This window comes from Vulpes vulpes, chromosome 8 (assembly GCF_048418805.1).
Source record: "Vulpes vulpes isolate BD-2025 chromosome 8, VulVul3, whole genome shotgun sequence".
In the NCBI taxonomy this organism is placed as follows: Eukaryota; Metazoa; Chordata; class Mammalia; order Carnivora; family Canidae; genus Vulpes; species Vulpes vulpes.
In genome coordinates, this window is record NC_132787.1 from 79,268,505 (window position 1) to 80,340,037 (window position 1,071,533).

General features: G+C 38.6%; 4 protein-coding genes, 1 long non-coding RNA gene and 3 pseudogenes across 35 annotated transcripts; 4 read left to right on the forward strand and 4 right to left on the reverse strand.

The window, feature by feature from the left end:
- Window positions 1-51,066: 51,066 nt before the first annotated feature.
- LOC112935293 (uncharacterized) lies at window positions 51,067-159,089 on the reverse strand. Of its 2 annotated transcripts, XR_012003159.1 has the most exons (8): window positions 158,961-159,089; window positions 156,361-156,439; window positions 152,655-152,835; window positions 148,760-148,817; window positions 147,381-147,481; window positions 141,738-141,904; window positions 136,357-136,410; window positions 51,067-52,751 (listed from the first exon to the last, which is right to left on the reverse strand). It is a non-coding gene; the product is annotated as an uncharacterized lncRNA (long non-coding RNA). The 2 variants fall into 2 exon arrangements; XR_012003158.1 differs by lacking the exons at window positions 51,067-52,751; window positions 141,738-141,904 and adding an exon at window positions 114,930-118,070.
- SLC8A1 (solute carrier family 8 member A1) lies at window positions 158,328-533,914 on the forward strand. Of its 25 annotated transcripts, none has more exons than XM_072767223.1 (10): window positions 158,328-158,683; window positions 231,946-233,780; window positions 466,916-467,022; window positions 470,227-470,247; window positions 470,681-470,698; window positions 474,847-474,915; window positions 479,200-479,330; window positions 483,477-483,576; window positions 506,137-506,412; window positions 530,456-533,914. In XM_072767223.1, the coding sequence occupies exons 2-10, from the start codon at window positions 231,982-231,984 to the stop codon at window positions 530,830-530,832; spliced, it is 2,898 nt and encodes a 965-aa protein (XP_072623324.1). In that variant the 5' UTR covers window positions 158,328-158,683; window positions 231,946-231,981; the 3' UTR covers window positions 530,833-533,914. The 25 variants fall into 25 exon arrangements, with proteins under 25 accessions (XP_072623324.1, XP_072623325.1, XP_072623330.1 ...); XM_072767224.1 differs by having other exon boundaries at window positions 231,949-233,780; XM_072767221.1 differs by lacking the exon at window positions 158,328-158,683 and adding an exon at window positions 211,929-212,293 and having other exon boundaries at window positions 231,949-233,780.
- Window positions 533,915-576,341: 42,427 nt separating this feature from the next.
- On the forward strand, window positions 576,342-577,469 carry LOC112935269 (glyceraldehyde-3-phosphate dehydrogenase-like). The gene has a single exon (XM_026018918.2). The coding sequence runs from the start codon at window positions 576,342-576,344 to the stop codon at window positions 577,341-577,343; it is 1,002 nt and encodes a 333-aa protein (XP_025874703.2). The 3' UTR covers window positions 577,344-577,469.
- A 212,273-nt stretch (window positions 577,470-789,742) lies between these two features.
- THUMPD2 (THUMP domain 2 tRNA and snRNA guanosine methyltransferase) lies at window positions 789,743-843,672 on the forward strand. 6 transcript variants are annotated; one of them, XM_026018981.2, is made up of 10 exons: window positions 789,743-789,909; window positions 798,653-798,788; window positions 800,372-800,778; window positions 801,586-801,663; window positions 803,891-803,943; window positions 805,661-805,748; window positions 812,840-812,911; window positions 813,394-813,508; window positions 822,540-822,648; window positions 825,782-826,700. In XM_026018981.2, the coding sequence occupies exons 1-10, from the start codon at window positions 789,784-789,786 to the stop codon at window positions 826,107-826,109; spliced, it is 1,512 nt and encodes a 503-aa protein (XP_025874766.2). In that variant the 5' UTR covers window positions 789,743-789,783; the 3' UTR covers window positions 826,110-826,700. The 6 variants fall into 6 exon arrangements, with proteins under 6 accessions (XP_025874766.2, XP_025874767.2, XP_072623341.1 ...); XM_026018982.2 differs by lacking the exon at window positions 825,782-826,700 and adding an exon at window positions 841,352-843,672 and having other exon boundaries at window positions 789,754-789,909; XM_072767240.1 differs by lacking the exons at window positions 813,394-813,508; window positions 825,782-826,700 and adding an exon at window positions 841,352-842,371 and having other exon boundaries at window positions 789,754-789,909.
- On the reverse strand, window positions 843,240-893,913 carry TMEM178A (transmembrane protein 178A). Its single transcript, XM_072767243.1, has 4 exons — window positions 893,386-893,913; window positions 856,297-856,410; window positions 853,714-853,851; window positions 843,240-844,234 (listed from the first exon to the last, which is right to left on the reverse strand). The coding sequence occupies exons 1-4, from the start codon at window positions 893,783-893,785 to the stop codon at window positions 843,993-843,995; spliced, it is 894 nt and encodes a 297-aa protein (XP_072623344.1). The 5' UTR covers window positions 893,786-893,913; the 3' UTR covers window positions 843,240-843,992.
- Window positions 893,914-974,420: 80,507 nt separating this feature from the next.
- LOC112935295 (MICOS complex subunit MIC13-like) lies at window positions 974,421-974,768 on the reverse strand (annotated as a pseudogene).
- Window positions 974,769-1,050,529: 75,761 nt separating this feature from the next.
- Window positions 1,050,530-1,051,485, forward strand: LOC112935297 (large ribosomal subunit protein uL1m pseudogene; annotated as a pseudogene).
- Window positions 1,051,486-1,066,758: 15,273 nt separating this feature from the next.
- Window positions 1,066,759-1,067,541, reverse strand: LOC112935280 (transcription factor BTF3 pseudogene; annotated as a pseudogene).
- Window positions 1,067,542-1,071,533: the final 3,992 nt, after the last annotated feature.

Consider the following 1,071,533-nt stretch of genomic DNA (forward strand, 5'->3'; position numbering starts at 1 on the left):
AAACTATAAAACTTCTAGAAGATAAACATCAGAAAAAACCTAAATGATAGTGGGTTTGGCGATTACATTTTAGATACAACACCAAAGGCAAGATTCATGAAAGAAATAATTGATAAGTTGGACTTTATTAAAATTAAAAATCTACTCTCCTGCAAAAGACAATGTGAAGACAAGGAGAAGACAACCCATAGATTTAAAGAAAATCTTTGCAAAAAACACATCGGATAAGGAATTGTTATCCATAATATGCAAAGAACTCTTAAAACTCAACTATACGAAATAAACAACATAGTTAAATAATGAGCAAAAAACCTGAACAGACACTTAACCAAAGAAGGTATATACATGAGAAAAAAAACATATGAAAAGATACTCTACATCATCAGGGAAATGCAAATCTTTTTAAAAAGATTTTATTTGTTTCTTTATGAGAGACACAGGCAAAGGGAGAGCAGGGTCCATGCAGGGAACCTGATGTGGGACTCAATCCTGGGTCTCCAGGATCACACCCTGGGCTGAAGGCAGCAGCACTAAACCACTGAGCCATCCAGGCTGCCTGGGAAATGCAACTTAAAACAGCAATGAGATACAACTGATAGAATGGTCAAAATCCAACACACTGACAACACCAAATGTTGATGAGGATGTGAAATAACAAGAACTCTGATTCATTGCTGATGGGAATGCACAATGGTACAACCACTGTGGAAGACAGTTTGGTACTTTCATACAAAACTAAGTATATTCCTACCTTATAGATCCAGCAGTCATGTTCCTTGGTATCTGCCCAAAGGGGCTAAAAATGTGTCCACACAAACCTCTGCACACGAGTGTTTCTAGCAGCAGCCTTATACAAACTCGCCAAAACTGAGAAGCAACCAAGATGTCCTTTACTAGGTGAATGGATAAATAAACTGTGGCTACATCCAGACAGTAGAATATTATTCAGTGCTAAAAGAAATGAGAAAAGACTCAGAAAACTTAAATGTGTATCACTAAGTGAAATAAATCGATCTGAAAATACTATATACTGTATGATTCCAACTATATGACATTCTGGAGAAGGTAAAACTATGAGACAGTTAAAAAAACAACAAACAAACAAACAAACAAAAACCCGGGGTTGCCAGGAATTGGGAGACGGAGGGAAGGATGAGAGCACAGATTTTTAGGGCAGCGAAACTACTCATTATGGTACTACCATGGTGTATACATGTCACTGTATATTTGTTCAAATGATTTCTGCCCTTAACCTTAGAGTTTGGAAGTTTGAGAGAAAAGACTAGTGAATTATAGTTTTAAAAATATTGACTTGGAGGACCGGAAACAACATCTAATTCTTAGTTCTGCTGGAAACCATTTCTGAGAAATTGTAAAAAATAACTTACATTTTCACTTTCCTTATCTGGCTTGAAAGACTTCTAATATTCCTTTGAACTCTGAAATTCTGTGATTCTACTAGATATAATTATTTTACATCTCGTGATGTGTGGAAGTATAGACAGGTTTGCGCTTCTTTTAGTTACTGGTTAGTATTGTTCTGCTTTCTCAAGTGTATAATTTTCTGCCTATCCTATTTCCTCTTGTCATTGTCATTCTCCTGAGGGAACAGTTTGTACTTTGATTACAGACAGCAAAGGCCATCCATGAGAGAGTACAAGTTGCCTGAAGAGAAGCCTGGCTCCATTGGATGTTTTTGATTTATTAATAGCCATGACTTATGTGAACTAGATCACCGATTGCTATGTAGAAAAAAAATCAAGAAACACTGGTGGCCAGAATGCCATTTAGAATAAGTGGTGTGTTTCACAGTACCAGTCTAGAGATAATTCCTTCTTCAAAAAGTGTTCAAGCAATCTAGCAGAGGCGAAATACTGTTACTCACTGTCTACTCATGTTTGTGCATGAATGCCTACGGATTTAACAAAAGGAGCACTTGTGTATAGGTGTGCGTATATATGTGCACTCCTTTTTTCAAAAAAAAATTTTTATTTATTTATTTGAGAAAGAGAGAGAGAGAGAGAGAGGGGGAGAGCACACTAGCAGGGGGAGGGGCAAAGGGAGAGGAAGAAGCCGACTCTCCACCCTATTGGACGAGATGTGGGGCTTGATTCCAGGACTTCAGGATCATGACCTGATCCTAAGGCAGCCCTTAACTGGCTGAGTTACCTAGGTACCCCTATGTACACTGCTTTTTGAAATCAAAATAACTAGTGTAATTTTAGGAATGATATTGGCAATGGCACTGTGCACTCTCAGTTTAAAGGGGGGATGTAGTAAATTTGATGTTTCTTATTATTGACAGGTATAAACTTTCTACAATTAGAAAAATAAAGTAATCTGCTAACTAAAAATAACTTAATAAGGGCAATTTCTCTTCAGGATAATTCTAAATATGTGGTCCATCAAAATCCGTATCACAAATAAAATAAATAAATTAAAGAACAATTTAAAAAACAAGGCAGCTGAGCCGATTTAACATGGTGATTGAAATATTTCTTATTCAATGAGAAATAGCTAATGTCAATCCTGGACAAATCCTTCACTTCCAGAAGTGACACACCTGAACCACATTGCACAAGTAAACGATACAAGACTGAATTAACAATTTCAAACATGAGATTATGGGAATTTGCTTTTTTTTTTTTCCCCCTTGGTGGGACTTCACCTTGAATTTCCTCTTCATAGGCCTTGAACTTGGCCAGGGCCCACCACCCTGGAAACCTTAGTTTCAAGCAGCAAGGTACAAACTAGTTTAGGAATGGCCTGGGGAGACTGCCTACTTCAACTTTATTAATCTTTCTATGTCTCTTCTTTCATCCTAAAACTATCTTAGAGGGACAGCATTATGGGTCCCTAAGGTACATGAAGTTTATAGGGATGTGCCACATTAAAGAATCTAAGCATCTCCATTCCCTGAAAGTAACACTTCCCACGTTGGAAAGATGATCAGCAACCCTGAGTGCTGCTGAATGTCCTGTGTCCCAGGTTAGGAGTACTGACATCCCCATCACTATGATTGAAGTTGAGTTGGCCACAGCAAACTTTTACCCCAAGTTATATCTACTGTGCTTTTATTCAGCTTGACTTTTATAGTCAGCTCAAGGATTTTATAAGTAATAAAGACTAGAAGGCTGAGATGTCAGGGGAACAGGCCTTCTTATCACCAGCAATGAAAGGTATTAATTGGGCACTATCTGAGTGGAAGGCTGTAGTCCCAGCTCATAACAATTCTAAGGCATTTTTATATTCCAGGATTCAATATTTCCCTTTAGGAGAAAGATAACTTGCCATTTGTCTCCAAGCTCTTCTAGCATCTCCTCTCTTCCTTTTCTGACTCATTCACTGTGTTCCAGCATGCCAAGCTCTTTTCTGAATGGCATGTACACCTTGACTTCACATCTGCCTCTGTCTAAAATAATAAGATTCTTATCTCTACTTGCTGAAATACTAATGGGCCATTAAGATCCATTATTTCTTCTGTGACACTTTCCAGACACACTTTGATAGAGACGACTTCCTTCCCATCAGGCTAATATAGCACTTGGGGGTACCTCTTCTATTATAACTCTAGGTACATTACATCATAGACATTTATTTGTCTGTTTCCTTGAGGATGAGTTCCCGCAGGACATGAACTACATTTATCCATCCTTACATCCTACTGAACAGCACAGGGCCTGGCACTCAATCATGAAAAAGTGAAAGAAGAAAGCAGTAGGAGTATTTTTTTGCCCTTAGCCTTCCAACTGGTGTAAGCTTCTGGAAGTTGCTTGACTTTTTCATTCCTGGATTGTACTTTCAGGGTCATTTTTGTTCTTTGGATATTCATGTTTTAATATCATGAATGCTTCTTAGGTATTTCCAAGCACAACACTCGTTAGGAGCAACACTGTATGATAATTTCTAATTACTGTCAATTGTCATTCATAAAAGGAGTTTTAGAACAACAAAAATTAATATAAAATTTTACTTCAATGGGGATATAATTTATATCTTCAGCATGGAGTCTTTACCAGACTTACTCAGATTTTGTAACCAAAAGTTTCCTTGATACTTCTACCTAAATGCTAACAACATCTCAAACTTAACATGTCCAAACCTGAGCCCTGGTCTTCCTCTTCAAATGTGCTTCTTCTTTGGCCTTCCTTACCTGAGTCAATGACAGGTCTTTTATTTCAGTTTCTCAGGTTGAACACCTATATTCATCCTTGACTCATCCCTTATCCAATTCATCAGGAATACCTGTCAGATCATTTTTAAATACATCTAAATTCTGACTTCCCCTTACCATTTCCCTCATCACAAACTCTTTTTGAGACATCACTTCCTGCTTGGGAGATTCTAGTAGCCTCGTAAATGGTCACTGGTTTCTGCCTGTGTCCCTGCCTCAAAGTCTATGTCCCACATGGAAGCAGAAAAATATTACTGAAATATAACCTAGGTGATATCTTTTTTCTGCTCAAAACCCTTCAGTGATTCTAAGTTGTACTTGGGGTAAAAGCCAAGGCCCTCATGACTTACAGGCATGAAACAATGTAGCTTCTTCTATTTTCCTCTCTAACCATGTATCTCACTACTTTTCTCCTGGTTCACTGCCTTTCAGCTATATCAGCCTCCCTCCTTACCTCACACAAGCTAGATATATTCCCACTTCGGGGCAGTTGTTCAATATGACCACTTTATCTGAAATCTTCTTCACATAATAACTATACAGTTAAACTCTTTCACCTTCTTCAGGTCTTTGTTCAAACATTAGCCTCCTGTGAGACCTTCCCTGGTCGCTCTACCTAAAATTACAACAACACCCCCAGCCCTAGTTGTGTCCTCTTCCTTACTTTGTTCATTAACATTCTCTTGTCTTAGCACTTAATGTCATCTAACAAACTCTATACATCACTTATTTGCTTTGTTATTTCTTTATCCAAACTAGAATACAAACTCTGTAATACCATAACACAGATTTTTTTTGTTTTATTTCAAAAGTATAATCCCAGATTCTAAAACAGTGCCTGATGTAATTGGCCCTTAGTGAATATTAGTTGGATAAAAGAATGAAATATACAATGTGCTTTTATTTCTGAATGCTTAAATACAATTATTTTAGCCTTATTTTTGGTTTAAATTCACTAATACTATAAACTTAACTCCAAAGTAGAATCCTCCATCACCCATCTTAAGGGTATAGAAAAGTCAGAAATCTAATAGTTAAAGAATTTTTGGACAGAGAGAGCCCATTTCAAAGTAGAAAGAGAGAAGGGTATCTGCTTTTCACCTCAAGGGTAGGGAAAAAATATTCCATATGACACTTGGAGAGTTTAAATGAAACATGCAGTGATCTAATGTATGCCTTGGAAACTTAAAATTTGAGAGGTTGGTTGAGGTATATTTCCATCTCAATGAGAGGTACCAGTTTAGTATATGCAGTCCTGATGAAGAGCTAAGGGTGAGTATCCCAGAGGTGGACCATGTGCATGAAAGAAAAATCCAGTTGGAGACTCATTAAAGTTTATATAAGAAGGTCAACTGAGCCCAAGCAGAGAGATGATCTGTGTGGAAGTGCACCACCAAGCTACCAACCAGTGAGGAGTATATCATAGGCATCAAGGGAATTTCAGGGGAGGGATGGGAGGCAATAAGGATCTCTTCTAAGAATCCATGAGTGTGTTGCACAAGACAGTACCAGCTTGAAATATGCTCAAAACTCAGAGAACATTACCATTATTCATAATAATATATGCCAAGTGAGAACTTTTTCTGCCCATTTTCTTCTCTCATCTTCTCTATCTTATTGGCCCTGGTGAAGCCAATAACTAACTATGGTTGGGGAGATGCAGAAGAATAAAATCACAAGGTAGGGAAAAAGTGATTCTACTACTTGCACCCCAATCCTACTGGTGCAGGATCAGATCAGGACCTAGAAGATGCTGGAATCAAGAAGGCTAAAATTATATTAATATCTTAATGGATATGTTAATTATATAAATTGATTTTAATTTCTGAAAATAACATCAAAATTATGAGACTATTGAATTTTATCTTAGGGGCAGAAGGAGATATTAACCCTACAGAATAAACTTAAACAAGAAGGAGAGTTAAAAATTAAGTTGCTTATAATTATATCCCATGAAACATGTTTGCCCAATGATATTGTTACACATTCACTGAGAACCAAAACAATGTTCTTAGTATAATCGTTTCTATGTAAAGTATTTGTATTGTTTGCAGATAAAACATTACCCTATGAAAAAAATCAGGACTCAATTTCCTTCTTAATAAAATTTGCTCAACTTTCACACACAAGAAGATTGTTGCTCTTACCTCACTCCTCTTCTTGACTAAGGAGAAAAAATACTCATGCCTCAAAAATGTCTCACCAATAAAGGGGAAGGACAGCTGTGCTCAGTGAAAAGGTTGACTATAACAGCTATTAATTGACCTTGGTGAATAGGAGGAATTAACCCACCTGTTCAGATTCTTCTATCAGAATACCATCAAGCTTAACAGAATAGTGGCTTTCAATGCTGTGGGATAAATTATAACTTCCTACCAAAGTATGTAAAATTGCTAATACAAAGTATAGTCTAAGTATAGCCTTCAGATTAAAGGGAGTAGAACTGTGATTTACTCTGTGTTGTTCAGATCACATAAAAAATACTGAGTTTCATTCTCAGTGTTGTATTAAAATAAGGAAGAAACCAATCAAAAGTACCTATAGGAGAAGTAATCCAAGAAACTATAATTTAAGAAACATTAAAGAACAGAAATAAGCAAAAATCTGAAAGTTGAGTGCATTTTAAAATGCAGTCATATAGAAGGAAAAAAGCATATTACAAAAAAGAAAATTCAAACAGCCAATAAACAGAGGAAAATATGATCAACTTCAATAATCACTCAGGACATGCAAATTAAAATTACACTCACTATGATGGGCAAAAATTTTTAGTCTGTTAGTACAAATGTTGGAAGGGTGTAAAGGAAAAGGAACCTTTGTGCACTGCTAGGTGGGAGTGTAAATGGCAAGAATAACTTTAGGGTTTTGATTCTTGATTTGTATGTTGGTTATATGTATGGCCACTTTAGAATCATTCAGCACACTCTTCTAAAATTGGTGTTAAAATTAGGACCATGGAGACAAAGTGATTATCATTTCACATGTTAAGAACATGAGAAGATGTAGTTGTTCTCTGTGATATAAGGGTCAGAAATTGTATGCTGGAGTACATGCTGACAATAATACAGACTCCATACTAGTGAAGAATGTACTTTCTAATATGTAGAGCAACCCATACAGAAAATGAGTTGCTTTTGGTCTTTTGATCTTCTTGTCACCTGAGAATTCAAGCAGGTTCTAGATGATCATCATTTGGAACTATGGAAAGAATGTATGATTTGGGTGAAGATATGACTTGTAAATTCTAATTTTGACATTTTTAAATTTTGTAATTCAAGATTTCTGTTCTAATCATGCTTGATTGGCCTGATAAAACTCATCCTGAGTGTTCCCCTGCTTGCTACATAAGCATAGAACATTTGCTGGGGACGTGTCATACCTTGTTCAGAATTTGAAGCCGTGGCTTACATGTTAGTGTCTCATCTCTGCTTTAAGGATTACAAATTTAGGACATTTTAAAAAATGAGTGTTGTCATCTAATAGGTGCCCTTTTGACTTAAAGATCAGAATGTAAATTTAAATCAATACTGTACATGAACATCAGCTGCAAAAATATGGGGAAAAAGGTCATTGTGCGCTTCACCCCTCTGAAATTAAATACTTAACGCATAAAAAGTGGCCCTGAAAAACATACTATTTTCTTCTTACTTGGCCAAATGATTTTTAAATGTAAAACTGAAGTAACCTCCTTGTCATTTGTAGTTCCTAAAAGTATGTGAAGGCTTTCTTGAAATAAAAAAACATTGGAAATTGATTCCTGCACTAAGCAAACTTAAGTAGATGAAATAAATGGGGGAAAATGAGAAGGAAAATGAATTAGCAAACATTGACAGGAATATGACAATGCCAAGAAAACAAGCAGAATTTAATAACTTCTACTGGAGATGCTTGTCTGTTTAGGGAAAAATAAATACTGGCTAAAACAATTTTTCTCTGTTTAGCTTCAAGAGAGGATGAATTAATATTTGAATTGTTCTCTGGTTGTTTTGCCATATGTGATATGTCTAGGAAGCAATACTTTCTTTGGATAAATCTATTTCCACATATAAAAATGATTAGATGTTCCACCTGATAATAAAGTTAGCATATCTCAGTAGTTAGGGAGGATAATAAGCAAAGCAGATGCACGGTTGTGTATCAGTCAAGTTGAACTAGGTTATTGTACACTTACAAATGACTCCCAAATCTTAGTACTTTAAGTTAATAAGGCACAATATATTTCTCACTTATATACCACATATCCATTGCAGGTTGGCTGAGACTTCATGTCTCATGCTCTTCGTGCCTTCTTGCTCTTCAATTTTGACTCAATTAAAATCTCAAATGCTATCAGGTTCTATGCCTAAGGGATACAGACTTTTGAAAGTTTTCAATTTGAGATAAATGCCACAGTTTAAAAGTGACACAAACCTTTCTGCCTACAATTCGTTGGCCAGAATTAGTCAGAAGGACCCACTTAACTCCCAGGAAGTCAAAAATTGTGGTCCTGATAGCATCACCCATTCTTTGACACTCTCCTCCTTGAGAAGTCGGTTCTATGACCTCTTCTCTTGAGTCTGTTCTTGATTTTATAACTACTTTTACAAATAGAATATAAGGAAATGACCCTCTACCAGTTTTCAGGCCCATCTTTTAAGAGATTGGCAATTTTCACTTCCTACTCAGAATACTCACTTTGGGAGAAGCCAGTTGCTCTGCAACATTTCTGACTACACTGACCCTACTCTAAGCAAGATCCATAGAAAGGATTTATGAAGTGAGTTGCCTGGCCATTAACCATAATGTAGAGAAAAAATAAAGAACGCATCCAACACCCTGATCTAAGGCTTCAGCTATAAAGATCGAGGCAAGTGATCCAGCCATGTCCAACCACTGAAGCCACCACAACTGAAGTGTCACCAGTAATCATAAAGCAAAGAGCCCTTCTTTAATATCTGACCCACATAATAGAAAATATAATGAAATTATTGTTCATTTACCCCACTAACTTTTAGGATTATTTGCTATGCAGAAATAAAAAACTAGAGCATGTACCATAAACCTAAAAGTAGAGAGCAGGAAATATTTTATACATAGATGAGTATCACGGTCTCTTTTTAAAATGCAGTATACCTTTGTGTATATATTATGAATAGTTTCTAAATGCTTCCCACATTTGGTTTCCTTATTACGATTCTTTCTCCTCCAGCGATAGGGATAAATTTCCTCTATAGAGATTTTAATCTGAGGATTTTGATTGCATCTACTATATTTCACTAGAAGAACTGAAAGATTATATGTCCCTTGAGCTCTATAATTTGGGAAAAATTGGGGCAACGACTCTTATGCTTTTATGCACAAATGGAATGGGAAAAAAGAAATAGGAAAGAAGGTTTATATAAATGAAGTGAAAAGTCTGGATATCGGAAAATATATTGTTCTTCCCCTTCTTCCCCTAGTCAAAAGGGAGCTGAGAATCTCTCTGAAGTCTGGGTAAGAACATTTTTCTGGTAAAACAGAAGAGGTAGCTGTCAGAATTCTGCAAGTTGCTGGCAAGATGTTTGTCCCTTCCTTGTCTATAGCACTTACAGCCTTGCTTCTACTCTACACCTGAGACCATCAGAACTAATCTCAGCTTGTCTTTCATTCCCAGGAAGCTGGTTCTCATTGGGTTTTAAGCACACTGGAAACAATAACCATCCATGCCCCATTGTGGCATTATTTCTCTTCTCTTCCCTTGAAATAGCATTTATCATGCATGACACGTTGAACTGTAAATTATTTACTTCACCATCTTTATTCTATACCCTTTTCCCCAGAATGTAAGTTCCATGTAGGTGTGGATTTTTATGTGCTCTATTGTTTGTGATACTCCCAAAACCCAGAAGAGCATTAGATCGGATTAGATTAGATTCCCACTAAATTTTGTGAAATGTGTGGTTGCATGGAAGATGAATAAATGTAAATGAAAAATAAATAAAAGTTTTAGTTCTTGTGGATATGACCCCAAATATTTAGTTATTGGAATTGTCCTGTAAAGTAGATGTATTCCACTTTTTTATTTGATTTAATGCCATAATCTCAATGAAGTTTAGGAAACTCTTTCTTTTTTAAGTTTTATTTAAATTCTAGTTAGTTAACACACAATATAATATTAGTTTGGGGTATACTATTTAGTGATTCAACACTAGCATATAAGACCCAATGCTCATCACAAGTGCCCTTCTTAATCCCCATGACCTGTTTAACCCATCCCCAACCCTCCTCCCCTCTGGTAACCATCAGTTTGTTTTCTATAGTTAAGAGTCTGTTTCTTGGTTTGTCTCTCTCTCTTTTTTCCCTATGATCATCTGTTTTGATTCTTAAATTCCACATATGAGTGAAATCATAGGGTATTTGTCTTTCTCTGACTGACTTATTTTACTTAGCATAATACTCCCTAGCTCTATGAACATTGTTGTAAATGAAAAGATTCCATTCTTTTTTATAGCTTAGTAATATTCCATTATATATGTGTATAGATAGATAGGTATAGATATCTCATATATTCTTTAGCCATATCAGTTAATGGACATATGGTGTCTTTGGGATCTTTTCAAATTAGGAAACTCTGTATCTTCATAAGTGTACTATGATTGTGAGAAATCTTATAAATAAATTATATAAAACACAGACATCTATTTGAGTTAGCCAGCAACCTTCTTGGTGACTGGAGATAATGCTGTTATGAGTTACTGTCTTGTTATAACTTTCTTTCTTTACTTATGGTACTCTGCCTACAATTAGGACTAACTATTCACCAAGCAAATGACGCCTAACAGCCTGTAGGTAAAAAACTACATTTCTGCCAGAGTTGTGTTAAAAATTTGAGAGATCAGAGCTGTTAACACATTTATTCATCATATCATTCTTTAAATGTATTTTCTTCTAAGTAGTAAATATAGCAATACTAACAAATTTTATAGTAAAGTGTGATACATATAAGAGACAGGGAATAAAAATAGGAAGAAATACCTATGTTTTCATGAAATATTAACTATTATAAATTATAATACATGACAGGTGATAAAAGTTACACGTATCTATAAGAAATGTTGAAGACACCAAAGTGGATACAAACCAGAGTAATTGAATTTCCAAAGAAAAAATTTGACATTTTTAGAATCATTTTTAAGTATACTTTAGGAGTGTTCTAAACGAAAGAGGAAATTTTAAAGAAAAAATAAACCCTATTCTTCTCATTGACATTAACTTCTTTAATATGAGTTATTCCTAGGAAATTTTCTAAACTTCAACTCTTGTAAAGATAATCCAAGTCACCTCAAATGCTTTTAAATTTGTAGACTACCCTGTAAACTTAAATAGTAGGACTTTTCTTACGCTTTTACTGATTTCCACCAACTAGCCCATCTTCCTACATCTTCATCCCAGTCATTCCCAGCTTAGGAAACAGTAAGTGCATTCTTCCAGTAACCAGTGGAATGGAAGAGAACCTAGGACTCAACATCAGCTTCTCTCTTATGTAATCCCAATTCATAATCAAACCATAATTGTTCTGTCATCAAAACACTTCTGTACCACTCCCTCCTGATCTAAACCACCGTTATATCTCTCCTGAATCATACATATCACTGTCGCATCTCAGGCAAACACCTTGTTTCCCCGTATTGCCTTCCTACAATGTATTCTCCAAGCAGCAGCCAGAGTAACCTTTCTGATCATGTTACTTTTCTGTTTAATACTCTGCAATGATTTTTCCATCTCAATTAGCTATCACCATGACTACTACGTCCTACTAGATTTTGCTATCGCTCCACACTTATCTCTTAGGATTCTCTCATCCTACTCCAGCTCATTCTAGTTCAACTACACTTGCTTGCCTTCAAAAATTCCGCACTTACTCTTGAATGAATATTTTTACTTTCTATTTATTCAGACTGGAAAAGCCTTCCCACATATAATTACCTTGCTTGTTCTATCATTTTCTTGAGATCTCCACTCAAACCTCATGTTATCATCAAGGAGCTTTTATTTCTTCATCCTCTTCCTACCAGAGGAGACATGCCCGTTTCACAAAAGTTTACATTATTTTATCCACTGTACATATCATTATCTGATGGTTTGCATATTATTTATACATTTGTTTCCCTCTCACCAATTGAAATATAAATAAGCTCTATGAAAGTAAGGAATTTGTCTGCTTTGATTGATGCTGTGTTTATAGTTCTCAGTATAGAACTTGACACTTAACACATTTCCTCTTACATATATTAGTGGTTCTGATTTGAAGACCAACTATATCCTGTGTGACTCAAAAAAAGCCCCCGAAGGCCTGTATCTGGAAGTCTCTTGGGATACCAGTGCTAACCTGTGCTTTCTTTCTCCTGCCTAACCATAGCCTTTACCTTTATTAAAGCCTTAGATGAGTAACCTTTGAAGAGTGTTGTGAGTACTTTCAATTATCTAATTCTGTGTAATTCGTGTGAAAAAATGCCATTGATATGCAAGAACAAACTCCAGAAAGAACAAAACTTTGCAATACATATATCCAACAAAAGACTAATATTCAGAATATATGTCAAGAAGGAAAAAAAACAGACACAAACAAAAATGTGCAAAGATTTCACAATGACTAATACAGTTATAGAAACGTGATCAAATTCATTTTACTTTAGGGAAATTCAAAATAACAAAATATGATACTAGTTCCTACCTACTAAAATTGCACTGCTTGTAGAAATAACACTGGTATAATCACTTTTGAAAGTTGCTTTAATAGCTGTGGAAGTTGAACCTCTTCATATCCAATGATCTAGTAGTTTCATTCCTACAAATATGCCCAATGGAAATATGCATATCTTTCTTGAATGTTACACTAAAAAAAAAGTCTCTAAAAAAAAATGCTACTCTTTCCAACTGAAAATATCCTGAATATCCTTCAACAACAGAATGGGTAATGTTTTGTACATTCATGTAATGCACTACTATGTAGCAATGATCATTAAGAAATTAATCCACATGCAACAGTATGGATTAAATATGCCAAATATAATATTAAATAAAAAGTCAGACGCAAAAATGTACATCATCTTGGTTTCATTTAGAAAAATTTGAAAAAAAAAGAAAAACTAAATTTCACTGTTAAAAGTCAGGGTGAAGAGAGCATAAGAGGAGCTTCTGGTGCACTGGTATTATTTTATTTATTGATATGAGTACTGGTTAAACATGTGCTTTAATGTTATAAAAATTACTGAGTCATGTCCTAATGATTTATACAATTTTAAGTGCTTTTATTTCAATAAAAGTTATATCATGAGTATTATCACCAATAACCTTTGAAAACATATTTATTTTTATAATAGCACATAGTGTTAGTGGACCAAATATATTGAGTTAATAACGAAATGTTAGGCATTGTTTCAAATTTGTTATTGTAATAAATGCAGTATATCCCTGTACCTACTTCAGTGTGGATCTCTCTGGTTATTTCTTTCTCATCAAATCCTAGAAGTGGAAATATTTAACACGTAGGAACAATTTTTCAGAAATTGTTGGTATAGTACTTCATACTTGGTATAAATAACAGATTTTCCTCTAGAGATTTGATGCTACTGAAGATTAATCTCTAGGTTATCTTTTGTACAATAACATAAAACCAAAGGAGTTGGGATAAATATGGAGTTGCACCATGCTGTACTCAAGAAGCTCTGAAAGATATTTATTTGTTTTAAAGTATATTGCCTTTGGCAGGAGATTTTTCCATCAAGAGTTTATCCAAGGCAACAGCGCATGAAAATTTCCACATTATAATCTTCTAAGCAGTGTTTTATAAACAGCATTATAATAGATTTCCATTCAAGGCAAAGGAAAATGACTTTGTCCAAGCTCTAATCATTTTCTTATATCTTGCTTTTCATTTGTTAACCATCCCCTCCATATAGATGTTTTCCTGTTCCTCTTCCCTGCCATACTGATTCCCATTTCCATGATTTTATTAATTTTGTTCCCTGAATCTAGATTTTCCATTTTCTACCAAACTATAAGTTACCCATCCTTTGAAGATTAGTTCAAGATCTGTCATATTCACAAATGTTATTCTTTAATCTTGTCAAATTTGAGACTTTTCTTTGCTGAATATCCAGAGCATTTGAACATAAACTGCTGCTGTGTCATGTTGGAAGCAATAGCCTACTAGGTGCCATTTTATATTTCTTCATTCAAATCAGTATTGTACATAGGTTTTATCTTCCTTGCTAGAATGAATATGCTTTGATAGGTCATAGCTGTCTTATTTACCCCCATATTCCAATGCCCTATCAAGAGTATGGCATATCACAGATGCTAATAAAACTTCTTGAAATAATTAATTAATAACTAATCAATTAATTATCTCCTCATATCAGCTACTCACATTGGTATATTTTACAGTAAAATGACAAAGAAAAATTTAACTTAGGTAAAAATTAGCTATGTAATTATAAGATTCAGTTTGGTTATATATGAGATACCATCTGTACAGTAAATCCTTTAAGTTTAAACAAACCAACATGGCAATCATTATCCACAGATGGCTATTGAGCACTTGAAATGTGGATAATCCTAATGGAGATGTGCTGTAAAAGACACATCAGATTTTGAAGATTTAGGGGAAAAATATAGCATCTGATTAATAATTTTTATATTGATTGCATATTGAAATGATAATATATTGGATATATTGTGATAAAATATATTATTCAAGTTAGTTTTGTTTGTTTTTATGTGTTTTTGACTTTTTAATGTGTCTTCTAAAAAATATAAAATTAAATCTGTGGTTTGCATTGTATTTCTATTCAACAGCATTTCCCTAAATCCTTTTAGGATAAAATCTATCATTGTAATACAAAGAAATATTAGGAAAATGTGCAAATAAATTTGTCTCTAAACTCAAGAAAAAATTGGAAGGATTGGATGGAAAAGTAAAAAAAAAAAAGCTTGCTAAAGTGCATCATAATGAACTAGAGTTAAGTTGTAAGAATGTTTGTCATGCCAAAGTTTATGGCAACATTCTGAATATTTATGTTTGTTCTTCCTGAAATATCTGACATATATAATTCCATGTTTTCCTTTTCTAAAAACTGCAGATAGTTTTACAAGAAATATTATGACAGACATCTACTTATATAACTGAAATCAACAAGATTTGTTCATCTTTATTTTTAACAAGAATAAAAACTGAAGATGTAAATACTAAAAATAAGCTTCCAGAATAGTTTCTTTTTTTTACAGTATATCAACTCTGAGTGTCATTAATTTCTTACACAAATATTTACTATTCTATTGGATTGTGAGGATTAGCACCATTATTTGAATTTTCTTCATGCTACTTGCATTCTTCATACTTCAATTTGCTAAGTGCGTACAAAGAACGATTTTTATAATTGGTAACAGAAAAGCGTGTGTGTGTAAAAATCCTCATTCTTGGATATAGACCTATTCTACTTGTTGCTGCCACCACTAATATTCCCTTTTAGAGGTAATTTACAAAATTTAGGTTATCATTCGTACTTCTCACTAAGTTCACCAATGGCTTTTAAATCGCCAATTTCAAAGAAATTTACTCAGCCTCTTCGAGCATTTATCACAATTGAGCATTTATTTGAAATTCTCTCTTCTCTCAGTTTTCATACTTTCTATTTCTCTCATTGTTTCTTCTTGATCTTTATGAAATCTAATGGTTACCTATATATTGACAGTTTTCAAATCAATGTCTTTGGACATCCTTCTTTCCTAAAATGCAGATTGATATGTACAGTTACCTACTGAGGTGATACTGAACATGCCCAAATTTGAACTCATCTTTCGCTGATAATATGTTCCTATCCAGCTACTCAAATCATATACCTGCAAGCAATTGTATATTTCACTATTTTCCTTGCTTTATTAATTCAGTTCCTAAATCCTGTCACTTGTCAATTCTAGTGCTTAAATATTTTAAATGTCCATTTTTAACTTTTCATTCATGTCTACCACTGCCCTAGTGAAGGCCCTCATTACCTCCTTCTGTACTGTCATGTGATAACTTTCTTATCAAATATATCATTCTGTCCCCAATATATTCTTTATACTTTTCCAGTGTTAATTGTTAACAACATGAAAATCCAATCATGTTTTTCCCACATTAAATTTCTTTAATGCATCCCCATCATCCAAATCAGCATTTCTCAAGTAGCACAGACCATCACCAACAGAATCTTTGGATCAGACAGACTAGAAATGAGCCAGGAGTTTTCATTTTTATAAATTTCCCAGGTAATAACATAAAACATAATTCAGTCTGAGAAACATTTCCATAGCGGGAAAGCAACCAATCCACTTGTAAGGCAGATATTGCCCTTCATTATGATTAATATATATATTTTTTTCTAATCTCTTTCATTACCCACCAGAGCACAGTTGAACTGATATGAAACCTTCTCAAGGTACCATTCTTTCTTACAAATGTATTCCTTTGCACAAAATTATCCTTCAGCTTAATATTTCTTTCCATGTTTATTTCCTAGCAATTAAAAAAAAAAGATTTTATTTATTTATTCATGAGAGACACACATAGAGAGAGGCAAAGACATGGGCAGAATGAGAAGCAGGCTCCCTGCAAGGAGCCTGATGTGGGACTCGGTCCCAGGACCCCAGGATCACTCCCTGAGTCAAAGGCAGATGCTCAACCACCAAGACACCCAGGTGCCCCTATTTCCTGGCAATTTTTATTGAACCTTTAAGTCCAGTTATTTGACATTGAGAAGTTATTTTGAATCTTTTTGTCCTTAGTGCCTAGGAAGTATCAAGCATCTACTGAAGTGCCTAACACAAAAGCTGCCCAAATTCACCATCCCCACACCCCATATCACTCTTGAGTTCTTTACTTTCTTATTAAGGTTAATTATAGGGGTCCTTTCTTCCTTTTCTTCACAAAGATTACACCATTGCATGCAGGGATTTTGTTCTGTGCCATATTCCTTTTACCTGGTCGAGTGCATGGCATACAAAAATGTGTTGACTAACTGCTTCAATTAATAAAGTAATGTTAGAAATAAATAGATAATTAATCCCCAGATTCCATGATATATGAAGAAATAACAAACTTGGGAGGAAGAACACTGGTCATCTGGAGAAATGTGGTCTAGGCCTAGGTGTCTTATTAATAAGCAGTTTGAGCAAATCTATTAATGCCCCCAACTCTGAGGCTTCTAAATGAGAAAGCAAGAGGCTTTGGAATGTTTGAATGGCTCTCGGTTTCATCTGGACTTTACAATGATGTGTAGGGTTAAAAGTCACTGAACTAATCTGGGTGTAAGGCCCTAACATCAATGGGTCTGAAGGCCTCTCACATGGTTTCAGAGAACAGGTTGAGCTCCACTGCAGCAGGGGAAGGTCTTATGGACTTCGGAATTTTCATGTGTAGGAATGTTTATTAAGGTTTTTATACATATGTGGAACAGCTAAATGATTTTCACATAACATTATTGCCTCTGGTAAAAAAAATAATTTTGTTTTAACCTGAAGTCTGATTTGAAACTGGCAAAATATCACATCATTCACTTGTGAGAAGCAAAACAAAGGCACAGAGGGGAACAAATGCATTTTGTTTTGATTTCTCCAACCATATATTCCTCCATCCATTTGCTGTGCTGAGAAGAGTGTGCTCCTAGACACCATTCAGAATCTGTCCTTCTGCCTGTCTTTGGGCCAATGGGTTCCATTGACGTGACATTTATGAGATGTCAAGAGAAAAGGAGATAAACTGGCCCAGACTCATTCTGAGATCAAGAATTCTGGTTCTCAGCATCTTGGTTTTGTACCTACACCATAAGCCTGTGAGCTAAAACATAGAAGAGGGAAAAGGAGAGACAAACCCAAAGATCATCAGAGGAAGCTAAGTCTGAGTCAGCATGGTCATATTCCATCAGTGAGATGGCCCAGGAAAGAGTCTGAACCATTTTGAGCATGGAGAGAGAAGTTAATAAAAACAAGAGGTACTATCTTTACTCAAAGAAAAAGCCAATACTCCTTACCCAGTATTCAAGGTTTTCTACTATTTGATCTCAGCCTTCTTCCAACCTTTTTATTTTTTTCCTTGCATTCTGATTCCAGGCAAGTTAAGAAAATCAGTCCCTATACAGGGTACATTACTTTGTTCTACTCATGCTATGCTCACTGTCTGTAATCCCCATTTTTCCAAAGACACAGAATCAAATCAGCTTTATTTCATTTTTTAAACAGATTTTATTTATTTATTTGACAGAAAGAGAGAACAAGGGGGGGGGGGGAGCAGCAGACAGAGGGAGAGGGAGAAGCAACTCCCTGCTGAGCAGGGAATCTGACGTGGGGCTTGATTCCAGGGCCCTAGGATCATGACCTGAGCTGAAAGAGGGTCATGAATGAGCCACTCAGGCACCCTTTAATTTATTTCAAAGTCACCCTCAAAAGCCTTCATCCATGCATCCTGACCCCTGCCATCCCAACTTCACATGGCAGGAACCATCTCTCTGTTGGGAACTATTTAAGCTTATCATCTCACATTTGGTATGGTAGTTATACTTGTAAATATATTATATCTCTAACTGTACTATAAGTTTTGTCAGTGTAGATAGACTGATTCGTGTGTATGCTAACTTTAATTCTAGTTAGACACTTCATAAAATTTAGTGATAAATGAAAGATGGAATAAAATTATATACAAAGTACATGTTGTTCCCTGACAAGAAGGAAAATATTGGCACTTAAAAGACTATAGGAAATACCAGAAATCCTTATGTTGCCTACAGAATAAATTGCTGACCAACACACACACATCCACACATGGATTGAATAGTAAATTTAATTAACATTTGCTATGCTATAGCTTCTGTTCAGAGTACTTTACATACATTATCTTTTTCAAACTTGACAGTAACCTCATGAGATAGGTACTATTCTATTTTAAAGGTAAGAAAACTGAGGCTTAGAAAAGTTAATAGTCCAAAATCACAGGCCAAGATAGAGCTTAAAACTGTTTTTTAAGGGATTCCTTAACCCTTGTTCTTTCCTTGTGCTCATTATTTGGATAGATGTGAAACCTGAAGTATTAAGATAGCTTGAGATTGATAAAATTTTTCCAAAATCTCTATGGCCTTAAATTTACAATCTCTTGAGTGAGAGCAAAAGACATGAAACCAGTAGAGCTTTTACAAACAGTACTTCACTTTCAGTACTATAATCTTGTTTTATTTTGAAAGAATCAGGTAATTATCACTACAGCTAACATAAGCATCTTATTGACAAGTACAGCCAATATATCTCAAAAAGCTATATCTTTTTTGTGCGTCTTGTCTGTGTAATTTTATTACATTCAGAGATCAAAATCTTTTATTTATTGTTTAAAAATACAATCAAATGAAACATAAGGATGATTAAAAAGATGTGTGGTTTACAAAAACTTTTCTGGAATCCAGCTTTTTCATTAAGTAAGTGAGCTTTAATTTTAAACATTTAAATTAGGTAATCACAGTATGAAAAAAATAACCCTGGTTTCTTATTCTATTTTCATATTCTTTGGCAGTTTGGAACAGCAGCATTTTGGTCTTGTTAATCCAAGGCATTCCAAGGTTGATTGGCACCCTAAGATTGGAATGATTCAATTTTGATGCAAGTGAGTCATCTGTGCCAATTGTCCCCTTCTGCTTATCCTATCGCTCATTTCAAAGGAGTATTTTCATATGAAGAAAAAATAAGGATGACAGAGTAGAAAATAGTTATGCAAGTTTTAAAAGTATTAGGCTAACCAAGAAGCTGAAATTTTTGCAAATTGAGAGTAATGGCATTGTGAAAGCAAAGTACCAAATTTCTGTATGCAATTCATTTTGTTATTTTTCAATTTTTTCATGATATGAAAGAATGATCTGATATTCAAGATTTGTAGGGGCTGTATTTCAACAGTGTGCAAATATACTGAAGCACGTGGCTTGGCTTCAAATTACCTCTGGAGGAACTAAAGAAGACATGGAAGATCACAATTCATCAGCACAGGCTCTTCAAATAGTTTTGTTATATGTTTAAATTTTATATGTTTAAATATTAATTTATTGGTTTAACAGCTTTAAGAGGAAAATGACTAACAAATGTTATCTAAACAGAGGAGAATCAGGCCTGTATTTTACAAATGCATACCCTTGTGAGGCTTCCATAAGAAATGAACAGCAACTCCAGAGTATATGAATTCACATTATGTTGACCCACATCTGTAATTATTCTCCACCAAGCTCTGTCAGTACTGATGCAGATTCTGTAAATGGTGTGCTCTCAAAAAGACACATTTTAGTGTATATCAATTTCAGGAAATTATCTTTAATGCAGTTCAACAAGTAATTGGATCTAGAAAAAGCCAAGGTCAAAATACCTGAACTTCAACAGAGCAATGTGTTTCATATCACACCCTGCGAATTAAAACTATAGCAAAATAAAAATAATACTGAATTGAGCCCACTGAGTAAACATACATATTTCCTAGTATTTTTCATATTATTCATTAAATAAGTTTTAATCTGTAATAAAATTAGCAATCTGTGCCATTACTTTCATGCGTGCTTCAGCTGTTTTGCAGAAGAAAATGATATGGTTTGAACCTACACAACACTGAATTTTTTTAATTTTATTTATTTATTCATGAGAGACAGAGACAGAGAGAGGCAGAGACACAGGCAGAGGGAAAAGCAGGCTCCATGCAGGGAGCCCAACGTGGGACTCCATCCGGGGTCTCCAGGATCACGCCCTGAGCTAAAGGCGGAGCTAAACCACTGAGCCACCCAGGCATCCCAACACTCTGAATTTGAGCAAATTTTCTTCCAATAGTCTTATCTCCTTCCAAATAAAATATTCCAAATAGGTTTATAGTTAAGTTAGATATGAACAGCAAATCCAGAAATGTTTCTTCTAGCTCAATCCTGCCACAAAGAAGCTTAATGAAGATTGTTACATTTTTCAAAAATGCATATTCTTTTGTTTCTTACATTTTATCTTTTTGCTTCTCAATTATAGAAATTAGAGACAACTTCCTTCCTTGGTTGTATTAGTAGCCAATAGCCAGGACTTCGATAATAGCCTTAATAGTCTTAATTCAGGACTTAAATAATTTAACAATATACAAAAAAGTAGGTGATATTAATCAATAATTTTTAAAAATTGAATTCACTATGTCAGTGGGAATTCAAATAACAACAGTATTCAATGAGTTAGTAGTAAAGTTATATACATTGTCATGACACGTTCTCTTGAAACCTGGAAAACCATCTCATCTTCATTTTTACCCAGAATTCTTTGTCACACTTTATATATTCAGAAAAATGAAAATTTGAGTCTAAAATTTAATTGTGGTGGATTGTATGCACAAATGACTATTACCATTCTTTTCCCCTTATATACCATTTTTGGCAATGTCACTTCAGTGCTCTTCCTATCAGAAGCTAGAGTCTGTTTCTCTATAACCTGAATCTAAACTGGGCTTGTGATTTGTTTGGGCCACAAGAATATGATAAGTGCCACAACGGCCCATCTGACCCCAAGTTTAAGGATGAAGGAAATTAGGTGTGTCAGGGTCGCGCAGTCGTTTGAGCCTCTGACTCATGATTTTAGCTCAGGTCATGGTCTTGGTTGTGGGATCCAGATCTGCTCACTCAGCATGGAATCTGCTTGAGTTTCTTTTTCCCTCTCCCTCTAGCCCTTCCCCTACTCTCTGTCAAATAAATAAATATATTTTTTTTAAAATGAAGGGAATTATATTTTAAGATCTGTGTGTCCTTCAAGTATTTCATATGTGCTATGATAGTTTCCATAGGTTAGAGTAGAAAAAAACAAAGTACTAAAAGATGCCTGAACTAAGAACATGTAGAAAGTGCACATGCATTTACTGAGTTAAATTATTATCAAAGCTTCTTGTAGAGTGAGTTCAAGTAATTTTCTTGGTTTTCTCTGGCAATATATTGCAAATTCTATAATAAAATTTCATGGGATGATAGAGTTTAACTTACAAAAATGAAGTATATTCTGGCAACTTTTTACGGGATTTTGCTGATTTCAAATACACATACAAATTAATAATCCTAGCTATGTATTAGAAAAATATTTATAACCCTATTATTAAAAATAAAAATGTCCCTATTCTATTGTTCCTCAGCACATAGCCAGAAATTGCCAGTTCTTACTGTAAATTTAATTGCCTGTCTACTTCAGAGATCTGTCAAGTTCCTTGAAAGCAGGGACTTTATCTTACTCAAATTGTATGTCTGGCACCAAATGAAAATGTGAATTCCAAGTACAAGAACAATGTGTTTTCATACAAATATGTCCTATATTCTAGCCTCTGTGTACCCTAATAATAATCACTGCTTTTTAGCATTAATTGTTGTTGGATTTAAAATGTCCCCAAATAAATGAGCCATCTGATAGCCATATTTGAATTACCAGATCTCCACCCCTTGGACAATGCTTAAATTCCTCTGTAGTTCTCAGGACCTTGGAATCTAATACTTATGTGGAGACAAGTTCTTTACTAAGGAAGTATAGGAGAGTAAGAAAATAAGGAAAAACATTATTACTACCTCTTCACAGAAATCAGCACAGACATTTCTCTCTCTTTATTATTTCTCTCTTTCCAATTCCAGTCAGGAAATGTAGATAAAATGCAGTTCATGAATATAAAGGGATATCAATACTCATTTGTAAATATCAAATCTCAACTTTATTTCATGTTTTTTAAAGACTTACTCATTTTAGAGAGAAAGAGGGAGAAAGCTTGAGTGGGGGGAGGGGCAGAGGGAGAGAATCTAAAGGCAACTGGGAGCTCAGCAGGGAGCCTGATGCCTGGCTCAATCTCATGACCCCAAGCTCCTGACCTGATCCACAAGCTAGAGTAAGTCATTTAACTGACTGAGCTTTATTTTACTAAAAATTTTAAGAAAATAATACATCTGATAATGACCTCTCTTAGAAACTTTCGTTTTGTGTTGCTAACACATTTCACTCATTACTGGTGCCAGTAGCAGAAGAAAGGAGTTCATAATTCATCTTTCTATTGGGAGGGCCCCGCTGGCAGCATAACTTGGTAATGCTGTCCAGATGATAGCAGCTTCTTTTGGGGACCGGAGGCCACAAGAGAGAAAACACTCAAATGAGACCTTTAAACCTTCAAGGAAGGGGCAAACAGAAAACTTCATTTTTGGATGCGATCCCTGAGATGGAGCTTCTGACCACACAATCCACTGCAGCCAGATTGAATTTGCTTCTGAATAAATTACTCCCATTGCATCCTCAGAGTCCTGTTTCCTTTCTTTGTTCTCTTCTCTATTTTAACCACCTTTACATGAATCTTCAGGCTGCTGAGCTTGCTCTTACACTCCTTAAAATAGAATACCTGAATTTTTCCTATGGATTATAGCAAAAATGTAAAAACATACACTCTTATTTTTATATCAAGACATATCTCAAAATACCTTAAATGGATGAGATACCATAGACTAAAAATTCACTTTGGGGATAATAAAACATTTAAATATGAAGCTTATAGTGAAAAAATAATGTCCCCATCTATCCAGATAATATAATAAATATATATATAAACTTTGCTTTGTAATTTTATTTTAATGTAATGCTAACAGAAGTTCTTGTTATAAATAAATTTCAGTTAATTTTTAGAGTCTCTTTGATTCTCTCTGTAATTATTATGGAAAAATAATACTTTGCAGCAGCAAAATAGTACTGATTGAAAGACTTTATGTAAATATTTTCATAGTGAAGAGATGTGATTGTTAAAATAGAGACTTTATAATTTTTGCAATATAATTTATCTTCTTCCAAGCAATAAAGATTTTATAGATCTTCAGTAGGACTTGCTTACTCCACAGTCATCCATTTATAAAAATAAAATTAATAATATATATTATTTATTTTGTTCTTTCAACTTGTTTTATAATTCTATATATAGTGAGGAAACCTAGACATGGCATAAATTGTACATCCTAACTTCTAAATGTTCTTATATTACATCAATAACTGAATTTCTTCCCCAATGTATTTCTTCCAAATTAAAAGTAGAAGAAACAGAGTGACCTTTATTCTGCCTATAATCACATATTTTCCATACCAGTCTACTTAAATCTGTCATGTTTCTCTGACTACAGAATATTTAAGAATAGCTTCTTCCTTTTATTTTTTAAACTGCCTTCTGCATTTAAAGAACTGAAGGGGGAAATTGCTTAACAGACCACAAACTTTTTCTGTACAGGAAAAAGTTTACACATTTAATGCAAAATAGAGTAAAACACATGACAAACTCATCAATTCAGGCATACAATAGTCACAAAACCAAGCTTTTGTTTTAATTGTCATATATCAGTCACTTAATAGTGATCCATTCAGCAAAAAATGGTCACATTTTATTTATGTAAGTTTTCCAGGATAACTTTAGTCTATAATGTTATAACTGTAATGTTTATGATAATATACATTTATTGGATACAACTGCAAATCAGCATCTTCTATTTTACTTTTAAATCAGTCACATTTTAATTTTAATCACATTAATTAATATCTTATTTTCAAATGTTTTTAAATAGCATTACTTAAAATAAATGAGTATCTGTAAAGCACTTTTAAACTTTTGATTTTTAATACACTGAAATGGATTTCTTAGAACAAATGATTTTTGACTCAAAGACATTTATAGAAAAGATGAACTTATCTGATTATAATATTTTTAATATTTTTAAAAAATCAGTCTTACAAATTCACAAATTAACTTTCTTAATAAATTTTAATGTTCTTATCTTTGTATAGTCTTTATTTGTCAAATAGCTTTCCAAAAGGAAGAATGATAAAGTCTTTGTGAACTTGAATCTAATTTCAAAGAATCAACAATTTTAACAGGGCCAGTAACTCAATGGCAAGGAGGCAAGGTTTACATCAATACTTCTTTCCTTTTTTGGTGATATGTGACTGTAGAAACATTCAGGAAATTCCTAGACCCAAACAACATACCAAATGAGACAAAAATAAAAGTGTTCTCCCCTGTACTCCTCAACTTTTAAAAAGGATTAATGGCAATCTAAATGTGCTGATTTTATTGCCATATAAAACAACAGGCAGATTGCATCAGCAAAGGCTTAGTGGAAAGAAACATCAAGGCTAAGATTTTGAAGATGTTGATATAAGAAAACAAATTAGACTGTAAGTTCATAATGGAAACAATTTGGGGGGAAAGTACATCCTAAGTGTTGGGAGATGGGTCTCACGCCATGTTACTTTGGAGGACAGCTGCGGGAATGTGGGCAAACCACTTTTTCTCTATTAAGGCAAGTTCTTTGAGTGATTACCAACAACATTGAGTTTAGAAGTGACAGAAAGATCCCTCTATTGTCCAAAATTTCTCAACTTGTTGTTTAGAGCCAGAATAGATTTTAGATTGCATCTCTTTTTACTACCGTCTTTAAAAATATTGAAAGGAAATATAGCACTTTAAATTTGGCTAAAAGATCAAAACACGCATTATCCCATTTTATTTTTATTTCATGTATCATTTAACTAGCCATACATATTTACGTCTAATATAATGTATCTAGGAACACATTTACTTATTCAATCAATGTTTATCTTGTGCCTACATGTCTCATATAGAGAATTAAAATTGTGAGTAAAATAGACACAAATCCTGTTGTGAAAAAGATTATGATCTAGTGAAGAATATGGCCATTAAGGAAATAATAGCACATTTTATTAGTTGCTACTATCAGCTACTTATCAGTTGTTACTATTAATATGGCATTATCAACTTACATTTCTCTTCAATTCTTTTATATAATCATATTTGCTTTTTGTCTATGTTTCCACTAAGGTAAAGGAAAGGTAATGTAACCACACCTCCACACCACCCCCAACTATGTATTCATTTTTTCTAATAATGAAGAAAGAGAGGCCCATTGGGAATAACAGGTATCCGTTGAGAGTCATGATAACTTTCTCCCTATCAGAATGTCAAGATGGCAGATAATAGAGACATCACTAGGTCCTAAAGACAGAGCTCACCAGTGGATGCCTGAGAGAACTAGAGAGAACTAGAGAACTAGCCCTTCCACATGAGGGCATGGAATTGTGGAATGCAGAGGGAAACAGGATGAATTTTTTATCTGCTTTATACTATTTTGTAGGCCCAACCCTGTGCCCTGAAAAGACTTGTCTACATTTGCTAAGACCTTGCAACCTGAGTTATCTTAGAGGGAATTGCTAACAGTACTATAATTTCTTCTGATGCATCTTACTGGAGAGAATGAAGATACGAACACTGAGAACATCTTAAGGACTGCACCCTTTCGCGTATTTTTTTCTCATTTAATCTCTACAATAATTGTATAGGTTGGGTATACCTATCTTCATTTTATGGATGACCAAAATTAAGCTGAGAGATGAAAATTGTTCAAGATAATAAACAGTAAAAAATTTTAGACCTGAATGTATCTTATTCCACTTCACCTAACAACTAAAATATCTTTAATAAATACTTGAAAATTACCTGTGGTAATGAGCACATTTTTCTTTCTTTAATAAGACAGAACTTGTTTGTGTTTCTAGTCAGTAGGTTTTAGAATTGTGTTATAACTTATCAAATTATTATCAAAGTCTAATTGCAAAAATTTATTTCTTTCATTTTTTTCATAGGTGTTTGTTTTGACATCTAGATTCATATGAGGTGAAAAGGAAGCTATGCCCAAATCTGCAAGGTGGAAGTCATCACTGAAAAAGGTCATATTTTCATTATGCCAGTTATTGGACCCAGTTCGACAAGTTACAAGTAATAAAAGTATCTTATGTGCTTTAGAAGGCAAAGCATTATAAGCTAAATTAGCATATTTAAAAAATACTTACTAGTGTATCTAGAGAGGATGCTTATAGGAATTGACACAAAGAATGTTATGATTTCTGCCAACTTTTGCTTATTGAGTATACAATCAAGCAAAAAGGGCAATATTTGAACACAACAGAGTTAATCATCTCCATGCTATAGAAATAAAGAAATTCTCTCTATGACAAAGAGTTCAATACATTTCATTATAGGATGTTAACTTTTTAGAAAACTTTAGTTTTGTCCTAACATATATTACCACAATAACCAAAACACTATGATGCAGAAACAATAATAGGCAGATCAGTGGGACAGAATATAAAGTCCCCAATAATCAAGAATGACTATAGATTTAGAATAAAACTATTTCACATAAGAAGCAAAAGAATCAGTTTTCAATAAATAGTAAAATGATTGTCTAGCTGTTAAAGAAAAAAGTTATATTTGTATAGTATACATCAAATAAATTCCAGATATATTTAAAATGTAAAGGCTAAAAAAATAAAATTATAAAAGTGCCAAAGATAACATGACTAATTATTTGTTATCTTCAGGTATAGGTTTAGTAAGTATTACCAAAAAAAGATAGATATCAAGATGAACTAGGAGGTGCCTGGGTGGCTCAGTCAGTTAAGTGTCTGCCTTCGGGTCAGGTCATGATCTGGGGTCCTGGGTTGGAGCCCCAGGTCGGGCTCCCTGCTCAATGAGGAGCCTGCTTCTCCCTCTCCTTCTGCCTGTTGCTCTCCCTGATTGTGCTCTCTCTCCCTCTCTCTGTCAAATAAATAATATCTTTATTAAAAAACAAAACCTATTAATTAAAACAAAAAAGGCAGTACACATATGAAGCATTTGAAAAGAAAGGCTGATTTAATCCATGTTATAGAATTGTGTCCCCTTGAAATAAGGTTCTACCCTATTACCTATTGCCTTATTCAAACAGATCCACACACTCACATTTATTGTGTCTTAGCCTCCCAAGAAGAAAATATTGATATACTGAAATACAGTTTAAAAACTTCCATGTTTCAAAACATTCATGACAATAAAATTTGGAAGTGTTTTTTTAAGATTTTATTTAGAGAGAGAGAGAGCACCCTGGTGCATGTATGCACATGAATATGGAGGGAAGGGCAGAGGGAGATGGAGAGAGAGAATCTCAAGTAGACACTGCATTGAGCTAAAAACCCAACACAGGCCTTGATCTCATGACCCAGAGATCATGACCTGAATCGAAATCAAGAGTCAGATATATAATCAACTGAGGCATACACACCCAGAGCTGCTGAAAGTATTTTTTAAGTCTCTATGTGTAGTAGGTTTTGAGGGTAAAATCAGTCCCTCCATAACTGACAGATCATGCAATCTAAAATTTCAAAATCTAACAGAATTTTAATGTTTTACTCCTTCAAACAAATAGCAGGACCTTTTCAGAGATCTTCAATATAATACTCCCTATTGTTCTTGGTAAATGTTGTCATTATTTTAAGGAATGTTTATTTACACCTCTCTTAAGACATCAGCACCATTTTCAAAGATTCTTTGAAGTTAGTAATTTGAAAAATTCATATTTTCCTCCTATGCTGATCATCAGGATGTCACATCTGCCCAACATGATCTCATGAGGATCTCTTCTTATGGGATCACAAGATAATTCTTGGAACAAATCAGTTTATAAAAGGAAGATGGTAATTTTGGTGTGTGAAGAACTAGGGTGCAGTGGTTTCTAACCACTATCTATTATGCCTTCTCTTCCTGCTTTCCTGCAGTATTACTCTTGTAAAGGACAGAGTCTGGTTCAAAATTAGTACAGTCATAATCTTTGTATCCTGTTTTTGAGTCTCATTTTCCAGGAATAAAACAATATCAGCTTCTCCATATAAAGGAAATATAATATTAGAAAATTAATATTGTCTTTAAGAATGGAAGTCAGCTTTTTAAAAATTTATTCATGAGAGACACACAGAGAAAGGCAGAGACATAGGCAGAGGGAGAAGCAGGGTCCTCGAGAGGAGCCCAATGTGGGACTCAATCTCAGGACTCCAGGACCACACCCTGCGTCAAAGGCAGATGCTCAACAACTGAGCCACCCAGGTGTCTTGGAAGTCTGCTTTTTTGTCCCTTAATCTTATTGGTCTCACATAAGAGTAAGATAAGAATTTTTCTAGGGTTAATAAGTTTGGTAGTTTTAAAATATATATTGACTCTTTATATTATTTAGTTGCTTCAAACTTTCACAAAACAGTTAACCTACATCCGAAAATACTGATTTCTGTGAAAATTAATTATGGTTAGAAAATAGTGTGCTAATTGTAAATAATTCTTACTAAATTTTTCTTAAAGGCACATTTTTAACCGTAAAAAATATAATTTTAATGTAGAAGTTTTTTGAAAAAGTTTTCCCATTTTTCCCATCCCCTGGAAAAATAAAGGAAGAAAGAAAAAAAGAAAAAACATTGTAGATACACACAGACATGTAAATTATAAAAAGTGATTTCTTACTCTTTTTCTAAAATCTAAACACACTCAATGCTTTTGTTTAGTGAAATGTTATTTGTACACTTGAAATCTCTGGGTAATAGTATAATCTGCACTTGGAAGCCTAACAGATACCTAAACATTATCTGGTCCAAAGGAAAGTTTTGTTTTTCCCTAAAACCTGTTCCTTCCACAGTCTTTCTTATCTCAGAAAGCATCGTCACCCACACAGTTCTTGGAGGCAGCAGTATAGTGCTCCCCTTTGATCTCTCTCCTTTTTCCCTCAATTCCTATCCAATTTATAAGCAAGTCTTGTGGGTTCTACCTCAAAAGTACATTTTGAGTCAGATCACTTTGTCTCTTCACCAAGCTTCCAAGCTACTAGCATCTGAGATTGTGCTACCAAGATTGTTTCTGAAATGATCTATCTGCTTCACTCCCTTATAGTCCATGCTGCACACAGCAGTCAGAATAATGTATTAAAATTTAGATTACATTATGATATTAAATAATTGCTGAAAGCTTACTATGTGAGAATACTGTTGCAAGCTTGCTACTTCTAAACATTTGCTCCTCAAAACAATACTTTCATTAGGTCCCATTTTACATATAAGGAAACCAAACTGTACAAAGTTTCAACAGTTACCCAAATTTAAAAATTGGTATTTCAAACCCAGGCAGCCTAACACTAGAGCTCAGAAGATTAACCACTACATCAATGTCTGAACATATCATTCTCCTTCTTAAGGATCTCCAATGGCTTCCATCCCACTCTTAATAAATTTCAATCCTTACAAGCCGTCATAAAATAAGCATGTCCTCCACAGCACCAAGCACACAATAGTGTATCTAATAAATGTGATTGTCATCCCCATGTCAAAGATTGCTGTTTTATTCCCAAAGACAACTAAAAGCATATTCTCACTAACTATTCCATGAGTTGAAATCCAGAGCAAGTCATTCATTAAGCATCCACAAATAAAGGTCATGTGTAAGGAAGGTTGTCATCTACATTCTTCAAGTTCTTCATGTTTCCTGGCTAAGAGAGAGAGAGAGAGAGGAGCTGACACACATAGAAAGGTCTCATAATTCAGTTTTTTTTCCAAAAACACATAATGAATTTAAATTCTCTCAAACCTAGAAAGAAGGGACATACCAAAAATTTTTGAGGAAGCAAAGGGTGAAGTATTTTATATTTACTCTTATTTTTTAATCTTTAGATTGCCATTCAGTGCATTATGTGCTATTTTTATTTTTCTATTTAAATTAAAACTGCACATACATACATACATACACACACACACACACACACACACACATTCCTAAGGCTTTCCTAGGTTTACTTGCATTCTGACTGTCAAACCCCATCTCTCTTGCACTTAAGTTCTCCAGAAAGAGGTGATTTCTGGAGCAAACCCTATATTTAAGAAAATATTCCTGGTTTTGTTATTTCTTTCAATAGGCCCAGTGTTGGTGTTAATTCATTGGAATACATTTAAGCCTGTTGAACCTAACTCTGGAAGCATAAAGAGCCCAACAGCAGCCTGGAAGCAAATGGGACTGCCCACCATAGAGCTCTCCATGGTCCTGCCCTTGATGCGTCTCTCATGCATCCAAGCATCTCAGGCGGTGAAAATATGACATAAGTCTGGTTGGCAGAAGATGTATTGAATCCTATTGCCTTGATTTAACAGTTACAACTACCCTACCCAGGTGCCTTGAATTCTAATTTCATTCATCTGGCTCATAATGTGTCTTCAAGTAATCTCATCAGTCTACTTCTTAGTTGTATGTAATAATCTATGGTATGAATAATTTGTGAAAAATACTAAAATACTAAAAATGTTGAGAGAGCAATTATGAATAAGACTAGGCATCTATTCTGATGAAGTGCTTACTATAGTGCAGATAATAAGATACATATGCAGATAATAGTATTTTAAGTAAGGAAGATACCAAGTGAAAACAAAAAAAATTTATTAGAGCAATGTACAAAATATGTGGAAACACATACATAAATTTCTGGAAGAATAACATACAAAGGTGAAATGGTGGAAAGTTGTATGCTGAGGTACAGGGAATTACTATTCAACAATGACATTTTTGTATATTTTTATTTTTAACATCTTTAACATTTTTTATAAAGCCGTAAATCCTTAAAACACAAAACTCATATAAGTATTTGAAATCCGCATAAAATTCAACATGGTGAAAGACTAAGAGACACTTTGATGAAATATAGAGTACTTCTTTTGCTAAGTGATCAGGCCAATGTTGTTTAGTAATATTCCAAAGACTTGAATTCTAGATCTTGTTCTACCACTTACTGCCTGCATGTTTCTCTTGACCCTAGTTTTCTTATGTTTAAATTGAGACACTTGAACTAGATGATCCATTAATTACATTTTGGTTTAGATGAACTACAGAGCTCTGATTTAAAATGTGCTTTAAAAATACTTATCTTAATAATATTTCTAAACATACAACCTGATATTTGATAAATTATCAAAGGCACATAGAATTCTTAAAGTTCTAGTATGTTTCAAAACTTAATTTCTAAAATAGACACCAAAATAATGTAATAAAATATTTAAATAAGTATAATGTAAGAATGTCACAAGAAATTTTATGAATAACACAGAAAGTTTAGAAAATAATAAGAAAATCGATGATTTAGTGATAAGCAATTAATTCAAATTGTAATTTCTTATTTTATTAAATCTAATATACTTATGTATCTATCACTTTAAAAAATACTGGAGCATATCATCCAAGTTATGATAAATATATGACTCTTTCTCTGATATTTTTAGATTAGAATTAAGAGGTTGTAGTAATAAACATTGTCCCCATGGAAGGTTCATACAATTTTTTACTATATGAGGTCCTTAGGGCTGCCATAACAAAATACCATAGACTGGGTGGCTTAAGCCACATAAATTTATTACTCACAGTTCTAGAGTCTAGAGATCCAAGATCAAGGTGTCAGCAGATTTGTCATAAGACCTCTTTCCTTAACTTGCAGATATGATTACCTTCTTGCTTGTCCTCACATGGTCTTCCCTAATATCTCTGTTTGTGTCATAGTCTCTTCTGCCTATTAAGCCACCAGTCAGATTGATTAGGTCCTGTTCTAATGGCCTTATTTTAACTTAATAACCTCCTTCAAGATACTATCTCCAAATATAGTTAGTTACATTCTGAGTTACTGAGCATTAGGACTCCCACATTTGAATTTGGAAAGGTAGTAAGGGGAAGAACACAATTTAGCCCATAATAACTCAGGAATAAGGCAGGGAGTCTCAGCAGTCATTCAATACCCCAATTTTCATAATGCATCTTTGCTTGCAGCTCTGTTTGCTGTCTCCAGCAGCAGATATGCTCTTCAGGTTTTCTAGAAGCCAAAACTTCAGATTTCTGCTGCTGTGGCTTAACTTCTTAGTGTGAAAGAGAATCTGAACATTTTTTCTTAAGTTCATTTTAATTTCTTCTTAAGCATCTTTTCATCAATCCCCTTAATTTTATGCCATTTCTGAAGTTACAGGTGCTTTCAACTTTTGCGCATTTGGGTTGTTACATGCTATTTAATTGGTTGCTTTGTGGCTTTCTCTCCTGCTGGCTTTGAGATCAGATCTCTAATCCTCTTGAGTCAAGATCATTTTAGCTGCCTGCTTTTTAGTTTTGAAATTGTATGAGCCTTATGTCCGCACTCATTCTTTTTGTCTTTATTTGCTTCTTTTGTAAAAATCCTTCCTCTGGCTGACATTTAAGTGAGGTTTCTAGAGAAAATAAATGTTTGAGTTCACTCTGCCATCTCAAGTCAGAGGTTACATTATAAAATTTGTAAGTGAAAATATTCTACCCCAAATGGATATTATTCATAACATTCAGATTTATACAATATATATACAATATATATTTACAATATTACTGTTCCATTTGCTATTCACTGCATATTGTAAAGTTTGCCTCACAGCGAAGACAGGGTCTCTTCTATTCTCTTCTTTTCTTGCTTATTTTCTGTGCTTGTTAAAATTTAGTTCTAAGTGGAGAAGTTGAAAGAAAGGCATACATTTAACTATCAAAGAATTGGTTGCCATTTAGTACAACTTTATTTAATTTAATGGCATGCTAACTATAAAGCAATTTAATTATGTTTTATATTATTGATAAGCAAAGTTACTATAGGAGAAAACAGTTTTAAAAACAAGATTAAATTGATAATTTTCCATCACAAAATATTAATATTCAATGTGTTTTAATACTAATTGGAGCAATTTTAATATTCAATAAATGTTTATTGAGATTATTAAAAAGGATAAGAACTTTTTATAATTCTAAACTACTTGTTTGTGCTATTAAAATGATTTTCACAGTTGGAAGGGTCAAAATTTCTAAAAAATTTAGTAGCTAACTGAAGGAGCAGTCAGTAATGTTGTTAGTAGTTATAGAGTCTGTTTGCCCCAATATGGGATGTATATGAATGACTTGGTGATGTAATTCTAGAGTTTGCTTGGATTTCTATTAAAGTGTTTCCTAAGATTATTTTCAAAGATAAATATTCTATAGGTAGCCTGAGTGAATCAGCAGTTGAGCATCTGCCTTAGTCTCTGGCCGTGATCCCAGTTCAGGGATTGAATCCTGCATCAGGCTCTCCGTGAGGAGCCTGCTTCTCCCTCTGCCTATGTCTCTGCCTCTCTCTCTCTCTCTCTGTCTCTCATTAATAAATAAATAAAATCTTTTTTTTAAAAAAAGATAAGTATTTGAGGTCATGACTGCAGCCCAAAAATAACACACAGCATAATAATATACATTTAAACCAATAAACTGCATAGATTGTGGCATTGGTTTTCAGGATATAGCTTGGTCTTAACCAAAAGCTGTCTTCCATGCAAGATGCATAATTTAATTTTGAAATTGAGCATGTTTAGCCTGAAAACTACCAGCTGTGAAAGCATAAAAATTATGTGTTTCAATATATCAAACTTTTTCAAGACTTCCATGGCAACTTAATTCTAAAAAGATGATTCAATTTGGATAAGAAAATGAAAATTATTTTAATTATTATAATTAAATAATTAAATGACATAATATAATGTATAACATAAGTAAGTTACAATGTAATTAAAGCAATTATAGATATATCTGCATATAGTACATGTATTATATAGAGAGAAATAGAAGGGAAAGAGACAAAGACAAAGAGAAGAAAGATATTAGTGAAAAGTCTGTCTTGCTGGAAGCCAGGTAAATTGAGGGAAATATCAATGAAGAAGAAGAGGTAATACAGGTACTCTCTTAAGTTACTAGCAAAGCAAATATTTTGGAAAAGCCCTGCTGTGAAAACTATGCCTGGAAACATGCTGTTATTATTGATACAGAGATATTAATGTGATGAATGCCAAAAAATTGTTGTGATCTTGTTTGGAAAATCACATCAAATACTGCATGTAATTTTTAAGAGGAAAAAAACTTGTTTTTTTTTCTTTTTTGAATTCTAAAAAGTATTTTGCTAATTCTAATTAAAGAATCGTAATTTTAAGCTCGAGTTTAAAAAACCTATTTATATTTTAATACCATGATCAAGATGAGAGAATTCTGATACATCTGCTCCCTTTCTTTCTTTCTTCTTTTTTTTTTGCCAAAAATATGGCTCCAGGGTTTTTAAATAAGAATTTCCACATGAAGATGAGAATTTTAATAACATATTGGAACAATTTTGTTCACTTTCCTCTTGCATCCAGATTGATTCACGGAAATAAATATTAAATTTTTAAAAATCATGCTCACATTTAGGTGATTATTTATTGAACACTGGGCAAGGGCTGTCTAGGGACAAGGACAGCTTTGGCTCTAGCCATGACTTCTGAAGAGCATCCAGGAAAATGTTCAGAAATAAATAAATGGTGTGTTATACAATTCCCCAAGATGGCTCAGTACATGATATGTTACATAACTATGTATTTTCACACCAACATTCCTGTGGTCTCATGAACAGCAGAACATTGAGGGGATAAAGCTTGATGCATGCTGAGACTGACATTTCTATCACAAGAGTAATTTTCTGTGCCAGACATTTAAATTTCCATAAAATAAGGCCATTTGATGAGCTCCTCAAAATCTAGGAGCTTAGGTCCAAAATAATATGTTCTTTAATTAGATAAATAGTTTTTTTCATTTTTATGAAAACTTACATTGTATTTATAGACTGCATCCATAATTTGAAAATCAGTGAGCAACAGGCATGAGCCATTTATGAGTAGGCACATTTTCACATCTTATTTAGACTACGTGTTCCCCAATGTTTTACCTGAAAGCTCAGAACAAATTAAACCATCAGGAAGTGTTCCATAGTCATGATTTCTTTTCCAGGCCATTCATTGAGCATAGCTCTTCCGCTAAGCTGTATATACATGCCAGTTCAAGAAAAAAAGTTCATCATCTTGCACTTCATCTATTAGTCAACATTCTTCACTGAATGTATTCATGCATTGACGCATATTTGGAGAATTTGGAAAATGAGTCACTAAACTGATTTCCTCTCTTCGGTAGGCTTGACTTCTACACTGCCAAGGTGGGCAGATGGGAGAGTAAAACAACAGTTCAGTGGGAGAAAATAAGGATATTAAGTTGGATTTCAAAGAAATATAATAGCACATTAATGAGTATTAGAGAATGGAAATCTAAAAAAAGTTATATATGACTAGTTTTTGAAGATTGTATGAATACTGAAAAAGAAGCCAGAAGCCATATTTATATCTATTATTGGTAATGCTCATGATTATTATGAAAATTTTTAAAGATTGATCTTTTCTTTGATTTTGTCAGTCTCTGATTCTTGCAAAGTGGTTGAGGTGGTGTAGTATGCACAGGAATGAAGAGATTTAAAAACCGAAATTAAAAATTGGCATGACTTTTTAATACAGGGTCTATAAGGTACAATTTATGTATCTGAGGCCATTCAAAAGGCAATGTATAATAATTTTTTAAAAAGTATGTATATGTATACCCAGGAAAAAAAGAGTCCCATTGGGAAGGGGAGAAATAAGGTAAGAAATAAGAAAAAGTCCTCAAAAACTAAAACGTAGGACTCTGTTACACTTCCTGTCCAACCAGGGTCAAATATCTGGGGCCACCCAGACACAGTAAGATTGTAAGTGGGAAGAGCTTTGAGTTCTTTAGAGAAATATAATTTATAAAACTATTATTATTAAAGCTATTATTAAAGCTGAGCCCTGGTTTTAGCTGATGTGTTTCTGGAGGCAGTGGGTGGGCAGCAACCCACTCTACTGCCCTACCAGACATACTTAACCTCCTCCTTGTTTCCCTTCATGCACAGCATCTCACTTCTATTGTTTTCAGTTTCCTTGCTTTCTCAAGGAGCTCACCCTTCCAGTTCTCACAGAAGGTCGATCCCCAGAGAGGAAGCCAATCAGGCAAGGAATCTCAGAAGAACAAATCAAAGTAGCAATTTTGGTAAAAATAACTGGATTTAGCCCATGATAAAATGTTGTGTTTTTTTTTTTTTTTTTTTTTTTTTTACAGAGTTTGCCTAGCGCACACATTCATTACTGTACATCTCTCCCACACACTGTAGGAGCCCAAAGTTGTCAGCTAGCAAGGAGTTTAAATTTTCCTCAAGTATTCTTACCCATGCCTGCAGCTGTCCTATAGCCACCTGCCTTGGGCAATGAGATGAGCACTTATCAATTGTAGCCCGTTTTAATTTATTCACATATATTGGCACATGTGCAACTTCTATATATCTAAGGCCGCCCAACTTATAGAACCATTTTGGGGTCTTTTCTTTTTCTCTTTTACAATAAGTGTTTGAAATTATAGTTATAATGTCCAAAATTTAATGTCTTCCCACACACATTTTAATTGTAGCTTGTACCTAGGTAGGTTCAGAATCATAATTGAAGCATATATCGATATAGAAAAAAATACACCAGTAGGTTTGGTTCCCACAAGAAACTCTGAAATGAGAAATTCCCAACAAAAATTCAAGATTGATGTTAAAATCTGCCATATTTATCATACTGTAATTTTTATAATTAGATTTCTCTAAATTCCAGACACTTTGAGATCATTATTTCAAACAGCACCCAGAAATGCATGAAATTAATCTCCTTCTCATGGGAGTTAAGTAACATAGTACAAAACAGTTCACAGAATTGTATGTATATGATGAACTCAGGTACATGACAGGAGGGTTTTTGTAGGTCATCAACCTCAGCCCTATCAGTTCATAGATGGAGAAACTGATGGCCACAAAGGTTAAGTCCCTCTGAATGACACTTAGTTTGGACCAAATCAGGGTTTTTGGAGTCAGTAAATTTTCCGTTCACTATGCCTCTCATTATTACTCTATTAGTTTTACCACTTTTAAGAAGCAGGAGAAAAAATTTCAAATGAAAATGCAGGATGCATTTCCTGAGGGTGGCTCAGCGGTTGAGAATCTGGCTCAGGGTATCCCTGAGTCCCACAATAGAGTCCCACATTGGGGTCCCTCAAGGAGCCTCTTCTCCCTATTGCCTATGTCTCTGCCTCTCTCTCTCTCTCTCTCTCTCTCTATCTCTGTCGCTCATGAATAAATAAATCCTAAAAAAAAAGAAAATGCAAATTTTAGTATTAAAATAAAACAGCTAATTAAATTAGATGTTTTAAAGATTCAAGAACTCTTTAGTTTCTCTTTGGTTTTAGATTAATATATTTTTATGACAAAACATATAAGATGATTGAATTAATTTTGAAAATACATTAAAAAAAAGAAAAAATAAATACAGAAAAAAATATATAAATAAAATCACCTCTCAGAGAGAACAACTGAGAAGATATGACCAGTGAGCAACTTTAGGAAATGTCCAGGAAAACCATGACCATGAGGAATCCCAAAAGACAGATGAAGAAGTGTTTCAAGAAGGAGGGAGAGACTGATGGAGTCAAATGTGAGACAAGGACAGAGAATTTAACTTTGGATTTAGCAATAATGAGGTCACTGGTTACTTACAGATTTATTTTGGTGGACTGATTTATATAATTTTAACTTAGACCACCTTGTAGAGCATCAAATGATGTTGAAAATCTGGGTAGCAGGATGTTTAATATTAGATTTGATAAAACTGCTATTATTTGAAGACATTGGCAAGAAAGTTTTCACTGGAGTGTTAAGAAAGCTTGATTGGTTTAAGAGAAAGCAGGGTGAGGCACAAAAGACACTAAAGAGAATGGAAAACAATTTCATGGAATTCTCCTATAGGAGAGAAGAGAGTACAAAGATTAAAAAGATACAACAAAAGTCCCCCCTGTTTCCTTGGTTTCAACCATTGCCTCTGTTTCCTGGTTGTTGTTGCTGCTATTGTTTCCCTTTCCTCCATTTTGCTAAATCTCTCACCTTTGAAACTTGTCTAACCAACAAACCACAGGCTTACCAAACAGCTGTTGAAAAAACCTGTTCTGACAGTTATTGGGATGTCATTGTGCCAACTGTACCAACTAGGAGAAATGACAAACTGGAACAATCTACTGCCTTCTCAATAAGCAAGTTTTACTGGACTTGGAGGTGAAAGCTGCCACCTGGGCCAAACCACATGTCCCCCTCTCTTATCTTTTCCCTATAAAATTCTGCTTTAACCCCGTGAATTACTTGTTCTTCAGATGCTCCCTGATGTGTCTTTAACCTTTACTTGACTTAAAATATTTTTTTTCCCTTGGCAAGAGAAATGGGGCAGTAACTGGAGAGATATTTGACCTCCAGGGAGGCATGTATAAATGAAAGCTATTCTTGTTTGTTTCTATTGAAAACAATCCCTACTGTAGAGAGGGAAAGACTTATGATGTGTTTGTAAAGGGAGTAGATAATTGCAGGAGAAATTATTTGTATCCAAAGACAGATGGGATCCAGTAGAAAAGTGAAAAGTAAAAAGGAGCAAGGACTTAGGAAAGGAGAGAACACCAATGCAGACCATGAGAGGATGTGGTCATGGGAAGATAAAGGAATTCTCTTCTGATGGCTTCTAGTTGCTCAGAGAAGTCACCAAATAAGAGCAAGGAGAGAGAAGGGAAGTATTGGCAGAGGATGCAAAGGAGAGAAGAGAGAGAAGAGAGAGAAGAGAGAGGAGAGGAGAGGAGAGGAGAGGAGAGGAGAGGAGAGGAGAGGAGAAGAGAAGAGAAGGGAAGGGAAGGGAAGGGAAGGGAAGGGAAGGGAAGGGAAGGGAAGAGGAGAGGAGAGGAGAGGAGAGGAGAGGAGAAGAGAAGAGAAGAGAAAGAAGAGAAGAGAAGAGAAGAGAAGAGAAGAGAAGAGGAGAGGAGAGGAGAGGAGAGGAGAGGAGAGGAGAGGAGAGGAGAGGAGAGGAGAGGAGAGGAGAGAAGAGAAGAGAAGAGAAGAGAAGAGAAGAGAAGAGAAGAGAAGAAGAGAAGGTAAGAAATGGTATTTGTGTATCACTGATAGCTGATTTAATGGACTGTGATCCTGGAGCTTGGGCTTGTGAATTGCCTGGGAAATGTGATAAAATTGAAAGGCACTGCTAGGATTCCATTTGAGATGGTGTGCTGGATTCAAATAGTAAATTAATTTAGATTTGAATAGTAAATGACATAAAAAGCATTTGAACGTTATCTTCTAATCAATGAGGACATGTGATTTTTAAACAAGTGCCCACAGGATCAGTTCTATTATAAATGTGCTGCTGCTTTATGATATATATATATATATATCTTTTTTTTTTTAATGTAGGCTCCACATCCAGCACGAAGCCCAACGCAGGGCTTGAACTCACAACCCTGAGATCAAGACCTGAGCTGAGATCAAGAGTCAGATGATTAACCAAGGAGCCCCTTTATGATGATTTTTGAAAATAATTTATTCCTAAAATATATTTATTTAATTAACTCCGTAAAATATTAATGATCATTGCTGGAGGCTAAAATAAATAACTTGTGTAAATGTACAAAATATATAGTTTAATTAAAATATATTAATTAATATAATTATTAATTATATAATATATATTATTTATATATAATATAATTTAATTAATATATTTTTAAAAATCTGGTTCTGTGATAACTTATAAGCCAAATAAACTACTTTTAATTAATTAATTGCATATTATTTTCTTATATATTCCCTTCCATAATATTTGCAAATATGAATATTTAGAAACAGATTAAGTCCTATATTTTTCATGAAGTGTGTTTCAAAACACCATGTCTTTCTGACCACAAAAATAATACATGCTAATCATGACAATTTGGGAAATCTAAAAATTTGCAATGATTAAAAGTAAAAAATATCCATAATTCAAAAATACAGATATAATCATTTAAAATTGCAGTATACATCAATATATACATATAACTTAATATATGTATTATATATTTTTTACTTTTTGTGGTTACATAGGTTTACTTAATTGGTTACATAGGTTATTTACAGAGGAAAATTGTATTTATGAAGGAATTTTCTTATAAAAATTGAAGACATGGAAAAGAGGGCTTTATAATTGTGACTCAAGAACAGATACTTTTGAAAACAACAGCAAATCAGACAAATAAAGGATGTAAAGTTTCGATGTCACCAGCATCGAAAGATTTACATTTTATTATGGCCTTCTAGAATGCAGCTCATCTCCCTACCTTCCCCCACGTTAAGTCTCCCACATGTGCTGGACCCAAATCAGGAATAAGCCTTGGTTCTCTCTGAATCATAGCAAAACATGTATTGTATTACTTTGGGAAACCTCAGATCAAATAAAACCAGGTCAGGTTAACCATATGGCAGTGTTTTTTAAGCTCACTGCAAGTCCTTTTTATCAATGCAGTTTATTATTGTGGCAGAGCAAGGTTTTCTGAGTCAGAAAATGCGCATGAACTGGGCCAGGGTTTTGATATTTCGAAAAATATTTTTAAATTAAAACATTATACATAAAATGGAGCAAACGTGGTTTAAAACAACATTTGAAACTACCTTCTGTCTCCAAAAAAATAATTACCGAATCCCCAGGATTTGAAGAAAAAGAGACATAAGGAAAAATAGATTCCCTTCAAAATCACTTATTCTCAAGGTAACCGTGTCCACATTTAAAATCTCAGGATACAAAAAAAAAAAAAAAAAAAAAAGAAAGAAAACAAAACCTCAAGTTTTCCTGTATTTTTGGCCTTACAGTAAAATCTGATATACCAAGGCAATCTATTTTGTTCATAGGTTTTCCCCTCACTTGTCAAATCCACAAACTCATGAAGTACAGAGATAGTAAGAGCAACATGTGCCTGGAAAAAATGAGTTCAGAGAACAACTCATTGAAGAGTAAAATAGATTTCAAGTTAATTTCATCTTGCTTCACTATCACCCCACTGAGGAAGTTAGTAGCCAAGAATGAAGAAAATAAACAATTGCAGATAAATGGCGAAAAGAAATACCATGTCCTTTCTCTTCTAGATAGCATTCTCCTAGTTATAGATGCTGGACATATACTTGTGTCTTATGCCTGGTTTGGCCTATTCGAAATAAAGCCAGTCTACTGAAGAGTGTTAAACACAGTGATCAGTCAGCCACAAACTGATAAAGTGACTTATCAAAATATGTAGGCATGTGAAAAAATCAAGCAATAGGGAGAGTTTTAATTTTTAGTAGAATGTGGAATTTTGAACTGAGTTGTAGCAGGAAACTAGTAGAGTGACTTTCAGGAGCAGGGACCAGTCAGGCAGCAAGGCTGGAATTTATTCCTTTAACACACCAAAGAGATGAACTCAACCTAGAGTTCTAGAGAGGTTCATATGATACAGCAGGGGCTCCTGCAAGCGAAAAAGATAACTCAGAGAAAGAAAAGTTTTCGATGTAGATTAAATCTTGATAAAATTTAGGAGAGTAGATTTTATGAACTGTTTTGTCTTACCATGATTCAATCAGTTTAAAATAATTAAGGATTAACTGAAAAGTAGTACTTGGAAATTAAGAAGTATTTTTGAGGGATCCCTGGGTGGCAGTGGTTTAGCGCCTGCCTTTGGCCCAGGGCGCGATCCTGAAGACCCGGATTGAATCCCACGTCGGGCTCCCGGTGCATGGAGCCTGCTTCTCCCTCTGCCTATGTCTCTCTCTCTCTCTCTCTCTCTCTCTCGCTCTGTGACTATCATAAAAAAGTAAAAATTTTTTAAAAAAAGAAGTATTTTTGGTAACTCTTGAATCAAAAAGGAAATCAAATGTGAAATTTAAAAACATCTATAAATCAAAGGAATGAATATTGGTTCATGCTTTATATCAAAAGTTATGGAGAAAATAGTAATCAGTCTTTGGCATTAACGATAAACAGAAGAAAATTTAACCAACGAAGAAGAGAGAATTGATAAAGATGAGAACTGAAATAAATAGAAAAAGAGCAAGTGAATTAAACACTAATTTTTGGTATTTGAATTAAGTATATTAATTATATAAACCTCTTAAAAATTTGATTGAAGAAGATAGATAGCAAAATGACAAGTTTGTAAATATTTCTTAAAAATTGTTAACACATATCCTAATAAAATCAATAGAATTAGAGGAGCACATTACCTGCAAATCTATTTGAAAATGTAAAGGAAATAGGTGATTTCCCAACAGAATATAAATTATAAAAATTAACTCAAAAAGTGAAAGAACTTTAACATGATGATTTCCATGAAAAATTTGGAAAGTCATCAAAGTTCTAAACAGGGAAAAGACCCCAGGACCAGATGTGTTCACAATTGAACTTCATTTAACTGTTAAATTTAAAAAGATCATTTCAAAGTTATTAAAACTCTTCCAGTCAAAGGCAAATGATAAGCTGTCCAATATTTTATAAAGCTGTTCAATTTATTTTATTTTATAACATATATTCAAAACCAAAACCTGTTAAGAGTACCCCAAAAAAGCTATTTACCTACATCTCTTGTGAATAAAGAAACGAACTATTTTTAAATTTCAAGAGTACCCCAAAAAATCTATTTACCTACATTTCTTGTGAATAAAGAAACAAACTATTTTTAAATTTCAAAGTATTTACAGATCACTACACTAGAATCAGGAAGGGCTAATTCCAGAAATGTTAGTGGCTGCAACAACTAGAAATTGATCAGTATAGTTTATCAGATACAAAATCTAAACAAAAGAGAAAAATATGATCATGCAAATAGATGCCAAAAAGAATTTGCTAAAAATCCAGAAATAAGTCCTAATAAAAAGGAGAAAAGATGAGGGACACCTGAGTGGTGCAGTCTGTTGAGCCTCCAACAGACTGACTGCACCTCTTGGTTTGGCTCAGGTCGTGATCTTCGGGTGGTGAGATCCAGCCCCAAGACCAGCTCCACACTCACTGGCAAATCTGCTTGAGATTGTCTCTCTTTCTCCCTCTGCCCTTTCCACTCAGGCTCCCCCTTTCGCTCTCAAATAAATAAATGAATCCTTTCTTAAAAAATTTTTTTAAAAATGAGAAAAGATGGAAACTACATAAATATGACAAAACAATTTATTAAAATACAATAAATACTAAATGTTAATGATAATACACTAAAATCACTTTATTTAAGATCAGGAATTAAGCAAGGGTGACTCTTGAAACCATTACTTAACACTGTCTTAGATATTCTAGCAAAAGCATAAGAGAAAAAAATAATTTACAAACCATAAAAAAAATTAATACATTTCTTTTGGCTAAAACACATATACACACTTTTAAAGGAATAGAAAACCTGTGAGTCTGTAGCATGTATACAAACCAATATACAAAAAATACTAGAATTTATAAAAGAATGTTTGGCACTAGAGGGATAAATGGGTCTTTTTTTAAGCTTTTTGCCAGTATCTGGTTCATTCAGAAGCTGAGCATTTAAAGATGCCAGATATGCAATGTCATTCTTAGTTTTAATTATATATTAAATCAAATGAAAGCATAACCTCATCAAGACTAGAGTTGAAAGTTACTTTGAAGATTTATTCATTTTAGTACTTAACATACTATGGAAATCCCTTCTATAAATCAGAGATGCCCACCGTGTCCATTCTTAAAGCATGCCCAGGTTCAGAAAGCTCTTCACCTCACCAAACTGTTCTACACAGAGCTGAAATATGTCTTCCTGGAATTTCTCTCTGTGAGCACCAGCTCTATTCTCTGAAAGCTTGTGACATGCTTTCAACAGCTATTCTTTTTCCATCTTTCATTGATATTTAGTCTAATATCAAATCAAACTCTTATTTCAACAACTATCTTGATGGGAAAAAGAGTACTACTGCTGCTCTATTTTTTGAAAAAAAAATATCATTTGCGAATGAACAGATGTTGGTACAGAGTTCTGCATTTGAGGACCAACTATTCACTGCTTGACGGATGGAGCTATTGTCTGCAGAGTCTTCCGTAACTGCCTCTTCAGTTCCTATCACCTCCCTAGTGTTTTATAAGCATAGCTGATTGGGGCAAATTTGAAAATCTTCGTTCATCCAACTCACTAAGACTTTGTCATAAGGCTCACCATTAAGCATTCACATATTTTATTCTTTCTGCTTTGGCAAATTTGAAGTGATATCGGGGAATTAGTGTTTGAAATTATATTAGGAGAAAAATAGAATTCCAAATCAAGGAATATCATAGTTGATGAGGAGGAGGAGAAGGAAGAGGAGGAGAAAGATGCATGCTCTTCTTTGGTACTAGCATCATTTTCAAAACTTTGTTTCAAAAGAAAAAGTAACTCAATGCAAGTTAACATACTAACCTAGCAATTTTGGAAAACACAACTTTGGTTTGTCATATCAAACGAACTTAGGTCAAGCTACAAAATTTGGTTCAGGTGGGAAGAGTGGAAAGAATGATGACTCTAGACTCAGTTACAATGGAACCAGGAGGTTAGGGGTACAGAGAACATAAAAGAGATCAAGGAAACCAGAGAGCAGTTGTAGCATGCCAGTGCTTCCCAGTTCTTCACAGATTCCACACAAAATTCTGATTCTTGGTGCTGTTGCTTTGGTGTAAGGACAATCTGCTATGTCACAGGGACTTAGAACTATGCCCTTTATTTCATATCATTAGTTTGAATGGCCACATCTGCATTCAAGTTGTTCACCCTCTCACCATTTAGGGAGATAGAAGGCTCCTGTGACATACCTTTAGTCTATTTGTTTCTACTCCAAAGAAAATACTTCTCTATTTTAGTAAACAGTATTTTAAACTTACCTGATTCTACAGAAGATTTCACCTACAGAAGCTTCATCCATGGAACAGTTGAGCATCTGCCTAAGGCTCAGGGTGTGATCCCAAGGTCCTGGGATCAAGTCCCACATCGGGCTCCTTTGGGGAGCCTGCTTTTCCCTCTGCCTATGTTTCCACATCTCTCTCTCTCATGAATAAATAAATAAAATCTTGAAAAAAAAAAAAAAAAAGAAAGTTCGGCCATGACCTACATGTCAATTCTGGGCAATCACCTGATTCTTACAATTGTCTTTTTAAAAAAATGCTTTCTGTTTCTAATCTCTCCCTAATTCTCCCACCACACCACCACTACCACCCTGCCAGGCTTTGGCAATCACTTCTCTATTCTCTGTTTCTTTGAATTTGAATCTGTTTGTGTTTTGTTTTTGTTTTGTTTTGTTTTTTTATCCAATACGTATGTGGCTCAAATTTGAGCCATAGTGCACCAAAATTAAAGGCCCCATGAGAAATGTTCATTTTGTTTAATATTACATTAACTTGCTTATCTTCCTCACTGCACTATGCAGTCCTCAAGGACAACCAGTATATTCTATTTATCTTTATGTATTTCTAGTCAAAAGAGCAATACATTAAGAGAAATAAATTAGACGTTAATTGAGGATACTCTTGTCTACAGCCATTGGATGTGGCTACAGAGGAGACACAAGTAGAATGCTAGAAATGTCACTGCACATTTGTTCAGGAAATGTGAACATCCTCAATAAAATTAGTTAGATAGACTAATGTCTATGTAAAATCTTGACTGTTATCCAAACACAAAGAATGGCAGTTTCCTTAGCTGATTTTTTTTCTTTCTGCTTCTAAAACTACCAAACCTACTACAGACATAAGTAATAAATAAACAAAATCACTTAATGGGCTTTCATTTTATCATGACACTGTACGGAGAGAGTTAAAAAACTATGCTCTCTGCTCTTTTGGAGTTCATAACTGATGGTGAATAACAACTTATAAGCAAATAATTGAAGATATACAAATGTGGCACAGAATCACACACACTCCTTTTGAGTTTTATATGCAGACAAACGTGAATCAGTCATCCTTTGTTCTTATGACTTTTTAATATAAGAGGAGGATAAAACATGTACATATAAGTCATACTAGATTTATCACTTCATGACAACAGAACTACCCATGTAATCTAAGTGCCTGATGGAGTGCTGAATAAATGAAGGAATTAACACATAATTTATATTTGTAGATTCCTAAATGGCTTCTGTCCCCTTTTGATCCAGGTGTAGCCCCACAGAGTTTTCCTCTCCAGAGTAGCCTGGTTTAGGAAGGACAGCCTAGATTTTGAAAAATACCTTTCAAGGATATTAGGAAGTAATGTGTGAAATGATCACTTACTTTAGATTTGAAGACCCTCCTTATAGGAGGTCTGCTGCATGTCATTTAGATTGCCCTGCATATAGGAGGTGGGAGCTTAATGATTTTAAGGTTCCCAACTTCAATTATCAATGGTTCTAAGATAGAAATCTTTCAGATAAGCTTGCCGATTTGTCTCATTTTTGATACCAACTAAAATTATTTTGCAAAATTATTTTGTTCCAAACAAATTGTACTTCCTATGTCTAAATTTTCTTCCCAAGTATCATTCTGTCAACACAGTCTGTCCTTGTGAATTTTTATTGCAGATCAGTATTGGCATAGTACAGGACAAATTGGAGAGAAATCAGAACGTTAGTATGAATTTCTATAAAATATTTTCAATAGTGCCTCACATTATCTGCAATATCCTATGACTCCAACAGTATTATAATCAGAGAAAAATAGAATACGTGGATATTGTTTTTGTAAAACATAATTACGCTCCTTTAAATGAGCCATGTTTCCACACTTAACCTGTGTGTGAATAATAGAATTAATTTTAAAGAATCAAAAACCTTATGAAATAGCCTTTGTTTACACAAACTAATTTCAAAAATGATGCAGCTCTCAGAAATCTCACTTTTTCCCACATGCCTTTTTGTCAATTAGATCTTTTATTTATTTATTTATTTATTTATTTATTTATTTATTTAATCTTTAAGAGTGAATCCTCTAGACTTGGTAAGCCAAATTTTTGTTAGTAAATAAAAATATTTCCTCCTTGTGCCTTCTTTATTCCTTTCCCATATGTGTTTGTGATCTTTATACATTTGTACTCCCTATTTAAACAATGTTGTAGACTGTGTTGGAGGGAAGAGAAAGGGGTCAGAGATGTGGTATTTTACTGTTTCCTTTGTTTTATTTTCATTGCAATTTATTTTCCACTCAGAAACATTTTCCTAGAGTATGATGTTTGCATCAATTAAAAAAGAGTTTATGGAACTAAATAACACAGACATAGGGAATGATGAAGATGTGTGTCTCATGGAGCATCCTAAATACTTAACTGAACAATTTGAACGATTTAAATATTTTCTTACTGAATAAAATTAGCTCCATGTATCTATCACTAGAGATGTTTGTTTTAAACTTATAAACAGTCCTGCTTTGTTTGTAAAAGTAATACCTGCTGGGCTTCACTGCAATTTTCTTTAAATATCCATGGTTGTTTTATATATATTATCATAGTACAAGATTAGTTATTTATAAGAAATGAAACTTAAGGAAAAATGAGAAAATAAACTTAGTACTCCCCTTATTTAACAGAGCTATGGGGCAGGGAAAAGAAGCAAGCAAGAAAGAGGAATATGCAGAGCCATAAAAAGGAGTTAAAAGGATGGGGCCAGTTCCCAGTGAACTATATATCTAGCCAGAGGATTGATGGAAATTAAGGTTGGTGGATCAGGGTCAGAGCTGAGTGGGGGAGAGGAATCAAAAGGGAGATGCAAGGTAGAAAACACTGAAAGTGAGTGTGGTCACATGGAATAAGGAGTTGGTTCTTAAATCTGGTGCACAGCATCATTTGGACATTAAAATGTTTCTCCAGAAATAGGTGTGTGTCCTGCAAGCTTCCTTCCTTGCAGACTGTCTTGAATGGTTATTAATTTTCTATTGTTGCATAACAAATTATCACATATTTAGTGGCTTAAAACAAAACTTGTTCATTAGTTCAAATCTTATAGGTTGGAAGTCTGGGTAGGCTTTTGTGGGTTCTCTGCTTCGGTTCTCATGAGACAGAAATCAAAATTTCAGTCAAATTAGGTTCTAGCTAAAGTCTCTGGGAAGAGTCCATTTCCAGGCTCATTCAGATTGTGGCAGACCCAATTCCTTGGGGCTAGAAGTCTGACATCCTTTTTTTGTTGCTTGTTGTCAGTCAGGGGACACTGGTGTCTCTGGGATGCCATTAGCATTCTTTACATGACCTCCTCCATCTTCCAACCAGAAATGGCCCATCAAGTCTTTTTCATGACTAACTTCCTATTCTGCCACAAGACCCAGAAAACGGTCTGCTTTTGTTTTTTTTTTGTTTGTTTGTTTTGTTTTGTTTTTTTCTTGTTAAACCTTCTGCTTTTAAAGGACTCACCTCTTTAGACCTGGTCCATTCAGATAACCTCCCTATCTTAAAGAAACTGAGTCAATGGATCTGTAACCTTAATTATATGCAAAATCCCTTGGCCAGGTAAAATGTGTAGTCATGGAAGAGATGTCCCATTGTGTCATAGAGCAGAGAATTATAAAGAACAAGCGTTATTGAGGATCATTCTCAGAAGTCTGACTACCACATCCCTTCTGGAATATAGATGACTGGATATTGTCAGACATGATTTTGTTTTTTGTTTTTTGCTTTTTTTTCAGACATGATTTTGAAAGTTCACTTAACATATAGATGATCCTACATAATCAAGTAAGGCTAAGTCATAGATTCTCCTTTAAAACAATAAAATAGTAATTACAGTGAACTAGCAATTAACAAAAGAAAGAAAATAGTTTCGTACTATACTCTTTGAAAAGTGGTTTTCTAGGGGGAAAAATGACAAATGATTCCAGGGTTTACTACTCTTTCCCCATATTTTTTCCTAAAGAAAGGATATGTGGTGGAGGTGAAGGTAAGTGGACAGAATGTAAAAATTTCACTAACAATTCCCCAGCCTGGAGACCAGCCAAATGGCAGGATGTGTGGAAAGCTCAGAGAAAATATGCACATAATTCCTTAGTGCAGAGAAGCAATGCTGGATCCACTTAGCAACTTACCAGAATCAAAAAATTGCTATGGCTTGCCATCAGCTTTTTCCAGAATGGGAAGCTAGCTAGAGGGAGCTCACTATTAATCCTAATTGCCCAGAGTTAATTATCCCCAGTAGGAAAAAAAAAAAAAAAAAAAGACACAGCAAAAAGAAAAGCAGGGAGGAAGAATGAATATTATAAATAAAATCCTTCACTATGGAAGAATGGCATAACCCAAACTCACATGCTTACCTATCATTTCATCACCTAGCTGGGAAAGGACTGGGGAAAGCTCCCGGAGAGGGAGAGGTAGGTAATGAAGGAAATTGAACTTCTGAGGCTGATTATCTGTCTGGAGAAAGTTTCATGCATTCCATCCTGAATTGGAAAGAATTACAGGAAGTCTGCGGAGAATACCCATATAAACACAACAAATAGGTCTACTGAACACTAGTACAAGGTTTTAAAAACAACTTCAGAATGAAAAGCAAAGACCAAGTCCATCAACCACAACTGTTCAGAACCCTAGCCAAAATATCCAGTTCCTCTCTTTGTGCCCTCAGCAATGGAATTGCATATAAACCGCAGTCTTCCAACTGAAGCTTTAGAAACTAAATAAACAGAAATGTAAGATAATGAGAAGGGAGTCAAGGGGAATTCTTAAAAAAAGTAATTCAAGGTCGTGAAGCAGTTTTCATGTTAATCACCAGTAGGATAAAGGATCTGATAGTGTAACAATGTACAGTAAAGCAAGTTTCACCGGTTTGTGGCTTAGCTAAATATGGGGCAAGTGCCCTACTCCATCCCAGATCTGTATGTACTCGGCAACCCCCTCAGCTGGTCTTGGAGTTCTGGGCAAGTGATGGAGGTCCTGAAGCCACTGTCAGATGGGAGGAACAGAGATCATTCTACATAATTTCCCTGTGATATTATCTGTGAAGAATGTCCAGCAAATACTTTGCAACTTACCTCATTAGGTTTAGCATATGCTTGTTTTCAACCTATCATTATAGTCTGTTGAATAAAAATTCTGCCTAAACCTGTAAGTCTATAAACATTTATCCTAAAGCATTCACAAACTTAGATTGAAATCAGTGGGACTGAGCAAGAGAGAGAGAGAGAGAGAGAGAAGAAGAAGCTCTTAATTACTAAAATTAATAATGTTTACTTAAAAGTATGTACATAGAACTCTGTAACAATATTTTTCTGAGGCACATGTGAAATATTTTCAAAACTTTATTCTGTATCAGGCTTCAAAAAAAAATCCCAAATTCATATAAGAGCATTGCCATCGTCAACATATGCTTTGAAGAATTTTTTTTTTTCCATTCTGATTTAATTAAAGAGAGATGAAGTCCCATTTCCATTTCTTGGGTGGTGTTTTCATGGGCATTTGCTTTATACATATTCTTTAAATTCTGTATTTGTTTTTTAATGCAATTTTCTGTATAAACTATTTTGCATATTGTAATTCACAAATTAAAAGAGCATACAAATGAAATAAATGCAAACAAAATATTTCACAATTAGTCACAATTTCACTCCAGATTTAAAGCACATTTATAGAACAATCTGGAGAAAAAAATTTTGTTTTAAATCAGTCTCTTTCAGATGCTGTATGTAAAAGATAAATGAAGAAGAGATTTTCACCTCAAAGCCAAGGAACATATGGTGTAAACACAAGAAAAGGTAGAATAGGACCAATTAGTGATATATACAGCCAATTAGAAATTGTAGGCATAAAATATGAACATTGAAATATAACACTTCAAAGTTCAATAGTATACTGAGTTCAACTGAAGCATTAATAATTAGAAGGAAGTTGTGAGGAAGTCACCTAGAGCCCTGTCCAGAAAGACAGAGGTAAAAATTGGAAGGACCATCTAAGAAGGATGGAGATGGAGATTACAAAATATTTTCAAGAGGGCTTTTGGAAAAAAGAGAAAGGTAGACATGTGCTAACAAATAAAAACAAAATAGGAACAGTGTAAATTTTACTTAAGTCCTAAAGTAAGAAATAGTCTTTAAATTTTAACAATGCACTAAAAATATCAAAGATGGGGGTGCCTGGGTGGCTCAGTTGGTTAAGTGTCTGCCTTGGGCTCAGGTCATGATCCCAGGGCCCTGGGATCAAGCCCCACAGGGACTCCCTACTCAGTAGGGAGCCTGCTACTCCCTCTCTTCCCTGCTCACGCTCTCTCTCACTATCTATCTCTCTATCTCAAATAAGTAAATAAAATCTTTAGGAAAAAATACCAAGGATAATAAATAAAAGTAAATTTTCACTAGACAAGTGGTAGTGAAACTACAGATCATTAAGTATAAAGAGAGATGCTAAAACAGAGAAAAGACAATCCAATTCACATATGACCATAAACATGTGGAGAAAAATAATATCATTAGTAATTAAGAAATGCAAATTATTCTCACATTTTTAAATATATTTGATCTTCTTCAGTGTAAAAGTTAAATAACAGCAAGTGTTGATAAGGATGTGAAAAAAGAATCCTCTTACACACTGCTAGGGCCAGCATACAGTGAAGGTAAAGTTGGTGGGGAATCTGGTAGTATCTAATAAAACAAAACAAAAAAATGTGCACATCTTATGACCCACTTACAAGAACACTATTGCAATGTTATTTATACTCAAAAAAAAAAAAAAAAGAAAGAAAGAAAAATAGCCCTAAAGAAACAGCAATTATTAACTAAAGAGAGGAAAATAGAATGAGGTTGGTTGATATGTTCAAACGTAGAAATGTCTGAAGAAGGAGATTTTTTCCAGTGGGAAAAAACACATCTTCTAAATATATATACAGAAGAAATACCATTTACTTTTTAAAAGACAAGTAAGAAAGATTAGCAATCTGATAGTGCTTACCTCTTTGGAGAAGACTGGATTTTGTACCTGATCAGAGAGAAAGTAAGCTTTATTTATTATATTTAAACATTATTTTTCAAAATAGTGTAATTTAAATATTTAATAACTAAATAATGTACTTTAAGTAATTAAATTATTTTTCATAATAATTTTATTTAAATATTTTTCACAAAAAGTAGTAAGTGTGATCCTAAGTGCAACCAGGAACAGAGATTTTTCAGATGTTTCTATGGAAGGAGAAAAAGCAAAGTACAGCTAACAAGTCCTGGTTAACTTCCCCACTAAGCCCAACAGTATATAAAACTTCATATACATAGATTTATTCATATTCATTATATTCTAGGTCATTCCTTAATGTATTTTTAAATGCTAATTATTTTCAAGTATCATAATATTAGTTGATACGTTGCATATGATTTCTGAGGGTAATTCAGCATTTAAAAGCATATAGAGCCTTATTTTTTTTTTTCAGTGAAAGTTACCTATTTCTCATCACTATTTCTTTTTTTATCTTTTTTCTAAAGATAGAGAGAGTGGAGTTGGAGGGAAGGGGCAGAGGGAGAGGGAGAGAGAGAGAGAAAGAGAATGTTCAGGAGGCTCCATGCCCAGCGTGGAGCCCAACACGGGGCTCCATCTCACAACCCTGAGTTCACGATCTGAGCCAAAATCAAGAGTAAGATGCTTAACTGACTGTGCCACCCAGGTGCCCCTCTCATCATTAATTCTGAGAAATACATACTTTGGTATTTGAGTATAGGCTTTTCTTCAAAAAGACCATGGTTTGGGGCAAAGCATTGAAAGCTATTATGAAATTTTTGCATTAAGAATCATATAAAATTTAATCAGTGAATAGTTAAGAAACTTCCTGAAAAGAACAGACTCTGTCATAGGACATATTTTAAATTTCAAATAGCGTAAGCAAAAGTGACTTTTCTGGGTTTATACCTAAAAGAAAATGATGGTTGGCTACAAATCACACAAGAAAAAAAAAAAGGCAAATGATATGATATATAATGATCCTATTATAAATCTCTCTTTTTTTTTTTTTTAAGAGAGAGAGAGGGAGAGAGACAGAGTATGAATTGGGAGGAGGGGCAGAAGAAGAGGGAAAGAGAGAATCCTAAGCAGGTTCTACATCCAGCATGGAGCCAGACCCAGGGCTCAATTTCTCAATCCAGAGACCATGACTTGAGCCAAAATCAAGAGTTGGGCACTTAACTGACTGAACCACCAGGTGCCCCTATTTTAAACCTTCAAAGAAGATTCTGAGCATTTCACTTTAATACCTTCATTATTTTGAGTGCTATTGAAAACATTTTAATTAATGCCATTAAAAATAAATAACCAGGTTTAGGAGAAAATGAGAACCAAGTGGATTATAAATGAGTTGAATTAATAATATTCTTAGTTTAAATCTTTTACCTTGCAAGAAGGCTATAATTCTGAATCTGAACTGATACCACTGCAGTGCATTTCCTTAGCAAAGGGAGGGACAATCTGGGAAGCAAGAATGAGTGAATATAACATGCTTCTTTATACATCATGCTTCTTTTTGAAAAGCACTAGTTGCATTTATGGAAATTATCTTTTTCACTTTATTATCTTTCTGATCTACTTAAGGATTGATGGTATTATACTCACACAGCAGGGGTAGACTATGAGGCTCACTGACACATGTGCCTTCTCAAGCTCAAAATGTAGCAGTGTCAAAGTAATGGCAAGTGATTCCAATAAAAAGTCAAAAACAAAAGTTCTTTTGCAAACTTTTGTCTGGAGTTTTTGTCACTGAAATAAAAATTCACAAATTTGAGTTTAGGTAATGGTTTATTATCAAAAAAAATAATGCTTTCCTCTGAATATATATATATATATATATATATATATGGAATTTTTGCACTAATATTAACATTTAAAATTAGCAATATATCATATAAATGGCAAGGGCCAGCAACACACAATATATTTCCTCTTTCTTTAGGATAGTATTACTAATATTTTGCAGTAGGTCTTCTCACTAGTGTGTCTTTATTTCTACTACTACATTTCCTAAGCACACTGAAATGGATAGTAGGAATAGCTGATAGATAGATAATCGAGAAAATAGGTATGTGAATGCAAACACAGTTCAATGGGGTGCATGTATTGATTGATGACTACACAAAATAGTTTTTAAAAATTTAGAACAACGTAATGCCAAATTTTCTACTTAGTTCTAGTAGTGCTTTTATATGTAAGTTCTGTATAGTCCTAAGAGAGGGAGAGAACCAACATAGTAAAATTAAGTAAAATTAATTTAATGATATGATATGAATCTAAAGTAGGGAAATACAGCATGGATCTCTAATGATTAACTTCTAGTTCTAGACCTAGTTTTATAGAAAAATTGTGCTTCCAAGCTCAGCCTATGTCTGTTATACTTTACCCACCAAACAATTACCAGGAATGATTCATAAGTATATTGAATAAATGGTTTCAAGATGGAAATGCACTCATTTCCATGAAAGTGATGATGACAGATGATTCATTTTCTTACTAGCTCCGAGTGTATAACTGTTCTTGTTAATAAAAATGAAATACAGTGGATTCATTGCTGTTTACTCTACAAGATTATGCTGATTTTTCTCCTATATGGGTATGCAATGCAAACCACAAGCAGGACATAGTTAACATAAGACATAAATAAGTTTCCCTGAGCAAAAACAGATCAGTTTTCAGGGATAAAAAGGATCATGACTCTAACTATTGTATAGGAAAGAATATTGAACATAATATGACAAAAATATGCAATTGCCATCATTTTTATATTTGCAGATATCTGAATATCCGATGACTTTGCAATTTTTGCTTGCAAAAGAAATTATTACAAATGATGCTGAAGGGAAATTAACATCTCAGCATTAACAAAAATGGTTTTGAGTTACCTTAAACCCTTTTCCTTCTAATTTTTGTAGCTTCCAAGTTATTGGAAGTTTTTTAAAAGAAAATTCAACACCTCAGACTTATAAATAAATATATTTTCTTATTTAAAAAAACCCAACAGATTCTTTGGCAGGCGAGATAATCTTCAAGCAAAAACCAGTATTTTAAAATGTGTTCTCAGGAAACCTAAAAGGCTTATTTTTGGCAATACTAGTCAACATGCTGTCAGTTACCTCCTCCAAGATGCAATTACAGTCAGCACTAAATAATTTTGAGCTTCCGGCAAGAGGCTATACAAAAAGGTTTCAACAGACCTATAAGCAAATTCGCTTCTTCTAAAAGAACTAGTACAGCAAAACCTCACAAACTATTTTCTGACGGTTAGATCATGGTGGAAAAGTTTGGATATTGGCTGGTTTTTATTATTGAGTATTACCTTCAAGAAGCAAAACATTAAGATTAATTTTCCTTTTATAAACTGCCAAGAAATTCCTGTCACCGATTTTAAATTTTCTGAGAAGAGAGCAAATTTAAAAGCCACCTGCAGTTTATTGTAGCTTTTACTATTACTGACTTACTCTTACTATGTGGACTTAAATTACATATCATCCCCCTAACTCCCAGATGCTTAAAAAATATGTGTGTATCCTCCAAACATCTCAAAAAAAGAAGTTATGAGATGACTAATATCATTTCCATAGTATATTTGCAGAAACTTAGACAAAGACATAGAAATGAATTCATCACATGTGTTAAAGATTTTTGGTGGTATAAATGATAATTCAACCCTTGTTTTCTGCTAAACCTCCAAACACAATTGTTATTGTCTCACTGGAGGTAAAATGTACTAGAGAGAAGTTGTTACAACAATGTAAGCAATGTTGTAATTTATGACTATATGTTCTAAGGGACATTGATTGCTAAGATCTTTTTTCTGAATTACGGGCTCATCAAAAGATGAAAACTCAACTTTATTCCATTAAATGATGGAATATAGTTAATAGACTGCTTAAATATGAAAGTTTTAAAAATAGGCTTTAATATAAAGTCCACTTTTGCATTGATTCATGTCATATAGAAGACAAATTCAGAATCTGTGAATCGGATGCCCTGTAGACATAAATTTTGATGTTCTAATATTATTATCTCAGCAAAATGATTCTATCGTCCAAGTGAGTAAAGGTGTCTTTTCCCATTGCATACATAATCATTCTAAGCTCACTTCATTAAGTCACTGCCCAGGAAAGTAACTTAACAATACTAAAAAATATAAAGTGCTATTTAAAGTAAAATTCTAATTTATTTCCAACATAGAAAATATTCTACAATTGGCATGATGGGAGACTAGAGAAAAGCTAGTATTTTTATTCACTGTTAAGTGATCCATTTAACTAACTAGACAGGCGTATTTCATTGGGGTGTCATAAAACATATAATATTAGCTCTTTCCTCTAAACACAGTGTTTATATAAATTGAAAAACACTGTCCCATTGATGGATACTATGGAAGAATGTTTAACTTTAACTTCATTTCTGTTTATTCTTTTACAACTCTTCATATGCTACATCAAGAGAATCAATTGATTTATTTAAAAAAAAATTATATTGAGCAGTTACTATATGTCATTCCCTGTAGGGATTCAGGGTTGATTCCTTAAGAAACTCATGTACAAATAATGAGCATACTAAAATCTGGTCATGTCTCAGCACTATAATTTGAAGTTTAGATGTTCTGCTTAAAATTATTCATATATAGTGCTAAAAGTCCTTCAGTAATGAAAATAATCCCAATAAATTCAGACTTTGTATATTTTCACTTACTTCATAATTTAGAAATTTACTATTTTGAGTCCTCTTTAATTGGATCATATCACTATAATGATATAGAGGCCAAAAAAAAAGGAAAGGAAAGGAAAGGAAAGGAAAGGAAAGGAAAGGAAAGGAAGAAAGAAAGAAAGAAAAAGAAGAAAGAAAGAGAAAGAAAGAAAGAAAGAAAGTAAGAAAGAAAGAAAGAAAGAAAGAGAAAGAAGAAAGGAAAAGAAACTAAGAGCTGGTTCTTTGAAAAAATAAACAAAATTGACAAATTTTTAGCTAGCCTCAGCAAGAAAAAATGAGTTGAGACTCAAATAATAAAATCAGAAATGAAAGAGGAAATATTATAACTGGTACCACAGAAATACAAAGAATCATAAGAGACTACTACGAATAATTATAAGCTATAAATTGGACAACCTAAAAGTTAATGGAAAAATTCCTTTTTTAAGGCTGAATAGTATTCTTTTGTATGTATATACCATAGTTTGTATATTCATTCATCCCTGATGAACACTGACACCTTTTAATTACTATGAATGGTGCTGCTGTGAACATGCACACACGTGTCTTTGTTTGAGTACCTGTTTTCAATTTGGGGGGGGTGGTAAAGAACTATCCACTTCAACATCTCCCTGGGACCACCCTTACCTACCCTCTTCTGCCTTAGAAATGCTTTGTCTAAATCATCATCCTAGCCTGAGAGAATCCTGGAGTTGAAGGAGTCTTAGACCATAGAATTGGGAAGAATGGAGGGATCATCTAGTCTTGCCGCCTGTTACGACAGACCAGGAGATAGGGGCCCAAAGTGAGGAAGGGCAAAACTGGAAATGTAGCCCTGCCCTCAGTATACTTCACTGCCTCTCCTAGGCATAAGGGGCCTCATGAAACAGGCTCAGGTCTTAAGGGTGCATATGGTCCTCTGCCAGCAACCATTTTGGGGGGCCATGAGGTAGAAGGAACACTCCTGCCTCAGTCCATGCCTTAGTAAGACAAACAGCCTGCCCGTATACTTTGGCCCCAAATTCAAGGATATCTAGCTCTTACGGCCTCCCTCCCTTCCCTGTCCTGGGAGCCTAGGGAAAGGGCTGGTCTTGGGAGCTGCAAAGGATATCATCTCTTTCTGCTGCTCCCATCTCCCTTCCACCTTCCCTGGGGGCTGCCTCACTGCTTCTGCCCTCAGGGAAGTCTCAGCCCACTATTGACACTTCTATAATCTAGAAAAACACTGAATAAAGCCATATGTGTTTGCAAAACAAGTCTAGGAGTGTAACTGTAGGGTAACACAGTAATTTTGTTTAACTTTGAAAGAATCAACAAACTGTTTTCCATAATGGTCAAACAGTGTTATATTCCACTAGCAAAGTACGAGAGTTCTGATTTCTCCACATTCTTGTCAACACTTTTTTTTTTTTAAATTATAGTATCCCCTGAAATTTTGCACTCTTTAAAATACAGTAATTGAAGTTCTAATTGCTTTTAAAGCAAAGACAATTAAAAAACAAATAAAACAAAAACCCAAACCACATTTCCTGCATGAATCCCTCCAAATCACCTTCTACTCCAGGATTTCAGAGTTCTCATTTTGATGATGGGTACACATGGATAGGCAAATATTGATTAGAATACTGCTTTTTTTTCTCTTTCAATGTGGTTAATGGAGCACTGTACATAATATAAAAGAAATGTAAAAGCCTTTGAAATAACTAAACTATTTATGTACCCTGGTGGGATGTTTCTCTGACAAAGATCAAGGAGGTTTAATTAACAATTCATTGACTGAACCAAAGTTAAATGCATTCTCTCAGTTAAAGCATGGGTGTAGCATTTAATGAGTCAGAGCTTACACTAGTAGAACCTAATTGCACACACAGTGATAGTAACTATCCCTTCACAGTAAACTTGCTCAACGGTCTGTGTCTGTTCAAAATAGAAAGTCACAGAGAGCAGAGTAGGAGAGAATTAGCCAATATGGCAGAGCTGATATAGAAACACATCGACCTCCAAGGGCTGCATGTGAGTATCAGTGAACATAATGCCCCCACATTTCAAGGAGGTAACACAGGTAAATAAATCAAGTACACGCACACGAAATTGTAAAGATTCCCTGAATAAACTCAGGCACAAGTTATAATTAAACCCTCCTCTTTTGGTACCGCCAGAATGCTACTAATAGATTTTCAATCACTTGTGCCTATAAGCTAAGGAACAATGGTACCCTATTAGTTACAAAGATATTCCATCTTTATCACAGTCCAAATACTTGATTTTATATGCACTTCTACTAGATTAAGCACTGCTTAAAAGAGCTGTAAGAAAACAAACATTAATATGCTGGGTAAAAATATATCGCACTCCTGGGCAGCCCGGGTGGCTCAGTGGTTTAGCGCGGCCTTTAGCCCAGGATGTAATGCTGGGGACCCGGGATCGAGTTCCGCATCAGGCTCCCTGCATGGAGCCTGCTTCTCCCTCTGCCTCTCTCCCTCTCTCTCTCTGTCTCTCTCTCTCTCATTAATAAATAAATAAATAACCTTTAAAATATATATATATATATATAGCACTCCTGATCTATGCTGGTCACTCTTTGAGGCACATATATCTCATTTTTACTTTTACAAATATCCTGTGAGGTAGGCTATGCCACAACTCCAATATTACAGCTGCAGAAAACAAATTTCAGTAAGATTAAATAACTTTTACAGAGTCACACATCCCACAAGACATATACCAGATATCAAATCCAATCTATCTGACCCCAGCACCTAGAGTGATACCATCTGAGTAATATAAGAAATTATACCCCTGCTACCATGACCACCACTTTATATTTTATTTTTATTTTATTTTAAAGATTTTATTTTTATTTGAGAGTGAGTGAGAGAGAGAGAGAGAGAGCAGGGGCAGGGAGCGGGGCAGAGGGAGACAGAGAGGCAGACACCCCTCTGAGCACAGAGCTTGACGCTGATGGCAGTGAGGCAGATGTGTGCTCCATCCCAGGCCCCAAGAGCATGACCTGAGCCAAAGGCAGACACTTAACCAACTAAGCCACCCAGGCACTCCTATACTTTATTTTTAAAACCAAAGTAATTCTATTGCTGATTATAAAGCAATATTTTATTGGTATAAAAGAAACAAAGTATAAAGAGGAAATAACCTCTAAAGCCATCACACAAAGATAGCACTTCAATATGTAGTCACATCATTTTTCTAAGGAAGTAAACATGTAAGTATATTAAAAAGAGAGGGAGAAAGGGACAGAGAGAGATTGCCTGGCATATATTAGGTATCTGATAATACTAGCACATTTTTATGATCATAATCATTGTTATGGCTGCATGTAGCTGTACTACATCTATTTTTATTGCTATGAAATATTCTAGTGTAGATATACCACAGTTTATCATTTCTGCCTTAGATGTACATTTAGATTGTTTCTGGTTTGAGGCTATTGTAAGTACTACTACTATAAACATTGCTTTACACATTATGTTGCTTTGCACATATCATGTACTGGTGCTCCAGAGGGGGGAAAAAAAGAGCCCCAATAAATGGCATTCAACAAGATTCTAATGTAAATATTATCACTGTGATGATTTTCAAGCTATCATTGATATAAGACTCAGACTCCAAGGTTTCTGAAAATTTAACAGCTGGCTTTTAAAGCAAGAACTAGCTGATTTGAATTTAACAATCACTTCCATATATACATGGAATTTCTAGATTGTAAACTATGTACTTGATCAACTGTAGTGAATAATCTTAAATGGTTTACCAAAGTAAATTACTATTTTATACCCCTACAGCTGTACATGAGAATTCCCCTTGTGTGTCAGACATCATACTATAAATTTTAGTCATTCTAGAGGTACATGGTGGTTTGTCATTGTGATATTATTTTCCATTTCCCCAATTACCAATGAGCTTGATCAGTTTTTCATGGGTTTATGGCATTTCCAATATTCTCATGCCTCTTCAAGTCATTTACTTATTTTCTGCTTACTTGTCTATTTTTTATTGCTGATTTTAGATCTTCGGTATTTCATGTATTTTATGTGTTCAAAATTTCTTTACCAAGACTATAGCTTGGTTTTCACTCTTTTAATGGAGTCTTTTGATTAAACAATCTTAATGTATTCAAGTTTATTCATCTTAGTGTCTTGAGTTTTTGGTTTGTTTAAGACATATTTTACTTATCTAAGATCATAAAGATTCTCTCCTTTGATTGTCCTCTATAGATTCTTTATTGTTTTGCTTTTCACATTTTGATTTATTTTCTACGTAAAAGATAGTTTTGTATGACATGAAGTAGGAGCCAAATTTCATTTTTATTTTTATGGATATAAAATGCCCCAGCATGATTTATTGAAAAATATTTTCCTTTCCCAGCTCTGGAGTAGCACTCTTTTTATAAATTATGACTCCACATATGCTTGGGTCTTTTTCTGGGATTTCTATTTTATTCCACTGCTCTATTTGTCTATCTTTACATGCATATCACACTATCTTATTTAGAGCAGCATTATAAAAAGTCTGGTTGGAACAAACCCACTCACTTTGTTCTTCTCCAGGAATATTATGGCTACTTAAATGTTTTTTAAAACAGATTTATTGAGGTATACTTGAGTTATCGTTAACTGCTCTTATTTAAAGTATCAATTTGATAAGTTTGGCATATGCATACGCCCATTAAAACATAATCAGAAGTCAAGATAATGAATATATCTGTAACACAAAATAGTTTTCTTGTGCCCATTGGTTGTCCCTCCAACCCTCTCTTCACTGTTCCCTGCATCCTCAGGCAACCACTAATCTGTATTCCATTAGAATGAATTAATTTGCATTTTCTAGAATTTTATTCAAATAAATCATAGAGTATATACTGTCTTTTGTTGGCTACGTCACTCAGATTCTTCCATGTTGTGTGTGTAACTAGTTCAATTGTTTTTTTTCTTTTCTAGATAAGATTTTAATGTACAGATATTCAACTACTTGTCCATTCATTTGTTGGTGAACATTTTTGTTGTTTTGAATGTTTGCCTATTTAAGTAAAGTTTCTATAACTATTTAAATATAAGTTTTTATATGGATATATACATGAGTAGTAAAATGGCTGGGTAATAAAGTAGCAGTATGTTTCACTTTGTAAAAAATTGTCAAACTTGTTTCAAAGTGGTTTACATTCCTGAAATCAATGAAAGTTGGCATTTTGCCACATCTTCAGCAACATTTGGTATGGCCAATCTGTTTTAGACTTTTTTATCCATGTGCAGTGGCAGCTCATTGTGGTTTCAGTTTGCAATTGTAAATAATTAATGTGGAGTATCTAAAAAGAGAACTCAGCTTATCTGCCATCCACATACTACTTTGGTGGAGTGTCCAAAATCTTTCACCCAGTTATTCAACTGGATTGCTTGTGGGTTTTTTTTTACTGAATTTTGAGCATTTTCTTTATATATATATATATTCTTCATATAGATTTTTCATCAGATATGTGATTCACAAATATTTTCTCCTTCACTGAGTTTGTTTTTATTCTCTTAACACTATTTTGTGAAGAACAGAGGTTCTTAATTTGCTGAGACTGATAAATGAATTTTTTCTTTTATGGGTATTGCTTTTAGTGTAGAATCGAAGAAATCTTAGCTTAACCCCCACACAAATAGTTTCTTCTGTGTTTCTTCTATATATTTTATGATTTTAGGTGTTACATGAATATCCATGTTTCGTTTTATTTAATTTTTGTATATAGTGCAAAGTATGGATAGATGTTCACTTTTTTGCAAGCAGATTGTACTTTGTCTACCAAGCACCTTTGCACCTTCATAAAAAACCCAATTGATGTTTTACGTACACATCTATTTTTGTATTTTCTATTCATCCCAATTGATCTCTTTGTCTATCTTGATATCAATGCCATACATTCTTGATTACCATAGTTTTATAATAAGGCTTAAAGTCAGGATGCTTGATTCTCCAAATTAAAAAAAAAATTATCAAAATTGTTTGAACTGTTCTAGGCCTTTTGTATTTGCATATTCATTTTAGAATCAACATGTTAATTCATACCAAAAAAAGTCTTGCTTGGATTTTGATTATGATTGAATCAAATCTGTAGATTAATTTGGGCAGACTTGATAGCTTAACAAAATTCAATTTTATGATCAATGATTATGATATATCTATTTATTTAAGTCTTCCTTCAAATATCTGTACAATCTGTAGTGATGTCACTTCCCTCATTCTTGATGTTAGTCACTTGTGTTCTCTTTTTTTCTTCCTGATCAGTTAGGCTAGAGGTTTGTTAGTTTTATCAATATTCTCCACAAATCATCTTTTGGTAATTTTCTTTATTGTTTTTCTGTCTTATGGTCATTAATTCTCACTCTGGTCTTTATTATATTATTTCTTCTGTTTATACTATATTTTGTATTATCCATTATTTCTCTTCTTTAACTAGTTTCTTAAGGCATATGTCAAATAATTAAATTTGGTTTTTATTGTAGGCATTAAGTTCTGTAAATTTCCCTTTAATTACTGCATGCCATGAGTTTTTTTTTTTTAAGATTTTATTTATTTATTCATGAGAGACACCGAGAGAGAGGGGGGAGGGGGCAGAGACACAGGCAGAGGGAGAAGGAGGCTCCATGCAGGGAACCCGACATGGGACTCGATCCCGGGTCTCCAGGATCAGGCCCTGGGCTGAAGGCTGTACTAAACCACTGAGCCACCCGGGCTGCCCCTGCCATGAATTTTTGTATTCAGAATAAACTTTTCTAATTTTTCTTTTTATTTTCTTTTTGATCTATAGATTATTTGTAAAGATATTATTTAGTTTCCAAAACAGGTAAATTTTACTGATATATGTTATGACTTTTAATCTATTCCACGTATATGACACTTTTTATATGCTATTTTTGTATAACTTAAATAATTTTCAATTTACTGAGATTTTTTTTAACAGCCCAGAATACAGTCTATCTTGGTAAATACTCCTTTATAAAGTATAGCAAATGTGTATTCTGCTATTGCTGTGTGGAGTTCTTTAAATGATCATTCCTTATCTCTTCAGCCAAAAGCAATAGCTTTTAACGTTTTGATGGAATCTATCATTTATTATTTTCTTTTATCCATTTATTTTTTTGTAGTTAACAATGATTAAACTGTGATTCTTAACATCTTCAATTAATAATAAAAACATTTTCTAACATCAATGTGTATACATTTTAATGCCATTTCAGGATGCATAGTATTCATCAGGTGCATAACCTATGTTTAATTATTAATTTGCCTTAAATACTTCCTAGAATAAGACATGCCAATAAATATTAATAAATAAATATAAAATTTAATTGTTAACTTTTAGATTATATTCAAATACTAAAATAAAGTTATCATTATCATCTTTGTGGAAGAAACATTGGAATCATTCTATTTTCTTTGTTTATGAATAAATAAAAATGAATTTTCTAAATGAAAGATAAGGCTGTTGTTCAGACTATTCATACATGTCCTCATACTAATTTCCAGAAAATGTGTACCAATTTGCCATCCTGCAGGTTTATAAATGCCTCTGTGTTTTTCATTAGTATATGATGACATTTCTTCAAATCTTCATTAATTTGAAATAGGAAATAAATTAGTGTTACATATTTCTCTGATTAATCAATTTTTAAATACATTTTTGGGCTTTTCTGTGAAAATTCTGTTTTTGATCCTTTCCTTTTTTTTTCTATTAAAGTGTATTAATTGCTTTGTGGATTAGGCCATGAAAGAAAGAGGAAAATGAAGATGACACCCTGAGAAAATATGAGTATTTGTAAATGCAGAAGAAAAATATTAATGAAATTTTGCTGTCCAAAGTTATTTAGTCTTTCTTCGAATACTTTAAAAAAGCACAAAGGAAGTTTTCTAAAGTTATTTTTTGGCAGTTTTATTTTTCTACAACATCGAGACAGTTTTCATAAGGAGAAAAGCTTAAGAAAGGTAATCATGAAACAGAAAAATCCCCTATAACTGTAATATCCATCCTCACTGTGATTTGTCTTTCTTCTTTTGGCATACATTTTTTTTCTATTTGATATGCATATTTCCGACCTCAAATATCCATATTGCCTTACTTTTATTATTCCTTTTTTTAGAATTTAAGATGTCTTCCTGACTTTCCTGATGACAGTGCTAAAAAATCCAGGCACTAGTACAGATTCTTTAGAGTTATATCATCTGTAAGCAGTGTCTTTCAAGAAAATCACTGCTTAGCTAATGTCTAACCAATGGCCACCCACTGCAACTCCACCTGGAATGTGCTATATTGAGAGTTGCCCCTTTGAGAAACAGACTTCAAAAACAACCAAAGCATCTGCATGTAAGATTTTGATTTATGGCTCCTATTTGAAATCCCTGGTGGTCTTTACAGTGTACAGTGTTAATGATATGGCATATTCTGTATACAACAGGTATTTAAGGATCACCCTCTATGTACCAGGAAATTTTCTGAGCATTGGGGTAGGACAGTGAAAAAAAGAGACAAATATCCCTACCTCATGCAGTATATATCTAGGATATATATCTCTGAATAGATGGCACCTTGCTGTACCTTGCTTTCAACTATTCCAAAAGCAGACATCACATAACTGAGTTGTCTAAGCGGAAGCTAACTTTGAATAGTCCCTGTGGCTTACAATTTTTTTTAAGTAACCCTAAATACCCCCTTTCACATGGAATAACACTTTAACATATTGAAATTTAATTTTATGTCTTCATATAAAATAAGGCTTGAGAATAGATTGTTTTAAGTGTTTTATCTGACAGTTACTTAGGAATATAGCTTTATTAGCTAGCCACAATGAAATCATATATATGAGGAAAAATAGACATGAAATCAAACTGTTATTAAAGTGAAATGAACCAATATTTATTGAACACTTACCATGTAACTGGCATTTTTCCAAACTAATTACTTATATTATGTATGAAATATGTACCAGAGGAAAGAAAACACAGAAATGTAAATAACTTGCACAAAATAACAGTGATAAAACCGTAGAAGTGGTGTATAGGTAAGAATTAACACTAGGGTCAGCATTTTTAAGCACAATGCTATGATGATTTCAGATATTTGTTTAGGAATGCTCTCGAGTATGATTTCAGATCAGTTTAAATCAAACCAGAATTACAAATACATATATATATACACACACACATATAATGAATATATATAATATGTAGATTATATAAATAATCTAGTGCTAAAATAATTGATTAATGAAACTCCAGATATATCAAGAAGAGATGATGCAAAAGATCTGAGAAAATGTATTTATGTATGTCACTAAGCAATTAGCTTGTTCTGACTTTTTGTATGTTGATCTTTATTGGTTCAGATTCGCCTACGTATCCTGGCAAGCAGAGTGCTATAGGAATGTTTTATTTTAAGATAGTATTCCTCTTTGGAAAGATACCTCCCAGGAGGGCTGCACACCACTAGGTTTTTAGAGCTCCCTGTAACTGACTGAGGCAAAGTCACAAACTAGATATATGGCCTTTCATCTTGGAGAATTGCTGTTAAGTGTCAGATGCCAGTGTTCATCCATCAGGTGGTGGTATCCAGAGGAATGTTCTATCTGAAGGAAGATACTACAAAACAAATAGAAGAGCAGGGAGCAGCCAAAGAAACAATAAAAACTTTCAGAAGCAGGTCACCAAACATTTAAGGGCATTTTCCGGGTGCTGGGGAATGCATGTTGAAGGCAGTAAGGGTGGGATCCCTGGGTGGCTCAGTGGTTTAGCGCCTGCCTTTGGCCCAGGGCGTGATACTGGAGTCCCAGGATCAAGTCTCACGTCAGGCTCCCTGCAGAAGCCTGCTTCTCCCGCTGCCTGTGTCTCTGCCTCTCTCTCTCTCTCTTTCTCATAAATAAATAAAACCTTAAAAAAAAATGAAGGCAGTAAGGGCTTGATCTAAGAATATGCTGGAAATTCATATGGCAGCTGCAACTTTATCCTCCTGCAACACATTCTCCCTCATCTGGTCTCCTCTTCATTATTTTTTTTGTTTTGTTTTTCTACAAATTAAAGTTCTTTTCATAGTAAAAATGAGTCCCAGAACTTTCAGAGTGCACATTAGAAGTGGAATTGCCATGTAGAGAGGGACAGCTAAACCATACAACACCAATTTCTCTCTGAACATTCCCCATCTCCTGATGGATGCTCACTGATTTCTACAGGCTCTGTCTCACAGACCTCCTGATCTTAATTCTTTTATTTAAACATATGGTCTAAACTTAGGTATATATGATGTTTAACACTAAAACATTTTGTTGAGGCAAAGGGTTACTTAAAAAAATTGCTGAGAGATAAAGAATAACTAAAGCAAAAGACACACAAGAATAGTATAAATCTAGAATATTTGCTTTGCAGTGCGTACTCTGTTTATTTCCAGGCTATCATTTACCCCATGGCTTTCTTCTGCCAAACTCTGGCTTCCACTATATAGGACCCTTAGTTAGCCTGTACCATGTTCAAGTCCAGGGTGTCAAAGTAATAGGTCTCTATGCTTACAGTTCTCCACTGGTTTCCTGATTTTCCAAGATAATGTGATATCAAAATTGATCCCTCTCTCTTGGTATATTAAAAAATTCCAGGGTCCTCATAGATGAATATTTATCACTATAATATAGCAACCCCAAGATTTATATAAAACATATATTCACAGTAACTAGAGGGGAAGATAGAAGGAAGCTTGAAGAGAGTCTTTTCCTGACCTTCGTCTCTCAATTTTGGAGAAGACTTTCTGACCAGAGAGTGGCCTTTGAAAAAGATGAGCAGAGATAATCAATGCTTTAAACCTTTATCAAGGTCTGATGATATCATGCTGTAAACAAGATACAGCTTAAATGTGATATGGTAAACTCTTATTTAAGCCCATTTAAACCATCACTGTAAAGAGAATTATTCAGCCACCCATAAGAAAGGACAGATGAGGAATGAAGTATTGAGATGACTAATGGAGAAAATCCCTTAGCCTGAACTGGTCTGATATTCACACCAGGTGGAACAGAAGGTAGAGAAGAGTCCTTTACTGTTGAGCTTAATAGTGTAGTGAATGCTAAATACTTAATGTAGTTATAATTCCCTCTGCAACCAATGGCAACCTAATAGATGAACTAAGAGGAAAATGAAGCAGCATATTAGAAATTTTTGAAAGCAAATTTCAGAAATTCTAACAAAATTAAAAAATCTCAAAGGCAGAGTATGAGGCAGTTATTGAAATTGTAATGCATGGTTTGAAAACAAACTAAGACCAAAATTCTGATTGCAATTTAGATAAAATTATGAACATCGCAGTTGGTAGGAAGAGCAAGCAATAACTACATTTTCATAAGCATCTAGAGAATTGTTTTACAGCTCAGACAGTAACAGCAAATTGGCTTTAGGGATATGATAAGAAACACCTGGAGCTGAAACCACTGGGCTGAGGGACAAACAGAGAAAGAGTGTAAGATGGTCTTAACCACAGAGCTCTGAGGGCAGGATCGAAGCTCTTAGTTCATTCTGACTAATAAAATGTGAAAGGAACAATATGAAAATGTGAATTGTACATAGAAAACTGGGATTTTTTTTTTTTTTTTTTTGAAAACTGGGATTGAAGATAGTAAAAAAATATAAGCTAATCAATGTGGGGAGAAGAAAGAGATGTGATGTAGGGTTGATGGTTGGGTGTGAAAGTAAAAATAGGTTTCAAGATTACTTTTTTCTTCTTCAAACAGTGCTGAAGAGTGAAGGGAGAGACAGACAATTCTTTCTGAACCAGTAATAAAATCTATAGCTGTTCTTTGTTACATATTCCCTGCATTTTAAATGGCTTGTCTGAGACATGAAGAAAAATATACAGTTTCCCGATTATGCATACCCACTCTCAAACCCCTGGCCCTACTTCTAAGTGGCCAAGTGACCCTTGAATCTTCAAACTTCACATTCGGTTTGCTCTTTCTATTCTTCATCCACACTGCCTCACCTCATACATGGACAACTTTGTTTGGGCATACTAACACTCTGCCTAGTATCTGTTCATCTTTGTCCTATTGACCAACATAGGCCTACTTCCCAATTCCTGCCCAGCTATCAAAGATGAGATTCAGATCCCAGAATTTAACTCTGCACCTTCATCAGATTATATGGGTTCTTTTCCTTCCTATTAGTTTTTCAGAAATAAAGTAAAAAAAAAAAAAAGAAAAAAAAAGAAAAAACAAAAACCATGCTATTTGAACAACTGGCAACTATACTTTGAATGAAATGGTTATTCATTATGTATTTATAAATTACTTTAAAATTTTATTATTCAGAAGTAATCTTGTATGTGGAAATGGAGGCGGCACCAAATTATAGAATCGCTCTTAGAATTCTTATTTTCTCTGGTATTGTGTTGGAATTTATTAAATTGGTTTCTGTGAATACAGAACACATAAACAATTTACGGAAAGTTAATGTCTTTTTTTGCACATACATCATTAGGTTTTGTTTTGTTTTGTTTTGAAGGACACAGTGACAATGGTAATCTATTTAGAGCTAATGATGGAGTGATATAAGAATTCCCTGATAATTTCATTTCCTGGTAGCAAAAAACAACTTCATTCCTATCAAAGTCCAGTGTTCCCTAATGAACATTTTCCCACACTGCTGTACTGTTCTAAACATTAAATACATTAACCTGTGTTGAGAACAGTGGCCACTCAGATCACACCATTTTATTTTGTGTCACCTTTCCCTCACATGGTTATAAGGCATAGGATTGATGTGGCCTTCTTAACACTAATTTAAAGGGCACATATTTGTAAAATTATGAAAATGATTATAATAGTATATTTAAAAATTGGGCCACATGTTTATATGTTCTCAAATAACTTTGTTATTGAATAATATATTTTTTCAAAGTGATCAACTGATTATAGGGGCTATGGAGTAATTGGGTGATGGGCATTAAGGAGGACGCTTTATGTAATGACTACAAGGTATTATATGCAACTGATGAATTATTGAACTCGACATCTGAAACTAATGACATGCTATACATTGGCTAATTGAGTTTAAATTAAAAAAACTTTTTATAAACATATATGTGATATATATAATTAAAATATATATGTGTATAAGTTATTGATTCTTACTATGTGCTCAGGCCCTGTGAAAAAGCAATGTACATATATTATCTAATTTTACCCCCCCCCCCTTAAAACACTATGACAAAAGGGGTAATTCTGAGAGTCTTTGTTTCAGCTCAGATCATGATCTTAGGATTTTGAGATGGAGCTCTCTCTCTCTCTCTCAAATAAATAAATAAATCTTTCTTTCCCTTTTTTTTTTTTTTTTTAAGGGAAGGGGAATTACTGAGGCACCGAGAGTTTAGCTAACTTGCCCAAAGTCACACAATTAATGCTGAGGTCACTACACTATGTATAAATGTGTCAGCAAAGATGAATGCCAACTGGGGACAGGTAGAGCTGCAACAAAAGTTCATCACCATCACAACACTTTAATTGACATTTGACTTATAATTGTTGATAGTACAGCATCTAACACAGACAACATCCAGTAAATGGAATTCAGAAGATGTGCTCTGATGGGAGGTTGTTAGAGTTAACTATACTCCCAAATTTCAGGCACCGGAGAGATGGGGTGGGATGGGATCATCCCCACAGCTAGCCAGTCTATCAGCAAGAACACAGTATTCTAATAGTCAATTACCAATTATTTTAGCATTTCAATGGCTATATATTTCCCAGTGTCATCAGGAGACTGTTCTATGTTCTATAGTGACAGGTCAAAATAAATCTTATCCAAATTAAAATAAACGAAAATATGAAAAGCCCAAACTGATTAATATATCATAGGTATGGGGTGCTATTTTAGAAGTTTTAGAAGTTGCCTTAGTCTTTTTCCAGGAAGGAATATATTGCCTCCACATTCACATTCTCTGCCAGGGAGAGACAGAAAGACTGTACTGTGAGGGCTCCTGATTTTTATCACATTGACATAACCTACACCTCATCACATTATATGCATTACTCAAGGTCCTTTGGAAGCTGTAATTTCTGTGTGAAATGATTGAAAGGATCTTTCCAAACTTCTGGGATGTCAAGTGTTCTAGATGAGAATTTGCTGATCTGGATTCACCACATAAATGGCATTATGCCATTCCAGCTATTTAAAAGTTACCTAGTTTCTAATATAAATTGGACTGCCACAGGAACACTCAGTAAAAATAATAAATCAGTATTTGTTATTTCTCCAGAGAAAAGTCTTAGCTAAACAGTTCTGGAACCTAAAACGTTTACCCTCAGTATAGTAGGACTTATTCTCCCTTACTAAGAAAAAATGTTATATGTTTGTGTTCATGTGAAATAAACATGCTAAACAAACTAAACCATTTTATCCTAACCAGTGTAATGCCAGGGTCATGTAGTTATAGTTCATATTTGTATGTGCTTGGCTTTGTTCTAAAACTGGGAGAGAGGAATGGAATCTGAGGGAATTTTAAAAAGTAGAATATGCTAACATTTCTCAAAGATTTACAATCTAATAAAAATACACTAACAAAGAAAGTGTCTTAAAATATCAGAGGAGGATGAAAAAGTAAAGACTGTTTTCTAATAACTCATTTAACAGATAAATAAACTGAGGCCATATTTTTCAGAAAACTACTCCAAGGCTATAGAATTAAATTTTGGCAGTCCTCATCTCTATAAAAAGCACTATCTGCTGTGACTAAAGCAGTGACAATCCTTACAAGATTGTCCATTATTAAATACTTTGACATTCAAATTGTGTTGTAAGAATTCAAAGAAAGAAAAATTAGTTTGCAGAAAGTAGGGCTTGGGCAAGGTCCTGAAATGTAAGAATAATTTGAGTGGGGAGAGATAAAGATGATGTGGTATACATACACAATGGAATAGTATTCAGCCATAAAAAAAAATAAGGGAATCCTGTCATTTACAACAACATAAATGGACCCTGAGGGCATTATGCTAAGTGAAATAAGTCAGACAGAGAAATACAAATACAGTATTATTTCACTTAATGTGGAAATAAATAAAACAGAACAAACAAAACAGCAAGCTCACAGATACAGAGAACAAATTAATGGTTGCCAGAGCAGGTAAGGGTGGGGGAGAAATGGGTAAAGTGTTCAGTAGGTACAAACTTCCAGTTATAAAATAAATAAGTCATGAGGATGTAATGTACAACAGGATAACTATAACTAATAACACTGTATCACATATTTGAAAGTTGCTAAGATAATACATAGTAAAAGTTCTCACAGGGAAACATTTTTTATAACTATATATAATGATGGGTGGTAACTAGATGTACAGTGGTAATCACTTCTGTATGTATACAAATATTGAATCACCTGAACTGATGTTTCAGGTGTACAACAGGTATATCAATTATACCTCAATTAAAGAAAGAACTAAACTTATTTGGTTTAAAAATTAAATTAAAAAAATGAAAGCGTCCTTTGGTCTTATTTCTATTACTACCAAGACCCCAGAACCCAAGTAAGATTTCCGACCCATTACCTGTGAATTGTCGGTATTTATGAGTGCCCCAAAAATGTCTGAATGAGAGAAATTTGCTACTTTGTGAGGAGTGAGCAAAACCTCATGTGTACAGAGGTAGCTGAATTGTAAATAGGATGAATAAGTTTCAGAAGAAGAGACTCTGTGACAATGGTACCTATGGTTTGGGTGGCTAGAAAAACTGTGGATGATGCCCTAAAAACTGATTTATATATCATAGTACTGTTTTATTTAGTTCTCATGAGTTCTGTAGGTAGGCATAATCATTCTCTTTCCACAAATGAGGAAATGAGTTCAGAGAGGCTGTTGTGCCTGAGGCCACCAAACAAGAAGCAGCACAGTCAGGACTCAAAGACAACTGTTGTGTTTCTAAGCCTAGGGTCTTTTTACTAACCCGACATTACTGGCCAGATCACAAAGAGATATTAAAATTCCCCCCTGCTAATGTATAAGGTACTCAGAGAAAGTTCTGGGAGTATGGGATGATTGAGGAAGACTTTGGTTAGGAGCAAACATTGGAACAAGAGCTATGAGGATGGGTTAGCAGAAGACAATGTAGCTGAGCACACCTGTTGAGCATCCAGGCTTGAGATGACCCGAGGACAAGAGAGAATCTCGTAGCAAATGCCATGGGACCCACCAACAGAGGACTGCCAGCAAGGGGTGTGTTTGTAATATTGGAGGATGTTTAACATGAATCACTGAGACATTAAAATGAATTTTTGCTTAATGAAGAATGTCTTCAGTGTGCTGACTTTCTTTGAGTTAAGGCAACTTCCATCTGCAATACTGTGCATCAGGGACTTACAAGTACAGAATTGGTGTGGGCTGACTGGCAGATCCAATGGAGCATTTCCTCCAATGTCCATGTGGGATTGGCGTTAAGAGAATTGGGACACCCCTGCAAACTAAATGCTGTCACTCTGCTACATAAAAATGCAAAACCACAAATGGCAAAATTCTTTGCAAGCTGAGACACTCTTTTAATTTCCAGCCTGGTAGGGTTATGAATATGACATAGCTTTCAGTTAAATATTAAATTAAAAATTGAAATGTTCTTTATCTTGAAGATTTTCTTTCAAGACCATATGTATTAACATTTCCTTTCATTTCTCCTTGACTGTGCTTCTAACAAATTCTCAAGCAGCAAAGTAGTTTCTCTTGAAAAGGGTCCTGAGATTTGTCTTTTGAAAGGCTTTAAGCAAATTTCCTATTTTCTTGAAAAGTTTTCCAAATATTCTCTTCTTTTTCTCTTCTGCTTTCAGAAATCTCTTACTGGACAATTCAGTTGAATTATTAGCTAAATTAATATATATGTATGTGAAATATATTAGTATTGGAATGTGTGCCTATAATCTCTTTACTCTTACAATTTTATCAGCAGGTTTTCAGAAGCACTTTGCACAATCCATAGCCCTGGGTGCACTTCTTATACACTGAAACATTTCTTGTATTATAGTTTCTCAGTCTTTTAAAATCCCCTGTTATATTATTTCATGGTAGCAAAATCCCAAATATTGTATCAGCTTATTAGGTGTCAGAGATTAAAACCAAAAAAATCCCTATTAGCTTGGATGGCAAAAGATGAAATATGAGTATTTAAGAAAGAAATGGAAATTGGCTGAATGCCTACTTTATGCACACACTTTCCCTTGTCTTCTACAACTTAACTCTCTTATTGATCTTGTGGGTTTTTAAATTTTATCTTTACAGCCCAGAATTTACAATGAGCTCAGAAAGGCAAAGTGTTTTTCCCAAACAACTAATAAATACCAAATGTGGAATTCAAACTCCCATGTATCTAATCCCAAGATTCTTATTATGTCCATGATGCCATGCTGATTTTCACAATTCAGATATGATCCCTGTCTTCCATACATGACATGGTGATCTTTGTTTTTTTTTCCCCCCAAAAGGCATAATGTTTAAAACCACTTTATAGAGGTATAATTGACTTGTTAGAATCTATGCATACTAGGAATTCCCAATGATAGGTCCTAGTAAGTAGAAAGTTGTCTGTATAATAATCGATTGAATTCTAAAATGTCAGTGAAATATAATAATTTTATCTGTATGATTTTTATTGTACATAGAGCATAATATTTAAGAATAAAATCTGGGCTCAATTTACTGTTTTACGACAAATACCCACCATTTGCTTCGACGTGGATGGAACTGGAGGGTATTATGCTGAGTGAAATAAGTCAATCAGAGAAGGACAAACATTATATGCTCTCATTCATTTGGGGAATATAAAAAATAGTGAAAGTGAATAAAGGGGAAAGGAGAGAAAATGAGGGAGACAGAACTTGAAAGACTCCTAACCCTGGGAAATGAACTAGAGGTGGTGGAACGGGAGGTGGGCCGGGGGTGGGGGTGAATGGTTGACGGGCATGGAGGGGGGCACTTGACAGGATGAGCACTGGGTGTTATTCTATATGTTGGCAAATTGAACACCAATAAAAAATAAATTTATAAAAAAATTTACTGTTTTATCACTAACTATTGGTGTAACTTCTGAATACTTCATTTATCTGTGCCTCAGTTCCCTGATCTGTGCAACCAGTAGTAAAAATCTCTGCTTCACAAGGGTAAAAATTAAATAAAATGATACATACAAAATGCTAGCACAGATTCTGTAGAGGAAGAAATAAATGTGAATACTTGTATAGGTAGGAAATTGGGAAATCAAAATCTCTTTCTCTGCATAGTAGGAAATGAGCTCTTTTTCTGAGAAGAATACCTAGATTACTGAAGAATTAGTGGGTTATTGAAGACCAGCAAAAATCTGAATAAAAAATAAGTTTTTGCTCTTTCTTGTGTGAAAATAATTTATATTAACATAAGAAACAAAAATGATTTTGAAAATCCCTTCAATGAACAAAGTAGGAAACAGCTAATATAAGAAGACTATCTGTCAAAATTCATATAAATTCAAGAAAGTCATCAAAATTGTGAAAAATACCACTAGCTCTCAAGCAGAGTGCTGTATTTCTCTGAAAATAATGATACCATCCTGGGGTACCTGTGATTCATTTCTTAGAACAATGAGGGCTAGAAACTTTAAAAAAAAAAAGGGGGGGGTGGGGGATCCCTGGGTGGCGAAGCGGTTTAGCACCTGCCTTTGGCCCAGGGCGCGATCCTGGAGACCCGGGATGGAATCACACATCAGGCTCCCGGTGCATGGAGCCTGCTTCTCCCTCTGCCTATGTCTCTGCCTTTCTCTCTCTCTCTCTCTCTGTGTGACTATCATAAATAAATAAAAATTTTTAAAAAATGAGGGCTGGGCATGAGGCTGACCAGAAGAGTAACTTGGGAATTAGTTTCTGTAACACAGAGCCTCAGACAAGGTGAGAAAGAAATAGTATCAAGAATGTCCCATTTATGTCACTAACCATGCCTCTTAATATGAAAAATAAGCCACAAAAGAGGCAGGATAGAAAGGGAAGGCAGAAATCACCTTGCATCTGCTAGCAAAATTTCACTGCACAGAAACCATGTTTCCCTGAGAAATCCAGGTGAGAGGTGTCAGAAACGAGCTTAACTGGCATCTGCAGCATCTGCTCCCTCTGAAGGAGAAACTCAAGAATGTGTCTCCAGTTCAGGACACAGGCCCATAGAACATATCTATTTGGAAAATGTTCTGAGAAAACAATCCCATTTGGAGGCTATTGACTGCTTCTTGCCATTACTTGTACAAAGAGCTGACCAGAATGCTGATGCCTAGGGGGTGGGGCAAATGGCAGAGGAGTAGGGGCCCCAAGTCTCCTCGTCCCACCAACTTACCTAGATAATTTCCAAATCATCCTGAAAACCTATAAGTTCAACCTGAGATTTATAGAGAGAACAGCTGGAACACTACAGAGAAAAGGGTTTTTCACTTCTAACAAGGTAGGAAGGCGGGGAAAAAATAAAAAAGAATCCAGTGGGGAAGGGGGCCCGTGAGGAGCTGGGCTAAGGGGGCGGGGAGAGCCTCCAGGCCAGGAAAGCCCAGTCCCGGAGAAGCAGGAACTTTGAAAATCTGCACTGGATTCTTCCGGATGGAGAGGCACTCAGGAGGGAAACCAGGCAGCACTGCAGGGGGGCAGTGGAGCCCCCAATCTCCCCGGGTCACTAACAGAGGAAGTGCGCCCAGGGGAGAGGCGCCACACACCACCGGCCCAGCGCGGTAAACGGCTGGAGAGTGCCCGGCGGGGCCTCAGGAGCAGCTGGGGGTGGGGGTGGGGACTCCTGCGGAGGGGGCTGCGCCTGCTGCCTTCGGGAGCTATGACCCCGAGACTGCAATTCCATCAGCGCAGGCCCCGGATCCCAGGGCACCGGGGACACAGTCCAGGATCCTGTGCTCCCACCTGGGACAGATGGAGGCGGGGAGGGCACAGGACAGCGGGACACTCCTGCCTCCGGGTGCCCCTGAGCTGTGCAGGTCAGCGAACCCCGCCCTGGGAGCATCCAGGCCAGTGCAGACTAGGAGCTCTGGGAATTACTGCGGGAGCTGACTCCAGGGCTGGAGAGCTGGCTGTAGCCAGTGTGGTTGTTCCTCCTGGGGTCACCCTGTGTCTGGGAGGGGTGGGGCCGCCAGGGAACAGGGGCCTCACAGGGTAAACCGCTCCCACTGAGCCCAGCACCCGGTGGGGGGTGAGGCAGCTCCCCCAGGTGCACACACCTGAGACTCAGCACAGCAGCCCCTCCCCCAGAAGACCAGCTGGAAGGACAGGGGAAGAGCAAGTTCCTGACCAAGCAGCACTGGAAAGCTCCAGCAGAAGTTGAGGGATTTACACTATATAGAACCAGAGGGTACCTTTTCTTTTTTTTTCTTCCTTTTTCCAGTACAACTCGTTTTTATATAAGACTGTAAATATCCCATTTCTTTTCTCTTTTCCACCTTAACTACAATATTTTATCATCACAGGCCCCCTTCCCCACTGGATTCTTTTTTATTTTTTCCCCGCCTTCCTACCTTGTTAGAAGTGAAAAACCGTTTTCTCTGTAGTGTTCCAGCTGTTCTTTCTATAAATCTCAGGTTGAATTTATAGGTTTTTGATTTTCATATTTCTACAATTACAGGTCCTAGATATATTTTCTACTTCTAGATTCCCTTCAACATACTCAACTTAATTTTGGGAGATATAGAAGTTATGTTTTGTTTTGTTTTGTTTTGTGTTTTTTGTTTTCTCTGCCTCATTTTGTTCTACAATGGTTACAATGGTGAGAGTTAATACCTTCTAAAACATAAAAAAAAAAAAAAAAGCCTTCTAAAACATGACCAGCATGCACCCAGAACCAAGTGGTATACGTGCTGGTTCATTCTGCGAGATTTCTCATTCCTAGTCTGACCCTCTCTTTTATCACATTTATGTTTTGGTGATCAATGTCGGGGCCTTCTACAAGAATTTCTGGTTTATATAAATTTGGGACTGAGCATATTCTAACATAAATAATTTAATTTACTCAGAAACAAGAGAATCACCCTCTAAGACCCCTCAGGTAGACTACATTCTCCCTCCACTACGACTTCTTCTCCACAACCATCTCCCAGTCCCCCCTCCCTTTTTTTTACTTCTCCTTTTCTTTTCTTTTTCTTTTCTTTTTTTCTCTTCTTCTTTAGGACTCTTGGCCTTTTATTTTTGTACTACATTGTTTTAAAATTTGCTTTTCACTTTAGTGTTACTTTTGTTTTATTTTGTTCTGATCTTTGTTTTAAATTTCTGGTCTCTGACCTCGGCAGAATCATCTAGGGTGAAATTTACTTAGGTTGTGGTTGATATTTTTTATGCAGCCCACTCATACAGCTTCTCTGCACTGAGCAAAATGATTAGAAAAAACTCGCCACAAAAGAAAGAATCAGAAACCGCACTCTGTGCCACAGAGTTACAGAATTTGGATTACAATTTGATGTCAGAAAGCCAATTCAGAAGCACAATTATAAAGCTACTGGTGGCTCTGGAAAAAAACAAAAAGGAATCAAAAGACTTCATGATTGCAGAATTTAGATCTAATCAGGCCAAAATTAAAAATCAATTAAATGAGATGCAATCCAAACTAGAGGTCCTAAAGATGAGGGTTAATGAGGTAGAAGAATGAGTGGATGACATAAAAGACAAGTTAATGGCAAGGAAGGAAGCTGAGGAACAGAGAAAAACAAAAGACCATGACATGAAGTTAAGGGAAATAAATGACAGCCTCAGAAGGAAAAATCTATGTTTAATTGGGGTTCCAGAGGGCGCTGAGAGGGAGAGAGGGCCAGAAAGCATATTTGAACAAATCATAGGTGAGAACTTCCCTAATTTGGGGAGGGAAACAGGCATTCAGATCCAGGAGATAGAGAGGTACCCCCTAAAATCAATAAAAACTGACCAACACCTCGATATTTAATAGTGAAACTTGCAAATTCCAAAGATAAAGAGAAAATCCTTAAAGCAGCAAGAGACAAGAGATCCCTAACTTATATGGGGAGAAATATTAGATTAACAGCAGACCTCTCCACAGAGACCTGGCAGGCCAGAAAGAGCTGGCAGGATATATTCAGGGTCCTAAATGAGAAGAACATGCAGCCAAGACTGCTTTATCCATAAAGGCTCCCATTCAGAATAGAAGGAGAGATAAAGAGCTTCCAAGATAGGCAGAAACTGAAAGAATATGTGACCACCAAGCTGGCTCTGCAAGAATTAAGGGGGACTCTGTAAAAGAAAGAGGATGCCCAAAAAATAAAAACAAAAATAAAAGAGGATACCCAAAGAAATAATCCACAATATAGGGACCGAATAGGTATTATGATGACACTAAATTCATATCTTTCAATAGTAACTCTGAATGTGAATGGGCTAAATGATCCCATCAAAAACGCAGGGTTTCAGACTGTATGAAAAAGCAAGACCCATCTATTTGCTATCTACAAAGATCACCATGTCATGTATGGAAGACAGGGATCATATCTGAATTGTGAAAATCAGCATGGCATCATGGACATAATAAGAATCTTGGGATTAGATACATGGGAGTTTGAATTCCACATTTGGTATTTATTAGTTGTTTGGGAAAAATACTTTGCCTTTCTGAGCTCATTGTAAATAAATACCCACCACTTTCTTCAATGTGGCTAGAACTAGAGGGTATTATGCTGAGTGAAGTAAGTCAATCGGAGAAGTACAAACATTATATGGTCTCATTCATTTAGAGAATATAAAAATTAGTGAAAGGGAATAAAGGTGAAAGGAGAGAAAATGAGTGAAAATATCAGTGAGGGTGACTAAATATGAGAGACACCTAACTCCAGGAAATGAACAAGGGGGTAGTGGAAGGGGAGATGGGTAGGGAGATAGGTGACTGGCTAATGGGCACTGAGGGGGGCACTTGATGGGATGAGCACTGGGTGTTATGCTATCTGTTGGCAAATTGAACTCTAATAAAAAATACATACAAAAAATGCTGATGCCTTCATTCACACACAAAGAAAGTTCATGAAGGATATAAAAGGGATTTTTCAGCATTGATGTAAAGCAAACAGGATAAAAGGAACACATCAAGTAAAAGGCAACAGAGAAGGGAAAGATCAGGAAAGAATTCAAGGTAGCGACACAATCATTATAGAAATGAACAATGAAGATATTAGATGTCACAAGACAAAGAAAATGAAAAGAAGGATTTTAATGATTATAATTAACATTCCAGGGAATTTGGTATAAAATGGAACCCAAAAAATGGAGTAGTAGCTAGAGGTAAACAGACAGCAATGCAGAAAAATGGAAAACACAGGAAATAGGGGAGAATAGCAAAAGAATAAAAGGAACCCAAATGCTCTTCAATAGACTAGTGAAATAATTATGGTACACCATATGATAGATCACTATACAGAAGTTTTTTCAACACCTGATTTCCAGTGAATAAATAAGGTATAGAAGAATATATTTAATAAACTCCTGTTTGTATAAAATAACAGGAGACTATATTACTTCTCCTGAGAGGAAGTGAGTATCTAAGGGGCAGAGTAAGCAAAGGGCCTTACTTCCTCATTATATGTACATTTATACTTCTAGAAAAACACTGGTTTTACTACATATATGTCTTATTTATAAATGAAAATAATACAAAATTTTAAAACATCAAGAATAAATTATCGACTCAACTTTCTCCAAAACCAGCAAGTAAGAGAGGAGGAAGAGAGAAGAAATGGCAAAATATAAAGCAAAATTAAAAAAATAATAATAAAACAAAGGCTTAATTAAAATTCTAATATATACTAGGATTCCTTAGCCACAGCCTTGATTTTAAGTACCAACAATGGTGATGCCTCTCTAAGTTATGCCTCTAACCCATACTCTCTGAATTTCCTTAAATTCCAGGGTGTTTTTTTTTTTTTTTTGTAGTCAACTACAAACTTGCATTTCCACTTGCATTTGTCAGAGGAAGCTTCAATTTAACATGCCAAAATATGCGCCTTTCCTAATCCTTGATATCCCAATTAAATGCACTATTTATTATTTGCCCGAGCCACAATCCTAGGATTTATTCTTAAAATATTCTACACATTCCTTCACCTCACCCACAACCCGATGCTAACTCTTACCTTAAAACATATACTAGTTCTATATGAACAACTGCTCTCTGCTCCAGATGCCCATCACCCTCCCAACTGATCTCCCTTCCTGCACTCTCACTTTATCCATTATTCATAGTCCAAGTACCAATACCATCCTGCCACCATGATAAATCCCAATTGACTTCTGCTTCTATCTATAGTCCACTCCACACTGTGGCCAGAATGATCATTGTAAACTTCCAGTTATCACATAAATAAGTCATGGGGATGCAACGTCCAGAACAGGGAATACAGTTCATAATATAGTAATAACTTTGTATAGTGACAAATGGTAACTAGACATACTGGGGGATCATTTTGTAGCATATAAAAATATCGAATCACTATGACATATGTATATCATATATGACATACATCTGAACCTAATAGGATACTGGTATGTCAATTGCATTTCAATAAAAATAATGAAAGTAAGATCATGTAATCTCAACACTCTCCGATGACTTCACATCACACATGAAAATAGAATCCAGGATCCCCGACTTAACGTAGGTGTCCCTACAGATACTGACTACTCTGACATTATTTTCAGCTTCCCTTTTTCTCTTTCTCTGATCCATCCACAGGGTCTTGATTTTTTCCTTGACAGTGCTAAATATGTTCGCCTAAGCTCATTTGCATGAGCTATTTCATTGCCCTAGAATGCTCTGTCCTCAAGCCACCCATCAGAGAGCCTTCCCTGAACACCAGTCTGATGAAACATCATCCCATCCATCAGGAGCACACTGCTCTGTTTTATTTACTTTATTGGCTTTATATGACTATCTCATGTTTTATTCTTCTGCTTTATTATCTATCTATTCTCATGTAAAGAATAAACATTGCCTAGAAAGAGTAGATTCTATTTTTGTTGAATAAAGACTGAATTCATTTTTTTAAAGTGTTGGTCTATCTAAAGATAGATCTTTCATAGGCACAAAAAAAAGTAGCTTAAAAGATAAAAATAAATAAATGAAGCTTGTGACTGGCCCTGGGAAATTGGATGGATGGCCTGGCAAGGAGGTGAACTTGCACTTTTAATTATATGTTATGTTCACAATGCTTTGGAGCTAAGTTAACTTCTGCAATGAAATTGCATCATTTTTTTTCTTATTTAACAAACACATAAAGCTTTTACAAGTGGCATGCCCTGTTCTAGAAAAAAAAAAAAATTCAGACACAGATTACTGGATAGAAAATACAAGAATTGGAACTGGTTTAGCTCAAGACAGATGGGCAGAGTGCAATAAAATCTTTGTTAGTGACCATCTTTCCATCTTTTATTCTAACCCCTTCCCTTTATCCTGCAAGCATTAGATTAAATTTTAATTGCTCAACCATATCCATTGTCTCTTTAAAACCAGATGTATGAGGTTCAAAATAAAGATATAGAGAGGTTCTATTTTAATATCAGAACAGCTTTTTCAACATTATGAATTTACCTAAGTTACATTAAATGTTACTGATATGCACAGACTGGATAAGAGTATATTTCAGGAGGTGCTATTTTGGATTTCTTAGCAGACAATGGAAGCTTCTATGATATGGTAGGTGGCAAAATGGGAATGTTATAAGAAGTGTCTTCATATTTTACCTGGATAATATTAGAAATTTCATAAGAAGTTGTAACATTTTAATATGTATTATTGATATCCAATTCTCCAAAATATTGTGACATGTTACAATCCCAATGCAACTCCACAGTAAGGATGAGATGATAAATTATTACATGTTGTCATAAGTACTTAGAAGCTTCTGACAACGTTACATTTATTTTTACATTGACCAGTGTGAGTCACTTGAGATTTAGGAATAGAAAACCTGAGCCCCTCTCAGAGAGGGAGTCTACAAGTTCATAGAACTATATCATCAAAATAAAATATCCAAAGGGTCACCAGAGGAGGAGGGATGGGCTTTTATCTATCTAACTACAAATGACAAAGCAAGGCTTCTGTTAACCCATATGGTACCTTTGCAATAACTTTTAAATGGTATTTCTTTTTTTTTAAGATTTCATTTATTTATTCATGAGACACAGAAAGAGAGGCAGGGACATTGGGAGAGGGAGAAGCCGGCTTCCTCAGAGGGAGTCTGATGTGAGACTTGATTCCAGGACCTCAGGATCACACTCTGAGCCGAAGGCAGATGCTCAACCACTGAGCCACCCAGGCGTCCTATGACATTTCTTTATTAATTTATTTTACTTACATTGGCCAGAAAAATTACTTTAGTAAACAAACAAATCCACAACATTTGGATCAGAGCAATGTCCCATTAATCAGTGCCCTTGTACAGTGCACAAACTAACTGTACATACAAACTGAGTGTAATTTAGGAATATTTGGCAGAAGCTATCAGGTGGCATTCCAGCTCTAAATTAGGAAGATATTTATAACATAGTGTGTAACAGTCAGAATGAACCATTTCAGAAAGTTCTAAGTTCCCCATCATCAGAGGAATTGAAACTCTGGCTTACTAAAACTCATATATTACATGGAAGTTACAGGTAAGATTTTAAACAGCAAATGGTAGTCAAACTAGATAATCTTTAAGGTTTTTTCTAATCCTGTAATTCAATATTCTATTTCAAAAGCATTTAATGAAACTTTAACAAAACATATAAAATATATCTTCTTTTATATATCCAGAAAAATATTAGTCATAGCTTTTAGGGAGGAAATATATCTAGTGCAATTTATTTCACTGAAAAATGATTCCTTGGTATCTTTTTTGAAAATTACCTGTGTTATCCTTCATATATATGGTGCTGTTAGTTTCTGAAAACAATGAGATAATGCTGTATCAAAGCAAATTCAGAGATGTGGTTACACAAGTAAAATTCTAAGAAGTGAGAGTCACACTCAGATTTTTGGTTGACTATCCTTTCTTTTTTATATCATTTTCACTCTTGAAAGCTTTACATTTAATGCTGGTCTTATAATCTGCCAAAGCAAAAAAAAATGGAAATATGATAAGCCACGAAATTCTTATAACCTGATAACAGAGAAGTTTGACAGGACAGCAAGTGAGCTAAACATTTTTACTACTACTAGTTATTGGCTTGTTCACTTGTTTATTGACTCTCTTTTCTAATGGAATGTAAAGTGATTAGAGGAAGGATTCTCTTGGGGCACCTGGATGCCTCTATCAGTTAATCTTAATTTTGGCTCAGGTCATGATCTCAGGGACCTGAGATTGAGCCCTCCCTCGAGCCCTGGGTCAACACTCCTCCAATCCCTAAGCCAGATGTTGGGCTCCTCACTTAGTGAGGAGTCTGCTTTGAGATTCTCCCTCTCCCTTTGCCCCTCCCTAGCTCATGAGCACTCTCTCTCAAATCAATCATAAAATAAAAAGCGGAAGGATTCTCTTATTAGCTAGTTTCTAGCCCTAGGCTCCCAAATATTAGATGTTTGAATGAAAAAATTGTTTAAATGATTCATTATGTAGTTCTATATACAATTAACCTTATATAAAATATGAGACAAGGGATTCAACAATGGGCTTATACATAAATCCACCTGAAAATATAATCAGAAGAACATGGGTTTATGAAATGCTACAAATAGCATGGCCTAAGTATTAGGATTCAATCTGTATAGACCATATAGACCATATGAGATTGACTGCATAACCCCATTTTAATAGGCTGTTTGGACAGTGTACAAAAATGGATTTTTGCAGACTCAAAATTAAATTTCAGTGCCAAATTCTTGGTCCGTTATTATTTTCATTGGGAACTATCTCTTCTTTCATCCACCTTATATTAGTTTCCTGTTATTTTCACTAACTGAATAGGAATAGAACTGTTAATCATGATTGAATTCAAGAAAAAATTGATCTTGAAAGATTAAGTAATATACAGACAGGGAAAAAATGAGATTCAAATGGCTCCAAATAGGATGGGACAGTGGCCAAACTGAAGAATCAAGAAGCTGCTAGCAAAGAATGCGTTGTAAATGGGACCTAGCATTGATGCTAAGGTAGATAAACAAAGGGTTTTGGTTGATTCTTCACATAACATCAAGTCTTCTTTCATTTGGTACTTTGAGGATAGATTTGTTAAATTTATTTATTTATTTACTTACTTATTTACTTATTTATTATTGAGTTTATTTTTCTAGAGTAGTTTGGGTTCAAAGCCAAAGTGAGCAGAAGATATAGAGATTTCCTGTATACTCTCTCCTCCACACACACAGCCTCTTCAATTACCAACATCTCCCTTTAAAGTAGTACCTTTATTACAGTTGATCAGTCTACATAGACATGTCGTAATCACCCAAAATATATAGTTTATATCAGGATTCACTCCTGCTGTTGTATTGCATATTCTATGGATTTGGACTAATGTCTAATGGCGTATCCACTATTATGGTATCAGAGTATTTTTGCTGCCCTCAAATTCCTCTGTAATCCATCTATTTATCCCTCTTCCTTGCCCCAACTCTGGAAATCACAGATCATTTTAATGCCTCCACAGTTTTGCCTTTTCAGGACTTCTTATAGTTGGAGTCATATAATACATAGCCTCTTCAGATTGACTTCTTTCACTTAATAACATAGGTTTAAGACTCCTCCATGTCTTTTCATGACTTAATAGTTTATTTCTTATTAATGTAGAATAATAGTTTACTCTCTGGATGAATCAGTAAAAGATATCCTGAAAGACATCTTGGTTGCTTCTAAGTCTTCAGAAATTATGAATAAAGTTCTGTAAATGTTTGTATGCAGGTTTTGTGAGGACATAGTTTTCAACTTCTTTGGGTAAATATCAATGAGTGTGTTTTGGGTCACATGGTAAGGATACATTTAGTTCCGCAAGAATTTTCATCCTGTCTCCCACAAGGCTGCACCTACTTTCATTTTCACCAGCAATGTATGAGAGTTCCTATTGCTCTGTATCCTTGTCAGCATTTGATGTTGTCATGTTCTAGATTTTGGCCATTCTTATAGGTGTGTAGTATTATCTCCTTGTAATTTTAATTTGCATTTCCCTGATAACTTGATGTGGAGCATCATTTTATATGTTTATTTACCATCTGTATATTTTATTTGGTGAAGTGTCCATTAAGGTCTTTCACACATTTTTAATATTTTAAATTTATTTTTATTTTTTAAAAAATATTTTATTTATTTATTTGAGAGAGAGAGAGAGAGAGAGCGAGAAAGGACAAGCAGGGGGAGAGGCAGAGGGAGAGAGAGACCGTCAGACCCCTTCTGCTGAGTACAGAGCCCCACATGGGGTTTAGGACTCAATACCAGGATCCCAAAATCATGACGAGCTGAAGTCAGTTGTTTAGCCTGCTGAGTCACCCAGGCAGGCACCCTTTAGCCCATTTTTTTAATCTGGCTGTTTGTTTTGTGATTGTTGAGCTTTAAGAGTTTTTTGAATAGTTGGATAAAGAGTTTGATCAGATGCTCCTTAAATCTTTTATAAAGGTTTTCTCCCAATCTGTGGCTTCTCTTCTAATTCTCTTGACATCATTTTTTTGTACAGCAAAAGTTGTTTTTTTTTTTTTATCTTAACAAAATCCAGCTCACCAATGATTTCGTTCATGGATCATGTCAATGATGTTATATCTAAAAAGCCATCCCTATACTCAAAGGCATCTGGGTTGGTTTCTTTCTTTCTTTCTTTCTTTTTTTTTTTCATCAAATATCTGGAAAGTTTCCCTTAGAGCTAAGGTGGTGACTTTATTCTCTTGAAGAAACTATAAAATAAAAGTCTTAGATATTAGTGCTATTATTTTCTTAATGAAAAAAAAAGCACTATTCTCTTCAAGAAAATGTAGTAAGCTTTCACTTCAGTTACACTCACTCCTTTAAAATTATGTTATTTCTTGGGGCACCTGGGTGGCTCAGTCAGTTGAATGTCTGCCTTCACCTTAGGTCATGATCCCAGAATTCTGGGATTGCACCCCACATCGACTCCCTGCTTGGTGGGGAGCCTACTTCTCCCTCTCCCTCTTCCACTTCCCTGGCTTGTGCTCCCTCTCTCACTCTCTGTCAAATAAATAAATAAATAAATAAATAAATAAATAAATAAATAAAATCTTTAAAAATAAATTTTAAAAATCAATAAAATTATGTTATTTCCCTTTCATTCTGTACCTGTCTCTGTGATGCATTTGCATTACTTAATTTTCTTTTTCTAATTGATGCCCTTAGATAAAGAGGATGTTGCTTTGAAAAGACAACTGACATTTCAAACGTTAAAGATGAAACTAACTAATTTTATAAGTCACTGGAAGAGCAAAGGCATAGAAAAAGGAGGGAAGCAGAATATTAATTGCAATAATAATTAACTTTTTAAAAGATGAAAAAGCCAGGCATACATTACTGGGAAACAATTGGTGTCATCAGAAAGTGTGTTGTTCATTTTATATGGGACACATAATCTTTGATGTTCTGACCACAGTTTCATTAAACATACTGCATCCTCTCTTTCTGGTGCCACAAAACAGCAAGTTCAATTAGTTGTGGCAGGACAAGGGTTGGAGGGTCAGCTAGATGATATAGCAATGATCTAAGAGAGAAATCTACAGGTACTGTAGATAGTAATGCAATATTGCCAAAGGGGAAGTATTAAGGGGAGTCTGTAGAGAATAGTAAAGAAGACAGAAACACATATGAAGAATGCAGCAAGACAAAAAAAAAATTCTGCAGCTCTGAGAGGAGAGCAGTTTGGTGGCAGTATCTGTCACTCTGTGGCAGTGGAGTTGGTTTGGCTCATGTGAACCAGAAGCCCTTCCCCTCTCTCCCCTCTAGGAGGCTTCCATCCCATTTGAGGGGAGCCATTGTTTCAGTAGCGACCCGTTTCCTCTGTGTCACTCTCAATCCTCAAGGGAAGATTTTCCACTCCCTTGACTTTCCATTGTATTCCTTAATCTTCTTTAATACAGAGAGTTGTGACAGGATTTCTAATTGATAATTTTTGGCATAAATGCAGCAGAGGACATTAGGAATAAGAGACTGCTGATCTCTGGCACTACCTTTGACACACAGCTGGTCATTTATTACTATATAAGCTATTGTGTCACTTAAGATGCATTACTACAAGGCAATCAGTGGAAGGAATATGGAGATAATGGAGGGAAAATTGTTCATGGAACTTCAAAAGTCAGAGAAGAATCTTAGCTTTTATAATAGTTGTAGGAAACACTTGTGCATGGTTTACAAAACGCCAGATACTGTTTCGAATGCTTTATACATATAATTGCACTCAGTTCTCTCATAGTAGGTACTACTAGTTTTCCCATTTTACAAATGAGTGAAGTCTACATTATCATCTTGTCTTAGAGACCATGAATGAGATTTAGAGGTAGATAGTCTTGATTTTAAGGTAGAAACAAGCACAAGTATGGATTTCTCTGTAAGGACAGCATTAGAGCTCAAGACAGAGTTTTGATGTGAGAAAAAACAAAACTTTCAACAGCAGAAATGAATGTTTGAAGGTCAAATTTAATTCCATTTTATTTCTTACACATGAATTACCTGATCACATTTATACAATTAAATATAGCTTCATTTATATTTTTCTCATTTTGACATTTAGCCTGAGAGCACTTCTGTTTTTTCTCTTATATTTTAAAAACCCGCTTTTCCCCATTTTCCATTATTTTCAGACTGAACTGTTGACTAGACCTTATTCAACAGGCATTGACATTATGACTTTTGCTACCACCCCTGCGGGTCCCATGACTGAAGATGCTGTTTTGAGTCATATGGATTTGAAACATTTCTACTTTTCAATTTTACATGTTCCTATTAAAGGCATGTGTTTTTAGGAAATATTTCATTAAAAGCTTAGAAGTTTGGTGTAAGGGAGCTATAATGAAATGATAATATTAGCAGAACAGAACATTGTTTCAAGATAACATTCAGCTCTCCCGCTGGAGCATTAAAGGGGGGGGCAGAGTGGAAGTACTGATTTTCCAAGCAAGAGACATTTTTTGGTGACAAAGTCTTATTACAATTACAATTAATTGACTTTAGTATACAAACGACTGAATGCAAGGGTAATTGTAGCTCCTGTGGATTCAGAGACATTGTTGTCCATATCCCTTTCTTCTAGACCAGGACAAGCCACAGTTGGCACTGCTTGCTGTGGTGCTTAATTTTTCCTTCTGCCTAATGGTGATGTCGCTCACTCTTTGCCATTACTACTTTTTTTTTAGCAATGTGTTTTTCCTATTCTCCCCCTCATGCCCTCTCTTTCTGTTTTGTCTATCTTCTTTGGCTTGTCATTCTTCTATTGATTTTTTGTTTATTTATTTCAGACTAAGAAATGATTTCCAAACCTGGCTGTACATCAGAATCAGTGATTTTTTTTTTTACCAGAATAATTATTTCTGGACCCCACCCTCAGGAGATTCTTTTTTTGTTGTTTTTTTTCAAGATTTTATTCATTTATTTATGAGAGAGAGGGGGAGATAAATCACAAGGTGGAGAGGCAGAGGGAGAGGGAGGAGTAGAATACCAGCTGAGCAGGGAACACGATGTGGGATCGATCCCAGGAACCAGGGATCTCCACCTGAGCCAAAGGCAGGCACTTAACCGACTGAGCCACCCAGATGCCTGCCCCCCATCGCTTCCCCCCAGGGGATTCTGACTCAGGAAGACTTCACGAGGCCATGAACATCAGCAGCTTTAAAAGTCCATTTTTTTTTTTTTTTAAAGTCCATATTTTTTTAAAAGATTCTCAGGTGATAATTGTTTGCAGTCAGACCTGAAGATCTTTATTGATATCCTTTAAGTTGCCTTAGTCAGCTTTCAGCTGGTTATTTCAAAGCAAGAGAACCTTTAAAGTGAAAAATCTGTATGTCGTCTTTTTCAGAGCAAATACCTGTACACAGAACCCTAAGTCTACCTGTTCCTCTGACTCCCCAAATAGCAGGTGAGCTCAGACACATTCCACATGGAATGTTTTTCTGGTTGCCTACTGTCTTAAGGAATGCAAGATTAATCAGGCAGTGGGCCTCCTGCCCAGAGAGACCTTTTTTCTTTTCTTTTTTTTTTTTTTTTTTTTTTGAGTAGAGAGGCCATTTTGAAAAAAAAACAGACCATGATTGCACAGCCTCCATTTGGAATCCAGTCATCAGAAAGGAAACTCTTCCAGATGAGGGAGCAGCGGCTGCTTTTTCTGAGATTCACACCTCTTTGGTCTGAGCCTCGCACACAGTTAAGGGAGATACTATGCCTCCCCACTCTCTCCCCCATGCATTTTGCAGAGTATCTGGCAACCACCTGACAAGCACAGCTATTATTAGGCTGGTTCTTCAGGGAGTAGTGTGGAGTTCAATCCCAAAAAGAGCACACAGGCCCCGCAGACAAGGGTATGCAGCACCTGCAATCGTGAATTATTGAGCGACTGAGAACATTGTGATCATGACACCAACTCTTATAATGCCTCTGGAAAATTCTATCATTGTGATTCTCCATGGAAATATATTATTTATAGGAAGATGTAAAGATGTTTTGGAAAGTATCTGAACTATACAGCTTTCAGTACAGTGAAGTAAAATTCTTATGTGATTTTTCCAGACAAAAGGAAATGCAAATATATATTTGTACTATTTAATATCTACTTAATTTTTTCAGGTGTAACACAGTGTGCTAGCACATGCCCAAACTCCATAGGCTAATTACATATCTTCCCTCTCTTTCAGGTAATATTTCCAAATAATGAATCACAAGACTCCATGTCACCTATAGTGGGAAACTCAGAGCTCCAAAGATTTCTGAGGTGTATCCAGCACCCTCCTATCTTCTGATTAGATCTTGTTCCATGGTTGATCTCTGCGGAACTTCTGTTTTAACTCTTATTAGAGTTGCTACTTTTTTTTGGCACTAGTTCTCACCAGAACTGGACCCTCGTTCCCATTCCCTAAAACCCCATCAATACAACATTGTTGCATGTAACACAGTTCACCAAAGATGGAGTATTAGCACAGAGGAAGCATAGAACAATTAAGAAAACTAATAATTTTAAGATTATATATTATCCAGCTCTCATTTTCAAGCACTTTTTGCTCTGGCCAGTCTTGGGTTTCTTACTATCTTCTACCATAAACGCCACCTTGGGACATGGTCACTTTCACCCCAACGATTTTCTCCCCAGCTGAGAATTCGAGTTGCTGGAGAGACTTTATAAAAATGTTGTTCAGCCCCACCTACACCAAGGCAGTTAGAATCTTTGGGGAGTGGAACCAAGAAATGAGTTTTCTAAAAGTTCCCCTTGTTAATTCTAATGTGCAACCAGGTTGAAAATTACTGTGTTATACCCTTCATCCAATCCTGCTCTTTCTAATTCCTGATTCCTACAATCCTTTGGCCTACCAGCCAAAACCTGTGAACTATTATTTCATGCTTTTGCTGAGCAAGCTATTTCTTTTTTATCTTTTTCTCTCTCCCCTCAGTGCCCTATGGCATGACATTTTCATACTCAAAAAGGTGATTTCCTAAATAAAAGTACAGCTCTCTCCTAAGGGAAAATATGCCATTCTTCAAAGGGATTTGGGTCAAACATCAACCACTTTTGACCTATAGAGGTTTTTCTTTTCTCACTCATTTCTATAATAGTTTTCAATAAATTTAGTAACACATTGGCAGATCCCTCAAGCAGATCTCATAATGTTTGCGGTAATGATGGTAAAAAAAAAATCTATTAAAATTGAAAAGGCTAAAATAATCAGTAAGAGAATCTTCTAATGACCATAAGGTTGTAGTCTCTGACTTAATCATAGGACCTATGGGTAAATGGTTGAGAACCAAGAAGTGGTCACTGAATCAGTGCAAGCTTTTCACAATAGCAGGCATTATTCCAGCCATCTCGACTTTACATGCTGACCCCTCTGGCTGACAAGTTTCCACACTGTCAAGATCACTCATTTACCTCCAAATTTTGTAATATTTGAGGAACAAAGTAAAATTTCATATTATGCCACTTTTAAATATATCAAAATTCATAGTTAACATGTTTTATAAGACAAACTCTATATGTCTAGGGGTCAAGCAAGTGGCTTTGACTCACTATAAACTTATTTTATGGTTTCATTCTACAATGCAAAAACACTACCCTCAAAAACAGGTTTCATTAATCATTTTTATAAAATAATAGAAATTTCCTGGTTCAGTTCTGCCCTGGAACTCAGACATAAGCAGCTATCCCTGACAGATAGGTCCAATGGATTGTTTCCATTATTTTCTTGGTGATGTTTGCCTGCCTTGCCTGTAAAACAAGGCTCAGTGTGTGTGTGTGTGTGTGTGTGTGTGTGTGTGTGTGTATATATATATATATATATATTTACATGTATGTGTATTCTACTTGACTATATATGTGTGTGTTGTTTTATACTTTTGAACTCCCTCTTGATTTCCTTGCCTGTACTGGGCATTGTCAGTATCCCAGATTTTGACCACTCAATAGGTACGTATGCAGACTTATTTTTTAAGAGAATTCTTCTCCCTACTATGCTCCAAATTAATGAATGGATTTTTTTCAAAGTCAATGGAGGTGAAATTTTCAGCATTAAAAAGACCTTTCAGTCAAATCCTTTTATTTCAACTCAATAGAACATAAAGTGATTATCAGAAACTATCATGTTTCTCAGTGCTTTGCCCATGACCTTATTTTCTTCCTTAATTTCTCTCACTCTCATCTTTTTTAATTCTTTCAGTCATAAGAACAAGACTGAAAAATGCATTCTGTTTTTAGGGGGCACAAATAGTAGAGTGGATATAATTAAAGTTTGTGAGCAGAACTGGTCACAGCTCTTCTTTTTTGAGGTTTGCCTTCATTTTTAATACACAGGACAACTGACAATGTTGACATAGAATTATAGCCTTTCAATTCTCCCTTAGGCTAGTAAAAGATACCTAATAGGTGTTATAATAAAGGGACACAATCTAAGATTGCCATGTACTTATTTTATTGCTTCATCATAAATCAAATTACTTTTTTGTGTAAGGTTGGAAGGTATAGGGCTATAGGTATAGGGCTATACCTTGTCCCACACTCTCCTGGTAGCAGATTTATCAAGTCCCCATGTTTCTAGATGAGTGACACATTCATACCCTGTGACAGGTTGCCTGGGATGCCCCAGAGCTGCAGCTGCAGGCTGGTCCAAGTATCTCCTAACCTTGGGCATGCCTCTGCCAGAACTCCAGTCAAGTTTAATAACATTGAGGGAGGAGAATAAAAGAGAATGGAGATGAATACCCTTTGTGTACAAGGAAGGGGAAAAAATCAAGGAAAAACTTGTAAGACTCTCATGAATAAATAAAATCTTAAAAAAAAAAAACTTGTACAAAACTTGTACCAGATGCCTTTAAGAGTTAAACTTTACTAAGACAAAAACACAATACATGGGATCTATAGACTTAATCTGAATAATAAGGATTTTTAAATGTTACTTTTGTATATCTAACAAAAGCAATATTTTAAATAGTCAATGGAATTCATAACATGTTTAAAACTCCTTCCAGGATAATTCAAATTAACCCAAAAACCATAAAACCAAACCACCTTCCTTTCCTTTGTCTGTAGATATTTTTTAAATGATGAATTTCCATTTGAATAGTCATTCAAATGAAAGGGTTTTTTTCCCCAAATGAAACAGTTTTGAGAATATTTGAGACACAGATTTCCTTCATCCTCCACCTTCCCCTCTGTCCTTCTTGTCTCTTTTCTTTTCCACCACTCCTATGCATACACTCCCAACAAGCATTCCTAGAACTCCTTGAAGAGAATTTAGCAGGCACACAAAAAGGAATGCCAGATGTAGCCACAGCAAGTCAGAGGAGGTCCACACACTCAAGAAGATCACATCTCTGAATACAAAAATAAATAAATAAATAAATAAATAAATAAATAAATAAATAAATAAAAAATCCAGAATTAAGAAGTCATTCCCAATGATGCATTTGGAGATTGCTTTTTCTATTATTTTGGTAGTGGTATTCATTTGTCCTTCCCTGATAAATCTGCCTACATTTCCATGTGGAAAATCAAGTTTGAGGGAGCCCCAAATGCATTTCTAAAGCCTTCATTTTCCCAAGCTGCAGCTTGCTGATGCCACAGGGGGTAGAAATATAAATAGCCAACAGATAAAATGTGGCTGATAAGAAGAGTCCATGGAAAGTTTCCTCCACTCATAATGTTTTTGCTTCTCATCCTTTAAAGGGCTTGCTTTCCTTGCTTGGATGATGGAGATGAGCCAAAGAATAAGCGTGATCATTTACTTTGCTCTTATCAGTTCTGTGATGTTACCCCCATTCCTTCGTTCCCAAAACATTGCAGCTCAAAGTAACAACATATTTTTCACTATAGCAGCATCAAAAAGTAAAGTAAAACAAGAATAAAAAGCACAACAAATGATAGCCAGATAAATGAATAGATAAATAGATAGAAAGAAAGAAATATATAGATATACATGGAGACAAAGAGACAGCTGTATTCCAGGACAAATTCTCTTCAGAGGGTCCCAGAATTAGAGATTTTTTGTAAAGAGTCCACATACATATAATGTTAATAGTAATGAGTCACAGGTATTGGGAATTTGAAACATGTTAACTTCATACATGTCCATGTCTACTACTTTTTGGCTCTTTGCCTCTTCCTCACCTGGGAACCATGGGAGGGATCTGGGAAGTTGCTCAAGGAAGCTTCTCTCTGATCTTCCCTAAAATCCTTCTCTACTGACTTCTGTTGTCATGTTCTTTATTTAGGAAACATGTCCTTTGCCTCATTTGTACCTCAACATAAATTATCTTGTTTCCATGGGCCCCTTTCCAGAGTGGGAGAACATTCATCTTCTGTCATCAACATAGAATTCTTAATCATAGTAGAAAAGAAGGGACAGATTTAAGTGATCCTTTTGAGGTAAAAAAACAATCAAACTTGACACTATGACTGTGGGAGGTAAGAGAGAAGAATGAAATCAACAGTGAATCAAATGTTTTGGATTAATATCTAAGCAGTTGTTGTGGAAGTTTACAATATATGCACTTTGCTTTTTAAAAATAACTTTAGTCACTCTTGGTCTATTGCAAAATTGTTTAAATGGCTAAAATAATATTTGAGCTAATCTAAAGTAGCCATCATTAGGTAGTAATGTATATGCAAAATTAAAGAGAGACTGAGTAATGATTCAGTTACCCTATAGATTTTCTCCCACTTCCCTTCTATTTCAGCCTTTATGTATTCAGATATGAGTAAGAGATCTTATCACGGAATATTTTGATGGAATTTATTGGCTGAGTGAAACTACAATTAGCCTTTACATTCTTGGACATTCATGATTTTCTAGCTGAGATCAATAAAAATCATAATTAGCATACATAATCATCACAATCTCTTATCATTTCCCCACTTTCTGATTTTACAGGGGACAGCGCACTAAAATATACTTAAGCTCATTTAAGCAGTAAAACAGTACTTTGAACTAATGTTTGCTGAGGTGAAGACACTGAGTAGCTCTGATGCAATGCCTGGAGTTTTCATTTCACACAATGTCACTTATGGATGTGATGCAGTCATCTCAGTAGGTAGAAGCCAACCTCAACAAGGACTGAGATTGCAAATATTTTTATTTAGTGTTCTTTCTGCTTATGTATGCTATGCTTGTGAGTGGGATTATACATAATGAAACTGGATTCTTGTCCTGAAAATAGATTTCACTATGTGGCCTGGGTCAAATTAATTTACTTTAATTTCTTCATTGGCAAAATGGGCATAATAACATCATTGTCCTAATAAGAATTTGGTAGGACCTGTGTAAGATAGTCTAACTAACTGGCACATCATAACCTTTTAATACAAATTATCATTATAATCATTAACAGTATTCTTTAGTTTTTTGATTGGACTATATTTTTATGATCTAATCCCTGTAAGGGCAAGTCTAAAAAGAAAACAATTTGTACTGCCCTGCTTCCACTGGCATTTGATATATTGTCTATTCTTTCCTTGTATAGCACAAGCTTAAATCAATAACTATCCTTCTATCACATTTAATGTTCCTACTTTGAAAATGTAATCAGAGTAAAGACATATAATATATACTAGGATAGTGATTGCAAATTTGTTTATTATGGAGAAAAAGCCATAATTTACAAATGATCTAAATGATCACCAGTGGAAAATTAAAGAAACTAATTATGGCTCATTCTCACAATAGAACACAGTATCATTTTTTAAGGACAGTGAAGATGCCCAATATACTTTGACATGGGAAAGTAAAACTAGGAAATATTTAATTAAAAAATACCTTAAAGAAAAGTATGTATACTGTAATACTATTGATATTTTATTTTTTTAAAGATTTATTTATTTATTTTTAGAGAGAGAGAGAGAGAGAAGCAAGTGGGCTAAGGGGCAGAGGGAGAGGGAGACTGAGAATCCTCAAGCAGACTCCATGCTCTGAGTGCAGAGTCTGACGTAGGCTCCATCCCAGGAACCTGAGATCACAACCTGTACTGAAACTAAGAGTCAGATGCTCAACCAGCTGAGCCACCCAGGTGCCCCTTTGCTATTGATATTTTTAAAAAAATTATTTATTTATTAATGAGAGATACAGAAAGAGAGAGGCAGACGTATAGGTAGAGGGAGAAGCTAGCTCCTCGTATGGAACCCAGTGTGGAACTCAATCCTGGATCTTGAAATCACGCCCTGAGCCAAAGGCAGACGCTCAACTGCTGAACCACTGAGGCATCCCTACTATTGATATTTTAAAATTAAAGATAAGATGCATTATATATAGCACATGCATATATGTACACATTATCATATAGGATAACCCGGGATCCCTGGGTGGCGCAGTGGTTTGGCACCTGCCTTTGGCCCAGGGCGCGATCCTGGAGACCCGGGATCGAATCCCACACCAGGCTCCCGGTGCATGGAGCCTGCTTCTCCCTCTGCCTGTGTCTCTGCTTCTCTCTCTCTATGTCTATCATGAATAAATAAATAAAATCTTAAAAAAAAAAAAGATTTTATCATATAGGATAACCCTATCATGTAAACATTATCTCTGGAGTGTGAGAATATTATTCTCTTTGATATTTCAGACAATCGTTGTATTATTTATACTACATTGTTTGTATTTGGCCATGCTTTGAAGGTATAAAATTTAAAAATGAAGAAAAAAAATATGTAAAGTCTATAAGAAAACTTTTGTAAAAGCAAATAAAAACTGATAGTTATGATAGAAATATTCTTGAGCTATAGATGTTTTTAATTTATTTTTAATCCACATGAAATAATAAAACTAATCCGCCCATACCATCCCCCTTATGCTCCTGTTGGTAACAACTACTAAACAAGCATCAAACAATGCCTTTTTTTTTTTAATTTTCAGCTTTCTGTATCCCCATTTCCAAATTTTTGTTAAACTCAACTCTGTTAAGAAGCTTCTTTGATTAACTCAATGCAAGAAATCATATATAGTCATTTCAAAGTCTGTACATTTACTATTATTTGAACATTCATTTTTAAATTAAAAAGGTTGTCTTTATTATGAGTGTTATGACAGTTCACAACCGAGCCATTGATACAGTGATTAAAAAATAAAAGATTCAAGAAAAATCTTGTATTTATTCAATCAGTCTCAAATTAGCACTATAAATATTTCACCTTATTTTCTTCTCAATTTTTCTTTATTTCATAGATTTGGATTTTTTTCATTTTAAATTGTCATCATAGTGATTTTACAATTTCCTCTTGTTATGGCTTATGTTTCCTGTATATTAAAATGGACTCATTAACACAATTTAATAACTCTGTTGTATTCTATAATGCTTATATAACATGCTTTATTTATCATTATCTTAAATAGCCTTGTCATTTTACATATTTTACTATTATAAATAAGAATATTATAAAAATCTTTGTGCATAAAGTCTTCTTTAAAAACTTAAAAGTGCCTTATTTGAAGATTTATTTATTTTTTTTAATTTGAGAGAGAGAGAGCATGAGCTAGGGGCGGGGCAGAGGGAGAGACAGAATCCTAAGCCGACTCCAGGCTGAGTGCAGTGTCTGACACCAGGCTCCAATCCAGGACCCTGAGATCATCACCTGAGCCAAAATCAAGATTCTTAACCAACCAAGCCACCCAGGGGCTCCTAAAAATACTTTATTTAGAACAATGCCCCAGAAATGAGAAAAGCATGTGCATAAAGATCTTAATATAAGTCTTCAAATTGCTTTCCAAAATTATTATGTCCATTTAACCTACATTGTTGAGCTTGCCTCTTTCTGCATATTGATTTTTAACATCTTAGGAACTTTTAAAATCTCTCTCAAAACAAAAATACTCTCATTTTTCTGTACTCCTGAATATTTTGTATATCTTACTTTACACACGATGGTATTTGTCTAATATCATAGACCCCAATGAATTGCCCTGTAAATACATGAGTACATCCAGTTATCAAAAGTATAGACCAAAAAAAACAAGAAAAAGCAAGTGATTCCCATCTTTGTGTGCCTCTGTCTACCACTACGATTTCCCTATTTCTAAGAAAGAATGAATAAGTGAAAGCAGAGACATAGGCAGAAAATAAAGAAAAAAGTCAGAATATTGAAAGGAATATACTACACTGATAGATTGCTGCAATTAATGTTTTAAATGTATGGATATGATTAAATTATAAATATTTTAGTCTATTGAGAAAAATCCTTACATAAGTATGTTTTATAACTCAGGATGGAATATAAGTAAAAATAAAACAAGAAATTTAATAATAGTGGTATAGAGAAGAAATAGAGCTTTTTTTTTGTAATATTACAATCACAATATTAAAATAGTGTTAATTGAAAGAAAACCAAACGACAACACAAACCAGGTGGGAATTCCAGTTGTGACCATGTTGCACTGAAGGCTTCTAGCACTGCCCCCAAAGCATTACAATGATAAAGTATTTTTATGTCATTAACACAGAGATACATACCCACTTTGAAAAATAATATGAAAAGAATCCTGGCCATAATTCTGAAAAATAAAAAATAAATGAGCTGAGGTTAGAGCTATCACAGTAACTTAGGCATCAGAGTGCAACACTGGGATGCTAAGTGAGAATCGGTGTTGAGGTGCTCCAGTAATAAACTCTTCTCTACAAAAGGACCAAACCAATTGGGAAATGAGAAAAAAGGAGCCAGCTAATGAAATGTGAAAAATTTGACTCTTTGTTTAAGGAAATGGGCTTCCAAAATAAATTCTCAGAATTCAATGGTCAAACAACCATCACTGAACCAGTACAGAGCACTACATAAGGCAGAAAATTGTTTCTAAAACACTCACTTTGCTCAGCATGAGCAAGCAAAGCACAATCCTTGTTTTATGGATAAGGCTGCTCCCAAAGAACAAAGAAATATGTATACTAGTTCCCTGGTCCAAAATTCACCAATTGATGATACATTTCTTCATCCCTCTATCACCTATCCATGCTTAAATGTGGGAAGAGGAAGCGCAAGAGTTTTGTCCTAGCGGAACTTCCCTGTGGAGAAGAAAGCATCAGGTATGGGGAAGAAGTGTGCCTCCCAGTGAACATTCTCAATCCTTTTGTTCCATTTTTCCTTCAAATTTAACCAAGAAAATGGCCAGCCAGTAATGTAGCCATTCCACGTATGGGAAGAAATCCAAATGCATCAGGGCAGTCTAGGCACTAGGCATTTATCATACCTGAATCCCTAGAGGCATCCCATCCCCTATATCAGGAATTGTACTTGAGACATTGCATCTTCTTAAAATACTCAGAAAGTTGCTCCGTCAGAGCTGCTCTTGCCTCTCATGAGTAGGTTTTTCATTCCTGTTTCACTGTGACTAACTCTACTATGCAATTACTTCAACTGTGAAGCTTTCTGTGAAGGAAGGTTCACATCTGGTCTTTATATTTTTTTCAACTGGAAAACTCACTCTCATGAGGTTCCTTAACAAGAGAAGGACACTGAGGAAACTTGAATCCGGGTGGATTCCTTTCCCTCTGCATTGTCAAGGGCATGAATAGCATTCTTTCTTTCCATTGTTTCTGCAATAATTGGAAGTGCTGCTTGTATATTCTTTACCTATTATTTACTTCAGATTCCTTTATCCAGGGTTAGAAGAGGGATAATAGGGAGTGACTACCAATGAGTGTTTGATTTTTTTTTTTTTTTTTTGAGGGAGGTTGATAAACTCTGGGATTAATGGTGATGATGGTAGCTGCCACTGGCGCTGAGACCAAGATGGCTGGGAGACTCCCAGGGAGCAGGTACTGGTCATGTCCTTCACCAGCAGAGGCCTTGCTAGAATTCTGCCCCCACTCTGCCCCTGCCTCTTCACCAGGTAGCCACACTGACCAACTAGACCATGCCCTACAACTGTCCCGTGCCCCCCCTGAGGTGATGGGAACATGTCCTGTGTGCCCAGGCATCCCTAGGAACCCCAGGACCTCCAGTGTCCAAGCTTGCAATGGCTGAAGAAACTGTGAGCACCTCCAGTGATAGGAAGGAGGCCTCCTCCCCAATGGCCAACAAAATGTGAAAAAAAAAAATAGCGATGATGATTACACAACTTTGTAAATATACTAAAAACCATTGAATTGTATACTTTAAAAGAGTAAATGTTATAGGATGTGTGTATACACACACACACACACATATATATATTCAAACACAACTTTTATTTTATTGATGGATTGATTTTCTAGCTGTTAACAAATATAACCTCAGCAACCTTAAAACTGTCCTCTGTATTCTAGGTTTGAACTTTTATTTTATATTAAATAGATAATATTTACATATGTAATATAGAATATGTTTTATATACTATACTCGTATATGTATAATATATATGCAATATATAACATAATAATGTATATAAAGGATAATGAGAACCAGTTTCTTCACTACTGGAAAGGTTAGTTACAAATATGGAAAGGGGAAATACTAATATGTTCCCTGTAGTGTGGAATTGGAATTAGCATGAATTCATATTACTACTACTATCTATTACAAGATAGATAAATCGAGGAATACATAGGTATGCCTGTACATATAGAGGTGTGTGTGTGTGTGTGTGTGTGTGTGCATGTGTCCATGTGTCCATGACTATACTTTCTAGCTCTGTTAGCTGGGTGTGCCTAGAGGAAATGACATACCAGTAACAATGAGTATATTTACTCCCCAGACTTTAGTCTCTAATAGCCATCCTCTACTAAAATGAAATTAGGACTCATTGAAGTAAATACTAATGCCAAGACTGGGACAGAGAAAATCCAACATGAGTCTGGAACATTTTCACTGTAAATTAAAAGAATGCTCAATAAATCATGGAGTTGGGGATCCCTGGGTGGCTCAGAGGTTTGGCGTCTGCCTTTGGCCCAGGGCGCAATCCTGGAGTCCCGGATCGAGTCCTGCGTAGGGCTCCTAGCATGGACCTGCTTCTCGCTCCTCCTGTGTCTCTGCCTATCTCTCTCTCTCTCTCTCTCTCTATCATGAATAAATAAAGAAATAAAGAAATCTTTAAAAATAAATCATGGAGTTGAGTCAAAAAGATTATAAAGATTCCCATAGCCAAGTTTAGGGCTACTTGAGCATACTACTACTATTACTACTAATAATAATAAACAATAAGTTATAATTGAATAAAATAGGAATCCATAAATCTATATGAATATACATATACACATGAATCAAACATAGAAGGGGGAAATAAGAAATCTATCAATGTCAATAAATATAGAAGAAATTATAGGGTTAGAAATCATCAACGTTTGCTAAATTTAATGGGTAAAAGTTTGATGAAGAATAGTCTTAAAGTAGACATCCACAAGTTACAGATCTTTACAAATAGAAAAATAATTTATCATGGACACTCTGCTGACATCACTTAATCCCATGACAAAAGTTCATGTTATCAATGTTGGAACAGTTATTATATGCCTCCTAGTATGAGAAGTGAGAAGAACACAGCTCCATATCTATGGTATTCTTGCAAAAAAATGCATAACCCACATTATATCATGAGGAAACACTAGAAACATTCAAATTACAAGGCATTCTACAAAATTATTTATTGTTATCATTATTATCTCTTAAAAAATGTCAAGGTCAAGAAAAAGAGAAAGTTTGAGAATCCTTTTCAGATTAATGGAGATTAACCGGAAATGGTAATAAATGCAACATATGATCTAGACTAGATGCTGTATTAAGGGGACAAAACTATACAATAGCTTGCTGGGACACTGGCAAAAGTTAAATATATAAATTAGATAATGTATTGCCACAATGTTCAAGTTCTTGATTTTTATTGGTATTTAGTAATAAGATATAATGCTTTCAATGATTCAGGAAAAAAATATATTTGCACATGTATCTGGTTACAAATACTTATGCAAACACAGAAGTGTGTGTGTGTATGCACATGCACACTGGTGTGAAGAGAAAGAAGGTGATACAGCCAATGAGGCCAGATTTAACAATTGCTGAATCTGGGTTAAAAGTATCAGGGAATTTATTGTACTCTTCTTGAAAATATCCTATGAATTTGAAATCATATCAAAACAAAAATTTACAAACAAAAATGTAATAATTTGCAGAAAAAGAAACAAAGTAAATGCACCAAAAGATGAACAGTAGTTTGTGCAGCTGCTAGGAGAGTGTAGGCAATTTTTACTAGCTTCCTCTTTTTTCATTTTACCCACACCCCCTTATTAAAAGTATGTTGTGAATCACCAACTGTAAAAGTAGTGAGCACTGGAGCACTTATCTCTTTTCTAAGCTCTGTATCAACATATTTTTAGCTTGACACTTAAAAAGAACGTGGCATTGCTGGACATTTTTATTTTTTATTTTTTCATTTTTTTTTTATCCTTTATTGATTTAGATCTTCCTACTGCAGTATTTCAGAAATAGCCTTTGGCAGAAGCATTTTTGCCAACATACACGAAGCAATGAATTAAAGCTTTCTTTTCTGAGGGAATGAAATCCTTAAATTATTTTAGGGATTGACAACAAAGTGAACAGAAGATGTCAACAGTAACACTGATTTCAGAGGCAAACAGTATTTGAACTGAGGCTATCTGTTCCTCCATGTCAATTTACCCCTGGCTATCCACTTTTTTCCCACTAAATAAAACAAGCCTGTTCCTGTGCTGTCAGATGTGCAAGGTAAATACACAATTCTCCTCCTAGCCCCACCTGGAAAAGTTAGTGTACGTGCCCAACTCCAGGTATCAGTGTTAAACAGATACTTAAACTTGTGCTTATCTGTTTTGATCTGCTCAGGAAAAGGCATTCTATAAGTGTGCCATCTCATCATTAAATATCAAGTTTCCCTTCCTATGTTTTGATCACTGACATTCAAACGGTTTCTAATTAGGATTTGCTTAAAATACCACTTGCTGAATTTCTATTAGAATCTATTTTGAAACTGGAAATATTGACAGAGGCATTTAAGAAATGTCCACAGAATAAGGAAAACATTATTTCTTTTGTAGCCATTTTGATAATGCAATTATTCTACTAAAAGTTTGGTGGCATCAGACTGAAAGTTTTATCTAGGGCAAGAATTGCTTTAAAAAATCAAGTTTTATTTTTAATTCAAAAAGTCTGTAATGCACATGCACTTTTTTAATCAGAAACAAAAAGTGATATAAAATGGCTAGTCTTAATTTTAGAATTAATTCCCTTGGGCAAAAAGTGATTGTGATTATAGAAAAATTAATCCTAAGGAAATTGACATTTCTAGTTATTATAAATAAAGTGATCTGCTTTGGCTCTGGTCTCCACCAATGAGACAATATTTTGTTTTCCTGAGGAGCTAGAAATTTATTTAATTTTATTAACAGAGGCCTATTTACTATAGTGGTGGTGGTGGTGGTGGTTTTTAAGATAACTAACATATACTACATTAATGCCACCCAATCTTCTTTCAAACCCAAAAGTTGCCAAGTAATGAAACTATGAAACTCTTGCCATTCCATCAGGTATTTGATAGAAACTATTGGGTGTGTGAGTGTGTGTGTGTATAGCAGAGATGCAAGAGAGAGATTAGAAATGACTTTCTTCATCCTAGAGTAATTTGCCACTATGTGGCTAATGTCTTTGTTCACTAAACACTATTGTGACCATTATTCCCATTTTAAAAGAAAGCTATGATATACATCTAGCATTAGAAACCCAGAAATTATAGATATTGATGTAAATAAATGAAGGAGAAATGTCATTCATCACAGAAAACAGGACCAACAGTCCACTTAGAACTGTCTCAATATTCTTTTCCTCTATCAATGTTTCTTTGCTGTCTTTTCTGCTTTAGGTAAAGGACTGGTGATCAGATCATGAAAACAAAGTATCTCCAAATGGTACTAAGATGTCTTGGCTGCTGGGCCAAAGGAAAGATGAGACAGTTATGGATGGAGATTAATGCCATGATACTCATCTGGCAAATATCCCATGACAGGAATTACTCTATGGGAATAATAGTGTTTGTATTTTAAGTCTTTATGTATTGCTCTCTCAGATTTGGTCATTCATCTCCTTGGCACAGCTGAAGTGTGGTCCATTCCCATTTTATCATACAGTACCTATTTTAAACGATAAAAAAGGAAATTAATATTTATCCAGCATTGTGTGCCAGTTCTGTACTTGTTATGGGACACACATTATTTCATTATGATAGGTAAAATAATGGTCCCACAAAGATGTCTATATTGTAAACCAGAGAGACAGTGAACATATTACCTTATATGGCAAAAGGGATTTTGCAGATTTGATTAAATTAAGGACCTGGAAAGATCCTTCTAAGTTATCTGTGTGAGTCCATTCTTATCTTGCATCCTTACAAGCAGAAAATCTTTTCTGGCTGGAGAGATGAAAGCAGGAGAAGGACTCTATGTAGACTGTCCTTGTTGGCTGTGAAGGTGGAAAGAGAAAGCCATGAATCAAGGAATGGGGGTGGCATTTAGAAACTCAAAAAAGCAGAGAAATAGACCTACAGATAGGCATGAAGCTCTGGCAACATCTCGATTTCAGCCTAGTGAGATTCATGTCAGAATATTCACCTTTAGAAGGTTAATAAACCTGTTTTGTTTAAGTCACCAAATATATGTTAAATGGTTACAGCATCATCAGGAAACCAATATACTCATGAAATTTCCACAAATTCATTTCAACTGCGCAACATTTTCTCCATTTCATAGTTATCAAAAATGGAGCAAAGAATAATTTATTTAACTTGCCAAAGTTTCCATAAGTAGCCAACTGCAAAACCAGAATACTTTAGCTTTGGAATTCTATAGTCCTTTGAGAATGTTGGGTTTTTCACATGTGATACATAGATATAATTCCATCTTTGAATGAACATGTTAGCTAAATAAATTAATAAAAGTGACAACCCAAATATAAATATGAGATTATACTATTTCCTTCGCTCAAAATGATGAAAATAATAGTAGAGAGAAAAACTTTAATCACTGAATTATCTAGAATAGTCAATGTCAATATGGAAAAGTCATTCTAATGGGTTAATTGGATTTTTTATTTACAAATGATGAATAGGATTGATATAATCAAAATATGGACAATAACTAGTGTTGGCAAGGATGCAGAGAAGTTGGAACACTCATACCTTGCTGGCGGGAATGTAAAAATATGCAGTGCTGTAGGAAATTCTTTGGAAATCCCACAAAAGTTAAACATAGAATGACCACGTGCCTAGCAATTCCACTTTTAGATATATAGCCAAGAGAATTGAAGACATATGTCCACATAAAAACTTGTACACAAATGTTCATTGTGGCATTATTCATAATAATGAAGTGAAAACAATCCCATCTGAATAAAAAGAATGTGATACATCCATATAAGGGATATTGTTGAGCCATATAAAGAAATAAAGTAATTGGTGCTATAACATGGGTGATCTTGAATAAATTATGCTAAGTTGAAAAAGCCAAACACAAAAGGCCATATATTATATGATTCTATTTTATACACCATGTCCTCAATAGGCAAATCCATGGAAACAATATCAATTAGTGGTAACCATGGGTTGTGGGGAGGGGTAATGGGAAGTGATTGCTTATTGCTATGGACTTTCTTTTGGAGATGTTTAAAAAATTTTGAAATTAAGTAATAATGATAATGGCACAACACTCTGGATATACTAAAAACACGAAATGGGTATAAATGTCATGATATGTGAATTGTATCTCAAGGAATAAAAGACTAAAGGAATGCTTTCAGTGAACCAAATGTGAAAAGGTGGATCCAGGGAGCGGAAAATTGTATAAGCAATTTTCATCACTGATGCTTACCAGGTAGTTTGAACAAGTTGTAATCATAATATTCAAATTTGGTATTAACTCCATAAGAATAATAAAGGCCACTCTGAATTAAATTTGGATCTTTACAATGTCAATTAAAAAGTTTTAAAAATATATTTATGATTTCAAAATAACAAGATATAATTACAAGAAGATGAGATACAAATTGATTTAAGGTAAATTTATAAATACAAATGCATTCACGTTTAAGGTTAATAGTTTGTCCTCTGAAACTCTCTTGCTTGACATGAATATTCTATTGATTTGCTATCTCAGGGTTTACTAGCATGCTGTAAAAGGGTTTTAGTCTCTAAAACATTGCTGTTTATCCTAGAAAATCTGCATGCACTATATCACATGAAATTTTAATTGAGACATGTTTTATAATAAACGATGTAACCTGGCATTGTTCTATTTGCTTACATAACAATATCTCAATTGACTATACTCATTCATTGTTAATTAGCTTCTTACCAAAGGGTATTGGCAGAGTTTCCATAATATTCTTAGCAAATAAAATAAGGGATATAAAGAAACTTAAGAGACTTTGAAGGCTCTTATTCCCAGAACTATTACTTCAGTGTTTAAGTATAAAATCAGTCTATTTTTGGATGCTGGGTCCTCCCTTTAGAAACAAGGGGAAAACCTGCTACCACACTAAGTCACATGCTTCATTAGCAAGAGGGAAACCTGCGAAAATAACAACATAATCCAGACCAGGAGCAATATTTAAGTACTTAAGCTTTCTAGAGAACATGTTTGAGAAAAAGTCTCTTTTTCCTTTCATAGAATATTTTTGAGAATGTATCAAACATATGTGAGGACTTTAAATGTAATCCTTAGCAATCCTCCTTCTTGTCTTCAATAATTGTAAAATTACCTGCCAATTTAGTTTGAAACATAAAGGTTGGCTATTTTAATTTTAATTTTGAGGTCACTGATAATATTCCATATGTTTTCTCTTGTTTCATAGTTCTCAAAACACAAATTCCAGGTTTTTCATTTGGTACCTGCATGACTTTCTGGAGTTGTAATGGATACCTTTTGTTCCAGGTGTGAAGCAATAGGAAAAATACACCAACGCCTAGAACTCAAATTCTCTTTGGAGTGCTGCACCTGACCGTAGCAATTTAAGAGACTGGCTAAAATCAATTTTGAAAGACAATTAGTCAGATGAAGGTGTGTTCCTTGGGGAGCATTCCTAGAAGAGAGAAAGTACAAAAGGCATGGGTGGTGGAAAGCACCTGGATGTATGATGGTTAGGGTGGTTCTTCTCCCTGTGTTACTCCACAGCTATATATGCCCCTTCCCCTCCCTGCTCTGTGCTCCAGAACTGCCTTTTGGCTACATTAGACAGTGCCTCAACTAGGCTCCTAGCCCTCTGGTGTCTAGTCAGACTTTCCCAGTGGGAGGTACCACAGGCATTGAGAAAACTGACGACAGTAAGGTCAGACTGCTTAGTCTTCATCTCCCAGCTCCCTCCTGTAGGCTGTGGCTTAGAACCTCCACTGCAGTCTTAAGTGGGCTGAGGTCTTTGACATCTTCAGCTCCAACCACCATTCTTTCTTGACAAACAGATTGTAGAGATAAAGACGGATAGGTTGGCAGCGACTGGATCACAATGAGACATAAATGTTATGCTACTGAATTCAAATACTTTTTGAAGATATGGGGCTCACCTAAGGATATTGAATAAGAAGGTGGTAAGTGAGATTTACTTTTTAAGAAGACAACGCTAACAGCAACAAGAAGAACAGATTGGAAGGAAGAGAGCCTGTAGGGAGAGAGGTCATATAAGAGTCCATTCAAATAAACCTGGCAGGCAATGAGGGTCTGAACGAAGAGAACAGTAAGTAACTAGAAAGGGATTAACCAGAGAACTTTGATAGGTGTGCATCTGTGCCCAACTGTACCGCCCAGTTACCACTGAAGTAAATGGTGGAGCTTAAGTTGTTTTCACTGATAAAACAGTTTTAATATCAATTGTTCAGGAAAGTTAAAGTAACCTGACAAATGTATAAAATCGATCTCTTTTATGACAAGTTATGAATAAGTTTATGGTTCCAACTGTATGAATTATTGTTTCCAGAAGAGAACTATTTTATAATGGTGCCAGCAGTTGTTTTTCATTTTTTACCATAACTTTTCCAGAATAAGTGCTAATTCTATTTGTTTCAAACTCTATTATTATTCAGTGTAGTAGAGCTGAGCAGTAGAGACTAAAGGAGCAAAAGGATTGCCATCCTACTACTCTCCTTTCTGGGGTACACACTTAAAAGTTTGGCATTTATTTTTCTGTTCTTTTTTTCCTTTTGTTGGTGTTATGTACACACATACACACACACACACACATACACATACAGGTTTTAAAATGTTTGTAAATGGCACCACACTATGTGTATTTGTGAGTTACTCTTAGGCTTTACAATTCTTACTGGAACCTCTCCTTATAAATACAAAGAAAATAAGGATGCTTGGGTGGCTCAGTGGTTAAGCATCTATCTTTGGCTCAGGACATGATCCCAGAGTTCCGGGATCGAGTCCTGCATTGAGTCCTGCATCAGGCTCTTGCATGGAGCCTGCTTCTCTTTCCTCTGCCTGTGTCTCTGCCTCTCTCTGTGTCTCTCATGAATAAATAGATAAAATCTTTTTTAAAAAATACAAAGAAAATATTATTTTTACCCCTGCATAGTAGTATCCAGTTTTACCCCTGCATAGTAGGAAGATATACTAATTTATCTAAGTCTATCTCTTTTGATGGATGTTTAATCTTTTTTAAAAATTTATTTCTGCTGTTATAAACAATGCTGCAATGAATATATATTTGTTCACCATAAGTAGACTTCTGTCATATACTCTGAACAGGAGCATTGTTGCATCATTGGGATACACATTCTAAATTGTACAGTACACTGGAGCACTGTACCAACATATGATACCCCAATCCATGATACATGGGAATGCTATTTTGTTGCATCCAGCCAATAGTAGATATTGCCACTCAACTCATTCATTATAATTTGACAAGGGAAAACATTTTACTATTATTTCTTTATCCATTGCTTTGATCACTAATGAGGTCCAGTAACTTGTCTTATGTTTATTAATCTTTTTTCCTTCTGCAAATTTTCTGTTCATATTGTCTGTTTTTCTATTGAGTTGTCATTTTCTTCACTATTTCAGAAGCCCTTTATATTGTTGCTATTGGTTTTATTATGTATAGAAAAAAATATTTTGTCAATATTCATTGCTCCTTCTTACCTGGAGTGTGGCAGTTTCTGTGATATAGAAGTTTTAAAATCTCATGTAATCAATTGTAAAACTTCTCAGTTTTTTATTTCCAGTCTTTATGACATGTTTGAAAGATATTTAATTTAAGTTTACTGCATTAATCAGCTCAGGATTCCATAACAAACTACCACAGACTGGTGGTTAAACAACAGAAATTTATTTTCTCAGTTTCTGGAGGCTGGAAGTCTGAGATCAGGGTGTCAACCTGGTCAGTTTCTGGTGAGAGCTTTCTCCCTGGCTTACCTAAGTATACCTTCTCACTGTAACTTTACGTGCTCTTTCTTATGCATGTGCACTATGTGAGAGATGTCTCTCTCTTATAAGGCTATCTATGCTGTTGTATTAAGGCTTCACCCTTATGACCTCACTGAATCTTAATTACATTCTAAAAGCCCTGGGGATTTGGGCTTCAACATACACATTTCTGGGGGACAGAATTTAGCCCAAAGCAATTACAAAGAGGCATTCTTCTGATTGTTTTAAAGAGATATTTAATTCATATGGAATTTTATTTTTATATATATACAGAAGTAGTTTTGTGAAACATGGATCTAACTTATCATTCGATCTTTTCCCAATATTACTTACTTAATCCGATTCTATTCTCACATATTGATATGAAATATGAGTATTATAGTGTAATATAATTCAATGGATGCATGAATTATTAGACTTTCTCCCATTCCATGAATTAACTAGCTTCAGCACCAGACACACATTTTTTTAATTCCTAAAGTATTACTGTATGCTTTGCCATTTATTAATTATCTTATGGGCATTTAAATTTTCTAGGCTATTTTTATCCAGTTTTTGAAATCAATTTTAGAATTTATAAGATTTCACTTATGAAATAAAAAAGTTTACTGGAAATTCAAGCCTTCTTTTATATGTCTTTCAGTAAGTTAACATAGCTTAGGAATTTTGTCCACTTTAGGCAGGATTGTAATTAACCAGAACAAATATGGTCAGAAATCTGTCCCCCCACCTCTGGCAGGTCCACTGCTTCCTCTCTTCAGCTCCCATCTAAACCATCCATGGCATCATCCCTCATAGGGTCAAGATGGCTACCAGAAGTGTGAAAATTCTATCACAAAGAACAGCCATTCTGAAAAAGAAGTATCTCTGTTCCAATAATTCTTGAAATTGTCTGTCATGATTTTCTTTTCAGAGCTCTTTGCCTTGTGTGAGCAACATGTGCAGCTCCCAGCTAGTCTCAGTCACCAGTGAGGTAGATTGCCCTGACTGCTCAAGTCCTGACTGAGCCTACCACTAAATGGATTGGGTTATCCCAACCTGCCCTATCCAAACTAGAAGTGGTATAGTTGTTCTCAAAGTAAAATCTAGATAATACTATCAGAATAAGAAAAAATTGGAGCCAGTAGTCAAAACAACAACAACAACAACAATAAAACACCTGTTCACTACCCCATGATAACCTTGTTTCCTTTATTTCTTTCTCATTTCCTTTCTTATACTGGATTGAACTTTCTTTGTAATATGTATCTTTATTTTCCTTTAGTAGTTTGGCATTTTAAGTCACATTTTTATCATTCTAGTGTATAATTTTTTAAATGATCATATACTAATATTACTTGACTGCTTAGAATCTGAAGCCCCATCAAATAATTAGAGATTCTCACAATGTGTGAATCTTCATGGAATCTAAAAAGTCAAATGTTTGTTCTCCCTGTACTCTGGAAACCAGGGGCAGGCAAGTGATCCATCTTCAACTAATTATATGTTTTTGCCTGGGATGTTGAATAGAAACAAGAAATAGGTATAAATTATAGTTCATTGTGTCAGTTGATGGTGGAGTCTAATACCAGTGGCAGCTGAGACAATGATAGTCCCAGTTTCTGTTTGCAGGATTAGCACCAGTGTGCTAAATAAGTGAGTTCAGTGATATGAGAGTGAATGTGCCTCTGGTCACAAAACCCCCTTTGGTTTCTGCCAATTTTCTGATCTCTCTTCTCCAATTTTCCTATTAGCTACCTAATAGCCTTTAAATCAATCCACTTCTGGCTAATTTAGGCATAATGAGTTTATGATGGTTCAAACAAGGATCTTGACTAATAAAAATTTAAATGTTTGTACATATTCCTAAATAGTTTTATCATGCATAGAATTACTTTTAAGTGGTGAAATAGAATAGGTGAATTAGGATGAAACATTATGACATAAAATTTGCTTAAATAAAGAAGAAATCATGTCTTTGGAAGAAGGCCACCAAACAAGAAATGCAAGAGATCAGGGTAAATGAGATGAAAAACTAGAAGACATTGAAATGTGAGTTGACAAAAAGTGAAATAGAAAGGAAAACAAAACCGACATGTGAATGTATAAAACGTTGTAGGGTACTACCATGGAGAAGGAAGTATGAAAATGGGAAAATTGAGAAAAATGAAACAGAAAGAGATGAAAAGGGGATCAGGGAGTGTGTGTCAAATAAGAGATAGATAACCAAGATTATCGATTGGAGATAACAATGATGGCAGTCAAAACAATAACCAAACAAATGCTTAAACCATGCATTAAGAAAACTTTTCTATTGGGGTGCCTTGTGGCTCAGTTGGTTAAGTGTCCGACTCTTGATTTCAGCTCAGGTCATGATCTCAGAGTTGTGAGATCCAGCCCTGTCAGTCTCCATGCTGAGTTCCAAGTCCGCTTGATATTCTCTCTCTCCCTCTGACCCTCTCCCTGCTCTCTCTCTCTCTCTCTCTCTCTCAAATAAATAAATACATATGTAATTTTTTTAAAAAAGAAAACTTTTTTGTAATAAAAGATTTACCCTTCCACAGTGAATACTGAACTGCAAGTGTTCAAGCAACATGTCTTGGTAAAATTATTGAGATTTATATTAGATGGCTATATAAAAATTCAAGATATTTTTAAAGAGAGAATAATCAAGCTGACCTTCGATCTCTTCACAGAAATATACAATAACAGATATGGTGGAAGAATACTTACAAGATCTATTGCCAAAAAAAAAATGTCAGCAGACATGGTTAAATTGACAAAGAAAATATTATTCAATTACTACTACCATAGTGAAGAGAAATCGAATTCAATCCTCACAAAACAACTAAAGTTTTTTAGTACTGAGGCAAGCTAGTACAAAACTACTGACGGGCATCAGGAAGATGGTCAATGTAAGGACATAGGCCATCTGTGTTTGCAAGTTGGCACATGTTGAAGTTAAGCTCCCACTAGTCCACAAAGACAGGGTGATAGAGACTCTATGTTTCCTGATGATTACATTTCAAAGGGATGGCTTCCAGGTCCTTGAGAAAGACATTTCTGGGTTATAAAACTGGTAAGAGATTAGAAGAAAATTTACATTTCAAAGGAGGCAGAGGAAGAATATACAATTAAAAGTCTTTAAAGTAAATGCTCTAAGAAAAGGGAATTCAGGAGCCTATCATCAGGAAGAAACATGTTAAAATTCCTCTCAAACCGAGGGGAATGATAAGGCTGTTTTGGTCAATATGAGGAAAGAAAAGTGTGATCTAAGAATTTTATATTTAACAGCCCTCATCCTGACCATCTCTGTGATGAGAAGAAAATTGGGTCCAATGGACAAGGGGGCTGGCCCCTGTCCTGGCAGGCGAGAGTATGGCGCATCCTTTCCTGACATATCTCTGATCCCCTTGAAGCCTGTACTCAGGTTGCCTTAATGTGGACTTGGAGGGAGCCAGGGGCCCATAGTGCCAGGGCAGCCTTCTAGCTGGCACTCACAGAAAGCCAAGCCTTCTTCCAGCCACAGGCCCTGCCCCTGTATCAGGGAGGAGAGGCCAGGCTCAGAGAGTGATGCTGCGGATTGTTCTTCCAGCGCCTTGCAGAACTTGTTTATAATGTATTTAAATCAACGAAAATATATGAATAACAAGTTCAATTCTGACCTTTTTTGTCTAGCTCCCTTTGGTGAAAGGAAAACAAGGTAGAATGCAATTTTAAGGATATTTAACTAGGCTAATTATGAACATACAAGGACCTATAAAATATTGTTGCCATGAATCCTTGGCAGGCTTGAGGAAACTAGTAGAACTTCAGTCATTGTGGAGAGGTGACAATAGGAAATGTGGCAGGAAACCTGGTAGTGAAGAGCTGCTATAAGAAGTGGGACTCTGGGCAGCCCAGGTGGCTCAGTGGTTTAGCAACTCCTTCAGCCCAGGGCCTGATCCTGGAGACCTCGGATCAAGTCCCACATCGGGCTCCCTGCATGGACCTTGCTTCTCCCTCTGCCTGTGTCTCTGCCTCTCTCTCTCTCTCTATGTGTCTCTCTGTCTCTCATGAATAAAGAAATAAAATCTGAGAAAGAAAAAGAAGTGGGACTCAAACAAATTAGGGGGCTTAGGTAGCAAAATGGAATTTAAGGAGTGTGTTCCTTGATAATGTGAAATGATACAACTAGTGAAACTAGGAAGGAGAAGAGAGGAAGAATATCAGACACAATTTATGTTTGATCATTGTCCCATCACTGATAGCTGGGAGGAAATAGGATAACACTTAAATCAAGAAACACAAGGTACTAATGCCAAGCATTACAAAAGTCAACTTTAAAAAGGAAGACATTTACTAAAGTTGGATGATAGAGAATAGAATAAGTCCAGTAGTAAAAGGAAATAAAACATTTGATTCATTAGAACAAGGATCCCATGGATGCTATATGAACGTTGGTACCTGTAGACACCATGGTCAATTATATTGCTAGAGAAAAACACCAGAACAAATTTAATAACTTTTTAAAATTTAAGAGCAATACATACACAAAAGAAAAGAACATATACCCTATGGGGTTAAATTTTTTAAAATGCAGAACATTTTTTAAAAATAAGCAACATCAGCACAAAAAGTAATAAACGCAGATATAAAGATCAGAACTTAATAAAGTAAATTAGAATATGCAATAGAGCAACCTCAAAAGTCAGCATTAAAAACTAGTAAAATTTTTGAAATTATGGACAACTTTATGTTCATTAATGGAGGAAGTTAGATGAAATTGACAAACTCCACAAGAAACACAACTTAATATAAAATGGCATGACAAAATGAAAAATCTCATAAATTATCAGTGAAATTAAATTATAAATAAAAATTTTCTTTAATAAAAACTTTAGGATAATATAGCTTCACCAGTAAACTCTCCTAAACATTTTAAAAAAAAATACATCAATCTCATATAAACTCTTCCAGATAGCAGAAGAAAAGAAAACATACCTAACTCATTTTATATGGCCAAAATAATTTTCATATCAAAAGCTGAAAGGAAAACTGTATGCTGATGTTACTTGCGGACATACACACATAGACAAATCCTAAAATATGAAAAAAAGAATTGCAACAGATCTTCATCAGAATACATTAATAACAAGACATTATGATCAACGTGGGTTCATACTAGGAATGAAAGGTTGGTTTAACAATCAAATCAATATAGTTCAACCATAAAATAATATTTAAAAAAGAGAAAAATTATGTCAATATTTTAATATTATAGGCAGAACAAGTATTTGATAAAACTGAACTTCCATTCGTGGAAACTAGGAATATCAAGAACTGTCAAATAAAATTAAATATCAAGAAAAAGTAATTGATAAATTTAGAGTACATTGGAGCACATCACTAATGATAAATGATGAATTGTCCTTTGCCTGAAATGGAGAATGAGACACAAATGCTCATTATTCATAAATCCATTCAACATTTTGCTTAATGTCCTAGCCCCAACAGTAAGAGAAAAGAAGATTTAAAGCTGGAAATGAAGAGATAAAAAGTGCCATTATGCACAACCAATGTGCACATGAATATTGAAAATATAAAAGCTATAATAAATTATTACAAACAGTGATTTTTTTAGTGTTGCTGGATACTGTAATGAATAACAAAACAAATATAGTTTTCTAATGTACTAGCAATAAACAGCTTAAGATATTTTAAAATATGCCATTTTAATAACATCAAAACCAAAATATTTTCCATAAATCCATAATTATATGAAATATAAATCTAATGATAGATGAATAAGACCTCTATATAAGAGACCTACAAAATATTATCAAGAAAACCTTTAAAAGTGGAAGAATATACATGGCTTATAGATTTAAAACCTCAAAAGTTTAAATAGGTCAAATCACTCTGTACAACCCAGTGCATTCCCAGTCAAAATCTGAACAGGTGTGTGTGTGTGTGTGTGTGTGTGTGTACACAAGGTTGATTCTAAAATTTACATGGAAATGCAAAAAGCAAAGAATTACCAAGAAAAATGAAGAAAAAACAGATATGGTGACTTATTTTACCAGACATCAAGACTTACTATAGACTTCCAGTAATTAAGACCATGTGATACCGGTTCAAAGATAGACATATATGCCAATGGAGCAAAATAGAGAATCTACAAACAAACCTGCTAATATGTGGGAATTCAATTTAGGGCAGTCTTTTCAATTAGGGCAGCTAGAGTAATTGGATAACTGTGTGGGAAAAAGTGAAATTTGACCCCTATTTCACAGCATCAGAAAATCAGTTAGTAATGAATTGTAAAAATAAACATAATAAGTAAACGCTCCTAGGCCATAAAACAGAAAACTATCTTATGAATTTATACTGCCTAAAATTTTCTTATATGGGATGCAAGACCATTACATATAAAGAAAAATTAATAAATTGGGCTACATTAAAACTTAGACTGTTTATCAAAAACATCACAGAGTAAAAAGACAAGTCACAGTATAGGAAACCATTTGAAATATATATATGCTTAATAAAGGACTCAGACATGAAATATGTATATTTTGAGAACCACCAAAAATTAATAAGAAAAAGAGAATAAATTATAAAAATGGACAAAAGACTAGATACTTCATAAGGGAGAATGCCCTAATGACTAATAAGCCTATTATTCATCAATGGTTAATCATTACATAAATGCAAATTAAAGCCATGTTGTAATAAATATCCTAAAACATTTGGAAAATGAAGATACTCAGGAAATGTTTATGGGAGTATCAATTGGTTCAATCCTATAGGTAAGAGAGTTTGGCATTCTCTACTAAAGACAAAAATGTTTGTATACTATGACCCAGCAATTCCAGCACTACTTGTAATAGCCCCAAATTGGAAACAAACCAAATACCTCCAATGGTAGAATGAGTAGACACATTCAGTGGAAGAATGTAGAGAAAATAAAATAACTACAGCTATAAGTAAGAGTTGTATCTAACAGATATATCAAATTAAAGTAACAAAAGAATATATACCATATGAATCAATTTATTAAGTTCAAATCAGTTAATGAGATGTGTGAATCTTGAATTACCCTTCATTTGAACATTCCACCAGATGCTCATTTGAAAACGGTTTTATTATATAGATGGCACCTACATTTCTGTTAGCAATTAGATTTATTATTATATGAACATATTGTGTACTAATCAATTGGAAGTATAAAAGATCTTAATCATGAAAGAACTGTAAAAGACATCCTTCTATGATTTTCTTCCTTTTAAATTAATTCTAGTATTATTTCTCATACAATGAAGTATGAAAGTTCATACTTTCATTTTGTTAATAGAATATTGTATCAAGTTCTGAAGAATTGAAATTCAGCATTTCAAAGGCTTTCTTTGTTTTTATGTTCACAGTGTAATAACGTGTCTGTTTTCTTCCCATATGAGAAATCTGTGTGCTGGGGCACCTGGGGGGTCAGTCAGTTAAGCATGTGCCATAGGCTCGAGTCATGATCCCAGGGTCCTGAGATTCAGTTCCACGTTGGGGCTCTCTGCTCTGTGAGGAGCCTGCTCCTCCCTCTCCCTCTGATTGCCGCTATGCCTGCTTGTGCGAGCGTTCTCTCTCTCTCTCTCTCTCTCTCTCTCAATATATCTGTTAAATAAATAAATAAATGGATAAATAAATAAATAAATAAATAAATAAATAAATAAATAAATAAAATCTAAAACAAAAATCTGTGAGCTTGGTAACCTGAAGTCTTCAAACTTTTTTTTTTTTTTTAGAGATTTATTTATGTATTATTTTAGAGAGAGAAAGAGTCAGGGGAGCAGCAAAGCAGCAGATGGAGAAAATTTCCAGCAGACTCCTTGACGAGTGCAGAGCCTGACTTGGGGCTCAGGGCTGATCTCAGAACCTTGAGATCATGACCTGAGTTTAAACCAAGTGTTGGGGGAGCACCTGGGTGGCTCAGTGGTTGAGTATCCGCCTTTGGCTCAGGGTGTGATCCCGGGTTCCTGCAGGACTTGTCCTGCATCAGGCTCCCCCAGGGAACCTGCTTCTCCTTTTGCCTATGTCTCTGCCTCTGTCTCTATGTCTCTCATGGATAAATAAATAAAATATATTTTTAAAAAACAAAAAACAAAAAAACAAAAAACAAGTTTTGGAAACTTAACTGATTGAGCCAACCAGGCACCCCCAAACTTTTAAAATTACAACTGAACAGTCTTTGTGGTCCATAAATAAATTCTGGCTTTCTCAACCCACCCACCCTTAGAGGACATTACATTATATCAAAAGATTTTTAGTTCAGAAATCCAAAGTGTCTGAATAAATATATTCAAGATGCAGAAAATAAGGTTGCCAGATAAAATACAAGAAGCTCAGTTAAATTTTAATGTCAGATAAACAATTTTTACTCTGAGTATGTCCATGCAATATTTAGAACATACTTACCCAAACATATAACTTATTCTTCTAAAATTCAAATTTAACAGTGTCATACACACACACACATGCACACACATGTGCACACACACCCACACCCACACATTAACTCTAGCAGTCCTAGCTGAAAAAAAGCTGTATTTTACTATAGATTTATACATAATTTCTACTATGTTTCTCTAACATCTGTCTCTTCTCTGTAAAAAGAACTTATGGTTATGACCTGAATTTCTATGTCTGTCTATAAAGGAATAGATAAATGAACAACCTAATTAACATTAATTCTATTCATATTTTTGCTTTGAACACTAATTATTTAAAGATTTAATTAAGACCTCGACTTAAAATTTAGTTCATGTGAGTGTTTAGATATTTAGATTTGTAAAATGAAATATAAAACTGGTACATTTTAATTACAGTTGTAAAATGCACGTACCATTTCATTTAACAATGGAGAGAGAGAAACAGAAACAAACTAAGCAAAAAGAAACTTACTTTGAAGTGAGGAGTAATTTTGCAAAGTGTTCCTTTCTACAACAAAGAGTAACCCACATTTTTTTAATTTAACTGTTACATCTACAAGGAAGAAATATAACTCCCATAATCTCATACTTCTTATGAGGAATAGTAACTCGTGCCCCAAATCTCTGCTATTCAAGCAATCCTCCTTTAGGCAAAGACTATGAAGTACCATGTGTGACTTGATTTTTTTTTTCAAGTTTTTAATTGAGTTAAAAATTGAATTAATTTTGGAATTAATTCGCTTTCTCTTTGGAATCAGATGACATTGATATAATAATTTAGCAATGTCTAGTTTTTCTGCTAATGGAACAAACACACAAACACCTTTCATACAGGCATAAAAAAGCTTGAAATTAGAAATGAGTGAAATTTGGGGCAGTTGGGTAGCTCAGTCAGTTGAATGACCAACTCTTGGTTTCAGTTCAGGTTATAAGCTCAGGGTATTGAGATTGAGCCCTGTGTCAGGATCTGTGCTCAGCACAGTCTGCTTGAGACTCTCTTTTCCTCTTCCACTGCCCCTTCTCCAATTTGCATGAGTGCTCTAAATAAATAAATAAAATCTTAAAAATTAATAAATCTATAATTCTTTGATCTAAATGAAAAATGATATACAGCGACATGAACATGTGCTTTCTGCAGCTCCACATGTAAAATTATTCTTTTTAAAAGTCTTCTTAAAATAATTATTAGCTCTTGAAGTAGAAGCAAATGCTTATTCAGTGGATTTCCTTTTTTTTTCACATACCCAGGCACATCACACAGCCCTAGTGAAGAATGATAAATGTTGACAAATAATTTGTGCAATTCAGCACTAATCATTAACTTTCTAGAAAAGTTCAAATGTAGTACTTATTTTTTAAATTTTAAGTGCATTTGTTTTTTGAGCTCATTGCTGCTTTGAAGAGTATCTTTCAAAAGCACAAAAATCAAATATTATAGCTTTACACTAAAAAATCACTATGATAAGAGATTCCAGACTATTTTCTGTAAACTCTATGGCTGAACCACTTAGCCTCTATTTCCTGTAAAAATAAATTTTACATACAAGTAACCTACAATTTCCAATATTTTCCACTAACGCTACCAATTGGTTGCCTGGAGGCCTTGTGTACTTGAAGCCATTGACACAGGCCACAGCACAACTGGCTTTAGCATCAAGTGGCTGGAAAAATCAAGCAGAATGGAGTACTTTTTTCCATTTATCAACTGAAATCTAGCTTTTCTTGTCAACATGCACTTTGTTGTATCAGCAAGTACCTGCTGGCTCATACTTAGATGTCGATTAATTATGGAAAGATGTGGGGTAGGAGAAATGGTTTATTACAGGTCTTTTTTAAGATTTAATGACATGTTAAAGCCAGCATTCCATTCACTATACATGTCTTTGTGCCTTTTCTCAAACACTATTAGATAAGACCATGATAGAAACTAGAAGCACAAAGTCCAAAAGTATAATAAATTCTGATTTGTCCAAAGTCACCCATAAAGTAGGGTAAATCTAGGATTAAATACAGATGGCCTCACTTCAGAGCTCTTGAATTTCACAAACTTTTAGAAGTCAATGATAATATATGTGGCCTAATGGGTTTAAAGATCACTAAAAATGGAATATTTTGCAACATCCAGACAGACAGATCTATTTTTCTTCCTCCTAGCTAGATTCTTTGTCCTCACACTGGCTAAGACTTTTACAGGCATCACAATCACTGGGCCAGTCCTTTGTAATGAGGATGAAAGACAGAGAACAATCCCAAAATACATTCTGTATCAGAGTATCAGGTCAGGATATAAACAGGTGGATTGGCAGAAAGAAAACGGGGAAGCTACCTTTAAAAACAGCAGACAAATCTCATAAGATAGCCCTCTGCTTTGCCTTGAACTGAATATCTAAAACCGCTGCTTAGAATTTTTATCTTTTTCACTCTACCATACTATTTTTGGTTTGTAACTATTGTGCCTGGATTATTAAATACTTTACTGAACCCTCTCCCTTTTCAGAAGTAGTCTGCAAAACATTGTCAGATTAATATTCCAAAAAACTTCTTTTGTATGAGCCACTTGTTTAGCTCAGAAGTCCTTAAGCGTTTCAGTACTATCCATGGAATAAAATTCACAATAAAGTTCAGGGTCCAACTAATCCTCTGTCTTCCATAATCATCCACTGCTTCTTTCCACTATACTCCCATCTTCCTCTGCACATATATATGTACATTATATCCTTTGCTCCAAGAATACTAATGTAAATGGTCCCCCAAGCCTGTCACCCACATTCATATCCCTCTGCCCTCATTCTTACTATTATTTCAAGCTAAAATATTCTCCACCCCACTCTCCATATATAAAAGCATATTTCCTCTTACAGACGTGACTCAAGTCCCACTGCTTGCCTCACCATTTCTGACACAACATAGATCTTGTCTGCCTTGTACCTAAACACCATTGTTATTCATATTGCCTTGTGTCATATTTCACATAAATAAACTTTCTCTTCTCAAAATGAACAGCTTCTTCAGACAAAGACCATTGGCTATACCTCACACAGATCTGCACGTATAGTCAGAGCTTAGTCAGAGCTTATAGTCAGAGCTTATCGTAGACCTATGTTCTATTAATAAAACCCATTATTCATTGGTTACTTCTCAAATGATCAATTGTAGGGTGTGTTCATCTACCGCAAGATTGTGACATTTTGACTTTACTCTAGGTAGAAAATCAGCACCATCACAGACTGAGTATCCAGCAACAGCAAATACATGAGAGATCTCTGTAACAAAATAAAATACCAAACTAGAAAAAACTTTTGAGGAACTTCTGATACATTTGTTTTCTGGGCTTTTAAACTATATACAGTGGCTCTTCTTTCCATGAATTTACATTTCCTCATTAAAATTTAATGCAGAATGTGCTTGAATTGTTTCTCATGCCATTATTAGATTAGGTATTGGCTTATCAAGACTAAAATCTAAAGTTAAAATAATTTTTAAATATCACTTCTCATATTTTAACACTGTTGAAATAAGGCATGACACACTATCACAGAGCTTTGTTCTAAATAACTACAGGTGTAGAAAAGGCAAAATAGTGTTTTTATTCACTCCCTGATTCCAAAATCAGGGCTATAGTGATGCTCTGGTCTCAATGTCAAACAGATACTCATCAGAAATGTTGACACTCAGAGAAATGCTGTCAACAAGTTTTTAAATATTAAATTGAATAAATGCATATTGATGTGTTTTATTCATTTCCATTCACTGAATGTAAGAGTCATGGACCCTATTAGAATCAATGGGAGCTTTCACATGAAAATGAGTTAAAAATAGTAATGGCAATAATAATGATCATTTCACAAATGAAGATAAAGGAAGAAAAAAAATTTGCGTCAAACAGACCATACCAACAACAACAACAACAACAAAAAATGAGAACAGCTAATTAGGGAAATTGTATCATTATTTTTTAAAATGTAAATATTTGATGAAGTGGAATCTGTCTTTTAAAAATGCTTAATAAAATATGTAATATTACCTATGGGAAAAATTAGGAATAAGAATTATTCACTCAAAATATTAACTGTGAGGCTAAATTCCATTGTTAGAAAGTTAAACATCTGCCCTAAGCCAATAGCTTTCTGGTTCATTCTGAGAAAGAATATTAATTAATGTGAAATAATTTTCAAACTTTTTATTTCCTAAAAACTAAAACAGAACAGAGCACAAATTAACCAAGAGAAAATAATTTTCACTTAATATTTTCCAAGTCTTACTTTTTGACCAGAAGTCAATTGATAATGAACGACTTGATGAAATGAATGGAGTTAGGATAAAGAACAATTATGTGGCTTTAGAACTAGGAGCTATCTTATTTTCTGGAACTGTGGTCCAGAAGGATGACTTTGGTTACTAAAATGTCAGGCAAATCCACAGAGAATTCCAAAATCCCACTAACCATATTGCTGTTCTCCTGGTACAGATTGATAGTAAAATGACTAGAGTTTATTTGACTATCTACACTCTGTGAGACAAGCATAAATACTATTATAAGATTGCTCTACAGTTAAGATGCTCTATATGTGAAACCAGCAGAGCCCAAGGAGAAGGATAAAGGCAAAGTAACTAAAATAACGTTATATTTACTGTGTGACTATGGATTACCCAGGTCTCCCAAAACTTAACTGTACCTGATCTAAAATCAGTCCACAATACTATATTCCATTTTCTTTTACCATCCTGATTGTATTGCAGGGATGCAGGCTACTAATTTCTCTTGAGGAAAGGAAGAGTTTATTTTGACATTTGGCTCCCACTGATCTATATGGTTAAAAAGGTAAATGATAATGTAGTTCAGATGGCTTTCAGTGGAGTTGTGCCTTTCTCAACCAAAGTGAAAGTTTATAATTTTATCATTAAAAACGAGGCCAATGAAAGGATTTTAGTGTTCTATTAATGAAGAAAATAGAACATCTGAAATGCAAGGAAATGAAGCTCTAAAAATTAGCAAATAAAAATCTCTATATTAGGGCAGCTCTGGTGGCACAGCGGTTTAGTGCCGCCTGCAGCCCGGGGTGTGATCCTGGAGACCCGGGATCGAGTCCCACGTCGGGCTCCCTGCATGGAGCCTGCTTCTCTCTCTGCCTGTGTCTCTGCCTCTCTTTCGCTCTCTCTGAATAAATAAATAAATAAATCTTTAAAAACAAATCTCTATATTAGAAAAATCCAGACATACATTTTTATAGTTGCATGTTAGTTCAAATCTGTATTTCAGAAAATGAGGGGCAGATTTTTAAAAATATGGCGTAGGAGGTAAAATAGCAAACTGGCATAAATTAAAGGCTATGATTGAACATACATAGAAGCAAATATACAGACACTGTCAAGACCAGAAGAAAAATAGGAAATAGTAAAAGTTATGTTGTTGCATTGTAACATACATGGATCTGACTTAAATTTCCCACTTTCAACATTGTCTTTATGTCCACCTATACCTGCTCTGTTCCCATTCACAATCATACATTATATAAGTGGTAGGCATCCAATTCAAACCTCTTTCTTTTCTTTTCTTTTCTTTCTTTCTTTCTTTCTTTCTTTCTTTCTTTCTTTCTTTCTTTCATTTGTAGCAATTTTTAAAACATAAGTGTCCGTGCATATGTAGTCAGATGTTTTTGGTCTCTGAAATTAATGGTTACACATCTGTACACCCCAAGTTATTCTCTGACTTAGGAATCTTTGTGAGTTTCTCAGATTATGCTTACCATGGTCTTCTTGCACCTGTCTTTTCCCAAACCTCTACACAAGAAGCAAACTTTTCTACTCGATGTCTTCTCTCTCAATCTCTCTCTCTCTCTCTCTCTCTCTCTCTCTGCAAAAAGTCCTATGTTTTCTCTTTAAGGCTTTGTTTCTATTTCCTAATGTTGAAAAATAAGTAAACTTTCTTCCCATACCCCCTGGCCAATCCTACAGAAAACATTCTTATCAAATGTAAGACCTCTTTGGGGGTTAGTCCCAGGCCTTGGAATTTGAGGTCTTGATTTATGTTGTCTTACCTCTAGAGTTCTAGAAGAACAATTCATATTGACTTGATTTTCAATCATACAGTTTAATCAACATTTGTTAGATGGTTATCATGTGGCAAGCTCTAGGCTGGCTCTGGGAAAATAGAGGTAAGACAAAGACCACTTGCTCTGGTGGCCTACTGAAGGAAGTAGGCAAATGCATTCACTGTTCCCTCAGTGATGCCAAAGCAATAGCAACAGGTGGCTGTATCAACAAGTACTTCTTGCCTTTGTGAGATCTGAGGCTTTACAGCTGTCTAGCACAGCATTGAGACAATGCCTGTCAGCCATTTGACACAAAGCTGCTGGAAAAAAAGACCCTGCGCCAACTTTTCTGCTCTGTTCCATCCTATTATCCTCCTTAGCTATAACTCCTTCTGACCATGGACCTTTCTTTCCCTCTCCTTGTCACTGCACCTGATGCTGGTATCATACTTTCACACCTGCCATTCTGCCACCGGTCTCTCTCTTTTCACCTCTCTTTGCCAAGAGGAGTGGTATGAATTCAACTGAGAGATGAAGCCATGGTGTCTTTATTTTTTAAGAAAGAAGGATTAGAGAAGAGAAGCGAGATTGAAAATGGAATATGCATCTTTAGAAAAGAATAACTCAGATTTCTAATTCAAAAAAAAAATCAAGAAAAATTATTTTTGAATCAGATTTACAGCTATATGTCCATCTACAAATGCTCAAGGTCATAAGCATTCATTACCAAGAAAGGAAAATAGAGCCTCTATCACATTTTCCCCTCTCCCTGGGTATTATTAGTCTAGTAACAATAAGATGCTAAGGAAAAGAATGTCACTTTACTTCCATGTTAGATCATCTTGACCCTCATTTACAATGATGCAAAATCCCCGATTTTGTCCTGTTCATTCAAGGCCAATATGCCATTGTTTAGAAACTATTGCATTCTTTTCAGAGCCCTTTACTATAGCAAAGGTGTCCCACACACTCGCCTAAAAGTGTATTTATATAGTTGTAGCTGGCTCCCTGGGGAGGAGCCTAGTGTCACTAGTTCAGGGCAGCAGTGATAGCTGTTATCTGGGAAAAGAAATAAGAATCAGGATGATACAGAAGGAGGTGTGTGTAAAATTGCCTTTCCCCGGGGAGGATTTGGGCAACTGACAGGCATTGTGTTAAATCTGCTACATGGAGCATAAAATCAGCTAGAGAAAATATTGCAGATTTTGTCAATATCTGAAAAAAAATTATAGGTAAAAAAGAGAAAGAAGGGTGCCTGGGTGGCTCAGTCAATTAAGAGTCTGCCCTCAGCTCAGGTCATGATCCTGTGTCCTGGGATCAAGGCCTAGGACTCCCTGCCCAGAGGAGAGTCTGCTTTTCCCTCTCTCTTTGCCCCTCCCCCCTGCTCATGCCTCTCTCCCTGTCTCTATCTCAAATAAATAAATAAATAAATAATCTTTTAAAAAAAAGAGAAAGAAAAGAAAAATCCTTCTATCAGAGAATATCTGTCATATGAAAAATAGAAGTTAAAGCCTTTATAGGATTCTCCTCACAGGACTTTATCAAGAACATGCACCTGCTTCACTGAGTATTCTCCTTCTGGATGGATTTTAGTTCCACTGTGATATGTGAAATGACTGCTATTATCTTATGTGAGAATACATTTAAATGCCATGCCAGCTCAAATAAAAATAGGGGGCATCTGGATGGCTCAGCAGTTGAGCCTCTGCCTTTGGCTCAGGGCATGATCCCGGGGTCCTGGGATCAAGTACTCCATCAGACTCCTTGCAGGAAGCCTGCTTCTCCCTCTGCCTATGTCTCTGCCTCTCTGTGTGTCTCTCATGAATAAATAAATTAAAAAATATTTTATAAATAAATAAATAAATAAATAAATAAATAAATAAAATTAGACTCTGCTGTTAGAAGGAGTAGCATGCTACAAGGTTTGCTTGTTTAGCTTCAAATTTCCCTTAAGGTATATAATGAGCTGAGGTAAGAAGGGATCTATTATGTACTAGAGCTTAAAGTTGAAAAATGACTTTCATTTCCTGGGTATGCTAAAATGAGAGCCTATGCATGTGTTCGTGTGTGAGTGTGTGTCTAGCAATAGACACCAATAGGTACACAGAAGCAATTTTGTTTATAACACTCCTTTCCTTGAATTCACTCATGCATGTGGTAAATTACATGACCTGCAATGAATTCATGTACACTGGGATAAAAATATGCAAGGGTGGGAAGGCCCCTGGGAAGGTAGAAAGAGATGCTGTAAGTACAAGCACTGCTTATTGCCTCATCCTTTCTTGACCTTTTCTTCATTTAAGGTATTGCAAATACCCAGTGCAAGGCTATTAAGTTAGCAACATGAGAAATAGTCTCTCTTTTCATGCAGCTGAATGTACCTGGGAAAGTAACCCTAATTTACTACCTACACTAACGCTGCCAGAAAAAACTAGGGGTGGGGGGTGGGGGCAGCCCAGGTGGCTCAGTGGTTTAGCGCCGTCTTCAGCCCAGGGCGTGATCCTGGAGACCCGGAACTGAAGGCTCCCTTCAGGCTCCCTGAATGGAGCCTGCTTCTCCCTCTGCTTGTGTCTCTGCCTCTCTTTCTCTCCCTGTGTCTCTCATGAATGAATAAATAAATAAAAATCTTTAAAAAAAAAGAAAAGAAAAAACTAGGGGGTATAATAATGTGATTTAGGATTTAACCTAGCATCATTTATTCAAAGATCCCATTCATATTTTGTTTCTTTATCTCTTTGCTCCATTTGGTATTGAATAATATTTTACAACCTTCAAAAGGAGGGAAACAAATACTCCTCTGCCTCTAATACTCACTTGTTACTACTAAGGAACAGAAATAAAAGTGCTCACAGTTGGCGAGACACAAACCAGAATATCTTGGGACCAAAGCCTTAATTTGAGTAAACATCATATTGTTTGGTTTAATCTGCAAATCAATCAATGATAGTTGATTGAAGAAAGGTTGCTTACCAATTGGATGAAGCTGGGAAGCAGGTTGTTGCTAACTCCAGGGGCATACATAAGCCCATCACCACCCTACAGAGTTGTCATCAGTGTGGGGTTGTGCGTGTAATGATGACTGTGCACTCGGCCACCAGACAGTCAGGACATGGTTGAGAGTCAAGTAGTCTGTGTGGGTAACACAATCTCATTCTATCCAGATAAACAGTCTCTAAGAAGACCAATGTATTCTCTAGTATAAAGGAAAAAGGGCACCAAAAACAGAACACACACAGAGGGATCCCTGGGTGGCGCAGCGGTTTGGCACCTGCCTTTGGCCCAGGGCGCGATCCTGGAGACCCGGGGTCGAATCCCACGTCGGGCTCCCGGTGCATAGAGCCTGCTTCTCCATCTGCCTGTGTCTCTGCCTCTCTCTCTCTCTCTCTCTCTCTCTGTGTGACTATCATAAATAAATAAATAAAATCTTAAAAAAAAAAAAAAAAGAACACACACAGAGCCGCAGGGGCTGTGATCTTAGGGTCAGGGCAGAAGCTCAGGAGCTCTCCTAAGCAGTGACTGGCTAGTTGGAGTTTGTGATAAATCTAGGGCAGTGCAAATGCCAGAGTCTTCTCCAGACTCAACCAGAGCTTGACGGTCCCTATCTTCTTGTTAACCTTATAGGGTATGACATCATCAACCATTAGCAAATGCAGAGTGTGCAGTGCTATGGTCCTACGGCAGTCACTCTGATAGGTCACGTTCTCCTGTCTCACCAGTTCGTGTGGCCATTCTATCTAAGAAGCACCACAAGCACCACAAATGCTGTACACAACAGAGCCTTTAAGTAGCCACTTCTCCATCTCCAGAGGTTTAAAGGATTGGGTAAGAATTTGACTTTAATTTGCTTTGGATAGAGGCTAATTACAAGGATATGTGTTCATGGGGTCTTAGTTCTTTGGTATATGGGATTTTTTTTTTTTTTGTACACATTCCTCTAGGGCTTATCTTTCATTTCCTACTGTTCCCACCTTCTCATCTACTTGAGATCGGGTTTATCTGAAAGTGATTTTGGCTTATGCATCTATAATTATGCTTATTTAATTTCTCTGTAAGGATAGGAACAATGTGTTAGCCTTATCAGTGCAAACTTGGCACTTCTTAACATCAGATTTTCAGCTTCCATTAGGATCATAGCAAGCTAAGCTAGAGGAAGAAAAGAAAATAAACTCTTTCTAAAGGTCAGTCTTCTTAATTAAATGAAAACTCAGGCAGCAGCATTATAAAATGACATGACTATAGCCCGTGCTCTTTCTGAAGAGAACCTACAGAGTATCAAGCTGACCCTTCTGAAAGTAGGGCAAGCTGAATTATTTTCCGATGGGTAGGAGGCTACAGAATTAAAATGGTGGTTCCTTTTTTACAAATGGAATTGATTGTTAGTGACTATGGCCATAATGGAGGCTTCAAATCTTGCAGCTGTGCTCCATGTCCAGCCCACCTCATTGTTCCATCATTGTCTTTGACTTACTATGACTGGCTGCCATTTCCTTGCACTTTCTGCTTTTGCTACCACTGCCCTTCAGCCAAAGCCACTGTGGAGGGGAAATCAATAAAGAGGCTCTAAGCTAGGTGTTTTCACATTTAGGAGTTCGTGTAAATCCTCGGAGGAAAAGGTATCACCATCTCCTTTCATAGAAGAGCAAACTGAAGTTCAGAGAGGTTAATAATTTTGCTCAAGTTCCCGCAGTTAGTGAATTGTCAGGCCCTGTCTCCAGTTGCCCATTCTCTTTCTATAAGAGCTAATTTCTCTGGTTCTGTTTCCACTGCCTATACTCAGGAATCTTCTGGATGGCATCTGAGGATGGCACTATACCCACTCAGTATCACAGCAAAGTCTACTCCATCTAAACTCTTAGCCTACCTCTGTCCTAGCCCTTTCCTGCTTTTGTTATTGTTTTCTAATAGATAAGACCACTTTTAGTTGGTAAGGAGCTCTGTGAAATCCTCACAAGAGTAAGTGAAGCCAAATGTTTTCCAAAATAGTAAGAAAACTGTAAGAATTAAGACTTCTCTACTTCGATGACCATATGATTCTGGCTTCAAATGAACAAAAGATTCCAATTAATTATACTTATTAAAACTCTTGGAATTGATTGTTTTTTCAGAGATGAATATGCGTTGAGATACAGCTGCCAAACTATACATCTCCGTGGGGCACCATCTGCATTGAGCTCCAGGGAGAGTCATTGAGATAGTGTGATGTGGTGACATCTTCCAAAACAGAAGGTGGTGAAGTAATAAGATGTGAAGCAACGGTTTGCATCTCTAGCTGCAATTAGAATTGCCAGGGGAGTTTTTAGAATCAATGCCTGAACATCGCTTGAGGCGATTAAGTCAGAATCTCTGGAGGGTGAAGGTAGGCATCAGTCATGTTTTAAACGCACGGGCTTAAACTGTGGGATCTGGAGCAACGGAACCTGAATTGGAATTCCAAATATTAAACTATCTAACCTTTACGCTCCTCTATAATATGAGGCTATGAGTTGTTCTTACTTTATAGGATTATGAATCTAACCCCATCATTGCTCTTCTAGTAAGCATGTAAAAATGATGATCAGTTCTTCTTATTAAGAAAAAAATCACTGCTGTTCTAATACTTTACTCTTTTGAAAAATCAAAGAAAAAAAAAAGAATACAAAGGTCCCCCTTTGTCTGTGGTTTCACTTGCCATGGTTTCTGTTACCTGCGCTCAACTGCAGTCTGAAAGCAGATGATCCTCCTCCTGGCGATATCAGGAGGTCAATGGTAGCCTATTGTCACATTGTCTACGTCATTCACTTCACATGATCTCATCATATGGGGCTTTTATCATCTGAGATCATCACAAGGAGAGGAAAGGTGAGTACAGTACGATAAGATATTTTGACAGAGAGAGACTACATTTCCATGACTCTTCTTATAATACATTGTTACTATTCAGCTTTTAATTACTTATTGTTGGGCAGCCCTGGTGGCTCAGCGGTTTAGCACTGCCTTCAGTCCAGGGTGTGATCCCCGGAGACCAGGGTTCGAGTCCCATGTCAGGCTCCCTGCATGGAGCCTGCTTCTCCCTCTGCTTGTGTCTCTGCCTCTCTTTCTCTCTCTCTCTGTGTGTCTCTCATAAATAAATAAATAAATAAATAAATAAATAAATAAATAAAATATTAATAATAATAATTACTTATTGTTGTAATCTCTTACTGTGTCTAATTTATAAGTTAAATTTTATCATAGGTATGTGTGTACATGAAAAAAAATACCATATGTAGAGTTCAGTATATCCATAGTCTCAGGCATTCAGAGGTGGGTTTTGGAATGTATCCCCTGTGGATAAGGCATTGTAATATACTACCAATTAGGCCCAATCTTTTCTCAGAGATTCAAGAGATATGTAAAATAGATTATATAAGAGAACTCAGAAGATAATTCATCCAGTCAAGCCTGCAGAAATCTTACTAAACTCTGAACATGCAGAGTCTACTAAAACCTAGCCAAGATCTGAAATGGAAACGCTGCCATTGGAGTTTTGCCCTTGGCTAATGTATCTTTCCATTCTAATGATACTCTGCTTTACCTGGCTCATACGAGTTACTTCAACTCTCTCAAACAGCATGCCTGAATTTATAGTGACCTGTTAGCTACCTGTAGTGACCTCAGGTACTTCATAGTTAACCTTCTCTTAAGCAAACCTCTTTACATTTTAAGCCCAACCAATAGCAAGTTCTATCAATAATGTTCCATAAAGTTCTCTCAAGTATGAGTCCTCTTCTCCATCTTCTTTCCAAGGCTGAGAACATTTCTTTCTTGCACCGCTTTACTTACTACCAGTGTCTAATTAATCCTCTGTGGGCTATTAGAAATAACTTTCAGCAAAACAAATACTCACAAACCACCTTCTGCTTTAAAATTCCCTTTATTTATGCTCTATTGCCTATAGAATCAGTCCAATGTCCTTAGGTCAGAGGACCTAAAATTCAGTTTTCAGAATCTTACTCCTACCCATCCCTTCTTTCTATAAACATCCTGAAAGCATTCTGAATTCCACATCTCTGCACATGCCAATGTGTCATTGCATATGATGTTCCCTTCACTTATTTTACTGTTCTCATATTCTTTGCATCATTAACTCCTAATTATCTTTTAAGTCTGAGATCAGACACCATCCCTGTGATGTCCTTTCCTGACTCTTTCAAGCAGCATATGTCCTTTCCCCTTCTGTGCTCTATAATATCTCACTTAACTCTGCCTAAATATGATTGATCCCAAATATCTTTCTCACCCAAAAGACAGAGGGTTCCTTAAGAAATCAGACTCACTAGACTGTGATGAGGGTCTTAAAAAGTGCTAGTGGAAACAAGAACTCAGACTATAGATGAATGAATGAAGTATTAAATGTATAGATGTTTCATTAAATGTGGATTGAAAAATGGAGCTTCATCCTTATGGAAAATCTTCATTGAAGCAGAAATTTTTTCTTCTCCCATATACAGCATCAATGTGACCTGGAAGAGCCATGAAACGTCTGGGATTGATCTTGAGTTTAATTGTTGAGTTAAAGAGGAAAAAAAAAAACAACTGTACTGCTCAGACATTGGTATTGACGTAAATATAAAATTAAAGGAAGGAAATGTGGTGTAAGTCTATTTGTGACCGTCTCTAGTGCATAATGCTTGAATATGAATGATGAAATTTGGACATGTCAGATCATGGGGAAAAGGCGAAAAGTCCCTTGTGAACTTTGTTCTTAATATGTACTTTGCTTTTAGACAATGAAGATTGAACGAAGGATTCTAAGATGATGGGAAATCTGTTTGGAAACGTTTTCTTTCCCTGAAATTCCAGATTAATCACATTTTAAGGAAGCTAAATTACTTAATAAAAAGTGATCCTTACTGAGATGATTAAAAATTCGCCATTCATGATGCTCTGGGACAATGGCAGAATAGGAAGCACCAGGAATCTGTCCTCACACCTAGACAACACTACGCTGGAAGAATCCGTCGGATGTAATTTTTTTCGAACTATGAACTCTGTGGAAAGCTTGCAACTTCCAAAGGAAGGCATGGACAGTCTATTTCAGCTCTTAGCACAGTAGCAGCTACCCATACCTACTCCCTGCTGCATGGCAGGCATTGAACATATTCCCAGGGAAGCTTACACACAGTTGGTGGAAGCCAAGTTGGGCAAAATGGACCCTGTCCTCCAAATATTAGGGATCTGTGTTCTGACCTCTGGTTGCTGCTGATGATCATACAGATGCATACAAAGAGGTAGCAGTCATTATAGTTTTACTTATCCCCATTATTGCAAGTCCCTCCCCCTCTGGCTGATATGACTCCCAGCAGACTTAAAGGGCCACTTCCCCTTTCCTGTCTCCTCCTCCTCTTCTTTTCTTTTCTTTTCTTTTCTTTTCTTTTCTTTTCTTTTCTTTTCTTTTCTTTTCTTTTCTTCTTTTCTTTCTTTTCTTTTCTTTTCTTTTCTTTTCTTTTCTTCTTTTTCTTCTTCTTCTTCTTCTTCTTCTTCTTCTTCTTCTTCTTCTTTCTTCTTCTTCTTCTTTCTTTTCTTCTCCTTCTTCTTTTCATTTTCCCCTTTTTGGGATCCAGACATTAAAGACTAGGACATTCAAAATTACTGCAAATATAGGAGATAATAGAAACTAACCACACATGCCCAGCAAAAGACCCAGAAAAGAACTGGGATGACTTTATGTTTAACTCTCAGGCTGATACTAAAAGCTAGCATCATTATAACTTTTCAGTCTACAGAAATCAAACAGAAATAAAACAACAAAACCCAGAAAATCTTGGGAAAGGAAGAACAGCCTGATTTCCCGTGTTTTCACATTTTTAGGTTCAAATTTCCAGTTTTCAACAAAAAAATCATAAGGCCTATAAAGAGATAGGAACTTATGGCCCATTCCAAGGAAATAAATAAATCAACAGAAATGTCACTACAAAAGAACTGATGGCAGATATAGGCAGACTTTTAAATAGCCATCTTAAAGATGCTCAAAGAACTAAAGATTTGGAGAAAATGTAAAAAAAAAAAAAAAAAAAAAAAAAAAAAAAGGACATATCAACAAAGAGAAAACCTAAAAAGAAATTCTTTAGCTGAGAAGTACATAATCAAAATGTTTTTTTGGAATTCAAAAGCAAATCTGAGTAAGCAGAAGAAAGAATCACCACCCTTAAAGCTAAAAGAGTGAAAATTATTAAGTTTGAGAAAGAAGAAGAAAAAAGATTGAAGAAAATTGAATAGAGCTTAAGGGAAATACAGCACATTATCAAGTGGACCGACATACACATTATGGGAGTCCCAGAAAGAGAAGAGAGAGTTATATGGGCAGGAGAATATATAAAGAAACAATGCCTAAAAATTCCCCAAATTTGATGAAATATATGAATATGAACATCCAAGAAGCTCAACAAACCCTGAGTAAGATGTACTCAAAGAGGCTCATATTGAGACATAATAAAATTTTAGAAAGACAAAGATAGAGGGAATCTTGAGAGCACAAGAGAGAGACAAGGGATCTTCATTACGATTTCTCTCCAGAAGTTTGACGGCCACAAGGCAGTGTACTGATATATTCAAAGTGCTAAAAGAAAACAACTGTCGATCAAGAATCCTACATCAGGCAAAATTGTACTTTGAAAGTGAGGGAGACATTAAGATATTCAGGATAAACAAAAGGTGAAGGAGTTCATTACCTCTAGACCTGCCCTGCAAGAAATGTTCAAAGGAGTCTGCCAAGATGAAATGACAAGATACCAGATAGTAACTCAAAGCCATATGGCAAAATAAAGATTTCAATAAGGGAAAATACAAGGGAAATTATAAAAGCTTGTAATCTTTTAACAACAACAAGCTTGTGGAGTTTATAACTTCACTTTATTTTCTGCATGATTCGTGAGACTAATACATTTTTAAAAAAACAATCATTAATGCAAAAGCTAGTATCGTTACAACTTTAGTTTATAACTCCTAATTTTTATTTCTATATAATTTAGGAGACTGATGCATTCAAAAGAATTATTAGGTTATATTTTGGGACACACAATGTATAAAGATGTAATTTTGTGACATCAACAACCTACATGGGAAGGGATGTAGCTATAATGAGCAGAATTTCTGTATGTTATTGAAAATAAGTTGGTATAAATTCAAAATAGTGTACTTTAACCTTAGAATGTTAAGTATAATCCCCCAAGGTAACCACGAGGAATATAGCTATAGAACATAAACAAACAAAAAAAAAATGACAAGAGAATTTAACTAACCACACATGCCCATGCCCCCCCCCCCAAAAAAAATCAACTAAACACAAAAGAAAGCAGTAATATAGAAAATGCAGGACAAGAAAAGTTATAAACATAGAGAAAACAAAAAGGAAAATGACAGAAGCCTCTCCTTATTAGTGATTACTAATGTAAATGAATAAGCTCTCCAATCAGAAGAGATTAGAATAGATAAAATCACACATTCCATTACATGTATATTCAGTTTATATAATATTCACCTTAGAACCAAAGAATTAGACCAAAAGTGAAAAGAAGGACAAAGATACTCCATGCAAATAATAACCAAAGAGAGCAGGGATGGTTGTATTAATATCAGATAAACAGACTTTAAATCACAAAAGATTATGAGACAAAGAAAGGCGTTATATACTTTTTAATCCTCAATACAGCAGGAAGACACAACGGTTATAATTGTTTATGCAACTGATGATAGATCATGAAAATATATGATGCAAAAACTGACAAAATCAAGGAGATAAATACACAATTCTACAATAATATAGACTTTGATACTCCATTCTCAGTAATGGATAGAACAACCAGACCAAGGATGACTAAAGAGACATTAATAATACCAACTAGAAAAATAAACCAACTAGATAGACATACAAAGAAAAGACTACAAAACAACTATAGCATAACACATTCTTCTCAAGCGTACATAGGACGTTTGCCAGGATAGAGCATGTTAGGCCACAAGTTAAGTCTCAATAGATATAGAAAGATAGATATCATACTAATTAACTTTTCCCATCACCTTGGAAGTTACAAATCATTAACAGAAGTAAAACTGGAAATTTCATAATTCTGTGGATATTAAGCAATGCATTCTTTTTAAAAAGATTTTATTCATTTCTTTGTTTGTTTGTTTAGAGATAGAGAGCATGAGTAGAGGAGGGGCAAAAGGAGAAGGAAAGTGAAAAGCAGACTCCCCTCTGAGCAGAGAGCCTGTTATGAGGCTTGACATGGGAGCTTGATCTGGGATTCCAGGATTCTCTCTCTCTCTCTCTCTCTCACTCTCTCTCTCTTTCTCTCTCAACTAAATAAAAATAAAATCTTAAAAAAAAAGAAGTAAGAAGGCTGTAATTGATTTACTCCCTCCAGCTGCAAGACGGGCTAAGGACAAGCTCTTATGTTACTTCTCTTACATTTCACTTACCATTGCTAGGGACACTGCAGGCTGATGTGTTCACCTCAGATCCTCTTCAGAAAGCTGAAAATTATGAATAGGGCCACCATGAGAAAGAAAAGAGGATACATCACGGGCCATTATTACTAAAATAGACACACATAAGTCATGGTCATCACCAAAAGAAGTTTTCTGAGATTGCTACTCAAGACTGCTGATGTTACAAACCAACTTTCCTCAACTGTGACCACATGCTAGAATGGCCTGGTAAGCTAAAAAAAACAAGATAAAACAAACAAAAAACTCAGACTCCGCCCCCTAGAGATTCAGATTTAATTAGTCTGAAGTAGACTTGGATATTTTGTGGTTCTTTTGTTTTTGTTTTTATGTTTTATTACTTCCTAAATGACTATAATGTGATCTGGAGCTTAGGACCACTTTTACAAAAAGAAAATTTCCAAACTATGCTGCATGCTTATTTGTTGCTAAAATAACTAATTATGACTACACTGTGAACTAGTAAGCTTCTCTTTCCTTGAAATCCAGGGACATTTTCTGAATGCTTTCATCTCATTCATCTGACAGCAAAAACAAAAACAAAAACAAAAACTATTTGTTTCTAACACACATTTGAGGTACTCTGTAACAACTTTTACATCTTATTTTATTTCATTTTAGCCATGACCTTATAGGGAGCTCAAGTTAGCCTGAATCCAATGCCATTGATCCAAAGTCTAAAATCATACCTTTTTCATTGCACTTCACAAAAGGCATTTTAGTATCTTCTCTACAGTTGGTACCATGCTATTTGAATGGAATGAAACTTAGGGAATATTAAGCCTTTAACAATCTCAACCTTTTCTCCTGCATTCATGGAAGAACACTTACTTATTCCAGAGACAGAAAAACCTTTCCACTGCTATTGTTTTTCTCATGTCTGCTATGAGTGAACCTTCTGGCAATACTACTTACTCAGCTTTTGAGAAGATACAGTGAGGATGTACCTATCTTCCTAAATCCTTACATCTTATTCTAATAGACTGTTAACATTCTTAGTTGTCATCATAGCAAAGCTTTAAGATTTCTTCTGTTTTCATAATCAAAGCACCTCATGAAGCACTTGAGTGAATGACGGGATTTCCCAAAGACAAGTTCAGGCACTTCTGATAATAGTCCCAGAATAGAGATGTTGGAATGAACAAGTGGAAAGAATCCTGGAGTTGCATTTGGAACATACAGGCTACAACTGATTTGGAATGCTTTCAAGCTGTGTGACCTTAAGCAGATCATTTAACACTTATGAGTCCCAATGTCTTTGGAGATGGTAGTTTCTGCCCCAGTTAGACCACAAAGAGATAAAGAGAGCACATAAGAGGCCCTCTTTGGAGGCATATTTTTTACTTTTGAAAAGCACAGTACAAGGGGATATTTTTCCTCCCCTTCCTTCTGTCTCCATCCTTCTCTGCAAGGTCCTGGGACTTTCTAAGCACCAGCAGAGCTGACTCAGCTCTGTGGCAGCAGAAGATTCCAAGTGGCTGAATAAAGCACCCAGTGCAGACAGGCAGAGGTCAGAAAGCAGCCAGGGATAAAGGAACCAGGAAAGATAGAGATACGATAGAGTAAAAGAAACAGAGAAAGGTAATGCATGCCTCCACTATGCTTTCTAGAATTTCTTTTGCAAATTAGTAAAAGTATTTATTTCTCATAAGGATATATACTTGATTCTAAGTTTCCTTTATAGAGTAATCAAGGACTTCTAAGAAGTAACAGAGATAAGGCTAATCAAAAAAGCTAAAATAGGAATAGGAAGCTCATTTGAAAAAACAACCATATTGGGAGAGAAAATCAACACTTGATCCCCAGATGCTGAAAACACATGACCAATTACAACCAACAATACAGCACTAGGAACAGAAGGAAGGGAGACAGCGTCAGGAGGCCTAAGACACTTATGGACATTTGTCGGACTTGCTGTAAAGGAAAGTAGATGAGGTAAAGTAAAATGAATGTTTCTAACACGCGATCAGAAACCAGCATGAGTCCAGGGAAGCTTCTTACATGTCGCTTAATTCTGCACATTAAATTAGCTTTTTGGCGACTATAACTCTTGGTCAAGAGCTGTACTATTGTTATCTCAAATAATTTTCAGTACATTTCACAAGATGATTACTATTTCATGCCTTCCCACCGTCATCTGCAGATTGGAAAATAGAGATGCAGAGAGGCAAAGCACCAAAGTGCACTGAGTCTAACAGGTTGTTTGTTTACACTTTATTATCTTTTCTTCCCTTAGAACCAACGATTTGTCTTGGTTTAATAATTAACCATAGAAGACTGCACTTTTCTTTTAATGAGCAAATAGTAAAGGAAAAGATTGAAAAATTCCCTCTCTATCTCCTTGGTTTCAAGTAAGTAAAAAAACTGGGGGAATTTTATGGCCCTATCTAAACTATTCTTATAGCCAGGAAATCGTAAAAATTAAATTTCCAGTATAAAGGAGCAAGTTTCTAAATTAATAATAGAAAAGTTATAATTACTAGTAAGGAAATATTGTTTTATTAGAAGATATCAAATGGCAGTATATTTAGACAATTAATATGTATGTCACAGAATTATTTTAGAATCCATGTTTATTTGAAAAAAGTATGACGCCTTTAACAAAAATACTTTTATTTTGCAGTAAGTATAAAAATAAAAATGTAAATGAGTAGTTTATGTAATATCTAATGCTAAAATAGCACTGAATTATATCACTGGTGATATTGACAATCTTAATTAAGAAGTCACTTAATGATCATGTTAACAAATCTGGCATATTTTTTTAGTCAGACTGACACTACTCAAGACACAAGCATAACTGATGTTCCTTCAATAAGATGCAGAGTAGAATCTGTGAAGGAACATCTGATGCCTATGATAAAATTAAGGTCAAGGACTTGGTAAAATATGTTATAAACTGTAACAGATGTTCCCAGATGAAATCACATTTCTATTAAAAACTATACAGATGCTCAGTCGATAGAACCCAGAGTCTCAGAATTGTAGAACCAGAAAAGGATTTTTAGAGACTAGTCATTCCCATCATTTTAAAGCAGAGGAATTGACACACAAATGTTAAAGTGGGGAGCACAACATTCCACAGTTGGTTATGTGTCTGGACTAGAACTTAAGTCCTTTCTACCATTCCAGATTGTCTGTCATTATGACAAACGAAGGGACATCTTAATATCTTACTTAAAAACATATTTAGGGTAAATTGTGTTGTGTGGTAAAATTAGGTACAGGAATATTAACAACATAGACCACTGCATCATTCGGACCTTTCCTGATTCCTGCTCCTGGATATTGCCCAGCCTTATATTGACTCTTAAAGGGCAAATCCCGGGAATCTACCATTCTCCAGGCATTATAAAGATGCCAAACTAATATTAAATCTGCAATGCATTTTTAAAATTTCAGTAACTATTAGGGATCAGCAAATATTAGCACCACACTAAATTGTGGGTGGTACCTCCTTAAATTCACACGATGAATAAACACTTTCTCAGTTGATCTTTCACAAGATTTAATATTATCCAGAGTTTGGATGCTAATACTAAACTTCTGTGAATGACAAAAGGTTTGGCAACAAATGGGCAAATACTTAACACTACTGAAATAAAAAAGCACTACAGTGAATTTCACATGCTTTCTTTCATAGATAAATCAAGTCGACAGTGGAGCAACACACTTAGAGGAAAAGAATATATTCTAAGATGCTTATAATTTATCACTTGTGATTTTTAAGACCTTATCATAGACTGTGAACTATAAAATATGAATTCTATTATAATCTCTTTTATTGTGTCAGGAGGGATTCTGACCCCAGATTTTCACTGACCAACTGGGATAGGTTTTGCAGAACATAAACACCAATAAAATGAGGAGAAAAGATTAACTTTAATCCCATTAATAAAGATCCAAAACTAATCATCTCTTCCCATTTCAACCAATGGCAGAACTAGCCATTGTTGCCATAACCTACAAGTTAATATGGACTCCTTACTTGTACCCATTCCCCACCTAAAAAAAAAAAAAAATCATTCAACTCTATTAAGACTACATCTCACTATCTTAAATTTACTTCAGTGGCTCTCAAATGTGGCTATCAGAATCCCCTGGGGGAAATTTGTATTGTTAAAAATATAAAGGCCCACAAGCTCCCCTACTTCAAGGAGCCTGTGCCTCTGTGGGCATTATTAGCTGTCCATGTGATGATGATGTGTAACGAATTTGAGAAACGCTACTTTAGTGTATGCTCTTAATATTCCTCTCCTGATATTTGTATTTGCATCTTAATTGTTCTTGTTTCTTTCTGTACCAATCCACTCTTCAGTTAGTCAACAAAGTTGAAAAATTCCAAGCTTAAAAAATATATATATACACTAATGGCTGCTTATCACACTTAAGAGTAAGTCTGGATTTGTTTTGCATTTAAGGCTATTTAAGATTTGGTTTTTGCAGTCTTCTCTAGCCTCATTTATCATCACTCCACCTGAGGTGCACATTCCCCTAATGCGCAATGCCTACCTGGAGTCCAGGCCATTTATAATCATCCCCATACTCATTCAAAAATTATCTATTGAGAGAAGCCCGAGTGGCTCAGTGGTTTAGCGTTGCCTTCCGCCTAGGGCGTGACCTGGAGACCGGGACCAAGTCCCACCTCAGGCTCCCTGAATGGTGCCTGCTTCTCCCTCTACCTGTGTCTCTGCCCCTCTCTCTGTCTCTGTGTCTCTCATGAATAAATAAATAAATAAATATATATATTTTTTAAATTATCTATTGAGCTCCTACCTTCAGTGCAGCACTGGATTTAATACTATGGGTCAAGCGGTAAAGAAATGAAAATCATATCAGTTCTCAAAAGGGGAAAAAGATGTAAGTGAATGTATTTAACTTTGTTAGAATTGTGATAGATGCTGCAAAAAGTAGTGGATTATTATGTCAGGATTTTCAGAGGTAGCTTCCTCAAGCAAGTGTTTTTTTGAGCTAATGCTTGAAGATTTTACAGAAAATAAATGGCAGGAGGTTCAGAGGGGCCTTTAAAGGTAGGGAACAGATTACAAAGGTCCAGTGGTGAGAGGAGAACTACATTTCCAAGGACTTAAGAGAAGATCATACAGCGATCCACCTTATTTGTGGGGATACTTTCCAAGACTCCTAGTGGATGCCTGAAACTGCAGATAGTACTAACCCTAAGTATAATATATTTTTTCCTATAATACATACCTATGATGAATTTGTAAAGTAGGCACAGTAAGAGATTAACATCAATAGCTAATAATAAAATAGACCAATTATAACAATGTAATGTAATAAAGATTATGTGAATGTGGTCTTTCTTTCAGAATATCTTCTTGTACTGTACTCACCCTTGCTCTTCTCGTGATGATGTAAGATGATAAAAATGCCTATTTGATGAGATGAAGTGAGGTGCACGACCTAGGCAATGTGACGTAGTGTTAGCAACTATTGACCTTCTGATGACATGTCAGGAGGACTCTGCTTCTGGATGACAATGAACCTGAGGTAACTGAAACTGGAAAGCAAAACGAAGATAAGGGGATGACTGCTGTAGACATTAAAACAAAAAAGAGAAAATGTGGGTAGCCAGAGGTAAAGTTGGTGATGGTGCAGAAACCAGTTCATATAAGTATTTGTTAGCCATAGTTGCTTTTTTTTTTTTTTAATTCTAAGGAAAATTGAGAGTTTCAAGGAGAAAATTGTCTTAGATTTGCATCTGAAAAGAACATTATGACCACAATGTAGAGGATGGATTAGAAGATGGGAAGCATGGGCCATATACCTCTTTATAGAAGCCCATTGCAGCAGTCCAGGAGAAAACAAATGCTGCTTGGAGAAAGCTCTAAACACCAGAACTGCTTCATGGCATGCTTTACTCTCCACTCAAAGAACCATCTTTTTCCCATATCATCTTTTGGTTTCATCTGCAAGGCCTAGATTATATTGGGTTTTCTTATCATTGGCCATTTACTCTTGCTACATTTTAATTTTTTATATTTTAATTTATTTTATTTTTATTCTATATTTTATTTATTTATTTATTTATTTATTTATTTATTTATTTATTTATTTATTTTAGAGAGAGATAGCATATGTGCACAGAGAAAGAGAGAGAATCCTAAGCAGGCTCCATGCCCAGCGTGGAGCCAGATTCAGGGCTTGATCTCATGACCCTGACATCATGACCTGAGCTGAAGCTCAGATGCTTAATCCACTGAGCTACCCAGGCTCCCTGACTCTTGCTACATATTAAATATTAATTTATACATCTCTCTCCTACACTGAAATACAAATTATTAAGAGCAGGAGCAATATTCTATCTTTATCTCCACTGCCCAACCAATTCTGTTTCAATAAATGTTTGAACGATTTGCCCGTAAATTGACCAGCCATGTGATGTTGAACAAGTAATTTAACCACTGTAGACCTCAATTTCAACACTTAATAAGTAATTTCATCTCCTCACCCACTGTAAGCCCTTGGAGTTAGCTACCAGCAGGTAAATATCTTTTTCTTGGAACTGAGGGTATGTGGAAAATCAATCAGGCAGATTCCAAAGGATAGATTTAACTGAAAAAGATTTTGTAAGGGGGATTTTAGAGCTATTTAGGTAGAATTCACAGTCCAACAAGAATATATGAACCACCCAGGAACTCTGATATTAGGAAGCCTCTACCACTCCTACACAAGAAAAGATAAGGGGAAGGAATAGTGCTAATGAAGCCTCCTGAGAAACGGAGCTATGGGTGTGGGTCTGTTCAACAGAAGTTGTGGCCATAAGGCAACTACCACCAGGACTATGGCCAGGCAAGGAGTGAGCTGGTGGCAGGAGGAATCTAGTACACCAGTCTAGCTCTTCTCTCAGCCATCAATACATTTCTACAGCTTCTTGAAGGACTGAGGCCATTTGAAAGCCAGAGGGCAGGTGTCCCGACGTTTCGTTGCATCTGAATCTTTGGGGTAAATCCCCAACAGTGCAATTGCTGGGTCGTAGGGCAGGTCTATTTTTAACTCTTTGAGGAACCTCCACACAGTTTTCCAGAGTGGCTGCACCAGTTGACATTCCCACCAACAGTGTAAGAGGGTTCCCTTTTCTCCGCATCCTCTCCAACATTTGTTGTTTCCTGCCTTGTTAATTTTCCCCATTCTCACTGGTGTGAGGTGGTATCTCATTGTGGTTTTGATTTGTATTTCCCTGATGGCAAGTGATGCAGAGCATTTTCTCATGTGCATGTTGGCCATGTCCATGTCTTCCTCTGTGAGATTTCTCTTCATGTCTTTTGCCCATTTCATGATTGGATTGTTTGTTTCTTTGGTGTTGAGTTTAATAAGTTCTTTATAGATTTTGGAAACTAGCCCTTTATCTGATATGTCGTTTGCAAATATCCTCTCCCATTCTGTAGGTTGTCTTTTAGTTTTTTTGACTGTATCCTTTGCTGTGCAAAAGCTTCTTATCTTGATGAAGTCCCAATAGTTCATTTTTGCTTTTGTTTCTTTTGCCTTTGTGGATGTATCTTGCAAGAAGTTACTGTGGCCGAGTTCAAAAAGGGTGTTGCCTGTGTTCTCCTCTAGGATTTTGATGGACTCTTGTCTCACATTTAGATCTCTCATCCATTTTGAGTTTATCTTTGTGTATGGTGAAAGAGAGTGGTCCAGTTTCATTCTTCTGCATGTGGATGTCCAATTTTCCCAACACCATTTATTGAAGAGACTGTCTTTCTTCCAATGGATAGTCTTTCCTCCTTTATCGAATATTAGATGACCATACATTTCAGGGTCCACTTCTGGGTTCTCTATTCTGTTCCATTGATCTATGTGTCTATTTTTGTGCCAGTACCACACTGTCTTGATGAAGGGCTAGTTTCCAAAATCTATAAAGAACTTATTAAACTCAACACCAAAGAAACAAACAATCCAATCATGAAATGGGCAAAAGACATGAAGAGAAATCTCACAGAGGAAGACATGGACATGGCCAACATGCACATGAGAAAATGCTCTGCATCACTTGCCATCAGGGAAATACAAATCAAAACCACAATGAGATACCACCTCACACCAGTGAGAATGGGGAAAATTAACAAGGCAGGAAACAACAAATGTTGGAGAGGATGCGGAGAAAAGGGAACCCTCTTACACTGTTGGTGGGAATGTCAACTGGTGCAGCCACTCTGGAAAACTGTGTGGAGGTTCCTCAAAGAGTTAAAAATAGACCTGCCCTACGACCCAGCAATTGCACTGTTGGGGATTTACCCCAAAGATTCAGATGCAACGAAACGTCGGGACACCTGCACCCCGATGTTTCTATCAGCAATGGCCACAATAGCCAAACTGTGGAAGGAGCCTCGGTGTCCATCGAAAGATGAATGGATAAAGAAGATGTGGTTTATGTATACAATGGAATATTACTCAGCGATTAGAAACGACAAATACCCACCATTTGCTTCAACGTGGATGGAACTGGAGGGTATTATGCTGAGTGAAATAAGTCAATCGGAGAAGGACAAGCAGTGTATGTTCTCATTCATTTGGGGAATATAAATAATAGTGAAAGGGAATATAAAGGAAGGGAGAAGAAATGTTGGGAAATATCAGGAAGGGAGACAGAACATAAAGACTCCTAACTCGGGGAAACGAACTAGGGGTGGTGGAAGGGGGGAGGAGGGCGGGTGTTGGAGGGGAATGGGTGACGGGCACTGAGGTGGACACTTGACGGGATGAGCACTGGGTGTTTTTCTGTATGTTGGTAAATTGAACACCAAAAAAAAAAAAAAAAAAGAAAGCCAGAGGGCAAGGAAATCCAGGTGATTATGTTTTTGAGGTTAATCTTTCAGGCCACTGAGCATGAAATAGAAAAAGGAAGGGTGGATCTAGTGATGCAAATAGAGAGAAATCAGAACAGAGAGGTTTCCACAAGAAAACCATGGAGATTCAATTTAGTAAAACAAAGGAGTCTAATAAAGCCTTCTAAATGGTGCTGTAGGCCAAATATGAGAAAAAATAAGAACATGGAGTACTCAGAAAGGTGATTACAGAACCATGGGAATAATGGCAAAAATTATGTAAACAGGCCAAGGGGAGGACAATATGGGCAAATATTCAGTCCTGAATTTTTTGCTTTCACATTTATGTCTACAACTGTGTTTGAAGGACAGCGATAAACTTTCCAATCAGGAAATCAAGTGATCTCAATATTCACATCAATTTATATAATGTTATCACAGCTGCAATAAAATACCTTTTTACTATCTAGAATTTAGACACTCTTGTCTTGTATACCCTATTTAATGATTTAAATTATTGAAAACTCCATGACCTGGGAGTGTAAAACTCAATGCATTGAGTATATCCAATATCAATGGAAAGTTTCTTCATATTAACACACATAATTACTACTCATCTCCAAAGAACCTATGTACTAGATAGGGAGTAGAGGCTTTCCAGATCTCATCCAGTCCTAGTATCAAAAGTGCACAGGAAGATGCTATAATCCACAATATACTGGAAAAAGCCTGAGGCTCAAAGAGGAGGTAACACATCCCATGTGACACAGAAAGTGGAAAGACTGGGACTCACATTCAGGTCTTTTAGTCTGGAGCTCTCATTCATTCCTTAATGTGCTAGGAGCTTCACGAAGCAGTGGAGCTGCCTATAGTTGGAGCTAAAGAAGTTGTTGATGATTTCCATGTTTAGATACAGGAGTACTAAGGGGAATTTCCTTTCTTTTCTAATTAATTGAGAAAAACATATGAGAAGAGATGGAAATTTTGAGTTAATTGGTTCAGGGAAATGAGTTAGCTTGATTAAGCAAGAGTACATGATACCCAATAAATGCTTATTACAGAGAGAAATGAACCTCATCTAGAGTCCTGGGGAGCATCAGGAGGCTGGGCCTGAAAAGCATGGTTTCAGCAGGATGGAATGATTGAAGGAGAGATTGCAAAAAGAGATATTCAGCCATGAGAAATTGTTTGTGGGAAAATAGGCTTTGCAAGTTTGCCTTCCTGGCAAACATCACATATTTATTTACATCACCCATCTCCTTGCTTTATTGACTCATTCAGTTTCTTTAATTCCAAAAGCAAATTTGATTTCTTTCTACATTCCATGCACACTTCTAGGTCCTGGGCATATAAAGTCAAAGTGACACATTCTTTCCCCTCATAAGAGTTTTATATCCAATGGAAGACACAGGGTCATAAACCAGCAAGTGTAATTTCATATGATTGTGTTAAAATAGCTGCTGAGGATGCTTCAGAGACACAGAGAAAGAATATTTTCATTGCTAAGAAGTCAGAAGGAGTCCTTTTCAAGAGCTTGGTCTTGAAGAATGGGAATTAAATGGGTAGAAAAAAATCTAAAGGTTTTAAGAAAACTATACTTGTGAAATTCTTGAAGACAGAGGCAGAGCTTGTAGGACCAGAGTAGAGAATACATGTGGGACTGGAATGCAAGAGGAGCCAAAAGAAGCAGGCAGGTGCCATGCTACATGAAGGAGCTTGGATAACAAGTTAGGGAATTTGAGAGGAACCACAAAGCTCTAGGAAGCCACTAAAAGATTTAAATCAGCAGAGTGATAAAATCTGATACAAGGTTAGAAGAGATCATACGGGATGCAGTGTGGGGTGGACAGAGGAGGAGGTCCAGGCAGGAGGCATGGAGACCAATTGGAAGCTTGGTTCCAAACCTGAGTGACTGTGCAAGTGGTTGTGAGGTTACTGACATGAGGAACATAGAGTGAAGAGTGGACTGGATTGGAGAAAAGAAGTTTCCAATCTAATTATTTCCCAATGACAAATTCTCATCATCCCTTCTTTAACATAATAACGAGAAGGGGAAATATATATAATTGATAAGAATGGATTAGAATATACTTGTGCTTATTTTCTGGCCCTGATCTGAACACCGGCTTCCAGGGAACTGTGTTTATTATACATTCACAGAAGAGGGAGACATGAACTAAGAGGGATCCTGATGGGCAATGGTCTCACCCCGTTTTCTCCAGTCTCCACTCCTCAGGATTTCAAAAGATAGGAAGGCATCTCTTCACAGTGACTTCATGGTGACCTTTGAGGGGGGGAAACCTAAGCCTCTGTTAAGGATAAATGAATTCACTGAGAATATGGTTTTTACTTCCGAGCACTTACCTTTTGCCAAGTAGTGTCTGTTATGCCAAGGTTCACATTAGCAGGCAGCGTGAAGGAGGGAAAAGCAACTCAACCACCACTTTGGAATGGATTTTTTACCTGCCTCATTGCAGATAAGGGACATTATTGATCTGATTAGGGTAGTTCAATTAGCAGAGCAAACAGATTCCTAGACTGGAGAAAAGGCTAAATGACTTTTGCCTTTGACCTAGAGAAATTACCTAGGCAACCAGTACTTCAGTTTTTCTGTCTCCTAATTGAGCCCGGTAAGTGGTACACTATCCAAATGAGTGGGTCTCGAACCCAGCTGATTTTGATGTGGTTTGGGAACCACTGCTCTACATATAAAGACTGTAGAGAGCTTTGCAAAACAGATCTATCTCATTTGGGCTCCCTCCCTCAAAATGGGGTAAGGAGGCTGCCTGTGAAAAAACAATGTGAGATCCAAGTAAAATGTACCACATCTCAGTAAATGAATGCTAGTGATTTGAAGAAATGTAACACTGCTGTAGTAAATAATGCTTGATGACGAAAATATTTGGTCATTTTACAGTATTGCTCAAGCAAGGAAATAGCACTCATTATAACACTTTCTTTTCATTCTGTGTAACAAGCAGGATTCTCTGGTGCAAACATAAGATGCCAATTCTATAATTTAAGGAGAAAATAAAAATATGGGTGGTTATGGGGGTGGCTCATGTGAGTGAAGGGTAGGATGACAAGGAAGCTGCATGGAGACATGAAACATTTGACTCTAGGGACCTGGGTGGTAGGAACCAACAGAATTCTTTCCCAGGGGACAGCTGAAAAAAGTGAAGTTCTCACTAAATCAAGCGCTTTTAAAAATAATGTTCAGGGTGGAATGAGCCGGCATGAAAAGGAGAGTTGTTTAAGAAGAGGGAAGTTCTTTAGAACTTTTGAGAAGCAGTTATTCAAAATACATTTTAGTTCCTTAGTGAGTGTCAATCCCTTGATGAATTATACTCATTTAAAACTGGAAACAGCCCAACAAATATTCTTTTTTTTTTATTTCTAAACTGGTTTTAATTGTTTTTTTAACAATAAATTTATTTTTTATTGGTGTTCAATTTGCCAACATACAGAATAACACCCAGTGCTCATCCCATCAAGTGCCCACCTCAGTGCCCGCCACCCAGTCACCCCCACCGCCCGCCCTCCTCCCCTTCCACCACCCCAACAAATATTCTGTATAAAGAACATACCTTAGAGGAAGACAGCATGAGAGAAAATAATAATTGTTTTTAAACCTGGCTGTGCTGCCTTGAGATCCAGCAAAGTAATGCAAAAAAAAAAAAAAAAAAAATAGGTTAAGTTGTGCAATGATAAACTTAAGAAGGCTGACAAGTCACAAGAGGTCATGGGAGGAAAGCAGGGAGGAGGAGAAGGAGGAGGAAGAGGTAGAAGAGGAAATCTACCTTCAAAGTGGTAAAATAAAACTTAATTTCAGCGGAATTTATAATGAACTGAAAATTCGTTCCTTTCCAGGTGTGTCAAATTTTCTTAAAATAAATACCCTTTCAGGGATTGTGAATGATATCCTGCCCAATGGATAATTTTCCTTAACTGCTATTTAGCTCAACAAAATTTTTAGATGATTCAGATGCTACTCTAGTATTAATTGTCACAGGATGAAATCTAGAAGTCTCGATGATGTAATGATAGAGTTTATAGGACTGATGGTATGCAATGAAGTATGTCATTTTTCTAATGCCACAGTAGAGGCAAAAAGTCTTTTTCATTTTGAGAACTTTTGCTCAATCTTACATATATTATCAATGTAGCTTTAGGCAAGCATTTTGATGTTTTTAAGGCTCCATCTCAACATACGAAAGGAGATGGTTAGGGACGCCTGGGTGGCTCAGCCGTTGAACATCTGCCTTCACTCAGGGTATGATCCCAGGGTCCTGGGATCAAGTCCCGTATTAGGCTCCCTGAGGGGAGCCTGCTTCTCCCTCTGCCTATGTCTCTGCCTCTCTCTCTCTCTCTGTCTCTCATGAATAAATAAATTAAATCCATAAAAAAAAAAAGGAGACGGTTAACTCACAACAAACCGTGCCTATCTCACAGGAACATGAAGTACGTAGGGCAAAATCATTGGTGGTAAAATCACTGCAAACCCTTATGAATTTGAGGGTTACTTATAGATATCTGGACATATTATTTAAGAGTAAAAAAATGGTAGTAGATCTCTTGACTAGAGGCCAGAAAAGCCGTAAGTAACAGAATTCACATTCATCACAACCATTTGGAGCAATATTTCACAAACTGGAGTGACAGTTTTGAAGAGTTAACCCCAAAGTGCTAAGTTTATATTGTAACTCTTAAAAGGAAGTAATTTGTGTCTGTAATATATGTAATCTCCATAAACCATTTCTTTTTTAAGATTGTGTGAACAGCACTAAGAAAAGCTGCAGTGGCAACACCACCTTTGATGTGACAGAGAATGAACATAATTAATATTGCATACAAATACAATCTCAAAGTATTAGATAGTGAGCTCACTGCTTAATTGTTCCGAAAATGATAGGGTATACTCCTTTTAGGCTACATCCCCGAGAATTTTTTTTAATTGCCCTTTAATAGAAATCATGCTTTATTTTTAGTCTAGAGAAAACAAAGTCTGTGGGAACCACCTTCTTCCACCCATGTCTTGGCAGTGGGAACTAGTGTCTCAGATCAAGACTATTTACCCATCCCCATGGCAACAATGTGTTCCTTCCTGCATAAATCCTAATATCATAGGACCCAATGGTTCTTTAGTATGGCATTTCAACCCCAAAATAACTATATTGATGTGAATATAAATGCTCTAAATAGAACTTTTTTAAAAAATTAAAATATTGCTATGATGCTAGAAAGTCTGATGTAGCCTTTTCACCAGATCTTTGTTTTGGAATAAACTGTCTGCCATTTCTGAGTATGGACACCGGATCTTCAAAGGAGTTGGACCTTTTAATCTGTTATTTGGCAGAACATTATGTGGACTCTAGCAATGTTGGGGTTGGAGCTCTGAATAATGTCCCTACATCCATGTAGCCACAATCCACGAAGACATTGCCTGTGGGTTGCCTTGGTTTAGGGGTCATTACCCTCTTGTTTGCCAGGCTCAACAAGAAATTAAATCCCTAAAAGCTTCATCTACCCTAAGACCTGGTCACTTTCCAGGTTGCTAGATGTACTAAAACACACTGGCAAAGATTCCAAATAGCAAAAAAAGATTGAGTTGTACCCATAAATTGCTTTGGGATCCTCAAAAGAAAAATGCTGTCCAAATACCAATAAGTGGTATTAACTATTTTGTCTCATGGTCAGACCTGACACTTAAGCCTACACACACATTTTAATAAAAGTAGTGTTCCACTACTTGTACTTCCTTCCATACAAATACATTATAATTTTTGTTTGAGGGAGTGTAGGTGGTGGCACAGATATTCTATTTCCCCCTGACAGCTTCCCCTCCAGTGTTTCAAATGTATTAACACTCAGCAGGTGAAATTAAAATACTTTTTATACTTTGAACCATTCCCTTGTAAGATCTCCTATGATTAAATCAGGGTTGAGTGAGCTGCAACTGGATGTGTCATTCATTGATTTTTTTTTAGTAGAGATTTAACATTTCTATGCATTTTAACACCCTCTTTTGGTAATGAAAGCGTTGGGAGCCAACTCTTTCTCTGTTCTCTCTTGAAGGCCTGCTGTTCTTTCTCATTTTTCAAGAGCTTCATGAACAAATAAAGTAACTTGGCATTGTCATGAAAAGGAATGTTTCAGTACTCTGGTCCCACTGATTGTACTCCAAATAATTTGCTCCTGCCCTTTGCATTATAAAAGCAACCAGATGAAAAAGAGTGTTGTATATCTAAGCATAGACAAAAGAGTCCAATAAGTAGAAAGGCTGTCCAGGCTCCAGCTTGACTCCCAAGATTCTAAAATAAGTGCACTTTTTTCTTTTTTTAATGAAATTGTCTAATGAGAATGCTAGTTGGAAAGGACTAGCTGAAGAAACAAGTGAATTTTAATCTCATTGAGGTCAAGAGCTCTATTTTATTCAAGTTTGTATTTCATGTGGTTAGTAGCCCATTAAGGCCTTACACAGATACAGGAACACAAGAAAGTAAAGATTTATTAATCATCAAGTGGTCATTTTTGCAATATAAATGGAAGAAAGATTTTTATTTAAAAAATATATTGTTAAGATATCCTAAACAAAGCACCAAGCATAAGTTAGGGGACTATTTCTTTTTTAAAAACATTTTATTTATTTATTTGAGAGAGAGAGAGAGAGAGAGAGAGAGTTCCCCCTCCATGCAGGGGGAAGGGGAAAGGCAGAGGGAGAGGAAGAAGCAGACTCTCCACTGATCAGGGACCCCAATGCAGGGCTCGATCCCAGGACCCTGAGATCGTGACCTGTGCCAAAGGCACACTTAACTGACTGAGCCACCCAGGTACCCCAAGATTGGGGAATGTTTCTTATGTAGTTATGTGCCTGTCTTTATGTGTTTGTGATATATCTGTGTGTGACATAAAAGTATGACTATAAAATAATGAGACCTAAAGAGACACATATCTTGGACAATATACTTGTGTTGAAGCGAAGTTTCATTAAATGAGGTATGCTAAGATACTGCCCAAACTCAAGTGGTATCTAAATATAAAATGTTGCAATTATAGATTATTCAACAGCACATCATTATCGATCCGCTCCTTTGGTCTATATCAATAAAATAATAATGTTGTCAGGGACCAGGAAGAATGAAATGTCTCTGCCCGTAGCTATACAAGTCCAGAAAACAGAGCACAACTGACATAAAAATTGATGGCAGGCTGTAGAGGCAATGCATATCCAAGACCATTTAATGATGAAGCATTCTTACCTGTCCGATACACAATTTGGCTTTGGAATATATTCTTTTTTTTTCCAAAGGAGCCTTTTTATCATTGTAATTTCAAATCATGACAGCTCAGAAGCTGTCATTAAGAATAAGAATAAACTGAAGAACTTTTTTCCTCCTCCACAGGATTGCAATCTATGGATGTATTGTGAATGTGGCAGCAGAAAAAGACATGAAACAAGACAGGTCCTCAATAACTTCATACCTGGAGCCACTAGTGATTGTGTTTGCACTCATTCTCAGCTGCAATCACTCAGTCTCACAGTTGGACAACACCTCTCATTCAAAATAAACCTTCCGTTCTTGATTGCTCCATATCACGTTGCTGCCATTTCCAGCTGTTTCTCGATCAGAATACATTGCTTTAAGATCTGCCTCTTTATGTCCTCAAAGCAAATGAACAAGCACAGGAATATTTTGAAACATTTTAGTACACTTACCAATGTTATTTGACTCTGTAACAAGTGAAAAACAAATTACAATGAGGAATGCTGTTCTTGAAGAACTGCAATTTCCATTTGCCTGTATTTGTGGATAAGAAATCTGGGGCTTTTGGACCAGAGACTCCCTCTGTTTATCATGGTTGAAATTTTACATGCAGGATGAAAAGACTGGAGAAAAGCAAAGTGATTTACTGAAACTTTTGCCTTCAGAAAGCAATCTCATTGGTAGTTCTAAAGTACCTCATATAAATAAGCTCAGGTTTGGAGAAATATAGATATATATTTCCATGTAATATCTGTGCATTTTCCTAAACGCTTGCCATGCCTTTTTACTATGTTAATGAATAGCTTAGATGATGAACATGCTTTATGGGCTCTGCTGGCTACTGTGTGAGCCTCTGGACATGGTTAGTTCCTAAGAAATGCTTAATAACATGCACTTTTGCAAAGTCTCTTGACTTTTTGGAACAATGGCCAAGGGTATTTGGAGAAATGCTTTCCTGTCTTTACAGACTCACAATCACCACTGAGTTCTTCTAAGTTTGTACCAACCTTACTGACCTTGCTAAGTCTGGCTCCAACTAGCCTGGGGGACAGAATGATTCCTCATTCATCAGTGCCTTTAAATTACCTTCTTTTGCAAAAATGTTCTCTGGGGTCCAAGTAGGATGTTGAGAAAGAATGCTATGGCATTCCAACATTTTCTCTTTACTCAAGCATCCAACAATTACAATCAAAATACTTTGAAATTGCTTACCTTTATTTCAGCTCATCTCATCAAACTCTGTCTACAGCTCAATGAAACATATGAAAAGACAAAACAGTACAAAAAACTTCTTCATTGTACATTAATGTCTCTACTTGTCCTGTAGAGATAAGCCCATGGACGTGATCATGCTTAACTGGGCTGTCTATGTAGAAAATAGAATAAGATAGAATAGACTTTAAATGATGCACTACTACAATTCATAAAGTCTTTTAAACACTGATTTTTTTTTTTATAGTCAGTATCTGGTGACAAAAAACCCCCCAAAATAACAGCAAAACCTGAGTAGATTAATGACCTTAATATTTTTTAAAATTTATTTATTTAGAAATTTATTTAGAAATTTATTTAGAAATTTATTTAGAAAACTTTAGGAATTTATTTGCTTAGAAATAGAATATTATAATAGATACTATAAATAGATTATATAGTATATACTAGGTTCAGTGCCTGAATCTAGGAATATTCTAATCCACTTTCAAAGAAGAATCTACAGTTTCAATAGAGAACAAAAATAATTGAATACCATTTCATTTTGTTTTGCTTTGTTTTTGCTTTTTAAGTGAACTATAGAACTAAACTCTCAAGTAACTATGGCTATCCCAACTTGCTTGCTTTCTCCTGGAGGGAAGTCCTTATGTTCCACATAACGTCAAGAGTATCATTGGACACCTATGATGAGCTTGAGATACTAAAGCCCAGAAGGAATATGAGACCAGTTTGGGCTTTCTATTCTGTTGTTCAAGGGCTCATAATTGGAAGATAAAAAAAAAATCTGCTTGCAAATTTTTTTTTTTAATATTTCTTGCAGATCATGGAACATGAGTTTAGAAAGAAGTGGAGGCAGGAGGGCCTATCATTTGCAAATGGCACAGAAGAGCAAAATCAAATCCTGGAAGAGAGCAAAAATGAGATGAATTTACTCAAGATCATCTCCCTGGAGACTGCCAGCTCGATTAGAGCCAAATTGCTATTGATGACTTCAAAGAATCAGATCATGTAATTTGACATATAAGGATATATGGCACAAATAATCAAATATTTAAATAATGAAAACACCAAATGAATTAAATATTCCTGTTATATAGAACTATTAGAATTACTTAAGAGACCTTCCAGATGCAATCTGTTATGTTAAGTACAATGATTCTGTGTTTCCATGTGCCGGGCAGAATTTAAAATACAAGGGATCATATAAGCATAGCAGACCAATTTTTAAACTAACTGAAGCCCCAACATTTCATTCTGATGGATGATTACACACTACTACATCTCTCCTCTTCGTCTTTCTTCTCTTCTAACATATTCAGCAGTTAATTTAGAAAGTAAGATGTCCCTTTAGAAACAAAGAAGACATTAAGAATTTTCTTGCAGAGGGTGCCAAGTAAGAACCTACCCACTTGCTCATCTCGGTAAACATTTGCTTTCAAGATTGCTGTAGTATCCCATTATCATCAAGTCCCATCAAGAAGGAAAATTAAGTCTTGTAAAAAAAAAAAAATCACAATTTTGATTGTGCCAAAACTCCTCCATTTAATATACCCCAAACCAATATGTGCAGTCTGTCACTTGAGGTCCTAGGGTTTCCTCAATCCCAAGCCTCAGCCAACCTGGACTCGTCACAATTTGTCAGGCAGATTGGTGCTTGACTTCTTGATTCTTGCTCCTGGGCAATGACTCAAACTCTGTCCACCTAGAATTCTTGACTTCTCATTTCCCCATTCATTCCCTCAAGAACTCAGGACATATGTACTTGTTCCTTGGTCTGTGCCAGTATCTGTCCCTGTCTCAATCCTGAATCCCTGCTTCAAGAGTGAGGTGTCTCATTCAAAGCCATACAATTATTCCATGACATCTTTCTTTATCTTTCTCATCAAGAGTAATTTATTGATGTATCCATTTCATCATTTATTCATTTAAATATTGTGTTAAATGCCTATTATATGCTAAGTCCTAATAATACAAGTACAAATGAAGTCTGTTCCCTGACTTTATAGAACTTGAAGCTGAGTTAAAAAGCAAACCAGTGAAACAGCAGGTACCCCATAATTATACAGTGGAAGAGGGCAAACATGTATAATGTGTGCCCCTAGAACTCTAAATCACCCAGAAATGGCCAGGGTCCTCTCTCTAGAGAAAAGAACTGATGATCTGAGCCTAGAAATTCAAGGAGATTTAGCTAAATATAGAAAAGAAAGAAGAATGTTCTTTGCAGAAAGAAAAGGCACAGGAAAATAGCATAAGAAGTATGAGGAAAACCATGGCATTCTAGAGGGCCAGGCTGCACGCACACGGTAGTCATTAAGGTGGCTGAAATGAAAGAAGCTTGGTGGGTGAGTGACCAGAGATGAGATTAAGATGTGAATTGCAAGTAAATCTTGAAACATGTCTGAGAACTAAGCTAAGACATTTATATTTTATCCTAAATGATTTGGGGAAGGATCGAGAAGTGTTGAGTGCAGAGGGGAAAAATTGGAATTTAATTTTGAATGTTACCATCGTCCACCGAGATACTTGGAGCTGAAGAAAAGAATTCCCAACAAAAGCCTGATCTCAAAATGTATGAAATCCACTATTTGTATTAATTATGCTTTTATTTTTCTCAAAGAACAAGAAGTCCAGGGGTGGGTAGTTTACTGCTACAGCAACTCAATGATGCTGTCAAGAGCTGATGTTCTTTCTGTCTGGTTCAGCCTCCTTACCTCACAGCCTTTTCTTCTCCTGCATGTCCCCTTCTGGTCACCAAACAGCTGCTGCAATTTCAGGTGTCAAGTTTGTTCTCTGGGAAGGAAATAGGTAGAAGCAGTATAAGGACAAGAAGGAAAAAAGCTAAAGCTAATGTTGTCCCTTCTTAACAGATAAATAAACACTTTCTTGAAGTGTCACTCAGGAGACTCCTATGTACACCTACTTGGCCAGAACAGTGTTACATGGTTGTCCCTAGCTGCAAGGGACAGTAAAAAAAAAAAAAAAAAAAAAAAGAACTTTCCTTTCAGAAATGGCTTATGTGTGCAGTCACCATCTGCCATGTCCATCACTGAACTACATTTGGTCAGGTTTTAAAATATCATATCTTGGGGCACCTGAAGGGCTCAATGGTTGAGCATCTGCCTTTGGCTCAGGTCATGATCCTGGGATCCTGGGATTCAGTCCCACTTTGGACTCCCCTCTCTGTGAGGAGCCTGCTTCTCCCTCTGCCTATGTCTCTGCCTCTCTCTCTCTGTTTCTTATGAATAAATAAATAAAATCTTTTAAAAATATATCACATCTTAATTTTCCTTTGATATATGTTATTATTATATAGGACATATATTATTATATTGATAATACATTATTATGCATATATGATACATTGTATAGATATTATACAAAATAAAATGTATTATTATACGGAATATATATATGTACATACACACACATATAGATGCCTGATTAAAGGGTTGGAATGGGAGGTTTGAATGTCAGAATGTTCTGAATAAAAAAAAAAAAAAAAAAAAAAACTTGCCCCCTCTTGTTCCAGCCTTAGTGCATTATGCAGAGATTACACAAATCTAGAATTCCTCAAACTTATCATTAATATATCTATTTTGTACTCTTCTCTCTTTTGTTTTGTACAAATTTTGGAGCGTACATGAAGTAGAGAGGATAATATAATGAGTTCCCTATTGACCACTCAACCACCTGCGATGGTTATCATTTTGCCAATCTTGTTTCATCTACCCCTCCCCTTTTCCTCTGAAATGTTTTAAGCAAACTAGTTCCATTTCAGTACACAAGAAAATGAGTTATCGCTGTATACCTCAAATTGATTTTTTTCTTCTTCAGACAGGAGATCCTATAAGAGTTTTAACATGACTTTGGGAAAAAAATGGTGAATGGAAAAATGTCACTTGGAAATTCTCTCTCATATATGTGTATATACACACACACACAAACATACACATACACACAAGAGTAAGAACAGACTGAGAAAAAAGAGAGAAATTTTAAAGCGGAAAAGCCCAATTTCCAGGAGCTGGAAGGCTAAGTGGAGTTTCCCCAGGCCCCTGAAGGAGTGCGTCTCACCTACATCTTTATTATCCAGAGCAGGACTCCTTCCCCAACCCCATCCTTGAAACTTAGGTCACAGTCATGTGTCATTTAAAGTATCGTTAACAAATGTAGAAATTAGTATTCTATCCAAGTGTATATTCTTTAACATTAAATTTCAAACTATATACTAGATGGTAGCTTAGTAGAAACTGCCACGGTATACTAAATGAGCAGCTGTTTAAGAAAGAACAAGGCCTCTCCTTCTGTCTTAGGGATTTTGATTACTTTGACCTTCTGGTCCTACCCGATCCTTTAAGACAAATAATTCAGAATGTTAACAACTACTCTTATTTTTTTAACAACTACTCCTAAATAAATACAATAAATATGTATCATATTCATTCACATACAGTGTCCATTCGTTTAACCATTCATTTATATGTTCATCCAGTCACTAAACATTGTGCAGGTCTTGTACATATCTGATTGCTAAAATCTTTAAGGATGAAAACCCTGGTAAGGAACTATAATTGTGCCTCTGTTTTCATAAAGTGAAGCAAACCCACATCCTAAAAGCCCTGTGTGGGAATTAGGGGAAGGGTGGTTGTTCTCTAAACGTCTGGGGAGTCGAAATGCCAATCTGAAAGTGTATTTCCAAAAAGGCATAGTGGCAGGACGGCAGGGTGGGAATTGGGCCTGGCTGGAAGGATCTCTATATGTGTATTTTTATCGTCCATGTGTTGGATGAAGCGGAGAGCTGCCAGATAGCTTCTTTTCCACAGCTTGGAGTTACTGTTGGGAACAGATCCATGTATGGAAGCGAAAGCCGAAAGGCACAGATAAGCAGCGATCCAGCTATGCAAACCATGTTTAGAGACACTTAAAGGACAAGCATCCCAGGTCCTTTCTTTCTGGTAAATTCGGAGAAGCCATCATCCCGGGTCTTTTTTCACATCCAACTCATGCGGACTGAGCAGCCCAGACTTGACAGAGGTAGGTGCAGGGCTTTTGTGATGAAACTTATCTAAAGGATCATTCATGAATATTCCCTCCCGAGCTCTTGATGTCCTTTAAGGGAAGCTGCCAAATGATATTTTGAAAAGGGGGGGAAAAAAAGAAAAAAAAAAAAAAGAAAGATTTGGGTTGGGGCTGGTGACCAAGAGGCATTTAACAGCTCTGCCTTCACAAAGCAAGGCAGCTTGGTTGCAGAGGGAAAGTGACAGCACAGAATTGCTGCCAAATATAATCCCTTTGTCCTGGGGTCACTTACCATTTGGATTTCTGTCGATACGAATCTTCCTGGATATTGCCAGCACCTCTGGAACGGGCCACAGATTCCCGTGGGTTCTGCTACTGAGTATTTTAGGCGGAGGTAGGTGGGATTTGCCCTTCTTGCTTGCTCCTCTGAAGCCAGTATAAACTCACACGTGTGGCTAGTTCTTCCTTAGACATGGAAGAGCTGCTTGTAAACGACATTATTATTTTTGGCAGGGGAAGTCATTTTTGCAGTGTTTCTCAGCAGATCGGAGGTTGATTACATCCTGTTCAAAGATTCTTGAGTTGCTTTCACAAACACGGGTCTTGCGCAAGTTGAAATTGCTGAAACCAGCTGTACGCACTGGACTTTTCTCCGTACCTTTAACATTTTTCTTTCCTTTTTGTTAATGACTGGAAACAGATGAACTTGAGGAGAGATTTCTCCAAAGATTATTATAGTTTAACTGTAAGTGATGTTTGAGAATAGTAGATTGTGGCAGAACCACAAAAGCTGTCTGTCTCAGGGATCCAAACTAAAAGTATAAACGTGAGGACAAAAACAATACCAGTATATATATATCTGACTCTAGTCTATTTTCTAAAATACTGGTTAATCCAGGCAAATCATATCAATAATACTTTGAAATGCTACTCTAGGTAACTAGCAAATTGTAATAATTAGATCATTAAAGGAGTCTTTTTAAAATTGTTGGCAAAAATCTGTGAACTATTACCAAATACTCACAAAAGTCAAGAGAAAAATTTATAGGTCATATCTGTAAAATGTGTGTGTTTTTCCAAGATTGAATTAAAATAATTTTTGCGCAAGAAAATGAAATGTGAATTTAAAATTTCTCTTGTTAAGAATTATGTGTCTATACGTCACACATGATTTGAACTCCCTTATTATTAGGTTTTCAATCTTATAATAGAGCATGAGAGGGAGAAAAAAAAGAAAGAAAAATTGAATGTGATTTTTTTCCTTTCCTGATGACAAAGCATAACATGCAAAATGATTCATAAACAAGTGTAAGAAAATAATAAAATGATTTGTAATACTGACCAAGGAGATGTCCTTTGGATAAATCGGATAGTGGGAAAAGCAATTGGCTTAGGAGATATAGGTAAGATGACTATAGTTATGCAGTGGGTTCTCTCAAATTGTGAATGTTCTGTAATACAAAAAAAGTGGCAGAGAAGGAGAAAACATGGTTCTATTCCAATAATAATACTTCATCATTATTAAAATAATTATAATACTAAAACATGGGTGTTTTTATCAAATTATTCCTTTTCATGTCTAGGTTATTTACACTGACAACACATTAAATTAACAGCACATTGAAGCTTACCCTTCATGCATCTCTAAATAGGCTATTTTACCTTACTTAAAAATACCAATATTCTGTAACTTTGAGAGAGAGAGAGGCAATAAACTATGCCTTCTTTTTTTAAACCAGCAGAGACAAGTTGTCATAACTTTGGCTAAAGTGGAACAGGCCTACAAAAGGATGGCTTTAAGACACTTACTTAAACACTACATACCAACCAGTTTTTTGAAAGGAACAGCACAGCAGGAGCCTGGGAAATTCTCAATAAGTAAAAGGTTATTATAAATTATGTCACTAGTATTTGTGACCAGACGCAATGCATATATGACATCATTGGCTGTTTTCTCAGTTGCTTACTGCCAAGTACATTTCAAGTGTACATTTCTCATGAGACATGCCTACTCCTGTTTTTCTTTAGCGAGGAAATTTGAAGGTGTAATATAAGTAATAAAGAAAGATTTATTACTATTTTTATATATAGTATGTAAATATCTATGGAAATAATTGACAAATAGTTAAACCACTTGACCTTTTGACTACACCTTCTTAAGCACTTAGTGGTATGTGCAGAAAATCTTGGGAAGGTCATATTTTGAGAAGAGAATTGGGAGTACTGACAGTCTTAGGTGAAAAATAAAAAGACTTGGATGCTCTATGCTATAGTTAGCTGAGATATGAAGGAAATTCATGGTAACCAAGAATGATAAAGAAGTCAAAATTTATCTAAAAACATACAGCACAGATTTGAGGTTCACATGTATATGACAGGGCCAGTCAGAATAGCTCCTGGGCCAGGACAGTTGTGCTCCAATGATCAGGAAGAGCAAATGCTTTTAGGAGCTTTGATGGAAAACAACTTACCTGAATATGTAAAGGGGAGTTGGTATGAAAGAAAGAGTAGAGGTTTACTTTTCCAGAGGTATGAAAGATTTTGACCCACAAGAAAGGTCATTAAGTTTCAAGGAAATGAGAGCATTACTTTTTAAAAATCCCTTTGGGAACTTTAAATAAAATAAAATTTTCTCAGATGGTTAGTCTCAGACTGACTGGTCTCAGACAAACCACTGATGATTTCAAGAACCTTAAAAGTGACGGAAGACATGAGACCAAGGAAGAGATTTGAATACCAGAGAGGCGATACAGTTTCTCGGAGGTTAATCAATGGTAGGTGAAGTTTCCCTAGAATCCAGATCATTTGGTTTTCTGATCAAAACTAATCTGCTCTTGCTGCACTTCTTTCTTTCTTCTTTCTTTCTTTCTTTCTTTCTTTCTTTCTTTCTTTCTTTCTTTCTCTCTTTCTCTCTTCCTTTCTTTTCTTTCTTTCCTCTTTCTTTCTTTCTTTCTTTCTTTCTTCTTTCTTTCTTTCTCTTTCTTTCTTTCTTTCTTTCTTTCTTTCTTTCTTTCTTTCTTTTTCTTTCTTTCTTTCGATTTTATTGACTTATTCCTGAGAGACACATAGGAAGAGGCAGAGACACAGGCAGAGGGAGAAGCAGGTTCCCTGATGTAGGACTCCATCCCAGGACCCTCGGGATCACGACCTGAGCCAAAGACAGATATTCAATCACTAAGCCACCCAGGTGCCCTGCTGCATTTCTCTCTTAATCTTAAAATTATACAGTATTTTCAAATGTAATGGAAAGATACTGGAAGAATTCTGTGACAGAGGAAAATTTTAAAGGTAGTTTTAAGATATATAAAATAGCAAGAAGGGAATAAATTCCTGTGGCACTTTAGTGCCAGTGAGGAGAAAAGGGGCTTTTCCTATCCCATCGACTTCTTCCCATGCTTCTCACCTCTACCTGCACGTGAGAATCACTTGGGATGAGATATGTCTACACTACACCTCTGATGAACTACATATGCTCATGGGGTCCAGGCAAAAGTAGTTTATTTTTTAAATCTACCCCATGAAATGTAAATACACAGCCAAGGTTAAGAACCACTTCCTTTGGCAATAAAAAAGTGGTAACCACTTCAATTTATTTCAACAGGGGGAGTTAACAGAACCACAACTGAAGATTAAAAATGAGCTCTTTCCCAAAGAGATTATTTCTTTGAAAGTTTTATTGATGTAATCTTGGCTGACAAGGAGTTCCTCTTTAGAAGTTTAAGCACATTTAAAAAGAAGTTTTCTCTATGCCAAAGGATTGATATGGATCTATTTGACATTTCTCATATTTCTTTAGCCTGAAACATATGTGTGCTAGCCACAATTATTGAAAGATAAAGAATAGATGTATATGCTACATTATGGTTTTGAACTACAGATATTAAATGAAATTTTATATTGTTTTAGCAAATATCAAATAGCCATCTTGAAAGGGCTTGTTAATTTTGGATAGCAACAGTTTTCTAAGGAATAGGCAAATCATTGCCTTTAAAAAATATATATTTTATTTTATTTATTCATGAGAGGCACAGAGAGAGAGAGAGAGAGGCAAAGACACAGGCAGAGGGAGAAGCAGGCTCCATGCAGGGAGCCCAATGTGGGACTCGATCCCAGGACTCCAGGATCATGTCCTAGGCTGAAGGCAACACTAAACCTCTGGGCCACCCGGGCTGCTTGCCTTTTGCCCCTCTAAAATGGCAAGTCCTTTAGAAAGAGGGTGCATGACTTTATGCAGGAGATATATTAATTTATCATACATCAAAGTACATGAATAAGAAACTAACACTGGCAAAAATTATGATGATATGTAGAGCCACAGACTTTTTCTATTTAAGTGGAAAATGAAGACTGGTTTGTCCAAACCCTGCAAGGAATGAGTCTAGGCTAAATGCAGGTAAATAAAATGTAAAACTTTTAGTTTTCAGCCCAGGATACAGAAGACAATACAAGGTAGTGGATGGAAGCAACAATCAGAGTTCTGACTGCTGTGGGTAGGTGGAATCAGACAACCTGAATTTCATTCTGGCTCTTCAATATACTCGTGGCTGTGTGACACTAAACAGATAACATCATCTTTGTGACCTCCATTTTCTTCTCTGTAAGTTGTGAACAATAACAGCAGAAACCACAGTGAAGGGATTAAGTAGTAAAATGCAAACAAGGAGTTTAACATAGTGACCAATAAATGGTGATACCATCCTTGTAAACAATATTAAAATCAAATTAGTCTCTTGAGGAAGTCTCTGAAACTAGAAACACCAAATAAAAGAGTGATCACATTTCAAGAAGAGTATAGATGAAATCTTTTTTTAAAAAAAGGATTGTATTTATTTATTTGAGAGAAAGTGAGCACACACAGGAACGGCAGTGGGGGTGCGGGGGTGGGGGGCCAGGGCAGACTTCCCACTGAACAGAGAGCCCACACTGGGCCTGGTCCCAGGACCCTGAGATCATGACCTGAGCCAAAGGCAGACACTTAACCACTTAACCCACTGAGCCCTTCAAGTGCCTCTAGATGAATTCTTAAATGCCTGCCTTTCAACCCAGTTTCTAAAATCAAGCACTAATACTGAGCCTTTGGGAGGCACTAAATAAATATACTCTTTGACTGTTGATTATGAGCATTGAATTCCTCTCTTACTCCAAATCATACCATGAAGGTGAGCCTGGAAACTGTCCATTTATATCAAGAATAAATAAATACAGATATATACTCACTCATGAATATTAAGAGACATACAAAATCAATTTCAAAAATGAACCAGTATCATAAATAGAAAAGGGTACCAGTTAAGACATTTCTTGAATCATTGTCTGAGTAAAGGTGTGTTTTAGATAGAAATAGAAGAATCCACTATTCAGAGTAATGCATTATGTTCTAATTAATAATATATATATATATATATATATATATATATAGTAGTAGTAATTATAAGTCTAGTCTATTCAGCAGCTTGCCCCTAGAGAGAAAAAAAAATGTGATCATATATGATCATATATACCAACTGCAAGCTATTCTTGAATTTCATTTAAAGAAATATAATTTTACAAACAATTTCTAAATCCTACCTAGTTTTACTGCTGTTTTACCCATATAGATAAAATACATGCTATGAAATAAAAAGTCTTTTTCGGGAGGGGAAGTAAAGCCTTGAATTCTAGACTCAGACAAATCTATTAACTCCCAACTATGCATCTTAATGCCATGCTGAGCATGTTTCCTAGTAACTATCTTGACATATGTTGAGCTCTATTATTTCCCAAGTATGCTTTTAAGCAAGTCACATATATTAATTTATTAATTCTGACAAATGCTCTGTAAGATAAGCAGCCATTTTACAAAGTGATACATAGAAAGGTTAAGTACTATGCCCAAGGTCACACAGCAAGTAAATAGAAGAGGCAGGATTTGAAGCCTGTGCTTAGCTTCTGTGTTACAACTGTCTTGCAATTGTTTCCTGGCCTTTTACAAATGGAAACAAATAAATTAATGTATGAAAAAAAGTAATGTCGAAAATTTTTCAGTATAGTGTCTGTTAAGAAAAACAAGCTATGTTATTCTTCTCAGATTACTGTTCATTCAGTTTAACCTGTTGAATGAGTAAGCCAGTCATTTAAAATAGTGCTTCTGAATAAGAAACAATAATAAGAACCAATATTTATTTAATATTTAATATTATTTATTAATGTTAAATATTTATATGTAACATTCCTGAAAAAGAAATAATATTGATTGTTCTTTGTAAGCTAACATTTACAATGCTGACTGGACGTTTTTCAGACATAGAGGTTAAATTATTATTTTGTGACTATATTCCATCCTCTTCTTCTCTCTGTTCATTACACTGTGTTTCAATAAAAACGTGTAAAAATTTTGACATCCTTCCCCCATTCTTCACTGTTATGTCACAAAGATGAGTTAGACAAAAAGTATAAAATGAGATAAGAATCATGAAAGTTAGTATTCAGAGGCCCATCTCACATACCTGTTAAATTGTATTGAAATTCCAATTTCATAAAACTAAAATGAAGAACAGGAACTCCACTTGACATTCAGCTTACATTTTAAATTATGCTTATAGGCATGGGACCTTCAGAAATTTAGCATACAACATTGCAGAATTATGTATTAGTTTTATGAAAATTAAATTAAATATATTTTAACTATGGCAATACAAATTGTACAGGAGTTAGCCACTTATTGATTTATTTTATTTTTGTGAAGAGCATGCAATGAAAACTTACCTCTTTTCTCCTCTTTTTATCATGCATTTGCAGAGGTATAAAGGTCAAATCCACTCTCTACCACTTATTTTGTTCTATCACACATGCAAAATCATTTATCTTATTGTTTCCCCATATATGATTTTGCTACTATTAATTTAAATATTCTTTTGCCTTAGATAGATAAATAATCTACCGTGATGCAGGTAGGAGAGAGAAAAAGCAAATAAGATCAGAGGCAGGCAAAAAGTGGGGCTCCTGCCTGACCCCATAAATATATAAGTCCTAATAGGTCACATTTTTAAATTTTTTTTAACTATCAATAGTCAACAACCATATCAGGAGTAAACAGCCATGATAATTCATTAAACTAAACTTTCTGAGCAACTCAGAGTGTGGAAAAACAAAAACAAAAACAAAAACACACCAGACACCAAAATTTTCATTATTAAGAAACTAAATTTAAGTAACGTTATATACTTAACTTAAATTCAGTCCCTGGATCCCAAAGCCAAAATTGAGGCCCATGTTTTCTTGGGAACACAGATGAAATAAGTAATATAGAGAATGTATGTCCCAAAGCTCTTTTTTTTCCCTTCAATCATCTATTTGAGTATATTAGGATAATGTCTAGACATCATGAAGACAACCTTTGCTGCTTCATGGTAATTGCTTGGTTTAGGATGAAGACTAAAACAGAGTGGGAAGACAGAAGAAGGTCCTTGATACTTTGATTTCCTGGTTACAGCACCAAAACCTGTGCCACTTACTGCATCCAAGGGATGGGGAGTAGGGGAATGAAAGATTCTCTCTCTCTCTCTCTCTCTCTCTCTCTCTTTCTCTCTCTCTCTCTCTCTCTCTCTCTCATCTTAACAATTTTAAACCTTATTCTTTTAAAATAAGATATTAGATGCATCTATGCAATTTGCCTGACCAAAAGGCTTATAAGTGTTTTTCTCAAAATAAATGGCAAGTCTGTCACCAGAGGTAAAGTCTCAGCAACACAATGAAATTGAGACCACAGCTTGTCTTGGCTGGGCCCAGAGGTCATTGAGCCCTAGGACCCCTAGGCCAGTGGTCTCTGCAGAGGAAAGTTTTCTCAGCATAGGATCCCAGTAGGGTTACTGCTATGAGTTGAGGTAAGTTGAAGCTACAGCTCCCCTTGGATGGTATATTCTTATTCTTAAGATTTGGTTAGGCCCCTCCTGTGTGGTAGATGAGATGGGGCCCAGGATTGAAATTGCTGCTAGGTGAGCCAGAGGTAGCTCCCAAAGGGCATGATGATGTCCACACACCCAGTCAAGGATTCAAAGGAACGCTACTCTTCTTGAGTATTTTCCCGATCTTACTAGGAGTCTTACCCGCTGATCTTTAGAAAGTTTTTTGTCTCCAACTGTCTCTGGCTCAATTACATATCAGTTTTCAAAAACAAAACACAGATTGAATCCATGTTCTTTAAAAGACTGCATGCATGTCAAAAGAGAGTATTTGCTAATCAAAGCACCTAGGACTGGAGAGATTTAAGAAAAATTGGTAACATTGTTTTAAAATGTCAGTTTTCTATGTCAATTTTTTTTCTTTCTAAGAAAGTATGTGTAATCATTTTTAATTATTTTGCCAATTTGTGTTGAAGAACTGAACATAGTAGAAATTGTATATAAAAAGGATGCATACACCTTAATGGAGGTTCCACAGTGCTAATATAAGTGGGGCATTAGAGATATAACTGAAACAATACCTACACCAAATAAAAGTACAGTAGGATAAAGAGAGAAAAAGAAGGAAAGCATTTTTTGATAGGGTGGTTGGAGGAAATGACCTTGAACAGAAAATTAAATATGGTTTAGACACAAGTCATGTGAATGATTAGGGGGAAGATTTTCAAGAGAGGGAAGAACAGCAAGTATAGACTCACTGAAGTAGGAGCATACTTGATCTGCTCTACAAACACAGTAAGGAGCCCAGTGAGGCTGCATAAAAAATAGGAATGGTAAAAAAAAAAAAAAAATTACATCAGAGATATAGATAGCAGCCAATTTATTAGGTCTTTGAAGCCCAAGATTGGGAAGACTCAGTTGTGGGACTTTAGTTCTGAGGGTACTAGGAATTCATTGGAGGATTATGGACTGAGAAATGAAATATATTAATTTACATTGTTTAAAGTTAATTCTGACTGCAGTAGGGAGGGTAAACTGTAGAAAAGCAAACAAAAGGAAAAAATGCAGGGGTACCTGGATGGCTCAGTTTGTTGGACATCTGACTCTTGGTCTCAGCTCAGGTCTCAATCTCAGGGTTGTGGGTTCAGGCCCTGCATTGGGCTCCACACTAGGCTTGGAGTCTCCTTAAAAATAAAATTCAGATGATAATAATAGACACCTTGCAGGTCAAATGTCTATACAATTCATGAGGACATTCTTGAGAATAAAAGGGGGAACTGTTAATAATTACACTGAATCAACAGCAAAGAACTGGGAATGTCCCAGGCAAACTGAAACATATGCTTGCCTTAAGTGAAAGACTATTTTCAAGAATAAATGAGACTGAGTAGGTGTTCAAGGAAACGCAGCTAAAAGTAATAGTTACCAAGTCTTTCACCAAATAAGATGTATAATATATTAATGGGCTATAGACTAAAAATAATTCGATGAATGAACAAACTAGGGACACTACAAAAAACCTAGGTAAATTGATTCTTGGAACTTTTAATAAAACAATCTGCCTTGGGAATATCTAGGCACTCTTTATGGTATACAGTATTGCTCAAAGTCATTTGTCCATAGATTTTATTTTTTCAAGGAGATAACATCTTGTGACTTCAGCCTTCTGTAGAATGATGTTCTAGGAGAAAGCGGTCATTTAGGGATGGAGTAGAATGGATGATGAATGCGATTTCAAGATTTGATCCAGAAATTTTAATGAGATTTCTGGGTAGATAACTCAATGGTATGAAAAACTGCAAACCACAATTTAGAAGCAGTGTCACACTGATTTAGCTGTTACCAAAATGTCAAGGTTGCTCTGATCTACTAGATATACAAATAAGTCTTTTCCATTTCCCATAAAAATCTAGTATTTGCTTTGTGCTTGTGGTTCTTCAGACTTCAGTTTATGCCTGGGAATTTTTAAAAGTAAAAGTTGCTTGATGCCTTTTCTTTTTCCTGGAATAGGACTTGGAATCAGTCAAAGATACTGAATTGCCATTGATACAGAGGTAAAAAACTTGCATGTAAAATCTAAATCTAAATCTGAAGTATGTAAAGTATGATGGCAAGATGAGCTCAGAAGTAAAAGAAGTATGGGCAGCCCAGGTAGCTCAGCGGTTTAGCACTGCCTTCAGCCCAAAGAGTGATCCTGGAGACCCAGGATCCAATCCCACATTGGGCTCCCTGCATGGAGCCTGCTTCTCCCTCTTCCTGTGTCTCTGCCTCTCTCTCTCTCTCTCTCTCTCTGTGTGTGTGTGTGTGTGTGTGTGTGTATGTGTGTCTCTCATGAATAAATAAATAAATAAATAAATAAATAAATAAATAAATAAAATCTTTAAAAAAAAAAGAAATAAAGAAATAAAAGAAGTACCTAACTTTGTCAGATACCCAAGCAGAAATTTGTCCTGAGCTCTAGGGTGGAGTTATTACTTGCAGCTGACTTCCCATACACTCTGATGGGAGTTGTACAGATGAACCAGCAACTAGAAGCCTTGGAAACTGTCACCAACTTCTATAAACTGGCTTACAAATAATTCATAAATTTTAAAAAGCTGCTTAAAGGGTTTCTCTTTAAATCTCTTTTTCTTCCTAGTATTTCCTTGGGGGTGGAGGGTAATTGTCCTCTATGTTCCTATAACTACTAATAACAATAGTTGCTAACACAAAGCAATTTCTATGTGGCAGGCACTTTTCTCACTGTGTTTACTTGTATTCACTCGTTAAATCTTGACAATAACCTTATGAGCTAGACCCTATCACCATCCTCATTTTCTGATAAGGAAAAAGAGATGGGGAGGAACTAATGAAATTTGCCCAAGGTCACACAGCTAATAAATAGTAAATAGTAGAGCTGGACAAATATGGGTCCAGAGTCAATATTATCCATTCCACTGTGGGCAAGTGCATAAAGGAGCATAATAAAGAAACGTAACTTCTTGTATCTAGTAATACTACTTTTAGTCTTTATAATCTTGCAAAACATAATTGCTATTCCAACTGACATCCCTTGGAGTCTCTGAAGACCTGCAGTTACTATATTTCCCTCAAACTTTCTCTATGGCTCCAGTTTCTTCAGTGGAGTCTCTTATAACATGTGTATGAATTCCAGCTTAGAATAATGCTTAAAAACTCTTCTTTAAATGTGCACTAGTTTCTTTCTATTTTTTGATTTACTTAGTTGATGTGTCAAGGGGATTGATAACTACAACTCACCCAACAAATATGTTGCAAATAATTTTGAGAGCTCCATGTGCAGGATCTTGAGACCTATCCCTATCAAATTTCATCTGTTAAGATCTTTGTGGATCCTAAATGTCATCCAGCCGGTTTTTGTTCTTCAACTTTGATATCTTTTGTGAGAGTGGCTTTTATGTCTTTATCTGCTACTCTGACAAAGTATTTGGCCAAAGCCAAGGACAGTGCCATGTAGCACACCACTCACTTTCTATCCATCCTGAGTCAGCAGTCTTTGAGCACAATTGTTTAGTAAGGATTTCACCTAATTGCATTATCAATCAGTCTGTATTTCTCCATTTGGTTCAAAGCACTTTTGTGTAGTTATGTAAAATATCATGATGAAAGTCAGAAATCATGTGCCAGCTAGTTTAAAATCCCTAAATGTTATAAGGTTAGGCTGATTTGGCTTTGATCATTGAAACTATATTGGCTCATTTGCAATCTAATGGCTGCTGCTCTTCCAATCTCCAGAGTTCCTCAGTCCACTGATTGGTTCACGATTTTCTTTTGAAAAGTTTTCATGCATTGGTATGTAATTTACTTATGCAAAGCATCTGAACGAATTTGGAGCAACCAGGTGCTATCTTACCATCACTTTTACCTTTGATTCTAGTTTCCCATTACTAATGTTTACTGTCCACACTCCTATCCATACATCCAACTGTCTATTTGACCCATGTCTGCAGATCCCTTGACTCATACTTAATGTTTTCTTTTTTTAAAGATTTTATTTATTTATTCATGAGAGACACACACAGATAGAGGCAGAGACACAGGCAGAACGAGATGCAGGCTCCTCTCAGGGAGCCTGATGTGGGACTCTATCCCTGGACCCTGGTATCACACCATGAGCGGAAGGCAGACACTCAGCCACTAAGCCACCCAGGCATCCCATGTGCTTAATGTTTTCAAAGTTAAACGCATTATTTTTATTATCCACCCGACTGATCTTTGTGGTTTATCTGACTCTTTGATTAACCTTAAACCAAAAAGTCAGCTTAGACTACTTTCCTTGACTTACTGTCCCCCTACCACAACAAATCAGTCCTCAAATCCTGTAGTTCATGTCTCCTAAATGTCTCTTATATCCATCGCCAGTGCCTTTTATAGTTACTACATGAGTTATTGCAGTAGCATGCTAAGAGATGCCCTTCCTCCAGCCTGGCCACTCCCAATATCCTCCACTTAGTTGCCAACACGATCTTGCTAAAACACAATTTTAATCAGCATCCTTATATGTAAAAAAAAATCTTTTAAAGAATCCTCATAACTTCCAGGATAAAATTTATTAGGTTAGTGCCAAAGATCCTTGAAATTGTAGGCTTGCCTATGTCTCTAAGCCTGTCCTCTATCTCCCAAAAAATGTTCTTTGTCTCAGCTTTACCAAACTACTGCTGATTCACTGAAACAGTCAAAAGGGCTCTGATCTCTATTTTCTTACTTGTTCATACCTTCTTTCTTTAGTGTTTATCTTTTCACTTAACAAACCCTGCCCTTGCTTTACGACTCAAAATAAGAACCATTCTCTCTGTAATGCCCTTCCCCAATCATATTCTGATCTGTATTCTCCTGTTGTAGGGCTCCTACTGAGCCCTGCAAAGATCTCCATTATCCTACTTAGTACTGTCAACGTGTATTTTTCTGCCTCCTCATTAGACTCTAAGCAACTCGGGGGCATGTACTTATCTTACCCATCTTTGTATATGAAGGGCTTGGCACAGTGTCTGACATACAGTGGGTGTAGTCCATAAATGCTTATTGAATAATGAAGCAAATGAGCCAAAATAATTCTCATCAAATGGAGAACTAGAAGAAAATGTTCTGTAAGGAGTTATGTGTTTCTTTAGTCTTCCACATGCCCCAAGGAGGCCTGTCCCTTCCTCATTTAGTTTTAAATTGTTAATTTTAAGAATCCTATTGGTTCTTTACATCATAAGGTCCACCCGACTAATAAACAGATTTTAATAACGTTACTCATTACACGTTGAAGGCTTTGGTGGTTGATTAGCTCCAAAATATAGTCCATTTATTGTAGGTTATCCAAACTCACCAATTGCAAAAGCTATCAACCTCACCAGCCTCAAAATGAAAGAGCTTACACGGAGGAGAGGGTGATTAAAATATTTCTCTTTTAAATGAATACTCTTTTCATTATTTTATATTCCAATACCCACAAATATTCTGAGAATAACTTTTTAAAAATGAAGTGTCAGTTAATCTGGCTATGAGGGCAAAAATAACATGATGATAGTGAGAACTTTCCATTAGCATTTTTAGCAACATTATCCAGATCTTGATACAACTGTTTGAAGTACTTGCCATAGAGCAATATTTTCTATCTTTAGATGGTTCTGAAATCCTTTTGTGTATTACTTTTGGAAATGGATTTTAATCTGACAGCACCAGACACCACTTGAGTAGTGCCTCCATTTGGATCTGGAAACTGATCTCAGTTTACCAGTGTATACAAGTAGATATGCCAAGTATACCTAGTCAAATAATCTATTTAGACCAATATGGATTTACCATTTAGATAACATCAAAAACTGAGATAGCAGCTAAAATTTGACTCAGGTGTCGTATTCTTTGATTTATTAGAGTCAAAGTACCTCCTGCCAATGAGGAAAATGTGGTAATGAGTAAGGTATAAGTGCCTGAACATAGCTCCTGAATGGGTCTGCTTTATTTTTTTTTTAAGGGTAAAATGATATCATTTGAGAGCCAAATAATTTCTGGCATCTAATAATTGAATAACTACTGACAGTCTTTTATGACAAAGACTAAGTCTATCCAAAAAGGAGGTAAATCTTTAAATAGGCATCAATTTCAATGTTTGGAGACTAGGAACAGAACTACTACACTCAAAATCCCAAGTCCTGTCTTTAAGGTCCAATAGTTAGCAAGTCACTAATCTTTTTCCAGACCTTTTTTTTTCTCTGTGGGATGAAGAAGTTGGACTTCATAACCACTGGAATGCCATTGTGCTGTAATGTTCATCATCAAAAGTGTATGTAACAGTAGAGAAATAGACTTTTAGAGAGGCTTTCATGATACATGTTGATTTTTTACTCACTAACTGATACATCCATTATTTGATCCTAAACTCACTCTTTGTTCTTGGTATCGCTTTTCATTTTACATGAATTATCCTAGTCATTGTCATCTGATGAAAAATAAGAAGGCATAAGTGTAAAAGAAGTAAAAATATGCTTTAAGAATTTGTCCTGACTTAGACCCTTCTCTTTTGTCCTATATATTTAAAAGATGGTTTATCATTTGCAACAACATGGAAGGACCTTGAGGGTATTAGGTTTAGTAAAATAAATCAGATAGATAATGACAAATACTGTGTGATTTCGCTTATATGTGTTATTTGAAGGACAAAACAAACAAAATGACACCCCCCAAAAGAAGATGATTTACTTTCAGACATAAATAATAATAAAAATTATTATGACTACCACTTGTTGAGCTACTACATTGAAAGTAGACAAGCCAGAATTTGAACATATGTCTACCTGACATTAAAATCTATGCTCTTTCCATATGTCTTGTGATCTGGATAACCATCATTCAAAATGGCAGCTTTTGTTATCATGAACACTGAAGAAATCATTTCTATGAACAATCATAAAATTGTGTATCAACTGATGTATAACTTTTCAGCTTTATTTAGCATAGTACTTATGTTAAAAGTAAACAGTACAAAGTTGATAAATCTAGTATCAAAATTCATCTCATAGTATGACTTTTCAGTTCACTTTTAGCTTCACCTCCTCCTTTGTAAATGAATGATAATAATAATGATTTCACTTCATTTGAGGGTGTGTGGGCAAATGAAAAAATGAATGAAAAAGCTTAAAAATATGATACATGACAAAGAGTTTTCTTTTGTTCCCCAGACCCCATATTTTCCTTGGAAAATACAACTAAGATCATCAGACAGAAGGACAGAAGCACTTGCTTCTGATCCCAGCTCTGCCAATGACCAACACAAATTACACTCATGAATGAATGACATGAGCTTTTCTGAACATCAGCCAAAGGAAAGGTGGAACTAAATAATCTCTAGGTCCCATTTGGCGTTACATAATTGTAATTGATTTAGTCTCAGAAACAAATTCTCATGCTTGTGCTTCCTCTTTGGAACCTGGAGCTTATTTTTAGTGTTTGCACTAAAAATGTTTTTCAAAAAAGCTATTGGATTCAGGACAAAAATGTCCAGGTACCTGAAAGAAATTATAAGTTAAATGGATGAGTCACCAAAAGGCAGTGGGACAGCCAGACCTGTCAGACCTGTTATTCGAATTTGGGCCAAATGATTCAAGTATTTGATTGTAGTGATTGCAGAAGCCTGCAGAGGGGAGATGGCACACACATTTGGATGGATCAGACCTGATCTGAAGTTTCGCAGAGCTACAAAAAGGGAAAAAGTATCAAGTGTGTTAAAGAAAAAAAAAAAAAAGCAGCTTGGGAGAGAGAAAATGAAGAAGATGGAAATCTCATCACAAAGAGAACATAGCTACTGACTGGTTGTCCATTGGCATACATAATATGGGAAAGACTGCTGGATTATGATGGAGGGAGAACTGGGATCTAGTTCTCCAGTTCTGTGATCTTGGTAAATCCATTCTCATTTTCTGGATCTAAGCTTCTTTAGGTTAGACTAAGGACTTGACTTGGATGATTACCTAAGGTCCCTCACAACTGTTAAGTTGTATGCACAGGAGAAACACAGACAATGTTATGAAATACCCTTTATATATATGTGGAGAGAATCTATTCTGTGTTGGTTTGCCTTTTGGCCTCATAACTTCAAAACAGTAATTTTGGGGGCTTGTTACTTTCACATTCTTATTTGAAGAAGTAGAAATTCTTGTTATTTTCACATTCTTATTTGAAGAAGTAGAACTATGATAGGGAGTAGAGTGAATGGCAGAGTTTTCAAGCCCAGATTTGAGAAAATATTGTTTGCCAATCTCTCATTGTTACTGATTTCTAGATATTCTTATTCTGTGTCTAGTATAATACATGTTTCTAACATGATTTTCCTCTTTGCCATATGTTCCAACTAGATGTCACTAGATGTCAATCATCATAAAGCTTTACTGTACTTTATAATTTTTGCTTCTTTTCAGTGATATTATTAATACCTTATGTTCAATATCTTTGCCAAATTGAGATCAGATGTCTTTCATTTTGAGTTTTATCCTTGGACATCCCTGGCTACCTGAATAGGTAATTCTGAATCTATGATTCCACCTCACACCCCACAAATCATCTCAAAATATTACATTACATTCAACTTTGCACCTTCACGATATACCTAGAATTTTTCATAATGAAGATTCATTAAGTACCTAGAAGATACACATCTTTGTTTCCTCAACACTTATTATTGAAACAGTAGGTATCTAGGAGGTTATAATCAGTCTTGAGTAAATTAATGTATTTACATTTATAAAAAGAAGCAAAGTAAATGCATTCCATATATGAGGGGAAGCTTTAGAAAAACAAACAATTAGAAGATATGAAAGGAATAAATGAAGATCTGAAAACTTATTATTCTGTGCTTATTACTTTCTGAAATACTAAAGTTTCTGTTTAGAACCCACATCAATAAGCAAAGGTTAAAATAATAACAAAAATCTCTCTCTCCATGCTTTCCAATGAGCCACATGTTTTAAAGTCAAGCACAGTGCATCTGCCCTCATAAATATGTGATTGCACATTCCAAGTGATTGATGATATTTAAATGATGCATATTTTTCTTGGGTACAAGTAAAATATCCACACTTTCACTAGTTTCTTGGTGAAAAAAAAAAACTTATACATAATTAATGTCATCAAATGGGTCTCATGAATGTGTCTTGATAGGTAAGGGGAAAAATATTTTTGTGTGTATTTGTTTTTAACACAGATTTAGCGGTACAATGTAAAATGTTAGAAATGTATCATCATGTTCCCCCTTTCCCCACCCCGACAACAACCATTCTACTCTCTTTCCTTTTTTTAACACCTTTTTTAAAATATGACCCTTCCGGGATCCCTGGGTGGCGCAGCGGTTTGGCGCCTGCCTTTGGCCCAGGGCGCGATCCTGGAGACCCAGGATCAAATCCCACATCGGGCTCCCGGTGCATGGAGCCTGCTTCTCCCTCTGCCTATGTCTCTGCCTCTCTTTCTCTCTGTGACTATCATAAATAAATAAAAAAAAAAATTAAAAAAAAAATATGACCCTTCCTTCTCTCCCCAGTTTCTGCTAAGTGCCTTTGTACTCTACGTTACCATCAATTCAGCTTTCTTTTCCAATTTTTGTTGAGACGTGATCGACATACATCACTGTATGAATTTAAGGCATACGGCATGATGGCTTGAGTTCCATATATTGTGAAATGAGCACCACAGTAGGTTCAACTTACATCCAACATCTCATATGGATATACTAAAAACAAAGAAAGAATAAAATACAAAAGAAAAAAATTCTCCTTGTGATGAGAATTCTCAGGATTTTACTCTCTTAACAACTTCCCGTGTACCATAGAGCAGTGTCAGCTGTAGTCCCCATGCTGTACATCACATCCCCAGTACTCATGCATCTTATAACAGAAAGTTTATACCTTTGGATCACCTTCTTCCAGTTCCCCATCCCCACCCTGTGCCTCAGGTAACCACAAGTCTGATCTCTATTTCTATGAGTTTGGGTTTGGGGGTTTTGTTTTATGTTGTGATTGTTCGGGTTTTTGTATTCCACGTGTAAGGGATATCATGCAGCTTTTGTCATTCTGTGTCTGGCTTATTTCACTTAGCATGATGTTCTCCAGTTTCATCCATGCTGTTGCAAACTAATTCTGGAGATAGACAGTGGTGATGGTTGCATAATAACACAAATTTCTTTAATACTGCTGAACTACACACTTCAAAATGGTTAAGAGAGTAAGTTTTATGTTAAGTATGTTTTACTGTAACAAGTAGATTTTTAAAAGAAGTGTATCCTCCTGTGAAGGTGAGTGAGTTCCTTCATTTCACATTGGGCTGTAAAAATCTGAGGATGGGCTTTTTAATAAGGTGATACTGTATTGGCTCCTTGGGGACTGCAAGAAGTGTTTTATTGGCTAAAGTTTTGGGATTGCTCCTAGGGGAAAATTCTGCCAACAAACCTGATCCTTTTCCTGCTCAGAGACCAACCCCACAGAGGAAGGGTGTCAGGAAGCCACTTAATGGCTCTAGTTAGAGCGGAAGCCTGAGAGTTAAGTGCTGTGTCTGTCTCAAGGGGGAAAACGGAATCAGTATGTTCTTTGGCCCTCCAGACTCTTCTACCCTCTCTCTTTCTCCAACCCAAGCGTTTTAAAAACCCAAAGTGAAACTAAGTCTCCCTCCCGCTTCCCCTTCCAGCAATGTGCCACTGTCCCCTTACTACCAGAGAGTAGACAAAGCTGCTCTGGTAACTCAAGGGACTAATGCTGAATGTCAGAAAAGCAAGAAGAAACTTCTAGGTTAGTGACAAGGCGTAGAACTATGGCCCTGGGAAGGAAAGTTCCTCCTACTTTCCTCTGCCTTGTACTTCGCCTTATGAAGAGCCCAGTTTCCATTCTGCACTTGGTCTATATGCCGAGTTGTCCTTAACACAAGGCTTTGGCATGTATATTTCTTTTTGGTTTAAAGGGCTTCTGTACTCCCATTTATGCACAGCAAAATCGGGGTGGGGGGGATTATACCTTTATTTTACAGATGGTGAAACTGAGCAGATAGATCTGATTTCAAATTCGGTTTCTGCTATAAATGACTGGCAGTGTGTCACCGTAGCCTCAGCGTCCTATCTGTAGAACAGGGACCCTGATAACCTCCTGGGTTGATGCAACAGCTTCATGAGATGTTTGCAAAGCACTCAGTGCTATGCCGGACACCGAGTAAGCACTCCATCAATGAGAGCTGCCGTCCGTACAGTATGATTATTTCCACAGTTATGATTATCTTGTGGGATTCTGGCACAGATCTTCCATTCCCAAACCCACCATTCTTTTTTCTATCACAGAGGATGAGACTCACCCAGCATTGCAATCGACCTTGGCGTAGATAGAAGTCTCCATCAGAGAACACTGTGGGTCCTCTCTCTGCTCTCACTGAAAGATTATAATGAGTAATTCATGAAGATGTGAGAGTAAGATATGAGCCCAGTCCTGAAAAACCTCAGTCAAGGAGAAAAATCAAATCATACTTCATACTAAGATTGCACAGAGAAAGAACTCCTGTGAATTTAAGTCACCTTTTGGTCTGGAGGAACACAAAATATGAATGAAGAGATTAATGGCTTAGTGCAAAATGCTTGGGTTTCTTTTCCTCCCTCCCCCCCCCCACCCCTTTTGGTTACTTCACTTAAAAAGAAAAGCAGTTGCTTTTGCTCAAAAGTACGCTGTCATCTGAGACTTCCCTTTTGACAGTTAAAAAGGAACATGCTTGTTCTTTCCACGTGCTGAGCAGCTCTAAACAATCCCACAAAACAAAACAAAACAAAACAAAACAAAACAAAACAAAACAAAACACAAAAAACTGGAGAGAGAGTAAGCAGTTTATGAATTGTGTTTCAAGAGAATTTGCCTGCATATCCATGAAAGGAGCCAGCAACAGTCAACCCTAAGAGCATATTAATGGGCCTGAATCTCCTAAAGTCTATCTCACGGCAGTTCCCTGGCATTTAGAGTCTTTTGCCAGCTTTCTCAGTGAACTTGGTGGGGCGGGGGTTGGGGGTGGGGGATTATGGACAAAAAAAGCCTTCACTTTCTTTTAGTCTATTTATTTCCATCCACAGAAGGTGTCCCCCTTGTGGTGACAGCAAAGGCTAGTCTGACATTTCATCTAATCTTGTGGTATTTCACACATGTACAAAGACCTTTCGTTTTCTGTCTATCCACCCTTTAATAGCGCGTGCCTCTAAGTGGGTAAACGTTTATTCAAATACTCATTCCTATCTGAAGGTTAATGCTAAACTCAAAGCCAGATATGCAGTCTGCTGGCTTTCATCTCTTTAACTGCTTGCTGTTATTATTTTAAAGTTCTCCTTCCCTGGGACTGGGTGTATCGTTTTTCCATGAAGTAGTATCAGAGATTAAGATGGTGTTATCTGTCCATTAACAATTTACTTACTGGAGCATGAAAAAGTGCTTAAGCACAAGTGTCTGTGTCGATGCCATGGCTGACCATTAAGCTGTCTCAGTTATGCAACCTGTGCTGCCTTCCTAGCAGCGATGGGAAAACCAGTCTGAGTCAGCAGGCACCGCAATGGGCTCCTTTCATTCCTGTTCCTCCCTCCTTGGAGTCAGAGTAAACACCAAAGTAGCGAGAGTTGGCAGTTTTGCTTATTTTAAAGGAAGTATCTCAGTTGAACTGGTGCTTGTCTATTTTGAGTTGTGAGTTGCAATAAACTTCCCCCCCCTCAGTTTACTGTGTCAGTATATCCAATTATCTTTGCCAAAACCTCAGGAATGATAAAGGCTTATATGCTGCTGTATTCAAGCAAAATAAAAGGTGATTAGGAGCTTGGAGATATTAGTTTTAGAAAGGAAATCCAAACTAGACTTACATCATTTGGAAAATCAAAAAGGAGAGGAATGTGAAATGTTCTTCTCAATCAGCTATCTTCTATATCTAAAGGAATTTCTAAAATACCCAGGGAAAATATATGTTATGGATCTAAAGTGTTGAAAATTGCTGAATATTAAGGAGAAAATCTGAGTAATGATATATCGGTGTTTAGAGATATGGATCTCTACGTCTTACATATTTCATTTCTAATGCCACCTTCTCAAAGAAGCCTGACGGAATGTATTTTTCATCTCTGGTGACTGGAAAGCCTGGCATGTTTCCTACATACAATGCATGGTGTAGATGGAATAATTGGGGAAAAAATGAAGTATATATTTCAACAATATTTGGTGTATTTATGCCATATTTTTCTCAAAAAAAGATTTATGGAACAATATTATATACAATAGATTAGGATGATAATAGTAGGAAACCTCACTAATATGGTGTTCTTGAACATATTTTCCCAGTTTCTACATATTCTTTCTAACTTCTCTTCATTGATATGTTATATTCTGTGTTTTATAAAAATGTTACAATTCTCAAAATTTTTAAAACATGGAATGACTCATATAGTATACTTTATGGAGTATGAGAATTATTTGTTGGAAAGAGAGATATACATCTTATTGTCTGAGAGTAGAATTATGTTTCAAGGCACGTAATCTGATTAAGCATCCGGACTCAGGCACCTGCTGAAATAAATTCCAACATATTTGATACTCACACTGAAGCAGAGGATTTCGATACTGTTTTTCACAGTCTATATTATTCCTCCTACATCATGAGTGTATTTTTCTGGCAGACATTGTTTGAGTAAATTTGTTGATCATTTGTTTAACAATTTGTAGCATAACCAATTCTATTGCTTTGTATCATTAGCCTGTCAAAGTGGAGAAGGTAAAGCAGACACATAGAGCAATCCAAAGCAATGGTTGATTGGTTCATTACCATTAACATTTGTGAAGAAAATGAATTGATAAAATATAACTGTGCCTTTGCCAGTGATCAAGCTCTTCATTTTCCTGTGGCATTTGGCACAGTCTAACAAAAAAAAAAAGTGTTTTGATCATGCCCTGTAATCTCAGGACAATCTGCCAGTGAGTTCATAGTGAATCCTGGGATCCTTATGAAGCTCATATAAGGCAAAATACCCACTGTTCAAAGCGCTAAATTGTTCGCCTGGGGAATCCTGTACTTAAGACACTGCATATTTAAAGAGTTACAATGTAAATGACCAGTAAAGCAAAACATCTGGAAAGAATGTCAGTGGCAAACAGATGAAGGAGCAGTGGATGCTTACATTGATTTGAGAAGGCATAAGAGCTTCCTTCCTGTATGGAAAGGTCCATCATCCAAAAATTGAGGGTTATGTTTAGAGTGTAACAATAGCACCCCACCGGAGATTTTACAGTATGGAAGAGCTCCAAACAACATAAAGAAATTTCCAGTAATTTGAGAGATACAGCAAGGAGCTATGCTTCCTTGCAAAGAAGTGTGTTTCTTAAGGGTGATTAAAAGTGTTCAAAGAGTGCCAGACAATTAATTTTCAGATGTGCTAGGGAAGGACATCTAGCCTTTAAGGGCATTTTCAACTCAAATAATTTAAAATGATCTGCTTAGCTGGCTGGTAAAAAGTTATCCAAAAAAAATGGAAGATTCAGAAGATAAATTCAGCTTCACACATAACAGGTGAAAACCGATACTAATTGAAGGAATAAAAAAGAATTATTCCTAAGGGGCCTGAGTATGAAATCTGCCATCTCACATGAGGGAGAATGATGGGTTGGCCAAGAAAGAGGATCCCAAATCATATTATTGCTGTTATATAATTTGCACAGTTAAGGGAAGCACAAAGTAGGTTCTCAATTATTATTTGTTGTGTTCATTTAGGCATGCAGTCTTTTATTGGGCACTTCACATAGGCCTGGCAATGTGCTAGGTGCACGTACTTTGCACAAAGGACTAAGCTAGATGCTGGGAACATTAGATTGAACATTCTTTGCCTTCGATGAGCCTATATTGCAGTTGAAGAGCTAGGTATTAAACACAAATTACATCTTTAACTCATTACAGTTATGGTAAGTGTATTTCTAGAAGTAGAAGGTGTATAGCAGGGAATCTGATTTGGTCCAAGTAATCAGGGAAAGTTTTCTTATGGAAATGACATTTTCCCTAATGAGCTGACTGATGAGAAAATAGCAACCAAACTTTAAAATGCTTATAGATAGAATATAGCAGTTCTATACCAACAGAGTGAAAATGCATAAATATGGACAATGGAAAAGCACGTGGCACTATAGAAAGTCACATTAAATATATATAATACAGTCATATGCTATTTATGTTATATCATCATCATGTTTATGATAAAAGCACATGTCCTGCAGGTAAAAAATTACATTTAGCAAAATATGGGCTAAATATTAGTGAAGTGATCTTAAAGAGCTCTTCCACATCTAAGACCATGTTATCTATGAGACAAACAAAAATGCAACCAATTAGGAAAAATACAGAAGATGTTTGACTGTGAATCATTAGCATTAAAACTAAAGTAAAAGATGCAGTGCTGAGGTATATTTAGATTTTATGTCATCCTCCACAGTGTTGATCACTTAACAGGATTTCAACAAATAATTATTTAGCAATTATTTCTTTCGCTAATATTTGAATTAATTGTTTAGAAGAAACAAATTTTCTCTTTTCTGAAAAATAGTGTTTTGTTAGTTTAATTAATTATTAATCCCTCCAAAAGTAATTATTTTACAATATGGATGATTTTTCATGACTAGTATTGGTTCTCCAAGCATGAATTGTTGATCTTGCTCCATTGATCAAACATCTGCTCCTACCTTCTACACATCTTCTTCTTATCCCATGAAAGTGCACTTTCCACCAACTTCCTTCGTATCTTGGATGTTTGCATTTAGATCACACCCACCAAAGGTGTTATTTATAGAACAGCATTTATTTATCAAATTAATTCATTCAACAAATGTTGAATGCCTGACATGCTCAGATCATATATGAAATTTTCTGCATCATATGTTTTGAGCATCACTAGAAAGGTACGGTATTTAAGATATCTTCTCTCTTTTGCTAGAAATTCCAGCATTGGTAGAATCACCTGCTATTAACTACCTTATACAATAAATATCCACTACAGGGACCTAATTTAGAAGAGGGTTATCCATGGAAGTTATCTGAATGCACTTCCAAAGGAAAAGCTTTAACATTAATTTGACTAATGGCGGCATGATTGGAATAATTATATTTTCTTCCAGATTGAGAGTTTATAAGGCATAATTTTATTTGGATGCACGATAATGATGCATTTGGGGGTTTTTTAAGTGTACTTACATAATGTTATTTATACCTACTTTCTACAATGAAATCTTAAGAAAATGATGGCTGGGGTTAGCATTCTTGGTACAGGTTTTTATAAGTTAGGATTAAATTCAGCTGTAAATGACAAAAACCTGAAATAAACATTTCTTAAATAAACAGTGGTCTGTCCTTCTCTGATGAACATAGTCTGGCAATAAGCAAGCAGTTCAGGGCTCATACAGTGGCTTTATGGCCGTTAGAACTCCTCTCTATCTTGAAGCTTTGCCAGCCTTCATGTGCTGTCTCACGGCCTATGGTGGCTGTTCAAATTCCAGTCAGTGGAAAGGAGAAAGAGGAAGAGAAAGGAACAAAGGGAGCATGGCAGCTTTCTAAAAAGAAGGTTTCCTGGAAGTTGTCACGTAACAATTCTGTTCATCTCATCAGGCGGAACTTAGTCGTGTGACCAGCCTTCCTGCAAAGTCATCTTTATTCTAAGCAGTTAAAATTGAGGAGTGTGTTGCTAAAAGAATATTGGACTAGACAATTAGCTCTCTTGTATTTTTTTCCCTTTGTTCTGTTTTGGTTTTGTTTCACGTCACTATTCCCTTGCAGAGGTTAGGATCATACTTTCTCCCATTTCTAAATGCTGAAGTCCTCCACATACTTCCTCAAGCTGCTAAGAAAGTTCATGGTTATCTCACCTTTGAGATATACTACCTCCCCCACCTCCATTCACTACCATGGGTTGTCTTTTTTTTTTTTTTTTTTAATTCATGAGAGTCTCAGAGAGAGGCAGAGACATAGACAGAGGGAGAAGTAGGCCCCATACAGGCAACCTGATGTGGGACTTGATCCCAGGATCCCGGGACCATGACGCTCAACCACTGAGCTACCGAGGTATACCACATCCTTGGCTTATTAGATATATATTTCCGGACGTGACAACTGTTTCTTCTTTTACTTTTAATCAACCAGAGACTTCATCCATCCACTGGATATGTATTTATCATATACATATTTGCATGTATAGATAGATATACATATATAGATGTATCTCAATATATATTCTGAGTGATTGTGTATTTTAAATTTAGATTTTAAAATATAAAAATATACAAGTAAATAGATTAATTTCATAGTAACAGTGCAAAACTACTTGACTAATCAATTTATCTTTTTTATTTATCATAATCAGCACTTTATTTCATCTAGTAAGACGAGGTCCTGTAATGTAAAGAAGAAGAAGTATCATCTTTCTATAGTTTTCAGAAAACAGGAAGTATCTATAAGAGACATTATGTTGTCATGGTAAAAAGAACAAAGGCTCTGGAAATAGGCTGCCTGGATTCAAACTTGTGCTCTGCCATTTACTAGCTCTTGACCACGGCGAGTTACTGCATGTCTCATTGCTCAATTTCTTCATTGTGTAAAATAGAGACAATAGCAAGGATAGATTGTCATGCTGGTGTTCAGAAGTTAATGTGCTGTTAAGCTAGGGAAGCTTCTGTCCAGGCACCCTCATATCCATCAGTCCCTTCCCAGGCCCCAGGAGAAGTCTGGCAATATATGTTCACGTGATCTTGAGCTTTGACATCATTTACAAAAGTAAGATACTTTTTGTTTCTTTTCTTTTCTTTTTTTTTTAAAGATTTTATTTATTTATTCATGAGAGACACAGAGAGAAAGAGAGAGGTAGAGACACAAGCAGAGGGAGAAGCAGGCTCCATGCAGGGAGCCTGACGTGGGACTCGATCCCGGGTCTCCAGGGTCATGTCCTGGGCTGAAGGTGGTGCTAAACCACTGAGCCATCGGGCTGCCCTGAGCCACCCGGGCTGCTCTTTGTTTCTTTTCTTAAAACAGACCCCAAACTATATAAGCTTCAGTCTCCACAAAACCCAAAGCCTCCCCTGTCAGTTCGGTTGTGTCAGAAGCCATATGACCCCACACTGGTTAAAACCTTCAATTAGACAGCCCTAAGGCAGGGGATGTTCTATGTGGGTGTGTGGGTGACTGAATCAGAGATACTTAGGATACTTTTTACCAGAAGGGAGGTGGGAGGTGGGAAGGTGAAGGGTTACATAGGTGACAGAGATTAAGTAGTGCCCTTTTGTGATGAGCACCGGATGTTGTATGAAAGTGTTGAATCGCTATATTGTACACCTGAAACTAATATTACACTGTATGTTAACTAACTGGAATTTAAATTAAAATTTTAAAAAGTGCAGGCACTGGGAGCCTATATCTCCAGAATGAGAATCTTTTGGGATAGGTCTTGCAAATCTCCATTTTGATCAAGCTTCTCTAGTGATTCTAATGTGCCTTAAAATTTAAGCCACTCTGTTGTAATAGCTCTTCCAAGTCTGAAATTCTAACTTTAAACTACATAATCCTGATTTAGAAAACACCAATCAAAAGAAGAATCAGAAGATTCTGTGGAAGAATCAGAAACTTGACCCCCTCCTTCAGGGTTTGCCCAAGGCAATGAATGCTCTGAATTTTGAGTGAGACAGACAGGGGTGAAGCTATGAAGAGCTGAGATACCACTTTTCAGCCCCAAAACACAACTTGTCTACAAGTGTTAAGACTTGTGAACCACTAGTTCTCCTTTGGTTTATTTTCAAGAATAAATAAATTATTTCATTTCCTTCCCCTACTCATAAGCCCAGTGGCAAAAATTATGATTATTCTCTGTAATACGAGATTTTATTAGCCTAAATCAAGCTATATTATTTTATGGGGAGAGAAAAGGGATCTAAGAGTTACTGTTACTTTTTCCCAGACACACCGTTAAACGTTCTACCAATGTGATCTTGATGAATGTTTACAACAATCTTGCAAGAAAGGTGTCATTCTTATTTGTGTGAATAAGAAAATTATAGCTCAAGCAGATGAAATAATCTTGCAATAATCACACAGCTAACATGTGGCAGAGATTCAAACCCAGGTATGACTGAATTCAAAACCTATTTTGTCTTCCCCACACCGTGGTGCTTACAAATAAATATGGCATTTATTTGTATGTGCAGTGACATTCAAAGCTAAACTTCAAAAAGATACAGTATGATATAACTCAGAACCAATAAATTACCCTCTTTTTTTTAAAATCCATTTCTCTCCATGGGAACTCATGCTCTTTAAAATACTAAAGAGCATGTTGCTTTTGTGCAAACACGCACGCGCACGCACACACACACACACACACACAAAAGGAGAACGTTTGCTCCCTTTTGGAAAAGGACTCTGAATGATGCCATCTTTCTAAAACAGTTGTATCTAAGAGCAAAGGATTGCTCTTACACTCCCTCTCCCATTAAAGGATATCTCTATAATTAAAAGATTGTGGATGTGATGTTTTGTATTGTTAGGTATTTGTACTTAAGCATCAATGCAATTATAGACAGTGATAAACCTCTTCAAAATATAAGATTAGACATTGGGTGCTGGTCACAAATGCTGAGCAATATCGTGGTCTTCATCTCTTAGCATATCGTTGAGTTCATTCATTCCTGACAAGGTACGGACTGGGAAAAGCGGTGTATTTTGGAGTGGTCACTCAGCACAACTTGAAAAAGAGCCCCTTTCATCCCTTTAAGACCTGTTGGTTAGGATTTAGCTAATACACTCAACCTCCTTCATCAAAGCATCATTAGGGTGATTAACAACTAACCTTTGTCAAACCAAAAGCACTTCATTTGGGGAAAAGAGCAACATTTGGCTTCCTCTTTCAAAGTTTCGTGAGGTTTTTTGTTCTAGTCCTAAAGAATCAATGTTTGTAGCCTCTCTGTTGGCACCACAGAAAATTAGAATGCAATTTGAGAAAACAATAATGAAAATATGCAGTTTTTTCTTATGATCTTTCCTTGTCCCATTTTTCTCCCATTCCTCAGTAAAATCAAGTCACTATGGAAACCTTATCATGTACCTTCAGTCAATTTTCATAGCTATATCAACAGATGTGGCGTCAGGAAGAAATTGCCCCCGTACATTAATTAGTGGCCAATGGGTGGGGACTGAGGATAAGCATTCACACAGCTACTAAAAGGACCACTATGATAAACAATGCAAAAGATGTTAAATAGGCTTGTATTTTTCTCCCAATAGTCATGGCTTTTAAAAGGGTTTTCACAAATCCAGAAGTGGTAAGATGTCAAAGCAGCTTGACTCAAAGCTAAAATGGATACATTTATCATTAATACCTTAGTGAATTTTCCCAATTAGAAATGAAACTAATGTTTTCAGAGATAAGAACATGAAAACTCTATTTATTGGCCCTGGAATTTTTTCTCTTTCTAACCAAGATAAGAAATTCCTGTTTCCTTATCTGTGGAATATAAGTATTTATGACTATTATCTCTATAAGAGGAAACCTTGAGAAAAAAATGTTATCCAGCCAACTGACCAAGAGAAAGGTTTTTATGAGTTTAAAGAACATTTAGATTTCCCTAGGCCTGAGAAAATTTATGATTAAAAGATAAATAGTATATACAAAAATTGGGCGTTCAGGTTCCAGTAAACAATGATTTCATTGTGATTTTATGCTATAAATATAAAAACATTATGCAAAGAAGTAATTATAAGTTAAAATTACATACAAAAAATACAAATTCTGACATCTCTTTAACATTTATTTTCTTAAAATATTGATTTAGAATTGAATTCTCTCAAAAAGGACTTCAGAAATGCAGTCAACTATTTGAAGTGTTTACAATAATAACCACTTGTTTTGAACATTTGCACATTCTGAATTAGTGTTCTGAATAGATGAAGCTTGAAAGTTTTCCTGAAATTTAAAATTAGTTGATCAATAATGAAATACAACATCTAGTGAAATGGATGTGAATGTCCTTGTAAAGTCTACCAAAGAATAAAATGGTATTGAAATCTGGTTGGGGCACCTGGGTGGCTCCGTGGTTGATCATCTGTGTTTGGCCCAGGTCATGATCCTGGGGTCCTGGGATCTAGTCTTGTATCAGGCTTCCCACAGGGAGCCTGCTTCTCCCTCTGCATATATCTCTGCCTCTCTTTCTGTGTCTCTCATGAATAAATAAATAAAATCTAAAAAAGAAAAGAAAAGAAAAGAAAAAAAGAAAGAAAAGAAAAAGAGAAAAGAAAAGAAAGAAAAGGAAGAAAAGAAAAGAAAAGAAAAGAAAAGAAAGAAAAAGAAAAAAGAAAAGAAAAGAAAAGAAAGAAAAGAAAAGAAAAGAAAAGAAAAAAAAGAAAAGAAAAGAAAAGAAAAGAAAAGAAAAGAAAAGAAAAGAAGAAGAATCTGGCTATCTCTGAGATCCTGTGGAACCCAACAAAAACTGATCTTTTAAAAGGGAGAGAGAAATGCATTCTATATGCACAGGAGTTTTTCAATGAAAAAACTAACCACTTGGCTTTTTACTACTCGAAATCAGGCTTTTAAATGGACAGTACGTTTGATTCTCTGACAAATGTTGCTTTAAATTCTTCTTTTAATGTTTGGATTTATAAATACAAAGATGACTACCTATTGCAATTTGTCAGATAGTTTAGCTCTGTAAAGGTCATTTTGAGTTTAGTTGGCCTCTACAATATGTAAACGGGACTGAAAGACACCTGGTTCAGGCTAGTGCTATGCTGATTATGTCTTAAATAACAATTGTTCTCACTGTGACAAGTAGGACAGCCTTCAACAGGTGGCTTATTTTGTTTTTCAGAAAAATAGTAATCGTGTGTGCATATAATGTGTGTGTGGAGAGTAGAAAAACTGAGAGAGAAAAGGACTTCTATCAAAATAAAGAAATTACCTCAAAAAAAAAAAAAAGAAATTACCTCTCAAATAATATTAGTGAACAGGAAAAAGAGAGGGAGAGTAAAATAACCGTCTAGAAGCTGTATCACTGTATTTTCACAGTTTGATCAAAATGTGTGGCTGAAGGAGGCAGACTGGAACGATAACAATGCCATGTATTAATACAGCATTTTTTTCTAAAAATCTGTTAACACATTGTGGTCATCTCTGGCTTTTTCCCAAGCTGCAATCTAAAGAGCTCCTGAAAAGTACTGAGTCACAACCATTCTGGAAATTTGCTATGCCATATCAAGCTACTCTAAAAATGGACATTTACTGAACATATTCTGGGCCTCGTGAAACTTTATTAACCAACATCTTTGCATTCAGTTCCTATGTTGACCAATTCTCTCCTTATACACAAACAGATACACACACACTCCCCTGTGCATGCACACACACACACACACACACACACACACACACATCTACTGAAACTCAGCAGTTCAACTCAAGGGTAAATTACTCATGCAGCTTAAGTGTACAGAGCAGAGAAAAATGCAGTTAAGTTCATCTTCAGCCAGAGGAAGGAAACTTTCCATGCCAGCTGACCTCTTTTCTTCCTTCAGCAAAAGGTCAAGAGTCTTTTTCATTTGGCTGGTGATGATAAAGTTGAGCAATGGTTTCTAGAATATTGTTTATGTGGCAAGAAATTATCTCTTTTTAATAATTTGAGGCAAAGAAATAGGGAGGGGCTTGGGGGAGAGGAGCAGGTGGATTGTTTTACAGATAACAACCTGAAGAAGAAAGGATCGAATTGATTTATTTGCATGCGTTCAGAGGGTTCCAGAAATAGGGAGCTACAAGACCTCAGCTTCCAATCTAGGACTACATTGAAAGGTACTCTGTGTTTTAAGGTAATAGAAACCTGACGTTTTCTTCAGACTTCATAGTAGTTCAGCTTACTAAAAGTAAATTTTAAAAGATTATGTTGCCCAAGAAATTTACCTGTTTATTTAATAAGCTCTCTACTCCTCTTTTCAGAGAATAGTGTTACATGTTTTTAAACATTGAATTTCACAAATAATGCATGACACTGTCATTGCCATATTATGTTTGCTATAGGTAAGAGGCACCCATTCATTAATCATAACCAGATTTTCCAGACTAAAATATCAGAGAAAATAAACTGTTAACTTTTATTCATTGATTTAATGGTTCACTCATCCCTTCAAAAAATTAATGTGTACTTAATATGCACTAGGCATTAGGCTTGGTGATATAAACAAAGGAGTGAACAAGACAGACTGAGGAAAGGTGATTATATTAGGCCATCCAAAATGGATGATTACTATTCCCAGAGACTCAGAAATCAGAAGAATAATGTGTGTCCTCCATCCCAATTAGCTTTCTCTGGAGAGAAAAGAAATGTACATTTATTGTAAGATACTCTACTCTTCTTGATATAGTCATACCCTCATGATAGAAGTTAATACTGGAGATGCCAGCCTCCAGTGTGCTCCCCACTTTTTATAGATTTTAACAACCATACACGTGTTGATGACGCTCAAAGCTTTATTTCAGGCCACAACCCTGTGTTCCAGACTCACAAACTCAACTGAGAAGTCAACATCTCTTCTTGGATACCTACTACTAGGCATCTCAAATTTAATACATTCAAAACAAAACTTCATTTGTAACCCCTGGATTCCCTATCTTAGTAAATAGCAACTACATTAACTCAGCTGCCTAGCTGAAAAATCCACTCACCCTTGTTGATTTGCTTTTTCATATCAGAGGTCTCAAAAATTCAGCCTCCTTGCAATTGCAGTCAGGCAAAGGAGTCTGGACAATAGCACATGGTGGCCCTGGGAAACTGGTACAGTATTCTGCCTTAGGCCTTAGGCCCAGAGATTTTATAGGGTCCTTTTAGAGGAAAACAAGGGAAAACAGGCTGTTGCAAATTGGATGATATGAAGAATATGCACACAGGAAAAAGTCATAGTAGTTTTTTTTTTTTTAAGATTTTATTTATTCATGAGGGACACAGAGAGAGAGAGGTAGAGACATAGGCAGAGGGAGAAGCAGGCTCCATGCAGGGAACCCGATGTGGGACTCGATTCCAGGTCTCCAGGATCAGGACCTGGGCCAAAGACGGCACTAAACTGCTGAGCTACCCAGGCTGCCCGATCATAGTTCTTGAAAGAGAATCTTACACTTGCGTAGAAAATCCAATGTTCCACAACTTCCCTCAAAATGTTTTAACTGACTTGTAAAAATTGCTTTTAATTTCTCATTATTTATTTAGTCCTATGCTTTGTAACCAAACAAAAGCTTTTAGAGATAAAACAAGTCTGGGAATACATTAAGATTGTTAACTACAGTTTGAATAGAAAATTGTTGAGGGTAGGAAAATTCCTCCACACTCCTTAAAAATTTGGAAGCATCATAGAAAGCTATGGCTTTTTGGCAAACAGAATTAAAAATAGGAGAATCTACAGTTTGTGTAATTATCTAAAGGAAATCCTAAAGTTTATTTTGGTTTTCTCCTAGTCTGTCATTGTAAGACAGCAATTCTCAAAGTGTGATCTGGGTGCTCCTGAACATCTTGGAAATTCTTTCAGGGGCCCCATAAGGTCAATGTTATTTTCTTCACCATAATATAAGATGTTATTTTCCTTTTTCATTCTCATTTTCTCACAACTCTACATAGCAGTTTTCTGGAGGTTACATAGTGTGTGATATTGTGACAAATCAGATTAAATGGAGAATCAGATATGCAAATGCAGCTGTCTTCTCTTAAGCCAAGCATTAGAAATATTTGCAAATATGAAAACAAGACCATTCTCATTGCTAAATATTTTCTTATAGAAAATGTAGTTATTTTGGTAAAAACTTTATCATTTATGTTAACATGCAGTAGATATGCTATTGTTCTTTTTTATTGAATAAATAACTACTTAATAAATTCTTAATTTCTAATAAATATCTATAGATATAAGCATATAACCAAAGCTCTCCCTCCTCACTAATTTTTAGGAGTATGATGGGGTCCATAAAGTTTGAGAATTGCTGATCTAAGACACTAAATTATCAACAAAATAGATTCCTAAATAAATATCTTATAACTTAAATTTAAGATGATGAAGACATAGGTAAAAATACCTTGGTTACTTTAGTTAGATTTGTTTCTGAGGGCTCCAAGAAAATGACGATTTTTTTTTCATTCATTATATCTTCCTCTTTCCACAATGTTTTTAGTGTACACTCAGACCATTGTTTCAGCTTACTTGCACAGGCAATTAACTAAAGCTTTCCAACCCGAATCCAAATGGGAACCCATGTGAAAATCTTATGATCTAACACTGTGGTCATGAGCACAGGCTTCAGGAAAAGTGCCTAAATTTACTCAGCCCTTCTACGCCTAGGTTTCTTTCATTTTAAAGTGTAGGTATCGCTAATACCTAATTCGGAGGGCTGGTAAAAAGATTAAATAATTTCATACTTCTAAGGTGTCCAGAATGGTGCTAGGTACATTTGATAAGTGTTAGGTACTATTAGAGTTAACATAGAAATGTTAGCTACTATGATGATCATTACTAGACTAATACCAAAATAAGGGAAGTTAACATCGATACTTTAGGAAGATTTAGGAGATTTCAAAGCAATTAGAAATTGAAAGATAAATTTAATCTTACCATTGAGACAATATCCTTTTCTGATAAATCATATATGTTTTTGCCCAAGAGTAAATTTCCCTTTCTGGTGTTCTCTCTCATAATCATGTGATAAGGCTTCATTATGTAGATTAAACATATGCCCCAAGAAGAAAACAAAGACTATGTATTTTGAAGATTAGTAATTATAGAAAAGATAATCTGTTAGGACTAAGAATATCATTTCCTGATAACATTGTTTCCCAAGCCAGAACACTATATTTAAAATTATCTAGCTAGAGGGCAATTATCCTGATAAAGGATAATTGAGAGTCAGTGAAACCAGCCTCCTAGGAAGACAGTCTATTGAGAGTCAGTCTCATCATTTGCACTACAGAAAGGACAGCAGTGGGAATAATCACAAATGGAATGCTCTAAGTCATGTAAATGAACCCATATGACTATGACTTGTCAAAGTTATATTCTAAGCATGTTTCCCATCCTATACTGGTTTACATCTACTTCTATATTGGATATCAATTCATATCAGAATTAGGATCAGTAAATAGAGTTTTCAGAGTGGCAGAATTTCGTTCAGTGGGAGAAGAAAACAGGAAAGATCAGAGTTGTCTACCCACTTTGCCTGAGAAAATGAGTTCCCCACCACTGAATGTATAAAAGGAAAAGTGTATTTTTCTATCAGAAAAAAAAAATCATAGGTCCATCTGATTATACTCCTTAACCATTGCATTAATATTCAAATAAACAAGTCCATTAACTTTCAATTGTAATAAAAACAAAATGTTCTATGTGGCATTTCATATTCTAGACAACTCTCATTCATTTATTCAATAAATATTTATAGGGCAGACATTTCTTCTAGGAACTTTAAATATAGCTATAAACAAAACATAAAATCTCTGCCTTCACATGACATTATTTTGAGCAAAACAGATTAATAATAAGTCAAATACACATTATCAGAAGGTGTTATGTGCTATGGAAAAAAGCAAAGCAGAAAGGAGGATAAGGAATGTTGAAAAGGAGAGGAGGGGATGTTAGCTGATTAAATAGTGAGGGAAGGATTTTTCCAGAAGACATAGAAGAAATGGGAGTGGGAATTTCAGAAAGATGTCAATTTGGCCATTGACTGAGATATGCTATCTGAAATCACACCAAATAAATTTATTTTATTTATAATTATGTATTATGTTTAAGTCTTTCATATTCCAAGATAAATATCTTCAGGTTTTTTTCATCATTTACCATGTGCTAGGATTTAGATAGGAGATCCTCTGTGTCTCAAGTCCTCACGTCCTTGCTTAGACATACTCAGCCAGGAACACTATATTCAAAAATGCCCAAGCAGAATGGGAGCATTACCAATACCTCTTCTCCATGTTCAGTCTTCTAGATTGTGCAGTTACGTCCTTCAGGATGTTCTCCTGACTCCTAAATCTGAGCTATGTGTCTCCTCTTTGCAGTATCTTAGCTGTAGTTTGCTGTATAGCAGCTCACTTTACACTTGGCAGACTCCAGCCTGCCTTCTAAGCCAGAAGCTTCATGACACATAGTACATACATTCTATTCATTCCATCATTATGCTTGATGCGTGTAGGTCCTCAGAAATATGTATTGAATTGGATGAATTAACATCCCTTACAAATCCAGTAGCCTACAATTTTAGTCTCCACTGATTGGATATGTAAACTCCAGAATAGCAATAAGTTTTATTGTGCTCTATTTGCAGCACCTAGCACAGGCCCAGTACATAGTAGGCACTCAGAAAACATTTGTTGGAGGACTATACATCTTTGAAATAGGCAAGAACATCAGGTGCAAGTCAGAAGGTTGCTGTTGACAGCACTTGGCTTTCTATACCACTTTGATTCCTCTGCTTTCATGCCCATGCTTCTAATCCTCCTGGCTTAGACACAGGTCAAGTTTGTTCACAGGGCATCTCAGTACACTCCAACCCCAAGCCAGAAGAGTGCTCTATCATATGTACTTGATGCCCTGACCTTTTCATTGATCAGATGATGTATCACAGATGGATAAACCTCTTTTAAAACTTATTTTTTAAGATTTGCCAGTGTGATATAGAAACATGTATATTACAGTTTTGTCTTAGAAAGTTTTGATTAAAAAATGACTCTTGCCCTATCTTGCTAAAGTTATCTGACTTTTTCACTATTTACAATTTCAAACAACCTGGTTCAGCTCACTGCAACTACAGTAATCATTTCAGATTTCCTGTCAACTTTCTTGCCTTGGGTTGCACGAATAGGGTATTTCCAGACAGTTGTCTAGGTCAGCTACTTCTTACTTTAATGAAGGGTATGCTTCCTCTATATAACTGATGGAAAAACATTATGTTTAGGCAGCAACAGCAATTCAGTGGGCTTGGCTCACAATTTCTGACTGGCTGAGTAGCTAGGGTGATGGAGGAAGTTGTATGTCCGTCTTTCACAGGAGCTGAAGGTGTGCTAGCACATGAGAGCTTAGACATTGATGGATAAGGTAATCTATTCCAACAGAAAAGTGGTGGCAGAGAATTAAGTAAGATATTCTCTGTGCGGTTAAGACTTGTTAGATAAGATTTTCAAGGTAGAACAGAGGTGAAATGAAACCAGTGGGGGATGTAGTGGCCAAGTGGGCAAGAAAGGACTTTAGAGTCAAAAATCCTGGGTCTGATTCCCAGCATAGGAGTTTATTAGCTGTGTGAATGTGGGGTCTCCTCTCATCTATAAAGTGAGGTTACCAATGCTTATACCACAGAGTGGTTCTAAAGAATAAGCAGCATAATATGTATAGAGTCTTCATGGACCACAGAATGTTAGCAGCCGCAAAGGCTTCTGTTTGAGAGACTTCACTTCCAATGTAAAGCTTCCAGCAGCCCAGTTCAGTATAAAATCAGCAATTTCCCTGGTGATAAGACGCATCAAGTCTAGACATCAAATTTTAGAAGTTGGAAGGTAGAATTCATAGCATAGCAATAGCAAAACCACTTCTCTGTTTGTTATCTGCGCCATGATGTTTAAGGGAAGAAGAAAGAGTGGTGTGTGTTAGCTTGCTTACAGGACAAGGAATGGGGATCTTCTTTATTTACAAATTGAAAATTGATTTATTGGGTGTTTTGGTGATTAAAGAAATTGTTTAATTGTTGATTAAAAATACTTCTTGGGATGCCTGGGTGGCTCAGTGGTTGAGCATCTGCCTTCAGTTCAGGGCATGATCCTGGGGTCCTGGGATGGCGTCCGCATTGGGTTCCCTGCAGTGAGCCTCCTTCTCTCTCCGCCTTTGTCTCTGCCTCTCTCTCTCTCTGTATCTCTCATGAATAAATAAATAAAATCTTAAAAAAAAAACAAAAGATAGGCTTTCTTAACTTTTCTATGTATATATCTATATATCTGTTTCTATTCTTATAAAATTATTCTTTTTATAATTATAGCATCTAACTATATATGATATTTTGTCATCTGCCTTTTTTAAAAAAAGATTTTATTTATCTATTTGAGAGAGAGAGAGAGAGAGTGAGTGAGAGAAAGAAATAAGCAGGGGGGAAGGGCAGAGGCAGGGGAAGCAGGCTTCCCACTGAGCAGGGAGCCCGACTTGGGGCTTGATCCCAGGACTCTGGGATCGTGACCGGAGCTGAAGTCATGATAACTGACTGAGCCACGCAGGTGCTCTTGTACCTACTTTTAACACATATATATTCATGTCAGTATAGATCTATATTCTATATTGATCTATAGATCATTCTGTTCATGTCAACATGGACCTATACATCTGTTTTTGATGGCTACTCATGGTTATTATAATGTGTTAGGCAGTCTACTGGTAAATATTTAGATTGTTTGCAATAATTTTTAGCTATTATAAACCACTGTGTTGAATTTCTCTGCATTTATATTTGTGCATACTTTTCAATTATTTTCTTTGGCTAAGTTGCTTGATGTAGAATTACTCTGACTAAAGGCATGTAGATTAAGAATTAAAAATTTGCCAGATTGACCTCTAGAAAAACTGCTTGGACTTAAACATAACAGGAAATGTTTAAGTCTCTATAAAGTACAGAGCTTTAACTGAATTAAAGCTGTTTTAAGTTTTTAATTAAATGTTGGTTTAAAGGGAGGGGGATACATTAAAAAGTGGATTCAGCCAAAGAAGAGAAAATAGGAAAAGAATGAGCATGAGCAGAATTAGTGAAAGTATTAAAACACTGTTCAAATTGAACTTCAGTGTAACCAAATAGTTGATGAGAGTGTAGAGGAGGAAAAATAATTTTCCCTCTACTTTTCTAGGTTCTTAGCTGAGACCCCTTGTAATAAAAGACAGATTGATAGGAGAAAAACAAACAGGAGTTTAATAACATGTATACCTTCTGTACACATGGAATATGCAGGAAAACTGAGTAATTCCCAGAATTAAACCATCACCTTAATTGCTCTCTCTAGATAAAGACAAAAGAAAAATGTTGAGGGTGGAAGCAGCCAGTTATGGAAGGCCATCAAGAAAAACACAGAAATCAGTTTTTTTTAAAAAAATTTTTTTTTATTTATTTATGATAGTCACAGAGAGAGAGAGAGGCAGAGACACAGGCAGAGGGAGAAGCAGGCTCCATGCACCAGGAGCCCGACGTGGGATTCGATCCCAGGTCTCCAGGATCACGTCCTGGGCCAAAGGCAGGCGCCAAACCGCTGCGCCACCCAGGGATCCCAGAAATCAGGTTTATTGTTATTTGGATTTAAGTACAAGTCTTCTCAGTTGATAAGAGTTTTTAGAGATTTTGTCATCCCCCTTCCCCTGGTACAGAAAGTAAGAGACAGTCTTACAGATGGAGATTTCCCTATAAATTAAGTGTTTCTTACAACATGGTAGCTTCTACTCAGTTTCAGAGCCTCTTCTACATTGTCTGCTTCTGAAAAATAATCACCCTAAAATAATCCTTGTACCAAAGAGACATATTTTGGGGTGGCAAATTCTGTTCCCCTTTAAGAGAAAGTTCTGCTTTTAAGAATTCCAACTAGTAAATTGTGAGTAATGACAGAATATTTTCTGTTTGAAATCTTTGATGAAATAAAGAATCCATCAATGGCTACTGAAAACACTAGATGGAAAAATTTATGATAGTTGAATCAAGCTGATGATACCTGAACACACTAAGTTTATCAACACAGAAGGAGAGCAAACAGGCTTTATTTGCTTGTTGATATGATGAAATGGAAGATATATACACAAGATTCCCTATTACACATTCATGCTAAATAAACAAGATTATAGAAAAGATATAAGACAGAAATCCATTAAAAGATACCACAGTGATGCATTCAGTAAATTCCAGAATGTATGAAACTTGACAGATCATAGGACTTGATTTCTTAGGATACTAAATTGTAAAAATAAAGAGAGGAGGAATTTATAGATAAAGAGCTTCTTAAAGACATTTCATATATACATCATGTTTTAAAGTTATCTGGATCACTATTCTCACAAACTAACTGCAAGCATATTGTTTAATCAGAATCAGAGAAATTTCTACACTGAATATCTGATGAAATTAAGTAATTATTGCTAATTTTTAAAAATGTGACAATGTTGTTGCAGTTATGAAAAACAAAGAGTCCTCTTTTAGAAAAATACACTGAAGTATTTACTGATGAAATAATGTAATATCCAGGAGTGGCTTTGAGATATCAAATCTGAATGGTGGGGGGAGATCTATATGTCACAGAATTGACAATTTGCTGTTGACTGGTGAAACCAAAGGTGGATATGTGGGGACTAGTTCTACTTCTCTCTCTACTTTTCTTATCTTTGAAACTTACTATGATGAAAAGCAAGGATTGTATTTAAACTTAGATTATTGTGTACAAAAGATTTATGCACACTGGGAATGCATGAAATGCAGAAACTTTTAATTAACAGAAACTAAAATAAAAACAGAAAATTGTGATAATCTAAAAATTCTTTTGGTTGCTTTGGTTGCAAGAGGAGTCTACTTATACTTAATGGGCAATGCCAGGAACCATGTGGAAAGACATGAAAAGTCTTAATAATCAAAATAATTGGATGATTGTTGACTTTAAACATTACTGTTTAGATGGATAGGAAAGAACACTTTTCTGTAAAAAACAATAGCAGCAAAGGGTTGAAAAATGCATTAACACTGCTTTTTTAAAAAATAAGTAAAAGCCATTGAAGTTAGTATTATCTGAAAGTGATCTTTCCGGAGAAAATGAATTACTATGTTTTTAACACAATATAGAGAATTTGCAATCATGGAGGAGGATACTGCTAGTTCCCTATCACTTCTCTCTTTAAAAAAAAAGATTTTATTTATTTATTCATGAAAGACACAGAGGCATAAGCAGAGGGAGAAGCAGTTCCCTCTGATGTGGGGCTCAATCCCAGGAGTCCTGGATCATGACCTGAGCCAAAGGCACTCAACCACTGAGCTAACCAGGTGCCCTCTATCATCTCTCTTATAAGATGCAGTGTAGAAGAAATAATGGAGCATGAGCTTTGAAACCTAGCGTAAGCACTGGAGACTTTACATCGTGAAATCTCAATGTTTTAATGGAAGAAAGGAGAAATCAGTTCCAGATACCAATTTTACAGATATTCAACCCGAGTTCTAAGATCCTGAAGTAGTTCGCTTAATGTTATGCACATAGTTAATAATAGTTAAGTTAATTTTTGCACAGTAATAGGGTCATATATAAAAAAAGTCTCCATTCCTATTTTGCTACTAAAAATTCCATTGTGAAGATTACAAGGTGATAGCCATACAAATTTAATATCATGAATATAAGAGAAAGATGGTGAGCACAAAGTAAATTCAAAAGTATCAAAGGAAATCACTATTGTTTTCTTTGGGAAAAAGTGGAAATTAATCAAGATTTAATTAAAGCAAACAGCCTTCTGGAGGGAATAACAAGGACAGAAGTTTGTTTATGGGAATGTCAGATGCAAAGAGACATTATAGGACCTTTCATGAAGGAGCAAAGCGTAGCAAATCATCTTTCTGTGGAAGAGACAAAAAGAGACAAAGATGGTAGCTAGCAATGTTTTTGAGAGGAGAAAGAGAAGTGAATGGAACAGTTTAGAGTTTGTTCTTCTTCCATCATCCTTAAACAATTAACAGCACCCTGCATCAGAAGCAACTGGAACCATCAGGATGCTGCCCTTTGTTTAGGAGGGCAGTGCTGCTGTGTGATCTACCAGCCATTCTCTATAATGCAGACCCTTTCACTTGGAGCTGCCCTTTAGCAGGGGCATTGGGTTACATCATCTCCCATCATAGTCTCAGCTGTATGCAATAGGAGACGTTTCCAAGATAGACAGCTTGGGCTTAACAGTGAAGTCGTTGGGTGGGTAAAAATTGAAGCTGAACAATGCTCCTGAGGGTCAGATACAAATCTAAAGGGCACAATAAACACTGTGTTCTCCCAGTTTAGACTCCAGCCAGCCTTCAGGATCCACTCTACTCCTTTCACAGGATTTAATTAACTGTTCCCCTGGTGGGATTTCAGTCTCAAATTAATCCATCTTTTAAAACACTTATCTAGCTTCTTCCTTTCTCTTTATATATGCTTTTAGAGTACCCATTCCTATAAAATATATGATTAATTCACCTCAATAGCTAGACACTACTATATTTAGTGCCTTCTTGGGCCCTTTATAAATGAGCTAATGATGTCAAGTAATCATAGCTTTTTCAGGTACATGATGCATGTGAATAAAGAAAGTAGCATCATCCATCAGGAATAAAAGACCAAGTCAGAATTTCCAGCATCTGTGCTTGCTGGGTTGAGGATAGGAGGAGTACATACTCAACCAACCAACATGAACTAAAGGTCTGAGTACCTTGGAATGTAAGAAGGTACAGAATCACATTTATTATGATTATAAACACTTTATGCACCAAATGATTCTCAGAATAATATTGAAAGAGACAGAAAATGTGTTAGTATTCTCAGTTTGCAGGAGAAACAAAGCTTAGCACTGCTATGACCTTTTTAAAAAAATGTATCTATTTATTATTGATTTATTGACTTATTTACAGACATGAGTGGGGAGGGGCCATGGGAGAGAATCCCAAGCAGACTCTGCAGTGAGCACAGAGCCCAGTGCAAGGCTCCATCTCCCCACCTGGAGATCATGACCTGAATGGAACCCAAGAGGTGGTTACTTAACCCACTGAGCCACACAGGTGTCCAGAACACGGTTATTACCTTTAGAAGAAGCAAGAGGTAGCAAATTATTGTTCTGTAGAAGATATCAATGGAGACAAAGTTGGCAGCAGCTAGTTAGTAGCAAAACCATAACTTCCAGTATGCGATCATTCAGTTGGAAATAAAAGCTTCAGGAAGAAAGATCCTTAAGTCATGTTGGAATAATTGTCTCCAGGGAAGCTCTGGTGGAGCTCCTTTCCTGCAGTGGGTCCCTAAAGGGCATAGAAGTTAAGAACATTTTTAGTCAATTTTCATAATTTTAAGAGCCTCATTATTGTAATTGACTCATTCATATGTATCATTGAATTTCAATCTTATAATAGATTAAAATTTCTCCCACAACTCCAGCCCTTGACCTCACAGGCTATATTTGCTTGTATTGGACAGTTATAAACTTGGAGAGGTTATCAAACCCTTCAGATCCAATTTCCCTCTTTTACAACAAATGTGCTGTGGCAATCTCTTCATTATTCTGAAATAAAATTAATTGAGAATATAATCTATTCCACATATGATTTTTAAAAATTTTATAAAATGTTCTAATTATAATATAAAAGGGAAATAAATGCCAACATTTTATGATGAGCTAATATGTTGTTCAATTTGTAAATCTTGTAAATCTCAGGGATGACCACTTCAGAAGATACGTGGGAGCAGTCAGATGCTTATCCCATTATGTAGAACTTACCCTGAGGACAACAGCTACAAACGTTGGTTAATAAGTAACATTGCCATCAGTGAAGTGATTTTCCAAAATGATGAACAGCTTTTGTTAAATTTCAAATAAAACAAAGTACAGTCTTTCCTCAATGTACACAGTAGTTTTATTCCTGGAAAAATCTGTAGAAGTTAAGACATGTGAAAAATGCTTAGGTCTTTCACAAAAACTAGAGTAAAGGTTTAGGCTCACATAATAGGTCTTTCACCTATATGAGTGATTCATAAGACATCTTGAAGTTATACAAAATGAAGGCAAGTTATTCACTGTACAGGACTGGCTCATGCATTATGAGATGTGTTGCCTCCCTGGCCCTAGCCCAGTAAATGTCTATAGCAATTTCCATACTATTGTGACAACAACAAAACTCCCCCATGAATTTACACATTTCCCCTAAGGAGCCCTAACACCCCAATTAAGAACCAGTGTTCTAGAGACTTTGGGGAAGAATGGGCTATTGTCTACCTTCCACCCACCCTCTTTCCTCGACACCCCTGTACTGTTCGGGCAGACAATGAGGAATGAGAACACCTCTTGGGGCAAAGCTGCACCTCCTCACGTTAGTTTCTTCCTGATGCTGAGCCATCTCATTGGTTATATGGTCAGTGTCGTTGGGTAAAGTCCTCAACTGTTCCCACTGGGGAGGGACCCTTTACTCAGCATCTTTTCCAGGCACTAAGGAGTTTCTGTACAATTGGATTATTATTTTGGGTCATCTGTCTTATTTCCTGTGGTGGAATCCATGGCAGGTCTACAGCCCAATCTCATTTCCCTCCTGTGGGCCCATTCCTGAGACTGTCACACTCCATTTCTCCCCAGTGGTCTTTCCACCATCCCAGGACTATATAATGCAAAAGCAAATGGAGACTAAGACTTGGAAATCAGCTAGCAGTCTCTGCTTCTTAAGTCTTCAAAGCAATTCTTCTGGGAGCCTCCACTCTTTACCTCAAAGAGGGAAACTGGTTGAGTACTCTCCTTCCACAACTCCTGACAGATTGTGTAACACATCAGGCATAGTTGCTTATTTGTTGATATGCCACAATGCAGAAATGTTAACTTTGAATAAACAGGTAGAAATATAGAAATCTTTTAGTTATGAAATGTGTTGTTGTCTCCATGCCAGAATTGAGCCAGAAGTAATTTGTTCACTTGGGCTATCAATATTTCTTCTTATCCATAAGTATAAGAGAGTAATTTAGAAGAGCATTTCTGGAAGATATGTAGATAAAAAAAAGAACAGACTCTTCTAAAAATGGTCATCTTCCTATTTTGGAAATTGTGTAATTTGGTTAATGTCTTTTTTTCCCTAAGATGAAAGCCCCATTTCTTCATGTGTTCACTGATGATTCCTTATGTCTAACATGTCCCTTGCTTAATAGTTACTTTTAAAAATGCAATCAACAAGTGATCACATGAATAAATGATTTTTATCTTTGATTGTATAGCTAGCAGGTAACTACCAAAATTCAAACCCACTTCCACAAAATTCAAGCACACATCTGCTCTAACCTTAAGATATTTTCTCTCACAAAAAGAAAGAAGAAAGAAAGAAAGAAAGAAAGAAAGAAAGAAAGAAAGAAAGATAGTTTCCAAACTTGTTAGAAAAACTCCTTAGGCATTTTTCTAATATTAGTATTTTTTTAAAGATTTTATTTATTTATTCATGAGAGACACACAGAGAGAGGCAGAGACATAGGCAGAGGGAGAAGCAGGTTCCCTGTGGGAAGCCTGATGTGGGACTCAATTCCAGGACCCCAGGATCACGACCTGAGCCAAAGGTAGATGCTCAACCACTGAACCACCCAGGTGTCCCTCTAATATTAGTATTAAAGGAAATTTTATTTAATTTATTAAAACTTAATAATCAAATGTATTAAATCTGTTTAAATAAAATAAGTGACATTTCATCTTAAAACAAAGGGATGAAAAAAAAACAAAGGAATGAAGATCTAAAAATCTAGCAAATGCTTTCCATTTTAAAAATATATCCTATAATGTCAAATAGTGTTAAATTAGCACTAGATTTCACCTAATCACAAATGTATAATGTTTTAGTTTGTATCAGAATAAGGGTGTGTATCAGAATAAGAAATGTCAGAAATACGTATGAAAAATCAAGGTAATTGGTACACTTGGATCTGTTATCCAACAAATAAGACTGCTTTTAGCAAAACAGTGTTCTTCTGGATGTGTGTGTTCAAAAGACAAAAAATACTTGATTAAATGTTCAGACTATATTCAGATTTCCTTATTGATTCTGTGTATTTCTAAAATAATATTTAAAGCAGCTGTAATTAGGGGAAGCAACAGGCTCTTCATAAGGCAATACTTTGTCAAACTTGGCTCCATATGGCCTTCCCACATAGTAGATTGAAATGTCTGGCTATTTACTAGTGGAGTGGTTGTGAAGGTGGGGTGATGGGCAAAGGATCTGGTCTCCTGTTCCCACTTATAAGTCAGTTCTATGTCATAGAAGACAAAACACTCTCAGTTTCCTATAACCTGTTAAAAAAGGCAGCCACACATCAAGAGGTCAGGCAGTGGGAGGAGTGACTCTAAGGTACAAAGAATAAGGGGATGCACTGTCCATAGAGACTCTAAAAATAATAATAAAATCAACTAAGGGTTGTCCACTCTTTTTTATCACCATGTAGTATTCCACTGATAAAATACTCTCCTTGCCTGTTGGAGCAGATGACCCCCACCCCTGCCTTTAGTATGCCACACTCAAAGGATACTTGTTTCCTAGAATACTACCAGCCTTTAGAAATTGTGTGTGTTCTAAATGGAACTATCCAGAAGGATTCCCCTGAAAGTGAAAACTCAGTAATTTTAAAAAGTACGGGGCTGAAAAAGGAGCAGTAATGAGACTCTGCTGAAGTTCTGAGCCAAGGAGAAAAATAACTATATTCTTCCCTTTCTTCTCCTGTCATTGCTTAAAGTCCTTCTACTGGCTGGGGTTTCTGTGACATGACTGTGATCACCATCTTACTGGTCTTTATATCCCTGACCATGCTCACTTGGACACATCTCATACCCTTCTCAAGATGTACCTTCATGAAGTACGTATCTGGCTATAGCATTCTCATACTCAAAAATCCTCAGAGTCTAATTCTCACTATGAAGCTAAATTCCTAGAGGTATCTAATTCATGTTTTTAATTACCACAGGACTTAGTTCATGGCACTGAATGGAGTGGTCACTCACTGTGTGCTGCCTGGATGATTTACAAATTCAGCCAATAAATGTACTACAAAGTTTCCTTTACATGATTGCCCTATAATAAGGCATGTTCCATTAATTTGCATCATTTATTCAACACATATTTATTGATCATTTTGAGTTGAGTTGGCATTTTGCTGTGAATAATTTCCATCTAAAATTTCTATCTAAAATCTTTCCTTGAGCAATTTCTAGATTTAGAGATTTTTTTTTATTTGACAAAAGAAACAGGAAGACAAAAACTAAAAATTAAATGTCTCTCAAGATCTGTAAGATACATAATTCAAGTATCTTTTTTAAGCCCGAAATCTATCATCATTCATTTTGAAAGAGAGCAGTGCATGGCTGATACTCTGCATTAGCCTATGAGCCTCTAAGTAGACATGAAATCAAGTATGTAAGATCTGGCCAATAAAAGACCATTAAGGTTAAATAAAATTAGGAAAAATAAGAAGTCAGCTGCTATTTCCATGTGTTTTTGCAAATTTGCAAACGGTGATTTTCCAATAATTAAGATATTTAGCCAGAGTTAAGATTTGTGTATGCAAGTGTGTGTTTGTGTAAGAGTGTGTGTGTATGAATGCAGTGTGTATGTGTGCATGTTATGTGTATTATGTGATCTCAGTTAAGAATATAGGAAGAAGGATACAGGAGGTGTGACTAACTCATGGAAAGAAGCCCTGGAACCATCCCTAAGCTACACATATGCTATTCCCCTCCCTACTCCCCAGTGCTGTTGACTTTGTGGTAAGAGGTTCACCCAGGAGAGCTCACTTGCATAAAGTTTGCCATCCAGTTGCATTAAAGCACCGTTCTTTAAATAAAACCTAAAGGGGTAGTCAGAACTCTTGCAGCAGCTCTGCCTTAGAAAGGATACAACCATTTTATGTGCAGCCTCAGGGAGCTGTCCGTCTTTTTGGAAAAATTCTTGGATTTATAACAGATGTACATGCACCTGAATGCGGAGGTGCAAACCCTGTGGCTGTGCCTCTGCAGCTGAGCCTCAGGAAGGCTGCTACTTAGAGGTAGGAATTCTAAAGCAAACTTGACTCCGAGCAGAAACAAAATATGAAACAAACAAAACATTGGGCTCTATTGCTTACCTGTTTGGGACTCTCAAAACAGGGATAGCACGTCCAGAAGAACTTCTCACTTCACTGAGGCTTCTGAGAAACTGACCACCTAAACTAGTACTTGCTTCCTAAAGGCACTAGCCTGTTTTCTTGCTTCATTTCTCCATAGCAGCATCTCCAGCTGATACCCAGGGTGAGTTCATTTGTTTATTTTGGTTATTGCCTCTTCTTTTTTCCAGTAGAATGTAGGTCCCAGAGGATGGGAAATTTAACTGATGTTTTCTCCATTGTATCTCTAGGTATGAGATAGTGCCTGGGCCAGAGTAGGTCCCCATCAATAGTTGTTGAATGAATACATGAAGGAATGAATGAAAACAAGAATTTCTATGATAATTCTCCACTGTGAACTCTGTTTTGTCTCTGCTCTGCCCAGATTTTTGCCTTTAATAAGAGTTGCTTGATGACTACCTTTGAACTATCAGAAAATTCACAGGTCCCTTGATTCTTGAAAAATAGTAAATGAAAAAGCAAGCACATATCCATAAATTATATGCCTAAAGAGCCTCTCTCAACAGGAAATAAGAGATTCTCTGACATTCTTACAAAGTGGGCCAAATGAGCTTATAAGTAATTCCTGAGATAATTGACAAAGGGTCAGCTTACAGGCATAAGCCTGAGGCTTGGTCAGATTGCCATCTCTGTGTGGTCTGGCCTCCTGCAATGTCACAGACAATCTGTCTGTCATCACAGAGCAGGTGGCCAGGCAGGACTGTGGGTGTGGATATGGTGACGATGTCAGTTGCTAACCAGGGCCTGCACTATAGCTACGAGGGCATGATTGCTATTGAGTTGCAAGTGCACTGGACAAGGGCCAAAGAGTTTACTTTACCCTAGAACCAAAATCCATCTTCTGTCAACACAGGGAAGTCCCTTACAGGGGACAATATGTGCTTTATTAATTCATCTACCATGTACCAAAAACTGCTCTAGATGCTGGGGATTGACTGTTCAACAAAATAGAAAGAGGCCACACAGTCAACAGACTCCATTTTCTTGATCTTTTCCAATCTGCTTATATATCTTTGTCAGGTCAATTACAAAAATCCAATTGTGCCCCTTAGAGATGTAAAAAGGCCCTCAAATATTTGTAAGCTCTCTTAAGTTTCCAAGAAGAGCCCCCATTTTTATATTCTGTTAAATATCAATGTTTGATGGAGCAGCAGAATACAAGCAACATTGTGGCAGATGTAAAGGGATTTTTTTTTTTCACCCATCTTTACTACTAATAAGCTCTTTGATCTTAAGCAAGAAGTTCTCATTTCTGGCTGAAATTTAGAACCACTCAGGGATCCTAAATAAATAAATAAATAAATAAATAAATAAATTTCCAATGCCCATACTTTACTTCTAATCTCCAAGAGTGGGTCTGAGCTTCTGTATTATTTTGGAACAACATGACTGATACTGTGTAGCCAAGGTTGGGCAAACCTCTTTGGTCTCAATCTATAAAATGAGGATAATCAGAATTCCCTCAGTAGTTCCTAAGGATTTCTTTAAAATAAGTTAGGTTGTAGATGGCAAATAATTTAATATCTACACAAATAACTGTCTGGTAAAGAGCATCCTGGGGGCTTTATCTGGAGTCTCTACTGGTAGAGAGTCCTTGAATTAATTGAGGAAAGTTTGTGCAAACTTAGTGAAGAAGTTTATGTCACAGATAAGATCATCTGTTAATATAATGGATAGGACAAGAAAAATGTTCATTGCAGTGAAATTCATTTAAAATGACTCTATTGGAAATTATGCCCTCAGATTATACAATGGAGATGGGTTCAGGTTAATACCCAGACATAAAAGAAAAGAAATATTTTGATCCAGCAAGAATGTTGTTTTGTTTTGGAAAGCAAATTAATGCTCAGAGACTGAGTTGTTGTTGTTGTTGTTGTTGTCGTTGTTGTTCTTTGCCAGCAATTTATTTAATGCAGTTTCACTGCGGAAATTTCACAAGTCAATAGCATACAGGATGTCTTTTAATAAGCCAATAAAGAAATAATATACATCAAGTCAATGATCCATTAATCACACTATTGTTCTAGGCAAAAGGAGAAGAAAGGAATAAAGTCCACAGTCAGTGGGGTTGAACCTTTACAGGAGTTGGTACTTGGGAGAGACAGGTCAGCCAACTATGAGCTGATGTCCAGCTGTCAGTGCAAAAGTTCCCTGTTGCTAGAGCATGTTGCTAGGGAACGGTAGCTCTGGTGTCGATGGGCAAGATGATCTTCGCCAAGGGCTGCTGCCTGGTTTTCACTGCTGCCAATAAGAGTCGCCTTTACCAAGGCAAGAGCTAATGCCCCAAGGTCTTTGGAGAGCTATTTTAGATGAGAAGGAGTCACTTTGCCCGGACCGAACACTCTCAGATGGTCCTCATAAACTCTCGGTATTTATAGTCTAAATGTCCTTTGCCAAGTTGCTTCTTTATATGTTTTTATCAAGAAGCCCCCAGGAGGGGCCTCTAGCAGCTGAGCTGCTGCATTCTTACTGGTGAGAAGAGGTGAGATGATGATGTCCTGACACAACATACTTCATTCTTATATCAAAATAAGTTTATTTCTAAAAACAACTTTTTGGGGGGCTTTATCACAAATAAGTGGATTTGAAATTGTACCAAACCAATATACAACAGATGTGGTGCCTCCTCTATCAAACATATAACTACACTCCATACTTACAAAATTAGAAAGTACGCAACAGCTTCTTTCATTACAGAGAAGGAAAGTACTCTCATACTGTAGAGGATTCATTTTCCTGGGTTTATTTATTGTATAGAATTCTGTATAGTACAAATGATAGCATAATTGTTATTGATAATGAGATGACCCGATTATGTAGAACCTAATCATATAAACACTTTTTATTTTTTACTTTATGAATATCACTTAATGGAACTTTACCAACAATAGTAACAATAACAGCATCATGTATTGAATAATTACTATAATCAAGGACTATGTCAAGCATATTGTATATATTTTGTCCTACCTATAACTCCTTTAAGGAGATTTTAAAACCTAGGCTTTCCAGACAAAGATACTGTGGCTCAGAGAGATTAAAAACTTCCCCAAGACCACAAAGTCAGAGGGGAGGTTCAAAGCCAGATATTTGGACTCCAAATTTTTAACTCTTAACCAGTTTCTGTTCTTTTCTGACCCATGAATGGCTCTAGATAATTATTCCGCCACGAAGTCACTCACTGGTAAAGTTGTGGGACACTGGATAATGAATGTCCTTAATGTAGTAAGGGGCAGAAATGGAAAAAGAGAGTGTCAGGATTTTGGACAAACCCAATCCTTGATGATAAATTGCTCGGATGTGGAAGTGCAGATCCCTGATCCAAACACTGTGACAAAGTCAAAGGACATGGGTGACCCCCCAGGGCAAGAATTCTGGGTTATAACTGTGAGTCTATCAGGGAGGCTGCTTCCACCCAGAGGCAGGGTCCACTTACTGGATGGAACTCAGGGTGGTGCTGAACCAGTCAAAACAAAACAGAGAAGTAAAAGTTTATTTGCAGGAACAGGGCCCCAGGGAGGAGGAACAATAGCACTTTGGAGTCAACAACAACAAAAAAATCCCTGCAGTCACCCTTGGAGCAAAAAACCCTGGATCCAATCAACAGCAAAGGAAACCCAAAGGACAAATGATGCCCATTCCTAGGTGTGGGAGAAGGACTAATGCTGAGCTCCACCTGCTGACCAGGCTCAGTGTGCTGTGCTATGCTACTTTTTTCTTATGTAGAAATCAGCATCAGACTGAGCTCAAGAATGAGCAGGTAGTGGAGTGTGAAGGCTGGCAGAGTAGGAAATGAGGTAGGGAATTACTAGCTCCATATTAGCACACTTGCAAAAAGACCCAGGACTAGAGAAACAATGATGGGTACCTCTGACTGAGGTGATTCAAAGTAAAAATGAAAGAAATTACAACGATGTACTTGTTTTTCTTATGATGAAGAGTTATTTAATATTTTACTAAAATACTCAATATTTTGTAAAATTTTGGTAGCCTTGATCCTGTGTCCAATTTCTCTGAGGACGTGATAAAAACACAGGGCCTAATTCACAACATTTATACTTGGTCTGAAAGTGAGTTTATTTGCTAAAAGATCTCCTGAAGGTTTGTATGAACCTGAAGATTTATTAGTTCATGAAAATCTGAACCATCTTTAGAATATATCAAATCTGGACAGCCCGGGTGGCTCAGCGGTTCAGCTCCGCCTGCGGCCCAGGGCGTGATCCCCGAGAACCAGGATCAGTCCCACGTCAGGTTCCCTGCATGGAGCCGGCTTCTCCCTCTGCCTGTGTCTCTGTCTCTCTCTGTGTGTCTCTATGAATAAATAAATAAAATCTTAAAAAAAAAGAATATATCAAATCTTAGTGATTTCTCTGTGGAGTCCCCAAAATTGTCATGCCCTACTGCTTTGGATACTTAACAGTAGAGACCTATAACTCTGAATCCTAAGCCCAGAGGAAAGAATGGTGATCAACATTCAAGAATACAATTAAGAATTACTGTTGGATTGGAATGTAAATCACCATCTTCCTACACGTAAATTTCTTCTTTCCAAAGCCACAGCCTGCAGAAACCACTCTATTTCCTTACCTGGAGCCTTGTGCCAGTGATGTAGCCTTTGATAATTCTTGCAATAAAAATCCAGTCATGTATGACATTTAGAAGGGAGCAAAAGGTTTGATTTGCCTGGGGCTCTGGAACCCTTATAAAATGCCTTTAATGAGAAATAAAAGACAAAAAAAAAAAAAAAGAAAAGAAAATTAATATATATATATATATATATATATATATATATATATATATACTCAGAGATTAAGCCAAATCAGAAAGGGTGCCAAATCACTAAGATGAGGTTGCATTTCAATGGTGCTAGGTAAGGAGAGGACCTTCAAGTAGATCCCCCACCCCCCTCAAATCCAAACTAATCTAATGGCAGACTAGACTGGGAAAGTAGAGGAATAACAAGGAGCAAGGTAGAGCCTTAATGCTTTGCCAGTTACAGACAAGGCAAACTGGGCACCACCAGGATACAGACATTTAAGAGCAGGACTAGTGTCACCCAGGTCACAAGCATGCTTATACTTCCAAAAAGTCTGAGCTCTCACTGAGTGGTCCTTAAGAGCAGGAACGGGCCACGCCCCTTCCACAGAAGCTGTTCCAATGACTTGTCGTCCACTCATATTTGCATTTAGCTCTATTGCTCAGTTCTTTCGCCTAGCCTGGTCCTATTTCCCGCGGGAGGAGTCCTTAGTTACATGCTACACTCTGTGTCATTTAGAAAGCAGCCACTTTTCTCTCCAAGTCCTTTTCACTGAGTGTGAGCCAAATGTCTGCCTCTCACACTCCCTTGAAATCAGTACCCTAAGTAATTTTTGGCTAAGGACATACTCTCACAGAGAGATGGTGACCTTCTGCGTCTCCCCCACATGTCATTCTGTTTACACCTCCTAGTCAGTGCGGTCTAACGAAGTCTGTGGAAAGTCAAGAACATTTAACTCCTAGCCAGGAAAGGAAAATGTTTTTAGGGGACAATGAATGATTCCTGGGAATATACAAGGAGTAGCTTGGTTTCCTCCATCAGGATGTGTATCCTTCACCACTAGATGGACGCAGCAGATCCTTGTTAATGAAAGCACAGTCCTCCTTCAGGCAGTACCAACATCACTTGTTAAGTTTGCTAGAAATGCAGATCCTAGGCCTGCTCCAGATCTGCCACATAAGAAACTGTAATTATCAGGTGATTCATATGCGCATTCCAGGATTGAGGGGGTATTGTGTCCAGAACAGTGGTTCTCAACCTTGGTTAGAAGTAGGAATCAACCAGTGAATCTTTAGGGAAAAAAAAAAAAAAAAGTTACTGAGGCCTGGGTCCTACCCCTCTAGAGATTCCAAGTTAATCAGTCTGGGGTGTGGCCTAAGCACTGGGATTTTTATAGTCCAACAGTGGGATTCCTGGGGTCAGAATCGCCTTTCTCCTGTGGCCTGGCCCCACAGAGCTGCACGGTAAGCAGTGCGGAGGACTGCTCTACGGACTTACCTTTCTGCCTGGTGCTCTGATCCTGTCATCGCCTCCATACAGCAGCCCCTGACCCCTCACACCAAGGCGAGCTACACCACTGGTGAATGTCAACTGCTGCTTTAAACACAAAAGCTTGGAGTCACTCTTGAGAACGACAACCACCAGAGTCTCAAGATGAGATGCTAAAATCTGCCTTTTTAACAAGCTTCCCAGGTGTGTCTCATGTGCAGCCAGGTTTGTGAACTCCACAGTGGGTCTAGCCTTTCATCCTGCCAAGTCATTAAGGATTTGTAAGGATGAATGAGCTGTCAAGAGAGCAAGGGCCTGGTGCAATGCTCCTTTATTAATTATGGGGAAGTGATGTATTGGCAATGATAATGCTTCTCTTGGAAAGGCCAATGAATGGTTCGTCGATTGCTGCATTAGATCTTTCCTAACTCAACCCTAATGCTCATCTTTTACTCCTCTGTGTAGCTTAGAAGCCGGCGCGGCTTTCGCTTTAAACAGCTCCTTGGCCTTTATTCCCAGGTGAGGAGCCGCAATCTTTGAGGGAAATACCAACCCGGAGCCTCTTTCAGGGATCCTGGCTGGGGAATACCTCTCCCCTCACCCCCCACATCCTCCTCTGCTTGTGTCAGCAGCTTCTCGCCACGGTTCTGCTGTGCATGTCTATACGTAGGAAAAACCCAGTGAAGATACAAGAGAAACATCATCGATCCATCCCCAGGTCCCTTTGCTAAACGGACGCTCGCTTTAGCAGAGGGCTGGAAGGCGGGGGACGAAAGACCTATCTGGATTAACCATTTCAGAGGTGAGACCTGGGCAGGCAAGTCGGGGTGAGGGTTTTCCGAGGAAGGTTGCACGGAAAAGTTGCAGCGGGGTCCGCGCGTGTGACCGATGGGCCGGGTGCCCGAGGGAGCCGGAACGCACTGCGGGGCCCGGGGCCGGGGGCGAATCCAGAAGCCTTCCCGGCGGCGGAGGCCGGGGGCCGGGGGGCCGGGGGGCTGGAAAGGCTCCCCGCCCGCCCGGGGCTCCAGAAACGCGCCGGCTCCTCTCCCGGGGCGGTCGCGGAGGGCGCGGGGGCTCGGCGGCGGCGGCGGGCGGCGGGCGGCGGGCGGCGGGCGGGCGAGTGTGCGCGGGAGGGAGGGGGAGCGCGCGCCCGCCCGGCCCCGGCCCTCCCAGCCTCGCGGCCTCCGCGCCTGCCTCCCGCCCGCGCGCACCGGCTGCCCGCAGCCGCCGCCGCCGCCGCCGCTCGCGCCGCGCTGCACGGGGGAGCCTGCCCGCCGCCGCCCGCTCCGCGCTGCCCCCGAGATGCCGGCGACCTCTTCCCCGAGGTCGGGAGCTCTTTAAAAGGAGGGCGTGCGCCGCGTCGCCTGCGAGCTGGAGGAGCTGCGGAGGGGCCATCCACACCCCCCAAACCAGGTGGGATCTCACGAGGGGCAGCGGGAGGGATGGGGTCGGCTGCCGCCAACTATTTTCCGTGTCTTGTTCGTGAGGCGACACTTCCCTCTGCTTTGGCGGAGAACCAGCTGCTCAATTGTGTGTGTGTGTGCGCGCGCGCGCGTGTGTCCCTGCACGTTTTCTGGGGTGTCCGCGCTTGTCGGGGAGCGAGATTGCTCGGGCTGGTGCGTCTGGGCGTGAGTGTGCCTGCCTTGCCGGTGCCGGTGCCGGTGCCGGTGCCGGTGCCGGCCGAGGAAGAAAGGGCTGCTCAGGGAGATGCTGCGCCCTGCACGGCGCTGGCGCTGGGCTCCGGGGCTTCGGGGCGCGAGGAGCTAAGTGCACCCGGAATGCAGCGCTGCTGGGGAGCCGGGCGTCCCCACCCACTGGGCTCGGCTCCGCGGTCATCCCTCCCGCCGGTAATCCCTGGGGTCTCCCCCCAAGGCCACGCTCGCGAGTCTCTTTTCCGGCCAGCTCCGGGTGCTGCTTCACCGCGGACTGCGGAGACGAGGGAGTTGTGGCCGGGGCGGGCGGATCAGGCAAGGGGGCGGGGGTGGGGTCGGGGGTGACAGCGGGAGAGTGGGCTGAAGGGTCCCGGTCTCTGGGCGCTCCGCAGGGGTGTGCGTTGGGGATTCTGCACGCACAGGCATCTTCCCCCCACGAGATTCAAAGGGAACTTTGCAGCTGCATTATCTGCCTCTGGAGCTTTGCTGGCTCTTGGGGAAATGGTCTGTGTTCTCAGATGTGAGGATATCCTTCTTGGCTCCTCCTTAATGAAGAACAGGGAGGTCTTATGGGTGGACATTCGGCTAAAGAAACCAAATCTGCCCAGCTGATGCTTTTAAAAATACAGTATGTGTGCATCCTGGATTTTAAAAATCCGCCTCCCCCCCCCCCCCCCCCCCCCCAGGATTCTTTTGACTATTTGATGAATGACTGGGGCTGGCAATTTGTATTTCCCTCTCCAGACAAAGTGGCAGTGGTTGGGTTGAAAGCAGAGTGATCAAATTTAACAAAGAATTTTTTTTTTTTTTTTTTTTTTGAAGAGAGCAATAGTGCATGGTGTCCGCAGTCATTGGAAATAAAGTCATGCTTTGCACTGGGTATCTGTTTAACCCTCCCTTAGCCTGGCTCCCTTGCTGGCGCTCTGTATCTCTCCTGCTAGTCAGCCACTAGTGGTTGTGACTATAACAATACAAACTTTGTCCTGCTGGAGGTGTAAAGACTAAAAAGAGAAAAAAGGATATCAGTAGGAGGTGTAGTGGAAGAAGCTTTTTAAAAAATGACAGATGTGGTAAAGACAGTGCTGGCATCCAGATCATGGAGGAGCTAGCAGAGTAGGTGGAGATTCTGATCAGATCTGGTTAAAGGCATAGCTTTGAGTATCTCCAAATATGAGCAATTGAACACCCACAATCCAGCATCTCTGTGAAGATTTGCTAAGGGAAATGGGGAAACGGGGAGCAACCAGGAGGGGATTCTGCAAGTATACCTCCCACCCACGCCCCCCTAAACACACACACACACACACACACACACACACACACACACTTACATGTTTTCTCTTTCTCTCTCAAAGCTACTCCTGCAGCAAGTCTGGAAAAGCGGGTGGAAATGTATCTAGATGTTTAATTCTTTTCAGATAAGAAAACAAAACCAGAATAAGGGCGATCGCTTTTAGGTTCCTCTTTCAAATCCTGTGTCGTTTGGATTTAGCTCTATGGGTTTTCTAAACTTGCTTAATTGGCTGCTTAGGCTGGTGTGAAAGGAGGAAGGAAGGGAGAGCTAGCTCCATCTTTGGGGCCTCTGAGTGAGAAGGTGGGGGAAGACCCACTCACTTCATCAAGGAGCAAGATGTGTTTTCTTAAATGGTTTTCATTTTACAAATTCCGCCTGCTTGAAGAATTCCATTTGATTCTGGTGGCTATTTTGCTAAGATTTTTCCCACCTACTAAAAAAAAGAGCCCTGATTTTTTCCCCCTAAAATGGCTATTGTCTTGTATTGAATATGGAATGATTAATTACTAGGGAAATAAGGAACTGGATAGAGGTAAACGATTATTGACTGTTGAGCTATGCAAGGGTTGCAGAGGATGCAAGGGTCCACGACAATCAGACTTAATTTACTCTGTCTTGAAAGCTTAATAAGGCTGAAGAGGAGAGTAATGAATTAAAAGAATATGAAGGCTGTGCTTTGTATCTGTCTGTCTGTCTATATATTTACCTACCTACCTATCCATCTATCTTTCTATTTATTTTATCATGACTATTTAATGGTTTCTGCTATATCATTTTGGATTAAGATTAAGAGCTAGCTAACCATTTTGTTGACCATGAAGGGGAAGAGAGTGATAGCAGTGCTTTCACTGGAAGGAAGATAAGGTGTAGTCAGGACTGTATGCAGAAATTACATTAATTGCTCTTTGAAGCTTACTATGTTTTGAAAAAAAAAAAATTCCAAGAGAGCTTCAGCATTTTGTTAGCAAGCTATATTTAACATGTTTTTATCAGACAAAAATAGACTTTTATTTATCTTGCAAAGTAAACGCATGGTTTCTTCCCTCTCAGTATTTAATCTGTTTCTTTGAAAAAATAAATAGTGATAAAAGCTCCGCAGATCCAATGAGGTTGCACTCCTGCTTTAAAGCAAGTTAAAGCATTCATTTAGGTCCTGGATATGTTTCCCCCAAAGTAAGTGCATTTTAGAACTTTGCCATCTGATTTTCGTGTTGCAGTTCAGTGAGAGGAGCCCTTTCTCCATGATGTCTTCAGGTAGAGGGAGCATATCATAAAGGTAGGTAGCAAGCAGTCTACCCCATCAGCATGGAAATAAACCAGGTGCAAGTTGAAATAAAAATTAAATCTGGAATAAGAAATATACGATTAAAAGAGGGTGGTAGACCTCTACCTTGTATGTTTTATATTTTTGCCGTGTGGATGTTTGTCATTTTGAACCAAAAATTAAATTGTTGCTTTACATTTGCTGAGAATTTAGGGATCAACGTGTTGCAATCTTTCTCTTCTTGTTGCTCCTTTCATGCCTCCTGCTTTTTTTTTTCTCACAAGGGATAGATGTCTCTTGCCAGAACATCTTCTAGTATTGTCCATACCTCATACTTAGAGCCCTCCCTCACCATAACCTATACCAGATAGTCTCCCATCTGATCAAATTCTCCTGCTCCCTCTTGTGGCAAATATTCTCCCTGACTTTCCCTAGATTTAAGAATTACAGCTCACATCACTCACAGCTCCCTTAGCTGTCTATCACTTGGGTTCTAATCCCAGTAATACTTGTGGCTAACCGAGCCAGTGGGTTCCTGAACTAGCCGTTTCCCGTTTTCTCTCTGAACAAAGGGATGTCTATCCCCTGGAGACATAGTTGAGATTTAGTGGAAGTAAATGTCAGATGCTTTCTGACCCATTGGGATGGAATAGATTTGGGAAATGTGAGCTTTCAGAGTTGGCCTCTGAGATTTTGATTTGGACTCGGAGCTAGTCCGGTGGGGCCTCATTAAATGCAGTGAGATGATTTTCAGTTTTCTTTCTTTCTCTTCCAAAAGATACCTCTTTCCCTGTGTGTCTATGTCTCTCCATCTCTCTCTTTCTCTCTCTCTCTCTCTCACTGCCTCCCTCCCCAGGCTCTCGTGCACACACACACACACACACCACAAAATATATTTTATACGACACATATTTTGAAGACTTAAGCTAATTAATAATTAGGTTTTCAGTAAGGTTTGTAAATCAGAAACCTACTTTCTGAACTGGAGACTTGTGGGGTAAACTACTCTCATTGGCATGTTTTCATCAAGAGCAGTCCAGAATACAAATGAGGAGATCAGGTGCCTTCTTCCAGTGTGTTGGCTCAACTTGGAAGACAGTTGCTTGCAGCCCTCACTGCCTCCAGTGTTTTGTGTAGACTCCTTGCTGACAACTCTGATTGAACTCTAAGTGTTTTATATCCACATCTCTGATTGTCCTTTGATCTGCGTAGCGAAGAGAGTATGGTACCTAACAAGATAGACAGAGGTTCAAGAGAATCAGTTGCTCTTTACCTGAAAAACTTTTTTTTTCTTTTTTAAAGATTTTATTTCTTTATTCATGAGACACACAGAAGAGGCAGAGGCATAGGCAGAGGGAGAAGCAGGCTCCCTGCGGGGAGCCTGATGCGGAACTTGATCCCAGGACCCCAGGATCATGCCCTGCACATGATCGCTCAATCACTGAGCCATTCAGGTGCCCCCTCTTTACCTGAAACTTTCTAGCCAATTTCAAGAGGAAGAGGAGGACATAGGGAAAGAGAAAATGAAGGAAATGTGTGTGTGGTCAAAGGCAAGTACATTTTAGGCAGCCGCCTCTAAAGTGATCTGGTGGGGGCGGGGGTGGGCAAAACATCCTTGGATTGGAAGCATTTATCCATTTACCAACATAAAATCAGAAATTCTCACTATTAGACATTCGCTTGAATAAAGTCATTCTATCTGGTAGATCTCTAACAAAATACAATGACACCACATAGGAAAGAGCCACCCTGAATTCTTATAAACCGCTGACATCTGTTCATTCGTTAACTTGTATTGGTTTATCAGGTCAGCTGACAGAAAAGTCCTGAGGGCCTGAAACACAGGAAGGTACAGGAGAAGTGAAAGTAGTTTGAAACTAGGTTGGTGCCCTGTTTGTGCCCTCAGTGGCTCCTTCTGGTGGGGAAGTGTGAGGGACCTGCCTGCCCAGGAACAGGGCCGCTGTGGGGGAGTAGAGAGTAGCCAGGCAGAGACAACATACGCTTCCATGCTGAAATTTTACTTCTGGCACAGCAAAAATATAAAAAATCTGATCCTTTCTGGAAAACTTAGCCTCTTGAATTCCTCTGAGAAGGGGCAAATTATGTTCCCCAGTGTGAATGTTCCCCAATGATATCCCTAAAATCTTGAATGGCTTCTACTATATGTCATCTTGGAATATTCATACCAGTACCCTACAAAACACACATGCGATGCCAGTTCAGACAAATGGCTGCTTGCGTATACAGTAGACATAGAAAAATAAATTTAAATATTAAAATTCATCTTAATTCAAAAAAAAAAAGAATCACTTAGGTGTCATTACACGTGAAGTCAAAAATAATTAATAGTTTCTTCATTGGATCTAAAGTGAAATGAAGTCAGACAGCCAAGAGGGTGATTCGGCAGTTTACTCCAGCCCAACCGTGACATTTATTGAGCACTTACTGTATGCAAGGCACTGTGCTGGGCTTTTCAGACAATGCAGATGATGAAGAGGAATTATTTGACAGCTCCTGAGTGCTCCTTGTATGCCCAGGGCCAATCTAGGCACTCTGAATGTGTTTTCTCATTTAATGCTCATAAGTGCCCTGCAAGGAAGCATCCTTATTATGATTTAAAGATGAAGACAGGGATCCCTGGGTGGCGCAGCAGTTTAGCGCCTGCCTTTGGCCCAGGGCGCGATCCTGGAGACCCGGGATCGAATCCCACGTCGGGCTCACGGTGCATGGAGCCTGCTTCTCCCTCTGCCTGTGTCTCTGCCTCTCTCTCATCTCTCTCTGTGTGACTATCATAAATAAATAAATAAAAATAAAAATAATTTTAAAAAAATTAAAAAAAATAAAAAAAAAATAAAGATGAAGACAGTGGCTCAGTTAAATAACTTATTCGAGAGTTAATAGGCGATAGTACCAGTTTTTGATACTGTTCACAAGCTACTTTCATTGTGCCACGTTCTCTATTCTTCAGGATGTCATGGTCTAGAACACCTAAATGCTGGGCCAATGGAGAAATATTGCTACGATTGTCTAATGAGCAAAATGCTGTAGAGTTGAAAGGAAGAAGAGAATATTGGAAGAGGCTTCATGGAAGAGGCATTTTAGTTCATTTTTAAAGAGTGAAAAAGGCTTCTGAAATAAAGCCCTGGATGGCACAGTTGTTAAGCATTCGACTCTTGGTTTCAGCTCAGGTCATGATCTCAGGGTCCTGGGATAGAGCCCCGCATTCAACCCCGAGTGGGGCTTCATGCTCAGAATCTGCTTGAGACTCTCTTCTGCCCCTCCCCACCATGCACACACATGTGCTGTCTCTCTCAAAAATAAATAAAATAACATAAATACAGCCTAGCCATTTTTGAAACATGTAAACCAGACCCAGCTAATTTATGCCAAGCACAACCCTGGGGCAATGTTAGGGCCATTTCTAGACTTTTAAAATCAGCTGTGTGTCCCGGTCAGAACCATGCCATGGGAACAGTGGATTTGGAACAAATGATAGCATAAGCCACTACACATGTGTATTTTACAAAATTCAGGATGAATTTCCAGCATGGCCTTTAAAGAGAGACACTGTAAAAGTCTGAGAAGTCAGACAAAGGATAGACCATCCTTAAATTTGATGGTTATGTTTTCTGGGCTGTTACAGGTGGTTTTTGTTTCGCCCCCCCCCCCTTTTTTTTTTGGCACTGAATGGCTCTGGTGCTTTCTCTCTTGAGCTTCTTGAACTTTGAACTTTTCCTGCTTCTCATAAAGCACAGGACCCAGGGTCAGCTGTGGCTCTGCCCTGCTCGATGTATAGCATCTAGTCCTAACAGCAAGTTTAGAGAATTCAACTGCTTACCCTTCCCACAAACCTAAACTTCCTGCATAGACCATGGTAGAGCCTCTAAAGTGAACGGCATCCGGCAGGAGTGAAAGGATAGAGTTTGGGGAGGTGCTAAGTCATATCAAATGCCTCTCAGAAGTTCCAAGGCCACTCTTCCAAAATAATCCACCTGCCAGATGTTGGGGGATGGGAGTTCCCTGAAGCTGAAATTTATGAATTGGTGCTGGGCAGAGTTGATGGCTCTTTTTCCCCTTTCTCCTCACTGCCTCTTCTCTCCTGGTCCTGCAACTGTTAACAGCCCCTTTTAGGATTAGCTTCTCCTTCTTCGTGCTCTTGCTGCTTAGAACCACAGCTTTCTCTGGAAGGGATCACAGCAGAGATCAAACAGTTTTTTTTAAACAAATGAGCAAATGAAGGTCATAGAAAGTAAATGACTTTTGAGAGGGAAATAGGAGCAGATTGAATTCATATCTAGGGCTCTGAGGCCATGTCACCAAAGTCACATCTTCCTTTTTTGTCTGATCCTGTAGAAGGCCTCCAGAAACGTATCTGTGATTTCTGGCCTCAGGAGTCCCTGGATGTCTCTTAATGATTCCCCAAGGTAGAAAGACAATGATGACTTTTCCTTCTAGGTTGAGGGTGTTGACCAACAGAATGAGGAACCCTAGAATAGTCAGGCTAAAGTTCTCTCAGGTCAATAGGCATATCATGACAGTCATAATATTTATTTGAATTCAACAAATGGTATATCTAACATCATGCTAGGTGCTTTCCTCTGCTTCATTCTGCTCATCTATCAAATGGAAATGATAACGGTAAGAAGCCATCTGGGGTTTTTGTGAGGCATAATACATTAATACTTGTAAAACATTGGGCAGGGTTTCTGGCATGTGAGTGCTCAGTAAGGATTTGCTCTTATTCCTTGAGATGAATAGTGAGTCTCTGTCTCTGCCTGTGTGCCTTTACACGTACATGCTGATTGTGGGAGGTTGCCATGGAGAGGAGGAAGATAAGGACATACATAATGACATATACCACAGGTCACAAAACTGTTTTTCAAATGGCCACATAGTAAACATTTTTGGCTTTGTGGACCACAGGGCCTGTCACAATTATTCGACACTGCTGTTGTAGCATGAAAGCATCCATTGACAATACTTAAATGAATAGGCATGCTGTGTGCCCTAAGATATTATTTATTGACACTGAAATTTGAACATCCTATAATTTTCACATCATGAAACATTCTTTTTTTGTTGCTTTAATTATTTAAAAAAGTAAAAAAAAATTAATGAAATGGGCCCCATAAAAATATGCGGCAGGCTACATTTGACCTGTTGACTGTAGTTTGCCAACTCCCGACACACTGCTAGATAGTGAGAGATGCAAAGGCAAAATCAGTGAGCTTGAAGAATCCTAGCAGTTGGGGTTGGTGTCCTGCGAAGAGAGGTGGCCTAGAATCTAAGACCTTGTGTTAGAGCCAAACTCTATCAAATTTGAGACGTGTGGCTTTGAAAAAGTCTTTTAAATTATCGTGGCCTGAGTTTTCGTGTTGGGGAAAGGGGGTAGAGGCAAAGTTAGATGGCTGTCAGGGGCCTTCCTGGTAATAAAAACAGTTTTATAAAGAGAAATTGGACATTTAAGATGGATCATGGAAGGCAGGTAGAAAAGCATGAGAAAGGAAAACATGGTGCATATTTGGGTAATTTTTATTTGGTAGCTTAGTTGACTACCAGGAACAGTAACCCTGGCAACATAGACATGTGCTGTATTATGATGATGACCTTGAATGTCAAAGCAAGGGATTAGGGTACCACAGTTTCCTATTGTTAGCAAAATTCCCCAGTTTTACAGGTTAGTCTGAGAAAGGGCAAATGCCATGTCCAGTGCCACAGGAAACCAAAACCATCATGACACAATTTTTATAGTGTCTGTATATTTGTGATGCAATGGTCTTGTAAAGGTTTTTACTGAAAAACTACCATTAGCCAGTCTTTCTTACTGACAATAAATTAATAATAATAAAAAAAAAATGGTCCTGGAGAACTGAGACCAGCACTCATTTCTTTTGGCTCCCAGACCAATGATCCTTTTTCCCACCACATTGCCCCCAGCAGAGTGGTACAATGAAATTAACTGCAATTACGTGATTGTGACCTCAGAGGGGCAAGTCAAAAAACTTACAGAAGCCATTTTGACTGTTTTCTTTTTTCTTTTTTTAAGATTTATTTATTTATTTATTTGAGAAAGAGCACACAAGAGCTTGCATAAGCAAGGGGAGGAGCAGAGAGAGAGAGAGAGAGAGAGGGAGAGAGAGAGTTTCAAGCTGACTCCACGCTGAGAAAGGAGCCTGTTGTGAGGCTGGATCCCACAACCCTGAGATCATGACCTAAGCGGAAATGAAGAGTCGGGCGCTTAACCAATTGAGCCACCCAGGTGCTCCTCCCCCTGGCTTTGGCTTTGAGTATTTTCTAAACATGATCTCATCTCCCAGCATATCTTAGAAGGTCTGTGAGTATCACCATTACACAGAAGGTGAATTGCAAAAAGTTTAACCCAAGACCTGGCAACCCAACAATCTTTTGCCTGGCTTCCTGCTGACTATCTTAATTTTCAGCTCACATGTTATTTCTTTAAGCAAAGCTTTCCCTAATACCCTAGGAGGTCAGGTCCTCCATTAGTTACTCTTGTAGGGCAGTGTTTTGCCTTTACAACATTTATTAGAGTTAATAATTACGTTTCTTTTCGAAATAATTTAAATTAACGTCTGTCATCTGTCTTCCCTGCTGCATAATACATTCCAGAAGGGGAGAGATTTGTCTGTTTACTTCATGGCTCTAGCCCCAGTGCCTCTCCCACTCCAGACACGTAATAGACATTTAGGGTTTGTTGAATGAATGAGTGAATGAATGTTCTTGCATAAGTCATTGATACAGATGAAAACATTTCTTGCTTAAAAGGCAGAAGTTACTCTCTTCACTTGCTAATTAAATAATCAGATGATTGGCATTTCTTCTTCCACTGACTTTTTTTCTCCAATCTTCCCCACTGGCTTTTCTCCAGTCCTGGCTTATCACAAGAAAACCATAACATAATGGTCTTGGCATAGTTACTAACATTAAAACCGTAACCCTTCAGCCAAAATTTAAACAATTCTTCAAATATACGTGTAAAGGGATTGGTGTAAAGGGCATATTCACTAGATGCTTTATCTCATGGAGAAACTGTATGTTTCATAAACTGTGCTTGGGGATTTGTGTAAAAGTTTCATGTTTTCGCATAAGCTATTCAATTTATTCCTCTAAATACTAAAATTTGGCTACTTCCTTTGTAAGCTGCTTCCATTTTAAAAACTTTACTTGGGGGATCCCTGGGTGGCTCAGCAGTTTAGCACCTGCCTTTGGCCCAGGGCGCGATCCTGGAGTCCCAGGATCAAGCCCCACCTCGGGCTCCCTGCATAGAGCCTGCTTCTCCCTCTGCCTGTGTCTCTGCCTCTCTCTCTCTCTCTCTCTCTCTCTCTATGTCTGTCATGAATAAATAAATAAAATCTTTAAAAAAAAAACTTTACTTGTTCTATGTACATATACACCTGGTTTTAAAGCCATGTCACTGTGTAGATTGTCAGAAACTTTAGAAAATTGTAGCACAGAATATTGATGAAGGGTCACCATTACATGAGCATCTATCAACTTGAGTGTTAAAAAATATTTCTTGGGTTCCAGGTGGCTCAGTGGTTGAGCGTCTGCCTTTGGCTCAGGGCATGATCCCAGGGTCCTGGGATTGAATTTCACATTGGACTCCCCATAGGGAGCCTGCTTCTCCCTTTGCCTCTCTCTATGTGTCTCTCATAAATAAATAAATAAAAACTCTTTTAAAAAATAAAAATATTTCTTTTTACTTCCTTCTTCTGCTTTTCTTAAGAGCATTTTATTCTTTTAAGGACTATGATTTAACACTATGCAGGAAAATTTAAAAGACTCAAACTTCAAGTTGATAGGGTTCCATCTCTTGAAAAGCAATCTACTTGAAGATGAAGTTTAATGACTCAGGGAAAAAGCTGATGAAATTCACCAGCCTCTGCTCACATAACCAGCATTTTCCTTGGTAAAAAAAGATTTAAAAAAAAAACATGCTGGATGTTCCTATCACATAGGTTGAAATTAGATTCTGTATTAAACATCCCTAGTCCCAAGAGGCAGACTAGAATGCAAAAGCGACAACAAAATTTACCCTTGAGCTGAGGTAAAGAGAGGGAAGGGTGATGCACGTAAAGACCCTATAATTTCAAAAGCACAACTTTCCACACCACCCAAGGATTCAGGTTTGGGGTTTCTATTTCTACATATTGTCTACTCTATTCAGGACTTGTGCATGGACCTTGGATGGAAGGTCTCCAAAGGCTTCCATTTATCCTGGATCTTTGTCACATGTTGGTTGTAGTGTCCTAGCAATCCTTAGATGTTTCTAATTTAAAGAGAGCAGAACTAACCCTTGGCAAATTTTTGTTTGTTTGTTTGTTTGTTTACATTTTTTCCTTTTTTTAAATAATAAATTTATTTTTTATTAGTGTTCAATTTGCCAAACCCTTGGCAGAATTATGAAGTAGATATGTTATTCCCAATGCTTTAACCTCCTCTTTGGGGGCCCATGAGATCTCCTATATTCTCCATTGTCCAGATCTCTTCTGCTTCCCCCTTGATTCACTAAGGGGTTCTATATTTTGATGCTATCTGCAGTCCTAATCTGTGAGAAGGAAAGCTCTTTTGATCTGTTATTTCACATCAACATTTTACTGATATTGCAAGAAACACTATCCTCTAATTTTTTTATATTTTTTTTATTTTTTATTTATGATAGTCACAGAGAGAGAGAGAGGCAGAGACACAGGCGGAGGAAGAAGCAGGCTCCATGCACCGGGAGCCCGATGTGGGATTCGATCCCGGGTCTCCAGGATCGCGCCCTGGGCCAAAGGCAGGCGCCAAACCGCTGAGCCACCCAGGGATCCCCTATCCTCTAATTTTTAGGCGCTGCTATCCAGTACCTCACCTAAGTGCTTTGCTCTGCAATCTGTGTTTGCTCAGAAGACCCCCTGCTGGTTCTACTCCCTACCTAGTTCTGCCCTTTATGCCGGTACCCTAAGGGGTGGTGCCAAGACTGCCTCTATCAAATCAGCTGGGTGCTTGCTAAAGTTCAAATTTGGGTTTTCTATTTAGAGATACTGTACATCTGGTGATGACACCCAGTTATCTGGATATTAATGAATTTCCCAAGTGTTTCGTAGGTGAACTTAAATGGAAACAGCAGCGCTCTATGCCTTATGCACACCATTCTTTCCTTCTAGAATGTCCTCTCACTCTTTCTAGCTAACTGTTTGAGTTGCTTGAAGACTGTCAGTTCATCTGGTGCAGGTGCAATTATCTCTATAATCCCCATAGTGCTGGCTTTGGTGCTTTGCACATATACACACACAGTGCATGCTCAATGAATAAATGACTGGTCCACTCTCTAGAGCTAGAAATACAGAGAGGGCTGTGCTTCACTCAGAAACACATTTCTTAAGGTGAAACGTCAACAAGCTAGTGTGGAAAATATTTTTAGGTAGTAAATCGTTTTTGGTGACCCAGATATAAAGGCACGCATATGACCTCATTTTTTGCTACCAGTGTGTAAGGTTGGACATCAAAGGCTGCTCTTTCTCTTCAGGGTGGATGGTGAACAAATTATTATCTGAAATAGTTATTGTTGTCCATCATGAGGCCTCTGAAAGATTTGCAGGGTACAATCAAGGTGCTCCAAGGCCTTGCTTCCAGGAGTTCACTACGCTTAGAAACCTTAGGTGGTGGAACAGTAGGCTGAGCAATCTGCGGTTTCTAGAAACCTGGTTGTATTAATCCAGGAGCTCAGGTGCATTAACCTGGGAATGAGGCGGTCTGCTCTGAGTATGTCAAGGTGCATCCATGATCTATCTCACTGTCTGAATGCCTGGAAAGCCTCTCCTTTACTGTGATTCTCTAGTAATGAAAGAGTTCTGTTCCAGAAAGGAGATTCACACTTGACTTTTGTAATACCTCTGTAGAATGTGAGCTTCTTGGAGGATATTATCTTATTCATCTTTTTAACACAATATCTGGCATATGGGAGTGGCTAAGAAAAGCTTGGCAGACAAAACCATGAATGAATGTGTTGTTTTCCTGTAGCTTTGGATTACTTACTGGTTTAAAAATTAAAATAAAATAGAATAAAATAAAAAGTATTGGCCCTAGGACAGCAAATTTGTGAGCTGCATTGAAATTCTTGAGAAAATACTGATTTATTGTTATTAAAGTATTAACTTGTTATGCTAAAATTCAGTATCATTCTCCCCAGCTCCACCCATCTTGTATTTTAGTTTTGCCTGCTCACTGCTAGGATTTCTTTCTCTATTTTCTTTTTCTCCTGACCAAATGGAAAAACCTTGAGATTATTACATGGCTTTGGAGTGATTTCAGACCTCAGATTTTAGCTGATGATCCCCCAAATGGATCATCTTTCCCTCGCTACGTGAGGAATAAGAAGGCTTACAAAGCCCTTACTCCAGGGGCTGGGGAGGGACGAGACAGGAGAGGCAAGCATGAAGGCTCTTGTTAAGATAGTGCAAACAACGACATACATTTATTCAGGAGGAAAGGAGGGCAGCATGGAAATGTTATTCCGCACTAAGTAGGGAGTTCTTTGCTAACCAGAGAACAGTATTGTTCACCTAGGTAGTGAAACCAAACAAAAAATGCTGCCATTTTGCAAGGCACGATGGTATAATTAAGACAAAGTGCCTGGATTAAAATCCCAGTTCACTTATGTTTGTACAACTTCAGCTAGTTTACTTTTACAAATCATTTATTTTTCTCATTTGTAAAATGAGAATGATAATACCTCCTTGCAATATTGTCAGAAAGGTCAGGGACAGTGAATGCAAAGCAGTCTGTAAAGCACCTGGGACAAAGCATGTGCTCAGTCAGTGGTTTTGGTCATTATTGTCAGAATTTGGCATTTATGACAATAAGGGGGGCCCTTACTCTGCCCTTGACACTGGCAAAATGAATCCAAGGACGGTCCTGGCCCAAGATTAGCAGAGCAGCTTCCCTTTGAATTCCTCTCTATTTATTTAGTATTGAAAGACTCTCTTTATTCTCCGGCTTTCTTTCTCTTATATTTCCATGCCAGTGTGCAGAGTTAATTTATTTAAATTTAAATTCTTGATGCACTTTCCCTTTTATGAGGCATCTGTAATGGAGCTGATTTTTGGTTGGTGCTTGACCAGATGTCTTTTTATTGTTCTGAAAGGAGAAGAGATGCTTAATTGAGGATGTCCAAAATATCAGGACCCTCTCAACAGAGCAGATGAACTTGGCATTACAAAAGAAATCAGCCAGCCAGGGCTCATGTAGGAAGACCCATCCCCAGGTGCCGGGGAAAGTGTCAGAGCCCCAGTTCCTCTATGCTGGAGGTCAGTTCTTCCAGCCTGAGGTTCTCTGCCTATGAGCCTGTATCACATTTCCTCTCCTCCACCCAATACCTATATTGGCTTTTCAGTGTAGTGTGATATTGGCCTCTGCTCATTTTAGGGGCATCCGCTTCACACAGGGCATGTTTTTAAATGCAAATGCCTAGTCAGAGCTCCCAGATTCTGATTTACCTTCAGAGATTTGGTGAATCAGCACATGACCCCATGAGGATTATTTTATTCATTCAATAAGCAGGTGCCATGTATCTTTTATGTGCCAGATTCTGCTCTAGGAACTGGAGATCCATCAATGAACAAGAGAGACAAAAATCTCCACCTCTACAGAGTTTATGTCTATCAGAGAAAGAAAGGCAATAAATAGAACCATTACATAAATTTTATTAACACATAAGCAGTAATAAGTTCTACATAGAAAAACGAAGTAGGAGAAAGGGCCATGGATGACATCTCATGACTTTTCAATAACTTCTTCGCTATTTTAAATCTGAAACTCACCTTTCTGCTTTTGGCCGCATTGCCTGACCATTACCTGAGGGGCTTCCTTTGATGAATGAGGTGACTGTTTTCTGACGTGGCACAGGATTCTGACTGTAGTCTCATATGTTCAACCGGAGGGTGTAGCCCCTTATATGACCTCTCTCTGCCTGTACTCTAGAGGACCTGTCCCAATTTACTAAGTAACAAAGAGGAAATTCTCTCTTTGAGAAGAAAAAAAGAAAAAGGTGATAGCAGAGAGTCAACATGGAAACAGAGCTCCCTAGTAACGTGTAGTCGTGGTCGGTTGGCCTGAGGTTGGGTGGTGTCAGAGCGGTAATTTGCCCCCTAGATGGAAGGTCAGATAAGGAAAGTCGTCTTCTGGCATCATCTCTTTGTCTAAAAGCATTTGAAAGTGCTTGTCTCAGGAGTGGATGAGAACTTATGGTTGCTTTAATGTTGCCTTAGAAACAGATTAATTGCTTGGCTTTGATGCTTTCAGTCAGCAAGAATTACATTGAAGGGAATTCCAGGTCCTGATGAGTCAAGGAGTTCCTCTGAATAACCTCAGCTGCCAATCAGTAGAATGAGATTATGCTACCTTGTGCGCTGGACTGACAGGAATGCCAAACGGGTTTCTTCTCTCCAAGTCAGGTCCTCCTTGGTGGTCAAAACTGGCTGTGGCTTCCCCCAAGGAACCCAGAGCTCTGCTGCCTGACTACTCTTTAGGACTCCCTCTGCAGTGGGGGCTCTTCCTCACTCTTTATGGAGGCAGTTTGATAAAAATCTGTCTTGCAGGTGTATGGTTCATTCCTTTGACCTCTCCTTTCAATGCTGGGGTCTGGGCTTTTTCAGTTGAATATCTTTTCACCCTGCCTCATCAATGCCATTCACAACTGTAATCTCTAGGTGCTGGGGTTGTCTGTTTGCTTCAAAATAAATAGTGAGCAGAAGACAATCTGGGTATTCTTAATACTGTGCTGAAAGCTCATTTGGATGATGTAATGGATGTTGCTAAGCAAGAACTGGCCCTAGATGTGAGAATTGATTTGAAGGCACCATGAAAACCAGCCTACCCCTTGTTACAGGGTACAGTAGATCAGGGCAGAATGTAAAAAGGCCAAGTGGATGGGGATTCCTGGGTGGCTCAGTGGTTTAGTGCCTGCCTTTGGCCCAGGGCACGATCCTGCAGTCCCCGGATCGAGTCCCGCGTCAGGCTCCCGGTATGGAGCCTGCTTCTCCCTCTGCCTCTCTCTCTCTCTCTCTCTCTCTCTCTCTCTCTCTGTCTATCATGAATTTAAAAAAAAAAGCCACATGGCAGAACAACATATTAACAGCCAGCCTCCATTTCCTGCTTAATTTTATGGAAATATAGTTTTGAGGAGACAGTGCGGAAGGCCAGGTGGATCTGCTTAAATCTGATGATAGAGAAAAGATCCTGAAACCAAAGAATGAAGAAGGAACTCTCATTCAGATGTTATCTGTTCCACATCCTCCCAAACAGTTGAATTTGGTATTAATTTAATAGAGAAAGAAACTGAAGTCCAGAGAGTTCATTCTAGTTGCTCCATTGCCAAAAATCTGTATCAGTGTTTTCTGTCCACTGATTTCACAAATTGTAATATTACCACCTTTTGAATGTAATTGTGATGTTTTGGAGTTAACCTCACAAACCTTTCCCTTTGTTTTTTTTCTCTGATAGAAATTTTTAGAGATGCATCCATTCTTAAACATATGTGCCCTTTTGGCTAAGAACAACTGTGAGATATGGGTCAGAGCAAGGCTTTTTTTTTTTTTTTTTTTTTTTTTTTTTTTGGCTGATTTAAGAGATTTCCCTGAGAGTATGTCAGGGAGAGGTGGCAGGTGGTTGCTAAAAAAACTGTCAGGTGAAGGGCAGCCATCTCTAGGAACGTGCCAGCTCATATATTACATCACAGCTGTCAATGCTTGTCTATTTGAGTCTCTAATCCATAAGATAAAAGCCAGACTGTGGGAAACTTTCCATGGGACTTTTGCTACTGACCCTCCTAACTCTGTGTGGAAGCCATGATTCTTGGTTTCCTACTTCATTTAGGATTATGCTCCAGTTTCACCTTATCAGAGAGTCCTTCCTTAACCATCCAGTATAAAATCATGCATGCCACGTGTGTACACGCACAGACTCCCTGTCTTACTTACATTGCTTTCTGCCCCCACCCCTCTAGCACTTTTTAGTATCTGAAATTTATACTTATTTGTTTCCTCCCCAATAGAATATAAGGTCTGCAAGGATAGGACTGTGGTTTTTGTTTGTTTTATTTATTTATTTTTTAAAGATTTTATTTATTTATTCATGAGAGACACAGAGAGAGAGGCAGAGACACAGGCAGAGGGAGAAGCCGGTTCCATGCAGGAAGCCCGACATGGGACTCGATCCCTGGACTCCAGGATCACACCCTGGGCAGAAGGCGGCGCTAAACCGCTGAGCCACTGGAGCTGCCCTTTTTGTTTGTTTTAATTCTTTGATGCACAATTAGGACTTAGAAGAGAGCTAGCAGGTGGTCCTAAAACATGTAGTTAGGTGGCACTTATAAATATTTGTGGAATAAATGGCTGCATCATAGAATTAGAACTAGCTCTTCCATGACTCTTATAGTTTGCTTCAGTGTCTCCTTGTTTTAAGTGGTGATCTCACCCAAGCCCTGTAATGATTGAATCAGTAGAATCACTGACCATGAACCTTGCATATTTTGAAGATACACTCTTTGTATTTCTCAGCCTTTTATGTGGAATGTCATTCTCCCATCACAACCCTCTGCTGTGTGTTAGTTTGGGAAAAATTTCAACTCTTATCTCCCAATAGTGATGAGCTAAAGGGGGCTTTAGGTTATAGAGGGCTCTTTGAGGTCTGCCAGAATGTGCTGGGCCAGGGGGGTTCTCATGGGCCCTGGTGAATTTCCACTCTATGCCATCAGCCGCAAACATGGGCCAGAGAATGCAGGTGAATGTGTGGGTGCCTCTGAGACTGCCCCAGACTATGGAAGGCTCCCTTCTAGCTCCATTGTTAACGTTTTATCAGGCCGCAAGGCTATGTCTGACTCAGGGCCTCTTCTTGCCACCACTTTAGCTGATGTCATAACTGGCCTTCCAGGCCAGAGTCACCCTGACGTGGAGAAGACCCTCCTGTACTTCAGCACCTTACCAAGCCTTAGAGGCAGAAGAGATGTATGGTCTGAGTGGAGTTTTGCCCAAGCTGGTGGGTGAATGTAGAGCCATGGTTTTTCAGTCCCCCACTTTGCTTTATTTACCAAGCTTTGTGTGGCTCAGTGACCCTGCTTTGGTATCTCTAATTGCCCACAGCCCTTCATCATATGGATACTTTGTGGTCCCTGCTGTCCTGCCACATGAGCTGATGCGGATGAAATTATTGCTCCTGTATTTTTTGGTCACTTGAACCCTCTGTAGAACTAATAAGTGTTTTAGAATGACCATGGAAAGGATGACATCAACACTGAGAAGGAACATTTTACGGCTGGTGAAGCTGATTTCACAGCCTGCCGGACAAGAGTCTTAACACACAACCTGACCCGGGCTTTATTTCCTATCTTGCTGTGGACAGCCTGCAGACTCTACAGCGAGATCTGTACCCAGATGCGAAGAGCTGTGCTTCAGCAACCAGAGGCCCAGCTGCTAACCTATCAGGAGCACGGGGCTTGCTGAAAATCAGGAGGAAATGTGCTCTCATCAAATTATTCTTTTAAAAACTGTACTTAATGTGTGGAAAGATTGCATTACAGCAGATCCCCCCCCCCCCCCCCCAAGTACAACTACAATTGACTTTGCAGAGATGTTTGAAGGTATCTCTGTTTCCAAGGAAGTTTGGAGCAATAGGGTGTGATTTTAAAACTTGCAGTATAAGGTCTGCTCCACAGTTTAAGATCATCAAGAGGTCTTGTGTTGGTTAAGATTTTAAGGTCTGAACTTTAAAGCATCGATCTTAATAAAGGGGTTTTGGTAATTTAACAGTTTCTGGGAGGTGATTGTACTGATCAAAATGTAAAAGAAAATCTGCATTAGCAACAAGGAGAAGATTATTTGATGCATCAGAAAGTTTTGTTTTTCCTTATTGGCTCTTAGAATCCATAACTATATATTTAACAAGACAAGGCTATAATTGAACTTTTCATTTCCAGTAAGTCAATTGTGTACATTGCTCAGTGAATGGAGATTACATGTACAAAACCGACAAGTGGAGAGATTGAGTTGTACATTTTGCAAAGGATTGCTTAATCACCTATGGATACTTGGAATAATGATTCACCATAGATGTTACCGTAGTCAAATATAAGCAAATCATTGGCAAAAGTAAAAAAAAAAAAAAAAAAAGTAATTGGTCATGCTTTGGATCTGGTTCTGATGATGTGATTTTTTTTTTCCCCCACCCTCCCTCCATCTTATTTTTACCAGTAGGTTGGGACACTTGGAGGTCTACCATTGTACAACATGCTGCAGTTAAGACTCTTACCTACCTTTTCAATGGGATGTCATCTGTTAGCCATTGTGGCTCTCTTATTTTCCCACGTGGACCTTATAAGTGCAGAGACAGAAATGGAAGGAGAAGGCAATGAAACCGGCGAGTGTACTGGCTCATATTATTGTAAGAAGGGGGTGATTTTACCCATTTGGGAGCCCCAAGACCCTTCCTTTGGAGACAAAATTGCCAGAGCTACTGTGTATTTTGTGGCCATGGTCTACATGTTTCTCGGAGTCTCTATCATTGCTGATCGGTTCATGTCCTCTATAGAAGTCATCACATCTCAAGAAAAAGAAATAACCATAAAGAAACCCAATGGAGAGACCACCAAGACCACTGTGAGGATCTGGAATGAGACTGTTTCCAATCTAACCTTGATGGCCCTGGGATCTTCTGCTCCAGAGATTCTCCTTTCGGTAATTGAAGTATGTGGCCATAACTTCACCGCAGGAGACCTAGGTCCCAGCACCATTGTGGGAAGTGCTGCATTCAACATGTTCATCATCATCGCGCTTTGTGTTTATGTGGTCCCAGATGGAGAGACAAGGAAGATTAAGCATTTACGTGTGTTCTTTGTGACAGCAGCCTGGAGCATCTTTGCCTATACGTGGCTTTACATTATTTTGTCTGTCATCTCTCCTGGGGTCGTGGAAGTCTGGGAAGGTTTGCTTACTTTCTTCTTCTTTCCTATCTGTGTTGTGTTCGCTTGGGTAGCAGATAGGAGGCTGCTGTTTTACAAGTATGTCTACAAGAGGTATCGGGCCGGCAAGCAGAGGGGAATGATCATCGAGCATGAAGGAGACAGGCCATCTTCCAAGACTGAAATTGAAATGGATGGGAAAGTGGTCAATTCCCACGTTGACAATTTCTTAGATGGTGCTCTGGTTCTGGAGGTTGATGAGAGGGACCAAGATGATGAAGAGGCGAGGCGAGAAATGGCTAGGATTCTGAAGGAGCTCAAGCAGAAGCATCCGGAGAAAGAAATAGAGCAATTGATTGAATTAGCTAACTACCAAGTCCTAAGTCAGCAGCAGAAAAGCCGAGCATTTTACCGCATCCAAGCTACTCGCCTGATGACCGGAGCTGGCAACATTTTAAAGAGGCACGCAGCTGACCAGGCAAGGAAGGCTGTCAGCATGCATGAGGTCAACACTGAAGTGGCTGAAAATGACCCCGTGAGTAAGATCTTCTTTGAACAAGGGACCTATCAGTGTCTGGAGAACTGTGGTACTGTAGCCCTGACCATTATCCGCAGAGGTGGTGATTTGACTAACACTGTGTTTGTTGACTTCAGAACAGAGGATGGCACAGCCAACGCTGGGTCTGATTATGAATTTACTGAAGGAACTGTGGTCTTTAAGCCAGGTGAGACCCAGAAGGAAATCAGAGTTGGCATCATCGATGATGACATCTTTGAGGAGGATGAAAATTTCCTTGTGCACTTGAGCAATGTTAAGGTATCTTCTGAAGCCTCAGAAGATGGCATCCTGGAAGCCAATCATGTTTCTGCGCTCGCTTGCCTGGGATCTCCTGCCACCGCCACCGTGACGATCTTTGACGATGACCACGCTGGCATCTTTACTTTTGAGGAGCCCGTGACTCACGTGAGTGAGAGCATTGGCATTATGGAGGTGAAGGTATTGCGAACATCTGGAGCTCGAGGAAATGTTATCGTTCCCTATAAAACCATCGAAGGGACTGCCAGAGGTGGAGGGGAGGACTTTGAGGACACTTGTGGAGAGCTCGAATTCCAGAACGATGAAATTGTGTAAGTTCCTTTTTGATACATAAGCGTGAGGTCGAGTGCGTTTGTGGATGTGAGAGTGCATGTAATTTTTTTTTTTTTTAAGCTAAATGGTACACAAGGAATGGAATGTGTAGTACGCAAGACCACTTCAAAACTGTCGGTGCTCCCTGCTTTCAATCTGCTCTATACAGAGATCTTAATTGGGTTTTATTTTTTTTACTTTCGTACTTGTGCGTATTTTAAGTACACTGTTGCAATTATGACAGAATGAGTTTTGTGACAGTTTATCAAACTGCTTATGATGGGTTGGAAATTTTGTATTCTATTTTGAATCACATCATAGACACACAGAAAGGGAATATTTACTTACTTATTTATCAAAAGTGAATGTTTAGATCATCTCATCAAGTCCCTAATTTTATTACTGAGTACAAATTGGGAAAGCCCAAAAAGGAAACACCTTTAAAAAGAATTTCCTGGCTACCAAGGCTGGCTGGAACATTTTTTTGCTGCTTTTATCTGATACTGTGTTTTTGCAATAATATAAGGTAATGTTTCTGCTTACATGCTCATTTTAATTATGACTTAAGGACCAGACCTGCTTTTTAAATTTTTATTTGGTTTTATGCCAATGTGGGAAAAGTCACATAGCTCTTACGTAGTTCTAGCCTGATTTTTCTTTTTGTGATTAAGTAAATGCTTTTACCCTACTGATATAGTGACGGGGAGAGAATAAGATTCTGTCCAAGCATCCTAGTTGACAGGGAACAGGTCAGAGAAAAAAACTGGGAACAATTTACTCTTCCTATTGGCACTTTACAGTGACACTTGCCAATTTGTAACACCAAGTGCCTGGTTGTACAATGATTCTGCCATTGACAGCTGCTGTTTAGAGCTGTTCTTCCTTCCTTGCCTGAAGGGGCATTACACTCACCAAATGCAAAGCAGAAGGCTGACTCAATGAGCAGTGTCCAAACTGGAAGGAAGGACGGAAGGAAGGAAGGAAGGACGGAAGGACGGAAGGAAGGAAGGAAGGAAGGAAGGAAGGAAGGAGGGAGAAGGAAGGAAACAGAGAAGGAAGGACAGAAGGAAGGAAGAAAGGAAAGAAAGAAACTATAATATCTGTAATACATAAAAGGACATTAAAATGAATGCTTATATTGGTTGAATCATTGGCAACTTAGGGATTTCCAGGAAAAAAAAAAAACATGCAGTTTGTTCTAAAAATGGTTAACTCTTGTGTAAACATTATGTGTTATGTCAAATGCCAAGTACCTTTTCTCCTAAATGAAAGAGTAGAGGGGGGCAGGGCAAATGGGCAGAAGGAAGAGATTTTCCTGCAGAAACCTTCCAGTGTCTTTACCTCTCTTTGATGTTGTATTATAGAGATGAGCAGTTACAGTGGAGTATCACAATGAAATCAAGCAAAGCAGAGATTATAATATCCACCTTCAGATGTATGGGGGGTAACTTTGGATGAATATCTAGTTTATGTTGGTTCTTATATTGTTAATGTTCCAAGCATTGAGGTGTGTTTTGTTGGATGTCTATTTTACTGAAAGATAGTAATATAAAAGCAAATGAATATCCTGCATACTAGGAAGGGTTTTCTCAGGGGCCTTGCATTGAATATGATCCTGCCCATGTTAGCTCATAAACTTTATTCCTTTGTTTGAAATTCTTTCTCATTATGTTTTCTAATCATTTCAGTTATTGAACCCTCTTGTATTAGATAGCACTTGTAATCCATGTGAAAATAATATTGCATGTTACTAAAGGGGTATTGAATATTATTAAAGAACTCACACGGGTAACATTTAAATATGACCCAATGGGTGTTTTGTTTTGTTTATTCATTTTACTTAGGATGTTTTCTCCTTAAATTTTGGTCTTGCTTTTGGTTAAGAATAATGGCTCTGTACTTATTTATTTGAGAGGCATTCTTTTCTTATCTATTCTGCTGTCCAGGACTTTTATCAAACTGTAAATAATAACCTTCTTTTGGACACAGTGTTAGAAGAAGAAGAAGAAGAAGAAGAAGGAAAAAAAAAAGACTGACAGTAATTTGATGGAAAAATTTATTCTGCCAAGTTCCATTTAAAACATTCACCCTATGCCATTAAATTGATTTAATTCTTGCTAAGGAAGAGAATATTGCCAAATTCCAGCTTTAAAAATTTAAATATCTTCTGAAAATTGGTAAGAATGGATAGAATTATTGGCATGCCATCTCTGTATGTGTTCTTAGGAGTATTCTAGATCAATCACTAGTTCCTAGTTTAATAAAACTCTTACTATATTTTATTTATTAAGTTGAAATGTGAAATTTTAGAAATGTCAAACATTTTATTTATCAGGGGAATAGAATCACAGCCCTCCATTTTTTTCTTTTTTTCTAGAATTTTAGTTTTAAAGAGTCTTTATCCTGACATTACAGAATACTAACAAGCTTTGTAGATGCTTAATCCATCTATTGCTTAAATAAATTTGTTTAGATGACTGGGACTTAGACTTCAACTAGGCATCAAGGATTCCAACTTAATGTTTCTAGAAAAACATAGTATTATCAAAGATCTCCTCCTCCTCCTCCTCCTCCTCCTCCTCCTCCTACTCCTCCTCCTTCTTCTTCTTCTTCTCCTATCATTCTTCCTCTGGGTTGTTTCTAATGCCAGGTCCACATAGTCAGATCGCAGTGACAGAGTTTGTCATCAGGCAGTGAAGCTGAACCACGTGGACTTCAACCCAGTTTTTCTTGAAGAATGAATTTGTCTCATCCAATTGCACAGTTAATCATGAGAGATTACTTTCTTAAAAACCTACAATGTATATAGATAGGACGGTGGATGTCACTGAACTTTATTAACTGCTTAAGAAAGTCTTTTTGCTTGTTTGTTTAATGTTGTGCAAGAAGCCAGAATTTATGATTCTTTCTAGAGCACTATAAAGAGATTCTTGGAAAAGCCTGGGTGTAAAGCTTACCTATTTCAAAAAGGCACTAACCAAGGTAGTTATTTCTACCTTGGGTCCAATGTAATCAGGGATGGAGATCAAGAGGTAATCAGCTTTATTGATTCTTCAGTTTCAAGAATAAGATAGATTCCTAATCTTTGATCTTATTTTTGTAAAGTCATTTAAATTTATAATATAAGCAAAACTATACTCATTCATTCACATTTTTATATAAATCACTTGAATTATTTCAACTTGATCTTTTTTAAAGATAAAAATCTGTATCTGAGAAAGATACTGATAAGTAATAAATGGTTCTTGTAGTTTTAAAAAAACTGTATTCTCAGCAAGACATTTTGAAACTATAATGCAAAACCTAATGATAAATGTAATAATTAGCATGTGCTTTTGTATAAACTCAATCAATGACAAATACTAAGCCCATGCCAGCTAATCTTGACTTGAAGAACATGCTAATTCAATTTGTGGTTTGGTAGGTGATATCCACAACTTTGATGTGCTACTAATAGTTGTTTTTTTAATGATGCTAGTTTAGCAGTAATAATTATTACAAAATGTTGTTTGGTCTTCCAAGGTCTGACATTAGCTTGACTGTTCTGGAAAATGTTAAGGTTAATTAGCTAATGTAGATACAATCAAATTCAATTACTTTGTTGTAACCCAATAACAATACTTTTGGAGGAGGACTCAAAAAGTCATGAGCATTTACTATTACATATTTAAAATGGAGAGTTGAAAGACAAGGTATGTAGGTTGGAAAATGCATGTAATATGTTGCTTAGCAAATCAATTTACTGGGGGTTCCTAGCTACAACGTAATTTATTAATCAATTGATCTGTCCAAAATTAATTTTGTTCTAACAACTATTATGTTTTCAAGTATGATTGTAACTTCATTAAATTTAGGAAAAATATCATATGCAAGACATCCCAACAAATATAGCTGTTTGACACAAAATTTATTGCCTTTTCTGGAGAAAGAAATAGAAAAGAAATAACACTTCAGTATTATATAGGTTCTATAGAATTATTATTATTATACTCCAGGGAAAATAAATACTTTGTTTTTGCTATTTATATTACCAGTATTCTTTTCTTGCTCTGTAGAATTCCATGGAGTGTAAAGACCTAGCTTTATGAGCGAGCAATTCAGTTCTGAGAGTAGGACAAATATGTAATACAAGAAAGCAGCCAGCTGTAAAAGAAAAAAAAAAGAGAGAGAGAGAGATAAAACAAAAATAGTAAGGAAACTTGAAGTAGTAAGAATGGAAGAATAATTTTGTGTGTTTGGGGAAATCAGAAATGATGAAAAATACTACAGAAAATAATGTTAGACAAGAAAAGCCATTAGCACATATTTGAATCCAACATACTCAAGACTTACTTTAGGAAGAAGAATTTTATTTGCTATGTTTAGCCTATTAAAATAACCTAATCATGATTTTATATTGATGTAAAATTTTCTTAGGTAGTACACTACAGTAAGAAATTTAGATGAAATAACTTTAGAATTTTAGGGATTTCTACTTTGGTGGATTATCTTTTCAGACTGGAATATTTGCCTCTTCTTAGATCCAAACCACTTGTAGTATCCTCTGCAAATATAAATTATAGCTACAAGAAGTGTTTTTATAAATGCATATGTTTTCATGAATGCACAACTATTATAAAAATAAGACAGGATAAGAGCCCAAAAATTTTTTGACTCCCCATTCAATATTACCAGGGGCCTAAATCGATTATGTGCGGCAGGCTTGTTTACTGTGTCAATCAGATTGCCATGTATACTGTTGTAATCTCATTTTCCCACTGCTAATTAGAGCTTAGGGTTATAACATAGTTATAGTAAAGAAGTTTTAGCTTTGCAAATGAGGAGATTTCATAGTTCAGACACACTGAAGTGTTTAAATTATGGACTCTTTTCTGAATCATCATTCAAGGCCATTCCAGAGGGGGGATCATTGGTTCACTTGGTTAGGGCTAGAGAAGAATTTATATATCAATTACTCTACACATGCTTAATAAGATACTGATTTGTACTCAGTACTGGGCTAGCGATTGTGAAAGAAACAGAAGAAATATACTCCTTATATTCTAAAATGAGAGATGACAAAATAACTCATGTTTGATAAGTACAAACATCATTATAAAGACATGGTGGAAGCTGTAGGAGAAATCTTAATTTTGAACAAAATATTTGAAGGACAGGAGGCGTAACTGGAGAGAAAAATGTTGTGTTTTTAAGATGGAGTAGTATTTTGGTAAACCTGAAAGTATGGACGATTTCACTAAATAGGATGGCTATCAAACTGAATAAAAGACTCAATGAACTCAATGAATGTTTATTTTCTTTAATGGAATTTTAAATCATCACAAAAGTATTTAAATTAATCTGAGTCTATATCCTTTTAAGCTAGTCACAGAAGAACAAATATCTAATGATTCTACTTATATGACATATCTCAAATAGTTACTTCTAGAAGCAGAAAGCAGAATTGTGGTTGCCAGGGGTAGGGGGAGGGTGGTAAGGGGAGCTATTAATCAACAGTTATAAAGGTTCATTAATGCAAAATGGTTAGGTTCTAGAGAGCTACTGTACAACATGGTGCCTGTAGTTAACACTATTGTTACCGCACACTTAAAATCTATTAAGAGGGTAAATCTCATGTTAAAAGTTTTATATTTAAAATTTAAAAATATAAATAGAATGGCTGATCTACTTTTTTTAAAAAAAGCTTATGTGCTTGCCCCTCTGTATCAGATTGCCTCTTGTATTTTTAAGGAAAATTTACAAGATTTCTAACAAAATGTGTCAATATTTTGTTTCCCACTTTGTGAATTAGTCCGTGATCTCTAGGAAAGGTTTGACAAACTTTAACCTATACCCCCTGGAACAGTCCTTGTGCCTTCCACTCTTGTCCCATTTTTTTAGAATTAGCAATACCTTGGTAAAACCTGAGCGGATTTTATACAAATTATGAAATGGAAAGGGATTGTCTTTGTGTTTTTTTGTTGGTGTTTAATTTTGTGTTTTTGTTTTTGTTTTTGTATGTTTCTCCTGAGGACACTGGTACCCCAGGGAAAGAGATTTAGGCATGCTTAATTCTTTTGTGTGGAGCAACCTTGAGGGTATAACACCTATCATGGGGTTATTTGTTGTTATGCTACTCTGTCCTTATCAGCTGAGGCTTAGAAACTTGCCTGTAGGTTATAGTATCTTGAGAACTGTAGAGGCTTTTCCATAAAATCCCTTTCTCCATCATGTGCTGTCCTGATGACTGAAATCTCCTTGGAGATTCATTTTGGGGAGGATAGGGAAGCTATTAGGCCCTTGTTACGTTATACATGCCATGCGATTCTTAAGTGTTAATCCCTGCAAGGAAAGAATAGAAGTGGCTTTGGGCCAAGTGGCCGGAAAGGAAGAGAAGACAGCCAAATATAGGGTGGATCAGTGGCAGTGGCAATGATCTTTATGACTGCTCAGGCCTAGCTGGTGGAGGGGAGGAGCATGGAAGATGCTGACCAACTAATAAGCAAGTGGCTTCGGCAGGCAACGAGGGGTTTAGCTGCTGGCTTCCCGCACTGCCTTGCACTTTCTGCTCCAGCAGTGGGGAAGTCCAGAAGGTCCTGGGAGGGAAAGCAAGCAGTCAACAATATGGGCAGAATTAAAGGAAATCTCCTCCTTTGCTTCCTCTCCTGGCTCGACACACTGCCTACGTAATACCCATCTATTTGCCAAAGGTTGAGCCAGCCAGGGCTCATTCTTTTCACAGGCCTATACAGCTGTCTCACTGTAGAGCCAGGCGAAACAAACAATGCCTTTTCATTTCCTGCCTTTCTCGTGAGGACTTGTGCTCTAGATGACATTTTCTTTGCTTCTTACAATGTTTCCACAGGATCAGATAGGGGAATAGACATTGTGTTCTTTGGTGACAGTTGAAGATACAGAGGCAAGGGGCAGAAACAGAGCCAAACACAGAACTTTGCCTTTCAGGCTGCTGTGCACAACAGGCCAACCAGGGAAATTTCACTAGACCTGGCAATTGAGATGTTAATGGAGCAGCCTGGGATATTTTATTTCCAGTAGGTTTAGGCTTGAAGGATCTAGAGTCCTGCATACTCTTGAAGCCCTGTGATGACGCTTGAGACTAAGACCACTCTGATTCTTCATGTTAGACTTCCTGAGATATAGATGGACTTGGAAGGAGTCCTCAACTTGGATTCCATGCTCAAGTTTGAGCTCTCCCTTAGTTCCCTACGAGCTTTGTGATTTTCAGAAAATTACTTAAACTCATCTCACCTGTAAATTGAGGATGATGGTGGTAGATGGTGGCAGTGGTAGTGGTGATTGTGGTGGTGATGGTGGTAGTGGAGGTGTGATTTTGGATATGATGGTGGTGGTGGTAGTGATGGTGATGGTGGTGGTGTTGGTAGCTTTGGATACAATGGTGGTGCTGGTGATGGTGGTAATGGTGCTAGCAGTGGTGGTGGTGGTGGTGGTGCTGAAGCTGTTGGTGATGATGGTAGTAATTGTGGTGTTGGTGTTGTTGGAGGTGGTGGTTCTGGATATGGTGGTGGTTTAGGAGGTGATGATCGTAGTGGGCTACAGTGTATTGAGAGCCAGGTTTCATGCTGTTTTTCTTACAATATTAATTTGGTTTAATCTTCACGAAGACTCTTTTAGATAGGTGCATTTATATTCATTTTACAGATGGAGAAATTGAGCTTAGAGAGTACTTTCTTAAGGTTACATATCTAATAAGGATGGATCTAGAATTTAGTAGTAGGACTGCCTGACTTTAAAATCTGCCCTGCTTCATGGGGGCTGTTCTCCTTTGTCATGGCTTTCATAGGTGAGGATGACCATGCAAGGGTGTTGTAGTGCTATGACCCTAACTATATCATTTATTCATGCAGCTCAGAAGATAAGAAACTAGAGCAGTCATTGATCTTTTCTGGAATTGTTGAACCTGCATTAACCACATTGTACCCCACCCCCACTCTCTGTTAACCTTAAGAAAAGCCATGATTAAACTGAGTTTGAAAAGCAAGAAAAATGCTAATGTTATAATCCCTCCATGTACCTGACCTGTTCAATTATTGTCTATTCTTTTGTCTCTTGTGGTATTTATTTCCCCTTTGTTCCTAAGTAAAAAAGAAACTTCTTTATTAGTACCTTTGTGACATTGCCTGCCCTGTACCATATAACTTCCTTATATGGCTGAACAATGAATGTAGCTTTTCCGTATTCTTAAAACAATAGTTTCTTGGCCTATCTTTTTAATGTATATTACAAGACAATGTAAATTAATGATAACAGAGAAGCAGTACCAGAGGATGCTTGTTACCTTGTGTCAGCACAACTGAGAGGTTACAAAGTTAACTTTTCTGCCCCTGGAAAGAAGGTAAGAATTCCTAGAACAAGTGATTCCCCATGGCAGTTCCTCTGATATAAACCATCTCAAGGCAAATGGAATTTTTAAATACTTTTTTAAAAGTCCAATTCCAAGTCACTCTTGCTTCCAAACTACACCGTCTCTAGGGAACAAAAACAATAACCAGAAAAGTCCTACCTACAATCAGATGACTGTCCAGTGACAACTTGTATACATTTTATACAGAATGAGTGTTCAAGTGTGTCTACAACTAATTTACTTTTGAATAGAGTAGTTTTATTTTGTTTTTTTTAAGTTTTGGAGGTGGATTATTGGTCTTTTGGAATAAACTTATTGTCACTATGTTTATAAATATAATTAATTATGACCTTTAACAGAAGCCTCCAAATGTTCCCTTTCAACAGAGAAATTTTCACACCCCCCCCCCCCCCCACAAACATATACTCATTTATTTACCAAGATAAAGGTGGGAAAGTAAAATTAAGTCCTGTTTACATAGAGTTTAATTTTTAGGGCACAATTAAAAAAAAGAAAAAAAAATCCCAGAGGACATCTTTCATTCTCACATACAAAATGTTATAATCTTGACATGGTTTTTATTTTTTTATTTTTTTTAATTAATTTTTATTGGTGTTCAATTTACCAACATGGTTTTTAAAATGAGCTCTTTAGTTCAAGGTGTAGCTCTCTGAGTGTGAGACTTATGTATTAGGGAGAGAGAGGAAAAGAGGGAGAGAGAGAGAGAGGAGGCAGAGAGAGATGGGGAGAAGGAGAGGGGTCAGAGGGGGCCAGATTGGGGATCAGGAAAGGAGCAGCAAGGGGCAAGAGATAGAGGGAGTGGGGAGGAAGGGTAAAGGGGGTGGAGGGGGGGTGGCAGAGAGGTGTGGTGATACCACCAGAGGAAGTGACAGAAGGAGGAAGCAGAGAGAGTGGGAGGAGGGGAAGGAGAGGGAAGAGAAGAGAGGCAGAGCAGTACCTGGAGTCAGAGGGAGGAGGAGAGGGATAGAGAGCAAGGGAGAAAGGGGGAAAAGGGAAGCTCAAGAGTAAGAAGAGGTAGGCTGAGAAAGTGGGAGGAGGAAAGAAGGTGGGCAGGTAGAGGGACAGAGACAGAGGCAAAGAATTTCAACCTTGATGAGATTTCAGTTATTACTAAAATGAAGTAAAGCCTGAAATTCATCCAGATTCTTGCTCAAGCAAACAAAAGGCAGTAGGAGAGTATGAAAGTAGACAGGGGTTCACTCATGCTGCTTCTTGATTAAAAATAGACAACAACTTTGTCCTTGAAATCAAATGTACCTACAATTGCCTGAGTATGTTTGGGGAGCCAGAGGAGGCTTGTGGAATCTTCCTAGGTTTGCTAGGATGGATAGGGCTGGTACCTTTCCACTGGTTCCTGCTTGCAGCAAATGTTTTATGAGCACCTGTTCTGTGTCAGGTTCCTTGCAAGATTAGGGAACAACAATGGAGATGAAGACCCGATCCCTGCCATGGAGAACCTCATGTCTTTTTCTGGCCTTGAGATGGGGGTGCAGACATTCAGTCAAAAACCAATGCGGATGTTTCACTATCTCTGTGCCTTTCTTGGCATCATTCTCTCAGAGCTCTGAGCAGTGATGGGGCTCTTGCTGCTGGTGGGGAGGCTGAGAACAAATGATAATGAGCCTGAGCCTACAGCATCGCCATCACCTCTGGCAGCAGCAACCCACTCTGTGCCTGCTCTTCCCTCCCTGTCTCCACTCCAGATGTCTCTTGTCACCGCTTGGCTGCCCTTTTTAATGGAGATCAAACAATAGATATTGGGAATGATTCAAATCCGATTCTTTGTTCACAGCAGTGATGAACTCAGAGGGATGTGAAGTAAGGAAAGGTGGCAATATTCGCTTCACCTGGCTTCACAGTTTGCTAATCTTGCGTGTTACGGGGGAGGTTATGCCACTCAGTGTGAGTCCTTCCTCTAAGTGAAATGACTTTACTGAGCGTGGACGAGCTAGGTGAAGACAGACACCATAGCTACCTAGCCAGGAATTCACCGGGGCTGGTCCCTTCAGGGTCTCAGACTCAGACTAGCACTCAGAATATCCTGATGTGGTGTTGAAGGATGACACCCAGATTACCAAGGAAAGAGTAAGCTGTGGGAGGTCTTTTTGAGCTGTGTTAATATGGAAAAAAAAAGAACTCTGTATGGATGAAGTCGGGGATGCTTTAAATTGATGTAGTATAGGAAATGATTCATCACATACTCTAATAGAATCATAGAATATGAACAGTATTAATATAATGTATAATCAACATAAAAATGAGTAGGATAAAAATATAAAAATCAATATCATAAAATAATAACATCAGGCATATTAAGTCCTCATCTGGATGGGTACTTGGCAATCTCTATGGCTAAAATAGCCTGTAAAACGTAGTAATTGAGTAATTGAAGCATATTCTATATGTTTGAATTCTTTCAGGAAGGGAACATCTCCCCTAATATTCCAATACTCCCCTAATGACTTCCATATCATTGTGTACTATAGTCTCTTAAATGAATCTGTTTTTATTTGGTCATTAATTTAATGACTCATTCCTGCATATGAAGCCCTTGAGTTATTTCAAGGTGAATCTGGGTCTTGGGCCCTACATTAAAGTTTTCCAGTCTTCTGGTCTACTGAGTTTTGAGTCCTTGCATGTGTCATATATATTTATTACATACGTAGCATAAATATAGAGAATTTTTTTTTCCTTTTTCACAGGGTATCAAGGTATCAGTGTGCCTAATTCTAACTATGTTCATTTTAAATTTGTTCCTTCCCAAACTTGCACATAGAATAAGAATGAATGGTAGGTATTCTTTATGGACACAAATAACAATATTATGAAGTCAAGGGCTTAGCATTTTGCTTAGTGGATGGGTTTCGTGACAGTTGTTACAGCCACCCAGAGACATCTTCTGCAGCAATATAATGATTGGGAGCACAGGCTTTGGAGCTAGCTGAGCAGGGGTTTAAATCCTCCCTCTCACTCAGAAATGGCATTAATGCATAAATATGTAAACTCTTTCCATTTCAGTTCCAGCATCTATAGAATGAAGGTTAATAGTACTTATTATAAAAGATTACATCCAGTTAGCCAGTACCTGCCTTATAATAAGTATTCAGTAAATGTTCATTATTGTTGCCTTTAGTTCCTTTCCAGATGATTGTTTGCACAAGTTTAATCTAGGCTTGCTGGGAATTCGGCACAGGTGCTTCTCCTTTTCCTTTTCTTAAAAAAAAAAAAGCCCCTTGTTGGGTTTTGTGATTCTGTGTATGGTGTGTATGAGTGTGTATGTGTGTGCATGCTTACATTTAAGGTAGGGACACTCAAGGCATATGGCTTTCCTCTAATAAAAATGATAGCCTTGGAAAGTGATCAAAATTATAACAAGATGCTGCCCAGAGGGTTCCCCATCAGTGCAGTCATCATTTTGGTGGGGAAGGGAGGGAAACAAGATCTAATATGGAGCCCAGGTGCTAGAGCTGCTATGGAACATGGGGGAGGGGGCAGAGATCAGACTTTTTCCTTTTACATAACACTGTGCTATTTACAAGGTTCCTGCATGTCTGTTTCATCTTCACACCATCCAGGCATTAGCACATCTATTTTAGGGCAGAAGGAGTGCCACAATGATTAATACCTAATAGAAGCTCAACAAATGTTTTTTTTATTAGACAGCAGAAAGAAAGAGGGAAGCAACAAAGACTTTTACAGATGGGAAATTTGAATTTGAAGAGTTCAATGAATTGTTCTAAGCGGCAGAGCCCAAACTGGAGACTAAGTGCATTGGCACCTCCTCTGGTAATCTTTTTTTTTTTTTTTTTAATTTTTAAATTTTAAATTTTATTTTTTTTAAGATTGTATTTATTTATTCATGAGAGACACAGAAAGAGAAGCAGAGACACAGGCAGAGGGAGGAGAAGCAGGCTCCATGCAAGGAGCCCAATGTGGGACTCGATCCCAGGGCCCTGGGATCACGCCCTGAGGCAAAGGCAGATGCTCCACCGCTGAGCCACCGGGTGTCCCTCCTCTGGTAATCTGATGTTCCCCCAAGTTGAGTAGTTATCGGGTCTAGGACTTCACCTATGGCTCTTTCATATGCTGCCAGCAAGTCTAACTCAGGAGAAGCTGCCTGACTGGGTACCTGCTCAGCTCCCACAGACGTTTCATGGCATCCTTTTAAAGAGTATTTTACAAGTTTCCATCTGGATTGAATTGTTTGTCCAAGGAGGGAAAAATGTGTTGCAATTTGATTCCCTGTGCTCTGCATCTCCTTGACTCAGAAGGTTATCCATGATGATGATATAAAAATGCCTGAGAAGCTTTTATAAGACACATCAAATCATTCAAGATTAGAGTTGGGGGAGGGTTATGAGTGAAATAGTAAGGATAATAATATGTTGTATAGAAGTAGTGGGATGTTCACTTCTATTACGGCTTCTGCGGAATGAAATTCCTCATGGGCTGCTGCCAGGATCACATTCTTACTCTTAGACCAGAACAAACCGGTCTGAGGAATTGGGTGATTCCTGTTCCTTTTGCTGCCTTAAAATAAGCTGGTTCCATTAGCAACTTACCCATGAGTTCTCCTCATGCCTGACCCGCTACTGTTGTCCTTACTGTCTAAACTTATATTTATCCCTCAGCAAGTGTGATTCTGCATCCATCATGTATTAGTTAACCACTTAATTCAGCACAAATCTATTAACTTCTCAATTGTAGCTTGTTTTGCACTTAATCTAGAGATTTGAAGAGGATTAAGAGTCTTTTTTCCAAGCTTTAGAATGTAGTGGGGAAAAAAAAGAAATATAATTACAACACAAAGTGCTATAATTTTGATGATAGAGAGACAAACAAAATGCCAGGGGAGTTCAGTAACTCTGGTCTGTAATTTATTACTTTAGTTTCTTGTCTTCTTTCCTTTCTTTTTCTTCTTTTTTTTAATGATCCCAGGACATGTTTGTTATAAACAACTAAATCCTCTTGGTAATTTGTGGAAAATATGTGGGAAACTCATTTGAACTGTCTGGAAGTGTAATAAATTTTTTCACAATTATGACCGTACTGGATATTCATAGCATGTTGACTGATTCCTTGATGGAAAATAATTCCTAAGTAAACATGATTCATCTAAATTTGCATAGGTGTAGGACAGATGGGGGTCATCAAATATATATTAAATCTTAATGCAAAAAATTTCAGTGTGTTAAAATCCAATTAGTGGAATGGCTTCTCCATGAATTTATTGATGATGTAAATCCTGTAAATAAACATATTTCCCTGATTTCAGATGCACATTCTAATTCAACTCTGTAACTAACATAATGCATAAATCTGTGTAAAGAAGGAAATAAAAACACTTAAAATGGGCTTTTTACTACAGTAGTTTTGTTTTAACAAGTACATTGCTTTGGACACATTTGCTTTTTTAAAATTTTACCTTTAACTCCTTTGGCAAAACTAATTCTAACACTTGCTTTAGAACCAATTAAACTTTGTATTACACTGAATGTTAAGAAATAAATCTTGACTATGTTTTTCTTAGTTAAATTCAGAATTCCCAGTAATGTCTGTGGGCCAGTCCTCCCAAAGTCCCTGCTCTTCTTTTGTTTTAAAGTACGTTGCATTGAAATCAGGGACAAGAAACAGAGCTGGGATAACCTGCTTTGTATTATTTCAAGAAGCAGTAAAATACCCACAGTCTTAAGAAATTTTACAATGCTAATTTATAGACACTACCTTACTTTGCCCCCTGAGAGAAAAGTTGGTAAATTAAAATTTTTATTTGGGGTCCTTCACTTTCTCTATCTGTCTTTCCCTATTGCAAAATGTAATGCTTAGGGAAAAGCTAGATTTTTTATGACTTTATCCCTGCCAGGACAATCATCAGTCATAAAATAAGTAAAGAGTATAATGAAGGAGACAGAATGGAATGCAGAAGGAAGCACACATGTTTGGACCTGCGTCCTCAGACCTAGCTCTGCACTAACCAGACCAGCGGCTTTGGGCAAGTCATTTCATTTCCCTGAGCTTTAGTTTTCTTGAAAGTAAAATCAAGGAGTTGAAGTGAACAGTCTATGTTTTCTTTTATCTCAAGAATGGTTGCTGTTTTTCTGAGAGAAAACATTTTTAAAAAGTCACATAACACTGAATAAGATTTACAGTCAAGTATGAGGAAACTTGATTTCTATTTGTGTTTTAAAATCACTCCCTGCCTTAGTTTTCTTGACATAGTTTTTTATTAAAAAGAAACATATTGAGGGGCACCTGGGTGGCTCGGTCAGTTAAGCATTTGTCTTCAGCTCAGGTCATGATCTCAGGGTTTTGGGATGGAGCCCTGCAGAGTCTGATTCTTTTTGTACCTCTGCCTCCCCACCCCCACTTGTGCTCTCTCTCAAATAAATAAATAAAATCTTTAAAAATAAAGAAACATGTTGAAAGACAAGAAATGCAAAAATCAATTAAGAGAAGCTTACATCCTTCTTCATGAAGCCTTGGTAAGTTCTGAACTTGCAAAATTATGTATGTCCACTGGATTGATTTGGTAAAGGAGTCATATCAAGTTTTGTTTCAATGTCTTATGTAAATTGACATTCCTGTCACAATGTATCTAAGGAAACTACTTAATTTATTGTCCAAATCAGAGCACTTTTTGGAGTAAAAGGGGGCACTATGAATAATTATGCAGGTGTAATGATTAAGAAACGTGGCATAGCCAAACTTATTTTAACCACTCTCTATGTGTGTGGTGTCTCAGAAAACTAGAGATTGCTTTTCTTTTAAAGACATTTGTAATAAGAAAGCAATAGTCCTAAGAAATGAAAGACTTTGATGTTTCTGTTTGCTTAACTTGTCCACATCCTCTCCATTTTTTTCAATGAAGCTATTAAAAATTCATCTTAATACAACTTGACTAGTAGACACATCTGCTGGAATGGAGACAGATAAGAGGAATTAATTAGATTAGAGGCAATGGAAGAGGGAATCCATTACACCTAAACCACAGCTCCAGTGGTTTGCTAGTTAAACCACATTCACAGGTGGATTTTTTTTTTTTTCTTTTTTTCACATGGATTAAAGAATTGACTTTTTTTCTTCTATGACTTCAGGGAACTTGTAGAGTTGCAGCTAAAACAGATCTGTGTGAGATTTTAAGTATAGTGTTGTCTCTGCATCACTCAAAAAGTTACAAATTATGTCTTTATTTTTTTAAAAAAAATTCTCTGATATCTCTTCCAGCTCTAAAATGTAATTGTTAGCAGTGTTATACCCTCATGAGACCCCATGACCTCGTCTTAACCTTATTTTGCCCCTTAGTCTTGATTGTCCAAGCATAGAGAAATACCTGGTGTGCTTCTGGTCTACCATGCCTCTTTAGGCTAGCCCCATCCTCTTCTTCATGCTGATGCTCATGGATACTCCTCAGGGCCCTGTCCTTAAATGTTCTTCCATTCTCTTCTACAACAACTATCTAAGCCAGATAGTCCATGCTCTGTCTTTGTCTTTTCTCCCCCAGTATTGCCATTTGCAAAGCGTTTTCTCAAATCGATGCCTTTTGTCCTCTTGTAAATATACCATCTTTACCTTTTTTATTTAACTAATAGCAGTCTTCAAGATGGCTATAGAGGTAGAAAGAATAATATATAGATCCCTAGGCATATTATATATATTATGTATATTACATATATGTGTATGTTCACTTATCTTAAAGGTATGACAAATGAAGCTTATTTATTGATTTAAAAAAAGGGAAAAGATATTGCAAAAGTACATGAACAATGAATGAACCTCCAAGAGACTAAAATAAGTCCTTATTTAAATATAAGACTGTGGATGGAACAGAAAAATAGTTGAAGAATGGAATATTTTAAGTAATGAAGTGATAGATAATTGTAGATCAGTGAAGGTATGGACAATATAGAATTTAGCACAAGGAAAAATCAATCAGGCAAGAATCAGAGTAAGTAGACCTAGAAATATTCTAAAGCAAAAGAATATCTGAGAGTTTTAATTCACCACAAGTTTGAAGTTACTCGGCACAGCATATGGGTAACACCATGTAACGGTCCTAGTACGGTCCTTGGTACGTCACCTACACTGGCTCATTAAGACATAGGTTGTTCCTATATCTCATATGGGACCTCATATGGATGCAGATGTGTACAGATATTTGCATCACCACAGTCTAGCTGTCTCTGTGGCTAGAACCTCAATAGTTCCCAGACTTTTGATCTCAATATATGTTTTCCAATAAGATCAGTACCTAAAATAAAAGACAAAAAAGATTGCAGTTTCAATCATGAGTTGTTCTGTATACATGTTGATTTGTGTTTCATTTTACAAAATACTTGAAGGATATGAATAATGTTTTTACTGCGTAGAAATCAAAGTAAACTTGATTATTAATTTTCTGTTTGTAAACTGTTAATATAATTAAGGTGCCATTTAGACATTGAGTTATTTCTCTTGCACGACTGTCATGAATTTTCTTTTTCAGTTGGTATAAAATACAGTACTCAAGAAACACATTTTCTTGCTGCTGTTAAGTGGTAAACCAGTATGTATTATTACATGCAACACGTGGTGAAATAACTCGTCATATGCCTGCAATGGGTCAGTCATAGTTAATGAGAACATAATGCATCTTCTTTTATTTACATTTATTATATCCCTATCTATTTATCTGGGAATGAGAAAATATAAATATCTGCCTTATAAACAAAAAAAGTTGGAATAAAACTTAGTGACATACGTTACACTTTTGCGTGTCTTTGAGTTCCTACCTAAAAGATGTTGATTTATAGCATGTTGTGCAATGTTTTTATATATAATACAGCTTCAGAGAAGCAATAGGACATGAGTGTTCTCACTTGCACTTGGTAAGAGATTCATACGGTATCTGGAGAGAAGGAAGAAGTATAAGGTATGAAGTAAATCCATGCTAGTAATACTCTTCCTGACTTTTTCTTTATTAAGAAAAAAAGGGATCTGGTTGTAAATAGATAATTTTAATAACCAACAATAACAACCAGAAAAAAAGCATGCTCTTTATCAGACTCTAATATTTCAGAGGATGCTTAAATGGAATCAGTAATAACAAGTGTCCATCAATAGTTTTCATCAGAAGTAAAATTAGGTTGTGTCTTCCTACTTGATACAGTCATTATCATACTCCATTTTTATTATCATGACTGACTTATACCTTTGCAGTTTTAGCAGCTGTAGTTTTGTGGACACGATTGCTGGTGAATATAATGGGAATTTCTGAAACCAATGAAATTACTGTGTTGTCTTTTGATCTATGAAGGTAATAATGTCTTAAGCTATTTTAGTAAGAAACATTCTGAATTTCCCTGCTTTTAAAACAGTGCTCCTTTTCCTGTGGTCAAGAAATAGCTTTAATTAAGACCACATGCCCCTCCAAGGTAGTGTTAAATTTATGGCAAGGAGAGCTAGCACTAGCTAATTATTCTTGACTTGAGTGCTCAATATACTGTAAATAGATGATCACAAAATGGACTTAAATGGATGTTAATATCCCTCTATGTTAAACAGCCTTGGTGTTCTCAGGATTAAGAAGTGACACGTTCATGAAAACTGTTTGTATATAAAGTACACTTAATACACCATCAGAATCACAAGCCAACTCACCAGGAGGGTTATAAAACTTCATAGGCAAGCGTCACAGGGATAAGAGATCACTTTCTCCATAACCTTAATGTGTTCAGACACATCGCTAATGTGTAATGTAAAGAGGATAGTATGTCCAGGAAGAGTATGAGTTCTGGAATCAGATGGTTTGGTTCAAAACCCAGCTCACATATTTACTTGGAAGGTGATGTTGGGCCAATTATTTAGCATCTCTCTGCCCTAGTTTCTCATCTATTAAAGAGGATAAATAGCTCTGTATCAGTAATTTTTATAGGAAGTAAATGAGATCATATGTGTAAAAAGGTTAGAAACATGCCTGACATATGGTAAAAATTCAATCCATGTTGACTATTGTTTAATTACTGACTTTAATTACTGAAAAGTAATTTCAGTGTCTGTATAAAGTAATGTATCCCAAATATTTTCAAAAGATAAGGAGAGAATTGTAAATAATCTCACAAACTGGAGATTATTACCTTTTACCTTTTAGTATATGTAATCTTTGTTTTGCTCTTGCAGGTCTGTGTTTAAAGTATTCTTAAATAAATGAAATTATCTTTAAAATAAGATCTTAATAGCTGAATAATATTATATTATATGCATACAGTCTTACTTAATGAATCCTCTATTATTGGTTTTTGTTTTATATTGTTTTCTTTTTACAAGTGTATACACATAAAAATGAATCCATGTGAACATTTAAACATTTAGTAATATTTAATACATTTTATAGTTTACATAGTGAACATTTAGAAAAGAAAATGTTGGTTGACATCTTAGAATAATTCTTTAGATTAAATCCTTAAATTGGAATAAATAGACCAAAATCTATAGACATGTTAAGTTATATGTTAAGTTTCACTTAGTTATTTTAGGAGCATCTGTATCAATTTGTATTTCTATTATCTATGGATAATTTTCTGATGACACTGATAATATATTAGAAAACTTCATCAGTGGGGCACCTGAGTAGCTCAGTTGGTCAAGCATCGGACTCAGTTTCAGCTCATGTCACAGTCTCAGGGTTATGAGATTGAGCCTCACTTGAGATTTCCTGTTCCTCCCCACCCCCGACCCATCACTCTATTCTCTCTTAAATAAATAAATAAATAAATAAATAAATAAATAAATAAATAAATAATTTTTTTAAAAAAAGAAAACCTTATTAGTGCTTGTATATGGAAGTGCTACCTTTAAAATTTTCCTGCTAGTGTTTAGGGAGTGCCTACTATGTGCAAAATATTATGCCAGTCATTATCATACTTTAAATTTGTTGCCTTTAAAGTGTGCCTGGATTCCAATATACCATTATTGTTCAGACATCTTAAATTCCTCTCTTGAAATTATCTTGTGAACCATAGATAATATTTGTTTTTTAAACATTTCAAATGGCATTATCTTTTTTTTTTCAAATGGCATTATCTTATGTGATCATTCACCTTATTCAAAAGTCTTAGTGCCAAACAACTTTAGGCTGGTCCTCAAATCAAATCCAATATAAGGAAATTATTATTTTTCAAAATTATATATCAAGCTTGCACCTGTATTTCAGTATTACAGAATGAGAACATTTTGGGGCTGAAAAATCTCATTTTAAATCCAATTCGCTGGCTTTAGGGCCACAGTTAATTTAGTTGTGTGTTCTTAAGACTCAGTTTCCTTTTCTGAAAAATCATGAAATTAGTTCTTAACCAAAGTGCTAGAATGAGTGTCATAAGATAAGGTATGTGAAAATGAGAAATGACAGAAAATGGTATTTGGTAATATTATTATTAGAAAATATTGGAGATAATTTGTAGGTAAGTTCAAAGAGTGGGAAGACATATTAAAATGGCATGTGAGAATTATGATGATGATTATATTTAAATAGTAAAAAAATCTCACTTGGGCAGCCCTGGTGGCTCAGCGGTTTAGCACCGCCTTCAGCCCAGGGGGTGATCTTGGAGACACGGGATCAAGTCCCACGTCAGGCTCCTTGCATGGAGCCTGCTTCTCCCTCTGCCTGTGTCTCTGCCTCTCTCTCTCCTCTCTGTGTTTCTCCTGAATGAATAAATAAAATCTTAAAAAAAAAAATCCCACTTATAACTCTACTTCCCACTGCTATTACTAGAAAGAGGTATCTGCAAAATGTTATTCTTTTCTGTAATGCACATAAATATTGAAGTATTGGTAGAACATATAGGCCTCTTACTAGTCACCGTCTAGGAAACTTTTAATAAAAACCAAATAAAACTACTTTCAGTTTGAATCTCTAGTATTGGATGTTGCCTTCACCCTGATTCAGCCAGTAACAAGTCAAATTGAAAGATTTCACTGTGATTTCTGTAAATTGGGATAGTTTAGTGTTGTGATATTGATTTTTAATTGCATCATTCTATTGCCACCAGAGGGTTACCGTAATAATTTAACAAAGCATTTCTAAGATTTACTGCCAAAGGTGTTAATGAAAAGAGGCCTGCATTTTTTCCTTTGCCCCGTGATTTATTGAGAAATTAAGCCAGAAAGTTTTATTTTGTAGGTTTCCCCTAGTATTTGCTTCCACTAGAAAGTTTACCTCTTCATTTTTTCTTTATTTTTTTTCTCCTCTTTCCTCTTTTTGCTCTTCTCACTCTTAATCCGTGGTTGCTCCAATTCATTGGGGCTGTTTTTCACACAGCACATTTTTGGTGGTAAAGGTAGGGAAGGTATAGAATAGCACCATTGGTAAATTTGCAGCTGGATTGGTTGGTTGATAGGCAGTTGTGAGACTGAAGGTGAAGCAGGAACAAGGGGCGCATATATGGAGGAGTATGTTCTTATCACTACTTCTGCTTTTTAGGTTAATAATGGCAACCATTGGACGATATGGCACTGGAATACATAATTTCCACTGTATTCTGAGCAAGATGATTTCTATTGCAATTACTTCCAAAACCCTAAGCATCTTATTTTTCTTAGTCATTTGCACTCTCCAGCCACATTATTTGCCACTACCTCCAACTTTTTTCTCCTCAGCCAGCTAGAGGACAGAGGGAGATTGTATTGTAAGAATTAGAGTATTCTAAATTGTTGACAATAAACCCACACTTGATAAGCTAAAGCTCTGATGTGGTACTTTGCAGGCATGTTTCTGAAGCTTTGTGAATTTAAAAATCTTTGGGGGGGGGGTGTTCAAATTTATTTCTGGCCAGCTGTTTGCTTTGGACAATTCTGAAGCAAGAGTTCTTGACAAGTTGCCTAAGAATCCATTATCTTTTGGCTATGAAGCAAGGCAGAAACCCTGATTTTTCTATTGACTCCAAGTGCATTTCTAAGCCTGAATCTGCAGATTTGTTTTTCCACCAGAAAAAAAAAGTTCAGGATATAGCCCTGTAAAAAAATAGGACTGGGTACTTATAGGTGTTATTTTATTCAAAGGATAGGCAATTTCAAATGAATACCAGAACAGAACCAGTGTGACTCTTTCAGAGAGATTTGTTCTCTCCAAGAAGAGTACCTTGTCTTCTTTGCTCAGGACCTCAAAAATAGGAAGAATTTTATAGACCTTTCTTGAATTGGTGTTTCGCAATCATACCAAAAGCAATGATTAAATGTAATCATTTACTCTGATTTAAACGTGTTATATAATTATAACATATTTTTCATTCCTGTGCATTTGCAGTTAGGTTACCAAGGAGAATTCATTTTTTGAGGCATCAAGGCTATAAATTATTCCTTATATTTATGTCTTTTAATTCAATATTGCAGTTCAAATGCATTCCGAGGCCATATCTTTCAATGTAGCAGAATTGGTCAAGCCCATGGGACAAGTAATTTATATTGCTAAACCTTGATCAAGCTCATGAATTTTAAGTATCTATCTAGAGCCACTCCAAAATATGGGCCTTTGGTGCCTCTTTACCACTTCTGTGAGCATGAAGGCATGCTTCAGCGTGCCATGATTTGTGAATTAGTAGTTCTGTCATTGTAGTTTCAGTTTCCCCTAGTTAGGGCATGTACCTGTCACTCTCTTATTTCCCAAAGCTATCTTAATTGCTATCTCCTTCACCCAGATTCAGGCAGTTGAATTATGTCGTATTGTGTAAAGGGAATGCCCAAAGTACTAAAACCCCATGTAGTTTCTGAAGGGAAATGTAGAAAATCATAACATGTACAGCATGCTGACTGTAGTTAATAATGCTGTATTGTATATTTGAAAATTGCTAAGGGTATAGATCTTAAAAGTCTTCATCACAGAAAAATAATTTTTGTAGCTATATGTGGTGACGGAAGCTAACCAAACTTACTGTGGCAGTCATTTCACAATATATGGTGAATCGCTGTGTTGTACACCTACAACTCATGCATTGTTATATGTCAGTTAGATCTCAATTTTAAAAATTGTTGATAATCCTGCCCCCAAAAACAGATAAAAGAAAATGTTGATAAATTAATGCCAAGAGGGTTCTCTTGAGTGCCTGCATATCTTACAGAGAGCAACATAAGATAAAGACTTTTAAGTGTATGAGTTCAGATTGAATGGGATCTGGTTCAACCCCAAACAAACTTTCAGTAAAAATATGTTAAACATAATGTTTGATGCCCCAGACAATGTCAGGAGCTGGGTATCTGGGACAAAGAGATAGAGAAGGAAATTTAGAGGGATGAAGAAAATATGGCCCTTTCCATGGCCAGCCTCATGGTCTAGTATGATAGAAGATTATTAAATTGTTACAGAGATAACGTATTTGTGACTTCATTACCTATGGGATATATCCCTTGGTGCTTGACACAGTTATTTACCTACACTTGTGAGTGAATAAATGTGAAGTGATCAGTTATTATAGTTACCAGGGAAGATCCACAGCTCAAAAAAGTCACCCCAGAGGAGGAAGGACACAAGTCTGGCTCTTTGTGAAGAGAATTGGTCAAAAAGCAAAGTTGACTCCTCTTGCCTCTTCCCTCTGCTTAAAGGGACCCTCCAGGAAAAGGTTAGAAAAATCAGTTATTCAGAAACTATTTATTGAATGCACGCTAAGTGTCACAAAGTTGGAAACGGGGAGGTCTTTGTTGAAAGAAGCTGGCAGTTTATGGAGACAGAGCAATAGAAATGCAACGGAGCCCAGAGTTGTGGGAGCTATGGTTACTGAGTGGTGGTGTTTTCCCAGGGTGTAGGGTGTAGAGTGGGAGAGATTCCACCCCAGTGAAAGATTTATGACTTCCTAAAATAGAAATGAAATAGACACAGGCAACAAGCAGGGAGAGAGCAAAGTACCAAGAAAGGAGAAACCATTGAAGTTTGGAAGTGAAGGCACTATGGATAGCACTGAGTTAAACATCTCCTTTCACAGATCAGGAAACAGTTTAAAAGAAGCCTTGCGAGTGACCTACTAAGATCACACAGTAGGAACTGCCTAGAACCTACTTAGCCTAACCTTCAGTCCTCTCTGCATTTGCATGATGAAGTAAGAAAATTATGCAGAAGTAGGAGAACAGAACACAGAGAGGGACTGACTTGTTCCTGTTTTATGAATATGCAATCAGCATGTGACATAGATACAGGGAATCTGTATCACATGCCAACTTTCCTAAGTTTAAACCCTAAGTGGGAAATGTGGGACATTAGGTTCTTCTGTGGATACCTTTGAGCATCAGAGAAGAGACTTACCAAAAAGTTTAGCTTGAAAATAACAGAGGATGAGTGGACAACAGTTACACCCTAAGGTTGGTAGAAATGCCCAGCCACACTGGCTCTGTCTTCATGACCAGGCCCTCAGTACCATACCATGTAGCATCGTTATGGGGCTGAGCCCTTTTGCCTTCCCACAGCTCTACCACACTGATCTCATCAGTTGGTCTGGGAAGACACTCTACTCTTCTAGCTTTCTAGTGTGCCCTCCACACTCATGCCCCTACAGGGCATGCATTAACATCCTTTCCTACTTTTATCTGTCTGGCAGTGAAAAGCTATAGACGTTGATAGCTCTACAACTCATTTAGAAGTTTTAAGATTCCCTGTGTGTCATTTATCTAGCTAATATTACATTGTTTGGGGAACATTCTGGCATCTTGCCAAAATAACTATGCATGCAGGAGGAATTAGAAAGTTCAGGAATGCACAAATCTCCAAGAGCAGTGATATCTTCTATTGTTTTTAAATTGTAAGTAAGTCAAAGGGAGCATGCTCTAAATGTTTCCTGAAACCACACGTAGCATAATCTTTGGCTCATTTGTATGGATTTTTGAAGAAATAGATTGTTTAAAAACTGGAGCTTCTTTGTGTATATTTGTGTACATGCATATATTGTAGAGATAACTGACGACAGATGAATCCAATATTAATTGCATTTTCCCAAGAGTGAAAAACATTTAGAATCTCCAACCTATGGAAAGAGGACGATGTATAGGTAGCATACAGTGATGTAAGACATAATGCATAAAATGATTTTGTAAAGATTGTGGTAGTCTTTGAGGACTCAGCTAACAGATTTTTCAAACTCATGTTAATTGCTTTCAAGGAACATGGCAAATTTATGGAAATTTAAATTTGATTTCATGTCAAAGCTTAATAATACAATCAGAATAATTTGCAGCTAGTGTGTTATATGGATTGACCAGAGTAGAAAAAAAAAGTAGAGCAGACAGGGAAATAAATAGAACACCTGTTGGCTCAAGTATAACATTACATTTTGTTAAAACTGTTAAACTTTGAGACCGTTGAAGAATTATCTCATCCTTTCTATTCTAATACTTCTAAGAAGGAAGCATGTCCAGACCAACCATAAACCATTATTCAAGCACTGCAATACAATGTAAATGCAATATAAAAAGCTGAAGTATCTTCTCTGTTGGAAATTGGAAGATGAATTGGGGCACGAGGTCTCGCAAGAATTCTAATTTGTAGAATGTGCTGGAAAAGGGACCAGCTGTTATATCATGACTCATCCATTTAATTTTAAAGGTAACCTCTTAAAAACTACCATTTACCAGGTATGGAAATATCCATGTCTTTTTCTTAAGCAGTACATATTTAAGACATTCCTTGGCTTTGATCTACAATATTTCCCATATTTATCTTCTATTATAGTAATTACTTTAGCAAATATAGGTATATGGCCCAACCTAATGCTAAGCCACTAATTCTCCCCTGACATCTTCACTTAGCTAACAAAAATGAGATTCATTTGTGCTCTGAAATGTGGCTATTCTGTCCAATAATTGGGGTTTTTCTTATGGGATATGGGAGGCATGTTTCTGTAGCATTTTTTTGCCTTCCACCTATGAGGACTACTTCATTTACATCATTGACTCCATTTCTCTGTTGAAAGGAGCTGTATCCTATGAGGCAGGGGAGGAGGAGTAGCATGGACTTGCTCAGTGGTTCAGTAAATTACAGAATTTTCATGGGATTATAAATCCACAAACAGAGATAATTGCTGTTACCCGTAAGCTTTCATCAGCTTCTGACAAAGGGGGGAAAAAAAAGGAAAAGTCTTTGTCAATTGCTTGGATTTAGCTTCTCTATAAAACAAAAATCACCCTGGCACCCTACTTTTCAGCATTCATTTGAACAGTAATGGGGTCATTTTTACACAGTCTGTTTAGCTGTTCAGCAACTAGTTTTCTGGTTAATTATGCATTTCAAGCCAGGAAGCAAAGTACTCATGCCAGCCTGACACGGCTGAAATGCTTCAGTTCTACTCTCCAATCGTGAAAATGCAGGAAATGTCACCATAAGTCAAACTCATGAACTTCAGTGCCTATATTCTTTTTTTTAATGAATCTAGGGCATTGATGAACAGTGAAGAAATGATGATTCATTAATTTAGTCAAATATTTCTTGGATTTGTTTCCCTAGTATGCACAAACTCTTTGGGATATTGAATTTTACAAATTTGATCGCCGTTGCATAAAATGATACATCTTAATATGGCCTTTTCAATTTACCATATCTATTTCAGAAAATATATGCCTGAAGGCATCAGCAAAAGCCATGCATTACAGATGGAGTGGAGAAGGAATCTTAGTGTTTGCAAATGACTAGAACTAGTGCCAGGTTTGATGATCATAGGCATACACACATAAGGACAAAAAAAAAAAAACAGAAAAAAAGATTTGTTTGTCAGATATGTATATAGAGAAGCATTTCTCCTACTAATGATTGACAAGTGAGAAAGTTGTAGAGAAATATATTAAAATTCATGGGTCTACTTTATCTTGATAGTCTCAGGTTAATATAGCTCTAGTAGATATCAGTGGATCTGCAAATTCATATCATGCAAATTTGTGAAAAGTTACATTTTAAAATAATCAAGTGAAATCGTGACACAATATTCAAAAGCAACAAAAGCTTTCCACTTATTTTTTTAAGGGCACATATGGCCCTGTCAGGAGTTTATTTTTATTTCATAGCTATATATTCGTGTTCTTGCTTTCAGAGACAATGCTATTATTATTCATTATTAGTTACACATTTGTTTTGGATGCCAGAGTGCTTTCTATGAATAGGTTCTGTACTTTTTCCATCTCACACAATAAATGTTCTCTTACTAGTTTGAAGCTAATGTTAAATTTCAACCTAACTCTGTACGAGCAGAGGAATAACAGAGAGAGGAAGTTATAACTGAAGAGCAGAGGAATAACAGAGAGAGGAAATTATAACTGAAGGGCTTTCCAGATGACTGTGAAGATTGCCTGAAACACCTAGGAGTCAGATGGACAATGACTTGACTGTTTCAGACCAATTAAAGGGTTCTACTGAATTTCCTCCTGTAGGGGAGGTGAGGGCAAAGACCTAAGATCTCCCTCGGTAGACAATAATGTCTTCCTCAATATGGAAAACTGTGGCTAATGGACAAAGGTGTTGGCTCCTGTGGCTTGGCGGGAATGGGGAAGCAGAATCAGAGTGAGGCTCTTTAGGAGGCAACCACTGAGAAAGCTCCCTGGGCTGTTTACACAGCTAACCATGGAGCAAATGAATTTCCTCCTTGAGTAATTAAGACTCTACTTTCTTCTTAATGTTTGCATTTAATGAGAGAATTTTTTGCTTTGGAAAATGTTTGCTTTTGAATAAAGGGAACTGGCTTGCTACAATGAATAATGCCAAATTGCTTGGTATTTTTCAAACTTGCCTCATTTTTAATGTTTCCTATTCAGTAAGGATTAACTTTAAATACCAATCTGAATCTAAATTTAAGTCCCAAAATGATTTCACGTGGTGCTATTGATAGGTATTGTGTATAGAACCTATATCTTATAACATCGGAGTGTCATTTGTGAAAGGCACAAATGCTTCACTGGGGGAGAAGTTCATGGCTTAAATTTTGTGAACTGTGATTTGGAGCAATAAGTTACAAATAAAAATCAAATGGTGCAATTGTGCCAGTAGCTAACAGCAAAGGCTTTAACCTGAGAGAGAGATATACTGAGCCAGAATTGAAAGAGTGAGGAAGTATAGTCAAGGTGAGTAGCTGAAGGATGACTCTAGAATAGCACCTATAAGCTTCCCCCCCTCCCCCCACTTTCCTCTGGTGGGAAAGGTAAGATGGAAGCACTGCAGAGTGATGTGGTGAAGATAATTTTTCTTTAGCACTGGAAACATGGCAGCCATAACTAAAGTAAAAATGAATACCAATCTGGGTCATGACAGAAGTCAGTTTGAAGTTATATTTAGTACCTATGTTTTAATCAATAAATGCCTAGAATTGTACACTTAAAGCTAGAAATCCAGATATGGGACAATTGGCACTTGAATTTTTGGTACCTGACTGAATATGATATTTCAGTGAGCACTGACTTCTGTATTTAGACGTGACTCATAAACTCAGCAGAGATGAAAATTTTTCACTCATTTTAATGAATTAAACAGCTCTACAACCACACACACAAATTGTTTTGTCATTATATAGAAATAGATACAGATAGTTCTTCATAAATATGGAATATAAAATACAGTTAGTACAACTTTACACTAATTGTGAAGAGAATTAGTTTTAGGGAATATTTTTCATTTAATATGCAAAGAAATGCATATTAAAAACTCAAAAAGTATTTTTTTTGCCAGTCCATTCATTCAAAACTGAGTTTTTATAATATGCAAAGAGTTTTATTAGGCATTACAATGAATACAAAGCTAAATTTCCTATGGGAGAAGAATTGTATATAAATATCTGCAATACAAAGAATCTTAATAAAAATATCATAGAAGGGAAACAATTAATGTGGGGATTTAGACCTTGAAAGACGTAGGTAACATTCTAACAATCCAGTTTGGACAAAGGAGTCCAGGATGCAGAAAATAGCATAAGCAAAGGCATAAAGGCAGGAAAACTTGCAGCATGTTTAAAGAATGATACTAATATAGTTTGTCTAAAGTATAGTAAAGTGTAGGATCCTGAAAACAAATGGTGTTTGGAAGATACCACTGAAGAAGTTAGTCAGGCTCAACTTCTCTAACTTGAATGCCAAGGTAATTTTTTGATATTCAGAGGGCAAGTGGCTGAGTAATTTTGAGCAGAAGCTTAAGATTAGGTTTATTTTCTATGACTGTTACTCTAATGGAACTTTAGTATAGGTTTGTTAAGTAGTTGGATTAGAATTGGAGAAAAAACTTTAACATCAAAGGAAGACAGAATGGAAAGAAGGAATATGCCTTGGTGAGATGCAATGACATTTAGAGATATTGTGAACTAAGAATGTATAGGGCTTGGCAACTGGTTGAAGTCAATAAAAAAGACATGGAAAGAATAGCTAGAAAGGAAATTGAGGTAGGAAGAAGAATTTTAGAGTTTCAGATCATGGATTTGAAGCAGTTCCTAAAGGATGGCTGTGCATGCACTAGAATAAAGAAAAGGACACTGGAATGGAGGGCAAGCTACTTCAAAGCCAGGGTACCAGAAGGTTCTTGACTCTATAGTTTGAAATGTATATTTAAACACAGAAAATACTAAATACAAATTTATTTTTTATTGGTGTTCAATTTGCCAACATATAGAATAACACCCAGTGCTCATCCCATCAAGTGCCCCCCTCCGTGTCCATCACCCAGTCGCCCCCAACCCCTGCCCACCTCCCCTTCCACCACCCCTAGTTCGTTTCCCAGAGTTAAGAGTCTCTTGTGTTCTGTCTCCCTCTCTGACATTTCCCACTCATTTAGAAAATACTAAATAAATATAGCAAATAAAAATACAAGCAGAAAATATCAAAATTGGACATCTTATATTGTGATTATATTCAAATTTGTAAGAATTTCAACCTGAAATGCCATATTAACTACAGTTATATGCATTGCATACAATTAAGACCAGGATTTTTAAGACTTTTTATTGCTAAATTTCATTAAGAAATGTAGATGAGGGATAAATGGAATTACTTGTCATTAGCTATATTTGGCTTACAGCTTTTGGAGTGATGAGTAAACTGTATAAAAGTGTGACTCTTCATTAGGTGGGAATGTGGCCTCTCCTCTCAGGCTATAGGGCCGCATGTGGAATTGAGCCTGAGGGCTAAGCAATAGGTTCACCATGTAGGGGAAGAAAGCCAAAGAACAGGTGGATAGGTAGATAAGACTCTGTGAATACAAACTTATTTTAAGGGCAAAATTCAGTTGTCAGTTTTATTCTTGGCTGGGACCCCAAGGCTGGCACACACAGGTACTTAATAAACATTTGTGGAATCATTGCATAAACCTTCACTGATCAATGTATGGATTGTCATACTTATAAAAAAATGTTAAAAACAACCTCTGGGACACCTGGGTGGCTCATTCAGTTAAGCATCTGCCTCTTGATTTCAGCTCACGTCTTAATCTCAGGGTTATGAGATTGAGCCCCACATTGGGCTCCACAGTTTGTGTGGAGTCTGCTTCGGATTCTCCTTCCCTCTTCTTCTTCTTCCTTCCCTTTGCTGTCTCTAAATAAATAAATAAATAATCTGTTTTTTTTTTTTTTAAGCAACTTTCAAAAGGTACTGTCCATCATCTTTGAAGTTTATAACGTAGATGAGGGAAAAACGATTTTCTGATGTCATGGAGAAAGCTGAAAGTTTTACAGTTCTAGATGCAGGGAAGGATGGCTTCCCTGTGTGCTGATTGGTTGAGATAATTAAGTTACCTAACCTCATTGAGCTTCAGTTTCTCATCTGCATGATGGGGTATAGATCTACTTTGCATGTTACATGCAAGATACTATATGTAAAGCACATGGCATGTAAGAGGTCCTCAAAGGCAGCTACTGTGAGGATTTTCTAACATGTCACTAGGAGATGGAGACTGAATCAGGCTTGAGACTTGGGTGTCTATCCTTGTCTGGCAGGCTGTTGGTGATGCTATATTGTTTCTCCTCACTGCAAAGTGGCAAAAGCTGCCCGAACCCAGATGTTCAACAAGGACCTTCTTCAACCGTAAACTCTGTGCTCTAGAGCAGTAGGAAGTTAAATGTGAATCCTCAACCCAATGAAATGAGTCTTTTTTTGAAACAGATATTTGAACACATGACAAGATCCAAACTGTACTTGGATTCACCTGAGGCCTCAGATTTGATACTGTATTCCCATTTATTTCCTGCTGTTACAGAATTATCACTTAGCTGTAGCATTATAAAGAGGGCTGGCAATACATGGAAGGTGTGGTTGGGGAGGCAGCCTAGTAAGATGACTTAGAAGGTAGGAGATATCCAAAAAAAAAAAAAAAAAAAAAAAAAGAAAAGAAAAGAAGGTAGGAGAGGTCAAGATCTGTCCTTTTTGGGTGACACTGATTCGGAGGTCAAAGGGAGGTCTCTTGGAGGTCAGTGGATGAATTATGTTTGGGGAGGTATCTTATTTTCCTTCTAAACTCAGAGTTTGTGTCTTTGTTCCTTCTACCTGTGCTACCTGTGGTAAGACTGTTTCTGGGTATGAACTGGCCTAATAACATTGCAAATAAGTATATTAAGTAATTGAAGAATTCATTACTGTTTGCAAAGCCCTCCTACTCATTCAGTGCAGGCCTGCCCCCAGAGAAGCTACTGAGGTAAACATAGTAGAAAGAACATTAGAACATCTGACCTGTATAAGAAGACTTGCAAGCCAGTGTATTACTTATTTCTGGATGGTAATTTCTTCATCTGGAAAATAGTGATAATCCTGCCTGCCTCATGGACCACTGTGAGGTTTCAACATGAGGGTCTCTGTGTTGTGTAAACTGTAAAACACAATGCAAATATAAAACACGGATGTTATCCTTCCTACCTGAGGATACCAAGACTCCATGGGGGTCCCTTTCTTTCCCCTCTCCTGTCCTTCAAAGGTGGATTTTCCCACTGTGTTTAATACTCTCTGCCCATTTCCTGCTTTCCTTATTACAAAGGGAATTGGCACTCTAGACTCTGGCCCCCACGCCAGTTGGCAAGGTCCTTAGAAGGCAGATGCTCCATTTCTGACATCACCACCAAAATCTCTCCCAGTGTTCTGAAAAGAGCCCTCCACTGTCCCCTACTTGCAAAGGAACTGGCACCTCTCTCTCCCCTGGCAGGCTGGCCCTCCCACTTCATTCTAGCCCTGGGGTAGGCAATTCAGTGACTGCTGCGCCCCAGCAGGGACACCCTCTAATTTCCTCCCTCTCTGCCTTCCTCTCCTTCTCCCCTCTCCTCCCCATCTGACCCATGAGAAAGTTTTACAAATGACCTTTACCCAGAGGCCAAGAGAAGACAAAAGATTGGAAAAAGAAGAATCCAGTGAATGTATGGTTTGATTTCATATGATTGTGCTATGTTGCTAGGGACATTTTGACTGGCACAGCTTCTAGTTTCCTTGGAGAATTCTCAGATAGCCCCGTCTGATTGCTTTTCTTTTTTTTCTCTGCTGGATGAGTCTTCCTCTCAATTATCCACCCTCATCTTTCCCTTCTAGGAGCTGCCTTCGGCCTCCTAAGTCTGTCCTCCTTAAACTTAATATACCTATTTGTGAAATGGAATTTAGTGTAGCGACTAGTGATAGAGGTTGTTAATTGGCTCCAGAATTTAGAAAAGTGATGATCTATATTTTGTCAGTTTGGGCAACTTAAAATAGCATCCAGTGCTTCATCAGGGATTTTATTTTTTCATGTGTTCTGAGTAAAAGAGAGAGGGGCTATTTATTGAATATTAGTGTTTCCCACAGAATAACATTTTGGGAAACATAACAGTTTAAGGCCCCCTAGGGAACATTTAGATAGTTTTTCATTCTGGTGAGAGTCAGAGAAAAAAAATGCAGTCTCTATTTTTTTGGATCCAGACCTCTAGAGACTGGGCCATTCTGGACCTGAGTAAAATTCCCTCAACTGACTTTTTCTCTAAGTGTTCTGCAGAAATTATGCTAGAGTAGCCCCAATGTGGAGCAAAGTCCCCATGACCATAACCATTCTGGGTATGTGGTCCTGCTGACATGGTTCCCCAGATGGCCCTGATCGCCAAATTGGGGATGTGAGGAAGGGAAGGTGAGGGAGGGCCTCACAAAAGTCATGTTAGCCCATCTCACCTTTGGTTTCCCCATAGTGTCTTGTTAACCACAGCCTACCTTCTCGGTTTCCTGTTGAGAAGCTCAAGCTCATGGAGAACCTTCTACAGTTCTCGTCTAACCCAGGCAAAGGAAATGAAGTCATACCTCAGCTACATTACTTCTCCTTTCTTTTTTTATACCCAGGGAAATGTTAGCAAATAGAAGTGGACTTTCTAAATAGCAGCTAATTGCACCTGATTAATCTCTGAGAGATGGTTTCCTGATTGAGGCTCTGGGCTATTTGTACCTCTACATTCCTCATTTCATTTTTAAAAGTCAGTTTTTAAAGTCTTTTGCCAAATATGTCTATCATATATCATATATATATATTTTTGCATTATGGTGGACTTTATTGTTGTCCCACTCTTAATATCACAGTAAAAAGGGATCGCCAAAAAAAAAAAAAAAAAGAGGGATCTCCAAGCTCTAGGCCTGTACCAATTGTGGCTACAGCAAAAACAGGACCCACCTGAACACATTTCCCCATCATCCAAACCTACTCACATGATAGATATGTGTTACAATTTGAAAAAAAAAAAAAAAAGCCCAGAACATATTAATAACTTCAGTGATAAAGCACTGACCATGCTTTGAAAAATAAAACAAATTTTAAATGGTAACAGGGAAAGAACTTAAGATTGGCTCTCCTCACCCATTTTCTTTCCCCAACTAATAGGAAATTATATATACATAATATATAGGGGATCTCTGGGTGGCTCAGTGGTTTAGTGCCTGCCTTTGGCCCAGGGCATGATCCTGGAGTCCCGGGATCGAGTCCTGCATTGGGCTCCTGGCATGAAGCCTGCTTATCCCTCTGCCTGTGTCTCTGCCTCTCTCTGTCTGTCATAAATAAATTTTAAAAAAATCTTAAAATATATATATATAAAATATATATATATATATATACACACATAAACTCTCCTTTCAGTGAACAGCAATGCTTCCCTCTTTCCAGGCATTAGCTATGATGATAATGCAGAGTGGCCTATTTCTTGATTAGCCACAGTGACAGACTCTGTAAACATCAGAATCTGTTGCTTCTTCCTAGGCCCTCAGCCACTCATGATGGCATAGTAGCAGTTGAAGAGCTTATGAGTATCACCGGAGCATAGTTTTTAACAGCAGAATATTCAAAACAACTAAATTGAGGTGGTTATGTAAGTTACAAGGAGAAACTATACATCCATGAGTTATAATATTCTAAATGAGTAATTATTGACAAATAGGTGTTCATATATTTTATGTCATGAAAAAGGAAGGTCATACAATATTGAGCATTTTTATGATTGCATTTTTGTAAAGACAAAAAAGAAGATATACATGGGAAAAGTGTTTGGAAATTGTGCTAACAGTTGTTAACCTTTTGTGGCATCAAAATGGACATTTTCTTACTGTTTATTTATATATTTTACAATGAACTTGTACTGATATTATAATTTTCTATGTTATTTTAAATTTAACAACATACCGAAGAAAAACCAACATACTACCAGTTATCAGCAACAGGAAAGGATCTAGATACTATATATTTGTTAGCAACATAGCTCAGAAGACCACTCTGTAGATAGTGCTGATAGACTTTTCTGGAAAGCCAGCCAGACTGGAGCCCAGTTCAGTTGGAGGAATTGAAAAAGCAGATCAGGTGTAGCAAAGAGGCACCAAAACATGCTTTTTGTTCCTGTTGAACCTGGAATCTGGTTTGGGTTGAAAATAAGCTGGAAGAAACTATGGCTCTGTATTTTAGGAGCTAAAAGGCTATAGGTATTGCTAAATTACCTGCTTTCAAAGGCTGCAGGGGAAAAATGCTGTTCTGCTAAGCTGACACCCATGTCAGATGCACAGAGGGTCTCCCCATCCTGTTATTTCTTTGACTGTTGAGGCATCCGTTGGCTCAGCTGTCTAATGTGTAAGTTCAGTGTCTCATGGACCATAGCAGCAGCTACCCAACCATGATAAGTTCAGTGTCAGGTCTGGATTCAGAGCACACTGTGTCCCACTTTAAGAAAGTGCTCTAGGTCATGTAGCCAGCCATAGAGATCTGTGCAAATGCTGGTGATTCCCAGAGGAGAAAGAATATTTTCCTTTGACCCATGATCTCTATTTCTATTGATTCTCAGGGTGGTCATCTTGGTAAGAATCCTTTCCATTTCAGAATGCTTTGCTCCACTTTTCTCAGGGCAGAGCCTGAGCATGGACATGTTTATGAAACTGCGTGAGTCCCATGTGCAGCCAGTATTGAGAAGATTTATCTGGAATGGTCAGGCCCAGCAAATGTATCCAGATATATAATAATGACAATATGAAAACTTTTGAATGCACAGATGGTGCTCATGGCCAGGATAGGTGGACAATGCCCCTTGCATTGACTTTCCACCAGCGAAAGCAGATTTGTAGCCAGTCTCTTCCCTTGTCTTCATTTTAAGTGATAGAGAACTTGGTTAAGATGCCCTTTGACTTTGGAATAAGACAAGCCAATTAATCCTTGTTGGAACTGATATTGAACTTTATTGGCTACAATTCTCGTTTTATCAGCTGAGAAAACTGGACCAGTGTCCATAAACTAAGCTCGACCTTCATATGAGCATGTTAGCTATTGACATGTTTACACCACTAATACCAAACACTGGACTGTACCTCAGAAAGAGAGAAAGGGAAAGAATGGAATCAGACACATTATTAGACTCTTGCTATGTATCAGAAATTGCTTTAAACACTATGTGTTCGTTTTTTTTTTTTTAAATCCATAAAACAGCACTTCAGTTTTTTTTCAGTTGAATGACACTTGCTGATCCAGCACCTACATGAAGTGCTGAGGGACTCCCATCACCCTTTTCAGTTAAGGAAACAAAGGATATTACTTTTGCAGGGCCATAGGAATTGCAGATTTAAATCCTGGTCTTTCTGCCTAGAACCTGTCAAAATGTATGGAGACTGACAAAGCACACTTTGCCTGCTCCTCCCTGAAAGGTAGGTCCCTATAGACTTGATGGAGGAGTGACCTAGAGAGTTAATTTGTCATCATGGTCATCATCATGCTGTCGACACAGCAACCTATAGTTTCTCTGGCTTGTTTCTTTCTTCCTTTCTTTCTTTTTTAAAGATTTTATTTATTTATTCATGAGAGACACACAGAGAGAGGCGGAGACATAGGCAGAGGGACAAGCAGGCTCCCTCCAGGGAGCCTAATGCAGGACTTGATTCCAGGACCCCAGGATCGTGCCTGGAGTCAAAGACAGACACTCAACCACTGAGCCACCTGGCTTGTTTCTTTTATATATATCCATGTATTTTACTTAGTTTCTAAAGATGATGGTGGCTAAAGGATGCTGCCTGACAAAGATAAAAAGTTCATTTACACCAATAACTTCTTTTTTTTAATGGAACATCAGGTTCTAGAAAAATTTAATGAGTCATTGAGGTACTTCTCACCACAATTTTCATTATCAACTCCTTTTTCCAGGCTGTGTAGTCAATTTTGCATTGCCTTTTATCCTTTTAGGCAGTCTTCTGTTTGTTTCAAATTTCTGCCATTGTTTTCTAATGATCTTTAATTTGTATTAGATTACTGGAATAGAGGGGTGCCTGGATGGCTCCATTGGTTGTGACTGGCTCTTGATTTCTGCTCAGGTCATGATCTCAGGGTCCAGAGATCGAGTTCCCTGTCAGGCTCCATGCTCAACAGGGAGTCTGCTTGAGATTCTCTCCCTCTCCCTTGGCCTCTCTGCTTGTACACACTCTCTCTCTCAAATAAATAAATTTATCTTAAAAAAAAGATTACTGGAATAGAATGGTGGTATTATTATTACTGACAACAGAATTGAAAGTAGGCCAACAAATGGTTTGTAGACCATTCATAGATTCATGTAACCTTGGAGATTGATGAATTGATACCTGACATCTGGAGGAAAGGTGATAACCTCTCAGTTCGCTGCCTATTTATTAACAAATGCTTTCTGTCTGAAGGGAAGATCTAAAGCAGAACAGTGGTCTTACTGCCATAGAATGCGTATTTGCTCCCAATGACACATTTCTCACATTTTCTCTTAGCAACCAATTGTTTTAAAAACATTTTGTTTTTGTTATTGTAACAAAGATTCATTCCTTGAAGACTGTTTCCAGCAAAACATCCAAGGTTTCGGGAAGTAATATCTTTCTTCCGTTTAAACCCTTTCCCATTTCCATGAAGTTGAAAGGAAATGCAGAGGCAGGTCTTTGTTGTGGAAAACAATAGGAAATGTGCTGAGTTTACAGGATGATATGGACGGTTCTAAGGCTCTATTTGAAAGGTGGTGTGTGTTCATTCTCCATATGTACTATTAGTAAACATGAATGTTCCTGCCCTTCATCTGTTCTCATTTATAGCAGGTCTTTTTTGGTTTAATTCTGTATAAGCCAGGATCCACTTCTGTAAAAGCCTTTGAGGAAGTGACAGTTTTATTTCCCCTTTTGAATCTTTTCTTTCCCAGTGCCTTAATTTTGAGTTCTCATCGTTCTGATAATAAGCAGACATTTCTGAATATTGAAAATCCTTCAGTTCTGCCTTTATTTGTCTTCCCTCCACTGCCTTTCTTCTCTTAAAACAGTAAATAGGTCTGAAATATGAGGGAGTCTGAGGTCAACCTTTGATCCTTCTTCCTCTGGCGCAAATGCTCTGGCCGGGATTGGTGGCATTTCCCATCAGGGGTTAGGCATGCATGTGGAACCCCAGAGATGGAACAGCCAGTGGATTTGTCTTGAGAAATTGGGAAGAATCTGTCCTTCACAGATTGGAGTGTCATTCATAAAAATCCAGGTTAGCATAGACCATTGTCATACAACAGGCCTGGACATGGTTCTGGATAGATATGTTTAGAGGCATTCTGAAGTCAGAATAGCAAGGCTGGATCAGATTTAAGATCTAATTACCTAATACTAGAAAGAATTTAGCCAGTCAGACTCCTGCAGGACTTTTTGTTTTATCAAGAATTGGACAGTTGATTTTTGGTTTCTTCAATAAGGTTTTCCTGCTCTGTATATCAGTCACTTCGAAGGACTTTTTTGGTTAGTTTTTATTTTTGCCCTTCCCTCAGGGGTATGTAGATGAACTTTTAAGGTTAATTCTTGTCTTAAAAAGTATTGTGTACTTAGTCACTGTTTTCTGGGCACCAGTGATCTTTTAAAACTATATCTAGTAGACAGACACAATATTGTACCAGGGAGTTTGAGGGTTCACACCTTGCTGGGAACCTTTGTGGGAAAGAAGGGAGATCTTAAAAAAAAAAAAAAAAAAAAAAAAAGAAGGGAGATCTTACCTCCTTAGCCCCAGAGTCTTTTATTTCTTTGTCCCATTTCCTCTCTGGGACTGGGGTAGAGTTTTTGACACAAAAGATACTAACAATTAACTTTCTGTAATCTTTGCATAAGTGACAACTTCTATGGCCTTCAACTTCCCTAAGCGAGCATAATGGGTAGATTAATATGTTCCTTCTTGGCAGGAATGGAAACTAATTTTTCTAAAAGAAGGAGGAGGAAAAAACATGTTGTTGTGCTAGATCAGTGGTTGCTATGGCAGCAGGTACCCTAGACATATTAGAAAAAGAGGGAAAATGCAATCATGGTTCTCTAGAAAGGAAGAGAGCAGACATCAGTTTAAGAACTTCCCTCCCCCTCCAAATCCATAAATATTCTGAAATCTACTACAGGCTCTGCATGATCTTAGCGAGGAGTGCAGCAGAAAATTGATGATAAAACTAAATGTCATTTGCTTTGTTCCAATGATCTCTATTGTAGAAAATCACACACATACAAAAACCAGAAGGAACATACATCATATTTTAAATATCATAGTTACATTTCACTGCCCTGATAAATCTACATTATAGGAGCAAACATCTTATTAGTTTAGAGGTCAGAAATCCCAAAGTGGAACAAATGATTCTTCCTGGAACGGCTGTCCTTCCCCAACCACAACCCCCTAGAATGTAGGGATTTGTGCATGATGCAATGGCATCAGATTCTTTTCGGTGTGTAGGACAGGCTTTCTCAAACCTGAGCACTCTTGGCATTTTAGCCCAGATAATCCTTTGTTAAAGGAGTTGTCTTGTGCATTTGGGATGTTTAGCAGCACTCCTTGGCCCTACTCCCTACATGTCAGTGGCATTCCCCAAATTGTGACAACTAAACATGTCTCTAGACATGGCCATGTGTCACCTAGAGGACAAAAGGAAATAGTCACTGGTTTAGAACCACTGGTTTAGAGTAACCTAGCTGTGTTTCCAGTCCTCACAACATCCAAAGGAGCCCACTGCTAAGCCAAGGGCAATATGCCTAAGTATGAAGACTGAACTTTTCAACTTTCTGGTTGATTGGGTGACTCAGACGATGACTATCAGTGATTTAACCCACTTGGATGACATTCATTCTTTGTCTAATGACAGAGCCTATTATATAAATAAAATGACTAATTTTTCCAGCTGTGGTATTCAATTGTGTTACAAGGTGAATTTTGACAAACCAAAGAACATGGAGAATATTCCAAATTTTTACCCCTTTACCTTAAAAAGTTTTTCCCCAATTGTTTTTGCTGGGAGTATCCTCATAAGGGTTTATACGGAACTGGAAAGGATTTACATAAATTGAAATATGTATTTATGGAATTAAGATTTCACAATGGAAATAAGAGTGTAATAATATTTTACTGCAAATAGGAGTAGATTGTTTTTATGGACTGAAAAACCATTGAATTAAAAGAGCACAGAAAAACATTTTGAGAATAGAAATCCCTCCTCTGATCTTTTAGTGCCTGGTAAATTTTATTTGTGAGATTTTATTATATTATAATGCCGGGTAAAGTGATCACAAGCAAAGATTGCTAAGTTTCTTAATGTACATGCTCTGAGAAATGACCCTAAAGTACAATAGAATATTCTTGGATGGTTGTTGGGATTTTTAACTAACTAAATAATACAGATCTGTGAGGGTAGAAGTATGTTCTAATCATCTAATTTTTTGAATTTTCAGAAAGAATTGAAAGGATGCTAACTTGTGTGTTTTAGATATTACTACTTTGTTCTTGACATTTTATGATTCTGTAAAGAGTTACCAAATACAAAAGATTAGACAGTTTAAGTGTTATTTTTAAAAATGTGAATGTCTTTATATATCTGGGTTAAAAATGAAAGGACACTAAAATTCAGTCAGTACTGGTACTGCTATGACAATTTATTTCTCTGCCCCATTTTGTCTATTGACTAATGTCACCAAAAATGTATGCATTACTAGTACACTATGAACATTAGGGTTCTCACAAGGTACAAATGAGTATTTGACTTCATGTAGGGTAAGAATAAGTGAAGCCAGAGGTGAATAGTATAATCTACCTCAATATTTGTTAACATTAATGCCAGAAGCCCTGCTTTGCTCCATAAATCATAACCACGATGTTTCCCTGTCCTCTTATCCACTCTCCTATCTTTTCCTTGAATACTTTGATCATCAGCATTTCATTGCAAACAAGCAAGAGTGGCTGTGAAGGAGGTAGACAGGATAGAGTAGGTAAAATCTTGCAAAGTCTTGGAAGTTTCAAAGATATTTTAATAAAAGAACAGAGCAAATTTGGTAGCTCTTCAGCAATTAGCACTTATCTACAACAATTGATGCCAGCTTGTTATATCAAGAGACACATGATACCACATAGTGTTACTTAGATGCAGAGTGATTTCATTTTGTTCACTTTCATCAGTACATAAGCCTACACACTTACATGTCCTGAATTTACCAAGGCATTTCTCCTTTCTGGAAATCTTTAGCAACAGAGAGGTTTTAGCTGTGCTGTTCTCTGTTCACTAATGTCCAGGTGCAAGGGGTAGGTAAGGTGGCCTCTTGAGATTTCTTCTGATCTGAAATTCTATGACAAAAAATCTTTAGGTATATGGATTTACGAGCATTTTGCTGTCTCCATTCGAGGACTGAAGAAGAAGAAATGATGTTGAACTTGGTCATGGATAACTTAGTTTAGCTCTGTGTAAAAATATCCCAGTAGTAACAATATTTAGTCACTAGGATGATATTGGTAGCAATGGAGAATAGTGTCTTGAGACTAGGGGCTCTGCTTGAATATGGGGAGCCCTGGCTCTTTGTCACTGTGTGGTTTGGGTAAACCTCTATGTCTACCTGACTTCATTGTATCAGCTGACAAGTGGTTTCAGTGCCCCCTAAATTTCTTCTAGGGTTCGGTGATTCTAAAGGTGTGGAGTTCTACAGTGTGAAGGCAGGATGATTGCGGAATGGCTCTTCCAGTCCCAGAAGACTTTGAAGTAAAAACTCAAAGAAAGCATGAAAGACATAAGGCTCTCATTAATCTTGGGAGATTTACAGGAGGAGTGTTTATGGTAGTGTCAAATCCCTCCTGGCTGTATGACTACCCCCACATTGAATGGGGGGAGAGAGATAAGGCTGTAAGCTCCGGGTTTACCATTAGCCTGAACAATTGGATTTTCTTAAATAAGAGATCAGAGTTTCCAGAAAGCATTTCTAGTTCTATACTCTACTTTTTTGAAAGGATGCATATTTTTATTTATACAAATCCCTTAAAGTCATACCAACATCACCTTCTCATTCTGAATAATAAACTACTTGTCCTCAAAAAAACCTTTCCCCTACAATGGAGTTACTTATATATATTTTAAAATACATTATAATACATATACATATATTTTATAGGAGAAAAGAACACTTGGCAGGAAAGAACAGTAGAGGAGCATTCTTTAGGAGCTACATTTTTCAAGTTAGAAAAAAATCAAAAGGAAATAAAACCAGTTTCTGTACAATGAACTGTCCTGTCAATAATTTGTCTAGATATAGCTTCACAGCATTCTAAACCTGCCTCAAGATGAGTGCACCAAGAATGATTTGGTAGCTTCCGTATTTACTATTTGCCCCTTCAGGCAGTTTCCCACCTGGGGATGGGAATGCTAGGATATGATAAAACCTCTGTTAAATTGGTTAGAGATCTTTAAAGAAATGTACTTCTTATTTTTTTTTTTAAGCAGCTCATTTGGAAAGATCACACCAAAGTATTCAGGTCAAGATAAATGCAGACTAGTGATATTAAAATGTTGCTTGGATGAATGTTATGCATCAGACTGTTAAAAGAATTGATGCATGCCTTGGTGGATTTATGCTTGTGTGAAAATGGCTTACCTCAACAGCATGGTCTATGTATAAGATAATGCTTGTGCAAGCATCAAGATCATCTGGAGGTTTGTTAAAATACCGATTGCTAAATCTAATCCCCAGAGTTTATGATTTAGTAGGTCTGGAATCGTGCCTAAGACTTGCCATTCTAGCAAACTCTCAGGTAACTCTGATATTTCTGGTCCAGAGATCACATTTGGAGGACCACTGGGATCATAATTATGCTCCTGTAACTATTTAGAATAATTAGCAGGAAGTATGTGAGAAATTGCTAAAGTTTTGTAGTTGAGGAGTCAGCCCCATTTAAGATAACACCTTGTTCACAATTGAAAACTTTGAAAAAAAAAAGCAGTGAATAATTATATGATTCTAAGCCAAGAGATAGTTGCAAGATAAACAGAGTCTTCCACTTAAGGAACACTAATTAAGAAAACAGGGAAAGGCAGCTGAATCTGTCACTTAAACAGCATCAGAAAATATTAAACTTTCTATGAATAATTCCTTTACTACTGTGATGAAGCAGTATAATCCAGATCTTCCAGAAAAATGCTTCTGTTACTGTTGCCCAACCATAAATTATGCTGTATCCATATAATAGAATATCATTTAGCCATTGAAAAGCATGATTTTGAGGAGTTTTGAATGATGAGAAAATGTTCATGACATGTTATTAACTGGTAAAATTCCAAATTGTGTGCATGTGTGTGTGCATGTATAAATGGGAAGAAAGTAACCAGGTTATTGGCTGTGGTAATTTTGGGGGAGACTGCCTTATAATAACAGTAATTTTCTTCACTATGCTTTTCCATATTTCCCAGGTTTTTAAAGTTTCATAATAAAAATGTATGTGAAAACAATTTCTCATAATTTAAACTTCCTTGCTTCCCTACTCCTGGTTATAAGACCCACAGACTGACAGGGGGGTCAGGAAAAGAGTAACACTGAGGCGATTGGGCTATTGCTTCAGTTGGATTGTGTGGGGCAATAAGTTGTTTTAGGTGAGACATAAGAGTAAGTCTAGGTTGTAGATTTGTGATTTTTGGTAACTGACAGAATTTTGTGACCCTATTTAGTCCCATCCATATTGTAACAACTTCATTTTCTAAAACTAATGCTTCATGGTGAATATTTTAAAATGTCCATTGTATCTATCAGGGTAAGAAAATCCTGGAAGCTTAGGTGACATTATAAATGGGAAATAAAAAAAAAATAAAAAAATAAAATAAATAAAAATAAATAAACGGTAAATATTGTGAATTAATGGTTTAAGATTGTCACCAAAGGGGTTATGAATTGAGTGTTCAGATCACTCTCTTAGTACATAGGGCATTCAACCAGCTGATTGGGGATAAGGAATTCTGATTACTAAACCATAAAGGGGTAAGAGGGTGTGTGTAAATATACATATATAATAAATATAAATAATTACATACACACATAAATATATATACACATAATTCATTTTAAGCTATCATTTGATTTAGCCCACACCTCTGAGCAAAACAAGATATTTAGAAAAGTAAAACATTTAACAAAAAGTGTCACAAAAGCAATGGGTTTAACAAAAATAGTTACCAAGGAACATGAACTATTCACAATATTACCTAGTGTTGCTTAGATGTGTAGGGTGATTTTGTTTTGCCCACTCTCACCAATAAATGAGCTTAAAATTTAAATATTAAATAAATAAATCTTCTTAATCTTAAATCTAAATCTTAAATCTAAATCTTCTAGACTTGTGGTCTAGAAACTTGAAGTCAGTATTGAAAGAGGTGTTTTTCAGTATTTTCTCTTTTATCAGTCATTTTCTGCATACTGTGGAGTGAGAATTGTGGTACTGCTGAGATAAATGTCATCTTCTATGAAGATGTGTTCTTCTACAGGAAGAACACAACATGCAACAACAAATACATATCTTATATTTACTCGGGACACACACACATTAGCATGATACATAAACATTTCCAAATGTCTGCTATATTTGTAGCAATTCCTGTTTTAATCACTTTCATGCATTTAATTACACTCTCAAATGTAGTATCTTACTCATTGTCCATAACGGCAATCCCTAAACAAGTTATGATGATTTCCTAGTAGCTCCACTCATCGATAGCATGAACATTTATTTATCTGGCCTAAGAGGAAACATTTTTCACAGTGACTGTATTTGAAAAAGGATCATATAGTTGCCAGTCACAATTTCCAGGGGTCAATCTGAGATGCTTACCAGGACTATGCTTTCATCTGTACTCTAATTTCTTCTATATATCAATTTGGCCAAATTGATTAATTAATGTGAGAGATTCCCTTAGTTAGTGGCCCATCAGTCTGAACTGATTTTTAACTCTAAATTAATAACCTGCTGACTACAGTCAAGTTCAACATAATCAGCATAACTAGTTACATTATGAAAATATAGCCTTAAATTCTGTGGTGCCCCTTTATGCAGATAGCAGTGAAAGTCAGAAACAACCAAAAAGGAACAATCAACTCCTCTTAGGTAGATTGGCTACGAAGCTGGTTTCATTTAGCTTTGTAAAGATGTGGAAAAACCTATCTGATGTTTGAATACTTTAGCAAGTTCATGAAAAACTTATTTCTTGGGCAGCCTGGGTGGCTCATCAGGTGCCGCCGTCAGCCCAGGGCCTGATCCTTGGGGACCCGGGATTGAGTCCAGTGTCAGGCTCCCTACATGGAGCCTGTTTCTCCCTCTGCCTGTGTCTCTGCCTCTCTCTCTCTCTCTCTTTCTCTCTCTCTCTCTTTCTCTCTCTGTGTGTTTCTCATGAATAAATAAATAAAATCTTTAAAAAAATACATTTCTTCCTACCTTTACCCCTGTGTGATATGTCAACTACATTTTTTAAGTAAGAGAATGTGTCAAAGGAGGACACATTTAAAAACACAAAATCAAAGTAAGAATCAACAGGTTCATTAATTCATTAATTATTCAACCATTGGGTACCTCTAATTTGCCAATCACTATATCTCATACTGATATGTCAAAATGCTTATAACCATAAGACAATAGACTGTGCATTAGATTATACCTAAGCAAATATAGTATTTATCCAGTATTCAGATGAATCCATCAAGTTGGACATAAAATAATTGCAATAGAATCCTTCTAATTTTATACCTGGTAGTTAATAAGCAGGAATTTTAAATTATTTTTTAAAGATTTTATTTATTTATTCATTAGAGACACAGAGAGAGAGGCAGAAACACAGGCAGAGGGAGAAGCAGGCTCCATGCAGGAAACCTGATGTGGGACTTGATCCCGGGATTCCAGGATCACGCCCTGAGCCAAAGGCAGATGCTCAACCGCTGAGCCACCCAGGCATCCCTGGAATTTTAAATTGATTTAGAATAAATATATATTTCATTTTAACCAAAACTAAATGTACCTTCATTCACTAATATTTTTATAGAATAACTAAAATATTTCTGTAAATAAGGTTCTAGCAGTAGTAAATCTTTGTTTTCTTATTTGTTTAAACCACACCCATAATGTATGATTTCAGTTTCTTTAGAGATAGTTAGTTGCAAGGCAATTTAATTACAGAGTTCATCCATATTTTTCCCATTCTTTCACAATTGTCTTTCTCACATAAAATTAGACATTTTTTAAAGAGGTAGTATTAGTCGAGTATTTATAAAGCATTCTACTTGATTGGCATAGGATTAACTGTCTTTTAAAATAATCCTATTGCATTAGTTCATATAATATTTGATCAAATTATGTAATGACAACAACAAAAGTGGCATAACATGTTGGGAATAAACAAATGGACCCCTGGTGTTGGTGTGGGTCTGCCATCAGGCACCTGAGGATAATATATGAGGTCCAGATGTTTATTTTTTTTAAGATTTCATTTATTTTTTCATGAAAGACAGAGAGAAAGAGGCAGAGACATAGGCAGAGAGAGAGAAACAGGCTCCATGTAGGGAGCCTGATGTGGGACTCGTTCTCGGGGCTCCAGGATCACTCCCTGGGCCGAAGGCAGGCACTTAACCACTGAGCCACCCGGGTGTCCTGGTCCAGGTGTTTAATGTATCATGGAGAGCATTAAGCTTATCATCAAGGTCATCACCAGCTCATCATTAAGTAGAGATTGGTTAGGGGAACTTCCTCTTTCAAGTCCCTACTGAGTGCCTGCAATGTGCTAGGCTCTGTGGAAGGCTGCTGGGTTTAGCCTATCTTGATAAATTCACAGTCTAGTGAAGATAGGGGTATAAAGAAATAATTACAATTAGTGTGTCAACTATACTGAAACTTAAAAAAAGAAGTAATTGTAGTATAGTATTAAGTGCTTCAAGAGAGGGATGCATGAGTGTTTGAAATTGTGGAGGAAGGTTAGACTTGTTGTATGGCGACAGGAGGAATGGCACACAGTAGAGAATTTTGCAAAATGAATAGAATTTTGACAAACCAAAGAGGAAGAAGTCTGTTGTAGAAATAAAGATTGAGGTTTACAAATTCATGGATATATGCAACAAGTAGCAACCATGAAGTTTATCACATTGGAGCCTCTATGGTTCTAGGCAGCTTGTTATAATCACTTGAAGAGAAGTATAAAAAAAAAAATGTTATGGAAAGAAAGAGGAATGGAAAGGTTAGTTCCAGCTGGGTATGTGATATGGGGGTTGGGGGGGTAGAAGATGTGATAGTTGGGAAGGCTTCCTGAAGGAAGTGATAGCCATGCAATAAAACATTTCAGGCAGGGCTAGTGGTGTTGCAGAGGACAGCCAAGCCCTGATTCCGATGTCTGGAGCAACCACAGAGGTTGTTGACATGGATATACAAACTGATGAGCTTGGCTAGCCTGCTTGGTGGAAAATTTTCTCCCTGTGGTCACATTCTCTTATAGGAAGCATAGAGGTTCGTTGAGCCCATAGATTCTGGGCTTTTTCATTCTGGGAAAAATTTCAAACTCAGATGCTGAAAAGTGTGGAAACTCAGTGAGTCAAAGCTGAGGGAGGGGAAGAATCTGGCATGTCACAGAAAAAGAGACATTTTTACTGCCCTACTTTGGGTCAGATATGCAGGGTGATTTGTTGAAAAGTAGCACATTCCCTAAAGAAGTAGGACACCTGGTAACCCTTATTTTAGTAGGAAGGCCAAATTTGGCTGTAGCCAGATTAGTAAGTAATTTCTGCTTTCCTGAAGTTGTGAAAAGCCCACTTAGATCCATGTGGACCCTCATTACTCAGGAAATTCTATTAAGTATAATCATTGAAATCCTAATAAGTGTAGCAATAAAGTAATTAAGGCACTCATCACTTGCCAAGTTACTTTATTTTGCTTTATTAGAACGATGAAGCATGTTTCAAGTGCAGCTGGTGGAACCCACTTGTGTGGAATAATTTGTGATGTTAAGTCAAATTTGACCAACAAATCAAAGAATTATCTAAACATCTGTCTTAGAGCCCTTGGCTTAAATAAAAAAAAGAAAGATGACACAGATATTTTTTTTTTCCTCATGAAACTTTTTTTCCTTGTGAGACTAGAGAGTGTCATGAAAAAATTGAGTAAGTCACATACCCGTCACACATTAATACCTACATTTGTGGCATTTAATAGAAATTCTTATGATTGATTCATCATAAGAATGATGGGGTTTTTGGGGTGTTTTGTAACATTCTTTGGAGGGAAAGAATGTTATGGCACCTTGACACATAACTGAATTTAACTCCTACTGCCTATCAGCATGGCTGAGAGGCAGGAGCCCTTGACCCCAGTTTTGTTATAAGGAAAATAAGTACAAGAATAATTGTCTGGGGGCACCTGGGTGGCTCAGTAGTTGACCGCCTGCCTTCGGCTCAGGTCATGATCCCGGGGTCCTGGGATCAAGTCCTGCATCAGGCTCCCCGCAGGGAGCCTGCTTCTCCCTCTGCCTATGTCTCTGCCTCTCTTTGTGTGTCTCTCATGAATAAATAAATACAATCTTAAAAAAAAAAAGAATAATTGTCTGGCTGACTTCTGAATACTGCTATTGAGATGAAGCAACAAAGAGTGCTTTGCAAATTGCAAAGTGCTAACCAAGTTAAAAGTATTAATTTGCAATTTTGTATAACGCTCATTGTGGACATTATAACACAATTATAGTGCCACAAAGTGCTGGTGTGTGCTATCAAGTTGCATAAACCAGATGTGAAATGCTTTATTAATCTTCACACCTCAAACTGTATTAGATCTACCAGAGCTCTTTCTTAATAGTTCCATGCTGGCAACATATTTGAGCGAGCTATTAAGCTTTTACAGTAGGTATGCATTTTACGTTAAATTTAGACTGAAGGACGCCTGGGTGGCTCAGTGGTTGAACATCTCCCTTCGGCTCAGGACGTGATCCTGGAGACCCAGGATCGAGTCCCACATCAGGCTCCCTGCATGGAGCCTGCTTCTCCCTCTGCCTATGTCTCTGCCTCTGTGTGTGTGTGTGTCTCTCACGAATAAATAAATAAAATCTTATAAAAAATAAATTTAGCCTGAGAACTTCACTAGATTAAAAAAAAGAATGAAGTTTTTATCTTTGTTCGCTACAACTTCTTGACAGATGCAGAAGCTAACTAGAGAGAAAAGAATAGTTATTGAAGGGTAGCCCGTGGAACAGCAGCACCAGCACCTGCGACCTCAAACCTGAATCAGAAATTCTGGACAGAAGGTCAAGCCATCCAGGTTTCTGCAAGTCATCTGAGTAGAGGAACCACTGATACTGGAGGAAAGAGCAATGGGGGATTTAAGCATTTGCATTTGTTCATTATTCTGTCAAAGAAGTATTAAAACAGCATGGCTTATGACCCAGACATTATTCTAGAAACTGGAGGATGTGCAGTGGAAAAGGTGGACAGAGAGCCTGCCCAGGAGTGTGCATTCTGGCCTGGGAGACAAAGAGTAAACAACTGAATAAGCAAATGATGTGATGTCAAGTGGAGAGAAATGCTGTGAAGGCAAAGCAGGATAGGGGGATAGAGCATGAGAGACTACTATTTTAGAAAATGTGGTCAGGAAAAGCCTGTCTGAGGAGGTGACATTTGAGCCGTGCCTTAGTAAAGTGAGAGGCAAGGCCATTTCAAAGAAGGCAGAGAGTGCGCTGGGACAGAAGGATCTAAGAAGAATAGGAGCATGAATGGGGCACCAGGCAGAGCACTCTCCCAGCCTCTGACCTCAGCTTTTCTCCACAGATCTAGCTCGTTCCTCTTTCTCTGCAAACGGGGCCTTTGCTTCCGTGCCACAGGATGAGGAGAGGCCACTTCCACTCTGACTTGGTTCCAACTTAAAACTCCCAAGAAACGATGTTGTTTTTCCTAGATGCTCATCTGCTCAAACCCCTCTCCAGGATTCCTGCCTCATTCAGAATGAAAGCTCCCCAAACTTGGTCTCCTGGTGTCTGGTGCTTCCTTCCTTCCTTTAGGCCATTATTCAACTGTCACTTTCTCCAGAAGGTCTTCCCTGAGACTCTAGGAAATCATGGCTCCTTTGTCTTTCCCTACGCTCCTTTTCCCTTTAGCACTTAACCCACATCAAATATTCTACATATTTTGATTATTTTATTTATTGTTGTTTCCTATTCATCAGAATTTAAGTTCAATGAGGACAGGGACTTTTGAAATTTTTTAAATATTTTATTTATTTGAGAGAGAGAGAGAGAGAAAGCACAAACGGGGAGGGGCAGAGGAAGTGGGAGAAGCAGATTCCTCACTAAGTGGGGAGCCCGATGTGGGGCTTGATCCCAGGACCCCGAGATCATGACCTGAGCTGAAGGCAGACACTTAACCGACTGAACCACCCAGGCGCCGCTTGTATTTTTTATTTTATTTTATTTACTTATTCATGAGAGACACACAGAGAGAGGCAGAGACACAGGCAGATGGAGAAGCAGGCTTGTGGGACTTGATCCTGGGACCCCAGGATCATGACCCAGGCCAAAGGCAGACGCTCAACCACTGAGCCATCCAGGTGCCCCTTCTATGTTTTATTCATTATTTAACTGCAGATCCTGGACCAGTATCTGCCATATAGTAGGTGCTTAATAAATATTCAATGAGGGACTGAATGGTTATCAAGGGGTACAGGATTAATTTCTACAAGGCCTACGAGTTTGAAGGTGAGTTTAGGTTGTGAAGTATAAGGCAACGAGAAGGGTTATAGCTCTGTGGAGTAACTAATCTTTCAAATGGCTATGAGACTTCCAAGATGTGAAGCTTTAGTCTTAGTCTTCAACTGAATGGCCTTGAGGAAGTCACTGAAAATTTCCGGGATGCTATAATAGGGAGAGGGTAGTAGAAGTAGAGAGGCAGGGAGAGGACTAAACACTATTTGTGTATACTTCAGCTCTTACTGTGTAATGTAATACCTAGAGCCCAAAGCTCAAATATGTGGGACAGAACATTTTTTTTTTGTCTGTGTGGATGGACATTTACTGAAACACACCCACGAATAAACAGTGTGATGCGTGTGTGTATTGATTCTTTTTGATCCCTGTTCTGGAGCTCTTAGCATCTGAAAAGCACCCATCCCAGCAGCGGTGCTTAAAGAAAGCACTTCCAGTCTCTTTCTCGTAACCCACATGTACCTGTCTTCTATTGACTCATAACAAATTGCCAGCAACATAGTGGCTTATAACAGCATGCATTTATTATCTCACAGTTTCCATGGGTTAGAAGGCCTTGCAGAGTTTAACTGGGCCCTCTGCTCAGGGTCTCACAAGACCGCAGTACGAGGTGTTGGCCAAAGCTGGGGTCTTATTTGGTGCTTGGGGTATTCTTCAGAGCTCATATGGTTGTTGGCAGAATTCTTTGACTTGCACCCATAGACTTCATGGTGGCTCGCTTATTCAAGGCTAGCAGGAGAATTTCTTGGAGTATCGTCTTCAGTGAAGGCCCGGACCACCTTTAAAAAGTTTACCTGATTAGGTCAGATCCACCCAGGAAAAACTCTCTTTGATTAACTCTAAGTCAGATTATTAGGGATTTAATACATCTGCTTACTCCCTTCATCTTTGCCATATCATATAACTTAGTTTTAGAAGTGGCATCCCATCACCTTTGCCATTTTCTATTGGTTAGAAGCAAGTACGTCTTAAGTGGAAGGCAATGGGAATAGACCTGGTTGTGAGCCATCAGAGGTCATCTTAGAATTTTGTCTATTATACCATAATAGAGAGTTTGGTAATTATGAGATAGAAGATCAGAAATAATTGTTCAGAATATGGTTGACCAGAGAGATTTTATGGGCTCCACTATGCTTATCTTAAGCATGTGTAGAAGCCACAAGCCCAGTTGCCCAATACCTTTCAAATAATTCTCTTGGTAAGAGTATCATTGGTCCTGAGGCGCCCAGGTGGCTCAGTCGGTTGAGTGTCTGACTCTTGATTTCAGCTCAGGTCATGGTCTTAGGTTGTGAGATTGAGCCCCAAGTCTCTGTCTCTGTCTCTCTCTAATGAAAAAAAAAAAAAAAAGAAGAAGAAAAGAGTATCAATTGTCCCATTGTCTAGAGGGATGTGCCTCCCGACTTGCCTGTATGGTTACCTGGTCCTTCTGTGCCAGATGGTTACATCTGCCTCAGCATGAGCATTTCTTATGAGGCACATATCAGAGTGTCAACAGAATGGGGGACTTCCCTGGGTTTACAATGCCCATCTTTGTGCCTGCTTGTGACTGGTAACTCAAAGTTTAGCAGAATTTAGCTTAAGATTAGCTTTTATGGAAAAGCCCACTTGATAGTGAAATTGTAGAAGAGACCATAGCTACCATTTACCTCTAATTTCAGGTGACCATGAATCTTTTCCAAAATATTAAGAAGTAAATTGGCTTAGGTCAGATTATATAAGAAATAATTCATTAGGGTATTTAACATTGTTCACTGTCACACACTTGAGGTTGCCAAGAAATACTAGAAGGCTAGGTTAACAGTTAAATCACAAATTTGTGTAGCAATTAGTGAAACTTAAAAATAGCATGATAATGATGTTGGAAAAAATGTACTCAGGGGAAACCTTTAAGTTGGAAACTTTGCCTCTTTATTCAGAGTTCTAAATACCTTGCTGAAGAAGTCAACCTACAAACCTAAACACCTGGGTTCATACATTTGCTGAATTTTTCAGTTGCTTTAGTTTCTGGAGGGATGGTTCTCATCCTATTTAAAATCTATAATACCTTTTAAGAGAATAATTGGCTAGAAAACTCAGAATCAATTTCATTTAATTCTGTGGTAATGATCTAGAGTCATATGTTATACATGCAAGTTTAATAAGGCTGAACAGTATTTGACATCATGTTGAAAATAGAACAGATAAAAAATCTTCTAAAACTACCCAATTAAAATGTATCTTAAAAATGAGCTGCACTTTACAAAATGGATTTATTGTAAGTTTGTTAGAAAAATCCCTGCTTCAGACTCCATTGTCTTATCATTCCCATTGGGTTGAAAAAGAAACAAAACAAACCAACAAGGAGAGAAATATTACCAAATTTTGAGTGACTTCTGCCTTGAATTCATCAAAGCCAAAGGCATAGATGTCTGAGTATTTGCTATTTGCTATTCTACAACTCCATTTTTGTGTCTGTTTGCTGTGTTTTGTGGTTGCTAATGAACTGATTGAGCACTCCTTCGATCTCTAAATTTCTTTAAAATATCAAGTGTGTCTTGTGACCACCATCAGCTGCAAACACAGCATCAATTAACTTACCAAAACAGAGCCTTTGGTGATTAATCCGTAATGACAGGGCTGTTCTCCCGACTGATTAAATTCATTATCAAGCAGCCAGAGGTAGAGTGCTTTCCATGGAAGATTTATTGCTCTGGAATTACCTTTCTCCCTCATCCTGATGAAGCTAGATTTGGTAAATAAGAAAGATGACAGTGCAAGGGGCTTCTTCTTCAAGGATAAGGATGGTTCTTTTTGAACGGCTAGTCTATGTTTCAGTTCACCAACTCCAAAAAACAAGGTACCTCCTTTTTTTTTTTTTTAAGTACCTCCTTAAACTTATGTCATCTTTGGTTATTATTCACAAAGCAGTTGAAACTGCCTTATGACCACAATGTGGAGTGATGGAGTTCTTGTAGATCCTGTGTGTGAGTCAGGCTAGGAAGCTGAGGGTCCTTTCTCTTTCTACCACCACCTTGGTACATCTTACCTCAGCAAAACTGGATTTGGATAATAGCTTCTAAATGGTTTCTTTGCCAGTTTTCTCCCTCTATAAGCCTAACTCATAGCCAAATTCATGTCTCCCTTGCTGTGATCTAGTCTCCCTTGTGCAAAATTATTTATACACACACACACACACACACACACACACACACACATCCCAGAGTAGCCTAAGCCTTTTCTGTATTGAAATTCTATTAAATTGGGATCCCTGGGTGGCGCAGCGGTTTGGCGCCTGCCTTTGGCCCAGGGCGTGATCCTGGAGACCCAGGATCGAATCCCACATCAGGCTCCCGGTGCATGGAGCCTGCTTCTCCCTCAGCCTGTGTCTCTGCCTCTCTCTCTCTCTCTCTGTGACTATCATAAAAAAAAAAAAAAAATTCTATTAAATTCTATTTATTCATTCCATTCTTTCTTTTAAGTTTTCCTGATCACCTGAACCTGAAGTGACTTCCTTTTCATTGTCTGTATGATTTTTGGCATTTATTTATTTAAAAATTTTTAAAAGATTTTATTAATTATTTATTCATGATAGACATAGAGAGAGAGAGAGAGAGAGAGAGGCAGAGACACAGGCAGAGGAAGAAGCAGGCTCCATGCAGGGAGCCCAATGTGGGACTGGATCCCCCGTCTCCAGGATCACGCCCTGAGCTGAAGGCAGACGCTAAACCGCTGAGCCACCCCGGCTGCCTGATTTTTGACATTTAAAGAGTTCTTTCAGTAACTTAACATTATTTCTGGATGTTTGTTGTGAACTTCAGTGAACTTGTGGATGCCTTGAAGGTACAAAAAGTCCAGACCTTGATTTCATTTTTCCTACTGGGTCAGGCAGGGAGTGTATCTGTAAATAGACCAATATCTATGAGATTTCTTGGGAGGGTGACATGAACTTTTATTGCCTCCCAACTCATATGATCCATACTCATTTGAAGATTTACTAAGAATACCTAAACCTACTGCTTTAGTGTTAGGAGATGTAGAGAACAAATAGGAAAGAGTGGGAGAAAGGAGGGGTGAGATATCTATATCTATATCTATATATGTACACATATATATATGAGTGATATATATATATATATATATATATCTCCCCAATACCTCCACACCATCTTTACCCTGTTTTGTTTATCTACTGGTTGGTTGGTTGGTTTGTTGGCAGGAGAAATGAGAATTCTGGGCTTCAGATCTTACTGTGCAATTTTGTTACTCAAATTCTCTGAGCATTCATTTCCTTATCTGTAAATTAGATATATTAATACCTATTCCAGCTAAATAGGGTGGTATGTGTAAAACAATTTGCAAAATGCCTACCTTAAAATAGACACTCAAGACATCTTAGTTTGCCTCTAAATTAGTCTTGGAGACATTTTAGCAGGAAGGAAGGAGAATGACTATAACTTTATTATTGGTGACTTAGGATGTTATTCATATTGACATTGAATTATAGGCTGTAAATTTTGAGCATGGGAGATTTAGTGACAACTGTGATTGTTTATTTTTGAAGATACATGCTTTTGCTGAGACTGACCCAAGCAGAGGACCTGTGGGTAGAAAAGCAGACATAAGATGATTTTTGTGAATTAGCAAAAGGAAAGAGTCATATTTGCAACTGACATTCACCCTTTTATAAATTCACTCTTTCACTCCCCCATTTCACCCCCCTCCACTCTGCACTCTGGTAACCACCAGTTTGTTCTCTGTATCTACAAGTCTGTTTCTGTTTCTGTTTCTGTTTCTGTTTGGTTTGTTTTGTTGCTTAGACTCTACATATAAGCAAAATCATATGGTATTTGTCTTTCTGTGCCTGACTTACTTAGCAGAATAACCTCTAGTTCCACCCATATTGCAAATAGCAAGATTTCATTATTTTTTTATGGCTGAGTAATATTTCATTGTATACATATACCACTTTATATTCAATATATACCACCACATATTCAATTGTCTATTCATCTATCAATGAACAGGTTGCTTGTATATCTTACCTATTGTAAATAATGTTGCAATAAACATAGGGGTCAATGTATCTCTTCGAATTGCTGTTTTCATTTTCTTTGGGTAAATACTCAATAGTAGAATTGCTGGATTGCATGGAGTTCAATTTTTTTAAAGACTTATTTATCTGAGAGAGAGTGTATGAGAGAGAAAGAGCATGAACAGAGGGGAGGGAGGCAGAAGGAAAGGAAGAAGCAGACTCCCCTCTGAGCAGGGAGCCTGATGTGGGGCTTGATCCCAGGACCCTGGGATCATGACCTGAGCTGAAGGCAGATGCTTAACCAATTGAGCCATCCAGGCGCCCTACATAATAGTTCTATTTTTAATTTTTTGAGAAATCTCCATACTCTGTCATAGTGGCTGCAATAACGTGCATTGTCACCAATAGTGTATGAGGGTTCACTTTTCTCCACATCCTCACCAGCACTTGATATATCTTGTCTTTTTGATACTAGCCAATGTGACAGATCTGAGATGATATCTTCCTGTGGCTTTGATTTGCATTTCCCTAATAATGAGTAATGTTGAGAATCTTTTCATGTGTCTGTTGGCCATCTGTGTATCTTCTTTGGAAAAATGGCTATTCATGCCCTCTGCCCATTTTTTAATTGGGCTGTTTGTTTTTTGATATTGAGTTGTGTATGTTCTCCATATATTTTGAGTATTAACCCCTTATCGGATATGATTTCCAAATATCTTCCCCATTCAGGAGGTCGTCTTTTTGTTTTGTTGGTGGCTTCCTTCACTGTGCAGAAGCTTCTCAGTTTGATATAATCCCATTTGTTTATTGGAGCTTTGGTTGCCCTTGCCTGAGGAGACTAGCCCAGAAAAAATATTGCTAAGATTGATGTCAAGGAGCTTACCGCTTATGTTTTCTTCTGGGAGTTTATGGTTTCAGGGCTAAAATTCAGCTCTTTAGTGCATTTGGCATTTATTTTTGTGTGGGGGGTAAAACAGTGATCCAATTTCGTTCTTACTCTTTTTTCTTTTCTTTCTTCCTTTCTTTCTTTCTTTCTTTGTTTCTTTCTTTCTTTCTTTCTTTCTTTCTTTTGGCATGTAGCTATCCTGCTTTCCCAGTAACATTTATTGAAGAGACTTTTCCCCATTGTGTATTCTTGCCTCCTTTGTCATAGATTTATTGACTATTGATGTGTGTGTTTTTTTTTCATGAGCTCTCCATTTTACTCTATTGATCTAAGTGTCTGTTTTTGTGCCAGTACCATACGTTCTTGATTACTATAGCTTTGTGGTATAGTTTGAAATCAGGAAACATGACATTTGCAGCTTTGTAAATTCACTCTTAATGTTGGAATAACACAAAATCTACAAATAATAGCTTTTTAAAGTGACATTCTTCAGAGCAAAAAAGTAATAAAAATGTTGATGGTAGAAGTATTTTGACATTTCTGGACTCTATTCTTCAGTTTACAGTTAAAGACATAGTTTAATTTTTTTTTCTAAGTTGGTTGGATAAGTTTCAGTGGAGTCTATAAGGCTGATATTGACATTTGGTAAGAATTCATTTTTTCAGTTTAGCATTCTTCCTCCTTTGTATTCCCTCAGCACCTCTCCTCATAAAACAACTGGGATTTTCCTTCCATTCACTAGTAGGTGAGGCGATTTGTGATCCCTTCCTATGTTAAGATCAAAGCCAGAGATAATGACTTTCCATTGTTACACTGGGGAAATGAAACAACAAACTATCATCCTATAAACAATGGGTTGTTAACTGCAGGGGAGGAAGTGTCTTCAGCAGGATTCCTTAGAACCCAAATTGATCTCGGAAATGTGGGAAATGTCTTCAACCTAGAAAGAATACAGAAAAATACGGTCATTACCAAGAATATTTGAACACTTTCAAGATACATTCTTTTGAACGAAAAGGCCACAAAAGGTAGAGAGAAGAAGGAGTGGGAGAAAAGGAGTAGAGACAGCATTTATAAAGTTGAACATAAGAAAAATTAATTTCTTTTTCCCTCTTTGGAGCTGTTAAACCCACAGAATATGTAATCCAGCTGTCTCTGATGTTTGTTGTAGCAGTTTTATCTGTGAAGAAAATACTTCAGCATGATAAACAGTGAGATTTCCCAAGGGGAGGGGAGTTTGTGGCTTCTTTAAACAGAGAGTGCTACGTGTGCTTGAGTAAAGCTGATTAATGAATCTTACTTGTAGATTTTGCCAGAGTTAACAGGTCCCCATGGTGGAGCATATACACAAATTATGAGACATAGCATCTGAGGTTTTTTTCCTCCTCCTTTTCATTTTTCTTCCCCTTAGGAGTTCTGTGACCATATATAGCCATGGCATCAGTTTTCAGTGTGTAGGATTAAAATTTTCTGTTTAGGTTCATAGAGTAAGTCTGGAGTTGAATGTGATTATTGTAAATATTTCTTGATTTTTGGTAGCAAGCTGTCTAATCCTTCCCGCATTAAGAGGGGCTTATCATTTTCTTCTCTTTAAATTACTTAGCTTTTGCAACTTACCTTGGAAAAGCATCGAATTTGCTCTGAACGGAATAAACAATGTTTAGAAAATAAGAAATGGGTAGGACGTTGCATCCCTATTTCATGTACGAATATAGACCTACTTTTGGATCTCCGTGCCTGCCCCCCCCCCCCCCCCCCAGGCTGACTCCAAACCTTGTTCTGTTGTAAAACTGTGTTGTCTGGCTGCTGGGCTGCTGCTAGGGCAACAGAGGAAGGAGCCAGTGATGTCACATGCTCAGAATCTGCCTGCCAGAGACAACCTTTCCACAGAACAGGGTCAACCCTACACACAGACAATTTTGCATACCCCATTCCAAAGAATTACACTTTAACCTTTCATTTTTTTCATGTTCTCCCTTTAAATATATTTGTCTTTGTTCTATCTGCAGAATCAGGTAACATCTCATCATAATAAAAAGAGCTAGGACTGATTGAGCATTTACTATGTACAAGTTACTCTGCATTGTGCTTTACTCTCATTAGCTCATTCAGTTCTCACAAAAATCCTGAGATAGAAGATACTACTCTTCTTCTGTCTTTTAGGAATGGGGAAACTGAGGCTTGGTAAAACTACAGCTAAAGCTTTGCCAAACACAAAAGTCTGTGTTCGGAAGCACCAGAAACTATACTTGACTTTCCCAGTCAGGTCCATAATAGTTGACTGGGCTGCCCTGGACCTCTTGCGCTTTTTCCCTTATTTTCCCCCCACCCCACCCCCACCAAAGCTTCCTTATTTCTGAAGTTGTGATGTTTATGTGAAAGACAAAATGTAGAAATTTTAAATTTTTTATTTTATTTTATTTTATTTTAAGTAAACTCTACATCCAGCATGGGCCTTGAACTTACAACCCTGACATTGAGAGTCACATGCTCTATCGTCTGAGCCAGCCAGGTGCCCCTACAACAATGTAGAAATTTGGGGCACCTGGGTGGCTCAGTGGTTGAACATCTACCTTCTGCTCAGGTCATGAACCCAGGGTCCTGGGATCAAGTCCCGCATTGGGCTCTCCATAGGGAGCCTGCTTCTCCCTGTACCTAAATCTCTCTCTGTGTCTCTTGTGAATAAATAAATAAAATCTTTTTAAAAATGTAGAAATTTAATCTGAGAAATTTTCTTCCACTTAATTCAAAGCTGACCCCCTACCCTTGGAATTCAGTTCTTATGTAAAGGTCCCCAAATGAAGTAAACTAGAATTATTCCAGGGTTGGGGTTTGGACCACTAGTATCATACTTAGAAATTCTTAAACACTAGGCATAATTCTGCCCAAAGAGACCCCTCTAGTTATTGCTGCTTTAAAATAAACTCTTCTGGGCAGCACTGGTGGCTCAGCGGTTTAGCACCACCTTCAGTCCAGGCGTGATCCTGGAGACCCAGGATTGAGTCCCACATCAGGCTCCCTGCGTGGAGCCTGCTTCTCCCTCTGCCTGTGTCTCTGGCTCTCTCTCTTTCTGTGTCTCATTAATAAATAAATAAAATATTAAAAAAATAGAATAAAATAAACTCTTCTGAAACTGGGAGGGGGTGGAGAGTCTTAAGCCTCCTAAGACTGAAATGAAATGTAGGTGGTCCTTCTAGCTATGGAGGTGGTGTGCTTTCAGAATACAACTCGTGAGCTGGGTTAAAGAATAAAAATGCACTGAATTTAGAATCATGAGCTTTGGGGTTAAATTCCCCAATATCCCAAGTTACTTTGCTTCGCTGACCTTCCATTTCTTTATTTGTAAGTTGGAGATGATAGTAGTAATGTGGTATTAAGCACATTGTTAATACTATGATTGTCTTAATTAAATACGAGTATGGATGTGAAAGTGCTTGGTAAATTGTAGAACACTGGAGCTGATATTAATTTCTGGAGACACTGACCCAAGAATACAATAGAGGCTTTCTTTGTTCTCACTGAAACATGTTTATTATCTTCATATACTTTGAAAATTTAACTTATTTTGTAATCCGTTATTAGAGGTAAACACACTTCTTAGCCAGAAGCTCAAATCAGTCTGATAAGAATAAGATACTTAAAAAATAAAATTTTCACCAGGAGATTGTGTTAGACTCAAAAGTAAAATAAGCTGTTAATTATACACAGCAAAGCAAAGTTACTTTAAAAGCAATACCAGGCCAGTGAGACCAACATACAAGCTTGAGGTAAAATCAAGAGGAAATGAGAAAAGAAAGCATTTGAGAGAAATTGAAGGGAGTATACACTGGAGGAAAGGTTGGAAATGTAAATTGATTTCCTAGGGATCTGGTGTGCAGTCCTCTGTTGAACCTCTAGAAAAATGCCCAAGCCCTAAGAACTCGCCAACGTATGGTAAAGTTCTGGGAGAAGTTCTCAAAAGGTTATCACTCTTGCCCCTGCAGTGACTCAGTGACAAACACAGAGAAAAGAGATCCTTTTCCTTAATTTTAATATGTATTATATCTCTGTTGAATCTATTTTCTAGAATTTATATCCAGAAATTATAGATATGCAGCTGTTTGGATGCCATATCTGTCCATGCCATGTTTTGCTAAGACTACCAGCATCACATAAGGTTTTATGTTCATCTCAACTTTATGTCTCTGTGGTCTTTATTTCATGCATCTTTATCCTTAAAGAAATATCACAAAGGTATCAAACCACAGGGGAATGTTTGAATTATTTTTTCAATGTTTCCAACCAGTTTTTTGCCTTTCTGTTCTACCCCAGCAGCAGTAAGCACCGTTCCTCCTCATGATGTTCATCTCTCAGAATTGGCTGCCAGGTTTAATTTATAGCTGATTCTCCAAATTAGCTCTAGCCAATGGCTCAACAATTTAACCTGAAAGACTTGTAAAAGCTGCTAAAGAAAATCAAAGTGGACCTACCAGAATTGTGTTGCCTGTGTACTCCTTTGGTGTTAGCACATTCTATTGGTGCTAGCACACATTGAAATGGCTGACAGCCACAGAAAGAAGGACAGGGGCCTTGGGGCTGGCCAGTCCATGACCCACGAAGCATGACATAGACAAGAGATTTGGCTGGAGTACAGTGAAACATCTCAGGACAACTGATGGCTGAAAAATAAGACACACTCCTAAAAATTAGCATGGCCAACACTATCCAGTTTTCCTTAGAAAGGAGCTGTTCAAGCCCCTGCACGTTAACAATTGAGAGATGATGTGCTGATGTTTCTGTTCCCAACTTAATACTATATGTGCTCAGCTAATGGTGTCATATAGTTATATCCCTGAGCATCATGGAGGATGCAGACACAGAGGAAACAACCCATCCTGGATGATAACAGGCACAAATAGTAATAATAGAAAAAGTTACCCAATTTTCATGAAAGAGGAAGGGAATTATCTGGGAATTAGCAAATCCCAGTTCTTCCCAATAAAATCCAAAGTCAGAATATTAATAGCTAGATTATATTAAAAGATTGAGGATTTTGTTGATGATTAAATTAACATTATTTTGATAACATTGATAATATTCTAATATTTAATTAATATTAAATAGATTATAGAAAGAATTCGGGATAAACATAAAGAGCTGAATTTTGATTTAAACAAAAATAGTAAGGATGTAGGAGACCCTTCACACCAGTTCCAGTGAAAAAGATATGGAAATTTTTATTGCCTTCAAGTTTCATGTGAATCAATGGGATAAAGTGTCTGTGAACAAAACTGGTGTAACCCTAGATGGCACTTAACAGAAACAATGTATCCAGAACCCTTAGATGTCATTGTCTCCCTCCCTACGCTTTGTACTGAGCAGACCACAGCTCTCATATTCAATTCCATTGTGGACCTGCATGTTCAGATGTCATTGACAATCTGGAGGATATCTTGATGAGATGGTTACCAATTACAGCAAAGTGGCACAGGCTGATAATACACACACATTTGTCTCACTTGGGAGTGAGTGGTTGGTATTCAACAGGATAAGGAAAAGACCTACTGCAGTTTAGTAAAAATTGTGTTTCCATTGGAAGAAGCAATTTGCCAGCATTCATCAGAAGTCAACAGAGCCGGGGTAGAAACGGGGCTGGAATAACAACTTGTTGGGAAATCAGTAAGGGCAAAGGGAACACATAGGTGCCAAGAACCCAGAGGGCAAAGGACGGGTCAGAATTGGATGTTACAAGTTGTAAAATGGTGGCAGACATGGTGAATGGGGCCAATGTCAGGAAATCCCAAGTTGTCTAGAAGATATAGGCTTGACATTTGATGTCCAGAAACTAAAGAAAGCAGAGTAGGAGGAGGAACAAGGAGACCAGAAGCTGCAGCTCAGAGTCCAGCACAAGTGAGAGAGCTGAGCCTGCAGATCCTACACAGTACCATCTATTTGCTGAAGCAGGAGTCAGTGTGAGCTTTTGCCATGTGAAAATTTGTCCCTGGGAACAGGCACACTATCAGGGGGCTGGGCTCTCTAAGGGGACCTTAAATTCTACCAGTTTGATTTGGTGAAAAATCCCTGTGAGATCACCCAGAACCAGAGCAATTCTTCTTTCTTTTTTGACAACACTGCCTTCAAATCTTTAAAAAGGTTAAAGTCAGGTGAAATTTTAAGATGTTTAGTTTTAATTTTTGTCATCTAAAACTAATAGATGAAGTCCTCTTAAGAGTGCTTTAGGTTGATTAAACTTGTTCATTACTGTCATTGGCTTGCTGCTACACACATTTTTAAAAATTCCTTGGTGATGACAGACTATCCCTAAAATATAAATTATATTTTTATCAACATATCAAATGCCATTTATTAAAAAAAACAAGCATAGATATAGTGTTATGGAGAGATCATAGCTTTGTATAAAGCAGTTAGGAAGTAGTGAAAAGGATCTTGGTATTGGAGGTACAAAAAAAGAATCCTGGAATTGGAGGTACAAAAAAAAAAGACCTATTTTTGGTCTGATTCTTCCTCCAAGCAACTAAATGACCTTGAGCAGTTACATAATCCTCTTTAAGCCTGTTGCCTCATCTATAAAATGGATAATCACATCTGCAGAACAGTGTATTTGTGAGGATGAAAATAGAGTATAAACATGATCATTAACATTTATTTCACGCTTTATAATTTATAAAGCATTTCTGACATATATTATTCCATTTGATCTTCAGAACAGCCTTGTGAAGCAGTTTTCATTGTTGTTGATGTTATATTCTTATTTTCCTGATGAAACAATTTTCCCATAGATCACACGTTGGCAAAACTGAGACTTACAGACTGTGCACCCCATAAACATTTATTTTGTGACTACTGCGTGCTAGAACTATCTTAAGAAGCATTGGCAAATGTCATATTAATTAAAATAAAAGCTAATATTTATTGAGTGCTTACTATAAGGTGCTTTAAGAACATATGTGGATTAGTGCATTTTACAGTACCCTCATAGAGGCAGGTACTCTTACTATTCTCATTTTACAAAAAGGGAATATAGAGATAAAGGAGGTATATCAATTACCTGTTTTTAGGGAGCTTATAATGGGCTGGAGAAGAATGAAGACCAGATTCTCTGGTTTTAAAATCTATTTTTAAAAAAAGTATGGTAAAGCATTTTTTATACTCTTAAGTACAATGCAAAAGAGTGACGTGTGTGTGTGTGTGTGTGTGTGTGTGTGTGTAAAAGTAGGTATGGTGAGGCTATTAGCTAAACAAGAAACCAGACCTATGCCTATGTCATTTGCCTGAGAAGGACTATTCCTGAAGAGATCTTGCCAAGGGGATTCAAAGTCTCACTACTATAAGAATTCTTAAATGGTGTGGTTAAGTAGAGAGAGTAGAAATTTGGCCACATATATAAGGATGAAAAGTGAAAGGGGCAGTTAATCATTTCTCTGTGATGTGTGAATGCCAAATATTTGGATAATTGTAAACACATAAGTCACTGATTTAATTTTCTGCAGGTTATTTAGATGTTTGAATTTATAATGACACATCTCTGAAGCAAATCCACATTAAGTGTCAAAATATGATATAATATATCAATATACGGCTGACAGAAGGACCAACTCAGGTACTACTAGGAAGTCTTCCATCTTTTTAGTCCAGTTGTATGTAAAATATGAATGTAATTCTTTCCCTGCTGGCCCTATGGTTTTCTGAGCTTCAAATAAGGGAAAGCATTTAAATACAGTCTAAAAATGGTAAAGTACCGTAAATACCTCATTGAGAAGAGGCCAGTGTGGACCAGTCCCAGGGTCGTGGTGGGCTCGAAAGAATACACACCATGTGATATGATAAGAATCTCCTACTTGATTTCTTGATTTAAAGAGACATGTGCTCTCGCTAGAAACTTAAAATCCCCTTTTCTTCTCCCATCTGTTATCAGCACAGACCCTCAAGCTGCTCCCTTTCTTCTCTCAATAAAAACAGTTAAAAAGACTTAAAAAAATGGTATCTGTTGCCTTTCCTTTTTCTTATCTCCTTATTTATTCCTCCTCATTTTCCCCATAAAAATAACCCAAGAAACAGGCTTGCAAGCGGGGATCTTCCTGGAGGGCATAGACGTCTTTAACAGATAGAGGAAAAGAGGCTGGGGATGGATTTCATTTTTAATAAAGAAAATATTTTCCCTATTGGGTATTGTGTATTTGTAAATTAATATTGGGGGAGGGGGCAGTAGTAAGAGCAGCTAGTACATTTGTCATCTTCCCAACAAAGGTAATCTAACTCCCTGAGGATGGAAAAATAAATTGAAAATATTTGGTGGACATACATGTGAATGGAACAAAATAATTGTTTAGAGAAGGAACAAAAAGAAAGTTACTCAGTTGTGTTAGATTATGAACCTTTAAAATGGAAAGGCTCTAATTTTTTAGTTCTAATTACCATATACCCTAGCTTATTTTATTCACATTTTAAATGAATCATTAAAGCCTATTACCCTAAAAAGAAGCTCTTAATAGTTACATGATTTCAATGAGTTTAAAATTTGATAAAGTTAAGACCTTATGGTTTTAGAACTATTTTTCTAAATTATTGTGTTTCTTTATGTTCCCATCATTTAATTCATCTCTTGATCATTGAGAAAAATCATTATCAACTGATATGTTTTAATTGTTTTTATCAACTGTTATTTCTTTTTAAAAATCTGAAAGATATGCTTTTATAAGAGCAAACTGTTATCAGGCAGTTGTCCTTTTATACTCTTATAGAGGGAGAAATAAAAGCTGCTCTTATAAAAACGGTCTTTAGTGCTATGGGTGCGAGGTAACAGGGTGAAAAAAATCCAGAGTATTTCTAATTAGCCATCTTTAAAGCTACTTATATTATGCTCACAAATTCTTTTTCTCCCCAGACTCACAGGCACACATGTAAACGCACCCCCAAGAAATCTCCCTTGGAAAATTTCTTGCCCTACTGCCCAGGCAAATAATGTGACTGTCCAGAATCAATCAACCATAAAGAAATGGATGTTACAACTCAGGATCCAAACAGAAAGCTACCATTCCCTGCACCAGGCAGGGTGCTAATGACAACCAGTTATACATAATCTAAGCCAAGCCCACGGGTTACTGCCTGCCAAAGAGGTGCAAATCTAAAGGAAGTTTCTGGCTCTGATGGGCTTGTTTCCATGCATATTTTAAGAAATGTATTGTTCATGGCATAAATAAATAATTACTGAACAACTGACATGACAGTAAGCCTTGTTTTTTTGAGTTATTGCCTCAGGGTGCTTTGGGATTTAATGATCATAGCTTTTGGTTTTTAACCCTTTACCATGTGTGAGATGGTAGGTCAGGATTCTGGTGGATCATCTCTAGACTTAACAAGGACGTCCCAAAGGAGCTAAGAGGGCTATTGTGTAGCTTATGTGCATTTTAAAGCACTTAGTTTAGGGGCGCCTGGGTGGTTCAGTGGTTGAGCCTCAGGTCATGATCCCTGGAGTCCTGGGATGGAGTTCCGAATTGGGCTCCCAGCCAGGAGCCTGCTTCTCCCTCTGCCGATGTCTCTGCCTCTCTCCTTGTGTCTCCCCTGAATAAATAAAATCTGTAAAGCACTTAGTTTAGTGGCACAAAAATAAGTGTTTAAGTAAATAGATGCTAACTATTGTCATATAAATCATCATCATCATTTCAGTGGGTCTAAACATTGGGCAGGAAAAGGACAGGAAGACAGTTTCTACTACATTTGGTTTTTATCCTCTGGGCAGTAAGCTTTAAGTTCGCGTTGAAAAGAAACTATGTTGAATGTATGGCTAATCTCATTGACTGGAAGAAGGGTTTTGTATCTTGGAGTTTTATTTATGTGAAGAAGAATGATTATAACAATCATCTAATACTAACCTGCACTGATAAAAACAATCTCATTCCTCTAGATCAGGTGAGTCCTAAGCCAGTAGTCCTAAATGAAAGCAGTATCTCCTGGGCTTACAGGCACAGGGGCAGGATGCTTTGGCGCATTTGTGGGGGTCTGTGATTGTTATCCTAGTGACTAGGAGGGAGAAGAGTGAGAATTTAGTGAGTGAGCGCTAAGGTTGCTGCATAAACTGCAGTGCACGGTGTGATCTCAAATAGCAAAAAAGTTCTTTGAGTTTAATGCCACTCTGAGTATCTCTGAGAAATCCACAGAAGTAAAAATTCAATTGATAAGCATCTGATCCATAGAACCTAAACTCAAAACACAAAGTATTCTTGGCAAAGTTTTAATATATACCGAATGTTTGAGTAATGCAATCATGTGAATCAAGGGAAGATCGCACTTGAGATGGTTTAGAAGTTTATAGAGAATTATTCACAATTTTGGAACACCACATCACCCAGGCAATACCAGTTATGGCATTTGAGTCACTAAGGCAACACATCCATATCAATCTGCAGTTATAACTGTCACATGCAAGTATGTAATTTTATTAACATTGTATCATGTTAATAATATAAAGTTGTGAAGCATTTAAAAATTTTGTTTTTTGCTATCCTATGTACTAAAAAAAATTGGTGGCACAATGATAAATCCTTTCTTTCTTCAATTTTAGTTGGTAATTTGTCCTGGACATATAAATTTATTTACATTTTCTATTTTTATGTAGACAGAAATCTGTCTGTCATTACTTATCCTAACACTGGTGTTTGGTTTTGTTTTCTTTTTCTCTTTTAGGACCTACCTACATATTATCTGTTTCTCATTTCTCAGTATCCGTTAGACAGGAATGGCTTCTAATCTTTTCTTTTACATTCATACTATTCATCATAGAGAGGTATAACTATGGGCTCTCTAGTGAAATTATTGTCTACTTACATATTTTATTATAAAGTATTATACAATTTTTATTATAAATTAATTTCTTTTATTTTTCATTTATATTACAATCTAGGCATTATATGTACATATTTGGCTTTGATTAGGGACGTGGATAAGTTTAATTATCTAAGAATTTCATTTCAAGATAATGAAGAAGGGTGTTATAAAATATTTGTTTTAAAGGGGAATTGGATCTAATAAGATTTATAGACAACAGTCTAAGTGAAACTATGGAAGTGCTGCTCATTTAGAACCAATCCCTTAAACATTCATTCATCATTATTTTTTTTTCCTAAGGAACGATTTTTGTGAGGTAATAATATGGAACTAGTGTTAAATGTGATAAAAAGATTATCAAATTTAGTTATAATTCATATGGGAACAAATATAATTTCCTTTCAGGATCTCCAGGAACTGGCTGTGAGGAATTTGAAGGGGTTGCCATTCCTTCACATTATGTAAAAATAGAGCCATAGAAATACTGTTGGTTCCTGCTGGGGTGGACCTGTTTTCACTTATAGACTCATGTGCTCTGGAAGACACACCTGGTCAAGGTAAATTGCCATATGGAGAGGAGACAATCCTGGAAAGGCAAGTAGGGCCAGACTGGGAAAAGCTAGGAGAATGCTGATCTGTGGAGTTGTGACTTAGACTGAAGTGACACAGGGCTACACAAGTTTTTAAGCAGGGAAGTGAAAGGATGAGGCTTTTATTTTATGAAGATAGTCATGACATAATGGGGAAAGCATTTTCAAAAAGGGAGCCAACCTGGAGAAAAGAAACCAGTTTTGCAAGTTATATAAATTTTAAACAGAGGTGCTAATGGGTGTGGAAATGTAGACAAGGATCTAAAAGGTATTTGGAAAGCAAATTGATAAAACTTGGTATCTGACAGGATCTGGGCAAAGGGAAGAAGGAAGCAAGAGAAAAACTTGGAAATAAACATGGTCCTGAAGTTCCCACCTTGAGTAAATGTCTTTCATTAAGGTAGAAAACTCCAGATGCTAAGGAGTCTGGGGGGACGTGCTAGATTAGTTTGGTGTGTGAGCCATTTAGCTTCAGATACTTACGCGATGTCCAGATGGAGACATAAACTACTCCCATAGTGGTTGAAAGGTTGGAAGATAAATCATGGAGGTGTCGTATAAAGCTTCAAAGTAACATAAAGTACATGACCTATCTCATGAAGTTGATCCAAGTTTCCAAACCATTTGATCTTCTAAGAGAAAAGAACCTGAGGAAGCACAAACACCTAGTTTTTATATAACTTTCCCCCTTGAACAAGTTTGCCATAGTCATTGGTTTTGTCTACAGCAGTCATTTTACCCAGGAGCAATGTGAAGTGGGGCCACGGTCCCCTCAGTCCTTATCCTCTCCTCCTTCCATGGTGTGGGACCAGTTCTAGAATATCCCATACCAATTACCCTTGAGGAGCTAACGTAAGTTACTACTGCATTAAAATTGACTGAAATCAAAAACAATTGATAGGATTTTTAAAAGAAAGAAGTAATATTCAGAGAGGAAGCTATATGTGTTTTGAAGAATCTTTTCCTAGGTGAATTATAAAAATAATTGTGTGTTAAAAATAATGTAGTATTCCTCTTTGCTTTATGTTACAACATACAAACTGCAAAACCTCCCAACCCCACCCCCACTCCCATCAATTCCTGATCTTCTCTCTACAAATGAAGTATCTAAGTAATTTTGAACGCCTTTTATTTCTTCACTAAATAAATCCCTAAGTAAATACTTCCAGTTACCCATTTCCCTACTCCATAACTCTTCTCTCTTCACCCCAATCCAGTTTATTACCAGCCTTCATTTTCTGGTCTTAGAATTTTGTCTGAACATTAGCACATTTAGAAAGGCCATCACAGAACATTTTGGACAATACATTTCTGGAACATTATTTTCATTCTTCTAAAACTGTTAATTTACTGACAACATCAAATGCAATGTGCAAAAGTAATTGTATTCATTAATTAACTGTGTGTCGCGTGTCTACTATCTGTCAGGCATAGTACTAGATGCTATGGGTATAATGATTAAAATGAGAAATGCAGGATTTGCCCTCCCAGAGTTATCAGTCTAGCAGAAGAGAAAATTAGACAAACAATTATAATATGGTATAAGAAGTTCTCTGACAGAGCAAGTGTTGGGAATCTTGGCAGAATTACTTCTCATGGTTGCTGAGTGGGCTGGGGCAGTCCTGGGAGAGTCTCGCCTGTCTGTTATGGATGGCCACTGAGCATATAGCACATTGTCTACTTCTATGATTCTACAGTGGCTGCAGATGACATCAATGAGTAGGGAAGGATCTATCTATAGGCAGTTAAACCACTCTATAATGAAGTCTAGATTGTACTTCAGACCATCCTAATGGGGCACCAGTGGGATCCCTTTGTATCAAACTGCCAAATACGGAATACCATTCTAAAATTTTTACAGTATTAGTAAGGCTATTTTTTTTTAAAGAAAATGAAAACAACAAAATCTGATTCCTTTAGGAACTCTACTAATGTGCATGGCAATTTTAAAGTCTTGAAAGAAGTAAAATGTTCACATTAGGCCATATTTGGCCAACAGATTTTCCAAATCAGAGCACTAAGCCCTCTTATCCAGGATCAATCTGTAATTTGACACTTGAAGTAAATGGCACATATAAAATGCCTGGATGGCTGGTCATAACCATCCAGTTCATTATCCGAACTGCTAGCAAGCACTTAATGCCCAGTGTGCTTAGAGAGTATCTTAACTATTAAACTCCATTAGTGAACAAGGGTCTCTTGAATTCTCTTGTTAACTCCCTACTGAGATGGTCTCTGCTGTTGGGAAATCTTCAACTTACTAAGGCTCTTGCTTCACCTCTTTTCCCTGCTCTATCTGATGCCATCAGAGACAATTGATAGCTTCCTGACAGTGGACATTTCAAGACCCAGGATAAATGTGCTCTTTGCACTGAATGAGATGCACACAGATCCACAGGCTCTCTTTGTACTCACTTTGCTCTGATTCTCCAAATGTCTGACTCACTATTTAGCTTTGAATGATTTCCTAGATTCACAGAGGGTGTGCCCTAATAAATCATCACACTGTGTGGCCCCAAGAGAGGGCACTGGACCAATGCCAGAATGGCAGATTTTGCCATAATCCTGGGGAGATCTTTGTAAGAACTAGGGTGCCATGGAGTAGAAGGCTGTCTCACAGTGGCTAAGAATGTGATAAGGGCTCTCGAATTAGTGACCTTGGGCATAATGCCTTGACAGCTGTGTGACTTGCGGCAAATGACTGAACCTCTTTGTGCCTCAGTTTCCCAGTTTGTAACACGAGAAAAAGAGTAGTACCTGCCTTGCAGGGTTGCTGAGAATGAAGCATAAATAAGATAAATCAAGTGAAATGATTAGAACAGTGTCTGGCACACAGTACATTTTCAGGAAATGTTGACAGTTTTTATTATTCAATGAAGTGTGGGATAGCCATCTGCCTGATAAAGAGCTCTTACATAAATACCTGTTAACCACATACAAATATATAGCTATCACTGCTTCTACTTTTTAAAAATTTTAATTTTGATACCCTGTGCCTGAGTGAAAATACCACAGAGTTGGAACTTGGTTCTACCCCTCATGACCTGGGTAGACTTTATTCACTCATTCTGCCTGTGTTTGTTGAGTATTCATTATATGCTAGGCAGTACGCTGGGCATTAGAGATATAGTGAGGTCCAAGAACAAAATGTCCTGTGTCTGTACAGAGCCTCTGTCAACTTTATAACCTCACTGAGCTTCATTTTCCTTATCTCTAAGATGGGATAATGAAATGACTTCATAAAGTTCTTAGGAGGATTGAATGAATCAGACATACAAAGCTCCTGGCACATGGTAGTGGGCCCTGAATAAATGTTAGTTCCTTTTCATTTTCTCTTGAAAGCCTTTCATAGTGTCTTGTGCATAGTTGACACTCATGTAGCTTTAAGCTCAACTCTGGTTAAAAGATACTTAATGTTCCAATCAGAATGCAATTTCTGGATGTGACGTTAGAACCTGATTTTCAGTGATGCTGTATACTGTGTAAAAAGCACTTCTTACCACTTTATTATGCTCCCACTGCCCTGAATTCAGACCTCTAGTATAGGACACCTGGTGTTACATTTTATATTTCCATATATATCTTTATATTCCCAGCTGGCCACCTCCCTGTGGAGGTTCTTGGTACCAGATCCAGATCCTCCTAAATATCTTTTCTTTCTCCCCACTTGTCATCTCTGTACTTCTTGACCCTAAACCAAGCTATTCTGAAGCCTCTGGCCTGTCTAGTGCAGTACATGGCTGATTTTCCATATCCCCTCTGGCTATGATTTCATCTGTTCTCTATCCAGGAGCTAGAACGATCCCATCATCCCTCTGCCTAAAGCTTTCCAGTGCTTCCCATTGTGCTCAGGTTAAAAACTCTTGTCCAGAATTCAAGGGCTCTGCATGTACAACTAGCACTGTCCAATAACAATATAGTGTGAGCCATGCATGTAACTTTAATTTTTCTAGTAATTACATTGAGTCAAAAAATCAGATAAAATTAATTTTAATAATGTACTTTACCCCATTGCATCTGAAATGTTATCATTTCAATAGATAACCAAAATGCACAATTATTGATATATTTTACATTTTTCATGCTGAATCCTCAAAGTCCAGTGTGCGATTTACAGTTACAGCCCGTCTCATTTCAAACAGCTACATCCATGCTAAACACTCCCTCCCCACCTTGAGCTTCACTCTCTCTTCTTTCCTGCCCATTCCTGACCTTACAGCCACGTTGACCTTCTTGCAGTACCCCCAACTACTCTCTGTCTTGTTCCGGAGGCTTTAGCACATACTGTTTCATGTGCATCCATCTCTACCGCTTCACCCAGTACTCTTTCATTTACTTCTTAGGTACAAAGTGTCTCCCTTAAAGCCTGCCCCTGCCTTCGTTGGTTTGCTTTTCAAGCTTGAAGAAGCAGGTCCCTCCATCAAAGCACACACTCTAATTTGTTATTATGAATTCACTAGTGTGGTTATTTTATCAGCATCTGGCTCCCTAAGAGGTAAAGAATCTCATGAGAGTAGGGGCCTTGTCTGTTTTTTCTCACCCTTGTATTCCTACCACACCCGAGAGACAGTACCTGGTCATTGTAGGGCTTGTTGGGTGAATGAATGAATGAATGAATGCATGAACTAGATGCTTGTTGCATGAATTGACTTTTTTGATCGTTGGTTCAGCTCCACAAAGTAAATAGAATAAGTAGGAAGTGACAGGGCTAGGTCTTACATTTAGGATTTTCATACTCCAAACCCCTCATTCTTTCCTTGACACTGCAATGAAGAAGGAAACCCAAACTTGGGAAGTTTCTGTTATAGGCATTACCTTTGATGTTCCCAACTACCCAGTTCTTTAGCTATCGGGATGTCTATGAAAATACGCTCTATGTGGACTATGGGTATTTCTGCAACCACACTTTTTAGGACATATTTAAACATAGGCACCATGTGGTAAGCTTTTTTTTTTTTTTAATCCTCTGCCTGGATTTTAATTTTAAAAAGTATATGCATTTGAGGAATGATGTAAAACCTGCATCTAGTTACTGAATCTAGCTTGAATGAATAATGAATGAATGGGGGATGGGGCAGGGAGTGGATGGATGGATGCATTCAGCCTTCCTCCTATTTCCCCATCATAACAGGGCGAGGTCACTACCAATATCCCCCCTCTTTATTTTTTATTTTATTTTTTTGCTTTGGTTGCATATAATTTTTGGCATTCAGTGAGCAAAAATAATTTTGTGATGGATTCACAAATGAATCAGGATAAAATATCTGCCAGTAGAGAGGAACCATGCAACTCACAAACAAAGACTTGTCTTCCTAACAGCTGAAGTCTCCCTCAAGTCAGGCGCTGGAGGAGAGAGGGAGCAGGGGAGCAAGAAGCCATTAGCTGGGCTTTCCTTAAAAAGAATGATGTGTACCAAAGAAGGCCACATGAGCCATGGGGTCTTAATTTATCTGAGTAGCATTCAGGGATATAGCTGGCATTTTATATGACGGTTAGTAATGTGAGGAGGTGGCTTCCACACTGAGCACAGGAATATTGCTGTTTACATCCTTTCTTGAAATACATTTAAATGTCTTTTAGAATGTCATCTCAAGGGTATGTGATTATCATAAAAAAATACACTCTCTAGGTGATTTGTTCAGATGAAGCAGGCACTCTTTTTTACATGCCTCCTACCTCAGTGTCCATTTATGAAAATCCTCATTGCAGGGTTCTGCAGGTGTCACTGGCACACTGACTGGTGTGTTGTAATTATGCTCTAAAGACTTGTGGAACGTCCTTGTTTACAATAGGGCAAGATGGTTAGTGAAGAGAAGCAGAGAAGACATGACATGTACCTTTTGTCTTTTTTTTTTTTTTAATAATTGAGGCTTCTGGAGATGGAAGGTATGTGCTTCTGTAATTAACCTAGAAATGTGACTGCTAGTGTCTCACACTGGTTTCTCCCCACATTAATAGACATGCAAAAGCAGAGGCAGGAAGAAATGACAGCCCCCTAAAAGTAGGCAGATTCAAATAGGAGAAAGTGCCAGAGGTCTCTATCAGCTGTGTGTGTGTGTGTGTGTGTGTTTGTGTATGTGTGTGTTTTAAGATTTTATTTATTCATTCATGAGAGGCACAGGGAGAAAGGCAGAGACACAGGCACAGGAAGAAACAGGCTCTCTGCGGGGATCCCAGGACTCTGGGATCACGACCTAAGCCAAAGGCAGACGCTCAACTACTGAGCCACCCAGGTCTTTCAACTGTGTTTTAGTCTGGTCTCACTGCTGGGTCCTTCTCTGCAGGCCCATTGATTGAGCTTGAGACCAACATCAAATAATTTTAACACTATCCAAATTATCTTTGAAAGGCATATTTGAACATTTCAGAATTCAAAACTATTAATGTATTTAAGAGGCGCTCATACAATTGGTATTTAAGATGTTATAAACATGTTACTAGATTTTAAAGTGACTTAGAAAAGCTGAACTAGATTTTATGTGATGTTTGAGAAAAAGAACTGTTTTCTCATACCTTAATCAGTTAATAAGTTACAAGTCTGAGTATGTTCTATGTGGCAGTCACTGCCATAGATGCCGAGGTGATGGAGATTAAGCAGGGAGGCACGTATGCAGTAGTAGAAGCGTAATGTTGTATCTGTAGAAGGAGCTGTTGGGAATGTGTGTGGAGGGGGATGGGTGGGTGGTGGGTAACATATAATACAGACTGAGGTGAGGTGAAGCAAAGGAAGGCTTTCTGGAGGAGGAGGCATCTGAGCTACCTCTGTAGGGAGTGTGGCACAGCATTGGGGAAAAACAGTGCATGCACAACCACGAATGCCTTTGCACCTTCAGCCCTCAGCAGAGTGCCTGGCATCCATAGGCTCAAAACATTTGATGACAGAAGTAAAGGGTCCAAGCAGAGCCTTAGGCTTCTGCAACAAGTCCCACTTCAGGGGTTTATAGAACCTGATTACGTCTTAATAATTTGGTGACATTGACAGATTAGAATCTCTGTTATAATAGTGTGACATAAAATGCCAGGAAGAGTGAATGCCAAAGAAACAAAATGATTGGAACCACCTGTGGGTTTATTTTGACGTTTGACTGATGAGCTGGCTCAGAGGACAGGTGTATGTTATATGAATGCACCACAAGCTAAGCAAAGCTGGATTCTGACTGACTTGGTCACCTGATTGTAGGGTAACCTGCTACCTCGACAGGTAAGTCCATGAAAATCAACGAGAAGAGGGCGGGCTCTGCATCTGAGAAGAAGGGTGATACGTGCCAAGTCTCCACGATATTGTGCAAGAAAAGAGCCTCAGTGTTTCTCTGACTGTTTCTTATGGCATTATAGAAGTGTTGACTCACTCCCTTTGGGTAGTGCCCTTGAGATAGACCAGGGGATCCACTTGCTGAGTGACTTAAAGGCTGGGCCATTTGGATGTCCTGTGTGGCACACTCCATCTTGTAGTTGGTCAAAGGCAGTGAGAACTGAAGGTGACCCTGTGGGAGTGCCCCACTTTCGAGATGTGTAACCTGAGTCCCGAGAGGCTGAGACATACAATGTGTTGTCACAACTCTGACTCCTCAGGATCCCCTCGTTAGATGCTTTTATTGCTATACCACCATTTCCCAGCACTACCACAAACATTAGATCCTTGTTTTTTATTTGTTTGTTTTGCTTTTTGTCTTTTGTTTTTCTGGGACAAGGATTCTGCAGGGAGACACCAATTACTTTAAGGCTTCTTCCTTTTGAAAGGCTTTGAGAGATCTTGCAATAAAACACCTTGCTTCTCTTTATTCAGTCCAGCACGTCCCACATGTATTTGCCAACAGAACACTTATTTTTTCAAGAAGCACTTATTACTAGTTTATAGAAATTTTATTCTATATAACGCTATAAGAGGCACTTCTCTATGCCATGCTGCCTGCTTACTCCTAACGGGGTTTCTGGAGGCAATCTGAAGGGAGAAGGTACCATCAGCACCCTCCACGTTCCCATGTTTGTCAAAAATAAACTACAATATGAAACTAATATAATGTTATGTGTTGATTATATCTCGGCTTAAAAAACCCAAAAGCCACAAGAGAAAGAAATAATAAATAAAATGTAATGAGGTGTGTCTGGAAATGGAATGCCATACACCACATGGAAGGTCAGGTGTGAGAAGTTTATCTTGATGTTTCCTCCCTTCCTCCCTCCCCCCCTTTCTTTCTTTCCTCCTCTCTTCCTTTTTTCTCTCTCTGTCCCTCCCTCCCTCTCTTCTCTTTTCCTTTCTTTTTCTTTCTCTCTCTCCTCCCTCCCCCCTCTCTTTCTTCTTCTTTTTATTTCTTTCTTCCTTTCTTTTTCTTTCTCTCTCTCTCTCCCCCTCCCTACTTCCCTCCTCTCCTCTCTCTCTCTCTCTCTCTCTCTCTCAGATTTGCAGTTTCAGAAGCACAAATACTACATTTCAGAAAAAGGAGAAGGCAAATCGTCCAGGCGACATCCCCAAATAGCACAGAATGTAAATTACAGAACAAGCAACCCCTCCTGACTGTGGTCTGCAGAGTCGCCTTCACATACTTCATTCAGCTTCTGCCAAACCAGTAACTAACAACTGCTGATGAGAAGTATGAAGGCTTTGAGGCCCTTTGGCTCTTCTGACACATGTGTCACATCCATCCTCACTGAATTCCCACAACATGTATAAGTAGCTTCGGCCTGATATATAGCAGATGGGTGGGCTGCCTATGGGTGGGACTCGGAGGTAAAGAAGCAGGGCTTTGGATTGAAAAATGCCTTCTGTCAAATACAGAAATCTAAGGGAGAATACAAATGGCCCATAAACATATGATAATCTCACTCATAATAATGTAAATTCAAACTGCACTGAGAAAGTATTTCTCATTCATAAGGCTATCAGAAATTCAGCCGCTTGACATCATGCTCGGTTGCAAAGCTGGGAGAAAACAAGCCCTTTTGTACATCTCTAGGATGCAAAGTGGTATAACCCTTATGGAGGACGATCTGGAAATAATTAACAGAATTAGAGATGCGTTTGTCCTTTGACCTGGCAGTCTCATTTCTGGGACTCTGTCCTATAAAAACATCTGCACAAGAATGAAATGACCTATGTAGAGCGCTTTTCAGTTTGGTGGTGTTTTTAATTGTTTGACCACTTACTGTATATGGGGTTGGTAAAATAATATGCGTATTAATTAAGTGCCTAATTGCCTTTCCCTTTTCTGAGTCGGAGGGCCATGAGGAAGTAACATCTACAATAATCCCTTCCTCCTTTCAAAGGGCTTTACATGTTTTGAAGGATGTACAGGTTGCAGGGTGGTGATCCCAGTTATGGTAGCATCATTTACCACGATCAGGGACCAACACCGGGAATGAAAATGGGACAGAAGCTTCCAAAGGTCTCAGTAGGAGGAGGCTTTGGGAGAGGAAGTAGAAAGGTGTGTGGGCAGTATTAAGGGAGAAGGATGGATTACATACCATGCCCAAAGTATACTACAGTTGGGGATTCTTGCAGTTTGCAGCTCCGGAGACACAATGTTTTGTACCCATATTAGACTCCTGGACTCTGAGTCTTAGTGATGTTACCAAGTGGGGAGGTGAGAGGAGCGAGGTTTGGGTAGAAATTGTTTAATAATGGTTTAGGGCCAGTTTCCTTAATGAAACACCAATAGTCCTTGGAGAGCCTGCAAAGAACAGGGGAGGAGCACAGAGGAAGCCAGGTTTTCATGGTTGAGTGACCAGCAGAGGGATGGGACCACAAGGAAGGGCTCTAGCAGGAGGACTGCTTTCTTTGCTTTGTTTATTATTTATTTATTTATTTAGGCGGTCAAGAGGTGGCCTCCAAAGAGACTCAGAGACCTTGCTGTATGACTGCCTGCACGTGTTTGAGGAAGGGCAGATTTGAGGAGGTAGAAGAAGGTTTCCTGAAAACATTCTCATCAAAAAAAGTATTGTTGTCTAGCTCTGAAAAAGATTTCCCCCTTCTCCCCCCAAATAATTTCGTAACTGATGATAGAAAGTTGTAGAGGAATCAGGAGTAAGTCAGAAGTTGAACACAAAAGCAGGGCTATGAAATCACCCTGTTCGGAAGTAGTCAAAGATAAGGACATGAAAAATAAGGTGGGGTGTGGACTTTCCGTAAGTGAGCTTTCCACCCTGCCAGCTTTTCACACCCTCCCTGATTTCTCATAGGTACACCAGATAAGCTACAAAGACTTGGAAGACTCTTACTTGTATAGACGTGACTGGAAAATAGGGACAAGCTCACCTGGATCCAACAGACAAACATCAGTGCCTATTTTTAGTGGCTTAGCACCCTGGTATTAATTTAAAATGATACTCTACTTCTTAAGTCAGTCAAGTTGTATGAAAAAAATTACTGTTTTTTCTGACTAAAATTAGACCATGGCAGTAAGGTCACTTAAGTCATTCTTTGCCCATAACCAAAATTACATCCAGATTTTTAGAGACCAAAGTTGTGTGTGATAGTCTTCCTAGTGTTGAGGAAACTAGATTCCACTCCCATTTGTGATAATGAATTCTGATGACTCATAGGCTTCTTTGAATTCCCAAAGATTATAGAAAGATAACTTACCAGCTTTTGGATAACGAGTAGAGATGTCCATTCCCCAATGGAAGGAACAACATGGGAAAACATATGGTAGCTATTTGAGATATTCATTGAAATCTAATGCTCCATCATAAACATAATGGATTATTCTTAGCTTTGGAAAATATTCTTTCAGAGATAATAATCTTAATTTTCTGGGATAAGTTTAGCTTCTGCTACTTTAATTCCCTAATTGAGTATGTTCTTAAATTGAATTGTTCACAGGATACATTGTCTCTAAACCCTAATACACTGCAAGTTTCTTCTCTGAATTCTTATGAATAATTTTTTAAAAAGGAGGCAAACTAAGCACCTAAAAACCACTTATCTAATTTATTACTGAAAGAATAACTTGTCACAGTTGCTAGATATAATTATTAGTAGATTTGATAGAAGCAATGTCCATTTAAAAAAACATTTCCATGTTCCTTATATTAGCTTTTTGTTTCTTTTGGAAAAGAGCTGAATTCTTTATAAATACACATACATGCATTTTGCATAGTACAAGCGGGATCTCTGAAAACCCCTTAATTTTATTTTTTGTCCCTTGCCTTTGGATCATAAGGGATCATTCAGATAATCTGCACAACCTCAAATACTCAGGTGAGCTAACACATTAACTGTATTCTATGGCGTTCTTCACTATTCTTGTCAAACCTCCCAGCCCTGTCTTTCTTCAATTTTATGAGAAAGGAGCAGATTTTAGCATATATAGGGTTGTTGGGAGTGTTTGGTCTGTGCGGGGTGGAAATGAGACTAAAATAGAGGTTTTCTGGCTCTTTGGTAAATGCAGTAGGCCAATCTCCTCAGATCTAATGTGATGCTGAGTACAGACAGGAGAGTGGGATTAGGGCACTGAGGCATCTGAGAAAGTAAGTCCTGGGCAGCCAGAAAGCCACGCAGAAGGGGCTGTGCTGAGCTGGAGCCTCTGTGACAGGTGCACTCTTCCCTCCTTCACGATTTCCCGTTGCACACACTGTCTTCATGTAGTTTGGATGAAACCCATATTCTCAGAGTTTGGATATCTACTCTGTACAGAAATATAATTCAGACTCCGTTTCTGCCTTATAAAATAGGTCAAATGTGGCTCCTGACATAAATAACTAACATACAAATATTATAAAATATGACACAAAGTACAGTGAGAGGTTTCATTCTCAGAGGATATCTAGTAATAATGGTTTACCTGAGATTGTCTAAATTTTCTTTTTATATTCAATATTGCTGGGAAGATTATTTAATCTTTTGCACCATAGGCAACAAAAGAAGGATATGACTGTGAGGTTCAGATAGACCTGCCTTTGCTTTCAGCTCTATCACATAATAGCCCTGGGCACTGTGACAGGTCACATCCCTCTTAAAGTCCCAATTTCATCAACTGTAAAGTGGCAACAGTAATAATATCTTCTCTGGAGGAATATTTTGAGGATTAGAGATCATTTATAATAAGTACCTACCAGAGAGTCTGGCCCATTATTGGTATTCAAAAAAAGGTCATTTATTCTCATTACCCAAAGATTGGTTCTTGGGCCTTTATAATTCATGACATCTTTCAATGTTGTACAAGAGGTATACTAAGATTAAAATAATAATACATACATAAAATGAATGCCAAATTATTGACCTTCTTCTTTCAGTAGATACCTAAGGGCTGGAGCAAATATAGCTGATGTTTTAAAACCTTAGGCGTGGGATGCCTGGGTGGCTCAGTGGTTGAGCATTTGCCTTTGGCTCAGGTCGTGATCCCAGGTCTGAGGATCGAGTCCCACATTGGGCTCCCCACAGGGAGCCTGCTTCTCCCTCTGCCTGTGTCTCTGCCTCTCTCTCTGTGCCTCTTATGAATAAATAAAAATCTTAAAAAAAAAACCCATAGGTGACTTTAAAAAAAAATCTAACTCCAATTACTTATAAATTTGAATGTGCCTTTTTAGACCAGACACACACACACACACACACACACACACACACACGCATGCACACATGCACACAAAGGACATACAGACTGTGAGCCATTGTTTTCTTTCTTTTCAAATCTTTATTATTAGTCATGTGGCTGATGTAAAGGTGAAAATACATGGGCTTTAGAAATAGAGAAATCCAGGTTTAAACTTAGGGTTAAATGCACATCTCTGTTGGCTTTCACATTTGATAATTCTAAGCCTGCTTGCAAATATGTAAAATGGGGATGATAATAAATCGTTGTACTTTTAGGAACAAAGAAGGTGATCTATGAAAGCAACTGGTAATCTGCTTTATAGAAGATGCTTAGTAACTTCTACTTCACTAAGTGTATATAATAGATGAGGGAGGTACAAAAATCTCTTTACTAACAGATTCCTAAATGGGATAAGATGGCATAAAGAAAGACATAATTTCCTAATTGTGCAGTATTTCCATTCAGTATCCTGTCCTACTAACTCTTGGGTCTTTCCTTGTCTCTAACATAGAATGTGTGTGTTCTCTCAGATTTCATTGCTGACTTTTTTAAACAAGGCTATTATTGTGTGTGACTGAAGTCAAAAGACACCATAGGCCATGAATCGATGCGTTTATTTAATTATGTCTTCTAAAATAAAGAATGTAACAGCCAAAAAGATAAGTAAGTGGAGACTAAATAAAGATCTCTCTTCTGGTCAATAAAGTTTGACACCTTTTTCAGGGGTCCTAAGTTAATGCAATGCACAATGTTTTGGAAGTATTTAGTTTCTTTTATTTGACAATTGTTAGTACGGAGTTTCATTAACACTGGTAGATGTTTTACACAGCTAAAAGAAATCTTAGTAGCACTGAAGGAAAATTACGTTTTCCCACTGAAGGTTTCCAAGAGCCCTGTGATGTGGGTGTTATACCTATAGACAGATAAGGAAACTCAGTGTCAGGGAGGTTAGATAAATAACTTCTCTGATGTCACATATATAGCAAAAGGTGGAGCTAGACATTGAACTTGAGTTGTCTGGCCCAGAGCCATGGGTTCTCATCATTGTTCCCTCCTGTGTGTTTAAATGTATGGGTTAGAAGCATGAAGTGTGGGTTTCTTTAAGAAGTGTTGAGATAGGGATGCCTGGCGGCTCAGCGGTTGGGCGTCTGCCTTGGGCTCAGGGCATGACCCCGGGGTCCTGGGATTGAGTCCCACATCGGGCTCCCCACATGGAGCCTGCTTCTCCCTCTGCCTGTGTCTCTGCCTCTCTCTCTGTGTCTCTGTGTCTCTCGTGAATAAATAAAATCTGAAAAAAAAAGAAAAAATGTTGTTTTTTTTTTCTTAAAAAAAAAGAAGTGTTGAGGTAACGCTGGTTGACTATTTATTGCAACCCAGTCTCGTTGTTCTTAAATGATCTTACTCCAGCCTGATAAAAACAACAACACTCAAGCCTCCCTTGAAGGTCTGAGATGCGATGTCTCCTCACTGATGATTTCTAGCATATTTCTTACACGCCTTATACTGTGCTCAGAGTTTCACATGTACTATATCCATTTAATGCTCTGCACACCTACTAGGTGTCTGCTGTTCACACTGAAGATTAGGAAATAGGCTTCTCAGATTCAACCCCTCCAAAGCAACCCCTCATTTACACTCCTTCCCTTCCCCAAAGCTGCTCCCCTCTCTGGGTTCCTGATTTCACCAAACTGGGTTACCATTCACCTTGTTCTTCAGAGCAGAAACCTGGCAGTCATCGACTCCGACATAAAAACCTTCTACCTGTCCTCTCTCATCTCCTCCACAGCTTGTCCAAGGCACCACCATCTCTCTCCAGTTTCCCTGATTCTCTGCTCCCTAATGTGAGCTCCACAGCGCGTCCTTACATAGCAGCTGGAATGATCCTTTCAAAGTCTAAGCCAGGTGCTAACATTGTCCTGCTTAAAAATCTCCAATGTGTTTCTATCACACTAAGTAAATAAATAAATAAATTAATTAATTAATAAACCAACCAACCAACAAAACCAAACCAGACCTGGGACAGATACTACATGATACCACATATATGAGGAATCCAAAGTAGCCAGACTCCTAGAAGCAAAGAGTGGAATGGTGGTTGCCAGAGAGTGGAGGGAGGGGAAATAGGAAAGGTGTTAGTAAAAGGGGACTGTGCTTCAATTTTGCAAGATGACTTAAGTCCTGGATATCTACTGCACAGCATGGTGCCTATAGTTAGCAATAGTGAATTGTCTACTTAAAGATTTGCTGAGAGGTTGGATCTTATGTTAAGTGTTCTTACCACACACACATAAAAATCCATGCCGGCTACAGGCCCCATGTGATCTAGCTCTACTGTCATCCTCCCTTATGCCTGTTGGCTGCACTGGCCTTCTTGATGTGCCAGTCATGCCACACTCATTTCTGCCCCAGGATCTTTGCACTTACTATTGTCTCTGGAATGTTCTTTTCCCAAATAGTGTGATTTCTCTCATTTCTCTCATTTTATTCAGCTCTCTGCTAATATTTCAGAGGCTTTTACTAAACCCCTATGTTTAAGATGGCACCTTATCACCCATTTTCAGTCCCCACTACCCCACTTTATTTTTATTTATAGTGTTGTTATTGTATAATGTTATTATTTGACTGATTTTTTAACCTTCCTCTGGAATGTTTGCCTTATGAGATTAGAGCATCATTCTTGTTCACGGTCTATGCATTCTGTATGTAATAGTTTTAGTACATAATAGGAACTCAAAGCATCAGTGTTGAATGAAGGACTCAATGAATGAGTCCTACAGAGGGTAACTTAGTTGCCACATTTCAAATAGCCAGTAAGTAGCAGAGATGGAATTTGAACCCATGCATAGAAGCCCAAAGTCTGTCTACAATGCTGTCTGTTACCTGGTTATTGTGGAGGGTGTTCTTGGCACATGCTATACCTTGATGTGTATACAAAAAGAGATGTGGGAAATAGAAAATGAAATGTGTGTTTCTTTTAACCTGTTTGTATGTGGGCTGATTACTCACGGGAGTAAAAGCCAGTCTAAAACTTTGTGGAAGACACACACTAGATGAAAATATGCTCAGATTATTGCTCAATTTAAAATTACTCCAAACTTGAAAGATCATTGAGCTCCAAGATTTTTTTGCCCTTCCCTTAGTTTATTCTCTGTAAATTTTGGTGCCTTTAGACAGGATGCAGACAAAACAACTTAGCCATACAGGTCATTCTTCTCTGTTTGGCACTCGGACTTTTTTTCCCTCTCTGCCTTCCTGTGTGCTGCATTCCATTTTGGGGACTGCACTTGAAAGGCCAGACTTGGAAATTCTGTCATAGCAAGAGTTCTGGTGGAAGAGAATAAAACATCGACTCCAGCTTTACTCTCTTTCCCAGAAAGGGCCATCCTCACCCTCACCACTGGCAGGCTGTGACCCTGGGAGGAATGGGGCCTTGACCGCAAAGCAGGGCTTATTACAACACTGAGTGCGGGGCCCGACTCCCAGAGATCCTAATTCATGGGGCGGGGGGCAGAGCCCTGGTATTTATATTTCCAACAAGTTCCTGGTGATGCTGATCCGTTTGATCCTGGGGTACAGTGCCCTTTCTCATGAAGAGGCAGGAAGCGCCCATCCCAACTCTAGCAAAAGAACAGCTCAGGAAAGGGAAGGCTTAGTTATCTTGTCACTCACTCCATCAATCACTCACTGTCTGCAATACAGAGGAACTACAGTGACCCCACAAACAGAGGTGTAGAACTAGGCTTCCTGAGAAACGAACTGCTTCAGAGTCTTAAACAGCTTTTGTTAGTTCTGAAGATTACATTTGAGAGCCTACAAGAAAATCAGAGGTTCTCAAAATGCAGATTTGCTTGCAGCTCATTGTTTAAAGCATATTGGTTGAGAGTTAGAGATACCCAGACACAAATTTGCTTTGGTTCTTTCTTTTATTCAGAGACTAACAACTCTGGGAATAAATCAGTGGTCCTGACCCTTTAGGGATTGACGGGTATCATTTTTCTTGTTCTTAACTGTATGGAATTTTTCCCCCTGACATTCTCCTTGGGCTCAGAGTAATCTTCTGACTGCTTTCATGCATAATTAAGGTATAAACATGTTTTCTTCCCCATCACTCTAGTTTCCTTTGCAGGAAAATGGAAGTAGAATTTATGAAACATCCCCAACATTTTTAAAGCATGTTTATTTTTAACAATTTCTGTGGTTATTGATGAGACAAGGGTGTAGTAATTCCTTTTAAGGCAAGGGGTAGGAGGTAGGGATCTGGGAAGAGTAGCAGGACCCACAGTGAATGGTTTTTGCGGCACTTGCTCTGGGACCAAAGGAGATGATGTGTTAAAATATCTAGCATCCACTGTGATCACCATGAAACATGAGTAGCCACCACACAGCAATTAGTGTCTGGACTCTGGAGGAACAAACAATATCGGAAAAGCTTTGCCTTCCAAGAGTGGACTCTAGTTGAACCAGTTATAAAAGGTGAAAATCCATGGCTTATGATGTTTGTCCCTTTCTGGAAACAGACAGACAAAACACTGCACGTGACTCTCAGAGTTCTTGACAGTTTGCTCATTCTGACCTGTGCTGATTGGTTCACAATGCAGGTGTCAGGGCAAGAGAGATGGGGTGAAGAAGCACATATATGTGCCCTGGGATCACACATACTTATTACTGTGTTTAATACTTGGTTTTGAGGCTCAGGTTCAAGACATCTTGGCATCAGTCTGGGAATCTAGGTCCTGCTAGGTACATAACCTATGCCCAGTTCTGAACAAGAGTTTCCTGGCAGGCCCAACCACAAGGTTTTAGATTTGTGTACATTGGGCTATTGGCCAAAACTAAGGCGACTGGGAGACCTGAAGATTTGGGATTTCTTTTTCCTCACAGCGTTTAAATATTGCTTCATAAGATTGCTTACTCTTCGACAGATGCTTTTTTGAGTGCCTTTCCCCCAGATGTTTTCCTCTGTAATAGTTTACATCAAAATAAATAGCTGATCTGGGTGTTTTACTCAAAGATGAATACTTTTAGAGCCAAAACCACTATGGCATGTTTGCAGTGCACACCTGGAGTGACCTGGTTTCCTGTCCCTTTGCTTTTGTGTCATTGGGGGCCAAGGGAGGTTCGGGTAGAAATCATTACAAATGTGTGCTGAATCCCTCCCTTCAATGCATCTTACCTCACCTATGTTGGTATAGACTCAGCCCTTGACACCATAAAAGAATGTCACAAAAAAATTACCAACATCTTGTGTAGTTAGCAGAGTTGATCTGAATGGATTGATATCTGTTAAGTGAACAGAGCAGGGCCTGGCAGATACTGACTGCTACATACATATTAAGTAAGTAGTTGTGCTAGTTAGAATCTCAAAGGGCACCTAGATGGCTCAGCCAGTTAAGCGTCTGCCTTCAGCTGAGGTCATGATCTCAGGGTCCTGGGATCACTCTGGTGTCAGGCTCCCCTTCTCTCTCACCCTCTGCCTCTCCCTATGCCTCTGCCTCTCCATCCGGCTTGTACTCTCTCTGTCAATCAAATAAATATATATATTTTTAAGATTTTGAGAGACAGAGAGAGAGAGAGAAGCAGAGACATAGGCAGAGGGAGAAGTAGGCTCTATGCAGGGAGCCCGATGTGGGACTCTATCCTGGATCCAGGGATCACACCCTGAGCCAAAGGCAGATGCTCAACTGCTGAACCACCCAGGTGTCCCTAAATAAATAAAATCTTGAAAGAAAAAGACAAAAGAAAAAGAATCTCAAGTGACTTCAGAGGTGATTAATCCAGAATTTCCTGAGGTGCTGCTTCAGACTTGAGTTTTCAGTTCATAGGTAATGTTCATAGGCATGTTCACAGGTGATGGACAAGAAAAGATGAGGCAGGAGGGGGTCAGCCTATGGCTAGACTGAGAAAATGTGTAGTTAAACAGAATTGAAAAGGTTAGTTTGCAGCTGAACTTTCTAAAGAGCCGAATAGATGTTGCTCTGGCTCTCTTTTTTAAATAAATGTTTTCCAAGTTTTATATTTGATCATGTATCTTTTGCCTTCCCTTTTTTGTATAGAACATTTCACAGAGGGATGAGAAATTTGAGTTAGCCCAATATTCTCATATTACTCAGAATTGAAATGAGGTCCTGAAACCTTAAGTCCTAAAAGCTCAAGTTTATGTGGAAATTTCAGGATACAACTGGAAATATTTGTATAGTCTCATATTGTACGTGATGAGGACCTCCACAAGGACACATTTCACCCAGGTATAAATCTTAAAATGGTTATTACATTTAGCAGAGTGTCAAGGATACTGAATACTGTTTGTATTTTCAGTGACCTGTCTTTTTGGTAACCCCTGAAACTCTGTGGGTCTCCACCATCTCGAACGTAAAGCATAAGGGGATGATAACGTTCCCTGACGTTCATTCTGTGAGAATTTAGAATCACAGAGTAGAGTTGTAATAGTATATATAGTATATATTCCAGTTATTAGTCAGAAAGTGCCACTATTTAAATAAGTTCCTTAACTTGTGACTGTAAACCATATAACAGCATGTTGATACCCCCTGAGAGGAATACTGAGAAAAAGGAAATTTTAACATTCATCATTTAAATTTTCCAGAAACTTTGTTCCTAGTTTGCCATTTATCCATCTCTCTTCCCATTCACATACTAATATTCTTTTTTTCCAACACCAGAATATATGCTACAATCTACCAAATCCCCTATAGCTATCTCCACAAAAACAAAATGTTTTTATCACAGTGAAAATATAATTTTAAAAAAATTTAAAACATGGCTTACATATATAAAATGAATATATGTCCAAAAATTCATTCAAACTCATTTATTACTCAGGGACCTAGTAAGTTGATGAGATCATTTTAAAGAGCTGAGTATGTATAATAATAATTATTATTATTTGTTATTCTAACATAATAAATAAATGTTAGAATAGGATTTCTATGTTATCTATAAAAGTAGTTAATATATACCTTATGGGGCAATAAATTGCAAACTTTGAGGTGATCTTCTCCACTAGACAAAAATTATTTGTATATCTACCAGACAAAATTCTTCAGGTTAATATGAAACTTCACTAAGTCTTGTACCTTTCATCAATAATAAAGAGAGTGAGTCAAGAAAATAAACTCTCCCTAAATAATTTAATAACCCTTGATTAAGTGTCTGCCCTCATATGCTATTGAAAGGAGAAGCTACCCATATTTACCCTTCTTTTTTTTTTTTGCCTCTTCTTTTTTTTTAAAGATTTATTTACTTATTTGAGAGAGAAAGCACATGCCCTTGTGAGCTGGGGGAGGGGCAGAGGGCAAGGGGGAGAGGGAATCTCAAGCAGATGTCCCCTTGAGCACAGAACCCAGTTCAGGGTTTGATGTCACTATCCTGAGAACATAACCTGAGCTGAAACCAAGAGTTGGATGCTTAACTGACTGAGCTACCCAGGTGCCCCAATATCTGCTTTTTTCTAAGATTATAAATATTTTTCCTTAATATGATAAACAGTGTCCATGGTCTAGGCAGGTGGGGTATATAATTTTAGAAGGACTTACTTACATGAAAATCTACTTCAATGATAAGAATTATGTTCTTCTGGGATGCCTGAGTGGCTCAGCAGTTGAGCATCTGCCTTTGGCTTAGGGCGTGATCCTGGAGTCCTGGGATAGAGTTGCACATTGAGCCCCCTACATGGAGCCTGCTTCTCCCTCTGCCTGTGTCTCTGCCTCTCTCTCTGTGTCTCTCATGAATAAATAAAATCTTAAAAAAAAAAAGAATTATGTTCTTCCTTGGTGGTCCATGCAGTGGGATTTGACCTATGATCACTATTGCTCTGTGGATGTCAGAAATGGAAGTCATGCCTAAAACCAACATTAATAATAATGTTCTAAAAATAGCCTTATGGTTTAATAGAGTACATTCACACACACTTGTATAATCTTAAAAACAAATTTAAGAAGTAGGTGATATTAATTGTATTTTATACATAAAAAAGACTCAGAGAAGTGAAGAAACTTTACCCAAAACATAATGTTAATATGTGGCAACGTTAAGGACTAGAATTTAGATCCAGAAGCATAATATATTAATTGTGTGTTGATATTTTCTTGAATCTCATAATACCTCAAAGACACCACAATTTGATTTATCTTCTATTTTGAAAACACTAAAACATTTTTGTCCCTTATAACAAAGAAAATATCCTTCATTCATAGAGGGTAAGTTAAGGAAGGACCTTGCAAAATCAGCAAAGTCATAGAAGGAAATCTCAATTTTCTAAAGCAACCTGCAAAGATTCCCAGAGCTACCATCTCAGTTACTTGATTTGGACTCCAGAGTCTTCTAAATGAGTTGTGATGTTGTGATTCTAATAGCAGGATGGTCAAGACCAGGTGAAAAGACAGCTCTTACCCCTGCCATTCTTGCTTATCTTATTTATTTCTCCATCCAAATTCGAGTCATGCATTTGAAAATCAAGCTAACCCGGGCAGCGCCGGTGGCTCAGCGGTTTAGCGCTGCCTTCAGCCCAGGGCCTGATCCTGGAGACCCAGGATCAAGTCCCACGTCGGGCTCCCTGCATGGAGCCTGCTTCTCCCTCTGCCTGTGTCTCTGCCTCTCTCTCTCTCTCTCTGTGTCTCTCATGAATAAATAAATAAAATCTTTAAAAAAAAGAAAAAAGAAAGGAAAATCAAGCTTACCACTAGGGAAGAGTGCTTGCTAATGCTCTTTAAGCTCCTTCCTGAAGATGAATTCACCTGATCTCACATTTCTGAATATGAAAAAATAGGCACAAAGGATGAAGGACCACGCAAAGCAAAGCTAGTGCTACACCAAACAAGGAACTAGGCCAGGTTGCTCCCTCTCCTCTGTGCCACTCCACCTCTTTTTACACTTGGGCATCGACCCCTGCAAGCTTTTTCTCCCATATGAATCACATAGAACAATGCATGGTAGATTTTAAATGGCTGTTAATAACTAAAAAGGTAAACTTTCTCAAGGTCATTTGTTATTTGGCAGGGATTGAAGCCTTGAGCAAGAAGAACAAAAACTCAAGCATAACTTTCCAGTGTGTTTTGGGCAGAGAGAGGGCAGCTTGCCTTTTCATTGTCTCTGAAATGAAGGCCTTAATTTCTTCCTACCCTCAAGACCCATAAGGCTGATTAGCATGATGAATTTGCATTTTCCCTACTCCCACACTGAGCTGGCAATTTAGCAAGAAATGGATGAGCCCAGGCCAGACTTAGGAATTAAATTCAGAATACCTTGAGCACTGTGAGGCCCTTATGCTGGGCAGAGGATTTGCAGAGCAAAAATCCTGAACCTGGGATTCTCAAGGAGGGGATGGGGAGCTGTGCTTGATACTCCCAGCCTCCCAACTCCTCTTTTGACCAATTTGCCCAAGTGATCCACAGAAATAGAACATTTGAAATGAACATATTCTTCATGGCTATTAAAGGTATACACGTTGGTCAGAATCACAGGCCACCACTTTTAATATCCAAAGAGTACCTAATATATCTTGACTAGAAAGCAAATTGGCCAAAAGTTACCAGGGGTACATGCCACAATGAGCAGCAGGAGGTTCTATTCTATGCATATGAACATTTTTGTTCTGCCTCACTATTTATTCTCAATAGACATCTAGACTGCAGGTTAAAAACTCTGAAAAGTCATGAACTAGGGGACTTTATTCTTTTTATTTCTCTATATTTCTCTTTATTGACCTAGCATTTTCAACTGAATTTGTGAAGGTATACACACAGGTATATAATAGGATATACTCTATGTTGATTATTTTCTGCATCATGATATTTGTTCAAGATTTTTCTGATTACATAGTAACATCTATCTAGATATGTTTTAGAAATTGAAAGTATTCCACAATACCCAACTCATCCTTCCTTAATCCAGTTCATTGCTAGTAATCAGGTGCTTTCAAAATTTCTCTCTACGTGTGCTAAACATTCAGTGGTTATATATAAAATGGCAAAATGGGATCATAGATTGCCTTCTATTTTATAACCTACATCATTCACTTCATAGTACCTGCCAGACAGTTTTTCATACATGTACGTGGCTTGTTTCAATTACTCTTTTCACAGTCTGGTATTGTGAAAAGGGTAACATACATGTTTCTAAAACAAATTCCAAAACAAAGTGTATATAAAAAAATAACAAAGCGAATTTTGGCTCTGCCTAACTTTAGAGAACCCTTGACTTCCCTGTAACTGGATTGCTATAGCTCCTGAGAGAGGCTCAAAGCATCCCTGCTTCTGCAGAAGTACAATGTAACAAAAGAACGCATATTACCTTTATCTAATCTGGGGCCATCTTTAAACAGGATACTGTGATCCAACATGAAACGTGACACCCTTCAAAACAGCAATTGCTGTTGGTAATGGCATTTTGGGAATGAGTGACCTCTTATTTCCATGCTTACTAAGAACTAAACAAAGAAACATGGAAGAAGATGCTGGAGGGAAATAACCATATTTGGTTATTAATTTGTCCAGTTCTTGAAATTTGGACAGATTCTCTGTGTGTGTGGGATCTGTGTTGTAGGTAGCCAGTGTTCTTTGTCTTAGGAATATTAGAACACCACATTATCTATGGCTAACATTTTACTTTCCGGGAAAGTTCATTGTCTCTGGCTTAGAGATAGTTCTATCAGAAGATCATGAATTAATTTGTCATTTAAATTTTAATCCCTGTTTCTCATTATAGTTATTTTTAATTTATGTTAGCTTGTATTTATAATGTATATCATATTGTTTTCAAATCTTTCAAAATACAGCTATGACTTCAAGCTAAGCTAGTATTTTATTGGATTCTGTAGTGTATAGTGTACATTTTCAAGTCCCTATTAGGGAAATTTTAAAAAGCAGAAAATCCAGTTACTGAAGACATTCACGTTTTAATTTCAAAATAAGAATAGCTACTAGTTTTTGGATTGGAAACTTGTTTTATTGTGACTTATTGATAGAAACATGACCATAGGAGATCCCTGGGTGGCTCAGCGGTTTAGTGTCTGCCTTCGGCCCAGGGGGTGATCCTGGGGTCCCAGGATTGAGTTCCACATCGGGCTCCCTGCATGAGGCCTGCTTCTCCCTCTGCCTGTGTCTCTGCCTCTCTCTGGGTCTCTCATGAATAAATAAAATCTTTAAAAAAAAAAAAAGAAACATGACCATAGTCATCAATTTTGCTTCTCAGTAATCATTTACATATATTTATTGAGTGCTTTCAGTAGGATCTGATGCCATGTGAAGAAGTTATTAGCACAGCAATGGAATCAAAGCCATGATTCCTGGGCCTGAAGCTTTGACTTGGGTTGCATTCCATTCCAGAGTAATCTTTAGTCATTAGGCTCAGTGTTCTCAGAATGGCTGAAGTTCATTTATATTATCCAGTTTATAGAAAGCTGGACTTGGAGCACCTGGGGGGCTCAGTCTGTTAAGCATCAGACTCTTGATCTGGTCATGATCTCAGGGTCACGAGATCAAGCCCCATGAGAGGCTCAGCACTGGGTATGAAACCTTAAGATTCTTGCTCTCTCTCTCTCTCTCAAACAAAATGAAACAAACAAAAAACTGGCCTTCATACATAAACATGCTATTGTTTGTTTATTTTTACAGATTAGGAGGTGCCAAAGTTATTTTCACGTGTGTCAGGATTTGTCCTACAGGCAGGATGTCCTACATGCCTCTATTGTAAATCTGTAAATATTCCTGCCTTCTAGAAAAGTTACTAGATACTGACCTCCTAGGATTATCCATTGACTGAATTTTAACCTCATTGAAGAATGTGTGTGTGTGTGTGTGTGTGTGTGTGTGTGTGTGAGAGAGAGAGAGAGAGAGAGAGAGAGACAGACAGAGACGGAGAGAGAGAGAGAGAGACAGAGAGAAGTGAGCGAGATTGGGAGAGAAGGTTAAGAGCACAGTTTCTGAACTTGCATATTTTCTATGTTTATATGAACTGGGTGATACTGTTCATGTTACTTTGCTTCTCTGTGTCTCATACCTCTCCTTTACAGTTACATCTCATGATAAAATGTGATTTTGTGAATTAAATGCCAATGAAACAGATCTAATTTTGATGATTTAGGATTATTGAATGGAAGAGAGAACTGATAGGTGAGAAGGAATCAAGGAATTTCATATTAATATGTACTTTGGAAAACAGTAATTGAAAGAGGCAGACTTCCTGGAGTCATCAGGATGGTATATTTCTCCACAAATAGGAAGGGTAATTTCATATAGTCCTACAGGCATAAGTAAGCACATAGGAATATAACTAAGAAGAAAAATAAATTGAATGGAAACCAAGGGGGAAAAGTCTAAGAGATGATAGGAAAAGAATATAGAGAAAGAGAAAAGTAAGAGATTAATCCATATGGGTATTATCCCTGCATGCCCACTATTTGGATCTACTAACTACAGGTGCATTATTGAGGATGGGCTGAATGGAGATGAGTAGTTTGTTGTTTTACTTGCCTTTCTTTTTTTTTAACTTCTTGATAGGCTCTCTTTTATTTTTTTCCAAGATTTTATTTACTCATGAGAGACAGAGAGAGAGAGAGAGGCAGAAACGCAGGCAGAGGGTGAAGCAGGCTCCATGCAGGAGCCTGATGTGGGACTTGATCCCGGGACTACAGGATCACCCCCTGAGCCAAAGGCAGATGCTCAACCACTGAGCCACCCAGGGATCCCTTGATAGGCTCTCTATTGAGTCAAATACTTTCTTAAAGCTTAGAGAATTCAGGGTCAGAAGGCAAGAAAGTGAAACTATTCTGCATGAATCAGCTGCTCAGAGCTGCATTCCGATATTTACAAAAGAATATCACTCTTGATGATGCATCCTTTCCTGGAAAGTCGTTCCTAACAAAATATTTCAATTCAGGTATAAATCTCAAAATACCATTCTGAGACAGTGAATTTATTTCCTTCCCCCTTTCTTAAAGTAAAAAAAGAAGAAGAAAATTTATTTTACGTTTTTAAAGATAAACAGCAGCTGAAAAATACACCCAGTACATTAATTAAGTAGTTAACACAATTACTATGTTTCTATTTAAACAGACATTTGCCTCGTTTCCAGCTATCTTGAGAAAAATTGGTTGGCTTTTGTGCATTGCAAAAATGTTCCTGTTTCTTAGGCATGAGGTCATTATTTACTGAGTACCTGTTTGGTACACTGTGTTGGTGTATCAGATTTGATGTTTGCTACCCCCTATGAAGTTAAGTACTATTATCCCCATTTTCCAGATAAGGAAATTGAGGCTCAGGGAATTAACTTACCCAGGGTCAAGCAGAAAGTGTCAGAGCCAAGATTCAAACTCTGATCTCTGACACCAAAGTCCATGATCTCTCTGTGAATTTAACATTATACGTTTTTATTTAAAAAAGGAAGCAGGAATAAAAATACTATGGTGTCCCAAAATGGAACATGCTGGCAGGAGACAGGGGTTTGTGCCTGTTTTGGTGGTGAACCAAAGTTAACCTAGCAACCCATGTCTATGATAGCATCTCCAGAAATGGAGCCTAGACCAAGAGCTGGAGGAGTCCCAGTGGAAAGGGCCAGTTTAAATAACCTCCCTAAGGGATGTGAAGTTATTTTTCAGAGAAGAGAAGTTTGGTTAAACAAGATTTATCTGGAACTCTGGGGAGCCCTATAGACTAATTTAGATCTTTCAGGGGTACTCAGAACTGGCTGTCTATAGTATGGGGCATTCTGAGCTGTTTTAGTGAACATGATTATAAACTGCAGGCAGAGTGGCCATTGCAAGGCCTTTGCTGTCTTGGTCAAATCTTTATTCATGCATTGACTTGTTTAGTCATTTGAGTATATAGAATATGTCAGACACTGGTGCAGTGTGATATAAATACATCTTCTGTCTTCAAGTGGAGGAGACGTGCAAACAGATGATTACAAGGCAGTATAATCATTGCTGTACTAGAGATGCTAACATCTTTGGGGTTCTACTCAAACTGGTCCTGAGGATGCCAAAGTCATCCTTGAGACTGGGGCAAAGTGGAGAATCTTAGAGGCCAGCCATTTGCCCTTAATCATAATCAGAGATTTTTAGTTTGTAACCATGGCATGACATCATACGGAAATATACGGCCCTATCTTCTCTGACTTGTAAATCCCAATTTTTTCTGGATTTAGCTCTAACATTGCCTTCCCTGTGGACTCATTCCTTTCTCCCCACTTATTCTTTTTTTTTTTTTAATTTTATTTATTTATTCATGAGAGACACACACACACAGAGGCAGAGACATAGGCAGAGGGAGAAGCAGGCTCCATGCAGGGAGCCTGACGTGGGACTCGATCCTGGATCTCCAGGACCACACCCTGGGCTGCAGGCGGCGCTAAACCGCTGCGCCACCGGGGCTGCCCCTCCCCACTCATTCTTAAACACTTGGTTTTCATAGACCAACTAACAGTGTTTTCCAAACTCATTCATTTATCTCTTTCTTGACTTTTTTCCAGTTTGTATGAAAAGGCAATCCTGGGCTGGACCTGGGGACCATGGAAAAGAATCATTCCCATTCTTCTTTCTGGGGCTGTCACAGTTCCGAGTTTGAAGCAAAGATACCTTTATATTATTTACATGGTTTTTAAGAAAATACAAGGGAAAGGAAGCTATGCTCATCATATTTCTTAAAAGAAGTTAGTTTACTGTCATTTCTATCTTATTTTCCTGCTTATAGACAGCATTCTTTACAGATTTAACCTGACAAGACAATGTAAACTTCATCACAGTGACAGAGCAACCATTTTTGCTTAATTAGAGGGAGTGTGTTTTCCAGATAAAGCCATATTTGAATCTGAAAAAAATAAAATAAATGGTAAATGTTCGTTCTTTGAGTGGTTATTAATGCTTTGATATTTTAGGAAATTAGAAAAATATATGAACATGTTGCTAACTTTCTGGGCATATATCTATGCATTTTGTTTTAACAACTTAAATCTCTAAGATAATAGGAATGAAAGCTACCTGTATTTCATATATAAAATATATATGAAATGTTGCTGCCTGGCTGGTTCAGTTAGTAGAACATACAACTTTTGATCTCAGGATTGTGAGTTCGAGCCCCACATTGAGGGTAAAGTTTACTTAAGAAAAAAGACCTTTAAAAAAATATAGACACATATAAAAAATATACATATACATATTATATATATGTATGTGTTTTATCTTACAGACACATATAAATATAAATCTATATACACAGTTATCTAGTTAACTAGAAACTCATTTGGGGCTCAGAATATGGCTGTTTACAAAACTGGAGCACTGGTGTCCACCTGGAGGTTGAGATCCATGAGTTGATCTAAATAAGATTTTTGGCTTTTTGGCTATAGGAGGGACAAGCAACCTTTACTGAGGCCTCGGTAGAAGTCAGAGGAGAAAAAGTGGCAGGATGCATGAAGTGTCCCACCAAACCCCAGCAGGCTGAGGGATGAGTTTTAGGATCAGAATGAGAGAGAATGACTACAGGAAGGACATTTCAGCAGTTCTTTGTCATTGGATTTAATTTAAATGTCCCAGACACAAATTAGATATATCTTTTCTCTTTGCTATTATGGTATTATCTTCCTGAAAATAGGACACATCACTTCATCAATGGTTTGAGAATTTGTCGTTAAAACCCTCCAGTTCAGTTATTCATATTTATGGCTGAATACAAATGTTTTGGGGGACGTTTTAAGGGCATTCTTCTTAGAGTGATTCTTGCCCTTAGAGTGCTTTTCTTCTTTCTCCATAGTAGAATCACAGCTGGTGCTTTTGGTACCGATACCAATAAAAACAGCTTTGGAGAGTGTGAACGCATATTTATCATGTATTATAAACTAAATTATATTCATAAATTTCATTTTTAGTATTATTTCAAAAATATGCCCAAGGACTGTAAAAAATGTTATTGTCTGGATATGTGAACTTAGGCCACACTAAGACATCTCTATATATAAAGCTGAAATGATAATATATATGATAGTAAATTGTTGAGTGTGTTTGAATGAGTTAAAAGGCATGGAAGCTTTATACAATATTCAGTACACAGTAGTATTATTTTCTTCCATCCACAGCATCATACTGGACTGGAATTTGGGGTGGGAGTGGAGGGTCAGATACAAGCTTTTCTGGGGGAAATGACCAACCTCTCTGAACCCCAGTTTATTTGCTTCTGAAATAAAGTGAGTGGATAATCTCTAAGACTCCTTGTAGTAACCCTAACATTCTGTGTCTCTATGTATATGTTGATGTTGGTACAACAAATGGGATATGCAGATAGATATATTTATAATGTGATGATTAATCCAAGCTATAGGGGACACCTGATTATAAGCTGAAGTAATAGTAAGTTATGGAAGTCCTAAAAATCAAAATCAAATAAAAATTTATTCTTCCTTATCCTAATGATAAAATAGGAGTGATCAGAAAAATGTATGTTTTCCATTACAAAGCAGAATAAACTCAAATGGGAGGCCTAGGTGTTGAATAAAATAGACCTGAGAATCCCCATAACACTGGTTGCCTCACCATTCTGATAAATGAAATTCTGGAATGAAAGAGACTTTTTATCGAGTACAACAGCATTTTTGTAAGAGTTCTTCCCCCCACGATTTATCATCCTCTCAACAAACCTTCAATCTAACTGGAAGCCCTAAATTCTAACATAATTTAGAAACATTAAAAAAAAAAAAGTGAGGAAAAAAGGCTGTATGTTTGTTTCAGCTTGCACAGTATTGCATTGAAAAGTACATTCATGAAGCTAATTTGCTTTTTCTGTCTATGAACAAACTTGGGCAGTCCCAGAGGGCATCTCTTAAGCTTCCTGTGCTCCACATTACCATTTTGGTAAAAAAGTATTCATGTAAAATATATTGCTTTGTTTATCTGATAATAGATAACCCTGGAGAAGCTAATCAATCTAACATAACTCAGGGAAATAGCAGAATGACTCAACTGGGTGGTTAATTTTGGTAGTCTGGGATTGTAAACTCAGTTTAGAAGATTTTTAAACAGGTTTGAAATTCCTTTCCCATAAGAAAGTCTGTATATATTTGACCTTTGGAGTTCAGCCAACTCCCTTTTTCTTTTCTGCAGCATGGTAGAGGATTATGTTCCTAACCCATTCTTGACTTACTGGTCTTTTCTCCCCGTAGCCTCACCACAAGGTGTTGAAGCATAAAGTTAAAAGAAGAGTCAGAATAAGGAAGTTTAGGGAAGAGTGAAATCCTTTCATTAGAATGGACTGGCTTGATAAAGGTACAGGAGAAGGCACAAGAGGGAAACACTCTCCTTGCCCATCCCCCTAGCCCCGCCAACATGTACTAGAGAGAGAACATAATCACTTTGCTGTTTGAATTGAATTATGTGGTAAAGTGAAGGGTAAATCCAGAGTCAGGACTTGCAGTGCCAAAGTTCAAAGCCACTTAATGAAAAACAGAGCTCTTTACCATCTCAAAAAGCATTTCCTAAGCAGCCAATTGCATGTGGTGCTGCAAAGAGAATTACATAGACCTAGTCCATGACCTTTACAAAGACATAAAAAGATTTAGAAATAAAATACTTATAGTTTGCCAAGTCACCACAGAAATCCTTCAGTAAATCTCTGTTTAGAAAAACCATCATAAAGGAACATAATTGATAAGATTCTATACAAAGCCCATTCCATTCAATGGTGTTAACTCATACAAAACCCCACTAATATATAAAACAGTTTCTGATTCTCCTGGGGGTTCTTCGCTATAGGGTTGTGTTTGCACCAAAATGGACCATGGAAGTGAATAAGAGAAGTATCAAGCACAGTTGAACACTGAGGGAAATATTTTCATTGTGTATGTGTGTTTAAACTAGATTATTCTATAAACTTCCTGTAGAATCTGAAGTTAAGAGCACTGTCTAGACTGTTCAGTTTTTCAGCTTCACTAATAATAATATTTATTAAAAAAAACCCACATTTATTGAGAATGTATCATATGTCAGACACTGAGCTTAGCATGATTTATGGCATTTTCTCAACTTTTATAACAATCCCATAACATAGATATTATCAACCTCATTTTCCAAGAGAGGAAACTGAGGTACAAAGTGATTATTAATTAGGTCAACTTCCTGAAATCATGAGCTGGTAAGTGCTTGGCAGAGCCAGGATTTGAACCCTTGACTGTGGACATACAAAGCTAGGGCTCCAAGCCTGCACATGTACTACTCTAAACAGCATAATAAGTACCGTATTACACTTGAAAAAAAGAAATGATTTGTGATTATCCTGAGATACGGTTTCTCCACTCCATGTTGTATGCGGCTCTTATTTACAGGTAACTGGATAATATTCGATCAGATATTTATCTATCAACATTAGCCTAGATTTAACAAATGCATTCATTAGATTCCAATTCTGCCATTTATCCAAAATGCCTTAATTTACTGAATCATAAACAGTCAGTTCCTTAGTAGTCAATGAGAAAAAGGGACCATGTATTTATTTTTTTCCTTTCCTGAGCTAGTTATTGGTGAAATGATAGTTCTACATTCAACTTTGCAAATACAAGCAACAAACTTCAAAACATGAGACGTTCTGTATACAATCTTCTCTCGGGATTGTCATCTGTTGGTGTATGTATATCAGGCTGGAATAACTGGCCGATTTGGTGATTCAGGGAAAGCTTTAGGCACCACTCTTCTGTCTTCTAGCTTTCTCTTTCATTTTAGTTGATTAAATATAGTCAGCCTTAGAGATTGTTTTTATCATTCGCTGGCTATTTTATTATTTTCATACATTTAATCCAACAACATGTGCAGTTTTTGAACAAATAAGAGAATTTCAGGAAATTCAGCCTGAGGAATAGCAGGAAGAACTGGTTTTAACGAGACATGCCCATTTATCCTCATCATTTTAATGTGTTTCTTCTACCAGTGTCACTTCAGGCAAAAGCAGATACTATCATTAACCTGCCTCTACTACGCAAATGGAAAAAACACACTGCCACCTAATGTCATGAACCCAGGAAGTCAGAAATGGGTCTTGTGAATAACCTTGAATTCTAATAAACAAGGCAGTATAGATCGTTCAAAAATATCATTTAAAACTCAGCTTTCTTAAGATATAGCATCTACTTTGAAAAAAAATCCTGCTCCACACCCTTTTTAATTTAGAAACATTAGTTTATGTTTCTGATGTTTTAGCTCCTGCTCTTTAAATAACTTGGTTTTTTTCCTCCTCTTTTTATTAACTCAGTACTTTCCCAGGGTAAGTGGTAAATAAAGTTGGAGTGTTAGTTGCAAGTTCCCTTCCCTCTCTCCCCTCTATCATACCTCAGATTTCTTTGTAGACCAGGGCATCTCAGGCATGCTAGGACACCAGTCAGCCTAGTGTGGAGTGACAAGGGATTGAGGAACACTTGCAGCTTGGGACTCTTGTGAACTTCAAGTTTTCACTTTAAAACTAAGCAAGGAGCCACGATGTCCTTTGACAGATGAATGGAAAAAGATGTGGTCTATATAAACAATGTAATATTACTCAGCCATCAGAAAAACCAAATAGCCATCACTTGCTTCGACATGGATAGAACCAGAGTGTATTATGCTCAGTGAAATAAGTCAATTGGAGAAGGACAATCATCATCTGGTTTCACTCATACAGGAAATATAAAAAATAGTGAAAGGGAATATAATAAATAGGGAAAGGGACTATAAGGGAAAGGAGGGGAACTGAGTGGGAAAAATTAGAGAGGGAGACAAACCATGATAGGCTTCTAACTCTGGGAAACAAAGGATTGTGGAAAGGGAGGTTGGTAGGGGGAATGGGGTAACTGGGTGATGGGCACTAAGGAGAGCAGTTGATGGGATAAGCACTGGGTATTATACTGTATGTTGGGAAATTGAATTTAAATAAAAATTAAAAAAACAAAACTATGAAAGGGCCTTGAATGAAGACAAAAGAGCCAGGCACAATAACTTGGATTTGCAATGCCACATTCTTGCTAATGAACTGCCTAGAATAAGTGATTAGAGATCTTGGCTTCATTTTGAAGATATGCCCTAGGGCTGATTAGAAAGAAAAATCATTGGTAACTTCTCAAAGCTTTTTCTCTTTTTTTTTCTCCTCCTCTTCTCCACACCTATTAGATGAAGATTCTATTGAGCATCTTGAAGGCTTTTAGGTTTAGCTGGTGATCCTTATCTAATAGCCATTTATCAAGTGGCAAGAAGAATCTCAGCCTTTGGCCAGAGAGATTAAGAATTGAAAACATACCTGCATTTATTGAATTTCTTAATTTGGCCTTCAGAAAGGGAACATTTTAGTTATACAAGATAGGAATGTAAATTACTTTGTGCTGCAGAATACAGGAAATTAGAATATAGGAGTTCAAACTGAGGAGACAGAGGTCTAGGAAAGTTTTTGCAAGTTGGTTGGATCTAAAGATTGTATATGATTTCAGTAGTCCAGACTGTGTGAGTGTTCACTTCAAAGGTAGTTGCAGAAGAAAAGGTTCAGCTTGCTGAAAGTCCATGTCTGTTTTCAGTCATAGGGTGGGGAGACAGAATTAGGGAAGTAGAAAGGTTCTAAATCATAAAGGACCAGGGGAGACACATCAATTTGTTTGGATTCAACTCTGCCTGCCAGTTATTCTTGGATAGACAAGTGACATAACCTACTCTGTGCTTTAGGAAGGTACCTGGTACTAGTGTGGAGCACAGATTGAGGGGAATGGGTCCAGAGGCAAGCAGATCAGATAGGAATCCTTGCAGTAGTCTAGGTGAGGGATTTTGATGGCCTACAATAGAAGGAAGCTGGATTTGCTGTGTTGTTAGGACCAAATTTGGAAACTTCACTGAATGTGAATTATGAAGATGAAAGAGCCAGCAAAGATGATGTTCTTCTGAACTGCAGTGCTCTCAAATGATCTGAAGAACACAGAAAGAGTTCGTTTTTGGAGATGAATTTTAAATGCTGTCAGTGGCAGGTGGTAATGTATGTATGGATGGGGCCAAAAAAGACATTTGAGAGCTGGATATTGGAGATTAGGGAGTTAGAAGCAAGAAGTTATAGTTAGAGCCAACATATCAAGTGTGGCATTACCTACAGAAAGAATATAAAGGTACAAAAGGACTGAAAGAGATCTTTGAGAAGTGCTTTATTTACAGGAGTTGTTGGAGGAAGAGCTTGAAAGAAAGAAGAGAAGGACTGGTTAGAGGTGGAGGAGGTGAACCTGCGTGGTATCATATCAAATGTAACAAGGAAAGAGGAAATTTCAAGGACAAGGTGAATAACTATTACTAGTAATGGTACTATCCTTCAGGAATTTGCAATCTATGTGAATCAGGCTAATGAGTTGCATTTATTCATGCGGTGCTTTGAGTCACAGGGAATTCCTTAGATTGCTTAATTTTCTTTCTTATCACACTATTTATCAGCCTTGATGTTCTCTCATCTCAAATCATCCACACGTATGAATGTCCTAAGACTCAAAACCCTTACTCTTCAGCTACTCCTGCTGAAAATGATCTTGTTCTTTCTTCCCTGAATCCCTGTCATTGATATAGTTAGTTCTCTTTTTACATGTGTATGTCTTATTTCACTGACTGGATTGTATGATTTTCAGGGCAAAGTCTGTATTTTAAACTTATTCATTTCTGCCTCAAAGTCTAGCAAAATGCTTTGTATGACAAAAGTTTTTACAACTTTTTTTTGTTGCTTTTTGGACAAACTACGATGTGAAATTTAGTAATATGTATTAGGTATAAAATGGTTACCACCATTGACACATTAATACCTTTTCTAGGACTGTACTTTATAAGAAGAATCTGAAATGTGAAAACATCATACACACAAACATACTTGCCAGAGTTCTATTCAAAATAATTCAAAAGTCCAGTATTGTAATAATGGAATGTTTATGTGAATTATATGAATATTTCATTCAATGTAATTATACAGCTATTAAAAACTATGAAGATGATTTACCAACTTAGAAATGTGATTATTATTTTTTTAAAAACAAGGCACAAAATAATTTGTGCACTATAGTTTGAAATATATAAAATGTGCATAGGAAAATATTGGAAGAGAATAGATGAAAATAAGAGGTAAAATTGCAAGTGGTTTCTTTTCTTTTTAAAATTTGCTGTAATATATTATTGTAATAAGTCATAATATATCAAAGTGATGTTTTGTTTTCTTATGGAGAATCTAATACTGTGTAGTAAATGTGGAAGGTTACTAGGGCCATTAGAAGTTTCTATTAATGAGCCAAGGTCTTGGGATCAATACCTCTGCATTCTAGTTAGGACCTTTCTCTCTTATTTCCACACATTCATCTTTGAGCTCACATTGTTGATGCAGATAGATCAAATACATGTGACTAAGGCCATTTACTTAAGATACAGACCCTCCTGGAAGTGGCTAAATGTATCTTATTTATTTATTTGTTTGTTCATTTATTTATTTATTTTTATTTAAGTATAATTAGTATGCAGTATTATATTAGTTTCAGGTGTACAATATAATGATTAAACACATTTTTCAGAGCTCCTCATGATAGGTGTACTACTAATCTGCTCTATCCATTTCCTCCAATGCCCCCACCCAGAAAGTGTCATTTGTAAATATACAGGTTCTTACAAGGCTGTCAGGATTCATTACTGGCCCATGGCAGTATTGATCAGCCCCATCACCATTGATTGGCACCACCGATTTGTTTCAGCTGATAATGTTGGACAAGGTAACCATCTTGTTTCTTAACGGTTGGCAGTTTTAAGGGTAAAAGAGAAAGAAAAAGTAAGAGGAAAGTCAAGAGGGTGGAAATCCAAGAAGAAGGGAGCAAGCCAATGAGTGGGCTGTGCGAGAAATAGGAAGAGACAAGAAAAGACCAAGGGCAAAGAAGAAAGATTTTTCACTCTAAGAGAAGTGTGTCTGCTTCTCTCTGATGCCTTTTTCCTCACTTCTTAAAAATCTCTTCCCTGCTGCTCAATGGAGCCTTTCAAACAGAAGCACTGTATTTTCAAAAGCCGTGACTATTTTTGATCTTTCCTCTAATCAATATTCTGAGGTGGTCTCAGCAAGAAAGAGACCTACTCTCTTGAATCACAGAGTATACTATGCCAGAAGTGGGAACCTCAGGCTCCCGGCCAAGACCTGGACAAAATAACGGGGTAAATAGAATACCCATAGTAGGAAGGGGACGTGAGAATGTAAGCTCATAGGGAAACTGTGGGACACACTCCTCAGACATCTTTAGCCTTTACCATGGTAAGGCCTCACTTCTGAATTTGAAAAGGTGGGTGCTGTCTCCCTCCTTACCTAGGCTTGCCTGAAAAATCCAGAACAAATGGTCCCTGATTCAACACCATACAAACTGCAGGATAGCTTACAGAGGTGCATAACATGTGCTTGTGAATTGAATTGGTTCTGGACAGTTCAGAGCTGCAGGTTTTCTCTCTTGGGCTATTGAAGAAGACAACCCAAGCTTCCTGACATAATGCAGGCCCGGTAGGGTACCCCAGCACATGGTTAGCCAAACTATTGATCTGCCCTCCTAGTTTGAAAAGGAAGAGCAACACCCCTGAGCCAGACTGAAACTCCTCCCTAGTTCCTGACAGTCCTCTCAAAAAAATGTTCTCCTTCTGACCTACCTCAAGAGGTCAAGTTTTTTTCTTGTATTCACTGGAAGGGGCAGAGTTGTGTTTCCCTTAAATCACCAAGCATCTACCAAGAGCCTCACAAGTAAACTGTCTGCTTGTTTTTCAGGCCATGAAACAGAAAATACGTTTTATTCTCCATACAAGAATTAATTGCAGATTTTCTCTACAGAGTTTGTTGGAAGAAAGCAGGCCTTTAAATAAATAAATTGGGTCATTATTTAAGGAAAGAGTAGGAAGAGATGTGTTGGGAATTTCCAGGGAATAGCATTGGAATACAGCAGGAGCACTGTGCTGAGCACCCCGCCAGGGTCTGCAGGGAATTATAGGAAGGAAATAGGCAGGGACTAAAGCTTGTGACACATACTATGGGCCGTGTGGTCTAGTAGCCATTCTGTCCCACCATAGCAGGAGCTGAGGCCGTGGCAACTCTCACCTGAAAACAACCTGCTCCCTCAGAAGATGCTGTGGACAGGCTCTTGTAACAAGTCGTGGCGCCATGACATTTCCAGTTAAACCAAGAGCTTGGCACGACACAGCTTTTATGAGTAGTCAGAAGTATTATGTTTCTGATGAACTTCAGATTTCAGACCTGTGTGCTACTAATTAAAAGAAAGAGAGGAAAGGAGGGAGGGTGGAAGGCAGGGGCACAAAGAGAGGGAAAAAAAAGAAAACAGAAAGCGGCCATATTGTGCAGACTCAAACCTTACATTCTTAATAAATGCATGAGCCACTTCACTTTGAATCATATTTAGAACAGGAATTTTTGACATTTCCTGTTATAGTGACAAGAAAGAGAAAGGACACTTCTGCAGAGTTAGAAGAAAAGAAAATGGAATGCTTCGTCCTATTTAGGCATACAACAGGAAATTTAAATAATCCTGCCGTGTAGATTTAGGAAGTGCCTCTGAGATCACCTCATTTTAACCTTGAACACCATTTTCCAGTTGTCTGTTAAAGACCAGATGTGCCTCTCATTCTCATTCCTTGATTTTTGTGATCATTTCCCCTGTTTAAAAATGTGGGCCTTTCTTATCTTCGCCTGTATAGTATCGATTAATGACACCTCTTTACCTCCCAACCAGTGTCTGTTGAGATGTTAAAAGCTCTTTACTGATTTTTAAGTTCATCCTGTTGCGTTCTCATGGATTTCTGTTTAAGATCTCCGTCTATTTATTATATAAGTTTATTTATAAATTAGGTGATTGTATGTCCCAGTTTCATGAGACAATCTCAGTTTACACATATTGTAATTATTAATAGTGCCCCTCTACTCACCAAATGTCCCACTTTGGAATGTAGTTATATGGTAACTCTTTATAAGTGAAGTGTGCATGGAAATGAGAAAAATACTTTTACAGACTACTTCTTACTCTAATAATTCTTTTAAAAAATTACACTCACAAAACTAGAATTGCCTCTCTCCTTATTTTCTGATTAGCGACAAAATAAGCATCTTAGTGAGAGAGCTATCTGACATCCTTTCAAATCACTTAAACAATTTGGAATATTTCTAAATCCCTACAATGCATTTAGAGTCCAGTTAAACACTCCCAGAGGCTGCTTGGGTAGGAGAGTTTGTTTTTGTTGTATTTCCCCTTCCAGAAACTGGGCCGTGGGACAAATAATCATAGAGTTGCAGCTGTTTTGGTCACATGCTCCTTTATAATGCTGCTCTGTTAATTTTGTATTATTCTATTTCCTGGTACTTGAATTCTGACATACAAATATTTGGGGAAGGGGTGTTAATAGAATCCTTAAATTGGGGATTTTAAAAAGAAGATTATGATAAGCAAGTGAGTCAGAAATCCAGACTTGTTTTTATGTCAGATACATTATTCAGTCAGTTATTTTTAGCTAAGGAAATTGACTTTTTTTTTAAACCAGGTGAAATAATTTGAGACTCCAAAATGACAATTGTATTTGCAAGAACTTTGAACTTTTCACTAACACTACTTTTTCATGGGGATCAAAGTCATAAATTCCTTCTCTTTGTACTTCAAATCTTGAAAAAAACGTATTGATAAAAATCAGGATGATTATCAGATATCTACAGTGTATGAATGTCACTCTTTATAGCTTTTCAAGGAAAATGATTATCAACTTTGTAATTTGTCTGTGATAAAGAGAGTAGAAGCTCTTGGGAAGGAAAGCATTGTGGGCCTATGTGGTGTTGCTTTACAAAGAATGAAGAATATTTCTATAAACATTACCCGCTCTGTCAGTAACCTGAGAATCTACCCATCATTAATTTTAACTGCTATTTAATCAATTGAGTTTTAAATTATAAAATTCCTTGGACCAAAATTTTGGTAGGAATGGAATGGAATGTATGACTCCTCCTTCCCGAACAATGTTAAATACATCACAGTTATCTTTAATATGGATTATATATCTATCACAAAGGATTGTTCTAAGCATTGAGTGGAAATATATATATATATATATATATACACACACACACACATATATATATATATACACACACACACAATTTATATTTTTAAGGTATTATATAATTACAAGATGATATGGTAGATATGTGTGTATAGTAATATATGTATATGTGTATGTGTGTGTATATGTATAAAACCTAATACATGATATATGTTAGGCACAATACAAGTAGCATTTATATGATCATCTTTGTTGTTATTTTATACTAAATTGATTAAACTGATATCATTCAAACTTGGCTTAATAGCAACTTGGGAAGTATTACATGTGAGAAAATCATGGCTTACTTGACCTTCAACAAACATTTGTGGATTAACCATGCTTACTGCAGGATAGTTCCTTGGAATTAAAAAAAAAAGTTTAAAATAGTTTTCTGATTTGAGAATCCTAGCTGTTGAACCAAGGGGGATACCTGGAAAACCCTGTTCATATATTATGTAAAGCCACAGAGCAGCCTTCCTGAAATCATTACCAATGCAATCTTTTTTAAACCTAATTCAGTACAGTGTAACAGAAGTAAGGAAAGTCTAAGAAATTGATTTACTGCTTAAGAATGTGTGAATTTTATGAATAAATGTAGCAGCATCATGGACCTTTCCATTTTCATAGAGCCTCAGCAGCAAATTTTAAGGTGACTAATGAGTAACAGGATTCCTTAGTTGAAGGAAGCTTCAACTATTAAGCCTCTACTGTAGAGACTTAATGAGTGCTTGTGAATTGATGTAATGAGTAGGAAATACTTCACGTATTTGTATCTCCAGTGACTCATGACATGGAAGATAATCCATAGACCCCAAGCCTTAGTGAGAGCCTTCTAGTTTTGTTTTTAGATCACTGCCTGTCTGAACATATCAATCTTGAGGCTCAGTTTCTTCTCTGATGAACAGAATCCCAGTTACAACTGTGGCAAATGGTCATGGTGGTCATGAATGTTTTAGATAATTGACTTGTGCAAACCATACACCAACATATCAGAAAAATCAAATACATTTCTTAACAGATGTTTTCTATGCAATGTTAAAGTAATGATTTCAAATGAAAATATCAAGCTGTTGGATTTATGAGACAAAAGGAGATACTGGGACTTAGGAAAAAATCAGGTTTCATATGCCATTTAATTTGTAGTTGAAGAAATTGAGACAATGAGACCATAAGTAGGTGTATGACCTTGAAAAATATGTAGAGCCAAATCTAACACAGGCTTTTTAACTCTCAACCTGGGGATTCTGTAGTCTTTTACCTTTGATTTGCAATGGCACTTTCTCACTCACATTCCTTCTACTTGCATGACTCAAATGGGAGGGCCAGTGGGATAGCCTATTAGGATGGTGGGATAAAAACTATTGATGACTAATGGCCAAATTGGCTGATTTTGTTCTGACAGGATGTTCTGAGGGCAGAAAGAAATCAGCCACGTTTGATTTTAATGCATTTTCAGGAGTTCACCAAGTTCTTTTTTGAGGAGAGTCTTAAAAGATCAAGTTTTAAAAATATTGAAAATGGAGGCAAATATCCCTTTTAAGTATGATCTATGTTACATGATCCATTTAAGATCAAGCCGTTCCTCACTGTCCTTAACAATGAGGTACACATCAAAGAGATTCAAAGAGGAAATGGTAAAGAATTTAAAGAAACCTAACACTCCTCATCTGAAAGTGTTTTTCTTATTATACTAATCCCCCCTTATCCTTGGTTTCACTTTCTGTGGTTCCCATTACCCTCTGTCAACCGGGTTCTGGAAGCACATGGTCCACCTTCTGACTTACCATCAGAAGGTCAGTAGTAGGATAAGGCTACATCATTCACCTGACTTCATCTTATCATGTAGGTATTTGATCTTTTCACATCATCATAAAAAGAGAAGGGGAAGTACAATGCAGTGAATATTCTGAGAATGAGAAAGATCATAGTCACAGAATGTATATTGCAGCATATCATTATAATCATTCAACTTATTATTACTGTTGTTAATCTCTTGTTGTGACTAATTTATAACTTAAACTTCATCATACATATGTATACACAGGAAAAAACATAGTAGTTGGGTTGGGTACTAGCCATGGTTTCAGGCATCTACTGGGGGTCTTGATATGTGTCCCTGTGGATAAGAGAGGACTATTACTGTATTTAGTACATTTCTGAGCTTAGGATGATCCCTTTCTTTTTCATTTTTAACATGAAGTTGTAATTTGATGTGGATTTGTTTAAGGTTATCCATAGCTTGAGACATACACGAAAGCTGACCACATGTTCAAAAAGGCATCAGCTACTCCCAGGCAAAGTGGACCAGCCAACTAAGCACAGGAGTTCTATGGGACATGATGATTTGGAGAATTATGTTATAATGGAGGACAAGGTTGTTGCCCCACCCCCCAGCCTATCAGCTTTACCATTATTTTAATGAAGACACTGGATGTTTTTTAAGTTTGTGTTGAACAACAGAATAATCACTCCATTTTTTTCTGGAATAAATTGAATATATATGTATATACATGCAAATGTATTATATGGCACTTAAGTTAAAAATGAAAAACACCTGCAACTGCACAGGCTATGACTTAGATAATGGTGATAATGGTGATGATGATGATGACAACAGTGACAACAAATACTAATATTAATTGAATCCCAACTCAATGCATGGTTGTACACTTGGCAGTTTATCTACATCCTGCACCTCACAACAACCTTATGAGGGAGATACCATAATCCCCACAAAAGAGCAACTATCCACTTATTCAGGAAAACATTGATTGAATACTTCCTCTTTGCTCAAATGACACAAAGACCAATGTACTGAATAATAGAGAAAGTTCTTCCTGGATCCAGAGACTACCCTTGTTCATTTTTCTTCTTCATATAGGCTAAGTGCACCTCCATTTCGTTGCACGTGGTAGGGATTCAAAAAAATAGCATTTACTTCCCATATTTTTGAAATGTAGCATGAGGAAAAATAATAATAAAAATTATAGTTCACTGTAAGCCATTGCTGATCTTAAAATAACCCATAAATTCTTGTAATCTCTGTTGATAAAACATACCATATTTTGGAGGCAGCAAGGGTGTTGAGGAGAAGAAAGGTAAAGATTCAAAAGAAACTACAATGTTCATTCAGCCTACATGAGGAATACTGTGCTGGACTCTTAGCACCACTTTTTCATGGAGACACAGTCCAACTCTCTCCAGAGAAAGGTGACCAATATTGTAAAATATCTAGAAGTCGAATTATAAAAGAAACACTTGACAACAAATGTGGAAGAAGAATTAGGATTTGGGAGTTCATCATAACTTCTTTCAGATATTAAAGGAGTTGCTTTCCAGGGGAGTGGTCTGTAGCTCCAGAGAGGAAGCGTGGTGGCTGATGGAGGGCTGAGTGAGGGAGAGTACTATCTAACGTGCGCAGCTTTATGACAGGCAGAACAGCTCACGCATGGGATTATGGCCTGGGCTGCTTAGTGAGGCATGCATTCTTTCATTAATTTAATTGTTTGTTCAGGAAACATGTATTGAACACTCCTATAAAGAACATATGGCCCAGGGAGGGATCGATACTGTCAAAGCTGGAGCACCCAGGTAACAAAGGAAGCTCTAAGAATTAACTGAATAGCAACTGTAGAGATCCAGGCTGCAGGGAACCAGAGAGGAATAAAAACCTAATGACGTGAAGTCAGGCAAGTCGGTCCCTTAGTCCAGCTGCCTCTGAGCAGAGTGAAGTAAAGCAAAATTAAATAGAGTAAGTGTTAAGCAATCTGTGTCTTCCTCCAAATGGTATTACCTGCTAGAGGCTTCATGAGCACCTGCTAATTGTTCCACTTAGGAAACTGGAAATTCTCACTGTAATTGCATTCATCTTGTAAAATGATTTGTCACTTTGATTTCTCTCTGATGTGAAATGAAGCCATTCTCACAACCCCCTATAAACAGGAGTATGCCAGGAAATAAAGGCCTTCTCATTGTGTCTACCTATATTACCTCCTCAGCTGCCTGTTCATGCCTTACTTTCCAAATCCAGTTTCTTGGAAACTGAAAGCCCTCCAGTGGGCTTTTTTTTTTAATAGTACTGACACATCCATGGCATTGTTGTTCAAATCTGAGTCACTCTAACATCCACAGGAATTCTTTACCCTGGGCACTGATTTTACATCAAATGTCTCATTAAAAGGATGAGAGAAAAAGAAAAACAACCTCCAAAGAATAACCCTTTCAAGTGCTACACATAGAAGACACTTAATGCAACAGTTAGGCTCCTGCCTCATCGATCCTCCTGTAACTCCAAGAGTCCTGATGACTGAATTTCAATACAGGTATTTTTCTGTAATGGTTACACTCAGTAGATAAAAATAGTAGCATTATTTTTGGATCAGTTCTCATAAATAGCTCATTTTTCTTAGACAGCAATGGTCTACATTCATATGGGTCATTATACTCCATACGGGTGGGAGCAGTTTGTATAGTGGTTAAGTGTGTGAGTTTTGAAGCAGATGATTCTAGTCTTTTCACTTACTGGTCATGTGACCTTGTGAAAGTTACCAAGTGCTGATTTCCTTCTCCTCAAGATGGGAATAATAATAATACTTGCCTCATAGAGTTGTAGTAAGGTTATTAAGCTAATTAATGTGGTACCTAGAAATAGTTTGGTACAGTTTATGGTACATAATGAGTGTGAAGTCTAAGCCTGAACCTCTGAAATTGTGCTGAGACTTAGAATCACCTATAATGGATTTTTAAAAATACAGATGTCCCCTCCACTTCATGAGAGTCTCTGGTTAGGCAATTCTGAAATGAGGGTCAGATACTCAAATTTTGAGTCATTTGTCCAGGAAATTCTCATGCACGCCAGAGTTTGAAAATTACCCGATGATTTGGACTTTGGCCGTTCAAAACTTAGCACTTGTTAGTATGAATCTTTATTTATTTATTTATAAATTTTATTTAAATTTGATTAATTAACATATAATGTATTATTGGTTTCAGAGGTAGAGGTCAGTGATTTATCAGTCCTATATAATACACAGTGCTCATCACAACACGTGCCCTCCTTAATGCCCATCACCCAGTTACCCTGTCCTCCCATCCTCCTCCCCTCTAGCAGCTCTCAGTTTGCTTTGTATGATTAAGAGTCTCTTATGGTTGGTGTCCCTCTCTGATTTTATCCTGTTTTATTTTTTCCTCTTTTCCCCTATGATCCTCTGTTTTATTTCTTAAATTCCATATATGAGTGAGATCATATGATAATTGTCTTTCTCTGATTGACTTATTTCACTTAGCAAAATATCCTCTAGTTCCATCCACATCGTTGTAAATGGCAAGATTTCAATTTTTTGATGGCTGAGGAATATTCCATTGTACATATATATACCACATCTTCTTTATCTATTCATCTGTCAATGGACATCTGGGCTCTTTCCACAGTTTGGCTATTGTGGACATTGCAGTCATAAACACTGGGATTCAGGTGGCCCTTCGGATCACTACATTTGTATCTTTGGGGTAAGATACATGTAAATAGTACAATTGCTGGGTCATAGGATAGCTCTATTTTCACCTCACACCAGTCAGAATATCTAAGTCAGGAAACGATAGATGTTGGTGAGGATGTGGAGGAAGGGGAACCCTTGTAGATCCATATTTAAACCACTCTTCTCCTTCTGAATCTTGGTCAGCCTCTTGTTGCTCAGCATTGATCCCACCAGGAAATCGGCCCTGTCAGTGCACACTGAATATCCATGCAGTGACATCAAAGAATGCAGATACCGCTTCAAGGTGGGAAGTAGATGCGAACATCATTTTTCTAGCATGATGAAAATAAAATATAATTTCTAAAAATTGAGGAAATAGCACAACTTATTGTCTTATTTACATGCTGCCATGATTTTGAGAAAAAAAGAGTTCTTTTACATAAGCGATAAAGGATTTGAGGAATTTTAGATTCAAGTTACAAATTGAACTTGTTTCAATTTGCAGTAGTTTGTATCTTTTAAAAAGGCAAAATGCAGAATAACCTTTTAAATAAATATTCCTTTCTTTCTAATTACATATTCTATTTTTAAATCATTGGCACATTGCCCGTGTGTGTTTTTGTTTTAAAGAATCGTGAGCCAACCTGTAATTAACCAATACTCATGTAGAGTGGTTGTAGGTTTTCTCTAATAAGAGCTGCTTTTAGTTTTTTATTTCCATCAGTGCCTGGTTTGCCAGTGATTTGTTGACATGAGTCAGAATTCTGCTCTAGCCTAAACCAAAACCACTATTTTTCCTAACTCAGAAAAATATGATTCATAAAACCAATATGATTTCATGTTGCGGTAGCTTGTTTTATTCCCACTGCCTTGCATCAGTCTGAAAAGTGATGGTTTCTGTGTATCTACAGCCTGGATAAAAATCAGGAAGAAGTTGAGCAGGAGAAGTTTGAACATGATACCTGTACTTGAGTCAGGGAGAATTAGCTCCAGTTCAAAGCTGGAATTTTTAGTAATTTACCAACTTAATTCTGGGAGAATTTATTTTCAGTGTTACTAATACTACTAAAATGAATTTTATCAGTTTAACAAGATTTTTGAACACCTACCACAAGCCAGTGGACAAAATTAATTCTCTGTCCCTGTGGAGCTTATATTTGAGTGGAAGAGGGCAAAAATAAATAAACGAGTCAGGTGGTGATAACATAAGGCAGGGTAAGGGGGATATAGAGAGTTTGAGAGAGGGCAGAGGCCCGAAATTAGATCTTGGCCACTGTGAGATTCTGAACTATTATGGGGTCAAATGTGAAGAGAAAATACCAAATGAGGCAGGGAGGTGTTTTGGATGATAGCCATGCAGGGCTCTGCCTGTAAAGCGAGACTCCCATTTGGAAATATGCTCAGAGTGGCTCTGAGAAGAAAAGAAGCAGAAGTGAGGAGGATTGCATAAGAATACAATCCAGCAAAACTGCAGGAGGGGGAGTCGCCAGCGGCTTCATATATAACTGTCTTTTGTTGTTTGTTTGTTTGTTTTTTCATATATTACTGTCTTCATTTTGCTGTGGCTCCCCTTTTCTTCTGGATTGTCTTCCTATTGGGGGAACTTGTTAAAAAGGCAAATTCCTGACCCCATCCCAGACCTACTGAACTCTGGAGATGGAACCCTGCCGTCTGTCTCTGATAGGATGATCAGGTGATTCTGGAGCCTTGTTTTTGAAGAGGCTCCTAGACTGTGAAGGAACTTTATTCTTAATCTCCCATTCCTTCTCTTGGAACAATTTCCTTAAATAAGGCTATTGACCAGCTCCCAGGGACCCCCTCATTAAGGTAAGGAAGCCTTTTGAAGTTTTCTGTAGGATCTCTGAGGATCTGATGGTGGGGAAAAGTCTTTCTTGCAGGGGGCTTGGGACCATTTCTTGTTTTCCACCCATGCATAACAAAATCTATTCAAGTGTTAATAAAATTGTATGATTCCATTAAGAGAAGCCTAGAATGAAAAGAAGGTTTTTTTTTTTTTTTAAAGAAGTGCATAATCAAATGGGCCAATATGGAAAGCACCTGTGGAAACAAAGCTAAGTTAAATTTCACAGGGTTTCCTAAGCTCTTAAGCACATCACATCAGAACAGTTGTGTCCACGATGCTGGGGCAGCCAGATGTGCTGAGAATGTATTAAAATGTAGCTGCCCTAACCACAGGCTCCAGCTTCCAATGGCCTAGGTTGAAACCTTTATTCTACAGCAGCACTTAAAAGTTAACATTTTTATTAAACATATTTTACAGGTTAGAAAATGGGGGCACTATAGCTCTATTTCATCATCTTTAAGATGAGGATAGTGTTAATAATGATAATAGTAGGTCAGTTTTGAATGCTTCCTAGGTACCAGGCACTGTACTAAGCATGTTAAATATATATGCCATTTAATCTTCCCAACATCACTGTAACTTAGATGCAATATATTATTACTCCCATTTTGAAGATAAGGAAACTAAGCCCAGGAAAATTAAATAACATGCTCAAGACTATAGAGTTAGCTTAGCGGAAGAACTAGTATATAGAACCAGGCAGTTTGGCTTACGTATTAATGTAATATTGCTATTTCTAATTTTAAATTCACCATTATTCAGAGGTAGTATAGAAATACATCTCAAAGTCATATATCAATGACTTCTGAATTATCTGCCAGCAGACACCTTTTTATTTTTCCAGGTACAGCTTCAGTACCATCATCTCTGTGAAGCCTTCTCCTGACTCTCCCTTGAAAGTTCCTATTTCACCCACTTACACTGATAATAAAATCTCTGACCAATAAAATGAAGCATAGGGGTTGTTTTATTTACTTGTCTATGTCTAGCACTGGCATGTATTCTTTCTTTTTCTTTTGCCACATCTTTGTGTTGGTGCACATGACCAAGGGCTATATTTTAAGGTGCAAGCTATACATCGTAGTGTGAATTGACATGCAAGCCTGTGGGTGCAGCGGGTGGAACTGTACATGGAGGCTTTCATTAAAAAGAGAGAGAGAGAGAGAGAGAGAGGGAGGGAGAGAGCGAATGTAATGGAGACTTTCATTGGCACTTGGTAAAAGACTTTCCAAAATGACGGTAGATGGTCCCCGGGCTTACAGTATCCTACATTAGACTTTAGCTATGCTAGCTTTCTGCACACTGATTATCTTTATGTTGTTTTTTACTAAGATATCTTTAAGCAGAGTTCTCCAAGTTTTTTACTGAATTAAGGTGTGAAAACCTGAAAAACAAACCCATATCTTACTATACTCCTTCCCAAGACTACATTTAAAACCCAGATAATGAGGGGCAAAGGGAAAGAGGGAGAGTTAGATGTGAGTAGTCTCCAATATGGTAATTTTTTAAACCTCATCAATTAAATGGAAGGGTCTGAGGCTCTCAAGAATTGGTAGCTTGGAATTGCAAGTAAACTTGCTCAACCCAGTGTGTTTCTATTCAAAAATATATCTGGAAGACACTGTAGGCAGATTCTGAGAAAAATACAATTCAGTCTCTAGAACACCGTACTGACCAAATCAACTAGGTTTATCCTCTATAATATTCCTGATAAGGTAGTCTAATCTTCTGTTTTCCAAATTCCTTTTATTTTTGAATTCATTTTGTTTATGCAGAAGTATTTATGGAACATAGACTTTTTCCTTGTCTGAGTTTTTATTGAGATTGACTAAATTCATTGAAATTCATGATCTCAGCTAAATTGTTATCATGCTTAAACAAAGAAAATATGCTCTTAATTTTAATATTTATAATGAGCTAAGCAGGCTTTTTATACGAAAGTATTTACTAGTATGTAACCGAATTCAATGTTCATATATGATGCTTGAATTAATGTGGAAAAAAATCCTTCTAATCCTTTAAGCCCTTTGACTGTCTCCAGGTCTTTTGTAGTAAAATGAACACATTGCTTTGTGGAGGTATCTAAACTTATTCAAGTGGTGTTCCTTTTAGTAAATTACTTTTTTCTAGCAAGATTACCTCTCAGTCTCCTAATGCCCTTAAACTGCAAAAAAAAGTCTAGTTTACTCCAGAATCATACTAGTATGAATAGATCTTGGCTTAAATACCAAATATGTTTTTATTGACTGTGATCAGCACAAACCAACACTTCCCCTTGCACTACACATACTATGTCTGAGGATTTCTACATACCCACAGAGGTTGTCTTGCCAACTGAAACTCAGGTCCTGCTGGAGAACAAAAGACTTTCATATCATGTTTTATCCACATAGTGTTTGAATACAAAGCCTGTGAACTTTTTTCTATATAGACAGTCTATAGTACACAATTTAAATTGGCCTGGGCCCAGTGCAATTACTTATTTTGGTTGCATGCCCAGGTTCATTTCTTGATACAGCCCAGTGATAAATATTCTCATTGCAAGAAGCTTTTGAATTTTACCCCTTTTTCTTTCTTAATGTATTGCAACCATGTGCCAAAGGCTACATAGAACCACAGTAAAATTTAGATAAATTCATATCTCTAGGACCCTGTTACTGGAAAATCATTTTCTAAGATGGTTGCTACTGTAGCTTCATGAAAAGACTCTAGATAAATATTCCAGAAGGTTTATTTTGGATAAGAGAGTGCCATTAAAGATATGTGATTCATTTTTGTTTGTAATTACCTATTTTGACTAGTTCTTCAGGCAGGAATCATGATTTGAGGTCACATTTTAAGTTACATATCAACTTTAAAATTCACTGCACATTTTCCCTTTACTAATACTAGTTTAGAACTAATTCATTTGCATCTAGCAAATACAGACAGAAAGGCAGTTATGACAGATTTAGACAATTGAAATCCAAAAGTGGTCCTAGGATAGAAAGTAGTTATTTATTTACTTAGCTCAGGCCAACCTAATGTTATGGAGGCAGTAACTTTCTGCTTATTCAGAAACTGCTTTGTTTTAGGATTTAACAGCAGCAAAAATAATAAACTAACCATATGATTATGTTCATGAGCCCATATTAACAAACTGAAAATGGAAAAACATATGATCATCTCAATAGAAGTAGAAAAAGAACAAATAAATTAAACAGCCATTCCTAATGAAGACTCAGAAAAACTGAGGAAGTTCTTCAATCTAATAAATGCTATATACAAAAAGTTTAAAACTAACATCACACATAATAGGAAAAGACTGAATGCTTTTTCTCTAAGATCACTAACAAGACAAGGATATCTGGTCTCACCAATTTTATTCAGCATTATACTGGAGATTTTTGGCAGTGCAAAGAAGCATACAAGTCAGAAAGGCAGAAGTAAAACTCTGTATTCACAGAAAACGTGATTGTCTATATTGAAAATTCAACAGAATCTACAAAAGTAGAACTACTAACACTTGTAAGGGAATTTAACAAGTTTATAGGCTTCAAGATCAGTATGTAAAAATTAATTGTGTTTCTAGATGCTAGCAATAAATATAGATAGACCTTAGAAAGACAGTGTCATGAAATACTTAAAGATAAATCTGACAAAAGATGGGCAGGATCTGTACACTGAAAACTTAAAACCTAGCTGAGAGAAATTGAAGAAAACCTAAATAAATGGAGAAATGTGGCTTCCATGAATGCTTAATATTTTAAGATATCAATTTTTTCAAATTAACTAAAGATTCAACATTAATTCCAGCAAAAATCCTAGTAGCCTTTTTCTGCAGGGTAGAAATTGTGTTCTTTCTAAAATTCATATGGAAAGGCAAAGGATCTAGAATAGCTCAACAGCTTTGAAAATTAAAAACTAAATTCAGGAATGACACTACCTGATTTCAAGACTTATTTTATAGCTGTAGTAATCAAGATAGTGTAGTAGTGGCATAAAAATAAAAGATCAATCAAACAAAATGGAGATAAAGAAATAGACCCACACATATGAACAGCTTTTTTTAATGAAGTTTTTTTTTACACAAAAAACGCAGAAGTAATTAAGTGAAAAACAAATGTTGCTGAAAACATTGGATACCTATATGCAAAGAAAAATACCTCATCCTATATTGCAAAAATTAACTCAACATGGATCATAAACCTAATTATAAATTTTTAGAAGAAACGGGAGAAATTTTTTGAGACATCATGTTAGGCAAAGACTGTTTTAATTGCTTCACCAAAAACATGAAAAAAATTTGATAAAATTCAAACCTTCTATTCTTTGAAGAAACCATTCCATGAATAAAAAGATAAGCAAGACTGAAAGAAAATATTGGCAAATAACTTATCTAACAAAAGACTTCTAGCCAGAATACATAAAGAATGCTCAAAATTCAACAATTAAGAAGATATAAAAGTTTGCAGAAGATTTGCATAGATGTTTCACTGAAGAAAATACACAGATAACAAACACATGAAAAGATGCAGCACACCGTTAGTCACTAAAGAAATGCAAATTTTAATCATAATGAAAAACCATTGCATACCAAAAAGAATGGTTAAGCTCAAAAGACCATACCAAATATTTGTGAGTATATGGAGTGACTGTAAATCTCCAACACTGCTGGTTGGATATAAAATGGTGTAATTTAGCTTAGGAGACAATTTCTTAAGAAATTAAACTTATCTCTACTATATGATCCAGCCATTCTATTTCTTGTTGTTTACCTAAGAGGAAAGAAAGCATATATCTAGACAAAGACTTATACTTCTAAAAACAACCCAGATGTCTATTAACAAGTGAATGAGTAAACAAATGGTGGCACTTTTATATACCACAATATTATTTAGGAATAAAAAAGATATACATTCACCACCGTGGGTGACTCAAAATAATGATGCCCAATGCAAAAGCCAGACTCATCCTCCTCCAAAAATATGTAACAATGGGTCATTCTATCTTTGTAAAACTATTGGAGAGTCAATAGAAAGATTAGTGGTTGCCTGAGGGGACAAATAGGTGTTTGAGGAAATTTTGGGGGTGATTAGATATGTTCATTATCTGATTGAAGCTATATTTTCACAGATACATATTTCAAAACTTGCCAGATTTATGAAATTGAATACTTTAAATATGTTCAGTGTTTTGTATGTTAGTGATATGTCAATAAAAATGTTTATTAGAAAGCTGAAGCTTTAGGCATTGAGGACATGAAAATAATTATGAAAAACTGTAATATATAAAACTGACATATATTTGCTACAATTAATAAAGTCTATCACTATATCTGACAAGCCATGATTCTATATCTAAAAGTAGGAGTTTTGTTTCTGTTTTTATGATCAACTTGCTATCCAATCGTATCTTGTGTTTTTCAACGAATGTGGTCCATAGGTTTTGGAATTAAAAGTCTACCCTTAAAAATATCTGTGAAATTTACAGGATACATGAAGACAGTGTGCCTGTACATATTGTCAAATACTGAATGAAAACAGAATTAGATTAAAATGTTACATAATGCAGTTTCCTGGACCATTGTCAGAGAATGTATACAACTCTAGAGAAAACCATAACTGTAATATATGGTGAAAATAGTGCCTTTCACAATTGTTCATCATGATGACCCTGGTAGTCTGAGTCCTTGGAACATAAACATGATCTGTTTTTATAGATTTCAACTTCATGAATTAGGAAATGGGGTGATTCAAAGTGCCCTATTATTAATAGGACTTTTCTCTGAGGTAAACATTGGTGAAAACAAACTCAGCAGATAGTCCTGTGGAAGAGATGAATCTGTAAAATTTGTAATAGGGCAGAGGTGACTTGCATGTTTCAGATGTAAGGCTGACAGCCTAAAGCTTGAGACTAAATTCTAAACCATGAATTATATGGCAGGGCTAGAGAGAAGACGCTGATTTAATAAATCAGAATAAATGAAAAGAAGCTGTACCTCTTTGAGCTAAAGGGGCATGGGCGCCAAGGGGGAGGCGTAAGAAGTAAATCAAGACCCCATGCATTTGTTTCCTTTTTAAAAAAAAAAAAAAGATTTTATTTATTTATTCATGAGAGACACAGAGAGGCAGAGACACAGGCAGAGAGAGAAGCAGGCTCCATGCAGGGAGCCCGATGTGGGACTTGATTCTGGGACTCTAGGATCACTACCTGAGCCGAAAGCAGACGCTCAACCACTGATCCACCCAGATGTCCCGGCATTTGTTTCCTTTACAAGCTTCCTTTTGTGTTGATTCATATTTGATGTAGAATAATTGAATATTTTCCATAGATGATGAGTTTCCATAGATGATAAGGATGACTAGGTTTCATTTTTTTGTGAATTATAAAATATATTTTTGTAGGAACAAGTAATAATGAACCAGTCTTACAATCACAATACTCAAAAGAAGGTCTATTTTAAGCATTTTTAATTATACAAAGGATCTGTTTTTATTGTGGAAAAATTAGAAGATTAAGATAAGAGAACAAAACAAAACAAAAACTAAATTCTCCTGTAATCCCATGTGGGAGTATAGTTCTTAATATGTTATGGATGTCCAGATAATATATGTGTAATATATATTTTATATTTATAAATATTATAAATTAATAAATTATATTTAGGTATATATTTTATATTTAGGTGTATATATTTATTTATCTCTATCTATATATCCATACATCTATCTATCTATTGACAACAAACCTTCAATATTTCTTAGTAGCCTTTAGCCTCTTAACAAATTGTCAAACTCTCCATGTCAATAAATATACATCATACCATCATTTTAATGCCTTCAGTTGTTTCATTGTATGAATGCACCAAAAATTCTTAACCAATCTCAAGGCTGTTAAGGTCTGTTTCTGTTTATTTTTAATTTCTCTTTAATTTTTCTGAAGGAACAAAGATTTCCTCTATAACATAATTTTAGCAAAAAAAGATATTAAAAAAGTACAACAGTTCTGAATTTTAAACGAAAAAGTGCTTTAGAGTCAGGCCTGTTGAACTGTTAATTTTCCAATGCTGTTGAACACTAAGCACTTTTTAGTGGTCATCACATGATATTTATGTGCAAATTCTGGCCATCACTGTTCTAACCAGTAACAGAATTAGGACTTTTCCTTTGACCTCTTGGGGAACCTCATTCATTTTCCTCAGTTTCTAAATCTATACATTGATACTAATTTATGAAATTCATTTAAAATATAAAGGAGGGGATCCCTGGGAGGCTCAGCAGTTTAGTGCCTGCCTTTGGCCCAGGGTGTGATCCTGGGGTCCCGGGATCGAGTCCCACGTTGGGCTCCTAGCATGGAGCCTGCTTCTCCCTCCTCCTGTGTCTTTGCCTCTCTCTCTCTCTCTCTCTCTCTCTCTCTGTCTATCATAAATAAGTAAGTAAGTAAGTCAATAAATAAATAAATAAATAAATAAATAAATAAATAAATAAAATGTAAAGGAACCTCCTATGTTTAGACAATTAGCCAATAAACATTAGGTTAAAGGACACCAAGTTTTTCTTTTAAGCTAATGTAAAAATATCTTAAGACCTTTAGTTGGTTCTTGTATACCATGAAGGTATATGAGTATATCCCTGCTAAGCTACATTTTGACACCAACATATGACCAAATCCAATTGTTGACCTTGTGGCAATTAGTTATTGTGGAAAATGTATTCTATGGGGAGAAAGGAGACTAAGGGGGTAATCCCTAAAGTCTGTGAACTTGGGGAGGTCTCAGCTTCTCTGGGGCCCATACTGTTCATCTTTGAAATAATGGAGTTGGAGAAGGTAGCTCTAGGCTCCTCTAGTGTAAATATTCTCTGGTTCTGTTACAGAGTACTCTGGAGCCTATCCTGTAGTCAGGGCTGCTGCTACAGACCCAGAAACTTCAACCTTAGCTGGTTGGCTTATATCCCTGGCCATTGACCTCATCTCACCCACTATTTTTTCTCTATTATTTGGTTTCTTACCTGTGCACCTAGATCATAACTATGCCTCTTGGATACTTCCTTTATTTTGCTTTTTCTTTCCTCACTTTCCAGTTATGCCCTATCTCTTGTTTATATTCTATGAAATCCACCATGCCCTGTTGAGTTAACCCAACTGGTAACCCTTGGCCTGTACCACAAACATGTAGCCTGTGACCCATGGCATCCACGGTTGGTGAGGGTGAGTTAGGTGTGTTTCAACTCCATACATCCAGAAGAAAAGAAAAGCTTCAACCCCTAGCCATCTCATACATAGTAATTGCTTATAAGACATAAGTACTGACACATGCTATACTTGAACTTGAGAATATGATGCTAAGTAATAGAAGCCAATCACAAAAGCCATATATTGCATGATTCCATTAACAAGAAATATCCAGAAGAGGCCATACATAGAGACAGAAAGTGGGTTGGTGATTGTAGGCCTGGAGGAGGGGGAAAAGAGGAGTGATTAGTAATTGGTACAAGGATTTCTTTCTTTTTCGGGTGATCAAAATGTTCTGGAATTCCAAAGGGATGATGGTTGCTCAGTCATGTAAATACACTAAGAACTACTGAATTAAAGACTTCAATAAGGTAGATTTTATGGCATGTAAATTATATAAAAAATTTGATGAAAATACTCAGGTAATCATTATTTATATAATATGAATTGCTTGGACATTTGGAAATATTTCAAAAACCAATTTAGGGAGATGGTCAGGACCATGGAGGTACAGCCAAAAACACAAGTGCTTTTTATCTCGGTGCTTCCCAAGGCCTAGAGAGGTGCTTCTCTTGGTTACTGTTGAGAGGGCACAGCAAATGTCTGCAAACTTTATTCCCAGGTTGGTAATGTAATTCCTGTCTAAAACATTAAAATGCATTTTGACTAAGAATATGAATAGGGAAGAAATGAGATTTTTCCTGAGGCCCTGATCCTTTGGTATCTGTCCCCTCAAAAGCTAAATTCAGCAAAATAGATAGATATAGATAGATAGATGATAGATAGAAAGATAGATAGATGATAGATAGAAAGATAGATAGAAAGATAGATAGATGATAGATAGATAGATAGATAGATAGATAGATGATAGATAGATAGATAGCGCCTGTGGCTCAGTGGTTGAGCATCTCCTTTGGCATGATCCCGAAATCTGGGATCGAGTTCCACATCAGCCTACTTGCATGGAGCCTGCTTCTCCCTCTGCCTGTGTCTCTGCCTCTCTCTCTCTCTCTCATGAATAAATAAATAAAATCTTTAAAAAAAGATCTAGATAGATAGATAGTGATAGATAGATAGATGATAGATAGATAGATAGATAGATAGGCAGATGATAGAGAAGGAAACATCAGCAACAACAAAAATAAGTTGGTTTTCACTGGCAGAGGGTTTTTTTTTTTTTTTTCAAAAGAATTCAACTAGATAGTTCACAGGGTCCAGGAGCTTTAGGCTGAATAAACATCATCTCAAAATCTTCAGTCAGCTTTGGAGTCCAACAATCTACAAGACCCAATGCCCCAAATATTTTGAAAGGCCATCTTCCCTATCCACTTCCCCCAGATAGGTTTATAGCTTGTCATCTTACCCGCTGAGAGCATGTCCTATTTTTAAAGGCCTCCAGAGAAGACACTTCTTCAAAGAGATGGGATGACAGAGCTTTGTCCTATGCAGCGTTCCCTGTGGAGCTAATTGGCCAGGTGTCTGATCTCCATGGCGTCTACCTGGCTCCCTCCTCCCCCACAGGACTGAACCACTCTCGGAAATAATTATGAGCCCAACACACCTTTAGGGCTTTGTTGTTATTTTGTTTTGCTTATTTTCCCAACGGAGAAATTCCTTCTGCTCACAGACTAAAGTATAGCATTAGGATATTGGTCTTGATCCCCAGAAATCCTGGTGACTCTGAGTTTCACAGCATCACTTCTCAGGCTGCTACTTTTCATTTGCTGCCCCACACAAATGACCCAGGTTCACCCCAACTGAGGAGTCACTGCTTACTTTCCATCACACGTTGCCTCTGGGTAACTTCTGACTCTCCTACTTTACCCCCTTGATCTTTTCCTGGCAGATTGGAAGGCATCTAGTACAGTCTTGCCACTTCTCAGAAGAAGTGAAGATGAGGTACAGACTTGCCCAGGATGATCCAGTGAAGTAGTGATTGATTGAGATCCAGATCTTGAAGCACTAGCTGAGTGGTTCCCTACTCCCAGCATGCCAGGCTGCCACTCTGTTAGATTCCTATCATTCCACTTAGATTCATGCTCCTTTCACAACAGTAAGAATTATTCAGATGATATCACTGCAGCAAAACATAGGCAATTTTCTGTTCTGAAACCAGCAAAAGACAGATTCCAAAAAAAAAAAAAAAAAAAGAGCCACTGTGCTTTAATAGGGACCAGAAGTTCTCTGGTATATTGAGCCAACATGGGTTTCGTAGGCATAAGAAACAAAACTCTCTTGAATAGTGTTTGTTTTGATTTGTGTCATTTCATTTCCTTTTATTTATTTTTTTTCTGAATGTCTTAGTGTTTTTTTCTTGCTCTTAATGACACAGAACTGGCAGTTGTCTTCAGAGTTGGTTGCTCTGGATGTTACATAATTACAGCCCTGTGCTGTCAATGGCAGCCAACCCAGACTCAGTACTGACTGTCCATTTTCTCCTCTGGATGGTTCCAGAGGCTTTGCTGTTATCACATGCCACTGAAAGGCACAAACTAGATAGAACATGGGATAATAGTCCTAAATTGACATTTGTGGATTTACTTCCTTTATATGAGCTGTGTTACTAACCAGACACCTCTGATAAGCAGAGCATAGACTACCCTTGCTAAGAAATCTAACCAGAGATTGTATCTTTCTAGCCAATTTCTGATACTAAAACCAAAGGCCATTATTATAGGGTTTTGGGTGTGGGGTTTTCTTTGGTTGAATTATTTACATTGCTGTTTTCAAAATTTATGGATTAAAACAGAAGAAGCCATTATTATATTAAATGCAGTAATGCTCTTCATTCAGTAACAACAAAAAATTAGAGATTTGTCCTCTGCTTTATCATGATATTCATTTAGCATAGATTGGTGGAAAGGATTAGCTTTCCCATTCTCCAGATAGGAAAATTGGAGCAAGATTGTTGTTTCACATAGCCAACCAGCCCTGGAGCCTGGCCTCTGCATCAGATCTGCTGATTTCCACTTCTGTTCAGGAACTGACATTGGTGTTTAAATTAAGAAACTGTATTCTAAAAGGAAAGGTTTGCCATTATTTGGGCCAAGGCATACTGACTTTGGCAACGGGACCAAGTGTCACACTTTCCTTTGGCAACTCTGGGTATTCCAGTCCAATTGTTATATATTTCCAAGAACTTTCCCCATGGGCCTATTTTGGGCTTCCATTTGCAAAATGTTAAGGGATAATAACATCTACCAAATACGTGTCTAAAAATTTGCACCAAAATGTTCCATGCCATGCACCCCCTTCTCCACTCCTCTTCTTTTCATATGTCCTCAAATGCCCTGGCACCTCTGTAATCTCCAGTCACAGACTCATTGTTCTGCTTCCAAATCACACTGTTCTCCATGGCTGCCTCCTTAATAAGATAAATCACCCAAACATCTTCAACTTGCAACCCTATTATATGAATCCAAATGCTGACATTATTTTTGCTCTACCACTTGATGTGAAGACCACAGGCCTACAGCTCTGCTCCTCATCTCCATTCCAGAGATGTTAACTCTCTCCAGCTTCCCTCTTATGTGGATTCCATAAGCTTATCTGCTTGCTGGGTTGCCATCCTTTTTATGCATGGTCAGATGTCAGATGCATCTGTGTAGGAACATGAGCATCTCAGAATAGAGTGTCTTGGAAATGCATTCATCCTCACAAAACCTGTAGGGGAAAAGACACAGCTGCTTAAGAGAATGCATTAAGGTGAGCCAAGCTAAAAATGCACCATTCTGCTTGAATTCATTTACAGAGTTATATGTATACACACTCTGTTTTGTCATTTTCTAGTATGAATGTGCTTATTATGTCAAAAAAAAAAAATACCCAGTAAAAACTACCTTTAAAAAACTGTTCTTTATTATTGGAAGAGCCTCATCTTTTTATGAATAGTCATACCCCATCTGAATTATGAAAAATAAGCTTTCTTTCTTCCCTTTTGATGCACCTCGTAAATATGTGGAGCCTATTTGATTTCCTTGATGGAAATTCATCAAGTCAGTAAAGTAGTTAGATATTTATCTTTGGAATGTGCAAGTATCTTTTCCGCTGAGGCCAGAAAGGTAAAATGTTAATAGTTACCAGGGAATGTGAGGACCTCGGCAGTTCATTTGTTTACCCAACAAACTTTTCTTGAGTACTTACTATGTGCCTGATGCTCATCACACACTTGAAATGTGAGTAACCCCTTCTCCTAAATTATGCTCTTTAACTTGATCCTTCATTCCAATTATTATTTACATGTCTGTCTCCCACCTAGACCAAGGATTCTCAACCAGGGACAGTTTTCTCCCCCAGAGGACATTTGACAATGCCTGAGGATTTTTTTTTTTATTGTCACAATTAGGTAGGTGTTTCAGTGTCCAGTGGGTAAAGGTGCTACTGGTATAAAGTGCTTAGAGGCCAGAGAGCCAGAGATGGTGCTAAACATCTTACAATTTATAGGACAGCCCACCACAACAAAGCATTATCAGCCCAAAATGTGAATAATATTGAGAATGAGAATCCCGACTTAAACTGTGTGCTCTTGGGAACAGGGACTGTATCATAGTCATTTTTAAAATCTTAATTCTGCTATAGTTAACATACAGTGTTTATTAGTTTTAGGTGTACAATATAGTGATTCAGCAATTCTATACATTACCCAGTGTTCATCACAATCAGTGACTCTTAATCCCCATCACCTATTTCACCTGTCCCTATACCCACCTGTTCTCTGGTAACCATCCATTTGTTCTTTACACTTAAGAGTCTGCATTTTGGTTTGTCTCTTTTTTTTCTTTGTATGTCTGTTTCGTTTCTTAAATTCCATATATGAGTGAAACCATATGGTATTTGTCTTTCTCTGATTTATCTCACTTAGCATTATACTCTCTCGATCCATCCATATTGTTGCAAGTGGCAAGATTTCATTCTTTTTATGGCTGAGTAATACTCCACTGCATTTCACACCACATCTTCTTTACCCATTCATCTAACAATGTGTATCATAATTATTTTGTACCTTTACTACTACACATGTATTGGTGGCTGTGATAATAAGGTTGAAACTCCAGGAGTGCGAAGGGGAAGAGGAGGTAACCCCTTTTTTAGAAGCTTATTACTCAAGGTTGATCTTGAATCAATCAAATTGCTGCCACCTGGAGAAGTTTTTAGAAATACATTTCAAACCCTACTCTAGACCTACTGAAGCCTAATCTGCATTTTAACAAAACCCTCTGGCAATTCATACGCATATTAAGGTTGAGAAGCCCTGACCAAAAAGGTTTCAGAGTTAAATGGATGGAGTGCAGAGGCTGAAGGTGCTCAGAAGCAAAGGTCCAAGTTCAGGAATTCCAACTGGATCTGTCTGGGTAGTGCAAGGTTTAGGTGAGCATGGGTGCAGCCTGGAATACAATTGGAATTGGGGGCTGAGAGTCACAGCTGGTAGCCCAGGAGAAACAATGCAGTACCAATAGACTAGAAGGCAGAGGTGGTGATGAATGGGTGATGCTGTGTCACAAGTGGCAGTGTCTGGGTCAAGGGACAGAGGTGGAACAAGACTCAGGCAGTCGATGTGGAAGAGAAAGACTGCCAAGCTGCGCCAAGGAGGCTGACAGTGGGAAAGGACAGGCCATGTGCCAAATCCGGGAGAGGCCAAGGCTCTGAGACTGCGGGGGTGAGAGGCAGCAGCCCAGACTGGCTACAGGCTGTTCATTCCATTGTCTGGGTGGCTTGAGTTCATTAGGGGAATCGAGTTACTCAGAATCCTTATACAATAGCTCACAGTCCCTTCCAGGACCTGATAATGTGGTAATTAACATGGGGATTCCAGGAATGCCTTGGATTGGAGTTCTGTCTGTAGCAGGCTGATATGTCTGGAATCTGGATATTGGAAATTGCTATCCCAACATCCTCCTTATTTCCTTCACAAAGAATCAAGTGGACTAAAAATCTGAGCAAAAGGGCAAATATGAACTAGACGAAGAAAATCTCTGAGGGGCTCTTTCTGGTAGCATTTGTCAGGTTTCTCAATAGCCCTTTTTTATTTGCCTGTGGTCAAAATCTTACCATTGTTTTGGAACATTGTGACATTATTAAAACATATGACAGATGTTAAAAGACTTTGATGTTGTGTGTTTGCTCAGCAGCCACTGGAGCCCTTTCTTAGGGAGATGTTGACTTAACCAAGGTCTCTCGGTAAATGGCATCTTGTTCAGGGCTCCTATCACAGCCTAACCGTGGCCTGGGCATTTTACTTACTCTGGAAGATGAAGGAGCCTGTGGCTGGATGAAGACACAAGTCCCTTCATAGAGTCACTGACATTACTTGAAGGAACATAGCATCCCATGGTCAGCTGAGAATTGTACCTCTGGAAACAGCCACTTGTCCAAAATAAATCAGATTCTGGCAGAGTATAGCACTCAGATTCAAGGCGTTTTACTAGTGCTTATAGTCTACAGAGGGAAGAATTTGAAAATGCCTTGTTGGCTTTGCCTTTTAAATGTTTAGGTCTCCATGGTCTCCCAGAACTAGGCTGGCAAACTCTCAGACCCTGTGGCCCAAGTTCAGAATGTTATGGATAAGGAAACAGAGACGTGAAGATAGAGTAGTCTAAAGGCCATGAGTTTGAGTGTTGGATTCATTATGTTCCACTGCTAGCTTAGCCACTAAACTAGCTTTGTGACCATGGGCAAGTTCTATCAACTCCTCCACACTAAGTTTCTTTATCTCTAAGAGATGCCTTATAATGCGTAGTTTATAGGGTTGATCTTAATCCTAAATGAAAGAATGCATATAAAGTACTTAGCAATGCTTGACATATAGAGTTCAAGAAACAAAGCTTATCCCTATTTTATTGTTGTTATTGTGCAAGGTCACAAAGCTAGTCAGCACAAGAGGTGAGATGCAAAGCCTGACTGCCTGACTCCGAGTTGTGGGAACTTACTTGACCTCCTCTCTCTGTTCCTATAAATTGTAGGGCCTAATCACATTTTCCTGTCTCTCTTCATCTTGAAAAATTCCTGTCCTCCAAAAGGATGATTAAATATTGATTTTTCCCAAATATGAATTTAATTGCCTACCAGTGTGAGACATGTGGTGGTAACCCCTTCCCAGTACTTTGGTCTACATATTTGGTTAAATACTTCTCCATATGGCTCTTTAAGATCATCAAAGCAAAAAGATTCTCTGTAAGGTGAAATAAAGAATGAGCACTGTAGCTGGAGTAAATTCTCAGAAGGCTACTGTCTTCAGCCTTTCCATGAGGGGAGGCTGCTTAGCCCACTTTGTTTCTGGAGAGCCACCACTTGTCCTAACACTCTAGTCTCTCTCAGAGATCAGGATGACTGGGTTTCTGGTCCCAAGTTTGAGCTCAATTTCTAGGCTGTGGCAAAATTTAAGGCTGTAGCTCAGAGCTTGTGTTCTGAGGCTTGAGCTATAGAGAATTCCTTCACTCATGGAGTATAGTGGGACTCAGAAGAATTCTAGTCTCCTGTGCATCTCTTGTTTCAGCCTTATTTTGAGAAGCTGAAACAATACTTTATCATGAGCCAGCCTAGGAAAAAAATAGCAAATGCAGTGTCCTCTCTATAGACTAGAACATTCTAGATTTCAAGCATCCAACTTTCTAACACAATGAAACATAAAGACTCTGGAATCATCCAGAGCTGGATGGAACTCCTGGCTTCGCATTTTACTGCTTTCTTGACTTTCCGTGAATTACGTGACCTCTCAAAGCCTGTTTTCTTGTGTGTAGTGTATAAAACAATAATGACTTTGTAGGATTGCTGTGAGGATAAAATGAGATAGTATTCAACACACGTCTGGCATATGCTAGAGGAACTTAAGTGTCCTAGATTTTATTGAGAGAGCAATTGGTGCATAGGGAATTTGAAACCATGCTTGTTTTCGATGTTTGTCACCAAAGCAAGTAGTTGGTTTGATGTCTTTTCCTTTTGGAAGTACTAGTGCAGTGTGCTCATTTCTTTCCCAGGAGCCAGGTTGTGATGGACGTGGCTATGTGTGCCTGGGATTCAGTAGTTCAGGAGGCTTAGGAGTGCTCACAGGGAGATTCTTCTGGAGATTTTGCCACTGTTTTGTTACCACTGCCCTAAACTGATTAGTATGAAGAAATATCTGCTCGTTGGCAAGTCACTCAATTTATTTTTCTCTTAAGTATAGAATATGGCTTAGGGCTTTCTGTGCTAAAACCCTCTTCCACTCAACTGCATTTCCACTTTGGACGATGTCTTGACAGAGACAGGTGGGAAGCTCTCAAAGGAGAAAATATACAGCGATGGAATTGAAGGTGAAGGAGGATGCAGGCAAGAAGCCAGTCTTCCAGGTCCAAATGTTTCCTAATCACTTCTCAGTCCCCCTTCCTGAGAAGTGAGCCAGCAATTTGTAACTTTCTTACATCACTCTCTGCTCCTTCGTGTCACATCCAGTTTCAGGATAGGATTAAAGGTTGTGCCAGGGATGTTGACCTCAAGATGAACAATTCAAGCAGGGAATGAGTTGATCTACAATTTCTATTAGAGAATGAGGATGAGAGAGAGGAAGAAAGAAGAAGAGCCCAACTGCTGACAATGCAATCTTGTGGCTAAAAGTGCCTTTAATAGTTTTTCCCCACTCTGGAAAGCAGGCAAATCACTTAGACAATCAACTCCTTTCATGAATAATAAGTATGGACATCTTTCCTGGGATCCTGATGGCACAAGATGTAGAAACAAATTGTTTATGACACAGAGCCACAGAAATATTAGCTGGTAGGCGTAGCACAACCACTTCACATGGCTCTGCTGCCCAGAGAGCTGGGTTGTGTAGTGCCCACCAGCCTCAAACCCAGGTCACTGGGGAGAGGTTGCCTGAGTAACTGCCTTGCTGGAGAATCAAGTCTGGAACATTGTTTTCTGTTACTCTTTGAATAGTCTACATGTCTGGCCCCAGTGGATCCAGGTTTATTGCCACTCTTCTCACTACCTATATGTGGCTGGGAGGGGGTGGTGGAGGGCAGGAAGGATGACCCCAGGACAGGGTATGGACTAACTGAATAGTTGCTGTAAATATCTAAATCATTCAGTTGGAGTGCTCTATATTAACATCTTTAAAGTCTAAGTAAACTATCATCTGTTATAGTTCACCATCAATAATAGTACTCTGCAATTATATTTAATATTCATATGAGCTTTTATAGTTTCAGCCTGCTTTTCTGTGTTGTCCCTCACATCATCCTTACCATAGTGTCCCAGAATATGTAAATTAATTACCATTTTACAAGCTAAATGTTGATCACAATGTTGAAACCATAGCTTTTTAACTTCTTTCAAAATGGAGTAAATGGTAGAACTTCTCTGCAACTAATCTAAAAAGATTAATTCATCAGCTTGAGGGACAGCAATATGCTGGTGAATATTGTCTTTGTATGTTTTTTCCCTGAAATTAATACCTTCATCCATTCCCTATATGCCTTATCCCATAGTAAACTGCACTTTTAAAAATAATAACAGAAGATTTCATTCATAAACCTAATTAAATTAAAGCTGCTGAAAATAAAATATATCCAATTTTCCAAGCCTTATAACTAAATCCATTTATAGGAAAAAAATAGCCAAGAGGTCAGTGTGACTCCCAGTAGGAAGCAGGTGGAGGCAATTTACTGGACAGAGTAGCCAATTTGTGTTTGGGGTTTGTTCTCCATTTCTACCACCCACACACTAGTTAACCATAGTAAACAGACACTGGAGTTTTTTTAGAATATGGATTTCATAATTCTCCCACTCCGTATGAAGCTCATTCTTAAATCATACCTCTTTCTCTCAGTTATGCACAGAATTTTTTGGTTTAACATATCAAAGTAGTAGCCCCTCCTCTATAAAGGACTGAGTGAAGATGAATCATTAAGTGTTTCTTCATTCTCTGAAATTACCAATCTATATCAATCTAAAGCTAAGATTATCACACTTCCAGGAAAGTGTGTTAGGGTTTCTAAGTTTGTATTTACATATGTTAAACAGCTGGATGAAAGATCCAGACTGCATTATTTTTCCAAGCTTACAAATGGTTTGGCACCATAGTAAGTTTTTAGACATGTGATTAGATATTTGCTTTACATATGTGGAGATAGCACACTTGCTTTTATCTCAGGATATATTGACACACTAAAAATGTATTTTTAAAATTTCTTTCAGAAAAATACATAGGGTCAGAGAAATAGGTCCCCATTCCACTTTGTCACAAAGTAAAGAGTGTTCAATCTAGGTAGACTCATATCTGAAAGAGATCTTAGAACTAGATTCTTAGAGACTGCGAGTCGCACAGTAGTCACACAGAAGATGGCACAGTTAGGACTACAAAGCAACTTCTTTAAAAACCTGAGATTCTCCCAGTAATAAAAATTATTTAACCTATATTTAATGTCATGTGGTCACTGGGCCTGAAACTGGGAATTCAGAAACAATAGGATATAATGTCTGCACTTAAGGAATCCACTTGATATTTCTTGTCTTTGATCTACCTCCTAGCGGGAAGACCAGGAGAATACCATATGTATTACGTGCCTTTGGTTCAGTAAGACATTAAAGAAAAGTTCTCATTATAGTCATGTGACCAAGATGAAAAGCTATGAGATTAGGGAAGCCTGGATTATGGAACTGTTAAAGAGCAACCACACCAGGTATGGTGCTCAGTGTCAACCTGGCCTAGGGGGAGTCTCTAGTGGAGTAGCATAGAAGAGTCCTTGGAGAGGTCCATCCAATGCTTTGTCAATTATTTGGGTGTCAAAACACTGGGTGATTAATGAACTTGATGATGACATAAAAGAAAGAAACAAAAACTCTGTGTGATAGTTTCAGTATTAACTAACAATTCCTACAGGAGGGAAAATGAGTTAAAATAAGGAAAAGTAACAGGAATAACTATAAAATATTACATGGAGCCATCTAGCTTGATGATAAATACATTTAATTAAAATGGCATAGCTGTTTTGTTTCCTTTGAATATTTTTAGCAGAGTTTTGCCTTTCTTTTGTTTTATTTGGTAAAAAGAGAAATAAAAAAGAATGTGAAATTTTGGAAATTATACTATGAATATATATTAAGGAGTGGGTTTATTACTGCCTTAAAAGCAACAGTTTAAATTTTGTTCAATTAGATAGTGAATCTTTTATATTCAGTATTTTGTTTCAAAACATTTGCAGAAGATATGATAGATGTGTTAAGTACATAGTAGCTACTTCTTGAGTTTCATTTGTTAGCAGGAATTCGTCTAGAAAACATAGTTTAGCCTTTAGGTCCAACATCAAATGTCCACTTCCAAAAGTCACTTAGTTAATGGAGCATTTGAAGAGACCATCAACTAGTTTTACCCACCCGTGTGGGTAAAATAGGGGAAAATAGGTAAATGTTTCTTAAAGCTACAGAAGGCAACAAAATCTCATTTTGATTGGAAATTTAGTAGATCTCCTAAATGAGGCAAGGATATTCATAAAAAAGAAATCAGTTTACTGCTATTGCTTTGCTGGTGTTATCTTTACCCCCTCTTTAAATAACTGGAGTGTCTCTTAGGAGTTAGACTGTAGCAACTGCATATTTCAGGTTGCTCCCTACAAGGAGATGTCATTCCTAGAAATTTGGGGACCTACTCATTCTGCCCTTGGGCTCTCCTAGTTAAGAAAAAAATACCTGAAGCACTTTCTGGCATACTTTTTTTTCCTGGAATCACTTTTAATATCCTTCAGTTGCCATGGAGTGAGTACTAATGTATAATGAAAATCAGATCTGACTAAATGGGTTAAGAAGAGTGGATTTAGGTGTATTCCTCATTTCTTTGTAAAACTGAGTAAAAGATTAGGTTTTCTAGCCAAAATCTCAAGAGCAGTGACTAGTTCTATAGGGAGTGAGGGCACTTCTCAAATTCTCAATATGGTGCATGAACACTCTGCAGTTCTCTCTTTACAAGCAGGCACACCTCCATCTCTTGCTCACAAGAGTGAGGACTCTGCTTTTCAGTCTTCCTGTAGCTGTGTCTCTAGACATGATATATTCTAAATGTATATTGTTTGTGGATGGACTGATAGTAAAGTGCTTATGTTCACAAGAGCTTATTAAATTGAATTGAATTTAAAGGGTTAATAATCTTTTGACTACATTATTACTATAAGGACTTATCAAAATTCCATGTCAACATGTCATGATTCACAGGTATTTCTTGTTCCATATTTCCTTCTTGTGATTGAAATCTAGTCTTGAGCTATAATGCTGCCTTCCAACATTCATCACATAGATGGATTTTAGAGCATCACACTAAACAAACACAATGAATATCAAGACAAAGAAATTTCCCATTTATTCAGTCATGTTTTATAGATAGATATTTTAAAAATAAATGTAAAAAATGAAAATTTTAAAATTTCAAACTGAATCCTCCAAGCATAACTATGGTATACAGCAAATCATTACAATTCCCATTATGACTTTTCATTCAATGTATTTCTTTTAAATCCATTATTAAGCAATACTGTTATCTTTATGTGTTCATTGTGTCATCATTTGTCTCATGCATATGCTGTGTGTCTAAAAAAATTGGGGAATAATTCTGAATTTAACATAATCTAACTTTCTTTGTTTTCTTTTTTTTCTTCCACGAAAGTCATCTATTCAAGACTACATTTGCTATATACAGAATTCATGTACATGCGAACGTAGACTATATAAAATTGGATTCTTTAATAACACCTTTTCATTATTAGGAAATAAAAATACAATCAGTAAATGTTATACTTTTTAATCACTGCCTTTAAGGCAGGGGTGGGAATGTGGATTGCATTTAATTTTAATAACCCGGGAACTCATTTCTTTACCATTTAAATATATAAAATTAAAATAATTCAGAAGTATAAAAAAAGTAAAGGATGCAAGTCCACTTTAAAACTCTGCGTAAGGGATGCCTGGGTGGCTCAGCGGTTGAGCGTCTGCCTCAGCCCAGGGTGTGACCCTGGAGACCCAGGATCAAATCCCACGTCGGGGTCCCTGCATGGAGCCTGCTTCTCCCTCTGCCTGTGTCTCTGCCTCTCTCTCTCTCTCTCTCTCTCTCTCTGTGTGTGTGTCTCTCATGAATAAATAAATAAAATCTTAAAAAAAAAAAAAACTCTGCTTAGAAATAAGAGTTAACAGCTCATTGGTTTGGATAGATATTCTAGATCTTTTCTAGACACATATATGTATACATTTAGAGTGCTATTTATTTAGAACTATATTTAATATGCAACTTGCTTCTTTTTTGTAATCCAAAAATATGTCCTGGATATTGTGTTAGTAAATTTAGGTCTACCTCATTTTTTAAAATGTTTGCTTAGATTCAAACCCTAGCTTAGCCACTTAATATCTCTGTGGCCTCCCACAAGCTACTTTACTTTATTTTTAAAGTGGAGACAATAACTGAACATTGTCATTATGAAGATTAACTGAATGTGTGAAAAATACTTTGAATAATTTCTGGCAGAGAGCCAACAATATATGTTAGGGGAGAAAGTCCTATATTGATTGACATTTAAGCTGTTTCTAGGGTTTTTGTTCTTCAACAAAAATGTTACATAAAGAATTTTTATACACTTGTGTAACAATCTGTAAAATAAACTTTTTGAAGTAAAATTGCTGGATTAAAGGGCATGCATAAGTAATCTTACTACATTGACAATAAAGGTATCTTACTGCGGTAATAGGCAAATGGTAGCACATTCTAGTTGATTTCTCTCCTACCATTCAGTGCTTTATTTAAAACATTAAACTGCTTGTCATGGACTCTATTAATCCCAACATTTTCTATATGTAAAATTTACTAAACCTGCCACATAAACCTTTGTATAATAATCGAAAATGCTTTGAACTCTGTACCAATCAATACTGTTTCTAAAGTAACATCCAGATACCTTGTTTTACAATGGATTCTTTAACATCAAGAATTTGACCTTTTTTTTCTTCTTGATGACAGAAAATTATGTAAGTGAATAGAACATACATAAGTCTATAAAACCTACTCTAGCTATATGCATCTGACCAGACAGCAGTGTAAAGCCACCCTCAAATTGTACCTAGTTGAGGACTTTTCAATTGCCTTAAAGAAGCCAGAGAGAAAGAAACTAGGTCAACAGCTTAATAGAACTGCCTTCTCCTCTACCCTTCGCTTAACATCAATACAGTGATTTTTCTTGTACCTACAAAGCCCTATAAAGCTAGCTATTAAAAATTCTCTGATATTGCAGGAAGATAGAAGTGTGTAAACTTCACCTAAAGGACATGCCTTCTATTGAGAAAAACGGGATTTTAAATATGTATGATTGAATCTCCTGATTTGTATACAAACTAAACTCTTAGTTTGAAGTTTACTTAATTGAAAACAATGACATCAGTACAACTTTACTTAAAATCCACAATTAAGGAGGGCACATGATATGATGAACACTGGGTGTGATATGCAACTGATACATTATTGAATACTATAACTGAAATTAATATACTATATGTTGGCTAATTGAACTTAAATGAAAAAATATAAAATCCACAATTATTCTTGCCACTTTTTTTTCAGAAACTCTATTTATTCATTTATTTTTCAAAAAAGAATTTTCTTCCTGGGGTGCCTGGGTGGCTCAGTAGGTTAAGCATCTGCCTTTGGCTCAGGTTATAATCTCAGGGTCCTGGGATCCAGCCCTGAGTCAGGGTCCCTGCTCAATGAGAAGTCTGCTTTTCCCTCTCCCTCTACCCCTCCCTGTGTCTCCCCCCCCATCTCTGTCTCTCTTTCTTTCTCTAATAAATAAATAAAAATCTTTTTAAAAAGTTCTTCCATATGGAAAATATTTCTTAACTCCTACTATGTGTTAGCTCCTCCTACATGTTCCTTTGTGAGGCTTTCATGCCCATGACATATTCAGAAATAAGAAAGGAGACAAACCAAAAGTATAAGTGGATTGTGAAAAAAAAATGTACAAAATTAAAAGGTTCAATGAAAGACTAAGCAGGGCACCTAATTTAGATTCCTTGCTAGGGAAGTTGTATTTAGATGGAAGCCTGTAGTATAAGATTTAAGAAAATGATCAGTAGAGAGGAAAAGCATTCTAGATGAATAAACAACATGTGCAAAGATTTTGTAGCAGGAAAAAAAATGTGCTTTATTCAAAGAAGGGAAAGAAGGCCACTGGAACAAAATGAGGGAGAAAGTAGACCAGAATTAAGATGGAGAAGCACACAGGTCCTCTCTAATGTGACTTATGGTTTCTCAAAGTCAGTTGAGAATGAATTGCCAAATGCCTGTTCTCTCTGCCTTTCCTGTTAGTCCACTACATAAAGGAAGAGAAGCTTGGATTACTGAGTTTGGTAAGACAATAGGCAAGATAATAGAACATTCTTTTTATCCCATGTTAACACCATTCAAGGTCTAAAATCCTCTGGCCAGGCCCTTTGCTCAGAATGGCTTAAGAAAAGACAAATCAAAGAATACAGTGGTGTGTTGATAAGGGAACCATGATTTTCTGAGGTCAATTTACAGAAGGTTTCCAAGGTTTTATTGACTTAAGAGATTGCAATCACCCCTTTGGGTGCACTGCTCTCTATTAGGACTGCAATCCATACCATATTCTGTTCTGAAGTGAGCTTTCCTTGAATGCATTTATCCCTATGTTGGAGAACCATGTAAATTGTGACAGGTGACCAGGTAGGTCTCTAGAAGGATGCCTCTAGAAACAGCTGTTCCACAGCAGTCTGACTCCACACCCAGCTCAGACACTGGAGACAAAGCCCTAAGCCCCACATGAGATTCTCTGGTCCTTTGGCAGTCTTAGCACCTTGGTCTCTAAAGGCCATTGTGTTACAATGCAGGGGGAAGCAAAATGACAGTGCGGTTGGGTCAATAGTCTGACTTGGCAGTAGTTGGCATTTGAAGTGTTCTCCAGTGTGTGTTAGCATCGTCAGTAGAAAAGTCCCGAAGAAATATATTTTCATTTATCGTTGCTTTGATGAGAGCACATGGGTCATAGAGAGAGAAAACTCTATATATTGAGCTCAGGCTTGGTTTTTCTTCCCTCTTTTCTTGATTGCTTTCCACTGTCTCACATGTAATACTCTTCATATGGTCTATATTTAACTAAGTACATGTAAAGACTAAAAATAAAATAATGAAAGAGCTAAACCATGTGGTGCTAGAGGTTAATGTGACATTAGATCTCAGGTATGTGGCTTGTACAGGTGGGGTTTTTTTTTTTAAGATTTTATTTATTCATGAAAGACACAGAGAGAGGCAGAGACATAGGAAGCAGGCACCTTCCTGGGAGCCCAATGCAGGACTCGATCCCAGAACCCCGGGATCATGACCTGAGCCAAAGGCAGAGACACTCAACTGCTGAGCCTCCCAGGTGCCCCAGTACAGGTGTTTTTAATGATTGGCAACTTGTAGGATTTTAAAAGTGAGCGGGTGGGTGGTGATAGAAATAAAGGAGCCTTTTCCAATAATCACTGTATTTTTGTGACTCAGTAGGACTTCAGTCTCACAGCAAAAATTAAGAGTGAATCCATTTTCCCTTGCTTTATAAAAATATAATAAGAAGTTTCCATTAACTGCAAGATCTGATGGATAAATACATTAATGTGAAATAACAAAGGACCTTTTGAGAAACAATGGAAAGTTACTCTTTAAATATTTGAAGTCATATGATTCTTTCAGAAGTGACTGAAGCAACACTGGACTGGAGTGACAGGGTGGCAGAGTCACCAGAAGGCCCTTGCACAATGCAGATCCCCATTATGACATTTATAGAAGCGTACCCCACTTTCCCGCCTCTTTGAGGGGAAATACACTAGTGACTCATCTACAAATGGGATGGGAGCATATCATGACAGTGGAACCCTGGGTTTTATCAAGGGACTCCTAGTTTAGGATCAGGGAACAATCCAGAATTTTAGCAGGGAAACTTACCTCCCTATTGCTCATGGACAGACTTGGTTTTCATTTTTTAAATTTTGTTCAACACAGTAAAGTAAAGCCTCGAGTCATAAACTCTCAAAGCCATCCACTTAACACTTGGGAGCGCCTTCCCTTTGTTTCATCTGTGGCTTTACATTGTAGGCTGGCAAGTTTGAGAAAGCTCTTCTTATGATAAAAAACACAGATGTTTACTTGGCATAAACTTTACCTGCCTGTAAATATTGACTTTTTATTAGAAAATATTCCCAGTGATTATACATATCTGTCATGGGCACAAACCATGGAGAAAATATCAGAGTTGCTGGGGGAGTCAATTAGAGCTTAACCAAGTTGCTTGGAATATTTTTGGTTTCATTTTTGTTATTTAACTGCTGTGTATCAAAGGTGAAGACCGAGAAGTACTGATATGAACCACTTTAGATTATCTTTGAAAACAGAGGAGAAAAAAAAAAAAACAGCGAAGTCATTACTTATTATAAAATGTGGTAATGGGATCTTTAGGGTCCTTCAAATCCTGATGACTAAAACATAAAATTACCTACAGTGACTAAACTCCAATTCGTTTTCTGGTTTTAAAAAATGCATGGTTGTTTTTTAGAGACCTAATTTCCCTTTGCTATAATTCTTTTATTTTTGAGCATCTAACAGAGCTTCCTAGGGCAGTGAACCTGGAAAATGAGAAAGCAACATGACATCTCAGGAAATACATTATTGCAAATGTAGCCCTGGTTCTGGCATGGGATTTCTCTCTTGACGATTTATCAGCTTGGCTTCCTCATCTATAGGAAGGGAAGGCATCATCACTGTAGAAAGAATCTAAGTTTAAAATTCGATGTTATCTCCACACCTTGTGAGAATTGATGCTATTGATGGGTCAAAGAGAAGACATAGAACTCGCCTACAACTCTCCTAAAACCAATATTACCCTATATGTTAACTAAAATTTAAATAAAAACTTGAAGAAAAAAAAGAATTTTCCCAAAACTATATTATCTCACTTATATTCTAAACTATGACATAAAGGGGCACCTGGGTGGCTTAGTGGTTGAGTGTCTGCCTTCAGCTCAGGTCATGATCCTAGGGTCCTGGGATTGAGTCGTGCATCAGATTTCTCCCTCTGCCTATGTCTCTGCCTCTCTCATGAATAAATAAATAAAAATCTTAAACTGTGACAAAAAAAGAAAAGCATTGAAAAATAGTAATTTTTTTACTTTGATACCGCATTCCTCATTGATTCAACAGAATTTGAACTTTAATACAATCCAGGTGCCATCAGGGCACAGCGGTGAGGAAGACACAGAATCCTTGATTTAGTGGAGCTGACTGTCTACCCTTCAAACTGAGACCAAATCACGGACAAATCTTCTGCCTCTCTCAGGTTCCCTCCACGTGCCCTTACATTGCCCTAGATTCGCTATTCTGGATCTCTTACTCCTATAAGAGAATACTTGCTCAAGAATTCTCCTAGGTCCAGCTACCTACCAAAATATGTTTGTCCTCCACCCCACTCCTCAAGCCCTATCTCTGTCCACTAATCTGAGAAAAAATATATTATTTTTGATAATCTTTTATTGCCATGTTACCTTTCCAGGGTACCAGTGTGTATTTTAATGAGGCTGTCTGGACACAGTAGCTCAATGCTGTGGATAGACTAACAAGACATTTAGGGCTTTAAAGCACATAGGCAAAAAATTCACCAGAGGCTTTTGTGATTCCCTCACCTCCCCCCGCCCCCAAAATGTGAAATTATGTTTGTAACTTGAAGAGGAAAAATTTTGCCCTTTGTATCATAACACAAGCCACACTCATAAATCTTATAGCCAGAAACTGTATTCCAAATAATTTAACATTTTTATTAGACTCTATGAAATTCTTTTTTGATAAATTAGGATTTGGTTAGTCTACTTACTCTCCTATTCTTTTATAGCTTCCATCCCTATACTTTCCCCAAAGGGGGAAAAATGATATCATTTATGATTTTATAGTGCATTCGAGCGACAAAGAAAAAAAATCACTGTACTTGAGCATGAATTTCAGCTCTTAGACTATGTTTTTATAGAACATGTACTTATATTCTAAGTCAAAATATCAGGTCATTTAGAAGAGATATTTTAGAAGTGAAGTACTTGAGCATGAACTTCAGCTCTTAGACTATGTTTTTATAGAACATGTACTTATATTCTAAGTCAAAATATCAGGTCATTTAGAAGAGATATTTTAGAAGTGAAGTACTTTTTGAGGTCCAGAAAAAAAGGTGTTTTTTGTTTGTTTGTTTTTGTTGTTGTTGTTTTACTTTTACCCAGTGGTATGCTGGTAGACTGTCCCCTCCAAAGAAAAATCCTGATTTGTGGCAGTTGTCTACTTCCATGATGTCAATGCTTACACGATGGATGATTTCAAGCTACCAACATGAATTTACTGAACATAGAGTTGGAAGGGATAGGCATAATGGATTCTCAAGAGCCAGGATGTGCTGGCTTCTGCACAACACAGGAGTTATAGTCACTTTGAAGTCATCCTCCGTGTGGGTGTTTCAGCTGAGCGAGAAGTGGAAGTCAGGGGGCAGGAGGTTGGGGAGAACTTTGCCCAAATTATGGCAAGCGGGAACATCTTATCTCATACTCAGGAGCCAAAATGAAGCCAGAAATTTCCCCGGTGGAACTTCTGGCATTTTTCATTTTCTTCAACTGAACGTACATTCCCTTTGAAGGCTATTTTTAAAACCCTCTTCTCTGTGTTAGGTTTTTTTTAATGACAAATGACTTAGCTTTCCTGAAATGTGGTTCTTTTAAATAAAAACAAAGCAGATGAGAAGTTCATTTCGCGTGTGAAGCCATAGGAATAATTCTCCAGGAGTGTATTTATTTGCCTTTTAAAAGGAAAATTCATGAAAACACTGTCATGAATCCAGGCTCCATGGCAGTTTTATTATCAGAACAGACCACCTTGCCTTAGCAGCACATAAGGTTTGCAGAGTCTGCAGGGGGCAGTACGGCTGAGGACAGTGGAAGGGGAAAGAAGTGGTTTCTAAGCCAGAGGATCAGGAACTGCTTTCACACTAAATTCCACTCCTTTTTCTCTTTCTTGTTGCTTTAGGCCACCACCTACTAAAGTTTTATAACCTGCTCTGTGCTCCTTCCCTTTCCAGAATCCCTGCAGGAACCATAATCAGGTGTGGGGCTTAGCGAGGCCAAGGGTGTCAGTGAGGAGCAGTGAAGCAAAGGGAAAGTGCCTACTGTTTCCATCCTTCCTCTCTGCCCTCTAGAAGCAGCCAGGAATTAAAGAAGTAAACAACGGTTTACGCATTACCGCTGTGCTACTCTGTCTTTATGTAGAGGAAGAAAGTGCCTGGCTCAGAGTCACACAGCTGAGTTAATGTAGAGCAGGTGGGAGGAGAGGAGACAAACTTGCATCCTCCCACTTGCCAGGATGGCTCCTCATTATCACACCCTGCAGAACCCCCATTTTAGTTTCCCATCCTCAGTCTCCATCTCATCCTCCCTGTCCCTCACTCCAGCCTCATGCCCCTGTCCTCCTAGTGTGGTGAGTAGAGCTATGAACCCCCTTGTCCTTGTCCATATACACGCATACAGACACACAACCTCTTCCTTGCTGTGTTGGCTGAGAGAATCAAGAATAGAATTATCCTCTGCAGCAAGCTTCTGGGCAGGAATATTCCTGGCATTCCAGATATTTTTCCTCTTGGAACAATAAAACACCATGAGTTTGTATTCTTAAGTCTCTGGTTCAAGGGCATTATATATAATGTCAGCTTTTGTAGGTTCCTGACTCTCATTATTTTTCTGAGACCATATATAGACTGCTGCCAACTCACAAACATGTGTTGGAAGCAGAACAGTTTTATATGCTCTTGACTCACTGACATCTCAACTAACCACTTAATTCTACATCTAGGCTCTCTTCTATTGCTCTATAATTATTACATTTGTGTTTGTCTTTTCTATTCAACTAGATACCAGTACTGCATGTTATACTTTGCTTTTGTCTCAAGGTGGTATTGTTCAATACATAGTTACTGACAGACCAGGAACATGAGGAGTCTTACATCCTTTTAAATATTCTCTGCCAAGTAAGCAAGATTTGGAAGTTCAGTATACCATCACTGATTCAGCTCAAATTGTTTTAAGTATCTTTTAGGAAGTGAGGGTAGGGGAGCTTGATGGCGGCTTGCATCTCTGGAAGAGGGCAGATGCTCCTTATATACTCCTTTAAAAGTCATCTTTTTAAAGTCTGACTCTAAACTGCACTCATAATGACCTGAAGGCGTGACTCCATACTCCCCTTGTCAAGGGATGCCAAAGTGAAAAGTGTGAAGAAGAACATATGTGTAAAGCTGGTTCAATCATAACTTCAGTCTGACCAGTTAAATCCATGTCACTTAAAAAAAAAAATCCATGTCGCTTAGAAGACATGATCCCTGCAGGCCAAGGATCATCAGTTGTTCCAAGTTGCACATAGAAGGTTCATGGTTATTTGGGTTCAACTTGAAGTTACTTTAAGGACAATTCTCAATGGACTGTGTGTGAATATAGTTGCCCATCTTAACTCAAGACTATGCAGAAGGTAATCAGTGGAGAGACACCAGAATAAGTTGCCTGATACAAGTACCAGTTGCCTGTACTTCAGCCCAGCCGCCTTAGGACTTGACAGACCATCTTACAGACAAACCATTAATGTGCAGCCAAGTCTTTCAGTTAGGAAAAAAAAAAAAATATATATATATATATATATACATATATACATATATCTATTATTTATATAAATAATAAATAACTTTTTAATTAAAGTCTTCAGAAGAAATGAAAACAAGATTCATGTGCAGGGCTTTATACAGATAAAAAATTTGTTTTTAAGATTAACCTCCTGAGCATCTGGGCAATGCATATTTTCAGATACAGTATATAATATGGGCAAGACAACTGCTTCTCTTAAATCGCTAGAATTACATGAATAATTACAAGCCCACTGTTCCCAGATTCTGCCAAAATCCCCTGGTGAATGGCCATATAGTTTGCTTTTCAGGAAAAAAAAAAAAAAGAAAATTGGGGGAGGGGATGGATAAATACGCCAAACCAATGACTGTTCCGATTATTTTCCTTCTGTCTGTTCATAGCTCTGTTCACAAAGGCTTCTTTGGCTGTGAAAGTTTGAACTCTATCCCGTCTTCAGTGTCCGTTACTGAGAAGGCTATTTAAGGATAGGGTAGGGCATTCAGGTTCTTCCAGAGATGGAGTTGTTTTGCATGTGGCAAAAGGGACAGCCGAAGTGAAGCCAGGATAAAGAGCTTTGGCTTTGACGGTTTAAGGACTGGGTGCAAGAGAAAATGAAGCAGCATCCATTTTCACTCTTCGTGCTTTGTCTTGGTTTTTGTTTTCTTTCATGATTCTGAAAGGGCAGCCATAAGACTGTTGGATGATGTAAATCTTCCTCGGTGTCATTGGTAGCTGATGGCTCTTGTGTAGGTGTCTTTGAGAGGGAGGCTCTGAACAAACACCTTTAAAGTGATCCCTGATGAACCATAAAGCACTCTCCAGATTAACTGTTTGTTTTTCTCTTTTATGTCATTTCTGTCAGAGATCCACGTGTTTTGCCATTTGTTTAACTCGTTTTTCAGGTTTATCAAAAAACCCCACAAAGATTATACTAGCATCCCATTCTTACTGTGACACCAGGACAACTGGATGAGAAGTCATGCAATCAGTGGAGACACTAGCATTAGGTTCTTCACATTCCTATCCTCCTCTTCTCATTGGGGAGAAGAAAAGGGAAGGTGTTAAAAGTTTTGGGATTTTCTTGGGCATTGTTTTCACTGAATGGGCCGGTTTTTCTAATATCATGTTGCAACTTCAGTAGAATTGTTTTGAAATATGTTAGAATATTTAACTTAGTAAAGCAAAACCGGTGGCTTGATAAAGAACCAAGGCTGTTTTGATAATAAGTGAAGGGGAGAGAAAACTGGTGAAAAAAGATCCTTCCAGGATCTTGGATGTATGCTAAAGGCCATCACTGTATGGTCAAAATAATAAGGCTAGCTCCAGGGTTTTCAATATTCTTGCAGGGGAGAGGCATGCGGTCAGGGACATGGGAAAGATGTCTGCATCTGCTGGGCTTATACTGGCTCAGAGGGTCAAGGTCCCCTTGCCAATCAGTGCTTGGATACTTTTAATAGCTGTTCTTTGTTACTGGGCAGAGAAGATGGTGACCCCTTTTAAAATTCCTGGTGACTGAACCCAGCAAGAACAGAACCTCACCCTTCCCCCAAAAGAATAACGTTTTTCTTTTGGTACCAGACTGAAGCAAGCAAAAGAAGGGTGTGAAATGAAACTGATACATCTCACCTAGCATTTCAGTTGGTGGAAGGAAGGTCTCTTGAGAGCAAAGTTGTTCAGTTTCCATTTATATTTCTAATCTTGGATAATAATAATAATGTTAGCAGCCTGTATGCACCAGAGTGCATGACCAAATGTACAATGCAACCTTCAAAAGTAGACAGCCTTTGCATTTCAGTAAGTGTTATGCTTGCTCACAATATGATACTCTGTTCTGGCTAGCATAGAAACACAGAAGACCTAGTCTGCACCCTCTGCTGGGTGTGAAAAAGACTTCATGTGACAACTGTAACACCTGTTCTTTCCTCTTCTAAATGTTGGTTGGCTTTATTGTGTTTTGTACCTGGGGTAAGAAAGCTGATTAGTGGAGCTGATCCTGGATCAGAAATTATTCCTCACTACTACTCCAATCCTAAGGATTTACAGAATGTTTCCTTTCAGATCTAGTTAGATTTCCCAGCATGCTTCTGAATTAGATAAGAAAAATAAATGCCCTAGAAGAAGCAGCAAAAAAGAAAAACAGAAACGGTGGCATTTTATTGCCTTTTTTTTTTTTTTTTGCTGTTAAAAGGAAGAAAGCTGCTGTACCAGCTCTAGTCATAAAGCTGTACTCTTCTGTTGATAGGACTGGACTGAAGCATAGGAGCCAGGAGTGAATCTACCGTTACTACACTATGGAAGAATAAACAGACTCCTGTGAATCACCGACTTTGAGTATTAGATTAGAAAGAATCCAGGAGGGTTTTTTTCTACCCAGGTCTCAAGTGAAGACAAAGCCTCAGAAGCACCAGGATGAAAAATCACTTCCTGAGGATCAGGGAACATTTACCTTTAATAAGCATCATTAGCTGATTCTGGCTACAGACATTCCCCTGAGAACTGGCATGGAAATAATTGCAGCTTTCTGTTTTACTTCCTTAAAAAAATGAACTTCAGTTTTAGATGCTAAGACTCCCCTTTTCCAGAAATTCCCAGCTCCATATATTTAAAGCTTTACTTTGGAAGTTGCCTAAAGGGAGCAGAACCCTGCTTTTGCTCTGAAATGAACATCTTTCCCTGTGGGACCTGGCCAGGATCCTGGCTGTCCCAGGAAAGGTGGCTTTCCCTTCAGAGTGACTTTCATGAATGCTGGTTGGGACCCCAAAGTTGTGAGACAGAGCTCACCAGCCCTGGTTGATTTGATTTGCCACCCTGGAGCTATTCTTGGCATGGGGCCTGGTTGGAAATGGTCTATCAGACTTTTCCCTGTTTGTAGCACCTTTCAACTCAGGCACTGAGAATGCTAACCAACACTGATGCTTTTTTGGTTCTTATTGCCTTTCCCAGAAACTGTAGAAAGGCAAAAACGGTTCCCATTCCTCATTCCAGCCATGCCATCTGAGAGCACATTTCCCAGACCCTTTTTTCACATGACCACAAAAATGTCTTGGGGATGAGATCCCTTGAAAAAACTTCAGACTTTCTCCTGCCCCTGCCCTGGGAATGGGGCCATGTTTGCAGAAACCCAAGAGTTTCCCTTGTTAGTGAGTGGTTCAGCGGATGTTTTGGCTAAGTATATATTTCACAGGTGATCTCATTAAACCTCACGGTAATTCATTTGTTCTTTCCATCAAATCTATGCTGGCAAGTTATAAGCACGAGCCGAAATAGGAGGTACAAAGATGGATCGGCCCGCTTCTAAGCGTTTACTGTCTGTCAAGGGCGACATGTAGATCAATGAAAATAGGCCTAAGATTCATGCTAACAGGACTCTAGACAATGTGTTGAGGTGCTGTATATGAGATTGATTAATTCTGTCGGAGAAATGGCAAATGCATCTTTACCCATCTCTGCTTTTGCACAAATCATTCCTCCCGCCTAGAGAACCTCTGCCTAGCTATCTTTACAGGGCCTTCAAAGACACCATTCAAATGTCACCTCTTCTTAGGAGCTTTTCCCAATACTGCTGATCTGGATTCCTTGTCTCTCCTCCATTCACTCCTGTATTTATCTCTATCACAGAGCTAATAATATTGCATTTTAGTTGTTCGGTGCTTGACTTTGCGATGCAAACTCCTAAGAGTGCAAACTCCTAAGAGTGCAAGCTCCTAAGAGTAGGGATTACATTTCTTATTTCAGCATTCCCAGTGCCTGGATGTCACTCACTTTTCAAAAGAAAAGAATGGATAAGTGAATGAGTTCAGGAAGCACAATGCACTGCTACTCTGGGACTTATCGGGCTTTCATGATTGAAGGCAAATGTGATATTTGTGCTTTTTCACCACTGATTTTTTTACATCAAGAAAGAGTAGTTATCTAAAAATGGAATACATATTTCCATCTACGCATGTGAAAAATTCTCTGTGGGGCTTTCAGAAATGGATTTTTGTTATTTTTCCATTAGAACAGATGTTTTATCCTGTGACTATGCATGGTGAAATTAAATTTCAGAACTTTTAAGGAAGAGAAAATAACCTGCTATTTTCTCATTCTAATATTTCCTCAGGTTTTATTATCACTAGAATCTTTTATAATAGCAGACATTCATATTTTAGGGTCCTATTTTAGCTGGGTCCTATTTTAGTTTACACTGTCAGTGTTAATGTCTGCTTTTGCAATTTACGTGGGCCAGAGATAATCCTAAAAAGCTGCAACCCATATCCAAATGTCTAAGATTTCCAATCCTTTATTGTCCTCATCTAATTTCTCAAAATGGCATTCAGTGCTCTCCATAATTTGCAATTCAGAAATGCCTTATTCTTTAAAAAAAATGGATTCCATGATTTTAAATATCATATGGTCTGTATGGCTTACCACACACAGATACAATTTTGTATTAATCAGATTATTTTTTGTGAAAATAGAAAAGAGGCAGGGGACTTTTTTTTTAAACATTTTATTTATTCATAAGAGACACAGTGACAGAGACATAGGCAGAAGGAGAAGCAGGACCCCTACAGGGAGCCCAATGCAGGACTCGATTCCAGGACTCCAAGATCACGCCCTGAGTCAAATGCAGACACTCAGCCACTGAGCCAGCCAGGCACCCCAGGGGGCATTTTTTTAAATCAAACATTTATACAGTGCCCTCTCTGTGCCTGACATAATTCTAATGTTTTATAAATATAAATGAGTTTAATGTTTATAATAATCCTATGATATTATTACTACCATTTTATAGATAGGTAAAATAAGGAATAACATATTAATCAGAGGGTTGAAGCATAAGTGATCAAAGGCTAAAAGCAAATGCAAACAATAAGAGGGTCGAGCTAGAACTTTTTAGTGAAGTCTGCATGTTGGAGGCCAAAAACCAGAATGTGTCCATTTTTCACCCAGGTCACAGATTACTTTGTATACCAGTGAATGTGAGGTTTATCCCATTTTCAAGACTGATATAATGACTTTTTTCCTTAAAAGAAGGCCTGGAACAGGATTTCCAGTGCACACTTGGGAAGAGAGCTGTCAGGACCTATCAAACAGAATGAGATAAAACACTTCCAAAATCATGTCCATGTGCAATACAAGTTGGTTAGTTTGCCGTAAAAGTCTTGCCTTCTTCCTTCATGACAACATTAGGAGTCATTCCATTAGGTCTCAGATATCACAAAGCCCAAAACTGATTATATTAATCATGTCTCCTTACACTAAAGAAGTTACTGACTCCGACACTAGTTTATGCGATTTTTTTTCTCAGTCTCTGGCACTTGCTTTTTTATCCAAGACTCATTTTCTGTTTCACCAGTGTTTGAATACACCATTCGTTTTAAAAACCTGTATTATAGATCATCGCTAAATTGCCCAAGTGCCCTGCAAATGCCTGAATGCCGTGAGGCTATAGTACCCATAAGAGAGCCAAAAATTGATGGTTGAGGGAAAAGCTGTCTAAAATGAGAATGAAATTAATAGCAGCCCCAGGAGCATCAACTCTGGGCTCTCCGAGATGTCATGCACAAAGAGACCGCAGCTGTAAACCACTCATAAATAGCTGTGGACCACACATTTCAAAATGTCTACATCAGTGGGAAAACAGTTTTGATTCTTAAAATTACAGACTTGATTCAGGGTTTTGGCCTTGTAAAATAATCAAGCTGTCACATCTTAAAAGTTGGAGATCAAATTTAAAATTCCATGGCTCTGGAGTAACCATTAAGACCCAGAGCAACCAATATTTAAGCATCTGGGCTTAGAAGACAAGGGAAAAAATAGTAGAGGGAAATCATTATAAATAAGAAGGAAGAGAAGCTGTATAAAAGGAATATTGATGAAACTGTACAAGATTTTTAAGATCTCCAATGTCAAGTAGGGATGGTGGCAGTGTGTGTCCGTTTTCTTATATGGGTATTAGTTATAAAGTAGGAGCTCGATGTACAGAAAGAAAAGACGGATAAAGGGCTACCTTATCATAGGTCCAAGCATCCCATCGGTTTATGCCTTGTAAGAAAAAGTAGAAGAGAGATCAAAATGCCTTTAATCTCTAGAGCTCACTCTCCAACACTGAAAGGATATTGCTTTGCCTACATTTGGCATGAGATACTTTTTTCCCCCACATATGAATGGATTAACATACAAAGCAACTCTCAATCCCCCATATCATCATATTGTGATGCCTTTATTCTGAGGGATACTAATAAATAAATTGGAGAGCTGATGGCTGCTATCCAGTAACCATTGAATATTTTAAAAGACAGAAACCAGTGATGTAATAAACAAGATTCTAGAAACCCAAATGTGCTCATTCACTTCAGAAAAGATTAAGGTATCTGCGGATTGCCTAGCCAAATCCTAGCTCCATCATGAAGACCTGGGTAAGTCAGTTTGCCTTTCTGTGCCTCAGTTTCCCTGTCTGTACAATGAGGATAATAGGTACCTTATGAAGTTGGTGTTAGAATTAGATACATTAATAGTTATAATGCTGGACAGTGCCCAGCATGTAGTAGACAAACTATATATGTGTTTGTTATTCTCATTTCTTTCTAGTTTTTATTTATTCAGGCATTCGAATGAATAAGTGTTACTGATCTTACAGCTAATATTTATTGAGTAGTTACAATATTTCAGACCTTATGCTAAGTATTTTGCAGTGATTATTTCATTTAATTTACATTACAACTTCATGAGGTAGCTACTGTTTCTATCCCTATTTGAAAGATGAAAAAGCCACAAGTGGGGCACAGGGAGGGAAAGTAACTTGTCAGAGTAGCAAAGCTTGCCAGTGATAATAGTGAAACTAGAATATGCCCATCTGATTGCTGTTATTATCGGCATAAGCCACTTAGACTTTTGTAATATTTGCTTCCTCTTCCTCTACCCTGTACCTTGTGTTATGATGTTCATGCAGCAGGATCCCACTGTTGATTTTTAATTTACATGTCAATATTATTTTTAGTTGAATAACATTAGGCTACTAGGTAGAATGTCACTGTCCTTCTATCTAGACTTTCTAACCTAGACCATTTCACTCAAAATAGCCCTTCTAAGCTGAACCACCATAATAAAGGGTTAAGTTTTCCCCATAAAATCCTCAATATAAATTGGGCATTGACAGTGTCCAGAATAGATCCCCTAATGTGAATCATTTTGACCCTGAGAAATGCCTAGTAGACATATAAACACAGCAGAGAAACAAAAAAATTCTTGCACTCTGGAATAAAGATATCCTGTAAAAGCAAGAGCCTCTCTAAAATGCATTTTGAAAGATTGACGAGGTCCCCATTTCCTGAAGTTATCAACACACTGAATAAGACAAAGAAGAAGTCCTGTGCTTCACCACACCCCTCCCTGAATATTTTATATCATCCATTTTGCTGACCTTGATAGGAGGTGAAATCACTAGACTGTTCTGGTAGCTGAGAGTTTCTGTCCTTTAAAGCCAGAGTACCCATGAAGAAAGAACGAGCTGGCATCTTTTTTCTGTTGACTAGAGAATAATGCATAAGGAAGAGACATTCTCTGAAAAGAGGAAAATGCATGGAGTCTTTTTAAGGCTTTTTCGTTTTCACCCATTGTCTCATGAAGCCTCAGAGATGTGATCGGGAGCCTAATCTCACTGTTGAATCCTTGGGATTCACCACACAACCCAGCAGCTTAACCGATTGCTCTTAGGAAGACCTCCGCTTAAGGAACAGGTAGATGGTCCCAAAGAGAGGCCCTTGCTTGCTGCTCTCGCTTCTCACTCTGGCTTTAGAACAGGTGCAGGAACATGAAGCAAAGGGAAAGCAGCTGTTAATTAGCTCTCGAAGGTTCACTTCCCAAATATTTGTCAAATTTGCCAATATAAAGCTGTTGAATTGGCAAAATTGAGACCAGATTTCACCTGTTTGATTTTTATGACTGGCTGTATCGATGTGTTCATCAGTTAGAATAGAAATATCCTTGGTGCTCAGTCGGCTCTCGTGATGGATAACAGAAGCTACAGCACATGAATCTTTCAGAGTCTAACTGCACTGTGCTGTGCACAGGGGTCCGGCCCAGGGGTGTTCATCACCCACAGGTTGAAAGAGGTAACTATCCAGCGGAGAAGTTAGCGCATCCCTCTCTGGACCCCTTGCCTTGCATGCATCTGGGCTGACTTCCCTGCAGAACATCCAGATTCGAATCTGGACGACCCAGTGCCCTGCCTTATTAAAGTATTTCTCACTTTGCAAAGCACCTTTCACATAATTATCCCATGTGATCCTCACAACAGCCCTTCGAGGTAGACAGTGCTAGGTTCTTTTATCTTCATCGTAAAGCCAGGGAAAATCAGGCTACTTGGGGACTGTGGCTTACCCAAGCTTATATAAAGGCCAAGTGATGAGAAGGGCCTCAGACACAGGCCTTCTTCTGGCTTTAGGTCCCATTCTCCTTCCAGTCTTCCAGACAATCTGCTACTGTGGATGAAAGCAGGCTGCACCCCAAGCAACATAGGATATATTCCTTTTGGAAATTAATTTTAAGAATTTTCTCCATTGGTAATATACCAGCTTATCTGCAAAAACTTGTACACTATTAAGGTTGGAGTGAATTTGTAGCCAATGGCTAAATCTGTGGATCCTTAACATAAAACAATTCTCTCCTTTGTTCAGATAATAAGGATTTGAGGCTCATGGCCGTTCTATCCTATAGGTACCTCCTGGTCAGACACAAGTATATATTTCTTATTCCATTTATTTAAAATAAGGCAATATTGGGGAATTTAGCCATTTGTCTTATATTTTAATACCAATTTGATTAACCTTTGTATATTAAACAAAAATACTTCAGCGTTGATGTACTTCTGCAGTCAAGAAACGAATGAATTCATATTTTCAGAGTCTACCTACTACTTATGAAAAACAGGCACTTTGTGCCATTATAGTTACATATCTATATAGCCTCAATTTAATATAAAGGGAAAACCAAATGGTCTATGCACAACACAGCTTCAACCCTTGTCCATTTGTTGGGAGACCTTTGGATAAGCCAGGCCCCACTCAAAACAATCAGATTATATGTAGGAGCACTTTGAGTTTTGTGTTTGCTGTTCTTTTTTCTATGGAGATGTGTAACATATTTTTTTTACATTTTTATTTATTGAAGTGGCCATGGAGCATTTTTGATTTACTATCAGAGTGAAATTAGTTTTCTGATAAAAAGAATGAGAATCCCTATGCCTGGATTCTCTACAGAACAAATAGAAGCCTGCTGATACTCTGATACATCATTTTACCTATTCTTTTGCAAAACTGTTAATGAACACTTGTAAAGTCAAATGGTCAGGAAAGTTTCCCATTGTTGATCACATCCTCCCACACAGAATCTCTAAGTGTCTCTGATATTCTCATTTTCCAGACAGCCCCAATCTGTGGCTTTTCACGTGGCTGTGGTTGGAAAGTCTTGGCACACAATTTCCACAGCCCTTCAGTGTGGAAGCTGGACAGCCTAGCTTTGGTGTTACTCATTTATTTTTAACCCTAGAAATTATATTTATTTACACAACAAGCAAATTTGAATAAATCAATACATATAGATAGGGCTAAGCCCATAAGATGCTATGCCCGGGTTTCTTTAGTGGAAGACAGTGTGTGAATGTCCTCACAAGAGGCAAACAGCCGGGAAGAAGTGGTACCCAGTCTCTTCTGTCCAGAAGGATTGCTCCACATCCTTCTATGGTCCTCTCCTCCAAGACTCCTCAGTGAAGAAATGGGCAAATGTGACAGAATGATCGAAAAGCCCCAGTGCAATGCTTTCTTTATAAGAGGCTGAAGGTCAGGGCCATAGAGGGTACACAGACCCTTCCCAGAGTACCAACACCCAGCAGTCCTGGGGGACACAAAACCCCCCAAAGAAGCAGGACCACCTCTCTATGCTCCAGCCAAGACAGAATGAGCTGCAATGAAGAGAGGAACATGATGTATTAACTATTTCTTCCTCCTCCTCATTGCTGTGTGAGTTGCTGTGTGGGTGTTCCTGAATGAATGACTTAGAAATTTTGCCCCAACCTGAGGCATTAAATCAGAGAGAGGAAAAGTTCATAGAAATGCTGTGGTATTATTTAACAAACTTATATGTGAATTACTGGTTATCGAGCCTCACTTTCAAAGTATAGAGTTATGCTTAGTCCTTATTTGTCCTTATTAGGACCAATAAATGATACCAAATTTTGGATACCCTATAAAGTACTTTTTGGCTTTCCACATTGCTTATGCTTCAAAATAAAGTTTCTGACATCCAGCTTCCCTTCCCCCTTTCTTTCCTACCACAAATTAGTGAGCAGGATGAAGATGTGTGTTGCCCTGTGTAGCTTCTTCTGGACTCTTCTGTTCATAGGAAGCATCTCCTTGTGTATCTTAATTATTAAGAATATTTGAAATATGTTCATCTTCCCGCATACAGCCCAGATTAACTCTGCATAACACATTTTGTAGCACACACAGGGCATGTGTCAATGCTCCCTATCTGATTTGCCAGAGGCAACAGGGTGAGCTCAAGGTTGAAATTAGCTCAGGCTAATTTGGAGACACTTATGTAGCATATGTTCTCTAAGAAAAACATAGAATTACAAGCATAATGGTGAACAAGAAGTGGAAAAGGTTAAAAGGTCAGTGCCTAGTGCACTGCCACCTAGGCTGGGCTGGAAATTAGGATTGCACGCCTATTCCTACTTGGCCATTGATGAACTAGGGTGACCTTCTAGATCCAAGTGGCAGGATCTACAGAGGCACAGTGACCTCACTCCATCCCCATGGCACAATCTTTGCATTGTTGGTACTGGGATTATGTCTCCTGTCTCTTACACTACTGAAATACTTTGATTATCTAGAAAGTCTCTGCTGTCATTTCAAGACACTTTCAACTTTGTCTGCAAATAAATTCATAGGAGAAAAGACAACATATATAGGATTAGAGGAAGGAGAGAATGGTTTGAGTGTGTATAGAATCTTTCTATCCCTTATCTGCTTCTCGTTATGGCCACCAGCAAAAGTAACCTCCCTAACTCATAACATTCTTGTTTCAGGGACAGGGACCTATTATGGATCTAGCATAGGTGCTCAAAATAAATATTCATTGATTAGATGAATGAACAAAAGAATGAATGCGAACAGGGGAGAGCCATAAAATGGAAATAGGAATTAAAAAATAACCTTAGGTCATCAGTAAAACCTGACTCTGGACAGGAAAACCAGTCAATGGGACACTTGGAGAAAAGGGTAGACCATGTCTGTCTTTTTCATTTGCTATATTAACAGTGTCTTTCACAAAATTGATCCTTAACTGATATGTGTTGAATTCATTCAAATGGCAAATATTTGAGTGCCTCTAAGGTATGAGGCACTGTTATTGGTTTATGGGAATTCCCTGCCCTGAGGTATCTTATGCATTCTGGTGACAGAGATAGATAATCCACAAGGAGAACAAGCAAACAAATGCAATGTCAGGTAGTGTAAGGAACATGAAAAATAAACATGTTCGGTGAGAGGGATTGATAGTGAAGGAAGGAGTTGGTCAAAGGGAGTGAGAGTGTCAGAGTTCCCTGAGGAGGTGACATTTTATCTGGGTCTGGGAAGAAAGGAGAGAATAAACCACTCAAAGGGTTCAGTAGGGACCAAGGTGAGAGCTGGCGTGGACAGCTGGAGGAACACCAAAGAAGCAGTGACCCTGGAGACAGTGGGGTGAGGGCGGATAGGAGAGGAGTCCTAGGCCAGGCCAGCTGGGGCTCTGTTGTCCATGGTGAGGGCCTTGGGGTTCATCTTGTAAGTGGAAAGAAAGGTATTAAAGAGTTTTTTAACATGAGAGTGACATAATATGACCGAATTTTTAAGGATAATTCTGACTGCTATGTGGAGAATAAGCCTGGGGCAGGACAAATTTGGATGTAGGGCCACAGGGGGGACCAGTGAAGAAGGATTAGAGCATAATCCAGGTGAGAAGGGATGGGCTAGGATGACAGTAGTAGCAGTGAAGGTAATTATGGAAAAGTGGGGACTTTAAAAAACCAGTCTGAACTATTTAAAGGGTCCTGGAAAGATAATGCCAACCAGAGACCCTGCAAAGATAGAATCCCAGCTAGCTTCTTACTAAAATTCTTTGAATCTCTGGGAACCTCCTTCCTCACCACTTTTTCCTCCATGTGGTGGGCAGAAGAATGCCCCTACACACACACACACACACACACACACACACACACACACACACACACCACATACATACACACACGTCCATGTCCCAATTCCCTGCACCTATGAGCGTGTTACCTGACTTGGCAAGGGGCACTTGACAGATGTAATTAAATGAAGGACCTCAAGGTGGGGAAATTCTGGATTTTCCAGTGGGCCCAGTCTAATTGCATGGGTCCTTAGAAGCCAAGAACCTTTCTTGTCTGCAGTCAGAGGGAGATATGCTATGGAAAAGTAGAGAGACGCAGTGTTGCTTGCTGGCTTTGAGGAAAGGGCCACGTGCAAGGATGTGTGTGGCTTCTAGAAGGTAGGAAAGACAATGCAACAGATTCTCCCATACAACCTCCAGAAAGAAGCACAGCCCTGCTGACACCTTGATTTCAACCTGATACCTGTCTAGGACTTCCAACTGACAGAATTGTAAGAGAATAGATTTGTGTTGTTTTAGGCATTAAATTGTGGGAGTTCATTACAGGAGCATTAGAAAATGAATACAACATCCTATACCATCCCTTTTTTCAGAGCCCCTGGCACCACCTTGAACCTGATGCTAGATCTAGAAAGTTCCTGATCTCGTGATAGAGAAAGAAAAAAGATTCAAAACTGGGTTCGTGAATTTCCCCAGGGACAAAGTGGTGGTAATTTGAGGGCTTTGCACTCTGCCCAATGTCTCAAGGATAGTGTGGCTTACACCAGTGCTAGCTTGAAAGCCTACTGATAAGTTATCCTCTGGGGTTTTGTGCAATTTCCCACTCTAGACTAGGGGCTTTAGTCTAGGAACTCTTCATTAGGGAGCTCTCAGACTCTCAGACACACCAAAAGGCAAATGTATAAGATATGCCATTCATCCTCCCTGCCACTTGCCTTGGGAGACTTCACCCTTTCCGTGCCCTGGCTTAGTTGGTACTGTACAAAGAGCAACAGTCAAAATGACCCATGAGAAGTGACTGAACAGCAGTGTGGTGAGAGGAAGTAACAACCTATAAATTTTCTTGAGCCCAGTACCCACCAGCCCTCACACTCTATTGTAATCAATAGTTCCCTGCTCTAAGACCTGACCAATATTCATATCCAGACTGAGCTTGATAGGTCCTCTCTTGCCTTAAAATTTCTCACCCAGTTCTGTACTTTCTCTCCTTTAATAGAAATAGTCAATAATAATGTTGAGTTCTTAAAGCCTTATGAATGTTCACTACTCTTTTCTGCCAGGTTCCCTGACTTTCTCAGGGCTTAGAGACCCATCATCCTCATGCTTTTCATAGGAACTTGAGTGCCTGTAAACCTCATGGACGTCATGAGTTCATATCTGGAGTGCTTATGCTGTCCAAATTGTGTTTCTTAATTTCATGCTGCTCTCTAAACTGCAAGTGAGGTTATCTGGAGTAGAAATGTGTTATTTGGGGAGGTTAATAGCTTTTAACAAGCTTATTCCACACTTTATCTTTTGGGGACGATTTGCTTTATGTGCTTTCTTGCTATTAAAACTTCATTTCCTTAAATTTTGGACTCTTTCTGACCTCTCTTTAGCTTTGGGACTATCACTTAACTGAGGGAGGCCAGGAGAATAGGGGCCCTTTTAGGACTTTGAAGTTTGCAGATACAATGCAATTGTTTCCAGAAAGTAGCTTACCAACTGTGACCTATTTTCTGCCCTTATACATAGGCATAGGAATCCAGATGGTTTGATTAAATATAGCCTCTCCTGGCTCTAAAGGGAACACTTTTCAGCATGGAATATAGAGAATTAGCCACATGATTCCCATTAACATTAATGGGGAGTATGGAGGCATTCCTCATACTCCAAGCCACAAATGCAACCCTAATGCTCGCTAAAGGGACATATCTTCCATTTATAGAACATCTGGCTCCTAGTGTTGTGCAAGGGCAGGAAAAATTTCTTGCCCAAGAATATGCATTTAGAGGCAGCTGGACGTACACCAGCACTTCTCAAACTTTAGTTGCCACTAGAACCATCTAGTGAATTGCTAAAAATGTAGATTCTGGGGCCCCATTTTCAGGAATTCCACATTAATGAATTGGGCAGGGCTCGGGAAGCTTCATCTTTAGCACCCATAGCACAGGCACTGTGGATTAGAGTCTGGGAAAAGCCACTTCTTCTCTCCTAACTTCTGGTCACTTATTTGATTATAAGACTGCTAGTGTCCACATGATAAGTTTTTTTCCAGGATTAAACATGATAAAGTATGTAAAACACCCACCATGATTCAGTAATTATGCTTTCCTTCTCCATCCCATCCCACTGATCAAGGGGCAAGTGCTCAACAGACAAGGCAAGCTGTCATTAACCAGTCGTTTTCATGCCATCCCACTGACCAGACACAGAGATTCAGGAAAATATATGGGAAGGGTTCTGATTGTCATAGGGGAGAGCAATCACTGCCCAACAGCTCCCAACCATTCAGGACACACACCTGAAAAGCTCACTGAAGCTGTTTCTTTTCCTATAGTACAAGACAAATAATATCTACTTTGTAGAGTTGTTAATGAGAATCAAAATATGGTTAATATAATGCCTTGCATTCCCTACCCTACAGTAGGGGCTTAATCAATGGCAGCTTCTATAATTTTTTTCTCATTTATTGAACAAACAGTTGCTGAATATCTCCTGCCCATCAGGCCCTTCAGTGACTGCAGGGATAGACAGTCAATGTGTTTCTTGCTTTCACAGTGCTTGCAACTGAGTGGGGGCAAGTAGGCTAGGACAGTACTGTGTGTTGAGTACTTAGTGTCTTTCTCTGGACTGGTAATGGTAGAGGCATCTCTAGGCCTGGAGAAGAAAAAAAAAGCATAGCATGCAGAAAGTGCATTGACAGGAAAATATGAATGAAAAAAATCGGTCATTTTTATGTCTTATGAGCTCACTTACTAAGCAAATATTATTATGTTTCTAGGACATCAGTCCATATAGTCTCCAGCATACATCCCTTCTGTTATTTAAAAATGTTAAGGGGTATAGCTGAAGTTATCTGAAGACATAAGACTCATCAAGGTCACTCAAGCAAATATAACCTTTGTCCTACAGGGGAAGGATCCAGGGTCTTGTTAATACATCAGCAAAGCCCTGTTATTTTGTTTTCCTGTTTTATATTCCAGTTAATAAAAAGTGTCTCAGCATCACTGGTGGTAAAAGAGTCCTTTTTTTGTCTATTCTTTACAACTTTGCCCACCTTTTTGCCCAACAAACCTAATGAACTGGGATTCCCAAAGTTTGCTGATAGGTGATGAACACCAGGCATAAAACAAACTACAAACAAGAAAAAAAGCCCCTGACTTCTGCCCTTTGGTTGTGCATCTTTTATTTGTACAAGGCTTAACAAATAGCCTGTATTGACAGGATATTACATCCTTTGTCATACCAGTTCAAGCCATTTACTGATGAGCTAGCCATGCCTTTTAAACAATCCAAGTTAGTTGAGAGTAGAAGCAGAGTACTGATTTGATCCATAACCCGCTTGAGGGTTATGGCATGCTTAATGATGCAGGTAATAGTGATCCATAGGCACCAACCTGCAGCTTAGCCAATATCATTAGCCTGATGAAGAGAAGACATGCACTGATCTAAGAAAAAGGATGTGGTACGAAATGTACATGAATTGGTGAATGGTCTCTAGTGTGGATCTGGTGATTAACCAAGCTGACTTCTCATTGTTCCCTCAGGAAATTTTGTCCTAGAAGATGGTAAAAGATAAAATGGCAGACACCATTCTCTGCAGCCTTCTAACTTTCCAGTGTCTAGTAACAATGGGCAGACTTCTTTCCAATGGCCTCGGAGTAGTTTCTGTTTTCCCTCTTTGCTATACAAGGTCCTTACCCCAAACCTAAAAGTCACAGGTGAAAAGGAAATATAAAGTAACTCCTCATTATCAGATGCTTGTGGGTCCTGGGCTAGGAGTCTCAGGGCAATATGGTCAATGAGAAAAATTTGAACTTGGCATTGAGTCGAATCCATTCTCAGAGAGTGATAGACATATTGGTTCAGGCTGGCAAGGTGAAGAGTAGGAAGTCTGAGGATATAGTTCTTCTGTGGTTTTGAAAAAAAGAAATACCAACATATGGTGGCCCAGAGGAGACATTTTTCTAATATTTTTTAAATGCCACATTTATATAAAATTAAGTTGAAATATACTATGTGCACCAAATTCTAGAAACTTTTTGAAATTAGTCTTCTGGGGGAACAAAAACCAAAGAAATTCTAAATTCTTTATCCTCTCATGGTTGAAGTTCATAGTGAATATGAATTGTTATAAGAATGGCTCCCCTTGGGAAATTAATTTGGCTTGTTCACCTTAAATGGATTGAACTGAATAGATTGGAAGATTTGGCCTTGGAAAGTTTTTACAATGGTTATTTTAGTGCATGTTGAGATCTTTGGCTTTAAGTATATATTTTTTTCTTTTTGCCTGAGACTGCCCTCAGTAAATAATTTCATGCTATAGACATGTCATGCTCTCAAATCTTGTTTCTAGTAATGTATGAGAGAGGCACGGTGTAAATAAAAATTAATCATTTTTCAACATCTAAGCAGCAGCCTGAGTGCCACGTGGGGAATGAATTACTGCCTATGGTCCTGAAGAACATCACATAAATCATTTAAAAATTGATTTTGTTGCTACAGAGTTGCAAGCTTTTGATAAGGGCCTCCCTTCATCCCATGTAATCTTCAGGTCATGAACCTGTGGGAAATAAAGAGTTCTGCAAAACGAATGAATTTTTTCAAACAGTTTTATTATCTGCCCACCTCTTTCCAACTTTTTAGTTACCTTCCATTGACCTTTGCTCAGAGAATTCTCTTCCTGCATCTTTGGGGAAAAAAAAAATAATAATTTTGTTCCAAGTCAAGGATAAGAGCAATAGGAAAGTCAGTTTTCTCCTGAAGAAGTTACATCCACTGGGTCTTTTATTAGTAATAAGCAATTAGAATATCTGAAGGTGGTACAAGGAGCATCAGGTCTCTCTCAGTATCATAAGACCTGAGTTTGACTCCTGGATCCAAATAGTTTTAATGTTAGGCTAATTAGAATAAGCCAGGTTCTGCTTCAGTGACAGGCAATTCCAAAAAATCTCAGTGGCAAAAACAGCAGAGATTTCTTTCTTGCCCATGCTACATTCCAACAGCATCCGCTGGGGGCTCTGCTCTGCACTGTCCTCACTTTGAGATGCAAGACGCTGGACGATCCTTCTTCTGAAACGTACTGTTCATGGTGGAACAGAAGGGAATTTGGCTTTTAAAGGCTTCCACCCAAAAGCAACACGTGCCTCTTTCCTAATATTTCATTATCCAAAGCAAGTTGCATGACCATATCTAATTTCAATGGAAAGGTGAAGAGCACACCTCCCCTGTGCCCAGAGCAGTTAAAGTATTGATATTTTACCCCTTTAAGCCTCAATTTTCTTACCTACCAATTATATATACTGTGCTTTTCTGAGTGTTGTGATTAATGAAATGTGGGCTCTATCTCTACTGAATAATAATGCATTCAGCTGCTATTATATGTCACTTACCCTGCTAACAATGCACTATATTATTTTATATTGTATTCATGACAACCCTATAACCTAGATATTATTATCTCCTCTCTACATATGAAACTGATGCTTAGAAACATAAAGTAACTTTCTCATGAATCAATCAGCAAATAATGAAGCTGTGGGCTTCAATTTATCCTTGACAAATGACTCCCCAACCTGCTCTGTAAGTTGTTCAAACTTTAGATCATTCATTGAAGGGAGGTTTATATTATGGAACCACTCTAATAGAGTTGGCATGGCCATATCATGAGACCAATTCAATACTTAAATATATTACCTTCTGGAAAAATACAGAGGACCAATTGCTAAGAACAACATTCCTGTACTGATCCCTAGGTACCTCTCTTCCCACTTCATTCTGTGTTTCTAGGTGCACCTCTTCCGATCCAACTTAGTTGGTGAGAGAGGAGGCAGGAGAGCTAAATATAATCAAAATTGTAGATATTCCCCCATGATAGTCACATCATTTGTTCAGAGCAGTTTGGCTTAGAACTGCTATTTTGGACTCCATGCCCACCAGTTTTAATCATATATGCATTATTAGACTGAAAGCTCCGTGAGCGACAATGTGCCATATTCATCAGGAATCAAGAACAGTTCCTGGCACCATGTAGGGTCTCTGGAAATATTTCTAAACTATATAAATGAATGCTGCTATATCTTATATTTAAAAAGGATAGAGTTAGGGCAGCCCTGGTGGCTTAGTGGTTTGGCGTGGCCCTCAGCCCAGGGTGTGGTCCTGGAGACCCAGGATCGAGTCCCACGTCGGGCTCCCTGCATGGAGCCTGCTTCTCCCTCTGCCCGTGTCTCTGCCTCTCTCTTTCTCTGTGTCTCTCATGAATAAATAAATAAAATCTTTTAAAAAGTAAAAAGGATAGAGTTAGTGTTTCTATGCTATGGCTTAAATATGTATTTACGTATTTAGTACACTAAAATGTATTAGGAAATATTAGAATTTTATTCATTGAGTATCCAAGTCAGATATTGCTAGAACTTCCAGTGAATCAGAGACCATGTTTACCAGATAATTATTCCACTACTGGCTTTGGTCATTATCAAACCTCAAGAATATCCATACCAACTTCAGACTTGGAGAGGAATGAGAACTAGTGGTTTAAAGGAGACAAAGTATTTATTTGTCTTTTCTTGCAGTGTTCCAAGAACTGTGGTTGGTATTGGCAGTATAGTAATGGACAGAGCAGACACGTTCTCTGCCTCCATGGAGCTTACAATTTATTTGTGGGGCAGGCACCCAAAAGGCAGGACCCAGGGATGCCTGATTGGCTCAGTGGTTGAGTGTCTGCCTTTGACTCGGGTTGTGATCCCGGGGTCCTGGGATCGAGTCCTGCATCGGGCTCCCTGTGGGGACCTTGGTTCTTCCTTTGCCTATGTCTCTGCCTTCCTCTGTGTGTCTCTCATGAATAAATAAATACTATATTTTTTAAGAAGACAGGACACAAAGGAAGACAAAATTGTCAACTTCAGTAAGAGTAATAAAGGAATGTCCTCTTATCTACCCTAAAACTCCCATCATCATTTTCTATTTGCCATAGGAAGACAACAGAAGAAAATCTTTTGTGTTTCTCAAAAAACCCAGTGCAGTCTGAATTGCATTGCTATGCTGTGCCCACTCCCACATTTTCCTCTTTAAATAATTCATTCACACCTGCACACAAATGCAGGTATAGTATTTTGACATCCAGAATAGCATGGGATTTTCCACCACTGAATGGCTGATGTAAAGCTGCCTCATTTTCAGAATCTACCAGACCTCTGATCTCAAACTAGCTTTGCCTAAACCTCTAAGAGCAGGAAATCAAGTCACCCTAGTAAGACCTTGGAGTTGAAGTCACCCAAAACACCCTAAAATTTTCATCACATTTTGTTTGAGCATTTCAACCCCAGTAGAATTCCAGCAAAATACCAATCGAGCAGTTTCTAATGCATTCTCTTAGATTGGTGTCTCTGCTTAGTATGAAGGAGAAACCTTTTCAGCCAAAGGGGAAAATAAACAATAAATAGAATCTGAAAGCAGCTGAGAAATGATTGCCTCTGCGAGCACAAGCTGTTAGTGTGTGTGTGCGCAGAATACCAATGGCCTAGGCTTCCCCTGTTCCGTAGGGAAGCTCCATAGGGACTTGTGGGTAATTGATCTCAATACAACCAGTGAGCACACCCCGGACTGCCTGCCAGGTAGTGTGATAGACCCACCTGCCTTTCTACTATAGAAGATCCTTACAACCAAGATTTCCCCAAGCATGGGCAGCCCGGATGGCTCAACAGTTTAGCACCGCCTTCAGCCCAGGGTGTGATCCTGGAGACCCGGGATCGGGTCCCACGACAGACTCCCTGCATGGAGCCTGCTTTTCCCTCTGCCTGTGTCTCTGCCTCTCTCTCTCTCTCTCTCTCTCTCTCTGTGTATCTCATGAATAAATAAATAAAATCTTTTAAAAATTAAAAAAATATATATTTCCCCAAGCAGGTCAAGGGCCATTTTGATCTAGTTCTGTTGCAATCTTCATGTGTACAACATACTTAGATTGTAAAGAAGAATATATAAAAGTCCTTCCATTTCTATTCCTTTGTTTCTTCACCCAACTTTATTCCCAGCTGTGACTACATAGAGTGATTCTACCCCCTTTTAATTTGTATACGGAAACAAGATGAAAAAATCATGAAAAAACTTTGAATTCTGAAATGCTTGCCACATGTCTTAGGTATGATTATGAGGGATAGAAAACTGCATACCTAGTATTGTTGCCTGAAAGAGTCCAGATATATAAAATGAACCACTTTGTTTCATGTAGATCTAAAAAAAAAAACAAAACCGAACACATACATGCATATTCAACTTCATACCTCAGAAAGGAAAGATAATATATTTCAGTCATATCACATGTTAGACTACATCATAATTGGGTTTGAAAGGAACCCAAAGTTCTCATTTAAGCCTCTTCTTTACTAGAAGTATGGGTTCATATTACCTTTCCTCCAGTTACTGTAGATATAATTGATATAAATTTAAATGTTTTGAACAAGAGAGAAGGCTTCTAAAAGATAGTTCATTTATTTTGGTTTTTACTGCTTGCTTTTGTTTCTGATAAGCCTAGATCAATCAGGGTAGGTTGGGAGCCCACAGGACAAAATGATGCTAAAATTGATTTGGTGAGGTTGGTCGAGAAGCTGTGAGTTGTTCATTCTGTAGCTGAGATGGGTTTTCAGTGAGCTCTGCACATCCTTTACCCGGTCCTTCCTTATGAATTTTCCTTTTCCCTTGAGAAACCAGCTGCCAGAATTAGATGAACAGGTTGTAGGGTATAACTCATATTTGTCTATGAAGAGGAATGAGAAAGAGAAAGAGAAAGAGAAGAGAGAGAGAGAGAAAAAAGAAAAGAAAGAAGAAAAGAAAGAAAGAAAGAAAGAAAATGAAACCTCTGTTTCCTTTGTTAGCTAAGGAAATGAGTCACTGTTTATGTGTAAATGTTAGTTGGGTTACAATATATTAAAGCATCCTTTTTTTTTAATGTTCTGATAGAAGCTGTCAACACCTTAGTTTAAATTAGTCCATTGAATTTATTATCAACCTTCTCGGTTATGAGACACAGGACACGTGAATTCTGATAGGAAAGACGGTTGGAAACGGTCCTAAGTGCCATCCGCTAAGCCTTAACCTAGTGAGAGGGCCCCTGGGCAGCCAACAGTCAGCATGGAGGTATTGAATGCCTTGTGGGAAGGTTTCTAGAAAAAGATACATGGTTAGGGGGAAATTGGCGCTCATTTACTCTGTGTGCTAACCTACATGACTTGCTATATTTCAAGTAAAATGGTTGTTGGCTGTTTCTAAAAATCAAAATCTAAATAAAATGAGGATTGACTCTACTGATGATACTCAGTGACTGACCAAACTGTCACAAAAGAGGGTCAAGAGAAGGAAAGGTTCTCTTGTGAGTGTAAAGATTAAGGAAAGGGTGATGGAAGGAGTGGGAAAGAGCCCTTACAAGAGGATAGAAGGAAATGGCTATTCAAACAAGGCAATACATAGGGGGCAGGGGTTCTCATCCTTAAGTGGATCTTGATGTCTGAATAGGATAGGACGAGGGGTTGTTGCAGACACTAAAGATCCAAATTTTAGGTTTTTCAGCAGCCAGCTGTTTGGCAGGGAAGGGCTGCTTCATCCCCATCCTTGGAAACATTCCAGTTCCCAACCTGAGCCAGAAATATCATAGACAGGATTTGTCTCATTAGTTGAAAAGGTAGATTATATGACCTCCAAGGTCCATTTCAACACTTAGCAACCCAGACATCTAAGTTAGAGACTGCCTGTGGACTCTATTAAATCATCATATTAGTACCTTACGTCTGTCTCATTGGCCCAGCATCCCTGGAAGGAGGTATCCTTGCAGTACTTCTCAATTTATAAGAATTTATCTGTAGAACTGTACCAAACTCTAAAGAAATTAGATTAGAAAAGTATTGTTTCTTTTTCTTTCTGGTTCAATTACAGCCATTGGGGACATCATCTAGAAGGTTGATTTTATATTGAAAAGATCAAAGCCCCTTAAAATACACTTTAACCAAGTCCAGGACCCCAAACTGGGTCTTGAGTGAAAAGGGTGGAAAAGGTGATGGTAGGAGCCTTGGTGCAAAAGACCATATTTCAAGTTCTAGGACCCATGTGACCCAGAGAATCTAAGAAGGAAATGTGGATGGCAGTTATTTCATTTTGACATCTGAAAGGCAAGTGGCTTCCCATGTACTGAGAGGTGCTTTGTTTCTGCTTTTGGCACACCAGCTCTCCCCGACAGTGGCTAGAACCCAACCCAGCAAATGAGGGAAAAAATTGCTGAACATTGTATCTGACATTGGAGATGTCAGTCTGCAGGCAGACAGGAAAGCCGGGGGTTGTAATTTGAACAAAATGTCGCTGTTTATGGAGATTTTTTTTTTTAATGTACTTTTTCTGTGATGATAAATCACAGGCCTGTGCAAGGGATAATAACACAAAATGTTTGACAGCTTTTCTTATGATTGTTTGGCATTCTGTTTGCCTAATTATTGTCAGCATCACCCACACTGGTAAATTGTTGTTGAAGAGAACTCAGTGGTGACTGTCAGGGTGTATATCCGCCATTCTACTCCTGTCACTGGGGTCACCCTTTGGACGTCACCGATCTTTGCTATGTGAAAGGCTTAATTAACCTTGGAGTCCTGTGTCTGTATGGAGATGTGGTTCTACCATCCCACCAGATAGGAAGACAAAACAGAAAAAGTGGATGGAGAATTTCTGAAAGGTCATATTTTAAAAACGGATAATTTAGTTCAGTTAGGTTTTGACACACTGAGGGAGGTGCAGAGAAATCACTTGCCTTACGGGTATGGATTGGGAATTTATCTATTTATGTAATCACCCTGCTTTGAAAGGGAAGGGAATTAATTGCTTTAATTAACTCCAGTAAAAACTAGATTGTCGCAGGGGGAGTGTTGACATAATGTGCTTGGCCATGATCTGATATGCTCTTGGAAATAGCGGCTATCTCTCTAATCATTTTTCTTTCTCTGGGACTTCACTTGATGATATTCCTGCCATAAACTAAGGCTTGCCTATGAGAAGGGTCCAAAAAGAAAAAAAAAAGAAAGAAAAAAAAAGGAAGAAGGAAAGGTCACAGAAAGGGTGGTAAAGAGCTCATTTCCGTAACTGTCACTGAATTTTTTTTTTTAACCAGGAGTTTCATTATTATTTTTTACTTTTCCTCTTTGACCCATCTAATTCTCCCCCAGTAGCTGATGACAAGTGAATGGGACACAATGAGTCAAATGCCATCATCTGTTTAGGAGCTGCATGAAGGGAACTTGTTAAAAAAATATTCCCCTGCAGTATATCTAAAAAGGTTTTCTGAAATACATGGAAAAGTGCTGGTGGGTTAGGCAGCCTCCATACTACACCAGTGTTCATTTAAAATCAGCTAAGATTTGGGCGCCTGGGTGGCTCAGTCAATTAAGCAGCAGACTCTTGATTTCAGTTCAGGTCATGATCTCAGGGTCCTGGGATTCTTGGGCTCCCCTCACAGTGGGGTTTCTGCTTCTCTTCCTCTCCTCTCCGCCCCTCCCCCCACTTGTATGCTCTTTCTCTCTCTCTCTCTCTAAAATAAGTAAATCTTTAAAAAAATAATAAAATAAAATGAGCTAAGATCTGCAAGTAGTTTTCACCATGCTGTTAGCTAAAATGCAACTAGAAAGATTATAGCAGGCTATAAGATTTAGGCTGAAAACTATGAATATATGTGTATATGTACCTTAACACATATATGCCCATATATATAAAATTTATGTACACACATATATATACATATAGGTAAATGTATTTTTTCCTGTGTAAAATGTATTTATTTCTTGATGGACTCAGTCCCATATTTGGGCAGGTGGAGCTACAGAGATGGTCATCTGGACTTGTGATGGGCTAGCCTGCTGTTATGAATTGCAGCAGTATTTTTCCCTCCTACCCTACCCCCATTGCTACCCCCAACTATAGAGAGGGAAACAGCAGAGTGTGGTGTGACAGACCGTCCTGTCTCGTCTCAAGTAGCATGTTGGAGGAACAAATCCAGCATTCCCAGGAATGTGGATGCAGGAGGTGCCTTTGGCCTCAACCATACAGTAGGCCTGGGTGTGTTCAGGAGAATGCCCAGCTTAGGACTGAGGACAGGCTTTGTGGCTTCCCTACAGACTATGTTTCCTCTGAGTGCTTGGTTTAAGCCTCGGGGAGCCTTGAGTGATATCAAAAACAAAAACAAAAACAAAACTTATTAAGCTCATGTGTAGTACAAAAATGTGCCCTAAAGGGAATATATAATATAACATAGAGGAAACAAGAAATTAAGTAGATCCAAATAAAGACTATAGATGGTAAAGACAGAATTATTTCCATTAAGGGCATTTGAAACAAGGATTGGATTGTCTTTTACATTCACTTTGGCATTTTTGTCATATAAATACATGCACATGTATAGCGCTATGTCATTACCATTATATATTCTCAAACTCAGGAAAGTGTATCTTGGCCAATGAGTCTTGGTTTTAAAACATATTAGAGTTAACACGTTAGAACTCTAAGCAGCCACCCCCCAAAATAATTGCATATTTCATATCTCTCCTGGCTTCTTCCACAAGAATTTCTGGAGTGTCCTTAACACTATTGATATGACATTCAATTAGGAGTGGAGGGACCAATGTTCATTTTAGGAATTAAACTAAAATGTTGTGTATCTTATGGTTTTATTACATTTCTTAAGAGGCTACAAGGTGGCTTTTCATACAAATATTGCCATGTCACTACTCCATTGTACTCCATTGTGGTTAGCCCTCCTATGGCTTATGTTGGATTTTTGTGTTCCTGCATGGTACCAGGAATAGCGCCTAGGGCCTGTCAGCCCCACTCTCCCTGTTTGCAGACCAGGATGATTGTACCATGGCCCTAACTTCCATTCTGGCACACACATGGACACAAGTTGGCGCCTTGCAGGAACCAAATTGACCCATTGCCTCTATCTTTTTTAGCAGAGTCTCTTGGGCTCAGAGTAATCATATTTCCTCAATTAGCTGATGGGAAGGGTATGGCATTCTGTTTACTTTTCCACCACAACTCTTGCCTCAGGGACGTATTTTGGAAGTGCAGTGATATTCTACTCTTAACATAATTTGTTGGGGCACCTGGGTGGCTCAGTGGTTGAGCATCTGCCTTCAGCTCAGGTCATGATCCTGGAGTCCTGGGATGGAGCCCCACACTGGGCTCCCTGCTCAGCCGGGAGTCTGCTTGTCCCTCTGCCCCTCACCCTGCTCTTGCATGCTTTGTCTCTCAAATAAATAAATAAAATCTTTTAAACAAAACAAAATAAAATAAAACATAATTTGTCAACCAAGGCGAAGGAGACCTCCCTAAACTATTTTCATCCTTCTCTTAATTCTGCATGTATTTTCCATTACAAAATCATGGGATTTTAAAGCTGGAAGCTGTCCCTTTTGAAATGAGAAAACCAGACTCTAGAGAGATGAAGTGATAGACCTAAGATGCTCAGATTGCAAATGAAGACCCCCAAGGACTTGGTTCCCGAACACTGAGTCCAAAACACCATCATCCCCTACTCTACCTTAGCCTTCTGTTTATGGAAATCCTCTCCATATGAAGAGTTTGGAAACATGTTTTACATTGTCCCCTTGAATATACATGGCAAGAGATAATCCAATAGCTGAGAGGCATCTTGAGCTTCTAGGACCTCCCAGAAGCTGAGGCTCTGGATCCCTGCCATGGGCTGCATCTCCAGCTGGTTTTCTACCCACTCAACAGCCTGCGAATGTGCAGATGGTGAGGATATCATCATTTCCACCATGGAGGTGGGGGAGAGAAGAGCCGCTGTTTCGTGTCAGTTTATTTCTAATTCTTTGTTGTTTGTCATGTTAAAATTCTCTCACATTTGCAGATGTTAAGCAACAACTAGGAGGAAAGATTTCTTGTTTCCAGTGCAGCCATAGAGATGGCATTAAAAAAAAAGTCTGTCATTTATTGGGGGGTAACAAAGGAAAGAAGAGAAAGAAAGTAAGAAAACCTAGGAAGAAATAGAATAATCTGAGAAAAGACAAGGTGGAAGGGATGGAAGAATCAATGACAGAGCTCAATCCCATACTGTTCTTATAATTAAATGGTGCCTTGCACATCAGCCCAAATGTTCACTCTTTGATATGTCTCCTCATTAGCATATGCAAAATTACAATTGCACAGTATGAGCTCTCAAGTAGAGATGTCCGTATTACCATAATGAGCCTGTCAATCTTGTGAAAATGAACAGAAACCAATATGCCAGCAGAAGTTCACAATCTCCTGAGAGTTGGGTGGATCTGATAAGTTTACCAGCTACTCAGACTGACTAGATCTCACTAGGATGGCATTGTCTTGGAGTGTGTGTCTTGATGGTTAAAACATAATTTTCTGGAGCAAAATTTGAAATGAAAACACAGGGTAACGTTTCACCCAGTTGTATAAAGAAAATGATATTTTTGAGAGTTGAAAACAGCAATTCTTTGCTACATTTAACTTCATGTTTCCTGATGACCTTTCTGAAGAGGCTGTCCGTATGATCCAACAGCAGAACATCCTACAAAGAAAAAAGCACATTTAACAACTCAAGTTAAGAGCAGCTTGATAGGCAGTGTTATTAATTCAACTTGCCAAGTCAACTTGCCATGACTTAAGACCCCAATCTCATTTCTATTTTGAATCTATCGATGACTTAGCAATTGGAAAGGACTCTTTTTTTTTTTTTTCGTTTTAATGTGTAACTACTAACACTTGCCTTCTGATTAGGTGGAAACTCTGCAATGAAGTAAGAGCTGGTTTGCAATCTTATTTTATCCCCTTTCAAAACAAGCAACTTCTATGGTGACAGGTTTGAAGAAACACATTTAAAAAGGAATTTTCTTAAAAAAAAAACTTGCAGACAAATATGCAGATGTAGAAAGAACTGTTTTATATCTTGATTTTGTCAAGCTTCATGGTGCTCACTTCAGACTCTATAAAAGAATAAACTACAAAGTTCAACATCTGCAGCCAAATTCACATTAATAAACTATAAATTCTTATATGGGCACACTATAGAAAATTTGGAGACAAATTAAAAGGAGGAAGAAAACGATAATCCCTAGTTTTCATATCCATCATTAAAGATCACTGTTTACTTATTGTTTGCCGAAGAGTTCTACAGATAAGTAATCATACTGCATGTATGGTGGTGTAAAAACAACATTTTTCTCTCTAAAGCTTATAATGAGAGCATATTTCTATACCATGTGCTGCAAACATCTTGAACAGGATCACCTGAAACTCCACTGTATTTATATATAATACCCTGTTTGTGTTGAGATTAATGCAGGGGAAATAATTGCATTTAGGTATGTGGTTAGACTAGATAAACTTTTAAGAGGAAAGATCTGTAAGTCAGATGGGGCCTATTCTGTATTTACTTATTAAATGGTGACCTCCAGCAGTCAGACAGATTCAGTTACTCACCCTTTCCCCCAACTTCCAGGCATTGCCCCTGCATGGAAAACACAAAGTAAACATAGGTTGAAAGCTTGAATTAAAAGATCTCCTTTGTGGGGCGCCTGGGTGGCTTGATGCATTAAGCATCTGACTCTTGATTTGGTCTTAGGTCCTCAGGTCATGATCTCAGGTCCTGAGATCGAGGCCCCTGGGCTCTGTACTCAGCAGGGAATTCTGCTTGAGATTCTCTCTCCTTCCCTCTCTGCCCCTTCCCCTCCTTCTAAAAAAAAATCCCTTATGAGCCTACTTCCTCACGCAGCTGATCAAAGAACAGAGTAGTCAGGGGATTGTGAGACAATCCATAGGCCTTCCAGGCTTTATTTCCAAGTAATTTACTAAGATGTCATCCCGTGTGGGCTACGTTCATCCCTCAGGGACTCAGATGCCCCTCTTTGGAAGAAAGACCCTTCTATTCTTGTTTTCCTTCCTCTCTGCCCACCACCTTTTCCTGCTGTTCTGAAAAGAAGCATGCCACACAACAATGAAGAGGTTTTCCACATTAGCCTTATTGCCAGCCAGCCACTTCTCTTTGTATAAGTCTGTTTACACCGTCTCTCTGGCAACATGAAGTAGAGGTTGATATTTTTTTGTGTCACTGATTAGCAGATTTGGTTTTCCCTTTGTCTGAAGCTTATCCACCTCATATGCTGAGTTTTTTCTAGTGAGATTTTTCTCTTTCTTTAATGTTAAAAAGAGAATTATTTTCATACCCTAGTATTTTAGTAATATCCCATTCAGACACCCAGTATTTCAGGGGGGCTCTTTAAAAAAAACAAACCTTCAAAATGATTATCGAAAAAAACACTTTTTTTTTTTTAATTACCACTTGCTAATATTTAACTCTTCCCAGTAATTTCAGGAGGTTCTGTAGATCTGTATACACTCTGCTGCCTGATGCCTTCATGCAATGGCTTGTAGGGGGTAGGTGTTGAGAAGCTGAGAAAACTCAAAAGCCTGAGTGGGAATCAAATTCTTACCTCCCATAGTTCCATGATCCCATTAGTGGAACTACTGGATAGACATAGGCACTTTTTCACATACAAATATACTTAAGTTTTTTTGTTTGGTTTGGTTTTTTGTGGGTTTTGTTGTTGTTGTTCAGCTATATAGCACTGAAGTACTCTGGGAAAATATCCCAACTGTCCTTCCCCAAACCCCAAATTAAATAACTGGCCATAGAGAGGCTTGGTTAGGAGAAAGTTTCTTCAGTCCAAGGGTGTCCAAGAAATATTTCATGTGTACCTCTATTGAAAAGATGAAAATTAACTGAACTAGTCATTCTTTTTTTTAAAGATTTTATTTATTTATTCATGAGAGACACAGAGAGAGAGAGAGAGAGAGAGAGGCAGAGACATAGGCAAAGGGTGGAGCAGGCTCCCTGTGGGGAGCCAGATTCAGGATTCGATCTCAGGACCCTGGGATCACAACCAGAGCTGAATGCAGCTGCTCAATCACTGAGACACCCAGGTGCCTCTGGACTGGTCATTCTTAACCAGAGTGTGCACCAGAATTATCTGGGGAGCTTTCTCCAAACACAAAAGTACCCCTCTGGATTTAGACTTTCCTGTCATAGAACCAGGGCATGTGCATCTTTAAAATTTGAACCGATTATTTTATTGTAAAGCCCTAGTTAATAATCACCAACTTTAACGGCATGATATATTAAGCACCTGCTACTGGCAAAGCATATCTTAGATTGTTTCACCTATTCAATATCTATAATCTCTTCATAATACATATACTATTCTCACTTTCTAGATTAAGAGACTGAGCTCAAGATGTTAAGTAATTTGTCTAATGCCACTTACTGGTAGGCAAGAATTTTTAACTCAACCTAATTCCAAAATTGTGTTCTCCTTACACCATATTAAATTTCTTCCTTTCCCAATAAGAAAGCAATACTGAAGAAACCATTCTCTGTATTTCCAGACAATTTTTGTTCTGCTAGAATTTTTATTTTTTTTTAAAGATTTTATTTATTCATTCATGATAGTCACACACACACAGAGAGAGAGAGAGGCAGAGACACAGGCAGAGGGAGAAGCAGGCTCCATGCAGGGAGCCTGACATGGGACCCGATCCCGGGTCTCCAGGACCGTGCCCTGGGCCAAAGGCAGGCGCTAAACCGCTGCGCCACTCAGGGATCCCCTGCTAGCATTTTTAATATTCATCACAATGTCTATTTAAGAATTAAGGAATTATTTCATAGGTTGTCAAGTCCAGGTATCAACAATGGCTTGAATTACTTTAAGAATGTCACACACACATTTTAAGAGTAAATACCTCGATTAATAGATTTGGAGGTGTACTTCTCAATATTGACTCAACACTTTCCTTTGAAACAACTATTGCTACATATCAAAACACATCTTTTTTTTTTCCAAATAAAATCCACAAACTGAACATCCATGAGTCATTTCCAGTGAAGTCTCCACCCTTCCTAGTCTTAAATATGATCTTGGTAGCTAATCAGATTGGAAAACAGCTTGAGCAACAGAGTATACATTATCGTTTGTCATTACTGTCAGTATTTAGATGATTCTTTGGCAATTTTAACTATGATACAACCTGAGAAACAAAGCAATGATAATATTTACCTAACTTTATATTAAAAAATAAAATATAATAAAAAACCCCACATATTTAAAAGCTTAGATAGTTTTGGAAGATTCATCTAGAATAATGCTTCTCAGGGTGAGAAGAGCAATAACTCCTCTCTGTCTTACCCCGCTGTTGGAGACTGGCAGAGTAAGACCGAGGCCTGTCCACCCACATGAAAACCTGAAGGCTTATGAAAATATGAAACATGGTGAATGATGGGAATGAACCACGCAGGCACTGAATTTTGGAAACCACTGATAATAAATGGGACATGTCATTTTGTTTGTTAGCACTTACCCCAAGTAAAGATACTTAAAATTTTATAACTATTCTATTTATTTCAAAAGGTCTTGAGAGAAGCTCCTTTCAACAATGTATGGGCATCTCTAGAGCAATAGGCCTGTTTTCCATTTGAGTGACATTGTAACAGAGACATTTCTGATGAGCTCATGGCAACCCTGAGAGGTGCCACACCAAATGAATCCATCTGCTTAAATTGTCAGGGTGGTATGCATCTTAGTGTGGTCTCCCTCCTCAGTCATTGTTTTCTGTTTATAACATCATGAAGAGAATTGGAAGGAGCCATAATTCCATCTCAAGAACAATTGACTTTTGTGAAATTTGGGTTTCATCTGTGTGTGTTTCCTAGAGGTATCACAGCATAGGAAAATTGACACAGTCCTGTAACAATTGGCTTATCCCATTTTCAGCTCTGCTACCCACCCTGCTCCCACTGAATGTCCCTAAAAATAAAAATCTTTTGCCTCCGGTGATGCAAAAAACAAGATAGAAGACTTCATTGGGTATAGATTTGTTTGTTTTTAAATTGCTTATGGCCAAAATGTTACTTTGCAATAAATAAATAATACCACCCTTCAAAACCAGAAATGACCTAAGGTTCTTAAGATTAGAGCTAGATCTTCTCCATTAATAGGTGGTAGCCCCACTTTCAGGCTTCTCCTTGGCTACTGTCATCTTAATTTGTTTATATATGCAGTCCATTTATTCCCAGCTATATATCACTCAAAGGAAATTTATTAAATATAAAAAAAACTTACAGATTTTCTTTTCTCTCCCAATAAGACCTCAATAGGAAAACATTATAATAAATTTCAAATAACTGTGAAAAAAAGGCACCCTATAGTTTGTACTTTATTTTTAATCCACAATCTGGAATATTTCATTTGCTTAATATACCTTAGTGTCCTCAAAAGCTGAAAATTTTATTTATCTCCTTGAAAGTGATTTTTAAAAAGTCCTATAAATAGGAATGCCTGGGTGGCTCAGCAGTTGAGCGTCTGCCTTTGGCTCAGGGTGTGATACCGGAGTCCCGGGATCAAATCCCAAATCAGGCTCCCTGCATGGAGCTTGCTTCTCCCTCTGCCCGTGTCTCTGCCTCTCTTTCTCTATGTCTCTCATGAAGAAATAAATAAAATCTTTTTTAAAAAGTTCGATAAATAGTTTTGGTGTAACAGAGAACTACGATTCAAAAAATCAAGCAATCATTTTAATGGACTCAGAATCATTACCTTCCACCAAGTATGAAATCAGGGAATACACTCATCAAGGGTTGTTGCAACATTTTATTGGGAATTGCGCATAGCTGACACAAGTTAATCTTTGCCTCTAAATCTATTATAGCTGATAGTGGAAATAACACTGAACATAGAGTCAGAGAATCTATATTTTAATCACAGTTGTACCTTCAATTACCTGTAAGACATTTAGCAAGTCACTGAACTTCTCTGCAATTTGGTTTAATTCTTGACCTCACCTTTAAAATGAGGGCTGGAGGAAATAATCCCTAAGGTCCTTTGCTCTTGTAAAGTCTAATTATTTATGCATTTTTATTAGAATTCTATGTGTGAATTTGCATTTTCTATTAACATATTAACAAAAAATTTAAAACAGTGCTATAACCTAGGGTGATGAAAATGTTTATCATTTGAATGCAGGCCAATATAGCTAATGTGACATATATGCCCTGAGCCTTTTTTCTTCATTTTTGTAGTGCCATCTGCTACTCTAGCATTTGGGAGAGTTTATTTAAATAATCACATTAGTGAGATCCATGCCTCAGACTCCTCTCTCTCTACGTGCGCGCGCATACACATACACACACACACACCCCGAAAACCACACATACACTTATACACACACCTCTGCTGTGTTCTAAAGTTACTTTGGTCAGTAGCATTTTCAATCATCTGTCAACAAAGCCCTCTGTGATTAGGCCTAACCTGGAGTCTGACTGGTCAGGACCATGGTGGGCCATAGCTAAGCAGTGCACCTCGCCCGCACTTGCCATGCTCTCTGGAGGACAGTAGACTTCTTCATTCCAGGCTACAGAAAGCCAATGCCCTGTGCTTGGAAAATTCACCAAGGCTCAAAGGCTTCAAATAGCTCAGAGTTTATTCAAAGGTACTAACTCCCCACTTCTGCCAAAGATGAGGACCAAATTCTCCTCTAGCGGTAGTCTGTAGGAAATGGCCTTTCCCCTCCAGCATGTTTTCCCACTAAAATGACTGTTTCCCACCCTTAGATGTTACATTCCAGAAGATATGGGGAAAGAAGGAAGAATCTGAGGCAATGATGGAACATGCTCATTTGTTTTAAACAGAAGTCTATTAGACTGCAAGTTTTGTCAGGCAGTGAAAGCAAGACCACATTTGCCCAGCCCTAGTCACATCTGACCATTTTCCTTTAAAGTGACAGCATTGAAAACAAATTAAAAAAAATATCTTCTCTAAAGTGTTGGAATAGAAGCCCATAAACAAGTAGTCAGAATTTTTTTTTTTTAAATTGCATGCTTAAGAGAATGCAAACCTCCCATGAACAAACAGACTTCGTGTGAAGGCATATCAAAGCAAAACGTGTTCACCATCTTCTTTCTGAAATGAATTAAGCAGCAGCCACTTTTCCTTATAAAATGTCTATTTGGAAGGCAACGCTGGAAACACCACACACTCAACTGGCAGATCTTAAAGGTGATGTTCAGGAAGATGAACTGCTGAGCAGGCTGACCAGCCCAATGTCTGGGCCACACTGCTCGGACCTGAGGTTCTGCTTAATGAAAGTCAAGAAGAACTACAGTGAACAAAGTCTGTCATGGGGACTAGTTGGAAGCATTTACAAATGAACCATGTTGAATAAAATCCAAGAAGAAAAACATCTTTGCCTTATTTTGACTCTGGCTAAAAGTTGCATGATTATAGGGGAAACCCAATAAAAGCAGGCATTATTAAGTGGAATCAAGACCACAGTCTACGTATTTCTAGTTTTCCCTCTTCAAAATGGGTTTCTAAAGCAAGGTCTGGATGGATGTGTATCATGTGCTTTACAGTGTGGCTGTAGCCACCCACTGGCAAGAAATGCAACCCTAGTCTCTATCTGGAGCATGTATTTGGTGTTTTTTTTTTTTTTTAATCGTAACTTATGTGTGTCTGCAGCTTGAAAATTAAGTTCTTGACTAGCTAGGAAAAGAAATACTTAAAATCTGCTAAAACTCTTAAAGTTTTAGAAGAGGGGTTAATTGAAGAGCTATTTGATAAACTAGTCCAATCTAGTCATACAGTATAACAATTACAATCATAGGCTGCTAAAAAAACAAACCTATGGAGTCTCAGTTCAGCTACTTATTAACTATGCAAACGTAGACAAGTTGCTTAACTTCTGTAAACATCAATTTCCTCATTTATAAAGTGGATTTTCTGGAATAAAATAAGGCAATGTATATAAAACATTCAACATCTCTCTGACACACATATAATACATAATTATAAATGATTATATTAAATATAATAATACATAAAACATTGCAACTCAGAAATTGGACATGGTATCTGTTTGGGGATATTTGGTATGATTTTAAAATATTTGTTTGCATTTATCATAATATGCATCTCAAGAGAGCAGCAAATAGTGCAGGGAAGGAGTAATTTATTTACTTTTTAAAATTTGAATATAGTTGACACATGATGTTACATTAGTTTCAGGTGTACAACATAGTGATTCAATAAGTTTATACATTATGCTGCCCTCACTACAAGTGTAGCTTCCATCTGTCATCATACAACTCTATTACAATATCATTATATTCCCTATGCTGTACCTTTTATTCCCATGATTTATTCATAACATAACTGGAGCCAAACTGGAAGCCTGTATCGCTTACTGTCCTTTACCCATTTTGCCCCTCCCCTTACCTCCCTTCCCTGTGGTAACCATCAGTTTGTATTTATAGGTCTGATTCTGTTTTTTGTTTGTTTGCTTATGTTTTATTTTTAAAAATTTTTTAAATATTTATTTATTTTAGAGAGACAGTTCATGAATAGGGGGCGGGGCAGAGGGAGAGAGGGAGAGAGAGAGGAGAAGTAGACTCCCTGCTGAGTGGGGAGCCCAACACAGGGCTCGATCTTATGACCCTAAGATCATGACCTGAGCCAAAAACCAAGAATCAGATGCTTAACCAACTGAGCCACCCAGGTGCCCCATAAATTCTGCATATAAATGAAATGATACGGCATTTGTTTTTCTCTGTCTGACTTATTTCACTTAACATAAAACCTGCTAGGTCCAACCATTTTGTCACAAATGATAAGATCTCATGCTTTTTTATGGCTGAGTAATATTCCACATATATATATTTATTTACTTAAATAATTTATACATATATATATCACATCTTCTTTATCCATCTATCCATGGATGGACATGTGTGTTGATTCCACATTTTAGCTATTGTAAATAATGCTGTAATAAACATAAGGGTGTATATAAGGAGTGGGGTTTTTTAAAAAATATTTTATTTATTTATTCATGAGAGACAGAGAGAGGGAGAAAGAGAGAGGCAGAGACACAGGAAGAGGGAGAAGCAGGCTCCATGCAGGGAGCCTGATCCAGGACTCCATCCCAGGACTCCAGGATCACACCCCGGGCCGAAGGCAGGTGCCAAACCGCTAAGCCACCCAGGGAACCCCAGGGAGTGATTTTTTTTTTTAAAGAGTCACCTTTATAAATAAGATGAAACCAAATGAAAATATTAATGCAAAGACATACCTTCTTTGGTTTGGGTTCTTCTGCTAAATTAGGTGGTTCAAGTGGGTCTTGTATATTAATGGTTCTTTTCCAGGCAGAAACAAATAGATATGTACAGCATAAAGTCAGAACGTGCAAAAATTTTACCTTGTCAAATTCCACGCTTGCTAAATTGTCCTCTCAAGCACTCTGTCTAGAGAAATTCTCACTAATCTACTTTAGATTTAGACATTAGTCTTTCTAGGTGGGTATTTACTGTTTACGGTCTACCTTCACTGTTAGTTCTGTCACAAGATAAAAATGGCTTGAACATATCTCTTCATTTACAGGCACTTAATGTGACTATTAGTACATGTTGGGAGCCGGAAGGGATATTGGGGATCCGCCATAGACTGATCAAAAACAAATAGATCAAAGCTATCTCAAAGAGGGTGCTAAAGAGGAGGGTGTCATACTGGGGAGAAAGATCTGTACATACAACAGCACAAGGGGTAAAACTCCAATCTATGTGCCTCTTCCATGAGACTGGGTCAATATATGTGAGAATGATTCTCAATTTATACTGAATTCCTTTTCTTTTTATTTTCCATGGCCATAACATATGGTGTGTATCATAGCCTATTTCAGGTTGCTCAATTATATTGGTTGCCTATTTTTAACATAGCCATTTATATAATTCTCTCAAAAGCTAGGAAGCTACCTTCGAACACTATAAATAGTCAAATGCCCTTTGATTATACTAGATTTACTAGATTCCTTATCACTTGGCAAATACATAAAGCAGACATTTTCCAAAGAATGAGTGCACTGGGTCTTATCCTCCAGACATTCCTTCCCTTTGTTAAACACACCCACCGGCTCATCTGGGACTCCAGTGATTCTTTGGTGGGAAGACGCCTCTGGATCTCAGGAGTGCCCCCGTGTGGCTGCTCCATAGTATAACTGATCCTCTTTTAGTGCTGCTGAGGCTGGCTGGGGTGGCATTCCACAAAGAGCAAAAGCCCAGCTGAAAATTGAGGCAAATCTGTTCATTTAAAAATATCTAGCAGTGGGAAAAGGTCTTGATCATGCATAGAGGGGCTGAAATTGACTAATGCTTTGTGTCAGATTTTTTTTTTGGGGGGGGAGGGGTTTTCATATCATGTACAACACTTGCCTATCCAACGCCAAAAACAACATTCTCTCACAGCAATTGCCAGGGAAAAACATGAGGTGGAAAAATCAGAGTAACGTCTTCCCTTAGGGCGAGATTATACAGGAAAAGTCATTGGACAACTCCCAGCCTGGGCTTCATAGGTTGGCAGGAAAGGCTGTCATTACCTTAGTGTTGTTGGGAAATTTAAAGAGATAACAGATGTGAAACGCTCAGAACAAGACTCTCCCATAGTAGGTGCTCAGTAAATGCAATGATGGTGGTTAGACTGTGGCCCTCTTCATTCGCATTGACTCTCCCCTGGTTCATCACCCATTGCTAAAGCCAAGGGCCCAGAGCTTCTGCTTACTTTCTAATCCCCGAGGGAGAAAGTCTGGAAGGCTTCACATTTTCTAAATAGGAAAGCTTAGAGGAAGCAATCTCACTGGAATGCAATGCTTGCAGCTGCGTTTTCACAGCTTTCCATTAAATTGCTCAAATGTTCATTTTTCGTATCAGAGAAGGCGGACTGCTGATGGAGAGTTGGCCCTCCAACTCCAGAACCTTCTGCACTCAGTAATTACTCAGAAATGTCACAATCTGCCTGCAAGCTGTCCCCATTCTACCTACTTTCCTCTTACGTTGCTCCTGATTCAAGTGGACCTCTTGAGGTCTTGGAAATATTTCTTTAGCCAGCACTTAAGACTTATCAGAAGGAAGCCCTAGAGCATGGAAATTCTTCTCCCATTGGAATATTTTTCTCTGTCAGGGAAGAAAATAGATTCAACTATAAATGCACAGTGGAGTTGGTGCCCTCTCCACTGTGAATATAGTTTGAGGGCACGGGTGGATCCATCAGAAAGGAGAAGTGCAATACTACCCTTCAGGAGCTATATAGCACTGATGTAATTTTGCATTTCTTTGTCAGTTTTCCCAGAGTGAGGTTATGGGCCACAGGTTCCATTTGAATGTATTTCTTCGTCTAAAGCAGGTAAAACCTCCCCTAAAGCTATGATGTCACTAATACTTTGATGTTGAAATTTAGACTTCAAAATTTTTTCTAGCTTCTTTCCTTGAGTTGGAAATAACTCCAGTAAATACTTCCTTAGTTTGTTCTAAAAGTTTAGGGGTTTCCTTAGTATCCAAATCATTGTAGCTACTTAATGTAGAAACTATGGTTCATGAAATGACACCTCCATGTCACCAGTCCTGCTCTTATTGGCATTCAGTAGGCATTTGAATGCATGCTTGTTGAAGGAACAAATGATTTGTGGTAATTGCACTATCTTCTCGAAGATGCCAGATTTAGAAAAACAGTCGTAATAATCGTGAGATAAAGAGCAGAACCTCATTAGCTTTGCTTCTATCAAATGGAGATAGCACAAAGTATAGTCTGCATTTCAAGTTTCTCCTTCTAGTCTGGCTTACTTTGCTCAGAGACACAAATTTAGCTTCTTTTCTTTCTAAGTAAGCCTAGAAAGTCTTGAAATGCACTATGATCATATGCTTCTTTGTCTTTTGCTTTTGTTGAGTAATTATAAGCATGGTATCTTAAAATCTCTGGTCTTCGGTTTGCTTGGGACAGGATGGATAAAGTAATACCATGAGTAAATGATAAAAGAGGTGCCTGGTACAAAGAACCAGTGGCAGCCATTTTCCTAACATTTTTAGGCCTTTGACATTCAAAATGGTATCTACACCATTCTGTTTCCTATGTAGAGCTTCACAGAAGGAGAGTCTGGTTTCTGGGTGCAACCATTGTTCTTGTTAGTGGATGGAGATTTATAATTATATCATTTTCTGCTCCGAGCACATGCCATAGCGAGAAGCTACATAAACACAAGGTGGCCTGATAGGGGAATATCCAGGACAACAGTGAGATTACAAGTTACACAAAGCCATTTTAGCTTTATTTACAAATGTGACATGAAATGCAGACTTTTTACCCTTATGTCTTAGTTTGTATTCTAAAATGATAGTTACAAAGACCTAGCATCAAATATATTTGATGTTTTCGGTTCCAGCTTATTGTGAAATTCTAGTGGACTCATTGCTCCTCAGTATTCACATATACATTCTCTCCCCACCCTCTCTCGCTCTCTCTCTCTCTCACATTACACATCTTTTCCTCTGCTTGAGGAAGTCATAAGGCATTGCTGCTATATATAACAATATGTGTAGTCAAAATTGAGATAGCATAGCCCCATCGTGTTCATTTCTTAGGAGTTTGCCCCAAAGTCAAGAGCAAGCTATAGGAAATACACCAAATTGTTCAGTGGAACATTACTTGAATTATAGTATTATACATAATTATTTTTTTCTATCCCAAATATTCAACAACATAAATGTATTAATTGTATAGTTAGAAAAAATACCTATATCTATTTGTCTACTCTCACTGGATTTGGACAAGTTAGCTGATATTTATGATGAAAAAACTCCTATCCTTTCTGGATCCAAAAAGTGACAAGCCAGAGTCTATGGACTCCTTCTTTAGAAGGAGAAGTTTTAGCATGGGTGTCCCAGGCTCTGAATTGGACTTACAAAAGATCATCTTCACACTCTTCTTTCTCTCTCATGTTGGGGGTGGTTTGCAGAATTTGGAAGGACAGAAAGGTTATTCATATCCCAAAGCTGAGGGATGGCAAAGAAGAAATGTAAAGGGAATTAATATTTATGGCAGCCTTCTACACCCGATGTGCTTTACTCATGCTATGTCTTATAATACCTGTGAGGAAGGAATTCATTATCTCTGTTTTAAAAGTGACACGCAAGTGTGTCTGTATGTGTGTGTATGCACATGTACATACTGGAACAGTGTTTCATTGAATATGTGCCCACTACATATTTATGGAATGAATTATTCTAGTAAGACAGATTTATATAACCTTGAGTGTCTTATATACCTGCATATCTATACAAAAAAGTGTTAATAATCATATTCATCTGCAAACACGTGAACAATAGAAAGACGTCTCCTCTAAGACTTGCTGAATGTGGCAGGCACATTTTCCCTTCTTTAATGCTGCAGTAGAGTTCAATTCAAAAGCTCCTCTTAACCAATCCAAATAATGTCATTTTCCAGCTGTGGTGTTACATTGGGACCAGTTCAAGTGCCAAAAGCCTAACCCGAAGGAAGCCAAAACAATCCACATCTTGAACAGTGAGAGTATTTTCCACCCATCATCACTACATGACACATTGTCTCAGGAGCCTCCTAGAGCCTGGGGAGTCCTCGGCTCTGCCAGACACTCGGCCCAGAGCCTGCCACACCATCAACCCTTAACGAGCATTACATAATAAGTATTCTCTGTCTCTGGGAGTACCCATTTCCTAGTCATAATTTATGGCCATGAGGGCTTTCTTTCCTCACATATAACGCCATAACTACATGCTCAAAATAATATATTGAAATCCCAACCATCATCCGATATCTTTAAATTCAGACCTATCAATGGGTTTCCCAGGCTCTTGACTTGGAACTGCACACAGATTTCACAGTTGGCTTTATTATGAGCCTGGGACATTTGATTCGCATGACATCAAAGTAAAGAAGAGATGAAGCAATGATTACAAATCGAAAAAACTTCCCCTTTTAAAAATTATATTAAAGTATTAGTTCAGTTTCTAAAGTGCAAAGTAGTAATCCCCATGTAATCAATCGATTTTGTAAGTAGACACATCCTTTAAGGGAGAAGTTCAAATTTTATTTCATTTAACAAATTGGACTAGTGCATTTTGAAGATTTTGAGCAATAAAAGCCCAGATATTCAAGTCCAGAGCTTGAGTTTCTCCCTCCATGAAAGAATGCACCAGCTTTAACTGGTGGGGAGGTGGGCCATATTCCCAAGGCATGGGAATGTGTATGTGGGGAGGAGAATCAGGGACCTGAGTTTTGGTCCAGCCATATGAACTTGTGTACCTTGGACACGCCATTTACCTTTTTGGACCTTGGTTCCCTCATCTGGAAAGTAAAGAGCTGGAATAGACATCTCTTAGGTCTCTCAGCTCTGAAAGTAATGTAGCTCTAAATCTGTTTCACATATAACAACAGAAAGCTCAAAGATGACAGAAACTAGAAAAATCTTCAGGTAACTCCATGATCTCAGTAGGTGCCACCAGACAGCTAATACTATGCTTCAACCAATGATAGGGATAGTGATTGAAAACAGTGTTAAAGATAAACTTAAAGAGGTAGAATTTGGGTGCTTCATTTACCTTTAAGTAAACCTCCTTCATATTCCTTTATGTATGCTTGACATTCACTGACCATTATTTCTTATTCAGATGAAGGTTACCAATGTGGTTTTAGTAAGATTTTTTGCAAACTTCACTAAATAATTTAAAATTATTCTCCATAAAATTCTTTTATTTTTTCCTGTTACAATTTCATTAAAATTTATTTGGGAAACTATATGGCCTCAATAATAGAATTGTATCTTATGTTTTGGAGCTGTTTCCATGGCAATAATGACAGGTGCAGGTTCTGGTAGATGCATATGTTCATTTAAAAGGTTACTGCAATTATCACTATAAAGGTAAATTCCACTGCAAATAACAACTAAGTACCTACATTGTTACTTTTAGGAGAGAAGGGCTTCTATAGCTAATGATGTACATTAATCTTCTCCAGAAGAAAAAGAAATTCACAAAAGATATTCTTTGAACAATGTTTGAGTTATTTTATATAATTGAAACACACTTAACTTCATAGACTATGCAGATTCAAGGAATTTGGAAGACTTACTGCATAGCTCTGCCTTAGGGGGTATTGCCAGCAAGAAACAGAAGAGGAATTTGGGCAGTAACATAAAGTGGTTAAGGCTGCTTCACAGAGGCCATTCAGTTTGACAATATGCATCAAATCCTCATTTTTCCATCTAGTCCTACTCTCCTAACTTCCAGTCTCTGTGTGTAGATAACTGCCATCTAAACAGCACATCATTCTGAATATATATCCCTTGTAATTCCTTGAAAAAAATTTGGAGAGCAAAAAAAAAATAGTATATGTGCTGCTGAAGCGAGCACAAAAGAGCAAAAAATAGTGATCTGTGCCATATTCACATGCTCCATTTCTCTTAAAATAACACACTTTGTCTCTAATCGGAGCATCTATGTGCCAGCCAAAAGTAAGCACCCCATCACCACCTATGTGACCCTGATTTTCTTTGCTTTTAGTTACTATCCTATGACTTAGGTGCCCAGATAGAGTGGAAGGTCCAAAAGACAGAGCACAAAGAGTCTTTTGGCTCATAACGAAGGTCTCCTCGGGGTTTCTACTTCGACAAACACCTAACGAGATTCTGATGCTTTGTCTATTTGACCTTTCATAATCTACCACCTGTTTCAAGCCTTGCTTTACTCTTTGAACTGGACCTCATTGCCTGCTAACACCTTCCTGGCCTGCTCTGTCTTAGGACACACAGCTTCATTCTATCAGATTGTAAACTCCTGGATCTCAGAAACTTTATCTTACTCCTAATGACTCTAGTCCCTAATCCAGAGCCCCCCACATTATATGTCCCAGGCAGAGCCCAGGGACAGCCAGGCCTGGCTCCAGTGTCCCTGTCCTGGGCCAGATTCACATTCAAACAGAAATGCTAAAGAGAAGAAAATAGGTTCCCAAAGCGTAAGATGCTTTCGCAGGTGGCAGTGAAGGTGGATGCTATTGATGTAGGTGTTGCTGGCTCTCGATGAGAAATGCACACACCTGACAGCAGTCTAACCTGAGGGGTTTGTCTTCCAAGTGAGATTTATGTGAAAGAGATGAGAGAATATAATTGCCCAAAACTCAGGGGAAGAGATCCACGTAAGGAGCTCTGCAGAAGAATTAATTTTAAGAGAAAAGTGAGAGTACCAGATTCACAATAGATGGAGAAACCCATTTGAAGTGAATCCCGGAAGAAAAGAATGAGTATTTTGCCCTTGAATCAAGAAGAAAGAAAAAGAGGGGAGGAAAACACAGCACTGATACAGCCATTTTGAAAGACATAGACAGCCATTCCTCCAAAGTGTTCCCTGTGAAGACAAAGTGGGAAGATTTGGAGTCCTGAGCCACCAAAAGAGATCTGTAGTTGTGTGTCAGGTATTGTCACCAAAATTAGATGTTAATGCCAAAAGGGTAGTGGATATTTTCCATTTCTTTTATATTTACACATATTATATTCTTTGAAATTTAACTCGATTTTTGCTTTATATTTTTCATATCACCTTTTTCCAGTTCAGAAAAAAAAAATTGTGCCAAGAACCAGTACATCTCTTGCATAGGTGGCATTTACTACTCCTCTGCAAATACTAAGTACTCCTTATCATGTGTCCTAAGACGAAGCAGACCAGAAAGATTTTAGCAAGCAGTTATGGGTCCAGTTCAGAGAATCAAGCAAGGCTTGAGAAATGTGGCAGATCGTTAAAGATCAGACTTGATTTCTACCCTCCCTCTTGGTTTGGTGATACAGTCTGAGCATTTAACTACTTGTACGTCAAAACAGGTTTCTTTTAAACTGCTTCTAGTCATATCCATCATTTCTGTCTTCCATGTATATGGCTGCAGGTATCTGCATATGGAAAACTCCCTCCCACATGAAGGAAGCTTTCAAACAAAGACAAAGGGACTCTTCCAAATAGAGAGTAGAGTCACCCTTTTATTTATAAAAGTACATTTAGCTCTTGTTCTTGTAGGCTGTAAAGCACATGTGGTAAAGAGCAGAATTTGCTTTGTATACAAAATTTGCATTGAATTTTATATTAAATATCTATATAGGCTCATTAATCCTAAACAGCATTCAATTATGTATAATTTTAAAGGAAAATTGAACCACGCATGAACATTTCCCATTCACTGAGTCATTCATAATGTGCTCCTGCCTATCATGCATATCCTTCTAGTGATCAAGTAAAAGTTGAGATGGAAAGTTATAATCATCTCATTTGTTGAACTAAGATTGTAAAGCAGATAAGAGCAAGTGTTTATCTTGTTTTACATTGTAGATGTAAGTTGTGCTTCTCAGCTGACCTGAGATGTAATGCATGAGTTGTTAGGATGAAAGCCATCCTCTGGAATGTACGTTAAGGGAACTAGAATGAATTAATGACGGTCAGAGCATTCTAGAACTGGGAAAGGTACAAACAAAGTCAAAACAGCAGGAAAGCAAAAGTGCCCAGGGTTTGTTTGGAGCTGAGGGTTTGTATACAACATGGGGAAAACATACAAACAAAATTTAGTAAAAGCTGAATTTTTAGAGGAACCCATAATATCTCTGGAGTCACTGGGGTGCACCGTAAGCCAGTACCCTTCTCATAATACAGTGGTTTGTCTTTGAGCCTAGAGTCTGTGAAAAGATCCCAAACTGGGGACCTAGAGATATTTTATAGCCTCAGCTCTGGTGCCAACTTTGGAACTTGTAAAAAAAAAAAAAGAATCAGTTCATCTTTCTAGACCTTAGTTCCAAATCTGAATAATGAGTTTTGTTTGGCTGTTCTCCTAAGACTTTTCTCAGATCAGAAGTGTCTGAATCCATCGAATAAGTCAGGAACTAACCTAGCTTTTTGTGTCAACGTCATAGTCATTAGTAATGGGACTCTCATGGATGTATGTGATTCATAGTTTCAACCTACGTGCTTTTTCCTGATACTCTTTCTTTTACCCACGAATTACTGCTCCTTAAGAAACCAAGGATAGAATACAAAGGAGCAAAAAGATAATGTGTATTACACAACACGGATGTTGCCAAGCTATTTCCAGAGCATTTTAGAAAACTATAGTCATCGGGCTATGCTCAGGATATCATAGTGAACCCTTCCAGGAGAGGACATGGAGACAAAGTGCACCTACAACACTGATGTGGTGCTGTGGAAACACAGGTCTATCAGTATTTGTTCGGGAGACAGGTCAGTAGAGTGTCTTGTAGACATTAACTCTTGATTGACTAAACAAATGAAATTTTGTTGCTATACAGAAAATACAAAAGAGAGATAAATGCAAGGACAAGTTCTATTAGCTTTGAAAAGAATTATAGGGTTTCTCAGACAATTGATTTTTTGAAGTGTTTGCTCTGTTTAATTAGTTCCCAAGTTGTGTTCTTAAATACAATTTATCTTTATTTATGGGAAAATATATTTCCCTGAAGTGGCATTTTTATTTTCCTAATTTTTATAATTATGAAAATTATATTCTTGCAACTTAGTGGGGTCAGAGGCCGTTAGCTATCTCTAACCGGCACCTTTTCTATTCAAGTTTTACCCCTGTTAATTGTACATGGAACAAATTCAGTTTATATGTGAACAGCAGCCAGGTAAACAGCTTTTAGAGTGTAAGTCAAAATGGAAGGTTGAAATCAGTCATCTTCATGATTATGGTTATTAGTTTACATATAAAAATAAATACAATTTATTAACATGTGAACATATATTCCATTATATATATACAAATATATATATATATATATATATACATATGAAACCATTATGAAATTAATCATGACTGGCACATAGTAGCCTTTCAATCAGTAATGGCTTGACTACATGAAAGAACAATTGCTTTCCCTTTCTTAAAGGTTAATAAAAGAGAAGAAACTTAGCAAAACACATTATTTGCAAGAACTAAAAAGTGAGCACCCTTCACATAAAATATTGAGCAAGTAATGTCTATAAGTCTAGGTGTAACATGATTCCACCACTGTTATCCCCTCCATGGTTTGGTGGTAGAGTCTAGCATACTCGATTATTTGTACACAAAGTAGGTTTGTTGTAAACCACTTCTAGCCACACCTACCATTTCTGCTTTCCACATACATGGCAGTAGGTTTCTGTATGTGAACATCTCCCTGCTGCCCAAACCTTTAATGAGGACCAGAATATGGCAATAATGGAGTTGGCCCACGATGAAGACCTAGGGGTCTTTTCATTAAATGAAGTTCAGTGATGCCAGTCTACTAGTGCCTTTGCCAGACCCCACAGCAGGGCTTTTGATGCCCTGGGATTTGGGCTACAGCCGTTTGCCTCTGCTGTCAAAGTCCCCAGCTTTGTTTTTCAGGCAGCTGCAGCTGCTTCCAGTTGGCTGAGATTCCAGTGTCATGCCAGTGTAGACAGCCGCCTTTTGCACATAGCTGTGTGTCCCTAAAAGCTAAAACTAACTCCATCTCACATAGACATCCCTGGTTCTTGTTTTGTGTGTATGTTGTCTGTACAAAGACATAGCTAAAGCAAGTATCCATTGCAAGAAGAAAAAAAGATATCACATATATGATACCAGAGCTTGGGTATCCTTTACACTGAGATGAAATTAGGTGGAGAATGACTGACTTTCAAGAGTTCCGTATTTCATAACAAGAGAGCTATGTCAGAACTCTGCCAATAATTTTATTTACTAAGAGCAGTAATCAAGGCAAATTGGCTTTTTTTAAATAAATGACTTCATTTAGAAAGAGAAAAGGTAATTTTAAGCACACATTACAAATATGCTAATTACGTTTCCTCTTGGAGGTATTCATTTGGCAGCATGATCTGAATTCTATGTATGTATGTCTAGACTCCAAGCCCTTTGAAGGCAGGGAGCAGCTCTTTGTTCTCTGAATTACCTAAGACACAGGCACAAACTAAGTCTAAACAACACAATTATCTCTTTGGTCACAATAATCAGCACTGCCCTGGCATTGCTGCAGAGCCTGGTGCTGGTGTAGGGAATCAGAGATAAAAGACACAAGCCCAGATTCCGAAGAACCTCATCAAGGAGATACATTAGCGATTATTTGCACGTGGTATGATTAGGATATAAAGAAAGAAACAAAACACTCTATGAGATTCCAGAGTATGGGACTTACTCACCCCTGAGTTGCAGTTTGGTCAGAAGGAAAAGAGTTAGGGAAGACATCCTATTATGGGTAGAGTCCCTGGTTTCTATTGCTAATGATTTACAACACTCCTAGAACAAAGAACCATAAAGAAATTTAACTGTTGAATTAAAAACATAAGCTCCTTGTTATGTAATAAGAGTTCAGAGAAATGATCAGAGCTTTGACATCAAGAATAATCAAGAATAGTTAAGAATAATCAAGAAAAGTCCTATGGAGAATGAGGGTCTCAAAGTATAGCTGTCCATCTCTCCATTTAAAACTCAAAGGTGGGGGGGGGGGGATCCCTGGGTGGCTCAGCGGTTTAGCGCCTGCCTTTGGCCCAGAGCGCGATCCTGGAGACCCAGGATCGAGTCCCGCATCGGGCTCCCTGCATGGAGCCTGCTTCTCCCTCCGCCTGTGTCTCTGCCTCTCTCTCTCTGGGTGTGTCTTTCATGAATAAATAAATAAAATCTTTAAAAAAAAATAATAAAACTCGAAGGTAAGCCCCCTAAGCAATGACCCTGTTGCTAAAATGTCTCTCAGTTGTGATCATTTTCCAGCTTTACATTTTTCAAGCGAGCTACTTTGATACAGAACAGTATTAGATTTGCTTTATCCACATGTTTGATTACACCTCCTGGCCATTACATTAGCTGTGTTACATCAGTTGCCCCTATTAATAGATGTTCATTAGTGGCACTTCCATTAACTAATTTCAGGATTATACTAAAAGCCACCAAGTAATCTTTTAGATCATTCATTAACAGTTGGACGCCAGCATTTGCTACTTTTATGGACATTCAAGTGTGGACACATTAGTCAAAGATGCTTCCATTTCATCTCTAAAAAGGAAACAAAATGCAAGTCGGTCGAATACCTACACCTTTGGTTCTCCTCTGCTTCCAGAGTGGAAGGGGTAGAGTAGGAGAATCAAGGTCTTTTCCAGAATCCTACTTGTCTATACCCGACTCCTCTGTGGAGGCAAGATCCAGAGGTGAGGTCTATATACAAAAGCCAAATTTTTCTCAAATGCCTTGGCATTCTAGGCCTTTCCTATACCTGAACAGGTGTGTGGCTCCCACATGCAGTCTATGACTTCATAAGCCTCAATTTCAATTTTGTATGGAACACAAAGCTAATCTTTGAAACCATGGAAGTTTGCACTATGGAGTGTATACATGGTATATAATGCTTCCAAACATCCATCCTCTTGAACCTTGGAGCATTATGCAATTACAGAAGTTCTGAATCGACTCAGCAAGGCTAAGTTTGAATAATTATGAGCCATCCTGATTTACCATCTCTTGCCCTGCCTATCATCCAGCAGGCTCCCCCGTGTTGGCAAATTGACTGTCGTCAAGGCCCAACTTTTAGAGGGAAAACAATAAAACGCACTGTCATCTCATGTAATCTAAAATAGGTAGGTTAGCTAGAACAATTGGAAGTGAAGCTGGCTTGTGAATTCATCATTTACCTATACAGAAATGAGAGTACTGTTTCTCATCTTATTTCCTTCTTCGCTGAGCCAGTGGGGCTCACCAATTATGTAAAAGCATCAGGATTGCCTGCAGAACAAAGTATAAATAGAGAAACTCTAACGCTGCAGCTCACCATTCAAGTGATGAACGTACTTGTCTCTGTCTAGCAGCTCCTAGGATTACACCAGACGAATCTGTTTATTCAAGTGAGGCCAAGGTAGAGTGTGATGCTTAAGGAGTGGTGTCATCTTTGGGAGGGGCTTTCACCTCCCCATACCAGTCTCCATCTGAGAAAAAAATAAAGGGTTTGATAGGCAGAGACAGATGCAGTTTTAAGATGCATCCCCTGTTCCAACCTGATTTTCCCATTGAGCCCCATATCTAGAAATTATGTATCCTGAGCAGGGAGAGGGGTGTTTAAGAGAGATTCTGCATGATTCATTATGATCTCTGACTCTATCCTACCTCTAGTGCCTTCTCTCCAGTCACCACATTCTTTTGTCTACAGAAAAAGGGAGAGAATAAAAGAATGGAAAAAATGCCCTTGTCTGGCAAAAGGAAAACTATTATAGCCATCAATGTAGCAACAAGCATTAGGACCTGTTTAGTAATGTGAACTGTTCGCACACTACCACTGTGTTCCAGCATTATTTTAATTACTTTATATGGTTTTTTTTTCTCATTTAATATTCAAATGCAATTTGAGATATTATTTGCCATTCCCATTATACAGATGAGAAACTGAGGCTGAACCAGGTGGCCTGCCCATAAGTCACACAACTAACCAGCATTAAAAGCACCACAATGCAAATGCCTACACTCTTTTCTGTTTACTCTGCTGCTGGCAAATATATTCCTCGGTTTCTCATGGAACAATCACTCAAAGGATAAAATGAAATACAGTTGGAAGTCGCAGGGTTTTCCACTCTAACCTAAGCCTTCAGCCCTCCAGGAAAGCTGTTGTGTTAAACGGAAAAAAACCAAGGAACCAGAAATTATAGATCTGGGTTCTAGTTCCCTGAAGACACGAACTCCACTTTTATCTCCTGGAGAAGATGGAGGTTTTTTTTATATATATATAAATTTACTTTTTATTGGTATTCAGTTTGCCAACATATAGAATAACACCCAGTGCTCATCCCATCAAGTGCCCCCCTCAGTGCAGAAGATGGAGTTATATTCCTGCCTCAAAGGATTGTGAGAATTAAACAAGTAGTCTTCAACCCCGAAGTAACGCAGAATCATTTGCGCAGCTAAAACAAAACAAAACAAAACAAAACAAAACAAAACACTCTACGCGTTTCACTCTAACCCAAAGCCTAAGGAATCTGAGTGTCTAGTGGGTGGTGGATTGGAACACATAAGCAGCTATGTATTTTTTTGTTTCCATGGGTGATTAAGATGCATGGTCATGGCTGGTAATCGCTGGATTAGCTGAGGTATGTGCACCTCAAACCACTTAGCACAGTGCCAAGCACATATAAAATATTCCTATTCTCCAGCTGTGACTTCTTTACCAGCTCCATGAGATTCAGGTCCCTTTCTCATAAAGTGATGGAGTCGGAGTTCTTGCTATCTTCCAGTTCTGAACAGTGAAGTTAATGAGAAGCTTTTTTTTTTAAGATTTTATTTATTTATTCATGAGAGACAGAGAGGCAGAGACATAGGCAGAGGGAGAAGCAGGCTCCCTGCGGGGAGCCCGATGCAGAACTCGATCCCAGGACCCCAGGATCATGACCTGAGCTAAAGGCAGATGCTCAACCACTAAGCCACCCAGGCGTCCCTAATAAGGGGCTTTGAGGAAGGTCTGATTCCTACCAAATCTGTAAGAGAGACAAGGTACATCTTTGGCTTCTCTGACTCTGTCTCTCTTGAAACCTCTCATTAACAGGGACTCCACCTTTTCTAACTCTCTGGGACCCCAACCAGATTCTAGGAGACAGCTTCATCTCATCAGCCCAGATCTTTGCTGTTCAGTGAAAATAGTAAGGAGCTAAGTGATTCGTTAAAATGACTCTGTCTCTTGGGGATCCCTGGGTGGCTCAGTGGTTTAGCGCCTGCCTTTGGCCCAGGGTGAGATCCTGGAGACCTGGGATTGAATCCCACGTCGGGCTCCCGGTGCATGGAGCCTGCTTCTCCCTCTGCCTATGTCTCTGCCTCTCTCTCTCTCTCTATCATAAATAAATAAAAATTTTTAAAAAATGACTCTGTCTCACTAGACAATTAGCTGTCATTTCCTTGCCAAATATCTTGTATGAGTCCCCGTGAAATGAAAATCTCAGGCCCTTGAGTATCTTTGTGGTGGACATATTCATAGCTGAGCTACTTGGGACCCGTACCCACTTAGGTGGCTCCCTGTGTGGTTTCTGGGCAAGACTTGATCTGGTTCATCAAGGTTCATTCCTGCTTTGTCTCTGATGGTTACCAAGACAGGGCGAACCTCTTGCTCATCCTCCCCCACTTTTCCTGTAAATCAGAATATACTCACTTCTAATACACTGACAATCCAACAGATCAACAGATGAGTGGAAAAAAGTCGTTCTCGTGATAAAAATATTTACTTGATGGAAATGAATCAAACATATTGAATCATTTGTGTATCTAACCCATTAATTGCTGTTTCATCCCGAGGCCAACACTTAGTACCTTAGATATTGTGAAGTTGCATAATACAGCACCAGAGACTAGTTACAAATGGGCCTCCCTCTGCCCCCTATCGCTCCCCCTACTCCCCCTACTTGCCCCCCTACTGTCATTTCTACAACCTAGGAAGAAATGGAGGGCATAAGGGGAACAAGAGGATTTTAATTTTTCCTCTCAGCAGATAAAGCATCCAAATGGCAATGACTAATACTTAAGAGCATTCAGACATTCTCTTAAGAAAACGTTTTATATATATTTTAAACTACTAAGAAGAAAGGGACTATTCCTGAGCTCTTTGCCTCCTGCATCCAGTGTGAGCCTGTTCCGACTCCGCACGGTTCTTGTACCCGTCAGGCAGCCTGTCAGGAGAGGGAAGAACAAAGAAGGCAGCAGCGCGGGGAAGAGTGAGATGAATGCAGAGAGCTGCCAGCCGAGCAGAGTTTGAACCGCCCCCACATCCATGCCCTAAAATAGACGCAAAATGGCACATGCTCATACTTCATTGGCCAGGTGAAGAGTGAGCCCAAATTAATAGCTGAGTGCCTTTTTCTTAATGAAGTACTGCTCTGTCAGAAAAATAAAACAGAAGGGCTGTGAGACTGAACCTGTCTCTGGATCAGCTGGCCAGCTGGCCTGCAAGTCTCCCTGCCTCTCCATCTTCTCTTCTCTCCACTCTTTTCCTCCCTCTTCCTCTTTCCCTGCCTCTCTCCTCTTCCTTTGTTTCTGTTTCTTCTTTTTCCCCAGAGAAAAGCCTCATAAGGCTTGCCACGATTATTCTTTTTTTCAGGTCCGTTGCTAGCCAGTTGCAAGGCCACAGGTTCAAAGATATGAGAACAGCAAAGGGACTTGGGCCTCATTTGCCTGAGATGAGAAAAGGAAACCTAAGAAACAGTGATCCATCTCTCTAAGGCAAGACAAAAATCATCTTATTTACTTGCAATTTCAAATTGTGCCTAAACAAACTTTGCCAGAAGGATAGACTGCTTTTAAAAAAATCATCCTGTCATAAGGGAGCTGTACTGGGGCTGCATCACATTTTCCAAGCCATCTCATGGATGGGAAACTGAATTATACAACATCTCTCCTATGGACTTAGTAATGCTAGTGAAAATATTGATTTGACCCCTTTATGGCTATTTCTAAAACTTAAAAAAATAAATGGGCCAAAGTGACTTCAGAAGACATTACTCGTGAGATAGGCTAACAATTTATTTAGAATGAAGGCAGAAGGGGAAAAAGTACCTTGTAATTGGAGTGTTTGAGGCTTATTAAAAAATACCAGTAAATTCTATCGTATATCAGAAAGTGTCACCGAAGGGGACTGCAAGCGCACATGCCAATTGCATTTGTAGTTCTGCTGCTTTGGAATAACCTGTAAGCATTGAATTGGACAGAGAATTTCTGATGTTTCCAATGATGTCTATGAGGTTGATGAGAAATTTAAGAAAATATTACCAATTTTGAATGTTTGGGAAGAACTCCCTGCTGTCCTACCCACAGCAAACTTGCCATGTGATGACAGTAGGGGATAAGGCAATTGCTACAATTACTTCTTGTGAGCCTCAGCCAGTTTCTGAAATTTAATCCCATGCAGGAAGCCTACAAGGTCAAGTGAGAGCTACTCTTCTTCACTTTCCCAATTTTTTTTGCATGCTCTGCTGTTCCTCTTCTGTGCACACACTCACCCCTTAGGATTCGTCTCCACCAGCTAACCCCTCTCCTGTATCCCCATTGAAAGGGACACAAAGATTAGGTTCCCCAAACTAAGAGTCCTATCTGTACTCTTCCCTCAGCTGCACCAATGGAGATTTGTGTAAATATAGTGATTATATCAGACCATGGAGGCTGATCCAGGGCTGCAGGTGGAAATAGGATTTGCGTTTGACAGTTATAGAGGGAAAGCCCAATTTCCTCTGATGCACTGGCAGATCTTGCTTTCTAAGTCAAAACTTTAGCGTAAGTTAAAAAAAGCACTCGGGGGTAACTCCCTGCCACAAAAACTGGGCACGCAGCCAGGACACTGTGCTCATTAGCCTTGGGGTGAGCCAAGATTCCCAGAATACACCGGTCAGCATTTTTCATCCAAAGATAGGGGTGTCCTGCTGAAATCTAAGATGCAAGGAACAAGGTTACCCATCTCTGCAAGCAAGGAAGTTAATTGGTTTTTGTCTCCCACAAGAATGTTTTCACCTTTTATAAAGCATTCTAGGCCCTAGATAAATGTGATCATCCATAAAATCAGAAAAGTACACAGGCTAATGCCTACAATATGCTTCCTCTTTTCCCCCTTTGTTCTATAGACATAAAATTCAATAAATAAAAATGTAGAGTGGTAATTCTAACCTACTTGGTCATGCCAAATTTGTTGTCATCCAGAAATAGTTTTTTCAAGCTGCTTATATTTTATTCAAAAATGCGATGCCTAATTTATTGCCATTCCCTTGTTCACAATGTAGTAATTACACACAATTTGCAATGAGTTTATCAAAGCAAAACACAACTAGCTACAGGAAATAGGACATTTTTAATGTAAGTCAAGTAGTCCAGGCATCCTAATAGTTAGAAGACGGGAGGAATACAGATGAAGTGAAATTTAGATCCAAATTGGTTATTAATTGAAACTTTAGTTAATAACAGTGCCAGAATTCAGTCAGTTTTCAAATAACCAAAAATAGTTGTAATATAACCTCCCATGACATTCTGAAGGCTGTGTCCCTTTACTACCCAACTGAGACAAATTAGTTGTTCCTTTCCTCTTAATACTGGTTTTGGATGTGAAGACACGCTTTCATGCAATCCGTTCACCACATGTTTATTTATTTCAGAATACAGAAACGCTTGCTGTTAGGTAAATATAAATTAAGCATATGGTCACTTAATTTGTTTCACTTTTCAACCTCAGGTCTGTTGCCATGCAGGTATAACTTAGATGGGTTTATCAGTTAAGTTATATAACTGTATGAAATTAGCATTATGTGTGTCAATGTTGTGATTAAAATCTTCGAACTGGTGGTTTCACAGACTGACAGATGGGATAATTTTAGCAAAGCCTTACCTTGTTGTTCTATTTAAGTTGGCTCCTGCACACAGTTGAAGGTGGAGGTTGGGGTCACAGTTCACTCGAAAGTGGGAATCCTCTGAACTCAGAAGATGACCTCTACTTACCAAACATAAGGAGCTTTAGGGTTGAGAAGAAAGGCATCTGAGGAACTGTACAGGACAGGGGAGAAGCCTGAAAGCAGCAGAAGCCCGAAGGAGAGGTCAGGTGAAATAACATGCACTAGGAAGGCATACTGTGTCGACCCATCATCACCCGTTAACACCTAAACGCAAGTTACTTTGTCAGGTATCAGACCACGGCAGAGGAGTTTGTTAGGATCATGAAAGACAAAAGGGAACCTCCATTGGTTTGGGGGCTGGGAACCATGAAATAGGATTCACTTCAGCAATTATCGGATAAGAATAATAAGAGCTAACATATATTGAGCCCTTTCTAGATGCATACTTTTATGAATGTTTTAGCAAGTCAAGGAAGGGAAACCGTCGAAGTACCCATACTAATTAGCACAAAAAAGAAATTAGGAAAATATTTCTAGTGCATTTCAGAATTCATGAGACCCTGCCTGCCATTACAGGGTTCCTGAACTCAAAAGTGGAGGCTGACCCAAGCTGTTCCTCTGTGCCACAGGAATTGATCCTGTGAAATCATTAACATATCCATAGAAACAAAAACCAAGAGACAAAAAGCTAGCAGCCTACCCTGTGTGAACTGGAGAGGGGAGAGAAACAATGTACTCCTCTTTGACCTTTGAGTTCTTCTGTTGTGTAAACCTCACACAGCTGGGGTTGCTGTGCTTCCTCTGAAGTTAGAGGCACAGTGTGGTCCTGGTCTGGATTCTGTAATGGACATATACTTGGGATGTTAACATAATCAGATGGCATGATCCTGGACCACAGAAGTGGCAGGAACATCTGAGAAGGCTTCCTCCTTGGGCTAAGACTCTCCCCCTCAGATATCTTTCCTGTTACCCACTAATCACCCACTCAAAATGTCCACCATCTGCATTCCTTTGAATGTTGGCCTGGAAATACTGTAAAATACTGATCCATTCACATAATATACATAGATGATCCACTAAGGCAGTTTCTGAAGAGCTGGCTCAGCAAATGTAAAAGACAACAGATGTATTTAGGGAGAGTTGGGGGATTAAGGACAACTTTCCAACATGGCTCCCTGATCTAGAGGGAGGTGCTGTTTGTTTCGTGCTCCAAGGGGCCTTGGATGATCAAGGAGGCACATTGAGGGCATCAGGATATTGAGGAAAAGGTAGAGAAAAGCAGATCCCAGAGACTGTAAAGAAAACTTCTGATTCATAGCAGAAGAGGCTATAATTCTTCCACCAGCACCTAACACTTGTGCATTTTGGCCTTGCACCTGTGAGGCTTTGCATGTGCATGTGTGTACATATTCATGCAGGAAAATGTACAGAAGAGACAGATGTAGAAGCAAATGCATGTGCCAATTCCTAATAACCATGAAACCAGGCTTCTTCAGGCACACAGTCATTATTCCCACCGCTAGTGGCCACACTCAGGCTTTCTGAGGATTTCTGAATATCCATGATCATCTGTGGCTGTGCATTTTCCATGGCCCATTTAATTGAAAGGTGGTGCGGTTACTGTTTTTCTTTTAGGAAAGTAGAGTTTATTGCCTTGCTGTCTCTGGAAATTAGCCACAGCTTGCAAATTTGGAACATCCAAAGCAAGCGTGATAAATTATCCCCAGTGTAATATCCCCAGTGCTTCTGCCAAAAGAAAGGCTTGGCAGCCTTTGAGAGTTGACGCAGCTCTCTTCTGTGTCGTACCAGCTGCGAAGTGGACTTCCCCCCCATTCTATCCTTTCACCAAACCACAGAGTAAAATGATCACTTTTGAAAAACATTTAAGATGAAGGGGAAAAAATGCACTTGGGATTGTTTCCCAGATGTTAGGCTGGTGTTAGGCAAAATTGTGAAGAAATGAAGGGATTTTGAGTACCCCAGGTTTATTCTGTGTCCTACTGCTTCCCTTCAATTACTCATACATCCCTATATGAGATATGAATATAAATATATATATTCCTATATCCAGATATATGATGGGCATATGGATATATGGATCTATGATTCCTCTCCTACAAAACATGGCAGGCAAGAGCCATCCATGTCATTGGTTACCTTCAGAAGCTGCAATTATACATTGTCCATAATTAGTTGGTGGTGGTGGTGGCTTTGGCTCTTTTTGAAAGACTATGGCATTAACTAGCAGGTAGAGGGTACTGGGAACCACTTACTCCATCTACTGGTAAAACACATTCTGTCTTGAAAGGCTGTTTCTCTTGGCTGTAGACCATAGGTGCAGGGGGATGGGGTGGGATGGGGTGCAAGGGATGTAGTTCTAAATAGACATCTTGAACTTTTATTTTTGTTTAAGACTTTATTTACTTATTTGAGAGAGTAAGTGAATGAGAGAGAGAGAGAGAGAGAGCATGAGAAGGGGGAGCGGCAGAGGAAGAAGCAGACTCTCCACTGAGCAGAGAGCCCAAGGCGGGGCTCAATCCCAGGACTCTGGGATCATGACCTGAGTTTAAGTGACAGAGCCACCCAGGTGACCGAACATCTTGAACCTTGAACAGTAGCTTTCACTCCTGAGTTGCTGTATGATCACCACAGCAAATTATTTATGCATGCTAATATCACCAGGAACTGGACAAGGCTGGAAATTAGAAATGAAAATGTGCCATTGATTCTGAAGTCAAAGAGGGGGCCTGCAGGAAAGAGTCAACTCGGTGCTCTATTTTAGATTATAAATATTTAAAGCTGGCATACTACAGTTGAGTTCTTAAATTTTGGCCACTATTGATCTGAGGCTAGTGATGATGTCACTTCCACAAATCAGACATGAGTATTCTGTGGAGTTGCCTGTAGGTGGCTGCTGGCCCTGACTTAGTCTAACCTCTTCTGCCCACCCCTAACCCACTGCCACACACACACTTTGTTGCTCAAATTTATAGCTCCATCCAGAGGCCACGTGGCTGCTAGAAGGAGACAGCACAGCTGAATAAAGAGGAACTCTGAACCCAAGCTGCTTTGCCTAAGAATTTGAAAAATTTTAATGTTTCCTGGACAAAAGAAAAGGGCTAGAAGGTCTTCACTCTTTCATGCTCCATCCTTCCTTCTTTGAGATGCTCGTGATGCCTTCAAGATATTGCATCTCTCCTGACTAGCACTTGGTGTTAAGTAGCAGATCGTCACGGGGCAAAGGAACTATCACACATGTCCTCTCTTTGGATGCCTAGGAATTATGTCCTCTCTTCAGCCCTCTTTCTGGATCATATTGAAATTCTTATCTTTCTTCTCCTCCTTTTCTTCATTGCTTATTTCAATTACATAAAATATTTATAGGATTTAAAAACTAAGACAAATGCAATGTGCTGGAGAATATATATCATGAATTCACTCAAAATTCCTTTTATTTCTTTTTTAAAAAGTTTTTAATTTTAATTCCAGTAGAGTTAACATACAGTATTATATCGGTGTCAGGTGTATAATCCAGTGATTCAACACTTCCATGTATTACCCAGTGTTCACCATGACAAGTGCACTCCTTAATCCCCATCACCTGTTTCAGCCTTGCCCCAAATGAAAACCTCCCAAGATGCTGCTGTCCAACTGACCAACTCTGCTTCTTGTGCCTCCAGGGGTCTCTCTTTCGCTAGACTTATCTTCCACTCTCAGCATTGATCATTTTCTCATCCATAGCTTCAGCCCCAGTCTTAGTTGTAAACTTCAGGTCCACATTAGCAGCCGTCTATTGGAAAAACCCAACTGTGAGTTCCACTGGCTCTTCACAATGACAAACAAAATGTCAAAATCTGAATTTAAAAGCCCCAACATCATTAAAAACTTTTATAGAACAAACTATTGCGGTTATTTTAGAAGTGCCAATCTGCATGAATTTCAGATCTAATGAGTATCCACAGTAAAAAAAAAAAAAAAAAGAAAAAAAAAAAAAGAAAAGGAACAAGGCTGACATGGTTGTTGCAAAGTGACAGGGGAGATTCTCACTAGGTCCACACCCCAGAGCAGGTCCTCAGTCAACAGCAGTCATTCATTTTATTATTGAACTTGACACAGCAATTATTTCTGGGCTGGAAAAACACAGAAAAGATCTACTTAAGAATGGCCTGATTTTTCTAAAAGTGATAGAGCCCTTGAAAATGAGGGTCTTAATAAAGCAAGCAAGGACTTTCCCATGTGTGAGCTAGCCCTGGGCCTCTGTTTATATCTGCACGCAGCTTTATGGTATTAATGGTGCCTTATAAACATCCATTCTAAGAAGCTGTTGGAGAGAAAAGGGATGGCTTATGAGCAGAATGATATCAGCTGAGAGAGAGGAAATGGTTGTAAAGGTCAACAAGCTTTCTAAGAAGTAAACTGAGTGGGAAGGAGAGTTGAGAGAGAACCGATGAGAAGCAATTCAGAAGAGTGGGGAGATCTGAAGGTCACAAACCAACTCCCAGTGTGGGTGCAGAAATGTCAATAAATACTTGGATTATTCAGCATTCATTAGGTAATACTAAATTACGGGTAAAGCAGGAAAGTCATTTGTGTTTCAGATTTACCCCTTCTCTAATTTTTATTTTGTACCCTTTTAGGATGACTTAAATGGACCTCCCCCATCCATAAATAGAAGAAGCAAGCATACAAACTACATTCAGTGGTGACTAACACATTCTTAAGTATCTCCTCAATTTCTTGAAATCAGTTGTGACTCTGTTGGGTCCTGTTTAAAAGTCATGCCACTCTATTCCAGAGACCAACTCTGGCCGATCTCCCTGGAACCTTTTGAGAAAGGAAGACAGTATGTGCAGAAGATATAACTTTGAACCAGAACGCAGAGAGCTACGAGTTAAGTAGAAATCCATCGAGCAGGTGTCTTCTTCCTGTTGGATTAACAGGAACATGTTTCAGACCCTCAGCTGCAGTCCTTATCCTATAGCAAGAATTCCCAGAAGCCATAGTTATCAGGCCCTCATGGTGCATGATATTTAGATAGGCATTCTAATTGTTTTCCTTACTAAAGCACTTGCTAATTGGCAATTCAAACAATTCTCAAAGATGGAAATGTAAAAGATACTTTCTGGACTTCACTCTACCAAACAGGTAGGTTAGATGAGATCAGAACTGGCAAATATACATTCCCTCATCTGTCAACTCAGATCAATCAATCAATAGGGCTGCCTGGGAGTTCCGTGTGGAGAAAGATATTGATACCTGTGGGAATGGAGGCAATACTGAGTAGTAAGCATTGATGATGCCATTGGTCACTGTGTATTTCCCTCATTTCCATTTCCTCTCCCCCATCCAGCTATTTCACTCCAGCCTTTTCCTTACTCATATGTCCAGTGCCTCCCCTCCTCTGTCCCCACTCTCACCTGATGATCTGGCTTCCTATCTCTCTAAGGAAAGAGAAGGAGAAGCAATTAGAACAGACTTTCCACAGATTCCCACCACTAACATCTGCCAGCATCTAGAGCTATGCACTTTGCCTTCCCGGGTGTTACTTACGGTTCCTTTCTGAAGCACCATTACCTTTTGCCTAAAGCTATAGTAGCCCTTGGATTACCATCCTTATCTCAACAATCTATTCTTAACAAATTGCCAGTGATCCATTAAAGCTCCAGTCAAATTAAATCTCTTCTCTGCTCAAAACAGTGTTCCTGATTTTACTTTCAAGAGTCTCTGTGGCCCCTTTGATTTGGCCTCAGCGACCACCCTCCTTCCCGACCCTGCTCTTACCTCCAGATCACTTTTTCTCCAACCACAGCAACCTCCTTAAACCGTCAACAAGCCAGGGATTTTCCTACCCTAGGACATGGGTGCCCTGGCTGGACCTTCTTCACCTCTGCTTCACCCTATCCCCCACTGAAAAAAAAAATCTGGATAGCTAACTCCCTTGGTTTCCTTGAAGTCTTTTCTTAAATGCCACATTTTCAATAGGGTCTACTCTGATCATTCTATTTAAGAATCACAACCACCTAACTCTAATTTATGGTTTCCATAGCACTTCTAGCATACTCTGTGGTTTATTTATTATATATATTATATACATCTGTCTCACCTCAAGGAGAAGGCAAGGATCTTTTCCTCTTTTGTTTCACTGATCTATATCGAGCTCTCTATGGCTAAATGAATGAGTCAACAGATGGTATCTGGCATGAATGGGGAAAGGGAACATGGAAGCATTTGTCTCTGGACTGCACAATCTCAAAAGCCTCCTAAATTTGGTATTCTCTGATTCTTCTCACCTCAAAAGTAAGCATTCATTTAGTGCGCAGAGTTCTGACTTCTTTAAGGACAGTTAAGTCTAAACGGACATAGAAGAGGAGAAGGGGAAAAAGACCCTCCTTGCTCCCTGGTTTCTCATTTCAGTTCTTGTTTGCCTCCCAAAGGGTAAGAGGAGTAGCCTGCTGAGGACCAGAGGGTTCATCTGGTTCACTCTTCCCTGTTTAAGGGACCTTGTAAGCAGAGCTGATTGATTAATGTGCCAGAGGGAAAATTGTTGCCCTCTGTATAATTTTACTTCCAAGTATAGCAACCCAAACCCAGGCATGAAACAAACAGGGCTTCCTGTTGCATTCCCAGACAAGCTGCGGTACTCTCTGACACAGTATTGGGATCTCTTTCCCATCCCTTTCTTCCTGACCAGTGGTACCTGAGAGACTAACATTCAGAGTATTCACTTGACTTCAATTTCACTCCCTACTGAGGTAAAAGTGCCTAGTGATTCACAGGAGAGATTTAAGCAGTTACCTGCCATATATACAAATGATACATAGATCTATTCTTGCAGGAAGGATTTGATAAGGAAGGCAGGAGATGGGTCTTTGAAACCTTGACCAGGAAGAGAGGTCTAGAACTAGAGAGTGAGAGGTCCAGGAAATCAACTTTATGAATGTGTTCAGTGCTCACTGGCTTAAGGCATAAATTGGGTTCTTTCTATAAGCTAGACACTACTATTGTCCTTCCTTGTTCCTGCCCCTCCCTTCATCCTCCATGTTCTCTTCTTTTTCCTTGGCTGTAGATATTCAAGGTGCATAAAATATTGATAACAGTTCTTTCAGACGGCTTGGATTATAGACAGGGAAGTCCTTCCAGTGTGGCCATGAAGGAGGTCTGGTTCATACACCTTAAGGATACTTCCATCTGGCCAACTTCAAAGAGCTGCAGTACTTTGAAGAGAGATCTAGCATATATTTTAGGGTCTTGTCCTTGGAAACCTTTCAAATCAAATAAGTTGCAACTAGTGGGAGCTCCAGAGAGTGGTAATCTCACTGATGCTAAAAAGGGGGAAGAGGGGTTACATTTCACCAACTTAACACATTTTCTAGGACCAGCCACATAGATGATCAAGCCAATCATTCCAGGAGTCACGATTCCCTATTCTCATTTAGAAACTTGGAACCAGCATCTATGATATGAGGACCTCATGCCTCCTATTTTCTTGAGCAGTCATTTCACTTAATTTTTATCTTTTTAGTTAAGTGAATTTGTTAAATGTATAAATACAATCCATTTTGTATTGTGTTCAGTCATTTCAAGTAATTAAATTAGAAAATCAAACTAAAAAGTTCTTTTGTCTTACCTTGGATCACTTGTTGAGATTTAAGAATCTGTAAAGCTTTTCTGATTTCTGATTTCTGTAGAGCTTATTCAGGAAGTAGAATCCCATTGTTTATGTAGGAATCCATCACTATACTGAATCTATTCTTGTGCTTTTATTGATTTCTTCTTAGGGTAATCAAAGGAAGTGTTTGGGTCACTTGATGATCTTATTTTTAATTTGTATTAAAACCCTCAGATCTTCTCTGAACTTCTTCAGCCTAGTTGTACCATTATAATGAACCATAATATTAGTGCATTTTCATTTTAAGACTGATGTTCAGAACTTCAGGTAGAAAACAATTCTTAAAATCAAAAGGATTTAAAAATTCTTAAGGTGATCCTTCATATTGGCTGCCTGAAACTTGCATTTAATAGGCCCTGAAATCAAGGAATGAGTGAGGAGTGAATAATGCAATCACTCTTTGAGTTAATAGGATTTTGTGACAATAGCTTGATGGAATAATTACATTCAGGACAGATTAAAATAAATGTCCCAAGGTGATGAAATGACATCTTTTATTTCTAGAAGTAGATATTGAGGGAAGTGGCAGGTACCCTGACTTTAAAATTCAACAATTTTCCACAGCTCTGATGTTTGTAATAACACTGACTTATTCATACTGGTCTTCCAGAAATTAAAGAAGGATTCGATCCAATGGGATATCTGTTGGTTTCTCAGCCCCAATTCTTTTGTCCCATTTTCATTGCCAAGTACAACCTTAGTTATTTCTTCCCCCTGAGTTTGGCAAACTCTCTGAAAACAAACTAATTTTCTATAATTTTGTTTTCTCCAGTCACATCTTTTCATTAAATATATTTTATTCCCATGTCTGGGTGAGGATTTTTATATCAACAAATCACACAGGCACAATTCAGTCCTTTGTCAGATCATGTTTCCCTACTTCTAGATAGGAAAATATGATCAGGATACCCGTAGGCAAGTTGTACACAACATAATTGAAGCAGAAAGTTGACAAAATTTTGGAAAAGACTTATTCAAAGTCTTGATGTGACTTATTTCACATCATGCCTTAAGATGCTTGAAACATTCTGTAATCCATTACTTCAAAATGGGTCAGCAAACTAAAGGGTTGGACCTTATTCTTCCCCCTAGCATTTTTTAGACCTAAAAAAAATATGATGTGTTTTTCATTAGAGATGTTTTTCTTAATAGGGAGCAGGCTAGCTATTATTCTTTTATCTTTAGGGAGACTTACCATTATGAATGGCTGTATGTCTAACGTTCAAGTGTGAAAAGTGAAGGATTAAACTCTTGAAAAAGACGATGGGCGTGAGCAATAGAAAGATACGGAGTGGGACACTTTACCACTCAATCCTATGCTGTTCAATATACTAGCCACTAATCCTATGTGGCTCTTAAAAACCAAGTAATTGAAATGTAGCCAATCCACGTTAAGAGATGAAACAATTTTACAGTTGTAAAATATATAGCAGATTTCAAATATTTTGTATGAAGAAAAGAATATAAAATATCTCATTAAAAATTTATATTGAGCGAATGTCAGAATGACAATGTTTTGGATATGTTGGGTATATAAAATATGTGATTAAAATTAACTTTGCCTTTTCTTTTTCCTTAAAAAAATTATATATGTGATTTCCTTTGCATTCCTATTGCACTAATCTGTCTAACCTGTTCAAAATGAGGCAAACTTCTTGAGGCTGCCCTGAAACAAGATACCATTAGCTCTGCCAAAGGGATGGAATCATTAAAATGCAGCTAATCCATGGTAGCTCACTGGTTGGGCTTTGTAAATTTAATTAGCTAATGGAGCGCTGGCTAAGAACAAGGTCCATATGGTTGTTTTCCCTTCAGTTAAGGGCAAAAATGTGTGGTCGCTTCTGCTCAAAAACTGAAGTACGCAGTTGTTATTGTGGTTGCCCTTAATTGGGATGAAAAAAATAATCTGAAAATCTGTAGTTGATTTTGTTAAAGGATCATGGGAAATATGATAAATTTAAAATGCCTTTGTAGGCTTATAGGAATTTTCAGACCTTCGAATTTTCTATAAGTGTTGCACCTGAAATAATTCCCCAATTATTATAAAGTAAGGAGCAATCTAAACTAATCTTAAAGGATAGAACAATGAATCCTACATTTAAGATGTTTCCTGAACATTCAAGCATACCACCTGAATAACAACAGCAACAAATGGCTTCTAAAAACATGTGAGTGTTTAAATGTCATCTAAAGAACACACAGATCTTTTTGAATTATTTTTCCTTCCTCTCTTAAACTAGGTTTATAAAATTGCTTTTAATCCTCATTATGTTAGAATGAACGAACTTAGATTAAAGCTCCCCCGCCCCATTAGCAGCACTGAATTTGTTAATCTTTTTCCATTTACCATTCTTTGGGATTTCTCCATATGTTGTAATTATGTATTTTTGGCTAAGACTTCTCTGAGCTATTCTTGCAGCTCTCTTGGGCAACTAATGGAAGCTTTAGCAGTAGGCATACTACAGAATGGCATTTTTTCAGTCCAGTGATTTGGGAATAGTTCATGGATGTGGAACACTTTCTGTTTAGGTTTGCTGGCAACCAAACTGGGTAAACATAAAGAGCCAGTAGTAGTGCAATGTTACGGGGGAAGAGAATGGCTGATTTCTAAATATATTGCAGTGAGATGCTCTTAGCTGTAAACTGCCCCAATCTTCTATGCCCTTTAATTTGTTTATCTCTGGATATACTCTGAGCCTCCTAACATTTGCTAATGAAAGCTTTGTGTCCAGGTTTATTACCTCCAGGATCAGGAAAGCAGAATTTCTAATAAGTGACATTTGGAGGGAATCACAATTAAAAATGCTTAAGGGGGCCTGAGCGAAGCAGCACTAATAACATCAGTCAGTTACTGAGAATAGGGAAGGCTGCCTAACGCTATCCCTTTGTTGCAATGAATGTGAGCAGTTGGCATAAGAGCAACAATCCCAAGTTATCATCTGAGTGGGCTGCAAGCATAGCATGGCTGTAGAGTCACTGAGTTCTTTCACATAGTATGTCAGCTCTCGTGGCTCATCACGGGGGCACTTTTTAAAGCGTGCCTAAAGTTGCTTACATAGATGCCATTCTGGTTGGCATTCACTTCCTCTAGAAAAGCCAGCAAGATACTCTGTCTGGGCCTAGAGATGATTTCTTAGTCATGAACATATGCTTTCAAACCAAATGGTAATTGCAATTCATGAACAGTGACTTTTTAATAAAGTGACATATTGGCTGTCCAGAGGCACGACTCCAGTGACTCTGTGAGGTCAGCCTCTCTCTGCTTGCCTGGATGCCCACAGTTGAGCTCTAGTATACTTCTAAACCTTGCCACTGTTATACTGTGAGCCTTGGTGCCTTTTGCAAATGCTTTTTTTAGAAAGGCAGGGTAACGGTGGGGATGGGGGGAATGGTATTAGCCTAGAAGAAAAAATACGTATGTATGGCTATCATTATATATTTGGATTCAAAAAATAGTCCTTGACTGCTTTCTCTTCTCCTCAGAAATACAGAGTTGAAGCAGAGGGAGATTTTGTTCCCAACATGTTTCTAGCCCAGTATTGGTGATCAGGCAGGCACATAATCACCATACAAATCAGAAAGTAACATATTCCATGTGAATTTACAGAAAAAGTGTGATGGTAAATTCAGAAAAGAAAGAGGTAATTCTAAATGATGAATCATGGAGGGCTTTGGGGAGGAGGTGGCCTTATAGCTTTATCTTAAAAGATTGAGTAGGCTTAGGACATGCAAAAACATGGATGAAGGTGGGGCAGGAGGAACCAAAAGGAAATACAATTGGATCCTAATGAGAATTTTAACTCTTGTACCCATTTGCCTGACTACACTGAGTTGACAGTGTTGGATTCATCTTCAACCCTTGCTCTTTGCATGGTACTGATCTAATCTCTGGAAACCTATCCACCAAAGATACAGCAGAGAAAAGTCTTGGGTATGCGTGCATACATACACACACACACACACACACATACAAATACACACACACACATGCACACTTAGAGATAATATGTTAAACATTTTTTATGACCAAACGTGTTCCAGATGTATAACCCTTTGGCCTCCATGATCCACAGCGGCATCAAGTTCTTCAAACCAGAATATCCAGGACCCCTTAAGTTTGGATTTTCAGAACCAAACCTTGGTTAAATATCGTGCAGTTATTCATGGCGAGTAGATGCCTTCAGTCTACAGCATTTCTCAGCTAGGGATGACTTTGCTGAGGTTGATCACCTAGGTCAAGCTTTATGCTCATTTCTCCCCAAAATAACATGTTTGCCTTAAAAGCTCTGGTTCAGGGTAATAGATAATTTCAAATATACTTCAAAAAAAGTCAGTAAATTCAATTTTGTTTGGATTTAGAGCCAAAGAGCATTGAAGAAGTAAGAAATGCTGATATCTCAAGCTATCAGGCCTTAACTAAGTCATAAGAAACTGAAAAACAGAAAACCATAAAATTTCTAGACTAAGACCCATGAGAAACAACGGTGGCATTTATCTTATATGTCCTAGTAACCTTGAAGAGAAGTATATTATTCATGAATAATTTTTCACCTCTTTCTTGAGGGATTAGGGTCTTCATTCAAGGACAGAATAATATTTCTGAGTATTTTCATTCAGTAATTTACACTCTACCTTTGAGTCTTTTTTTTTCTTAAAAGGCAAAAAAAAAGTGAGGGGAAATAATCGAGCGAGAGAGGGGAGTATGGTGAGGAAATAAAGAAATGTTAGTGTTCCCTGTAATATTCAACATATTAGCTTGTTTTACCAATCCTGCTCATACTCTTTGGCTTTACATATGTAAATATCTACACAGATGGGTTTTTTCTAATATGACCTTTCATATCAAAATGCATATTGTAAATAGAAGCATGAGGTCAAATAAGGACAAAATCTCTAAAACTGAGAGAAAAAACTTCTTTCTTTAGGTTCATTGCAATAGTTTGGGGATTCAGTTAGCAAAGGCTATCCTCATTTGGCATTCTACTATGACAGTACCCTGAGGATGACTTTTTGTTAGTGCCTGCAGTTCTTGGTCTCCAAACCTATCATCAGTGCCACAGAGATGATGAAGCAAGTGGATCTACAGCAGAGAGGGAGAGAATGTACTAAGCTTCCAAAATTATGTTTCATATGTGCTTAGTCCATGTGGATTCTGATCCTGGATTTAAAATTGATACCTTCCAAGTTCCAACTGTTAAATGGGAAAGACACTCTTAAACATTGGACTTGTAAGTTAATTGTAAGTCACCAGGGCCCAAGAAGGGAGGGCAAAGAAAACAGGGAATAAAAGAGCTCCAGCCAATGAAATCTTTGGCCTTCTACCTGCCACAGGAACAAGTACCTGTAATTTCCTCCAGGAATCAAAGAAATCGGTAGAAAGGGCATTTTATATTGCAACGACCTGAAATATGCTGCAGAGAGATATGGAGATATATAGGCTGTGAGCCAGCTAGTGAGTGCCCTGAGAAAAATCTTAACTCCTCCTATAGTTTGTGCTTGGCAAGTCCTCTGGAAAGATCTCGCTCACTCTCTCCATGACAGTATACAGAGGAACATTAGTGTGATCTATTTAAGAGTGATGTAAGCTGACTTTGTTATGAAAACAATGTAATTTTAACATTGAAATGACATCTGGTCTGTGTCACAGCTCTATCAGGATGAATGATAATAGTAGGGGAGAGAGACCTGCCTTTGCCAAATATGGCCACTGATGAGTAATGCTTTATGCCTCTCCTTGTTCCCCTCTTAAGACTGGAACTAAGAACAAGAGCCTAATGTAAGTCCTGTCAATTTCCAAGTGATCAATTACCATGTAGAATCAACATGTATCAAAACGCACAAATTTCTATAGTTGGGTTTTTCTAAATGAGGAGAGGAATTTTGAGGACATAGTTTCCTGGCAAGTAGTATAGGAGAATTTGCTCTGGTTGTTTCCAGAATCCTAATTCAAATGGTCTGAGTAATAGAGAGAGGGATTTGCACCTTGAACAAGTTTGCATAATCATTAAAACCTTCCTTTGTCATCTAGTCATTCTTTTGGAGTCAAATCTATCCCTTGGAAAAGAAATCCTATTGGCTGCCAGCATTTTGATCACTTGTGGTCTAATATGGACAGACTCTATTATCCTCATGGAGACCATTCTCTGTAGTCTGACCATGATGGATAAAGATCCAAGATGGATAAAGGTGTGTTGGTCTATAGGAGTACTACTTCAGGTGATTCAGTCCCTGCACCCCCAGCTCCATCCTAAGCAAACCAGTGACCCAGTGTTAATGCAGTCAAGGTTCCCAAAGTGAATAGTATCCAGTTCCACCACTGCAGTCAAGCTGTATAATGCAGATTATATTATTTAATTCCTCCATTTTCTAGGACCCCTAGCAGGCCTCATTACATACCTTAAATCTGATGACTAAAAAATATGGAAATAGTCATAGCCCCACTTTGAAATGGGATCATGTTAATTTTTAGAGTCTTAAAATTGAACAATTTTCCATTATATTAGCAGCCAATTTCTGTATTTATTAAGTGCATTACCAAAGACCTTAAAAATATCATGCCTTCCACCAGGAAACTCACATGGAGAATCATGTCATGGGCCCTACAGTAGATCCTAGTTTGACTCCTTTTATATTTTTTCTTTAACTGGCTTTCTATAAAGCTGTGCAGTTCCCCTGGAGGCTCCAAGTGCTGAGCACAGAGAAACCCCTTCAGCCCTATATCCATAATGAAAAGGACTGACAATTGAGTTAATAGGAATTTTGCCACAGTCCTTAGGGCCTGGGAGCTCCACTTTCAAGTCAGCCTAAACTTCAGGGGAGTAAGTGCCTGAAAGGGGGAACTACCCAGCACCATGCCGGTGTTATTGACATGCTTCCAAAGATTGCTTTCAGTAAAACTGGAAGGTAGATTAGACATCCAGATCTCTGACTTGGGGTCTTGTTCTCCTTACTTTCCATTCCACTGTGGAATTCATTTTTCACTGTGAGTTGTATTCTGTATTTACACCTTGAGTCAGTTTTACTACATGCAATCTGGCAAAAAAAAAAAATCAATAAATAATTTTCTCATAGCAAATGAAATTGATAACACGAAATATTTTATAGAATTTATATGATTTAGATATGTCACCAAGTGTTTGGGGGATTTAAGAGATGATAATACATAAATATAGAATGCCGATACTCATTTATCATCTTTCTAGGCTAGGAAAAGGCAGGTACCAACTCTGATTGGTAGCATCCCCTGAAAGAAGGTCATCACTCAAGCCAGTGTGCATGTGACTAATGCTCCATTTCAAGTACAGTTGTTTCCCCGAGTGAAGGGATCTTTTGCTACCATTATCTTCTCTACCACTAACTTTTTTTATTTCTAATTTTTATGTTTTACCCATTTTTACATGGTTTCTTTGTACCTGTGTCTTCCATTTAAACCACCACAAGTTCATTTGAGAAGTTAACACATGCAACGTTGTCAAGTGTTTAAGGCAGACATAAATATAAGTTGTTCATCTTATATTTTCACAGTGAAATATACTCAAAGGTCCCCAATATTTCTGTCTTCTCAAAGGCCAGACTAGAGTTGGCAAGTCCTTCTAGAGGTTTGGAGCTCATCTAAATCTTATGGCCTTCTACTTGTCCTCCTCTGACTGGTTCCACTGGGCCCTCGTGGGGGTCCTTCTGACCTGGCTTCTCTTTGGCAGTAGAGGCAAGTGAGAGAGCCGAAGATACAGGAGAGAGGCACTGCTCCCCCCACTGCCAAAGCCATCCCCAAGGAGCATTCTTGGGCAGTCATTCTCTCCCGGGACTTTGTTAACAGATCCAATTTTGGACCTCACAGATAACACCACTCTCTTGGTTCCACAGAGATAGGAGAAAAATAGAGCCAGATGAGAAGATTTCCAAAGAGGAAAGAGTCTTGGAAACAATCACTTTCACTCTCCATATTCAGTTCTTTCCCATTCTAAGATCACTCATTTTTCCTGACGGTCCTTGTTTATAAAAGAGTTTGTGAAATGGAAGTGAACCTAAGAGCATATCTACCAGGGAGCAAGGGTGCAAGCCAGGGGAGGGGATGAAAGAGAGGTCTCTTGCTAAAGAGGGAAGGCACTTCATTTTATCCTAACTGTCTGCTTAATTAAATGCATTTCCTAGGCTGTTTTATTCATAAAAGTCAGCGTGTAGGTTAGGGAATAATGGATTGCCCAGAAATTGGCAAGTTCCTCCTAAGGAACATTTTTCTTTATGATGTCTTTGGCATTTGTGGTTTTACTAGTTCCATTTCCAGCCTTAGATACCACACCGTAAACTTATAGCTCCGTCCTGAGGCACCAGCTCTTAACTCCTGCCAATAATCTCTGGGCTTAGAGAAAATGGTGCAGTTACCGCATGCGTGGAAAGTGGATCCCTCAGTAAGTGCTAAATTATCAGGAAGGATATCACTATTGAAGCACACTGAATATTATTTCATCTGGCCCCTGAATAGGAACTGGGTAAATGACTGTGGAGTAGTGCCAGACAAACTTGGTGCAATTCCACAATAATAAATGCCAGACTTCGTTTTATTTGCAGCCACTGATGTATGTAATATGTCCAGGAGCATTTCCATGAGATCTTCTAAGCAACAATTATACAGGTTACAGAACAAATTGGTCTACCATAAAGAATACCCCCTCTGCAGAATGCTTTATAGACTTAGTAGTTCAATGAGATAATAAATGGATGTTACCACTAATCGATGTACTGCGAGTAGACTTGATAGATAAATTACCTGCTTTATTACAGTGAGCAGAATTCATAAAGGCTGTAAAGAACTACCTTTTGCTTTTACCCTGAATAGATAATATGATATCTGATCAATCTAAGAAATTGTTATGGAAAAGGATACATTTTGTGAACTCTTTTTTTTTAAGATTTTCTTCATTTATTCATAAGAGCCACAGAGAGAGAAGCAGAGACACAGGCAGAGGGAGAAGCAGGCTCCCCGTGGGGAGCCCGATGTGGGACTCCGTCCTCAGACCTGGGATCATGACCTGAGCGAAAGGCAGATACTCAACCACTGAGGCACCCAGGTGCCCCTCGTGAACTGTTTAAATATGGGAAGTGAGATGATATGAAAGATGGGTTTTTAAAGGCTCTTGTCTAAATGATGTTTGAGCCCCATAGGCTGAGGCTAGAAACAGGGAGAGTAAAATATTTTCCTCATGCCAATGGATGGATCATTGCTTTTAGAATTATTAGGGAAGCTTTTTAACTCTAGAGACCCCCCCCCCCCCCGACTCACCCTTCTGCTATACATCCAGAGAATAAGAGTCTATGGTAAGGACAAGAAATCTACGTGTCTGTTTTTTTTTTTTTTTTTTAAAGAACTCTGCAGAAAATTCTAATGGTCAGCTGGAGCTGAGGACATATTGGTCTGATATTATATTCCTTCCATATGCCTCCAGACCTCACAAGTTTACAGTCTTATTTCTCAAGATGCCACGAGTCTTTTTTTCTCTAGGAATCCATTTCAGGTCACTTCCTGTGAGAAAGTCATCATTCACTACTACTACCCCTACTATATGCCATCTCATTCACTTTCTCTTTTGTGTTAAAACTACCAACAACATTACTAATACTAATTCAAAATCTTTCCTAACTCCTTCAAATCACTACACAAAACTGCTCTTTGGCTTTATTTCCAATAGTCTCACCTTGGCCCAAACCTCTTTTTTTTTTCCTCTATGGATCATCTGATTTTGACATGTTACAGGCTCTCTCTTCAAGTTAAATGATGTCCTACCCAAAGCTTCAGTTTCCCACCTTCCCATAACTGGTGCCTTCGTGTGTGTGTGTGTGTGTGTGTGTGTGTGTGTGTGTGTCTCCTCTTTTTCACACCATTACCCAGAGATATTATAATATCAGATTCTACATTCCTTATTTTTTTTGAGGTAACTCCTTTGGGGAAAGTCGATCAGGTCACACCAAGGGCTTCGATTTCCTTTTCAATATGCGTGACAAATATATAGAGACCTTTCCTCTAGACACTTCATCTTCACTGAAAGCCACACGATAAGACGTTTACCTATCATAGCTTAAATTAAGTATATCACGATCAGATTTATTATCTCCTCCCCACAAAATTCCTTAGCCTTCCGTATTATTATGTCAGCTAGCTCCCACACTTAGGACCTTGGAATATTGGAAACACCACTTACTTAAATATCTTACAAACAATCACAAAGAAAGGCATAAGCATACAGAAGAGATTTGAGAGGAAGCAGGGGAAAGAGTCCAAGGAAAGGCCTGGTGGTGGCCAAATTCTCAGCTTTATGCCTTTCCTCAGTTCTCCTCACCCCTGTACTGATCCCCACCAGCTTTCTCAACCCTGCCCCACCCTGACCTGAAGTAGGAGGGATTTTAGAAACCCTAGCCTAGCCCTCTAGCCTAGTCTAGCCTAGCATCACAATAAGTTTGTTGATCATCAGATTCTGACCTGTTCTCCAGTTCCAGTCGTCCAGCCTTGTGATTTTCTAAACACTATGAAATTGCTATGCACCCCACATATTCTTTCAGGCACTCAAGAAAGACAACAACAAAAACAACAGTGAACTGCTAGGTTTTTGAAATCCATCTGAAAGTAAGGTTTGGTTTCCTACCCAGTTTCTGTCTTCCTGTCTTGATTTCAGGACTTCACTTCATCCTAATGAAGGCACATCCTTCCTGCAGTCATTTCCCTTGGTGGACTGGTGCCTCTCTCTCCCAGGAGAACGGGGTTGTGTCACGTGATGCTGGATGCAGGGCTTTGTCCTTAGATCTCTTGGTTTTGTTTTATCCTTGAACCACTCAGCTCCATGCTTTCTTGCCCATCCCACACAGTGGTTTACCTAGCTTCTTCCATCTACCATTTCCACACTTTCTGGGTGCCATGTTTTGCTGTGTCCTAATAGACCTCCTCTCTTTGGATGGCTTTGTACAGTTTCTGTCATTTCCAGCCCCCTGACCTTGTCCAGTGGACTACACCTTGTTCCAGTCTCATCCACTTTCAGTCTGGTTCATCCCACTGTGATGAATCAGGTCTGGCCTTCAGACATGACACCAACTGCTGCTGCTGAACCCTGGTTATCTCTTTTGCCTTCTATCTCATCACTGTTCCTGTCTGCCTAACCAAAGAAGAGCATGGAGCAGATGTCATTTTTCTGCATGCCTTCAATCTTCTTACATCTCATTTTACTCCTATAGTAAATTGCTATTTCTCATCAGAGACCTTAAGACACTTTATTCTTTCTGTTTTCTCTTTCTCTGTCTCCCTCTGTCTCCTCTCTCTCTGGACTCTTGAAGGTACATGGGCTCACGTGCACGCGCACACACATACCCAACCTGCTAAGTAACTTAAGAATCAATCACTCTTAGTGACTGCTCACTGTATCAGAAGAATAATATTCTTTTTACCCTTTCTACACCCCAACTTGTAAATTTCCACTTCATTACATCACTTTGGTTGTAATTCTCTCACCAACCCTCCTGCCAATACTGTATAAGATAATGTAATGTGATAGCAATTTTCCATGTAATTCATTAACCTGAGACTTCAGTTTTTGATACTTTCATTTAAAAATTCAATGTGTACATCTAGATATTTTGTCATAAAGCTTGCCAAAACGGCTCACACTTGAAAGAAATAAAATGAAATATGTGCCCAGACCTGAACTGATGGTAGATAATTAGATTTTCTGTTCATGAAAATCAGGTCAGCTTTACAATTTGATGTTTTCTCCAGCAAAATTTGTATTTTACTACCTTCACCTTTCTGTAAGAAATTGATTGTTGCAAGAGAAAGGAGGAGCTCAGAGAGACCATTTCATGGAATTTCAATTTGTTTTCTCTAATCCACAGACAAGTTTTCAGGAAGGAGAGTTTACAGAAAACAAATTAAAACATTAAAGCAAGGGGCGGGGGTGGCCCTGGGTGGCTCAGTGGTTGAGTGGCTGCCTTTGGCTTAGGTCATGATCCTGGGGTCCTGAAATCAAGGCCCCCTTTGGGCTCCTTGCTCAGCAGGGAGCCTGCTTCTCCCTCTGCCTGCCACTCCCCCTGCTTGTGCACGAGCTCTCTCTCTCTCTCTCTCTCAATATGACAAATAAATAAATAAAATCTTTTTTAAAAAAATAAAGCCATTTCTAGCTCTTCAGCTTTGACTAGAGGCTGGGGGCCAGTTTCTCAAAATGTGCTGCAGGCGGGATACCTGGCTAGCTACTCTGGCAGGGACATTAGGCTCTTCCTATCCAAGAGATGGCATTTTCTACATGGCTGCTTCCCTGTCCTCTCTCGTTCACTGTCTTTCTATTCTACAGCACAAGCTCTACTCAGTAAGATTGATTGTCATTAAGGTCAAAATTGATCATGGCAGCCCATAATCAAAAAGGCCCATTGGCTCTTTGTTACAAGATTGTGCCCATGTGACTTAGTATTTCTTCTGACCCTAAGCCCTCTTTCCTGGTTGGTCTCCTGTCAAGCCTCCTCCACCAACACGACCACCAAAACAGGAGCCCAACAGCACCTCACACTTCTTCTTCTTCTTTTTTTTTTTTTTTAAAGATTTCATTTATTTATTCATGAGAGACACAGAGAGAAAGAGAGGCAGAGACACAGGCAGAGGGAGAAGCAGGCTCCTCGCGGGCAGCCGGATGTGGGACTGGATCCCAGGTCTCCAGAGTCAGGCCCTGGGCTGAAGGTGGCGCTAAACTGCTGAGCCACCAGGGCTGCCCGCACCTCACACTCCTCATGCCTTTTCATTTCTCTGTTATTTGCACCAAGTTTGTTTGTTTTTACTGTTTTTGAGCCTTCGCTGTATTTCTGCTTGGCAAAAGTCTACTTTTCCTTCAAGACCCAGTCCAGTTATTCCTGCTATTTGTGAAGTTCCCCACCTTCTGAGCTCCATCTGCGCAAAGCTTTGGCTCATATGTTGCACATAAGATAATATAGGTAACCTTTGGTTTACATGCCTATCACCCCACTGAGCTGTGGATTCATATTCTTCTTTCTATTCCTGACACTAACACGGGCCTGACACATAGCTGGATACTAAGTAAGGGTCTGTGGAATGGCTGGACAGAATAACATGCCATAGGAATCTAAAGTGCCTGATAGCCTCATTTGACCCTTCATAGTGAGGTCCAAGTCATGAGCGTGAATCACCTACACACTGTCCATTTTGTTCACTCCCATGGCCAAACCTACACTGAGGAGCCTGTCTTTTCAAATCAGAAACATGCGGGCTGCTTTTTACCAAGAAATCTCAGAGATCTTGATAGAGCAACGCAAACTCAAGCACAAATGTGTGACAATAAGAATAGCTGTGTCATCACAAATGTCTATGAAGCAAATACCTTAGGCTGGCACTGTGCTCACTATCATGAGGAACACATGTGATGTACTTAGTGGTATTCTGGCCCTTGGCAGCCGGGTTGCTATTGAGTACTGATGGCTTGGACAAAAGATTTTACATTATTGGGGCTCTGAAGACCCAGAACTGTGTTTTTATGGATTCTCTTCAATTTACCACCACCTTCACTAAACTTTGAATATCAATGTTAGGAAGTCTGACCTCATGAAAGTAATTTAGTTAAAAGTATGGAGAGGATTTTGATTATTTTAGAGACTCAAAGATGACTGAATAGAAAAAAGTATTCAGGCCCTATGAATGGTATACCAAGACAGCAAGTTGATATAGAGAGGAAAATCCATAAATAAACTTTTCTGGCCTAATTAGTACAAAATACTAAAAAAAATTCTTACTTCTACTGAATTAGTAGGATTTATTCAGGATACATGGACCAATCCATGAGATGTACTCTTATGTCTCCCTTATTTCTCTATTTTTTAAATATACCATATATTATAATTAATACGAGTTAAAACTAATTCTACATGATAAAAGTTAGTAGAAGTGTTAAAATCCAATAGGACAGTATCATAATACATACATAATAAAGTATTAGCTCGTGTTCTAGCAGTCAATTTTATCTGCTGCTATAATTTCCAAGTTTTAATGATATAAACATAAAATATAACTCTGAAAGGAGATCCACGGATAGGTGTCAGATATTACTGCCTTACCATTCACACAGTAAGCTGTTATTTTCCAAAATGAATATTGCAAGATTAATATTAATACCCTATACATATTTTAGAGTGGACCTGAGGAAGCCATAACAGAAAGATGGCTGGAATTGAAAGACCACAGCTTGCTCAGTTGTGAAATGAGAAGATGAAGCTAGATAGTAATCATAAAAGCACCTTACATTTGAAAATGCTTCAAGTGCAAATGGTTCATGCATATAGAGTATTTCATTTGTTTTTCATGTCAGCCCTGGGAGGTTCTCACTTTACATTTGCTGAAATTGAAATTTTGAAAGGGAAAGTGAATTGACCAAGTTCATGCTGCTAAGAGCTGTTACATTTTATATTTACAGCTCACAGCTATAAATATGTCAATGCTGCAAGTGCCAGTCTAGATAGCCTGTCCCCTCTACCTACCAGATTCTCTGAACAAGAGTGCAGACTTTCTAGAGAATTTGTCAAATAGAACAAATCATAACAACAATAACCCTTCCCTGTGAGATTACATGTGGGTCAAAAGCTGAAATAATGGTGAGGGTTTGCTTTTTGAGCACTAACTGTGAACAATATACAATCCATTACAAAATAAAAAAATTTAAAGGCCTCCTTACAGATTTCCTCCTAAAATCAATGTGCACTTTGAATGCATCTCATCAGAACCCCTGTAATTAATCTAAGAACTGCTCACCAAGTACTTTCTCACTGCATTTGGTCTAGTGGTTCAGTTTTGCTAAACAAGGCATTATTTGAGTTCTGTAAACCTGTTCTAACTGGGGAAAACTTCCATTATGAACAAAAAACATAAAAGGGAAAAAGGCAAAACACATTTCCAGTTCAAAGCCAATAAACTCTATTTTGCTTTTGGTTAATTCTGATTTTAAGCTTTAAATTGCCGGCTTCAATAGGAGGCTAAATTGTCTTCTTGCTGACTTTCTCTTGCGATGATTACCTATAAAGTGCCTTGGGTCCCTTCTGTTAAGAATATGAGCTCCGAAGTGATAACCATTCAGAGCAGTTTTAAACCAAGTGGAGTACCTGAAAGAGATTTAAACATCCAAATAAGTGCTACCCTGAAAAGTTCAGCAAGAGTCCACAGCCAGTGAATCATTGTGTTTCGCAGAGAGTGGAAAGCAGGAGCACAAAGCAGGGAGCATATCAAGGCCCTTGATATTGTGCTGGTACTAATTTTTGATTCACCGTTTATATCACTTTTAATTTTTGCCTGGTTGAATTAGACACCACAGAAGTATTTTGCCACATAGAGGCACACTATTCAGAGCATTTGTGGCTCACCTCATTGCTGAAAGCCAATTCCTTCCATAATTACTCTTTTTGAATTAAGGAAATAGGGTTCCTTTAAAATTGAACTATAGGCTTTAAGTGGAAAAAAATTACACCTGATATTGAGTATCCTCATCTCGGTACCAGTAGATCTTTAGGTTCCTTATCTAGTGGCCAATAGAGGTACACCTGTGCTTCTGGTGGAAGGAGGAAAGAGACAAGAGGAAAAGGCAGAGATTGTCAGCTGCTAAACTTGAGGTAGAAATAAGGCTCTTGGTGGGTTTTGATTTCTTCTTCCTTTAGTGTTTCTGTGGATGTTGCAGACTGTTTCCATGTCTGAGGCTCACACAGCCATCCTTCCTAGAGGAAGTCCTTATTTCTAAGGTATGGGCCATTTGATTTATAAAGCATTCATCAGCATGACAGCGATAAAAAGGCAGGGAGTTAACAAAGACAATTACGCACTTCCCTCTGTTATCAGCACCAGTTTTTACTTCATTAGAAAGAGGAGGGAAGGAAAGGTTTTCTCCAGAGGGATGAGTTGGATGCCAGCAACACTAGAGGAGAAAAACACTAGGATAATAGCCAAGTAAACACAGACCAGATGTGGGCTGAAAGGCTGGAGATGAATTTTAATCCCGACTCTGCTGCCTCGCTGTGAGGTGTTGGCCAATGTCAGTGAGTCTGTTTGCTCACCTGTATGGGGGGAGCTGAAGAGGGCGATTTCTGTGATCCGGGACTGGGAGGTTGTGCTTCTTGGCTAGAGGGTGGGGTATTTGTGAAGGTAAACTCTGAATTTGACTAGAAAAGGACTCATGCTATTTTGATGACAAACAGGAGTGGGTGATTGGGAGAAGGGCATAATCGTGGGTATTTGTGGATAATTTAGCATGAGGAATTATTTGTTATGGAATGAACAGGAGCTTAGTGAGGTAGCCAGAATGGCCTTCTAGGGAAACAACATTGACAGAGGATTCCTGAAAGAATTTTCCAGCAAAACTAGTCAGACGGTTAGTAATGAATGAGAAGAGAATTTCCCCATTTAAAAACTGATGTACAAATTTTCTACAGGGCAGGATTCCAACAAGAACTTCAAAAAAGGCTAACAGAAGATGGACCTGAGGAAGATCACCAGCTAGGGTAGGAGTCCAGAGGGGACCCAAACATGGAAGGAAGATTATAGGGAAAACAAACATCCATAGGAAAGTATCAAAAGTTCATGACTTTTTGGCTTGTTTTATTTATTTCCCCCTATAAAGTATAGATCAGTGTAGATGGATAGGGACAACATAGACAAAAACAATGGCCCACAATCCATTCATGCTAAACATGAGTTAATTATATTGTTGTAACGACATTTCGTGGACTATCTTGTGCTGTTCTAAAGTAAAGGATTAAAAATTTTTGTGCCACAGGAGATGTTCACAATACAACATTAAGTGAAAAATCATGACACCCAATTTTATTGATACACAAATGCAATACGGTGCAAATTCTGTAGTTGTGTGTTTAAAAAGCTAAACGCAAACATTTTTAAATGTTAAATGGTGATCTCTAATGGTAACCTTATGGATGATTTTTGTTTTTCTTAATTTCCGCCTTTTTCAAATTCTCAACAATGAGCAAGGATTACTTTAGTAAGCAGGAAACGCAATTTAAGAGAAATAACACAAATTATTGGAAAGCAATTCATATTATTTTCGCTGCATTTAGTGAAAAAGAGCCCAAAATATAGGCTTGCTGATATTTTACATGAACAAGGACAGAATTCTGCTCAGAATCAAGGATTTTTTTTTCTAGATTATCAGGAAAAAGCCACTGAAATTTTGATTTTTTTAAAAAAGGACCACATTATTGATTGATTATATCTATAATATAGATATTATATCTGTATAGGATACAGATATAATTATTCCATTTTTATAGAGGAGAAAACTAATGCATAGATTAAGCCACTTGCAGAAGTTATAGGCTATTCATTCTCAAAAGTCCCAGTTCCTGTGTGACACAGTATCTATCATGGTCATAATAGAAATAGCTAATATTCATTTAGCACTTAATATATGCCAGGCTCCGTGTTAAGCGTTTTGTATGTATTATCACAATTACTGTTTGTAGCAATCAGATGAGATAAATACCATCATTTCAACCACTTTACAGAGCAGAAGCTTGAGCCTCAGAAAGAATAAATAGCTCACACAGGTGCAGCTAGTAAATGGCAGGGGGGAGAATTTTGCAGCCTGATTCTCTTTCTTAAGAAAGCATTTTAGGAGGTCATTTTCTCCACCTGTGTCGTAGAATCAGAGCCATGCATGGTCAGGGTCAAAGAGCCCTTAATAATTAATTAGCCTTAATAATTATGTTAATTATGGAAATAAACGAACATTGGAATAGTTTAATAGACTTCGTGGAGAGCTTCTTACATGACACCCTCAGGATATACAAATCTGAGCCCAACCTGCATTTCTATTATACCCTACTGAGTAGGTAGTCAATAAATATCATTATTTGTTATTTTTTAAATTTTTTGTAAACCATAAGTCCCCATTGTGAAATGCAAACCTAAAATCAAAACATATTTATAAAACATATAGTATGAACACGTAGGGATTGATGGCTTAATCTAATGCGAAATAGCAGTAAAATATTAGATATGTAATAGAAATGCAAAATATAAAAATCAGCAACAATTCGCTAATTATTGATTTAGTTTGGATTTGTTCAAGAAAATATCTGCTATCTTGTCTTTTAGAGTATTTTACATGAATGCATGCAGAGAGAGATTGATTTGCCATCGAATGTTTTGCGGCCATGGAGAAAGGAAGGGAAAGAAGGAAAAGAGAGAAAGAATGTGAATTAAAAAAACTGAGGAAAGCCTGGCTCTATTTCTTGGTGTTCTATTTTTAAAGCTTGCCTCTCTCGGATAGAGATGCTTTCAGCATACACTATCTGCTGTTCTGTAACATTCTAGGAGTGAAATCTTTCTACTGTCTTCCAGGGATACTCTACTTTGAACAAAGAATCTTGACAAAGGAGGAAGGTCCAAAGGCAGAAATAATCTCTGGAGAGCGTTCAGTAACAACCCCAAAATTTCTAAAATGTCCAATATGAAGAGAGCTTTTGAAAAGGATGGGAAAACAAAAGTTTCTTAGCAATTCAACAGCATCAATTCCACTTAATTCCAAATTCCTATAAAGGGCAGGGGCAAATTGAGGACTTCACAGAAGCTTCTAAAACTGAACCAACGATGTTTGTATTCAGTTTAAAGAAAAGATGCTTGGTGCCACAAACCATTCAATGTTATTCTCACCTTTGAGGGGTTTGTCAAAACATTTTCTAGAGAATTGGGGGCCTTTTTCATTCCCTTAAGGAATGCAGTGAAGATCTCAGATTATAGACAGTTATGTAGTCTTGACAAGTGAAGGGAGCAGTTTCAATATGAAGAGAACCCTCCACCATTTGGTTAAAAGTCTCTCTATCATGGAACTTGCACAATGCCAATAAACAATTTTTAAAAATCTAGACATAAATCTGTATTCAGCATGATGTCCAATGCTTGATCCACTTTATTTTTCACTAAGTTGACAAATTGTCTCAGCATGCACATTTAGGTAACAAACCCAGGACCTTTATGATTATACCCTCCTTAAGACTGAACTTTATTGACTGCAGAGAAGTGAGGCAAATGGTAAGGTATCGATTTTATATACCACAAAGTTATGGTCACTTTTTAACACATTCATATCATTTTTCTCTTAAACATTTACTCATGTGGTTTTCACACTAACCTGCCATCATAGAAGAGAACCTTGGGGTATACTAGAATTGTTAGCATATTCTTTATTGGAACAATAACTCTAGGATCCCTGAAGTGTTTCTTAAGTGGTCAACCAGCATGTCTTCTAGGAACAGGAAGGTAGCTCACAGCTTTTGCTTTTGAGACTAAATCTGCCCATGCTAAAAGGAGAGACACCAAAAATGAATTACATTTGTTCCTATTTTGCATTTGGAAAAAAAATAAATTGGTGGCCTTTCTGTTATGAAAGTAAGCAGAAGAAAATGAAATAGACCGAGGTTTTATTGGAAAACCCCCACTCCAGTGCTCTGTAAAATTTTCCTGGTATTCCCAGGAAATGGCAGGATTTGGGCTGTCCTTGTCTCTTGCCTTGTTTGAACCAATCATTTCAATTAACACTTGATAATGCAGAGATCAAAGCATAGATGACAAGGTCTCCTGGAGAATTACTTTGGTTTAGCTACTTTAGCAACTCTCTACCTCAGAGTCTATTTAAATTACAGAATTGCACTATCCCTGTTTGTCAGGTTCTGCATCATCATAGGAGCTCCAGGAAAAGCATGATTTCAGACCCCTCCTCATAACTAGTTGATGTAGTTAAAGGGGACCTGGCAGAGCTGTGACTGAAAAACCGAACTGTAACCCTTGTGCCCCCTTGTTTCTCTGAATTTAGGGCTCTGTACTTGGGTAGCCCATCATATGGGGTGTGATCCCAAACTTCATATGAGAGTGAATTTGAGCATATGACCCATCATCCCATCAAATATTTCCTGACCACCACCTCCACCATCTGCTAACTGCTCCTTTTGGTGCCTGGGTAAATAGGCAAGTAATGGTAGTCCACTCCTTTTCAACTAGTAATAACAGCTATTCCTAATATTTTAGAGTCCTTTGCAAAATTATTTGGCATGCATTGTATTATTCGGTCATTGCCCAACCTATGAGGTTGTATCATCTACAGTTGATGACTGATGACACCTATGATTTGATAATCACAATCATGGTGAAGTGAGTTTTATTATCCCCACTTGATAGACGATAATACTAATGTTTACAAAGATGCCAGAACTGGTCCAAATCCCTCAGCTAGAAAATGGCAGAATCAAGATAAGAACCTAGGTAATCTGCATCCCAGTCTGATACTCCTGATGTGTTATCAAAGGAAATAACAGACTGAGCCATATATCGCCTGGCCCCTCCTCAATGACCCAACTTAACATGGGACCTTGAGCAAATTCCCAAGTGAATCCATGCCCAACGTTTCTCCTAAGTAAAAAAATGATGGGAAAATGTTATTGAAAATAATATAAATAGCAGCCGCTTTTATCTGATTTGGAATATTCATTGGACAGGGGAGTTGATTTGTGTCGATTAAGGAAAATGAGAATACATGCATGGGTTGTCTCTGACTGACCCTTTCTTTCCCTAATCCCAAATCCCCAAGTCACCCATCAAATCAATTTTTAAAGGGGAAAAAAAAAAAGCTGAAATGTGCTAGGAACTTAAACCAAGGAATATAAAGGCAATCCATAGTGAGCCCGTCTTTCCTTGTAGGCAGAGAAATCAATGCCAATGAGGGTGTTGGATAATGCTGGAGGTGATGCAAACAGAGCTGTGGACTCTGTGAAGGGCAGCAGCACGACCTAGGATCACAGTCCTCGCCTTCTCTTTCTAAATAAATGCCATGAAGGAAATGCCACTTCTGACATTTCCATAACATTCTGTACTTTGGGGAAAAGAAACCAGCCAAGGAAGCCAGGCCTGAGGCAAGAGCCGCCAGAAATGCTTAGCATGTTAAAGTACCGCATCAATAGTTCTTAATCCTGGAGGGATGAATTCTGTGGGGAACCTGGGGATGGACTGAGGACCAGTGGAGCTGACAGGCTGAGCCATGGCACTTAGCTTTGGGGCCCATGGCTCCCCTTGTCTGTGACATGTGGCACTCGGTGTTCTATTTGGCAGGACCAGCAAAATTTGAAACTGCATACTGAAAAGCCTAACTGTTCTTACCACCTTTTCTCACCCAAGAAACAGTTCTTTCTGAGGAGTGGGATTTATGCTGAACTTGCTTTTAAAAAAAAATAACAGCTTTATTAAGATATAATTCACATATCATAGATTCACTTAATTAAAATATGTGATTCGATGAGTTTTAGTGTATTTTCAGAATTGTTTAACTATTGCTATAGTCAATTGTAGAACATTTGCTTTCTTTCTTTTTAAAGATTTTATTATTTATTCATGAGAGACACAGAGAGAGAGGCAGAGACATAGGTAGAGGGAGAAGCAGGCTCCTTGTGCGAAGTCAGTTATGGGACTCGATCCCCGGGATTGTACCCTGACCCAAAGGTAGACACTCAACTGCTGAGCCACCCGGGGGTCCCTGTAGAACATTTTCAACCCCCTCCAATGGAAAACAAATAGTTATTGATCATCACCACTCACTTACCCCCCAACCCTCAGCCCTGGGTAACCACTAATCTACTTCCTGTTCCTATGGATTTTCCAGACTTTTCATAGATTATATAATATGTGAACTTTTGTGTCTGGCTTCATTCAATGTAATGTTTTCAAGGTTCATCCATGTTGTAGTGTAGGGAAAGAAAAATAATTTTCCCTCTACCTTTCAGAATTCTTGGCTAAGGTCATGTAATAAAAGAGATATACAAGAGAAAAAAACAAATTTATTAACATCTATATCCCATGTATACATGAGGGACACCCAGAGTCTACTTGAGATTCTCCCTCTCTCCTTCTGACCCTCCAGCTATGTTCTATCTATTCTAAAATAAATAAATAATTTTTTTTTCTTTTAAATGTAGACTTAAAGACCATCTTAGCAGGGAAAGGGGGAAGGGATAAAGGTCTCTTCGGGGAAAGTAAATGATTTTTAGGAAAGATGAAGAGACCCTTAGAAGAACAGATGGAAGGTATGATGGTTTGTGAAAAAGTTTGTCAGGATGCGGCAACTATTTCTAGTCTCCTCTCTTGTGATAATGGTTCATGACACTCCCAGAAAGGGGATCTATGACAAGCGAGTTCCTTTCGGAGTATCTGTCTTCAGGCAGATAGGGGAGTTCAGAGAAAAGCTCTCCCTGCATCTGCTATTTTTCAGGTGCCTATATCTCCACATTATCAAAATGTCAAAGTGGCATATCCTGGGGTGGCATGTCCTGCAACCTTTTCGTAGCATGTATCAAAATTTCATTTGTTTTTATTGTTGAATGATATTCTATTGTGTAGCTAGATCACTTTATGTTCATTCATTAGTTGATGGATATTTACGTTGTTTCCACTTTGGGGCTCTCATGAATAATGCTGCCATGAATCTTCATGTATAAGTTTTTGTGTGGACATATGTTTTTAAATCTCTTGAGTATATACCTAGAAGTAGAATTGCTGGATCATATGATCACTCTAAATTCAAATTTCTGAGGAACTGCTAGGTTTTTCCAAAACAGCTGCAGCATTTTACATTCTTGCCAGCAGCGTGAGAGTTATATTCTCTCTATATTCTCTACAAATCTTGTTATTATCTTTTTCATTCTAGCCCCTTAGTGGGTTTGAATTGGTATCTCATTGTGGCTTTCATTTGCATTTCCCCATAACTAATGATGTTGAGCATCTCTTCATATACATATTGGCCATTTGTTGATTTTCTTTGGAGAAGTGTCTAGTCAGATCTTTAGCCCATTTTTAAGTTGGTTTGTCTTTTTGAGTAATAGTTTATCTTGAAGTTTTTAACATCAGGTGTACTGGGGATTAAATTTCAAATTTGCTTCACCTGCTGACATCACTCTGTGATGAGAGAAGTTGGCAGATCTTTTCCCTTCATATGTGATGGATCCTGGGTCATTTCTTTCTTGAGTCTAAATGTGGTGGCCCTGAGGAAAGTTTTCAGTTCCACAAAAGTGGTCTTTCACTGACATGGCTGAGAAGCTCTCTGAGAGTGGAGATGTGAGCACTCTCTTCTGTGGCAATTGAAATCCATAGTTTTTCTACTCTCCAAATAGAATTTCCATTGTGTAAAAGCTTATCACCAGACTTCCTATCACTTTGTTGGGAAGGAAAACACTCTTGCAGCAGTGTACACTCTGCTGTCAGTGTTTTCTCACCTATACTATTAAGGTAACCTGGGGGGACCAGCATTTCCTCAGAGGAGAAAACAACTTTAAATATTCTATGTAATCCAGAAAAGAACCCTGGTGAAGAACAAAGCAAAATGTTTCTACCATGTTTCAGTCTAGATTGATAATTATATCTGAAATTTAGTTTTGACTCTTTCTGACAATTTTATCTATTTAATACATTCTTTTTTTTAACTATTTTTTTTTAATTTTTATTTATTTATGATAGTCATACAGAGAGAGAGAGAGAGGCAGAGACACAGGCAGAGGGAGAAGCAGGCTCCATGCACCAGGAGCCCGACATGGGACTCGATCCCGGGTCTCCAGGATCGCGCCCCGGGCCAAAGGCAGGCGCCAAACCGCTGCGCCACCCAGGGATCCCTATTTAATACATTCTTTTAAACATCAGGCATACATTCTTACTCCCCATTAGTTAGTTGCCAGTCCCTGCTGCATATTGGAACAACCTGAAAACCTTTTAAAAACTATATTCATCTTGGGGCCCCGCAACCAGAGAGTTTGATTTCACTGCTTTCTAGTGGGTCTAGCCCTACATGAAAAATTTGCAAAACTCCAAATGTGATTCTAATATGCAGACGGTTCCAAAACACAAGCCCAGGTTTTACCAGCCTCTTAATTCATTATCTGACTTAATAAAAAAAACACATGCTTCTAGAGCCTCTCTAGATCCATGCTTCTCAAACTTGAACATGCATAGTATCATCTGAGTATCTTGTTAATATGTAGATCTGATATGGAGGGTCTGGGGTGAATCCTGGGATTCTGCAGTTCTAGTAAGCCCCTTCCTCCCACCCCACCCCCCCACCCTGTGAGGCTGAGGCTACTGGTGGTGGCTCTCAGAATTGGTGAGCCCCCACATATTCATGGCACTTTTCAATTACTTCTCACCACTGTCTCAAGGATTCACCTTTTTAGAACAGCCATCATATAGATGTGCTCCTCTCCTTTTAAAAACAGAGTTGAAATTCTATCATTGCTAATCTAGGTAGTCCTTGTTAACATAAAAATAAAACAATAACCTTTATATTAATTTAAAATAATGATCCAGATCCTTTAAAGTGGTCATAAAGATACTGCACAGCTGAATGAATAAGGAAACTGTACATCATATAATTGAAGGTTTCAGTCTTTGGAAAGACTCACTTTGTGACGTCAGGAGTTATTTGACTTCTCCAAGTCATTGTTTCCTCTGTGAATGTAAGTAGCAGAAGTTACTTCTAGGGCTGTTATGAACCACAGGTGAATTAAGAAATGTAAAGTGCTCAGAGGTCCATTGAGAGTTTAATTAGGCCTAAGGAGAGTTTAATTTTTTTTATAATAATTCTTAAAACAGCCACTGCAGTATCTAAATATGTGAAATCCTCACTAAAATCTTTTGCATGAGGATTTAAAAGGAGAATTTCTTCTTCTCTTTAACCTTCCAAACTCATTTTTTCCTCACTTCTCCCAACATCAAGGGCAGTCTTGAGAAAAAGAAACCACAGAAGGGCAAATTGAGGCTGCAATAGAAAAAGAAGTCCTGATGTTACTTTGGCTTACTGAGGAGAGATCAGTATATATGTTAAAGAGATTTTGTGTGTGTGTGTGTGTGTGTGTGTTTTTTACCTCCACTAATAAAGTCACCTCTTTCTTTCCTTTCCCACCATCCACCTGAGTCACCACCAGACATATGAACTCCTTGGTAGAATGTTGGAAGGTGTTCAGATCTTTTAAAACCCATCAGATAAGAAAGCGACTTAGAAGTCAAGTGTAGATGTTAGTTTAGTATTACCAAAGGAAAAGCACTGCAAAAAAAATCGAAAGGAATGACCAGTATTTTTCCAATAAATGAATTGATCTTTTTAAATCAAATCCCTTTTTTTCCCTAGAAATGGAACAAAGATATATTTCCATAAAAATTTTGGCCATATTGAGAAATTACTTAGTGTTATATAAGATTTATAACTACTTTGCTGGTTTCCAGAAAACATAATTTTTATAGTACACTGTTCAACTTTAGAGAGATGTTTCAAAAATCAAGTGAAAAGTTCTCACTACCTTCTTCATAATTATGGTAGTTGAAAATCGCATGACATCAGTTTTTCTATTTGTTCCTTATTGGGGCTGTAAGAGTGCAAGAGTTGTCATTGGATGAAGGGCTGTGTCTACCTGACTGTTCTCTTGTTTTGGTTAACCTGTCAATCTAAAGAAATAAAACTTCACTGTGTCCTGTTGATAAAGAGAACAAAAGAACAGCCAACATGAATCTATGTTCTCAGGGAAAGAGAGTCCTTGTGACAAAGCAAAAGCCCCATGAATATAGGATTGGTGTGGCAATGTGGGAGGGGCAAGGGTAGGGGGGGAGAGGGTACAAATGGTAGGGCCCTTAAAGTCCCTTCAATCCTTGACATTCTATACTCACTGCAGAATTGTGAGGAACAGAGGTGGGCTTCTGCTGATTATCAAACTAGTATAACTGGAGTCCTCACCAAATGTGCCCCATCTCCTGTAACTTTCCATGTGATGGAAGAAGTGGCATTAGACTTTGGGAAGTGAGCAAGGGACAGCCTAAGGATATTTCCTTTAAAAATTACATTGGTTAATTTCACCTTTGATACCTTTGCTGAGGAGAGAAGCCAAAGGTGAACATTAGCAATCCCTCCTGATTTTTCCCTCTCTTGATTAAAGGGCTAATTCTTAAGGATTGACTTCATCCTGTCTCTTTAAATTGACTGAAAGTTCCTTTAATAAGCAAGTCTCCTATTAATAGTTTTACTATGCAAGAGCACCAAAATCAATTTATAATTTAATGGCTTCTCCTGTCAAGGACACTGCTGATAGTATTATTAATGATTTTCAAATAATACGCCATTATGCAAATCCCATCTATTTTAGGTGTCTTTTTCCAGGCACCTACAGAGGTACTGGTTCCTTTTTTCTTCTTTGATATTCCAGTGTCACAGTTATCAAATATGGAATCTCTAAGGATTATGATCCAATAAACAGTAAATAATCTAAAGATAAAATTTCAGTGCTTATCTTATTATACAAACAAATTGTGTGGGGCTTCATATTTCTGACACTCATTAGCTACTCAGAGTGTAGAAAATAAAGCTATTAAGACAATAGAGGATTGGATTTGCCAAGAATAAGAAACAATGTTATTTGGTTGTTTCTATTTATTTCTGAATGTGTGGTCATGTTGCTCTTTGGGAGTAAAACAGGTAGCCTTTTCTAAACAAAGGCTCACCCTGTTAGCCAGGCTACTCCAGCCATCTCTCCTGCACTCTATGTATGCAATCTAATAAAATATGTGATGAGATACAGGAGGGGTTGGGGTACAAGATGGAGAAAAAGAAGTCAAATGTTTTTAGGTAATATAAGTAAGAGCATTGCAACATGAAATCCATCTTAATGTACCTTATCATGAAGTGCCTTGATAACAAGTATTGGGTCATGATGTCCAGAAGATGGTAGCATGGCCCAGCCATTCTAATGCCCATCAATACTTTTCCATACTTGGTCTAATGGCTGATTGCTTTAGGAGAGATGTACAACTATACTTTATGAGACAGGAAGATAGAAATCAATATCCAAAATGCATAATTTTGATGACAAAGAAGATATACTTTTGGCAGGTTTTTGTAGAGTAAATTTGATTTCATTTATTTGTTTGTTTGTTTGTTTATTTAAAGATTTTATTTATTCATGACACAGAGAGAGAGAGAGAGAGGCAGAGACACAGGTAGAGGGAGAAGGAGGCCTCATGCAGGGAGCCTAATGTGGGACTCGATCCCGGGACTCCAGGATCATGCCCTGGGCCCAAGGCAGGTGCTAAATTGCTGAGCCACCCGGATCCCTGATTTCATTTATAATGTCAAATTCAATTCTGAAATAAAGAGCACATGTATCATTTCTTACATCTTCATTTATATGAAACTTGATGGCCTTGATCAATAATTTAAAATTTAAGGGAAAAAAGGGTACCTGGGTGGCTCAGTCAGTTAAATGTCTGACTCTGGATTTTGGCTCAGATCATAATCTCAGGATCATGAGATCGAGCCCCACATCGAGCTCTATGGTCAGCTTAAGATGTGCTCTCCTTTTCCCCAAGCCCCTCTCCCTCTCTTAAAAAAAAAAAAATTACAAACTAATTTCTTTCTAGAAGACCTAGAAAATTCCACCAAAACTAAATAATGTCCATGACTTTAAAACTATGTGTCTATGTAAACTGATTGTTTCAAAACCTTTAGTCAGAAATGTTCTTGGCCAGTGTTCCTAGAAAAAAAAATTTTCAAGGGCAAACAAGTGTTTTGGAGCCTCTGAGTAAGTGGTAATATAGGAAGTAATTAAGCCCTTATTACTTAGAAGGTGACATTATTAGATTTATTTTCAGAGTCATCAGGCTTATGGGAAATTGAGATTTGTGTAATATTTGCATTTGTCCTACTGTCTACCAGTCACTCAAAACCAGAGGACCTAAGGCTAGAAGCGCTAATGAATAGATTATGGGAAAATTTTTAACTAAATGCCTTGCTGTATGGGTGAAGTTGGAAAGTAGTGTAAATAGTATATTATGTCAAAGTTGAAACTCAGCTTTGGAGGGATAAAAATAACTATAACATCATGACTCCACACCTTTCAAAACAGCTCTTGGGAGCCCTCAGCTTTCATCTTTATAAAGACAAATAAAATATGAACATCTTCCCCTTGTGATCTAGGTGGAAAATCTGCTAGCCTGAATTAAGAGTTTGATTCTAGGACATTGGGTGGGACAAGATAAAAGCGTTTGATTTTATTTTGGTTTATTTTTTTTATTTTTATTTATTTTTTAAATTTATTCATGAGAGACAGAGAGAGAGAGAGAGAGAAAGAGAGGCAGAGACACAGGCAGAAGGAGAAGCAGGTTCCATGCAGGGAACCCGATGTGGGACTCTATCCAGGGTCTCCAGGATCACGCCCTGGGCCAAAGTTGGTGCTAAACTGCTGAGCCACCCAGGCTGCCGTGATTTTATTTTGTGATGGTCTTATACATTTATTACTTTAATAACATTTTATTACAAAAATATTACGTTTGGAAATACAGTAAAACAGAATGAAGGCAAAAAAAAAAAAAAAAAAAAGACCCATAAGCCTATCACTCACAGGTAACCTCTGTTGATATTTTGATCTGATTTAATGATTTGTTCTAAAGGAGTGAATTCCAGGGCACAGCTCAGAGAATCCTACAGTTTAAGGCATTTACTAAATAAATATATTTTTTTCTTTTCTTATTATTGTGATCTGTGTTCTTCTGCTTTTCCTTCTCATGATGATGATGAACCTCTCAGTCCTGAGTGCTATATATTTTCTAAAATCATTCCATGACCTTGGGCAGGGGTACGTTGGGTAACCTCTCGGTCCTTCAGACCTACCCCATACCCACTCTGGAAGAACAAAGTCACAGTACAGACGTTTCTCAGTTACCATTTGGAAGTGCAGCTCGTTAACCTTGCTTTCCTCTTCTCTATGTCCCTTCTCCTCTTTCCTCTTCCCCTTGTACGTCAATTTCTATTCTTCTCTGTTTCAGCAAAACAATATCAGTCAAGGTAATTGATGATGAGGAGTATGAGAAAAACAAGACCTTCTTCCTTGAGATTGGAGAGCCCCGCCTGGTGGAGATGAGTGAGAAGAAAGGTGGGGGAGCTGCTCCAGGGCTGAGCCCAACAGCTTCTGCTGGCCTGTGCCACCCCTGGATGCCTGCACTCTTCAGACATGACTCACAACACACACATCCCTCCGCCTATGTAACAGGGCATAGATCTCGCCCCAGGGCCACCGTGGGCTCCATTGGCCACTTGGGCCACTCTGCACATTGCAGGTCCAAGATAGGAATTTTCAACACAGCCAATCAGGCCTCCATTTCTGGGAAAGGTGGTGCTGATACTCACCATGCCAAAATGAAGCCAATTTTCTGATTTCTCTTCCTAAGTTGGGGTGCTTCCTGACACCAAATGGAAGCAGGAAGAATGTGCAAAAGTGGTGAATGAGAAGACCTCACAGGGGGCCAGCTGAGAGTAGCCATGATGCCCTATTACATACTTCTGGAGGTCCATGTGTTGCCAGTTCTCCCTGCATAACATCACAGTAACATGCAGCTTGGTGAACACCTAGCATGAGCGTGTGACTCCAACCATTTGTTTTGCCTTTGTCTTGTGTTCCCACAGGAAGATCATTACCATTAGAATATTTGACCGTGAGGAATATGAGAAAGAGTGCAGTTTCTCCCTTGTGCTTGAGGAACCAAAATGGATAAGAAGAGGAATGAAAGGTGTGAGAGTATACAAAGACATACCAGCGAGAAATTGTACTCTTCTCTCTCCGTGTCTCCTACTCTCACACTTAACTCTCTCCTCTTCCTCGGCTCCAAGTACTATCCTTCATTTCCTTTGAAGCTTTAACAGTTTCATCTCCCTTCCCTAATCCACAAGTGCACCCAGCAATGCCCATTTTCTTCAAGAAATGCCCACTAACGTTGATTGAAACCAGATTTAAGAAATACATGAGGGATTTCTGTAATTCAGAAGGAATGATCTAAAAGCATGATTTCTGTGTTCAGTTATTTACTACTCAGGGATCATTCTAGAATATTCTTCCAACTTCTAAATCTCCCCTTGAATGTTAGTGATAAAGACTACTTAACTTAATCCCTATGAGTAGTGACAGAGGAGTCAAATGGCAGCTAATAGGAACTTTCAGAAGAATTCAATAATTATGATTCTTTAGACAATCCAGTTTTCAAATAATATATATTTCATAGAACAAAGATCCTAGGAGAGTAGTGTTATCCACATTCTAGCATTCATTTTGGCCTAAGATATTTTATACCATCAAATATGACATTTCAAAGGGACCAGATGTAGCAAACTATAGTCCTACAAATTTTCTTTAGTAGGAATGATATGTTCCTTCAGGAAGAATTTAGCCCTTGCTTACGGCCTAGCCAGCCTTATGCTCCAAAATGTTTTGGTCCTTATAGAATTGACAAATTTCTAACATGTATAGTAAAAAAAGAAAAAAAAATAAACGGCAGTATCCTTACAACTAGATTTCTTTTTAGTTGATTTGTACTTATATATTTTAAAGACAATATTTGAACAAAAAAGCCAATTTCTTTTCCTCTTTGACTTATTCCTATTTTCTATGGCCTATTTTTGATAAGGAAGGACAAGAATTTTATACCACCCTTAAAGATAATTTTTTATTTTGAATTATTACAAAGGCTTCCTACAATTATCCTCTAATAGTGGCCATTTTAAAGAGATTATGTAATTATATGTAAAATGGGCATACTACACATGAATAGCTCTTACTCATTGCATCTGAACAATTGATGACTAGCATAGAAGTTGATCAGATGGACCACTTTGTAAAAAATTTAGACTTTTACATGTAAAGAAAAATGTCAAAATATAGGACTAATTCCTATATTGACACAACATTTGGGGGAATTTAATCTCACATTTGTAAGAAACTCACTGATGGACTTCAGAGTCCATCAGGAAAGAAAAAGAAAAGAAAAGAAAAGAAATGTATGTCTCTGACCTACTCATGTCATAAATGGTAACAGGAGCCTTTTGGAATGATGGAGAAAGGAGCACTGGGGACCCATTTTAATGCAGCCTGTTTCATATGCTTCTTAGGCAGTAGGCAGAAGAAAAAGACACTAGAAAACCAAGTTGATTTCTTACAAAGATGGGATCAAAAGTGCCTTATTAATATACAGGAAAAAAAGCACTTACTTCTGAATGTATTCCTCCAAAACACTCTTTTTTATATAAAGGAAGAGTATCTTGGATATGGCTCTTTCAATTGTCATTTTAGTAAAATATGCCCTCATGTAAAAGCAAATTAAAATTCCTTGATAGCACTATGTGGTTTCACACCCTCCAAGTGGTTTCTTGGAACTACAAATAAAATACTAACTTCTTTTATAAAGTATCCTCTAATGCCACCACCATTAGCAGCAAAATGGGGCTGAAAACATAATTGTAGCATTTCCCTCCACATCTACTGAAGAAATTTATATAATATGTTTAGCTAGGTAGCTTTCACCAAAATAAAGTGCTACTGTATACTCTGGGTTTAAAGCACCTAACCTGAAAGACAAATTATGGATGTCTTCTCCTCTAGCCTGCCTTGTCAGTGTCCATGGATCCTTGTGTCCACAAGAAGTATAGTGGTTGTCCAGTTGTAATATGCAGAAGTCATAGATAAGGACACACAAATAAGTGCAAATTCCTGGGACTCAAGTTTTGAGGATTTAAGAAACATTACTTGAGGGCCAAGGAATACCATACAAAATAGAACCTCCAGATCTTGGGCCAAAGTCCCCTTCAGGCAGGGCAACCAAAATGGAGTTTCCTGAAATGTTTTATCTGTTTTCATTGAACAAAAGGTATAACACCTGAGATCCTGGATGATTTAAGACTTCCTATGTTGAAGTCAGTAAGTCCTGGGCAATGTTTAATGAGGAAGACTCACTCAAATGAGGTTAAGATTAACTTCATTAAACGTTTCTACTCTATTTGGTAAACTTGATATATATACATACTATATGTAAACATATATAGTAGAAATGTTTTATTAAATGCCAAGAAATAAGAGATGAGGTGAATTGTATACATATATATCAGTCATACACATTTAAAAAAAATCAGTGTTGGGATTGTTTATTGGAAAATTCCCATTGTCACATTTCCTTGGGATGCACCCATGTTAGCAGTGGCTTCCTACCACTGGAATCAGATCTGCCTGGATTTCTTTCTGCTGATATTCCTCTTACTTTCATTATTCATCTGGTCTCTTATTCTGTGTTGTCTTTGTCTGTTTCCTTCACAGCCCTGTTATTGAATGAGCTTGGTAAGCATTTCATTTCTTCCATTTCCTTTCCATTTCTCTGGGTGATTTTCCATGAATGTCAGGTGATACAGTAGTTTTCTGACTTTTATTTCTATTGATTTACTAGCAAGATTGTTGTTTAGGGCCATTACCTCATTTTTGTGTAGGTTAGATAGCTTATATTCCATTTTTAGTTTATACAATCTTTTTTAAAAACCAGTGATTGCTCAGGGATGCACAAGAATTAAATTTGTGCACTAAATCCCATTAACCTTAAAAGAATGAGTAGTGATTAGATCATGAATGGATATTTTCAGATCTTTCATAATTGTAAATATAATCTGGCAAGTTTTTGTATCTTGGATGGGTGGTCAGGCAGTCCAATGTCACAGGTATTTGTTATTTAGCATGTAAGTTAAATAAATTGTAACATTTATTCTTTTTTCTTTTTTAGGTGGCTTCACAATAACAGGTAGGAATTTTTAAAGCTAATGACGTCAATTTTTGTTTTGCTTTCTTTTTTTGCCATATGTTGTTTACATTTTTAAAAATCATTTCTCATTTTTTATTTTCTTTTAATGAAGGAAAATACCTGTATGGTAAGACAGTTTTTTTTTTTTTAATGTTCTTCATTTCCCCCAAATGCCTTTAAAAAATCAAACCAAAACCACATTTTATGTAACCTACCTTAACATTTAGCTGTGGCACATGGTGTGCTTTTGCTGATTTTACACATTTAACATTTTACACATTAACTGTGTGTTGTATTTATGTACAAACAAATTTGTATGGAGAACCTGTAATTGTTCACATTTTGATTCTGGTCTATTTGTAAATATTCACATAGCACTGATGATGTGTGACATATTCGGCTATATGCTTCAGAGCACCAGACTAAATAAGACAATTGCTGGCCTCAAGGAAACTTAGCAGTTGACATCCAGGACTGTTCCATGGCCCAAACTTCAGCTCCTAATAATACATGATGCCCTGTTGACAGAGAACAGAGCAGTCCCTTCCCCTCATCCCAGGACACCAATCTGAGCCCCTTTGGGAAATTCGAGCATTATTAACATGACCACTTGAAGTGCATTACAAAGTGCTCTATACAAACCCAAGATGTCACTCAAAAAGTTTAAAACTCTTAAATTCATACTGGTATCCAGCCTGTGTAAATCACAATACTTAGTACAACTCTAAAGTTATTTTCTTGTGTACAGAAGGAGGTGTCTCCTTACAGTTTCCTCTCTTCTGACCCTAAGTATTTTCCCACCCTTTCAGAATCATCTATGCAGATTTAGAGAGAGAAATATCAAATGGCAGGGGTAATGTGTCTGAAGCTGCAGGTTGACGATATCTCTAAAGGCATCCTAATGGCCATGGCATTTTCTGATATATTGTGGAGATATCACTTCTGTAATTATTATTTTTTTTCTGAAATCAGCTGAACCAAAATATTTAAGGAAGGAAATGCTCCTTAAAACTCCAATTTTTGCAAATGCCATGGTAGGGAAGTTGAGGCTTAATTAAACCACTGTTCTTGTAAATTCATTATTAGGTAGTTCCAACATGCTTCTGTCCAAAGTAGAACTTTCTGAATATGAGCAATTTCACAGGGGCTCTTTTCTCTCCAGTGTTTCTCTCCCAACACCACATTTAATGGAAAAATGATCCACACTCTCTCAGAGACATGCAAATTGAAAAGGAAGAAAATGTTAACAGGACAAGCCCTAGTAGAGGATTTTAAAAATCTGAACCAGCTGAAGCTCTCTCCCAGGTCAAATCTCCCTGATTGTGCACTGCTGAAGATGCTATTTTTGAACATAATGCAGGAATTTACATTTATTTTAAAAATTGTTATCTTCTTTTTCTCATCCCATCATTTTAACTCACTGAAGCCTTCTTGGAAATATTCTATTCCTGGCACCCAATAAGTTGGTTATCCTTGTGAGATTTGAGGGAGGTAGAAATTGGGCAAAGCAGCCTTCATGGCTTCTGAAGTAATTAGAAAGAAAAAAGCTAAACATTGTGGAAATATTGTAGTGTCTAGCAGCATCTTCAGCACTATGCAGCCTGATAATGAGATCTTCACTAAAAATCTTTGGCTATAGAAAGCCTTGTTAAATGCATTGATGTATTTAGATATTTTCCTGTTTTCCTTATTGAATATGTCAGAATTTTGCTTTTAGGGCCTTCCTTCCACATCACTTGAAGTATCTTCCCTTTTAAGTATCTAGGTAATAACAGAATCCTAGTTTTATTTTCTCAGAAACTGTTCATATCATGTTTTAGAATATCTGTCCAGTCGTGTCCAACATTTCCTGCTGTGGACATATCTTGCATTTGAGAGAACAGAATCACTTCCTCCAAATATCTCTATCATTTCATATACTTAGTTCGTTAAGTTCTTTCTTAATGGCTTCAATTTGAAATAACAGCTTTTCTATTGTTGCCATCTCTTCCCAACACTTGAAATTGATACAGTTAGAACAAGATAATGTTCTAAAGCTCTCTGGGAATTTCTACATTGGCCTGTTCTTCTCACTGTGTATGACCCTTCTTCTCTCAATCCAGGTCAGAGAGCCTGGGATCCACTCTAGATATACAGATGCCCTGGGGAAGTTTCTAAAACTTAGGTCTACACAGTGAAAAGCAGCTTTAAGTCTAAAGAACTTTTCTTTGAAGTCAATTTGAAGCTTTGAAGTCAAGGCTTTGAGATGTAGGGGCAATAGAGAAGAATTAATCTAGCCCTTGGACACTGCCTGCAGCTTTTATGTGGTCTTGTGCAGCTAAGTGTGAAAGTCTAAATTTGAAGCAGAATATATGGAAATTGAAAAAGTCATTTGGTCCACAGCCCAATATATTTCAGAGATTTCATTAGTTGTGGACATTAAGTGCTGGAGGTGATTTTGGAATTCGCAAATCTTTGCGTGTTGCTCCTAGACCTTGCCTCGTTGAAAGGCCCTGTTGGAACCTATGACCTCATTGTCCCTTGACCTTTTAGCCATATAACATGATAACCCCCTATACATTATAGCTTGTTAGAGTTTGTAAAGCATTTCTTATTCATTATATAATTTAATCTTCAGCCTTGCAGAGTAAGAGTTTACTGTTCTCACTTATAGGGAGGAAATGAAGGTTGAAAGTGATTAATCAGTCTATGCCCACATCACCCATCTAGGGTTCTGGCCCTCTGACTTTAAGTCCACAGCCATTTGATGTCTTTCATGTCCTCCCTTTCAATCTCTTTATTCCTACCCCTATCTTAACGCGTTGGCAATCCAAAGTCCAGATATGTCCTATGAATGCCACCAGTGTGAATTCTAGTCAAATGAAACATGAGGGGGGCCCCCAAAGGGGGAAGCTAGAGCACATTAATTTGGATTGTTTAATAAAATTAAGTATTCTGGTTCAATCTGTTTGTCTAATTCCCCAAACAGGCAGTCATAGAGTTATAAATTTTTTTAAAGATTTTATTTATTTATTCATGAGAGACAGAGAGAGAGAGAGAGATGCAGAGATACAGGCAGAGGGAGAAGCAGGCTCCATGCAGGGAGCCTGATGTGGGACTCAATCCCGGGACTCCAGGATCACTCCCTGGGCTGAAGGTAGGCACTTAACCACTGAACCACCCAGGGATACCCATAGAGTTATAAATTAAAAATCAATATAGTTCTTTAAAGGTTGCTCTCCCAAATGTATTATGGTCATCATATAGACTTAACAAGGTCTATGGCGGTTTAAGAAAGCCAAAGTATGAAAATTCTGAGAGTTTAAGACATTTCAATCACTGCAGTACCTAAGGTAGAGGAACAAATCCTTTTCAACTTTGGCTTCATTTACAATTGAGGAAACTGAGTCTCAGAGAAGAGAAATGCTTTCCCCAAATTTAGATGGCAAGCATATGGCAGAGTTGGTACCAAGTCCCAATCTCACAATTCTCAGCTTAGTTCTAGGTAGCTCTTCATAGAAGCCAGCAGCGGGTAGATTTGGCAGTCAGATGAGCCAGGAGTTTAATGAAGACCCTCGGCCTAAGTACCCCCAGTTACTGTGATGATAGCATACCCTTGCAACACCTACAGTATATTAAACATTCTCCTGTTCGGACTGCTCAGGAAATAAATAAGCATGTTCCCAGTTACTCAACCCTCAAACAAACCTGTAATACAGATGGAGCAGGTACTACTATCCCCATTTACAGGTGGGAAAACTGGGGAAATGGCCTGCTCAAGGCCATGTCATTGGCACCAATAGGCTTCCAAACCAGGTTACCTGTCATTGTACTAAGTGCTTTCCATTGTTTCATGATGCCTCTAGAAGCAATAACTTGAAGGACAAGAATACTCCACTTCAGATGCCTGCAGGAATCTAGCTGCACCCCCTCCCAAGGAGTATGTGGCTCATTCACATAATCTGGTTTGACTCATAGAACACTTGACCCATTTATTTGCTCACTTCTGCAGCCTCCATAGGAGTGGCCTCTAACTACTCAAACCCCAAACTAACACTGCTTGTGATATGTGCATCTGGGTGTGATGTTTAGCTTACTAATTCCACAAAGCTCTGGTGGTAAACCAACACAGTCCATCCTGCTGATTTTCTGCCTATCCTTTTCGCTAGGCCAACCTGTCTTCCGGAAAGTTCATGCTAGAGAACATCCGATTCCCTCTACTGTAATCACCATTGCAGGTACTCGTTGCATCATGGTCCTTGAAAAACCAGTTTGATTAGCTTGAAGTTAACTGCCTTCCGATTGTTCTTTAAGTCTTTAGCCATTAAAGTAACACAATTTGGCCCCCATCCCCACTAGAACATTGCTAAATAATGCAGTGGCTTCTCTGAAGCTCCAAGTATGGAGAGACAGCAACAAAACACAAACCTATCCATGCAGGACAGGAGGCATGGTAGAGGAAGCCATGTGGACCTGCAGAGAAGATTGACCCCCATGGCCTCTCCTTCTCAAGTTTCAATATAATGCAGATTTCTTACAAATCTTGCTTCTCAAGCATGGGTTGTTAATTCCAAGTATAATGCAGTTTCTTTAAAAGCAAGCTGTATTTCTTTCCAGAGCCTGCCTTTCTTGCCTCCAGGCAATATGCTAGCCACATATGCACAGATGATGGTACATCTGTGGAGGTTCTCCAAAGGGAACATTGCCAAGATGACCAGAGGATCACACAACCATCCCAGATCCACTGTAAGCTTAGAGCCCGGGCATCTCTAAGTCTGGATGAGGATAGGGATATTTATTCCTCAGTCATCCCCATCGCCATCACTGGCCATGGTGGTAGAAACATTTCCTCCTTTCCTCATCCTCACATCCCACTTCCCAACTCCATAATCATAATACCCAGACCTGACTACAGACTTGTTATAGAATATTCTCGTGGAAATAAATAGGCCAGTCTTTTTAGGCTCTAACCACAGAGGCCAATCAGGTGCTGAAAACTGTCAAGAGGTCTCTACTTTCAGACTTGTCAGCACAGATCTAAGTGAAGGATTAAAATAACCTTGAGCAAATTATCCCAGTGCTGTCCTTGTACCCCTTCCCAAATCTGACATTGTTGGTTAAGATTAAAGATTGCAACTATGTGAAAGAATAGCAACAGTAGCTCCTCGGTGCAGACCTGCATGTGGCTTGTACTGTTTTCTAATAGGGAGTCTCACTCTGAGCCCTTCACCTCTTAGAGCACTGCTGCTTCAAAAAGCAGCCGAGCCAGAGAGCATTAGCAGCAGCTTTTTCAAAGATCCCAGATACCTATTAGCTTCTGTTACTTGTCATTTGCAAAATCAATTACTCAAAAAGAAGGAAGGTCCTATACTGCTGGCTTTATCACAGGATAGTTTATGTCATGTCAATATGGATTTTAACAGTAGGTATTAATGTATTAATTATCCATTTGATCCTCAAGTTGTATTAGTTAAGACTCTGATGTTATGTGACTTATTATCAACTTCTCCATAAAATATGGAGAATTTAAAAAGTATACATGTATGTGTGTGGAGAGACAGAGGCAGAGAACGAATTTTCTGTCTTAGAAGCAAAACTAAAACCACAATGTGCTGTCACTGGGCATAAATAAGGAGGTGAAACTGGCTTGGCCAGAGTAAAATGGACTGTATTTGCTCCAGCATTCAAAGTGAAAAGGAAATCAAAACAAAACAAAAAACAAAGTGAAAGGGAAACAAACATAATAGACAATCCAAAAATAGGGTGTTAAACTATGTCCCTAATCAATAAAAGATATCTACAGAGAGGACACTTTTTAAAAAATAGACCCAGCTCTCTTTGCCAGCATCAAAAATCTGTACCATAGAAACTAATTTATCAGTATCATGTAGAGCAACAATAGGATTTATCCAGTTGCCTCCTATCTGCTGCATATCATTCTGTCTTAAATGTTCATGACATTTATTAAGTGAAAATAGCCCTGACCCTTCTGTGACATTATGCCTTTGTGCTTTGACTTCTGTCTGCATGGAAAGGCCCTTCTTCCTGTACCACCTCCTGCCCAAATTTAGCACCACCTTCCCCTGGTAAGCTTCTCTGTAGATTTCAACGCGAATTTCATGTATTTCCTCTTTCCTGAAGCCTTCCCTGACTCCCTAACGTAGAGCAAGCTGCTTCCCCACCCTGATCCCTCAGCCCTCGCCTTGCTACACTAGAAGTTGTCCCATCTCTATGCCTCACTTCCCATGTGAACAATGAACAAAGGATTTTTATATGCATAGAGCAAATGTCAGGAACTAGTTACAGACATAATGGCACCAAATAAGCATTTCTTTCTGATCAGAAGGATTGAAAGATGATTTAAAAGGGAATAGCCTTTTTAATTACTGTGATTTGATTTCATTTACTACCATGTCCATGTATCTAATACCATGTTCCAAATAATTTCATTTTGTGAAATGTGGCATTAAACAATGCAACCACCTCACCTTTCTTTTGTAATCTCCCCGATTTTCTACCTAAGTTGCCTTGAGTCCCATTTAAAGCAACTTACCATTTATAAATAAACAACAGAAAAGAAAGCCAAAATAAATATTCTCTCCCAGTGGCTTTGCAATTCAAATAATAAGCCCAGGTGTTCTTCTGGAAAAATAATTTTAATTTGATGTACGTCTCTAAGACATCCATGTTCAGTCAAGGTTTTGAACAGACACTAACATAACATACTGCTTAGAAACTACCACTAACCTTTTCCTGGGACCAAGGATCAGAAAGCAGTGGGAATCACAATGTGATGGATTTGAGCACTGGGTTGACTGGAAATCACAAATTTTAGCCTATCACTTCCTTGACTACACACACATAATTTCAAGGACAGATGTTGTGGACACCAGTTGGAACCCTTGTCTTCTCTTGGGTCATAACTTCCCACGCCTACTATAAAACGCATTACAACTTCTACATTTAAAATTGCAACTCTCCTTTGCATCTGCTAACTTTCAGCAGTTTTTGGCCAGTCCAAAATCACTTATTTTTAGTCTTCATCTAATTTCTTTGGGGCCCTGTGAAAACTGGGGATAGAAAAATCAGATTCTAAAGTATTCCTTTAGGAAGACACTATTGAGTACATATTAAAGAATTAATTAATATGCTACTTTCTACTTTTGCCTTGGGTTTATTTAGACACTAGGTTATGTAAAATGCTAGCAGTGTCCCTAGCGTATCTGCTCCATGCCATAGCAGTGAACAACTGGCCTTGGAACCAGTTCTCTACAAAATTTGCTAGAGCATCATATGGAACCACCACAGCAGGGTCCTCAGCAAAGGGAAACCATGTCTTTGGAGGGAATGGGAGGTGTGGACTCCCATAGAGCTGATACCTACATGCAAAAGGCAAGAAGAGTAGGCTGTAAATCCCTCCCCTTCTCAAGTTTCCTCAGTCAACAGATTCCTACTGCAGGCAGTTTACCTGGAAAGTTCTAGAAGCAAAGGTATCAGCACTGAGGTCTTTCCATACCACCCATACTACTTCCTTCGAGATGAGGTACACTTGACTTGACTCTGAGGGGAAGTAACCTGGCTTGTTCCAGCATTCTGTGCCTGAAGGGTAAGCAGGTAGAGTGATTACAGGAATAGTGTTTGGCCTTCACATGTGCATGGCCTTTTCAGTCTGGGATTTATCCTAATGACCTTCACAAAAAGAGGAGCCATCTGTGAGCTTCCCCCCCACCCCTTAATGGACTCTCAAGTCCATCAACATTTTCTTAACACCCACTAGCCTCTCCTGGAGTGTCAGCTACATGGTGGTTCTGGAAATAATCACACTCACATGGTGAGTAGTATTAACTCCCAAAGGCATCACCTTTGCCCTCCCTATTTACTTTAAGATGAACGTGGTCAGGGTCTTCTTAACAAATTTGAACTTTCCCCCAGAGAGGATGCCTGAAAGCACAGATATCTCAGTGAAATGGAATGGATGTTTTGCTTCTTCACTGGCAACAGGAGCTCTGGTTAAGATCAGAATTTCCCTTCCACCAACTCTTTGGCCCTGGAGCATTTTCTGTTGCTTCTAGAAAGTGGAGAGGAGGAGGCCAGATTCCTCCACCCCTTGAGTCACTCTAGTACTTTTTATTGTGGTTCCCTCAGTCACCTGCTAAGGGAATGTGTACAAACAGCCAGATGAACCAGCATCACAGGAGACAGCCAGGTGACTCCCTCAGAATAGATAATGTGCGGGCAGGGTCTTTCTCAATGATATGCCTATATGAGTTGCTTTCGTGATCTGCCACTTTGGCTTGTGCTCAGATTGTGGGTCATCCTATCCACTTGCTGTCAACAGTGATGCACTGCCTGACATGCCCAGCCTCTGGTCAATTCTGCCCTCCAGACTTCTGATCTCACCCGAGGGACTTTGAGTAGGTCATTAGGGCTTCCTTTCTTCTTCGTGTTCTTATAGCAGAATCCAGGGATCTCCAAATAAGATTGAGCACATTGCTAATTGTCTTGCCCTTCCCTTTTCACAGAGGAATATGATGACAAGCAACCGCTGACCAGCAAAGAGGAGGAGGAGAGGCGCATTGCAGAAATGGGGCGGCCCATTCTGGGAGAACACACCAAGCTGGAAGTGATCATTGAAGAATCCTATGAATTCAAGGTATGCTTACCAACACTGCCCACAGGGGAGGCTAGGCCCATCTTGAAACCAAGACTGCTCATAGTGTTAGCAATTTCTGGGCTGGCTCATTAACTGAGAAGTTTTTCAGAGCAGAACTGAAATTGGAAAGTTGACAAGGAACCAAGAGGCCCTGCAAACCAAATGGTATCAGAGCCAGGGTTCAGCGGGTGGGATCCGTCACTACACAGGGTCAGGGGTACCCCAAAGGGAGGACTTCCTCTGAGGGAATAGCAAGGAAGAAGCAAAGGTAGATTCTGAGAGATTATTATGTGTGGGAGAAACCAAGTTCTATTTGAAGAAGCAAATACATTCATCAAAAGCAAAGCACTGGGATCCCTGGGTGGCGCAGCGGTTTGGCGCCTACCTTTGGTCCAGGACGCAATCCTGGAGACACGGGATCGAGTCCCGCATCGGGCTCCTGGAGACACGGGATCGAGTCCCGCATCGGGCTCCCGGCGCATGGGGCCTGCTTCTCCCTCTGCCTGTGTCTCTGCCTCTCTCTCTCTCTCTCTGTGTATGACTATCATAAATAAATAAAAAATTTAAAAAAAAAAGCAAAGCACTTACACTGCTGACAATTAGGAGGCTTTTGTTTTGGAAAGGGATGGTAAGCTATCTCTATAAAATATCCATCCCATTGACAAGTTCTCATTTATATTTAGTCCTCCTCTTCAGATCCTGGGCCATATTAGCACAGTCAACATACTGAAGGTATATAGTGCCTATAACCAGAAAGTTTACAATTGAGCTGATAAAATTTGATTCTTGGTTCTCTGGATGATGAGAGTCATTTTTCAGAAGCTAAGTGGATGGGTCTTAGGATGAGCTTAGTATTTTGAGGTGAAACTTCCTGTCCATCTTAGCTGGTCCCTCTACCCCATCCCACCTTCCATTCCACCTCGTCCACACAGCCCTGACATCTGGGAAGACCCCAGGAGAGCCACACTTTAGTTCTGGAGTGGGACATGGAAAGGAACATCATTCTCTGGTTTTCCAGAACCACAAACCCAGAGTGTAGATGTATCTTCCCTCACTTATTTTTCAAAAGCAGACTTTGCTCCTGTTTGCAAAACCAGAATGAGGATCCCAAAAGGGAGAAGCAGGCCAGGAACTTGGAAACCTCAGTATTTTTTAGCTTGATGTTTCATAGTAGTGACTTCCTTTTTTTTTTTTTTAGCTGGGTTCATGAATTATTTTAAAAAATTGGTTCACAAATTGAGGTGCCTGATAGGAGACAGGTAGAAAGAAAAATGTCTTTTGCAATTAAAGTGGGATTTTTTAAAGGGTAAAAACGCAATTAGACTTTCCCCTTCAGGTTGCTACAAATCACTGTTTCTTTTGTTCATTGTCACGGAAAGAAGGAGCAGGGGTAAAGACCGTGACCACTGCTTTCTAGGCAGACCCCAACTGTCAGAGCTCACCTGTTGTTTGATCTAGAATCAGCCTTACTGCACACATATGACTCGTACACATACTCACACAGGTTCCCTGTGATTCTGGGGCACCAGATAACTCAGACTGTCCATTCCTATGGACCAGTTTGTCCAGATGTATCTAACCTCACTCTTCCTCATGCACCTTCTTTTCACCTAGAATCCAAGCTTCCTCTCCCACTCAGGGCTCTCGTGGGGAATAACTGTGTGTTCTTTCCCTTATGAGACAACCTTCAACTTTTACCTTTCATGTACCCATGGCTAAAAGGAACAATCACAGAAACTTTCTGCAGGAAGCATTGGGTTGGGTATGGCAGGGCACGGTCTTCCAGGCAGCAAGGCTTTCTTGGGTCCAAAGTTTTCTCCAATGCTCCATACATTTGAAAGTCCCCCAATTTCCTTATATAAGTTCACTTGTTTAGGGTTCTTACCTTCCTAGAATAGTTCCCATAGACTATTTCCTCCCACCTCCTCAAAATTCATCAGTAACTACTGTTAACACAAAAGGGAAATTGGGAACATGTTCTCGAAATGTCCTCAAATATCAATTTTGATATTTTGTTATTCTTTTAGGAAATTCTTTTTTTCTAGACCATACCTATTTTAAAGAACTTGTTCAGAGCTTTATAGAACTGTGAACTGCATTAAAGACCAGAATCTGACACCTCACAATGTCCAACTCTGCCCCTACCCACTGGTTTCCTGTTTACTATGTTGTGACTAAGAGCTTGACTTTCCTAACACCCATTGCTAAGGGTGAAGTTATAATAGTCGCTTCCAGGGCTAGGGCAGTAAGAGTGGATCACTGGCCTACAGGAAAGAGAATAGAGGTGAATAGAGATGGACATGTCCAAGTTCAGGTGTCCAAACTTCAAATTCATTTTATTCGGTCCCCCCTCCTCCTATAGGTCAAGGGAGGAGATGTATGCAAATTAAGTCCTAGGAAGAACCCAGGCTGTCCCATAGTTCCCCAGGGTTAACATGAACAAAGTTTATATCTACCCTGGGCTTTTTCTACACATAAATTTTAACTTTAATTTATTTTAAAACTTTGCTCTTTAGAGATATTCCTTGAGGCATGTCTGTGTAACTCTTACAGCAGTTTATCTCTTTATTGTTTATTTGCCAGGTGTTGGGATTCTCTGCCTTGGCATCAGAACAGAGGGCTCTTTTGGGGAGACCTGTTCCACGTTTCCATTACATTTAGGAAAAATCAAGGTCATTTCTTGTAACATTCTACACAGAACTTTGAGTTGGCATCAGCCAAGGTACTCAGAGGGCTCAATAAAATGGGGCTGAGTCCAGAGAAAAAAGACATGCTTGTCATGTGCTTCAAGTTACTGTGGCCAAGAGCAGTGACGGGTATAGCTGTTATCAGGGCCACTGGCAGGACAAGACACGAGGCTAGGGGCAGAAAAGGTCACCACCCTAAGGGAACAACCTAGCAGAGAATGTTGTTGAAGATACAGAGTGGGCCAGCTGGAGATGGGCCCTTTCATGTTTATTATCATCTCAATGTTCAGATGATGCTTGTGGAACGAATGCACTTGACATTCTGATGGAGCTTCAGACTTCTGTACAGGCTGCTCAGATCACATTTTCCTTCTTCCCAGTTAGCTGATAACTTGCTCCTTCCCAAACCATAGTCAATTCAGGTACATTGCATTAAACATGTACGGATTTTGGTCTAAGAAAAATAATGTGTGTTTTCTGCCTCTTTGCAATTAGTGGGAATTCGAGGATGCTCTGACAGTAAGTGTGGACGTGTGGTAGACTAGTCCATGTGGTAGTTTCTCTGGGGAGAGCAGCCTTACGTCCTGGAAGTGACCCTTCTCCCTGTAGTTGCTATGACGTGTGGTAGTGCTTTGGGTACATCTGCTTGCTTAGTTTGCCTGTGAATGTTTGGCTGTTCTATTGTTACCTTAACTGACATTTAGAAAGCTAGAGTGTGCTAATTGTATAAAAAAAAAGTGCTTAAAAAAATCTAAGAGGAAAAAAATGTCTAAAGAGAAAAGTAAAGCAAAGCATGGGGGAATTCAGTGCAACATCAATTGCAATGTTGCCTAAGCCATATGAATTAACCTTTTCTTATTTGCGACAGAAGTACAGTTAGAGTCAATTCTCTAAGAGCTGCCAGGCTGACAAAATCAGGAGCCAAAGAAAAATCTATTTATTGATGCTCATGCAGCAGCGATCTTGGGGCTTTGCTATCTGGCCGCATTTCATTGACAAACAAAAGTACGATAATAATAGTCTTTAGTTCCATAATCTATCTGCCAATTCCAGCTATTCAGAGATACGTAATGCTGAGCAGGTCATATATTAATTCAGTTGTAGGCAGCATCCTATAGGTGAAGCCAACAGAGAAACAAGTTCATAAAGCATTCAAGGGGAAGGGATGTGCTTTTGCAACATCTGCTATTTTAAACACTGAGGCCATTCTTCCTTGGCCATCGGGCAGGAGAGGAGGCTCATATTTGCTATGAAGAAATTTCTATTTCAGAATGGTTCCAAGCAAGGACTGTACTTGTTTGCATAATCATGACACTGTTTGATGTCAATACTGTTGTTCCAAGCCTAACATCCACTATCCTTTGTGTAACTCTGAGGTTTCAAAATCAACAAGGTCTTAGATTTCCTGAGGCTTTAACCAACCCAGCAGTTATCATCTTATTCTTTCCAACCATTCTAGAGTACCGTGGACAAACTTATTAAGAAGACAAACTTAGCCCTTGTGGTTGGGACAAACAGCTGGAGAGAGCAGTTTATTGAAGCCATCACCGTCAGTGCTGGTGAGTGCCTTTCTCTGCTATGAATTACAACGGTCCAAGCTGAGCTTGCTTTTCCGACTGTGACCACTTGGTCTGGATCAAAGCACCGAAGAACTTTCAGGGTAAAATTAAAAGAGTTAAATGTACTTGTAGCATACCTGCGCATTTCTGAGACTGATTTAGACTGTCTCGATGAAGCAAGTGTCTTAAACCTGGCATTCTTCTCCATCTACATTGTGTCTTTCTGGAAATAGACCAGATAAATTTAAAGACTTGTGTGTCTCTAACTCACACCGAATCATGAGGCTTTGTCTAGAAAATCCCCTGAAAGCAGGAGAAGTGGCCAAGTGAAGGTCACAAAGGAAGCAGCAAAATCATAGGTGGGATAAGGTGACGTTAAGACACTTCACCACTGCCATCTGTATCATTTTACGCTCTTTTCAGCAACATCCAACAAATAAGCGTTTCCAGTGGCTCTTAGAAGTGGAAATAGAATCACATTCTGTTTCTTCCTGTATAAGCAAAGTACAGAGTCTTATTTAGGAAAATCTTACAAAAATGAAGTTGTTTTCAAATTCAGGGAGTCAGAGACCTGAGAGAATTAAATATAGAAGGAGGTATCTTTTCCCTTGATTGTCATATCTTGTCCACTGCCTGTATGATTTTATAAAGACAGAGGAAGGTCCTTCCCCAAGATGCATGAAAGCAGCACCATTATGGGCTCCCCTGCCCCCCAATTCTTCTGCCCCATCTATATTGGTTCTTTCTCTTTAACAGTCCCCAAAGGTTCATCTTCTACTATTGCAGCTAATGAACAAAACTAGAATTTTTAAAATAGTGATTCCCACTGTCAAGTATGTAACCAGCATCACTGGCAGTTGAGCCATGACTTCTAACACAAACCCCCTCTTTCCAATCTGCCCCAGAATAATTTGACAAATCCCTGAAGTGCTGTGGGAACAGAGGGTGGTAAAATGTTTGTGCCTTTTTATTATGAGTGCTATTTATAATCATACTTTAGTTTCTTGAAATTGAGTATACAAAGGAAATTTATGCACATTAAGTGGTGGGAAATTGCTTGGAGAGCAGATTTAGAATTTACATGCCAATTCTACTTAGGGGAGGGGATAACCCCCTGTCTTTAGTCCCTTTGGCCTGCCATTACAAAATACCAGAGAATGGGTGGGATATAAACAAGCTCACAGTTCAAGAGGATGGAAAATCCAAGATCAAGACACTGACAGTTTGGTATCTGGTGAGAGCCCGCCTCCTGGTTCATAGATAACAGCTGTCTTCTTACTGTATCTTCACATGGAAAAATGAGCAAGAGGGCTCTCTGAGGTCTCATTCACAGGGCTTTGCCCTCCTGGCCTAATCACCCCCTAAAGACCCTACCTCCTAATACCATCATAATGAGGATTAGGTTTCAACATATGAATTTGGGGGTGGGTTTGAGGGGGTGGGGCACAAACAGTCTACAGCACTCCTACCTTATGGCTTTTGTTTTTCCATAAACCCAACATTAGTTTCTGAGACATGAGCTCTACTCCATCTTCACAGAAATAAAAACTAAAAGGACAAAAATAGCTTGAATAAGAAACTGCTGACAAGGCCAGCTGAAAACATTAAAAATAATACAATTGTTTTATGGGCTTTAATATATATCAGAATCAGAACATTAAAAACATTAAAAACAACATAAACTTTAATGAACCATTCTCAACGGTTCCTGGGTTTCCTCTGGCTGCAGATATGTGAGTATTTATATAATGGTCACAAGCTGGATATAATTAATTCATGTTTCTACATGTCAATCACTGTTCTTGGGGCAAGAGATACCACAGTGTGTGACACAGACAAACATCCCTCCCCATATGGAGCTTACATTCCAGTGAAGGAGATAGTAAACAAAGCAAATAAGAAAATAAAGTGTATGCACGATGGTGAGCTTGTTGTAGAAAACAACTAAGTCATGGAGAGAGACAAGAAGTATATGTAGGGGCTGCAATGGACTGTGGCCAACAGATGCCATCAACAGACACGTTGATGGTGCATTTTCTTTTCTCGCAGTAGCGTGGGTTTCTATTGGTTTATTCACATGTTCTCGTAACTCTCAGAGACCAGCGCAAACATTTTATGGCCACTCCTTGGCAGTAGCAAAGGGCAGCCTTCAACACTGAGAGAGATTATGCTGTGCACAAGTCCAAAGTTGTGATCCTGATCAGAATTGATATAGAGTGAAACAATTATAAAGATGCTAGTACTTCTTTACTTTAAAGGGGGCAGATTTGGGTTTGCAAACATTTTCATATATAATGTTGAATTAAATCCTCTCCAAATTGTATCTCATAGGTATTAGGATTATCCTTATCTTGTAGCATCTGAGCATCGGCAAGGCAGTTATAGCTTTGGAACAGTGCTCAGAGCCCCAGTCTACCAAATACCAGTCCAATGGGCTGTCTACTTCCCTTAAGAGAGAGAGGTTTCAAATGAGGGAAATTGCCCCCCACCTCTGTCTTCTTGAGGGACTCTGGTCCTGTCACCTTTCTTGGTGCCGTGGTTTCAGCACTCTGGATGGGACAAGTTCCTGCCAAATCCTTTGAAAAACTGTTGTTAATGAATGCGATGTATAACCTCTCAAGTGTTCTTATTTGTCATGCAGTAAATTGTGTTTTATGTTTCTAAATGACTGCTTGGGAATAACACAAAATTGCTCAGAAATTTGCAGGCTGCTGGGTAAATTGACCTTATTTACAATTTGGAGACAAAATATCAGAAAAGCAAACCCATATTTTATAGGCACTGAATTACATGAAGGGCAGTTAGAAAGCTCAATGTTTGTCATTTTGATTAAATTTAAATGTCTAAAGAATGTTAATATTCTTCACTTGTTAAGTGGACAATAAAATTTGTAAAGCAGCATTTATTGAAAACAGACTTTCATTGGATTTTGAGATTTCATGGCTAAAGAGTTGAAAATCAGAACCATTTGCCTTATTAAAAATATTAAATTCCTTTTAAACAGCTCTTCTGAGAGGCTTTTTTCCTATGCAATTTTCTGTGCAAAATTGAGTCTATATATCTTGCTAAACTAAAATAATAATTTTGGAAATAGGATTTTGCCTCTGTTTCTCACTAATTATATTAAATTTAGTTTCAAGGTAACTCCTGGCAGTCTTTTTTTTCCCCTGCTTTTCCTGCTCAGTATCTGGGCCTCCTATGACCCTGTCGTTTCTGAGAACTAAGTTCTTAGAGTCTAACATTTGAAGAGTTCAAAATTCATGAGACTCCAGAGATTAGGTAGGGATTCAATAGTCATGTCCCTGCAGCTCTCCTTCTGTTGCCTCCTGGGTGGAATTCCAAGAGCAATGGCGCGCAGCAAGTTAAGTGGCTGTCAGATGCTTGCTAGGCAAGTCCAGTACCATCAGGTACTTCTAAGATGTGTCAGCAGATGCACTTAGAAGTGAAGCTACAATTCACTGCATGTCCAGTTTGAATTTTCGCCAAGTCCTCTTTTTTTTTTTTTTAAGATTTATTTATTTTAGGAGAGAAAGCGTGTGTTCACAGACACGTGCAGGAACAGGTGAGGGACAGAGAGAGGGAGAGGGAGAGAGACTTCAAGCAGACTCCACACTGAGAGCAGCGCCCAATGCAGGGCTTTGATTCTATGACCCTGAGATCATGACCTGAGCCAAAACTAAGAGTCGGATGCTCAACTGACTGAGCCACCCGGGCACTGGAAGAAGAAATCTTTCTTCCTCTCATCTCCACCCAAGCAGAATGGAGGGATGACCTTAAGAAATTGCATACCAGCTGAGATATAGAGGAGAAACAGATATGTCAAGGAAGAGGGCAAACATTATCTGGGTAAAGAGAACCAGATGTCAATGCTGCCAATTCCACAACCACCCTATTATTGTTCTTCACAACAGTTTTGGGCCATGGTTGGGTGAAGGAGAATGGTTGCAATCCTGGCTTTGGAGTCCAATGTGAATTTGTGTCAGACCTCCAGAAATTCTCAGGGTGACTCAGGGCAGATCACCTCCCCTCTAAGTCTCTGTTCCCTTGAATGTAAAGGAGATAATTTCTCCTCACACATGGAGCTGCTGTAAGGATTAATTAAGGCAATTCATAATTTCATGAGGGCTGTCTATACATTTAGATACCACAATTCACTGTTTGGGAGGCAAATCTCGTTGAAGATTCTACAATAAAAGATAACCGAATTTTGTGTGAATATAGTCGATTCAGTTTAATTAACTAAAATGATTAAGTGACTAAAAACACTGCTTTTCCCTTTTGTAGTAAGAGTAACACACACCATTTTATAGGTAAAAAAACAGAGAATCAGAAAAACATTATTTGCTCAAGAAGCAAAGCTGGTAAATGGCAGTGCAAATTGGCCCAGAATCCTACCCAGTGTGAAGAGAGCACTCACTTGCTATACCTGGGGGCTGAGTACGTGCCTGTGCATACACACATGGACATGCAGGGATGAGCACACGGATGCACACATACTCTGATAGACACACATGTGTGTGCATGCAAACATGCATGAATACACAGAGACACACAGACCCAGACAGAAGTATGCACACTCAGATACACACAAGACAGGCACTGAGACATGCACAGGTATCTCATATAGAGCATGTCTTTTCATCCTTTGGACAACCGAGCCACAGCTGACAGTAGGAAGTGTTTTTATTTTCCTTTAATAGTCATTAAGTCTCCTGAAGCCTTGCTCATAGTCCCCCACAGAGAATACCCGCTAGTTCCCTTAAAGAACAAATGGGAGCATTTGTTTGCCTGATGCATTTATAGTCTTCTCCTGCCTCATAATTTGTGATATTCTCTAAAGAAAGTCAACACGCTGCCCTCTCTTTTACCTGATAATTTTACCAGCACTAAGGATTTTTTTTAAAGATTTATTTATTTATTCATGAGAGACACACAGAGAGAGAGAGGCAGAGACAGGCAGAGGGACAAGCAGGCTTTCCACAGGGAACCTGATGCAGGACTCGATCCCAGGACCACAGGATCACACCCTGAGCCAAAGGCAGACACTCAAAATGCTGAGCCACCCGGGTGTCCCAAAACTGGGGAGTTCTGTCAGTGGCCGATGCTCCACAGCATCCCTGATGATGCTGTGCGTCACGGCCTACCTGTTTTGGACCTGGAAACCAATATTATTCCCACCAACCCACCTTAAGTTAGGTATTTCTAGCCCAATAACAGTATGCAGTAAACATCTATTCTAGAAGGAAAGAGATGGAGAGTTTTCAAAGTGTAGCCTCAAAGAAACTCAAAGTGTAGCTTCAAAAACAAGTGAGAGGATGCTTTAAAAGTGCCTAATTTTCTTCCTGCTCCTTAACTGGAAATCAGAAATGCCTGCAAAATCCTCCACAGTAGAAGGGCAGACATTCAACACTAGGCCAGGCTGGTAAGTGCAGCTGGCCTGTCCGCCCTCACTCTGCTTCACAGTAGATTACAGCCAGAGACCCGACTTCAGCTACATAATGAGGGCATGTTTTCCTCAGCCTACCAAATCAATTTAGAGACTAGTTCAGTTTGGGGATGCTTCTGTCATCAGCTCATCATCCATGCATGCTATGTGGAGAAATAGGTGCCATCAATTAAATTGAATTATTGAATAGCAGAAACTGTCAAGTCTATGGGGCCCCAGACATCAATTCATTTGAAAATACTGTCAGCCTGAAGATGGACCCACTCTGTAAGCCTAAATGAGTAATAAAAATGGTGCTTCAAATGAGTTTCACGGGATTGCCACGCAACCTAGTCTAAGGAAGAATCTTCCTAGCCTCTCTTCTATTATTATTGAATATCATTACAAAGGAGATACTCTTATTACTTAATGTGTTAACCCTGGAACATTTGAAAATGCCATTTAAGCAGTTAGGAAAAAGGCTGCTGGGTCAAGTTTGGCACAGCCTCAACATAATTATAAGACAGGAAGGAAAGGGAGGAAGGAAGGAAGGAAGGAAGGAAGGAAGGAAGGAAGGAAGGGAGGGAGGAAGGAAGGGAGGAAGGGAAAGGGAAGGCAGACAAGTAAAGTGGAGGGAGAATGTGCTGGGGACTGGGAGTTTTCATTTTTCCCTGCTTCTTGTGTGACTATACAGATTTTTAATTATCGTTTATCTAAAAATCATAAGCTGACTTTTTCATTTCAAGGACAAAGGTGCTGGTTTTATGAGAAATAGGTACAATGGCCTTAAAAGAAAGTCTATCAAAGACCTATGCATGAAATTATGGTTCATGTTCTGTTTAAATAATATTATAATTCATGGACTGTCTCTACCTGGCCAATGCTCTATTTATATTATTTCTATTCCTCACAGCTATACCCTAAGGTAAGTAATTTTTTTTCCTGAGTTTACAATTCTGAGGCCCAGGGTGCTTATGTAAACATATCTAGTTAAGGTCACACAACGAGCAAGTGGCCAGCTAGACTAGGAAGCCCCGTCATTGTGAGTCTAACACTGGTAAGCTATTAGCAAAACCCTGGATGTCCCTTCTACAATTTTAATTCAGGTCTTAAGTGGCCAGATTTCAATGAGTCAATGTAGGAAAAAGGGACCATGTTGATGAACCCTTTACTCTCAGTTACACATGGTGAAGTGAAGGGTTTGGAAATGAGTGTGAAAGTACTGGACAGAAGTATAGAAGGACCAGAAAGAAAACCAATTGTGGAAAGTGGACAGCATTAGTACTGCAAGGTTAATCCCATCATAAAGGACCCAGCAACACTTCCAAATTCTTTTTGCGATCTTGGAACTGTATTTATATCTACTGCTAGAAATCATGTCAGGTCTTTGGACACAAAACAGAATCAATGTCCACCTTTTTCTTTTTTTTAGCTCCTACTGTGTTTCCTAGTGGTATTGTTACAGGATCTGTGTTTCAAAGAATGAAGAGGGAGACCAGATGAAGAGTGGTGGGCAGCAAAGAAAAGTTTATTAACCAAAAGCATAAAGCCCCTGGAGAGGGAGGGGGGCCCGAGTAGCTTGCCCCCAGAGTTTCTAAGTTGTGAGCTCTTTTGTACAACTCTCTTAAGCAATCGGGGTGTACTGAGTCATGCCAATCAGGGCTTTGGTCCCATAGCTGCCTACTTTTTAGGTTATATCCACGTGCTGATGGTCTTTTTTGCTGACATCTGGGGGCTTAGGTCTTCACTGCTCCTGCCCATGATACTGACATATGCTTTTGTGGTTCATTGTCTTTTTTTAGGATGTTTTGCAGAAGTCATTTCTGCAAACGCTGCAAAGCAGAAGGTCAGGGAAGTCCTAGCTAAGCTGCAAAACAGGATGTCAGTGCTGTTTTCTTTTAGCTGTCCTGACTCCATATTTTCTTGTTGGGGACCCTGGCCCTGACTACCTCACTGTCCAATTAATCCTAATAGTATGATTAGTTATTCTGGTAGGTTTCTCATGCTCTGAGCACTAGCTTGCTTGCATTAATAGGAATAGCAGTTATTTTAAACTCTAACAGGAGATGTGAACAACACTGTGTCATCCAACTTGGCTTTCATTCCTTTTTCTAGTATATAGCTAAAATACTCATATTCGTTGTGATAGTGCATATACCATGGGTGACAAAGCATTTCATGTAAAAGTTGTATGTTGGAATCTTTGGCTTCTCTGGAGACTTGAGTTCAAGTGGTCAAAGACCCACCAACTAGTTGGATAGCTCTAAACTAGTCTCTAACTTCACCTGTGAAGTTGGGGGATTGGTATAGGTGACCTCTGTCTCTGGAACATGGAAATACTGAAGGATCCTCTGAAGGACCCTTCATTTTCAGCAATAAATGTCAACTTGCTTTCCCTGGTCCTGCTGCTTGAAATTTAGGGCTCTGACTTTAATCAAGTGGAATATCTGCCTTACAGTACCCGTTAGATAAATTGGGTAATTACACCAACTCAGCTAAAGCTCATTTAAGACATCTAATGCTTACGATACTCGGTCTGATGGTCACATTAACTAAATTTAGTAGCTGTTCTTCCTTGCTTTGAAGAAGATATTAAGGAGGTAAAGCTTCTTTAACTTTTTATCAGAGCCCTTTTCAAAACTGCCTTCACTGGATTATAATTTAGTTACAGCTTTGATTTTTATCTTTAAAAGATAATTTTTGAAAAGTGTTATTTTATCTTTCCTTAGAGTTAGAATAATTATTCATGATGTCACTCACTATAAAGAAAAAGCAATAAATTCCTACTTTAGTTTAAAGAAGTTTTTCCAACAAATTAATTTTTATCACTTCTGCAGTTAGAAAATCATAAGTGTATAATTCAATGCTTTTTTATTTGCTTTGGCCATGAGAAAGCCTATTCGATTTTTTCCCCAAGTGGTCAAAATTCACTCATTTCAGATGACTGAAAGCATCTTTTATTTTCGCTTCCTTCAGACATCAGTATCTCATTTTATCTTAAAACATATTATGCTCTATTAGCAGGTGCAAATCCAAGTCCTCTTAGAAGTAGTAAGAATCTAAATTAAAATCCTTTTTTTGTTGTTGTTGTTGTTTTAAATCACAGTAAATCTGTCCCATTCACCATTATTTCCCTAGCATTTAGGACAGTGTCCAACAATGATAAGTATTTATGGGAAAAGAATGAATGAATTTATGTGTGAATCAATGTTATTCAGTCCCCATGTAACTGGATTAAAAAGCCTGTTTTCACTACATCATACAGCTACATATGATCTAGAAGAAAATATGTATAGATACATGCATGCTCTTACATAGACACATGCCACCTTTCCAAAAGTTTCAGACATGTGTAATTCATCTAGAATAAATACCTATACAGAGGACATGCAGATACTCAGATGCATGTATTTGTACACGTAAAATACTATCCTCATACATGCAAATCAGATATGCTAATATTTATTTAAAAATGGCCTTATCTATCAGTTTTCATAGTGAAATTTTACTAGTTAGCTGATAATCATGATCCTAACTGAAAAAGAAGAAAAGCAGAGGGCGTGAGGAAAAAAGGGTTATAGTAAGTTCCAGAGAGAAAACTATTGGGGCCATATTGGTAGGTAGGCAAAGCAAATCTGGAATATCTATCAACTTAAAAATGTCAGTGGTAGCAGGATAATCAGGGAGCTTCAACTCTGTTTCAGTAGGAGGCAGGCCAGGGACACAGGGATGGGAGCACAAGAGGGTGGGAGAAAGGAGCAATTATCTTCTGGCCCTTGGATACGCTATAGCCGATATTTCTGAAAATAATATTGGCTTGTTGAGCTGTTTTTCTTTTAAATTGCTTATTACAAAATCTTGAGGAAAACATGCACCGAAGGGCTCCAGAATGATTCAGCGCTCTCATTTGTAAGCCTCAAGTCACGTCTCTGATGCAGCTTTTGTGTGGAGACAGCAGCTCAGCCCTGCAAACAATGCGCCATCACTGGATCCGGTAGCTCTTTAGTTGGCATTGGCTGCTGCGCTGTGAATACAGTTTTAATGGTTGCTTACAAATCAATGCACGAGGCACGGGGTAGGGAGGGCTCTTCATCCCTAGGCTGGAGCCTTTGTACACTGTTTACAGTGGGGGAAACCTTTCAGCATAATCCAAAGAGGTGGAAGAAAGAGAAAACATAGCCACCCCCACCACATACACACACCCCAAGGCAGAGGGGAGCCTCTAAAGGTGACTTGCAGCATTCATTCTTGCTGTTCACAGTCTGTTCTCTTGATAAAGAACTTGCCATGCTGATTCCTGCAACCAAAAGCCACTTACATAAGCCAACAGGTTTTGATACCAACCCTAACCCCTACCCTATTTATCTCTCCTGCCTTGAGTTGCCTGAACATGTCTGGCTGGGTGTTGTGTCTTTTGTCCTGTTGGAGCATCTTAGCCCAGAATCCAGCACAGAGCAAAACCGGAGCTGGTCCAACTTCCCCTTATTTTAATAAACAAGAGACTGAGACCAGAGAGGGAAAGTGTCTTATCCAAGGTCACACAGAACCTGTTTTAGAATTCTTGGTTCTTGCCAAACTTTCTGGCATTAGTCTCTTTTAGTTGTTTTTGGGTTTTTTTTGAGCTGGTGTTTGTAGAACCCACACTTTAGTGCTTATTCCATCCATGCCTGTCCCCTGATCTTACCTAAGGACCTCTGAGCTTCTTGATGACATGATGTCTTGGGATTCGGCAAAGCAAAGACCAAAACTTTCCTGAGCCAACTACTTAGCAGCACTGAATGAGTCAACAGTTGTACCATTGGTGGACCTGTGCATTCATGAACCCATCATGGCAACTTTGTGCAGCAGGTATTCATGAACCCCTTTATAAGATAGGGAAACAGAAACTGGGATTCAGACCCCAATCTACAGGTTCTGATCCCAAGCTCAATCCTCCTTCCATCTTGTCACACTTGTGCCTCCCAGAGTTTAATGCCTGTGAGCCATAGGTGTACTCTTACTCTTCATACTATGCTCTTACTTCAGGGCCTTTGCACAAGCCCCAACCCAACCCAAGGAAGACTTTCCCTCTGTCTGGATGTTCTCACCATTAAGGTCTCAGCTCACAAGCCATCTCCTCAGAGGAGTTTCTCAACTACCCAGTCATAAGTACACTACTTGACTTCATTATTTTCATAGCCCATATCAGTATCTGAAACCATCATGTTTGTTCATTTGTTTTACTTGATTGCTATCTCTCTCTCCTGGACAGAATGGAAGTTCTATACGGTGTTATTTGCCTACATCTCCAGTGCCTAGAACTGTGCCTGACACATAAATTATTACTAAATATTCACTGAAAAAAAAAAAAAGAATGGTACAAATTAAAGTCACTCTTTCAACCACTCTATTCCCTTTAAAGATTTACTGCAGATAACTGGTCCAGGTGAGGAGTTCAGCCTGGGCATGTGGTGCAAAACAGTGACTTAAAATATTTTAAGAGTTCTGACCTCTAAGCTTAATAACATTTGTTTCCTTGCTTTAGCCAGATAAGAAAAACAGGCCATAGACTTACAGATAATGAGAGGGAAAGAGATATTTTTCAGATGGTTTATATTTGAAGAAAGCCATCACAACAGCTCCATTCAGGATTGTTATTTACGAGACTGGCAGACAAACTTGATTGTTGGCATCCACTGTAGCCAGCCTCCCTCTAAGACAAGCGTACATGAACAGGGAGGGAAAGAAGATGCTGTGTCTGAATGAGCTGATTGCCCCACCCAAGACAGATTTTACTACATATAAAGCATACTACTTCTCTTAAAAATCTGATTTATCTTCAGCACTAAGGAGTATGTTAGTAATGGCTATCCTCAGTTTCCAGGAGAAGAAACCAAAGCACGTGTAGTATCTGTGAAGTGCCCAAGAACATGAAAATCACTGAAGTCCCTTTGGTGTCCATGGCAGGCCAGTTTACTAGGGACTCACTGAAATCACAACAGAGAGAAGGAAATGCAGGCAAGCGGATGAGGAGTGCCGAGTAATTGCAATCACTCTGTATTGTGGAAACCAAAGCCCATGATCAGAGTCTTAGATGCTCAACTTACATTGCCACTTTGCCAGCAAATCAACTCACAAACTTCAGGATCAGAACTAAGTCTTGTCAAGTGGTCGTCAGACCAGGAAGGCAGGCAAGGATCAGGGGTGCTGGGGGTGGAGAGCAGTTGTTGAAGTGCCCATTCCTTCTGTTTGCTACGCAGAGAGGTAGATGTGAGCCACCAGAATGAAAAGGATCCCACTTCTCAACAGAACCCATATAAACCACCCATAGAGGATTTTCCCAAGATGAAAAGAAAATCAGACTCTTAGGAAAACAGAAACTAGAGCCATCCATTCATTCCCTGAAAGAGCATTCAGTATTTTATACATGATATATACGGGGGCACCTGGGTGGCCCAGTCATTTAAGCATCCAGCTCTTGATTTTGGCTCAGGTCATGATCTCAGAGTCATGAGATCAGGCCCTGAATGGGGCTCCACAGTCAGCAGGGAGTCTTCTAAAGATTCTCTTCTCTCCCTGTCCCCCCCCCCAACTCATGCATATACTCTCGCTGTCAAATAAATAAATCTTTTTAAAAATGATGTATGCAGAGGATTATTTTAAGAAGGGTAATTATTTGGGGTGCCTGGGTGGCTCAGTTGGTTGAGTGTCTGACTCAGGACATGATCTCAGGGTCATGAGATCAAGCCCCAAATGTGGCTCCACACTCAGCATGGAGTCTACTTGAGATTCTCTCTCTCTTTTTGCCACTCACCTCATGTTCTCTCTCTCTCGCTTGCTCAGAAAAAAGGGTAGTTATTTTCTAATTCAAGTTTTCCATAAATCAATGCCAGATGAGCTTAGGTTTTATCAGAATGCCTTTCTGCTAGACAAACCACAGAGAATTTTTTCTGTGGAAACAGTGGGTCAAGTAATTTCAGTGAAGTGGTGGAAAGAGGTTAGATCTCATAAGCAAGTCACTTAAACGCTTCGAGTCTTGGTTTCATCTTGAAAATGGAAAAAATAATACCTACTTGAGCAGGGTGCTAGGAGGATGAAGATTAGGTGGGACGTATATATTTATTCATGAACATGAGGGTAAGCGCTCAGGAAGTGAACCTGAACTCTTAGCTTGATCACAGCAGTCTTTATGCTCCTTTGCATGTGGGGTAGGCTTTGGTATACATCTAACCTTATATAAATTTCAACCGTTTCCTAGGACATAACATTGAGCTGTTTGTTGAAAATTACAGGGTTATTGCTGCCCAAACAGTTCCTCCAAAGCTCAACTTCCTACACTCTAGGAGGCTAATTCAGGCGCAGCTGCTGATATTTACAAAGTGTTATCAGGGCCCTCAGGCCCATCTTAGAACCTGGTGTGCTCACAAACCACCCACTATTACTAACCCATCTAAACCGGCAGGAGGCATCTACACTTGCTGAGTATCAGTTCTACTTGTTGAAGGTTTATTTCTTAGGTGCTCATGTCTACAGGGCATGTGCTTCTCTACTACAGGAGCCTCAATTCTGTCAATCGTACAGTTGGTAAAGGGTAAGAGTACACTGAATTTCAAGATATTTAGCTTGACTTGAAGTTATTTTGCAGAAAACAAAGCTTGGGACAAAATCACATGACTAATCATGTCACCCTGCGATCATTTAGGCACACTTAGGGCACAAAGAAAAAGTCTTTTGAAACACAAAGGAGGGATGTGGCTCAGTGGTTGAACATCTGCCTTTGGCTCAGGGCCAAAGGTCCGAGGTCCTGGGATCAAGTCCTGCATAGGACTCCCTGCATGGAGCTTGCTTCTGCCTCTGCCTGTGTCTCTACCTCTCTCTCTATGTCTCTCAGGAATAAATAAGTAAAATCTTTAAACTAAAATAAGACAAAGGAGGCTAAGCTACACAGTCAGATTTCAGCTTTAAACTGATTTGTTCTGCTAGTAATCAAACTTACATGGAACTGGAACTCCTTAGTAGATCCTTTTTCATTTTGACACTGGCCATGATTGCTGAGAAGTATTTCTGACACATTAGACATCTTTTGCATCAACCTTCCTAACATTAAGGATCCTGTTAAGCTGGTAAGGATCCTGTTCTTTCATCCAGGGTTTCATTTGTTCCAGACGAAGTTGAAGTTATTCACAGAGAGTGAGTTGCCTTCTTGTGTCCCTTCCAGCACTGTCACATATCACGGGTCCCTAGCCCCTCAAGTATGAACTGAAATGAACACTGGTCCTATGGAGGAGGATGGCCCATAGCTGTCTCTGGCTTGGAATTGGGGGATAGGGACAATTAACAGGGCCCATTTATCTTCAGGGCCCATGTAGGTGTTCTCTGTATCCCATAACAGGCCAGCAGTCCAAGTTGCAAATCTATAGCAATCTTGAACTGACATTTCATGCACAGTGGTGTTGATACCCAATATATTTATTTATCTAGGGGCATAGAATAAAAACTAGAAAGCTGTCAAGTATCTAGGAGTAAACTACATACACTTAAATGTGGGCATGCAGGCACACGTATTCCAGACATTGAGTGTCCACACTAATTCAAATCCCCACTAGGTAGTGAAGAAGGGCCTCTCAGTATATGCCTAAGCTTGCTCTCAGACTTTTGCCTTAGGGCAGTAGGGCAGGAAGACTAGAGACCACCAGCAAGCTTCACACCAAGGATGACTAGCTTCACAGAGACTTTTTCACAGTCCAAATACATTTCCGAGAAAGCTTCAAGAAGGAAAGTTCTTAGAAAGAGCTGGCATGATGTCAAAGATACAGGTATTCTAATAATAGTTTTACTGTACTGAAAAGACGGTAAGGAATCATTTCTCTTAGAATAATAATAAGGACAGGTTAAACATTGTACAGTTGTGGGCCATCTGGGTGGCATGGAAGGTTGAGCATCTGACTCTTGGTTTCAGCTTAGGTTGTGATCTCAGGGTCATGAGATCAAGCCTGGTGTCAGGCTCAGTGCTCAGTGCTGAGTCTGCTTAAGACTTTCTCTCTCTCCCTCTGCTCCTCCCCCTTGCCCCCCCTCACTCTCTCTCCCTCTCTCTCTAAAATAAACAAATCTGTAAGAAAAAAACCATTGTGTCCCCCCGAATCAATTATACTAGTATGGGAAAAGGAAGACAAGAGCTAGAAATGACATTGAAAGAGTGAGTTGTTGTTGCTTTAAAAGTTATATGTAGGACGGTGTGTGAGGTGGCTACCAAAGCCAATGTGAACATTAATGTAAGTGAATAGCGTCCAGAATGCACAAGATTAAAGACCTTCCCCAGTGCAGGTGGGTTAGGTGTCTCTTGAAGTTGTATTCAACGCCATGCATCATATTCTAAAAAAAAAGAAGGATGCCTTAGTGGTCAGAGGAGTATGGCCAGCCTGATAAAGGAATTCGAGCAAGAACTGAGGTTGGAATCAACTGCCTGATGGAATGGCATGTGGAGCAAGATTGGACCTATTCCATATGGCCTATGGTCCTATGGGACCTGAGAAAATGAGTGGAACCTACCAGCCAGGACCCCTAAAATTTGGATTTTGAGATCATAAACCCTCTAGTAGTTAAGACCCTCCAGTGTGGCACAGGTGACCATTTTGTAGACAGATTTTTTTTTATTCTGCATTTTGGGGCTTGAGCATTTTTTATTCTGCATTTTGGGGCCTCCTTGCCCCCTTGTAGACAGATTTTAAAGGAATTCATGTTAAGCAGATAGTTGACCTTAGCAAGCTCTGAAACCCTCCCAGTGGTTTAAGTCCAAGTATTTTCTAATACCCACATGTTTCATTTGATAAAAGCAAATGCCTGCATTTTTTTCCCCTCTATGCTTTGACAATGCACAGATCTAGGAATCTGAGTAAACTGTGTTTTGAGATCTCTCTTGATAAGGATTAATCATGCAATATACTTGGTGGAAAAATTACTGATATCTTCTACTTTTCATCAGAGAACATATTTGTAAGTACTTCCCAACCATTAGGTTATAGGAAAATGTTTACAGCACTTCTCCAAAATCCAGAACAAGAGGGAAATTCTTGTTTGGGAATGAATCTTTGGGTGCATATAGAAACTGTTAAGAGTGGGAAGAGATGAATAAATGTTTTCTCACTAGAAATAAGATATAAGCATATAATAGGGAAAATGGGAAGAAACGTCTTTAGATCCCTAAGTGATCAAGACAGTAAAAGCCCTCATGTATCAAATGGGGGATGGTGGGGGAGGGAGAGATATAGGAAAACAAGAGAACAAAAAATTCAATCAAATCACAGTTTGTAGTATTCCTTTTAAAATGAGGAGGGGTGAATTTTCAGATTGCTAAGGTTTCTTTCATCTTAAACATTTTATGATTCTGTCAGAACCTTTGAAATCAAAAAGAATTGGAAATCTACAACTGAAAAGAACTTTTTTTGAAATGGCTGTGTATCAGGTTGCAGGAAAAAAAGTGATAGCTATGGAGGAGAAAGCCTATTCAATCAAATAAAATAAACTTGTTAATTTGTTTGGTGGCAACAAATCTTTGTGCTCAGAAACTAAAGAGACACAAAATCAAATCAACCACACTTGGAAAGAAAGGAATAAAACTTCATCAAGAACTTTGGCTCAGAACAAGTGTGTATTGAATGTAGAAAACCACTGTAGTGATCTAGCTTCACAGTTGTTGATTTCTGTATTACATGGGCTGTCATGTAGGACTTGCTGGGCCTGGATCATATGCACGGCAGTGTGGTTGGCAAGATACCATCCTATCTTCACTCTGTCATACTCCTGGAAAGCATCTGGTCATTCTCATTATTCCCTTAGTTGGAGAATACTCTTGCAAAAGAAAAATAGGCTAATTATAGGCAAGTACCAAGAAGTAATTGAAAGTCAGGCCTTCCTTCAGATTAACAGCAGCATACATTCCCCAAACTGCTTTCCATTACAGACTTGTGACAATATAGGCCAGTTTCCCAAATTCTAAAGAACTAGATGTACACCAGGGTGTTTGATTCAGAACTACCTGGCTGACCTTTGACAGCTAGAAATGGAAATTAGACCTTGCTCTACTCAAGTAAAGATTCCGAAATGGTCACAACCATGGTGCCCTCCCTTTATTTATTGTTTTCTGTGTTTAGTTGGCCAAAAATATGTCATATCTAGAAAATAAATTACAAGACAAATATGGTGCAGCAGTGTTTTTAAATTCCTAAAAAGGTAACATTGTATCTATGTAGCAGTAGGCATTAAAAGTATTCTTGGGGATCCCTGGATAACTCAGCAGTTTAGCACCTGGCTTCCGCCCAGGGTGTGATCCTGGAGACCTGGGATTGAGTCCTGCATCAGGCTCCCTGCATGGAGCCTGCTTCTCCCTCTGCCTTTGTCTCTGCCTCTCTCTCTGTGTATGTCTCTCATGAATAAATAAAATCTTTTTTTTTAATAAATAAAATCTTTAAAAAAAATAAAATGAAATAAAATAAAATAAAATAAAATAAAATAAATAAAGTATTCTCAAATTCAAACTTTGAATCAAGATGTGATTGATGCTAAACTCTACCTGCTTCAAAAAGACATCATGCGTAGTGTTCCTTGGGCTGTTAGATCAAATCCCAACTCAGCCACTTACCTATTATGTGATTCTTTTGTTTGAGATTTTACTTATTTATTGATTTGACAGAGGAAGAGAGAGAGCACAAGCAGGGGGAGCTACAGAGGAGAGGGAGAAACAGGCTCCCTGCTGAGCAGGGAGCCCAAGGTGGGACTGGATCCCAGAACCCCAGGGATCATGACCAGAGCCGAAGACGGAACTTAACCAACAGAACCACCCAGACATCCCTGTGATTATTTTAGAAAGTCACTTAAACTCTCTGAACTTCAGGGGGGTTTTGTACGTACGATGGGATTAATAATGCAGCATTATTATAAGGATTAAATTAGATTAGGTGTGTGAAAAAGTTTATGTGCCTGTCACTTAGTAGCCACTCTATCATTCCCTCTCTCTGTTCCTTTCTTCTTTTCTTAAAATCAAGCAGCTTGGGAAAGCAGTGGTGATAATGACTCATTCAAACAGAATATAGATTCTGTAAAATCAGGATACTCGGATCATATTGATTTACTACCTTCCTTCTGACAAGTAGCAGTGATGGAATATGGCACATCTGGCTGTAAAGGGGTTTATGGTTTGACAAGAGACTTTCATATTACCTCTTCCAGTCCTCACCGCTGATCTAAAATGTGAGAATTAGGAAATTCATTTGACAGATGAGGAACTGAGGCTCAGGAAGGTCAAGTTCTACTCTCAAACACAAGCTATGAGAACGAGAAATTGTCTTAAGTCTTCTGACCTAAGTCAGACTAAGTCTACTACAGACTACGTCTACTACACCTCAGTAGCCTCTTTTTCTGGTTGTCAAAGCTCTCCCTGAGGCCAAACCCTGAGTGCCTCTGGAGGGATGCACACTAACACCGGGTCTATTAGATGTGTGGTCATCTGCAAGTGCCAAGCCCAGGATTCCTGTTCATGATCAGTGGTACTGATGCCACCTTTGTTCTCATGCCGTAGAACAGGGTCAGTCCAAGTTGTTATGTCAGTAGTTGAAGTGATGTTCTCTCCTTTATCTGTGGTTTTAATGATATGACTATTTTTGTAGTTCTATTTAGGAAGTCCAGCATGTCTCAAGGAAACCATTTGAAGGGCCACAGGAAGGATTAATCAAATGCAGCTTATTATCTTTCCATTAGTGGAATCCATAAAGCTGAAAAGAAGTGTTCTGAGATAAGCCGATCTTTTGCTTGGGATCCTATAAAAAGAAAGCTCCCCCCACCCCAAACTGCTTAGTTCTTTGCTAATGCAGAGGAGGGACTTGAACGAATTACGCAGCCTCCAATAAGCCTGAGCTGACACACCTACAGAACTGGCAGGTTACCATCATTTTTGCCATCCCATAAAAGACACTCCAGGTGTTTGTGTTTGTGTTTTTAATGTTCCACTGCTCTTTGCAAGGAACAAACTTTTAAGTATAGTCCTGATGGTGATGAATGAACATCATATTTCCTTTTCCTTCTCCAAGACAAGGTAATTGTACATCACACAAGGCAGTCAGTGGTCATGTTTAATATTTTAATGGCATCTGAGTTGCAGATTAAAATTTATAAAGAACAGTGTGATCCCAGGAAAAAGGATGGGAAGCCATTTCTACTTTCAAAAGCAATAAAGCAGATGGGCCTCCCATTCCAGACTTAAGTGCTAAGATATTTCAGATACCTTGTAATGCTGGAACCCTACAGAAGGGAAGGAAATTTCTCTCTCTGTCCCTCTCTCTCAGACATTGACTTATTTTGCATTGCATGCTTACAGATCATGAAGATAACTCCAGAGGGCAAGATTAAATTTTGTTTCTAAAAGCTTAGGCTGTAACTTTAGGACCCAGCATGTTGACTAAGCAATTAAGGACTGACAGGGAGGGCAGCCCTGGTGGCTCAGCGATTTAGCGCTGCCTGAAGGCCCAGGGCCTGATCCTGGAGACCCGGGATCGAGTCCCATGTCAGGCTCCCTGCATGGAGCCTGCTTCTCCCTCTGCCTGTGTCTCTACCTCTCTCTCTCTCTTTCTCTCTCTCTCTCTCTGTGTCTCTCATGAATAAATAAACATGTAATCTTAAAAAAAAAAAAAGAATTGACAGGGAAACACAGTACAGTCCTAAGTGGAAGACAATGATGGTAACTACCGTGCTCATCATTATCTCGAAATATCTTCACTTTGAAGAGAGGATCTAATTATTCCCTTGCACATCCCTCATGGGAAAGGTGTTATTATTTCCATCTTGAAGATGAATATAATGTCTACTCCTGATTTATAAGTGTCATTTCTTATGAGAAGTTTCACTATTTGCTTTCGTGCTCATACTCACAATATGATTCTTATACACCCCAAATTAGCTAATTTAAGTAGAATTAGAGGCAGAATAATGCTTCCATAAATGACTAAAATTCAATGTTTTCCAAATTGTTTTAATCATATACCTTATGAAACAATAAAATGTCCCAAAATATAGAATATAGGAACTCATAAGGATCATATACAAAATAAATATAACTATAAAGTCTAGTGCATTTCCTGAGCTTTTGTAGGGTATGTGCAACTCTTCTCTCTGGGATGGGAAGTGGGGGAGAAGAGGACTTACAGGATTAATGATTGTCTTCCTCCTCTTTCTAATAAACCCTAACAACTACAGCTCTTATAGTAAGCTCTTCCTGGAGCTAAAACATAGGATAAAAGGGAAATAGAAAGAAAAGTAAAAGGAGGAGCAAAGAAATGGATGAGCAAACAAGAAAAGAATGGATAATAGAAACACTGAGTGGTTGGCCTTAAATATCAATGTCATGACACTGGAGGCTTCCAAAGAGACGGTGTTAGTTTGTTAGGGCTGCTTTAACAAAAGACCACAGTCTGGGTAGCTTAAACAATAGAAATTTAGTTTCTCACAGTTTGGAAAGATAAATGTCCAAGACCAAGGTGTTGGTGGGTTTAGTTTCTCCAGAAGCCTCTCTCCCTGATTTGGGAGAAGGGCTGCGTTCTTGCTGTGTCTTCACAGGGTCCTTCCTTTATTTGCGTGCGTCCCTGGTGTCCGTGTGTCCCAGTATCCTTCTCCTATAAGGATACCAGCCTGATTAGATCAGGGCTCCACCCTAACAGCCTCATTTTTAACTTCGACATCTCTTTAACGTCCTATTTCAGAATATGGTCACATTCTGAGTTTAGGGCTTCACCAGATGAATGTGGGGGAGATAATTTAGCCCATAACATGTGCTTTTATTTAAAATCATCTCTGCTTTCAGGCCAGATATTAGAAATGTGTAATAACTATTCAGCATGACACTATAGGAAATGGTTGTTAAAAGATAAACTGAGGCACATTAAAACTTTTAAGAATTTATTTGAGCAAATATGTATTCCAATTAGGCAGAGCCAAACCAGAGTGGTTTAGGGACACTGCCAAGAGAAACAAGGGGAAAGGCTTTTATAGATCAGAGGTGGAAGTAAGGCAAGGAAATTATTCGATTGGCTATAGCTTCAGTGGTTGCCTTATTTGGTAAAGGCTTAGGCGGCTGCTTGTGATTGGTTGCTTTAAAATTTTGTTTTCTCAGATACAAGTTTATTTCTGAAATTGATGTGGCTTAGGTTTTCATTTCCTTTCATAGGTCACCAAGGCATTAGAGCTACCTCAGTCACTTTAACATGGTCAACAATGCTGTCTTACTCTAGCAAGTCACACACTTTTCTATCAGCTGGCCTGACTTGCCATCTTTACCTACCTAGTCTCCAAAGAGGATTCTATTCATCTGCTGGGAGCTTCCTCCCAAAAGTTCACTGGAGATGGTGCAAAGCCTCAAAGGGGAGGCTGTTTTCTCGACAGATCCCCAAAGTGTTTTTGCATAATAATTCTGACCACCTGCTCCCTAAGAGCAAGCCATTGCTTTGTTTCTCTTCCTTTGAGATGACAGGTGACAAATGGAGCCATTCTTCTTTTCATGTTTTGTGAGAGGCACTTTTCCCTCAAAACTCCTCAGCTTTAAGGGTTTTCTCAGTAATGATCTGCACCAGACAGTGTCACCACTGAGTGTCCCCCAGAGAACACACATATTTGCTCCTTGCTGGTAATCTCAGGCCACACAGTCAGCTGGAAAGTCTGACAGCCTCACCTGCTGCCAACTGCATTAGTTGGACAAAGGAAAGCATATCCCTGGTGTCAAGGTTTGTGGGGATGGGGAGGTGGTGAACAAAGTCCCCAAGCAGCTCTTTCCAAAATGGCACAAAATGAAATTGTATTTGCCACCACTTTAAGAAGACTTGACATTCAGTATCCCAATTTTAAAATATGTGAGTGGGGATTATATTCCATTATAAATGAAGTCTCTGTTTTAGAATACTATTATTGATTTCCTGGTTCCTTTAAATAGTAAGCTTGGTGCATTTCTTAATGTACTAATTGTGTTAGGTAATTGGCAGAACTGGGATATATGTGTATATATTATGCAAAGTCAGTGGAAATTTGTGCATACATTCATTTGGTTAACAAGCCCTTAACCAGCTTATCCCACAAGCCAGAGATGGGACCAGGTGCTAGGGACACAAAAATGAACAAACTCCTGCCCTCGCTGGGCTCATGATCAACTGAAGAAGAGAGTAATGGGCTAGTCTAGAGAGAGACTGGTTCTCAAGTCGAGTATGTATCAGCATCACCTGAGCCACCCCACACCCCATCCTCTAGTTTCTGATTCAGTAGGGCCAATTTGCTTTTCTAGCAAGTTCCCTGGTGATGCTGATACTACTGGTCCAGGACAATAGTTTAAGAACCACCGATCTAGTGTCTCAAGTGTTAGGAGGTTCCGGAAGCTCTGAGGTGGAATTTCCAGTCCTGGCTGGAGGGCAAAGGGGGATGTCTGAGATTTCACAAAGGAAGTAAGTTTTAAAGGATGAGCTGGGAAAGGTAGGGAGGGCAGGATTAGGACATGCGGAACACATTTAGTTGTAAAGGACAAAAGTAGGAGAAAGTACTTATGGTTTGAAAAAAATAGAAATAATTCTGTTTGGCTAGGATGAAGTTTGAGTTTGAAGTAATTGCAAGAGATGAAGCTGAAAAACTATGTAGGGCCCAGAGCTGTGATTGAGGGCTTTGTGTGATTATTTAACCATGAATCCCCAAAGCCAGGCTCCAAGCTGGAAGATCCTTAGTTAGAAGAACTTCATCATAGTTATCTTTTGTCTAAAGAGACTTCTTTCTGAGCCTGGCACAGAGCTTCCCAGTCTTTTGGAAGAAATCCTTTTCATTTCCCTAAAATGACAACTCTCACTGGAGGTGGGAGGACTGTCGAAAGGGTGTGTTGATTGCATGTAACCAGAACTGGATGAGGACTTAAGCTTTTGCCATTCAGCCATGAACCACATGAGGGAGTGTGTCAGTAGCTTAATAATTAATTGGTTGATTATGATGGACTCTTAGAAAACTCTAAGCTCCAGTCACCTCTAATGACCTCCCGGTTACTCAGAGGGGAGGGATGACAGGCCAAGGAAGGAGGGAGTTGGAGACAGGAAGACCCCGCCGAGCACAGGTTGTGATGACATGTGCTTCATTCCTCCCTCCAGGGGAAGATGACGACGACGATGAATGTGGGGAGGAGAAGCTGCCCTCCTGTTTCGATTATGTGATGCATTTTCTGACTGTGTTCTGGAAGGTCCTCTTCGCCTTCGTCCCCCCGACAGAATACTGGAATGGCTGGGCCTGTTTCATTGTCTCCATCCTCATGATTGGCATACTGACAGCTTTCATTGGAGACCTGGCTTCCCACTTTGGATGCACCATCGGCTTGAAAGATTCTGTGACTGCAGTAGTGTTCGTCGCACTTGGAACTTCGGTACCAGGTAGAGAATACGTTCATATATGATCTCCCCCAGACGTGGAAGCCCATTTGCCTTCTTGACCTTTTCTTTCTCACAGTTTCAAGGACTATGATAACAAACAGGCCTATGAAAGACAAGAGCCCACAGATATAAATAATGTCACTGCCAGAAGACCGTCATGGCATTTTTCAAGGTTAGAAAGCTAGTTGGTATCATCATGATGACAGGAAAGCATTCCCAGGGGGACTGAGAGAACAGATTGGTTTGATGGCTAGATCGATAGATCAGCTTCCCATTACAATCAGCAATTTCAAAAACACAAACCGAAATTACAGAATCACCTTTACACACAGAATTTGACTTTTATATATTTACTAACGTTTGGATGACTTCCATGAATCTGACTGGTTGGGTAACTGAGATAAATATCTACTGAAGACCTGATACAATATTCCCTTGACCAAAATGTTAATGTGAGTAAATTAAAAAAAAAAAAAAAGTAGACATTGATCAGGACAGGGCATAAGTAATCCCAGCCAAAGCAATTAGAACAAGTACACATTTCATGGATGTCCCTTCATGCATTTCTTATAAGCTGAATTTTTCTTCCATTCTACAACTGTAGCTCATTATATTTGCTTGCCTTCTAAAAAATCATCCTCCCAAACATGACATTGATAGCAGTAATTTTCAGACATTGGTGAGCATCAAAATTACCTGGGAGCTTGTTTAAAAAATACAAATGCCTGTAACCCACCATCCACCTGCAGAATCGAAAGATCTAGAGGAAAGACCCAAACATGAGTGTTTGAAGTTCACAGGTAATTCTGGTGCACATCAGAGCCTACTGTAACCAAGGTTCTGGACCCAGGCCCCAGTACTAGTTGACATCTTGACAGATACACAGCTGACCCTGGCTTTTGGTTTTGAGTCTAAAAAACGACTGCAGTTTAAATCATGTATATATCTCTTCACTGGAATTCACTAATTGTGAATATCTCTCATCTCCACTCAGATATCATCTCAGTGTCTCTGAGCCTTGCTTTATTTGTAATATAGGGATAATCATACTGAACTTGCAGAATTGTGGTAAGGACTGGAGAAAACACCTATAAATTATGCATCTGGTAAAGCATTTGAAACATAGAAGGAATTTGACTAAAACACCAGCTTTTGTTATTAGTTATTTATGAATAGCTGAGGATGATCTGACCAGTATAAATTTGGATACTTCGTCCTTGAGTAACCAGAAAAAAACTGTCCAGATCTATAGTGGTGAGCCATTGCACATGGTGTTATCCAACTGATTGACCATTTGAGAGTCTTGATAAAGGGGCCCGATGTGGTTCTGGTGTCACTGAGTTAATGGAGGACTCAGGGGACTTAGCGGGTCCTTTTACTACTATCTTAGTGGCCAGAAGTAGGCAAAGTCTTCCAGTTGACTGCTGATGCTCAGAGGAGATTGGACTCCCTCTCAACACCAGCTGTTTCTATCAGTTCCAATTTGGGTCTTTATTTTTATTTTTTTCCAAAAATAACCAGAAATTTAGCAAGAAGGAAGACCTTGAAATATTCATACTGTGAGTTGTTTTGTTTTGAGAACACATTTACCAAAAAGAACTAAACATAATGGTTACCAATCACTCTATCTTAGGTTACTACAGGAAAATATTTTGGAGTCTACTCTTCCTAAGGCTTAAATCACTGTATCAAATGGTGCCCAAGTTAGCACACATTCTGGCCCTGGGTTTAACCCTTGAGGAGAATATGTGCAAATTATGATAATGAAAGCAAAATTAGGTCTCTCATCAGAGTTACTCAAAATCAACCTACCTCTCTGGAAAGTCAGCAGTTGGTCCCATCAAATGCATCTCTTGTTTTCCAAATGATCAAAAAAAAAAAAAAAATGCTTTACTACATCAAATCCTTGTTTCTAAAAATATATATTTTTTAAGTTTCCCAGCTCCTTATCTCAGTACCTCAAAACTGGCTCCTTTTCCCATATACTGGTCTTCCAAAGTAGCTCTGTGCATCTCTTGTATTAAATTCTTTTGAAGAGTGTGGCAGCCATACCATATCATTTTTCCGTAACATGAAATGTGGATTCCACTAAACCTTAGTGTTTGGAGGAGTCATTTGTTCTGCCACTTAAAACGGGCTCAGAACCCAGGTAGGGGCATCAAGAGGTAAGAAAGCCTGTTGGGGAGAAAACAACAGAAACATTCACTGTCAAAGTGGTTTTCCTTCACTGCCATAAATTCTTCCCATCAGGAAACAGATTTCTTTACTTTGTCATCAGGAGGATTCCTGTAATTTGCTGCAATATTAGCTGTGCAGTGTGTTCCCCACACAATATTCACAGGTAATCTCATATTTATATAAACAGACATCCCATTCCCCCCAAAACAGCTGTGCAAATTGAACAAGATGCTGAACAAACATAATATTTCTGACTTTATTCTTGAACCCTGATGATTCAGAGCAGTGCTTTATTATATTCCCTGAGTCAAAAAAAATTATTCTATTATTCTGAGATGACAAAGCCCAGTCTCTACAGGTGGAAGAATAAAAGAAACTAATTCTTTTCACTCAAAGCTTACCATTAATGGGCATTGGTCCTGAGGCCCGGCTTTTTCTCTGGTCTGATGTCTTGACCCTTTTCCTAAAGTAGAAGAGCTCTAAGCTAGTGTTTGATGTACTGCTGCCTCTTTGTAGGTGAGACTCTTGGATTCTCAGCTTGTGATGGCCTGCCCTGAGGCAGGATTGAATATTTAAATATCTCATCTAAAGTATTTTTTCATCATATTCAAAATCTATGGTGAAAGGAGCTTATGCCTTTCCAGGTGAGACAGAGCTTCTTCCTACTACTGTGAATCAAATGCTCATTATAATCTCCCAGCAGAAGGGGGCGCCTGAGTGTCTTCACTCCCCCTCAACCTTAGTATGCCTAGAAGACCTTAAAGACCCACACCTGTTAGGAGAGCAAGAGCAAGAGCCTTCTTTTCCTGACTCACCTTCTGCAGAGCTACTTGTCTAGAGAAGAGGAGCTTCCTGAATCATCTCCTTCTACCTTTTAATGTTGGAGTAAGCAAAGCCTGATCTCTAGCTCTCTTCTCCTCCCCTTCTGGGCTCACTCCCTGGCCCATCACACCAGTCTTCGAGGCTTAAATGCCACCAGCATGCCAATGATTACCAAATCACCATGTCTAAAGTAGAACTGCTTATTTCCATTATCCTGCCTTATCCTTGAACCGAACCAGATCTTGCCTTTTTTCAGGAAAACAGTATCATCTACTCAGTATCCTTAATTCCTTTTTCCTCATCCCCACAGTCAAGCCATTCATAACTCCTGCAGATCTTACCCCTAAAGTATATCATATCATGATGGGACCCACTTAGCTCTCTGTCTACCACCAAGGCCAGGTAGGCTGTTCTCTCAGACTGCTGCAAGGCCCTCCCGTCTGTCTCCATGCTTCTGCTAAGGATTGTTTTAAGATGTAAGGCAGACCACATTTCTGCTTACAATCTTCTAAGGTCTCCCTACTTGGGATACACTTCAGAAGTCTGTCCCTGGCTTACAATGACCAATCTGATTTGTCTGCAGCCTGTCTCTCCATTCTCTTTTCCTCCTTGCCCACTGTTCTTCAGCCCCACTGGCCTTTTTACTGTCCTCTGTGCACCAAGTTCACTCCTTTCTCAAGGTTGCACTAGCCATCTAAAATGCCCTTCCCCTTCATTTACACAAGATTGGTTCTTTGTCTTCATTATATCTCATCTTAAATGTCACTTCATCAAAGAGAACTTTCCTAACCACACAGTGTGAAGTGTGTTATATCACCCTATTTTCTGTAGAGTCTTTATTACTTTCTGGATATTCTGGGTTGTTTTTGAATGTTATTGTCTACCTCTGCCCACTGAAATGGAAGCTTCATGGGAGCAGAAAACTTTGCCCTTTCAATCTCTCATTTCTTTGGCTCCCAAAAAGGTGCCTAGCTAACAAATAAGTAATGCAATTGTAAATGCCTATGTGTTTGCACGTGTGTGTGGATGTGCTGTATCTATAAATCAATGTACAAATCAGTCATTTATTTACACCTTAGTATAGGTTACTCAGATCAGATGGCTTTCTTCTTAACACTTAGAGACAGCAAAGAATTAAAGTTATTATTGAGGGAGAGGAACAATAGATACTTTTATAGTGTGTCTTATTCTTGAGGAATACATGTGGGTAGGTTACTGTAGTTAGAAGGGCAAGCATAGCTTACGAGCACAAGTCTCCTCTTTCATAATTTGGCTCTTGTGGGAAGTGTGATGGGGAGCAAGATATTGTCTCTTCTTCATTCTTTTCTCTGCTATCATCCCTGCTTTTAGGATGCAGAACTTAGGCCAATACTTTTAAAATTTTAGATGCATTCTGTGTGGTACTAACTAGGCATTTTGCAGTAGCCTGACTTGGGTCTTGTAACATGTAACTATGTTACATCAGATTGTTTCTATAGAAAACAGGCTCAAAATTCAAGAGAAATTAATGCAAGAAGTTTAGAACCCAGCCATTTTTTGCACTAGCCACTACCCTGATCACATGCTCTTTTAGCTTACAATTATTTACTTGAATAAAACTGGGTATATTGGGTCAAGACATTCCAACTTCTCTATCACATTCCAAACCTGGATTTTCTTTTCATCTCTTACTCCTACTGGAATCAAGTAGAATCAAGCATTCTTCCTTAATTGCAGAGAAAACTCTTAGATGTTAATGAGTTGGGAATATTTTTACCTCACTCAGTTCTGCCTTGGTCTTTCTCCATACATCTTGATTAGGCTTGTGCCTGGATCTGGCCAACTACCCCCCGTAATTTCCTGTTATGAGTTGTTTACTCCTGTGACCACAACGCTTTAAGAACTGGGTATTTTAGGGCTATTGCTTAGCCCCTGGCATTGTTAGATTTTCTGTTCACTTCCAGTGTTTTGAACATCCTTTAAGTTTTGTCAAGTAGGAATTATTTCACTGTAGAAATTTTAAGTCATGAAGGGAAAGAAAATAGATGATTTTAGGCATTTTTCCCTACTCTGTATATAGAACTTAAAAAAAAATAAGACCTTATTTTAGAGAAAATGTGTACTATTTTTAAGTTACATTACTTCCAGATTTCAAAATATCATAGGAAGAACTTGACAAAAAAACTGGTTAAACTAGCTGTTCACTATGTTCTTTTAGTGCTTTGGTTTTCTTGCCTATAAAATAGGCATGGTAATACATGGAAATTTAAGAGTTGACAAGAGGATTTAATAATACGGATCTCAAAGCACTTTGTCAACTGAACATTGGTATAAATCCAGCAAATAATTCTCATTATCTACACTCTCAAAATGTTGAATAGAAACCATCAGAAAATGAGAATGAGGGGGCACCTGGGTGGCTCAGTGGTTGAGCATCTGCTTTTAGCTCAGGTTGGGATCCCAGGGTCCTAGGATATAGTGCTTGCATCAGATTCCCTACAGGGAGCCTGCTTCTCCCTCTGCCTATGTCTCTGCATCCACCCACCCCCTCTCTCATGAATAAATAAATAAATATCTTTATAAAAAAAAAAAGAAAATGAGAATGAATGGGAAAGGTCTTATGAACAGAGATGGAAATTTTAAAATATTTGTCATGTGGCTCCACTATGTGCTAGGCATGCACACTGTATTTACAGTATCTATTGTCTTACTTAGGTTATATCAGTAAGTGGTACAAAGTGATTTTGTCTCCTCTGAGATTTTTTTTTGTCCATTAGCCCCTTCACCTAAAAATGAGTTTTATTTTTTACCATTTGACATTGTGCTGGAAAACATTGTTTTTACAGAAAAAAAACAACTCACTATGGATTTTTAGTTTCCAAACTTCTAGTAACTCTAAAAATAAAAATACTGTATACTTGGGTAATAGCACATTACACTTTATTGTGTCTTGCTATTTTAATTCCCAGTGGATCCTAAGGTAACTTGTATGGTTGTGCAGGTTGTGTACTGCAATCTCAAGGGATCATCGTAATCTAAATGACATCCCTAGAGATGTATGGGGTACCATACCCATGGATGTATATAGTGGTGGTCCTGTCTAAAAGTCACTTTATCAGAACAAGAGAGTAAGCTGGAAATTAAGGCTCAAAAAAGAATAAATGATTTGCTCATATCCAGTTCCAGTTAAAATCAATGATAAATTGTGTCTCTATTATAATCTGGTGCTCAACCACTCTATCATTCCACCTTGGATTCATTTTTAAAGTAAGCATTCTATGCATTCTTTCCCACATATATTATAATTGGAGGGAAATTACTTCTTTCTTTGGCTTTAATTTAGTATTTCTCAATTTAAAACATGCAGCAGCAGAATTATATTCAAGCTCTTTGAGGTCAGGTACTATCATCATTCCCTCTGGCATGGAAAGCAGAAGAGTACATGCTTCAAAAAAATTCAGAAATGATAAAGGCCTATTTCTATACCCATAAACACTTAGCATTTCCTACGTTGTAAAAATTTAAACACTAAAACCACTGGAAACCCTTTTAAACATTTTCAGCTCTGACCTAGCTGGCAAAAAAATAAAAATCCAAAACAATCCCCATCGGCACAGCCATATGTTGCTAATGGAACTGACCACAAAAGGAGGTTTGGTCATTCTGGGCTAAGACCAGAGATTCCTGTGATACACGGCTGGCGAGGCACTGGGGTCAGTGGACCCAAGAAGGACGTATGGGGGATGTTCTCTCAGCAGTCATATTTTGCAAAGACTTACTGACAACTCTGGAAATCAAGCCCAGTCTTCTAAATTTCTGAGTAGAAGTAGGAGTCTGGGAGTAGGATCACTAGAGCTAACTGTCCAAGGCATCTACCAGTACACACACTCAGCCTCCCCCTTACTTAACAACAGAGATGGGGTCAAAGGGAAACACAGCACCCCATACAAATCAGATATTCTTTTCAGGGTAAGTTGTATCCAGCCATTCTGAAATCCCAGAGCCATCCGGTTTGGCCTGGAGAACAACAAGGATTCAGGATGATGCAATCATTTCCTCTCCCTCCATCCAACTTGAGATAAATTTAGTGTTCTCATTTCTGGGCTCACGGATGAACTGGTTAACACTCTCAGTATCATAAAACTATGCAAAATCTTCTCTTAGTGCAGTTTTAATGGACATCAACAAGGAGGTATAAAAGAACATGAACTTTAGAGTCAGATAGACAGGAGTTCAAACCCATTCACACCACTTCCAAGATGAAGGGCACCCCTAGAGGCAAATTGCTTAACTCCAATAAACTTTAGTTCCTTAACCTGAATAACGAGGACATGAAAATGTCTCAGTTACAGTGACGATGACACGAAGAAAACACCCTTACCAAGTACCCAGCAAGGGCCCAGCATATAACTGATGCTCAAAAAAAAAAAAAAATGTTAGATCTCTTCTTTTCTTCTTCAATGTACTGATGAATGGGTTTAGGCCTGCCAGTGTTTAGCTCAGCACTATCACAGCAAGTAAAAAGAGCAAACCAAGCCTATCTTCATTATGGTCCTATGCTAGGAACGCTGGTGAGGTGGGCATTCCCAGTTGTGTTCCTGTCTTCTGCATTTTACTCTCTCTGAGCTTTATACTCTGCACATTGGCATTTCAACTCGGCCCCGGGTTGATAAGGAAGTGCCATAGCTACAGTGTGTATACATATTTAATTGGATGATTAACATTTCACATCAGTTTAAATGGGAATGAAAACAGAATTGCTTTACTCTGCATCAAGATTCCCCTGTGGCTTTAATGTCGGTTCCCCCAAGAGGATCCTAAAGGGCAGGTATATTTCATTTCCAGATACCCTAATAAGCAGTTTCTTTGCCACTAAGAAAGGTCAGTGCTGCTGAAAATGGGTCCTCTGATCGTAGTCAGGCCAAGAGGCAGAGCTACCCTGGAATACAGCCAGAGTGCAGCACCAGGCAGCCCTAATTCCTCAGAGGGCTTTCCACAGGACCTTATCTCAACCTTATGCCAGAGACCAGATAGCTGGAGGTAAAACACTCAGTGTGTTTCAGCACGCTTTCTTGCAAATAGGTTTTTTTCACCTTTCAACTCAAAGGAATTGAAAGCAGCTTACAAAAGCAAACGTTTATAAGGACAGAGCCAAACAAAGGAAGGCTAGATACCAGATTTCACAAGACCTGCTCCATAAATGGCACAAGAACTGCCTGTTATCCTACACTACAAAACACTGGGTAACAGACAAAATGCAGCAGACTCAAAGCATCTTGTAAAAATCTGGGAAAGACCCATTTCAAAACCATTTGCATCCTTTATTCTTAGGGCCCAAGGAAGAGGTTGTATTTAGTACTTTTAAGTTTTTTTGCTAGCAGTTTCAATCCTTGATTGGTCCCAAGGGGCAGCACTGCATGGCCACCTGGCGTGGAGGATGAGGCTGGAGGAGGACCGAGATGCTCACAGTGATGTCACCTACCCGGAGGTGGTCCAGGGAGCTGAGAATTCACCATGCGTCATGCCCAGTCCCAAACCCCACTGTCTTTAGATTAGTGCCTCAAGCCCACACCAGCCACCTTCACTCAGTCCCATAAAAATCCCAGTGTTAAAGAAGGGGAGTTAAAAATACCTCATCCTGGTCTTATCTGGGCCTTTTTACATAGTCTAGGTCAGCCAAAGCAAGAGCATTGGCAGAAAAATCACCCTGCTCAGGGGTGTGTACGTGTGTATATGACTGTGTGTTCAGAGAGCTGGTTTTAGGAATGTGCAATGTGAATGAATATAAATTTCCTCTCCTTTTTAGTCTCAAAGGATATCCCTAAAGGGAGCAAACTTCAAGTGTCCTGAAGGCTGTAGGCCTGTTGGCTCCAAAGGGATTAACAAAAGTATGAGTCTCTTACAAGTGACTTGTAAATGATGTTGAGGTGGTAACTTTCAAATTTCTCTCTTCTCACATTTGAAAAGAAGATAATGAAAATGAAAAATGTCAAGAACCACTGTTTTGCGTTTTTTTTCTTTCAAATTCAGGCCTCAGGCTGCATTTTTTAACAACTTTATTGAGACATAATTTTTATACCAGAAATGTCACTCCTTGAAGGAGAAAGTTCAGTGATTTTTTTTTTAGCAAATCTACAATGCCCTGCCACCACTACCCTAGCCAGTTTTAGAACATTTCATCACCCCTATATGATCCCTCATAGCTACTGACAGTTAATCCCCACTTCTTCCTCCTGCCCTAGGCAGCCACTAATATAACTTTCTAACCCACAGATTTGTCTTTTTTTCAACATTTCACAAGTATCAATTTTAATACAAATATGGCATGGATTCTCTCCACGATAGTAACTGTATTTTAGTAACACAGAATTTAGGAATTCATCTCAGAGTCTGTAAGATTTTAACATAATTTTTGTTTTGTTCACCACAAAATCTCTATGGACATTTGCAAACTACAAGTGTGAGATATTTTTGGTCTTCATTGCTTTGTGCATATGTGAATTTGTGCATCCCTTAAAACAATCCCACTCTCCTTCCCCCAACAGTAACCTCGGCTCATATATTCACAACCGCTAGGGGAAAATATTGCACAATGGTATTTGGAATTAGCACTATGAATCTTGGGGTAACACCCTGTCTAATGATCTATAGAGCCTAAATATCCTTAGACAATTATAGTCAGGTAATCATAACACAATGCTAAGGAGGCAGCTCTCATGAGTTCAGCTTCTTACTCTTATCCCTGGCCCCAGCCTGTAACCCAGTAGATATTTGTCATTGGCCCCTGGATCCATTAGGAAGAGAGTAGAGACCAGGGCCTTGAACAGAGGCCATGTGCATTGTCTCCCTACACACAGAATGACATATTACTAAATTCAAAAGTAAAAAAAAAAAAAGTGTGTCATAAAAAAGCAGAACTTAATTGCCATGTCATGGGCACTGCATGAACAGCAAAATGAATTTAAAGCCCATTGGTATTTTTAGACGAGAAGGCAAATAAAATGGTATTCAATTTAAAAAGTAAATCTTACATGTGACTGTAAAAGCATTTTAATGTCTGTTGGGGATAGTGCATATTATAGACATGAAATCATGGTACTTGGCATTTATGCACAAAGCCAGCTGGAATGCCATCAATGCTCCTTGGCACACAGACCCCACATCCTGCCTTTTCCCAGGAATGAAACATAAACTATATATTATTACTTTATATTCTGCTTCATTCTAGAAAAGGATTTAAATCCATAAAATGCCTTATATTCTTCAGCCACTCTTCCCGGCACATGACCCAGAAATGCCAAATCTATAGGTGACCATATCTGATAAACTTTGTTTAGCTCAGCACGTATAAATCCCATATTTTGTGCTAAGGAGAAAATAGCTTGCTTTGGTTCTATTACTGACAATCAGGAAATTATGTGTTGTGTTTGTTTTCTTTCCCCCTTCCTCCGCCCTCTGGAGCCCAGGGGGCTTTTTGACATGGTCCTCCATAAATTGTAAGCTATTATTAGGTTATCACTATAAAAAATCATGGGTTGAGACAACAAGCAAGACTAGCTGCAGTTCCAAACTGAAATGATCCCCAGTGGGGTCTACAAATGGACCCAGCAGAGAACTAATTATACCATTTCATTCCTGGGTTACAGTTGTAAAACAAAACAAAACCCCACAAATGTGCAAAAGGATCATAAAGACATCCTCTGAAGGATTCTATGTATGATGATGCTTTAGACAGCTGAAATATGGCAAGCCAAAACCCCTAAACTAACCCAATTGTCAAACTAGAGGACCACATGGCTGCTCAGAGAGGGGTCAACACTCAGGCTGAATCAGAAGTGGGTCAGGTGCTACTTGTCCTTTTGTCTGTACTTCTAGAGTCTCACATTTAGGGAGAAAAGGGTCAAACCATCTAGAAGAACCTGACATCGGTAACTTAGGTATCAAGTATTCTTGTCCTTAGTATATGGATTAAACCCTTTCTTCTACAATTTCTACACCTGAGTCCACAGTAGGATGTTAGTGAAAAATAATCTTCAAAATAAAGGGCTGTGTTCTGACAGATGACGCCAGTAGCTAGGATGTGCAAACTGAGTGAGACAATGTGGCATTCTCAATCATTAAATATTCAAGTGGTCTTCTCTCTGCACTAGTCATCAGGCATTAAAAAGGAGATTAATACCATTTTGTTAAACATTAAATCAAAGAAAGAAGTAGGATACAGGGGCATGGCATAGATTCAGAACCATTCTATACTCATTTTCATTCGTTGATTCTACAAATATTTAGTGAGTACACACTAAGTAGAAGGCCCTGTTTAACACAGTAGATACAGGGCGATAAACAAGACAGATGTTGAATCCCACAAAGTTCATACTCCAGTGGAAGAAAACAGATACTTCACAAAAATAGAATAAAGTGTCAGACAGTAGTGAGGATGAACATTGTTGAGAAGAAAATAAAACAAGGTCATGGAATCCTGAAATCAAGAATACATATGTTCTATACACATGGAGGAGTATTCTAGTAGGGTGGTAGGACTCCTTAGGCCACTAACCTTTGGCAAATTGCCTACTCACTCAAAGCTCTGGTTATCCCCCCTGCAAATTTATCCAGGCAGTTCTAATCTTAGAAATTATGAAAAGGTGTTACTTTTTCCTGGCTTATTCCTTTAAATAACTACTTTGAATTATTTCGGTGGTTTGATTCTCTGGGCAGCTGCAACTCTTTTATCACTACCACATCTGTTCTTACGGGACAATACCCAATTGCACTGGGTTTTTCTCCCCAGCACTTCTTCCCCTCCCCTTATAAATGTTCCGTGTTACTTATTATTTTGGAATATCCAACAAATGATCCACATAAAGGCCTTAGTGATTCATGGTGATTTCATAAGAGTAGAGCATTTGCATTTAACACGAAGTGTTTCAACAGTAGCCACATTTGCATAGCTTCATTGTTTAAAAAGTATATTTGTATAATTTATCTCTTTGATATCCACAGCAGCCCTAGAAGTTAGGCAATCTAGATGTGTTATCAGATTCAGAGCATGGGATAATATCTGATGAGAGCAGGATTAATGAAGGATACTGGAAACGAGCTTGCAGTAGGAGGACCTGGGCACCAGGATTCACAGAATGCGAATTCTAAGCCCATCCCTGCATTCACATTCCATCTGACTCCTAGAGAGTTTCAGCTTTCTCCTCTGAAAAGAGCAGGGCTGATGGTAGCTGCTCCCCCTGCTCTGAATTGTCAGAAAGAGCAAAAAGTATAACATCTCTGGAAGTGCTCTGAAAATTCTAAGATGTGAAAATAAGAAATTTTTGTCAAAAGACATTTTAAAAGTATCTACCAAGAACTATACTAGGTGCCTGGGAGAGAGACAAGGACAGAACCTGACATTAGATTTCAGCCTCATCATGTATCCTTAGCAGTTTGGATATAGCTCTACACCTTACTTTCTAGTCTCTGCATTACAAATTACATCTCTATGAAGAGCCCACATACAAATGAGCACTTGGGTATTATATCCCTTCCCAGAAATCTCAAGGGGACAGAGCTCTTAACAAATGAATATGCAAAGTAATTCTGTGGGTTGAAGTCAATGGAATATTCTATTAGTAAATACAATATAATGTTGCTGTAACACAAATACAAAAATTCAGAGGATTTTGGCCTTGCTCTATAGTCCATCATTGCCCGACAGGAATGGTTGGAAGGAAACAAAGACCCACACATCTTTTCCTTTCACAGCTGGTCCTCAAAAAACTTTTATAATGGGTGAAGTTCGTTTTCAGATTTCTTGTGCCACTTTATGGCCTATCCTGGGTACCTTCTTGACTCTGAACTCCAGGCCAGCCCCTGATGGCCAGGAAATCCCTTTATCACTTCCATTCCTCCTCATGCTGACGCCCATTGAAATGCACCTGCTCTGTGTATAGTATGTATACCTTCCCTCTTAGGATCCCATTACCATAGCCCTGACCTCTGAAAGGACCAGAAAAGGCTGAAAATAAACCTTCTATCCCTTTCCATACAGACTCTATTATTTAGAGGAAACTTTTAAAAATGTAGATTAGTCCTAAACACATTCCCTTTGTAAATAAATTGGGAAATATTAATAAGCACAGAATAAAAAATCATCCAGCAATCCCACCATACATTTGCATTATTGTGTATATATATATATATATATATATATATATATATATATATATATCATTTTAAATTCCTGGGACATTTAAATAAATTGCACAAAAACATATATACAAACATATATATAACCCACACTTTTTAATGGGCTTATATTAGGCTTAGTTACAGAACTTTTTCACTTAGTAGTGAAAGTAGTTTTACTTTGTTATTGTACCTTTAATCATAATTTAACAGTTGCACATTAAAGCTGTAATTTTACCAGAAATGATAGGTTTCTAATTTTTCTCTAACATAAAAACTCTGCACTGACCACCCCCATATACATAAGCTTTCACACTTGCAGAATTACTTCTAAACCCCTAGTAATAAAATTGCTGGATCAAAGATTTTATGGATTTTTAAGACTTTTGATAGACACATATGCCTTTTGGGACCATATAATTAATCCATAGGAATAAGCTAATGGAAAAAAATTTTTACACCACGTCGAGGCAAAGTAGGAGCAGAAAGAAGAGAATTATCACAACTTTCCAGAACTCCCCCAACTTCCACCTGTTAAGGAGCACCTGCTGCCTCCAGGGCTGGGTTGAAGTTGTATGCAGTGACCATTTTTATTTATTGAGTTCCCTCTGTTTGCCTACTTTTAATTGTATTCAGGCTTTCCTGAATGCATAACGCACAAAGCAACCTCTTTCAAAAAGAGAAGGTCTGTGGATAATAAATAATTGGGTAAATATCCACAGGACAAAGGCACATGTTGGGTGTCTTCAGTGTATTTTGCAGATCTGTAGACTTTGAATTATACTAATATAGCCCAACTGACAGGGAAGCTTTCTTTGAACCTATTAAGGCTACCTGGAAGTAAGAGTGAGGGTTTCTGTTTTCTCCAAGTTATAGTACAGTCTTTCTATCAGGTCCCACTCAGCTGCCTCTAGTTCTAGCAAGACTTGGGGTACCTGTGGCTTTAGTATCTCTAAAGTAGGACTTGAAAAGATTCAAATAGGAGATGGATGTTCCAGAAATAGAGCAAAGTATAGAAGAATGATCCAGACTTCAAAGGCTAGGAGGGTTGAGGGAAAGAGAGAGATTATCGTGAAGGAAGGAAGAAGTGAGCTAGAGCGATGCTGTTTCATGCAGGGCAGCCCCGGACTGTGTTTGAGGCAAGGAGTTCCAGTTGTATCTAATAACTAACTGGCTTGGGAAGATGACAGTCAGCTATTTGTTTTACCCCCAAACCTGCCCCCTTTTTGCAAACTTTTCAAAATTAGCAAAATGTTGCTTGACTAAATCACAACAATGTTTTACCCTCATGGATTTACTATCAATAAAATAAAGGATCATTATAGGGGCACCTGGGTGGATTAGTCTATTAGACACCCAACTCTTGGTTTCAGCTCAGGTCCTGATCTCAAACTTTGTAAGATCAGCCCTGAGTCAGGCTGCATGCTCAGTGGGAGTCTGCTTCGATATTCTCTCCCTCTACCCCTTCCACCACTCACTCTGTCTCTCTCAAATAAATAAATCTTTTTTTTTTAAAAATTAAGGCTTATTATAAAATAGAATTATGGCTCAAAATTGAAAATATCAGAATCTTGTGTTATTTTTAAAGTAGGTTCTTTCCAGACTATTTTTATGTAATAGAAAGACAGTGTAAGTGTAATAACCAAGAGAAGCCAAGAACTTAAGGAATTGAAAAAACTACTTTGTCCGTAATCTCTAATATTGTTCTAAATGAATGAAGGGTCATCCATGAAAATAGTCCCTTCTTAATTTGTTTCTGACCCATGCAAATATTTTCCTAAAGGAGTCAGGCTGATGTTTCTCTGTAGAACAACTTTAATCCTTTTCTTTCAACTGATCAGCTGTTTTAATATTGCATAGTTATAGCCAGAGGTAAACATGATGAAGTTTCTGGATTTTCTTTGAACTTTTTGTCCATTTTCAAATTTCAGATATGTTAGTTATTTAGTCCTTGTTAGTACCCATGCTCTCGTGCTTAAGGTCAAAATCCCATGAGTGGCTCAGTCCTTTGAGCATCTGACTCTTGGTTTTGGCTCAGGTCACAATCTTAAGGTCAGAGCTTGCTCTGTGCTCAGCATGGAGTCTGCTTGAGATTCTCTCTCTCCTTCTACCCCTCCTTGTGCTCATGCTCTCTCTCTTTAAAAAATAAATCTAAAACAAAACAAACAAAAAACCCATCATAGATCTGTGGTTGAGAACCTAGCTAGGATCACTTTCATTTGGTCTGAATCCTAGTTACACTTCTTACTGGCTATATAACTTTGGACAAATCCCTTCTACTCAGGGATTCAGTTTTTTCATCTACCAAATGAAGATAATAAAGGTTCCTACTTCATATGGTTGTTTTGTAGATAAAATGAGAAGCTATATATAGAGCCTCACCTAGGAACCTCATAAATGTTATCTACTATTGCCCTTATCACCACCATTATTGCTGGACATCAAACACAGACACACATTCTCCCAAAATTCTACATAATTTCTATGAAACTTAAATCACCTAGCTGAAGGAAGTCATAATGAAAGATTTTAATATCATTAACATTTCCTTGGTTATCATCAGAACAAAGAATTCTGAAATATAATGGTATTTGCTGTGTACCTACTATATGTCAGACACCATGCTAAGCTGTTTGTAATATTTTTGATTATCTTTATGGCTATATAAATGGGGACTCTAATTTTCCCTATTTTACAGATATCAGAGGCTTGAAGAGAGGTTATCCCAAGGCCACACTGCCAGTGTATGGCAAATGGGACTAGGACCAAGTCTTATTCTTTAGCTTACTTACTAAAGGCTCCTTTAGTACTATAAACTAAAGGTTCCTTAATGCTTACTGCTGTAACTAGAGAGATTATGCAGTCCACAGTAATCAGGATTGGCGTTCTTCCGTAATGACAGTGGTTAACCACAGAGTAACATGAAACCAGGTGACCAAATGAACTACTTACAGTGACTTCAGCTTAATAAGTATCTCAATGCCAAGCAGAACCATTGATTCACATGAACTCACTGGGAACCGTGCAACATTATGGTCATCACCAAGCTAGCCTGTTCACCACTTGACCAAGAGACAGGAGATTTCTCTCAAGACAGACAGCCCTGTACCCTTTAGTTTATCAGGCACACGTTGGAAATTCCACCACTATAATCTGCATAAACCTTTTTATTGGGGGACGTAAACAAGCAGGACTCCCAAAGTGAAAGTACCAAACCTGCTTACCATGTAGAATCTAGTCCACTCCTGAACCATGTTAATATAAGCCTCAAGGGACAACCAGGTCAGAATACCACTTCTTTGCTTCATACCCAGCTAGTTGGCTTAGGGCTTTTTTCAGGGTCAAGAGTGGGAGTGGGGAGAGTGATGGAGTGAATAGAATAAGCCCCATTCCAGAAAAACCACTAAGAGTTCTTCAAGAGGCTCAAATGTCTTTATTGACCTCAAAGATTTAGAACCAGGGATTTTAGAAAATTTTGGCAAACTTCATGAAGCTAGAGGTTTGAACAAAGAAGAGGAACCTTGGATCCTCTCTTGGATGTTCATGATCATCAAACTGAAAAAGTGTCCCATTATGGATGTATTTAAAAGTGGAGTATTATCATTTTCTTTTGAAAACATGGATCAAATTGCATTTTGGAATACAAATCAAATGGCACTGTTGGTTTGTGTTCTCTTCTCTGCTTTATGTTCCCAGGAAAATAAACCTCTATTATTTTTCTCTTTTAATTAGAATTCATCTCTTTCTTTGAATTTAAAATCTACCAGGATTTCAAATACATAACAGGGAAGTAAAGTCCCGGGGTACCCTTGCAAAGTACAAACATGCAAGTTAACATATCAAAACAAAAATAGTTATTTAACAACAAAAAAATTGTGTCAGAGCTCTTCCATATGTTCTCCAGGTTAATGTGCAAGACATGCCATTGTCCTTCCACAGACAAAGAGACAAAGGCTCCAAATGGTTAGTGTATCTCAATCTAGTTGGGGGAGCTTTAAAAAAATACTGGTGTCCAGGGGCACCTGAGTGGCTCAGTTGTTCAGCGTCTGACTCTTGATTCCGGCTCAGGTCATGGTCTCAGGGTTGTGGGATTAAGCCCCATGTGGGGCTCTGCAGTGGGCTTGGAGCCTGCTTAGGATTCTCTTTCCCCCTCAGCAACCCCCACACCCTCTAAAATAAATAAATAAATACATTTTTTTAAAAAAAAATTACCGGTGTCCAGACCAATTAAGCAGAAACTCGAGTAGGGCTAGAAAGCTGGTATTTTTCAGAGGTTGCCCTGGTGCTTCTGATTTGCAGTTGGGGATAAAATGCCTAGAAGCAGGTGTTCTGATCTGCCAACGCGAGTCCTCTGGAGCTTTTTACTTACCTCTGTTTTCTTCTCTTCTAAAAATAGGTCATGTCACCATCTCCATCTCTTTTCTTCTCTTTTTCAGGAGCAGCTTTTATGGGCAGAAATCTCATTTAAGTGTTTTTCCCCTTTTTCTGTTTTTACAACTCCTGACTGGCCATTAATCAATCAAACATCAGCAATTCCTTGATCTCTTGACCTTTGCCTGGAAGTCAAATAAGGATTCTTTTGAGATGAACCAGTGGAATGCATGAGGCAGTGTGGTTTTTGTATTTACTTGGGTAAATGTCACAACTAAAGACAAAACCTTGTTCAAAGTCCTCAGTGACAGAATTAGTACATAAACTCTTTCCATTTGAATTCTGAAAGAGCAAGAGAAAAACGTGCATAGAGGAAAGTGAGAGAGGAATATGAGCATTATTTCAGCAGAGATGCCTGCCTTAAAAACCAGAACATCCAATGTCATTTTATGACTTAGGTTATGTGGAATTTTCAAAATAAAAAAAAAGTCTTTGATTTTTAAGAATAATTTTATGCTTTATCACATTTTTAAACGCATGGGATCATTAAGTCAGGCTTTAAAGGATGTTCCAACTCCCTAAAAGTTGAGAATTAACACATTAAGTCAGAATTCCTTACCATTTATTCATTCTCTTGGGATCTGGTGCTGTTGTTTTATAAAAAGAGCTAATAATACTGAACCCTCATTAGTTGCCAGACCCTAATCTGAGTGCGATTCATCTTAACACATTTCTGTCAAGACTTCATTTTCTTCAAAAATGAAGTAGGTAAGCTGCTTACCTGGCAAGTGACAGAGCCAGAATTCAACTAAAGTACATTTCCCTCCTCCTTTGGCCTTTCATAGCATCTATGCTGGATTAAGGTTTAAAGATAATAAGAGCATTATGGCGCCTGAGTGGCTCAGTCAGCTGAGTGTCCAACTCTTGGTTTCAGCTCAGATCATCATCTCATGGGTCCTGGCATTGAGCCCACGGGCTCTGCACTCAGCAGGGAGTCTGCTTGAAGATTCTCTCCCTCTGCCCCTCTCCCCACTTACTCATTCTCTCGCGCTCCCTAAAATAAACAAATCTTTAAAAAAAATAGTAATGTCTTGAGAGTGGGTGAACATTAGAGTTAAGCAGCCCCAGTCCCTCCACCACACCCACCCAAATGGTTCTGTGAATAAAATAACCCCTCTATCTGAGGGCATCACTGTTTCTAAGAGAAATTAGCTGCTTCCCCCAAACTGAAACTTCTAGCTCTTTCAGCAAGGCCACCCACACTGTGGGCATTTGGAGCAATAGCCATTTCCATGGCTTAGAGCCATAGTTCTTAAACATTGGTGTAAGGAAGAATAACCTGAGGCACTTGTTAAAATGCATATTCCTGTGTCCTTACATCAGAGAGTCTGATTAGGTGGGTTGAGGGTGGAGCTCCAGATCTTTTAACCTGGCTCTCCCAGTATTTCTCATGCCAGGGGTATGCAAACTTGACATTACACAGTTTGCAACAGTTGTCAATGCCACCATTTATACCACGGCTTTACTCATATAAATGGATGACTGGTCAAAGTAACTTCGAGTAAATAATTTTGTAAACATTTATCTATTTGGAGAGGTAAGTGACTGTGCAGTATGGTTTAATTTCATAAATACTGTCACAATTTGATCAATGGCAGTATCTTCAGCTCTAGAGATCTTCCTGGGATCTTTGAATATTTCATTTAGGCCATTCTTTAAAAATGAGAAGATATTAACATTAATCAGTTTTAATGAAGAAGGGTGCCTATGTTCAAACTCCTACAAAAAAAAAGAGAAACACTAAAATCATACATGAGAATTTAGTATTTTGATGTATTCTGTGTACCACCCAAACAATAAACTTAGGGACAGTCATGGAGATATTCTAGTCTAAATCCTTTATTTTAGATGAAGAAACTAGAACCTAAAAAAAGTGATGTCCTGCCCAAGACCACATAGATAGAAGAGATAAAATGGTCTCCTTAATGAAGCTTCTCTCACTACTGCATCATGAAGCTCTGTACCCCTGGTCCATCTCTTATATTGTCATTAATTCACAGGTGCTGGGGAAGCAAGCATGCCTCATAAGCAGGCTTGATTCCAATGAAAATCACTGTCAGTGTCAGTTCCTGGGCACAAACTGCTCCAGGGTTGAACAGCTGGCCCTCAAAATATGATAAGAGTCAAGAATAAATCATCTAGGATGAAACCCTTGCTCTAGATAATAAACCCTATGTGTGACCTATAGAAACATAATATATATCCTTTTTACAGAAGAGACATTTTTAAAAATTTTTATTTATTCATGAGAGACACAGAGAGAGAGAGATAAAAGAGAGAGAGAGAGAGGCAGAGACACAGGCAGACTCCATGCAGGGAGCCTGACGTGGGACTCGATCCTGGGTCCCAGGATCAGGCCCTGGGCTGAAGGTGGCGCTAAGCTGCTGAGCCATCCAGGCTGCCCTGCAGAAGAGAATTTTATTCTGCATGTAGCTATAAAGTTTGAAAAATTCAGGTAAAAATAATTTCTGGAGGAAAGGGGAGTGTACTGACCTATTATGCACACTGACCAGATGACTTGGCCAAGGTTTCACACAGTGAACTCAAGATAGGTCTGCAGAGGACACTTATGTCCTGACTCAGTGACATATGGTTTAGTTCTAGCCACACTGTCTCCCAACTGAATCTTTCCTGTTACTGATTTATAGTCAGGAAGCAGAAAGTCAGGTACCAGGAAGCAGAACCAAAAGTCTAAGACTATGTGACTAATTCAAAATTTATTAGAATTCAAGATGAGAGTTAAAAGCAAAAAACCCTACTGGAAATCTGACCTAAGATGTATATGTAGGAATATATATATATATCTATATATAGATATAGATAGATATAGATATATATAGATAGATAGATATAGATAGATAGATATAGATATAGATATAGATATAGATATAGATATAGATATAGATATAGATATAGATATATCAACGTCTTATTTGTGCCAATCACATGGGAAATCTGACTTGTATATGTTAGTTTAATGAGCCAAGTTCTGAATATGATTACAACCCCTCTGAGACCACAGCAGTAGTTATTTCTTGGATTTTCCTTTGGGGAGTGGTATATGAGTGGCTTTTGCCTTGTTCAACTGTAAACAGGTTATGGGCTCAGTGTTCAGCGTGAGGCTTGGCAGCTCCTAACCTATGGTGTGTGATGTGTCGCTCTTTGCACTAGGCAGCAAAGCAGTGATAGAAGGTAATTTGGGGAGATGCCATCATACTTTATTTGGAAAACAGAGCTGTCTCTGCTGGAGCTAAGGTTAATGATTTGGATTTGCATATACCTATAATTTTTATATAGCTTTCAAATTAAACCAGACAAAAGGCCTGATGTGTAACCCAGGTAAATAAAACCTATCAGACTCAAAAAAGCCCCAAGCAGGTTTCATTTATGTGACAAGCTAGTTACTTTGGCTACTAATTTTGCAGGGAATCCAGAGAGAGGCATTTGAAAACAGGAGCCTGTTATTACAAGGATTCCCATTCAATATGCACAATAGGCTATTGAAAAACAAGAAAGGGAGACACCCCTGCAGACCCAGGTGTGCCCTGCATTTCAGGCAGAAGGACTGGTTTGGGTGTTCAGGGTCCTTGGTCCCAGGAATCTTTGATTTATGCCTCATTTCCTTCAGGCACAACAGCAGAAACCTCCAGAAAGTCTTAGAGGTTGAGTGGAGGGGGGGCACCCAGGAAGTCCAGTGTGCCATGTACCACATGCCAGGGGAGATAAGCAGGTGTGGACCAGCGCCAGGTCACCTGCCCCAGCAGCGTGGGGAGGAAATGTCCCCACCTGGACGGCCCAGCCTAACACGGCCATCTGTTCACCGCCAGCTGGTGCCAGCAGCCATGTCAGCACAGAATAGCCTCTCAGGTGTTCCTCAGCAGCAGCTGAACTATAAACTGCAAACTCCTGCCTTCCACCTTTTTCCTTTACTTTCCTTGCTCAGCTAGCTGTCTGTCCTTGATTGAAAAAGAAAAGCAAAACGACTCCACTTTTTTTTCCCTGAGGCTGTTGCTGCTGCTCCTAATAACTCTTACCAATGAAGTGCAAGAGACCATTAAGATTTGTCCTGCTTGGCTTTTACTCACTAGCTTCCACGATAGTCCTCAATGCCATGTGTGATCTGAATGCACAAAGCAGCGTGCATCCAGGAGGGTAGGTGGGCAAACTGCCTACCCCTTCTGCAGTCTTTGCTCTGAAACAGGAAAGAGCATTCTGCAAGAACCTGTTTCGGAGTTTCCGAGTGGAAGGAACAGGACAATCTGAAGTGAGGAAAGGAAGACTTTAATCTTTCCTGGGAGTGGCCGGGTGGTGTGGGCTGAGAATGGGCTCTGACATTGAATCAGTTTGTTTTAAAAATCCGTGTTCTAGCGACCTGTCCAAGAGGCATTCCCAAATCATAGAAGAGGAACAGCCACATCTTTAAAGCTGATAAGAGGGTTGAATGAGAACACATGTGTAATGTGTGTCGGACAGTGCCTGGTACAGAGAGTGTTTGCCTTAGTTTAATTATAGAACAGTAAGTAAAAACTGCTTTCCACCACAGAGGTCAGGGTTAATGAGATGAGGTCCTCCCTGTTGACTGACTTCCTTTTAAAAAGAAAGGGATATTGCTTCTTCAGTATCCTCTGAGCAGCCTAAATAACCGACTTGCCAGAGTGAAGCTCAAAGACCTACAGGTTGATGTAAGCTTACAAGCTCTATGTATCATCCCCATTGGGGATTTATGGGAAGATGATGGTGGCCACAGAATAGCCACAGAGGGGAGAAAGTAGTCCAGATATCCCCCAAGCCCACGCATACTCAGAGCATCCCAGGAACCTCCAGGGGACCAGAGCAGATGACACAACACCCCGCCATAGTGTCATATCAGCCATTACTGGCTCTGCAAATGTGAGCTCAATCTGACAGTTACTCAGGTCTTCTATAAATCTTCTGTGTAAGGTATACTGCCAAGGTAGCCAAAAGGACTTTAATATTATTAATGAGACAGTTATACAGAAAAGATACTATCTTGCAAGTTCTATCCAGATGCTTAATAAAGGGAGTTATTTTGGATCCTGCCTCAACTTTTCGTAAACTGATCTAGTCTGCTTTACACGGTCTTTGCAAAACCACAGAAAGAGCTACTCTTCCTTTGTACCAAGAAGGATAAGCATTTTACACATAGTATTTCAGGCTAACAGCTCCCTGAAGTGGATGTCACTATCCCCATTTCACAGATTAAAAAATTGAGGCTCAGAGAAATCAAGTAATCTGCCTGGGGTCACACATTCAATTGTGAAGGCAGGATTTGAAATTTTCTAGCTCAAACCTGCTCGAAATCCCTATGCTCCACGCATCAAAAATATGTCACTTTTTGTCCTATTCCTTGTATGGACCATGATTTTCCTGCCTTCAGAAAAAGATGCACTCAGGATTATTGGTGAACAAAGCTTTGAGGATGGCCATCAGTACACATGGCATAGTGAGAGGTAAGATGGCACCGTGGAAAAGCATTTATAGTGAAGGCAGGAGGCCCAAGTGCCAGCCCTAAAATGGCTTCTTCCTTCTTGTATGATGTTGCATCCATTACTTATTGTCCTTGAGCCCAGTGTTCTCACCTATAAAGCATCCTTGGCACATAAAATTGTTGTCACAATTAATGCCATAGCACAGGTGAGTCAGCTTTCCTGTCCCTAAGACTCTAGGCAAATGCCACCTATTACTATGGTTCCATTAGTTTCAGTTCCACAAATGATTTGCTCCTGAATCTTTGAAAAGATTTCCTGATGCCTCACTTTTCTTATATATATAAACTAGAACTAATGATACCGAACCTTTTAGTAATATTCTCCAGCAGCCATTCACAAACTTTGGCAAACTGCCATCCTTTGGGAGGTTGTTAAAATGGATTCCTGGGCCCTGGTGATTCTGATCTAGACCAACCAGGTGGAGCCTTGTACTAATTCACGCTTATGTAGGACCCCACATGATTCTGATGGGCCATGATCACTCTGAAAAAGGCTACCCTGCAAGATCAATATTACAAAGAACTGTGGTACCTGTGGATAAAGAACTTGGCCAAGATGATCTGGTCAGCAACGCAGGCAACACCAAACCTTTGGCTGACAGTTACTCAGGTCTTCTATAAATCTTCTGTGTAAGGTATACTGCCAAGGTAGCCAAAAGGACTTTAATATTATTAATAAGACAGTTATACAGAAAAGATACTATCTTGCAAGTTCTATCCAGATGCTTAATAAAGGGAGTTATTTTGGATCCTGCCTCAACTTTTTGTAATCTGTCTTGATCCTGTAGCTCTGGCCACAGGACTGGGACTCCAGAAAACAGCAAAACCCTCTCCTGGTACTGGGCTTCCATTGGGGGATTTGATCCTAGAGAGCACAGCTGAAGCTTCCAGCACTCCGCAGACCTCTTTAAAATATTGAGTGTCACTGCCTTTTTCTTTTTTCCTCTGCAGACACATTTGCAAGCAAAGTGGCAGCCACCCAGGATCAGTATGCAGACGCGTCCATAGGTAACGTCACTGGCAGCAACGCGGTGAACGTCTTTCTGGGAATCGGCGTGGCCTGGTCCATCGCTGCCATCTACCATGCAGCCAATGGGGAACAGTTCAAAGTGTCCCCTGGCACGCTAGCTTTCTCTGTCACTCTCTTCACCATTTTTGCTTTCATCAATGTGGGGGTGCTGCTGTATCGGCGGAGGCCAGAAATCGGAGGTGAGCTGGGTGGGCCCCGGACTGCCAAGCTCCTCACATCCTGCCTCTTCGTGCTCCTATGGCTCTTGTACATTTTCTTCTCCTCCCTGGAGGCCTACTGCCACATAAAAGGCTTCTAAAGGAACAATCAGATATAGTAAATTTATATATATATACGTATATATATACATAAAATATTATGTATAATGAACAGAGGAAACTGACATTTGTCATGTTCACTTACCTGCTGATGGAATCCAGCTTCAAGAGCATACTCTGTACTAGGGCTGAAGTGAGAAACCATCACCTCCCATTCCCAGGGGCGTCATCACATTGAACAAGGCATGGAGGCAGGGGCATCTTTGCAGCTCAGCCTAGAAGGACTGTGTTCTCTCCAGGTTCATAAATCGTTCAAAATTTTTATTTGCTTTCTGTTTCTGCTCGTTTTTGGTGGGGGCTGGGAGGTGGCTGATGTTTGACTTTTATTTTGTATTGTTTTGTTGGGAGAGTCAAAGTTTTTGTTTCTCTTGTGGGAGGTGATGACCAATCTAAGTGCAAATGGGCTTTTGGCAAAAATTTAAATCATTACAATTACTCTCTCCAAAAACTTTAAAAATTATTTTGGATTAAGAAAGGATATGGGCATGGAAGAAGAAGTATGTCTTCACTACATCACTAAATTTCATGCTTATCTCTGGAACATGAGAAGAGGTAAAGCTGCCTCCAAGAAGAAGCATGGGAGCTCGAATGCAGCCAGGAAAAGTGGTAGTTCTAGATACAGTCTGATATTTAAAGATACAATGCCTGGCACTCTTGTTCAACAGGTACAGAAATAATGTGCCTAGATTCCCAAGAACATGCAAAAGCATTTATTTCTTATCTCTTTAGCTCTGGACTGTGATTAGCAAGGCCCTTATTCTGGTTTTCCAACCTGACTAAACCCCCAGGCCCTCATCCTAACCCTCCTCCTCCTACCCACCACCTCTAATGCAAACAGGAATAATCCCATTCAAAAAGCACATCACCCTCTTCCATTTGCTTCGATATGTCCCAGTTCCATGTTTGCTGTTGCCTGGGATCATTCGTCGGTTTTATTTTCAAAAGCATTCATGGCTTGCACAATCCTGTTCCAGTCATGACTGAACATTTGCTCCTTCTTCATGTGCCTGTTTGGGAATGTTGTTGTGATACCTGTTACACAGTGCATGGATGAAAAACAAAATAAGCGTATCTGTATATAGTAGAGTATAGCGTATACTGTTCTCCCATTCAGCAATGTTGACTGGACATTGAAGACATAAGTGAGTTTCCTTTTCACCTGAGTTGTAACTTTTGTGTTGTTATTGAGTTTGATTTTACTAGGGATAAGAGGAGAAAATGGCTTACTGTTCATGGACCTGCACATTCATTTCTAAGAAGCAATAACAGTTCACTGGGAAATTAAAGCTATTGAGAGGACAGGAGGCAAACTACCAAGTATCTTCATGGAAAATTAGCCATGTGGAATACACCAGAGGCCTCTAAACAGTCACCTGTTGATGATTCTGGAAGGCCAAGGAGAAAGGTGTAGAGCAGTGGCTGGATTCGATGTTCCCCAGGCTTTGAGAGCCTCCATTTCCATGACACCCCTAACCCCAAAGTATTTATTTCACTTCTGCTCTGTCTGGCACAGATGGTAGATAGTGGTTTGTTCATTTTATTTTTTTATGTAAAAGGCTATTTTGAGCCCTGTTTATTTCACCACCCAGACTCCTCTGATTGTATCTGTAGTAGGAAAGGAGCCAGGGAGACCAATGGGCCTTTACTAGTGCATCTTCTGTACTTATGACTAAGGAGGAAGCAATTAGATGAGATTAGTGTCTCCCAGGAGGATTGCACTGGGAGGTTTTTAACCCTGGAAAAGGAATGGCTCTTTCTATTTCAAAATACCAAAGAGCATGGATAAACCTAACATTCCAAAGTAGTGAGTCCAGTAATGAGGAAAAATGGAATGACGTTGGTCCTGTCTCAGAGACTTCTCTATCTATAAAGAATCCCAGGCCAGAGACACCACTGGCCCTCTGTATTGATTCAAAGATACTTAAGAGATAAAAGCTGTTCAGTTATTTCCTCTTATTTTACTCAGTAATCATAATCATTCATCATTTAATAAACATTTGGTGACTGAATGAATAATTAAATGCTGGTTATTCCTCAATATGCCAGGTACTGTGCTACTCTTGGGACCTAAACCATGAACAAGACAGCCCAGATCCCTACCCTCAGCGGGCTCACAGCTAATGTGATTGCTATTTCCATGGGTAAAAGTTAGCACAGCCAAATGGAAACACTTTTATCTTGAAGGGAAAAACAGGATAAAACTTTTGACATAAACACATTGAAATTGTTACCAATGGAGTTGTCCAAATATCTAAGATTTTAACTCAGAGATAAAGCACAGGTTAAGGGAAGCATCCTATGTATCCTTAGCTGTTCTTATATATCCGTACACACACCCCGCCCCCAATCGTAAGCCAAGAAAGGCAATATGTTGGTGATCCAGATAACTGAAATGCTCCAATTAACCCCATTTTTATCTTTGTTGGATAGCAGTACTTTTCTATGCCCCACACCTCTATAGTTTCCTCATATCTCCAGGAGACTCACCCCAGCAGGCCATGGCCCAACATTTGATGGTCTAAGTCTTTTGGGGGCACATGCTAACCCATTTTTTTTTTAAGATTTACTAAATGGAAATCTAGCCTAGAAACACCAAGTAAATATTGTCAAAGGATGTGAGTTGTCTAAAAATTAGATTTTGCACTCAATTTTAGCCATATTTGGAACATCAATAATCCCATAGCAAATTTTCACAGAGGACTTTCAGAAATTCCTGCCATTGAATTTTAATTTCAAAGCTTTTTGGTTTGTTTGCTTTTCTCAAGTTTCATGTTATAGGGAAAATATGATTCTGATTGTTCAGAGTTGTTAATAATTGTAGTTGTGTAAAATTATTTCATTTTGTTTATTTTGTGTGTATTGTGCACAGCTTTAGGGGGGAAGTGCACTAATTGTGCTGTTCCTTATAAATGGTACACATTATTGACACAGACAAATAAAGTTTCTAATTGTTTCTGATTTAATCACTAGTGATACAGCATAATCTGTATGGAATGTTTCCTCTCATTGTCATCTACTTCATTTTTGTTTTGATGTTTTGAAGAAATAAAGACCAAAAAGGTATTATTGTGCAATTGGTATCTCATCCAAAAGAAAGAAAATAGATACCCAATATTCAAACTCATGCAAATGTCAACTCTTCGGTCATACAAGGTTTCCTTTTTAATGTTCCCAAGAGAGCACAGTGTCAGAATATGTGTCTATCCAATGGTATAGAGATAAATGTTGGATGTTTCTCCATTTCACTAATTGTTTTTTTTTTTTACATCTTTTAGTACCACTTTATCTACATCCTTTCTGCATCCAAGAACATGACCTATAAACAGCTCCACATCAAACCACTTTTTAGCAGAATATTATAGCAAATAAATCAATCCCAATAAAACTGATCAGAAGTAACAGTTGTTTCCCAAGTGATACTTAGTTGCTTAGTATCATATACTATATTCCTCTTAATCCTAATAGAATTTGCTTGCATTAATTTCTAACTACATGTTATTGATTTTACGTATCACATAACCAACAGTACAAGAAGAGGTGACACTAGAAATCAGCATTTGTGAAAAAAAATGTGACCTCTAGTTTGTATGCTTATTTGCAAGTCTACGTTAATATCAGTGGATTCAGTTCTTGGAATCTGTCCACTGTGCACATGTAAATGGAATTTTACTCATCTGATCATCTTTAAAATTTCCTTTGAATTCATTATATCCATATATGATCATGTGTGGCACACTTTCACATGTGAAGGAAATAAAGTATAATTTAAATATTTTCTTGGATCAACAATTAATGTCTCCTAGTTACCAATCTTTGGTTTAACACAAAATAAGCAGCCAACATTTATTTCTTTAAATACCAAAGACAGTAATTCAATGGCCAGAGTAGTCTTGACTATCTTAACTACCTTTCAATAAAATGTCATGGTTCAATGATTCTCAACCTCTTATAAGCTAATTTTAATTCAAAGATGATGATTCAAGCCTGCCACCAGTGAAGATTTCAGAGAGCTTTGTTTTCTCTACAGCATAAGCACAGTTTTTCTTGTTGCTTTTCAAAGAAAAAAAATTATAAAATGTGCTCCTTTAAACCCCCTATAGGTATTCTGATAGATGAATCTCATTCACAGTGAGAATCCCCAACACAGCATCTTTCCCCCAGTAGTCTCATGGTTAATAGAAGCACATTACCTTTTCCATACAGGGTTAGATTCATTGATTCCACAGCCCAGGATCCCTGGTCCTAATCTTTCAAAATAGATTGGTTTGTTCTACACATAACTGCAATTAGAAATGTAATACATTTCTTCCAGTAGACAGTGACAAAACTTCACCTTCTTAAGAATGTAAATCAGCCCCTTTAAGACTTCTTTTAAAAAATGTCTCCTGGTTCAACATGTAGAGTGTCTTTTTTGATTCTAGTTTTCTGTCTCCTATCTTGGGCAGTTGAATTCAGAGCAAGTCTTGAGTACAGTTTCATAACTTCAAAAACACTTGGCCATTTCATGATTGACAATGCACAACCTTAATTCTCACCCAAATCTACAAGTGGCATTCACAACTTTTGTTATAGTAATCACTTCGCTTGGCAAAAGCATTGTAGCTGTTGGTAAAATTGAACATAATATTTAATTGATAAACAAATGAGTGTATTATGTAGAAGAGATTTACACAATCATATTTTTCTTACAGAGAAAGAAAGATGCTATTATGAATACATCTATTGGCTTTCATTCAGATCTACCTACAGATTTTTGTTAATGGACTGCATTTCTGCTCTTCTTTTTAATATTAGCTTTCTATCATTTCTAGAAATGTAGTCTTCTACCCAACACAATGTGTTGGGTAGCTCAGATGGTGTTCTACTTTCAAGGACATAGGAAGGGGAAACTATTGCAATAGTTAGATAGTTGATTTTTGGAACTTAATCAGGCCATAGTTAATCATCTCTCAAGGTAGAGAATGTCCTAGAGAAGAGAACAACCACTGAGAGTTAGGTCTCCCAAGGGACAGAGTGCTTCAGCTTTCCAGCCCACAAGAATTGGTGAGTAGCTTTCTGTGACTTTTCCCCCTGCCTGCCAAGATGTCCAAAAAGATGTTCTAAGAGGCTCTACCAATTTTCAGTTTTGTCAAAGTTCCTCTGATTTATTCTCCTAAGGGGCCTTTAAATAAACAGTCATTGTACATATTACTATTTTTATTTATTTGTAGGAAAGAACATTACTTCATAACTTCAAAAGGGAAGAGGACTTTGTGGTTAAAACCACAATTCCTATCTTTACAGGATAGACTTACTTGCCCATGGTCACCACATCTGTAATCAATGAAGTATTTCACAGCTGCTGGTCCTACTCACATTCTTTAGAATCATGCTGTCCTAACCTTTATCAAAGATCCAGAGAGATGTTCCCTTGGAAATAGGCAATCTTAGTCTTTCTTTTCCCCAATTCCAAACTTTTCCATGCTTATTCCCACCATGTTCATCACCCTTAGTAATGCTCACTATTGCCTCTCAGCAATGGAGAGAGGATCATGATAATGTGCTCTGGGATATTTTTCTGAAAGTGAATTTATCATAGGAAGAAATGAAAATAATGGCATTCTACTTGGAAAACAATCATTTACTATGTATCTCTATAAATGTTTAGGACAGATAATACCCTACACATTACAGCAGTACTGATTTTCCTTTTTGGATCACATTTTTCATGCTTCAGTGCCATCTACCTAGCCTTTTATTCTATTGATATATGTAAGTATGGATCAGGATGAAGGAGCCCACCCCCAAAACACACAGACACACACTCACACTCAATTCTATGAAAGTTTCTACAAAGGTGAAGTATGTAAACATAGAAAAATATAATGCCTCCAAAAAATACAAGTGGGTCAAATGTTTCTCTGTGGGTATTATATTCCTGGTATGCAAATGATAGTAAAATTCCACAATAACCATACACCAAAAGAGAAATTAGCTAACTTCAATCTACTGACTTGATTTTGACAGTTACTGCACAGCCCAGCCCTCCTAATTTGTTGATTGCAGAGACAGAGCTACCTAGCCAAATCCAAGAGTATACTGGGGGTGACAGGGGAATTAACATACTGGCAACCGTCTATATTGGAATTTGTTTATTCACCAGGAAGGATGTGGCCCAGAAATTTCCAAAGACCTCTCTCCTACATTCCCAAGTTGAATTAACCTGCTTTTAATTTATAGTACTTTTTAGTAGATCCCCTTGAAGCCACAGATAAATTTTCTAGGGAGAGCTTTCTTAAAAATGTGATTCTGTTTGTTATGACCTATCTTCTAATGTGAAGGTCCCATTCTTTCTAACTGGAAGGAACAATCCTAATAACCAAGTATCTGACCACTTTTCAAAATGTTTCACTTAAAAATTATATCAATATTTAAGATAAAAATTATAGGACCTAACCAGTTCTAAGAAAAATAATTTTCTCTGTAGGTACATTTCTCTACCTCCTTATACTTATCCTAACATTAAACTTTGAGAACTGCTCCAAAGAAGAAATCTTGAAATATATTCTAATAATGTTCATGTAAGTAAATAATATGGCTAAAATAATGTTTTAAGTGAAAAGTATCTATGTTGTTGATAGACATACTTTAAAAATGAAAGAATTTAGCACAAATAAAATGTGCGAGGTAGTATTTCATCACAGATTACTCTTTTCTAAATTATTTGAAAGTCATTAACCGTAAGGAAGATAAATTTCCAGTTTCAAAAAACAGTACCAATTTCAGCTTGTATTCTGTTTTTATATGAGAATCAAAGCTTGGCATACATAACTTTTGACTTTTGTTACAAGGTATGCTTTAGTTACTCTTTTCCAAATTATTGAGTTATTTTGTGGAACACAACTGGATCTATACAGGTGTCTCATAAAAATACCTTCAACAATTTACTGTCTTTTTTAGGCTAAGAAGTTTCTTAATTTCAGAACTTAATAACTTGACAATTTAATGTAAAAAAGGCTGATTCCATTTTGATATTAACATTTCAGAATTAATTTTAATATTTTAAATAATCATCAGATGGGATATTGAGCTTGAGTCTAACCCAAACAAACAACAAAGTCCTGAAAGACCTACCAGTAGTTAAAAGCCTTCTGAAATACTGGCCTTTTCATGGAAAGCAAACAGAAGGGTTGCTTTTAGTGTTTTTTTTCTACCAGAAGTTGCCATTTCAACCAAGGTAAAAACAAAAAGTATTTGAAATGGTAGTTTGAAGATTATTCTATAATAATCAGACACAGTTTCAGTGTTAAATCTCTATTTCATCTTTTCCTAGGACACAAAGATATTTATACATAAATACAAAAACAGACAATGTATATCAAATAACTTGAATTACATTTACAGATGTCTAAGATTACTGTAAAAGCCAATGTCAAGTTAGTATTCCTTTTATCAGGTGTCTTTTATAAATTAAAAAGGGAGAGAAATACAGAAGAAAACACATTCCAGATTTTCTTTTTTTTGATAAAGGTGCAAATTCAGTTGTTTGAAAACTGCCTAGAATGTTAGTAATATGTATCTTTCTAAAAAACGTAAGTAGATCTTTAAAAGAAAAAAAAATGCTTTTCTTCCCTTCACTTAGCAAGCATTTCTGATAGAAAGTCTTTAGGATCAATTAGGGTACCCTTCTGATTTTTCCAATTACTCTCTGTTATTATTTGGAGGGTGTTGAAAACAGCTCTTGAAAAAAATTATGCTTGTCTAGGCCAAATCCTGGGGGATTAAAAGGATGAGATTTTATATTTTCCCTGGAAACATAGCACTGAGCAGGCAGGCTCCTATACATGACTTGACATTTTCTAGAAATATGTTTTGGCACAACAGGACAGTAGGAATGAGACTCCTCCCCACTTCTGCCATAAAAATCTAATCATTTACCACCATATATCCTCCACTAGCTGTAATTTAACTTACTTTCACTGAAGCAACCCTCAACTTTCATACACACTGGTTGTGTTGTGCCTAGCATTTTCCATCCAAGATGTTACTAACAGGCAACCCAACCCTTTCAACTAACTGGTAATGAGATTTCTCCAAGGTGGTCCAGTCAGGGTAAGGAGTGAGTACAGAGAGGGGTAATAATATTGATGTCAGGTCACTGGAGCCTATTTAACCACCTGCTTCATTACATATAGGACCTTGTTGGGGACACATGCTATTAGAAATATTGGAAGGACTTTTATCTTATTGCTATTTCAATAAAATTCTTGTTATATTGGATCTAAGCAAAAGATAACATCATGCAAAAACTGAAAGCCATTTTTATTAGCTCTGTTATTGTTAGGCTAAGAAGATATTATCTTTGAAGTTGCAGTCTAAAACTTAAGAACAAGGATTTTGCTTCCATTAGTAATCCCTTAGGAAATTTGACACTTTGAGTCTTCTTTGAGACAGATGATACTGTGGTAAATGTATGCATGTGGCTTAAAATATTCTTGATAGTCTCAGGTTGTCCTCACAGATCCTGCATAGATTTCCTTTTTTAAAAATGAGTATCTTTCTCATCAAAATGGATTGGGAATTTTTCCAACAACTGGTTTCATTTTGTTGAGAAAGGAGTCTAGCACCCAAAGAAGCTGTGAGCAGTAGGATTGCATCAGCAACCCCACCTCTATGCCCCTTTTTGTACTCCTGACTTTCAGTGTCTAGGGCACATCTTTCAGAAACAACTGTAGATGATGAGAAAGTCAAAAGAAAAGGGTTATACTCATTTTCAAAATGGACTACATCTGCTTATCGCCTTGAAAATTGTGTTTAAATTTTGAAACTTTAAACACCAAGAGAGATGCTTTTAAATGCCAATTCTGAAGCAAAGAGTACATGTTTTGCAAAGCCATAAGGAAAATGCATGTTAATTACTGGGACATGGGATTTAGTAACATTAGTGTCCAATCCTTGCCCTCCCGTATCCCATTTATAGAGTATATAGAGGCAAACAAGCAGTTGGGGAGAGGAGAGAAATCACTATCAATGTCATAAGTCACATCACCGTTTAGTTACTAGGTGGGGTCAGGAACTGGGCAGTATAAATGGGACCAATACTAGTTCTCAAGCCAGACCAGCACCACCCTTGCTCCCCCCACCCCCATAATGGATATGGTCTATGAACATTAGAACAATGCCAGAGTATTCTTTTCACTTAATGTGAATATTACCTATAATGACTCCTCTCTGAGCCAGGCTGTTTTGTTTGACTCAAATCTTTCCAGTCATGCAGCTCAGATACTTGATGCCTGCCTAGAGAGTGAACCCATCTTTTCAAACTGCTTGCCATGGACCCAGTTTTTAAAACACTAAGAAAGTAGCAGAGCTAATGTGGATTGGACCTAGCAAGGAGTCCATTCTTTTTTTTTTTTTTTTTTTATTCATGAGAGACACAGAAAGAGAGAGAGGCAGAGACACAGGCAGAGGGAGAAGCAGGCTCCATGCAGGGAGCCCGATGTGGGACTTGATTCTGGGTCTCCAGGATCCTGCCCTGGGCTGAAGGCGGCACTAAACCGCTGAGCCACCCGGGCTGCCCCAAGAAGTCCATTCTTAAAGGACTCCAGGCTTGTATTTTTTCTTCCTGGCCAATACTCTCACTGCAACTCTAGAAGTTGTTCATTAGTAAAATGAAAGTAATAATTATTTTGTTCCTGTTTAGAAATCATACCTCCTTAGAACTTGACACTTCTATTAACCAAAACCATGTAAGCATGTGTAGTATCATTGTGACTTTACCCAAAGACTGGGTTTTCTCTTATAAAGAAACCAGACTGGTTTTGGTCTCTTTAAAACAACAGACAAGATATTTAATAACATTTGAAGACAATGAAAAAGGTTCAGCACAGGCTTTTGGGTTAAAGAGGAGGGCACAGCTTTTGACAGGCTCTCTTGATGTTTTGTTCTTCCTCATAAGTTTTTATCTGTCATGATTCCCAGCAGAGTATTTCCCCATACTCATTCTGTGGGAGGATACTGACACAGCTCCAGAGTCTGCCTTTAATTCTTAATTCTCCCAGGAGAAACAGCCATTCCTTAGTTCCTAATATAAAAGAAAAAAGAAAGAAATGATAGCTGTCTCACTGGTTGATTCACAAGATTTGTACCAAAGCACAGACCATTCGGAGGATCTTTAGGAACTGGAAATGTTTCCTCAACTACTTTAATCAAAAGTCAGAAATTGCTTTGACACCAGGATCTTAAATGTCACTTGATCCTCTTGCCTGGTCCTCACAAAACAATAAAGACTGATTGCTACAAAGTATGTTTGGACAGTGCTAATCCATTAAAATTCAGATCTGGATACTGAGGCTAGATAAATATCAAATGGCAAATTACCTGAGAAAAAAGAACCAGAAGTTAAAACCAAAGAGGGAAGAAAATTAGTGAACTTAGCAACTATGTCTTCCAGAATTGTTGATTGACTTTATATTCAGTCAAAACTTTCAAAAAAACATCTATACAGTCAAGGCTGTGAAACCATTTTTAAATCAAACATCAGAATCTATATTTTTTCAATCCTAGTTGAATTCTATAAACCTCAAGCATTTATTTTGTACAAAGTATTGTATCAGGAGCTCTAAGAGGATATGGAGAGCTCAAGACAAAGTAGTTTTAAGAAAATTAATACTAGCCCTGAATTCAGTTAAGAGGAGTCCACTTGTGGCATGCAAATTAATCTTCCACTTTGGTGGAGACATTTTATCAATTTGAGACTGCTTAATGGAGCCATTCTGAAACCTTTCAAGAAGCTTTTAATAGAAATAGAAATACTAATTTCTTTAACTTCATAGTCTTTCACCAATGAGATAAATGAATTCAAACTCAACTAACAGATCTTGAGTCTACAATGAGCCAACTCTGAGGTTGACATATGATCTTTAACATTTCAAGTAAGGAAGAACTGATTACAAATATCAAATATTTGCCTCCCCACTCCTGAATTGTTTTCTATTGAGTGTTGATACTAATTCATCACTGGATGTTCTTAACTCTACCTGTTGCTCTTTTGACTTTGAGGTGTCTGGTTATATTTCAGTGAGTTCAACTCCAGCTGTCACATTTTGACAGCCAACTAGAAGATACCTTAGTCCCTATGTCTGAATATACAAAGCTCTCTTCATTTTAACATCAAATGTCATCAGAGAGGAGACCCAAGGACTCATCTCTTTCAAAAATGAGTATTTGCTTCAGAGGGTGATGAATCTTTGGCTCTTCTGAACATGAATTCCCTTATCATTAAGGGAAAGACTACCTTTAGCTTGATTTCCCAGAACACATCAAGCACTACATGATTGATCTCTTGCTCCCTGTTATCATCCACTGGGTATGGGTTGAAGGTACTTTCCATTGTGAACCAGTTTCTCCTCATAATACTTGATTGCAAGTGTCAAGCCAATAAAACCACATTAAGTCTGATGGGAATTTAAAGGTTTATTTTGAAAAAATCCTTTGTGCACTTCTGGAAAAAAAAAATTCCCTTCCCAAACAGGGAGTGAAAAGTTTCTCCCTTCGGAGTAAACCTACAATAGAAAATTTAATGAGATTGGAATGAATTCCACATCAGTGACCCTTGTAAGGCTGAATGTTATTCTTCTGAATGTAAACTACATTCCTACAGCTTCTCGCAATAATTCCACGTACTTTTTCATTCTTTGTACTTAATAATCACCTTTTAAGAGAGAGACTGATACAGTTATTTTATACTAAAGTGAGTAAATACAAACAGGGTGTTTGTTGACCAGACAGAAATATATTAATAGATTGTCAAGGAAGACAAAAAAGGAATTTCATTTCTACATGTTCAACTGTCTTTCTAAAGCCTTCCTTGTTACGGAGAAGATGACTCCTCAAAATGGTTTTACAAAGACTTAAATCCCACCCCTAGCAAGTCACCTGGTTTGCCCACAGCCCAAATGCCTCATTAGCAATCTGAAATTGCATACAGTTGGAGAAAATATAGCAAGAGGATGTAGGCATTGCCATGGGGAAAAGAAAAAGCAACCATGGTGAACTCTGCTTATATAAACAAAAAATGTTTTAGTGGAATAAATGTAAGCTTTCTCTTGAAAGAATCCCAGTTAGAATGTCATTAGAAATGGCAAAACCATTTCAACATCATAACAGTCATATATTCCAACTTTATTAGCATTGAGGCACAACGCCAAATTCATCAGGGGGAAAGGTAAACAAATGTTCCCAGCACTGTAACAGATAAAGTGATCTCGTGAGCCTCCCCACTAAGAAAAAAATAAATAGATAATATTTTTCCTATAACTATATTAATATCTAGAACTTTCACCTAGGGAAAAAATTATTTTTTCCTTCTCATGACTAATCTTTATGTAAAGCTGCTGTTCAGTTGCAGTAGGCATGGTATTTATATAGATTGAGAAGTCCTTCATATTGATTTTGACCCCCATTTCACATTTCATTAGGAGATCCTAAATTGGAAAGGTTGGATTTTCTGTCTCTTTTTAAATAAATCTGCACCATAAGCATTTTCTAAAAATGACTGCCTTAAGCCATCTAAGTAGCTCTGTCAATCAGTGATAGGTGCTTGGCATAAGGCAGAGAACTTGTGAATAGATTGAGCCTCCCTTCTGAATAAGGCAGCTGCTCATTCAGACCCTCATGTCTCATCCCTCTCAAGTCCTTATACCAATCCAGGCTCTTGAACTGACCCAGTTCCACCTGTCAAATAGTAGTCTCTAAGTGCACTGGCAGCCTGTTCAACTTCATTTCTCATCAACTGAATTTCTCTGATGTTCTTGCAAACTCTTTACTCATGCAAATAGATCCTTGCATTTGATACACTTTAAAAGGGATTTTACTAGAAAAAGAAATCAACAAACCTTTGTGTTCAATGAAGAACCTGAACTTAACTAATCTATTATGTTAATCACCTCAAGGTAATAGGAATAATTTCACCTGCGTGGCAAGAGAGACTCTTAATGCTATTACTGAAATAATGCCCTCTGAAGAGAAACTGTAAAGTCTTCTACAACGCCTTTTAAAGGGGGCCTGGGTGTCTCAGTCAGCTGAGCATTCAACTCTTGATTCCCGGCTCAGGTCATGAACTCAGGGTTGTGAGCTCGAGCCTCATGTCAGGCTCCATGCTGGATGTGGAGCCTGCTTAAGATTCTCGGCCTCCCTCTGCCACTATCCCTCTCAAATAAATTTTTAAAAAGCCTTCTAGAGACTCAAATTTAGTGATGTAGAAAAATATTTCCTTCAGGGGAAGGTCACAAGTTAGAGCATGAGTGAGTCACATTTTACTTACAGGTTTGCTGTATATATGCAGATATGGCACTAACTTCTGAAGCTCTTATATTAAATTAGCATCTATTGAATCTGTCCCTTACCTACATTATAAAAATGTCTGGCAGAAAACTCCAATACCCACCTTCACATTCCACATGGAAAACCTTTGTCCTGGGAGCACATTAAGGTGATTTGGGTAATGACAATGTGTTTTGGAATAAGCTACTGTAGTGACTCTTGACATTTGGTTCCTAACAAAGCAGTATCAGCCAAAAATTTGAAATTTGTTATTTATGCAAATTCTCTAGTCCTACCAGAGACCCTGCTCAGACCTGTGAATCAAATTATGGAAGTGGGCCCAGCCATATAGCCTCTGACAAGCCCTTAAGGGTGATTCTGGTGCACGTTCAAGTTTGAGAGCTACTGAACAGAGCTCTGAGAGATCCAGGAAAGTAAATGCTGCCCACTGTTTAACTGCTTCCTCAGAGGAAAAAGCTTAAAAGCTTAAATGGTAGGTTCTTTACAATCCCAATAAATTCTGATATATGGACATAAATGTTCACTGGACTTAAAATACAATTTGAAGGCAAATTAATCCTTACAAATATTCTTTCCTGGCATAAAAGAGCTTCAGGCAGGCTCTCCAGAGAGATTTCTAATCAGCTTTTCTAGTTCTTTCAAAAAACCAACAGCTAATCTGCTTTGCTTGACTGGCTCAGGGCCTCTAGAATGACCTTGGACACTTAATTGATTAGGCTCTGGACCTTTTGCCTTAATGCTGCACCATCATGTGTGTATCAGTACTGAGTTATACTTAATGATACAGTCTACTGGTTTAAAGACTGGGTGTGAACTAATTAAGCTAAAATGACTACTGGTTATGAGTGAGTTTGGGTTTTAGAAGATAGTTTCAAAGGCTCAGTATAGCTCATAAAACCTGGAAACCACAATGTAGGCACCATCCCAAGTTACTCAGGAATTCCTTTCTAGGCTCTCTCATTTGAATTGATGCAGAAATGGAGAGTCAACAAGTGACTTTGTTTATAAAGAGGCCTTGCAAAATACAACTTAAGATTGTTATTGTATGTGCACATGTATGTATTTTTCCTAAAATCTAACCTGAAAAGAACCCACTTACAGGTACTTAAAACAACCATATATATTTTGACTCCCCTATTTTGGAGATCCAGAAAACTAATTCAAGCGTACAAAAAAGCAGCCTATAATGGAGGCTTAACAATGATATCCTGGAGAAGAATTCTATAACTGTCACTCACTCCAGGCCTCCCTTAAAAGGAGTCAAATTTGTCAGATATTTTGGAACGACTGCTTTTTCAGGAATTACTGAAAAGCCCACTTCTCTAAAATCTGTGTTCCTCTCCTGTTGTTGGTCAAAGTTTAAGCATTTGAACATTTGTTTTCTGTCTCCAAGAATCTTTCCCCCTTGGCTCTTTCCCCATTATCCTATTTCTCTTTCATACCTGATTACCAAATACCTCCAGCTAAAAGTCCCCCCTTCCTCTGTCTCCACAATTGTATAGTATCTATTTACATATTCTTTTAACTAAAAGTTAAAGCCTCACTAAAAGGATGCTTCCTAGAATAATTACCAATGTCAAGACACTTTGGTGATGGGATGTACACCTTTCTAGGGGTAGGGGCTGAGTCAAATTGTCTGGGATTCATGCAGATCCAGAGCCTTGACCTTCTTCCAGAGTTTCAGAGTATATTGTGGTATTTTTACACTTCTTAAATTCAAGGCAAAGTTACACTGGTGGCTTGCCTTAGTCCACAACCCATGGTGTGTGTTATTGGCTCAAGTCCCAAAACCTTGAAACAAACCTGGATAAAAAATTTCTTTCAGAAAGATCAGGGGGAAAAGTTATATGATCTGAAGAGTCTTACTTATGTGGTAAATAAAAAAAAAAGAAGCCTTGGTATTAGAAGATGACAGATAATTGTTTTAATCTCCCAACAGTTTTGCCTTTCAGTGCCATTCATGGTGATTTTCATAGGTCAGTGGTGCAATTCAACACTATTCTAATAAGCCATAATAATCGTTGGCACAACTGTTATTACAACGGGACATCCCTGGGTTTCATCTATTAATTGTTGTAGACAGTAGGAAGCTCACACTGAGAAGATATTGGTAACTTCCTAGACAAGGGCCAGGAAAGGAACTAGCATATTGTACATACTGTATATATCCATTGCTCTGTGCCACTGTGAGTATTCTAAAGAGACAAAAAAGAAGGGAAAATTTAGGCAGTAGAACTTCTCTCTTGCCTTTGATGATTACTGATGGCAATTCGTTCCCACTGAATAAGCCTGGTAAAGACTGTTAAAGTAAACTGAACTCATCCTGAGCCAGAACAGGCAATCCATAAAGAAAAAAAGTGGCAGATCATTGAGCCAGAAACCACCTCTCCTGAGGAGGTGATCATGAATTGTCTGTACAAGGCAAAAAAAAAAGGAAAAATCACTTGTTCACATCTTGTATGTGTAGTTTAAAGGACCCACTACAAATATCCTTCAAAGCAAGGAGAGTGGGAAGAGATTAAAAATGGAGAGGAGGAGATTTTACCTTGAAAAATGGTAAACAATCCTCATATTCCTTTAGTTGATCCTGAAAATGTTCACGTCTAAAACTACTTTTAAAATAACATAACTTCACTGCACTTTTAAATTCCTGAGTGGTGGTATGTCAGTAATGCATTTGGATACTTGAGTTTTTCAGTTTTTATTCTTTATGCCAATGAATGTAATCTCTAAACTTGCCATTCTGAGTACAAACACACACAACCACATGAACACATATATTAAGGGATATGCATCATCTATTACTCATTTTGTAGGAAACACAGTGTACAAAAACAGAAATTCCAGTGGATTTATTCAGTGTGTTTCAGTGACAACATGTAGTAGGGAATAAAGGTACTCTCATATCCTCTTTGCTGACCACATTGTTAAAATTATAATTGTAAGCAACACTGCTAAAAATGCCTGTGTAAAATAACTTCTCTAGTTATCAATGAATCAATACATTTTGAATTCAACTTTCAAAAATATGTGCTAAACTTAAATATTTTTATATCTGTGGTGTTTTCCTATTAACTAATAGTAATGAATAAGTGACCATACACCTGATACCATCAAAAGGGAAGATGGCCTAAATGAAAAGTTAAAAGTGGATATTATCTATAGTCTTCTGCCAAAGAGCACTGTTTAATGAAAATGTAGATTAATTTCTTTTATTATGAATATAAGACATGTTTGCCCTATCATCCTCTATCTTTTTGAAAATCAATGTTTTATATTCCTAAGGGCCCAGGACAATATTCTTTAAACCAGTATAATACACAGACACCTTAGGAATGAAAGGTACAGTAACTTGGATCACCTGCAGAATGCTGGATTAGCACTCCAACATTCAAGGGTATATACATGAGTCTTCTCTATAATTGTCATACTGCACTGAATCACTTTTGGGAATTTCAGCTAATTCTTTTAAATGAAAGGCGCCAACATTAATGACAGATCTTGTCTAACATGGAAGGCATTAAAATGTTCCCTTTCAAGCACTGTCATGAGTGGATGGAAATTACCATCTAATCTTCCCACCTAATCATCTCATGTAGGTTAACTCCAAGGTCTAACAATGTTGCATAGATGGTTAACAGACTATGTGTACCAAGGATATTTAATTTGTGCAGTTTGCAAGAACTAGCCATTTACAAAATACATTCAACTGTTTTGTACATAAAATTTTTGATTCCTATAGTTTTGTTCAAACTGCTATCTTTTAAAATACTTCAATTTTATTTGAATTTTAAAAATTAATCTGTTATAAGTTAGATGTTGCTTTATTGACTCTGTGATTCAATGTACACTCAGCCATATTCCTGTGGGGAAATATCAATTCTATTGACTTTCTTGGCATGAGCCAGAGATTCATAGTTTCTTTAAGGACTCTAAGTATGAGACAAAACCAAAATTAAATTCTAGTGAAGAAATTAGAAAACTGTTGTAAAAAATGTATTTTTAAAATCTTAAGATATATGTGATTTACACTGCCTGTTAATCTAGTCTCTTTGTGAAATAACCACAGCATAATATTTGTTAAGACTCTGAAACACCAAATATTTGTGATGTTTGTATAGCACCGTTGTTATAATATGTGATTTCAAATGGTAAGCATCTTTGTTGTAATCATGTGAGCCCACAGAATTCCTGCTGTTATGTACAACCAGCTCTCAGAATTCAGATTTCCTGCAGCTGCTGTATCACCAATAAATGAGAATTGTGAAAAAAAAATTTTAAAGAATTGAGTTTATGCTCACTGTGCATTTTCCTAATGAATGAATTCAGAGAGTTTTATTTTTACCAGAAATGATCTCTCAGTCAGTAAATACAACTGCTGATTTCAACCATACTACCATTCCAACGGTTTCTATATTCTTGATCTAACTACCCAAAACTGGAAGCTTATTGCAAGGTGTGTCCTAACAAATGTACAATAAATGCCTTTCCTGCATGCTGCCTGAGATATGTTGTAATTTGAAATGTCTTATAAAAAACTACATATTTCATAACCCAAATTGAACCAGCAATATTTCTCATGTGTATAATCGATGGTATGTTAATATAAAAATCAGAAGCACTGTCATACATGTTTTATGTGACATTTAATCTTGTTAAACTGTAATCTATGAAGTATTCGCTGCCTGAACTAGTCTACTCTGTACAAATCATTGTCTTAACTGTTTTCCTAATCTTAACCATATTTCCTAACACTTAAATATAAATGTTTGTAAATTAGCCATTCAATTTTTTAAATCAACTCTTATGTATCTTCAGTGTGACTCAGTTAACTAACCTGAAACAAAGAAGAATCAAAGCCTTTCTTGTCACAGTCCAGTCCAGGCCTAGAGACATTTCAGTTAGGCAAAAATTCATTCATTAATCCAGCAAATATTTATTGTGCATCTACTATGAATCAGGCTCTACCCCAAATATTAGAATTCTCAAGAACCAGGGAAATCACAAACCTCTATCTCCCAGTGAGGAATTTCTGAACTCCCCCTCTACCATCCTTCTGTACTTTCCATGGACTTAAGAAATTATTTTGTTCCTCCTACATTATAACAGAAATTATCCACAGAAAGATCTTGAATTAAAATATGGTCCATCAGGCTCAAGAAAATGCAACTGTCACAGAAGTAATATCTTAAAGCCATACTTAAAAATAAATGAAAATAAAACCCAGTTTAAGAGATTTGACCCTAACTCTGGGAGAAATGCTTAAAAGGTCCCTTCTTGAAATTTGTATATTGTGTTGGTTTTAAAACACTAAGATTCTTTTTAACATTTCCTAAAATGGTGTTCCTGCAAGGGATGAAGGAATTCTGTGAAAGAGGAGGAAGATGGCTGATGAAGGGATAAATATTTATCTACATAATAGCACAAAAGGGAACATACCTAGGATGTTCTCTCAATGACAGATTCCCTTACATGTATCATGTCTGTTTACCACTTTTTAAAAGTGTTTGTACATGTCACCGACTCACTCACAGCCAGATTCACATCTGAAATGTGACACATTCTCATTTTTCTTATTCAAGGAGATGCTGCCACTGTCTTTCAAGGTGAATTGTTGCTATGACAGAGATAAGAGGGTTTCAGATCCATTCAAGTCTGAAAGCAGATGAGCATGGTCAAAGAATGAAACCCAAAGTAAAACCTTGTGATTCCTTCCATTGTGGTGCTAAGGGTAATGAGGATGACGGATGTTTTATGCCCTGACCCTGTATCACAAATTAATCTTGGCAGCATTTGAAGTCCTCTGGATCTGTTGACACCAACTGCAACTCGCCTTTCTCATGGGTATTATTTTTTTCAAGATTTTATTTATTTATTCATGAGAGACGCACAGAGAGAGGCAGACACATAGGCAGAGGGAGAAGCAGGCTTCCTGTATGGAGCCCAATGCGGAATCATTCCCAGGACCCCAGGATCACAACCTGAGCCAAAGTCAGACTCAACCGCTGAGCCACCCAAGTGTCCCTCTGATAGGTATTCACTAAGTCATTTATTCACTGTAAATATGTGCTACTCACTGGAGGCAACATTAGATCCATCCATACAGCCACACATTCACAAGATAAAACAGTGCTCACAGATACTGGTTTGCAGAATCAGAAAACTCTGGATTCAAATTCCAGCTTTGTCAGTCTATCTGAGTAGTCTAGCCTTGTGAAAATCCCTTCACCATTCAGAACCTCAATTTCCTGGTGAATAAAATCAGACTAATAGCACCTGCTCTTTAGGATTGTCCTACGGGTTGAATGAAATAATTAACATTTATTAAATGCCTGGCACATTACCTAATACTCATAAGCGACTGAAGAAATGTTAGTTGATATTTATGTCTTATACTATACTAATGTCCCTGATGCCAGTGACAAAAGTTCTCTCCCTGACCAAACTTGAGTCACACTCCTAATGAGCCCTCCTGAGAAGGCCCTGACCTTAGAGATCTGTCCCTGGCTCGCTTGGTCCATCTTAGTAAAGACCCTGCTGAGTCATTTTACTGAAAATCCTCCCATCTTGATATCTGATCAAATTCCTCATCCCTCACCCTTGATATCTTAACACCCTGGCTTGCCTTCAGGAAGAATCCTGTTAAGTTAGTCTAGCAAAAATCTACCTAGTTTGGATGTATCCTCTTAGTAATGTTCCATCTATCTTAGTAATGTTCCTCCTTATTGCTTCTTAGCTATAACCCCCCACTGTTCTCATTCTATTCAGAATTGAGCTCAGTCTCTCTCCCCTACTCCCCATTGCAGCGGTCCCCTTCTTGAATAAAGCTTTCCTGTCTTTAGCAAGTATCTGAATAAATTCTCCTTTAACACCAGCAACATCTTCCTTGCTGAGAGACGAAAAGACCAAATGAGCTTAATTCTAACTCTCTTTGTTGTAGTAGTTTCAGCCAACATTTATTGAGTGCTTGCTATCAACGAGGCAATGTACTAAGTATCTGGATTATATCCTTGTTCCTCATGAATAACCTCTGAAAAGAGTATAATTTCTGCCCCTCTTTACACATGAAAACTTGAAGCTCAGAGAATTTACATATTTGCCCCAAATCATATAGCTACTAAGTGGCAGAACCAAAATCTGAATTCCAGTCTGTCTGACCCCGAAGACCAAATTTATGATCATTATATCATTCTGCCTCTATCAAGACAGATAAAAAGTATCTACTTGGTTTGAGAAAACTTCCAAGATGACATAAAATGATAGCAGTATGCACCAATATATGTAATCTATGCCATCACTATGAATAGGTCAAAAAACTCCATACAGATTGATATATAACTCCACAATAACAATCCTACATCATTATTATCTCAGCTCTTATATAGCTTGTGACAAGAAGTGATATAGAATGTCATATGAGTAAAAAGACTTTAGCTAATAACCCCCAGATGCAAGGAAAGCTCACTAACTTTTTCATACCTCCTCAAAGTCACCTTAGACACAGCTCATCCAACATCACCTTCAGTATTTCAGACAACCATGGAGAACAGATATATTTATTTCTTGCTGTTTTGGCCTGCTTATCGTAGACATCTGATTTGGGAACAAAAATAAGTCTAATTTCACTCACAAATTTAAGCAAAATTCTTTTAAGAAATCAAGTTACAAGATTATCCAGAGCAACAAGAAGGCCATGCCTATGTACATAATCCATGAATAGTCCAAAATGTGCTTGAATATGCCACAAGTTCTCCCTTGTTGCAAATGACCACTTTGTTCTAAGACTGTCCATAATAGCAGCTATGTTGCAGCACCACTTCCATCATCTATGAATTGTGATTCTCCAATTATGTCCAGTTTCTGTGTGTACTGGCTACATAACATGTAGTCACCCAGACAGGGAAGGACAAGGTAATCAGATCCAGAGATATACCAGTAAACTCTTGATTTTCTTTTAAATTTCAGTAATTGAACATGTTTAAGTTAAGCTCTTAAGATCCTATAACTTTACATGTTTATGTATGTGGACCATGAGCTCTTCCCAGATCTGTGCTTAGCTATTCAGTGGCAGATAAAAACCTCACATTTTAAGGAATAATGGTGGATGCACGATAAATATATAATTCATCAAAGTTCATAATCAATCCTTGGTTGGAACCTTAGATGCTTAAATGTCTCTGCTTTCACATTTCAACTACTGGCTAAATATAGAATTCCATAAAATATTTTCAGAAATTCTGAGATGATAAATCTATAATATGAGGATTATCTACAATGGTCCCACACATGTCCCATCTACTGAAAGGAAATCATTTCATCTCAGCAATAACCATGGCCCACCTTACCAAAGATCTGATATTGCAGGGAAATTTTAATGTTCATATTGCAATGCAAAATTTTTAAATAGGCTATATGCAATAAATAATTTATTCTAGGTTCTTTTCTTACTATATGTAATAAAAATAAGGTACAAGTAGAATAAGAGTCCAGTAACACAAACTAGAAATTACAACAAAAGGTTAAGCCCTCAACAAACAGCTGCACCTGTTCTGACAGCTCTGCTGGCTTTACTTTGTGAGGAAAAATGTTAACAACCTTCTTTGGTTACCATGAAAACTAGAGGACAAACAACCAAGCAAGTTTCCTAGAGGGAAAAAACGTGGCCATCTGTTTTAAAATTCTAGCCAACAAATTCCAAGTGTATGTAAGTCCCAGCTCTAAAGAAGCCAGAACCTAAAGATGCAAATAAAAAAAAATAAAATCTCATCTTTATTAATCAGAAGGCATTCATGTTTGGGGACCTTGCAATAAAAAATGGGATAAAAATTATGGTTTCTGTTACTGAATACAGAAAATCTGTATTTTTGCGACTGATGCCTTCATGATGCTTCATCCCTCAACACATTAGTGAGGACTCTTTGTAAGCCAGAGTTCCATAAATTCCAAAGGAAAGACTAACTCAAAATTCTTAACTAATCTCCTCCTATTGACAAATCAGAACAGAGACTTCTCTCAAACATCTTTCTCAAAGGCCTTTCAATTCATTCTTTTTTTAAAAGATTTTATTTATTTATTTATTTATTTATTTATTTATTTATTTATTTATTCATGGGAGACATATGAGAGATTCATGAGAGTGAGAGACAGATGTAGGCAGAGGGAGAAGCGGGCTCCCTGTGGGGAGCCTGATGTGGGACTTGATCTGAGGACCCCAGGATCATGAACTGAGCCAAAGGCAGACACTCAAACACTGAGCCACCCAGGCATCCCAAAGGCTTTTCAATTCAATAGAAACAAAAGACCAGAGTGTGCCTTTCCAAAGATGATCAGTAGCAAAGTCTAGATGTCAAAAAAAAAAAAAAAGTCCAATTGTCAAAAAAAAATCAACACATATACATATGGCTACAAGTAGAACAAAAAAAAAAAATCAGAGTCTTTTAAGAATTGATGAAGGATGAAATAGAAAAAAAAATAGGCAAACATCAGACCCTTTAAGGTCAGTCAACTAGGGCACTTCATTTTATTTGAATCAGAGGAAGCCTGAGACGGAGCAACATGTTTTGTAGTCATGGGAAGCACTAGCACTTGACCTGCTGTAACCTTTGAAAAATTGCTATGCCTTAGTTCTGTGTTGGGGGAACATGTAAGTCTAAGTGTCACCATATTGCAGTTGCCTAACTCCTAATATTCCTCCAGAGGCTCACCACAGAATAATGGGTAAGAGCATAAAATCTGAAGCCACAGTACTTGGGTTCAAATCCCAGTACTGCTAAGCTCTGTGATCACGGGCAAGTTACTTACTTTGTGCCTCAGTTTCTTCATCAGTAAAATGAGAAAATAATGGCACCTAGCTCATGGAGTTCTTGTAAAAATCAAATGAGTTAAAATACACAAATCCTTAGAGAGTGCCATGTAAATGTCACATACTGTCTTCTCTGGCATAAGACAGGGAGCTCTAATTGGTTTTATTTGCTATCCATCCATAGTGAAGTAGGACTTGACTCTTAATGTTTAGGAAAATAGAAGCAGGGATCCCTGGGTGGCGCAGCGGTTTGGCGCCTGCCTTTGGCCCAGGGCGCGATCCTGGAGACCCGGGATCGAATCCCACGTCGGGCTCCCGGTGCATGGAGCCTGCTTCTCCCTCTGCCTGTGTCTCTGCCTCTCTCTCTCTCTCTGTGTGTGACTATCATAAATAAATAAAAATTTAAAAAAAAAAAAAAAGGAAAATAGAAGCAGAGGAGAACAGAAGCCAATGAGACACAAATTGGGAAAAGACAAAAGGAAAAATACAAAAGTAAAAGAAAGTAGTGACATGAAATAGAACTGAAAGGACTCTCTTTAATGTAGAAAAAGAAAAGGAATGTTTAGTGAGGAAGGCAACTTGGTGGGTTAGAATACTGATACAATTAGTGATGCCTCCTAAAGTACTCCATGACTTTTATTATCGTATAATAAACAGGAACAGTTTATAATAATAAACTACTATTTATATTACGATATTATTTATATTTATATTGCAATATATTATAGTATATAAACAGGAATAGTTTATTATACACTATTATTTATAGTTCACATTTAGTAAGTGCCAGCCACTGCTACGCACTTAGCATACATTATCTCATTCAACCCCCACAAAAAAACCCTCCATGAGTCCAATATTATTATTCCCATATTTCAAATAAAAAACTTGAAAATTAAAGAGCTTCCTAATGTGTGAAGCCTATGTGATAATCAATGCAGAGCCAACATGAAGACCAGTCTGACTCTAGAGGCAACACCCCCCAACCACTGTGCTGTACTCAGTCCCATGCAGATGTCAGGACACGGATTCAGTTTGGGAAAAATTCAAATGTTGAGCTAGATGGAAACCACCATAAAAAAGTCCTATTCCTGGGCAGCCCCAGTGGTGCAGTGGTTTAGCGCCGCCTGCAGCCCAGGGTGTGATCCTGGAGACCTGGGATTGAGTCCCACATCAGGCTCCCTGCATGAAGCCTGCTTCTCCCCCTGCCTGTGTCTCTGCCCCTCTCTCTCTGAATAAATAAATAAATAATCCTAAAAAAAAAAAAAAAGTACTACTCCTGAACTTTTCTCTCCTATTCTCCTTATAGGTTTCTTTTTGGTGTTATATTAATAGTTTTATATTGTACAACTCCACCAGTAGCAAACAACTTTTACTCTTTGATGATCTTAATCATGTGGATGCTGTTACTGCATGTATGCAAAAACAAAAAATAAAAACCAGTAGTGTTTCAAAAAGCAGCATAATTGCAGAACCACACCTCTACTATGAACAGGATAAAAGTAATCTTTATTTAAAAAATTACATATATATATATTTGTCCCACACAGAATATTATAAATTAAGTCTAACTTTCCCACATGGGGAAAAAATGTGAAAAATGAGAAGTTAAGTTTATAACCACAGGCACTTATGCTTGATAAATGATTACATTCCAGAAGACTGAAATACATCGTTTTCTAAGCTGAAATACAGTTTTTTTAAATGCATATAGATCTTTTACACAAGAAAACTAATTGCAGAAAATTATGTCAAAGTTAACACTGCATCATAGATACTTGACAAAGTTCTTATCTTGGGAATTTTTCATAATTCCTTCTATATTTCCATAGCACCAGGTCAGAAGGTGAAAAACATATTTATTGTGATCATAAAGCTCATAAAGTATGTTTTCAGAAGAAATTTAACAGATCTTTGAAGACACCCTGAGAAAGATGAAGGGTCACTAATTATCTAAACTAACTGACTTATACATTGTCCTCTTTATTCCAAAGTAATGACATTGTAGCACTATATCCATGGCAGGCATAAGAGAAAAAGTCATTGTTCAAAGTTGGGATTAATTTCCTCTAACTGGCAAGATGACAAATGATCGCTTTCATGCTGCATATATGAGAATCTCTTAGGGATAACATGTACTTAATTGGTGAAGTGCTTTAAGGATAATTACTTTGCATCAAAGACTGCTTACGAATTTAGGACTAAATCTATGACCAGGATAGGGCATTTCCTTTTGATCTACTTATAATTAGAAATATTGAATAAACTATTGTCTTAATGTAACTGATTAAATAGAATTAAAAGTGAGTTAAAACATTTTAGAACCAATAGAAGATTTACTTTTTTTCCCCTCCTCATGTGCTAGAGTAGAGAATTCCTTCTTGACTATGTCTGGAGGTTAATTTTACCAATTTGCCTTAGTCGCACTGAAGATGTTCAGGAAATTAAGCCAAAGCCATATGCTTGACCTAGTGTTGACACTTGTGTATTGAATGGATAAATGAACAGAAGAATTGGTGGATAGATACATAGATGGATGGATGGATGGCCCAGGAAGCGTCAGGTTCTAAAGAAGAGACCCACTGTAATAGATCAGGTTATTGGGAAGATTTCAGTCCTAAACAATTAAAGCAATGGTTTTAACTCTGGCTACACACCAATAGCACTAGAGGAATGTTTATATAAATACTTGGCTTAGAACCCACTACAGACCAATTGAATCAAAATCTTGACATATGAGGGTAAATAGTACAACTTAGGTACAAGCATTTCTCAAAAACTTTACTAAGTAAATAGGTTCTACAAATAAAAATATAAGATGCCCAGTTAAATTTAAATTTAAAATAAAGAATAACTTTTTTTAAAAGATTTATTTATTTATTTATGATAGACAGAGAGAGAGGTAGAGACACAGGCAGAGGGAGAAGCAGGCTCCATGCCAGGAGCCCGACGGAACTCGATCCAGGGATTCCAGGATCACGCCCTGGGCCAAAGGCAGGCGCAAAACCGCTGAGCCACCCAGGGATCCCCTCCAATAAAGAATAATTTTTAAGTATGCCCCATATGTTATACAGAACATTCTTATACTACAAATTGTGTGGTTTTATGAAATTCATATTTAACTGGAGTCCTTATTATATCTGCAACCTTATCCCCCAGTACATCCTAATGTACAGTATTTAGCTCCATTGAATTATACCAAGATAAGCAGGTGGAGCATGACATCAAGAAAATACAACAGCAACAAACTAGGATGTCTAGGACACCCAGGACTTGGCAATCAACGCTAGGGATACAGGTTCAGAAGCAGTACTTTACCATGGAAAGATTTATGGAGGTCAAAGTAAACCCTCCCAGTTTCAGAGAAATTGGGGCATCGGATTAGCCACCGAGGCAGAAACTGAAACTGAAGTTCAGAAACTGAAGTTCAAGTGAACAAGACAGGGATCCAACTGTTTCTATGATATGCTATGGGTGTTTGGGCGAACAGAATATGGTCATGGAAGTAGAGTTGGAAGGTGAGAACAGAATTCACAAATAGGCAAAATCCTCCACTCTGGCACGAAATTATGGACCCAAGAGACTTAGTGTGTCTCTGCTAAGGAATGAATTCATTCCAGAGGCTAGGGTGTGTAATTCCAAGAGAGTTCTGAGGTAACCTTAGTTTCATGATTGGAGGCCTTTTGGGTTGAGGGCTGGACATTCCATTATGGCAGAATCAGCGAGTGAGCCAACATTCTCATCAAAAACTCTTAAAAGTGTCTCTATTGACCAGTATGTGTGTCAAAACAATAGTCCAGATGAGGATAGTATGAAGAGATTAAGCCTTGAGCAAGATAAATGTCCATCACTACCTATAAAAGTTTCCTTTTGCAAACTGAAGATGGCAAAATAAAAGTAGATTTTGACACTAATGGAACTAGCAAAGAAAAAAGATTTAAGGAGTCTTGATCTCCCTAGAAAAACCCAAAGATATTCTGGCAAAAAAAAAAAAAAAAACACCAAAAATTAAAATATATAACCATAGAATATATCTTATTTGGAATGCCAGTTGAAAAATATAAGAATATATAAGAGTAACCTTAACATCTGGCCCTGGACTTTTGTGTCCTGGGAGGTTTTTGATGACTGCTTCAATTTCCTCCCTGATTATTGGCCTGTTCAGGTTTTCTATTTCTTCCTGTTCCAGTTTTGGTAGTTTGTGGCTTTCCAGGAATGCGTCCATTTCTTCCAGATTGCCTAATTTATTGGCGTAGAGCTGTTCATAATATGTTTTTAAAATCGTTTGTATTTCCTTGGTGTTGGTAGTGATCTCTCCTTTCTCATTCATGATTTTATTGAGTCTTCTCTCTCTTCTTTTTAATAAGGCTGGCTAATGGTTTATCTATCTTATTAATTCTTTCAAAGAACCAACTCCTGGTTCTGTTGATCTGTTCCACAGTTCTTCTGGTCTCGATTTCGTTGAGTTCTGCTCGAATCTTTATTAACTCTCTTCTTCTGCTGGGTGTAGGATCTATTTGCTGTTTTTTCTCTAGCTCCTTTTTGTGTAAGGTTAGCTTTTGTATTTGAGTTCTTTCCAGTTTTTGAATGGATGCTTGTATTGCGATGTATTTCCCCCTTAGGACTGCTTTTGCTGCATCCCAAAGATTTTGAACGGTTGTATCTTCATTCTCATTAGTTTCCATGAATCTTTTTAATTCTTCCTTAATTTCCTGGTTGACCTTTTCATCTTTTAGCAGGATGGTCCTTAACCTCCATGTGTTTGAGGTCCTTCCAAACTTCTTGTTGTGATTTAGTTCTAATTTCAAGGCATTATGGTCTGAGAATATGCAGGGGACGATCCCAATCTTTTGGTATCGGTTCAGACCCGATTTGTGACCCAGTATGTGGTCTATTCTGGAAAAAGTTCCATGTGCACTTGAGAAGAATGTGTATTCAGTTGAGTTTGGATGTAAAGTTCTGTAGATATCTGTGAAATCCATCTGGTCCAGTGTATCATTTAAAGCTCTCGTTTCTTTGGAGATGTTGTGCTTAGAAGACCTATCGAGGGTAGAAAGAACTAGATTGAAGTCACCAAGTATAAGTGTATTATTATCTAAGTATTTCTTCACTTTGGTTATTAATTGCTTTAAATATTTGGCAGCTCCCACAATCGGGGCATATATATTGAGGATTGTTAAGTCCTCTTGTTGGATAGATCCTTTAAGTATGATATAGTGTCCCTCTTCATCTCTCACTACAGTCTTTGGGGTAAGTTTTAGTTTATCTGATATGAGGATGGCTACCCCTGCTTTCTTTTGAGGACCATTTGAATGGTAAATGGTTCTCCAACCTTTTATTTTCAGGCTGTAGCTGTCCTGTCTAAAATGAGTCTCTTGTAGACAGCAAATAGATGGGTCCTGCTTTTTTATCCAGTCTGACACCCTGCGCCTTTTGATGGGGTCATTAAGCCCGTTCATGTTCAGAGTTACTATTGACAGATATGAGTTTATGTCATCATGATATCTATTCAGTCCTTGTTTTGTGGATTGTTCCACTGAACTTCTTCTTAAAGGGGAATTTTAAGAGTCCCCCTTAAAATTTCTTGCAGAGCTGGTTTGGAGGTCACATATTCTTTCAGTTCCTGCCTGTCTTGGAAGCTCTTTACCTCTCCTTCCATTTTGAATGAGAGCCTTGCTGGATAAAGTATTCTTGGTTGCATGTTCTTCTCATTTAGGACCCTGAATATATCCTGCCAGCCCTTTCTGACCTGCCAGGTCTCTGGAGAGGTCTGCTGTTACCCTAATACTCCTCCCCATAAAAGTCAGGGATTTCTTGTCTCTTGCTGCTTTAAGGATCTTCTCTTTATCTTTGGAATTTGCAAGCTTAACTCTTAAATGTCGAGGTGTTGAACGGTTTTTATTGATTTTAGGGGGGGATCTCTCTATTTCCTGGATCTGAATGCCTGTTTCCCTTCCCAGATTAGGAAAGTTTTCAGCTAGGATTTGTTCAAATACATATTCTGGCCCTCTGTCCCTTTCGGCGCCCTCGGGAACCCCAATTAAACGTAGGTTTTTCTTCCTCAGGCTGTCGTTTATTTCCCTTAATCTATCTTCATGGTCTTTTGTCTCTTTTTTCCTCAGTTTCCCTCTTTGCCATCAACTTGTCTTCTATGTCACTCACTCGTTCTTCCACCTCGTTAACCCTCGTTGTTAGGACTTCTAGTTTGGATTGCATCTCATTCAATTGATTTTTAATTTCTGCCTAATTGGATCTAAATTCTGCAGTCATGAAGTCTCTTGAGTCCTTTATGTTTTTTTCTAGAGCCACCAGTAGCTGTATAATAGTGCTTCTGAACTGGCTTTCTGACATTGAATTGTAATCCAGATTTTGTAACTCTGTGGGAGAGAAGACTGTTTCTGATTCTTTCTTTTGAGGTGAGGTTTTCCTTCTAGTCATTTTGCTCAGTGCAGAGTGGCCAAAAACAAGTTGCATTGGGAAAAGGAGAAAAAGAGAGAGAAAAAAGGAAAGAAAAGAGAAAAAGAAAAAAGGAAGAAAAAAAAGGAAAAAAGAGAAGAAAAAAAGAAAGAAAGAGAAAGGAAAAAGGGGGTGGTGGAAGGAAAAAATCAAAAAGCAAAAAAAAAAAAAAAAAAAAACAAAAACAAAAAAACACTGGGGAGTATCTTCCGATTCTGTATACTTTGAGTCCCTTGACTTCCCCTGGAACTGGTCCGTCCCGCTGGTCTTCTGGGGGAGGGGCCTGCTGTGCTGATTCTCAGGTGTTAGCACTTGGGGGAGCTGCTCTGCCCCTGCCTGGTGCAGGGCTCAGTTGGGGGGTGTTCACCCCCTGAGGCCCCGGGAGGAAGCCACAGTGGCGGGGGCAGCTCTGGAGCCCTGGAGTCAGCGCCCGCAGTAGCTCCGGGGCTCTCCGTCTGCAGGGCCTGGAGGCTCCGGGGCGGGGCCGCTGATCTGCTCAGCTCGGGGCAGGAGCGTCCTCGCTGTCCTGGGCCCTCCCGGCCTCTGCCTGTCCCGGGGGGAGGCCGGATCCCGGGCTGTGTCCCGGCGCCCTGTGCTCCGGGGCCTGCGCTGTTGGATTCGCGCTCCCGGCCGCAGCCCCCTCCGCGGAGCCGCCGCCCGAGCCCCTCCGAGCTGCTCCGGGTCCCGCCGTAGGCGCTGCAGCCCTTAGGGAGCTCGGCGCACTCTCCTGGGCGTGCAGGTGTTAGTGCCCCAGGGAGCCCGAGGGCATCCCCGCCCTCCTGGGTCCTGCTCCACCTCTCTGCGGGCCCCTTTCCCCCGGGAAGGTTGGTGCAGCTCCTGCTCCTCCGGGACGGGGCTCTCCTGTCCTGGGGACACTCGCCCCGGCCTCAGCCCGGCTCCTCGCGGGGCCCCTCCCCCTTGGAGGCCTTTTGTTTCTTTATTTCTTTTTCCCCGTCTTCCTACCTTGATAGAAGCGCGAACTCTTCTCACTGTAGCGTTCCAGCTGGTCTCTCTTTAAATCTCAAGCGGAATTCGTAGATTTTTAGGATGATTTGAAGGTTATCTAGGTAATTTGGTGGGGACAGGTGACCTGGGGACCCTACTCTTGAGCCATCTTGCCCCTCCCCTAACAAAAAGCTCTTAAAAATTAACAAGTTATGAGGTGATCTAAAAGAATATTTGCATATATGGAAATGCCCTAATCTTATATAGGAAAACTCAATAACACGGTAAATTACACTTAACTAGTCTGTAACTATAATATAATCCCAATCAAAATACCAACAGCTTTTTAGGGTAAGGGCAGGACAGTAGATTAAAAAAATTCTCATGAAAAATACAGAATAGTGTAGCTCGGGATACCTTTTTTTTTTTTTTTAAGATTTTATTTATTCACGAGAGACACACAGAGAGAGAGAGGCAGAGACATAGGCAGAGGGAGAAGCAGGCTCCATGCAGGGAGCCTGATGTGGGCCTCGATCTGGGTCTCCAGGATCACGCCCTGGGCTGAAGGCGGTGCTAAACCGCTGAGCCACCAGGGCTGCCCTAGCTCAGGATACTTTAAAAGAAAAATGAGAAGATAGTTCTTCCTAGGCAGTAGTATAAAAAGAGAATTCAGAGAGCTACACTTGATATGAGTACTTTATTTATTGAGAAGCAAACTCTGCCCTCAGCAATTACACCTCAGTTTATAAAGAATATGGAAGTACATTGTTTTCCATTGTGATTGGTTACCAAAACTCACATACTTTATATTTTTGGGTTCCAGTACAGTTAATATACGTTATATTGGTTTTGGGTATATAATATAGTGCTTCAACAATTCTATACATTACACAGTGCTCATCACAGTAAGAGCACTCTTAGATCTCTTACTTATTTCACTTATCCCCCAACCCAACTCTCCTCTGATAACCATCATTTGTTCTGTATAGTTAGAAGTCTGGTTTTTTGGGTATGTCTCTTTTTACTTTGTTTCTTAAATTCCACATGAGTGAAACCATATGATATTTGTCTTTCCCTGCTGACTTATTTCACTTAGCATTATACTCTCCATGTTGTTGCAAATGGCAAGATCTCATGCTTTCTTATAGCTGAGTAATACTCCATCATATATACAGATCACCTATCCTTTATCCATTCCTCTATGGATGGTCACTTGGGCTGCTTCCATAATTTGGCTATTGTAAATACTGTAAATAATATTCAAAAAGATGTATGTACTCCTATAGTATTTTCATATTCTTTGGGTAAATACCTTAGTAGTGAAATTACTGGATCCTACAGTCATTTTATTTTTAATTTTTTAGGGAATCTCCATATTATTTTCCACAGCAGGTGCACCAGTTTGCATTTGTACCAACAGTGTATGGGGTCCTTTTACTCCACATCCTCATCAACAATTGTTGTTTCTTCTGTTTTTTATATTAGCCATTCTGACAGGTGTGAGGTGATATCTCATTGTAGTTTTGATTTGCAGTTCTCTGATGAGGGATGTTGAGCATCTTTTCATGTTTGTTGGCCATTTATATGTCTTCTTTGGATAAACGTCTGTTCATGTCTTCTGCCCATTTTATTTGGATTTCTTTTTAAAGATTTTATTTATTTATTCATGAGAGACACAGAGAGAGAGGCAGAGACTTAGATAGAGAAGCAGGTTTCTCACAGGGAGCCTGATGTGGGACTAGATCCCCAGAACCCAGGATTACATCCTGAGCTGAAGGCAGATACTCAACCACTGAGCCACCCAGGCATCCCTATTTGGATTTTTTTTTACACTGTATAAGTTCTTTCTATATTTTGAATATTAACCCTTTATCAGATGTGTCATTTGCAAATTTTCCTTCTTCCAGTAGGTTGTTTTTTAGTTTTGTTTATTGTTTTCTGTGCTGTGCATAAACTTTTTATTTTATTTTGATGCAGTCCCCATAGGTTTTTTTCCCTTTTATTTCCCTTGCCTCAGGAGACATATCTAGAAAAATGTTGCTATGGCTGATGTCAAAAAAGTTACTGCCTGTGAGCTCTTCTAAGATTTATATGATTTCAGGTCTCCCATTTAGGTCTTTAATCCATTTTGAGATTATTTTTGTTTATAAGAAACTAGTCCAGTTTTCCCAACACTGTTTGTTGAAGAGACTTTTTCCCATTGCATATTCTTGTCTCCTTTGTCAAAGACTAATTGAACATATAATTGTGGGTTTATTTCTGGGCTCTCTATTGGTACCATTGATCTATGTCTGTTTTTGTACCAGCAGCATACTGTTTTGATTACTACAGCTTTGTAGTAGATCTTGAAATCTAGGATTGTGATACCTCCTATTTTGTTCTTTTTCAAGACTGCTTTCCTATTTGGGGTCTTCTGTGCTTCCATGCAAATATTAGGATTATTTATTCCAGTCCTGTGAAAAATGCTATTAGTATTTTAGTAGAGATTACATTAAATCTGCAGATGCTTCAGGTAATATGGACTTTTTAACAATATTTTTTCTTTTAATCCACAAGCATGGACTATCTTTCCATTTGTTTGTTCTGCCTATTGTGGGTAGGATTTGGTTGCTGTGTTATTAGTGGGGACCAGTCTGGGGCTGTCTTGGACTTGAGTTGAGTCAGACCAAGTCTTTGCCAGAAATGCAGTAGCACTGAATTGAAGCACACTTTGCCTTTCCCCTGAGCTTTCACCAGTGGGTGGGACCTGCAGTCAGACTTGATGTCTTCCTCTAGCCCACCCATGGGGATACAGTTGGACTGGTGTGTGATTATCTTCCCCTCTCCCTGAGGCAGGAGTCATAATGGAGTGGTGACAGCCCCAGTAGGGGCTGCTTACACACTGCCTGGCTTGTGACATCACATTGGATGTGCTCTGGCCAAAGGCATATTGAAGGAAGACAGGTCTGTAGAATGCAAGGGCAAGACATGAAGAGCCAGCAAGTCTGTGCTGTCAGCTGCAGGAGGGAACCAGTAGCCCCTCAGGAAACTGTCCAGACTGGGATGGAGAGGGCAAGTCCTCTACGAGCACAGGGGCAGGGCATGCTGTTAACAAGCTAGATGCATACTATATGTGCTATGCTGGTTCTTGCAGCTCAGGCTTGGGGAAAGGAAATGGCACCTGTAGCTCTTTTGTTCTTAGAGAAGTCTCCCAAAGATCCCTGCCCCTCCAGCCCACAGATTAGTAAATAAATCTCCTTCCTGTGTACCCCAGGTGTTTTTAAAACTATCTCTTCTATGATGTATCTCAGCGGGGCTGTTGTGCTTTTTAAAATCAGGGACTCAGTTTCTTATCAGTCTCCAGCTCTCCTGGTTTTCAAAGCCAAATGTCATGGGAATTCATCTTCCTATTGTGGGTGCCCTGTGCCTGAGGTGCCTGGCATGGGGTCTACTTTCCCTTCTCCATGCAACATCCCTCCCTCTTAGGGACAGTCCTGAGGTCATTTTGGCTCCCGACCATATATATTACATCTTACCCTCTTCTGTGTTGCCTCTTCTCTACATTTAGCTGTGGAGAGTCTGTTCTGCCATCAGGTGATTATATGGGTTATTTACACTGATGTGGGTGTTATCTATGTGTATCCTTGGGACTAGGTGAGCCTGGGATCCTCCTACTCCATCATCTTTCCCAGAAGCCCTCTGAAACTTACATTGTTTCTAGTTTTAATAGCACTAAGTTTACTTGCTTGTAGCTGATTGGCTAGTAAGGCCATGCTGACATGAAGAAGCATTATTGTTTAGGTGAGAGTCAGCATTTCATGGAAATCAGGACAGTTTTAGTTACATGTTTAGTTACATGATTATGGGAGGTTGGCTTACAGGTATACTCAAATTGTGGCTTCCATTTTGGTTTTTCTTTATTGGTAGTAAAACATTTAACAACTTAATATAGAAGAAATATCCCTTTCTGATATTTCCCACACATTTCTTCTCCCTTCCCTTATATTCCCTTTCACTATTATTTATATTTAATATAAATTATAAAAAATAAATATTAAATTTATATTTAATAATATATTATTTATATTCCCCAAATGTAAAATGTAAATGTAAAATGTAAAAATGTTAAGTTTCTAAGTATATAAGATGTATAATAAAATCACAGTAACAAAAACAGTTTAGGATGTGTAAATGAAGAATGGAGAGATTAATAAATTGGATATAAATTAGAGTCCATAAATAAAGTCAATTATGTGTGGAAATTTGGTAGCATTCTAACTTAGCTGAGGAAAAACTGAGAACACACTGGAACAACTGCACATTCATCTTAAAACATGTTATATCCTTGCCTCACTCTCTACAACAAAAATATTTTGGGAGCGCCTGGGTGGCTCAGTCGGGTCAGTTTTAAGCATCTGCTTTTGGCTCAGGTCATGATCTCTGGGTCCTGGGATCAAGCCCCACATGGGGCTCCCTGATCAGTAGGGAGTCTGATTCTCCCTCTCTCTTTGCCCTCCCCCAGGCTCATGCTCTATCTATCTCTCTCAAAGTCTTTTAAAAAATATTTTGGATGAATAAAGAATTTAAAAGTAAAGACAAAAATATAACCACAAAAGAAATATTTCTGAAAGATCAAATGTCAAATTGGTGTTTTAAATTACACAGATTTTTTTAAATCTAAGTGTAAAAATGCTATAAACCTTAAAAATTAAAAACTGTGAAAAATATTCATAGCAGAAGGCAGAGAGCTATTTCCTTAGTATAAAAAAAAAGCTCTTAGAAATGAATAAGAAAAAGAGCATTAAACCAATAGAAAAAAGGACAGGAACAAGGAATATAGGGTTTAAAACTATTAAAATATATAAATTTAAGCTGACTTAACCATTGAAGTACACAGTTCAGTGTATATATTCATGTTGTTAGATCTTCAGATGTGCTAACTCTTAACATATGAAATACAAATACATTTTCCCTTAATAAATTGGCCATAATCAAAAGTTTCATAATGTGCAACATTGATGAAACAATTACTCTAATAATAACTGGTAGGAGTGCAACTTAGTTTACTATCTTTGGAGAACATTTGGTAATTTTCAAATTTTAAGCACAGACTTTCTGATATAGGATTTGTACTCCTAGGTTTTTTTTTTTCTGTAAGGATTTGGCTTCCATATGAACACAGTCTAATAAATATTTGGTTCAGCATTGTTCACAAACCCAAATGTCCATAAATAATGTTCTATGTATTCAGCAGAACAAATGTAATGAAATACTAAATAGTCCCTATAAAGAAAAGGGTCAATTTTTGTGTAATGATATGGAATAAATTCCAAGATATAACAGAAGGTGTAGGATTCAATATGCTGCCAATTGTGCTAAACAAGTATTATCAGGAGGGGTAAGCAATGATGTCCTCAGATTAGAGAGAATTTCTTGGAACCATTCACAAGTGTTTCGAGAGTTCCTTTCTGGGACTGGAAGAGTAAGGTCAGGAGCACATAAGACAAAAACATTTTCCCTGTAACATTCTGTACTATTTGAAATATACCACATCCATTTCTTACTAAAACCAACAGCAGCAAAACAAAAAAACTCTGAAACACAATAATATTCCTGCCTTTGCATCCATAGAAGTTTTATCTGTGCATTTTTCCCTCAGAGTAGAAGTTGCTCCTAGCAGCTGGACTGCCTGGACTTTGCTGAGGCAAGAGGGAGGCGGGAATGTCGCTATCCCTTGGTGTTGGGTGCCAGTCTATACAATGGTTTCTGAACTTTCAAGAGAAGAGGGAGCATCACTAATCTTTTTGGGGTTCTCCCAAAAGGTAGATTCAAGCACTTAACCACCCCACATTCCATTTTTTTAAATAAATTTATTTTTTATTGGTGTTCAATTTACCAACATACAGAATAACACCCAGGGCTCATTCCGTCAAGTGCCCCCCTCAGTGCCCGTCACCCATTCACCCCCACCCCCTGCCCTCCTCCCCTTCCACCACCCCTAGCTAGTTCGTTTCCCAGAGTTAGGAGTCTTTATGTTCTCCCTTTCTGATATTTCCCACACATTTCTTCTCCCTTCCCTTATATTCCCTTTCACTATTATTTATATTCCCCAAATGAATGAGAACATACACTGTTTGTCCTTCTCCGATTGACTTATTTCACTCAGCATAATACCCTCCAGTTCCATCCACGTTGAAGCAAATGGTGGGTATTTGTCGTTTCTAATGGCTGAGTAATATTCCATTGTATACATAGACCACATCTTCTTTATCCATTCATCTTTCGATGGACACCGAGGCTCCTTCCACAGTTTGGCTATTGTGCACATTGCTGCTATAAACATCGGGGTGCAGGTGTCCCGGCATTTCATTGCATCTGTATCTTTGGGGTAAATCCCCAACGGTGCAATTGCTGGGTCGTAGGGCAAGATCTATAAAGAACTTATTAAACTCAACACCAAAGAAACAAACAACCCACATTCTGTTTTGTGTTCATCTGCAAACTGGGAATGATAATGCCTGCCTGCTTCAGAGGTTTGTGTGATGAAATGAAATCATGTTCACGAAAATGTTTCACCAAAAAACATCATCATTTATTTTATTCATTTAGGTCCCTGGAATAGTTTTCAGAAAACACTAACTTACATGTACAATAGGTCATCTGATGTCACAGAAATGCCTCCCTTACTTGTACTAATTAACCAAGGCAAGTACAGCTCATTGTTCTCTCATACTTTGTGAAATATGAGTTTCAACAGTCTTAACTTTCAGATATAGCAGGATTTTAAGGATGATCATGCATCACCCCTATATCCAGGACACAATTTTATAAAGCCTCTCAGAAAATGAGATAGATTATTCATTATATTCCTTATACTCACTATTCATCTACTCAGTTTTCCCAGTGATATTCATCAAAAGTTTTCACACTGTTTCAGATTTGAAATTTGACATTTCTTGAATAGCAAGTGCCCTAGAGAAAGGACTTGTTAATACTGAAGTAAATTGAGGTGTGATGGGTGACTTGTTTCTCTCCTGGTCTTACACCATGTGGGGAGATCCTTCTAAAACTTACCCTCTCTTCTTTTTCCTTTAGTTCATGCTGACTATACTTCCAGGGGCAGTGGTCCTTCTGAAGCTTCTGCTGGCTCAACACAGCCCATACCTGCCTTTGTATCAGTCCACAGGCAGGTCACGCTAGATTAATTCTCTGCATCATTGAGTCCTCCTCTGGCATCATACCAGTCTCTCCTCTACCATATGCAGTTTTAAAACTAGCTTTAATCAACTGTCCCTCTTCTTCCTCCCTTTCCATCACAAGTATTAAGGTGAAGATTCTTCCCAAAATTTTTCTCAGTAAAGAGTCACATTACCTACATCCTTAAAAAAAAATCTCAAAAAAGGGGAGCACATTCTATGAAAATTTGGAATAAAATGTCTTTTGCTAACATGCTAGCATGAAATGCCCATAACCTATGTTAGTTAAATGTTTATAGAGTGACATGATTAGCTTAGTGACATGATATTATAGAGTGACATGACAGATTAGCTTGTGGACAATGAAAAAAAAAGAAATCTAATAAAGGTGTAGTAACTATTCCTGGGACAGAGCTCATAATTGTGTTAGATATCATTATAAACAAGTTTAAAGATCATTTGATGAGTGAAAATATCAGTGAGGGTGACAAAACATGAGAGACACCTAACTCTGGGAAACGAACAAGGGGTAGTGGAAAGGGAGGTAGGCGGGGGTTGAGGCGACTGGGTGATGGGCACTGAGGGGGGCACTTGGCGGGATGAGCACTGGTTGTTATGCTATATGTTGGCAAATCGAATGCCAATAATAATTAAAAAATAAAGATCATTTGAAAAATCAACATAAGTTATGTTGTAGCTATCAAAACCACAGAAAAGAAATAAAAATCAAGTATAGTAAAGTCTTTTAAAAGAGTATTTGTGATGAGGGACAATCAATGCCAGTTAAATCATCATACAGATTCAAAAATGACTATGTCTTAGATGCAAGTGAAGACAGCATACCCTGGAAAACTGAGATGGTTCAAAAGTGGCTCCACTCATGATGATACCAATGCTGAATATTTTATATATTTAAAATTTATGAAACATGAGAGGAAAAAATGCTGTATGATTAATCAGTCTGTATAAAATATGCTATTTTAACATGTCTGCATTACTAAAATATATTTTGACATTCATTTGCATCCTGAAAAGTGTACTTATTATAATTGAACAAAACCGGTTTTGTGTGCCTATGATGCTTCCCAATGGGAAAATGGGAAATACCTTATCTGAAGTGTCCTCATATTTATGTTTGTATAATAGTCATTTGAATCCCTCCTCATCCCATGTACTCACATATTTAAGAGAACTGAGGCCCAAGGAGATGGTGTTACAATCAAGACTAAAGATTAGTTAATGGCAGAGGTTGGATCAGAACCCTGGTCTCTGTGTAGGTCACATTTTCCTTTAGATCAGAGAGGGAAATCTCAGCAACATCACAGAGACAAGAGGAAGTATGGTGGAAGTAGAAAGTAGTGAGGACAGTAAATTGAGAGGGTCTATAGGATGTTGGAAAGAGAACAGAAAAGTCCAAAAGACTTTTTCAGTTAAAAAAAGAAGAAGAAAAAGAAGTTATAAAGTATTGTGAAGGGTTATCTATCATGGAATTGTGCCCTAAGTGACACTAGAGGTACATAACGTGTCAGGTCCCACTCTCTCCAACCACAGTTATGATTCCATCTAGGTCACATGATTCAAGAAGGAACAGTTAGAACCTTCTGGAGAAACTCTGCCCCTCCTGGGGATTACAGAGTAGAAACAAAGACTGGTGTTGCTATTGATTGTGTTTCTTGGCCACACGTAGGAAGCTCATTTTCAGTGAGTGGTAATAAGGCCAATACTTAAGAAACAGGATCAAGAAATTTAACGAACAAGAGCACTCTGCTTTGAGCCCCTTGCTCTGCCTGTTGCTGAAATAGTGCCTGTAGACTTCCCAGTCATAAGTCTATTAAAGAATGGGATGCCTGGGTGGCTCAGCGGTTGAGCGTTTGCCTTCGGATCAGGGCATGATCTCAGAGTCCCAGGATCGAGTCCCACATCAGGCTCCCTTCATGGAGCCTGCTTTTCCCTCTGCCTGTGTCTTTGCCTCTCTCTTTCGGTGTCTCTATGAATAAATAAAAATTTTTTTAAAGTATATTGAAGAAAATATATTCAAGAGAGAAGAAACTAAAAATCAACTATAGTTATTAACTCAGAAATAAGTACACACACACTCAATTGCATATGGAGATGCACTGTTTAATACAAGTTTTACTAGCAATATATTTCATAGAAGATTTTACTTCCATGATCAAGTCTAACATTAACCAATTGCATAAGAGTGAGCTAGCTCTTAAAATCTCTGGTCATCAGTTTTTGCATCAATCAAGCAAAGCCTTTGGAAGTACATCACTGAGATCCAGCAAAGTTGGATAGGTAAAGTAAGACCAGAGGATGAAAGATTTTAAATGTCAGGTGGCAAAGTTCAGCAGCCAGAGAGGCCTTCCCAAACACAATTACTCTGCATTTTCTCATTTTCCCCATCTTACAGCATCATTAGAAATTTTAAGATAGTTTCTCCAAACACAATTAACTTTATTTTCCTTAATGTCCTGTCCTTTCCTAAAAACACATTTTTATTTCTTTTGTTACATGAAGTGAGCCTCCTTATATATACAAGTCATGGTTGTAACCTTGGCTTCTGAACAGTAGAATTTTTGAAAACTCATTATTCCTACTGCTTTCATGGTTTTAGGTCCATGCTCTTATTTAAGATCCTCTCTTAAATCCAAGTATAACTGATAGTACCTTACAAGCTGATACCACCTCAGCTCACTTCTCATCTAATAATAGCCTGTATCTGGATTTCCTTTTAGGCAGTTCTAAATTTGATTCCTCCTCCATTCAGCCATAGAACAATCCCTGAGTAAAGGCAGAAGTAGATTAGGGGTCTTCATCATACCTGGGAATCTTAGAAACCTGAGAAGGAATTCTCCCAAGACAGGACTCTTCCTTATAAAAGATCAACCTATGGGAAAATGAGTAAACTCATTTATCTGGCATGTGCCATTTGTTCCTGCTTACAGTAAATTCCCTTAGGGACATGATTTCTAACAGCCTTTCCTGGAATCAGTGGATGCTATAATATTCAATATATAACCTGAGAAGAGAAATTCCATCACAAAACTGTAATTTTCAGATAGATGAATCCCTATTTCCCTCTGCCAAAGTCTCTTCCCTATTTTTTTGATGTGGCTTTCCTTCAATACAGGCCATATTTCCCAACACAAGTTAATCTTTAATGTTACCCCTTTTCAAAGATATCTGGTTATTATGCTTAAACTAATGGCTTTTAAACATGATTTCTTAGCACTAGAATTCTCTTCAGAAAGAAGTCAAGAGTAGGGACTATGAGAAATTATAAAGATGGTGAGAATCCCCCAAATTTCAGTGCACTTGGCCTCCAGGTCATCACCAACACCTATATGTCAGTTGCTCCTCAACACTGAATGGCTCCCACTTAGGCAAGATAGGAAGAGAATATTTTGAGTGCCAAGCACCCAGGAACTGTGCTTGGTGTTTATGTTCGCCATCCTATTTCACCATTATAACCTTCCAGTCTATAAATATTTTATCATCTTTTTAAAAAATAAACCATCTCAGAGAAGTTACTTTCCTCTTGCACATTATCATGTAACATGGTAAGTGCTAGAGGTAGAATTAAAGCTCTCATTTGTCATTTTTCCCAGATTAAATGAGAACCTTTAACTCAGAGAATTTCCTAGATGTAAAAGGAGAACAGAGAATAAGATTGTTATTTTCCCAGAAATTCTGCCATGGTTGTTAATTCACTGGTTGTCCTTGAGCAACTAATGACATTCTTTTGCTAGGATAGAGTCCAGTCCCCACTCTACAGGCAATCAGAAAAGTAAGGGCCTCAGAGGTTAAGGACACATTGGTGATATAGCAGATATCATTCTTCTAGCAACCTACTCTGCAATTTGATTAACTCTCCATGGCTTCTCAAGAGTTCTAGAAGCAATTGAAAAAAAAAAAATCTTGCACTCTGAAAAAGCAGTTGTGTCCCACCCATACCATACAGTATGTTTTGGTATGAAACCTCAATGCCCTTCAAAATTCCATGTGGACTGGAGAGGGGAACAGAAGATAGGCAAGGACTCATTATGCTGTTATCAGCTTGCATGATACTTTCATGTGATTAAGTTCTTTAGAGTTTATAGGGTTTACCATAAGCAAAATTCATAATTCCAAAGATAATCAAGAGGTAGAATAGGTTTTCTCTTTCTACAGATGAGAAAACAGACTCAGAGTAAGGTACACCCTTTGTCACTGTTCCTGCCAAAGAGACACTGATTTGCAAACTTAAACATTGATCAGAATCACCCGGGAGACTGATTAAAACATAGATTATTAAGCTCTAGCTCCAGAGTCTGAGTCAGTAGGCCTGGGATAGGGCCTAAGTATTTTCATTTTCAACAAGTTCCAAGGTGATGCTGACTCAGGAGACCATACTTTGATAACTACAGCATTGATATAACCATGCTGGGGTGGAGGCTGGAGATGGGTATTGATGTCCTGGGGAGGTTAGGAAGGCAGGCAAATTCAGGTTGCAGAACCTCAAACCACCTGGGAAATCCAGAGCACATTTTTAAATGATTTAATGTTTATTGTCTACAGTGAAAGTACCAGGGCAGATTCTTCAAATAAGTCGATTTGTACCCACAAAGGAAAATATTTTTGTATCTTTGCATCTTATGAGTCAGCCCCCAGATGAATGTGGGGTAATTCTCTCATCCTCCTACCCAACTTTTATGGTTCAAGAGTCCTGGGTGGTTGTTTTGTAGCTTTCAGGGCCTATTCCTCTTCCCACCCATCAGTCATTCTTTAAGATTAAGGATCCTAGAAGTACCACTGCAATGCAAACACACTGAGAGGGTTGTAAGTCAACAAGAAGCAGGACGCATGGGGATTAAGAGTATATGCCTAAGGTCAGATAGCCTGTGTTTCCATTTATATTCCACAATGTGCAAGCAGTATGACCAGGGCAAGTCACTCAACTTCTCCATGCCTAAATTCCATTTTTGGAATGAGAATAGCAATACTACCTCTTTTCAGAGTGGTTATGAGAGTATAATGAACTAATCCTGTTTTTGACATGTAGTAAACTTTCAATAAAATTTGAGTATTGCTGGTTCCATCCCAATATTTTCCATGAACACCTAATCATGAAATCCTTTATTGAATGAATAGTCTGCCAATGAGTAAAGCATGAGTTACAGAAATATGGGGAACTATGTTAGGGGATCATGAGGTTGGAGTACTATGCGAAAACAGACATACAAGGGGCCCAGAAGAGGACACCAAGAGATAGTAAAGGTTAGATACTTTAATCACAATGTTGCCTAGGGCTTGAATAGAGCGTTCCCAAACTATGAATCAGACTAAATGATCCTGGTATTTGTTTATGCCATTCCTTTCTGGAATTGAAAAATCAATCTGTATTAACTAAATACAGAAGAGACTTTTCAGCTTTCCCTCCAAACATTTAGAGGAGTTAGGTGTAAATGAGTATGAAGCAGATGGATTAAATTGCCACTGAGTACACAAGGAGTTGAGAAGCAAATGGAAAAGGCAGTTAAGCAAAATACATTGAGTTCACTGAATCTGAAACACCTGACAAGGTGTTTACCAGGTGGAACATCTCCAAAATGTAGCTCTCCAGATGGAGCCCTTTGTCACAGATTCCCCAGAGTCCCCAACTTCCACTTACTCCCCTCTGTTTTCATCAAAGAGCCATACAGACAAGCAGCAAAGTTTCATTTTCACCATGGGTACGTATTCCAATTAATCATACTTTTTAACAAATGAAACTGCTATAAAAAGTCTCTGACCTTCAAGGTTTGCCTGTATTTCTTACCCCTGACAAGCATAACAACAGGAGGTTGAGGTTAATGACTATATGGGTTTGAAACTGTAATTACCATATTCATGTAATTATCGGGTACATATCAAGTAACTGCAATGTGGAATGAATGAACGAACGAATGAATGAACCACAATGCAAACATTGTCCTTACCCAGAGGCAGACACCAAGATAAGTGACATGCCCTCAAAGACATTATACTTAGGAGAAAACACAGGCAAAATCAATATGAATGGGGACACCTGGGTGGCTCAGCGATTTAACACCTGCCTTGGGCCCAGAGCATTGTTCCTGGAGTCCCAGGAGTCCCACATCCCACATCCCACATCCCTGCATGGAGCTTGCTTCTCTCTCTCTGCCTGTGTCTCTGCCTCTGTGTGTGTGTGTCTCTCTCTCATGAATAAATAAATAGAATCTTTTAAAAAAAATCAATGTGAATAGAATGAGGTAGTACCACACTTAAGACCAAAGCATTACAGGTGTTTAGCAAATAGAATCTCAAAAAGCAGCAAACTCAAGTAGAAACCATGAAAGTGATCGGAGTTCTCTTCCTGGCTGTACCACTCACCAATTGTTCCTCTCTGGTGAGTCATTCTGGTAGTTGGAATAGATTAATTTCCCAGCAGCAGCACCCTTTCATTTTCTGTAAATGAAATCTTAACACAGAATTCCAGAATATTAAATAAGTAAAATCAGATCATTTTAGGGACAGAGTGGAGTCCCCACTTATGATGCCACCCAAATCACACAAAACAAAGTAGAAAACTCTGGTTATGTGTTTGAAGTTATCAAGTCTAAATATCCATAAGCATACAAAATCCTCCCCCAGTGAGATGAACAAAGATGTCTTCAGAGGAAAAGCAGAAAAACAGATACATACAAAAGAATTTAAGGAAGGAGCACTTCCTCATGGTGTAGGACCTCCAAGTGGCAGAATAGCCCGCAGTAAAGAGCTTGATCACTCTTGTGGAGTAAGATGACTAGGAGGGGCACTGGCTTTGGAGTTAGGTGACTGAGTTCAAATCCTTATTCTGCTATTAACATAGATGGGTACTGGACAAATCACTATTTCTTTGAATCTAATTTCCACACCTTTAAAGTGGTTTAATACTGTCTATCCTCACAGGGTTGTCGTTTTGAGTGAATTTATACACACACACTCTTTTTTGTGGTTAAACCAAAATTTACCATCTTAACCATTTTAAGTGCTCAGTTCAGTAGTGGTAAAATATATCCACATTGTGTGAAACAGATCTCCAGAACTTTATCTTGCAAAACTGAAACTAGACCTATTAAACAACTCCCAGTCCCTGGTAATAAAAATTCTACTTTGTTTCTATGAATTTGCCTATTTTAGTTACCTTATATAAATGAATCATAGAGTAACCAGATATTTTGTGACACACTTATTTCACTTAGCATAATGTCCTCAAGATCATCCATGTTGTGGCATGTGAGGATTTTCTTCCTCTTTTAGGTTGAATAATATTCTGTTGTAAGTATAACACAGAGTTATCCATTCATCTGCTGATGAACATTTGGGTTGCTTTTACCTCTTGGCTATTGTGAATAGTGCTAAATGAACAGTATATTTTAATAAATCTGATTCTTCATTAAGTATTGGCTCTTTTTTGATATATTATTGTTTAGCAAAGATCAGCATGTCTGGTCATTTTATGTTATATGGATTTTGCTTTCTATTTATACTTAACTTTTTTTCAGATTTATTTTAGGAGAGAGAGGGATAATGTGTGTGTGCATGTTCAAGTGAGCATATGATCGGGGGGATGGGTAGATGAAGAGGGAAAGAATCTCAAGTAGACTCCCCACTGAGTGTAGAGCCTAACATGGGGGTTGATCTCAAAACCCTGAGATCATAACCTGAGCCAAAATCAAGAGTTGGACACTTGGCTCTCTGCTCCTCCCTGTTCGACAGACAGCTGCATCTTCTGGTGCAGTGCCAACCGTGTCCCCAAGATACGATGGTGAAGGTCAGAGTGAACAGATTTGGCGGTATTGGGTGCCTGGTCACCAGGGCTGCTTTTAACTCTGGCAAAGTGGATATTGTCGCCATCAAGGACCCCTTCATTTATCTCAACTACATGGTGTACATGTTCCAGTATGATTCTACCCACGGCAAATTCCACGGCACAGTCAAGGCTGAGAACAGGAAACTTGTCATCAATGGGAAGTCCATCTCCATCTTCCAGGAGCGAGGTCCTGCCAACATCAAATGGGGTGATGCTGATGCTGAGTATGTTATGGAGTCCACTGGGGTCTTCACCACCATGGAGAAGGCTGGGGCTCACTTGAAGAGCAGGGCCAAGAGGGTCATCATCTCTGCTCCTTCTGCTGATGCCCCCATGTTTGTGATAGGCGTGAACCACAAGAAGTATGACAACTCCCTCAAGATTGTCAGCGATGCCTCCTGCACCACCAACTGCTTGGCTCCTCTAGCCAAAGTCATCCATGAGCACTTCGGTACTGTGGAGGGCCTCATGACCACCATCCATGGCATCACTGCCACTCAGAAGACCGTAGACAGCCCCTCTGGGAAGCTGTGGTGTGACAGCCGAGGGGCTGCCCAGAACTTCATCCCTGCTTCCACTGGCACCGCCAAGGCTGTGGGCAAGGTCATCCCTGAGCTGAACGGGAAGCTCACTGGCATGGCCTTCTGTGTCCCTACCCCCAATGTGTCAGTTGTGGATCTGACCTGTCACCTGGAGAAAGCTGCCAAATATGACAACATCAAGAAGGTAGTGAAGCAGGCATCGGAGGGCCCCCTCAAGGGCATCCTGGGCTACACTGAGGACCAGGTTGTCTCCTGTGACTTCAACAGTGACACCCACTCTTCCACCTTCGACACCAGGGCTGGCATTGCCTTCAGTGACCACTTCATCAAGCTCATTTCCTGGTATGACAATAAATTCGGCTACAGCAACTGGGTGGTAGACCTCATGGTCCACATGGCTTCCAAGGAGTAGGAGCCTCCTGGATCACCAGCCCCAGCAAGAACAAGAGGAAGAGAGAGGCCCTCAGCTGCTGGGGAGTCCCTGCCCCAACTTAATCCCCCAACACACCGAGAATCTCCTGACCTCCAATTTACATCCCAGACCCCGAGGAAAGGGGGGGGCGGCTTGGGGAGCCCTACCTTGTCATGTATTATCAATAAAGTATACTGTACGCCCCCCCCCAAAAAAAGAGTTGGACACTTAACCGACTGAACCACCCAAACATTCCTATAGTTACATTAGTTTTATAACTATTTTCCTCTTACCAGAATCCTTATCCATTGATATTTTAAAAGTTGATGCCTTATCAATCAGAGAAAAAAGTAACTCTGCAGTTATGGAAAAGGGCAAAGAGGTACAACCTCCTGAAGCTTAAATTTTATTCAATAATGCTTTAAAACATTTTTATTTTAAAGCAAATATGTACATTATGGAGTAGATGTACAGGCAACATGAATATGCGAGATAAAACCAGTCTTTACAGAAATGTTTTTTCTTAGAGGCCTCTTTGGGTTACCCTTCCACCTCCAGAATCCCAGAAGTATAACTTCATTTTCTTTCATTAGGGGCATTCATGAAAAATTTTATGAAGCACATAGACCTGAGGATATATGCACAGCATCAGAGTTGAAGTGGTGGGGAATGAGAATGCAGACAAGAAAGGTTGGGGATAAAAGGATATTCTTCTTCTGTCACAGAATGGAATATGGTTTTTCACTTCAATTTCTGGCCTCTGATGGTTTTATGTCATAGTGCATCCTGGCTGCATTTATGAAGGAATATCTTATCTCCCACTCTCTTTTATTCTGGTGGCTTTCAAACTTATAGGTCCATAAGACTCACTGAAGGAATTTTCTTGAACATCCAGACTCCCAGTTCCCACTTTCTAAGGATTTGATTCTAATTTGAAGTAGGGCTCAGGAATCTGTGTGCCCATCAAGCCCCCAGGTGATTCTAATGTTCCTCTGATCATGCAGAGAACCATTCCTCTATCACGTATCACAAGTGCAAATATGAGGACGATAGGAAACCTACCAATATTTCTTAGTAAGCCATTGACAGGAAAACAATACAAACTATTGAGTAAAAACTTATTTCAGCCACATTTTCTAACATAATTATTTTAGTTAACCTAGCGAAAGCTAGTTAATTAATGCTACAGAATTCACTGAATGGCTCGTGTACTGGGATCTTAGATTACAAAACCAGAACCACATATTCCCTAAACTCAAGTGGCTTACAAGTTGGTTGAAAAGACAGATGCTGAGTAGTTAAATTACAGCACAAATTTGGTAAGTATTAGTTCAGAGATAGAAAGTAGAAGACAGCTGGGGTGATCCCTGGGTGGCTCAGGGGTTTAGCGCCTGCCTTTGGCCCAGGGCATGATCCTGAAGTCCCAGGATCGAGTCCTGCATCGGGCTCCCTGCATGGGGCCTGCTTCTCCCTCCACCTGTGTCTCTGTCTCTGTCTCTGTCTCTCTCTCTCTCTCTCTCTCTGTGTGTCTCTCATGAATAAATAAATAAGTTAAAAAAAAGAAGATGGGAGGCAGCTAAATGCTTGGGGGCAATCAGTAAAAACTACATTAACTCAGTGACATTTAGACCAGGAGTTGAAGAATGAGTGCACATTTTTAGCAAAGCAAGGGGGGAAAGAACATGTGTAAGGTGCCTACTGACCCTCCTTTCCTGTCCATGGAATGGCCAGAAATTCAGTGTGGTACAGGATTGGCTGATGAAATATAGGAAGAAAAGTCTATCACTTCAAACTATAACAGGTGAACTGGACCAAGAGCTAAAGAAAAAGGCATATGTGGTGCAAGAACCAAGGATAAGGTGCTAGGGGGTTGTGTAAATCCACTCTAGATGCAGCCCAGGGCATACTCCATGTCTCTCTGGAGTCAGAGCTGTTTAAATGCCCAGAAAATTGTACCCAGATGTTTTGACATGAGGACCTCGCTTCCCAGGAAGTCAATTAGATGCATTTGTTGCTTATACATAGAGCTCTGGTTTCTGCCAGATTATTATGCACTCCAGGGGGATGTGTTGTTCAACCCTGTCGTGTCTCCCCAGTGTAATTGTCATGTATGTGTCTGGATCTAATTGATGCTTGCTTGCTTTTTAATAATTAGTCAGGTGGTGGTAATAAAAACTGAACAGGAAAAAAAAACGTGGGCTGAGTTTCATTTAATGACTGTTTGGGTAATGAAGATTAATAGCAGAAGAGAAATGCACAACATGCTTTGACCTTGTGTGCTGAAGTGGAAGGGGACTGAGACAGGTCTTCTTGTGATCCCTCGGCCGTGTCTCCCACTGAGTACAAGGGCTGGGGAGAGAGAAAGAATACTGAGTGTAATATGAGACTGTTTCAGTTCCCTGAAGACACTGAGCAGTGATCAGGAGGGCAGAAAAAAACCTGTCTTTAGAACATTCCCTTCTTGTTGTCTTCATCCTTTTCCCACTCCCAGTACTTGTTGCCCCCAAGGTACTTCCTATGGCCCTATTTTGCCAAGCTTTCCTCTACAAAATTGCATAAGACACATCCAAACAGTAGGATCCTCTGGGTACCACCTTTATCTACCACATCCAACAGGAAATGCTAATGAAAGACTCCAGCAAAGGTACAACTGATAGCTCCATCAAAGTCCCAGAAACCTCTCCAATAAAAGTCTAGATCATTTCATTAGACAAAGAAACCCAACCAGTTAAATCTTTGGCTGGGGGGAGGAGGGGGTGGAGAATAAAGAATCAGTAATGTCAGACAAAATTCATTAATAACAACTAGACCCTTGCAAGTAGTTAGTAAAGAATTATTTCAGCTTCTATATATATTCTGGACCTCAAGCCTGGACCTCTCTAGTGAACATCAGACTTCTGTATCCTGTTGACCTTGATAACTGTTCTGAGAAGTCTCAATAAGCATCTGAAATTTAATATATCTAAAGACAGCCTCTTTGTTCCAATCACCTACGTTTCAATAGGTGACAACCATCAACTTTCCATTTGCTGTGGTCCAAAACCATGACATCATTCTTATTCTTCTTTTGCTCATACTTCATGTTTAATCCATTAGCAAATACTGTTGGCATTCCACCTGTAGTGTTCCAGAATCTAATTATTTCTTATCACCTCCTCCACCATCTCTCCTGGCCCATGCCATCTCTCCATTAGCCAGTCTTTCCATTGGCGGCCCCTGAGACTTTCTGCATCCAGACTAAGAGATCACTTTTATTGAGTGCTTACTATATGTGAGCCCCTGTTCTAAGAACTTCATGAGTATTAACTCCTTTTATCCTACTGGCAACTTCACAAAGTTAGCACTATATTTGTCTCCAAAGTCCCCAAGTGAGGAATCTGAGGCATAAGGAGGTATCATCTTGCCTAAGTTCCCAGACTTACTCTGATTTTTGTCCTTAAGGCCTGATTGGCTGCCTCTTCCTCTAATGCTGCACACCAGTGTCCTTCCAATAAGTTATTATTAACAGAGAAAACTTCTCTTTTGCTTCCATCTAAAGAACTGTTATATGCTGGTCTCACCTATCAGGAAACACTTGTAGGTGTTTCCTTCCCATAAAGATAGCTATTTGATTAACTAATTCCAAGTCCGTAACTGGGAAGTGGGGTGTGCATGCACATTTGTGCACACTTCTAAGACATCATAGGAAAAAACTCTGCATTTTTAAAGAAGACTGCTAAGTATATAATCCCTTAATCCTGGAGGAATGAATAACTATTGGCAAAATTCCTAGTACTGTAATAGGTTCATGACGGTGGCATTTTGGGGGAGAAATCTGTTCATAGATGATTCCCCTGAAGTCACATCACATAACTGATTCCCAGCCTCTATATTTCTATATTTTAGCCTGATGCCTCAAGGTAATATTGATCAGTCCCCCCACTGCCCCAATTTTTCCTGAAAACTCATCTATGGTTAAACTTCCATAATCATTTTGAAGGAGGGTTTAGAATGTCAGGTTAAGATATTTGGCCAACTAATAAAAATACAAAGAAAAATAATGTCTTTATCCTCCCACACTTTTTCTGTTTCTCTGTCCAATTTCTTTTTCACTGTCATTTCCAAGAGGCTAAAAGGAAATCTATATATCATACTTAAGAGATTTTTCAGCTTTCTTTTCTTTAAAATGCTCCAAAGGTAACATTGGAGATGTACATTAAGTAGAGATGTTGGCCAATAATTTGTTAAATGTGGCCAATAATGGTCTCTCATATGAAAAATATTAAAATGGCCTCTGGAGCCAATTCCTTTAGAACTGTTTTTACATAGTTTAATATAAGGACAAATTTGCCAATTGCCAATGAAACCAGCAGTAAAAATGAAACCCTCAGGAAATGATTTAATCTAAACCACAATTGAAATGGATGGATTTATCAAGTATACTTTTCAAAAACTCACCCTTAGTTTGCCAACCACATACAAAGAGATAGAAGGTGCTTTGCATTAAGAATCACTGGACAGACTCAAAGGTATTTCAGATCTGATTATGTCCAAGGTCAGAAGAACATGTCTCAGTAGAAGACTTGCAAGGAATTAAAGCAATCCTGGTTACTAACATAAAAACAGACATCACATCTCCAATTCCTTTGTCTGTCTCAGCTTATCTCACACTTCATAGATTGGCAAAATGAGAATTCAGAAACTGAAAAGAAAGATGGAGAAACAACAAAAGTAATATAAAAGTCAACTATATTAATAGAGTGGGATGGCATGAATTATTCATATTGGTGAGTATTTCATTCATCTGTCCAACCATCCATCCACGCATCCATCCTTTCACTCAGCAAAGATTTCTATTATAAATGCTAGGGAAACTACAGTGAGTAAGAGTCCCAGATTTGATGCTAGCATGGAATATAGCATCATTTTTAAAGATTTGAAAAGTACTATGAAATTGGCAGCAGAGAGTGCTATGGAAGCGTATAATGGCAAAAGTTGCCTGGAGGTCAGATCAAGTTTATCTGAAGAAGGGGTGAGTAGTACCGAGCATGAAGAATTAATAGGAATTAGCAAAATAGAAGAGGATGGTGAAGAGTGTTGTAGGAAAGAGCATGTTTAAACACCTAGAGACAGGAAAACTAAAAGATACCCAGTAGGTAGCCAAGTGGCTAAATGGGAGCAAGGGGGCACTGAGTTAGGAAAAGTAGGCAAAGGTTGCTTAAGTTTTAGATTTAATTTTAGGAGCAAATATATGTAGTTGAAGGCTATTAAACAACAAAAATAGAAGGAGGAATATAATCAGACTTGCAGTTTTCAAAGAATATTCTGGTTAGTATCATACACTCAGATTAAGATGATGACCATAAATTCATAGCGGTGCCAATCATTTTCTCAAGAAATACCCAAGAGAGCAGATACAAGTACATGAAAAAGTGGGTGGGGATGCCTGGGTGGCTCAGTGGTTGAGTGTCTGTCTGCCTTTGGGTCAGGGCGCGATCCCAGGGTCTTGGGATAGAGTCCCACATCGTTCCCTGAGGGGAGCCTGCTTCTCCCTCTGCCTATGTTCTCTGCCTCTCTTTCTGTGTCTCTCATGAATAAATAAAATCTAAAAGAAAGAAGGAAAGAAAGAAAAGAAAGGAAAAGAAAGGAAAAGAAAAAGAAAAGAAAAAGAAAAGAAAAAGAAAAGAAAAAGAAAAAGAAAAAGAAAAAGAAAAAGAAAAAGAAAAAGAAAAAGAAAAAGAAAAAGAAAAAGAAAAAGAAAAAGAAAAAGAAAAAGAAAAAGAAAAAGAAAAAAAGAAAAAGAAAAGAAAAAAGAGTGGTTCATCTAGGATTTGGGGGTTTCTCCAAGAGGTTGTAATGAACACAAGACATGGGAGGTTAAATTATAAGAAGAGAGAAGTTGAAATGATAGAATATTGCACAGAAGCTAGAAAAGAGTATTGGGAAAGGCAGAGAGTAGAGGGGACAATGAATGAGAAGTCCTAATATAATAGAATAAAAAATGTCATGATGAGTCTAAATTATGACTTTGAAACAGGTTTGGCACAGACTATAGGTGTGTAAGGGTGAAACTTAAAGGAGGTAGAGGTCCTTGGAGAGAAAAAAAAAACAGATCAAGGTGTTGGATGGGTCATCCACAGAGCCTGAAAATCACCCTGGATAAGGACTGAACTTTGGGAGCAGAGAGAAACCACAGTCAGAATTAAAAACTCAATGAAGAGGAGAAACTAGATGGCCAATAGATAATAGCAAAGACAGATTAGAGGATGCTGGAACCAAAATTCAGTGCCTCAGAGAAGCAAAGGAGTAGAATCGTGCTCTGGAAGCCTAAGGCTTCCAGAATGGAATGGAATGGAATGAAAATAATGCCATGCAGTCTCAGAATCTGAGATGATAATGCAGAGACTAGAACAGACTGGAAGATCAAAAGCCCTTCTCCCATTTTCTGACTCATCATTAGAGAGATCTACTCAAAATAAGCTCAACTTTTATTCTCCTTTTTAGGTCAGAAACATTTCCTATATGTGGTTTTTCTCCTTCGATTTTCCTTCATAATTGTCTAAACCAGAAAATTTCTTAGAAAGCATATTAAATTATTTGAATTTTAATAAATTACTCATTTTTATTACATGGAACAATGCCATACATTGTTCGGTTTTTCTAGCCAACTGAGACATGAGGTGCCAGATGGCTGATCTTAAGGCTGATGAGTATAATGTGTAGGCACAAAGACAAGATTGGTAGAAATGAAAAAAAAAAGTATTTTTAAAGTGTTTACATCAAAGATTTTTTTTAAAGATTTATTTACTTGAGACACTGAGCACGGGTGCAAGCAGGGGGAGGGGCAGAGGGAAAGAGAGAATTTCAAGCAGGCTCCTCATTGAGCAGGGAGCCCAAGGCAGGGCCTGATCTCACCATGAGTTGGACACTTACTCAACTGAGCCACCCATGTGCCCCTTGTCAAAGATTAGGGAATCCTAGCTGAAAGGGGGCAAATTTATATTTCCTAATAGGAAATCTGAGTTAACTAGATTTCCATATTTCCAACATTTCTTAAGAATTCTGACATGTCCCTTAATCTCCTTCTACTAGAAAGCACAGATGTGCAGATTGGATTGTCTTTGGGAGGATGCCTGAGATAATAATATGAAGCAAGAGAGTTAGGATAGTAGGAAACCAGACCTCATAGTGTGTCCTTGCAGAGGAGGCAGTAAGGCTTTGAAATAGAGCAAGGGGCTCTTGGTTCTACAAAGGACCAGCTGATGCATGACTCAAAAGGGTGAGCAGGAACTTGATACCCTGCACATGTGGGTTGGTCAAGATTCCTCTCCACCTTCCTCAATTGCAATTTGGGTTCAGCTCTGAGTTTGGGTCAGCCCCTGAGAAGGAATCTCCACTGGGCAGCTAGCTGTAATACTCAGTGTGGTACAGTTTAGGCTTTTCCTCAAGTACTATTTGCTAGACTTTTGATTCTAAAGATTATCGGATATTTATTAACTTCTTTGTGGTTGTCTAGCATATTATCTACATCCCTTCCAATCAGCACTCCATCTTTCTGTGGGGCCTTTTGGAAGGGTAATTTCTAACACCTGCCTGTACCAGCACCTATGGAAACTCATCAGATCTATGATCAGTCCATTGGATACTTGGCTCCTGGGACCCAGAATCTTGAGCAACTACAACCAAGACAGAAAGACATTTAGATGTAAAATTGATGAGAAATGATGGAAGAGCAGTGGCACTTGGGCCAAAGTGGCATTGCAATGTGACCCCAATTGGGTATCTGGCTATTCCACCTCCAGGACTCCCTTGGTTTGCTGTCCATTGGCCAGTTTTGGATCATGAGACAGCTATTACTTCAAGGACTCCCTCCTAGCAACCTGATGGCAAGCATCCTTTTGTCAAGATAGTTTGCTTGCAATCAGAAACCTGTTATATTTTTTATGAAGCCTTTTTAGCTCAGGAGTCAAAACACATAAGAAACAACATTTGATATTCTCCCCTATTCCAATAAAAAGTTGAGTTGGAAGGCACATGTTATGATGAGCAGTGGGTGTTATATGTAAGTAATGAATCAGTAAATTCTACTCCTGAAACCAGCATCACACTATAAGTTAACTAAAACTTAAACAAAAATTTGAAAAGAAACACACACACACACACACACACACACACACAGTTGAGTTGAGATGGGGATGAAGACAAAGGAAGAGGAGTATAGGTCACTTAATATTGGACTGGTTCATTCATTTGGGGAATATAAAAATTAGTGAAAGGGAATAAAGGGAAAGGAGAGAAAATGAGTGAAAATATCCGTGAGGGTGACAAAACATGAGAGACTCCTAACTCTGGGAAATGAACAAGGGGTAGTGGAAGGGGAAGTGGGTGGGGGGTTGGGATGACTGGGTGATGGGCACTGAGGGGGGCACTTGGCAGGATGAGCACTGGGTGTTATGCTATATGTTGGCAAATTGAACTCCAATAAAAAAATAAAATAAAAAGAATTGGACTGGTTCTATGCATTATTTCTGAGACTAGTATGACCTACTGCCAACACAAATGAAAGAAAATGGATTTGTTGAGAAATGGTGAAGCAGGAGAACCTGGGTATTTCCTAACATTCTTTGTGTTGGTGACATTATTTGTGCAGAAATACTGAGAATTCCCACAACTCTAGATACAGCAATTAAAATTTAATCACAAAATTACATTCAATATATCCACAAGATTAACTACTTGGATTATCTCAGATAATCACATATAATCAACTGTTCTCAGAATTCAGAGAGATTACCGGGTGCAGAATAATTTAAAAGTGCAGTGGAAGAAAAAAATATTCAAAAATCCTGGAAGGTATAGACAAAAGGAGCAGTTATATCACTCAAATTCTTTGGGATTCCAAAACCATCCTAGGCACCACAGCGAGATTCCAATTCATCTCTCTCTTACTTCACATTGATATATAAGACTGCTTACTCACGAAAATTCTAAACTTAATATCTTTTATTTAAATAAAAATAAACTAAAAGCTTGAAAAAATGTAGACTCAACATAAAATGACAGGTGTGATATCAGCCAGCAAAAGATCCAGAGGTCAGGAAAAAAAAAAATTCAGTTGAAATGATCTGGAGAAGATACACTTCCGATAAGAGGTAATAAGAGAACCACTTGCCAAATTAAGCAATATGGCAATTATTGGTTTTCAATTAGGCTACTATAATTAACTACATATATTAAAAGTGAAACAGCCCACCCATCAAGGTACTGACATTGGTTTATTAGTTCCAAAGATACTATGTGAAAGCTAAACACTGATTACTAGGTACAAAAAAGATGAAATAACAGGTAAATCATTGCCAACACTAAGGAATTTTCATAAATTAAATAGCAACAGGGATTGCTCAGTTACCACATTCAAAGCTCCAATACTAAAGAACTCTGAAACTCAGAGCTTAAATCATTCAGTAATATACAATATTTACTTATAATTTTGGTTTTTAAAAAGAAAGTCTTATCTAGTGTTAAATGTGAATGAAACTGTATGTGTGGTACATAAGTGTCAGCTCTAAATTCTAAAACACAGAAAGATCGTAAAAAGCAAGACCTAAGGAATCCACGTTTATGAAATGTGAATGGTGTGGCACTAGCAATAATTCACACAAGTTTCTTTCATTTTGGGTGCTTTTCCTATATGTTATCTGTTTTTTACCCACCCTAAAATGGGAAAAACATGAAATGAGAGTATATACATATCTTGAAGATTCGCAAAATACCTTTAATTTCACCTTATCTCCTGCACTTATCAGCCATGTCTGTTTGCATTACTATTGACTCATATGTTGAATTAGAAACATTTATTTAAGCTAATATCTGTCAACAGTACTCTGAAAACATGGGATAGAGATGAAGTATCTGCTACCAAAGGAATATGCACTTCCTAGTTTGATCTCTCCAGCCCATCTTTTTTGCTGTTTATATGAGATATAAATGGGAATAGCCAAGTCAAAAGAACAGCCTCATGCTTAAGAGGTTCTGTGAGAGTCCCACTCCCTTCCAACCCGCCCCATGGCCCACTACCAATTCACCCAACTTCTGAGTCTTGCTGCCAAAGAAGCAGAAAAGCCTTCAGAAAGAGAAACTGGCCTCTGGCAGCAAAATGCCCAGTGCCTCTAGCTGGAGGTAGATAGCCAGCAGCCTCCAGCAGGAGAGCTGCACTTTCCACAGCCTTTAGCCACTGCCCCCCTGGAGCTGCCACCTGTGTGCAGCAAGGGGTGGAAATGACTAAGTCTGTAGACTCAGCTGGCTGGAGTCAGGGTCTTTGATTTTAAATCAAAAGAAAGGCAGGAGAGGCAGCTTGTGGGGGTGGAGAGTTAGGAAAGTTTTGGGACTGGCAGTAGCTGAAATAAAAATCCTAACTTCTTCAATATCTAGGAAAGAAAATTTTCAAGGTATGGATAAACAGCCACATCTTGATCCTCCCAGAAATACTCTGTATGTAGATTTATTAATTTCATCTTTCTCTCTATATATAAATATATATGTGTGTATATAATGTCATCCACACTCATCTTTTCTTAACATGGTATTAAATATAGACCCTTATATGTAATAGTACTATATTCATTCATTGGAATAGAAGTTATATGAAAATATTATATGAATGAACATCTATTTTTATAATGATGACCCGCTATCTAGATGCATCTAGGGTATAATCCTTATGACAATGTGCTTACTCAGAGCTTTATAATAATGTCATTTTCAGTAGAAATCTCTTGGTGAGGTTAGAATAGTAGTAAATATTTTCTTTATTTTTTTCAAATCTTGCTCACTTAGAATTACTTGGGGGACAAATATTTTTATAAATATCTTACTTTGTTCCAAAACGGATTAATGCAGCAAGGTAAAATAAATTAGAACTAAGTTGGGGGGAAACACCAAACCAAACAAGAAATAAAATTAAATGAGCACAAAGGGATGCAAACCAGAGCCAGGAGAGAGACTGGCTGCATTCTTCCTAAATTAGCCTGTACCATTTAGTACGGTTGAATGCCCTTCCATTTATTGTAATAATTAAATATTTAGTGCCTGTGTGCCAGACATGAACTCTTCCCTCCTTAGCTTTCAGAGCAATGTCTTCTTACAATGGTCCTCCTCTATCCTCTTAATTGGTTCCTGTTCCTTCTTCCATACCTTAAGGAATCTTTTTGTGTTCTCTCTTAATCCTTTTGTTTTTAGCTTCTGAAATGAGTTAATTCCTAATTACAGGAGAAATCTCTCCAAAATTCGAGTTATTTCTTAAAGGCCATAGACTATCTCCATCCTAATGGACCACCACAAACTCCAGTGACAAAACTGCTCTGTGCTGATGTTCCTGAAATCCCAACCCCCAGAGTGCACATGTCTCACACATGACAGACACAAACCTAGCTCATCATCTCCTTTACCTCACCATGGTTGCTGCCTAATTTCCAGCCTCCCCAAGCGTTAAACCATGGAGCATCTTCTCTGGTCCCTCCCCAACCCTCTTGATCACCCCTACCACCAACATAAAAAGGGAGATGGACAGTCAGGAATGTACTGCCATGTGCACTGACATAAAAAAGGCAAAACAGGCTATCTCTTCATGGAAAGAGGATATGGTGAAAACAAACCAGATTTAGAGAGGGGAAAAAAGGAGCAAAAACAGGCTTGGCTCAGAAATGATAAAGATACAAAATTGTGTGAGTTGTAGAAGATTAAAATGAGAGTGCTACGTGCAATTCTGTGGCAACAAATGTGAAAAACTCAGGCTCAAACATTTTATTACTGACCTCAGTAAACACATATTGACTCAACCAATAATTTTCCTAATGCTATTTCTTATGATGAATAATTGGTTCTAAATATAAACAAAAACCATGGACATTAAAATTGCTTGGGAGTACTTACATGCTTATACTAACAATTTTGTTTTAGGTTTTAATCATCCTTATGCATAATTGTCATCAAAAAGCTATTGCTTTTTCAACATTTTTTATCATGTGCCAGATAGTATATTAAGCACCTCATATTGGTTGTCTCCTGGCAATCCTATACATTAGGTACTGTTACAGAAGAATGAAGAAACTGAAGCTTCATAAGGTTAACTTGTTGTAAGGTCAAACAGCTAGAAAGCTGTAGGGCATGGAATGGAGTCTAGTAAGGCTGATTCCAGAGTTGGTCATATCAGTTATGATTTAGGCTTAACAATTACTTTAGGATATGCTATTACAAGATAACCCTAAATCTTAGTAACCTGAGATAACAACTAATTTCTCATTTGAATCACAAAGTCTAATTCAGTCAAGCAATTCTCCAGAAGGAGGACCTCCGGTCCCAGGTTGCTTCCATTTTGCAGCTCTACTATCTCAGCACATAGCTTCCACAGGTGCTGCAGCAGAGAGAGCTGGAGAGTGGCACACTGCCTCATAAATACTCCACCTGGAAGTGACATGTATCATCTTTGCTCATGGCTCAGAGCTCAGACTAATCACATAGCTACATCCTAAGTACAAGGGGAGCCAGGGAACATCTTCCTGAGTGCCCAAGAGAAAAATGAAATGGAATTTGGTGTTTCTGCCATAATGTTCTCAATCATTTAATTTGAAAATTCTTAAAGAGGCTGTTTTATATAGGATAAATATAACTTTAATCAACAGAATGCTTTTTAAGAAGGGCACTATCTATATCTAGAACTATTTCCTATATTAAGAACTATGTGAATGAATAGGAAACTCTCAAGGGCATGATTAAGCTCCAAAATGTCATTAGTAACACAATAAAATGCAAAAGAGAAATTTGTTTTGCTTCTTAGAAGGATGATCAAGAACAGACAATATGGAGCCTGGGTGGCACAGTTGGTTAAGTATCTGACTCTTGGTTTTGGCTCAGGTCTTGACCTCATGGTCATGAGATCAGGTGGGCTCAGTTCGGAGTCTCCTTGAGGTTTTCTCCCCCTCCCACTCGTGCATGCTCTCTCTCACTCTGAAATAAAAAAAATAAATAAATAAAATAAATAAAATAAAATAATAAAATAAAATAAAATAAAATAAAATAAATAATGAATAATAAATAAATATTTAAAAAGAAAAGACAATATATTTAATAACTAATCAGAACAGACCAAATAGGAACAAACACCAGCCTAAAGAGGCAGGGCAGCCACAGCATCTCATTCTTGCTACCAAAGGAAAGGGGAGACATAGAATGAAAAAAAGATGGGGAAATGGCATGAGACTCCACATAATGTGATCTCTCCCTGACCCCCAGTCTTTAATAAAGTCGATTAGATGATGCAGAATAAGTAATTTTTATTTCCCGGTGGAAAGTGATTAAAGAGTTACATGTCTGGGTCACCGTGAGCTGTATCAGAGGCCGTAGCCTGGACTTGGGAGACAGAAGCCATGGAGGTCACAAGAAAATAATCTCCCAGGAAAAGTAGAAAATCTAAAATTTAAATCCTTCCTTAGTTGTATTTCTTATTCAAACTAAAGTCAATTATAATCCCACATCCACAGGGGTGGTGATATAATTCATATCAGTCATTTCTGGGAGTCCCCCTCCTCAAGGTTTTGGCAAAGTCTTAGAGCATTATGTAGAGCCAAGCACCAGGGAGCCCCAAGGTCATCACTCATGGCCTGCATTACTCACTCACTCCCATCGCCATATACCACTGCACAACAGTTTTGAGACTTTAAGAAAGGCAGATCTGTTTCTTGTGGGGTCCTGGGAGCACTGGTCAGGCTGAGAGCCACTGTGCCCCAGGTCAGTCTTTCTACTCTGGTCATTTACCCAGGCATAGCCATAGACTGGGGAGAGGTCTGATGCATCTAAGAATTTCAGGCCTGTAGCATCCCTCCAATCTTGGGTTGAATCTCCTTTTCCCTTGCTACTGTCAAGATGCTATAGACAGGATGTCTGTGCCTCTCCCAAATTCATATGGTAAATCTTACCCCTGAAAATGATGGTATCTGGAGGCAGAGTCTTTGGGAGGTGAATAGATCATGAGGACAGAACTCTCATGAGTGGGATTTGCACTCAAGAAATGGAATTTTATAAGTGCCTTTATAAAAGAGACCCCAGACAACTCTCTGTTATAGGAGTAGTCTAGAGGTTGGCAGCCTGCATATCAAGAGAGGCCCTCACCAGAACTCAGCCATGCTGGCACCCTGATTTTAGACTTTCAGCCTCCAAAACTAGGATATTTCTGTTGTTTATGAACCACCTGGTCTATGCATTCAATTATAGTAGCCCAAACTAAGACCCAGGGGTTCCTTGGTGCCCTGTCTTTTCCTCCAGAATATCCAAAATAATCTCCACAACATTTTTAGGTCTTTACAAAAGACAAGAAGATGTCTTAACCTCATACTGTCTACTTTCAATTCTTCCAAACTCTGAGGTAAATATTAGGGATTGAGTTCCTTGAAGATGGGGAAAAGGTAAGAAAAACAAAGTCTCAAATAAAACAAAGGAAAACCCTGCCATATACACATATAGAATACACACACAGTAGGAAAAAAAATTTTCACAGAAAGTCCAATAGAATGATGACAGTAGTTATTTCTGAGAAGTGGATATGAAATGTTCTTTATTTTCCAAACTTTCTGTGGTGAACTCATGTAACTGCTATAATAAATAGCACTCTCCTAGGCTGAGGTGAGTTCACCAACAAATGGTTTCCAGCCTGCCACAGCTCCTATTTCCTTCTGCTTCTCTGTCAAAAGGCTTTCTCAAACACCCGGAGCACTTGCTCAGCGTCATGCACCTGAAGTGCTGTGGGGTTGCTGACCTCAGGGCCAATCCCTAACTGATGGGAAATGGAAGTCAGTAAATATCTAAACTCCCCATCCTCAGGTAGAACAATTCTGGCATGTGTACCACAGAGTACTTCAGAGACCTCCAGTGGGATTCACCCCCACCTGTCCAAACTGGGACCTGCTCATCAACATCCTTTTTTTTTTTTTTTTTTTTGGCTTTTCTCCTTTCCCCATCTCCTCAGCTGTATTTCCTGAGATCTCTTCCCACATAAACTACTCCCAGCGGGGACTGCTTTGGGGGATGTGAATTAAGACAGAGAGAAAGTCAACATTTCACAGTCAGGAGCTTGTTCACATCTGTCTATAATATAATCTGCTAAGAGCTTCATGGAACCAGGAAACCTGGATTACCAAGCACCAACCCTTATCTCTGTACTTTCCATCACCTACTATAGATCCTTGCCCACATTAGACACACTATTAAATGCCTGTGGAATTCAATTAGATTTTAATTCACCATAGCCATAATGAAAATTTGACTGTTCCCTTAAATGAGCCAGCACCAACACAGACTCAAAACCAGGCCTTTGAATCAGTGTTTGCCATACAACTAAAGTGTATACATTAGAAGAGCACTGTAAAGTGACAGTGGATTTTTGTAACTCATCACAGTACCCAGAAACATAAGATGGCTGAAGTCAATGTTGTTAGTTTACAAATCAGTTCAAGGAGGCGCTGTTTCAATGATGGCAACAATTCAGAGCCTTCCTCTGCCCACCCCCTCTAGAGCATCACATCCTTTGCCACCAGCAGAATCTCCCCAATGTTAGCTACACTCAGAGAGTAAATACTAGTTCATTGACATTTCTTAGTATAAGTATTCCCTTAGTATACATTTCTCCATGAGCCACTACTTCCACGATTCTTTTTTGATATGAGTATTTATATTCCTAATGATGACAGAAACACTAATTGCATGATCTTCAAGCTCTATCGTCAAAGAAAAAAATTGAATTAAGTTTAATTGTGGTATTTTTCAAAAATTGGCAGTCCATCTGTGGGCAGCTAGTACCTTTCAGTTAACCAGAACATTTTATTATGGCAAGACCCCAAGCATACTGAGAAATTTGAAGAATTGACTCAATTGACTATCACATGTGGCACTGTTAACAATACTGTCCCTCTGCCCCATGGCTAATATGTAGCTTGAGCTTTTCAGCTCAGCATCTAGAAAGCAAGGAGGGAGGCTGAGCGGAACAGAAGGGAGTCCATAATAGCTTTGACTTTGGAGTCAGACACAAGTTTATAATCTTTGTTTCCATATTTAAACTAGCTCATTACAACCTAATAGATATTTGAAAAATAAGGTGAGCATTTTCATGGTTTCCCAAATACCCAATAAAGAGCCTCAGACACTTGATGGCATTGAAAACTTCCAGAAAATGCTTCCCATCTCCCTCTGCCCTCGAAGCACAGGATCCATTTAGGACTGATCTTGCCAAAGTCAGCAAAACTTCTACTCTCTTCGGGTGCCCTCAGTCCCCCACTCTGTCCTCTTTTCACTCTTTCTCTTGAGCGTTCCCCTATCAGGGAAGAGGGGCAGATTACAAACCTGGAACTTTGCTCCATAGACCACTACCTTCATTTGGAGTTTGGTTCAAAATTAAAGTTCACTGTGAATCTTTATTAGATGGGGAGAGAAATTCATGTTTCAATTGTCTTTATGACTAACTTGAAGCAGAAGTTGCAGAGGACAAAGGTAAAGGGGTGACCGAGAAGGTTGATGGACTCCTACCTAATGGAGTCCTACATCTTTGGACATATGTTCCAGTTTCTCTTCCTTCCTGTTGCTATCACTACTTCACCTTCTCCTGGTCTTATTATGTGCCAGGCACCATTCAAGATATTTTCATAGGTTACATCTTAGTGCCTCTGTTTACATTCAAACTCAGTTCTCCTTCCTCTGAGTTGAGTGCTATGTTCTCTACCCAAAATTATTAAGAGAAAGGTAGTCAAAGTTAACTAGTAAAAAATGCCCTTGTACTTCTTCTGCCCAAGTACCCAGTTTTAGGCTAAGTCCAAAGGTAACTATGAATTCAAAAGAACCAAAAATATATACAACTACATCATCCTCAATGAGCAACAAGAAATAACTGAAAGAAAAGTACTACTATAGCTGTGATCAAGGTAAGCTGTGATCAAATACTACTGTAGCTGTGACCCAGATAAGGTACCCAGAATGGCAAAGTGGCTAAAATTTGGATTTTTTTTTTTTTTAGTTAGGTTGACTGTTCCCATTGTCCACTAACCTAAGATTTCTTAGCCTCAATTTCCTTATAAATTAAATGGAGACCCAACAATCCTTGGCCATAGCACTGCTAAAGGATCACATGAGATAATGCATGTAAAACACTTAGTGCAATACTAAAATATAATAAATTACCCATAAAAGGAAGAAGCCGATTCTGAGCACAGAGTCCTTTCTTTCTGTTAAAACACATTTTCCTTGTCTTCATTTTCATTTCATGTAGTTTATACTCAAAATTAATAGCCTTTTGTCCTTTCTGATTTGCTTGTGTTCTCTGTGTGTTATCAATTAGAATCTCAGCTATTCTGGGAACTCACCACGGGTGTTGCCACTTTCATTGATAGTAATTATGCTAGCAGTGGCTGCTCTTGAACCTTAACTAGAGCTGTCTTCAAAGGCACTGAGTAGTTTTCTCCAGCCAGCAGCACCCTGATTATGCATTTTCCTACCTCACTCTCCTTAGCTCATAATATAGTATTTACGAGCCATACTCTCTAAGCCCTCTACCTCAGTAAAACCAGTCTGAAATGTTGCCCAGTTTCAGCTCAATTTGAGAAACTGGAGGGTAATGAGGAAATAGGGAGTGAGTTGATAAAGCAGCCAACAACATTGGAAAGTCTGACATGATTCACACATGAAATCAACGGTGAATAGGTAGAAGAAAATACAACATAGCTGAGACAGAAAAGTGCAAATTTCTATGCCATATTTTGAGGTCTTCACAATTCCAAAGGAAAGAGGTGAAACTTGCCAATGAGCCTATGATAACACCAAATTTGGAGCTTGCTAATCATTCAATTATTTGGGTGCCTACAAGAACAGACATTCTTCAAGATGCTGTGATGCAATGCTGAACAAAGCAAAATCTCTACCACCAGGGTTGAATGGGTTGCCTGCTAGCTTGAACCAGCTTAGTTTTTCCCTTCATGCCCTGGGGTCTGAAAATGTTATGGGTTTAAAAGAAGCCAAAAAATGTTTATTTCCTTTTTATTATTATTTTTTTTTTGCAGGAGGCTCTTGAAGGAGCCACACTTGTGCATAAAAATATATCCCAAGTGCTAGGGGAAAAATAGCTTTCATAAACTAGAAAGTACACAAAGGCCAGTCCATCAAAATCAGAAACTGTGTTGATAATAAGTGAAGGAGTCAGAGCACTAAGCCTTTTGAAACAATTCCCAATGCTAAATATTCGTGATAGGGTTACTAAAGCTGAAGAAATCAAGGTTAATTTGCTAGTTTTCCCAAGCTAACCCAGTTAAAAGCCAGCAAGCATCGTGGATACAATATGATAGAACTGTTAGGATTTCCCTTAATGAAAACAGCAGAACCATCTTCTGCAGGTCATGCACTTTATAGGTTAGAACCTAGAAATAAGAGTAATAGGAGTCTGTCCTCTGATTCTCCATAAAATAGGGGAGAGTGATATATGTTGGTAGTGGACTAGTGAATAATTCTTAACATTTAGAGGTTTTACTGAGAGAAGTCTGCTTAGGAATTAAAACATCAGGTGACATCACAAGCAGTTGTCAAGGGAATAGTGTTTAGTGAATATGCTTTGCCTTTCCTATTAGTAACTCATGTCAGGAATTCTGCTGTAACTTTGAAAATACCCACTAATTTATAACTTTCCCTTCCCTAGATCCCAGATCCCCTTCCCAAACTATATTAACTTTCATAGCAATATGTGGTCCCTTTATAGCAATTATTATGGTTGTATTTTTATATTCACTTGGATGATTAGTCTCATATCCAGAGGGTTACTACCAGGCTATAAGTGCCCTAAGAGCAAAAACCAAGTTACATTTGTTATTTATTACTGAATTACTGGCACTTAGCACATAGTAGGACCTCAATAAATATTTGTTAATTGAATAAACTTTCAACCTCTAAGGTTGTGGAATTGGTTATTTTCCAAAGATAGCATTGGGATTCATAAATTTGGTGTGAATAAGTCATGAAGAATTGGGGAAAGGAAAGCAAAATGAGGTTCTTTGTGATAAACAGTAAATTGTGCCCGTGGGAAAGTCCAGTTTAATTCCAGGAAAGAACAAGCATAAATCCATGGGAATCAGATGTCCTGATGTCAGCTGCTTCAGCATTTTAAAGCTAATATTATCAATAGTTGCCACTGTCATCATCCACATTATTTGAGGCTATTTTTATGCTAGGCACTTTACATATACTATTCTTAACTTCCAATAATCCTTAGGCATTCATTACTCCAATTTCACAGCTGAAGAGATTAAGGCCCCCAGAATTCTTTTGTTTTTTTTTTAAGATTTTATTTATTTATTCATGATAGACACAGAGACAGAGGCAGAGACACAGGCAGAGGAAGAAGCAGGCAAGCTCCCGGCAGGAGCCTGATGCAGAACTTGATCTCAGGACCCTGGAATCATGCCCTGAGCCAAAGGCAGGTGCTCAACCACTGAGCCACCCAGATGTTGCAAGGTCCCCAGAATTCTTAAGCAGTAGAACAAGAACTCAAATTCAATCCTACTCAAAGTATGCTGGACTTTCTTCCCAATATTGGCTCAGAAATCACAATCATCTTTTCCAGTGGGAGATCTTCTCAAAAATTCACCATCTTAAACCTCACAGTTCCAGAGTTTTGCTTCCCCATCTGACTTGGCTTGACCCTACTGGTGACCATTAGAGTCATCTTGTTTTTTCAAAGTCATCTCCCCCACACACACCCCCACCCCCCGCCCGACAGCTCTGGCTATTCTAGCAAAAGAGTACATGTGACAGACAGCCCTGGGAGGAATTACCCTCTAGTGATGTGATGAAATCATTCCTTTTTTGGCTTGTGGGATACAGCCAGCTTGAAACTATCATGTTTTCTCACTAGAAAGCCACAAAATATGAATAAAGGGATCCTTTTGCTAAAGTATCCTTTAAAAAGCTTAAATCTTTTTCCTTCATTTTCACATACAGGAAATTCAATGGTTCAATAAAGGAAACTACCAAGTCTTAATCATGTTGCACTTTCCCATCTATAGGCACCATTATTTGCATGACAGAAACCTCATAAGTGTTTATTGAATCTAACTAGTGTTTTAATAGATCATCTATCCCAGGAAGAAAGGAAGATCCAGTTTGAAGATGATAATGAAGACAAGAAACTGACTTAATCAGATTTGGTGGCAAGTCTTGAGTGAAACTATACAAAGGGACATGGCTGTACCTAGTCCATGTTGTGACACCTGAGTGAGTAGTAACCCACAATCCCAGAAAGACCATCAGAGCAGGCTTGGAGAGACTAAGATTCGATTTAATGTGGCTTTCTTTCCTCTCATTTACAGATGGCTTTGGAAAAGTGATATTATAGCTCAATTAGGAAATCATGTTGGGTCCAATGTAAATAACATACATCAACTAGTTTACCCTCACTGATTATGAAGAATAATTTGGGGGCATCTGGGTGGCTCAGCTGATGAAGCATCTGTCTTTGGCTCAGGTCATGATCCCGGGATCCTGGGATTAAGCCCCATATCAGGCTCCCTGCTCAGCGTGGAGCCTGCTTCTCCCTCTTCCTCTGCTGCTCTCTCTGCTTGGGCTGTCTCACTTTCTCTCTTAAATAAATAAAATCTTTAAAAAATTGTTTTGGGGGCACCTGGGTGGCTCATTAGGTGCCAACTCTTGATCTTGGCTCTTGATTCTCTCACTCTTGTCCTCTTCCTCCAGCTCATGTGCTCTCTTACCCAAAAAAAAAAAAAAAGAATTTTATTCTCTTTATTGGATCTCAGTATCTAATATGGAAAAAAAAAAAAGAGCAACACACCTTCTATTTTTCATCTAATTTCAAAATGTTTAGTGTTTTGTCAAAATACTGATAAATATAATAAGTAAATGACCTGAAGGAAAGAACATCTTTTGGAAAACATTTCAAGTTAAAAGTGCTCCCCACTTTAGGGAAAGCCAATTTATGAAATTCTAAAATTTCAACCCAAAGTCTGTGTACAAATTATGTATTGGAAGAAGGAGTGAAGGATTTATTTAAATTACTAAAATAATCTTTTTACCTTTAAGATTTTCTGAAGGTTTCCTTCAAATGGTGCATTAGTGCCTTAAAAATATGGGATAAGACTTAACGGAATGGATGAAATTAATGTTGTGTCCAAAGATTCCTTCTTTCAGATACTCTGTCTCTGGATTCAATTCAACAAACTTACAAGGAAGGCCTGGCTGTGGTAAATACTAGAGGTGTGGAAAGAAGGTATAGAAGTAGCGGGTTGCCTTACCTCCCAGGAACATAAAGATATAGGATGTTTCTTTTGTCTTGGATTCCAAGACCAGCAACCGCAATTTAGAAGAATCCCCAAGTGAACTAACCTTATGGTTTTAATAAACTAGATGGAGCATTCACTGACATGAAAGCAGAACTTAATTAAAGCTGAAGCGTAGATGAGCTGGAACTGAAGAGAGAGGAAGTTCTATTAAAACCAAAGCTGTCTTTCCTCTCATGTCCTCTATCCCCAGGCACACAAAACAAGCAGCAGTGTGTAGGGGGGATATCAGAGCCCTGTTAGGATAAAAATTATCATGCTAATAATACTACCATGGACAATTATTATAATGATTATAAAGAATTATATCAAATTGTATGGCTGATGATATCACAGTAATGACTACTTTATAGAAGTAAATCTTAATTAAAAAAAGTAAATCTTAAAAACTAGTTTCTATTATTAACAGCAATCATAACAATTGAAATTGCTTCCCCTACCCTCCAATAAGAGGCATTCTCTCCATGGCATGGGTTAAGACGAAACATATTTAAAAGTCTGGAGAAATAATTCTAAGGAGAAAATTAGATGACCCTTTTTGGACCCCCAAGCGGCACTGACTATAGGCCTACTTCTTCCTATTCCTACTGAGATGATTTCCTGTGCTTTCTCACTTCCTCATCTACTCTTCTAATAAACTCATCACCAAAACACCCACACATTCACTGTTCCTTTTAACCTAAAAAATATGGTTAACTCCCCTGGCTAATCCCAAATCTAACTGCTTAAAGCTCACCCCATTGTTTTCAGAGATTTTGAGAAGAGAGAAATCCCCCATCTTTCCACGGCTACCTCCATTCTTGCCTAATATCCAATGACATAAGACTTCAGAAACATTTTTTTTAATTGTGTCATCATGAAAAGATGAGGAATCCTAAATCTATATTCCTTGCTAACACTCACAGTGCAATCTGGGGCAAAGCATCTGGTCAGTCAGAGGTTCCCCAATGCTCTAATAAATCACCATTAAGCTATAGATGCAGTCCAACAGGTAGAAGAGCAGCTCTGTGTTGCAGCTACTTCAGGCATACTAAATGCTTCCTGTCCCAAACCCTGCCTTACTTAACTCCTTAGTGTCTCAAATTCCATATTCTTATATTTAATGTATACATACATTTTACGAGATAGATCTCTGATAAGCAACATGTCATTGAGTTTTGGTGTTTTTAAAATCTAGCCTGACAATCTGTCTTTAAATTGGAGTATTTTTAGCATGTTTACTTCAAATGTAATTACTCATGTATTTGAGTTTAAACTACCTTATTACTGTTTACTGTCTACTGGTTCTATCTGGTCTGTGTTCTTTTCTTCTCTCCCCTCCACGTCACCCTGGATTCTTTCAGATTTATTGAATGTATTATCTTTAGTCTGTTTTCCTCTTGATTATCTTGTTTTCATTGTACCAATCCTGCTTGGGGTGTGTATCTGTTGGCTTGAAGGTTTTTGTCACTACTGGAAAATTCTACACCACTTATCTCTTTTCAAATATTGTCTGTCGTATTTTCTCACTCTCCATCTCACCTTTTATTTTCTTGAAAATATTAAGCACAGTTATTTTAAAGTCTCATAGGGTCTCATAACTCCATATCTGGATCCTCTGTGGGTCTAGTTCCTTTGTCTCTTGTTTCTTTTAGTTTGTGGTCACAAATTTGTTTCCTCATATTATGTGGGAAAATGTAGAGAAAACTTAAGGCTCTGCAATACAGCATCTTCCTGTTAAGGAGTTTTAAATTTGCTTCTGGATCTAGGTTAGGGATGTTCATAATTCCAGATTACCATAAATCAATCAAGGTTTAATAGGATTGAAAAACCTATCTACTTCCAATATACCCTTCCTCCTATGGAGTGCACCTTTGGGGTTTGAACACAAAACCTGATGAGTTTGACACAGCTCCCTCTTTGGTGAACCCTCTTGTCTTTGTCTCACCAGCCCTATAAGATTATAAAAGCAGGCTTCTCAGCCTTTGAATTTCTTCCTGCAGAAATCTCTTGAGGAAAGCTGCCCTTAAAGCCTAGCCTCATCTATTTGGGTTTTGTTCTTCTCCCAGATCTTTGATCCCTAAATTGTCATTGTCTTACAAATTTGTTAAGCCTTAGAACAGTTGTTTTCCATAGTTCATCCAGCTTTTCCACTATTCCCAGAGGGAAGATTGGCCCAAATGACTTAGTTCTCCATTATCAGAAATGAACTCCAAGTGCCTGGAATATCACCCATTGGATAGATGTCTTTGGCTGAAGACTTTGCTCCTACTTAAAATCTAAACACCAACAAAGAGTATATTAAGCCTGTCACTCATTTACATTTCAAGGAAATACATTTTGAGAAGGTAGGGATGGTTAAAGAACACAGGAGGAAATGTGGGATGCTTTAAATTACAGTTTAGCAGGTGGGAATGATTTTTCTAGAGCCCCTTGGATATACAGATAATAGTATACATTACTGGTTTGTCCCTGTTAATTGACACACATATTTTTTTTTATTGTAGAGTTTTGTAGATGCTGCTGTCTGGATGGTTCTTTGCTAATGGTGCCTCACTGAAAAGAAAGTGTTAAGAACAACAATCCATCTATCTGTGGCTGCCAATGGCAAGGTCAATCATCATTTGTACTGTTTGCCCTTAGCATGAAAAAATCTGCTCAACCTTAGCCTGATAAGCAACTCTAATGTCTTTCCTCAGGGAAGCACTGGCTGCTAATTGTGAGATGATTCTCTTGGTATTTCATAAAATTTATGCTCAGAGCCAAGGGTTGAAATGGCCATTTATTTAAATATTTATTCTTAAGAATTTGTGTATGTGTGTAAAGCACTAAGCTAGGTGATATAAAAGGTAAAAAAGATGAATCTTATTCCCACCCTTTCATAACATGATTCTGGTTACCATGGTTTTAAGAGTTTTATTGTATGCATTTTTATTGTAAGTCATTTCAAGCCCTTTTTGAAAGCAGTCAAAGCATAAATAATTAATAAGTCTATGAACAAATCTTTATCCCTGTTCTCAAGGAGTTTATGATCCAGAACTAACTCAGCTTACTGCAGAGTTAATCAGGATTGGGTTGCCCTTGAATGGGAGGTCGCAGAGCTACTTCTGAGCATACAGGGATGCTTCTTTGAAGCAAATACTTTGAGTTCTCTTCCCAAAAAAAATCAGTGCTCATCTATCTTTCTTCTCTCTCTCTCTCTCTCTCTCTCTCTCTCTCTCTCTTTTTAACATAACCTAGTTCCCTACCCATTGTCAGGAGCCTTAGGGAAAGCTGACCAACCATCCAACGTCCCACATTCTATTCTAAAACAGCAGAATGTGCGTTCTTTTCAAGTACACATGGAATGTTCTCCAGAATAGATCACATGTCAGACCACAAAACAGGTCTCAACAAATTCAAAAAGATTGAAGGTCTGCCATGCATCCTTTCCAACCATAATGCTATGAAACTAGAAATCAACTGCAAGAAAAAATCTGGAAAGAACATAAATACATGGAGGTTAAATAACAAGCAATGACACAATGAATGAGTCAATCAAGAAATCAAAGAGGAAATAAAAAAAATAGAGAGAGGTAATTGAAAATTATAACACAGCAGTCTAAAATCTTTGGGATGCTCCAGAAGCTATTCTAAGAGGAAAGTTTATAGCAATACAGGCCTACCTCAAGAAGCAAGAAAAATCTGAAATAAACAACCTAATTTATACCTAAATCAGCTTTCATTTTTTTTCTCTCAACATATTTTCTAAATTTAGTAGGCAAGGAGTAATGATTTAAGACTTTTGAGCAGAAGAAGAACAAGATTTTTCCTCTTGTTTTGACTTAAACCATCAGTCTCAGGAACACTCAGGTAGATGACTTATTAGTAATAATAATCATTAGTGATTATTATCACTCTAAGACCTCACACCAAGGTAATCAGATTTACCTACAATGAGCTAGAATCGATACTCCTCAAACAATTCAGAAAAAAAAAAGCCATTACTTTCTCTTTGTTTTGTATAACATTTCTCCTTTCATAAATACCACCCCACCATCCCATACTCCTCTAATCTTTCTAACTTCCACCGTCCCTCTAGGACAAAGAGAAATATGTAGATACCAAAATATCTTACAGTAGGAAAGAAGTAGATAAGGATAGATTCATCATGATGATCCTAGAAAAATGGGAGTCCTCTTTGAAGAGTTATGATGGAATGGACACAAAGAAGACCAAGCCCCCAAGTCACTCACAAGCAGTCCCAGTAGGTTATAGTCACAGTTCACAGGGCCTGCCCCCCCACAGTGTAAGCCCTGTGAAGGCAGGGGTATGTTTGATCTCTCTGTATCTAGTGTTTGACATATGCCTTGCACAAAGCTAGTCCACAGTGAATATTTCTTGATGAATCTGATAATGATGATAATGACTTGTACCAAAAAAAGAAAAAAAAAGCAACATTAACACAATTTCAGGGTTTAAATGATTGAGATTATGAACCTGTTACATTTTCATGTAGCTCTCCTCAGTTTTTCATCAGAAACATCCCATTTAGTGTTTTTTTCAATCTCATTAGTAAGAAGGGAAAACTCACCATCTTCAAATACTAATTATCCTGACATTTTGACACCTGAGGCTAAATGTATTATCAATGAGCTTTAACCTTATCAGTTCAAGCCCTGCACCACTGTGTTGACAGGAGGGCTAGCCAGGGCCCAGAGGATATTCTGTTACGGTTACAAATCAAAATCATCTTCAAGGAATCATCAAACCCTGTTTCATGTAGGCCACTGAAAGAAAAATAAAACATGTGTGTCCAAAACCCAGTATATTAACTCACAAGAAAAAACAGATCTACCCAGGAGAATGGACTATGCCAGCTACCAATCTTGAGCATCCTCTTTCTCACAAAGTGATGGGGATGCACTGATGGCTTTTGTGTTCCAGAAGGTCACTTGTGTGCCTGCCTCTGCAGATTTGCAAAGGTTGTAGCATTCTCATTCAGAGGGTATATCCTGTTTGACCCTGAACCAAGCTTACCATTCTCAAAGTTCTATTTTATACTCTGCAGGCTTCTCAGTTAAGTGTGAAGCTCTGCTTTCTGTCCCCTTTGAGTCCTAGTTTTTCCTTCTATTAGTCTTTATTCTTAAAAACTTAGCTGATTAAGCTTTGATCCCCAAAGCAAACCTCATAAAGATACTGACCAATGCGCATATAAGGGTTGAGCTTAGTACCATAAAACCCAAGTAGGCTCTTCTATTTCAAAATAGTTTGGACTAGGTCTACTGGATCCAGTCTGTCTTTACAGGCATCTAAAGATTAATTAAAATATTATTATCTCACAAAAGAGACACACCTCTGCAAGAAAAGCTTATACAGTAGTTTGTCAGCAAAGTTCTCAATTCTAAAAATCATATATTAACTCAAGCTGAGTTGGTGAAGATACAAAGAAATAGATGAATGTTACACATGCGGGGAAAAAAAGTCAAATGACAATCTTTTATGATACTGTTACTGATATTTTTATGTGGTTTTAAAAAAATTAATGGGTTTTAGGACAAATCTCACAGTAATGTTTAAATTGGTTTTGTATGGCCAAAATAGCCACGCTATCACTGAATATGTTTTTAGGACATTAAAACATTTGAATCAAACAATGAATGAAAAACACCTGAACAAACAATGGATTATTTAAAACCACTGATATAATCAGAATTTATATTAAAAGCAAAAACTCTGAATCCATCATATGAAGGTCAAGTATGCTCCAGCTTCAACTGTCCCTGTACATCTAAACCAGCAAGATTTCCCATAATGCCCAGTAATTAAATATTTATGGATTTTACTTAATCTCAAAACCCATAAAAGAGAACTAAGATCCAGTCAGATTGTTTGTTAGAAGGTCCCATCATATGTTGATTTTAAAGCCACTTCAACAATCTGGATAATTCCAAAGACATTCTTAGAAAAGGAGTTAAAGCAATTATAGTTCCGGCTGATGTTAAAAGCCAATCTTTCCATAATTCCCTTGTGAATTTAATAAAACCTGAGCTGATGTAAAGCAGAATTCCTTGGCACAAAATCCAAAGGTTTAAGATAAGGTTCCAGTTTCCATCTAGTAAAATTAGATAGGTTTGTGCTCTAAAAAAAAAAAAAAAAAAAAAAAAGTATAATTTTCTCATTTGAAGATCTCCTCCCTTTCTAATGTCAAAGTCAGAATATGAGCTTGTGCATTGACCTCTGAGGATGGGGGTCCAGAAGCCATCCTCATGCTGAATGCTGAGAATCAAGCCATTACAAGAGTTGGAGAAAGAAAAAGCTCCAAACATTAACCCTGTTTTGGTCAATGAGTATAAAAGAGGGGATAGAGCAGCTAAATAGATGTCCATCTCCTCAAGCCAGCAGAAGAAAATCCTACACATTATGACATATGGAACAAATCTTTAGGAATCTAAAAATCTTTACCCAATCTGTCTCTAAGTATTAGCCAGCAATGGAATTGATCTCATCCAGCATTCAGCAGCTCCACCTAAAGAGCACCAAAGCTTTTCCCAAGCAGTGTGAGACAGGATGCAAAACACAGCTCCAGGTCAATCTTGGTTTTTCTGCTTCTTACAAGTCTTTGGCTATGAACAAGTTCATCAACCTGAGTCAATTTCTCCTAGCAGGACTATGGCGAAGATCTCAAGAAAAAATGAGCTATTGTCATTTCATGGGAGACTACATGGCCTTTCTTTCAGACAGCATAGTATGCAGTAGAAGGAGCACAGAGCATTAAGAGTCTATATTTTATGTTGGCCAACTAGTACAACATTACTTAGGAACAATAGTGAAAATGTCTAGGTTTTATTTTCCTCATCTATAAAATGGGGACAAAGACATCTACCTCGCTTTTTAAGAGACTTCTTTGAAAAGAGTTTTTCAAGAGTAGGGACTGGAACATAGTAGGTACTCAGTAAGGGAGTAGTCATTGTTGCTGTTATGTTAAATATTATCATCCTTGTGTTGGTTGATTGATATGGGGAGGCTGTGGGATGGATTGAATAATGAGGCAAAGAAGAAAAGGAGATGAGAAGTGGAACTGCCCTGACAGAAAGAAAGGGAAGTAGTGGCATTGGTGGAGGAGGAATAGGTCAAGAGAAATACGAGCAAAAGCTTTAGAAAGTCAGGCTAAGAAGTCTCTTCTGGGAGAAAGCCAATAACCAAGTGAAAATAGGTTGAAGGAAGGAAAAACAGAAATCAAGGGGATGTCAGTGTTGGAGTTGTTCTACCAAAACCATCAAACAAACACATAAGAATAAAGTCCTTCTTTAGTTAACAGGACCACACACAGGCACTATGATAAGTATGATTTGCAGAGATTCCTTGGAAAAAAAGCATGCTATGCGATAGCCAGTTGGAAGCTCTGGGAAAGGTCTGATGGATGCTGGTATGCAAGCATCTGAGAAGAATGGCTTTGATTACACTGAGAAAATTTAACAAACATACACAAATTCACTCTCCTGCCTCATAGCTAAAGGGAAAGGAAAGAAGGTAATAGGGAAAAGGGCATGTCAGTTCCAGTCAACTTGTACATACCACTGAATAGCAGAAATACTATGGAGAGGAGACATGAAGTTTCCATCAGCCTTCAGGACTTTAAGTCCAAAACATTAGGTCCTCCTAGTCCACAAACACCATACATGTTTCAGGGGGACATTTTTTTAGAAGGAATTTACTGGTATGCAAATCAACCTTGCCAAACCACAACTAACCAAATGGTTTACTTGAAGAAATCAAAATTTCTTAGTAAATATCACACCAGGATCCTACTTTCCAGCACACAGTGGAAAGTTTCCCTAGTTCTGTATTGTGGACTGAAGGTGCTTCTCACAAGGCCTATCTTATCTTCAATAATGTAGATTCTTCAGGCCACGTGGGTGGCTCAGTCAGTTAAGCTCTGCCTTCAGCTCAGGTTAGGATCTTGGGGTCCTGGGATCAAGCCCCAAGTCAGGCTCTGTGCTCAGCAGGGAACCTGCTTTTCCCTCTCCCTGTCCCTCTGCTCGTGCTTTCTCTCACTATCTCAAATAAGTAAATAAAATCTTCAAAAAAGAAATGTAGATTCTTTACCTCACCTCCTCCCTTACCCAAGGCATCCTGCTGTTGGGTTACAGAATTCTTCATGGACCAGGAAGCTAAAGCATATTCACAATAAAATGGAGGTAAATCTAATAACCTCAGCTTCTGAGGAATCAGAACACCTGATATCAACAGGGCCTCTCCTAATCTCTCCATCAAGGGAAAAAGCATATGGGTTTCTTGAAACAATGGAAAATCTACCAGGCTATAATAATATAGGGGATGCTTTCCTAGCAAAGATACTTTGGCCCCAAACAAGATGAGCATAATAAACCACAACATGGGCAGACAACACACAGAGGCCCAGCTTGAACATGACAAGAAACACTGAGTGAAGCGATGGGAAATAGGCAAATGGACATCATGAAGGACATCATGAAGGATGAGGGGTAGGGAACAAGAGGCCTAGCAATGTTGTACCTATCCAAGGAGCTCAATATCTTGAGGTTAAGAGTGGGGGCACTCATATGGGAGTGGGCATGGAGTTGGCAGCAGAGAAGTATGGTGGAAATGAGACCATAAAACTTTTTTCTGCAGTCCCAACTTATAACTTACTTATGGCTGCTTCTGTGAGGAGCCACAATAAAGCTGCTTGTCTTCTTAGTGAGCACTGTTACAGAGCTGTTACTTTGCCATATTTTACAGAGAACTATGATTTCTGAGGCAAAAAAAAAAAATGGTGCAGGGCAAGAAAATACATTGCTAGGATGTGAGGGGCTTCCATCATCAGACAAAGGTTAAAAAATGTAGTATTTATTCTTACCTATCACCTTTCAAAAAATCTTCATCAATACACATTCCTCAAATGCCTACACAGGACAGAGTTCAGTGAGAAAACAATGCTTACTTATTTTTAATTAGGTCTCAAAATATTAATATTAAAGAATGAATCCCTTTTTATCCTAATGTAAGGAAAATGCTCACAAGAATAAAAAGATGGAAGTGAACTCAAAAGTCCTGTTATACTCAAAAGTCCTGTTATTCTGGTCTCTGAGCTGTTCAGTTACAAACTTTAAATATTCATCACTGGCCCTTTTGCAGAACTGAGCAGCCACAACTCTTTTATTAAATTTTCATTCTTTAATAAAAACAATTCTTCAGGCAGATTTACTCACACCCAAGAAATTGCACTTAGCATCAAAAACTAAAAGCAACAAATGTTTACAATGCTACATAATTTAGCATTTGACCTGGAAAGAAAGGGGTATTATAGTGATATTCCTCTAATACTATGGCTGCCCTGTGTTCATACTGCCCTAAAAGTACCCAACTTGTCTGTAACCAATTCTGATAAACTAGCAGCAAGACCCCCAAGTACTATGAATGAGGAATAGGGGGAAATAGGTTCCAAAGAGTTTAGCATCTGTTTTTCTTCTCCTCACCCCTCTCCATTCTTAATCCCGGGGAGGGAAACAAGAAGAGGGAAGGAATAGAATAACAAGATTAATCCTGGGAAAAGAAAGGAGAGATTCATCAAGTGGTAGAGTCCCACTAAAACACCTAAATGCCCCACCCATTGCCAGGTGTTGCTGAAATCAGCCAGTAGAATTATTCTATTATCACCTGGGGAGGTAAAGGAGAAGTTCTCACATACAGACCAGAAACCTGCCTTCACTGCATCTTATTAGCATTTCTAGTCTTTACTGTGAAAAGATGACTCTCATATATGATAATGAGTGATAACAATCTATGACAGACCATTCTGGAATGTTTAGGTGGGGTTAGTGAAGCAGTTACTAAGTAAATATTCCCGATGTCTGATTCTTTGTAAGATGTTTTAAAATACAAATTGCTTTGTTATAAGCAAAACATGGCACACCAACAAAATGGTTTTTCTCTCCTAATATGGTCATAACCTTATTTTAGATAAAAGAGTGGTGAATATCCATTGCCACTGGGTTTTAGAAGTTAAAGGATTCAGAGATCCTTTCCTGCTTGGTCAAAGATTAATTTGTCATATAATCATGGGTTTATTTCTGGCTTTTCTATTTTATTGATATGTATCTATTTTTTTGTGCTGGTACCATACTGCTTTGATTACTACAGCTTTGTAATAGAACTTGAAGTCTAGAATTGTGATACCTCCACCTTTGCTTTTCTTTTTCAAAATTGCTGTGGCTATTTGGTTTTTTTTGTGGTTCCATACAAATTTTAGGGTGGTTTGTTCTAGTTCTGTGAAAAATTCCGTTGGTATTCTAGTAGGGATTGCATTAAATCTGTACATTGCTTTGAATAGTATGGACATTTTGACAATATTTGTTCTTCCAATTCATGAACATGGAATAGCTTTGCATTTGTCTGTGTCATCTTCAATTTCTTGTATCAATGTCATAACTTTCAGAGAAGAGGTCTTTCATCTTCTTGGTTAGGTTTATTCCTAAGTATCTTATTACTTTTGGTGCAATTGTACCTGCGATTATCTTAATTTCCCTTTCTGCTGCTTCATTATGAGTGTACAGAAATGCAACAGATTTCTACACACTAATTTTGTATCCTTCAGCTTTACTGAATTCATTTATCATGAGAGCACTGGGTGATATATGGAACTGTTGGAAATCACTATATTTCACAACTGAAACCAATGTAACACTATATGTTAACTTCACTTGAATTTAAAAAGATTCAGAGATACATTTTGCTTTACTTTGTATAACTCATTTGAGGGCTCTTCACCAACTTTTGAAGCCTGTATGGGATAGTGGCCCTCAAAGGGAAGATGGGCAGAATATTTATTGGTTTTATACATGGGTGGTGATCAGTAAAATAGTTACTTTAGTTTGTTCACTTAAGGCCATGTGGACTCACTCCTGCCTCCCATCTACCATTTTTGGTATTTAGATCTCCAAGTCTGTAGCATGTGCCCTGTAAATAACATGAGGACATTCAAATGTAGGACTTGCATATTTAGGGTCAATCACACAGTACAGGAGTCTCAGAAAATACTGGTTCCTAAAATTTAAAGAAAAAGTGATCCCTGGGAAAGGAAATTACTAAAATTCAATCTTAGTAATTGAATATTTAAAAATCTTTTAAAAAGTGGTTTGCAAACACACTGTTGATGAAGAATTGGGAAACACCCCAGATCAGTATAGCTTGCCAGCAATTAATGAAAATTATAAAGGAATCCTTTGTCCCAAAACTTATCTGAGGAAAGACTGTGTTAAGGAAGTTGAGTGATCTGCACCGAGGTTTCTCAAGTATCTGATGGTAGATACTTTCTAGGTAAGAGCAATGCCTTATCTGTTTGTAGAACAGGCATGGTTCATAATTCATCATGTTGCTCTAAAAATCTGGATAGCATATTTTTCAGGACAATTTTCTTGCTTTTGTTCTGACTCCATGATTTGAAAACAGCTTTATGATCATTAATTTGGTGTGCCAAATAACACTTCAAGAAGATATTTTGGATACCAAATGCATTATTTGGTATATACATTATTAGTCCAGTCATGAGAAAGGCATTGGCCCCACTGTAAATCAATAGATCAACCTCTTAGTTTATCATATATTTCTTGGGGGTTTGGTGTGTGTGTCAGTACCTAAAATCCCCTGGAACTCTGGGAAAATTGAATCCAGAAAGCTATTTCTTGCCCTTAACCCATAGCATCCCCACCAAGACATACATACTGAAGCTTTAGCTAAGCTAGCTATATAGCTGATTTCACTCAGCAGTTTTTTTTTTAAACAGAAAAGACAAATGTTCTAAGTACTCTTCAGTCTTACTCCAACAGCACTGTGTGCTCTTGACAAATCAGACGCATCCACTACTATCATGCTTATGTTTTGTGTTTCTGGTGAACAGTAGTTTTGAAGGCAGATATCAGAACAAAGAAGGCAGATATTATTGTGAAGCCTTGATAAGTGTACTTCAAACTTGTGAATTAGATAATTTCTCATTCTAGCACCCAAAGGAAATGTGTGCAATGAGGTAGACTCGGCAATCAAATCCCCTACAGTACACTGAAAACCTATTTAGAAACAACAAGACACTCCAAATACTTGTGGTACCAAGGCAAAGATCCTTGCCGGGTACACATGTGAGATCTCAGTCCCTTGAAAATGGGAAATTACACCGTTTCTCTATAAAAAAAAGTCATTATCTAGTCCCTTCACTGGGATGTTCTAAAGTAGAGAAAAGAGAATCTCTGTGCACTATTGGTGGGACTATAAGTTGGTGCAGTCACTGTGGAAGACAGAATGGAGGTTCCTCAAAAAATTAAATACAAAATTATCATATGATCCTGTAATTTCACTATTGGATATATATCCAGACGGACAAAAACAGTGATTTGAAAAGATATACACATCCCTATGTTCATTACACTGTTACTTAAAATAGCCAAGAAATGTGTGCACATACACGCTCTCCCTCCTCCCATGCACAATAGAATACAATTCAGCCATTAAAAAAAAAGAGAGAGAGAGAGAGAAAGAAAAAAAAAGGGAAATCTTGCCATTTGTGACATGGATGGTCATTGTGTGAAGTGAATTAAGTCCAAGAAAGGTAAGTACCATGAGATTTCACTTACCTAAAGAAAAAGCAAAACCCAGATGCATAGATACAGACAGCAGATTGGTGGTTGCCAGAGGTGAGGGGAACTGTGGGGTTCAAAATAGGTGAAAGGACTAAGAAGTTACAAACTTCCAGCTATAAAATAAGTCACAAGGATGTAAAGTACAGCATGCATAATATGGTCAATAATATTGTATTAACTTTGTAGGAAGACATAACTAGACTTATTGTGATCATTTCACAGTGTATAGAAACATCAAATAATTATGTTGCACACCAAAAAATATTGTATGTCAATTATACCTCAATTTAAGAAAGTATAATCGATACCAGTCACTTTTTTCTCCCTTTTCTTTGGAGCCCTAAGCCCAGTCATAAAATATTTCATTCATTATTATGTATCTAAAATATGTATCTAAATATCTAGATGAAAAATAAAATATATATATATATATATATATATATATATATATATATATATGGCTCAAAGTTGCTTTCTTTGTCAGTGTATATGAGGCTTGAGGTTTGGCTTGGACTTAGACTTGAAAGTAATTTAGAAGTAGGTTTGAAAAGATAGTTTTAGGAACACCTGGGTGGCTCAGTGGTTGAGCCTCTGCCTTTAGCTCAGGGCGTGATCCTGGAGTCTGGGATGCAGTCCCATATCAGGCTCCCCACAGGGAGCCTGCTTCTCCCTCTGTCTGTGTCTCTGCCTCTCTGTGTCTCTTGTGAATAAAAAAAAAAAAAAAATCTTTTTTTTTTAAGACAATTTTACTAAAAACAAAAACAAAAACAAAAAAAAAATGTATAGCTAGAACTTACCTGGTACCACGCAGTGCCTGGGAGCTTTTGACATTTTATGATTCTTTCAAGTATTCTGCTAGATAGTTACTGTCTAGCTTTTACAAATGGAAAACTGAGGCTTAGGAAGGTTAACTGACTTTCCCAAGCCAGACAGTAAGAGAGACAGGTCTATCTGATGTCTGAAAGTGTTTTCCTTGAACTACACTGGAGCACCTCTCCAAACATTTTTGCTCAGTTCTAGATCAATGAATACCTTGAGGGGCTCAGTTGGTTAAGTGTCTGCCTTCAGCTCAGGTGGATCCCATCCCCTGGGCCTGGGATCCAGCCCACATTGGTTCCACCCTCAGTGGGCAGTCTGCTTCTCTCCCTCTGCCCCTTCCCCAACTGGGCATGCCCACTCTCTCTAATAAAATCTTAAAAAAGAATGAATGCCTTTAAATAGGCTCTCTTTGCCTCCATTTTTTCCTCTATAAAATAAAGACAAAACACCAAGTAATTGTGAGCTTCCTTCCTGCTTTCAACCTTATCACACCATGTGAATTCCACTGCTGAAAACCACACTGTGTGTCCCTGTAGCAATGGCTCCCCAGGACGACAGAAGCTTTTGAAATCCTAAAACACAAAATCCTGTTTATAATCTATTGATTAAACATTATGCCAGCAATTACTTTCAATAGGCAATTACAAATATTGAACCTGGAGGGCAACAAATTGTCACTGTTGTTCCTGAAAGTTTGAGAGTAGTCAGCAGAAAAGAGCAGACATTGCTCAATGAATCTAATTGCAGTCACGCCTTTGCTGAGTCATCTTTGAAAGCTGAGCCTGTAGACAAGTGCAGCAGCCACAATTCTAACAGTGTCTTTCACAGGCTTTAGGCTACCTTTTCCTTTGGATGATGCCTCTTCCTTATGTATTATAAATATCTGAAAAGTAAAACACTACAGCTGACACATTCTGCAAAAACGCCTGGTTCAAATAATCTAGTCCATTGCAAGATCTCTTGTGAGTATTTTAAGTTTTAAATTAGGCAACAGGGTTTTGCAGTGATTGTGAACTCTTGCTGTCAATATAGCAAAGTAGTTAAAGTCAGAAACAGATTCAAGTCCTCTTCTGCATGAATACATAACTTCTGTGGAACAGAGTTAGATAAAGAACTGACTGACCTCTGAACCTCAACTTCTTCCTGTTAAATGGAAATAATATATTTACCTTAAAAAGTGGTTGTAAGAAACCTACGATCAAGTATATACCTTGACAGGGCCACCATATCATATCATTATTGGATTCCTGGAATAGCCTCCTAATCTGCCTCTACTCTAGCCCCTACTGATTTTCTCAACACTGTAGGGAAAGGGATCCTGATAGAAATGGTAAGGGAACGGATGTGCTATCTCATTCAAAGCAAAAGCCAAAATGTTCTTGTATATCTTAGGTCCTCCATGACTTGAACTCTCTCCCTCTCCTTCACCCCTATACTTCTTTAAACTTACCTCTGGTCACCCTCCCTCTCCACCCTGTAACAGCCATACTAGCTTCCCTGCAGGCTCTTGGGTGTCCCAGACATGCTCCTGCATTAGGACCTTTGAACTCACTGCTGCTTCTTCCTGGAATTCTCCTTGCCTGGATATATGCATAGTTCATTCTCCCCACTCCTCTGGGTCTTCAAGGAGTACACCTCCTTAGTGTGGACTTCCTTGGCATTTTTTTCCAAAATTATAATTCCTCTGTTTCCAGGACTTCCTTTCTCTGCCAAGTATTTTTTTCAACCTTAGTATTTATTACCATATAACAGAATATACGTTTTACTTGTCTTATTTATTAGCTCTTTGCCCTCTATAACCTAACTACAAAGACAGAGACCTTTGTCTAGTTTGTCTACTGTTCCATCCCTAGTGTTTAGAATAGTACTTACGAGGCTTAAGAAGGTTAACTGACTTTCCCGAAGTATTCAACACTTTTTTAGTATTATTAGTATTCAACACTTTTTTCTTTTAATAAAGAAGAGGAAGGAAGGGCAGCATTGTCCATAGTAGCAAAAAGCTGGAAAAGATATTTGTTCTTTTCCAGCTTTGAGTGGATACATTGTGGTATATACACAAAAAATATTTAGTAATGAAAAACCAACTATGTGGAAGACATACATGGCTCTTAGAAATACAAGTTACATGAATAAAGCAAGTTTCAGAAGACTACACACAGCATAATACCAAAGCCCAATTAAGGAAAATGAAAATGGAATGGCATATTGTTAAGGATACATTCATATGTAATAAAAAAAAAGATTTTTTTAAAGTGATGAATTTGGTTCCCAAAAATTCCCGAATACTATTTTCCTCTAGCTCTCATATATCTAAGTCTGGCTTACCACACAAAACAATAGTATATATTATTTAATGATGCATATACATAGCAAAGGTATTAAAAATAACCATAAATGTGCAGTTGCTTCCGATTAATGATTATCTCAGGAAAGAAGACTGAAATGGGATGTAAAGGATTATTTTTAGCAATTTCTATAATATTTTCACCATTCCTTATTTCGTTCCTCCTCCACTCCTTCTTCCTTTGAGAGATCTGAAGCAAGTATGCAAATAGTTAGGACCTAATTTGATGGGATTTTATATGACTGTTATATTGTTTTCCATATATTTTTCAATAGACTTAAAATGTTAAGAGTAAAATTTGTGAGAAATTTTGTGTTGTGAACATTGAACAAATGGACAATTTTCTAAAGAACATGTAATTTATCAAAATAAAATAGAAATAAAACAAGAATAAACCTAAAACAGTTTAAGAAATGAAAGAGTAAAATCTACCTACTGGGGAGGGGAAAAAAAGCCGCAGGTGATTTTACAAACAAGTTCTACCAAATATCCAAGGAATAGATAATATTATTATGCAAAGTATTCCTGACAATATGGAGGGGGGAAAAAAGGAAATTCTCCCTCTTTTTAAGAGACAGGTAAAGCCTGGATTGCAATATCAGACATGGATCATAAGAGAATACAAAGGTATGAGATTTGGAAAAGAAGAAAAAAACTTTCTTTCATAGAAATTATAATTGTAGATTTTAGAAAATCCAAAAGATTTATATTCAAACTAGTAAAACTAATGGGAAAAAATAGGAAATATCTTACATAAAAACTAAATATATATTATGCAAATATGTTTTTATATAGAAATTTTGAAACAGAATAAACTAGTAAAAAAATTACTATTTACAGAAGCATCAAAAACTACATTTTTCAGGAATAAACTTAAATGGGGTCTGGGTGGCTCAGTCAGCTAAGCATCCAACTTGATTTCAGCTCAGGTTATAATCTTGGAGTTGTGGCATTGAGCCCTGTGTCAGGCTCCACACTCCACAGGGAATCCGCTTACTATTCCTTCTCTTCCTCTCCCTCTGCACCACTCCCTCCACATTTGTGCACACTCTATCTCTCAAATAAATATATCTTTTAAAGGAATAAATTTAAAGAAAGAATGGAGCGATGCCATCCCTTCATGAAGATTATTTTAAAAATCATTAAAATCATTTAAAGAGACAAAGATGATTAAGAGGAGAGAAAGAATGCATTCACTCATGGGAAGAAACAATGTTGTGAAAGTATTAAGTTTTCCCAAACTATAATTTCCACGGAATTTAAAATTCTAACAGAATTTGGAAAGATCTAGCAGGTATGTAATCCTAAAACTCATAGGGAAAAGGGCGAAGAATAGCCATGAAAAATATAAAGGAGGAGAATATGAATAAGAATAAGGCTATCTACCCAGACACCATAGCACAGTTTAAGCATACAAACTCTCAAACTAGATTTCATGGGTTTGAATCCTTGTTCTCCCACGTAACTGCCCAGATAAGCTTGGCTGAGGTCTTTCATATGATTCTTTTTCAGGTTAAATGACTTTACATATAAAGTCCTATAAGTTTTGCCTGACTTGCAACAAGTGCTTTGTGTTAGGTGTTATTAGGGAAATAAGAAATTAGCAAGATAAAAATAGGCAATTCATTGAAGTAGAAATCTGAATGCCTAATACACATAAAAATATTCATAACCTCACTAGCAACTAGGGAAATGCAAGTTAAAGCAAGAAAGTCATAGGCAAAAATTAGTATCTGAAAATACCAAGTATTGAGGAAGATGTGGGGAACAAAAATAATTCTTAAAATTACAAAATCTCCTTTAACTCCTTCAAAAATCTGGCACTCTTTGCTAAAGCTGAATAGCACATAAACTACAACCCAACAATTCCACTCATGGGTCAGTGCTCTCCAGAAATTTTCTCAAGTCTTGCACAGGAAAAATACCAACAGCAATTGTTACAATTCTGTTTGTTAGAGCAAGTATTGGAGACCCTACCGACATGCCCAGATGGGAGAATGACTGAATAATTTGCAGTATGTTCACACAATAGAACACCGTGAAGTATATAAATGAACCAGAATTCTATTTGGCCATGTGAACAAATGTAACAGAGAGTGAAAAAGAAAAAAAAAAAGTTGTAGACTACGTACCGTTCACCACTGACAGAATTTCAACTATGTTCAAAATAATGCTAACATTTTTACATATTAAGTATAAAAACACACATTGGAGTTCAATTAGCCCTGAATTCAAAACAGATTACTTTTGAAGTGACAATAGGAAAAAGGAAAGGTACAAATGAAGCATCAATATCGCTAATATATAACTTCACTAAAATATGCAAATCAAGTAAAGCAAAATGTAACCATTCAAAAAGCTTAGGTTGGGGGTGTGTGGATATTTATATTATTGTCTATATTTTCTATGTTCTTGAAATACCTTATAATTTTTTAAAATCTGAGTATTAATATATTGCTGAATGCAATATATTGCATTCGATATATTTGGAATGATCACATTCCTGCAAAATAAATAAAATGGGAGGCATATAGATGGATGCATGTATGTCAATGTATTAGTGAAGGCCTAAAAGACACGTACTGACCACTGACAGTAGCTACCTTTGGGCTAAGAAACAAAAATGAGAAAGGAGAAACGAGAGGGACTTGTAGGTTTTGCTCTCTATGCTTCTGTTTTCAGTCTTATTTGAGAATGTATTAGGTCATAACTGAAGTCATAATAAAGAGCACAACAAGATCAAGCCCAGAGGAAATTCAAAGGAAAAATTCAAAGAACATGGAGATCAGGCCCCAGGTATGTAGCAAAACTAGAACCCTTCTTGAAGGAAGTCTCCCCTCTTCAGTACCAGTGAATTCCTTTAAGGGTACTGCAGAGCGCTAAAATATATGAGGTGTGTGTTGGGGGATGGGAGGTGATTATTACCAGTGTTATCCTGAAGCTACACTTCTCTTAGCAGAGGGAGACTTAGTCTTAAAATGATACAAATATTATTACCATCCTATTTACTCAAGCAGGAGAGTTTCCCAAGCCAAGGAGTATTCATGAAACGCAGTCATCTTGAGTCGTATAGATTAATGGCAAGATAGTGCTGGGGTAGAGGGAGGAGGGTTGAGAAGCTGCTGTTCTGATCTCCAAGGATGAGGGAACACATTCTCATTAATCACAGTGAAATCAGAGCTCAGCAATAAAAGCAGCTGGCTTTAGAATGAGCTGTTTTCCAGGAGCCATTTATTCATTTGATGTTATGTCACTGATAAACTGCGCCAACCATGACTTGCCGTGATTAAGCCAAGTTTATTCAGATGCACACCACTGCCTCCTGAAACAGCTAAGGCCAGAGCCCTCAATCTTTGTCAGGGACTCCAAACTATTTGGGAAACTCAACAACAGGTCTCTGGTGGTGGAAAACAGTAAATTGTGCTCATCAAGGTATCTAAAAAGCAAAGGGAAGGAAGTCTAGGGGTGGTGGGAAGGAGTGGGGAGACTGCAGAACCATATCAAAATCTTATCAAAGTCAAGAGAATTTTTTATTGTTTTCTGAAATTCAAATATTTGGAGCAATGCATAGCAACAAGAATATTAACTGCCACTTCTTCTGGATCAATCATATGGCCAGCAGGATACCCGGTGTTATTTATTTCCTAATTCCTTTACTGGTAACCCCTTGCTGGCAGCTGGGCCATCAGGCCAAACTCAGAGTCCACAGTAGAGCTGAGCTACCAGGGGGCTGGTGACGGATACAGTGAATTGTGATAGAAGTCTAATTCTGTCACTTATATGCTGAATATCTGCAGGCAAATCATTTAATTTCTCTGATCCCAGATTCCTCTCCTTAAAATTGGGTATGTTAATCCATAAGATTGTTTAGTGGGTAAAATGTATGTGGGAATTTTTTGAAAAATGTTTAGCTATTAATTGCTATAAAACCTGCACATAATGAGGTACGGTATTCCTCTAACACCGGTCCTCTATTTTATAGACACAGTGTCATCTTCCCTTTCTCTCAAGAAAAACATATTCTCAACTTCTTTCCTCAAAGCAACATCGTTCCTTTCAAGTATTTGGAGACATTGGCAGATTCACTTTAGTGCTATTTAGGTTACTACTTCTACACTGTCTGCTAACATTTGGAGTTTTGCTGGGTACACTCAAGGAGATAGCTATAGCTCTCGGGGTAAGGAGGTGGAGACCAGCTGACGTGGCAAGGCTGAGAGGACTCCAATAATCCCAAATGAGTTGCTGGCGAGTCCAGCCAAAGCCCACATTCCAAAATGGCCTGCACCAAATCCTCAGAAGACGACAAAGAAACAGCAAAACATGAGGCTGGTGCTCAAGAATAGAGCAATACACACCTGTATCACTTCTCTATATCACACTGCCCATGTTATAATATGCTTCCAACACCCACTCTCCTTCCCACCATACATACACCAACTGCCTCTGTTCACATAGGTGACCAACTTCTTCTGGGCCATCCTCAGTGACCCAATATAGTTTCCATCTAAAAATGGCAAATCATTTTATCACCAGCAAAAATTATAGCATAGTTCTATTGTTTTTAATTATTTAAATAAAAAATACCTTCCTCTTGGGGTTCCTGGGTGGCTCAGTTGGTTCACTGTCCAGTTCTCTTGCTTTTGGCTCAGGTCATGATCTCATGGATCCTAGGATCAAGACCCTGCTGGGCTCTGTGTTCAGCAGGGAGCCTGCTTAAAGATTCTTTGCCTCTGTCCCTCTCTGCCTTCAATTACTCCTCAAATAAATAAATCTTAAAAAAAAACTTTCCTCTTATAAAAATCATAGATAAGTCTTAAATTCTCTCTGACCACTACCCCAATCATTTTTTATGCATTATGTATAGGCATACATACACACACACACATACACACACACACACAGTTGTTATGTCACATAAATGGTGTTACAATCTACATATTCTGTGACTTGCTTTTCTGCAACAATACGTTCAGAACTTCTGTCCATGTTAGCTGTGATGTCCTGTTTATGTAGACTTTCTTCTGTGGAACTCGAGGAGATCAAATGTATCCTATTCATTGTTACTTAGAAAAAGTGAGGACAGCTTCCATTTCCAATTGAAAAGAGATGAGTAGAAAAAAAAAAAAAAACTGCTGGGCTGGTTTCAGGGACATCAGGTGTCCTGATCCTCAGTTCCTCAGTTGAATGATTAATCCATACTTCATCCCTTATTTATAAGGGCCAGTGTCAGGAATCAGGCAAATCAGCATAAAACAGACAGTAATGGCTCTCAGGGCTTTAAAACACAAATATATTTTTCAGCTGGAGGAGCAAGATTTCAGATTTCAAATCCTTTATTTTACAGATAAGAAATCAGAGACTAAGAAATATTATTAATTTATCCAAGGTTACAGAGTCCAAGTTTCCTGGCTTTGTCCCAGGATTGGGTTTTCTTTTTCCTACTTCCACAGATCTGTCTCAAGGACTTCAGGAGTAATCGATAAAGTAGTCCATATTTTTAAAGCAGACCTTTGCAGCTTACCAACTATACACACACACACACACACACATATATATATATATATATATATATATATATATATATATATATATATATATATATGGCTGTATTTGAATCATTCTTTGAGTGAGGACACTGTAGTAAGAATTAATTGGTACTTAGCAAGGATGGTGACAGATTGCTTCAGTCATTTCCAAAGTCCTAAAAAGTCAACATTTGCTCAGGTGGGACATCCACAGGACCTCCACCAGCCACAAATAATACCCATGCTAAGAATTAAATTTAATTGATATATGTGATGAATTTACTTAGCACAAAGCCTGGTATATGTACCTAATGGGTAAGCATTCTCAATTAAAGATGCCCTCTTTGCTGGAACCTCTCTCATTGCTCTGCAATGAAAGAAACTGAGGACCACTGTGTCCTGCTTGCCGATACCCTAGCCCAGGTCAGCTCCCCAACACTTGTTTTAATCAAAGAAAGGGTAATGGTTATGGTGAATATAGAGGCATTTGGGTCAATTCCAAAGGAAAAATAAATCCTTTTTTATTTCATTAGGAAAAGTATCTTCTCATTGTGGAAATCAACACTTTTACTACCTGGCATCCCTGGCTCAGTTTTGAGTAGACACGGTTTCTAATCTTCCTCCCAGCCCCCTCCAAGCCTTCAGGCAACTGCCATGTGCCAGCTGGCAATGGGCTCTTGAGTTAAGAGACTCCTTCTCAGGTTTTTCACATTTTCTGTATTAACAAGTTTATCCATCTGATTTTTTCCAAGGCTTTCTCTCTAAATGAAAAGTAAACATGCTATTGTCCTTGGATAAGAGCCTCTTTGACCTTCTCTCTCAGCAGCTTATGAGAAGCAGATGCTACGTGGTTATAAGCTGGACCCAGGGAAACCCATCAGTGTTCTAATCATATATGTGTAAACCAGATGTTTGCCAAGGAATCCTGGCCCCTTGAAATGTAGACAATCAGCTTCAATCTCTGTTCCATGACCAGTAAAACATCTGCCTCCCTCCAAATTTTCCTTCTGATTTCCCAGGCAGTCTCATCCTACTGTCACCTCTGCTCAAGGCTATTTCTCATGTACTTCCTCTTTTTCAGCATTGAATTTCCCCAAATGTCAAACTTAGCTTTATAAGCAATTTTCACTCAATCAAACACATCCCCAAAGCACATATGACTATAACTCAATGAGCCTAAGGCCTGGGTGAGGGGAGACAGAAGAGGGTGTTTTATCAGAACTTTTATATGCATTCCAGTTCTTAAGAGGTCTTGTGGTCACCTCACCTTGGGAAATTTCTGCTAGCTACTTTTATGAGACCAGTTTCTTCACCCCATTTTTATGGTTTTCTTGTCCAACCTATTTCATCTCACCTCTTCTTCATGGAACTCCAAATTCCTCTCCTTGAGTTATGACTAGCTATTCAATTTTCCCAAGATAACAAAACTGTTTCAGCTTACCTTTATTCACCAAACCCAAAAAACTCTTCAGCAGGACCATATAAGCTCCACCCTTCATAGAGAGCAATTGTCATAGCTAATAGAAGCCTCACTTCTCCCCCACTTTGTTACACAAGGGTCAAGTTCCTGGTTGGGGATGAGACCAGAGGACCACATTGGTCATATTGAGGTTTGTGTGGATTGCAGCCTCTGGAGTTTTGCAGTGCTCAAATATATGGCCATTTACAACCACTTTGAATGAAACCAAGGAACAAATCAATTAAGTTGTAGAAATTGACACCTGGGGGAGAAACATTCAGGACATAGGACAGAAATGAATGAACAGATAAAATTATTGGCAGAGAAAGGAATACAAAAAAGTGAAGAAATGGGTGAGAAAGAAAGAAGCTAAAGTAGCTAGACAGGGGGAAGGAGGCAGATTTTATGACAAATAGAAAAGGAAGGAAAATTGTGAAGAGAAGAACACTGAGGGGGCAGTGGGAGAATGGAGGTGGTGGAGAAGAGACCACTCTGCACACATTTTCTCCTGACTCCACCAGCTTCTCAATGTCACCCAGTCTGTAGGTCACTGGAAGTGTAGTCTAATGAAACAGAATGCAAGACTTGAGCTCTTGTCCAAATTCTGAGGAGTGTCAGTAGGTAGGTCATTTACTCTCTCTGGTCTGATTAGTCTCTAAAAGATAGCAATTAACCTCAATGTAAAGGTCCTTTCTAGTTATGAGATACACTGTCTCCATGACTGAGGATAGCAAACTCTTTAATCTCCTACCCTACTACACCTATTGGCTACCCACCTTCCCATCTCCTTTTATTGGAGCCAACAACCAGGGAAAGAAGCTCATGCTGAATGAAATAGCCATATACTACCTAGGTTGCTATTAGCTACCTAACAGCATCCACCAGGAGACAGCTCAATGTTCAAATGCATCTTTTAAACCATGATTCCAGCCACTTTACATATTTTACATATCATGTAAAATCAGATGATATCAAAATAAACTGACTTTATGGTTTGGTAACTGGTATCACTGTTTGACCTAAAAGGGCAATATGCAGATTTATCTGTCTCTTCAACATTCAAGTTCCAGAGTTGCAGATCTCTACTACATATTATGGGATTCTCCAGAATCAAAATCAGGTGGATTGAATAATAAGGAGCACCCTGACCAAGGAGGAGTAGACATGATAAAGAATTAGGCCAGAAGTTTCTTGAGAGAAACGCAATAGCTGTCATAGTCCTCATCAGAATTCCCACCCTCTCAAAGGCCCATCTCTAAACCCTTCAGGGGGAAAACAGAATTAGAGAATCTAGTTTGCCAGACGCTATCACTGTGTACAATATATTCTTCCTAAGGCAATACTAATAAAGCTATATATAGGAATCATTAAGTATATCATTCAGGTCATGTAATGGGCTAAAGAAAAATACAGATATGTTTGAGCAAAAGTACCTCTTCTGTGTTTCTGAAAGTATACTACACAGACTAGATATTTTTTCACCTGTATATCAATTTGCATTTTTTAAGTTAAAAAATTGTCATATGCTGATACTACAAAGGGGGAAAAAATGAGGGGGAAAAAGTCTGGGAGATAAAGGCTAAGAAACTGATCAACTCTTGCCATTATACTTGGAGCAGGCTTTATTTATACAGAGCAAGCGTGGCTGTAGCAGATTATGTGCCTGAGAATTAGGTCAGAGATTGGATGGCACGTACAGTTCTGTAAGTTTTAGGAGAAACCCTGAGAGAAGGTTTCCATGGTCAAATATATTTGGGAAATGCTAAATTCTATCCCTCTGTCTTTGATATTCACAATACATATTAAAGACCCTAAGGTTCCTATTAGTAAGAACTACCTAATTCAATAAAGCTCAGACCTGTCCAGACCCATTGCACCAGAGAACATTTTCCCTATAAGGCCTCTTAGCATACTACAGATCTGGTATTCCAGGAACACTCTTTGGGAAGGACTGACCCAACATCATTCTGATCTTCATAATTAACTTCTCCTTCGTCATAGGGAGATGATAGAGCCTAGGAGCAATATAGCATTAAAAATAAAATTACCCCTGCCTGGTGTTCACAAATGAAAATCAAGTGGTAGGATGATGGAGGTTGTAATTTTGTCAGGTGTTTTCTTGCTGGAATAAGATGCAGATCAGCCAAAATCATTGACATGTTTATTACACAGGAAGTCTTTATTGCTCTGGACATGTAAAGAACCATGTGATACTGAGCTACCTTTGTATGACATATTACCTGACTTCCTTCCCAGATAGTCATTTTTCCTTCTTAATGCTTCAGGGATATTATTTTCCCATTAGTGAAAAAATGGTCTCTTCTAAGCGTCACAAAATCAAAGACTCTTGTGGTAAAATGTAAGTACCTAGCACTAGTACATGGAATACCAGGATACATGCACTTCAATGCTGCCTGTGAGAACTAGGTACAGATTCTTGAACAAGGCCAAGCCACCAACTAGCTGCTGTGCGACCTTGCCTAGACCACTTAAAAATTGGCCCGGACTACCTTACTTCTGAAATGAGGGTATAGGACTTGATTCAGAAGTCCCAGTCACCTCCAACAGAACAGGAAACAGTATGAAAGAGTATGAAAGAGTATATTCTGCTTTCAGAGTCAGACCAACCTTAACTTCGATCCCAGTTCCACCACTTACTGTCTGTATACATAAACCAATTATGGAACTTCTCTTTCCATGGGGATAATAGTAATCCCCAAGTATACGTTAATATTTAGTTGACCTAATACATGTAGATTAAATAAAATTAGTTATATTGAAAATATTTACACCCTAACACATTAAAAGGGATCTATAAATATTCCTATCATGATTATCATTTATTTCCTATGCCACTGAATGCTGGAAATCTAGATAATGGGTGGAGGAAAAAAAGGGTCAGATTGGGCCAAGTGAAGTCCAGACACATATAACAGCTTGATCATACCAGCCTACACCATGTGTTAGGACTCTACTCTTAGGTCACTGAGAATTTGAAATAAATTAAAATACACAGAAATAATCTGTGTACCCCACTGTCAGTGCTCTGCCTAAAACTCATTATTGGTGCTGGGTGCATTGAGAATAACAAATGCCAGTAGATCCTGGGTCATTTGGCTCAGATTCTCTCTCCTTCTCACTTACTGCTCCAGCTATGCTGCTCTGGATTATGCTCCTGCTGTTGCCCCTCCCTGGACTACACTTGCCCCCCATTCTTTGATAGCCTGTTAGTCCTCATCTTTCAGACCCCAACTGAAACACAGCCTCCTCAGAAAGGTCTTCCCTAACCACACCAACTAAGATAGATTCCATCCCCTAACCACACCATCCAAAATGACTTCTAATTTTCTTCATTTCCCTTGCCAAATCTCATGCTCTATATTAGCACCATATGATCATTCATTTGTTGATTTTTTTGGGTCAAGCTATAATATCCGTGAGCCCCTCTTAACAATTTATGCAAGAGAGAAGAAAGTTAAGTCTGAAATTATTTTACTCTTGATCTTTTCACTCCAGTATTCTCTACCCCTCAAACATGGCCTCTATGTCTATTAAGAGTCTAAAAAAGAGAATCTCATCAGTGCAGCCAAGGTTAGAGATTCATTCTTGGTGCAATCAACTGGGGTGATAAGATACAGCCATGTCATACAAACATGAACTACCATTGTGAGCATTGTCTGGACAGGTACCCCCAAAACATGTCTGAGCAGTGTTCAAGACCCATGAAGTACAGTAAGATAATTAAGCTCTGAGAAAAAGCTAGAAAACTTCTGCTCATTCAAGACCAACTCAGCATCTCCTCCTTCTCCATCTCCTCTTCCATAAGGTATCCTTTACCCCCATGAAATGGTTTCCTAAGCAGCAATGACCACTTCCTCCTTTTGGAGAGTGTACACATTAAAGCATAGATCTCACTGCACTGTGATTTTTTTTGTGCATAAGTCCATCTCCCCTAGGGGCTACAAGCACTTCATACAGTGTTAGTGCATATTCAACAGTAGATGCTCAATAATTCTTTAATAAATGGATTAATATGTGAGCAAACTGATTAATTGGAGATTATCTGGTGACTACAATATTTTCAACAGAAGGAGAGTAAGAATCATATTGTGCAAAGTCAGGTCAGTTGTTAGTGATATTGAGATATGGTCATGATGTAGAAAGAAATAATCTGTGTACCCCACTGACTGGCACACAGTAAACCTTCAGTAATTGGCAATTGTCCATTATAATGACAACAGTTCCAGTACTTACTGATGAGCCACTTAAAACATTTTTCACTTACATTAAAAGATAAAAATTATCCAATCATTTTTATCTTCTATCTATCTTTAAAGGTCATTTTTTTAAAAGACCATTTTATCCTGGTTCCATGGGAGGATAATGAAGTTAAAATATCTGCATTTCAGAGAATGCCTTAAGCTAAACTGAAATTAAAAATAAAAAAATAATTCCATTTTTGTCCCAAACATCTTGAAGCTCTTTTGGTCCTTAGCAAGGAAGGGCAATCCAGTTTTTATCATTTACTTTGCTTGAATACAGCTGCTTCCTTTTGCTGAAGCAGATGGAATTTAACTCATTTCCAAAGTTTTGCTTCAGAATTTGGCTTTTCCCCCTTTTTCCAGGCCTGGTATAAATAAGGACATGGGCTAAGAGAATGAAAATATAAACCAAAAGCAACTATCTAAGGAGTTCTAAAGTGTGTTTTCATTATAAGTATTGCTGAAACTCCAGTCCATCACCAATTTTCCAGGAACATTTAGGTGTTGGATGGGAGACCGATTACAGATAGAATGCAGAGAGCAACCAGTGTCAAAATAGAGCTTTGGAAAAACAGAAAGTTCTGTAAAAATGTATGTTTCTCAGAATAGCAACCTTAACAATTTGGGTAATGGGAATGAAGCCTGTTGAAGTATCACCCCGTGTCCAATAATCATGGAAATAGGCCAAATGTACTGCTTAATGACAAATGGATTTTGTTAGACCAGACCTCAGTCACTGACTTTATGAATTAGGAATGTTTCCGAGAGTACTGAGAGATGTTTGATAAAAAGGTAGTTGCTTTCCACATACTAACAATGATGGTGATTCCATAATTATTAATAACGTGTACTATCAATATTTTATTTGATAGCTTAATAGTTACAGAAAATTTAGTTTGAATCTCAACTCTACCACTTATTAGCTATGACCTAGAAGTTACTTAAATTCTTTGTGCCTCAGTTTCTCAATCTATAGTGTGAATAATATTTATCCCATAAAAGTATGTGAGGATTAAACCAATAGTGCATCATAGAGAATGAATGCTCTATAAATATTAGCTCAATTGTTATTGAGGTCTTATTATGTATCTCAGGTTGGTTTGACACTGGAGTCTCTGTTCTTAATCATTGGTCTAGCATCCATCCTGGATGATGGATGGTAGGTGGCGTGAGTGAGGATGGACAGTTAGATGAAAGATGGAGGAGCTAAGAACCAATAGACTCAAGACTTGTAATAGTTCACTTTGTGACTCATATAAATTCAGAAAAAGACTTATAAACCATGATCTCTTTAGAGGGGATGGAATCCTGGAACAAATCTCATTGTGTAATCCATATTTCTCCAGACTCTAATATTTTCAAACAGGAAAATTCTCACAAAAATTTATTTAACAAAGTTTTGTTGAATTATAAGCAAATGAACCGAACATAAATCTTGGGTAGTGAAAAGAGAAGTCTGCAAAAAATAAAGGACAAGATACTGCATATAGCAGAGGGCAAAGTGGCAGAGGTTGAGGTGGCGGGAGGTGGGAAGATGAGGCTTACAAATGGAGTAGAAGGCACCTTGATGAGCCTTCTTCTCTTCTGTCCAGAGGACAGAACCTGGATGAACACCTGTTTACAATCAAGTTCTCTGGGAAGCCAACTCTGAGACAGAATCTAATGTACAAGAAATTTCTTAGAATGTCCCCTCGGGATCAATTCTGGTAGAAGTTGAGCTGTGAAACAAGGCCCACCACCTCAGCTGACCCCATAGGGTGCTCTGGAGCTAAATGGCCCATCAAACTGGCCTATAACTGGATGAATTGGCCTTTGTATTCCTTGGCTAGAGTCGCCAAATGTAAGTGGCACACAGGAGAGGCAATTTTCTACAGGAACGGCAATCCTCTGAAGGGTCACAGAGCTCAAGACTCTCTGCTGATGGCATTCCTAATGGCTGGGGCAACAATCCTTTTTAGAAGGATGATTTGGGTAACAGAACTGGCTGTCTCTCACAGCCCCAGATTAGTGTTTCCCTACCTGCAGTCAAACAATCATCCGTATCACTATCACCCAAAAGAGCAAATTCCTGGGTCCCAACTCCCAACCTAATGAATCAGTCTCTAGGGGTAAGGCCTGAGCACACATTTTCATAAGCTCCATGGGCAATTTTGGTCCACAGTGAAGATTAAGAACAGCTATACAATGGGAAAAAGAAAAACTTGCTGCCAAGCCAAGTAGGAACTTAAAGAAAATTTCCAAATTTGGCTAATTCCACAATGTTCAATGTACCTTACAAAGTAAATTCTTGCCTAAAAATAAATTTTCCCCTCAGCAGCTCCTGTAGGCAAATATTCCTCTGTAAGTATGGATGCATTATCTGTAGTTGGCCATCCATCCCATATGTCTGTCCACAGGCACTTGCAGGGACACGGGGCTTCCAATACATCAGCACGAGCCTGGCAGGCCTGGTGCTGCAAAGGGTGATTCATGGTGCCAACAAGGTCCACAGGTTCATTTATACCTGTCTTCAGTAGAACCCTTGTTGCTTCTGAATAGCCTATATATTAGTGGTATAACCCAGCTAAATCACTGCCTGGTATAAGGAAGCTTTGGGAAGTCATTGAATAAGCGCCCCCCCCCCCCAAACCCTCCAAGCACCAAAACATTCAGAAGACAATTTCATCTGAAACCCATCCTCTGGGTCACTGCCATGCTTACCCATCTCTTTCAGCCTTCCTTCTGATAAAGTCTGAGGCTAGCAACGACACACCAACCTAAAGTCCTTAAACCTAAACCAGAAATTTAGTGAGCCCGGCAAAATTAGATCTATGGAAAACAGCAATGTTTTCTTTCTGAGAAAGTAAATATTTGTCCTATACATATGAGACTTAAAGTTCACATGTTTTGACTGTTGGAATTCACTTAAGGAATAATTTTTTTTTTAAGGCAGGAAAAGTAGGAAGAAGTTCATCACAAGTTTACCTATAGTAGTGACAAAAATGAAAAAAAGCTGAATAGGCTACAAAATGAATAACTGAATATACATTATGCCGTTGTTAAAATGTTTATGGATAGTTTTAGATAATATTAAATGAAAGCACTTCCTTTTGTTAAGTGAGAAGTGCAGGATACATTGTTGTTTAAGCAAAAAAGAATTCAGATGTTAGAAACGCTTAGAAAAGAAGACAAATTTACCAAAAATATTAATAGCTAGATGTCTGGAAATGCATAATTTCTTCTTTGAGAATTTACACTCTAAGTTTATAATTTTAAAGAAATATATAAAATGTTAATAAGTGCTTGGGCTTGTCTCAATCTTTACATTATCTACATTAAAATGCAGATTCCTATATAGGAAAATAGTATTTGCTTCGTAGAGCTAGCCTGTTTACATACAGAGATTATTATAGAGGTGATAATCTGTTAATTGGTATAACCAATCCATAGACTTGGGAAATGTTTTTTCATCTATGTTTTCTGCAGTTTTATTTGTTGATAATCCCCAAAGGAACTAGCCCTTCCCTGGTGATACAATCACAGCCACAAGCACGTGCCTCTGGAAAGCAGCTTACCACTGCCTGCTCCTATACATGTGATGTCTACAGATTGCTTTGTTTTATGATCTGGCTGTCTCTACAGGATCCTCAGGTATTATTTCTGGCCATTCTCTAAGGATTAATCTTCTCTGCTTATTCTTTCATGGAGAGAAATAACAATAGGCTTGATTACAAATTCATTTACATAAACATTATGAACAGAATTAAAAGGATAAAAGTTTTAAAAGCAAATAAGCTAGGGAAATGTGCAGCAAATATAATAAGGTAGTATCTTTTTATTGAAGGACTCACCAGAATGTTTTTTTATACAAGAAGATTTGCCCTATAGAAGCTGGGTTTTTGTTGTTGTTGTTTGTTTTGTTTTTGCCTTTTCACTCTTTATTCTAGTTCCTGAGGCTAGTAAGAGATAAAAAGAACATTACACTAAAAGATTTCTACAAATCAAAAAGAAAAATGGTTCACATAAAATAGCTAATAGAAATATATTAAGTAAACAAGTTAACACTTGAAAATGAGAAGTGATTTTTACATATTCGATGCTGGCAAGTATACAGTGAAACAGACACTCTGGTACACTAATGATGGGAGTAGATATTGATACAGCCCTTCTCAAGGTCTGCAAGGCAATATGGATCAACAGCTTTTAAAGTATTTATACTCTTATAGTCCTTTACTAAGAATCTAATCTAAGAAGACAAACAGAAAGTGTTCTATTTATTGCTGTGTAATAAACCTTTCAAAACTTAACTGCTTAAAACAATAGTAACCCATATTTAGCTCACAAATGTGTAATTCTGCTGGGAAGGCTCATCCCTGCTTCGAGCAGCATAAGCTGAGGCACCTGAAGCAGGAAGAGCCACTTCCAAAGCTAATAAACTGGAGCCAGCTGGGAGCTGGGATGGGCTGAGTTCTGAAGTCCTCATTTCCCCGCGATCCCAATGTGGACTTCTGCATATGGACTACTCCACAGGCTGAGTGGGCTTCTTCATAGCATGGAGTCTGGGGGCCAAGAGACAGGAAGTGTGTTCTGCTGGTGTCTTAAAGCATAGGCCCTGAAACTGACCCAAGTCCCTTTAACCCAAGATTTAAAGGGAGGGACCTAGAACCTATCTCTAGATAGGAGAATTATCAAAGAATATAAAGGACATGGTTTTAAAATTCCACAGAAACATTAATCCAAATGTACATTCCAAGACATTTATTGAGGTATTATACACATGTCAATCAGTAAAAATACAAAAACTGAATATTCATTATTAGGGGAGTAGTTACAGTACATCTAAGAAATGGAACATTAGATCATTAAAAATTATGTTTATAAAGAGTTTCAAATATCAAGTAAAATGTTGTTATATAAAGAACTATGGACAAAACCAGCAGACAATTGTGTGAAAAGGACAATCATATATCTACAAATCACTGATTTGATTTTCTCTCTTTTTTTTTTTTTTTTTTTTTTTTGCTGTATTTTTTCTGGTATTTCCCTAACATCCCATAGTAAGTATTTTGTTATAAAAGATAAATATTTGATTTAATGCATTGGGGAGAAGCCCACAGACTACAATATCAATTTTAACATGGTTCAGCCAGCCAGTCCTGGGACCTAGACTACAGCAGCTTAAAATCTGCCCTTATCCCTACCTGTAATAGGTACCCTCCTCTGTAACTGCTCTTAGCTTTAAACTTTCTTGGATTTCTGCCTTCCACATGACCTGTGTAATTTACTTCCTGACTTTACTGACCTCAGTGTCTCAAATATGCACCAGCTTGGCTTTGTTTGGCTGGAATCATATGTCAAGTGATAGCTGTGCACTGTTCTTCCTCCCTTAGCAATTACTGGCCATGATGTCCAAATGCAGGACTGACCCTTGGTGTGCCAGAAGGAACTAGGCCTGTCTACCCCATTTCCTTTTCTCTTTCCATATCTCAGCTAACTCCATTCCCACCACCTGAAAACATGCTAACTGTATCATCTTCCCCCATTGATAGCCTGAGCAATACTCAAGTAAAATGATAAAATTATCCCAGAGAATTCACCTGATCTCTTTTCCCTCTGAATGTCTACAGCTCCTCATTTCCACCATAACTATGGCAGTTAGTACGTTCACCTACGAAGAGTCATTCCTCTCCTTGATAACTCAAGTTAGATGTGGCATCCCTAACATCCCCCAAAACCTAACTCCCACCATGGCTATCCCTATACCCTTTCTGTCTGCTCCTATAAGAATCCACACTGACCCTTTTCATTGTATGTATTTGTAGAATTACCTAGTTCATCATCCCTAGCAAATTATTAGCTCCCTAAGGACAGGAATTGTCCTGACCATCATATTTGCAATAGACACTAGCTTCCCCCAAAGCCTTTGCCATGACTCACAAAACAGATTGGAAAGTCTAATGCTTGTGTTGCCAGCCTTCCTTTTATCTAGGAGTTATGGCCAATGAGACCTACAACTCTGCCATGAGGACTTCTATTAATACTCTTCAGTGACCTAGCCCTTTCCTTTCCCTATTATTTCTATCTTAAGTGTCATCCTAATATCTGGAAGACAGCAGAAATCTTGCAACCCCAGGGAAAAGCCAAAAAATTTCAGGCTTAACTTGAATTGAGCCTCTAACACAATAGTTGCTACCTGTGGGTATCCCATTACCTGAGAATAATAAAGTTCCACCTGTTTAAACCAGCAAAGTATGGCTCTGGGCCAAATGAGACCCATGTCTTGTTTTTATAAATAAAGCTATATTGGAATATAGCCATTCCCCTTCACTTACATATTGCCTCTGGCTGCTCTTACAATGGCTGTGTAGTTGCAATAAAGACCTTATGGAAAAGCCTAAAATAGTTACTAACTGATCCGTTACAAAAAAAGTTTACTGACTCTGGTTTAGGTACCTGTTGGTCAGGTTTCCTATTAATTACAGCTAAGTGATTAAGTTAATATCCCTGTACCTAACACATAGTGCATCCCACAGAAAATGATGAATGATTGTCTGATGAACAAATGGGTCAATGATTTGAGATCAGTAACTATTTCTCCATTTAAAAAGGTATATATAGATTTTTGTCTAGATATGGATATAAGAAATAACTTCAAAACAAATAGAGAAAAATTAAATACTAAGCTATGTAGACTTAAGTTTAGGAGTTCTGGGAATGTTGGGCTATATGTGTGGCACAGTGTATGAAAAAAAGATTTCATGGCACAGCTGGAAATTTTAACTATTCTCTTTTCTAAATGGAATTATATTCAAATAAGTTCACACAGCAAATGCCAATAAAGATAGGCATTTAAAGGTGTGTTATTCATAATGATTTAGAAGAATATCTTCTAGAACTTCTGGTCCTCAGGACTTGTCAAGCACTCTCTGGTAATTTAGCATTATTTAATCAGGTAGGATTTAAAGAGGAGCTGGCTAAATGGGAATTGTAGATGGAAAGTAGAAGGGATTGACATAAGTATAAAGCACAAAGGTAAGAAATACCCTGGCACAAATAACGTAGAGCAGAATTTCATTTCTCCATTTATTTTGGAATGCTATTTTCCTTCTAGATAAAAACAAATACTGATTCAGAATATTAATGGGACTTCTCACCCAATAAAATTATTCATGGTCTCACACATCTAGAGGTCTATTTTTCTGAAATGATCAAACTATACTTTTACTTAGTCTGATTTGTATATAGAACAGTCTTTTTACATGAAAAGCTCAGGCAAATCCAGCAATAATCCAAAATCCCTTTGCATATCATAAAAAGAATCTGTTCAAATAGAAATTTGACTTTTGATACACTTCTATTTCAAGAACAGTGGAACCCCAATATTAAAGACATTGTTTAAGGGTACCTGGGTGGCTCAATCAGTTGAGCATCTGTCATTTTGTCATATTGTGAGTTGAGCTCAGGTCATCTCAGGGTTCTGAGATCAAGCCATACTTTAGGCTCTATGCTCAGCAGGGAGTCTGCTTAAGATTTTTCTCTCTCCCTTTGCCCCTCCCCCCACTCAGGCACATACACCCCTTTTCTCTAAAATAAATACATAAGATCTTTTAAGAACACTGTTTAACCACTGTGCCACCCTTACCAAGTATTATCTGCAAAACTGTCAGAAATCTGAACTAAAAATCTCCTAAAGCTCAATGAAGAACATAAAAAAGCATGTTTCTAGGAATGTAAAAGTGGTTTTATAGGGGAGTGGGAAAAGAAAAATGGAAATGAAGGAAACTTTACCTTGAACTAAGCTAAATTGAAAACATAATAAAGATCACAATGGATCTACCAATAGCTGAGATGAATGAGTGAGTCAGGGGACCAAGGTTGGGATCAACTGGGTTTATCAGGAGATAAGGAATGAAGAGCAGGCATGTAAATCCAACTTGATGTTTCTACAATCTTGAGCTTGACTCTCTTAGACCCCACCCTACCTTGGTCTGTGGAAGCCCTGACAGAAAGACAAAAACAAGACTCCATGAATCTGTTTCTCTAATACTTGAAATCCTTAACTCACCAGGAGACCCAGTGATAAAATTCTTCCCTCCTAACAACTTTATTCTTCTTTGAAAGACTTCCATTCAAACCACACACAAAGCACAGCTATTAAAGGGCTTTTTAAAAGTCTATTGACCCCTGATGATTCAGAAGAAAATCTCAAAAGATTTCTGATCCTAAGGATTTGATAAGAAGTCAATTTCATCTAAAGACTGTGACACCTTGGGGTGTTCAAGAACTCTTTGCCATATAGAATCTGTTTTTGCCGTTTCACCCTTTGTTCTACTTCCTGAGGCTAGTAGGAAAGATAAAAAGAATACTGTTCTAAAATCAAGACCTGAATTCTGGCCAAGGATCTACCATGAATTAGCCTATGGCATCAGTCAAGTCACTTAACCTTTCTGTGTCTTAATTATGTCTTCAGCAAAATAACAATTTAGGGCTCAGAAGTCCTTTCCAGCAATATAGGCCTGATAGCAACTGAAGATCATGTAGTGATTATTATTCTGTATTGTTACTGCTCTTACAGTACTTCTGAGCTCCTGTGGAAACAATCTTAAAGAGTGCATTTGGGAAGGTGGTAGGATGTAAAAAAGCATTTGAATTTGGAGTCAGATACCTAGGCTGACAAAGTTAAAAGAGCTGCTCTACATAAATAATCCATGTGACCTTGAGCTGATTACTCAACCTCTTTGAGCCTCATTTGAATATAAGTGTATTGTGAGAATTACATAAAGCAACATATATAAAATATTTGGCAAGTTGCCTGATAAATGTCAGGTACATAATTAATGTTCATTCCATACCCTCTTGACCCCCCCCCCCAACTGATTAAAGATGGAGAGGCAAGAGTTGAAAATTATAAGGACTTGACCAAGAGTAACTAGTATAGCGAATAAATAGAAATAGAAATTTGGTAGAATAAAATGGTTTGAAGGTAGAGAGTTCAGTTTTAGGAATATCAGTTTGAGATAAAAGCTAAACAACTCATAGAAAATGTCTAGTTAGCAGATAAGAACATAGAAAGTAAAGCTTATAAGAGATAAAAGATGTGAGTGTAATTCATCATTAACAATTCTCTAGAGCAAAGTTTTTCAAATATTGACTGCAAGCCAACTGAAGAAATACATCTGACATTTTTAACTAGTCCTTGTTAAAGTGTGTATACAGACACACACCTATAATTATATATGTAATGTATATTATATATAATGCATATTATATAACATATTTTAATATACAATGTATATAATATATAATGTATACACATTTAAAAGTTTGTTTCCTTACTACATGAAATACATCTATTTTTCTATTCTAGTCTATTCCACATTGTCTATTTCATTAAGGAGAAAAGCCTTGGTGACAACTCTAAATTGATTGCAATTCCCAATAAGAAGCTGAAACATAGTTTGAAAAACACTATTTTGGAGGACACAGTCATTATTTGTAAACTATTATCTAAACCAACTAAGTTATGAACTCAATGACTTTCTAGCTTTCTCCACAGAGTGAGAACAATCCCTGCTTTCCTGTGACATGGTAAACTATACCATGTGTCTGCTAATTTGGTAGATGATTAAATGTCATGCCCTTGAATAACTGACATGAATAAAAGCCCTTAACAATTTTAAACTGAGTTCATCTGTACTTAAACCTTTGATCTTATGAACCCTAGGGAGATCCAGGTCCCCAAGTCATCAGCTGTGAGGCCAGATTTTCTGTCCTTCACAATACAGCTTGCATTGCTATTTTATTCAAAGCACCATACAAATCAATAAATTACAGATAAAGTATTCTTATTTAAATCAATTCTGACTACTGCTCAATAGGCAATAATTTTACAAATTCCATCCAAAACAGTATGACTTAGACTCGTATCTCCCTCCAAAATGTCTCCAAAGTCAAGGTTCTAGGCATCTGTCTCCTGTCTGCAGCTAGGCTTCAATGCTCTGCTGTTTCCAAATAACAAGAGGATTTGATCATAATTATCATTCCCCCTTATCTCTGAGTGGTTTTCATTAAACCAGCTCCTTAGCTAGTCTCAATAAGACATAATTTCTTAATTGAGTAAATACTTCAAATGCAGAAAATAATGCCTTTTCTCACAACTCTCCACCCTATAAAAAATTTCCACCTGACAGAGAGAAACGTGAAGAATGTGAATTGGTCTATTTTGATCCCTTTAGATTTCTGCTCTACCCCTTTTATACACTTTGGTTATTTGGTGATTTAGCCTAATTTTATCCAATTTTGCACATGATTTTCCTCTTTAAATCCTTCTCCTTCAAGATCCACGGTAAATGCATCTTTTTCTTTTTTTTCTTTTTCTTTTTTTTTTTTTTTACAAAGATTTCCCTGGCTATAATTAATGACTCCTCTTAATGCCACATAACATGCTTTATGCATCTCTATTTTATCTGTATCATTCTGCTTTCATTAAAGATTAGCAGTCCTGATAGTTCCTTGATAGAAGTATCTCCAATGTCCAGTGGATTATGATCAAGGGAAAGCAAATAAAATCAATATCATTATTTCAAGTTGGGGCATAGTAAGGGAAATAGTAAGAAAGAGGCAGAAATAGTAAGAAATAGTAAGAAAGAGGCAGAAATTAGATATGAGAGGTGGAAATTCAAACACATTACATCTGTATCTGTGTTTATATTTCCTATTAATTGAAATAGGAAAGAAAAACTATTTTAGACAAGCAATGGTATAAGGGCAAAGAAGAAGGGATTTGTATCAGACCCAAATTTAAATCCTGATTCAAACACTTAAGTCAGTGCAACATTTGCAAAGTGCTTAGCTCCTCCAGGCTTTAGTCTCCTTATGTGGAAGGCTAGGTCAGCCCCTTTTGTTGTACTAGTGAGAACTAGGTAATGCACTGTGTATATTTGCTATATTCTAGAGTTTTAGTGAGTGCTAGGTCATTCCCTCCAATTCTTATCTTATAGTTTTACATCTTTACATTGATTTCTGTGTTAAATGTTTTTCTAAGTTCCCATTCACCTTCTTAGCTGTTTAATTACTGGAATTCCCCATGGTTGACTGCATGTTTCTTGTTTTGCCTTCTATTGAAGTTTTTTCTCTACCTAACCTTTAATCATAGGCATCTCAGGACAAGTTTCCTTAGGACTTAATATGGAAACAGTAAGAGTGAGGGCCCCCAAAGGGATAGGAAGTCTTGTTTACAGGTAACTCAAGCTACATACTCCATTGGTTTGGGGCAGATGGTGGTAGGGCAGCGGTTTGGGTACCTGAATAATCAGAGTTTTGTATCAACCTATGATTTCTTTCCTTATTTGCACTGATTGTAAGAGTTGGAAGATCAAATACTTAACAGAATAGCAAATAGAACTAGCCTCCTAAAAGGCAGTTGAATAAATTATTCTAACCCCAGCCCTTAGACGTTAGTATCTGATTAGAAGCAAAGTGTATCCATGGCTAAATACAATAGTCAAAATCCTAGAAGTAGAGAACAGTGGTTTCTAGGGCCCAAGGGTGGGTGGGAGGATAAATCTCACCTTACATATTCTTGCTTCCAGGAAGAAAAAAGGACTTATACTATGAAGAGAGGGATCTCAGAATTCAGGATACCAGTTTTATATACTGAGCCTGTCATCAGCTTCTAATTTAAGTTTCCTGTATTTAATTTGCACAAATGAGCAGATATATTTTTTCCTCTAGTTCATTCTTACATGAAGAATACTGTATTATAAACATTATTTGGACTTTGTTTTCATTTAACCAATAGATTCTGGCAAAGCACTCCAGTATCAGTTCATAGGGAACTTCATTCTTTTCACAACCACATGGAAGTCTACTATGTGGTATGGAGGTACCACAGTCAATGCAACATCCCTACTATGGATGGGCATTTAGATTTTTCCAATATTTACAGTTACTAATGATAAGCTTTGTGCATTTGTATTTTCATACTGTTGGTGCTGTATCTTCAGGATAGATTCCTATAAGTGAGATTGTTGGGTCAAAAGGTAAAGCACCTATGTTGTTTTGTTAGGTATTACTAAATAGCACTTATGAAGGTTTATAAAAGTTTACATCACAAAGGGCAGGTACAAGAGTAATGGTCTCCCTACAGCCTCACTAACAGAACATGTTGTAAATACTTTGATTTTCACTAATCTTATAGGTTAAAATGGCATCACAGTGGGGTTTATTACTTCGCATTTCTTCAATAATGTGAAATTTTGCTGTGTTCAAGGGCCATTTTTATGTTAATTTGTGAGTTATCTGATCAGATCTCTATTCCCACTTTTTAGTTGGGTTTTTGGTCTTTTGTTCCTCATTGTTTAAGGTTTCTTCTTTACATGTAAGGAAGTTGGTTTTTGTAGTATATGTCACAAATACTGTCTCCTAGTTTTTCAGTTCTGGTGTATTGACTGCAAAAACATTTTATGTAGTCCAAGTTATCAGTCTTCTTTTACTGTCTACAGATTTTGAGGCTTTTCCTACAGGATTAAAGGTGAATTCACTTGTTTTCTTACAGTACCAAATAGTTTTACTGTTACATTTAGATCTTTGATGCACACTGAGTTAATTTTGTGTGTGGTGTGAAATATGGAATCTAATTTTTTCCAAGTGGCTACACCAGGGTGTCCAAGCTTCCTTTATTAAAAAACCCATCTTTGCCTTTTAGCATATGCCAAATCTCCATATGAACTTTGGTCTGTTGAGTTTTTCTAGTCCACTGATCTATTTACATTCTAGTACTTAATCATAACTGGCTGTATAGCAGGTTTTAATGTCTGATGAAATTCATCCACCCTTAATTTCTTAATTTACCTCTGAAACTAATAATACACTATGTTAACTAAATTAAAGTTAAATTTAAAAAAAGAATACAGTACATAATACATATACCAGAAAAAGTACTCCTCAATTCGCCTCATAAATTGAATTCCAGCAATGGCTTTATCAGCATCTACTGAGAGAATTACATGATTTTTTTCCTTTAGAGCTATTAGTATCATGTATGATATTAATGAATTTCCTAATATTAAGCCAAACAGAATAAATCCCATTTGATCTAGTATAGCATATTCTTAATGTAGTACTAAATTGTATTTACGATTTTTGCATCAATATTCATAATAACTGGTCTTTTATTTCCTTTTTTGTAGCATGTTTATCAGGATTAAGTTCAATATTCAATTTTGCTACATAAAAGTTAGGAAGTTTTCCCTCATTTTCAAAGCCCTGAACAATTTATAGAGCATTAAGACTACTTGGTCTTTGAGGATTTACTAGAATTTGTTTGTGAAAACATCTGAGCCTGGTCTTTTTGTTGTGGGATAGTTCTTTAATAACTCTCTATTTCTACTATGAAAATGGAACTTTCTAACTCTAGTTAGGTCAATTTTGGTAAGCTCTATTCTCCTAAAAATAAATTCTGTTTCACCTAGATTTTAACGTTGATGTCAAGGTCTATAGTCATTGATAATTTTTAAATTTCTTCTGTTTCAACAGTTATTTCTGCCCTGTCAATTCTTATTTTGTATATAAATCCTTCCTCCCTTTGTTCTTGATAAAGTTAGCTAATATTGTGAATTTGTTAAGAACTGGATTTTAGAGTCTACTATTTTGTTATTCTTTACTTCATTAACTTCTTTTATCTTTAGGATTCCCTTATGTTTTATTTACGTCCTTGTTCTTTTAGTTTATTAAGGTAAATATTTTCATGATTTCATTTTTACTGGTAAAAGTATTTAGGAATATGCATTTCTTTGACAACTGCTTAAAATATATCCCATAGATTCTGATCTATAGAGACCTCTCCTTGTCTTAATTTTTAGTTCTATAATTTATTTTTATTTCCCCTTTCACTCAAGAGTTGCTTAATAAAAGGTTTTTAGATTTCAAGATAGACTTTCTATTGATTAGAAATTTCTAGTTTTATTGCTTTGATCATACAATAGAAATATTACAAATGATACGTTATGAAAATGAGTCTTGTGTGCTAGAGCAGACTTGTACTTGGCTTATGAAAGCCAATTGTAGATCTCACTTCCCAACTTCTTGATCAGTGACATTACATGGGTAGCTTCAAATCAGCTACAGGAGGATTTATATCAGAAAAATCAGCAAGTACTATAAATCAGAGCTTCCCCACCACCACCAAAAGAGCTGATTATTTACCATCCTACTGGTGAACTTACTTTGTACTTGTAAATGTACAAATTATGTGACTGTTACATGAGCTTGAGAAAATTTACTCTGTATTGTGCAGGTATAGAGTTTGATATTTATTCATATGATCTCCATTGATCATGTTAGGTCTTCTTCTCATTTTTTGTCTACCTTGTCATTCCTGTATTAAGAGTGCTATATAAATAGGTCCTATTATTTTTTTAATAGGTCCTATTATTACTGTGATACTGTGATTCTATGTTTCCTTGCATCTCTAGTATTTTTCATAAAGATGATTGCTATGTTATTTGATGTAAAAAATATTCACAAGGCTATGTCTACATTGTAAATTGTGACTTTTCCATCAAAAAGTGCCCATAATTTTCTGAGGTTTTTTGGTTGGTTTCATTTTACCTTTGACAGTGTGGTTGGTCAGTTTTTGTTACCATACTTTAACTCCCACCTACTGCTTATACAACAATCAATAAGATTATTCTCATGTTCATAGCAGCATTATTCACAATAGCTAAAAGGTATAAATGATACAAGTTTATAAAGGATGAATGGATATTCCAACTGTGGTATATACAAAAAAACGATATTTTATTCAGCCTTCAAAAGGAAGGAAATTCTGACAAGTGCTGCAATATGAACCTCGAGGAGATCATGCTCAGTGAAATAAGCCACTCACAAAAAGGCAAATACTCTATGATTCCACTTTTAGGGGGTACCTAGAATAGTCAAATTCATAGAAACAAATTAGAATGATGGTTATCAGAGGTTGAAAGGGAGGGTTATGGTTTAATGGGTATAGAGTTTCAGTTTTACAGGATTAAGAAGTTCTAAAGATGGAAAGTAGTAATAGCTGTATAACACAAAACAATGCATGTACTTAATAGCACTGATCTCTGCATTTTAAAATGGTTAAGATAGATTTTATGTTACATGTATTCTATAATAAAAGAGAAAAATACCCCCTGTTTACCAATTCTATTTTGTCTAATATCATGCTTACTATACCTACTTCCTTATTTATTCATTTTCCTGGTGTGCTTTTTTCACCCATTATTTTTAACCTTTCAAAATTACTTTGCTTCAGGTATATATCTCTTATATACAGTATGGTATATGTTTTATGAGCCAAATTGAATGATTTTCTCTTAGTACATAAGTTAAACCTATTCACAGTTATTGATATGACTGATGTTTTGTCTTATCTGTGGAAAATATATGTATTTTATTACATTTGCTATGCTTCTTTTTTTTAGAATATATGTATTCTTTGCCCTTTGAAATTTTTTTTGGTATATTGAAGTGTTTAAATTTTTGTTCTGGTGATTATCATTGTACTTGTTAGTATTTCTAATTTCTTGGTATTTTTTGGTTGGATTTTGCCTTTGAAGATCTGGTTTACCACTTTTTGTTATCCTGCTTTAACTCCCATCTACTGCTTATACAAAAATCAAAAAGCTTATTCTAACTCTCTTCTCTCTCCTTTTCAGGGCATTATCTACTTTGTTACAATATACAACATTTGTACTTTAGATTTCCACCCTCCTCCCCACCAAGTTTTTATTATATCTACATTTATATACTGAAATATTCACCTGAGTTTTAGTATTTTCAGTAAAATCCTTTGGCTGAAATTTTCCTAGTTAATATTTTGGTTAGCTGAAGCTTATCCTCTATAACTGGCAAAAATCAATCAAACCTCTTCATTTTGTTATTCTGTAGCTATGTTGCTATTTTCCATAAACTGAACTAGTGGCAAAATATCAACTCTCTTCCCTTCCCATCTACTTGCCATAGAAAGAATTTTTAAGATTTGAGAGAAAGAGCACTAGCAGGAGAGGCAGAGTGAGAGGAGGGCAGAGAACCCCAAGTAGACTCTGCACTGAGCACAGAGCCCCACAAGAGGCTCAACCTCATGACCCTGAGATCAGGGCCTGAGCTACAACCAAGAGTTGGACACTTAACCAGTTGTGCCACCCAGGCACCCCACAGAAAGAAATTTTTAAGCCCATGGTAATATGTCTTTCACATTGAGTAACCCACTTAGGTTAATGTCATCAAAAGCACATACATAGGGGATACCTGGGTGGCTCAGCAGTTGAACATCTGCCTTCTGCTCAGGGCATGATCCTAGAGTCCCGGGATGAGGTCCCGCATCTGGTTCCCTGCATGGAGCCTGCTTCTCCCTCTGCCTGTGTCTCTGCCTCTCTCATGGATAGTTAAATAAAAATCTTAAAGTAAAAAATAAAAACACATACGTAAATCCTATGGTCGATTTGAAGCTACCCATGTAATGTCACTGATCAAGAAGTGGGAAGAGAGGTACTGGCTTATGAAAGCCAATTATATATATGTCCACTCTAGCACACCACTCAGTCATATAGAGTATCATTTATTTCTATTTTATGATCAAAGCAATTAAACTAGAAATCACTAACCAATAGAAAGTCTATCTTGAAATCTATGAACCTTTTATTAAATAATTCTTGAGTAAAAGGGGAAATACAAAATGAAGTTACAGAATTAAAAATTCAGACAAGGAGAGATTTCTATAGATCAGACTCTATGGGATACATTTTAAGCAGTTGTCAAAGAAATGCATACCACATGTTTAAAAAAAAAAATGTCTTTCCAAAGACCTTGTAATAATATACCCACTGAAGCATTTCAGCATAATCAACATTTAATCCAATCTTTACTAAAACCTATAACCTTAATAATGATACTCAATGCTGGCTGGCATCATCCCCAGTCGATTGCAGTTCTATTTATTCATTTGATACCTTAACATTTAGTTGAATTATCTAACCAAAACATCCTAAGAAAAAGACTGGAGTAATTATATAAACAGAGCAAGATGATTAAAAGCAAGACCAGTTAACATTTAGCCAGGTTAGAGAGTTAATTTGCATATGCATATCTCTGGAGGTTTGGGCCTTTGCTATCTGTTTTATTATGTCCTTTGATTTCTGCATCTTTATTCATTTTCTTTAATGAGATGCTATAGGGTGTTTCCTTACTTAGGTGTCACTCTTATACACATATATTCATTTTGATTCAGAGATATGCCCGGGAGCCTTGGAAACATAGGTGGGGTGTAATTACAGGACACTATGGGATAACAACAGGGAAGAAAAGCATGAGAGTGTTTGTCTGGAATTAGACCTTCCGTGACCACAGAAGGCACAAGGTCTTAGATTAAAATCCTAAATGGGCCTTCCACTACATGTACATTAGCTTATCAGGAAAACCTCTAGCATTTAGCTGTAAATGAAAATGTCATATAATTTTAGAAGACCTTTTTGTAGTCCTAGGTCCATTTCTTTAGCCTGAAGGGAAACTTTTAAAAGGAGCCATTTCTCTGACCTTATTTTCCTCAATATCCTATCACATCCTTTTCCTCCTTACCATCCTCTTGCACAGAAACTATAAATATATATTCCTTGAACCTACATGCTTAGGTCCTTGGCAGCTTGACTCAGTTCCCAAAGAAGATGTGGTTTAGATTTGTGTGTCTAAATCACTTGCTTTAAAAATACTTTTCTCAAAAATACACCTCTTGAGTCTAAATGAAAGCTAGAGATCTATAATGCAGTTTGTAAAACTAAAATTCTCTTTGGAAAAAAAAATTTGTCACTATGGTATACTGTTCTGCAATGAAATGGTTGAATAAGTGTCAAGGACAGAACACATCAGTACATGATGTCCTGTGAACAGACAACAAATATTCAGAGGTGTATAACCAGAGCAGATTCACTGTTAATCCCATTTGTTCTATGTACCCTAAAATAAGAAAATGAAAACCTTAAAGGCAGAGACATTCCGTTGCCTTTATGCCCTAAGAATTTTAGGACAGGTGCATGTGAATTTGAATCTTGATGAGGTGGTTAGCATACAAAGGGAACAGAAATGATTCATTCTCAGTGATTCACTCTCTCAAATTTTTAAAAACACCATGTAATTTCAAAGGTTCAAATTATGTGACTGATTTTTCGATGACATGTGTTAAATCCCTCAGCAATTAAAAAATTTCCTGGGAGGGAGGGTTTGATAGTTATCTACCAATATCTTTTTTATATTAATGTATACTTTTCTAAATATCTTCAATCCTTTTATAATTATTCTCTAAAGTTTTCTAATAGTGTAATTTCCAGCCTTCTCCAGTCTAGATGAAGATAGGACAACAAGTACACCTAGGAAAATGATATACCACCAGGATAGGAAGGATAATATAGTGAATAGTCTGAATTTAGGACAGAAAGGGCAAGCATATGATGCATAAGACAGAGGCTTTTGCCCAAAATGGGCAGGTTGAAAAGAGGCCTGAAGCCAATTAGACATTACACCTAGATAAATCTATCATGACATGGTTCTAATTCTCAACCTTATAGTCCTTGGTATTGGAGACTCAGAAATGAACAGATTATTACTAATAGGCACAAAATTAAACTCAAATGAGACTTGTGTATAAACCAGAAGGTCAATTTGTGAAATTTCCTGTTGGGGTGTGGTAGCCATGGAGGTTCAAGCAAACCGGACACAATGAGTGTGGTTAGATCCTAGGAATCTGCTGCAGAGGCTATGCTTTACCTGGCAGCCCCTGCCAATTACTGAGTACAGCACTGAGCAGGGAAACTGCTTAACACAGACTTTCCCTTTCCATAGGCCTGGCCATTTCTGCCCAACCTATGTCTTCCTTCTATAGGAAATTGCTAGAGTTCCCCTTAGTTTGGAAAACATTTTCTTAGAATTGCAGCACGGCCTAAGGCTCATCCTACCCAATTTTCCTTCTTTCCTCCTCTCCTTTAAGAAGTGTGAGATTTGCATTAGAGTGGTCCCTGCCTTCTCCTGTTCCCTCTCCCCTTTGTCTCATATAGACCCCAATAAGTAAATCTTTTCTCTTTCTTGGCATCTTCTAGTATTAACTAGTCCTTAATAAATGTTTGATGTGGAAAGGCTTCCGATTTTCAAGTGACAGCAAAGTAACTTGGAAATTATCCCACTACAAACACCTACAAATACTAATGAAACCTAAGAAATCTTTAAGATACATTACTAGCTTACAAGGAAGGGGAATTCCCAAATGTCAAGTGAAAACAGTTACAGCTTCCATTTGTAAATCCCCACCATGATCTAAAATATACAAAGAAGAACACATATGTGGCTCACTCGGTTGAGCATCTGACCCTGGGTTTCAACTCAGGTTATGATATCAGGGTTGTGGGATCCACTCCCATTTTGGGCTCTGTACTCAGTGCAGAGTCTGCTTGTCCTTCTCACTCCCTTGCTGCCCTCCCCACCATACTCTCTTTAAAATAAATAAATCTTAAAAGAAAATAAATACACAAAGGAACAACCCATTTTGAAATAGAGACAGTATAAGTATTCTCAAAGAATCTACAAGAAAATATGAAACAAGTATTTTTTAAATTACTACATACACCAATGGAAGAATCAAAGTCCTAAGATAATACTATTAAAAAATACACAATTCAGGAAAACTTCACCTAAATGTTACAGAATTTCAAAGAAAATATAAAATCTTAAAAAGAAAAAAAAAGGAAAGTCAGAAGCTGAAGAATGAGACATTATAGGAAAAAAATAAACCACCAATATATCTCAAAAAAATGTAGGCAGTGAAATTGAATAAAAGATTAAACAGTTTTAGAGACTTAAGCTGGAAAACAGATCTGTGGAAATCCAGAATGAAACAGAAATAGAGTTAGAAAAGATAAAAAGTTAAGAGGAATAGAAGACAAATCAGCTCTAATTTACATCTAGGGGTAAATGGAAAGGAGATTTCAAGGAAGTAGTGGCTGACATGGCCTAGAATGACAAAAAAGGCACTAATCCTAAGATTCAAGAATAACGAGTCCCAAGAAGAATAAAAAATTCTGAAATTGCATAAAACACATACAAAAGAAAAATCAGAATTAACCAAGGAAAAAAGGAACAATTAGACTAGCAGATTTCTGTTCAAGAACAGAAACTAGAATAAAATCTTGATGGAATGAATTTAAAAAGGAGTTTGATTTAGGCCAGAGAGGACAAGTAGGTTTTTATTTTGTATGCCCTCCTCCATTATTTAGTTACATCTCCCTAGAAGGCTTTTAAAATTCATTTAGTTCTAACAGGGAAAAAAAATCCCTTAGTTATTGTTGTCTGTCATTATCAGAAGAAAGGCAAGTAAAACTCCAGAGTGGGGGTTTGAGTGAGATCCATCTAAGATACAGGCCATGGTGAGGCTCTGTGAAATTACTACCCCACAGCGAAAACATCTTTCCTCTATGGCCAGAATCTCACAAACATGGCCTTTATCTAAGGAGGTTTCAAGAATCAAGATAATGTATAGAACATGTCTCTGAAAAGATTTGTGTTCAATAAATGGAATGGCATTTGTGAGGACACTGCTGTAAAGCCTTCAGCTATGGCCTCTGAACCCAGCACTTGGCACCCAGACATGGTCTCTTTAACTTAGCAGAAGCTGATCCCTGTGTCATGGAGACTGAAGATGAAACTTCAGGGAGCTAATACCAGAATAGTCCTGATAAGCTGCATTTTCCTCAACAATGGCTTAGCATTTATGAGTGCAGATGTCCACATAATCATTATTGGTTTTAGTTTTCCAAATTAAGGAAATATTCTGACTAAAATACTATGAAGTACATGTTAAATCACTATATCGTACACCTGAAATATAACCCTGTATATAACTATAGTGGAATTAAAATTTTTTAAATTGAAAAAAAAATTAAGACTATGAAATACATAAAGGCTTTGGAACCTGAAATATATTTTCCCATATCAACTATGTAATACAAAATGATTGTGTCTCAAACCAACTTGACATAAATCATTGCTCATAATGAACCTGAAACAGAATATGAATTACTGGATCCCACTTCACTAATGGGTCTTGTCCCTAAGGCAACGTCCACATGTAGATGCAATGTAAAATGTTAGATCTAGGACCAGAAGACCAAAGTCCTTACCTCCAGCCCATGGCTTTTCCACTACATAATCTACCAGTCCTCCTGCCTCTAGACCCTGAACCCCACCCAACCCCAAACCAAGAGGAGGTTGAATTAGAGATAAAGGACTCCAATAATGCCTGTGTGGACTTAGGAGTAATTTTCAAGAATGATTTCCTTTCTTGAAGAAAACATAGGTATGCTTGTAAGCTATAACTTTAAATAAAAAAAAAGATAAGGACAAGGTGACAAAGGTAGCATGCTTCCATAAACTTTGTGTACTGAAGAAATCAGTGTATCAAGCTCTAACTCAAGTAATAATGTTTGAGATTAAGTACTTAAATGAATCTGGTAAGGTCCTGTACTAACCATTTTATTTTTTTTCTCCTAGCTACCTATAAGATAGGTATTAATATTTTCCCCATTTTATAGAGGAGAAGACAGAAGCTTAGAAAAGTTAAGATGCTAGTGTAGGATCAAAGGGCTAGCAAAGTGGTGGCAACAGGATTTGATAAGACAATGATGAAGTCTGGCTCCAGCTGTAACACTACACAATAGTCTCCTGTCCAATCCCATTAAGATGTCAGAAAGAATAATTACACACAAAAATGGCAAACGGGTTTTAACTAATGCCAACTCTGATCTATTTGTGGTTATTTTGATAAAGATTCCAGTGCTCCTTCAGGGCTCAATGACAAAGAATGCTATGATTATTTAGCAATGTCTGCCATTGGTGAGAAAGTGGTGGAGTGACAATATTTGCTACATATTTGCTATTCCCAGAACAGTGAATTCTTTAAAAAGTTTCTATCTTTAATACTCAAGTTAAAATTATGAGGAAAGGAACATTGACAATTGCTGCCACTCCTGATTTTTTTTTTTTAATGGAAAGACACCCATCTGTGATATAAAACTTAAAAATGGAATACAAGCTGCTAAATTGTTCCCAAGTCTGTATTGGTGAAGGTTAACCTCAAATACTATTCCTCCCAACATCCCATAACTTTAAATAATAAAAAGGTAATAATCCAAGCAGCAGAGACAAAATGAAGTTGTAGGCTTTTTAAAAAAAAAAAAAAAAAAAAAGGCAGGAGAAGAAAAAGTCTCGTAACTGTCAACCAACTGCCAGGAGTTTCATGAGTCAAGATTAATAAATCCTTGTTTCCCCCTCAAATCCAGGGAAACACAGGAAAATCACATCCATATAAATATATCTAACTACTTCTCATCACTATACCAGCAACCACCACCCTTGTCTCTCATCAGAAAGATTAATATCCCCCTACATAGTCCCATGGCTTCTACCGTTAGCCTCTACAGATTTTAGCACAGATGCTAGAATGATTCTAAAACCACCCAATGACATGCCATAACATTCAGTAAAAGTCAAAGTATATATAGTGGCTTACAGGGCTCTCAGAGGCCCCTTTTCCTATCTTCAAATACCTGTTCTCCCCTGCCCTTGACAACTACACCAGCCTTCTTGCTATACTGTAAATGTGCCAGGCTTGCTCCATCTCTAAGCTTTTGTATGTGTAATTCCCTCAGTCTAGAATGTTCTCCCTCTCAGTTATTCCCACAACTCACTTTGTCACCTCCTTCTTGTCTTTATTCACCATGTCCTCTTCTCAACGAGGCTTTTGATCTAAAACTGCCACTCCATACCCTCTTACTATACTGCCTTCTCTTCCTGAAGAAGTATTTTTCTCTGTATCCCTTATAACCACTCTACAAACTCGCCCCTTCTCTTCACCCCCATTAAACTGTAAACCTTACAACAATGGGGACATTTTCCAGTTTGCGCTCTGCTCTAAGTTCAGGGTCTAAAATTGTGGCTGCCATATAGTAGGCACTCCTATGATCCATAATTCTGTTTCCTGGGCAACAGGAAAAAAGTAAACTCAAATTTTCCTTTTTTTTCCCCTTTTTCTTTACAGTGGATCTGAAACTCAAAGATTTTCCTAAATGTTGCTTTAGGTGCACTATTTCTTGACAGAGATGCCAATTTCTAGAGTCCACACTAAAGCACTCAGACCACAGTGACCACAAGAATATATTCCATTCCTACTACTGCACATGCAGTCCAGAGACATGGAGCATCAGCTACGAGTTTGCTAGAAATGCAGATCTTGGTTCTTATACCAGAACTTATGAGTCATAACGTGCATTTTAACATGTATACACAACAAGGTGGTTTTTATATGCACAAAGTCTGAGCAACATTATGAGTTACTGGCAAAGGCTCTCTCTCATCAAGAGTTATCAAGGAAAGCACAAGCCAGTCTTTGAGATCCAGGAAAACTCAGATGTTGCTTATTTCCTAGAAAATCAAGCTTCAACAAGTAGTGGAGTCCACGTGCCAGCCTTTCATTTTTAAGTCCATGTGAAATTTCCAAAAGTAAAAAAAACCACCAACCACAACCCTTAATATCCCATGCCACCTTTAGTTAGTGTCACACTGCCAGCACGCATCACAGCTTAGGCAGGAAAACAATGCATGAAGAAAGTGATGTCTCAGCTTTTGAGTTGTAGGCCCGTAGGTTAATCATATTCTCCTCCTCAGGGTTCAGCTGATTCATCTGTTTAGATTAGTAGGAATACAAAGCTCTCCCTCCCTCGAGTCTGTTTTGAGTTTTCAGATGGGTTCGTATTTGTCAAAGTTCTCTGAAAAGAAAATAGTGTTGCATAAAATGAAGTATTATTTAAGCACTAGTATTTCACTTGCCATTTCCTAACACATGCTTGGTTCATGCTTAGGGAGATGGATTCACACCATATCACAATTGGCATTTGAGGACCAACTGTTGTTTGTTCTTGTACTAGAAGCCATAGCAGCTAAGGTAGGACATCTTCCAATTATATGATTTTGGTTCTAATTATCTTGCACCCACACAGCAATAAGTTTTCCCTTGCCACTAGCAGAATTACAAGAATTATTCCTTCCTGAATCACTATAATCATTAAAACTGAACTCCTCAGAGAATTTCACCCTTTTTCTGTGCTTCCACTACTAGGTCCCTCATGACTCTTGCCTCAACTTTGAGCAGCAAAATAGCCCTGTAACTCACCTACAAGGAAATTTCTTACCTATCAGAGGAGATAATGGTCACTCTTGGATCAACAGGCAAGCCACAGCTTCAGAGTAGCATGTTGTCTATATGTGGAGACATGCTGTCCCTGACCTCCTGGACTGAGCCCTGTCTACCATCTGTTTCCAGGTATATGATCTCCTGCCCATGTGTAAATTTAATTATCAAACTCTTCCATTTCCTGAGGATAGTTGGTTGTCAATCTCAGCTCACCTATTCTGTTTTGCATTTGCAAATTCCTTTCTGACCTCAACATTGCTCTCTCAATTCATAGGATTTACCCACTGTCAGTTTCACTATCCCTCCAAATCCTCCAGTTGTGATCTTTACCTATATGCTGCAACATAAGTGAGAGCCAAAGTACTTGGTCCTGGCCCCCTCTGGGTCTCTTGATCCCAGAACCACCCAAGACCTGGTATTGTGCACCAACATGCTGGTTTTCCTAATGAAACAATATTCTTTTTGCTACATTTAAGTGCCTTTGTTGGGATCCCTGGGTGGCGCAGCGGTTTGGCGCCTGCCTTTGGCCCAGGGCGCGATCCTGGAGACCCGGGATCGAATCCCACGTTGGGCTCCCGGTGCATGGAGCCTGCTTCTCCCTCTGCCTGTGTCTCTGCCCCTCTCTCTCTCTCTCTCTCTCTCTCTCTCTCTCTCTCTCTCTCTGTGTGTGTGACTATCATAAATAAATAAAAATTAAAAAAAAAAAATAAGTGCCTTTGTTATTTACAACCCCATGGCTGATCTTTGGGAAACTCCAACAGCTTCCAGGCTATACTCATTAAAAAAAATAAATAAACTTGGGGCACCTGGGTGACTCAGTGGTTGAGTGTCTACCTTTGGCTCAGGTCATGATCCTGGGGTCCTGGGATGGAGTTCAGCATTGGGCTCTCTGCAGGGAGCCTGCTTCTGCCTCTGCCTATGTCTCTGTCTCTCTGTGTGTCTCTCATGAATAAGTAAATAAAATCTTTATTTTTTTTATTTACTAAAGTATCATACATACAGAAAAGTACACAAGTCATAAGTGGCTCAATAAATATTCAGAGTGAACATAACTGTATAACGCCATTCAGATTAAAAAAAAAAAAAACAACAGAACACTTCTGACATATTAGAAGCCCATCCATGCCCTTGGTCATTAAAATCCCTAAGATAAATATTTCTTCCTCCTTGTCATCACCTACCTCCCCCAAAATAGCCATTCTCTTGACTTTTCAGCACCAGAGATTAGTTTTGCCTGCCTTTGAATTTTATATATGGAATCATGCAGTATGTGATTCTTTTATGCCTTCCTTCTTTTACCCAACATGACATTTATGAAATTCATCCACATTGTTGCGTGCAGTTTATAACGATGTAGCATTCCATTTTATGAATATACAAGGGCTAACCAAATATCAAAAATAGGTAATTTCCAATTTTTTTCTATTAACAGTATTGCTATAAACATCCTTGTGCATGTCTTTTGGTGAACATAATGTACACATTTCCTGTTGAGCATATAACTGGTACTGAGTTATAAACCTAAATAGTTCCAGAAGATAATTACAGGAGAAATGGATTAATAAGTGGATGTTGAAATATTTCTATTTTTCCTTTAATTTTAAGTATGATTATATCTTCATCAAAATGATATCATGAGTGTTTCACAGTTAACTTTTGTTGGGTAGCAAACTATCCCAAAATGTGGGGACATAAAATAATTACCATTGATTTTTTTTTTTTTTAGTAATCTAAGGGTCAACAATTTAGGCTGTGCTTACAGGAATGGTTCTTCTCTACCTAATAAGACTCACTCACTTTTAAGCTCAGCTAGAAATTGGCTACACAGCTCTGCTCCTGGGGTTTACTGGATGGCTCCTGGGATGACGGAGTACCTGAGCCATGTGCATATTATCCAGAGGGCAGCCTGGGCACTCACATGGTGGTCCCATGATCTGAGAGCAAATAGAAATGTGCAAAGCCTCTGTGTAAGGAGCCTAGGCTCAAAAAACAGCAAATCATTTTTGCTATATTCTATTGGTCAAAGCAAGTCACACACTGTTGGAGCAGATCATGGAGAGATTGTGACTACTAGTTGACCTGGGGAATCAAAAGCTCCTCATCCCCTTCTGTTCTTGGAAGGTAGACCACACCTATTATTCCCATACTAGCAACCATTTCAACATATAGTCCTGAGAATAAGAGGTTGTCGAGATACCATCTAACTTAAGACTAAGCCCTTTTAAGACCTCTATATAAACTTTTAAGATGCCAGTGAGCAGCTGTAGATATCTACTCATCTTTGCAAAAACACATTGGAAAAAAAAAAAAGGTCACACTGAAAAAGTCAGATATGGGGAAGGAAAAATTGTGGCCATTTTTTGAAAGTATTTACTATAATAAATTAGATAAGCATGCTAACTCTATCCTTGTTTGGATTAGAATTCCTGTTATCTTTTAGTAAAAAAGCTTTCCCGGCATTCATTAAGATGAGGTTTTATATTTTTCCATCACATGAACAAATACTGAAAACTTAGAATACCTAGAGTTCATAAGGGAGGAAATGGGCACTTTCATATATGGATAGGCATCAAAGTACATTCTTTTGAATCAGGAATTCCATGATGATGAAGCTATTTTTTAAAAAGACCATGGGTTTCATAAAGATATGCCTCGATGGCTATATATTGAAGCATTTTCAATACTGAAAAACTTTAATTTAGTTAAATTAAACTAATTTTAATTTAATGTCCAACAAAAAAAATGGTTAAATACATTATTATATAATTACATAATGGAATGCAATGCCATTAAAATGAAGATTTAGTAAAATATTAAATGATATGGGAAGGCAGTAATAACATTAAGGTCAGAAAGACTGTTGGTGTTATTTACTCTACTTGTACTTTTTTGGGATAGCTTTTCTAAAGATATTACAATTAGTTTTGGTTTTGCAATCAGAAGGATAAATGCCCTTTGACAATAAATTTGTCCATCCTCATTTGCTGCAAATACAGCATAAAAAACACTCCTGATCTACCTTCATCAAGATAGTATTACCACTGAAGAACTTACAAATCTCATGTACCATGTGGCATTGTTTAAAACTCAAAGCTCTGTAAAGAGTCATGACCCTGTACTTGCCAGTCATTTGCTGTTTTAATGCTCCAATAACTGGTATAGGCAGTACAATTTATTTGTAATAGGAGACATAAAATGTTAATAGATCCAGCTTTGCCATGTTCTGGTTGAGTGACTTGGAGAAAGTCACACCATCTCTTCATTTCATTTTTCCCATCTGTCAAATATAACAGATTTCAAACTCCAGAAAAGACTTACCAGGCCTAATTCAACTTTGTGTCCTCAACTTCATTTGTGGATACATTATATATGCTCAACTGGTGTATCTGCCTACACATTCATAGAGGTATTTGGGGGGGGGGGGTACAGTGGAAACTGCATGAAACACAAGTGTACCATCACTCTGCAAGGAAGATTTCTACAAGGAGGGCAGATGAACTAGAGACTTCTTACATACCAAGTCATATCCTTTCATATTTGCCTATCCTTAGGGCATTTGGCCAACCTCAATGGCTCCAGCAGCTACCAGCTCTGTGGGAAATTTGGCACCTTCACATGAGCACAACCCAAAAACATCTCACCGCATATTTCTGTCACATTCCCTCTTGCCTTCTGCCCCAAGTTTTCACATATGTGACCTAAAAGTACGTAAGAATTAATTACTTGAGGTGAAACCCTGAGCATTAGAAGTCTTCTTGCTTCCTCTGCAAACAGACTGTTGTGAGAATGGCCATTTATAGAGTCAATATCACTTGATACCAGTTTGGTAATATGCCACCATGGTAAATTTTCCACCTTTCTTGCTGCACTACTCTTTTTCCTGCACTCCTGCTTCCTAAGATTTCAGGCTCCCTCAGGGACAGTTCTAATGGGCAATAGTTCAAGAAATCCTAACAGTCAGAGCTGTGGGTATATTTTATTGTTCATTTTGTAGGAGAGAAATTCCCTGAAGTATAGATATACAAAGAATCCTGAGGAGTGGTGAATGAACTGGCTGGCTGGTCAGAGGCCTGGCAGGAACAGATTAGAATATTGGAAAGAAAAGTCTGTAAAAGGAACAAAATGGACATATGAGCATGGGCAAAACTGTCTCATATTGTCCTCCAGAGAACATGCAGCACTGAGAAGACCATTAAAAATGAAATGGATAGAAATGACTTTTCCTGTGGCCATCAGCGAGGAAGTCTCCTTGACCACTTCAATATAGCATAATGGGACCATGAACAATTACCATAGTGGTAGGAATGCAAGTCTCCTTGACCACTTCAATATAGCATAATGGGACCATGAACAATTACCATAGTGGTAGGAATGGAGTGGTAGGTTGTGCAAGAACTCTGCAGCATGGACTCCCTCTCAGCAAGACTCATCTAGTTCTACTACTGCTGAATACACAAACTACCAGCAGTAAAGACTAATGCTGATCCCTCATATGGTACCATTCTGCAGGAAATCCAGCAACCATTAATGACAGATTAATTAAATCAGATCCATTCTATCATAGAGGAAGTAGAAATTAATTCCAACTAGAATCCATATCTATTCTGGATACAGGCTTGCCTTCCCAGCTGCAGTGTTACTTCCAGTATTGCCATCTACAAACTTACAGAATGCCTGCCTTACTAACCTGATATCCCATATAAAATTGTTTTGGACCAAAGGACCAATTTCTTAACAACATTCGACAATGGGTACATGACCATGCGGTCAATTGCTCATTACCTTCCTACGCACAAAGCAGCCAACACAACAAAACAGTGAAGAGCCTTTTAAGGGCTCAGCTAAGAGGTCAGATTGAGCACCACCATTATGGGATTGGGGCTCTCTCTTGTAGAATATAGTATGTGCATTTAAGGAATAAATATTATGTCCTCAATACTTAGACTATGGAGGTTCAGAAACCAAGGAATGACACAGGATTGGCCCTTATTCTTGATGACTCACGGAATTGATATTTCTCATCCTATTTTCCAATTCTAGGTGAGGGTAGAAATGGGATGAGTGAGCAACAGATTTTTCCATGGGAAAATGTGCACATAAGGATTCCAGTGAACTGCTCACTGTAATACCAAAGGTCAATGGCTTCCTCATGCTATAGACAAAGTCATTCCGTTGGTAGGAGTGATTTGATCCTGACTGCCATGGGGAGCTAAGAGAACTGTTACATAAAGGATGAAGGAAAGAGCAAGTCTAGAAGCAGAAGATTCCCTGGAACATCCCCTAGTACTTCTGTGCTCAGTAAGAACAAGAAACAATTGAAGCACTCACAACCTGACATCAACAAGACATAGAAGTCCATAACCACTAAAGTGTTGGCCACAGGTGGAGAAAATCTAGAAGAGATGGAAGAAGATGGTAAATATCAATTAGGGACTTGTGACTTGCTATAAAAACAGCAACTACAGTTTGTTTCATTAACCCCTTTGTCAGGGAACCTGAGTGGCTCAGTCAGTAGAGATGCATCGCTTGATCTTGGGGTCATGAGTTCAAGCCCCATGTCAGGTGTAGAGTTTACTTAAAATAAATCAAGAAATACTTATTTTTAAATACCTTTCAGAAAAACAAAGCCCCTTGTCCAAGTCTTTTCAGAGTTTGCAGCTGGTCATTACTGTCATGCAGCCCCTTTGACAGCACCCTCCTCCCCAAGAGGGCACCATTTTGTAATATAGCAGCAAAATGTAACACCTCTTCTCATATCTGCACCAAGTACTTCTTGCCTCCTGCCCAGGGTTTCTTGTTAATACTGAGATGGGACACACGGCAGAGCCCACATATGCATATTAAAGTAGTTCAGAGAAATTAACATCCAGGTGGTTAACTTTTGACTAAGGGCAAATAGGAAGAATTTATTCAGTGGCTCCTTTCTTCCTGTGACACACCTCTTCCTGGCTCATTCACATAATCTCAGAAGGTGAGCTCTCTGGTGCTTTTAATACCAAGTGGTAGCTGATTTAATAATGTACCTTTATACAGGTTTTCCCTTCTTTCCTGATTCATTTCCATTTCCTTTCCTGGTTATGGAATTCTAGGTCTTGTTGATATCAGGTTGGTATTGCACTCCCTAATAAAGAAGTAGCACTTAAGTCTTTGCCGGAGGCTCTAATTTCTGGCAACACTAGGATAAGACCTAAAACAATTGGCAGGCACAGCTGTGGTATTCATACTAGTGGAAAGATTTGTGGGACAGTCATCAAGCTTCCCATTCAAGAGATGGAAAGACACAGCCCACTTTTCCCAGAAACAAAGCAGTCTTCATGAATTTCTTCCAGGGACCTAATCCAATGCCAAGATTAAGGCAAGGAGTAGCCCTTGCTTATCCAAATGGATAGTCCCATAATTCCTTTCTTGATCAGCCTTAGAGCATATCTTTCCTGTTATGATGGTGCTGGCCCCATCCTTCACCCCAAATGACAGTCATGAAATTAAGCCTGGCCTATCAAGCTCCATGTCCCCTAAGTATCATGATTGCGTCAGAAATTATTCTCTGATTAGTGCCAAGCCAGTCAGACTCCTCCCCCAAGGTCTTCCTACCAGTTCTACAAATGCTTTTTCTCTGCTGGGGATAGGAGTCTAGTGGCCTTCACCAATGCCACATGGAATCTGCCCAATAATGAAGCCAGCAGGAAAAAGCAGAACTTAGAGGTGAAAAATAGAGATTTTTGTTGCTGTCACAACTGCTGTGGGCCCAGCTGGGATGATCAAGTGATAAGCATACATTCACCTGTAGGAAAGGATCAGGGTTTAATGACCATGGCACTGGAACAGAGTATTGGGACCTTTATTAGCCAAGATTTGAAGGCTGTCAAAATGCCATTAAAGCTAGGATAAGCAGAATAATCTAAAAGGTAGTGCTGGCCTCAGACATGGCTAGATCTGGAGGCCCAAACAATATAATCATGACTATCTCTTTTCAGCTCTGAGCTCTACTTTTTCTCTTTTGGCTTCATTATTGGACAGATTCCATGTGGAAAGCAGCCATATCCTTTAGGCTCAATGTGGCTATAGTAACTGCAGTACCTGGTGGCTGCAATAGGCAGAAAGTAGGAGAGAGAGCAATTCTGAAAAGGTAGCAGCAGGTCCCTCCCCAAGTTAAGAGTAATAGTTGACAAGGGCAACAGGGAGAATAGATGCACCACCCTACTCCTGGATTTGGTGGAGGAAAAGGCAGGCAGAAATCAAAGTCCGAGTTCTAGGGATCACAGTGAAAAAAGCAAGGGAGAGAAACTATACTTTTGATTGGCACTTTCTTCTTCTATAACTCCATCTGTATCCTGCTATAAGCATAAACCAGATCAAACATTAAGCAGATGACATTTGACAGTCATAATGCAGTATTTCCTCTTCTCATTACCATTTCCTTGCTATACCATTTGGATTTCTCACCCCTGCCCAGATTTCTAACAGCTGAGTCATGAGAAGTGACAGACTTAAAAATACTTTTTATCTTTTTAAGTTGAATGTAAGCACCTAAATGTAAAGCCTGAGCATATAGGAAATTTAGTTTTACAATTAAAACTTCCAACAGAGTTCATACCCTCCACCGTGTATACAGATAGCATTCTTCTGATGCCCGGGAATTGAATATGTGAGATGAATGGCCCAAGGAAATGACTATTGTTGCATTTTTCATCAAGTCAAATCAAATGTGTTTGGGTCTGTTGTAAAGAGGAGAAAGAAAAATGGTTCCCTCTCTCCTGCCAAAGAAGCAATGCTTGGAGGAGATAATCATTGCTTCAGGAACCCCAGCCCCGGGGATCCCTGGGTGGCTCAGCGGTTTAGTGCCTGCCTTCAACCCAGGGCATGATCCTGGAGTCCCAGGATCAAGTCCCACATCGGGCTTCCTGCATGGAGCCATTCTCTCTCTCTCTCTCTCTCTCTCTCTCTCTCTCTCTCTCAAGAATAAATAAATAAAATCTTAAAAAAAAAAAAAAAAAAAAGAACCCCAGCCCCATCCTGCCCTTATCGATCAAGGCCAAGATTATGTTCAGGTGGTAACTTCTAGAATGGCTGTAACCTCCATCCACACACACAGGAACTTCAGGAATATCTTCACTCACCACATAACTAATCCAAGGGATTCCAGGGAAGCTCCCTGTTTCTTTCAGGGAATATAAAACTTTCAACAAAGGGATTTTGAAGTTGGCAAGAAGAATCCAAAATGTGTGATAAACACTGAGTTTTGCCAAAAATAAGAGGTTTCCTGTTACCAATGATTTCTGCTTTCTGGAGGATTTTAGTATACCTTGAGCACAAAAAAAGAGCAATACAGGGTGAATCGCAAGCCTTCTAGGATATATAAAATACACACATATATATCTCAAGACAGATGAAGCTAATACCAATATATATAAAAATACACACACACACATATGTATGTATATCTCAAGACAATATATATATAAAAATACACACACACACACACACACACACACATATATGTATATCTCAAGACAGATGAAGCTAATACCAATAGTTACTTGGAAGAAAATGCGATGCTTTCCTGTTTTTAAAGACAGTCAAAAATTTTTAAACAAAATAAATACCATACTTGCCCTTTTCCAAACAGCCCGGCTCCCTTCCATGCCTCTGGCCACTGCACTGCCACATCTCTATCAGGAATGGCCTTACACTGAGGGCAGAAACTGGTGAGGAAGAGGAAAGCAGATCCCTACCTATTTACAAGCAGGGAAACGCGCAGGGTATACTGCAATGTTGAGAAGGGGTCCCTTACCCAGCCTCTTAGGGCCAGAAAACCTTTCTGCAGAGTTTAGTCAAAAACCAAAAATCAAGTTTTAGGCAAATGGGTAGGATAATGTTCCAGGTGGAAGAATGACAGATTAGTTTAGAGAGGATAGACTCCCTGAAAGAAGTTCAGGAGAGTTCATTCACTGGAGGGTTGGAAGGAGAGAAAAAAAGAAAATGGGAAAACAGGTAGGGAGGAGAGAAATGATGAGGAAGGGAGACAGGAGCCAAATCATGGAGGGTTTTTAAAGTCATGCTTTGACTTTCACAATTTATCCGAAGAAAATGAGAAGACGTGGAGGAGATTTAAACTGGGAAGAGGGATGAACATATGTATTTGAGAATCTTTATAATCCCAGTGTCTAACAGCACCAGATTCTTAACAAGTGCTAAATAAATACAGGGGTTATGGGGTGTGGCAAGTATGGGAGAGGGGACCACCGTTATAACAGTCTTTATAAAAATCTTTTAAACCAGAAATAAACAGCATAAAAGTCTGTAAACAGATACTATAAAAGAGTAAACTCGTTAGATGACAGTCATAAAACTCACCAAAATGTTTAGGATGCCAAGTTGCATCCTAAATATTAAAAACAGATCCATAAATTATTCATGAGTGGTTCCTCATTGCATAAATCATAGTTTTCCTAATGCTAATATTAGGGTTGCTTTCTGCAGAAGAGAGAAGAATAGTGTTCTGTAACCTGGGGCAGGGAGAGAGGCTATAGTTAGAAAAATACAATTTAGAAAGGAAGAGAGTGCTTGAGAATCCTGATCTATTCTGACTTAAAGATAGGCAGGCCCACTTCCCCTTTGAGAATTTAGAATTGAAATGAAGTTTTGCCTTATGTTAGGTTTATTCATTTCCCCAAACATTTGTTAAGCACCTACCATACACTAGGCACTACTTTAGTAACTAGATATTTGACAATAAGGAAAAAAAATAGATCAAAAAGAAAAAAAAAAGGAAAATTAGAGTAAAAAATTATTTCAAAGAAGGTTTATACTCACAAAAAGGAGATGGAGTGATCTGGCTGGGGTTCTTAGACAATGTGTGAAAAATGGGCTTATTTTTATTTCCCTAAGCCTAAAGATGAAGTACTGGCAGTAAAAACCCTGAGCCAAGTCAACACACTGACCAACAGAATAGTAATGACAAGTGACTGGAGATATAGCAGTGAGCACAGCCAGCAGGTCCTGATGTACTGATTAAAGTCCCAGAGTTGGGGCACCTGGGGGGCTCAGATGGTTAAGCATCTGCCTTCAGTTCAGGCCATGATCCCAGGGCCCTGGAATCAAGCCCCACATCAGGCTCTCTGCTCAGCAGGGAGTCTTCTTCTCCCTCTCCTTCTGTCCCCCCATCCCCCCATCCCCACCCCCACCCATGTTCATTCTTTCTGTTTGTCTCAAATGAATAAAATCTTTTTTAAAAAAATAAATAAGTCACAGGGTTGGCAGAGTTTGTGGAGACTTCCTGAAGACTCTTTACAAAAATTTTAAGAATTAGGGAAAAGTAGAGATAGCACATAGAATGTTTTAATACATTATTGTTTAGGCCAACAACAAAGCTCAAGGAAAGGTGGTAGAGTACCTGCTCAAAAAATAGGGGTGAGGATGGGAAAGGAGAAGAGGCAACTTTTTCCAAAGGTGCTAGAGAACTTAGAGCCATGTGTAGAGGATAGGACATGGGTGAGCGGGTATACAAGTGGGATCAGACTAAACAAAAGAAGAAAACCAGCACAGTTGCCTGGATCCCATTAAAAGGAGAAGGGAAAGGAAATCTTTAAGAATTATAATTCACATCTGTTGCTCAAAAAAACATCCAGGAGAATATCAAAAGAATAGACCACAGTTTCTAGAAAAGTGAAAAGTACAAAGTAATTTGTTTTATCAATGTAACCAGTGTGGGTCCATCTGTCTCATGAATCTCCAAATCCTCAAATTACAATATTTGAGATCCTTATCCTATTTGACTGGATAAGTTTAGTCTTTACCGAATTTCCATTCCAAATATTCTGGACTCCTAGGGAAATGCTTACCTGCCCTTCAATTCTATCTTGTCACCTGATACCTGAGCCAGCCACCTGGCTCCAAGCCTTTTAATGTGGAACACTGCTTACATATATGACCCCCTGCCACTTCCTCAGAGATTAAAACAACAACAAAAACTATAATCAGGCCACTCCTCTCCCTTAGACTGTCTGAAGCTTCCTCAATTCAGTTACAGCAGAGATCAAGTCAACCAGATTTTATTGCTGTTTGGGGGATAATAGATCAAAGAAAGGAAATAAGGTAATAAAATTGAAACCATTTTTATATACGATGCTCTCAAAACCTCCAAGCCAAGACCCAAGACTAACTCCAAGAGATCCATACCTGTAGATGGTCTCCCATCTAGACCATGTTTTAGGAGCCAGCTTATGAATCATAAATATTTCCTAGCAGAAGTTCCTTGAACACATTCCAATTTTCAGTGAAATGGGTTCTTAATCTCAAGGCCTAGAAAAACAAAAGGAGTTTACTCTTCACTTCCCAGGGCTCATTTCATGACCTAAAACCTGCCTTTCCCCTTCAAGGTAAAACTCCCATGGTAAGGTTTTGCTCAATGGCCTTTAGAATGAGTGTTGGGGGAAGTCATTAAGAAAATGTGACCACCAGTTGACATACAACTGGACCCAGGCAATGAGAAGCTCCTTACCCCTCTTTCTTGTGCTTGGAACATGCATTCAGCTTGCCTAACCATCCAGAAACTTCCTCAAGGACATAGCCTTGAAATAATGTGTTGAGATCATCTGGGTGATATATGTGACTAAGAACCAAGTTAGGGTCTATAAATAAACTTTTAGGATTTGGCAGCCAGGTATTGGAGATGTACTTGTCTTGTGGCCACCCAAGACAAGCCTTGTAAGTAAGTCCCCTTGCTTATTAAAATTGCCACTTATCAATCTAGAGTGATCTGCCCCCTTCTTTGGTTTCTCCCTGACCTCCACATAAGGCAGCCATTTTGAAAACCAATGGTGAGCCCCAAAATACACAAGAGTTTATGTAGATTAATTCCCAGCTCTGGATATTAATTCCTCAGTGTAAGATGTGGAGCCTTAACAGTCTAGCTTATGTTGAGCTGCATCAGATTCAGACCACATAAACTGAAGATCATATTTACACATGTTTTGTAGCCAGGTCTTCTATTCTATTCTCCTATCAGCAGTGGTTTAAGCAAATGCATGTGAACTTATTTACAGCAAGGCAAGACAACACTGCTGTAGAGATATCCAAATCTATACACAGGAAAGAAGCATATTCTAAAGAAAACAATTTTCTGAGATGCAATTCTGTCTGCTGTAAAACACATTTCAAAACTATAAAGTCAAATGGTTTTGTCTTTGAGACCAAGAAGTCTCGACCCTCAATGCTGGTTAGGTAGCTGCTCTTTGTGAGACTCTAAAATAAGATTTTTCAACTTCTACTCACCACACTGTTAGGGACTGTCATATAAGGGCTCTGATATATAACCAATTTGATATTTGTGAAGTTTTTTACTATTGTGACAGTAAATATGTATATTACACATTTATCTTTTACAACTAAAAAAAATGTGGAAGGGCAAATGTATATGCAAGAGTTTTAGCAAGTATAGGGTTTTGCCTTAGCAACTCTAAGGTCAGTCTTTGGAAAGCTGAAGACAAACTAGTTTAAAGAAAATGCAAATTAAAATAAGCCCAAGACCTTGCATATCACAAAGAGAGGACAGTGTCCTCAAATCCGTTTATATCCCAAATTATATCCTTAGTAGATCTTGAAAACCCATTGCCACATATCCCTGGCTGGAAGTCTTAGAAGCCATTCAGCTCACTGAACCCTAATCCTTAACTACTTTAAAGTAGAGTCACTAGTTGATCAGTTGCTACTCAAACTGCATATGCTCCTTGTATCTCAAGTCCTCTGACAGAAATGGTATTGAATATAAATGAATTTTCCATCAACCTCAATATCAGTCTTGGGGTTCCAACTAAACATAATTTAAACACATATCTTTACTTATTCCTGACTCCACTGAAATTGCAATGAACTCATTTCAAAAGACCGGCCAAATTCCTTAGACACAGGAATTCCCTGGAGGTACCAAATGCCTCTGAAGTCATGGGAATTCAGTAAAAACCCACATGTTGAATGTGAAATCTCTAATTCTTTTCCCAGTTTAACTCCCCAAACTCACAGCAGTGAGGCATATGCTCCTCAGCCAGGAGACTGGAGAATTCTCCTTAGGAAAAACTGTAACTCAGTAAAGACCCACATATGAATTTTGCATACAGCACTCCCCAGTGAAATTCCATCTCAAAAGTCAGCAAGTCCCATGCTTACATGGGACTTTCCAAAGAGCATTTCAATATCCAACTCTTAAAATGCACAGCCCAAGATTACGAGATGTTTAGGAAATACTTCTCAAATGAAGTTGGACCAAAACAGGAATACACACACATACACACACACACAAGGAAGGAAAGAATATTTGGAGAGAACTATCAGTCGTTATGTTCTAAGAGATAAGAGTCTAGAAAACATTATAAGAATGAGGTACCTCAGGGGATACTAACATCATGGTGATATAAACTATTTCTCATGTTTGCCCACCTTCCTGACACACACAAATTCAGCATCCATCCATGGACAGAAGAACCTTTGAAGGAACTGTGGGATCTGGTGCCAAACACCAAGGGACCCAGGAAGAGTCTTATCCACCTACAATTTGGGTAGTGAACAGAGAGACCTCAACCTAAGCTATAGACCAAGCAGTGGCCCACAATCCAGTTCTAGCCATCTCAGCTGCAGTCCAGGAGCCCTTACAGAACATGGTCTCAGACACTCGCCCATGGATGAAAGAGCTCTTGTGGATGACCAGAAGATATTTCTGGAGAAATCCCAGCACCTTATTGGAGAAAAAAAAAACAGGAATTTGGATGTGTTGTAATGGGTAAGAGAACACTAACATGAAACACTAACATTAGTAACATGAAAATACACAACACACCGGTAAAAGTATATATCTTTTATGTAAGTCTCATAGTAACTACAAAGCAAAAACCTGCAGTAGATTTGCAAAAAGTAAAGAAGATATCAAAACATACCATTACAAAAATAATCAATTTACAAAGTAAGGCAGCAAGAAAGAAATGAACAAGGGAATTACAAAACAGCTAGAAAATGGTATTAGTAAGTCCATACCCATCAATACTCTGAATATAAATAGACTGAATTCCACCTCCTCCCAAAAAACCCAGAGTGGCTGAATAAATTAAAAATAAGAAAAAGGACTGAACTATATATGTTACTTACAAGACACTCATTTTAGCTTTAATGACACACAAAAAGAGCAGGAATAGCTATATATGACAAAATATACTTTAAGCCAAAGTGGTAAGAGATAAAGTCATTATATAAGGATATAGGAGCCAATTCTTTGAGAAGATGTATCATAAATCTATATTTTCCCAATATGGGAGCACCAAAATATATTAAATAATAAAGTCTGAAGGGGGAAATAGATAACAATACACTAGTAGTATGAGGACTTGCATATCAACTTTCAACAATGGTTTTCTGTCTGAATGATCAACAAAAAAAAAATTGGGGTTTGAACCATACCTTAGACCAATGGACCTAAAAGATACAGAACATTCTATCTAACAACTGCAGAAGATCCCTGGGTGGCGCAGCGGTTTGGCGCCTGCCTTTGGCCCAGGGCGCGATCCTGGAGACCCAGGATCGAATCCCACGTCAGGCTCCCGGTGCATGGAGCCTGCTTCTCCCTCTGCCTGTGTCTCTGCCTCTCTCTCTCTCTCTCTCTGTGTGTGTGTGTGACTATCATAAATAAATAAAAATTAAAAAAAAAATGTTTAAGGGATCCCTGGGTGGTGCAGCGGTTCGGCGTCTGCCTTTGGCCCAGGGCGTGATCCTGGAGACCCGGGATCGAATCCCACATCGGGCTCCCGGTGCATGGAGCCTGCTTCTCCCTCTGCCTGTGTCTCTGCCTCTCTCTCTCTAACTATCATAAATAAATAATAAAAAAAAATTAAAAAAAAAACAACTGCAGAATATATATCGTTCAAGTGCACATAGAAATTTTCTAGGGTAGTTCATACAACAGATCACAAAGCAAATCTTAGCAAATCTAAGATTGAAGTCATATTACCACAAATATTTTTCCACCCTAATGACATGAAACTAGATATCAATAACAGGAAAAAAACTGGAAGATTCATAAATACATAGAAATTAAACATGCTCCTGAAACAATGGGTTGAAGCAGCATTCAAAAATGGGCATTAAACATCTTGAAAAGATAGAAATGGAAACATATCAAAAGCTACGAGATAATGCAAAAGTAGTTCTAAGAGGAAAGCTTACAATGATAAAGTCTACATTAAGAAATGAAATATTTCAGGGATGCCTGGATGGCTCAGCAGTTGAGCGTCTGCTTTTGGCTCAGGGCGTGATCCCGGAGTACCAAGATCAAGTCCCATATCGGGCTTCCTGCATGGAACTTGCTTCTCCCTCTGCCTATGTCTCTGCCTCTCTCTGCCTCTCATGAACAAATCTTTTAAAAAATGAAATATTTCAAATAAACAACCTACATTTACACCTCAAGAACAAGAAAATTAAGCCCAAGTTAACAGAAGGGGGAAAAATGAGGAAGTAAATTAAACCAGAAAAATAGCAAAGATCAATGAAAGAATTGCTTTCTTGAAAAGATAAACAAAATTGGCCAATGTTCAGCAGGACTAAAAAGACAAAAATCAAATGAAAGAGACTTTGCAACTGATACACAAATACAAAGCATCATAGAAGACTACTATGAGCACTTTATGCCAACAAATTTTATAACCTAGAATAAATTCCTAGAAACATACAGCCTACCAAAACTGAAAGAATATCTGAGCAGATCAATAATGAGTAAGGATAGTGAATCAGTAGTTAAAAATTTTCCAGACTGTCCAAGAACAGATGGCTTCACTGGTGAATTCTACCAAACATTCAAAGAATTAGCACCAATCCTTCTGAAACTCTTCAAAAACAAATGGAGAGAATAATGCCAAAACTCCTGTTGGGAGGCGACCATTATCCTGATACCAAAGTCATATAAGAACACTACAAGGCCAGTATTCTTGATGAATAGGCTAGTATTCTTGATGAATATAGATGCAACAAAACATTAGCAAATTAAAAACACCACATTGGAAAAAAAAATAATACGTAATGATCAAGAGGGATTTTTCCCTGGGATGCAAGAATTAAATACATGCATATCAATAAATGTGATATACCATATTAATAGGATAAAAGATCAAAAACACATGATCTCTATAGATACAGAAAAAGCATTTGACAAAATACAACCTTTCACGATAAGAACTCAACAAATTCAGTATAGAAGGAATATACCTCTATAGGTATAGAGGGCATATATGAGAAGCCCACAGCTAACTTCACACTCAATGGTAAAGGCTGCAAGCCTTTCCTCTAAGATCAGGACCAAGACAAATGCTACCATTCTAACATTATTCAACATAGGATTGGAGGTTCTAACCAGAGCAGACAAGAGAAACAAAAACCATCCAATAAGAATGGTAGTAAAATAGTCTTTTCTTGCAGATTATATAATCTTAAGTTTTTATGAAATTCCAGTTAGTTAACATATGATGCAATATTAGTTTCAGGTGCACAATTTAGTGATTCCACACTTCCATATAGCACTCAGTGCTCATCACAATAAGTATACTCCTTAATATCCCTATATAACCTTTTATATTTAAAATGCTAAGACTCCATCACCAAAAAAAACCCTGTTAGAACCAATAAACAAATTCAGTAAAGTTGCAGAATACAAAAAAAAAAAAAAAACAAACATGTAGAAATCAGTAGCATTTTTATACTCTAACAAGATATCTGAAAAAGAAACATCCCATTCACAATATCCAAAACAAAACAAAAACACATAAGAGTAAATTTAAATGAAGGTGGCAAAGAACCTACACTGAGAACTACAAGATTTTGGTGAAAAATTGAAGAGGAAACAAATAGAAATCTATCCTATGTTCATGGATCATAATAATATTGCTAAAATATCCATACTACCCAAAGCTATCTACAGATGAAATGTAATTCCTATAAATTCCAATGGAATTTTTCATAGAAATAGAACAAAAATCCTAAAATTTGAATGGAAAAAAAATCCTGAATAGCAAAAGCAATCCTGAGAAAGATCAAAGCTGGAGGCATCACATATCCTGATTTCAAACTATACTACAAAGCTATGGTAAAAAAAAAAAATAATAATAATAATATGATACTGGAAAAAAAATAGACACACAGTTCAATGGAACATATACAGTCAACTAATATTTGACAAGGGATCCAAGAACACTCAATGGCAAAAGGATGGGCTCTTCAATAATTGGTGCTGGGAAAACTTGATAACCACAAGACGACTAAAGTTGGATCTCTATCTTATACCACTCTCAAAAATTAACCTGAAAGAGATTTAAAGACTTAAACATAAGACCTGAAACTGTAAGACTCCTAGAAGGAAACATAGGGGGGAAAAAATCACTCCTTGATTCTGGCAATTGGTTTCCAGATGAGACACCAAAATCAAAAGCAACAAAAGCAAAAATTATTAAGTGGGACTGCATCCAACCAAAAAGCATTTCAACAGCAAAAGAATCTACAAAATGAGAGCACAGGGGTGGCTCAGGCAGTTAAGTGTCTGCCTTTAGCTCGGGTCATGATCCCAGAGTCAGTCCTGCATCGAGCTCCCTGCTCAGAGAGGAATCTGTTTCTCCCTCTGCCTCTGCCCTTTCCCTTGCTCGTGTGCTGGTACTCTTTCTCTCTCTCTCATAAATATTTTTTAAAAATAGAATAAAAAAGAATCTACAAAATGAAAGGCAATCTACATAGTGGGAAAAAATACCTGCTGGTCATATAACTAATAAGGGGCTAATATCCAAAATATATAAACTGAGTAGCAAAAACCACAATCCAATTACAAAACAGGCCAAGGAACTGAATAGACATTTTTCCAAAGAAGACATACAAATGGCCAACAAGTATATAAAAAGGTACTCAAAATCATTAATCAGGAGAGAAGTGCAAATTAGAATCACAATGAGATCATCTCACATCTATTAGGATGGCTATCATCTGAAAGACAGGAGATAAGACGCTTGCAGGATGTGGAGAAAAGGGACCCTTTATACACTATTGGTAGAAATGTAAATTGGTACAGCTACTATGGAAAACACTATGTCCGTTCCTCAAAAACTTAGAACTACCATATGATCTAGCAATCCCACTCCTGTGTGTATATGTACACAAACACATACACAATTTATATATATATATAAATTAGAGTATATATATACTCTATGTAAACATATATACATTTAATATATATATATATATATACTCTAAACACACACAGAGGAGATATGTGTATACACACACACACACACACACACACACACAAAGCAAATGAAAACAATCTTGAGAAGATATCTGCTCTCCATATTCATAGCAGCATCATTCACAATAGCCAAGATATGGAAACAACTTAAGTGTCCATCAACATATGAATGGTAGGAAGAGAGGTATTAGATCTATATAATGGACCATCCTTTAGCCATAAGAAAATTCTGGTGTTTACAAAAAGACAGATGGACTTTGAAGGCATTATGCTAGTGAAATACGTCAGAAAGACATATAAGTTCTCACATGTGGAATCTAAAAAGTCAAATTCACAGAAAGAATAGAATGGTGGTTACCATGGGCTGGGGAAAATGGTGAAATACTTCTCAAAGAGTACAAACTTCCAGATAAGGTGAATAAGTTCTGGGGATGTAGTGTACAGTGTGATTATTTATACTGTATATATTGTACTATATTACATATTTGGAAATTGCCAAGAGATTGTATCTTAAATGTTCTCACCACAAAAAGGAGTTGGTAAATATATGATGTGATGGAGGGGTTAGCTACTGCTATGGTAATAGTCATTTTGCAATATTTAAGTATCAGATCAACATGTTGGACATCTTCAGCTTGTATATCAATTATATCTCAAAGCTAAAAACAAAAACAAAAAAAAACAACAAAAAACACAACGGCAAAAGCTATGATCAATAAAATTTAATATGCATTTAAAAAAATGTATGGTGAACCAAATTATGAACTGATCTCAATGGAATATTTCAGAAAAGTATTTTTAAATTTTAAAAAATAGGTGCTTAAAAGAACAAAAGGGAACACTATGGAAGAAATATGGTTTGTGATAATTAAAAATACCATATATATTAAAATTCAGTGCACCTTAGAAGACAACAGTTGAACAAATCTCCTAGGGAGACAAGTAGCAGTAGTTGTTTCAGAGTGTTAAGCCGCTGAAAAGCTGTAACATGAGTGACTGTCACACAAACGGCTGCCACTGGAGTTGTGCCATGTCTGGCCCTGCTCCAGAACAGAGCTTCAAGGGCACTATATAAATTTAGTCCATCCTAAACAATCTGAAGCAGACAAAGCCTTTTGAGCTTTTGTTCCTTCCTCTCAACACAAAGCACCAAAACATTCTAATCAATGTGATTATTTACCTCATTAGACAGACAGTTGGAATGCAGGATGCCAAATATCTCAATACTAGGTTCAGTCTATATAGGCACTACTCTGAAGTAGGGAGAAGAGACCCTCAAATGTCCCATTTACTGTGCAATGTGCACTGCAAAGCAAGAGGGCATTTCCCCCTTCCATAACCAGTTCTAAAGAAATGATTAAAACATGGGAAAATAGGAGCTTTTGTCACCCATCATTGTTGAGTAATGATCACTTTAGTCACGAAGGAGTCTGCTCTGATAAGGAAACACACTGCCTGGAAAATGTAATGTTTCATACTCATGCATCTGCGCTCTTGCAAATGCTTTCTTGGCACCATCATATTTTGTATGATTAATTTTCCACTAGATTTGCAGAGGAATAAAATTCCTTCTTTATAAAAGTTTGACTTGTATTTTTTGAGTAACTCCTGACACCAAATGCCGAAATTCTGCCTTAGTGTCCATCAGGAAATAAGTTATTTTCATCAGCTGGACATTTTTGTTGGACATTATCTATTCTACTATACAATAGAAGTAGTACATAGTCAATTAGCTATATCACATTTAGCAAAGCACATACTGAATACGCATTAAAATATACTGAGTCATCAGGTCTACTGTAGGCCTCCTAAACTCTTGTATAAAAAGACAACAGAGTAAAATAGAGGATCTCCATTGTTCAGTCTACCATGTACAGAGAAGGCTACTGAAGATCCATCAGAACATAATTCCAAGAATGCAAGCAGGAGAGCTCTATAGGAGAACAGCATGGCACTGAGCTGGGCTTGCTGTCCATTCTAAGAATACAGAATTATCTTGCTTATGAATTTGAGTCATAGTCATAGAAAAGTGATAGAAAACCTCAGGATAGTATGCTGAACCAAGAGCCAGGAAGTAAGCTATATATACTAGGTGCCATGCATATAGATCAGGAGGCACTAGATTTTATAGACCATTTTTGTAGACTGTGATTCAGAACAAAACCACAGTGGCCTTTTTTTTTTAATTGGAGTTCAATTTGCCAACATACAGCATAACACCCAGTGCTCATCCCATCAAGTGCCCCCCTCAAACACAGCTTCTTTTCACACTCCTTTAGCCCACCTTGCCCTCACCAAACACTTAACATACACAGACAAAATTTAATTCATTATCTAGAAGATGGTGCTTGAGAACCTATAGCTTTTTAAAGCTCCCAAGTGATACCAATAATCAGCTAAAGAACCACTTTTCTGAGTGATCTTGTAAGTCCCTTTCAGGGCTTTGGTAGATAGACAAGATGGCTATGCCCTCCAGGAACTTGAAATATAGTTAAGACAGAACAGGGAAATGTAAGGTAATATATGAGCTAGGTAAGTATCTTAAATACAAGAGTCCTAAGAATATAAAAGTTCAGAAGCACTTCTCTGTAGGAGAAAAAACCCTGATAGAAGTCTCAGAACTTTTAGCATGCACAACAGGAGAGATGGAGGAGGGTGTTCCTGGAGAGACACAGAGCACCGGCATGAGGTGTTGCCCACCCAGCAGGTGAATAGTGGCTGAGAGCAGTAACTGCTTGGTCTGGACCCAGTAAAGTCTCCCCCTCTGGAGACTCCTTTCCCAAGTTTGCTTTCCTAAACATTTCCTTCAAGGAAAGAAGAGAGCATCTGATGAGTACTCATCCTACTCATTGATGAAAGCTATACCAGGCTGACTACAGGCCCCATTCAAACCCATCTTCTTTCATAAAGCCTTCTCAGGCCAACCCAAACTTTTCTTCTTCCTCTGAATTCAGTTAAAGATGAATTAAAAGCACCTAATCCAACTCCTTTACATGACAGATCATCATACTGAGAGGTTTAGTTGCTTCCTAGTGTCACATGGGTAAGTAGAAGAGCCTAGAGAAGTAGCTCCATGGTCTCCTGTTGACAACTCAACATTCTTTGCATTACTTCATATTCCATATTACCACAGCACCATAGGCTTACCCCAAAGAACAAATCACAATTGATGTTAATTCTTCCAACTGGACTCTGAGCCACTTGCAGAGAGGCACCTTATCTTCAACCACTTCTATCTCCCCACTATCTCTAGCATGGTCCTGATAGAGAAATAGAACCTAACTGAAGAGTAAATGAATTTTTGCTCTCCATACCCAGAAGTCCATATGATAGGTGCCCTCCACTGAATCAAAGTTATTCATGTAGTAGACAAATAGATGCCACTAGGGAAAGGCAACATACTAAACAAGTTATAGGTAATTATAAATTAAAACATTTGGTCTTACTAAACTAAAAAAATTTACACTCAAGTACAATTTTTCAATATTTTATATTTTGTTCTATAAAGTTACAGCTTAAAAAACTTTGTATAATCCTATTTTAAGTAGGAAAGTAGTATATCCATGCAGTGGAACATTATTTGACAATAAAAAGTGAAATATTGATACATGCTACAACATGGATGAATCTTGAAAACACTTAAATGGAAGAAGCCAGTTGTAAATACACATGATTCTGTATTTATGAAATATCCAGAACTGGCAAATCTATGGAAAGGTAAATTAGCATTTGCCTAGGGTTAGGGTAGGGGGTGGGGATGAGCTAAGGGGTGATGGCTAAGGGGCATGGGGTTTCCTTTTGGAAAAAAATTTTAAAATTGATTTGGTGAGGATAGCACAATTCTGTGAATACACTAAATGCAACTGAATTATACAGTTTAGATAGGTGAACTGTATAGTATGTGAATATTTCTCAATAAAGCTGTTAATAAAAATGTCAGACTTCCATTTTGGGGAAGATGAATAGACCTACTTTCCCCATTCCCTTTATTCTTCCAAGTTTAACTGAAAAATCTTTGGACATGGTACATAAAACAAACATAAGACTTTGATAGGTAGAGAGAAGACTCATAGGTGCCTGGGTAGCTCAGTCTGTTAAGCGTTTGACTCTTGATTTCTGCTCAAGTCATAATCTCATGACCCTCTGAACTGAGTTTGGGCCTGCTTGAGATTCTCTTTCTTCCTCTCCCTTTGCCCTTTTGCTTCTCCCCCCTCTTAGAGAGAGAGAAGACTCAAAAACACTAGATATTTCAAAATGCTGAAAAGTTGCTCAACTATGCCATAGAAATGCAGGAGGAAAAAAAACCCAAAATGGGAGATTAAGGCCCTAATATGTACATATTTTTAAATTATATTAAATATAAGCAGTCTAAATACATCAATATAAAAGATTCACAGACTGTATTTTAAAAAGTGATCCAACTGTAATGCTATCTACAAAAATCTCCCTTTAAATACAAAAATATAGGCAGGTATCAGGTAAAAAGCTAAGGATATATAATGCAATTTTTAATCAAAGGAAAGCAGGAATAGTTATATTAATATTGGATAAGAAGACTTCAGAACAAGGAAAATCACCAGCGACAAAATTATATAATGGTAAAAGAGATAATCCACAAAGACAGCAATTCTATATATGTATGCATCTAACAATAGAACTGCAAAATATACAAAGCAAAAACTGATAGACTAAGAAAAAAAGTATACAAATCCACAGTTATACTTTGAGGCTTCAATATTTCTTTCTTAATACCAACAGAACTCAGAAAATTAGCAAGGATACTGAAGAACTCAATCAACAAGACCTAATAAACACAGAACACTCCACCCAACAACAGATTACACCTTCAAGCAACTCACAGAACATACATCAAAATAGACCATTATCCTGGACCATAAAATAAATCTCAACAAATTTAAAATAATTGAAGTCATAGAGTCACTAACAACAATTAAAACAAACTAAAGGGATCCCTGGGTGGCGCAGCGGTTTGGCGCCTGCCTTTGGCCCAGGGCGCGATCCTGGAGACCCGGGATCGAATCCCACGTCGGGCTCCCGGTGCATGGAGCCTGCTTCTCCCTCTGCCTGTGTCTCTGCCTCTCTCTCTCTCTCTCTCTCTCTCTCTCTGTATGACTATCATAAATAAATTTAAAAAAATAATAATAAAAAAATAAAACAAACTAAAAATCAAACTGAGCCCCCCAGCCCCCCCCCAACTAAGGAAATTTAAAAATACACTGAACTGAGGGGCCCCTGGGTAGCTGAGTTGGTTACAAGACTAACTTTCCGTTTTGCCTTAGGTCATGATTTCAGGGTTGTGAGATTGAGCTCCACCTGTGGCTCCACACTCAGCATAGAGTCTGCTTGAGATTCCCTCTCTTCTCCCTTCACCCCTCACTCCACTCACAAACTCTCTAAAATAAATAAAATATTAAAAAAAGAGGTTCTCAAAATTAAGCTCATCCCTCATGAAACAAAAGAGCAAAGTAAACAAAGCAGAAGGAAAAAAGTCAATGAAAGTAGAAAAATAATAATTGCGAAACCAATGAAACAAAAAGTTGTTTCTTTGAAAAGACTGATAAAATTGTCAAACCTTAAAAACTGACAAAGATGATACAAATTACTCATTTCAGGAATGAAACAGGTGATATCATTAGATACTGCAAACATCCAAAGGATAATGAGAGAATACTAGGAAGATCTCTGTATGCATAAACAACTTAGATTAAATGGAACAATTCCTCAAAAACACCAACTACAACTCACCCAATATGAGACACAAAGTTTGAATATCCTCTATTAAAAGAAATTGGATTGTAATTTTAGAACTTCCAAAAATTTTTAACATCCATTCTACGTAATCTCTTCCAGAAAATGGCAAGAACACTTCCCAACTCATTTTATGAAGCTAACACTGCCCTGATACAAAAACCAGACAATATTTTAAAAAAGAAAACCTACAGAGCAATATTCTTATCAACATGGATCCATAAAGTCCTTAAAGCACTAGCAGATATAATTCTTTTTGTATTGCTGAATTCTAGGTCAATTATACTTCAATTTAAAAACTTAATTATACACCATAACTAAGTGGAGTTTATTCTAAGAATATAAGCCTGGTTCCATATTTGATAAGTCAATATAGTCTGCCATATTGACAGGCTGAAAAGAAAAGTCCTGTAATGCTATTATTTTGGAAAATGTATTCAACAAAATCTGACACCCATTCATGATTTAAAAATAAAAACAAAACCTCTCAATAGGGAGGGAACTTCCCAAACGTGATCAAGAGAATCTATAAAAACCCCACAGCTAAAAATCATAGTTAATGATAAATGACTGAATGTTTTGTCAAATTTAGGAGCAAGGATGCCTGCTCTCACCACTTTTATACATGATCATACAGGAAATTCTAGCCAATGCAAGAAAAAAGCCACACAGATTGAAAGAGAAATTGTCCCTGACTGTAGATGACATGACTGTCTATATAAAATCCCCAGACTTACCCCCAGCCCCCCCCCCCAAAAAATATACCTCTCCTAGAACTGAGTCTACAAAGTCACAGAATACAAGATAAACATAGAAATCAACTGTATTCTTATGCACTAGCAATGAATACTTGAACACTCATAATTTAAAAATGTAATGCCATTTACTATTGTTCAACAAAAAAACAGAAGGTGTAAATCTAACAAAACCTGACAGGACTTGTAGGCTGAAAATTACACCATGCCAATGAAAAACCTCAAAGAAGACCTGAAAAGAATTACATTTTTATTAGGATAACCAATAGTGACAACAACAAATGCTGGTGAGGCTGCAGAGAACAGGATCATTCCCACATTGCTGTGGGGAATGTAAGTGATGCAGTCACTCTAGAAAACAGGTTTGCATTTCTTTAAAATATAAAGTTACCATATAACCCAGCAATTGCCCTCCTGGAACATTATCTCATAGAAGTGCAAACTTACACCACAAAAACCTAGATATGAATGTTCGTAGCAGCTTTATTCACAATAGTCCAACTAGAAATGACCCAAATGTCCTTTAAGTAAATGGTTAAACTACAGTAGGTCTATACCATGGATTACTACTCAGCAATAAAACATAATAAATTGATATACTCCATGAATGACTTAGATAAATATCCAGAGGAATCTGATGAATGCAAAGAGACCATCCCAAAAACTGATATACTGTATAAATCTATTTAGATATCATTCTTCAGGGGCACCTGTGTGGCTCAGGGCCCAAGCATCTGTCTTCAGCTTGGGTCGTGATCCTGAGGTCCTGGGATTGAGTCCTGAATCAGGCTCCCCATAGGAAGCCTGCTTCTCCCTCTGCCTAGGTCTCTGCCTCTGTGTCTCTCTCATGAATGAATAAAATCTTAAAAAAAAAAAAAAAAAAAAAAAGACCTTTCTTCAAATTACAAAAATCATAGAAAATCAGGGCAGTGGCTACAATCAGGAAGGAAGTAGATATGGCTATAAAAGGACAACATGAAGGATCCTTGTGGTGATGGAAATATTCTGTATCTTGACTATATTAATATTAATATCTTGGCTGAGATATCGTGCCACAGTTTTACAAGATGTTACCAACAGGGCAAACCAGGTAAAGAGTACATGGGATCCCTTTACATTATTTCCTACAACTGTGTGAAAAGCTACAATCTAGAGATCTACCATCTCAAAATAGTTTTTAAAAATAGGTGGCATGCTTCATAAGATAACATGAATAAAAGTTTGAGTAAGCAAAAATATTTATTTTTTGAACAAAAGATGCTTAAATATCTTGCCCTGGATACTCACCTACTAACCTTCAACCTAATGGTTCTAGGGACTGCTAGGGGAAGCAGGGTGGACAAAAGGCTAAGAAAGCCATACCTTTAAGCACTGGAAATCCATCAACTGAGTCCAACAAAATGCATCCTTAACTCAGCTCCTCCTCCGAACAGGGAGGATACCTGAAAGCTCCTGCAGAGCTCTACTGAGGATAGGCACAATGACATGTGTAACAGTTGAATTCCTTCAGACCCTTAAGTGAGGAATCAACTTCTACGGTGGTCATGGTTGCAGTTTGAAAGAAATTCCCACTGGGAACTTCGAGCACGCCTACAATTTGCAACTGGAAAAAATGAAGCAAGACTGATGTAGAAAAGAGAAGGAAAGGTTTTAGTTCCAAATGGCACATGCTTGATTTGTGGCCTAAGGTAAACCACCCCCCGACCCACAGGAACTGGACCTTGAGAATTCCCTTCAGGATGTATGCTGCCAGTAACAGCAGAATCCAATTACAATCATGTGATGTCTCCTGTCATACCAAATTGTTTCATCAAATCACTTTCTATAAATTTAGCAGCAGTCCACATTTCACACACAGCATCCTCTCAATTTGAGGAATTGTAAATGTCTACATGCCATTTCAATGCCAATACCACCCTCTAGTGGCTAGAACGGCTGGCTGGCCTGACGGAGCTGAGCTTGCCTGCCTGCTGTTTTTCTTGTCCTATTGATAGCTCTCTCCTCATCAAATGCCAACTTCGCTAAAGAATTGTTTAACTAAAAACCAATCCATTCTGTAGTGTCATGGATTAGTATACTAGGACGGTAGTAGCTAGTAGGTTGGCTATTCTACTTAAGCTTCTCAGTAATACGTAAATTCACCAAAAAGTTCAGAAAGATTTCATGGGATTCTATTTAAATATCAATATTCCTTATAAATTTGGACTGTAATTCGATTTGCAAAGGCAATTTTTTTGCCCACAACCCTAGGAATACACCTATGGTGTGAATACACAGGTTTTCGTTGCCATTTAAAGGGAAAAGGATGGTTTCTACCTCCTCAGAAGGCAAGGATGTTTAAGGAGTTACGGGAGGTAAAAGACACATTTTGGAGGATCTCTTTCCCAGGCCAGCTTTGGTCCACCAAACCTCAGAAGAGATTAGGACAGGAGAGGGCTAGGGATGTGAAACTTCATATCTATCTGTGAATTCACAAGCACTAACAGAAACAAATCTGCCAACTTTCTGGATCAGTAACCACATTACTGTATTTGGAAGACACCATTTTTTGCCTTATAATCAGACAACGGAATTGGTTTTGTATAATAGTATCTTGAGGTATCTTTCAAGCTGTATCTATCACATTCCCAAACCTCACTTTCAGAAGATATTTTAGATGTTTAGCTGGAAGGGCCCAGTCCCTTGAAATCACTCTCCTCTGCCCTGGATAGACTATCAAATATTTATGTTTATATTTTTCACTGAAAATGAAACCACACGGTTTTTTTTTTTTTAATTGAAGGGGAAAAAAAAAACCCTGTAAAGATAAAATTGGCTGCCTGTCCCCTAGCTACCATGATCTCACGGGAGGGTGGAAGCTTCAGTAGCTTTTCAATTCAAGAGGCAAAGTCACCCTCAAACATATGGGGACAACCAAGACTACACTTTGCAAAGTTGTCTGGCAAATTATCTTGTCCCCTACTAAAAGAAAAATAAATCCCTACAGATATGTGCAGCTGCAAGCAATTACTCATCTCCATTATACACTCACTTAAAAGACTAATTCAAAGCCTGCTGCCTACACCTGTGTGAGGCAAGTAAACAAGTTATAAGGGGAAAGGGCAACAATGAAAAAAAAGCCTGTCTATAATAGTATGTATATGGTCATTTCCAGAACCCTAGCATTAACTTATCAAGGCATCAAATAACTGTCCTCATTACTAAGTGGTCTGGGTTACTCCCAGGATAAGCAATAGATTGCATCTGTTGCTAAATATTGTCGGTCTCTTATGGAAATACATGTCTCATGCTACCCTTTAGAAATAGCATAAAATTAATTAATTGAAAGAGACCTTAGGGTCCAATAGCCTCATATTTCCACCCAGGAACAGAAGAATGTATGCTTAAAGGTTTCACGAAAGAACCAAAAATCTGCAGAGCATAAATGAGAGATGTGAAAGTTCTACTTCCATTGGACAGGACCTATGTTCCACACAGTGTGCTGGAAACCTGTCATGGGCTATACGATTTTTTAATTTTTACCACATTGTTATTATCATTTTCAAACTTTAGAGAATGGAGGAAACCAGTCCATGATCACACAACTTGAAAGCCACCAAACAGAAATCAGAATCCTCTGACTCCTAAGACCAGGGCATTAAGCCCTCAGGAGCTGAGTGTTTAACACATGGAATCTAGAGGTTGGCTGCATGTTGGGATTACCTGAAGAACCTTATTATTATTTAATGCTAATTTGGTTTAGTAGGTTTCAAGCATGTCCTGGACTTGGGAATTTTCTTCTAAAACTTCTCAGTTAATTCTCCTGTGCAGGTGCTTTTGCAAACCATTGGTAAAACAGAACCGAAAGGGTTTGTGTATTCCTTTTCATAGTGGTGCCAGAAATGGAAGTTTAGCATAGCGCTTAAAAGAATCACTTCAGAGACCATGTAGATCTGGATCTCAATCTCGGCTTTGTCACTTACTAGTTTTATTATCTGGGCAAAATTGACCTCCCTAAACCCTAGTTTTCCCACTGGTAAAATGGAAACTCAGTGTTCACGATGATTAAGTTGAATAGGATTATATAAGAACTTAGCATAGTGCCCGATAGGCAGGAAAGTACCCCCAAAAGGTCACTGTTCCTATTATCTTTGAAAAATATAGGAGTCTAGTGATTTTATTTAATCTACATAAGAAATCATGCATAAAATATAATTTATGTTGATAATTACCCTGGGGAGTTTGTGAGATATATTCACCTATCTTATTTAACACTGTCACATCTCTGTGACATATAAGTGAAAATGAAGTTCAGAGATACCAACAATCTTTCCTAATGGCACCCATTCCTAAGTGACAGAATGAGAATTTGGCCATCTAATGGCTAAGGATGGCTCAAGTTCAAATAAAATAACACTTCATACAAATGGAGACTTTTTATTTTTCAAAACACAGCAAAATTCTAAGTTTTTATTCAATAGAGACTACTTACTATAAACAATTTGGGGAGCTATCATTTGAACTACCTTCGGAGCCAGTTAGTTTTTAAGTACAGATACTCCTCATCTTATATACTGGAAGGTATTATCCAGTTTAATCCATGGTACTTACTTTTAAATTATATTTGAGCATGGACTTGATTTCAAGAAATGAACACTAAAGAAAATGAACATGTTTAAAAGATTCTTTAAGTAGTTTCAGAAAAGAAACTTCAGAATGAAGCTATAACAACTTACAAAAATAAGTGGATATATGATATAGGCTTTGCTTTTAGTTCAATTCCTCATTTTTTTAAGGCAGCTCAATATGTGTAGATTCCTAAGAAGGCACAAGTGAGACTTCAGGAAAGTCCAATAACTTGTATCATTACAGAAAAAAAATCTTTTTACCTTCAATTCCAGCCAATCCAAAGGCCCCCAAATCTTTGTCAATAAGGAGTAAATTTTTTGATACAGATGAAATCATCTGAGTTCATTTTCTTGCATGTTATAGAAATGACTTCTGTATTTTAGAGTATCAATTTCTTTATATTTTAATTGTTCCTGAAGTTATACAACTATATCCTATCAATCCTATAATCTTTATGAAATTGATAATATTCTTTTAAAAATGCCTGAAAACAAACCTCAGAAACTTGGTCCTAATATATATGAAATATATGACAAGAAAAATTAAAAGCCAATATAGGCAGCAAATGTAAGTTAGATCCAAAGGCTGTTAAAACTAGAAGGGAGCGAGGCCAACCACCTCACCCAACATAGGAGTTAAACTGCAAACAAAGATGTTAAAGGACTTGTCTAGTCTCTCAACAGACAGAAATGGAAAGTTCATAAAACTTACTTTCTGACTCTAAGACGAAGGTGCCATAACAATGATTTACTTCAAATATCAATAGGATAACTCCTACAGCCATAATGATTTTTAAAATATGGTCACAATGAGATATTATAAGGGGAAGGAGAAAAACTTATTGATGTTGAGTCCAGATAGCATAAGACTGTTGAAAGTCTATGGATTCCAGGGGCTAGAAAATCAATAAGCATCTAGGGTTTACAAAGAGTCATCTACTCACTTTATAAGTAAGAAATCCACAAAAGAGAACATAAAAAATAGCAGTAATAATAGCACACACTGATTTTGCTTTGGGTTGAACATTCAGCCAAGCCACTGATGTGCACATTCTTATCACAGCAGCATTAATAGGTAGGTTCTATTAGTATCACTGTCTTTTTTTTAAAAAATGAGGAAACTAAGCAAGAGTGTCAATAACTTACTGAGGCCACATAGTTGTTGTGATACACAGTCTCTTAAAATGGCCCCTACAATTCCTGCCTTCTGGTATTCATATTTACTAGTAACTGATTTCTAACAAATAGAATATAGCAAAAGTGATGGGAAGTCACTTCCGAGATTGGGTTACAAAAGACTGACATCTGACTTACTGGCACTGTTTCTAGTTCTAGCTTGCTCATAACAATGAAGCCAGATGCCATGATATGAGCTGCTCCATGGAATGAGGCACTTCTGGCCAAGCGATAGCAACAGGCTGAAGCCCTCAATCCAACAGCACACAAGGGACTGACTCCTACCAGCTACCACATGATTTGAGTTTAGAAACTAATCTACCCACAGTATCTTTAAATAATGGCAGCCCAGGCCAACACCTTGGCTACAGTTTGTGGGAGACTCTAAAGATCCAGCTAAGCTTCATCAAGATGGCAAACCTACAGAAACTGAGATAATACTGTTTTAAGCCACTAAGATTTGAGATAATTTGTGATGCAACAACTGATAATATATCCAGTACATTAAAATCTCAAGATTTAAGGGTATCTGACTTTAAAATCTATTCTCTTATCCAACAATATCACAAGGACAATCTATGCAGATCATAGTTAACCTATAATATGATGGCTATGTCCATGTTTTTATCCTTTGATTCATTTTAAAATTACCGAAAATTATTGCGAAGTGTCAGGAACTCCTCTACATTCTAAGATATGAAGATGAGACAAGTGAGCTTATTGACTTTCTATTAGGGAAGAAAAACATGCAAACAAATCAGCATTGTTAAGTTACCACTCAAATTCAAGTTGTAGATAATTACTTTCATGACAAAATTTTATTCCAAATATTTACTTTCCAGATTTTAATGTAGATATCCCCTGAGCATCTAATTCCTACTTTCATTAGCTTTTTTTTTTTTAGCAGCACAGAACTGAACCTTATTTTACACACAATGTTATTTAGTATAAAACCCACTATTCACTTCTATCTTTTTGCTCAACCTTAGCACCTAAGTATTTTAAACAATGCTTTCTAAAATTAATAAAGTAGATATACAGCAGAGGGGGTATTAGAAAAACCTATAGGAAAAGAACAATAGCTGATCTAGAAGTACTAACTGGAAGGGAATTTTTGGGAAGAAAAAAGGCAAGGGTGACAGCAAAGAGCTAAGGGTGTATTGATTGCCTGCTATAGGGATCCCATGTGCTGACTCCTCTCCCCACCTTTTCTTTTTTGGTGCAATTGCAGAGAGTTCACACTAAGATGATAATCCATGGCATATTTGAAAATGTATCTGACTTAATTAGCAAAGAATGACAGAGTGGATAATGATGGCACTGAATGTTGACTTTGGGTTCCTGATGGTTTTCAGGAGAATTTGTCTCAGTTTGGTTGAGGAGACTGACAGGGCTATGAAGTAAAAACAGTGACAGAATGAAAAATGATGTGTTTTCCTCAAGCTATTTGATCAAGAGCTGGAGCAGTAGATATAGATTTTTCATGAATTTACATTCTAATATCCGTAAATTTCTTTCTGCTTCAGATAGATTAGTCTTTTTCATCTTTTCAAAAATATTAGCTTTGGATTACTTCTTGGTTTTACATATTTTCCTTAACTGTCCTAAGTGCTGTATGTTCCACCCTACAAATGACTCTTATGGGAATTATAGCAATATTTAAAAATTTTCTCAGAAGTAAAGAAACTTCATACTAAATTAGTATATCCTAATCATTCCTACCAGACACATTGTCTAGCAGGTAACTATCTTCTCAAGACATTATCCACCAAGAACACAAAGACTCCATTTGAATTTTTTTAAACAGACTATTTTCACAGTTCTAGAGAACGGAAGATCAAATTCCCAGCATGGTCGGATCTGTTAAGAACTCTCTTCCTAGGTTACAAATGTCGGCCTGCTTGCTGCATTCTCACATGGGAGGGATAAAGAGGGGGAATGAGGGATAGGGAGATCATTCTAGTCTTTTCCTCTATTCTTATTAGGATACTAATCTTGGGACACCTGGATGGCTCAGGATTTGAGTGTCTGCCTTTGGCTCAGGGAGAGATCCCAGGGTCCTGGGACTGAGTCCCACATCAGCCTCCCCACAGGGAGCCTGCTTCTCATTATGCCAATGTCTCTGCCTCTGTTTCTCATGAATAAATAAAATCTTTTAAAAAAAAAAAAAAGACTAATCTCATCAAGGAAAAAGTCTATCTTCATGACATCATCTAAACCTAATTGCCTCACGAAGGCCCCACCTCCAAGTATCACATTTTTGAGATTAAGGCTCCAAGAAATGAATTTGGAGGGGACACAAATATTCAGTCCTGACCTTCCATTTAGTGCTAATGGAAGGGCTAACGAGCTCTAATAGGGTGAAAAGATGCTGTGCTCAGCCTTTGTTGCCATAGTCCTGAGCAGCTAAGGCAAAGCAATTAGGTCAAACTGGACTATCTATGAAGCACAACTGATAGAATAACCTATATATGAGGAAAACCAATGGAACAGAAATTTAAAACAAGTATAACAAGTATACAGAAATGACAGGAGACAAAATAAGCATGATGAATGCTAAGACCTGAAAGCTGGGACAAGATAAATGATTTTCAATTTTTGAAAAACTGTATATGGAAGATCTTGTGTTGAAACGAAAACTGAACTTAAGAAATTAACAGCAGAATGGACAAAGTTAAACAGCAAATTAGTGAGCTGAAAGATTGGGTTGAGGCAATTGTCCAGAAAACACAAAGAAGTAATATTTTAAAAGTACACATAAAAAGAGATATAAAGAAGTAGAATTGTCCGAAGAGAAAGGAGAGAAATTATTTGAAGAAATGACAGTTGAGACTTTCCCAAGACAGACTTCAGAACACAGCAAGAGCTTAGACTGTAAGAGGGTTTGAGAAGAAGTCATCCTCAAGACCAAAAAAATTTTAACAAAAAGAGTTCTAAAGGGGAAGAAAGAAGCAAATCTTCGGAAAAACCTGAAAATTGATGTCCAATTTCTTAGCTGTATTGGATACATGAATATGATATGTTAATATCCTCAAATTGCTGAAGAGATCATTAACCCTAAAATATTATATCCTACTATGCTATCATTTGACAGATAAAAGCTTTTTCAGATTTATGAGAGGTGAGAAACTATGCCAACAATTGAAGTTGTTTGAAAGATATTCTACAGAAGAGAAGAAATGAATACAGAATAAAGAGCTATGGGAAGTAAGCAGAAATAAATTTATAAATTTTGTGGTTTAAATAAAGAGGAACAGGAGGAGGAAGGAAGGAAGACAAGGAGAGAGGTGGAGTCGGGGAGGACAGAAAAAGACAACAGAAAAACAAAATACACCCTTACTCTGGAAGGAAGGAAGGAACAAGACCTTAAAATACCAAGAATTCAGAAATGGAGGCGAGGTAGGAAAAGACAACAGGAAGGTCAGAATGTGATACTATCCTCTCCTTATTTGAGATGGAGGAAGGAGCTGGGGCAGGCCTGAGACAGATGCACTTTATAAATGGATAGGAGAAATAGGTACAATTATGGCTTTCAATTTAGGAGTAACTAACAGGATCACTATTAAAGCTCAACCTACAAGCCCACAAAAAAAAATGTTGAGAAAGGAAAAAGCATAGCAAATAGGAAACAGATCATTGTCAAAAATCTGAAAGTGTGGTAAGTTATATTTTCTGATGTAGAATCACTCCTTGAGATAAACTATACTTACTCATGATGCATTTTTTAAAAGCTATCAAATTTATCTACACGATATATTAAGATTTTTGCATCTATGTTCATAAATGAATGGCCCTATGATTTTCATGGATTGTATGGTGTATATATATCAAAGTTAATCAGCCCATGTATTATTCAAGCAGTTTTCTTTTTTTTTTTTTTTTTTTTATCCAAGTTACAGAAAACTTAGATATCTTTACTATTTGTGCTTTGAAGAACCTATAAAACACTTCAGGTCTAGCATATTTTATGCAAGGGTGGATTCTTACCATTTTAAGGTCTTTAATGGTTAACAAATCATCAAGGCTCTTTTCAGTCTGGCCCATTTATATCTCCAGATATATTATCCTCAATTTCTTACAATCTGTCATCCAGCCAAACTAGCTTACTTGCAGTCATATGAAACTTATCCCTACCCCTGCCCTGTCCTATTCTGTCCCACTCACTTGTCCTTTGCACAGGTTAGCTCTTCCTGAAATCACCACTCATCCACCTACCTATACTTAATCAGCAGGGATAAATTTGGCATTTCATGTCTCAGCCTGTACATTTATTTCTTCTCCTGAATACTTCTTTAATCCACTCTCTGAAGGGCCTGTAAAGGTCCTGTACATTGGATTGGGTCAACTCCAACAAATACCACTTTTCCCATTTGCACATGTAGTTCAATGCTTACACATTATCACAGTTCCCTTTGGTCAGAACCCAAAAGCATGGAACGCATGGTTCCTGCCACAGTTCCCACCCCCATCTCCTCTGTTCCACTGAGCCACACTGACCTCAAGATGCAGGAGCACTTCTCAGGCCTCAGCAGCCCAAGGATACTAAGAAGGGAATTTTAAGATTAATCTACAAGAAAGAAGTTGTATTTCTTAATTAGCAGGACCCATCTTTTACAGGACCATCTAGTTACCAAGATATGCCATTCACACTGAGAGAAGCCTCTCCCTTATTGTCTCAGCCTCTTCACATGAGCCTATGACCATACCTCACAACCCTGATTTACCACTAACAAAATCCTGAACACATTGTTCTGACACCTTTCCGTCAATGTGTATTGCTAGGAGGGAAGTGGGGGAGAGGCAACTGATAAGATGCCACTGGGCTAAAGGTAAACCTGAAATCAGAAATGAGGCTAAGGCCCAGCTTGGTACATTGGGATAGTGACTTTAGTATTACCTTCCCTTCTACTTAGATAAGCATCCCTCTCTAGCTCACAGGATCCCTAACAAAGAGGTGATAAAGTAAGATTTCTCATCTGGAGGTGTTTCATAAACTAAAGAATTATACAAACAAAAGGTATGAAGGGAGCAAAGAATTGTTGGCTGCCCTTAAAGGCTGCAATATTTTGTGGCCAGCTTGCACCATTTTGTGTACTAAATAGAATTTTCTAAATGGCAGTCTCCTGGCTTCAAACATTCATATAATTTCTGCTAACTAAACATTTTGTTGACTTCTTAGAGAAAGCACCAGACTTTTCCATCTTCAGATACATGTAACAGGGTCAAAACAATTTAACTCCCAACTCAGATGTGCAAGGTGAATAAATCATTAGTCTGATTAATGTAATCTTTCTTTCAATTCCCTAACTTCTCAATCCACTTTAGACATAATCTGACTCAGTAATTTAAACAGTCCTTTAAAATAGTATTCTATGTCTCTAAGGCTGCTCAGAGTTCCAGGTTCCCTCTATCTGCCCTGCCTCTCCTGCAGTCTTGGCATCCAGGTGTATAGAAGAGTCAGGTGTGTGAGTCCTTGGGAAAACCAAAGGTCCTGTAATCTCGTACTGAGCCTCTGGAACAACAGCTTCAGTCGGCTTGGTTGCTCCAAGGCTCTGCTGGCCTTCCTGAAAATGATAGAATTCAGGTTTATTCTTGATGTGCTTCTGTGCTGACTCATTATAGTTTGCCAGGCCCTTGAGTTACATCATCGTTGCCAGTCAAGGATCACTGCATACAGCTCTATCAGCTCCCTTAAAAGGCCCTCAGGCTTTTAATTCAGTGACCTTCTGACAGGAATTGGGGTGACTCAGGAAAGCTCAACTGCTAGCTCTCCTAGGCTGACCCTGCAGTCTGCTTTCCCATGGTGGTACTCAGAAAACAAGGAACAGTTCACCCCTTCTCTGTCCTGCACCAGCCTCATTTACCCAACACACCAATTTCTCCAGTCTAAATCTGAAGGACGAATGAGCGACATGCGTCCTGCTATCTCCTTCCTCACTTCTAATCTCTGCACACAGCAAACAGAAGCAGTGTTAGTTTTGTTCTCCTACACCCTCCTCACTCTCCCTCAGAGAGCCACACTAGTATTAACAGACAAGGCATCTTCTTTACACCTGGGAAGATTCTGCTTATTTGTTGATCCATCAGCCTTATTTGTTGATGTTCTTAAGGGAACCAGAACATCCTTCCTCAAGACCATTATGGCTTACAAATCTATTATCTTGCTGACTAATCTGATTTGGGTTATCAAAATCAGAGAAGGTCCTTTGTAAAATATTCTGTTCCCCAGAACTTCCCCCTCCCAGCTCCCCCAAGATAACTGCTGAGGGAGATGTAGCAAGAGTGTTTGCATTCAGAAAGGGGACAGAAGAAAGCAAACTAGGAAGTTTGAAAGTGTTAACCCCTGTGACAGGTAAATACACTGCGGTGAGATACAACACCTTCTTGGAAGGATGAGGAGTAGAGTGCAGACATAGACCTCCTTTGGAAGCCTGAGCTCCTCAGGCTTCCTTAGATTTTATTTAATACAAAGGACTCCCTGGTATTCAGGAAACCTGGAAGACGTAGCCAGGAGAGGTTCCAAGTCTGAGTGGTCAATCCTAATAATCCATGGTCAAGGTCCCAACTACTAATGATGGTATTAATGGGGAAGCATCAGGCTAGGGATAGCTGGAATCTCCGTGTTTGTCAACAGCAGAGAACACTAACGCAGGTGTTTTCAGGCAGCAGGCTGAGAGCATGTGTCTGAAACAGTTGGCTAGAATAGGATATCAGAGAGTGGAGAGGGCTTCTAGGGAACTGAAGTAAAGAAATGTTTTAAAGCTCAAACACTGGGCAGCCCAGGTGGCTCAGCAGTTTAGTGCCGCCTTCTGCCCGGGGTGTGATCCTGGGGACCCGGGATCCAGTCCCACGTCAGGCTCCCTGCATGGAGCCTGCTTCAGGGGTTGGCAGCATTGAGAAGGTATAAAAAAGCATCTCGGAAATCCATCAAGTGTAGTAACTTGCTACATTTCACTTCACGTTAAATAAGAATGAATCTTTAGAGTAAACCTCTTTTTGTCTATCTATGGGTAGGGATAATAGGATATACTCTATCACAATTGATCCTTAAGTATGTTTAAGTCAGGGATCACAAATCCATGTGGCCCCAGGGTTCTTTCAGGCAGGACCACTGTGTGGGACAAAGGGTGAACCACAGGGTTTGTGGGCTGTGCAAACAGAGAAGCATGCCTTCTCGTAAATATTAAAATCTACATTTTACTTAAGCCTGGGTGACAAGACATCTGCTGAATCCCTTTCGTCAGCAGGGTACCACTTACAACTGCCAGTATATACAAACAACTCCTGGATCTTCTGAAGAAATGGAATTAGTTTCTATTTCATAAAACAAGTGAAGTTTTTGGTGTGTGAATTAGAGTTCTCCTCTGCATGTCCGAGGACACGTGCACCTATGGCCAGAGACAAAGAACAAGTCTATCTACTTTGAAGGAGTGAAAATAAATGAGATGACCAATTAAGATACAAATATCACAGGTTTCGGCCAGCCCAGATGGCTCAGCGGTTTAGTGCCACCTTCAGCCCAGGTTGTGATCCTAGAGACCCAGGATCGAGTCCCATATCAGGCTCCCTGCATGGAGCCTGCTTCTCCCTCTGCCTGTGTCTCTGCCTCTCTCTCTCCCTCTGTGTCTCTCATGAATAAATAAAATCTTTAAAAAAAAAAAAAAAACAAATATCACAGGTTTCAAATCTTTCTCCAAAAACATGAGCCTAAGACACTAATCCCTTTCATATCTTCTCATCTTTGAAGATAACCTGAGTTGGAGAAAACCATGGATTGATGGGTGGGAAGAGGAGGTGGAGGGAAGGCAAACAGAAAGCCCAAGGCTTCTAGTGTGTTAGTCCTGTAAGCACTCAAGTCTTTCCTTCACTTTACAACATTGGGGCTCTTTATCATAATCCAAATCAGAGTCACATTTGCCTGCAGATGTTTCTTTTTGCTTGTCCAGTGCTTTTAAGTCTTTGAATTATTTTCCAACCTTTAAAAATTGGGAGATTTCAGAAGCCAAATAGAGGATGCTCCCCAGATGGGAATTGTACTCTCCGGTTCAACACAGTACCCACCACAGAGCTTGCCTTTTATCACCATCTTGGGCTATTATTGTGGGTTTTTTTTTTTTTAAGATTTTATTTATTTATTCATGAGAGACAGAGGGAGGAGCATGCAGAGGGAGAAGCACACTCCATGCAGGGAGCCCGACATGGGACACTATCCAGGGTCTCCAGGATCATGCCCTGGGCTGAAAGGTGGCACTAAACTGCAGAGCCACCTGGGCTGCCTGTTGGGTTTTATTTTTAAACAACTGATTACTTCGATTTTCTGCCTGGCACCACGGGCATTGGAGTCTATAATTCCTCCCCTAGAATTCCTTTCCCACCTCCCCTTCTCTGCTGTGCCCCCATCACCAGGGCTGCATTCAGGATTGCCACTCCATGCTCAACCCTCTGTTCATGTACACATGGAAATGCCAGAGAGAAAATGCAGTGTGTGCATAGTCAGATGTGTTTTCCCAACAAAGGACTAATGGCTTCAGAGGGATAGTCATGACTCCACTAATCCTGACTCTACTACCTGCCTGAAGGCAGACTGGGCTTTTGACTTCAGCCCCGGACAGCAGTTGGCAGTTTCTGGAGATATTCTCACATAAATGCCTAAAGGAATTTGTTCCAAGAGTTGTTATACATAAATTTCCTCTTTCTGGAAAAAGAGCTAACAGATCTTAGTGTTATCTGCTTAATAGTCATAGTTTCTCTACCTTCTAAGAGGAAACAAACATCAACAAACCTGAGGAGTACTATTAGGAGGGTGTGAACAAGCTATGCTTGAGATAAAAATGGACTTCCTCTTTTTTTTTTTTTTCTTACTAAGTTTGTTTCATTTTATGCCTCCATGTATGGAGTTATAGAACTTATCAAGATCTTGTAATTAAATCTTTAAAAACCTACACTTCTAGCCTCACCGATTGTAGGGCTTCATCCTTCTCACAGAAACATCACTTGTGTTAATGGCAGCATCTGACCACCTTGGAAGTTTAGCCTGGGACTCAGAGGTGACACTGCCAGGGACCCTCTGAAGATGCAATGGGCTGATGGCTTCTTTTCTACCAAACAAAAGCCAACCCTAAGAGAGTAAAAGAAGTCATTTGTGAAAAGTGGGTACTATCTGTTCGGGGAAAGCAAGCATAGACTTAGAAGTGGCAGGCAGGGAATATAGACAGAATTTTGACCAAGGGTTATTTGCTTGTGTATACAAGAAACAGGTTTTAAATATTTCCTAGCATATTTGTCTTTGATAATTGTTTTCTTGCAGCCCTTCAATTTTTGCCATAGAGAAGAGAAAACAGGTACCACCTGAGGCACAAGAAAATGTAGAGGCAGGTTCCTATTAGTCAAAGAAGGGAAAGGAGAAGGCCTTGGTGTGAGTGAAGGAGCTGTCAGAAATAAAGATGGTCTGTAAGCAGTCAGATACATTTCAAGTGGTGCAGTAGGGAATAAATTAAGAAACCCAATTGGCTATGGGTCTAGGCATGTTCTAGAATCAACTTCATCAGTAATGGAACACATTTCCTCATTTTTAAGCTCATCTTTTTTTCCAACTGGTTATAAATAGAAAATAGGAGGGGTGTGATTTATCAATTCCTCCTTAAGCCCCAATAAATAGCAGTAGGAGATTGCGTGTAGAATATTAGAATTTAATCAAAGCTGCACTTCAGGAGAATTGTTAACATCTTAAACAATGATAGGGATAAAATGGGCTACTGAATCTGGCTAAGGATCATCATCAACCTTCCATGAGAAATAGAAATGAAACTGTACTGTTATATAGCAGGTCAAATGAAAAGGACTTAAGAGATGAGAGATACAAGAAAACTCAGCTGCAGAACTAAAACTTTGAAGAAACAGTTCCAATAAACCAAAATCAGACTTCTGTTCTTCCCAAATGCCAAGTCTAAGAGTAGAAGATGTTATATATACCTGTTCTCTTTCACAAATGACATCTAAAAATTTTATAGAAGAATAAAAAGTTACAAGGAAAGCCATTGGACATTTACAATATTAACATCAGAAATGTAATGTTTTACCTTAAACTTCTATCAAAAAATGGCAGAACAAATGTTGTTGTTCTAAAACAATTATTTCTTGTGACAGAAACCCTGCACATAACGAAGGACAAAATATGAGAGCGCCAAAGTGAAGGGCATTGTGAAGATCAGAAGTAGAAAGTGAAGGAACATGAAGACACATCACCCTATATATCCTGTCCCTTCCTCTCCTGTAGTAAGGTGCATAGACAAGGTCCTAACCATCACTCACCAGTGAAGCACACATTCAATGAGTCACCTACAACTTCCTTCATCAAACCTCAACATTTAGGCCAAAGGGAATTTCCCCCCCTCCACAAACTTCTTAAGTCCTATGGCTGCTTCCTGCTGAACTCATGACATGGACAAGGCAGTGGGTTCCCAAAGCCCTTCAACTCATGACTTCAATTTTTATTTCCTTTTTTTTTTTTCCATTCAGCTCCTCAAACTAGTTCCTCTATACCTTCCCCTCTCCCCAAATGTGCTTTTCTGATATGATTTGGTATTTCCACTCTCCCCTCAAAGATTTCTCGCAGGACACACCTCACCCTGAAATTTCTTCCTCATCCTGGCTCCTACTCTAGCCAAACACCCCTACTTCATCACCTATCAATTCATGGGCTTTTCGCTAATTTTCCCAAAAGCTTTCACCATCCACATTTTCTAACCCTTATTAGAAAAGGGAAGTCTGAGGATTCATTCTGCTTAAACATACCAGTTCTAGGAATTTCTATTTACTCACAGAATTTTTATACCTATGCAAGCAAAAGGGTAAATGTAGTTTATGGAGGTAGGAAGGATTTCTAGATTATTCTTTCATCTGCCTTTGGAGGGTAAGAAATGATCTTGCCTCTGTTATATGCCTCTCAGAATAGCAATAGCAATGGTTTTAATAATGAAGTTGAAATTCTCCACAAGTCTGCTTCCATTCTTCAAGACAAAAAAAGGAATATCCCCTCATGCCTATTAGGAAAATTACTATCCAAAAACAAGTATTCATGATATGGAGAAAAGGGAATCCTTGCACAGTTAATGGGAATGTAATGGTACAACCATTATGGAAAATAGTATGAAAAGTCCTTAAAAATTAAAAAATTGGAACTACCATATGATTCAGCAATCCCATTTCTGAGTCCATATCCCAAAGAATTGAAAGCATGGTCTCAGAGATACCTGCACATTCCTGTTCATAGCAATATTCACAACAGCCAAGAGGCAGAATCAACCCAAACATCCAACAGATTAGTGGATTAACTAAATGTGATATACAGATAGGAAGAATATTATTCAGGCCTTAAAAAGGAAGGAAATCCCGCCACATGCTACTATATGGATGAACCTTCAGGACATTGTGCTAAGTGAAGCCAATCATAAAACAACTGCATGATTCCACTTAGGAGGTATCAAAAGTAGTCAAATTCATAGAAACAGGAGAATGGTGGTTGGCAGGAGCTGAAGGGAAAAGGGAAAAGAGTTGTTTAAGGAGTACAGAATTTGTTTTTCCAAGATTAAAAAATCTGGAGATCCGTTTCATAAGAACATAAACATACTCAACCTTACTGAACTGTACACTTTAAAATGGTTAAGATGCTAAAGTCTTGCGTTTCACAACACAATTAAAAAGTGCATTCAGCCTCATGTCTAAATGTTACTTGATGTATTATGATGTTCTCAAAATCTGTTGATTCATACTATACTGTACACCTGAAACTATTATTAGGTTAACTGGAATTTAAATAAAAACTTTTAAGAACAACCCTGCTGATTCAGTCCATTCAATAAAATCTTATTGAATTGATGTAAAATGAATAGCTCAAGTTAGTTTTTGTTCTGCATTATCTAAAACTTCCATAGACAAGGCCTGAAGCATGTGAAGGTTTCTGTGTGGCTAATCTAGTATATAAAAATATTAATAAGCATTCCCTGTTTGGGACCTCTACCAAATATTGTAATAGAAAGTATAGTGGAAGTGGAGGGGACCAATTTCCCCTTCTCCAAGAAGCAGGAACTGGAGCTTTCTTCCTGTGGTGTTTGGGAATCTGAACTGGTAATAAAGATGGAGACTATAAGTTTTAATGATTGAAACAAAGGCAGATGGTTTGAGGTCACTGTCCAGAAAAGAGAATCCAAACAGAACGCCCATTGAAGGGGAAGGACTGATCAAGAGAAGTGGATGGAGTCCAAGGAAGAGAGTGGATGAAAAGGCTGGAAATCTCTCTTGACTTCCCTTACCAGGTTAAATGGCCACCTCTTCTACTCTCCTAAAACCACAAGCTCTTCTTTATAGCCTTCTTTTCAGTGAGAGTTATCATACAATAAATGTAAATACTTGGCCTGAACCCAGTACCCTAATTATGGCCTAACCAGAAGGGAAAAGAGGGAAGCCACCTTCCTAATCATATCACAGACAAGGAAAGCTGATCCGAGAATTGTGGATAGTCGGTCATCAAGATTGGTAACTCTTAAAACTTGAGTACTTGGCCCAACCCACAGCCCCAAATTTAAGTATTGGAACAGAGTATACCTACCCTTTTGAGAGTTAAATTTCAATCTGGGAGACTGGAATCCAGAGAGGTTAAAGTAGGATATTAACCAGCAACTGTTGATTTGCTATTTAATCAGGGTTTCTCTTAACCATTTAACAGTTGCCTTGGAAAAAGGGAGTAGAGGAGAATCAAGAATCACTCAGATTTGTGGAGACAAATCCAGATATGCTCTTATTGAGAAGACTGGATTTTTTCATAATGTTCATATCTTTCATCAAAGCTTTAACACTGCTAAAGACTTGTGAATTAGGATACTTTTAAAAGGTTTTGGGTTTCCTGAATTAGGAAGTTAAAAACTAGAGGATGACTAATTTTTCAAATACCACAGTAAATAGTAAGGCTGCCCATATAAACTCAATAAACCTCAGTATCTTTTTTCCCCCCATAAGCCACCCAAAGCAGCACTTATTCAGGTGTAAAGAATTTATCTGAAAAATCATGTATAACTTACTTAAATTTGAACCCCAATTGTACTACATTCTTGCTATGTGGTCCTAAAAAGATTTAAGCTCTCTGAACCTTCATCTTCTCTTCCAGAAAATGGGCACAATACTATTTGTGTCATGAGATTGTCGTGAGGGTTAAATGAGTTGATCTGTGTGAATGCCTAGAGCAGTGCCTGATCCAGAAGATAGCTGTATTCATGCTAACCCTTATTTCCTAATATTCACCAGGTTGGTTAAGACTGGTTCAGTCTGAATCTTCGTACTTAAAACACATGACCAAACCTCCATAAAATGAAGTTCACCCATTTAAAATGAGAAAAACCATGTGTTTCCCTCAGAGTTTGATGAAATTTAAATGAGATAATCCACATAAAGCATTTCACCTAGTGCCTGGTCCAGGTTAACTTGTCAGTTTTTGTTTTAGCTTTCATACATTCAATTAACAGCTTTTGAAGGCATTTCTACTTAAGGCATTGGGCAAAAAGTCTCTTATTCTCAGAAATCTTATTCCCTCTTACTGAATTAAGATATGTATCATTATGATGTGGGGGAGTTGCTAGAAGAATGGACAGCACAGATAAATCATGGGCAGAGTGCCAAGGACAGAGACTCAGGAAAAGGCCTCATGGAGGGGATGGCATCTGAAACAAACTTTAAAGGATGGACAAGACCTTGAGGGATAGAAATAGAAGACTGCGTAAAGACTTATCTTACATGTGAAGAAATGGAGTCTAAAGAGCTAAAGTCACTTGTCCCAGAACCCTTAATTAGCAGGGGTGGGGGTGGGGGGGTTGGAATGCAGGCCTGCATCCAGGCCACTTGGCACAGAGCCCATGCTCTCCTACAGTTTCACCCAGATTCCTCCAGAAGTCTTCCATCTCTCTTCTTGCAGAATAATATTTAGAGAATGCATTTTAAATATTAAATAATTCAGAGATGCCTGGGTGGCTCAGTCAGTTAAGTGTCTGATTTCAGTTCAAGTCATGATCTCAGGGCCCTGGGATTGGCAGGGAGTCTGCTTCTCCCTCACTCCCTTCCTCTGCTCCTCTCCTTTGCTTGTCCTTGCTCTCAAATAAAATCTTTAAAAATAAATAAATATTAAAAGTAAGACTAAACTACAGAAAACTTCCTGGCCCGGTTAACATCCTAATTCCCATGACTATAAACCCTCTAACTGTTCTTTCTCTACTCACTGAGACCTAGGCCTCCATCACAACCCGAACCCTGGGAAGACCCATTGGGTTTAAATGAAAAAGCATACTACATTTGGAGAACAAGAGACCTGTTGGCCTGCTTTCATCTTGGCATTATGTCTTCACTCCAGATGTTTATAGAGCTGCTGTATCAGGAGAGGGCCAATCCACTGAGGAGGGCAGGAAGAATGACAGCACTAATTTTGTGTAACCTTGAGAGATTTCATCTTGAGTTTTTCCTCCCAGAGTGGGAATGGTGACATTTACTATATATTCCTCCTACATTGACCAAGGCCCAAGTTTATTAACATTTCTGTTTTTCTCAGGGAGGCACTGAAACCTGCAAATCTGATGCTTTCTGATATTGGTTGACACTCATGATCCAATGGGGACCCATTGGTCACCAACAGCAGTGACTTTTCAGAAAAACTCGTCATAAACCAAGTTAACTACCAAGGGTAATAGCCTATCCTCTTCTGCCCACTAGATATATTAATCTGTTTTCTATTGATTTTAGTTTGTTCCCAAGTAGTTTTCTTCCTGTACTCTTTCAAGTTTGTGGGTCATAAAAAAAGACCTCGGATGGTACTAGATGCAATTAGATTTGCCAAAATGTAAGAATTTGTCAGAAATAGTTAAGTATAAAAAAAATTTAAAAATTAAAAAAATAGTTAAGTATATTATTCTAGAGCTACAGCTTACAGAGAAAAATGAAAACCAAGGTGGAGAAAAGTAGGCATATTATTCTGAGAAGGGAAGGAGAGACAGTAACAGCTTCCTTCTCCCTCTCCAATATCTATTGAAATCAACAGCTCCCACCAATAGAGTGTTTACTGGATGTCAGGCACTTGCAGCCATGTGCTTTACAACCCCTGGTTAATCCATGCAACAACTCTGAAAGGATACACATTGCTTAGATTTCACAGTTAAAGAAACTAAAGCTGAGAGTAAGCTTGTCCTAGGTCACAGAGCTACTAAGTGGCAGAGCTGGCATTTGAAAATAGCACCACTTGATTCCAAATTTATTATCCCTCTCCCACATACCCTGATCTTATGAATGGGCCACTGGAGACCCCTGACTATTCTGGAAGCAGGAAAAGAAGGTGATAGAAGGAATGGATCTAAATAAGTAGGCACCCATAGACACAAACTGTTGTAACATTTACAAGATAAAATAATCAGGGAATGTAAGGCTGAAGTTGAGAATTCACCCATTACAGAACAGGGTTTATCATGAAATAGAGCCAGGGTCTATTCCAGTCACATATTACATGGCTTCTGAGTGCTCTCCTATAAAATAATGCCAACATCACCTGGTTTCGGAAGGTTGTTATGTCTCTATAAGTTACTTAATACATATCAACCCATCTAAAACATAGGAAATGCTTAAAAAATGCTAATTCCCCCCAACCCCTTCTCATAATAAAGGAGTGTCATGGGACCTCCCCTATCTCCTAGTTTTATAAGAGATGAGCATACAACCAACCCAACATGATAAAGCTCACTCCAACCAAATGTGTGACTTTGTCAAACCCCATGTTTCTCTTATAAAATTGCAAAAAAAAGGGGGGGGGTAGGGAGAGAGAGAGAAGTTGTAAAACTCACTTGAAAATAATGTTTTGAATAAAAACCTACACTCAGCCAATCTATTTACTTTAGGTTATTCCATTTTCTATATAAACTTCACTTATATGTGGGAGACAAAATGTACTTGATAATATGCTTTCAAATAGGATTTCCTTCCTTCCATCTTCCCTAAGGGCACAGCTCCCAGAAAAACTCTTCATACCTCATAAAAATCACTGACTTTAATAAGAGTTTTGTTCTGGCTCATCTTTCTGTCCCAAAAGATCTGGCTTTTGTAGGCTTTCTCCCTGCCCCCCCAAAATAAATATTCTAAAGAAGATAATGGAAAAACAAACCTCCACAGGCCGGCTGTAAATCTTATCACTTAGGCAGTAGGTAGAAGATTTGCCACATTTGATAAAGATGCAGCTTTAAGAATAAAAATCCTATAATTAGGATGTGATGCAGGTGCTAGTGAATGCTATGTTAGCAATCACTTTGCAAGTGTATCAGATCAACATATTATATACCTTAAACTTACACAAGGTTATAGGTTACTTCTTAAAGCTGAGGAAAACAAATAGGCAGGATTCAACAGTTACAGTCAAATACTTGAATGACATTATCCAAAGCATCAAACACATTTCCTAATTTTATGGGATTACAAATTATTCCATATTTTTATATTATTTGGAAATACCTAAGCACTATTTTTTTTAAACACTACTCACCAAGTCCACATCACACTCCTGCTTCTAGCAGATCTTCACATCCTTCTAATACAAGGTAATAGCATCTCATGGATGTCTGGAGAAGATTCTAGTCCATGAAAGGGAATACATTTTGGCTCTTGGCTCAGGGTCTTGCACAAAATGGATGTTCAAGAAGCATTTAAAGTCTATTGAGCCACATCTCATTAATCTCTTGAATATCAAATCCTAAAATATTACCTGGTATCTAGACCAAACTTCTTATATCCTTGGATGTTTTACTGAATTGGTGGTTTGTTAACCTTAGGACAAGCATGGCACTTCACATGGGAAAACACATTGTACAATAAAACATTCCCTGCACATTCAATTGAATGGGAATTAAACTGAACATTCCATGAACAACTGATAGGTTGAAGAAAGTAGCTTGGTGATCCTACTTTATACTCTTATGGAAAATGGGTAATTATGGTTAATTCTTCTAGAGAGCAAAAAAGAACTTACTTAAAGTGTGGAAGTATCCTTTTTCTCATTATAATATGGAAACTTCTCATTATGTGTAAGATCCCTCTCATAAAATGCTACAATTTTGTGAATATTGCATTATGTGAGAACTAAGTAATGTGGGACTTTTCCTAAAGTATAAAAAAAGTGATGTAAAGTGGGAAATTCTTCTATTCTAGATCAGTGGTTCCCAACTGGGGGCAATTTTGTCCCCAGAAGACAGCTAGAGACATTTTTGATGGTCACAACTTGGGATGGGGAGGTTTACAACTGGTATCTAGCAGGTAGAGGCCAAAGATACTGCTAAATATCCTACAATGTACAAGATAGTCCACCACCACAAAGATTTCTCTACCCCAAAATTCCGATAGTGAGGTTGAGAAACCTGGTTCTGCAAGAAGCTCTGCTACTTATGTGACCTTGACCAAGTGACTTTCCTTAACCATGATCTGGGGCATGGAATTCTTTTCTTATCTAGCTTATGAGTGAAGACATAAAATGCTAATGAAGTATTTGATAAACTACAAGTATGGATATTAATATGTTGTTAAAGCATAAGAACACATAAAAACTAGTTCCTGAGTCATTGGTAGCATTAACAGCCAGTGCACCTCAAAGTGAGCAGCCCTAAGAGGCCAGGCCAAGGACATAGTTTCAAACACAACCCTCTAGCAGGACAGCCAATATTCGCTAGGATTCATGTCAGAGCAGACCTTAATATCTAAGACTATTCTAGAACAAATGTAGTCCCTGAGAGAACATCTAGGAGATGCCTGGAGCACCACTAGGGAGGGGTACCTGGTTTACTCCATTGTCAGCCATCATTAGACACCAAAACAACGGCCAACTAGTCTACTAATGGCAGACTTCCAACTTCCAAGCCAACCAGTGAAGCCAAATTTCCTTCCATTACAGTGACTGTTCCTTAAATACAGAAGTTGTTTTCAGTCTATAAGTGTTTGTCAAAGACATTCTACTAAATGTTGACCTCAATTCCTAACATGTGAATACCTAGAATTTAGGAATTAGTAGTGAAGTCCAGGCCCAGCCCAAATTTCTATGGAAACATGGGAAGAGTAGTTCAGAAAAGTAGTTTGTATCAAAATATAGGCCAATTCTTTTCCAACTGAGGAGAGTGACTAGTAGAAAAGCAACCCTGAAGTAGTTTTTCTGTCTTCTGGAATCCTGAGAGAAAAAAATTTTCTAGAATGATGTTCACAAATCATAAACTTACTTGATGGGGGGAAAAGTGTTTAGGGAAAAAAAAAAGAAAAACAGACCCATAAATACAGAGAATAAACTGATAGTTGTCAGAAGGGAAGACAGGGGGCTCAGGGGGTGAAAAGGGTTTCAGTGAAATGTGTGAAGGTGGGTGGAAGTCACAGGAAGAAAAGGCACAGCACACAGAATATAGTCAATGGCATTGTAATAGTGTTGTGTGGAGACTGATAGTAAACTACACTTGCATTATGTATAGACTTGTCTATGTTGCACACTTGAAATTAACATTGTGTGTCAACTGCACTTCAATTAAATAGTAAAAAAGATAAAAGTGTTTAGGTACACCCCAAAGTTCAACACAAGTTTAATTTTCGCAAATCCTCGATATTTAGGACATTTAGTAGCATGCCCCAAAGGCTAATAAATTGAAATAAAATTTTAAGATTTTTCTTTGAGGTTTGGCATTAGAATTAGTTCACAGTCAACCTGCATCATGATCTCCTATAATAAAGACTAAATTTCTAGATTTATAGAATATTAAAATAAGGGGAATTAATATCTGCAGATTTAAAACTTGAACATGGGAACAAGGAAATAGATCATAGATGTGTGGCACTTTAATGCCATCTGTTTGGGAAGTCAAGAGTGAAGGCAAGTTTTCCTAATGTATCTGGCCATGAATTAAGGCATGAATAGATTTTCCAGATCACAAAAAACTAAGAAATGTTTGTAATATGTCAGTATTTCTATTTTTTCACTTTTTTCCCTTTCAGAAAACTTTGTGACCTGAGAATGAAAAATACTGATTTTTCTCTACATTCTGTAGCTGAAAACATACTAAATCCAAACTTTACTTAAATGTGTTTATTTTTCTTTAAATGATCTCTGGATTAGGGGTTATAGGTGATAAACCATTGACAACTTATTCTCAAGCACTTAAGTGCAAAGCACTTTAACAGCTCTCAAAAAACATCCGATCCTACAAGATTTCTGCCTTCATTTTAAAAAATACTTTTAATTTTTAATTTTAATTGAACATTTAAAATTTACCTTTATTAGAGCAAGAAAATATTATCAATCTGGTTGCCCCATTCCAGACTATCATATGTAAAATGTATTGTTTTGTTTCTCCCCCCAAGAGAAAGGAGAATCAAAACAACCTTCACTAAGGGTTGAAGAAGCATCCTGAAGGCATTAGCTTGTATGTACAACTGTGCATGTCAGACCATAAGCAGAGGGTATAAAATATAGGGAAATAGCTTGAGATGAATATAATAACTTTAGACAACTAAAAATAATTATTTGACAATAGACCTCCTCAGGTAATAGCTTTCCATCACTGAGAGTCTTCAATCAGAAGCCAAGTCACCATCTGTCAACGCACCTATGGAGGGATTCTAAATTTGGTGGAAAATCTAGAATTTAATACAACTCCTATCCACAGAGGAAGAGGATTCACTCTTCCTCTCCTATCCACAGAGGAAGAGGATTCATTCTTTCTCTGAGACTCTTTTTTTAAACAAAGAAATGAAACCTATGCTAACTTAAAGGAGAAGTTCTACCGAAAGGACCCCGTGGTGTCTTCTAGAACCACAAGGTCAAGAAGAGTGGTTGGGCATAGGAGGGACTGGAAACTGAAACAGAAGGTGATCAGGAAACAACCTATTTCTCCATCTCTTGTTCCCTCCCCTGCCAATGTCTTATATATATGTTTGTTAAAATGTATGTATAAAGTATTGACCATCAAAACATTCAGGTATCAGCAATGCTTCCCAAATATATGGAAGTCTCATTTTGATCCTCAGAACTATAAAGGTTAACAGAGCATATTACCATCTTCATTTCATAGATTATAAAACTGGTTTGAAATTAAATGGAGTCTACTATTCTTAAGGTTAATGGTCTAACTGGACCTGCATCCAGGCTTTCCCAACTCCTTTCAACTGTTCCTTCCACACAACATGCTGCCTCCCTTGATCAACTTTATTTTTTAATAAATTGGTAGACTCAAGAATTATTTCACAGCCAGATGAACAGTCTATTGCTTCTTATACATCTTTTTACAACAAGCAGCTTTCAACGACTACATGAAGTTGAACTTGGCCTTCAAAATAGTTTCAAAGAATATTATAAACAAAGACAAAATTTGTAACTGCTGTTCCTTCTGCGTGGGACAATCTCACCAAATACACATTTCTTCATCATCTCCCCCATTAAAATATAAGCTCCGTGATGGAAGTGCCTAGAATAGCACCTGGCACAACGTAGGTGCACAGCAAGTATTTGTTGAATGAAAGAGTAAACCCATCTCTCCATCTATGGCCCTCCAGGAATTCTGGATCCTTTTATAATAAGAACCACCTTCCTGTAGTCATTTTGCTTAGGAGAAACTTCATCCACCACATGAAGTTGAATATAACCAAGAGATGTAGATAGGATACATTTCCAAGAACAAATAGGGTCTCCTCTGAAACCTGTCTAGCCAAAAATAAATAAATAAATAAGAAAGGAAATTACAGACCCACACTAAGAATAGTAGGTTAAAGCCTACTAGTGCTTTGGCTGAGATATCTACAGAGCTAAGCTACTAGAGCAGATGGGTCTAAGTGTGGGTACCAGCATCCAGAGAAAAAGGACTGCAGAGACAGATTATCAGCTATCCAATTACCCTGAGAACCTTACAACTCTTTCTGTAAGGGAAGACCCAATCCAACGTAACTAGAAAGTCCAGCATACTGGTTTCCGGTACAGCTTTGAGAAGGATTCAAGTGATACAACCAGGACTCAGTTTCTCTCCTTCCATCTCTCTACCTTTTTCCGCATTTGGTTCAACCTTCAAATAGGTTTTTACCCTGGGACTGCAAAAGACTGCATTCTTTCTCATTTACAGCCTTCTAATTTTAAGTTCAGCAGAAAAGAGGGAATCTGCTTCAATGATGGCAAACCAATGTCCCAACTGGAGGTGTTAACCCCTACTGGCCTGACCTGGATTGGACATCTGTCTCTAATCCAACTATTTTGGGTAGGGGGATAGGAGGTTTTGACTGGCCTATGTTCTATTTCTAAATCAACTTTTCTTGAAATGTACAGATTAAGTGTTGGGGGAGACAGGATTTCCCCAAGAACTATCAGGATCTATTTTTCATACAGGGAAGTAGATGCTAGAGGCAAAAAAAAAAAAAAAAATACTATTATGTATGCCATTTTCCAATTAAATTTAAATATGGCTTTTTATTCTAGTTGGCCAAGAGTAGGCTTTGATCCTGGATTCTCAGAATCCCTCAAGATAACAGAAATATAAATTTGGAACATGAATTAAAAGCTGGCTCCTACTTGCCATGCAGCCTAAGTTATTTAGCCTCACTAATCCTTAATTTCTCATTTACAATACAATGAAAATACCATCTTCCTCAGAGTTATTAGGACTTGAGAATGTACATAAATTTCTTTGCTCATTGACTGACTAGTGAACCCCAAAGATGGCTATAATGATGATGATGATGGTGATATGCACAGTTGCATCACTGCCAAGAGACCTCTGTTCACCTATTTCTCTATTTAACCATGCGTGGCATACTCTTAATGAGGCAGAGTCGGCCTGAAGAAGGGACAGTGGCTATCCTAATGCACCTATTCTACCTTTCTTTGATTGCAACCTCATTTATAGGAGGCTAAGATTAATTCCACCAGCCTCATTCCTACTATATCTTTTAGCATAGATTATATTAAGCAAAAAATATTTTTCTTCTCCCACAAAATTAAAGATTTCATTTAGTTCTACCCTAGCAAATACCATAAAAAAGAAAACAAATGCCAAATCCCTTTGGAACACTGGTCAAACACAGAAAAGTCCTATTTAAAATAAACACATTTTGCTTCTGTCATTCTCTGCATCTCCAATTTTGACATTCTCTACAAAATCCCTTTTCTTGAATAGAAACATTCACAGTGTATCACCCCCTGTTGGTAGGGCCTAATGAAGCTGGTTCATCCACAGAAATGGGAAAAATCCTCTCTCCCAGCACCTTCTCAAAGTCTGGGAAAATGGAGTTTCCATCTTGAATATAGAAAGTCCTCATTTCTTTTTTCCTTAGAACATGCTGCCTAAATTTCAGGCTCTCAATGACACTGGGAAGGACTTACTAGGACCATTAGATAGAAGCAATATTTCTCTGCACATTTTAGTGCATCTGTATTTCAAATGCTTTCTCTATGTCCTTTGCCTTTCACTATCACTAGCAAATCCTCAGAAGACTTCATGGCATGGTCCATAATTCAGTTTGTCCTCATCCAATTTTATTCTACATTAGAGAATAAATATAGCTCCTTATGGTCACTCTTGGCACACTGTGAGCATCCTTTACATCAGAGGAAAAACTCAGTTTTATGGTTTGGGTCATAATCTGACATGTTCTTAGGGCATGTTTTACTATTGAAGGTGTCCTAAAAGAATCTTTTAAAATCTCTTGATTCCATAGGACATTTTTAAAAGCCCAGTTTCCTGACCTCTTCTATAAGGTTAATTTGTCAGCAATAGGCCACTTAACATTAATTACATCCTTTTTCAGATTTACTTTAGGAAATATTATAGTGCAAGGTGAATTATATATTCCAAACCATGTAAATTCAGGAGAATGCTTCAAATTGTAGGATTCCTTGACCACATTGGATTCTTTTTCTCCCTCATTGTGTTCAGCAGGTATCTGGGCCCCACACACAAAAGCTCAAAAATCAGAACAATCAAACTCAAGTGGGTGTCATCATGTGTAGTCATGAAATAGCTAAACCTAGCACATTCTTTTCTAATAAAGATCATTTACAGGAGATATTCACTGTTAAAGTATCTGTGTAAGAATTGTGAAAATATAGGTTTCTAAATATTCTCTTTAACATAGATCAAACTTCAACCGAGTAAATTCTCTTCCAGACTAAATTGAGTTAATGAAGCCAGAACAGAGCATCTTCAGTGATCATGAAAAGGATTTCTCAGGTGAAGTCTTTCTAACCATCAAATTGACAACATCAGAGAACCTCTGCTCCTAATCCTAGCATATTTGGTAGAGCTCCAGGAGGGGAGAAGAGGATGTTGATAAGGTCCAGGAACCAAAATCCCTCCACACTATGAACTAGATTCCTTACCAGCACCCCCTTGCTTCCTCCATCCTCATGGAGCTTACAGACAAGCACTGCTGCCATCAAAACACAATATGGTAAGTGCCACAGTGAGAGCACATGGGGGAGTCACCTACCCTCAGCACAGCCTTTGTGGTTGTACAACTTGTGTAGTTTTACAGGACCCCATGCTCTGCGGGATCCCAAGCTTGGTTTCATGCTCTATTGTGGTCTTGAAAGGGTTTTTTAAAGGGGGACCCTGTATTCATGTTGTCCTGGGCCCTGTAAGCTCTAAAGCTTGTCTTGACTACACTTACTATCCGAGGTCAGATGCAGGCCCTTCTCTGGTCAGGCCCAGTCTAGCATCTAGAGCTCCTTCTCTGGAGCAGGTTCCAATGACTCAGCATGCTTCCCTTACTTCTTCAGTGCAACCACTGCATTCTTTATTCCTTTATTCCTTGAGGCTTGATACCCTCCTAAATTGGCTGCTTAATACATTGGCTCATCTGCTTCCTAGCTGATAAGGGTATCATTTTTCACTTGATGGTCTTATAAACACTAAAAACTAACAGAGAGAAGCTATAAAGTTACTAACTAAGCAAATGGTAGATCACTTATACTGCATCTCTTTTATTACCAGGAATGAAATGAAAAAACTCCAACTCACCGAGCGCAAACAGCAAGCTGAGAAAGCAGAAACTACTTGGGTGACTGGCCTTTCTGCAGCCCAGACTGGGACCCTAACACCCAAGGAGGAGAACTCAGGAGGTATTTTCTCAGAGGTTAAGACTCCATGAAGCTTCCAGAGTAAGCAAGTCAGATCAGCTCAACAAATAGAACCCTCTACTCTGAGCCAGAGCAGGCTTCCAAGAAACACCTTATGATTAGACTCATTTCAGTGGGAACTGTGGTGCTTAAAGGGGGTGAACTCTGCAAAGCTCACACAGCTAATAAAAGAAGGGTGCAAACCCAATCCGCTGGACTCCAGAACCTCTACTCTTGACCTAGGCTGCACTACTTACCATGACTTCAATCTTCCAGTGCAGGGCTTTGTCTTCCCCATTATTCTCCCCTAAAGAATTTTCAGCTGCTGTTTAAGTGAATGTGTAGAAATAGAAACAAGCAGCTCTACTTCCCCATCAGCTTCAGGTCCCAATCATCAATGTGTGCTTTAGGGAAGAGGAGGCAGCCTAGTCGGGTCTGACCTCTGGGGGAGCCAGCCTGGAGATGGGGACAGGTAAAGGCACACCTTTCCTACTTTCCAGGGAGCTGCACAGTCTGGAAAAGAGTTTCTCTTTACAGAGAATAGAGACTTTGTAGGAAGATTAGTGGTATGAGGTCACAGCACAGGAGAAGCGAAAGGAAAGGACTGGGGGCAGTGCAGGGAGACTGCCAGAGAGGAACAGTTTCAGCAGCTGCCATGAAGTGGAAACCATGAGGAAAGGAAGAATGTGAAGGTTAATTTTTAGAAAGCCTTCTGAGTGGAATGCTACATAAAACACTGAGACTGCCCTTCTAACAAAACAAGGTTAAAAAGACATTCTTCACAGCTCCTGAAGTTAGACTGGCATTTCCTTGATGCAACATCAACCTAGCCTGGGCTACAGGAGACTCTGGGATTTAAGTTACATGGGGAACAAATCAGCACTTCCTCATTTCTACCACTTTGGAAATAACTAGAAGCCTCTCTGGTAGGATTCATCCTACCTCATGAATTCCACCATAAACCCTAACTCTAGTAGATACTAGATACCCTTTATAGTCAGAAGAAACTTTTTTATTTGAGAGCGAACATATGAGAGAGAGAGAGAGAGACAGAGAGAGACAGAGAGAGAGAGAGAGAGCTCACAAGCAGCAAGGAGGGACAGAGGGAGAAGCAGACTCTCCCTGGAGCAGGAACTTGATCCCAGGACTTGGGATTATGACTTGAACGGAAGGCAGACACTTAACCAACAGCCACCCAGGTGCCCTAGTCAGAAGAAATTTTTAAAGGATAAAACAAAGCAACAGAAATAGAACAGTAGTTTTTAAGAAGCACTTCAGAAGAAGATTCCAGTAAAAAATTAACCAGCTACATAGAGAACAGAAAATAAACCAGATATACAATGACTAGATGAATTCTGTCCAAAATGTTAAAAATAAGATTTGGTTATGGGGACCCAGCAGGGACATCAGTTTCCCTATTAAGTATCTGGATTCCAGATGAGACCTGTAGATGCTCAAGGACTCTGAGAACATATGTATGTATTAGTCATCATTTACTAGACCCTTATGCCAATTTTTTTTAACCTTAGCGAAGTCTCAGGTTGAGAGTCCATTAAATTAGAGTTGCTCCTTAGAGACGGACTTCCTGATTAACAAAGCAGAGTAATGAAATAGGGATACTCACATCAGGGGAATAAATTAAACAGCCTATTTTCATCTTAGCAAGGAATAATTCACCTGGTAAACCACCCCGGAAGCAGGGCGGGGGGTGGGGGCGAGAATAAAATGTCAAAAGTAAAAAATCTTTATCAAGTGAACTCCCAAGCTCCTAAGATGGTTAACTTAGCTAGCAAAAGAGTTTTCTAGACTCTTTAAGGTAAACTATTCCCTGAAGTAGAGACTGGCTCTAAAAGTGTACAGCAAGGGGAACACCAATTCCTTGGACAGTAACACAAGCCACTCCAATGAAACTGGATTCTTAAGTACACAAGAAACTTCCATAACTTTTGCCTAGATCTTCCCTTATGAAGGGAGAGGATATGTTATCATGTGATCCTGAACACCCCCAGTACCTTCATTGTTTCCATTTTGTTTTAAATTGAGGTGAAATTCATAGGAGATGAATCTTTAAGCCACCAGGATGGCTCAGTGGTTGAGCATATGCCTTCAGCTCAGGGCATGATCCCAAGGTCCTAGGATCAAGTCCCACATGAGGCTCCCCCTAGGGAGCCTGATTCTCCCTCTGCCTGTGTCTCTGCTGCTCTCTGTGTCTCTCATGAATAAATAAAATCTTTTTAAAAAATGAATCTTGAAAGTATATAATTCAGTAACATATAGAATATTCACAATTTTGTACAATAACCATCTCCAGTTACAGGATAGGGTCCTCACTCTGAAAAGAGACTCTGTACATATGGAGTAGTCACTCCCCTCCCCACATCCCTGGCAACCACCGGGTCTGCTGTCTGTTCATTTAGCTACTTGAAGGTTTCATATGAATGAAGTCATACAATATGTGTCCTTTATCTCTGGCTTCTTCTATTTAGCATAACATTTTTGAGATGCATCCACAGTATAGCATGCATCAGTAATTCATTCTTTTTCACGGCTGAATAATATTCCATTGTATGCTCATATCACATTTCGTTTATCCACTTGGTTGATGGACATTTGAGTTGTTTCCACTTTTTGGCTATCAGGAATACTGCTGATAGGAGTCTCCTTATTAATAGTCTTACAAAGCGCTTCATAATCCTCATTTTATATATGTGTATATAAATGGCCTCATCTGAGCCTATAATAAGATCCTCCCTGCTCATCTCAGGGTTTTCCTTAGACATCAAGATATAAATTTCAAAGCTATAATTCCAAGTCACCCATTTATTAAATGGTAGGACTCGGGTCCTTGTACTCTTAGTAAAGAGTTCTATAGCCTACACAATACTAGTCCTTAACTATTTTCATCCGGGACCAGTTTTCCTTGGGCAGGTGAAGCCATACTAATCATTTCTTATTCCAAACTCCACTGAGAACAGTGGCTAGACATTAAGCTCCAAGGAAAAAGAAATTAGGTTTTATTCATCTTTATAGTCCAGCACCTAATACAGCATCTATCTAGCACAGAGCTGACACCAAAAAAGGTTTGGAGAGAGGGAAAGAAAAAGAGGAAGAAAGGACACACAGTGTCAAGCATAGGAAGATATCATAGCACCTCCCACACCTTATCCACAGGGGCTACATTCCCAGCCTCCCAGGGGATGCCTGAAACCACAGAGAGTACTAAACACTATTCTATATTTTCCCAACTGTTAAAACAATTCCAAAATGAAGTCATCTACCCCCACCCTCCGATAGCAAATTAGGACCTAGTTTTAACTTAGCTCAGAAATGTGACCTTTTAGCAGTCAATCTGATGTTTCCTGATCAGTTCTAGGGAGGTAATCTGCCTGGTAAAAATCCCTGCCATTCCCTTACTCTCCAAAATAAAAGATGTAACCATTCTTTTTCTTTTGCTAATTTCTTGCCTTGCCTTCTTTCCTATAAAAACCTTCCATTTTGTACAATTCTTTGGAGCATCTCTCCATGGTACTTGCTAGATAAGATGTTGCCTGATTCATGAATCACTTAATAAAGCCGATTAGATATTCAGATTTACTTGGGTGAATTTTGGGTTTTAACACTATACATATAGATCTATGAAAGTTTAGTTTATATATAAGATTAACAACTAAAGTGGAACGGTTGTAAGAATAGACTGGGATAAGAGTCCTATGAATGTGGTCTCTCAAAATCTTATTGCACTGTACTTACCCTTTGTGTGAGGAGGTACAATGATAAAAGGTCCACACAAGAAGGAGAATGACATAGGCATTGTGATGTAGCATTAGGCTACTGAAGACTTTCTGACAATTTGTCAGGAATATCATCTGTTTCTGGACTGTAGGTAACTGACACTGCAGAAAATGAAACCCCAGCTAAGGGGAAAACAACCATATTTGCACCTGTGATTTCCTGAGTGTTGTGCTTTCACACATGGTGGGAACATGAGCCCCAGGAAAGTCCTGACTATAAGTAAAAAATAAAAATAAGTAGTAGAAAGTGCTATGGTCAGATCCCAAATCAGCAAAATTCCTGCCACAATATCAAGCCTTTTTGTCTTTCCTGTTTTGAAACCATTTCATTGTCTAAAAAATAAACATATAAAAGCTAAAAACCGCAGCAAAAGAATATACTTCCTAAAGGGCATTAGTTCTATCATCCTACTACCAAGGTATACTGCCCAACCCATTCTCCATGTCCAGGAGAAATTATAGCTCTGAGTACACAATTCTGTCCAGGTGAGCTCTAGATTTATGATCCTACCAAAGAAGACAGAGTTTCTATGACACTAGACAGATTCAAGATGGACTCCAATCCTGGAACCACTGTAGAATCAAAATCTTAGAAGCCTGTCCAAGCCCTACTCCCAGATTTATTTTAGAGAGAGCACACATAAGCAGGAGAAGGTGCAGAGGCAGAAAATCTTAAGCAGACTCCTCGCTGAGCACAGAGCCCGATGCAGGGCTTTAATCCCACAACCCTGAGATCATGACCTGAGCCAAAATCAAGAATCCAATACTTAATAAACTGAGCCACCCAGGAGTTTCCCTACTCCTAATTTCTCACCTATTGCAGTACATATAAGAAATTTCTCCAGAGCATGTTGGGTTAAATGAAGAGCTACTCAGAGCTGAACACAATGGGCTTGGACTGCTGAATGATATGGGAAACTCTTCTCTAAATAGAACAAAAACCCAACCAACAAAAATCTATGGCAATAATTCGGTGCTTAAAGTTTTCCTATTTCCTATGGGAACTTTCACATTAGCATCAATATAGTCCTCATAATGACTACCTGAAATAGGTAGCAGTCCCATTTTGCAGATGAGGAGACTGAGGCAAAGTATAATTAAGAGATGTATCCAGCTGACAAGGAACAGATCTACTGCCCTAGATCAGGTCTTCTAATTACACCCATTGTTTAGGACATAGATTGCATTCTAACAGGCTTCTGATTCTGATGTATATCCAAGCTTAAGAACAGATTCCCAAAGATTATGGAAATCTGTTTCCGATAAGCCGCCAGTGCAGCCACTCTTGGGGCCCATATTCAGGAATGAGTGCTGAGTAGACCGCTACTGCCCAGAGAGCTTGAGGTTGGCCAAGTGCTCACAGCTGCCAACTACCCATGGACTTGGCCTGAACTTCAACCAGGTCCCTGAACTTGGACTTGTCCCAAGACTGAGCAAGCACCACAATGCAGATCATAGAGCTCTTAACAGCCCACCACTGGGGATGGGCCAACCACAGTAAGACTGTTCCTGTGAAACCACCCCATCCTGCCATCTATTCTACCTTAATTGCTTGTCCAAGTTCCCCACAGAACTACTTCTTAGTCCTGCTTTTCCTCCCTAGGAAAGAAAAACCTTTTCCCCTGCTTGGTTCTGGGACACTTTGTAGATCGTGGGATCTGAGTGCACCCCTCATTACATTTGTCTCTTTGACCAAAGTTTTTCCTTACCAAAGCCCAGGTTTGTTTTCATTTGACAAAGTCCTCAGCCCCTGTCTGAGCCTAAAGCTTCAAAGAATTTGGGGACACCATTTTGGGTTCTTTTGTGAATGTAGGACTCTGGCTGGGGGCGGGGGCGCTGACTTCATCATGGGCAGCTGTGGGGCACAGTGCAGGCTGACTGGTGTTTGTAGTTTACCGCAGACCTTTCTGACCTTAGCTTCAGGACTCCATTCCTGGCATTTGAACATCAGGCCTGTGGCGATCCTGAAGTGAAAGCCTTCTATTTCTCCAATTTTCCTCAAAACTCAAAAAGGTAAAAATCTCTGCCATGAACTATTTTTCTCTAGAGATGCACCCAACATGCATATTTTGCAGAGCTGTCAAGGCCCCTTTTGTCAAACGGATCTTAACAAGCAACTATCTACCTCCCCCACACCCCTCAACAAACTGCTTCCTTTGGTTTGTGACTCAAGGTTGAGACACTTTCCTAAAAGTATGACTAAGCAGAAGCTCAACAGACCTAGGCTGCCCACCCCACCCCTCCATCTTCCAGCTCAACGTTGGCCGTGGCTGAGCAGAATTCTCGCCAGGAAATCACCCAGGCTCTTAAGATGCAGAGGAGAGTGCCAAAGAGGGAAATTAAAAGAACGGTTTTCTAAATGTAAAATCCCTTCCCATCAGAATTAGAAAGCGTTAGGCTGTTTCTCGTCTAATGCTAAAAATGAGTTCATTTGATGGTTGTTTCTATAATTATACAATTATACCCTATTACACAATTCTGTGATGTTGCCAACTTTGTCTTTCAAGAAAAAGAAAAACAAATTCTTAGTCATAAATTTAAGAAAAGAATATCACAGGAAATGCTGTCTGTAATGCTACCAGCAGAGTTCTGAAAAAACTATGGTAGAGCTTTAAGTAGGTAACACCTTTCCTATACCCCTAGGTGATTAAAAAAAGTGACCAAGAAGTTAATAAGCAGCACATGTTGAGAAAAACCATGGCGTGGAGACACCTGGGTTTAAATCACAGCTCACCACCCACTGCAAGTCACACCACTTCAATTCGATTACTTGATCTAGAAAAGTAGGCATAAATAACACAACCTAGCCTGTCTCTTTTGGTAGGGGAAAATGAGGCAATTTGAGAGCATTTTAAAAGTCAAATGTTTTAGAAAAGCAAAGCAACAAATATGAGTGCCATCATTACGGCATTCCAGTCACCAGAGCTCGATTGCTACTTGTCCATTATTTTACAATTCCAAAGAATAAACAATTCTCCCCTTTGGAACACATTCTGAAACCTTCATGAAGATATTTGTCAAAAAAGTTGATTATACTGGTCAGCTTTGTTACATTAACAAAGCCCATGATGTATCCAAATCTTTCTAGAAAAGTCTTAAATCATATATCATGAATTTAGTACAACAGCACTCCACTTGTGCTCACAAAGCCTCATTTGAACTCTTTTGGGGATTAAGCAATTTATGTAACTCAGTAAATCTGGCAGTATACATAAAGACACAGATTTTTCTCCTTTTTACAGACCAGAAACTTTGTAATGTTTTCCCAGACAAGTCTTATAATGTCTCATATATTCCTGTTCTCATGATGCACCTGCAACAAAGAATTCTTGTATTACCCCTGTTGTAGAGAAGGAAATTAAGGCACAAAGCAATTCGGTCAAAAGGAGCTTTTTAGTGTCTATTTTGTTTCTCTAATCCTGGGCCTGGAAAAGGAGTTGAAAGTGAAGTCTCTACCTTATGTGACTTTACCTTGGGTGGCGAAGGGGTCCTGACACCCCGGAGTGGCAAGAGAAGATCCTGAGAAAAGGCTGAGATTCCGAATTGAGATTTCAAAAACAATGGTCACCACAAAAATTCAAAACCAGCTCACAGAGCACCTGGGCCTTTCCCCGCTAAAACACTCTCCTTTTCGGCGGTGCTCAAAATGCTGCCTTGGGGCCAGCAGCAGAAACAGCAGCTTGTTAGAATTTCACGTCCTCGGGCCCCACTGGGCACCCACTAAATAAGAAACTCTGGGGGCGGGGCCAGTCTGCTTGACACGCCCTCCTGGTGATCCTAAGGCTCACCTACGTTTCAGTACCTCTGCTTACCTCACCGTATGGTGGAAGTTTAAGGATGCTGTTCCCAGTGCCTGAAGTGGTCCTGGGTTCAGTGCAGACTACCTTCATCTGACACTTTATAAGATTTTTATTAAAAGAAAAAAACTGAAGTCATTAGTTTTAAAACAAATAAACCAAAGCATTACAGAGCAAGTAGAGGACACCTGAGATCCCGCAACCCAGAAATAAGCACTTAGGGCCACTGCATTGCACAACTCTGGGGCTATGTGTCACGTAGAATGCACTGAACATTTTAAAACAGAGGAGTCTTGACCACTATTCATATTTTTGTGAATATCTTCCAATATCTCCTCCACGGTTTGATAACTTGATTATTTACAATTTAGAACCCTTGTATTATAATTAAAAACCTACAGCTTTTTATTTGTGCATATCTGTGGCTTATTCCCTTATAGTCTAAGCAGAGAATAAGGTTTGCTCTTTATTTGCAGTGTTGCAATTCTGTTCTTCCTGGTAACACGTACTAATCTCCATTATTTTGAGATCTTTCTGACTTACCTACTGATGCTTGCTCAAATACATTAGGCTTTATCTTTATTAATTACTAAAGCATCTAGCTCAAAGAAGCAATAAGAAAACCCGTGGATTTGTTCACATGCTGCCATGTTAAAATTCAGATCCCAGGATAGTTCTGGGTTCTATTATTGTTTTGGAAACTCCACACCATTTTCCAAAGTGGCTGCACCATTTTTTATTCCCACCAACAGTGCATAAGGGTCGCAATTTCTCTATTTCCTCACCAGTATTTGTCATCCAATGATACCAAAATCATTCTGGCTCTATACCCAAAAGCATTGAAAGCAGGGGCTCAAAAAGATCTTGCACACCCATGTTCACAGCACTGTTCAAAACAGCAAAGAGGTAGAAGCAACCCAAGTGTCCAACAACAGATGAATGGATAAACAAAATATGGTATACACATAGAACAGATGATTCAGCTTTAAAAAGAGAAAAACCCAGTCACAAGAGGAGCCTTGGGGACATCTAGTGAAATGAGCCAGGCCCCAAAAAGACAAGTACAGCATTCCACCTACGAGGTATCTCAAGCAGTCAAGTTCATGGAAACAAAGCTGGATGCTGGTTGCCAGGAACTGGTGAGAGGGGAATAGGGGAAGGTGTTTAAAGGGTAAGAGTTTTGGTTTTTCAAGATGAAAAAGTTCTGGAGATCTGTTTCACAACAAGGTGAATATACTTAATATTACTGAACTATACACTTAAAAATGGTTAAGATGAAAAAAATAAAAATAAATAAAAAATTTTAAAAAATGGTTAAGATGACAGAGTTCTAGGTGATGTGTTTTTACCATAATAAAAAAGAAGAAAAGTACACTCAGCTTCATGTCTAAATATAACCTACTGGATTCTGATGTTCTATTTACTTATGCAACCTGTATCTAAAATAATCAACCTCACAGAGGCAGAGAGTAGAATGCTAGTTGCCAGGGGTGGGGGGAGGGAGAAACACAGAGTTGCTGGTTAACAGGTAGAAAGTTTTGGTTATGCAAGATGAACAAGTTCTAGATAGCTCTGTACAACATGCTGCCTATAGTCAATACTGTATTGTGCATATAAAAATCTGCTGAGTAGATGCCATGTTAAGAATTCTTACAATTGGGCTACCTGAGTGGCTCAGTCAGTTAAGCATCCAACTCTTAATTTTGGCTCAGGTCATGATCTCAGAGTTGTGAGGTCAAGCCCAGCGTCAGGCTCAGCTCTGGGAATGGAGCCTGCTTAAGATTCTTTCCCACTCCCCTTTCTTAAATAAATAAATAAATAAATAAATAAATAAATAAATAAATAAATAAATAAATAAATAAATATTCTTACAATAAAAAATAAAAGTGAATACAAATTCTCAACCTCACTGATAATCAAAGCCATGCAAATCAATGGGGAAAAAAAAAAAGAGAAGGGGGGAATGAAGATCCTAACACCGAGATGAAGTTCTTTCCAGACTGAGGCCATTAACAGTGATTACCCACATGCTTCCTAAGATCAGTACTGCCCTCGGTTCCACGCCCCAGCTTTGAAGGAAGCTAATTAGCCAAATTGAATCCTGTCAGCTGAATCACAAAGGAGACTTCCCCTCCATGTTCCAGATGCTCTTTGGTCACTGAAGTTCAGCTACTTCCCAGTATCTGGAATCCTTCAGTGGCCTTTTTTTCCCTTCCACCTGTGACTAAATGGACCTTTAATCAATTTGCATCGTGTAGAAGCAAGCTGCTCTGGCATGGATGGCGTTCCTGTGCTCTCGGTGCTGGAGGTATACTGTGGTCTCTCCAAGGAGCCACGTTCATAACAGAAGGCATGACAGGCACTTTTATAACCCTGGAGCACTGTGATTGCAAGCTCCGGGCCTGCATTAGGCAGGCAGGGAAAATCTGCACATCAGTACAGGAGAGCCAGGCCCCTCGTGGAGCACTGCAGTTGTCTGGCTGCAAGCTGCTGAGTCTGCTCCAATGCACCAGCTGGGAGGAGGAAATGAATCACACAATAACACCGAATGTGCTCACCTCCCTGGTTGCCACACATCTACAGACAGGCTGGCTCCTGAGCTCCAGCATGTCCAACTGGGGCCATTAGCCAGCTTGCATGGCTGGAGGGAATTCGGTTTTCTCATTCTTTCAGATTATCCCTTGGTTTTCTGTGTTATTAAACAAACAAACAAAAAACACCCTAACAGAGAGGGAAGCATCACGGTCCCCAGGGGAAAGAGGTCAAGTAGCTTGCAGAAGTAGAAATCGCCAAGGCGTGGGCTTCTCCTTCTCCACTGATAGCTCAGTGACCTGTAAGCTGGTGAGAGTGACAGCTGTCTTCATTTCTCCCATACACGGGCTATGAGGTTGGGCCAGCAATTCTTACCACTTATGAACTTTTCCTCCACTACCACCTTTGGTCTTCAGGGACAAGCCCCAAAGTAACAAGGAATTAATCATGTCAGAAGTAGAAGCATGTGGGCCTTGTTTTGCCCAGTTGAAATGGTCTCTTCCCAGCACCGCCTTCTTCTCCACCTGCTTGAATGATATTTACCCTTGAAAGGATGATTCCTTCCAAGTCATATCAAGTGCCTCACGCCCACCACCAAGTTCTGGCCATCCAGGCCATGTGGGCTGATGGGTCACTGAAGGATTCCAGATGCCAGAAAGTATCTGACCTTCAACTTCATATCCTTCAACCATCTATTTTTGGCCACTCTCCACAGTGGGCTCTCCCTTCCTGCGTCTCCTACAGCACTTGTCCCTCCCACTCCTTAAGGGTTGACTTGCTGTGTTATAATCTAATTTTTTGCATATATATCTCATCTCTACCACTAAATTATAAATCCCTTAAAGTCGGAGATTATGAAGTATGCTTCTGTATGTGCCCTACAATGTTTCCCATCATGGAATTTATCCTAAGAAAATTATCATAGGCACTTAGATTGATTAATGGAAACCAATATGTCAACAATAATAACCACTCCAAAAGTTTCTTTTCTCCCCACAGAGCCTGTGATAGTCTGTCTTTCCCTCACTTATCACTGTCATCTGTTTCCTCATTGTTTATATTCTACAACCCAATCCTCTGGAATAATCCTTGTCTGTTCTTTAGCCCTCCTCAAACTCTGGAGACCTCTGGACTGGGGAGGATGGGGTGGGGGTTGTTGCTAAAATATTCTGTAGGGTAGAACTTGTTTGGCAAAATTCCACATTGCCTCCAATTTCCTCAGAAACATTCTCAAAAAATTCTCAATATCAACAACACACTGTCTTTTAGGGAATTCTGAACTGAAATGAGTGAAGATGGTGGAATTGTAGAAGAATGAGAATCACCAACCAGGAAGAAGGCCCCTCAATGGTGATGAGGCCACTGATATAAATGACTCCTAGGCTAGGTGGTCAGCAGGAGATGACAGTTCAGTCCATATGGGGTGGGCTTCATGGTCCACTCCTTACAAATGCTTGACATTTATTTTAAAATAGAATAAGCCCTTTTGTTCTTCAATCAGAGATCATATGTAAAATCAAATACCTTCAGTGTTTAACATTATGGTGCCAGTGATCTTTGTCTAATCCTTTTCTTAATGCAGGCCTTGATAGAACAATAGTTGGAGACTCACCTAAAAAAAAAGAAATAGGGGATCCCTGGGTGGCGCAGCGGTTTGGCGCCTGCCTTTGGCCCAGGGCGCGATCCTGGAGACCCGGGATCGAATCCCACGTCAGGCTCCCGGTGCATGGAGCCTGCTTCTCCCTCTGCCTGTATCTCTGCCTCTCTCTCTCTCTCTGTGACTATCATAAATAAATAAAAATTTAAAAAAAAAAAAAAAAAAAGAAATAGGAGAAAAAGTCTTCCTTTGAGGACAAAAATGGATTTTATCCCATTTTTTTAACCCTGATACCATCTACTCTAGAGTAATATTAAATCAACAGAATCAAAAATATACCTTTATTCTAGGAGAGTGGGAGGTGATTTATGAAATACCTTCATCTCCATTGCTTAATTTGTTTCCCAGAAAAATCCTGTGAGCAGAGTTCCCACTTGGGTGCTACATTGTCCAAGTCTGAGGGCTCTGCACCTGACCCATGGACATTATCCCTTCCTATTTCCATCCAAACAAACCTCTTTAGAGAGTCCACCACATAGGGTTTGTGCCAGGCACCACTGCAAACAATGATGTCCCAGACTCAATCTGCATGTGAAACAAGCATGTGAACAAAGAACTCTAGAACAAGGTAGAGAATAAGGACTGCCTCTTGATAAAAGGGAAGGAAATAATCAGAGAATGATTGAAGAGCAGTCTTTCCTCAAGATTTTGGATACTTGGGTCCCATTGTTTCCTGACACTTATTATAGCCAAGAAGTCAGAGACCATGCTGATTCTTTCTGTTTTATGCAATTTCTCCTTTTACTTTTTGCACGTAGGCAAGTTTTATTCCTGTAGCTTTGCAATTCAAATTTGACCCTGAGGTCACTTTTCAGTGATTTTGCTGACAGTATAGAGGGTTTCCAATCAGTCTATTCACATTTTTTTTCAACTCAAGAAAGTTTTCTTCAAGTTTAAATATATCATTAGTTATTGCTTCCATTTGGAATATTCTGGTACATCCTCAGGAAGACACAAAATGATTAAGTTGGCTCCCAATTCTCTGTGTACATGTGTGTGTTTATATATATCTGTACAGCTACATTTATCTGTGCATACACATAATACATACATGTTTGGATGTACAAGTGTATATATAATCTGGTATGCATATGTATAGAATTTCAACTTATCTCTCATCCTTATTATTACTCTGTCCTTTTCTTCTGAATTCTAAGAAAGCAATCCTGCCTTCTACATCACTGATTTGAGGTTCAGTAATGTCCATTATTCTCATTATTGCCTCTAATGAGAATTTAAATTCTACTTCATTTTTTTTTAATTTATTTATTCATTCATGAAACACAGAGAGAGAGAAAGAGAGAGGCAGAGACCAGGCAGAGGGAGAAGCAGGCTCCATGCAGGGAGCCCGACGTGGGACTCGATCTCGGGTCTCCAGGATCGCACCCTGGGCCAAAGGCGGGCACTAAACTGCTGAGCCACCCGGGATCCCCTCTACTTCATTTTTAATCTTTTTATCCTTTCTTTTTACATTAGTTGTCCTAATTATATTTCTGGTTGTTCTTTTGTTATAGTTTTCTATCATGTCTTCTAGCTTTTTATTGAGGCAGCTAGTTATTAAGTTTTCTTTTGTGGTCCTTACAGTAAATAATTTTAATAAGTGTGCTCTTCCTTTGAATTTTCAGGATGATATAGCTTCTCACTTATTTTGCAGAAAGTTCTATGTCATAGAAAACATATTTTCATGGAGCTTTTTTAAATTTCATATTATTTTATTAAAACTCAAATGAGGGCCTATCTATCCAAGCCTGCATTTGCCAAAAGACAGGAATTTGTCCTTGACCCAACTCTCTGTTTCATGTAGACCTTATGTAAAATCACTTCTCAAACCCATAGGTTGCTGGTTATAACTCAGACCAGCTTCCAATCTTGAGTGGACTTTTTTCTAGAGGAGCTCCTCCAGGCTTCTGTAACATCTTCCCCAACCCTGACTGGCTACTTCTGTGGTGTACTGAACAAGTGGAGTAAGTAGAAACCTCTCTACAATTGCCTTCAGCCCATTACTCATGAGATCAGTACCAATAAGGATATCAGGACCAACACAAGTTCTCCACCACTACCACTTCCTGCCCACCGAGGTCCCAATCTCTGAGTGGAGGTATGACACTGAAAGCAAGAAAGGAGATTGTATTGTGACAACATTAAATGATTAGCACATTAGCCACGCAGTAATGGAGAGGGATATACAGTCTTATGGTTGATACCAATCTCATACATCACATATGGGCAGCCCACATGAAGTGGCCACAAACAATATTTTGTACTTACTTTTAGGAAGGTAGTCTTAGTTCATTTCCAAGCAGAGGCAGCTGCTGGCTGGGTTTTTCAGTTCAGTTCTTCAGCCGTGTAGTTTGTGAAAAGTTCTCTCAAGCTCTGGCAGTAGATTAACTGTCAATCATAGTTCCCATATTTTTCAGTGTCTTCCAGGATACTTTATTCAGAAACTGAGAAATGTTATATAGGGACCATTTTAACCCCACTCAGCACATAGTTTTCATAGGGCCATCCTCTCTTTAGCATCAGGACTCAACTGCAAGAACTATCTCCAAAGCTGAGGAGATAGCAGGACAGGGGATATGAGGGCTGGAAAAATTCACTCCACTCCTCCTGGGTCTGAACACCCTCCTCATCTATTGGACATGGAATCTAGAATGCAAAGATAAGGACTTTAACTTTTCAGTGTTTATCCTTTCTACCCTTGAAAGAATGCTTCCATGAACACAGGACTAGAATCCATACCTGAAAACTTAGTGATAATCAAACCAAAAATAAAAACAAATATAAATATGAAGGTTAAACTAGAACTAAGATCTCTAGACTCAAGGTTTACCTCTATTCCCATGTGGCTATTTGACTTTGGGAAAATTCCTTTACTTTAAACATTGGCAACACTTACTTCATTCCAAAAGTTGCTGCTCTAAATTAATGGTTCTCAACCAGGAGAGATGTTGCAGATAGGACTGGGCCATACACAACGAGTGTGGAAGCAGATAAAGGATTTCAAACCCCAAAGTTTGAAAGTTTGGGGGTTTTTTTGTTGTTGTTTTGTTTGTTTGTTTGTTTGTTTTTTCCAGAAAGAACTCTAGAGCTTTATTACAAGTGGAGCCGACTGCGAGGGAGCCCCATTCTCCAGTCTTTCTTCGCCACTCTCCTCCTCTCAACACATCCCTCCATGGCAGGTCACTAGGCCATGAAGGAAGAGGAGTCTGGGGAGAATGAAAAGGGGCAAAAAAAGAAAAAAGAAAAAAGAGAAAAGAAAAGAAACGAAACGAAACGAAACGAAAAGAAAAGGGGCAATGCCTTCTCCAAAGGCCTCTGAACAACCAGAGTCTTTTTGGCTCCAGATGAGAATATTCTAGTGGAAGGGGTGAGAGATTCAGCTCTCATCTCCAAGACCCCCCATGTCTATATGCTGGGGTGCTTTTGTCTTCTTTTGCTGCTTGGGCGGTGGTCCACTAGTCCTGGCTGGCCTTGTGGGGGCTTCCACCTCTGTGGCTGCTTTCTCTTTCTGGGCCAGCCGGATCTGCTGGAGGAGCTTTCTGTGCTTCTTCCCAGAGGGAGTAATGTTGGCACATGCACTGGACACCCGCTTCTTCAAGTGGTGCTGTGTGATCAGCCCTTTGTCTACCACAGCCCCAACTACCTAAAATCCTATGATTTTATGAAAATCGAATTCAGCAAATGAGAAGTAGAGTTCTGGGTGATATTTGGTCCTACATCCTGAAGGCCCATAACTTTCCTGAACAGCCAGGAAATGCTCTTGCCAAGATTTCTGGAATGGCTTAGCCCAAGATTACTTTAGGGCTGGTGTGTGCTTACTAAAGTGGTAATGTTCTCTAGATTGCCAAACCAGCTGTGCTGGATTCAAACAATGACAAACAATAAATGTAAAACCCATTAAACCAAACCAGGCATAAAGTACTTTAGGCCAATGTATACTGCACAAAGTAGATAGTGTTACTTCATTTTTCCTTACTTTCCAGCAGAGTAGGGGAAAGGAAAGAAAACCTATGGCTCCTGTATTTCAACAAGGGAGAAATGGCACCCTCTTGTGACACCTTTACTGTTTTTCCTACCTTTATAAGTCACACATTGTGCCACCTCATAGGGTTGTGCACTCATACCAACTATAATATAAAAGGCATTATTTATGTTATTTACTGAACATCCTAGACAACCATACACAGCTACTCTTTTACATATACATATGAAAATATGTATGCACATACCCAACGTAGACACATACACTCAACATATACATACGTACCTAGGCAACATACATGCAAGTACCTTCAACAAATGCACCCATACATAAACACTAATGCATACATGCAAATACAAGCACATAAATTACACAGCACATATACACCTAACATATACACATTCATACACAAAAGTATACCCACACACACATATGTGCACCCTCACATGTGCACATACATATGTTGAAACATATGTTCATAATAATCATGCATATGCATACACATGTACATATCACAAGCACACATGTACCAACATAGATACAAAGTTATACATCTGCACATGCATTTACGTGCTGACTTCATGAGAATAAATTATAATTAATCAATGAGAACAATAGTAACTTTATTGAGCACTCACTATGTGCCAGGCACTTTTCTAAATGACTTGCATATATTAAATCATTTCAAACCAAAAAAATTCAATAAGATAGGTCCTGTTTTTCATCCCCTTTTAACTGATGAACTAACTACAGCAAAGAAAGGTTCAGTAACCTACCTATGATCACAGAGCAAGTAAGGTTTGGAACTCTGATTTGAATAGGGTTCCTACTCTCACAAATCTACAAAAGCCAGTGAATTATATCTAAGGTATTAGGGAGCATGTCTGTGTGCGAGAAGTATGTCATCTTGGTAAGAAAAAGGTTTGTGACAATGTCTGTGAGGTAATAATGCCAGATTATAATGGTCTCTCAACAGTCCTTTCAAAATGTTTTTTTCCTGATGCCTCTTCTAAGTATCCATGCCTCCCCTTACCATTCCTACCTCTGCCCTCCTACACACACACACACACACACACACACACACACACACAGACATTCATTCTCACAGTCTTTCATACCTTCACCTTATGTATCCACATACATAATGGGTAGTTTTTTATAATTAGATCCAATATGTATTGAGTGCCTACTGTATACAAGATGCTTTTCGTGTATTTTTATATTATTTAATTCTTATAGCATCCCCAAAAGGTATTTAGTATTCTTCCCATTTTATAAGAAGAGACTTCAGTAGAGAGAGAAGGGAATTTGCTCAAAGACCCACAACTTGTAAATGGCAGAACAGTTGTGAAAACTAGGTGTTCCGGCTCCAAAGCTCACAACCTCTTCACGATGTCACCTGGCTTCCCTCTTTTTACCCCATAAGTGGTACTGCCAGAGATCATTGCAATTGTGAAAGATATGATCTGGGAGGAAAAAGATTTAAAAATGTGTTAAATATGACCGCTGAATTCAGTTGTAAATAATAAAGTCATTGTGGCCATGCTTGGGAGAAAGAATTTTAATACAAGTGATAGGGTGCTTACAAAATTACTGGAAGGCCAAAAGGAACAGGGAGGGACTAGGCTGGGCCTGACTTTCAAAACACCACTGCAAAACTGCCCACCAGTGTAACTTCTATCTCTATCACAGCCAAGAATCTGGAATTAGGAAGATGCTGTTCCAGCTGATGGCTCCTGGGTCATACCTACCAGTGGTGATCTGAGAATCCCATTAGAATGGCTGGCCCTAAAGCAATGCTACACCGGCTGAGAAAAACAGACACCTCCTGCAACACTACCACTCTCCCTTCTGAGCTGATTTCTGAATTTAGGTCTCCTCTGACAGCACCCAGTTAGTGGAACCCAAATCACATCCAAATCCCTACTGCAAAGAAGTCTGGGAAAGTAAGTTTATAGTTTTCCAGCTTCTGAGGATACATGGCACACAAGAAAGATGGAAACAGATGTTGGGAGACCCAATCTACAGTTCCCACCCAACATTTTTAACAAAAAAGGAGTGAATACCTAAAAGAGAGATTTCTGAAAGTATATTATATTCAACTGAAGGAGCCTCTCATGCATCTAGCAAGTAGCCCTGTAAAGCCAATCTGCTGTGCTAAAGAACCAGCTTTGCCCTGGGAACTTCTAAATATTCCACTTGTGACAAGTATGGCCTTCAAAGACTGATGTCATTAAAGCTGTTATGAGAGCCAGGGATTATCAGCGGACCCACGCTCAGTCTCAAACTTCAAGTGCATCTTTCCCATCACTGAGACAAGACAGACAGGTGCTAAATGCCCCTCAGGGGGCTGGAAGAGGTAAAGCACTTTCAGAGGGCTCTCATTTACTGGTCTCTCACCGCTTGGATCCTGCTCAACACCTGGCATTTTCGTTCTGCACACTAAGGACTTGGCAGGGAGAGAAGTCATCCCAATCCAAACCAGGCAAAATGAAACACTTCCCTCTCCTAGTTCTGAAGCAAGAAAAAAGTGTTATGATGACTCCTTCCTTCCAAAATCACCTTTATTTTGATTCATCTGTGTTTCCCTAACTTTGCATCTGATGGGCTACAAAGTGGATGTGACAAGTCAAAGAACTAGACAGTTATTTGAGTGAAAGAGTGAACTTAAAAAAAAAAAGGAAAGAAAATTTGTTTTTGAATATCTTCCATGGATCAAACACTGTTCTAGACAACTGTTGTAGATGTTACTTGATAAATCCTCACACCATATCTAGAAAATAATTATTATTCACTCTCTCAATTTTGCAGTGAGGAAACTGAAGCTTAGAAACTGAGCAACTTGCTTCAGATATACAGCCGCTATGTTGTGGAGCTAGGATTCAGACCTAAATCTCTGATTTCATAGCCCTTTTGGCTCTCATTACATGGTATTTCTCCCCCCTTTTTAGCCATATCCCATCTTAAAAACTCTGCCAAACATCCTTTCCATGGCTTATTAATACAAAAATAATGGGCACTCATTTCATTTTCCAAATATGACTTCATATTTCACTTTCAAATATAGAATTATTATATGATCATATTTAATCTAATCCTCCAAACCACACACATCCCAACTCTTCCAGTGGTTTCAATGGCACGCCTTTTCCATCACTACTACTATTATGCTGTAAAGGATTAAAAGAACATCGGCCAATGAAAAATAATTGAAAGGGAAGTAGAGGCAATTTCCAAATAAAAAGTCATGACATTTGTAAACACAGTCACCTTAAAATAAGATATTCTGAATTGAGGTTTGGATTTCTTGGGAGTTGGCTTCATTTATACATTTATAAATCCCATATACCTTAAAGAGTTGTAAAGATTAATTATAAATTATATCCTATGCAAAATGCCTTTTAAGTTGGAAGACAGTACAAAAGAAGAAAAAGTGTTACTTTGGATATTTGGGTAATATTTTGGGATAATAAGACAGCTGTAACTAAATTCATCCCTATGACTTGAATAAAACAATACTCATAGTAAAAAGCAATTGCTTTCTTCCTTAGATAGACATGAGCATAATACTCTGAAAGGAATTTGAATCAGAATTCTATGGACATAAATTTCTAGAGAATGGACATTTTTGTTTGGTTTGTTTACAGTGGAACCTGGTGAAAGAAAGAGCACAGACTTTGGAGTCAGAAACCCTGGACCTGAATCTAGTTCCTCCACATGCTTACCTAAATCACAGCCTTCTGATAAGAATCATGTGAGATGAAGTATATGAAAGTGCATAAAATTACTACACACATAGTAATTATTACCTTACACACAATATATCAGCATCCCTGAATTGACTGTGCATCAGAATAAACACCAAACTGACTTTTGATAAGGAGCTTATTATTTCATTTTTTAAAAGAAAGGTTGTATATCTGTGTTGCTCCTGAAGGAAGAAAAAAGTACCTAATCCACTGACCTAGTACATAAGGCTTTTTAGTGAAGAGTAAACCTTTTCGTTTCCACAGCTTCTTCCCTGAAATATTAAGATGAAATTATTGCATCTCTTTAGTTTCTATTTTGAACTTTTACATTCCAATACAATTCACCCAGCAATACATGATTTTCTTGATATTACAGGTAGCCCTGTTCAGCAGGAGCAGTACTGAGTTGACTGCAGCACCAGAGAAACAGATAGGTGGGAAGCAGTTCACATGCAGCCTCTACAACCTGTGTGGGTGTAATTATGATTTCTCCATGTTTCTGAGACATTATACAACTTAATACTAACTTCTAAAATGTACACTACATATTGAAATATATTAAAGAAAGTAAGCTGATTTTATTCATCCACTTAATGTTTATTAAAAATGTAAAAATTAATGTATTTTTAAAGAAAATACTTTTAACAGACTTTGTACTCTTAGAATATGAGAAAAGCATGCTTCCAAAAATGTTTAAAATACCCTTTATGTACATATATCTAGGAATAATTTTGGGAAAGTTAATATTATTAATAAATAAAAGATTTTTAGCAAATATTGCCCCCCAAGTGGCAAAAATTATATTTTTAGTCACAGATTCCAAGTACCAAAGAACATTTTTTTTAGAAAGCAACCAAAAAAAAAAATAAGGAAAATGCATATAACTTGATGGGATGGACACTGATGCAAAAATATATCTGAATATTCATAAAGTGTCAAAGGTAAAAGCACACACACAAACTGCAAATTATGTGATGTACTTTTTCTGGGGCTACAAATACAATTAAGAGTTACCTTTATCTACATTGAAGAGGTGATAGAGTAAAGGAGAATATGTCCCTGATGACCCTGAGTAATTTGCCAATACCCACCCTAGGCTAATTCTTTTCATTTAAAAAGATAATAAGGGATCCTTGGGTGGCTCAGCGGTTTGGCACCTGCCTTTGGCCTAGGGCGTGATTCTGGAGCCCTAGGATCGAGTCCGGCGTCGGGCTCCTGGCATGGAGCCTGCTTCTCCCTCCCTCTGCCTCTCTCTCTCTCTATGTCTATCATAAATAAATAAATCGTTAAAAAAATATTTTAAAATAAATAAATTAATTAATTAAATAAATAAAAAGATAATAGATTCATGACAATCCCTGGAAAATTATCATGTAGTATCCTGGAGAGCAGACACCCATCAAATTCCATCCCATAGCTAACTTGTGAATTCAGAGATTTTGTTTTTATTCTACTAGTAATTTTTAAGTCTGAAATAATTCAGATATATGGAAAAGTATAAAGAATGATGAACCCACATAAACACATTCTTTTTCCAATGTGCTTCAAACATTGCTTTGTCTCTCTCTTTTATTTTGCTTTTAAAAATAAAATATTGCAGAAATTGTTGAAGCCCTCTGTTAACAACTCCCCCATCCCATTTCCTTTCTTCCTACCCAGAGGTAATCACAATCGTATTGTTATGGGTGTTTCAATTTTAAAGAAATGCTATCATACTGCATAAAACATTCGGCAACTTGCTTTTTACTCAAAAGTTTTCTTTTAAGTATCTATATTGATAAATGTGATCCCAGTTCATCCATCTACACTTTAGTAATCCCATGTATTCTTATACCATGTTTCATTTTTCCATGTCCCATTGATGAGTATTTTGATTATTAAAACATTTCCTGATTACAAACAGGGCCTTAATTTAAATGATTATGCATTTAAACACATGCGCAAAAGTTCCTCTAGGGTGCAATTGTACTATTGCATAATATCCAAAGTAGAATTAATGAGTAGGTATATCTTAAACTCTATTAGCTATTGCCAGATTAACCATGGAAGTAGTTGTATCAATTTACACTCCCACTAGTATGAAAGTCATCACCACTTCATATCCTTTCCAACACTTGATATTATCAGACTTTTAAAATGTTTGCCAATCCCGGGGTGTCCAGATGGCTCAGTTGGTTAATTGTCTACCTTTAGCTCAGATCGTAATCCTAGGGTCCTGAGATCGAGCCCCATGTGGGATGGGATTGCACCATCAGCAGGGAGTCTGCTTCTCTCTTCCATTGCTCTTCCCCCCACTTGTGCTCTCTCTCTCTCTGTGTGTCAAATAAATAAGTAAAATCTATTTAAAAATATTTGCCAGTCCTATGAGATGGTACTTTATTTTGCTTCGGTTTGTATATTTTTGATCACTACTGAGAGTGAGCACTTTTTCATTTGTTTCTGGTCCATTCAGGTTTACTCTTTGTGAACCATCTATTCATACTGTCTATTTTTATATTGAAATCTTTGTTCTTCACTCATTGATTTCTATAAGTTGTTTAAATATTCTAGAACTAATTATTTTCCAGTTATGTGTGTCTTTTTATAGACTTTTATAGACTTGTATTTTCAATTTATTTGTAATTTTCTATACAAAAAGAAAATGTTTTTGATGGAATCAAATTTAGCAACGTTTTCCGTCAGAGTTTGGTTTTTGGCATGTTGAGAGGATTTTCTATTCCTAAGGTTGTGAAGACAGTCTCCTCTATTTTCTTCTTTTAAAATTCCATTTTTAACATACAAGTCATTAACCTACCTGGATTATTTTTTATAAATGATTAAACAAAAAATTGGTCTAACTTTTTTCCCATGTGCATAACCAGCACGATTTACTGAAAAACTTATCCTTTTCTCAGTGCCACATAATACTACCTCTATCATATATATACTAAGTTGTCTTTTTTAAATATTTTGGCTATTTAGGGTTTCTCTACTTACTTTAATTGGTCTATTTGCCTTTCCATAGGTCAATACCTCACTAACTAAATATAACTTCAAAATAAGTTTAGATATCTGCTATGTACTACTCTTCTTCAAAATTATCAGTTTGTCCTGGACTTTTTAGTCATTCATATGAGTTTTAAAATTAATTTATCAAAGTTACCCCCAAGTCCCAATTTTTATTTCACTGGAAATACATTTAATTCATAGATTAATTAAGAGAATTGGTATTAAGATATTGATATATCTTGATATTGACAAATAGTCATCTCCTCCACAAATATTTTTTTAACTCTCCATTTAATTAAATACTATTTCATGTCATCAAAAGCAAAAAGGTTATGTACCTGTTTTGTTGAAGTTATTCCTAGACACCAGATAGTTTTGGTCTATCTTCTAACTTCCATGGTTATTTAACATCTCAAAAAAAACCCAAAAAACTTAAAAATTAAGGTTATTTAACATCTCTGTCTTCTTCCCCAACAAGATTAAGATTTCAAGGGTCTTGAACTCTTCCTTTAAATATATCCCATCTCATTATGTCTATGTACACTTTACTTTCAATGTTCTTTGTGTGTATAGACCAAAATTAATTCTTATCCCTACAGTCCATACTTAAAACTTACTGACATTTTGTGTGTGTGTGTGTTCACCACAGTTTCTTGCCTCTACACCTTCCTCTGGGTTTACTTTTACTTTTGGTTATTTTAACACTTCTTTAGTTTAGATTCATCAGTAGAAAACCCTTAGCACTCGTGTTACTGCAAAGTCTTATTTTGTGCAATAATTTAGGGTGTAAAATCTAAATTAACAGTTATTTTTTTCCTAACCCTCTAGAGATATTGTTCTTCAGTTTAATTCAGTGTTCTCATTACTGATGAGATCTTTGCCATTGATCTAATTGTCATTCAATGGCAAGAAAACTGCCTTTGGTCTCTTATAATTAAATTTTAAGATTTTTCTTTATTCTTTAGTCAGCAATAATATGGGTAGATATGGATTTTTTTATTTATTTGATCTGAGAACCTTTGTCTTCAGTTCTGGAAAAATCTCAGCCCTTATCTTTCAAATATTGCTTTTATGTCCTCTATTCTTCTCCTTTGTTAGATGTAAACCAGAACTTGTCAACCTGTCTTCTATATCTTTTAACTGTCTTTTCATATCTTCAAAATGTGCTTTCTAGGTGAATTCCTCTATATTTGATAAATCTATCTTTCATTAGGTCAATGACTACTTTTATTTCCAATATTTATATTGGTTTATTTTTATATCTACCTGTATTGATTTATTTTTGTATCTACCTGATATTGTTTCATATCTCCATGTTTATTTAAGAATTTGTCTCTTTTATTTATTTTTTAAGATTTTTATTTACTTATTCATGAGAGACAGAGAGAGAGAGAGAAGCAGAGACATAGGCAGAGGGAGAAGCAGGCTCCATGCAGGGAGTCCAATGTGGGACTCAATCCCGGACTCCAGGATCATACCCTGAGCCAAAGGCAGATGCTCAATCACTGAGCCACCCAGGTGTCCCTGTCTCTATTTTTTAAAGTAAGTGTTATTATGTCTCCATGCATCTTCTTGAGAGTCCTTGACATACTACTAAACTACTGAAGTGTTTATTAAAGCTGGCTTCTAAAGCTGCTTTATTATTTTCATATCAAGTGGGTTGTATTCCTCTTTTTCATCTCTAATTATTGATTATATTGGCTGGCTTTCTCATCTCTTCCTTTGGGATTTTATTCATTAGCTTATTTTTGTATGGACGTTGCTTTTTTTTTTTCCTTCTCTTCTTCTCTACCCCTTCCTGTCCAGAGTTTTCATGGTTACTTACTCCCAGATCAGAATTTAGAGTACTGACAGTACTAGAGTAGTATTAAGAATATCGCAGGTATGCATCTAGAGAGCACCTTGATTCAGTTCTTGTTAAAGAGTCTGGATCTGAGTCACTCTCTAGAGATTGATTTTATTTTTTTTAAGATTTTATTTATTTATTCATAGAGACACACACACACACAGAGAGAGAGAGAGAGAGGCAGAGACACAGGCAGAGGGAGAAGCAGGCTCCACGCAGGGAGCCCAACGTGGGACTCGATCCCGGGTCTCCAGGATCACACCCCGGGCTGCAAGTGGTGCTAAACCACTAAGCCACCAGGGTTGCCCTAGACATTGATTTTAAAAGCTTCAGCCTAATGCATTGGTCAGCAGCAAGGTTTTTTCTCCCAGATTTAGTAAGAAGTAGAAGTACTACCAGGCCCTGGTTTCAAATGTTTAGCCTGACTCTTTTCCCACACTGTGGGAGAATTTTAATACCACCAGCCCAGAGGGACCAAAATTCCAGCTACCAAGCATGCCTCTAGTCCTGATTCCAGTCTAGGGCTTCAGCCTCACCACCACTTAGTGTTTCTGATTCAGATCTTGTTCATGAGATATTTACTCTGTTCTTTAGTATGTGGATGATTTTAATTTTTCCTTTCACACATGTTATCCTTCATTGGAGAAAAAGGGAATGCTTTGAACACACAGAGCTAATTTTACTAAAAGTCTTTCTTCAGTTCTCAAATTACATTATTATGATATCAGTGCTTAGGCTTTAATTCCCAAAGATATTGAATAGAGAAATGTTTCTTTAAGTATTTTGAACAATCTATATCTGCCTGATACCCTCAAGAATTCCATGGGAAAGTTAGTATCTACTTAATTCAACTAATATTGGATTGTCAGAGTAATCAAGAATCTGATAGAGATAATTTTTTAATTCCTGGCTGAGGACTTTAAATTCTAAGACTAGTAAAAACAGGGCACCCACCTCTACCACTACTCCCTCCAAATCCATAACAAGTATCATGAATTAATCATGCTCTTCTTCCCCACTTAGCCCTGAAGGAGCCTCAGAACACTTTTCAACACCCTGAACAGTCAATTCACTTGGATCAGTCGGTGCCAATCTAAGAAATGAAACTTTTTTGCCATGTCGAGCTTAAGACAATAAAACCAAGAGTGTGGCCAGAACAAGAGTCGCATGTATAAAAATTCATTACAACAAAATATTAGCTCCATTTAATAAGACATGTTGTGATTAATACTGTCAATTACGAAATAATATAGTGTATCTGTTGAGAATAGTCAAAGGGAGAATGTGTTGCCTTCATTTGTTTGTTTTACTTTATAGCCTAAGTAAACGTCATTAAAATCTACCCCAGTGTGGAAAAAATTAACTTTTAAAAATTAAAATACGTCAGTGTCTGCTACAAGGATGGCATTCTTTTTAGTCTAGGGTGATATTTTTTCCCCAGGCACAAGAATGTCAGCCGAGGGACTCAATATTGCTTAATTTCTTTTGTTCTAACAGCTTTCCTTGCAATATTTCCCCCATCCCTTATGTAGCATTCATTATCCAGAATGTTCCAGCTCATATTAGCAGTTTCCATCATAAACCAATGGGATTTCTAAAAATGATGGCAGAATTTCAAATCAGTCTGCAGTCTTTTCTTGATATTCACTGGTAACTCACTGCCACTAAACACTCGGTCTGCAGTTTCCTAGCTTTGCAGCTACACTTTCTGAAGACTCTATTATTTTAGAGCAATTTTCATCAACTCTGTTTTATTAAATGAATCATAAAATCTCCCTTCATTCATTTCTTTTCTGAGATAACTTTTGAAAGCACTATAATAGAATAAACTTTTAAAATCTTGCACTGCCTCTTGCTTCAAGGTTTTTACACCATAAGCTGAGCAAGGATTTAGATCATAAGCTAGGAATTATATCTTCCTGGCTAGAGATGTGAAACGTGTAATATATCCAAATAGAAATATTTGGCGATACTATCGGGTTTTGCCTTCACTGGGGACCAGAGTCTTGCTGGCTGTCAAATTGCCAAGAGGGAAAATCTTTAAGATTTCAAGACGTTATGAAACAAAAGAAATTATCAGGATTACTGAATGCACATTTGCCAGTAAAAATTATAAGAAACTTACAAAAATATTTATATGTAGCAGTGTATAGAGTTTACCAACTGGTAATAAACTTTGACTGCAACATCAGAGGGAACAGTTGTGCTGGTCATTATTCCATGTGGTGTGGCTCTCCATCACTGTTGTTCCCCTAAAAGGTCCTATTTCAGAATCCTTGTTACTCTCATAGGTCATTTGTAGGCTTCTGTATTGACCCCAGGGGGCCACAAAATGATGTAGCTCTCCCTCTCTGCCTCCATACCTGGTGTCTGCATATAGCCTCACTGTAATTCTGAAAGACTTCTCAGCACTGTGACGTTAGAGGGACAGTGGATAGTGGATTCATTGCCTTCTGCTAGTCATGTACCTGCAAACAGATTCCACATTTGCTTTGTACTATGATACTTAGTGTACAACATCAATACACACTCTCCAACCTCCTCATAAAGATAACTAAGGAGTATACAGGGCATTATGATTGAAGTCCCCTTCATGCCCAGTCATCAGACCGCAGACGGCCTTTGACAGTCACAGGGAATCAACAGAAGTGATTGATCTGTTTTCTGACCTGCTTGACTTAGAGTATCCTGAATAGTAGAGCAGAATCTTGGCCACAAAGTGAGCTGAATATCATCAATACCAATAAAGAGTATTTTCATGGCCATTTCTAGGTATAAGGGATGTGTAGCCAAAGGAATAGAAATTCACTGATTCAAATGGTAGAAAAGGAAACAGATGCTATGGCTGAATCCTATCTATCTTTCATTTCTACTTCTTCCACTAAGCCTGAATCTCCCACTCTACTAATGTCTTCCTTCTTTGGACTCCTGCTGCCACACATCATCACATACACCAACCATATATTGGTTGCCGTACACCAACCCATATACTCTGCCACTGATCCTTTCCCTAGTCTTGACTATGCAATCTATTTTTGAGAATGTGTGCTCCCCAATACGTGAGTCCCTCCCCCCCCCAGCATCTACCTTATATCTAGATACATGTCACCTGATCAATAAATACTATTGTTTGATTTCAGAGCACTCATGTTTCACTAAGGATATGATTCACCAGGATCTCCTTTGTCTATCAGCCTTCCCCAAATAAAAGCTAACATGCCACAAAACCAAACTCTCTCAAGTAGAGCCATTGTCAAGCATTTCTTCTTGAAATGGACTAGATATAGGATAGAAGTTGGATAGTAACCACCAGACCATGCTCCTCATCCCATGACTTAACACCTGGTTTGCAGTTATTACCCAAGTTAATACAATATTAGTACTGCATGATGCCAGCATCAGAATGAATATCACATCATCACTGCCAATCTCCCCATGATGATGCCAACATCTTGCATCATCCTTGCATTCCCTCAGGTTGGCCCATAAGCCTTAAACAGGAGTCTGCAACATGGTGAATGTTCAGAGCAGAGCACCCCATGCTCTACTCTGGGGTGAAGAAAGGCTGACTTTTGATCATTTTCTCTCTTTCATAGGTTATTGTGCAATGGCTTACAAAGACATGGGCAATGGGGCCAATTGCAATAAAGCTGCTATTAGACCTATGACCCTAACAGAGAGAAAAAGAGATATATGTGGCCTGCTGTGCCAGTGAAGCATGAAATGCAAGTCTATTCATTTTTTCCTACATAACCCTATAGCAAAAGTAAACCAATTGTGAGCTCTAACCTCCAAACCAAGTACCACTATTATACTGATCCCCACTTCAATGAATCTATAGCTCCTTCTGTCTGTAACAATAGTTGTAACTTCAACTACCCAAGGAACATCTCTTTAAAATTAAAACATGATGCAGACTCCAACACAACAATTATACTTTATTTATTCAGTCTGCAGATAATGCTTGGCACGCATATAAAGTCACTCATAAATCTTGTATAATTCTGCAGCCCCTGGGATGTATAGTCCACTGATTGAAAATGACACCATTCATTTCACAAGTATTGGCCAAAAATGAGATTGTCTCGAATCACTATATTATTTATCTAAAAGTAAACTCTGTAAGGAAAAGGATCTCATGTGTGTTGTTCAGTTTTATAGCCAGGGTCTAGAATAGTAAGTGTCATATAGTAGGCATTAATTAGGCAATTGGGTTTTTAAAAAGATTTTATTTATTTATTCATGAGAGACACAGAGAGAGAGGTAAAGACACAGGCAGAGGGAGAAGCAGGCTCCATGCAGGGAGCCTGATGTGGGACTCAATCCTGGGACTCCAAGATCACACCCTGGGCCAAAGGCCCAAACGGCTGGGCCACCAGGGCTGCCCGAATTAGGCAATTGTTATATGTTACTTGAACTTATATAATTTAATTTCACTTTTAATATATTCATGGTTTCTTCCTCCAGTTAGATTTTGTGTTGTTGGATTAGGGGCTGTTTTATTCATTGCAGACTCCAAAGCATCCAACATTATGAAGTAGCTGCTCCTTAAATATCTGAGCATTTCCCAAATTGTATTTTCCAGGTGATGTGACCAAGGTGTAGACTGAAATGTTCAGTATTCAAATAAATTTGCAACATAAATATGTCAAAGATTCACAATGCACATTTTGAAGACTTCAGAAGTCCTGCAGTGAAGAATCCCAGTTTTCTTTCTGCAACTAATTTTTCTCAAATTTGAGCATAGTACTTCCTTTCCATGGCATACCCATTAATTCCTTGTAGAATAATGTTCCATGATTTACCTACCAGTTTGAAAATGCAGATCTTCAAATCTGTGTCTCTGTACATAAATACGGTGTTCACGTAATGATATAGTGGAAAGAAATTTTAGGTACCAAAAAAAAAAAAACAAGCACTAGCCCTAGTTCTCATACTAACTAGCAACATCATTTGGAGCAAATCATTTCATGGGGGTGGTTTGGGGTGGAACTCCTGCCAGGGAAAGTAGCTGAAAAGTGAGAAAATCAGTACTGAAAATTTTTTGTTCCTATTTACTGACATGAACATGAAAGCCCTGACCATGGAGCTTTGGAATCTAGATTCCTAGCTATCTTAACTTCTATTGTATCTTATAATGTCATTGATTTGCATCTGAAAAGTCACCTTAGAATCATTATATAAACTGTAATACATCAAAGCACCAAGTTATACACCTTAAATATATTCAGTTTTTATTTGTCAATCATACCTCAATAAAGCTGGGGGAATGGGAAAGTCACCTTAATATTGCAATAAGAAATGAGCTGTATAGAAAGAATATAAGCTAATTGGTGTTGATTAAATAGGCCTCCATGGTAGAGGTGTCTTTCAATATCTACTCTCCTCTCCTTGTTCAGCATCCCTTGGAGCTAGCATAGCTATGATTAAATTCTGGCTACAAAATGCAAATCGAAGTGTCATGTAACATATAGGAACTTTAGCTTCATGCACCCTTTGTCTCTTTTCTTCCTTGTCCCTCTCTCTATCTAGCTCTTTGGGATGTCAATATGATGGCTGGAGCACATCAACATAAGGTCCGTCCCTAGGAATAGTGTATGGGTGAGCAGGGAAGAACCTGGATACCTGAGGGCCTTGTGGCCAGAGCTGCCGCAACAACTTTAGACTGCCCATTTCCAGACTTTCACATGAGAAAGAAATGGGTTTCTATCTTAAGTCACTGGTATGGGGGGAAGGGGAGGGAGGAGCAAGGAGGCAGGAGTTTCTATTATTCTCAGCTGAACTTAATCTTAGCGGATGCACAATTTTATGCCTGGAAGTCGGGGGCTGCATGGAATCAAACCTAGAATACATGGCACTGGCTCCAAGCAGGCTGGTGGGGCAGAGTAAAAAGGATACCGATGATACAATAGGACAGAGAGCTGTATCCTTGTTTAAAGTGGCAGGATTTATGATCATACTCTCCCCTACATACTTTAGGAGAGTGTGTGCTGACCAAGGCTGCAGCATTCAGAGAAATGGCAGGGGAAAAATCAGAATGTTGCAATCTGTGCTTCTTGATTATGAGAGAGATAGGCTCAGCCTGGAGCTAACCAGTCTGCAAGCTGAGATAGAAAGTTAGAGCCCTATAATGGATGTTCTTTCTGCCTGCAATTTGGAGCCTTGTCAGACAGAAAAGCCAACTATTTTTACATACTAAACTGAAACAATAAGCAAGTTTATTAAAGCTGCAGCCTTACCAAGAGATCACTGATGCTCTGGCATATAAAGTTGACATAAAGGTCATAGAGTCCTGTGATTAGAGACCAGATTAACTGTTGCCTTCCCTCCCAAGACCATTGTTTTATTCAATCTCAAGATGGCAACATTAAATTGAAAGAAGAGAAAAGCACAGGGTCCAGGAGGTAAAATAAATAAATAAAAATAAAAACTAGTGTCTTCAACCTAAAAATTACATCTAGCCAAGGACTTGGCTATGGATACTTGCACATGAAACTACCTGGGAATTTACTAATTCAGCCTGAGAATTTTCTAGTCATAGAAACCCTAAGCCTAACCTATAAAAAGCCTATGACAGTTTAACCTTTTGGAGCTACGTTGGCCCTCAAATTTGCACCTGCATAAAGCAATCTTTATAAACCATGGAGTCCCCCAAGAAATGCATCCTTTTCAAAGATCTCAGATTTAACCTGGAAGATTCTAGTCCATGACAGAGCCAAGGATCACAGAGGACAAATGATAAGGAAGTTCTTCCCATAAAGCAGAACCAGGGGCTCGAGATGAACTAACCCAGAAGCCTACATACTGCCATGGAAAACAACCTGCACACTCCTGCCTAGCGTGCTAGGATAATTGCTATGGACCAGTGCCTGTGATGTAGTTCCCATTCTTCTCTCTTCCAGTTATCCTGTTTCTGCTCTACCATTTTGTATTATGTTATTTGGAGGCAGAGAGCTTGTGTGGTTTTTTTTTTCTTTTTTTTAAGATTATTTATTTATTTATTCATGAGAGACAGAGAGAGAGAGAGAGAAAGAGAGAGAGAGACAGAGGCAGAGGCAGAGGGAGAAGCAGACTCCAGTCAGGGAGCCCAATGTGGGACTTGATCTCAGGATCCCAGGATCACGCCCTGAGCCAAAGGCAGATGCTCAACCACTGAGCCATCCAGGCATCCCTAGAGCTTGTGTTTTCATTTATGGATTGCTAGGCCATAAAGAGCCACATCTGAGATCGTGGAAAGGAATTTGTATTACCCAGAGATCCTGACTTTGAGGCTGGATGGGACTTGGGGCTCTCTACCTTGGGGATATATTCTACAAAGGGAAGAAGAATGTGTATGGATATTGCATGATCAAACAGGCAGACTGTATCAGAATTCTAGTCATCACCCAATCTATTTTTAATTTTTATTCCATGATAATAGTGCTCCAAATTTTGGAGGGGCATGTGGACACCAAAATAAAGATGTGGTTGAAGTGATGAAAATTATCAGATTCTGCATATACTTTGATAATATAGCCCAAAGGATTTGCTTAAGGAGGGGAAGTCAGAAGGAGAGAAATGAGGGGGTCAAGGGTGACTCCAAGTGTTATGGCCTGAGAACCTGGAATAATAGAGCTGCCATTTCCTGAGACAGAAAAGATTGAACAAAGAGCATGTTAGGAGGATGGAAGCCCATGAAGGCAATTTTGAACTTATTAAGAAATTTATGCAGAGAGGCAAGCAGGCATTGAGATGCAATTTGTAGTTTAGAAGAGATGATAGGGCTGGAGACAAAAATGTTAGAATCATTGGCTCACAGACTATTTAAAGTCCTAGGGTCTGTGGAGGACACTGAGGCAACAGGTATATATGGAGACGAGAAGCCCAAAACCGAGTCTTGGCTTCCTCCACTGCTTAGAGGTTAAAAGATGTCCTATAATACCTTACTTTTCCATTCTGGAAATGGTCAAATCTTAGGCACACACTTCCATGCTTTAACTCAGCAATTAATGTGGGACTTTGGAATATTATGCTAAAACCCAAAAGGAAGATACTTGGGGATTCTGATTAAAGGTATTTCTTACAGCCCTCAAAACTACTGTATCATTGTGCTTCATGCAATGTTTTCTTTTCAAAGATGACTTCAACAAGTGTTGGGCAAAGCAAACCCCAGCAAAACAATGAGAACATAGAAGAAAATGGGTCAGAAAAAAACATTCTATGAGGACGCAACACATGACCTTGCCTGGCTAGTCCATAGACACTTGGAGTAAGAGATGCGGCCCTAAGGAGTGAGGGAAAGGACAAGAGAAGGGAGAATTTGCCAGCAATCTTCTATATGCAGCTTCAGACTTAACTTAAATGGAAATTTTAGAATTAAAAACCCCTTGAGTATCTTTGAGACAGGAGAAAGGACAATGGAAAACAGTTAAATCATCTTTCCTTGTGAAACAAATCAGAGTTGAGACGTTTTTATGACACATAATAGAAAGTCAGGTTTCAACCCCGCAGAAGAATAGGTGATTTTAAATTTGAAAATAGAGATTGGGAATTAATAGTATCATTAACATTTAAAAAATGCTGTTCTGAGCACATGTACTAGAAAATTATAATAATGTGAAGCTCTTGTATTTAATAGCTCACTGCTTCTATATACCCTGCTTTCAGAGCAAACACGTGGAATTGAAAAAAAGCCACACTTGCCCTCTGTTTGCTAGTATATATAAAAACAGTAGACTTTTTCCAATAGCTCCTATCCTATCTTCTTGATAACTGTGACCCTCCTGCAGTTTTCTCCTATACTACTTCCTTCTCTGTCTTCTAAGAAACGGACCACAGAAGGACTCAAATATGGCATCTTTCAGTTACCAGCATTTTTCCCTCTCTTAAAAACCTGATAAGACATTGCAGTCAATTCCAACCTATTTACATTAATTTATTGAATAATACCTTTGGTTCTTAGGGGTCATCACATCCAATCCGTTAGTAAGTTTTTAGTATTCAGATATAAGGGAAAATATAAAATCAAGATGTGAGCAAAACTCTCAAATCTCACAATGCAAGTCAAATTAAAGAGAATGCATGAATATGCTACTTTCTTCTAATATTTGCATTTTCATCATCAGAAAATCACTGGGGCAGAAAAGGGGGACTATCCTACCTCATAATCTCACCTTACCACATTTCTTTGTCTCTTTGTAGCATTAAAGATAAGCCTGATCAAGAAGCAAAGAGACCCAAATTTAATCATGGTTCTTTTCCCCCCGCCTTACCCCCTACCTCACCAATAGCTGTGTGGCTTTGAGCAAGAATTTCTTGGAACTTTGGTTTCCTCATTTACAACTTTATTCCAGACCCTCTCTTGAGCTCCAGATGCATAAATCCAACTGTTTCTCTGACATTTTCACCTCAACAATCTCAAAGTATCTCAATCTAAAAAGAAATTAACTTGTGATTTTCCACCATGAACTTGGCTTTCTTCCATCACTCCTCATCCATCTATTTGAACTAGCCAGCAATCTAAAACCCAATGCCTGACATCACTCTCTCCTCTTAGGCCAAATCTATTACCAGGTTTTGTTAAATTTATGCTTTTCATGTTAAATTTATACCTCTATTTCTGCCTACTTCTCTCCATCTCCACCACAGCACCAATCCCACCCAATCTACCCTCACTCAGATTACTGTGAGAGATTCCTTACTCATCTACCTCCAAGTACTCTTGCTCCTCCAGTTATTTGCCCATCTAAATCAATATACTTTTTGAAATACAAATCTGATCATGTAACCTCCTCCAAAAAAAAATTTAGTGACTGACACTATCTATTTGGAAAATTTTTTCCCTAGTGAGAGTACTTTATTTTTTTTTACATTTTTTTTAATTTAAATTCTTAATAAGAAAGCAACCACCTATCAGGGCAGTATAGGAAAGATCTACAGGAAGGGAATGTTTTGATGGAGGGGTTGAAAACAAGGAAGAAAAAGTGGTTTGGACAAATGCTGACAAAGGGAACAGCCTACATAAAAGATATTTGAGGTGGTAAGGGGAAAGGGGAATGCAGCTATGGTGTACACAGATGGGAAGTATGACCCACATAAGGAGAAAAACAGATAGGAAATTATGAAATAATAGAGCTAGGTCATTTATCACCATGAACAACCTCACCTAACCTCACCTCTGATTGAACAGGTGCCCTATAAATTAGTTTAGGTCTAAAAGTTGAAATTTTTTGCTTCAGACAGCAGTTTTACTATAGTGTTTTCATTTTTGGCAGCCTAAGAGATATCAGAGCAATGATTGTCTTCTGCCAGCAGTGTGCTGTTTTGTTGGCTATGCTTGTGGCAAAACAGTTTGATTCTAGCTATAAACGAGAGTTTCTTCATTACCTGCATTAAACCCCTTACTTAGAGCTGTGTGAACAGATTCTGGGAAAGGGCACTGTTAGAAGAGTTTCAAGAGCTCCCAAGAGAATCTAACATCGACACAGACACACATGCATGCACATACATACACACATGCACACACACACACACACACACACACACACAAATGTGGGCCTCTTAAGCACAGCACAGGTAATGCCTTCAGGACTTTCTTATTCAACTAAAAACAAAAGAAAAACATATGTCACCTGTTTTAGAAATAAGCACCTTTTCTGGAAAGCTCTCTGTCCCAATGCCACATTCACACAGCCAAAAATCTAAGGGACTCTATAATTCGCTCAAGCCCTTACCTATTATTACCTATTTATGTCTCAAATCCTCCAAATAACTTAGAGGTTGCGATAATTATTACACCGCCTCCTTGGTAATGAGTACAATAAGCCCAACAATTTGTGCTCTTCCCACAAGTCTTAAGCCAACAATTGGGAGCATCTCTTTCTTAAGGGAGTTCCCAGCCCAGCAAATAAATTAACAGCTACTCTCAGGGATAGCACCTTGTTAGCAGTTCCCTCTGGCCTTCATGGCTCCTGGCTTCTCACTAAGAAGTGAAAACACAACCAATGGTGTTTCAGAGCCTTAGAAGTGTTCTGTTGAGCCGTCTCTTAACAATAATGTTGTACAAGACAAAATTCTTGAACAGAACATGTTCAGGATGTCTTAGTGTTGAATTAGGGACTCTAATCTCTGAAACACCACCTAGTTCATACCCTTCAAGTCTTTGTCCTCTGAAGGAATATGTGCTGACTTTCCCTCAGCACTAGATCATTTCCATATGCAAAGAAGCCTTCCCTAGCAGTTCAAAAAAGAAACCATAATTGTCTCCTGGCAGATTCATACATAGGTATTTTAAGGACCTTATCCCCAAATCCATATACCCTTCCAATAAGACATTGAGACATGTTTAAGAATTGGAATCAGGATAAACCCTACATTTCCTAATGTTGCCATTCAAACTCACCTCCCCAAATGTATAGGAGATTCCATTATTTTTTTAAGGAACCATAGACTTAAGATAAAAACCATGCTTTCCCAACTATATACAATGAAGTTCATGCTATCTCAGAAAAATGTTTGAGCAGAGGAAATTGGAAAAACATAAATTACTTTTAGACACAGATGAATCTCTGGCAAGATCTTATATTTAGTCTTCAGTACCTGACTAATTTTTACCATGTGAAAAGTAAAGAAAACATGGACATAACATGGATCCTTGGAATGCAGAATTATCTCTATCCTCAAGTGACCTAACACACCTTCCCAATATATTGAGAACAATATACATATTAGATTTAAGACAGCTGTAAAAGTTACCTAATAAAAAACCCAATTACAAAATAACGGGAACATTTACCATACAAAATAAACCAAAGAAAATTGGTATATATTCAGTAACTTGTAAGCTTCATTATTAATCCAAATTTTACATCTTGTTCTAGTTTACATTAAGAGGAGAAAGTGCTATTTATATTATCATGAAAGCACAAACTGGGCCATGAACACACAACAAAAAGATCAGAGGGAAGGGTAATGTTGCCTTAACCTAAAGCACCCTGACATACTGCTTAGAAGCAAGGCATTATCCCCATGATTTGCCTTTCCATGTCCTCAAACCATCCTAAAATCTTCTAACTTCTGTGAAAATTTTTCTCCCAAAGTGGAAACAATATACTTAATTTTTTCTCTCAGGATAATACATTATACCTCCTGACTAGTAAGGCATATATATGAAGATCACACCCAGCGTAAGATACAATTGATACAATTATGGTTCCTTAAGCCTATATATATGAGATAAATAACTGCAGTTTTCTCACTTTGTTTCTAATAGCAAACAATCACACTGAGAAGCATATTAAATGACTGTTTAGTCCAACTAGAAAACATTCAGTACCTCATTCTCTGTATTTCTGCACTGGATTTTCCTAAAGCAGATGCTTCAAGGATTCAAAATAATTACTGTGTACTTAACAGCTTCCTAAGTAACTTCTGCACATGTAGACATAGTTTTGTGGGGGGCGAGGGGGTTCTGGCATATTCTACAATAGGAGAATCAGTTGTTAAGAAATGAAATGGTCCTACCTACCCAGTATATGAAATTATATGTATAGGCAATGTGTATAGTACAAAATACCTCACAAAATGTTTAGTCAGTCAGTCACACCCCGATGGTGGCTCAATTTGTTGGCTGGATGGCTCCAGATAAAAGACAATGAGCTCAAATTCTAGCTAAAAATAATGTCAAATTAACATTTTTCATTGCTGCCATACAGAAAAGAATCCATTCTAAGTCCCAATGGGAAAAGAAAATTATTACACTCAAAATAAAACTTCACATTCACTTTATTACCTCAGTCCCTGCCCCTCATGACATATGTAGGCATTCTTGCTCTTTGACCACACCCCTTTTTCATTGTTTCTCAAAGTTTACAGACTGTCTGAAGCTTGCATGCCACATACTGCCAGTTCTGGCTCCCTTGGGGTCAACTTACTCTCCACACATGGGATAGTTGTCAGATATTTCCTTACTGTCTAGACACCCGCGGGAAGGCCCACCTTACATGCCCTATGGGATGGGGCTTTAGCCCACAATCCTTTAATGTAGCAGCTGTCTGCACTCACTTTTGCTGTTCCTCTGTCCTTTCTTGAAAGCTGTATACATTCATTTTCCCATGCACACACTGTAGTATTTATGTTAATACCGTCAAACATAAGACAACTAACCATTCGTTATGGCACAAGCCTTAAATAAGGATGGCAAATACCTGCCCAGTGACCTCTTGTAGCTCCTGTGGCCAGCCTCAGTGGTGGTGCTCTGTCCTGCTGAGATGGAAGTAATAAGGTTCTAAGTATGGCCTTCATGGAAAAATAATGAGTTATTCCTGTTCCCCCCTTTTATGGAAAAAATTAAAGGAAAATATTACCAGAAGAGCACAAAGAGCTTGAGGCTACCTACATTTCAAGTCATATTGACTCAACAGTCTGGCTAGATTATTACCAAATTTACTCAAAAGACCAAATTCACTTGATATTGCCACTTTATGTAGGTCTAAATATTTGGATTGTGATTATTTAAGGAATTCACTTTTTATAGTTTGGGAGAGTCATTACAGGCGAGCTCTTCTTGTTTTTGTTTTGTTTGTTTTGTTTTTAACACCAAGAAACTATGTTCACCATACTGTGCATTACATCCCCAGAACTTAATCATCTTATAACTGGAAGTTATAGCCTGGGACCACTTTCACCCATTTCCCCCACTCTCTCCTCTGGCAACAACCAATCTATTCTCTATTTAAAATATACTTGTTTATAGCAGCAATGTCCACAATAACCAAACTGTGGAAGGAGCCTCGGTGTCCATCGAAAGATGAATGGATAAAGAAGATGTGGTTTATGTATACAATGGAATATTACTCAGCCATTAGAAACAACAAATACCCACCATTTGCTTCCAGGTGGATGGAACTGGAGGGTATTCTGAGTGAAGTAAGTCAATCGGAGAAGGACAAACATTATATGTTCTCATTCATTTGGGGAATATAAATAATAGCGAAAGGGAATATAAGGGAAGGGAGAAGAAATGTGTGGGAAATATCAGAAAGGGAGACAGAATATAAAGACTCCTAACTCTGGGAAACGAACTAGGGGTGGTGGAAGGGGAGGAGGGCGGGGGGTGGGGGTGAATGGGTGACGGGCACTGAGGGGGGCACTTGACCGGATGAGCACTGGGTGCTATTCTGTATGTTGGTAAATTGAACACCAATAAAAAATAAATTTATTAAAATATATATATATATATATACTTGTATCCATTTACTTTGAGTGTTTCTATAGCCCCAAATTCAAAGTGTATCTCTTATAAACAACATATAGGTTAATTTTGTTTTTTGATCCAGACAACCTTTATCTTCTAGTATATTTAGTCCGTTTACGTTTGATATTATTACTATATTTGAGGGTTTTAATCTACCATTTACTTTTTTTTGTTCACAACTATTCTATTTCTTCTTTCTCACTTTTTTGCTTTACTCTGGATTAAGTAGTATTTTATTTTTCATTTTTCCTTCTATTCAATTCCCAGCTACACAATACATTCTTTTACTATTCTTGTAATGGTAACCATAGAAATTATAAATGCAACCCTGTTTTATTAAAATCTAATTTAAATTTGTGGTTTTACCAATTGCTAAACAGTACCAGGATCCTTGAACATATTAATTCCATTTTTCCCCTTCTGTCTTTTGTACTATTGTTGCCATGTATTTTATTTTTTATATTTTATTTTTTTAAAAATTTATTTATGATAGTCACACACAGAGAGGGAGAAGCAGGCTCCATGCACCAGAAGCCTGATGTGGGATTCGATCCCGGGTCTCCATGATCGCGCCCTGAGCCAAAGGCAGGCACTAAACCGCTGCGCCACCCAGGGATCGCCCTAGTTTTTTTCAATATAAGTATTGGTCAGTAACAAGCTAGTGCTGCCATTGTTGGATATGGAAACCCAAATAACTCTATTTTATTTTTTTAGGATTTTATTTATTTATTTTTAGAGATAGAGAAAGAGTGGCAGAGGGGGAAGGAGAAGGACAAGCAGATTCTCCAGTGAGCATGGAGCCCAATAAAGGGCTCCATCTTACAACCTTAAGATCATGACTAGAGCCAAAATCACCAGTCTGAACTGATTGAGCCACCCATGCAATGCACCCCCGAAATAACTCTATTTTAAATGGAGTTAGTAAGCCCTGATTTGTTCACTAATGTTTCTAAAGATCACCTTTTTTATATTCTTATAATATAGTAATAGATTTTTATATTTTTATCAGCAGTTAACTTTAAGCTTCCTTTATTTAATTTAGGAGTTAGAAAACTAGCTTGTGAACAAGGTCATGCCTGCCACTTCTTTTTGTAAATACTTTTATTGGAAAATAAAGGCCAGGGTATCCCTGGGTGGCTCAGCGGTTTGGCGCCTGCCTTTGGCCCAGGGCGAGATCCTGGAGTCCCGGGATCGAGTCCTGCTTCGGGCTCCTGGCGTGGAGCCTGCTTCTCCCCCCTCCTGTGTCTCTGCCTCTCTCTCTCTCTCTATGTCTATCATAAATAAGTAAGTAAATATTAAAAAAAAAAAAGGAAAACAAAGGCCACACCCACTTATATATTGTCTGTGGCCTTGCATGCTCTAGACACCATATGGCATTCAAAGCCAAAAATATTTACTATCTGACTCTTTGCAGAAAAAAAGCATGTTAAACCCCTGATTTAATTACAATTTTGAAAATCAAGATTTCTTTCCATTCCTATTTCTCTGGTCTCCTTACCTCCAGCCTATTCTGGACCTCACTGATAGATTAAAACTTTAAAACAGTTCTCATCACATTACTCTTCTGCTCAAAATGATAGTATTTTTTGTCTTATACAAGTTATTTGTATGTACTCATTTTATTTTCTCACTAAAATATGTACAGTATTCTTTCTTTGGAAGCAGAATTTTTCCTTTGTATTCTAAAATTCCTTTTTAATATGTTACACATGATAGGTAATCAATATTTACTCATTTAATTAAATAACAAGTTTATTGTTAGAAAAACTTAAATGTTCTTTTCTACTCTGCAGTCTGAACATTAGTTAGGCATCTGAAATGATACATATTATTTCCAAATCATTTAACTGCAATTTCACTTGAAAATCATTCACTACCACCTCTCTTGCGCTGTTTCCTTCTCTGCCATGCATCATCCCCTAGGGGATCCAATTTTATCTTTCCATCCTAGTCTCTGTTATCACTGGCCAATTCAATTTTGACCCTCCTAATTAAACATTCCTTCTTCCAACCACATCCTTCTCAATGTGTATGAGGTGTATTTTTTTCTTGATTTGTCTTGTCCTTTTGTTCAGAAGTCGTGGCTTATTAGATAAAATCCTGCTCTGTGAAACTGTATTTATAGCCAACTCACTTCCCCACTCTCCTTTTGATTCTAAAGCCGTAAGATTTAACTAGAAGGATAAACGAATATAAAACTTGAGTAACCTGTACCTTTCACTTCTATTTTCCTGTCAGGAGACTTAAGTCTCTGTAGAAAATTAGAGATGACTCATACCAAGTGACTCAGCAGATGCAGAGAAGTTTTGGGAGAGCAGGACAAGCTATAAGGCTACAGTATACAACACACAGTCTGGAAGGGTCTCCATCCAACTCTTTCTAGGCCTTTTTGTTTATCACTGAGATACATTTAACTCAGAGTTTTGCATAGGTTGTTCTTTAAAACATGGGTATTCCTTGAATGTTCATTCGGATTGTGTAAAATGACTTTCGTTATACTTTGAGAGTTATATGTTAAATAGGTTTTTCTACTGCAAATGTCTCAGTCTTCCCTGTTCTAATAGGCATCCTAGATCTTTGAGGGAGGAGTACATACCAAGTAATTTCCTAAGCTCATTTCACCTCATTTTTGGAAATCAGCTATTATATCCTTGATGAACTACCAGTGTTCCCTCTGAAAACAATTTGGGAAATGCTCATAGAACTCCCGACTACAGATTGGTTGGAAAAGGAGAGAAGCTTTTCCAAGCTAGGACACCAAGAAGATGTTTAACACTGAGGAGGATTTTGTTGAATTATATTCCTCTCATTATCCAAATATTATTCCTCTCTATTGAAATACTGCTTCATTGTCAGTTTAAGCTCATAGTTCCCATGAAAGCTTAATCTCTCACAGCACAATATTCCCAGAAAGGCCTAATCTTGTCACCTAGGAGCTACCCTGGGGAGTTGTGAATAGCAACATATCTCCTGATGGTGCCTAATTTGAATTGGATAATGCTGAAGTTAACTAGCCAAAGAAATTACAGAAAACCCTAACCTGGAGTCTTTATATTTCTATATATTTATTTTTAATTTTATCTTACTTTTTTGATTATAAATAGCTTTAAATGATACTCAGGGTCAAAAAAGGAAAGTAAACTACAATTATACAATTATATTTGTCTTTCCCAACTCTTCGCTTTTTCTTTTTCCTTAAAAGAAAATAGCCCTGACTGGTTTGTTATGTGTTTCCTTTTCCTCTCTGGGTAAGATTATTAAATCAGTTGGGTGGAAGCACCTGGGTGGCTCAGTGGGTTAAGCATCCCACTCTTTGATTTTGGCTCAGGTCATGATCTTAGCTGAGATGGATGATGCACAGTGGGGAGGCTGCTTAAGATTCTCTCTTGCTGGGATGCCTTGGTGGCTCAGTGGTTGAGCGGCTGCCTTTGGCTTGGATGGTGATCCCAGGATCCTGGGGTCAAGTCCGATAGCTGGCTCCCCACAGGGAGCCTACTTTTGTCCCTGCCTCTCTCTCTCTGTGTGTGTCTCTCATGGATAAATAAATAAAATCTTAAAAAAAAAAAAAAAGATTCTCTCTCCTTTGTCTTCTGCTCCTCTCTCTCTCCCCCACCCCACACAAAAAAACTGATATGTATACATCAGTTGAGTATTGGTTTATCACTTGGACCACCTCGTTGTAGAAACAATTTTTTCAAAGCAATTTCTCATCTCTAACACACTGATAGAGAAGCACACAATTAGTTTATGAACAGATGCACACTGCAGCTTCCTTCGATAAATATAACCACAAAAAACATATTTAAGAAGCAATCATGTCAGTCCAAAAGCAGTTATGAGGCCACTCGTGATGATCAGAGAAGCCTGGTAGCATCCTGGTAAGAGATGGGAGATGGAGAAAAGTTATAGGTTATGAACCTAATTCATGTTCAGCTGAATTTATTTTTTTTATTTTTTTATTTTTTTTTAAACATTTTTTTAAAATCTTTATTTATTTATGATAGTCACAGAGAGAGAGAGAGAGAGGCAGAGACACAGGCAGAGGGAGAAGCAGGCTCCATGCACCGGGAGCCCGATGTGGGATTCGATCCCGGGTCTCCAGGATCGCGCCCTGCGCCAAAGGCAGGCGCCAAACCGCTGCGCCACCCAGGGATCCCCGAATTTATTTTTTTTAATATTTATTTATTTATTCATGAGAGAGAGGCAGAGACACAGGCAGAGGGAGAAGCAGGCTCCATGCAGGGAGCCCGATGTGGGACTCAATCCTGGGACTCCAGGATCATACCCTGGGCTGAAGGCAGATGCTCCAGCGCTGAGCCACCCAGGCATCCCGTTCAGCTGAATTAAAAAAAAATCCACTTCTAAGCCTGTTATTTTACTACTGGTTTTAAAAATAGAAATGTCTTCCTCTCAGAAACTTGAAACATTCTTGTAAAGGAATTGTCTACTTGCAGAAGTCAGTAGGTATTCATCCTTTTTGATAGCTGAGTAATATTCTATTGCATATATATAATACCACATCTTCTTTATCTATTCATCTATCGGAGGACATCATGACTCCTTCCACATTTTGGCTATTGTTGACATTGCTGCTACGAACATTGGGGTGCAGGTGTCCCAGCGTTCCACTACATCAGTATCTTAAGGGGTAAATCCCCAGTAGTGCAATATCCAGGTCATAGGGTAGCTCTATTTTTAACTTCTTGAGAAACCTCCACACTGTTTTCCAGAGTGTCTGTACAAGTTTGCATTCCCACCAACAGTGCAAGAGGGTTCCCCTTTCTCCATATCCTCTCTAATATTTGTTGTTTCCCACCTTGCTAATTTTAGCCATTCTCACTAGTGTGAGATGGTATCTTATTGTGGTTTTGATTTATATTTCTCTGATGGCAAGTGATGCGGAGCATTTTCTCATGTGCTCGTTGGCCATGTGTATGTCTTCTTTGGAGAAATGTCTGTTCATGTCCTCTGCCTATTTCATGACTGGATTGTTTGTTTCTTGGGAGTTGAGTTTGATAAGTTCTTTATAGATCTTGGATACTAGCCCTTTATCCGACATGTCATTTGCAAATATCTTCTCCCATTCTGTAGGTTATCTTTAGTTTTGTTGACTGTTTCCTTTACTATGCAGAAGCATTTTATCTTGATTAAGTCCCAATAATTTATTTTTGCTTTTGTTTCCCTTGCCTTCATAGATGTATTTTGCAAGAAGTTGCTGTGGACAAGTTCAAAAAGGTTGCTGCATGTGTTATCCTCTAGGATTTTAATGGAATCTTGTCTCACATTTAGATCTTTCAATCATTTTGAGTTTCTTTGTGTCTGGTGTAAGAGAATGGTCTAATTTCATTCTTCTGCATGTGGCTGTCCGATTTTCCCAACACCATTAGTTGAAGAGACTATTCTTTTTCCATTGAATAGTCTTTCCTGCTTTGTCAAGATGAGTTGACCATAGAGTTGAGGGCCCATTTCTAGGTTCTCTATTCTGTTCCATTGATCTATGTGTCTGTTTTTGTGCCAGTACCATACTGTCTTGATGATCACGGCTCTGTAATATAGCTTGATATCAGGCATTGTGATGCTCCCGGGATTTCTTTTCTTTCTTCAATACTCCTCTGGCTATTTGGGGTCTTTTCTGATTTGATACAATTCTTAAGATTATTTGTTCCAACTTTGTGAGGAAAGTCCACGGTATTTTGATAGCGATTGCATTGAACGTGTTAATTGCCCTGGGTAGCATAGACATTTTCACAGTATTTATTCTTCCAATCCATGAGCATGGAATGTTTCTCCATCTCTTTACATCTTCCTCAATTTCTTTCATAAGTGTTCTAAAAACTACAGAACACTTATAGTGTTCTGTTCAAAGCAGGAAAGACTATTCAATGGAAATGTAGTTTTTAGGGTATAGATCCTTTACCTCTGGTTAGGTTTATTCCTAGGTATCTTATGATTTGGGGTACAATTGTAAATGTGGCTGGTTCCTTAATTTCTCTTTCTTCAGTCTCACTGTTAGAGTACAGAAATGCTACTGATTTCTGGGCATTGATTTTGTATCCTGCCACACTGCCTAATTACTGTATGAGTTTTAGCAATCTTGGTGTGGAGTCCTTTGGGTTTCCTATATACAGTATCATGTCATCTGTGAAGAGAGAGAATTGACCTTCTTCACCAATTTGAATGCCTTTTATTTCTTTTTGTTGCCTGATTGCTGAGGCTAGGACTTCTAGTACTGTGCTGAATAGCAGTGGTGAGTGTGGACATCCCTGTCATGTGCCTGATCTTAGAGGAAAGGCTCTCAGTTTTTCTCCATTGAGAATGATATTTGCTGTGGGCTTTTCATAAATGGCTTTTAAGATGTTGAGGAATGTTCCCTCTATCCCTACACTCTGAAGAGTTTTGATCAGGAATGGATGCTGTATTTTGTCAAATGCTTTCTCTTCATCTATTGAAAGGATGATATGGTTCTTGCTTTTCTCTTACTGATGTGATCTGTCACATCGATTGTTTGACGAGTGCTGAACCACCCTTTCATCCTATGGATAAATCCCACTTGGTCAAGGTGAATAATTCTCTTAATAGAATTTATTAAGAGGTACTGCTCGATCCTTTTGGCTAGTATCTTGATGAGAATTTTAGCATCCATGTTCATCAGGGATATTGGTCTATAATTCTCCTTTTTGGTGGGATCTTTGTCTAGTTGTGGGATCAAGGTAATGCTGGCCTCATAGAACGAGTTTGGAAGTATTCCCTCCCTTTCTATCCTTTGAAACAGCTTTAGTAAAATAGGTATTATTTCTTCTTTAAATGTTTGATAGAAATCCCCCTGTGAAGCCATCTGGCCCCAGACTTTTGTGTTTTGGGAGGTTTCTGATGACTGTTCAATTTCCTCACTGGTTCAAAAGCCTGTTCAGCTTTTCTATTTTTTCCTGTTCCAGTTTTGGTATCTGTAGGTTTCCAGAAATGCATCCTTTTTTTTCTATATTGCGTAATTTGTTGGCATATAGTTGCTCTTAATACATTTTTAGAATTATTTGTATTTCCTTGATGTTGGTTGTAATCTCTCCTCTTTCATTCGTGATTTTATTAATTTGAGTCTCTTTTCTTCTTAAGGCTGGCTAAGGGCTTATCTATCTTATTAATTCTTTCAAAGAAACAGCTCCTGGTTTTGTTTGATCTGTTCTACAGCTCTTCTGGTCTCTATTTCGTTGAGTTCTGCTCTAATCCTTATTATCTCTCTTCTTCTGCTTGGTTTAGGCTTTATTTGCTGTTCTTTCTCCAATTTCTTTAGTGTGAGGTTAGCTTGTGTATTGGAGTTTTTTCCAATTTTTTGAGGGAGGATTATATTGCAATATATTTCCCTCTTAGGACCGCTTTTGCTGTATCCCAAAGATTTTGAACGGTTGTATTTTCATTTTCATTAGTTTCCATGAATCTTTTTAACTCTTCTCTAATTTCCTGGTTGACCCATTCATCTTTTAGTAGGATGCTCTTTTACCTCTATGTGTTGGAGTTTCTTCTTGTGATTGAGTTCTAGTTTCACAGCATTGTGGTCTGAAGATATGCAGGGGAAAATCCCAATCTTTTGGTATTGGTTGAGACCTGATTTGTGAGCCAGTATGTGGTTTGTTCTATAGAAAGTTCCATGTGCACTTGAGAAGAATGTGTATTTAGTTGCATTTGGATGGAATATTCTGTGATATCTATTTGGTACAGTGTATCATTCAAGGCCCTTGTTTCTTTGGTGATGTTCTGCTTAGAATATCTGTCTTTTGCTGAGAGCTCTGTATTAAAGTCTCCTATTATATATAATTATCTATGTATCTCTTTACTTTGGTTATTAATTGATTGATATACTTGGCTGCTCCCACATTCGGGGTATAAATATTCGTAATTGTTAGGTCTTGTTGCATAGACTCTTTAAGTATGACATAGTGTCCTTTTTCATCTCTTATTATTATTTTTATTTTTTATTTTATTTATTTATTTTTATTTATTTATATTATATATTATTATTTATATTATTATTATTATTATCCTTTGGTATAAACTCTAATTTATCTGATATGAGGATTGCTTTCTTTTGAGGACCATTAAAATGGTAAATGGTTCTCCACCCCTTCATTTTCAGTCTGTAGGTGTCCTTAGGTCTAAAATAAGTCTCTTGTAGACAGCAGATATATGAGTCTTGCTTTTTTATCCACTCCAATACCCTGCATCTTTTAATGAGATCATTTAGCCCATTCACATTCAGCCCATTCACATCGTATTATGTATCCAGTCCTTGTTTTTGTGGATTGTTTCTTTGGGCTCCCTCTTTCCTTTAGCATTTATTGCAGAGACATTCTTTCAGTTTCTGCCTATCTTGGAAGCTCTTTATCTCTCCTTCTATTCTGAATGAGAGCCTTGCTGGATAAAGTATTCTTGGCTGCATCTTCCTCTTATTTAGTTCCCTGAATATATCCTGCCAGCCCTTTCTGGCCTGCCAGGTCTCTGTGGAGAGGTCTGCTGTTAATCTGATATTTCTCCCCATATAAGTTAAGAATCTCTTGTCTCAAGCTGCTTTAAGAATTTTATCTGTATCTTTGAAATTTGCAAGTTTCACTATTAAATGTCGAGGTGTTAAATGGTTTTTATTGATTTTGGGGGGGTCCTCTCTATCTCTTGGATCTGAATGACTGTTTCCTTCCCCAGATTAGGGAAGTTCTTAGCTATGATCTGTTCAAATATACTTTGGTCCTTTCTCTCTCTCTCTACCTCTTCTGGAATCCCAATAAGATGAACATTATTCCTTCTCAAACTATCATTTATTTCCCTAAGGCTTTCCTCATGGGTTCTTAATTGTTTTTCTCTTTTTTTCCTCAGCTTCCTTCCTTTCCATCAACTTGTCTTCTATGGAATTCACTCTCTCTTCCACCTCATTAACCCTAGCAGTTAGAGCATCCAGTTTAGACTGCATTTCAGTTCAAGTAATTTTAATTTCAGCCTGATTAGATCTCAATTCTGCAGTAAGAGAATCTCTAGAGTCCTTTATGTTTTTTTTTCCAGAGCCACCAGTAATTTTATAATTGTACTTCTGAATTGTATGTCTGACATGGTATTTAAATCCACATCCAGCAAGTCTGTTGCAAAGAGTATGACTTCTGGTTCTTTCTTTTGTGGTGAATTCTTCCTTTTGGTCATTTTTGTCCAGTGCAGAGTGGCTGTATGAGCGAGCCGAGTCAAAAATATTAATCACAACCTAAGTAAAATACACCTCAGACGATTCCAAAGAGGTCAGATACCAGAAAATAAAAGAAAAAGAAGAACAGAACTAAAGAACCACTAAAGTGAAAAACAAATTTTAAAACAAAGTAGTAAAAATAAAAAAACAAAAACAAAAAACAAAGAACGTAAAGGGGTGGTTGGTGAGGAAGTAGTGATGGAGAGAGAATATAGTCTCCCCAAGGGGACCTGGAGGGTGATCCTCTTGGTTCTGGGTGTATTTTGTTCTGTTAGGAGATGCTCAATTCCAAATTCATATAAACCAGCAAAACTTATATAGACACCCAACATCGACCACAAAAACGGAAACAAGATAAAAGAGGGGGGCAGAATGAGAAGGAGGAGAGAATATAGTCTCACAGAATGAACAAACATGGTGTTCCACTTGGTTCTGGATGTATTTTGGTTCATGTATTAGAAGGCACTAACTTCCACCATTTTAAAGCAAAACAAAGCAGAAAAAACAAAAAACAAAAATCCATAACTTGAATATGTACCAAAATTAAATTGAATACATTGAAGGGAACCCAAAAATGAAGAATATATCTGAGACATGTAATTGTAGATATATGAGAGTCAAAAAGGAAAAAGCTTAAAAATGAAGAGTTGGGGATGCCTGGGTGGCTCAGCAGTTGAGTGTCTGCCTTTGACTCAGAGTGTGATCCTGGGGTCCGGGATGGGGTCCCACATCAGGCTCCTGTGGAGAACCTGCTTCTCCCTCTGCCTGTGTCTCTGCCTCTTTCTCTCTCTCTATCTCATGAATAAATAAATAAAATCTTTTTTAAAAAATGAAGAGTTGGTAAAATAGTGTAGTTAAGACAGGAAAAGAGAAAAATTGGAAATTGGAAATTTTTAACCTGAAACATAAATGAATCATTATGAAAAAACCTCTAGTTCTATATACTATTTGCCCTCAGTCCTGGAGCTTTCCAGTGCTGCTTGGTCAGTAAACTTACTCTTCCTTCTTCTTCCAGCAGTTCTTCTGGGAGAGGGGTCTGCTGTGCTGATTCTCACGTGTCTGTGCCTGGGCATAAATGCCACCCCCCCACCCCTGCCCTTGCTGTGTGCTAGGCTCAGTGTGAGCTGTTTGACCTCTGCAGCCTTTGTTCCCTAGAAGCCCACCTCTCCCAGGGGAAAGGCATAAAGAAGAAAAAAAAATTAAAATGGCAGCAGCCAGATCTCCGGCCCCGGAGCCAAGAGCTCTCCACCCGTACCAAATAGCAGTCTCCCAGTCCGCACTGGCCTAGATGCTCCGGGGAGCAGGCATAGGTGCACTGATCTGCCCAGATTGAAGGGCGCCCAGTGGCAGGAGAGTTCTCACCGTCCGGTTCCCCCCAGGGGTCCTTCTCTCCCAAAGAGAATGGAGGACAGCCACCTCCATCCGTTACCAGGCTCCAGGGTAAAGGGAGTTCTGGTGCCAACCCATGCAACCGGCGGCTTCTCCCAAATGCCCCAGATGGTTGTGGCGTTCCAGCCCTTTACTACGATCCCATCTCAGTTTGTGGTGAGCTCTCTCCGAGGCGCCCCTATTCTTATTGTGTCTCTGGGAATATTGAGGCTTCACAGCCCCTCCTGCGATTCTGCCCTATTTCCCTGCTGAGCACTTTTCAGTCAGGGCAGACTCAGGCATGGGTTTTTAAAGCTCCCACTTGTCCAGGGTTCGGCTTTCGCGGGCTTGTCTCAGCCCTGCTTTCGACCTGGCTTGCCCGTCTTGCCAGGCACTCCTCCCCCACACCTTTTTTCCTCACCTTCCTACTTGTCAGAAGCTCACTTTTCTCTCTGTTGCATTCCACTTGTTCTCTTATGTCCAGTAGAGGTGCCCATATTGGGTAGAGTTTTACACCAAGCTTCTCGGATGACCAACTCATCCTGGGACTTACACATTGAACTTAAACATTGATCTTTAGTGTGGCCCAAAATGGTTCACTCTGCAAACATGACACAAATCCCAGAAATTTCATGTAGATAATAAAGGTTAGAACTGTTTTTCCTAGATGTGGAGTAAACAAGCATTTAGACTTTCTAGTCTCATCTCCATGATAAAATTCAAATGGAGAAAATAAAATATAAAATGCTTCCATCATGTCAATCTTAAAAATCAGCATATCTATATGCAAATGAACTTTTTATAGCAATGCTATTAGCACCTTACTACAGGAGTCAGATTAGTTTGTGAAAATAGGATTATAGGAATCACAACAGAATTTAATATGAACATTGGTAACCCTTTAAATTCTCAATATTTTCTGTTACTAACCACTCTACTGACCTAGTTATCAGAATTTTTAATGAAAGAGTACCATAAAAATCTCCTCAAAAGTACAAAAGACAGCTTAGAGAGTTGTCAGTAAAATGCTTTGTTTCACAAATAAAATGGGGGTACCATCTGGTTTTAAGTGAGCTGTTCAAGGTCACATTTACTTCCTGACTTCCCTCTAGGAAGAATGATTGAAATTTTTCCGTTTTTCTCACCAATGCCGAAAGGTGATTGAGGACCAACCATCGACAGCAGCAGACTGATTTACTTGGACTAGGTTTGTAGAAAGCAAAAAGCAAAAGACAAGGGCAACACAGGGAATTCTTGACCTTTTACCTTCAACACAATTGAAAACTGAATTCAAAGATTATGACTAATAAATATGTATAGATTTCAGCTAAGACTATAAAGACTATTTGATTAGGAATTACACTGATTTCTACTTTTCAAGTCTAAACATTGCTATGACAGCCTTCAATTTTGCATTCAGATGAGTGCATGTTGATGAGTGCAAAGAGGTGTGGGTTTTCATAAAAGTAACCCACCAATAATCAAAAGCAAACCATATCCATTTTTTGCTTCCACAGACAAGAGAACTAAACATCTCTCTTGGAGAAATTGGGACCTTAAAATTATGGGAATTGACAATATGTTATTTTGCGGCCTTTTGTCACAGCTTGACTATACACTAAAATCTAGGCTAACACCAAGAACCCAAAGTAATAAAGCTTGTGCACAAGTTGTAATCCATTGTCAGATGAGATGGGAAAGTAATGTTTCCACAGCAGTATAAAAGAGTTTTAGTTTGCTAATAAGGCACTAGTTTCTTTCATTGCACCGAAATGTTATAGAACAAAATACAATTACTTTTCCTTCATCCAGGATGAAGCTCCTTGATGTAAAAGCAAGACAAATGGACTCATAAAACACTTGCATTCTATTTCGTTATCTTAGTCTCTTCTTTTCAAGGGAAGGGTGGCATCTTGTGGCACAAACACGACTTACTTCAACAAGCTTACTTTCCCTGTGAGCAAAACAGTTGGGAAAACCACATCTGGTTCTGAGCAATTAAGCATATTTTTAAAAATCTTTTCCCTCCAGGCTCAGTCCCTCTCCTATCCTATTGTGGTTATAGTTGCTGTCAGGAAACAGAGAGCAGAGCAGTGGGTGGAAGGTGCTTGGCCTATTGAACACAGTCTGACACCCAAACCACCAGAACAAGATACTTTCCACACAGCTTTGGTCACCTCTTCCCCTGGGGTGGAGACTTTGATTTTCAGATTTCTTGAGATTTTTGTCTCCTTGCTTAGCCTAAATGATTAACCCTTCCTATAATTACAGTCTCAGGCAGTTTGCTTCTAAAAGCTTTTAGCCTATTTCTGGGATAGAAAACAGTAGCTGTGGGTTTATAGCAATTCAGTATGGGAGTTTTAATCACAGTGCAGGGAAGGAGTAAAGAAAGCCCTGTACACTTGGAGCCATGAAAAAAAGAAGGAAAAGTGTTCCCCAAATGTTAATTTCATATAAAAGGAAGACAAGAGCTCTGACACTATCATGACTTTCATGGGCATTAACTTTAAGTGTAAACCTTGGGCTTCTCAGAAGATCTAATTGGGGAGAGGGGTGCTTTCTTTTACTTCTCAGTAATGAATAAGACTGAGGTCTGACTACGTTTCCTCCACACGCTGAAATCACATCATCAGGTACAGCAGATACACATGTCCATGATACAGTGATGCATCCATTTAACCCCTTTGCAGCTTGTGCTATCACAACCAAACAGCATCAAAGTCTTGCAAAGATGTTTTAAACCATGTTTACCAGTGCTCCCTATGCTCCTTTATAAAAATAACATCAGAGCACAAAAACTATTTCACCAGCAGATGATTTCAATATACATGCTGTATGTGCAGACATTTCCCCATGGCATGAAATTTAATGACAACACAGTGTCTTCTGTGTGCTTTTTTTCCCTAAAGCCACCTGCCCCCTGACAGTTGTTAAACACTTAAGTAGTTCTCCTTCTAAATAATACTTTATAAATCTTTGTATGCATTTCTGATTATTTTCTTAGGAAAAATGTCTTCAAAAGTAAAATTCCTGGGTAAAATAACATGTATATTTCAAGAGTCTTAAAATATATTGCCAAACTGACAAAAAAAAAGTGTACCAATTTATATTCGTTGAACTACCTTTTCACACAACAATTTGAGTTTTATCCCTTCTTTAAACCTTGCCATTTTGATAGGTGAAAACTACTGTCTCATTCCTAAAAGATGAGTGTGTTCTAGTGGACAAAATATTCATCTACATATTTTTACTTTATATGATTTTGTTCTTACTTTTTCAAGCCCTTTGCCCATTTTTCTATCCAATGACTTATCTTTTTATATTATATAGAAAATCTTTTTATGTATTAAGAAAATCAACCCCTTAGCACTTAACAGAAAATATTATTCCCAATTTTTCAATTTCACCTTAATTCCATTTATGGTATTTTTCCTTGGATTCTGGTTCATTGTGTTTATATATCTTACATCTGCCAGTAGTCTTTTTTCTTCTTTTTCTAGTACACTTTAAGTTACCTGAGATCTGGAGCCTTTATTCCTACTGAAAATTGACTTTCTTCCTTCATCAGTCTAGTATTTGTAACAGGTTGTATTTCATGTCTGAAAAGAATTGATTGATTATTCAATAAATGGTAAAAAGACAATTTGACATACAAAAGGAGATAAAACTTAGATTCTTACTACAGACCTTACACATACACACAGGCATGTGTGATATCCAAATGAGTTCAAGATCTAAAGACAAAATAAATAATAAATGAGAATAAAATAAATAATAAAGTAACTGAAAAGAGGAATGAAAAGAAATAATGGTTTCAAATCTCAGAAAAGAATCTTATATTCAAGTCCAGCAGAGTAGCCAAAACAGCGGGGGCTTGAAAAAGCAGGTATGTGAATGATATCCACATGGATTGTAGAGCCCAAAGGTCTGGCCAAATATATTGCTCTGCCTAAGAGAACCTTCCCATATCCATGAAGATTTAGGAGAAGAACCCAAATGATGACTGACCATGCATTTCTCATCTCTGGGAAGGTGTTGTGAGAGATGCATATAATTGCATTTAAAGAAAATAAGGTACTGTGGCAGTTCTTACACACCCAAGTGGGGTCACAGACTCATACTAATTAGATGATAGATTGATACATGATAGATAGATAGATAGATAGATAGATAGATAGATAGATAGATCAAAATCCAGATTTGATATATCTTAAAATTCCTATATAAAACAATAAAAATACAGTAAAATGGGTGAAGTATACGAAAAGACAATTCACAAGAAAAATATAAATATGACTCAGTAGTCAGAGAAATGCAAAATCAAACAATTAGACACCACTTTTTTAATCTATAAAACTGGCAACATGAATAATATTCATAATATACAATTTTGGGAAAACTGACAAAAACTCTCATATGAGTATAAATAGGCATAGTCCTTTTAGAAAGTTTGGCAGTACCTCCTCATGTTTTAAATATACAAACTTTTTGACTCAGAAATCCACAGGTGCCTCCATAGAAAAATACTTGAAACTCTGCATGAAAGTGGTACAAAGAATTTTTTCAGTATTGTTTTTCAATTTTACAAGAAAAATTTCAATTAATGTCTTTTACATGATTTTTATAAGCACAGATTTCTACAGATTAGAAGCGAACTTGCTGAGTCTAATACACATTGAAATTTTTATATCAATGAACTAATATCCTACTAAAATGGCCTTGCTAATATGCTCTCCACCAACAGGGTTTGAGAATGCCTACTTCCCTATTCTCTTGCCAAAATTAGGTATTGGCAACTTTTACCAAAGAGTAAGAGGATAATATCTCAGTTAAACAATTTGCCTTTCCCTGGTCCATTAGAGAGATTTCTAATTTGTACGTGGTTAAACTTGTTTACGGTCTCTTTCATAGCTTCTGAATGTTAGAATTTTCCTAATGCTATTTTTTAACCTTCTTAAAAATTGTAGGAAACTACACATAACAAAATTTACTATCTTCTCCATCTTTAAGTGTACAGTTCAGTATTGTTAAGTACATTCACACTGTCATGCATCCAATCTTCAAAACTCATTATCTTGCAAAACGGAAATTTTGTACCCATTAACCAAAACTCCTATTCATCTTTTCCCCCAGCCTGTGGCAACCATCATTCTACTTTCTCTATATATAAATATGATGATTCCAAATTCCTCATATAAGTGGACTCATATAGCATTTGACATTTTGTGGCTGGCTTATTTCAATGCAATTTATTTTTAATATGGAAAAACTAGAAATGGGGAGAAAGTCCAAGATGGCAGAGAAGTAGGAGACTTTAGCACCGTCTGGTCCTAAGAATTCACCTAGATAGCTATTAAATCATCCTGAATACCTGTGAACTCAACCCAAGATCTAAGGAAAGAATAGCTGCAACTCTACAGACAACTCTCTGTTCTCTTCACCTATCTGATCATATTTGATTTTTTCTTTTTTCTTTTTTCTGTTTTGTTAGTCTTTTTTAATCTTCATCTACATTTACATTCTACCCTGTCAACGTATTTTATCTTATTTTTGTATATGTTTTTCTTTCCTTACAACTTTGAGATGTAGTTTCTTGTAACAAACTGACCAAAATACACTCGGGATATAGTGTATTGCTCTGTCCTGTTCACCAATCTGTTTATATTCCTTCTTTTTTTTTTTTTTTGTCTTTTCATTTTCACTTTCACAGTTCCATTCTATCCTTTCATTGTATTTAATTTTTTGTACATATTTTTTAAGATTTTATTTATTTATTCATGAGAGACACAGAGACATAGGCAGAGGGGGAATCAGGCTCCTCACAGTAAGCCCAATGTGGGATGCAATCCTGGACCCCGGTATTATACCCTGAGCTGAAAGCAGACGTTAAACCACTGAGCCACCCAGGCATCCCTTTTTGTACATATGTAAGTTTTTTTTTTCCATTACAATTTTGGGATCTAGTTTTCTAACAAACAGACCAAAATACACACAGATCCAGAGTATTCCTCTGTTCTGTTCATTTGTCTGTTTATACTCTTCTTTCCTTTTTATCTTTTTTTTTTTTCAGTTTCGAGTTTCTTCTGACTCATTCAGTGTATCATGCTGAATGCTCTGGCATTGATGCTCTGGCATCATTGTTGCCATTTAAGTCTTTCATTCTCTCATTCATCTCTTCTTCTCTGGACAGAACGATAAAAGAGAAAAACTTACCTCAAAAAGAGAACAAAAGGCAATACTGACTACCAGGGACCTAATAAGTATGGACATAAGTAAAATGTTGGAACTAGAGTTCAGAATAATGATTATAAAAATACTAGCTGGGTTTGAAAACAAGCAGAGAAGACACTAAAGAATCCCTTTCTGTAGAAATAAAAGAACTAAAATCAAATCAAATGGCAATCAAAAAGGCTATTAATGAGATGCAATAAAAAATGGAGTCTCTAACTAATAGGATGAATGAAGCAGAAGAGAGAATTTAAGATACAGAAGACAAAATGATGGAGAATAAAGAAGCTGAGAAAAAGAGAGATAAACAGCTATTGGATCATGAGGGGGGAATTCAAGTGTAGTGATGTTATAAAGCAAAACAATATTAGAATAATTGGGATCCCTGAAGAAGAGAAAAGGGGGGTAGAGGGTATATTGGAGCAAATTATAGTGCAGAACTTCCCTAATCTGGGAAAAGAAACAGGCATCATAGTCCAGGAGGCACAAAGAACCCCCCTCAAAATCAATACAAATAGGTCAACACCCTAACATATAATAGTGAAGCCTGCAAATCTTAGACAAAGAAAAAATCATGAAAGAGGTCTGTAACCTACAAGGATAGAAACATTAGACTGGCAGCATACCACATCTCCACAGAGACCTGGATGCCAAAAAGGACTGGCATGATATATTTGGAGTGCTAAATGAGAAAAATATGCAGCCAAGAATACTTTATTCAGCTAAGATGTCATTCAAAATAGGAGAGATAAAAACTAACAGGAAGAACAAACACTACAAGAATTTGTGATCACTAAACCATCTCTACAAGAAACATTAAAATGGATCCTTTAAGTGAAAAGAGAGCCCAAAAGGAACATAGGCCAGAAAGGAGCAGAGACAATATACAGAAACAGTGACTTTACAGGTAATACACTGGCACTAAATTCATATCTTTCAATAGTTACACTGAATGTAAATGGGCCAAATGCCCCTATCAAAAGACACAAGGTATCAAATTGGATTAAAAAAGCAAGACTCATCAATATGCTGTCTGCAAGAGACTCATCTTAGACCCAAGACACCTCCAGAATTAAAATGAAGGGGTGGAAAACCATTTATCATGCTAATGGACATCAAAAGAAAGCTGAGGTGGCAATCCTTATATCAGACAAATTAGATTTTAAATCAAAGTCTGTAATACGAGATGAAGAAGAACACTATAACAGAATTAAAGGGTCTATCCAACAAGAAGATCTAACAGTTGAAATATTTATGCCCCTAACATGGAGGCAGCCAATTTAAAAAATTAAAGAAACATATTGATAATAATACAATAATTGTAGAGGTCTTTAATACCCCACTCACTGCAATGAACAGATCATCTAAGCAGAAGGTCAACAAGGAAACAAAGGCTTTGAATGACACACCAGACTAGATGGACTTCATAGATATATTCAGAATCTTCCATCCTAAAACAACAGAATACACATTCTTCTCGAGCGCACATGGAATATTCTCCAGAATAGATCACATACTGAGTCACAAGTCAGGTCTCAATGGTACCAAAAGATTGAGACCATTCCCTGAATATTTTCAAATCATAATGCTTTGAAACTGGAACTCAGTCACAAGAGGAACTCAAATACATGGAGGCTAAAGAGCATCCTACTAAAGACTGAATGGGCCAACCAGGAAATTAAAGAATTTTAAAAACTCAGGGAAGCAAATAAAAACAAAAATACAACTGTTCAAAACCTTTGGGATGCAGCAAGGTCAATCCTACAAGAGAAATATATAGCAACACAAGCCTTTCTCAAGAAACAAGAAAGGTCTAAAATACAAAACCTAACCTTACACCTAAAAGAGCTGGAAAGAAAAGAGCAAGTGAGGCCTAAATCTGGCAGAAGAAGAGAAATAATAAAGATCAGAGCAGAAGTCAATGAAATAGAAACTGAAAGAACAGTAAAACAGATCAATGAAACTAAGAGCTAGTTCTTTGAAAGAATTAGTAAGATTGATAAAACCTTGGCCAGACTTATCAAAAAGAAAACAGAAAGAATCCAATAAATAAAATCATAAATGAAAGAGGAGAGATCACCACCAATACCAAAGAAATACAAAAAATTGTAAGAACATATTATGAGCAACTATATGCTAATAAATTAGGCAACCTGGAAGAAAAGGATGCATTCCCTAGAAATGTGTAAACTACCAAAACTGAAGGAGGAAGAAATAGAATACCTGAACAGACCCATAACCAGTAAGGAAATTGAAGCAGTAATCAAAAATCTCCCAACAAACAAGAATCCAGGGCCAGATGGCTTCCGATGGGAATTCTGCCAAACATTTAAAGAAAAATTAATACCTTTCCTCCTGAAGCTGTTTCAAAAAATAGAAATGGAAGGAAAACTTCCTATGAGACCAGCATTACTTTGATCCCCAAACCAGACAAAGATCCCACCAAAAAGGAGAATTACAGACCAATATTCCTGATGAACATAGGTGCAAAAATTCTTCACCAAAACACTAGCCAATAGGATCCAACAGTACATTAAAAGGACTATTTACCATGTCCAAGGGAGATTTATTTCTAGACTCTAAAAGTGGTTCAACATCTGCAAATCAATCAATATGATATACTACATTAATAAAAGAAAGGACAAAAATCATATAATCTTTTCAATAGACGCAGAAAAAGCTTTCAACAATGTAGAGCATACTTTCTTGATTAAAACTCTTCACAGTATAGGAATAGAGGGACCATACATCCATATCATAAAAACCATCTACAGTGGGACGCCTAGGTGGCTCAGTGGATGGGTGCCTGCCTTCGGCTTGGGGCGTGATCCCGGGGTCCTGGGATTGAGTTCCACATCAGGCTCCCTGTGAGGGGCCTGCTTCTCCCTCTGCCTGTGTCTCTGCCTCTGTGTGTCTCTCATAAATAAATAAAATATATTTTTTTTAAAGCCATCTATGGAAAACCCACAGTGAATATCATTCTCAATGGGGAAAAACTGAGAGCTTTTCCTCCTAAGGTCAGGAACACAACAAGGATGTCCACTATCTCCACTATTGTTCAACATAATTCTAGAAGTCCTTGCATCAGCAATCAGACAGCAAAAAGAAATAAAAGACATCCATATCAGCAAAGAAGTCAAACTCTCACTTTTTGCAAATGGCATAATACTCTATGTGGAAAACCCAAAAGACTCTACCCAAAAATTGCTAGAATTTATACAGGAATTCAGCAAAGTAGCAGGATATAAAATCAATGCACAGAAATTGGTTGCATTTCTATATGCTAACAATGAGACAGAAGAAAGAAAAATTAAGGAGTCAATCCCATTTACAAGTGCATCCAAAATCATAAGATACCTAAGAATAAATCTAATCAAAGAAGCAAAGGATCTGTACTGAGAAAACTATAGAACACTCATGAAAGAAATTGAGGAAGACACAAAGAATGGAAAAACATTCAATACTCATGGATTGGAAGACAAATATTGTTAAAACGTCTATGCTACCTAAAGCAATCTATACATTCAATGCAATCTCTGTCAAAATACTACTAACATTTTTCACAGAGTTGGAACAAATAACCCTAAAACAAATTATCTTATGGAACCAGAAAAGACCCCAAATAGCCAAAAGGATGTTGAAAAAGAAACTCAAAACTGGTGGCATCATAATTCCAGACTTGGGCAGCCCAGGTGGCTCAGCAGTTTAGCGCTGCCTTCAGCCCAGGGCATGATCCTAGAGATCCTGGATGGAGTCCCACATAGGGCTCCCTGCATGGAGCCTGCTTATCCCTCTGCCTGTGTCTCTGCCTCTCTCTCTCTCTCTCTCTCTCTCACACATAAATAAATAAAATCTTTTTAAATAAATAAATAAATAAATAAATAAATAAATAAATAAATAAATAATTCTAGACTTCAAGCTCTCTTAGAAAGCTGTAATAAGGGATGCCTGGGTGGCTCAGTGGTTGAGCATCTGCCTTTGGCTCAGAGGGTGGTTCCGGGGTCCTGGAATTGAGTCCCACACCAGGCTCCCTGTGAGGAGCCTGCTTCTCCCTCTGTCTCTCTCTCTCTCTCTCTGTGTGTCTCATGAATAAATAAATAAAGTCTTTTAAAAAAAAAGCTGTAATAATCAAGACAGTATGGCACTGGCACAAAAACAGACACATAGATCAATGGAACAGAATAGAGAACCCAGAAATGGACCCTCAACTCTATGATCAACTCATCCTTGACAAGCAGGAAAGAATATCCAATGGAAAAAGGACAGTCTCTTCAATAAATGGTGTTAGGAAAATTGGACAGCCACATGTGGAAGAATGAAACTGGATCATTTCCTCACACCATACACAAAAATAGACTCAAAATGGATGAAAGACCTAAATGTGAGACAAGAATCCATCAAAATACTAGAGGAGAGCACAGTTAGAAACCTTTTTAACCTTGGCCACAGCAACTTCTTACTAGACATGTTTCAAAGGCAAGGGAAACAAAGGCAAAAATGAACTATTGGGACTTCATCAAGATAAAAAGCTTTTGCACAGCAAAGGAAGCAGTCGACAAAACCAAAAGATAACCAATAGAATGGGAGAAGATATTTGCAAATGACATATCAGATAAAGGGCTAGTATCCAAAATCTATAAAGAACTTATCAAACTCAACACCCAAATAACAAATAATCCAATCAAGCAATGGGCAGAAGACATAGCAGACAGTTCTCCAAAGAAAGCATATAAATGGCTAGCAGACACATGAAAACATGCAACATCACTAAGGGAAATACAAATCAAAACCACAATGAGAGACCACACTAGTCAGAATGGCTAAAATTAACAAGTCAGTAAATGACAGATGTTGGTGGGGATACAGAGATAGGGGAACCTCCTCTTACACCATTGGTGAGAAGGCAAGCTGGTGTAGCCATGCTGGAAAACAGTATTGAGGTTCTTCAAAAAGTTGAAAATAGAGCTGTACTATGACCCTTTCATACTGGCTATTTACTCCAAAGATACAGATGTAGTGATCTGAGGGGAACCTGCTCCCCAATGTCTATAGCAGCAATGTCTATAATAGCCAAACCTTGGAAAAAGCCCAGAAGTCTATCGATGGATGAAACGATAAAGAAGACGTTATATATACGGGAATACTACTTGGCCGTCAAAAAAAATGGAATCTTGCCATTTGCAACAACGTGAATGGAACTAGAGGATATTATGCTAAGTGAAATAACTCAATCAGAGACAGAATTATCATATGATTCGTTCATATGTGGAATTTAAGAACCAAAACAGAAGATCATAGGGGATGAGAGGAAAAAATAAAACAAGATGAAATCAGAGAGGGAGATAAACCATAAGAGACTCTTATAAAAAACAAACTGAAGATCACTGGAAGGGAAGGGGATGGGGAGATGCAGTAACTGAGTGATGGACTTTAAGGAAGGCATGTGATGTAATGAGTACTGAGTATTATATAAGACTGATAAATCACTGACCTCTACCTCTGAAGCCAATAATACACTGTATGTTAATTAACTGAATTTAAATTAATAAAGGAATTTTTAAATACTAAAAAAACAAGAAAAACTAGAAACAACCTACTAAAAAACAGAATAGTTAAATTATAATATATATCCATACTTTTTATAACATGCAATTATTTTTTTGTTTTATAAAACAGATGTACTGGTCTGACAGGAGGTAATTGTGACCTGGACAAAGACCACCAACCTAGGTGCAGGTGGTAAAAATTGGCCAGATACTGAATATATTCTGAAGTTAATGCCAACAGTATTTACAATTGTATTGGATATGGGATTTGGAAGAAAGATGACACTAGTGTTTCTGGCCCATGGAAAGGGAAGTTTGGAGACAGAATTTCCTGAGATTGGGAAGACAACTGGAAGACCAGGTTGGGACCAGGAATCAAGAGATGACTTTTAATTATATTAAATCTAAGATGTATAATTGATATCTACAGTTGCATATGCAAATAGTAGAATCATTTAAGAGGATTTATTTTAATTATTCTGTCTCATGCCTTGAGATTAGAGCAATTTTTTTAAAGGATTCAGTAACTTCAACTAGCTGGCTTTTAAATTTTTTTAACATTAAAAAAAAATGAGTACCATATGCAAATACAATCTTTTAGCCAAATTTGCATTTTAATATGGTGGCCTATTATACAATACTACCACCTGTGTAAAATGAGTCAAACATGGCTTAATAAGACTTGGATATAATTTATAACGTAAAATAGAATTATCACATTGGTGATTATCAAAACTGCAAGCTGAATAAAATGAGAAATTCCATCTGTTACTACCTACCTTTCACCCCTACATGAAAGAAATATAAAAGGGAAGAATTATAGGAGTTTCTCCAAGTGGCTGCATAGAATGAAAGTTCCCATTTGGCAGAGACTGTGTGTTATTCATTTTTGTATCACCCACAGTGGCTTGTGTGGAGTAGGCGTCCAATTAACATTAGTGGAATTTAATCAAAGTCTATTGAGCTGTAAAGAAAAATGTCACCATCGTTACTCAATACATTTGCACAAGCATTTATTATGGAATGTTAAGAAAAATAGCTTAACTTCTGGTAACTTCAATTATCTACAATATGGATAGTAACTGAGAAAATAAATGAAAAAGGATTAATTACCATAAAAAGAGAAGCTGATTGTCACCTTTAGGCCAGAGAAGGGCTTAGAACTATAAGTAAATTAAAATTCATTGATTTAATAACTTAAGAGAGTATATTGGAAGCAGCATATACAGGAGGATATCTAGCTTATCTTAGGAGTATATATAAGAAGACTTACTCTAAGTGCTTACACTCAGGTTCAATCCTAAAGGCTCCGAACCCTGAAGCAAACAAACTCAGTAGAAGATGTGTTCAAAATCTGCTCAGAGGATCAACTCACCTCTACTCTTCAGCCTACCACCAACTGAAAATTTATTAACTTAGTAATTTTGTCAATTATCTCTCTTACATCTTCATCCTCTCCTTTCACATGAGGTCTTTTTTCTTAGTGTAGAAACCTTTTTCATCTTTATGACATCTCTTGTTGTCATGACTCTTCTATTGCCCTACTTCTTTCCTTTACAACCTTTTTATAAAACATGCCACATATGCTCTCTCTGCTCTCTGAGCTCCCATTCATTCTCCTTGCCACCTTATCAGTAATTACTCTTGCCCAGGTAGCCAATGATCTCCAGCCTGCCACATTCATTTTATCTTAACCATATCCTACTCGACCACTTTTTCTCATTCCTTGGCTTCTCAAATCTTTCAGTGACTATCCATTTTACTATAAAAATTCAGACTAACAGCATTTTGTGGGAAGATTTACCTAGTATGAAATCTGTTTTTATTTCAGGAACAAATGCCTAAAGGGAAGGACATATCACAGAGAAGTCCCAGAAAAGCTCATCATATTTAATTAGATAATCAATTGACAAATACAATTTAAGAAGCATGTGGCAGAATAGCCTCACCAGAGCCTTTATCCAGGCTAAGGTCATAGACAAGAGCAGACCAAGGTTCCTGATCTCTGTAGACAAGAAGTTCTTGAGGAAAAAAGGAATAGCAGACTAGGTAATTTGAAGTAATCCTTTCACTGAGGACAACTAAGAAAACTGCACCAATAAAATAAAATAACTTAACAAAATTATGTAGTGTTGCTAGGCCAACACTAAGACCAGCCAAGAACTAAGAAAGGTAAGCCCAGTCACTCAAAGCTGAATTTTTTTTTCCCAAAGGCAGTTGCCTATGATGGAAAAGAAAACATGAAGCTCATTTGCATTTTGCAGTTCTCTTGAGGCCAGAGTGACAGAAATCAAAGTCTGGATACCACCAAGGGATAGGACTCTGATAAATTAATTTCCACTCTCAACTAAAATTATGAAAAACATGCCCTCAGGATAGATGTGAACTAAAAATAAATCAGCCTGAGCAGGGATTTGTAATCTAGTCTCCAATCAGTTTCAAACTTTGCATTCAAGATTAAGAGGTCTTAGAAAGGTAGCATTCCCAAACACCTAGCTGAACCAGATGAAAGTCCCCTCTGAGAGAAGGCACCATCATCCTAGGCATCAAAATATTTCCCTAAATATCTTTTAGAAACAATGTGCAGCACAGACTTAAAGATAACAAAGCACACAAGGAAATAAACACCCTAAGCAAAAAACAGTATAAATAATAAGTAACAGAAATGACTCACATATATAGTTCACCCTTAAACAACACTAGAGGTAGGGGATCCACCCCCGTGCAGTCAAAAATCCATATAAAACTTCTGACCCTTTAATAACTTAACTACTAATAGCCTCCTATTGACCAAAATCCTACTGTATCAAAAAAAAAATCCACATGTAAGTGGACCCACACAGTTCAAACCCATATTGTTCAAGGATAACTATATATGGTATACTGAAATTATCAGATGCAGACTACTAAAAAAGCAAACAACAAAAACAAAAACTGTATTATGTTGAAAGAAATAAAGGCCAAGATTTAAATTTTAGGCTGAAACTGAAAACTATAAGAAATAACAAAGATGGCGAGAAGAAAGATAAGTAAAAGTTTAGAAGTATTTTTAAGAATAATTCTTGGGGCACCTGGATGGCTTAGTGGTTGAGTGTCTGCCTTTGGCTCAGGCCATGATCCAGGAGTCCTGGAATCGAGTCCCACATCAGGCTCTCAGCCAGGAGCCTGCTTCTCCCTCTGCCTATGTCTCTGTTTCTCTCTGTATGTCTCTCATGAATAAATAAATAAAATCTAAAATAAAATAATTCTTAAAATTAAGAACTCAGCAGATGGTTTGAATAATACATTGCATGCAGAAAATTAGTCGACTAAAGACTAAAAGTTCAAATGAAAAGTCAAAAGAAACTAGAATATAGCACAAAAAGTTCAGACAAGAAAAAAAGGTATCTGGAGGATATGATGAGAAGGGATAATAAATGTTTTGTTGGTGTTCCCAAAGAAAAAGAGAAAGAGGATGTATCAGAGGCAACACCTGAAAAAAGAGAGTGGCTCAAAATAGTTTGACACTGATGAAAGATAATTATCTACAAACTGAAAAAAAAAAAAAACAAATAAATCCCAAGCAGGATACATAAAAAGAAATCTACACCTAGAAACATCATATCAAGAAGGCAGAAAACAAAGACTAAGAAAATCTTAAAAGCAGTCAGAGTAAAAAAAGCTTCAAAGCATCAAAAATTAGAATTATAGCTGACTTCACAATAGCAAAACTAGAAGTCAGGAAATAATAGAGTATCTTCAATGTGTGGGTGTGGAATTTTATATCCAGGGAAAATATCTTTTCAAAAAGAGATTATCATTCTAAAATGATGACAAAGTATTAATATTTTCAAATTAGGAAAAAATACTAAGTCATCACCAGAAGACCCATGTTAAAGGAAATTCTAAAAAATACACTTCATGCAGAAGAAAAATGATCTGAGATGGAATCTAAAATGCAGCAAAGGATAAAGGATGAATAAGATGGTAAAGATATGGGGTAAATACAAAAGAATATTAGCTGTATCAAATAAAAATAATGTATTGTGACTTTTGAAGTGTTAATAACAAAATTACTTGGAAATAATAGCATATTGGGAGGGTAATTAATGGAATTAAAATACTCTTAAGGTTCTTGGATTACCTGGGAGAAGGATAAAAATCTTGATGAACTTAAACTTTCACAAATTATTAATGAATATTTTTGGTGATTATAAGTATAATGTCCAATTTTGAAGATAATCCCTAACAGGATAAAACAAAATGCATTTTTAAAATAATAAATCTTTAAAGGATGGAATCCTAACTAGATTCAAAAGAAGGTAAAAAAAAAATGCAGAGAAAGAAAAAGAAACAAAGAATAAGTGGGGCAAATATAAGACACATAACAAGATTGTAGATTTAAATCCAAACACTCAGTAATTTCAGTAGGTAGACAGAATCTCAGAATTAGAAAGCCCTCCTCAGCAAGTCACAGGAGTTGCTGGAACAATCACAGGCCTCTCTGGGACACAGAGGGAGGCAAGGCACCCCGTAAATTTTACAGCAGGGAAAGCAGAACAAAATGCATTCTTCCTTGGGGCAACTTGATCTCATGAGAAAGGGGAGGGGAAGGGTCTGCAGGCCACTTCCTGTTCCCAAGTTTACCACGCAAAAAATTAACAACCCCCCCACCCCGCACCCCCAAGGAAATGTATGAGGGAGCAAAGAGTGGTCAAGAATATTACAATGATTGACAAAGCTAGGGAAAATTCAGCCCACCATTTAGGAATATTTATTTTTCTAGTCTAGGCCACTGTAACATATTTATTTAAGAAGAGGTTAGGGACAGAGGAAAGGGGTGCACATATCAGGCAAATCTTTTTTTCTTTATTTTAATATATAAATAAGGTAAATCTTAAGAAAACTGTAAAACTTCTACCAGGGATAGGGAGAAGTAAGGAGAATGTCTCAGATATTTCTGGGAGTTATTAGGGCAAAAATAAAGAGCAATAGGAACAGGTACAAATGATTTGAAAATATAGGAAAGAAGAATTGGTTAATACAAAATTTTAAGTGAAATATAATTCTTTCAAGGCTATATGTCTGTCTTAACCTACATCCCTTGAAAAATATCAGATGCACAAAAGCACTTTTTAAGAAGGTGCATTTTTTAGCTAAAATTGGAGAGCAGTTTCGATCAAAGAGCTCAGATAGAGTTAGAAAAGATATCATCTCAATCCCTCCATCTTTAAAAATACTCCTAAACAAGCTACCTCAAAAAGATAAAAATAGGGCAGCCCCGGTGGTGCAGCGGTTTAGCGCCGCCTGCAGCCCAGGGCATGATCCTGGAGACCCTGGATTGAGTCCCATGTCAGGCTCTCTGCATGGAGCCTGCTTCTCCCTCTGCCTGTGTCTCTGCCTCTCTCTCTCTCTCTCTCTCTCTCTCTCTGTCTCTATGAATAAAGTCTTTAAAAAATAAAAAATATATAAAAATATATCCTATATTTAAAGACCTCCAGAGAAAGATTTTACGTGTCCCCTCAGTAATTAATTTTATGATTTAACACAAAGTCTTTTTACCAACTAAATTATCATTCACAACTTTAACAGGAATTTCCTTTAAAAATAAAAAAACTAAATTAATTTAATCTGCATCTTAAATCTAATTATTTTTTCCTCATGGAAGATAACTATTATATGAGTTCTATAAAGCTGGTGGTTAAAATGCTCTGTGGAACTCTCAAGCAAACCTCCCCACCAGAAGACTTACAAAAGTAGAAAGTTTCATAAAAATGGAAAGAACAGGAAAAGCGTCACTCTTCATCATTATTGCTTGACAGATCTGGTGTAGTTGCAGGATTTATAATACTGGAGTGAATTGCTTGACTTTGTGGAAATCAATGGAAATAAAATTCAATTTAAACTTTTTATTAAAATAAAATAAATTTTAAGATGTGACTGTCTTGTCAAAGTAAATCATCAAGACTGGTAAAGATTACTGGATGTAGAACCAGAGAATCATCATTCAAGCCCATGAATTATATCCTTGAAAGTAGAGTGTTGTTGGCCCTTTTGGGCCCATCACAAAAAGAGAAGCTGAGTCAAGTCCATATACTACAGGCACACCATTCTTTCCATGTTAGCAGCCTCCAGAGATAGTGATTGGTATTGCAAAGTCAATTATATACTAATCACCAGAAGATTAATTATTAAAAGTACTACAATTACTAAAATCACTGAAATTTGGGAAGAAGCCATGGTATACCCTGTCCTTTTCAAACATCGTGATACAGTTTGAGAACTGGCAGTCTCATAAAGAATATATACTAGTGACATGACATTGTGCTAGCCCAGGCTGCTAGCTCCCTCTGCTGAACCTTACCCTAAAGAAGCAAAAGCAAAAAGCAACCAAGAAGAAATCAGGTGCATTTAAAAAACTAACATAAACCTCCTAACGGACCCCTAGAGACATAGAAAGTGATTATGACTGTGAGTGGGGAGGAAACGGCAGTCTCACCATGAGGTTTACAAACCAGGACCTGAATTTTGGACTCCTCTCCCTGGAGAGTCATTAAAAGCCAATGTAGCAAATACCCCAGGCAATATAAGCTCAGAAGGAAAAATGGCATATGAAGAACATAAATGCTATAAAACAAAAAAGACTACAAACAATAGCAAAAGGCAAACAAAAAAGAGCAGATTAAGACTTTAAAGGAGGCAGGGGCGCCTGGGTGCAGCAATGGATGGAGTGTCCCCCTCTTGGTCTCCACTTAGGTCATGATCTCAGGGTGGTGAGATCAAGTCCCTGCATTGGTCTCCATGCTCAGCAGAGTCTGCTTGATATTCTCTGTCTCCCTTTCTCTCTCTGTGTGTCCTCCATGTTCTCTCTCTCTCTCTCCATAAGTAAATAAACCTTTTTTAAAAAGAATTTAAAGTAGGCATAAGATCAAATATTGTCTACATGATGCAGAAATAAGAATTTTAAGGAAGAACCAATGAAGAATCATGAAATATAGTGTGGATGAAGTGGAAAACTAATTTAGTGAGCTGGAAGACCAAGAGAAAGAACCATTCTAGTACGATTCAGGGATGGATTAACAGATAGTATGGAATATTATGAATCTACATAAGACATATGTAAATAAAATGTCACCATCTGCTTAATAGTATTATGGGAGAATAAACAAAAGGAAGTAAATATTTAAAGAATTAATAATTGATAGTTTCCAGAATCAAAATTAAAAGACCTCAGATTAAGAAGGCATGCTAAGGGCCAAACAGAAGAGAGAAAAGGAAAAGAAAATTCAAAATCCAGACATTGATGGGGAAAAAAACTTAAGGACTTCAAACTCTAGGGGAAAATTCTAAAAGCTTCCAGAAAGAAATAATTCAACTATAAAGAGTAAAATTCAGAGTATTCATTCTCTCAACAACTACACTAGAGACAATGAAAACGTATTTTAAAGTATTTCAAGAAAAGAACATTGAACTTAATATTTTAAGTCCAGTAAAACCCATTTAAATAGAAGGCAATAAAAATATTCTCTGCATGCAAAGCTTCAGAAGGTTTACCACACAAAGACTTGCTCTGAAAACACTCTTAGAATGTTTTTTAGAAGTATTTTAATGGAAGTATTTAAAATATTTAGAAATATTTTAGTAGGAAGAAAAAATAAAGCTGGATATAAAGGAAATCAGAGTAAGCAAATAACTCAATAATGCTTATTTTGGGGATCCCTGGGTGGCGCAGCAGTTTGGCGCCTGCCTTTGGCCCAGGGCACGATCCTGGAGACCCGGGATCGAATCCCACGTCGGGCTCCCGGTGCATGGAGCCTGCTTCTCCCTCTGCCTGTGTCTCTGCCTCTCTCTCTCTCTCTGATTATCATAAATAAATAAATTTGAAAAAAAAATGCTTATTTTGTCTGAAGAAGGAAGGGGGAAAATTAATATATGTAATACTCCAGAACTAAAATAGGATGATACTAAGTGGCCTTTCTTCAGGGAAGAGGGAAGTAAGGTTATAGTCAGAAGTAAGATTCCAGGGGCACCTAGGTGGCTCAGTCTGTTGAGCATCTGCTTTCAGCTTAGGTCATGATCCTGGGATCCTGGGATGGAGTCCCACATCAGGATTCCTGCCTAGTGGGAGCCTGCTTCTCTCTCTCTCTCCCCCACACTTGTGCTCTCAGTCTCTTTCTCTCTCTCAAATAAATAAAATCTTAAAAAAAAAAAAGAAGTAAGTTTCCATTTTACAGGTGAAGAAACTGAGTCAGAGAGGGGTTAAGAAACTTGTACAAGGATACACAGCCAGTAAAAAGCAGTGGCAAGATTTGAATTCAGGTCATCTGATTCAGAGTACAGTCTTCAAGGGTACAGTATTCAAGATATAAATATTAATAAAATCAAGAACTATGAAAGAAAAAACAAACATAAGAGTAGGTCTTAATAAGGTGTAGATAACCAGCAGATAAAAATTAAAAATGTAACTATCTAACCAGCATAAGAATATTTGATTTATTCATTGGAAAGAAAGAGAAGAGAAATAAATTGATCAAATGAAAGTATGATAAAGAGATCCTTTAATTTACATGGTCTTAGTAACTCTATGAAATTAGCATAGTTCTCAGCACAGAGGAAATATAAATATAAATGGTAAAATAAATATAAATGGTTAAAACTAACCAACAAAGAGAAACCGAGTATCAGATTGGGATAAAAACAAAATATAAGATACAAAAATAAGTTATAACAGAGATACACTTAAATACAGAAAAGTTGAAAATGAAAGGAAAAAGATATAATAGGCAAGTATGACAAAAAAAAGTAGAGAAGAAATTTTAATATCAGATGAAAGTAATTCAAGGGCCAAAATAATAGCAGGGGGAAATATGAATATGAAGATGATACACATTAAAAGAATATAAACCAAAAAGATACAATTATTATACCTCTTCATTTAGCACTTATCATATTCCAAGCACTATTCCAAGAGCATTAGATGTATTAATTCATCTAATCCCCAACAACCCCTTTGGGATAAATATCATTATCATCTTATTTAGCAAAGAAGGGAATGGAGGTACAGAGGGTTTGGGCACATACACAGAACACACTCAGACTGACTCAGAGTTTACATTCTCAACCTCTACTTTCTGCTACTCTTCTAAACTGTAAAGTAAAAACCAAAAGGTTTTTAAGAAGATAAATCAAGAATAAAACATGAATTTATAGGAATTTTATCAAACCCTACAGAAATTGTTAGGTCAGGTAGATGACAAAGTAAAAAAAAAAAAACATGGATCAGCAAATCATGGCTCGCAAACTAGCCACCTAATTTGTGAATAAAATTTTATAGGAACACAGCTACACTCATTCATTTATATATAATCTATGGCTGTTTCTGTGTTACAAAAGCAGAGTTGAGTAGTTATGACAGAGACTGTATAACCTGCAAAGCCTTACATATTACTCTGTCCCCTAGGAAAGTTTGCCACCACATGCTATAGAAGGTTTAAACAAAATTAACCAGTTCAACCACTGTTAAAAAAAAAAAAAAAAAAAAAGAGCATTATACCCAGGGAAGAGAGTCTTCACATCTTCCATACAGTGCATCAAAATCATTACTGTAAAGTCCTAATTCCACTCACCTTGCACAATAACACCTCGCTGTTATTATATATATTATATATGTATTATATATATATATATTAACACTGCTGTTAAAATATAACCCTAATCACAATATTAGAGAACAAACAAACATAAGGACTAAATTAATAAGATGAAAATCAATGCCTTAAGAAAATGCATTTGCGTGTGCAGTGCAATGCACAGATCTTTGGTGCTAATTTAAATGAATGCAGAGGTAAGGGTGAATAAAATGTCTCACTCAATGCAACTGTGAAGATTAGTCAATATATACTGGACAGTTACTTGAAGCATCTACTGTACATCTCTCTCTCTCTCTCTTTCTCTCCCCCTCTCTCTCTCTTTTAATATCCATGAGAGACACACAGAGAGAGGCAGAGACATAGGCAGAGGGAGAAGTAGGCTCCCTGTGGGGAGACTGATGCAGGAACTTGATTCCCAGGACCCCAGGATCACAATGTAAGCCAAAGGCATCTAGATGCTCAGCCAACTGAGCCACCCAGGTGCCCCTATTGCACATCTCTTGAAGGAGAAAGCTGATAAAAGCCTGGGTATTGAGGTGGAGCAGTAAGAATTCTATTCTCAGTTCTGACTTTTAGCAGTGTATGTCTTTGGAGAAGTCACTTAACAACTCTGTGCCTCAATTTCCAGATCTGCAAGATAGGGCTAATAATAATACCCACCCGATCACAGAGTTATTGGGAGTAATAACTGAGGTAATGTAAATGAAAAGAAATTAGCATAGTTCTCAGCACAGAGAAAGTTTTCAACAGATACTGTTGAACAATATCTATTGGTAAATGGGATACCACTCAACTGATAATTGGGAAACCACCATGACTCCAAAAATAATGTGCTATGAGATTACTTCAAGTTTTTTTAATCCTTTTCCCATTTTAGCAGATGAACTGGCCATATTTTGAGAGTCCAATTTACTATTATTCATTATTTTCTCATTGACTAATAATATCCACGTATTGTAGTAAAAGGGTTGTGGGAGAGACGGCAGGGAAAGAAGTGGACATTAGTAAGGGCGGAATAGACTCAAGATGTAAGGAAATCCAAGTTTAAGAGGCTATCTTTTACTTAGTTCTGTGAATATCTTATAATAATGATGATTATGAATTATGGTCAAGGCAGAGATGTTTTTATGATCAATACTGTAGAAAGCAAGATATTTGTGCCAAGGTTCTCTCTGGTAGGAAATCAATTTTAAGAATAGAAGTGCAAAGTAAATATTCTCTTAACTCTAACATGATGCTATTGCTCAAAAGACGAGTTATAACTCAGGGCTGAAGAGATATAGAAACAGGGTTATCAGACTTCAACAACATTTAGGGAATCCGTTTCTTATAACAGGCATAAAAATTAAAGGCAGAGCAAAAAAAAAAAAATGCCTGCAAAGCTCATGATTCAAAGATCTGGTTTACGAGCAGAACTTGGATCCAAAATATGTCATTAATGATGCCTGGGGAAAGTTTAACATTACATACCTCTAGATAAACATTTTAATCTGTATACTCAAAAAAAAAAACCCCACATAACCTCTATAACAAAGGAAGTCTAGAGAGGAAGATTAGAGTACACTCATCATCTTAGATAAAATTTCTTACAAGATTGTGAGTCTTTTTCATAGGAAATTTCTAATTGGGAATATTATCAGTTATATAAACAGAACCAATTGACTCATGGCTGACATTGTGTATCATGGGCTTCATGTGACCTGAGACCTTTTATGTAAAACATGAGAATCTCCTAAGTATTGGAAACCTTAAAGCCCATCTTTTTCCTAAAGCCTCTTTTTCCTCTTGTGCCTGTAGGACCTTGTAGGGCAGCATGCTCTATTATCTCATCAAGGCTCAGCAATAAAGATCACCATTTGTCATTTTCATTGAGACAATTATTTAGAAATATCGAAAATAAACTCCGAAAAATTAATAACTTGAGTTGTATCACTATACTTCAAATGTTGTACTGGTAGAATTAAAAGTTGTATTTAAATAAATTATAGTATCAACTCCAAAGGAAAAATAATTAGAACAAGTTTATAAACATTCATCTACTGATCTGCCAGTATATTGGGAAAAAAAAAAGATTTATTTGGTTTCTAAATATTTTTATTGAATTAGGCCTAACCATGTACCAAATATATAACTCTGCTGATTTTCAAAATCATAGAAGCAACACTAAGTAACTTGGAATTTGATATATATTTCCTTCTGGCATTTATCTACTGAATGTGTTGAACGTAAAAAAAAAAAAATCGTAGCACCTCATAAAATCTCGTTTTGTAGGCAGTGCTAGTTTAATGCAATCAAGTGGCATAAACAGAGAACACTTATAAAAAAATGTTTCCTGTGATGATTACTACTTTTTAAATTTGTTGCTCAGGTATCATACTGTTTATACTTAATCCTGGATGCAGGATTGGATGATTTGCCTCTGTCAGACTTTGAAGCCAGAGTAAAATAAACAGTTTTCATTTGGTGCCATAAAACTTGAGACCAGAAGGCCATCACAATAACTCAGAGAGGCGGTCAGAACACAGAACAGTCCAAAAAGAACATTTTCTTCTCCTCTCACTTCATAAAACCAAATTGGGCTGAAACCATGCAGCCATAAAACATCAGCCAGCCTAGACCACATCTCTTGAAGGTCCTGACCTCCTGAGATTTCTGTTTGTTCTGCAAATAATTTTTTATGAGCAAAATCTTATGACTATCAGTTGCCTTAAAGAGGATATGAGGATTCCTGTACATTGCTACAGTTTGGCTAACAGTGAAACCATATCCCTTTTCATGGATATTTTTACAAAAAAAAAAAAGCCTTCTCCCTGTTTTTAGTGTTTGCTTATTCTTTATCTCCCAAGTACATTTAAAAATATTTTTTTCTTTAAAAAAATAAGCCAAAGGGTGGCTAATGAAGAATTTTCCCTACTGAGTTCCCTAGAACTCCTGTTTGGGGCACCTGGGTGGCTCAGTTGGCTGAGCATCTAGATGCCTTTGGCTCACATTGTGATCCTGGGGTCCTGGGAATTAAGTCGCTGCATCAGGCTCCCCACAGGGAGCCTGCTTCTCCCTCTGCCTATGTCTCTGCCTCTCTCTCTGCATTTCTCATGAAAAAATAAGCAAAATCTTTTTTAAAAAACTATGTTTAGTTGATTATAATTAAATATCAAAAATATTCTATCATAAATAAGTAAATAAAATGGATAAAAAATCTGAACATTTAAAAAAATTTTTAATTAAAAAAAGATAATATTCAAGCCCCAGTCTATGGAGATCTTGACACTTCTCTAGATACTAGTTTTTTACCATTGTCTCAAAAGTAATTTTTAAAAACCCTTCTAAATGCTTTACATAAAAATTAGTAATTTATGTGCATGCTTTTAATAAATGTATCAAGCAATTAATTGAGGTAAAATATGAGAAACTAATTCCTGTATATGTTTGTTTTTATATGATGTTTTTTCCCATCTCTGAATCAATGGTTGGTGGATTTTCTTGGGACTTCACAAAACTGCTGTAAATTGACCAAAGCAAGCAAAAGACTCAAGAGTAACAAGAACGGCACCTGTCAGAGGTCAGAAAGGAATGGCCAGTACTGGTTATATTCCTTTTCTATTTGCAAATAGAGCAATATGTTGCCACCACAATATCAGCTATGTCGCACCTTACTAAAATAGACCAAAACCCAAAGGGAGCAGGGAACTCTCATATGTTTATTAACCCAGAGAGAAACTTCCTTAGAAAATGAGCTCTGTGAAACTGGAATTTTTCAGTCTTGTTCGTTACCATATTCAAAGGACCTAAAACAAACATAATTATGATTTTTAAAAACCGTAGTTTTTAATTCTGTAATTCTAATCACAGAAAATAACGCCAGCTTTTGGGTTCCAAAAATTACACACCATAAGATGTCTAATGACAATATAAGACAGACAGGAGGACATATAATCTCAACAAAACCAAGGATTGACCCTTTTCCCCTTATCTGTGCTAATAGATATAAACGTCATTGACCCTTTGCAGAGCACATATTGATTACAGTACCTAATCAGAAAAAGACCCTAGTATTTAAGGTTATATTTCATTCTCTATAATGATGCTTCAATCTAAGTAAAGATATATCAGGTATCAAAAGTAAAATCAGTGAGGCTCTCCACCTGACCTAAAATTGAGTCATGGTCCTTCCTGCACTCCTGACCTGCCTTAGCCTCTCCTATTTTTTTTTTCAATAGCACTTCCCACTTTCTCATATATTATGTGTCTTATTTATTATGACAATGGTTTCTTTGCTTGGCTCCCTCACAGAAGATAAGTGCACAGAGATATTTTTAAAGACAGCAATTCTTGTTTTGCTCACTGGTATTTCCCACATGCTTAGCTAAAATCAGGCCTGGCACAGAGCTGATTGAAGCTCAATAAGATTTTTTTTTCTTCAATGAATTAATATTATCTTTTATAATTAGATATGCCATTCTATCATGCTTATGTTAATGACTGGAAGTGTAGAAACATAAATGCTAGACTAAGTAAAATTATACTATACCAACCATGGTCTGTTTTTGATCGTTTTATCCCAGTGTATTTTATGGGAAATATCACAGATGTTTGTGGTAGCAGTTATATATTTAGACAAATTGTTTTAGAGTTTTAATCAGATTTTCTGAAAACCATTTCGTCTTGGGGATTTATTTGCATTTGGTTTGAGTTTGGTCTAGGATACCCTTTGTTTCAGTTCCTAATGCTTTTGTAAGTAAGTAAGGTAATTAACTGGAGAGCCACTGTTAAGGAAATTACAACATAAAGACACCGTTTACTTAACAAGAAAAAGTAAATAGTCTGATGGTTCAACAGTGTTATTAGGGATCCAGTTTTTTTCCAACTTGCTGCTTCCCCATTCTTAACTTGTTGGGGTTATGTTTTTAATGTTTGTTGCCTCGTGGTTGCAAGGTGGCTACCAGACTATGAGGCATCACATCCATCTTCAAGACAGAAAAGAGGAAGATGCTACACCATTGAGTCCTCTGGCATCTGTTTCTTTTATCAGGAAAGCAAAAAGTTTTCCAGAAGACCCAGCCGAGTTTCATTGGCCAGAACTCAGTCACATGGCCATCCTCTGGGAATAAACAGCCTGGAAACGCAAATATCTGGCAAAGAAGAATAGGATTGCCTGACAGTGGTTCTCTATCTTAGTGGGAGGTTTTAAAAATTCTGGTGCTGAGACCCCACTTCAAACCAATTAAATCAGAACCATAGGGGGGGAGCAGGAATCTGTATGTGCAGGCAGGGATGAGAACCAGGCTAGATCATTCAAGAGTCATTACCAGGAGAGGCACTTTGTCACCATAAGAGAAATCTAGGTTTTGTCAAAAAGAGAAGCAATAAAGAGGATGGATTAGTAAGGCAAATAACAGTGCCAGCCACACCCTTCAGCTTACTATGAGTCCCGTAACTCTACTTGAAAAGACTCATTCCCATGTTCTTTCTGACATTCATTCAACAGACACTTATTAAGCACCTCATAAGTGACAGGCCCTGGGGACAAAAGATGGGTAAGTTCCATAATTTAGAGACCAAGGAAGGGGACAAATGCATAAGGAAAAAGAATCCACCAAAATCCAATATGCCAGGGGTTAGTAAAGAAGGAAATGGGAAGTTGTTCAGTTTTATGAGATGAAAAAGTTCTGGATCTGTGTGGCACAACAATGTCACTACAGCTCACACTGTACTGCACACTTAAAAATGGTCAATCTGATGTCATATGATTTTTACCACAATCAAAAAACAGAAACAAAACAAAAACCAATCTGGTAAATAAATCCTAATAGAGGAATAACGGTCACAAGCCAATGAAAGAATGAATTTTTCCTCTTTTTATCTTTATTTTATTCTTTTAAAAGATTTAATTTATTTATTCGTGAGAGACAGAGAGGCAGAGACATAGGCCGAAAGAGAAGCAGGCTCCTAGGGAAGTCTGATGCGAGACTCAATCCCAGGACCTCTGGATCATGACCTGAGCCAAAGGCAGATCTCAACCACTGAGCCACGCAGGTGCCCCTTCTTTTTTTTTTTTTTTTAAAGAATTTTTTTCATTCATCAAAATCTCTGGAAGTGTGTAACTATCCAACTATCTTTTTCAGTAACCATCTGTCTCTGCCCTGTGATTTCATCCCTTGGGATCTGATCGTGGGACCACCGCCTTGCATAGAAATTGGTCAACAGAGGTAACCATCAGTTGCTGTCCTCAAGGACACCCAGAAGACATCATCATAGGAGAGCAATCAGCAGGCCACACAGCCAGAACATCAGACCATAGGATGTAGCAGTCTCAAAAATATTTAAAGGGTTGAGCCTGTGCCCTTTTTCAGTGCTCTTCATAAATAGGGCGGTATCTCACTAAGGATTCCATTCATATATTTGAAAACATTTAAGACACTTTTTAAGCTTTCCTTCACTTCAGCAGCTAAACAATTTCAACTCTTTTTAACCTTTCACATAAGATTTATTTTCCTTAGTTCCTTCTTTAATTTTTCTCCCTAGACTACTCTACTTTCATATCCATGTCAAAATGAAATTATAATAGTAAGAAAAATACCATATTAAATCATGTAAATAAATGTGAAATTTGTGGTCAGCTTGCAATCCAGTTTTAGCAGTGAGTTTAGAACAGCTAGATTCAGATTAAACTTGTGCCCTGTCTTTCTCCATTTTTCCCTTGCATTTGCTTCCACCAGATTTATCTTATGATTGAGACATTTTTTTCTCAAGTATTTAAACATTACTCTAGAGGTACCTGGGTGGCTCAGTGGTCTCTGCCTTTGGCTCAGGTCATGATCCCAGGGTCCCAGGATCGAGTCCCGAATTGGGCTCCTGCGTGGAGCCCGCTTCTCCCTTCACCTATGTCTCTACCTCTCTGTGTGTGTGTGTGTGTCTCATGAATAAATAAATAAAATATTTTTAAATAAATAAATAAATAAATAAATATCACTCTAATGGCATCTGGGTAGAAGGCTAACCATAATTTAAAGAAGAGCAAGGAATTCCCAAGTCAAGTTATCAACTAGTGCAGTTTTCAGCAAAGTTACGTGTATGAATGTTTTTATTCTGTGTATAATCAGTTTGAAAGAGCAAACACTGACCACATTGAGCAATGTATCTAAAGCACATGGGTGTCACATTGATCTGGAATTGTTTGGATTAACAATGGTGTCTAATTATTTGTTATAAGTGCTCTATCTTCTGAGGAAATCCAACTCTTGGAAACTGTCACTGCTATTCGCAGTCCACAAAGAGCCTCTAAGTTTGAAACAGCATCTCTCCCCCTCCTCCAACACACACATTCTTTCACAACTTTAGAAACTCATCATTGAAAAGAAGCCAAGCTCAGCACCACAGTGAAGAAGGATGCTGCCAGCTTAAGGAGCATGTGTGCTCAGCCTAAAATGTCTGGGAAACCCACACTAGAATCTACATCCAATGTAGACAACCGATATAACATCAAGTACAAACTACATACAATGTCCAGACAACAGATTTAAGCAATTCTGATTATTGTGGTTAATCCACGTGTCAATGCAAAGATAGTACTATTTAAAAATTTAAAATAAAAAAAAAAAACTAGAAGACTGGGATGCCTCGGTGGCTCAGCAGTTTAGAGCTTGCCTTCAGCCCAGGGCATGATCCTGGAGTCCTGGGATCGAGTCCCACATCGGGCTCCCTGCATGGAGCCTGCTTCTCCCTTTGCCTGTTTCTCTGCCTCTCTGTGTGTGTCTCTTATGAATAAATAAATAAAATCTTAAAAAAGAAACTAGAAGACAGTGATCATCCAAAAAATATAAAATTCAGAATCTTAGGCCCAACCTCTAATTCCCTGACTATAATCCCCATTAGTTAACCTGTCCTGGTTTGCCCCAAGATTGCAATGTCTACCACTATTTAAATATTAGACACTTGGTTTACATAAAATTTATTGTTTCAGTGAGGGATAAATTCAGCTGAACCCAGCTGTTGACGGGCTTCCATCATTTGAAATTGGCCTGATTCCCCATCCTATGTCGGTGATGACTCCGCATCCCTCTCCGTACATTCCCTGGTAATAGACTTACACTTAGGTTTCTTTTACCACCTCTGCTCTGAGTTTATGCTTCTGCCGAATTTTCTCAGATCAAAGATACCTATATTCTACGTAAAAGGTGCCGCCTCTTTTCCACATCACAATACCCTGATGCTTTGAATCCTAAAATATCTCAGGAAAAAATCTATTTTGTTTATTTGTTTTATTGAAAGTTGGGGTCACAGAAGAGGGTCAACATGCCAGCACCAGAAACTAATTTAAATTGAGCATTGAACATCCTTAGAAGTTCTTTAGGTACCATATTACAGGCCATCTTTCACTGGATTTTCATCCCTACTGGACTCAGTTTCCCACACTGCTACCCCACACATCCCCTCTCTTATCTGATTTTGCCCCTCACAAGATTCTCTATCTCCTGTTGACTTTTATACAGAATGGTTTAATAATTTCTGTATTTCTGTGGTCAGTGACTTGAAGCCTTGCTAACCTCAATCAAGGAAATTTCCTAAAGACTATCCTGTACCGAAGATGAATTCTGAAGCCAGCTTTTAAGATTTTTCCCAACCTGGCTACATTTAGATTTTGAAGACTCTGAGGCAGATAATCTGTATCATCTAAGTTAATCAGAGTGACAGGGTAATAAAGCAACATACCGTGATTAAAGATACAAGTATTATCTGCCTGTAATCTAGAAGCTCAGCTAGTACCAAACAATTTCTGGCGTTATGTCCTATTCTGTAGGTATTTCATGGAAACACCAAATGATGGCCTAACCCTATGTTGCAGGTTGCATGCTTTTACTTTGTATCTATATTGTTTCTCTGTTTAGCCAAGTAATTTATGTCATTATAAAAAATCATAACATTAAATATAAGTAGTTTATTCTTAATTATTAAATTTCAAACTTTCTGAAAGAAGAGCATTGAAAGGCAAGCCTGATTGTGTGTGGACATATATCAGAAAAAGATTTTCAAGGGTGCTAAAATGTATTTTTTCAAAGTAGCATAAAATGTCCATGAGCAGTGAAAAACTTTTGCCCTTCAACAAAAAGAAAAATAGAAAGAGATGAAAACATAATAAGCCTGCTTGCTCCATAGTTCACTCTCAATTCTCATGCCAACAATGGCAGAAAAGTTGACTGAATTAAGCCAACGTGCTAATAAAGTCTTCAGATTCTATTCTGCCAAATACCATTCATATTAAAACAAGGTACTCTCTAACTGTATTTCTGAAGAAATAGAATAGGTCCTTTGGTTGTTTTCATTCATTTGTAGATTGTATTTGAGTTTTAAGGTGATTCTGTTTAAATTGCCATTGATAAAACAGACAAAATAAATGGCCATTGACTAGAAAGAAATGACTCTTACCAGAAAATGAAAGAGGGAAATATCAAAATATGGGATTCCTAGCTAGTTTGGGACATTTCTGGGGCTCTCCTTGTACTAAAAAAATAGGAAAATTGGTAATAACAAGCCTCTAATGGAAAATAATTCATAGTAAATATACATATAAATGCAGCACAAGAAAAAGGAATATTAAAACAACAGTCTGAGTGAGGTGAACATAACTGCAAGAAGAAAATGGCTTTATTTTATTTAGGCAATATAGTTCATCCAAGTAAATTGAAGAAAATTGTATATTCAGTCATTTGTTCAGTCAGCAAATGTATCAAAGAAATAATTTCCATACCTTCTTCCAGCTGGGACATTATAAGGGTTTATCAGATATAAATGCAGCTTTATGAGCTCAAAATATATTTAAGCAAATAAAATCACATCAAATACCCTAACGTTTTGAAATATGCATTAAATGCATGTCACACTTTTCTCCAAAAGCACTGGATATACTAGAGTCTATTTGTGCATCAAAATAATAATGAAATAATAATTTCATGCTCTGCATAACTAAAGCAAGACAATACATATAAAAGAGTTGTCTCTCTCTAGATCAAGGCATAGAGATTGCACCTTTTGAATTTTAATGCTACGTTAAAACTGCAGTGACATAAACACTAATGAATAAACAATGTTCCACAGGCAGTATTTACATACACAATGCAGTGATTTTCTGCTAAATCTTCTCTTTTCTAACTGTATATTTAAAGGAGCACCATTCAAAGTAGTTCCTGTGTGCATATAAGTGGTTTAAATGATTACTATGTGACCAATAGCTTTTTCTCAAATTGCTTTTGCAGTTGCAGACATAAAAATATGTTGATTCTTTCACAATCTGTACCAACTTGGTTGGAATATATGTGTCCAGCAGACTTCTCTGTCTGTATCTGAGGTTTTACTACAATACCATAAATCCATTAAATTCTAAAAAATATATAAAATCTTAAAGTTACTACCCCAGGCTGAGTTCACTGTATCTCCATGGGAAGGTGAGTTTCAGAAGATGGAGAATCAGGGCACCTGGGTGGCTCAGTTACTGTCTGCCTTCAGCTCAGATCATAATCTCAGGGTCCTGGGATTGAGCCCCACGTTCGGCTCCTTGTTCAGTGGGGAGTCTGCTTCTCTCTCTCCCTCTGCTCCTCCCCCCGCATTGTGTTATCTCGTTCTGAAATAAATAAAATATTTAAAACTAAAAAAAAAGAGAGAGAGAGAGGGAGAGAGATGGAGAATATTCTGATTTGGCAAAAATACTCAGAGGGAAATGCAAAGCTACAATATAACAAATGTTCACTGGACTTCAGGATAAATTTATTTATTCAACTCTATTTATTAAGTGCCTACTATGTGCCAGGCCCAGTTGCTGTCCTTACCATATATCATGTTGTATTGTCATCCTTTAAGTGTCTCAGCAATCCAGCACCATCACCATTACCACCCATTAAACTGGCTGGAACTTTGTCTTATCAACTGATACACTGATATGGACTCAATAAATATTTATGAATGAGTAAATAATAAAGGTATAAGATTTGTAAATAGCAGCATACTTAGAAAGGCAGCAGAGAGCATTCTGGAAGATATGGCAATCTGCCTCAGCCTTAAAGAAAAGAAATGGAAGAGATGATTCCAGACAAAGGGAACAGGATAAGCAAAGGCCTGGGAGGAGGAAAAGAGTGGGCATTTTGGAGAAGTTGGCAATTGAATCCTTTGGGATGCAGCAATGGTTCCTGGTCTCTTGGGGAGAAGGGGCCTGGCTCACCACCAACCCCACTCAACTATACCAGAACATGGAGGGTGAGGGAGGGGAATAGGCAAGCATGACATTTTGAAAAGACCCCAAAGGTCACTCGGACAAGTAATTAAGGAACATTATTAATAAAGTATGTGGGGTGGATTAAAAGGATGTTGAGGAAGGAGGGGAAGTAGCAGACAAAATCATGAAGAAGGTTATCTCTGGTGTCCTTCTATCCCCTCAATGTCCTCCATTAGCCTCATATCCCCATATCTCACTCATAAGGGCCCTTGCTGGTGCAGTGGTTGTTGGAATCCCTCCTAGGACCTCTTCTGTGAGTGACCTTCCATTTAGTTATATTCCATCCAATTCAGCATACATTGACTGAGAAACTTCCACAGGCAAGCTAGTGTGCATGTTATGGATGCTCAGATCAATGAGGTCATCCCATCCTCAAGGATCTTTTTAAAAAAAAAAAAAAAAAAGATTTTATTTATTTATTCATGGGAGACACAGAGAGAGAGTGGCAGAGACACAGGCAGAGAGAGAAGCAGGCTCCATGCAGGGAGCCCGATGTGGGACTCGATCCCAGGACTCCAGGATTATGTCCTGGGCTGAAGGCGGTGCTAAACCGCTGAGCCACCCAGGCTGCCCCTCATCCTCAAGGATCTTACAACCTAAAGCATTTGCATTTTAATATCTAAGTACATATATCAATGTTTTTTTTTTCCCAAAGATTTTATTTATTTATTTGAGAAAGAGAGAGAGAGCCGTGTGAGTGCACAAGGGGGGAAAGGAGCAGAGTGAGGACAAGCAGACTCCACACTAAGTGTGGAACCTATGGGGCCTAATCCCACGACCCTGAGATTACGACCTGAGCCAAAATCAAGAGTCAGCCAATTAACTGACTGAGCCACTCAAGTGCCCCTATATCAAATGCTTTTAAGAACTAAAGGAATTGCCAACTGCACCAAAATATGGAGATCTTGAAGCAAATAATCATGCTCTAAATTCCTAAAATGCTCCCATTTAATTGCATATCTGTTGTAAAATTGTTCCTGCCAACTGCCAACTTCCTACCTGTTGAATATGCAATATTGAAACAGCAAAACTCAGCTGGATATGCTAAATATCTATAGGGATCAGTGGCTCTTTTTCAGTAGAGACATATTTTAATGAGAAGCAGAAATGATGGAGGAAAGAGTATTTGAGTAATGAGAAGAAAATCCCAGGCAATTCTCCTCTCAGAAAATCATTTTCTCCCTATACAGGCAAAACTTCTCCTATTTCACCTCATCTCAAGCACCATGTGAAAGGCATTCTTGGAAGTTCTGTGCTGCAGCAAGGCCCAAAGGTGAGCAAATGCACTTGCCCCCAACCCCCAGCTTCAGCAAGAGTTAGGCCCTAGCCCTTGCTGACCAGATGCTCCTGGTGGCAGAAAGACAACAGAAGAAGGAGAAAGAGGATATAAGGGGAAGACTGGCTCTATAGGACTACAGCCTCAGCTCAGTAGTGGTTCTGTCCAGGAAAGCATGTTGCTAGGCAGCCCCACACTAGAAAAGTCATTTCTTCTTCCACCATGGGCAGTACCACCATACACCTCTTTACCTTTATCTCTATCAACTTCCTAACTCATATGCTCTAATAACATCTACCTGCTATGTGGCCCTTCTGCCCGCAACCCCTCAACCACACACACACTGTCACATTTATGTATGCTGCTCCTACTACCTGAAAGGCTACACCAGTACTAACACCCCCACTCCTACCCTCCATCTCCACGGTCACTTAATACAACCTTCAACACTTGGCTCAGGAGTCATTTTCATAAGGAAGCCCTCTCTGCTGCCTCTCTGTACTGCCACAGCATCCTGGGTGCATCCTCACTAAATCAATCTCACCATTCTCTAAACCCCTTAGAGTCCAAACCCTTGCTTACTCATTTTAGTATCCTCAAGACTTGGCAGGAGGTCTGGCAGAGAGCGGCTGTCCAGTATTTGTTGAACTACGTCTGAGCGTTCACCATCTTGGGTACAGAATGTACAAAGTACTAAAGGGGTCTCAAGGGTCTCCCCAAACAGACTTGAGTGTCAGGAATCCCAAAGCATAAAGAAGTTGGGATGAGCTATGTCAACTGCCAAAAGAATGAGAACGTAAGTCTGGAGGCAGAAAGAGAAGGAAGGAAGGAAGGAAGGAAGGAAGGAAGGAAGGAAGGAAGGAAGGGAGGGAGGAAGGGAGGGAGGAAGGGATTTGCCAGAATGAAAGGATCTGAGAAGTTTTAGGACCAAAAGCTTGAAATGCTTGTGTTACATGATTCTATAAGAATTTTTTTACTACTGTCCCAGTAGACCAAGAGGTGGGGCGGGGTGGGGAGGAAAAGAGGGAGTACCTGTTACTTGCCTAGGTCCCATTGGGAAGCACATGAGAGGTACTTGCCAGAAAGATAGTCATTGGTTTAATAGTTTCTATATGACTTCATGGAACTACACTAATACGACTTCTATATAACTTCGTATACGTACAGAACTAATGTAATGCTGTCAGCCTTGTAATATGGATTCTGTTCCTCCCAAGTAACATTTTCATTGCCAATTGAAAATTCAAAATCAAAGAAGCCTCTTCAAATACCGTTAAGAGAGCCACTTGAGTTAGGTGGCCCAACCAGATGGTGCACTCTTTACCTTGGTGGTTGACTTAATAGTGCAAGAAATGCGACCTGCTTTATGAACGTGAAAACACTCCGTCGGAGAGTGGCGATTTCTGCTCTCGATCCCGAGGATTCCCAGCTTTGGCCCAGTTCTTGGTGAAGACGGAAGAGGGCTCCTCATTTGAGGAGAGTAGTGGGACAGGATGGAGAAGAGGAGAGGGGAAAGTTGGGAGAAATGGAAGCGAGCTCATTACCCTGGGTACCGAGACGAGCCTCAGCCGTGCCACTAACTGTGCCTCGGCCTGCCTAGGGGCCAACTTCCTCAATTTCAAAAATAAGGCAGATGGGTTAGATGACACAAGTCGTTTGTATAGATCCGATAACGGATCCCAACTGTATCCCATCCATCTGCGAGTCTAAGTAATTCCAGGTGCCTAATCAGGCAAGTTTCGAGCAGTTAACACAGCAGGCCCACAGCCCCCGCTCCCGGGGACCGGCCCCCGACGCCCCCCCTCAGGCCCCCCCACGCCGCGGTCTCCCAGCGCGCTCGCCGGGCGCCCCACTAGACCCCCCCACGCACCCCCCCGCCCCCGCGCACGCGGCGGGGGGCACGGGGACGCGCCGCGCGCCAGGTCACGTGACCCCTCCACACGGGCACGCGCCGCGCGCCCGGGCCACGTGACCCCCGAGGGGCAGGGCCGCGCGCAGGCCGACATGGCGGCGACGCCGGTGCTTGCCGGCCCTCGGCCTGCAGCGGGCGCCCGGTTCTTCTGCACCGCAGGCCGCGGCCTGGAGCCCTTCCTGATGCGGGAAGTGCGAGCGCGGCTGGCGGCCACGCAGGTGAGTCGGCCTGGCTGCGCGCCCCGGCTGGAAGGAGGGCGGCCCTGCACCCGCCCGGGCTCCCTCCGCGCCGAGGCCCGTGTAGACCCTGGAAAGCGACGCGAGGCCCCAGCTCGCAAACCGCGGACCCACAGAGGCGACAGCCCCGGGCCTCGGAGTCCTGACACATCCTTTAATGCCTGCTGGAAAGAACCGCCAGTCGTTGTCCCCTCCACGTCTGTTACGGCGCGTCTCTCACGCCTGTCGTTTTACTAGAAGGGGGGGTTGGGGCAAGTTATTTCCTCGGATGCTTTAAAGGCGGGTACAGGAGGACAGTGCCTGTGGTTGGAATTAGATCTGTCGGAGTCCGAAGCCTTCCTGCACCCTTTAAATACAAATGCCATCCTCAGGCTCAGTCACTTGACCCTGTCAAGGTTCCTGACCATGGCTGGGTTGCCTTCACAGGGTTGTTGGAAGGATTGTACGACACAGGGTACGTCAAGTACACCCAGAACACCCATTCAGGGCCGCCCGGGGGGCTCGGCGGTGTAGCACCTGCCTTCGGCCCAGGGCGTGATCTGGAGACCCGGGATCGAGCCCCACGTCGGGCTCCCGGTGCATGGAGCCTGCTTCTCCCTCTGCCTGTGCCTCTGCCTCTCTCTGTGTCTCTCATGAATAGATAAATAAAATCTTTAAAGAAATAAAATAAAACACCGATTCACAGTAGCTACAAAAGCGATATGATACCGTCTCGGAGGCCTCATAGTCCAACTGCTGGAGGAAGTTGACAGTTGCTGGTATTTTCTGTTCATTTCAATGAAATGAACAAGGTTTTTTCCACGTGAGTTTCCGTTCTGGAACATGCTGAGCTTGTTCATGAAAGCGGAGGGAACAGATGTCGTAGAAACAGACTCCAGTAACTTGATGGGCTCTCTATGACCGTGTGAATGATGTGTGTTTTAGGAAAAGGAAAGCTTACTGGATGAAGTTGACCGTGCCACTCTAGCAGGCCCTGCAGAGCTGGAAGCCACAAAAGGATTTTCTGTGGTGAGGGAGTTGGGGGCGTGGATGATACAGGGAGGGGGTCATGAAAAAAAATGGCATCAGTCTTAGATTACCATCCATTTGTGGTTTGGGTCCCAGAATTTAATAGAGTGTTGCATGTACATAATCTAAAAAAAAGCAACAGTGTAAGAACTGCTGACATCCATGAAGCATTTACTGTGTGTCTTAGGTCCTTACTCTGTATTCACCTGCTTAGTTTTCACAACAACCATATGAGGTAGGCTCTACATTTAACAGAAAAGGAGAATGAAGCACAGGTAAATCCAATAAATTATTCAAGTCATGTAGAGTGGCAGACCTGGGATTCAAACCCAAGCTGTCCATGAGCTTAGGTATAAGTATATAATCATGTCCAACCCAGACAGGCCAGGTACCTGGGTCCAGTTCCTTGACTACTGTGCAACCATTACAATCATGTTGCACTGATTTTTTTTTTTAATGTTAACTTAGAGTTCTTAGTATGAAAAATGGAAGGCTTACCCCAATTGGAGTATGTCTAATTAGAAAAATTATCCTCTCTGCTTGTTCCCCATCTTCTCTAAAGACAAAAGGAGATACAGAGTGCACGGCGGGGGTGAGTAGGGGGCTCATCACAGAAAAAAAAAAAAACCAATTTCAGTTAATTAGAGGGATAGACTTATTGGCAATGGGAGGAATTAAATGTCAAGAGATTTTGGAATTTCTATATTTTGATTGTGTATGTTTTAAGGATATACTTGGAACTGGGATCTGAACAAATAACCTCTGAAATTCCATCTCAGTTTCACTAATATAAACTCTCAAAGTTAAGGCAATTTTGAAAGAATAATGATAGCATCTAACATAAAGCACTTAAAGTGTGTCAGATGCTTTTATGTACAATGGGTATGACTTAATCCTCAAAAGAATCCTATGTGATAGGTCATTTTTCCCTCCATTTTACAAAGAAGTAAAGAGAAAACTGATGCTACCGGGTGGAGCTGGGACTTGTATCTGAATCTTTCTTGCTTTGAAGCCATGTGCTTTACTACTGCATTAAATTATAGTGGGGAACTGCCCCAAAGCATGTAGGTCATTTTTGTAACAGCATGGAAAAGAGTGTATGAAGACTTTAGAGGCCAAAGACATGTTCAAATCTTAATCTTCTTTTAAATTTGGGCTACATACTCAAATTTCTGAGTCTTACTTTCCTTGGATATAAAATGGAGATGATAATACCTACTTAAAAGGATTAAAGCAATCCTTGAGGTAAAGATCCATAGCATGTATAACACAATGTCTTGCAGTTAATAGGTGATCAGTAAATATTGCCAATGAGTGAATTACACAGGAATACTTAAAATCATTCACGCAGTAACGAGACTCTGTTAGAAACTGGTTTGCTGCAAGAAAGTTAATATTGTAAAATCTGAATTTACAAAACAAATTATTTTAGAAGTGATTGTTTACTTTTACAAATTAATCACACCTTTCTAATCAGTGTTTCTCCAGTTTTAGTGAACCTAAGAGTCATGTAGGGTGCTTTTTGAAAATGCATGGCCCAGTGGCCACCCCCAAAAACCTCTTTCAGTAGGAATGTACACAAGCCCAGTCATTTGCATTTTAACTTGCAAACTCTTCTCCCCTCAGGTAACTGATTAGGTGCTTCCTCCAACATGCAGCTTGCAATAGAAAACATCCTGTGTATTCTGTATAGCTTTTCATCATGGAGAATTTCAAACAAAAATAGAATAGTGTGAATCTTATATACTCATCGACTGGCTACAAGCACAATCCCATAGTGAATTCTGATCCATTAATGCTCCTCCATGTTATTTTGAAGCAAACTCAAAATATCACGTCATCTGTAAATGTTTGCCTATATAGTAGGTCACCCTTATCCTTGGGAGATACGTTCCAGGACCCCTAGTGGATGCCTGAGAACATGGGTAGTACCAATTCTATATATACTGTCTTCTACTAAATATATGTACTCATAATAAAATTTAATTTGTTAATTAGGCACAGTAAGCAATTAATAATAAAATAGGACAATTATAAATATACTGTAATAAAAAATGTGAATGTGATCTCTTGCTCACTCTCCTGCCCTCTCTCTCAAATTATCTTATTGTACCATACTCACCCTTCTTATGATGATGTGAGATGACAAAGTGATGAGATGAAGTGAAGTGCGTGACCAGGGGCGCCTGGCTCAGGGCGTGATCCCAGGTCCTGGACTGAGTTTCGCTTTGAGCTCCCCACAGAGAGCCTGCTTCTCCCTCTGCCTGTGTCTCTGCATCTCTCTCTCTGTGTCTCTCACGAGTAAATAAATAAAATCTTAAAAAAAAAAAAAAAGGTGGAGCTTCAGGACTATGATTGTAGGCATTATGACATGGCCTTATGCTACTGACCTTACACTATTGACAGGAAATGATACCACGGATAACGGGACTACTGTATATCTAAAAGAAGAGGACTTACATATGGTATAATATAGAAGAGATAATACATATAATGGCTCTTTTTACAGTATAAACCGTAGTATCATCATGTCTAAAAATAATTTCTTATCAAATCACTGTTCAAATTTCAACTTGTCTCAAAACGCCATTTTTGTTTTTAAGTTTGTGTATTTGAATGAGGAGTCCAGTAAGGGCCACACATAATGATTGACTGATAATCTTTTAAGTCTCTTTTATTTTTCAAAAAAAAATATTTTAAGTCCTTTTAATCTATAGATTTTCCCTACACCTCTCTTTTTTCCCCCAGGAATTTATTATTGTTAAAGAAGCAGGGTTGTTTATAGTCTAATAGAGCAAGGGTCGGAAAACTTTTTCTTTAAAGGTCCAGATAATAAATATTTTATGCTTTGTAGATCACATATGTGGATCACTTTGTGGTTTCTGTTACATATTCTTTGTTGTCATTGTTTCTTTTTATATCCCTTTAAAAATGTAAAGACCATTCTTATCTCACCAGGCATCATTTTCTGGCCCCTTTCTAGTCTAGAGCTGTGCTATCCAATAGGAGGTGGTGGCTATTTTAATTAATTAAAATTAAAAATTCACTTTCTTAGTCACATTTCAAGTGTTCAGAAGCCACATGTGCTAGTGGTGACTGCGTTGGAGAACACAGGTTATAGAACATTTTAATCATCACCAAATGTTGTTGGATAGCACCATTGAAGTTTCCACTGGTCTAGGTAATGCCAATTATATCTCCATGGGGTAGTTTAGCATGTTTCTCTGTCCTCTCTATTTCCTGTAAATTGGAATCTTGTAAGTTGTATCTAGAGTTTGTTCAGATTCAGGTTAGATTTTTATTTTCCTCCTGGTGGTGGAGCCAACTTCTTTATAGGTTCCTGGATATGTTTAAATGTTTAATCTATATTGTATAATTATACATTTTTATATGTATAATATATTTTATATACATACATACTATATATTTATTTTACCTGGACTATCTTAAAGAAATATATTGGGAAAAATCAAGCTTTATTTTATAATGGTGTTTAATGTATTTAATACTGTTATTTACTATAACAATAATAGCAAGAATGTTTTTAAGATAACACTCAATATAATAAAGGTATACCTAATGCCAGCTAGCCAAAAAGGCCCTGTCAGTGGATTAATTGGTTTTTATAAACCCACATAGCAAAGACTTTTTAACTTGAGTCCTGAACCTTAAGAAGACAACTGATTTTTAATTTTTTAGTGGGGTCTTGGTCATAGACGGTGGTGGGGTAGAATCTAACCAGATAATCAGGTTATTTCATAGTTATTTTTTTAATGAGATAATTGTATAAGATTGATTTTTTTTTTAAAGATTTTATTTATTTATTCATGAGAGACACACAGAGAGAGAGCGAGGCAGAGACACAGGCAGAGGGAGAAGCAGGCTCCATGCAGAAGCCCGATGTGGGACTCGATCCCGGGACTCCAGGATCATGCCTTGGACTGAAGGAAGGTGCTAAACCGCTGAGCCACCCAGGGATCCCCAAGATTGATTTTTTAAGAGTCTCAACTTTTCTTGTAGATTGAGTTTTTTTAATTAAGTAAAATATATTTTTTAATTCTTCTGAAATGAATCAAAAAAGCTCATGTGCCACCTCAACTCTTCACCTAGCAATTTAAAATTAATTCTAAAACTAAATTACATCTGTAGAATTAGGAGAACTTTGATATCTCTCTATTTTTCTACATGTTTTTGCCTAGACTTGAAGCTTTCCATTTTTGTGTTAGACTGGAATGCTTGAATTTTAAAAGAAGGGCAAAAATGGTAACTCCTTAGCTATACTAGCTGATAACAGAACTGTTTTTACTTTAATAAGACTGTTATTTCATCTTCAAAAGTGTTAGACATGAAAGCAGCTGATTTTAGACACTTGGTTATGATTTAATTCCAAAATGGAAAAAACAGATTGTATATATAAATAAATTTTCAAGTAACAAATATTAGGATGAAATATCCTAAAATGCCACATTTCTCCCCTAAGTATTATAATTGAATATGATCAGATAAAGCAATAAACAAAGAAAAAAGTTAACACCAGCTTCAGCAGTTTTTGAACTCATAAGCACCAAAATTCATTCTCCCTATTGCTTTAAGATATAATACTTTATCTTCACCAAAGGTAAACCATTATCGTCCTTTTGTGTATATGATTATTTGATTCTCGTAGTGACTGTTTTGCAGTTTAGTAAACTGCTTCTGATCACATGCTTATTACTTGTAAAAGGAATGCAGGCCTTATCTTAATTTTCAAATAGAATAATGTTGGTTTGGGTTTTGAAAATGTATTTAGCATTTTAATGCCTCAAAACATTCTTATGGTTTGAGTCTCCAAATATAGTAAATATTTTAGTTCCTTTTAATTAACTTGATTTTCAGTCATTTCTTTTTGTTGTGTTCTTCCCACCTCCCCCAAATGATGTTTTTAGAGGAAGATCAAGATAAAATGTTTCCCTTCATATTCAAATAAGTAAGAAAAGATAAGATCATTTTACAGTTAAATAACTATAAATTAATATCTAGATCACTGACTAGGTTAAAATCATTGGTCTAGATGTTTGCATAAGTTTGTTTATAGGACTTGAATCTTAAAACCATACGCTTTTCTGTAAAATATTTACTTCAATTCCCCCATAATCTTGGCAAAGTATTTCATGTCTGTTAACTTGTTTTATGGGGGTTTTAATATCAGCTATATTTTTATGTCAGGTAACATAAAATATAAACTTTTTTTAAAAATTTTATTTATTTATAGAGACACAGAGAGAGGCAGAGACCCAGGCAGAGGGAGAAGCAGGCTCCATGCAGGGAGCCTGACGTGGGATTCGATCCTGGGTCTCCGGGATCACACCCTGGGCTGCAGGTGGCGCTAAATGGCTGAGCCACCGGGGCTGCCCAAAATTTAAACTCTTTAAAGTTACTGTTTAAAACTTTATTTTCAAGTTTATTTTATTTACTGCTTTTATTTTCAATTTCTAAGCAATTTATTTTTTTTTAAAGATTTATTCATGAGAAACACAGAGAGAGGAGAGAGAGAGAGAGGCAGAGACACAGGCAGAGGGAGAAGCACGCTCCATGCAGGGAGCCCGATGTGGGACTCCGGTCTACAGGATCACACCCTGGACTGAAGGCGGCGCTAAACCGCTGAGCCACCTGGGCTGCCTTCAAGTTCTAGGCATTTTAACATATATATTTAGTTTTGGTTTTTTTGTGGGAAAATGTCACCTTTGCAATGAGAAAGAAGTAAATTCTAGAACCTAGAAGTTCTTATTTTATTTCCTTATCCCCTTAAATGTTGATTCCTAAACATTCTTCTCATTCCCTGCTTTCTCCATCTATCTTGGTCAGCTGCATTGCTGGTACCTAAGATATTTGGGTTTTATTTTTATTTGTTTTTCTGGCTTTATTGAAATATAATTGACATATACCATTGTGGGTTTTATTTTTATTTGTTTTTCTGGCTTTATTGAAATATAATTGACATATACCATTGTGTAAGTTAAAGGTGTGCAACATGTTGATTTGATACATTTATATATTGTAAATGATTACCACCACCATAGCATTAGCTGACACCTCCATCCAGTCACACAATTACTATCTTTTTTTGGGGGTGAGAACATTTAAGATCTGTTAGCAACTTTCACCATACTGCACATTAGATCCCTAAAACTTGTTAATCTTATAATGAAGTATTTGGATTTTAGTTGATGTCAGTTTAGGGCTCCTCTGCAGAGATTCTTCTTAATCAAGCTAGAATGGTAACCCCAGAAATTACCATCCCAAAAGCTTGATTAGACCATATCAGATCAAAAGTACAAAAATACTTGGAATTCAAGTTGCTGTTGAATGGGAACTACCTAAACACATGGGATACCCCAAGTTCCCCGTTACCTCAGTTCTAGTAGATAACCATATTAGTAGAACCATATTAGCCCATGGCCACCACTAAAAGGAAAATTTTAAGATAATCCACATCCATCCTGAGCTTGAGAGGGTTGGGTTGAACCCAAAAGTTTTAGGACTCCCTTGGTATTGAGCACCATTTGCCATACCTCACTAGACTCACTATAGTCTAGTCTCACTACAAACTCAGTGAGTCTTATTTTTTATTTTCCTTTCCTCTCTGGCTTTTACCATATACCCATCCTGCCTCCAAAACCTCTTTCATGTGTGATGCATGTTTCTTGCTGTTATCCCTTTTCTAGTTCCACAGCCAGGTATCTCATTATTTCTACCTCAGTGATCTACTTTTTCCTCCAACATCACAACCTACACTCAGTACTTTATGCCTCTTCTAAAGTAATTTTTTCTGCTAGCTAATTCAGTGCTGTCACAGCTTTCATCAAAAAGTCTATAATGGTTGACCATTACCATCTGGGGTACTCAAATTTCCATGACCATTTATCAGACTGGCCTGAGCTATGCTATGCATCCACCTGATACTATCAATCCGCATAACATAGCAAATTTTGTCATGCTGACTTACAGTTTACTTCAGCCAGGCTGTCACTCCCACCTCTGCATCTTGCCCTTGTTCTTCTGTTAGAATGTTAGAATCTGTCTTCCCAAATCCTCCAGAGTTCTTTCCTGAGACTTTTACTAATGACGGTTCCATATTCAGTGCTACTTATTATACCTTGTACCTGCAAGTCTATCAGTGCATTTATTATATTAAATTTTTTAAATTCAAGTTATTATTAATTTTACATTTCAATTTGTATGCCAGTGTATGTAAAGTGTGTGTGTGTGTGTGTATATATATATATATATATATGTATATATATATAAATTATCATTCAACTTTAGAATATATAATATATGCTGGATGCTTCCCAGTAGACCATGAGGTAAGTGTTTAATAAATGCCTACTGATGATGTTAACCTTGGGCTAGTCACCTGGTTTGTTTGTGCCTGTGCAGGCACACACACACACGCACACTTTACATAAGGTACTTTGATATAGATTATCAAAGCCTATCTATCTAAGCCTCAGTTTCATAATCTGAGATATGGGGGTGATAAAAATCTATCTTAGAAGGTTGTTAAAAGGATAAGAGGGAAAATGTATCCAGAGTGCCTAGTACAGTGTCTGACAAATAGTACATATTTAAGAAATGGTGGTTTTTATTGTCAATGTAGACACTGTTTTAATCCATTAAGAGAGGAAAAAGGAAATGATTCTTTCTCTGACACAGGACTAATCTTTTCTGTCTTTAGGTTGAATATATTTCAGGAAAAGTTTTCTTCACCACCTGTTCTGACTTAAATATGCTGAAAAAATTAAAATCTGCAGAAAGATTATTTTTGCTCATTAAAAAGAAGTTTCCACTCAATGTTCCTTCTGTAAATAAAGGTACGGTATATACCTGTTGCCTTTACCCCCATGATATTCTGTATATTACAGTCTTCTGCTTGATAATTTGTACGTTGCACATTTTGAAGATTCATTCATACCTGTGGGATCATTAATTATGTATTTTCTGTATTTCCTGAATATTATCACCATGTTAATCATATTATCACCTAATTGTGTCTCTCTGCAATCTGCTACCTATTTTCTAAGCGTTAGTATCCTAAATCACAACTCTTCGATGTTCAGACACCTTCTCTAGTTATACATAGGGTCATTGCATTTATTTAGACTTAGGAACATGTAATAACCAAGAATGCATCGTTTTAATAAGTTGATCAAAACTGTCACTTTATACATTTTAACCAGTGAGTTATATATAATTGGAAAAAATACTATGTAATACAATTTCTTGCTTAAGGGACCTTAAATTTAAGGTTTTGAATAAATTTATACCCATTTATAAAGCATTACAGTTAAAGGGAGCTTAAGAGATTCCCTCTCCACTCTCTAATTTTATAACTATGCTACTAAAATAATTTAAGGATCTTAATGGAAACACCAAAAAAGGGTCAGATACTGCTAGACTAGACATGGCCTTAAACTTAGTTTTAATTATTGATTTTGCATAAGAGATCATGTTGTATTTTGGTCTGTACTAAAAATGTGTCAATAAAGATACAAATGGCAAGAAATCAAAACAGGTCAGAAAACTTGTTATAAAGCAAACAGACCCTAAGGAGTTATACCATGGGGTCAGTATAATTTCATCCCAATATTTCACACATTCTCATCTTTAGAGGATATAGTAATTACTCTTGGGTCAACTTGATAAACTTTGTTCATCAAAAAAAAGATTATACCAGGGGTACCTGGGTGGGTCAGTGGTTGAGTGTCTGCCTTTGGCTCAGATCATGATCCCAGGGTACTGGGATCAAGTCCCACATTGGGCTCCCCAAAGGATCCCACTTCTCCTTTTGCCTATGTCTCTGCCTTTCTCTGTGTGTGTCTCATAAATAAGTAAATTAAATCCTAAAAATATATATATTATACTATATTGAGCATGCTGGTAGTCCCTCAGTTATGAATGGTTTGTGTATCTAAAATCTTACCTTTTGAAAACTCATTTTAGGATGCATGCTATATTGTATGGTCTAAGATAGTTTCAGTATTCATTTGGTCTGTTTCTGAGCTCTGTTTTGCAACTTATTCTGTTTTTTTACTTAGTTTTTATAAGCAAAATCAGCATTATTTCAAAAATCAATACATACTCTAGCTCTATGCATATATTGAAGGTATAGATATATGTTATCATAGGACAAATGATCTTGCTAAAATATATGATAACTCTATAGGAATTTTAAAATAGTGTTGATGTTAAGTATGAAATATAAGAATGAGCTTTATTTTGCATAATAGCCTTATGTTAAGTTCTATAAATCCAGGTGAAAGTAAACTCACTATTCATGTACAATTTAGTAAAACTTATTTTAAAGAAATAGAGGTAATGGAATTTAGGGGCGATTAATGTAATAGACTGTCTTTAAAGCTTCAATATAGGATAAACTAAGATCTTATTTATTTAGGAAAAATATTTAATGAAATGCAAAACCTTGTAAACGATGATCCAGAAAGTTGGTTGAATGCCATTTCAATTTGGAAAAATCTTCTTGAACTTGATACAAAAAAAGGTAAACTTTCTCAAAGAGATGCTAACCCACTGAAAAGAAAAGTAGAAGAAAATGACATCATCAATCCTAAGAAATTAAAAACAGAACAAATGCAAGAGCTACAAGAGAGTAGGGAATGCCAGCTGGAAAAGGAAATAGAAGAAGAAACACCGGAGCAAGATTTTCTCACTAAAAGAGAAAAATCTCAAGAAGCATTTCAGAATGATGTGGTAAAAGCAGGTGATACCCAAAACCAGAAGGACTTGACTTTCAGAGTTTCTTGTCGCTGCAGTGGAGCTATTGCAAAGACCTTTACTGCACAGGTACACTTACCTCCCAGGATGAAGTTCCATTTTCTAAAAGAATTAACCACTCTTTAGATTTAAAATGAGAGGACAGTCTTTCACAGAATAGATAACTCAGCCTTGGCAGATAACTAGGCCTAATTTCATATAATTAAATCTCTTTAAAAATGCATTTTCCTTTTTAACTTTACCTCAGATGCTTAAGAGTAGTGGTATGCCATTCCATGTAATGGCCTCCTCCTTTTTTTACTTTCTCCCTCAAAGTTTCCTTAAACTCATAGGTACTCTTTACATTGGGAAATCCTACTATTATTATCCTCGGGTTTCTCTTCAGCTCTGGTTTATTATATTGGTTTTATTAGATGGTTGCTCTACATTATACCTTGTATGTATGATTGTCAAGGACCCAGACGCAAATACACAAATGCACTCAAAATCTCAGCTATCTAGGGGAAAGCAAACACCACAGTTCCCTTCAAAACACTTTAGCACTTGGCCCTAGCAAAGTTTGTTAACATAAGAGCACAGGTCTTGGTCCTTGTTTGGCCAGCCTCAGAGACCCTAAAGATGGACTCTAACGCTATCATTCTGGTAGTTTCTAAATATAACAGATTATAGTAGCTCAAATAGCCCATCTTTCATCTCACATCTATTTCCTACTATTGCCTTGAACAGAAAACACGTGTCATATTTTAATATTGTAACCCTAAATTACTACCAGATAGTCTGACTTGATTTTCCTACATGCTCTCTTAGTTTTTGCTTACATTTAAATGTAAAATTTTCATTTTTAGTATTCTTTTCTATAACTTTCTGCTTTTTCAGGAGGTAGGAAGAGTAATTGGAATTGCTGTTATGAAACAGTTTGGATGGAAAGCAGATTTGAGGAATCCAAATTTAGAGGTACTGAATGTTTTATTTTATATGCCTATAACCTAATTGTTTAAAGACAATGTCAACTATCTGTATTGTACTTTTCAGTTTTGCTTCAGACTTTTTTTAAAAGGCTTGTCTACATGAATCTAGCAGTCTGTTTTCTCTTTAGCAGTAGAAAAGTACAGATAGTTTTGCCAGTATTTTTCACTGTTGAAATGTCTTATCCAAATAAGATGTTTTGGGATGGAATTGTTTTGTCACAGTTGAATTTTTAAAAATTTATTATAAGGATTCAGAGATCCCCCTCTGCAATCACTATAATATGTACCAAGTGTCTAAAATAAAAAATTCTAGCTAATGATAAAAAAAAAATAAACAAATGAATAGAAAACCAAAAGGTCCACACAAAATTCAGTAGTATGTAATAGTGGCTTTGTTAGGATTCTGGGATCATGTTTTTCTTTTTTTTTTTCTCTATTTTCAAAGTTAACTTAATGAAGTTACATGAGATTTTTCATTGGAACAAAGTAAATACTTATATGGGGAAATCAAAGCTAGTATTAAAAATACTCTTCACAGGGTGCCTAGATGTCTCAGTCAGTTAAGAGTCTGACTCGATTTCTGCTCAAGTCATGATCTCAGGGTCCTCTGTGCTCAGCAGGAATGTGCTTGAGAGCCTTTCCCTCTGGCCCTCCCCCCACCCTCATGGTTCTTTCTCTCTCTCAAATAAATAAGTCTTAAAAATATTTTTTTCACCTTTTTGAAAACCATCTGATAAATTTGACAGGTAGTTTAGTCATTTTCATGATTCATTGACTCATAAATTTATTCTTCCATACCTTTAAATGGAATAATAGCTAGCCATATCAGAATTTTATGTTGTTTTATTTTTCAGTGTTTTCCATTTGATATTTTCACTTTTCCAAAATAATATTTGATGTATGTTCATTACTGTCATGAAAAATATTTTGACCCCAAGAATGTTTTGACATGAGAGTGTCCTCCTTCTGTCTCCCCTTTCCATTTCTCTTGTCTTGTGCTCTGCTGGTTCCCATCTCCCCAATTCTCCTTGGCCACATATCACTGCCTCAGAATTAGTTTTCTCATAGTTTAGTATAGTTTAGGTCCTAAATAAATATAGCTCATTTAATTCCTATCAGCCATTTCATGTAATTAATAATAGCTATTAGCATAATTGACAACAGTAAAATCATACAGTAAAGTTTGTGACCAAAATTAACAGAAGACTCAAACCTTAAAAAATTTTGTTCTGCAAAATTAAGAGAAAAAATTTTATAGTGGGAAGAAGCTAGTCTCAGTAACATTTGAGTATAAAAATATCAGTGTATTTTCTGATTATCGATTTTAATTAGAAAAGAATCCTGATAAATACTTTTGCTAAAATGAATAATGCAAAAAATTGGAAAGCTTAGCTTTGATGATCAAGGATTTAAATTTACAAAGTGGAGTCCATCCCAGATCATTCTTTTTAAATAAAAATTTGTCAATGTTAAAGTAATTCTGATTAAACTATATAGTAAAAATAACCTTGGAGTCAAAGTATCAGAGATCAAATGCTCTTGAGGTCAAACATTGAGTCGGAATATTCCACGAACTCATCAGACTACTAAAGTAAAATTCTAACTTTTAAAATTTAATTGAGCTACTAATTATAACTTGAGACATTTAAATCCTCTTAATGGCCTAACAGGAGAAGGACAGTACAGAAGAAGCAGCTCACCTACAGAAAATAGAGAAAAGGTCACCCTTGCTATGATATCTTTGGCCTGAAGAAAATTTTGTTACCCTGGAAATATGTGTAGCCTGTGATGGTCCTGTGTGACCTCAAGTCTTGTTTGAAGTTGGAATTAAGATTGGTTTTAGGAAGTCTTTTCTAACCCACAGTGCTGAAAAGTCTGATCCAGTGATGATAATTCAGAGAATCTCTGGGGAGAAAAAACTCAAGATCTCTTCAGAACATGATTCTCCATATTCCCTGTATTCTGAGTTATCCTCAGACTCTTTCAGTGGAATGTACTAAAAATTTACTTTTTCTCTGCTCAAGAAAAAGTATTATGGAACATCTTTCCATATATGACAAATAGGGCCTTAGATTTTTTTTTTATTAAAATATAGATTATTAAAAAAATAAAATTTAAAAATAAAACATAGTTTCAAAATGGAAGTTTTCAAATTGTCAGTGCATTTAGTAATGCATTTCCTGTTCTGTTCTAACATCTATTTGTTCTTTCAGATCTTCATACATCTAAATGATGTTTACTCTGTGGTGGGAATCCCTGTGTTCAGGTAGATCTTATTCTCTAAGCTTCAGATTTGTCCCTTAGAGTTTGTAAAAGTAAGAATTTATCCTCTTATTTATCATATGAAATGTCAGTATACCAGAGGGGGCTAAAAGCAAAGCATTTGGGTTCTTTACTTGAGCCAGTGAAGTGTTTTCTTGGTGCTTAATGCATATGATTTAATCTGGCCAGTTAGAGCTATAAAAGATTTGATTACAATCATTCACTGATTACATGATTCATCCTGAAAATTATATCTAATTATTTCTATTATTAAATGATTTTCACAGGCCCTTAGTCTGTTGGCATCTGGAGTTTTTATTAAAATAGAAACATAGTTCTTAAAATTCACATTTGAAGATTCTATAAACTTTATTGTCATTATTCTTTTATTGTGGGAGAGTATTTCCAGTATTTAAAATCTACTTCAGGTATTTCTCTGATCTTGCAGGGTACTATATGATAACAAATGCAAATGACTTATTTCCTTATTCCAAAATATTTGTTGGACACATCGTGTAACAGGTACTTTTCTAGATGCTTTGGGAAGAAAGAGCTAGCTGGATGAAAATAGTGATTTCTAGTTCCTTGGAAGCATTTAAATATTGTTGGTATCTTCAAAACATTTTATATGTACATCCTTGTTTACATACTATAATGTGATTTAGATATCCTTTTTCTAGATTCTAAGAATGGAATATTTTTAAAGATTATAAAAATTCAATAGGAATACCCCATTTGCTCTGAGCTCACATCTAGGCATCTATAAGCCAGAACGTAAAAAAAGGAATGGTTAGGGTGATTGTAATAGCTTTTCTCAAGCTTGCTTGTTCATTGCATTAGAAAGATAGAAATAATATTTTGAAAACTTCCTTCAAATCTGGAAACACTGATAGTAGCAGTGATGAGGTAGAGGATAAAGTATGAAGTAATACATAATGGAGGCCAGTGAACTCATTTGAGAGATGTCTACTTCAGCTCTTCATTCCATAAATTATTTTAGACAATGCAATGTCATGCTTCATTTCATCTTTTGAGAAAGACGCAGATGAGCAAAGAGCAAATTTACAAAAGCAATCTTTTTCTAGAAAACAGATTTCAAGGGTTAGCATCCATTCAGCCCTACTTCCCATACTACATCTGTATCAGAGAACAATATGTTCCTCTTGACTCCAGATCAGCAAGAAAAGTTCCCGTGTATTCCATATCAGAAAGAAAAATATATTAACGTTTGAGAGAGATTTCCCTATGTGTTTAGATTTGTATAAGTCAGACACTTCTTAAGAGTTTAAATTTCAGTTGTCTAACAAGTTTACCTTTTTTTTTTTTTTTAAGATTTTATTTATTTATTTGAGAGAGAGCATATAAGCCAGTGGAGGGGTAGAGGGAGAGGGAGAAAGAGGTTCCCTGCTGAGCAACGAGTCCAGTGACACAGTGCTCTATCCCAGGGTTCTCAGACCATGACCTGAATGGAAGGCAAGATGCTTAACTGACTGAGCCACCCAGGCACCCCACAAATTTACCTTTCTGAAGTGTCACACTGGCTGGTTAGACAAGGTGCCAATTAGAGAAGGTATTTTTTAATAAGGCTAAACTATTCTGTAATTGAGGGGATTCTTAGATGAATATGTTGATATGGACAAGTTAATCATTTTTATTTATATCATGATCTTCTTTAGACTATCCAGTAATACTGGGCGTTACTTTGTTACTTTTCTTTGTAGGGTTCCTTTAGCTAGCAGAGCTTACATCAAGACAGCAGGCCTGAGGTCTACCATTGCGTGGGCAATGGCCTCTCTCGCTGAAATTAAGGTAAGGAAAATGTTTGCATTCTTATTAATAACAAGGTACTTTGTATAATAATCGACTGATTGATGGACATCTTGGTTGCTAGCTTTCTTTTCCTTTCTTTTCATTTCTCTTTTTTTCTATCTTTTTCTTTCTGCTGCCATTATATTTATGAACTGCTACAGCGATATGCTTTTATATATGTTGAACTTCTGAGAGTATTTTGATATGAAAAAGCTGAGTTCAAAGATAGCTACATTTTATTATTTCTAATCTTTTATGTCACAATCATGTGGCCTATAAAACCTCTATTTCTTAAATTTTGAGTTTTTCTCTGTGACCAAGATCTGGATCAATTTTTATAAGTGTTCTGTGGACATAAGAAAATAATTTTTTTTTTTAGTCAAGAAATGTCTGCTATATTATTATTTTCCTAACTGCACAATTCTGAAAGAGGTATTTCAAAATCTCATTATGTTACTGTATTTATATTTTTAACTTTTTGCACTTCTGCTGGTTGTTGCCTTAGTCTGCTGCTGTCTAGTTTGGTATATGCGCATTTAATGACTTTTATTGCTTCATCGGGAATTGTGCCTTTTGATTGTAACATAAAGTTCTCTTTATCTTGATTAGTGAGTTTAAACTTAAATTTCATGTCTTACTAATATTTTTACTCCTTTTTTTTCTTGCGTTTGCTGCATTTCTTTGCCACTGCTTTATTTTCAACTGTGCTTTCAGTAATTTTTTTTTATAAACACACAGCTGTTTTAACCACTCCAATGGTCTCTGTCTGCCAGTGAGAGAATTTAGTATTATGACAGACATACTTGATTATATTCCTTCTATTTACTGTTTATTACTTCTTATATTGTTTCTTAGTTTTATTTTTGCCAGTTTGATCAAGTTACTTGATAATCATTTCATTATTGTCCTTGAGGTTGGAGGTTATACTTTATTGTTCTGTTCTAATGGTTGCTGTTCCCACCTCTCTTGATTAAGCACATGGGACTCTGCTGTTTCTTTAAAACAAGATATCAGCTGTTTACAGACACTGTTTTCACCACCAAGACACTCTAAACTTACCCTCTTCCTTATCATGAGACCTCTAGAGGGCTTTTCTTCTCTTCTCCTAATCCACCTTGACTCCTCACTGTAATGAGACCTTTGAAACATTTTTATACCCCTCCACTCCCAACCCCCAACTACTAGATTGAACAAAATTATTTACCATGTGTCAAAACTTCCCGGAGATATGCCCCTTCTGATGCAAAAGTTCTTATTTAGCACTTATATTTAACAGCCCATCCTTAACCACGAAGGTGTAATTATGTATACACACACACGCTTTTCTGTATATTACACACAGGCATACCACAAGATATGTCACTCTTCCCCACTGTTCTTCACTTTGTCTTTCCCTATTTGAGGTTTGGTTCTGCTCTGGTTTCTTTGTTGGCTGGTTAAAGTCTTATCTAAGGTAATTTCCTCAAGTGTGGTATCCAAATAATGCATTGTCTGAAACTCCTATATATCCTCAAATTTGTTTTTCATCCTGGGATAAATACCCATCTTGGCTGGATGTAAGAATCTCGAGTGGTGGTCCCTTTCCCTCAAGGTCTGTAGACGCTGTCTCATTGCCATTTACTTTCCTGTGTTCTAGATGAACAGTACATGCCAGTGTGATTTTCCTTTTCCTTTATAGTTGCCTGGTCTTTCTGCTTCGATGCGTGTAAGACTTTTCTCTTTAATTCTCTACAGTTCAGGAGTTGGGGTAACTACGTGGATGGGCATTAGGGAGGGCACTTGTGATGAGTGCTGGGTGTTAATATACAAATGATGAATCACTAAATTCTACTCCTGAAAACAATACTACACTATATGTTAACTAACTTGAATTTAAATAAAACCTTGAAAGAAAAAAATCCTCTGAAGTTCAGAAATATTAGCAGAATATACTTACATATGTGTGTTTTTTATTCAACCCAGAACTTGGTGTATCTGACTGCCTGAGTTCTAATTCTGGCTCCACCACTTACTTACTGGGAAACTTTGGGCAAGATATTTAACATCTCTGTGCCTCATTTTCTCATTTGCAAGATGAGAATAATAATCTCCTGGGGGAGAGGCACCTGATGGCTCAGTCCATTGTCAGCTTCTTGATTTTAGCTCAAGTCACGATCTCAGGGTTGTGAGATCAAGCCTTGCGATGCACTGCCCTGCTCAGTAGTGAGTCTGCTTTTCAGATTCTCTCCCTCTACCTCCCTCTGCTCCTCCCCCAGCCCCTACATATGCACTCTCTCTCTAAAATAAACAAATCTTTAGAAAAAAAAAAAAAGCTCCTGGGTCATGTGAGGATTAAGTGAAGTAGCATTAAGTGATTAGAACAGTGTGTGTTATATAGAAAATGTTTAAGTATTAGCTGCTGCAATGGCAATAATAATTATAGTTATAATAATTATTTGGATTACATAATAATTATAAAAGTTACTGTTATTTCTCTGGCTCAGGCACTCTATCTTTCACTATTTATGCAATTGTTATTGACTCAACTGTCTTGCTTTAGTTTTACTATAAACTACTTTGTTTTTCTGCTTCTGAGATCATAAACAAGTTAGGCTTCCTGGAACTATCCTCCAAGTTGCTTGTCCTTTCTCACATGGTTTCCATCTCTTTATATTTTGGATCTGCATTTTGAGTTATTCTTGAACATTATTTTCCAAGCTATAACAAGAGTCATAGAGAGATGTTCTACTTTATTCATTGGAATTTTTAGCTTAAAAATCATGGTCTTTTAGCTTTGAAAAGTTTTGTGCATGTGCACATTACATTTGAATACCTCTAGAGGCTCTTAATTTTTTTGTTCAAATACTTATCTATCTTCTCCAGGAGTTCTGTTTCACTAGATGTATGTTCTGATTGTTCTGCCTATTTATTCTCTTGCTACTCATGGACCCCTGCCCTTTAGATGTGCTGTTATTTTCTCTTTGGCTCACTGGGACTCAACTTTGGTTATTAAAATATTTTAAATGGCTAAAATCCTATTAATAGTAGAAGGCCAATGGATCTCTGGTGCCACTGGGCTTGACAGTATAAAGAGAATCTGTCAGCCAGGCTGAAAACTTTTCTATATCTAGGTGAAAACTTTTCTATTTATTGGTCTCCCTACAGATCTATAGATCTCTGAAGACCAGGTTCTCCCCATTCCAGTGATTTTCCCCTCTGGGCTTCAGTGCTAGTCTCTAATCCCCCACCCAGCCATGGCTGAGAGGCCTCATACCAGTTCCTTCTGGGTCCCAAATGAAGCCCAGGGCTTTCTCTTAGCACTAGTTGCCTGTATGTCTGAGCATCACCTGGGCTTAGGGGAAATAAATAGCTTGGAGTTGAGAGAAAAGGAAAAAACTACTTTAAGATTATCATGTTCCCAGAATCCATGTTTTCCTTCTTTATTTGATTTTAATCTTTAGTTCCAAATTTCTTTTAGTCTAGGGAGAGAGAGTTATGGTTACCAAACTGCCAGTGATCTCACCACAGTTTATATAACTATATAACTATATATATATACACACATATATATGTATTATATAAATATAAATTTATATAACCACCCTATACAAGTTTGAAATGTTACCTTCATCTTGACATAAACATCCATTTGTCAGAAAAGTAGAAAGTAAATTAAAATATCCAAAGTAATGTTTGATAAAATTTTCCCTTATTGTGAGTTTGCCTTGTTAGAACCTAGAGTAAGGATTGTTTCTCTAAATGTGACCACCAGCATAGGAAGTCTGCTAAAGCATGAAAGAAGTAGCACAGCACAGTAGTTTTGGAGGAGTTTAGTATTTGTTTTAGGATTTCTTTTCCTTTAGTATCCGTGGTTCTTGGTCATTCCACTTCGAAGAATGAAGAGGTAGACCAGATGAAGAGTGGTGGGCAGCAAAGCAAAGTTTATTGAGTGAGTGATAATAAAGCAAAGTTTATTGAGAGTACAAAGCTCCCAAAGAGGGAAAGGACCCAAGAGAGTTTTTGTGAGTTTTTTTAATCCGATTAACCCTCCGTGCTCTTGTCACCCAATCAGGTTTTTGTCATGTACCTATCACATGGGAAAGAGTGGAGGGCCCTTCCAGGGTGTTATAAAATCCTTTTAAGGGTGGTTTCCTCTTAGGGTGGGCCACCCCCCTTGTCCCTGCCTGCCTTTCGTCCTCATATTCTTCATTATAATGACCCACAGTGTAAATTATCCCAGTATCCAACCTTGGGTATGTCAGTGCCACTAACCATGAAATCTAAACATAAGGATGTTAGATATTTTTCACATTTACCACAAACTGTCTTCCTTCCTCAATATCCTAACAAGGAAAATCAAGTTCTACAAATCTTAGTTACTAATATAGGCATGAAAATACTTGTCTACTTCTGCCTGTGTACCCAAATGTCATAGCTAGAGAAAGTACTGTGTAACATAAAGATACTGAATATATTTAAGGTCAGATCACATAATGGAGCATGGACCAAGTTGAGAGGAGGAAGAGCACAGTATTTGCTACATATTAAGATCTTAATAAAAATTAGTTCTCAGACCATTGTTACTTTTAACTAAATTGTCATTTAGATCATTATTCTTTTTACTTAACCGTCCCTTCATGGGGCATCCATCAGCTACTCTCCTTAGAATTACTGCTCAGGGGAAAATCAATCTCTCTCTCTCTCTCTTTCTCTCTCTCCTGAAGGACATTATATTTCTTTCCATTAAGTGCCCTCTGGCTCTGACTGAAACCAGGCTCTCCACTGAGCACTCTGCTTCCTCTGTAGACATTTCAAGGGACCATGGGGCTAGAGGTGGTAGGTGTCCTGCTTGCTCCTCATTGTTCCTTTTACCTAGAACCTCTCTGTGTGTTTAAAGAACATGCCTTGAAACTATCCAGTCACATGCAGACCTCTCTTCCTGTCACTTCTACAAGAGTATAGGACACTATTGCTGTCCTAGTTCTTTAGGATCTCAATGTCCACTCTGTAACCTGATCCCTTAGTGTCTTGGCTTCCCTACCTCTAATGATCTACCTTAGTTGTATCTTAGACCCTGAGGGATATACCTTCCAAAAATATCAATTTCAAGAATCCTGTTCTCAGCCTCTTTCTCCTTCCTGTTCAATTCCTCTAGCACCTTACCACACAGTTCCTTAACCCCTGGGGCCTCTAGTCTTTTGACCTTACTTACCATTGTCCATTATTCACCACCTGTCTTCACCCCTCATTCACAGCTTGGATTCTGTGTTCTGCCATTACAGTCATTTCCTTACCCACACTTTTCACTCTCTTGCTTCTTATTTGACTTAAATATTGGAATCAGAAAAAAACTTCAACATGTTCTCCTCACCAAATCTACCAACATATTGGAATCTGTGCCCACATACTTTGCCTTACCATCATCACAATAAGTGAACTGTCCTTATTTCACTCCAGTACTTGCTGACTGGATTCTATTACCTCATGCCTACTTCAGGACTTTTCTCTCTACTGCACATTCCCAGCAGCATGTACCCTTGATTTAATATCTTGAAACTTTAAAAAAATAACCCTTTCCTGAACCCACATGCTCCTTCTCTGCTTCCCTTTACAGAAAGACTCTTAAAAATAGTTGTCCATATTTGGCATCGGTACTTCCTATCTTCTCCTTCTCTCTTGTGCCCACTTCCAGCAGGCTGTCATCACTAGCACTCCACTGACACTGCTCATCTTACTTACCTCTTAGCACTTTGATACTGTCATCACTCTTCTTCTTGAAACGTTTTTTTCCACTGTTTTTTGGAACACCACTCTAGTTCTCCTCCTACATCAGTATGTGCTGCTGTCAGTATGCATTGCTGAATCTTCATCTACCAACGTCTATACTTAGGAGATCACCAGGGTCCAACCCATAGACTTTTCTTTTTTAACTTCTCTCACTTTCTAGATGACTCATCTAGTTCTGATGCTTTAAATATCATTTATGACTAACACTTAGTGTTCCCAACTTTATATCTGTAGCCTGAACCTCTCCCCTGAACTCTAGACCCATATGTTCAACAAATCACTTGACGTCTATACTTCATCTAAGAGGTAGCTCAAAATTAACATGTCCAGAACTATACTCTTTGTCTCCTTCAAAGCTGCTTCTTCCCATCTCTTCCCATCTCAGTAACAGGGAACTCTGCCGGTTGCTCAGGTCACAAAGTCATTTCCTATCACTGCCATTCTTAACATTCCACTTCTCATCACTTCTACCAATACCACTCTTAATGCAAGTCACCATCATTTCCCGTTTGTATCCCCTAACTAGCCTCTCTGTTAACACTCCTACCCTTCTCTGATCCATTCTCTGCAAAGCAGCCAGAGTGATCCCACTGAAGTGTAATATCATGTTATTCCTCTGCTTAGAACCCCCCAGTAGTTTCCTATTTTTCCTAATAGAACCAGAATCCTTGCAGTACCTACAAGATGTGACATGATGTGACTCCTCCATAATAGGAATAGTTTTTTCTCCAAATTTCCTCTTTTCCCAGACACAGGTAGGATTACACTTTCCTGGCCCCTTCAATTTATGGGTGTCATGTGACTAACATACTTTAGCGAGTTAAATGTCAGTGGAAGTAATGTGTCTCACTTCTGGATGGCATCTTTAAGAGCTAGTATATAATTTGTCATGCTTTTTTCCCCTGTGCCACAGTAATGGCAATGCTCTGGATGGTGACCACTTCATGAGTTTGGCTTCCAGAGTAAGAAGCAGAAGCACCAGATGCCCATCTGTGAGGAATGTAGCATGAGCTGTGTATTTTTCAACCTTTAAAATTTAGGGATTGTTATTACATGCAGCATAACCTAGTGCATCTTGACCGACTCACCTAGCTACCTCTAATGTGAACACCACATTTTCTCTCTCACTCACTGCAATTTAGCCACACCAGAAACTTTCCTAATGTTCATACACCTGCCTTATGGCTTTAGCCACCTGAAATTCCTAATAAAGTGCAAAAAGCAATCATTACTCTTGAAATGTTGATTCCTTGAGTTTTAGATTTCTTTTATAATACATATTTATGATAGGCTGAATAACACCAAATCAATATTTCTGTCTGTAGGCTGGTGCATTTGTTTTAGATCCGATGTGTGGACTTGGAACAATACTTTTGGAAGCTGCTAAAGAATGGCCAGTAAGTTCTACAGTTTGACGAACCAAGCAATATATTTACTTTAATCATTAGATGTATATTCAATACCCCGTTATTTACAAGTAGATTGTCTTTTTAGGACTATTAGCTTTGCTTATATGAGTTGCTATTTATTGTTGTCAAAATAGATTATGAAGGGTTAATTAAATTGCTGTGTTTCTTAAAATAATATGACAAGTTTAGAAAAATGTGAACAATTTCAGTGATTAGTCATGACAGATTATGCTAATTCACAAATTCTTTGGACATTTGTTATTGTAAAACATAGTTTGTAAAAATTAACAATTCTAATTTTTTGCCATTGAATATCATTTTTTAAAAATACTATAAATTTGTTTTAAAGTGAATTAACAAATCTGTTAAATTCATTTTCATTATTTGAGAAGAAGCAAGTAGGTTTTCTTAACTACGTAAAATGCCAATAGTTTTATTTACACTTAAAATATGAATTTCTTTCCTCATAGGATGTATATTATGTAGGTGCTGATGCCAGTGACTCCCAGTTATTAGGTGCATGTGACAATCTGAAAGCTGCAGGCCTAAAGGATAAAATTGAGTTACTAAAAGTCTCTGTTATAGGTAAGATACTAAAAATGCGAACATTTGGGAAAATGAACATATGTAAATATATTTAGAATCATAATAGTAAACAAAATTCACTTTCCATACATATATAAAGGTTGAATTTTTTAGACCTTATACCTGTGGGCCTAATCCTTAATTATAACTTATTTTTCAAAAGATTCATTATTAATAACAACCTTTATTTGGTCTCCCTAAGCATTTAAGTGAAAGTACCTTTTTGAGATGAGTTTGTTGTCTCTGAACCATTTCTCACATCATAACCAGGGACCACTTAATACAGGCATAAAATAAAGAAGACCATACAATAAAAATAACAAAACTCTGGATTTCTTCCAGATAAACTGAAATGTGAATTATCTTACCTTTCCCCTGCCTCACATTGGACAGTGTTCCTGTGATACATAGGAATAAGGTAACCAACCAGACCTGTTTGTTAAACAAGCACTTCCAATGCTTAAACTTGAAAGCCAGTTTAAGGAGGAGAACAGTTTAAGGGGGACCAGAACAGTTGGTCCCCCAGTGAGGTAGAGGAAAACCGTTACTCCCTTTTTACTGATGGGGGATCAGCAGTGACAGACGACAAGAAATCAACTGTGCCCTCTCCAATCAAAATCATATTTCCCTAAGACTCATAGTATTTAGACTGTTTTAGACAAGTCTCACATTCTTTATTTCTTTCCTTTTTCCATAATACATCTTTCTCCCTTAAAAACGAGCACATTCAATTGCCAGCTAAGAAAATGGTATTCTCTTGACACAGGGTGAATACTCAGTAGTTGGTCCCAGTGTTTAACCTTTAATCTGTAGGAACAAAATATTGTTTCAAAAACTTTTATTGTAGAGGAAAAGTAGTAGAATTCAAGAAAATATTAGGATAACTTATGCATAAAAACATAATAAAACAGCCTGAAAGAAGAGGTTGTATTGTTGAATCTCATAGTTGTTTGCTGCCAACAACTATTTTTTCAACCTTTCTGTCAAAGCTTTTAATTGGACTTTATGCATAAGACAAATTTCTAGAGGAAACCGATGAATGATGAGGCTGAAATCAGCTTTCATGAATTCTAATTTCTTTCAGAAAGCTGTTTTGGGGGTACTTTCAAGAAGACTGGAATGGTTTCATCAATTGTTGCAGAGTAATGGATTTTCAAACCCTTTATAATCTCCAGAGTGCCTCAGAGGTGTCAGGAAGGAAGTACCGAGCTGTCTGGCCTCTGCCACTCTTCCAACTACATTTTTATCTTTCTTCAGGTGGGGGACATCTTCCAAAGATTTTACTCTAAAAATAAGCAAGGGGCTCAATTGTTGTTTTTTCTTTCTTAAGTGTTGAAAACAAAAGGTTCTCTATGGCTCCAAGTGGCCAAAGAAAGGAAGGATCATTCTAACTGCCATGTTAAGAATAGACTATAGCAGGGAGGATGGAGACAGGACACAAAGAAACCAGTTACAGGCTATTGCAATAATCCAGTATGAAATGAGGTGACTTGGGCCAAAAGTGCTATTCATGGAGGTGTTGAGAGGTCCGATGCATACTTTTTGAAGGTAGAACGAGCAGGATCTGTTGGTGGATTGAATGTGGCATGTGAGGAAGAGAGCAAGAATGACTCAGCTTCCTGGCTTGAGCAGCTGGAAGTGGGGTTGCCATCACTAAGTTGGGGAGAACTGCTGGGGAACAAGTTGGAGTTTTGGAGCCTGTCAAGTTCCATGTGATCATTAGGCACCAGTGAAGAAGGTGGTAAGTTAGTAGCCCCATGCCCAAATCTGGAGTTTAGGGGAGAGGTGAGGCATCATCAGTATAGGTGACATTTAAACCCAGATCACCTAGGGAATGAGTATAGATAGAGAAGGGAGAGAGGCGTGGGGGTGAACAGAGTACTCAAGAATAGAAGCTAGGTTACCCCAGGCCAGCAGCAGCCATCAGGACATGTTTCACTAAACTGTTGTTGAGGCTCATAGCATCATCTTATTGCAGTCTTTAAAACTATAAATTTGATACATTTTTCAAACTTACTTTTCTTTAGTTACAATTGAGATAAAATATATTTCACTATGTTATTTGTAGATTTTTCTTTTGTGAATTGTTTTCAGGGTAACTTTCTGGAGGAAACAATAAACCATCTATTTTAAATTTCTTCATCATCCTAACGTTTTAAAATTTTCAGTCTAGATGGAACCATTTAGACTTTGTGTACATGGGGCCCCATCTTAACTATTTAATAATTAGCCCTTCATTATACTTCTCTACTTTAGAGGTGGACATTGTAGCTAGGTCCAGGTGTTTATTTTCTTCACTAATTTGGTTTCACCTTTAAAAGCTTTAATCATAAACACAATTTAGAATGTTGAGACCCATGAATCAGTCTCTTATTCAACATTGACAGATGTAGAGATCCCACCCCTTTTTTACTATAGTAAGAGCACATAGACTTCAGAGTCAAACAGACCTAGTATAAATCCTGGCTCCATCATTGTTTGTCCAGTGTATGGCCTTCACCAAAATCCTGGACCTCTGTATTTCATCATCTAGAGTATGAAAATAATCGCTACTTCATAGAGCCTGTGATAGGGATTTATCACATACACACATTGAGTCTATTGCCTAACACACAGCATAATTAAAGACCTCTGTAAACATGGGTATGTCTAGGAAGTTGGTAATACTCTCATCATTGTTTGTTTCTACAGAATCACTATCTTTGTTCTCTTTGTGTACTTTAATGACTATTTTTTCTACTTTTTTAGTGAAGTTTACTTTGTAACTTTCTACTGGTATAAAAGGAGATGATCCTTTAATATGCAGAAATTACATGTGTTTATTCCTAAGTTTTAATTATCATGAAATTTTGGAACCAAATGAATGTTATGTTACAGGCTATCTTAGGAACTAATTAGTCATTGGTTAGGCTTTGTTTTTTGTTAATCTACAGGTATATGTACATTCCTAGGATAAGATAGAGAGCTGTAATACATACAGATTTCAGCAAAAGAAACACATGTATAAGTTAATTAAAATGACAGAATTGTTGACAGGTGAAAAAAGGAATATTTTCATTCCTTCCAACTAGACATTATATAGTCTGCCACATATCACTTCGGTGAGAGTTTATAACAAGCTTATTGCTTGTGTTTTGTTCTCAGATGTCCTTCATTTCAACTCTTGTAGGAGTAAGGCATGCTTTTTGCAATACACGCATCAGCTGCCCATAATGTGGTGGTTGCATTTTCTTTCATAACACTGTAAGTTTTCCTCCAATACCTATCCTGCTCTTGTTGGCCTGGTGTTCCAGCTACATGTCTTGTGGCCCATGCCATATTATGTAAGATTCATGAAGCTGCTGGGCTGCCCATTTGGGGAATCAGAAGGAAAAGTGGGAAGTGATGGGTTAGTTATACCTGGAATATGTGGAAATAGGGAATAAGAAGCTTACCACAGACAGTTGAGTGTTTTTTGGTTCAGTGGCTTTACAGTTTATTGTATGGTATCAATCCTTATTATTTGATAACACTTGTATAACAAACTCAGTAGTAATAAGTTTTTAAAAGCACATGTTTAATGAGAAAGTTAACACAGTTTCCATTTCTAAAGAAAGCTGATGAACACATTACTCAAGTGAAATGTTTGTTGACATTTATCATCACTGTGAGGACCATGATGATCCCACTTATCAAATGAAACAGATCTGTTTATAGGAGCATCTAGCATTTATTCTAAAACATAGTTATTTTAAGGAGACTGAGCCCAAAGACAGCTATTTATCAAATGCAGCTAAAGAAAATGCATTTAACTATCACTCTGTGAAGCATGACTTTTCATTTAGATCAAATGATTATTCTAAATTAATTCTCATTTTCAATACCAAGTTTTCTTATGTACATAAACAAAATGGAGCCATAGCTATTAATATGTTGATTCCATTAGTAGAAGACCTTTGCAGAGTTAAATGTTGCCAATTTTGTTTCAGTATTATCAAATGTTTCAAAAAGAAAACCCATTAAATCTGTTCCAATAATGGTTTAGCTTTTCTTTTTCTCAGTTCTTGGAAATTTAGGAAGTTTTTTCTGTCAAAGATGATGTCTTTCATAATTGTAGTGCTATAGTAAATTCTGCTCAGAACTGCACGTGTGTCTGTTTATGCAGTATTTAGTGGTAACTAATACTCTACTAAAGAAATCTGTGAAGCAGAAATGTACTTGGAATTTGGTATGCTACCCACAGAATTCATAATTACCTTCAAACAAGCACTGATGATAAATGAAATAGAAACTTAGGTTATGAAAATAATAAACTTTTCAAAAACCATTTTTTAAATATACAGGTGATAACTGACCTGCAAATTATTTGTAATGAAGATGGTTGCAAAAGAAAAAAAAATTTCAACATAACAAAACACATTTTATTTCCTTGCCCATCATCAGCTAGTTTTAAAAATATTTAAGCCTTCAAGGAATTACTTTGTGGGTCAGCCAAAGTATTCTACAATGGTCCTATAAAGTTTTTTAAAATAAACCAGTAGGCTCATTGTGGTTGCATTTTTTACAAAATCCATTGGAAATCTACAGTCAAAGAATTTTGCAAATGTAGTGCCCAAAAACATAAGTTTCTGCAACTTTTGATGAATTGCAGTTATGGAAAATAAAGCTGGCAACAGGAGGACATTAAAATCGCTAAGAACACCAAGGAAGAAATGAACAAATTGAAACAGTGAGAGGTCAATCATGCAGAAAATTTAATTTTTAAATGCTATGAATACACCTTGGATATCTTATAGGAAGAATCTTCTAATGGCTTTCTTTGATTGGATAAGCGTATATTCTAGAATAGAATGGAATCAAATTGAGAAGGGCTTAGATTCTGCAGCCTCTACATTGGTAAACCAATTAAAAGAATAATAGAGACAATTTACTTGAGTTTTGTGTTGTGAAAATGTTTGTCAAAGGCTCTCTAAATGGAGAGATTGAACTGGGGGCTGAAATATTAAACTTTCCCTATGAAAGAGACAGAATTAAGAGTATCCTTCACTTAGAATTTTCTCTGAGCTCTCCTGTTACTTTAGAAACTATGGCTCTGTTACCTTAGAACCTATAAAGAAAACACTTTCTCAAATAAAAATATTAGGGTCTACAGAGAGTTTATTAGTCATAAAAGTGAAACTTTGAAGAATAGCAGGCAATTTTATGAAAAAAATTTGAAGTCCGTATTAAAAACAAATACTACATTCTTCAGAAAAATATCAATAATGATATGGGATTAGAGACTGATACATCCAAGAATCTAATCAGTGTAAGATTACAGACCACAAAAAATCATTTTACTTGTTAATTTTGATGTTAATATCTTAAAAGTTTGTGGGTTTTCTTATTTCAGTGTGCCCAGATACTATTTTTTGGTCCACTATAATAATAAACCAATTTGTCAGAAAATAAATATTTCAAAAAATATGTAATTTTATTCCTAATCATCTTGTTCTTGAAAATGTTCCTGTTTGGACTATAAATTAAAAGGTGACCAGTTCCAGATGCCAAACTATACTTTGCATATTTAAAACTAATTATGAGCTTCTGGATGAAGATAACAGAGTGAAACTTTACTGAAGGATTTGTATCCTTCTGCAAGGAATAGTAAAAATAGAAGGAAAGAAATCAGCAGTAGCAACCAAAGAAAGGGCATAATCTCATACAATAAACTTCAAAATTTGGCCACAATGGAAAGAAACAGGAAGTTATAGAGCAGTTTAAGTAAGTATAGTCAATAGAATAGTGGCTATTTACAAGGTTACTGACGCCAAGTGTGACTCCAAAAATATACCCATCTAAGATGTCATTTTAGTACAAAGACATTTTCAAATATAAAAAAGTTCAGGCAAGGTGCCTGGGTGGGCCCAGCTGGTTAAGAGTCCGGCTCTCAGTTTCAGCTCAGGTCATGATCTCAGGATGGTGAGATCAAATTCTACATGGGGCACCACACTTCAGCACAGAGTCTGTTTGATATTCTCTTCCTCTCCCCTGCCCCCCACCCCTCATTAACATACTTTCTTACTCTCTCTCTAAAAATAAAATAAAAGTTTCAAAAAAAAAAAGTTCAGGCAACATTTCACTAAATAGCCCTTCAAGGGAAAATTTCTAATAAAATCCAAATATCTAAGAGAAAAACCAACAAGAATAGAGAAAGCCAAGACAGTGATTGGTCATGAGGACTGAATCAACTTAAAAATACAACCGATTTTTAACAACTATGAGAGTTACAGATCAAGGACAGAATACAAATGTATAAACCTACACAGTAGAAAGAACATTGAACAGTAGGAAGTATGAGGAAAGAAACAGGAAGAGTATGTGCAATTTTGTAGAAGACCTCAGTTTATTTAGTCATTTGTCTAAATATGCACAAAAAGATACCTTAAAGGCTCTTGAAACCTATTGGAGGAAAATATATCAGAGCCATAATCCTGAGTTTTGAGTAGTTCTTACCCATTTTTCTCCTGGAAGGAGGGAGAAATAGAGCGGTTCTTTTGTTCAAGACTTATCAGCATGTTAAATTTTTTTAGCATGATATTCTTGAATCATCCTGTAGAGTTGTAAATAAGAGATGATTTTTACATATTTGTTTCGAGCTATGCTTCTATTTCAGAATTTTATCTCCTTAGTTACAGGCAAACTCTTTGTTCACAGGCAGCTCAAAGCATTTAATAGTTTAAAAGATTTTACAGTGTTGAAAATTATGGGTCAGGTGCTCATGATTTCAGGAATTTCCTCATCAGAAACTCTGGAGGTGGGGCCAACAGGCTGTATTTTACCAGCCCTTCAGTTGATTTTGATACATACTACATAGTAGATTTGGGATGAAGGAGGCAAGGATTTGCATTTGTAGTTCCCAGGAGATACTGCTGCTGGTGGTAACTCCTGATGCTGCTGCTCAGGAGATACTGCTGCTCTGAGAACCAGTGCTGGAGGAAGAGTAGGAAAGAGGCCCACCTGGAAGCAGTTGCCCTGCATGGCCTTTGAGGAGCCGGGATAAGGGAGCACTGTTCTGCAGAGCTACTTTGAAGGATTCTGGCCACTGGTCTCTACCTGGCTGTCATCTGCCCATACACCCAGAGAGGACATTGTACAGAATAACCACAAGAAGAGCTGTTATTGAGTGCTCACTCTGTGCCAGGCACTGTTCTAAATGCTTTCTGTAAATGATCTCACTTGTAAACTTCTGAGATAGGTACTCTTACCCTACGTTACGGACGAGGAAACTAACGTAATAGTTTCCCAGAGCCCCGCCCTAGTTAGTAGCAGAGCCAAATACCAGCTGTCTGATACCAGGGCTTGCCTGCCCTCTCACATACATCAACAACGGCTTATTTTATGTTCTATTAGAAGATAGCATTGCTTAGTTCCAGAACTTTTTGAAAAGATTATTTTGTTAACTTTGTTCCCTCCCTCAACTTCTAAAATTATTTTAAGCAGTTCAGCCAATTATATAATACAGAGTAGGAAAGTTGCAAACAAAAATAGAGACTGACAAAAAAAAAAATGTTACCAAACCTGAACAAATTGGGCAGCTAATATGTGTGTGTCTATGAGAGAGAGAGAGGGAGAGAGAGTGCACAAAAGAAAGGCATGGGCTCAAACTCAAGAGTAAACTACTGTGTGGTTTCTCATGTATAAAACATCCAATAACTATGATTGCCTTCACTGTACATTGCCTTGAGTAGTTCAGCAAAAAGTATAGAAACAGTATTTAAATGTACATGTCCTATATCAACACCGTTAAACTAAATGCATGAAATTAGAATATGATTTGGATATGATAGAATATGATTTTGGATATGATAGAATATGAACTGTACCTGGGTAGCACAGTTGGTTGAATGAATAATCGACTCTTGGTTTTGGCTCAGATCATGATCTCAGGGTCATGAGATCAAGCCCCACATCAGGCTTCATGCTCAGCAGAGTCTGCTTGAGATCCTGACTCCCTCTCCCAGTGTGCCACACCCTCTCTAAAATAAATAAATAAATCTTTATGAAAATATACTACTCAGAAAAATAATTCCTGCCTGACTTTAAAAGAATATTACCCTGAGACTTTTTCTAACAACTTATTCTTTCTTCTACTAATCTCAAGCAAGGGTTAGAACTAGGAGAGCTTATCAAGTAAGTGTTCATTAGACTTTCCCAGGTAATGGGACTTTTTGCTTTGGTTTTAAATTTCCAGCCAACAAAAATTTACATGCTATTCAAATTAGTAAAGATTATTTTAATTTTAATATTTTTACAGAATTAGATGCTATTCAAAATGAAAGTTGGGATATCGACCTTATGAATATCTAATTTACATGGTGGGTAGGAAATAAAATAAGGAGAAAATGAAAAGTATACTAAGAAAATGTTGAAGTTAAGATTATGTGTATTACCTTCTGATAATCTAATTTCTGAGAAATGTAAAGAGAAAAAAATTAGATTTAATCATCAAACACTGTATTTAATTTTGTTTAGTGATAATATTCATTTTGTTGATTTGTTTAGCCTCTTCTCTGGTCTTAGGTCTTAAGTAGATGTTCTTAACTTTTGGGTGTCCTTTAAAATTTCAGTGAAAGCTAAGATCATCTCCCTTAAAAGCAAAGAGATCTACACACACAAAATTTTATATGAAGAGGGAAATGAAAGTTATAGGATATAATTTGTAGAAAATTCTTCTAAACAAATTTAATGTATTTCTTCTTGGATCTGGCAACTTTCTAGTCATGTAATATGTTTAGAGAGTTCAATTTTCTGATTAATTTAAGATTCTGCTTAATTTATGTCATTTTATCATAACAGAAAAACCAATTTTCAAAAAACAGAATATAACAACTTTATCATTTATTTTTTTAGTGAAAACCCTTTTGGAAACTTGTAGTTTCTTGGACACAATGTTAGCAACCCCAAATTTTATTTAATATGCAAAAATAATTCTGAATATTCAGTTTTCTCATATTTAAGTTATAAATATCTCAACTTAATGTAACAGGATTCTCTGATTTCTGTATTCCAGAATTGCCACTGCCCTCAGAGAGTGTCGATATTATTATTTCTGACATTCCATTTGGGAAAAAGTTTAAGTTAAGGAAGGACATCAAAAGCATTCTACAAGAAATGGAGAGGTAAGTTGTTGAGTTTACTTTTATAATTTTTGCATTATTGAGCATATAAGCAAAATACATCCAAGTTCCTCAGTTAAGATTTGATTGCATTTTAGTAATTTCCCAGAGCTTTTGTAGCTTAATTTTGAGTTTTCAAACCAGAAGCTTATAATTGAAATAAATAGTTATCCTGTATCATCTTGCACTAGAATAAGTTTTATTCTGAAAAAGATTCCAATTTTTAATTCTTACCTGAAATTTGAGTATCTGAAATAGTGACGTATATTTTAATCACCAAGGTAGGTAATTTATGTATTTACTTCTAAACCTCACAAGAACCCTGCCTCCTATGTGTTGATCCCAGACACTTTACAGATGGGAAACTGGGACCCGGAAAGATGAACTTTTCCTCAAGATCACAGCTGCTGAGCCACATGGCAGAAGCCTCATAGGGAACGTTCAGTAACACAAGAGAGGTTACAACACTGCTGATTTTAAAATGAAGATGCAGAAGTATTATCCATGTCGTAGTTTCTAAGGTCTGCCTCAGGGAATAGAACTCAAAGTATTTCTTTGAGAGCCTCAGTGAGGGCTGAATATGTATTTTTCTGATCACTTAAGCTGGTAAAGGAGAGAACCTAGAACATATGGAAGAACAAAAGATAGGATGAAGAGGTCAATTTGTTAAATGTCTCCGTTGGGCATTTGGTAGAACAATACAATATAAATGTTCAGGAGCCTTATGTATCTAAATAATGTCACCACTAGAAAAAATGAGCCATAGGTTTTGGGTGGAAAAAATTCAGTGTCAAGGCTGGCATTCCTTAAGGAGAATTAAAGCTTGACATGAAGTGTAAGCCCAACTAGGATGCTCCACACTTCTTTTGGATTATTTCATTTCTGAGCAACTTCTCCTGCCACACAGTCACATCACCCTTAACATATTATGTAAGATCTCTTTGTGGGCAACACCTATAATTCAGACATTTCCAGAGCTCCTGTACTCCCTTCTGCCTGATAACACATTTCCCTCAAGCAGATTTTGCAACCTTGACTTAAGTGATATTAAAATCATTTCAGGAGCTTTTGAAAAACACTGACACTCATTCTCTACCCCTCCCCTACAAGGCTCCAATCTAATTGGCCTGGAGTAGAACGTTGATGTATTTCTTCACCACTTCCAGGCTAATTCTGTTATGCAGCCAGAGTTAATAACCACAGCCTTTGTGCCTAACTAGGCAAGTCATCAGCCATACTATGAAGCCAACTCAGCTCATGGTGAAATACTAATACATGTGAGTAATGACTTACATTTAGCCTGGAACTTTCCAGAAGATAGTCAAGATTTCCCCCCTAATTTGAAGGCCTCAGTAGGATCAGTTGAAAGTGTATGTATTTGGGGACCTGGGTGGCTCTGTTGGTTAAGCATCTGCCTTTGGCTTAGTAGTCATGGTCTCAGGGTCCTGGGATGGAGCCCCGCGTCGGGCTCCCTGCTCAGCAGGGAATCTGCTGCTCCATCTCCCTCTGCTCCCTATCTCCACTCATGCTCGCTTTCATGCTCTCTCTCTTTCTCAAATAAATAAAATCTTTAAAAAAAAAAAAAAGTGTACATATTTGAACTTTCATGACCATGTCTTCTTGACACCTGCCCACAGCCTTTGTGGTTTGATTTTTTACTTTTTATATCGTTTGAGGTTTTATATAGTCGGTGTAGCATACTACAGTGTAATTTAGAGATTAACTTGTCTTGACATTGATTGTTTAGATGAGGGAAAGCTACTTGCATTCCTGACATCTTTGTCAGGTGTGGGAGAGATTCCCTGTAACTCTCAGCCCTTGAGCTGTCACCCTATTTCCTTACCTTTACAACCAAACTTATTGAAAGAATAGTCTATGCTTGACATCTCTACTCCTCACCTTCCAGTCTCCTTAGATTCTGGTAGCAACATTTGCTCCTGTCCTCTACTAAGATTGCTGTGCCTGGGTTCACTAATGACTCCTCGTAATCCGAGCCACTTGTTAGTCCTGCAGCATTAGACACTGTTGAGACCACTCCCTCTGGAAAGTGTACACCTTTGACTTCCCTGCTGTCACTACTGTCCAGACTCTCTCTTAGCAGTATGATTCAGGGACCCTTCCTCCTCCCTCCTGCCTTAAACATGAAGTCTCTGTACCTTGGCCCCCTCTCTCTTCTCACTTGGTACTGCCACCACCACCACACACACACCGTGAGATCCTCCACCATTGTGGCTTTACCTGCTGTGTCCTGTTGAAAGTCTGAAATCTCTTCCTGGAGCCCTGGGCTTCTCCTGGCCTCCAGGCTGTCTGTCCAACCATGGATGGGCATTTACCCTGCCCTGTTCCCTAGGTCCCTCAGCACCTTCAAACAGCACTCTTTGCTTCCCTCCCCTTGTCCCCTCTGACTCACCCTCCTGCTGAATTCCTTTCAGTGCCTCCTCCTCACTTCTTCCTGTCTGCTGCCTTTCTGCCTCCATTCCTTGCCAGTGCTCTGGGCCCTCACTGTCACTTGGCTTGCCTCATTCCTGCTTGTCCTTATCTCGAAGCACAGGTTCAGGACTCACCTAATGCCTTCCCAGGGCACCTGGGATTTTCCCTGGATGGTGGCATTTGCCACCCTCTTGAATTTACTTGCCTCTCTCCTCCTTTCAGGAATATCTTCAGCAACTCAGAGCGCAGACGTGCTCTGCAGAATTTGCTCAAGTGATTGCATCTCAGGGTCTTCCCTTCTTTTCCTGGTCTTCCCTGTTGTCCTTCCCTTGTTCCTTTTCTCAGTCCTTCTGGTGATTTTCTTCTGCTACCATCCTACTACCTTTAATATATGCTGATTCTTTAGGATTCTTTCATTTGTCTTTTCCTTTGTACAATCACTTATTAGAATGTGACTATGAATTACTTTGAGGCTTGCCTTTTAAGTAGAGTAAAAATAGATAATTAAAGCAGATTTGTGCTAGTGATTCTGTAATTACTATAATGAATATGCATTATGGAAGATACTACCTAATTATCAAAATCCTTGTGTTTAAATAGATAAAATTAAATTTCAAATTAAAAACACCAAATATTTTAAATAAAGTGGGATTGTTTGTTGTCTAAAAAGAAAGAAATACTCATACCAATTACCATTTTTCTTCAGAGTGCTCCACGTTGGTGGAACCATTGTGTTGTTGCTCAGCGAAGATCACCACAGGCGCCTTCAAAATTGTGAACAGAGCAGCATCCCTTTGAATTCCGACCTTAGAATGACCACAGATGAACTTGGAATCGAAAAGTGCTTGAATCCAGGAGAAAAAACTAGCATACCAGAGACAGTGTCATCTTCATCTGAAGCCAGTAACCAGGAGGGCTTAGACAAAATGCTACCATTTGGCTCCTTAGTGCCAGTAGAATGCTACAAAGTTAGCCTTGGAAGGACAGATGCATTCATATACAAATATAGGAAGTCCCACTCTTTTGGACTCTAGCAGGCTTGCCAGGTTCAAATCCTTTTACGGCAGCTGCATAACAGTGAAGGTGGTTGTTTTAGGATCTTAATAGGGCCACAGAATTCCAAGGAAACAAACTCCCCTGAGGACACAAGGTGTGGCTGCTGGACTCAGGTTCTGAGTAGTGAGCTCCAGCTTTATACTCTAGGAGCTAAAAGTGCTGACCAAGGCCAATGAATGAATATTTATACTAAAGGACTCTAAACTTTGTATTCTGCTGGAACATGAAAAGTTCTGCCCTGCCTGCACTATTTCTGAGCAGAAGCTACAGCTTTGAACAGAGGTTTTCAGAGGTTGATATAAAGTATATTGTAGTCATCACAAGGTTGATGTTTAAACAATCAGATTTTTCTAAATATAGAAACTTTTATGTGTTACTTTTTTTGATATTAAACTTGATTTTTAAATCTGTAATTTTCTTCTCCATTGGAATAAAAAAAATTTTTAATTGCAATATCTTTTATATGTCCCATATTATATTATAAAACATTAATAGGAATGATAACAGTATGAATCAAGCCAGTATCATCCAACATGATGGAAAATAAAGTTTGCTCTTTTTCTTTTAAAGATGTTATTTATTTATTCATGAGAGACACACAGAGAGAGGCAGAGACAGTAGGCAGAGGGAGAAGCAGGCTCCATGCAGGAAGCCTGGTGCGGGACTCGATCTCAGGACCAGATCCCACCCTGAGCCAAAGGCAGACGCTCAACCCCTGAGCCACCCAGGCATCCCAGTTTGCTCTTTTTATAAAAGCATTAATAAATTATCACCTCTCTCTTATTTAAATTAAATACATTCCTTGTGTTTACCACTGAGAAGAAAATAGGAAGTTGATGGAAATATGATTTTCATTTTTTCAATACTCTAAAGTAGTGACTTGGCTTCTTGGTTGTTTTAGTACTATTTGGACAATGTTTCCATGTTTGGGAAATTTCTCACCTTGTGAATCCCACCTCTCCAGAGCAGAAGCTGAAAACTTCTTTTCCAGCTAGGGCCTGGCATGTAACCTTGGCCCAGTATCAGGATCCACTAATCAGTGTGGGGCTAGTGGGGCACAGGTGATAAGTGGGATTTTTATCTCTCAGATACTACTTCACAGTAATCCCAGTGGGAACTGAGCTCGTCATGTATTCATACAACAAATATTTATTGCATACCTATTATCTGCCAAAGCATTGTCCTGGGTCCTTGGACCACATCAATGAACCAAAGATCCTTGCCCTCATAGGACTTAAACACTCTCATAGGAGAGACAGATAAGAAACAGGAGACAGGAGACATAAGAATAATTTATTTGACAGGTTAGAAGGTGGTAAGTGTGAAGTAGAGGGAAGGAAAGCAGAGTATAGTGATCAGGAAACACAGAAGGATGGGTATACAACTGTTTTGCATTTTTCAATTAGGTCAAGCCTCATTAAGAATGTGAGATTAGAGCAAATATTTAAAGGACACAGAAGAGTGTATATGGAATATAGGCATATGGAAAAGCAGTTGCAAATGTTGTAAGGCAAGAGCATGCCTTATGTATTTGAGGAAGAGCAGAAAGGAAATCTGGCTGGAACAGAGTGAGGGGGAGAAGGAGAAGTTGAAAAGGAAATGAGTGGCAGGTGGCAGTGGCAGGTTAGACCAAACAGGACCTTAAAGATAGTAAAAGGACTGACTGACTTAAAACTACTATACGTGTTTAAACAAGTAGAAATCCTTTTTTTAAAGATTTTATTTATTGATTCATGAGAAACACAGAGAAGCAGAGACATAGGCAGAGGGAGAAGTGGGCTCCCTGTTGGGGAGCCCGATACAGGACTCGATCGCCAGACTCTAGGATCACGACCTGAGCCAAAAGCAGACAATCACTGAACTTCTCAGGTGCCTGAACAAGTAGAAATCTAACATACGTTTTATAGAGTCACTGTGACAACTATAGTTTGAGGAGGCAAAGGTAGAAATACCAGTTAGGAGTTTTTTGCAATAATCCAGGCAAGAGAAAATGGTAGCTTGCCCCCAGGGCAGTAGCAGTAGATGTAGTAAGAGGCAACTGGATTCTGAATATATTTCAGTTCTCAAATACAGCATCTGCAGATGTGTTTGATGCATGGTGTGATACGTGGAGAGGAGAGAGGAGTGACTGAGATACTTAGTCAAGCCCCCTGAACAGGGTGCTTCCATCAGCTGGTGGGGGAAAGGCTTCGGAGGGGGCAGGTTGGGTGTGAGATGGCAAAAGCTCATTTTTAGACTTGCTGACTTTGAGATGTGCATTAAACGTTCCCTGTAGGGGAGTTGAGTAGGCAATTGAATACATGAGTCTGAAGTTTAAGACAAAGTTCTGCCCTGGAGATAAAGTTTGGGGATTTTCAGGATATTGATGCCATGAAACTGAATGGGATCTCCAAAGGACTAAATGGAGGAGGAGAAGGAAGAGGATACAGAGCTGAACCCCGGGTTCCTCCAACACTAAGAGTTCAGGAAAAGGGAAGGAACCTGCAAGGGAACGGGAGGAAAATGAGTGGTTGCTTGGAAGGCAAATGAGCAAAAGATACGGAGGAGGGGGTGATCTATTAAATGCTGCTAGATACAACACAGACTAGAAATTAGGGGGATCCCTGGGTGGCTCAGGAGTTTAGCACCTGACTTTGGCCCAGGGCGTGATCCTGGAGTCCCGGGATCGAGTCCCGCATCGGGCTCCCGGAATGGAGCCTGTTTCTCCCGCTGCCTGTGTCTCTGCCTCTCTCTCTCTCTCTCCATGTCTATCATGAATAAATAAAATCTTAAAAAAAAAAAAAAAGACTAGAAATTGACCCTTGGAGGGGCACCTGGGTGTCTCAGTGGTTGAGTGTCTGCCTTTGGCTCAGGGAGTGGTCCCTGAGTCCTCGAGTCTCGCTTCGGGCTTCCTGCAAGGAGCCTGTGTCTCCCTCTACCTATGTCTCTGCCTTTCTCTTTGTGTCTCTCATGAGTAAACAAATAAAATCTAAAAAAGAGAAAGAAAGGAAAGAAAGAAGAAAGAAAGGGAGGAAAGAAGGAAGGAAGGAAATTGACCCTTGGATTTAGCAATGAGGTCATTAATGACCTTGACCATCTGAGTTTAGCTGGAGTGGGGAAGGAGCAAAAACCACACTGGATTGGAATTAAGAGAAAATAGGGGGAAGAGCTGGAGGTAATGAGTACAAAAAACTCTTGCAACTAGTTTTGCCAAAAAGGGAGCATAGACTGGAATTATTAGGTTGGTAAGGGATGTGGAATCAAGAGAATGACTTTTTTTTTTTAAGATGGAAGAAGTAGCAGGATGTTTTTCATATTGAAGAGAATGTTCCAGGAAAGGCAAAAAAACTCATGAAGTAGGAAAAGGATAAGTGCTGGAGCAGTGTCCTTGAAAAGGGGTTGGAATACATTCCACACGTGGGGGAATTAGCGGTCGATAAGAGCGTGAATAATTTCTCCATGGTTACAAGTGGGAAGGTGGCAACAGGCAGTTCTGCAATAACACGATAAATGTGCCCCTGAAAATTTTTCATTCTCAAATTCATGCACTAAAAATAACAGAATTTACGGAAGAAATACCAGACAGACCATTCCAAACCTATCCAACTTTAGAAATTGCATACTAACAAAAACACCAATTAACATAATTTAAAAGAACATGCTAACATTCCTAATAAATAAATACAGTTGATCCTTGAACAACACGGGGGTTAAGGGGCCCTGACCCCCACACAGTCAAAAAGCCACACATAATTTCTGAGTCCCCAGCAATTTAACTACTGACAGCCTACTGTTGACCAGAAGACCTACCAATAACATAGTCGATTAGCATATATTTTGTTATATGCATTATACTCTGAATTCTTACAATAAAGTAAGCTAGGGAGAAAAAAATGTTACTCAGAAAATCACAAGGAAGAGAAAATACATTTGTTGCACTGGTAGGTCTATCACTGAGAGGGCAGGGCAAGGGCAGCGGCAGCAGTGCCCCCCTGCACTGGGATGGCACAGTCGCAGAGCCTTGTGAGCAATGCATCAGCCTAGCACAGTACAGCTGCGTGTCTGCCTGAAGGTGCACCTCCAGCCCTTGGCCACAGGGAGGGGTCTGCGCCTGGCCTGGCTGAGGCTCAAGGCCCATGGCCACTCGGAGCACCAGGAGGACTGAGAGGTGGGGCGCTCAGAGCTACCTGGCTGCAGCAGCACTGCCCCTGCGTTCTGGGCATGGTCCTTCAACTTGAGCCCAGCCTCCTGCTTGCCCACACAAGCTCTCCACCCAACCACCCTGTCAGCACATAGGTTGACCTGTGGCCTTGCCTGGTCCTGGGCCCCTGTGGTTTGCTCATGGCTCTGAATGGCCTCACCAGGTACTGAGAGGGCAGCAGACATGACCTCTGCACCCTTCACCTTTGATTTGGTCCTGTGGAGACTGAGGTAGGCAGCTATAAATAAATGCCTTGTGGCTTTTGTTGCCAACTGTTAAAGGGGGGGGGGGGTGCGCAGGGCACCTGGGTGGCTCAGTCATTTAAGCATCTGACTCTTGATTTCTGCTCAGGTCATGATCTCAGGGTCATGGGATGGAGCCCCACATTGGACTCCACCCAAGTTTGGAGTCAGCTTGGGATTCTCTCTCTCTCCCTCTACCCCTCTCCCCTTCCTCCCACCCCCATGTGCACAGTAAATAAATAAATCTTTTTAAAAAATTGTAAAAGTGGACCTCCACAGCTCAGACCCATGTTGTTCAAGGCTCCACTGTATTTCAGTAAATAAAGGATTTCACCTTTCGAAGAAAAGGGCAAAGGCAGCTTGATAGAATTTGGTAGAAGGAAGGGTAGAAGCTGCTACATACATACTAAACACTTCCAGGACATAACCTGTGGCCCAATGGAATAGATAAGAAGATGCAGTGAAAAGGCATCATGCAAACTACCCTACTCTTCGCAGTCTGCTCATTCAGCTCATTCCATTAGTGTCTTCACATTCAGCTGCTCTTATCTGGTGGCACATAATATTAATGTGCTGGGGGCGGAATTGTGAACCGACCCAATTTCCACCTTATAGTGACATCATCCCCCCCCCCCCCACCTAGCAATAATATTTGAGTTAATGCCTATTACAGAAACACGCATTGTAGAACAGACTGTAAGTGGGAGCAGATGCTGGAAGGTGGGCGGATGTGGTGGTGGTAGACTGTGCAAGTTCTCTTCTGACTGCTTCAGTGTTCTCAGTGAAAAATTATGTGGTAATTCCCCCCAGACTTTATGCCTGGAATGGTGCCCTCAGCAAACGCAGAATCCCCACAATGGCTTCTAAACCATGGAGTAAGGGTGTCTGTTAGAGGAGGACCAAGATCCCATCTTCCCCAGGCTCCCCCAATCCTACCAAAATAGCCAAACAAAAGCAATAATTCCTCTGTAGGAACTGCAACTATTAGTGCCATTAAGAAGAAAGAAGCACAGATGCTTGATGGAATTCCTTGGCATCAGAAGGCATCTATGTCACCTGTGGGTTTGTTGCTCTGACTCATTTACTTTTAATGGAGGCTTACGCAAGAGAGGATTCTCCAGCTGATCCAGGCCCACAGCAAGTCCTAATAGGGGAAGTATAGCTGTAAGCGCTTAGCTTTTGGAGCAAAGCCAAGCTCCCTTGTGCAAGTAATTATTCTCCTTTTAGAAAGAACTCTTGGCTGGCAAATGAAGGCTTGACCACAGGATACTAGAATGACTATGTAACCTAAACTGCCCATCTCGAACCGAGAGTGATTCGATCCACCAAGGCCAAGTTCAGGGAGCCCAGCCCACCAGCACATTCTCATCAGGTGGACGCGGTTTTTATCAGCACAGAGCTCCATGGCTGGAGGTCCTTGTGAGCTACAGGAGCAGCCAGCACCTTACCCTGCAATGTGCCTGCTGCCTGCTGCGCTGCAACCCTCCCTCGTGACCATGGTCTATGTTGTACACTTTGCCTGGAAGGAGAGAGAGAGCCTGAGACGTAGATTTCACTACGTCATGGCAGGGGCTACCAGTTTGAAAGGGCGGTCAATGACATGATATTTGTGTCCTACCAAAATGGTCAAGAGTTACCACCATGGAGGAGGTTCCAAGTACGTAGGTGGAAGAGTGTCTGCCCTGTGTCTTCCCTTGGCCCTAGCCACTCTTGCTCGATGACCTCATGGACAAGGTGGCTGTGGTTTCAGGAATAGAGATAATGTACTGGGCCAATGAAGGACTTGTCACCAACTGCCTGCTGCCACTGCTGATTAACTTTCAGCAGCATGACCAACCCTGAGACCTATTATAATACCACACTCAGGAGGAAAATTACTTCCTGTCCCTTCCCTTGTGGAGAGGGCAATAATTTGTCCTCAGTGGAATAACCAGTCATTCTAGGTTTGCATTCTCCAGGCCAGGAGCACCTTTCATGGACTTACCCAACTACCTTACTTGTGGTCGTTTATTTCGTGCAACAATGCTCACCAGAGTTCAGTTACAGTGATATAAGTGAGACCATAGGCCTATGCTCATAGGATTTCTTACCATGTACCGCACCACCTGAACAGAAGGCCTTGTGACATGAGTTATGGGGCCAGCAGAGAGAATTCCCTGAAGGGGTGAGATGCCTCCCTGCAGGATGCTGTGTGTGCTGTGATCCAGTGACCAATAGATGGTGCTCTTTCTCCCAAAATCAGAATAAAGAGACCAATAGGTGAAAGTGGGAGGGGTACTTATTACCCTACCACCTCTCATTAAGCAGGCACCAAAATGGAACCCACTTTCTGGAAGGGCAGCAGAATAAGCATCAGGGTCGAACGTCAATGGTGTAAGCTGCGCTGTGGGTGTTCGGCAGAGGCTGCAATGGGTCATCGTGGCAACAATCCCATCATAGGGTTTGGATGGTGTTCCCAGCTTTATAGCCAACCAGACAAATTTTCTGGCCCTTTTGAACACCTCAAAATATTTTAAAATAAACTCCTTTTCTTCTACACTACCTAAAGTGGACTATTGATCGCACCTGGGAACCCTGTCCCACATACCTAGGTTTCTAAGCACATTCCTGTGGTGCTTAGACACGGGCACTGCCTGTGTCAATCTCACTGGAATGTTTCCATATGGTTTGCATTTTCCCTTTTGCCATGTTTTCCAGGTCTCAATTTTCTATTTTTTGCTGCCCCTCCCCAAATTACTTTTAATGTTTTTGGCCTCAAAGATTTCGAACAATAAGGTCTTTTTTATTCTGTGCTGAAGCCTTACTTTCATCTTTCGAAGAAAAAAAATGCATGTGGGGGTGGACATCTTTGTGTGTGCAACCACGATGCAGCAAATGACAGAGAGAAAAATGTGTTTCTTCATTGACTTGAATGACAGCGGTAGAGATCATAAGAGGCAGTGGTTCTAATTATCTTAGTGTATTTCACAGAATTAAATCAGGGTTTTGAGTTCTGCTAGAAACATCTTTAATATCAAATGCATAAGGCAATAAAGCTTTTTGAGGATTTTCTAAAATTTAAGGTTATATTCTACTTGGAGTATTTTATAGTATCTCTCTCCCTTTGGTACAGGGTGTGGCCCATAAGAACGATTAATATTTCTTGAGCTAAATTGCACTGGCTCCTGTTGGAGGGTGACAAATAAATGCCTGTGAAACTGAGGACAGTGAATCAAAGGGACACTCAGAAAACCATGCAAAAGACAGATAGCTGCCCAGGGACACCTACTTCCTCTATAACCTAGAAAGCTAAGTCTCATTGGGGATTCAAAATATATTAACTTTCAAGAGGACCACTCACTCGGAAATGAGGTAAATACAACTGTTCAAAGAGCTATGCAGGAAAGCCTTTGGGCTAAAGTTAGGTGAGATGCAAGGTCTTTACAGAGCAATCCTAGTGGTTAAGAAATCTCAAGCGAGTGTTTTTATGCCTGTTATACCAACACTATTTCCTATAGTATATGTAGCTTTTTCTGTTTTCCTGTTCTTTCACTCATCTACTGAGCTATCAAGCATTTACTGAATACCTGCTATGTGTCAGGCTCAGGGGATGCTCCTTGGTAGACTGGCCTTGCCTGAAAGGCAGGTGGGCGTGGGGATAGGGGGTTTTGGCAGGGGTGGGGAGGGGGGTCACCACCCAGAAGTCTGAGTGTGGGAGAGAGGATTATCTCTGACCTCTGGAAATGGAGGGATGAACCATTCTCTGAAAAAGCTTGACTGAGAGGGATGAAGGAAGTCCAGGAAAAAGCTTGAGTGACAAGCAATGGATTTGTTAGGAGTTTAAAGAAGAGCTCAGTTTTCTTTGTCTTTCAGTTAAATTCCATGAATTTATTATGTTCAAGAGAATCAGATTTGAAGTATAATTTTGCCACCTGAATGCCATAATCATTTAATATTGTCAGTTTTCATCAAGTTCCTTCAGCAAGTAACTGCCTTCACAGGGGTGTAACAAAGGGGAGCAATTACTCCCAGCCCCCTCCCTGCCATCCCCCTCTCTCTTACTCATTATTTCTACGACTTCGTGGTCATGCTTCTGGCACCCTTTTGTGACTCTGCTCTGGAAACCTCCACACTATGAGATTGAGTTCACCTTGTTAGAGTGGGTAGAGTAACCACGTGTTCTGCTGTGTGCCTCCAGTGCCCTGTACTGGCCTCTTGATATTGACGTGGAAACCAAGGAAAAATAATTCACTGAGTCAGAAGTTTTGTTTTTTTTTTTATTCTTGTGTAAATCAGTTTATACCACTCTCCTGCTCAAAACCCTCCAATGAAGTTTCATTTTACTCCGTGTCCCCATCTGGCCTCCAACTTCATTTCTAACTCTCTTTCATTCTCCCCCCTTTCTGACCCTGGAATATGCAAAGCTTCGTCCCATTTCAGGCCATTGCACTTCCTGGGACATTTCCTCCCACACCTGCCTCGCCCAGGCTCTCTGCTCAAATGTTCCCTTATCAGGGAGGTCATCCCTGGTCTCCCTATCTACATGAGCCACCACCTCATGCTTCACACTATTCTCCTCGCCGACCCTATTCCTCTTCACAGCATCTACCCCCAGCACGAGTGGGGGTAAGCATGTTTGCTTATTGTCTATCTCTGCAGCTCCTGAGGGGAGAGGCTTTATTGATTTGCTCACTGATGATCCCCTGCAACAAAGTTAGTCTCTGGCACATACTAGTCACTCAGGATAGATCTCATAAACAAATGACCACATGCAGGTTACCTTTCATGGTCCTCTGCAAACCAAGTGGACAAAACCAGAAAGTTCCAGGAGGCTAGACTGAGTTCTCCTTTGCTTCAACCAAATCCATGCATTCCAATGTCACAAAGGGAAAAGAATTTTGACTGTTATTCCCTGAAGGAAGACTTTTTTTTCCTTTGTGTCACTGGGCTGTATGGAATCATGCAACACAAAACCAGCTGCTCAAACATTCCTAGGTAAAAGCCTGACATTTTCTGTGACACCCTTCTTGATTATGTAGGCGTATCACAAACCGGCAGGCTGATTGCTTTAAAAATAATGAAATTACACTAAATTCCATCTTAACCCATTGCATTCTTCACTCATCTGGCTCCCTGCAGTAACGGGTGTTTTGGACAAGGCTGAGAGAAGATGGTGTCCACCTGTGCTGCTTGGCTTGGCTCCACGTGTCTCTCTTGGCTCTGCCCTTCAACCCACCTCACTCCGCCTCCCACATTCTTCCCTCACTTCGCTCCAATTCTCTTGAAAACCATTCCCCACTCCTGTGAACACTCTTTAAACTGTTGCTTTATTTGGAAAACCCTTTGTTTAAGAACTGGCTCATCCTTTGAATCAATACTGCATTAATCACTCATGTTATCTCCCCCAGATTACCTTTCACAGTTGGTTTAGTTTCAATTCCCAGGTCCATTTTATTTGAGAAACATGTTGGCATGATAGCAATTTACTGTAGCCACCACAGAGGCATATAAAGCAGAGGCTAGGGCTTCATCAACGTGTTTGCAGGAATACAGATACTTAGATATGTGGACCTCAAAACCGAGGCAGCTCACTTGCTGGGAACTGAGACCCCTTGGAGAGACTGGCCAAGAGACTTTAGGTTACTGCTCAGAGTCTGTTTCCTCCACTGTCAACAGGGATGACAGCCAGAGCCTCCACATATGTCCTAAGACTGTCTTGCCATTTTGTTTTGAAGCCACTGCACAGGGACAAATCTCTCAACAAGAAACAGAAAATGAAGTACCCTCCTTGATGCATAATGAGAAGCTTGGAAGATATCCTTGTATTGACTCAGCATCAGATAGCTTCATGTCATTGTGTAATTTACACTCTATGTTTTTAAATTCAGTTCACATTACAAAAGATCAGTTCACATTCAACTTGGAATTGAATATACAAGTTTGTAGAGCTGTTCAAAGTATTTCTTGGGCTTGTTGGATGTGTGGTATGGCCCATATCCCTGGAAAGCCCATCAGCTCCTGAATGTCTCCAGAGGTCCAGGAGAGATTATTGGCTTTCAGGAATGCACTTCTACATAGTCACAAAGACTGAAAGTCATGAGTCTCTGAGTTCCTAGCCTGTCTCTAACCACAAGACTATATAGCCTTCTTTTTTGAGTAATTGCTTTCACTGAATAATTTTTAAAAAGCCACCAGGGATGCTTTCACAGGACAAAGTAAGGAGGATCTACCCACTTAAATATTAATCTTTGAGCAGCCCTGGTAACATGGGAATTTCTCAAAATGTTCTGTGGGGGCAGTGCCAAGAAGGTAATTAAAATTGCTGTCATACCTTTAGGCTACTGCAGAGGACAGGGCTCCTGGAGGTCAATCAGTAAGGAGAGGTTCTGTGCTTATAAAAATAGGCCTGGTATTCTTTACAGAATTACAAAGGGCACTATGTGCTCTGGTTTAGAAATGCAGCTGCTTGATTAAAAACTGCAGAGCAGGGGTGCCTGGCTGGCTCAGTCGGAAAAGCATGTGACTCTTGATCTCATGGTCATGAGTTCAAGCCCCATGGTGGGTGTAGAGATTTCAAAAAAATAAATAAATAAACTTAAAAAACTGCAGAGCAGTAACTTCCAAGGGAAACCATGAAAAACAAGGGGAATGTTAATCTATCTAGATGGATGTCATCTGGGAAATAAGCTCAGATACGGTTAGAGAGGCATTATTGGTGTTTGTGCTGGGTCCCAGGTAGGATGTGGATGCTGTGTGGGGAAAGTGGAAAGAACATGACTTACTTTGGAGTGAGGAGGCCAGAATCCAAACCTTGGCTCTGCCACTTAGTATCTTAGGGAAGGTTATTTAACCTCTATGAGCCTTAGTTTCTCTGGCTCTAAAGTAGAGGCAATAACAACAAGATCAAGTTTGTAAAGAACATGGCTTGGCACTGAGGAAGTGCCGAGTCCGTCCCACATGTGGCATCTCATCATTGCCAAGAGACAGGAGAGAGGATTCTGAGAGTTGGAGCTTCCTTTTCCACTTCTTATTTATATCTAACATTTACAAGAATGTAGGAGACCTCCGAACCGACAGGAAGGGGACTCCAGCACCATCCTCTTAGAATCAAGTGCTTCAAAGAGAGAGGTGGTTTTGTGAGCATCCACTCGAGTCCAGAGGTAATAAAAGGAAACTCAGAGCTTCAGGAGAAATGAGAAAACCTCCATGATCTCTAAGTTTTCTGGGTTCCTTTTGTGCTCTTATGCTTAACAGTGTCGTCAAGTGTGATGAGGCAGAGTGTGTTTTATATGTGGGGAATGAGTTTGAAGCCCCCCGAAGCCACCACTGAGTGAAGTTCAGTGCAGGCGAGCTTCTAAAGCAAGGATTTATGTGCTCATCACAGTCAACTTGTCTGGCAGGCAAAGCCACGAGGACAAAAATAAAAAGGTGTTATTTGATTCAAGAACTAAACACCCTGATCTTGACATCTGGTGTGATTGTGAGGTGCCTGTTGTGTCCTGGGGAGGTAGTCAAAGGAGTCCCAGGCCCTTCTTGTCCAGATCTAGTGGATCCTCCATGAGCCTGTTCTAGTAAGGCTTCTATGTACTCTCCAGAATTCCCAGAGGGTATCACTCTACCTCTATGTAGATACTGGGGGAATTTACCTCTAGGATCCTGAGTAGATTGAAGACATTTCCTAAGAGGCTGAGGCTGCAGTTCATCCATCCTCACAACCCACACTGAAGGCAGTGGTGTCACCAAAGTCTTGGTCATCCAAAATGAGCAGATCATGGGGCAGTGGTCTGTGCATCTTATGAATGTTGGCAATGCCAGCCTTAAGACATGATAGGAACTTAGCAAAAGCAGGCCAATAGTCTATCAGGTATGACGTAAGCTGAGGAGGCCAGTGGGTGACATCTATCTTTTCCATTAACTCACAATCACGACATGCTTTCCTTTGGGGCTGGACTGAAATATTTGCAGTCCTCACTAATTGACAAATTCACACTCAAACTGAATAGTGCAGCTGGCATAGGCAGCTTCTGGAGAACAGCTAGAAATTAAAGAGGATGGAGCTGGCAGTTGGATCAGTCAGGGAGAAGGTGCACTGGGGTCATTGGACCACATTCTCACCCACAGTTTTTCAGCCCTGGGTTCTACTCAGTTAACGATAAAGGCCATCCTATATGACACAGGGTTTACCAAGACACTTAGTATCTTTCCCCTTTTGATACAAATCCTTATTCTCTTTGATAGAGAATCATAATTTCCTAAGTAAATAACCTAACTCTAAAAACTGCTTCAGTTGTCATCCTTGATAATGTCCCTTTATTTCCTGTCTCCATCCACTGTACCAGCAAGTCTTGTCAGCTCCACCCTCCTTCTCCATCTTCACAGACACCTTCTTGGTCCAGGCCACATTTTGTCTCCTGGATTCCTGCAACACTCCACCTCCACTGGCTTCTTCCAATCCATCTTCCATCCAGCGGCAACACTGACATTTTTAAAACTACAATCAGCTCACATCACTGTGTTTCCTTAAACACTCTCATTGCTTTCCATGGCCAGAGTGGAACCCAGCATCCTTAGGGTGGCCAACATAGCTCTGTCCTATCCCTACAATCTCATTGGCTCTACTACCCCCTTGTTCTCGCCTTTCCAGCCTCGTGGTCTTCTCTCACTTTCTGTCTGCAGAGAGGCCCAAGCACAGCCCGAGAAAGCAGAGAGCCGGCAGTATTTTACAGTACATGCTGATGAGAAGAAAAAAATAGAAAATAAGAACAGAAAAGTAGCTTATAGCCAACCAATTTCTTTTCCTTTTATGGAAGCTACAAGAAGACATATGCTAATAGGTTTTAGAATAAGTAGAAATCTTGCTTTGAAGGCTGGCAAAATATAGGTTGTATATGAGAGAGGGGGGATATTGATAGCTACGTTCCCAGTATGCAATGAATGGGGTGCCCTGAGCATCCTCAAGCATTTGTGGTTGTCCTGAAGCAAAGAGAACTTCCTCTCCTTCCAATCTAAGGACAAGGTCCTGGAGAAACTCAAATTATACAATTTAAAAAGGGCTCTCGGTCAGTATAGCTATTTGCATTCAAACGAAGTCATTTCTGAAGCATTCCTTTCAGAATTCCAATTAGAGATTTAAAACATACCCGCATATAAATGGGAAAGATTTAAATTGAGGTGTAGAACCATATTGAGGTTACTAACTTAATATTGTTTCAGCCATCAAATAAATGTTCCATAGTACTTAGTTCATAACACATTTCAAGTTATGTCTGGGCTGGCTTGGGTTAATAGTCCCTTTAATTATTCTAATGAGGCTTACTTGCTTGCCAAGCTATATTCTCATTCCATTTAGCCTATTATACTACAGTATATTTTTTGATGGGCTCCCTACAATTGGTGCTAAGGGAGTCACTTCTGTCCAGGGAAGATGAAAGTTTATCTTTGTGAATTCTCATGCATTTATTCCGCAAAGATTTCTGAGCACCTACTGTGTTCCTAGGCTGAGCACTGGAGACCAAACAAGACACAGGTTTGTACCCAATTAAGGGGTGAACAAGTGATTAGCACGCAGAGTATAACTGGCAACAGGCAGGCTTCAGGAGCATTGTAACGAAGCCGAGGCACAAAGAAAAGTCAGCTTGCACCAGGCAGAGTGGGAGTGGGAGTCCCAGCAGGGAAAACAGCCTGAGCAAAGACTATTGGCCAGGTGGCATTAGCATCCCAGGCGCACGGGCCTTCGTGGAGTAGTTCATTTTGACCTTGTGGCCTTCTGAGTCTTTAGGAGCCTAGATTCCTCTTCATCTTTAGCTCAGGTAACCTTAAAGGCCCTAGAACGTGGGTTCCTTAGCTCAGGTAATTGAGGTCTACCGGTGCAGTACACCCTCCTTGTTCTCAGGTTTCAATTTCAAATGGGAAATCTTTGAGAGGCCACAACACACCCCCCAAAGTTAATGGTGTACTTTTTATGTAACTGAAGATAGATTCAAATAAGAATGATATGAAGTGAAATGCACAGCCATTGAAAGTATAGTTTAAAAGAAACTTATTTTAATAACTCTATTGAATTACGTAACCCTGGATTTATGAAATCATTTGGGGCTCGAAAGGGTGACTTTAATTTTTGCTTGTATTTTACTGCATTTTCCTTGAGTAAGGTTCACAAAGGCAAGAACCTTTGCTCTCCTTCATTGATGTTTCCTAAGTGTCTAAAATAATGCTTGGCACCTAGTAGGCACTCAATAAATATTTGTTGAAAGATATAGTGGCTTTTGGTGGAGAAATTACATTCTGTGTAAGTTTCCTACATCTTGGAGTCTTGATTATCAAAAGTCTATGGTACTCTAATGATAGAGGATTTAGGGTTCCCTCAGAATGGGCTGCAATAGTTCTAATGTTGCAAATAAACTAAGGATGACACTGTTAAAAGGAAGGGCTTGAGAGACTTATAATTGTCTCCACAAGGTTTTGGATAAAGCTCGCTTTTTTAGTAATTATATATATGTATATATATAACATATATATGTGGTAAATAGACATGACGCAGTCTACAATCCCAAATTTTCTGTAAATCCACTTACTTCTTATTCAAAGCCCTATCTTGCAGGAGTGGGTGGAAATTAGCCCTCATTCATTATTGGGTACACTCACACCCAGTTGTGCCAATATCCTTGGGGCTTCCCAGGGTCAGACTAGCTACCAGTGAGAAGCCCATGGTTCCAAGGGCCTCAGTTTCCCAGGATGCCGCACACAGCTCTCCTCTCTGGGGTCCTGATACCTGTAGAGAGTGTATGGCCCAGGTGATTGCCATCATTTTCTCTTTCAGTTTCTGGGATGCCCTGGAGCACTTTGAGCCCGCAAAGTCAGTCCTCTAGCCTATCCTTCCTTCTGGATCCACTGCATTCCTCACTCCAATGAGCTCAAACACCTCTGCTTTCTGCCCTGAAGAAAAATCCCTGAGGCAAGGAAATAGAGTCTGGGTATGGCATGCAGGTACAAGGTGGACAGAGAGGACATAGGAACAGATTGTCTCAATAAGTTATTCTGTTCCAGGCAGTATTGAATGGCCATTTCAATCATCCTTCATTTATAAGCCAATTAAGAAAACAGCCCTCACAGAAGCCCAAGGACTATGCACCCGAAACTGGACTTTGGCTACATTTGCTCACACTTCCACAGCAGTAAATAAAAAGCAAGGAACGTTGGGCACATTGCTCCTTGCTCTGAGCTCACTGGCTGGAAGGCAAGGAGGCTCTGTTTTTGCCAGCAAGTGTTTGAATGTAACTGAACTCCCCTGGCTTCTGGGCATCTTTCTGGTGTGTGAACTCTTCAACCTTCTGTCACTCCAACGCTTTCTTCCATTCTCACCTCAAATCCCTGGGAAGCTTCTCAGAAACTTCAAAAGTCACTCACTCAGACACTGCTTTGGTGGTTGGAATATAAATGTTGAAGAGTCTTGACATCTTCTATGGGGATCTTTAAAGAAGACTTCAAAGAAACAGCTCTCCTGCTTTGAGAATTTCCCACATAAGTAATAAATGAAAATAATTCCCCTTTCTGTATGTCTCTGATCTCATCCCAAGGAATGGGTTTATTAAACAGGCCTGAGAGATTGCTGGGGAATCTGTCCAGGGCTCTTAGGAGCTCATGTGGTCACCGGAGTCATTTAACCTCTTCCAAAAGCCTCATGTGATAATATGTGGACACTGTCGTTTGGAAGTCAGGCTTTATTTGTGGGGGAGGGGGGTAGATTATCATTATCATTATTATCATTATCCTTTCACAAGTACTAAATCACTTTTTATAATAAAGAAAAGTCTATTTTTCATGAGATTAAAACCTGAAACAATGTCTTGCTTCTGAATGTGGCATCTTCCCTTATTTAACAGAGCATCTTTATCATACCGTGTGTGTAGGGAACAGGATAGTGTTGGAGTTAAAAGGAAAAGCTTCGAAGTTAGCTAGTGCCAACCCTTCTATTTAAAGATAAGGAAACACAATGGAAGGATTTTAACTTTTGTCCTATACCCTGAAATAGGAAAAGGATTGAGAAAAAATGAAGGAAACATTCTGTAACTGATCCTCGGCTTCCGTATAAAAATGGAATCATTGTACCTGTCTCATAGAGCTTTTGAGAAGGTTAAATGAAATCATACCTGGAAAAAACATAGCCCAGTTACTGGCACACATTAAGTGCTAAGTAAATGTTAACTGCTAAGGAGATTACTGCAGCTCTGGCCCAGAACAGGGCTCTCAATCCCAGCTGCACATCAGAACTTTCTGAGATGTTGTCTCAAAAACGCTCAGGGCCTGTGCCCAGCTGCAGATACTCTGATTCAGTTGGTCTCAGGAGGGGCCCTGTTTCGGTGTGGTTGAGGAATTCACTGGGTGATTCTCAATGTGCAGCCAAGGTTGAAACCCATTGGCCCAGGAGATCCAGGAACAAAAGACAGAACGTGTAGCCTTAGCACCAGGTAACTATACCAAGCAGATGGTAAAGGAAGAGAGAGAAGGAAACTTAAAATACTCTGGTGAGGTTTTCAAAGGCATTTGAAAATGACATCTTTTGTCAACAGCAAGTTGATAACCAACCTAATTGAAATGAAACCATTAGCAAGGCTCAGTAAGAGTCTTACTAAAAAAAACAATAGTTTTCCTCTGTCCATATGGCTAAGGAGACCCATTGCCACCACTGAAAAAAAACCACAGCCAAATTAACAAGAGGGCAGTTATTTAATGCAGAAATCCAGTTAACATAAAGAGACAGAGGCTAAACAACAAGTAAGACATCAAATAATGCTGCATAGTGTCACTGATTAGCTCTTACACAGTTGGTCTGTTCTCCTTGGGATTTGGATTCCAGTACGAAGACAGAGAAGAGACGTCAATTAAAAATAAATAAATAAAATAAATAAATAAGGCAACAGAAGAGGAATCTTCCTGTGACAAGGAACATCCACAAAAAAATGCACAAATATTTGGTGCCGACAACAACAAGACACCATTAGGACAAGTTCCGAAGATACTGCATTAAAATTTAACAAGCATGGTACAATGACAAGAAAATTATACTCGCTTTGTTATGAATCCTTTTGCAAATAGAAATGACTCTCAGGTAATTGTTATATACAAACTTTCTGAAATAAATGGCAATCATACAAATTTTCCCATTGCAATTTCCTCTTTTTCTAAACCTAGAAATGTCCCATGGCACTGCTCCCTATTTCTCACAGTCAAAGCATAAGTAGTCATTAAAGCACTTGAATCCACAGTAGTCTTGTCCGTAGAAAGGTATGGAGGTTTTGCATGATTTTCTATCAGTCATCCAGAAAGGGCTGGCAGGCAACAGGTTGGAATGTAAAAGACCGTTTTGTGCTTGGGATCTCAACTCGAATTCCACTACGTTCCTCTCAGGAGCTGTCCACACTGTGGATGGGCCACCGAGTAGTGAACTTGAGCGTGGACAGTCATACCGTGGAGTCCCTGCCAGACTTTAGATGTGCAATCTTGGTCCGGCTAATAAACGGATAAGCGATGCAGAGACCTCCAGCTGCCACAATAAAGCCTAAACTGCACCAGGCGCAAAAGATAGACCAGCTGTAGCCGTGTTCCACATCATCAGGCAGGCTATAAATTAGCTTCGGGAGCCGGTTCAAATCATAGGAGATGCTGGCAGCATACGTGCAGAGGGAAATGGTGCAAAATATCCCTAAAAATAATGCAAAGAGAAGAGAATGGCTGGTTACAGTGTTGACTGCTACAAGGCAAATGCTGGACAGGCCTTTGTGAAAATCAGGTCACCTGATGAGGCGGTCACTCCCAAGTTAGTAAAGGATCTCTAATTCTTGCACTTTAACTTGAATGCATTCAACAAACATTGGCAAAACCCTTATGTGCCAGACTGTACACTACGTATTGAAGGTATGAGTAAAGAACACAGGAGAAAATTCTGATAACTTGAATTATTCAGGATTATCCTGCTGGAATGGTATGCATATTTGAATTTATTTTTGGTTTTTGGTCTTAAAACAATGAAATAAAAATTCTAACTATTTTTAAGGAAAAGATCTTCTATAATCACTCAAACCTAATATAAAACAGTCTTCGTGTCCCCTTATTCTATACCTGATTTGACACGTTTTTATGTAGTTCCACATCATACAGAGCCTATTGTCCTTTTCAATTGCCGTCATCATTAGTATTTATCATGTTCCCTGTAAATATTTTAAATGAATTTTTCATGTGCTAAATTATGTTTTAAGGTACAAAGCGTGGCACATACTAGGGCCTCAACAAATCATTGTGGGTTTTTTCAATGAATGAAAAAAAGCTTTTATTTTTTTAAAAATATTTATTTATTTATTTATTTGAGAGAGAGGAGGGAGAGGAGCAAAGGGAGAGAGAGAATCTCAAGCAGACTCCACGCTGAGCACAGACCCTGACGCAGGTCTTGAAGCAGGGCTGGATCTCATGACCCTGAGATCATGACCTGAGCTGAAACTAAAAGTCAGTCAATTAACCAACTGAACCTCCTAGGTGCCCCTGAATAAAAGCTTTTAAATGATACAAATTAAATCCAGGATGTTGGAATTGACTAAAGTAGCTAAGTAAGGAGATCATGTACTTCAACCATTCAGAATATAGGAGACAATCTGGGTGACATAAAATGGACAGATCAATTTTATTTTTTTGTACCAACACATGTATGTATAATTAATTGTCCTTCCAGAACACGAAAATCAGAACTCTGATAAAAATTCCCCCCAAACAGTATTTTTAGTACTTAAGTGATGCTCCAAGGATATCGATGCTTCTTTTCCATCGCCATGGATAGGCAGGGATCAGAGTGAGGCAGTTGCAGGAGATGGGTAATAAAAACAGAAAGGCACACTCAGTGAAGTCTCGGAACGTCCAATTTGTTCCAAGTCCTGTGGATCTCTTCTTCATACTTTGGTTTATCCCAGCATACAACGGAGGTCGCACCAGTTTGCTAGACTATTGCTTTGGGGATGCATTGAGCATCTCCATAGGTAAGAGGGACACATATTTGGGGACTACCAGAAGTAACAGATTCCCCTCGATCATTTTAATAGAGCTCTGGGGATCAGAAACACTAACAGAAAACCAAACTCCGAGCAGGCAGCAATTGGGAGGAAATAAAGATGACCTTCACGCCATTTTAAGTGCCAGAACTCGGCCTGCACCCAAATGGCATCAGGGCACATTGCCTGAATCCCTTCCCAAATGTGCATTTAGAAAAAGAAATGTTTCCAATTAAAAGGACATTTGATCTGCGATAATTTGATATTTCCTTCTCTTGGTCTAATTCTGTTTTTAAAATCCAAAGTAATTCTCTTTTTCCAAAAAGGATAAAATCTTATCTTCTGACTTCCTGCCCCAGATTATTACAGCAAACATATCACTTTGAGCTGTCCAAAGATCATGACAGAAATCATTCTTTCATAAAGGACCAGACTGGTCAAAAAAATAATACTCCTTTGCTTCTTTCAAAACTCATGGAGAGTGAATGTTCTTACATTTACATGGATGTTTTTACTGGCATCACAACAAAGACAAGTCTTTCTAAGGAATGTTCATAAAAGAACAACAAGGCAGTTAGAAAAAATTGATCTCTGGAGTATCAACAGGTAAAATATAATAATAGAACAATGACCCGACCACAGGAAAAACAACCCTATTCTGCATTCCACTGTCTGCACAGAGCTGAAGGCCTGAAAGCAAGGCTTTTTACAAGTAATGTTGTTTTAATGACCTCTAAAAACTCGAGTTCAAACCAGGACTTTAATTATCCTTTGATGCCCAAATGCATTGGGCTGAGATCCTGTTCCCCAGATCTACTACGAATCACTGTGCGACCTTGAAATTACCTAACCTCTCTAGTCTTAGTTTCTTCATCTAAGGGGGGAAAATGGGAGACTTGGTTACTGAAAACGCAGAAGGTGTCAAATTTCTGTGATTCTGTTATTCCAAAATGAGGCATGGAGCAAGAACATTCCCCCGCCCCCACCCCCCAAAAAGAAGAATAATGCCATGTATATACTATATCTGCTCCCTTTGATTTTATACTAAACGTTGATTTTATTAGCACCTCTCCCTTGCCAATTCCATAAAGTTGCTTTCAGTGAAATGAATTTGAGCACAACTCCACCAGTTCACACGGAATGGAAAAGGATTGTAAGAAATAAGCTAACCTGAGGACTTAAACAGAGGATGATTTTCTCTGCCCTCAATGTCAGGAACGATTGCGCCTTCCGTCTGTAGACCTCATGGACACCGTGAATGATGTCACTGCTAGGAATTTCTGTCTCTTCCTGAGTTGCTGAAACTCCCTAAAGCTAATCAGTGGCTCACCATGAGCAAAAGTTGGACACTTCATGTCGTGCTTTTGGCTCCTGACCTCACCCTTGGATCTAGCTTGCCTTGTAAACCTAATTGCTCCTTTGCTTCTCTGTATCGCTTATTCATATTTATTTTATGCTGATAAATATGTATCTCTGTGCGGCTTAAGTTCTTTTTGGAAGAGAGCACTTGTCAAACTCTCATGAAAACCTTCTTTATTTTCTGCTGCCTTTACTCACTCTGCTTAGTTGACAGGGAGGGTTATTAGGAGCCCACAAACATGCCCGCCCGTCTGCCCTTCCCCTTTCCCACAGATGCTCTCACAGGAATGCCCTTTCCGTGACATGTTTAATTCTTCCAAGATGCTTTTGCAGTTGCTCTCAGAAAGAAGAAAGCAAAGATTAACAAAAAAGCACATGCAAGACTTCCTCTTGGTAGATCCTCACATCTCTCAGAGTTTGCACACAGAGCTGCCACAGCTAGTATTGTGGGATGGATGGGCCTGTTTCTTTTTTTTTTTTTTTTTTCTTTTGATGGGCCTGTTTCTGATTATTACCAGGAGACATACCGAGGGGAGAGAAAGCATCCTTTCCAATGTGCCCAACAAGATTTTGTGAAAGAGGCCTACCCCACTCAAGATATTTTAAAAAGGAAAAAAAATCCTCACTTCAAAGACACCAAGTATGGTTTAAATGAAGAAAACATCTTTGTTGTAGCTGGATAATTAGTCTTAGGTTGATACTGTGAAATTGTATTTTAGTTCCGTATGTACATATCACAGTGCTCACGTGTTTTCTCGGGCTGCCATCTGAAAGTACCAGAACCTTGGGTTGCTGAAACAACAAAAATGTCCTCATGGTTCTGGAGGCTAGAAGCCTGAGATCAAGCTACTGGTAGGGCTGCTTTCTTCCAAGGCCTCTCTCCTTGGCTTGTAGATGTGGTCTTTTACTTGTATCTTCACAATATCTTCCCTCTGTAATTGTGTCCAAATGTTCTCTTCTTATAAGGACGCCGGCCATATTATCAGATCAGGGCCCACCCTAATTGTACCTTAATCACCCCTTTAAAGACCCTATCTCCAAATATAGTCACATTGTGAGTTGCTAGAGGTTAGAACTTCAAGCAGAGGAATTTTGGGAGGGATGCAACTCAGCCCAAAACATCGTATGTGTGTGTAGTCAATGTATAAAGTATATTTCTATTTCTTTTATAGGTCTTAGCAAGGTTTTACTATTTCAAATGTTATTTAATCAGTTACTCGGCAATTAGTTATCAAGCATCGACTATGTCCCACCCCAGTTCTTGATCATCTTGGAGATGATGTCATGAGTCCTAGCTGGTCTGATATGGTTTGGTTGGTTGGTTTGATATTGCTGTGATCAGGAACCCCATATGTGTCTTTCCATTACACTTTCCAGCACACATCTCAGGGCAAGGTAGTAGACACCCTCTAGACTAAAGTTCCACACAGAGCGTAATAGTGCTGAGCGCAAGGAGTCAACAAAACCTACCGAACAAAACTGAGTTCTACAACACATTGAGTCCTACCAACTTAAGGACCAGGTTATCCCAAAGTATGCCATGCAGAACTTATCCAGAGAACAAGTTATTGCAGATCATGCTACACATTTGTCAGTAGCAATCTAGTTATTGCAAGGCATGGGGCAGGGGGTTGAAAAGATTAATAAGGTACCACCCCTGCCCTCAAAAAGTTCCAAGTCTAGGGGTCCTTCCTGAAGATTCAGGAAAAGAGAGGTCACCTCTCCCTCATTCTTCTCCTAGGTTTTCCTTCCTTTCGGCTCACTCCCTGACTAGTCAGGAGTCCCCTGTGGCTACCACTGATATTCGTCAGCCCAGCTTGGTGGTGCCTGGGGATAGAGGCTCTTGGGTCTCAGGCTAGGTCATGGTTATTGTTGGCAGCATCTTCAAAAGAGTGAAGAATTACTGGTTCTGAAAAGCCCTGTATGCAACTCCTTTTATATTAAAAAGCTTTCGACCAATATTCTTAATTAGCAGATACAGGGATATTGCAGAATTATAGGGTTGGAAGGGACCTTTTTGGAGCAGGATGGAAGTAAATTTATGCAGCCATCCCAGATCATCAACCCAATTTCCTTCCCTGAACTCCTTGAGATGCCTGTGGCCAGCTGGCGAGCTGTAATTAGGGGAACTGGGCCCACCCTTCTGACCATCCTCCTTTGATGTGCTTTCACAGTGTGAAAGGAGAGAGAGCAGCTTCACCCCGGTTAGCCCGCTTGATAAATAACGCAACTGCAACACCCAAAGGCATAAACATTGATTTTTTTTTTCTTCACTCCTTCAAAAGATGGCCTGCCCATCATTCTGGTCTCTTTGCTCTTCCAGCAAAAATGCCTCATGCTACTTTCACACAGATTGCTCAAAGAGCCATTCCTAAATGAACGGACAAGACTAATAGAAATAGAAAAAACTTAAAAAAAAATAAAATAGAAGAGGCACAATCTGCAATTATTAAATCTGAAAAAACATCCAATCTTCTTCTAAAAAATGGCAGCAATCTTATTTCATGCAAACCCTGACCTGATGTGACATGGGCTATTTATAGTCCTTATTGATCCCACTTCGTGTGAATATTCATATGTTTTGCAGCAGAAATGTTAATGGACTTGATTTCAGATCCTGCTGAGGGTGTTAAATAACCTAAAATCTATGCACCATATTTGCCCTTCTAAAAGAAAACTTAAAAACCCTGAATTCCAAAACACAGCTGGCTGCCAGTGTTTCAACTAAGGCACTAAGGACCTGTGGTTTTAGGTCATAATCAGTGGGTAACCTAGACAATTCCATATATCTACTACAATGGTTTTTTGGTTCTGTTTTTTTCACTTTCTAATGTACTGAAGTAAAGGAAGAGATAACCAAACATGGGCATTGACGGTCCTTGTGCTTTGCTGGGCAGCCTGGGCCCTGTCACCTTTCTGTCTGTTGTCACAACTCTCTGAGCCCTGCCAGTGAGGGGTTATGCATCCAGTGGATAGTGAGGCCCCATGAAGGGAGGCCCAAGCTTTAACCAATTTTTGAGATTCCTAGTATTTTAAAAGATAATAAAACAATAGCAATAGCAACCTAAGTGTTATGTTTTAAAATGCTTGTTTTAAATAAATGAACCCTCTCAAATATTTCTACACATACTGAAATTATTTTTTTTAAAGATTTTATTTATTCATGGGAGACACACACAGAGAGAGAGAGTGAGAGAGAGAGAGAGAGAGGCAGAGACACAGGCAGAGGGAGAAGCAGGCTCCATGCAGGGAGCCCAACGTGGGACTTGATCCTGGGTCTCCAAGATCACTCCCTGGGCCGAAGGCAGGCGCTAAACCACTGAGCCACCCGGGCTGCCCACATACTGAAATTATAATCGTTATGATGATACCACCATGGCAGTCTAATACAATCCATCTTTGACTGTTGATGGCAATAGACTTTCACAGCAGCCCAGGAGCAGAAGGGGAGCTAGAAGATGTCTTACTCCCTCAGTCCTCCACCTGTGCCTCTTGGGTCATTTGTCTGTCACCTCGGAGGCCACAAAGTCAAAGGGCCACACATGGGGCCCCGAGGGGAGGGGAGGTCCACCCCAGGTCCTGCTGGAAGGCCCTTTGAAAGGCCACAGGGGAGAGGAAGGGGAGAGCCCCAGCACTGCGGGGCCCACATGTGGGTGATCAAGAGCTGTCTGTAAGCAATAAGGCAGAGGGAGGAACACTGTTTCAAAGTTTCCATTTTAACATCTCAAACTGTCACATCACTGATGCTCTTCATTGAAGGTTTGGCTAATAAGTTCAGGCGGAGAATGAAGATGCCAGCGCATTAGAAGCGGCTAAGTTTAGCATCAGAAATCTGTGGGAGAGATGCTGACAAGGGCTGCTGAAGACACTTCTGCTTCATTAAAGTCAATTCTTTTAACCCTTAGTTGCTCTCCTCTGCTGCTGCCACACGCGAACATCCTCCAGCTAATTCATCTCAGGCAATGGATTCACGCAGCGATCGGTATTTACAAAGGAGAGGTAAAGGCAGTATTTGAAACAGCAGAAAAAGAAAACAAACCTCTCCAAACGCTACGGTCAGGGAACGATGAACACTCACAGCATTTCCATCCCCTGCAAGAGCATGCAGCCGTGCGGTACCGCCGAAAGCAACTGAGTAGAAGAACAGCGTAACAACACAGGAAAGCTTATGGCCGGGATTAGATAGAAACCTGGAAGACTAATGGTTGCAAGCATCTTTTTTTTTTTTTTCAAATGAGGCAAACTCATCAGTGAGATTTGGTCCAGAATAAGAAAAATATTTAAACAACCTAAATTGTCAGGTGGTGGGATGGGATGTACCAGAGGATTTTCCCTTCATTCCAAAAATGTGGCTGAGCTAACCAAAAAGCAAAGAAAGCAAAACAATGTTAGGTTGTGTCTGTTAGGCCTTCAGGACTGGTCATCAAAATTCAAGTTTATACGTCTGGGGTTTGTTTTTTGGGTTTTTTTTTTTTTTTTTTTTTTTTGGTAGTTATGGGGTTTTGTTACAATGGCTATTGGTTTGGTCGTTTTGTTTTTGTTTAACAATTGCACAGGGGCTTTTGATGATAAATCCTTAGGATGCCTGAGCCAGTCTGGCTCGGAGTTACAGTCCATGTGTGGCTCAGAAACAAGGGCTCAGCAGGGAAAGGTGGGGTACTTGGCTGCGAGCTCTCCTCTGTGCCCCCCTGGTGCTCAACAACCACTCTCCTCTCATTTAAAAACAGACCAGCTTACAGCCTTCTCAGGAACTCTCACTGGCCCTGGCTTTTATGGTCCAGTGATTTATTTTACAGCTGATAATTGTTTTATATCTAAGAGCATCCTAAATTATTTATATGTTACCCATATTAAAGTATGTTTTAAAACCATCACTGAGGCTAGCTTGTCTGTAGTTCCCCTCATTTCCCTGACAAGGGGATGTGATGTGGGCCTTTGCAGGGTTTGGGGGGAGTGACTCTGCAGTTCTTTGATGGATACAGGAGCAAGAGTCAGGAAAATGGGGCCTCAACTAACAAAAGGAGGGAAGAAAATAAGTAAGATTTTTCATGACCGTTATGCCCCAGCAGAGACTCAAAGGAATCCTCTCAGCAGACAGGCCTCTCAGCTTCTTTGCTGTCTTGACCCACTGGTTCTGTAAATTTATTTTTACATGAGGGACCCAATGTCTTGTCTTGAGGGTTCAAATCCTCCTCCCAAACCTCAGGAACTAGAATTTTAGCCTCCCTGTGCCACAGTCCTGGAGCAGTCACCAAAGTCTGGAAAGCTTACATTGGTTTTCTGTTCAGTCTCTTCAGGAGCCCTCCAATTTCTGAACACTCTGTCAGGGCGCTTACAACAATGACCCACGTTACTCAGAGGGAGGGAAAGGCACCCCTGGTGGTTAGCGGGAAGGGCCCCTTCTAGGTCTTGGGTTATTTAGGCCTCAGATCAGGCTGACCAGAGAACAAGGCGCCACCTACCTGTCAACTCCTAAAGACAGACAGACAGAAAATGATGTCAGCCAATGTTGGCAAGTACAGTTAACACAGGAAGGCATGAGCAAGTGAGCGGCCAGTAAGTGAGAAGTGCTAGCAAAACCCGTCATGGCCACTTGGGAAACTGAACTCCAGAGAAGAGGAAACAGGCTTGTTCAAAATGGCTGCACATCCAAAGTCGTATTAGCTCAGATACTGAGTATGCTTGTGAAACCGCTCACGTGGCATTCACTAATCACTAACATGTTAATTATTTTGTGAAGGAGCCAAAGGAAAAAAGATTTCTTCCCCGTAGCCACTGTCAGTGTTAGCTGTCAACTCAGCTCCTGACTCCATTTTTAGACTAAAGTAACTTCCACTGGCTGATCAAAAAGACCACAGTCATGTTTCCACACACCAACCCTCTTCCTATCCCCTGCTTTAAGATCAAGTCTCCCTTCTGCTCAAAACCTTCTGGTGGCTTCCATTACCCTTAGATTGAAATCCAAACCACTGGCTGCATCTCCTACCTCAAGAGGTACTATCCTTCTTCTCCCTGCACTCCAACCACAGTGGTTTTCTTTCTGTGGCTCAAAATACCAACCCATCTTTGCCTATAGGGTTTGGCTTACCCTGTAGCACACTCCCAACTGCTGGCTGCTTTTCACAATTTAGCTGGGAAATCGCCACCTCAGCAAGGTGTTCCCCGAGGCCCCTATTCCACCTCATTTGTTTTCCTCACAGCTTTAATTACTATCACAAGTTATTGTCTCTGTCTCCCCACGTCAGAAAATGAAGGATCTCATCTGCCTTATTCATTGTGTCTCTAGTACCTAAGTAGTGCCTGGTAACATAGTAAGTCCTCAAAAACTACCTGTGGAGTAAAATGAATGAAACGTTTTGTGTGTAAAAATGACCTCAAAGGCGCCATCACTAAGTGAAGTACTTTGAGTTGACTTTCAACCCAGGAGGTGGTTGTGCTGATCACGCTCTCTGTGGGCTCCTGATAAGCAGTGGCCAGTGTTAGCCAAGAGTCCAGGCCAGGGCCAGGGCCAGGGCCAGGGCATGAAACAGAGCCAGGAAAAACAGAGCTCGCTCATACGGAGACTAAACCCAAGACATTATCATCCAGCTTTCCAACGGGCCACAGTGGAGAAACCAGGCCTGTATTATTAACCCTGCTGTTTTCTTTAAATTCAGTATTACCCACCAAAGCCAAATGACCTCTGGTTGCTTTTTCACAAGTGAAAGCAAAATTAACAGAGCGAAGCTACCCCATGCAGAGCCGCCTTCACTTTCGCCCGGAGAGATGTCTGAGGTGCTCAGCATACCTGTCATGAGGAAAAGGAGTCCAGCCACGTGTTGGGTCAAGCTTTCCTCCCAGAAGAAACTGACTGTGGCCACAATGCAGCCGCAGAGCAGGACAGCTACAGCCATGCCCAGGAAGCCAGCAGTGATTCTTCTCAAATCTATTCTCGAAACACAAACATTCAAAATGAAAAGCAGAAACAGCAAAGTTAATGAAAACTAGAGAATGAAGAGCTTTGTATACACTATAAAAACTAGTAAGTGGCACAGGCAGTCTTGGGGTCTGTGGGGCTGGGATGGTTTGAGAAGTCTCTCCCCAGGCATTCCACAAGAGGACAGATGGGATCCAACAAATTCAGGGCCCAGAGTCTACCTTCTCTGAATCCACAGAGAAGTCTGTACCATGAAGAGAGTAGACCAGAGGACAATGCCAGGGCCAACTTAGGTAATAGATAGCAAGTTACTTAGTAAATGGAGAAGGAGGTAGGGATGAGAAATATCTTTACTTTCCTTAGAAGAGCAATGAGAATACCTCTTACCACCACTGCAGTGGCTACACTTAATCTGGCTTTGGAGAAAGAGCCTACATAAAGTATGCTGCAGTGAAATATGGTTTTACCTGAGCACCACGGGTACCAATTATTTTATTTGTCTTTGTCTGTCACAAAGGCACAATCATGATCCCTGGGTCGGAAGCCCATTCCCTCCCCACATCTGAGGCAAACAAGAGATGGACCAACTACATGTACCTGGACATAGTTTCACTCTGATTGCTATCCTAAAGCAGCACTCTGATTGCCCACCCTCTGCTATTTTACTTCTATTTTCTTGGTTCCTTTTTTTTTTTTTTTAATGAATCAAATTTTTAAAACTGTTAGGTAAATATGTATGATTCTTCTTAAAACAATAGAGCCCAAGCATAGATCTGCTGCCCCAGAAGCCAGTCAACAGCTCTGGGAACACATGGACCATTCCTTTCTTTTAAAGGGGTTTCTCATTCCAGCTCAGAGCATCTATATGAAAACAGAGTATTACTACCTAGAAGAGGAAGTGTAGACACCTCAGACTACAGGTCAGGAGCAGAGATCATTTAAAGGGGCTGAGTTTAATGTTTAGGGGATAAGTCATTTTGTGACATCCACATCTAAGCAGGGGAAATGTCATAATATGTTATCTCAACTTCCTAAATTCCCTGTGGTTTAAGTAGTAATTCTATTGTCTACAACCATTAAAAGGCACAAGGTTCAGATAAAATGCACATAGGATTTATATTAGTACCAGACATGTTAAGCTTATCTGGTAAACATGGTACAGTTCCCCAAATGTGACTTTCTTAGAAAGACCTATGCATGCAAATGCTGGAACTATCTTTCTATAAGAACCTCAAAAAAGATAAAGAGAACTCAAATACTGTCTTACTCGGCAACAGCAAGCCACAAACTCCTCAAGTAAAGAGGTGATGTTCTTTCCCAGGTTTCTATGTTGACCTTTTCTCACCACACTTAAATCCAGTGACTACGTGGCTTTCTGGACTGTTGATTAAGGCAAAGAATTCCAAACATGCTCATAAAGAATTCAGACATAAAAACACTTAGATAAAACTCTAACTCAGATCTGCTCAGAATGCTTGTTAAGATCATCCAACAAGAAAGAATTTTCAGGAAGTCATACTATTAAGAAATAAACCACATTTAGCCAATGACTTTCCAAGTGCTAAATTTGCCAATCATAATATGTTTGACGTAAGACCTCTACTATAGCAGTATTACAAGAGCTTCCATGTTCATGTTTGTAATTCAAAATAGAGGCTTTTGATCTGCAGAGATTTCCTCACCAAATGAGATTCTGCTTGGTTTTCTGCAGTGTCCTTGGTCACCAAACACAATCGCCAATGTCCTTCCTGCTTATTTCATTAGAAAAATGACAATGTCTACCTCTGATTAGGGTCTAGTATTTTGCTTTCCTGAGTCATCCATCAGCAGGCAGCATGAATCAACAATTTTCGGGTAAATATCATCTCTCCTTAGTGTCACTGCATGATCCTTTTTAGATTTTCACATTTTTCCTGACAGTGAAAAAGAGTAGTTCCCATCGTCAAGATATCCTCTGATGACAGACATCCTCTGGGAAAATTACAACATACACTTATAAAGATATTTTAGTGGAAAGACCAAGATCTGAGATAGACATGGTAGCTAAAATGAATATTGGATAAACAAAACAAAACTGAGAGTACCTAAAGTATAATCTCCTTGGTTTACTAAGACCAGTGGCAGAGCAGGTCCTTGTACCGATGACTTGGTAGAGGAAAGATGCAGGAGGACATTTGTGTACAGATGCCACCAGGGCAGAAACACACACTGTCCTATCTCACATAGCCTCAGGCCTGATTTTCACACATTTGATCTGTAAACAAGTTGTGACCACAGTTGTGACCACAACACAGTGAAATGCCTCTCTGAGTCTCCGACCAAGTCAGATTGGGCCCATAGGCACACAAGTGATCAGCATAACATCTTTCGGTTCAAACCTGAGAGGGCTGGTGGGAATACTTTTTGTTCAGAAAGACACCATTTCCTCTCTGGCCCTTTCCCAGAAATACTCACGAAGCAGGTGCCATTCATCTTGCTGAATTGTCTTGGTTAAATTGAAAGGAATGTTTCGTAAGCGGATTGGCTGAGAAAAGTGGTACTTGATAGCCGTGCATCTCTGCGCAATACCTTGAAGGAAATAAGAAATGCGATTTACTAGTCTGTGTTTTTTTTTTTTTTAAGATTTTATTTATTTATGAGTGACAGAGAGAGAGAGGCAGAGACACAGGCAGAGAGAGAGAAGCAGGCTCCATGCAGGGGGCCCAACGTGGGACTCGATCCTGGGTCTCCAGGATCACACCCTGGGCCAAAGGCAGGCACCAAACCACTGAGCAACCCAGGCATCCCTAGTTTGTGCATGTGTAATAGAATTTCGGAGACCTATGGCAGAGTAATGTGTCCTAAACTGGGTTGAATGGGGGGAAGGGATAGGAATCTCTCAATGACTCAATAATACAGGCAAGTCAGAGCAGTAAAAACCTAAAACATGATATAAAATATTTTTTTAAATAAAAAAAGTATTTATTTATTTGAGAGAGAGAGAGCAGAGCAGGAGGGAGAAGCAGAAGGAAAGGAAGAAGTAGGCTCCCCAGTGAGCAGGGAGCCCCACATGGGACTTGATCCCAGAACCCTGGGATCATGACCTAAGCTGAAGACAGATGCTTAACCATCTGAGCCACCCAGGCACCCCTGAAACAGTTTTTAAAATCAGGTTTCACTTTTGAATATATTAAAATTGATAAGGATCTAAATTCTTCTAATTGTTTTTCAACATTGAATTTATAGTAACTAAACACAAAACACAGGCAAGGAGAAATGGCCTAAAAGCATACAGATGGCTGGGGGAAATGAACTTAAAATTTTAAGTTAACCCGGATAAATTACATGTGCCTGAACTTGACCCAATCTCAAACTCTCAAACAAGTTCCATCAAAAAGTTCATTCAGAAGTGTGTTATTTGGAAACCAGAAGACACCATTCCATAAAGACAACCTTCAAAGTTGGTGGTTTAGGTGTGATTCAGTCACCAGACAAACCTCAAGAACCTATTTAACTCCAAGGCAGCCGATGTATTTCCTTTTTATTTATTTATGTATTTATGTATTTATTTATTTATTTAATTTATTGGAGTTCAATTTGCCAACATATAGCATAACACCTAGTGCTCATCCCATCAAGTGCCCCCTTCAGTGCCTGTCACCCAGTCACCCCCATCCCCCCACCCACCTCCCTTTCCACCACCCCTTGTTCATTTGATGTATTTCCTTAATACAAATTTTACTGACCTAAATTCTGGGTGCCAAGACAAAGAGTAATATTAAAGGTAGAGAAGAGGGGGGAAAAAAGTAGAGATGAGAAAGAAAAAAACTTTCCCTACCTTTTATGGTTGCATGGCCAGCTCTAGGTACAGTATTTTGAAATGGCAAATATACCCGTTGCTTTATCTGGTGACTTATCCTACCCTCCCTCCCAACCTATCCTTTTATTGCATAAATAAATATGGGCTGATTTTTCCCCTGGAATCTTCTGAGTCCCATAATTCAGCCTCAACCCTATAATAATGCTAGCAGCAACTAAAACAAAGAAAAAAAAATCCTCATAGATACAAATAATTGATGGGAGTTGATGAACTATAGAAATCAAGTGAATTTTTTAGAAATCAGACATTAAAAGGGGGAAATTCACATTTGAGCACAGTCTGTATCATGAGTCCATCTCTGATGTGAAGGCACCTTTAGGATTATCTTCTTTAAAGGGTTTCTCACATAGCAGCATTCATTAAGAATAAATGGGTAGCTAGTTAAAAACGTAGATTCCTGGATGGACCCACCCAAAAATGCTCTAAATCAAAAGATTTGGGATGGAGCCAAGAAGCTGAACTTTAACAAACATCCCAAGTAATTCTGAGGCAGGCTGTCCTTGAATCTCACTTCTAGAAAACCTGCCCAAGACACTCTCCACTTTGGGGAAGATTTTAATTTTTTACTTCATGAAACCACAGATTCTCCCAAAGTTCAGAGCTCTTATACTGTACTCTGTGTTTTTTTTTTTTCAACCTGAGTCCATGGAATTGGTTATGTGGTCTAAGGCATATGAGTTAGATGTTTACATATAAGTTAGATGTTTATAAGCCATAAAATGCCTGTACTTGCAAAGAACAAACCATCTGCTATGAGAATACTAGCAGATAATACTTCTGCAAATGTATTATTACCTTGCATCTGTATTTTTCAAAACTGTCATTCCACTTGATAGTCATCCTCAAGCTGACCTTGAGACTCCACGTAATCAGGGAGTGAAGGCTAAGGCAGAGTTTAAGACTAACCCAACATACGCACAGAGCCCACCAGCAAAGACTGGGACTTCTTAGTTCCAGGCAAGTAAGGACATCTCTGTCCATCAGCTTCACATGAAACTAGTCAAGCAGAGGCTTCAGGGGTCACAGATGACAAAGAATACAGACTTTACAGAATTAAAGAAAGATACTTCTTTCTTTAACAACACAAGCTGACAGCAATAATGTAAAACAATAACAAACCCTGAGGAAGAAGAATCTAATTTCTAGAGTTGCTACCTCATATTATTTTAAATACTGTTTTCTTTTTTTAAGATTTTATTTATTCATTTGAGAGATAGCAACAGAGATAGTGACAAAGATAGCAAGAGAGAGCATGAGCAGGGAAGAGAGCAAGAAGCAGACTCCCTGATGAGCAGGGAACCTGACACGGAGCTCGATCTCAGGACCCCAGGGTCATGACCAAAGTCAAAGGCAGATGCTTAACCGACTGAGCCACCCAGGCACCCAAATACTAGGCTTTCAACAGAAAAGTACAAAACATACAAAGAAACAAGGACATATGGCCCAAGGGTAAGGAAAAAGTCCATCAGTAGAAACTATCATCGAGGAAACCCAGATGTTGGACTTATCTGATAAAGACTTTAAATCAGCAGCTTAAAATATGTACAAAGAACTAAAGGAAATCATATCCAAAGAACTACAGGCAAGTATGAGAATGATGTCTCACCAAAGAGAGACTATCAGTAAAGTGACAGAAAGTATAAAAAGAAAAAAAAATAACTGAAAAGTCCACTAGAGGAGTGGAAGAAATAATCAGCAAACTTGAAGATAGGTCAATTGAGATTATCCAGTCTAAAGAAAGTGAGGAAAAAGGAGTAAAGAAAATAAACAGAGCCACCAAGAACTGTGAGACACCACCAGTCATACCAATGTGAGTATAATGGGAATCCCAGAAAGGAGAAAAGAGAAAAGGGGGCAAAAAGAATATTTGATGAAATAATTGTCAAAAATTCCCCAAATATGATGAAAAACATGCATCCTTATATCTGATGAACTACAAATAAGATAAACTCTATAGTGAGCCTCATCCAAACTGAAAGCCAAAGAGAGAATTTTGAAAGAAGCAAGAAAAAAGCAACTTATCACATAGAGGGGTTCCTCAAAAGAATAGAAGAGATTTCTCATCAGAAACTATGGAAGGCAGAAGGGAGATGATGAATTCAAAGCACTGAAAGATAATCAGGAATTATGTATGCAGCAAAGTCATCCTTCAGAAATGAAGGAAAAATAAGGCATTTCCAGCTCAACAAAAACTGGGAGAATAAGTCACTAGTCACTAGATCCATCCAATAATGAAGACTAAAGGGAATGTGAATGAAATGAAAAGACAGTAACTGAGTCCACTTGAAAAAAAAAAAAAAAGACTATTTGTCAAGGTCATGACATGGGTAAATATAAAAGACAGTATAAATGTATTGTGTGTTTTGTAACTTTTTTCCTCCTATCTGATTTAAAAGATATAAAGCATTAACCAATAATTATAAAGCTGTGTTGAGGAACATACAACGTAAATTGTATGATAATAACTGTGCAAAGGACAAGAGAGGGAATGGAGCTGTAAAGGAGCAAAGCTTTTATATATAAATTAAATTCAGCTAGTATTAACCCAAACCAGATTGTTATAAATTAAAACGTTAATTGTAATTCACAGATAACCACTAAGAAAATAACAAAAAAAAAATACATAGAAAATAAAACGAAAGGGAATTTTAAAGGTTACTAGAAAACATTTACTTAACAGAAGAAGATAGTACTGGAAAAGTAGAAGAACATACAAAAAAGAGCAAAATGGCAGACCTAAGTCCTCCCTTATGAGGAATTACATTAAATTTAAATAGATTAAATATTCCAATCAAAAGACAGAGATTAGCATTATAAATAAAACAACATGATCCAACTATATGATGTCCACAAAAGACACACTTTAGATTCAAAGACACAAATAAGCTGAAAGTAAAAGTATGGAAAAATATATACCATGCAATCACCAAAAGAGAGATAGGAATGGCTGTTCTAACATCAGACAAAATGAACTTCAAGAAAAAAATATGTTACTAGAGACAAAGACATTTTAGAATGATAAAATGGTCAATCCACTGAGAATTTACAAAATTATAAACAGATATGCACCTACCCACGAACAGAGCCCCCAAAATATGGGAAGCAAAAGCTGAAGGGAGAAATAGACAATTCAACAATAATAGTTGGAAACTTCAATATCTCACCTTCATTTTTTTAAAAGATTTTATTTATTCATGAAAGACTCAGAGAGGGGCAGAGACACAGACAGAGAGAGAAGCAGGCTCCCCACAAGGAGTATAATGCAGGACTCGATCCCCAACCCCGGAATCACGCTGGAACCAAAGGCAGACGCTCAACCGCTGAGCCACCCAGGCGTCCCGTTATCCCACCTTCAAACATGACAAAACAACTAGACAGAAAACCAACATGGAAACAGAAGACCTGATCAACACTTTAAAACAATTAGAGAAATAGCCATCTATAAAACACTCTACCCAACAACAGCAAAATATACATTCTTTTTGAGTGCACATACAGGACAGACCACAAATCTCCAGGAGAGACCACAAATCTCAATAAATTTAAAATTATTAAAGTCATATAGAGTATGTCCTCTAACCATCCTTCAATGAAATTAGAAATCAATAACAGAAGAAAATTTGAGAAATTCACAAATTTGTGAAAATTAAGTAACACACTCCTAAACAACCAGTGAGTCAAAAAATAAAATCACAAGAGAAATTTAAAAGCACCTTAGTGAAAACAAACACCAAGATCACAACACACCAAAATTTATGGGATGCCGCTAACATGCTTAGAGGAAAATTTATAGCTGCAAATGCCTACATTAAAAAACAAAGTGTCAAATCAATAACCTGTCAACCTTAAGAAACTAAGGAAAGAAAAGCAAACTAAATCCTAAGCAGAAGAAAAAAGATTATATAATTATGAAATAGAGAATAGACAAATAGCAAAATCAGCAAAACCAAAAATTAGTACTAAGATTAATAAAATTGACAAGTCTTGGGTGCCTGGGTGGCTCAGATGGTTAATGTCTGCCTTCAGCTCAGGTCATGATCTCCAGGTCCTGGGATCAAGCCCTACATTGGTCTCCCAGCTCAGGGGGGAGTCTGCTTCTCCCTCCCTTTGCCTCCTTCTACCTCCCCCCACCAACTTGTGCTCTCTCTCTCTCTCTCTCTCAAATGAATATATAATATCTTTTAAAAATAATAAAAAATAAAATTGAGGGCTGCCTGGTGGCTCAGAGGTTTAGCGCTGCCTTCAGCCCAGGGCCTGATCCTGGGGACCCGGGATTGAGTCCCATGTTGGGCTCCCTGTGTGGAGCCCGCTTCTCCCTCTGCCTGCGTCTCTGCCTCTCCCTCTCCCTCTCTCTCTCTCTCTCTGTCTCTCACAAATAAATAAATAAAATCTTTTTAAAAATAAAAAAATAAAATTGACAAATCTTTAATTATACTAACCATAATAAAAGGAAGGTTCAAGAAACTAAAATCAGGCATAAAACAGAGGATATTACCAATAATCTTATGGAAAGAAAAAGAAGTTTAAGAGAATACTATGAAAAAATTATATGCCAACAAATTATATTACATAGATGAAGTGGAAAATTTGTAGAATGCCACAAACCACCATAAGTGGCTCAGGAAGAAAAAGAAAATCTGAATAGATCTATAATAGGTAGAAATTGAGTTCGTAAATAATTTATTAAAAATCTTCCAGTGATGGGGCATCTGGCTGGCTTAGTCAGTAGAGAATGCAACTCTTGACCTAGGGGTTGTGAGTTTGAGCCCCACCTTGGGTATAAATTACTTAAAAATAAAATATTTAAAAAAGAAATCTTCCAATGAAGAAAAGTCCAGGACCATATGTCTTCACAGGTAAATTTTACCAAATATTTAAAAAATTAATAATCATTCATAAAACATTAAAAAAAAAGAATTCCCAAATCAATGTAGAAGGCCAGTATTATTCCCGAAACAAAACCCAAAAACATCACAAGAAAAAAATAATTGAAAATATTCCTTATGAAGAGGTATGCAAAAATCCTCAACAAACACTGGCAAACTGAATTCAGCAATATATAAAAAGGATTGTACATCATGACCAAGTGGGATTGATGTCATGAATGCAAAATTGTTTCAACATATGAAAATCAATTCATATAATTGACCTTGCCAATGGAATAAAGCACAGAAACCACAAATTCATCTCATAGATGCAAAAAAAGCCTTTGACAAAATCTATTTGATACTCATCCACAACCACATGAACCACATTAAGAAAAAAAAAAAGTGTGATTCCTTCCATTAAGTAGGTAGAAAAATCCGAAGTTCAGAGATGTTAAGTAACGAGCCCGAGGCCATAATACTGCAAAGTAGTAACACATGTACTGTTCCCCAAACTTTGCATACTACTCACTCAGGAAAAATCAAAATCCTTAATCTTTTGAAGTGCATCTTAATTGTCAGTGGTTAGAACTGTCGTTAGTAAGCAAACTATCGATTTGAAGTGAAAAAACACATTTTACCAATTTAGTAACAACATACGCTCTTGTGGAAACAAAGCTGATTACGAACTGAGACAATTACGAATTGTCTATACATTATCCATGCTTCTCAATAACGTTATCTGGCGCCTGCATGGGCTCTGGGGCTGACTGGGTGACTTCATCCTACCTGCATCGCACAGAGGCTGCTCAGTGCTGGGAACGGGGTGTGGACTGGGGCTGCCCCTAGGACCCCCCCGCTAGGGACGTGCATGGCTCCTTTCACATCGCTGCGGGGCTCTCGGCGCTCATGGCCTCAGCCCCTTGCTGGGAACAGGTAGGATCCCAGGAGGAAGAAAGGAGGTAGGCAGGGGGCCAGGGCTCCCTTGCTTCCCCGGGGCATCCGGCTTGCGCCAGGAGTGAGGTAAGCCGTGTGCTCGGAGCCAAATTACCTTTCCTTCCCACTAGGCTCCCAGGCTAAATTTAAACTGCCAAGCGCTCTGAAATGAGCCGAAAGGAGGTGTGGAGGGTGGCTAGGTCTGGACTGTGCGGTAACAGGGTAACGGGCTGCATTCAACAAGCCCGCGGCCTGCGGCCCAGGGTGAGCCCAGGGCATCTCAGCGGGGTTTGCAAGCGCTCCTGCGCTCCATTCCCTTGACAGACAATTAGAGACTCGAGGCAGAATCAGAGACGGCGGGAGCCGGACAGACCAGCAGCAGGCCAGAGGCCGGCCTTAGCTCTTTGATGCACTTGTTCTCCAGCACTTGTTCTGCTGCCATAGCAGAAAGTCCAATAGACCCGAAGGGGTGAGTATATTACGAAGGTCTGGCTTCCTCCAGCATACACTTTAAACTGACAAGATGAAACTTGACAAAAATCACACAGGAAAAGACCTGGAGTTGCTTGACAGCTTGCCAAAGACAAATTAGGTCCTTTATGATGAAAAGACCAGTGTGCACATCTAACGTGGATGGCGGTAAAGACGGACGTTCCATGCAATGTTGTGTTAAAGAGTGATACTGTGAAAATCCACAAGGAGGCATTAGATTCAAATTTTTTTCAAAGCCATGCATGCAAACTTTGAAATTAACTGGCTTTCTGGGCATAGAGAGCAATGAATCTGGCTCCCTGCAAAGGAACACAAAAAGCATGAGCTCATAGCACCAGATGGCATCACACAATGGGGCGAAGAAACACGCAGAGGGTTGAAAAGAACAAGTTGTGATCTATATTTAGTGATTAATTAGCTTCTTAAAGGGCCAAGTAGAGCCACTTTAATGATGATATAAACCACAGAAGAAGATACATAATAAATATGCCGCATGGAGGTTAGGCATGGGTCTGGTGAATTTCTATTGTTTCTGGTGCTTAGACAGATGAATCAAATTCTAAGCTGGGTTACAGAAACCCATACCCTAGGTGAAATGAGGGAGAAACGTGAGAAACAGCAGAAGATGCTGTAAAAAGTCACAGTACCAGTCAATGACGAGGCAATGTGTGTGGTGGCTAAAGGCCTTGCTCTCAGACTTGGATTTGAATCCTGGCTGTGTGACTTCTGGCAAATCACTTAACCTCTCTGAGCCTGTGTTCCCTCATCTGTAAAAGAGGGGAAAGAGCAGCAGGTAGTGTGTGCTGTTATTGTGAGGAATGAAAGAGTTCACTCAAGGACTTAGCATGGGATGCAGCCAGCCGAAGAACTCGATGAATGTCAGCATTTGGTTATGAAATATTTCTTGGCACCTACTCACATTTACCACACAGAACTATTGCCACACGCTAGGAGTCTGCACCCTCAATGTGCTTCACAGATTAAGCCAGGTGTACAGAGAGATAAACAGACGTGTGCAACAGCTGCCTAAACAGTGGCCTAACCAAGGGCTCTGGCGTGTTCTCTCCACTCATGCTCAGTGCAAAACTCCCATCACTTCACTCCCGGATTGTTGGCCAACTGGCCTCCTTGCCACTGTTCCCTCCACCCTCCAACCCACCGTCATGCCACTGTTGGATAAATCTGCTGTGTGAAGATCTAGAGCCTCTGGAGCCTCGGTGGCCCATCTGTAATGCAGAATATGAAAGCCTTTAAGATTTTTGCTATATCCACCTACCATTTACAGTATCACATACTTAATGTGTTTCTTTAAATTGATTACTATAAGTGGGACCCAGTTTTACTGCCCATAAGGTAATTATGTCTTTATTGTAGAATTATGTATTTATTTTAAAATAAAGTACCCAGCACACAGTAAATGCCACATAACTGTCTCTTAAATAGCTTTAATGCTGGGCTAATGTACCAACCTCCACACTTGGGCAAACAGAAGATGAGAAAAAGCAGGGGAGCAGAGGGTCGTCCCCAAGAGCAGTAAAGCCTGAGGTTTCCATCATCTGGCTCTAGCTTGCCTCTATCCAAGAACATACCATTGGCTTCCCTGTAATCAAACCCAGGCTCTCAACCTGTCATTTATCCCTGTTCCCTCCCACCCCCCAGCTCACTGATGCTCACTGTATCTGGTGCCCAGGGCTAGCTCCACCCCTCCCAGGTATGTGCCTTGGCAGAGTCAGCCCATTTCTTTGTAGAGCCATACGGCCATCACCTTGGCATAACCTCAAACCTCCTAAGCCCCTCCAGGTTCAATGCCTTCATACAAAATGCCTTCTCGAAGGAACACAGCAGTGCATGCCCCTCACTCCGTTCTCTGGCTTTGTTGTGATGTCAGAGGCTGAGCCTCCCAATCTGGCTCCCGATTCCTCAGTCTTTTCAGAAAAAGTCTGCCTCCCTTGGCGTGTCCCAAGTTCCTGAAGAACTGAGGCTGTGACTTCTTTCTAGATCCCTGATGTTTAAGAGCTGGCAGCAACAGTTGCTGACAACGGCAGTGTAATTGTTGCTTCGGGTTCTCCGCCAGATGAAAGGGTCAGTGAACAGTCTGCACTGTTTCCTAAAACATTTCAAAGGCAACTTGGAATTCCATAACTGGCCCACAGGCAGAAAAATAAAGAGCTCTTTCCCACCAGCTCTACCTGCACACATCCTGGTCTGAAAGGAAAGATCCATCCTGGGGTCACAGGGCAGGGTAACTGTCATGTCCTCATCAAAGGGATTTAATTTCAGAGGGAATCAGGTGCTAAGCAGACAAAAAGGTTTTTTTCGTCACCTCCTTTAAAGATGTGAACAGCCCTCCCTTAGGTAAATAAACCAAATACAGTGAGTTTAGCAGCCTAACACTGACTTTTAAGCCTCAAATGGCCAAAACCAAGCCTCAAGGGCAAACCCATCACCATGTCTCCAGAATTGAGAGGAAAGAGGGACAAAATTAGTGACCGTAGAGTGGCACTACCCAGTAGAAATATAGAGAATTTGCAAGGCATAGAGAGAATTTTAAATTTTCTAATAGCCACGCTATAAAAGTAAATAGGTAAGATTAAGTGTATTATATTTTAATTTAACATACAGTCAGTGTCTTGAAAATTATTAGTGAAATTTTTTTTACGTTTTACATTTTTAGTAATCTTTACACTCAATGTAAAGTAGTCTAATGTAATGTAGGCTTGAACCTACCACCTTGAGATCACGAGTCCCATACTCTTCCGAGTGAGCCAAAGAGGCGCCCCTATTAGCTGAGATATTTTACATACATTTTTCACACTAAATCTCTGAAACCTGGTGTTTTCCACTTACAGCACAGATCCTTCCCTATAAGTCTCATCCCAAATGCTCAAGGGTCTCATGTGGCTGGTGGCCACTGTATAGGAGAAAGTTCCAGATGAAGGTGAATAAGACTCCAAATACAGTAAAAGCAACTGAGAGCAAGTGTTTAACCTAGGAAGTGCCTGAGAGGTGTGAAAGTTGTTCCATGTTTCGACTCTCTCTCCACAACATACTACCTTGTTCTGCTACCCTTGTTTCTCATTAGTAATGGAGAATCAGCTTCTCACTTGTGTGAAATTGTATCTGTGTTCACTCTATATTCTCTGGGAAGGAAAACAGCTTGGATTTGCACGCTGACTTCCCCACTCCCTAGCTGGGTGTCCCTAGCAAGCTTCCTAACCTCTCTGGGCATCAGTTTCCTCAGCTGTAATGTAAGGACAGGGGTAGTCCCTTTATCTCAGAGAAGGATTGAAAGAGACATATCATACTGTTACTGTTAGCTTCCATCCTCATTGTCATTATTATTATTACTACTACTGCTACTGCTACTTTATTTATCTGCACAAACCCAGACAACTGGACTATTCCTAAAAGGCAAGACTCTGGTGAGTTCTTTGTACTGTAAACACATGATCTCTAGGGGCCAAAGAGGGGGGGTTCAATGACAGCCTGACAGATAACTGCAGGGAGAGTAAACATCATCACAGGAAGTTGAAAAGGCAGGGGGTAGGGATGGTCAGTGGAGCAAACCAGAAAGAACAGTGCTCAGACAAGCATGATCCCAGGCACGAGTGGAAACTGTCATGGGGTTAAGGCGGTGATGACCACCAGTTGGCTGAATTCATTTTTAAATTTCCCTCAATGTAGTTATTATGTCATAGCTATAATAAAAAGTAATACAATTTTGAAAAATCAAAACCAGGGATTCTCCACTTCTCAGAACCATCATGGTACGCAGTTGGTGATTCGCTGGTAGGACAGGGATTCATGATTGGAGATTAAAGAGGATATGATGAGGTTCCTCAAAGAGTTAAAAATAGACCTGCCCTACGACCCAGCAATTGCACTGTTGGGGATCTACCCCAAAGATTCAGATGCAATGAAACGTCGGGACACCTGCACCCCGATGTTTCTAGCAGCAATGGCCACAATAGCCAAACTGTGGAAGGAGCCTCGGTGTCCATCGAAAGATGAATGGATAAAGAAGATGTGGTTTATGTATACAATGGAATATTACTCAGCAATTAGAAACGACAAATACCCACCATTTGCTTCAACGTGGATGGAACTGGAGGGTATTATGCTGAGTGAAATAAGTCAATCGGAGAAGGACAAGCAGTGTATGTTCTCATTCATTTGGGGAATATAAATAATAGTGAAAGGGAATATAAAGGAAGGGAAAAGAAATGTTGGGAAATATCAGGAAGGGAGACAGAACATAAAGACTCCTAACTCGGGGAAATGAACTAGGGGTGGTGGAAGGGGAGGAGGGCGGGTGTTGGAGGGGAATGGGTGACGGGCACTGAGGTGGACACTTGACGGGATGAGCACTGGGTGTTTTTCTGTATGTTGGTAAATTGAACACCAATAAAAATTAATTTAAAAAAAATATAAAGAGGATGTGATCTTACGTGGCTTACGGGGGGAGTGTGCTCTGCTTCTCTCTCCCTGCCTTTACCTTCTCTCTCAGCAGGAGATAGGTTCTATTCCTTCTCCGCTCATAGTTGCCAATGTGGGCAGGGCGAATATGATTATGCCATTGGCAAGAAGGCAGCCACGGGCAAGAACCGACACCCTATACCGTATCTTCTTCCCAGGCCCTGACTCACGTGAAACCAAATCCAGCTATTGGCTCTGTGGATGCTCCAACTAGTACCTGTGGTATTTTCCTCCCCTCGGGGGATACCGTGTAACAGGGACAGACCGACAGTTGTTGCTGGTTACCCTTGGCTCTGGTCATGACAGGCTGACCTCAGAGAGATCAATACAGTTCGAACAAAGCCTGTTTTAATACAGTAACATGAATCTAAAGCCGTTGTTAATATACACCTGAAATTCAAATCCTCTGGATTCTGGAAGATGTCTAGTCAGTGTAGGAAGCAAATCTAAGCTTTATTCACTCTCCAGTATGACTTCTTCAGTTAGTACAGACATCAATGAATATGACTTTTTCTAATTGGAAGATTAAACCTGTATACTCCTAAATATTGGGAGAAACTTGGGAATATGAGTTTTTTCTACATTGAATATGTGCTTATGAGAAGCAGCATGCAAGAGTATAAAGGAGAGGGTGCCTGGGTAGTGGCTCAGTCAATTAAGCATCTGCCTTCGACTCAGGTCATGATCTCGGGGGGACGGGGGTGTCCCTGCTCAGTGGGGAGCCTGCTTCTCCCTCTCCACTTGCCTCTTCCCCCACTCATGCTCTCTCTCTCTTTCAAATGAATAAATAATTTTTATTAAAGTGTAAAGGAGAATATTGGCTTTGGAACCAGCTGACTTAGAGCAATACACTCAACCACTCTGAGTCTCCATTTCCTCATTTGTAAAGTCTTACAGCATTGTTATGAGGACCGAATGAGATAACATATGTCAAGTGTCCTAACAGTGCCTGGTCCATGGAGACAGTGTCCATCCACACCCTCTTCCTGCTCTCTTTATAAGTAGGACCAGTGAAGTGTGAGTCCTGACCCAAGGGACTGTGGTATGTGTAATTACATCCTCACTTCCAGCATTTGGGAAAAAATCAGGGGCCAAGTATCAGTATAAAATCAGGGACCACCACAGTCAATCATCTCATCATTTATTCTTTCTTTCACTCATTCATTTATTCATTCATTCAACAAACATTTATTGAAGGAGTGTCTTTTAGACAGAGGACCTGCTTTCTGAATCTAGAATATGGTTCCACAAAAATGAAAAACTAACAACTTGAAACCCATGACTCTGAAACAGGGAGGGTGGAAGGAGGGATAGAGGGATAGAGAAAGAAAGGGAGAGAGAGAGATCTCCCAGCTGCCACATGGGGACCCATAAACTCTGATGGCTTTAGCAGTTTCCCAAAAACTCAGAAAAGAGCAGCTTACTGGAGAAAGACTGCCCATTTTGGAGAGGGCTGGCAGTGTTTCAGGACAAATTATCCTTAAAAACAACGCACTCTTGGCCCATTCCAGGTGGCTGGATAGAATCTTTCTAATTGAGCTACACTTTCAGAAGTTTGTTTCCTCTATGAAAATGAACCCTGGATCAAGCTGAATTGACTAATTACTAGTGTATATGGAGATTAGGAAAGCAATGTTTGGTAGAGCTAATTTATGATGGTATAGACAAGGGTAATAGCTCTGCTCAAACTGTGAAAAAATTTAAACATATTTGCTACCATGAACAATGTTCTTGTGTCCCCTTCACCAGATGGGCTGCTGGATTTATGATGAGACATGTCACAGATACATATCAAGATAAATGGAAACTAGGAGCCCTTTAGAGCCAGCCTTCAGGAACTATAGAGAGCGCCTGTTCTATTGCTGGCTCGATAATTGATAGAGTTGTACTCCTGGGCTTTGGTAGGCTATTGAAATCAATTTCAAAAAACAATATAAATTGATTTGAAACAATATTTTCAACTTTTTCTAAGTAATGATCAAGCCTAAGCCATGATCAAGCACAACTGACAAGTCTGATTTCATTTCCTTTCCCTTCTCCAGCCTGGTCATAGTTAGGTGGCCTGGCGGACACCAGAGACAAGAAGTGAAAGGGGATGAAATCTCCAAATTGAATGAATTATCAAGGATTCGCTGCAATAAGAACAGAGGATGGCACTCGCCACCTTCCAGAGGCAAGAAACTTATGTTAGGAAGAAGACAAATCCCAAAGCCATTTGCAGCAGCGGTAGGAAGATGGCAGTTTGGGCGAGACCCCCTGCCTTTGGCAGCCTTTCCCACTATTTCCCATGAGTGCTGGTTCCTCTAGCAGCTCCACAGGCATCCCTAAGTCATGACAGAAATCTGTAGCCAGACAAGCACACTTGTGAGACCACTAGAGTTGCTTTAGTGTGGTTATAGGAAAATGATAAGCATGCTTTTATTTATCATGTAGTATGTCATGCTATGTTCAGAATGCCTCGCCACACATCCTTGTAAGTCACATAAGGAAGACATTCTGTTCCTTTTACAAATAAGAACAAGGTACAGGGACGCCTGGGTGGCTCAGCGGTTGAACGCCTGCCTTTGGCCCGGGGTATGATCCTGGAGTCCTGAGATCAAGTCCCACATGGGGCTCCCTGCATGGAGCCTGCCGCTCTCTCTGTGTCTCTCATGAATAAATAAATAAAAATTAAAAAAAAGAAAAAGAACAAGGTACAGATCACTGAAGTGGCTTGCCCACGCCACATAACTAAATAGCTGTGATAATAATTTACTGAAGCCTTGCTATATACCACGCTCTATGCTCAAAGTTTTACTCACATTTCCCTCATGGGATAGGTTCTATCATTACCTCTGTTGTAAAGAGGAGGAAACTAAAGCTCAGTGAGTTTAAATAAACTGTCCGAAGGCCTATGGCTAACAAGCGACAGAGCTGGTATTGAATTTGCATCTCCCTCCAATGCCAATCTCTGATATCTTAACAGACTTTGTCAGATGAGAATCACTATGACTACACCTGATGATGCCCAATTAGTCCTCTTAAAGGGACAAGCATAAAGCAGGCTGGCATATGGCATTGCGATTATCACAATACTCTTTCTCTATTTCTATCCCCTTTGCTCTCACACTGCCCTCTCCCCACAAGGAAACAGAAAGACTCAAGGAAACCAAAGATTTCTTTCCCTGCTTGCTGAGGAGGTGGTCAGGTGCCTAAAACCCCTGACTAAGGCTGAGGAAAAACAGGAGGAGGGGCACAGGAGTAGCAGAGGAGGAAGAACAAGTGGGTGGGGATGGGGGGAGGACCACGGAGGCTAGGGATTGCATTTCTCTGTAACCCCAGAGCCCAGGACACCCCTGAGCTCCAGACTGGCGGGTTGGCATTCAATACCTAAAGTGAAGATTGGAAGGGAAAACCTCCCCCTTGACCAAGTTGGAACTGCCATCCATTTGGGAATCTCTGCGTAGGGAGAGAGGGCCCGCCCTCACAGATGCACACTCCAAAGTGGAGTCCCCATTCCTCCTCCTCCCAGGACTCACCCACCTACCCACACAGTTCCAACCACCAAAATAACCATCAGGTGCCTGAGCCCAAAATACAAACATACTTCTAGTCCAGTTCCAATGACATCGTGAAGCAGAGCTGTACCTCTCTTTCTGACCTCCTGTGCTGATCCCCTGCAGTCGTAAGAAGCCTCTTCAGAGGACACGGAGAGGAGAGGACAAGATAACTCACAAATCATCCAGAGCTGCACCTCACCCCTGATCCTGTTGAATCTCATCACACACGCGCCCCACCACATTCCAGCCCACACCTCATCAGAACATGCCCACACAATGTTTCCAGCCCTAATTTTACATCAGGCAGCATGAATGACACAGACAGCCAGACAGGGGGGAAAAAGAGTGCCAATAAGCGGTTTTGCTAAGCATCACTTCAATCCTCTGTTTGAGAATATAATATTTAGAACCGGGGAGAAGGCAGGGTCCATGAGAATCACAAAAATTAAAGACTAATGCCCAGCTCCCCCACTTCACCCGGTGGGGCCAGCCACCCTGCCCCCCCTCCCCCACAGCTGGGGGCAGGAGGTGGGGTGGCTGTGCAGACCCAGAGCCTCTTATCTGCTCCTCGCCCTGCCCCCAAGCCCAGTGCTCAGTGAGGCCTCCCCTTCAGCTACCAGCTCAGCCCAGAGCCGCAGCACATTAGCATTCCTGACACTCCCCACAACCCAAGGGGAAAACTTCCAGCTGCCTTGTACTTAAGCATCACCCTCGGCACCAGAAGCCTGAGCCTGTGCATAATTGACAAGGAATATGTTGATAAGGAATGGGACTGTTCCAAGTTTCTGAAGGATAACTAGGTAATTAAAAGGAAAACCTAATTTAAGAAAATCCTGGAGAAATTTTTTTTTCTTTTAACTCTGGCAACATCCTTTCTGGATTATTCTCCTTTGCCAGAAGACTTCTGTTTTGCCTTTGTTGGGTTTTCAAAGCCTAGGGCAAGATATCCAAGGTTCCAGGGACCCCAGTGTTTTCGGCCTTTTCAGGGGGGTGACTTTAAAAAGCCTTAGACTAGAAGTGGAAGGACCACCTGTTAGCTTGAAAGCCTCCTGAGTACCTGTTTTTCCCAGTCTTGGCACCTAAAGGTGACTTCCTACCCACGGCTTGGCACGGTGCCCTCTGAGGGCCCTGGCACCTTGGCCAACAGCCGTGCCCACTTGCATAGGGCAAGCAAATAGACCGGGAGGACACAATTAATTGCCAGGGGCACAAATGTGCAGAGATGAATTCAGCCTCTGAAGCGTTCCCTGCCTCTGGCTGCACGTCTTTGCTGCCTGACTGGTTTAAGACCACACGATGAGCCAGCGAGCTGCCCAAACGCAACCTCAGACACACAAAGAAACACGTGGGGCTTCACAACAGTACACCAGGAGGTCCATCACTTCTTAGTAGACAGCCTGGACCCTGCCCTGCCCTTCATTCCACATCGCCTCCTGCTCCTGGAGGCCGGCTGAGAATTCAGTGAAGGCCCTGCCACCTGCTACCTTTATGAAAATATTCTCTGAGTCTTACTTTATATGTAAAGTGGGGCTGTTACTATTGATTCCATAGAGGATTCCAAGGACTATAACAGAGCAGACACTGTCATATGTGACCGACTACCTTTTGTCCGCAGGTCCTGTACAGCCCACTAGGTCACATCCAACCGAACTGGTCTTAGTCAGCCTGATTCGTTGAAGTTTGTTTAACCTCAGATGTCGGACATTGTGATTTTTCCCCCCAGTTTTGGATTCAATCCCACCTGTAACGTGAATGAAAACAAAGAGAGGCTCTACCCTCAGAGAGCTTAGAGTATACTGAGCAACACTGGCATTATTGAAATAATAGCACAAGTCAATGTCAGATGACAACTCTGACATAGAGGAGAACACAGGGCTCTGAAACCATAGAACAGGATGCCTGAGCCATGAGGGGAAGGTGGAGGCAGTCCATCAAGGCTGGGTTCTCAAGAATAGGCAGGAATATCCTTGTGGAGCAGAAGCAAGGGCATAGACAGGGCTGTGAAGATGTGTGGTGCTGGGGTACAGAGTGGGGGCAGGTATCAGAAAAGACACTGCTGGAAAGGAAAGTGGGGCTAGACCATGGGAAGCCTGAAGCTCTTTATTATAAGCCTCATTGGAAGTCACCACAGATTATAAATGATCAGAATTGATGATGTGATCGGAATTGATTGTTTTGGTTTGTTTTTGACACAAACAAGCAAAAAACACTTCCCTCTTTCCTTAGCGTGGAGAACGGATTGGAGGGGGCCAGGAGTCACATACGTGATGGAAATACAAACAGGCTGCCTCAGGACTGCCCAGAGAAGCACACTCCCAGTGAGGGGGAGTCAGAGAAGCCATCTTAGAGTGAATTTTAAAACTGAGTCTGAGTCAGCCAGGTCATGGGTGGTGACACTAGGGGAAGGAAGGGACATTCCAGACCGAAGAAGAGTCAAAGCAAAAGTGCAGAGATAAGGAGCGTTTCCAGGGACTGCCAGGATGGAGGTTCAGGGTTGCAGAGCATGAAGTGGAGAGAAAGGAGGATAAAGAGCCCAGAGGGGAGGCTGGCAGAGAACAGGCAGCCCAGTGCCGTTCCCCCCACGGCCAGGCCTCCTCCGGGAAGTTATCAGGAGCCACAGAAGGGTTTAAGCAGGCCAGCGATATGATCAAGTTTTATTTCAGATACATGATCCTATCAGTAGGGAAAAAAAGGGATATGAGGAGAGATGAGAGTCGGAAAGAGGAGTTAACTACAAGCTTGGGCATCCACACGTTAAAATACTATGCATATATTAAAAATGATGAAAATCGCAAAATTCTTGTGGCTTAACACTGGATACAAAGCAGTATACACTGTGTTGTCTCAAATATGTCTTTGTGTATATATTTGACTGGACGAAAAGAAATCAAACTTTCACAGGCCTATTTAACTAAGTCGCAGGGTTATAAGTGATTTTTGTTTTCCTCTGCAGTTTTCTGCATTTTTCACAATGAGCACACGTTTGTGAAAGTTCATAAGAAGACAAATGTAAAGATTTAAACAACATAATTATGTCAGCATGAATGGTCCAATCAAACTGGTAGTGAAGATTTACATTTGGCTAGTGCCTGATATCCAGTGACCCTAAATCTCAAGCCACATGATAATATCATTCTCTCTGTATTCACAGAGAGGAAAATTAAAAAGGGGGAGGCAAAACTGATTCATTTAACATGATACAAAGGGCTAGAGGCAGAGCAGATAGGAACTAGGTAGATGTGTATACTCTCTTGAGTTGGTTCAATTCTTTTTGCTGAGAAATTATTTGAATAGAGCAGATCATGCACAATCCAATAATTAAGATAGCCAAAATAATTAGAAACAGTCCAACAGACTGCATGATTAGCAGCCCAAATCAATAAAGAAGAAGTCAATCTGAAGCCTTGGATAAATAAGGCCGTAGGCTATACTGTTACAGAGACCATAATTCCAGAATCCCAAGATCAAGAATGACAGTCTTTTTCTCGAAGTGAAGAGGGGTCAGCATGAGTAGCAGAAGGTGCCTCCAGACTGTTCCCATAGTCACCCACGCTGATTGTTAAAAAGGAGGAAAAAAATAACATAGGTGGCACACAATCGTGGCACACTTAACTACCGTGCCGAAAAGGATGACACATACAGTCCCATTGGTCTAATCACTGGTGGTCTCCTGGCTTTTTCCCCCACATCTCCCTATCACCCTCGGGAGTTACATAAACATAAAATTAATTAATTAATTAGTTTACATCAGAAAAGCTTGAAGAAACCCAGCAGCATTTTTTAATATGGATCCTATAGCCTAAAGCAACATTCTTGGCTTTATTGGATGGGTGAGGTGAGATTATGAGGAGGGAGGATGGGAGATGTAGGAGGTTTCCCAAAATTGCCAAGCTTGCAAGATCAAACAAGTGCAAATTAGTCAGTGTCCAAATTTATGCTGAAATGGAAGCTACTGTACTTTGCAAGCTAATAAAGTGGCATTTCCATGTAAATACACAGCAAATGAATCACCAATTTACATTTTCTTAATCTCCGACAAGTGGTCTGGAGGATCAATAGGATGACAATTAACTAGGAGTTCAGCATCCATGGGTCCTAATTCAGCCTTGCCACTGCCAATCCCCTGTATCTGCTTTATCTAAAGGAGGCAGAAATGGGCTGTCATGGTAGAGAATGGCCGGCAAGCCAAGGCTGTGAACCGAAATAACTGTGTGGGATGCCCTACAAAGGAGATCTGGCCGTGTCTGTCGATCATCCGGACACTCTCACAGGTCTGTCCATCTGTCTTCTCAGTGACCTCTTTCTATTTCTGAGCCCTCTTGGCCTTCTTGCCCTGTCACCATTCTTGATCTCACTGGAGGAAGAATGGTCACAAACTTTACAGCGTTCAGTAAGTAGTACTTCAGACTATACTTCTGCAAAATTTGCTCCTTGCAACACAGAAGAACCCCCAAAAGCCTGCAGCAATGACAACCAAGTCCCGCAGTCTTCACTCAACAGGAGTCCCTCCTGAAACCTCACCTACAGGTTATTTGCACTAACTTCAGGCCTAATTCCTACATGCTTCATCTACAGCCCTGTGTTCTAGCCCATTAGAAACAGCAAAGCGGGATATATAAAAGGGAAGCTAGAGGCAGGCAACAGAAGAAAAAGGAAGAGATATTTAGAAAAACAGCAAGCATTAAAACAAAAAATCAGAGAAAGCACAATTTCTTTGAAGAATAGTAGACTATGTTATTTAGTTTTGAGGCACATAGTTCTACACACCTCTGCATTCTCTAAGGGTACCTAAGTATTATGTCATCGTTCATAATGATAACCTGAATGATAACCTGAATCATTATGCAAAAGCTAAATTTAGTGCTCTCTGTTTCAGAGGGCGGGGTGTGCATAATGCATTGAATAAATACATCCATCCATTAAGATGCACAGAAAGGTAGGTTTTAGCTATCTGGAAAACTCACTCTGACTTCCTGACACTCTAAATAAATCATAAAATGTAGTAATTTGGAAAACTCTTAGAAATCCCACCCTTCACTTTAAAAATGACCAACAGATGGGGTGCTTGGGTGGATCAGTCCGTTAAACTCAGGTCATGATCCCAGATTCTGGGATGGAGCCCTGAGGCATTAGAGTAGGAGTGTGGGAGGATGGGGGAGGGGGAGGTGGGGGGTGCTGTCCCTGCTCAGTGGAAAGCCTGCTTCTCCCTTTGCCCCTCCCCCTCCCCCCTCCCTGCTGGTGCTCTCAAATAAAATCTTAAAATAAAACAAAATAAAATAAAAATGACCAACAGAGATCTAGAGAGGTTTATGCGACTTGCCAAGGTCCTACATGCAGCAGGAAGGGCCAGGGGTAGGCCAGGAATTCCTGGTGCCCAGGTGTCTGCGTCTTCCCCCTCCCAGGCCCCAGCCCCCATCCCTCACCTCACACACCCACCCCCAACCACATGGACACATCCCCCTCTGTACACAAATGGTAATTGCCAGCAGTTTCAATGTCATTCTCCTGGACCACACACGCTTACTCAGGGAACATATGTCCTTTTTCTCCTTGTGAATAGCTGCTTTAAGTGATGTGGAAGGAATCTGCTGTGTCCATTTAAGGTGCTTTCTTTAATACTCCATGAGTCTCTCATGCCTCATCATATGGCTACTACAGAGAAATTTCACTTACCTAGTTCATAGTCTCCCACGGATTGTGTAAGCCTCTTCCCTAGTATTACCGTTTGTAAAAGGAAATGAAGAAACAAAATCCCCAAAGAATGAAGAAACTTTTTAAGCAATATATTCCCAAACCAAGAGACCAAAATTAAGACCGTTATGGGATGGCTCTCCTCTCCTTCTCTATGAACTTGCTTCTCACCCATCTTCCCCACCACCATTCAGGGTAGGTTAGTAGTTAACTTTCTCTACACAGGTTTGTTTTCCTGCTCTTAGATAATCTTCTAAGTACATCTTCCAAATAACCAAATGCTTATGACAGGGACAAGGGGAGATGTACTACCTCAATACCCTAAACAACATACAGTCTGTCTTCCAGAAGTCACACTCTGGCTCTCTTGATAAGCACCAGCCTGACCCTGATGGAGACAAGGTTGATGATTGGCCTGCCTACCCAGTCTCTGGTTTGTGTGGAAGGATTTAAGTAAAAACAACTGGTCCTATCAAGGATTGGAAGTTGAGAGGCTAATTACAATTAGCCATTGTAATCAGTGCCATGGATGACGAAAGAGGTTATGTAGATATATCTTTTCCTTGGTAAAGGACGAAACTTGGAGTCAACAGAAGTCATATCACATTCAAATTTTTTAAATAAGGCTTTCAGTAAAATTAATTATTACTCCAGTTACAGTATGTGGCAAGCCACCTAAAATATTATGTGAGGGGGGAAAAAGAAACTAAAATGAATAATCAGGATTCATAATATGAATTAAATTAAACCGATCAAATATAACATCCAGGTATTTAATGCAATGGATAACTAAATTCAGAAAGCATACCTTTAAAACTTTTGAACAAAATGAAGCATAACACATAATTGTAGACTCCTCATTGACTTCACATGAATTATGAGTATTAAATACTCTTTGAAGCAAAGAAGGAATAAAGCTAGAATTTTTCCTGTAGTAACAAAAAAGGTGTATGATTTTTTCTTTCATCAAAATCTTTTCAAAACTTCCTCAAAGACATTTAAAAATGAGCGAGTAAGGCAAAATTTAAATTATACTATGCAATTTTCTAAAGGGTACTCCTTTTTGTTCTCTACTATAAACTCTGTCTCCAGTCCCTAAAACCAGATATACCTTATTATTACCAATTCCCTATGAAATCATCTAAGAAGCAAAAAAAATTATACAGTTGAATTCTTCCAACCAAATGGCAAGCATTGCTCCCACAGAAGAGAATCCCTGGAACAATATAGAAAGTCCCGCTTTCTCCTTTGAAATCCTCAGGAAACATAAAAGAAAATTAAGCAATAAGAAAACCTGTCACATACAAAAGAGCAAAGAAAAGACACACGGGTGCAACAGTTTGAAAACAGGAAAAGGCTCTCAAATTTGGATTGTCCTACTGCTTACCTGCTTCTAGAAAGAACTGACCTTTTCCTATCCTTATACTTTGCAGAGTTAATTAAGCCACTGTTTTCTGGGCATCCTATAATTACAGCCAGTTAATGCTGAAAGAGACCCAACAGGTTATAGTGATCCAATCTCTATTTACGAACAAGAAAATGAGGCTCTGAAGAGGTGAGGTGACTTGGCCAAGGTCACATAGTGAGTTAATAACAGGGTGGAGAAGATACCCCACATCTCTTGACTCCTCTGTCTCCTCAGAAAACTGCAAAATAAACTTGCTGGGAGGGAAATCACTTCAGAGGGCCAGCAAAGCCACTGGTCTCTAGGAGAGCCACCTCCGCTAGAGGAGAGCACTCTTGCACCCCATGCAATTCACCCTCAGCTGGAGAGCCTCCCTAGCAATGAGCCCCACACAGCAGAACAGCTCAGTGAAGAGACAGATGAAGGGCAGCAACCAAGAGCCTTTCTGTAGCTTATTCCAGCCATTCTGCTTTCTGGCCAAAGGAAGTATATAACTGGACTTATAACAATTTTTTTTAAAAAAGTGTATTTAATATACCGAACTGTACAAAGAAATATTTTGCAAAACACTGTGTCTGTACCAAGTTCCTAATATTTCTAAAGCCCCCTACTAGGTCCTGTGAGAGAACAGAGACAACAGAACAGTTCCTTGGAAGCAGAGACTTCCCATGGAGATAAGCAGAAAGACAAGAAAACCTCAATAATAATACAATCCTTTAGTTCAGGATTAAGAACATTTATAAAGAAAATCCCCCATAAAGAAGCACTCTGTTAATTTTACACTGATTTTTTTAACACTTCAAAAATAAAAGCATAGCATAAATAAATGGGTTTTTTTTTACCTCCACTACTATCACTACTTTTTAAAAATGCCAAGGACTTTGTCTTTTTTTAAATTAATTATTAGAGTCCTAGGCTTTGAAAACTGAGAATAATTCTCCCTTCTCCTTATCCTTGAACTGAAAAAAAAAAAAAAAATGATGGAGTGGGTGAGAAGAAAATGAACCAGATAGGATGACCATAATATGGGTCAAGCCAAAGTAATCTTTTTCAACAGCCATTCTATGGAAAGATTGCCATGTGCCAGATATTACGCTGGGTACTATATGTCCCTGGCCTTAAGGTAGGGGGGAAAAAAAAAAAAAACAAGGAAACAAACCACAGTACAATGTAGGAAGTACCATCATAGAGGTATGTATAAAGCACACTGGGGTCTCAGCTAATAAAGCAGTTAACCTTGCAGAGGGGCTGAGGCTAGGGTCAAGGAATTAAGTATGACACTAAGCCTTCAAGAAAGAGAGCCCAGATGGACAAGAAGGCATGGTATTTCCAGCGGAGGAAACAGGATATGCAATGATACAGATAGTGAAGGGTGTATGTATTGAGGGAACAGCAAATGGGCTGGTATAGCCTGACCTTTGATTTCTCAGAGGAGTGGCCAGGTATATAACCAGAAAGATAGTTGGAGCTAACAGTGAAAATTATTTTATGATCTTTTATGAACTGCTGAGAAGTTTATACGTATAGCCGTGAACAGTGGGAAACCATCAGAGATTTGTGTGTGTGTGTGTGTGTGTGTGTGTGTGTTTACCATTTTAACCATTTTAAAGTGAACAATTCAATTTCATTTAGTACATTGTGCAGCCATTCCCACTTTTTCCAGAACATTTCTATCAACCCAAAAGAAAACCCATTAAGCAGTCACTACCCATTCCTCCATCCTTGTTTTCTCTACGGATTGGCCTACTCTGGATATTTCTATAACTGCAATCATACAATACATTGCTTTCTGTGTCTGGCTTCTTCCACTTATCACAATGGTTTCAAGATTAGCAGCAAATCATTCCTTTTTATGGCAGAATAATGTTCCATTATATAATACACCACATTTTGTTTATCTATTCATCAATGGATGGGCATTTGGGTTGTGTTCACATTTTGGCTCATGTGAATAGCGCTGCTATTAACATTCGTGTAAAAGATTTTGTTTGAGTCCCTGTTTTCAATTCTTCTGGGTATATTCCTAGGAGTGGAATTGCTGGATCATTTGGTAATTCTGTGTTTAATTTACTGAGGAACCCCTCAGACAGAGATTTTTATTAAAAGCTAAGACATGATGAGATTGGATTTTAGAAAGATAAATAAATGTACTAATTTTTTATATTTAAAGAAACAAGATGCCCATAGAGATGGTCCTCCAAAGATTCACCAAATAGCTGCTCATTTGTCCCTTCCTGCTTTCTTTTCTTTCCTGCCTGCTCTCTTGTTTTTTTTTTTTTTTTGAACCTACAAATTGGCATGCAATCTGGTGGTCCAAATATATGTCCACCCACATACCTTGTGGCTCTACACCATCTTCTGAGGCTTCTGTGCTAAAATCCTGCTAGCTCAGCCCATCTGTAATGGTTCAGATTGTTTTCTTGCTTTGAAATTCCTGCTCTAAAGAGGTATCAAGCTTTAATAAATAGGTCTCTCAGTTTCAAATGAGACATCCAAGAGGAGCATAGTAATTCCATCAGAAAATGTGAGGTGCACTGAGGTGGGTCAGCTTGAACATGCCTGCTGAGATGACTGGGGCTCATCCTAACACAATCTCCCTCTACTCCCTCCTCCAAACCCAAGATCATACATGGCCAAACAATTGCTTCCTCACGTGGCCTACCAGCTTTGCAATTTTGAAAGCAAACACTTCTTCACAGAAATTTCAAGGATTATTCAAGCCCTATAAAGACACTAGTAAAGCGGCATCTCTTCAAATTAGAATTGGTTAGTTTCTCAGGTTTTGAGCATGTGCTTCTACCAACACATCAGGACACAGACAACAGCAAGAGGATTTGCTAATTTTCTTTCTCAAGTTGTTATAGTGATAGATGCACTTAGTAGTTTGTAATAATGGTCAGTGGGTTACCGGTCAAGGGATGATAATGAAACATATTATCGTCACTGTTATTTTCCTACGGGAAATTAAAACAAGTCATATTGTAGGGTGAACAGACTTTTATACACCAGGCTGGCTTGGGGGTGGGGGTCAGGCATATTCGGAATAATGATTTCCACAGAACTCTTCTCTGGTGCGCACTGACCTTCTCTGTGTGTTGGTGGGGTAGGGGAATAAAGTTGTACATCCAGGAAGCACTGAAATCCTGATCTCACCAAACCCAATGCATCTGAAATTTATAGCAACTGCACTATCAGACCTTAGAATATGTCTACATCCCCTAAAATGCACTATTTTGAACATTTTACATTCCATTTTTTTAAGTGCAATTATAAATAAGCCTCCTTAGAAACAATCATGAAGTCCTTGGGTCACTCGAGATTAAAGAACCACAACCAGCTCTTCACAAAAGCACCAGGCTTTCAAGGCACTTTCAAGTGCCCAAGAAAGGTAGCAGAGTATGCTGCCCCAAAATATGCCACTTTTTCATGAGGATTATTGTGAGCTGAAGGCAATTGAGAAGAAGTAGATATAAGAAAATTTCTCTGCTCTCCTCCTTCCCCTCTCTACCAGAGAGGATAGAAGCTAATCACCAGAGGCATCTCTAGACTCATATCATCCCAGAGACAGTACCAAAGGAGTCTACATTTTAAAAATTGCTAAAACTAGTCATTATCTGTCATTGGTTTCCCTCATATATTTGCCTCCCCACAATTTGTCAGTCCTAGAAGCTCAAAGTCCTTTTCCTTTGTATGGTCTCTTCTTAAAAATGTATTGTTCTTTTGTTATGATGCCATATCAGCCCAAGTTCTAACCACCACTTTGAGTTACTTATCTGAGTGCTCCCAAATATATGCACCATGCACATTTCAAACATCTATTTGTTTTCTTTTGTTAATCTGTCTTCTGTTTTATAAGGTCCCAACCAGAGAAGCTGGAGTGTAAAAGGAAAAAGATGTTTTTCTTCCCCTATGCCCATCAGGGCAGGATAGATAAAGAGAACATAGTAAATCTGGAAAAGATAGTAGAAAATCTGGGTTCTCTTCTCAGTCCTGATCTATCTACAGAATGACCACAGGTAGGACCAGACTGCCATTTGGAGTTTGGATATTGTACACATGAATGATTTGGTCCTCCAGTCATCCCCAGACACCACCACTGTGCACTGTGGTTGTATATACAATGTCCACACTTCCTTAGCTGACAGAGACCAAATTTTGTTCATCTGTCAGGCAGCTAAATGCTCCCCTGGGGAGACTGGGCTCTTCACCAGGACCAGGGAAAAAATTAATTGGTCTAAGGGAATTATGATAATTCCATTCCATTCACCAAGGATTGGTTTAGGAATGGTCATGTGACAATAATCTCACCAATGAGACCAGTGGGAAGTCTGTTCAGAGACTTCTGGGAAATTACACTTATTATAAAATAGATTCACAAAAATGGGGCATGGCCTCTCTTCCTTCCTAGCCTTTGAACTGTCAGCTGTGTGAGGAAGTGACTCATGGCACTGCTGTGACCAGGAAGAAACAAGCCTGAAGGCAAAAAAACACCCATGTTGGGACTACTAAAGCCCAACAGCACTGAATCTTTAATCAGCCCAGGGAACAGGTTTCCTCCAGACATCTTGTTATGGGAGATAACACATTTTCCTTGTAGGTTAAGCCATTTTTATTTGGGTTTTCTGTTATTTGGCACCAAGAGATCCTTAACTGATAAATCCACCTATGTAAGTAGATGTTTGTCAAGTGCTTTATTAACTGCATTTTAAAAAATTAGACCCACAGCTCAAATTATAATGTTTCATACCTAATCAGAAATGCTGCTCTACCTGGCCTTTTCAGAAATAAAAACAACTCTAGAAAAACTACATATATAGAACAATTGGCCACAGGGAAAAAAGGAGTCTGCCATTTTAACCTGTAAATAGAACAAGAAGCATGCTAAAACAAAAACTCTGTTATCATTTAGAAATAAAAATATGCTCTAAAAAGTACCCATGCCACAAATTTCCAAAATGAAAATCTGGGGCCTGTTAGTAAGAAGCACTCAATTTCCCCCATGGCATATCAAAATATTACTGCAGAGTCATCTGTATACGTGGATTAGAGACAAGGGAACAACTCTGTTTAATGCCTCTCAGGGGCTCTCAGATATATTTATTTCAATAACTATGTCGCACTTGGAGGGCATACAAAACTGCGACCTTCTATACTCTTTTTCCTATCATTTTAAAAGAATTTTCCCAATTCAGGTATGTTGGGACCAGTTCTGAAGATGAACAGGTAATGAGTTATTTATATGGCTCCCAATTTTCCAAATCAGTGGTGATGCCTGGGGATGACTTTGGGGGACCAAACCATCAATGTGCACAATATCCATCAGCTCCCATTACAATCGTCCACGCCTGAAAACTATGCAATGTAGATAAAGCCCCCATCCCCACTGCCCATCAGACTGCTGTCTGTTTAGCTTCCTCTATATAAAACTGAAGGCCTCCCTTAGCCAAATGGTAGACTCTGTTTTATAAATTAAAACAAATTTGAAATGATGCTGATTACAACACCCCCTCCCTCACAGGTGTTCTGAAAATAAGCTTTCAGAAAGAAAAGGAGGGAATTTGAACTGGTATGCCGGGAACTGATAGGTGCTAGTAGCAGATGTGAAAATCTTCTGTTATGGGCTTCGTAGCAAAAAAAAAAAAAAAAAAAGAGGGTGAGAATCACTGCTCAAAGTTCCCTTCAACTCTATGGATCTTTGATTCTACATGAGCTCACCCATTTTCCTCCTACCAAGCTGAGTCTCCTCCAGAAAGAAAAGGTAACTCTTGAGAAAAAAAAAAGGAAAGGAAAGGAAAGAACCACAATGTGACTTTGATGCTTCTTCGGTGGACATCTTCTGGCTGGGTTTTATCTTTTACTACTGAATAGCAAATGCTTTCCTTGTGTCTTTTGTTTTGTTTCCACAGTTGAACAAAAGACAGTATTTTTCAGAAATATTCATGTTAGCCATCACTGTCACTTTTCCTGCCACTCCTTGCTTCAGCTTATCTCATTATTTTTCTAGTACTTGTGAGTTTCAGCTTTCTTCACCAATACTTCCATTGTCTGAACACCCAGTCTCCTACAGTATGTGCAAAGAATGAAGTGACCCAGCACAAGGGATTCTGAAGCATCACTGGCATAAAACAAACACTGAGCTTCAGTTGGCCTAGGCTCAATTATATGTTTGGTTTCTTCTCCCCTTCAGTTGTCTCTTGCGACATCAAACGGTCACTGCGATGATCAGTTTCATAATTTCTCAATCACATGACAGGCTGTTTTTCAGGATAACTTCATTGAGTGCCATTTAACAGGATGTATGGGCTTAAAATTCCATGACAACTGTAAACATCACTGTAAGCAGTTTTCAAAATTGTGAGAATTTAAGAAATGGAATCTAAAGTCAAATTGACCACTTACCCAGACCTTCCTCACTACTCTGGGTATGGTTAAGGGAAAGCACAATCCTACAAGAAAGGAGGACCTGGCACCCATTTTTCTCACTAAGCAGCCTCTTATCTTCAAAAGTGTGTCCTTTCCAACACTCAGTAACATTTGTTGACTGATCGTTGAGTGAAGCAAATGCTCACATCCCCTACACCAAATAAAAATCCTGAACATGTAAACAAAAGAGATCCAAGCCAAATAGAGCCCTCCCCACTCCTCCACTCTCCCAATCCTGCCTGTTCTACTGTGACAGGCCCAAAGTCTGCACATCAGTGCTTATTGGCAGATGGAAGCATCAGTGTTGATTTGCAGTTGAGTGACCTGTTGCAAAGAGACAATTACACTTTCTGGAATTATCAATACATTCAGAATTTCCCATTTATATTTCTGGAACCTTTTCTCTGCGTACCTATCTAGTATCAAATTACTTGAGAAAACCAAAAGGGAACACAGCACATCCTTTAGGTCCTTAGAGGAGAAATTAGTTGATTGATTTTTACCTGTAAACAAAATATCAAAAAGTCTGAACCCTGGGGGACACCTAGCAAGTTATAGGAAATAATTCCATGTGTCCTCAGCAATTTAAGATAACAGAAACTAAAATGCGGTTCGTATTGCTCCCCTTTTCTCACTTGCTGGTGCATTCTCTGATGGGTGCCCCATGACATTATTGTTAGGTCTGCAATCAGTTTATCTGGCTGAATTTCAAGAGAGATGGAGCACAGCATATAGTCTCCAGTTACCCTGCAGCAAACAAAGGCTGTCAGCTTCAGACACGGATGCTGAGTCTCTCATGCTCCAAGTTCAGTTACATCCTTTTAGTTAAAACTTGCAGTAAAATAGATTAATCATTGCAATCACTTTTAACCACAGGGAAACACTAGAAGAAAGTGAAAAAAATAAACTGTCATAAATTTTATCCGCTTTGGAAGATAAAGCCCACTTTCTATTTACAGATGCCTTTATTTTGATAAAGATCTTTACAACCAGTTGTGCAAGGCTTTAGACATTATCAATGTTGTGGTGGTTTGTGGGTGTGGTTTGTGGGTTTGGTTTTGTTTTTGTTTTTTTTTTTTTTTAGATAGTAAGTGTAGGAAAACTAATTTTTTAAACCTAAAGCAAGTCTACATTGTTCAAATGATCTTAGCTGAACTGCCCCCGAATGTTGAGCTAATGTTTTATTCCAAAGGAGACATATTTCCTATTTGAAGTAGTTGTTGATCCTCCGGTTTGGCTGTTTTCAACTTTTCCTTTCTATTTCACCAGTTGCTTCTGCAAGAGGGTGGCAAGTGAAGAGAATGACCAAATCTGATGCTTTTAGCCAGCAGATAGTACCACAAAATGGAACAGATGTTCACACCACTGAGTATGAAAGGACAGTGGAAGCTCCCTGAAAGGTAAGGTGGACTGGAAAAAGGTGGGCCGAGTGAAACAGGAGAAAGCCACACCGAGGTCACAGCTTGCTTGGTCACAGAGGTCACAGATCAAAAATCTGCCCTTCAGGCATAACAGAGATGGAAGGAAAGTCCATTCTTGGTTAACTGTTGGGAAACCCCATCCCCCGCCTAAATTCCTTCAATGTTCCCACTCCTGATGGTCTCTAGCTTAGCATCTACACTGGGGAGTCTCCTTTTCTCCCTCAATGGGAGGGAGCATCTTAACGTCCAGATGCTCCCCTAACAAAAGCTTATCTTCTAAGGCAATCAAGAACACTTGCAATTACCAGTAGTTGGCCTGAGGTTTGAGAGTTTGAAGGCTCTTTTTGAGCTTTGGAGAAGAAAAATCAGTAGCTAAGGGGAAAAAATCACAGCAACTTGGATATAATTGGATGTGAACTTTCCATGACATAGCAAAAACTCTTCCTTTTTTCCTCTCAAAGCCATTGCTGAATGTTATCCATGAGACATGGTGAATAAAAAGGTCATTGATTTTGCCAATTCTGATCCCAAACCGCTTAAAACCTCATCCACTTTTGTGTTTATAAATCACTTTTAAAAAAACAATTCCTGTGTATAGATGGAAAGAATTCAAGCAAGTATCTTTTTTCGATAGTAGAATGGTAAGTAAGAATTTCATTTCTATTCAAGATAACCTTCAGGAGCATTAGCAATAGAATGTGTTGAATCATAGAGTGCTACTCTTGGCTATGTTCAGCCTCAAAACACTTTGCAACAAAACCACAAATCTAGTCATTAAGAGTTGTGTAGTATGAGCTGGCAGTTGTTTAATTAAAAAGGGCTCGTTTAATACTGTGCCTGGTATCAGAGATGATACAGAAATAAAATGTGTCTTCTCTCCCGTGTGCAAGATGAATGTGTGTGACATAACAGTGTACTGGGAGACACACATCCCCCAATAAAGTAATAAAGTTCAGCCAGGATAGGAAAAATCACTCCTTTCTTGGCTCAGATGAGAAACTTGGCTCTGCTAATGAGCAGTGTGAGAGAAGCACTCTTCAAAGTGGAGTATGCACATGCCAGGGGGTATACAAGCAATCTTTAGGAATGTAGGGTGAAAATAGTTGAACTTCTGTTGATATCTATTACCATATTCCTTCAAAATTTGCTTTTGTCCGTGTTTTATGATGCATATGTTGGTATGGTCCAAGCACATAACTTAAAAATGAATAAATATAAATTATATACAGTGATGCTCAAAACAATTTCGGAGACCACTTCCTTTCAGAGTAAAGAAAGAAAAAGACAGTCTTGATGATATCCCCAGCACCCCCAAAACTAAGGAATCCTTTTGCCGGCAGCATCTTCTAGTTCAAGACAAGATCTGAGAACCATATGTGACCTAATGGGTCGGGGAGGAGAAACAGTGCTAGCCTCTCAACTTTCCTAGATAATCTGCTCTTGGGAGATAATTATTCTAACACAAATGATACTTTGGTCTACAAATGAGCTGAAGAAAAGCATCAATCTATTTCCGTGTCAGGTAGAACTTGGTGGGTCCTGTACAGACTATTAATTTCATGGAAAATAAGCAACAGGGGAAACAGATAAATCATTAGCAGAATGAAGAACAGATCCAATGAATTCCTACCAATTTTCCTACTTTCTTTTTCTTACACAGAACAAAATGACAAAGTATATGTGTCCTACTGTCTTTGATATCTCTGTTTACCTCATTAGATGAAAAATGCTTCTGAAACCACAGGACATGTTTTATTTCAAGTTTCAAGAATTCAATCCCAAATGATTTATACAAGTTAACAATATGCATACAGAATTATCATCTTCACATTTCTGAAATCCTACCCCTTTCAATTTCATGAAAACAAAACACTGCAATATGAATCTTCCTTTTGTTTATTGCAGGCAATATATAATACTAAAATTTGATTTACATCAACAAGGTACATATACTTGAAATGTAATGTTAATGGTTTTTAATGAAGAACTTTAATTAAAAAATTTAGAAAATTAAAGGGAGGGCTAGTAAGAACAGTTGGAACTTTCGATATAATTTCAATGACTAATTCCCATTCAAAATTAGTTTCTCCAAAGTTCTACATAATGTATTCACAAGCCTCATCAATGTTTATTTATTAAAATCAGTGTTTTCAGTAACTGAGAGAAGCATTATATAATGTTTCCAACTGAGTCTCCTTCCATCTGTCCTCCTATTTGAATGTTCATCCAGTAGTTTAAACAGAAGAGCTGTACTCGGAACAGAAGGGCCGGCGTCCCCCAAAGGGCAGAGCACTCCATCACTTTGCACCGTATTCTCTGTCATTTGCCTACCAGTGCTAGCAGCCCTCTCCAAGCGCTCTTCCCACGACCTACTACGGGTGGTTCCCACGTAACCCACTAGAAAATAACTCCTCCACCACTTGATATGAATTCTAGGAGGACAGACACCTATGTCCATGTATGCACTCCCGTATCCTCTACACCTAGAGCAATACCTGACACCCGATATGTATTCGTTGAGTGAATAAATCGGATGAATGAATGGAGAACCTATCCTTAGGTCACCTTTTTCTCATTCCCTGGGCTTCTTATGTGATCCACGCCACGTCCACCCGCTTTACTGACTTTCTGTGACTTTTATACGTACAGTTTCTTTCAAACCTCTAACAGTCCCAGTGGCAGAGGGAGGCCTGAAGCTCTACATTTTAAGTCCATTCTTTCAAGTTCCTGTAACTAGGCTCTCTCAACTTTTCTATCCTTCTAATTGCTAAGTGGAGGATGACTTCATTTGCACACATTACTTACTTTGACCAGTATAGCTTCTTTAGCAGCAAAAGTCAGCTGCAAGAAGGAATTGTATGGAAGAATAATTTAGCGTCAACTGACCAACTCAAACCCAAAAGAACCCCACATGCCACGTCTTCCTCATTACCTTGCACATAATTGCAATTGGCATTTACTGCACTGGATAGGAAACGATGGAAATAGTGAATGAACCTAAAATCTCTAAAGCCTTCGCAAGTTATCCCAGTGGGCAAGAGAGAGATATGTGGACTGGCCAATGCAATGCTAGTTAAGAGGCCTGGCAGCTGGAAAAACAACTGTACTCAAACTGGGCTGGCAAAAAGTCCTCTGTCAGCCTGGCAGAGGAGCACGGGGTTCTAGGCTTGGTTTTCAAGGCATTTATCAAGAAATTTACCACTGTTCTTACTGAAGGTCCTGCTTGGAGGTCCAGTCTAGACCTAGGGTCAGTCTGGGCTAGCAGTGAACTAGAGTTAATAATGAAGAAATGAGTTAATAATGAATAATGAAGAGTGACACTTAGAATTTGGTGATTTTTTCCCCAAATAGTTGTCCCATCGAAATCAATGTTTTTCTGTGATTTTCCTTAAGTAGATCAAGATGAGATAGTCTATACATTCCATTTCAAAACTAATTTCTCATCGTTTAGACTGACTGTTTCTGTCTCCTCTACATCTTTCAGAAATACTTGCCTGGCCTCCAGTAACAGGAAATGCAAACAATTCCAACAGTGAGAATGTTTTCCATATTATCAACTCACACTTTCTTTTCTGCAACTTTTACTCAACTCCGGGTTTTGCCTTCTAAGCTCGTTTCTTTTTCTCTCCAAAGCTCACTGAATATCCCAGGTGGTTCTGCGGCCCGTACCCACCCCACCCCACTCCCCACCTACTTGCCCCATCTAAGTCTATTTTTCTTCATTTCTCATGACTACAATTTCTAAATGTTAAAACTCGTCAACAAAATAATTAAGAGAAGGAAGTAAAAGTAGACCATAAGACCCTAGTTCTTTAAATTTTTTAAATTGGATGTGATGTCAACTGCTAGATACATATGACTCATTTAAGAAATTCACGCCGCAGCCACAAACGTCAGATGCCAAAACAAAGGTAATAATGCTTACCTAATACGGGTGCCAAAATCAAACTATTTGTAGAATTATAGAATTTTAAGCTGTTCATTTTGCCCCTTCATTTCATAGGTGATGAAATGGAGAGCCAGAAGAGTTATGTAACTAGCCCAAGGTAGGTTAGTTGCAACGTTGAAAGTACTTGAAGCATTTTTGGCCGTCTCCCAAACAACAAATTATGATCCTATCATCTACTGATAGCTGTCATTTTCTCCCAACTCCTCATGTCGTAATAATGTCAGCTCATTAACTTCCCAGAAAGCTAAATTTACACTGTTATTATTATAACAATGTTAAATTTTAGAACTACAAAATTCCCTAAAGAATAGTCAGCTTTCCTAATTCCATAGATAAGAAAACCGAAGGCCAATGAGGTCTGGACACTTCTTGGAGGATACACTGCAACTGAGCAGTAGAGCCAGCAATGGAGTCCATGTCTTCTGGTTATAGCCTAGAACCCTTTACTGTTCTGCACAAAGGATTAGCTAAACACCACCAGTGTTATAAAGGTGATTTTGTTTTAATCTAAAACACTGTGTTCATGACAAGAAATATATGATAATTTTAATTAGTATAGAAATCTTATAGAAGTGCTAGGCTGGACAAACATTTGCCAGAAAGAATGTAGAAGGGATTTTGAACAATAGGTGGGAGACGGGATTCAATGACCTCTAAAGTCCCTTTACTTTTAGGATATTTGGCTCTGGATTACCCCGGAGCTGGGCACCTCAGCTAGCCAGGGCACTTCCAGAGGTGGGGAATGTGCAGTATCCTGTGGGGGCCCCTCTCCTGTTGTTGGGTTAGGCTCTGCCCTGCTGTTTCAGGCATTCCACTATATGCAATTTACGTGCAATCAACTACTGTAGGCATAGAAAGAGTCTAAGGCAATGCAGCTCTGTCGCTTCCAAAGACAGACTATGCTGCTTAGCTTTCAAAATTGCCTTGCCTAAATGAGCATTCCATAACTGAGCCTCCAAATCCAGCTTTTACAGTTTGTTCATGTACTATGCTACTATCAGAATTAATTATGCAGCATCTTCATGAGGTGAAATCAGATTTGGATGTGAGTTAGGAGAAGAAAGAAAAAGATGTACTTCCCAAAGGAAGGTTACTGTATCTTATTCCTCCCCAAAAGTGCTGGAGTCCTTCCACGCACAGACAGATTTCAGATGGCAGTCCCCAGCTGAGCTAGCCATGGGAAGGAGGAAGTTGACATGTATGAGAAATGAAGAATATGCCAACTAACAAGACTCCGAAGGCCAAAATGTTATTAACCCCCTCCTTTCTATGTAATTCCATTCCACGCTGTAATTCCACACAAGTCTGTTCGTTGGCTTTTCTAAATGGCTACTAAATACTAAAATATAGTGATTTTTCTTTTTTTTGCAATAATGAGTCCAAGGGAAAGAGGGTGGTTTTTTTTTTTTTCTTTCAGAGAAAAATAATTTATAGTAAGAGTGGAGCTCTGAAAGTTAGAAGGAAACTTCACCAATAGGATTGTCACTTGAATATTTTTACATGAATGAGATTACAAAAAAAAAAAAAATCAAACTTCTGCTTACATGCATGGAAGCCAGGTGTTGCATAGATTTCGGAAAAGCAAACTAATGCTCTACAACTCAGTACCAAAAACCACAACCACAACAAAAAGCAACCTTACAAGGTATCACAGACATGAGAGACTCTATGCCAAATCCAGAAAGCTGTGCTTTAAAGGGCCTGGGCAGGTCCGCTCCTGCCCTCACCCCGGTGTGCCTAGAAACGGAGGATGGTGGGTGGAGTGATCAGGAAGGTTAGAAGCAAGTCCTATCCGTGCTCAAGTGCCTCACCAATGAAATAATGCTATCTGACGTCTAATCAACAGGAAACCCTGCACTTTGGGGTCGGGAAGAAGGTCTGGGGCCTCCTTAGCTTCCCATTAGCCGGCCAGGCTGGGATGGCCAGGCCAGCTCCATCTAACCCCAACATCTGCACAATACAAGAAAGAGCCTCTTTCCGCCTCTTCGGAGGCTTGCACTGCTTTTCTTCCAAAGGTATTTCTAAAAGGAAAGCACAACTTGAGAGGTGCCCGGCTGGGGAAAGGTTCGGTCTTTTTTTTTTTTTTTTTTTTTTATTGTCACCCTCCGTAGGGGAGCAGCGTCAAGAAAATCTGCACATGCATTCCAAGTCGGGCAGGTGTACAAAGACGGGAGGACGAGGGGAGAGAGAGAGGGAAGAGGGGGAAAGGAGTCAGAGGAAGGAGAGGAGCAGATAAAAGCTGGGGGCCGGGGCGGGGGCTCGGCTAAAGCCCAGACTCGAGGGGAGGCGGAGAGGGGGAGCAGGATAAGGAGGAAAGAAGAGAGTCGTGGAGAGAAGAAGGGCAAGAGAGGCAAGAAGGGGAGGGAATTAAATGAAGAAAGGATGAGAGGGCGCCGGGAGCGGAGCGCGGCCGCGGCGGGGAGGTGGCCACGGGCACCCAGGGCGCAGGGCGCGGGGCGCGGGGCGCGGGGCGCAGCGTCCGCTCACCTTTCAGGATGAGGGTGTCGATGTCCCGGTCGATGCCCAGGAAGTAGCACTTCCTCCAGAGGCCCGAGTAGGTGGCGAAGAGCGGCCGGCCGCACTCGGCGTCCAGCCCGCCGAGCCCCAGCAGCGAGCGCCAGGACTCGGGGTCGGCGCGCCCCGGGCCCCCCGGGAGCAGCCGGCGCCCCAGCGGGGGCGAGTCCCGCAGCGGCAGGTGCGACAGCGGCATCAGGCGGTTCTTCTGGTCCGGGGGGTCGGCGCCCGCGCGGCTGCGCTCGCAGCTCTCCTTGTGGCGCCGCGGGTCGGTCTCGTACCAGTGGTCGGTGAAGATGGCCGTGACGAGCAGCCCCAGGGAGCAGAGGCTCAGGCCGAGGCTGAGCGCCGTGACGAGCGCCCGCGGCTCCATGGCTTCCCGCCCCGCCGCGGCCGCCGCCGGGCTCCCGCGCCGCCGCCAGACACAATGCACTTGGCCTCGGCCCCGCGCCGCGCTCCCCCCGCGCCGCGCTCCCCCCGCGCGCCCGCACCTGCCCCCGCCGCGCCCCCCGCCGCGCCCCCCGCCGCGCCCCCCGCCCGCGCCCCCGCCCCGCGCCCCCGCCGCTCGGCCGGCCCGAGCCTCCCCTCCACCCCGAGCCTGCCGCCCGCCCTGCTCTCCCGCGAGCCCCCTTTCCTCTGAATCCCTCCCCGCCGCCCTCACTTTCCCTCCCCCCCAGCCCTGTCCCCACTTCCCCCTACTTTTCTCCAACTCTTCCTTCCTCTCTTTCCCCCACTCGGGGCTTGTCTCGCTGTTCGCCGACTCCGCGTCCCTTTATAGCCCGGCCCTGGGCTCGAGGCTTCTCTCCACCTACCCCTGAGCACGCTGCCTCCTGTCCTCTCCCCTCCAACGACCTCAAAAGACATCCATCGGCAGCAGACTCGGTCTTGTCACTTGTCCAAGTTGATTGCGATCGGTGTCCCGTGTTGCACCCAGAGGCAATCCCGTCCAGACCGGGCTGCGTGGTGACATTCAACTCTTTGGAATCGTGATGTGGAGCCGAAGACCCTTTCCCTGGACGCCTGAAGGATGCAGCCTCCCAGACCCCTTGGCCAGCTCCCTGTCGGGTTCTCTCCCTCTCCCTCTCCCTCCTGCCCACTGCAGCCTCTAAGCGCTGTCTCTCCTCCAGCCCCTCTTCTGGAAGAAAAGAAAAGAAATAAAGAGGGGGAAAAAAAAAAAAAAAAAAAAAAAAAAGGCACCGAATGTCACCGGATCGGATCGTTACGACGATGGACAGGGATTTTCTCCCACTTCCCTTCAGCCTTCCCTGAGACTGAGTTCTTTTTTGTTGACCACCTCTATCTCCCGGCGGAGTGAGTGACGGCCTCCTGGAATTTCTAGAAGAGCAGAGGATCAATAAACCCTTGCAATGGCACCTGCTCTGTGAGGTGATTATTGCATCTGAATAAAGAAAGCCCCCGGTGATAAATCAAAGTAATGATTTTCTCCCGTGCAAGTTTCTTGCATGCAATGGGAGGGTCAACAAGAAAGCAATGCTACACAGCAAAGTCTGCATCTTAGCTCCCTTCTATTCTTCCAGGGCACTAGCAGTCCACAGATGTTAATTAGGAGAATGACAGATTCGCATTTACTAAAATGAGGGAATGTTAGAACTCAGGGTCACTGAAAGGTTCAACCGTTTATGTTGTGTAGTCTTACAACACGGGGGCAATACCCTTGTGCCACTTAATGCCCTTGGGGCCCTGTCAGAGACAGAAAACCAGGCTGCATGAGCCCACAATGCCAATTCTTGTGTTCTTATGCTATAAAATATTAATGATCAAGAGATTATGAGGCATTCATTAGATGCTAAATGTCATTACTCCATGATTTAATGGAACTTATTAATTAGTGCCCCCACATCAATTGGTATTAATGGGATTTATATACTTCCTCTGGAATGACATCTGTAAAGGTGGAATAAGAACCTTGCTGGGATTTATTTTCATTGCTGTTTGGCCTCGGCATCTTCAGAGCATATATTTCCAGTGAAGGTTGTGTACCTCTTCTGAGCCATTCATGGATAGGTCACCTAAGCAAATCCTTCCATCATGTTGGACCCCTGTGCCCATATCTGCTGACCTGACAATGTGAATTATTGCTTGGATTTTCTCACAGCTTCAGCAAGATCTATGGGGAGCTCTAGTCTAATTAAGGAAGACAAAGAATTATAATTTTAGTGTTTCTCTCACCTATAAGCTTTTCCTTAACAGGAAACGCTAAGCTCATCAAAGGAGTCTTATCTGGATTTACACAAAAATGATGAGACTTAGAAGCCTTCTTTTATTTATACCCTATAAAATGTGTGTAAAATCCTAGATCTTTATGGATATGCAGAGAGAAATGCCTTTAACTGTAAGCCGACAATTGACATCTGAAATTCACTCAAGGTGTCATGTGTCCTTTTATTTATAAAAAAAAAAAAAAAAAAAACACTTCTTGAGACAAAGTGATTACAAACCTTGCAAGCCCCAAGGGTGATCAAACCTTTGGTGAGAACTCATCTACATTTTCATACACTTGTCCTACAAGAAATAGTCCGCCACGTTTCAGAGTCACCTGCTTATCCTCACACAATAACCCCGTCCCCCACTGGAGTAGACAGAAGGAAACCTCTTTTTCAGGCACTTTTGTTTGACTTTAAAGAGCATAATGTTCTGCTTTATTTTCCTAGCCACAACTCTTTGATCATACCCTTCTTAGAAAATAGCATTATTTTTGAAGTTCATTTAGGTCTATGTTTAAGATCAGTCTCAGCATATAATCCAAAGGTTACTCTATGATGGATTACCCTTGATAGTATTTCATAAAAAATGACACACATTACAAATATGGGCCAGCAGCATGTAATGAGAGCACTGCCTCTGCTGGTGCAGCATTAACAGCATCGGCAGGGATGTGACATATGATGTGTACACAGGCTTTGCTACGGCAACTGCACGTTGCACCATCCATGTTCTTAAAATTTCTCTTTTGGATATTTCCGACAATGAAGGATCACCCAATGACCCCCCCCCCACTCTGTTAGGGGAGTGGGGATCCGAGGATGAGTGAATAGTTTCCATCTTCAAGATGCTCGCAGTCTAGTGGCCAGAGACAGTCACATCAACTGTTCCATGTGCTCTAGCAGAAATAAGAACAGTGTTGTGGGAACGTGGACAATGAAAAAACTAACAGGCTGGGGAGGCAGGCAGGCTACATAGAGACTTCTGAGTTAGTTCCAAAGGATGAGTTAAACTTTACCAAGAGGATTAGATCACAGATACTGGCATTACAGTCAGAATATACTTCTTTGATGTATATATCTACTTCACAAGCTTGGAGGCTTTAATATTTTGGGTCACTGTAAAATAAGAACTTTTTTCTACATTTTTAAATCATAAAGCTGACATGTTCTAATGCCTGATGACAAGCTAAACGCTTGCAGATGACTAGAAGCAGAAGCGTAAGCCCGAATCCAGTCAGTGTATGAGGGCATTTAGGCTGGCAGAGAGTCAGGATGATAGGAGGTGAGGTATCCAACCGGCACAGAGTGGCCTGTCTCAGCCATGGCTGTGCTGAGACCTCAACGTTTTCAAACTTAGCTGACTCTTCTCCTGTCTTAAATTTTCTCTTTGCCATCTCCAGATCTGATAGCCCCAGCGCATCTGTCAGGAAACCACAATGTCCAAAAAGGACAGGGACAGAGACAGGGAATTGCCATCCAGATGTCTCACCGTGTTACTGAATTCCGCATGTCCAAAAGCAAATTCTTGTAGTTCCCTACATCCAGCTGCCCCTCCCCACTTCTCCTTTCTGGGTGTTGACAGGTCATTCAAGTCACCCAGACTCAAGATTTTAGACTTATCTATCACATTCACAAAAATAATGGGGGGGGGGGTTCCTTTGAACTGTCTTTCAGACCCAATCCTTCCTCCACATTTCTATCACTTGCCATGGCTCTGCTTCCACCGCCTTGCATGTGATTATTCTTACAGCTTCCCCTTGCCCCTGTGGTTCCAGGAGCAGCCCTGCCTGCAGTTATCCTGGATACTGTTGCCAAATGCCTCTTTCTCAAATATTACTTTGATTATGTCATCCTTCAGCTTCCAACTCTCCTTTCTAGGTTGGAGAGAATTATCCGTTACATCACTCTAGAGTCCTTCTTAATTCCCATAACATTTAAACATCCCAACTGACATGCTGGCCATGTTTAAATATTTAGAAAACAAAATACTTTTGTCTTCTGCAAACACACTTATCATAATATCTAGGTGCTTTGTGACATTCATTGTATTTCTCTTGACAGGAAGTTCTTAAATAAATATTTCCTTATAAAATGTCTGTGCATGCACACGCACACACACATACACACAGAGAGAGAGAGAGAGATCTCCAATTATCACAGAGCTGTGGCAATGATTTATTGACATACCTATGCTAAGCGACCCATGCTAACCATGAATATTCTAAAAAGCTTTCAACCCCTTTTTTGCCCCAGTGCTGAGACCAAAAGCAATATCCTCCCTTATTTCAAACATTTAAATTCCAGAGAATTTAGACCATGTGGGGTTTTTTTAATAATAAATTTATTTTTTATTGGTGCTCAATTTGCCAACATACAGAATAACACCCAGTGCTCATCGCGTCAGGTGCCCCCCTCACTGCCCACCACCCAGTCACCCCCATCCCCCACCCTCCTCCCTTTCCACCACCCCTAGTTCGTTTCCCAGAGTTAGGAGTCTTCCATGTTCTGTCTCCCTTTCTGATATTTCCTATGCATTTCTTCTCCCTTCCCCTCTATTCCCTTTCACTATTATTTATATTCCCCAAATGAATGAGACCATATAATGTTTGTCCTTCTCTGATTGACTTACTTCACTCAGCATAATACCCTCCAGTTCCATCCACGTCGAAGCAAATGGTGGGTATTTGTCGTTTCTAATGGCTGAGTAATATTCCATTGTATACATAGACCACAGCTTCTTTATCCATTCATCTTTCGATGGACACCGAGGCTCCTTCCACAGTTTGGCTATCGTGGACATTGCTGCTAGAAACATCGAGGTGCAGGTGTCCCGGCGTTTCATTGCATCTGTATCTTTGGGGTAAATCCCCAACAGTGCAATGGCTGGGTCGTAGGGCAGGTCTATTTTTAACTCTTTAAGGAACCTCCACACAGTTTTTCCAGAGCGGCTGCACCAGTTCACCTTCCCACCATGTGTGGTCTAAGCAAAACCATGCCCTAGCTCTCATAACAAATGGGGCTATTTTTTTTAATAATATCACACATTTTTAGCATTTAATGGAAGGACATAGTCGATTATGTTGCTAATCTACAATATGTCATTTCTGCAGATGACTGAGGTATCTTGTGTTAAAGTGACCATCCTAGGGATCCCTGGGGGGCGCAGCAGTTTAGCGCCTGCCTTTGGCCCAGGGTGCAATCCTGGAGACCCAGGATCGAATCCCACGTCGGGCTCCCAGTGCATGGAGCCTGCTTCTCCCTCTGCCTATGTCTCTGCCTCTCTCTCTCTCTCTTTCTCTGTGTGACTATCATAAATAAATAAAAATTTTAAAAAAAATAAAGTCACCATCCTAAATTGTTCCCCTGAAACAATTTTATTTTCATTCAACAACATATATGGAGTACCTCCAAAGTAAGTTATTGTGCTAGGTCCCACTGGCTGTAACCAGCCAGCCTGTAACCCTCAGGGAACTTTAGGTCAGCAGAAGAGGAAGATAGAAACGCAAGAGGCTACCAGGAAGGATTGCCTGGGATGAGTGCGATCACAGAGACTCCCACAGGAAAACGTAGTACAGAGGGATTAATTTCCTTTGGGAAGAATATAGGTAAGCCAAGTAGAATAGATGCTTTCTCAGTTAGGCCTTGGAGGAAAAAGGATATTTTCTATATGTGTGTCAACTCAGTCCAGGGCAAAGCCAAAAGGAAATTTTAGAAGGAGCGCCTACCACAGTGCTCTTCTCTCCCCCACGCATGTGGTAAGTCATCTTGGCAGTGCCATTTTGTCACTAACTCGAAGCCTGAAACCACAAAATACCACAAAATCCCCAAAATAGATGGTGCCTGATAAGTTTTTCATTTCAGTGACACACCACAGAATGTCACCGTTCTTTTTCACATTCCTGGATTAAGCTGTTTCCTTTTTGGAGCCTTTAAACACATATGGTGGGAAAAACGCACACACACACACATTCAGAGAAACCCATAACCATGTTAAATCCCACTCGGAGTGGGATGCTTTAGCAGATGGTGGCTTATTAATTGCCATACGTAACTGCATTCCCCGCCTTATCTGTGTGTGTGGATACCAGGTTCTGAAGGCGAGGTCTAATGCAGCTCGTTCAGGCCATGTTTGACAACCAGCATAGACTTGGCTATAGCTGAGATATTCAGTCTCCTCATGGGGTTCACTGCAGCCTGTAATGCTGCCCATGTGAACAAAAAAGCTAGTGTTTCCATGGGTCTCCCCTTTTTCTTACCCTTGAATCTCCTTTCTCAGCTGTGTCTACTCGAAGGCCCCAGGATCTGGGAACCACACAGAGGTGCTGGAGTCAGACCACCTATAATTTCCAGACTACTGCTTCCTACCTGCTAACTCTTAGTCAGTTTCCTAACCTCCCCAAATCACCGAAGTTTGGAAAAACATGGATATGAACATCTACTCCGCAGGATTCATGACTACTACCTACATGTTAGATATGCTTTCTTCCACCCCGTGCCCACTCCCTTCTCCCTACTCCATTCGTATAAATATATAAACGCGCTTCAGAAAGCCCATAACCGAATTATATGAAGCTCATATAATTTATATGTCATAAATACAAATGGCTAAATAAGTTATTAATGACATGATTTTTTTTTCATATTGTATATATTATTCTTGTAGGAGAGGCAATCTGCTGTTCTCATTTGTTCAGTTAACATTTATTGAGCACCTGTGGGCCAGGAGGAGAATATTCCAGGTGAAGGGAATAGCAAATGCAAAGGTCCAGAGGCATGAAAGAGCTTTGTACCACGGAGGAACTGAAGAGGGACCACTGTAGCTAAGAGCAGGAAATAAGGCAGTGAGTGGTAGAAGATTCAGCACAGGTTAGTCAAGGGCCAGATTGTATGTAGTCCTAAAGCCCATGCTATAGAGTTTGGACTTTAGTCGAAAGAAAGCCCTTGAAGAGTTCTAAGCAGGGAAGAGCACGAGTTGATTCATGCTCTAAATGTCACTCAGAAGGCTGTGTGAAAAATGAATTGGGGCTGGGGGGTGGCAGGTACGAAAATAAGGAAACCAATTGGGAGTTTGTTACAATAGTCCAGACAAGGGGTATTATTCGCTTAGACTAAAAAGTCAGCAGTAGAACAGAGAAGTGGGTAGAGGTTGAGGTCACAAAATTATTGTGAGTCCAGAGGAGGGAAAGGAGAAATCAAGAACCATGCCTCCATTTCTGGTCTGCTTGAACCGTGATATCATGTACGAGATGTCAGGCAAAATTCTGTTTTGGACTTGTTAGGTTTGAGATGCCATTTAGAAATCTCAGTCGGATATATGAGCCAGAGAGGAAGGAAAGGATTTTGGAAGGAAGATTTAGATTTTAGAGATGTCAGCATGTAGGTGTTATATGTATGTTGATATTTAAATTCTCAGGACTGGATGAAATTGCTTCAGGGAAAGTGTAGCTAGAAGAACTGAGAGATTTGGGTCAAAGCCTCCTTTTAGGCGCTCAAGCACCAAGACAAAGCATGTTTCCCTACCAAAGCAGGGGAGTCCAGTGACATGCCATGCTGACACAAAGAGAGATAATACAGATTCTGGGATGTGGAGTCAGAAAAACTCGGGTTCAAATTCTAGCATGTTTTTTGTGTGTGAGGAAGAGAGATTTACTTAGCCTCCCCAAACCTCTGTTTCCTCATCTGTGCAATGGGGAACCAAGTAGTAATATTCTTAGGGCTGCTCTAGGAATGAATTCCACAAGGAATACAAAACACTTAGCGACCTAGTGAATGTAAAGTCTGACTTCTAATAATGCTCGAGATATGAATGGTGCCTGTTGTCATTTATCATCTCCAACAATAATATTTGGTGGCTGCTCACATTTGCAAGCCATAATCCTAGGTATAGTACAGGCCATCACTCTCCCAAGGATTGTGCCCTAATGAAAAGAATGGAGGCCTACTATAAGACCCCTAAAAACATAAATCGTCTGTAGTATTGGTGGAATAATGGGCACTCAAAAGTATGAGAAACCATTATGCTCTTTCAATAGACTCTTTTGTTATGAGCCCATAAAAGAGGTTTAATGCTATTTTGTGAATAGCCAAAATAAGCTGCCAGAGTACGATAAGGTATCTCCATTTCTCAAGGTCTTTAAATGGACTAGATAGAAATGCCTCTGTAGAAATGACAGCCCATGGCTACTGCATTCTGTGTGTACCAATCATGTTAGGAGAATACAGGGAGTGTCTGGACTTTCCCCTCCCTATGCAAGGGGCCGAGGAAACCCAGAGAGAGTAAGAGGACACTAAGCCAGCTGTGGATAGCATCTGGAGGAGAGAAATAAAAGAGACAGACTCCTTATAAGGACAGGGAGAAAAAAGCAAAGACTCTAGGACTCAAGGCTCAGCCACATGCAGCTGCTAGAAGTCAGAAGGAAGTTCTCCACAAACAATGAGAAATCCAAACTTGGACACATGAGCTAAGTCAATGTTCCAAATTCACACTCTCAAGACCAGGAGACAAAGATTGAGTTGAATGTCCCTGAAAATGGCGAATTTAGCACAAGTCTGCAGGCACATGCCCCTACCTCAGAGAGGTCACCATCCTGGACAACTCTGTTTTTACCTTCAATTCTTGCTTTGGATAAACCTCTTGAGAGAGTTATTTGGGTCCAGGTAATCATTATCCAGTCCATGAATAGCTATCAGGAATGAGATACTCTGAAGAATACATAACACTGTGTTGTATTCTTTATGGCTGTCAGTATGCCAAGGATTTCATCCTACACTGTGGAGTGTAATCATCTGATGTGCATGGTGCTTGGAGAACCATCCTGTGCTTTTGGAAGGAGTCACCAGTTTGGTAGGACTTGGCACATACCTCCCCATAGCTGCACCTGAGCCCCTGTAATGAATGGATGCCACGTAGCATTGAGGGTCACTCAAGTGGAGAAGCAAATGAAAGCTTGAGGACAAATTACCATCTCACCTCCAACTATTGGTATGGAGAGGTAGGACTTTGTCAGGGTCAGATTTATGAGGCTGATTAAAAAAGAGAGAGAGGAAATGCACCAATGGCCAAAAAGGAATCCAAGTAGGTGGCTTTGATGTATGAGTTCCATCTGCCTAATTTATTTGGTGTCTGCAATCTGTATGTGATCAAGAGCCTTGGATTATGTGAGTGGCAAGTCAGGGAGGGGGTTGGCAGTAGGGGAGATGTTTCTTAGTGTTTTCCAGCCAGCTTACCATGTGCCCTTGTGAATCCCACTGAAACAAAAACACAACAGAAAGGGACTGTCTCCTAAGAATTCTAGTATTTAGCTAAAAGAAACTCCTGAAGTTTTTTAAACATTGAATCTTAGTCCAATTTCAAGGAGTTGCTTTCTGGATATTTAGGGAAATTCTTTAATTTCTCAATTTCCTTTACAGTCTATTTTCTTGGTCCCGAATTTTGTGGGGATAGTTTTAATTACTTACTTTTCCCACTCTTACTCAGCACCTTACCCTTTTCCATTTCATATCAGTCACTTTTGCCAAGCTCAGCTTCTTTGTGTCAATAAAATGGGAACTTAAAATGGCTCTCATGACAGAATTGTTAACTGGGTTTGTAGAACACCCTTTAAAATGTTATATTTGGTAGCAATGACAGCAAACAAGACATGGAATCCCGAAAGGGGGAGATCAACCCAGAACATAGCCAACATCAGAACTAAGGCTATCTAAGGTGCCCAGCAATTATTTTTTTTAAAGATTTTATTTATTTATTCATGAGAGACACACACACACACAGAGAGAGAGAGAGAGAGAGAGAGAGAGAGGCAGAGACACAGGCAGAGGGAGAAGCAGGCTCCAGGCAGGGAGCCTGACATGGGACTCAATCCCGAGTCTCCAGGATCACACCCTGGGCTGAAGGTGGTGCTAAACCCTGAACCACCCGGGCTGTCCAGTTCCTGGCAATTAAAATGAAGTTTGGAAGAAGAGGAACTATAGAATTGCTCTCAAGACAAAGGAAAAAGAGAGGGCAATAACAAATAGTAAACAATCAAGAAATATTATCTATGTACTATTATACTATAAATTTGTAGGTAGAAGCTGCACAAAATAAGCAACATACCAAGCAGTAGGCACAGGTCAGAGTTGATTGGAACAATAACTCCCAAGCCTTGGTGGGTTCAGGTACTTAAGGATTTGGAAGGCTCATGCTTAGGAGAATGGCTATTTCCACAATTCCCTGATCTTCTTGCCTACTACTTTCTATCTTTCTTTCTTTCTTTCTTTCTTTCTTTCTTTCTTTCTTTCTTTTTTTAAGATTTTATTTATTTATTTATTTTAGAGGTCAGGGAGGGGCAGAGGAAGGGAGACAATCTCAAGCAGATTCCACTCTGAACATGGAGCTGACCTATGACTCAATCTCAGGACAATGAGATCATGACTTGAGCCAAAATCAAGAGTTGAGGTTCAGCTGATGGAGTCACCCAGGTGCCCCTTGCTTACTACTTTCTATGTATTATCATGGAGTTCCATAAAGATCTATAGAATAATAGTATGCATCTGACATTTGTTGATCACATATTATTTGCTAGATACTTTCTAAGCATTTTATATTTTTTCTTATTTAGTCATTATAATAATAATAATAAGTAGTACTAGTAGTAGTAGTAGTAGTAGTAGTAGTAGTAGTAGTAGTATCATTATCCCTATTTTACAAATGAGGAGATTGACACACAGAGCAGGGACAAAAATTGTCCAAGGTCGTACCCTTAGTAAGTGGCAGAGCCAGGACTGAAGCCTGCATGGTGTGACTCCAGGGCCTGCACTCTTAACTATTATTTGTATCATTAATAGAGACATGACAGTGTTTTGGAATAGATGATAATGGTAGAGGAACAAGAAGTGGTGGAATGATTCTGGATAGATATTGAAAGTAGAGCTGAAAGGATTTGCGGCTGTGTGGTGTGTGGAGTGAGAAAGGGACCAGGTGGAGCCGTCATCAACAGACATGGGGAAGGCTATGGAAAGTACAGTTTGGAACAGGGACAACTTCAGGAGCCCAGTTTGGGGTTCACTAAGTTTGAGATGCCTATTAGATATCTAATTGGAGATGTCTAGTGAGTAACTAAAGATACACCTCTAAGGCTCAGGGGAAGAGTTCAGGCAAAAGATATAAATTTTTTAATATGTATTTATTTATTTGAGAGAGACAGTATGCATGAATGGGGGGGGGGGAAGGGCAGAAGGAGAGGGAGAGAATCTCAAGCAGATTCCATGCTGAGTGCCGAGGTAATGCCCCCTTGATCTCACAACCCTGAGATCATGACCTGGGCTGAAATCAAGAGTTGGATATTTAATCAACTATGCTGCCCAGGCACCCCTAAAGATACCAATTTGATACCCAACAGGATCCACATATTGATGGTACTTTTAAACCATGAGGCTGGATGATATCGCCCAGGTAGGGAGTGTTAAGAGAAAAGAGAAGAGGGTCAAGGATTGAGAAGGGAAAACTGCTACAAGTTGAGGTCAAGGAGATGGGTAGGAGCCAGCAAAGGAGACTGAAATGAGTAGCTAGAGAGATAAGAGAGTGTGGAGTCCTGGAAGCTAAGTGAAGAAAGTTTCAAATAGGGGACAGTCATCAAGATCTCAAAGCTTCTGATTGGTCAAGCAAGATGAAAAAAGAGAACTGAGCATTGGATTTAGCAAAATGGACGCTTTTGGTGACCTTAATAAAGCTTAATAAAGTGGACCTTAAATTTCAGCCAAGTGATGGAGATATAAACTTGAGTGGTATGCATTTGAGAGAGACTAGGAGGAGAGAAGTTGGGGCCAGGAATAGATCACTTTTCCAAAGAATTTTGCCATGAAGTGAAGGGGGAAAAAATGGATACTAAGAGAGGTGGAAGAGGGATTAAGAGAAAATTTGTTTGTTTTACTAAAGATGGGAAGATAACAGCATGTTTGTATGCTGATGGAAATGATCCAGGAGGGATGGAGAAATTGATACAGAAAAGAGAAGCAGAGTTGCTGGTGTAAAGTCAGTGAATGGCCTATAGTAGATAATGGAGAGGTTGTCTTAGGTAGGTGAATGCAGAGTTCATCCCTAGTAACAGTGGAAGGAATTGAGGACAAGATGACAGTTGCAGGAAGATGGGTGGGTGGATGATTGGACCTTATGGAAGTTCTCTGCTGATCTATATTATGCTCAGAAAATGTTAATGTGTTCAGAGGAAGGAGAAATCTTATAAATAGAGATGGCCAAAGAAGTACTGATGAGGAAATTGGGACTTGAGCTTTGAAAGATCTATGGGAGTAAATTGGTAGAGAGGAAGAGAATATTTCAGGGATGGAAAACCACGTGCACCCAGATATAGTAACGAACAAGGTTATGTTTCTGGGACAGTAAGCATCCTGGTCCTGCTAAAATGGAAAGTTTGTGATGAAAAGTTTAGGATAAATTTGGAAATATTGATTAGATTCAAACTGTAGAGGCTTTAAACAACACCAAGATCTTAGGCAATGAAGACAAGTAGAATGATTGATGAAAAAGGGAGATTAGGAATTACACTAGCACTGGCAGTGAAGTAAATAGTGAAGACTTTAGATCCCACAGGCCTGCATGACGAGAGTCATGATGGTAGCAATGGACACAAAGGAAAAGATGCCAGAAACATTATGAATGAAAATGGTGAATAGGTCAATCAAAGGGGAAAGAAAGAGACACAAATGCTAGAGATTCAAGCCAAGATGACAAGGACAATAATGGATCTGTTGTCTAAAATAAATAAACAATATTTAACTAAGCAAGTAGGTAAATAAATCAGAAGGGAGAATAGATTTGGAGGCCTAAGCTCTGGCCTTTTGAGTTTGAGAGGACAGAAGAATATCTGTATGGAAATGTCCGCCAGCTAGCTAGACAAGTAGATTTAGCAGGTATCCAGTTAGAGGTGACTAAGCTGAGAAGTCTGTGGGAGGTGGTGTAGACAAGGAGAGCAGGGGCTGTGTCTGGAGGCCAGGAAGAGGTAAAGGACAAGGAACCAGGGTCTGGCAGCATGCTATGAGTGAATCAGGAGAGTCACACAAGCCAAGGACAGGGAGTTTCAAGAAGGGCCTGCTCAGTGGTATCAAGAATTGCAGAAACACCCAGCAGTCGGTAGAAGGGAGAAAAGGGGCCTCAGTGACATGATCCCTGGAGGCTTCAGCAGGTTAGTGTCAATAGAGAGGTTAAGGCAGGAATAAAACTTCTGGGGTCTGAAGGATGAACAGAAGTTGAAGAGGTTGAGGGTGGGGGGGTGGGGAGGTAACATATGTTGATTAATTTTTGTAGAACTTTGGCAGTCAAAGGAGGGAGAGGAATCATTCTATAACTAGAGGTCAGAAAGGTTAAAGTTTTTGAAGGTAAACAATGCTCATGTATGTTTGAAGGAAAGACATGGAGAAGGAGAGATCAGAGTTACCCCTAAGATGGAAATTAAATTGATAATTTGAATAAAGAAAAAGTGGTATAATTAATATTGTTATTTCTTGCCTATAATAAAATTTAATTTGTCACAGACTGATTTGAGATCAAATGGGGGATTTTTTTTTAGATCTATGTATACCCCAGTAGGCCTGAGGGAGACAAAAAAGAAGTCTAAAGGTAGAAGCTTCCTTTTTCTATCTCAGTGAAGACATAAACTTTGAGATTTGGTAGAACAGAGTAATTCTTCTCCCTGCTCTTGAACCTATGAATATGTTACCTTACGTGGAAAATGGGACTTGGCAGACATGATTAAAGATCACAAAATAGGGAGAGATCCTAGATTATCGAACGGAGTCCCATCTAATCACATGCATCTTTAAAACCATAGAACCTTTCGCAGCTTTAATCAGAGAGATGTGTACAATGAGAGTCGGGTTAGAGAAATGTGTTGTTGCTGGCTTTGAACACGGAGGAAGTAGGCCACAAGCCAAAGAATGCAGGAAGCTTCTGGAAGCTGAAAAAGGCACAACAGATTCTCCCCCAGAGCTTTTTGAAAGGAACACAGCCATGCCAATGCCTTGGCTTTTTAGCCTGGCAAGACTAATTCTGGATGTCTGACCTACAGAACTGTAAGATAACAAATTGTCTTGTCTTACATCCTTCAGGTGGTGGTAATTTGTTATAGCAGCAACTGGAAACTAATACAGTTTTCAGACAGGTAGCCTACAACTCACCACCTCTTCCCCTCCTCCTTTACCCAGATTCCTCTTTGACCATGCTCCAAGAGTCTACTGAAGTCCAAAAGAGATGACAATTAAAATTCCTAACAGCTGGAGCCTGAATGTCTGAGTCAATCCCCCTGAGCTCCAGGCAGCCCTTTTTCTCAGGCATTTATTTTGGCTAAGTACTCCTTCCCTCCCCCAAAGTGGCGCTCTCACTGCCATCCAGGAAGAGGAGAGGTTTGACAGTAAAGATAGCCGATGCTCCAGAAAGCAACAGAGAAATCTGAGTGCAAACAATTGTCCGTTACCATCACAGGAAAGATGCATCCAGTGAGTTCTTGAGATGTGTACAGAACCATGAGCTGTTTCCCGTCTCAAATAGCTGGGAAGGTTTTTTTTTTCCTTTCAGCTTCACATTGAACTCAGTCATCATGGATTTCTACCTGGTGTTTAACAGAATGAAGCCTATGTAACTATTGCTCCAATTACCTAAACCCAAGTTATCAAGGCCCTAGCAGTTGCATTTGGACTCTACACATTGACTCAAAAAAAGAACTCAAGTTTTTTGAGAATTACTAACAAGGCAGGTATATCCTGGATGAGCAGTATTGATCCAGAGAAGGAATTTATTGTACAGTAGGAAAGAAAGACATCAAGGGTAACCAGTAGAAATAAAAGGAGCTAAGTTAATAAACCCAGGGGAATGTGGACAGATCATGAATTTTTTACGGAGAAACAGCCAAAAACAAAAAACAAAATAGGAAATAGTTTTGTATGGTGACAGATATTAACTACACTGACTGTGGTGAGCATCTCCTAATGTTTGTAACTGTCAAATAGCCATGTTGTACACCTATAATAAAATTTTGTATGTCAACTATACTTCAATAAAAAAAGAATTAAAACTTTTTTTTAAAAAGCTATCATAAAAAAAAAAAGAAAATAGGAAGGAGAAACCAAAGAATGTTTATATTCTTAACACTAAAAAAGTTGAAAAGTGTCAGGAACACAATTGGGGTTTAGTCATAGAGTACAGGAGGATTCAACTGAAACTAAATTATACCTGCCTGGTCTCTGTTGCTCCGGCATTAGGACTTATTTCCCTTGTTAATGATGTTGTGATAAGAAAAAAGTATATTGGGCAGCCCAGGTGGCTCGGCGGTTTAGCACTGCCTTCAGTCCAGGGCGTGATCCCAGAGACCCAGGAAACAGTCCCACGTTAGGCTCCCTGCATGGAGCCTGCTTCTCCCTCTGCCTGTGTCTCTGCCTCTCTCTCTCTCTCTCTCTCTCTCTCTCTGTCTCTATGAATAAATAAATAAAATCTTTTTAAAAAATCGTTTAAAGTATATTAGTTATTAGAAGTTGGGCTACATGTGCCTAATTAGCACCATTTTGAGAGGAGATCTGAGTAGGGGGTTGGAAGAAGGGTGTTTGTGTAGCCATAAATGGGGTCATGAAAGAAAGAAATTAGGATTAACTTGAACTCTTCCAGCAGAGAGAGCCCAGAAACCTGATGCTTCTCTGGCTGAACCAGAAAATGGGCATAGGTGTTGTTAAAAAGGGTGTTTGTATATAAACATTGTTTTGCCAGTCTATGTGGAAGTAAATCCTCAAAACATAAACCAATGTATTGGCCTCTCATTCATTTGGGGAATATAAATAATAGTGAAAGGGAATATAAGGGAAGGGAGAAGAAATGTGTGGGAAATATCAGAAAGGGAGACATAAAGACTCCTAACTCTGGGAAATGAACTAGGGGTGGTGGAAGGGGAGGAGGGCGGGGGGTGTGGGTGAATGGGTGACCCCTCATGCTCTGTGACTTACCCTGACTCACTATTGTTCAAGAGAATGTACCACCTAGGTGGGTAAGTGTCGAAGAGAATAGAGTCAGTGGCATTAATCATTCATTGTAAAAATGAAACCAATGTTCAACAATAAATGTGGGCTAATTTTTGATGCTTAAGGGTACCACAAGTTACAGCAAACAAATTCATTGATCCTGATCATATTGTTACATAAGTCATTCCTAAAAAAATAAAGATGTGTGTTTATTTGTGCATTTTTCAGGGATCTTTTCTCTCTAATGAGATAAGGGGAGGGGCAAGGGTTCAAGGGCAAAGGGGCAATAATGTGATAAATTTTTTGCAACTTTAAGATGCATTTTTTGTTGAAATTCCATGGTACTTATATTAAGGTTTATATTTTATCTTTTGGTACCTGGATAAAAGGTAGATAGTGAGAGGTGTGTATATATATCAACTTGCACACACTCTCATACATTTATAAATATATGCTACCTCTCATCTAGACAGGTGAGTTAATGTATGTGTGTATGTATAAGGGGGTGGAGTGGAGAGGCCAGAAAAATCCCACCACTAAGAAACCACCGCCACCTGGAAATTGTATTGATTGCAGGAAAACTGAAAAAAAAAACAAGCTATCTCACATGACAAAGTAATCTAGTGGTCTTGGAAGAAAAAAAAAAACATATAAACAAGGCTTTCCAAGTAAATTAATAAGTAAATAAATAAGCTTTTCCCATATTTACTAATGCCAAATCAGTGATTTGCAATGAAAGAGTAATATGTTAACACACATTATACAGAGTGATATGTTATAGATCTAATATTATCAGCACTCCTGTTTGCCAATTCTTTGCTTGTTTTAGAGGTTAACCTAATTTATATCAGTCTATATTAAGCACATATTTATTCTGATGCTTTGACCTCTGGGACTTTGTTGACCTTGAAGAGACTGCCCCTCCTGGGGCTAACCAGTTCCTAGAGAGTAAAAACCTCACCAGCCTTTCATAGGCAGACCAACCAATGCCAAGCCATACCTAAAACATCTTCTTTACTGGGCTTTCACATGGTGAGCCATGATTCCCCTGCCCTCATCACCCCAGAGCCAGGTACCAGACAACTAGGGACAGCCCCTCTACCCCAGACTCACTGGAATTATTCCAACTAGACAATCCTAAACTCCTTTATCCAGCCTCACCTGTTTCTTCCAGTGGAAACCATAATAAAAGCTGTGTTTTCCCCTCATTCCCTCTACCTCCTGACTGGCCCTGGTACTACCCTGTGCCCCCACCCCCATGGAATGGCATAGCCCCTCCTCTTGGGAACTGCCAATAACAATCTTTTCAATGGCAGTCATCTCATGATCTATTGGCCTCACCATACCAGTCTTTTTTCACAGGGCTGTGGTCTTGGAAGAAAAAAAACATATAAACAAGCCTTTCCAAATTAATTAATTAATTAATTAATAAGACAGCCCTGGGATCCGGCCCGCCTTGGGCTCCCTGCTCAGCGGGGAGCCTGCTTCTCCTTCTTCCTGCCCCCTACTCATGTTCTCTCACTATCTCTCTCTTTCTCTCTCTCTCTCAAATAAATAAATAAATAAATAAATAAATAAAATCTTTTTAAAAAATCTCTTCACAAATATATAGATCTTTACTTATACCTCAGTATGCTAAGAAAAAGGATGTCTGCCATTTTTTATAACAGAAGTATCTTTGAACATATCCATGGAGTTGTTCCAGAGTTAATTTGGGGTGGATGATAGAAGTGTTTACTTGGTTTCATTTAAGTCATGGTATACTTTTTTTTTTAAGATTTTATTTATTTATTCACAAGAGACACACAGAGAGAGGGGCAGAGACACAGGCAGAGGGAGAAGCAGGCTCCATGCAGGGAACCCGACGTGGGACTGGATTCTGGGACTCCAGGATCATGCCGTGGGCCAAAGGCAGGAGCTAAACCGCTGAGCCACCCAGGGATCCCCATGGTATACTTTTATACATTGAACACTTCCCCAACCTGGTTTTCTGGTTGAGGAACGTGAGACCTAGAAAAATAGCGATTTATCTAGAATTAATGGCTGACCGGGGATAGAATCCCTATCTGACTCCTACTGCAATTCTGCTCAAACTAGTTGTGTGACTTAGAGCACGTCAACTAACTTTCCTAAACCTCAACTACTTTTTCTGAAAATATGGATCATAGTATCCCTTCCCAGCTTCGTTGAATTATTCAAGAGTGGAAAGTGCTGTGTAAACTGTAAACTAGGAAATGAATAATGTATATTATTAATAGTATCATTAAGCTGATAGAATAAAGGGGGCAGATCAATAAAGAGCTTAGACTTATAGTTCTATCTTCTCTCAGAAAACAGAACTCTCATTCTAGAAACACACTGGGATGAAATGCTTCGACCAGTAGCCTGGAGCGACTGTAGAACCTCTGTTTGTAATTATGGATTTATTCTTTTTGGCTACTATGTAATCCCAGGATTACTTTGGGAATCTTGACTGAAAACCTTTTAAATTATTTAATCTCTTTTTACAAATATGTATTTCGGTACAGAAGTAATACATATTAATTGCAAACTTTCCAGCAATACAGAAATGCGGAAAGCTAAGGTGATCATCCCTACCTCACCTTCCCCAGCTCCCAACCCCAAAGGCAGCACTGTTATAAGCATATAGTTTTTAAAACACAGAAATAGGGTCAAATCATACATATGATACATATGTATATATGCCCTTCGGTATGTTTCCTTCAACAATCTATGGTGGACATGCAGAAGGGCTAAAATAAAAAGTATAAGAAACAGCAGGTGTGAGTGAGGATGCATACTGTTGGTGGGAATGCAAACTGGTAAACCACTGTGGAAAATAGTATGGAGGTTCCTCAAAAACTTAAAAATAGAACTACCATATGATCCAGTAATCGCACTACTGGGTATTTACCTGAGGGATATAAGAACACTAAGCAAAAGGATATATACACCCCTGTTTATTGTAGCCTTATTTACAATAGCAAATTATGGAAACAATCCAAGTGTCCATTGACAGACGAATGGATAAAGAAGAGGAGGTACATAATGGAATATTATTCGGCCATAAAAAAGAAGGAAATCTTGCCATTTGCAAGTACCTATCTTGCTGAGCACTGAGTAATATACGAAAATGTTGAATCACTATATTGTACACTCAAAACAAATATGACATTGTATGTTAACTACGCTGGAATTAAAATAAAACACATTTTTAAAACATATACATGGACATCTGTCTCCATGTATATTTGCTTTTCACAGCTGCATAGTACTCCACTGCATGGCTACAGCATCATTTGCAGCCTCCTCTCATTTAGGTTGTTTCCAATTTGTCTTTCCTACACATGATTCCATAATTAGCTTCACGGTATATCTATTTGTGGACATTTGTTTGAGTATCTCTGTAAAATTGACCCTGTAAGTCAAAGGATAAACCCTTTGGGAGGAATCAGAGAACCCAGACTTTTGTATTTTCGCTTTAAGTAACCGTCTTGACTTTCATCTTTCCTTCTTCACCAGCTACGCCTCCAGGCAGACAATTGTGCACAAGCCCAAGGCTGATGCAGTCTAGATGGTACAGAGTTGGTAGCAGCACTAGAATAGAGCCCGTTGCATAAGAGGGGTTATCTGGTGTGCTCTGCAGAGTGACTCAGCCCTCATATCATGTGCCTGTCCCTGTCAAACTCCACGTTCCTGCCGACTCGAGGCATCTGTGTGTATAATAAAGCTTTTGACAACAGCAGCCTAGGGTTGCTTTAAATACACCAGGGAGGTCACATCACAGTTAGTGAAAATTCATAAATAACTTCCTAATGAATAAAATCAAGAGGACACCAAAACTCCCATTCCGCAATAAGGTCAGACTCATTCACCATTTGGAGGTGGACTATCAATCCCCCCATCAGCCAGGTGGGGCTCTGGCACACCCAGGGCACAGTTCTACTCAGGGGACTGTTCACCACACAACTTCTCTCAGCTCCCACAGTCCCAGCCTATGCATCTGAACTTCAACTTCTGAGAAAATGCTGGAACAAATCCCAATTTTTGGAGTTATCTTCAGTCTCAAGGCAATATTTTCAGGAGTCCAGTTGTATTTATTGAACATTCATGGACAAATTCCTAATGCATCCAATTTTGTAGATCAACTATAATTCACCTGTTACATTTAGACTTTGGGCTATGCTACAGTTTTGCTAAATTGAAACGCTTCTTATGCTCAAAGGTTTCCCTGGTGTTCAAAAGCAAAATTGGTTTCCTATAAAAACTTGGCATCACTATCATTAATTAACAGAAAGCAGAATGCCTCGGTGTGTTTACCTTCACAAAGTGTATCCATGCAATGCATTTCTCTCCCAGAGGCATAGTTTATTCCTATAGACCCAAAATTAAGAGTGTATTAAAAAATAAATGCATGTCTTTCACCAGCAGGGAAGTTTTGAGAAGTAGACTAATATATTTCATGAACAGACATCAGACACAGGGTGTGAAAATTCAACAGAGCCTCTCACTATGAGAAAGTAAATTATGTTAAATCATGCACTTTATTTGAGACTACTTTTCTGTGGCTTGATCCAATTTGCCCAACAATGTATGGGCTGGTCAGCCAGCTTCATTGCCTAGCTTTTTGTCTGATCCAACTTGTTAGTAACATGAGGTAGAGGCGTGCGTGTGTGTGCATATGCACCCACGTGCATGTGATTTCATTACTAGTTATAACAATAAGTACTCCCAGAACTTTGAAACCTTAAAGTTAGAATTCTTTGAAAGACTGGTGCTGGAAAGTAAGACTACAATAAAGGTTCTCTGTGTGGTTTCTTTTCAGTTGGCATAATTTGAGTCATTATACATCTAAATCCATGAACCATACTGGAGTATTAGTTAGGTTTCTAGGTGCAAGAGATGATTTAATGGCATAATCTGGAGCCTTCATGACTTTTATAACTAGGTTAGGATGTGTAAGTGATAATGATAAACACTAGATGTTTGACAAACATTTACTGACTTTAATTAGAGATGATCGCTTCCCTTTACTATTGATATGTTGTGATCGATTGAGAACATAAAATATTTGAATTCAAAAATCCTACTCAGTATCCTTCAGGCTTGTCACTCAGAAGAAGCAAGAAGTACGGTGGGACTTGCAGTTGAAGGAAATGGCCTTGTTGGCAGTTCTCCTTTCTTTTCCCCTTCTGTTGAAATCAGGGCCTGAGCCAAACAGAGCAATGCCATGTGTCTTGGGAGCGCTGAGTAACATCAATTCTATTAAACTGAAAATGGGACAGAGCCCAAACTTAGGCAGGCAGTGAGGCTTGCTGGGGCCTTGGCAGCAAAGGACAGGCAGGAATGGGCATCGTGAAGCAGAGTCAAAGCCAGACCAGCTGCAAACTCGAGGTTTCTGAGTCCAGTGTGACAGTGCTCCCTCCACGGCAGGTATAGGGGCCCCAGGGCCTACAAGATCCCCTCTTCCCATCACACACCCTGCTAGAGCCCTGCCTGCCCTGGGTGCTTCCCAGCCATGCATTTCAGCTCTAGTTACTACCTGGGCACCCTGTACATCTGTATTTTTGTACGGTAACCCACCCCTCACCTCTAGGCTGACGGCATTTCTTCTTCCTCCTCCTTTGAAGATACTTAAACTGCTTTTCTGGAATCATGAGCATCATGCACCCTTAAGCTTGTCTTCAGGACTTACTCCCATAACTTCCCCCACAGGCAACAGTATTCAGTCCATCATCCCAAGCTTATACTTTGCCTTTGGCTCTGGGCTTAGAAAGGATCAGACTCAGGCTTGAGGCACAGTTGTCAAAAGGGATTGTGAAGTCAGCCCTGGTTCAGAGTTTGTGGATACACAGGGCTTCAGCCCAAAGGGAAGAACCCAAAGCAAGAGATTCTTAGGGTAACCCCAGTTTTGATGGGAGGTGGGAGGAGGCTGGTGGGTTTGGGATGATAAACAAGAGCTTGGGGCTTGGCGTTTGTGGCCATGTCATTGGACACCAAGGCTGGTAATGGGAACTAGTTCCAGGACACTTCCTGCCAGAATTGGCTGTGGAACTGAGGTAGACATGAGGGTAGAATGGAGACCCTAGTAAAGCTAGCTTTCAGGAGTTAAGGAGGAAGAAGCTAGAAAAGAAAAAAAAAGATGGTCACAAGAAGAAAATGATATAGATACTTCTTGGAGGAGACACAGACTTGAAAAATGACTATTTGTAGTATAGAAAGACAGGCAGAGAAAGATCTTCTATTTCCACTAAAACGAATTGTGTTTGAGAGAACTTTTAAGAAGAAAAAAAGGTGGCGTAGTTATAAATTTTAGCTTTTCCAAACTAAACAGAAAATGGTTATGAGAGTAGCTCTAAATTTACTCACAAACCAGATGCATCTACTTTCTTTCAGCGTGCCTGCACCTTGCCAAAGGAAAAAGAATCCATTTCCATTTCAGAACTCACAAGCCCCAAGTCATATGACAACTTTCTCAATAGTGGAAGGTCCATCAAAGGCAACATCCAGGCTTGAAGAGGTCCCCTGGTTAGAAGGTAACATCTGAAGCCACACATCCACATCTCAAGGCATCCTCCCAGGAGTGTGTGTCGGTGAGTTAATTCTCGTTGCTGTGGAATCCGACATGCCACTCGACATCAATGCAAGAACCGGGGCAGCAAATACTTAGATATATGCTTCCAACCTGGATAATTGCCCTGAAGTAAAATGTACCCAAGGATCAGATATTCTGACATTTAATAAAAGTTTGAATTATATTTGCAGTCTGCTGTGATTTAATTTTCTTGAGTTCAATATTTAATAAAACAATAGAAAATTATTACAAGTATCTTGTGCTATTCAAAAACTACTGGATATGAACCGGGTTCTGGGGTCAGGCTGAAAGAGATTAAGTCCCAATTTAGCCACGTACTAGTGGTCTGACTAGCAAATTACTCAACCTATCTGTCCCTTGGTTTTTCTCACCAGCAGAGCAGGAATCAGCATCAAATCCACTTCGCCTGGCTGTTGTGAGGATTAATGAATTATTACACACACAGAGCTTAGAGCGCTGCCAGGCACATAGTGAGCATTCAGCGTAAGTTAACCGAGTTTATTATTTTTTAAAGTGAAACCAGACTACTTACTCTTCTTATTTGTTTGCTTGCTCATTTGTTTCAAATAACTATCCAAACATCTGCACATTTTCCCAGTTTCAAATATTCTTCCAAATAATTTTTTTTTTTTTTTTTAGAAAAAGGAGAATTGTACTGATTACAGACTTCACCACAGGGAATCTGAGGTTGTGTGGACACATCGGAACCAAACAAGATCACAGAGAAACCTGACTTTAGGGCAACCTTAAAAACTGGCACCAGCCTCTGAATTCCAAATATGAGAGGATTTTTGCAAAGCACAAGGAAAGAAGGACATGATGAACAGGTAACACAGCTTGAATTTCTGGCAGGTTGTTGCAATGAATGAGATTTAAAACAAACCATATACTTGACACTAAGCTAATAATGCATACTTTCTTCATGTAGGCTGGCACTGTATCAGGGCAAAATACTTGTGAAAATGATGCTAGCTAGTGACAAGTATTTTGCTTCATTTTTCTGTAATATCTTGTTGAGGGCTTTTGTTTTTCTTTCTGGATCTCTGATTATTTAGGTAGAATAGGATACAAAGGGTAACAAAGACACATAATGGTAATAACTTCCGTTTGTGGAGAGTCTAAATGTGCCAGGCTCTAAGCTAAGCACAATACACTTAATCTTACAAAAAGTCTGAGCTGTAGCTATTACTATTGTACCAGTTTTACAGATGGTGAAATGAAGAACAGAAAAGTTAAGTAAGTTTTTCAGGATCACACAGCTAACAAGCAGCTGACATAGCCCTGAAACCCATCTTTATCTGATTCCAAAAGACCCTGCTTTTAAGCACTGCACTGCATTAAACTCTTTTAAAACCACAAAATATCAGAGACTAAAAGGATCTTGCATATTTTACAGGTAAGGAAACTGAGACCAGAGGTGTGAAGTGCCTGGCCAAATAACACTTGGTTCCTCAAAGACAGAGCCTGGGACATAAACTTAAGATTCCTATCTGACAATTCAAAATGCTTTCTCCTGTACCTAATCACTGCCTTTTTAACAAAAGCAGTCCTACTCTAACTGAAGTAAACCTCTGTCGATCCCTTTACTGAATGCTAAAAAGAATTTCCCTTCCAGAATGACTTTCTCTTATTTCATAAGCTCAATCAATTCTTTTATAATCCAAAAAATGCACCACGAAATAAATCCCCCAGGTTAGTAGTCGAAGCCCTCACATTTTTTTGTTGTTTCTCTTGCCTTCAAAATCGCCACTCAGGGCATGCAGCCTGTCACAGACTCCATTCCAGGGACCAAGACTGACAAATGAAAAAAAAAGAGAAGAAAAGACAAAGTCCAAATCTATTTTCTCAATCAGATCTAGCATTCACCAGAAGATTGCAAAGTAATAGATGTGGGTGACAACAGTTACCTGATGAGGTCTAGCATCTTAACTAAGATACCCATTGTGTCCAATCTTGGTGTTAAAGATGCCGTACTACACCGACCATGTGATGATTAGGCATTGTTCACCAAACCAGGCATTAGGACTGACGTTAAAAAAAAAAAAAAAAAAAAAAAAAAAAAAAAAAAAAAGAGGCACCATATATGTAGAAGGCAAATCTGATCACAGCAATAATAATGCTCTTTTTAGTTTACAAGGAGATGCTGCTACTCCAGCATATGTACAAGCTGTTTTATTCTCCGAGAACCATCGCCATGACAGGTCCCAATCTCACATCCCTGTTAGAATCAAGGGCTGTCTTCCCCAGAGAGGAAGGAGAGGATCCAGTTTAGGGATATAGGACAAGAGGCAATGTACATGGGATCTATTCAGTCTCTTTGGAATCATCAGCTGAGCCTGTGACAGAAGCACCCCCATTAAAATTGCCCTTTTCACATAGTTAAGGTGGCAAAATGTTGATAACTGTTGAATCTAGGGGATAAGCAAAGGGGTCTATTGTTCTATTTGTGTGAATTTGAAAACTTCTCAGCATCTTCTTTTCTTCTTAAAGCAGTCTTTTCCTTGGGAAGGCTTCCAGAGCCTTGTCTCAATGAAGATGCCCGTCTAGGAAACAGGGATTAACAGAGGATGCTGGACTTGAACTTAAAAGCCCATATGACCTCTCGTGATCCAGCCACCTCTCTGACCACACACCCTTGAGGGTCCAGCCTTCCCTGACACCCAGTCTATTTTATATTCTCCTCTCCATCTGCTCCCCTGATAGTCCTTGTCACATTGTATTTCCTTTGTTTTCTTCTCCATTATCCCAGGAATATGAGAGCGCCTTGAGAGAAGCAGTCACAGGCTGTCTGACATTGAATCACTAACACCTCTACAATGTCTGCCTGTAACCAGCACTCAGTAAATACTTGCTCAGTGAAGGAAGAAAGCAACTGACATTGGTAAAGTATCTATTTATTAGCACTACCCATCTCCTGTTGAGAGGATAAAGTGAGCTCACTTAGCGCAGTGGTTTGCATGTAGTAAGCACTCATTTAATGGTAGCTGCTCTAATAATTATCCTCATTACTACTATCATTTTTATTACCCACCTATTATACACTGTCTAGTCATCACCTGAAAGGTAATGCTCAGCGAGTTCCCAATCACATCACCACTAAGTAACAGAATCCAAACCTAAGACCATTTGTCTCCAAAACTCATGCTCTTAGCTCTGCATTATTCTGATTTATTTCTCATGTCACTGACAACTCTAACATAAATCAGTCTGTAGATGGGCCTAAAAAGAGCCAAAGGATCTCAGTTGTGGGTTGTTATCCTCACCGATGGGAATGTCAGATTCTAGAGGCAGGACACCTGGCACCTTCCATGGCTGAAAGGAAGAGTCATCAAACTGTTCCAGGCTGCTTAAACTCAATTTAATCCCTCAGTGAACAGAAAGAAACAAACAGCAGTCCCTCTAAGTTCATGTGGTTGAAATAAATGTATATTTCACTGAAGTCAGCAGTTTTCTCCCCAAATATGCATTAGTGTTAGTTTACTGTGCATACACTCTTTTCTTTAGACTCAGTTTAATCATGGCTATATTAAATCACGTGGGTGCTGCTAGTCCAACAGCCCAGGTTTGGATGAAATGTAAAGAGAATGCTGGACTGAAACAATTTCCTTTTCCTTCATCTGCATTTGAATTTCCCTTTTTCTAAGGAGCTGTGAACGGCAGCTGTCATGTTGAGACTGAGAGTGAGGGTAGACCGGCAGGGCAAGGCATGCACTAAAAGATGATCAGTCTATTAGCTCTACCTATTTCCCTAACTTGGTGATCTCAGACAAGCCACTGTATGTCTATGCTTCTGTTTGTCCAACCATAAATAGGAGAAACACCATTCAGATGCAGTGAGATTGGGAGTTCATATTTGCAAAGAACCCTGAAAACCTACATAAGAATTAAGAAAAAGGAATTTATTAAACATGCAAATCACATATTACGTTATACCCCACATTAAGAGGGTAATGAGAAAACACAGATTATCTGAGCTTCACTCTTGTGTGCCTTCCCAGCCCTCAGCTGAAGAGTTAGTGCCAGGGAGCCAGAGCCAGCCATTCTCAGTCAGAATGCAGCCTCAGGATCCTTTTGGCTCTGAGAAATCAACTATGTCCTCCTTGTCATGTGTTTTCCCTGTGAACTCAGCCAGGGATCTAGGCGTGGACTTCCAGGACCAGCCTTCAGACACTCCTTTTCTAAATCTTTTTCCCAGATCATCAGATAAAAATGTAAATGTATTGGAGTGCCTGGGTGGCTCAGTCAGTTGAGTGTCTGCCTTCAGCTTGGGTCATGATCCCAGCATGCTGGGATAGAGTCCCTCATCAGGCTCCCTGCTCAGTGGGGAGCCTGCTTCTGCCTCTCCCTCTGCCACTCCCCCCCACCCCCCAGCTCATGCTCTCTCTCTCTTGCTCTGCTGTCTCTATCTCTCTGTCTCTGTCCCTCTCAAAAAAAAAGTAAAATCTTTTTTAAAATGTAAATATCAAATAACCTAGACTAAGCTCACACCTGTAGCTCCTCAGGACCCTCTAGTAAAGTTCAAAATGACCTCCCGGGCAAAGGAAGGGAAACCTTTAAAACAACAAAATGAATCACTGCGGTGGCAATTCAAAGTTAAAGGCAGAAGTGCATCAGATCCTAAGAAGTTGGCAGACATCTCAACTTTCAGTGGTTTCACCTCCTTCTGAGCATTTGGGACTTCCCTTAAAGAGGTGCAGCATGAGGGATCTCAAAGAAATCCTGAGAAATCAGGTATTTCCTTTTACAACAGCAAGCCTTCCTAGAAGATAATAAAGAGCTCCCTTCCTACAAGCTCCATACACAAAATAATAAATAGGAATATAGTGGGGGAAACAGAAAATAGTCGAATCAAAGAAGACTAAATGTTCAGAAAGCAAAAGAGAACTTTCACTTGGTTTAATAACTCATTGACTCCATAGGTAAGTCTAGAAATTGTAATTGTAACGGAACACTGAGACAACTTCCCAAAGGAATCCATGAGTCCTTCCATGATGAACAAAGGGGAGCAATAGATCATGATGCCCAGGAGAGATATGCACCCAGATTTAAGAGTCAGGGAACCATTGCTAAATCCCTGTTGAGGAAAAATTTGTCTTACACTTGTATTCTGGGCGAGAACTAAACATGACTAGTTGTGCAATGAGTTGACTAGGGGAATGAACACTGAATTAATTCTATCGAACATGCTGAGTTCTCCTCAAATAACCCATTCATGTTTTTAAGCTTCAATTCAAAAATCCTTACCAGATATTGTTTATAGCCACAGAAATCTAAATCTGTCAGATCCTAAATACCACCTGACATCCATGCTGGTGGACAGATCAGCTGAATTGGAAATACCTGCACACTCACCAGCCTGAGGAGAAAAGGTGTAAATGGCACATAGAAATGACCAGAGCCAATCTTCATATTCCCTTGTTGGTCTCTAAAACTGGTACTGGGGCTCCTCATCTAGTCTGCCCCTCCCCACTTCACTTGCATTCCCTATGCACAAAAAATACTCCTAATCCCTCAGTTTGCAGTAATCTAGTTAAAGTAATTTATATTAAATTATGAGCCTTAATCTTTGCAGGAACATGTGCATTTTTAAAATAGAAGAGCCATTAACTAACTCCAATTGATTCTCAATGTTAGAATTTTAGTTAAGTGTAGGTGATTTTAAAGTATATATATTAGAACATCTTGGTCTTGGGATGCAAGTGTTGAAAGCAAATCAAGCTACTTCAAGACAAAAGGGACTCTGTATTTCATCTTCTCTCCCCTATAGACCATTTTAACTGCTTCTTTATTCACAGAGAAGAATAAAGTCATCTGATGTTCTTAAGACTCCATGTTACAGTTCTAGAGACATACCACATGTCCCCTAAAACCACTTCTAGTTTGTGGAGAGAAAATCTGACTGGCACAGCCTGGCTCCCTTCATAGCCAGGGATGTGGGGGTGACATAGCTCAAACATGAACTCTAGGGTCCCACTTATGGTCGGGAGTTGTATTAGTTGGATCTTATAATCTGGATGGGCATCCTAAAAACTATCTCTTACAAGAGATTTTCCTTCAGACCCTTTAAATTAGTGTTTTCCAAACTTCCCTGTTGGTGGAATCATCCAAATCTTCACCTGAAAAGTCCGAATCAATGGGTCTCAGATAGAACCTGCAATTGTCTATTTGTAGTAAATGCATCAGGTCTTTATCATAAGAGATGCTTGGGAACCCTTGCTGACTCAAACCACAGAGGATCCTTCCTATACAGAAGGACATCTCTGATCTGTGTATCCAGCTCTACCATCCCACAAGTCATTCTCAAAATGTCTTGGCCTTTGATTCTCAATAAGCCTACTCTCTCCACAGTCAGATATCTTGGGAATCCTCTATCCCAAGTCATCTCAAAGTCTTTGGAGGTAATTGTTAAGAAGACTCAAAATTAGGGGCACCTGAGTGGCTCAATTAGTTGAACCCAACTCTTGATCTCAGCTCAGGTCTTGATCTATTGATTTCCGGATTTCCTGTGTTGGGCTCCATAATGGGCATGCAGTCTGCTTAAAAGAAGATGAAGGAGAAGAAGGAGATAGAGAAGGAAGAGGAGGAAGAGGAGGAAGAGGAGGAGGAAAAGAAGGAGGAAGAGGAGTAGGAGAAGAAGGAGGAAGAGGAGGAGGAGAAGAAGAAGAATGAAGAGCAGGAGGAGGAGGAGGAAGAGGAAGAGGCATTCTTTCAATGCCAGATGTAAAGCAAGGACTTAGGAAAAAGACATAGGTTTCCATACAGATTTCTTTCTCCATCCTTAGAGATTAGAGTGATAAGAAAAACTTTCTTCCTTTAATAACTTTAACTGCCTTGGGAGTAGATGAACTTGGCATCTCTCACTTCTCCCTTCACTCCAATGCCACCATTACAAACCACCTAGGGATTCTGGTCTCAGTCATTTTATCACAGAGATTGGAAGATCAATTCACCTCTCCTAGAACATTCCCATAAAGGATTGATGGGACAGGGCAGCCCCAGTGGCTCAGAAGTTTAGCACTGCCTTCAGCCCAGGGCCTGATCCTGGAGTCCCGGGATCGAGTCACATGTCAGGCTCCCTGCATGGAGCCTGCTTCTCCCTCTGCCTGTGTCTCTGCCTCCCTCTATATATATCTATCTCCCATTAATAAATAATTTTTATAAAAAAGGATTGATGGGACAGTGATGTATAGCAAACTACAGGCTTAGCTTTATGTATTATTTTAAGACTCAAATAATATTATCCTAAGCGAGAAAATGTGATGCTGGGTTATCTTCAAGTGGGGGCAATCAAATAAAGAAGACCACTAATTACAGCTAGAGTAAGATCAAGCAATAATTAATGACAAGTGCTAAAATCTTTTTCATAAAGTACAGCTGAATTTTTTACAAGAAGGGTGTTGCAAAATAAGAACTACAAAAGGCCAATGAATATATGAAAAATTGTTACACCTCAGTAAGTACACAAATTAAAAGAACAATGAGCTTAGTTTTTGCCTATCAAATTGGCAAAGATAAAAAAGAATAATTCTCAGTTCTGGTGAGGGTGTGAGAAGGTATACTGCGTTGCTGGTAGGAGTATGAACTAGTGCAATTTCCCCAGAAAGTAATTTGAGCATGTGTTTTTAAGCCTTTAAAAAATCTATGCTTGTTAACCTAGCCATTGTGCTTTTTAAAGAAATTATCATAAAAAAATAATTAAGAATGGGCACAAAGATTCTTGACAGGGCAGCCCAGTTGGCTCAGCAGTTTAGTGCTGCCTTCAGCCCAGGGTGTGATCCTGGACACCTGAGGATCGAGTCCCACCTCGGGCTCCCTGCATGAAGCCTGCTTCTCCCTCTGCCTGTGTCTCTGCCTCTCTCTCTCTGTGTGTCTTAAATAAATAAATAAATAAATAAATAAAATCTTAAAAAAAAGATTCTTGACAGGAGTGTTCATAACAACATTCATGTTCATGGCAAATACAAGGAGCAAAGAATACCCAGCAACAGCAAGTAGTTGAGCAAACTAAGGCAGATGCATACACTGGATGCTATACTATCAATAAAGCTGATGAGGTACAACAATACTTATAGACAGGGAAATATGTTGGCAAAATATTAAGTGAAAAAAGTAATTACAGGAGGCATGATCTCATTTCAGATCAAACAATTATCAGACATATTTGATTTGGAATTAACCCCCCACTGACAATCCCTATCAATCCCTTTTAAATGGTGGCCCTGTTTTTTTTTTTTTAAAGATTTTATTTACTTATTCATGAGAGACACACAGAGAGAGAGAGAGAGGCAGAGACACAGGCAGAGGGAGAAGCAGGCTCCATGCAAGGAGCCCAACGCGGGACTCGATCCTGGGTCTCCAGGATCACACCCCGGGCTGCAGGCGGCACCAAACTGCTGCGCCAACGGGGCTGCCCCTGTTTTTTTTTTTTTTTTTTTCATTTTTTTTTTTAAATAAGTAATTATTATGGGAATACTAGCATGTTTATGTTGGTGGTGTTTTAAAATTCAGTATAATCTTTTTTTTTTCTTAAAGATTTTATTTATTTTTTTATGAGAGATACAGAGAGAGGCAGAGATATAGGCAGAGGGAGAAACAGTTACCCTGTGGGGAGCCTGATGTGGGACTCGATCCCAGGACCCCAGGATCATGACCTGAGCCAAAGGCAGATGTTCAACCACTGAGCCATCCAGGTGCCCCAAATGGTGGCCTTGTTTTAATAACAACTTGACTTTGGCTTATTTATGTGAAAACCCAATTAATATCCTAGAATCTCTTACTAGCAATTTAGAAGAGACACAAAGACCACGTTCACAAATGATTGCTGACATATGAACTGAAGGGCTGGTTGTCAAATCAGGGCTTATTGGCCATCTTCATTCGCCTGCCAATGGAGTAGGAAGCAGAGAGCCCTGTCTGCAGAAAGAAGAGGAATAGAACAGGGAAACTGAATGTGTGCTTCATGACTTTGATGGGTAGAAGGACGGGTTTCATTGTCTCCCTCCTCTCCCTACTTCCAAGTAAGTCCCCTTTAGTTAAGCTATCTTGAGTCATGTAAGAATAAACCTCCAAATTTAACATACTATTTCTGAAAGATGGGATTTCAGATCAATTTTTTTATCTCACTTTTGCTTTTCGATATATATTTTTTATTGTAATATGAAAGCCTGCATTCCAGCCAGGATTATGCCATTAATTGAGTGAGTACTGAATGCCATTCCACTGTCTAGATTCTATGGGGATATCAAGCAGAAAAATTCCAGGCTTTTTAGAAAGGATAAAGAAAACTTATGGGGGTCAGACCAACAGAATTCCATATATGCCCACCTTGTAGATAGATGGCTCAAAACCTAAGAAAGACAAAATAATGACCTATACTTATAAAGCCAACAAGTAGTAGCCTAGATGTGAATCCTGGTTCTAAGACATAGTATGTGCAAGTTGGGCAAATTGCTCAATAGTTTTGTATCTCAGTTTCCTATCTGTAAAATGGGATTAATTTCTATACTACCATCCATCCAGCTGTTGAAGTAGGTTAAAACTAGAAGAGTCATGTAAAGTTCTTAGCATAGCCCCTAGAACCTAAAATAAGCATTTATTGTAGCTCCTTTTAAGGAAAGATTTCTCCCCTTCTTTTTTTTTTTTTTAATTTATTTTTTTTAAATTTTTATTTATTTATGATAGTCACACAGAGAGAGAGAGAGAGGCAGAGACATAGGCAGAGGGAGAAGCAGGCTCCATGCACCGGGAGCCTGATGTGGGATTCGATCCCGGGTCTCCAGGATCGCGCCCTGGGCCAAAGGCAAGCGCCAAACCACTGCGCCACCCAGGGATCCCAGATTTCTCCCCTTCTAAGAGTTAGCATCACCCCCTACACCAGTGCTTTCCAAACTTCAGTATGCCTGTGAATTCCCTGGAAATGTTGCTAACATGCTAATTCCATTCAGTAGGTCTAGGATGGGACCTGAGAATTTGGATTTCTAACTAGTCCCACTAAACCAAAGCAGCTGGTCCAGCCGGGCTGGTGGTGTTAACAATTCTGCCTCAAAGAAAACTTAAAACATAAAAGCGTTTCATACCTGTTATCAATATGCAAAAGAATCATCAATTAACTGGGAAGCTTTAAGAGTGGAGCCTTTTGGTTACGTAGCTGTTCTAGTTAAATTGAGGTTAATCACTACCACGCTTTCAGTTTCAGCTCTCAGAGTGACTGTTTCTAAAATATATTATTAGTTCACTTTTTGGCTTTGGTAAGTACAGGACATAATTTAATCTTCCTTTGATGATTTGTGAGGCACTTCAGGCTTTTGCAGCGCCTTGGGTCATTATTTAGAACATTCATTTTCATTGCCCAGTTCCATAGACACAGGAGTTATAGGATAAGAAATTGGACTGAATTTGTTCAGACTCAGAGCATAGGCTGAACTCCATTGAAGGGTTTTACGTGTTTCTACTAAGTCTTTGGAATGGGTGCCTTTCTTGCGGTAAACTGAAATGAAGGACGCTTTTCTGGTTATGTGAAGGGCCTAGTTGTGCTCTGCACGGCTGAGTTACACACAATGCTACATAACAATCCCTGGCCAGGGATGTAGCCAGGGCCCCCCAACATAGGCCCCCCTGGCTGACCATCTTTGGAGAGCGCTAAAGGAAACTTCCATCATAGACCTTGAGGACTCTAAGAAGTCATTTTTCCTCACCCCTTACTCAAGCGCTCCTTCCTCCTCAGTCTTGTCATAAGAATTAGGGCAGCTTCCAAGCCATTCCCCAAACACATAAACTCAAGGCTGTGACTACGGAGCATTTAGGAAACCTGTGTTTTTCCTTAGATTGTGGTGGTTTTAGATTTCTGCTCCGTGGGGCGGTCATTTCTCAAGCTGTTTCAAACACAACATCGATTAGAAACCACACAAGCCAGTCTAGTCCTGTCCGGCTATTTTTCTCAATTCAGTTCTATTTCTTCCTTTTGCTCTCTTTCCCTCTTCCTCCTCCCTCCCAGCTGTCCTCACTGAGGCATGACACGTGTGGTCACACTCACCCAGAAGGCCACGTCTTCTCTCCAGTGCTCATTCTGACATCCCCTCTGTTTCTGACCCCCTGACCTCTGAGCTTTCTCTGTTAACCCTGGTTCCATTCTTGCAGGAAAACTCAGACTCCTTCTGATGTATTTAAGTCGGGCACCATTTCTCCTGGATGTTTCTCTGATTCTGAATCTTTCTCAGTGCCTGCTAGTCTCAGCACACATGCGTGCCTACCAAAGACTGCCAACAAACGCTCCTTCTGGAGCCTGAGAAGTATGGAGTCCCACCCTACCTTCCACCTTGGTCATCCACAGACACCGATGTGAGGGATTGCTTGAACAGCCCTGCAGCACCGCCCATACCAATCCAAAATACATGCAAATCTAACCCCAGAAGCTTTGAAGGATGATGTAGATCCGTTGTATCCAGTAGAAATATAATGTGAACCCCAGAAGCAACATTAAATTTTCTAGTAGCTACATGTTTAAAAAAAATAGAGAGAGAAACAGGTAAAATTAATTTCAAGAATGTACTTCAATACGATAAATGAAAAATAGTATCACTTCAACAAGTATTTGATGTAAAAAGTTATCCAGGTATTTTACAGTCTTTTTTTCATACAAAATTTTCAAAATCCCAGGCATCATTTCAATTTGGACCAGCCACGCTTCAGTGGCTCAGTATCTGCCTGTGGCTCCTGGCTCCTACTCTGGAAAGAACAGAATATAGATATTTAGTGATTTTCATAAAGGAGTGGGGTGAGAGGTTTTGGCACAGCATAAAGACTACATCCTTAAAATCTTTTTTAGACAATTCTCTCCACCCAAGGCAACTGCTAAGGATCTGTCTCCCCACTTGCCCCCCATCCCCTGGCTTTGTTCCACTCTCCCTCTGCCCTTCTGCTTCCTAACTTGCCATTCCTGCCCCAGGGCCCTGACCCTGAAAACTCTCCTGTGACTGCTTTTTCTTTTTTTTTTTGCAAGAATGAGTCCTCCCGGAGAGGGGAATACAACCATTTATTTTGTTTGCTGCTTCTTCAGGGTCCGCAGTTAAGCGGGCACCGGCTTGCTAGTGCTCCCGGTTTCTCGTGAGGGGCCACGCCTGGGTGAGCACCGGGGCTCCCCAGCCAGGAGCAGATGAACCACTCTTCAGCTGCGTGGGGACTTCACCACGGCAACCGAAGCTGCCTGCGGTGAGAATGCTCCAGCTCCCCAGCCCACTTTGCAGAGCCCTTCCCAGGACGGCTGCCAGCACTGCAGCTCTGACGGAGGGTGAGCGGCAAGAGAGAAAGGATTCTGCAAACAGGCAAACACCGGCCCCTCCTCCCTACAACGCCAGAGAGTCTCGGGAATGACAGGGTAGGGGAACGTGGCTGCAAAGCGGTCTTTCCCGGACCCCAGTTTCATTATAATCAGCTGCAGAGGCTACAGAATTAATTGTGATCTGTTTGTACCGCTTTTCTGTCGACACCAATTGTATCTACTCTCTGCTTCTCTAGGACTCAGATGTGCCATCCCCCCAAAGACGTGCAGGTTGAGTTACAGCTTCCAGTGGTGGGAATGGATTTGTTCATGTTCAGATCTATTCCCCCTAAGAATCTTTATGAAACTCACAGTGTTAAATCATTAACTCAGGATGAGGAGGGCAACCTCTTCTCATAAGATTAGATGCTCTGTCTATGGAAAATAGACACATGTAATAACATCTAGGTAAGCAGTCTTGACCTTCCCTAAGACACTGTTGAATCCAACTGAATGAACTCTCTCAGCATTATTGTATCCACACAAAGGATATGGTTGGACCATGCAAGATCTACCCCCAAGATGACCCAAGTGATCACGGAAATCAGAATTTACTCAGACTCCTCAAGGCCTTTCAGATCAGGAAAGGCCCAAAGCTAATCTATTGAACCCAACAGTTTTCTAAACCATGCAGTACTGGCAGTAAGAGGTCATCCAGGGAGAGAATGGATTTAAACTGTGTGCAGTTCAGCATCTTTCACCTCCTCCTATCAATCTCTCAGAGAAAACTTGGGCTTCAGAGAAACCAGACTACTCTTGATACACCCTCTGTATTTAAATATTTAAAAATCTAAGAAATATTGACTGTTCTTTTCATTTTTCCCCAGCTGAATCAAGTCATTCTAACATTGAATGGCTTTTTAATATCTTTGACACAGTCCTCCTCCTCAGTCTGCCAATTATGTAGTGCATTATTTGGCTGGTGAATTTTCTCATTTCTTTTCTCAACTCAGCATCCAGAACTGCTTCTCCCTAGTTGGCAGAAGTTGAGGATGTCCACTTTTGCTGATTTTTGGGCCTGTTCCTTGCCAAAAGTCCACAATATTTAAGATTTTTTAAATTTTCTCAGCTTTTGGGGGAGGGTATTATCTGTGGCCAGAAATTCAATATTTCCTAAATTTACTCTATTGTTAAAAAGTACCTGACACAGGTCTCGACTTCCTTGCAACCCTCAAGAAATATTTGTGAAGCGAGACAAGTTATGCAAGAATTCTATACATAATCCAATAAACTGAAAGGTGTTTTGTTGCTGTTCTTAAGTTATAGGAGCATGTCCTTCTGTGCATGGTACTGAACTAGTTCATTTATGACATTTCTCTCTGCTGATCTGGATGAATGATAATTCCAGAAAAGTTTAAGGTAGTCGCAGTAGAGTGGAAAAGATGTCAATGAACTGGATTCTGCTACCAGCTAATTGTGTTCTTGGAAAGTCACTTAATATCCACGAACCACATTTATCTTTGTCTGTTAAAAGGTGATTAGATTAGATCAGTGGTGGGACACCTGGGTGGCTCAGCGGTTGAGTGTCTGCCTTCAGTTCAGGGCGTGATCCCAGAATCTGGGATCGAGTCCCACATCAGACTCCCTGCGAGGGGCCCACTTCTCTCTCTGCCTCTCTCTGTGTGTCTCTCATGAATAAATAAGTAAAATCTTAAAAAAAAAAATCAGTGGTTGCCAACACTCAGGTCTCACTTTGGGGGCCTCTAAATCCCTGGGCTCTCCTCCATGTATCCACCTAGTACACTCTAAATGAAATAAACTGCATGCTTCACTCATGTAGGGACAGTTATTTGCTTCAAATATTTGTAATTGCTGTTCTGATTAATAAAGTTTAAATTCATGTAAATGATTATTGAATTCATAGGAGAATATTGTCATTATGCACCTTCTGATCCATGGGTGCTATAATGTAAGTCCTACTGCATGAGAATCCAAGATATGTTGAGGTCGAAAAGGGGTTCTAGCACTTGAAAAGGCTGAAGAACCTCTGTGGTATAATGGTCTCTAAGATAGATCTCTTGCAGCCATGCAATTTTTTTAATAAATTAATTTTTTATTGGTGTTCAATTTACCAACATACAGAATAACACCCAGTGCTCATCCCGTCAAGTGCCCCCCTCAGTGCCCGTCACCCATTCACCCCCACCCCCCGCCCTCCTCCCCCTTCCACCACCCCTAGTTCGTTTCCCAGAGTTAGGAGTCTTTATGTTCTGTCTCCCTTTCTGATATTTCCCACACATTTCTTCTCCCTTCCTTTATATTCCCTTTCACTATTATTTATATGCCCCAAATGAATGAGAACATACACTGTTTGTCCTTCTCTGATTGACTTACTTCACTCAGCATAATACCCTCCAGTTCCATCCACGTTGAAGCAAATGGTGGGTATTTGTCGTTTCTAATTGCTGAGTAATATTCCATTGTATACATAAACCACATCCTCTTTATCCATTCATCTTTCGATGGACACCGAGGCTCCTTCCACAGTTTGGCTATTGTGGAAATTGCTGCTAGAAACATCGGGGTGCAGGTGTCCCGGCGTTTCATTGCATCTGAATCTTTGGGGTAAATCCCCAACAGTGCAATTGCTGGGTCATAGGGCAGGTCTATTTTAACTCTTTGAGGAACCTCCACACAGTTTTCCAGAGTGGCTGCACCAGTTCACATTCCCACCAACAGTGCAAGAGGGTTCCCTTTTCTCCGCATCCTCTCCAACATTTGTGGTTTCCTGCCTTGTTAATTTTCCCCTTTCTCACTGGTGTGAGGTGGTATCTCATTGTGGTTTTGATTTGTATTTCCCTGACAGCCATGCAATTCTGTGGCTAAACTTTTCTATTTTGACAAGGGGTTCTTCCATGTTCTAGATCAAAGACCCAGTAAAGGAAATAACTGAGCAAGGAGCAGACTTGAAGTAACCGTCAATTCACAGGCTAGACCTCCCCTGGTCACACTGTACTCCAACTAACTGCAAAAGTTCTTGCAGAGGAGAGGACTATTCTAGATGGGGGCCACTACTATTTTAAAAGATTTCTTGAGACTTTTTTTTTTCTCTTCTCTGTTCCATTTAACTGTCAACTCACTTCTGGCTCTATGTTTCTGGAGGAGTCAATCTATATAAATTATGGCAGCCAGACATAAAGCAAGTAATCTACTCTCAATTGTAGTCAAAGCGTTTTAACTTGAAACCAAGAAGTCTTTTCAAAATAGGCTCATGTAAATTGTAAGCAAATTATACCCAAACCACAAGCCACTTCTTTTGGGAACCCACTAATCATTTTTTTTTCACTTTAATATATAAGCCTTAGGATAATCCTGATGGGGAAAATTATTCCAAGGATGTAGGATTATATAATCATTTATGTAAGAAGCCAAGTTTAACGATTAAAAAAATAAAGGATATACTACCCTTTAAAATTTTAGTTTCCAATATAGTTAACATACAGTGCTACATTAGTTTCAGGTGTACAATGTAGTGATTCAACAATTCTGTACATTACTCAGTGCTCATCATGATAAGTGTACTCTTAATTCCCTTCACTCATTTCACCCATCCACCCACTGACCTCCCCTTTGATAACCATCAGTTTATCCTCTACAGTTAAGAGTCTATTTTTGGGGGACACCTGGGTGGCTCAGTGGTTGAGCGTCTGCCTTTGGCTCAGGGTGTGATCCTGGATTCCCAGGATCGAATCCCATATTGGGCTCCTTGCATGGAGCCTGCTTCTCCCTCTGCCTGTGTCTCTGCCTCTCTTTCTCTCTCTCTCTCTCTCTCTCTCTCTCTCTCTCTCTGTGTGTGTGTGTGTGTGTATGTCTCTCATGCATAAATAAATAAAATCTTTAAAAAAAAAAGTCTGTTTTTTTTTTGTCTCTTGTTTGTCTCTTTTTCTTTGTTTTTTAAATTCCACATTTGAGTGAAATCATATGAGGTTTGTCTTCCTCTGACTGATTTACTTGACTAAGCATTATACTTTCTAGAGCCCTCCATGTCATTGCAAATGGAAAGATCACATTCTTTTATGGCTGAGTAATATTCCATTATATAATGGAATATCACATATATATCACAGTCCATATATATATATATGGAGATATATGAAGATATATGAAGTCCATATATATATGACTATCTATCAATGGACCCTTGGGCTGCTTCCATAATATGACTATTGTAAATAAGGCTGCAATAAACGTAGGGGTGCATATATATTTTTGAATGAGTGTTTTCATATTCATTAGGTAAATACTGAAATTACTGGATCATACTGGAACCTCTATACTGTTTTCCACAGTGGTTGCACCAGTTTGCATTCCCACCAACAGTGCATGAAGGTTCTTTTTCTTCACATCTTCACTCATACTTGTTTCTTGTGGTTTTGATTTTAGCCATTCTGACAGGTGTGAGATGATAGCTTATTGTAGTTTTGATTTGCTTTTACCTGATGATGAGTGATGTTGAGCATCTTTTCATGTCTCTGTTCACCATCTGTATGTCTCATGTAGAGAAATATCTGTTCATGTCTTATGCCCATTTTTTAGTTAGGTTATTTGGGTTTTTTTTTGTGTCAAGTTGTGCCAAGATCCTAACCCTTTATCAGATATGTCATCTGCATATATCTTCTCCCTTTCAGTAGGTTGCCTTTTGGTTTTGTTGAATGTTTCCTTCATGGTGCAGAAGCTTTTTATTTCAAGGTAGTTTCAGTAGTTTATTTTTGCTTTTGTTTCCCCTGCCTCAGGAGAGGCATCTAAAAAATGTTGCTACAGGTGATGTCAGAGAAATTACTTCCTGTGCTCTCTTCTAGGATTTTTATGGTTGCAGGTCTCACATTCAAGACCTTAATCCATTTTGAGTTTATTTTTGCATATGGTGTAAGAAAGTGGTCTAGTTTCAGTCTTGTGCATGCAGCTGTACAGTTTTCCCAACACCATCTGTTGAAAAGACTGTCTTTTCCCCATTGCATATTCTTGCTTCCTTTGTTAAAGATTAATTGACCATATAATCGTGAGTTTATTTTTGGGCTCTCCATTTGGTACTGTTGATTGATGTGTCTATTTTTGTGTCAGTACCATACTGTTTTGATTACTAAGACTTTGTAGTATATCTTGAAGTCTGGAATTGTGATAGCCAAAGCAATCTTGAAAAAGAACAAAACTGGAGGTTATTCGGAGTCTTTTGTGGTTCCATATAGATTTTAGGATTGTTCTCATTCTGTGAAAAATACTGTTGGTACTTTGATACAGACTGCATTAAATCTGTAGATTGCTTTGAGTAGTATGGATATTGTAACAACGGTGGTTCTTCCAATCCATAAACGTGACTATCTTTCCATTTGTTTGTGTCATCTTCAATTTCTTTCATCAGAGTTTTATAGTTTTCAGAGTATAGGTCTTTCACCTCCTTGGTTAAGTTTACGCCTAGGAATTTATTCTTTTTGGTGTAATTATAAATGGGATCATTTTAATTTCTCTCTCTGCTACTTCATTATTAGTATATAAAAATGCAATGTATTTCTGCATATTGATTTTGTATTTTGTGATCTTACTGAATTCATTTAACAGTTCTGGTAGTTTTTTGGTAGAGTCTTTAGGGTTTTCTACATATGGTATCATGTCATCTGCAAATAATGAAAGTTTTACTGCTTCCTTACCAGTTAGGATGTCTTGGGGTGGGGCAAAATGGCAGAAGAGTAGGGTCCCCAAGTCACCTGTCCCCACCAACTTACCTAGATAACTTTCAAATCATCCTGAAAACCTACGAATTCGGTCTGAGATTTAAAGAGAGAACAGCTGGAATGCTACAGTCAGTTAGGATGTCTTTTATTCTTTTTCTTGTCTGATTGCTGTGGCTAGGATTTCCAGTATTATGTTGAATAAAAGTGGTAAGAGTGGCTATCCTTGCCTTGTTCCTGATCTTAGGGGGAAAGCTCTCAGTTTTTCCCCATTGAGTATGATGTTAGTTATGGATTTTTCATTTATGGCTTTTATTATGTTGAGACATCTTCCCTCTAAACCTACTTCACTGAGGGTTTTTATTGTGGATGTATTTTGTACTTCGTCAAATGCTTTTTTTGCATCTATTGAAGTGATCATATGGTTTTAATCCTTTCTCTTGATATAATGTATCACATTGATTGATTTGTAAATATTGAACCACCCTTGCATCCCAGGAATAAATCCCATTTGATCATAGTGAATGATTCTTTTTAATATATTGTTGGATTCAGTTTGCTAATATTTTGTTGAGAATTTTTGCATCTAAGTTCATTAGACATGTTGGTCTGTAGTTCTCTTTTTTTGTCATGTCTTTATCTGGTTTTGTATCAGAGTAATGCTGGCCCTATAAAATTAACTTGGAAGCTTTCCTTCCTCTTCTATTTTTTAGAATAGTTTGAAAAGAATAAACATTAACTCTTCTTTAAGTGTTTCATAGAATTTACCTGTGAAGTCATCTGGTCCTGGGCTTTTGTTTTTTGGGGGAGTTTTTTTAATTACTGATTCAGTTTCATTGTTGGTGATTGGTCTGTTCAAATTTTCTATTTCTTACTGTTTCAGTTTTGGGAGAATATAAATATCTTTTAAAGAGCTAAGGATGGGACAACTTACTTGTTATGCATTCCTTAAAGGATGGACAATCTTATTTATCTTTGCATCCCTGAATACCACCATTTGTTAATGGTTGTTATTATACATAAATATTTGTTAAATGGCGAATTTCCTGAATATAAAAAAAAGCATTAGAATTGGAAGAGGATCTTGATCGCCCCACAACTAAAAAGAATGGGATTAGAAATCATCAGTCATACATAGTCTATGAAGTTAGTATAAATTATACATAATTTACTAATATTTATGTGAATGCATTTTTCTAAGAGCTTGGTGAAAAACAGGCAATAAACCAATAGAAGATATCACTATAAAGTGATGGGTATCAATTTTTCCACTATCTTAACAAAATGACTTTTTGGGGACTGATGTATCAGATGATATGTGGAGTTAGCCAAGTACTATTACAATATGAAATGCAACAAATGGTAGAGGAGTGGCCTGCAGGGACCATTTCTCCAATCTAAAGATGCCAGAGACTAAAACTCTCAGAAAAAGAATGAAGAAAAATGATTAAAAAGACAAATGGATCAAGATGCTCAAGAAATACAGAGCTTAGGCAAAAACAAAATGGTGATTAAAATGCTTCAAAAGAGAGAAGACATTGGTGAGTTTGTGACATGTGACTAAGTCGTTAACATGACAACAAAGAGAAACTGCAACCTAAGAAAGAATTATTTACAGAAATAATAAAAATGGAAACCAACATTTTGTTTTAACAAACACAATCCTAGGCACTTTGCTTTCTCATCTAATTCCATCTTCTCAATCCTGCTAGGTAGGTATATGCAATATGATACTGTTTTAGAGGTTGGAGAAGTTTGCCCCAGGTGACCCAACTGGAAAATGGCAGGGCCCAAACTCTTTGACATCATCAATGTTCAACATTACACAGTTCCCATTAGGAATCCTAATGGAAACCAAAGGAACAAGGGATTTAAACAGCACCTTTGACTGTGAAAATTTCAGTGCTGACTCCTAGTAAATTCGTGAAAAAAGCCTAGTTGCACATAGAAGAAAGGTAAAATGGTCCACTCCATAAAATAAAGGGTCTGAACATCATTTTAAAAGGAAGAGAAGGAAGGCATTAATAGCAGAGGACATGATATTGTAAGACACTGTTTACAAGATTTTTGCACAAATTCTGCTGCAATGGCTGACAAGAACAGCCAAAGGCATGATATAGACAATCTGCCAGGGAGAGGCTGGAAAGAGCTAACAGTTTGGGTGAACTTAAGAGAAGTCACAAAGAGGGGGCACAAAAGAAATTTATTAGAATTTGGGCAGGGAAAAAGGTTTTGCTCAGACTACACACAAACTAGACAACAATAACACGTGGCAGTGCAATATCAAGGAGCATTGGAAATATTACTTGTGATATAGACTATAAGAAATATAGGAAATCAGATCTTGGTGCTAGATACCATCTGCGCATTTCACCATAATCTTTAAAAAGATAATCCTAGATACAAATTTGGAAAGTATTTTTAATTAGAACTCAATTGAGTGGACAAAAACCAGTGAGGTTTCTTTGAGTAATAGAGGAAGTACTGGATTGGAAGTTTAGAGATTTAATATAATATTTTTAAACAAATACCTTGACATTTCTAAAATGTAATTTCCTCACTGGTAAACAGGCTATAATAATAACAGGAGGCTCAGAGGATCTTTGTGAACACTAAATGCAATGGTGTTTGTGAAAATTGCCAGTACTATTTGGTCTTCATCATTATGATTATTATTATTCCTGCCCCAGTCCTACTTAGCACTGTGACCTTAACAGTAGAATGGAAGTGGAGATGGTGGATTAAACTAGATCATCCTTTTAAACTCTCACATTCTCTTCTTATATGAATCATCACTTTCTCTTCAAAATCACATAAATGTATTTTGTAATAGATAGGCAATTAAAATGTGTAAGAACACAGCATCCCCATACCCAGTGGGTAGAAAGAGAAATTAAACTGACAAGAAGAGACACAAAACTGCCCATCTAATCTCATATATTTGTTTTAATAATATACTTTATTTAACCAATATATCCAAAATATTCTCATTCCACAATGTAAAAAAAATGTATAAAATGATTAAGGATATGCAATGTGATATTAGTTTCAGGTGTACAACATAGTGACTCAAAAACCTCTATACTAAAAAAAAAAAAAAAACAAAAAAAAAAACCTCTATACTATACTTTATGCTATGCTCACCACAAGTGTAGCTACCATCTGTCACCATATAAAGCTATTGCAATACCACTGACTATATTCCCTATGCCTTTTATTGTCATGACTTATGCATTCCATAATTGGAAGCCTGTACCCTCCAATCCCCCTCACCCATTTTGCCCATTCCTCTACCTCCCTCCCCTCTAGCAACCATCAGTTTGTTCTCTGTATTTATTGGTCTATTTCTGCATTTTATTTATTTATTCATTTGCTTTCTGCACTTACAATTTCAAAAGTGCCTCCACCTAATGTTTGTCCAACTAATGTATAACTGACATTACATTTACTCCCAAGAGAGATAAGCCAGCATCACATCTTCATGTACCGGAACTCTGGGTGATGCACACATCTCTGACATCCAGATATGGCTCCTCTTGATCCAACAACCTGCAGTTTAAATGATCCATGTAATGATCCCATACACCTCCTTTACAGAGTAAAGGGAATATCATATCTTCAATTAAAGGTCTATTCAGAAAGACTGACATGACATGTGCCACAGCATGTACCATATGCTGTAAAATAACTTACATTTTGACAGTGAAACTAATCTGACTGCTCAGGCTTTGCCTGTAGACAGATCACCCAAATTCATCATTCTCCAAGGCATGCCTGAAATGAACACAAGACAAAAATTCTTCTGGAGTTCCTGCCCCTTAGTGTCCCTTTTATGTTTGATGTTATTACAAGGCCCTGGGGATTGCCTTAAAACCTAGCAATCCCAAGCTCTTTGAGGTTATCATTTCTCTGGCAATTGAATACTTTTTAAACCCTAGTCATCTACTTATTGGAGCCTACTTCTGTAAGTGAAAACCAGAAATCTTGTCTTATTGTGTCCTTGATTACAGAATAGACTCTTTTGCATATCTGTCCCTTAGCAGCAGGTCTCAGCTAAATGACTCCTCAGCTAAGTGATAGCTAATCAGTGCTGTGCCCAAGTTGAAGCCATTGGTTTGCTGTTTACTAGGGAATGAATTATTACTTCACCACCAGCAAATGCTCAGCAGGAGAGTTTGGGAGAAGGGCTTGAAGGATCACGCTTTCAGATTTCTCAAATTCCTCCAGAGTCCCATCATATCCCCTACTGTTTCCCATCTCCCCACTTCTGCCAACACTAACTTCAGCTTGGGGCAGGGTTATTGGCTTTTGTAGTTCCATGTGGTGCCTGATTATCTGACCCACAGCAGTCTTAGATTACCACTCACATCCAAATAGGGGAAAGGCATCTCTTAACAAAGTTATGTACTATTTCCTTCCTTCTTTCAGAGGGACCAATTTATGCTTAAGCCTTTTCTTTTCTTGAAAGATATGCAAGAAGCAGGCAACATCCTAAAATTTTGATGACTCTTCTAAAGCTTCAGTCTCAGCAGACATGTGGTCTGAGTCAAAAGAAATAACAAGTGACCCTTTAACCATATGTTTCAGAAGAGCACAGCAAAGATTGTCAACTTTCCAGCCCTAGGTATGGAGGGTGTTCTCCATCCAATGCCACTTATGGTAGACCTGTACCTAGCAATAGCTTATTCTAGTACCAATTCTATGTCTTTTTATAGTTATAAAAGACAAAAAACCGGGATCCCTGGGTGGCGCAGCGGTTTGGCGCCTGCCTTTGGCCCAGGGCGCAATCCTGGAGACCCGGGATCGAATCCCACATCAGGCTCCCGGTGCATGGAGCCTGCTTCTCCCTCTGCCTGTGTCTCTGCCTCTCTCTTTCTCTCTGTATGACTATCATAAAAAAAAAAAAAAATTAAAAAAAAAAAAAGACAAAAAACCAACTCAAACTATCTTAAGACAAACAAAGGAAATTTGTGTTTTGTGTGACTGGAAAACCCAAGAATTAGTCTTCAAACATAACTAGATCAAAGATTTCAAACAATTCACTTGGACCCTTCTTGGGTTCTCATTCTTTTCCCTCCAGCTTGTTCTCTTTCTGTCTCTTTCCCTCTATCTCTCAGACCTGCTTGTTTCATTTTATTTATGGTGATTTCATTCTGTCTTGCTATAGATGGACTATTCACATGACAGGAAATAGGGCCACTAACATCCCAACCCTACATCCATATGGCTCAAATCCATACATGTAACTTAATTCAAGGGCTTTGATTGGCCCTATTTGGGGCCCACCATTTGCATCAATCATTGTGGACAAGTTTTCACAACTAACCAGGTCTAGGTGTATACTCCCTCTAAAGTGATAATTGCACCAAAAATACATGGGTTAGGATAGTAAATGTTCCTCAATCAAAAAAAAAAAAAAAAAGCATGACACTGAGCATTAAAGCACAACAGATTTTCCATCATTATGAAATACTTGTCTTTGATGCTTGAGGGCATTCCCAATGTTCATAGGATCATAAAATACACTATCCATTTATTTTTGAAAAATGTACTTGAAGAATTCCAAATAACCGAATTTAAGATGTAATAAAGGAGATGTCCAGATACTAAAAAAATACTGGTGTAGCCCCTTTCCTCACTTTTGACCTTAGGATTGAGAATTAAGTTTTATTTGTGTTTTCACATTGATCTTATCCTAAAGTGAACCTTCCTCCTCCTTTTGTTTTTGGCAACCTTGCTTTTGCTTGGCTTCTTTCCCAATTTCTAGAAATCTAATTCTCAAGTCACATACTTCATCATACATTTCAGATGGCCTGTGTTATTGGATTTGACCGGTTAAATATTACAGTTGGTATATTGCTATTGGGATGGCTAAAACCCCAAAATACCAACACTACCAAATGTTAACAAGTATGTGAAGCAATAGGAATTCACCTACATTGCTGATGGGGATGCAAAATTATACAGCCACTTTAAGAGATAGCTTGGCAGTTACTCACAAAGTTAAACAGCTGTACCCTACAATCCAGCATTCATACTTCTAGGTATTCACCCAAATGAGTTGAATACTTATGTTTATGGCAGCTTTATTCAAAACTGCCAAAATTTGGAAGCATTCAAGATGTCCTTTGGTAAGTGAACAGATAAATTGTGGTGCATCCATACAATGGAATATTACACAGCAACAAAAAATGAGTTACATTTCTGTTTCTGTAATACAACCTCTGAACCGGCCACACAGCAGAGTAGTACAAGTCATTGACACCTTGACCAGTATAACCCAGTGAGCTGTTTTCTGCTATTACATTAAATTCAGGACACCACTAACAGCCCAAGGACTACCCAGATTCAGTCTGACCAGAACAAGCTTGGAGGACCCAATAGTTATAGCTACCTTCGGGAAAGTAAAATGATGTGGATTTTAGGATAATTTGTAAAAGAAAAGAAAATCCTGAAATTTAGAGATTTTGAGGGAAGGGTCACCTTTAGGTAGTTTGCCTAAGTTATGGGAAATCCTGGGAGAGGGCCAAAATTAGCCTAGTTCAAGGGAACTCCTGATCAAGAATCAGGCAAGTTATATAGATGAGCCCACAAGCACAACCAAAGATATTGAGCTTGTCTCAATATAGCTACAGCTTCTCAGAAATACTGTTAGTTAATATTTCATTTTCCTCCAGCCTGGTATCTTTCCTTTAGCTATCCTTTGTTATTGATTTATTCCTTGATTGTGCTGTACTTAAAGTATGTGGTCTGTAGATTACCAATTCTTGAAATTTATTGAGTCTTGTTTTATAGTCCAGTACATGGACAGTTTTTGTAAATGTTGCATGACATGCAAGAATCTATATATTTCATGAAATAAAACTTCTTAATGATCTATGAAGCCATGAAAAAATATAGAAGAACCATAAGTGCCTATTCCTCAGTGAAAGAAGCCTGTCTAAAAAGGCTGCATATTGTATGGTTCCAACAATATGACATTCTGGAAAAGACAAATCTATAGAGACAGTAAAAAGATCAATGGTAATCAGTAGTTTGGAGTAGGGAGAGGGAGGACCGAACAGATTGAGCACAGGGACTTTGGGGGCAGTGAAACTTCTTTGTGTGTTATTGTAATTGTTAATACTATTATGCACTTGTCAAAATTCATAGAATGTACAACATGGAGTGAATCCTAATTGGGACTATGGACTTCAGGAACAACATTGGTTCATCAGTTATAACAAATACACCATAGCAATTAAAATGTTAATAATAGGGGAAACTGAGGCAGGTATATGGGACTTTTTATTCACTTTTTTTATAAACCTAAAACTACTCTAAAAAATAAAGTTTAATAATTAAAAAAAAACATAGTTGGCTGAAGTATCTTTTGGTGCCAGAAATAAGGAAGTGCTCAAAAACAAAATGTAGGTATATCAAAAGGACACAGGAGCCAATCTAAAAGAGCTCCCAGTAGCCAAAGCTAGATCAACTTACATAGCAAAATAAATGATTATAGCATAGGGTTATAACCCAAAGAATAAAATAAATATTCAAAAGTCCATATTGATGTATATAAATTAAATAAGTAAGTAAAAAGAGAAGGGACAATTCTTCCTTATAGAAGAATTCTGATTAGGGGCACCTGAGTGACTCAGTGATTGAGCCTTTGGCTCACATCATGATCCTGGGATTCTGGGATGGAGTCCTGCATCAGGCTCCCTGTAGGGAGCCTGCTTCTCTCTCTACCTCTGTCTCTGCCTCTTTCTCTGTGTCTTTCATGAATAAATAAATAAAATCTTTAACAAAGAATAAAAGAATAATTCCAAATAAAAAATATTTAAGGAATCAGGGGCATAGGAAATCACCATTAGAACACTACAATAGTAATTGCTACAGACCAGATCTTCTGATGAATGCCCAAATTAGTGGGAAAAGTGAAGAGAAACAGGATATTCATATAGTCTCAAAATATTGTCCACAGATTATTAATTACAATGGGGAAAATAGTCACTCTACAGTAGAGAAAACTGGCAAACACCACCTTCACCCAGTGATCAAAGTTAATATCACTAGTAATCAAATATATTGACTCATGTACCCACCAATATGGTGCACTGAGAAAGGTATATAATCCCTGTAGGCCCCTTCCCAAAATGCATGATCACAATCTAATCATGAGAAAACATGAAGAAATCCCCAACTGAGGGACAAGCTGTAAAATATCTGATCAGATTCTTTGAAACTATTAAAGTCATAGGAGACATGGAAAGGCTGGGAAACTCTCACATTAAAGATTAAATGCAATGAGTTCATGGCTGGCTCCTGGTCCAGGAAGAAGACACAGTGGGAAAATTATGAAATCTGCATAAAATCTGCAATTCAGTTAATGATATACCAATGTCAGTTTCTTAGTTTTGATCATTGTATCATGGTTATGTAAGATGTGAGCATCAGCAGAAGTGGGTGAAAAGTATATGAAAAGTCTCTGCACTATTTTCATAATTCTTCTGTAAGTCTAAACTGTTAACAATGAGTTAGGGGCACCAGGCTGGCTCTGTCAGTGGCGCCTGTGCCTCTTGACCATGGGGTTGTGAGTTTGAGCCCCACATTGAGTATAGAGACTACTCAAACATAAAATCTTTGTAAAAGAATAAAATAAAATTTTATAAAACAAAAAGTTGAAAACAATAGTTGGTGTCATTCAGTGATGACATTTGTTACCAATGTTTAGACTGTTCGCTGTGCTGGGAAGACTAACTAAAAGTTTTGCGTTTCTTCAAAGACCAAGTCATATAAAACATCACTATCAGGTTCACAGATGAAAAATCTGAATAATTCCTACATCTTATTACTTTTAGGGATGTATTTATTTATTTTAAAGAGAGAGCATGCAGGGGATGGAGGGGATGGAGGAGGGAGAGAGAGTCTTAAGCAGACTCCCCGCTGAGCATGGAGAGGGATGGGGCTCAATCTCACAACCTGGAATTGATGACAGGACTAGAACCAAGATGCAGGTGCTTAACTGACTGCACCATCCAGGTGCCTCTGAAGAATTCCTCTATTATTTTTTTTTTTTTTAGAATTTATTTATTTGAGAGAGACAGAGATAGTGACAGAAATAGCACAAGTGGGTAGGAGAGGGAGAAGCAGGCTCCCTGCTGACCAGGGAGCCCAATGTGGGGCTCAGTCCCAGGACCCTGAAATCATGACCTGAGCTGAAGCCAGACGCTTAACCGATTGAGTCACCCAGGTGCCCCGAATTTCTGTATTTTAAATGTTGATACCTAATGGCCCTAATACTTTGCATGCCCCGGGTTTGCCATGAGGACTAAATGGGTCATTATGCAGAAATCACCCACCAAGTGCCTGGCCCTTAGTAGGCACTACATCAAAGACAGCTGTTGTGATGGTCACTATTCTACAAACCACACAGAGACTATCATTTGGTTTTAGAACCTCAGGGGACATATCTCTCTTTATATTTTTCAGATTTGCATTAATGCTTTTATTATAAGAACAATGGGCTTCTAGCATACCATCTGTTTGTAATTTTTGTAAAAAAAATATATATATATATATATATATCTCCCGTCATATAACCTTCCTCTCTTCCTCCCTCTTGATTGCCCTCAGGAAGAGGTTGTGAGTCCTTAACACAAAGAAGGGCTGCAAGAACCTGCCCTTTCTTTCCTCTTCAGCCTCAGCTCTCACTCCCAGCCTCCCAATTCGGCCATAATTCATGTCTTTTACTTACTGAAAACGCTCCCTCCTGTCTCTGCCCAACCTTTCAATTCTGTCTCTTTCTTGGACTCTTTCCTCCACCTTACTGCACAGGCTACCACCTTCTCAACCTTCAGATGTCACTTGTTTGTGTGCTCATTCATTGACTCCATTCACACCACAGAACTTTACTGAGCTTCTACTGTCTGCCAGGACTCTGGGGAAGGACAGGAAACAAACCAGGGCCCTCTATCCTCAAGGTCCTGGTGGAAATCAGATGACACGTTCACATTGGACAATTTGAGGGAACTTTAACACAAGGATGATTTAAGAAGGTGGAGGCAGGGTGTAGAGGAACCACAGGGGATGGTCACAGTGGACACCACTGGACCTGAAGAGGCAAAGGGAAGAAGTGGTTAGTGGAACCTGGAGAGAGAGCTTGTGGAGAGGCCACCTAACAGGCTTGTGATTCTCAATCAAAGTCAACAGTCATCCTGGTGTGACCGCCCACCCCACGGAAGAAGTCAGAGGAATAAATTCCCCAATTCACTCCCCCTCACTCTGACCTCATGCTGGTGCTCCACATTAGCAAGACCCAGCCTGCAGCCAGAAGCAAGCACTATTGATGGAGTCCTTATAGGCCACGCTGCTGGGTCAGTGTGTAGGCTGGAGAAGGCAGAGTGTGGGTCTGAAGGAGCTAATGGAAGGCACTCAGCACAAACCTTGCTCTCATACCGCCTATGTTCTGGTGGAGGAAGACAACAGGGTGCCTGGGTGGCTCAGTTGATTAAGCCTCTACCTTCAGCTCAGGTCATGATCCCAGGGTCCTGGGGTCAAGTCTCACATCAGGCTCCCTGTTCAGCAAGGAGTCTGCTTCTCCCTCTCCCTCTGCTCCTGTCCGCTGCTTATGCCTTCACTTTCTCTTGTAAATAAATAGTATCTTAAAAAAAAAAAAGATAAACAGCACAATAATAGCTAATATTCAGTGAAACCCTGACCAAGTGCCAGGCACATTCTAAGCTCTTCAGCAGTTATAACTGAATTTATCCTCACAATAACTAATGAACTCAAATTGACAGACAAGGAAATTGAGGCACAAAGAGGCACTAGAGGCACCAAATCTTCTTGATCAGTTGCATTTTCTCCTTTTCTGATGGAGGTCACCCTAGGAGCTAGGGCAATCAATCATCACAGTTTCCCTGGACTGTCAGTTTTCCCAGGATTTGGCATGCTCAGTGCTAAAACCAGGACAGTCCCAGGCAACTGAGTAACACTACCTGTGGCTTTTTTTAAAGGTTTTATTTATTTACTCATGAGAGACACAGAGAGAGAGAGAGAGGCAGAGACACAGGCAGAGGGAGAAGCAGGCTCCATGCAGGAGCCCGACACAGGACTCGATCCCGGGTCTCCAGGATCATGCCCTGGACTAAAGGCACCACTAAACTGCTGAGCCACCCGGGCCACCCTATGGCTTTTTAAAAGTATATATGAAATCCAGTTTCACCTCCAGGATCCTACCCACTTCCTTTGGGTACATGACAATCAAACATTCTTGACAGATGGACAGATCAATCCTTATAAAATTCAAGAATAGAAAAGAGGGGTGAGTGGATGGGCCAGTCAGTTAAGTATTGATTTCGGCTCAGGTTGTGATCTTGGGGCTGTGAGATTGAGCCTGGCATCAGGTTCAGTGCTCAGCGGGGAGTCTGCTTAACACTCACTCTCTCTCCCTGCCCTTCCCACCTGCCTTCTCTCTCATGCTCTCCCTCTCTCCCAAATAAATAAATAAATAAATCTTGAAAAAAAAAAGAGTAGAAAAGAAATATAACTAATAGAACTTATTTGAAAAGAGATGAAGTCACATCTAAACTCTAAATAAGCCATGGCAATATTTTGGGAAACTACAAATTAATATTTGGGGAAGATGGAAAATGAGGGGAAAAATGAATATTATGGGTAAAAGACAGAGGTCGGTTTTTTATTTAAATAGTAAGATAAAGCACCAAGACTAATAGTCCTAGGGATAAACTGAAATACAGTTGCCAACACAGGTGTAAAAAAAAAAATGTCAGAAGAGCTGGCTCAGAAAGGACACATTATAGAAAAAGAACAGAAAGAAATAGGGGAGGGGAAAATAATATTAGCATATTCTGTTAAACAAAATTAATACCCAATTATAAGTATTTAAGTATTCATACTATGTAAATGCCTTTTGCAAATGAGATTATAGATTTGCTTGCAAACAGTAAGCATGCTGAATAAATGTTAAGGTGCTATTATTTAAACAACAACAGCTCGTGGATGATATTGGCAGCCATCCCTGCAGAAGCCTCGAGCTTCCAGTATCTATAAAGAACTGTACGCTGCTCTCAGCATCCCCCCAGCTAGACAGGGCTTAGCAACGAGAAATAAACATTTCTCTCTGAGTTCTCCCATGAACTGAAGTTGATTGGCTGGTTGGACAATAACATGAGGAGTGTCAGGATGGATGTTAAGGGGAAAGAATCCTTGGGCTTATGATTGCTGGACAAAATTTCTTGTGGGACCAGGGCAAACTTATACAGGGCCTTAGCCCAAGTAAATGGCCCTCCAGCGGTGGCACTTGTAACTGTGAACACATCTGTGCGACTGCTGTCCACGCCAGTGCCCTCCTCCCGCGCCATCCCCAGAGCTGATGGAGCACAGGGACCGCAGGGGAAACTGAAGTCACTGTGTGTTTAGATCACTTCTGCAGGACACAGCAAAATCCGAAATGGATTGTGACCTGCTGATAATCTTTCACAGCGAACTAAGTGATCATTGATTAAAAATAGCTTTGAACATGTATCGCACATCTATTTCCGGCCTCGTTTTATTTGGAATGCAGATAGTGCTGGAAGCCAGAGCTACATGAGCAGCAGCTGGAAATCTACTCAGACATTCTAGCCAATTCACGTCAAGCCCAGTTGGCAAAATTAATGCCATTCTGCAGTCTCAGTGAAGGAGAGGTTGTTAATTATGCCCCACTGCCCAGTGGTTTCTATTATGGACACATCTGGACTGCAAGGCTCATTTGAAATCCCCAATTTCACTGCTTCCCAGAGTCTAAACCGAGTTTAAAAATTGATTTGTGAGGATGAGAGTGTAGTGCATACAAACTGCCTTACCCACAGACTCCAGGTAGGCTCTTAGGAAAGTCTGTCCTGCTTTCAAAGGCTCTGTTATGCCTTTGGTGCTCTTATTTTCATTGGTGTTTCCTACCAGTTCCTAAAATGCAGTATTTGGACAGGTTTCTCGGTAAATAATAAATAAAACGCACACTCCCATCTCTGTACCTCGGGGCTAAGGAGTCTAGCATCCATGTACCTCAACCACTGCAGGCTGAGATTTTCATCTGATAGGAAGGCAGGCTGGGGCCTTGTCTGTTTGGAACGGAAAGCCCTCTAAGGACTGTCTCTGCCTGCATCAAGAGACACAGCCGTGTGTTCTGAAGAAGTCTGCCCTCCAAATAATCGCTGGCTCCTGTTTTTGCAGCAGGAATGGGAGAGTGCAACCGGCACTTTTGGAGGGACCATCTTTGAGAAGAGAATTAAAACAGATCATCGGTCAAACCCAGGGTGCTATTCAAATCCCACCAGGCTTTAAGTTTAGCAAACTGGCCACTTTCTAGTGCACTTTGATCTCAGATAACACAGGTCCCTATGCTCCGTTCCAACTTCCCACAAGACCAACCAGTGTTCACAGAGCAGAGAGCAGCTTGGGGCAAGGCAGCAGCCCCCAGGTGGAGACTCACCTACAGGATAAATGGGCAGCCCCAGTGGCTCAGCGGTTTAGCGCCGCCTTTGGCCCAGGGACGGATCCTGGAGACCTGGGATCGAGTCCCAGTCGGGCTCCCTGCATGGAGTCTGCTTCTCCCTCTGCCTGTGTGTGTCTCTGCCTCTCTCTCTGTGTGTGTCTCTCATGAATAAATAAATAAAATCTTTAAAAAAAGAGGGGTTATCAGAAGCTCTGGGAAGCTATGTTCTCTCAAACTGTCTAATGACTACAGTTCATCTTGAATTTGTTTCTTTACATCAAACCTTGTAAGGCTCCATCTTTACTGAATGGTAAATGCTCTGAGGAGGGGGCAGTCATGCTTTCTCCATCACTTACACCTAATGGTGGCTGAGTTTCCAGATTTCTCCTGACAACAGGGATTCTGATGGAGGAAGAAAAGTTTGACTGGAGAGAGTGAGTAGGACAGTCCCCTAAAGGCAAGCATGATTAGGGACATTGAAAATAGGCTTCTCTGGAGACTCTACTCCTATGTTTGCCTGGAACTAACCTTGCTCAGGCTGTCCTAATTCACATAAACGACTTGGTCGATGGATCAGCCTGATAGAAATCAGTCTTTGATAAGATTGAGGAAAATCTGTCAGTAGAGGGACTTGAAAATTATAGACAGCAATATATAAGCTTAATTTTGAAAGAGTTTCTGAGCTGCTGGGCTGCCTAACAACGTGCCAGTGAATACAGGGCACAGAGCTGTTTCATCTCCAGGAAGCATTTTTTTTTAAGATTTTATTTATTTGAGAGAGAGAGCATGAGCAGAGGGGAAGGGCAGAGAGACAGAAGGACAGAGGGACAGGAAGACTCCCCACTGAGCAGGGAGCCCAATGTGGGGCTTGATTCCAGGACCCTGGGATCCTGACCGGAGCTGAAGGCAGATGCTTAATCTACTGAGGCCCCCAGGTGCCCCTCTGGAAGGCATTTAAACAGTATCTGCATTCTTTTCTGAGGATGGAGCCACAGAGGACATGTTTGCCTTAGAAGGTGCTGGAACTAGATCAAGCTGGAGGTTTGTTTCAATCTAAGGTTCTGATGGTTTGCTTAATTATCCCATGGAGAGACATGATTCTAACCAAAGGAGCTAAAGTCGGTGTGACATCACAATAGCCAAAACAGAAACACAGGTGCCCAAGACTCATAGGTTTAGGAGTTCAGGCCACAATGCATCTCTTCCATCTGCCTAGGGATGAAAGAGGGGACTGCAAACTTACCTGACCTAGACACAGAGATCCTTCAGGGAGGCAAGGTCACCACAAAGGACCTCTGGGTCTGGAACCAGCCTCAGCCTGAGCTGCCCAAAGCCTACAGGATAAAAAGTAGTAACTTTAGGGTGGGCCTTTGCATTTTCTACCATGAAAACAATGCTAAGACTATTAATGCTTCCTCAGCATTCATATTCTATGAATGACAGATTGCAGTCAAATTTGAAAGCTACATGGTATCCAGATTTGCTCAACACTAGGTTAAGGGTGGAGCCTGGATTAAGAAACCTAACCAAAGAGCAAATGCTTTGGAAGCAAACAGATTTGCATTCAAATTCCAGTTCTACTACAAGATTTTTGGTAATTTCCTTATATTTTCTGAACCTCGGTTTTCTTTATAGATAAAATGGGGCTAATGATGCTTCCTGTAAGGAATTATATGAGAGTTAAATTAGAGTCTGGGGAAAAAAAGAAAAAGCTGGGCTCAGAGTGGGCATCCTGTAAATGTTAATTATCCTGCTTCCTACACCCTTTGCATAGCAGTTCTCCCCACTGGCTGCAGAATTGAATTACCTGGGGAATTTCTTAAACCATTCCTATGCCTGAGCCTCCCCTACTTCAGAGATTCTGAGGTAACTCATTGGGGATGAGATGTGGTCATCAGTATTTTCAAATATTTAAAAAATCTCCCCAGGAGACTCTAATAAGTTCCCAATATTGAACCACTGCCCAAGTATATCAGAATAAGTGTCATCCTTGGATTCAAAATTTTCTATTGTGGTTTAGGGTAAATATTTTACTTCCCCGAGGCTTAATTTATTTTTTTTAGGAAGGGAGTAATATTCTGACTTTACAGGATTGCTTTAAATAGGACAAAGATGGAATTGAAAGACGCGGTCCCACTGAGAGCTGAAGATGGCAGTGAACGTGCACTCAGCATCCGTCACCAGTGATAACAAGTCGACGTGGCGTGCTGGCCTGTATCAATGAGTCTCTGCAGCTGAATCTGACAAAGAACAGTTGTGCTCAGGGGTTGCCTATTGTCAGTTTGTGGACCTGCTGATCCCTGGCTCCATTGCCTTGAAGAAAGTGAAATTCCAGGCTAAACTAGAGCATGAATACATCCAGAACTTTAAAATACTACAAGCAGGTTTTAAGAGAATGGGTGTTGACAAAATAATTCCTGTGGACAAATTAGTAAAAGGAAAGTTTCAGGACAATTTTGAATTTGTTCAGTGGTTCAAGTTTTTTGATGCAAACTATGATGGAAAGGACTATGACCCTGTAGCTGCCAGACAAGGTCAAAAAACTGCAGTGGCTCCCTCCCTTGTTGCTCTAGATCTGAACAAACCAAAGAAACCTCTCAGCTCTAGCAGTGCAGCCCCATAGAGGCCCATTGCAACACACAGAATTACTGCAACCCCAAAGGCTGGCCGGGTGTGGTGCCAAAGAATCCTGGTATGTACAAAGGGGATGACAAAGCAGCTGAATTGATGCAGCAGATCAATGTATTGAAACTTACTGTCAAAGACTTGGAGGAAGAGATTTCTACTTTGGAAAGCTAAGAAACATTGAATTGATTTGCCAGGAGAACGAAGGGGGAAACAATCCTGTATTGCAGAGGATCGTGGACATTCTCTAATGCCACAGACAAAGGCTTTGTGATACCTGATGAAGGGGGCCCACAGGAGGAACAAGAAGAGTATTAACAGCCTGGTCCAGCAGAGCAACATCCGAATTCTTCACTCCAAATCATGTGCTTAACTGTAAAATGTCTCCTTTTATTATTCTTAGAGGACTCACTGGTTTCTTTTCATGAGTAAACAGTACCGCTTCTTAAAGTGCACCTTGCAGAAGCTTCACCCCTTTTCCACTTAAACAAATGGAGGCTTCCACTGATATTCACCCCTTTTCCAAGGAGTTTGAGTTAGGAGTTTTTACCCTGTAGCAGAGCAGTATTAACATCTAGTTGGGTCACCCGGGGAACAGAGAGGCTGACTGTGGGGCTCACTGTGTGGACACTGGTAACACTCACTGCTGGAGAAGGTGCTTTTATGTCATACACTGAGGTGGAGTCCTCAATAGAGAAATGTAAAGACTAATTTGAATTTTAAGCTAATGTGAAATCTTGGCAGAGAACATTTTAATAAATAAATGCCTTAAGAGTAAAAAAAAAATTGCTTTAGATATATAGCGAGATATATTTAATAAAGCTCCAAAAAGAAGTAACTGACAATTAGTAGATGCTCAATAAATATTTATTTTTCTCCCTCTCTTTTCTTGTGATTAATCAGAGAACACATGTGTTAAAATATTAATAAATAAACAGGGTTGATAAACATGACATAATACCAATCAGTTTTAAAATTACTCCTAACTGGGGATCCCTGGGTGGCGCAGTGGTTTAGCGCCTGCCTTTGGCCCAGGGCGCGATCCTGGAGACCAAGGATCGAATCCCACATCGGGCTCCCTGCATGGAGCCTGCTTCTCCCTCTGCCTGTGTCTCTGCCTCTCTGTGTGTGTGTGATTATCATGAATAAATAAATAAAATCTTAAAAAAATAAATAAATAAAATAAAATAAAATTACTACTAACTCCCTTGGGCAGGAGCATCTTACCTATCTTCTGCTATACAAGATTAAATCCTAGGAGAGACCTGGCAAATATGGTGTCCATTTACCCATTCCTCCCTTCCATGCTCATGGCCGACATCACTAATCAATTATAGCCCTCTTTCCTATTGAGGCCCAGAAAGGCATCAAAGTTCTTTACCATACAGCCCTCTCAGGCCCATACTAACAATCAGAGCTGGTATTTGTATTGAAACAAATTTGCCCTCCATATCTTAGGTCATGGACTTCCTCAAGCCAGGAAATGAAGCATACCTCAGAGCTGATTAAGGGGGTTCCCTGGTTATTGGGGAGTGTGCGGCAAGAGATGAAGGGAGACCCTGAGAGTGCCCAGCTTCATGCAATCTGATCTATATGAAGCTAAAAATCTATGCTTTCTGGTGAGTGCAGGGAATGCAGTGGGGGCAATGAATAAACACCGAGCTAGAAATGAAAGAGCCAGTACCTGCATGGTGCTTGGTGCACTCAGGTGTGCTTACCTCCTGCAATTTCCAGAAAATGCTTTCAGATTGTTTCCTAAAAGCCAGATTATTTCTCTGACTTAAAAATGTGATACTAACTACTGCAGTGTTTCTCCCCTAAGGTGATAACCAAAGACTGATGAGAAAGCACCCATGAAGCTCCAGTCAGGGGGTGAAAGCCTGACATTGGTGCCTGTGAGCTTGTCACAGCTGAGACCTCGCAGATGCCGAGGACTGGTGGGAATAGCTGGGATCCTCCTCTGCTGTGCTCACCCAAGGACAGCCAACACTTCAACAAATGGAGGCCTCCACTGATATTCCTTATAACTGATTAACCCCTTTGTTGGCCATAAGCACGTTCTCTTGTTACAGAACACCATTAGCCCCCGCTGGGCAATACCATGATGATTATGAGCTGATTCCACAGCAGGCAGAGGTTATAATTCTGATAGCCTGATATAAAGCCTTTTATTTGGGACCTTAAATAAAACTGTAACTTGCTACACTCAATCTTTCCCTTACTGTTTAAAAGACCAAAAATTCAGGACTAGGAGCTAGGAAATAGAGAACTACTGCACATGCAACAAGGATGGGTTTGTTTGTTTTCATTTTTTACCTCCAAAACGTGTACCAAGTTCCTTTCACTTCCACTCCCAGCATGGAAAAGTCAGCAGAGTGACTGAAGTCACAGGGGGGTGACAGCATTTAGGAAGCCACACAGAGGCATGGACAGGTAGCCCCAAGACCAAAGATTCAGGGCAGGGAGGGGTGAGGCCCCAGGCAAGAAGGGTGTGGGATGTGGGGTTGCTGAGCAGAAGAGACAGCTGGTGTGGTTGGGAGATTGAGCAAATAGGTAAGTACACTGAGTATCATACGAGCCAATATTCTCATTGCCAGAGAAGATATTTATAAACATCGAAATAGGAAGTTTAGAAAGAACCGTGAGGTGTTGGATTGGAATTGAGGTATCAGTATGAACCTATGTTTTTATTATTGTGCCTGTGTGTGTGTAAACATATACAGATACACAGATATAGAAATAGAAACAGATGTATACATATATATATATCCATATACACACATTTATATATTACAGTATATGTTTACTATCTGTGTCCACTGAGTAAGCCTAAAAGCAATGACACCCCAGTACCAATTAACACACTGAGTGCCAAAATCTTGGTATCTAAATATCCTTTATTAAAAGAAACTAGATATCCTTGAGAAAATGGCTGATTCCAGGGCTACAACAGAAAAAATTCAAGTTGAACCTGAAACATCATCTTATGCCAGAAAATAAGGAAATGCTCAACGAACAACGGGGATATGCCAAAAGAACACAGGAGCCAGCATGACAGGGTCAAATATCGGGCAAATAAACACTTAAACAAGAATAGTAGTGATGGATTACAACCCACTAATAAAATTGGAATCCATGCATGCATATTCATATACGTGATGAATGAATGGCTGAGGGAAAAGCTTTCTACTAGAATGCCAACTAATAAAAATGGAAGAAATGTTGGAAATAGCCACTCACTATGTAGCAACCTTCATAAAGTTGGTCAACTCAGTCAATGGTGGATGCTAAGGCAAGTAGTTAGAAATTTAATAAAGAATAAAATATTGACTAATCTTGGAATATGTCCCCATAAAACACTAATCAATTACAAAGCCAGAATGTTGACTTTAAGGTGGAGAGACTCAACAACAACATGATCGAGTCTAGGTTAGTGGTGGGAAGAGGTGACAACACGTCTCCTGTTGAGAGGCTTTGGGAAGAACAAGCATCATTTCTGCAAAATTATTGCTCAGGATGCATAAACTCAGCATATATATCCTATTGACCAAGGAATTACATTTCTAGGTATTTTCCCAAGAGAAATGAAAGTGTCCACAAAAATACTTGTATAAGAATATTGAGAGCAGCTTTCATCACAAGAGCAAAAAATCAGAAAGATTCCAGGTATCAATTAGTAGGAAAATGAACTGTGCTACACTTATACAATATAATACTACTGAATAGCATGAAGGAACAAACTATAAACACAAGCAAGAACATAGATGAATCTCAAAAACACTCTGCTGAGAGAAAGAAGTGTTACGTAAAAGACATACTGTTTCTTTCCATTCATAGAAGTTTTAGAATAGCCAAGCGTGGTGGGGGAAAAAAATCAGAGCAATAGTTGCCTGGAAGGAATTAATACAGAGGTGGGGAAGTGCCCCAGGGAAGAGACAAGAGGGAACTCTCAGGTATGGTAAACTTCTCTCTGGATAGAGGTTTGAGTTAAGCAAATGTAGGCATTAGTTACAAATCATCAAACGGTACATGTTAGATTTGTGCATTTTCGTGTGTATCAGTTTTACCTTAAAAGGAAAGAAAAAGAACTATAAACAAATATTAAACTATACCTATTGATATGCACACAGAAGTATTTAGGGGCAAGTATACAGACTCAGGTCAGTGACTTACTTTGGAAATGCATCCCCATAGTCAGGTGGATCAGCAGATGCATAGAGAGAAACAGGAACTGTAAAGCAAAAGTTGTACAATGTTAACTATCCAATCTAGGTGGCAGATGTAGGAGTGTCCCCTGTAAATTTCTTTTGTCTTTTCTGTTTGTTTGAAAATTCCCATTGTAAAGTGCTGAAAATATTAAAACAAACAAACAAAAAACTTGCTGTGGACTAAAAGAAAAGGAATTGGAGTCACTGGTGAAACAGCATAATGCAAAGAATTAGGTGAGCTGAAAAGCCAGAGAAGGTCTCCCTGGTACGTGCACTAAAAGAAACAAGATATAGGGACATCTGTGGGTCAGTTCTTCCCGTCATCCCTAATGTTACGATCACCCGTGATGCCTACCTGTTTGACCACTGACCAATAGAATACTCTAAAACATCCAATCCACCCAATCGCTTTAATTTTGTCTTCTTCTGAGAGTATTAACCAGTTAACCAAATTGCACGAAAACAGCTTGTTTGATGTAACTGAATATCCTTTTATTTCTGTGCTCGATCAGTAGTTATCTCCCAGGGAGTGTGCAACAGAATGGAATGCATTACTTTTTGTTGTTAGTACATTATGCTGGCAACACATAATATATTACACTTAATATTCCGCTACATGTTTTGTGCCTATTATATTCCTGGACAGCTTTCTGTGTTCAATACATATAAATCACATCTTCTGTAAAATGGAAACATGATAGTTGTGAAGGCTAATTTAGTGAATACTTATAAATAACCTAGAACAATGTCTGGCACATTGTAATTGTTTAGTTAATATTAACTATTGTTATCCATTGTACAGGTGTTCCATAATTTGTGTGATCTACTGATGCAGGGGTAAGTGGCTGCCTTTTTCCCCTATCATAAATAATATAGAATGAACAATCTTATGCATGTATCTTGATACATATAAATATTACTAGGATAAATTCCTAGAACTACAAGATCACAGAAAGTGTACCCTGTGTTAGTCATATATCTATTGCTCACAGCCAATCAGTGCATACTTTGATTTGTAACCCTGGAGTGAGAATCTATAAACTGCCTTTCCCAGACAGCCTTGCCAGCTGACTTCCTTTTGGTTTCTTCCAGGAAGATATTGCCTAATCAACCTCCAAAATGGTTGTATCAATTTGAATTCCCACCAACAGTGTATGAAAGGGCCTCTTTCTCTCCTTGTGGAATGTATCATTGTTTTTTTAAATACAACCATAGGGCCCCAATCAATGCCCTTCTGAGTAAGAATCTAGAGGGGTAGGGGCCTGGGCACCCATGTTTTCAAAGAGCAGCACAAGAGATCTGCAGAGCCAGATAAGAACACGTTCTAGATCTTTGATTCCCAGAGTGAGCTCCCTAGATCACACCTGGAAGCTTGTTAGAAATGCAGAATTACAGAAGCTGCATTTTAACAAGCTCCCCATGGAATTCACATGCACATTAAAGTTTGAGAAGCACTGCTCTCTATAAAGGATGCTGTCAGATGAGGAACAACAGATCCAGGTTTTGTGGTTCTTAAAGCTTGTATCATTTGGGAAAACTTTTTTTTTTACACCAAAAGAGAATATAAAATCACAAATAAATATTGAGTGCAAATTGAATATTTATTTACAAGGAAGCAATGAATCATAATAAAATACTAATTTCCCAGTGCTGAAAATATCACAAACATCACAGGATTCGGGGGGGGGGGGGGGGGGTGGAATGACAAAACATGTTTACCAGTGAACTGATGACACACATCTATAATATTTTTTTTAATTTTTAGCTGTCTCATTATATGCTAAACAATGTTTCCTATCATCTTTCTGTCTGTAGGGAGACAAAAAAATATTTTAAAAAAACATTTCTTGTGGACCAAATTATTGATCGCTTAGAAAAGTTTTTCTCAACTTCCAACTTGTTACAATGTCATGTCAAATTTTTAGAGTTTTGTGAAATCTAGGATAAGTTCTATCCAGTTTTCTTCAATTGTGAGCTAGAAGAGTCATGGCATTTCAGGTTTCTTGTGCAGTCACTAATTTTAAATACCCTTTGTATCAATGACACTTGTTAACCTTTCTGTAGTCCGTGTCCTTGTGGTGACCATTACCTTCATCTTCCTTCTGCTTTTCTATTCCTTGTCTGGAATGTCCTGATTCACATAAATTTCCTTCTTCTGTTATCATTTTATCTATATTTTCTTTGCTCTCATGCTCCTATTTGTCTTTACGATTTTTTATTCTTATTTATCTACTTACTGTAGAATCTTGACACCCAATGTGAGACTCAAACTCACAGCCCCAAGATCAAGAGTCACATGCTCTTTCAACTGAGCCAGCCAGGTGTCCCTTGTCTTTATGATTTAAGCATCAAAATTTTTAGCTTCTGTGGTGATAAAAGAAAAAACATTTTGAAGTTTCTGTTGGTGTTCTCCGTTATGGTTTAGATTTTCAGTTTCCAATAGTATACATTCTTTCCTTCATATTTGAATTTTAGTATAATCAACCATTCTGAAAATTGACACAAAATTAATCTGAAATTAGGGCAAGCCGGGTGGCTTAGTGTCAGCCCAGGGCCTGATCCTGGAGACCCAGGATCGAGTCCCATGTCGGGCTCCCTGCTTGGAGCCTGCTTCTGCCTCTGCCTGTGTCTCTGCCTCTCTCTCTCTCTCTCTCTCTCTCTCTGTGATTCATGAATAAATAAATAAAATCTTTTTTAAAAAATAACAAAATTAATCTGAAATTAAGACATCCACAAGAGTATGTCAAATACATTTTTAAATTGTCTCTATAATATATTGAACTACATAATAGGATAACCAAATTACGTCTCTACAATATATTGAACTATGTAACAAGATAACCAAATTACTCTTCTACTATATCAATTGCCTTACTGATAAATATAGGAGTTCTGTCACTAGAACCTTTGTCTCTTTGGGGCTTTTTAGTGCATTGTATCAATATTACATGCTATTTCATCTGAAGCCAGCAGACTTCACCTAGACAAGTCAGATATGCTAAGACTACTTTTGAGATGCATAAAACCTGCAACATCACAGACTTACTATTTGTAGTACTATTAAAGGTTTTTGCTCCTACATACACAGGCATTCTGGTAAATTCTATTTTGAGCACTTAAAAAAAAAGAGAGAAAACAGTGTGTTTATAATGGTATATGCTGCATTACCAAGTATATTCTTGGTGGAAGAACATTTCTGGGGCAGGGGGGAGCACCAAATTCTCTATTTACCTTAGATATTTGATGATTGGAAGAATTTTCAGCAGACTAGCTTCTAGCCCTGCACATTGTTTCCTTCCCATTCCCCACATGCTTCCAGTGTCAAGTATTATAGAATCACTTCATTCCATGACACTGTGTGTGGCTTTGCATCTTCATGCCACAGTGGTGACTGAATCAGCACAGTAGGTGGTAGAAATATTTCTGGAAGCTATACCTACATGAGAATGGCAAACAACAGTGTAACCATATCCAGAAGTAACTACAGACTATATAAAGACGTATCATTAAACTCAAAAATCAACATATCCCAACATTCCCTTTATCTGGATCCCAAAAATGCCTGCTGTCACTTCAAGGCCCCCCAACACTAGGGAATTGTAATGATGGGGTGGGGTGTAGAAAAAGACAGCTGTTGTAACCAATTTCAGTCAAAATATCTTACTTTTGAAACTTTATAAAAATATGTGGCCTTGTAAAAACTTTGATGGGGTCCCTCCTGGGGCTTTTGGAAGGAACTATGCAAGCAAAGATCCCTGAAGCTTAAGTTTCATTAAGTTCATGGTCAACCTGTCCCTGTAGAGGACCACATAGGATCAAAATGACAGAGCAGAGAAATGTCTTCAAAGGTCACTAGTACAGCCCCTGTGTTACAAAGATTGGGAAACTAAGGTCCTCAGAGGCTGTGTCACTTCCCCAGGACCACACTCATTGCCACATTTGCCACATACTGGCAAAGGATTTCAAGAGGTCTTTCTGATAACCATCTCATATAAACATCTATTACTAGAAACGTCAGGGCTGGGTAACCAGCCTAAAGCCCTCCTCATCCTCTTTCATCTGGTTAGTGACAGAGTTGGGACTAGAATCTTGACTCCAAGTCCAGTGCTCTTTACAGTGCTTCTAGCTTTGTGAATTTTCCCCCTGCAGATCTTCAGACTTTGATTCCCTTGAAGATCTTCAGACTTTGAAAGCTAAATTTATGCAGTGTGTATTGAAGAAAATAAAGTGTTAGAAGTGTCACTCCAAATTTCATTTAGGCAAAGTACCAAATAAATACCCCCTTACTCTCGGATCAGTCTCACAGCCTCTCACGAGGTACTTGCCAACAGAGATGTTTTGCAGATCCATTGGATCTCACATGACAAAAAAAAAAAAAAAAATCTCTTCTGTAAATCATACTCACAATGTATATGTTGATGAGATGTGGTTTGATACCAAAATAGGCATTCTCTACCCCAAAGAAAGAAGGATTACTGAATGCTGATACTAATGCTAATGTTAGTCTATTAAAAGTGTATCATGCTGTGGCTCTATTCTGATTTGTGCCTTGAGATAAAGATTTAATATCCCTCATTTAAATTACTGTATCTATTGGATTTTTATGGGCTGCAGTATGTTCCTATACTAACTTTTCAATGCAGTCATTTCCACCCTGAAGATTTATTTGGTCTGACAATTCACACACATCGCACAATTAAAACAACTGAAACATCAGCTCTGTGAGCCATAGTCTATTGTCCTTATGCATGAAATGATTATTTATTGAATGCCCCACCCCTTCTGTGACAGGCACTGTCACATACAGGAAATAGGAGAGGCTTGTGACATTGAAGGGAGATACAAAGATGGATGATACAAGATGTTTGCCCTCTTGGAGCTCCTAGACATGTGGGAGATATAGACACCCAGCAGCCCAGTGGTTGTAATGCCACGTGGTCGAGTCTGAGACCACAGAGGAAGGGAATGGATATTTGGCTGGGGAGGAGAAACTCGAGACAGCTTTGGAGAGCGGACATTTGAGTTAATTCTCAAAAGACAACATTCACCAGAGAGAAAAGAGGCAGGGCATTAGAAGTAGAAGGTCCAAAAGGTGCAAAGGTTTGGAGATGTAAGGAGAATGTTCAGGAGACAGCTGGTAGTTTATCTGGGCTACAACCCAGAGCGCCTGGGAGCGGGGAGATGGTAGCTAGAGAAAAGTTGGAATTCAAACACTGTTATAGCAGCCTGGGAAGGGTTTGTGTACCAGGCTAAGGAGCTTGGACTTGCTTCTGTAGAAAAGAGTAAGATTTGGGCAGCATAGTAACATAATCAGATTTGTGTTTAAGAAAACCAAGTACAGGAGGCATGCAGTTACAATGCTGTGTGGCAAAGGTCCAGGCAAGAAATAAGAGCCCAACCTATGAAAATCCCAGTGCTATAACAACAGCCTCCGCTGGTGAAGGATCTCAAGAGGTACCTTTTGATAACCATCTCAGGTAAACATCTGTAGCTAGAAACATCAGGACTGGGTAACCAGCCTAAAGCCCTCCCCACCTTCTTTCATGCAGCAAGCTGTCATTTACAATATAGATCTCTCAGATCATTTCTATAAGTAAATAAGACACGCCAGGATGACCTATATCTGATCCTTTCCTTCTACCCCAGCCTAATGATGTCACATGTCATCCACTTCGCTTTTTCTTTTTCACCATCAATGAGGCTGGATCTCAATAGGCCAATAAGTCTGATTCATAGATACAACAATGATGTAAGGGGCTTGGGACCTAAGTCCCAAAGCTCCTCCCTCTTAGGTCAAATAGGAGAACATAGAAATGCACTGACCCAGTTGGAAGGGAAGCATCAGCTTATTATTAAGCCACCAAGCACCCAATAATACCCCAAATGCACAGTTCACTGGTAAAAGCTAGATTGGAGAAAAAAGGGGGAAAAGGTTAAACTTTAGGAAAAAGGGTGCCTCTGCTCCCATCCCAAATCCAATCCTTGGGGCCCGAGCCCTCAGAACTGACAGCAAGTCCACTCTCTCAGCCATCAGAAGGATGGAGGTCTGCAGCAGGCAGCAGGAAAAGGGAGAGTTTCCTGCTGCTTCCCCTGCTCAAGAGAGAGGGAGGGGAAGAGAGCCCTTAGCTCTTATATCCAGGCAGCAAAAGCCTAAGTGGAAGCCAAAGGTCTTGCTATCACAAGTCATGGCTATCATCACTCAGTGGCCAAGGAGCTCCCTGTAAGAGGATGGAGAAAGGCAGAAACAACCCCTCACACAGTGAGAGGGACAGACATATTTGGTGAAAGGCAGTTTGCCAAATAAAATACACAGTGTCCAGTCAAATTTGGGTTTCAAATAACCAACAGATAACCTTGCAGTACAAGAATGTCCCAAATATTGCGTGGGACACGCCCTAAGAAATTTATTGTTTATGTGAAACTGGACATTCTATACTTTTATCTGGTCAATCCCAACCCTAGTGGAAGACCTCTCCCTTCATGGCAGAGACACCCCACTCCCCCACCTGAATTGGAAGCCCAGAGGTCTAGACAATTACGCAGTCCGGCGGCTTGCTCTGGTTCACGATGAGAGCGAGGAGGCCCGGAGAACTGCAGTAACTGGCACAAAGTCATGCTGCTCATGGATGGCAGGCCAGGGAACAACGTACATCTGCTGATCCTACTGCCATGCCCTTTCTCTTCGGCCACCTGAGGTCCCCTTTGTCCCTTGGCTCACCAGCTCCTGAATTAGATGAAAATTCCCTCGGGCAGAGAGAATTATTTTTTAATGCCTTCTCCCCAGGCCTCACACAATGCTCTCTGAGCCCTGGCAGCGCCATCCATATTGCGGAGTGGCAGGCCATGCGGCTGAGGCCCCTGGATGGCTGCCACCTCTCTCACGCGCCCTGCGTCCTGCCCCGGGAAGGCGTCTCCAGGGTTGCTGGGAAGTTGGCACGGCCTCCTGCCATGTGTGAAAATGGTCCCAGCCCTCCAGAGAGGCCGTGAAGTAGGACTTTCTGAGTAACCGACCACCTCTGGGGAAAAAGCGTCTCTCCCCAGGTAAGGGGAGGTAAGGGGTTCTGGGAAAACACAGCTGAGACCTGCTAGCTTTCACGAGGCAGTCTTATTTTAATCAGGAACTTCATTTTCCTCCACAGCCGACCTTTGACCAGAGCTGCTGGCAAAGAACCAGCTGGACTTTTAGGATTTCTTTCTCTCCTCTCCCTTGCCTCCCTCTTGTGGACAAGCAGGCACGCAGTTAGTACAATGCCTGTGCGGAGGCCACGAGTCTGGAAACAGCTGCATCACCTGATTGATGCCTCTGCCACACGTGGCACTTGCGGGGCCACACATTGACAACTCTACCAAGCGAGTGATCTTCCCTGCCCGCCACTCCTCACAAATCACACCACATCGTCTTCTCCTTGTTCCCAGAACCCTGATCACCTTCCCCTACCCCACCCCACCCCACCCCACCCCACCCTCTCCCGGCCTCCACCTCCATGCTCCTGACCTTCCACTATGACCCCAACCATGACTTACTTAGGCTTCTTGGAGTCCCAGTGCCCTGGGCAAGCAAGTCTTTTCTCTTCCAGGAAACAAGTTGCCTGTTCTTGCATTTTTTTTTTTAAGATTTTATTTTTAAGTAATATCTACACCCAGCATGAGGCTTGAACTCACAACTCCAAGATCAAGAGTCACATGTTCTACTGACTGACCAGCCAGGTGCCCCAAACACAGGCTCATGTAGGATCCAGAGATGCTTCATGAGGATAATAATGGCATTTATTCAGTGCTTAATAAGTAGAAGCTGCTTTTTGCTAAGCACTTGGCACACATTGTCTCTTCTACATTCATGATCTTCACAGCAAACCACTAAGGCACATATTATGCTTGTGCCCACTTTACAGATGAGGACACTGAGGTTTGGAAATATTAAATAACACACAGAAAATTTTACTCTAAGTGGTAGAACTGGGATTCAGACTCAGAAAACCTGACACTAGGCTCTTGAAAGCCCTACCCAATAGGACTCTCTGCAGCAATGGAAATGTTCTGCATTGTCCAGTATGGGAAGCACTAGTTACAAGTAGCTACTGAGTATCTGAAATGGGACTACTGCAACTAAATTTTAAATGTTACTGAATTTTATTTAATTTTAACTTTAAGAGTCCCAGAATACTAGTGGCTCTTCTCCCGAACAGTGCACCTTAAAATATAAATCCCTCCATTATTCTACTCACTTTCCCCTTCCCTCCGCCCTTGCTTACATGCCTACCCTGAGTGGGTTAGGAGATATTTTGTTCATATCATTCCCTTGGCCCTCACTTCACAGAGTAGACTCTGACCAGAAAATTGGTAATTGATTTATGTCCCCATTGACACAACAAGGCAAGGAAAAGCAAATGAAAGATGTAAAAGACAGGGGCTCTGATCCTCCCTCTACTAGTGACAAGTCACAACATTTCTCTGGGCCTCAGTTTCTGTTTCTTTACAAGGACAGAGGTGTACTCCATGATCGCAGAGATCACCTCCAGCTTTAACATTCTGCAGGTGGAAAGTGCTTCACAGAACCCCTCTCCGGCTCTCAAGGTGCCACATTTAAAACAAGGGCCCCAGGTGAGGAGTCTGGCGCCAACAGTGATTACCTGGAGGAACAGTCAGCAAGCATGCTTGATTGTGCACATCTAACACCCCATAATATATGGGGTTCTTTTTTTAGAACCCTAATCAGAGATTTCATTTGCATAATTAACATCTTTAGGAATAATTGCAAATGACACATCTGTTCACTATCACCTCCTTGGCAAACTATGTGTTATAAACACAGTTTCTTTAGCTCTGTAAACAGTTGGTGCCTGTCCTTTGCTTTTCATGTTAGTCACTTTCCACCTTGGTGAGAACCCCGAATGACCCATCCCTCCATGGTTCCATCCCTTCTGCCAGTAGGTACTCAAACCAGATCAGGACCTGCTTGCAATAATTACCCTTTCTCACTGGCTGCAGAGCATAAGTTCTTGATCCTGGCTCCCAAGACCAAAGCTTCAGAGAAGTCACAAATTTGATGAAATTCTGGGTGTATATGGTTGTGCGTGTACATTCTGGGGAGAGGGTCCATGGCTTCCAGTAGAGTTTCAATGGATTACAGAAAAGAGTCATATGTTGTGAATGCCCATAGTAAGACTGGAACCTCTCTATTCCCAGAAAGCCTTGGTTAGTACCAAACATGGTTCTTTTTTGGAAGAAAGGCCAGCTTTATGTGGGGCCTCACATGGGATATGACTTAATGGTATCAGGAAGACTCTAGGCCAACTCTTCTTGAACTTTAATGAGCATATGAGTTAGTTGATAATCTTGTTAAAATGCAGATTCTGATTCAGTGGTTTTTAGGGTGGGCTCACCAATTCTCCTGGTGGCCCAGTAAGCACACTAGGAGTAACAAGGCACTAGACCAAAACCATGTCGGCATCCTCTCGCCTCTCCTGTGTCTTCATGCCATGTAACTACTTATGACAATACTTAATTTCCTGAGATATATATATAGCCCTGGGTACACTTTATTCCTGACTCGGACTTTCTCCTCAACTAATTTATCTGTTCAGTCTTGCTCTAGTGAACTAAGCTGAACAACTTAGAATCCTCGAGGGCCCTCTTTATCCTTCTCCTTTCAAGACTAAGCCAGGTACAGCCCCAGTCAGCTCATTAATTTTATTTCCCCTCAGCCCCACAATGGCCCAATTTAGCCCTTCAGAATGAGGTTGTTTCTCACAAAAGGCATACCTTGCTCAAATAGAACTTAGATTTTAAAAAAGTCATTCCATCTATATATCCTAAATGTGAATTTCCTTTTACTCATCCCAATAAATATTTTGTTTCCCCAGTACTTGCTAAAGAAGCATGGGACCCTGATGCTTAGTTTGAACCAAGAGGGTATTCATCTAAAGGGAGAAGACTGTGGGTCATCTATATGAAGCAGGTTGCCTCAGGAAAAAATAAGGACCCCTTCACTAATCTTACTCAAGTAGAACAATAACAGAGATGCCATAGCAAGGATTGAGTGATGTAGTAAATTGAAGAATATGGCCACAATACTGTGTAACAACTCCTTCAAGGGTGGAGGCTGCTTCTCTGCCTTCACTCTGGGTTGGCCCTGTGTCTTGTTTTCACCAATCAAATGTGGCAGAGGAATTCCAAAGCCTAGCCCTCAAGAAGCCTTTGCAGTTTCCTCCCTTTTGAAACGCTGCCTTAAGAACACTATGTAAAGAACCCAGTCTAGCCAACTAGGAGGGGAGGCTGGATGGAGAAAAATAAGCCACTGTAGCCCACAGCCAGCACCATCTGCCAGAACATGAATGAAGCCACCTTGGTCCCCCAGTCCAATACAACCACATAAGTGAGTCTGGGTGAAAACAGCAGAGGAGCCACATAGCCAACCCAGAATTGTGGGAAATAAGTCACTACATTTCAAGATGGTTTGTTATACAATATGAGATAATTAAAATAGGTGGGTGCCTGAATAGATAAAGACTCTTGAAATGTGATTACATATTTTAAGTAATGTTGGGGGGGTGAGTAGGGAGTTGATTTAATTTCAATTAAGCTTTTTCTTCTGTGTATCGACAGCTCTGTTCTCCATTCAAAAGTCTGGTTTCTGCACATGCTTCTGTTGCTGACCTGCCATGTGAGAAAAGCAATGAATTCCCCTACCCAAGGCCTCTTCAGATCTTTAGTGACACTAATATAACAGGGCATCTTGCTTGTACTAGAACAAAGATTTTGATATGCTCGAAGGTACTGAAGCTAGGTCCCATCTCTCCACTGTCATGAAGCACTATGCCTGCAGGCTTTGGGATTTAGAATGCTGCCATGGGATGCCTCAGAGAAGAGAAAGGAAAGCAAGGTGACAATGGCAAGGATGGGGCAGTGTTCTCTGTACTCTAACTTCAAACCCATTGCAAAGGACTCATTTTGATTCTAAAAAAAAAAAAAAAAAAAAAAAAAAATCAGTGCCAAAAGCTGAGGGAGGAACTTGAAGAAATCTAGGCACACACATGCTGCTTCAGAGCCCAGGACACAGAGCTGGGGACAGTGCTCTCCTCTCTTCCTCACCCTGCCCCAACTCTGGCATGCAGACAGAGCAGCTTTGTCTTCCTCAGAAGGGAAACCTATGGCTGTGCTTACTAGGGTCCCATTCTCATTGGAGCCCAACCATTCAACACAACGGTAAGGGCCCCTGACAAAGGAGTCAATGCACAGAATGAGTGGCCAAGATATGCCATCTCTTTGGGGCCTCCTCAGGATAACTAGGGAAGCCTCTGGGGAGGAGATGAGGTCCAGTGTGAGCAGATGAGGCTCCATCTGTACCATCAGTGAGAATATGTCTGAACATAGATTCACAGTCTGGTTACACAATGAAATTAAGACCTTTTTCGGGTTTTTTTTTTCCTGATTGTTAGAGTCCCATGACCTGCACCAGATGTTCTGATCTCATCCAGGTGCTTCGTACATCCTTCCTTTTTGAAGAGCTGGTTTTCTACAGGTGTTTTAGGTTATGTGCAAAATGAAGCTTATTTCCCAAGCTGGGTAGATGTTTCAACTACTTTTGAAGATCAAGATATGGAGTGAAAGTTTGGAGCTCAGAGTGGTAACTTAGGACTTCTTATCTAGCTACTTGCCTACTCTCTATGCATGATAGAATATATAGAAATATCATATATAGATCTAGAGAGAATATCTATATATGCTAATCCAGACACTATTTTACCTCAAGTAGGATACAGATTGTATTATATTTTTATTTCAAGAAGGGAAATATAACCATATATATCATGGATCACATTACAGAGAATAAACCCAGTTGGCCCGATTCAGCTAGTTTTTTTGTTACATCTTGTTATATTGACTTCCTACGGCTTATTCCTTTTTAGTCTACCATTAGGAGAATGCCATACAAACTGTGCCAGGTCAACAATTTGTCAATAGCTAATGATATTGAAGAAAAGCTTACCTTGTTACCTTGCAATTCCACTCTTAGGTTATGTACACTGAAGAGATATGAAATAAATTTGGGAAGCAATACAATACTGCAGTTAAAATAACTGAACTAGATCTATTGATATCAGCATGGATAAATTGCAATATAACATCAAATATAAAAAAGTTTTTAAAAGATGCTTATAGGAAAACCACAAGAGTACTGTTAAAGGCTCATCCCCAAAGAGGACTATATATTGTTTCTGTATATATTCTACATAGCAAAAGTAATTTTAATAAACAAGAAAGATAAATTCAACAGCTCTCTCTGGAAAGAAAGAGAAAAGAATAACACAGTAGAGTGGAAATATGGAGATTTGGCTACACTGCTACACTTTATTTCTAAGGAAGGAAGAAGGAAAGGAGAGAGGTAGGGAACCAATACTAATATGGGAAAATGGCAAATCTCAGTAACTAGCACATGAATATTGGTTATATTCTTCACAGTTCCCTTGTGTATTTAAACTCTTTCCCCCCCCCCCTTTTTTTTAATTTAAAAATAATGGACAGCTTACCAGCAAAGGGACTTCAATCCCCTCTGCTATGGTACCTGTTCTGAAGGAACTTCCTGGGTTTGTTCATGATCAAGATACAAGAAAACACATCCTCGGATTAAACACCACTACTCATGTCTTCTCATCCTCGTACAAAATAATTTTCCTTCCTATTATATACATGCATTGCCTCTGATTTCTGCCCAATGACACTAGCCCCAGGAGGCAGGATAAGAGGTAAAGAGGGTGGAAACACGAAACCAAACCCTTGTAAGACATGAAGAAACACTTACTCTGTTAGAGCCCACTTTGGAATGCTCTGTGTTTCTGTCACCTCGGGCATTCTGATTCATTCTGAGCATCTCCTCCAGATACAAGTCATTTAGCCAGCCGACAGGAGGAACAATTACTGCTGGCTTAAAAGATTGGTTGATTTCTCTGGCGTCTATTTGCCTGCAGTTCTGGCTCCCTGACAAATCAAGTCAGATCAATTTGTACCCTAAAGAGTAAATGGGAGGATGTGATTATTTTCTGGTTCAATAGAAAAGCATTTCATTTCAAAGGGCTGCTGCATAGCATTTCTTTTGAGATTCACTAGGAACAGGTCAAGTCCCTAGAGAGTAAATGATGGATTCTCAGGAGGACAGCTTGGCTTTGCTTCTTACTGAAGCTTTGGGAAAGGAGGCAGGATATGGAGATGAACAGAAAGTGTTCTCCTCTGAGAAAGAAGGTCCTACATATCTGACTGCCTAGACAGTTTGGGCAACTATAGCAAAATACTATACACTAGGTGGCTTAACAACAGAAACTTATTTCTCATAGTTCTCAAGGCTAGAAGTCTGAGATCAGAGTGCCAGGATGGCCAGGTCCTGATAGGGTGTTCTTCTAGGTTTCAGATGTCTAACTTCTTATTGTATCATCACATGGCAGAAAAGAAAGCTAACTAGCTCTCTGGGCTCTTCTTAAAAGGCCACTAATCCGGGATCCCTGGGTGGCTCAGCAGATTAACACCTGCCTTTGGCCCAAAGCATAATCCTGGAGTCCCAGGATTGAGTCCCACATCAGCCTCCCTGCATGGAGCCTGCTTCTCCCTCTGCCTGTGTCTCTGCCTCTCTCTCTCTCTCTCTCTCATGAATAAACAAATAAAATCTTTAAAAAAAAAAAAAAAGGCCACTAATCCCATTGCTGAAGGCTCCATCCTCATGACCTAATCACCTCCCAAACACTCTACCTTCAGATACCACACACTGGGATTAGCGTTTCAACACAAACATTTTGGAAAGACACAAACATTCAGTCCATCACACTCATATTTAAGAAATACATTCTTTGCCTCCTCAAAACAAGTGATTCTTTAAGAGTTAAAAAACAGGGACGCCTGGGTGGCTCAGCGATTGGGCATATGTCTTCGGCTCAGGGCGTGATCCCATGGTCCCAGGATCAAATCCAAAATCAGGTTCCTTGAGAGGAGCCTGCTTCTCCCTCTGCCTGTGTCTCTCTCTGCCTCTCTCTGTCTCTCATGAATGAATAAATAAAATCTTTAAAGAAAAAAAAAGTTTAAAAACATGCTAAAGATTTAAGATGATAGAAACCTAATTCTACTGGCAGCCAAATCAAGATCTAGAAAATTACCCCTGAAACAGAACCAAAGAAGTAGAAATAAACTCCTAGAGAACAAAAGGAAACAGAGGTGGGAAAACATTTGAACCAGTTTGGTCCTTGACACTTTGATGCCCTTTACTTGCCTGGTAAGAGATTTGTTCACTGAGACACAGTGTTAGAGTGAGAACCCAAGTGACAGAAGCCTTGGTTGGTTCTGAGATCCTGTGATGGAGGGCTTCCCTTTTCAGGTGTTATCTGACACTTGAACTCAATCTTCAGGGTCAGATTCAACCCCCACTCCTGCATATTTTTCATTCCCTCACCCCACAGACATCATAGCTGACATGTAGGAGTTGGAATAATGTCATGGAAACATGTGGGCTTTGGGGGTAGGCTGCTTGGGTTCAGTTCTCAGCTCTGTGGTTTATGAGTCGTGAAACTTTGACAAACGACGTCAGCTTCGATTCCCTCTGTAACACAGGAGCGGTAATAGCACCTTCCTCACAGGCTTGTTATAAAGGACACAGTGGGTATGAAGCTCTTAACACTGTCCCTGCCATAGATCAAGCACTCTACAGCTGTTCACTATGAATATTACTGTTATTATCTACCGCCTTGGGTATGTGATGCTGTTTGGTTTCCTATGAAAGACACGGAGATTTTTAAATCCAAATTTTAGTGAGAATATGTCTATTGCATGAGCATCAGGTATGTTGCTTGTAGGGAGCCTCTGTCCTTATGGATGAACTATAGGCTTCCTCTGACTCATTGCTGTCTGCCATGGAATTGTCATCTTTTTTACCTTGGTCTCCATCGCAATTAGATATTTACTCTTGCTCCGCGTCTCTACAACACTCTACACGGGGTCAGTTTATTCATGAGCACCATAGTCTAGCAATGTACAAGAAGTCAGAAGGCAAGAGTTCTGGCTCTTTCCATGGCAATAACCAGTTGTGTGTGGGTTGAGATTTATCTATCATTTCTGCCTTTAGGTCTCCACATCTATAAAGTGAGGATCATTTTTCATGTTCTCTTCACTTCACCAGGTTATGGAAAACTGAAAACATGAATATGAAAGTATGTTGATTTCTAAAGGGTGCAGAGAAAATGGAAGAGATCATTATTGTCTCTTCATCTTTATTTTTCCACCTGCGAATCCTTGAATGCATGAACCCAACAGAGTCTAACAGTAATATCTAGAATGCAGGAAATATATCTACCAAATACTGCTTAAAGAGGCTGCATATTATAAGCAGCATATTTTAACAGCCAGGGACTTCATACATATTGTTGAAAATAATGGGTCCCAAATAAAATTTAAAACTTTTTGGGATCCCTGGGTGGCTCAGCAGTTTAGTGCCTGCCTTTGGTCCAGGGTGTGATCCTGGAGTCCCGGGATCAAGTCCCACGTCGGGCTCCCTTTGTGGAACTTGCTTCTCCCTCTGCCTATGTCTCTGCCCCCCACCCCCACCCCCGTGTGTCTCATGAATGAATAAATAAAATATTTTTTTAAAAAAAACTTTTTAATATAAACTCTAACGTCTATCTGTAAACTGGTCATTGCTGCCACATACTACATACACTTAGCAAATGTAAAGCCTTCCATCCTGGGGGCACCTGGGTGACTTAGTGGTTGAGCATCTGCCTTTGGCTCAGGTCATGATCCCAGGGTCCTGGGACTGAGTCCTGCATCAGGCTCCCTGCTGGGGGCCTGCTTCTCCTTCTATGTCTGTGTCTCTCCCTGTGTGTCTCTCATGAGTAATTAAAATCTGAGAGAAAGAAAGAAAGAAAGAAAGAAAGAAAGAAAGAAAGAAAGAAAGACCTTCCATCCTAAAACTAGAAACTGACCAAGCATAGTTTCTGGTAGGTTTTAGTATTGTATCTGATTTTAAAATGTTTCTTTTCATAAAGGAATGCTAAGGGACAAATTTTCAGTTTGTTTCTTTTTTTGTTTGTTTGTTTCTTCTTATTTTAAAAATGCAACTGTATTATCCAACTTTGTGTTTCCTGACTCTATATTGAAAGTCTCTAGAACTGCAGCCAAGCTTATTAAAACTTTGCAACAGGAAATGGCTATGAACATTTACTTTGGGCTTCCGTTAGAACTGGGTTTACACCTCCTGCTACTGTTATCTGCTGCGTGGTCCCAACAGAAATGATGCTCACAAAGTAAATTGTAAACAGTTTATTTGCAACAAGCATTTCCTGCTGCTAAAGACTTTTGAGCACCCTGCTTCATATCCTTGAGCAATTTAGAAATGATTAATCACCACTCCTGCTTAAAGAATGCAAATCTGGGCAACTAGGGAAAATGCATTTATTGATATTAATGGGATTTATTTCAGATTTTTTTAAAGTGTGCAGTCCCTATATAGTGAGAACAAAACTTTCAGAACCTTTGTTCCCAGGAAATCACTATGCCCTTATTCCTTATTCCTTTGCTCATACTTTTCCCTCAGCCTGGATGCCCCCGTTCTTCTACTATTTCCATGTCTGTCAATGTCCTTCCATATGCCACTCGGTCTGTGGTGCCTCCTTCCCACTCCAGCCCCAGTGCAACTTCCATTCCTCTAAAGAACCATGCACCTGTATCTCTGCAGTGCTTCTTCTGCTTTGCTCTTTAACTCGTTGTCTCACACAGGATATTATGGTTTTTGAAGGACCATGGCCCAGATCATTCAAACTTTTCTTTCTTTTTTTTTTTTAAGATTTTATTTATTCATCAGAGACACAGAGAGACAGGCAGAGGGAGAAGCAGGCTCCATGCAGGAAGCCCAATGCGGGACTCGATCCCAGGGCCCCCTGGATCACACCCTGAACCAAAGGCAGATACTCAACCTCTGAGCCACCCAGGCGTCCCACTTTCTCTCTTTCAAAACACATGCATATGCAACACGTACACGATGCTTGGCACATGGTAAACACACAGTATCAACCGATAAAATTGTAAGAGTTATTATGTACTCATTCAATAAGCATCTATTAAGTACTTCCTATGTGCAATGTTATGCCAGACTCTGCAATTGGAAGGGGATAACACGGATAAATAAGACACAGTCTGATGGAGGAGACAGCAATGCCAATAAAGATTACATGTGACAAATGCTCAAATCAAAATGTACAAAATAATACAGGTGCACAAGGAAGGGAGAGACTTAATCAGGGGGAATGCAGACAGGCTTCATAAAAGAGGCAAGCCTCAGTCTTTAACTAAAAGCATGAAAGGAAGTCACCTGTAGCAGAGGTGTGGTAGGTCTGGAAGGCATTCAAGGAAAAGGGAATCATTTATGAAAAACCTCAGTGTGGAAAGAATGATGGGGGCAACTAGGATTGGAGCCTGGACATGGGGTGCTTAGTGCAGGGGGATGGACAGGACAGAGATGGAGCCAGATAGTGGAATGTTCTCTGTGCCTGCCTATGGAGTTCACCTTGACCCACCAGGCAGGATACCTGTCCCAGGTTTTACAGCAGGAGAGAAAGTGGGCCAGAGCTGGGTTTTAGGATGATCATGCTGGTAGCTGGCAGCTCAATTGGCCATAGCTTTTGGCCCTTGTTTTCCTTTCCTGCCCCCAGTCCTGGTGCTTCACTACTCGCTAGGGAATTTAGAACAGATGATGGTGGGTTGGGAGGAACTGTTAATTCCCTTTAATGGCATTTTTTCAGTCCATAGCGGTCACATTCTCAGAATATAAATTTACTTCTGCATACTTTCACATAGACAACCACAGTATATTTTACTGTTGTTAATTAGTGTTGGTCTTAAAGACTAACAGCATTTAATCCCCACCCCACCCCCACCAATGAAATAGCATTGCCTTCATAAGGAGTCAGAGAGGAAGGGAATGGGGCAAGTGAAATGTTTGAATAAAGCAATCACAGTAGTTTAATTAAGTGAAACTCTGCCAGCTGCTGTGAATGTGACCCCACAGACTTACTTTGTTTGTATTTCAAATCATCCTTTCTAAAGAAAGGGAAGAAGCATGCCTACTAAGAATGTTCCTACACTCCTCCCCACCCATACACACACTTTTAGGCAAGTCTGATCTAAACAGAATCATTTTCCAGACCAATAGTAAGAAACAGTGGGAGCAGCTGACAGTGACCCTCTGAGCCTTGCTAACAGCACTTTAAGTGCTTCACCAAGAGCCTATAAGGAGTAGAACCATCCTAAAGCCTCCAAAAATAGGAAAGGAGGAGTGGGGCATGGGGATGCTCTAATTCTCCACTGGTTCTACCACCCTTTGTTTAGTGTTAAAGAACAGGGAGGGGCCTTGCTATGAGCTAAGAACACTAATTTCTCAAATACCATGCTCTATTTTGGGGGACCATAACCTTTTGAGCCCAAATTGGGAAGACCTCATTCCAAATAGCCACTGTTTCCTCTTTCCAGTCCCTTGAGGGGAAACAATTAGCCTGTTCATTTCAACTGTTGACGCATCCCTACCCAGTGAGAGCAACAGTTCAAGTTTGGGCTTGGGAAACTGGACCTCCCAGGTTCTGATCTTTGATCCACAACTTTCTGTGTGATTTGGGGCATGCTCTTACCCTCTCTTGGCCTTGAGCCCCTTATCTGTAAATGAAAATAAAGAAAGCATCTACCTTGGAATGCCTGGGTGGCTCAGTTAGTTGAGCCTCCAACTCTCGGTTTTGGTTCAGGTCATGATCTCAGGGTCATGAGATCAAGCCCCTCATGAAACCCCTCATTGGATTCTGCACCCAGCTTGGAATCTATTCATGATTCTCTCTCCCTCAACCTTTGCCCCTGCTCACTTATTCTCACTCCCTCCCTCCCTCTCTCTCTCTCTAAAATAGATTAAATCTTTAAAAAGTTGTGAGGATAAAGTAAAATAATGGATGTATGTGACACAGAATAAGGACTTTGTAAACGTTAGCATCATCAGCAAGTGTCAACGAAACCTTATTACCTATTGCCTCATATCTTGGACTACGAATTAGTGTGAATTGGTTCATCACACTCCTTTAGAAATAGAATTGTAGAATCTGGGTTGTAAAAAAAAAAAAAAAAAAAAGTCAAAGAACACCAAATCCAATGTTTCTACTCTTCAAAGGAGGAAACGGAAGTTCAGTGATCTGCCCTTAAGCTCTGCCCCTTTTGCAGTGGGCCCAGGGCCCAGGGTCCTCAGTTCTAATTAAATGCTTTCCTCTATAAGAATCTGGAAACTCTCATCTTTGCTGAGTACATGAGAAGCTGATGGCAAGTTATATACCAAGCTCCTAGACAGCGCTCTGTTCAGGGTTAGGGTGACCAGCTGTCCGAGTTTTCCCAAAACTGAGGGTTTCCTGCATTCTAGGACTTTAAGTTCTAAACCTGGACAGACTTGAGTAAACTGGACAGTTTTTAAGCTTACTTAAGGCAGACCCTCAGTAAGTTTGGGGGGATTTTTTGTTATTGTTGTTGTTGGGGGCAGAGGATTGCACTTCCAAAGACCTTTACTGAGGATGCCTGGGTGGCTCTGCAATTTACTGCCTGCTTTCAGCCCAGGACATGATCCTGGAGTCCTAGGATTGAGTCTCACATCAGGCTCCCTGCATGGAGCCTGCTTCTCCTTCTGCCTACGTCTCTGCCTCTCTCTCTCTCTCAATCTCTCTCTCTCATGAATAAATAAAATCTTAAAAAAAAAAAAAAAGTCCTTTATTGGATGTCAAGGCCAGGAACTGCCCTGGGAGTGGGATCCCAGTCCCAGTCTGGAGTGTCTAGGTCTATGCTGCCCCTGCCCCTGTTCCTGACTGGGACAGGTGGTCTCCTCTGACAGGCTCCTTGGCTCACTCTTTCAGGTGGTCCCAGCCCTGCTTGGAGTACTCACAGGCCTTAGAGGGGGCCGCCGACAGAGCCGACATCACTGTAATGATGCCTGAATTCCAGGTGTTGCAAATGTGAAAGTTAAATTTTGGAGGAGCTGGGAGCTAGGGTATCTTCAGACCAGTCTACTCACACATATACTGGCTGAACAGGTACATGCCTGGAGGGACTATCTCCTCAGCCTTCTGAAGAATAGCCTGGCTCTTGTTGCTTGGCCCCAGCAACTCCTGGTCATAAACCAGGTAAGCAGCACCCCCAGCCATACTGCCCTTAATGAGGAACCTCATCAGCGACCACACTCAGGGCACCATGGTCACTGCGCTCTGCACATGAGGGCACTTGACTCGCCACCCTCAGTAAGTGCTTCTTGAATGAATGAAAGAATGTTTCCTGAGAACCAATCGAGTTCTCTGTAAATCTGCCTGGCCTAGGAGAGGAAGACACATAAGGAAAGGAGAAAGGAAGGGTCTGGCCCCTTTCGTCAAGAATGGGAAGTCTGATTTGCCAGAGAACTATATCTTCTTGGTTGAAAGAACAGTGTCTCAAAATGAATCCTTATTGAGAAAAGAAAAACCGAAAAGCAAAGATAAACCAAAATGGACTTTATTTAAAGGAAAAAAGACAAAGGTTAGCTAATAAAAGCCACAACCAGGGTGCAGCCTGGCCCTAGTTCATTTTCGCTTATGGCCCCATCCTATCAGAGGACTGGGATTAAGGCTGGAGCTCCCTCTCAGATCTGCAGAGGAACATTGCCCTGCTCCCAGGCAAAGAAACATGCCCTATGTCTACACCTCCAAGGGCTGTATGGAATGGGAGAAGCTAATGGAAAAGAACACTTCCAACATGGAGAAGCAACACCCTGTGTGAGAGAGAAATGGAAAGACAGAAGAAAAAAATACAGCCGCTAGCCAGCTACTTTCGGAATAATTAAAGGATTCTTATACTGTGAGTCACAGGCAGCCCAGGAAGACAGTCAGGAAGTACAAAGCAGTATTTCAGGGTGCAAGAATTTGCTGTGCATAAACAGCCGTCACTGTCCCTTCAAAACAAAATGGTATTTCCCTAAAATCTAGCACTGTCTTAAACTAGTAAAATAAGTGTCTTTCTCCCGTAACTTCTGTAAAATTGCATATCGGCAATATGGTCTTCGCTCAGTGGGTTAAACCTGGAAACATCTGGAAGATAATTATTCCCTTTTTAGTAATAATAGTTTAGTGAACAAACTCCATCTGATGTTGAAAGGTAATAAACATGCCCACCGTTCATTTTTAATTCCTTTTTGGAAAGTTCCCATTTCTGCCAGACATTCTTTCAAGTGATCTTGGGTAACTCACACCCCCTCTCTGGACCTGACCCTTCTCATGGACTTGGTGAATAAAAAGCTAATTTCTGTTCTTCCATTCTCTGCTAGGACAACATAATAATGCAGATATCTTACCTATACTCCCAACACAGCATTAGAGTTCTGACCAGTCATTGACTGTACTTACATCTGGTTGTCAGAAACAGACCCAGAGCAAGATGAATGGAACAGGTGCCTTAAGCCTCTAGAAGCTGAGTTCAGGAGGCCAGAGACAGATTTGCCCAAATTAACCAGACCAACACTACAAGCACCAGATATGTATCAAGGGGCAGAGAGCTTGCCATCCACCTGGTCCTCAGCCAATAGCTTTACTGTTTCTGTTGCTAATTCATGCATAAGTTATTCTTGCAGCTGGACCAAGATCACTGAACCTGAAAGCATAAGGTCCATATGCCCCATGATGAAACTTGGCAGCAAGTCTGGGATTTCCTCCCTCATCAACAGGACTGTGATACAGAAACCTTCAGCATAATATCAACTAGCTGTAAATAAACCTGTTGTTCATTCCTACCCCATCAATAGCATATTTTTTTTTGTATCTGCCACTAGTACTTCTACTGCCTAACTAAATATGCTAAGCAGGCAGAGAGTAGTAGACAAAATTTAATAGTAGATGGAGTCTTCCTGAGAGATGTCTTTCATTTCTCTTTGAGGATCCCATAATTTTGGCTATGCCAGTTACCTCCTGTTGCTCCATGGTCAACAGAATACCACAAGTTGGGCATCGCAACTGGAATTGCCACTTCCATGCTATTATTCGCTAGACCTTTCTGGAACCATGTTCTTTCTTTGGAGTTTTGTCTCTCCTATTTTTTCAGGGCCTTTATTGCCAACAAGCTAATGAATCTTAGTTAATTTAGGTGCTAGAAAGGGATTCTGGTACTTCAGCACTTTATGTCCTTCACTTTAAAAAAAAAAAAATCCACTTGAGAAAGAGAAAGAGAACACTCCTGTGGGGGAAGGGCAGAGGGAGAGGGAAAGGGAGAGAAGCACACTCCCCACAGAGCTGGAGCTTGACCCAGGGCCACTCCCACAACCCTGAGATCATAACCTGAGCCAAAACCAAGAGTTGGACACCCAACCAACTGAGCCACCCAAGCACCCTTGTCCTTCACTTTTATAGAATAAAGCAGTTATATAATAGTGGAACCAAGGTCTCATCCAAAATGCTCTTCTAAAGGTAGCAGAACTGAGATTCCAAGTGGTCTGACTCTAGGTCCAATTATCCCACCATTGTGAATGGATGGGGCCACATTTAGAGATATTTTTCTTAAAGATATGCTAGCATTTTTTATCTGATGTTCTCTGTCTCTAATAATATGTTATTTTGAGAATGCAATTAAGCAAGAAAAGTAAAAAAAAAAAAAAAAAAAAAAGCAAGAAAAGTCTCATAAGTCTTTGCAACATTCTCTGGTGGAATTCTTGGCTCACCATAGGAGATCTATGATGCGAAATAGTGAATAACTTCTATTGCCTTTATCCTGAGGGCCAGTCACTGTGCTATGACAACTCAGAACAATAATCATCTTTCATACTAGCTTGTATATACTTCTCTAGATCATATCCCAGGATTCAAAGGGCTTAAGGACTTCTAAGGACACTTCCAGCCAATTAAGCAGAATATTTCCCAGACTGTCAAATGAAGTTGTGAGATATCAGGACAATTGGAATAAATAACTGTAGACAAATAATTCCTGGCTCCCTGAGCCATGATGGCAGAACAAAATCATACTGCTCTCTGCCCAGCTCCTCAAGGCATTCTCTTAGCCCACAGAGTCCCAACAGCCAGATGCCAGGCTGATAATGTGGAGAATGCTGCCCTTTGTTTTAGTTGGAAAGAAGTTTGGCAACTCTGCAAGTGCAGTGGCATGAAAGAGAAAGCAGAGTCTGCCTTGAGAAGGTTTGGGGAAATTTATCAGTAAGAAAGACACTAGCTTATGTCTTGGAACAAGTTGTTTTGGATTTCTTTCCCCCTCTGTATACAAAGTACTAATGAATTACTTCTTAGGAAGAATACAAAACTGGGGTGAGTGACAGGGAAACCATTCTGTAACTGTTCCTTTTGTCTTTTTGCATTCCTACTCAAGACTTTCTTCATTTCTCATTCATTAGAGATAGGAAAATTATTTCATATGAACTTAAAAGAACTGTTTAAAAGATCCAAATATTTTGTAGAAAGTCTCCTTCAATTATTAAAAAAAATATGTAAGAATGCTATGTTAACTGTCCAGAAGTCAGGACAAGGAAAGAATCCAGTTGGTAGCAGGATTTGTTACCAACTAAAAATCTGTGAGCCAAGAGGCCAAGATATTAGCACAAAATGGGAGGTGGGGTGGAGAATGTCATTGGGTTGCTGTGGTCATGAGCAAGCAAAAGATACAAGAACTGAAAGGTCAAATGTAACAAAGGAATGAGCAGCTCCCATGGGTCAGGGAAGGTATGGGTCAGGGCAGGTAAGGTCAAGAGGTCATGTCCAGGGGCCCCTGGGTGGCTCAGTGGTTGAGTGTCTGCCTTTGACTCAAGTCGTGATCCTGGGGTCCTGAGATTGAGTTCCACATCAGGCTCCCCCTGAGGGAGCCTGCTTCTCCCTCTGCCTATTTCTCTGCCTCTCTCTGGGTCTTTCGTGAATAAGTAAATAAAATCTTAAAAAAAAAAAAAGAAAAGTGGTCAGGTCCATCCAGGGAGCAGCACTAGGAAATAGAGACCCCACCCCAAGTCAAAGGCTCCATTTCACTTTACTTACAAATCCTGCCTTGGTAGAACCCAACCTGGGAGTTTAGCCAGTGAGCCAATAGATATTTCTGACAAAGAAAGAAGAACAGGAAACAGACAAATCATTGAACTCCAGAAGCAGACCAGACATTTAACATACTCAATTTTCACAACTCTTTGATAGGTAATATATGTCATGTTTTCCAGTTCTCTCACATCTCTTATGCATTTTGCCATGTTTGGAGAATTCCCTGCCTTATGAGCTCTGCCTCCCTAAAGTCAAGTCAGAAAAATTTGCTTCCCCAAAGACCTTGGCAGCTAGAACACAGGCATGAAGCCTAGAATCCATCACTAAGATGTGCCCAGGCAACAGTTAAATCAGAACTGATGAACCAGAGGCAGGAGGTGATGCCTGGAACCCATCTGCTGACAAGGGTGGTGGCAGAGGCACCCAGTTTTCTGGTGGGTTTTCTGGTTTTCTGGTTGTAAAATGGATTCTGGGATCCCTGGGTGGCTCAGCAGTTTAGTGCCTGCCTTCGGCCCAGGGCCTGATCCTGGAGTCCCAAGATTGAGTCCCGCATACGGTTCCCTGCATGGAGCCTGCTTCTCCCTCTGCCTGTGTCTCTGCCTCTCTGTCTGTGTCTCTCATGAATAAATAAAATCTTTAAAAAAATAAAAATAAAAAATAAATAAAATAAAATGGATTCCTGGCCTGGAAATATCAGTGCTGGCGGAGTTGCAGCAGAGCGTAAGTTCCTGGCAGCCAAGCTGTGCTCTTAGGGAAATAAGGGTCAGCAACTTCCTTATTGGGTCACTCCTACAGCAGTTTCAGGCCTTGATCCCAGAAGCTTAACTTCAAGCCTGCCTCCCCTCTCACCTGCTCTGGGAGCCACCCAATATCCTTTCTGCTTAATGAGCTAGAGTCAGCTGCTGCTGCTTATAATTAAGAGCCCTGAGTGTCTAGAATGAAGGATTGCTATTCTCCCTTCTTACTGAAAGGAGACCAAAGTGAAAGGAAGATAAGAAACTAAGATGAAAGAAGCTAAGTAACTTGCCCAAGGACATACAGCTCATGAGTAGCAGAGGCAGAATTTGAACCCAAGACTGTCTGACTACAAAGCTAGTGTTGCTTCCAATTTATTAACTGGAAGAGATCAAGGGAAAATTATCTATGTGGGGTGCAGTAGGGAATGATCCCGGTAACATCCTGTGAACTCTAGATACCTTAGTCGTCGGGACACCTTTTTGTCTTTGCGCTCAGTTGCTTTTCTGACTTAACTGTGTGCCAATAAACATATGGACGATACTAAAGATAAACTAGCACCGCTGATTTCCATTGCTACCTTCAAATATTGCCATTCACAGTTTGTAAGGGGTGGGACCACTCTCTATGGATTGCTGAGGAGGTGGCCAACTGTTTGGGTTTTGTTTACCATTGCTTTTGATGAGTCAGAGAATTATGCATTATTCATAAACTGTAGGTTTGAAGAAAGTTCCCTCATGCAATTTCTGCTCATTGACTCTTCCAATCCAGGATTGAAATAAATAGCAGCAGATAATGAAGTACACAGCCCAACTTGTGCTTTTACACTGTGTGAACTAATACCCAGAGAACCAGAAAGAGGGGCTCGGAAGGGTGAGTTTTTAATTCAGAGTCCTACCATGTATACTAAAAAACGAAAAGAGGGCATAGTGATAGATACACAACAAACTAACAATCTCTTAGGCACCTGAAAATTCCAATATCCCTCAAGGTGAAGAATGAAAAGGAAAAAGGTCTCAGGCAAACTGCTAGGAGTTTGAGCAGTTCCAAGCAAAATGTGAAGTAGCAGAAATCTGTTTTAGAGCTGCAAAATCCCATTCTTTTCTTTATCTCTCTGCTTCACAAACACCTGAAGTTCACTCTCTCCAAACTTCATTCAACAACCCACTCATTCTCCTTCAAACCAAGATCCAAATAATAGCAACTTAAAGAACTACTCCTTTCAGTCATTTGCGCTTAAATTCAATCAAAATCTTAAATTTTATAGTGGATATCAATCATTTGTACTTAAAAAATCATTTTTTGTATCTCACACCAAAAAACATTATTTAATATATTACATTTAAAAAGTAGGTAACATATATTGTGGCGGTTCGTTTTATGTGTCAATTTGACTGGGTCACAAGGTTAAACATTATTTCCAGGAGTGCGAAGGTGCTTCTGAGTGAGATTAGCATTTGAATCCCTAGACTGAGTAAAGCAGATCGCCCTTCTAGTTGTGAGTGGGCCACTAGAAGATCTGAGTAAAGTAAAAGGCTAAGAAAGAATTCTTTCTCTCTGCTTGCTTTTCTTTGAGCTGGGACATCAGTCTTCTGCCTTCAAACTCAGGCTGGAAATACATCATTGATTCTCCTGGGTCTCTAGCTTGCCAACCACAAATCTTGGGAACTCTCAGCCTCCATAGTCACATGAATCAATTCTTTACAGTAAATTTCTCTGGAGAACCCAAACTAATACATGTATGCATTCATTATAAAGTAGGAAATGATGAATACTCATGGACCTATCACCCAACCCAAGAAGATTACTATCACTCTCCCCTTTCTATTATCCAGCCTCCTTACCAGATGTCCAGAAATATTGAGCCCTTTTTTTTTTTTTAACATTTTGGTAGTTCCCCATTCTATAGATCCTGCCTTCTCAACAATAAATTAAAAATAAATAAAAGGTTGTACTTCCCAGTCTTCCTTGTGCTACAGTGCCTGGGGTGATTGAGGTTCTACCAATTAGATGCACCTGTGTTGGACTGATTCTGAACTAAAGTTTATACAGGAAAGAGGCAGGGCATATTTCTACTCATATTTTTAGCATGAACTGGAACCAGCACGATGGTGGCTTCCTGATTATAGCAGATGCTACAGCTCCCTTGGAAGGTTATTTTGGAATGTGGAAGTGCACACAAGGGTTATTCCTGGAAGATTACCTAGAGTCTGTTTCTTTAACCTTTGTAATGATTCTTTAAGCTCTTTATCCCTTAACAAATTCCTTTCTGCTCAAAGTAAACAGAGTAAATTCATTGATGGCATCTAAGGAACTCTGACCAATACAAAAATTGAACTGAAAGTGATTGCGAACAACAAACTTCAAGGACATGAAGCTTAGATTGGCTATCTGACCTAGTCAGGTTGAAGTATTTGGGTATTATTATAACATTTTTTTAAATTTTTATTTATTTATGATAGTCACACAGAGAGAGAGAGAGAGAGAGGCAGAGGGAGAAGCAGGTTCCATGCACCGGGAGCCTGACGTGGGATTCCATCCCAGGTCTCCAGGATCACGCCCTGGGCCAAAGGCAAGTGCTAAACCACTGTGCCACCCAGGGATCCCCTATTTGGGTATTATTAAATGACAGGACCCTAGTAACCCATGATATATGAAGTAGTAGAACAGCAACTTAAATGATTACCTTTTGTCATTTGGAATAAGTATTTACTGAAGCCAAAGTTTGGGGTTCCCTTTTGATTGTTTCCCCACAGACACCATTATGTAGTGCCAAGGAATAAAAGAAGTATGGGTTGGGATGGCTGCCTCAATTACCATGGATGATCTTCTAAAAGGAAAGACAGGCTTTAAAGAATAAAAATTCTCAGACCAAGATATTGTTAGAGAAACGGAGTTTCTTGGACTCCTCTAAAATAATTTTTTATCTCATAGCTACAGGACTGGCATGGCCAAAAAGCAAAGGCAGAGTAAGATTTGGCCAGCTATTGAATTTCAATGTAGGTGAACTATATCCCTACTACATACCTGATATGAAAGTCAGGGTATTATATGGGAATGAGGGCATTTGGGAAGATCTAGATGATTCTGAGTACCCTCAAACCCCATTACATCTCCCTTACTGAAAGCAGCAGTCTCCCCCACCTCCCATAGCTGAAGACACTGGTCCAGCCCTTTTGAAGACCTTATATTAACCTCATTTGAGGCAATTATCTTATACAGGAATTCTGGCTCTCCTCATGCCCTACACCTGTGACCTTTCATTCCCACCCGACTTAAAATTAGTTCCAGATCAAGCATGTTTCTATGGGCCAATTTAAAGTCAAACATGGAAGAGAAAGATTCACATGCCAAAAGAATTGAAAGATTTTGCTAAAACTAGTACTGACAAAAATCTGGAGACTATATTGGGTATTCCACCAGAAACATAATTTTATGGGCCAAATTATTGGCCCAGATATACTAAACTAGAGATTCTAGATTCATTTTTCTTAGCTCGAGACAGTTGTTAACCTGTTTAGTTGACTGAAACCTGGATCCTACTATATGGCCTATTGCTGAAGGAAGCTGAAATGTAAACTCTAGAGATTCAGAGAGATAAGAATGTTAGAGTGGATTTATCACACACATCTAACATACACCAAACTAAGTCTGGAGAACACTCCCTTTTTTAAAGCATTGAGGAAAACATTAATGAAGAGAGAACCAGAATCTCGAAGGGTGCTTTGTTGAACTTCTTCTGTACTCCAGAGATGAAGGTAGGAGATATTGCTATTGAAAAATTTCCCTGATTTCAGTAGGGTTAGTGGATGCCCAGAAAAACAGACACTACATAGTAGGATTTAACTGCCAGAAATAGAGTTGATGTGGAGATTATAATAACAGAATGAGGGGCACCTGGCTGGCTTAGTTACTGGAGCATGGGACTCTTGATCTTGGGGTCCTGAGTTTGAGCCTCACATTTGGTGTAGAGCTTATTTGATTTTTTTTAAGATTTTATTTATTCATGAGACACACAGAGAGAAGGCAGAGACAGAAGCCTGCAAGAAGCAGGCTCCTTGCTGGGAGCCCAATGTGGGACTCAATCCTGGAACTCCAGGAATCCCACCCTGAGCCGAAGGCAGATGCTCAACTGCTGAGCCACTCAGGCATCCCTAGAGCTTACTTTTAAAAAAAAAATAGAATGATTTGACTTGAAGAGATATTTTGGTAGTGGCTAATTGATCACAGTATTTCTAAAACTGAACTGGATGGGCAACCTATGAAAGATGTACTTGACCTGTATAACTGAAAAAACCTAGACTTAAGTAATCATATCCAGCTTAAATCATCACTAGAGAGGCATGGCCTGTCTTCTAATATCAATACTCTCAATTCAGTAAATAAAAGGGAGAAACTTTGAGGAAAGACATAATAAAAACCTATATGAAAATCTTCCTGGGATCCCTGGGTGGCGCAGCGGTTTGGCGCCTGCCTTTGGCCCAGGGCGCGATCCTGGAGACCCGGGATCAATCCCACGTCGGGCTCCCGGCACATGGAGCCTGCTTCTCCCTCTGCCTGTGTCTCTGCCTCTCTCTCTTTCTCTCTGTATGACTATCATAAATAAATAAAATAAAAATATTTCTTAAAAAAAAAAAAAAGAAAAGAAAAGAAAATCTTCCTCTAGGAGATCCCTGGGTGGCTCAGCGGTTTAGCGCCTGCCTTTGGCCCAGGGAGTGACCCTCGAGTCCCGGGATCGAGTGCCAGGATCGAGTCCCACATCAGGATCCCTGCATGGAGCCTGCTTCTCCCTCTGCCTGTGTCTCTGCTTCTCTCTCTCTCTCTCTCTCTCTCTCTCTGTGTGTGTGTGTCTCATGAATAAATAAATAAAAACCTTTAAAAAAAAAAAAAGAAAGAAAAATCTTCCTCTACCCCTTCACCAAAAGTGCTACACACATTTACCAGGGTAATTGTATTCTAGAGAAAGGGAAATTCCTACACTTTTCACAAATTATTGGACATGGCCTTGAATTTGTGCTAAACCCCAATGATCCAGAAGGTCACCGTTTCTGTACATACATACACACAAACTCAGAGCAGAGCCTTATCTTGAGGGATCCAGTTATAATGGAATTTGAGTCCAAGTCTTCTTCATGATGGGCACAAAGTTTCTGTTGATCCAACCCCTGGTTGTTTGCCCCCATTCCTGAATTACAGTATGAATGGAGAAGTTTAGTAAATAGCAGAATCCTCAAAGTGGCTTCCTGATCTAAATTAAGCACTATTGGGACTGCCCCCACCTAAAAAACAAAACAAAAAAACCCAAAAGCATGCTGTGTTTTTTAAGAGAATTCTGGGAATTAGTGTCATCATCAAAGAAAATTGAAGGGTGGTGATTTCTATTATGTCCCCATTTAATTCACCTGCTTCACATGTGCAGTGAACAGATGGATCTTAGAGCATGATAGTGAATTATCAAAATCTTAATTAGTAACTTCTGTTCCTGCTCCTCTTCCTAGAGTTATCTGTCCTGGAGCAAATTGACACCATTCTGACCATCTAATATGCACTTACTATGTCTACAAATGTTTTTTTTCTCATCCTAATAAGCCTAAAATACCAGAAGCAATTTGCTTTCATCAGACAGGGACAGCACCCCATGTCCTGCCTCTGAGCTATATCAATTCTCTGCGTCTTTTACAGGTCAGAAAAATGAACTTCTATCTTGTGTATTATTAGTATTTCAGGTCTCCTGCATTAATGGCTAAACAAAATTCCCAACAGAAATCTGGACCATGTCAAAATACAAAGCATAGTCAGTGGATGTGGAAAGGACTGGGGGATATTTGAGCCTTTCCTACTTAATAAATGCCCAAGAATCAGAATTTAGAATTAGATTTTCTCAGACTATTAAAAAGACCTTAATTATAATCACCTGCTGGTGGTCCACATGCAGTCAAGTTAGTAGATGAATCAAACATTCTTAAGGTTTTTTTTTTAAGATTTTATTTATTTATTCATGAGAGAGAAAAAGAGAGGCAGAGACATAGGCAAAGGGTGAAGCAGGTTCCATGCAGGGAGTCCAATGTGGGACTCGATCCTGGGACTCCAGGATCACCCCCTGAGCTGAAGGCAAACGCTTTAAGTGCTGAGCCAACCAGGCATTCCTCTAAGTTTTTTGTTTTTTGTTTTTTTTAATCCACCAAAGTGGTGGTTGGGCTGAATTGACCAGTTGTTCCATGGGACTGACGGGTCAATTCTAATTACATCCCTGAATAGATTAAGTCTGTGAGATTCAACTGCCTTTGATAAACAAAATCATGCAATAGCAATTTTTTTAAAGTTTGTTTTTGTTGTTGTTTTTATGTAGGTATAGCCACAGACCAATTCCTTTTCTTTTAGTTCTGGAACCAATACAGAATTTGCTAGTTTGACTGAAAGCCTAAGCTCTCTAGACCTTAGTAGTGAAAGAATAGTAATACTACATTCCCCATAAATTTCATCAGTAGAGGAATTATGAAGATGAATGAGGCCATATTGGGCCAATTTCCTATTTTATGTAAATCTAAGACAAAGTCAGAGTCATATAGGATTAGAACCATAGGCACTATTTTTTAGATTCCCAGAAGAAAGTCACTTTATCAACATAAACTTGGCACAATTTTGAAACACAACAGCATCCATCTTATCAGCCCATTGACTAGCTGTAGTAAGTTGTGGTATTTTCCTTATTATTTTATGCCCAGAGCCACAGAAAGATTAATGTTACAAGTTTAGCAACAGTGTGAGATTTACAGCTTACTCTGGCAGTGAATATTAAAGTTCTTTCCTAGGTCTAGCTTCCTGAGACCACAGGAGAAGGTCACACATGTGCTGCAGAGACAGTCCATGCACTTTCCATAATATTTAGTCTACAGATTAATGTCCATGTTCAAAAGCAAGAAAGACAAGGAAAAACTGCCATCTGTCATTAGGAGCCAGGGTGTAGAGTGATGAATCAATTTAGAGAATATACTGTTTATGCATAAGAGAGAAGATCTGTACCCAGCTCTGGGTGAAACAAGCATTGATTTTACAGATGAGAAAACAGCAGTGAAATATCACTTCCAAAGGGACCTGCTGGTCTCTGGATTTTCAAAATATCACCTCCATCAAAGAGTCTTGTTGAGAATGTCAGGTACAGACTGGAGGCTACAAGAGCAATTAGGGCCCTTGGGAAGTTCTATTTCTGTGGCATCAGGGAAGAAGGGAGTAAATCCTAGGTGATATTATAACCTGAGTATCATGGAACTCTTTTTCAGCATAATGAACACCTGGCCTGTAGGTTATCCGTGGAAAGAATATGCCATCTCAAAATAAGCCACTTGACATATTGATTATTTTGAGCTAAAGGCAATCAAGAAGAAGTAAATACAAGAAAAGTCTCAGTCCTTCCCCTATTTGTCTAAAAGTAGGACATAAATTTATAAAGACACCCCCCTTCCCTCTCATCCAGAAAAGATAGAATTCAATTATTGGAGCCAACTCTAGGCCCTTCTCAGCCTGGAGAAGGATCCATATAACAAACTTTATTAACCAGCCCTTGTCTTCTATTAGTTCCCATATATATTTACCTTCTCACAATGTGCCCCCCCTAGAAACACAAAATCCCTTTCCTTTGTCTTATCACTTCTCTAAAAACAAGGGTGCCTGGGTGGCTCAGTCTGTTAAACATCTGACTCTTTTTGGCTCGGTCATGATCTCAGGGTCATGAGATTGAGCCCCACACATCAGGCTTCATGCTGAGGGTGGACCCTGCTTAAGATTCTCTCTCTCAAAAAAAAAAAAAAAAAGATTCTCTCTCTCTTTCTCTCTCTCTCCTTCTGTCCCTCCCCCACCCCCCAGTTCATGCACATGCACACTCACTCTTTCTAAAAAAAGAAGTTTCCTTAAAAAAAAAAAAAAGATACTATAAAAGCCCAAGTTCTAACCACCTCTTTGAGTTATTCATCTCTGAGTACTCCCACATATATGCAAATGCATGGTAGTGAACTTCTGTTTGTGTTCTCTTGTTAATCCTTCTTTTGTCAGTCTAATTTGCAGAGCCCCAGCCAGAAAATCTAAGTGCTTAGGGAGAAAGAGAATTTTGTTCCTCCCCTACACATGGATTAGGTCACCAAGAAGTCAGCTGTCATGCATATCTGAATGGTCACTGTGAATCAGAAACTTGACTATGACAGAAGATACACGTGGGAAAACAGAAAGTCCTCAATGAATTCACAATCTAGTAGAGAAGAAAAACATGAAAGTTAGCCATTAACATATGAGAGTTTCCAGTCTTCACCTATCCGCCCTCCTACATGGAAAATGCCATCTTTCTCTGCCCACTGCCTCCTCCCTGACCCTTGAAGAATTAGGCAGCTTTCCCAGACAGTTCCAGGACTTGGGGATGCTGTTTTGGAAAATGAAAAGATAAAGTCCTAAGGAAGGGATCTGCTTACAAAAGGGACTAGGCAGATGTACCAATAAGTAGAGGACTGGAGAGCAGGATAGAGAAAAGAGAGAGAGATGGAGGAGGAGGAGGAGGAGGAGGAGGAGGAGGAGGAGTACTTTGAAACTGGGATGATGGAGCACCTGGGTGGCTCAGTGGTTGAGTGTCTGCCTTTGGCTCAGAGCATGATCCCAGGGTCCTGGAGTCAAATCCCACATCAGGCCCCCTGCAGGAAGGCTGTTTCTCCCTCTGCCTATGTCTCTGCCTCTCTGTGTTTCTCATGAATAAATAAATAAAATATTTAAAAAGAAAGAAATTGGGATGAATTGGAGAGAAAAGATAAAGGGATTTAAGAAATGCTGTTAGGTGTTCTGGTCTTGATTCCTTTTTATATTGTTTGGTGATGATAAGGTAAGATTAGGCTTCCTTTTTATTACTTTGGACTACTTGGACTCTTTCTTCATATTCTGTATCCTTATATTGGACCACATGAGACCTCAGGAACAGAACTCAGCTTCCCCCTGGATTTAAACTCTCTATATCTGAGCCAGAAGGGTACTTTTTACAAAGTTGCCAATGAACAATAGAGGTTGAACAGGTTTAAGCCATGATGGCTACTTGTAGAAAACTGGAAAGCCAAATAAACATTGAGAACACAAGACCATGGTCAATGGTACAAAATATAAGCAAATGCATAGTGAGGGAGGCTAGCCAGGGAACCAGCCTGGGCAGTAGAGCACTTTCTCAAACTATAACCACAGTCATATGTGGATGAAATGCATATTCCAGGGGCACCTGGATGGCTCAGTTTGTTAAGCATCTGATTCTTGATTTCTGGTTCAGGTCATGATCTCGGGGTCATGAGGTCAAGCCCTAGGTTGGGCCCAGCACGCAGTGGGGAGTCTGCTTCAGGATTCTCTCTCTCCCTCTCCCCCCTCAAATAAATATTGCTTAAAAATGCAGACTCTGCACTTCACACATTTAGGGTGGCTACAATAAAAGAACAAAAGAAAAAGAAAGGAAGGAAGGAAGGAAGGAAGGAAGGAAGGAAGGAAGGAAGGAAGGAAGGAAGGAAGGAAAAGAAAGAAAGCATTGGCAAAGATAGAAGTTGGAACCCTTGTGCACTGTTGATGGGAATGTAAAATGCTGTAGTCACTATGGAAAACAGTATGGCGAGTCATTCCTGGATATTTTGAAAAGAAATGAAAGCGGGGTCTCAATGAAGTATTTGTATGCCTACGTTCTTATCAGCACTGTTCACAAAAGCCAAGAGGTGGGAGCAACCCAGATGCCCACCAATAAATGAGTGGATAAACAGGCTGTGGTCTATACATACAATGGAATATTGTTCAGACTTTAAAAGGAAGGAAATTCTGACACATGCTATAACACGAATAAACCTTGAGGACATTGTGCTAAGTAAAATAAGCCAGTTACAAAAACACAAATACTATATAATTCCACTTACACAGAATTTCATGGTACCTGGAATTTATGGAGAGGAAAAGTAGATTAGTGATTACCAGGGTTTGAGGGAGTAGAGTGGGTAGGGAAATGGGAAGTTGTGGTTTAATGGGTATAGAGTTCAGTTTTGCAAAATGAAAGAAGTTCTGGAAATTGGTTGCACAAAAGTGTGAGTGTACTTAACATCATTACTGAACTGTGAACTTAAAAATGGTTATGACTGGGGACACCTGAGTGTCTCAGTTGGTTCAGCATCTAACTTTTGGTTTCAGCTTAGGTCATGATCTCAGGGTCTTGGGAAGAACAGGTGAAGGGCTCCACAGTCCCCCCTCCCCCCACTTACTCTCTCAAAACTTTTTCAAAAAGGTTAAGGTGATAAATTTTATGTTATATATATTTTACCACAATCATATTATTTTTAATACAAATTCTGATTCTGTAAATCTGGAGTGGGGCTAGAGATTATGCATTTATGGGGGATCTTTTTAAAATCCCAAAGCCTAGGCTGTATACCCCAGACCCATTCAAACACAACCTGTGATGGTGGAACCCAGGAATAGGTGTTTTGAAGCTCCCAGGCAACTTCAACATGCAGACATGTTTAAGAACCTCTATTCTGAACAGGTATTCCCAAGTAAAATCCATTGCAGTTTATTATAACAAAGAAGTGATTGGACAGCCCAGAACAGAGGTTTTCAATCCAGGCTTCACTTTAGAATCATGTGAGGAACATTTAAAAATACTTGCGCGGGATCCCTGGGTGGCGCAGCGGTTTGGCGCCTGCCTTTGGCCCAGGGCACGATCCTGGAGACCCGGGATCGAATCCCACGTCGGGCTCCCGGTGCATGGAGCCTGCTTCTCCCTCTGCCTGTGTCTCTGCCCCTCCCTCTCTCTCTGTGACTATCATAAATGAATTGAAAAAAAAAAAAAAAAAAACTTGCGCTTTGGCTCCAACATTTCCCACCTCCCACGAGATTCTAATTTAATTGGTCAGGAGAAAGTCTCAAGCACGGGTAGTTTTTGAACCTTCTCAGGTGATTCTAATTGAAAACTCTTAGCTGAGGGGCACCTGGGTGGCTCAGGTGATTAAGCATCTGATCCCAGGGTCCTGGGATCGAGCCCTGCATCGGGCTTCTTGCTCAGCGGGGTGCCTGCTTCTCCCTCTCCCTCTGCCTGTCGTGCTCTATCTCTCTCTGTCAAATAAATAAATAAAACCTTAAAAAAAAAAAAAAAAGAAAATTCTTAGCTGAGATGCTACCCATTAACCCTGGCCTCCTGTTCACTCTGCCTCTCCGCTCTCTGATGTAGCCTGCATTCTCCAATGCCACCTCTTGCCTGTCTGCTGTGTGAGTCCTGGCATCCCACACTCGGATGTCGGTTTGATTATCCATGTATTAAAGGGTGGCTGATGATGAAGGGAACTGATCAAGTGTATCAGGCAGGCACCGAATGCTGTCAGAACACCAAGTCAATCCTTTGGTGACAATTAGCTTCATGCCCAAGAAATTCTGATCTGTGGCCACAGGCCACACATTTTACTTTGAGCCTCACAGATGCATGTCATTCATAACAAAAGAAGCTTTTGTAAGAACAAATTTTCTCTCTCTGCCTGACTGCCCTCGAGCTGAAACATTGATCTTCTGCCTTCAGATTCGGACTTGGAATGGAACTTACACCATCAGCTCTCCTGCTTCTCAAGGCTTTCAGACTTGGATCGGAACTATATTTGAGCTCTCCTGGTCTGGACTTCTCTCTCAGCTTCCATAATCATGTAAACTAATTTATATGTGTGTATATATATATATACACCATGTATATATACACACACATATGTATGTGTGTACACATACTATATATAAATATATTTAAATATATACTATGCGTGTGTATTAAATATATACTATGTGTGGGCATGTATGCACACCCACACATGCACACAATCTATTGGTTCTGTCTCTCTGGAGAGCTCTAATATAATGCGCCCTAGTAGTAGTTCATTCATCATTTAAAAATACACATTTATTGAGAACCTGTTATATGCTGGGCACAGCTCAAGGTGCTTGAATAAAATCAGCATGTACTCTCCCAGCTGTGGATGATACACTTTCTCAGATTAGTATCAAAATCCAAAGACTTGTACTTCATACACAATATAAGATACAGATTCTGTGCAGATGAGTATTGGTGCTTATTAGCAGAGCTTTGGCAATCAGGCACATATTAAGTCCCTGCCTGCCATCTCTAATGTTAGACCCAGAGCTCTAGGCAGCCTCAGGGGCACAGTGTCAGGCAGGGCTAAGGAGAAAACATACTTTAGAAACATTGATTGCTTCTTGTTACACCTTGCTAATGTAATCTGCGTTGCAGATTATAATTAGCATAATATTATGGGTAATGCCAGTAAAAATGGTCTGAGCTGCAGCGCTATTTGTGGTTTTGGTTTTGTTCTTCAGGAAATTGCCCTAGGAAGGGCATAGCAAGACCTTGTATTTTCTTGCCAGAATTATAAGGAAGAACAACTTCTTTGCCCTTTCCTTTTTCAAATTATAAATCATGAGTAATAGGCTACATCACCACATCATTTATGACTGCTCCTGGCCAAAGAACATTTAGCAAAATTCTGTTAAGTCACAGGGTTTGTGGGTTTTTTTTTTTTTTTTCGGTTTCCTTTGACCTTTCAGATCAAAGCTGTGACTAACAGTAATGTTTGGTTGAATTACATTTATGGTGTACTATTTGTAAAGACCCTAAGCCGTGGACTTTCTAGAAATAGGTGCTCATACACACTACACATAAGTACAACTCTTCTGAGTACTAGTTTTCTGCTGATTACATGTTGGCCTCTCTTGTCTGCCATATTGTACTATAAATCTCTTGCGGGCAGAGGCCTTGCCTGTTCAATAGGATATATTTCATGCCTGCTGAGCTGGTGGACTTTGTGGCTTTTTGATTATTGTTCACTCACTTCCTTCAATACTGAGAATGACAGACTACAGGAGACATGCTTGCCACTGATTCTCCAGACAATTTTGGATGCACAGGGTCAATGGCATTTTCTGAGTCTGGGGAGGAATTCCTCTTGGGGGTGGTGGTGGTAAACGAGATGCTTGCATCACACATCTGCATCCTTCAGCTTGATCTTAATATTGGGCACTGAATACGGCTTATTCTCTCATACTCACCTGCTGGATGACATCCCACACTTGGATGTCTGCTTGAACATTTTGAGTTGAGTCTCTAATTCAGTACTCTGGAAACCCCTTACCACCAGATCTATGTCCTGAAAAAATTGTTTCTTGTCTAGGGTATTCATTCTCATAAGTACTCAAGAATAAAATGGACCCTTGGCCAAAAGACTTAATTAAACTTGTAATTTTTCCAATGGTAGAACCAAAAGGTGAAGCTGTGGTTTTGATTTTTCCCCAGAAGAGAAGCAAGAATATGGAGATCATTGTGCTCCTGACCTACTCTGACCCTTTGGAAAACCATTTTTCTCTATGAGGTAGATTGGCATTGACCACAAATAACCCTTATTAATCCAATTTTCACTTTTTTTCTGATTTTAGACATTTCCATCATTGGAAAAAGGTGATGAATTTGTTTTAAGTGCTTAACTCAAAGATGGTTTACATTTTAAACTTGCAAGTACTTGAGATTAGGATACATGAATTGTATGCAAGGGAACTTTATTTCGTGCAACTGATATTTTTTGTTTTCCCCAATTAGAATATCTTCATTCTTTTTCTCTGAATATAAAAATAATATTTTCTCATTATAAAAAATTCAGGCTGTCTAGGAATGAACACATGAAGAAGTGAAAATTCTCTACAATTTCACCATCCAATAACTTCTGTGAATCCTCTTAAATTGAGATATAATTCACACACCATAATATCTAACCTTTTAAAATGAACAATTAAGAGGTTTTTAGTATAATCACAAGGTTGTGCAGTCATCACCATTATCTAGTTCCAGAACTTTCTCATCATGCCAAAGAAACCCCATTACCTATCAGCAGTCATTTCCTATCCTCTGTCCCCCCAGCCCCTGCAACCACTAACCTACTTTCTGTCAATGGATTGCTCTCCTCTAGACATTTCATTGTAATGGAATCTTACAATATGTGGTCTTTTGTGACTTGAGTCTTTCACTCATCATCATGTTTTCAAGGTTCATCCACATTGTAGCATGTACCAGTACTTCATTCTTCTTTATGCCAAAAAACATTCCACTGTATGGATATACTACATTTTTCAACCCATTTGTCATTTTTTGATGAATATTTGGATTGTTTCCCTTTTGGGGTAATAATCCTGCTGTGGACATTCATGTACAAGATTTTGTGTGAACATATGTTTTCAGATCTTCTGGCCTAAGATTATTTTAATGAATAACATCTCAGACTTTATGCATATATCTATTTACAGATAAATACATGGTGATATAGCGTATTATTGTTCTTATGTATTCCTCTTTACTGTAGGAGAAATGATTTCTATAGGCAATCAGCCAGCTGCCAAATTATTTGCATGCCTTCTGTGGTAAGCAGCTACCTATCCCCACCGCATGATAATACTCAATATGTTGCTTTGCTTACCGCGGCCAATGGCCTATGAGTAGACATAACATACACCACAACCAAGCAGAAGTTTGAGGACCATTGCGTGTTTCTGTGAACTTACTCTTTCTCTCTGCCAGGAGTAGGAGATTCAAAATGATCAGAGCCAGTCTTGTTTTGGGTCCCAGAATAAGAAGAAATAGGAGCCAAAACGCAGCTTCCTGTAGTCATTAACATATATATGAAAGAGGAATAAATTATTATTGTAAGCCCCTGAGATTTGGGGGCCATTGTTTCTGTAGCAAAGCTGCCTAATGCATAAATAAATAAATTATTTATATCTGCTTTTCCCACCTAAGGAAATAGTGCGGACATTTTTTACAGATGTAAACGTGTGATGGTATGTTACCAAAATTGAGGTCCAAACAGATTAACTGACTTGTTCCAGGTGACAAAATGAGGAAGAGAGACAAAGTCAATTTTATATCCCTGTTCTGATTTGCAACCCAGCTTTCTAATTAAAGTGAAGAGGAAGGTAATCTTGGACATTTTGGGGAGATTACAGGAGGCTTATAAAGATCCTCATGCAACTGTATTTTTGCTGGGCTGAAAATTCCAAACTCACTCGTGCTGTGTTGATGAGTTAATACTAATTAGAAAATTGTAAAAAGCTGAAATATGTGTGTTGTGCTTCTTGAAAAAAGTTTTTTGAAGTAGGAGAGTATATTATAAGAATGAATCCTCATTCTTTATCATTGCAGCCTTCATGTCTGGGATGGATTGCTACTGACAAATAAGTAGTTCTCTGCTTTCAATTCATTTTACGTGCCTCACCAGACTGCCACTCCATCTTGCATGATTTAACACAATTGCCTGCCTTTGCCCCAGAGGCTGGACGCTTAGTCTGCAAGGGGCCGTGTATGGAAGGAAATCTTGGCCAGCATCTGCCCACACTCCGTCTGGTTTAAAGCAGTACTTCCATCTCTTTTTCTATCTTAAACTCATAAATAAATAACAGTTTTGTATAACTTATATTCAGAAAGAAAGGATTTTGGTAAATTGCCACTAATGTTTAATAATAGCTGACCCCTTACAAATCACCATGGTTGGAACACTCAATTTTCAATGTTGATTTCACTTAGAAGTGATAAAATAGTCACTAGTGGGCTTGAGAAACCTAAACCCAGCAGGCCAACACAGGAAGAGTTTTCCCTCCTTATAGTATACTAAGTAGGCAAACTCCATCAATAATAACTAATTTCTGGGGTGCCTGGGTGGCTCAGTCGGTTAAGCATCTGCCTTCGGCTCAGGTCGTGATCCCAGGGTCCCAGGATCAAGCCCCACATCAGGCTCTCTGCTCAGTGGGAAGCCTGTTTCTCCCTCTGCAGCTCTCCCTGCTTGTGCTCTCACTCTCTCTCAAATAAACAAAATCTTTAAAGAAAAATAAAATATAGGTAAGAATGGCAGAAGAAAAAATAGGTAAGAAATTCCTTCTATCAATTTCTTGTTTCTCAGACCTATATATTTGCACATGAACACATAGTATATAGCATACTACCAGAATACTACAGGTGTTAGCCTTTTTTTTTTTACCAAATCAATTTTCTATTTATTATAACATAGGCTTTAGAGATCATCTTAGTCTAATCCCCTCAATTTACAAGCAAGAAAAATAATATTCTCAGAACTTAAAGCATATTTCCTAAGTCATTAAGCAGGTGGTAAGGTTAGTGTAGAGCCCCGATTTCCAGTACCCTTCTCTCTCCATGCCACTTCCTTAGCACGTGTATAACCAAGAGGAAATGTCTAAGACTGATTCAAGATGGAAATAACATGTCACCACTGAATCTTCTAGAAAGTTGAACCACTCATGCAAAATGCCCTGTCAGTGAGCAGAAACCCTGCCAAGGACTAGGAACAAAGTTATAACTAAAGTCTTAGTTGGGGACAGACACAGGCCTTGGTCTGGTGGCAGAACCATGACCAAGAATGTTTCTCCAGTCTTCACACTGCCCACTGCACCTCCAGTGGGACAAGGCAGGACTAGTCAGAGACGGTGTCCTCAAGACCAATAATAGAACAAGCAACACTGAGAGGGGGCAGTTGTTAAGATACTGCAGATGTATTCACCACTGAGCCCAGCAAGATCTGGGCTTAGTCTATGAGAGGAAGGAGCAATTATGGTCCCTCTGGTCCTTATGAGGTTAACAGCATTCTCTTCCAGCCAAGAGCCTTCAGTACCTGGAGCTACAGGGAGACCAACATTCTCTGGCCAGATTCACCAGGGTATCCACATTTTGCCCTGACCCAAGTGACCTCTGAAACTGGGAGAAAGGTCAGAGAAAGCAAGATTCTGACAAAAGGGGGTGGAAGGGAAACTAATCTCACCAAGTGACCCCGAAATACAAGTGACTCTGATCCAAGATCAAGCTTCCAAGGGGGAATTAGAAATGCCCTTCATGGGTGGCTTACACAGGACTTAGTCTGTTTGTTTTTAAACCACCAAGTTATTCTTAGGCACAGTGTTTCATCAGGTCCCCAAGATAAGCCAGTGTTTGGAAGGTTAAAAAGCTGAGACACCCAGGCTCAGTAATAGGACTTAGGAAAAAATTAGGTCATCCATGGTTCTAAGGCATCAGAGGGCCAACAGTCTAAGTAGTTTTGCTTTTTGAGCTTTAGACAATTGCTGGGAGAAATGTGGTGGGAAAAGAAACTCAAATTGTAAAACAACGTGGAAAGCAGACATCGTGTGAGTAATCATCATAGAAAGATCTTTTTTTCTATAAGTAGGAAGACTTGTGCATCAGTAGAATTTTTGGTAGAGACCTCTACACAGATTATTCTTGGCATTTTAAATTTCTTTCCCTTTTCTCCTTTCTCTCAACTCCCTCAAATAGCCTCTGCTCACTGAGAAAACAAATTCAAAATGCCAAATAAATCTTCACTCTGACTATAAACCTCCAATGTGCAGGCATTCTGTCACTGCTTGTTATTAAGTAATTTGTTTCCAAAATGTAATTTTTCCCCCTTTTCTCTTTCTTTCAAATTTCCCCCACCTTCCATGCTCCCAATCAACTGTTTTTTGAAAACTTTCCTATTAGGCAGGTCAAGGAGAGCTTTATCTGCATATTCCACTGGAATGCAGAGAGTGAGGCTAAGTGGCAAGATCAAGGACACAGAGCCAGCCAAGAGCAGAGCAAGAGCCTGGAGGCCCTACCACCCAGGGTTCTGCATGCCTCATTATTACACAGCCTCTCCAAAACCCTTGCTGAGACTGGAGTTCCTCCAGCTTTTATTGTCACCATTAAAAATATTAATGGTCCAAGAATCCAGAAGCCCAACTAGAATCTTCTTGAAATACCTTACCATAGTTGAGGCATACTCAGTGTGAAGCATCATTAAACTGCACTGCCCATGGACCAAGCAAGACAAAAGAGCAACAGAGCCCCACTTGTGAAACTACAGGTGTACCCACGGGCACCCTCATTATAGTCACTCCTCTATTAACAAGGGGCCACCATTCCCATAGTACTTTGGTGTTAGCATCGTCATTACCAGAGGCAGAAATTATGTCTGAGATGTTTAGATATATGTAAGATTTAAGTGCTAGCTTTTCTTTCCAGGAGGGCATTAGTGAATCACTCTTCTACTTCACCACCCCCTTGCCTTCTATGCTTTGCAACTGTTCCTTTCAGATTTGTGATGGGAGCCCACAGGGACCACCAAGGGCTGGATTCAGAAGGATCTTTCTGCTCCCAGGAAGCCAAGCTATGTGGGCTCCAAGGTGACCCTGCCCTGGGGAAGCTCAGAACCTAGGAGCACCTCCCCATCCATTGTCAGCAACTGGTCTTCCAGAGCTACCGCCTGACCCTCTCTAGTCAGGTAAAATGGGGCATGTTCCCTGGCCCACCCAGGCTTACTAGTAAGATATCTATCAATATAGCAACACTAAACCCAATTTAGAGCACAAATCTGGTGCTCTACATCAACATTTGGACTGTTCACGATGAGAAACTGGGGGCTCTAATTTTAAATTCTAATTTTAAGTATTCATACTGAGATATTTGATACCACAGTAGAAAGTCCTCCAAGGTCAATCCTGGATGACATTAATCTAAATCTACCTGATAATAGCATGCAAAGGAAGGACACCTGCTTTCTAATCTCATTTCCATCTGTAACTAGCCTGTGACCAAGTCACAAGGTCTCTCTCAGTTGTGTGAGTTCCTTATCTGGGGAAGGGCAATGCTTCCTATTTGACCTGCAAAGACTTCACAATGACATTAAGTAATACAAGCAAAGACACGTGGTAAAATGGAAAGCTCTGTGTTCAAGAGGGAGACAATTATTATTTCTTTGTTCACTTGTGCTAGCATCGTGCCAGAGGAAAATTTGAGGACTCTGGTTGGCCAGCGCCAATGTCAACCAGATTTCAATCATCTCGGGTATATTCTAATGGCTGTTCGTTATAAGCATTATCTAAAACTTGGTTGTATTTCTTCTCTTTTTTAATAACAATAATATATTTGTATACCTCTTCTAGTGTGTGTGTGTGTGTGTGGTGTGTGTGTGCATTGCTTATCTAAATCTTTCACTGATACAGGAAATAGTTTTCAATGAATTTTTTTTTAAATATATTTCCTGCTAAGGATGTTTTTTTTTCTTCAGGCCTTCTCTCCAGCATCTACCTAAAATCAGCAGAGTAACCCAGACTTTTATTTAACCCTGTCTTGTGATGTTATGGATGGAAATGAACAGAAGAACAGCCCAGGTGGCTCAGTGGTTTATTGCCACTTTCAGTCCAGGGAGTAATCCTGGAGACCCAGGATCAAGTCCCACGTTGGGCTCCCTGCAGGGAGCTGCTTCTCCCTCTGACTGTGTCTCTGCCTCTCTCTCTCTGTGTCTCTCATGAATAAATAAATAAAATCTTAAAAAAAAAAAAAAAGGAAATGAACAGGAATAGCTGAGATGGCAACTGTTTGGTTGGGAAGCAGCCTGGGCTTTGGACAGAAGCCTCCATCTCTCAGCCAAAAAAGTGGCCATGCCCTCTATTGTAAACAAAATAAAACAACAGCTACAAACGCAAAAACTTACAGATTCTCAGCAAGTAATTTGCAGTGGAAAAGAGAGAGAGAGAGAGAGAGAGAGAGAGAGAGAGAGAGAAATGAATAAAAAAAATTTAAAAAGAGACTTGAGGTCATATTTTTTTAAAGATGTACTTATTTATTTATTTGAGAGAGTGGGGGAGGCAGAGGGAGAGAGAATCTCAAGCAGATGCCCCACAGAGTGGGGAGCCTGTTGTCAGGCTTGATATCACGAACCTGAGATTATGACCTGAGCCAAAATCAAGAGTTGGATGCTTAACCAACTGAGCCACCGAGGCCCCCTAAAAAGAGACTTGAAGTCATACTGATATATAATGCCTATGAGACAGACACTTTACCTCTGTGGTATTCTTTACAAAAACCCATAACTTCAGTCTGATAGTGAGAAAACATCAAATAAATCCCAACTGAGGGACTTCCTACAAAATGCTTGATCGATATCAAGGTCATAAAAAACAAGATGGAGGAACTGTCACAAATTGGAAGAGTCTGAGGAATCATGATGACTAAACACATAGTAACATCCCAGATTGGATCCTGCAACAGGAAAGGGGCATTAGGAGGAAACTTAGGGAAATAAATCTGAATAAAGCCTGTAGATTAGTTAATGGTAATGGACCAGTGTTATTCTCTTGGTTTTGACAAATACACTGTAATCATGTGAGATGTGAACATTAGTGGAAACTGGGTGAAGAGTACATGAGAACTCTCTGTACTATGTTTGCAACTTTTCTGTAAACCTGCAACTATTCCAAAATGAACAATTTATTTTAAAAAGGAGAGAAAGAGAAACTTAATAAACATATCAAACAAGACTTATTTGAATCTTGACCAAACTATTTAAAAAATTCATTTACAAGACAACTTGAAATTTAAGCACTGGATATTTGACTGTAGGAAGAAATTGTTAATTATTTTTAGGTATGCTAATGGTACTGTGGTTATATATATATTTTTTAAAGGAGTCTTTATTTTTTGCAGAGACAAACTAAAATATTTATAGATGAAATGATATAATGCCTTGAATTTGTTTCAAAAATAATACAGTGAGGGGAAGTTGGTGGGGTTATCAGTTAAACAAAGCATGAATAAATATTGAAACTGGGTGATGGATCTATGGTAGTTCATTACCCTATTTTACCTTCTTTGGATATGTTTACAATTTCTTAGAATTAAAAATATTAGTTTGGAAAATCCATAATACCCCACATTTTGACCACATAGCATTATCTCTGCTGCTGAACTGGCCACCTCAACCACTTTCCAGTTATTTCCATTCAGCCTCCTATTCTGATCAAACCCACAGTTTCAGGGTCAAAGTCCCCTCTGGATCTACGCACTCACATGGGCCCCTGGAATTTGCTCAAGGATGCTGGAACATCATCATCCATCTGGAAAACCAATCCCAGGAACCTGAAAAGATTTTCCCATACTCTGGGGGCCCCAGAGGCCACAAAGCCCAGGAGTGAGGCAACAGGGTGTTTATCATGAGCCTGATGGCAGCCCCATCCTTCAGCCAACTCTAGGAGCAGAGAGGTCTCTCTTCTCTCTTCGTGATGATTTTGACATTTTAGTTCCTTTCAACCTCGAAGCAAATTGAATCTCAACGCAGATGAGCAGGAAGAGAAGTGACGACAAGTCAACGCTTAATTTTAATGCAGAGCTTTTTTCTTCCCCAGTGCAGAAGTCTTATTAAAGAAACAGCAGGATGCTGACAGGAAACTGTTTGTAAGTAGAAATAACACTTATTATAACAAGTCAGAACAGCAGGCAGATAGGTTTGTTTGTTTGTTAATTATATCTGGTTTTATTTTCTAATGAGTGCCTTAAGAAAGGGGGGAATCATTCTGACAGCTGTTTGAAACCAACTTTTAAATCCTCTTAGAAAGATGATATGGAATAGGAGCAATCGGATTCTAGGAAGCAAGAGGAGGTCTCCTCCACCCCCTCTTACGGATCAGATCTGTGAAGCTCAATGACTTCTAATCCCGTGAACATTTATCTAAATTCCTGCTTTAACTGATGTATGTATCAACAGATACAGAAAGGTTTTTGCTTGCCTATAAAGAAGGTACTGATCAAGATATACACAGAATGCAGATGTAATTTGTCCACTTATAAAGAGTAATCTATTGGCCTTCTCCATGCATGACATTCCCAGAGAGAACAAAGTACATATGCCTTTAGAGGAAAGGGTTAACTTTATCCAGATTAAGAAAATGCCTACACACCACGAATCAGAAAAGATTGATAATTTTTTTAAATGAGAACTCAAATGAGAAAAGGAGAAATAACTATTTGGGGAACAGGGTTGGGAGTGAATTAACTGGCAATAGTGTTTTTAAGTTGTCCTCGGGGTAAATTAAGCCATCTGCTTTTTTGCCAGAAATGAGTAATTACTAAAAGGAGGCAGCAGAGTTCACATCTTGGCATTTTTATCCAGAGTTAAGGTTTCACGTTATACAGCCCCAACTCTTTTTTTTTTAAGATATTTTATAATGTAACTATAAATACCTGCAAAACCAACCAAGGCTACCTCAGAGATCAGATGTATGCGGACAGAGAGGTCTAAATCATTTAAACTATAGCCAAAAATACATGTGAAAGATAAAATACAATAATTGAGGGGGAAAGAAGACTTGACTAGATAATCCAAATCATCGTCTCAGTTCCCAGAGGGATTGCCTCCTTCCTTTTCCCCTGGCACTTCCCCTCCCCCAGACCACCTTCAAAACTCTGCTTTGAAAGGTACCTCCTATAGGAAGCTTCCCTGGTTAACTGACCTGATCCTTTCATTCTACTCATTACTACCAGAAGCAGTCCGTACTTTGCATTTGGCCCTTATCAGCTTGTTTTATATTATTATTAAAGTGTTCCCATGCCTGCCAGTGTGACTTTATTTTATCTACCTGCTTCTAGATAAGGCCCTTTTTTTTTTAAAGATTTTATTTATTTGAGAGAGAGCAGAGAGAGAGAGAGAGAGCACAAGCAGTATAGGAGGGCATGGGTGTGGGGGGATAGGGCAGAAAGAGAAGAAACAAGCTCCCTCCTTAGCAGGGGGCCTTGACTCAGGGCTCAATCACAGGACCCTGAGATAGTGATCTGAGCCGAAATCAAGATTCCTACACACTCTACCGCCTGAGCCACCCAGGAGTCCCTAAACCTGTTTCTTTATCTGTTGTGTAGGGATAATGTGAAATTCCCCCTCCTCCCTCTCCTTTAAAAAAAATAATAACTAGCTATTCTTGTTTTCATTGAATCAAGGGTTTCTTCAGACTTGCCTGAATTTTACTAATAAAGTAAAAAACCAGTGGGCTAGATGCAAGCCTAGGTCAGTGTAGCTGTGGGGCTCAGGGCAGCAGGGCCTCCTCAAAAGGACTGGCTTGGCCACATTCTGCGGTTAATGCAATGTCTAGGGCTTGGGGGAATTTGGCACACTAAAGAGGTCTGAATTCCTTTAGCCCCTGACTGTGGAGTCCCTCTGGAGAGAAAGAAGGAAATAGAACTCTTTATCAAATTCTCAAGTCCTCAGAATTCTGGCACAGCCATGTTCAATTCACGATGGGGATGAAGTAAAGTAGGGCAGAAGGTTGGGAATTGGTTTCCTAAGGATGGAAGGAATGGTATTTTCTATTTGAAAAATTCTCACAATGGAATTTTTCCCCCTCTTTCTTAGCATACAGCATACTTAATTGCCTCTGGTAAGGCTGCTTTAGCAAAGACCTTTAGGCTTGCCCTTAGAATTTCATCTAGGCTGGGATTTGGGAAGGGAGAACTCAGGATGAAGAAATATGGCCTCTCTGGCACGGAGCCAAGGAGAGCAATCCAGTGTGCAGAAAGTCCCCACTTAGCTTTCACTCCACCAGCATTTCAGAAATTTTCTCCCCAGAGTTTTCAAGAAAACCATTGGAAGAGGTCATGCTGACCATGAGGAATAGCATATGCAAATAAGCTCAGGTGTGGAGGTAGGAAAGACAGCAGGCTAAGGGTGGGACAATCAAAGAAAAATGGCAAAAGCAGACCATTCACAGCACAGGTGATGTTCCCTCAGCTGCCACATCATGGTGATGCTGGGCAGTGGGAGAAGCCCAAGGAAGCCAAACAGAGAGCAGTCACTAAGCTTCCAGTGACAGAGTTTGAGCCACTTTGCCAGCCCTCATCAGCTATGACCTTGGCAGAGTTTTGCTGTGCCTTTCTAGACCTCAGTTCCCCTATCTAGAAAGCAGTAAGGGCTGGCTTTATAGGTGTGCACTTGGTTTAATGCTCTGCTGTCACCATCTTGAAATTCTTGAACTTTATTGCATTTTCATTTTGCCTTGGCCCCACAAATGATGTCACTGGTTCTGAAAGTAAAGGAAGGGTATTAGTGGTTCTAGTTAAATAATTGATTCATTTACCTTATTTTGCTTAAAGTTGTCTATAAAATTCCTATGAAATCAGTAATGAGAGGATAAAAACTAGAAAAAGCACACACTTTAAAGTAAATATGCTATATTGGCAAATGATGTGGCCTTCATCAATTGGCTGCTCCAATTAACTGATAAGGTTAGCATAACTCCTCCATGTAGACTAATTGTCATAGCAATAAGATACTGAGTTGCATACTGAACACTAATATTTATACTGAAAGTATTTGAATCCTCTGGCTCTTTCATTGCCAAGGGATGCTCATTCTAAACCATAATTCTCATTGAGAAATGCGACGTAGAAAATCTGTGGTTGTTTTAGTTTCTGGCTCTCTTAACTATGTCAAGATCATAATAATATTCACAATAAAAATTTTGTTAAAAGCCCACTATGATTGGGGGTCTTTGCTAGACTCCAGTATTTCAGATTTAGGATTAGAATCAAAGTCAGGATTGAAGTTATGAGTTAGGATTAAGGTTAAGGGTTGGGATTAAGGTTAAGGCATAGTACCTGACCTGGAATCTAGACAGACTATTCATGTCTATAAGTAATACATACACACATACCCACACCCACACACCCACACAAGAGCAAAAAAAGGAAGTTTTGGTGAAGGGCCAATGAGCCTCAGAGTTACAGAATGTTGTAGGGGTGTAGGGGTGGGGATCACAGGAAACAGGAAGTCAGTCTAAACCATTATGATCCCCTTGATGGCAATGGGGTGGACCCCATGATATCACCTGCTGTAGGGTTCTGTAAGTGTAGGAGTCACCACTAAATCATTGAATGTGTGGTGAACAGCCGTTTCCAGAGGCATGGCTGGTTTTATAGAAATACACAGGTGACTAAGTTAAGGTTCTGGCCTCCACATAGCTCCAGCCCAAGCAAGTGATAGACACAGAGATATGACAGAAGCCTCAGCAGTGAGCCACCAACCCCACCCCCTACCAGCTGAGTGACAAGAGGACTCAGAGAAGATGAATCAATAAAATCCTCTTCACATTATTGATTTGAGTTGAAAAATGAGAAAAATATCAGTCAGGAAAAATCAAAAGAAAGCAGTCTTCCATCTGCAGGGGTGGCCCCAGAGAATGTGGCTGAGGGTAGAGGCTCTCGTTTTATGCATTAGCTGTCTGACAGTCCCAAGATTTCCCAAATCCTATTTGCTCAGGGTGACAGTCACAAAAAATCATGTTAGGTTCCTGTTCTAAAAGTAAATAAATATAGTGTAATTTTGCCTTGCTTTAAGCAACCCTGGGTTTTTAAATCCAAACAGAAAAATCACGGAAGAATTCTTGACTTTATCAAATGTCTCACAACAAGATGGCCTTAAAAAGTAAACTCCCATAGTAGTACAATTTAGGTAGAACTTGACTTGCAAAAAAACCAATTTATATGCAACATTGAAGCAGCACATCTGCTACATAAAATCAGGTAGCCTTGTAGTTGATCCAAAGTCATAAATAAAATAAGAAGCAGTCACTCTTCACCAACATTATTCAATTGAGAAATCTGGAAGAGCAATCTAAACAATCTTCCTGTCAGTGGCTATATTATTAGACCACAGCTTTCTAGTTTCCTGTATGTTGACAGGAAGCTGATCTTCTGAAGTAGAAACAATAAGACAATGACCCACAGGATCATTTCTTCAACCCCATTAAATATTACTCAGGGCCAGTTTGTCTACACAGAGCTACTTCATCTGCAGTGAAAAGTCTGAAGTAACAGATTGGCTTCCAGTGATTTCCAGGCAAGTTCTAGAATGGAGTATTTAAATGATGATTTGTGAGCACTTCGAAATTAAGAAGTGATCACTCAGAGTCAGCCTAGTTTCACTTAAAAAAAAAAAAAAATATATATATATATATATGACATCTTTTTCTTGTAGAGTTACTTACTACACCAGTGAAGTTGAGAAATGCCATAGATGAAATGTACCCAAATTTTAGCAATGTATTCAATTAAGTCATGAAATTGTCATAGATGTAGTGGGGAAAAAAATGTGGGTTCAATGAAAATGAAATTATATGGATTTTAATTTTCTTGAGCAACCATACTAAATGGTTGATAAATAGATTCATGTCAACCTGAATAGATTCATGAGAACCCTAAGGGTGTATTGCAGGGCTCTTTCCCACTCAGCATTTTATAAATGTCCAGATAAAGATTTAGAAAGCCTTGTCATCAAAATCATATGCAAAATATATAATATATAATAAATAATAAATAATATACAAAACTGGAAGGCTAACATATTAGCAGAATCTGGATTCAAAAAGTTTTTATTAAGGCATAAGAAAAAAATCAAACCAACAAAATATAGCTTATAAGGGGTAAATGTAAAATTCTACATCTAGGATTCTATATAAGACGAAAAACAAAATCTGGCTTAACGGAAGAATGTATGATTGAGAACCAGGTGTTTTGATTGGCCACAGGTTTTACATGGACCTTTAATGAATTTCCGTGGATGTTAAAAATAACAACAAAAACCTAATTGATTCTTGGCAGATAACATTTGTTTTCTCCTTGATTATGAATGATTCTTATTTTCTTTATACCATTTGAATTTTCCAAATTTTCTACAATGAGCATAAGTTATTTTTATGAATAGAAAAAAAACTACTCTTAGTATTTGAAAATATTTAAATGGCTGTCTATGGAAGTTGGAGCAGACTATTCTGTATAGTTTTAGAGGGTGAAACTAGGAAATCTGTCTTGAAATTACAGAAGACAACCTTAGGCCAAGTATCCAGCTCACAGTGGAGTAAGTGCCTATCCCTGAAAATGTCCTTGTAAATGTTGGCTAACTACACAAGTGGCATAGCATAGCACAGTGGTTAAAAGCTCTGGCTCTGCCAAACTGAATGGGTTTTAATCTTAACTTTGCCATTTGCCACTCATATGACTTTAGCTAGGCGTTCCACTGTCTCTTCATCTATATAAAATGCATTATGGTAACTGTACTTAAATTGTACTTTCCCATATGGTTGTTAAGGGCTAAATGCAGTTATCCATGTAAATGTTCTTAAGGCGGTAGCTGACCTATGCTCAATAAACATTAGCTATTTTTATCTGTCATGAGTCATATGGAAAGGATTTCTGCTTTAAGAAATTACACTACATGATTAGTTAGAGTTCCTCAATTTCATGATCTGATTGTTCCAGATGGAAGACACCTTTCCTCAGGTGGTACACTCATTATCTAAGCCTGAAGTGGACAGAATCCAAATAATAACAAAATTATTTCAGGAGAGCTAAATATGCTACAAAGGAGGAAATGTTCAAAGGCTATACAGGATCTCATAGGTTTCATTACCAACAATAGGAAGTAGGCCCAGCAGCACTGGATATATAAACCAAATCCATGAATTGAAGTCCCAATAATTAAACAAAGGATAGGGCTTGGATGAAACATCCAAAAGAAGAGGGAGCCAAAGAAATTAAAGAAAATACGGGCACCTAGGTGGCTCACTCAGTTAAGTGTCTGCCTTCAACTCAGGTCATGATCCCAGAGTCCTGGGATGGTGCCCCACATAAGAATTCTTGCTCAGTGGGAAGCCTGCTTGTCCCTCTCTCTCTGCTGCTTCCCCTGCTTGTGCTCTCTATTTCAGATAAATGAATAAAATCTTTAAAAAAGAAAGTAATTGGGGCAGCCCGGGTGGCTTAGCGGTTTAGCACTGCCTTCAGCCCAGGGCGTGATCCTGGAGACCTGGAAACGAGTCCCATGTTGGGGTCCCTGCATGGAGCCTGCTTCTCCCTCTGCCTGTGTCTCTGCCTCGCTCTTTCTCTCTGTGTCTCTCATGAATGAATAAATAAAATATTTTTAAAAAGAAGAAGGAAAAGGAAATTAGAGAAAACAATGTCTGCATTCATTCATTCATTCATTCATTCAACAAATGCATTTGCCAAGCACCTACTATGTATTATTAGGTACTCTGTGGCCTCTATGCACAGAAAACCAGGCTCAGTCCTTATCTCAATGGAATCTATAGTCAGTGAGAAATATATTTTAACCAAATAGTCACATCAATAAATAAAAAATTACATATATGATCAGTGTAGAAAGGAGGAATACCCATGGCCAAATGGTAGTAATTTGCCCTGGTCATAGAGGTCAGGGAAGATAGCCCTGAGGAAGCCATGACTGAGCTGAGATTTGAAGAATGGATGGAATTTACAAGGTGAAGGAGAGAAGAGCAATCTGGGCAAAGAATAATCGATGAGAGGCAGCATATCAAGTAAAAGGAACTGAGAGAAGGCTAGAGTGGCTGGAGTACAAAAAGCATGGCAGAGCATGGTTTGAGATAAAGTTGCATGGGTACAGGGCCTGTGGTCATGTTAAAGAATACTGAATCCCCAGGGATGCTTGGGTGGCTCAGCAGTTGACCATCTGCCTCTGGCTCAGGGCGTGATCCCGGAGTTCCAGGATTGAGTCCCACATTGGGCTCCCTGCATGGAGCCTGCTTCTCCCTCTGCCTGTGTCCCTGCCTCTCTCTCTGTGTGTGTCTCATGAATAAATAAATAAAATCTTAAAAAAAAAAAGAATACTGAATCCCCAAATAATGGAAAAGTATTCAAATAAATATTTTTAGGTGGAGAGGTTACAAGACTTGAAGATCAGATAAAGAAATCACTCTGGTACGTTGTAGGAGGTGGAGATTAAATAGGCTACAGACAGACAAATAAGGAGGTATTTACAGTAATCCACATAAGAGATGATGGTAGCTTAGACTAGAATAATGGGAATGGAAGTAGGAGAAGAGTATGTATGGATGCAAGAGAAGTTTAGGAGACAAAATTAAATATGAAGTGTAAGGCAGCTCTGGAAGGGTCATGGTGAGTCCAAGTTCTGGCCTGCTTCACCCTTCAGTGAAACAGGGGGCACTGACAAAATTGGAAGGAAAGATCAAGTGTTTGGTTTTGGAGGAGTTACATTTTGGATGCCTGAGAGATTTCCAAATGGAGATGTTAAGTAGGAAGTTGGACATGCGAGTCCAGAGCTCAGAGGAGAGGTGTAGGCTGGGGAAACATTTTTGGCATGAATAAAACATAAAATAAGAAAAGAAACATGTCTAGGATTGACTCTTGGGTATTTTAATATTTATTGACCTGGGAAGAATAGATAAGGCTGCAAAAGAGATAGTAAATGAGCTGTCAGAGAAGATCAAGGAAATGAGAAGAATCTTGTGTCAGTGAAGCCAAGAAAAGACTGTTTCAAGGACAAGGGAGAAGGGAGGTGGTCAACAGTGTAGACCATTTCTGAGAGGTCAAGGAAGATGAATGACCTTAGCACAAGCTGTTTGGTTGTGTTGATGAGGCAGGAGCCAACCTGATCGTGACCTGAGGATTAAATGAGAAGTGAGCAAACACAGCCAATAAGTATAGATATACTTTATTTAAATTTCTGGAAAGGGGAAAAGAAAATGTGATAGTCTAAGGAGAAGGTAGGAATGGAATAGGGTTGTCTCCATCCAACCTTCCCTACTCCCAAAGAGAACCTTAAGTATGCTTTCCAGCTGACCAGAAGAATCCAGTTGACACGAAGAGATTGAAAATGAAAACATAATGAGAAAGCAGGCAGCACAGTGGAGAGATTCAGGACTGAGAAGGATAATTGGCCAGAGGAGTTGCCTTTGGGCCAGAGAGATGAGGCAAGTAGAAGGGTCTGGTTGCAAGGTGGTCACAAATGGCAGGAACTCTGTCAATGGTATGACAATGTTGGTGGAGAGTGAAGCGCTTAGGGTTAAACTCCATGTTGTTCCCTGGTTTAGGATTCTAAGCAAAATATTTATGAGAAGTTGGTGAGATACTACCAATGAAATCCTATCTCATCTTTCTCAGAGATTGGGTCCTCACCCAAAACTGAAATAGAAGCAGCTCCTAGGGGTGAGAGTATTCGGGTATCTCTTCTTCTTCTTTTTTTTTAAACTATTTTTTATTTATTTATTCATGAGGGACACAGAGACAGAGAGAGAGGCAGAGACACAGGCAGAGGGAGAAGCAGGCTCCATGCAGGGAGCCTGACGTGGGACTCGATCCAGGGACTCCAGGATCACGCCCTGGGCTGAAGGCGGCACTAAACCGGTAAGCCACAGGGGCTGCCCTCAGGTATCTCTTCTGAGTTGAAATCCAGACCAATCATTTTCTGAGGAAATTATATCAGGCATGTCTCCTCATTCAAATCACAAAATTATTGCCCAGATCCACAATGTCTTGCAAATAAGGAAGCTATGGCTCACCTCAACCAGAATGGAAGAATTTGCAAGTTTGCCTGGATTCAACTTTCCAGTGCAGAATACCTACATGGCATGAAGCCATCATCTGACACACAGTATCCCACTCCCGAGGTCTCACGAAGTCACGGCAGGGAAGGAAATCCACTTAGTCTTGAGCATATGCTGGGTGCCAGGCTCTGTGTCCTCTGCCTTTGCAGGCCACTATATCATTTAATCCCCGTAATACTCTATGACGTCTGGATCTGAGCTCCTACCCGAGATGAGAGAAATCTGCTTTGCTCCTTTGCTGAGAGCTCCAGGCTGATTCTCTGACCTTGGTGGTGGCTTTCATGTATGACCCCAGACTCACCGGACCTGCCAGGCCCTGGATGAGGTAGGTGTTTGGCTTTATGGCATCGCATTTCCCTGAGGATTGCCATACCTCTCCCAGCCAACCCAACCACTGGGAAAGGTTTGTATTTTTATCTTCTCAACTTTCCTTTTTTCCAAGTTGTGTTCCAGACAAATATTTGTGGTCATTGCCCAATAAAACAGAAATACACAAATGTCATGTCCTGAGGGGGGAAAAAAAAAGAAGGGAGGATTTTCTGCCTACTTACCGGGGACCTAATATATTATTATTTTTTAAGCTAACAACCTTCACCCTAATGCCCACTGCCAAAACCCTTTTTATCTCTCAGTTGACAGAACCAGAGCAGCAGACCACTGAGCAGGGCTCCTAGGAGGAAGTGAGGTTTCCAAGAAATAGGAGTTAAATCTCTTCCCCTCTCCATTTCTCAGCTATATGTTTTCAGTGTGTCTTTGCCACTAGAGACCCTTAGGATTAAGTTTCTTTGTCACTTGTCCCCCTGCCATAATGCAATACCTCCTATAAGAATATCTCATTATTCAGCTTTTATGTTCTGGCTTTCTATCAATTTTTCTTGATGTCTTTTTTCCCAGCTTCATAATCTGGTGATATCAAAAACATAAGTAGAAAGCTGAAAATTGATTACCAGACCCATAAAAGCAGTCCCTAAACAATTTGCTCCTAAGAAACAGCAGCTCCAACCAAAGGACCTACTCCTTCACAGAGCAAGTAAACACAATGTGTCCAAAATCGCAGAGTGCCCTGAGGATGGCTGAAGTGGGTAGGAGATTCAGAAGGCTCCTCTCCTGCCAGCTGAGAGGAATTCCTACTCCCTTGCCTCTCCAACCTTTGTCCTGCTGCCCCGCCCTCCCCACACTCTTCCTTGGAAAAGCCAGGGAGGCTTTCTTCCCACACGGTAGCACAGACTGGTCCCCAACTGAGTTCAGTGATGAATCAGTCAACAAAAATGTATTGAATATCAGCTACACGAGAGACTAAACATCCTTTCATTACCTATATTCTACGTAGCTCATTAAGAATGAGGAACATAACACTTTGAAAACACATACTGTAGAAATGCTGAATAATAATAGTAACTAATAACTCACCAGCCTAGGAGGAAAGCAGATTTCACTAAAGTGGATAAAATTACCTAAGGAGTACAATGCATCTACTGAATAAAGTGAGTCAGCATCCACACCCTTGTGCTATGTGTAAAAATGATATTCTTTATTCAGCTTTTAAGTCACACCTGACATTCAAAGCCTGTTTCTCAAACACAAGGCCCTTGAAAGCCTTTCCCTTTAATATACTGTGGCATTGTCCTATTCGCTGGATTGAGTTCAAGCTATGGTTCTTTTCCCAAAGGAGATGAGGTAGGAAGAAAAATGTTGATGTAAATGTATTGTGTGTTTCATTCATTCATTCATTCATTCATTCATTCACTGAGCATGTGCGGCATGCCTGCTATGTCTAAGGCATAGTGCCAGGTATTGAGACACCAGGGTGAATAAGATACAGCCATGCTCATGAGATGCTCACTGTTTTGCAGGCACCTACACAAATTATAGCAATGAAGTGTTACAGGCACCATGATGGAAATCTCTACAGTCATTACGATAGGGGCCCCCAAAGCCATTACTATGGTTCTAACCAGGACAGGTCATAGAAGACTTTGCAGAAGAGATGAAGAGGGATGTCTTGGCCAGAAATGCACGACATTTCAGATTCTCATCCAAGCTCTCTATATTCCATCATTACATTCTGCTCTATACATCCTGTCATTAAGTGACTAATCTTTCTAGTTACAAAAGAATTTGTTATTTCTGGCAGTAATGATAGACATGCTTAGAAGCTGTGGTATTCACTCAGTCAATATGTGTGAGATGTTTTTAATTAAGGTTTGTGGTCTTTATATTCTTCGACAGAACAATCCACAATTACTGTCAGACTTCTAGTTCTCAGCTGGCTCATCTACAAACACAAGAAAGCAATGATCTCAACCCATTCTGGAAATATTTTCTTGCCCAATAGCTACTAAAGTCGCACATCTTAGCATTGTGACTTCACCATTTAAAATATACATGGTGAGGGGATCCCTGGGTGGCGCAGCAGTTTGGCGCCTGCCTTTGGCCCAGGGCCCGATCCTAGAGACCCGGGATCGAATCCCACGTCGGGCTCCCGGTGCATGGAGCCTGCTTCTCCCTCTGCCTATGTCTCTGCCTCTCTCTCTCTCTCTCTCTCTCTCTCTCTGTGACTATCATAAATAAAATTAAAATTAAAAAAATATATATATACATGGTGAAATTTGAATAAGCTCTTGTTAATAGTTTGAATAGTTTAGTTAATAGTTTTGTACCAATGTCAGTATCTTCATTTTGAAGACTGTACTATGTTTATATAGATGTTAAAATTAGGGAACTTAGATGAGGGAATATACGGGAAATCTCTTTATTAGTTTTGTAACTTTACAACAAATTTAAAATTAGTTTGAAATAAAAAATAAGTATGTGTGCAAATATGTATGCATGTATGTATATATTTACATTTTTATGAGGTCAGCACTACTCTGTGTTCTACAAACATTTTATTTTCAATCAGATAAACTAAATATGGAAACTGATATTTTCAGGTATTTAGAAACTTTTGTAGCAATTTAACAGTTCCACAATATTTAAACATATGATCATTTTCCTAGAATTCTCTTTTTAGATTTTATTTATTTATTTATGAAAGACACAGAGACACAGGCAGAGAGAGGAGCAGTCTCCTCACAGGGAGCCCAATGTGGGACTCGATCCTGGAACTCCAGGATCATGTCCTGAGCCAAAGGCAGACATGAACAACTGAGCCACCCAGGCATTCCTAGAAATTTATTTTATTGCATTTTTTAAAGTATCAATCTACATTAGTTAGCATTCTCCAGAGAAATAGAACCAAGAGGGGCATGAGTGTGTGTGTGTGTGTGTGTGTGTGTGTGTGTGTGTGTGTATTTCTAGAGAGAGAGATCTATTTCAGGGAAGAGTTGTAGACCAAAGGCAGTCTGCTGGCAGGAATTTCTTCCTGCTCAGGGAAGTTTTATCTTTGTTCTAGTAAGACCTTCAATTGATTGAAGGAGGCCCACCCATGTTATGAAGATAATCTGCTTTACTCAAAGTCCACTTATTTTATCATTAATGTCATCCCAAAAAAACACCTTCATAGGAATATCCAGACCAAATATCTGGGCACCATGGTCAAGGCAAGTTAACACAAAAAAACTAACCATCACACAATCCACTGGAAATTTAAAAAAAAAAAAAAAAAAAGTCCTTCACTGAAGATAGCTTGAGAAGCATGATATAAAATAACTTTAATAGTCTACCAAATAGGGATGCCTGGGTGGCTCAGCAGTTGAGTGTCTTCAGCTCAGATTGTGATCCTGGGATCCAGGATCAAGTCCCTCATCGGACTCTCTGAGAGGAGCCTGCTTCTCCCTCTGCCTATATCTCTGCCCTCTCTCCATGTCTCTCATGAATAAATAAAATCTTTAAAAAAAAAAATAGTCTACCAAATAGTTGCATAAATAAAAATATTCAGAATGCTTCATCTCACATGGGAACAGGGGGGAAATACTGGGAGTAGTGTCCTGGGTGAGATGCAGAGGAGAATAGAACTGCTTTTTTCTTTTCTTTTCTTTTAAGATTTTATTTATTTATTCATGACAGAGAGAGAGAGAGAGGCAGAGACACAGGCAGAGGGAGAGGGAGAGAAGCAGGCTCCATGCAGGGAGCCTGACATGGGACTCGATTCCAGGTTTCCAGAATCACACCTCAGGCCGAAGGCGGAGCCAAACTGCTGGGCCACCGGGGCTGCCCTGCTTTTTTATTTTCACCAATGAACCTGAACCATTAAAATGTACCTTGCCCCTTGATACAGTTTGTATTGTTCTCATCCAGAGGCTCCCCAACTTTCCCCATTCATAGCATCTTAGCGTGCCAGTCATTTTTTTTTTTTACGGAGCTCCTAGCTCAAAAGAAATACAACAGAAACATTATACATCCAGTAGTTAGCTCCCAACAACTCAGAAGTTTAAAAAATAATAAGACACATAAATTCAAATATATATATATATATATATATATATATATATATATATATATATAGTTCTATTCTTAACATCAGTTACTTACAAAAGGAAGTATAGGGATGCCTGGGTGGCTCAGCAGTTAAAGAGTCTGCCTTCGGCCCAGGTGGTGATCCTGGAGACCGGGGATCCAATCCCAAGTCGGGCTCCCTGCGTGGAGCCTGCTTCTCACTCTTTCTTTGTCTCTGCCTCTCTCTCTGTGTCTCTCATGAATAAATAAATAAAATCTTAAAAAAATAAATAAATAAAGGAAGTATATGCTGACTGGACCCTGAAAGTCTTCTTGAACCTTGGAATCTCTCCAGGCAGCACCATCTGCACCTCTTGTTCCACACTGACTTTCACTCAGTACTTGTATTTTCCAACCATTGCTGAAAACCCAACTTCTCGGAGACAAGAGGTCTTTGAGAGGAATGGAACACAATTTACTGTTGGAACGGTGAGCTAGTTTGACCTCAACGTCAAGTCCTGGGAGCATCTGTGATATCCCGGGCACCTGGCACATAGTTTGGGACCTATGGCTCTATTCTTTCTCCATTTTTGAATCTCTTCTCTCATTAGCAAAACCTAAGTATCTACTGTAAGCACCAGCAACTATCTCTGTTAAATCTGAGCACCCATAACATTTCCCACTGCGTTCTGGCTCTGACCTTTCGTTGCTGCCTCAAAGGAGTTGTATTTTGACGTTGTGTCTATGATGAAGGTTGTAGATGACTGTTGGGCCCATAATGGCCAGGAACCCTGAATACGTGCCTCAGGAAGCACAGCAAAATCTTTTTCAAGGCTGAAAGCAGCACAAAAATAGGTATATATTTGATACCTTTCTCACTAATTCTTAAGCATTGTCAATCGCATCTTAACCTAATCCTGATTTTCCCCTCCAGTGATATTTCTTTCACTCACCCCAAATTCCTCTAATTGTAGTGAGAAGTCCCTTGGATCATCTAAGTGGCTCTGACAATAGTGTTTTGGAGCTTAAGCATAGCTTGAAATCATATGCCTGTTTCTTTTTAAATCTGAGTCAATACCATCTCTTCGTCATTAGAGTCATTGTCATCATTGTAATATAAACTATTTATCCTGTTGACTGGTGTCAAGAGTTAGAATGATGACCTCCCTCTGTCCCCCATGCCTGTGTTTTCCTGGCTCACTGCTCATAGGCAGAGGCGAGGGGAGAAAGGAACCCATACCTCTCTTCTCTTCCCTTGTTGGGAAGATCATCTCTCCCCTCTTCTTTCTCTTTATGAAGATCTTCTAGGTTCTTTTATCTACTGTTTACTACCAGTTACATACCATTGGTACAACCTGTCTCTGGTATTAAGCGTCTTGTAATGGAGACCACATTCCCTTGGGACAAACCCAAGCTTATCACAACATACTTTTTGAAGTCTTTCACCACAAACAGCACGCAATTTGGGGTAGTGGCACCAAGGAGTTTCACAAGCCAGGACAGGTACGTGATGCCAGAACACAGGAGAGCAGCGTCCTCCCCTGCGGGCTCCCATTTCCCCAGCCTGATGTTGAACGTCCCCCTTCTTTCTCGCTAGAGCTTTCTTATAAACCAGGTGTCAACAAATATATTGGATTCTTTATACTTTAATCCGTGTCACATTTTGAAAGGGTTGAAAGAGTTGGGCACATTATTCATTCAGCTATAGCTACTTTCCGATGACCTCCAGGGGATTAGCAGGATACCTGTTTGGAGCAACGTATCCCAGAAGCCACCTCACCGTGTTTAGAATCCAACTGGCACACAGCCTTCAGTGGGAAGGCTGATGAATGGTGTTCAGTAAAAATTAAAAGCCTTGGAAAAGTACAGGCCCCCGGGCCAGAACAAAGCCGCTGAATGATGGTTCCTTCTGGGAGCAGAGGTGGGAACATTTTCTTGCTCTGCTCATGGGGATAGAAGTGAAGTCAAAACTTCTTTGTAATGGTGACTCATTATCGTCAGAGGGCCTTCCTGCTTTCACTGAGCTAATTTCACCAGTGGTAAATGAAGGGTCTCACAGTGAGAGCTGGGAGAGGAAGAAACAAAGTCACCGAATCCCTAACCGTAACCCGCCTTGCAAAACAGGAGGGAGTTTTCTGAAGCAATGAGGGAGACCAGCCCACCCCAGATCCCCCTCAGACATGTTTTCTTTCTTCCTGACTCATCAGATTTCTTTGGGAAAGCCTGGTGAGAAGGGATTGGGAAACAGGCAAGGGAGCCAGCCTTTTCTGGCAGCATGGGGCATTTTGATTTCAGATGCTGCAAATCTTCAGGAACAGACTCAGCATGCTAGTGTTCTAGGCTCGAGGCCAGCAGCCTGAAGCACATCAGATGGTCGGCGCCACCAGCAAGAGACCCAAGGACTTTCCTAAGGCTGCACCTCTCCGCAAGTTTGAAGATGTCAGAACAGGTTTGCCTTCTTGAAACGTGCAAATGTCACCAGCCGGGAGTGGCAGATGCCAAGAGGCGTCCGAAAACAAATCTCCATCTGGTAATGGGTTAGGCTTCCTGGTACACAGATTAGAATAGTCTGAAACAAAGTGACGGAAGCACCGGTTTGGCTTTTCACATATTGTTATGGGCTCTGGGTCACTTCCTGCCTTCGGAATTCATTTCCTTTCCAGGTTCAACAGAACCTGCTGAATGACAAGAAAGAGGTTGGAATTTGTCTTCGCCTCCGGCCCAGGGAAGGGGCAGCCCCACGTCTGCAAGCTTGTGTCTCTGCAGGGGCTGCATCTTCCCCAGGCTCCTGCCTACTCGTGCTGAGCCTGGGAGCAGTGAAGCTTCGGGAATAGAATAAATTAGGGAAGGGAGCCATCTCCAGTTGAGTCAGATGAATCCTCTTGTTCCTCGAAAACCAAAAGGATTGGGAAGGGTGGAATGAAGCTCTGTGGAGGGGACCTCTTCACCATCAGTACTCCATTCAGGGATGCAGGCCCCCTTGAAGGAAAGGAGGCTGAAACTGCCTCCACATGGCCCCACCCCCACCTCCTGGGGGCAGCCAGTGGGCCAGACAGATGCTGTGGACAGTGACATTTGCTGCACAAGCGATGACTTGTTGGTTTTATTTTACTAAAACTTGTTTTCCATCCTGTGCCAAAAAAAGATTTAAGATAACAACAACGGCCTTCCTGGCAGCATTTTTATGTTCATTTGGGGCATTTTGAAGCTGAGATGAATTCTTATTACAAAATCTCTCTGCAGCCCCCAGTATCCCCTAAAGACCCACTGCCATTCTGCAGTGCGGAGACACTCCCCACCTTCACCCCCACCCCCACCCCTGAGGCAAAGATGAACCCTCTTACTCGGAGGGCTTCAAACTCAGAGCAGAGTCTACTGCTACTGCTGTTCCTCTAAGTCTGGAAAGGTCTGTCCCTCTAGAGAGTGATCCATGGTCACAAGTTCCTTCTGCAAAGCCAGCTCATGCCATCCTTGTTGTCAGGAGAAAGCTCATGAAGTCTGTTCTCATGTCCAGAGCCCACTCTCAAGACTGAGAAGTTGGAGTTCACAGCCTATGAGCCATGGTCATTTTTACCACAGCCCTCGATCTAGACACAGCTATGCTGGCAGTAAGTGCTCCATCAGTGCCAAAGAAGTGGCAGCTGGCAATCCCTTTATCCTGGTGCTCCCAATCCCCAGAAACAAAACCCAAAACTCCCTCCCCGCCCCCACTGCCTTGACAGGAGGCCAGGTTATTACTGTGGCTCAGGAAAAAATCAAGCTGACCTTTCTAAAGCACACCATCTCATCGGGTATCTACAGAAATGGTCTTCCATGACCTTCACAGAAATGATTCCAACATTTAGGAAGTTCCAGGGAAGTAAGTAAGCAGCTAGGAACAAAGTTGGCTCTATAAATAAGCTCAGTCAGAAACACCCGTAGGGTATGATCTTTGAACTGTCAAGACTTCCACCCACAAAAGGGCCCCAGCTTTCCCCTACAAAAGAGCACTTGGGCAGACTCAGGCATTCTATTTCCCTATAAAGGTGTGACCTGGGACTGGGAACTTTGTAAGTCATTGCCTTTCAACTTTAGAGGATCTGAGTGACCCTGTCTGGCAGGGGTCCAGGAAACTGTGTTTTTATTAAGCCCACCTTCCGATGCTGGGGTACGGCTGGCCTGTGGCCCACACATTGGAACACTATGTTGAAAAGAATTGTGGGTCATTGTCACATTAGCATGAATTAACTGGTAATATAGGAAAACATTGCATGGGCATTTCAAGCCAAGCTTTGGCACTCTGTGTGGCATAGGCAAGACAACTTAACACTCCAGGACCGAAGGCCTCTGGACCAGTTGGTGACCTCTAGAAATTTAGTTGGGGACTGTATGGCCCACAAGTCGGCAAAGTATAAGGGCTGGTCCAAAGGGTCACAGGGGCCAGAACTACTCTAGCATGTCCTAAATACTCAGTGAAGTTCTGCAGTGTAAAAAGCCCCAGAGGCCAAGGAAGACTCTCTTGCCCCGGGACTGTGGTCCTGGTATCTGAGGCCTTGGAGTACCAGGACCACAGCAATAGATACTTCCTTCTTTGTTCTCAGCCATTTCCAAATAGGGGAAAATGAAAGAAAGAAGATTACATTTATTTCATGCTTTATATGTGTAGAAGTGCTGATGACACTGACTCCACATTTAGCCCTCTATCTTGTTCACGCCCAACACAATGACCTCCCTCCGGACTCCATTTTCCAGGCCCCGCGGAAGCTAATATATGCCCTGATCAGAATTCAGGAAGGCTTGTTCTTATCTTTCCTGAAGTCATGCACAGAAGTCCCCACTTTAAGTAACTCATAGAGATGATCAGTGAATGGAAGGTCCCACTTTAGATAATTACCTTGTGACCTCACCACCATGCCCCTCACTCCATAAAAGCTGGTAATTAAGGTCCAGATTGAGTGGAGAGCAGCTGGCTGCGTCGTGCCCAGGGTGGTCTATCCTCCTACCTGCTTCATCTCCCTTGTCCATAAACTACCCTGACTAAAACAGTGTGAATGGTATGGAGTGGCTTGCTTTGGTTTTTGGTTTTAAAGTGCCTTGTCAGACTGGAGAATAGATTACTGACCCTCCTTCACCTTCCAAGAATATTCATTACCCTTTCGATTCTCAAATAACCCTAGTATTATTAGTTCATTTCAGAGATGAGAGAATTACAGATTAGAGAGATTGACTAGCTTTCCTAAATCCCCAAGATCAAGTGGCTATTGAGTGCTTGGGATGAAATTTGAACTCATGTCTGTCCAGGCGCAAATTCCACATCCTTTCCACAAAGCCACCTTCTAGCTAAAAGTCATGCTATGGCCGTTCTGAAGGAATGGATGTTTTGAGACCCTCAAAATACCCTCCCCTCTCCCTGACCTTTATCCACCCTTGTTATCTACTCTGTTTAGGAATCTCACTTTATCTTTGATCTCCATTCCATTCCTGACCTCCAAACAATCCCTCTACCTTGCTCATTTGTTATCCCTATAATGGCTTTACCCTCAGGGTAAAATATCACACCAACAAGAGGATTTTCAGATCCACAATTAGTCCCATTACTGATTTTGAAGACCAGTGGGTCCTAGGGAACGCATGATACTCCAGGGCTTTCCATGGACTGAGGCTTCTCCGATACTTAAGGGGCATTTGTGTACTTACTGGCGTGAGACCCTTCCCACCACCCCATCTCCTCTCAACTCAGGGCAGAGATTCACAAAACTTGGATTAGCCGGCGCCCTTCTATGAAAGCAACGGTGCCCCCTAACACTTCCGCTTCCTATACTAGAGAACTTTGCGGGATGCTGGGCACCCCCTAGTGGGAGGAATGGAAAGAGAAGCCAGGCTGTCTTGATGCTCTTCTCAGTCATCCTTCCACCCCCAGCTTCCTGCCACTCAGCCACCTTGGCCTTCCAACCCTTCTCACTGTTCTCGGAATGATTCATTCTTCCCACGATGATTGGACCTTTGGCCCCATAAAGCCCTCCCTGTCTTTACAGACATAATGAACTAAAATTAATCAGAAGGCAGCTCAAGCAGAACAGCAGGGAAAACTTCCTATTGGGAGGGCTCTTGAAACCCTGAAGTCCCTTATAAGGCAAACTGATTAAGACCCAACTGCTCAGGGCAAGACAATAGAGAATATCTGGGAAAGATATTTTTGGAAATGAGGAGGATGGGGAAAGGCTACTTTCCTGGTTTCAAGATGTATGCTGATGCCCACATCTGACACTCTCAGATTTCAGACATATATTAATTCCCTGTGCTATCTTACCTCTTTCAAAGTCAAGAGAACACCCAGCATTTACCTATTTTGGAATAAACAGATGAAGCCCTGTCCCAGCAGAGAGTTAACGTATCTGTGGACGGGGCACCACATACCACTGTGGGACATTCCAAACATTTGTCACTGTCACTTAACTCTTTAAAGACCAGGGCCAGGGTGCCCCACGACAGGAGATGAGCCCTATTACATTCTAATCAAGCCATTTTCTGAATACCTACAATATACAAGCTCAGGCAGGCTGATCATAAGATCAGCCTTATGCATTTGTAAGATCTGCCCACATCTACTTTAGTCCTTTTTCCAAGTAAGGGCTTTAATAAAAGGCAGAGAGAGTTAACATGTTTGAGCCTATGCACTAAGAATTCTTCTGAGCATATTCACAGTCCATATTTTAGTGAGATACTTGATCATTTCCTCACTGGGCAGGAGTTCACCAATCTCATCCTGTGTCCTTTTTTTTTTTTTTTTTTAAGATTTTATTTATTTATTCATGAGGGAGAGAGAGAGGCAGAGACACAGGCAGAGGGAGAAGCAGGCTCCATGCAGGGAGCCCGATATGGGACTTGATCCGGGCACTCCAGGATCATGCCCTGAGCCAAAGGCAGATAGATGCTCAACCGCTGAGCCCCCCAGGCATCCCTCATCCTGCGTCCTAATGCCTGTCCTCAGGGGCCATTACAATTACATTGCACCCCACCTCCGGATGACTTTGGTTGCTATGGTATGACTTGTTACTAGATTGGAGCCATTGACTCATTAGTGCCCATTCAAGTTGACCTTCTCTGGTGAATTTCCCGAATACTTGTTCATCATGTTAGCAGTTCCAGTGCAGGATTTTCACTGCTATGGCTCCTGCCTCCTATTGAGCCTCATCCCTTAGACAGTCAAATCTTCCAACTGCCTGCTTTCAATGTCAATCCCTTTCATCTTTTCAGAGTCATTTGATGATGTTCATCTCTCTGACAACTGAGAACTTTGGAAGACTCTCTCCCTCAGGCACTTCCATTTTTGTGTCCAGACTGGCAGCCTTTCAAACTCACCAGAGGCCTCACGGAATGCAACTCTGTGGAGGGCTGGAGGACAAATTGAACACAAGTTCATTGAACATCTGGGAGAAAGAAGAGAGGTCAAGGATGCTCCGGCTTAGTTAGCTTCACAGGCCAACAGCAGAAGCTGCTGGGATTCCTTCCTGCATAACTTGGGTTTGATTAAAGGCATTCTTTAGTCTGGAGACTTTTGGCCTCATTCTGAATGGGACACTGAAAGGGCAGAGTAGGGTTCTCAGCTGGCAGGAAGGATACACCAAGCGCCCTCCCCAACCTGGGAGACACAAAAGCAGTGGTGAGTTAGCTGAGCCACCTGGGGTGCTTCTGTCCATGGAAGCTATCCCATATCATGCAAGCAGGGCACTGACTTTGTAAGAAAGGGTAGCAATGTGCTTATGTGCTCGGAAGAGAAAACATAAGGAGAGAATGAGGATTAGAAGGAATGAACATAAATGATGGCTGCTTTGAGGGGCTGGAAAGGAAGTAATCCTGAGAAGAGGCCCCAGCTCTGACAGAGATAAGGGGACTTCCACTACTTTTGTCTCTATTTTAGAAGAAATAAAAGCCAAATCATAAATCTAAAAATGAAGGTGCATTCACGCGGGGAGAGGACAAACAAGGTATTGCATTCTAAACAGACATTAGGACTGCAAATATGCACTTTTAATCTGCTAATAGAAGTGTGCCTTTCCTGAAAGTCACCATTGATTAAACACCAAAGAGAAGGTTACAAAAAATTCTATTTCATGCAGATTAAGAAGCATTAACTCAGGCTGTCTCTAGTGAGCTGCATTTCTAGCACTGGATGCTTTCCAAGAAAAAGTGAAAGGTGAGAACCACAGCAATTTTGGGAAATTCAGGTGTGTGTTTTGTCAGTAAAGGGGAGGAGAGGGGGCTTCTGCTGGCCCAGAGCCACAAAACAGATCAATGGCTGTGCAGCTTGAGGGATGCCCAGAGGGGATAGAGGGGATCAGGCCTTTGGAAAACATCAAGCCTCCAAAGCAGTGCTTATTAGGCAGAAGGACCGATGAAAGCTACTTGCCAGTGCCCACAGCAAGATAGATGTGCATTATCTACTAATATGCCTGAGGGAAGGGAGTTATGTGCCAGCTGGAGATCTCCCAGGAGAGACAGGTATGCAGCTCTTGGATGATGTCCAAAGAAACCAGGTGAGGGCTTGAACTCTGGCCAGGGAAGCAGGGTGTGTAACACCTGAGGAAGCTGGGTAGGAGTCATTTGGATACACTCAGGGGAAATTGGGGTGTGGTGCATCCATGAAGGGTAAGTCTGAGAATTCCAGAGTTCAGTTAATGTTTATGAAAGTAGCTTCAGTAAACATAGAATACGAGTCACTCTGGCTGTCCTAAAACCTTTTCCACAGCTGAGTTTCTGATTCTTTTAAACTCTACATAAGGAAGTTCTCAATAAAGTCAAAGCTAAGAGATAGCCAAAGATTGGGGAAGATGGCCAAATCTCCAGCATGGAGCCAAGGATACAATGCAAGCAAGCCCTTTTGACTTGAAGTAGATAGCTATGCTTCTGAATCACAGTAACTGAAGTTAAAGGCAGCACTCTAGGCCATCAACTTAGTTTTTTCTCCCCTCACTGCTGAGAAAGCTATAGACCACTCTACAGTGTCCTGTCCGTGCTTTATTTCCTTCTTGCCCTTCCTCCCAATTATTTCCAGTGGCATACTGGGGTCAGTTGCACCGTCTCCTGACTCTGTGTTCAATTAACGGGATGCAGCTTACAACCAGCCATGATGGCAATGTTTGTACCATAGAAATTGGCAAACTCTACAAATTAGAGCTTTATATTTATTTCTGGAGATCCAGTTGCTAAACATTTACTAATGCACCATGCCTGTAGCTGAGAGTTTATACATGGGACAGGGGGCAGTGAACTGTGTGTCAGAAGTTTGGACAAGGGAGAGGCAGGAATAGCGAAGCCCGGAGAGTCTAGGCAGAGGTGGAAGATTGCCAAGATTGGTTTCCCATCCCTCACAGATGCACACACCCTGCCCCTAACACAAGCCTTCAATTCAATATTTAACAGTTGTTCAGTAAGAACCTGCTCTGTGTTTACAACACATAGACAGTGCTTTTTGTTGATTTTGGGGGTGGTTTTATTTTCCCACTTGAACATTTTTTGAGGTTTATGGTACAAAATATATTAATGTAGGTGTAGATATTTTTCCTAATATGAATTTAAAGTGTTTCTCACAGATTCATCCCCACTTTTCCTCTTCCAACTGCCCCACCACCACACACACACAATAGCATGTTCTCCCCTGCTCCTATATGTGCTTCCTATTGACATTTGGATTCAACATTTTAACTCTTGTAAAAATATCTCTGAGCTGGATAATTATTACTTCCTCTAAAGGAGAATTCTTTAACTTTGATGTACATGCAGATCACCTGGGGAGTCTTGTTAACTGCAGATTTGCATTCAGTTGGTCTAGCTGAGGCCTGAGAGTTCCAGGTGATCCTGAAGCTGCTGGTCAACAGATCAGAGCAACAACAAGGCTCTAGACCGAAATGTTACTTCATTCTGACTCCCACAACTCTCTCCCCTCTACCTCTTCTACTTGCAATCACGTATATCTCTTGAAGGGACAGCCCCTCACAGGAAATTGGACCAGTAGTGGAAGCATAACCAAACAACCAAACCTATATGCCAGGTACGGTTAAATTCTCTTTTAAGAATTTATACTAGAGGGGCACCTGAATGGCTGTTGCCTAAGTGGCTGACTCTTGATCTCAGCTGAGGCATTTTCTTAGGGTCCTGGGATCAAACCTTATGTAGGGCTCCATGCTCAGCTGGAAGTTGGGTCGGCTTCAGGATTCTCTCCCTCTGCCCCTCCTGCCGCTTACTCGCTCTCTCTCTCTCTCTCTCTCTCTCTCCCTCCCTCCCAAGTAAATAAATAAATCTTTAAAAAAATTTTGGTACTAGAATGCTGTCCCAGCCTGGGATCCCACCAGAGCAGAGCCAAAGATAGGCATTTACATACAGTAATTTATTTGGGAATCCCAGAGAACAAGAAAGCAGGATATAGGAAGTATGAGAGGGAAGAAAACCCAGCACAAGGATGTGTTATTGAATTAACCATGGCAAAGGGCAACAGGTGCTCAGTCCTGTGGGACCTGCTAATGGGCTTTCTGATATGCATCTTAGTACTATCTCCATTTACCCAGGCTTTCCTTTAAAAAGTATTGATTAAATGCTGGATAATCCTTTATTTTCCAGTTTTCAAGTGATGACTTGGTTCCCTTGCATCCTCTAAAAGTCACCAATAAATTTTATTTTAGTCATGAATTTAAATATATTTAATATATTTCAACCCATTGCAGCTATTATTTTAAGTGGTGCTCAAATTATCCTATCTTTGGTCAATGGGATATTGACTTACTTGTGTTGACTCTTGAGTCTTTTTGGTACAATCCCAGTAATCTGATAGCTTCCTTCTTTTCTGGTATAAGCTATTCTACAGCCCCTCTATTCAACAGAACTTTCTGTGATGATGAAACTGTTCAGTATCTGCACTATATGATGCTGTAACTACTAGCCACATGTAGCTGTAAAAACCTTAATGTAGCTAATACAACTGAGGAATTGAATTTTAAATTTAATTTTGATTAATTTCATTTTAAATATCCACATGTGGCTAATTGCCACTTTACAACACAAGTCTAGAGTTTAACTATTTGAGTAACAATTGAAGAAAGGTACAGAGAAGTACAAGGACTTATCTGTGATTGAATTCAATCTTTTTTTTTTAAGATTTTATTTATTTGATAGGAGGCGCACTGGAGAGAGCACAAACGGAGGGCAGGGAGCAGCAGCAGGAGAGGAAGAAGCATGCACCCCACTGAGCAGGGAGTCCAATGCAGGCTGGATCCCAGGACCCTGAGATCATGACTCGAGCCAAAGGTAGACACCCAACAAACAGCCACCCAGTTGCCCCATCAATCTTTACGATCAGAATACTGCAGGGACTCAGTGTATCTTAATAACCTGGGGAAACTTTTTAAAATACTGATTTCTGAGCTCCACCCACAGATATTCTGATTCATCATATATGAGGTGGAGCTCAGGAATCTGTTGTTTTATTATTTTTCTTTTAATATACCATGTGATCCTGATGAGCCACTATGTTCAGGAACTACTACTATATTAAATTGCCAGGGTGTGATACTTATGTTACAGCTATGGTTTATTGAAAAAATCATTCCAGTGAATCAGCTGTACACCTTTAACACTTTCTGGTCAGTTTTAGAACTTCTCAGAGGACTATACCACTCTGCTAGTTATGTAATCAAGAGCTAAAAGGCTTGCCTCTCTCTGGTTTCAATACAGGTCTTCTGGCCTTAAACTGGGCTACCATAACCTAAATCCTATATACTTGGTGACTTATAAATGATGGAAATCTATTCATCACAGTTCTAGAGGCTGGGAAGTCCAAGATCAAGGCACAAGCATATTCAGTGTCTAGGGAGAGTCTGCCTCTTATATGGCTAAGGGTTTTTTGTTTGTTTGTTTGTTTGTTTGTTTCTTTTCACTTTTATCTTGATTTTTTCAATTGAGGTGAAATCCACATAACATGAAATTAATCGGGCAGCCCCGGTGGCTAGCGATTTAGCGCCTCCTTTGGCCCAGGGTGTGATCCTGGAGACCTGGGATCGGGTCCTATGTCGGGCTCCCTGCATGGAGCTTCTCCCTCTGCCTGTGTCTCTGCCTCTCTCTCTGTGTCTCTCATGAATAAATAAATAAAATCTTTTAAAAAATTAAATTAAATTAAAAACCATAAAATTAACCATTTTAAAGCAAACATTTCAGTGGCATTTTGAGGTCTCTTTTATAAGGGCACTGAAGAACCCTAATCTTTTATAAGGGGTGCAAGCAAACTTACCCAACTTTGCCCCAGAGGGAGGCATGATCTTTAGCGTAATAGTACAGCAAGCTAACCTTCCCTCTGCTCCAGAGGGAAACACTGTCTCTATCTGCCAAGGCTATTCAATATGAAAACATAGTTCCCAACAAAAGGCTGCCAATGTCTTTTCTTAAAAACATGCAGAAACATAAGGGACCCATGGAGAATAGTCTCTCCCCAGTGTACACCCCAGGACACTATTCTTGGTCTATCCTCAGCTTAGTGAACCCTTAGAATCTGAATCAAGACTACAGTACCAATATAGAAACTCTTCCCTCTTAGCTATGATGACTTTGGACTTGGCTGTCCCCTAGCAGGAGGTAATACTGCATAGCTATTAAAAGAGTAGTCTCTAGCGGCCCCCGGGTGGCTCAGTTGATTAAGTGTGAGACTCTTGATTTCAGCTCAGGTCATGATCTCAGGATTGTGAGATCAAGACCCACATGGGTCTCAGTGCTGAGTATGGAGCCTGCTTAATATTCTCTCTCTCCTCCCTCTGTTCCTGCCCCCTTCTTACCAGCCCCCCAACCAGGCTTATGCACCTGTGCATACATCCTCTCTCTCTCTAAAAAAAAAAAAAGAGCAATCTCTAAAGTCAGACTGTCTGGGTTCACATCTCAGCTATGCCACTTACTAGCTGTATGTTGGGAATTTAATTAACCCCTCCATGCCTCAGTTTCCGCATCTATAAAATGGGAATACAATAATATCTACCTCCAGGTTTATAATAACCTCCAGGTTATTATAAAGATTGCATGGAAAGTGGTTGACACAAGTTACAAAGCAAGTCCTCTGTAAACTCTAGCCATTGCTGTTAACACTCTTTAATTGTTAATGTATTCTCATGACTTTTCCCATCATGGTTGATCAACTTGTTCATGTGGAACCCCAACACTGCCTGTCTTCTTTGGGTTGTGTTAAAATTCCTAATCCTGGCCCACTGCAACCTGAGAGCTGGTTTGACAGCTTATTGGGTTTGCTATATTCCACCAGTGGGCAAACTATAGCCTGTAAGCCAAATCCAGCCCACCACCTGTTTTTTGGTTTTTGTTTTTGTTTTTTTAATAAAGAAGTTTTTTTTGGAACACCACCACATACGTTCATTTGCATATTATCTCTGGCTTCTTTGGCACTACAACCCCAGAGTTGAATAGTAAAGCCAAAAATATTTACTGTTTGGGCCTTTAAAGAAAAAGTTTGCCAATCCCTGCTCTATTCTATTCAGACTGTATCCCAAATGCAAGTAACAATCTTATGATGGGTTATTGATTACCAAGGGGATCAGGTAAGGGTGGAAAGGAATCACTGCTGCCTCTTTTCATTAGAAAAATAAACTCCAGAGTACTGTTAGTAGAGAAGGCATCAATGTAGCCTTTTGAGAACAGTACTTTATGTTCTTCTCTGAACTGGACTATTTACATAGCCCATCGCTTGGCTAATGTCATTCAAGAAGCAAAACATTAATAAACTTTCTTCGTGTAAGACTATTAGCTTGAAAACAGAAGACTATTTCTAAAGGAAACTTCCCTTCATTAAAAGCCTTTTATCAAAGAGTACTCTAAAAATAGTCTTTCAAATAAGAGTAAATATAGATAGAATTTATCACTTTCATTTTCTCTATAAATATCTTTGACATGTTAATAACCACCTAATGAAGACAGACATTAGATGAATATTTATGATGGCCATGGTTGATGAATATGATTCATGAACTATACATTTCATACTGGAGTTCAGAACGGAGTCATGAGATATGTTCGGTCATAATTGAATACACATTGAATGACCACTTATATTAGGCCCTCTACAATGAGAATGTCCATACCCACGTGAAAGTTTCAACTTCTTTCGTGAAATAATATTCCAGGGCAGAGAGACAGAAAGTTATTTGAGAAACCCAGCTCTGACCAAAGAACACAGATGCTTTTATTATGATCAGAGGTCAGGCTTCAACAACCTTCTGAAAACAGCCAGACCCAAAACTGCAAAAAGAGTGAGTGAGGAGGGAGTGTTTGGTAATGAGAGCTGTGGTTTTTTGTTGTTGTGAAGGCAATACAGTATTTTTGAAATTTTAAAGAAAAACTCCCTTTTTCCTTGTACCTAATATAGCTTTTTTCATTTTTGTGTGTTCTTATGTAGACTCCATCCAAAAGCACACACGTGTTCATAAACAGCTAACAGTCAATGAGAGTTTGTCATAACAGAAACAATTTTTTCAATACGTACAAAGGTTCACCCACAGGTTGTGCATCATGGAGTTGTAGGTTAGAGCTGCAAGTACCTCTCAAGTCTGACTGCGTATTCGCCTCACTGAGGTTTCTTAAAATACTAACCTTCTGGGCCCACCTGCCAAACATCCTGATTTAATTAGCCTGAAGTGGGATGCAGGGGTTGAGTATTATTTGAAAGTTCCCCAGATTCTGCAAATTCTAAAATGCAGCAAGGTTGGGAGCCATTCATCTAGCTGAATGCCTTAATTTTACAGGTCAAATACTGAGGCCAAGAGATGCCCTTGCTCCAGCCGAAAGCCTCCTGGGGTCCCTGATATCACAAGAAAATACATAGCCCGTCTGAAGACCTTCTGTGGAAAACAAAGGACTAGGAGATTTCCTTGGTTGGGCTGATGTAGGTATATTCCAGGATTCTGAGAATAAGGATACAGCCCTTCCAAAGCTGAAATTTCTTTGAAATATTCAAGGTCTCCCTCTCTGTAAATAGGGAATGTGTTATCATGCCTTAATTGGAACTGCACTTTTTGGCCTAGTTAGAACTTATTGTCCCATTGTCTGGGATTGTGTCCCTTCAGCTGTCCAGGTCCCAGTGTCATGGTCAACAGGATGGCCACCATTTGTAGAATTCCCCGGAGAGTAGGCTCCAAAGTGGGAGACTTGACCCGCTCCTTTTTGTCTCTTTTCCACGCACTTGCAGTTCAAAATGCTGCTTTGCTGTCTCTCCCTTTGGGGATTTCCTCTGGAGCCAGATATTAATCATTATGCAAATATTAAATACTTTGAAAGTTGGAGAAAGGAAGGGAATTTTTTAAAGCACTTCTGTTATTATAGTTTAGGAGAGATCACAAACAGCTGTTGCGTTTGACCTGCACTCAGATTCTACTATGTTGTTTGTATGATATCAAATTATATATATATATATATATATATATATACTCTCTCTCTCTCTCTCTCTCTCTCTCTCTATTTAAATCTTGAGATATATATGTACTTGTGCCAAAACCTCTGGGTTCCCATAAATATCCAAATACATTGACCAGTCACCCAGCCAGTTTGCACTCCCTCCCAGTCTTAAAGGCCATTCTGGGAAAAGACAGATTAAAACATTTCTCCCTCGGAATGTGAGTTTGACTGAGATGTTATTTAGATTTTTTAAATAGCCTAAATGCCTGGGGTGATCTGAAAGGAAGTGCTGCAGAGAGTAATGTTGTCTAATAAATAGGGCAAGTCATGCTCACTCAGGCAGAGCCCAAAGGGGGGGGAAAAAGTCCACACTCTTATCCTGAAGGCTTTTGGCTTCTTTGGCTTCTCTTGTCATAGATTCTTACCCTGTGTCTTTATGGGTTTCTAAACAATCAACTGCTCTTTAATAAATTTTATATTAAACTTTTCTTGTTCAAATGATGGTGGAGTTTCTCCCTCCTGTTCTGATCCATACTGATATCAGGCCCTTCCTGGACACTGAGCTCCCCAAGAGCAAAGGATGGTTGGTGTTGCAGGGCTGGGATGAGGCAAGCAAGGCACATGGATTCATGGAGTTGCAGGATTGTCCAAGTGTAGGGTGAGTACCTGAGGGTGGGTACCTCCTTGCGTGTGGTGTCCTAGGTCATTTGCTTGCCTCACCCTCATCCAGAACTTGCTGTGCTGTTTTCTTTTTTAGAGTTCTGTCTAGCACATTCCAGAGAATTCATATATTGAAGCCTTAAATCCCAATGTGATGGTATTTGGAGGTGGGGCCTTTGGAAGATCATTAAATCTGGATGATGACAGAAGGGTGGTGCTCTTATGATAGACAGTGAAAAGACAGAGTAAAACCTCTCTCTCCCCTGTATTCACCCAGGAAAGGTCACATGACACACAAGAGAGGCCAGGAAGTAGACCTCACCAGGAACTGAATCTGCTGGTGCTTTGATCTTGGACTTGCCAGCCTTCAGAACTGAGAAATAAATGTCTGTTGTTTAAGCCATGAATGATGATCTCAGTTTTGCAATGGAAGCCAGAGCTAAGACAGTGCCCAATTAGCATCTACTGAAAGGCTGAATCACCTTCTCCGCCTCAGCACCATCTCTCTAATGCAGCTTAAGCAGTGAAGTCTATAAGCAGTGTAGTGTGGGATTCAAAAGCCAGACTTGAAAATCTTATAGACCCAGATTCAATCTTTGCCCTTCGATAACCCTGGTCTGGTCACTCCCTATGCCTCTGTTTCTTTAGCTGCAAAATAAGCAAAATAATAATACCTACTCCATAGCGGTGTGGAAAGAATAGAGTAAGACTGTGCACACAAAGGACTTAGCTCAGGGCCCACAAATTTTAGCTGTACTGTTAATAGTAGGTTCAAGTCAATCCCCATTATATTAACCCCAAATTCTCCCTAGTCTGAGTCACAAAATGATGAAATAAAGCCAAAATCCAGCATGTCAGTAATTAGTCATTCAGAGGGGGTCTAAAGTCTCAAAATTGAACATTGCCTCTATCCCAAGAGCCAAACAAAAGCCAAAGTAAACAAGGCTTAGGAAAGAATGTAAAAAAAACAGAGCAATGGCATCCATCTCCTTTCCTAACAAAGATTAGGTTAGAATAAATATTCAATCTATTCTTTTTTGTTTCCATTTCAAAAAGCTGAAATTTTATTCAAACTCAACTCATTGAGAATGTTCAGTGTTCCTTCCAGGTTCCGGGAATGAGGCTAGTTAGTAAAGATTTGAAAATAAGATATCCTCTCTATTCTCAGAAGGCTGAAGGTCTTGAGGTATAGAGATAAGCATGTAAACAAGGCAAAGGTTGTTTTGAGTGATGGTTGCGCTAACTGAGGTGGAGTTCACAGGCTCTGCAGGAGGGAGTGGTGGGGACCTGGCAAGGTCAGAGCATCTTTCCCTGCAGGAAAAAAAGGTACTCTCCATAATGCATATTGCTATTGCACTGAGGAAGTGGAAAGGGAAGCATGGAAGCTACTTCCTGTCATAGAAATATTCTCACCATGGCCCTATCGCAAAGGTTTACCATCTGGCTTGCATTATTCCTTAGTATTTAACAATTGGCTCTCACAGGCTGGTGGGAACCAACCTCATAACATCCCTGTGGAGGTGCTCCAGTCCACGAGTAAAATTGCTCTCAAACTGTATTGAGCGTAATTTAATTTCACCTTGATAATCCTGGAGTGTACTTCATGGTATTGTAGTTCCTGAGAGTCAACATGGCAAACGTTAATTACTCTTGCACTGTGGATGTGCAGAGTTTCTAATCAACAGCGTTGTGGAAGATAGCTTACAACCTGAAAGGCTGAGAAGGAAAAGACGAACAGAATGTCTTGTAGGTTGTCAGTGGTATAGTTTTACTCCTTAAGGAGCTCTGGAAGGAATCCAGAGCTATCACCTACCTTCCTTAGGTAAATTTATAATGGTATAAATAGTAATCACAGTGACAGAAATCATAATCATTTCCTTCCAGTGGAATAAGGCTTTACAGTTTTCAAAGTGAATTGGACTTTCACCTTGAGGAAAATAGAACAGAGGCTTTATCTCCAGAAACAAATGGAGTGTATAAAATTCGGTCATTCTCTTCCGCCTGTGCTACTGACTTCTGAATAGCATTCCAGTTGTATGTATCTGGGGCTTGGGAAATTTTCCTAGTTCTTGGGAAGGAAGTTAACTAAAACATATGACATCTCTGGCAAGAGTCACAATTTCACACAAAAACTTTCTTGCAATAACTTCACATATTGCTTCCCCTGGTGGAATCGCTGTCTCTAGGGAAAGCTTGGGTCGAAAATGACAACTCTGTTTAATGAAAGTGAGAGCTGAATGCTAAATCCAGGAGGTTTTATTTCTCACAAAGAAGTCTTCATCTTAAAGTCACTTGTTATAGATGACGTTGTGACAGAGGTAAGTTCTTTCAGATTTTGTTTGTTTTTAGAGCATGAAGCATTTTTAAACTTCTTGCGTGAAAAAAAAAAAACACAAATATGGTTACTATTCCTGCAAGTCAACAGTGTCTCCTGTAGATAAAATATTACAGAGTATTTGCTGTTTACATGAAATTGGAGGTGGAGGTGGCCACTGAAAAGAGTCTTGGCAGAGAGTGGTGGTTGTAAGAGTTCTTCCTGAATTAGACTGGTTATGGGAATCAATGCTTTCAAATTGCAAAATGTGCTAGATATGCCATCAGAAAATAAAAGCAAGATAGGTATTTGCTATCCTTGCTAGTAGAGGAAAGTAAAACCACTTCAACATTAAGGGATGAGGTTACCACTTACGGATGTGGCACATGTCCTTTATGGCTCCCTGTGCACAAGGTTTCCAGGCTCTGCACCACAGACCGTCTAATGTCCAACTTCAAGGTCTGCATATAAAAGGCTTTCAGGCCACATCTGTTGATCATCATAGTGATGAGATAATATGAAAAGGTTTCACAAATACCTCCTGCAGGCAACATGTTCATTCCCTATAGGAAGAAGAGAGTCAGAGCTAGGAGGGTGAAGGTCTAAGTTTATGAAGCTTCAGTCCCTTCAGTGGCACTAAGAGTGACAGAGGAGGCTGTTCAAGTCCTCTGACTGTCCCAGAGACTTTGTACTGTCAAAATGAATAATTTGCTGTAAGCTTGAAATAGCAAAACCGATAACCATTCCTGATGTCACTACTGTATTGACTAATTATTTTACTATCTACGATTAATTGATTATCTTCACTTTGTGGAGAATTTTTTTGGAAGATTTTATTTATCTATTCATGAGACATACAGAGAGGCAGATACATAGGCAGAGGGAGAAGCAGGATTCCTGCGGGGAGCCCAATGTGGGACTCGATCCCAGGACCCCGGGATCACCACCTGAGCCAAAGGCAGACGCTCAATCACTGAACCACCCAGGTGCCCCCCTTGTGGAGAATTTTAAGAAAACCTTTGCAGTGTACATTTTCATGAAACCAAAATTTACTTTCTTCCCTCTACTGTAAGGCTATGAGAACACAAATGTCTGCCTGTAATAATTTTAGCTAGCACTTTCCCACAAATAAGTGTATTCAAGAACCCCTAAAAAGATTCTAATCATCAGATGTCAAATATGTGAGATAGTAGGAGGAAGAGACAGTATGGAGAAATAGCAATCCACAGATAATCTGTAATCTCTTAAATTAGAGCATTTAATGTCAACAGCTACTCCAAGAATTCTGTAGCATGTTCTTGCTCTTGGATAAAATCAGTAACAAAAAAATGAGATGGTCAAGCAATAGCAACAAAAAGATTAAGAAAAACAATGATTTTGTAATTTCCCCAAGCCAAAGGAGCAATCCCTGTGAGAGGAACGTGGCATGGGTTTGGGATTAAGATATAAACTGACGTTGGAATCCTAGTTGTTCATTTGTAAGCTGTGTAATAACCTTGGGCAGTTCACCTAATTCCTCTGGGCCTTAATTTCTTCATTTCTTAAATGGGATAATTATACCTAATTCATAAGATTTTTTAAAAGATTTACACTAGAAGCTCAATTCTAATTATTATCCAACAGGCAGAAAAGTCTGCTGTATGATTCTCTTTGAGGTTCTGAGTGAGTGGATATAGATTTCTCTGGCTGGTTTGTGCCAGGGGATATGACTATGCCAGGAGACAGGAAGGGTTGGAGGTGTGTGAAGGCTCCCACCTCCTGTTCTCCATTTGCACACTTTCGTCACCACTGGTGGAGTCACCTGGCTGTGGTTAAGTCTTCACTGAGGTGGTTTGCATGGTTCACATTCCCATCTGGATGGAGGAAGCCCTGGAATGCTTGCCCCACCACTCCACAAGTCATCCAGAGGGCACTTATCACATACATGGAAGCAAGAAGCCTTGAGGCTGATGCCATACGTTCTTTTGCATGCTCTGTGCATCTTGTACTGACAGGCCAAATGGCACAGTGATAAAGGAGCACAGGCTTTGATGTCACACTGACCTATTTTCAAAATCTGCCTCTACCACAGGCCACTTCCAAGCCTCAACTTCCTAAACTGTAAATGATGATCAGAATAGCCTCTAGGTCATAAGGTCATTATGAGAATTTTTTCGTTAAGATTTTATTTATTTATTCATGAGAGACACAGAAACATAGGCAGAGGGAGAAGCAGGCTCCCTGCAGGGAACCCAATGAGGGACTAGATCCCAGGACCCCGGGATTACGACCTGAGCAAAAGGCAAGTGCTCAACCACTGAGCCACCCAGGTGCTCAGGTCATTCTGAGAATTAATGGCCAACATATATTGAGTATCCTGAGTGCTATCTCCATACCATGAACTGTTGATAAGGTTTGTGTAATTGAATTCATTTCTACCTTCAACTCTGTGAAGTATTTTACAGACATAGAAACAGAAACACTCTTTCCATTGCCCGCCCAAGGACCCAAGGCCATATTACTCTGGCTCTGTGTCCATGTGGTTAACTACTACGCAACCTGGCCTAAGAAGAGTAAATGAAATCCTGTATATAAAGCTGCTAGCACAGTGTCTGGCTCTTAGAAATTGGTCTCTACATGGTAGCTAGTCTAGTATCTGTGCCTCCAAGACTTCCTGAACTCCTGCTTGGGTTGTCACCTGAACCTCTGTTGGATCTGTTCACAGCATTTGTACTCTGACTTATCAGTCGATCAGGTCCCAGTGCAGATTTTGGGGGCCATCCTGGCTGAATTCTCTCAAGGCACTGGAAATTTCAGGAAACAGCTGAGCAGATTGGTCAATAGGACCAGCAGTAATTGTTATTCATCCTCTGGGTAATTTGGCACCTAGTCTCGCCAAACTATTAAGAAATCTGTTTTTCTGGCAAGTAACTTCAGAACTGGTGAATCTTGGCAAAAACGTGTCCATCATTTAGGTTAATAAATGTTACTGTGTGATAATCATCTATGTGAGTTATAAATTTGGTTATATAATTTGAAAGGAAATTATTTTCTGTTAATGGTATGTGGTTAGCAGGAGAGGAGTGAGGGTAGAGGTAAAGTTAGTAGGTTAGTTAACAGTGTGTTTCTGCAAATATTTCAAGTGGGGAAAGAGAAAACCAGCTGGCAAATACAGGAACTATTAAAGAAAATGCAATTGTATCCTAACTGGACATATTTTTATCACCTTTGAATCAATGTCTTATAGCTTTTCTGAAAAATCAACTGTCAAAGTGACCATAAAGTAATTTCACTTGAATCAACTGTTTTGCAGAGGAAAGAACAAATGTTCTTGGGCACTGCTACCAGATGGGCTAAGATTTTAATATCAGCCTTCAGACTTACCAACTGGGCAAATTTGGGCAAGTCACGTAACCAATCTGAGCAGAGATTTCCTCCTACCTAAAATTCATCCAACAGTGCGGCCAGAGTGGCCCAGTGGTTTAGCGCCACTATCAGCCCAGGCCCTGATCCTGGAGACCCAGGATCGAGGCCTGCGTCAGGCTCCCTGTTGGAGCCTGCTTCTCCCTCTGCCTGTGTCTCTGCCGCACTCTCTCTCTCTCTCTCTCTCTGTGTCTCTCATTAATAAATAAATTAAACCTTTAAAAAAAAATAAAATAAAATTCATCCAGCAAATTTGCTGTAAGGTCTAAAGTATATAAAATTTTTGTCACATAGGAGATGCTCAATAAATGGTACTTAATGTAGCTATTATAATTTCTGGTTTTTCATTTCTGTGACCCAAATGAGGGAGCCGATTCAAGGCATATATCTAGATATTTATTAGAAGGATTTTTAAATCCAATTTATATGCATCAAATTGTTTACTTGAGTGGAAGAAATTTTATAATGAAGAATTGACTTTCTAGTGACTACACAATGTTAACTGAGTAAATTATCTGATCAATTCTGGGGAAAAAAAGTAAGGTGGGGGAGCCTAGAGGTTGTTCTTCCTCTATTGGTTCAGTTTATTGCTGTAAGCTTCTAATTTTTTTTTCTTTTTTTTTTTTTAGCAATGGAGACATGACCATTCCATTTCCAGTTTTGCCATGGAACTGGACCTAATTTTAATGTATTATTTCTTCAATTATTTTTTTAAACTAAACTCTACCCCCAACATGGGGCTTGAACTCACTACCCCAATATCAAGAATCACATGCATCATGCTCTACTGACTGAGTCAGCCAGGTGCCCCAAAACTATATTTTGAAATAGGGACAGTTGGATTTAGAAAATTCCTTTTGTACAAATATAACTCATACAGCTAGTTATTCAAATATCCAGTGACTGTATAATAAAAATTAGGGACTTTCATTTAATTAAAGGCTCCAATTTACTATTCCCTGGAAGCAGTTGCACACGTTTGGAAACTGTTCTCTTTCATGTATTTAAAATATCATCTAATAGTAAGACAGTAATTTATTAAGAAGTAACTTGCTGGTCTGAAAGTGCTGATGTGATTTCAAAATGTACTTAAGATGAATCCAGGGCAGCCGGGTGGCTCAGCGATTTAGCGCCGCCTTCAGCCCAGGGCCAGATCCTGGAGACCAGGATCGAGTCCCGCGTCAGGCTCCCAGCAAGGAGCCTGCTTCTCCTTCTGCCTGTGCCTGCGCCTCTCTCCCTCTCTCTCTGTGGATCTATCATGATTAAATAAATAAAATCTTAAAAAAAAAAAAAAAAAGATGAATCCAGCTCAATGAGGTTTAGATGCATAGATGGGGGAAATGAGCTTATCATAGGATTTTCATAGCCACCTCAAAATGGCAAATGAAGATAAATTGCAGAAATCAGGACTACATGTTGTAATCAAAGAGGAACCTTCCCACAGGCTGAAACGTTCTTGGAAAACAAGTGAATGGAAGATTAAACAATGAAGTCTGAGTAAGATTACTTGTTCCCCTGTGATTAAAGCCTGACAGGCTCCATGAGTCAAAATGTAAACACATACTAGTTATGGTGGACCTCACTGGTTTATACTTTGGCAAACTACAGCTGCCTCAAATTTACCATTGAAAGGGTGTTTTGGGGAAAATGAAACTAGCTACTGCCTTCTTTCGTGCATGTGATATATTATTCATAATAAGTGATTCCTCTAATAGGAGTAAGCCTTCTTTTAATATTCTAATGACTTTCTACATTTTGACAAATATATTTATAATACGTAATCCCTTTATGTTTCTTATACCTGACTCACAAAAAATTCAGGAATTTCCCATTATGTGCTTAATTTTAGGATCAGAAATTTTAGATGCCTTCTTTTTTCTGAGCTGGCAGTTTTACTAATCAATGCACTACTCCAAAACGGGAGATGGACAAACATATAAATACCAGGAAATACATGGTATAAATGAGAGGAATCTAAGTATGAAATCAGTCAATAAAAAAAAAAAGAAATCAGTCAATAATAGTAAACCTAATATTTATTTAGTTACTGTTTTGCCAAACATTGTGCTAAGCACTTTAGAAGAACTATTTCTTTTAATCAGCAATCCTAATGAGGCAAAATCCCAGTATCCCAGATCATAAGAATAAAGGGTTTTGAAAATCTTAGTTGTTGATAAAGAATTAAATCCCTAAATGAGAATAGAAAGTATTTTACAGGTGATTTATTGGTAATTTGTAGGATTAAAGTTTTTCTAAAATTAACTGTATACTTAAAGCTACTAATCATATACTGCAAGTGTCCACAGTCAAATTTTAAGTGATTTCTCTGCTTTATTAGTCATTTTTATTAAATTTTACATGAAACTTCCGATTGAAATTCCAGTTAAAGCCAAATAGAAAACCTTTTCAATATTGCAAGTTTTCACTGAAGTATCCTATCAACAGAAACAAATATAAGATCTTCCATTATTTAGACCTTCATTCATTACTTGGACTGTAGTAACTACCTTCTGTGCACCACACCTTGGGGACACAAGTAAGACATGAACTCTGCCCTCAAACAATACCCAGCCTATTAAGAGAAACATATAAACAAACCATTGCAAATATAACGTACAATATATCAAATAATAGAAGTAGATAGAATGGAGGCCCAAAGGAGGAAGGAGTAAATTTTCACAGAAGAAAAAGGAAAGTTCTAAGAAACTTAATGGAAGCAATGACACAAAAGGTCACTACCTTTTGAGCTACTACAGCTACCTACTGAGCTACTACAGTGTCTCAGGGGTGCCTGGCTGGCTCCGTCGGTGGAGCATACAACTCTTGATCTTGTGAGTTCGAGCCCCACATTGGGTGTAGAAATTACTTAAAAAAAAAAAAAGTCAGTGTCTTACATGTAGATGAAAATCTGTGGCTTTTGGTGGTTGTTCCATTTATTTATATGTTAAATCTACTTTTTTGTCAAAAGATGAATTTTTTTAAAAAAAGCATAGGATTCTCAGTCACTTACCATTCCATAGTATTTTATTTTTGTTCCTGACATTATTTCTCCCAGCACTTAACTTTATTTTTTTCTTTTAAATAACTAATCAGATTATTTTCCTATTAAATGAAAACTCATCTCAATACTAATGACACAACTTGGTGACACCACATGTAGGTATAGAACTCTCACAAGGAAACAGTTCCCATATTGTTTATAAGAGAAAAATATGGAACAATTGAAAGATGCATCAAGAGAATGGAATAGGTAACTTGTGTTCCTTTTATACAATGGAATATCATATCACAGTTTAAATGAACTGAAGATGTGTATTAATACATGTTGAGCGAAAACTTGAGAAGTGTAGAATATATCATCTTATAAAGATGGAAGACAGGCAAAAACCATTATTGTTTATGGATATGTGTATACTGTAAGTATAAAAAAACACAAAATTGAAACTCAAAATTCAGGGGCACCTGGCTGGCTCAGTCAGTAGAGCATGTGACTCATGATTTCAGAGTCATGAATTTAAGACCCACGTTGGACAGGAAGTCTACTCACAAAAAAGAATAAAAGGACACCACCTGGGTGGCTCAGTCCATTTAGCATCTGGCTCTTGACTTCAGCTTAGGTTATGATCTGAGAGGGTCCTGGGATTGAGCCCCTTGTGGTGCTCCACACTCAGCATGGAGTGTGATTGAGATTTTCTCTCTCCTTCCCCTTCTGCACACTGTCCCCGCACCCTGCTCACACACACTGGCTCTCTCTCTCTCTAAAATAAAAATTAAATATTTAAAAAAAAAACTAAAAATTCAGGATAGGTGTCAACTCTGTCAAAAGCAGCAGAAGAATGGGGCAGGTTGGTTACAGGGACTTTACATCTGTAAGATTTTAATTTGGACAGGAGAAAGAGAGAGAAGAATAAGGGAGGGTGGGACAGAGTGAATGAGAAAGAGGTCTGAAGCAAATATGGCAGCATTTTATTACATGACTGAGCTGGGTAGTAGATACATGATTTTTATTTTATTCTCTGTACTTTTCTGTATGTTTGAAATATTCTTGGGGCACTGGGGTGGCACAGTTGGTTAAGCATCCACTCTTGATTTCAGCTCAGGTCATGATCTCAGGGTTGTGATCTCAGGGTCATGGGGTCGAGCCTCACATCAGGCTCCACACTCAGCCTGGAGTCTACTTAAGACTCTCCTTCCCTCTGCACCCTGCCCCTTGTATGCATACAGGTGCTCTTTCACTCTCTCTCTCTAAAATAAATAAATAAATCTTTCTTTTAAAGGAAATATTCTATATTAAAATGAAAGATTGCTAAATCTTTGTAGTAGTAGTCCACAATGCTACTAACCAAATCTAATAAGTAGCCAAATTTTTTAAAGTAAAAAAATTAGCAAACTGCACCTATACTTTTTAAATTCTAGTAAAGGAACTTATTTGCTTCCATGGGAGATAATATTTATGTACAACTTCCCACTTCCCTTCTAGAGCATTCTTAAAAGAGACAACGTGAATGTCTTGCCATTATAAATAAAGGAAGTGCCAGTGCTCATTAGCTGCTCTGCTATGAACCAATCTGTGATAGAATGAAAGACTCCTGAGAGACCAACAAAAGACTAACAATCTGTCCAACACTTATTTATGCTTCTTTTTTTCTAACGTCCCCTCAGGATTTTTTCCCCCTCAGGATTTTTTAAGAAAGAGGTTCAGAGTTTAGCAGGCCTCCAAATGAAAAAGTATAATATTAATTTATTTGCTAATAACCAAATGATTAGTTCCAAAGGCAATATGAAAACCTCAGCTTGGTGAATCAACCAAGATCAAATTCGTAGTGGGTCTCTGACATCAAAAGAAGCTAAAGATTTGAAGAGTGGCGATATTTAGGGGAAAGGATGCAGGGTGGGGAGAATGGAGCCCTAGCTCTAGGGCTAACTCTGCCACCAACTACAACTAGTAGGGTGATTCTAGAGGGTTCACTTAACCACTCTCTGAGTCTTCATGCCCTTGTCTGTAAAGTGAAATATTAGATTTGATCATTCTAAGATCCTTTCTTTTTCTTTTTTCTAAAGATTTTATTTATTTATTCATGAGAGACACAGAGAGAGAGAGGCAGAGATACAGGCAGATGGAGAATCAGGCTTCATGCAGGGAGCCTAACATGGGACTCGATCCCAGGTCTCCAGGATCACACCCCTGGGCTGAAGGTGGCGCTAAACCGCTGGGCCACCGGGGCTGCCCTCTAAGGTCCTTTCTAGGTCTAAAAGTCTATAATTTGGTATCCTAAATCATAGCAAGATATGAGCCCTTGGATTAAACCATAGGTAATAAAAAATTCTCATTAGAGATTTCTGCAAGACTGACAAAGTTAGAAATATATGTCTCTAGACCTCAGCTTAAACAAATCGTTTTCCCCTACTCCCCAAAAGAGTAGGTAGAGATGGGAAATATATGTGATGTAGAAATTAACATGAGTTCTTTATAATCTGTGAGAAATCATGGAAAACTACAATAAAGCCAGAAAGTAGAAAGTGCAAATGCAGCTACTCCATAAACCTTTCTAAGGCTGTTATGTGCAGGGCACAGTTAAGCACTAACGGACGCAGTCCCAGCCCTCAAAAAGCTCAAGGTTTTTGTAGAGAAGACAGAAAAAGAGTTAGATGCTGAGTGTTGTAACAGAGGCATATACAATGTGTTACAACCTTAGATTAAGCACTTAATCCTGACTAGGGAAACCAAGGAAGACTTCCTAAAGGAAATGAGGTTTAAACTCATTATCCTTTATAGGATAAATAGGAAGTAGTTGAGGAAGAAACAAGTGGAACCTCATATGAGGAAGGAGAGACGTGATACAAGAACTTGATTATTTCAGTAAAGAGCAAGTAGTGTAGTATGGCCATAATTCATAGTAGAGAGATATGGCAGGAAATGAGAGTGGCAGTTTAGGCAAAGGTCAGATGGCAAAAGGCATTGAATGTCAACAAAAGTTCAGATTTTTAAGAGTAATTAATTAGGGATGCCTGGGTGGCTCAGCGATTGAGTGTCTGCCTTTGGCTCAAGCCTTGATCCCTGGGTCCTGGGATCCAGTCCCACATCAGACTCCCTGCAGGGGATCCTGCTTCTCCCTCTGCCTATGTCTTTGCCTCTCTCTGTGTGTCTCATGAATAAATAAATAAAATCTTAAAAAAGAAAGAGTAGTTAATTAGTGGTAATGAGGAGCCACTTTAAGCCAAGGATAGGGATAAGATACAATGTGAATTTCAGTAAAATCTTTCTGAAACCACTGTGGATGACAGATTGTAGGTGTGAGAGATGAGTCAGGGGGACCAGTTGTGAGACACCAATACAGTAATCCAGGTTACAACTGAGGAGGGCCTGGGGATGACAAATGCTCTGATTCTCAAAAGGATAGAAAAGGACAGATTCTCCTCAGTTGTAACCTGTAGTTCACCAATACATTGATGAACTACATTTTCCTCTCAAAAAAATTCTCCAAAAATCACCTAAAAGGTCATTGAGGAGCCTTAGAAAATGTGTTGGCCACTAAGAACCATTAGCAGTTCACACTTAAGAGGCATCCAGACCAACCTCCTCTCTTTTATGCAGTAGGTCTGTGAGATTGAGAGTTCAGAGAAGAGATGGTCAGTGTGCCTTGACTTCTCCACACTAACCCCACCCTATGCTTTCTTTCTGCCCTTGCCCTTTATCACAGTAACCTAGATAAAGGTTTCTCTGTAAGGATTGTTAGAACTTCAGGGAGACCCTTGCAACCCAGAGATGGGCCTTTAAATCAAAAAAAAAAAAAAAAAAAAAAAAAAAAAAAAGCCAAACAATAGGAACTGGGACTTGCCTAAAAATATTTCCCAATTTCAGAGGCTATGGCAGCCAATGACCCATGAACCTTGACACTCCGATATGTCAAGAATTCAACATGATACTCCAGATGAGAACTGACCAGGCTGTCAAAGCCAATTAATTTTGTTTCATATCAGTTATTCTCAGCATTAATCCTTATGTCTATTTGTACCCATTCCCAATAGATGACTATGGGTCCCCAAAATCCTGCCAGCCTCTCTTCCATTCCCACCCTTGGGTTCTTTGCACAGCTGGTTCTTGCCTTGAATGCTCTCTCCCCATATCTAACTTCTCTGATTTTCAGCCTCAGCCGAAGGCCTTCTCTGGCCACCCTACCTAAAGCTAGGGTGTCCCTTGGTTTCACCATCTCTGACTCTTGCTTTCCTTCAGGACATTCATTACAGCCTGCAATGATTTATTTGTCTGGTTTCTTGTCTGGTTTGGTTTGGTTTGGTTTGGTTTGGTTTTGTCTTAGCATTCTCTCCATAAGAATTAGAATCCCCTGAGGGAAGGGACCAGAGTTGTCTTATCCATCACTGTATCAGCAGCATATAGTATGGTGACTAGAGTGTAGTAGGTTGTCGATTAATATTGAATGAATGAATGAATGAATGAATGAATGTCTTTCTTGATCCAAACTTGGCTCATTTATAAGACTCCAGTTTGCCCAGCCTCTCTCCTTTCTGCCCTGACCAGCCACCAACCTCCTCACCACACAGTATCCTATTTCACCCCTCACCCCTGCCCAGTTCAGTCTTTCCAGCCAGATCTCTCCCCTCAGGCTACACAATGAACAGTGTGTTTGTCTTGGAGCTATTTCTCTTGCTGCCTCAGTGATCAGCTAGAGCTACTAACCTCAGCTGACCTTGCTGCCTCTACTTGACAAAAACAAAACAAAACAAAAAACAGCCAAAACCACAGCTGCCTAGGGATCCTTGAGTACTGGCTCTAATGATCAAATTTACATCAGGCACAAAGTTGGCAGTGTGGCTAATATAATGGTGAATTCCTATATCAGGATGATCTATAACGGTCACATCTTTGATCAATCACATCATAGGAACACTACTTTCAAGCTGGGTTCCACACTTTAAGTGAGAAGTATTGAAAAAGTATGTCTGGAAGAAGCAATGAGTTTGTAAACTGTTGAAATAGGAATGGAACTTCACACATGGACTCTGAAGCCAGACTGAATTTGAATCTAGGCTCTACTGCTTACTATGTGATATTTACAAATTAACTTTGTGCCTTGGTTTCCCCAGCTGTGAAGTAGGGCTAATAATAGTGCCCATCTCATAGGGCATCATGAGGATTGAATGAGTTGACACATGCGAAGCACTTAAAATACTGTCAGGCACATATTAAGTGCTGTTTTAGTGTTAGATGTTATCTGTAGACTGGGGAAGAAACTGACAGAATATTTGATGTGTTATTACTCAAGACCCTTGCTACTTAGAGTATGGTCTGAGGATCAAAAACATTGGCTTCACTCAGGAGCTTGTTGGAAATGCAGAATCTCAGGCCCGAGCCTTGACTTACTGAATCAGAGAGGCCACGACAGGAACCAAGTTGGGAGGGGGGAGAGAAACAATCAGTAAAATGCCAATCCCATACAAGAACAAAAACTGATATTTTCATTCTTCTTTTCTGCTTTTCTCCTTTCCCCATCTCTTTTTTCTTTCTCCATCTCTCACTCTTTCTCTCTCCTTTTTTCTTTTCCTCTAATAATGTACATAAAAAGAAGACACACCAGCCAGAGAGAAGCAGCAACAGTTTAGAGTGTGTGTCCCCTACCAAGTGCAGCACCATCTGGACTGCTGCCCCAGATCATCAAGCTAAAAAGCCCCAGCCTGAAGCAGCCAGTGGGACTGTCTTTTTTCACCCACCAGAGAGCAAAGTCCAAGAGTCAAAAGTAGGCCAAGAGAGGGCTGAGGTTGGGGGGGGGGGGGGGGGGGGGCGGGGTGAGGAGTGGGCCAGGGCTCCTGCCAGGCAGGTGCAATACTGACTCCTCTTTCCTCTCTAGCTCCTGAAAGGAAGAACTTACCAAAAGGTGCAATCCCAACTTGGGCAGCTAACTGTGCCCAACATGGCAATTCAGTGGAAGGCCAGCCTCCAGGCTGCATGGAGGCCTTTGCATTGAAGCAGCCAGAGAAAGAGTATGTTTGAGCCCCCACCATGAGACACCCCCACGGGAATCCAGCCAACATGGCCCATAATATCCACCAATAAAAACCAAGCTTCTGCCTCATGGAGAAGAGTGACATGTGAGAGAAACACAAAGAGGTTGCTAAAGAACTGCAGAGACATGTCAAGAAAATATGGGAGAAATGGACTCATGGTTGACTCCACTTTGAGAGCAAAATATAGCTTATTTTGAGGGGCCATAGTAAGAGAATCTTTGGCTGTAATGGTAATGCTATGGAAAAGGAAAGACAGTTTTCATCTTACTGATGAGTTGAAGGAAATATGTTGTAATATACAGTTTTTTAAATCATTTTCTGTGCATTTGGTTTCCTAACTAGAGGGTAAGACTATATGTCAGGGGCTGTATCTTCTTTTTTTAGTTCCCCCAGACAGAACCTAATACACTGCATTGTATGCAAAAAGTGTTCAATAAATGCACTGAATTTCAGGAGATGCTGATCTCACAAGATTTAAATCGATTTGACAATAATTGGATGATTAATAGCATTAATATGAAGTAAATCTATGGCATTAAAAGACCAGAAGCTGTCATAATTCTCTTCTTCCTGTGTTAACCAGGTATTTACACAAAAGGCAGCAATGGGAATTGTGAGGAAAAAGTGTAAACAGATAAGAATTAAAATCCTCGGGAAGCCTGGGTGGCTCAGCAGTTTAGCGCTGCTTTCAGCCCAGGGCATGATCCTGGAGACCTGGTATCGAGTCCCATGTCGGGCTCCCTGCATGGAGCCTGCTTCTCCCTCTGCCTGTGTCTCTCATAAATAAATTTTAAAAATATTTTTAAAAAATAATTAAAATCTTTGTTGTCCCTTTAATTTATGTGAGTCCTGCCCTTAAATCCCTTAACATTTATTAGGGCTTCAATTTCCTCATCTGAAATGAAGGTAGAAGACAGTAGTTATTATAGCAAATAAGAATTATGGGGATGAGCATCAAAGACATGACTGGGCAGAGATTCATTTCTGTCACATTTCCTGGCAGAGAGATCCCTGGTCTCTTGTTGGCAGTGTCACAGACTTCCCAGGTTGTCCCGTGTACTTGAAAAATGAAGAAAATGAAGGTGGTCAGGGAAGCCTGACTAATATTAGGAAAAGATTCTAAATCTATCAAGGTTCACAGTCAAGTTACCCTTTATTACAACTCCTACCCACATTTTAATATAGATGGAATTACACGGAACTTTGGGGGGTTGGGTAGCAAATGCTAGCTTTAGGATATAAGGGGGTTGGGATGAGGGAACAAGATTTGAAATCAACTGGTGCAGGGACCCATTTGTGTAGGGTATCCAAGCAGCAAAGATCACTCTCTGCCAGATGAGGGTATGAGATGTATATGGGAAAAAGAAGGGATCCATGTTGCCCTGATTTCCGTCTTTTCTCCAAACAAGGTCGCCATATATCTCAATCCATTTGAGCTGCTATAGCAGAATACCATAGACTAGATGATTATAAACAACAGAAATTTATTTCTCACAGCACTGGATGTTGGGAAGCCCAACATCAAGACAGTAGCAAATTTGGTGTCTGGCAAGAGCCCAGTTCCTGGTTCACAAATGGCAGGTTTCTGGGTGTGTCCTCACATGGAGGAAGGGGCAAGAGAGCTCTATGTGGTTCCTTTTGTAAGAGCACAAATTCCAGTCAGGATGGCTCCACCTTCATGACCTAATCACTTCCTAAAGGCCATCAACTGGGAATTAAGTTTCAACATATGAATTTGGGGGACAAAAACATTTAGTCTATTGTACCGTTCTTGAAAGAGTAAAAAGAGGTTCATTTTCTTCCAAGCCTCGTCGTTACTAAACCAAGGGTCAAGAACAATAAGTAAATCCATTACGTATTGTTTTAAGACTGCACTGTGGCTTTTTCTTTTTTCTTTTCTTCTCTTTTTTTTTTTTTTTTTTTCATTGTGGCTTAATCTTGGATTCAAAGAAAATGAGACAGGCTGATGTTTCAATGCCAGAACGGTAGCAAAAATAAAAAAATAAAAAATTTGGTGCCAAATATGGAAGTTTATTATATCCATAGTGGGGTAGAAAGCAAAGAATTAACAGGAACAAAAGTAACACATATGCCCCCAAATCTTCGGTTATCTCATGATGACTCACTTGCTGAAAGCAGTGGCTTAGGGGGGCTACCATATTTTGAAACTATGATAAGTAACAGTGTGAAGAGGAAGAGAAAGGAAATAGAATCTTATCAAGAAGGAAATGAGAAGCAAAAGCAGAAGAATCTCTGGGATACTTGTGAAGTAAATCTATTTAGAAACCTCAGAGCTCCTAACCCTTCCAAGAGGAGAACCAATCATGTAAGCCTTTCATGGTTTATCATTTACAATTCTAATACTTGGCCAGGTTCAGTCAGAACTACAGAATTGTATTTTTTTAATATGCATAATATTATTGGAACATCAGCTTGTTGATGAAAAAAGCAACAAATTTCAATTGAGCAACATTAAGATTATGTGAAATAAAATACATCATTTAGAAGTAGATTGATTTCTAATGCAAATGTTTCCAGCTCCAAATGGAGATGATTACCTACCCAGGAATATTTTACAGACAATGAAAGGTGAGCCCAAGAATGTAACTTTCTTTATTGGTAGGTGGTTCTTGAGGTGGCTTAGGGAAATAAAATCAAACAACTTTTCTACCTACAGTGAGAGTAATTTACATATATTGGATTCTCTTTACCATGTAATTGTTAGTTTCCTAATTTACTACTTGATTGTTAGCTCTTCATTCAAAAACAATAGCTTCCCTAACAAAATTCTCTTCATTCTTTCATGCTATAATTGTAGAAATTTCTTCACTCTTGAATTCCACTAATTTCCATTAATTATCATTAAATTAGAAGCTTAAACTTTGTTAAGACCTTCTTCAACTGAAATATTTGTTAATCTAATTCTTCCATTCTCCTTAGGGGACTGTTAACTCAAAAATACTTGTTCTTGGGCACCCCAGGTGGCTAAGCGGGTTAGCGCCGCCTTCAGTCCAGGGTGTGTGATCCTGGAGACCTGGGATGGGGTCTCAGGTTGGGCTCCCTGCATGGAGCCTGCTTCTCCCTCTGCCTGTGTCTCTGCCCCTCTCTCTCTCTCTCTCTGTGTCTCTCATGAATAAATAAATAAAATCTTAAAAAAAGAATATTTGTTCTTTTGTGTTTGTATTTGTTTACTCTTTTCCCCTCTCAAGTTAACCATTGGAGACTTTGTTTTTCAACTTTGAAATCAGTACCGGTATCACATAAATCTAATATTGAGAAAATGTTATTTCAGCACCTTATAATAAAAGTGATCTATTTGCAGAAAGAGACAATGAACTAATGGTTTGAAAAGGTTTCTTTGGGGGTGCCTGGGAGGCTCAGTTGGTTGGGTGTCCACCTTCGGCTCAGGTCATGATCCCAGAGTCCTGGGATTGAGCTCCATCAGGCTCCAGGCTTAGCGGGAACCTGCTTCTCCCTCTCCCTCTTCCTGCAACTCCCCCTGCTTGTTCTCTCTCTCTCTCTCTCTCTGTAAAATAAATAAATAAAATCTTAATAAATAAATAAATAAATAAATAAAATCTTAATAAATAAATAAATAAATCTTAAAAAAATAAAAGTTTATGTGTACATATAAGCTACAAAATAATTACTAAAAAGTAAAATTCAGCTACATTATTTCACTGAAGATCGATTCTGTTGGAGTCTTAGTATTACTGAAATCAAAGCACTTACTATTTAGTGACATAAAATTCTCTGATGAATAAGCTTCTGTTCAATGTTTACATTTTTTAAACAAGAAAGGTGTTTCAGATTTCTTATATATCCATTTAGATTCATCATGTGATACTGGAAACCGTATGTATTACATTACGTTATAATGAGTCATTGTCACTAGGCCAACAGGAAGTAACAAAAAAGCCAAGAAACAATGTGATTTTTTCAGAATTAACTGAATGCTAGACATTTTTAAACATAGCAGCCTTTTCTTTCTACAGAATAGACAAGAATGCCAACATATATAAGTGTATGTACACTGTATATGCATAGTATACAGCATGTAATTATATAAACACAGGCATTCATATGTAGATGTACACATATGAAAAAATACATATGACTAAATTCCAATACAAATATATTGCTCTCCTTTCCTCAGTAAAAAAAAAAATCTGTATCTTAAAGTTGAATTTTAAAAGCCATTATAAAGAATCATCTTTATACATTATATCTAATCTACATCTAGTATGTGGTTCTTTGTCTATTTCTGCATCTAGTATCATTTTTCTTGCTAAAGTTAAATTTTCTTTCAATTTTAACACATCACAAAGATGATCCCATATATTTCCTGCATAAAATTTCTTTTCCTGAGAGAAGCTTCTCAAAACAAAAGGCAAACTAAGAAACAATAAGCAAATTGATTTAAAAATCAACAACCCTTAAAATGAGCTCTTAAAAATTACTCTTTTTAATCTTTGTAAATTACTGCGTTGTAACTGATCCTTTTGCATAGTGCTTATTCAATGTAGAAGTGTGTGACAGTGTAATCATCTTCAGTCCTACAAGTTATTTGCAGTAAAATTAGAAACTCATTTCTGTTATACTTTTTTTCCAAATGAAAAATATTCCATTATCCTTATCTCTACATCTCTAATTCTGGTGGCCTCTATAGACCTCTAACTCTTGGCATGTGCTACCTCAGACAAACATATCCCATATAAAATTATATAAAGAAAAGGACCTCGTGAACCTCTCTCTGTCTTAGATTTTTTTTTTTTTTTAAGATTCTATTAATTTATTCATGAGAGACACAGAGAGGCAGAGACATAGGCAGAGGGAAGGGAGAATCAGGCTCTCGACTCGATCCCAGGACCCCAGAATTATGCCCCGAGCCAGAGGCAGACACTCAACCACCCAGGTTCCCCTGTCTTAAATTATTTCAAAAATAAACTCAGGGATCAGCAGTATGCATTTATGGTCACTAGCATTTTTTTTTAATTATCAAAGAAATCATTAAACCTTAGAGTTGATTATATTTAAACTACAGATTCATGGAGTTTCAGGCAACAGTCCTTCATTTTATCTCAGGGACTTGCTCAACATCACATAGTTCCACAAACAAAAGGCTTAATCTGGGTCCCTTTCCCAGGTGGGTAATCCCCAGTGTGTGTACTGTAAGATACAAATAGCGTATTGCAATCTTTATTGAAGAGAAAATGAGAATCAGCACTCTAAAATACCATTCAGCTCCATAGGATCCCAGGCTATTCTAGCCCTGTTCTAAACAAATAGAAATTTGTAGATTTTATAAGCAAAGCCAAATTTTCAAATAAGGGAATCAGGCAAATGCAGCAGCATAGGAAGTATGCTTGCTAAAAAAAGAATGTGCCTCTTCTTATCTCAGAAATACTTCATATACATTTCTTAACTTGAGAAGTCAAGCTAAATTTGATTAAGCACATTTCTACATATCACACGAGCCTACCACTAGTATAGAAGAGAGTGGAGACCAAAAGAAATGCCACAGATTTCATGGTGTGATTCAGTTTCTTTCCAAATGACACTTCCTTTGAAAAGGCATATATTTGGAATTTGCCTTTTAGAAAATGCTTCTTTTCAATTTTCAAATATAATTCTGGTGTAATTAACCTAATCTGCATTTCAAAGCTTCTTGAGTTGAGCTTTCCACCAAGCACGAGATCTCTGTTTATGGACCAGAATAAAGAACAGTATATTGAACACAATCTGGAATGGTCAACATGCTGGTAGCCATAAGATGACAGCCTCCATACATCATCGAAGGCATAATCTTTCCAAGGTGGCTTATCAGGCACATGTTCATCCTTGTTCTGTCCATGTTCAAGTGCCCAATGGACATTTTGTTGTTTTACAAAATCTGCAAAGTAAACAGAAAAGATGCTGAGAAAAAGCAGTAGACAAGAAAAAAAAAGAACCTTTCTGGAAGGTGAACATCAGGATGAGATCTACTTAAAACGCTTACATCCAAGGCAGCTATATGATGTGGAAATAGCTAATTGCTTGCTTAAGACATTTCAGAATCTGGACTTTACTAATCCAAAGCAAAGCATTTCTTTTGATTTGACACTGGACATGGTGCTGGGGAAGAAGAAAAATGGGGAGTCATTGGCCAATGTTCTTAGTTCTTCATACTCATATGTCTCAGAAATAATAAAGTTGCTGTATTTACAGGGAATGCATCAGAGATTAAAATAGCAGAAGAAAATGGAGCTGCTGTTTGAGGAAGAGCTAATCTGATTCAGAAGATTTTGGATGATGAAATTCAATCAGACTTTTATGTAGCTGTTCCAGAAATAATGCCCAAGCTTAGTCCATTAAAGAAGAAAATGGAAAAAAAAAAAAAAAAAGATTTCCAAGACTTGGAATTCCATTGCCTGTGACATCCCCAAAGTTCTTGAATTATTTAAAACTGGACATGAAATTAAGGTAGATGAAGAAAGGAAGAGCATTTTCAAGACCAAAAAAAAGCAATACTAGATATGTCCAGTTACCAGATAGCTGCCAATCTGCAAGCAACTGATCTGTTATCAATGTAGGCACAGATGCCTGAATTTGGGACCCTTTGTGGTAGGTGCTTTCACTGGAATTTTGTTACTAAGGATTGAGCCATTGCTGCCTAAAGGAGTAGAGACCAAAGAAAGCAGCAGTGAAGCTGTCTACAAGTGTCACACTAGGAAATTTTCAGTGGATTAAGAAGCAACAGCGCGGCACCTGGGTGTTTCAGTGATTGAGCATCTGCCTTTGGCTCAGGGCGTGATCCCAGCATCCTGGGATAGAGTCCTACACCAGGCTCCCCACAGGGAGCCTGCTTCTCCCTTTGTCTATGTCTCTGCCTCTCTCTGTGTGTCTCTCATGAATAAATAAATAAAAATCTTTTTTTTAAAAAAAGTAACAGAAAATTATAAAACTGTATAATTTAGTGTCTTGTTATTTCTTGATCATCATACTTAAAAATGAATTTTAATGCTGGAAAATCTTATAACACTTTAAAAAGTAAGAAAATAAAATGTTCTCTGTGTCTGAAAGAAAACAAATATGTCTTGAATTGTTAGATAAGTTTTTATTCTTCAAATATTTACATGAATTATTCTGGTTTTGTATAGATGGAGCTTTAAAATATTCAAATTCCTTGAAATATTTTATTATTTATGATTCATATTTATGAAACCCTGTAGGATGTACCTTTCTGTGGAAGTGAAGATTCAGTTCAATTATCGTTTCTTCAGTACAGAGGGTATACAGAGCAGAGTCTAGGTGGTGGAGGAAATGCAAAGATAAGGAAGCCAGTCTTGAGAGATTTTACCCATAAGGGGAAATACAAAGAGATAAAATACTTGTAAACCACAAGTTATAGAGGTTCTAAAAAGAAAGAGATAACTGCGGACAGAGGCTAGAGGAAAAGCTTCAGAGAGAAGCTGGCGTTCCAGATAGGTTCTAAACTCCTGTTAAGGAGTATCACAAGTAGTGGGATAGAGAAATGAGGGCTAAGGCGTCAACTTGACTCTTGCTCTCTTTTTCATTTACGAAACTCCTTTTAGATATGATAGCCATGCAGTCATCTTCCCAGTGCAGTGTCAGTTCCTTTGATCCAAATCTGCCTCCCCACTGGACACATTCTGACTGTCCCAGGAGCCCCATTCCTGTTTTTTTTTTTTTTTAAAGATTGTATTTATTTATTCATGAGAGCCACACAGAGAGAGGCAGAGACACAGGCAGAGGGAGAAGCAGGCTCCCTGTGGGGAGCCTGATGCAGGACTCAATCCCAGGATCCTAGGATCACAACCTAAGCTGAAGGCAGATGCTCAACCACTGGGCCACCCAGGTGCTCCCCAAAAGCCCCATTTCTGAGGGTTGCCCTGAATACCTTCCCCCTGTTCTCTGAACAGAGACCCCCCTGTTCAGCAATCCTGCCTTCACAAGCAGCCTAAATGAAGCAGTGTAGAGAAGTATTCACAATCTCCTCAGAACCCCCATCAGATACCTATTTTCCCTCTCTCAAGTTCTGCTTGATGAAAGATGCCATCCCACCTAGAAACCTGGCCACAAATGTGGCCCTGTGACCACATCCCCACTTCCAATGTTTCCATGACACCCCAAGTGATGGTCCTTAACTTGGCGTAAAAAGCTTTTCTGTCCAGCTTCAGATCTCCCCTGTTCCTCACTCACAGTTACTCTTTGTAGACCCTGTCACACACACAGACAGACAGACACACACACACACACACACACACACACAGGCATCATGTTGTTTTGCTCACGCTTCCCCCTCAGTGTAGAATACAATCCTCTCCTCCCTGGGTTGCCTAAGTAGTTCCTACTCATCCTTCAAGTCTCAGCTTGAATGAATTTTCTTTTGATAGCTTCTTGCTCTTTCTGATAAAACCTTTTAGCCTTTCTAGACTGAACCCATCACTCAGATCAGCACAGCACATCAATCTTGATGTTTCGTCCATTCAACAGAGGATTCTTCCTCCTTTGGGGAGGGAGAGGGAATAATGCTATGAATATTTATGTTAAGTCTTCTTTTTTTTTTGTGGGGTGTCTAAAATAATAAATTCTAACACAAACTCATCAAAATATTGCTACATTTAACTTTTCTGTTTCATTGGGAAATCACCGAAACTGCCTAAAAGAGGAATGATAAGGGATCGAAGCAGACACATAGGGCAATGGCAAAAAGAGAAAATTCAAGGAAAAAAAGATCAATAGAATGTGTAATTAACTGGCTCTGGAGAAAATAGGAGGAATCAAGGACGGGTATGAGTTTGAGCCTTAGAAACTAAGAGAAAGATAATATCTATGATGGAATTTGGAAGGTTCAAAAGGGGAAGGAATTTTCTTTTAATTTTAGATTGTTGAAGTATAATTAACATATGATGTTATATGAGGTTCAAGTATACAACAGTCCACAATTCTATACATCACTTAGTACTCACCACGTTTAGTGTAGTCACCATCTGTCATCATACGGTATTGTGACAATGTTAATGACTATACTCCCCATGCTGTACCTTTCAGCTCTGTGACTTATTTATTCCATAACTGGAAGTCTGTGTCTCTTAATCCAAAAAGGAAAGGAAATTTGATGGGACAGCAGGACATCAAGCAGATGTACCACAGCAAATTTATAGTTATAGGGGCACCTGGGTGGCTCAGTGGTTGAGCATCTGCCTTTGACTAAGGGCATGATCCCTGGAATCGAGTCCTACATCAGACTTCCTGCAGGGAGCCTGCTTCTGCCACTGCCTATGTCTCTGCCTCTTTCTCTGTGTCTCTCATGAATAAATAAATAAAATCTTTATTAAAAATTTATAGCTATAGGACACAGCAGGAATAATATCCTAGGGAGATGACAGGGAATCATTTTAGAGATTACCAAAGTTATGAGAATGATTAAAAAAGAGAGGGTAGGGGCAGCCCGGGTGGCTCAGCGGTTTAGCGCCGCCTACAGCCCAGAGCCTGATCCTGGAGACGGGGTATCGAGCCCCACGTCAGCCTCCCTGCATGGAGCCTGCTTCTCCCTCTGCCTCTGTCTCTGCCTCTTTCTCTCTCTGTGTGTCTCTCATGAATAAATAAATAAAATCTAAAAAAAAAAAAAAAAAAAAAAAAAAAAAGAGGGTAAAACCAGAGTGCAAAGGCCGTGGCCTTGTGAAACACCTACAGTTACAAAATGAGAGAAGGAACTGAAGGTAATTAAAAAAAAAAAAAAAAAGGAAGAGTCAGAAGAGAAAGTGAAATAAGACAGTGGAGCATTGTATCAGACAAAGGAAGAGAGGGATAAATGAAGAGCAGTCAACACTGTTGGATACTGCCTCAGGGTGAAGGAAAATGAGGACCAAAGAAAAAGCTGTTCAATTTGGTGAGTGGTGACTTCAGACAGTGGGTTTCCAAAGAAAGGCAAGAGAGGAAGCTAAGTCACAGACAGCTGAGAAAAAACAGGAGTGGACTTCTAGCCCCGTTGGTGCTTGGAGGACCACTCCAATCCAAAATGATAGTGATAACAGATGGAATATAAAATGGGAGAACTGTTAGGCATGTTCACACTTAAAAACACCTCTGCAGCCCAGAAATAGAACAGAAACAATATGCTGAGTGGCTGAATTCTGCCAAGAGCAAACAGAAGCATTCAGGAGCTGGACATCTCCATGAGAAGCAGAAGACCCGTCTGAAATCAAGGGCTGGGATCAAGAGTCAGGAGCTGCCTAGGGCTACAGGCTTGTAGAAACCTACGTACCTAGGGAGGGTGGAAGAATCCGACACGGTCTCATGGCCAGAGTCCAATCCCAGAGAAGAAATTGGATGTGTAATACAATGCGATAAGATCAAGGTCTGGCCTGAGAGTCCCAGAAAGGAGATGGAAATAACCACAGAACTACTAAACAGGGAAGGTTAAGTTCAGAGGAAGGAAGAAGGGAAGCAAGGAGGGAAGGTGGGACGGAGGAAATTAGTGCTAAGAAAGAATACCCAAAATAGAAGCAACAACATTGAGGAGAGTTCACTCCAGACTAAAAATGGAAGGAAAGGTTATAAGACAAAGAAAAGAAATTGGAAATTTATATATTGAAAGATTGAAAATATTGAAAGAGGTTTAAATATAGTGGCATGGAAAGCCCTTGATTTTGTCTCTCCAGCATCTGTTTCCTTTTTCCCTAATGACAGCACTCCAATTTTCCTTGGAGAACCAGACTCACTCCCTGTCTATGTGCATATTCTAACACCCTAACTAAGATGATTGGCTCAGAGATGAGCATGTGAGCAAATCAGTGAGTTAGAACCAATCCTTATATTGTTTCTGGTAGCAACACTACAAAAGAAGTACGCTTGCTCTGAGTATTGCTGAGAGACTAGGATGTAAGCCTGGAGCTTCTCTGGCAGACTTCTTGTCACCACACAGGGAGATCCTGCCTAGAAAGGGAGCCAAGATAGAGAGAAGTACCCTTGAGAGGTGTAGAAAGCAAGACCAAGATCTAATGACATCTTGGATCCCGTCATATTGGCTTCTTATCTGCTAAGTGAGCCCATGAGTTTCCTTTTTTGAGTAAGTTGGTTTGAATTATGTTTCTGTTATTCTTACCTGAAAGATTCTAGGCAAAACAAGAACAAAGAGACATAGCTATTTCTATTTGCAGATAACATGAGCAAGAAAATCCAAGGAAATCCTAGAATAACATACTTAGAAAATCCAAGAAAATCAACTGAACAACTTTCAAGAACTAATGATGCAAGGTCAAATGCAAAAAAAAAAAAAAAAAGTCAACAAACTGATCATTTTAAGAATATAAAGTGTGATAAGAAAAAAACAGATTCCATTTACAACAGCAGCAAAATTAGAAAGTAGTCACCAGTAACACCGTATCTTGCAGATATGTACAAGAACTGGAAGAAAAAGATATGACACTTAGACAAAGGACCTAAATAGGAGGACTTCATGTTGTCAAGATAACAATTGTCCCCCAAATTACTCATAAATTCAATGTATTTCCAAAAGAACAAGGATTGATCAATAGCTCAATGGAACAGAATAGAGAGCCTGGAGACATGTTCAGGTATATGAGAATTTAGTACATTATAAAGATAGTATTTCAAAACAATGAGGGAAAAAATGGACTCTTCAATAAATGATGTTGAGGGATGCCTGGGTGGCTCAGCGGTTGAGTGTCTGCCTTCAGCTGGGGTCATGACCCTGGATCCTGGGATGGAGTCCAGCATCAGGCTCCCTGTGGGGAGCCTGTTTCTCCCTCTGCCTATGTCTCTGCCTCTCTCTCTCTCTGTCTCTCATGAATAAGTAAATAAAATTTATTCTTTTAAAAATGTATTTCTTTTAAAAAATAAATGATGTTGAAACAATTGGATATTAGAAAAAAATTAAGTTACTTTTTTACATCACGTGTTTTATTAAAATAAATTCTAAATAAATTCAGGTAGGAAAACAAAAATATTATCAAACTTAAAAGAAAATATATAGAAGACCATGTTTATGACCTTGGGAGTAGGGAAGATCTCCTAAAACAATATGCAAAACTCAAAAGCCATAAAGAAAAGGATTGAAAAACTAAATAAATTTTACTTTACTACTTTACTTTAAATTCGTTCAACAAAAGAAACTGGAAATGAAATTAAAATTCTAGGTATAGACTGCATGAGCACATTGTAACATATATAGCAAAGGACTTGCTTGTTCATGTCCTCAAAAAAAGATAAGAAGAATAGAAAAATGGACAAAATATATGATAGGCAATTCACAAAAGAGGAAACATAAATGACAAACATTTGAAAAGATGCTCAGTCTCATCAATTTGTGGGGAGGGAGAATGCAAATAAACACAAGAGGATACCATTTTTCACACATTTGACTGGCAATAAGCAAGAAAAATCGATATCCGGTGTTGGCAAGCATTCCGGGAAAGACGTGCTGTCTTACACCATTGCTGGAAATATAAACTGGTCAAGTTGGGACCCCTGGGTGGCTCAGTGGTTTAGCACCTGCCTTCAGCCCAGGGCGTGATCCTGGAGTCCGGGTATGGAGTCCAGCATCAGGTTCCCTGCATGGAGCCTGTTTCTCCCTCTGCCTCTGTCTCTGCCTCTCTCTCTCTCTCTGTGTGTCTCTCACGAATAATAAAATAAAATTAAAAAAATAAATAAAAAATAAATAAACTGGTTGAGCATTTCTTTGGAGAACAAATTGAGCAGTGGTCCTTCCAACTTTAGATGCATCTATCTTTTGACTCAGCAATCTCACACTTTGATATCTACCCCACAGAAATACTTGTATGTGGGCAAAAAGAAAGCAGGCACAAGATTGTTCACTAACATATTAAAAACTTAGAGCAACCTAAATGATCTTCAAAAGAGAGACGGTTGAATAAACAATGATGCATCTGAGTTACATAAGAGTATGCGGTGGTTAAAAAGAATTAGAACACACGGACACAGAAAAATCTCCAAGAGACATGGCTAAATTAAAAAAAAAAAATTGAGGAACAATCCACACTATCTGATATGCAAAATTCCCCCTCTCTCTCTCTCTAAAATTGTGTGTTTGAGTATACATACAGACTCATATGTCAACAAATATATAATATACGGGTAAATAATGCAGATATATAAATATCTGAACAGATATAGTCCAGATTGAGCTCAGTGTTTGCCCAATGCAGGAACTGAAATGGAGGTGGGAGGAAGGGTAGAAAGAAAAATATTTTATTTATCTGTAGTGTGTGATTTTTTCTTTCTTTCTTTCTTTCTTTCTCTTTCTTTCTTTTCTTCTTTCTTTCTTTCTTTCTTTCTTTCTTTCTTTCTTTTTTTCAAGATTCCTTATAGCTTTACAAATGTAGGTCTTCATTCTGTTTAGGAAAAGACCTTCCCCTTTCTAAAGTCCTGCTCCCAGTCCAGGCGTCTGGGCCCCTGCGCTGCATTCCAGACTAGCTGCATTCCTGGTGTAGCAGTGAGTCAGCCCATGTGCCCCGGGGCCAGGCCCGGGTGCAGCAATTCTGTGCTTCACTCCTGTGTCAACATTCAGAGGGACACGGACCATGGGCAAATCCGTTTCAGTTCCTTTCTCATATCCAGCTCACTTTTGGAACAGATTATCACAGAATGAAATGAGAATGAGGGTCGAGCAAATTGCCACTCCATAGGCTTGCCTCCTCCCACCTTCTCAGTGCCTGTGGGAACCAGCCAAACCCGTCTGGCAGTGGGGAGGTGGAGATTTCAGGGGAAAACACGTGTGGACTTTGGGCTATGCTCACAGCAAAAGGGCAAGCTGGGGATACCATTGCTGGAAATTTCTAGTGTAGTCGTGTTCTTCACCCATCTAGCAGACTAGACAGTTTTTCTTGCACTCTTTTTGGATAATGGTAGGGCACGCAAAATGGTCCTTCACCCCCTGATGCAGCTCTGTAGAGATGAATTGGGCAAGGGGAAGCAGAATGCTGTGAACAACCTCCTTCAGAGGATGCCGGGGAATAAATTCCTTACTTACCGGTTGGTGGCATCCTGAAAGGAGAGGAAGTCGGCATGTATAAAACAGCTGTGTAAATGATAAAGCTTACAGGGTACAACTAACCTCATCATGCTACTTCCTAAACCCTGGATTCCCTCCTCCTTTCTCCTCTTCTACCCCCAAAATAATCTAAAACAATCATCAAACTGGGGGAAAGGCAAACCATTCTGGGAAGGAAAAAATAGCAGCTGCTCTAGATATCTTTTTCAGAGTTTGGCTAAGATGAAGTTATTTCTCATTTTCTTTTCTTCTTGGCTGCCTTGACAGCCCTTCAGGATTTCAGCTGGCTCCAAGCACAGCTCAATAAAGATTATTCTGGAGAGGTTTCATATTCCTAAGATTCCTTACATTTCTTTCTTTAATTTAGGAAATGAGGTTGAAAAGGCTGAAAAACAGCCCAGATTGCACCATTTCCTATGCAAGTTTCTTGCAAAGCAAGCTGTGCCTCTCTTTCCAACAAGAACAGAGAGAGGCAGTTCTCAATGGAAGGTGGGCGGTGGGTTCTTTGGAGCAGCGCTAGGACTATTTGTCTTTTGAAAAGGCCCCAGCAGGCCCAAAGGCTGTCTGAAAACTTTTTGTAAAGAGGGGAAGGGGGTAAAAAAAAAAGGAAACTTTTGTGTCCTCTGCCACTGAAAATGTCAGTAACTGCACTGTGGAATTCATTCATTCACCAAACGTGCACTTTGCATCTGTGTGGCACCAGGCTCTGTTCTACATGCTGAGAGTAGAGCAAGGAAGACAACCAAGTGTCTGATCCCTACGGGGAATCACTGTGCTAATGGGTGCTCCACCTGAGAGGGCTGGAGGAAGCCCTTCCCCTGGCTGTTTCCTCTTGGCTGGAGCGTGCTGTTCCTTCCCTCCTTTAGACTCTCCAGTGCCTTCCTCCCCTGCATCCTTGGTTTATTATACCCTTCACCTTTCCCCTTTATAATCACATGTCCCTTTGTAAACATCAAAGGAAAATCAGCAGGACTGGGGAGCTGATGAAAATTAGGCCTATGACTCAGAAGAGGAAGTTTTTCTATTTTTCATTTTTAAAGCTCTCGTCTCAGAAGAACCTAGGAGCCTTTTCTTTATGTGTACAGTTTGTCTCCCGTTTCCAGAGATTCCTCAATTCTGTTCCTATTGTCAAAGTCTACTTTCAACCATCCACTGCTTTTGGCCTACATCTTCCCTGGGCCCTCCAGGTAGCCTGGAAATCACTTCTTGTTTCCTTATGCAGCTTTGGTGTTTTTCATCCTTCATTTGGTCTATTTCAAAAAAAACAAAAAAACAAAAACCTCTCCATATTCCTCAGAGTTCCTGACCCACATCCCATCCCAACTTCCAGGCTTGTGCAAATGACAGCCTCAGCAAATGACAGTGCTCATACTTTAGCGAGAAAATACAAACAATCAGAAAAGGACTCCCTTGGTTTTCAATCACTTCACTTACATAGATTGATTATTTGTGCCCCCTCACCCCAAAATTTATATGCTGAAACCTACTCCTCAGTGTGATGGTATTTGGAGGTGGGGTCTTTGGGAGGTGATTAGGTTGCAAGGGTAGAGCCATTGTGGCTGGGATCAGTGCCCTTATAACAGATGCCCCTTAGAGCTCTCCTCACCCCTACACCTAAGGACACAACGAGAAAAGAGCCAAAAAGCATGCTGTCAGGAGACACTGAATGTACCATGCCTCAATCTTGGATTTCCCAGCTTCCAGAATTGTAAGAAATAAATTTCTGTTGTTTATAATCCACCCAGTGTATGGTATTCTGTTATAGCAATCTGCCCCTGCACACGTTTTTCTCCATCTTGCACAAAGAAAGGCCATCCTTTCAATTAAGGTGAGACCCTGCACCACATTTCTGCAGCTACCCCATTAGTCCTCTCAGGGAGAGTACTCCAACAGTTACCTCCCCCCCACCCCTCCATTTCTTCCCCTCTCCTGGATCCTTTTCTTTGATCCAACACAAAACCCTGGCCTTTCCTCATATGAACTTCCTGCTAAAAGCTGGTCCAGAAACATCCAAGGACGGACAACAAATAAAAGGGAACCAGGATGAGGACTACATGAAAATACCTACTGTTGGATCTTTTGGAATCACTCTTTATGTCTCTCACCTTCTACTCGTATTCTACTTTCTGAGGTGTCTTATCAACTATCTAATCTTTCTACTGAATTTTTAATTTTGCCAATCAGACTTTTCATTCCCAAAATTTCCTCATATTTCTGAACATTCATATTATAGCATCCTTGCTCTTGTTTTACTTGGTAATAGCTTCTCAAATCTCTGAAAATGCTAATTAGAAGTTGTTGGGGTTTTTAAAATAAATTTATTTCTATTCCCTAAATTATTTCTCTGTGAGATCTTCATCATTAGGCATATGCTGCTGATTACATGCAGTTATATTGCTATTCCAGGTCACGTTCCTCAACTCCAGGTTTGTATCTTTAATTGCCTAATGAATGACTCTACTTGGACATCCTAAAACACCTCAAATTGAATTCCTATTTTCTTCCAAGCTTTTTTTTTTTTCTTTTATCTCAGTCAATGGCACTACCATATCATCAGTTACCCAAGTAAGAAACCTAAGAGTAATTCTTAACTGGTCCTATTTTTCCTCACCTATATCTACTACATTAATTCCCAAAGATTCTATTTCTTTAATGTCACTCAATATTGTCCTAATGTTTCCAGCTTGTTGAAGAAACATAGGTGGTATAACGGCTGGAATCTCTCCATGCATTTAACTGCTCCATCTCAGGGAAGGTGGAGTGACCCACGATTTGTACATTTGGAAAGGGTAAATTGGGCATGTTCTGAGCCACTCTTTATTCTCTCGGCTGCTAGCTGCAGGGAAACATTACTTTTTTAAGTTAATTTTATTTATTTATTTATTTATTTATTTATTTATAATCTCTACACCCAATGTGGGAGCTCAAACTCATGACTCCAAGATTAAGAGTTGCAAACTTTTACTACTGAACCAGACAGGCACCCCTACAGGAGCACACATTCTAATAGTCATCCAGGTGCACCATGCCCCAGAGGATGTCACAGGTTTGGCTGCCTAGGAAGCAGATACTGAGATATATATTATGCATAGGAGGTTTATTAGGCAGTACTCTCAGGATCAATACTTGTGGAGGGAGGAGAAGGGAAGGGGAAAAAAAAAATAACAGGAAGGGCATGGAAAGGTTAGGATGAAAAGAATAGGAGCGTGAAGGAGAGGAGAAGGAAGGGGAGGGACAGGGAGTGAGGAGGGGAGGGGAGGGGAGGGGAGGGGAGGGGAGGGGTGAAGCAAGATTGAACAAAGGGAGAAGTTGAGTTGAGGTTCAGTACCAATAAAGGCTTCAGGTGACCCTGAGGGGGATGGCTCCAAAGCTTAGATGACCTTTCAAAGTTGTCTCAGATAGGGGCTAGGGGACCATGACTTTATATTCCCACTCTGATCTGTCATTGGATGCCAGCCACCCCAGGAAGGGAACATGACTTTGGGCTAGTGGTTCTCTATAGCCAAGGCCATCCCAAAAGAAGGCTGCTAGCTGATGGTTTTTGCAGCACTCCCTGTAGCCAGGGGAATACATCCTTTATTTCTGAAGAGGCATCCAGGTGGCATACCACATTTACCTCAGAGGGGCCTGCCCTGATACAGGGGTTTACTTTGCATCTCATTTCACACTCAGCTAAAGCCTCCATCATTGTGTTTTCAGCCAAAAATGGCATGTTTTGGAGTCTATCTGCCAATCATTTATAACTTTTTTTTTTCAATCGTTTATAACTTAATTTTCTCAGAAACCTAGACTGGGACAAGGGATGCTATTTAAACCTCAGATATTTCTCAATATCCTTCCCACTGCTCCCCAAGATCAGGCCATCTTTATCTCTTTCCCGGACTATAGCTGTTTCCTCTCTGGCCATCTGTCCTATGTCCATTATTACCCCTCTCTGTTTTTTTGTCCACAGTTTAGCCAAAGGGATATCCCAAAAACACACATCTGATTATCTCACTCTCATGTTTAAAACTCTTTCCTGGGGTGCCTGGCTGGCTCTGTCAGGAGAGCATGCAACACTTGATCTATGGGCCTTGTGTTTGAGCCCCATGTTGGGCATAGAGATTACCTAAAAAACAAAAGAGCTCTTTCCTGCTTTCCCCTTACCCTCAGGTATAAGGTCTAACCTTAATAGAGCTGAGAAGACCAATAAGATTTGCTTTGAACTCCGTAGTCTGGTCTGATTCTCTTATGACTCCCTCATCCTCCACCTCTGTACTCGATGCTCCAACAAGAAAAAAATTCTTTCAGTCTTCATCAGCTTGCCAATGGTTTCCTGACTTTGTGCTCTTTAAATATTTCCTCAGATTAGAATGTATCGAACTGTTTCCTTCTCCAGTCTCTTTCATGTGAATGTGAACATCTTGGGAGCTATGTTGTTACAGAAGGCATTCAACAAATATTAAATGAATGCATGAATGTATCTGGAGAGGATTTATGGCCTGTTACATGCTTATTTATTAGCAATGGCCACTACACATGGGAAAATGCTTAACTTAAAAAGACACTCTGAAACATAAAATTTTTCATAAAAATTGGCAGAGTTGCTAACAATAATACTTAAGGCTAACAGAGGTATGGCAAAATGGGCACTGATACCACGCAAGTATCAGAAAAGCATTTTGGCAATATGTAACAAGTCTTAAGATACTTAAACCATGTGCTCTAATAATTGCACATCTAGAGATCTATCCCATCTAATCAGAGATAGACGTAAAATTTATACACATTCATTGTAAAATGTTTTTCTCTTGTACTCGTATACTGTCCATATGTTCCATAATGGGCATGTTTTAATTTAAAAATCAGCAAAATTTCAGTAAAATGCTGGTAGGGTTAGAGTTGGCATTACCACTTGTGGGAGCCAGCCTCCAGAATAGGGCAATGGTTGTTGCTTCCTGGTATTCACACCCTTGTGTAGTTCCCTCTCACACTGTTACAGAGTTGATATGTGTGACAAATCGAGTATGATGGAAGTGATGACACACAACTTTCAAGATTAGGTTATAAAAGACTCTACAGCCATGTTAGTCTCTGGGTCTTCCTCTCAGATCATATGCTTTTGGGGAAAACAAGTTGCTATGTCATGAGGGCACTCTGTGAAGAGACCCAAATGGCAAGTCATTGAGGCCCTTTGACAAAACCACACAAGTAAATTCGAAAGCAAATCCTCTGGCTCAAGTCAAGCCCTCAGATCACTATAGCCCCATGACATCTTGACTGAAACCTTTTAAGAGACCCCGGGTCTCCTAGTTAAGTTCCTCCTAGATTTTTGATCTAAAGAAACTATGAGATAACAAATGTTTGTTGTCTTAAACTGCTACATTTTTAAAAAATATTTTATTTATTCATGACAGACACAGAGAGAGTGAGAGGCAGAGACACAGGCAGAGGGAGAAGCAGGCTCCATGCAGGCAGCCCAATGTGGGACTTGATTCCAGATCTCCAGGATCACACCCTGGGCCGAAGGTGGTGCTAAACCGCTGGGCCTTGGGGGCTGCCCTAAACTGCTACATTTTGTATAAGATGATCAGCTGTCCAGGTTTTACCAGGACTGAAGGGTTTCCTTGGAATACAGGATTGCCAGTGCTAAAATCAGAGAAGTCTGGGCAAACTGGGATAGTTGGTTACCCTACCATTTTTTAAATACACCCTTATTAAGATATAATTCACATACCTTAACATTTGCCCATTGAAAGCTCAGTGGTTTTAGTGTATTCAGAGTTGTGCAACCATCACAATCCAATTTTAGAACACGATAAAAAAAAAAAATTCTGAAAAAAAAAAGAAAAAAGGAATCCTATGCTCTTTAGCTATCATCCCCAGTACTCCCAGCCCTAGGCAACCACTAATCTACTTTCTTCTAGGCACTCTAGTCTTGAGAGTAATTTGTTATGTAGCAGTGAATAATAAACACAAGGCTATGGATAGTGGGATAAAGAATGCTGGCTTTTTCATTACTCTTTTACTATATACTTTTCTAAATTGTGCAAATTTTCTACAATAAGCATATTTTCATTTACTATAAGACAAAGGTAGTAATATTCTGATTTATTGGAAAAATGATTAAGATTTCATGGACCAGTTGCTTTCTCCACCCAGCATCTTTTGGCTCCCTGTTCATCTGGTTGGTAACAACACTACCGTTCCCCTTTAGGAAAGTGGCTTTCGGGAGCCTGAGTGGCTCAGTGGTTGGGCACTGCCTTCAGCTCAGGTCGTGATCCTGGCATTCGGGATCAAGTCCCGCATCAGGATCCCTGCGAGGAGGCTGCTTCTCCCTCTGCCTATGTCTCTGCCTCTCTCTCTCAGTCTATGTCTCTCATGAATAAATAAATCTTAAAAAAAAAAAAAAAAAAGGAAAGTGGCTTTCCCCAACTCCAGGCTGTTCTGATGTGGTTGCCAATCAAAGGACAAGGTGGATACTTGACTTGGGCTAGGACAATCTGATTTTCTCTCCCAATAATTTGAATATTGAGTAGAGGCAAGGAGGGACAGAAAGCATTTAAAACAAGTCATCAGGAGGCAGAATATGGGAGAACTGGTTAGAGATATTTGTTTCTAAGATCTCTGAAACTTCCTAGCTCTTCTTCTTTCCTCCTGGGCATTTAGTTATTCCTTTGATTCTGTAAGTTACTCCTCTATGGCTCCATACATCTATTTTTTAATAGAAGTTAGTTTTTATTGGGGATACTTGGGTGGCTCAGTGGGTTAAGCATCTGCCTTTGGCTCAGGTCATGATCCCAGAGTCCTGGGATCAAGTCCCTGCATGCTCTCAGTGGGGAGTCTGCTCTCTCTCTCCCTCCACTCTTCCTCATACTTGTGCTCTCTCTCTCTCTTTCTTTCTCTCTCTCTTTCTCCCTCTCTAGCTTACTTTCTCTTTCAAATTAAAGAAAAAAAGTTAGTTTCTATTGCTTGCAACAAAAGAACCCTAACTGACTGAATAATAATAAAGAATATTCATGGAGAGGAGTGCCCTTCTATTTGCTAGATGGGATGCTTTCCCATTCATGAATTGTTAATAAAGCCAATTAGATCTTCAAAAAGAGAGAGAGAGAAAGAATATTCATAGGGGAAGGAGGGAAGTTTACCCCTTCAAAAAGTATAACCATAAATCTATGACTCCAACAAAAGTTTTTAATTTTTTCATCTTTCCTATTGGTTCTCTTTAGCATCATGATATACGTATCATCTTACATTTGAATTTTTCTATCTAACATTGTACCTGCAAAAATTGTTTAGTGTTTCTATAAGGCCTTCCATACATCATTTTTCATGTATGTATTTTCTTGTACCGGCATGTCATACTTTATTAAATCTTGATCCAGTATTTGGATATTTGAGTTGATTTTAGTGTTTTGCTAGCAGATATAATGTTTAAAATGAACATTTTCACAGCAAGATTTGTGTGTTGAGTTCTTTCTTTCCTTAGGGTAAATTTACAAAATTGAAAAATGGATCTGCTATGAATGTTATCCCTGTTCCTTTCATGCATTTGATATTTCGCTTTGAAAAGTGAGGGGTGCTTTTGTGCTATAGGTATTTTTCTGTTTTGTATGTTTGGATTTCCATTTATAAGATGTTCTTAGATTGGGCAAATTCAAACAAATAGAATTTACTTGGTTATAAATCATGTTCTCTGTTGTAACTGTTATACAAGTATTCATGTGAGTATAACATTTTAAATAAACCTTTTATTGAATATATCATAAATAAATAAAATGGTACAAATCATAAGGGCAAGATCTCAATGAATTTTCACAAAGTAAACACACCCATGTGACTAGTATGAAGATCAAGGAGGACAAGTACTCCAGAAGCCCCCTTATGCTCCCACTCAATTACAACCACCTGTCAGATAACCACACTCCTGACTTCTATCACAGTAACCTAATATCGTTTGTTTTATTTTTTTCTAGGCAAAGAACTTTATTAACCTTGTTTCAAACTTTATTCCCAGGCTTCTTCAGCTTAATTAGCTGCAAAGAATGAATTGTGTATAAGCAAAAACTGAAAAGAGCTGCAGTGTCCAAGGGGCTTGGGCTTAAAAATATTAGAGATCTAGATTTTATTAGATCCACGAACAAAATTTTAAAAAGGAGTCATAATATAAAATAGCAGTTCCCAGTAACTTCTTCAAGTTTTATCTTCTTCAGAAGTTGACTCAATTCAGTTTGCTTCATTCTTGGAAGCTTCATCAAAATTCTCCACAAGACCTGGAACTTCTTCATCATCATCATCCTCTCCGGTAGCAAGTGGTGCTTTTCCATCCACGGATTGTTTGGGCAGAGCTTCAGCCAGTCTTCTTAAACTAGTCAGACTGTCTGCACCAAGCTGGTTTAAGATACTGGGTAGCATTTCTGTCAGCTGCTTTGTCTCAGCATGGCCTGTAATGATGAAAGTGTTCGCTGCCAGCGATGCCTGAACTTTAGGGTTGTTAAAATGGATCACTGTTCCTTGGTTTGTGAACATATTCACTTCTTCAATACCAGAGATATTGTTTACCCCTAACTTCTTTAAGGAGAACTGAAGTTTTTTATCATCTGCTGTAGCTGTTCTATGAACCACCTTCTTCTTTTGGGGAGCAGTTCCTTTCCCACCAATGCGCACCTGTGCTTGCAGTTTGGTGAGTTTCTTCTGGTTCATGATAGTTTCTTTCATCTTGTTGGAGCACAAATGGGACCGCGCGGGGGACTAGGGTTGGCGCTCGGGGGTCTCGGGCGAACCAGATGAGGTTAGGCGCACACACGCGGGGACGCAAGATCTCTTCTGTTTTTGAACCTTAAACAAATGCACCCTTTTCTGTACTGTTTCTTTCAGTCAGCATGTCTATAAACTTCATGCATGTATAGCAACAGTTCATCCATTCTCATTCTGTGTAGCATTGGATTGCACAGATATACATAATTTATGTATCTATTCTACTATGGGAGGACTTCTGGGTTGTTTCCAAATTTTGGCCACTGCAAATAGGACTGAAATTGCTGGCTTAGATTCAGCTTTCTTAGGTTATGCACAGATTCAGCTTTCTTAGAAACTGCTGGGTTTCAACTTGGTATACCAATTTATATTCTCACCAACAACATAGAAGAGAGTTCCAGTTGTATCATATCTTCTGATTTTAACTTGTACTTATGCTGTGTTTCTTGGCCACTTAGATATTCTCTTTTTTAAAGTACCCATTCAAGTCTCTGACCCATTTTTGGGTCATTTTTGGAATTCTAACTAATAAATATATAAGGAATGATTAGATTGGAAAATCATTTTGTAATCAGAGTAATTATTAATTCTGGAAAGAATCATCAAAAGATGTTAAAAATTAGTGGGTGAAATTTAATGAAAAACAAGATATTAACATACTCTCAAAATATCTCCACGTAAAATACTTTTAGTTACAAAGAGGAAAATGTAATTTTACAATATAAGAACCTGATAGACATTACCTTAATTGGTTGATTAAAGTCAACATTACCAACAATGGGACAAACCATGGGCATCCTGTTGTAAGACATTGAAAGAGGTATAATACCACTTCTTTGGTATTCCTGCTAAAAACCCATTATCTGAATCTATTCATAAGGAAACATTAATTGAACCCAGTAGAGGTACATTCTACACAATAACAAGCTTGTACTCTTCAAAATGTCAGGTCATAAAATAAAAAGTAAAGATAATGAACTATTTTGAATTTTAAAAGATTAAAATGACATGACAACTAATGTACTGTGTAATCCTGGATTGGATCCTGAAACAGAAAAAATGGTTCTTTTTAATGGCAAAAAAAAAAAAAAATAGTATTAGGAAAATTGGTGAGATTTAGTAAGGTCTATAGATTATATTATATTATATTATATTATATTATATTATATTACATTATATTATATACCCGGTTTTGGTAATTTTACTGTGTTATGTAAAAGGATTGTCCTTTAAAAATACACACTAGAGGAACCTGGGTGGCTCAGTGGTTGCGTGTCTGTCTTCGGTTCAGGTTGTGATCCCCAGGTCCTGTGATCAAGTCCTGCATTGGGCTCTCCACAGGAAGCCTGCTTCTCCCTCTGCCTATGTCTCTGCCTTACTCTGTGTCCCTCATGAATAAATAAATAAAATCTTAAAAAAGAAAAGAAAAATACACACTGAAGTATTTTAGTGATAAAGAGATATCATGTCTTACCCTTTAATAGCTCAGAAAAGTAATATAGACAGAATGACATTTTTCTAGGTCTCACGTTCCTGAACCAGAAAACCAGGTTGGGGAAGTGTTCAATGTATAAAAGTATACCATGGGGATCCCTGGGTGGCTCAGTGGTTTAGTGCCTGCCTTTGGCCCAGGACATGATCCTGGAGTCCTGAGATTGAGTCCCACATCAGGCTCCCTGCATGGAGCCTGCTTCTCCCTCTGCCTATATCTCTGTATATCTCTCTCTGTGTGTCTCTCATGAGTAAATAAATAAAATCTAAAAAAATAAAAATAAAACAAGTATAGAAATCTTTGTTTTTAGTGGAATATTATGCATTTATATTTATAGTAATTAATGATATATTTGGATTCATAGTTAACATCTTACTATTTTGTTTTCTATTTATCCTACTTGTTACTTGGTCCTTTTATCTTTTCTTATCTTCCTTTGATTTCATTGACTATTTTTTTAAATTATGCTCTCTTCTATTTACGTATCATATATATTTTTTAAGATTTTTATTTATTTATTCATGAGAGGCACAGATGGAGAGAGAGAAAGAGAGAGAGAGAGAGAGAGGCAGAGACCTAGGCAGAGAGAGAAACAGGCTTCTGTGGGGAGCCCGATTTGGGACTCAATCCCGAGACCCCAGGATCACGCCCTAGGCCGAAGGCAGATGCTCAACTGCTGAGCTACCCAGGCATCCCTCATTATATTACTTATACATAATTTTACTATTCTCTTAATAGTAATTCTAGAATTTATAATGTGTATCTTTGACTTGTTTCAGCTTAGCGAAAATTAATACTTTTACTACTTCTGAGACAAGATATTCTTGCTGACATCTTCATCAGAGTTGTATACCATTATGATCTGTTATCTGGGAGTAGACAGATCCTTACTGTTTATGGAAACTGAGACTTGTCTGGTTTCTCTCTTTCTGGGTTCAACAGATCCAAATTCTCCCGAAGTCAAGCCATTCCCCTTTATTGGAACCCTCCCCCTGACAGATAGTTGTGTTTTCTGCCTCCCTGAGGCTTTAGAAAATCACCATCTTAACCTCCCTCTATGCTGGAGAAGGGAAAAATACTTCTCGTTTTTCTATGATAAGTTTATTGGACAACAAAATGAGATACAATTTCATAATCAACTAACATCTCATACCTACTAATATATTAGGTTTAAATCTAAACATAATCATAGTATTTCCATGAGAAATTAATTCCAAGTTATAAACACTTATCCTTTGGGGAACTTTAAAAACCCAGTCAACTCATTATATATAATATCTGTATAATAGCACTTTTCTTCACTTTATTTAGGGAAAGGGAAAACTGCAGAGACCAATGATAAGGCCCCTCATTATTATAGGAATACTCTGGTCACTTTGCTTCAGGGTTTTCTTCAACATTAGCATTTACAAATGAGTGAAAATGAGGGAATATATGCTCTCCTATGAAATTGCAAGATATTTTTGTGCCTTTAATTGTCTTCACTAGGATACAAATGACATAGAAATAGAGGAGGGTAATAAGAGATATAATTTCCTGAGGTACACTGTGAAGTTAAAAATGCAGTTATATATACAGATGTAGGTAAGTTTTAATTTAGAGAACTTTATTTTGAGTGTTATAGTACTTAGGCCAAATAATCACAATATAGTGTCCTGGTTTAATGAAATATTACAAAGGTTCATTATGAAATTCTTCAGACACAATGTGGTAGTAGTTTTGGCCTAGCAGCTATGGCTTTTAATAAAATAACTGCACTGATTCTTAAATTTATCTCATTCTTCAATACCCAACTTTTGGTTCTGAGGAGAGACAATGTGGTCCAGACCTCTTACCATTCCCTATGCTCTTTAGCTTTTTTTTTTTTTTTTTTGCTCTTTAGCTTTAATCCTGGACTAATATAGACTTTTACTCTGAGATTTCAAATGTGGTTGCCTCAAGTACCAAACACTTTTTTTCTTTTTAAGATTTTATTTATTTATTTATTTATACATGAGAGACAGAGAGAGAGGCAGAGGCACAGGCAGAGGGAGAAGGGAGCCTGACATGGGACTTAACCCAGGCCCCCAGGATCCCATCCTGGGCCAAAGGCGGCGCTAAACCGCTGAGCTACCAGGGCTGTCCACCAAACACTTTTTACAAGAGGTACTAAGGGTAAATAAAATTCAAAGTAATTAGTTTTTCTTCAAAACTCTTTCCTGATTCTACAGATGGAACACTTTTTGTGTTTTAGTTTCCCTGGGTCACCATTCCTATATGTAGTCCAATAAATATTGGAATGAAGGCAGAATGACAACAAGGTATATTGTACATGGCTATGTAGCATATCATAAGAGGAAACATTTTTCCAAAATAATTTGTAAGTTTGGCTTGGAATCATCTGAAAACTGGAAATGATCTATAAAACAAGTCCACAGTCATAAAATAAATTTTTAAAATCTGCTTTTACTCATAAGAGATTTTCTACACTTAATCATTCAAGAGCTGATTATCCAGAATGTGTAATATACA

Bases quoted from the DNA above. Each gene is read 5' to 3' on its own strand.
- SLC8A1 (XM_026018955.2), top strand. From the start codon at position 213,270: ATGCAGCGCTGCTGGGGAGCCGGGCGTCCCCACCCACTGGGCTCGGCT. The intron at 213,339-231,948 runs GTAATCCCTGGG...TTTTACCAGTAG, and splicing joins CGCGGTCATCCCTCCCGCCG to GTTGGGACACTTGGAGGTCT. The intron at 233,781-466,915 runs GTAAGTTCCTTT...TCTCTGTTTCAG, and splicing joins TTCCAGAACGATGAAATTGT to CAAAACAATATCAGTCAAGG.
- LOC112935269 (XM_026018918.2), top strand. From the start codon at position 576,342: ATGGTGAAGGTCAGAGTGAACAGATTTGGCGGTATTGGGTGCCTGGTC.
- THUMPD2 (XM_026018981.2), top strand. From the start codon at position 789,784: ATGGCGGCGACGCCGGTGCTTGCCGGCCCTCGGCCTGCAGCGGGCGCC. The intron at 803,944-805,660 runs GTAGATCTTATT...TTTTCTTTGTAG, and splicing joins GTGGGAATCCCTGTGTTCAG to GGTTCCTTTAGCTAGCAGAG. The intron at 822,649-825,781 runs GTAAGTTGTTGA...ATTTTTCTTCAG, and splicing joins ATTCTACAAGAAATGGAGAG to AGTGCTCCACGTTGGTGGAA.
- TMEM178A (XM_072767243.1), bottom strand. From the start codon at position 893,785: ATGGAGCCGCGGGCGCTCGTCACGGCGCTCAGCCTCGGCCTGAGCCTC. The intron at 853,852-856,296 runs GTGAGTATTTCT...TTTCGAGAATAG, and splicing joins AGATGAATGGCACCTGCTTC to ATTTGAGAAGAATCACTGCT. The intron at 844,235-853,713 runs GTATGCTGAGCA...CATTATTTTTAG, and splicing joins ACTCCTTTTCCTCATGACAG to GGATATTTTGCACCATTTCC.